Consider the following 1,153,433-nt stretch of genomic DNA (forward strand, 5'->3'; position numbering starts at 1 on the left):
AGATTTTAAATCAATTAGTTAAATAAAAAAAGATACAAAAGAAGAAGATATTTCCCTTTTATATTTTTCTTATTTTTTTTACTAAGTTGATAATTTCAAACTTGTTGCCAATGAATTATATTTATATGAGTTATAATATATAGTAATAGTATACCCATAGTTTATATTGTGAGTTTATTATGAATTGAATATTTGAAAATAGTAAAAATAATGAATTTTTATGAGTTTAATAGTAAGAATATTATCATGCGTTTAGAAGAAGGCAGAGCCAAGTTAAACAAATGAAAAATTCTATTCATTCCAAATACAAAACATAGAGACTTAGAAGTTTTGAACTTTTACCAGCGTCGCGTACAAATTTAATTTGGTATTTTACAAAAAACAAAAAGAAAAAAATGCTACTGTGTAATAGAACCATTAAATAGAACTTTTACTGTGCAATAGAACTAAATATTTAATTGCGTGTGATACAAAACTAACCAATCAAATGACAAGGTGTGTTACACCAATAATTGAATAGATCAATACCTTAAAATATGTTGGTCAAAGGTGAACAGAACTTGGTTAAACTTGACATGGAGTTTACATTCAGAAATTGATGTATTTTGTGAACCTTCTTTTCGGTTTTAAATAAATGTATAATGTTTAAATGTCAGTACTTTATTTGTAGCAAATTTGTTTCTCTCTAAAATGCTAAAGGTTGGAAATTGTAATTAATATAGGTTATTTAAAAACATTTAATCTTGATATTATAAACAATAAGCTAATGGAATTATTGAATGTTATATTGACTGTCAATCATTAGTTAATTTTTACTTGAATCATGAAAAAGCACTGTTACTATCACGTTGAACAAAATGATGAAAAAAGAGTTTTACATTAAAGATTTATATAAATTTTATCAATACTAATCAATAAAAAACCATGTTAATTAAAGCGCCAGTGATAATACTGATATTATTGAATGGTGTTGATATCAGACTACTATTAATTTACTCAAGCTCTGAGTTTTTGCATGTAAAATAATTAAAAAAAAACTAAATATCGATACAGTATTAAAAATAGCTTTATTCCTGAAGAAATTATGATCACAACATGTTGTGGTGATTTCCATTTTATGTAACTTAATAGTTATTCGCTTTTTATTCGGTAATATAGTTATTGTTTTGTGGAAGTAAAATTTTTTGGGGACTAAATTTAACAGTTTTTTATTACCGAAATTATTATTTTTGGACAAAAGTGAATAATAATACTTATTTCATGTATGAAATGAATTTGTTTTGGTCTGGTATACCAGATATACTCTGAATATACACGCTACACTCTGAATATACACGCTACAACTGAATGGAATATTTTTTGTAAGATCGTTTGACAATTTTAGATTCAACAAGGTAAACACTATGTGGCACATGTCGTACACATTTTGTAATGTTATATAGTGTTTTATAATGTACATTAATGCTTTGCCAAATCATTCCGAATAGTATAAAAATATAAGATACAATCTCTAACATGGTGACCAATAAAAGTTTTAAAACAATTACAATTATCTGTCTTAATTGTATAATTCAGCTTATATCTAAAGCTGATCTGCGCTATCAAATTAGTTTGACAAAAAATGTGATATGCCCAAATCTAGTAGTGATATGACGTCATTATGTCACATAACCATTACACCAAACTCTCATCCACAACTTTGTAATGTGTAGTTAGCCTATTTACACTTAGACCTAATAAAATAATAATATATATATTTTCCGGGGACATTTTATGTATGGGAATTTTACAGTAGGCTGAGGTTTGTACTCTCGGAGTAACTAAGTTGACTCTATTATTATAGTACAGTATAAAAATAAACGTAATATTGACTCTATTATGTTGCTAAAAGTTGCATTAACCTCTGTAAGCAATAACCTATCAACGCTGCAATACAATACAACCCTTTTCAGCCTCGTACTCTACGTATGTAGCGTAATAGGATTATAATATCTATATCATAATAATTATACTTGTTATACGTTGCTGTACGCAACTAAGTCTAATTTGTTGTTTGCCCATAAACGAATATGTTGTAGTAATATACTATAACCCTCTATTCAGATATATCAACATTGAAAGGTTACGAGATAAGTTGCTGACAAAATGTTCGATTTATGTTGTTCGTCTCCCGACAAGACTAACTACTCCACATTAGATACATACGTTGAGTAAAACATAATTACGTTGGTAATAACTTAAGTTAGAAACGAGTTGTAGTATTTGATTAAACATTCAGTATTGAGATCCGTAGTTCGGTACATACAAATATTGGTAAATTATTCGAAAAACATCAATGCCTTAAGCTTCGTCTACACTATCAAACTTTATGTGATAAAAAAATGTGCCATATATAAAAAAATTGATTTCATATCACTAACCAAATGTAGGCATATCACTATATTTGGGCACATCACATTTTTTTTTTGTCAAACTAGTTCGATAATGTAGACAGAGCTTTACTTTTATTTAATTTTAAATGCGTACAGGTTTGTAAATTAGAATTCAGGTAAACCTATGGATCTTGTAGACTGACGCATAATAGTTACAAAAAGTACACTTAATAAAAAAAAAACCTTTCAATATGGTCGTTAAAAACATGAACTCATGTTGTCACATGACATGGTGAAGTACATGATTCACGATCCATGCGTTATAAGCATGCTGTAATAATGTAAGTTAATGTTTCTTCTACGAAACGCAACATTACCCATATTAGAAGACTTAGAAGTTCATTTACAATGTAATTTAGATACAACCCTCTATTCCACCGACTACAAGCACTATTCATGCTTCAAATTAATAACATACTCGATGTTTGGTGTGTACATTATTTACCTTATTCATGCGTATGCTGGTTATAATAATATTTTCCAGGAAAATGTTGAATACGACTAACTTATTCGTTTCGTTAGATTCACAAAAGAGAGACGTGATGTTAATTATGTCACATTTACAGTTTTTTTTTCTCTTTTGTGGCGCAAGCACCACTTTTATTCACATTCATATTATCTCATCGTATTATTTAACTTGTAAATGTCGTTACAGTTCATAAGTAACATTTTTACATATGAATTCTGTATTACTCCTTTTTTCATTAATTTTCACTTGACAGGATCATCATTATCATCTATCCCGTTTTAAAATAGTTCACACATTTTCATTTGTTTGTTTTTATTTTACAACCCGGATTATACAATATATTTATATACATGATAAAAAAAAAACAATAATAGCTCAGTACCACCAGTAACCCGTATCACTGTAATTCTTTTTCTGTTAATCGTATCAAATTAGAAATTATATTATCATAATCGTATTTCTTAAAGCTACCCATTTTTCTATACTTGTTTCTTTATTGTTATATGTTTCACATTCAATGTTATATAACATATTGCTTTTAAATGAATTCCATAAAGATTTACCCACTGGCTTATTTAGTGCAGATAACATTTTTATTCTATAAATAGTAAATGCTGCAAAAGTGTAAATATAATCTATTAGCTTATCTCCCGTTCCTAGTATTAATTGTTTAAATGATATATTATTGTGATTTAAACTTACAAAGATACTAAGCATTTTCCTCCAATATTTCTGAATAAATCTACAACTAAAAAACAAATGATTTTCATTTTCAATTTCTCCACATTTGTCACACGTTTGTGTTTCCTTAACTTTCCACTGATACAGCCGTTTGTTGGTAGGCAGTATTCTATGTAACATCTTATAATTGAATTGTGCTAGTTTCTTATCTTTCATTTTACATACTTTCCGTAACCAAGAAGTTTTCCAATCAATGTTGTTATCATTGAAGTAGGCCTACTCTTCCCATTTTAGTTGTGACATTGGAATAATGAAATATTCTTTCACAAACCATGAGTATATTAGTTTGGTAGTATTAATCTCATACTTGGTCCCAACTAATTCATCATTATCATCACAATTGAAAATATCTACCTCTTTAATAATACGTTTCCATTGAATTGGTATTGCCTTAATAATGCACAAATACTCATTTAACCAGTTTGTTTTACATTGTAGTTTCACCAGTATTTCGTTTGATGTTAAAAAAGTGTTCTTATTAACATTGTTTACAGTTAAGCACAAAAACATCCCCTATATGTCTCCTGAATTGGGATTGGCCGTAATATTATTTCCCCTCGTTCATTGTACATGAAAGTGTACTTATTTTAATGTCTCTTTATATGGGGTGTCTGAGGGGTTATGCTGTATTTATGTTTTTGTAGGCCATGATAACACTTGCAATCCATCCATACAATCGGCAAGGGTTCAATGCTTTTCTCAACCATGGTTCTGGTGGTAGTCCTCGGATGAGTACTTTATAATAATACTAATAATAATATCCTGGATATAGCGCCTAATGTTGTGAAACCTCTAAGCGCTGAACTTTATTACTCATGATGCATACTCCCATAATGCAGCTAGCAACCAACGCAAAGATGTGTCTTATACACCTAGATGGAGAGAGGCAAACGTAAGTAAAGTATCTTGCCCAAGGATACAAGCAATGCGGCGAGAGTTGGATTCGAACCTCGATCTCACGATCAGTAGTCGAACGTCCATCCAACACACTGCACCACAGGCCCTTGGTGTGTGAAGATCCAGTGTACATATCTGGCTTGTGTGGCCTTTAAAAACCCAGTGCATCTTTCGAAAGAGTATAGGGAGGGGGTCACATCGGTGTACGGGTCCATCTCGAATTAGCACAGTTTGATGTAAGCTAGTAAATCCAGTCCAGTTAGGCTGAAAGACACAGATTATTCCGCCACATTTGCATTTAAAACACGTATAAAGAAAAAATCAAATCAAATTTAGTCAGCCAAAAATGTCAGCAATATATATGTTACTACCAACGAAGGTCATCAATATCAAATTGTATATACTCAATACAACAATTCAGAGTGGAATACCTCACAAACAATAGATACCAACAAGATATTAATTAACGACGATTAAGAATGACATATTGCATGCCGGGAAAGAAAGAACAACCTCATTATTCAAGTTCTAGAGCATGCCTTGCCTTCACCAATTATAATCCCATCAAATTGAGAATAAGAGTTCTAAAAACAACTACACTCTTTATGTAGTTAACAACATTCAAACATGCCTTTCTATATCAAAGTCCAGTAGCCTACTCTCACTTGCACTGATGAAGGGCTAGTGTTGCCCGAAAGCTCTGCTAATTTTTCTGACTATTTTACTTTATTGTTTTGATTTAGCTTTTCGCTTATTTTATTTTGTATCTCCATTGAGTTCCAGCCACTGATACCCACAGCATTGTTATATTTAGTAATTTGTCTTTGGATTTATATAATAAACACAAGACTGCTATTACCATTATCAGTCAATCTGGACGGGATTAGTACCCGGATGGCATTATCTTTTGTTTTAGCAATTCACCCCAATAATCGTCAAAATTACCATTAGGCCAACCGATGTCAACGTTCGCCATTGTAATTAACTATCACTGACCTAATCTGATGCGCCGTACAAAAAAGTTGTTGCCATAGACACAGGTTACGTCATGTTCTCATGAAATTAAGTAAGAAACGCACGTGACACGAACTGTTGACCCCCTACAAGCAGGTGTACTTGTGCCTAATTACAAGAGAAATAATTTGAGCACTTTATACAATGTTTTGACTGTCGGGACATCACGGCTCTTTAAAGTAAAAACTAATCAACATAGACACTGTATTAATATTGTTTAATTACGCTACACCAGATGTTATTTGTAAAACAGAAATTGGACAATATTATACAAGGCAATTATGCCGTATTGTACGCTATTATGTATACAGGCACTTTGAAATATGTTAGTAAGAATGGTCTAATTTCGAATGTTTTTAACGTTATGAGAAAAAAAGTTTTTTATAAACACGTTGAAACATTAACTGGATCAGTTGTATTGTGAAAATAACCGTGTCACTGTCCGAACGCTATAGGGCATAGCAGTACCAGTGTAAATCAATATCTTAATAATAATAATATTATTGCGTTTCCAATAAACTAAACTGGTTAAAACAGTGAATTATGAATTATTACTTAAGCTACCTGTCATGATCACAATGATGTCGTTACAGCGTAAGATTGAGTAGCGAAGTAAAAGTCAACGCGTTTACATTATAGTTATCATTGCGATGTTAACGCAATGAACGCTATTCAGTAGTAGGGAAGCATCTGTACTGAGCAGCCACTCACTTTGATTGACTATTGGACGAGTGCATACGTAATTACGACGAGTCTCTGTTTGGAGACCGGCGTATACTCATTCGAATGACTGTTGTTGATATTAATGCCAGCACGGAAACAATACATAGATATACATATTGTGTTCTACTGTGATCATTATTTTTCGGAATTACAGACCTGTTTTATGGAACGAGATACAAGGTAAGAATAAGGATCGTATGCATGCCAAGCATGCTATCCTAGCATGTTTTAGTAGTATTGCCAATATTTTTGGGTTCCGGGACGGTATTGATTCATCGTCGGCAAAAACAGTAAACATTTTTAATTAGACTTATACAAACTGTTTTTGAATAGCAATTTAGCAAACAATGTCTATGTGTTAAAACGGATTCAAACAGCGTTACTATTTTTCCTAGGATTTGATAACGTATTTGGAACATGTGCTCAAAGTAGGTCTATAAATGAAGCCTGTGGTGTAATTAGCATTTCAGCACGGCGCTTAACTATTATTATAATGATCGCCGTGGATGGAAAATAAAATAAATTCTCCATAGACCTATTCTTTTATATAATTATCAATGCAACCAATACAGTATAACGCATGTATTCCTTTTTTTAGCAAACTCTTTAAAAAGCACCCAAAAAATGTGTTGAATTATATAGTTTATTTAAAAAATCATACGTGGCTCGCTCACGATTGGACCTACACATACTGTACCGGTAAAAAGAGAAAGCCTATATTCTTTGTTCGATATACTACACTAACAATAGCAATAGCAATGTTTCTGGCTTATTACTGTCACGGTTATTGTCCGTTGTTAATGCATATTATTGCTTTGATAATTATTAATGCATAATCCGTTTGTGTACGTTTAAATTACATTACGCTATTGAACATCTCAAAATGAAGTTTTAAGTGCTGAAAGATGATTAAGCAATAATATAAAACATATTATAAGCCCATGAAAATATACGACCACATTAACGTAATACGTCGAAATAATCCGTGTAATGTCACCAGAACTTACTGGCTAAACAAGAGCCTTTTTTAACAAAATGTGAGTGGAATATAGAAACAAGACGAGGACAATCAGAACAATGTCAACATGAGCGAAGATGGTAGAATAAGTGCCTATCTTGTTTGTTTTGTTACCGTTTATGTTTTACGTGTAATGTTTATTTGTATGAGTTGGTATGGAACAGCCAGGATGTACGAAATGGCAACAGCTTCTCGAATGAGTAGAGATGTCAAATGTTAGACACGACACACAATTTAAAAAAAAGAGGTCATTTCAAGTCAACAGAAATCGAATTTGCATTTGTTAAATACATCTTCACTAAGTTCGCTACGACCTCCAATAAAATTCTGAAACTAATGCTGGTCTACCCTTTTGCATTATACAACCATTGCACAAGTCCATATCTGATTTGGTAGGCCTATAATTACTGTCCGAATTAAAACCACCGTGTATTTAACATTAATCATGTTTAATGCGGATAGAAACTAGGATTTGGAACCGGAATTACATCTGTTTCATCAAGTCTGTAAATCTTGTCTAATGCCGTTTTACCTAACCGATGGGCTAGGTAGTAAAACTGCTTTTAAGTAATTACAGTCTGACGTCATGATGATCGTCATGTCAATAATGAAAGAAACGTCTCCTCAATATCTACACATTTTAAAATAACAACATAATGGTAAAGTTTTACATTCTAATTTTAACCATTTACTAACAATAATAGGCTATATTCCATCGCCAGCATTCATTCAATCGGTTAATTTATAGCCAGTTGTTGTTAGAATAGCCAGTCATACTACAGTATGTATCTATGTTGGTCGGGGTCGGTCTTCTGGTATATCCTTCATTAATTCGTCAACCCGTCTGTCTATTATAGACTTGTAGGCCTATAGGGTGAAATTTATCTTAATTTGTGTCTGTTTGTACGTCGGTTTGATATAATTCCTAAAGCCTTGTCTACACTATCAAACTGTATGTGTCAAAAAAGTTTGATGTGCCTATATATGGTAGTGCTATGCTTAAATATGGTGGTGATATGACATCATCATGTCCATATATGGGCACATCACATTTTTTTGACACATAAAGTTTGATAGTGTAAACAAAGCTTTAGAGTTAGAATTGCCTTATTGTCGTCAGTCAATGTACAATTACATCGTATATTTACATCATGATCGTCTGGACGCATATTATGTGCTGCTTCTGTTAAATTTCGCCATTTTTGTTATTTTTCAATGCATTTTCTAGCGTTACAATTATATTCCTTCTCAATAAAATGCAAGCGAACTTTATATAGCATGAACGCATACTACTATGCCGCTTCTGCTGCTAAATCCGATCGTGTAAAATAGATATTGACACGGAAATCTTAGTAGAAATGTTACAGCCTGAAGCGCCGCAATGGTGAGATTACTTTTATTTTTCGCATCACATTTTTTTTATCACAAATTGTAATAGATAGATAAGCCAAATATTTTCAAAAGAATCATCCTATATTGTTGCTGATTGGAAAAGGAGTATAAATTATTTTCTATTTTGTTTTTGTATATAGAATTCGTATTTTAATTTCTAAATTCGATAACTTGTTTTCTATTGTAAGTTAAAAAAACTGTTCTTATAGAGCCTTATTTTCCCATGCCCACCCACATTCTTAATTCTAATTAGATATTGGAGTTCAATTTACTTTACCGTATATCACTTACCGTATATTTTTAATTTGATTTTTATTGATAATCAACATTTTTGTAATAAAAATCAAGATACAGTAGTTTGTATGTATAAAGTATATTGATCGAATTGCCTGTTCTCACGTGACTCAGGAGGTTTATCTGGCCATTAGGGTCGTTGTCAATCAATCAATACATTTGTTTAAATCTGAGAAATTAAATTTACAGGTTTATATTAATTTTGTTTCTCTAAACTTATTTGTACTGTAGCTGTTGGAGTTAATAAGACGTTTAATATTGTAATAATAGATTTTCTTATCAGACTATTCTTTTTTTTTAAATAGGCATAATAACAATAGAGAAAGAATTACATATGAATAGGGTAAATAACTGTATTCTGAAAGAGATATCAGAATAAAAAAATTGTACAATTTTTACTAATACTATATTGATTGTAAGACAGTATCCATCCCATTATGTTTCTTGCTGATAAGCAGCGTGTACTCTATATCTTATTTTTTAATACCGAATATACAACTATGTAACCTATTTGGATATTTATTTAATTTATTTTATTCAGTTCACAACCAACAGGTATAATTATAAAGGATGCAAACAACCTAAAACGGCCCATCATATATCTGGTAATCACCTACATTCGTTTGTGATAGCATACATGCGATTTATCTATAAAACGCATTGAAATTATGCAATACAAATTAACCGATATTGTATGTAACTGTGTGATTGGCTAGTTGTTATTCACTGTATAACTACGTGTAAACTTCAATATCAGATTTTAGTAAAGATGCTTAGTAATATGATCGTCAGTACCTATTCATTGTGATCATGATGATGATAATGATGATCGTCATGATTAAGATGGTCATGAATGATGCTTAGTAATATGATCGTCAGTACCTATTCATTGTGATCATCATGATGATAATGATGATCGTCATGATTAAGATGATCATGACTGATCATCATAATTGAATAGATAAAAACGAGGCGCCGGGGTCCTCAAATTGGCTAGTTGTTATTCACTGTATAACTACGTGTAAACTTCAATATCAGATTTTGGTAAAGATGCTAATATGATCGTCAGTATCTATTCATTGTGATCATCATGATGATAATGATGATCGTCATGATAAAGATGATCATGAATTATACTTAGTAATATGATCGTCAGTACCTACAGTATTCATTGTGATCATCATGATGATAATGCTGATCGTCATGATTAAGATGATCATGACTGATCATCATAATTAAATAGATAAAAACGAGGCGCCGGGGTCCTCAAATTGGCTAGTTGTTATTCACTGTATAACTACGTGTAAACTTCAATATCAGATTTTGGTAAAGATGCTAATATGATCGTCAGTATCTATTCATTGTGATCATCATGATGATAATGATGATCGTCATGATAAAGATGATCATGAATTATACTTAGTAATATGATCGTCAGTACCTATTCATTGTGATCATCATGATGATAATGCTGATCGTCATGATTAAGATGATCATGACTGATCATCATAATTAAATAGATAATAACGAGGCGCAGGGGCCCTCAGAAAGCCGAAACTAAACTGGTTCTACCCGCAATTCATTAGAACACTGGTTAGCGACAAGGACGTATCCCCAGGCCTACCTTGGTTTGGTATGAACTTCCACTTTCTTGCCTTTTCTTGATCTTTTTAACTTGTGTTTTCTAGCGATTCGAGACTTTTGTTTCTTTTTTGGCATTTCAGAACCATTAAGGATGATGATTATGATCATTAATATCTTGATTCTGATCCATATCATCATCATCATCATCGTCATTATCATCGTCATTATCATCACCATCACAACCATCATCATCATCATCATCATCAATAGTATGGGCTCTCACGTGTTATCACTTCATTCAAACCATTTGATACACAAATTCAGTTATGCAGAGAAAGAAATTCAACTAGAAAGATAATTAATTACTAAACACTCAATAATTGTAGGTTGATTTGAGAAAGACAACGTCCATACGTCATGAAGTGAAACCATACTCATGGGAAATATAATCACCGCTCAAGATAATTATTAAGGATTTCGCTGTTAATTAAACCTACGGGCACTGTACCGTTTTATATTACTCAAGAGAGTCACACATTAAACAGTTACAAGTTTTCAACGGCTAGTGGTTAATTATTTGAAGGATTAATCTTTTTTTTCTAATTTGGATTTGATCAAGATGTTGATTAATTCAACATTTAAAAGAACTAAAAAAACATTAGTTCCTACAAAATGTGTACCATAAAATGATTAGAATTAGAATGTCTTTAAAAACCGTAAATATTAAGACACGTCTGGTAAACCGAATCGATATAGCACCTTGTAGTCAGTATTGGAACAGATATTTGTTTCTTTATATTAGGAATGACAACACTGACTAAGTATTATGCTTAAATAACAAAGTTTAACAAATTAGGTTCAATCCCACCACACTTGATCCTTTTGCACCCAGAAATATTTCACACTATCGGTTCTTAACATGTATCCCCACTCACCCTCCAACCCCTGCTTAAATTGGTTTTTTTCACTTTTGTTTGGAATACACCTACTTTTATTCCAGCATAATAAAAACATGTTTTGATTATACTTTAATACAATCTAAGGAATTAAGGAGAGAACAATTTTTGGTTATTCAGTATTAGAGGATATAGCGATACATTTACAACAAAAACCTAGATTTTTTTTATATTTAAGTGATTTGTGTTATGGTTGTATTTTTTTAAATGAATAAAAAAAAAAATGAAAAAAAAAAAAAAAAACAAGCAACATGGCCAAATTAAAAAAAAAAACAAAAAAAAAACCTAGATTGGAACCGATATTTGAACGGGCATTTATTACAGCTATACATGCCTTTCAATTTCTTTCTCGGTTTGCAAATATTCAAATTAAGATTAGGAAAGAATTAGGCCTATATTTTAATAAAATATACAATACAAAATGTAGATTGATCGACTCAAATACAGATATATAGGATTTGCCGTCTAGTCATTCTAAAAATAGAAAGTGGGTTAAATACTGTAGATGATAACCGAATCTTCCATCATTAATGCAATTCAGTTAATTCGGCTTTAGATGATGTTTTGATCTTCAATTCAGATCTTCGTTAGCTTTTAATTATCATACTTTTTTCATAATCTTTTCTGTAGAAAAAATGTATATTACAGCTGTAACGGTCACAATCATGGCTGTTCAAGATACCTGTATTTTCAATCGATGACAAAATACTATTTATACGCACGCAAGAGTGAAATTTCACTCTTTCTGTTATATGATAACTACTTCGACTTTGAAGCTCCTGCACTGTAACTCACTCTACTTTATAAGCACACAAGAGTGAAATTTCACTCTGTTATATGATAACTACTTCGACTTTGAAGCCCTTGGCAAAATATCTCACTACGTTGTTTAAGTATGTTTACTACACCTCCACATCCTATACCAACGTGTAAGTAGTGGAGGAGTTGAACAGATCAATAAAGTAACTGACATGTATTACTGAGATTGATTTTATACGTATACAGTTCACCAACTGAATAAACAAGACACATTTAAGACTAAAACATACTCTCATGAGCATTAGTATGACGTCAGAACAACCAAATCCACATTAATGCTACTATTTTCCTGCATTTCTTGCATTTGATCTCTTATATAAAAAAGGTCAGTTAAAACTTGAAACAAAACTGAATCAACATATCTATTTCAACATAACAATACACTGTGGAATATCTTGGCATCCTAAATGCTAAATTCATTTTAAAAAGTTTGCTACTTGCAAGTATCAAAAAACAAGTAGGCCTATAAACTTTAAACGCTTATGACAATACATTTAAATGCAAATTAATATGACGTGTACGAAATGTATAAGAGAATAGAATTCCCATTCAATCACCACAAATTGCATTCAGTTCAGTTGTTTTAAAATTGATTTTACATGTTTGTCTATTGCAATCATACTTGGTTCTGATCCAAAAGCATGATGTCATTTATTTCTCAATATTTTTGTTATTTTTAATTACTCTACCGTGTTTATTTTTATATAATTGTTTTAAATTTAAAGGTATATAGATTCGTATTAGTTAAGTATAGTTTTATATATTTTGTCATTTTTAAGTGGGCCCCTGAATATCAGCTGGCCTGCGGGTTCAGCTGGAAGGGTTACCCTCTATAAAAATAAAGTTTAAATAAAAAAAAATAAAAAAATGTATTCCGTTTATATTTCCCAGTTTAAATTTCAGTAAGCTATACAAATAACCTAATTGTACGCTAGTTACCTTGTGAAGTTTTTCTTTAAAAGAATAAATGACAGCTGCTGAAGACGGTTATATATTGTAGGCAGTCGTAACACTATACCTGTCCAAGCTTCTTTCACATGACGCTTCATTGCGTATGATGCGCTCTCGGGTAACGCCCGTCACGCATTCCGTTTCGGAATGCATCGCTAATAGTTGTTGAGAACTGTGTGAAAATTCGATGTTTTGTCAGTATTAATGCATCCGCATGATTCCCCGAGCATTCAAGCATTTTGAGTCTTAACTTACAGGTTTATATCGTGTTGTATCTGTTCTTTTATGCAAGTAAATATTTCTAGTTGGGTCTTATTTGTGTAGTCTAGTTAACCATCAACCGTGATGAAAAATGTTCAACATATAGAAAACAAGTTTACAAACTCACAGAAATGGCAGGAATAGGCCAATTTTTTTTAAAATGAGTTACATAGGTCTATATCAGCAAGTGTTATGTATAGCCTGTAGCCTAGCCTAGCCTAGCCTAGCCTAGCCTAGCCTAGCCTATGTAGGATTATTACTGACTAACTTATGTGACGTAATCGTCCAGGCGATTAATTAGCATACTAAATCAGGGTATGTTATGAGCTGCAGAGTAACAAACAAACAACCCTAAATATATCAACAAGCAAATTATATTGGCCTATATAGGCCTACATAGCAACGATATGTCTTTAAAATGAGTTGCATGTATAATACCAGCAAGAAGTCGCGGGCAACCGCGAATTTGATTGAAATTAAATACTCAAGTTTACATAGTGAGAAGCAAACATTATCCGACATTCGATTGTTGAAGATTAATCGACTGAAACAAAGTATAGGATCGGTGGCATAAAAACGGTGAATGACGTCACAAATGAAACAATACTTATACCATTACCATTAATTAGTTTTTGCTGAGATCAAAAACAAATTTAATTAAAATAGCATTGTAAATACAGTATTACTTATATATGGTTAGCATATAGGCTTAATTCATTGAAAGAGTATCTTGTAATATCATATTGAACTATTTCAATATTTAATCGGATTGAAGACTCGTCTAGTGAAAAGCGACCTTAGAAGAGTGAAGAGCGACCGTAGAGTGAAGAGTGACCGTAGAGTGAAGAGTGACCGTAAATGTAGTGCGTCATTTACGTCTCTGGAGAGGTTACTTTTTGGTGGATATGATTTTTCTCTCTATCTTCGTCTTGTATTCTGGAGATCAAATGTGTCAATTTTGGTGGATATGATTTTGCTCCCCGTCTTCCTCTTGTATTCTGTAGATCGATGTTGTCAATTTTGGTGGATATGATTTTGCTCTCCATCTTCCTCTCAGGTATTCTGGAGATCGATGGTGTATATTGGGATATGATTTTGCTCTCCATCTTCCTCTGGTATTCTGGAGATCTTCCTCTTGTATTTTAGAGATCAAAGGTGTCAATTCTGGGTGGATATGATTTTGCTCTCCATCTTCCTCTTGTTTCCCAGAGATCAAAGGTGTCAATTTTGGTGGATATGATTTTGCTCTTCATCTTCCTCTTGTATTCTGGAGATCAGTGTCAATTTTGGGTGGATATGATTTTGCTCCCCGTCTTCTTCAGATTGTATTCTGTAGATCGATGGTGCAAATATTGGTGGATATGATTTTGCTCTAAATCTTCCTCTGGTATTCTGGAGATCTTCCTCTTGTATTTTAGAGATCAAAGGTGTCAATTTTGGGTGGATATGATTTTGCTCTCCATCTTCCTCTTGTTTCCCAGAGATCAAAAGTGTCAATTTTGGTGGATATGATTTTGCTCCACATCTTCCTCTTGTATTTTGGAGATCAAAGTAGCCAATTTTGGTGGATATGATTTTGCTCCCCATCTTCCTCTTGTATTTTGGACATAAAAGGTGCCAATTTTAGTGGATACGATTTTGCTCTCCATCTTCCACTGGTATTCTGGAGATCGTCCTCTTGTATTTTAGAGATCAAAGGTGTTAATTTTGGTAGATATGATTTTGCTCCCCATCTTCCTCTTGTATTTTAGAGATACAAGGTGTACATTTTGGTGGATATGATTTTTCTCTCCATCTTCCTTTTCTAGAGATGTTGTGGGTATTACTTTTCTTGTAGTCTTTATGCCAAAAGATTCAACCTTGTTGAACACAAATGGAATCTATTTACCTTTCTCTTGAATGTCATATTTGTTGTTTTAAATTTAATTTACGTAACATTTACAATGTTGTTTTTGCTTATTATCCCAACTTGGTGAACAATTCTTAAATTAGACACCGGCATGATTCACAATGGATATGTTGTTATATATTTATCAAGTTCATAAAACTATTTTATTTTTTAACCCGTTTTGTGTTATTGTAAAAATGTCTTATCTGTATGCCAAGTGCTTAATGATTTTATTAAAGATGACGTTTTTATAAATTTAATTGCAATGTATTTACGTAATAGCTGCTTTATGCGATATGAACACGAAGTCCAATGTAAGCGTGCCATTTTGTATTAATATTATTAGATTCGAGAAACCGCAATTTTAACATAAAGATGCCAAATAGATTTTTTTGTGTTTAATTTGTATTGTATAATTGACTTTTATTATTATCATATGTACTTGTATTAGGTCTACTTTGATTTGTTAGTTGCATTATAATTGCATCAAGGCCTATCGGCATGTAATTTAAACAACATGTCTCTTCAGAAAACATTACAAAACGTAGTGTTATCTCAAATGTTTCTTAAAGTCATCTTGATTTCATAGTCAGAAACTGAAATTTATAATCATAATTGTCTTGTGTAAGAGCCGGCGTAATACAATCGTACGTGATATTAAAAACGCACTTTTATTGATAGGACATAGTAAAGAGAGTGATGTACACTTAAATGTGAATTGTCAGAATACTATTATTCAATGATATCCTTATACGTGTAAAGACATTACGGCGTCTTTATGAATGGACGGCATGAGAACTGCAACATGTCTGTAGACATACGTGCTCTATGTTTGCGCAAAGTTTGAGAGGATATATTTCAACCACGGCAACTAACAGGTCCAATTTCACAGACGAGCGGTAATACTAACAGTAAGCGGAAAACCGCGTAGCTTTTCCCACGTAGAATCTGAGCGGAAACCTCCCATTCGCGCTCCGCGTTTTGTGTAAATGGTCATAAGAAATACGGTAACATAGATTTTTTTTTTGCCCGTTACCACTCGTCTGTGTAAATTGGCCTCAAGATAAAGTATAACAAACGGTACAGATACCTGCCTATAATTTTACAGTTTTAGATAGTTTTTACCAGTTCTGTCGATAGATATTTGCTTGATGTATCTTATGCATTGTCGTGAAACCTAAGCGTTGTACATACCATGGAAGTATAACATATTATTTTCTTCCTTAATGCATAAAAAAAGGATTATATTTACAATAGCATCGTTTAAAAAAAAAACACCAGGTATCGTTTTTTTCAATTCAATTCGACGAAAAAGTACAGTGCATCAAACAGATTTTGGAAAAGCAATTATGCACAAAGCGCTGCCTCTAATAAAAAAATAATTTCGATAATTAACATACATATTGAATTAGATAAATCCCTAACGTCACTGTGTGCATGTACGAGAATATGTTATCACAACAGGTCACTAAAAGAAAATTATTGTTTTACGTTTTCAATTATAGAGGGCGTGGTTTACGTTTTGTAGGCTTAATGTTATCTTCATTTCTATTTAAAGATAACCGTTGTATCTAGGAGGAGGTAACGTACATACGAAAGGTGGGTATCAATATAGATAACATGTATTACCATACACCTACGTTTGAAACGTATAGGCTCATCCATAGAAAGATAATCAAATCGTTTATAACAGCTATTTTTCTGTAAATAAAGCATTTGTGGTAGAGATTTAAGACAGTGAGTTAGGCCTAAGGGTTATTATCTGAAGAAGACATTCGGTAGGCCTACTTTAAAAATAATTTCTAGTGACAAATTCTGCAAGGCATCCGTAGTGCACTAAGTGGCGAACTGTATTAAAATTGTGTACCTATAGGTGAGAAACCAAAGATTGTTGTAGGCTACTACTACACTCTAGTATAGTTATGAACTTATCTTTTTATATATTGTTTGTAATTCTTTGTCTTTGTTTTGTAAAAAAAATTAAATGTATAGGGCTGTTGTTTGATTTTGTTTTTATATGTCAAGAGCTCATAAAATCCAATCAGTTCTGTCTCAAGAATAGTAATTATTAGTTAGTGATAACAATGTAAACTAAAATAAATACATGAATAATCTAATTTGTGTTAATTCCAGTTTCCAGTAAACTACTGGGTTATCTGTTATACCAGAATATAATCAGTTTATTTAAAGAATATCTCCATGTTTGAAATTTATATTATTTTCTATACAAAAATATAGGCCTAAACCTTTGCAACAACATCGGTAATAAATTCCATTATTTTTTGTCAGTGGTAAAACAGAACGAACATCGTGAAATAAGCCTATTACAAAAATGGTGCATGACTTCTCTACCGCTGTCAAAAATTAAGTGGGGTTGTACCAATGTTGTTTATATTTGATAAACAATTTATACTCAGAGTTGCCCTTTAAATCCTAACCCCAGTTACAGAACTGAAAAGTTACACCATTTGAACTGTACTTTGATTTCTTTAAACTAGAACGGTTCATGTGTTTGCTCTTTAAATGAGAAAGTTAACGGATGTGCTGTTTTCAAAATGGTAAAATAATGCATAATCACAAACTCTGGTAGCTATATTCGTATTTAGGCCAAATGCGTTTGCGTTGGTGGTGTTGACGGATTCAGGGTATAGAGCGGTGCCGAAATAAGCATTAATTGATAATGTACGGCCGGTAGACTATAATTGTTATAATGTATGCAACGGTACCACTGATGATAATGTTGAGCACATTGAGTATGATTCATCCTTTCATGATTCATCGTTTGATTTAACTATGGACACACGCCTTGAAATAAGAACGGTAGAGTATGTTAGTATGGTTGGAGAAAATACATGTCGCTATTGAACTTCATGCATATATACACTGTTTATTCTTTCATACCATCGTTTTCTTTTTCCAGCACCACCATCGGGTTGTCTCACCTGAATAGGGGTTAGCTGTAGTAGTGTTAACATTTTTTGGGGGGTGGGGGTTGTTACTTATTTACGAATACACTGATGTATAATTTATGTCAGTCCCTTCTTGAGGATACTGATACTCCATTCTGATCCAGAAATACACCGGCGCACAGTTTGTTCAGTGGCAGATAGTAGGCATACCACCACTTCTTTCATTTAAGGACTTATAGGCCTACTATTTGTGGTTTCAGATGGAAATCCGCATCCCGATTTCATATAAATACCACTTTCCGGGTCAGGGAGAGAAACACAGAGAATGTTAATTTCAATTTTCAGAATTATGAAAATATCAAGTAATCGTAATCGTTCAACAAAAAGGCTTGTTAAATAATTGAAATAGTCGTCTATTGGGGGCGGCAAAACCATAACAGAACGTATGATGTGAAATTGAGCAGTCCTACTAAAATCTTGCATTGATCTGCTTACAAAGAGTTAAGTGGAAAACATCATCGGGTAATTATATATGTTGATTTATTGTTGCTAATTCACAAATACTGATTAAATTAAGTCATGTGCATATACTCCTCTATTTAATTTATTTCATGAGTACCGTAGTAGAGTGTGTCCTCCTAGCTGGTAGTAAGCCGTTATTAATAATAATTCAGCCTCCATTGACTTTTTGAGGTCGGTCCTTACTGTAAAGTATATACAGATAATGGGGTGACTTGTGGTACAGAATAGTGGTTCTTAAGAGGCGTAATTGTTGGAGTGTGGTAGAGACAAGTATCCCAGGAATCTTGTGAGCTGATGATATTCACTAACCTGACCAAAGATCGTGACATTATTTTGATTGTTGACTGCATCATTGTGTCTATGAAATTAACTGTGAAGGGTGGTACTTAGTCGAACGTCACCGTTCATAAATTTACCATGAACAATTAGTTAGAATAAAACGCCCTTTTTAGTTATTTAAAATTTATGAACATATTCCGGTATCTATATTTCAACATTTAACATACAATACAATTTAAGCCAAATAATAATCTATAGCAGCAAAATGCAAAGTTAAATTTACATCAATTTTTTATATTTTTTTTATTAAAAAAAATTAAATAAAAATTGTAACAAAACTGTAAACTATCGCAACGAGCGTGGGAGGCAAAAATAAGCGTTTAGCAAGATAAAAACAAACCTGGGTGGAAAAGCAGACTAAAAGTGAGATAGAAGTGGGCTATTGTATATTAATAATGTATTATATATACGTTGATTAATATTTATTTATAAATTTACATTTGACATGAATGAGACATTCGTCCACACTTTGCGCAATTTGACATACGTAAAAAACAATCTGGGATGCGTTTCCTTATTTCTGGGGTCCTATCTACAGACCTTATCTCACGAGGACCCCATCAATAAGTGCAGTTCTATTAAAGTTAGAGTACTTAAACTATTACACTACAAAAATGAAAATCACACTGCAATAATAATTGTCTTGTATTTTCGTCATACCTAAATTTACAGAGCTAACGTTTAGTTCTCGTTGTCTTGTGAATTGTTTTGAATTCTTCGACTGTAATCATGCGTTATGATCATAATGCTAAATGTTAGTCTTTCTAAGTTGACGCCATAGCATATTATCATTAGCTATATTTGGCATTATGTTTATCTGTCTCTCCATGCTTTCTTCTACTTGAATCATGTCGGCATGATTAAATCAAGTATTTTCTAAGGCCCGAGACATTCATTTTCTTAATGATGATATTTTGGTGTTTATTCGAAATACATATTTCTAGTTTGTTTGTTTAGTTAAGTTATAGCTAATTAGTTGTCGACGAGGCGATTGGGTCAAGGCCTCTATTTGATGGAAAAGATTGAAAAACAACTCTTTTAGAGTAAAAATTCATTTATGGAGTGAATAGTGATCAGTGGTAACTTATTGAGGAGTGTGCTTAAGAACCACTTAATAAAATACTCAATCACTTTGTGTTAACACATTTTATTGATCATAGAGTGAAGTCTTCAAGCGATTAGATCATTTCAGACAATTTTTTTAACCACTCTTGAAGAGTGAAAACAGCGGGTGTAATTTTCAGGAGAGTAAGCCTACAAACAGGTGATATAATAATGAGTAGGCCTATTTATAATAATGATTATACGCGATCAATATGGCGGCGATTACAACAAAGAATGAATAGGATCTTATCTGATAGGATGATGATGATGTTTACAGTGGTGTTATTCCTTTTATCGAGAATTAATTTATTTAAAAAATTCCACAGTTTTAAAAACGAAAAAATATAACGTTGTATTTATTGCTCTTGAATATGTTATTAATCTAATAATTTATTTTTTATTTATCTAATTATTGTTTTTCACAGGTGCCTGACAAATATTTACTAGATTGAAGATACACAATACACCGGATCCAGATTTTTTACTATCTACTCTCAGATGATGACGATTACAGTAAAATCGTCATGCCGATCATCTAGTAAATTGCATCAATTGCGCTCACATTGTCGGTGAGTCTTTATGTACACATTTTGCAAAACATGACCTTTCAACGAGATTTTAAATCCCCTATGATTGCCGCAAAATAAATAAGATGGCCATTGATAATGGATAGATATTGTTACTACTAAGTTAAAGATTTCATCAGTTGCAAACATCAAATACATTGGATTTTCAGTAGCGTACGTCTTATCGGTTTCTGTTGATTTTATTTTAATTTAATTTTGTTTGACTTTTGAATATACGTTGGCAGATTGATACTGGAAATTACTGTACTGGAATAATATGCGACGGAAAAGGTGACTATTGCAAACAGATCCGCATACTATTTTGTCGAAATTCTGTGATGTATTTATTTTACGTGTCGGAATGAAGTGATCTATGTAGGCCTACACTATTTTTATAAAAGAAATGCATATAAAACAACCAAATGAAAAATCGAAACACAAAAGGAGATAAACTTCGAAGTCAGAAAATGTCTGTACTGCATGTCAGTCCTGCGCGTCAAAGTGCGAGAATTGACTCGAGAGAAAATATCCGCAGAAAAAGCGGAGACACTGCGCCCTCTACTGACGTTAAAAACTCAATTGGAAACGCTGGTATGGAATCCAGAATGAAATTATCGTTCGAGCAGCAGCAGCAACACAATCGTAGGCAGACGAGAGCGACTACGCACAATCTGCCAGAACCGCCGCAACCGGAGAATATTGCCCTTCTCCCCCAATGTACATGTCGGCCCTATACAACGACGGAGGCACCGCAGATAGCGGACTCTGATCCTGTTACAGTCGCCGTGGCTCCCCGATCGGGCAACGAGAGAATCGTTGGGGAAAATAGTAAACACTCACATGGAAATTCTAAGCGCCCAACATCGTCGAACGTCAATGAAAGCAGTTCAGCAAACAATAACGCCTTTATAGAAATAGCCAGGAACACGGCAGTCATCAACGGGACTTTGCCCCGATTTCGGCACCTTCGCAACCCATCGATCGCTTCTGAAATGAAGGAGAATGGTTCGAAGGATGCCAATTCTAAAAAGGACTACAGGCCGTTCGCTGCTAATCGGCAAAAGAACCACCATAATAACTCAACTAGTTATCGTTTAGGAATCCGAAAGAGTATATTCGAAAAGCGGAAACGTCTAAGTGATTATGCATTGATTGTTGGTATGTTTGGAATAGTAGTTATGATAATTGAAACAGAGTTATCATGGTTCGTATACAGTAAGGTAAGAAATATTCATATTTTTTCAACATTTTTTTATATTACTTATTCATCAATATTCTGTTAATCATGTCACCCCTTTTCTCATATCAGTATCGATTTGCTATATGTCTTTGTGTATAATATTCGACGTATTAGTTAGCGAAATATCACGAGTCCCGTGAGAGGATTATTTCTACGCTGTATCGTCGTAAATAATCTCGCAGACTATCGGAGAAATCTTACGATGTCAGACTTATAAATTATAATTAAAACCTTGTTATTTCATAATTCAAAGCACTTATATTTTGAAATTTATTCCGTAGAATGACATTTTCACCAGGTAGTAGTAATAAGCCATTGCTTTTATGTTGTAAACGAACAATAGCCGCCGATGGCAGTTACAATGTAATCAGCACGCTCTCGTATAATTGCTTATTATTTTGATAAGCTGGGATTCTTCTACAATGCACGACCTCAAAATATTCACAGCTAAATGGTAATAATACATCTCATACATATGTTATATTTCTGTACATAGACGCTGTTAATGTTAATATGCTGCTGCACACATTATGACGTAGTAGATATAACGAGGGGCCTTTAATTTCAAGTGTTGAACATTTCTCGCTTCTTTTTATACATGAGCTTGTGGCGTTGAAAGGCCTCCCATTATACATTCGCCTACTTTGTTGTTGACTAGCTTTTTTCTCCTCGACGAGCGGTCTTTCCGTTTCCATTATTTATGCGGCTTCATTAGGCAATGCGGAAAAAGCATATTGCGGCAATAGAATAACTAGTCTTGTAATAAATCGTTAATATCTAACCAGAGAGCTTTTATACCATCATATTTTATACAACCGTTACTATGTCTATATCTAGCTGTCAAGTGGCAACAAGTTCTCTTAATAAAAATAGAATTAAATGAGGAATATAATTATAATTTACTATAAATAATAATTAGTATTTATATTAATTAGGATAAATAATAAATACTGTACTAATAATAATAGCAACTTTATTTACACAACAAATACTCGAATATTGTACCGTACTTTTTATAAATTGAAAAAAGGTTATTATAATAACGCGTGGGGACTAATTATAATAATTTGATTTGAAATTTTGAGAGGATTGCCTTACAAATGATGTACTTATAGTTTATTTCTATTTTATAGGTAGTGATAACTTAAATAGAGATTTGTATGAAATTTTGCTGTATGCAATTATACGCGGTCTGAAGGTTATTTACATAAAGCCCAGCTCTTTACATACGCTAATATATGCTGATTTATTGTTTCTACATCTAATTCGATTCTTGATTGGCATACAACAACCGTATAATCGTCCATGCATCAGATCATGATAATGCATATTCGATGATAATATTATACACGGACGGTCGTTTACTATATTCCTATTCAGCCGTGTGTCCGCCAATCTTTCGCCCGCGTTTCGTCATGCTTACCGGTTGCGCTAAAGCTTGGTTCCCACTAGAACGTAACGCAAGGACGTAAACGCAACGCAAGCGTTTTAACCAATGACAAGCGAAATTATAGACAGTTAGCAATCACAAGCGAATAAGCCATCGCTTGTGATTGGTCAATTCACTTGCGTTGCGTTACGTCCTTGTGTTGCGTCGCTAGTGGGAACCACGCTTTAACGTAACGTATACGTCTGCGTTTTGTATCTCGCTCTCTTGCTCGTTGTACATGGTAGACCCCCTGGGGGGGGGGGGGGGCGGAGAGGGCTTCTCTTGGTGGGAAGCACTTCATTTCACTATATTAGTCCCACCACTGTCGTACGTCTCTTCTGTTGCTCCTCCTTTAAACTTTAAACTCATCCTAATCTATATCATGTATGGAGCTTTCAAGTTAAGACGACTTAGGGTCAGAATATTGTTGTGTGACTAGTCATTGTGAGCCTATAAACCACCAAAACTGCTTCGAGAGTAATCGGGCGAGGAAACACGTCCCATTGCCCCGTATACGTTAAATGGGAACTAGTTCATATGTCCTGGTCTTTGAAGATCGAAAGCTACATAGTGCCCCTACGCTATCGGCGTCAAACAAAGTTTTAATATCTGTTTCTATTGTTGAAAAAGAAAAAGTAAAACATGTTTATAGCACAGCTTATGGAGACCTACCATACTTTCTCTGACTACCTTACTAAAAGCTAGTGTACTTTCCTGATTATTCGTGTAAGTGAACACTGTACGTGATTATGAAATGTCGAATATGCATTCGCGTCTACGTATGTGACGTATACGTGTCATTTCGTTACAATAAACTATTCTAGCTGCGCTCGGCGTAAATGACATATTCATAATGGGAAGTTCTCATCTTACATTTTTCATCTTACCTTGTTGTTCAGATCAAATAAGGTGTTAATCTATATTCGTCAATTGCACTATAGCGTTAATAGCTTTCATTATTTCAATCTCGTATTACGTCGTTATACCCGTCCGGATAACAAAAAGAAGATAACCAGGTATTAAGACTATTGCTGTATAATGTACAGAACTGTAGTTAACTTAACGATCAACTTTTGTTAACTACTTTGTATTGCCTTTTTAGTATTTCACCGCTGGGTATACGGTAATATTTGGCCTATAAATAACCGCTTCAAATGACAGTTTCTCATTAAATACATGTTTTATACGTAATATATTCCGCGTCGAGTCGAATGAAGGGGATGTTATATAGAAAGCAGGAGATTATTCTATTATACTGAATCATTGAGGCCTTTTCATGACATCTCAGATTATCACTGACAAATAGAGATAACAGTGGCAAATCAATCATATAATCTTAAAGAAAAAGGTGCAGTATATAAAGCAATTTATGTTTACCTACTGTTACCCATTGTAACTCATTTTAACGGCATAATGCCACGACGTACATTTAATGTCGGATTGAAAGATATATACCGACAAATCACATTAATTGTACCGTAAATTGAAGTCCTAGATCCCGATTCATACTAAAATATCGTAAGACTAGAATACAGATGTGTATGTGTGCCTAGATCCCGATTCATACTATAATATTGTAAGCCTAGAATACATGTGTATGTGTGCCTAGATCCCGATTCATACTATAATATTGTAAGACTAGAATACAGATGTGTATGTGTGCCTAGATCTCGATTTATACTTATTACTATATAATATTGTAAGACTAGAATACAGATGTGTATGTGTGCCTAGATCCCGATTCATACTATAATATTGTAAGACTAGAATACAGATGTGTATGTGTGCCTAGATCCCGATTCATACTATAATATTGTAAGACTAGAATACAGATGTGTATGTGTGCCTAGATCCCGATTCATACTATAATATTGTAAGACTAGAATACAGATGTGTATGTGTGCCTAGATCCCGATTCATACTATAATATTGTAAGACTAGAATACAGATGTGTATGTGTGCCTAGATCCCGATTCATACTATAATATTGTAAGACTAGAATACAGATGTGTATGTGTGCCTAGATCCCGATTCATACTATAATATTGTAAGACTAGAATACAGATGTGTATGTGTGCCTAGATCCCGATTCATACTATAATATTGTAAGACTAGAATACAGATGTGTATATGTGTGCCTAGATCCCGATTCATACTATAATATTGTAAGACTAGAATACAGATGTGTATGTGTGCCTAGATCCCGATTCATACTATAATATTGTAAGACTAGAATACAGATGTGTATGTGTGCCTAGATCCCGATTCATACTATAATATTGTAAGACTAGAATACAGATGTGTATGTGTGCCTAGATCCCGATTCATACTATAATATTGTAAGACTAGAATACAGATGTGTATGTGTGCCTAGATCCCGATTCATACTATAATATTGTAAGACTAGAATACAGATGTGTATGTGTGCCTAGATCCCGATTCATACTATAATATTGTAAGACTAGAATACAGATGTATGTGTGCCTAGATCCCGATTCATACTATAATATTGTAAGACTAGAATACAGATGTGTATGTGTGCCTAGATCCCGATTCATACTATAATATTGTAAGACTAGAATACAGATGTGTATATGTGTGCCTAGATCCCGATTCATACTATAATATTGTAAGACTAGAATACAGATGTGTATGTGTATCTAGATCCCGATTCATACTATAATATTGTAAGACTAGAATACAGATGTGTATGTGTATCTAGATCCCGATTCATACTATAGGCCTAATATTGTAAGACTAGAATACATTATGTTATGTAGAGCCTGATAAATGTACTGGCTGTTGACAATAATGTGACGTTAATTAGTGTTAGTTAATTAATACAAAAACAGCCTAGTAATTAGATTCATTAGAAACATATCAGTATAGTGATTCGATGTTTAACAACAATAGAAAGAAACATATGATAATCATAATAATTATAATGTTGTGCTTATTAAGAAACTCGACTCGCATTTTCCCGTCGAGCTTAGCACTTCTAAACAATTATTAATGACTGCCATACAAAAGAAATATGACTATGGAACTGATGTACACATTAGTAAAATGCGTTTTTTCTATCCAGCTGTGAGACGAGATCATGTGGATGTTATGACGGCTGAACAATATCTTTCAGCGCTATTACTGCTGCTATATAATTTTGTTTCATCGTTCATTCTATTACGCTAACCAGCCTCATTAACATATTATACTATAAGGGTTTTTAAAAGGCTCGAAATGAATGGTTTTAGTATGGCGTAAAAAGTGAGATATGTTTTTTTTTATTAAGCATGGCGATGAAAGTTATAGTTACATGTTTGTACAAATCTTTTTTATACAATCACCGATATTATAAATTTAATAATAATTATATAAAGTATTTACGTGCATTCAGAGTTTCATTCTATATCCATGGATGCATAGGCTTTGGGGTATACCTGTACACATAACATAGACATAACTGTACAATTCGTAGTTGTAAATTGGTTGGCAATGTCGAGACGAACTGACCTTAAAGATATTGGCACCTGCTGGTGTTGATGAACTCATAGATCACGTGATTCTCACATTCGCCGTTATTATGAATTATGAACTTAAACATACGGGTACTGCTTTTATAATGTAGCCTCGAGATGGTATAGAATATTACATAACACCCCCTCGCCTATCTATTTGTTATACTGTACGTTTATTTTTCCGATTATTTGCATTGCTTGCGTTTTTGTACTTTTATTTTCTCAATTGGCAAACAAGTAGGAAGTGTATTTACACCTAATAATACAATAAGACATGGTTTTATTCCCATATAGATCACATCAGATGGTTTATATAGAAAATATTGATTATCAATATAACGCTGTAGGCCTATCTCATTAGAATTTTAAAAAGTACAGTGTGTAAATTTATAAATACACTTTGAAATCACAATTGCAAAATTCCTTCTACAGTAGCCACAATATTGTTTAGTTTTAAAATTACTTTACCGTATTAAGAATACTGTTAACACACAACTCAGTGTGCACTACGGTGCTCATTATGTGAAGGGCGTTAACGTAGCAACGATTACAATGCCACTGAACCGATTACAATAGTTATTCCAGGTACAGCTGAAATATATACTAATTACGGCATGACTACGATCATTTCACCTTTTGCAGTATTTTACAGTCTCAAATGTAAAGGCCAATTGAGTATTTACTATTCATATGGTGTTTGTTTTCTTTATGTCGATGTAAACGCATCAATTATTATTATTATCATGAGAAGTATAATTATCATAAATATTATTACAAACCAGTAACCCATGTTTATTCTAAGCATTCAACATTTTAGTCATTTATCATGCTACTATATTATTTAAACTAGCTACAATGTACATATGGATTTAACGAATTATCTTTCGTACTGTTGACATAACAACCATTATGTATATTTTATATAATAATGTCCAATATTAGACTTTTATTGTAGATTTTTTAATCGATGGATACTGTTCACATACGAATATTATACAAATATGAATGTGTATGAGTGTAATGGTACAAATAAGGGCATAAGGTGAATGATGAAAGGTTATATAAACGATCGTTTAATAGTGCGTACTATTGCACGTCATGTGACCCACATTCGTCCAATCAAGTGACAGGAATTATGACAATTATTTAACGTTATTACTGTTGTACCTGGATTTCCCGTGAGATATAATAATTCTGATGTAAATTGAATGAGGATCATTTAACACAACAACCAATGCCTGATGTTGTTATAGTCTGATTGTATTTAAGTCAAATAAAGAGTTTAACGTAATAGATGCATATTGATTGTAAATGCAAGAAGACACCATTGATGAAAATTAACAAGAGACACTCACTGTGAACTACCGCTTAATAGCTACGACAACAAAGTACCGTAGCTATAGCACGGTAGTAAAGTAGTCTATAGCTACGGATTGCACTGAATTATTTCTAATCAATGTAATATTTGGATATGTTACCGGGCCCATTCGGATGATGGTGCACTTAGTCCTTGAATGGGAACCGAACTTTACAGTGCATAAAATGATCAAAATAGTAAAGAACATTATACTGTAGTAGTTTATTATTTCTACGACTACGACTACAGTATTGCGCACGGCTACATCCAGGGTCGTATCCAAGATTTGAGGGGAGGCTGCAGAGGTCTGCTGCATGCATAGAACCGAATGTGGGTATATATTCGATAACTCAAAATCTGCCAACGATGATGGGTATGTTCTCCATCATTCGTATGTCACGTGGTGCACGACAAATTCCCCAGTCACTTATCTTAAAGCATCTGTTCGTGGGGTAATGTTTATAAAACCTTGAAGATATGTTGCCAACTGTTATTCTGACGATAGCCGTATTATAAGTCTAGTAGATATCATTTATTTCTTCGAATTTCTTCGTTGAAATTTAAAGATCATGAACCTTTGAAGTTATTATTTATTTTCTAAAATAATACAAATACACAAAAACATTTTGTCGTAGGCGTCATAGACAACAGAGGCATGTTGTATTTTTTTTACTAGGCTTAAAAATAACTACTAGTCTACAAATTATACTAATGGCTAGACGAAGACAATTTTAAACTGTTCATGGTTCCCTGTAGTTGTGTATAGCAACACTTTTCATGTAATGTTTGATATTTGAAGCCAGTTAGCATTAACTGGTCAGTCAGTGGGTCTATGGGTTGATATTAATGACCTTAATTATTGAATTCAGCGTCAAGAAAAAGCCTATAACTGATCATGGCTATTTAATGCATAATTCAACAGAAAATCATATCGATCCTTAGTTTGGTGGACTCTTTCTCAAGAGGATTGCGTATACAAAATAGTTTTGAAGAAATAAATATAGAAGAATCTGGCTGTCTGTTATAGACCTAACATTAAATTTAAAACGTCTATGTTGTTTGTGAAATAGGCCCTGAAACGTCTAAGTACCCATCATCGACTGTCAGATGTTAGATCAGTGGCCGAAAGACTGACGGACGCACAGCGTCATAACGATTATAAGTTAGTATAAGCCGACACTTACGGTACGCCTCACAACACTATACACTGATGATTACGTTTCATGGTTCAGTATCCCCTCATGGAAGCTATATATTTCATTCAACGTTTGAGCAATCGGACACTTCCAGGATGATTAAAAATGAAATTTTCATTTTCAATCAAAGAAATAAATTAATATTGACATGCAGAATTATTATATAGGCTAACATGACAGACGTCGTAAAGAAGTGATTGTACCAATATGGCGTCATTAGCAGAGCATTTAGCATACTGTAAGATGATACATCAGTACATAGTATAACTAGAGAATAAAATTTGCTCTTTTGGCTCTCAGTTTGTTGTCAGTGACCATGGCGTGATGCATAGAGGGAAACTGTGACTCCTTTTTATGTGAAAGTTTGTCAATGAATTGATGTAGGGTTCTGCTATTAATGGAGTGCGAAAATAATGACTTCAATCCCTAAAAGTCAGCTTCAATCGGGCCTCGACAATATTACCATTGAGATGCAGGTGTGACGATATACGACAATGCTTTCAGCAATGATCTCCCAAAACACTGTAATGTTAGTCAGATATTTGTTAAAAAGAATAATGATGAATAGAATGGTTATACTGTATATAAATTAACAAGTATCTTGAAATGTTGTAACGCAGGCTTGATTCTAAATAAACCGTTTATGCTACCATCTGGATTGGAAACTAGTATAGGCTATGTTGTGTAAATAGGACAGTATTGGTTTCATCTAGTAATACTAATTTATGATGCCCGATGTTATTTTGTATCTATCTCAGCTGGTCATTATTATGGTACTAACTGTAGAAAACGAAACAATGAGAAAGTCTATGAATTAAAAAAAAAGCCCATCGTTCTTTTGTCTAGGTTCTGGACGGAGAAGATTCGGCTTAGCATTGGTAAAAAGATAAACATTTTGGCACACATGGCGTGTTATACGTATACTTAAGCTGAATAGTTTCGGACTAAAATATCAACATTTGACGAGGAATAAAAAACGAGAACTAAAAACCTTTTTGTTTGTTCATTATCCGTGATTTACTCAATCATGGACGATAGGCCTAGGCCTATGTCATGTCAATTCACCGTTATTCATTACCAACTGCCTTTTGTAAATCTAACTAATTACCAGCTATAACGTAATGTAATTAATGATAATTCTTCAAGTAAAACATGTTTGCTTGGCGATATGTATGGGTTGCCAGGACATTGGCAATAATCATCTCAATTACTTTTTTTTCCAAAAATGTATGAGTCATAACGTATGAATAAACTAATATGAAGCAATATCAATAATGAAAATTGTTGATTATAATATTTTATATCACACTGCAGTTCTGTACTTTTAACTATCTGAATATAAATATCATTACAGAGTATAGTGACGTCATGCATGAATGTTATACTATTAATAATGAGTTTATAAACATCCACAAAAAAGACATTAATAGCTACAAAAAGGTCCCAAATATGGAATACTTCTATCAGCTCATTAATAATAATATGTAATTTGGTGAATATATTTCGAGCGTGCATGCTTTTGTTATTAAATATTTGTGTTTACCACCATTTATCATCTATACAAATAAAAACACCTATATTTATAACATATCTGAAACTTGTGTAAATTAATTTGTTAAACATTGTTATGAATTATAAACATATAATATTATTAAATCGAACATGTCGACTAAAAGAATTCAAACTTGTTAAATAGTTTTATCTTTAGTTTGAAATAACGACATCCGAATTAAACGTATTATTTGGAATTCGTTTATTCATTCGATCATAGTATTATTTTACTTATTTTAATTATTTTGATTAAAATGATAATTTGGCCTCCCATTCTACTTGTGTGCCTGGGAAAAACTGACCTATTCGATGCCTCGATTGCAGCTAGCTATCAAACTCAATGGGTTGCGTTTACTGTTGAAATTACGTTTAATTTATGTTAGAAGCATCGCATTACGTTTGAGTTCGTATCTGCCACTGTACAAACGACTTAGCTTGTCAACCCTTTATTGGTTCTCATAGTAAAGTAGATATCTTTTTCTAAACCATCCAAAGATCATGTGATTACAATTTGTTCATATATATTTCGTAAATGTTAACATTTTAGGATCACGCTTGTAAGACCCAATTAAGGTTTTTTATTTTATTTTATTTTATTTACAATGCTGAGTATGAGGGAGTTTTCCAGTAACTTGTCATTTGGATTATTGCACATTTACAGGAAAAATAGAAACCCCAATTTGGATAGTGATATAGGCCTCCTGAAAATTAATGAATTAATTCATTAAAAACGGTGACGATGAAGAAATCTGTGGGATATTAGACTCAACCGAGATTCGAACCTGTAATTTTCTGCTTTATATGCAGACACCGTGTCCATTAGACCACTGGGTCTTTCATGGTATGACTCAAATTCTATAAAACATTTGTATATTCCACATCATGTAAACTTTGATAAAGAAAAACATTAAAAACTGCTATTCTCAAAATTCAGATTGAATATGGCAATTAGCTAAAAGCGGGTTCGACATCTCTTCGTTCGAGTTCTTGTCTCTATCGACATTTTACAATTTCACAAGTAGGTTTTGGGGTTTAAGATCTATTTATGTCGAGTATTACGTAATTCTCTTCGGGAGCTTTTGTTGTCATTTTATGTTTTGTTGTTGTTAACGTTTTCCGTCTTCCGACATTACGCTTTCCACAATTTGTTTCCATTTTTGTCTGTTTATGGCAGGATGGTTTGTTATTGTGTGTCTACTTGTCATTGTAAGTTTTTCTTTATTTGATTCATCCCGATACAGTGCTGTATCTATTGTTGTCCGGTATCATGGGCAAAGTCTGTAATACAGTATCACATTAGTGACACATATGCCATATAATAGGCCATAAGCCTAACCTTTATACAGGCGCCACGTGTGATACATTATTATATGGCATTTACACATTTGCGTTTCTTTGATTTTGTATCGTTGTGTCTTGTTGGTTTCGTCTTGCGCATGGCGTTACTCAGTAAGTTGTGTCTTGTTGGTTTCGTCTTGCGCATGGCGTTACTCAGTAAGTTGTGTCTTGTTGGTTTCGTCTTGCGCATGGCGTTACTCAGTAAGTTGTGTCTTGTTGTTTTCGTCTTGCGCATGGCGTTACTCAGTAAGTTGTGTCTTGTTGGTTTCGTCTTGCGCATGGCGTTACTCAGTAAGTTGTGTCTTGTTGGTTTCGTCTTGCGCATGGCGTTACTCAGTAAGTTGTGTCTTGTTGGTTTCGTCTTGCGCATGGCGTTACTCAGTAAGTTGTGTCTTGTTGGTTTCGTCTTGCGCATGGCGTTACTCAGTAAGTTGTGTCTTGTTGGTTTCGTCTTGCGCATGGCGTTACTCAGTAAGTTGTGTCTTGTTGGTTTCGTCCAATTGTACATGGCTTTTCTCAGTTAAATGCGTTAGTGCATAATTGGTAGAAGTAAAGCAGTACCGTCGTTCCAAGAAAAGTCATTTAAACAGTATCAGAAAAACCGAAATATGATCAATCACAGATGTAAATTCGAAATATCAGCGAGAATTCCGAGAAACAAACGATTTGGTTATTTTAACTAAAACTGTACGGTATATAACGGAGTTTTATTATACATTGTCTCTGATTATACCAATACGGAGAATTATAAAATGTCTGCAGACATGTTCAATCATAAGTGACAGAAAAATATTAGTCAGTATCATGTATGACCTATGAAAAAAACCAGTTTAAATGTCAAACCGGTATACACTGTAAGCCCCCAAGGGTTTTACATAGCTTCGTTTTTCCAAAATGGCTAGAATTATTACTTCATTGAAATGATGGGGGGGGGGGGGGGACTCCAGAACCCTCTGGCTACGGAAATTATCTGACCCTGTGGAAAGATTATAATATGTATGTATACAGGCCTAATAAAAACTATATTTACAGTAGGACTATTCCTCTATTGGTTTGGTACAATCTTTTATATAAGTGGGTCAGTCATCGATCAATCAAACGATTGAGTTATCAGACTGTTATTGATTGATTGGTCTGTTAATGATGGTAGGCCTATGTAGGCCTATCATATATCATTTATGTAAATTTGCATGACATATATAAATATATATTGCTTACAATTTAACTGCAAACGCGTGAAAATGTCGATACGTATGTTCGCGTTGACGTTAAATAATAGTTGTCATGGTTGATTGCGTACAACGATTCACGTACACTTTAAACCTGCGCCTCATGAATTATGATTGATTTTTAGTTGTCTGCTTTCAAATTCGTCGAAAATTAGAAGCAGTTTTGTGTGAAAAATTCTGAATCGTACAGTATCCTAGAGGGGACAGCAGCGACTGATAACGGGGCAAACTGACACGCTAGGCTTGTTAGCTGTTTTTACGGGAGTACACACAATCTCCCAACATTAAAACTAATAAATAATTCAGAATGATTTATCGTCGCAGCAAACGATTTTCGTCCGCTTTACCATCAATCAATGTAAATTGTCAGCAGTCCTTTATTAGCAAAAACGATAGAATTTTTGATGATCTAGTAATCTTTTTGCGAGAAATTAATGCATATAACATTTCAACGATGGATGCAAATACATTCCTGTTCCCATTAAACTGAATAAGGTTTCTGAGCGCATTTAGTCACCATGGTGACTAGTAATGAATGCTTATTTTAAATTCAAATATTCAAAAAAAAAAAATAATCCGTAGACCATTTGCACTTAAGTGTGGCCAATGTAATTTTCCCCTATCCATAGGAATTACTCATTATTGCCTTATCGAACCTTGTTTGAAACGCAGAAAGCGTTAATCAAACTCATTTTCAGCATTTGGCTGAAGTGTTTTTATTATTATTTAAATATTCCATACCTGCATATGTGCTTATTAGATTCAATACTAACAAGAACTTCGACATGTAAGTCGTAGTGTAACATTATTTCAGATTTTAGATAAGAAGCCGAACATCAAAAAATTATTACTATGCCTCGATATGATCTCAAAGTATCATTTTAATCAACCGCGTGGTTGTTGAGTAGGCCTACTTTGTATTTTGACTTTCTATCTTTACAAACATCATAATGTGGACACTTAAAATGGACATCTTGATTGATCTAAATCAATCCTGACAAAATCCCAACTGATGGCTTTTATAAAACCGAAAGTAAAAACCCACCATCTAACACAGTTGATTTTATCAGCGATTTTAAACTTGTCATTTTATATAAAGTCAAACTCCTAGTAATCTTATAAAGAGGAGAAATTGATTGCCTACGTTTTTATAGTTTCATTAATGGTTAGGTGACTACTAAACACATCTGTAGTTACATGTATACTTTACCAAAAGTGCTTGATGTATTACATCTAGTGTATAATCGTTTCCACTGATATTGTATACTTTTATATAGCACCGGTTAAGCGGAACAAGATTACTTTAAACGCATGTTTTCTTGTCTACATTCATACTTTTAGCTTGTGTTAGTAATCTTGCCGGAATAGCAGTCGATTTCACGATGCATCGTGCTAGGCCTGACATCGATAACTTTCCATCTTTCTGCCTGACTCGCCTTAGAGCCAATTTGACTAGATTTCGTGTTTGATTTGCAAACTACGAAACATCACCGAAACATAAATTGTGTAAGTGCCGTATTCAATTCAACACGTTTCAGTTAATTATAATATTAACTAGGTGGATGACTGTACCTATGACCTCCTGTTTTGAACTTATTTTATAGCCCATACAAATGCTATTATATACATTTAGATATTTGCTTATTAGGCCCTTCCGGAGACGAACCCGAGTTTTAACGTGGTACGGTAGAAAATATATCAACTTGATACGCCCTTATTTCCGTATATAAAGTGGGATATCCGAAGATATTATTAAAATAGTGTGTAACGTTAAGAAAAAACTATGGAAACTGCTGCACGGGTGAGGCCTTCATCAGGACACATTCTATCCCACGCAATTGTCAAAATGCAATACCATACCTTTACTGTTTGTGTTACCAGCCTTATAAAAACCTCTCTTCGTCATTTATTACTCATTAACAACATCATCATTAAATGATGTTTATCGATATATCGCTGCACATGTGTCACTCCTCCGCGTTGTAAAAATCCAACAAACATATTGCAGTAGTTAGATCATATCAAAATCATTAGCGCATTAAATATATGTATATGGTACATCTGTTTATTGGTGTGTTGTAACATATAGTACTTGGTTCGAATCCGATCATCGTTCACGTGACAATTATGACCTGTATAGTGTCTGTAGTGACAATGTCATGTATGTTGTGACAATGATGGTGTCTGCAGTGACAATTATGACATGTGTGGTGTCTGTAGTGACAATGACCTGTATGTTGTGACAATGATGGTGTCTGCAGTGACAATTATGACCTGTATGGTGTCTGTAGTAACAATGGCCTGTATGTTGTGACAATTATGGTGTCTGCAGTGACAATTATGACATGTGTGGTGTCTGTAGTGACAATGACCTGTATGTTGTGACAATGATGGTGTCTGCAGTGACAATTATGACCTGTATGGTGTATGTAGTAACAATGGCCTGTATGTTGTGACAATTATGGTGTCTGCAGTGGCAATTATGACATGTGTGGTGTCTGCAGTGACAATGACAGGTATGTTGTGACAATGATGGTGTCTGCAGTGACAATTATTACCCGTATGGTGTATGTAGTGACAATGACATGTATTTTGTGACAATGATGGTATCTGCAGTGACAATTATTACCCGTATGGTGTCTGTAGTGACAATGGCATGTATGTTGTGACAATGATGGTGTCTGCAGTGACAATTATGACATGTATGGTGTCTGTAATGACAATGGCCTGTATGTTGTGACAATGATGGTGTCTGCAGTAACAATTATGACCTGTATGGTGTCTGTAGTGACAATGACCTGTATGTTGTGACAATGATGGTGACAATTATTACATGTATGGTGTCTGTAGTGACAATGGCATGTATGTTGTGACAATGATGGTGTCTGCAGTGACAATTATTACCCGTATGGTGTCTGTAGTGACAATGGCATGTATGTTGTGACAATGATGGTGTCTGCAGTGACAATTATGACATGTGTGGTGTCTGTAGTGACAATGGCCTGTATGTTGTGACAATGATGGTGTCTGCAGTGACAATTATGACCTGTATGGTGTCTGTAGTGACAATGGCATGTATGTTGTGACAATGATGGTGTCTGTAGTGACAATTATTACCCGTATTGTGTCTGTAGTGACAATGACCTGTATGTTGTGACAATGATGGTGACAATTATGACATGTGTGGTGTCTGCAGTGACAATGGCATGTATGTTGTGACAATGATGGTGTCTTGACAATTATTACCCGTATGGTGTCTGTAGTGACAATGGCATGTATGTTGTGACAATTATGACGTGTATGGTGTCTGTAATGACAATGGCCTGTATGTTGTGACAATGATGGTGTCTGCAGTAACAATTATGACCTGTATGGTGTCTGTAGTGACAATGACCTGTATGTTGTGACAATGATGGTGACAATTATTACATGTATGGTGTCTGTAGTGACAATGGCATGTATGTTGTGACAATGATGGTGTCTGCAGTGACAATTATGACATGTGTGGTGTCTGTATTGACAATGGCATGTATGTTGTGACAATGATGGTGTCTGTAGTGACAATTATGACCTGTATGGTGTCTGTAGTGACAATGGCCTGTATGTTGTGACAATGATGGTGTCTGCAGTGACAATTATGACATGTGTGGTGTCTGTAGTGATAATGGCCTGTATGTAGTGATAATGATGGTGTCTGCAGCGACAATTATGACCTGTATGTTATGACAATGATGGTGTTTGTAGTGACTGAGAAGGATCATGAATAAAAGGAGGAATATAATAAATGATGTTTATTAATGAGTACAGAGGATCATAGTTTCCATTTTGTACTAACATAATATTATCAATATAACATTAATGATTTCATTAATGAAATCCAAATCCATTCCGCCTGTTAAATATTTCCGTACTGCTAGAGAGGAAAACACACTTTTAAAAAGCTATTTTACAATGAAAAAAATACAAGCCTTCTTAGTCTGTAGTAGTAAATAATGTTATTTAATTGTTGTATTGCATAATTCCAATGATCAGTGATCTTTCCTGACTAGCCTCTTCTTGGATAACTGACATTGATCTTTTTCATCCAGGTCTGTCTTACTGGAAAGGTCAAAGGTAAATAGTTCTATGTGAAGCATTATTTTCTCGTATAGGAAAGATCGATATTTGCCCCGCATACATTTAACGCGCGGTAAGGCAAATTTACACAGACGAGCGGCGGTAACGGTAAGCTGAAAACCGCACGTAGAATCTGTATCTATACTGAGCAGAAACCGTCCGTCCGGTCCGCGGTGTGTGTAAATGGTCGTATAGGAATAACATAGATTCTATATTATTGTATTACCGTTACCGCTCGTCTGCGTAAATTGGCCAGTATGGTCATGGTACTATGTAATTGTTACAGTTCATACGTGATACGGTATATTGTAAGTTGTACAGTGGGTTCCGGTAATGGTGGTTTAATACGTTGTATTCACTCGTCTTCGGATTCCATTTGGTAAATGATCATACGATAAAAATTAAATGCCATATGCTTTTAACAAGTCACTGTACATGTTCTTTCACGCCTACTTAACGATCATCAGACAACTAAATGCTATAATAAATGTGTTTCTATTTTTTAAAGTGCTGCAGGTTTAATACATTGCATTTCGTTTTCTAAAGGGTCTTTCACACCTGTTCCGGCACGGTTCCGGTCCGGCGAATCGAACATCAATGTTTCGTTTTCACGCGGCTATGCGCCAATCGATATGCGCGTAGCCGCGTGAAAACGAAACATTGACGTTCGATTGGATTTTCCGGCGCCGGACTGGAACCGTGCTGGAACAGGTGTGAAAGACCCTTAATGCTGTATTTGTGGGACGGTGATCATCGCCGTGTACAGCCATAATAGAAGCTTCCATCATTCCAAGGCTATTATAAAAACCCAACTTTCTTTATATTTTGTATGAGCGACACTATTGAACCACCGTACAAACCGACGGGTCAGAAAAATAAATTCCAGATAAGTGGGCATACGTATCCGATTCTGCAGCTGTCACAAGGTAGACCTTAACCGACTGTTGACAGTCATCTAGATACGAGTCTATTTTCAATTAATGTTGCCCTTGTTACTAGGTTCGTACTGTATGTAGAGGTAAAACCGTATAATGCCTATAGAGGGACACTGTTAGGCTTATTTTAACCAGGTATTTCACGCGGCGTTCTAAATCCCCTCCCCTCACTCCACTTTTATTTATTCGTATTCATCAATTAGTTAAGATTATATTGGCCGTATTTTGGATAGGTCTTCGAAAAAATTAAAATTGTAAGCCTACCAGGGAAGAGTGAAAATTTCACTCTTTTTCCCTGATTGTACAGTCAAAAGCGTAACCGCTTCCTAGAACAAAGATACAAAATGGAAGAAAAAATGAACAGACAGACCGACAGTCATAATGAAGTACACGTACTGGAAGGTTCAACTGTATGTTAATGTATTAAATGTTTATGCTTATGTTTGGCCCACCCCATTTATGCCTCTCATAGTACTGGCATCGTTTTTCTACGTTTATTGGTCTCATTTTTAACATTTTGAAATCGAGTAATCAAGGTAAACGACTATAATATATAAAGCCATGTCGTTTAGGGATTTAGTTTTTATTTGATCATCCGCAGTCTATATTAGCTGGCGATTTATGCATGGGATTGCCTTCAAATATACGTCTTTTATTATACTTTCATTAACCTACTCCTTATGTCACATATATTCATAATTTATTTCAGATTATTTTAGTAGCAAACTAATATAAAATAGTTAAATCCTTAGCTTTTCCTTTGAGTTACAATATAGTGAATATTTGAGGTCAATGTTGTGACCTGACAGTATTTTATTCATATGGTCGAAGTTATATAATTTAATAAATATACAAACATAGCCTTGATTTATTTTAATATTATTATTATTAATATTCCTGTCAATCATCATTTATGTAGTATGGTTTTTGTGAAAATACAACAAAGTATATTATAGGCCTACACATTAGAACAATCGGCGTCATAACGCATAGCAACTGAAAAAGTCAGCTAGACGAAATAGTCTTGCAAACGTAACATTACTGGTTTACTACCAAGGAACTACATATCAATATACTATCGAAACCCAAAGAAATGTTTTCACATTAGAACATGTTGATTGTTTATGCTGGTATTTAATCAACTCTACCAGCAAGGCCGATTATATCATATTAAATTTCAATGATACCGGATATTAGATTTAAATTGTAAAAACAAAATGCAAACAAAATATATATTTCACTCGCACCAATAAAAAATGCGCTGAAAGCGTCCCATAGTATCTGTGATCGGCATTCCTTGTTGACATCATTATACTACAGTTACTGTATCACAGAAACGCAAATTCTATTTTTTCAAGTACATTGTTCCATGCCGTATTTATAAAACCATTAGTGACTAAATAAACATCGTATTTTTCGCCCTATTTCCGGTTGTTGCCTATCCTCAGAAAGCGCGGAACTTTAAAATGAGTTAACTTCGCGGTGCTGGCCGTTGTATTTGGTAAGTACGATCGACCATGGGTTATTGTTTAGACTACTAGACATATTTGTAATTAATAACAATATATAAATACTATAATAACAATGTTAAGTTTATATCATTTAATATTGAAATTCTATTATTTCTGGCGTAAGCCGTCTTTTCCCACGATCCGTCTCTTCCGATCCATGATCCGCCTGACTGTAGGCCTAAACCATTTCAATAGTGATTTTGATTCCTCCTGGTCACAATTCGCACCACCGAGTTCAACTCACAAACTCACTGGCCACAACCATTTTCACTATAGGCCTAGGCCTACCATTTACATTTACGTAGGCCTAACCTGCAATATTTTGACGTCGTTTTGGTATTAATTGGATACATTTTGTCAATGTTCAGGAGAAACAGTTGCGTACTGGGCCTTTTAATTCAAATAAACTCATGTCATTGCAAACATCTAATTCGCCATCTTGGGTCTGAGGATAATGGAATTGATAATTTGAAGAAGAACCCATAAAGACGTTAATAAATACATTGTCTGCATTGTAAAACAGCAGTATCATTCACAATAGCACTAATGAAGTACTTACAGTGAAACAGAAATGTAGGTCTGATGTATTTGAAATAAACCCACAGTAATGGTACGATAACAGTTGTATTCTAAATGCGCATGCGCATTTCTGTACGATTTAATTGATTTTCGAACATCATGTATTAGAGGCTAAATACTATGACCTTTAACGTTGTAGCACTTCTAGTAATACAGTTCTGTAAGTAATAGTAATGTTTATAGACCAATAATGTTCATAGTTTACTATTAATATCTAAGATGTTATAACAAATAACATTTGAATGACGTGTTTATATAGTCGTATTGATTAAGTGGTTCCTTTCATAAATAACATCCCATGCTTTTTTATTCAATGAAATTTTAAAATTACTTTCTATATTGTTTATAATACGAAGTTGGAAGGAGGAATTATAATTGAGAAATGCGTAACGGAAAAGCAAGCGAATTACAAAGTTTGGAGCTCTTTGTTTTATAATTCGGTCCTGAGTGCATATTTAATTCTTTCAAACTACCATTTAGTGTAGCTAAAAGCAAAACAATATTTATTATGATAGATTATTAATTTCATAACGGGATTGCTCACCATTAATTACTTTAATCCGAGATACCATAGTTTACTGACTAGCAAAGGTAAAATTAAATTTAGCTTTTCTGCATGTTCACATTCTTTCTTAGTTGATTGTACACTTCATTGATTCCTGGTGATCTAATATTCTCGGATCAATGTTTATTAATTCAACTCTCGTTTTACTTATGATTGACAATTATCCGATGTTACAACATTGGTACCTCATGTGAGCTATTCTATCTCTGACGTCAACTAGTTCCTACGCTGTAATCGCGTTACATTAGTGAACTTATCAGTTGGATTTACAGATCCAAGTTGTTCCGAATCAGGGCAGTTTATCAACTGAAGCCCATCAATATTATATTATTTTCGTCATAGTCTATCACCATCTAATCTTTCTCTTGCTCACACCATTTACTGTCATAATGTTCTTTCTCGTTAAAGTTCAAAGTTCATCATTAATTTTTTTTGTTATAGTTGATATCTAATCATTATCAACGTTGTGATCAATATTAACATGATCGTTCAACATTAACTATTAACTTAACATTAGCAATATTCAACTTTTATACAGATACAGGACAGTTCATCAAAGTGAAGCAACTTATATGCTAATTCAGCAGTATCATCATCCTCAGATTATCATGATGATGATGATGATCATCATCATCGTCATCATCATCATCATCGTCATCATCATCATCATCGTCATCATCAGATTATCATCATGATTTTCATCAGATTATCATCTATATCATTCATCGTTCATCTTTCTCCATCATAGCCATCGCATACCATTATATAATTATATACAATCCTCATCATCATCTGACATCATCATCATCATCAGATTATCATCATCATCTACCATTATCTTCATCGTAGCCATCGCATACTATTATATAATTATCTTGTATACAATCATCATCTGACATAATCATCATCATAAGATTATCATCATCAGATTATCATATAACATTATCTAAATCGTAGCCATCGCATACTATTATATAATTATCTCGTATGCAATCATCATCTGACATCATCATCATCATAAGATTATCATCATCAGATTATCATATAACATTGTTCTGCATCGTAGCCATCGCATACCATTTTATAATTATCATTTATACAATCACCATCATCATTTGACATCATCATCATCATCATCTGACATCATCATCATCATCATCGCATTTATCATCTGGCATCATTCGCATTGCATGTAACTTTCATCATTTATATAAATCGTCACGATCGTTCTCCATCATTATCACATGAACCATCGTTGTCATTTTGTAGTCATCACGAACGTGTTATATCATTCAAAATTGCATGTCATTAATAATTATCGTCGTTCTCGCTAATAAATTGAGACCAGGGCTTTTATCAATCTTTTTGGTTAAGTCAAAATAGTTATGATAATAAAAATATTTGTATCTGTCCTTTTTTGGCCTCACGTTTAATCTGAACCTATAGGTGATCAGTTAGTTTCCTAACGTAATAACCAAAACGTAAAGGGATATTGTAAGAAATATTTCTTGTTTATTAATTCTCATAATGAATACTAACTATGATGAAATAATTTGATTGACAAGGGCAAGCGCGGTTGAGTTCAAATCAAAGTGGACATCAATTCAATTAATATCTATTGATTTGTTTCTGATGAAGCTTTTCACCGCGAGGACAAACCTCAAATCTCAAATTGCCCATCTGTTTCATAAAAATCCAATGCCATCTTATAAACTGGTGGTAAATAGTTATTGTTAAAATCTACATTGTAATATTTTGTTTAGAAAATACTCGCACTAAGGTAAAAATATGTACAAAAAAATTATTAAGCCACTAATTCGTTGTTCTGGTCTATAAAGTGAGTTCCTGTTACCGAGGTTTGTTCATGGTTCATTGTTAGAATTAATATTACATTCATAAAATAGACAAATTTTGATAGACATACACTATTAAAGTAGATGGGGAGTTCCCCACCGGTTGTAGTGATGTAATTGTTTTTGTCTGGCATGTATATACTGTACAATGGTTACCAAACAGACAAGCACCCGCTTATTTTTGTATACTATTGAATATTGTAAATATAATTGTGAATTGTCAAAAATAATGTTTTACAAATATATATACAGTATTTTTAAACTTGAAAATATAAACTAGGAAGACGTGAGATTAATGAATATTATTAATTATTATTATTGTTATAAAAATTAATCAATTTTCCTTTGAGTATTGTAACAGAAACTGCTGATAACCACAATTGCTCAAATACATTAGATTGTAACATTGCTGTTAAATTTATTGTAATGCTCAATCGTGCAGACTAAATGATTAATAGTTTGTGAACTGCATTTCAGAATTCAAAATGTAGAACATTTCTATATTTTCCCTGCATTTTCAAATCTTTTTCTACCGGATACAGTATAATGTTTAATATCAGATGTCAGCCTCGTTGATTGATTCCATCATATTGCATCGGTGTTTCTATAAATATTGCACCTCTCATGATCAAGACAGTGTATTATATTGACATGTTTATTGGTGTATTAAAGTATGGAGTTTAAATGTTTCGGTACGCTGAGTTTGATACCCGTGTCTGCCTGTATGTCTTTGTGCTCATGTAGCTTATACGTAATATTGTTACACAGTTTAATGTGGCTTATTTCCAGTATGTTATGAAAAATTTCCTGAAATTGTAGCCATACATTTTTGTTTGTTTCAAAATGTAAAAAAAAGAAGAAAACCATACGTTAGATAAGAGAAAAAAGAACTTTGTAAAATCTAAGATTAAATGTAAGCCATAAAACTATTAAAGATGTATTGTCACCCTGAAAAAATAATTTTTAAACATTTTTTAGGTTAAATATGCAATTTTAATGTTACATAATAGTTATTCACTTTACCAAAAATTTGATTGAAAAAATAAATATTTACATGAAAAAACTAAAATTTAAAGCAAAAAATATTCAAATTGGCTGCCAGCCAATTGGTTTTTGGTTACATTTAACCATTTATTTTGTCTTTTTATAAGTCAAAACATCATTTTTTCTTCTATGAAAGTGCCTAACTTTAATAAAGCTGCAAAATATTTAAAGTCTGCATTTATTAATCTTTATTTTTTATGTTTTTGGGGGACAAATACATCTTTAATAAAGTGGTAATTGTAATACTAATATGCCTGCAATAAGACCAAAACAATTCATAAATCATTATAAGACGTACGTCTGGGTCTTGTTTACATACTGACAGAGAAGTTTATTTGCCACTGTGTTAGACTATAGAGAACTCCATGGTAAACACTTGTACAGTACAGTACACGTAATTATACCATACTAGCCTTGTTTATTGATGATGGCAGCTAATGCTTACTTCAATTTGACACCAAAATAATATGGTAGCAACTTTATGATTCAGTGAAAATATGCTGGTCTATGCTTGACTGAAACGCTTAAAATGACATACAAAACAACGTGTAATTAAATGTACTGTTAGGCATAGTTTCCTGTGTCATTACTCTTTCAAATTACTACTTTCCCGATATTTACTCCCATTGTATTTAGAACCCCTAATTTAGGACACCCCCCCCCCCCCCCCAGTTCAGAAAATATGAAACCAACGAGGGAAAATATGTACCCTGCATGCAGCCAACTTGTTTGAAAAAAAATGTGATGTGCCCAAATAAGGTAGTAATATGCATAAATATGGTAGTGATGACATCATCATCACATTTTCTTGTCACATGAAGTTTGATAGTGTAGACAGAGCTTTAGATATTGACTGCGGGGTTGATGGACACTGTGTTGGGTCCTTGAATGTGTCCCCTTATCAATAGGGGTTCTACTTCTCATGCTGGTTTGTGTCGATGGACTAGAAATTAGATTAGAATATAAAATGATTGATTGAACATACTATGATTACTACTACACAGTACTTACGGTAGTTTTGCATCGAGCCATCGCTATTGAGTTCTACTAAGTGATGTTGTGTTCATTATCTAGTTGAGACTCTAGTTGCAATACAGACGTTGGGGGAGTATAGAAGTCATTATGTTAGATATCTATTCAAATTTTCAATTTAAAATAATTCATCTATTTTTAGGCGAGTGTATTATTATTTGTATCCGATCATTTTCTTGTGACCTGACAACATTTTAATTAATTTTCACCTTCATTTGAATTACAAAACGCTCAAGCAGGCCAGCTCTCTCTTTTTATGTCTCTAAATAATGACCCTAACATTCATCATACACTTATTAATTTGCATAACGTTACACGGTTTACAGTGTACACTTCTTTCGATACAAATTTATTTAAATTATTATGAAGTTTATAAAAACACAGTATTGAATGTTGTATGTTTAGTGTTTATTCCCTGCTATCAATGTAGTCATTGCGCATGGTCATGTTAAAATGCATTCTGGGAAGTACGGATGTTAGATATTTATAAATACTTCTACTGTCTGTGTTTTACACGGTACTGGTAACAGGCTGGGCGCGTTTATACAACACGCTATTACACGCATATTCTACACGCCTACGAAAAGTGTGTTGTATAACAACAAAGAGATTCCGTGTAATGAGATTTTAATTGCAAAAAAGGCTACTTGGCTGAATCCTAAAATTTGGTGGATTCCCGGTCGCCGTTACCGTGTTGGAAGTGTCCTCAGGGTATATTTTGACCTCTCGTTAAATTAGGTCGTAATATCAATCATGTCATGCGACATTGCTAACAAGATTGGGCCCATTTATTGCTTCTTCGCTGCCAGCAATCATCCTCCTACCACGTCTTTTACGCCTAGCCTAGTGGGGCCAACTCGTAGTGGTAGGCCTAGTAGGCCTCTATCGTTTCCCACTCCAAACAGAATAAAAAATAACATCGCAAAAATGGCATCTTCTTCCATAGTGTATAGATGAAACAATGAAACCCTTAAAATAACTTTTATTAATTTAAATGAACCGAGAACAAAATAAACAACAATGCAAACGTGAACGAATACAACAATAAAAATGGTAAAAACCGCCCGAATACATCGGACAGCGAGGAGGCGACGATGATTGTTGACAACTCAGCCAATTCAAGCGCGATCAACGATTTGACCTTTTATCCTAGCATGCACTGCGTGTTGATGAAACTTCCGGTATAACACGGTATCGTGATTTCTAGTATAACAGCAAACGTTAAGGTGGGTTGACCTCGGTCCGAACAACACGCTAAAAATTAAAGCCGTGTTCAAATTTAGGGTGTTGTATAAACACGACCATATGGGTCATTAATGTTATTATGCAATTTATTCTTTTGTAATTGTTTTCACGGCACATCAAAATGATGAATATTAATTGTACTGTATATACCATATTTCTATAGCATAGGCACCTGGGAAGATGAATCGTCCCTGGGCATACCAAGTCAACATTGCTTCCAGCTTGTGTCTGGTTTTAAAACGAAATATAACATGTCTTCTTCTCTTACAACTATTAATTATATAACATGAAACATAGACTCATCATATTCGAAGAATGAAAAGAAGAAACTCATCTCCGTCACGAATGTTAAACGAATGACTTGGTTGAGTGTAACCATGCTCACAACATGACATTTAACGTGGGCGGACATGGTGAAGAAGTACAACGCTGACTGCATACGAGAAGCCTTATCTAGTCTACATCGGACATCTTATTAACATAATTATTTCAGAATCTCTGAATGGGTCGATTGCATTCACGATAAGATGGCTTATAACTTTAATATCGTATCCATATACACATTGAAAAGACAAATTCAGACCAGCACATTGTGATGTAAATTACAGGACTGATAGACCTAAACCGTAAAGGTAATCAGCCAGCGAAAAATGCCAAGCCTGCATGGAACATTACTCTTCGTTCTATACCAAAAATTGTCGCCTGAACTTGGCTTATTCATTATTACAGTCCCTGCCCGACAATATATAGCTATATAATTGAGGTATACTAGAATCCATATATTAAGGGAACACCTTTGGATGAAGTGTCCCCTGAATAGAGGGATTGGCTGAGTGTTAAATATTTATATATTGCTGCTCATTCGTTTCAATGGAACGTGTCCGCTCAATAGGGGTGTCACCTGAATACAAATTTCCCAAATAAGGGGTTATACTAAGAGATTTTAATAAGCATTTTCTTATTGGTATAGTAATATAATGAATAGGAAAATAGATGGGCGACTTAATATCATTCATCATAATTTCGGTTCATCTATCTATTAACTTACTAACTTTATCTTATCAGGTCATTTAATCAACATATTAATAAGCATATACATTTGCATACGGTATTGTTCGCCTGTATTATATTATTATAATGATATAGCCAAAGCTTATTGCTATACAAATGCATGATTAAAGTGCTTATCAAGGCCATATTACTATTATGACATGAGATGTTTACTGCTTCACATCCGGGTACTTTCTCGGACCTTATTGAACATTGATTGTAACATTGCAACAGATTGGTTCAGGAATATCTACTTTATGAATTTGTTATTGACCCAGAAGGTGTATACTGTATCAGTAAGTTATTTCTACATAGATAAAATAATTTGTACAACCTCGTTTAATCTATTAAACGTATTCCTCTGGTACAGTAGCCCCTATTATTAAGGGACGCATTTGGGACCTAGCAAAGTGCCCCCTCAATAGGGATTGGCCGTATTGTTAAAACATGCATTTACCCTCGTTCGTGTCCGAGGCAAGTGTCCTCTCAATAGTGGTGTCCCAAAAGAGGTTTTCTACTGCAATTGTAATATAAATATGATTGATTGTGAAACAACCATGATAGTACGCATAATGGTTATTTGTATTTCATAGATAGTACATGCTTAGAATTAATGATTGAACCCATTAATAAAACCGACGCTTGATGAGCACCGAACCTTGCCCATCTCAGGGGCTCGTTTTTAATACAATGTGTCTAGCTAAATAACACATTTAAGCTTCAAGACATTTCTAGTTATAATATCACTTTACAAATTGTTGGTTTATGAGCGGATAACAACACAAATGGTTGTTTAAGTCTATCAATCTCAGTGCACATATTCCCCGGACTATACAATACAAACGATTATGTTATGTGCCAAGACATCTTTCTTTGAGATTACACCTGGTGGATTTACAGTTCTTCAACATCAATGTTCATTATGTCATTAGTTTTGCTGTTTTATAATGTCATGCTTTGTTCATTTCTGTTTATTATGTCAAGTATGTATTGTAAACTTGTGTGTAGTACATAATGTATAATCACTAAAGTTTTGTTACACTGTAATTTATATTTGTATAATTCCCTCTATGTCAATAGATTAAAATATCTTGACAATACTGTAACATTTTGGTTTGTTCACGCTGATTTCTTCCATCAAAGCTTCGTTGACCCCAAGATGTTTAACTTTTTTTTTAGTAACGTTGATTGTTTTGACTGGAAGTGTTGCATGAATCCTTTGTTCCGTTTTATAATTTGTCATATATTTCAATGATAGGCCTGTTATTAATTGTTGTTTAATATAGGAAATTAATTGTAATATTGCCTTTTAGTTGGAATGATTTCGCAATAATGCAGGTAGTTTTAGGCCTTTAAGACTACCACAAAATGTCCTTGTTTTAACGACTCCATCCATTGAATATCAATTTGTTTGCCTTAGACACTGTATGCCTAATAAACATAAAAAGGTGTATTGGCAGACTTATTTATATTTTGAATTATAATGTTTTAATTTAATTTAAAAAAATCAAATTCTGATTTCCTAACTGTTATTATTTAGGTCTTTGTTTTCACGACGCTCTACTCGACGCAGCTTTCGAGTCGAAAATTCATTCTGCGTATTCTCAGAAGTATATGAGCATGCGCGGGATGAATGTTAACTGCATAGTGGAAACTTGAACCCGTAACCTCTCCTTATGTAGGTAATTACCATGCGACTGAATTCTAGAGGGGCCTATTAGTATTGTTAAATATATATCCCCCCAGACACACACTTTCTTTATATGCCTATACGCATTATATTCATACTAAGCGATAGACAATTGTAGCTGAATGTCAACGGACATCATAAATGTAAATAATATTCAAATCACATAATATTCGAATAATGTAGCACAAGTGAACTTAAGAAAAATGTTAAAAACATTGTATGAATATGATATTCTCATCTTAACTAACATAAAAAATATATCAAATTCCTTATGATCTTATTGATGTTTTACGAGTAACAATTGCACGTCCTTCCATCCAGTTCATGCAATGATGCATGGTAGTTTGAAATTATTATTAGTATCATCATAATCATTAACAACGTGTGCAACTTAATTAGCTAGATATAATAATGCGAATGACATGTCGTAATTCGTGTTTCACGTAGCATCACTGTCATTTGTGTGTCGTCGCATCAGTTGTCAACCCAGGCGTCAAATACAAGGCAGGGATATTAACACGTTGTGCATATCTACCAGGCCTACTTATTTTTTTAACTATACTATTCCTAATATATGTGTATTTAGTAATCTAAATTCTATCAGTGGACGTGATGATTCTAACACAGTATTGCGAGTGTTTAATTAAAGGGTGGTTCCTTTTTATACTTTAATCGGAATGCATCATTAAAAAAAATTGATCGATTATCAATCGCAATGCCAACACTTGAAAGACTATACTATAGTATTATTTAGTACCCCTGGTCATCAGAATCCGTATCTTTATTTTTATAATTAATATCGTATCATTTACATTTTTTCCCCTTTCTCATCAAGTGGAATTATCAATATAATATTAATATCTCACCGTACTATTGTTGATAATTAATATTTATAAAAAAAAAATGTTATTTAAAACATATTTATACAGGATAACATAATTCAGAAATAAGATAGTGCAACTGGTGTATGGTAATGTTTAAAATGTACACAGTATATGAACGGACGGTTGATGACGATGATAAGGCCTCATTGAGCATTTCAAGACACAACCCTAACTGGCCTTCCGCATGTAATTATCGTTGACGTTGCCAGTAGTCCACGCCAAATTGCGAGGTGTCATCCTTGCATAGTTATGAAAAATGATATGACTCTTGTGAACGAACATATAGTCGTACTCATGTGCACATATAATGCACAAAATCGTTATTTTCACATGCAGCCTACTAATGTATTCTATAATTGTTCGCCTTTAGATATATACTCTTAAATAAGAGATAAATGTATAAGAAATAGACAGGGCAGTGGTGCAGATAATAATCATAATAAATACCTACATTTCATTATTCATTGCATTGATCATCTACTGTATCACTCAGGTGTATTCATTTGTTTCCCTGCCCACTCTGAACAATTCAGTATTTAGTTTCTTCTGTTTTTCTTATTTTGTTTGTATTTTCTAATATATTGTTACATAGTTTATAAAATGTGCATCTCACATTTGCCATGGTGGCAAAGAAATCAGTCTTATACATATCGTACTTGACAGTATAGTCCGATCTAGATCCACACTGGGTGCCGTTAATAGTCATCACCAGAAAAACTGTTTTTGTTGATGTTAGACTTAATGTTGTGTTTTTCTTCTTTGCAGAGTTCACCGTATTCAACAATCCTTAAGTCTTTAATCAGTTTATCAACAGTGGTGCTGTTAGTTCTTATAGTAATGTATCATTGCAGAGAAATTAAGGTAAGCAAACATTATTCACAAATGCGTTTAGGGGTTTCGTTACCACAATACAAAAGCAAATGTTTTAAATACAACATATTACATGAACTGATGACATTTGAATTATCATCCATCAGTGCGTTTACGAATTGCGTTTACTTAAAATGTTAACGCTAACACCATACAAATGTTTTGAATACAACACCAATGGAAATTCAATTTATCAATTATATGCGTTCGGTTTAGGGATTGCGTTTACTTAAAATGTTAACGCGATACACATTACCAATATTAGGCAAATACACCAACTATGTAATTTCGTTATCATTCTTTAATGCGTTTAGGGATTGCGTGTACGTAGAATGTTAACGCGATACATAATATAAATTGTGGTAAACGGTAATGACCACCAACGATTTGACAAACATGTGTAACAAAAGTGGAATAAATATGACTGATAAAATACGTTGATTTCCGATAGGCGACATACACTTTTGGCTCGATTATTCTAACCTTAGGCGGTGATTGTGATTGCTTCTGTTCATTGTCAATAGTAATTCATAATATAAATTGTCGTGATGAATATATCAGTGCTATTGGAGGGTTGATAATTTGTATAATGCGTCCGTGTATAATTGTTTAGAACAATATTGTTTATAATTATAAATAATGTAGAAATATCATCATCATGATTATCAATCATCATCATTATTAATCAACATTATCAATCATCATCATCATTATCAATCATCATCATCATTATCAATCATCATCTCATAATTATCATCATTATCAATCATCATTATCAATCACCATCATCATTATCATCATCATCATTATCAATCATCATCTCATCATTATCGTCATCATCATTATCAATCATTATCGATCATCATCATTATCATCATCATTATCAATCATCATCATTATCATTATCAATCATCATTATCAATCATCGTCATTATCAATCATCACAATCAGTATCAATCATCATCATTATCATTATCAATCATCATCTCATCATTATCGTCATCATCATTATCAATCATTATCGATCATCATCATTATCATCATCATTATCAATCATCATTATCAATCACCATCATCATTATCATCATCATCATTATCAATCATCATCTCATCATTATCGTCATCATCATTATCAATCATTATCGATCATCATCATTATCATCATCATTATCAATCATCATCATTATCATTATCAATCATCATTATCAATCATCGTCATTATCAATCATCACAATCAGTATCAATCATCATCATTATCATTATCAATCATCATCTCATCATTATCAATCATTATCAATCATCAACATTATCGTCATCATTATCAATCATCACAATCATTATCAATCATCACAATCATTATCAATCAGCATAAAAAATCATTCCAACTCAACATCAGATTCAGTGGTCCCAAAATTTGGAATAATTTACCCATCAACATCAAGAATAATTTAATTTATTTGTAAATTGAAAGAAATGTTTTATATCGTTATTCTGATTTTAAAAGAAATAAATGTTTACTTAAATGTTTACTTGAATCATCATCATTATCAGTTATCATCATTATCATCATCATTATCATTATCATCAATCATAATCATTATCAATCATCAAATCATCAAACAAATAAAATAAATAAATCATTATCAATCATCATCCTTATCATCATCATCAATCATAATCATTATCAAATATCATCAGTATCAATCATCATCATTATCAATCATTAACTCCATTATCAGACTAGACAGTGTTTTTATGTGTTATGATTGTTTCATTTTTTCTAAAAATTAAATTAGAAAACTAGCAGGCAGGCATGTTAATTCCATGAAATATACTGATGCCTTCATACGGATGTTATGTTATACTTCGAAACGATAAATAACATGCTTAATTATTTTGGGTGAATACAATTACACGCCTGTAGATAATATTATTAATGGCGCTATGACCAAATATAATAATAGGCCTATGTAAATATAACAGAATTCCTATGGTATACCTTTCTTTACTATTACACACAATTATTTAGTTATTCCTAACGCAGTGCGACTTATAAAGGTTATAATTTGAATTTTATTGTGAAACGTTGTTGTAGTCTATTTATAATGTAAACGACTGTCGAATTATTTCATATAATATTGGTAGTTAATCTGCGTGTGACCAATAAGCCTAGCACTGTATAACAGTGTGTATACCATGGTTTAATAACACTGTTTGTGCGTTTTCTTTACGTGTGTTGAATACATTTCCCGCTGTTTCTTTGCAATAAGATACTCTTTGGCGTGAGGGTTGAGGCAAACCGTCGAGTTTCAGCGTGTATTCACTTACAGATGGTCTAACTGCGCAACATTCCGATCAAACAGATGCTGCTGCTTCACAACAGAGTGATATATAATTCCAGAATACTAAATAATAATAATAATGTAACGTTGAAACAGTCCTTATTTATTTATGTTTCAGGATATTTTTACTGCCTATAGATTAGATATACAGTATATATTGTGTATATATTTTTTCGATTTCCATAAATTATGATTTACAAAACAACCACGACCGAGAAATATATTGAAGTCGTTGACCTTTTAAACATACGCCTTCACTACGTTCAACATAAATGTGCCGTATACATAACAGATTGTCCGCCTACATTTTAGACTGTACAACATAATGTAATCTGACATTAGCATATGTTTAAACAGAAAGGTCAATTTTTATTGTATAATAATATCTTCGTATATATATATATATATATATATATATATATATATATATATATATATATAAAAACACATTAGGCAATGAACATTAATTCGAAACCGCCCGATGATATACTGAAATTTAATTAATTTGAAACGATAAAGATGAGGAAATCTGTGAGAATGAGAAAAAGTCGCCCAAACCGAGACTCGAACTCGAACCGCCTGCTTGATATGCAGATGTCCTAACCATTAGACCACTGGGGCTTTCATGGTATTGTTCAACCTCGATATATAAACAGACACAGAACATGAATTCTAAACCCCCCAGTAATATACTGATATGTAATTAATTAATTTGAAACGATTATGATGAGGAAATCTGTGAGAATGAGCGTATCAATTTGATTTATGGTGTACGTGCGTACAATTGAAGGACTATGTTCCGCCGTACCACGCCAAGAGAGAAAGTGTTAAAGAGTCGCTATCCAATCGAATTTGAACAGTAACCATGAAAAAGCCCCAGTCGTCTAATGGTTATGAGATCCGGGTGCGAATCTCGGTTGGGTTCTCATTTTCACAGATTTTCTCATCTTTATCGTTTCCACTTAATTAATTAAATTTCAGTATCATCGGGCGGTTTAGAATTTATTCTATGCCTGTTGTGTTTATTATACACTTTTATATTTCCAATCACGTTTTAACAAGGAAATGCGCAGTTTAATACACAAGGTAGTGCACACGAAAGACGTGATGCCTGGACAGGCCTCGAGCAAAGTCACTACGCTACGTTCAAGACATGATGAACAATGTACCAACAATAATAATATGGACTGGTTCACACGTCGTTGGAGGTATTAGGACTAACTGATACACCACGAAGACTGACTTGATGCACATTTGGGGGCAATGTACTACGTACGACATAGGCACAAGGCAAGTGAGTTGACCAATCACAGCGAATGATGCTCTTTAACTTCGTGATTGGTCAAATTACTTGCGGCGCACTTAACATCTTTGCGTCACGTCCAAGTTGCAACATCTTTTTACTTCTTTTGGTAGGATAGGATAGACAGATACTTTTTTCACTCAAGCTCTCTCTCTCTCTGTTTCGGTGAGCTCTCATAAGGGAGCTTCAAAGTGCTGTAGAACGGAGCGGTGTAAATGGTTCCTCTGCTTCTTCGTAATTTGTTGGTTATCTTAGGATATTTAATGGATTATTTTTGTCTGAAAAACGCTTAGAAACATTGTATTATTCACTTATTAAGACTACCATTATTATTATTAATTAAGTTTAAATAGGTGGTCTGCTGGTAGTAATGAAAGAAAAGAAAAAGTTATAGTCAAGAACGTATATCCAAAATAAAATGCATGGAAGTGAGTTAAGAGTGCATCGACCAATGCTTATCAACGCCATTTGCAGTAGTCGTGTATCCACAATGTTTTTCTTTTCCATTTAATTCAAATAGAAAGCTGAGTAAAACCGCCATGGTACGATTTGCGACCTTCATGATACTAGCAATTCAATTTTATAGCATTACACTCTACGATAGTAGCATATGGCAGAATATCTTCTCATCAATGTCGTTTCGGTTTTAGTATAACTTATATTTCCTAATCGTAATTACAGTCTACAGTCGTTCTCGTTTACCATGATAAGAGAGGGCGCTGTCAGTAATAAACGTTTGTTTAAAGGTGCCTAGAAATTGTATAGGTTTGTCCATCATGCATGTAGTGTTCATAATGATATCTTCGCCATGTATGTGTAGATTATCAACTACACTATCATTAGGTTTGTTTAAAACATGTAATTATCGTCACATTCGTCTCAATATGAGCTTTCAGGTTGCAACTAATTATTGTGCCATTGTTTTTTTTTAACACTTTGGTCGTCGTCAAACCCAATTTCGTCGTCGAAACATGTGCATTTCAAACTTGTTTGGATATACGGTCTAAAACGGTCTAGTTATACGTCCTATGTCGTACGTCCTAGGCCCTAGCAAATCGATAAGATCTGTAGCAAATATTTTACGCGTTTTCCCATTTCTCTCTCGTAGGGCTAGTTATACCATTGTAAATTAATTAAAATATGCTTACTATTCAGTTAAACATAATATGATGCAAATTGGATATTCCGCCCACGTCGCTTCAAAATATAAACACAACCAAAGACAATAGACCTACTACTATCTACTATCATTGACTTACACTAACTCCAAAGCTCTGTCTACACTATAGACACAAAAGGTGTGATGTAGGCTACCCAAATATGGTAGTGATATGACATCATCATGTCTATACATGGGCACATTTTTTTGTAACATAAAGTTTGATTGTGTAGACAGAGCTTTAGACTGAAATTACATTGTGTGGAGTTTAAGGCATAGTTTAGTTTAGCAAGTAGTGTGAATGCAGGCGTATAAGGAATATTAAATTAGCCATGTGGTACCGTGCTGTAGTAAAGATATATATTATAAGCGGTGGCAGTGGCCAAGATGTTCTTAGAGCTGCCTTGTGTAGGCCTAAATTTTCATAAAAGAAGATGTGCAAAGCACATCGTTAACTATATACATATATCTTTTCTAACCACCAGAAATAACTTTAATACGTAAAACCAGCTGATGTCATTATTTATCAGATCAATCCTGAAACATTAACAGGCGGCCCTCCATACATAGTCTGTCGATATCATGACGTCATAATGTGGATTGCTGTCGTGTTTTCTGTTTTTCGTAGTATATATAATATAGCTAACCATAAGCATCATGTGCGTCTTTTTAATTATAGCTCAATTTAACTCACTGTCAGATTCTATATATAGACTTAAATATATATAAACATGTTGAGAATATCTAAAAATAGACTTTGTATTTAATCTATATTCACTACAAGTTGCGGAGAGATGATTTATTCATTATATTCATGTAAATCAATTATTAATATTAGATATCACTGTAGCTATGTTATTTATTTATGTTGTATTATCTTGATTTGATATCCTGTGGAGATATGCAATTAAAAATTAGTGGATTTAGTTAATGACTTAATTATGATTTGCTCTATCTAAACAATTTGGAAACTATATGACTTTTCATCGGTTTACTAGCCTACGGTTTACAGTGCTATTTTATCTAACTAGCCGTAGGAAGTTGTGGTTTTTATGTAGGCTACATTTAATATTTAAAAACAAATTCTTCTGTCAAACATCTAATGCTCTACAGGGCATGAATATACGCAATGTATTTACAATTAAAAACGTATACATTGATTGTATATTTATTTGTGTTTTTAATGTCTTAGGCTATATGAATAACATATTTTCCCAGGCTAGATAAATTGCAAATACACTATTCTCCGAAAGGCACTGCAAACCGAAAGAGTTGTAAACTTTAAAATAATGTGATTTAACACTGAAGCCCAATGAAAACAAAGGCTACACCAGTATTATAATATCCACAACGAGGTATAGTTTATATCGATTCAAGCATATTGAACTTTCAGCACCTGATGATTAAAGAGTGGTTTTTATCACCATCATGAAACATTATGTATAGTGTGAAAATAAAATGTTGAAATGTTTAACTTGGGTCATGTATTGAATTTTCTATAAAGATATTTATTTATATATTACTAAAGCCCAAAGATTCTGCACTCACTCCATACAAAGATTAGGGATATGAATATTAGATTATTATATTGATATAACAATATAGTACCTGGATAGGAAACATAAATAAAGAACTCAAAAAAGCAAATACATCGATCGCAAAATTAATGACAGACCATCAGACCACCGAAAGATGGAAACGATTAGCGTACGCAATGTCTAACCCAAGACGAATAGCGTAACGGATGATGATGATAAAAATATAAAGATTAGAGCATTTTCCCATTAAATTACTACCGGCAGCTCCATTGGTGTAATAATAAATAGCAATATGCTGTAGTTTTCGTTGGTTAGCCCTATACTTAGCCCAAGTCTCTATTTATTGTTTTTTTTTATGTTAGTCCACCAGTCGGCGTTTCCATTTTTAGTCCAGAAATTCAAACTCAAGCTCAAAGTATTATACGTATGAGCCATATGTGCCAAAATATTTATATTTTTACTAAGTCAAAACTCCGTCTGAAACACACACTACCAGGCCTACTACGTGTTTAGCATATACGTCCGTTCCTCAATACCATGGTGATAATATTGCTGTGACACTGTCACGTGCCAAACAATTCGTTTCATCGTGCACATTGACATGACTTTCGTGGGAATCAGATAATGACCCCAAGCCAGTCGTATACCTGTCAATTGACTTACTATAGTCTGTCTGCCGTGTATCTTTCCAAGAATCGACTGTACATTCGTGGTAATCAGATTAATATTACCCATAGCAATTTCTATTCTAAGCCGTTATATAAAACACTTAAGTATTCTATTGCATTTGAATTTTAAAACAGAGCATTTTCGACGACAAACCGATTTCGAAATTTACAAATGTAAACCTGGTTACAGCACACACGTGATCACCACTATGGTGGTATATTATTGATGCACTTATTTAATATAAAAATAATCGTGCTGTCCCATTTGACTTTATATTTTATATTTGAGAATAAACTTCAAACATTATAGAATTACAACACCCGGTCCTGCATATGCTATAACAGCTTGTAATTACCGTATTGCTACACTACTGCTTCGCAATGTGTTTTATCTTAAAATAAGGACGTTGTTTGAATTTTGAAATATAAGTATTGATTTAAGAAAATGTTTACGCTACGGTACTGTTTAAGAAAAAAGTATACATAGTAATACAGCCTACAGATCCTGTCTTTATAAACCATTAATATTACAAAATAGTTTACAGGTATTTTGTAGCTCCTCATCACCAATGTGACGTTCACAGAAGCAAGTAGACGTCACACAGATGAGACAGAAAAATAATAATTACTGTTTGATGACGATTACAAGTAAATGACGATGTGTTTTTTTGGCCAAGATCTTGTTGTGAGGTTGTAATTTTTTACGCTTTGCTGTTAAGAATTCTTTTGTAATTTCTGTTTATGCTTATTAAAATTTCACTTTGGTGTCTATGACACATATCTGGATGATGTCATCATGTCCATCATCCTAATAGAATCCGTTATTACCATTTATACCTACATAACTGTGACGTCACAAAATACATTACCCGTGTATATGATTTGATCTTGATTGATATACAACGAATTACTTTCCGGTACAGAATATTATCTATACAGTCATTCTATATTCCATTACCATATATTTGTAATTTATTAGTAAAATTTGAATGAATTCCATAGATAAATTAAAAAGAAAAACCGGTATAGTATGAATCGAATTCATTCATCGAAATTATTTTTTTTTAAATTTATTTAAAATGTTACGGTTCGTCTAAAAAAGAATAATTGTCGTCAACATAAACATAGCTACTTGATAATTTAATTGAATAACCTTTATTTGTGTATCTAATTTGTTTCAATTATCAATAGGCCTATTTATATTTTAAATAAAGTAATGCTTTGTTTTCTGTATGGAAATTGTATATTAAATATAAACATTTTGTCTACTTATGGTCGTTCGTTATCACCATTATAAACAGGCCTTTAGTGTATGGCAGGTGCTGCTAAAAATGAATAGCATTGTTAATAGTGATGTGTTAACGTTGTATTCTGTACTTTAAGCCCGTTCGCCTGTATTGAATATATTTGTTACATCACAATTCGTTATTATTCAGGATTGATAAGCCAGTGAAAATTATGATTTTCATGTCAGATTTTTTTCATATTCTTTTGATTTATATTGGCAACATTCATAAAATCTATAATGTGAGAAGATTGAAAAGAAATTTCTTCTACGATATAGCCTAATGCTAGAGGATAATAATCCGTAGACGTTCTCCAGCCTAAAGGCCAATTTACACAGACAAGCAGTAATGCATTGGTAAAACTACAGTATCTATTCTGAGCGGAAACCGCCCGTCCGCTCCGCGTTTTGTGTAAATGGTCATAAGGAATAACAGATTCTATATTCTTATTACCGTTATCGCTCGTCTGTGTAAAAAGGCCTTTATGCGGACTTTTTGTAATTTTTTTCCACTTATATGTCACTTAAATAAAATGAAACATCGTCATTTATGTTTAACAATCTAGTTATTGTGTTATGCTTGCAATATGCCTTCGAGACAAACAATGTTCTGCGGATGCTGGTCCAATCCGGTCTTCTTGTCTAAATAAGAGATTCAAACCAATACATTGTTGAAAGGGTATTTTATGTACACTTATCTAGGCTTAAACTTTTCTTACAATCTCTACCTTCATATAGCCTGAATCTCCGACATAAGACCCATTGCTTTTATTCAAAATACATTGTAATGAGTCAGATTATCTTGTTGGATCTGCAACAATTCCTCTTCTTAGCTTGATATTGCAGCTTTGGTTTCCTTGCCTACCGTGGACACTGTGTACGTACCAGCTGTGGGCTTTTCATTTTCTGACGTTATTAAATCAGTTGTCGATGAGTGACCCACTACTACGCTATTAAGTACTCTTGTACGAATCAGGTTATATTTTGTTTGAATGCAAAATGAAATTAGCTTAGAAAGATTATTATTATCATCATCATCATATTTATCATCATAGGAATCTTCATTATCATCATAAAAATCATTATCATCATAATCATCATCATCATCATCATCATCATCATCGTCATCATCATAATCTTCATCATCATCATCATCATCACAAAATAATTAATATCATATTTATCAACATTTACTATTTGATTAGCATACCGGTACTATAATTTGTGATAAAAGGAATGCCTAAATTAAATCATGGTCTTCTTAAGTATTTAGTATTTTCATGGTTTATTAATAGATTAATAGAAACGCTTATGTCCCAGTCATTGACTTTAATAGAACCCATATTCATAATTACAATCGATATGGTTTTGGATTTCAGCATCCTGACGTCATCTCAAATTCGCGTTAATTATCTGAGTATTTAAAAGACCACAGATGTGCTGTAATTCAGGATTCAATGCCACTGTCATTTTTCACGAGTGGGTTGTTAATTAATGCATCATAGGACAATGTTTTATCCTTGCAATTCCGTCACCTTCTTTTATGACGTTTTGTAGTTAACTTCTTTTACAAGGTTCGATTCGAAGTAACAGAGAAAATACCATCAGCTCAAGTGTTATACGTATGAAACGCCATATGTGCCAAAATATTAATATTTTTACTAATTTTGGAGGGTAACCATGCCAGCTCAATAAAAGAGTGTGGATGTCGGTGCATAGTATTGTTGTTTGAAAATATGTGTTGTTGACTCAACACCAACATCTGGATATCATATACAAAAATCAGTTACGGTATACGATGCGACCACCTTGCTGCATCCCCCCCCCCCCCCACCCGTTTCAACCCATAGGGACAACAGATGAATATTTGATAGCGGTTTTGTCGAATTCATGTCATGTCTACTTTCTAGTGATATTAAATTAAAAATGTATTAGAAAGAGTATTAAATGGTATACAAATTGTTTAATTGTTTAACCCTACATTTAATTTTATTATCGAAATTTACATATTCGAATGTCTCTGCTGCTTGCGTTCAAAACTTTTCCAATGATATTTACTGTATAATGATTGTGATGAATGTTTTTGGAATCGAAAGACATGAGAGTATAGTAATGACAGGTACGCGCACTAAGTGTAGTTTTTATTTCAATATGTTCAGTGAATAGATCGACAGGACAGTGATATCTCAATGCTATTTTTGTAATATCAGTTTTATGGTTGATGGACATTTTAAGTCATTACGTCACACCTCGAATAGGATGGCCTTCGCGTGTACAGATACTTTATTTTGTCTCACAATCGTCCACAGTGGAATAGTTTTTAAGTTTGTTTTTGATAAATCACTTGCGCGTGTTATTTAAATATTCATACATCAAACGTATTCGGCCTTAATCAACATATTAAAAATGAACGAGACAAATTCTTGCGGTCTTAGGCCTAATGGATATCTTAAGAGACATTCTTTGCAAGCAGGTTTAAATCAAGACAGCTTTTTCGTGTTTTTCCAATTCCGCTCATCATACCCCCCCCCCCCCTCCACCTTGTTAGCTGTGCTTCTCTGGCAATGATAACGTGTAAATCAATATTTAGGCTCTGTCTACACTATCAAACTTTATGTGATAACAAATGTGATGTGCCCATATATGGACACGATGACGTCATATCACTACCATATTTGGGGATATCATTACCATGTTTGGGTACATCACACTTGTTTAATAGTGCAAACAGAGCTTCAGGTAGTATTACTGTAAATTGGGAAGTGACGGCCGTATTGTGACAATGACGTTGATTCGGGAGTTGTGCTGGTCCTGGTTTTATAACATACTGTTATTATATTATTATTGCATAACATATATGGTTAAATGAGTTCAAATATGGAGTCATTCAATTTTCGTACTACAACTTGTTTATGATCTTTATTTGTAGTCATCAATGTCAGTTCTGAACTAACAACACAGCATACCAAACATTTCGCAGGCATTAGCAACCCTGTCATTGTACGCATGTCCACCAGCTGAAGTGCACATCTCAACATCACATTATTAACATTAGCTTTAAATCGAATTAGGGGTTTTCCAAACATGTTGACAAAAAAACATTAAGTTATAAAACATGAACCCGAAGTGGAGGTCGTTGAGCGGACAACATGAATTTAAAACGCATAGTTGAGTATATCAACATCGCATGGTTAAGATATTTTTGACGATGTATTCATTATTTTTTTTAACCACATGTATATCCGATTTTTATTACTATATATCTATAATTTATCATAGGCAAGTTATGTGATGCAGTCTCACATACAGTATGCCCTATCATATGTGACGCCTGTATCAAACCATGAACCTATTTAACCTTAGAATAATACAGACTAAACATTAATTGATACATGTGTCATTGTCATATGTTTTTGTTACAGGACTTAATGCCCCATGTGGCGATACAGTATAAGAAATCGGGTGAATTATATATTATGCCTATTATGAATATTTATTCATACATTGCATATAATATTTACTATTCATCTTCAATAATATAAATGTTTATTTCGACAGATGGTTGCCATAGTGACTATAATGATGGTGTATTAATAATAATGCATATTGCAATTATTAGATTACTAATGAGAAGTGACAGGGTCACGTCATGCATCATTAGATCAAGTCATCATCATTTTCAAATAAATATAAAATCAAGTTATTATGTTTTTATACTAAAATATTAATTTCTTAATTTATCATGGTCTGTTTATCACTTATCGTCGGTTCAGACGACCCATAATGGTATCCGTATGTTTTCTTTAATTTGCTTTGCGAATATAGTGAAGCTACATCAATATAGTCTGATGGACCATGGAGAAAAAATAATCCTCCATGGATGGACTGAGTGTTCTTGTCTATTATGTTGTCGTTAGCTTTGTTGTGATTCCTAGACTGTGTGAGACATTTTATATAATTATGTTCCTATATATTTTGCTGACAAACTTAAAATCTTAGCTATAATTAGTTTGAAAACATGACTGTAAATAATATAATATACAATAACACATTTTTTTTAAACATAGGCCTACGACTGTGATATTTTTTTGTGCTTACACTGTATTATATAAGGAGGTGACTAAGGGGTTTTTAAATCATTTTTTTTAAACTACAGTCTATTAGGCCTACTACAAGAATATTATAATGAGTAATTCAGTAGTTTAACAGGTAAATTATGACATGACCTCTGATATTTCAACGATGTTTATAGGCGGCGCTATTTGCTGTTTAGATCAATATTTAGTTGGGAGATACTGTAAAGAGTATAATTACAAGATATTTACGTATAAAACAATTAGTAAGGGATTTTTATTGGAAAAAGTTGCAACATTCAATTTAGCGGTACAATTCTCAAAATGCTGAACGTGCAATAGAATCATAAGACCATTAAATACAAATTACCGTGTGGTAGACCTAATATAGTGAACGACACGTTATATGAACTTAACCAATCAAATGTCAAGGAGACATTTAGGTTTAGATGTTATGATTTCATTTTTTAGTGATAGAACCTCGTATTAAAATTTTTACTAAAAAACCACAACGTTGTTAAGTACTGTGATAATTAATATTAATAAAAGCAGACAATCCAATACCACGGTTGTGCGTCACTCATTTACCATAACAGAACGTAGGCCTATAATATAATATAAGCACAAATAATAATTAATATTAATAGAGTATATACTTATAATTAAATTACATTGTTTCAGTTGTTTGTTGTCGACATTGTTAATAATGAATTATGCTTTCTTTTTCAAGAGAATAATGGAAGCGTGAATAACAAACATTGATAGCATGGATTCCGTTGAATTTCTATTGTTCGAAATTTTCATTTAATTAATAATAATTTACTAGCTGGCGACTTAATTCCTATGTTGATTATAATCAATGATTGTCTATTAGTTATTATTGTGTTGATTTCAAATAATATTATCTTTAAAGAATACAGGTCAACTATATAACCTACTCACTGTGTCATGGAATCAGTACTTTGACCATTGTTATAATTTAAAAAAATTATAATTTTAAATTTCGGTCTGCATAATCTCAAAGCCTTTGATATTAAACCACAACGACGAATGAGTATTATTGTCATTTTTTGTCGTTTACGGTGTAATTATTTATGTTGAGCATCGTAATTTTGAATGTTTTCTGAATTGCAATTATAGTTAGGCAAATTTATAACATTCTCGATAAAACCTATAAAATTCGTTTCTACTTCAATTAATGCGCTAACGTATACTTTGATACTGACATTTTCTTTTGCCTGAAAACAAAGTAATGAAAATGATGTGATTGTGGCTGATGATACTGATGTTTATACTAATGTTAAGATTGCACAACTTATTACTATTCTTTGTATGTTAAATCCCATCAAAAAATTAATGGAACTAAAACGTGATTTTAACTGAAATTGGTTTTGGTAAATGTTCACTCACATGTATAAATGCCTATTTTGGAATGATACCGCACCTTTAATTTACCAACTGAATTCAGGTCCAAGTGGTGGGCATGCGTAGTTCATTATCTAAATAAGACCTTCGGAACCTGATTGTGGTTAAAATGTATGGAAACGAGACATACTTACAAATGCTGAACAAGCTCTCCCATGTCATCTAATTGTAATTGTCATAAATACCTTAGTTCTGAAATTCAAACATTTTATTTATATTTATGCTTTTCACGTATTTAAATTAACATGGATATTATCTTTTTATTCTCTGCAGCTTTTTCTAGTGGATAATTGTGCAGATGACTGGCGGTTAGCTATGACATTTTCCCGAATAACGCTTTTATCTAGCGAACTATTTGTATGCGCAATTCACCCAATTCCTGGGAAATATACATTTCGTTGGAAAACGGAATTTGCATTCACGCATATGACTAGGGAAGCTACGGCTGACGTGGACGTTCTTCTTTCCATTCCTATGTTCCTAAGACTTTATCTAATATGCAGAGTTATGTTATTACACAGTAAACTGTTTACGGACGCCTCATCTCGCAGTATTGGCGCCCTCAATCGGATTAACTTTAATACCAGATTTGTTTTGAAAACTCTTATGACCATTTGTCCTGGTACAGTACTTCTTGTTTTCACCGTTACTTTATGGATGATTGCTAGTTGGATTTTACGAGTGTGTGAACGGTGAGTACGTAAAATTGAACGCGATTGAAAAGGTTGGATTCCACTCTGTTGTGTACAGTGATATTGTATTTCACGGAGAACGGATGCTTTTAATACGATGAAGAAGTTTGCAAGTTGCTACTTGCAAGGTATCAAGTAGCAACAATTATACATTTATTCATCGAATCACAAATCACATTAAAATTAATAATATGTACAATGTTTCATTTGTATACATATCATACTAAATTGTATACTAAAGACAATCGACAAAACAATTTATTCCACCAACAACGAAACATGACATCAACAAAACAAAACAACCACACAAACACACATATTTGTTATTTGTTACTATGAATTACACTAAATCACACACTATATAAATTAACGGTAAGGATAATAAATAGCATTAGTTTCAATGTACAGTAGAACCCCTAATAAAGAGACAGAACAAAGTGACCCCTTAATAGAGGTGTCGTAAGTATATATTAAGTACTATATTATATTCCCTTGTCTGTTTCACGAGAAGGTGGTCCTTAAAGGTATCCCCTTAATAGAGGTGTCGTAAGTATATATTAAGTACTATATTATATTCCCTTGTCTGTTTCACGAGAAGGTGGTCCTTAAAGGTATCCCCTTAATAGAGGTGTCGTAAGTATATATTAAGTACTATATTATTTTCCCTTGTCTGTTTCACGAGAAGGTGGTCCTTAAAGGTATCCCCTTAATAGAGGTGTCGTAAGTATATATTAAGTACTATATTATTTTCCCTTGTCTGTTTCACTAGAAAGTGGTCGTTAAAGGTATCCCCTTAATAGAGGTGGCGTAAGTATATATTAAGTACTATATTATTTTCCCTTGTCTGTTTCACTAGAAAGTGGTCGTTAAAGGTATCCCCTTAATAGAGGTGGCGTAAGTAAATATTAAGTACTATATTATTTTCCCTTGTCTGTTTCACGAGAAGGTGGTCCTTAAAGGTATCCCCTTAATAGAGGTGTCGTAAGTATATATTAAGTACTATATTATTTTCCCTTGTCTGTTTCACGAGAAGGTGGTCCTTAAAGGTATCCCCACTTAATAGAGGTGTCGTAAGTATAAGTACTATATTATTTTCCCTTGTCTGTTTCACGAGAAGGTGGTCCTTAAAGGTATCCCCTTAATAGAGGTGTCATAAGTATATATTAAGTACTATATTATTTTCCCTTGTCTGTTTCACGAGGTGATCCTTAAAGGTATCCCCTTAATAGAGGTGTCGTAAGTATATATTAAGTACTATATTATTTTCCCTTGTCTGTTTCACGAGAAGGTGGTCCTTAAAGGTATCCCCCTGAATAGAGGTGTCGTAAGTATATATTAAGTACTATATTATTTTCCCTTGTCTGTTTCACGAGAAGGTGGTCCTTAAAGGTATCCCCCCCCCCTGAATAGAGGTGTCATAAGTATATATTAAGTACTATATTATTTTCCCTTGTCTGTTTCACGAGAAGGTGGTCCTTAAAGGTATCCCCCCTGAATAGAGGTGTCGTAAGTATATATTAAGTACTATATTATTTTCCCTTGTCTGTTTCACGAGAAGGTGGTCCTTAAAGGTATCCCCCCTGAATAGAGGTATCATCAAGGAGGGGTTCTACTGTATATGTATAATGCTGATCGTCAACTGTATGGTGTGTTTATTGCTCATCATTGTGGCGTGGCTATTGCTATCGTTATGGTGACTAAATCATTATTATCATTTATATTGTTATTTAGTCATTTTCATTGTCACTGAATCGTTATTGTTATCATTGTAACTTGATCATTGTTATCATCATTGTGACTTGATCATTATTATCATCATTGTAACTTGATCATTATTATCATCATTGTAACTTGATCATTATTATCATCATTGTAACTTGATCATTGTTATCATCATTGTGACTTGATCATCATTATTATCATCATTGTGACTTGATCATTATTATCATCATTGTGACTTGATCATTGTTATCATCATTGTGACTTGATCATTATTATCATTATTGTAACTTGATCATTATTATCATCATTGTGATTTGATCATCATTATTATCATCATTGTAACTTGATCATTATTATCATCATTGTGACTTGATCGTCATTATTATCATCATTGTGACTTGATCATTATTATCATCATTGTAACTTAATCATTATTATCATCATTGTGATTTGATCATCATCATTATTATCATCATTGTGATTTGATCATCATCATTATTAGCATCATTGTGACTTGATCATTATTATCATCATTGTGATTTGATCATTATTATCATCATTGTAACTTCATTATCATTGTTTAATAATTTATTGTGATCATTATTTAACATTGTCACTTGATCATTATAATCATCATTGTGACATGGTCATTAATCATTATTATCATGGTGATAATGTATTATATCAGTTAGTCTAATCGTCATTATCATCATTGTATAATCATCACTTCAAGATGCATTGATATCGTCCTTAACATGATCATTTTATCATCAATTGTAAATAATTACTATCGCCACTTCTCTTATTATCATCATCATATAGTTATTATTAGTTTATACATTGGAAATTGTGTCTTATTATTACTTACAACATATTAAATGTATTAATGATAAACCAAAATATTATTATTAACAGATACCATGACAGTAACAACGGCGAGATGTTAAATGCAATGTGGATAGTGTCTATAACATTCCTTTCAATTGGCTACGGCGACATGGTTCCGAATACATACTGCGGACGTGCAGTGTCCGTAATAACTGGAATAATGGTAAGCAATTACAATAGCAATAATAATAAAGATGTCATAGACAGGAATGCTATGAATATAATCTGTTTTAACATATTGAGAGCTGTTACAAGAAAAAAAAGAGTAAGTTTAAAGATGTACTGTATGTATGAGCATAAACGTTTGAATGTATCGTGATTTATACAATTGTACAGTATTATACGGTAAGTTGTTGAATGGATAAAAAAAACGTATGTAAATTTACATATAACTTGCAAAGGGACGAAACGAAACAAATGAAAAAATTATTTTTTATTCGTTGCTTTTATCTTTAAAATCGAAGACTAGGCGAGGGCTTGATAGAAGGCTGGATAAACGGCTAGAAGGAATGCTGAACGAGAGGATATTCACAAATATAGTCCAGATTTTAGCCTGTCGCGGATTTATTGTTTTTTTTACAAATATTTATAACACGCCTCCCGTTCCGTGAATTATGTCATATCCGAAACAACTAATTGTCTATCCCTAGCCTAAGCTAGCGATACGAAAGATCGCTACAAAGGCAACTAAAACTGATCTACACTCTAATTCTGTAATTAGTATCTGTAATGATTTCATCTTGTATAGTTGATCCCATTAATTAATACAAAATCATACAAACGATCTAAAGCTTTTTTGGTCTAGGCCTATAGTACATATCGCTCTCAAAATTTTTTATTTCCGATCGACTACTAGTTTGAATGTTACTGTTTATATGGTAAAGAAAGGCTAAAAAATAGAACGTTTACCGTGCGGTAAAACTAATTCTGTTACTGAACGAAAATTAACCATTAGTAAATAAAATTGCATACTCTTTCAAATTCGATAATAATATGTCTTGTATTATCTACAAACTTTAAATCAACGATACGATATGATAAATGTTTTACACATTTGAAATACTTAATCTTTATAATCGATATTAATGTATTATGTAAGCATGTGACAAGGTCACAGAAAAAAAGTAATTTTCTTGAATCTGAACTTTATTCAAAGAGCATTGACCGAGAATGTATGAATGTAACGCTACCTAAACGACACGTGTTTGCACACACTTATGAATACGTAATATCAACACGTAGTCAGAGGTGTTGCAGGCCGTGAAGCTAGTATAGTTTGAGTTTTATGTTCCAACCAGTTTAGTGGACGTAATAAAACATTCGCCTTTACTAAGGCGTGGTTCCCACTAGCGACGCAACGTAAGAAAATGCCCTTCCGATAATTGTGTTTGCCCCCGCCTGCGTGAAATCAAACCTTCGATTTTTGCAGCACTATTGCGTCGTCGGTTCCCACTTGTGATTACGCAATACAGCACCTTGCGTCGATACGTCGCTGCGTTACGTTGCGTTGCGTTCTAGTGGGACCACGCTTAAATTCGCTGAAACCTATTTCGTCTTTTTCAAGCAGGGAAAATGGCATCTGCTAGACTTAAACAATTTTAAATTTGTTTTCTAATATAAAGTCAACGCATGGTGGTATAAAATTAGCCTCCATAATCAACGTGCCTATGAATTAAACACACGTTTTATTTAGTGTTTAGGCCTAAGTTAAGTAATTTAGACTAATTTTTATAAGTTACATGTTGTCTTAATGTTCTTAAAGACACGATAAATTACCTTGTTTTGTTACTTTAAATGCCAGAAATGGTCTACTATATTTACTCTGTCTCAACAATTTATATTATGGGCTAAATAGTATAGGCCTACCATCAGTTTTACCCAAAGTAGCGTGAAATAATATTACAGTACAGTATTAAAGTACTGTGGAATTAAATAGCGCCACCATTATTGAAGGGAGTATGGAACGCCAGTGTATGGCACGTCGGAGTAATTCATCAACTTTTAAAAATTTAACTGTCATGTTTTTTTCCCTCAGGGTGCTATGTGTACAGCGCTCGTTGTAGCAGTACTCGCAACTAAATTGGAACTATCAAGAGCTGAAAAACATGTCCACAACTTTATGATGGACAATCAATTGACAAAAAGAGTGAGTAGACGTGACCTTACACAGAAGCTCTGATTCGTATATAAAATAACTTGTTATAATCTCTCGGTTTACAGGGTACATCCATATTAAGAGGACACTTTGAAATTAGCGAGCGCAATGTAATAAGACTACGCCCACCATATTCAGACATTACTTTACATTTATATGGTACATTGTCACAAAAAATGAAACTATTCATAAACCATCAACATGATAATTAACGACTCTGAAATGTTTCGTCCGCGAGTAAACATAAACATGTCGTTTATATACAGGCCTATATTATCGATGGATATTATTATACTGGCCCAAGAAGAGAGTTAAGGCCAATATACACTAGGGCGATAACGATCGACGATAAATAGATAAATATGCATTGTTCATACCTGAAACAAAGGACATTTTTAAAGTTTTCATCCTAGAACTATAGGATAACCATCTATGCTGTCTTTGATGAAAATTATATTTTTACACGTCCAATCTAATGACGTCATGATTAGTAAGAGTAATAATATCATGACAATACAACAATTTATTGTTTTTATTGATCATGACGTCATTTGATTGGATTTAAAAAAAAAAAATTTATAAAAGACAGCATAAATCCTATAGTTCTAGAACAAATTTCTTTTGTTTTATGCAAGAAAAAAATATTATTTATCGTCGATCGTTATCGTTCTAGTGTAAATTCATTCATTCATTCATTCAATCTTTTATTTCGGAATCTCTGGTCCATAGAAAGTAAAAATTACATATAAATGAAATAAAATAAACAAGACTAATTACTACTACTCATCTCAGGATGGCATTCCACCTGGAGAGCATCTTCGACTTAACTAAGACTTTGTTTATAATCGTTGAGACTAAAACATTTTCGCTTACATTTAGTCTACCATCAGGCCATGTATCATGGGGTTTGACTTTCTGTTACCTGAAAAAAAAAAATTTCCATTATTATTATTCAATTAAAACTAAACTCAACTATGAGTTACTGTATATAAGTTTAAAGTGGCAGTGGGGTGTGACGACTGACAGCAGGGTAAACCATTCTTTCCGAAAGATGCATTGGGTTCTGTTCACACGAGATGTGTAAACTGGCCCCTTTACGTCCGTATCTCTTTTCTACCACAATAACTATGCTATAGGATTGCCTTGAACCTGTTCCGATATTCTCGATGCAGTGACATAATTCTTCTTTCCTATTGCAATGTGTAGATAAATCTGGATCACCGCAATCTTCGTTCACACAATTTTAACATTGAATAATTTTGGCCGGAAATTAGTATGACTGCTATTTTGTTACCATTTCAGCAATTCAGCATGTTTAATTTAGCAATTTATATTTAATGCAAAGAAGGACGTGATCACGCTTCGTGTTGAGTAGAATTTAAATATTTAAATCTCATTTCAAAGCCAATTTCTGCATATGAAGTTTATTATATTTGTGGATTATTCTATTTTGTTCTTTAAATCATCAGCTAGAGTTATCTTACAAACGCATTCAACTGATCATCCAACGTCTTGAATGTAGGCCTATACATTAAACTATATCCATTCCTTCCCGTCGGCGGTATTCTATCTAAATTTGTCCAGTATCCTAGGCAAATCCGTGATACAGACATCACATGTGAAAAAAAACGAGCAAGAATGCATGGTTTTAAAAAGAAACAACCATGTAAAACATAGCTATAATAAGCCAATTACAAGGAATATTTCTGTTAGGAAATGAAAATCATATTTGCCCGAAACCAATCAATGAAGTAACAGGCAATTACTGATAATCACACATTAATGGCGGGGAATAAAGGCAAGTTATGACGTAGGCTAATCTTGCAATTTTCCGAGACGCTTTTCAATACTGTTTATAATAATATTATTTTTATTTGAAAATGTCGATATAATCGATACACCATGGTGTTTATCAGAAGAATATTTCAGATCTGCAGACAAAATGAACATCGGTTGAGATGTAAACTATGTTTGCTTTTTGGAGCAAATCTTGAGATATTCAGGCTTTCTTCCTTAACTACTTATAATTCAAACTGCGCTCAATGTAACAACACAGTAATCGCAACGCTTAATATCAGTTCATATCATACACTGTGCAAATAAAGATGACTTTTTATATCAATGACAGGATATTCGAAAACATCATAGACAAATACGTTTCAGAATGATGTGTTAATCGCGTATTGAAATATAAAGAAAAAAATGTAAATGTAATTGGGGGTATAACCTGCGACTTGCAATCTAAACTGGGCTAATTTGCGCATACGACCCTAATGGTCCCTTCTTCATATCGAGTGCTGCCACCAAACGGCACCCGTTCGTCTGTTCACAACGACAGGGACAGTACACCGGGGTAACCCCCTACTCTTCCGAAAGATGTAATGGGTTCTTTGAAGTGCACACTGGCCAGCTTTGTACACCGGACCTCCAGTATTAAGTCCTTATCTGAGAAGACCTGGACCGATTGTATAGCTATGGTTTGCGGCGGAGACCCTGCCTTAACCGCTCGGCCACTCGACTCGACTCCCCTCGGCCACTCGACTCGACTGCCCTCGGCCACTTGACTCCGCTCCCCTCGGCCACTTGACTCCACTTGGCCACTCGACTCGACAATTAAAGACGTGTAAGATTTATTTTTATAGAGACACGAAAATTACACAATGTGAATCGTACTTGTAAGCTGAAAAGGTGACAAATATCACCATAACCGACCAATTGTCTATCATATACAATAAAATATCACATTATCCATATAAAAAATAACACTAAAAAATAGAATACAAATAATAAAATGTAAATATAAAAATGACGCAATAAAGAGCGAGAAGAGTTTTGCACAATTTAGGTACCTAATTCGATATGTGATTTCAGATGGATAAATGAAAGAAATTCTCTGATACCAAAAGATGATTTTGATGATAGGCCTAGCTTTTCATCAAGTTCATTCAAGGCCAACTCATCAATTTCAGACCTACCAATTAACTTTTACGTCTGTTTTCATGCATATATATGTCTTTTGCTTGCCATCCGATTCGTCATTGCCCGTGTGTGCAATCAGCTGGTTATTGTCTTTGGTTTAACATCGACGCTATCCCATACATTATGCACTGACAACACATTAGTTTTATAAATTTCATCAATCATATTTTAATGTGTAACATTCAACACTGTACATGATGATGTAGTATAAGAATCATCATTATTCAGTATTTATAAATTAAACACAGCAGGGGGTATGTTGCCCAATTCTATTTCTGCAATATTATTAATGAAATAATTTTAACGATTTTTGTCAAAATTCTTTTAAATTTTCAGATGAAAAATGCAGCAGCTAATGTACTGAGAGAGACGTGGTTAATATATAAATATACTAAACTTGTAAAGAGGGTACATCCGTCTCGTGTAAGGAAACATCAACGAAAATTTCTAAAAGCCATACAAAAGTGAGTACATGTAAATACGTAAGTTTACTATTGTTTCTATAATAATGTATACCCTTTCAATAAGAACAATCCGTTTTCTTCATTTAAATGTTTTTTTTTTCTTTTATTTTCTCTTTATACTTTTATTTAGCCTTCAGGCTAACATAATGTATGTAATATATGTAAGAACGCACCGTCCAGAAAAACGTGTGCTGCCGATTTAAAGGCGTATGTTCAATAAAGTTATTATTATTATTATTTATCGTGTCCTATTTTCATGATTTTTAAATATTCTTTTGTTAAATGGCTACCGTATACATCATCATCATCATCATCATCATCATCATCATCATCATCATCATCATCATAATCATCATAATCATCATCATCATTATTATCATTATCACCAGCATCATCATCATCATCATTATCATTATCACCAGCATCATCATCATCATCATCACCATCATCACCATCATCGTAATTAGTATCATCATCAGAAACATCATCATCATCATCATCACCATCATCATTATCATCATTATCATCACCATCACCATCATTATCATCATCATCACCATCATCATCATCACTATCACCATCATCATCATCACCATCATTATCATCATCATCACTATCATCACCATCACCATCATTATCATCATCATCACCATCATCATCATCATCACTATCATCATCATCACTATCACCATCATCATCATCACCATCATTATCATCATCATCACTATCATCACTATCATCACTATCATTATCATCATCATCACCATCATCATCATCATCACTATCACCATCATCATCATCACCATCATTATCTCCTCAGCCATTGTTAGCCCATTACCTTTTTTAGCTGAACCCATAATGTTCTGTCAAGAAATGGTTGTATTTAAATTTGTCATTTTTCTAAAAATAGATTAAGAAAAACAAAACTTGATCAAAGGAAATTAACAGATGAAGCAAGTACAGTGGTTGACATGGCTAAGGTTAGTCCTCTATTATGTGTTTTATTTTTAATTTATTCTTTCAATTAAAAATAATTGTATTTTCATCCTGATGCAGATTTCCAGTATATTAATATAGACGAATAAAATAATACATTGTTTTACAGTTAAAAACGCTTAAAACATTGACGTACAACTAAATAAATTAAAATAAGCATTATGATAGTAGTACTAACTTGAATTTAAATTTTATCTTTGGTATGTTCAAGTTATTTTGGAAATCAAAGTCAAATGAAACAAAAATAATTAAGACATTTTTACCATATAATAACATAATTATACAGTAGTAATCTAAATTGATTATAAAATCACTAAAAAAACTAATTAAATATAGGCCTAATAGTATTTATTATGGTTTGACAATAAACTTGAACTAGAACAAGATGCATAATTCAGAGTTTATTCAAAATGTCAAACATTAAACTAAAGATTTAAAATGGTTTGCAATAATTAAGTTATTATAAAGGGGCTTGAAGCTATGTCTACCTATCAAACTAGTTTGAAAGAAAAGTGTGATGTGCCCAAATATGGTAGCGATACGTCCAAATATGGTTTTGATATGACATAACCATGTCCATGTATGAGCACATCACCTTTTTCGTCACATAAAGTTTGATAGTGTAGACAGACTAGAACAATACAACTATGAAGCAGCCGTTTTAACAACAGTGTTACGATTTCATTAGCAGAAACATCGTAAATAGCGAGTTTCTCTTATTGCTTTTTACAAACCAACTTATTACTTAGACCGTCACTTTGTCTGTGTTTTAATGATTGTCTTTAAACTGTTCATTGTAGTCATCTGTTAAATTTGTTGTATAATTTTTCTTTCAAATTATCTTAAAATGTTTTTGTTCTTATTTTCAAAGCTCTTGTTTCAAAAGAACGTTAGGTAAAACATTAAAAAAAATACCCTTTTAAAAAAAATATTTGACTAATTGTTTAAACGTTTTACGCTCAGGTGTAATAACATCATCCTCCTTTATTTTTAAACGCGCCTCAATCAACTTTATTATGAATTAAAATTTATATTTGCAGATGTTAATTATAGTATGATTTTTAGAAATTCTTGACATAATTATATGCCTGAATAAAAATCAACAATGTTGAGTAAGTAAACATGGAAGGCTGTAGAAGGAACAATGTGTATGGTATAATCTCAGAGAAGGCATACGGATATAATAATCGTTTTTCGACAACATAGTTTTAAAATGAAGGGGCCATACAGAACCGTTTCATTCGTTTTATGGAAATTTGTACCAGCTGTATATTATTGTTTGGTTAAAAATGATACTTCAATTTTGTCTTTTGTTCTAAACCTCATTTACTGTTCATATATCCAAACTAACTGATTGTAGTGACATAATACTATATCAAATAAATTCAAAATTCCTTATTATGTATAAATGTGTTACCTCCTGTATCCTATTCCTCCGTCTCCCACGTTTGGTTTTTAATTTGGAATATCATTTTAAAACATCCTTAAACTACCGTATACTGACATAAAAAAACTACATTTATTGAATAGTTTCTAAGGATAACCCAAAATGAGGTAATTTCCATTGGGATGCAGTAGTCGTAATACTTTTGCAAGATTTACCTACAAAATTAGTTCATGTAACATCAACTGATATCCTTTACATACCCTGAACACTTCCCCATCTTTTTTTATTTCTTTCTGGCCTTTATTTAATCATACCATAAGGAAGGAACAAATGATTGTCCATAGGTTAAGATATACATCTCAAGCTACCAGAGTAATTGATGCACGTATTTTGCCTTTCATTTTATATAGCTTTCCGTTAATTTTGCTGGTTTACTTTCCATAACACTAAACTGAGCTGCATGACTTGAAACATAGGCGTGGCACCCCCGTTTGTGATCACATCCTTCGTGTTATATTTCTTTTGTTTCGATTTTTATATTGAAATAGATACCGTCCATGTAATTCTGTTAATTTTGCACCATTCTGCTAAAACCAGGCACATTTTACCTACACGTTAAAGGAAAAGCACCAGCAGAGTACCGCTTTGCAACGATGATTAATGTTTCAGTCAAACGCTCAGTCAATTACTGAGCTAAACAAAATGTAGGCTATAAGGTTTGCAAAAAAAGTCAATACCTTTTTTCCTGGCCCAATGAAAGAACAGGAAATAGATTTAATTTAACAAAATTAAATAACAAAATGAAGTAAATTTATGCTTTTCCAGAAATTGAAGTTCAAAATTTACTATCATGTAATGCTACGCCTGTGTTTACAACGATGTGTATGGCCACTTCAAAAACAGATTATGTTTGATTTCCGAATATGCCTTTTTCTTTTGTTTACGCATAAACAAATGCATGAAATTATCAGGAAGATTTTAGCCAACAAATTATGAAAATGTTTAAAATGTCAAGCACGCTGAGAAGTTCGCTTGTATAAAGGTGTTTCGTGAATTAGTAAAGTAAATCCATTTGTTTAGAATGAGTTACGCAAACACAACAAACAAAATTAAATATGGTTATTTTTCTACTGTGGTGAATTAAAGTGTATATATATTTTTCCCTTTTTATTAACTACCACAGCCATTACTTGCCCGCGTTTCTAGAGCTGAAATGGCCATGTACACATCAAAACCACCGGCGCTTTACCGAAGTGTAGGTAAAACTGTATCCATCCGCCATGCATGAGTTTGTACTGCACACTTAGCATTGCTCATTTGGCATGTTTGAGTAATTCATCACCAAACACAATGTTATCAGAGCATTTAATTCCCCTCATAATTTATGCTCATCGAATATAATATGCGCATGTTCAATGTCACGTGATTGTATTATTTTTCTATCCCTTTAGAATTAGATACTATTAGATAAGATTCATTCCTATATTTCCTCTTGCATGATTAATGTCGTTTAGTAGTTAGTTACGTTTGAATCCTTTGCCTTTTTAACTTCACAGTTTTGCAACTTGCTTGCGATATATTTTGAATTAAGATAGCTAATTTTATTTATATCAACCTTTTAGAAAGCCTGCCCTCACGCCCCTTTAACACGAATTTGCGTTCTTAATAGTCCTGTTCGCATACTTAAACCTACTCCTTACAAACTATTCGTTCCAAAGCCGGTATAAATCAATTTATTTAACATCATTTCATGTCTTTGGCTCTCACAATGTGACTTAAGTTCAACCCTGTGCTATGATATATTCTTCATCTCTTGGGGAACGTGTGTTGACAGTGTCTCTCATTAATAAAACGTTGCAGAGGGGGTGCAATGATGCATACACCCATGGACTTTCAATTTGCAATATCTGAGGCGTTCCTTTGCAAGTTTCCTTCACGGAACGATAATCAAATCACAAATCAGCAATTTCAGGTTGCAGTATATATTCAATCATGTACAGTGTTCAAATAAACAATATTTCATTATTATATTATTCTCATACGTTTGTCAAAAGAAAATATTTATGTGAATTATCAGCGTCAAACTATTTGTTTATTTTGTATTTATATATTGTTTTGTTTGCTGCTTTAAAGTAAAATAGGACTAACATATGTATGGTCAACGTCATTATCATGTATGTATCATGTAATATAGAGATGAAATACTATATGTATATTCACATGTACTTTGAATATACCAGAATACATTGTGTGTGAAGTTGCATAGTTCTCATCTATAATGGTATCACGTTTACATTACTGGTATAACGTACGGTAATAATATGATTCAAATGTTGTAAATAGAACAGACATTAGATTTCCATCATAGACAGCTAATATACTGTTTAACGTTTAGTATTTTGTACAAAATAGTACAATACAAAAAATATCTATGTCTGTACTTGTTTATTTATGACGTCATCCGTCTTTAATGTTGTCGCTGTTGTACGATGATGAGTGTTTCCGTATTGTTGTGTGTAGCGCAAACTCTCTCTCGTAATCCCGACCTAGTTGGCATGTGTATTTGTCTGTGTAAAAAAAATATCAACATAGAAGTTGTTGTCGGTATAGATGTAAACACACGTATGTCCAGGATCAGCCTCCCTACATCATTCTATTCTCCACTTTTGATCACATTTTAACTGATTACACTGTATGAAATCAGTTAATGATATAGTATTCGCATAATAAAAGCTCACATCTTCTTCCTACCAAATAATAGTATGTCCTATCACTATCTTCATGATTTCATAATCCACTAAAAGTTTTCATTTTTTAGAATTAATATGCATTTCCCATCTTTCATCAGATTATCAAGAAATCATCAGCATGAGATTGCTACTAAAATACGCTTCTTTTTCATCATTATTGCTTATAATTTGTATTTACATTATACCCTATATGATTGAAATACGAAATAATGACAAATAACGAAATCATTAACATCGAATAACTACTTGTATTCGATGTTTTTATTTTGGTATGGCCTATAATCTAATTGTGAGTGGCGTTTTCAAATGTATCAAATATTCTACCAAAGATATATAATTTCTATCTGCTAAATGCCAATTTTACGTAACAAAATACAATTTTAAACATTATGTATAATATTTATGTAAATTAATGATACTGTTTTGAAACCGTCACATCCTCTAAATGAAAATTCCACCACCAAAGCATGCTAGATTTTGAAACTAAGATTAGCCTAAATTTTAATTAAACTAATTTCATCTACATATAATTTCATTTTAATACCTTAAGACTCTTACATTAGACAGATGCTCGCATAATTTTATAGTGAATAGAACGAAATATATAATTTACTAATTAAATTGGAAGTGTAATTAGGTGACTTTTTTGTTTTTAAATGTAAAATAACCCTTTCTATAATTATAATACTAAAAACCAGCACTTTTAGTGTTTTCTAATGGTTCTACTCTTTCAGACTCAAAATATGATATTTGAAATGGTGGCCGATATGCATAGTTGTCGAAAGGATCTTGAGACAAGGGTAGCGAAGGTTGAAGATAAACTTGAACATATACAATCCACATTTGACACTGTAGCGTCATATGTGCGACTTGTCCAACAGCGTACAGATTTATTCAAAGTAGAACAACAACCCGAAGACGCTTCACCCGAGAGTCGCCAATCCTATCAAGATTTACCGGATAGAACTAATCTACAAGTAAACTCATCCCCGTCTCAAGAGAGAGTAACCGAAAATATGAATCCTTGGTTGCCACAAGATTTGGCTAGATCAGGAAGTGTAAGTGATAACGGTCATACTAGTAGTGGGCTAACGTCCAGAAGGACATCGTTGAGTCGCTCTAGACCGTCCATTACAATTCCAAGACTGCCAAGATCCATGTCACATCCACGGAATTCAAGGCCTGGAAGTGAGTCTTTAGAAGGCATGGACGGATCTGTTCCAAACCCGAACGTTACCTGCGCACCTCTATGATTATATTATTGTGCAACGAATTCCTTTCTATGCTAATTAAATCAAATCAATTGTTACACTAATGCAATAGTATAAATAGTTGGAAATGGTGAACCAACAAGGTATATAAGAAATATAAATAACAACTTAATAAGATTACCCTCAATATAATTGAAAATAAATAATTATTATTATATATGTTGCAGGCTAAATGGAGTGTTAATATATGTTTTCCTAGAGGAGACATTTACTTTTAGGGAAATGTTGATAGAATAAACCATCTTAACCCAAAGAATGATCAGTATAATATAAACATTTTTTTATACCTCAATCATGGTAAAAATAGTAATAATAATGATGAAAGCTTAGATATAATATTTAAAATATTAATTGTTTAAGTTGCTAATGTTTCTCATATAACATGTATTTATACGCTATGTTTTAATAATGTGATGTATTATTTCACGTTAATTATGTACGGTATACCATATATTGCCACCATCAATTGCCCTATAGATACGCTGGTTGTATGATAATTGACACGCAGTGCATTTACAATGTTTTTTTATCTAATACCCGATTCAAACGTTCGCAAACCTTACAAAATGTAAACAAAAAGTGTTACATTCGGACGAAAGTGTGAAAGCGTGTTACATCGATGTAAAATCTGTAAAGCGTGGTTCCCACTAGAACGCAACGCAACGTAACGCAGCGACGTATCGACGCAAGGTGCTGTATTGTGTAATCACAAGTGTGAACCGACAACGGAACAGTGCTGTAAAGTTGATTGCAGGTTTGATTTCACGCAGGCGGGAGCAAACACAATTATCTGAAGGCATTTTCTTACGTTGCGTAGGTTGCATTACGTTGCGTCGCTAGTGGGAACCACGCTTAATCATTGCAGACCTCAGCGAGTTGGAATCGGGTATAAGGACTATGACATACAATAGCTGTATCAGTCTCACTTGAAAATTACTGGAAAACGGTTCTTAATTATTAGGCCAAATGGTGTCAATTACTATATACAAATATTTAGTTCATTTGCTTATTTTGATATTGTTTTGTATATTGCAATATCTTTATACTATTAAAACTGTTCTTTTGTTGACAATGTCAAAACGTGGCTTTAGATTCAAGAATGATCTTATTTTTACCGAATTTATTTTATTATTGAAAATGAATGAATTTAATAAATAGTATCTATTGTAATACATTTTTTTCTCTATCAATATTAGTAATAGTATAATTATGTAACCTATGCACAAACTGTTCTTAATAATATTGTATAACTCGGTGTAATTATAGGAAGAATTATTATTCAATATTATTATTATACACAATAACTACAAAATATGAATATGGCATATTTATACAATAGGCCTCGTAATACTTCTGATCAGAGGAGCATTCGTTTGTACACATCCAATAATGTTGTGTATAATATCAAGTTATTTGTAATTAGTGAGATACTTGACTGTTTCTTTTTAGTGTGTTTTATATTTATATCCCTTGTGTCTTTTAATCATACATTAAGATCGCAATAATTTCTATGTTGTAGTTGATAATAAGGTGTGTACTATGAGGTCTTATCTCATTTGATTATCTTCAGTTTCATTCCAGTCTCCTTTTAAAACAAACTCTTAATCGGAATTATTGCGTTTCTAATATTATAAGGCGTTTGTAACGCATGCATTGCGTTAATTTAATGTCAGAAATAATGTATGCGCTTCTGATTAACACAATTCATGCCCATCTAAATACAGTTTTTATACTCATGTTTTAGTTTATGTGTAAATATTTTAAATATTTATTTCATTATTGTCTTCTTCAATTTGGTAATAACGAATTTTTATCTCTCTTTAAAATGTTTCGTTGAATGGTAATGATAATAATTATTAATAATATAAAAAAATAATTTAAAGGCAATGCTTCCCTTAAAATAGCTGTAAGGTAATAACTTCTTTCATTTTAAAGATATTTTTGTTTAGACATGGTATTTAGCTGTGCCTTACAGAAGCAATCATAGAATAGATAGGCCAGTTGAATTACTCAGTTTTATTCCGTATTGGTTGTGAATGCTGACAAAGGTAAATCGTCATTTACAATATACGTAGAATCAAGTTATAAACTATTCAATATCAGCACAAAATTAGTTACAAATACAGCATACGATTCCGGTACGTGTAAATATATTATATGTTCCGGTTATAATACTAATAATACGTGTAAACTGTACATACATATTTATATCCTGTTTGTAAAAAGTTAGATAAATAAATTAAACACACATTATTGTATATAATTATTTACAAATTTAATCTTCTCAAATAAAGTCAACGACGTTTCAAATCCTGATTCGCAGCGGACTCATAGTTAATTATAATATATAGATTACTATACATTCATAGTTAAATTTACATAAAACAAATATGACGATTTATTACTACAGTATAACACAATGGGAAGTGTAGCATTTTTTTTGGTCCATGGTTTAAAATTACCGATACCATTACCTCCAAAAGCCGATACTCTAACGCGTTCTAAACTACACTCTTGTTCCGTTTCACGGATCGGAAGACGTCTTCCGTTCCGTGACACAGAAACATTGTGAATGTAGCTGTATGTACAGTATTCTTATTTAATTTGAATACAATTTGAATATTTTAGAAGTAGTGGTAAAGTTTTTTCTAACAAATTGTATATTACTTTTCAACGTGCCTCACTCTATTCAAGTGTCTTATTATCCAACTGTCTCAATTCACGATATACATGGAATTTACCTGTAGTCATAAAAACACTGAATTCAAGTGAACTCTTATTACATCTTATACAAAAGTACATAATAATATCCATTCAATACCAAACAATCGTGCAGCAAATAAGTAAGTTGTAAGTACGTAGTTATAATATAAAACACATTTAAAACATTAATGAGATCCAAAGTTTGCATCAGCCAATTTGTGTTTGTTGAGATATTTTATTAGAGGAAAATGTCGTGTTTTCAAAAGGCACTAAACATATTAATTGTCTGTACTGCTAACACGTTTCTAAAGTACTGTCTATCTGTTCGTAATTTGCGCATACATACATATAGGCCTATTCGACAATTTTAAAAGTAGTTATACAGAATATACGTTGTATTGCACACATGATACCAGGGCCTTTCCTTTTAACGCTTAAAACAACCAAAATTTAACCAACAACATACAGTAGTCCTTTTAAATGTTTGGATGTTTCATAAGTAATACATTTTTTAAAACAAAGCATCATAATTAAACTTTATTAAAATTACAATATTACGCGTTTCATATTTGCTCTATAGTATGTTCTCTTACACTAAATACTGCTATATATTTAAATTTCTTGTTATCTTGGTATCATCTAATTAATGATAACAATACATTGTATTTTAACAGTTTTTAATTCTATTCAACTTTTATTCGCAGATACATTTATAATAATATAAACAATGTGTATAATTTCACCTTTCTCAATCATTATTACAAACTTGTATTATTCCTTTTTTTTTCATGAGAATGTGGTGGTTATGATTCCTGATCATATTAGATTGGTATATCATAAAGGTACAAATACATAATATGTTTGAATAATAATATGTCTGTTTAATGCTGATAGAAATGGTTGTTCAATGAAACATTAATTGTTGAAGATATGGAACAGAAAATAAGATTAATCGGGTAAGAATGAAATTGTAATTTCACTCTTCCCTGGATTAACATGGTATATTTAAGTTCGTCAGATTGCGATATGCATTGAAACATTTAGAATGGCTTAAACAGGTAATAGGAAGGTTTAAAAGGAATCGAAGCCAGTAGACGAGAAAATGAAATTCGAAAACAAATGAGAGATAGCGGTAGACCTATAAAAACTGTTTATGTCACAATGTCGTTAATTGATGTTATATTGATAGGGTTACCTGGCAATTGAGTGAGGTAGGCCACTTTATTGAAACGTTTAACCTATGCATCTAATAATAATATACTCAATATTTTTGTTTTTATTTTTTTTCCCCGTGAGGTTTGAATATAATTATGTTGTGCAAGTTATTCCTGTAAGACAAACAAATCAATATATAAAAAGTATCTTAAAAAAATACTATAATTTAGAAAAAAAAACATATTTGTCTGAAAGTCTCCCAGATATGAATTACATCCGATAATTCATATCCCATATCGAACAATATAACTTGTTTCTTGTACGTTGATAATATAATAATTTACATTTTGTACCTAACGTTTAATTACCATTGCCATACAGGTGACCACCTATTTAAAATTAGCACAATGTTACAAATTATGTATTTTTGGTTTGGGTCATTTGTGTCTAATATATTTACGAGACAGTGTAAAATAAGACTGCTCCTACTTATCAATATTCTAAAAATACATAGTATACTCATACCAGTTACGGAAACATTACGTTGAAAGTTAGGTCATAACAAAATACAACTTGGGGTTAACAGTTATAAAATCATACAGAAAGTTATCGCGTATTTGTATTATTTTTATTAACCTTTTTCTGTAACGTGAAGTTGTCTTTATTATATTTGATTTATTTGAGTGATTATGTATATATATATATATATATATAAATTATGTATATACATATTATGTTTATTCATTACTGTTCCTTTTGTAGATATTACAGGCCGTATTACGGTGCTCTGGATAACATTATATTTGCAATGCAACTGTTGTTAATACATACGTATGTAAAGTGCTTGGCTTGCATGCCTTTTAATACATAAGACTATTTTTGGATACATAAACATGAAAATGTTTGTCTATTGTATTTGTTTTTGTCGTCTCAAAATATGAAAGAAAATGACCGATTATGACAAAGTGTTGACGAAACTGCTAATGACATTTTTATTTATAGTTAGACATCTTATCTTTATGACAGACTCGTCATTACATAACGGCTAGTTATACCAAGAGGACAGTTAGTTTGGTTAGTTACACGCCTGTGGTTGTTTGCATTGCTTATACTAGCCAGGCAATCCAGTCTCAAAATTTACAATGCATCCCATTACTTTTCCAATAACTGCATGTTGTTTATAATAACTCCAAGTTGCCTATTGTAATAGTCACTGAACTGAACTTTAGTTATCGCCAGATGCTATTATGCAAAGTGTTATGCAAATAGGACTCATGCTTAAGCAGTGATTGGTACACTTGTGTTGCTTGTTGTGACACAACCACGACATGTCGGACCTAGCTGAGTGTGGTTTATTATTTGCCCGTTCGTGCATAGTTATTTACCCGGGTGGCTTCATGGACCAATCATCGCTAACCTTGGTGGTAAATAACAACCATGAACGGAGCAGAATGGTCCGTAGAAACCCGTGATGTAATTGCATTAGAAGGATACACACATATCTTTGGTAAGCACTTCGTGTTTTATTACCTCCGCCAAGGAGGTTATATTTTCACCCCTGTATGTGTGGGTGTTTGTGTATGTGGGTGAACAGCCTGGAGGCCACAGTTTTTAGCCGATTCTCACCAAATTTGGTCACAATGATCTATGCCCCAAAAGCTTGGACGAGTTCGAATTTGAGGGGAAAAGGTCATAGGTCAAGGTCACAACTAACAAAAAATATTTTACAGCCAAGCGACCACAGTTTTTATCCGATTCTCACCAAACTCAGCCACAATGATCAATGACTCATCATATAATTGTGGTTAAATTTTGAAGGGTCAAGGTCAAAGATCAAGGTCCACAAAAAAAATAATTTAAAAAAACACCTCAGCAGGACTTGAACCAGCGATCTCAACTGTGAGAGGCTGGATACATAACCATTACACAAAACGCTCATCCACAACTTTGTAGTGTGCAGTTAGCCCATTTACACTTAGAACTAATAAAAAAAATATATAAAAATTGTTTATGTAGGGGAATTTTACAGTAGGTGGAGGTTTGTACTCTCGGAGTACCCTCTAGTTATATATATATATATAATTAAACTATTCTTTGTTTGTATCAAGAGAGTCCAGATCTTTACTGAAAAGGGCTGCATGCGATATGGTGTTGCAAGGCATTTTACATAACATAAACAAATCCGTATTCATAACTAACCCAGATTATAACTCACTCACCTTTAACACACAAAGCAATATTCATATGTATGATAAACATAATGAAGCAAAAGACGTAGGCTGGTTGCTGTCTGGGAGGGTGCGAGAATTGTAAATGTGGAACAGTCTCCAGTACCTCAGCCGGACAATTTTAAAGAATATAGCTACCCCGGAAATTGGATTATTCATTGGAATATATCACGAAATATATAAATCTCCAGGACCAACCCTACCACGGTGAGTCCGAGCCACAAATTAATAATTTTAATATTTGTACAATTCATAACAAAATTACAATAATCACCTACGACAATTATGGTATTCAGATACGACTTTTAGGTGGGTTTTGCAATTCTTACGTCATAAATGATATTTCTCTTTGGATGAATACAATTAATGAAATTAAATGAATTGAAATGTTGCATACATAATCACTATATCTATTTACAGTAATCACTATCTAATACAGGGAATTCATTTTGCTACCCGCAGCCTGTTGCCATCCTTCAGTCACATCAAAAGTGCACACATTAACTTCAAATCGGGTTTGGGTTCATTTCAGCCGATTAGGGCTGAGGTGGTGGAGACTTCATCTCAGATTAATATTTCGATCTTTTAATACAGTTGAACGTGGTTGGTACATCAAAGGCTCAACTTTATCCAAATTCGAACCCCTCCATAAAAATTCTGCCTAAGGATATCTGATATTATTGAGCTACCGTGGTTCTCTATGGTTTTCGATAGACTTGTCTTTACATAACATTATGTGTGGCGTGTAGCATGATGGGATACAACATGTCTACACTTGTTTCTGTTTGCATTTATGTTTTGCTTTGCTTGTATACAAGCACAGATGTCTGTCTGTCTGTCTACGTACTGTCGAGTTGAGTGGCCATCGGTTATGACAGGGGCGCCAAAAACTGTAGCTAAAATCAGCACGGGTTAATCACTAGCCTACTCGACCATTGTTCGAGCAGAATTGTTCTGGTGGTATAGGTCTTCTCGGATAAGGACTTAAATATATGGAGGTCTAGTGTACACATCTGGCTCATGTGCACTCTAAAGAACCCAGTTCATCTTTCGGAAAAGTAGGGGCGGGTAACCCAGGTTTACTGGTACATTCAGCCATGTCGAAGATGGGCCTTTTGGGAGAAAAATTATTTTTGTGTATGCCGTCCACACCTGTGTGCAATTCAGCCCATTTAGGCTGCAAGTCACAGGTTATTCCTCCACATTTAGATTTATTCCACATTTAAGATTCTTCTTTTGTTGATATAGCAAGTAGACAGTAGTGAGTAAATAGTAGAGAGCACTCTATAAAAAACGTGCTACGATTGGTGTGTACTGCATAATAAATGTGAACTGAAGGCAGAGGCGGCGTTCCATAGGTAAATGGTATCTTGGATTTTACAAGGAGGCGTGTGTTCCAAATAAGCGAGGATTTGATTCATTTTTTGGTTAGTAGCTAGTTTAGCCCTTGACGGACGACGAAATGAACGCAATTTGATGGTAGCTTGACACGAGTAAAAGCGACTTTCCACTAGGCGAAATTGTTCGCGCGAATCGAAATCGTCAGCTTCTTATACACATGTGTAAAGTATAGAGATGCGATTCGCGCGAGCAAATTCGCCTAGTGGAAATCGGCTTAAATAGAAGAGATGAAAGTTGTCGTAGTGTGACATACGCTACTGAGACTGCAGTGTGTTACGAATACGAATCTAGATAAATAGTCCTAACAAATAAATATTTGTATGCAATTTCATTTAATATGCCATTTATTATCATAGTTATATAGTGTATTATTATTTTTCGTGAACTTAAAAATACTATAATGTGCATTTATTGTAAATAATTAACGTTTATTGATTTTTAAATCTTTGAATCAAAAGACAATAATTGATTGTAAATACGTAATTATGAATAATCAGCTTAGCTGGTGAACCACGGTAATAATGTAACAACAATTAAATAATCAATTATATTATTATTACCTTTAATAAATTATTTAATTGCTTTCCAGGATTTATATGTGGGCAGTTTAGGGGTTATCTATGACTTAATAAATTATAGTGTAGGTTCTGACTCGACTTAATAATTGGTAAAAAGATAAATATATTTGCACATATGGCGTGTCATACCTATATTTTAGCTACGTTTTCAAATCAGAACGTCGACTATTAGTGACACGCACTCATTATAGTAAAGGGATACTAACAGCAAGGCCGTAGCGAGAGGTTAAAAACAGACGAGGCAAAAATGCTTGAAATATAATTATTAATATAAAATATGACGTTCTGTGCTGGGGAATTGGGGAAACTAGACACTTGGGGAAAGTATCTAGTTTTGAGTGAGTGAGTGAGTGAGTGGCCAAGTGGTTAAGAAAGTGGAACCGTAATTACGTAGCCATAACATCGGCAAGGGTTCGAGCCTCACTCGCTTCATGGTCCTAATGGTAGTAGAACGAGTCTTCTCGGATAAGGACTATAACCTGTAGGTCCAGTGTACACATAGCTCATGTGCACTTTAAAAAACCTAGTATATCTTTCGAGACGAGTAGGGGTTACCCCGGTGAACTAGTCCACACAAACACGGCCACTGTCACACACAGCCACTGTGCAATTGTGACTGGACTGTTTTTAGAGGTGTTTACCACCTGTTGATCCTGATCCTTCACTAACAGTGTTAGTGAGAAGTTGAATTGAATAAATTAAAAAAAAGTATAAATGTAACGGTTTATAAATTAAATGTTTAGCCTATTATACACCACCTAATTATTGATATTATATCTTGTAAACATTGTTACTATGTTGGAGCCGAGGACTACTTCACTCATATCAGCTGACAAAACGGGTTAGATTTACGTAATAACTCCGAGGTAGCGACAGAATACAACAATACTTACTCTACCGTTTTATTTGCTGAGAAAGCCAATGCTGTAATCAATGCTCATAACAAAAGTCAGGTATTATACTTCTATTTTAATTATTTTCTAAGCAATCCATGTACCGCAAAATCAGAGTTCAATGAGTTCGTGTGTCAGGATTATAGCGCGCGTTAATTCTAGAATGTTTACTCGATGGAATAAAAAGTTGATTCGTACTTTCGGTATTTTACTAATTAAATTGAGTTAGATAATTAGTTATTGACAATTAAAACGAATTTAGGTTCAATTGTTTGCCCCTAAATAGGGTGTTTTCCGATCGTGGTATACACTGTCTAATGGATGTCCATCTTGAAAAATACCCGCACACAATAATACGAGGATGCTTTGCATTTTTCTCCTACGATAATTGTTTTTAATAGCTGAAACCGGTTAAACAGCTCGAGTACAGCATCATAATGTTGAAGACAGGCCGATTTTCTTTTTTTCTTTTTTTTTAATTTTGTGACAAGTTCTTCTTTCGGAAGTAATTCCCAGGGTGATAATTGTAGTTGACTACATAAATCATCGTGTCTATTTATTCATTTTTGTAAACGAAAATGTATTATAGTCCTGTGGTACGTACATTAAAAAAAAACACTATTTTTTTACGCTGAAATTACTATGTATTCGAGAACCGTCTGTGGGCACGACCTAGATGGTACGCTCTAGTTTATAAAAATGATGATTAAAGGCTAATTTACACAGACGAGCGGTAACGGTAATAAAAATATAGAATCATGTTATTCCTTATGACCATTTGCACACAACGCGGAGCGGACGGGCGGTTTCCGCTCAAGATAGATAGATTCTACGTGGGACAAGCTACGCAGTTTTCGAGCGCTTACGACCGTTACCGCTCGTCTGTGTAAATTGGCCGTTAGCTTATAACATCGAAACCATACAGGTAATGATGATGTACTTTTATGTTTTTCAGTCACTGTTTCTGTATATACCTTTCCAAGCAGTACAGTACATGCCCCTTTAGAGGTTCTTGCCAGTTACGCAGAGCCATACAAATCGATTTATCCTAATGATAAATCGCGACAGACATACGCCGGTATGGTGACGTGTATTGACGAGGCAATTGGTAACATTACCGACACTCTAAAATCAAAAGGACTGTATAATAATACTATTATTATATTTTCAACAGGTAATGTGAACTAATTATTATAACTATCAGTAACCCTGTGATCTAATTTTGATGTTTTGCTTTAAGCGGTGATACATTTCGCGGATTCGAACTCGAACGTACTAAGCATTGATGTCAGTGACCACGGCGTTTTACTCACTGAGATGAGCCAAACCGTGATTTACGAAATATATTACGTTCAAAGGATAGGTCTAATTAATTAAACCTTCAACTATGCGATCAGTCGATACGTTTGGCCGGCTGCCGAGAATAAACACTGTTTTAATTTGCCGGCCGGCTCGGCATGGGTATTTGTAGATCTAGCCTTTGCGGTACACAACAGACGAAGTTGATACGTGGCGTTACAATTCGCGAAACATATTTGTTAGTGTTCATCTTTAAAATGCAGAAAAGTGATATAGCATATCCTGTGCGGCTCATCAAGAAACATCAGTGTGCCAAATGTGAGAACGTACCATTCAGCGGTTTTGGAGAAGATACGAAACATTTCGCGACCAGTTTAGTAGTATCAATAATGTGTAGATAATGATGAAAATAATGTATACGTGGAAATAGAAAGAATTTAGAAAATTAGTAGAAAGTGACAGGTATTGTAAGCGTGGGTACCGCACCAGTCAATTGATGTAATTTACACCGATACAGCACCCATAGAAAAGTGTACTGTAAGTGTTATTTTATTTCTATTTCTAGACAATGGTGGAGCGGTTACACGAGGGGCAAATAATTGGCCATTACGTGGATGGAAAAATACACTGTGGGAAGGGGATGTCCGTGCGGTGGGCTTTGTTCACAGTCCCCTTCTTCCAAAACAAGTTCAAGGAACTATCAACAATGAACTAATACACGTCAGTGATTGGTTCTCAACCATTGTAGAGGGATTGGCTCAAGGTGATATTAATGGTACTAAGCCTCTTGATGGATACAATGTATGGCCGTGCATTATTAGGTAAGTAAAATGCTATATTTGGTTCTGGACTACAACAATAGCATTCAAGTAATTTTTCTTTTGGATGATCTAAAGTCATATAAAAATTGTAAAACTTACGTTTTTTACTGTAGCTTTCGCTGGTCAATACTATACCGAGATCCAGATGAACCTTTTTACTGATGTAAATAGCCAGATTGTAAAGGCACTTTATAGTGTATATCCATGAGTATCTGTATAAAATGCATAGTGTGCTAAAGCTCTGTCTACACTATCAAACTTTATTTGACAAAAAGAGTGATGTGCCCTAATATAGACATGATGATGTCATATCACTACCATACTTGGGCACACCACATTTGTTAATGTGGTTAACAAACCAGATTTGGTCAATATGGCTTTGCCTAAAGTAGCATTTTCTACTTCCAAAATATTCCGCATTTGACATCATTCTAAATGCGGTCCTGCCTCCGTGTATAGATCTTGAATACGTTAACATAAATAACTATGGGCCCGTTCAGACTTAGTTATTTACTCGGGTAAATTGGTGACATACCTACCAAAGTTAGCAGATAACTGTCCCTTGATACAAACATGTCCACGTAAATAAATAAACTTTAGAGGTCTATTTCTAAGAAAATGATTACTTCCGTGTATTCTCTGTTTGCGAACGAGTTTGTGCTGGCAACACCTTTAACCACTAGATTTTGTATATGCAGTAGCTCTTAACGATAACCAGCGGAAGTACTGGTTTCACAGTCTTCTGTCATCTTCCAATGATGTAAAATTATTTTTAAAAAACTCCCGAATTTTATGAAATACATTTAACTTTGTTGATAACCATGTCCATTCTTTTACAAATAATACATTAATATTTAGATTTTTATTTTGCGTATTTCAAACGTGTGTATTTCAAATTTTAAACATTTTTATTCTTAGTAAAAACGACGCTTCTCCACGTAAGGAAATTCTACACAATATAGATCCACTAATTATCAGTCCTGGTACACAATGGAAAAACAGCTCATTTGATGTTCAAATAAATGCCGCTCTTAGGTCAGGTGATTGGAAGATTCTTGCTGGTGTTCAAGGTAAATTTGACTACCAACCTTAAGTAATTTTAAAGTTAGCTATAATGGTTTAAGTCTGAACAGGGGTGTCACAAATGATTATTTCTACTCACTGTAATTGAAAAAAAAAGAGAAGACAAAATCGGGAAGACAGACTGTTAAGATACCACATTTATACCTTTTTTAAAAATTTTCCTCTCATGATCAAAAACCCCACCCCTTGCAAATCTGTCAAAACGTGCTATGCACGGTTGAAGCTGACAAATTTACAATAATGACAGTGATCTATTATATACCGGTACCCTTTCAGTTATTGTTAATACATTTTACGTGTTGATACGCTTTTTTTTTTAATAGGAAGTGTTGATTGGGTAGTTCCACCAGATTCTGGTATTACGCCTATTCAACCTGTTGTTGTGAAAAGTCAAGTATTATTCTTGTTCAACGTAACTGCTGATCCAAGTGAATATAACGATCTATCTGAAAAGTATCCAAAAGTTGTCGATATGATGCTAGAGAAGTTATCGAGTTACAATAAAACCGCAGCACCATGTATATTTCCGGCGCCCGATCAGGGTTCCGCCAACCCTAAACTTCACGGTGGAGCCTGGGGTCCGTGGCAATAGCACACGCGTTACACGGTGGAGCCTGGGGTCCGTGGCAATAGCACACACGTTAAATGCGTGCTATTTTTATACACACAATAATGATATTCAGTACTTGTAGTTTTTTAGTTTAATAATTGAATAGTTTTTCTTTTTAGCTTCATAAATTTAACATATCATTGTAGCTACTACAGTACTTAACTGTGGGGTGGCTGATTTTTGCCAATAAAAACAATTATTTTATAATAATACGCCGTTATAACGCCGTAATTATGGCGTTATAACGCCTTATTAGGGCGTACTAGGCGTTACGCGTTATAGCGCCCTAATTACGGCGTTATAATGCCGTATTATTATAAAATAGTTGTTTTCTCTGGCGGAAATCAGCCATCGTATAACTGAGGGACCTCGTTGCAATAATTGTGCTTTAAGGCGCCTCTTCCATGGGTTATTGAACATCAATCCAAAATACTCATATTTTTTTCAAAATACGTCAACTTGAGGGCGCTGAACTAATCTAAAATACGAAATTTTTTCTAAAATACTGAAAAAAAAACGTTATGGCGCTATCGATTTTCTAAAATATGCGAATTCTCAATGTTGGAGCTCTTTTTTTTTTCAAAATACGCGATTACACAACACTTTAAATATGACTATTTTACCTGCAGCGTTTTTGTAACTGTATTAGACCTAATTTGATAGTTAAACTAGCTACGTCTGGTATTGTCTATCATACATTACATATACTTGATTACATTATTAATGTATAAGCCGTGATGGATTTCATTTTAAATTACAAATTTATTTTGTTTAAGACTAAAATGCTTGTTTTACTTGAAGAATATATATATATTCTATTAGGATGCTATTGAGTCCTGACGATAAAGGCAGCATTTGGAAAGACCTGTATTTTAGGAAACTATTACTATTAGCACCGTACCCTAAAAAATAAAAAAAGATATTTTTGACAGACTCGCGTATTTTGAATTTGCTTAGCGCGCCCTCAAGTATTTTTGAAAACTTCAGTCTGGAAAATTATTATCGCATTCTATATTTAATGTATTTTGAATAGCAATTTTTAAAAATAGTATTTTCCAACTTGACGTATTTTCGAAAAATCGTGTACAATAGTATAGATGACGAATTTAAAAAGAGACTCTATGGTCTGAACACGATGTTCACATGCTCACAAAGATTATGCGAAACCTTAATGTTTACGAATGCGACCGGAATTAAGGTTGACTGTTTATTATATATAATATTATATAAAAACTATATTTTTTAATGTCTGCTTTAAATCATAATTTACTGACACTAGCGATTTGAAAATCATTTTTTATACAATCTGTATTTTTTTCCAGGGAAGAGTGAACTCATTTTTGCGGTTGGTTCACGATAAATAAATGAAACGTAGGCCTATATTTCAGCAATTGGCGTCATAGGCCTACTTATTTGAATTAGATTTTGACTCTTTAAAAAGTGTTCAAAAGCACTTCACTTTTTTGAAGTGAAAAGAATCAAATTAAACTTTGTTATTAATATTTGTTATTTTGAACTTAAAGTGTTTTAAATGTTGTTTGTGTCAGCGCTGCTATTTTGCTTTTGTTTTCTGGATAATGAAACCTTATCGAAACTACCGTACTTTACATTACAATATTGGTGGCGTGTAGCATGAATGGTGGGATACAACATGTCTGCATTCGTTTCTGTTTGTATTTATGCGTTTTGCTTTGCTTGTATACAAGCACAGATGCTAGGTGTATTTGTTTTGCCACATGGTGGAATTGCTGCCTATCCAAACAATTTTAACACTACAAACTCTACAGCTAAATCAGAGGCTTATAAATTGCACAACGCAGCCAAATATGTAGGCCGAACAATCACTGAGCTGAAACCCGATTTTATATTTCTTAGTACGCCTCACGGCGTATCCGACTCGAAAGACTTCCTGTTGTACTACAATACTGTTGCATCCGGAAATGGCAGGACAGACGGATAATTGTCCGCAGCCTTGTGTAAATGTATCTATTGGTCTAGATACTAACGTTACTAAGAATTTACTTGAACAACTAGAACCGAAAGCAAATATAAGTGGAGCTACTGCGTTTGGGCCTCCCGGAGAATCCACGGAACCGTTTCCTTTGAGGTGATAGGCCCCTCTTCTTTCAATTCAGGCATTACTCAGTCAATAATTTTATTTATAGTGTACTGTAATAATATAAGTTACAGCCATTTGTTTTATTTGTATTAGCTCAGCTATTAAAATATGTATGTGTATATATATGTATATATTAGTCTTGCACTGATGAATGGCTAGCTTTTCTGGCTGTTTTACTGGTTACCCGTTTTACTTTATCGTTTTGATTTAGCTTTTCGCTTTTTTTTTGTATCTCCATCGAGATCCAGCCACTGATACCCACAGCATTGTAATTTTTTTCAGTACTTGCCTAAGAATTTATATGTATATATCCGATACACGAAATGTTTAAAAACAGAAAGCTTATGTCTCAGTTAATACTAAATACTGTAGATAGTATTTCATTTAATTAAAGACAAATCATAAATATTTATTTTTGGGGATCTCTATCAACCCGTTGCGTTGAGAGCGGGTTTCTAAAACTCTATTTTCGAGGTCTTTATTTTTTTTCAGATGGGGTGAAGTAATTCCGTTGTCATTTATAGATAAAGACACACTAAATTATACAAAGGTTGTAATTTTATCTCAGCCAAGTAGACGTTATAAAGAAGACGTGCCAATGGTGCCAGAACTGATGAAACTGGGTTTGTACATTATTAATACAGTAGAACCTTTCCTTATCAGCGGACAAATGATTAAGAATATGCTTGTATTGAAATATATTGAAATATATATTTATACTGGGCAACCTCTTCAGTCAAAGACTGGTCTCCCAAAGGGCCCAGTTGGTGATCAGTGGCTGTGATATACTAATACACCGGGGTAACCCCCTACTCGTCTCGAAAGATGTACTAGGTTCTTTAAAGTGAACACGAGCTAGATATGTACACTGGACCTACGGTTTATAGTCCTTATCCGAGAAGACTTGTTCTACCACCAGAACCATGGAGTGAGTGAGCCTCAAAACCATGCCGATGTTATGGCTACGTAATTACGGTTCCACTGTCTTAAACGCTCGGCCACTCACTCATTATATTTATATTATATTTACTTCCACACTGAAAAGAATAAACATATTTTTTTTAATTCATATATATTTATCTCAACTGGGACTTTTTCTCATTCTCACAGATTTCCTCATCTTTATCGTTTCAAATTAATTTGTTTTAATTTTGTTTTAGTGTTTATCCTTAAAATTCAGGAAAGTGATGTAGCTTATCGTGTGTGGACCATCAAAAACATCAGTGTGCCAAATGTGAGCACGCACCATTCACCGTTTTCGGAGTAGATACGAATTACGCGACCAATTTAGTAGCTTTAATATAATATATAGAATTTATTTCAAAATGCATGGTTTATTTTTGTACATTTCAGGTGAATCCATTTTCGATATACTTGAAACAACTGGGAAGACCTACGTTGTAGTGATTAGTTGCGATCTTGCGCATACTCACGATAAGAACGGTCCGTAAGGGTTTTCAACTGCCGCTGCTCCTTTTGATGAGGTAGGCCAACTCATAGATGGTCATAGATAAGACCATGGGCTAGTAAGTGGTCCTCAACGTATGTTAAATAAACGATGTGGTATCAGTAGGAGGATTCAAACGGCTGCGTTATCGAATTTTGTAAGGGATTTTTATTTTTTCCCTCTACCATGTGAATTTGTGTCCCGAGCCACTGAATTGAGCATTATTAAGCAGGTAAAAAAAAAACCTTTTTACTATGTCTGCTAGTTTTCGTGGACATTGATAATCGTATTTTCTTTGTGTTCCAGGCCTGTGGAAATTGGGCTAAAACACTGGATGGTACTTACCTAAATATAAAAGCAGCTGCTTACGTGGATAAAGCACTATCATGTGGATACACAGGTCTGGTGATGGCTAATGCCATGTCACCCGAGTTATTATGGAATGATGGTTGCTTCGTTTGTAGATGCTAGATATAAAGATAGCACGATCTGAGTATATATATATTGATTTATACAGAGAAAGGAGCCACAATTTGCGTTTTTAGCAGGCCCACTGGTGTGACACAAACTCTGTTCAAGAAACTTGTTGCTACTTTAGGATATTGAAATCCAACTTAATCGTGTTGATTGAAAAGAAACGTTAACATCAATAATATATAATTCCACTAACATCAAAAAATGTAAAAATGATATAATGCATAATGAGTCTCATTAATTTAATTAAATTATCATTTTTTGGATAAAAGTAAAAATGTAATCAATTGTTGAATTGTGCACTTATGGATAATTGAGGATAATTTTGAAATTCAAAATAGCGGCTGAAGGGGTGGTCGAAAAAATGGCACCTAACTTTTTTGGATTCACTATCTCAAGTACAACAACATTAGCTAAACAAATCCATTTTGGCACAAATATCGAGATGGAAACCGCCACACTCAAAATGATCGTATTCCATGTATAGCAAGTAAACGCTAGTTGAGAGCGCTCTATAGATTACGTCCTTGAAATATCACATGATCGATCAGGTGGCGTTTGTGTTTAGGTAACAATTATATTCCCTTACGATACCAAAGTGAACAATTCACATGCATATCGTGGTGTTGAACGGTTAAACAATGGTTAATACTATTTTACCATTGTTAGCTTTGCTAGTAGTACTTTCTCGGCAGATTGAAGCTACTGATAGACCGAACATTGTGTTGATTGTAGCAGACGATTATGGTTTTCATGACATTGGTTACCACGGTTCAAAAATCAAAACACCGACTTTAGACAAATTGGCAGGAGAAGGTGTTAAGCTTGAAAAATATTATGTTCAGCCGATATGTACTCCAACAAGAAGTCAGCTGATGACCGGTAGATATCAGGTTAGTAGTTGAACATTATTACTCCATGGTAGTTATTATAGTAGCTAGATTAGCTAATAATTAGCTAATCTACTACTATATGCGTATAGCCTATATTCTAATTTTTGATAATGGCCTATACACGTTGTAGGCCTACACATAATGTATTTTTTTATATTTTGTATTTTTGCTGAAACTTTGTTCCCTATTTGTATGGGTTTCTCACATCTTTATTCATCAATTTACTGTAGGCATTATCAGCACATAATACCGTTTTTTGCTGCAACTTCACCGTAGCGCTATATATATCTGTAGGCCTACGTATATGTTCATATGGCTACTGATTTTTTTTTGTGTGTAAATAAACACGGTGACATGTCCACCTGTTATGTAAATTAGCAATATGTCTATGGTTATAAATGCCACTAATACCAAATGTTTGCTTTGTATTGTTAAGTTAATTTAAATTTCATGTCGAAGCTGAAGAGGTCAAATGTCACATCGTAAAAAAAGCAGAACTTAAACTTTACTTGGGTCTACTACTAAATTAATTGTTCAACTCAATTAGGAACCATGCTAACATTATTTTACTAGGCCTATAGTTCTACGTTTGCTTATGGGAAGTATTTATATACTGACATAATATTGGAAATACGTTCTGTTTTACATTAATAGCATCAAATGACTTAAAACAAACTAAATCATAGGCTACATTATTGCTGTAAAAATGTAGTTATATTGTAGTAACTGCAGTAAAATACGGTAATGTTTAATAATCCTTTATCACAGATTCACACAGGTTTACAGCACGGTGTAATACGACCAGATGTTCCAAACGGTCTACCTCTCGATGAAGTTACTCTACCACAGAAACTAAAAGAATATGGTTATGCAACGCATATGGTTGGTAAATGGCATCTTGGATTTTACACGGAGGCATGTGTTCCAAATAAGCGAGGCTTTGATTCATTTTTTGGTTAGTAGATGTTGTTTAGCCCTTGACGACGTTTAATGTTAACTCGACAAACGTAGTAATATAGAGGAGGTGAGACTGTGTTACAAACTCGAATCTAATAAAGATATATTGTCCCCCTGAAAAAATAATTTTTGTTTTTAATATGCCATTTCACCTAGGCCTATAATAGTTGTTCGCTTTGACAAAACATTGGAAAAAAACAAGAATTATTTACCTAAAAAAACTGTAATTCAAAGCAAACAAATAGTTAAATTTTCTTGTCAAATTTTAACTAAAATTATGGTTTATTATTATTTTTCGTGAGCTCAAATGCATTTAAAATGGTAACTTTCATTATTAACACTAATTGATTTTTTAATCTTTGAATCAAAGGACAATAATGTATTGATTGTAAATACGTAATTATGAATAATTAGCTTAATGTAGGTGGCAAACTACGATAGGCTAATAATGTAAGGACAATAATAATCCATGTCTTCACTGTTTACAAATTAATGATTTAATCAATTTCCAATATACAACAGTTTAGAGTTTGTCTACGCCTGTAATAAATTACTCTAGATTCTATACGGCGATTCTACGTCTTAATAATTAGTAAAAAGAGAAATATGTTGGTACATATGTCGTTTCATACGTATAATACGTTAGTTTACTAAACGAATAATAACATAAAACAATATAGAGACTATGGCAAGCCATAATAATGTATATACTGTATACAGTTTATAAATAATAATTATAAAAATGACAAATTATGTATACTAACATTGAATTTGTTTGTAACTACTATAGCTATGTGTTAGGATGTTTTGCTCTACTCTGACGTACTTTATACTTAAGTACATTTGAGGATACTTCGAGAATTACTTGCGATTAGTATTCTCAATGTAATTATTATAAAGTACAAATTACGTCAGAGTAGGGCAAATTATACCAATTGTATTACAATACCTAATTATTGATGCTATTTCTTGTAAAGGTTACTATATTGGAGCCGAGGACTACTACACTCATATCAGAGAGGGCGGATATGATTTAAGGGAAAACTATAAAGTAGCGACAGAATACAATAACACTTACTCTACCGTTTTATTTGCTGAGAAAGCCAATGCTGTTATCAATGCTCATAACAAAAGTCAGGTATATTACTTCTATTTAAATTATTTTATTTTTAGTGACTCTGCTCGGTCACTATGCGTTTTCAACGCTTCACAAATCCACGCCGGACCACAAAATGAGTGTGCAATGTTGTGTAGTCCATGTTTCATAATTTTTCAGAAAATGATGGCTTAAGCGAACAGTGAGATTTCATCGTCAACAAGTATTGTCTGATCTAAAAAAAATATCCCTGTTTTATTTGTGTTGAAAACATTTCTAAATAACTGCAAAACTTATAACGGCTAAAACAAAGTGTCACGTCTAGTAAAACAATATACTATACTATACAGTTAATGATGTACTTTTTTCAGTCTCTGTTTCTGTATATACCTTTCCAAGCAGTACACGCTCCTTTGGAGGTTCCTGCCAGTTACGTAGAGCCATACAAATCGATTTATCCCAATGATAATTCGCGACAGACATACGCCGGCATGGTGACGTGTATGGACGAGGCAATTGGTAACATTACCACCACTCTAAAAACAAAAGGACTGTATGATAATACTGTTATTATATTTTCAACAGGTAATGTGAACTTAAGCTTTGTTATCACTAGCGACGCGACGTAACGCAACGTAAGAAAATGCCCTTCAGATAATTGTGTTTTCCCCCGCCTGCGTGAAATCAAACCTGCGATGTGTGCAGCACTGTTTCGTCGTCGGTTCCCACTTGTGATTACGCAATACATTACTTTGTGTCGATACGTCGCTGCGTTGCGTTACTTTGCGTCGCTAGTGGGAACACGCTTAAAATATATTATTAATTATTTAAATTCATGTATACATATATATATAAATCTCGCACTCGATACATACACGAACGGCGGTATCATACGGTCGATAACGATCATGATGATGATAATGATAGGGAGAAATATTTATTAAGAAAGACTTGTACTTCTATTCTGATATAATATGAAATAAAAATATATTTGTACACCGAGGACGAAAATACAATATTAATTTAGTAAAGCGGGCTGTAATAATAAATGAAATGATGGTATACGTAGTTAGTTAGATAATAGTCGCATTTAGTGCAGTGCAAATGGATTTGGTACAACAGAGAAAGTGACTTATTTTAAGTTGGGATAAAAGTCGATTGTTACATCTTTATCTTCGTTGGTATTATGTGATACAGCAATGATTAAATCCTATAGAAATATATACTTTTTCTTTTCAGACAATGGTGGACAGGTTAGAGCTGGTGCAAATAACTGGCCATTACGCGGTTGGAAAGGTACACTGTGGGAAGGAGGTGTCCATGCGGTGGGCTTTGTTCACAGTCCCCTTCTTCCAAAACAAGTTCAAGGAACTATCAACAATGAACTAATACACGTCAGTGATTGGTTCCCAACCATTGTAGAGGGATTGGCTCAAGGTGATACTAAAGGTACTAAGCCTCTTGATGGATACAATGTATGGCCGTGCATTAGGTAAGTGAAAGGCTAGGAAATGAACTACAGTAAAACAATAAACTATTGTAAATAACTAGGTATACGAAATATCCAGATTAAATTGAATAGTCTTTTCTTATCGAGTTGCCTACAGCAGCATTCCTACTTCCAAAACATATCATTTTTGACATCGTTCTATATAAGTCCCACCTCTGTGAATACTACCTCCGTGAATGCTACCTACGTGAATGCTACCTCCGTGAATGCTACCTCCGTGAATGCTACCTCCGTGAATGCTACCTCCGTGAATGCTACCTCCGTGAATGCTACCTCCGTGAATGCTACCTCCGTGAATGCTACCTACGTGAATGCTACCTACGTGAATGCTACCTACGTGAATGCTACCTACGTGAATGCTACCTACGTGAATATAATAATAATTTACACGTATTCGTACTGAATGTTTTTATTTTGTATACGATGCTACGTATATTATGTTTTCATATGACTGAAACTGAAATAACAATTGTACACAAACGTGTTTATTTCAAAACAGAAACCTTTTTTGTGTTTAGTAAAACTGACTATCATCCATGAGGGTAAACAGTGGCAAAACAGCTCCTTTGATGTTCGAATAAATGCCGCTCTTAGGTCAGGTGATTGGAAGATTCTTACTGGTGTTAAAGGTAAATTCTACCTCTTATTAATGTTACTTAACTATATTAATCTGTCTACTTATCAAACTAGTTTGTGCCTATTACTTTGGTCATGATAATGCCTAAATATGGCAGTGATATGGCATCATGTCCATAGGCACATCACATTTTTTGTCACATCAAGTTTGATAGTGTAGACAGAGCTTTAGTTTATGTCGTACATTCTATTCTGATCTAGTCTGCTTACTTAGTTATTCTAATCGCTAGTTTATATTATTTCTAAAGCGTGGTTCCCCTCAGAGACGCAATGCAGGAACGTACGCGCAACGCAAGCGAGTTGACAAGCCACTGTTCCAGTAATCAATCGCTTGTGATTGGTCAAATCACTTACGTTGCGTTACGTCCTTGCGCTGCGTCAATAATGGGAACCAAGCTTAAGGTGTTTATCCATCTCCGCTCGCCGAAACTGTACAAATAAAAAAGGAAAAAAATCATTTTAAAACAGGAAGCCAGACTGAATTTACCCATGTTTTATTTTTTCCTTGGTAAACCCCGCAAATCTGTCAAAAACTATGTATCCACAGTTAAAGTTGATATATTAATAAACTAAAGGCACGGATACTATACTTGTTTAGTTCTCATATAATATATACCGTAATAAAATACATTTACGTTTTAATACTTTTTTTTTTAAATAGGAAGTGTGGATTGGGTAGTGCCACCAGATTCTGGTATTTCGCCCATTCAACCTGTTGTTGTGAAAAACCAAGTATTGTTTTTGTTCAACGTAACTGCTGATCCAAGTGAATATAACGATCTATCTGGAAAGTATCCAAAAGTTGTCGATATGATGCTAGAGAAGTTAGCGAGTTACAATAAAACCGCAGTACCATGTAAGTTTCCGTTGCCGGATCCTTCCTCGGACCCTAAACTTCACGGTGGAGTGTGGGGTCCGTGGCGGTAGGACGCGTGTTACATTCGTTTATTTTTATGCAATATTTGTACTTGCCATTTTTAATTTTCATAAATTAAATATTCATCCTTCTTTTCAAAGTGCCTATAACATGTAGGCCTACTATATTTTAACAAACCCAACTCGTTGCAAAAGCTTGTGTAATGAGCCTCTGTGATAAATATTTTAATTAAATATTATAGAAACAGCAAAAATGTTATGACTTCATAGTTTCCGATTAAAATCATTTAGTGAACTTTCTCAAGTAGTTGCAAGTCGTTGATTGATTCGATAACTCAGTTACTTCCTTTTATATTTCTGCTCAATGGCATGTTTGTTGTCTTGGTGTTCCATACTAAAGCTTGATTTCCACTAGCGACGTTTTGAAGCAAAGTGCTGTATTGCGTAATCTTGGAACCGACGATGCAACAGTTCTGCAAACATCGCAGGTTTGATTTCACGCAGGCGGAGACATCAGAACATGAATTATTCCCTATATATAAAATCTTTGGAACTGCTAATGCAAAAACAAAATAAAATAATAAAAATAAAAAAGTTATCATATATATGTTGCTTTAGGATGTTTCTGAAATATTAAATTTTTTGACATCCAACAATGTATATATTAAATGAAGTAATTAAAACTCGCAAATAAATCACTGCGAAGCGAACGTGTATAACAATGTGTTTTTATGACGTCATGAGCTCAGGCATGCATCATGGGTGTGTATAATATATTCACGCCCTCTATAGTTTCTGCCTTAACCTAATATGAAAACAAATAATGCAGGCGGGAGAAAACACAATTATTGGTATGGCATTTTCTTACGTTGCATAGGTTGCGTTACGTTCGTTCTAGTGGGAACCATGCTTTAGAGAGCATTCGACACCATAGCTCATGGATTTTTCTCAAATTGAAAGCTCCTTGTTATTCGTAATGTGACAATTAAGATGTCGCGCTAAATAGAAGTACGATACTTGCTCAAGCACGAGGGCGTGTTACCACGGTGTTCACAGCAGAGAGTAAAACTTACACCCTGGTTTAGAGCAGCTAATGGTACGACGACTCATTCCATTGTCTTATTTTATAATAATTATGTCAATGTAATGGACAGACTAAACGAAATATATACAATTCAACAACAATGAATAGAGGCAAGTCACAAGTGAAATGATGACGAGTCTCGCGTCACAATCTAGAATTTACAATCGTTGGCGGCGCACGTCTTCATGTTGTGACAAACTGTCGAGGTATATCCAGAGCGTCATTTCGACGATCGAGCATTCTCTACATCTACGGAGCGCCATTTATGCCTGTATTTACTTACGAAATAGAAATAGTACTACGGTAGCTGCTCCACTGGACCAAATTTAGCACTAGTGGAGCGCAGTGATATAAAATAGAAATAAGTCACTAATTTTAATATCTGTTCGTATGTTAATACACTCTGCTCAAGTGGACACAATTTGGCGCCAGTGTGGAGCACAGTGATATAAAATAGAAATAAGTCACTAAATTTTAATATCTTTTCGTATGTTAATACACTGTGCTCAAGTGGACCCAATTTTGCGCCAGGAGAGCACAGTGATATAAAATAGAAATAAGTCATTGGATGTTAATATATTTTCGTATGTTAATACACTGTGCTCAAGTGGACCTAATTTGGCGCCAGTAGAGCACAGTGATATAAAATGGAAAAAGTCACTGAATTTTAATATCTTTTCGTATTTAATATACACTATGCTCAAGTGGACCCAATTTGGAGCCAGGGGAGCACTGTGATATAAAATAGAAATAAGTCACTGAATTTTAATATCTTTTCGTATGTTAATACACTGTGCTTACGTGGACCCAATTTGGCACGCGCGCCAGTGAGCACAGGAATATAAAATAAAGAAAGTCACTAAATTTTAATATCTTTTCGTATGTTAATACACTGTGCTCAAGTGGACCCAATTTGGCACCAATGGGAGCACAGGGAAATAGTCACATACAAAAACATCGAGAAAAAATACTTCTGGGATTTAAAAATATTTCAAACTTGGTATTATTATGTTCAATATCGGTTACTCCATCCGTAAACCAAAAGAAAAAATAGTTTCAAGCCACATCAGTGATTTTAATAACTTGCGTTCGCTTAAGATAATGCTTATGAAAAAACATACAATTCCGACACATATTATGTTAAACTCTAATAATGATTTTGACAACAAAAAAAACGGTTAGGAATTCGATTTTTTCCCTGTAAATTGAGCAACTTAAATTAAAAATATACCAAGAAATATATATTGAAATCAAGGAGTATTTTTTTTTTACAAAAGAAATGTTCGTATGTTAATACACTGTGCTCCAGTGGATCCAATTTGGCGCCAGTGGAGCACAGGGAAATAGTCACATACAAAAACTTCTAGAAAAAATATTTATCGAATTCAAAAATATTTCAAACTTGGTATATAAGTTCAATATCGGTTACTTCATCCGTAATGCAAAAGAAAAATTAGTTTCAAGTCACATTAGTGATTTTAATAACTTGCGTTTGTCTAAGATAAATACTTATGAAAGAACATACAATTCCAACACATTAAAAAAAAGACATATGTTAAAAATATGAATTATGTAGTAACATATTGAACGTGTAGTAACCTATTGAACGTTATACTACCAAATTTCAAATGTTTAGGACAATTATTTTATGACAATCAACATTTAAAGTTTAAAAAATGTCTTGGAATTCTATGTTCTATCATAAATATACATTTTAAACGAACGAAAATTACTAAAATCACTGATATGGCTTGAAACTAATTTTTCTTTTGCATCACGGATGGAGTAACCGATATTGAACTTATCTTGATGTTTTTGTATGTGACTATTTCCCTGTGCTCCACAGTGTATTAAAATATGAAAAGATATTATAATTTAGTGACTTTTTTTCTATTTTATATCACTGTCCACTGGCGCCAAATTAGGTCCACTTGAGCACAGTGTATTAACATACGAAAATATATTAACATTCAGTGACTTATTTCTATTTTATATCACTGTGCTCCACCGGTGCTAAATTTGGTCCACTGGAGCAGTTACCGTAGTACTATTTCTAATTCGGAAGTAAATAAAGGCATAAATGGCGCTCCGTAGAAGTAGAGAATGCTCGATCGTCGAAATGACGCTCTGAATATACCTCCAAACTGCTAATATAATCTTTAAATGGATGTCAAGTTTTGGATACAGTCACTCAACAGAGGACGCACGATGTATAGTTACTCGCATTTTGACATGCGATTACATTATTAAAGTTGGTTTACCAGCAGTTTGCACTACCAACAATCCGACTTAATTCCGTTTATGGTGAATAAATAAATTAACATTCATTGGATTATCGTAAAAGTTAAAGTATGGTTAACAGGGTACTTGTGCCAGTGCTTGCTCTTTTTCTGCTGCTAGTAGTAGGCCTACTTTCTCGACAGATTGAAGTTACAGTTACTAGGCGGAATGTTGAAGTCGTTCCTGTTGTTAAGCCGAACATCGTGTTGATTGTAGCAGACGATTATGGTTTTCATGACATAGGTTACCACGGTTCAAAAATCAAAACACCGACTTTAGACAAATTGGCAGAAGAAGGTGTTAAGCTTGAAAAATATTATGTTCAGCCGATATGTACTCCAACAAGAAGTCAGCTGATGACCGGTAGATATCAGGTTAGTAATCAACCCTTACAGTTTCCACTTAATAGATGTCCCCAATAGATGTCCCCCTCTGCCATTTGTTTTGTGTAAAATTTTTAATTTCTGAGATTTGTGACAGTACGCCTAAATTATATTTTCCCCAATTAATTTCACTACTGTATTAATTTGAATTGGTTTTAAATCGCATAACATTTTAATTCATGACCCTCGTTATTTGCTGTTACTTCGATTTCAGTGAAACAACCCAAGACAACTTTATTTGTGCTACTTAAATGTAGTTCAGCCGTTTCTGAAAATTGTCACCGTAGGCGAAAATATCACAAACCCAAAGAATGCCTTTAAAAATACTTAATAATGAATGTTTTTATATTCATGCAATGGTACAAATAATTTTATTCGGTGAAAACAAATATGCAATTCTATTTTCACTCGGGCCGCCTCGCCTCTAGAATATTTGTACAATCGAACTCATAAACATTCTTTGTTTTATACAACATCAAAGTAGATTATTGTCTATTCGCGAAACAACAGATGGTGCTGCTATTGGATTAATAATAATAATAATAATAATAATAATAAACAGTATTTATATAGCGCCTAATGGATCACTGACCCCTCTAGGTGCTTTACATTAGACCTTAACTAATGGTAATAAACTATCCCCCGCCGGACACCATTCCGGTATTTCTTAGTCGAGGTTTCGGGGATGGAGACAATCAATAATGTGAGAAAAAAAATGTAATTAAGCTTAACTATGCTTACGCATATAAGATTTTGTTTTTGTACACGAAAAAAGGTACTATATTATACGATTGTGTTAAAATAGTACGTATTACTGCACGTCATGTGACCCACAATCGTCCAATCAAATGACAGGAATTTATTTAGATTTTATATAAAGCGTATAACTACGATTTTTTTAATTCATAATTATTATTCATCATCAATTGTGAGTGAAAAACGAAAGGAAACAACTATATTTAGTATAGGGCCTACACAAATGACAAAAGAAAACAGAAAATAAAAATCTGATAATCATATTGATAGTGTGACACATTAACTTTACTACTCCAAACTTAAATATTCATTCATTACTTCCACGTTATTATAACCTATACAGTATTTTTTTTATTTAAAGAGTTAAAAAAGATGACAGTATGAACGAAAGGTATAGACAAATAAGTGAGGTAATCGTTGGTTCAAACTTGATTGAACATTTAGTTTTTAAATAATTATTATTTAATTATCAGATTCACACAGGTTTACAGCACAGTATTATAAAGTCAGCCGTGGACTATATTTATTTAGTTAATTGTTCAATTTAATTATCAGATTCACACGGGCTTACAGCACAAAATCATAGAGCCAGACTCTCCAAACTGTCTACCTCTCGATGAAGTTACTCTACCACAAAAACTGAAAGAATATGGTTATGCAACGCATATGGTTGGTAAATGGCATCTTGGATTTTACAAGGAGGCGTGTGTTCCAAATAAGCGAGGCTTTGATTCATTTTTTGGTTAGTAGATTATTTAAGGGTCTATCACTTGTTCCGGCACGGTTTCGGTCCGGTGCCGGCAATCAAATTGAACGTCAATGTTTCGTTTTCACGACGCTCCACGCGGCTATGCGCCAATCGATATGCGCGTAGGTCAGATCAATCGATATGTCGTCGGTCGTTGCCTGGACCATCAAAATTGTGTCGAGGCTTTAATTTATTTATAGTATTTTTATTTCTGGTAAAGGTCATTATGTTGGACATGAGGACTACTACACCCATATCAAAGATGGAGGATATGATTTCCGGGATAACTATAAAGTAGCGACTGAATACAATAACACTTACTCTACCGTTTTATTTGCTGAGAAAGCCAATGCAGTTATCAATGCTCATAACAAAAGTCATAAGGTAGTAACTTTTATTTAATTAATCGAGAAATCGAGCCCGCGAGATTGACGTTTCATTTGTTGCTGTTCTGTTTGTGGGTCAGGATTTTTCAAATAATTTATCCTTAAGCGTGGTTCCCCACTAGCAACGCAACGTAAAGCAATGCAACGACTAGGAATGCAACGCACCGTTTAGCTCGGTTCCCACTAGCGATAATAATTGTGTTTTCCCCCGCCTCCGTGAAATCAAACCTACGATGTTTGCAGCACTATTGCATCGTTGGTTCCCACTTGTGATTACGCAATTCAGCACTTTACGTCAATACCTCGAAGAACGAAGTGCTGTATTGCGTAATCACAAGTGGGAACCGACGATGCAACAGTGCTTCATTCAAACATCACAGGTTTGATTTCACGGAGGCGGGGGCAAACACAATTATTGGAAGGGAATTTTCTTACGTTGCGTAGGTTGCGTTACGTTGCGTCGCTAGTGGGAACCAAGCTTTAGGCCTAACTGGAGTTCGTGTATAGTTTAATTTAAGATTAGAACTGCATCATCAGCAATTATCTGGTCTGATAAAAACGGAATTGGTCTAGGCCTATCTGTTCCTATATTTTACTTTAGATAAATAAATGAATTGTAAATATTGGAAACTAAAAACAAAAGAAATTAATTAAATAAATGCCATTTGTGTTTTTCAGTCACTATTTCTGTATATACCTTTCCAAGCAGTGCATTCGCCTCTAGAGGTTCCTGCCAGTTACGCAGAGCCATACAAATCGATTTATCCTAATGATAAATCGCGACAGACATACGCCGGTATGGTGACGTGTATGGACGAAGCAATTGGTAACATTACCGACACTCTAAAAACAACAGGACTGTATGATAATACTGTTATTATATTTTCGACAGGTAATGTATACTAGAAGATGCAACTACATCTCTTGTGATTACGTTAACGATGATTTTATAGATAATATTAGTATTCTTTCAAGCTTTCTTTTTTTATTTATTTCTTTGTTTATTTTGTATTTTTTTAGTTTATTTTGTATTTTCTCTTTTTATTGTTTGAAGGTCCCTAATGATAAGCTTATGCTGGATGGATCACCCTCATAAAATATTGTTGAAATAAATAAATAAATAAATTTATAATATAAAATTCAAGCAAATTTGTTTAAATATATCGGAATTTCTAAATATATTAAACAGAAATTTGCTGTTTACATCTCATTATTGCATTTACTACTATTCCTTTATCAGTTTAGGTGGTTTGTAATTGGAATCTAACAGGATATATATTTATTCTTTTATTTTGTCAATAAGAAGACTTTTTTTGTGAATATTTCTTCACGTTTCACATCGAATTAAATTTAAAGAGATTAGTAGGCTTAATCATTTTTGGAGGACCACGCTTAAAACATTTGGCTTCATGTTTCTCCCTATCTACCAAGAAGGATTTAATTTGATAAATACCTTATTGTGTTATTATTATTGTTGTGCGGATAAACAAACATGAAACTTGAATATTGTCACTAAATCATTCTATCGAATAATAGTCATAAATGAGTGCACATACCGCATTAGCTACAGACCATGAAACATATTTACTTTAGCACTTGATTTAAAAATCCCTTTTACCATTGGATAAGATTGTTGTTGTTATAAGTTGATGAAAGTATGCTTACAACACCGGTTTATCATTTTACACTACCCAAACTTTCTTTGTAAACAATTATTTTTAAATTCAAATAGCACACGGCAGAAAGACTACTATGCTTCGTTAAACTAGAAAGTATCTTAGGTGGTTATTTCTATATACCATTTATCAATAAAATATTATCTATGAATGTAAACAGGCAATTCACATGACAATATTTCAATATTGAAGTTTTTTTCGAATTGTAAAATCTGATAATCATAGGCCTAATCATGTTGAAATATAGGATTATATGGAATCTTATATAGCGAGGAGCTAAGTTTAGGCTTACATGCACTGAAGGTATAGGATAAATATAAATTACAGCGGCAAAAAAAGTGTATGATTGAATGTTAGAAATTATTTTTTCTTTTCAGACAATGGTGGACAGGTTACAGCTGGGGGAAATAACTGGCCATTACGTGGTTGGAAAAACACACTGTGGGAAGGGGGTGTCCGTGCGGTGGGCTTTGTTCACAGTCCCCTTCTTCCAAAACAAGTTCAAGGAACTATCAACAATGAACTAATACACGTCAGTGATTGGTTCCCAACCATTGTAGAGGGATTGGCTCAAGGTGATACTAAAGGTACTAAGCCTCTTGATGGATACAATATATGGCCGTGCATTATTAGGTAAGTAAAAAGCTAAATTAGTTTATGCATTTAAAATATTAAACTACTATAAATAAGATACAAATACTTTTACACAAAAGGATATTATATGCATTTCAGTTAACGTATTTGTTTGATGTTATTATAATTATTATAAATAAGGTTCTTTACGTGCGTAATAGTTGTCCGGAATATAATCATCTTCCCCAATCCTAAAATGAAATCCTCTTATCAAGTATAGTAACATTATAAACAAATCACATGAATTTTACTTTAAAGATATATTGTCTCTTTTGTAATTTTTTAAATGCAATTTCCACATAAATAGTTTACTTTAACTAAAAAGTGAAAAAAAAAAAGCTATGAAAAAAATATATAGATATATAGCATATTTTCTGCCAGATAATGGGGTTTTGTTAAAGTTGAACCGTATATTTCGTTTTTTTTTATAATTGAAATCATTCCCGCCCCAGTTTTTTCCTATAATAATAATAATAATAATAATAATAAGATTTTCATAGCGCACAAACTCCAGAGTGCTCAAGGCGCATTTAAAAATAAAAAGAAATAAATCATACAAATTCCTGACAAATAAAATGCAATTTCTTTGGAGGGTCCCCATCCGTTGTCGTTCTGTCGCGGTCCCGGACCCCTACCTAGGTAGTGGATAACTTTTATTCATATTAAACTGCAAAATGGCTTATTCAAGGTCTGATTTTATTAATCTTTATTTTTTATGTTTTTGAGGGACAATACGTATACATACATCAAAATTATGAATGATACGTATACACATCATGATATTAAAGCACCAGTTTAAAAAATAGAAACTTATTTATTCTTTGTGTGTAGTAAAAACGACGTCTCTCCACGAAAGGAAATTCTTCATAATATAGATCCATTGACAATCATTCAGGGTAAACAGTGGAAAAACAGCCCCTTTGATGTTCGAATAAATGCCGCTCTTAGGTCAGGTGACTGGAAGATTATTACAGGAACCGAAGGTACATTTTACTACTTTAAAACAAAATTAAAGTCACTATTATTCTTATTCTACCCTGCTTATTCAGATATGCAAATCACTGACGCAGGTCCTGGGCAGCACCGTCGGTGTGTACTCTCCAACATGTTTTTAAAGGGGTTTTAGTTTCCCCACTTTTCGACACAGAAAAAGGTTTAGATATCCTTTGGGTGTTTTACTCCTTATTGGGTCTACCACACACCTTTCAAAACAGGTCGCGGTAATTGATGCTAAAATTACACTAAATGTTCAATATTTTATACATGACGTTGTAATACGTTATTCGATATATACTTTTAGGAAGTGATGATTGGGTGGTGCCACCAGATTCTGGTATTACGCCTATTCAACCTGTTGTTGTGAAAAACCAAGTACTGTTTTTGTTCAACGTAACTGCTGATCCAAGTGAATATAACGATCTATCTGGAAAGTATCCAAAAGTTGTCGATATGATGCTAGAGAAGTTAGCGAGTTACAATAAAACCGCAGTACCATGTACGTTTCCATTGTCGGATCCTTCCTCGGACCCTAAACTTCACGGTGGAGTCTGGGGTCCGTGGCGGTTCAGTAGGCGAGACGCGTTGTTACATTCGTTTTATAGCCAATTCTTGCAGTAAGAACTTTCCGGACTTTAGTATTTTCGTTCAAAATAACTTCAAACACTATCAATTGTGTACTGTTTCTAAAGGCACCTCTTTGCCAAAAGTTGATGTGCTTGGATATCCTCCCCCAAATTTACGGTAATAAAATAACCACAAGGCAGGCAGGACAACAATCTGAGATTTATGTTAGGTAATAAAAAGCAATCAACATAGTATAAAATACATATGTATAATGGAAAATAAGTAAATTACGTATTGAAAATAGAGTATTCTACATTTAAGCTTAGAGCTTGCGGATTTGTTTTTGTTTTTCTTTTTGTAAGTTATTAGATTTTTTGATTTGAATAAAATCTTTCTGAAATAAAAAAAAGAATTGTTACAAGACGTTGATGTGCTTAGATGTCTGTCACTAGTAATACTATTTTTATTTTCTGCTACATAATTTTGGTGATTTCTACGTCATAGATCCAATGTTCCCGGATATCGCATCAGGACGCATGCGCAGCAATAAAAGTCAAAGTCGAATTGCTATAATTATAATAAGTAACTCATGAGTGCATCTTGCATACGACTAGTTTCCTGACCACAATAAAACATTTATATTTAGTGAAATACCTGTAATAAATTCTAGTAGTACTGACCCTACGTTAATGCCACGTCAGGCCTACAATATTAGCCTTATTCTTTCCAAAATCCCCTGCAAAAACACACGTCACTTCTCATTGTGAAACACGTATACCTATCTATATCCGTTTTCATTAACAAACACAAAATGAGAGGCAGTACATGACATTACTTTAAATTATTTCTAACACTTCAAACGCAAATTTAAAACAAGGAATATTTCTTACAAATAACGCCGCTCAACTGTTTGACCTTTTGACGTAAAAGTTTTAATTATTGTTCTTTCTTCATTAAAAGATGCTTTTTTTTATTGATATTCTATTTAATAATTTAAGAAATAATGAATTATCATCAATTATTTTAGTTTAACAATCAGTAGAGTACCGTAAACATTTTGTGTAAGTCAGTTCTGTTTGCTCTGGGTCCCAACTCGAAATGTCCCTATATTTACCTCCGCCAAGGAGGTATATGTAATCGGTAGCGTGTGTTTGTTTGTTACTTGGCCAAATTGAAAAATTGGCCAAGTATGTTGATCTGTTTGGTTTGTGTGTTTGTTTGTTTGTTTGTCATCACTCTAGCGCTCACAGTTTTGATTCGAATGACTCTAAATTACTACCATACATGTCACCTGGTGCAAGGACGACACTGTCCAATTTTGGTTAAAATCTGGACCACGGTCCCAATTCGGGACCACTTTTAAAAATTATTTTCAGACCTGCTAGTGTTAAAAGATAGGATAGAATTATCAAAAGCCGGTGAGCAGTCTTTAATTAACAAGTAAACTAAAATTGCATTTTCTCGAGAACTACTTCTCCACAAAACTTCATTTTTGTACAAGAGGCAACAGTTATAATTTGTGATTTGTGATTTTAAAACATAAGTTGATTTAATATACAGGTTTTTTGATGCGAATAGTTTAAAAAACCTATTTCTTTTCAAATTCACCCGTGTGTTTTTCGCGTTGCTGTTTTATTGTTAGTCGACTGAAGCTATTGTTAATTGAAAGGCTTGTTACATAACCTTTACACCAAACTCGTATACACATGATTGTAGTGGATTTAGCCTAAAAATCACACAGCATAAGACACACACTTTTGGTAAAAATCGGGTCAAGGTCATTAGGCCAATTTTGATTTGGCCAAGTATCGCGCTATGCGCGAAGGCTAGTTTGTTTGTTACTTGGCAAAGCACGATAGCGCCTACAGTTTTCAAGTTATCGTTCTGAATTTTTGGGTGTAGATAGGTATATATTGTCAGACCATGCCTATTGAAAATCAACAAAATTGGTTTATTAATAACTTCACAAATAACAAAAATGATATTATTTTCAGACCGGCTAGTGTTAAAAGATAGGAGACAATTTTCAAAAGCCGGCGAGCAGTCTTAAAGTAACAAGTGTACTGAAATTGCATTTTCTCGAGAACTACTTGTCCAAAAAACATCATTTTTGTACAAGAAGCAAGAGTTATAAATTGTGCTTTTTAATTTTAAAACAAAAGTTGATTCAGTGTACCAGCTTTTTTATACGAGTAGTTTAAAAAAACCTATTTCTTTTCAAATTCACCCGTTTGTTTTTGGCGTTGCTGTTCTATTGTTATTCAAATTAAACTATTGTAAGTTGATAAGTAGTTTTGTTAGCACCAGCGTGTGTCCTTCCTTATTTCATCAGGTATATACTTACAGAACATGCCTATTGATTTTCAGGTAAATTGATATATTACTACATGGGTTAAGGCAGAGGCGCGGCAAATCGGTACAGCTTCAAGACACTCCTCGATCATTATTCTGGTCAATCTTGATTTTAGATAGGTCATTGTTGCAATGCCGGAGTTGTTTGTATCAAAAACTTATTTAAACAAATTATTAACCCCAGCAGGATTTCAACAATGTAAAGCTAATACCTAAAGCAAAAAAAATGTATCTTTCAACATGCTCCGAGTCAGTGGATATATTTTGCCAAGTATTTCACTCAGTTTCTGAGTGCTTTCATTTGTTTGTTTGTTAGCAGGATTACTCAAAAGGTAATTACAAGATCTTTGCCAAAATGAATATACGGATAGATATGTGGTCAAGGACCATTCCATTAAATTTTGGGATCATTTGGGACCATGGTCCCAATTCTGGACCACTTTTTCGGTATACTGTTCAGACCTGCTAGTGTTAAAAGATAGGACAGAATTTTACAAAAGCCGGCGAGCAGTCTTAAAGTAACAAATAAACTAAAATTGCATTTTCTCGAGAACTACTTGTCCAAAAAACTTCATTTTTGTACAAGAGGCAAGAGGTATAATTTGTGATTTGTAAATTTTTTTTTGATGCGAGTAGTTTAAAAAACCTATTTCTTTTCAAATTCACTCGTTTGATTTTCACGTTGCTGTTCTATTGTTAGTCAACTGAAGCTATTGTTAATTGAAAGGCTTGTTACATAACCATTACACCAAACTCGCATACACATGCTTGTAGTGAAATTAGCCTAAATCACAAACAGCATTAAGACACAGACATATATATATATATATTTCTTTTTTACCAAAGAAATCTTATGTAGGAGAATTTTACAGTAGGCGCAGGTATGCACTCTCGGAGTGTCTTTCTAGTTCATAATGTGACGTCACTTTATGAGGGGGAGCTTTCGACATAAAAGTTCGATACTTGCTCAAGCGTGAGGGTGTGCTATTTAGTATTACGCAGTTAGGTAGATTATTGGATATTTGTTTTCAAGCGAATGATTATATGCCATTCTTGCTTACTGGAATTACGTCACGTTGGCCGGTAGCATTATTTTGTTTTCCTATGAGTTTAAAACAGAACTCATGAATATAAGTTCATGAGAAAATTATGAAATAAATTAGAACATTATAATGCATCCCGGTAAAGGGACGAGATGCCTCTTCCGATGACATTTCACATTACGCACTAGAAAATCAATGTCACTCTAATGTACTCCGTTAATCCGGCTTTAAAATTAGCATATCGATTTTAAGATTATTTCACAAAATGATATTCAGACCAGCTGGTTTAGTGAACACGCATTTTTTGTTCGTCCTTCTTTGTGTCTAAGTTGCAGAAGAACAAGACCTTTTCGCAGTGATTCTTCTTGTATGAAACGTTCATTCCCATTTATCTTCTACACTTTTATTTGATTTAAGCATGATTAATAGTGTTATAGCATTGCTTGCTATTGCTCTGCCAGTAGTGGTAGTAGTAGGCCTACTTTCTCGACAGATTAAAGTTACAGTTATTAGGCGGAATGTTGAAGAAGTTCCTGTTGTTAAGCCGAACATCGTGTTGATTGTAGCAGACGATTATGGTTTTCATGATATAGGTTACCACGATTCAAATATTAAAACACCGACTTTAGACAAATTGGCAGGAGAAGGTGTTAAGCTTGAAAAATATTATGTTCAGCCGATATGTACTCCAACAAGAAGTCAGCTGATGACTGGTAGATACCAGGTTAGTCCTTTCAGGTTATCTTCCCTCATGGGTGTCCCAAATGAGGGATTTCTATACCATATTAACATTTTTATTCCAAATGGTTTATTCACCGTTGAACCATTTTCACACCATGTAGACCTTATTTGTTTTTTTCTGTGGTAAACTGAAATTGTATGATTCATACCTGCTACGTTATTCATAAAGCAGCTCAAATAAATGTTAGTGTGAACAAACTACAGTCTATTAATAGCTGGTTCCGACATTATCAAACGTTATTATGTTATTACCTTAAAATTTCTTTTTAAAAATGTTGTCTCCATGATAAATCAATCTTGTTTTTCTCGGTCTTAGAAATTTTAGAATTTTGAGTATAGGAAATACAGTTTGTATGTGTTTTTTCTATACGATTTTCAATGTGAAGAAGTTAGTTTATGTACCATAGCTCTTTGCAAAAGTATTCCTTGAGATGTATTTTAGGTTTGTTGATTTTAATTATCAGATACACACGGGCTTACAGCACGAAATCATAAGGCCATCCGTTCCAAATTGTCTACCTCTCGATGAAGTTACTCTACCACAGAAACTAAAAGAATTTGGTTATGCAACGCATATGGTTGGTAAATGGCATCTTGGATTTTACAAGGAAGCATGTGTTCCAATTAATCGAGGCTTTGATTCATTTTTTGGTTAGTAGATTTTTAAGGGTCTATCACTTGTTCCGGCAAATCAAATCGAACGTCAATGTTTCGTTTTCACGACGCTCCACGCTATATGCGCGTAGGTCAGATCAATCGATATGTCGTCGGTCGTCGCCTGGACCATCAAACTTGTGTCGAGGCTTTAATTTATTTATAATATTTTCATTTCTTGTAAAGGTCACTATGTTGGACATGAGGACTACTACACCCATATCAGAGAGGAAGGATATGATTTCTGGGATAACTTCAAAGTAGCGACAGAATACAATAACACTTACTCTACCGTTTTATTTGCTACGAAAGCCAAAGCAGTTATCAAGGCTCATAAAAAAAGTAAAAAGGTAGTTACTTTTATTTTAATAATCAAGCAATTGAGCCCGCGAAATTGACATTCCATTTGTAGAGGCAATTTGCATATGTGTTAGCAGGTGTAACGAACGGCATGCAAACCTTTTTATTCTTTGTCTCTCTCTCTCAACTACCGACCGTCGAACAAGCAGGACGTATTTATTTTACTTACCGTTGTTTGTTAACACAAGGAACTTTGCGTATCCTGTACATGTACAGAAGAAACCATTATTATTGGAATATATTATGTGTATATAATTACGGAGCCAAGTATAAGAAGTTACTAATGATATTTGAACCCAATGCATGCTCTCACAACACAGTATAGTGGGTAAGTTGGATCTCACTAAAGTGGTGACCCCGACGTGATCTAACGAGAGTGCTTGGAATATTTAAATATTTTTCTTCGTCGTTGTTGCAAGATTACTTTGAGTTGTCGTTGTTTGATACGTGAATGGAATTATGGCGAGACCTTCTCCGGGAAGAGCTACACCGATCAAAATGGCCGCTAGAATGGATGAGGCACCACCTGTGGCGGCTGCTGTAAGTTTAAAATTGCCGCCATTTTGGCCGAATGACCCACTTATTTGGTTTGCGCAAGTGGAGGCTCAGTTTGTTACCAGAGGAATTACGGCTGAGGAAACAAAGTATTCGTATATAATTGCTTCTTTGCCGCCTAATATCGCACAGGAGGTTCGGGATTTATTGCTAAGCCCTCCATACCAGAGACCATATACCCATTTGAAATCGGAATTGGTTAAAAGGACATCCGTGTCGGAGCAAAAGCGTCTTCATCAGTTGTTAACGGAAGAATTAGGTGATCGCAAGCCTAGTCAGTTACTACGCAAGATGTACCAATTGCTGGGGGATCGTGATTTAGAGACATCCATCCTGAAACAGTTGTTTGTGCAAAGATTGCCTACTAATGTTCAATTGATATTAGCGTCCACCCGTGAGGATATGGACCTTTCAGATCTGGCAGCGTTGGCCGATAAAATTTTGAAAATTTTGGAAGTTTCTCCACCACCACCTACTATTGCCACGACAATTAAGGATACGGGTGCACGCGCAACGTCAGATGAATTAAGAGAATTGAGAGCTGAGGTTAGTAAGTTGACCAGCCTCGTTTCTTCCTTGGCGAAACAAGTCAGAGGCAGAAGCCGTAGTAAACAACGTGAAAGCCGAAAACGCTCGCCCTCTGCTACATCTAATGATGGTTTATGCTGGTATCATCATCGATATGGTAACAAGGCACATAAATGTAATTCACCATGCTCTTTTTCCTCACAGAAGGCGGGAAACGACCAAGCCAGCGACTAGAGACGGCGACAGCTGCTGGCGTTGGTGAAGGTAGTCGTCTATTTTTTATTTCTGATCGTACTTCGGGACTTAGATTCTTAGTTGACACTGGAGCGGAGGTTAGCGTGTTACCTCCATCAATAACAGACAAGTTGCACCGAAAAACTGACTTTGTATTGCAAGCAGTAAACAAATCTACAATATCTACTTATAGGGAGCGTTCCTTAACAGTTGATTTTGGATTTCGACGCACGTATAGGTGGATATTTACTGTTGCTGATGTGCCTAATGCGATTATTGGGGCCGATTTTTTACGACGTTTTGGTTTAATTGTGGACTTAAAAAATCGCCAACTTTTCGATGCTACTACTAGTATCAGTGTCAAGGGAATAGAATGTACCCTAGCATCACTTAGTCCGGTCTTTCCGACCCCAAAAGTAAATCCTCGTTTTCAGGAAATATTAAACAAATATAAAACGATTACCAAACCATGTTTTCGTAATGGAAGCGTGAAACATAATGTTACACATCAGATAAATACAAATGGGTTGCCAGTTTGTGCCAGACCTCGCCGATTATCTTCTGAGAAATTGAAAATTGCACGGGCTGAATTTGATCATATGTTACAATTAGGAATTATACGGCCCTCAGATAGTAACTGGTCGTCGCCGCTACACATGGTGCCTAAAGGAACAACAGGTGATTGGAGGCCATGTGGGGACTACCGAGCTTTAAATAATGTGACTGTTCCAGATATGTACCCCATCCCTCACATTCATGACTTTACCGCGACTCTCTCGGGTTGCAAGATTTTTTCTAAGATAGATTTGGTACGTGCATATCATCAAATACCCGTCGATCCTAAAGACATTTCAAAAACCGCTATTACTACGCCGTTTGGCATGTTCGAGTTCTTAAGAATGCCATTTGGTCTTCGAAATGCGGCACAGTCATTTCAGCGTTTTATTGACCAGGTGTTGCGGGGTATGAATTTCGTGTATGCTTACATTGATGACTTACTTATTGCCAGCATGGATACTGCTGAACATGAATTGCATCTTCAGGCACTTTTTAAACGTCTCGATGAATTTGGTATCATTGTTAATCCGTCCAAGTGTGTATGGGGTGTGTCTTCACTACAATTTTTAGGTCATCAAATTAACGAGTTTGGGATACAGCCATTGCGTTCCAAGGTTGAGGCGATTGAACAGTTTCCAGTACCAGATACTGTGCGTAAATTACGTGAGTTTCTGGGATTAATTAATTTCTACAGACGGTTTATACCTAGATGTTCGGATTTGATTCATCCATTAACTGATTTACTTGTCGGTAAACCTAAAACGGCGATTGAACTATCTCCGACGGAAATTGAATCGTTCAACAAGGTCAAGTATGCACTCGTCGAATCAACTCTTCTAGAACATCCACATCCTGACGCTGCATTGTGTTTAATGGTAGATGCGTCCAATTGCGCTGTAGGTGGTGTGTTGCAACAAATGGTAGCAGGGATTTGGCATCCACTTGCATTTTTTTCCCGACGTCTAAATCCGGTGGAAAGGAGATATAGTACTTTTGGACGGGAATTACTAGCTACCTATCTTGCAGTTAAGCATTTTCGCCACGTTCTAGAAGCTAGAACATTTTATATCTTAACTGACCATAAACCTTTAACACACGCATTACGTTCCAGCGCAGATCGATATTCGCCGCGAGAGATACGTCACTTAGACTACGTCTCACAGTTTACCACGGACATTCGACACGTCAAGGGTAGCGAGAATACCGTAGCAGACGCACTGTCACGTATGGACTTGAATGCAGTGTCAGCTTCATCGGAGCTTTCTATTGATTATGACGTCATGGCTAGGCACCAGCAAAAAGATGCGGAGTTGCTCGAACATCAGCATAAGTCTGTTTTCAAGTTGAGAGACGTACCGATAGCGACTAGCGGCGGTACTATTGTATGCGATGTCACCACTGGTAATCATAGACCATTCGTGCCCAAAGGTATGCGTAGGTTAGTGTTTGACTCTTTGCATTCACTTTCTCATCCAGGGATTCGAGCTTCACTAAAATTAATCGCTTCACGGTATGTTTGGCCTGGTATGAACAGTGATGTGCGGACATGGGCTAAATGTTGTTTAAAATGCCAGAAGAATAAGGTTCATCGCCACACTGTGACACCATTAGGTACGTTTGCGACGCCCGACATAAGATTCGACCACGTCCACATAGACTTGGTAGGACCTCTACCTGTATCGGATGGTTATACTTACCTACTTACATGTATCGATCGCTTTACAAGATGGCCAGAGGCCATATCAATCACCAATATTACCGCTGAAACTGTAGCCAAAGCGTTTGTCACTGTTTGGGTATCCAGATTCGGTGCGCCATCCACCATCACTACAGACCGTGGTCGTCAGTTCGAATCGGCACTATTCACCGCCCTATCTAACATGTTGGGCACAAAACGCATTTGAACAACATCTTACCATCCTATGTCAAATGGATTAGTTGAACGTTTTCACCGCCAATTAAAGGTTTCGCTTAAGGCTCAAGATGATCCTCAGAAGTGGAGTGAAACTTTACCTTTAGTTCTTCTGGGTCTCCGGACAGCGGTCAAAGTTGATTTAGGCTGTTCTTCATCGGAACTGGTGTATGGAGCAACCCTGAAACTTCCAGGGCAGTTTGTCGCGCCTACTGATATCGCCTCACATGAGCCTGCGAATTACGTACATAGATTGCAAAGACACATGCAGAATATTCGACCAGTGCCAACACGAGCGAATCAACGCACCGCACAAATCCACGACGATTTGCGTGAATGTACTCACGTGTTTGTTCGTTGCGATAGCGTAAAGAAACCTATTCAGTCTCCTTACAATGGGCCATTTAAAGTTTTAAACAGAACTGACAAATACTTTGTTTTGAGCATCGCAGGTAAACATGAAACTGTTAGTTTGGACAGACTAAAAGTCGCCTATGTAAATAATGGTAAAGCTATTAACAACTTTCCAGAATCGTCAAGGCAACCGGAAGCAGGGCTTTCCCCAACCGCAAGTGCTATTCCAGTCGCACCTCCGCCACGGCAAACGCGTAGCGGACGACATGTACACTGGCCACGTAAGCTTGCAGATTATGATTGCGGTTGAAGAAATTCTGTTAGTTTATTGTGCTGGAAGTTTTATACTAGAATCATTTTTTTTTATTCATCGCTCGCTAACATTTCATTTGCGATCTAGAGGGGAGCTGATGTAGAGGCAATTTGCATATGTGTTAGCAGGTGTAACGAACGGCATGCAAACCTTTTTATTCTTTGTCTCTCTCTCTCAACTACCGACCGTCGAACAAGCAGGACGTATTTATTTTACTTACCGTTGTTTGTTAACACAAGGAACTTTGCGTATCCTGTACATGTACAGAAGAAACCATTATTATTGGAATATATTATGTGTATATAATTACGGAGCCAAGTATAAGAAGTTACTAATGATATTTGAACCCAATGCATGCTCTCACAACACAGTATAGTGGGTAAGTTGGATCTCACTAAACATTTGTTGCTGTTCTGTTTGTGGGTCAGGATTTTTCAAATAATTTATCTTTAAGCGTAGTTTCCACTAGCAACGCAACGTAACGCGTAGTTCATGGGATTTAGCTAAAAATTACCCTTTTTGTTGCAAGAAAAGTTTTTTTTTGATGAAATGTCTTCTTTAGACCCTACTGAACACATTTATCAACGTTAGGAAATGGCGGCCATTTTCAATAACATACTTGGAAATGTATCTTGGAAACCGTTAGTCACAGATACGTAATTATGGTGTCAAAATCGTTAGACGCTATGTTTTTATATTCACTTTAAAGAAAAAGTTTGTCCAAAAATGAATGAAAGTGCTATTTCTAACATTATTGACCTTTGACCTTGATTTATTATATCTCAGCAACCACTAATCGGAGATTAAACAATTTAGGGCTTGAATTGTTTAGAAACAACACATTTATATCCAGTCTAATGACATGTTTTTCCCAAAAAAATTGGCGGATTCTAACATTATTGACCTTTGACCCTGATTTATCATATCTTAGCAACCACTAATAGGAGACACACACAATATGGCTCAAAATGTTCAGAAACTACACATTTATATTTAGTCTAATAGCATGTTTTAGCAAAAAATTGCTGATTCTAACATTATTGACCTTTGACCTAAACACTACAAAAAAATCGCATAACTTTGACAATATTGTACTTATGAATCTATTTTTAGTGTCAAATTGCATTTTTTTTCGCAGGGTTATTAAAGTTTTTTTCAAGTTAATAATTTATTTTTCGATCAAATTGAATTGGCATTAAATGACATATTCAACAAACAAATTTCTAAATATTATTTAGTTTATATTTTGTTAAGAATAGCATCACTCTTGAGGGCATTTTGTTAGGTTGAAACATAGTCTTATTAAGAAAGTCTTTTCTACTATACTACTAGACGTGTTGTTGATAACTGGAATTTTAAAAGATCGATATTAATGCAACATACTGTATTTAGTTTGGTTTAAATTGGCTATCGAGACTCATTAGGCTGACCACCAATTGCAATATTTTCGCCGTATACAGTAAAAACCTCAATTTTTTAAGGAATTTATTTATTTATTTCAATATAACCATATACAGTAGTACAATATAATAGTTCTTATTTCTCAACCGTAGATTGTAATAGTAAATAACGATTATTTACCTGACGTTTCGCCAACTATCAGTTAGCTTTCTCAAATACAGTAGTGATAGTGATACAGTGGTGTATAGATTTTAACTTTTTATAATTTGTTTTTGTACTTTTTTACGTGAATGTATTGTGTATGTACCATGTTTCTAATTTAATTTTTACCATTTTTTTTACCATCGAGTTTAATGCTTTTAATATAAAATATTCAGCTGCGAAGACGATATGAAATAAAATAAACAAACGTGTAAATTTGTAGGCAGTTTATGGATGAATGCAATATTTTATGCTTATAAATTTAATGTACCAATGGTCTACTTTAAACTAAACATAATAAGTCAACGTTGCAACTCTTTTACATTGTAGAGTGCCAATTCACATGTTCTAATAGATGTCCACATAAAAAAGATTCCGGTTGAAATCCTTTTCAAAATAGTTCAAATATTAATAACCATACAATAGGCAATTCTTTCTCTAGAAACATGTATGTTCTAAACAATTTGACACTGACAATTTCATATGTACAATATTTTCAAAGTTATGCGATTTAGTGTAGTGTAAAGTTCAAAGGTCAATGTTAGAATCAGCCATTTTTGCTAAAACATGCCATTATACTATAAATGTGTAGTTTCTGAACATTTTGATCCATATTATGTGTCTCTCCTATTAGTGATTGCTAAGATATGATAACTCAAGGTCAAATGTCAATATTGTTAGAATTCGCCATTTTTTGCAAAATTATGCCATTAGAGTGAATATAAAATGCCAGTGGTCTAATGGTTAGAACATCTGCATATCAAGCAGGCGGTCCGAGTTCGAGTCTCGATTGGGGCGACTTTTTCTTTTCAAATTGTAGTTATAAGCCAAAATTAAGTTTGAAATGGCGGCCATTTTGTTTTTCACATTTTAGGGGTGAAGATCTAAAAATTGGACCGGTAAACAGATTTGAATTCAGCACCCCAAAATTACCCTAAAACACATGTGTATTCGCTTTTAACACGAAATGCCTAGGCCTACAGCATTTCATTTTTATCAAATCTGGACTAGTCTAATGTGTAGTTTCTGAACAATTTAAGCCCTAATTGTGTATGTCTCCGATTAGTGGTTGCTAAGATATGATAGATCAAGGTCAAAGGTCAATAATGTTAGAAATAGCACTTCCATTCATTTTTGGAAAAACTTTTTCATTAAAGTGAATATAAAAACATATATTCTAACGATGTTGACACCATAATTAAGTATCTGTGACTATAGCGTTTTCCAAGATACAGAATACGCAACAGTTCTGCAAACATCGTTTGATTTCATGCAGGCATTATTAGAGAGCCTATGGCATTTTGTTACGTTACGTAGATTGCGTTACGTTGCGTCGCTACTGGGAACCAAGCTTTAGACCTAACTGCAGTTTATTTATAGTTTAATTTCAGATTAGATCTGCATCATCAGCAAATATCTATCTAGTCTTATAAAAATCTGAACGGAATTGGTCTAGGCCTATCTGTTCTTAGGCTATATTTTACTTGAAATAAACAAATGAATTGTAAATATTGGAAACTAAAAACGAAAGAATTGAATTAAATAATGCCATTTGTGTTTTTCAGTCACTATTTCTGTATATACCTTTTTCCAAGCAGTGCATTCGCCTCTAGAAGTTCCTGCCAGTTACGCAGAGCCATACAAATCGATTTATCCTAATGATAAATCGCGACAGACATACGCCGGCATGGTGACTTGTATGGACGAGGCAATTGGTAACATTACAGCCACTTTAAAAACAACAGGACTGTATGATAATACTGTTATTATATTTTCGTCAGGTAACATCTCTTGTGATTACGATAACGATGATTATTTTAGATAGTATTAGATATTCTTCCAAGCTTTTTTTTTTTTTTTTAATTTGTTTAAATATATCGGCATTTCTAAAATATATTAAACAGAAATTTGCAGTTTACATCTCATTATTGCATTTACTACGATTCCTTTATGAGGTTAGGTGGTTTCTAATTGGAATCTCACAGGATATATATTTATTCTTTGATTTTGTCAATAAGAAGACTTATTTGTGAATATTTCTTCACGTTTCTCATCGAATTAAATTGAGTAAGATATTAGTAGGCCTAATCATTTTTGGAGGATCACGCTTAAAGCATATGGCTTCATGCATGTTTCTCCCTATCTACCGAGAATGATTTACTTTGATAAATACCTTATTGTGTTATTATTATTGTTGTGTGGATAAACAAACATGAAACTTGAATATTGTCACTAAATCATTCTATCGAATAATAGTCATAAATGAGTGCACATACCGCATTAGCTACAGACCACGAAACATATTTACTTTAGCACTTGATTTAAAAATCCCTTTTACCATTGGATAAGATTGTTGTTGTTATAAGTTGATGAAAGTATGCTTACAACACCGGTTTATCATTTTACACTACCCAAACTTTCTTTGTAAACAATTCTTTTTAAATTCAAATAGCACACGGCAGAAAGACTACTATGCTTCGTTAAACTAGAAAGTATCTTAGGTGGTTATTTCTATATACCATTTATCAATAAAATATTATCTATGAATGTAATCAGGCAATTCACATGACAATATTTCAATATTGAAGTTTTTTTCGAATTGTAAAATCTGATAATCATAGGCCTAATCATGTTGAAATATAGGATTATATGGAATCTTATATAGCGAGGAGCTAAGTTTAGGCTTACATGCACTGAAGGTATAGGATAAATATAAATTACAGCGGCAAAAAAAGTGTATGATTGAATGTTAGAAATTATTTTTTCTTTTCAGACAATGGTGGACAGGTTACAGCTGGGGGAAATAACTGGCCATTACGTGGTTGGAAAAACACACTGTGGGAAGGGGGTGTCCGTGCGGTGGGCTTTGTTCACAGTCCCCTTCTTCCAAAACAAGTTCAAGGAACTATCAACAATGAACTAATACACGTCAGTGATTGGTTCCCAACCATTGTAGAGGGATTGGCTCAAGGTGATACTAAAGGTACTAAGCCTCTTGATGGATACAATATATGGCCGTGCATTATTAGGAATCGGCACTATTCACCGCCCTATCTAACATGTTGGGCACAAAACGCATTTGAACAACATCTTACCATCCTATGTCAAATGGATTAGTTGAACGTTTTCACCGCCAATTAAAGGTTTCGCTTAAGGCTCAAGATGATCCTCAGAAGTGGAGTGAAACTTTACCTTTAGTTCTTCTGGGTCTCCGGACAGCGGTCAAAGTTGATTTAGGCTGTTCTTCATCGGAACTGGTGTATGGAGCAACCCTGAAACTTCCAGGGCAGTTTGTCGCGCCTACTGATATCGCCTCACATGAGCCTGCGAATTACGTACATAGATTGCAAAGACACATGCAGAATATTCGACCAGTGCCAACACGAGCGAATCAACGCACCGCACAAATCCACGACGATTTGCGTGAATGTACTCACGTGTTTGTTCGTTGCGATAGCGTAAAGAAACCTATTCAGTCTCCTTACAATGGGCCATTTAAAGTTTTAAACAGAACTGACAAATACTTTGTTTTGAGCATCGCAGGTAAACATGAAACTGTTAGTTTGGACAGACTAAAAGTCGCCTATGTAAATAATGGTAAAGCTATTAACAACTTTCCAGAATCGTCAAGGCAACCGGAAGCAGGGCTTTCCCCAACCGCAAGTGCTATTCCAGTCGCACCTCCGCCACGGCAAACGCGTAGCGGACGACATGTACACTGGCCACGTAAGCTTGCAGATTATGATTGCGGTTGAAGAAATTCTGTTAGTTTATTGTGCTGGAAGTTTTATACTAGAATCATTTTTTTTTATTCATCGCTCGCTAACATTTCATTTGCGATCTAGAGGGGAGCTGATGTAGAGGCAATTTGCATATGTGTTAGCAGGTGTAACGAACGGCATGCAAACCTTTTTATTCTTTGTCTCTCTCTCTCAACTACCGACCGTCGAACAAGCAGGACGTATTTATTTTACTTACCGTTGTTTGTTAACACAAGGAACTTTGCGTATCCTGTACATGTACAGAAGAAACCATTATTATTGGAATATATTATGTGTATATAATTACGGAGCCAAGTATAAGAAGTTACTAATGATATTTGAACCCAATGCATGCTCTCACAACACAGTATAGTGGGTAAGTTGGATCTCACTAAACATTTGTTGCTGTTCTGTTTGTGGGTCAGGATTTTTCAAATAATTTATCTTTAAGCGTAGTTTCCACTAGCAACGCAACGTAACGCGTAGTTCATGGGATTTAGCTAAAAATTACCCTTTTTGTTGCAAGAAAAGTTTTTTTTTGATGAAATGTCTTCTTTAGACCCTACTGAACACATTTATCAACGTTAGGAAATGGCGGCCATTTTCAATAACATACTTGGAAATGTATCTTGGAAACCGTTAGTCACAGATACGTAATTATGGTGTCAAAATCGTTAGACGCTATGTTTTTATATTCACTTTAAAGAAAAAGTTTGTCCAAAAATGAATGAAAGTGCTATTTCTAACATTATTGACCTTTGACCTTGATTTATTATATCTCAGCAACCACTAATCGGAGATTAAACAATTTAGGGCTTGAATTGTTTAGAAACAACACATTTATATCCAGTCTAATGACATGTTTTTCCCAAAAAAATTGGCGGATTCTAACATTATTGACCTTTGACCCTGATTTATCATATCTTAGCAACCACTAATAGGAGACACACACAATATGGCTCAAAATGTTCAGAAACTACACATTTATATTTAGTCTAATAGCATGTTTTAGCAAAAAATTGCTGATTCTAACATTATTGACCTTTGACCTAAACACTACAAAAAAATCGCATAACTTTGACAATATTGTACTTATGAATCTATTTTTAGTGTCAAATTGCATTTTTTTTCGCAGGGTTATTAAAGTTTTTTTCAAGTTAATAATTTATTTTTCGATCAAATTGAATTGGCATTAAATGACATATTCAACAAACAAATTTCTAAATATTATTTAGTTTATATTTTGTTAAGAATAGCATCACTCTTGAGGGCATTTTGTTAGGTTGAAACATAGTCTTATTAAGAAAGTCTTTTCTACTATACTACTAGACGTGTTGTTGATAACTGGAATTTTAAAAGATCGATATTAATGCAACATACTGTATTTAGTTTGGTTTAAATTGGCTATCGAGACTCATTAGGCTGACCACCAATTGCAATATTTTCGCCGTATACAGTAAAAACCTCAATTTTTTAAGGAATTTATTTATTTATTTCAATATAACCATATACAGTAGTACAATATAATAGTTCTTATTTCTCAACCGTAGATTGTAATAGTAAATAACGATTATTTACCTGACGTTTCGCCAACTATCAGTTAGCTTTCTCAAATACAGTAGTGATAGTGATACAGTGGTGTATAGATTTTAACTTTTTATAATTTGTTTTTGTACTTTTTTACGTGAATGTATTGTGTATGTACCATGTTTCTAATTTAATTTTTACCATTTTTTTTACCATCGAGTTTAATGCTTTTAATATAAAATATTCAGCTGCGAAGACGATATGAAATAAAATAAACAAACGTGTAAATTTGTAGGCAGTTTATGGATGAATGCAATATTTTATGCTTATAAATTTAATGTACCAATGGTCTACTTTAAACTAAACATAATAAGTCAACGTTGCAACTCTTTTACATTGTAGAGTGCCAATTCACATGTTCTAATAGATGTCCACATAAAAAAGATTCCGGTTGAAATCCTTTTCAAAATAGTTCAAATATTAATAACCATACAATAGGCAATTCTTTCTCTAGAAACATGTATGTTCTAAACAATTTGACACTGACAATTTCATATGTACAATATTTTCAAAGTTATGCGATTTAGTGTAGTGTAAAGTTCAAAGGTCAATGTTAGAATCAGCCATTTTTGCTAAAACATGCCATTATACTATAAATGTGTAGTTTCTGAACATTTTGATCCATATTATGTGTCTCTCCTATTAGTGATTGCTAAGATATGATAACTCAAGGTCAAATGTCAATATTGTTAGAATTCGCCATTTTTTGCAAAATTATGCCATTAGAGTGAATATAAAATGCCAGTGGTCTAATGGTTAGAACATCTGCATATCAAGCAGGCGGTCCGAGTTCGAGTCTCGATTGGGGCGACTTTTTCTTTTCAAATTGTAGTTATAAGCCAAAATTAAGTTTGAAATGGCGGCCATTTTGTTTTTCACATTTTAGGGGTGAAGATCTAAAAATTGGACCGGTAAACAGATTTGAATTCAGCACCCCAAAATTACCCTAAAACACATGTGTATTCGCTTTTAACACGAAATGCCTAGGCCTACAGCATTTCATTTTTATCAAATCTGGACTAGTCTAATGTGTAGTTTCTGAACAATTTAAGCCCTAATTGTGTATGTCTCCGATTAGTGGTTGCTAAGATATGATAGATCAAGGTCAAAGGTCAATAATGTTAGAAATAGCACTTCCATTCATTTTTGGAAAAACTTTTTCATTAAAGTGAATATAAAAACATATATTCTAACGATGTTGACACCATAATTAAGTATCTGTGACTATAGCGTTTTCCAAGATACAGAATACGCAACAGTTCTGCAAACATCGTTTGATTTCATGCAGGCATTATTAGAGAGCCTATGGCATTTTGTTACGTTACGTAGATTGCGTTACGTTGCGTCGCTACTGGGAACCAAGCTTTAGACCTAACTGCAGTTTATTTATAGTTTAATTTCAGATTAGATCTGCATCCTCAGCAAATATCTATCTAGTCTTATAAAAATCTGAACGGAATTGGTCTAGGCCTATCTGTTCTTAGGCTATATTTTACTTGAAATAAACAAATGAATTGTAAATATTGGAAACTAAAAACGAAAGAATTGAATTAAATAATGCCATTTGTGTTTTTCAGTCACTATTTCTGTATATACCTTTTTCCAAGCAGTGCATTCGCCTCTAGAAGTTCCTGCCAGTTACGCAGAGCCATACAAATCGATTTATCCTAATGATAAATCGCGACAGACATACGCCGGCATGGTGACTTGTATGGACGAGGCAATTGGTAACATTACAGCCACTTTAAAAACAACAGGACTGTATGATAATACTGTTATTATATTTTCGTCAGGTAACATCTCTTGTGATTACGATAACGATGATTATTTTAGATAGTATTAGATATTCTTCCAAGCTTTTTTTTTTTTTTTTAATTTGTTTAAATATATCGGCATTTCTAAAATATATTAAACAGAAATTTGCAGTTTACATCTCATTATTGCATTTACTACGATTCCTTTATGAGGTTAGGTGGTTTCTAATTGGAATCTCACAGGATATATATTTATTCTTTGATTTTGTCAATAAGAAGACTTATTTGTGAATATTTCTTCACGTTTCTCATCGAATTAAATTGAGTAAGATATTAGTAGGCCTAATCATTTTTGGAGGATCACGCTTAAAGCATATGGCTTCATGCATGTTTCTCCCTATCTACCGAGAATGATTTACTTTGATAAATACCTTATTGTGTTATTATTATTGTTGTGTGGATAAACAAACATGAAACTTGAATATTGTCACTAAATCATTCTATCGAATAATAGTCATAAATGAGTGCACATACCGCATTAGCTACAGACCACGAAACATATTTACTTTAGCACTTGATTTAAAAATCCCTTTTACCATTGGATAAGATTGTTGTTGTTATAAGTTGATGAAAGTATGCTTACAACACCGGTTTATCATTTTACACTACCCAAACTTTCTTTGTAAACAATTCTTTTTAAATTCAAATAGCACACGGCAGAAAGACTACTATGCTTCGTTAAACTAGAAAGTATCTTAGGTGGTTATTTCTATATACCATTTATCAATAAAATATTATCTATGAATGTAATCAGGCAATTCACATGACAATATTTCAATATTGAAGTTTTTTTCGAATTGTAAAATCTGATAATCATAGGCCTAATCATGTTGAAATATAGGATTATATGGAATCTTATATAGCGAGGAGCTAAGTTTAGGCTTACATGCACTGAAGGTATAGGATAAATATAAATTACAGCGGCAAAAAAAGTGTATGATTGAATGTTAGAAATTATTTTTTCTTTTCAGACAATGGTGGACAGGTTACAGCTGGGGGAAATAACTGGCCATTACGTGGTTGGAAAAACACACTGTGGGAAGGGGGTGTCCGTGCGGTGGGCTTTGTTCACAGTCCCCTTCTTCCAAAACAAGTTCAAGGAACTATCAACAATGAACTAATACACGTCAGTGATTGGTTCCCAACCATTGTAGAGGGATTGGCTCAAGGTGATACTAAAGGTACTAAGCCTCTTGATGGATACAATATATGGCCGTGCATTATTAGGTAAGTAAAAGGCTAAATTAGTTTATGCATTTAAAATATTAAACTACTATAAATAAGATACAAATACTTTTACACAAAAGGATATTATATGCATTTCAGTTAACGTATTTGTTTGATGTTATTATAATTATTATAAATAAGGTTCTTTACGTGCGTAATAGTTGTCCGGAATATAATCATCTTCCCCAATCCTTAAATGAAATCCTCTTATCAATGTAACATTATAAACAAATCACATGAATTTTACTTTAAAGATATATTGTCTCTTTTGTAATTTTTTAAATGCAATTTCCGCATAAATAGTTTACTTTAACTAAAAAGTGAAAAAAAAAAATCTATGAAAAAAATATATAGATGTATAGCATATTTTCTGCCAGATAATGGGGTTTTTGTTAAAGTTGAACCGTATATTTCGTTTTTTTTTATAATTGAAATCATTCCCGCCCCAGTTTTTCCCTATAATAATAATAATAATAACACTAATAATAATAATAATAAGATTTTCATAGCGCACAAACTCCAGAGTGCTCAAGGCGCATTTAAAAATAAAAAGAAATAAATCATACAAATTCCTGACAAATAAAATGCAATTTCTTTGGAGGGTCCCCATCCGTTGTCGTTCTGTCGCGGTCCCGGACCCCTACCTAGGTAGTGGATAACTTTTATTCATATTAAACTGCAAAATGGCTTATTCAAGGTCTGATTTTATTAATCTTTATTTTTTATGTTTTTGAGGGACAATACGTATACATACATCAAAATTATGAATGATACGTATACACATCATGATATTAAAGCACCAGTTTAAAAAATAGAAACTTATTTATTCTTTGTGTGTAGTAAAAACGACGTCTCTCCACGAAAGGAAATTCTTCATAATATAGATCCATTGACAATCATTCAGGGTAAACAGTGGAAAAACAGCCCCTTTGATGTTCGAATAAATGCCGCTCTTAGGTCAGGTGACTGGAAGATTATTACAGGAACCGAAGGTACATTTTACTACTTTAAAACAAAATTAAAGTCACTATTATTCTTATTCTACCCTGCTTATTCAGATATGCAAATCACTGACGCAGGTCCTGGGCAGCACCGTCGGTGTGTACTCTCCAACATGTTTTTAAAGGGGTTTTAGTTTCCCCACTTTTCGACACAGAAAAAGGTTTAGATATCCTTTGGGTGTTTTACTCCTTATTGGGTCTACCACACACCTTTCAAAACAGGTCGCGGTAATTGATGCTAAAATTACACTAAATGTTCAATATTTTATACATGACGTTGTAATACGTTATTCGATATATACTTTTAGAAAGTGATGATTGGGTGGTGCCACCAGATTCTGGTATTACGCCTATTCAACCTGTTGTTGTGAAAAACCAAGTACTGTTTTTGTTCAACGTAACTGCTGATCCAAGTGAATATAACGATCTATCTGGAAAGTATTCAAAAGTTGTCGATATGATGCTAGAGAAGTTAGCGAGTTACAATAAAACCGCAGTACCATGTAAGTTTCCATTGTCGGATCCTTCCTCGGACCCTAAACTTCACGGTGGAGTCTGGGGTCCGTGGCGGTTCAGTAGGAGAGACACGTTGTTACATTCGTTTTATAGCCAATTCTTGCAATAAGGACTTTCAGGACTTTCGTATTTTCGTTCAAAATAACTTCAAACACTATCAATTGTGTACTGTTTCTAAAGGCACCTCTTTGCCAAAAGTTGATGTGCTTGGATATCCTCCCCCAAATTTACGGTAATAAAATAACCACAAGGCAGGCAGGACAACAATCTGAGATTTATGTTAGGTAATAAAAAGCAATCAACATAGTATAAAATACATATGTATAATATAATGGAAAATAAGTAAATTACGTATTGAAAATAGAGTATTCTACATTTAAGCTTAGAGCTTGCGGATTTGTTTTTGTTTTTCTTTTTGTAAGTTATTAGATTTTTTGATTTTAATAAAATCTTTCTGAAATAAAAAAATGAATTGTACAAGACGTTGATGTGCTTAGATGTCTGTCACTAGTAATACTATTTTTATTTTCTGCTACATAATTTTGGTGATTTCTACGTCATAGATCCAATGTTCCCGGATTCGCATCAGGACGCATGCGCAGCAATAAAAGTCAAAGTCGAATTGCTATAATTATAATAAGTAACTCATGAGTGCATCTTGCATACGACTAGTTTCCTGACCACAATAAAACATTTATATTTAGTGAAATACCTGTAATAAATTCTAGTAGTACTGACCCTACGTTAATGCCACGTCAGGCCTACAATATTAGCCTTATTCTTTCCAAAATCCCCTGCAAAAACACACGTCACTTCTCATTGTGAAACACGTATACCTATCTATATCCGTTTTCATTAACAAACACAAAATGAGAGGCAGTACATGACATTACTTTAAATTATTTCTAACACTTCAAACGCAAATTTTAAACAAGGAATATTTCTTACAAATAACGCCGCTCAACTGTTTGACCTTTTGACGTAAAAGTTTTAATTATTGTTCTTTCTTCATTAAAAGATGCTTTTTTTTATTGATATTCTATTTAATAATTTAAGAAATAATGAATTATCATCAATTATTTTAGTTTAACAATCAGTAGAGTACCGTAAACATTTTGTGTAAGTCAGTTCTGTTTGCTCTGGGTCCCAACTCGAAATGTCCCTATTATTTACCTCCGCCAAGGAGGTATATGTAATCGGTAGCGTGTGTTTGTTTGTTACTTGGCCAAATTGAACAAGCACGAATGTGCAATACTCGGGGTACAGCGAAAGAAGCTGTAATGACGTCATAAGACCGGATGTAACGTCACATACACGTCACTAACCGCGCTACCGAATACGGCTATACGGTACCATCTTCGAGACGTGATATGGCTGCATCCGGTTTGAAATTAAAAAATCCGGCTCTATAGCTTTGAGGACATGTCCCTGTAGTATATTCATGCTAAATCCGAGCTCAATACTACAACGAATAAGGGGGAGTAGTACTTTATAAATCGCACTTTTTGCTCAATAGTGTCTGGATGGTAGAAGAAGAGGAAAAGATGAGAGTCCTAGACTCAGGTACCCCGAGTAATAAAACGAGATATACTCTATATCATATTACGTATACAGTATATTTCACCATAAAGTTAAAGAAAAATAGGTTTCGCCAGGGCTCGAACAACCGGGACCTTCTGCGTGTTGTTAAGCAGACTTGACAACCACTACACTACAAAACCTCTTACACTAAAAATGTGGGTTACACAAAGTTTTTTAATCCATTTAAATTACAAATAAATATGGTAATAAGCACAAAGCAAAATAAACATGTATAAAAGTGATAATTACCGATTACACAAAATAGTTATTTAAAAAAATAATAAAAATAAGATATACTGTGTATAATTATCATATTGCGTATACAGTACTTTTCACCATAAAATAAAAAAAAAAGGTTTCGCCTGGGCTCGAACCAGGTACCTTCTGCGTGTTAAGCAAACGTGTAACCACTACGCCAAGAAGCCGCATATTTTAACTACCTTACGCTGTGTGGTGTGTCACACATTGTGGCTTCTTAATTAAACAAATTAATTAACAAACTAGACTCGGGTACCCCGAGTAAAAAGCACGAATGTGCGATACTCGGGGGGTACAGCAAATGAAGCTGTAATGACGTCATAAGACGGGATGTGACGTCACATACACATCAATAACCTACCAAATACGGCTATATGGTACCATTTTCGAGACGTTATATGGCTGCATCCGGTTTGAAATCTAAAAATCCGGCTCTATAGATTTGAGGACATGTCCCTGTAGTATATTCATGCTAAATCCCAGCTCAATACTACAACTAATAAGGGAGGAGTAGTACTTTAAAAATTGCACTTTTTACTCAATAGTGTCCAGATGGTGGAGGAGAAAATGAGTAAGTACTAGACTCGGGTACCCCGAGTAAAAAATTGGCCAAGTATGTTGATCTGTTTGGTTTGTGTGTTTGTTTGTTTGTTTGTCATCACTCTAGCGCTCACAGTTTTGATTCGAATGACTCCAAATTACTACCATACATGTCACCTGGTGCAAGGACAACACTGTCCAATTTTGGTTAAAATCTGGACCACGGTCCCAATTCGGGACCACTTTTAAAAATTATTTTCAGACCTGCTAGTGTTAAAAGATAGGACAGAATTATCAAAAGCCGGTGAGCAGTCTTTAATTAACAAGTAAACTAAAATTGCATTTTCTCGAGAACTACTTCTCCACAAAACTTCATTTTTGTACAAGAGGCAACAGTTATAATTTGTGATTTGTAATTTTAAAACATAAGTTGATTTAATATACAGGTTTTTTGATGCGAATAGTTTAAAAAACCTATTTCTTTTCAAATTCACCCGTGTGTTTTTCGCGTTGCTGTTTTATTGTTAGTCGACTGAAGCTATTTAGACTAGGCTATGAATGAGGTAGGTGCCACCCGGAGAGGTAGAAATTCTCATATGACTTTTCTAGACCAGTTTTTTCTGGGGAATCCAAATATATTGGGTAAACGGGCTGTAACCTGAGAACTTTCGCGTGAGGGCGCTTTTTTCAAAATGGCTGCCAGTTACAGTAGACTATGATATCTTGGCAACCACTGGTCATAGAGAGTTGATTTTGGTGTCAAATTGTTCGGAATGTATGTTCCTATTTGATGTAATAGAACATTTTGTCAGAAAATGGCCGGAAATACCTCTATTGACCGTTGACCCAATATTTAACAGATATCATATCTTCGTAACTACTCGACACAGAAAGTTGTAATTGGTGTCAAACTCTCCAGAATATAGATGTTTATATTCAAACTAATAGAACATTATCTGTAAAAATGACCGGAAATAACGTTACTGACCTTTGACCCAAAATGCAAGACATTTCTCCCATCTGATCACGTTAATCTTGTCAATTAATTCATTTTGTGCCAATTGGAGGTTGACATTCTCATATTATTTTCTGGACCAGTTTTTCATGTGCAATCCGAATATATGAGATAAATAAGCCATAACAAGGCCAAGAATTTAATTCTCTTTTACTACATAAATGCTTCCCTTTAGTGTTTCAGACTGTATGTCGTGTATTAATCTTCAAGATCGCTCACATCACTGCAATCTGAAAAGTCTTCATATTCATTATGTGTAAACAGTTCCTGGACATCAGTGGGAATCACTGTCTCAATCCATTTAGGCTCCATTTGTTCGTTCCATCCATTGTGTGTACTGTTGTTGACAAAATCATTGACGTCTGCTGATTGCCATTCTTTAGTAATGAAGTTTGCTCTAAGTATATGAAACTCAAGGGTCTGCTGACATAGTGGCAGTAATGATATATCTGTAATCTTGTTGTGTCTGGAAAACTTTCTGTTGAAGGTATCATATCTTGCTTGATTTACACTTTTCCCCTTCACTCCATACAATAGTGAAACATACTCTTCAAATTCCTCATACAACTCTTTTGATGGAACATCTGACACTCCAAGGTTGCAGAATGCGTCAACAAATTTTGCTTTTGATTCCAGAAGCTTCCAGCAGGTACGTTTTCCTTTCCGAAAGAAAGCGGAGTTATAAGCGTTACATGTGAAAGCATGGAATCCAATAAGGGATGATTTCTGCGCTTTTGTTAAATCAATGTCACTCAATTTCAGTACCTTTCGGTATTTCCCAGTGTTTGTATCAATAATTACCCTCTGCCCATCATCTATGATGAGATAGTGCAATGACTGGAATATCAATGTCTCCAGAATGGGAACGAATTATTGCTACGCCTTGATTGTTATTTGTTAAAGCATGCTTTGCATGCAGGATGACTTTTGTGTAGGCTTCTTCTTCCGGCTACTATTAAGCTCCGGAACCAATACAACATCTCAGTTAGTAACGTAGATGCATTCTTTGTACGATGAAAAGTAGGTAACATCAATCCTCATATCTGTTAGAATGCTTTCTTTCTTTGACACTAGTACACAGCGAATAAGCTCAATCAATCTGGTCTTGTTCTCGCCGTTGGCAAGGAAATTGTTGAAATCACGGCCAACTTTGATATTGTTGAGCTTACAATTACTTTTGGTGCAATACCGCGTATGTTTCTCTCAACAGACTTAATGCTTTTTGGCAGGTATGCATCGGTAACAATATCAACACGCTTGTATCCTTTAGGGATGCTGTTGAAAACCTTTGCTACAAGATCCTCGTACGTATCAGGGTAAGATGTAAATGTTCTGATTAATGCCATCAAGTCAACAACATAGGCAATGACAGTAGCCTTTGCTGGCAGTGCCCGACCAGGATCTATAACATCTGTTGAACTTTCGATGAGAATTTCCATTAGGACACTTTTCTGAGTTGTTCGTCTTGTCCCATCTGCATTAGCCAGGCTTAGCGGGACAGGGGTAAGTGGATACTCAAAGGCTTTCTTAAAGTCAATTATTCTACCATGCTTTGTTGAGGTGGCAAGAAGCTTTCCTAAAACATCCCGATTAGCTTATATTACTTTTACTTTCCCATTTGCCTTGATTTCTAGTTTCTTCCCACTATTCGAAAATAAAGTGAGATGATGTTATGGATCCTGGTCGAGCACTGCGAGAAACAGACGCGGTATTGCACCAAAAGTAATTGTAAGCTCAAAAATATCAAAGTTGCCCCGTGATTTCAACAATTTCCTTGCCAACGGCGAGAACAAGACCAGATTGATTGAGCTTATTCGCTGTGTACTAGTGTCAAAGAAAGAAAGCATTCTAACAGATATGAGGAGTGATGTTATTTACTTTTCATCGTACAAAGAATGCATCTACGTTACTAAACTGAGATGTTGTATTGGTTCCGGAGCTTAATAGTAGCCAAGAAGAAGCCGACACGAAAGTCATCCTGCATGCAAAGCATGCTTTAACAAATAACAATCAAGGCGTAGCAATAATTTGTTCCCATTCTGGAGACATTGACATTCCAGTCATTTCACTATCTCATTTCATAGATGATGGGCAGAGGGTAATTATTGATACAAACACTGGGAAATACCGAAATGTACTGAAATTGAGTGACATTGATTTAACAAAAGCGCAGAAATCATCCCTTATTGGATTCCATGCTTTCACAGGTAACGAGTATAACTCCGCTTTCGTTCGGAAAGGAAAACGTACCTGCTGGAAGCTTCTGGAATCAAAAGCAACATTTGTTGACACATTCTGCAACCTTGGAGTGTCAGATGTTCCATCAAAAGAGTTGTATGAGGAACTTGAAGAGTATGTTTCACCATTGTATGGAGTGAAGGGGAAAAGTGTAAATCAAGCAAGATATGATATCTTCAACAGAAAGTTTTCCAGACACAACAAGATTACAGATATATCATTACTGCCACTATGTCAGCAGACCCTTGAGTTTCATATACTTAGAGCAAACTTCATTACTAAAGAATGGCAATCAGCAGACGTCAATGATTTTGTCAACAACAGTACACACAATGGATGGAACGAACAAATGGAGCCTAAATGGATTGAGACAGTGATGCCCACTGATGTCCAGGAACTGTTTACACATAATGAATATGAAGACTTTTCAGATTGCAGTGATGTGAGCGATCTTGAAGATTAATACACGACATACAGACTGAAACACTAAAGGGAAAATGAATTAATTGACAGGAGTAACGTGATCAGATAGGAGAAATGTCTTGCATTTTGGGTCAAAGGTCAGTAACGTTATTTCCGGTCATTTTTACAGATAATGTTCTATTAGTTTGAATATAAACATCTATATTCTGGAGAGTTTGACACCAATTACAACTTTCTGTGTCTAGTAGTTACGGAGATATGATATCTGTTAGATATTGGGTCAAAGGTCAATAGAGGTATTTCCGGCCGTTTTCTGACAAAATGTTCTATTACATCAAATAGGAACATGTACATTCCAAACAATTTGACACCAAAATCAACTCTCTATGACCAGTGGTTGCCAAGATATCATAGTCTATTGTAACTGGCAGCCATTTTGAAAAAAGCGCCCTCACGCAAAAGTTCTCAGGTTACAGCCCGTTTACCCAATATATTTGGATTCCCCAGAAAAAACTGGTCTAGAAAAGTTATATGAGAATTTCTACCTCTCCGGGTGGCACCTACCTCATTCATAGCCTAGTCTAATTGTTAATTGAAAGGCTTTACACCAAACTCGTATACACATGATTGTAGTGGATTTAGCCTAAATCACACAGCATAAGACACACACACTTTTGGTAAAAATCGGGTCAAGGTCATTAGGCCAATTTTGATTTGGCCAAGTATCGCGCTATGCGCGAAGGCTAGTTTGTTACTTGGCAAAAAAGAATTTTGCCAAGTATAGTATTCACTTTGTTACTTGGCAAAAAAGAATTTTGCCAAGTATAGTATTCACTTTGTTTGTATGTTTGTATGTTTGTTACTTGGCCAAATTGAAAATTGGCCAAGTATGTTGATCTGTTTGTTTGTTTGTTTGTTTGTTTGTCATCACGCTAGCGCTCACAGTTTTGATTCGAATGACTCCAAATTACTACCAGACATGTCACCTGGTGCAAGGAAGACACCGCCCAATTTTGGTTAAAATCCGGACCACGGTTCCAATTCTGGGCCACTTTTAAAAATTATGTTCAGACCTGCTAGTGTTAAAAGATAGGACAGAATTATAAAAAGCCGGTGAGCAGTCTTAAATTAACAAGTAAACTTAAATTGCATTTTCTCGGGAACTACTTGTCCGAAAAACTTCATTTTTGTACAAGAGGCAAGAGTTATAATTTGTGATTTGTAATTTTTAAACTGATTAAGATTTAATATAGAGGTTTTTTGATGCGAGTAGTTTACAAAACCTATTTCTTTTCAAATTCACCCGTGTGTTTTCCGCGTGCTGTTCTATTGTTAGCCGACTGAAGCTATTGTTCATTGAAAGGCTGGTTACATAACCTGTACACCAAACTCGTATACACATGAAAGTAATCAAATTAGCCTAAATCACACAGCATAAGACACACACTTTTGGTGCAAATTTGGGTCAATGTCAGGAGGCCAATTTTGATTTGGCCAAGTATCGCGCTATGCGCGAAGGCTAGTTTGTTTGTTTGTTTGTTAGCACGATAGCGCCTACAGTTTTCAAGTTATCGTTCTAAATTTTTGGGTGTAGATAGGTATATACCTTCAGACCATGCCTATTGAAAATCAACAAAATTGGTTTATTAATAACTTCACAAATAATAAAAATGATATTATTGTCAGTCCGGCTAGTGTTAAAAGATAGGAGACAATTTTCAAAAGCCGGCGAGCAGTCTTAAAGTAACAAGTGTACTGAAATTACATTTTCTCGACAACTACTTGTCTAAAAAAACTCATTTTTGGGCAAGAGGCAAGAGTTATAAATTGTGATTTGTAATTTTCAAAACATAATTTGATTTAATGTACAGGTTTATTGATACGAGTAGTTTTAAAAAACCTATTTCTTTTCAAATTCACGCGTTTGTTTTTGGCGTTGCAGCTGACGTTCTATTGTTATTCAAATTAAACTATTGTAAGTTGATAAGTAGTTTTGTTAGCACCAGCGTGTGTCCTTCCTTATTTCATCAGGTATATACTTACAGAACATGCCTATTGATTTTCAGGTAAATTGATATACACTATTACTACATGGGTTAAGGCAGAGGCGCCGCAAATCGGTACAGCTTCAAGACACTCCTCGACCATTATTCTGGTCAAACTTGATTTTAGAAAGGTCATTGTTGCAATGCCGGAATTGTTTGCATTAAAAATTATTTAAACAAATTATTAACCTTATCAGTATTTTAACCATGTAAAGATAATACCTAAAGCAAAAATTGTATCTTTCAACATGCTCCCAGTCAGTGGATATATTTTGCCAAGTACTTCACTCAGTTTCTGAGTGCTTTCATTTGTATGTTTGTATGTTTGTTTGTTTGTTTGTTAGCACGATAGCGCCTACAGTTTTCAAGTTATCGTTCTAAATTTTTGGGTGTAGATAGGTATATACCTTCAGACCATGCCTATTGAAAATCAACAAAATTGGTTTATTAATAACTTCACAAATAATAAAAATGATATTATTGTCAGTCCGGCTAGTGTTAAAAGATAGGAGACAATTTTCAAAAGCCGGCGAGCAGTCTTAAAGTAACAAGTGTACTGAAATTACATTTTCTCGACAACTACTTGTCTAAACAAACTCATTTTTGGACAAGAGGCAAGAGTTATAAATTGTGATTTGTAATTTTCAAAACATAATTTGATTTAATGTACAGGTTTATTGATACGAGTAGTTTTAAAAAACCTATTTCTTTTCAAATTCACCCGTTTGTTTTTGGCGTTGCTGTTCTATTGTTATTCAAATTAAACTATTGTAAGTTGATAAGTAGTTTTGTTAGCACCAGCGTGTGTCCTTCCTTATTTCATCAGGTATATACTTACAGAACATGCCTATTGATTTTCAGGTAAATTGATATATTACTACATGGGTTAAGGCAGAGGCGCCGCAAATCGGTACAGCTTCAAGACACTCCTCGACCATTATTCTGGTCAAACTTGATTTTAGAAAGGTCATTGTTGCAATGCCGGAATTGTTTGCATTAAAAATTATTTAAACAAATTATTAACCTTATCAGTATTTTAACCATGTAAAGATAATACCTAAAGCAAAAATTGTATCTTTCAACATGCTCCCAGTCAGTGGATATATTTTGCCAAGTACTTCACTCAGTTTCTGAGTGCTTTCATTTGTTTGTTTGTTTGTTAGCAGGATTACTCAAAAAGTAATTACAAGATCTTTACCAAAATGAATATACGGATAGATATGTGGTCAAGGACCATTCCATTAAATTTTGGGATCATTTGGGACCATGGTCCCAATTCTGGACCACTTTTTCGGTATACTGTTCAGACCTGCTAGTGTTAAAAGATAGGACAGAATTTTACAAAAGCCGGCGAGCAGTCTTAAAGTAACAAATAAACTAAAATTGCATTTTCTCGAGAACTACTTGTCCAAAAAACTTCATTTTTGTACAAGAGGCAAGAGGTATAATTTGTGATTTGTAAATTTTTTTTTGATGCGAGTAGTTTAAAAAACCTATTTCTTTTCAAATTCACTCGTTTGATTTTCACGTTGCTGTTCTATTGTTAGTCAACTGAAGCTATTGTTAATTGAAAGGCTTGTTACATAACCATTACACCAAACTCGCATACACATGCTTGTAGTGAAATTAGCCTAAATCACAAACAGCATTAAGACACAGACATATATATATATATTTCTTTTTTACCAAAGAAATCTTATGTAGGAGAATTTTACAGTAGGCGGAGGTATGCACTCTCGGAGTGTCTTTCTAGTTCATAATGTGACGTCACTTTATGAGGGGGAGCTTTCGACATAAAAGTTCGATACTTGCTCAAGCGTGAGGGTGTGCTATTTAGTATTACGCAGTTAGGTAGATTATTGGATATTTGTTTTCAAGCGAATGATTATATGCCATTCTTGCTTACTGGAATTACGTCACGTTGGCCGGTAGCATTATTTTGTTTTCCTATGAGTTTAAAACAGAACTCATGAATATAAGTTCATGAGAAAATTATGAAATAAATTAGAACATTATAATGCATCCCGGTAAAGGGACGAGATGCCTCTTCCGATGACATTTCACATTACGCACTAGAAAATCAATGTCACTCTAATGTACTCCGTTAATCCGGCTTTAAAATTAGCATATCGATTTTAAGATTATTTCACAAAATGATATTCAGACCAGCTGGTTTAGTGAACACGCATTTTTTGTTCGTCCTTCTTTGTGTCTAAGTTGCAGAAGAACAAGACCTTTTCGCAGTGATTCTTCTTGTATGAAACGTTCATTCCCTTCTACACTTTTATTTGATTTAAGCATGATTAATAGTGTTATAGCATTGCTTGCTATTGCTCTGCCAGTAGTGGTAGTAGTAGGCCTACTTTCTCGACAGATTAAAGTTACAGTTATTAGGCGGAATGTTGAAGAAGTTCCTGTTGTTAAGCCGAACATCGTGTTGATTGTAGCAGACGATTATGGTTTTCATGACATAGGTTACCACGGTTCAAGTATCCAAAAGTTGTCGACATGATGCTAGAGCAGTTACGTTGGAGTTTGGGGTCCGTGGAGGTACAGTAGGAGAGACGCGTTTTTGCATTCGCTTTTAGGCCTAATCGTGCAATAAAAACTTTCAGGACTTTTTTCGTTCAAACTACCTTGAAACAATATCAATTGTATACTGTTACTAGAGGCATCTCTTTACCAAAAGTTGATGTGCTTGAACAAATTACGAATTGAAAAACAGATTGAACTGTAGATGGAGAAGTATTTGCGAATTTGTTTTTCTTTTTCTTTTTTAAGTTATTAGATTTATGATATTGATGAAATCTTTCTAAATAAAAAAAAAATGAATTGTTACAAGCCGTTGATGTGCTTGGATATCTGTCACTAGTAATACTACTTTTATTTTCTGCTGCATAATTTAGGTGATTTTGACGTCATAGATTCAATGTTCCGGGATATCGCTTCAGGACGCATGCGCAGCAATAAAAGTCAAAGTCGAAAGACGCGGCTATAATGATAATAAGTAACTCATAAGTGTATCTCGCATACGACTGACCACAATAAAACATTTATATTTAGTGAAATACAGTACCTGTAATCAACTCTAGTAATACGACTCTACTTTAAATAAAGCCACATCAGGGCTACACTATTAGCCTTCTTCTTTCCAAATCCCCTGAAAGTAAACCCATAATAAACATACACACTTCTCATTATGAAACACCTATACCTATTTATATCCCTTTTCATTAACAAACACAGAATGAGAGGCAGTAGCCTACATGACATTATTTCTAACACTTCAAACGCAAATTTAAAATAAGAAATATTTCTTACAAATAACGCCGCTCAATTGTTTTTTTTTGACGTAACAGTTTAATTATTGTTCTTTCTTCATTGAAAGATGCTTTTTTTATTATTATTATTATTTATTTTATTTTATTATTTATTAAACTTTATCACTGCACATAACATAACATAAAGGCAGCGAAAAGAAAAGGATGAACTATTCTATTTAATAATTTAAGAAATAACGAATTATCAATTATTTTAGTTTAACAATCAGTAGAGTACCGTAAACATTTTGTGTAAGTCAGTTCTGTTTGCTCTGTCCCTATTAGTCATAATGTGACGTCACATTATGAGGGGGAGCTATCGAGATAAAAGTTCGATACTTGCTCAAGCGTGTGGGTGCTATTTAGTATTACGCAGTTAGGTAGATTATTGGATATTTGTTTTCAAGCCAATGATTATATGCCGTTCTTTCTTAATGTCACGTTGGCCGGTAGCATGATTTTTTCCCCTATTAGTTTAAAACATAACTCATGAATAGTTCATGAGAAAATTATGAAATAAATTAGAACACTATAATGCATCCCGGTAAAGGGACGAGGTGCCTCTTCCGATAACATTCCACATTACGCACTAGAAAATCAATTTCACTCTAATGTACTGCGGTAATCCGGCTTTAAATTAGCATATCGATTTTAAGATTATTTCACAACGATGTTCAGACCAGCTGGTTTAGTGAACACGCTTTTTTTGTGTCGAAGTTTAGACTTTTTCGCATTGCTTCTTAAATGTAAACGTTCATTCCCATTCATTTTCCCCTTTTATTTGATTTAAGCATGGTTAATAAGGTTATAGCATTGCTTGCTATTGCTCTGCCAGTAGTGGTAGTGGTAGGCCTACTTTCTCGACAGATTGAAGTTACAGTTATTAGGCGGAATGTTGAAGAAGTTCCCGTTGTTAAGCCGAACATTGTGTTGATTGTAGCAGACGATTATGGTTTTCATGACATAGGTTACCACGGTTCAAAAATCAAAACACCGACTTTAGACAAATTGGCAGGAGAAGGTGTTAAGCTTGAAAAATATTATGTTCAGCCGATATGTACTCCAACAAGAAGTCAGCTGATGACTGGTAGATATCAGGTTAGTCCTCTCAGGTTACACCTCCCTCATGGTCCTCTGTTTGGGTGTACCAAATGAGGGATTTCTATACCATATTAACACTTTTATTCAAAATTGTTTATTCACCGTTGAACCATTTTCACACCATGTAGACCTTCACTATGTCGGTCGGTCGGTCTGTCTGTCGGTCCGGTATCACTATGCGTTTTAGCACGCGACTTATGGCTGTTGGCCTTGTTTCTGTTGTAAACTGATATTGTATGATTTATATCTGTTACTTTGTATAGGTTTTATCTATTTTTTAATCTATTTTTCAATTACCCAAATATCACAAGGACGTCTTTTAAAACCACCTAAAAAATTGTTTAACGAGTCTTTGGAAAAAAATAATACGATAAATGATGATGATGATGATGACGATGATCAAGGCTTGGCTAACACACAACATCTCTCAATCACAAAAGAGAACAGAAACCACCAACAATCCAAATAACTATAAATAATTGTAAAAGTTAAAGTGTCCTTAATTAATTTCAGGACCCTAGGGAAAAAAAATAAAAGCCTAAACAGACCTGCTCTTACAGTACTTGTTGACTACATCGTTTTATATTTATCGTTATTCATAAAGCAGCTCAAATAAATGTGAGTGTGAACAAACCCTGGTCTATTAATAGTTGGTTCAGACATTATCGAACATTATTATGTTAATTTTCTTTTTAAAAATGTTGTCTCCATGATTAGTCAGTCATAATTTTTTTTAAATTTCTGGTCTTAGACATTTTAGAATTTGGAGTATAGGAACTACAGTTTGTATGTGTTTTTGCTATACGATTTTCAGTGTGAAGAAGTATGTTAGTTTTATTTAGCTTTTTACAAAATTATTCCTTGAGATGTATTTTAGGTTTATGTTTCTTAGGATTGTACCACGCCCTCTCAGTTCTCAAAATAAAATCGTGTTAGACTTTGTTTTCACACAATTCCTGCTTAGTGAAGTGGAAAACGTTTGAATTAATGTTTGTTGTACCCTTTTATTCATTTTTGTGTATTTTCTTAATAGTAATGGTAGATTTAATGATTAATTTGTTTGGACTATATTTATTTGATTAATTGTTCAATTTAATTATCAGATTCACACGGGCTTACAGCACAAAATCATAGAGCCAGACTCTCCAAACTGTCTACCTCTCGATGAAGTTACTCTACCACAGAAACTAAAAGAATATGATTATGCAACGCATATGGTTGGTAAATGGCATCTTGGATTTTACAAGGAGGCATGTGTTCCAAATAAGCGAGGCTTTGATTCTTTTTTTGGTTAGTGATAGCAGATAGTTATTTGACATTTTTAAGATTATGAATTATTATATAGGCCCTAATTGACAAAATAAAATTAGCTCATTATAAAACAGAATCAACAGCGTGTATGACGTCCACTATCACAATGCATTAATATTATTGCCTGCTTAGAGGTGCATCATGGTATACAGTTGAGGTCATCTGAGGGAATTATCTTTTTATCGAGCGCGCTTCAAGAAATACCTATAATATAATTACCAAGAAGGTGCACTCAAAAGTTATAGCACAAAAGCAAACACAACAGTATATCTGTATATCTTTTCTGGTATCGTACAAAATGTTTTACACCTTCTATTTATTATTGATTATTATTTAAAACATTAGGTTGCTATTGTGGATCTGAGGACTACTACAATCATTTAAGATCCCAGGGGCTTGATTTACGGGATAATTATAATGTAGCGACAGAATACAACAATACTTACTCTACCGTTTTATTTGCTGAGAAAGCTAATGCAGTTATCAATGCTCATAACAAAAGTCAGGTACGTCTATTTTAATAATTTTCCAGCCAATTCATGCATAGGATCCGCAAACATAACGTTAAATTTAAGCCTGTTGCAGGTCAAATTAGCAATTGGAATGACGGGTACCTATCCCTTGTATGTTAACAACAGTGAAAACTCATAGGGTAGATTTTGCTAAGAACACTTGACGTCACAGCAATTTACGTTGCCGACGACTGTACGGCAAGCGCGCGCGGCGATATCGTAAATCTGGCAATTGTTCTGAAATCATAATATGTACATCCCTAATACGTTGTCAAAATATGGTTCTTGGTAAAGTGGTTCTTTAACAAATTTCCAGGACCAGACATTCAAGAGTTCTAAGAGAGCCACACAGCCAACTTTACATTCCATTACAACATATTTTCACTAAACTAATTAACGAACTTTATGTTTTTCAGTCACTGTTTCTGTATATACCTTTCCAAGCAGTGCATTCGCCTCTAGAGGTTCCTGCCAGTTACGTAGAGCCATACAAATCGATTTATCCTAATGATACATCGCGACAGATATACGCCGGCATGGTGACGTGTATGGACGAGGCAATTGGTAACATCATTGACACTCTAAAAACGACAGGACTGTATAACAATACTGTTATTATATTTTCAACAGGTAATGTATACTAAAATACATAAAATAACAACAGCTTACGTCCATGTAAATACAAATCTCTTGTAATTTATGATGACGATGATGGGAACGGGAGAAAAAAATGTATAAGCAGGAACATTATTGTAATCATAATTTCGATTCCACGAACATTGTACGGTATACTAATCACAATGGATTAAATGAATCAAATAAATAAAGAATGTTTAGATACAAACAAAAGGCATATAGAAATAAATAAATAAAATTAATGTTATGGTATGATAAATAAAATAAAGAGTATAACGGTGTGTGTACTTAAAAACTTGTCCACATTAACTAAACAGAAATCAAAATTACACACAAAAGTTGAAAAGCAATTTATAACGGCATTGACAGTTGATAGTTTAAAAGAGCACATCGTTTCTTCCATAAAGATTTAGCCAATGACTTACAGAATTTGTCATTTAAAGATTTAATAATAATATTATCGAATAAATCATTGTCATTGCAAGAAGGGTTTTGTTGATTAATTATCGGTTAATTTTCGGCCGAAAGTGTTAAGTGTTATTTTATTTCTATTTCTAGACAATGGTGGAGCGGTTACACAAGGGGGAAATAATTGGCCATTACGTGGTTGGAAAAAAACCCTGTGGGAAGGGGGTATCCGCGCGGTGGGCTTTGTTCACAGTCCCCTTCTTCCTAAACAAGTTAAAGGAACTATCAACAATGAACTAATACACATCAGTGATTGGTTCCCAACCATTGTAGAGGGATTGGCTCAAGGTGATATTAATGGTACTAAGCCTCTTGATGGATACAATGTATGGCCGTGCATTAGTAGGTAAGTAAAAAGCTAAATTGTGTACAGTATTATGCTGTACTACAAAATAAACTATTAAATACAGGTAGCTTTATAAGATTGAGAGGGTTATCTCCCATTTTGTTCTTAACAATGGAGTTACCGAAGTAGTGTTCCTACATTGAAAAATGTGTTGCCCAAGAGTCTTTGCTTTTTTACATTTATACGTAAAGGCTCTACCACAGTTTTCACAAAATAAATACTTACTTGGATATACATGCTATTAGGCCCTTCATTGCATTCCTATAATAGAGTCTTCGTCTTTTCTTGTTCACACACTAGTAGGCCTACATATCTCATCCAAGAACGTATTTTTTAACATGTTCTTATACAACTTGGCGATATAGAAATAAGGGTGATACAGAAATGAGGGAGAAATCTTTCTGGTGCGGTTTATTTCCATAATAACAATGTTTCTTATGATCAGTTTTTTTAGAATATATTTTTTTATATAGTGAAAACGAAACCTCTCCACGTAAGGAAATTCTTCACAATATAGATCCATTAACTGTCATCCATAATGGCACACAGTGGGAAAACAGCTCATTTGATGTTCGAATAAATGCCGCTCTTAGGTCAGGTGATTGGAAGATTCTCACTGGTGTTGAAGGTACTTTTTTTTTAATTTGTCTTCGTCTAAAATATTCTGTGATTACAGCAATGGCTCAGATCACGGGGGATGGAGAAATCTACCCACGTTTTAAAGTGGATTTAACCGTATCCACAAAATCTTAATGATAAACAGCCTATTCAATATCAGGACTTACTTTATCCATGACGTTTTATTACGTTTTTCCATAGGAAGTGTTGGTTGGGTCGTCCCACCAGCTTATGATATCCCTAATATACCTGTTGTTGTGGAAAATCAAGTATTATTTTTGTTCAACGTAACTGCTGATCCAAGTGAACATGACGATATGTCTGGAAAGTATCCAAAAGTTGTCGATATGATGCTAGAGAAGTTAGCGCGTTACAATGACACTGCAGTTCCATGTACATATCCGTCGCCGGAACGTTTCGCGGATCCCGACCTTCACGGTGGAGTATGGGGTCCGTGGCGGTAGAACGCGTTATACATTCGTTCTATTTCACACACTTCACAAGGACATTCAGTATTTTTTATGTGTACCTTTAGTCACATACAATCGAACTGGCGAGTGTCTTGCATTAACAGCATGTATACTTTTGTTTTTTTGACTCGGATTGTGTCTTGATATGAACTGAAAACTGCATGGCGCCGCCATCTGAAGATTGCGTCCATTGAGGCATAATTGTCAGATATAATTATTTTAGATACAATACTAGGCTTCTTGACTAGCGATAAAAAGGAAAATCTCAGTTACAGTGTTTGATATTCTACTAGAAAGCCAGTGAGTGGGATAACATTTTACAATGTACTTAAATTGCCGGAAACTTTTGTCGTATAACATGGTGGAGTCTGAAAGCGTAATTTTGTTTCAGTAAGGCCTACTAATAATAATTATCAGCAACATAAATTGTTATGTTTGTATGTTTTTAGGCCTACTTTGAATACATCATGAAACTTTTTGTGCTACATTTCGGCGAGTTGTCGAGGACAGTGGAACTGTAATCCATAGCAATGACATCGGCAAGGGATCGAGGCGCACTGGCTCCATGGTTCTGGTGGTATAGAAAATGTCTTCTCGGATAAGGACTATAAACTGTAGGTACAGGCTACACAAACATGCTCGTGTGCACTTTAAAGAACCTAGTACATCTTTCGAGACAAGTAGGGGGTTAGCTGACGCATCCACTCCCACTGTCATGGACAGAAGAATGAGCGCTATAATTGGCAGCACTGACATGACGTGACCCTTAGGAGAGAAACATGTAGTTGAAAAAATGTAACCGCCTCGTGAGCAACAATCGTTGAAATGGCGCTATAATTGAAAATATTATTATGGTTATTACTTGCATCTGTACCCTAGTCAAATAAATTGTTGTTTTCAAGATGTACATTGTACTTGAGGTACTGATGGTTATGATGGTAGTCAGACGAATCTGTGTGAAATAATGCCTATAGTATATGGACACATCAATTCCTGCATCATTCTAAACAAATTAACTTGAAAGAGCTTGTTAAACAAAACATCTAATATTGATACACTAGTTTAATATAAAAAAAAAGTAACAGCACTAAACTAATTCCCTCCACCCACACCCACACCCACACAGAAAGGAGTTTAAACACTTTAGCATTTGATTAAGGAGTACGGTATCTTATTTACGGTGCTTAGACTCAAAACGCTTCTTCGATTATTTACGATAGCCAGACATTATAGTTTTCAAGCAATACTTTATCATCGGAAATTTTTCTTGCAAATGCTAATACGTTTAATTTCCTAAAATGCTTTCATTAAAATAGGCCTTTTATGAAATAGGTTTAACTCAATATACCGATGATTGGGCATTGAAAATCGGTTTCTAAACAAATGTTCACTGTACCAATAGAAAATATTTTACGCTGTTTTTTAAAATTATTATCGATGTACATTACGTCGATACTTTACGATGAAAAATTATTCTTGTTTTCTATTCGGGCAGCCAGTTCGGAAAGAATTCAATAATATTTCCTTTGAGTGAGAAATTAGAAACTTTACAATAATTTGTTTTACGTTTCCTTTAACATTTAATGTTTAAATAGTCTCTTAATAAAATGGTTGTTTAATACATGTTCATGAATACTGCTGCTACCGTGAATTTTCTATAATGTATTTAGGGTTACAGCCTATACTATTCAACACAATGGCAATTCTTGAGTAGTTGATGACATTCTGACATAATGTCAATAAGCCAAAATAGGGAATGAATGGGAAACTTTAATTTCAGCAAATGAATGCCTTTTCGTTAACATTTAAATTACTTCATAGTAAGCCAATGCACTTTATATGGACCATTACTGACAACAAAGCACCAATGTCAAACACCTTCGATGCGTCTTATTTAGCCTAATAATTATTAAATAAATTAAAATTTCAAACTATTGTAGATCGAAGTATTTTTGAATGGTGGCCTGAAGGTTCGTTTGTACTCGTCGTCGGCCCGACAATTAATTGTATCGCAGATTGGTTTCAAAACTCCAATTATAAAACTTAACAGTTATATAGCCTATAACAGGATGGTGTAAATGTTCAATTTACTTGAAAATACCCAATGTTCTTAAGGTCACACATTATAATATCACTGCAGATTAAAAGGAATGTGCATATTTAAAATTCAATCGAATGATGGGGCAGAAAATTGTATGTACACAAACAGGCTGGTAGAAACTTTATTTAAAATCAGTAAATACAAATTATACAAGTTTGGTGTTGTACAATTATTGAACGAAAAGAAAAATATACTACCGTATCATAACAAATATATTTTAAACAATAAGTTAGTAGTTACCAGATGATCTGGAAGATTAACAACATTTACAGTTAAAACAAATAGACATAAGTTTTCATTCTTACCTAGCGCTGTTAGACTACACAACACAACAATCAGTTAAGTTCCAAGTTGATCACGAATGTAAATATTATGTGTGTATTGTTTTGTTTGTGTTTTTCTGCCAAGAAAAAAAACAATCATTGTACTATATGTATGAATAATAAATAAATAAATTTAAATATGAATATTCAAATTGGTGGCATTGCACAAATATGAGAATTTGTAAAGAAAATCACGAATTAAAATAAATAGCAACTCTAGAAAACAGGAATTGTTTTTATTCCAATATAATAGATAAATAACAAAAATACAATAACCCACAGAATGTATCATATCTGTTTACACTATGATAGAAAGATAAATAACAAAAATACAATAACCCACAGAATGTATCATCTGTTTACACTATGATTGAAAGATAAATAACAAAAATACAATAACCCACAGAATGTATCATATCTGTTTACACTATGATAGAAAGATAAATAACAAAAATACAATAACCCACAGAATGTATCATCTGTTTACACTATGATTGAAAGATAAATAACAAAAATACAATAACCCACAGAATGTATCATATCTGTTTACACTATGATAGAAAGATAAATAACAAAAACACAATAACCCACAGAATGTATCATATCTGTTTACACTATGATTGAAAGATAAATAACAAAAACACAATAACCCACAGAATGTATCATATCTGTTTACACTATGATTGAAAGATAAATAACAAAAATACAATAACCCATAGAATGTATCAAATCTGTTTACACTATGATTTAAAGATAAATAACAAAAACACAATAACCCACAGAATGTATCATATCTGTTTACACTATGATTGAAAGATAAATAACAAAAACGCAATAACCCACAGAATGTATCATCTGTTTACACTATGATTGAAAGATAAATAACAAAAATACAATAACCCATAGAATGTATCATCTGTTTACACTATGATTGAAAGATAAATAACAAAAATACAATAACCCACAGAATGGATCATATCTGTTTACATTATGATTGAAAGATAAATAACAAAAACGCAATAACCCACAGAATGTATCATCTGTTTACACTATGATTGAAAAGCTTTACTGCGTCCACTTAACATCATGGTTCAATTCACATTAAATAATTATTATTGATATAATTTTATTTATCGATTTTTAAATCGAATATTAAATAACATACCACCTTCTGGTTTCAATAATTTGTACTTCAATTATAAATCATTTATCAATCCCCCAGGATTATTTCAAATAGGCACAAACAAAGATAAAACATAACGGATGATGGCTTTATCATTGATTTAATTTGAAAATGAAACAACGTCACTCCTCGGATATTCATTATAGAGCGTTTATTTACGCTACACCGTGTTAATTAATGGTTGCACTGATGTTGGCGATGAGTTAGTATAACGAGATAAAACGTTAGACATCAAATTGAACTCTTCACCTGTTATTAAATGAATCATAGGTAAATTCATAAATTAAATCCATAAGCCCCAATTCAACGGTATGATCTATGTGATCCGTTTTAACAATCTGGTGGTTTAGGCATAATCCTGCAGCTATCATTTTAAGTTTAATTCCCATTTGGACGCAACGCGACAACGTAGGTGCTACGAAAGTGATCTGACCAATCACAAACGACAGTTCGGATTATCCACGCATTGTGATTGGTCAAATGACTTGCGGTACGTGTTTGCGTTACATCCTAGTTAACAACACTGGCGTTAGACATGATACCATCACTAGTGTATTGTATCAATAACAGTGTGAACCAAATACTGACCAAATAGACCTTATGATACCATGTTTGAAAAATTAGAAAGATAAGCTTTTAGAATACATTCAATATTGTGTTAAAATATACAATGCCATAGTGAGAAGTTAAAAACACACGAGGCAACGATGCTTTAAATAGAATTATTTATATAAAATATGACGATTTGTGGAGGGAAATTAGAGGGGGTGGTGAACATAAACAATTTCAGACGAGGCGAGCGCCTGAGTCGTCTGCCTCATGCTACGGCCCTGATATATGTATAAAATGTCATTAAGCTCACTTGTATTGTATGAAAGAAAATAGACAAGAAAAATAGTTGCATTATTAATTTCCGTTGTTGGGAAATGCATTTATTACTAAGGTTATTGGTTTCTGTTATTATTGCTCACTTAAAGATTTGATTTGATTTGATTTATGATATTTACTGGCGTGTTCATTTGATTTGTGTTGCACAACTCGTAGAATGAAATAAAAAAAAATAGTTGATAAACTAGGCTATTAATATTCCCAGCTGAATGCTCCTACTCGCCTTTTAAAACTTTATGTATGACCTCGGTAAATACTTTACATTAATATAGGAGGTAAAATGTATGATTTAGTATTAGAAACAGGAATTTAACTTTCAAAATTGATTTATCATTGATCATTTAATTGCATTTTCAAAATGTCTAATATATCCCTAAACAAGAATATAAAAGATATGTGTTGGGTATTGGATGCGTAGGTACTAATTACCGTATGTGTATAAATAATAACTAATAGCACTAATAAACTACTATTGTATTATTAATAGCAACAATCTGTCAGAATTGAATATTGTGCAAAATGTTGTCATGGTGTATGATAAAACGAATTCTGAAGGAGCAGTGTGGAATGCGCTCTTCTGGGGCCGCTCTTATAATTTAATAATACTTTACACTTTTCTGTAGTTAATACGATGTTAATCCTGTTATTACGATACGGTAGTAATTTTTGACATAATGTATAAGATATATACTCGCAATGAATGTTTGACAAATTCAGATGTCACGTAAAATTATTGAGATCATCATGATGTTATTTTCTGTAAAGCTCTGTGTACACTATCAAACTAGTTTGACAAAAAAGTGTGATGTGCCCATATAATTATGGTAGTAATATTCCCAAATATGGTAGAGATATGGCATCATCATGTCCACATATGGGCATGTTTTTGTCACATACAGTTTGATAGTGTAGCTTAACACGATTTTAGTGGTGGCGGTGTGCTGATTTAAACACATTTTTTTTGTAAACAATTGGTCAATTGTTCTTTGATTAGCATGATAATGATAGGAACGTATTAGCATAAGGGTCTGTTTTTTCAATGTGACGTATGTAGCCAGTATGGTCAGTTAACCCAGTTCTGGCTAGAGATATAGCTTATAGCTTGTGCTTGAACAAGATAATATAGTTTAACCATAATGGTCACTTATAGTTACATGTTTTAGAAATAATTATACTTTAGTAGTTTACCCTCAATACGTTATTGATAGACAGATAGAGGATATATAACCGTGCGCTACCGTCAAGTTGAGCCCTGAGAAAAATGGTCCAGATCGTATCTCAGTATCATCTTTAGGCCTATTTGGGTGAGCACCGTACAAGGGATATTGACTATTATCTACAGTGATATTTTGGTAAGTACGTTTTTATACATTTTTTACATTGAATACGATACTGAACATAAAAATGTATTATTTATGTCAACGTAAAAACAATTACAAAACAATTTAAAGCTTCTTATTATGGAATTCACTCTGTTGGCAATCCTTATCGCAGTAAACTATAGAATTCAATGAAAATATAATAATGTAATTGACACATAGTTGGTGGGGAAGTGGGAAGATGGGGAGATGTAGAGATGTAGAGATGTAGAGATGTAGAGATGTAGAGATGTAGAGACGTAGAGACGTAGAGACGTAGAGACGTAGAGACGTAGAGACGTAGAGACGTAGAGACGTAGAGACGTAGAGACGTAGAGACGTAGAGACGTAGAGACGTAGAGACGTAGAGACGTAGAGACGTAGAGACGTAGAGATGTAGACATTCACCCGATTCTGCTACTGTCAATAGGTATTCCAACTTAAGACCTTTGTAAACTTATAAATGATAAATAAATAAATAATGCATTCAATTTCTCATTATCATGGATATGGATGGTCACTTTCTGATATATATGCTTAACATCATTAACCTGCTGTTAAATGGATATAAAGCGCAGTAAGCTTTATCTCTGAAGTTCCATTTCCAATGGTTTGTTTGTTTTTGATTGGTCATTTTAATTCGTTACGGTACCGTTGTGTTAGATCATTTGTAGGTACTGTCCCCTGTATGGTTAGATTTGAGCACCGACGGTACTGCATTAACAAACACCCAAGGAGCTCTGACTTTTCAGACTTTAAGGCATCTGATTAAATTAGTTTTTTTATATTATCGAACTTTGAATCTAACTATAACAGACAGCTTATCTCAGATATTTCATTGACACTGGTAAAAGCAATTATTTTAGTATTACATTACCATTATATATAACTGAATATTTTAAAATGATTTATAAATCGTGTGCTGCTGACAATTGAATTATGTACATGCCCTAAGAAAGTAATGTAAAAGACAATGCCTAATACTTTCTCGTAATTTGCATTTTAACATCTACAACATCGACTGATTTAGCAAAGGTCGTAGTTACGTGGTCTGAGATGTTGCCAATGAATGATTGGCACATTATTTTTGCGTCATATGAAATTAACGATAGCGGTGAGTTATTATATTAATAGGCCTATCTCGTTTTAGGAATGTTATGTTTTACGATCATTTGAAAATCTCTATTATAGACAGTAAATAGAAATCAGTATCATTTGTTTGTGGAACAATGTTGGTGTAGTTTATCTTCCTTTTAAAAACTTGAACATGTTTTTTAACTTCTGTAAGAATAAACACAAACACTCATAATGTCTTATTCATTGGTGATTTATTTTACAATAAAGAAGTACAACTAAACATTCAATTACATTTGGTAGTATTAATATCCATTTTTATTCCCATTATCATTTCTGTTGTCGTTACAAGACAGAGAACACAGTAAACGATATTTATGTTCTGTTTTACTACTATTATCTCTACTTAACTGAATGACATTATTATAGAGAACTAGGGAAGAGTTAAATTAGGAAAGTAAATTTCACTTTTCCCATAGGCCTAACCAATTTTCATAAACTCATTTTTTCTAATGCGATAGCCTTAAATAAAATATGGGCATATAGATCTGAATACAATAATTCTCAGTTCATGTACGATCTATTTTATAGTCTGGTCATCGTCCATTTGTCAGTAATGTCAGTAACACAATAAGCGTAATTGTCAAGAAAATCACAGTAAGTCTCTCCATTTAATGCAATGACTTGCCTTACACCGCCTACTCATTTCTTCTAAGCGCTTTACAAAACCCATAATAAACGTAAAACAATTTCATGAAAAAATCATTTTAAAATAACCAAACACCAAAGTGAAGATGACGCAGAGAAAACGTGCAACATTGCATGGTTTATATAAATATGTTGCCTTTAAAGAACTTGGATAAACATACATTCGTATGATCGATGGAGGTTTCGATATATAGAGGGTAAATAAGAATAATATTCTTAAAGTTCAAAAGCTTTTACTAATAAATTAGTAAAATAAATAATAATAATATGTGGACCTTTTACAAATTACCTTAATTACGATGTCTTATTTATTAGATATTGAAATAGTAAATCACTGAAGTAGTCTGAGGAAATCCTAATTAATCTACGTCTAGTCAGCCAGTCGAAGCTAATAAACATGTAGCCAGCTACTACATCAAAGAAACATTCACATTTAAAAATGTAATATGTTAAAAAAAAAAATTGGTTAATTCTGTATGTGTTTACAGCTAAATTAGTCTAGTCAGTCGAAGCTAATAAACAAAACATGTAGCCTAATATATCAAAAAAATATTCACATTTAAATTCACATTTAAAAATGTAAGATGTTCAGGAAAAATTGGTTAATTCCGTGTGTTTAGGCCTACGGCTAAATTACAAACTACTTCACAACAACAACAATATGAAACGAATTTTGTCTCATACTTGATCGTATTCCTCTTTTACAGTAGGCCTACATAAATTAAAATAGTTTGTATAATGTTGTGTCTGTCTAAATCTAGTAGTTATTATGATAATATTTCTACATTATACCTGTTTTAAGTAAAGAAGCCGTATACATTATATTTACAGCCCTGAGCGAAAAACGGATCTCATTCCAGAAGACAATTATGACAGATAAAAAGGGTATTTCACACCAGTTCCGGTCCGGCGCCGGCAAATCAAATCTAACGTCAATGTTTCGTTTTCACGCGGCGACGTACATATCGGTGTATATCCGCGTGGAGCGTCGTGGGAACGAAACATTAACGTTAAATGTTATTTTCCGTTGCCGGACCGGAACCGTTCAATTCAATTCAAAAAACATTTATTTTACTCCATAGCAATACAATACAAAATAAAATAAAAGAAATTGTAATAATGATAAAGATGATTGTTAGATATACAAATGAAAAGAGAATTTTAGAAAATTGGCCATGGAAGAAGGCATAATCCCGAGAAGATATGGAAATATTGTGCTGGGTATGCCTATGCCACAGAACAGGTGTGAAATAACCTTAAAAGTGTTCTTTGAAACAAATGGTGTTCTTTTTCGCTCTGAATGACCTAAAATACTAAACTAAGTACAACATTTATCAAATTTCTAATAATTACTTCCATATAAATAGTTATTATATGAATATTATACACCGTACATCACTCAATGAATTTAGAGGAGGGTGTATCAGGCGTTTATTATTATTACATTTATTTACCCAGGGTAGCCCAAACAGTTAAAAACTGGTTTCCATTGGGGCCCTGCATTTTACGTTATTTGAAGGTAACGTTGCTCCTCTCTACAAATTGGATTTGAAAACACTTACAGAAGTCTCGGTTCTCAAGTCAATATGCAAATTGTTCCATATATTTGTCCCACTTACACAAAAACTCGTGAGGTAACTTTCCTCTTTCGCAAAAGGGACCTTCAACTTCATAATTGTTGACTGCCTTGTTTCACGAGTTTGAGGTAATGGAGTGAATAGATTTGTCATGCCTTGGGGTAAATAAGATTTATTTTAACAAACGGACCCTTTATATAAATATCCCTCATTTAAGCATTTTATCTAATTGTGAAATTGTAATAGTTTCTTCGATCATAGTAGAACAATCTATACAAGAGGTATACAATTTATCGATAGATTCATTTTTAAATTTTCATCAATTAACATCTGCACCTGCGTGAACTTATTCCTTAAAATATGATAATATATTCTCTCGAGCTTTAATTTATATATATATATATATATATATATATATATATATATATATATATATATATATATATATATATATATATATATATATATATATATATATATATATATATATAATGTCTTTTAAATTTGATGCCATCATAATATTTAAACACGCAGGACATTACTACTATCGTCTATTTTCAAAGTGAGCACTTTTATTTGCTCATTATGATTGGATGACAGAATACAATTATACGTCGCGGTAAGGTTTCAACATTGATGAGAATTATTTGTTCCACATAATACGCAATTATGTGACTACAATAAACCTAAATACTCGTCAAGGGGCGGTTATCTTGCCGTCTAAAATCTCTGATTATGCCATTCAGATTAGAGTACTTGCTGTTGGCGAATCAGGTCGACGTTTTGAAGTCTTGTGATACACTGTACTGTAAGTTCTTGCCAGGCGTATGCGAGCTTTTTTACCGAATGTGACGCACTTACATATAGTTCGTCTACCAAACAAAAGTTCTTTGAAACATTGGCGAAAGCTGGCTCCTACTAACGCGTAGATAACTGGATTAAAGAAAGCGTGCGCATAAATAAGACAACTGCAAAATACTCGAATATGCGCCTTAATTGCACTAGAAGTTTGATCAAATATCATCCACAGATTAAAAATATGAATTGGGGCCCAACAGACACCAAACAACAGCACAACTGTTAATACCATACGAGTTGCGCGCCATTTTTGTGCAACCGTGCTTGCTGTCTGAGACTGTCCATCTGATAACGCCTCGTCCTCTGGTTTGAACTGCCTTAAACTCCATAGCAACTTCAAAATCAACACATAGCATACAGTAATAACAACCAAAGGAATGACGTACGTCATTATTATGGAATAGATAGTGTATCCTTTGTCAAACTCCTCACTAGGAAAACTGGGCTGACAGCTTTTAGTATCTGCTTGGTAGTGCCACCTAAGAATCTCCACTTTGTAGTACATTGCCGGTGGTATGTGCAACAACAATGATACTATATAGATAAACAAAAACAGTTGGTTAATTTTTACACTCTTTTGTCCTCTCGCCTTAAAATTAAATACAACACATTTTCAATTGTTAAAACATAGGAAAATAATATGTGTAAATGTGATAACATTACGAAAAATTCCAATAAAATAACTTTTTAAATTGATTTAGCTTACTTGCTTTGCACTATTTCTGCTGACGAAAAAATATTAAGGAATAATGTTGTTGCAATGGCTTATATTTTATAATAAACAATAGACAATTTTAAAACCGGAGCTAGCCTTTAAACTAAACAAATAGAGTAACTTATGATAGACTGCAATATTCTACAGATGCCGAGAATAGAAAATGTTTAGTTCAATGTTCAACTAAATCTATGACATCTTATCTGGGTCTGATACTGTCGACGGCAATATTAGTAATTCTTTCAAATGTCTAATAGGTATACAACAGGGTTCGCCACTCTCGTCCTTTTTATTTAATGTTTTTATTAATGATTTGAGTGAAACATTAAATGAGGAAGGCGACGAGCATAGAATCCAAATAGGAAATCTAAAAATTAATCATTTACTCTATGCAGATGACCTTATGTTATTTGGTGATACCGTTTATGGTCTACAATATTATTTAAACAAGTTATCTACCTATTGTACAAGATGGGAAGTAACTGTCAATGTTAACAAGAGTAATATTATGGTGTTTAAGAATGGTGGTAATCTTAACAAATTTGAAAAATGGAATTACAATGGAAATACAGTTGACATTGTCAAATCCTTTAAATATTTAGGAGTTGTTTTCAACTCAAATGGTAATTGGAATAAAGCCAAAGAATACAATTGTCAACAAGCTAATAAGGCTTTGTTCACATTAAAAGGATTGACCCATAGACGTTTTGGTAACCTCCAAGTTAATATATGGAACCATATATTTGATGTTAAGATTATGCCAATCTTACTTTATGGTAGCGAAATATGGGGTTTAAATGATATATCAGTAGAAGAGAAAGTTCATCTAAGATTCTGTAAATACATTCTAGGAATAGGTAATTCTGCACCAAGTGTTGCAGTGAGAGGAGAATGTGGAAGATTCACTATCCAAATTCAAATTATCATTAATATAATTCGTTATTGGCTTAGAGTAATCCAAATGGATAATGACAAATTTATTAAACAATGTTATGATTTTCAATATAGAAAAGCTCAAAGAAATGAGCAAAGTTGGGCCAATGACGTAAAACAAATACTATGCATAAATGGATTTGGTAACATATGGTACTCACAACAGGTTAATAATATATATACTTTTATTTCAAATTTTAAACAAAGGCTTACAGACATTGAACGACAGAAATTCTACGAAGATACTAGGCTACACTCTAAGCTCCAATATTACAAGCACGTTAAATATAAGTTTGGAATTGAAGAATATCTAACAAAAGTAACAAATTACAAACATAGACAAATTATGACTAAGATACGACTAGGAATTTTAGAATTAGAAATTGAAAAAGGAAGATGGAATTGTATAAATAGAAATGAAAGATTATGCAAATTATGTGCTTTACAATCAATTGAAGATGAATATCATTTCACTTTAGTTTGTCCATTTTATTCAGATATTAGAACTAAATATATGTTTTCCTTTTATACAAACAACCCAACTAAATTAAAATATATTTATCTTATGTCTGCCACAAATACTGATCTTATTGTTAAACTTGGAAAATATTTATTTTTTTCATTTAAACGTAGAACAGAATTTTTAAACGCACTCAACTGATATTTATTTAATATTGTATTACATTGTATATTATTTGGGCCAAAGGCCATATATAATAAATGTTTCTTGGATCTCCAAGAAAGAAAGAAGATACTTGTATTCGTGCATATCAGGTATGCGAACGCCTGATTTATTCTCATTAGAAAGTAGTACGTGTACTGAAGATTAATAACAATGCTAACCCAGTAAACATTTTGTTCTTGTTCAAGTAGTAGTAAAGACAAACAACAAAATGTCAATTGTCTAGGATTAATTTAGGCCTATTAAAGAGGCTTAAATGATAATTCATACGATTTTCTGCATTGCTCCATCAGAAGTTTTAAAGTTTCATTAAGCTAAGAAATAAATAGACATTTATGGATATAGACTGAAATTATTATTTTTTATTTTGAACTATTAACCTTCATAAAAAGAACAACCGTCGTATTTTGTACACAATCAATTTATGGTAGCGTAGTTGAAATTCCGAATGCAAATTGTACAAACACACGTGATTAATGATTCCTAATGAGATAAAATGTCTACCATTTTGTAACGACAATAGCGAACCAATGTATCTTGTATATTAATCGTTTTACTATTGTAATTCGACAGAATTGTTTACCAAACCATTATTGGATCAGTTTAAATCCGTCTGCGACTTTACCATTCCAACTTTTTTTCCTCAGGGTTCACTACAGTTTACAATGGCGGTTTCTTTACGTATTTGCGTTGAATTATATTGATATGTGGAAAACTTCAGTAATCTTTCATTTATCTAATCACTATTTTTGATATTGTTATTAGCATCTTTATGTTTATTATTGTTTTTATTATCATTGCCGTCGTACATTTTAATTTGTACGCTATGAAGTACAGAAATTATATTATAGCCGAATCTATTCGAAAGCTTAAAAACGTTTATAGTCGTCATTATTATCATCATCAGTAAGTCCTCTGACCGTTTTACGATGTGATATACTTTTCTTTCATTATAAGCTTTGAATCGCGGCACTAATTCAAAGATGCTTAGCTATAGACTTATCAGTGGATCAATATAAAGTACCAAATTTCTTATAGGAGATGTGTCGTTTCTACATCTACGCCAAATTTGAAAATCTCTGACACTTTCAGTCAAATGAGCACGCCGATTTATTGATAAAAGAATTATTTGGCACGTGTGAAGTCTTCAAATAATAATTATTCCGAAGGTGCCACAGACCGATGATTATTGTAATATAGGTATACAACTTACCAATCCAAATCATAGCTACGACCATCGACACTCTACCCGTCGTTCGTTTGAAACGTGATGTTAGCGGGCATTGAATGACGTAAAGTCGGTCAAGCGTCATCATTGTTAATGTTGTACATGATGCTTGGACACTTACCTGTAATATATATAAAAAAAATAATCAAGTGTGTTGGCTATTATACTGTAACATTTATTCAGAAATTATATTATCTTTTACATTATTTTAAAGGAGAGAAAATATATCAATTATACATTTAATAGTGTTCGTAAAATGGAGGCAATTCCGATGCAGTCGACAGTCGTAATAAAGCAAGTTTCACATAGAATCACAGAGAAAATAATATTGATCAAACTGAATGTGAGAATACTTCCTTCGTCGTATATTATTTATATGGTTGCATTGGTATCTTGTATTACGTAAATTCACATATAATTTATGCAACAACGTAGACTTGGCGCGTACCCCTGATCGTCACTCTATAATAAGTTGCAACGTCACTTTTGCTATGTACCATCAGTTAAGCTTGGTTCCTACTAAGACATAATGTAAGGACATAAACGCAACGCAAGTAATTTTACCAATCACAGGCGATGGATTATTCGAACCGTCTATTGTTATTGGAAAATAACTCGCTTGCGTTGCGTTTACGTCCTTGCGTTGGGTCCTGTGTAAAGCTTGGTTCCCACTAGCGACGCAACGCAAAGACGTAACGTAACGTAAGTGATTTGACCAATCACAAGCGACTGATTATTGGAACAGTGGCTTGTCATTGGTCAACTCGCTTTCGTTGGGCGTAAGTCCTTGCGTTGCGTCTCTAGTGAGAACCACGCTTTATCAAACGTTAGCTGAGTTCGTAAGGACCTAAGCCCACCGGAATATTAGGATAGCACTAGAAACATAACGCACCTCCATAATTTGACGAATCATGCGCAAGCGATGGAGTATTCAAACTGTCGCTTGTCATTGGTCAACTCGCTTGCGTTTCGCTTATACGTCCAAGTGGGACCAAGCTTAAAACTAGAACGTAACGCAAGGACGTAAACGCAACGCAAGCGTTTTAACCAATAACAAGCGAAGTTATAGACAGTTAGCAATCACAAGCGAATAAGCCATCGCTTGTGATTGGTCAGTTCACTTGCGTTGCGTTACGTCCTTGCGTTGCGTCGCTAGTGGGAACCACTCTTTAGTTTCACCATTACGTAACTTTGCCTATTTCTAGTTTTGCAATTTGACTTTGAGTAATAACCATTACGTAACTTTGCCTATTTGTAGTTTTGCAATTTGACTTTGAGTAATAAAACCTTCGCTTAAAACTAATTAATATAATGAAACGGAAATGTCACGAGGAGATACTTCATTGTTTAAATTCAAATTGTCTTATCATTTCACTTGCCGTTATCATCATTATTTATATTAATCTCAATTTAGAAATATCTGGAACATAGTAATCAGAAATAGTTTACAGAAATACAGCATCATCGAGACTTATAATTATTATGAACTAATTATTGATCAATGATGTAATGGTCGTAGAAACGGTAGCCGACCCAAGGATTCTGGATCATGGAATCGCCTTCCAAAAATGGAAGAGATCATTGATATATCATGGCCTTTACTATAACGTACGAAACTGTATGATTAAGCGTGGTTACCATAAAGCGTGGTTCCCACTAGAACGCAACTCAACGTAACGCAGCGACGTATCAACGCAAAGTGTTGTGTTGCGTAATCACAACGATTGTGCTGCAAACATCGCTACGAGAGTTTGCGTCGATACGTCGCTGCGTTACGTTGCGTTTAGTGGGAGCCACGCTTTTCCCCCGCCTGCGTGAAATCAAACCTGTGATTTTTGCGGCACAGTTGGGTCGTCGGTTCCCACTTGTGATTACGCAATACATCACTTTTCGTCGATACGTCGCTGCATTGCGTCCTAGTGGGTACCAAGCTTTAGAGAGACGCAACGCATGGACGTAGACTAGTTTTTCCATGGTTCGAATCACGTACGTGGAACTTACGTCTTTGCGTTGCGTGCTAGTTGTTAAAGTATATTCACGTTTGCATGGTTTACGGATTGTTACGTATACTATTTCGTTAAAAATTGTCGTTACGTTAGTGGTATAATTATTATTGCGTTCATGGCTAAAGCAACGTAACGCAGTGACGTATCGACGCAAAGGGCTGTATTGCGTAATCACAAGTGCGAACCGACGACGCAACAGTGCTGCAAAAATCACAGGTTTGATTTCACGCAGGCGGGGAAAAACACAATAATTGGAAGGGCATTTCCTTACGTTTGCGTATGTTGTGTTAAGTTGCGTCGCTAGTGGGAACCACGCATTAGGGTTACTTGGTTATTACGTTGGTTGTTGAATTATGTTTGAGCGTAGGTGTTACATTTCTAATACCTTAGTGTATATATTGTTTTGTTCGCGGTTCACACTTGTACGCAACGTACTGACGTAGATAACGCAGGTGAATTGGCCAATGACAAGTGACACTTTAGATGATCCACGCGTCATGGTTGGTAATATATTTTAACGGTGCGCTTACGTTTTACGTTGCGCTTACGTCCTAGTGGGAACCAAGCTTACTATAGGTAATAAAGTTAAATTGTCGTTAATACGTTTCTAGTTTATGATATGAATCATAATACAGTACGTGAATTGACAATGCTGATGATTTCATGATAATAATACTTACAATAAAGATTGTATAATCAAGCAAATTACTTACGTGTTGAACATATGCGTTAAGTTTGCACATAAACTCTCCCATAATCCAATCTGGCAGCGCGTATATCACCGAGATAGAAGGCGCACAAACTATAATAAAGAGCAGATCACATACAGCTAAGTTCAAAATATAAAAATTGGTTACAGTGTGCATTGATCGAAAGCTTACAACTATGTATATGACAATACAGTTAGCAGAGAGAGCAAGGAACGAGATAACTGCAATGACGATTGTAATAGCTATACTGTTTGTTTGTACAGGATATTCGTATGTTGGAAACGTAGAATTCTCGTCCAAATAAACCCAGTAGTAAGACACGGACTCATAATCTTCAGCCATGTTTATGAACTAGAATTTCTGCTAGTATAATTGAATTCGTATCTGCTTCATTAAAACAATATGCCACGTCGGATGTTTTCTTTCTGGTTGACGTAGACCGTCTTAGGTGTTCATCTCGATAATGTTCAGGAAAAACTGCAAGTCCAGCGTCCCGGTAATGTTTTGCTCCTCGTCTGCCGTGTAGGTACAATTGTTCCAATCAGCTGGAAAGAAGTGAAAATCACCGCGAAGACCGTAGAGTATCATCCAGGAAAGTAATTCTGTGCTCGTAGCTCATTGGCTAAATATCTATCGATGTAGTCAAATTAGTTTTAGCAGCCTACTCACATGGCTCAGGATGTTACAAGTGAAAATAAGCCATCGATTGTTAATCCAAATCGTATGCACAATTATGTTTCGCGCTGTTTAGGCACGTGACAACGTGAACCATTACTCAAATTCGTACCCAACAAATTAGTGTTTATCCAGATTATATTATACGGTAATACAAGTATTATATAATTGTCTCTATATAATTATTAGATAATGCACGGTTGATTAAAAACTAAATTTGTTTTAATCTTTAATGTGACTGTTGGGACTTCAACATTAATGGTGATGTGATTCGTGAAACATTTCTTTTTAAAATGTTGTCGCATGCATGGATTAACACTAATTGCACTGTTATCTGTTTAATCGAAACCTGCTGAGTAGCTGCACCTTTTCATCCATATAGGCCTACTAGTTTTAATAAGAAATAGCCTAAAAATCAAAGTACTGCCACCTTCAAGAAAAAGTTGCATAGATAAGTCAGTACCATATAATGTCCAGTGGGATTGAAACATTCGCTGTTGTTCCATCTTGCCAACTAGAGCACGATGGTTTTGAACAGGTTTAGAATTGAAGATTAATAAGACCAGCACAATGTCAGTATTTTAGTGCTTCACATAAAGTAAATGCCCTCCCTCATAAATAGATAACATAAAAACGCTTCACTGACTATAATAGATAAAAATGATTTTTAAACCCGGTGTTGCATGCACTAGAGGAGAATCTATTCGCGCTAAATCGGTATCGTCTGTTTATGCGCGCAAATTGTTATTGTTTGTACGCGTAGGCTACTCATATTTCTGCCAAACCTATGACGAATTCTAATTCCTTCCGGTTTTTTTTTTTGCTTAAGTGAAATTATTAGTACTTTATTAATGTGAAAACAAGGTAGCGTAAACCTTTTCAATAAAAAATGTTCGCGAATTCACCTATTATAAAACGGGTTTTAAACTTCCACTGTAAAGCTCTGTCTACACTATCAAACTAGTTTGACAAAACATTTGAAGCCCTAATATGGTAGTGATATGCCCAAATAGTGTAGTGTATGACATCATCATGTCCATATAAAGTTTGATAATGATAGTGTAGACAGAGCTTTTTACTTAACGTTATCATCGATAGACTAATGATGGAGAACGTAAAAATAGAGATTTTGGTCATAATTATAAACTCTGTCAACAGTCGGCTAAATCTAAATTCAGTTATAGTTGTTGTAAATCATTTGATGGGTGACAATCGAAAATGGTAAACTATTAATCATTATTTTTCGTTGATGTCACCCCTGTCAATAGGATTAAAGTCAATAAATATTAATTGTGTTTTTATACAACGGAAGCAATATTTGAATTTTAAAGGAACAACAATTAATGTACGATTTAGCTATAGAGACAATCGACCGTTTTAACGGTGACATGCGCCTTATAGTCGTCTCGTTGAGAATTTTGAATGCGAACGTCACTACTCCGTGTTTAGAATTTACGAACAGTAACAACTAAAATTAATCATTACAGCTTACTGGTCTACAATGTGTTATATACTTTGATAAATTACAGTTACCTGTTCATTAACCCTGTGAGTAATGTCAATTAATTATTGCTTAGTGTGTTTTGTAACTCGTGTAGGCACAATTTATTTCACATTTTTAGCTCCAACATCCACCCCAGCTCCCCCGCCCTCCCTATTATAAAAACCGTTGATTAGGCCTAAGTAGATAGATAAATAAGAAAAAAACCACATGATTTTGGTATTTGCTTCTGTGTTGAAAACCGTACATTATGTATGATGTGGTTTGTGTGATACATAAGGTTTCTTTGAGTACCATGCTGTAATTTTGAGTAAGTATTGCATTAGTATACTAATATATATAGGCCTATATACACTAATATATAATCTTATTAAAGCTAAATTATAAATTCTTTTTATTACTTATAATTATGTCTCTTATATTCCATTACATTTATTTGCATTAACACATTAATTATTTATTCCATATTCCACAAATGTGCGAAATGTCATCACATATTTAAAATTAATATTTTAATAATAATTTCCTATTAATATTTTAGTTTATATATATTGAAATCTTAATGATGTCTCAAATCTCAAATTATTCTCCAGGAATAATCATAGGCTAACCAGTCAAACCAAATATTGATTTCATTTGGGCTCCCACAAAGAAATTATCAATTATATTTTGGCGTTAATGCATTCATATGGAGAATGTCAGCGTGTTTCTATCGAGATGCTAGCATGTTACTGCTATTATATCCTTCGTTAGAATATTCCACCTATGACAAATCGTCATATCGAAGTATTATTTATGTTGTAAGTGCATACCTAACATTAAAACTAACGTATAGCCTACAGGGGTAATTTTTTTATTGTATGTTCTCGTTCGATAGATACATTTGCATCATACTTATGAGTAGGCTGAAGTAGCTCGTCAGGGTAATAAAAAAAAAGATATAACACATGCTGCCAAGTAAAGACATACTATCTACAACATATCTAGCGATAAACTTTGCGGTATAGCATATGCATGCGGATTCTTTCAGTTTATATCATACAAATACTATACAAATGATGTTTACGAGATGAATTGGGAGAATGTTGCATTAGTTTTCCATTAAAATGTAGCGTAGCCAAGTTAAATAAAACAGTCAATGAACGAATGAAATATTTTCTCCATTCAACAAAATACAAATTCATTATTTGTCTTGTAACAAACCTACTGTAAAATTGTATTCAATTAATCCGCTGCAGCTTCCATTTTGAATCAATGTCAAATACTAGGCGGGAGGCTGAACATGTAAGCGCACATACAGGTTGGTTTTCGAACTTTGCGTTGAACAAAATTTTTTTTTTAAACTTAACGTATAATATTGTTTATTACAATCACTGATTTTTATCACTTTTCAGTTTAATAGATTCATGAAAAGTGTTTTTTTTTCACGTATTTAATGTTATCTCTTGGGGTGGGTCGAACTTAAAGTCTTTTTGACTTATCTGACTCTCCTCCCACATGACTAAACTACTTTTTTTATATTGTATTTATGTGCAAGTTTATCTATTATGTTATTGAAGTTTCATTTTGGTGCATTTGGAGTGAAGTAGAAAGAGGTAAAACTTAAGTTCAACTATCTGAAATACTGTTTGAACTTTCTTGTTAAATATATCATAACATAGGCGTGTATTAATTATTTCTGACTACATGCTATTGAGTATAAATTTCTATATCCATGCATTATATTGCGAAGGCTCTTGGTTATCTAAGATACGCACTATTACTATTTTTTATTCTGATGATGTAACGTCCGGTTTTGACATTGATTTGAACACAAGTAGTAATGACATTTACAGTGTCGTAGTTAAATTAATATTAATCAACCAAAATGTCCTAAAGGTAATCAACATTCCCAATTCGCCACTCAATATCACTGTTCTTAATGCATTTAGGTAACGTTATGTTACCGTTATGTTACATTAATCTACCTAAAGCATACTCTTGAGGAATAATATGTTATATGAACTTGGCATTAAGTGGGTTTGGGGTTAAAGTGAAGGGTAATATTTTACCGTCATGTGTAAATTAGAATGTAGAATTACATTACTTTGCAGCAATGTTATTTAGATATTAGTTATGATTCTTTGCTCATTGAAAGTTCTTAGTTTTATGATTTCTTGTCTCGTTTTGTGAATTTCCTCATGTCTAATCTATAAATATCGCCCGTTTTTTTGTGCTTCTTACCGTCTTTTTTTTCTATACGGCCTTTCTTCCAAGTTATAGTTACTTTAAAATTACGGTCGATCTTTCTTATTTTTAAATGTAGAATTAGAGCAAAATTCAGAATTCGAAATTACAGGAACCGAGTTGGTTTGGAATCTATTGATCGAATTTAGGGTGCAGGTTAATCTTATAGATTATACAGTAGATTAATATGGACAGATGAATAATCGAAAACACGAACGATGTACAGCTCTGGTTGCTAGTTGATCATCATATCAAATACACATGTTTTGACCAAATCAGAAATATTAATGACGTAATGATAATAATGAAGTAGACCTACCGATAATGTGAGATTTAAGGTTATAATATTCTCGCTGATTAGTCAAGTGAATGCAATTATTATTAATTCAATTAAAATTTAATAAATGTATAACGCTGAATCACATTACGTCATCATTATACGAACTTCTTTTAGCCTATTCGATAATTTTATATTTTGAATGACACGTCAGTGATATCATAAGTCGATTTCCTTGTAATACGGGGTAGAGAGGCCTACAATGCAACGTTTGAAATATTATTATATATTTAACGTCTTAAAAGCTGTACACTGAACGGACCATGAAAACTGTTAGAATTTATTGTCTGATTAGGCTATTTGTCAATTTTATGAAACTGACCGATCACTTTCCGCCATTTTACCAAAGTATCTATAGTTTTAGCGCCATGTTCTAAAATACTGACTGGCTAATTGCTATAAAATATGACTGTTTTCTGTGCCACTTCTTCTGAAATTGACAGACAATTCCCATGGAGAAACTAAACCGAAAAGATTTTTTTATAAAAATCAGTTCGCATCTGCGGCTGTTTTATTGCGGGATCTTTTATCTCTTTTTTTGTACAGGCTATTTTCTTAACTAATGGATCGCCCCAATTATCCTTTTCATGAGAGCGGTCTATTTGTTACTGTTATTGGTCTTTGCAATTTACTTTAGAACTCTTTTCTCGACGTACCATAATTTTCAAACCGGAATAAATCAAAATTGTTTTCCTCTAATTTAGAGACAAAAACAAACACATAGTACTTATATTAAAGTGACTCGGATATTCCATAGAAATACACTGATATGAGTCGGATGTTGAATATTCTGTCTTAAGAATATTCACTTATTTTCGCAAAGGTTCAATGACGATGTCACAATTTAAATTACAGTGCGTCAAAATGGATAACTTCCCTTCAGAGATCTCCATACTTGATTGAATGAAATCCCTCGATAGTGACAATTTGTATTAAGCCAATTAAAATAGTTTTTCAGTACTTTTGAAATGCATTCAAATACGCACAATTCATCTTAGTTAAAACTTTAAAATGGCAAAAGCTTGCAATGTTTTACACTGATAATATTACAAACTAGATTTGATCTTTTTATTTATTTATTAACGCTATTGAATTCATACTGTGTAATATTTTTATTCTACAGCTCACTATGTCGGTCGGTCGGTAAACACTAACTTGAATATGGCATTGTCTTGATATTAGTTTCATCTAGCTAAGGAAATTTCTCACAGTATATTCCTTATGGTCAGGAATGGATGTGGTTATGTTTTCACGGTGCGTAATCAACAATTACGCGGTCTACGCACGATTTAACGAAATCACGTTTGTAATCATATCTTTAAAAGCATGAATCACAATTTAAATAAAATTTGGTACTCATAAATTTCAGGGCATAAATCATCATGGCATATACAATTACGTGCGTAGCGCATGCGTACGCGCGCTTAAATTTTCAAAATTGTCAAAATTTATTTTCGATAAAATAATTTTACGTTTCAGGCAATTTTAAGTGTTAATGTTAATATGCACTGTTTTTGCCCGATTTCTGTTTTACAACCTTTCTTTAATAATATCATATTTTATTCACTTTTCAACTCGAAATTACGTTATACGAGCACGTCAAAAGTGACAGGCTACGCACGTGTAAATTAAAAAAATATAAACGTTTTTAAACATTTTCAACATCTTTAAACATGTTCAGCAATTTTGGTCGGTCAGTCGGTTGGTCGGTTGGTTGGTCGGTCGGTCGGTCGGTCAATAAACACTAATTTGAGCACGCGACTGCAGCCACCTATAATGGCCTTGTTTAAAATATGCATTGTTTATGCAATAAAAGTGGACTGTCCCAACACAATAGAGGAAAACACGTACGGCGTAAGTCTGGTGTGGATAAAGGTCAAAACTATTCAAGCGTGAATATTGCCACTGCCTAGTTAATATAAGCGTACACTACGCCAGACTTACAAACCTACACACATAAGTTTATTTTGTACTGAATAGAGAAACATCTTTATTGAAGAAGTAGTAATTGACAAGGACAACACACTGGACATTTGTTAAGTATAGTTCACTAGATAGGATAGTAATATCTTGTAAATCCCTGGTATTTTACTAATGCACATTACAAAGCGGTTCACATCATTCAGCATAGTTTTCTCAAAACTAGCTTGCTAGATAATTACTTTGGGTTATTATAACGAGACAACCTATATACGAATGTTGTCTTATATAACTCATTCTCCATTATAAGTTATTTATTTTCTTCATTCTATAGTAGACTATTATAACAACAGTGTCGAGGGCTCGCAATGTTTAAACCGGCAATTATGTAACACTATCTGTTATAAGTATCATTTGTTATGTAAATTCTCCAGAATCGTACAATTGACACTCCATGTTACTAACCTGTTTTGTTAACATTGTAAAATTATTTCGCCCCTCTAAAAATACAGCGTTAAATCAATAGGCCTGAAACTCAAATGTTTACAGTTTTATACATTCATTATTTCAAACGAATATTTTTAATTTGAAGAAATGATTACTATTCAAGGATGTAATTAAAAGGTTATCACATATAGAATAAAATGGTTTAATTCAATGAGTGATGGCCGGCTGAATATGGTCACTATGGCTCATAAACGCATGTAAACAATGACTACGTAAGCGCAACTTAATCAATCACAGTCGCAATTTCGAATGATCCGATTGGTCAAATTACTTGCGTCTTCGTTCTTACGTGTTCATCCTTCTAGCATGGTAACCTAGCTTAAGTATATTATGTCATATTCACCTGCTGAAAACAGATTGGTGAATTCCGATTCCCAAGATACGAAATGCTTCCTTTTAAAATCAAGACTGATGTGAAACAACAAAAATTAAATTAAGATTTCATTCAAGATACATTTTACTTTAACTTTAGTTCCAGGCTGTTTGATTGTAAACTATACACTAGCGGTTATGAAAACGAAGTTTTAATTTTTTGTAAGACTTCCAATTTAACGTAATGTTATGTTGTAAGTTATTTGCTGTTGCTTTGTTTTATGGGCTTGGCATAATAAGAAGTTTATAAATATTATATTTATATAATGTAACACCTTTTTTCATCAATGTGCTCTGATAGGCATGCTAGTTGTGTATACATTTAAAAGTTTAATAAAAGTCCACAGCATTAAACCCAATGAATTATGGAAGAAATTATATATCTATAAATCTTAATGATAAAAAGCATCTCTTGATGAACGATAAAATAAATATCTTGATGAACGAGGTAAATCAATTCTAAACTGTTAATGTATCTACGCTTTTTAAACAAATTAAGTCTATTCGTTTTACTTGCTTGTCTGACCGTGCTTTATGTTATATGTCTTAAATTGTTGATATTGCCGGGAAATACATAAGAAAAATATTTTGACAAAATGGCATGAATCTTTATTATAATAATGATAAATTGGACGCATCAGAGATAAGCATAATAATGTTGTCGTTGTTTGGTGTTTATGTAAATGGATCATGTTGAAGTCGCTGTGGCAGCTTTTTACAGAACTATTTGTTGTACCAGCTGACCATGCTTTAAAAATACTTTATATACTCAAGCTCGTATATAGATGACTGTCAACAGTCAGTTAAGATCTATCTAGTGACAAGTGAAGAATCGGGATATCCCCTTACTCTTCCGAATTTTACATTGTCAACATACAATCGATCGATGAGATTTCAGGCTTATAGATCAGACGACTAAAGTCAACATAAACAAATTGGAAGTTCGGGCAGAAGGAGTGACGTAAACATCTAGCGCTGAACAAGTTTTGTTGTTTTATTTGTTTTATTTATTTCATCTAGATTACGTAAATCCAGGTGTATTTAATCCAAAAAGGCAATTGTTAATCTTATCATAATATTTTATCAAAACGACAAAATCCCTAATATGTTTGATTCCAATTGAAGAAAAAACATGTTCATCGTACATTAATACTTACTTATAATAATAATATTTACTTTGTCTCACGTAGTTAATCTATGGCATCTTTACGAACCAGGTTGTTTGGATTGTGATGAGCGACTTATTCAAAGTACTTAGATGATGTCGTTAAATATTGGCTTAGCTAAACCATAGAGAAAACATTATTGTGTTTCTTCATCGTTAAACACACGATTACCGGTATCAACCACTTGTAATGCAATAACACATTAACTTTCAAACACGGTGACAATAACAAAGATTGTTGTAAGGCCACGCCTTAATCCGGTTCTCTTTGATGATCGTAATGAGTTGTTATATCAATGTTTTTGATGAAATGATCTATGATCAACTAAATGTGAACCTGATTCTAAGAGTTCAAGATTCAAGATTCAAGATTCAAGAAATTTTATTGGTCCATAAAAATGGAAATTCACTTTGCTTGGTAGATTAAAACAACAATATTGCAACAATTTAAAAACGTGCAGTATAATAACAGATTAAAAATACAAGATAAAAAGTTAAAAATACTGTTAAAAATGTAAAACTATTAAAAATTAAGTTAAGGTGAATTTTAAGCTATTAAACTAAGACCCAGATTTGGTTCACTGACCGATGAAAACTCTGGGCTAATGTTGTTTTTCCACCACAAGCATACGAATTTTTTAGTTTTAATAAATCTTTAGACAAAATAAAATGTTAAATTCAACCAAAAATTCATTATTGTTATTATAATTATAAATGCATATTGTATAGATATTTTAGTTGGAATTTACTTGTCACCAATTAGTATAATAATAACCGTATAAACATTATTTTATAGTTTAATATTAATGCAATATAATAGGAAAAACATTTTGTTGTTTTGCTTTTCCAATAAATACTATTTCCTCCTGAAAATTACCAATATAACCCTTTATGACAAGCCGAATATACTTGTTAATTGTTATTTCTATCTTGGTGGTTCCGGTAATGCCCATATCGCACATTACTAGTATACAAATGAAAAATGATGTTTAGGCCTGATGATGCAAAGAAAAGAAAGAAAAAGAAAGAAAGAAAATATTAAAGGAAACTAAATTACCCAGAAAAAGTTGGAAATACTCAAACTTTTGTCAGTAAAATAATGTCTAACTAATAGGAGTAATAGGTTGAATACATAATTGGATTGCCTTACATGCACGCTACATTTGCCAATGTATATCACTGCAAGCAAATACAAAAAAGAAAATGTGTTTGGAATCCTCGAAAGAAAAGAAAATGCTCTTATTTAGAAATATGATATTGAAATACTCGGACCAAACATGATTCTTGTACAAGCGTTATTTAACTCTGTAATTATTTTGTGATTCTGATCATTCAGACAAAGTAATAACCATGATGAAGTATTAAAATGGAATAAATCTTATATACATGTATCTTGTCTTAAAAACGTCCATTTTCGAAGATAAAATAATGGATGTGAAATATTATCTCTTTTCATCTTCATCTTCATGCATTAGCTACATTTTTTTACACATGTTCAACTTTTTTAAAAAGTAACATACTAACTTAATGTTTTCTATAATATTCTATTTTATCATTTAAATTGACTATATTTTACGTAATAATATATCATTTTGCGTTCCGTTACCCAACTGAATCAAATTAATTTATGAATATAATATTATTATTATATTCTTATACATGAATAATTTGTAATTATTTTAATAGAACATCTTCAAACGTAATAAAAAATTATATAAAAAAGGTAAGACACTTACATAAACTTTGCTCTAAGCGGTTATTAACATGTCACTGAACTGAAATATTTTACAATCGGAAAACCCCGACATATTGTTTAAAGGTTTGCATGGGGAAATTAAATGCTGATATAACGTTTGCGGTACACCACGTATATTATCAATATATATATAATGTAGATGACGATATAGATAAAATACATATCTTGCTGCTCTCATGGTCTTCTTCCTCTTTGTAAACTGTCTTGAATGTCTTATATTATTTGTTATGACTGTTGATCCTCAACCTACTCTATGTAACATTAGGCCTAATCATTAAAACACCCCAAAAATGTCCTCCTTAAATTCATCTGTAAAGTTGATCAATCTAAGGATCACCGATCGTTATAGTCATTCGTAAATAAAATCAATCTGTACAAAATAGGACTATTCATTAATATAACTTTATAAAGTTGTTAAATTATCTATCACGTAATTACTATAAGACGACATCCTTTAACAGTGTGCATAATTCATTTTAATATTAGTTGGTTATTCTACACGTGTGAACTACATTTATGCGCCTTGCACGTTTTGAGATGTCAGCACTGCGTCGCACTGCTGACGCACTAATGTAACTGTAAACGGAGACGCTTGTATTCTAGGGCCTAAATGTTCAATTGCCAACATGTGCATGTTAATGCGCATAATTAGACATGTAAATTTCTGTTATCTACAATGTACAAACTCCTTCATAGGTCATTGTTTTTACAGTCAGCTCATGTCGTTTCCTGTATATTATAAACTGAATCCAGTGATATCTGCAAGGCATAACCTCGGCCATGCGTTGAAAGGGCGTGGGTCACACATGGCCTCAATCGATGTAAAATATTTATGTTTTATATCTATAAAATAAAAGTTCATTAAAACATAGTAATCTCAGATTAAAATAAAAATCATCTCTCTATTTTAATTGTAAACGTGATCTTTTGAAAAAAAAAAGACCGGAATTTTTCTATAATAATGTAACTATTCTCAACAGACGTTTGAAAACTAATCAAAATTGAAATTTAAATTGAAAACGTGGTAGATCCATCACTCACTAAAGTCACTTAGAATTGTGTATTTGAGAAAATAATATGTGCCTAATAATGTATTACTATCAGTTTAAATGCATCACAACGAGTTTAGATGCGTTGGAAATGATGCGTATGCGATTTCTGTATAATGAGGACGTGTTATGATGTACAAATACAGATTGCGTTTTTCGCTTAATCGCTATTAAAGTGAGAAAATTCGTTTACAGAATTAAATCGTTTATTTTTAATATGCTATAACGTTATAAACATAAAATCAAACACAGGCATTACACTCATAAATATGTCGTGTCATCATTGTACCCATAATGTTGAACTTGCTTACAATTCCATCCTCTTGTTTCAACACACAGAGGATGTAACGAAGACAATGTGAAAATTTAATATCCACAAAGTCCCGTTGGGAGAAGTCAAGGCTCCGAAAAACTGTTTATGTATTAAACGTCACGTCTCTCGTACTATCTTTCAAGGTTAACACAAAGTTTGATATAATAACGATTTTAAACGTTGTGTGTAAAACTCTACCAAAAATGGTATATTATATACCCAAATATGGTAATGATAATGACATCATAATGTCCATATGGGCACATCACCTTTTTGTCCCATAATGTTTGATAGTGTAAACAGAGCTTTACACAATATAATTATTATTATATAAGTTATTGATACAGTAACATATAATTGACATCATACACATAAAATACTTTGGGCGTTTATGTCTATTCTATAAACTGCAACGCTATGATAAAAAATCAAATATTCCATGACGTCTTACGTATAAAACATGTAAAAAGGAAATGCAAATATAATTTAATTATTATATTAATATGCTGCCGTAATATGAATTATATTATATATAAACGCAAGATAGTATTATAGTTGTCTTGTACTTAACCTTTCACTCATAGCGTAGGCCTAGACCATCAAACTAAATATTTGGCCAATGAAGAACGGTTCACTATCGCTTGTCAATGGCTAACCTGATTGAACGCAACGCAATGAGTTAGGCGCAACGCAATGAGGTAGGCGCAACGCAATGAGGTAGGCGCAACGCATGTTTGTTGACCAATCACGATCGACAATTCGGATAAGCCATCGCCTCAGAACTTTATAACCAAGCTTTAGCTCAACATGATTTAATTATTTGACTAATATAATTAATTTGTATAGTTGGGTTTTTTTGGAATTATGCTGTTAGCATATTCAATAATCATAGTATGCATACAATACCATTAATAATTGGTATTGTATAAAATCTATTAATTTAATAGTTTTTATACGTAATAAAAATTCCTCTGTAAGTGAAACCGCATACAACACGTCTCAAAGTACGTCACGTGATTCATGTAATTTCGTAAAGATTTTCCACATATACTTCAATTCAAGAGAAAAATTTGATAGCAAATTGGTGGCAAAAATCAAACCATTAGCGCTAGTAGTGAAGAAATGCATTAGTAGAAGAAAAATAATACATGGAATGATTCTAATATTGTTCGTTAGATATTTTTTTTATTGATAACTTTTCAGAACCATCAATATACCGTATACGATACATTTTGTTATGCTAAAATTACGTTATTATTCGTTTAAGTAAAGATTTTGATAGGCAATAAGTAAATGTTGTTAAATAGGAACATTAGAAAATCATCCAATTAACTGTATTAAATATGAGCAGGTTAAATAACACTTTATTAATTGTTTTTGTAATGTTTTTCCATAATTACGATATATTTTAAATAATGATACTTATAATTATTCGTATGAAGTTTTCAGTCTGAATATAGGTCACGTGTTATCACAACATAACCTTTCATTTCATTTCTGAGTTGTTACCGTGCCGCAACATTAAAATACCAGATGCAATTCCTACAAATTATTTCACACAATAATTATATTTTGAAAAATCGTAAAAAAATTATATGAGAATGGTCTTTATTATGCTAGCAATCATTCATGTATGTAAAGTGACATAGGCATTAATATGTAATAAAATGTGGTGTGCAAAATAATTAAATAGAAGGTCTGTTGTATGACATTTAAAAGGGTGAATGGTATGGCTGGAATTATTTTTATGGCACTATTTATAATTTTTCATCGGAAGAAATATACACAAAACATTTTATTTATTTTTAAATATACATACTCATATTGAAAAATTGTATTAAATACAACATATATATATATCTAACTATTGTGAATGGTTAAGATTAAGTTCAATTAAGCCTTATTCCCCGTTGAGTGATACCGGTATTTATAACAAAACTTTGTTGGCAACAAATTATCGTGTAAAGAATGTTTTATACACATTAAAGCCACTCGACCCTTTAGTCTTTTTCGACGTAATTTAAGGTCACACACGTCACTACATTTTATGTAAAGATAAATACTATATTATAGGGACCTATTGCAATAATTCTTTTCGTCTAAACGGTTAAAATGTCAAAAAAAAAACCATTGGTATTTTTTTTTACTTTCGAACGATCGTGAAATGGTAAACAAATAAAAGAACCGTAACTTTTCGGCGAAAATACCAGGTATAACCCCAATTTGTAATAACGGATTCTTCAAAGACAATTAATTCATCAACGAGACAACGCCGGGCTAGGCCTATATCTAGCGTACTACGATGTTCCTACGTTACCGCTCTTTACCAACAAGGCCCCACACAACTACAAGCTAAGCTAGGCCTAAGACCGTCGACGATAGGACATTAGACGCTCGAAGTTCAATATTTTCGTTTCTATGGAGCGCCAAAAGAGCAACAACAATAGATGGTTAAAACCTCAGTGGAATGCGTCTTCTTTTAATGCATTTATTATTGAAATACACGTTTAATTTTAATATATTTTGTCAATAAAAATGCTGTAACATTTTACTGCTAATAATTTGCTGTTTTCAAATAGCAACCAACCCTAGGCCTAAGAGTAAGACTAAGACTAACTAAGAGGCATATTATTTAGATTAAGGTATACCCCTACAGTACATGTAATATGATGATGAATTTGTCGATTTTCATTCCTAAAAGCTCCTGCAAAAACCATGTACAGTATTAACAGTAATATTTTTGTTGCATTGACATTGACAAAATATGATAAAATTGAACGTAATTTTCACCAATAAATGCATTAAATATACACAATTTACTGAGTTTTTAGCCCTCTATTATGATTGCTCTTTTGGCGCTCCATAGAAACAACAACATTGAACATGATGGAGTATGCGAAATTCACGAACCGATGTGCGAGAAACACGTCTGTAAATTCATCAATTTAAAGGATTCATTTTTTACTTTTTGTGTGATCTCCTTCGTAAAAGTATTTTTGAGACTTAATTCTAAGGTGTGGTACTCACGATAAAGTTACTTAACCAATTTTGAGTCGAAATAAACGACAGGTGCGAAACGGAACTAGCGCCAAAAAACGTACATTTAAGACAAGGAAAGACATGGTTTCATGTTTTTAAAGTAATTTATATGCATTATTATTTTTACAAAACGTCAAACATTGTAGGTCTATTGTGTCTTTCAGCACAAAACACAAGAATAGTCACTGTCCAACCGATCGCAAACGTTAAAAAAAAAATCAAACTGAGGGCGCTGTTATTGAAAAACGTTAACACGCGATGGTTTTGTTTCTAAACCATTACTAGATTATTGATAAACTGCAATTATATTAACAATAGATAAACATTGATATATAAAGTATTATAATGTTAATATTTATAATGCTTTTGTAACAGTTATGAACATCTATCATATAAACAGTCGATCGCAGTCAAAATGTCAGTAGTAACAGTAACAGCGCCCTCTATATCGTCACACAAAAATGTACTGAAAATGCAATAATACAAAATTCTAAACGGCGGTTTAGAATTAATGTTCTTTGCCTGATTTGTTTATATATTATTATAAAAGTATCTCTTCGGAGATCCCGCCTCGTGAATAAAAATACTGAAAGATGAGGGCGTATCAATGATCTCTGGTGCGCGTGCGTACAACTGAGGACTAGTGCTGTTCCGCCGTACCACGCCGAGAGTGTTAAAGAGTCGCTATCCAATCGAGTTTGAACAATACCATGAAAGCCCCAGTAGTCTAATGGTCCAAATCAAATAAAAAATAGCCTGATGTGTTTATATATATATCTTTATCGTTCAAAATTAATTAATAAAATTTCAGTATCGGTGATATACTGAAAATTTAATTAATTAATTTGAAACGATAAAGATGAGGAAATCTGTGAAAATGAGAAAAAGTCCATTAGACGACTATATATATATATATATATATATATATATATATATATATATATATTGTGACAAGGTGGATGTTCATGTCACAGATTTGCTTTATAGAAATTTGATATTCCGCAAGCGCAACAAATTAATTATGTAACACGCCCTCTTTCGTTCTATTTTATTACATATCACAACCATAAGAAATAAACAAGGCCATATACATGGCTGCAGTCACGTGCTCAAATTTGAGTTATTGTTTACCAACCGACTGAACAACTGACCGACCGAACAACCGACCGATAAAAATACAAAATGCGTGATAAGTCGTTGGTGTTTTGGCTAGATAGTTTGGGTAGCCAACCACCATGATTAATATAATACTATGTATATCTACCTTAATGATTGCTATGTCATGACACGTGTTGCTTACATCTCAGGGACGTACATAAAAACGGTACAACATGCACACGACACCGTCATGTCACACATAACATATTATTAATGAGAACGGAAAAACACGTCAACATTAACTTGATTTCCTCCTTTGAACTTCCGATCTAGGATGATGAGAATATTTGCTGTCAAGGTCGGCGACAGGTGTGAGCTAAGCAGCAGCTAGAGTCTATGAACCTTAATAACGTTTTGAATGAAAAAATGGTAACATTTAAGCATGATGTATAACATTAAAGTATACATGAAGGATTAACTTTAACATTAATGTGTCTAGGTACTTTCTATCAAGCCGTATGTTCGCTAGAAGCTAAGTTTAATTTAAAATCGATGATAGTGAAATAGACACATTATTCATTTTCTGCGACAATTAGCATTAAAGCACTTAATAATCGTAATGATTAAAAAAAATACTGTCATTGAAAATAATGTTTTAGTTTTTTAGAATGCACGTACGAATAGGTGCTATAAAGATCTCTTCAAACTCACACACCCACAGTACCATCATTACACTGGAACCCCCTCATTTGAGACATCTTCATTTAGAGGACACACTATAAATAAGAGGACGCCCATAAAGAGGATACTTTACCGTGAAAAGAATGAGGACAATGTTCTTCTATTCATCACTTTTTGAGTCAAGAATATGTATTAATAGTACCGTTGGTTACCACGTTTGCATAGGCTATCAGTATAATAAGTAGAGTTGGTGCAAATATAATTCCAATGTAGCACTACACATACGTCGCTATATACAGTATTTAAAATAACATAAATACCTTGGACACTGATACTATAAATGTAAACTTTCCATGAATTCCCAAATAAAAGAGTTATTAATTACCGAAAAGCTGGCGATGTATCTCCTCGTGATATTTAGCGACATCATCAATATACACCCACATTAAAGAAATTAAATGGATGCAATTACTACATCACCTTCAAAATCTACATTTTAAAGGAAATAACCTTCTTTTCGTACGTACTATCAATGTTTTCTTGAAATATGATTGATCGGATTGTTTTTTTTTCAAATTAACTATTGAAAGAGCATAAAGGTTGTAACGATCACCACACGATTCAGTTAGATTATGTGATGTATAACGAATATCTTATTTAGTAAATCTATTTCATAACTTACTTGATTATCAGCTCTCAGTACCGGAATACAATACAATTATACTATTAATAGCTGTCTATGTTTGTGGATGTCAGAATAGTGTGTAATTGAGCTTGCCACTTACCAGATTAGTCTTTCCATGCGATTCGTTAATCTATCTTATAATCTACAAACGATTGAAGATATAGCTTTTTTTTAGTTAAATTGTTTTCACTCTAAAAAAGGGAGTTTTCATTCCTTCAGAGTGGTTAAAATTGTCTGAAATTTATGAAATCGCTTTATGTAGCTTACCGTGTGATGAGTGACTCTTTTAAGACTGGTCATAATATACTCCTCAAAAGAGTGATCAGTCACTCTATAAGAGTGTATTTTCACTATTTTAAATTAATATAGTAGGCATCGAAAAAGACCGTGGCGGGCCATGGATGGATCGTGATACAACCTCATAAAAATATTACCCACCGATTTATGGTTGAGTTTTCTATTTCTCATTTCTATACTTCTAGGCCTATATACTATTAATATAAAATAATACATCTGCGAAATATAGTCTTGAATATTATGTGTTGATTTGTGGATTTTCGCGCCGCGGCTCTAGCCAGCTATGTCCCAGGAGGACACATTCATTAATAAGCTGTTTCATAGCGGTAGCTTTAGTATCTAAGGCTGACAGTTTTGTGAATTTGGAAACTCGACTATGATTTATAGGTAGCTGCTGGACCCACAAAACGTCTGGGAGAAGAGAGTCTATATGAAAGCCTTTGCTGATAATACAGTATTATTGAGATGTAGACGGAAATCTGTAAAATCTTGTTCAATAAATAATAACTTCGTTTTTGCTGTCAACCAGGCCGGTATTATAATAAGTCACTGTCAAACAATCATTCGATAATGGTCAAAACTTTGATTTGGCTCTGTCAACATAAAGGGAGGTATTTACAATGACTTTCTTTTGACTGTCAATCTAGGCCAATGTTATAATAATACGCCGTCAGATATTAAATCATTGAAACAGTCCTGGTAAATTCTTTTTTGGTTATCAGATGCCGTGGGGGGCCCAATCAATTATCGTCAGAAGGTGAACAATCAGTCTAGGTAGCAGCAGCAGATTATTAGTATAGGAACGCCTGCTCCATTAATTAATCCAGAAAAAGGTTTGTACATTATCTATTTGTTTATTAGCCTTCTCCTAACACAATTATATTATTTTCCTTAAAAAAAGGTTTTATAAGTGGTTTCAACATTTATGATAGTAATGTCACAGTTCTGTGTCTGGACGCAAGTTCATAGACCTACTAGTTATATTATTCATATTAACTGATACTTACTCTTCATTTACCGTAAAGTTCAGTTTTAATGAAAAATATAATATAAATTGGCTTCGTAACAATTAATTAGTGTTGAAAAGGTTAGTTTTTTTGTGATAGGTGAAAATGACATGTAACTTCGTAATCAATTTATTTTTTTTTTGTATAAAGGCCCAATTACACTATGACGATAACGACGGACGATAAATATATAGCATGCATTTTTTTTACATAAACCAAAAGAAATTAGAAAGGTTTTCGTTCTAGACCTATAGGATAATCATTTATGCTGTCTTTGATAAAAATAATGTTTTTCAAATTCCAATCAAATGACGTCATGATAAATAAAAACAATAAAATCGCTGTATTGTCACGATATTATTGGTCTTACTAATCATGACGTCATTTGATTGGACGTGTGAAAATATAATTTTCATCAAAGGAATTGTTTATATTTCTTTTGGTTTATGTATTAAAAATGCACATTTGTCTATTTATCGTCGATCGTTATCGTCCTAGTGTATGGGCCTTATGCTGTAAATGTTCAATTAATTGATCATTCCGATTTTATTAGTTGGACTCTTGCAAAGTTGCTGTCTAATCATTGTTGTGTAATATCATTTCGAACCATATTAAAATCATAAGGAGATTCATATTCCTTAACATGTGGCTGTGCATGGAAGTCCGGTCTACAAAAACTCGGGCCCGAGATCATTGTTATTGGGCCTGAAAGTGTTGGTGAATTCATAATTATACTTAAAATTATATTTATATATATATATATAGGCCTATTCAGGTTGAAATTTTCAGACCGTTTGGAAAGAGTGCTCAATACCAAGGTAGAGCATAAATAAATAAATAAAATAACAGCAGAAAACTTGGTTACTTCATTGTTTTAATCAATGAAGTAACCAAGTTTTCTGCTGTTATTTTATTTATTTATATATAGGCCTATATATATAATTATATTATTATACAATTGAAAGCAAAACCCGTTGAATCTCAAATCATTAGGACTAGAAATTTGGCTTATCAATCAAATAAATACTTTCGTTCAAAATGAAACTCCAACCTCTCTAATCAAAAGATTGAACTCGAAAACGGACCGTTTTTTTGAATTGGGTATGTTGAAACATTTCAATATTCATTTAAAAAAGTACATTAATTGTGGTATTGATCAGTGGCTATAGAGGCGTAAAAACCCTCGGTCAATATCATGTAAAATGCACTGTGGAAGGGTCATTATTAAGACTGCAAAATTGGGCTTATCAACAAATAAATACTTTCGTTCAAAATGTAAAATCAAGGCTGAAAAATTGGGCTTATCAACAACAAAATATTTTATTATTAGACGCGATAACATCAAGGATAATCAGTATAATAATTATTAATATAGCCACTGTTACTAGTTTTATTCTACATGCTAAAGTAAATAAAAATCCACTAGAAAACAAACAAGTCTGAATGTTATGCTTATTAGCCATGTTATGTTTGTTACTGTAGGCCTATGAATGTTTGCAATGTCCACTATTATTTCCGTGGGCATATCCATAGTGTATCACTCACAAAAAAAGACGTGTGAGGTTCTTTCTTTAGATTTTGAAGAATGATTTGTGTTACAGGTGAGTCAGACACATGAGTCAAATGCTCAAGATATCGGCTAACGCCATGGGACCCTTGGCTTATCAATGAATAATAAATACAGTACTACTTTCGTTCAATTGAAATCGGAATCTGACCGTTTCATTAAATTGGGTGTGATTAGGCATAAACATATAATAATTTATTAAAAAGGTACAATAAAACAAATGCATCAGAGGCATAAAGAACCCACGGTCAATATCATGTAAAATTTATATGGTATAAGCACTGTGGAAGGGGTCATTATTATTAAACTGGAAATTCGGCTTATCAACAAATAAATCTTTCGTTTAAAATGTAAAATAAGACTGCAAAATTGGGCTTATCAACAAATAAATACTTTCGTTCAAAATGTAAAATAAGACTGCACAATTGGGCTTATCAACAAATAAAATACTTTTTTTTCAAAATGTAAAATTAAGACTGGAAAATTGGGCGTATAAACAAATAAATACTTTTTTTCAAAATGTAAGAAAACATTTTTTAAATATAATCCTTAAGCTCTGTCTATACTATCAAACTAAATATGATGTGCCCATATTATATAGACATGACGATGTCCACTACGATATTCGGGCATATCACTACCATATTTGGGCACATCACACTTTTTTTGTTAAACTAGTTGGGACAGTGTAGACACAGAACTATGTGATCGAAACATAAGTCGGAATTGGACTGACGCGATTGATTTAATTGGGTATTTTTATTAATGTAATGATTCATTAAAAACTATAATACCGATAAGCGTTTGGTATTGATCAATGGTGCAAAAAACCCTGAGAAATAATGGTATAACGCGATTTGGTGATAGCTTAGCAATAATAAAACCCATATACTATTATTATAAATACCTATTACAAATCCATTCATATAACTTTTCATCGCGAACCAAAAATGTATAAATGTTATTCTACAGAAAGTAATTATATATTCAAAAGCCATATTATTATTATTATCAATACCTAAATGCGATAGTAATAACCACATAAACATAAATTATTCCCAATACAAGTTTGTGCGTTTAATTCTAGAAAGAAACGACTGTGCTGACAGGCCAATGACATAAATCACAAGTAAAGTCCCAATTGTTCACTTGCGTTTTGATTGGCCGACCTATTATATTAAATTAATGAAGACTGTTCTTACAACTGTCCAGTCAAAAAGTTACGCGGCGTTTTTTGTAAGAAATATTTCTTGTTATTTTAGTTTGTATTCAATCACGTGATACCATAAATGCTACAGACTTCCTCTGAGCACCTCCATGCTCTGAGTTTGTAGCTTTGGACCAATCAGCGTTGACAGTTGTCAACTCATGCGTATAACCAGCTGAGTTAGTGGAGAAGAGAAAGGAATTTCACAAATCTAGCGTTAGTAACACGACAGATATTTTACTATCATGCAGGTCATTATGGCAAACTGCTGTAAATAATGGAAATGAAATGAAAAATTATGTGCCGAGAAGCAGAAATACTTTTGGATTACGAGCGTTCTCATTTAGTAAACTAATTGATTAGCACCGCCACAGGACTTCAAGAAATCATCTATATTAGCGAACTTGCAAATAATCTAGCAATGCAGATATGTTAAAATACCAGTTAAGTGGCGAGAAGTGCATTGGCGCCGTCATTCCTTGTGATATTAAAAAGTGCAGCATACCACCAGCCTGGCTAGCCCTATGTCCCAAGACTCCGATCTAAATTGGTATTTAAACCAATTGATGATAAATACCCATAAGCGGTGTAGACTGGATCCCAGGTGAACTATACTAAATAGTATCGGAGAACACACCTGTAAAGCAGGCTACTGTTGGATCACCTGGTTGTCTGTTCTTGTTTTATGTGTAACGTTACAGAATGACGTTTAGCTATCGCGGTTGCAAGTTGAACACGAACTACCAGACTCAGTAACGAGGTAAATGATTAACCAACATTGTATTTTACATTTTATTCAAAAAACGACCAAAATAAATGATGGATACTAGCGAGTATGATATGTATCTTAAGATGATGGCGATGGAAGATGAACTTGACGGCAATGGGACATACAACGCAACTTTGTATCAAGACGACTGGAACAATGTCGCTGCTACCATCGTAATACCAAGCATTTTCGCCCTTATTTCGGTCATAGGAATAATAGGCAATGCCAGTGTTGTACTTGTTATAGTACGGAATAGAAACATGCGAACGGTTACTAACTGTTATATAATGAACAATGCTATTACCGATATACTCTTCTTGTTAATCTGTGTACCAGTAACTGCAACACAATTCGCACATCCTACCTGGATATTCGGTGATTTTGTTTGTAAATTTGTTGTTTATATTCAATATGTAAGTACAAAAGTTCTTTATATGGTTTTTAGCTATACATACAGCCAGTATTACAAATTCCAATAGGCCTATGCCTAACGTATCACACAGCTCCTCCATAACAAAAATACATCAATATTGAATAGTCAATTTTATCAGACTTTGCTAATAAATAACTACAATATCAGTAATCATGGAGAAATAAATTATTGTATGATAACAGCCAAATAAGCAATACCAGTATATTGATAGTTGGTTATCTATATATAACTATTGAATATCCAGTAATTATAATATTAACCAATTTGACTTGTTGGATGATACTCATTTTATTGTTAATATTTAATAAGGAACACTTCTCGCGACCCAAAGAAGTGTCCCCTTATTGCAAGTGTCATCTGAATTGGAGTTCATTTGGCCTTTTATTAAAACATATACATTATTGCCTCCCATTTGTTTCACGGCAGTGTGTCCTCTATGACAAATGTATAACCAGGGGATGTACCCTAACTAAATAGAGGTGTCTCTTGAATAGTGTCCCTAGTGAATAATGGTGTCCCCTGAATACGGTGTCCTCTCTATTATTTTTATTTGTCCAATGCCAAAATGAACTATCAGTTAGTCTATTTGTAACAAATGAATGAATAACATGAATATTAATTTATACTCGTCGTTATACTGTATATGGCTTTGACCCACGCGAGTCGCCTAGCACAATAATACGATTATGTACATTGTTTAATAATATTATTCAAATAATACATTGATTTATAATTAGCATTCATTATTCTAAATTGGATTATTATTTTAAATTGATTAAATTGGTTCTGATGTTAATTCGACAGTGAGACATTACTGTAGTTAGGCCTATGGTAAATGATGTGATGTGTTAGGATATATACCCCGAAATAAAATGTGAAACTAATTTATACATTTCGTTATGAACTCAGGCTATGTAAGCCTAGATGTAAGATGACTGACGCCGAAAGGGGGAATGCGTGTCATGTTCCCACAGGACTGAGGTTCACGGGCAATTTTCAAACAAAATGCTAAGTATTACAGAACACATCAATCAGTGATAGAATGTTTACAGTGTATTAGGAATGTTCGTATGTGCTAAACATAGGTGATCAGGTACGGTTAAACGACCCCTCTTCTGCTCCATGTGACCATTATTCCATAACGAAGAACTATTTAGGCCTATACGACTGTATTTATTTTGTATAGAATACGAATATTTAGCTTTCTTAATTGTGTTAATAATTATATTGTTGAAATTTCAACACATTATTTGTTAGGCCTATACACTTAAAATACGTATACATTTATAAAAAAATATTTACAAACATTACCGCGTACATCAACTGGGCGTTTAACGGTTTTGAATGTAACCTGTAGTACTAGTAGTACACTGAAATATTTTGTGGCGGACAATGTCACCTGGTCGAACGCATTAAAAAGGCCTACTTTGTATAGTAAACAAATTGATCATAAAGGCTATGCATTCTCATGCACGATTGGCAATTGCCTTAAGATTTCGCCAATTAGTCTAATTAATACCTGTCACTGACATAACCTACGTTCATAATTCATAATAATTGGCTGAGAGTAACCTGTCACGGTTTTGTGACCAACGGATGTCTCAATGGTCAGTTTATTACCGTAGCTATTTTGATAATACGGCCATTTTTATTATACAATTTCTAGTCACCAAAACAGTTACTATTTTGAGACCGAAGTTAATTATTCGTTATAATAATTAAACTGTAGTTATTACGGTATCACAGCATAGTACAATGTACAGAAAGAAATATCCGGGTGGGCCATAATTTATATAATAATAATACTATTATTATACAGCAAATGTACAGGATCATCGCAGAGGTTTTCACCTTATAACATGTCAAAGAGTGTGTGCGCCTTTTTGACATTTATTCTCTCACGCATCTTGAGAGCATGTCCTGGGGTTTTATCCTTGACCTTTCGCCGACTTCCTTTGGATGTTGATAATTTTACTTAATAAATTGTCATTTTTTAAAAATGTAATAGTAATTAGATAATGATGCCGTGATATATTAATTATATATCAAATTTATATATTATAAGTGTTCGAAAAATAGATAACTTAGATAAAAAGCTTTCGAAAACTGATTAACAAGTTTTGAATAGGTGGCCACGTGACAACACTAAATGCATCTCAAGCAGGGGATAATTCACTTAGCCAGGAAACCTGTCCCTTATGAAGTTTTATTTGTACTCGACGGGCAGATATCTTGTTTAATTAAGTAAACGATTCATTAAAATTATGTATGATATAATTATAACACGCCTGGTGTCTCGCAAATCAACCGATTACCTGTTTTTTTAACGCAGATAAAATCTAAATGGTTGTTCTGCAGTTGGTCAAAAATTTCAATCAAAACTTGTATCAGACTGAAGACAGGAGAAATGCTAAATATCCGTATATCACCCATCAATTAAAATTGAGTCGAGTACCTGGGTTTTACGTGGATTCTTAACAACAAATGATGGACAGTTAGGCCTACTGTATGTATTAACTACAGTACATAGAACATGACCTATTATTAAGAAGATAAGATAGTACCTCGGTATCCAACAAAGTTAGGGAAACGAAAGTATTATACCTTAATAAGAAGTGTCCCTTGAATGAATATAGGGGTGTCCTAAAAGAGAAGGGAGTATATGTACGTGGCCATTACTATTATTAATAGGGAACCTTAGTCTTTAATTGGGATTTTTAGTCTTTAATATGTATTTTACTGTATTATAAGCGAGTGTATAATGAAGAACAAAAAAGAACAGTTTAAAGATCCTTGCCTAGTTGACACCAATTACTAAACGTTTTACAGTTCAGTGCATGGAGGTAATTAAATACGTATTTGCTTGAAGTATATTTAACTTTGAAACATGAGATTGTCCAATCTGGTTAATTTTTAGTAACAGACAGGAAAATATAGCCTATCATACGGTCAACAGAATGCTATTTGTATAATATAATATGTTTTGAGGTTTAAGTTTACGAAACATTATAATATACAGCAGATAAGCTATATATATTATCAGAGAAAATACAACTGTAAATAAATGTTTTAATTAATTTTAAATTAAATTAAATTAAAAGACCAACAAGTCAAATAATTAAGCGTTTCTTTCTCTGGATAGAGTATTATACCATACTACATAAGTCAACATTATTGAATTAATTCAATTTTATTAGGTCCATATGAATTGTGTTTTGCAACCATATAATTTGATGAAGTTTATTGCAGGTATTTATTATGAGACTTACAGCAGCTGTGCTGAAAGTATACTATAACACTAGTCATGTACCAAAATCACGTAATATCATCGTTAACATTTCTCTGACCCCGTCTCTGACCCAGTACGGGTATACTCATCAAATCTTCTAAATCACCTCACCATCATCTTTTTATTACCATCTTTCTTATAACATCCTCTTCTTAAATTACCGTATCGTTATCAAACTATATATATATTTCCTTTCTTATAAATTTCAATTTACATTTTGTTACGCTGTCCATTTTCAGTAGGTTAAGAGATATGAGTACTATGAGATCCGTTATTTCCTTTATAATATAAGATGATTACATTCGTTTGTGAATAGCGTTATTAATTAAAGTTCATGCGGCCAGAATCTGTCAAGTTTCAGCTGTTCTCAGACGACTCGAATTCAAAACAGGCCGTCATTGAAATTTATTAATAATCTTTTAGAAGATGCTAAATGTATTTTGACACAATATAAATCGGTTCGGTTGTTCTGTTTTAAATCAATGCTAGTGTTACCCGTCGTTGGGTCGTTAGTTGACAAGGATGTAGTATTGATCATCATTCGATCGGTCAATTATATGGACATTGCAACCATAAACATGTGATAATCCATAGGCCTACACATAAAACCCGTTTCATTGATTCATCCGTACAATAAAAAGTAGTTTTTATTTCTGAACATGAAAACCCTGTGCTAAAATCACTTCTTGTTGTACTGTATCGTCATATTACTCATAATTTATATTTATGACAGAAATATGTTGCAGTTTCTTTTCTTTTTTGGTTGGTTAGTACAATTAGTATACAGTAGTATGAACAGATTAAGATTAATACTGTATTTACTTTAGTATGGATATAGCATAAACAAAACAAGAAATCCATGCAGTTAAACATAATCATGCCTACACAAACACCATCTCCACCTCTGTATCTCATGATATCTATTTCTGAATAAATCAATCCTTGTATTTTTCAATGTGTCCATTCCAATGGTAGATTGTTGGCAATAATTTACGTGGCATATATCTTATACACATGTGCAATTTGAAATTATATATACACTATATAGTGATGTAATCTCTACGACTGGTTATTATACATCCTTACTTTATTATGCTCCTTCTTTTTCTAATTTTCTACCTTTAAGCATTCGTAACTCTTACAATTTCTTCTCCTTTAAATCTCTTTTAAAAAAACATCTGTTTCTCTGAAATTTTTTCTTTTTATCTTTCTTTCATAGTAGGCCTACTATATATATTTTTTATATCTTTGTTAATTTTGTATTTTTATAGTTTATTTTGTATTTACTGTTTGTATTGTTTTAGGATCCCTAATGATCAGCTTATGCTGGATGGACCACCCTCATAAAATATTGTTTAAATAAATAAATAATTAAAATTATAGTAAAATCCGACACGTAGATAAAAAGATGGATGTATTGTGGATGTATTGAATCTGAAAAGTTATTTCTGTGAGATAGAAATATTAATTGTTAAAAAATGGTTTAAATTATGTTACCTCAGTATTTTCCTGACGCCCGATATGACTGAGCATTGATGAACTCAGTACTGATGTGAAATAATGCTCATTATCCGTGCGAGAATTCCTTATGCCAGCAGCATTTTAAGCCTACAATTTGGTGGGGGTGATACAATGTATTCAATTCCGAACAACACTGAGAAATAGATTTAGGAAAAATTGAAAGAAGAATGAAGTCTCTGTTTCAATCCATGTGGTTTGAAAAGTGTTGAAACATACATTTAAAAAAACATTGTATTTGAATTTATGGCTGTGTAATTGAGTAATATGCCTTAATATAACGTAATGCGTATACAAAATTCTCTTTAAGACATGATTGTTCACACTTTCGATTGTAGGTGGTGTGTTTGTTATTCAATTCAACTATGTTTTTTGTTGCAAACGTATACTATTCTGTTTCCATATTTTGTACTGTGATCTGTCATCATGTCTCTTTGATTTGGCTGAACCAACAGTATTTAACACATAATACTTTCATTAATTATGACATTAAGACTAGCACAACGTGGTGATTGTGCTCGACTAAATGTTTTTTTATACGATTGATGATGTTCTTATATATTCCATGTATCCTCAATGTGGTATTTTCATGCCTAAAACGTGCCGTAGGACACTTCTTAAAAATGCACCACGCGTCACGTGGTATTCACATAAAAGACATTTCATAAGAACCAGAGGGAATATTGGAAATTACTTTGCTTTCAGTGTTTTGACTGCTTTCGATGTTTTTATGATGTAGATGCTTTCGGTAACGATTCTAAATGATTTAACTATAGGTATAACAGCCTAATGTATTTCATTTATTATAAGGTGTGATGCTATTCCAATAATAATTAAAATGTTATGAATGTTATTAGTTATAACAATGTAGATAAATCATATCTCAACGGTGCATATCCAGATAATTCGTGACTTTATTTTTGAATGAATAGCAATCGAATGCGTTACAAAGTTGTTATGCAACGTTTTAAAGTTAAATTTAACTTATGGAGGTCAAGATCAAATCAAGGTTGTTTTTCCCTGAGACCGTACATTGTACGGTCTCATATAAAAATATGAGCACAATTTAATAATATTTTAAAATTATGTACAAATATGGAAGTAATAGTTGAAGTTTTGACAGAAAATATCATGGGTTACCGCATGAATTTCTCAATTGCTATCCTTTTTCCACAGGATTTGTTCAATTATTCGATATAAAAAAGCATGTAACTTATCATAAGAATATAACAGTTGTTAAAAAAATAATCACATCGATTGAAATCGCTGTAGACCTGTATTTTTCCTTCTGCTGCATCAACGCCGAATAACAGAAACCAATGTCCTGATTGCGAGGTTACCAAATAAGAGATGAGTGATTTTGGTAATGGTTTTGGCTTTTATTACCTATATTGACTGATATACCTATAGACCTAATAAAAAATGGATGATTGGCGTAACATTCAAGGAGACATTTTAGGGTTTAAATTGTTCATATTATATATAGACCATTGGTTATATTATATGTAGGTTTATAAAATCAGTCTTAATTTTCGGGGTTTTTTTTCTACAAAAACCATGATAGATACAGCTGCTTAGCAACGATATACACACAAGGAATACACCTCTAAAGTATTATTTATGATTAATTGTATCCAAAAAGGGATGTGCTTAAGAGGTGCTTTAGGTTGCTATAGTACAATAGTCGCAATTATGATTATATAGGCCTATATGAGTACTGTACCATCCTTAATAGTATTACGATATTACACAGTAAGTGGGACTTTGGTTGGGCGACATTGATGTTTGAACTCTTCTTATCTTGATGGCTAAATAAATCAACGACACGAGTCAATAATTGTGCTAAATTACTGGCTGGCTTGTTAATTAAACTTTGGATAATTGAGTTGAAAGGTTTAAACTACCCCAATGTTTGTATTCTGTGTGTCGTATTGCAAATTCTAATATCCAAGGCAAGAATTTGTCTCTAATTTACACTTGCTTATTACTTAAACTGGAATGTGAGATTATGTTGGACGTATTAACCGTGAAATTGGCATATTTTAATATTTCGTGTCAAAATATTTTAGCGGTATGAAAAAAGATATGGTAGATGTTTGAATCAAATTAAATCAGAGCTTGATCACATCTTAGCCTCGGGAGAAAATGTATTACTTTTTATAATTGGTATATATTCACAATTTTCTGTTTCATTCTGGAAAGTAATAAATATGTTAATTATGCAATATATTCATAACATTCATAAGATTTGATTAGATCAATTAAATGCTAGCGTAGGCCTACATACACGCATTGCATTTTGTGATGGCTCTACCTGTTAACTGACATAGGTCACTTTTCCAAATGATAACCATATGCATGATGATATAACGTTCAAATGCATTGATTAAAAACGGATATTTAATTGACAGGTATTTAAAATATGAGTGTTTAAGTACTGAGTTTAGCTTGGTATTTGAAGGGAAAATATGCAAACCAAACACTAGGGGTATGTTCACATTTACAGCGTGGGGAAAAGGTTACTTCCACGCAAGTAACTTGACCAATCACGATGCGATAAAACACAACACGAACTGTTGCCTTGATTTCCTCGATTGCGTTGCGCGTATACCCTATAATAGTTGCTTAAAAAATGGGAATAAAGCTTAGGCCTAAGCTCCGTCTACACTATCAAACTAGTTTGATAAAAAAAGTGTGCTGTTCCCAAATATGGTAGCGATATGCCCAAATATGGTATTGATATGACATCATCGTGTCCATATAAATGAGCACATCACAGTTTGATAGTGTAGACATATTAGCTTTAGTCTGGCGTAGTACGCCTTGCGTGTGATGTAGGCAACCTTGGCGTTATGCACGACACCTGTTAAAACCCAATTCATTCATCGTAAACCTTGGTTTGATAATTTTCTAATTAAACTAATAAGTTGAACATTTCATTTTCTATAACATTCTACTTCATCCTAAATTCACAATAACCTCGGCTTTAATCATTCTATGATCAATCTTTGTTTTCTTATCCCGAAGTTAAATCGATTGTAAAGAGCCCCATGTATTGTAACAGACATGAATGAAGAGAGTTTACAACGGATTCCATGAGGTAACGATATCCTCATAATAATCAAGTTGAGTCGACGGTAATTAAGCAATTTCAAAAGAATCCAATGAACTGATACGCCAGTAATCTAACAATAAATTAGAAATCGTGCACAGTTGACACTCCATACAAGACAATAATCCGCTTACATTATCAGTGGCGTGGACCCTATTGTAGTGGATAGAAGGAACTATAACTGCTTAAACATATAATTTCCTCATCATATTGATCATTAGACGTATGTGGACTCTATTGGCGTCAATAAGTCGACAAGGCCTGATTGTGTTCATTTCGTTCTTTTGATTTTTATTTCTTGATGAACTTGACCAAAATTTCTGTCAAATAATATAACAATATAATACGTATGTTATACAAATAATTAATGTTGATGGGTTGAATGGGCAGACTATTTTCATGAATTGACAAAGATTTGCTAACGAAGCGTTGCGTTTGATTGCACGATCAGCTTTTTGCGATAATTCTGTTTCTCGAATCCGCCTCGTTGATTATAGAACAGTCAATCGTTCAACTCATGACAAAATTTTCTTATTCAACTCATAAACATTAATTTGCACAACATTTTCTATTTAGTATTGATAAAGCTGTATAAGCTGCAACGCAATTCATTTGTTTCTGTGTTACGATTTACGATGGTTCAGGGCAGTGAAACGTTGTCGTTAGTTTCCTCTAGGCCGTTGCACTATCAACTCCTTTTACCAATATTAACCGTACAAATTCCATTATCTATGTTGTTTTAAGCATGTACTTCTAAGCTGTAAATTGTAAACCCATTAGGAAATTCACTGTAATTTCAAAATAGGAAAGATAAAAACTGGCCAGAGTTAGGATTAACATGGTATAGTATATACGTGTAATAGCAAGCTTTGTAACATGTAGTAGTTGTAATATCTAAACGCTTGTAGCGCTGTGACCTATTTATATGTGATATAATATTTAACTCGTGTATGCCACAGCTGGCAAGTTAGAGTCAAACGAGATATACGTATTCTGTGTAAGTATCAAACAACAAACACAGTATTGTTCATTAACTGTGTTTATTGACTTGTGTGTAACATGGTATACACATGGGGAGTGATGTGAAGTAGCCAATAGATCCACATGCTACTTGATATCACAGCAAAAGTAGGCCTCTAATTGAGAATAACAATGCGCCATCAACGTTTTTACTTCATGAGAATAATACTGTACGCTTCGCCATACAACCGCCGATAAACGTACTCACTAATCAAACAATCTTCATCTATACACACACCAGGGAGGCTTCTCTGATACACACCATTCGCAAAAACTACTTACCATAGAGGAAGGATTGGACCATTATTCAATGCCTAGTTTGGCCATTTTTCGAATGCCTGCATACATCTCATAGACTCTCTTCTCCCAGACGTTCTTTAGGGTTTGAGCATGCCCAGTCCAAGTTTCAATTCCAAATACCCATTTCTTCATTCGTAGTAAGTTATAAGCTTCCGCGAGTGATACAGTTCCTAAGCTTTCGTCCTCTTGAATATAACTGCCTAAAGGCATGGCGCGAAAATAAGCTACCGCATGGTTTCCTAATGATTCGGCCGTTCTCTTTTCATTTTTTCATTTCATTTCATTGTAACATTTATTTCCTTCATAATAATAATATACTATATATAAATAATACAACAATTCATAACGAGAATAAGGTAGTTAAAACAATACCATTTTTTTCCATCTTAGAAATGAATAAAACAATATTATGAAGGAGGCACAATTTATGGAAAGCAAAAGCTTGTGTTGAAAGTGCCTGAACAAAAACAAAAAGTAATCAAAATCAAATTAGTAAATAATAGTAAATGGTATATAGGAATAAAGTAATTAAAACTGATATCTAGAATATAACTAATTATTAAATTACTTTTGTATTAAATTGCTTAGTGTTAAAGATGAAGCTATGTTTGTTTGCAGAAGTTGTAATTTTGTTAGGAAGTGAGTTCCATATCTTGGGTCCAGTAAATTTAATATTGTGTTGAAAAGAAGTCTTTTTGTGTTTAGGAATATGAAGGTTATTGAGAATTCTTGTAGAATAGCCGTGAAATTCATAATTGGGTGAAAACATATCGCGTAAATGAGATGAAAGGAGAGCATTTTGGCTTTTGTAAATAAATAAACATTGTTGAAAATTATTAATATCTTTCAATTTTAATAATTTAAGAGAACGAAAAAAAGGATCTGTACTAGTTCTAGGTGAAACATTCGAAATTATTCGTATTATTTTCTTTTGTAGTATTTGAAGTTTTTTTAAATTAGATGGGAATGTGTTACACCAAACGATATTGCAATATAAAAGATATGGCAAAACAAGAGAGCAGTAGAGTGTTCGGAGAATATGATGTGGAAGAAAAGATGCCAGTCTACAAATTATACCAATATTTTTTGAGATTTTGTTTTATGTCTCAATAATGTGGGGTTTCCATGTCAGACGACTATCAATGGATACACCCAAAAATGTAGCATGATTAACCATGGGGAGAACAGAACCATCTAGTTTAATTTGCAGTGGACCTAATTTAACCGGCATCGGACTACTTCTAAACAAAACATAGCTGCATTGTTTTTAATTTACAGAAAGGCTATTTGCCAGAAACCATTCGGATACATTAATTAAACTTGTATTTACAGTGTTAAACAACGACTCTAAGTGTCGATTTTTACAGATTAGTGTTGTGTCATCTGCATATAAAGAATAAGATAAAGATGTTGACGAATTGTAAATATCATTCACATACAAAAGAAACAGAAGAGGACCTACTAATGAACCTTGTGGTACTCCACAGCTAATAGGCAAATAGTCAGATTGGGAGTCACAAACATTGGTACATTGGTAGCGGTTGGACAAATAACTCTTAAATAAATTGAAAGGAACACCGCGAATACCATAATGATACAGTTTTGAAAGGAGAATGAGATGGTTAATGGTATCAAATGCCTTTGATAGATCGACAAAAACACCAATTGCAAACTTATCCTTTTCAAATGCATCTATTATTTCATTGGACACATCAATTAAGGCCATTGCGGTATCAAAATGTTTGCGAAATCCAAATTGCTTATTGAATTAATAGAATATTGTTTTTTTTCATAAAAGCATAGGTTCTATTATAGATAATTCTTTCTAATATTTTAGAAAATAGCGAAAGGACTGAGATCGGTCGGTAATTAGATAAAGTGTCCTTTTTACCTGCTTTAAAGATGGAAGTAACTCTTGCCAATTTCAATTTCCATTTATCTTGGTTAAAGATAGATTAAATATGTGACATAGAGGTTTAACCAAAAAAGAAATTGATTGTTTAATAACTGTTGGACTGAATTCATCAAGTCCTTGCGCTTTATTAGTTTAAAAGGCCAGGTGCGGGCAAAAAATTTCTATTGATCATACATTCCAATAATTATCGATCATATAGTTTCCCTTATGTTTCATAATTTTTTGGATTTTATTTGTGTTACACGAGCTTGTTGAAAATAAGCACTTTTTTATCAGTTCAATTACACAGTAAATCTCTATTCTTTTGTACACAAATGTTGTAAATAGAGAGTCATTTTAAAAAGCTATAAAAAATAAACGATGTGGTAAAAAATGTTATCAGATGACTAAATATAGGTAATATAACTTGAATTTTACATTTCTGGTATTTTTATTCAACTTCAGACTTTGATTTTCATGCTATAGCAAAAATTATCCACCGTGTATCCACCATCTTTTTTCACCTACTAGGGAGTCACCAGACTTAGATTAAACTACCTACTACTGAAAAAAAGTCTTCCTGGTTTTTATGGCAGAATTTTGCCAAATTTTGTATTTGACCATATTAAGGGAAATTCATGTTTTTTCGTCTTGATTTCTGTTACAAATATTTGATTTATGTACAATTAACCAGATATTATATTTAAAATTCATGCCTGTACCTGAGCTTTAAAGCATTTGACAATATATATAATTTCAGTATCAGACACTGGACACATAAATAAGGAGTTTAGAGTAGGTTGGGGCAAATACGTTTTAAAATCAGATTTATCGGTTGGCAATTTGTTTGAAAGAGTTGATCCAATTTCGACAAAAAACTTATTGAATTCATTTGCGATTTGAGACGGGTCTTCAATGGATTCAAATCTGGAGACATTTTAATCAAGGAGTTAATTACGCGCCATGTACCTTTAATATCATGTTGATATTGAGTAAATCTGTTTTGATAGTATTTGGTTTTAACACGTTTAATAAGTGAATTTAAGGTATTACGAAATTTAGTGTATTTTATTTTATTATGATTGGTAGGATTATTTAGGTATTTAGCATATAACTTGTGTTTATATTTAGTAGATTGCAACAAACCATTTGACATCCAAGGCTTTAATTTTGTGTTTTTATTACTTTGCGTAGACATTGGAAAATGTTTATTATATAAAAGTTTAATTTAGTTTCAAAAGTATTATAAGCTTGATTAGGTTCTTGCAATAAGTTCACATCGTTCCATGTTATTACGCTAAGCTCTCGTTTGAATTGTTTGATGTTATTTGGTGGTCTACTGACTGCTTGAGTATTTTTGTAGGTTAAGGTAGAAATAGAAAAAACAGTCAGGTGATCGGAAATGTCGCAATAGAGCTGATCACTAGCGAGGTGTATATCAGGTTGGTTGGTCAATATGTTATCAATAAGAGTAGCACTATTTGATGTTATCCTAGTAAGTCTAAGTATTAACGGTAAATAAAAGTTGCTAAAAAGAGTGTTCACAAAATTGATAGTTGTAGTTTCATAAGTATATTGCAAAATATCTATATTGAAATCACCTAACAGATATACCGGCTTATTTTCAATTGAAAGAGTATGAAGTAAATTATCTAGGATCCATTGAATACATTGATATTCAAATTGAAAAAAAAAAATTATTTGGAAATTGTCTACCACCAGACCAGTGCTGTTTCCCACACAAAACTGTATTAACTAGGCCTAATCTGTGAGTAAGTACGATTCTTTAACTCCCTGGCCTGGGCTACCGTTATAATAACAATAATATTATTACAGGAAAACATGCATGTGAAAGCATCACTGGTATTTACAAATGATGTTATATTTGTAATACTTTACTTTAGGTATGTGACCGAAATTAACTTTCAGACTTGCGCTTGTTTTCATAAAATTATGAAACGTGAATTTATGAATAATGATCTGACTTCTTTTTGAGTTACTAATATTAAGACTATGTTGGCCAAATAGGCTTAATGTATTTACGAAACAGCTCCCATGAAATGTCTGGTCATTTTAGTATATAATAATTTATTGTTGTTTCACATCCAAACCAATTTGGCATCTCTTATCTACGGACAATTTCTAGGAGTTTATTATAAAAACCTCCATGGCTTAAAAAAAAAGTAAACAGGCCTTAAATACATTATACATCACACTGTTTCTGTTATTTATGTTTGCGTGCAGTTTTGCGTGTGTGTAATTGGAATCGAATATGAAATTTTCAGGCAGTTTCACTTTAAATATTTTTTTGCTACTCGGAGACTGCGGCAATTAACAAACTCATAGAATAATAAATAAAGAGGCATACAACATAAGTTCTGGCTTAAATAGTTTAATTAGTAAATGAACATTCGCCCATGTAAAACTGCACATAAAAGTCATAAGCAAATATAAGTTATATATAGCAATAATTTTCCAATTCTAAGTAAGCACAACAGGGATGCTCAGAGAAAAATAGCCCTATTGCCATAAGTGTCATAATATTGGGCGGGAGGGAGGGAAAATTGTCTTCAACTTAATGTGATCGTATTAACAGAGAGGATGCTTGATCAAAGAGGTCGAAATCCGCCCTCTCCGTTCTCAAAATATAGAATTGTGTTCCCAACCCAATTCTTGATTATATTTACATCAATATGGGATGTATACTTGCCGTTTCATAATGTTTAAACCTCGTAAAAACGAACGTTGATTGAATATAATATATCATCCGGTTACACAAGTTGGTTTCAACAAAAGTGATAACGTAATCTTCCATATTCCCAGTTAATGGCTTTGTTTGTTGAGCTGCAAATGTATCACGCAGGCTAACAAGTACGAAAGAATCCGGTCTCTATATGTAGTTGATAGGCACATAAAACAAACACTGAAAACAAATGTACACGATAATTATTAGGCCTACTGATTTTTGTAAACCAAAAAAATGTTCAACTGTCGTAAAAAGTCGTTGCATCACAGTAACACTGTCATACTAGTTGTTAATCAATCAACAACATAATTTGTTGATTTCGTCATCATATCTTGGGATATCATGAGTTACAGTGTTGATGTACAAGGAAATCGACTTTGTTACGAGTCACATGGGTAATGTAAATTACAACTATCGATAACTATTGCTGTACTACTTTCTAGTACGGTAATCATATTGAGAGTATAGGAGAGTTGCTATTCAAACGGAAGTGTACCATGACATGATTTTCTACCCATTGTGTATGGGTTCGAGTCTCAGTTGGCACGATTTTTATTTCCAGCTAACGACTTGGAGTTTATGTAATTGAGATACACGCGTATACGACACTATCACAACGATTATCTATTTTAAAGCAAATGATGATCCGAACACTTTGGTGTTTGTGTTATGTCCAGTGGTAACTTAGGTTTAGCGATATACTGACTATTTCACCTCCAGGGTGGCGATAAGCACCTTTCCCCCACAGCCTAACGACTGTCACCAGCTCCCACCACTTCTATTTAATAATATTGTTTTACTGGCTTTAGTTTCAATTTAAATGAATGAATTTCATACAATCATGTTTAGTTTATTATTTCCAGTACCCATGCATGGTGTAATTATTATAATTACCACCTGTCGATATCAACGTAGCTGACCAACGGGAAAGCTAACACGGCTTGAAAAGTAACTTCGGTTATATTTGGACGATGTTAAAGATATTATCTTGCAAAAAGAAGCTAAAACTGCAAATTCTTATTTGACCTTTCGGATTTGATTTGAACTCATCGGAACCAACAACTATTTTAATTTAAAAAAGAAGTAGGATTAAGAAACCCTAGTTATTGGCAATGTATGTTAATATAACGGCCAACTCTTATGCTGAGGTGACAGGCCCTGCAGGACACCCTTTAAAAGGGTACTTTGTTGGATCCCAAACGTGTCCTCTTAATAGCCTTTCATGGACCATGACTCAAACATCTATATCTATTCCCAGTGCTGTATCTCCACTTACTATATTTCTGAGGCAATACCTCGGATACCTTGGAAATAGATACAGTACTGAGAATCGGCTGGCTGGAAAACCCTTGGTAAATTAAATAAACACACTAACAAATAAAAATGTACATGGTGCAACTGGATTGCCTCTCGCTATCAGTGTACACCTATGCATTTAATGGGTAAGAGTGGGTGTTATGATCTTTTCCAAACGTCACACCTTAGGTGTGTACGTGCTCCAGAAATGTATTTAAATACGTCACCGAAATTTTGGATTTACAACAAATTGCAGCTACCGGTTTCATCCCAAAGGAAACAAACCCATTTGATAGCAGTTAATCTTTTGATTGTGTTGTTAATTTAGAAGAATATTTATCGGTATGCGTTCATAAAACGTTTTTATAAATGCATTGTATAAACATGGAGCTAATTGTATAGCTCCATAGTATAAGTCATTTTTTAATTTTTTTTTCAACAATATTTTACGAGGGTGGTCCATACAGCTAAAGCTGATCATTAGGGCCCTAAAAAAATACAACATGACATAAACATGTAACAATAAAAATACATGTGACTAACATGTTTATTCTAGATAGTAAACCAATGTACATATTGCCATTAATGCTCTTAATTTTTTTGTTTAAACCTGAAAATAACTGAAATAGTATTTACTAAAACAATTCATTATGATGTATCAGGACAAGTACTCAAAGAATATGCAATGAAGTACTAATACGTGTCCACATATTATACAATATCTACAAAAAAAAGTATAAGTATCTTTATAATGATTGTGTTGACAAGAATATTATTGTAAAAGTTACAGAGTAACGGTAATATTTGCATAGCAGTGATGATTGTACACTCCCAGCGTGTACCCATTTACATTACAGGTAATTTTAGTAGAAATAATCTTGGATAAATCACTGTGTATCAATAATAAAACTGTACCAACTGCTGACTTCCAACTGGGAAAGAATTATAGGGTATTATATGATTATGCATGCTATTTTATTTCTATGTAGGTACAGCGCAGAATACCTGAAAACACGCGGGCAAAGATAAACAAAAAAGGTTGTATAGTTCAGCTCCTAAGCTCCCATCTTTACCTTTTGATATAATAATTGTAAGAAGTAAAGAACATTTAGAAAATTATTTTGAGTAGACCACCTACTCGTCGTGATGTTGTATTACTGTCTAGTTTATTTTTGAAGAAGGTCAAAACAATGTCACAAACACAATTCTATTATAATAGCACTAACCCGCGACATTAAAAACACTATTCTCCTTCTAACCTCTTAATGGAAAAATCGGGCCGTTTGAGAAGGGACAACTTTTGATTCACCTTTGGCGAAACCAATTTTTTTGAACTAATTTTGGTTGCCACAGAAGTCGTCCATTAAATAGAAACTGCTATTAATACTTACATAAAGGCCAATGCAGGCCAACATGTTGTTATAGGTGTACACAATGAATTTGTTTTCATGTAATATATTAATAATAATTATTTTGATTACGTTGGTTAAGTGCAATACAATACGGACATAGTTGGTATTATTCATCGAATAGGTCGTCAGGTAACGGTCTCACCAGGGTCATATATTATTATAGAAACATTATACTTTAACAGTTCCCAGCCATCAGTGATTTATTGAGCTTAATGCTGGTTTACGATAGGGAATCGATATTATCCTATGGGAAAGGAACATTATCCTCCTGTCGATCAAAACCCAGAATGTTATTTGCATAAATTAACATTTTTATATTTTAGTGCATTTAGCCTAACTGATGATGGGAACAGTCGCACGTTTATTTATGTGGGTTTATTTTAAACTATATATTAATTGGTGTTTACTACGGAGAAGTATTCAAGATGAAAAGCATAAAGAGAATTTTTTTTAAATTGAAAGCTGGATAACATATTTGGCATATTTTTTGTGTATTACAATATTTAACAATAAATGTTACTTGACACACAGGTGTGCTCAAAATCTGCCTTGTGTATATTCATTCTGAAATTGAGGGGGTACGTTATCAATTTGATACACGTTGCGCATGCACAAGTGTGAAATACTATTATAGTAATACAGGTAAATACAGGTAAATACAGGTAAATACAGGTAAATTATAGTTAAAAAGATGATTATTCCAGTGGTGGCGCCTGTCCCAACGGAGGGTCACAAAAGTATCATAAACATCAATATTATATAAGCATACCCATCAAATCATACTTTGTAGGGAATTTACATAATTAGGCTACATGTAAATGTTACTTGACACACAACTGTACGTAATATTAGTTATTATGTATATCTAAAGAAAGGAGTTGTTAATTCAACTCCCCCTGCTTAACATTGTAAATCCCCCCTGACCAAGATACAAACCAAGCCTTAACAAATATAAAAATAAGGTTGATTTGATTACTCTTCTCACCAACGGAAAGTATTAATGTTGATGCAATGTAAAAAAAACTCGGAAAATCTATTAGCACTGCAGGTGCTGTTAAGTATTTGACATTTCTGTCTCTTAAGTAAAGTCTTAAATCTTACAAGAAAATTACAGCAACGTCTTGGAAATTCGTAGCATTTTCATGTTCTCATTTGTATAAATATGAATAAACTGGGTTCAAAATATCTTTCTTAAAGTCGTCAACCCCAACACTTGAGATAAGCGATTCGAACCCGTAATCCTCTTGATTATGATCATATTAATCCATTGGGGATTTGATGGTCATTCAAATACAAAACAATCGAAAACTCGGTTGTTTTGTTGCACCAGTCAACATACAATCGGACATCGAAAGTACCAGTAGTCTAAAGGATGTCTGCATATCAAGCATTCGATTCCGGCTTCGAATCTCGCTTATAAATCAGTATATAATTCATATATAAAATCAAATATTATATTATTGTAAACTCAGCGGGCAAACACCATGTCTGAATCCAATTATAATATGAATGCCCACATGTCTCAAAACATACAATTGGTTTTTTTTTAAAGTTATACCCAAACAGTATAGGCTTATTAGCCAACGTAATTACGCGTTCCGCAAGTAATGTTCTAATCTAAAGCGACAGTGCGTCCATCACTTCTGATTGGTCAACGTGTATTGCCCGCACCTCCTATAGATTTTGACAATAAATTAGAGATCTTGTAGAGATAACCTAGATCTTACCCACCAAAGAATATATTCTTTGATACATAGTGGGAACCAAACGTTTTAAAAGAACAACAAAATGTATTAGTTTCAACGCACTTGTGTTGTTTGCAGACAAATTCTACATTTAAATGTCAGTGTATAAATTTGCCCGAAGATATATTCTAATTAGATTATTATTTTGAAAGACACTAAACACCATTGCACTTCCCATTGGGGATACCGATAATCTATAATACTGCTGTACACTGGCAATATCTTTGCGCTGGTGCAGCTTAAAATGTGCTTGAAGACAAATTACTCAGAGAACTGCACGGTTTCACATTAAATTGGGTTAAGCTGATTCCCACAGCGCAAAGACGTGCACGCAACGCAAGTAGTTTGACCAATTACAGCAGTTCGGATAAGCTTGAAAGACAAATCGCTCATCATCTCATCAGATTACTTGGGCGATTCACGATTGCTTATTTAGTTGGGTAAAGCTTGTTTCTCTCTATGCGCAACGCAAGCACGTGCAGGTAATATATGATATGCTTAAGCAATATTACGATGACATCGATTTGGTTACGCGTCGTTCCTACGCTGCGCAGTACGTACATACAACGATATGGGCTCATTTGACCAACCATAATCGACAGGGGCTCGGGTGATGATTGGTGGTATCATTGTTGTTGTCAGTTAATGAAAATCGCCTATTGAAGATCACCACCTGTACACTTATAATATCAGTCTATGGATTTATTTAGTACACCGTCATTATGTCAACACATTTTAAATGCTTATTCAATTGGGCCTTAGGCTTTGTTGTGTGCAGCATAGAAGGGCTGGGTTACGATGATGAACTAGTTCTTTTTCTTGTAAAAATTCCCTAATATAAAGCTCTGTCTACACTATCAAACTTTATGCAATAAAAAAAAATGTGCGTCATATTACCATATTTGTTTTTGTCAAACTAATTTGATGGTAAATCAAAGTAAATTGTATACCATTTTCTTGTGGGAGTAGCGCGACTAATCAGCGACAGAATATGTTGTCTCTTGTGCTGTTCCTTTGGCGCAATCAAACTATTTGTTTTCTGTTATTGTGTGAATTGGCTGTTACCGAAATTAATTTTTTTTAATGGATAAATAAATAAAAAATCCTCCTTGAAAAAACAACATGACATGTACGATATTCCAACAAAGCAACAAATTATTGTTCAAGGATAAAGATAAAGATACAACTTGTATGTAAAATATACTTGTGTTAGTTGAATGTTCATGCCTCAAGCGTGTACCTTAACCCTACGCCTTTCGATCATTGCTGAAACTTCTGAAAGTTTGTGAGTTTTTATGTGACGTCATCTGACACTCATCGAACATTAGACAGTACGTGAGTTTTACAGAGATATATCCATCATGTTTGGAATTAAAGTATTAACGAAGGCTCATTCTTTCGGTTGTATAATGCCAATCATTATTATTGTTTGTTATGACAGATAAACAATTCAGATTCATTTTTTGAAATAAAAATCCTGTCCGCTGTGATTACGTTTGATTACATTCATATCGCTGTAAAATAACATTAGTATTTTGTAGTTAATAAATCAACGTCATTCTCTCTGGATTAATACATCAACAGGCATTATGTCTGAAAAATTAATGTACATTCTCGTATAATTTTGATGAGCATATAGGCCTACTTCGGACACGACTGTTTGTATCCACAAGTTCAAATGTGAAAGAACATCGTGTCACTGTTTACTCAAATATATATTTTGATTTAAATTAAAACAAAGAAATATTTTTTCATAGATAAACTTAAAATTAAAAATGTATAATTGTTACCTAATCTGTCTTAATTATGTATATGGTTATGTAAACAGTATATAATAAAATATAACCATGCAAAAAAAAAAAATAAGCCACTCCCTTCTTTGAAAGTATCACAATAACATTTTTTTATGGGCAGTGTTGTGTGTAGACGCAATTAATATTTATATGACCTCGATAAATGTATGTCCGTGTTGGCGTGCCATAGCCCTGCAGTGTGAAGCAGGTGTGCCTACGACATTATCGTTAATGATTCTGTTTCCTTTTATTAAACGTACAACTATAATATTTAATATTCGGACTTCATCAATTTCACATTGGGAATTAAATTGTCATCATAGAACTCGTTAAAACTTGATTCGTCACCATATGTTAAAGGCGCCGAATAAATATAATTATTCAATAGGAGGCATATTCATTAATTCATTTCCTTTATATCGGAAAAAAATTCAGTGTGAATCCAGCGTACACGTCTAGACCTAGATACGACGTGCACCATCGATTAATTCTTGTCGTACATTGCCATTACCTTACGTTAGGTTTCCATCATTTTTTCGTATATTATTTAGGTTTATTATCATCATACTGTTATATTAATAATTTTTACTAATAACCCGGTCACACATAACGCAATTATTGCAGAGTCAGGTGTGATGATATATTATCACTACAAAATGCCTTGCAATATTAACCCTAATTTCCTAATAAATTAATAAAAAAAAAAGTTCGGTCATAACATATATTGTATTGCATTTGTAGGTTAATATCATAGTTTAGATTGTATTAGGCCTTCCCAACGATTGAACATATAACACGATTCTCATTGGAATTGTAACACGTGAGTTAATTAGAATTTAAAGAATTCTCCTTAAGAATTCGTCGAACATTTAACCAACCAAATGGTCGGGATCTGCAATTATTGATATTTATAGTATTATGAAAGGAATTGAATTAAAACGTGTTTTACACATATCCATTATACTATACTATAGAGTAAAATCAAAGGGGATATTAAGTTTGATTGGAGATATCAAAACCTATTAGTGACGTGGTTATGGTTAATCTCAAATGTAATAATAATAGGGCCTATGGCAGAACAATGCACAAAATTTGATTTTGTAACGCCTGCAAATCTTCACAACTCACTATTTATTACTAATACATACAAACATGTTTGTTTTTTAAATGCGGGGGAAGTTAATCTACTAATGGTTTACAACATTCATGCAGTAAAACAACATAATATTGGTAAAACCTTACATGGTTCCAAAACAACAAGCACTTAGTTTATGATTAATGTTACACCCCGTTCTCTAAATATGACATTGTCTGTCCAATGCAATAGGCAATATGTAATACATGTGACGCCTGTTACTAGTTAAGGTTAGGGCTAAGTTATAGACTTATGGCCTATGATACAGGCGTCCTTTGACATATGCGCCTCTGTTACATATGATAATGGGAAAATTATAGATATACATATCTTGAATTGGTTAATTTATGTAAGCCTACAATGTTACTTTCGCTTTATGAATCAAAAATGTTTTTTTACAAACTATTATGTGATCAGTTCAAATGTTATTTAAACTTTGAAATGTTACGAAACTGAACTGAAACATAATATAATGGTAGGCTTATACATTTGTTGAACTGTTTTCCGACGATCACGTTAGGTAAATGAATAACATAATATGCCATTTAGAAAAAAGCAAGATTTAATCAAACAATTCCCAGTGCCATACGCCTGTCGATTTCTATAATCTTTACCTACATTGCCTTTATAATTTATAACCAAGGCATAATTCAGTTGTTTACAGCTGGCCAGTACTGACGTACGGGTTTACGTAAGTTTTAGATAAGGGATCGGTGTAATAACAAATATATTTTTGTATTACATCAGTCATCATCAGTAGGGACTATCTCTTCTATGATATGACGATATCTAATCATTTTGTTTTAAAGAAAATTAACTTAGGGCTTTTGTCTCGAATGTTTTATTCGCTATATCATTGGATTAGCTTCATTTTTCAATAAGAAAGCCTCGGGACATTAACTATATTTAATCATAGCAAATAAATATTCAAAACTGTATTCAGAAATTGTATTATCCAAAATGATATAAATGCAGACCCAATAGCAAAAAATAAAGGGTATATTTTGTTATTGTTTTTATTTCAACCGGGTTTAAGTTTGGTTCCCACTGGTTGGACACAACGCACGGACGTATAGCACAGAAAGTGATTTGACCAATCATAATGATCTATTTGCCTATAATCCCACCACCAACCAATCATCAGTGAAAGATGAAAAGATAAATGTGTTATGTGCAATTCCAATGTGTTTAAAAAAGTGGGTTATAAACATCGTGATATGTTGCCAAGATTGAATAAAACATTAGTTATTTTTAAGAATAAATGCCTTAACCCATCACAAACTATTTAGAATAGCATGACCTTCTTTTCGATAACTGTTATTCACGTCAATGTCGATGGTGTCGAACCGCTGTTGGCGTAGACATAACAATCAATACATTAACAATGGAGAATGTGGCACATTAGCTAAATACACATACATCATAAAATGCTTATACAAAACACGTCTTGATGTTAAATCAATTGATTCAATCAAGTTCTGTATCCACTCTGGTTTTCAATGTATTGAGATATGTTGGAGAACTCCTTGCAAAGAATTGTTATCGGAATTTTTATTTTTTTTAATTGTTGTCAATAAAACTGTAAGATGTAAGAGGAAATCCAACTTGCAATTGATATGCCTGATAGGAATTATCTTGTCTAAAATGAAGCCTTATTCTATTAGTTTACGATCAACCGCCTTTATCCCAGATCATCAGTCGAATCCGGTTTAGTTTAAAAGAAATTGAAACATTAAAAGTGTAATAAATTTGAATATGCGGTTTTAAAAAGATAGTAAAATACAAATCTCCAATTGGAAGCAACGCAACGACGTGTAGGGGCAAGGTGAATTGACCAATCAAAAGCGACAGTTCGGATGATCTATCGCGTCGTGATTGGTCAAATTGCTTGTGGAAGCTTTACGTCCTCCGTCACCGTCCACGTGGGAACCAAGCTTAACCAATGTCTTGTGCTGTCTTTATTCGATTGACGTTTTTTTTAAATTATACGACTTGAGAACTGGAAAAAAAACATTCATTCTCTGTTATACATATATTCTACAATAAGGCAAAATATAATGAAGAGAAGACCAAAAAAAGCAGTGTTAATGAAAAAAAACACGTGTAACAAATATTATTGTTGAGATATCTTATTATTTTGATTGGATGCCAATTCTAAAAATATGATTTTTTAATCTAGTGCTTCTTTCATTATTGTGTAATTTAGCATAAAGCTTGGTTCCCAATAGGACGCAACGCAACAATGACGTAGAGCACCGCAACTAATTTGACCAATCACAACGCGATGGATTATTTAAACTACTCTTGCTTGTGTAAAATCATTTGCGTTGCGTTCAAGTGTAAAACAAGCTTAAGCTTGGTTCCCACTAGAACGTAACGCAAGGACGTAAACGCAACGCAAGCGTTTTAACCAATGACAAGCGAAGTTATAGACAGTTAGCAATCACAAGCGAATAAGCCATCGCTTGTGATTGGTAAATTCACTTGCGTTGCGTTACGTCCTTGCGTTGCGTCACCAGTGGGTACCACGCTTTAGCGGTAAAATAATTTATTTTCTCTGCGCGTACGTCAGGGTGTTGCGTCTTAAGCGTGGTTCCCACTAAAGCTTGGTTCTCACTAGAACGTAACGCAAAGACGTAAACGCAACGCAAGCGTTTTAACCAATGACAAGCGAAGTTATAGACAGTTAAGCGTGGTTCCCACTATAACGCAACGCAGCGACGTATTGACTTGTGATCACGCAATACAACACTTTGCGTTGTAGTGGAAACCACGCTTGAATAAGAACGAGTCTGCTATTGTAATTGCTTTAAGTGTGAATCTGTGTCTACAGTAGTGAAACTCGAGTCAATTGTTAAGTTCAATAATTGTATTGTCTCAACTGGTTTAATCAACGTAATATTGCCCCACTTCCCAAAACGTTTTCAACCTTCACTTTAAGCTGTAAAATTATAAGGACTTCCAACGTAAGGTTATTGATATTCAATTTAAGCAGTGTATTAGTATATCAATCGAGTTAAAATGATGATAACTAACTAGGAGGAATGCAGTTATTAATAAAAATTAGCTATTGTGCTGCAACAAAAATTAATTTCTTATGGTTTCTGTTTGGTTTGTATAAAAACCAAATTTTAGTGACACAGATATATTTTGGTCTACTTATAATTTTCCGCACAATACGTGTGGTTACAAAAGGTTAGGTTGTATTACTATTTTCCTCTAATGGAACTTACTGTTATTCTAATTACGAGCATTCATCCAATCCATCCAATTTCTGACATTTTCAAATACCAACCTTTTCAATCACAGTGTCTTTCCAATTTTAATCTTAATACTTATTGTTAGCTAACTTGTCAGTAGTTGTCATACTAAGAGGGCGAATGGCCCGGGAACACCGATTGAACAAATGGTAATCTATTATGGATATTACAGTGATTCACGTACACATTTTTCTCTTTTTATAGAGCTTTGCTTAAAGACACCTTCCCTACAATTTGTGACGTTTTGTAAAAATAATACATATATATTACTTTAAAAACATTAAACCAGGTCATTCCTTGTCTTAAATGTATGTTTTATGGTAAATTATGATAAAAAGTGATAAACAATGCACTACCTAAGTAGCTCACGGCGACTGACCTCTCGTGGACGGTCTTTAGGTCTAGCCTAGCTAGGCTGGATCAACTGCCGTTTTGGCTCCGGAGTTTTTTTTTGGGTTATTCCATTATTAAAGTGGGGGTGTGTGGTTATGAATATTGTGTGCATGTACGTCAATAGAAATGACATTGAGAGCCCTCTTCTGTCAGTTGACTGGTTCCCGGTCTACCGCCTTGTAATTCCAACAACTTAAGAATATACAAAATGTTTACATAATTATATAACAATGTAGATCTATCTAATAATGTTTTTATTTTTTTGCAGATAAAGGAGGATCATCAATAAAATAAAATGATAAAAATTCCAGGCATTTAATATATGGTTTACTGATAAAATATAATGTACCAATGAAACAAACCTGGTGTTCTGAAACATATTTTAATAACTTTTGCCGGCCTAGCGCCTTTGTGTATCTAAATCTATCTAAATAATTAAGTTAGTACAGTATTAACAAATAAAGGCTTAGGGTTATGTATAATAAAATGATAGAAATGAGGCATTATCTAATAATGTTTTTATTGATTTTTTTTCCAGTTTTTTATAGTTTTAAAATTCAAGTACCGTTTTTATAGTGTTATGTATCCTGTAAATGCTAACCTAAAAACGTTATCTGAATGTTTCTTTTTACGTTATAGAAATGTAATAAAATAACGGTTATTAGTGAACCTAAACATTAACCAAACACTAACGTTAGAAAACCACTATGTGTTTGCTGGACTGCCACAATGGAACAATAGACCTAGGCATCATGTTAAACAAAAAAATCACGTCAAAGCAGGGTGGAGACGGAATTTTAAGACAAAGGCGTTCTATACAAATGCAAATCATTCATGTATACTTTTTGTACAAATTTTGTTTAGTTTCTTTATTAAAAGATTTTGATATGTTGTTATATATATAAATATTCTAATACATAGAATAGCAAAATTATCATAATACATAGGATAGCAAAAAATAAACCAAACATAACAACAACAAAATTAAATTGACAATGTATTTTTATTTAGAAATTCATTTCAATAATATAAATATTTTTTATTAAATTTCATCATTATTTACTTACAATTAATTAATTACTTAACTTACATTACAGTAACTGAATAAATGGTACATAAAATTACTAAATAATTGCACATAAAATGCAGGTTATAATAAAGACATAAGTATACATATAATGGTACAGGTTATAAATATTTAAATTACGCTTTTTAAATGTAATTATAATAATTAATGATGAGAACACTTACGGTTACGAGTAGACATGTACATTGGTACATTACAGTACGAGCAATCCTTGGCAGGTGGATAAAAACCCCTTCGTTGGAAAAAGTCCAGGTAGTCATCAAATCCATTAAACAAATGTGGTCCTATCTTCGGCAGCATGGTCCTTGGTTTAAATCGCAGTAAAATCAAATCGAGAACGCAGTAAAATATCGGAGTTGTATAATATAGTTGAAAGTTTTTCGAAAAATGAGTGATTTGAAGACAACTGATCTTGGTTTATATACATGTGCCATATTTTAGTTTGTATACATAGCTCCATGTCGGCATGAGTGATATTGTTATATGCTTTATTATGTAATATTGTAAGCTTCAATGAGACACCTTTGTGCAGCGATAAAAAAAAGTAAAACTATGCTACAGCGGTTTTTGTTTCTTAACCTGATTACATATATTTTATTAATATTTATTCTTCCCAACCATTTTTTTTTAAACTCAAAATTTGAAACACTACCGTTTAGCTTTTTCATTCAAATTGAAGATTGAATTTAATGAAATTTTATGTACTGTACTCTTTAACAAATCAACATAACGGTACAATAGGTTATGATTATTTCAAACCAAAATAGCTAGGTTTTTAAGGACTGATTTATCTTTAAAAAACGCCTAGAAATAAGAGAGAGAGAGAGAGAGAGAGAGAGAGAGAGAGAATAGCAATTACGTGTTGGAATAATACAGTAGTAACGGTACAATATATAATCATTTTGGTAAAGAAAATCGAATACTAGGTTTTTTAAGGTCTGATTAAACCCAAGTGTGACGTCGTCTGGAAGCAGGAATTTAATATTCATAATTAGGTGATCATTTAGAATAAAATGATCACCTATTGTTATTGTATCAAATCTTTATTGGTTATCCGCAACGAAGTTGCTGATAACCTCTTGTGATTGTACGAAATCATCATCAAAATCAACTTTTTATTTCTCTTCTTTCTTTCTGTATGATTTTTGTGCAACGCTTTTCTCTGAAACTTGCAAACGTAACATTTTGTGAACTATGTTAACATTTTGACATTTATGTAACGTCGTCAAGCGAAGCTTATATTAATTCATATAAAAATTAAGCTTATCGGATGTTGTGACGTTACCGTATGGCCAGTTGAAGTTAAAAAGTATTTTTTTCATCGCTTTCGTAAAAGTTATACAATTTTTAAATAGCGCGCACCGCCCTTCTACGTGCCAAATTTTCTTCCAATTGTTATATTTTATTACTCAATTCATTATCTTTCGATATTGTTATCTTCAAGTTTAATTTGACAACGTCATCATACCAAAAAATTAGAACATGATGTGGGTCCCGTAATTTCACCTATGCTACACTGTATATAGATATACACAGTACAGTATATACTGTACATATTGTATATGGCATATAATAGGCACAACTCAGCACTATAAGCGTATAATAGAGGATGGCATACATCAACATTTTCCGATTGTATGTTAACGTAGGTGCATGTTTAAAAAATATGAATGTCAATAAAATGATAAAAATGATCACCTATAATTCGTCAAAGTGACGAATTAAATTCTAGTTACAAGTTGTACTTGGATATCAAACTGTCTATTTGGTCGTCTTGAGCCTCAAGAGAATAGCAACTATGTATGAGCTGTAATAAACAGTAAGTACAGTATAGAAATCATATATCGACTAGCATTAAAATTACAAGTGGGAGTCTGTAGTACAGTGAAAAATTTCATTTCAAAATTTTAGCAAAATTGCTAATCAAACTGATTTAGTCGAGAAACATAGTTTTGTATTGTATTTTTTGCTACACAATTTTCGAAATGTGTAGCAATAAGGTTGTTTTGTATAGCTTTTTGCTATGCCACACTGGCGAAATTATTCCTTGTAGTAGATAAAAGAGACGTTCAAAACAGGTTAAAAAAGAAAATCATAGTACGGTTATTATTGTACAGTATATTAATTAAACAAGCTGAACATTTTATATAGTGATTTAATACGCAAATAATGTTTCTACATTTTTTTTACTGCAGAGTTTACGTGAATTTCTGTCAGCATTGATCATGTTGTATTCCACCACCAGATTTGCATTTGTATAGGACGCCTTTGTCTTAAAATTCCGTCTCCACCCTGCTTTGACGTGATTTCTTTGTTTAACATACCTAGGTCTATTGTTCCATTGTGGCAGTCCAGCAATCACATAGTGGTTTTCTAACGTTAGTGTTTGGTTAATGTTTAGGTTCACTAATAACCGTTATTTTATTACATTTCTATAACGTAAAAAGAAACATTCAGATAACGTTTTTAGGTTAGCATTTACAGGATACATAACGCTATAAAAACGGTACTTGAATTTTAAAACTATAAAAATCTGAAAAAAAAATCAATAAAAACATTATTAGATAATGCCTCATTTCTATCATTTTATTATACTACCCTAACCCTTTATTTGTTAATACTGTACTAACTTAATTATTTAGATAGATTTAGATACACAAAGGCGCTAGGCCGGCAAAAGTTATTAAAATATGTTTCAGAACACCAGGTTTATTTCATTGGTACATTATATTTTATCAGTAAACCGTATATTAAATGCCTGGAATTTTTATCATTTTATTTTATTGATGATCCTCCTTTATCTGCAAAAAAATAAAAACAAACCCGGTATTTCCGCTGAAAAGTTAGGAGTCTTCCATTTGTTTTGGCGCGCCTCGCGATCGATCGAAAAAGTGGGTTAATTACAGAAGAAAAGCAGAAATATAAATCCGCGCCCAATGCATTTTGGGATTTATAGCGGGCCGCTATAATTATTAGAATCGACTTATTTTTCACATTTTTAACCATTTAAAGACGAAAAAAGTTATCGCAATAGGACCATATAGTATTATTTTTACATTAAATATAGTTTCTGATCTTAAAATAGATCTAAAAAACGTAGGTGTCTTTAAGCTTAGTTCCCATCAGAGATGGTCAACGCAAGCGACAGTTCGAATAATCCATCACTTGTGATTGGTCAAATCACTTATGTTGCGTGCACGTCCTTTATTGTGTCTCTAGTAGGAACCAATCATTACTGCTGTAGTGTATTGGTTTGGCGTATGAGCAATTTTGCTAATTCTAAGAAGGTTCACCAAGATTCACCAAATATGGATGTTTGATTGGCTTTGTCGTGTCTTGGTTTTGTTTTGATAATAAAAATATAATATTTATCCCCAATTGAGGTCCTCCTTCACAGACACACAATAGCCACAGTGCAGATCCCACCGGTGCCTCGAAATGGACCATTACGGCGGGATTAAATATTCCTGGGGTATTTCAGTTTCCCTAACATTGACGACTTGTTCTGCCGCCATAACCAAGGCGTTCAATGCGACCTGTGCCTACATCACGGCTACGGTTTGCGGCGCCTCCCTTAACCGCTCTATACTCAACAACAGCATAAACTGAATGAACTGCTAATAATATGAATAAGAAAGTAAAAACATGTACAATGCTACAATTTAACATATCTAAAAGACGGTACTGTAATTATTTCATTTACAAACTACATATTAACGGAGTATAACGGCGTACCACATACCATACCATAGAGGGCGTCGCGTCGTTGTTGTTGTTTTTTACAGTTTTCTCATACAATGATAGTTCTTAGTTTGACGGTCAATGATTAGATATTAATTCGCTAATACATTCACATCTAAATTAATGACGTCATTCATACATTGAGTTTCCACGATATGATGTTGATGCATCTATTTTGAGTATTCTTTCATGATTTATTCGAAGAGAATAACAGTTTAAAAGTTCACTGTCCCAAGTTTTTACTTGGGTATTGTTAATTTAAGTTGGCTCCCTCGTAGTGATTTATATAGCCATGTAAGTCTGATAATACTCTAATATACGTTTATATCCGTTCATATATATGATATATTGGCTGTAAATCGAACAATCATACAGAATACTGTGTACGTGATTATTTTTAAATTAATAATAGTTCAATCATATCGTATTATACATATTTTATCAAATGTAGCTGTATGTAACTTTTTATACCGTTTTCCATACTGTTCAGTATCAATTTTGTCGTGTGGTGAATATTACAAAACTAGTTCCAGGTTCCAAATCATGTGTAATAGTATGGTTTCCAATTACCAAAACGGTATTATCCAGAGGCCTTATCATAATGATTTAAAGCAAAACAACTATTGAATATTTGCGATTAAAAGTAGTTGTATGATAAATTCTAACAAACTAGATACGTGATGTATGCCGGGATGACCATGAATCATAAATAATATTAAAATATTTCTGACCGTGGGCTTTTACATTACAGGTGTCTGTACAGGTGTCATGTGGTACTTTGACAGCTATGAGTATTGATAGGTGGCAGGCAATTCTCTACCCAATGGAATCGTTGGAGAAAAGAACGACAAGGAAAGCTGTTATAATCAGTTTGTCAGTTTGGTTTAGTAAGTATAACCTGATAATCCATAATAATGTTACAATATTATTTAAAAGTAGCCACATTCGTTCGTTCGTGCATTCATTCGTTCGTTCGTTCGTTCGTTCATTTATTCATTCGTTCATTTATTCATCCGTTCATTTATTCATCCATTCATTCGTTCGTTCATTTATTCATTCATTTATTCAATCATTTATTCATTCATTTTTTCATTCATTCATTCGTTCGTTCGTTCGTTTGTTCGTTCATTTATTCATTCGTTCGTTCATTCATTTTTCCGTTCGTTCATTTGTTCATTCATTCGTTCATTCATTTATTCATTCGTTCGTTCATTCATTTTCCGTTCGTTCATTTGTTCATTCATTCGTTCATTCATTCGTTGGTTCGTTCGTTAGTTCATTTATTCATTCAATCATCCGTCCGTCCGTCCGTTGGTCCGTTGCTTTGCCATTCACAACTAACAGATTCCTCAGTGCAATATCCAAACCCATCATTGTGATGTGCTATGATATTTAAAGCTCTGTCTACACTATCAAACTAGTGATATGCTCAAATATGATAGTGATTATATGACATCATCATGTCGATATATGAGTACCTAACATTTTTTGTTTTCACATAATTTTATGTGTAGACAGGGCTTTAGTAAATTATTTGCTATATTGATTATAAATTTCAAACAGATAAATAATCATTTTATGTTTTTAATATGTACAATTATTTTTTTTTACAGCATCCTTTGCTATTCATATTCCGGTAATATTTTTCTTTCAAGTTTTGGATGTATATGTTGGCTTAAAGGTGTGCACCCGGATTTCTCAATTTTCACAAGGCATTTCACGAGCACAAGAGATAATATCTGTTGTTTTACTTTTTGTTTTACCTTTTATCATCATCACATATTGTTATGCGCAAATATTGCGACGAATTTGGTCAAAGCGTCAACATGTGAACATGAGCTCAGAGGCAGAACGTACACGGCGGTTACGAGTTACGCGAATGACGTTGATTGTTGTTATTCTGTTTGGTATTTGCTGGGGTCCTATACATGTAATCAACCTAATGTTTATGCTACAGGATCCAACCAATGAGGAAGCCATCGCTTGGTATTATTTTAAAGTGTTTTGTTTGTGTTTAGCATATTCGAACGCCGCCATGAACCCATTTGTGTATGCATTCAGTGGCAGAAACTATAGGTCACTTTGTTGGTCACTTATTGTAAGTAAACGGCCATCAACAAATAACAATAGCAGGCGGGAATCGTCTGTAACAGGCATAGAAAATAGCACCAGCCTACTGAAGTCTTGGCGGCAAAGTTCCTATAGACGATCATCGGTAAAACAAGAACGGACATATCGCTACAGTCCGAGTCATCCATTTTTATCCAGACCGCAGTTGAATTCGGGATCTATAAAAATGACGTCATTTCATGAGGATAAGGAGCCAACTTAAAGGTGTTTGCTATAAATAATTCATTGAAGCTTAAGCCACCTAAAAAGAAACGGTGTATTTGTAAATTATATTTATATCGTACCGGTAATAATTTTGTCATGCAACAAAAAGCAGTCGGTAATTCGTCTGTGGTGCTGTTGGGAATGATCAAATTAAGTAAATAAGAAAAAGTTTTAAAAGTATTTTAAACATAGATTGACCTTTAATGTCTTTGAAAGAAGACTTAAGAAACTGATCGAAAGATGAGGGAGTGCTAATTATAAGTCGGACCATAATTGAAGATACAGATAACTCGAGTATTTCAATTAGCTTTTGTAACGTCACCAATATATATTGACTTTCCTGAAAATCAATAAGCATTGTCTGTTGGTATTCTGTATAGGCCTATTAGTAGACAAATATCGGGACGACCTAATAGGTGAAACAATTAAACTTGCATACACATATAAAAATACTTAGCAAAATGCTTCACGAACATTTAAGAAAAACGTGCAATATTAAACGTAAATATTATAGTATAATATTCTATGTAATTAATTAATGATAGGCCTATATATCAAAAAAGAACATTTAAGTTTTAAACTCGAGAATTGCATCAACATTTGAATAATATATTTGAATTGACAACATGACAGACACTCAGAATAATTAAGATAATGAGGACAGCCCACCGAATGACGACAGACAGACATACAGACAGACAGAGAGACTTGCTAGACACATAATTGAACAACATTGTCAGTATATTTTAGGGAATAGATTGAAAGAACGTTGTATTTGACGCTTTACTGTCAATTGTCACTATAGGCCTACTAAATTGTAATAAATATATAATGAATGTCAGTGCTCTTGTTAACATTATTTCAATTAAAATAGGCTTATCAAGAACAAAATGCGCATTTTGACACGTACGGTTCATTTAAATGCAAATGTTTTACACGCATGAAAAACCCCCAATAATTATCCTGAAAATGAAAAACAGAAAGACATCGAGATGAAGATGACGCGGAGGAAGCATTTTTACCGTTTTGTTCTCCGACTTTTTAGAGCTTCCAAAGAGCAACTCACCAGGCGAACAATAATGATGAAAACCAGTCCGGTTTTGAACAGTTAAGCCTGGAAGAAATTTAAAGAAAGAAATGGGTGAATATTCGAACCAAACGTTCATAATTTAGCTCTTATTCTATTCTATACAGGTCTATACACGGTGCCCTACAGACAACAGACCGCCTAACAATACTTAGTAATTCATTAAATAGAGGTGCCGAATTCGCTCCTCTCAAATCAACAGATAACGACTAACGATTTTAGGCATTACAATTCTACGTTCGTTTTTCGTTGGTTGACAACTGCGCACCAGTATAAATAACAGTGTTAGTTGATCAATGATTTCAACTAAAAACATAATTGCAAGGTGAGTAATGTAGCAAGAAACCATAGAGTCCACTAAATTGGACAAAAATAAAGTTATATTGAATCATAATGGTCAGCCTCACGTTTTTCGGAGTTTGTTTTATATTATCATAATGTAGAAAGACATTGTAGTAGTCTAGATGTCATGTCTTCGAGTTAAAATTCATTCAATGAAATGAGTATTTCACCGGGTTTTATTAGTTTTAGGCCTACTTCGTACTTTGATAGTGCATTTAGATTATTGGACCATTTTTTGTTTATTGTGATTTACTAAAAGCCTATGTACCTATGCCAGCTTCCAGTTACAAATCACCAAGCTGTAATAGTCAATTAACACAATGTTGTTTAAACAGGTGTAAGGTATTGTGTGTGGATAAAAAGCTATAAGAATTATAACCATTAATTGTATTAAGTTCAATAACTTATTGTAACATAATGTGTTAATGTATCTATGCCTGATCCTAACCAGGTGTTATATATTGAATCGAAAAATATGAATACCGTAATGTAATTACACATAGATTAATGATAAGCACACACACACACACACACATTTTAATTACTGAGTGGGATGCACTTCTTCCATCAACAAATTAGTAATATTTCAGATTTAACACGCTTTCATTTCTGAGTAGGATTTTTTAAAATACAATATTCATTTTTAAATGTATCATATTCTTGAAATCAAATTTTCGTTTTTAGTGAAGATAAAATGAAGGAGATGATTTTTTTCAATTTTATCATATGCTTATTTTCAATATTTTCAGATTTAGGAATTATTGTGCATCTCAATTATGATTCAACTTTATTTTGGTTAAACGCTTTTTATAGCTTACGTTAATAAGTAATTTTCTGTTCCATGCTAGGAAATTACCAGCATTTAGTATAAGTACAGTATCTTTTGTATGTTATGACCTCCCGTCAATGAAATATTTGTGGTATTATGCATTTTTAAAAAATGTAAAAAATTAATCGATACATTGCTTTAATGAAGACACGTACAAAAAAAGATGAATGTTCATGTTGTTGTAACCGAATGTATTTAAATAACTGATTCTTATATTCGTCAGGTTTGATATACCACGTGATTTTACGGTATTATGCCTTCTGCATATATATACCTGTAGTAAATCAAGTTCAAATCTTAAATACAATACCTTTAATGATTTCCATGATGATATTATTAATATAAGATAAGATAGGATAATTTTTATTGGTCAATCATAAAATATGTTGGAAATTCATTTTCCTAATGGCGTACACATACAAAAATACATATACAAATTAAAAATATAATATATATAAAAAGAAAACATATACTTAAAAATAGACGAACTGGATTATTATTCATTAAAACATTTAAAAAAAATAATGTATATATTACTATTAATTATTACTGTATATTAAAATCAATCAATTTAAATGTTAGATTTTCCCTAAATTTCCGTACCTTATATTATAATTCTCCATTATTTTTTGTTGTAGATGACGTCATTCACGATCTATATTATATCTATACAGAACCATGAAGCCTTTGTTATGCTAATTGGTAAAAGAAATCAACAAAAGTCGGCTTTAATAGTTCAATAGGCAACTATTGACGGCAAACCAGGTACAACCGTCACCTTTAGTCGTTTTTAAATGACATAAGGAGTAGGCCTAACAGTTTGGATCTTCGTTTTTGGAAACCAAAGCCTTGGGGAAGGCATTTTAACCCCTAGGCATCTTACTGGAAGAATATTCAAGATGACGGAGATTACGGTAGACGACGGGGAAATACGTAAGTTGTACATTTTCCGTCGGATTTACCGAGCAGGAATTTCCGGTCTGTATGCCTTTAACAGACGTACACGTAACAAGGCTCCATGTAGGCCTACTCTATCTGTATGATTGTATTATTGTGTGTCCAGCACTATAATATTATATCATATTATTATATTAAAATATTGGTTTATCTATTAACCAATGTCACTAAAAGGAATTCCACTAAAACAGCCTTCAACATAGATATTATGCTTAGGTGCAGTTGGGCCATTCATTTATTAAGACTCTCAGAACGGCCAAGAGCATGGTCAGTTAGACCCTATTTTAATGACATGGTGGTCTTAGAATGGAGGATGTAGGCATACCAGAAAATTACCACATCGTATTAGAGTCGAGAAAACAAAAATCAAAACCTTATTGCAATAATAGCACATCATTTTTAAACCACACTGCAAAAAAATGTTATGGGCTCATAAAAATAATTTACAATAGAGTAAAATAATTATTTTAATATTATTCTGCTTTATATTATCATGCTTATATTTTAATTTGTTTTAAATTAGTTTTATTAGATAACCAGAGAAGAGTAAAATTACAGTAATTTCACAATTCCCTTGAGTAATTTTTAAACAATTTAAAAATGAATGTTCATGCGTATTCAGCGAAGAGTGAAATTACAATAATTTCACTATATAAGTTCATACATTACTTGGTATAGCCTTATAAAAGAAACCTATGACTTTTTGATGAATTCATTAATCATCGCTATTACCCGATTCAATGAATGGAACATTACCTAATGATCTTTACTAATTGTGCCAGTTTAGTGTTGGCTGTATGCAATTTGTCAGATATAATATGTAAAAAGAACATCGCCTTTTTTAATCCAATATGAAATTGTTGATCATTGAATGAAGAATATTTAGGGTTTCGTGTGATCCAGTACATGTTCATATATTTTCCACGTATACAAACTTTCTACGTAAACACAATGATTACGAAGTACTACGGACTGTATGCTATGTACGTTATATTGATCAATTAATTAAATTGTTAGATTATAGTTGTGGTAGCATAACGTTGTTAATTTACAATCGAATTGCTCTTGCTGTCAATATTGTAGGTGTTAAACGATAATGATATTCATAAGCAATCGATTGACAATGTGTTTTTTGTTCTAATGATACACGTTGAATATTAAATAAATTTAATCTTAGAATATCTATGTTATACACGATTGAAGTTACACGCGATTTACTGAAATTTGCCTTGACTGTAGGCCTACGTAAATGTATGAATAATTAAAGCGTAAATGTATTTATAATAATGTTTACAAATACAAAATGATAGTATTATATTTTTAGATGTTACTGTGTTATTGATTTTATGCACTTAAGCCTATTATAGTTGGCCTACTGTGTCTAATTATTATAGTGGGCCTACTGATAGCCTTACTGTGTCTTATTATAGTGGGCCTACTGATAGCCTTACTGTGTCTTGTGTGACGTTATTTTGTACATTTTTACTAGGGAATTGTCAAATTTCTAATTCGATATTTTCTCCATGGTTATACTGTATTGCTGCAGTATGGAACAGACCACTGGTAATGCATTGCCTATTATCTGGACGCGGGTCTGCCATGGACACTCACCAAGTTCTAGTGGGGAGTTCGATTTCTGCTGTCCCCCAACTCACCGTTTCAACTTTTTGAAAGTCAATTTAAGAGTGTGAATCCCTCATGTTAAATTTTAATTTTTGTTAACGTAAGCTCTTTTGATGTATCTGTTTTTTAGATATAAGGTGCTTTGTTATATCGCTAGATATGGAATTATTGTTGTTATTTTTATTACCGTACATCTCCCTATTAATATATAATTTTATTGTAGGCCTATCTCATTGTTTCATCGGTATCTTTCTGCGCTATGACACGGTACTATTTTGTATGCGACGGGTTTAAGTGCGTGGAGGTAAACACACAACTCACGTACCCTCATTTTTCTACAGTACAGACCATGAATAATATATTATCGATATCAATACATATTTGCTTACTGAAAACGCGGACAACAAACCAAATAATAGGTGTTAATAACAGTGTAGTGAGTCATTGAGAAATATGGGTACATGCTGTTAGGATCCTTGAACGATACTGACACAGTATATTAAGTAAGTTGCAATGTTTTAAAAAAGATATGGATTAAACATTATGGCGGATATTTATCGTAAAATTTCTTTACCAGTTTTGTACAGTGAACGGGAGCTACACGAGGCAGCAAAACATGGAGATTTGGAGAAGGTTGAATCGCTCGTTAGCAAGGGTGTTAATGTTAACGCTATGGACGAGGTAAGAGTGATTGTAGTAGGCCCACTCGAGTTTTCATCTTTATTGAAGGAACGGATGATATAAAAAACATTACACTATGTCTAAACATGGGGGAATATAAGTATTATGTTGGCAAATCACGTTTCGAGCAGATTGTATGGTATTTTAAGTTGATCCATCAAATTTCTTAAGAATACACATGGATTTATAACTCCGTGGAATACACTCTTATTTAAGCCAGGGCATGTTGGTATTTTCAATAGTTTCGGTTCCACATCACCATAGATTCATGAACAAATTCCGTTTGTATCTTCTTTATGCAAACATGAATTGTTAATTATACGCTGAAGTTGTCATTGTTGAGTTGAGATTGTGTGAACAGTTTTACGATGATTATTTTTACAGAAAGACAGAATAGCATTACATCTTGCTGCGGGACAGGGTCATGATGAAGTAGTTCTATTTTTACTTGATAATGATGCAAAAGTTGACTGGCCAGATAAGGTAAGACAAATATGCTGTTCGCATTTATTGTAGTGTATGATATTATGTATTTAACTTATTTCAAATCGTCACTGATTTCCAACGTGTTTCTTGTTTCTCATAATTTACATGATCAAGAGCAAATAATAATGATCTTTACAAAATTACATTCATATTTTTAATCATTTTTGCATGGAGAGCTTTAAATATTATTTTGATGTCATTATTTCATTTGTGTGCAATTTTAACAACACAATACAAGTACTAAGATATATACTAAACTAATAATTTCACTAAATATAACTAGTAACTTATTTCTTATTAAAATAATAAATGATTCATTAATCCAATAAAAATAATTCAATTTTTAACATTTGTTTTTCTAGTATGGAATGAACGCGTTACTTTGGGCAGCGTGGTTTGGACACCACAAGGTACTTGATGCTCTGTCAAAAGCCAATGTCACTGTTAAATGCGAAAATAAGGTAGGCTACTTGTAAACGATATATTTTTATTTATATAAAAAAAGGTAACGAATTCCTAAATGTAGCACTGAATAATTTATGTTGTTATTATATTAATGTTATGTTATGTTATTGTTATTACTATACTGTATCACAAGAAGACGTCTTGTTTTTTAAAGGAGCTTTAACATTTGAAAGTTTATCAGGTAAATTGATTTGTTCTTCGTGAAAAACACTGTTAAATACTTACAGCTTGGATTGAACATCCTCCATTGTGCTGCAATGCGAGGAAATATAGAGGTAATGAAATACATAGTTGAAAACCTTATCGATGAAGACGCCGAAGAAGACGAAGAAGCAGCAAGTGACACTGTTGCACTAGATTCAACGCAAGACAATAAGGTATAATATAGAAACTAATGTGACTTCAAATCAATGGGTTTTTGCGCGTCTGGCGTTCCATAAGTTTTCGTCAGACACTATTTTTTACTATACGGTACCTCTTTTGAAAAAGGGTACCAGTTTACTGTTTATATGGAAAACGAGAATATATTCTATTCTTTTCTCCAGAGAATCTTGATATCAACTTTTAACCTTTTAAGCCATCGCTTGTGATTGGTCAATTCATTTGCGTTGCGTTACGTCCTTGCGTTGCGTCGCTAGTGGGAACCACGCTTAAGAAAGGTTTTTTATTCGTTGTGGGAGGTAATGTAGATAAAATAATGGGATCTAGTTGGCCATGCTTGAGCTAAATACTTTAGGCCTACACAATTACTGTACAATTACAAACATTGTTGTAATGTTATTTATTCCTACTTTGACACTCGTTATACTTTTGTTTGAAAATTCAATTTACGTTAATTGATGTCATCGTTCTTACTTGGTGGTGTTCTTTTTATCCATCTACTCTTGTTTACAGCAGGATATACTGTTTGTTTCCAATGTGTAATGTATTTTGTAATTATTCTATTAAGCTATCAGGTATGTTCGGAAGATTCAAAAGTGGCGTTTCATTATTGTCGGATATATCGATTGTTAAGAAAGACGAGACACCAAAAGTTAGAGACGATTCATCTCAGTTTGAGAAACGAACTGTTCATTTAGAGGTAGATAATAGAATGTTGGTACATCGAGTCGCAATATTATATTATTAGCTGCTAATTGTTGTTATCTAACGTTTTTATTGTGGTAGAAGCTTTACTAACTCTCACAGAGCTTTGTTTTGTTTATAAATTTTAGGTAAATCTAAAACTAAACATTTTTCCCGATTTTGTTATTTTCAAGACAGGACCACAATGCAAAAAAAAAGGATTCTTTTACCTTATTGTGTAATTTTGTATAAAGATGTTGTTAAATAAAAAAAAACTTGTAATAATGATAGTATCCAATTTGCTATTGATATACGTACATACACTATACAGCAAATAGAAGTCGAGTGGCCGAGTGGTTAAGGCATGATTAAGGCGTCGCAACCGTAGGCCTAACCATCAAGTTCAGATAACTCTGGACCATTAGTTCTGGTTATAGAACAAGTCTTTTCTTCTGGTGATCCAATGTGAATAACCAGATACATCTTTTGAAAGAGTAGAGAGTTTCCTTGGTGTACTGGTCCATCACGTTAATTTGGGCAGGTGCTGCACTGATGTTGGTTCGTAGGGTCCAATCCGAATTTTCTCAGTTTCTCATTGATCTTGAGGACGATTTAATACATTTACATATAGGCCTACTGTAAACTCACCACCGCAGTCGTACAATGTATTTGTCATGATTATTCATTAATGGTTAACAGCATTGTCATTTTTTTATAATTATTATCTATTATGAGTTTTTCAGTAAAATCTATTCAATATAAATTAACATTTCCAAGTTTTAGCTTGTCTTACAAGGACTCAATCAAAGTAGCAATCTAAAAATATAAACTTTAATGATTAAAACTGAAATATAATAAAACAAACAAAAATTGATACAAAGCAATAGAAAGCAATCATCATTTATGAATAATGCGCCACCATATTGGTTATTTGAAATAACACCGATAGTTATGAACGTATTGTGCTTTAAAATGTATTGTGTGGTTTTTTATTATTGTCATCCGATTCTCTGTGATCTCCACATATGACATCATATATCCAGATCATAGGTAGGCAAATTATGTAATACAGTGTAACACAAGCATCACATGTGGCGCCTGTATTATGTGATGGTTATGATGGAGGTGTCACGAAATACAGTGTATCAACCTAGCCTATAACTGTACACATTATTATTATATATATACAGTACGAAAATAATTCTGCTATTATTGTCCAGAGTCCAGAATTGGCAAAGGAGCACATTGTATGGCATGCTGATCAGCAGAGCAGAAATGTTTGGCACACGTCTGTTACGTCACTGTTGCATAATGGTTGTGGCTATTAACATTTAAGGTTGTCCATTAAAATAGTCGTAACATTATAAATATGTAACTGTATCTTAATTGGTAAACAATTACAGTTTCAGAATGTATGTTAAATGTCATACTGCTATTCAGTTTATTATACTCCGTCATAGCGTGTTCATTGTATTGTAGACTATCTTTAATTTTTAAATAACTATTAACGTAGCAATTTGTAAAGCTTGGTTCCCACTTGGACACAACGTAAGGACGTAAGCCTGTAGTAAGTATTTTGACCAATCACAATGTGATGGATCATCTAACTGTCGCTTGTGATTGGTCAACTCACTTGCGTCCGTTGCGTGCGTCCAATTTGAAACCGAGTTTGTAATATTCTTGTTTTTTGGTCTTCTTTATGTGTTCTTGGCAAAAGAAAAAAATAAACTAATTTTACTAATATAACTTCTGTATATATATATTCATACTAATCTGTGATATTCTACAATTTGTTTATATTTCTAAAACTGTTCATGAGTTAAAGTATTTAGATCTTTCACATGAAATACTATCTTTAAATACTGTGGAGTTTTGAAACTCATGTTTTATTTTTATTAATACACAATTTCAATATGACAGGGAAAGAAGACGCCGTTCCATTTGGCTGCTGAAAATGGATGCACTGAGGTACTGCAATATTTGATAATACAGAGGTGTAAAAAGTTTGCACGAACCGAGGTTTGTTTTATTATTACTTAGGCCTACTGGTTGACAAATATTGCATAACAACCCTTGCAATATCGCCTAGCTCCCTGTAGTACCAAATGTACAAGACGGCGCGGCTTTAATGACCATTACGCAGTGTTCTCCCAGTATAGAAATCAACTCCACAAAATCAAAGCGTAGTGCCGAATCTTAGTCTGTATAATATACATCATTTTGCCTCTATTGCTCTTGACAAATGTTTACCTCCAAGGGTGCTTATTTTATATTTGCTTACACTATTTTTAATACCTATTTGAGCCAATTTATTCCGGTAAATCTTGCTGTAAAAAAAATCTGCTTCGAAAGAACGCTATTCTGGCGCTTCATTGTAAAATGTTGTTGTCAATTTTCAAAACAATTAATTAATGAATAAAACAGAATTATCTCTTATTACCTATATAGTGTACAGAGATTACTGTAATCCATTGGCTTTATAATGAACATGTTTATGGTAATGTTACTTTATATAGTAGGTGTTAGGCCTATATTGATTGTCCCATGATAAATATGTATAGATTAAATGTAAATATAAATGAACTTTGACTGTTTGTCATGCAAGTCGGTTACAATTTTTATTATAACTATAAGTAATATTGACGCTTTCATTAGCCACTAATCCGTCTCTGTCCTTTCAATTCCAAACAAATAATTGTCAATCTGCTGAAACACATAGGAATAATTGACCCTTGCGTCAACGAAAAGTAGTTTCAGTGCAACGACGAAAAGTTGTTCATGTGCACAACGAAAACAATTGTCTCTGTCTAACAATAACAAGTAGTTTATATGCGTAACAAAAACAAATTTCTCTGTAAAAACAACAAGTATTTTATTTCCGAAACGAAACCACATTTCTCTGTGTAACATTAACAGCGAGAAGTAGTTTATCTGCACAACAACAAAAAAGGTTATATAGTTTCTCTGAGCAAAGGTGGTTTCTCTGTGCAATGAAAAGTTATCTGTGCAAGTTTTTCTAAAGCTTGGTTCCCACTAGGACGCAACACAAGGACGTATGCGCAACGCAAGGACGTACGTAGGCGCAACTCAAGTACGTAATTGGTCAACTCGCCTGCGTTGCGCTTACGTGCTTGCGTTGCGTCCCAGTGAGAACCAAGCGTTAAATGTAAGAGTAGGTTCATAGCACCGTTACTGAATTACTTGAATTTCCATTTCAGGACGGGTGCTTAGCTATACAGCTTGCAGCGAAGGGTGGTCACGTTGATGCCGTCAAATTACTTATTGAAAATGAGTTGGAAGTAGATTGTAGAAATGTGGTACGTCGATATCTTGAATTAGGCCTACTTAATATGTAAACATAACAACAAACAATAACAATAATAATAATAATAATGCATTGATGGTTAATGAGGATAAGATAATGATGAGAGTAACGACAATGAGTATATTGAGATGTTGATATCTATATATTTAATTTATATTGATTGTATTTCTTAAGTGAGTACAATGATGATGATGATATAACGACAATAATGATTGTTTGTTTATAATTATAAAATACTAAAGGTCGGTACTAATAATTATTCTGATTTTTATTTGATAAAAATGTTAATTATTTATTCTTAGCTATTTTAATGTAAAAAACCAAAATATTTGGTTTTTTTTGTTGCTATTACATACATGTAACATTGTGAGTTTTTATATAGTAAAAAATAAATTGATTGAAGACATTTTCTTTTTTAGGAAGGAAAAACAGCTCTTCATTTTGCAGCCGAGGAAGGTCATCCAGAAGTCGTTGATCTATTACTACAAAGCAATGCTGAAATAAATGCCAAATCAAACGTAAGAGTTTATTCACACTAAACAGCCTATTAGTAGTCTATTAATATGTCCATGATGTTTTTACATTCCGTAATAGTACATTATTACAGCATTCTCCAGTTAATGTCCGAGCCATGACCAGCATTTGACCTACTCGAATAGCCTAGTTATAGGTAATTTACAACAAAGCACAAACACACAGAATCTGTTAAATGAATATTAATAGCAGCTTTACCCTTTTACAAAATAAATAAAAATAACTCAATCTAAATGAACGACAACAGACTTAAGGCCCATTTACACTAGGGCGATAACGATCGACGATAAAAGATAAATATGCATTTTTCATACCTAAAACAAAAGAATTTTAAAAAGTTTTCATCCTAGAACTATGCTGTCTTTGATGAAAATACTATTTCCACACGTCCAATTAATCATGATTAGTAAGAGCAATAATATCGTTACAATACAACTTTTTTTATTGATCGTGACGTCATTTGATTGGATTTAAAAAGAATATTATTTTTATCAAAATAATATGGCATAAATGATTATCTTAAAGTTCTAGAACGAAAATGGTTCTAATTTCTTTTGTTTTATCCACGAAAAATGTTGATTATCGTCGATCGTTATCGCCCTAGTGTAAATGGGCCTTTAATCAGATTAACACAACATTGTTATAATAAAATAGCAACTACTGTAGTGTGTTCAATTTAGTAAATCATAGACAAAATATTCAGCTCTTGTTGTTATGGTAATTAGATTGACGTTTAAAAAGCGCTAAATTAGCATTACTCATAATTATATTTGCGTATTTGATGAATTATTTATTTCTACTTTTTTATAGTTATTTTTAAAATTATCAATCCGTATAATTGTTCTTGAGTTGACTCGACTGTATAACACTATGTAGCTTTCAATTTGGGATGACCTGTGACCTTGCAACAAGTTAGGTCATGTCTATCGATGTTTCGTCGGTCGTCGCCTGCACGCGTAATTTTTTTTTCCAGGACGAACGTGGGCAGAAATCATGAATAATTCCGCCTGCACCTAGAAATCCCGAAAGCGCCCTAATATACAATTTTTTTAAATTATTTTTTTTCTTTTTCTTTTTGTATGAACACAGGAAAAAACTGTAAGTATATAAATGGATATTCATTTTAAATTGAATTTAAATACAAATCAATTTTAAAATCCAATTTAGCTTTGACAGTTGGTTAATTGTAGGCAATTTGTAGGGCCTATATGTTTCCAAGGCTATCAAATTTGATGTTTCTAATAATACTAATAAATGTGTGATTAGGCAATTGCCATGACATTATATCTGTTTATGATAGATGGAAATGTGTGCTATTCATTTTGCTGCGCTCAACGAACACGTTGAAGTTATTGGAGTTCTGGCAAAACACACTTGTCGAATAAATATACGAAACATGGTAAGTGTCTCAAAGCTTCTACTAAAAATGTTTATGTTGTATCGTTATTTTGATGTTACATACAATATGTCAATACACTTTTGATACTACGAATCAATGGTTGGTTGTTATCTGTTGTTTGTCTCCTTAAAAAGAGTTCCTCCTTAAAAAGAGTGCCTTTTAAAGAGGAGTATCTCAGGGGATAGGTTTTACTGTATTACCGAACATTGTATTCAATTACTATATCATCTTCGATTCTTTTAGCCCGGTAACACAGCTTTACATATGTGCGCACTGCTAGAAAAGATGAAGTCATTGAAATCACTTCTTGATTGGGGTTGTGCAGTTAACGCGATTAATAAGGTAAAACTAAATAATAATCAAGATTTCTAATAAAGAATTGACGTGTAGTTTTTGATTTGCGACCACTGACGCCCTCGGACTTGCGCATGGATGGGCAGTTCCCGCATGCGCACAATTAATTAAAATGACCGAACTCGTTCTCAGGTCATCGGTTGTCGCAAATCAAAAACTACACGTCAATTCTTCAATTGATCCAATCTTGACTTTCAATTGATCCAAACTTGACCTTCAATTGATCCAATCTTGACTTACTCATACAAAAGAATTACTTGTTTTTTTCGTCTTTGTAGAAAAAGCGCACAGCTTTGCACGAAGCGACTGAAAACAATGTACCTAGCGTGGTAGAGATGCTGCTATTATATGGCGCTGATGTTGCTCTGGCAGACAAAGTAAGATTTTATATTTTTATATATCAAAATAAATTTAACCGAATATTCTAGGAAGGCCTTGTGCTGAGATCTATTATTGTAATAATGTTAAGATAAACAAATGCTTGCGAACAGTAAAGGTGTGATATTTTGTACAACATTCTAAACTCTCTCATGATATATATTATAACAGCTGTTTCAGATAGTTTCGTTTTATTGGTTTGTATAACCCATAGTATCATCGAAGATAAAGCATGTTTAACAGAGACGTATGTTTCACGCTATTTGAACATTCCGAACATTTTTATACTGATCAAGCTAGTTCTTTTACTCCTTCTTGAAAATATTCTCCATTCCAATTTTGTATACAGGCCTCTAAATATTTGTGTGAGCTTCCAACGTAAATTGTTTAATATGTGTGCTTTTAAATGCATTGTTAATATTGATACTATACTGAACTACTTTTGAAATCATTTTTCGTATAGCAAAAATCAATACGCATGACTAAACGCCAAAGATTTATTTAATAACAGGATTATTAAAAATGTTCTTTTTAGAGCGGTAAGACACCTATTAGCATCGCAGCACGTGCCGACAACGTCACTATTGTAGACATGCTTATAAAGGCTGAACGTTACATGAAAAAGAAGGTAAGTATATTTGTATTTGTGCAAAGGAGAAAATTTAAATGGTTAAACTTACCAGCCATTTTGGGACACTGTTTGGCATGGCCTGTATACACTGTAGGCCTACATAATATTTTATACTGTAATTTTCACCAAAACCTTTATATGTTGGTGTTTGTTTTATTTCGAATCAATATACTGTACATTTAGATTAACTAGAATAAAAAAACAATTTTATTCACGACGATACAATAATTCTCATTCTAACAGAAGAATTAATTTTCATTATGTAAAATTTTGTGTGACGATATAGAGGGCGGCCTTTATATACATGTTTTTAGTAAATGCAAGGCTCATCAATGTGCATTATAATTTCATCTTTAACATATAATACATAAATTTGAGTTATGCCACATTATGTATCAACATATTCATTAAAACTGTATGTATCAATTGTTAGAAAGATGCTGAAGAAAATGGAGGTGTTCCTCCTAAACCCGTTACACAATTTCGCAAAGATACGTCAGAGCAAAATAAGCAAATGAAGCCAATAATTTGGTCGTTAGCGACAGAAAATTTCAAACAAAACGACTGGAAGAAGCTAGCGTTCCATTGGGGATTCACAGAAGCACACGTTAAAGCTATTGGACAGCAACATACTGGTAAATTTGTACATTAAATTAGGCCTAAAGTTTTTTTTTTCTTTAGTATTTATGTTGAATATATCATATTAGATATAATGTTGGTGAATGCGAGTTACAGAATAGCTTATCTTCATGTTTGTCGAACAAAATCCGTTAATGGGTATTTACTGTGTAGTTCTTGAACATTGATTACTATTTTTTTATGGTTCAGGTCAAACAAGCTGGAAAGAGCACACTTACCGTATGCTTCTTATTTGGTTACATGGGTGCCAGGAACACCCTCTTCGTGAGCTATTTGAGGCGTTAAGCGAAATTGGAAAAGTCAAACTCGCAGGTAAGTTACAACAATGGTAGTATTGTTATGACAATAGTTATAAATATAGGTCCTTGTCCGAGAAGCTCTCCACTTTTTTGGAAAGATTTGACATGTGTCATTACATACATGGATATTTGTATTTGAGTGCCACTAACGTAGTTTATCGGTGCATTACATAATACTGACATTGTATTGTTAGCCTATTGTTACGGTTATTTTTTATTTTGTTTTGCTTTTGCGGCGTCGTGTATACACGCGGTCCCTCCGCCGGACAAATCTATACGACATCACTGAAACTACAATACAAACCTATTACAAAACGTAGTATACAATAGATATATATGTAAATGTTTTTATGTTTTCATTTTACAGAAAAGATTCGCAAACAGGCTAACAAGAATGCAGGGTATGCGGACAATACTATGTGTCTTATATCTTAGCATAAGAAGTACCAGTGATTTCATAATACACGATTCACAGTTACAGATATATCTTACAAAATGTAAATTATTTTTACTTCGCTACGAACGTGTGAAATCGTTTCCGGAAAGCTTGTTCAGTTCCACGGAACGGAAGACGACGTCGTTCAATTCTGTATATAATTTTCCATTATTTAACAACCTGGCACCGTCTTTCGTTTAAATGAAGCTTTACATTGAGATAAATCTAGCTTGGAACAAGTCGGTAATATGTTCGGAGTTCATCTGGCTCATGTGCATTTTAAAGAACCTATTACATCTTTCGAGATGAGTAGGGGTTACCTCTGTGTACTAGTACATCATAGCCACTGATCATAACTGCACCCTCTGGGAGACCAGTATAAATAAATAATAACAAACAAACGAAGCCTGTGTAAAGATCACATTGATGTGACATCTGCGCATGCGTGTGTATTATTGTTGTAATAATTACACGGCGATTACATTAAACTGTGACAAACTTTCGTGTGAAAGCGTTCTAACCCTGTGAGATTATCACATATTCCAGAGATATATCAATCTATAACTATTTGGTACATCTTGTTACATTAGTGTTGTTCGTGTGGTGTGACAACTCCAAAATTAATGTTATTATAGGTCAGAATTTCTTTGTTTTGCCTCTGTAATTATACTTTATATTTATACAATATCAGTGCAATTAATAATAATTTAATTGTGTAATGAATATTGATTACCTTATTATAATAGTATACTTTAAAATATACGTTGATTTTTGCATGCAACTCAATATCATTTCATGATATTGTGCCATAAAATATAACTGTATACATCGTGTAAGGTGGCTACAAAATTTAACCAACTATTTTGTATTTGCGTCTTTAATTTTGATAGTGAAATTTAATCTCAAAAAGGTGTTAAACATCATGTTTAATATTCTAATAAGTGATTTAATAATGTAATGGGTTTGATTGGTATGTTTTAAGAATTGAGAGAGAATATTGATCGATTGATTACTGCCTCTCCGCTGAAAAGTCTGCCGACATTTCCGCTTGGGCTGCTTCGTAAATCTCTTACCAGTTTCTTCCAATCGGATCTTTCATTGGCTAGTTCTTTAAGTTGTTTGATTTCTTTCTTGGTTTTCAATTGTCCAGGATAATTGATGTTTGTGTTCTGCTTATAAAGGGTGAGTAGGTCGTTTCTGAGAGTTATTTGTAGGGTGGTTCTCGGTCTTCCTCAAAATTTTATATTGTGTAGTGTTGCTGAAATAATAGCTTGTTGCTGTGGTGACCCAATAGTCTCCATCTTGCCTCGACTATTTCTAACGAAATTGGTTTCGTTCCTGTCCTTCTGTATCAATTTATGTTCGATATCCTGTCTGGGAACCTGATACCTATGATTTTGCGAAGTTGCTGTCTGTGAAATGTGTCAAGTTTATGTGCTTCTTCTTTTGTGAGTCCCCATGTTTCAGAATCGTAGAGTAATATTATTTTAACTAGTGAGTTGTACAGCTTGATGCGTATTGAGAATATATCGTATGATATTATTATCTAAGTTAATATGTGCAGTAGCTTGTTTTTTATGCATGATATGAATTTTAATCAACAACATTTGTTTTTCTTACATTTTAGAATACTGTACATAATACATCATAGTATGCTGTTTAAAGGAATTATATAATGTGGTATGCACATGTTACAAACTGCTTAATATAGCACTATCATTGCTTAATAATTGAATTTTAAAAAGTGCGTATTCCGACCATTTTTCGTTTGGGATCTGCGCATGTCAATTATGCTATAGTAACAAGTTTTATCGAAAAATAAAAAGGTCGAAATTTGGTCATTTTTTGACATAAAATGGTTACTATAGCATAATAAACATGCGCAGAGTCGAATTGGGATCTCAATTATGCTATAGTAACCAGTTTTATCGAAAAATAAAAAGGTCGGAATTTGGTCATTTTTTGAAAAAATCCCTGTACTATTATAGTACAGGAAAATTTTCGAAAAAATGCCATTTATCGACCCTTTTATTTTTTGACATAAATGGTTACTATAGCATAATAAACATGCGCAGAGTTGAATATTGGGATCTGCGCATCTCAATTATGCTATAGTAACCAGTTTTATCGGAAAATAAAAAGGTTGGAATTTGGTCATTTTTTGAAAAATCCCTGTACTATAGTACAGGGAAATTTTCGACGAAAGCCATTTATCGACCCTTTCATTTTTTGACATAAATGGTTACTATAGCATAATAAACATGCGCAGAGTCGAATAGTGGGATCTGCGCATGTCAATTATGCTATTTAGTAACCAGTTTTATCGAAAAATAAAAAGGTTGAAATTTGGTCATTTTTTGGACATAAAATGGTTACTATAGCATAATAAACATGCACAGAGTCGAATAATTGGTTCTGCACATGTCAATTATGCTATAGTATCAAGTTTTATCGAAAAATAAAAAGGTTGAAATTTGGTCATTTTTTTGACATAAAATGGTTACTATAGCATAATAAACATGCGCAGAGTCGAATATTAGGATCTGCGCATGTCAATTATGCTATAGCAACCAGTTTTATCGAAAAATAAAAAGGTCGGAATTTGGTCATTTTTTTAAAAATCCCTGTACTATTATAGTACAGGAAAATTTTCGAAAAAATGCCATTTATCGACCCTTTTATTTTTTAACATAAATGGTTACTATAGCATAATAAACATGCACAGAGTCGAATATTGGGATCTGCGCATGTCAATTATGCTATAGTAACCAGTTTTATCGAAAAATAAAAAGGTCGGAATTTGGTCATTTTTTAAAAAATCCCTGTACTATAGTACAGGGAAATTTTCGAAGAAAGCCATTTATAGACCCTTTCATTTTTTGACATAAATGGTTACTATAGCATAATAAACATGCGCAGAGTCGAATAGTGGGATCTGCGCATGTCAATTATGCTATTTAGTAACCAGTTTTATCGAAAAATAAAAAGGTCGGAATTTGTTCATTTTTTGAAAAAATCCCTGTACTATAGTACAGGGAAATTTTCGAAAAATTGCCATTTTTCGATCCTTTTATTTTTTAACATAAATGGTTACAGTTTTATCGAAAAATAAAAAGGTTGAAATTTGGCAATTTTTTGGAAAAATCCATGTACTATAGTAAAGGGAAAATTTTCGAAAAAGGGCAATATTTCGACCCTTTTATTTTTTTGACATAAATGGTTACTATAGCATAATAAACATGCGCAGAGTCGATTATTGGGATCTGCGCATGTCAATTATGCTATAGTAACCAGTTTTATCGAAAAATAAAAAGGTTGAAATTTGGTCATTTTTTGACATAAAATGGTTACTATAGCATAATAAACATGCACAGAGTCGAATATGGGGATCTGCGCATGTTAATTATGATATAGTAACCATTTTAATCGAAAAATAAAAAGGTCGGAATTTGGTCATTTTTTGAAAAAATCCATGTACTATAGTAAAGGGAAAATTTTCGAAAAAGGGCAATATTTCGACCCTTTTATTTTTTGACATAAATGGTTACTATAGCATAATAAACATGCGCAGAGTCGATTATTGGGATCTGCGCATGTCAATTATGCTATAGTAACCAGTTTTATCGAAAAATAAAAAGGTTGAAATTTGGTCATTTTTTGACATAAAATGGTTACTATAGCATAATAAACATGCACAGAGTCGAATATGGGGATCTGCGCATGTTAATTATGATATAGTAACCATTTTAATCGAAAAATAAAAAGGTCGGAATTTGGTCATTTTTTGAAAAAATCCCTGTACTATAATAGGACAATTTTCGAAAAATTGCCATTTTTCGACCCTTTTATTTTTTGACATATATGGTTACTATAGCATAATAAACATGCGCAGAGTCGATTATTGGGATGTGCGCATGTCAATTATGCTATAGTAACCAGTTTTATCGAAAAATAAAAAGGTTAAAATTTGGTCATTTTTTGACATAAAATGGTTACTATAGCATAATAAACATGCACAGAGTCGAATATTGGGATCTGCGCATGTTAATTATGATATAGTAACCATTTTAATCGAAAAATAAAAAGGTCGGAATTTGGCAATGTTTTGAAAAAATCCATGTACTATAGTAAAGGGAAATTTCGAAAAAAGGCAATATTTCGACCCTTTTATTTTTTTGACATAAATGGTTACCATAGCATAATCAACGTGCGCAAAGTCAAATATTGGGATCTGCGCATCTCAATTATGCTATAGTAACCAGTTTTATCGGAAAATAAAAAGGTTGGAATTTGGTCATTTTTTGAAAAAATCCCTGTACTATAGGCCTAATAGGACAATTTTCGAAAAATTGCCATTTTTCGACCCTTTTTATTTTTTGACATAAATGGTTACTATAGCATAATAAACATGCGCAGAGTCGATTATTGGGATCTGCGCATCTCAATTATGCTATAGTAACCAGTTTTATCGAAAAATAAAAAGGTTGAAATTTGGTCATTTTTTGACATAAAATGGTTACTATAGCATAATAACCATGCACAGAGTCGAATATTGGGATCGGAAGTTGGTCATTTTTTGAAAAAATCCCTGTACAATAATAGGACAATTTTCGAAAAATTGCCATTTTTCGACCCTTTTATTTTTTGACATCTATGGTTACTATAGCATAATAAACATGCGCAGAGTCGATTATTGGGATGTGCGCATGTCAATTATGCTATAGTAACCAGTTTTATCGAAAAATAAAAAGGTTGAAATTTGGTCATTTTTTGACATAAAATGGTTGCTATAGCATAATAAACATGCACAGAGTCGAATATTGGGATCTGCGCATGTTAATTATGATATAGTAACCATTTTAATCGAAAAATAAAAAGGTCGGAATTTGGCAATGTTTTGAAAAAATCCATGTACTATAGTAAAGGGAAATTTCGAAAAAAGGCAATATTTCGACCCTTTTATTTTTTTGACATAAATGGTTACCATAGCATAATCAACATGCGCAGAGTCGAATATTGGGATCTGCGCATCTCAATTATGCTATAGTAACCAGTTTTATCGGAAAATAAAAAGGTTTGAATTTGGTCATTTTTTGAAAAAATCCCTGTACTATAGGCCTAATAGGACAATTTTCGAAAAATTGCCATTTTTCGACCCTTTTTATTTTTTGACATAAATAATAAACATGCGCAGAGTCGATTATTGGGATCTGCGCATGTCAATTATGCTATAGTAACCAGTTTTATCGAAAAATAAAAAGGTTGAAATTTGGTCATTTTTTGACATAAAATGGTTACTATAGCATAATAACCATGCACAGAGTCGAATATTGGGATCTGCGCATGTTAATTATGATATAGTAACCATTTTAATCGAAAAATAAAAAGGTCGAAATTTGGCAATTTTTTTGAAAAAATCCATGTACTATAGTAAAGGGAAATTTTCGAAAAAAGGCAATATTTCGACCCTTTTATTTTTTTGACATAAATGGTTACCATAGCATAATCAACATGCGCAGAGTCGATTATTGGGATCTGCGCATTTCAATTATGCTATAGTAACCAGTTTTATCGAAAAATAAAAAGGTTGAAATTTGGTCATTTTTTGACATAAAATGGTTACTATAGTATTACTATTACAGGGTAATTTTCGAAAAAAAGGCAATTTTTCAACCATTTTATTTTTTGACATAAATGGTTACTATAGCATAATAAACATGCGCAGAGTCGAATATTGGGATCTGCGCATCTCAATTATGCTATAGTAACCTGTACAGGAAAATTTTGGAAAAAAAGGTCATTTACAACCCTTTTTATTTTTTGACATAAATGGTTACTATAGCATAATACACATGCGCAGAGTCAAATAAGGTCGGAATTTGGTCATTTTTTGAAAAAATTCCTGTACTATAGTACAGAGAAATTTTCGAAAAATTTCCATTTTTCGATCATTTTATTTTTTTATCGAAAAATAAAAAGGTTGAAATTTGGTCATTTTTTGACATAAAATGGTTACTATAGCATAATAAACATGCACAGAGTCGAATATTGGGATCTGCGCATGTTAATTATGATATAGTAACCATTTTAATCGAAAAATAAAAAGGTCGGAATTTGGCAATGTTTTGAAAAAATCCATGTACTATAGTAAATGGAAATTTCGAAAAAAGGCAATATTTCGACCCTTTTATTTTTTTGACATAAATGGTTACCATAGCATAATCAACATGCGCAGAGTCGAATATTGGGATCTGCGCATCTCAATTATGCTATAGTAACCAGTTTTATCGGAAAATAAAAAGGTTGGAATTTGGTCATTTTTTGAAAAAATCCCTGTACTATAGGCCTAATAGGAAAATTTTCGAAAAATTGCCATTTTTCGACCCTTTTTATTTTTTGACATAAATGGTTACTATAGCATAATAAACATGCGCAGAGTCGATTATTGGGATCTGCGCATGTCAATTATGCTATAGTAACCAGTTTTATCGAAAAACAAAAAGGTTGAAATTTGGTCATTTTTTGACATAAAATGGTTACTATAGTATTACTATTACAGGGTAATTTTCGAAAAAAAGGCAATTTTTCAACCATTTTATTTTTTGACATAAATGGTTACTATAGCATAATAAACATGCGCAGAGTCGAATATTGGGATCTGCGCATCTCAATTATGCTATAGTAACCTGTACAGGAAAATTTTGGGAAAAAAGGTCATTTACAACCCTTTATATTTTTTGACATAAATGGTTACTATAGCATAATACACATGCGCAGAGTCAAATAAGGTCGGAATTTGGTCATTTTTTGAAAAAATCCCTGTACTATAGTACAGAGAAATTTTTGAAAAATTTCAATTTTTCGATCATTTTATTTTTTTATCGAAAAATAAAAAGGTTGAAATGTGATCATTTTTTAGATAAAATGGTTACTATAGCATAATAAACATGCGCAGAGTCAAATATTGGGATCTGCGTATGTCAATTATGCTATAGTAACCAGTTTTATCGAAAAATAAAAAGGTCGGAAGTTGGTCATTTTTTGAAAAAATCCCTGTACTATTAGTACAGGGAAATTTTCGAAAAAATTGCCATTTTTCGATCCTTTTATTTTTTGACATAAATGGTTACTATAGCATAATAAACATACGCAGAGTCGAATATTGGGATCTGCGCATTTCAATTATGCTTTAGTAACAAGTTTTATCGAAAAATAAAAAGGTTGAAATTTGGTCATTTTTTGACATAAAATGTTTACTATAGCATAATAAAAATGCGCAGAGTCGAATAATTGGTTCTGCACAAGTCAATTATGCTATAGTAACAAGTTTTATAGAAAAAGGTCGAAAGTTGGCAATTTTATGAAAAAAAATCCCTGTACTATAGTGTTATTCACAATAGTGTTACTAATGTATATGATCAAGGCTTTCGATTCGGTGAACAGGGGGAAACTATTAACAGATCTCAAGAAGGTCTTGAATGATGACGAACTACACATGGTCTCACTTCTACTAAAAGACGTCAAACTGAGTGTACGATGTGGTAGTACAATAGGCGAATCTTTTACAACCAACATCGGTCCAGTGCTCTTCACTCTTTATCTTGCTAGAGCACTGGAACACGATGATGAAAATCAACAACTACCACAATCATTATTAATAATGGATCAACAATTATGCAGACGACATCTGATGGGTGTCAAATTCAAAAACGCAAGTCGAAGAAGTTAAGAAGACCATACCTAAGAAACTAGAAAGCAGAAACCTAATCATAAACAACACTAAAACAGAAGAATATATAATCAAACGAAAGGGAGATGAATCATGGAAAAAATGTAAATATCTAGGATCGCTAATTGACACAGATAACGATATGAAACGCCGAAAACAACTCGCAATATCAGCCTTCAACAACTACAAAGAAATTCTAACAAGCAAAAACTTATCACTAGAAGTAAGAATGAGACTATTCAATGTATACGTCAGAAGCATATTCATGTACAACTCAGAATTATAACCAATAACCAAAAAACAAGAGGACGAAATTGACTGTTTCCATGGGAAATTATTAAGAACAATTATAAAAATTAAGTGGGCGTACACAATCAGATATATAGAACTATATAGCAGAACGAAAGAACTAAAATGGTCAAATATAATAAGGAAAAGAAAATACAAATGGACCGAACATTATGGTAAGGCTTCCAATGGACACTCCAGCCAAATTAGCGTTGACAGAATCAATTCGAAAAGTTAAAAGACCAAAAACTACCTAGATAGGAAACATAAATAAAGAACTCAAAAAAGCAAATCGATCGCAAAATTAATGACAGACCATCAGACCACCGAAAGAGAGTCATGGAAACGATTAGCGTACGCAATGTCTACCCAAGACGAATAGCATAACGGATGATGATGTACAGGTAAATTTTCGAAAAAATAATAAGGTCGAAATTTTGCCATTTTTCGACCCTTTTATTATTTGGCATAAATGGTTACTATAGCATAATGAATATGCGCAGAGTCGAATATTGGGTTCTGCACATGTAAATTATGCTATAGCAACCAGTTTTATCGAAAAATAAAAAGGTCGAAAATTGGCAATTTTAGAAAATTTCCCTGTGCTAATAATACAGGGATTTTTTTTCGAAAAATGACCAAAATACGCATTATTGCATAATAATTGAATTTTGAAAAGTGCGTATTTTGACACGGAAATTATCGAAAAATAACCAAAATAGATTGTTACAATATCATAATTGACATGCGCAGAATCATAAAATGTGTTATGCGAATGTTAATTATGATATGTCGACCATTTTTGTCGAACAATTGCCAATTTTGAAAAATATCCCTGTACTATATAGTACATGGATTTTTCCGAAAAAATTGCCTTTTATTTTTTTTTAACAGAACTGGTTACTATATCATAATTGACATGCGCGCGTAGAATCATAAATGTGTTCTGAAAGTTTTATATATTATTTAAATATAAATGATAATTGCAAGCATATATAAAGCAAACAAGTACGGTATAGAGCTTAACCATTTGATAGTAGTATCAATATTATCTTTCAAATAGTGATTGCATCGATGATTAAACTTACCCAAACATTCACTTATGTAATTATCAGCCATTACTGATAATTAGGCTACGCAGTTTATTATGATTACTATTTTGTACAATCATCTACCTTTGTAAGGGCAAAGTCTTTCTTAAACACCCTATTTATTTTTAAATAATTGCTGTATATATTAGGACAGATTACACTGTACCGTAAGGTGGTCTGTACGATTCTCTTCAACAAAAAACGCTATTGAATATTATACTGATCATGGACGCAGTTGCAACTTGGCTACGTGTATTATTTTTCATTGTTTTCTACCTTATATGCCCAGGTCTTTGTGGAGGTTAGTGTGCTTTGAATGTTTTTTCTATTTCTCTGACAAATCCCTTCGAATGTTAGCCCGTGAATTTTGAAAAGAAGCTGCTCTTCTATAAGGGTCTGAAAAAAATTAATATCCATATTGCAATTTAAAATTATTGAATAACATGTCTGAATTATTTTAATTTGATTTTTTTTTCATATTAAATATTTTACTACAGTTGGTGATTGTGATTTTGAAGACGACCTGTGTGGTTGGACCAACTCATTTAATGACAATTTTGATTGGGGTCGACGACGTTTTCCGACCAGAACCCCACTTACTGGTCCAACAAGTGACCACACGTCTGGAAGTAAGTAAACTTACTGCATGTTAAACACTGTTATTTACTTTTACTACCTACTTACAAAACTGTGTAAGAGAGAATATGTACCAGTCTTTACTTTGTACCGCCTGGTTCTATTATGGCAGAAGAATACCAATATGGCCGTGCCATCCGACCTATAGTTAAATAAATGAATATACATTTTTCTTTTCTTCCAATTTTAACAAAATATAATACACTTATGCTCACTTTATTTCGAAAATACGTTATATCTCAACTATGGATGGGAACAAACACAATTCATTACTGTATGTTCCCCTATCAAGCATTATCTATAGTATTACTGTTATAATCATAGAATGTTGCATTATCTTGTCTGTAATGTATTTACTTAGACATGATATCTGCTCTTTATTTATTTAATCTTATTTTAGGTGGACAGTTTGTTTACATGGAAGGAAATAATGCACGGAATGGTAGTTCTGCAAAGTTAGTCAGTCCACTTCTTTACCCATCCTCTTCCAGTTTGAAATTGAATATCCTGTATTTTTGGTACAGCATGTGGGACTTACTAGGCGGTAATATGGGAACACTTAATGTGTGGATGATGCATGATGAAAGACTAGGGAATGAACCTATATGGAGTCGCAACGGCCCACAGACAAAACGCTCCGAGTGGCGAGAAGTTGAACTTGTTTTGCATTCGGCGTCTCCTTTCCAGGTACTATTATATATTATTTACGAATTAGAGTTAAATGTGGAAAATCATGGGGTCATTCTAAAACTCAATTAAAGATTCAACCAGACAATATTAACACTAATCATTCGTAAATAATAATGTATCATTTTGTTACTTCTCTCCTAAATTAATAAACCCGTGTAGTGTACCCGGACAAATATCTGATTATATCTGAAATAACTTTGGAATTATACGGGCAAAATAACTCCAGATTAACTTCGCATTTGAATGGCAGTGTAAAAAGTGTATTATACACAATGTGCGCTGTATTATTTCATAACGTTCTAAAATAGTTTAAAACATTTATTTATCAGTTTGAGTAATATTATTCAACTTGTTTATATTTGTAACCACTAGATTGTATTTGAGGGCGTAATTGGAAATGGAGACAGGTCTGATATTGGGATTGATGACATTGAATTGATAACAAGTGGTAAGTAAAGACTCATATTGAAGGGATATCTCCTGAATAAGGAATTGTCCGTACATGTCCACGTGTTAAGTGTCCCCTTAGTAGTAAGAGTAGAGTAATCTATATGCACAGTACGACGAGCCCCGACGAAAGGTCTTGACTCGTTTAATTCCGACGAGACGACTCGTCTTGAGATACCGTTGGGCGTAGTTTTTAGGTCATCGCAAGGACTTTAAACATGTCAACTTTTTTTCCGACGAGACTACTCGTCCGGCCTCGTCGTACGACGCTGTCTTAGTTGGCCATTAATGACAACAATTATAAAGGCTGGGATTATTACAAGGCCTATTAAATGACAACAGAAGACTACAAGCCTACCAGCTTAGCCAGCTACCACCTTCACTCTGAAAGACTTACTCCTAGACGTAGAGGTGTATTGTAGGATATCTTGTGTTTGTTTGTCCTGTGAAACGGATTATCATCTCCAGTAACAATCACTCATTGGTTGCCTGTTTGTAAATAAAACCCCGTACAATATGAATATGTTATATATTGTATTATTTGTAATATAGATATACCTAAAACGTGTGATTTTGAAGGAGGAAATTTGGGTCCATTTTGCGGTTTTTATCAAGACGATCAAGATGATTTTGATTGGTCACTACAAAGTGGTGAAACTCCTACACTTGATACTGGTCCTCTTTCTGATTTCACTTTCCAAAACAAATCTGGTAAAGGTAAGTTATGTATAATATATGATTTCATCAACAACAAAAATACAGTTTAATAATGATAGTTATTATAGGAAAATATTATTTTCAGTTTGATTGATTCTGACCGCTGCGACAAAATGTATTTTAAGAATTATTATGGTGACCATAAAGTAGTATAGGTATAACTGAGTTTAGAAATGTGGGTTCGGAAGCTTGAGGATGACGCTATTCAAAAGCAAGAGAAGTAATTGTATTCTTTAATCAGTCATGTTAAATCATGGTCGAAATCTATGACGATGGCATGTATTTTGTTTCTAGGACATTACATTTTTATTGAAACAACAAGACCAGACGACGAAAAATCAGCCCGTCTCATCGGGCTACCTTACTTTAAAGAACCAGATAGCCGTTGTACTTTAGACTTTAAATACCATACGTTTGGGGCTAATATTGGCGAACTAAACATTTACGTACAGAATAAGAAATTGTGGTCATCGAAACAAAATGGAAGTGTTGCCGACCGATGGCAAGATGGTAGCATCGATCTAAGAAACATCTTTGGATATTACCAGGTAAATAGTATTACATTTTACACACACAATATGTAAAAACTGTCATCTATATTTTTGTTATTTGCATGTCTGCCGATTCTCCTCTAGTATGATGGTAATTAAATATAAGCAAGTTCCGTTATTACATGGTCGTATGTGATATTAGAGTGACACTATTTTGTATTAACTTAAGGTTGAAATTGAAGGCATTCGAGGAAATGGGAACTTGGGTGATATTGCAGTTGATGATATATTGTTAAATGGAAGAGGATGTACAGGTAGGCATAATAGCTTTACTTACTAGATCGTCATTAACGGTTAAGAAATTACCATAATTCAAGGAATAAACGATACTACTGATGTTTTCGAGCTTTTAACACATTTTACATTTTAATGATTAAAATATTTCAGTTATCTACTCCATTTTAAGTTAAGATATTTATTCATAGTCCTACCATTGAGGAACGAATGTCTTTAAGCTAATTTTATTAAATTGTGATAAGTGCGATATTAAGGAAGAAGAAGATTAAACATGATCTTCTTTTTCGATATTTATTGTAATTTTTATTTTTTTTCTATTATTGCTATATTAATATTACTAACAATTTCATTGAAATAATAGATATTGACAAATGTGCAAGTAATCCTTGTCAGAATGGCGGAACTTGTGACCAATCTTCATCTCAGTTTAAATGCGCATGCCCACCAGGATGGACTGGATTGTATTGTCAATTAGGTAAAGTAATCAACGTTATTGTTTGCTCATAAAATAATGTCAAATAATAATCATTTTGTTAAAGAATATTTATTTCAAATGTATAAACATAAGTGGTCTGTAATTTGTACTGCGATCAAGGGGGAACTTTCCGTGGAACGATCGAGGGGAAATAAATGACCTCATAGTTCAAAACAATTAGAGGTTCTCATTGTATTTTAGATATTCAAGAATGTCGAAGCGACCCCTGCATTGAACCAAAGTCTCGATGTGTTGAAGAATTGAATGGTTACACTTGTGAATGTCAGAAGGGACATGTTGGTGACAATTGCCAATCGTGCAATGACCACTGGAAAGAACCAGATTGCAGTACTTGCCAACCTCAGTGGTCAGGAGAAAACTGCGACGTCTGTTCTAATGCCTGGATTGGTGTGGCTTGTGACGTGTGTCCAGAAAACTGGGCTGGTTCTAACTGTAACGAGTGTAGCAATGGATGGATGGGATCAGACTGTGACGAATGTTCCGATAAATGGACCGGAGACAAATGCGACAAGTGTAATGATGGCTGGAAAGGCATTGATTGTGAAGGTAAGTGGTCATCGAATTGAACATCGAATTTAATAATAATATACTACAATCGAATTATTATTTTTTTATTATTCTTATAATTATACACCAATGCTCCAATCGGCCGTTTACCAACATATAAAGGTAGGCCTATAGTTGAATTCAGTTAAATTGGCTTATTTTGTGTCAACTTTCATCGAATGATCTCATTACAATGTAATACTAAGGTTTTTTTTAATTTTTAGTATCAGACGATGGAGAAAGTGACGAAAATAAAGGAATAGACCCTGAAAATGTTTCTTTAATTATTGCTGGAACTGTAGGAGGCGCTCTCGTAATTTTGATTACTTCAACTTTTGTCGTTTATTGTAAACGAAAAAAGCGTGATGATGATGAAGAATTGAAAATTGACAGTGAAATCAAAATGTCTGAAAAAGCAGATGGAACAGAAGGGCATTACAATAAAACAGATTTATGATAAACTTTTATGATAGCGTTCACTTCTACGTTGTTGGTTATTGTTATTAGTTACTACATTATTATTGTAAAGCCAAAACGACTTCCGCAAAAGTATGTTTCATTTTTTTTTAAATGTTTTCTGATTTAGCCAAATCTAATTCGGTACCGTTCTATTTTAAACTTGCACAATATCTATATAAAGTTCTTAATCATTACCCGTTAACTATTTATTCCAGTTAATAATATACCGGTACGGTACTACTGTTAATGTTTCAATGAAAAGAAAAACAGAACAAAACTATAAAAAGAAACTTATCTTGAATAATGATACAAATTGTTAAACTACATAACTTATACTTGTCTACATTAAAAATAAAATTATGAAAATATGGGCTGAAAAGGATAGAAACTATATTCCAAAGAAAACGATAACCATAATGATTGGATGGAATAAGCCAGGAGAGAATCTGATCACATAGACTCATAATACTGATGAATTAATTGCAAAAATAGATTGCATTCGTTTAAAATATCTTACATTTTTAAAAAACAATAGCGCAGTTTAAATATACGCATTATAAAACTTACTCCAACTTATGAAAGGGAAGTCATGATTAAACATTTCGATTTTTATTACAAAAAAGAACTTTCTGTTTTACATGTTTATCAAAATATATGATTAATTGGTTTATGCAAAAACACGGCCTATATTAATCGATGTTCCTCATATGTTAGGTCTATTATGACCTAACTTAAAAGTAACCATAAGTCAATTAATTTTTTGTTTATGCGTTTTTTGGTTTTGTTTGTTTTTTTCCTATTCAATTTAATAATCATGAGTGTAAGTATCGTAATCATTTTAGTTTAGGTTTAATTCTAGTTTCAGGCCTAGATAATTAGGCCTACTATAGTAGATATATACGGATAGCGGACGGTTCGATGACCAGTAAACATTATAATTGACCACTTCCAGTGAAGTTGTTTTCTTAACTATTAAAGGTAAGCCGGTTGAACTTATCGATTATTCTGTTAACCTTCAGAAACTTATGATCTACATGATTATTTCTTTCCTCCTGAATATATCACTTTGGAACGCTCTAGATAGAGTTGAAAGGTCAGGTTTCGAAGTAGTTATAACTTAGCTCCGGAAGCTCGCTTCCTAATGATAAGCTTATTAGTAGATACAATGGCATAGTATTTTGTTGGTATTGTTACAGCATCCAGGACATAACTATTTTGTCACCCACACGGGCCAAGAGTGTACCTTACACTGTCATCTCTGAAACCACAAATTCATCACCATGTTACATGTTTTTATAGGGCTATTGTTATATACAGGTAAGTAAACGTCGTTTTTTTTTACTGAGTTGGGGAAAATGTCAGCAAACCAGTTAGAAAATTACTTCAATGGGTGAACAGACCGACTGACGAAATACGGATATGCATTCATACTGATAAATATTAAAACACATTTTAGATACATTTTTTAGATTTTTAGTTTATTTTTAAATAATTTTGTTATGGGTTAAAAATAAACCTAAGGTATTGTAAAAATACTTAAAGGTTGGTTAAGTATAATGCTTGAAGAAAATGTAAGTAATATAAAGTTTAAAAAAAACTTGATTGCAGTGAATACAACTGTAGCATTATTTTACATGAAATGACATCACAGTAACATTGAATTTAATTTTTTTATCGACTATGGTAATCCATTTTCTATTTTATTTGTGTGGTTTTTAACAATATTTCTAAACTTATGTAATTCAGATATTGCTGCACATAACAGAGGAAATAAATTAGAAAAAAAAAGTCTAACAAAAAATAATTAATTTAAAAAGATTATTTTCATATTCAGTTTTTAAAAATTATCATTTTCTTCAGCCTAACTTATTGAAACATCGGTTAAAATATTGAGAATGTGCTCACAGACGGAGTCTAATATCCCAAGTAATGTACAATATAAAGTCATGTATCTTCTAAATTAATAAGACAACAATCAGTGAGTTGCAACATTATTGTTTGTTACTATTGTGGCTAACTGTAATACCAATACTAATAATAGCCTTGAATACAGCTTCTTTTAATTATTATTAAGACCGTTTAGTTGTCATCTAAGTTAAACTTGCAGGTACCGCACTAAAAAACAGTAACATGTCTGGTCCCCCGAACGAATAATGGGTAGAGGCATTTATAAAACGTATATCATTTTGTGGTTTTATATTCTGTACACATAAATTTAATGTATATTTTTTCAAGCTAATTATAGCGTCTTAGGTTACGATCACATTTCATAAACCATAGGCCAAAAAACCTTGTCGCAATAGGGAAGTAATGAAACTCGCAACAACGGAAATACTTGTACATTAGTTCGGAAAAAAATAAACGATTATAACAAATTGTATAAGTTCCTTGTTAATACCGTACCCTACAATATCAGTAGGTCACGAGCTATTATGATACAAGGCAATCGAATTCGTTTTCTTTTCATTTCGGATGTTAACGTCCATATAGTAACTTTAACCAAAACGAAAGAGCCATAACATAATATATTGTATATTTTTATCTGAATAGGAATAATTTAAGAGCAATAATTTACAAACAAAAGAAAAATAGGTATTGTTACTTATAGCATGCCGTATTATACTGCTACTATTCGTATAATGTAGGCCTACTTATTGCTACTTATAGCGTATTGCCACTTAGCATACATATTGCTACTTATACTTGTTTAGGCCTACTACTTATTAGTATACTTATTACACATACTTATTGTTACTATAGAATACTTCTTGTTACATAGAGCATGCTACCTACTTATAGATACTACGGTTAAATGCTTCTGGTAAAACTGAATTGGCAAAAAAAGGCTAATGAAATAAAATGCTAATAATTAAACTCATAACAAAGACATCATGCTAATGACCTTAATTAGAAATTTATTTTTTTATTTATTTTTATTTTATTCAGTTGTCAACCAACAGCGATGAAACCGCCACTAACAGGTTGAATCACAATTGATTATGCTGAAATGATACACAAATGACTGCAGTTGAGAGTTTCGATATTTATCTTTCATAATTATAAACTACTTTCAGTTATTATGTTACACCCTTTGAATTTTGCTGACAACATTAATTTCTTCAATAGTCAGAAAAAAACAACAAACAAGATGACGATCATGCGCGTATATACCTATTCATGCAAACAAAAACGCGCACATCGATCACATTTAGCAATTTGCCATTGCATGCATCAATCCGAAATTGAATCGCCAAAAACATAATTATGCCTAATTAAATAATTTAATCATAGGAATGTTCACTTTGAACAATGAATAATATAACGAGTTTAACTCTGTACTCTAAAAGTGGACTAGAATTGGCAAAGTTCACAAATCGGTTCACACTATCACTATTTGTATAGGCGAATTCTTGTCACCATAACCACAATAAATTAAAGCGATTACCGGTGCTTTGATAGTTAAAGAGAATAGGAAAAGGAGATGCTAACAGTATTGTATTTTAGTCTTTCTACAAAACAAGATTTATATTAGGAAACAGAAGTTATCCTACTAGTGATATTGAAAGCCGTTTGTCTCTTTAACTATTGTTATAATGTCATAATGTATTCTGTCGGATGTTATATGAAGGAAATCTAACCCTACAGTGGCTATGGTCTCAAGGACCGAACGTCGATTTAAAGCTGAAGACAGGAAGAAGCCGTTTATATAAACAGCAAAATGTCTATGTTTTATGTTTTTATAAAATAATAGGTAGGCATATAGATTTATGTGGGTTACTACTTATTCGCCTGTAATCTATAATGTATAGGCGATTACGTATTGACATGAAAATAAAGTGTTACCAATGATACCTGCACACAGAGTATCATGTATGAGGCGAAACCTATCAACACTGTTACGTAGGCATAGGTAGTTCAAATGGTGCGATGCAAAAGTATACAATTGTTTTAATAATTCCGTTAGCCGGAGGAATATTGAATACAGTCACCATTATAGACTAGGTTTTTTATCCAGACAGAAGGAAAATAAAATTATAAAGAAATTGTTTAAAATTTATTTTATATGTTTGTTTAGGGGTATATAAAAACAGCGTTATGAACACACAACAAAACCGTACATTAATCATTTAACACAAAAACATATTGATAGTGTGTACAAAGTTCTTACCAAAAATTAATGGCAGATTGGTAACTCTGACATTTAATGTAGGATGAGTTTAAACAGTTCAAACTGTGGGCCTCCGTAACTTATCGTCTATAATCTATCCTATTTCTAGTGAAATATTTTGGTCAAATTAATTAATAACCCATTTGAGATTTCTAAGTGTATTCAATTCAATTCAATTCAAAGAACATTTATTAACGTCCAAAAGACAAAAAGTAACAAAAAAGAACAATGGCAAGAGATAATAAAGAAAATGGACGAAGGCATATCCCAGAAAGATGTGAATCTTGTGACGGGGTTGCCGATAATACAACTAAAGTTAATAAATTAATTTAATAATGAAATAAAAAAATTAATAAAATACCAGTAGATTAAAGTTTTTAAAAAATAATGGAAATTGTAGGAATATACCATTATTCATGGTTCAGAACTTTTGTGCAATCATCCTAACTGAGACCGGAACTTTAACAGATACTTGATTTTATCTATGCATTTAAATCTAGGCGTTTATATGTTTTGTTGTTTTTTTTTATTTGGCACAATTAAATCCAAAGTTACGGAAATATCTTATCAGTTAGTAGAATCCCACCGGGTATGTTATCAGGTTCATCTAGTCTCAATATTTCTTTCATATACGTGTTAGTTGGAAAGAATCAATTCTATTTACAAATTATATAATGTTTTGCTAAGACTGGGATGTTGGCGGTTTTTCTCTTCAAAAGTCTCCGAGTTCCGTCAGTTATCCGGAAATTACATATTATACAAACATACCTTTATTATACATCACCTCTATTTTATTTTTCATTGTACTTTTGTGGTTATGATTACTTATAGTGCAATTCAGATTTTTTGTTTTATTACAATTATATTATATCAGTTTTAACTGCCATTTGTGCAATTATACTATAAACTAATATATTATAGGCTTACACACAATATAAAACCAACTCTGCACACAATGAGGAAAGCCGTCATTTAGTTTATTGTTTTAGGCCTACAAAACACGCGGAATCTATCATACTCTTACACTTATTTTTTTGTATTAGTGCATATATATGGCCAAAACTGTACATTTGATGATCCTGTAGAGCCGTTATGTGGTTATACAATGGGGTACAAAAATGATAACTTTGCATGGACGTTAAATGGTGGCAGTACCCCCACTGAAGACACAGGCCCTGATTCTGACCACTCTGGAAGTAAGTTCAATTTTAAAATGTGCTTTTATCCCTTTTATGTTTGTAGCCAAAAAGCACAATACTAGGAACTACTATATTATTAGAATATTACTACTGCAGTGCTTTGGTCAATAGTAGCAATTTTTTTTCTGTATTTCTGTGAGAGACAGTAAAGATCAATGTATCTTGACCAAAACACGTGCTATTTTGTAATTGCGTGGGGCCACACTTTTAATTCCACTATTGAGTGGCCCTGAACTCAATATTGCGTTAAACAATAGGTTTTGGCTTCATCCCTAACTTTATCATTATTACCACCTCGTCCGATTTCCTTTTCTGTAGATCTTTATGGTCGATATATTTAGCAAATATCACGGCCGGTCGTTATTGGACTGTTCATAAAGATAAATGATAATATATATGTGACTGCAATCTAACTAAACACATTTGTTTGTATTATAGATGGTCAATATATCTACGCAAGTGCTGTAGAAGATGGAGGAATCGAACGAGGGAGAGGCTCAAGAGCAAGAATTGTTAGCCCAAATATCACGACGTTTGATAAGGGGAAGCTTTTACGTTTCTATAGCTATATGTACGGCAGGGGAGTGGGTGTTCTTAATGTTTATATTCTATATGATGGAATTGTGAAACTTCCCAGATCTATTTGGCGACGAACAGGTGATCGTGGACCAAAATGGAAACTCGGTGAAGTGGAATTACCAAAACATTCTGTATTTCGGGTATGATTCCACCAAGTTACTTTTCCTAATTTGTATCTTTCTGCTTTTCAAGTTTCAAGTTTATTGTTTCACACAATATAATACAATATGAACAGAAACATAAATTAATAATACAATTGTGTGAGGAGGACGCATTAAGCCAAGGCTTTAAGTTTGGTCCTCCTCCATTTGTTGAAAGTTATAGCGAAAGATATGAAACCGGCCTAGTGGGGGATAACAAAACATGTTGCTCGCGCAACAGACTACCTTACTATCTCGAAAATTGTTTTAATGACATATATGTACATGTCCATATTATGTATCATGATTCGTCGTCCAGTAAGCCATAAACAAATTGAGCTTAACACATCACCAACTCTTTATAGACTTAGGTATCTATAATTTATTTTAGATATGTTATAGATTAGGATTATCTAGAGTAATTCATTTGAAATGTACAAACAGTCAGTGTCATACATAATAATATTTATTACCATGCGTGATTCTTCGTTCAGTAGGCCTAAGTCTTGAATAGACTGAGCATAACCGCTTTACTAACTGTCATGTGCCTTTAAGTCTCTAATACATATGAGAGTAGGCCCAGTGCAAGGTACAATTTAAATACACAAAATGACGAACTAATGGTATTTACCTACCTTAACTGCCAATGCACTTTAGTAAGCATGTTCAGTGGTTATCCTAGCAGCGCATGTAACGATCTGCATTCCCTTTTTTCTTTGAACCCATATCTAACAATGAAGCGCTTTACATAACAAAAGCATCATTGATCGTGAAATGTTTTGCTTGTTTTGGGGACTTTTGCGCATATTAAGCTAATATTAACACCTTTCTATAGAAAAAACGCTAAGACCTATATAAGATAGACGATCGAATTTAAACATTGTAATTGATCAAATAATTATGTTTCCCAAAATCAATGTAAAGCCCAAGACAAACATTAAATATTACTAATTTTAAAGCGTGTCGCACGTCAATCATTCTCTTTTTAAATCTCTTTCTCTATTCTTTATCATTCTCATTTTTTACAGATTGTTTTTGAGTCCATCGTTGGTAAAGGGAAAGACGGAGACATTGCTTTAGATGACATCACTATTGAAGGTACTGTACATTATTGTATACAAATGTTCATATTAAGACATATTGTATGCAAGAATTGTTGGTATAGTCCTAATAACTAAATAAATAATAAAATAGGCAAGTCGATGAAAAATATGAATGAATTGTACTAATCTCCATATGTTGAGGTCAGAGACTCTCTAAAAATATAAAAACGCTAGATGGAGTATTTGTTAATACGTTTGGGTAAATCTAGAGTAGTTCCATAATATATTATTTCCTATAAGTGATAATATATTGATATCCATACAAGCAATATCAAATCGAAGCGCATCTAATTAATCGTACGATATTCGGTAAATATAATCATGTTCATGTTGATTATAGCCAGACTATTGCATTTTCCCATCTTCTTCCATGGACGTCAGATGTAGCCTACTAATACAATTAATCATTTAAACCTTACATTGTATATTGTCACAATTGGGCCTAATGGGTTTTCGGCAGGTTTTCTTCATAACAATTTACACCTTTAATGTATTCAGTTTCAGACAAATAGATGATTTCTTTTATTGAAGATGAAGTATAAATCTTAATTCGTTTTCTTTTCAGATTTGGCCTGGAACTGTAATTTTGAAAAAGATACATGTTCATTTCACCAGTATGATGGCGACGATTTTGATTGGACGTCAAACAAGGGTAAAACAAGTACAAAAGGAACAGGTCCACCAATAGATCACACAAGAGAAACATCAAGAGGTTGGAATTATTTGAATTATCTGATTCTGTAGCTGTTACTAAATACTATTTAACTGACTATTGCAATTTGCAGTTAGATACGAGTTTCATCTAGGTGCATTAAATACTCTCTCTGCATCTGCAAACTTTCATGAAATCCGTGTATAATGGAAAATATCTCAAAGTCGCCAAAATTTCAATGATGCGAATATGGCTTCTTATCTTGTGCTATAAAAATGGTTTTGTTATCTTGCTGTATTAATTCCACTAAAAACATAATATTTTCTCACTTTTTTTCGTTGGTAACTTTTAAAGATTTAAAACATTTAACTTATAGATTCTATTTCATACAAACATATTTGTCAAACTATGTAAAGCTCTGTCTACACTATCAAACTATCATATACATACAATTTAAGAGTAGAAAGAAAATAAACTGTCAATTGGTATGGAATTATTAAAGTTGACTTTATTTTAAAATTTACTTTCAGGGATGTATATGTATATTGAAACTTCAAATAAAGAAGATTATTCGAAAGCAATACTTGTAAGCAGACCATTTACAAAGAACCCAGAAAGATACTGTGGCCTATCCTTCTTCTATCACATGATGGGAACAGCTATAGGAGCATTGAAGTTACACCTTCTCTACAACAACAATACCGGTTTTGATCATCCTGTTTGGTCAGACAATACCAGCTATGGTAACAATTGGATAGAAAATATCGCTTACCTCAATGAAGTCACTGGAATGTTTCAGGTAAATGTGGCTTTTGTATCTACTCCACATGGTGTAGTAACGCTGCTTCATTAGTCGTGCTCAAATTAAACCCTGGCCATCCTGATGTATTGAAAACTATTTCTTGTCGAATACAAATGGTCTTTCAATGACTTTTTTCTATTTAGGTTGCGTTTGAAGGAGTAAGAGGAGTTGGACATAAAGGGGACATTGGACTTGATGACATCAAACTTCTTGGCGACGGATGCTCTGTCTATCCAAATGGTACAATTAATATTTATATTTTAGTAAATTAATCTAATAATTTAATATTGGTATACTTGAAAATTTTGATTAAAGTTTATCATATTTTCCAGATATCATTGAGGGTAACTGCACAGAGAATCCGTGTAAACATGACGGGTCATGTATTGAAATGATTGGAGGAATTGTCTGTAGTTGTGCCTTTGGACATTCGGGAAATCTATGCGAGATAGGTAGGCCTGCTTTACACTACACAAGTTATAACATTAGACAAATGAATTGAATTGATTGAATAAAACTCGGTAAAGGTATCTTAAAACTTACTGTTTTATCTTCCATTTCAGCCGACATGTGTGCATTCGAACCATGTCACAATGGTGCAACATGCCTCCAAGTAGGACCAACTGGATTTGCTTGTCACTGTTCTTCAGAGTGGACTGGCGCAACCTGTCAAAAGAAAAGTAATACATTGTTACATTCACGCAACACATGATTGCATCTGTAGAAAGAAACTGTTTCTGCCAAATTAATATGTATAAACTTAATCATCATACCTTTAAGTAGTGTTCGATTCGTAACATATTTACAATGGAAACTGACTTAATCCACAATTTAATACCCTTTGTATCCATAAAACGATTTTTTTTTCTAGTATTGTTAACTACTACTGAGGTCCCAACAACTGTTGAACAGACGACCAAACTTCTAACAACAAAGCCTGTTAGTACCGAGATGCAATCTCACAATCCTGAAATGGCAAAGACAACGCCTGACAGATCTTCATACACAGCATCTCCAACTACGCCGCCCATTCCACCTTCTCCTCGATTAGAGATCACTACAGATGTGGAAGAATATTTTGAAGTTACCTCTACACCATATCTGTCAACAAGCGAGTTGGTAACTTATACAAATCACTGCTTGGAATTCCCGTGTAATCATGGTGATTGTGTGAACGAAAAAAGTAGTTATCGTTGTCAGTGTTATACTGGCTGGAAGGGAGACGAGTGTGAACAAGGTACCGTACTTATATTAAGTCAGTTTTATAAAGGAATGTGTTTTACAAAACAAAATTAAATTTATTATATCTAATTAATATAGAAGTTTCTTTATAGTTTAATTAATATTTTTAAGTTAAATTGTAGGCCTAAACAAGGCTTTCCATTTAAGGTGTTGAAGGTTTCATAAAACCGTTTCTCGTGGCATGTTTTACTTTAGAAGGTCATGTATAACTGGGCCAAACAACTTATTGTGACAATGATAGCAATTATTAGCTTGTTCAGATACAATCTAAGACACGTAGTAACATTTTCAGTATCTGCAGGCTAATTAGTTTAACTTCTTCAATAATGCTGTACTATTTTTTATATTGACTTTTCCTGTTATGTACTTAATAACCAAAATGATCAGCGTTCATTGAATTTATCTGGAAATCTACTCGTACAGCTGATAGGCGACCTTCCGTATGTTCTATTTATTGGTCATAGACAATGCGTGTGTGTGGGAATATACTATTTTATAGATAGATTATTAAAAATGATATGAACTCGGCTACAAGGTCGGATTTCCTCTAGGATTGACTGCGAATGACGTATTTCAAGTTCATGGGGATAGACAAACGTAAGCCATTCATTCATGGAGCTCCCTCTATTACCCTTGACCTGAGTCTGTACCCTATTTATTATAAATGTCAAATCCAATGATACGACAGTTATAGAAAAAAAGGGAATCATAAGAATTAAGCTCTGTCTACACTATCAAACTTTAACAAAAAGTAAGTAATGAAAATTCGCTAAATAAAGGTATCAACATTACAAACAAATTATGTAAATGTATATTATTCGATGTCACAAATGTTGCTGAATGTTGTTTAAATAAATGAAATAATAATTTGATTTTGTTTATATATTAGACATCAATGAATGCAGCGAATCTTTAACCCCGTGTGGAAATAATGGAACATGCGCAAATACTGATGGGTCATATAAGTGTACGTGTGACGACGGCTGGATGGGAGAAAACTGTGAAGCGAGTAAGTATGGGAAGGAATACTACAGTGACATGAAGTTAAAACATATAACTTGCTCTAAACACGAGTTAAACTAAAGATTAGGTATAAGTATTATCTGAACTTCAAGTGGTACATGAAGAGGCCTATATGAACTTTTCTCTCCACTCAACTTTTTTCTAATATTTACACTGTAGTGGATGATATAGCTATAACAACTTTGATACATTTTCAGAATGTGAAGATAGCAATTATAGTTGTGACTACTGGGCAGGAACGGATGAGTGTGATATCAACCCATCATACATGTTGAAATATTGCCAATTCAGTTGTGGAGTCTGCCAACCATATGGTAACGAACTATATAATCCTTAAGCTCAGTCTACACTATCACATGTGATGTTACAACAAAATGTGATGTGCCCATATATGGACATGATGATGTCATATCACAACCATATTTGGGCATATCACTACCATATTTGAGAACATCACACTTTTTTTGTCAAAGATAGTGCAGACAGAGATGTATCTTGTTTACGTCGAGTGACGCATAGGTATATGCTCATCTGGCCAACCTACTGCACAATGGCATTAAAAGCATTCGTTATCGTTCTTCTGTATTGTATTTAAACCTTTAAATTAATAATATAACGTTGGTCACATAAATTTGCCATCCATAACGTTAGATTGGAAGGCATCTGAAGAAGAAGCAAGTACGCTTCCCGGCTGTGGTTTTTGTAAAACATTGCGTTATATTTCAAACTAATGTCAATATTGTTGTAGAGTGCCAAGATCGACATGAAAACTGTGCTTTGTGGGCTAGTATAGGCGAATGCCAAATAAATCCTTTCTACATGTTAAGCTTCTGCCATCGAAGTTGTGGGGTCTGTTTGGATGGTAAGTTAATTGTTTATCAATCACTTGATGACAAAAAAGGACGAAAATATGGTGTTTAGGAAGATAAGGAGGAAAGGCGGGGAACCATTTGCTTTTTGATGAGAATGATTAGAATGAGTGAGAAAGATAAGGATCTAGATATGGATATGATAATTGTGATAATATGTTAATCGTAATGACATTAAAATAAAGTCGAAAACAATTGTTTTTAAAACGTTGTTGTGGTTTTTGAATGCTGATGATGCTGATAATGAATTATATATCAGTAATTGTGATGGTGAAGATATTGACGATAATTTAAGCTTTGACGACTTTTTATTATAGTAATAACACTGTCTTTCAACACATAGAGATCTTTCATTTATCTCCATAACATCGATTTTAATTCCCTAAATACCTTTCTTTTATCTTGAACCTAACCCTTTGTCTGTGATACCTTTTTGATGGAATTAGGGTTAGAATTAGATAAGAATACCATTATTATTAAGAATATATAATACTTCTTTCTTATCAGACGAGTGTTCAACGCATCCATGCAAGAATGGAGGAACATGTACAGATCTTGAAGATGACTACTCCTGCACATGCCAAGAGGGATGGGGCGGCATTAACTGTCACGTTCGTTAGTATTTCTTAGTTTTCTCTTCTTAACAAAAACAAGTATTACGTTTTATATTACACTTAATTTAAACTGTTTGTAAAAAAACTCTTTACACCAAACCAATTGTACGAATTTACGAGATTAGAATACCTTCTTTTCTTGACGGTTTCGTTGTTCCTTTCACGAACAACTTCTTCAGAAATTGTTAATTACAACCAAGTTGAACATTTACAATTAACTAACAGTTATTATCTAAACATTATTTTAAAACAAATTATTTCAACTATTAGATTTTGTTTAATGCTACGTTAATATTTATCTTCTATTTTCGCAGCTCTGAACGAATGTGACAGTAATCCTTGTCAAAATAATGGAACATGTTTCGATTCGATAGCATATTATCAATGTGCGTGCAGCGACGGCTATGAAGGAGTGAACTGTGAAAACGGTACGTAAAGCAGTATAGACTTGGCCCAAGTCTGTAGTTATTTCAAGCTCAAGTAGTACGTATGAAACGCCATTTTACTAATATTAGGGGTAAAATCCATCTGAAACCCAGACTAGTAAAAGCAGTAACGCACAAATACATTAACCGTTGTTTATTTTTGTATTGCTCTACAAAATTACAAATATATAAATAATAAAAGACCGGAACAAGAGGATAACTTAACACTGAAGCTCAAAATCTTGTTTCTAAACGATTATAAAAAATCATAAATAATAAATAATGCTTAATATATATGTTATCAAGTATGTATTTTTAATTGTATATTTGAACTTGTCCCTCAAAAACGTTAAAAATGAATATTTTAAAAAATTAGACTTTAAATAGGCTATGTTGAAGTTTTTCACTTTGTATTAGAAAACACGACAAAAATAATGATTTCACTTATAAGAAGACAACATAACTTGCTACATTTAACCATATTTTTGTAGACAGACAGTTTTAAATTCAGTGTTTCAGGTAAATATATTTTCAGGGGGGACAATGTATCTTTAAATTTATTATGTTTTCCTATTCTAATTATGTAATTTAGTCCAAATGTTTACTTCGTTAAATTAACATTTTGTATGTTGTATTCTGTCTGTCTGGCACAGGTCGACTGGGACAAGTCGCTCTGTAAGCTACATTATTTATAGTGTTTATTTTATTTTTAGCATGATTTTGTTTTCCAGAAACCGACCATTGTTCTAATGATCCTTGTCTTAATGGTGGAATCTGTGTTGATATTGGGTTGGATTATAAATGCAAGTGCTCTTTGGGTTTCTATGGTAAATCATGCGAGAATGGTAAGTCATGGAAGAAATTTACATTCATTTTCATCACAAGTTCATTTTTACTTGTCAAAATGTATGTTTGTTAGCACGATAGCGCGTACAATTTTCAAGTTATCACTCTGAACTTTTCGGTGTAAATAGGTACTGTATATACTAACAGAACAAATTCAAGAAAATCAATTCATTAAAAACTTCACAAATAAAAAAAGCTAAATATTTGTATATTCCTTTAACATGGGCATGCGCCCTCTGTGGCAATATTTTGCCAAGTATTTCATACAGTTTCTGAGTGCTTTCATTTAATTTTCAAGATATTCCGAACCATTCATTATTTACAGAAGAGGTCCTTATTGAATATCACATTCCGGTGACCATTGCTTGTATAATACTGTTACTTATTTTACCATGTTAGATACAAATGAGTGTTTAAGTAACCCGTGTTTTAATGGAGGAACTTGCTTAGATAAACCTGGAAGCTTCCAGTGTAAATGTCCTGATGAATGGACTGGCGAAACATGTATACATGGTAGGTAAAAATATCCTCAGTACAACTTTAGCAATAACTAAACTTAAACAAGAAATATTTCTTACAAAAAACGCTGCTCGCTTATTGAAAAATATTGTTTATTTCAAATGTTTTTGAATGTGTCATTTTATTGTCACATAATAGTTATTTTACCTGAAAAAATGTAATTTAAAGCAACAAATACTTAAATTATCTGTCAGACAATGGTTTTTGGGTTTCTTTTCTTTTTTTATATGTGAATAAATATTATTTTTTTGTTACAGAAGTGAATACTCAATTTCTGTCACTTAGTTAATTTTATTGCTAAGGTCAAATCTGGAGGTCACTTCATCACCCTAGATATTTAAATTGTGAAGTATCCTATTACAAACACAAACTTTAATGGACTGTTTCGATAATAATTCAATGAATATCTGACAGTGAATATACCAGAAATGCTTAGGGATTTGTAATTTTAGCATGACATGTCCTAATAGACTCTTTCCCAGACGTTTTTTGGGTCTACTGTAGCAGCTGGAATCAATAAATCATAGTGGAGTTTCCATTTTCACAAAACTGTCTGCCCTTAGAACTATAACTGCTGCTTGCTTTAGCTTCTGATTGAGTAGTCCTAATGGGACGTAGCGGGCTAGAGCAGCAGCGTGAAAACTCAAAACTATTTACAAGCAACAATTCAATACTATAAATCGATCATTTGGAGGATAGTTTCTAACCTGACGACAGAACCTATAAATCAATAATATTTTTAGAGTCTTACATCATTTATATAGTATAACGTGTGTCTATTTTTAGACTTCGATGAGTGTCGGAGTAATCCGTGTCTGAATGGAGGATCATGCTTCCATGGTATTGGACGCAGCTTCTATCTTTGCCGATGTGTAGTTGGTTATGAAGGAAACAATTGTGAGACTGGTAATAATACATTTGAATTATTGTATTTGTTTTAATAAGATTTCAATTTATTTAATCTGCATATACCGTACCCTTGGTACTGCTGCTACTGTGAATACGATGTTACTACTGGTCATTAATAACTATGAATTGTCCAGCCAGAAATGTTAAAATATTATATTATTTTGTTCAAATGTATTTTAAAGGCTATATATTTATATTATATTTCCTCATCTTTATCGTTTCAAATTAATTAATTAAAATTTCAGTATATCACCGGGCGGTTTAGAACTAATGTTCTTTGCCTGTCGTGTTTATATATTATATTCATGAAATGTATCATTTGAAACTCGTACTTACATTTTTTTAATACCTTATTCATTTGTTTTATTATTGATTGAAAGAAAGAAAATAAATGTTTACGTTGAATTGAATTGAATTGAATAAAGTAAAATACTGTAATAATAACGTTTGAATATCTACAGACATAAATGAGTGTGAAATCAGTCCATGCTCGGCAGGCTCCACGTGTGTAGACTTATTAGGCCGTTACCAGTGCCAATGTCAACCTGGTTACACGGGATCCAGGTGTCTAATAGGTAGGTTACAATTATGTTCAAACCGTTAGTTGATACATGGAAAAAAACGACGCTATCTTACCATTTTCAGCCGATTCTCGTGTATTATGTCTAGCGACAATAAACATTGTGCAGTATCGTGTCTGCCGACAGCAACATCACCATACTATTATAGCACATAAATCACCCCAATCGTGTATTATTGTACTGTATAAACACCACCATTATACTGAAAACGTGTGATCGTTAAAAACAGCTGTAGTGTTACGTAACGTGAAAATATTAATTGCTCGATATGTCATCACGTTTTATAACGGATCCAACGAACGTATTCAATTTGTTAACATTATTTAAATAATAAAATATTTTTTTCCTGGAAATTATCCTTTCTGTTGTTTATGCATATCGAATTTTTGTTATCTCAAGACAAAACAATGCTATTTTATTTTTTAGAAATTGATGAGTGTGCTAGTAATCCATGTTTCAATGATGCAACATGCTTGGACGATGTAGGTAGATACGATTGCCTATGTCCACCATTATACTTGGGACAGAATTGTGAAAATCGTAAGTTACAGTAAAATACAGTTTCAAAACAATGTTCGTAAAAAGAATGGAATAGCCATGTTTAAGATTCAACAAGGCCATATAGGTCTACATATCTGCAGTCGCGTGCTCAAATTTGTTTACCGACTATCCGACCAAGTACCAACCGACCGACATGGTGAGTACAAACCTGAATCCAACAGTACGATGGCGTAATATTAATCCAACAGTACGATGGCATGTAGTAAAACAACAGTACTGTAGTGTTTAACAACCCAACAGTACGATGCCGTGTAGTGATCCAACAGTAGTGCGATGGCGAATTGTAATCCAACAGTACGATGGCGTATTGTAATCCAATAGTACGATGGCGTCTAGTAATCCTTTTTCTTCTTCTTTTTTTTCAGGCGTAAACTTATGTACCAATTCACCTTGCTTAAACAACGGCGTTTGCAATGGTCTATCTAATGACATCTTAAGTTTGTGCGAATGTAAACCACAATGGGAAGGCATCTATTGCGAGATATGTAAGAATTACCTACACCTACCATTTTGATGTGGACATACCGCATCAAATATCAGAGAAACACTTTTAACTCGTTTGAACGCAGCCAACCAAAATGCATAAAAAAACAATATTAATTAATTTCGCTGATTCTAAGTCAGTTACCCCGATTAAAACAGTAACATTTGGTTTTTAATAATTATATTAAATATTAGGCCAAGCTTAGGCTGAAAGACAGCAATACGAAATTTCTACAACAACTCATCTAGGCTAATTATGTTTTTTTTTCGTACACAAAAAAAGTACTATTAAACGATCATATTAAACGATCGTTTAATAGTATAACGTACTGTTGCACACCATGTGACCCACAATCGTCCAATCAAATGACAGGAATTTATTTAGGTGTTATATAATATTAAATATATAATTTACGTATATTATTAGGGTGGTGTCAACATTTATTTAAAAAACTGTTTTAATTTGTTTATAAATTTATTTATTTTACAGCCAAAATTATTCCAACGACCATTGCTCCAACTACTACACCGTGGATAACCACAGTAACTGAACTAACAACAACGAAAGGCCGTTTAACTACCGAAGCAACTGAAGCGCCAGAAAGTGTGTCAACTTCTAGACCGACAACCACGCTCTTAACAAGTACATCTAAGACAGAAACGATAAAAAAAAAAGCAACAACACCTAATATACTAACTCGCAAGCCAACAACACCAAGGGAAGCAACCCAAAGACCTATAAAGCAATCTACACCAGTATTGTTAACGCTTGTACCTCCTACACCAGCACTATTAACGCCTGTACCTCCAACCCCTACTACTGATAACGAACGTATACAAACTACTGATTTCCGAACTAAGAGGATGTTGACCACTGAAAATGGCACCGTACCAGACCGACCAAACGTGGATACTAACAAGTCACCAGAACATACGCCTATGAGTTTATTTGTTATTGTCGTCATTGCCGCCGGCACCTTTATGTTTACTGCTATTGTTATGTTAATAATTGTTGTCAAATTATGTCGGCGAAATCCTGGTGGAAGATATGAACAATTTCCTCTTGATTTCACCACTGGAGGATTTACTTGGGCAAGTGAAAGCAGTGGAGGCAGCATGTCTTACCAAAAGTTTATGGATAGTGAACCGACGCTAAATGACGCTAGTGTGTTTAAAGAAAATTCTGCCTTTTAGAATAAATTTTGATTTGTGATTTTATGAATTTCTTTTACAATTGTTGTAGTAAATGTAAATAATAATGACGATTTTATAGATTTTTCATTGTGCCAACTGTGTATAATTGTTCATGCTAAATAAAAATGTATTTGCGAGGTCTACGAGTGTTATAAGAGGTTTACTCCGAGTAAAATGACATGGCAGCAATTATACGTATTATACGTATTAAACTCAGTCCACACTGACAAAAAAAGTGTAGTGATATTCCCAAATATGGTAGTGATATGTCATCCATATATGGGCACATTACATTGTTTTTCACATGAAGTTTGATAGTGTAGACAGAGTTTTAAGGAGCGTCCGATTTTAGACGACCTATAAGGTTATTTAATTGTGCGCAAGCAGTTGTGATGTTCGATGACATCAATCAATCTTGGGGTCTTCGTTTATTGTCAACGGTGACCTACAACAGGAACTTAAGAATCATGAAGAATCCAATCCTTTCATTCATGTGCATTTATCAGTGAAGGAATTACAGTATAATAGTTATTAAAGTCTTCTGTATATTTGACAGATGTATTGCCTATCACTGACTTAGTAGGCCTACTGTAATTTCTGAGTAGTCATGTTGCCATAGTAAGGTCATACCCACTGACTATTCCTAGGTTCGAATCTAATCTTCAGTTTATTTGACAGATGTATTGCCTATCACTGACTTAGTAGGCCTACTGTAATTTCTGAGTAGTCATGTTGCCATAGTAAGGTCATACCCACTGACTATTCATAGGTTCGAATCTAATCTTCTGTTTTATTTGACAGATGTTGCCTATCATTGACTTAGTAGGCCTACTGTAATTTCTGAGTAGTCATGTTGCCATAGTAAGGTCATACCCACTGACTATTCCTAGGCTCGAATCTAATCTTCAGTTTATTTGACAGATGTATTGCCTATCACTGACTTAGTAGGCCTACTGTAATTTCTGAGTAGTCATGTTGCCATAGTAAGGTCATACCCACTGACTATTCATAGGTTCGAATCTAATCTTCAGTTTATTTGACAGATGTATTGCCTATCACTGACTTAGTAGGCCTACTGTAATTTCTGAGTAGTCATGTTGCCATAGTAAGGTCATACCCACTGACTATTCCTAGGTTCGAATCTAATCTTCAGTTTATTTGACAGATGTATTGCCTATCACTGACTTAGTAGGCCTACTGTAATTTCTGAGTAGTCATGTTGCCATAGTAAGGTCATACCCACTGACTATTCATAGGTTCGAATCTAATCTTCTGTTTTATTTGACAGATGTTGCCTATCATTGACTTAGTAGGCCTACTGTAATTTCTGAGTAGTCATGTTGCCATAGTAAGGTCATACCCACTGACTATTCCTAGGCTCGAATCTAATCTTCAGTTTATTTGACAGATGTATTGCCTATCACTGACTTAGTAGGCCTACTGTAATTTCTGAGTAGTCATGTTGCCATAGTAAGGTCATACCCACTGACTATTCCTAGGCTCGAATCTAATCTTCAGTTTATTTGACAGATGTATTGCCTATCACTGACTTAGTAGGCCTACTGTAATTTCTGAGTAGTCATGTTGCCATAGTAAGGTCATACCCACTGACTATTCCTAGGCTCGAATCTAATCTTCAGTTTATTTGACAGATGTATTGCCTATCACTGACTTAGTAGGCCTACTGTAATTTCTGAGTAGTCATGTTGCCATAGTAAGGTCATACCCACTGACTATTCATAGGTTCGAATCTAATCTTCTGTTTTATTTGACAGATGTTGCCTATCATTGACTTAGTAGGCCTACTGTAATTTCTGAGTAGTCATGTTGCCATAGTAAGGTCATACCCACTGACTATTCCTAGGCTCGAATCTAATCTTCTGTTTATTTGACAGATGTATTGCCTATCACTGACTTAGTAGGCCTACTGTAATTTCTGAGTAGTCATGTTGCCATAGTAAGGTCATACCCACTGACTATTCCTAGGCTCGAATCTAATCTTCAGTTTATTTGACAGATGTATTGCCTATCACTGACTTAGTAGGCCTACTGTAATTTCTGAGTAGTCATGTTGCCATAGTAAGGTAATACCCACTGACTATTCCTAGGTTCGAATCTAATCTTCTGTTTTATTTGACAGATGTATTGCCTATCATTGACTTAGTAGGCCTACTGTAATTTCTGAGTAGTCATGTTGCCATAGTAAGGTCATACCCACTGACTATTCCTAGGCTCGAATCTAATCTTCAGTTTATTTGACAGATGTATTGCCTATCACTGACTTAGTAGGCCTACTGTAATTTCTGAGTAGTCATGTTGCCATAGTAAGGTCATACCCATTGACTATTCCTAGGCTCGAATCTAATCTTCAGTTTATTTGACAGATGTATTGCCTATCACTGACTTAGTAGGCCTACTGTAATTTCTGAGTAGTCATGTTGCCATAGTAAGGTCATACCCACTGACTATTCCTAGGCTCGAATCTAATCTTCTGTATATTTGACAGATGTATTGCCTATCACTGACTTAGTAGGCCTACTGTAATTTCTGAGTAGTCATGTTGCCATAGTAAGGTCATACCCACTGACTATTCCTAGGCTCGAATCTAATCTTCAGTTTATTTGACAGATGTATTGCCTATCACTGACTTAGTAGGCCTACTGTAATTTCTGAGTAGTCATGTTGCCATAGTATGGTCATACCCACTGACTATTCCTAGGCACGAATCTAATCTTCTGTTTTATTTGACAGATGTATTGCCTATCATTGACTTAGTAGGCCTACTGTAATTTCTGAGTAGTCATGTTGCCATAGTAAGGTCATACCCACTGACTATTCCTAGGCTCGAATCTAATCTTCTGTATATTTGACAGATGTATTGCCTATCACTGACTTAGTAGGCCTACTGTAATTTCTGAGTAGTCATGTTGCCATAGTAAGGTCATACCCACTGACTATTCCTAGGCTCGAATCTAATCTTCAGTTTATTTGACAGATGTATTGCCTATCACTGACTTAGTAGGCCTACTGTAATTTCTGAGTAGTCATGTTGCCATAGTAAGGTCATACCCACTGACTATTCATAGGTTCGAATCTAATCTTCTGTTTTATTTGACAGATGTTGCCTATCATTGACTTAGTAGGCCTACTGTAATTTCTGAGTAGTCATGTTGCCATAGTAAGGTCATACCCATTGACTATTCCTAGGCTCAAATCTAATCCTATAAAGTTTGGTGCTCTCTATGGACTCAGCCTAATTATTAAGGTAATTTTACCGAGTACCCGGTATATCTTATCAATAAACAAAACGATCGTAATTACTATACTTTCAATTCAATTAATTTAGATAAATGTCAAATTGAAGTAACTTCATTAATAATAAATCGTTATATTAATTTAGCACACTGAATATTAAGGATTGGAAATAAACGCTGATTCCGTCAATTGTTTCGAATTTAGTCACGTGTCAGCTGTGTCAACTATCAAATAGAAATGTTCTGACGAGTATTAATTTTAGCAATTGTTTAATAAGTATTGTCTATTTACAGACATGAAATTGTGGAAATGGGTTCAAACGTTATATTTATAGCAATTAATTACCATAGCGCCTCTTTATAATTGTTTCCACATGAAAACTACCCCTTTCATACGTTTCAGTGACTACCGGAAAATATTTTAAACATGACATAGTTTCTTTATTATTCATTTGAGGACACTGTACTTTATTACATTTACATCAAAAGCTGATCGTGAATGCTTTTACTTGCCATATAGACAAGTCATATTTTGTAACAATTAAACGCCATAGGTTTAAAATAAATGTCTGACTTTAGCATTAAAAAGATGTTGGGCTTATTGAAACATCAACATTGTTCATAATATATATATATATATACATTTTATGAATAAACTGAATGTGGTGTGTTACTTAGGGATTAATGATAAGATTGACGTGACTGTACTAAACTTTAATCATAATAATATTGTATTTGTCAATTATTCAACTTGCCTTGTACTATATTCAGTTACTAATTTCTTTGTTTTGGTGATCTGAATTAAAATCCTACATATACTGTATTTGTTCAAGAATCAGCCAAACTATTTAGGCCTATAATAAATAAATGCTATAATATCATAATACAATACGGTACAAACTATATTTGATAGTTGGTAATAAAAGCTATTCATGTATGCTATCCTTATCCTCCCATGCCCACTCTCGCAGCAAACCCCTCAGGTGGATCTCACAAATTCTATTCGAGAACAGTACAACATAAATGTACTGCGCTTCTCCAATATCAACCTAGGGAATTAAACAATACATTAACCAATGCGTGATTGATGGATTTTAATGAAAAAAATTCATCATAAAGTCTATTTTGTCATTCATTGTATACGTGTAATTTGAAGGAAAACCAATATTATTTGAAAGAAATAATAACTGGTTCTGTTTCAAAAGCTTTTCAGTTAAGATAAATATTACGAAAACGTACAATGTTGTGAATAGTGAGTACTACATAGTATTAGTTATTATTAGACATACCTTAACACAATAGTTCGTTGTTCCTGGTTGAGTACGAGTGATTTGGTCCCAAAATTTAGTTGCATTGAAAGTCGAATATTTCGTGTTTGCTAATTTTTCAAATTCATCCTTTACCTAAAATGTTTATAAAAGAATACAGAATACTAAATCATTTATTCTACAAATTACTTAAGGATTATTTTGATAGATTTTCCTAAGCTAGAGCTAGTATCTTACCTGGCTCGCTTCTCTTAGGTTTTAGGGATACCAACAATAAATAAAGTAAGTAAAACCGTCAGAAAGAAGGGCCAACCTTTCGTAAAATACAATTCCTTCGCTAAGGCTACTATAATTGTATTAAATAACAACTGGTTGAAAAAATACTTTTAACTAATATAAGTTCAGATCAAAGATAATCAACAACAAATAACATGTATCTCACTGGAGATATAAATAAAAAAATACAGAAAGGTAAATAAAAAACGCCATTATTTATTAATCAGGGCTAGCTAATGATGTATTAATAGTAAGTTCAGATCAAAGATGATCATCAATAAATAACACATGTAGGCCTATGTCACTGGAGATATAAATAAAATAAGGAAAGGTAAATAAAAAACGCCACTATTTATTAATCAGGGCTACAGTAGCTAATGATTTATTAATATTAAGTTCAGATCAAAGATGTTCATCACCTGTAAAGTATCTATATCTGAATTACAAATTAACGAACAATCCTTATTTACGGATATTCTACGTACGCGATACCGGCAAATATTGTAGAAAAGTTTGCCAATAAAAACATTTTCCTACCTGGTTGACCATTCGTTGTACAGATTCAGTAGCAGATTGGCTTGGCTGGCTCCAGCCTCCCGGAATTGTCCGTTTAATGGGCATTATACCACCGGACTAAAACAGTAAATAATGTAAACTTAGTGGATTAACACAGAACTTAGTTCCTGCTATTATTGCTATCGAGTGGGATTATAATAAATGTTTTTGAAATTTAAAAGCAAACACGATACAGGGAAGTGATTGCTTGTGTAAACAGAAGGTATAAAAGCCTTTATGAAAGTCAAACAAAAGTGTCCGAGTCAAAGTGAATGAGATATTATTTGAATATTATTAAGCTCCCGTGAATTATGCAATATACTGATATTGAGAAAATAATTACATAATATAAGACCTAATCATAACATCTGAGATGCAATTTATATTATTTTTATTCAAAAGTTCCGTGTGCTTGAATTTGACATTAAGTTATACAAAATGATGTAAGAACATACAGTGAGACTATACTATTACTCATCGTACACTTATATGTATATACTTTAGTATATCGGGGTGAAGGGGGCGGATATATGCATAAAATAAAATACATTAATGGGTTCCAGTTTTAATATGGTTTTCCTCTGAATAGGGGTGTCCCAAAGGTACTACTGTATATAAAAACAACATAGGACGGAAAGGTGGAGGCCTATGACGAAGCTTTCTCTCTTTCTCTTTTAAATCCTCTACTGGAGTAGGCCTATAGGCTACGTGTATATTACTTCAGCAAAATAAATATTTTCCAAATGTCATAGAAAATAATACTAAAAAATCAATTGAGAAAAAAAATTGATTCTGAGAAGTCACTTATGTTTTCAGTTTCACTATTTGTTCAAAAAGGTTATCATCATACTACGCAGTCTTTAAAAACGTTGTGCCAAAATTCTTTCATGAAATCATGATTCCTGCTATGGCTCTCATTTAGAATCGTTCACAATTAGAATCGTTCACAGTTAAGGCATTAAGCCTTGTTTTCACCTGCTCTAAGGGTATTTCACACCTGTTCCGGCACGGTTCCGGTCCGGCGGATCGAACATGAATGTTTCGCTTTCACAACACTCCACGCGGCTATGCGCCAATCGATGTGCGCAGCCGCATGAACACGAAACATTGACGTTCCATTGGATTTTCTGGCGCCGTACCGGAACAGGTGTGAAAGACCATTTAGCCTTCAATTTTTTACCCTGTTTTAGGGCCTAGACGCAGCATAATAGAAAAAAAGAATATTAAATATTTCCAAGAAGCATATATTACCAAAAATTGACATATTATATATTTGTAATAACGGTTTAGTAAGATCAACAATAATGTCTCCGATGAAAATTATTAATTTTGATTACTATTTAGCCAATATATTTGGTTTTTCTACTATTCACTTGCGATGATTATATTCAGCTATACTATTCAAGATCAACATAATACGCTTATCTTTAGAAAAAGCATTATCCAAATACCTTCAATTTATTTCTGTGTTGTCAAACAGTAGTCCGTTAGCCTAAAATGTAAATAGGCATATTGTGCGCGCCGCAGTTAAAATTTCAAGATAAGTTCAAAAGACGTTTAAAAAGAAAAGAAACGGGGATATCATACAGTACAGGAGTAATTTATTTTATTGAAGTAAAAAGTTCAAACTTGTTTCGTGACGAACAGAAAACGCCGCATTTCAATGATTCAATTAACAAAACGGTGCCGTCTTCCGTTTTGCCAAATAAGGACAGTATTTGGATAGTAGTTCTAAGAATTGTAGTTCGAAATCTTTAAGCACTGAGCTGTCTACACAATCAAACAAGTCTGACAAAAAAGTGTGATGTGCCCAAATATAGAAGCGATTGGCACATGACGTCATGTTTTTGTCACATCAAGATTAATAGTGATTAATTCTTGTAGATAGGTAGTTTTCGTAAGTGGGGAGTTGACCGGATACATATTTAATGTAATAATTGTTCGATTTAACAGATCGAAATATTTTGGTTCTTTTCTTGAATTAGTAATAAATGGTGTGTTAATAAGTGGTATGCTATGGTATAGTAAATATTAGATTAGTATTTTCGATAGGCGGTGTGACAGAAATGCATTTTCACACACTCCGTAAATAAACCACTTAAATAATATCAATGATAATTATTATCTGTACTTCTTTTTTATATCAAATTACTGAATTATATTATAAACAAATGTAACGTCACCAATACAGTACAATAAAATAGTGGTTCTTTACTATTATAGACAAATTGAAAGTTATATATTAAAGATGTATTGTCCCCCAAAAACTTGAAAAATGAAGATTAATTAAATCAGACTTTGAATAGGTTATTTTGTAGTTTTAATAAAGTTAATCACTTCTGAAGAAAAAAAACCAAAAATAATGTTTTCATTTATAAAATAACATAATAAATGGTTAAATTAAACCAAAAATCCATTGGCTGGCAGCCAATTTGAAAATTTTTTGCTTTAAATTCCAGTTTTTTTAGGTATATACATTTTTTTTGGATCCAATTTTTTGTCGAAGTAAATAACTATTATGTGACATTAAAGTGGCATATTAAAAAAAAAAGTTTTTAATTATTTTTCAGGGGGACAATACATCTTTAATATACAAAGATGTTATAATTACAGCATGGAGCCATCTCCATGATTACATCTTAAGGATGCAAAGTGTTCTATATATAACAAATCAACATAAATAGCCTATAATGTATAATAATTATGTATTTTTTAAATAGTTTATTATATTAACCGAGCACCATTCACTGGTTTATAATAACATTGCTGTACAACAAAAAGAGAGAAAAGCTTATTTTTATGAAGTTAAAAATACTATGGAAAGTGACAGTTCTGGAGTACTGTGTTTAATGTGAATGGTTTTAAATTTATAAAGTAGAGTGTTAAAAATGTATTGTCTCCCAAAAACATGAAAAATGAAGATATATTTAATCAGAATTTGAATAAGGTTATTTTGTGGTTTTAATACATTTAATCACTTCCATAGGAAAAAAAAAATTTTCACCTATAAAAAAACCCATTTGCTGGCAGCAAATTTGACTATTTTTAGCTTTACATTATATTTTTCATGTAAATAAATTTTTCATTCATCCAGTTTTTGTTCAAAGTGGATAACTATTAAGTGACATCAAAATGGCATATTCAACAAAAAATTGTTAGAGGGACAATACATCTTTAATTGTTTTGATTTGCCACATTCCAGAATGGTGGTGTTCTTTAAATCACACGTGTGCGTCTGCTATGCAAGAAATACCATGTAGAAAAACTCTGTTGTAAATGCTATTCTTGCTCAATGTTTTAGTCAATACACTGTTTTCTGGAAATTGAAGAATTGTGTGTCACTATATTCAATACTTAAAGAAATCATATACTCTCTGCCATGGACAATCTTCTTACAATTTCAACTATGAATGTTTCTTTATTTGTTATCCAAATACCAGTTTCAAAACTATTGTTACAGCATTTATAAAAATTAAAGGAACTGTGAAGATAAACAAAGAAAATTCTATTAATTTGTTTATTAGTTTATTCTATTTCTTTCGTTTTAGCACTGAGCATTCAGGGACAAACCGTGATATCTACACTACTTCCATAATCTCATTAAGATACACCAGCTAGGATTTTTTAAACAGGGGAACGATAACAATAATATTAATAGTCTGTCAACATAGATATCAAAAAGTACTTTTTGTATATTATTAAATGTATTTTAATATCTATTTAATATATTTAATATATTTAATATATTTAATATATCAATTTTCCAAAATGTCTTCACATTTTTGATGAATAAATATCTATGTCTATAATTTCAAAAGTGTGTATTGTGCGGCTCTAGGGCTACACACAGGTTGCGGCTCTAGGGCTACACACAGGTTGCGGCTCTAGGGCTACACACAGGTTGCGGCTCAAAGGGCTACACACAGGTTGCGGCTCTAGGGCTACACACAGGTTGCGGCTCAAAGGGCTACACACAGGTTGCGGCTTTAGGGCTACACACAGGTTGTGGCTCTAGGGCTACACACAGGTTGCGGCTCAAAGGGCTACACACAGGTTGCGGCTCTAGGGCTACACACAGGTTGCGGCTCTAGGGCTACACACAGGTTGCGGCTCAAAGGGCTACACACAGGTTGCGGCTCAAAGGGCTACACACAGGTTGCGGCTCAAAGGGCTACACACAGGTTGCGGCTCAAAGGGCTACACACAGGTTGCGGCTCTAGGGCTGCACACAGGTTGCGGCTCAAAGGGCTACACACAGGTTGCGGCTCTAGGCTACACACAGGTTGTGGCTCTAGGGCTACACACAGGTTGCGGCTCTAGGGCTACAAATAAGTTGCGGCTATAGGGCTACACACAGGTTGCGGTTCAAAGGGCTACACACAGGTTGCGGCTCTAGGGCTACACACAGGTTGCGGCTCTAGGGCTACACACAGGTTGCGGCTCTAGGGCTACAAATAGGTTGCGGCTATAGGGCTACACACAGGTTGCGGCTCAAAGGGCTACACACAGGTTGCGGCTCTAGGGCTACACACAGGTTGCGGCTCTAGGGTTACACACAGGTTGCGGCTCTACGGCTACAAATAGGTTGCGGCTCTAGGGCTACACACAGGTTGCGGCTCTAGGGCTACACACAGGTTCAGGCTTTAGGACTAAACACAGGTGCCGCCCCTTGTACAATAAGGTCCCACTTCAGGATAAAACTATTTTGAATTAATCTTACCTCGCATAACTGTTCGTATTGATTTTATAAGATTTATAAGTTGTGTTTTCATTCCTGGCTCCTCGCCAAAACCACCAGTACTTTGGTCACTTCCCCATCCAACTAAAACAGGAAATAGGTATTTCAGGATTATTTGTTGATGTATTGCCTCAGCACAACATTAATTTTGACCTGGCCTTTCAGCAGGTCCATGTGGTAAAATAAAGTTGAATTAAAATCTTTTTTTATTTTTTTAAATAAAAACACAATTGTGTTACTAAATACTCAATCAAATCTGAAATCAATTATTTTTTCACATGATAGGATCGGTGTAGAAAAAGGTTAGACCTATCCTAGCTAGGCTGATCTTATTAGAAGAAGGTTTAGCAAGGTCCGTTCCTTACCAAGCATATTAAGAAAAGAACAGGAATTGATCATCTGGGCCTAGGTAGTTCTAAAATAACATTACTAAACTACAGTTACTGATTCAAAACTTGCTATCAACTAAAACAACAACAACAACAATAAACTAACCTTTACTTAAAAAGCGCTCTTCATGCAAAACAGCAATTGCATTGATTATTAAAAGCCCAGCTTCTAAAAGGGAATAAAAACCAAACGCCATGTTGACAAATCATCAGTACTGCTGCCCCCAACGACAACGTACACAGTACACATTATTCACTTTTAGAGAGTGCATTTAGATACACAACATATGTGACTAGTTTGTACAAAATTAATTTGTCAGCTTTAATTTCACATAAACCACCATGGCATTTAATTTTAATCTAATCTATTTTCAACCCTGTTGGATTTTTAATGAAAATATCTAAGTGAAAAGGAATAATTGGTGTTTGCAGTTTAGTCAACAAATTACTTATATTGTAACTATGTTTTATTGAATTAATTATACCTTGGTACTGTAAAAAATTACATTGAATATTATAATGTTTTTTTAAATGTTCCCATGACATAAAAGAATTTTTTTCTGAACGTAATACATCGTTGATATAAACTATTCTCCTTTCATACCAATTTTTTTTAAACACTGGCCTATTGGCAACTTTTATTTCGTTATTTCCCCACAAAAATATTCTTGGGATATCTATATTTGTTTCTGGGTAATTACTTTGATTCAGATTATTCCAGGCTGTTCCAAAAGGCATTCCTTTCAGAAGTTAAAAAAAACACTTTTTTCCGATTTTATACCACTCATAAGAGAAACAAAAAAATTAGAAAGAGATTTCCATTTACCCGTGGAAGACATGTATCTCCGGATCCATATTAACTTTAAGGACTGAAAAAAATCTTCTATTTGAACCATATTAAAACCGCCTTGACTGTGATCTTTACAAATTTGTTTTCTACTTATTTTCTCACTAGATTTCCAAATAAATTTTAAAAGTAATGTATTGAGCTTTGCAACAACATTTTTTATTGTGGTTTGGTATGGTTAAAATTATGTGATTTATTTTTGGAATAATTAGAGATTTTACAATAGTAAGCCTTCCAAGAGGCGTGAGATATCTTTTTGACCATTGGGCTGGGCTAGTGATTTTTGTAAAGATGTCATACATTTAATATAATAATTAGTTCTGGCATTTGAGTGTAGTCAACACAATACATGATGCCAAGAAGATTAAAGTGTCCATCATCTGGCCAATAGAAATCTTTTTCTTTACAAATTCTTTCTTTACAATGCGTTTTGCTCCCAATCCACATAGCACGAACGAACTATTGTTGTTTATAAAATGTTAATGGCTTTTGAGTGTACTGCGCCGTTGAACCATGGATCTATAATTATAATTTATAATATGTCAATGGTTGAACTCTTCTGTGAAGTTTTGGTAATCACAATGAGCTACTGCGCAAGTCGTTAACCCAGAAGCCCACTGAGGCGTGAAAGCTGCTGGATCGATAATTATAATATAATATAACTGTTTACAGGTTCAGTTAAACTGTTGCCCGAACTCTTGTCATAGTATTGAAGCTTCGTCTATAATATCATCAGTTTAAAAGTTGCTCCAGCTGTACCTTATATTCAAAATGAACAACTCGCGAGCAGGGATCCTTGTCGTAATATCAGGGTTTCTCTTTCATGTCATATTTTTTGGTTTCATATTAAATTATAATGTTATGTATCTCGGGCTGCAAAATCATTTTAATTCTACAGAGATTGAAACAGGTAAGTAATCTGATTTGTATATTTAACATCAGTATGCTGAAAAGAATTGTTTTGTGGTTTATGGAAGTAACATCATACCTATGATATAGTTGAATTCGGACCTAGATAGCTGTATTGTATGTGAGCCCAACAGCTGGTGTTAAGACCTTACTGAGAAAAAACAGAGCACTACCTGAATAATACGTTCTCATAGTGCTGTTTGTGAATTAATTTGTAGTCGGGGTTTCTCGTTTTATCGAAAAAGAGGGACTCATGGAGAGTCGATCGTGCCAATATCTGTTAGAGGTCTAATACCACCCATCCAATCCCTTGTAAGGCTACTCAATAAAGACGTTGATGTTTAAATTCAAACAGAAGGCGTTTAATGATCAGGCGCCTTCCGTTTGACGAACGGAAGTTGACGTGAAACAAATTCGGAATTCACAGTTAGAAGGCAGTAGGCCTACGTAAATATAAAACAAATTAAATTCATTCGTACTTTAATGTATTGTACTATGTACTTGGTTGTACTATTCATCAGTTCTATTGTCATCCAGTGACATCTTTTATTTGTATTTGTGTGTGAGTGTGTGTGTGTGCTTTAATTAGTATTATTTGTACATTTATTTATGCTATATGCATATATTCATCTAATACCGTAACTATATAGCGTCTGTTTTATAATTACCTTATATTTCATATACACGGCCAAATCCAGTCAAGCGAAATCTTTTTATTTGGTCTTTTTGTCAAATAAGTTGAGTAATTTGTGTAAGAGATATGTAACAATAGGCCTACGGTCTTTTAAAGCTGCTTATCATAATATCATCAGTGAGCATTATGCATTACTCAACAATTCCTATAGATTTATTAACGCATGACGATTTTTCTTTCTTCCAGGTATTCCAGGGTACGTTTCATATGGAATATTTAGCCTGGCAACACCTCTGTCAACTGTTTTCTTTACACTCACCAATCACCGCACGGTCGTAATAACCGGAGTCATCTTATGTTGTGCTAGTCTTGTAATATCGGCTTTGGTGGCTAGTATTTATATCTTGATTTTTTCCTTTGGCGTACTTTTTGGTTTAGGAGCTAACTTTTTTCACATCCCATCATTGCATATACTTATTTATTATTACTCAGGAAAACGTTATAATCAGGCTTGTGTTGCTGTGAGTACTGGTGTGGGAGCAGGTAATACTATACATAATTAAAATGCAATACAGCTGTTAACTTAGCCACCAAGTTACCCCACTTATCCTTATCACCCACTAACATAAAAATCGACCAGTAATCTAATGTTGTACAAATAATGAATGTTTATGAGTGTAATGGTACAAATGGTATAAGGTTATATTTCAATGAGGCGAAGCCGAGTTGAAATATAACATTTTATCATTTACCAAAATGCCATTATTTTGTACTATTACACGAATATAAAACATTCATTATCTGCTTTATATAACATCTAAATAGATTCCTGTCATTTGAATCAGATTGAATAAAAGGTATGCATACTAGCTAGGCCTAGCCTACATTGAAGTAAAAAATAGGTGACGCTGTTGTATTTCAAAAGCAATAGTATAAACAAATATTTTCTAAACGCGAAAAGATTTTTTTTTTCGTACACGAAAAAATACTATTTACCGACTGTTCAATAGTGCGTACTATTGCACGCCATATGACCCATACTCGCCTAATCAAATGACAGGAATTTATTTAGGTGTTATATAATAAGCATTAAAGCTTGGGTCTTCCCACTACGACGCAACGCAAGGACCAATCACAAGCGATGGATAATCTAAAAATTAAAAAAAATAAAAAAATTCACTGCCAGAAACCTGCTCACCTGTCCGTCATTTTACTATTTTAAATAAATTGTCATATTTTTTTTTAATGAACGCTATATTTTCAAAACGCATTGTTTGGAGATTAGCAGAACAGGCTTCCCTCTTATTGATCAATATTAACACACATCATTGTTATTTCATTACACAGGTATTTTAGTATCATCTTTACTGTTAGAGAAAATGTTTATTGAATTTGGTTTGAAGAATACGTTTCTAATATACGGTGGTTGCGCACTCTGCATTGGTCTTCTGTTATCCATAACAATGGTGGTACCTAGGCAGGACAATGATGAGACCAAGACAGTTTCAGATAGTTACCTGGTTGTTAAAGAAGCTGAAACCGTTATTGAAAGAGATGTAAAACAAGGCGATAATTCGAATAATGTCAATTTAATTTCGGATGTTAAACCAACTGAAATAAGTCGTGATGAAAGTGAATGTACTTTCGTACGCGAAGATGAACCGTTGCCATCATCACCAACAGTAGACAAACGGGAAACATCTAATTTGATGGGCGGACGCAAGGATTTTGAAAATGGATCCACATCTAGCCATATTGATAAAACTACTGCAATTAAGAAAAACACAAAATTCAACAGTTTAAAACTATTCTTAGATATGATTAAAACTGTAAATTTTTGGTTATGCTTTCCCATGTTTATGCTGTTTTACATAGCAATTCCATTTAGTCTTGTTAGCCTGGTAAGTTGTTTAATTTGTAGTTATAAAATTGGTAATTTGTCTATCTACCAAACTTATTGCATTCCAAACAATTCTTGTTTCAAATTAATTTAGCTAGACGTTTCATTTTTTATCAATTTAATTGTAAACCACCCCTATTCCTGTGAAATAAACAAGAGACAATTATGTTTTAACACTATGTGGCCAGTCCATTAAAGGGACACTTGGTGGGTATCAAATGTGTCCCTTTAATAGGGTTCTATTGTATTATTTATATTCAGAGCAGCTTTATGAGTGAGAGAGGAATTGCTTCGCACGTGATCGTTCGGACTCTAAGTCTGATGGGAGTCATCGACCTAGCAACACGATCAACGTATGTATTAGTTGCAAGATGTCTACCGTTGTCAACATGTAACATGGTTGCTATTATGAGTTGCATTTGTGCTGTCTTGTCTATTTTACTGTCACGACTCAGCATATCAAATGATGTCATTGTTATGTTGGCAGTAGGTGGGTTCAAATATGTTCATACATATTAAGTGGGGTGTATTTAAAAACCTGGAAAGAAAATCGAGTCTAATCCCTAACAATGAAGCTCAATTCACGACTACGAGTGATTACATGTTCACTTTGTTTAGTTTTTACTATGCTAATGTGTTAGAAATCATCTGGAAATCAGTAATCATTCATGTTATTGTGCGCATGCAGAGATATTGGAACTTGTGTACGGGTTTGATGGTTTCTAGGTCCAGGTGAAGACTGACCTCAACTGACCTAGGTTGGTCCGTCTTCGTAAATCGAAAGCTCCCTCTGCAGCTATTGATTGGGGGAAAACAGTTAATAATGTTGTAATGCATGACTATCGCGAGGCTTTTCTTTCTATTCAGTTGCTGTTGCCCAAATCAACCCGGGTAATTACTGTATAAAGAGAGTTTAGTTAGTTTTACCATATTTTCATTGTGTTAATATTTAATATTATTTTGATATCATTTTGTACACAGGTTTTAGTTGTCCAAGGGCATTCTTACTCATGCTAACACTTCCCATTTGTACAGAAGTATTTGGGAAGAAAAAATCTGCAATCGCGATGTCGCTGTCGTATTTTTTCATTGGAACTGGAACTCTACTTAGTCAACCGTTATTAGGTAAAGACTTTTAGGATATTATAATACTACTGTATTCTATAGGTGAATTGCCTCGATTTATATGCACAATAATCATCCTGTCTACACTATCAACTGTTACGTGCCAAAAAATGTGATGTTCTTATATACAGTATATGGACATGATAATGTCATATCACTACCAGGTAACCATATCACTACCATATTTGGGCACATCACACTTTGTCAAACTAGTCTGATAGTGTAGACAGAGCTTTAAGATAATAGGTTAGTTGTTAATCGTGCTTCAATAATTTGCCAGTGTATCACGAAAGTGATTTTTTAACCATTACCATCCAATGGTATCTTTGTTACGGTAATAGCAATGATGAATTATTTAAACATAAAAAAATATATTGTTTAACTTTTGCAGGTACTGTCTACTCTACTACTGACTCATACAGTACTACGCTTCATGTGTGTACAGTACTATACGCAATACCTGCGGTGTCATACTGGATACTTACCCTAAGGCTCAGGCGGGTAAAGAAACAGCAACGTAAAAATAAATTTTCAAACTTTTTATAAATTGATGCATCATGTTGATTCACTGTTTTCATTTACAATAAGCTTGTATTGTTATATTGTATTGGTGTCAGAATGTACAGCTCATGTAGGGCAAAGGTTGCATACACGATACGCTAGGCTGTTTACTGTCGTTAGACGTGATACCGCACATATCAGAAGGGAATTTATTGATTCATGTTGCTTCATTATTCGCCGATTTATTTTTATTATTTATTTTATAGCAACGGGGGCGTAATGATAATTTGTATCATCTTCGTATAAAGTTTTATACGTTTAGAGATATACAGAACAAATGTATGATATAAACGAAAAGGTATGCACTAATATTAATTGATAATCAGGACGGTCTTCCAAAGTGATGTCTTCCATAAGTGCACAAGTAATAAGTGCTCAACTTATATTGTTGGTTTCAAAAGTTCCATCCATTGCAAGATACTGTAGGCTGTTTATTGTCGCAAGAAATGATGCCACGTGTAACGGAATGGTGTTTATCATCACAGAACCGATTCATTTCAGCCGATTCTCGGTACTGTATCTATTTCCAAAGTATCACAGGAATATTTGGTAGTACAACATCACGTGTATTTCACGTGTATCTAGTAGCAACGGCGGAGTAAAAATAGTATTTGTTTAGAATTTGTTTTAAAGTTTTATAGGTTTAAAGATATAAGAAGAAAACAAATGAAAAGGTATATGCATAAATAATATTGATAATCTAATACGTGTCTTCCATAATAAGAGCACAGAAAATCTAAAATGATATATGCATCGCTGTTACAATGCGATTCGATCATTACACCTACAAATAGGCCTATATGCCACCAGTATTTACAGTGACAAAATGGTGTACAGTTTGAGGAATACAGGAGATTTATAATCGTTCTTGTTAATATCTATATTTATTTTGAAATTATTTTTGTTACGAATAAAATATAATTTAATTAAAAATCATTTCACGCTTCTATTTCCTCTTCTTTGCTATTCAACCCAATTTATGATTCCAAGGTTTAGGTTATTATCACTCCATATTTGGTCTAGTTTCATTTCTTTGATTCTTATATAACCTGCCTCTGCCCCTGTTTAACCGGAAAACAACAACACCAAACGACAATCCAGATATGGCATAAAGAACAGCACATATGTGTAACGTCAGTTTGTACGAACCGGTTGAATCATATAGGTTATCTTAAAAATAAAATAGTAATCTTGTTAATATAATCAATATTCACATATTTTACAAAATCCTTCCTTTTTTCTTACTTTTTCTATTAATCAACTGAGTTAAATCACCATTGTTTATCATATTATAGTAGCTCTGATATTATTTCAGTTAGTTCTTATAGGCATACTTAACCGTTCATAAATGTCAAAAATTAATGTTCTCTCTTGAACAAATACAATTGAAGTAGGCCTACACAGTATGAAAAAAGACTATCATTATAATTGAACAATTTACCTGCAACTGCTTGGCTTACTATCGACCCTACACCTATAAGAGAGTAGGCCACAGACATCGCCTCCGCCGATAATTGTTTCCCAAATATTTCAACACAAACGGGAAGAACGAGCATCAGTAAGCAAGTTCTTGGTAAACTTAACCCTAAACAAAAAGAAAATATAACTTGTCAATGTGAACGTTCTACGCTGATTAGAATTAAGTCATACCTCATTGAGCCTAGTCTACTCTAGCAAACTTTTGTTTTAAACCGTGCACTCCACTATTATTTAGGGAGTATTACTGAGGCTGTCAACTTGAAGATCACATTTACTTTAGCTAGGCTAGGGTTACTACGGTACACATAAAGATATCTAATAACGGGAAAGTATAAGTAAGTTATCACTATTTTGAAATGTATAGGCCTACAGTCTTCAAAATGATGTATTCCAAAACAAAAACAAAAACAAAACATGAGGGGCTTACCTATTAACAAAACATTGACGAATGTATTTGATATATTGAGAGATAGTAATATGGATATAACAAATAGAGCTAAGTTCATTATGGTAATAATGAAAGTAAGAGAAGTTGGAAGCCAACTTGCAACCAGTACAAAGAGAACACGTGTCATAAGATCAGTAAACCCCATGCCGCTCAAAACACGCACAATCTCTTGTGATGTAGCACCTCTATCATTCATAAAGTTACCCTGCAGAAAAATATAAAATCAAACAAAAGTTTTCAAATCGGTTATTGACCAATGATGATCAATTAACATGTGTCAAACGCTGACGTGCGGCGTGGACACGTTGTCTTTTTTATTTAAGATTAAGTTTGAAATAAGAATTTACAGTACAGTATTTAGTTTTAGATTTGCAAGGATTTACGTAAGTATCGTTTTCGATTTTTTTTTCTCGCGATGACGGCATGGCACTCCCCAAAAAGGTTGAAATGAATATGTCCTAGGACTAAAATCACCGTCGACCGATTGACAAACAAATGCCAAACTAAAATTAACTTCAAAATACCTCCATATGACGTCATAAGTCCTAATGCCTTATGTCGTCGAAAATCGGAAGTTCCCTAATAATGTCCACATTTTTATTTTTCCTTTCCGTACTGCAAATATTTACTGAGTTCCAAAGAAAATTAATTTGAATTAAAGTACGTGTTTATTTGTATCGTAACGGAGAAAGGAACTTTTATTACCGACATAATACTTACAGCACAGACAAAGCTGAAGGTGATTGCAAGCGAATAGAGAAAAAACATAGGTTGACATAGCCAAAAATTTAAATTTTTCAACATCATTTTCAGCAAAAGAACTTTGCTGATCACGCCTGATTTGTTCTTTTTTAAAGCTTTCCCAATATTTTTTAATTCTTGACCATCAATTTGAGCTATGTCTTCACTAATTTCAATCTCTGTTGAATATTTCATTTCATATTTTTTATCTGTATTCATTGAGAAACTTTCATCAAATTCCGACAAATTAATGTTTTCATTATAGGTGTGTGATACTTCATCATAAGTCGAAGGTTGTGTTGCCTTATGAACTTCGGTATCAGCACTCGTTTCTTTTTCCGGTATTCTATCATATAAATCATATCCGATTTCCGTTGAATCATATATTGTTGATCTTTGGCCTTCGGAATGCATTTCAACTGGCAGACGTATTGGAATTGCGGCCAAAAGTCCGATACACATTCCAAAAGCACCATATACTCTTAAAGTGTTTTTAAATCCATACAATAAAAAAATGTTCTCCAATAATGGTGAGGTTATCGCAATCCCTGCAAAACAAAAAGTAACATACCAAATCATGATAATGTATAATAATAATATAATACTTAATAGCTTGCCCGCGCTGATTGAGGCTAATGATGTGAAATGTATTAAAGAAAAGTATACAGGCCGGCAGAACCAGCCCTGATGGAATCTATGAAAAAGGTAACATTGAGACACCATTTTTAGATACACTATTGAAACATACCTGTTCCTATTCCAGTGAGAACGGCAACACATGCTCGATTGTAATTCTTTCCAGAGAAATGATAAATAAGGATCTGTAGTGCAGGAATATGAACAAAGTTACATCCTAATCCATATAGGGTTCCATACGAGAACATGATAAATATATGACTTTGTGAGACAAAAGTTGTCGTTATGAGACCGGTTCCACACATAACTACGCCGATGATAACGATTGGACGGAAGCCTACTGTTTGACACAGGATTGTAGTAAGTGGCGTTACAATGTTCATTATTCCGATGGAAACAGCACCAACAGCACCTGAAATAATTGGAAAACAACTTTATTCTGCCAACTACAGTATTTTGTTTATTTTGCAGAGGCTCAAATAATCTGATTGAATGAATCTGCTTCATTTGTTACGGTCAGTCTAATTACCGAAAACAACCGAAAACAACCATAAACAACCAAAAACAAAATAAAATAATCTAAATACCGAAAACTAATTTTGTATAATATTTTTTTTAATGTCGCCCTCTATTGATGGGTGTTTCTAAAGACCATAACAGAGAGAAAACCGCGCGCGGAAAAGTTAAGGAAGACCCTACGAAATGGTAGTGTGCACAAAATACAACTAAAAATCGTACAATCAATCAATGATAACATCGCATTTACTTACAGAATCTATAAAAATATTTTAATTTTAGTCTTTCGATTTTTGATCCAGAAACGAACGCATTTACTCTTCACAATAATTGTGAATCACGTTAATCCATAGTATAGAAAGTAAATTGACTATGGTTAATCATGACATACTCCATGATCATGATCAATTTAATTATAGATTTTCAAAGATAATAATACAAAAATGATATTTTTAAGAATATTGATAATATTAGGGACTATAAAGTATACTTAAAACCAGCTCACAATAAAGGACTCATAATAAAATCTATTCAGTAAAATTACCGTAGTCGAGTAAATAACGTTTTTATCCTTAATCACTTCAGTATTAACTGAAGTGACGAAAACCGGGGATGAAAACGCAAAGTTAGGTAAAATCATGCTTTGTTTTGAAAAGACTAAAAACGAAATGTGTTTTGTAAGTAAATGTAGTCTACGGTGTATTTCATTGAATTTGTACGATTTTGAGTTGTATTTTAATTGTGCACACTACCATTTCGTAGGGTCTTCCTAGGCGCGGTTTTCTCTCTGTATGGTCTTAGCTTTAGAAACACCCATCAATAGAGGGCGACATTAACAAAAATATTATACAAATTTGTTTTCGGTATTTAGATTTTTTATTTTGTTTTCGGTTTGTTTTCGGTTTATTTTCGGTTGTTTACGGTTGTTTGTGGTTGTTTCCGGTTATTTTCGGTTGTTTTCGGTAATTAGACTGACCCACTTGTTGGGGTAGGCTGAGCAACCAACCAGACAGACTGCATAGACAGGCCTACTACTATTTCAACATATTATTGTACAACAGTACATTTTCTCTTAATATTTATAACTTTGTAATATATTTTCCCTCAAATTCAGACTAGTTAAAAAATGCTTTACTATTATTGGTCATGATATGCACGTAAAAATACGACGCATTATAGACTATTTGTTAATTGAACTACATTATAATTATACTGAATAATGTGTAATAATAATAATATTTATTTGGAACAACACTTTTTTAACAGTGGCACACATGCGTAGATGGTGCGTCCATACCAATTACAAAATTCAATACAAAAACAATGAAAAATAAAAACTGAAACGAAAATAAAACATATTTGAGATAATGACATAAAATTTGACTCGACGCTATTACAAAACTTATTTACAAACTAAAACTACACTAATACAACTACTAATTTTGCAACAGCAATGGAAAAGAAAACACTTTTTTTTTAAATAAAACAGTTCAAAGTTGTAATACAATTGCATTTCTTAATTTCCAAGTACGGCTTGTGTACATTTTACAATAACTGTCAAATACAGCATAAATGTCGTGAGAGTTATTTTTATGGAATAACGTGCTTCCTAGGACATATTGAACCTTAATAGATAGGTCACCAGAAATAAAATTTACCCAAGTATCTACACAATTTATTGCAATAAGTTTACGTTGAAGTGTTTGTAATTCTTCCATTCTAATACAATGTAACTTATTACAAATAAACAGGAAATGTTTAACATCTTCTTCACGTGAACCACAAACCTTACACTTGTCATTTAGATTATCAATGTTCCACTTATTTGTAATTTTTCCAAGTGGTAAAGTGTTTGAACGAAGTTTAAATTTTAAACTTGAGCCATAACAATCTGTTTTATCCAGTAGGTAGGTTCTAGGCCAGGTAACTCTTTTATCAAAGAGTAATCAAGCAAAGATGATTTTCTTAATACTTGTTGTTTCCAAAAAGTAGAATACGATTGTTTAATTGTATTTTCAAATGGCTTGACCCAGTTTATATCAATATCAGTACCTGTACATTTATCATCATTAAGAATGGCATTGAAATCGAACTTAATATAATCACAAGTTTTTTCAAATTCATTAATAAATTGGTACCTTGAATTAAAATTCTTATGTCTAATAATTGTGTTTAATATAAGTTTTGGCCAACGATACATTTCCATACACATAACATTTCTTATATATTTTGCTTTAAAAATATCCTGAGTTACTTTAATTGGTTGCCAACCTAGATCGCCATAAAGTGCCTCTTTTGCAGTGCTTCTACTCGCTTTAAGAATTGTTCGCGCCATTTGTAATTGAAGAGACTCAATCCTTTGTATGTCTTTAGCATTTGTATTAACACATACAGCACAAGCATAGTTAATAGTCGGAAGGCCGATACTTCTCCAAAGGATATCTCCATATACAACACGATCAAAATTGTTGAGTCTATCTATAGGCCTAATAGATTTAATGTACGCAATGATCCTATTGCCCTTTTTAATAACTTGATTGATGTGGAAATTGTCTTTTAGATTTCTAGAACAACCACCGATAACCTTTCAACTTATACTGATTAGGCTACGCATTGTATTGTATACTGCTGGAATAATAATTTAATATCGAGAACTCAGTGGTAGTAGTGGCTATGAGTCATCAGAGTTGTGTCACCGACAAATTTTGTAATTAACTATTGAATATGTTTGCTAATTTCTCAACGATATCATTTTGTTAGGTTTAATTGTTGTTGTATATCGTTCAAAACACCTCCCATTGAATCCATACATGATCGATCAGTCTGTGGTCCATGACATAATGATGATAAACAAGTTGACCTTGGTAGCTCAATGATCGCTGCTATGTAAATACACACTAGAAATTGAGTATTGTGTGTGTAATGCACTTACCTATTTCACTGGCTGTTGCATTAAATTCATTTTGAAATTCAAGATGTAGAAGATTGTAGTTAAATAATAAACCAAGAAATACCAAGTTGATGATAAATGCGCCTAAAACCAGTACAGTGCTAGAAGATACAAACTTGTACATGGTGTAGGCCTATATTGAATGTCATAAAATACTATTAACAATATTGATAATAACTAGTCATTGTTAGGTACCCTGGTAGTTGATACGTAAATACTGTGGGTACTTCTCTATCGACGAGTCCTTGACCCTTGACACATCTTCGTAGTTGTGTTGGAGTTTCGCTTTCTTCGGATAGGAGTTTCCACAAAATTGTGTTCGGTGTGAGGAAGGGCGCCGTTTACGGCTGCGGTGCGCGTGTTTCTCTGCATGCTTATATAGCGCCCTCTATAATGTTCTCTATTATGTCATAATTATCATGAATTATTCATGATTTCTGCCCACGTTCGTCCTGGAAAAAAAATTAATTTTTGTTAACTCTCTAATTACCAACTAAAAAGGAAAATAGAAGCAACATTGTATGTAAATGGAATATAAAACCAAAATGACAGTCGTTTTAATTAATTGGTGTATCTCATTATAACTTTGTTTTGTTTTGTTTTATTTTGACTTAATTTGTGCTACTTAGTTTTGTTATTTTTGTATTTTATAAGTAATGATGGAGTAAGAGCAGTTTTCTGTTTGGGCTCATGCCTATTACTTGCTCCTGGCAAGATGAATTGTAAAATGTACTTTATGAACTTTTGCCGAATAAATATTATTATTATTATTAATAATCCTTAGCCTAGTATAGGCTTATGCAGTATACCATATCATCAATCAATAGACCAATCGGTCGGGAAGTTGGTTAATTAGCATATATCCAAAATTGCCGCTATTTAATGGTTGGCTTTAGACCACCTAAGTGCATTACCATAGATAAATGTGATATTAAACTTTCCAGAATTGGCATGTTTAACCATATTGTACCATCGTACCTAATGGCATAAAATAGTTATGACGTAATATTATGTCACAATAATGCTCAATTGAAATTTTTCTAAGATAAAACTCTAGAAACCATAGGAAAAGATATTAAAATCTCATGAAAATATAACATTAAACACATTCAGGTTAAGCTCATGTGTAGCCTATCAGAAGTTATATTTCAGCCACCCTTTACAACATGCACTAGAACATTCCAATTAATTTTCTGCATGAACTGCGCATAACTACAATCTCATATATATTTAAATAAAATAGATCTGAAGTTTAACTTCGACCCTTACTCACTCTATCCTGAATCTGGATTACAGTTTCTCATCCAAAGTAGGCCTACATGCATATAAAATGTAATAGTTATGGAAAACTTCAAAGCAAAAATGTTTTTCTTTGCCAGGAATCAAAGCTACTGTATCCAAAGGGTCCATCATCAGGCACAAACGTCTACTTCACTGACTTCTCTAAATGTCTTGTTAATTTTGAACTGAAGAAAATCCTTGTTTAATATTTCATCCCTTTGATTCTTTACAAATAAAGATGTTGAAAATTTGCTCTTTGGGATGTTTTTTTTTATCCACTATTTTGTGTCTTAAAACGCAATCGGTGGTTATTTTTTTAATAATGGAAAAGTAATCAATTTAATAAACTAGATGGTACGCTCGCTTCGCTCGCGTACCATCTAGGTCGTGCCCACGGATGGTTCTCGAATACATATTAATTTCAGCGTAAAAAAACTGGCGATTTCAAATGTACGTACCGCATGACTATAACACATTGTCGTTTACAGAAACAAATAAATAGACACAATGATTTATGTAGTCAACCAAAATTAGCACCCTGTGTGTTTTTTGTATCTAACATTAGGGTTGAGGGTTGGGGATGAGGATAGATACAAAGAGGAACAATTTTTTAATATATTCTTTATATTAAATTATTCTTTATATTTCTTTATTATCCACTCAGTAACGAAAAATTTTTTCATGTTTTATAGGCCTATAAATAGTATACCACTAAATAGAGTAAAACATTTGCGATTTAATACTTTGTTAAAACTGTCACTGTCATAGTCGACTGAAATAGTAAAGTACATGTAACGATACACCACTACGACGTTTATATTTTTTGTAATTATTAATTAATACAAACGTTAAGAAGCAACTGTCAGTAATAAAGTATTATATTATTATGTGTTTATAATCTAAAAGTAGGGGCTACCCACCCACACAGTAATAAAGTTGATTTGTATATTTGTTTATATTATATCTAACAGTACCAATACTCACAATAAGAAACTTGCGATTCAAATGGCGATCAAAAGTGGTTACCTAATTACAGTATTGTATAGCATTTCAATACTATTTATGTTTATTCTCTAAGGGCCCATAAATTTACCTACTTGTGTTAAACCATGGAGGTATGCATCCATGGTTATTAAACCAAATAATTTGGAATGTTCCATTCATCGCAAATCAATACATTTGTATAAACGTATATTTAAATCTATCAAAATAGTATTTTTTTTAAGAAAATCGGCCTGTCTTCAACATTATGATGCTGTACTCGAGCTGTTCAACCGGTTTTCAGCCATTAAAAACAATTATCGTAGGAGGAGATAGGAAAATGCAAAGCATCCTCGTATTATCGTCTGCGGGTATTTTTCAAGATGGACATCCATTGTAAATGGCACCTTTCCTGACACCCTTAAACTAGCTAAAGTAACTCCTATTTTTAAAACTGGTGACAAATCTGATTCCAGTAATTACCGTCCTATATCAGTGCTACCGATCTTTTCCAAAATACTTGAACGCCTTATTTATGATCGAACATACAATTATCTTCAAAAAAATAGTATACTTTACAATAAACAATTTGGCTTTCGTAAGAACTATAATACATCCACCGCACTTCTTCAATTAACAAATGAAATTGTTGGGGCTTTCGAGAGGGGTGAATTTGCCATTGGTATTTTCATTGACCTCTCGAAGGCCTTTGATACAATTGATCACGATATTTTATTATATAAGTTACATACTTATGGAATCCGTGGCCCTGTATATAATTTATTCAAAAGCTACCTTTCAAACCGCAAGCAATGCACTAAATTTAAACACACCCTTTCTGATTTTCTTCCTATTATTTGTGGAGTCCCTCAAGGTTCCCTGCTTGGGCCTCTATTATTTTTATTATACATAAATGATATCCATAATGCCTCAAATATGTTTTCTTTTCTGTTGTATGCTGATGACACAACCCTTATTTACACTGATAAAAATATAGATTCCCTTTTTAAAATATCAACCGAAAATCTACCCAAAATTTTAACATACTTTTCTGCAAACAAACTTTCTGTTAATCTAAAAAAGTGCTGTTGTATGGTGTTCAAAAATTCACAAATACCACTAAATACTAGTACTTTTAAACTAAAAATTAAAGATCAATTAATACCTATTGTTGAGAAAACTAAATTTCTTGGTGTTTATCTGGACTGTAAGCTAAATTGGAAACATCAGATTACTCAAGTCGAAAACAAAATATCCAAAAGTTCTGGTATCATATATAGATTATCATCTTTCATCCCTCAAAACATACTCCGGATTCTTTACTGTTCACTAATCCTCCCTTACCTCACTTACTGTAATATTATTTGGGGTAATACATACCCGTCCTACTTAAACAAACTGTTATTGATCCAAAAGAAAACCGTAAGATACATAGCAAATGCTCCTCCTTTATCCCATTCCAATCCTTTATTTTCTTCATTTGGTCTTCTTAAAATTCAGGATATTAACCATCTTCAACAAAGTGTTTTCCTCTATTCATGGCTAAACTCGATCCTGCCATCACACTTTAATGATTTATTTGGTTTCAATCTTAATTTTCATAACCACAGTACTCGGAGCGCAAATCAAATACGTATTCCTTTTTTTAAAACTACTTCTTTTAAACATAGCATTAAGTTCACTGGTCCTAAACTTTGGGATAACGTACCAGTTAATATAAAAAGTGCTTTGTCTAAGAAGAGTTTTTCTTTTAAATTGAAACGGCACCTCTTATCTAGTTATGTTTAATTATCCTTTCACTCATTGTAGTTTTGATATTTAGTCTTTTCGGTATCCTGAATCTAAAAGTCTTCATTACTGTTTTTGTCCTGTTTCCGGTTCCCGTGTTGTCCTGTTTTTTTTTTTTTCATTTTCTATGGGCTGCCTTATACAAGCTTTGCTTTTTAGGAATGTTGCCCCTCTTATTTCAATAATTTTTACTGCTAATTTTTATTTTCTATGAAAGACAAGAGAAATAAATGTTACTTTGATAGACAGTGTATACCACGATCGGAAAACACCCCTATTTGGAGAAAATCGTTGAACCTAAATTTGTTTTAATCGTCAATAACTAATTATCGAACTCAATTTAATTAGCAAACAGGGTTACATCAGGCGGTTAAAATCAGTACCGAAAGTACGAACCAACTTTATATACCATCGAGTAAACATTCTAGAAATAACGCGCGATTTACCGAATTTTGCCCTTACGTAAATTGATATATAGATAAAATTGATGATCTCCATCTGCATTCAGCGTTTCTATTCCATTTTCCTGACATTTTCTGTCAAGTCAGTTGACACTGCTTGTTGTCTAATACTGTAGATTAGTAATGGTAAGTTTGAAAATGACTTTACCTCAACCACCCCTTTTGAATTCCGTTGATGTGTTAAGCAGTACGGTATCTTTAACTGATGGTTCTTCACAGTATAGTTGGCACATTATTTGAATATCCTTGTTATGCTCATTGAATTTTGAAAACAGCGTTCGAAATATAAACGTTATATGCCATAAAAAGTCGTTGGTTCACAAATGAAACCAAAGACATCAGACGCAATATGTCTAGCAATGAAATAGCAACTATAATAAAATAGGAGATTCTAACTATACCGAAACTGCAGTATACCATTTATCATTTCACGTGTCATCTCAATTTTGGATAAACCCAGTTGTGGAATTGAGATGAGTTTGAATTGTAGGATGTGTTTTAATAGCCTGAAACACAAACAATGCTTTCATTACAATATTATCCTCCCATTGTAAAAGTTGTAAAAGATGTTAGTTGTTGCAAACACAAAACAAAATGTGCGTGTGAGCACAAATCAGTTGCTGAAATACAGTTGATGATCACAACCTTTCATAACTTTTATTTTTTAATGCCATTTTGTAAATCAATTTCAACAGGAAAAATGTCAAGAAAGTTGTTTTCCTGCGGTTTTTACATCTTCTCTATATTTCTCTCTTCCTTGGGTTTATTAAATAGCAGCCATTTTTAATGTATGCTAATTAACCCCCTTCATGATGTCTGATTTTGGTAAACCTTGGATATCATGTTCATTTCAACAGGAAAATGTTAGAAAATTGTTTTCCTGCAGTTTCTACATTTTTTAGCATAGGATAATGTAATTTCAACAACTACCTTATGACAGCATAGTTACCTCATAATAGTAATTTCATAATGATGTTCATTTGTTCTTGTTTCACCCGTACTTTTACTAGATACAATGTTGTATTTAATGTCTTTTTTGGTCCTATATAATACTGTTATTTTACATATCTTAATAATCATTAACATTTGCTAGTTGTGTTACTTTGATATAAATATAATAATTTATTTTTACATGTAGTTGCATAATATTATTATATTGTTATTTTTTAACACACACTCTTTTAACTCTAATCTTATCTCTAAATCTACTTATTTACATTTTTCGAGAAAATCCACTTGTATCCAATTAAAATATCACATTTTAAAAGGTTTATGGAAATGTAGAATTAATTGTTAGCTAAAAATATAAAAATAACACTGTATATAAATTCTTTTTACAATGTATACACATCTATCAATCATAATTGTTTACATTTTTGTTATCCAACCAAATAAATGGTAGATACATATATAAACGAAACTGTCTGTTATTTAGCAGCCAGTTAATAGCCATAAGTCTCAACTTATTGTAGAAGTTTTTGTATTTTGATCCATACAAGTTTCGCAATTCGTTTCATTCATCGGGTGAATTCGTTAGAATTTTTATTTAGTAAAATCAACTACGCCTGTAAGAATAACGATTCAAATATCTATTCGGTTATTCGACCGATCACTAGAACCTAGATTAGTTAAAAGCATCAGGTTTTACACCTGAGTAACCGTGTACATTATTTGAAGGCCTAATATCACGACGATAAACATAGGCATATTGACGTTGTGTCGGTACTAAACTGTTTCACATTGCCTTTGTACCGTACACAACATTAACAACAGCTACATCTTTTCAAGTTGTTTATTAGTACCGTATCTTGTGTGATGATCTACTATACCTGCTTTATAAAGTTTCTATATATCTAAAATACCAAACACAATACTATCTTGGCTTTGGAAGCGCTGGTGGTGCTTCATACTCTGATGGTTGTTTCAAATCCATATACCCTCCATTATCAATGCTATCATATGGAATTTCTTCATAAATTTCAGAGCTGGGTGATGTAAGCGCAGTGTAGTCATCCGTAGAGTCCCTAGCGGTGTAATTGGGTGAAGGCTGGAGATAATAATCAGAGGCGGGGGCTGCTGGGTTGTTATGTGGAAGTGCTTGCGGTTGCACTGGCGGCTTCTTCGGTCCATTCGGCTGCTGATAGGTGTTGTTATTCAGTTTTTTCTCAGTTACTGGTTTGCCTTTTAGTCCAATTTCGACGGGTACCCTTGCTTGAGATCGTCGTTCAGTTTTTCGTCTATTAAATAGTTAAAATGTATCAATATTATTGATATACAAAGATCTACGTTAGTAATACCAATTTATACTGGTTGGAATACGCCATGTTGAAACCCTACAGTGGAACCTCTACTTTTTGGCCCCCTATTCAAGGAACATCCCAATAATTATTAAGGACGCCTTGTGAAACAAACGATCGAGCAGCAAAATATGTTTTAACACTATAATATGGCCAACCCATATCCCTTTTCTGGAGACATCTCTATTAGGAGGACACTGTGTTGGGTACCAATGTTGTCCTTTATTAATAAGTGTTCTGAACAGATTAAAACAACAAGCAGGTTAAGTGAATGGAACATATAAAATATAATGTAACCTTGCTATAGACGCTACAACGATGAGAATGATAATCACAACAAATACTGCAGCACCGATGGCAACGTAAATGATTATACTATCTGAAAATAAAACAGAACTAAATGTGAGCATGCAGGAAATCATCTAGTTTCTCTTCTAAACCTAAAATATTCTGATTTGGAAGTTAGTCTAAACCCGAAACTACTATAGCAAATTTTGGTTTACAAATACGATCGAGTAAAGCCTACTAGTGTAGACTATGCTTAAAACCCGACATTTCTTGAACTCGAGCACTCCGACAAAGTCAAGAAAAGTGTAGACGAGTTGACAAGCATAGGCCTACCTACACTAGCAAATTTGACTTTGCAAACGTCGAGAAAACTTCGAATTTGGTCAAGTTGTTACTAGTGTAGATTATACTTAAAACAATGATTAGTATTATGTATTCGTGACCGTACCTTCTGATCCTTGTTGTGGCGCTGCGTCAGTCGGTGGTGGATTTTCATTGCTATTGCCACCACCTCCTCCGCCATCATTACCTAAAAGAGTTGATGTTTAAAATTAGTAATACAGTGGATCCTCCTTATACCAAATAATAAAAACTACCAGTATCAGAAGGCAATGTGCAGCAGAAGTCCCGGTAAGAAAGAATGCCATCTTTATAGATACAGTACTGATAATCGGATGGTTTAAATCTACAAGGCCTAATGTATATCATTTTCACTTCCTTGTGATCAACTATTTAACACATTCAATTAGATGGAAGTAAGTTACTGCATATTGTTATTTATCCAAAACTCACAATGAAGTTCTGAAAAATGACGCACGAAGACATACAAAGACAAAGAACGTTATTCCATCGAAGGGTTAATACATCTATGGTTGTGTGAACAAAACAATGAATGGATGGTAACACAAGACCCATGGTACTAGGACGCATTATTTTTTTTCCTATGAGGTTAAGGCAGAAAACATGAATAATTCATATAGCGCCTTCTATAACGTCCCATATTATGTCATAATTATTCTAATGAATTATTCATGATTTCTGCCTTAACCTTATAGGGAAACAAATAATGCTACCAAATTACAATTTCAATCTTCCCTGGTGGTACGAGTACGGTACGAGTACGGTGAGTAAGTAGGAGGGAAAAAAAGTACGAGACGAAATAGGATGGAAAGTGTTGTGCTAAGAAATATTTTACATTACGATGTGAATAACTGGTGTTAGAAGACGGTTATGTGCAGATTGAACGTTGCTTTAATGTGCAAACACTTTATCAATCGAAACACCAACGACAAATGTAATTTTTTTTTCTAACCATCTTTTATAGTAGTAACTGCAAAGTCAGTTACGTCACCGTTATTGTCCTCACTACTGTCATTTTCTGAAATGATTTAATAAATCTTAAACCCCATTTACAATTACGATTTGCCATGGTCTGGCCCAAATTGTAAGTATACATTTAAGTTTTAAATAAACAATATCTGTATAAATTTCCTGATTAGTATATACCTTACACGTCTTCAACAGATCCATCTCTATAACATTCATCATTAAATAATATTTAACTGAATACTGACAGTTATTATAATATAGATGTGTAAAAGTGGACACATATCTAACTAGTCAGTATTCAAATGGAAGCTGCAGAATCGATTGATATTTGTATGAAATTATTTGATGTCAAGCAAAAATAACGATGTCTCTTAATCGTGAACAATTTTTTTTCTCAGCAACAAAGCAGGGAAATCCCCCAAAATACATGAGGCCTAAATGCACACTGTACCTGTTATAATATATTTCGGTATCTTTTCTTCATCAAAAAGTACATAAAACAATTCATGGCAGTATAAACTGAATTGCGAACTGAGTAGTTAAATACAATATACAAAATATACAGAATTAAACAAAATGAGCAATATGAGGATTAATACAATAGTTAAGTTACGGTACATAGTCAATTGATTAGTAGAAAAATATCTTTAAAAATATATAATGTTTAAATATTCCAAATAAAGATTGACTGCTAGCATCAACATTCCTTTTATCAACGAGTAGTAATGTACTGTAGTTTTCATTTTCATAGAATAATGGTTCATAATAATACAATATTCAATGTTCTAACCTGGTATATCACCACAGTGCTCTCCTTGCCAGTTCTGAGTACATTCGCAAACCGCTTGATAGTATTCATCTATATAGCAAGTACCTCCGTTTTCACAATGGAATTCGTCACATGGATCAAACCATGGATAATAACTAGATACCCATGGATAATCCTCGAAAGCGTAATCTACAATTAAATATGATCACGATATGATCACATATTATTAATAATTATAATTATTATATTTATTAATAAATTGAATATTGATGAAATGGAATTCTTTTCAGAACGATCTCCGTTTTATCTGAAACATCCTCGGCTCATACGATTTGTTAAAAGATTCTAAAAATATTTTATTGTATGTTTTCTTTTTGTCATAAAATTTACAACAGTATAATGCAGTAATTTACCTTCAAATTCTACAGCACATTTAATTGCTACGTACTCAATGCATATTTCTTTCATGTGTTCGCATGCAAGAAGGTATCCTTCGTTGCCTTCACAGTCGAAATTTGTATATATTTGGTTTGCATAAAATGCAGGGTTTGTATATGTTGTAAAGTTTACTGCATATAAAAAGCCTAATTGGCGGCATGCAACAGTCGTATCTTCAATGTCCCACCTGAAAATAGGTGGATATATGATTATGTATTTTTATAGCTGAGAGGAAGAATCAATCATTTCATTTTCAGAATTCAAAGATATATAGTACTGTATCGTTACATTTTATTTTATATGTATGTATATTTTTTTTATCAACTTGTACATTTAAAACTCTTTTGTGATTATATTTTTTTTCAAAAGGGTCTTACGAATACAGAAAATTACTTGGATTCCTGTAACAATGTAAATATTTATATTGCTAAATAAATGTGAATTTTGCGACAAAGAACATCAAGCTACGTTATTGATTTGTATAGCAATTTAATCGCCGTTAATTTAAAAAACTAAATTGTCTTGATCTCATTTCTGAATAGACTGATGCTGTACTATAGTGCACCTTAACGTTTCGATATACGATTTTGTTATGGCAAAGAATAAACGTGTTTTACCCATTAGCACAAATAGGCTTCCATTGACCGTTATCCCTTATTGCTAAGTTTTCGTCGTTCACGTTATCTGCAGAGTCTAAACGTATTTTCTTAAATGGTTCTAAAAAACATTAACACATTAGAAGGATAACAACTATTTTTAATAAAGGAAGTGTATATTGATATATAGGCATATATATAGGTCTACTCTAAACATGAGAGTTTAGAAAGAAGGGTGATGAAACTGAGAGGACTAGGGAGTAACATGTAGAGAATAGAGACTGAAGAATTGGGTGTGCCTAACACAGTGCCTTGTATTGGAAGATAAGTTTTTAGACTGTTTATGAAGGAAAAATAATAATATAACAGTACTATGGAATGTTAGAGAGAAGAAGTAATGGGAACTTTAAGTTATCTATAAAGGTTACTGGGTAATTAGAATTGTATTATTTACCGTCACATTTATCAAATTATGTTAAGCTTAGACCTACTGTAGGGTTATGCGTATGGCCTATGATACAGGCTGCACTTGTGATAAATTTGCTTATTGATCTGAATAAATTATAGATACAGAATAGAGGTTTCACATGGAACACCGATACCTTAAATAAATACCAAGAATGATAAAATATCCTATTGGATAGTCGATCATACATATCACACTTACCTGAATATTCAACATCTTCGCATTCGACTATAACTCCTTGATTATTACACGTTCCTTCATTATTCTCACAGTCGAATATATTTTCTTCATCACCGTATTCACAGTCAACGTTCCATAAAATCGGATTCCCAGGTGGGTCACTTTCTTCGTACACACGAACTGCCCAACCGTAGTTCAATTGACGACAAATGACGTCGGCGTCTATGATATCAAATTCGTTGCTACAAATGTATCCCCATTGACTGCTACCATCGGGTTTTACTTCTACAAGTCCGATATTTTCATTAGGTCCATAATATGTTAATTGCACTAGTGAATGATAAAACAATTTAATTATGACAAATAATGTTGTATATAGACCTTTGTGTTGGTCATAACGTCCAATAGTAACTGTTGAAACTAGATATAAAAATTAAGCAAATATAATAATTAATATCATTACAAACTATTACCAGTAAAGAGTGAATCCTAGCTATTACTTATTAATTTTTATATCTGATGGTAATAAAAAATGATGAGTGATCAACGAATTAAGGTACATTCTATGATATAATGACGAGTCCACTCCACGAACAAGGTAACACGTACATTTGTGTTGGGTACAGTTAGGAGATCAGAGAACGTTTTTTACAAAACTCAACAATGATTAGGGATTATGGATTAGAGATTAAATACAGTATTGTCTTCTCAAAGTCAATTTTAAGTAAAAACGTTAACATTATTTAACCGTAGTTCATACAATAGAGTTTCTTAAATTCAAGCTGAATTCTTACACAAAAGCTGCTGTAACTTAAGTAGTATAGGCAGTGGCGTAACACAGTGGGCAAATACTCTGGTACTCCAAAGGGGCCGTCCAACGCCGGGGAATTGTATTGGACTGCTCGTGCTCTGGACCCTTTAGGCTCTGGGGCCCCTAGGTTTAGCCAGTTAGCGCTCAAAGCCGTTACGCCACTGAGTATAGGTTACTATAATTAATACTAGTGTTAACGATTTTGCTGGTAATACATATAAAGGGCCTAATTAAAAAATAAAGAATTCTTTTTTTTTAATGTTAAAAGGGAATAGATGTAATACATTAAATGACTACGAAACAGTACATATAAAACCCATAAATCATCATAATTGTTATTTTGAACTAATAGTAAATACATTGTTTGGTCACTGGTTATATAACAGTAGTTGAATTAAAGAATCAAGTCATAGAACGATGCTCAAATTAATCACAATGACATTATTTTTAATTACGGGCTTATTTTTATCTTTTCATTATTCCTTTACCTACCGTATACCTGTTGATTAATAATCTATTTTCGGAATCCAATAGACAATGGCTTACAAAACCAGTCATCATGCAGTGTCTATTCACTTCTACAGTTTTTCTATTATTGTGAACATCTACTATATATATATCTTACCCGATCCGCCACATGATACTTGAACCGGTATAAATAATACTAGAATACAAGAACAACTAAATACAACATCAAGCATTCTGTTCTATCTTGTTGGCCTATATTTCACTAAAACTGGATGAGAATCTGGAAGAGAGATGGCAATTTCCAACTGTGTTGTTTTGTGACAGCATTTTGCCTTCATGCCTGGACGACGAAATTGAATAGATCTCTTTCATACGATAAACAATTGTAGGTGGTTTGGTAAAGGAGATCAATGCTGCTGTGTCATTGGGCGAGGCATTTTTTTTACGTGATTAGTGTTCACTGAACGGCAATTAATTGACAGGTGCACTATTTTGAAGTCTTTAGTGTTGTCATATTACGTAAGGCTATTCATTTCACAACGTCCCTGACGATTACAATTCAAAGTTGATGTATTCAACTTCTATAACAATGTAGTATCTTTTATTGTTTTTTTCCTTTAAAAAGTAAAGTAAATTTTATCAAAAATTCCTTCATTTCTACGACTAATAATAAAATAACAATTACGATTTTGTTAGTAGGCCTATTTATTGTTCTTTTTCCCTCTTATTGAGGGTCGTCTTAAAGATTGTATTGTCCTCTAAAAACATGAAAAGCTAAAAAGCCACTCCGAGAGTGCATACCTCCGCCTACTGTAAAATTCTCTTACATAAGATTTCTCCGGAAAAAAAAAAATATATTTGTGTGTGTCTTGGTGCTGTTTGTGATTTAGGCCAATTTCACTACAAGCATGTGTATGCGAGTTTGGTGTAATGGTTATGTAACAAGCCTTTCAATTAACAATAGCTTCAGTTGACTAACAATAGAACAGCAACGCGAAAATCAAACGAGTAAATTTGAAAAGAAATAGGTTTTTTAAACTACTCGCATCAAAAAAACGTGCACATTAAATCAAATTATGTTTTAAAATTACAAATCACAAATTATAACTCTTGCCTCTTGTACAAAATGAAGTTTTTTGGACAAGTAGTTCTCGAGAAAATGCAATTTCAGTTTACTTGTTACTTTAAGAAGACTGCTCGCCGGCTTTTGAAAAATTCTGATCTATCTTTTAACACTAGCAGGTCTGAAAAGTATACTAATAAGTGGTCCAGAATTGATCCCAAATTTTAATGGAATGGTCCTTGACCATATCTATCTGTATATTTATTTTGGTAAAGATCTTGTAATTACTTTTTGAGTAATCCTGCTATAACAAACAAACAAACAAACAAACACACGCTACCGATTACATATACCTCCTTGGCGGAGGTAAATGAAGATAAATTAAGTTAGACTTTGAATAGGTTAGTTTCAAGTAGTTTTAATCACTTCTGTAGAAAAAAAACCGAAAGAAATAATGTTTTCACTTATAAAATGGCAAAATAAATGGTTAAAATCAACCAAAAAATCATTGGCTGGCAGCTTTAAATTACATTTTTTTCAGGTAAATAATTTTTTTTCGATCTAATTTTTGGTCAAGTAACTACTGTAACTATCATCATGTGACATTAAAATGGTATCAACAACAAAAATTTCAATAATTTTTTTTTCAGGGGGACAATACGTCTTTAAAAATTATACAATGTTAAATTAAAATAAAGCAACGCAATAATAATATTAAGAATTGTTGTAAGTTGTAAGAATTAGAGTAGTGGGTTAATATTACTAATCTTAAATTAGGCATCTGAAAATAGTAACCCACCCCGGTTAGCAACTCATAAGAAAATAATAAAACAGTACAAAAATTTTATAAACTCAAAAACACTCAATCCTCCTCCACTCCCGAGATAAACATGCATTATCTCCTTATTTTCAAAATACGGCTGCATCCTAAGTTTTTGTGACTCTAATTATAGTAACCCCCCTGGGTTACTATTAGAGTAGTGGGTTATTATTATAGATTGACTTATAAGGTGAGTTACTATTAGAAGGGGGTTACTATTAGAAGATTAACGGTAAGTACCAAAAGCTAAAATGTGGGCTTTCAATTTGCGTCCCATACCTTCCTCAAAAGTGCAATCGCGAAGTGTTGTAGTCTCCAGTCCAGACCGTATAACCGTACCAATACCACACATGTGTAAGGTCGAATAAGCCAGCCCAAAAGCTGCATTTAACTTCGTGAATGGGCATTATTCTGTTTCCATAATGTTGACAGTAATATTTCACATCAATACCTTACGGTTTGCTGTACCAGCCGCGGCGTTAATGGGCCTTGGGCCTCAGTATTTAACGCTAATCGTAGGCTGGAGGCTAGCCTCTGTCCTGATGCCAACGAGATGGTTCCGCGCGGGGGACGATTGTATTTGGGGAACGTATCAGCGTTTTATCGAGTTCTTTTTTGAACATTTTACTGGAGTTGAGGTAGGCTGAAAAAAGGTTATGTTAGTATAATAATTAATAATTAAATTATTACACAGTGTGTAGGCGCGCAGCCTAAAAACGCGTTTGTCGTTGGTGGCGGGGTTGGCGAAGAACAGTGTGCAGTATAAGAGAGAGGGCGGTGTTTGAAACGCTGTATGGAACGTCTAAGTTGCCTACGATAATAAATAATATAAAAAAACATGAGAAAACTGTTATAATTTATTGTTAATAATAATTGCATGTTATATTTATGGAAAGTCTGTTTTTTTTAGGTTGTGTTGTCTGGTGATGTTGATGATTTAAAGAAGGAGAATGTACTGTATTTATCCAACCATCAAAGTACAATGGATTGGATCGTGGCAGACATGCTTGCTATTCGTACAGGTTGCCTTGGCCGAATGCGATATGTCTTAAAGGATGGCTTGAAATATATGCCATTATATGGCTTCTACTTTGGATTGGTAACTAATTGTAAAACCTATTGTATATCACAAATTTAATAAGTGATTAATCTTATATTTTGTGAGGAAAAAAAATAAATTGGCTTGTTCACTTGCTTACAATAATTTTTTTTTAATGCAGCATGGATGTTTGTATGTGAAGAGAAGTAACAAGTTTAATGAACGTAATATTAACAGATGTAAACGTCAGCTGGCAAGCTTTGAACATCATAAAACGCCTGTAAGAAATAGATTTATAAATACTTGATTAACAACATATGTATTTTGATTATACATTATCACTGTAACAACAATTGACTATTTTGATTGATTCTCTATCTGAACTAATAAATGTATAGTCCAGTTGACAGTCATTACTTACTTTTGTACAATTTATACAAACTGAAATGTCCAATTACAAAGCAAATACTTTACAGGTCTGGATGGTAATCTTTCCGGAAGGAACAAGATACAACCCAGAGAAAAAGAAAGCATTAGAATTAAGCCAGGATTTTGCAAGAAGCAAAGGTAAAAATTTGAAATAAATCATCATTACAACAACAATCTTAATAATTTGAGGTTCCCGCTATTCCAAGTTATCCTTCCACCTCCCACTAAGGTTTAATTTTTCTCCGTTCTTTTGGATATGTGGAAAAACATCGTGATTTGTAAACATTTTTTATTTAGGCTCAGCTACATGTAGTTTGTTACCTAAAGATGAAAAATGCATTTCCCCACTTTTCCATGTCAGAAAAACACAACCATACACATCCAAATAGTTTCATAAATTCTCCCGATATTCAACTTTTCCAAGTTTTGACCTCTGTCAAAATCATCAGCCATTTTCAGTCTACAGCATGCCATTGTATTATTTATATATGTATAAATTAAACACATCAGGCAAAGAACATTAATTCTAAACCGCCCGGTGATATACTGAAATTTAATTAATTAATTTGAAACGATAAAGATGAGAAAATCTGTAAGAATGAGAAAAAGTCGCCCCAACCGAGACTCGAACTCGAACCGCCTGCTTGATATGCAGATGTCCTAACCATTAGACCACTGGGGCTTTCATGATATTGTTCAAACTCGATTGGATAGCGACTCTTTAACATTCTCGGGGTGGTACGACGGAACAGCACTAGTCCTCAGTTGTATAAATTAAACATGACGTAAATCTCCGTCATCTACACTATCAAACTTTATGTGACAAAAATATCACTACCATATTTGGGAACATCTTTTTAGTTTGATAGTGTAGACAAAGCTTAAAACAGTATTTTGCTAACCAGATGTATATTTTTTATTTCAGATTTATCCATACTTCATAATGTATTATCACCGAGGTATCGTGCAACAAATCTATGTATCCAGGGTCTACGAAAGCACTATGATGCAATATACGATGTTACAATAGCATATGGAGGTACAGGTGAAGAGGTAGAAGGACAAGTTAGTAAAGTTACTAGGCAAAAAGCACCATCAATTCCAGGTAGGATCATACATTTCTTATTACGATAGATCAGTGTTATCTCATTGTAGGTCTCATGACAATTTTTATTATAGGATTTTCTTATTTGCCTGTATGCTTTTGAATCTTTTGATGTTTTTTCATTATCATGTTTTTTTATGCTTTTTTTATATTTAATCTTAAGAGCTTTGTCTGTGTACAAACAACAAGTTTTAAATATTTGTCAATAAATTCTGTGCAAGCAGCGCAATCATTATGCTTGTCACAGCCATAGGGTAAAACAACTTTATTTATGTTCATTGTCCCAAATGTTAGCCTTTGTAAATGAAATTTGTTTAGTCTTAGCCTATTTTTATATATATTTTTATACCTGAATAAAATAAAATAAAATAGTTGTAATATATCAACTGGAGGTTCTGTGACTGCATGGATTAATTATGTCATAAATTATTAATAACTAATTTTATTTTGTTCGATATCCAATCTCAAATAATTTATGAATGCGCTGCTTGCACACTATTATTAATCTACAAAATGGCCTATTCAAGGTTTTATTATAGTCTTCTTAATTCATTTTCATATTTTTTTGGGAAGTATGTCTGTTATCTGTACAGTGAAACAAATATAAATTTATTTTTCCAGATTATTTGATGGGACAATGTTCACAGGTTCATATTCACCTTAAACGTCGCCCTCTAGAGGATGTACCAGAAGATGAGACTGGAGTTCATAAGTGGTTGCATGGAATATTTGAAGAGAAAGACAAGTATGACATTAATATTTTGTTTACATCCAGTATTAGAGATTTAGTATTTATGTAATAAAATAATCATTTTATTCAGAAAACACTTTCATATCAGCGACAAATGCAATATATTAATGGTGCATCCTAAATACAAAACTAATTAAAAAGGAAAATCAAATAAACAATAATTAAACTAGAGGGTACTCCGAGAGTACAAACCTCCGCCTACTGTAAAATTCCCCTACATAAAATTCCCCCTGAATATTTTTTTTTTTACATTTTTTGTTATTAGTTCTAAGTGTAAATATGTTAACTGCACACTACAAATTTGTGGATGACAGTGTGGTGTAATGGTTATGTATCCAGCCTCTCACAGTTGAGATCGCTGGTTCAAGTCCCACTGAGGTTTTATTTTTTTTTTATTATTTTTTTTTTTATTTTTTTTTTTGTGGACCTTGATCTTTGACCCTGACCCTTCAAAATTTAACCACAATTATATGATGTGTCATTGATCATTGTGGCTAAGTTTGGTGAGAATCGGATCAAAACTGTGGTCTCTAGGCAGTAAAATAGTTTTTTGTTAGTTGTGACCTTGACCTATGACCTTTCCCCCTCAAATTCGAACTCGTCCGAGCTTTTTGGGCATAGATCATTGTGTCCAAATTTGGTTAGAATCGGATAAAAACTGTGGCCTCCAGGCTGTTCACAGACACACACACAAACACACACACAAACACACAAACACACACACAAACATACAGGGGTGAAAACATAACCTCCTTGGCGGAGGTAATTACCTAAAAATTAATATAGACTGAAATATTTAATTACCAATTCAATTCTCTTTTTTCATAGGCTTTTAGAGGAATTTTACTCAAATGATCCTAACAAGCGAGGTCGTCTGGGTGATAACCCGAGAGTATCCAAGCTAAGCTTATCAAAGACTCTCCCAGCTGTCTTGTTTTCTTGTGGCATTGGTATACCTATGCTATTAACACAGCCATGCAGACAAATTTACTGGAAGATTTGGATGTTTGGAACATTGTTTTGTAGCCTCTATATGCGTGTGACAACATGAAATGTGATATGGTAGAATGTTGTTAGTAGTAATCCAAGAAACCATGTTAATTACATGTATCAATAAATAATAACGGTGTAAATAGCAACCTTATATGGACACGTCACTTTTTTTTTGTCTAAAGCCTCTTTCGCACTGATTTAATTTGGTAAAAGTAACCATGTCACTGATTATATTGACCAAGAAAAGTCAATCTGAACACTGGCTACTACAATTCCCTCAAAGTTAAATTAACCATGATCAATGGTTAATTTTACAGAAACATTATTTTTGAAAATGGTTTTAATGGGAGTCAAATTGTGGATGAATCCAGACTATTTAATTTAATTTTTACAAAAACAAATATTAATCATATTTGAGCTAATGTGAGAGTATGTTTATATTGTTTGTACAGTTGCGTTTACTAGATATCATTGCAGGTATATTATGTAATTATTTTTATACAGTACTTTATATTATGGTAATATTTTCCATTGCAAAATTATGATGATTTACTCCTTTATTAAAAATGTGGAAATGTATTATTGCATCGAAATAGTGTTTTATTTTATGTAAATCAACTGATTAAAACATTTTCATAGGATATATTTTGTGTTTTATTACTTAATAAACACTGTATAATTTTAACATTAATTTTGAAATAATTAATACAGTATTTATCATTGTTATACTGTTATATTAGAAATTAACTTTTTTTAATTTAATATCATATTAAATACTAATAATAATTTGTATTACATTTGTACACAATAAATGCATGAAGTTATTCCAGATTTGTTAACAATTTTAAGATCAAAAACTGTATTTCAAGATTGTTTAAAATTATAATTTAAGGATGCTTAATTATTAAAATTAAAATGTACTTTATGTGTATTGTATTGTTATAGACCGTATTTATTCGAATAAACTCCCCACTTTGAGTAAACTCCCCACTTTGAGTAAACTCCCCACTTTGAGTAAACTCCCCTCGAATAAACGCTCCCAATAGAACCACAGATTATATAGCGCAGAACGTCATTTGGAATGAACACCACCTCTCCCCTTTTGAATAAACGCTCTCCACAGAACATCTTGGAATAAACGACCCGATTTAATTAAACTTTTCTCTCTTGAATAAACACTCCTAATAAAAAATCATTTTGAAACCCACCCCCATTATCGAATAAACGCCCATCGTAAGGGCGTGGTTGCGGACTAGTCCATTATGGTAAAGGAGTGTTCTAGGAACTTTTTACTTTCGTATCCGAAAGCCCTCGTGCTATTGTCGGTTTATACAGGTAAGCTAGGCACCAAAGACACAATCATAAACAATATTGAATTAAAACGCATTCCTATTTGTAGTAGTAGAATAATTCATTAATTGCCATTATCTACTTTTTACCAAGCATTCAATGCTTGCAATCAAGTTGATTTAAAAATCCTCCCTCAAAAATACTTCCCCTTTAACTTTGGGGGGTTTAGAAGGGATTTGAAAAAATGTATTACTGATATCGAATTCATCTAGACTATCACTGTGTTTTTATGTCTATTGCGTTTTTCGTACTATTGGTTGGGAAAGCCACTCGACAGTGCAGTTCTTTTGAACTGATCCACTTTTGGTTACCCGCAGGTGCTGATAGTACTTTTGTTCTGTTTTGTTGAATGATGCCGTTCCTTGTTTATGATTTTTGTATGTTACCTGGAAATTGAATAAAATAAAATAAAATAAATAAAAACCCTCCTGAACAAAAAATCGAATAAATACAGAGATTTACTATATTAGGACTAGAGGAGAATGTCATAGTTACCTACTCATCGTCCCGCATTTTAGTGATTTTTTTTTAATGAAAGGCATTTTGTACAAACACATGCGTGACCATTAAAACTATTTTAAGTGAACTGCAATTCAAATTATGTTTATTAAAAAAAAGTTACGTGAGTATTCGTTAATCAATACAAAATATGTATAATTATATAATAAATACCACAGTGCACATACGTATCCGTAGATGGGCCTATACTTGAACAAATCAATGGTGCAGCTGCCCGGTACGGTATAAAAAAACACTGATAAAACAGCCTAAAAGTCGGACAATTGTGATGATCCCACTTCCATCACAGCGCCATTGGTATAGGCCTACACAAGCCTAACTTTAATTCATAAAACAGTTACAATAATGAATCACTCGACTGAGCTAAACTGGTCATCTTGCTTTAATAATCTCAGTCTTCAATACAACCCCATACAACAAAAACTAAATTTGTTTTAAATAATATCTATCATAAATGTTTAATCTAGGATGGTGTGGCCACACACGTCAGTTGCCACATACGTTGTGTGAATAATAACAAAACCTGCACAATGCCATTTAATTTGCATAGAAACGCATGTCGTACAACGATGAGATATAAATTCTCTTTTTAAACACGTAACAAAGAGCATTATTAATTTCGTTCCCTCAAAATGACGATTTTAGGCGAATTTTTGCATTATTTATATGACAGAAGGCAGCTGGCAACAGGCCGCGAGTGGCAAAAAAAATCCGTAAAGATTCGAAAGAGTACTCAAACAGCAACAGAGCATTGTTACGCTGACAATAATTGTCTATTTACACGCGCTTCATATTGCGCGATTCGTCGTTACGTTATAAATATGCATATTCATGACGTAATCTTGCCGGAACGAAATTAGTTACTAAATTAATTAATTAATTATTAGTACCGTATTAACCTATCTACAAATAAGATGATCGGTTTGCTCAGTCGACTGAGCGTCGTGTTAATAATACGGATGCCATGGTCGCAAAGTTAGTTAAAGTTATGCGAGGGGTTCACAGAATTACACTTCCTCCTTTTCACCACACATCATGAGGCAGCAGTACCATTGCATCTGGTGATGCCCCAAGACTGTGGCAGGGCCTTAGTGCTGAGGCAGGGAGCACGTCATAAAATTGGTTTTTTTTCAGTGGCATTAAGCCGCTAGTATTCGATATCGTAAATTTTATGTTTAGCGCCCTCATTTTTTAAAGAACACCCACGTTATAGGTAGGCTAGTACACTAGCCTACCTAGTAGTAGTAGTAGTAGTGTAGTACTACTAGTAGGCCTATCTAATCTAAAACACCTAAATAAATTAATTAGAACATCTCTACAAGACATAGAATCGTTGGAAAAAACAGAATTAGTTCTGGTTGCCTGTCGAAGTTTCGTAATGGTATCGCTGTCTTTCTAGCGCGCAATGCATGTTTGGGATTTATAGCGGGCCGCTAAAATTATTAGAATCTACTTTATATTTTTCACATTTTTAACCGTTTAAAGACGAGGAAAGTTATCTCAATAGGATCATATAGTATTTATTTTTACATTAAATGTAGTTTGTGACCTTAAGATCTAAAAAACGTAGGGAATGGGACTTTAATTAAAAACAGTAACTAACTAAACTATAAAAGTAAATTTTTATTCAATTAGTATTTGCCGCTTATCTTGAATATTAAAGGCTATACATGGTCCATTAAAAAATTATTTTTGATGCGGGGGAGCAGAGCAGTTATAAACAGACTTGTTGGTATTTGAATGGCAAGTTATGCTTAGTTACATACAGTATATAAAGTGTGTTCAATATTAACAGTAGGCCTACGTTTTGTAATTTTAATTTTGTTTAAATATACTGTAAATCACTAACACCCACGTTATAATTTCAGAAAATTAGGAACAAATAAATTATTATATTCTGTATATGTCTGTACTATTAGTCTGTTAATTTTAGTTGTAACTTGGTGTGATGTTGGTAATCTTTTTTTTTTAGTAGGAATGTACATTCCCATTTTTGTATTTCTCTTTCACAAGTTGAAGTGTGCCACTGATAAAAAAAAAGTGCAGTGCCAATAAATTATTATTATTAATTAGGCCTATACTCGGGCCTATTATATACTATATACATTTTTATAACCATTATGATTTTATTGTAGGTGATTATTTTATAAATTTTACAAATATAAAAAGTATGTTTTGTGGCTAGCGTGTGAGAGTGTTAGTTTCATTTTTCAAAGTAAGCGCAATTTCAATATTATAATAATATTTAAAAGTGCGTTGAACTACTAGTTAGAAGTATGCGCGTTTCCGGTACGCATTCCCCTTTTACGCAAACGCCCATCCTATTTTTACGCGCGAGTTACGAGTTGTTGAAACAGCGCCCTCTCTACATGGTCAAAATTAGTCGGCTCTCGTATTATTTCATCTCTGAACTAAAACTGTGGTGGTAGTATGATGAGAGGCCTACGTACTCTATTAGCCTACTACTCTAGTAGTAGTAAGACTCTGACTGGAAACTGTGCAAATATATACGGGAAGAGATGTACTTTGTGTTGGCCAAGCCATAGTAGTGTTGTTTAATTTTATGCTATGTAGTATATAATGCTTTGTAAAGCATTTATAGTAATGGCCGTTTGCCACGATTTACCTGTTTTACCGTTGGATAGACATATTCCACAGAATGTACTCCGTAGGAGAGGAGCAATCTCCTTCAGTTCAACCACATCGCTGTTCAAGAGCCTTCCGCGTCTCGAGGTAAGCTACTACTGTAGGCCTATCACCAATAGCAGTAGGCCTACGTTAACTAAAATGACAAAAAAAAACATACAAGCTGTTAAGTTCACTTTAATTCTGTATTATCTATTTATTAATTTTGTCTGTCAAATATTAAATATTAAGTGACTCAGTGAGTGACTGTATCCATCTAATCTACTACTACTACTAGCTAGTATAGAGTAGTAGTAGTACTAGTAGTACTATAGTACTAGTAGGCCTATCTAATTGTCAGCAGCATTGAATAATAATGTTGATAAGAAAATTATTATATAACACCTAAATAAATTCTTGTCATTTGATTGGACGATTGAGGGTCACATGGCATGCAATAGTACAAACAAACTTATTTAGTACTTCCACGCAATGATTCGAGTGTGATCTTGTATATCGTGACGAAAGTAAATTATATGAAATATATTTACTAATTTTGACCAAAAAAAAACATTTAAATTAGCTTTAGATCGTTTGTATGATTTTGAATAATTAATGAGAACATCTCTACAAGACATGGAATCGTTGGAAAAAACAGAATTAGTTCCAGTTGCCTGTCGAAGTTTCGTAATGGTATCGCTGTCTTTCTAGCGCGCAATGCATGTTTGGGATTTATAGCGGGCCGCTAAAATTATTAGAATCTACTTACTTTTCACATTTTTAACCGTTTAAAGACGAGGAAAGTTATCTCTGGTACTGGTACTGGTACTGGTTCAAATAACCGTCTCACAGAGACATCTGGTAGCCATTGACTTGAAGTTGGCATTTGGATGTGCTACTTTTAAGTGTAGGCCTACAGTATGAGAGTGACTACTACCAAATTACACAGTCACAAAACAACTTATAAAACAGTTCATATATACAGTTAAAACATTGCTGGGAATTATAAATTTCTGTTGAAGCAGGCTCTAATGAAGTTGCATCTATTAAGTTGACTTTGTTGTACAACTCTATCAAGTACTGATGGTATCTTCCGACCTCTTCGTTTACTTTGTGTTGTGTGAAAAGTAAGAATTTTTGTAGGATCTTCATTTTCTTTTCTAATTACATGTCCGATCCAGTTGAATTGTTGCTTGTAGACATATTCTTCTAGCGGTTGACAGCCAGTAATTTTGTAGAGATCGTCATTATCAATTACGTAACGCCAGTCTATATAGTTTTCATCTGTTTCTTCATCTGAGGATATGTCTACATGGTTTGGTGGGCAGACTCTTTGAAAGCCATTCACTAGCATTCTTCTTAGGAAGGTTTTGTATGTTGTGCTAAGTTTGGACATTTCACTTCCTGTTGCCCTCCAAGCATGGCAACCATAGGTGAGTCTACTCCTAACTAGACCATTAAGAAACATCATTCTTGTTTGTAGGTGGATCGTTCTGTTGGTAAGCAATGCCCTATTCTCTGCAAATGCTCCTTTGGCTGAATTGATTCTGTATTTTACTTCTTGATCTCCAATATGAACATCATTGTAGGTAGCCCATACACCAAGGTATCTAAAGTGTGTTGTTAATGTGTACGCCGCCAATCATAGTATTTATTTTTACATTTGTAAATGTAGTTTGTGACCTTAAGATCTAAAAAACGTAGGGAATGGGACTTTAATTAAAAACAGTAACTAACTAAACTATAAAGTAAATTTTTATTCAATTAGTATTTGCCGCTTATCTTGAATATTAAAGGCTATACATGGTCCATTAAAAAATTATTTTTGATGCGGGGGAGCAGAGCAGTTATAAACAGACTTGTTGGTATTTGAACACGACTCATTTAATATTCTGAAAATGTTTAAAGAGGCTAATGCAAGCAATAGTACCTGAATCGTTAAAAGGAGAATGGCAAGTTATGCTTAGTTACATACAGTATTTACAGTATATAAAGTGTGTTCAATATTAACAGTAGGCCTACGTTTTGTAATTTTAATTTTGTTTAAATATACTTTAAATCACTAACATTAATTTAAAACGAAATGTGAAATAACTTTGATACATTTTGATTAGTAGGTATAATTTCAAAAATTATCTACCTACAGTCATTTGATATTTTATTCATTCTTAACTGTTATGGTTATTGTGGTTTTCACTTTTCACGTCATCATTGCATGAGCCTACACTATACGCGATATAAATTGCTGGTATACTGATTAAGATACAGTTAACATGTGATGAAAATGTTGCTCACTGACCTTATATTCTTTAAGTCTATTACTTTTCAAAGAACTTAATAAAATCATATATAAACCATTTACTGCAATTAATGATTTTCAATTTATAATCTGTCCAAAGAATCTGTACAATAACAATTGGATTTCAATAGTAGATCCTAGCTCACACTCCCAGCCCCTTCAGTATTTCAAAATGCCAGATTCTGGTTACGATATTTAAATGACATAGTGTATCATACTGTATGAAGAATTGAGAATGTAGTTTTATGAATATTAAAAATCCAAATGTATAGAGAAGGAAACTATATAGTTTATTATATATAGAAGTTACTTAGAATTTACTACTACTACTATATGTTAACACAATACGGAAGTATAGTTTAACTTTGTAGGTCAAGTGTGCTTTATAGTGTTATTCCTACCAGGACATAAAACACTATACCAATCATTGACCAGCCTTGTTATTTGCTTTTAGACTAAAGTAAAAAAGTACAGGATTTTTTCAAGTTATTTTATGACCATTACTTTCAAATAGAGTTACCAAAACAACTTAAAAAGGCGTATACTATTCTTTTATTGTTATCGTAATACATTTTTTAATAATTATATATCCACATTTTAACATTCTCTCTCCCAAAAACCTACAGTTTGAAACTTGTTTAGTATGTAGGTAGTGGAACTGGGATTATCTTGTTTTGTATTACTTTGTGGATCATGGCCCATCCATTATCATTACAATGTATCTTCACACATGCATGTCCTTTCTGTTTCTTTATTCTAATAATGCTGAAGGTTTTTGTATAGTAGATGGTATACTGCTCTAGATTATATTTATTAATTTGATTAATTCATTACTTAACTATGAACATTTTGATTAAAGTCGGTGATTCCAAAATGCCCTTTTTGAAATGATATGAATTAGTTTTTTTTATGAGGTTATTGGCTCAAGAATAAGGCATGTACTGTCAAACAATTGTCATATTGAAACCTACAAACAGGTACCCCACTTAATTGAAAAACAGTACAATATGCCACGTTTAGTGGAAAAACACATGGCAGTAAGTTAGATCATTGCATGAAATTATTAGTTTAACCATGGACTAGACATATTTTTTAAAAAGATCTACCACCCCTGAAATTAACAAATATGGTAGCCATTTACATACTGTAGGGTCTTCTGTGCCATGACTCTGCTGTCGCCAAATAATACGCTAGTTGTGTAATACAGTGTGTCTATTGTTTAATGACATTTCAATGAAATAACATAAACATTTTATTATTTTCTATGAAATCTAAAGGATATATCCTTTATCTGAATTATATTAAAAAAACATAGTAATTGGATAGCCTTAATGCCGAAGCTCAATACATATTATCTACTCTTTTAAACCATAAGAGTTACTACTCAGTCATTCATGCTGGGGTACCTCCTAATTATCCAACAAGTGTTTACACTTTACAACAGTATTTTACATTTAGTAAACTACATACAACCAATCAATTTTCAGCCATTTTTTTTTAGATGACATACATTTATTTTTCAGAATAGGTATAAAAGATACCTGTTCATAATGTTGTCATGCTTAAAATATGTTGTACATTTTTTTCTGACAGAATAATAAATAAAATTTGAAAACAAATATAAGCAGTTAATGAATGTTAAATTTAGGTTAATAAGAGTATGTTCAATTTAGAGTATGACTTTGCGAAAACCAGTACATAAAAAATGCATGTTTTTGATAATTATTTTTGTGTGTTTTTAGCATTGTTTGTTTCCTGTTGCTACATAATTGATTACAGCATTAACATATTTAAGTCATCTTGACATTTTCTCATTATTATATTATCTAAAGGCAGCAGAACACTTTATTTAGAGGGACACGCCTCTATTCAGGGGACACCTACTATACCAATGGACACCCTACTATTAAAGAGATACTTTCCTGTAAAAAAATTGAAGTTAAGTATGTATGAAATATGACCATCTCTTATTGAGAAGACTCTCATACTTTAGGGGAAACACACCCCTATTAAGGGGATACTTTTTTGGCCTCAAATTTGTGGTTTTACTTTATTTGAACTTGTTTCTACAGTACCTGTTCTTTTAGGTCTGTTTTTAAATCAATTAATTCATGTCTATTTACAGTATATAATATAATATATTAAGCTAATTTTACAGTAATACTAATACTGTACAGTTTTTAGTAAACTATTGCCTGCTTCTGTTGTTACTTCCTTTGATTGTTTAACTTCCTGATGTAACTATAATATCAAGATTACTAACTAATATACACCCCTATAAACAAATGGAACAGCCTATGTTCTCAATGCTAATTATTATTATTTGTAACATCATGTACTGCATGTTATTTTACTAAGAAGGAATAGCCTTGCTTCATTTATTAATCCCAAGTAACAGCAAAAAAGTAGCTTAGATAAACATCCGTTTTGTAAATGGAACTTAAAAACTTATTATTTAAGAAGTCCTGTATGTGTTTTTAATAATAAAGCAAATTTTGTATATATTTCTAAATTAAAAGATGTTAAAAATGAAGTATCTCCCTTGTTTTAACCTTTAAAAGTACATTATGTGTGAATTATTTAAAAAAATATCTACTGTATTATTCATTAATGTTATTTAGTATTCCAACACCCTGGTTGCATTCATTTTGTTTACGAAAGTAAATGTACATTGACTTAAAATAAGAGAGGATTTTAGTAAGTACTATTGTACTCTAACAAGTACTCATTTTATTCCTGGTTAATATACAGTATTTTAGAGATAATGATGTCATAATGATGATAATGATGATGATAATGATGTCATCCTTTTCTAATTAAGGAAAGAAGAATGAAATAATATAGAGTATCCGTGACTGACTGGAAGTCGTCGTTTAATACTAATTAAATAGTTTCCATCATTAGGAATTCTGTTGTACTGTAATAAAAATATTATTCAAGGTTTATTTATTTCAATTGTTCTTGCAGTTAAAAAAAAACCTGAATTACAACAATCTTGACAATATATAAAAATTGGATACATAATATAAAAACATTTAACATTAAAATTAACATCTCCATTAATCAACAACATACAATTACAATTTAAAATATACATTATATTAAAAAACAATTATTAAAACCGAAATTTAGAACTGTCTGATATTGAATAATATAATATTGCCCCGCGAATATGAATTGTAGTAAATTGCATTAGGCCCGGTTATTTAAAATATTTACGAGGTAGGGAATGGGGCTACGTTTGTATCGTTCTGTAATAGGTTACGTTAATAAGTAGAATTAGCATAATACTGTACAATACTGTATATCATATGATTTCACTATTAATGCAGTAATTCTAAACATTCTCCTTCTCTCTTAATTCTGATGATATTGATAATACTGTATAAATCATCTTTAGGCGGAAAATAAAATATAATTTCTGAGCTGAGCTGATTTCTGAAAACTTTATAGAATTTAAAGGTTATATTGATACTACAGTATATTCTCATAACAATAAATATAAATAAAAGATTAATACAACAAAAAATTTTATTAATTTTAACCAACTTAGCAATTAGTACTACTACTACTTTTATTGTTAGCAATAAAAATGTTAATTTCAACACCAGATGAATATTCTACGACAATATCAGAATATTACTTTGATAATAATAATGTACTGTAAGTAAATAATGATGTAGTGTTTGCTTGTTTATTAATTGTATATACTATGTTGTCTGTTACCATGCCAAACGCATTTGAGGGAAAATTAATTCATATTAATTACTTTTTGTCATTATACAATTTAATTTCTTCATTTTCATTTATTTCTTGATGCAGTATGTTAATGTCAATAATTGTTGGAAAACTCTTTTGGGCGAGTAAGTGACAAGATCTGGCTTGACTGGCAGTTAGGATGTTAAAAGAACTTGCTTAAGTATCACCCTAATTTTGACGAAGAGTATTCTGAAACTATTCTTGGCCAAATTTAGAAATTTCTAACAAAATTTAGTTATCTCTTATTGGACCTGGATTAACAACTCTGTTGGCCACTGCCAAAATAAATAGAGACTGGTGACTTTAATTGATCTACCGCACAGCACAACTTATAAAAGAAGCTCATTAAAATGTTCACATTATAATTAGTACACGAGTAAGTGACAAGATCTGGCTTGACTGGCAGTTAGGATGTTAAAAGAACTTGCTTAAGTATCACCCTAATTTTGACGAAGAGTATTCTGAAACTATTCTTGGCCAAATTTAGAAATTTCTAACAAAATTTAGTTATCTCTTATTGGACCTGGATTAACAACTCTGTTGGCCACTGCCAAAATAAATAGAGACTGGTGACTTTAATTGATCTACCGCACAGCACAACTTATAAAAGAAGCTCATTAAAATGTTCACATTATAATTAGTACCTGTCAGTTGATGCTTTTTGTACTGTATGTGTTTAAAATTGTTATATGTTTGATATAGATATTGCAATTTTTATGGGTTAGGGTCATGTCAATGCGATATAAAAACACATTGAAACACGGTTTTATTTATTAATTAGATTTAATTTATACAGTGGATTGATTTGCTTGTTAGTAAAATAGTAAATTATTCATGATATACTGTACAGTAAAGATTGGTATCTGCAAGAAATTACATTTGGAAATTTGTGTAAAATGCTATACATGCTTTGCAAGCTAACATCCCTGCTATTAGGCTGATATGTACATGGGATGTGTCTAACTACTAAAATATACTTTTGTGAGAACACTTTGGCCGAAATTGCCAAAAGGAATTGACAAAATTAGGAATCAAATTTAAAGTTAAGATTTTATTCTAAAAAACTGACATAAATAAAGCTATAATAATAGCGTTGTAAAATGTCTCAATACAACCATCTTCTGGAGAATGCAAGTAGAATCCAATCATTTCTAGAATTCTCCAAAAAAATGGTTTCAGCTGAGCATAAACAAAACGTTGCAACCATACTTTTTTCTTTTTGGGAAACCAACATAATAGGATTTTTTAAGCTCTATTAAACTTCTCTCAAAATAAAAAAAATACACATTTTCTAACCTTATTAAATATTTATTAATCGGTCATGTCTCGATCTGCAGTACCAACAGATTTTTTTTTTCTGTTATTCATGTTTTAGATTATAATATTTATTATTATTTCTTCAGTGCATTTCTTTTCTTTTTTATTTGTGTCCAGGCTTGCCCAACTCAAGATTTTTCCCAACATCTTTCAGGGCTTTTGCCTTCATTTTCTGAAACATATTTTTATAATTCTGTACAATCTTGTTTTCCTATGTATTCAGATTTTGTAAATAAATGTTTATTATTTTTATGTGCCAAACATTATTTGTTGTTAAACTGGTATTAGACAGCTTTAGATTACTGTAGGTAACAATATCTGGGCAAAATTTTACTGGTTTGTGATGAAAGAATAACCTCTCTCTCTCTCTAAAGTACCATAGATATAATTTGTGTCAGTTACAATTTTGAATATTAAACTCTTTTAAAATATCTAATTGTTTGATAAGATAAATGTTTGCTAGTTGCCATAGAGATATAAATATTGTGGTTATAATCAGTAATTTGATGATATATTTTGTGAACTATTGGTGTTGTGCTCATTGACTCATGCAATAAATCAAGTACATATTTCATCCTCTATTGTTTGTGTCTCTTAAAAGAACAAATATGATGACAAACAGAGGTGTAATTTATTTTCTATGTATCCTTTGTTGACTTGCATTTCTGTATTAACTGCTACCAATGAAATGTCCACCTTAAAGTACTCTATTCTGCCTTGCAATATTAACCATCTTATTAGTTGCTTTTAGTTGCTATGGTAATGAGCGACCATGGTATTTATCAAATTTAGAATTTAATAACATGTCCTTTGTCCTGTTGTGTATAATGATTAAACAATCGATTACATCACAGTTTATAGCTGTACTCTGTATCTACTTATTTTATATTAAATACACATTTATTTTTTGCATTTACTTTATTTAAATCTACTGTATTTAAACAAGAAATAGTTTTTTCTTACTAGCACTAGCTTGTTAGCTGCAATTTTTACTATTATTAAATCTACATGCTACAGTATATGATAGGTTAAACTAATTACGAAACAAATTTAATACCACAACATAAGGAAAATGTTATTATTTTGATTTATTTATTCAATTCGTTCATTCATTCATGTGCTGTCTTTGATCCGACGGTTGGCAATCATGACCCTTCAATCGTCCTGTCCTCTGCCATCCGTTTGACTTCAGCGTAGGTTCCCAATCCAGTCCACTCTTTGATGTCATCTATCCACAATCTCCTTGGTCTTCCCTGCCCTTCCAACCACACATCTTTCCATTGAGTGCAAGCTTTAACAATGAGCCAGAGCTTCCTCTTATCATGTGTCCTGCATATCTTAATTTAGATCTTTTAGATTTATTTTGCAATGTATTCATGGTGAATCTGAAGATATTAACCATTTTTTATTCAACTGTAATGCTTTTGACGAAATCAGAAAGGAAGAATTAAGAAAACTAGAAAATGAATTGACACTCGGTAATGATTATGGCATATGGACACAATAAATGCAAATTAATGATGAAAGCAAACTAAGGTTTATCTTAGGAGGAGAGTCTATTCTTTCTGACAATTCTTACAACGCATTTGATAAATTTTGTAAAAGCTTTTTAAGCTTGTCATAGAAAAAACGGTCTTCGTTGAAATATTCCCAATAACTGTTGTATTGTTGCTTGTATATAGTTTAATTAGGTGATCATTTAGAATATAAGCGTATAATAGGATGGCATACATCAACATTTTCTGATCGTATGTTAACAGACGTGCATTTTTATAAAAAATTAATTTCAGTAAAATGATAAAAATGATCACCTACAGTATAATTCGTCAAAGTGACGAATTAAATTCTAGTTTTCTTTTAGTGTTTTTTTTTTCTCTCATTATATTTTGTTTCTTTTTCAAATTATTTGTTTTGTTTTGTAAATGGGTCAACAAATAAATAAATAAATAAATATATTATTGTATAAATTTGCATTTCTGAAATCCATTTACTGTATATTTGAAGCCATGGTACTGTATATTTACCTAAAATGGTCATTTATGTTTTACTGGAAAAAGCAGATGGTTGCAAATAAACAGAACAGTTGGTAATCGTTAGTCATGCTGTAGCTTGATTATAGGATAATATATAGTGCCCTCTATAGTTTGCTACATCTTTATGTAACCTTCTTTCCTTCAAAGGTGACAGACCTACTGTGTACAATGGAGAAGTGCATATTGTTGACGTCATATAATTTAGTCATTTTTTATTAAATCATTCATAGTTTTAGTATTAGTAGTCACTGTAAATCCCCACTGGGATTTTCAACAGATGCTTTGCTGTTTGAAATTATATTTAATGATAAATATTCAATTTTACTTTGTCTCCTAACTATACTGTGTAATGTAATACATTGGTAAATTGGATTGTGTTTCGTTGTGATGTAAATGTTTTAATATTAAATTTGTAATGGATTAATATTAATAATTACCTTTAGGTGAAAATAAAATACTAAACACTTTTCTGTAAATTATCCCTTTTTAAATTTAAAACACTGTTTATTTATTTAATTAACAGTCGACCAAGAGGAAACCATTGGCCAATGACCCAACACAGCTGTACGGGACCGTGTGTGGGAAAGTTGGAAATCTTTCAATTATTCTGATATATTTACATCCCTAATACGATAAATTTATCCTTTAACAAAAAGTTTACTATTAAAATAGAAATTGTTAAAATAATAGGAATCCTACTTCAATCAACCACCTGACAATGTAAAAAATTTTAATAAATTACTAATAATACAGTAATAACATTAATTGTCTTTTGTATAGCACCTAACATTTCTAAAGAGCTATACGACCACAAGGCTCAAATTAGGTAGAAATTACGTCATAGAAATTAGTGGAGTGGCCGAGCGGTTAAGGCAGGGGCTACGCGACAAACCATACCGTAACTATACAATCAGCACAGGCAGGTTCAAGTCACTGCTCGACCATTGTTCTGTTAGTAGAACAAGTCTTCTCGGATAAGGACTTAAAACTGGAGGTCCCAGTACATCTTTCTGAAGAATAGGGGTTACCCCGGTGTACTGGTCCATTCAGCCCCTTTGTTGTGGACAGACAAATGGATGCCGTTTGGTGGCAGCACTCGACATGAAAGGAACCTAGGGGTGTAGAAAGTTGAGGTATGTGCTATCCAAACCTGTGCGCAATTCAGTCAAGTAGGCTGCAAGTCGCAGGTTATACCCCATACCATTTACATATTTCATATGCTATGCGAAAGAAATTAGTTTTCAGCAACTTTTTGAAGATGTCAATAGAGTTGATATCAAGAATGATACCTACTGTACACTGTACATTTTGACATGCAATAGAACTCCTATGAAGGGGACATCTTCCTTCAGGACCCAACATAGTGTCTCCTTAATACTAATATAGGGGTTGGTGATTTCACAGGAAGGTGTTCCCTGACTGAATATAAGGTAAACCTGGCCTTCAAATACTATGGTTAGTTTGATGTCATATATTGATACTGAAAAAAACACCAACACATTGTTATTCACATTAAAATTGACAAATTAGGGATATTCTCCAGATGCTAGATTTTGTATTAGGCTTTTTAAAGTGTTGTTTGATTTTCATTTGTTAGGTGGTTAAAAAATTTGAAGAAAATATTCTACCATGTTGCTATAGAAAAGGAATGTTTGTTTTACGGACTACATCATCTGAACTAAAAAATGTAATTTATCGACAATACAGTCAATTTGTGTTACATAATCTGTTTTATGTGTTGTTAAAAGTTTGGAGGTGATCCCTAATTGTTCCATTGACTCACCTTCCCCTCTGGAAGAAGGTTTCAACTTCCTGACACTTAGGTCAAAGTGCACATGCTGAATCTAATGTTCACATATCTGCAGCTGATCTTAATGTACATTGAAGAGCTTGTATTGTTAATCTAATACAGGACTACTTTATTTAAACAATAACAGTGTATTGACTACAACTGTAGGGCTTAAGCAGAGTACAAAGGTGTTTTGGATACTCACTTGAAATGTCCTCGACCACCTAGCTGAGTGTTAGTACATACCTTACCACCAGTTGATCAAGTCACTATTTCATCTATGTGAATTATAACTTTGTGTCTATTACAAGGTAGTCAAATGGACAGAGGAACTTATTTGTATGTGTTGGAGATTTTCACTAGGATTTTTCAGAACCAGTTTTTAAAACTTTCTATTTTCTGGCTGGTATATTGTTAGTAACAGACACCGTTTCATTGCTTAGTCTTTACATGGAGAACGCCAATGGGCTTGTCATCCCACTACGAATCAAGAATGAGCAATGGAGATAAAGATGTAAGTTGCTATGGAAACATGCATGCATATCATTGTAAAACATAATGTGATTGTTATAACTGTAACTTTCTGCCTAAGTATCTGTAATCAATTTTTAATGATGAAGTTTAAGATTGGTTTTTGAAATTTAATATGTGGTGTTCATCATATAATTTGACTTTTTATTATTATGTTATCCTTGTCATTTTTTAACAATACACTATCATCAGTCAACCTTCAACTTTTCTTCAACCTTCCTGACTTATACCTATAAAGATTATATTATAATATTATTTAGATAAAGACTTAATTAAAGTGTTTATACTTATTACCATAATATTAAGTATATAGTTGTGTTATTATTATTACCAGTTTAATAGATAAATTAGGACCAAATGATAATTTGTGAGGTGAGAGGCATAATGTGCATGCTGGAAATATTTTGTTAATGAAAATATTGTTAAATGCTGGAATGATTATGAAATGCTATTATGCTTTCTATAATACATTGACACCATATAGTAGGTGATGTGGATAAAAATTGCATATAGTCAGAGTGCCTGCCTACGTAGTATGTTGTATGTTAAGCCTGCCTTCTTTCACCACCACCCAAACTTAAAGAGAAGTAATCCCACGTCAGTAACAGTGGGTGATCTGCAATAGGGGTTTTTTTCGATTGCTAGACTATGATAAGATTTCCAGTTAGATTCTCGTTTATCGTTGCTATTTCACCGTTTCACAATTTCATTTATTTTGGCATTTAAATCACATGGTTGTTTAGTTTCTAACATATGATAATAAAAATAATGTCCAATTAGATAATACAGTAGTACTGTTCCAAAAATCAAGTTAAATATATTTGTATTTTTTACTAGATGACAGATTTTTAATTTAGTTTAATGATTGTACATCCTCGCATTGTGTACTTAAATCGTCCTTGGTATTAGCAGTATTGTGAAATAATTTGCCAATCAAATCATATTCCTGCAGTGATAATTGACTCTAGTTGCACTTAAGCATAATATAATAACTCCACCTTGTTAGTTTAAATATTCTATAAGAAAGATAAGATATAGCCTATAGTAATATTGGAAACACATACAATGTATTCAACAAGTTAAAAAGGTACCGCATAAACTAATAACAGAGTTAAAGAGTGCGTGACAGACTTCCATAGCATTGTAGTTGTAATTAAAAGGTGTTCACTGAAACGGAATTTAGGTCAAGGAAAAACAAACACTTTGTCTTTGGTACGTGCTGACTGGAAAGCGTAGTGTCTAGGGCACTTACCCTTTTCTCGCTCCCGTGTTAAACTGCATAATGATTCTATACAGATAATATTTTTAAAAGAGTTGACTTTTGTAGCTTTAAAGGTTATGTAGAGGTTAGTTCTGATGAGAAATTTACAATGTATCGCATTTTCATCGGTTTTTCTACTCTTACTTTATGCAATTTGACGGGCAAATTTTATAATCAATAGTACGTACAGTGTAATGAGGAAAAATGGTGTTGTTGCACACCTTCATTTTGGCTGCGAAAGCAATTTGACCTTAGCTTAGTAGAACTCCATCTCAGATATGTCTGATTGATGATGACAATACTATCAATTGTAACACAAAATGAGGTGAAGGTCTGTGTTTAACAGATACAAACTATTTTTTAGAGTACTCTCGTTAGATTTGCTAGGAGATGGGTGGACAGAAAGGATCTGATGGTATACCAATAAATCTTCGTTATTTCATGTGTTGTCCACAAAACATGAAAATTGATAGACTTTAAATAGGCCATTTCGCAGTTTTAGTATTAAAATTATTCACTTCTGTAGCAAAAAATGAAAACAATCAATGGTTATAAACAAAAACTCCATTGTCTGGCAGACAATGGTCTTTCTGTTGACTACTTTTTGGTCTAAATTGCAGTTTTTTCAGGTAAATATATTTTTTTTTCAATCTAATTTTTAGTCAAAGTGAATACTGTAACAATTATGTGACAAGGCATATTAAAAAAAAATTTTTTTTCAGGGGACAATGTATCTTTAAGGGAATATAATTTCTGAAACAAAATTGAATTATATACATTTCAAAAATCTGTACAACAATTGAGTAGATTTATAATGAATAATTATAATATTGTACTTTGAACCCTCTTGTATGAAATTGAGATTGACAGTATGTGATGAAAACTTCCCTTTCCACAAAATCAAACGAACATTAGAGAAAAACCTAATATTGAGGGCCTCTGGCAGTGTTTCCAAATTTGAGTACCCTTTATTCTAATTCAATAAATTACCGTAATGTCCAAGAAAAAAGTTTATAATATTATAGTATATGGAAATTAGAGGATCAGTAGGGGAAACATAATATCCTTTGTTCTTATCCTGTGAACTGACAATTGTCTCAAGTGGTGTGAAGCATTTCCTTCAAATCTCGCAGAAGAAGTTTTAAGTACAATTGCGATTGTGTTGGTACTGGAGATATCATGGCAAAAAAAAGAGGGGAGCGAGGAGAAAAGACACACATCCCAATATTCCTGCATGCGCACAATGAACTAAACATGATGTAGTTAGGTCATCGATAATCGAAAGGTCCTTCTTACTTTACATTAGTGAGTCAAATGCAATGTTCGTTTCTTTATAGAAATTTGCTAATTATTATGAATATAAAAAAAATATACCAGTATTTTAAATTTTAAAAATTTTATTTATAGTATAATTTGGAATTTTCTTTGATGTTTGGACATTTCAAAATATAATGAAAGACAAACGATGTTCTGGACGAGGCACATTTGTCCATTTTAAGTGTGTTTGTAGATCTGGTATATACCAAGAGTTGATTAAATGTAAACATAATGTGAACTGGATTTCAGTAGTACAGTACTCTAGAAACCCTACCAAAAATTAAATGTTAACCACAAACAAAATAGAGAATCCTGTTTTCTTTCAATTGTATTGGTTGGTTGTATTGGTTGGTTCTGAGTTACTGTATCTTTTTTTTCGGGAATTTAGTGGTGTAACCACAAATTCCCTTTAACTATAAGTTCCTACTTTAAGGGACCATGTCAAAATGATTCTACTGACAGTAACTACATTTTGTTTTAAAACCTGTTTAAAGCAATGAAAGCTCTATAAACATGATCACTGTTTACTGCCATGACTGCTTCATTAACTCCTTTATTGAAACAAAATAAAATCATAAATTATTGCAGTAAACAATGTAGTTACTGCAGTAACTGCAGAGAATGTTTCCTAATTCGAACATTCAAACTTTATTAAACAAGTATAGGAAGACAAATACATGTTTAGTCTAATGTTTGTATGATTTGGGATTGGTTAGGAACAACTTGCTTGCAAAAACAATATCTGATTCTTGTTTACCTGAAATATGTCAAATAAATGACACTGTTTGTGCAGAATAAATTATGATAGAGATAATTGTTAATGTAAATCAGTACAGGTTTTGTTTTTAAGAGAGGATATGTTTATTACAAACTTCTTTCTATGAAGGTATCCCTTTGGAAGCCTAAAAACAAACTAATAAAGAATTGAATGAATCATAAAAAAAACCTGACTGTGTATGAATTCTAACACGTGCTGTGTAAACAACTGCCAAGATCTCAAACATATTGTTTTGAAAAAGTATGTGGAAGTCGTTTAAATTAAATTGTTCTATTTCGTTACTTTAGATGAGTGGACATTTCCTATGTGTAAGTATTTCATTTCTATTATTCAGTTGACATAATCATAAATAATTTGTGTGCGTTTAACTGATGGACAGCGGCTGTTGTAACACTAGTGTATGTGGCCGCCGTCTAGCATTTATCAATGTTTAATTTGTGTGCGTTTAACTGATATAAAGCGGCTGTTGTAACACTAGTGTATGTGGACGCCGTCTAGCATTTATCAATATTTAATTTGTGTGCGTTTAACTGATGGACAGCGGCTGTTGTAACACTAGTGTATGTGGACGCCGTCTAGCATTTATCAATGTTTAATTTGTGTGCGTTTAACTGATGGACAGCGGCTGTTGTAACACTAGTGTATGTGGACGCCGTCTAGCATTTATCAATGTTTTTTACAATCATTTCATAAGGCAATTGTACAGCAACTGTGGGGTTTGCTTGCACATATTTTGTATTTAAAAAAGTTATTTAAGTCTGGTTTCCATAAAATCGCTACACGACAGAGCGTAGCAATTCTATGGAAACGCTAGAATTTATCGGGGATCTAGTACGCGAGCGCTAAATATTCTTTGGTACGCGTATACGATTCATCGCCGGCAAAGTTGAACATGGTTGAACTTTGCCGATTTGACTGCGATGAATCGGGGAGCCTTTCCGATTGCGTCGGCGACATCTGCGCGTGTAGCGATTTTAATGGAAACGCTGTAGCAATTTTAATGGAAACCAGGCTTTAGTTTGTATTAAACAATTTAGGGTATCTATTATATTCTTTCTATCAAGTCATCATTAGAATACCCTATAGCTTTTAGATTTATTAAATTTTAATTGATATATTCCCTTGAAAAACTGCTAACCCTTGATAATTTTTAAATTTAAGTTCAATATTTTAGATATCAAATATATAATACAAACAAAGAATGCATTGGGTTTGTACATAGCAATTCAACTATTAAATAAAATTCTCTATAAATTATGGGGATTTTTTTTTTCAACAATAAAACTGTTTAACAATAACATTCTATAAGAAATATTGTATAGAGTCATTTAGAGAGTTCCATTAATTTCCAGGGACCAATCCAAACTACTGTATGCTTCATATACCTTGAGTATTTCAGTGCACTTAAATTGATAGATAGAAATAATATGTTCAGACCTATAGAATTATGCCTTGTTTTATTGTTAGGTTGTATTTAGTGTCTTAAAGGTGACTAGCTTACCTGGATGAACCGACATAGGCCTTTTCCCCTTCAAGGGGAGAACATAACCGAAAAGTAAAAATTTATTCCTGAACTCCCCTCCAAGACAGTGGTATCGCCCATGCACTTTAAAGTGGATGTGTACTCATGGCTTTTCCTTCTGTTATTTACTTCAGTATATTAATATTAGTAGGTACAAACATAAAAAATCAAAAAACTTTTCAAAAATATAGAAAAATCGTTGTATATTTTTTTTCAGCAGTTTGGTAATGACCTTAGTTGTAAAGGTCACGTTACCATGTTGTGTTACGCCACGTGACGTGTATCATTTTCGTCTCCCTGCTCTCATCCACATCCGATCGAACGAACACAATTTATTATTGTCTTGCCTTTTGTTATTACTTTTTGCGTCTACTGTTAACTTCAAAATAAAAGCACTGTATGGAATATAAGCGCCATAACAAGTCACATAGAGATATCAATCAAGTGAGGTTAATCTCCATTCGTCTCGCTGATGATGGGGCCTAGGTAGGCCTAGTCTGATTCACATCTTCGCCATCGGCAGTTTGTGATGATTGTATGGGCCTAGGTTCTGGTTCAAACGCATAACAATGTCTTTCTGGTCTAGGCCTACGATTAAACATTGCAGTTTGATCCGTCTATCTTTTCAAATAACCATGCAAAACAATCTTAATCTTAGACTTATTATTTTATTATATATTATATTTTATAATTCGCCGTGGCTAAAGATACGGTACCGTATCCTATATCCTAGTTTATCGAGTCGAGGAGAGATCGATCGAGTCGAGCGTGAGGAGGATCAGGAGAGGCGAGTAAAGAAATTGATTGCCTCCCTAGAAAGTAAAAATTACCACTTGGCTCAAGTGGGTAGTTTTTTTAATTACGTTAATTACGCAAAAATGAATTGGTCAAGCCCCTAAAAACACATCGGGAATGAAAAATTTGGCTTCCGAAGAATCTGAAAACATATACGGTATGTATAATATTTCTGGAACTTACACATAATTTTTATTATTTTTTTAAAACGCATCGTTTTTTTTCAATTTACATGCAAATGAATAGGGAAAATGGTTTGTAATTTGAACTATCCCCCCAGAAATACCTTAATTTAGATGAAAATAATGTTTATTATGAGAGCACCTCCACTTTAACAACCAAGTGTTCACACACTATTACAACACCAACATTTGAGTTTTGGAAAGTGACAGGTCAGTGTTGTGGTGGGGAGTGTATTTACAGTAGGAGACCCATCTTCTCGTGGAACATTTAGCTGTTGGTCCCACATGTGCGTGCTGAATTTGTAGTGCCTACAGTAGATCCTTGTTAAAGACATATCTAGTTTAATATGAAATGATTCATAAATTGATTAAATAAATTACTGTAGCACGAATATTTAATTTGTTGACCTCTTTTTGTTAAATAATTTGAATACATACAAGCTTGATATTAGACATTAATTTGTCTAGTTAATATTTTCCATAACCTGTGCTAATGACTTAATACCAGGAAATGAAGCAATAATGCAAACCTTCAATTTGAGTTGATTATAGTAGTACTTACTAGTAATATTAAAATAATGAGACTTATCTCATTTTATCGTATCATCCTTACTAAGTTGTTAATGATCTTTATCCTGGATTTACATTGGATAATCATAAAACTTTGATTTATGTATTTTCTAATAAACCCTGGATTTGGAATAATCAAGTAATTCCAATGAAAAATGCCATAATGAGGTAACACATTCATTTAATAAACATTTAATACAGCTGTTAGAAAGAAGACAGTCCAAAAGACACTGTACATGTTTACATGTTTACAATCTTCTTCTCTTTTCTTGCGTCTATGATGAGGACTTTCGATGGGGCATGGAAATGCTAGTACTGAAAATACCAATTTTTTTAACTTTTACTTTTTACTAGTAATTCTTAATTTTAAACCAATTTTTATTCATGTTTAACTTTGTGGAAGTTTACAATGAAACAAATTATATAGAGTACCACAGTTTCTGGGTGAACCCTCTTTACACTATTTTAGACTGTTTTCCTGTTTTTGAACATTGAAAATTCTAGCAAATTATCTTTTTATAAATTTTGTCCCATTTTGTTTCTGTAGAAAGTTATTCTCTACTGCTAAATTAACAATTCTCAAAACATCAAAAAGAAATAATAAAAGAAATAATTGTTATTGTTGAATTGAAAATATTCATGATTTTAAATTGAATACTAGTTATAGTGTACTAAAGTAAAACAGTATAAAGATATAGAGATAATCAAAATATAGAGTTAAAACTACTGCTTCAGACTAACTTAACATAGTCACCTTCTTGCCAAATACTTTCCGTCTTGTTGGTTTAATGTAGTATCGATTGTTTATAAAAATATTATAGTAAATTAGCTCCGATGACGGAACACCTGGGCTTCCCAAAGATTCGCTCTTCTTTCTGGCTGTTTTACTTATACCATTTTTTTTTTGCTTATTTCATTTATCTCCATTGAGATTCAGCTAATATTGTCATTTTTTCAGTAATTTCCTTTCGGATTTAGTGTATTATAGTATTATTAGTTTGTTTTGTTGTTTTTGAACTAATATTATAATATATGAACCAATCAATGGTTGGTTTGGGTATTGTAACATCTCATTCAATCTCGATTATTATCTAGCAGTGTTGTTAAGGTCATTTTAATTACTCATTACTATGTGTATGAAGTTTGACTTGGTAATTAAAAATTGCCAAATCCAATCTTTTTGCACACAAATCTGTACTTGATTGAAGAGTCCATTCTCTTTGCAAGTAGATGTCAATCTATCAATTTTGACTTTGTTTCTTTCTCAGTTCAATTTTATTTAAATACAGTAACTCACTGTAAAAGTTTGATAGTATAAATCCTTCAATTAATTGTGGATTTTGGATTGTAATTACAGTTTGGATTGGATGGACGCAGTGATTATCAAATTTACTCACTTGTACTGTGAGCTGTGTTTCTGAATTTTAATTTTCTATGTGAAATTCTAGAATTGAGTTTGAAATCTTAAATAAGATCTAAATTGAAAGATTCTAGTGTTTGCTTTATATACATTATATATTCGTTGGTATTTGTAAATTGGCCTTGGTGCAATAGTAAGTAAATTGTAAATGTCAACAAATTGCTTTTCCACATAAATATTATGATATATTTCTCCTATTCTGCAATAATGTTTTTATTTCCAATGTTACTTATGCAATCCATGGAGTCATTAGAAGTAGTGAAGTTACCTTACAATCCTAAGGTCCAGGTTCAATCAGATTGTAAACAACTCCTCTCCCCTAAGCCACAAATGAGACTTGGTTTATAAGCATGATAGTTTCTCCATCCTGTAATTAGTGAAGTACTTGCTCTTGGATATGTATGAAAAAAGTAAATAAATAGTGTCTGAATAATAATTGTTTATATGTATTATAATGGTGGTGTATATTATTGGCAGCTTCTTTAGGGAGATGAAAGTTGTTGTGATATCATCTATTGAAAAGCACTGTATAATAATACAACATATATTCAATAATTGTAATTTAGTTTGATATTAACTTCATAAAATCATATCAATCAATCAATACAATAACTCTACTCATCAATATCTTAATTTGATGAATAGATCTAGGTAAATAAACTGTTTAATAGTTAATATAAAGTAGGAGTTAAAAATGTTAGGGAAATGAATCAAACCCACATTATATATTAAAGTATAGATTTCAAACAAAGAACTAAACAATATGAAATATTACAAATCCTCTATACTGTAGCCTGAATTATATTGTACAATAACAATTCTTTGAAAAAGCTTTCATCAAGGTTATTGAAGAAGATGATTGTATGATATGTGTAAAGCAACACAACATTCACATTCTTGCTTTTATTTCCCAGCTAATACTAAAAATGTACTCACTTTAAATGTTATCTTTCGGCTCAAAATTATATGACATTAATAAAACTTTGCGTGATATAGAACAAGGTTCTCAATAACATTACTAAGGAAATTTTACCTAATATGAACAAAGATAAATACTATGGAAATACATACAAAATAAGCAAAATTACAAACTATTTAGTCAAAGCAAAAAAAAGAAGTTAATATAAATGTAACGAAGCCACATGAGGCACAAACAACAAACAAAACTCACTTGTGTTTGAAGTTTATAAGTGATGGTTTTATTTAATTGGAGTAAGTTTTGTAAATTATTTTCTAAATATCCAGGTTGAGTGTTTAGTTTAGATATTGTCAAAAATGGTCATAAATATATAGGTAATTTCCCTTACATACTTTATTGTAAACTATAGTAATACTAAATCATCTTTCTAATAACTAAACTGAAAATGATATAAACATATAGACTGTCAAATGTGTTGTGGTTAGTCAGTGGGTTTCAGTATCTACAGAGGAATTGAATCATCAATAATACTAATAGTGTGGAGGCACTAAAAACTTGGATGGAGATATACAACTATATAGTATATTTCTCCCCTGAAGCAGCTTTGTAATCTCTGAAGATTTTTGGAATTAGTGAAAGCATGAAGGTATAACCTCCATTGTGAAAGAGATCAACATCATTCTAAACAGTTTAATATATATTTCCGGTATTCTCTTTTCAATTTTTAAATTGTTTGTTTAATTGTCTGTACATTTTTATAGTATAGTGTTTTCTATAACCATGTTACATGTTAATCAATCTAAATAGTAGATACAAACTTTTTATATAATAGCCCTCCATCAAGTAAGTATGGTTATTGTCACTTCATAGACTACCGGTGCCAACACCAACTAATGACTTGTGTACTTGAGAAAGTCGGCCTATGCTGATATTGTTGGCTCTTTAAAATAAACGGTAAACAGTGCCCATGCCCATAACTAATACAATTTCTGCAAATGGTCACACTATCTTTATCAAGTACAAAATTAATCTAAATATTTCATACAGTACAATCAATCATTAACTTTGCATTGTGTACTTAATATTGACAAATACCAGTACAAAACTTTTATATGACTTTACTAAATCCTCCCTTGCAGCTGAATACATTATGTTCAATTTCTCTTCACTAATGGACCTGATGTTTAATAATATACTAATACTAATAGCAAATAACCGTGTATTTGATAATATTTCTTTTATTTGAATATGTAATTTATACAAGTGTTTTCCTAGTAGTGGGTGGACACAATTAATTAGTATTTTATTAAATTCAAAACATATAATTTACAGTTACTGTAGTTGTATTACACAAACTAGTACATACATATTTCCTTTTACACACTTGCAGTTTTTGTTATGTATCTGAACCCCTCCATGCTTATTAATGTTAATAGACAAACACCCTTAAATTTTCTAGTTAAACACTCTCAACATGTTTACTTATACTAACGTTGCATGATAAGGTTGTTTTCTAGCTAATAAATGTTCAAAGCTGCACTTTATGAACTAGTTTTATTCTAAGAAGTTTGTTGAAAGTTGTTGATGATCCCTTGTTGTTGTTGCTGTGCTTCTAACTTGTTGCCAATATGGTATTTGCTGCTGTGCATTGGCCTTGCAATTAGGCCTGACCTACTGAAGTTTTTATTCCTTACCTCCCAGGGGAATAGTGGGAGTTGAGCCAAGCTGTCATGGTGTAGCAGTCACTATCCAGCCTGCTTTGGAATTCCAAAGCCTTCATTTCTTAACTGTCACAGGGAGAGTTCACTTGCTTTTCAGTGTCAATAAATGTTGACAACTAGCACAGTGGAGAGAATTCCATTTATATGGAAAGAAGTTTGTTAGTAAATTAATACAGAAAACGCTAATATATTTTATTGACGATATACTATCATGTCAATTTTAGTGGATTTTTTCCTGGTAAGTTTCATTTAATAATTTATCACTTTTAGTCACTGTTATCTAGGGGAATTAGTAGTTTTAACAAAATAATCTCAGGATGCCCCCGACGGAAAGAACAAATGTTTGTACGCACTGCTTGCCTTTTGGGATAGATTGTTATTGAGACATACCTGTATTACTAGAAAAGTAAGAAAAGATATAAAAATATAAATCCAATGGCAAATTACTTCAAATAAGCAAAAAGCTAAATCAAAATGATAAAGTAAAACAAATAGGTTTTCTGAACAATTCTTGGTATTATTATTATTGTTTTTAATTTCTTGTAACTCATGGGATGGGAAATGTTTTTTTTTTTTTACAATATAAAACCTCAAGATAAATTTATTCATGCTTAATTAATATTTTTAAATGTTATGCATTTTGTTATACTTTGCTTCAATTAATACTGTATAGCACAGATGGTACAATATCATAAAGTTGTAATCTGTAGAAAACTAAATTCTTTAGTGCTTAATTTTATCATTAGAATGTTTTAAATAAATGTATTCAAGATAATAATTTTAGTCTTTATGTACAGTACTACTATTTAATATTGATTTGAAGGGAATTAAAAAAGTATACAGTATAAACTCTGTACCATTTTTAAAATCTAATAATTTGTACTAAATTTGACTAAATAGTGTTATTTACAAAATAGTTACCATTTTGCAAGTATGGTACCAAAGGGCCAGGGTATTATAACATGCATTTATCAATGTACTGTTCCCAAATTTAGCCTAAATTATGGAGTGGATTATACTTGGATGGTATTGTTAAATGTAATATATTTTATGTTTTACATAACAGTAGTTCTGGTGTTGTTATGGTTAGAGAAGCTAATTAAACAATAAAACGTTTAAATTATATAAATAATTATAATATAACAGGAAATGAATTGACAGATTAAAAAAAAATGGTTGAATATTATTATAAAGAGAAGCGCAATTTTAGCTATTGAGTTTATAGCAAGCTCGACGATCTCTGTGTGTTTGAGCAGGTAGCCATGACGTATTTTACTAGATCCTTTATTACCATTGTTGTGACGTGACATGTGGGAGGAAGTATAGAGAATTCTTGGTACAGTCAGTAGTCACAGTGTTCAATACAACATAGACAGCAGCAAGATAATATAGGTATCGGTGCATTGACTAGCATAGTTTACGCTACTAATACTATAAGACTGTTAAACAAGAAGATTATTTCATACAGTGTTGGTTTATAGAAATATCTAATTATTTAAATTCTGACCATTGTCTACAACTAATGGTTAACTTGGAGATTACTGTGAGTATAAATTGGATTTTTTTTTACTTGTAATTTTAGTCTTTATGTACAGTACTACTATATTGTGTACAGTGTATTTTAGTATTTTAAAACATTTGTTTTTTATTTGTTTTATAAACTCACATACTGTTTCTCAATTTAATACTGTTTCGCATAATAATGAATGTTGAATTAAAAAAGGCCTCTTGGATTTTTGCCACATAGTACAGGAGTAAACACACATGTTTGTTTTTCGATTGTGCAATATACACCAGCCTACCTTGTGCATTAGTACCTTGTGCATTAGTACCTTGTGCATTAGTACCTTTTGCCATACTATAGAACTAAAAATGCATGGTACTGTACACTATACAATTTACAAAATCAACAGATCAAAGGGAAATTATATTAATTATTTAATATTTTGTTAATTTAATTAGATAAAAACAATTTCTATTTCAATTATTTGTTGATATTTTAACATAAATAAATGCATATGGCCAAGTTACTAATTTATACCATATTAAATAAATTTTTATTACTACATTACTTCTATCTACATAAACAATTTTTTATCAATTAACTTGATTTTGATACATTATATATCTTTCTCATTGATTTTTGTGAACACAAAACTAGAAAATGTATAATATTTAAAAAAATAGTTTTTGTATTAAAATACAACCAGATTTTTGACATGCGATCGTTGGAGTAATTGGTTGTTCACAAATCTTGACATGTGATAAAAAAAACACAAAGTAATTGGTTGTCTTGAAGGATTCTTTTTAGAAGCCTGTGGTCTTAGGACAGTTAATCAATGTTACTCAGTGATTAATCACAGTAAGGTAGCTCCTGGGTATGCTTGTATCCGTGATTGTAGAAACTGCATCAGCGATGAAACCTGCAGTTGCGGATGCGTCTAAAACATTGAATCAATAATTCACTCGCAAACCAATAATTATACAAGAAAATGGGAGATGGTTTAATTTTCATAGAAATAAACGTAGTTAGATATTATGGAAGAGGTTTCCAAGAATAACCTGTGAAACTGAATGTTATGAAATTCGTGTTAATTACTCATCAGACAATACATGCATTGATTGTTGTTAAGTTTCCTTCAAAATGTTCAAAGAAAATCATTCTTGAAAAATTGCAGTTAGGATTTTCCTCACATATTTGTGAGGATTTTATTCAATTTCATTTGCCACTTTGTCATCCAATTTACATTTTTTTTTATGATGAATGAAAAAAAAATGTTTTTGTATCAAAACATTAATGTATGTAATTGTAATTGTAAATACAGCAAGCCTCCTTTGGGCACCCCTATTCAGGGAATATCTCTATTGATATAGTATTAATATAGGATACTTTCATATATGAAAATTAAATTCATATGAAAATTCAAGCATTTTGTTGGATTTAGAAGGTGTGTCCTTATGTAGATGCTAACATTTCCAAACCTGTTGTAAATATGGATTACTGAGGAAGAAATATTGTGAGGGAAGTCGGATTCAATGAGTTTCCTGTAAATTCTTTAGAAAAAGAAATTAGGTCAAATTTACAAGCATTTTAGATATACATAATCGATGAGTATTCACTACTGTTATGTAATCAGACTCTTCACTGTGCTTCAGTTACTGTGTTTATTAAACAACATTATGTATCTAATTTAGTATAAAAATTAATAAAACTATATGTTAATTATGATGCAAAAGATCTTGTACAGTCTGATAAATATTCTGTATAATGTGATATAATAGTTTAATACAATAACAAATTATGAATTATTATATATTTCCTCGTAGCTGATTAGACTGAAATATATATAGTGCTGTTCCGCCATACCACGCCGAGAGTGTTAAAGAGTGGCTATCCAATCGAGTTTGAACAATACCATGAAAGCCCCAGTGGTCTAATGGTTAGGACATCTGCATATCAAGCAGGCGGTCGAGTTCGAGTCTCGGTTGGGGCGACTTTTTCACATTCTCACAGATTTCCTCATCTTTATCGTTTCAAATTAATTAATTAAATTTCAGTATATCACCCGGCGGTTTAGAATTAATTTTCTTTGCCTGATGTGTTTATATATATTAAAGAGCTACAAATTGATGTGTGTGTATATATGTGTGTGTTATTATTACTCGCCAAGTTGATGTTTAATTACTATTTTATGGTCGAAAAGCAATCTTCAAGATCAACTAATCAATTTAAGTCGGGTCTCGAACAGGCATGGTCCAACCATTCACTAAAATTTGCGCCTTATTCAAGATTTGATGTTATTTTCAAGAGGGATCCAGCACCTACTGAGTTCCGTAAACAAGTAAACAATAATATGTTCAACCAAGGAAGATCTTATCCTTCCCTGATTTCTGAAAACTATATCGTGCTTAGAAATATTGGATATTTCCTTGAAAGCAAAAGTAATGATTGCTTTAAAGATGTATTGTCCCCCAAAAAATGAAAAATAAAGATGAAAAAAATCAAATTTTGAATAAACCGTTTTGTAGTTAACATAAAGTTATTCGCTTCCACCGAAAAAAAATCCGAAAAAAATATTGATTTCGCTTATAAAAAAATCAAAATAAGTTTACCATTTTTTGGAACTTATCGGCTCAGAAATTAGGCCGGTAGAGCTAACTCATACATATGCATGATATGTTAATGAGCATCCACACAGCAGAGATCTGATCTAACAATGGACGATGCACGTTGTATGTACAACAACACCACCAGAGAGATCGACGCGATTCGACTGTTTAGTGTTATGTGGGTTTCCCTGGCCTGATCGTATAAATATGTAAAGCTGAGCTGTTAATTTGTCGGTAAGTAGGCCTAGACGGTTATTTTAAATATAATAATATATATAACGCAATAATAACAGGAAGGTAAATTAATTAACTTAGCCTGGGATTTTTTCAGTTCAGGGCTAGGCCTAGAATAATTAATACATGCTGCTGCATATTACTAGGCTAGTAGCAAGCAGACTGTGACAATCGGGTACCTGCAGAAGATGCCCAGCTAGGCCCTATACATTGTACTCTTCATAGACTGGCCTAGGCTATATGCCATCAATCTTAGCTACATTCCAAAAATACAGCCAGCTTGCTGTACCATATATATTTACAGTTGAAGCTTGTTTAATTTAACAAATTTTTATGATAAAAATAAAACAAACATTTTTCAGGGAAAATGGTTGCAATACAAGCCTGAAATTGAGAACCTTCCAGCAGCACTGTACAAGTAGACAGAGGGAAAAAGCCAGCTTAGCCATTTTACAACACAAACAACAAATGTTCTCTGTACTGTAGTAAGTCAAATATTTATTTTCTCTTTTTATAAGTTATAACATTATAAGTAATGTTTTAATTACCATAGAAAGGTAGTATACTTATTTGACTATGTCAAAGTAAGCAATTTCACTAGCCCAATTTTGCACCAAATATGCATGATCTATTTTTTCCAGATTTTCATACTTTGCTTTTACTTTTTTTAAAGACGTTGAGCTGATGAAGACTGGAACAGAGGTCACCCAAAGACAACAATGATAGACTCGGTATTGGAATATGATTGGATATTGCAGGAAAAATATTTCTGACTCTCCTGCTGCATTCGGCCAATATGTTCTTTTCCAGCTTGTAAAATATTGTATAATTTTTTTTGTATTATATGTACAGTATATTATTTTGTAAACATAACATTCAATAAATAAAAAAAAACCTACTACAACAGTTCAGTACACAGGATAAATTCTTCAAATTTACTTACACTTCATAATTTTACTGTAAATATTACAGTTCAAAAGGAGTTAATAAAATATATATATACAGTATATCTTATTGAATTCCTGTATTGTTTGTTGTGTCAATTTGTCTACTAATTATCAATGTGTTGATTAATGGCAGTAATTACGACAGCTATAGTCTTCTAAGATCGCTCACATCCATTACAAAGTGTCATTTTAATAGTAAGAAACGTTTCAATAAATTGTGAATGTTGCCACTGTACGATACATTTTATGTTTCTCACTACTTGCTCTTATTGTTCAATCAATCAACCTAAAAAAAAAAAGAAATTTGTGTCAAAATATCTGCATAAAATGTTTATTTGCGGAATGTTAATTTGAACCTATTGCATTTGATACAGAAAATATTTTTTAAATATTGCATCAGTAAAACATCCAAAACAATATTCGCCGTGGTTAGGATTCCGGCACCGGAACTCAACTGCCAACCGTTAGGGAATCCGACACGCTATTGCGCATGCCCAGAGCGCCGGTAATCGGTGACTCAACAGCGATGGATCATTTCATAGCTCCGCCACGCGGCGAACTAGCGTAGATGCCTACTAATAACGGGATCCACTAATAGTAAATACTAGGCTAGGCCTACCAGCTAGACGTGACCAGTGGGCCTATTTATTTTGTAATTAAAAAGTGGTTGCTTCATTCATATATAAACTTCATATAGGGCCTAATTATGAATTATATAATTACATGAGTTGACTAGTTTTATGATTTTTCAAGTACAAAATAAAAGATTTCATATAACGCATTATAACTGTACATAACATGCAATCACAAGTTAATTTATTGACGGCAGCCACCGCGTGGATGTGAAAAAACTGTTCGGGAAGTCGGGGTCGCAACGCTAAATACAGCATTACGATTCTTACGGTAGATAGATATACCGATTCTTATTAATATCATAATTATTTTAACGCGTGGCGCCTGGCGTATTCGTATTTTAATTATTAATTCATGTATGGCCTAGGCCAAGTTTAATCCATCACTCTCTCGCTCGCGCAACGACTAACTAGGCTACAGTAAATCCTAACACTCCGACCCTCAGCAGTGGTAGTGTGGTGTGCAGTGTGGCACAAGCTATAATATTCACTTCCCAGAGCTCTGAGCATGCGCAATAGCGTGTCGGATTCCCTAACGGTGGGCAGTTGAGTTCCGGTGCCAGAATCCTAACCACGGCGAACAATATTAAGATTTTCTTTTTTTTTTAATTTTCACTGCCGAATAGATAGTTGAAATCTTTAAAAATTAAACCAATTCATCATGATTAAAACAAAAATACATCCCTTCTGGTGGTGGTCTACTGCAGCCCTAGCTAGCAGTGTACTGCCTAGGCCTACTACACTCTACTTCTAGAGACAGAAGTAGGCAGCAGTTAGGCTACTCGAGACTGTCAGTGCTAGTACAGTAGTAGTAGTAGACTAGTAGTAGTAGTACAGTAGCAGCAAATTCGGGCCTAGGCCTAGCTAGGCCTCTCCTGTTAGCGAAACAAAAACTCACCTAAATGAATAAGATTCAACATCAAAGTTACCAACTGTAATTCTAACTTAGCATTCTGCTAGCTATAGTTTTCGTGTTTTCTTCAAGATTCGTCTCGCATCATCACTACTCGACTCTCTCGCACGCATGCATTGCTATCGTTGTTGGCTGTTGATTTCGAAAGCATCATCATCCACATGATGTATCCATACAATATGAATATTTATGAGCTAACTCAGGTCAAGGGTTAAATTAAACCGGAACACATTTGTCTTCCAGACAAATAGCTTCCGGTTGGTTAATTTTTGCATTAAATTGCGATTTTCCCGTGTAAAAAATTATTTTTTTCAATCCAAATTGAGGTCAAAGTGAATAACTTTTATGTGCAATTAAAATGGCCTATTCAACAAAAATATTGAAAAAAAAATTTTTTTTCAGGGGGACAATACATCTTTAATTAATACAATACATAATTGTGTAAATTGCCTAATTATTATTTAATGAAGCATAATTATGATTTAGAAATCAGTCGTGCAAAAATGTACTTCTAATAAACAGACCATCCTTTACAGTGCAAGTCTACATTCGTCATTTTTCACTATAAAAGTGCTAGCAATAGGAATCCTTACAATTTCCTTGGATCACACATCATTTGATTAAGACAATAGGGTTGTTTCTATTGTTCCTGCTCTATTCAATCATTCAGACCTTTGCAATGGGTCACTATTTATCAACAAGACTCTGAAGGATTACATTGTTAATACTATTGAATAATATATGATTTATAGGCATAGCCACCATAGTACAAGAAGATTCTAAATCTAAAGGACAAATTAAACAGTAGTTGTATTTCACTGGGTGTATGTATACCGTATTGCTATTAATTGTATCATATACTATGATCAAGATTTGACTTTGACCCTTTGACAATCATGATTGTACAATTAGACTTGAAGTGTAAATCTACATTGGATTAAATATATTTGTATAAGGTAAGTCATGTTTCTGTGAAATATAGTACTTTTGTATACAATTTGGCAGGTACAGTATACTGTACATCAAATGCTTGCCTTTTTACATAATTTCTGTTCAAAATTCAGTAGCATAAATTGTGTTCTTTTAAATTTTTTAAAATGATTTTATTTCTATTCTGAGAAAGAAAGAAAGCTGTTACAACCGTTAATGTAGAAAACGCCAGCTAATGTCGAAACAACCGTTAATGTAGAACAATCCACCGCTTATGTAGTAAAACCTCCAGCTTATGTAGAAATACCAACAGCTGTACGTAAGAGAGGTGGTCCTGTAAAAGAGTCGTCACTGACGATTATGAGCAGCGGTCCCTTAATAGAGAGAAAGAGGTTGTGGTCCCTTAAAAGAGGTGGTCATTTACAAAAGGTGTGGTCGTTAAGAGAGAGGTGATCCCCTTACGAGAGATGGTCGATTATTAGAAGCGGTCCCTTAACATAGATGGTTACAATTACGATGTGTGGTCGTTTTAGAAAGTTGGTTGCTTACGAGAGGTGGAAAGACTGATAACTAAGTAAAGATCGATGCATTTGCACATGATTTAGACATTTTCTACATTAGCTGGCGATAGTAACTACATAAGCTGGGAGGCACTTTTCGTTACTACATAAGCTGATGACCGTTTCTACATTAGCGGGTGTTGATTTTTATTTACTACATAAGCTGTTGGCGTTTCTACATAAGCTGGAGGTTTTACTACATAAGCGGTGGATTGTTCTACATTAACGGTTGTTTCGACATTAGCTGGCGTTTATTTAATTTAGCTTTATTTTAATTCAAACATAACTGTATTTTACCTAAGACTAGAAACTTAAACGTTTTTGTTTTTTCCCACCTTTCAACATTTGACATTCCTATGAAAATAGTTGATAGTATTTAAAAAATTTGTGTTTTTCCTGTACAACTTTATTTTAAGCATGATCACCCAAGCAAGCCCTTTATTTGTTTTTAATTTGTTATATAACATATTATAGATTATTAATAGACTACATAGTACAGTAAATACCGTCCTTAACTAGTCATTACTTATTTATTACTGTCCATCTATTATGCTTTATTTCTGCATATTGTTCATTTTGTCATCAGATGTTGTTGTCACCAAGATGTCTACATGTTTTAGATTAATAAAGTCACCATGGAAACAATAATATGTCATAATGATGATTGTGATGCAATGTTTAATATTTCAAAGTATACTTATTCCTGATCCTGGCCTAATAAATGTTGCAATATTAAATTCCAACTTATAATCCATTTATTGGAGTTGACACAACAAGTCTTTGATTGAATTAATGTTTTAGTGTTCAATACAGTATGATGACCTAATAAAATAATTTATCTCAAATGTTGTGTCGTGAATTCATTATTTTCAAGCTTTTGCATTGGAATGGTAGACAATAAGAGACATCGCTTGTGTCTCAATGCGAAATAACCCATCACACACCTGTTAACTACCCTTCGCCTTGTTTTCTGTCCCATTGCGAAAGCCATCTCTGTTACAGTACCTACTGCTGTATAAAATGCTACATTAAAGCATGATCTGGAAAACTTCACTAATAAAATTGACATACATAAATCATGATAAAGATGCTGTATATTTCTGGATATCTTACTGGAGGCTGGTAAATCAGCATCCAGGTTGAACAAGTAGTCTAATAACCTAAATCCTACCTGATTGATCTAGATAATACAATAGGAAATATTTAATTCTGGGAAGCAATACATGTTAGCACATGCTTGAACGATTTTGTAACTTTGATAAAGTATGCAGAAATCGTTCTCCAAGATTATACATTTCATATCATTGCTTTGATGACTTTGTGGAATCATTCATTCTGTTTGCCACTATTACAACTTTAAGGGATTTTTTTAAATAGTAGAAGTTCATTGTTTTATTCCATTTAAGATGGATGGTATACTGTACTTTGATTTTTATATTTAAGGTCAGTACTGTACTGTACTCACTGTAGGTAGGTGTTTTATAGAATTTAGGACATTACAGTAGACAAGATTATCCTTTTGTTAACAACACATTATAATGTCTATTGCATAATCGATTACTAGTATTTAGTATTTAGCCTCATACGTTTGCTAGTACCTGAGCTACACATATAGACTTTAAAAGCTGAACGGAAACTGCGAGTCTCCAGCTTGTCGTGTGACCTAGTGCCAAGTTCAATACGTTTTCTGACTCGCACACGACATGGGGATTTTATGGTCCGTTGAGTATGCGTGAACTTATAAGTTTAGAGGTAATCGCACCAAGTATAGCAACACAGGAATAGTTGGCCAACACATAACTTTTTCTTTTCAATTCAGACCCGTCACTTTGTGGAGATACGATCTTTTCAGTAATTCACTTACTAGTTGTGCTCCTTAGGAGGTTTTATGTGTACAGTAGCAACAATGAAAGGGTGCATGATAAAGCATCCAAAATAATGAAAGTTTTTGAAGGCTTCTAAAATTTGAAAAAAGTTTTATTAATTATTTTAAATTATTTTTAAATTTGAACTTTGAAAGTAACTCACCCACATAATGTCTGTCCAAAAATAAATTAAGTTACATGGTTCCATGCCAATATATAGGAATTCTGTACATAGTTTGCTAGAAGAAAAATTTGAAAAATAGGTGAGATACTACATACAGGTAAATATTTATTATTAAATATTACATTATTTAAATTTAAAATAAATTTTATTTTAATGAACACTGTACAGTATCAGTGGCATTCAACATGTTAGTGGTGCTAATATTATAGCAGCAGAAAATATATAATATTACTATAAATAAATTGCTTATAGTAAAAAAATGATTGCAAACAGACTTTTTATCAATGTAAGTAAAACATTCAAAAGGCGCTGGTTTAAATAAAATACGGTAGGTTGTTGTTGTGGACAATTTCATTTCACTTTCTAACAGTCTCTTTCACCTAAAAGTGCTATCGTACTCGAAAGGCCAATTTACACAGACAAGTGGTAACAGTAAGAAAAACCGCGTAGCTTCTCCTATATAGAATACTGTATGTATGTATCTTGAGCGGAAACCACCCGTCCACTGTTGTGTTTAAATGGTCATTAGGAATAATTTAATAAATGAATCTATATTTTTATTATACCAGTATCTGTACCAATATGTGTAGGTGTTTTTTTTATTATTCTAAAACGATTTCAGCATCAATTTATATTTCAGTTCATATTCTGTTATAATTATTACATATTTTAGTTTTAGTAAAATAATTTTAATGTGACTTTTTTTTTTAATCTTATAGTATATTAATGTGATTTTGGTTAAAATTGATCATGGAAAGTACACAGCATGAGTCATTGGCATCATATACCTATGTTTATACTGTAAATAAAGAATGAGTAGTATAACAGTTGGAACAGATACATGTTACACTATTGTCATTTTTATGTACTATATTTTATAAGAACAGATGTTTATGTTTTCAGTCATTAATCCAATTCTGGTAATAATAGATAGTTTGTCTTTATGGGCATTTTTCAAAAGTATATTTTTTGTTGTTTTGTTTTCTATTACAGTTTGGTGGTTTACAAAGATCACGTTGCAACCTAATTTTTTATGAAAATAAAGGACATTATTGTCCACAGAGCGATGTAAATGTTTGTTACCAGTCAGTGACCCAATTGTATTAGCAGCTAAAAATTGCTAATGCCATCGAGGATGTTTTAAGATCATCTTCTTTGTGTGGATCTTTCTACATACTGCACGTACATACATTGTTTTATCATGTTTGTATAATACAAACTTATGATAGTTAACTATAGGCTAAAGTTAACTTTGCAGATAACTGAATAACAACCAAACAACTATCGATCAATCAATATTAATAATGTGTTTTTTTGTGGGTTTTTGCTAATGACTCAATAGGCCCTATTCTCACTCAATAGGAAATAACCATATCCAAACTTTATGACTTATAATAATTGTAGAGTTACATTTGTATATATACTTTATGACTTATAATAATTGTAGAGTTACATTTGTATATATATATATTTTTTTTCGGGGGGGGGGGGGGGGGGGTCTAAACTAGGCAGCAGATTTGCTTTAGAAAAATATTACACCTCATAAATTAACTCGAAGTGATGATGAAACTTCCATCCTTTTATTTCCAACTGTACTGTAGGTATAAGAAAATTTAATCATGCGTGTCTTAACTTGCCAAGATTACCGTACATACAGTACACCTTGCTTCAGATGCAAATCCAATGTACAGTATTGAGTATGAACATGCAGAATATAAATAATTCATCAATGGTGTAAAATTGTGGTATACTACTGTATATAACATTCATTAGTTATTTTCTTGCTATTCTAACATAAATTGCCTGTAAAGTGTCAGGTAGTACAGTATGATGCATTACATGAATTACTAACTTTCTTTTGCAAAAACATTTCATATAAACATGGAATATTGATAATGTACCATAGTAGTAGTTTCAATTGCCAATTATTGTTTTAAAAGATCCCCAACGTTGGTTTCGATGAGGAACAAAACATTTCCCAAACAATCCCATTTTAGTATTCTTTGTGAGATGTATTGTAATATGGTGAAAAAGTGACATCATTGAGTGAGATTAAAATTAGTGTTATAATATTATTACACATAGAAGTGATACATTCTTTTAGTTCTTTAATAAAAAACACTCATTTATGGTTTGAATTCATATTTTTTAAGATGTGAACTTTAATTTGAGACTTCGACATTTGATACAGTATGTAACTTTATTATCTATGAATAATTAATTAATACTCTAACCTACCAGCATTGTCATTTTAGTAAGTAATTTCTAAATAAATATGATAACCTAATGAATTCAAATAAGTTTACTAGCAAGTGGTACAGTAATATTAAATAGACATAGTCTTCTCCAGTACTAATAGAGTGATACAAATGAAATCCATGTTTACAAGATCAAAATAAGCCAACATCTTGAAATGGATTTGGGTGTGGTTTACAAAAAACAAACAGTGGGTGAATGTTTGTTTGCTATTTTTACGTCATTTTAAGCTTGATCAATGTGTTATAAGCGAGATGGTGTGAAAATAAGAAATTTCCAACTGGCCTATTAACTGAATGTACAATTATAGGAAGTACAGTAAATACCCACAATGCATTTGATACTGTAATAACCTGTTCCTTAATCCTTCTTAAGTCCTGGTTAAGATTTAAAGTTTGGTCTAGTCGTAAGCAGGATATGAACATGATAATGATGCCAAGACAAAACAAAATTGAGAAAAAACATGAAACAATCTAGAATTTATTAGGATTTTTGACATTTCTGTCAAACTGGGACAAAATATATTTACTCATAAAACACAATTAAAATAAAATTAATATTATTAAAATGAATATAATATTTTTGTTGTTTATTTTTGCAGAGGCGGGGTGGCATATCATATGGTAGAGATGAAAAGGCTGCCAAGTATGTTCGCATGTTAGGTAAGTAAACCTTGTACATGGTTAAATGCCATTATTTCTAGACCACTTTTGGGAATAAGTGGGGTTTTTTTTGTTATACAGTAATAGGTTTTGTCATTTAGTGTTTTATTGCATGTATGGTTACAGTTGCTTTTAAATTTTAAAATATTAGACACTTGTTTTGGATGATATAGTTAGTGTGACTTAACCGGTGTCAAAAAGGTATAGGATAGGGTGAAAAAAGTTAAACCGTACTATGCCATATGCCATATGAATGATGTTATTTTAGGTAATCAATTTAGTACAGTTGTTGACGTACTGTATCTAAATTATGTGTGTTCATCTATGTATTATCAATCAATTTCATCTTCCCTTTTTGTGTTAATTTCCATTTTTTATCATTCCATCACATTCAGTAACAACATGATTGAGAATTACAATTAACAGAGCTTAAGGTGACAGATTAGATTAAGTTGGGTGTACCATTATTAATCCATGCATGAATATTTATTAATATGATAATGTAATAATTCCTCCTTAATCATCCATTCTCTACTATCTTTATCTATAGACTAATTTGCAATCTCATTAGATTTATATTCCAACAGTAAATCATTCTTTTGACAGCTTACTACATTAAACATTTTCATCGACGCCAGACATTGTAATCTACAGTATACACGCTGCTGGCGAGTCATGGATTTAATATCTCATTGTTTTATAATGAGAATTTAATAAGTCGAATGTTATTCCACGATTCCAATTATTTTTCCAAAAATTACTATAAATTGTATTTATGTTGAATCAATAAGATAATTTGAAACATTATTGAATGATTATACTGTACTATTAAGTCATAAATTCTTTAGTCAATACATTTAATTAATGTGTAATGTGTTTGAATGATATACTGTAATGCCATATAAATTGTTCACATTACAAAAATAAAGTTTAGTATTATACTAGCACACAAGACCAACTAAAACAGAAGCTTTTGATGTGATACTGTGTTAAATTTATATTAGAATTGTCATGTCAAAACCATTCTACTACAGCAACTATTATTGTACTGCAATTAATAAAAATATTGTGTTTCTGTGAGAAGCTTATAAGCAGTCGACACTGCAATAAACAATGTGTATGTTTATTTTTAAAAAAAGGCTTGCTAAAAAATTACATATTTAAACAATTGTAGTTACTGCAGTAACTTCAGTAGAATAATTTTAAAATGATCTGAGACTTCTATAAATTAGTTTCTACAGTACTGTATATGTGATGTCATACAGTAATATGAATGTTAAGTAAAGAAACAGATACTATAATATGCAATAAAAAGGGAAATCCCCTAAAGTACGAAAGTGTTTCTGTTGATGATAGGATAATGTATTTATACAATATTTCTAAATTGTGAATAGCTAAGAAAAGCCATATTAGAAGACAATTAATGATGTCATATATCTCTATATATACACACATCTTTGATAAAATTAGTTTGAAATTATTATGCTACAGTAACTATGAATGATAATCAAATTGTTTTAGTTTACAGTCCAATTCATTTTAATTGATATTCAGTTTATATTTGTTTTCTTTGTAACTTGCAAATAGTTGGTCATAGCATATAATATTTTCACAGGTGATATTAAGAATTCCATTAATGACATGCAGAATATTGAATTGGGAAGCAAAGTTCCCTTAAAACGAAGGTACTCCCTACCAGAACAAGATGTTAAACTTATACAAGGTAAGCAAAATATTTAAATTTAAGGACTGAACATGCTAACAATAACATGGCTAATACTATACAGATTTATACAAATAAAGTTTACAGTATCTGATATTATCTAAAATTGTAGCTTATCCATGCAGTTCAATATGTTCTGTAGCCTACATGTACAATCAATACCAAATGAAATTGACCATTAAAAGCTTTATCTTTTTTTTTACCCTAACAATACTCTGTACATTTTCTCTACGTTTTGTGATCTAATTAAAGGTCACAAACTGCATTGTATGTAAAAATAAATGGGCCTATTGCAAATTTTGTCTTCTTTAAATGATAAAAATGTGAAAAATAAGTTGATACTAATCATTTAAACGGCCTACTATAAATACCAGTATGCATTGCGCGCTGATTGATATTGTCATTTTGAAAGTGTCTTTAACGTTTATGCTACATTTTAACTTTTTTTAAATATTTCACGTCATGCAATAATATATACTGTAGCTTTAAAAAATATCATAAGTTCACAATGAATATTCTGCCTGCAGTGATTATACCTTTTCCATTCTGTATCTGAGTTAGCAGCACTATTTATTATTAACCTGTCAATAATGGTTACAATTCTACATTATGTTATAATGAATCATATATTTTTTCCCAAATTTGCAGGCCTTCAGAACCATGGTACCCCTAAAAACAAGTCTCTTACAAGAACGCGCTCTTCTAGTTTATGCCGGGCGCATCGACAGTCAAGAAAAATTGAGTGCAGAAGTCGGCACCCTGTGACTGAGAATGAATCTATCCACCTTGACAGACAATATCCTGGCCAAATTAAGGTGTGTATTTACAGTATTTTTATAAAAAAACTAGGATTTTATGTGAACAAACTTCCTTTTTTTTAAGTTTCCTTTTCAAGTTAGAGACTAGACTAGAAGTGAGGCCTTAATACTGTAGCCTATAGCTCATGATGATTTTCCCCCATTTGTGAAAAAAAAGAACTCCCTGGCTGCAGGCTTGTAAACCATAGCAATTCAACCAAAGACATCTTCAAACCTGTATCTGAGTTATATAAACGTTAGGTAACAAACATTGGACAAATGTTTTGCCTTGGTAAGGGCATCACCATGGAACCTGACATGGTTTCACTTTGTGACTCTATGCAATCTGTCATTGAGTGCACACATTTCAATATTGATTTTTGTGTTCAAGCACTTAAAACATTTTGTTGAAAAGAAAGAAGTCAATATGTTTGCAATGGAGTTTGTTGTTGGTCAGTGAAATCTTAAGTTGGTATATTGTATTAAAAAATGACGGTCAGCACATGTATACTAGGAACTGTCTTCCTCTAAGAAATTATTATTTTTAATGTAATATTATTGCAAACACACAATTAATGATTCACTGTAACTATGTGATATTCAGGCTGACTTTTAACATTCAACATTATACAGCAATTCAAGGTGGCACAAAATAGTGGGTTTAGAAGTAGAAATGCAGTTTACACAATTTCAATCAATATTTTAAATATACCTGTACCAATATACCTGGAACAATAAAACAATTAATATTAATGAATGGTAACAAATTACGTTTTTATTTTCTTGAAATCCCCAGGGATCGATCACATTATGACCTAAAACTTAAACCAACATTTATATAATACCTTCACTACCAGCAATCATTTCCAACCCTGCAGATCAAATTTCCAAATTAACTTTAAAAAACAAATTCATCAGCTATGCATTAGCAGTTGTCATAACAACAGCTTTCATTACTCGGTATGAAGAATGCAATTTCATATTATCAATATTGAAAGGATCTTCCTTTAAATGTAAATTGACATCTTTTCAATTACCTTTGGTGTGTTGTCTTACACGTCAACTCCTTCACACTACTATACTATAACACTAGCTGTTTACCTAATTTAATACAAATTTGCAGATTGTATTGATATCTACAACATAAGGTGTTTTTATTATTTTCCATCAGGCTTTCATGACAGTGGTCTATTTTTAATTTTTGACCAGACCTATATTTAAAGACCCCTTCCCTGCAATTTTGGACGTTTTTTGGAAAATAATACATATATATCACTTTAAAAACATTAAACCATGTCATTCCTTGTCTTAAATGTACGTTTTATGGTAAATTATGATAAAAAGTGAGAAACAATGCACTACCTAAGTAGCTCGCGGCGATCGACCTCTCGTGGACGGTCTTAGGCCTAGCCTAGCTAGGCTTAGTTTTGTAGGCCTAGCTGGTAAACATCGGTAACGTACGAACATCGTACGTGAGCTATATACCTAGCCTGACGTTGTATAGTTGCTGCATTAATTGTCTTTCTATTTTTGCCAGACTCCGTTGATACAAATTGGGGAAAACCCGGTATTTTCGCTGAAAAGTTAGGAGTCTTCCATTTGTTTTGGCCTCACGATCGATCGAAAAGTGGGGGAATTACAGGTGAAAAACAAAAATATCAATCCGCGCGCAATGCATTTTGGGATTTATAGCGGGCCGCTATAATTATTAGAATCGGCTTATTTTTCACATTTTTAACCGTTTAAAGACGAAAAAAGTTATCGCAATAGGACCATATAGTATTATTTTTACATTAAATATAGTTTGTGATCTTAAATTAGATCTAAAAAAACGTAGGGAATGGGGCTTTAATAATGGTATCTGATCTTGAAACTGTAAAGATGAGAATGTCTATGGTGATGAGAAAACAAAAATGTATATAGTTAAGGATGTTTTCAAAGAAAGGCCCAGTTATTTTAGGTTGATAGCGATCAACGATTAATAGATAAATATGCATTTTTCCTACAGAAAACCAAAGAAATCAAAAAGGTTTTCGACCTCGAATTATAAGATAACCATTTATGCTGTCCAACCAGATGACGTCATGATTAGTAAGAGAAATAAACAGGTTTTATTGTTCTTATTTTCCATGATGTCATTTTGGAAAAATATTATCAATTCAAAGACAGCATAAATGGTTGTTTTATAGTTCTAGAGTGAACATTTTTGTTATTTATTTTGTTTTCTGTACGAAAAAAATGTATGTTCTTTATCGAGTCTGTAGTATAAACAGGCATTTGACCAAATCATGATAATAATCTAGGCAACCATTCACTTCCATTAAACCATGAATTCACTATATGTACTTGTAGATCTGTTTGACTCTTGAAAATGATCAAATAATACTTAATTGAAGTTACATTTCATAAATATTGAGTTTCCCAATAAAAAAATATTTCTTGATTTACATATTTATTGTCTGTCAACATTTATTATTCAATCTATGACAACAACAACAAGACATGAAATCAATAAGCTAAAGTTGGCCTATCATATATCTCCGTTGTAATATTTGATAAGATGAATTAGTAAATGTTATATTAATTATTCACCTTTTTTTTTAATGTGAATGAAATAATTCTAACAATTAATTTAGGTATTTTTTCATCAAATGTAAAGTAGTACCATAAAAAGGGTCACGTTTTAAATGATATTTGCCAATATCCTATTAGATTACCATTGCTCTATTGTTTTTTCAACCATAGGTATCAACTGATTAAAGTTCATGGCAAGGCTATTGCTGCTTACTTATATATTTCAAAAAGTCATAAGTCTGATAAACCTATCCTATTTTTTAAATTCAGATGTACGTCAGAGGTATTTGGTTCATTAACCTATTTGACAAGCGAATACGACAAGTAAATCTAGCAATACAATGAAATGATCACCTTCAATACCACAGAAAAACGTTCTTTTGTACAAACAAAACTACAGGAATATTTACATTTAATTGTTATTTAATTCAAATATTAGTAATTTTGGTAATTAGCTAACAAATTCCCCCTTTGTGATATGTATAAAGATGGCCAAAAATTACTGAAAGTATGTCCACCTTTTTAAAATATATCTCTAAATTTGCAGAGGAGATTTATAAATTCTGTACTTGCTTGTGAACCCTAATAAAATACTGTAATAGAAGGGTAACTCATTCACACACCTGTGCAACCTACATTACATTGTAAGTTGGGAACAGAAAATAAAGATCTGACAGTGAACAATCATAATAGATAGTTTGTGAACTTTCAGTCATTAATTTTGAGATTTCTCATAAACTGAAGTTGTTTTGATTAGTTTTTACCTATAGGTTAGAAGGTTCTGCTAAAACATTTAACATAATACAGTATGAACTAGCATGTACAAGCAAGGGATATAAACAAAGTTTCAACAGTAAATCAATTGTTTAGTACTTAATAAAAACACAAGAAAAATGTCAACATTAAACATGCAAGCCACACCAGGTTTTATAGGCATAGTAAAAATCAAGATGTGTGTATCTCTCCTGTCCATTGTATTTCAAAAGGTGTTTTTATTTAAAATAGCGCCAACAATATTGTAAATTAGTGGCATATATCTATTTCAAATAGACTTAAATGGATGCACTGTTTCTTTTGTTGCATCCTGTCTTTGAATGAATTCCCACACCTACCAAACATTCACCCACTTTTGATTCATTTAAAATTAATTTTAAAAAACTCTTTTATTTACCTAATTTCTTTCATATTTTTTGCAATTGGCACAATTTGAATGTTTGACCAGACAACTCCCTGGTTTGACTATCATTTTATTTTAGAACTGTTTCAATTGCCAAGAAAATGGAAATGTTTTCATCATACCAATATTTTTTTTCCCAACAAAAACAGACCAAAAGATGTAGGTCTGTTTGTAAGTTCATGCCCTTCTTGGACACTAGCCATTGTATTTATACTGTAAACTTAATAAATCAACTTCTTTGAAATCTATTTTTAAAATATTGTACTACTGTACATATAGTTACAAATTCATAACATACTGTGACAGATATTGATTCATATAACAGTAATGTTGGGTGTAAACTATTTTTATTTATTTAGAGAATCCTGTTTTAATTATTTTTTCTGAAATTTAGGAACTTTCTGGTGTGATTGCCAGTAAAAAATGAAATTTTAATGTTAAGATTTTATTTTTATTTTTTATTATCTGGTTGAAATATTGTTTTCATAATATTTTTATGTTCTAAAATATTGATAATTTACCCAGCAAACTGACAATAATGTTTTAGAAGAAATATATCTCAAAATTGGTCATTTTATGTTGTGATCATATTTATAACTTCACATATATTATTCTTTGCAGCAATTGGTTTCGAATCTAGGAAATTGGGATTTCGATATATTTCATTTAGAACAGCTAACATCAGGTAAGACTCAAATAACACCAATAACACACCTGTTTTATTAATATCCATTGTATTACTAATTGGTTGCCTAGCAACCTGACATACATTTTAGATTGAATGCAGAGTCCAGGAAATTTGAAGAGAATGATGTATTGTGAGGATGAAATTTTGTAGCACTAGTGTAATTGTCATAATAATCACTGTTATTGAAATCATTTATATGTAATCATTTAGTGTTATCTATAATCATCCCTACGACTATTAATATTACTAGGTATGGTACAGTATTTTAGACTCGCTGCTTTAGAGATGTAGTGTTACTGCATATGTACACAGCAGCATATATATTTTTCTGTCTGAACTACATAACTGATTAGCACAAGACAGCTAAGATTCCTCTTTCATCAAGAGAGTTAACAAACTCTATTTTTTTTATGTGTCGCCTTTCCTAAACACTCCAATACAGACACAACCATGATCAGACTCACTTCCGTTTAAAAGGCAAGCTATTAGGAACATTTTAATCGTGTCTGAACACAGCTGCAGACTACTGTACAAGTTGTAAACAATGCCATTAGTCCGAACATACTAGTAGCCTAAAATCAATCAAATACACATACTTAACATATAATTAAGTCATCATCGCCACCAAGTGTATTTGTTATTATCACATTCCATTTCAAATTATCTTAATTTGATCACTTAATCATATATACTATACTGTAATTCTTTCATTGAATTATCCTTGAGTAAAATGATGACTAATAATATGAAGCAACTTACTACTCCGAGGTTAAACACTGTGAGCAACATTGGGATTGTGCCCAGGATTATATGATTATAGGCTGTATAGCCTTCCTGCTAAAGCAGCGCTTTCACTTTGATTACAATAAATTTAAAGTTTTTCCTAATCAATTGACAAACAAAATGTCTACCTACAGTATTACACCTACAATATTTCTATAAATCTGAAAATGAGATTAACCTAGGCTGGGTAGAACAACCATGATGACTGCCAGAACCCTGGGTTGCTGGGTGGAAGAACTAAAGCATTATGCAGGGTGGAAAAACCATATGATGAGTGACAGAACCCTGGGTTGCTGGGTGGAAGAACTAAAGCATTATGCAGGGTGGAAAAACCATATGATGAGTGACAGAACCCTGGGTTGCTGGGTGGAAGAACTAAAGCATTATGCAGGGTGGAAAAACCATATGATGAGTGACAGAACCCTGGGTTGCTGGGTGGAAGAACTAAAGCATTATGCAGGGTGGAAAAACCATATGATGAGTGACAGAACCCTGGGTTGCTGGGTGGAAGAACTAAAGCATTATGCAGGGTGGAAAAAACATATGATGAGTGACAGAACCCTGGGTTGCTGGGTGGAAGAACTAAAGCATTATGCAGGGTGGAAAAACCATATGATGAGTGACAGAACCCTGGGTTGCTGGGTGGAAGAACTAAAGCATTATGCAGGGTGGAAAAAACATATGATGAGTGACAGAACCCTGGGTTGCTGGGTGGAAGAACTAAAGCATTATGCAGGGTGGAAAAACCATATGATGAGTGACAGAACCCTGGGTTGCTGGGTGGAAGAACTAAAGCATTATGCAGGGTGGAAAAACCATATGATGAGTGACAGAACCCTGGGTTGCTGGGTGGAAGAACTAAAGCATTATGCAGGGTGGAAAAACCATATGATGAGTGACAGAACCCTGGGTTGCTGGGTGGAAGAACTAAAGCATTATGCAGGGTGGAAAAACCATATGATGAGTGACAGAACCCTGGGTTGCTGGGTGGAAGAACTAAAGCATTATGCAGGGTGGAAAAACCATATGATGAGTGACAGAACCCTGGGTTGCTGGGTGGAAGAACTAAAGCATTATGCAGGGTGGAAAAACCATATGATGAGTGACAGAACCCTGGGTTGCTGGGTGGAAGAACTAAAGCATTATGCAGGGTGGAAAAACCATATGATGAGTGGCAGAACCCTGGGTTGCTGGGTGGAAGAACTAAAGCATTATGCAGGGTGGAAAAACCATATGATGAGTGACAGAACCCTGGGTTGCTGGGTGGAAGAACTAAAGCATTATGCAGGGTGGAAAAACCATATGATGAGTGACAGAACCCTGGGTTGCTGGGTGGAAGAACTAAAGCATTATGCAGGGTGGAAAAACCATATGATGAGTGACAGAACCCTGGGTTGCTGGGTGGAAGAACTAAAGCATTATGCAGGGTGGAAAAACCATATGATGAGTGACAGAACCCTGGGTTGCTGGGTGGAAGAACTAAAGCATTATGCAGGGTGGAAAAACCATATGATAAGTGACAGAACCCTGGGTTGCTGGGTGGAAGAACTAAAGCATTATGCAGGGTGGAAAAACCATATGATGAGTGACAGAACCCTGGGTTGCTGGGTGGAAGAACTAAAGCATTATGCAGGGTGGAAAAACCATATGATGAGTGACAGAACCCTGGGTTGCTGGGTGGAAGAACTAAAGCATTATGCAGGGTGGAAAAACCATATGATAAGTGACAGAACCCTGGGTTGCTGGGTGGAAGAACTAAAGCATTATGCAGGGTGGAAAAACCATATGATAAGTGACAGAACCCTGGGTTGCTGGGTGGAAGAACTAAAGCATTATGCAGGGTGGAAAAACCATATGATAAGTGACAGAACCCTGGGTTGCTGGGTGGAAGAACTAAAGCATTATGCAGGGTGGAAAAACGATATGATAAGTGACAGAACCCTGGGTTGCTGGGTGGAAGAACTAAAGCATTATGCAGGGTGGAAAAACCATATGATGAGTGACAGAACCCTGGGTTGCTGGGTGGAAGAACTAAAGCATTATGCAGGGTGGAAAAACCATATGATAAGTGACAGAACCCTGGGTTGCTGGGTGGAAGAACTAAAGCATTATGCAGGGTGGAAAACCATATGATAAGTGACAGAACCCTGGGTTGCTGGGTGGAAGAACTAAAGCATTATGCAGGGTGGAAAAACCATATGATGAGTGACAGAACCCTGGGTTGCTGGGTGGAAGAACTAAAGCATTATGCAGGGTGGAAAAACCATATGATGAGTGACAGAACCCTGGGTTGCTGGGTGGAAGAACTAAAGCATTATGCAGGGTGGAAAAACCATATGATAAGTGACAGAACCCTGGGTTGCTGGGTGGAAGAACTAAAGCATTATGCAGGGTGGAAAAACCATATGATGAGTGACAGAACCTTAATGCAAGATGCCAAAGCATTATGCAGGGTGGAAAAACCATATGATGAGTGACAGAACCTTAATGCAAGATGCCAAAACATTATGCAGGGTGGAAAAACCATATGATGAGTGACAGAACCTTAATGCAAGATGCCAAAACATTATGCAGGGTGGAAAAACCATATGATGAGTGACAGAACCTTAATGCAAGATGCCAAAGCATTATGCTGAGTGGAAAAACCATATGATGGGTGGCAAGAACCTCAATGCAGGATGCCAAAGCATTATGCAGGGTGGAAAAACCATATGATGAGTGACAGAACCTTAATGCAAGATGCCAAAACATTATGCAGGGTGGAAATAAACCATATGATAAGTGGCAGAACCTTAATGCAGGATGCCAAATCATTATTCAAGGTGGAAAAACCATATGATGGGTGGCAAGAACCTCAATGCAGGATGCCAAAGCATTACACTGGGTGGGAAAACCATATGATGAATGGCAGAACCTTAATGCAGGATGCCAAAGCATTATACTGGGTGGAAAAACCATATGATGAATGGCAGAACCTTAATGCAAGATGCCAAAGCATTATGCTGAGTGGAAAAACCATTTGATAAGTGGCAGAACCTTAATGCAAGATGCCAAAGCATTATGCTGAGTGGAAAAACCATTTGATAAGTGGCAGAACCTTAATGCATGATACCAAATCATTATTCAAGGTGGAAAAACCATATGATGGGTGGCAAGAACCTCAATGCAGGATGCCAAAGCATTATGCAGGGTGGAAAACCATATGATAGGTGGCAGAACCTTAATGCAGGATGCCAAAGCATTATTCAGGGTGGAAAAACCATATGATGGGTGGCAGAACCTTAATGCATGATGCCAAAGCATTATGCTGAGTGGAAAAATCATATGATGGGTGCCAGACCATCGGGCTGCTGGGTGGAAGAATTATACTGTACGATGGGTGACAAAACCTTCATGCAGGATGCCAGAGCATAATACTGGGTGGAACTATATTAATTATGGGTGGAATTAGAACTATATTCTGTGTGGAAGATATCTCTTTGCATACTAGTGTAACAGTGCATTGTTTATTATGCTTTAATCAACAAGAAGAAATTGGTAAAACTATCTCAATATCTCTGATTTCAGTCACAAAAAGAGCTTGCAGGCTTCAATCACTCAGCATTTATTATATTCAATGACAGATCTACAGAAAAGCCCTCAAGTGGATACTTCAAAACACCATTGGACATCTAAAGTATCAGTGATTGACATTTACTAAAATTGATTCAGATTTTGTCTAGAACTGCATTATTTCTACCTAGCATAACCCTATTGTATTGATTTATTTTGGAGAACATTACTAATTGCAGAAGAAGCATATTGATACCTTGTTCCTTGACAGTTTAAGATTAGACCTTTCAAACTCAATTTGTCCTCGCTGGGGATAAAAATGTTTTGATCCATATTGTTATCACTTTTCATAAGGGACTTAGTTTATTTTAAGACAGAATGGCTTAAAATATCAGAGCATTCTGCTGAAAATAGCCAGTGCTGACCTGACGGAAACTAGAATGTCTACTGAGATTTCACTGTGGTTTACAGCATCTTGCTGTCATTTGGGCTCAGATTTTCTAGGGAGCTAGAAATTGTCTAGCTTTCTGGCATTTAATAAATCGGGGACAACTTCTTTTTAAAACTTGATCAAATTTAGACCTTTCAGTCCTTTACATCAGCGGCACTTTACATACTGGTATGACAAAAAAAACATGCATTATAGAACATTATTAAACAAAATATTGTCAGGCGACAAAAATTCACTAATTATGAAACGTACCTAGAAAGAAATATTTAAACCTGGCAATTTTATCAATAGATAGTCATGTGTTTTCACCATAGGTAAGAAGGGCCCAATACTTTTATAAAGCAAAAACGTATTTGTATAAATACAATTTTATTATCAAGTGTAGTATCTGTCCTTGTCCGTCTTAAAAATCTTGTAAATAGCATGTGAACTTTTATCTTAAATAATTAATATTATTGGTCAGTTTATAGACAGTAGTCTGTGTATTTCATATTAGCTATCAGTACTGGGTAGACTACTGTCTTCATGCACATCAAGGGTTAGACTTGTCCATGACCCTATCATTCTTAATATGTAATAGCTAATTTCAACTTATCCTACTGTAGGATTGTTGCTACAGGGTTTTTTTTCACTCCCCTAGGTTTCGGCGCATCGGTGCCAATCCATTATACTGTATGAACAATCCTGTAACCTTGTGTCTAAAATGTAGTCCAGTGTGAATGAGGTTTTAAAAAACTACTGTACAGTTTTACATCTTTTTTACGCCATTGGCTACTACTGTAGCCATATGTATTGTAGGTGAAGCACTTGCTAGAGAAAGTGAACCTTCTATTTGTGTTACAGTTCCTTTTTACTGATATATTGTACTGTAACAAGTTGGACCAATCGGACAAAAGCATACCATACAATATTATGCATACAGTAAACATACTTTACTGAACATAAAATATACCTATTTAATACTCAACCGTTTTTAGTTTAAATATGGTATTTATATCAATACTTTCACATACAGAACCTCAATATCAATGTAATACTAATACCACCACAATATTTATGAACATTTCTAAAATATCAATTTTTTATTCTTTGTTTAGGTTATCCATTAGAACCAGTAGTAATGGAATTATTTCAAAAATATGATTTAATACGAACATTTCGTCTGGATTCAGTTCAGTTGCGGCGTTGTATAGGTAAGTGTTTGATGTTATTTAATTAGTTTCAAACAATTGTAATAAATACTATATTGGTTAATACTTAAAGATGTATTGTCCCCCAAAACATGAAAAATGAAGATTTATTTAAATCAGACTTTGAATATGTTATTTTGTAGTTTTAATAAAGTTAATCACTTCCATAGAAAAAAAAAATAATAATGTTTTCACTTACAAAATTACAAAATAAATAGTTAAATTCAACCAAAAATACATTGGCTGACAGCCAATTTGACCAATTTTTTCTTTAAATTACATTTTTTTCAGGTAAATACATTTTTTTTCGATCCAATTTTTGGTCAAAGTGGATAACTATTATGTTACATTGAAATAGAATATTCAACAACAATTATTTTTTCAGGGGGACAATACATCTTTAATAACATTGAATTAAAACAAATTTTCATAATTTGGATTTGAATCAAATATATACTGTATAATAAAAAAACATGAACATTTGTGTAATGTCTTCTACTGCCCCTGTTTAAACACGACTGTGTAATATAATTAATTCAAAATGTTCAATCCTAGTGTCTATAAGCCGCCAATTTACGCTTTGATGTGTAGTCTATTGACCTTAATATACTAAGCTAGTTAATTGAATGAGTTCTTGTTGTGTTTCGAAGGTCTTCGCTTATTCAGCATAATCAGATGTCATCACAAAATTCATACACTGTTTTCTTATTTTCTCCATCACAAGATGCATGAATACTTCTTGGGAAAATTTAACTTAGCGAACTTGATACTGTTGGTGTTGAATTCAAAAACTAACATTATTACATTTTCTGATGCCATTTGCCAATGTGCAACAACATGAACTTTACTGATATGTTAGAAAGAAGGTTTTGGATGATTAAATACTGATCTGACAAATTCCTTAATGAGATTTTGAGAGCTCTTTCTAATTATTTAATGTTTTTAAAATAAGAGACTGTACTAAACTAAGTAAGTTCATAATTAAAAAACAATACATTCAATAGAGTTAACCCTTTTAATGTGATTTTCTAGTTAAATTAAAGATTAATCTACTGACAATAGCGCAATCTTATATAACACAATTATATAAACGCAAGTTTATCAAAAGCAATACCCTATTGCACACAAATTATTACTTAGTTTAAAAACACCTGTTATAGATAATATTAAGAAGTGTCTGGGTATTTCTATGTCATAGTAAATTTAACAAGGAATTCTCTCATACTTGACTAAACTAAAAACACTGGCATAAAATATTCTGAAAACAAATAGATGTGAGTTTCTAATTGAGAATGCAGCATTTGCTTTTCATAGTATATTTAATGATACTCATATAATTATTAATAATGTATTGAAATCATGTATTAATTTTATTATGGTTTGCTGGTAAGCAGATGCTTTGCCTACTCTAGGCTACCATTAAATATACGACAATGCTGTGAATGTACAGTACAATATCATAAAGTAAAGTGCGTGGGTGATATGGATAAATGCACGAAAATCTTGTGAATAAATAAAATATTAGATTTTTCTTAGGCATTACATAATAAAATAATAATAATAGAATGATGGCCACCTACAGTAGTAACTGTATATTAACCAGGAAGGATTAAAATAAATATTTATACAAATGTGAATGGTTGAATTTAATAACCTTGAAAAAAAATAAAATGTTGCAGTTTTTTTTATAATACATGGTAATTTTACATTTTCTCAAAGTGGATGTAGGCGTATGTGAGATGATTGCTTGGGTCACTATACTGTACTTCTTGCTTACAATTTGTTACAGACTTAATAAGATGTTAAAAATGAAGTATGACAGTACTGTGTTGATATAAATAATACATTTTCAAGAAACAAAATAATGTTGCCAATGGTAGTGGATATGGTTATTCTAGCTTCAATGCGAGTGGTACATACATAACATACATTATCATAAATAAAGCCATCAAAAAGGTGTTTTTACATTGATATTCTGTGATGATTTTTTATACAAGTGCCATTTATGAGATTTTTTTTATTGTATTTATTGCTCATAAGGTGTTTAAACTGTTATTCATTTCCAAGAGAAATTAATTTGTCCGATTTTAACAAATTAAACGAACCTTGTCTCATCATACCTGAGCCCATCCCAGATTTACACTTTTTTGTTTTATCATCAAAATGGTAATGAGTTGGGTTTGCAATATCATTTTTAATTCACTTAATTATTTATAGTTACCTCTAAGTAATACTCTAATTATTTATTCCGATATAAAATACAATTTAAAGAAAATTACATTAAAAAAACACATTTTAAAACTATATGAAATACATTAAACAATAAAAACTAATAATATTTGGGATCTTCAAAGTAGTGGAGCTGTGAAAATGGCTTGTTTGCATCGCATTGGATTTTGGTTAAATTTCCTGGAGTAATGCACTATAAAGACAATCATTATTATAATTAAAAAATAATAATAATAATATGTAAATTTGTTTTAGGTTTAATTCATAGAGGATACCATGGTAAGAACCCATATCATAATGCTACACATGCAGCAGATGTAACACAAGCAATGCATTGTTACATCAGTGATCCCAAGGTAAGATATATGACCATTTTACTTATTATTAAGTATACAGTAGGGTTCAACCCACATGATTTTAGTTTGTTTTAATGTAAAAAATTGACTGCGATTAGACAGTAGAGTGTGTATCCACATGGTACACTGTGATATTTCAATTATTGTACAGGCTTAAAATTATGCATGGTCTTTCAGTAAATGATATTGTTTTCAACCATAATCATCCATCCAAATCCTCAACACACATAAATATCTCTTTATTTTTAATATTTTGTGGACAATTTTCAATTTCAATGAAGAAAACACATTTTAGCCTGTCATCATATGACGTTCACAAATATCAAATGTTACTGTAACCACACAATGATTATGAGTAGGCACCTGAATTCAGTTCTACCATAAAAACTATAGATAGTCTTTTACACAAGACTATTAGTTGTTTTTTCTAGTTAATGACAATTTGTTTCAGAAAGTGAACTTTTCTAATCCAAAATCCAATTTATGTGATTTGTACATACTGTACAGTATTAGAATAGAAATGTATCCCACAATTGATGTGGTTTGTACATACTGTACAGTATTAGAATAGAAATGTATCCCACAATTGATGTGGTTTGTACATACTGTACAGTATTAGAATAGAAATGTATCCCACAATTGATGTGGTTTGTACATACTGTACAGTATTAGAATAGAAATGTATCCCACAATTGATGTGGTTTGTACATACTGTACAGTATTAGAATAGAAATGTATCCCACAATTTTGTAGATGATGTGAGTCAATGCCACTAATATTGATACTGTTATTCTCTTTTAGCTTTTTGAAAACTTGCAACCAATTGAAATCATGTCGTCATTGCTAGCGGCAACGACACATGACCTTGACCACCCTGCTGTCAATCAGGTATTCCTTATCAACTGCAAACATCATTTAGCATCTCTTTACAAGGTAAGTCTCAAGACTTCTAGGGTATGTTCTGATCTATTTCATATCATAAAGCAAGCTCACATGATTAGCATCGTATTAACAGCAAAGTGTTCAAACTCGATTTTATAACGCGTTCTAAAATGTCATAGTGAACATCCGTTTTGCAAGAGCAAATTTGATTGGTAGAGGTCAAAATCTTTGATGCATGACTTTCATTTCGTAAGCAACGTACACTAATCTTATATCATGGGCTTTGTAACGAACGAAAGGTCATTGTCGTGAGTGGCTTAACCAATCGAGTTAATCAGGAACGTACCCGGAACAAGTATCGTAAAAAAGGACCCTATAGGTTCCTACCAACCTTGTATATTATTGTGTTGTAATTAAATTAAAATTTAATTTTTCAGAATAATTCTGTACTTGAAAATCATCATTGGCGATCTGCAATATCTCTCATACGCGAATCTGGTGTTTTTGACCATCTGAAAAAATCAGAGTGGTAAGTAAAATGTTACCAAACTTGTAAGAATTGGTGAAGTATATATTTGAAAACTGTGTATTTTTTAATACATCTTTGATAAATTACATATGTCAACAATTCAACAAAAAAACAAATGCAATTCATTAAAACATAATACATATTATTAAAATGAATGAATATTAAATTTGTAAATAGTTAAATGCAAATGTTAATATTTGATAACATTCGCCCATGAATGACATTTAGTAAAGCAATAGGAAACTATGTGTTTTCCAAGAGACAAATAATCAAACCCTTCACTTGAAAACAATGAATTTGAAACTACTGAATACTTAAAATAATTATTATTCACTTGTATTTCATTAAAGCCATAATAAACTCACGCCTTCTAAAACGATATGACCACTTTGAGTCAAGTTGTTCTAAAAAATGGCTGTAAATTGTTAGCCGTATATTTGATTACCCACAGTAGACATTTGAGATTATATTGCGTCTACATATCTGCAACGTTTATGAAACGAAGCGATCTCCCTATGCCTGTTTGTTACATCGTTACAGCCATAAAATCAAGATAACAGCCATTAAATTCACGTCTAGTATTGCAATCATTCTAGTATAACAGGGTAGCGATGGTTAAACAAATAGCTTGCTAGTAATTTGACTTAAGTGTAGTAAATCTTAAGAAGCTTTCACTAAGCTTGAAAAGCTCATAAATGTACGTGACTCATCAATTTATCAGAAAATGGTCAGTAAAAACAAAACAAAAAAGGTTTTTTTTTAATAATACAAGGATATGAAGTTATTTTTCACCCCACAAATGATGTAGGGGTTATAATTCTTAATTAAGTCAAGATTTCAAGATAAAAAAAACATGTTTTGTTCATTCATACTTTCTCTATTTACATGTTTATATTGTTATTTTCTCAGGGATACTATAGTTGGTTTTATACGTGAACTAATATTAGCAACAGACATTGCACGACAAATGGAATTTATTGAGAAGTTTCAGGTAAAAGGATGTGTGCATGATGTTGTTATTTTTTATTTTTCCTCTATGTTAAGGGAAAAAACATTATTTCCAAAATTACATAAATTAATCATTATAGAGGGTGCTCTGTAACATATGCCACATTGACACAGCTACAAATAGTAGGTAGTTAGCTGAATTGTCAATGATAGTGAAAGCAGAGCTTAGGATCTTATTATGGTCGGGTTCAAATCCCATCAATACCGTTGTATTAGTGCTATTGCTAAACAAACCAACACAATTGCGTGAGTGAGTGGCCGAGCGGTTGAGACAGGTGAACCGTAATTACGTAGCCATAACATCGGCAAGGGTTCGAGGCTCACTCACTCCATGGTTCTGGTGGTAGAACGAGTCTTCTCGGATAGGGACTATAAACCGTAGGTCCAGTGTACACAACTAGCTCATGTGCACTTTAAAGAACCTAGTACATCTTTCGAGACGAGTAGGGGGTTACCCCGGTGTATTAGTACATCACAGCCACTGATCACCAACTGGGCCCTCTGGGAGATCAGTCTTTGACTGAAGAGGTCACCCAGTATAAAAATGAACTAACTAACATATTATATACAGTAAGTCTTGATTGAAATGAATATCCTAAAAAGTAAAATATGTAATTTCGTTAAGCCTAAATATATATTCCACCATCTTATAATCTTTTAGTACTAAGTACAACCTTCTCCATTTATAATCTAATTGAAGGCTAAATATATCTGTCAAGTGTTAGGTACACCTTCCTCCCTTTATAATCTACCACCATCGCATACATCTACCAACATCGTATAATCGGTATACTTCTAAGTACACAACTTCCCATCTATGAAGGAGCAACTACACTCACTTGTAATTTGTATATTTACTGTAAACATGCAATCCTACATACAATTTTGTTTTTATTAATATATTATAATGAATTAAGCATTAAATATATATACACACTTTTATTTTTCATTGATGAGAGCCACTCCTTAATATTACAAAAACAATCCCAAATGATTCAGTGTTCCGTCACACCCATACTTCAAAACAACCTACTAGATGTTTGCTTAAACTCAATCCAATACTGATGATTAACTTCTTGATTTATTCATGAATATAATAGAAAGTAATTGATATGTGTGCAATATAAAAACTGTCTCTTAGATGACCACCACTTGTCATTCAGTTTGTTCAACATTCATATTCTGACAGGAATTTTTAATTTATTGCTCAAATTGAGATAAAGAGTCTAGTTTAATTATAAAGTGATCGATAAAAAATATTGAACTCTATGTCACATCAAACTAAAATAAAAGATATTAATAATCAACCAGCCTTTGAGTTTGGAGAAACATATAAAAAAACATTTAAATGTTATGAAGTAAACGGTCATGTAGTTTACAGAACATTACACTTTTACTTCATCACATTTAAACAAAAATATAAAAAATTCATAATTATTTTGTCAACGCTGAAATTAATTTTAATTACAATGATTAATTTTACTCCGTAGAAACATCTCGATCAAAAGACTTTGCAGTTAAGAACGGATCCTAGTCATCGTCTATTCATTTTGCAAGTGAGTAATTACAGAGTAATTACATACTAGAGTATTATGTAATGAAAGAAAACTGTAGATTTCTTATTTGCTTCTAGAGAGGGCGACATTTAATATATATGAATCAAAAACTGTTTAGATTTAATTTAAATGAATATGAATGAATATATTCTCTGAGGCTATCCTAATATCGGACACATTTGAGCTGGCCAAAAAGTCTGGTTTTTGTACTTTTAATCGTAAATAGAATTGAGACTTTTTTTCTGGTATTGGGAGAGTTGACAGTATATGGTGCTACTGGATAAACTTCTTTTTATGTATACTGTATTTGTAAAAGAAATAAACCCCTCAATACACTTCATCATACAGTATAGTAATGGATGGAATGATATTGCCATTAAATTCAATAATTTGTAATTCAATTTCAGGCATTCATTTATGAAACTGTACACGCTTTTGTCTTTAGATTGCTCTTAAGTGTGCAGATATTTGCAATCCATGTCGGAAATGGCAAGTTAGCAGTCAATGGAGTCGTATGATTGTTAAAGAATTTTTTGGTCAAGGTAAATATTTTTTAGTATGCTAAGAGGTTATGTTACTATTTTATATAAATATTGATAATAGAATGAAACTCCTTAGTAATATAGGCACTAAATACTTTTTAAATGTATTTACTGCTCTTCATTATCCTACAGTATGCGATGGGTGTAGAGATACAATAATTCATTTCCATTACCTTACTATGTGCTATTTCCATTTACCCTATGTAAGATATAAAAATATATTTCTTCATCTCGAATATATGTTGTTATTACATCTTATACCTCACGTTTTACTCATACTATCATATTTGAACTATTCACTTGTAGGTGATCAAGAAAGAAAGCTTGGATTTAAAGTATCAGAACTTAATGATCGAACTAAAAATACATGTGCCAAAATTCAAGAAGGTAATGTTGTTTCATTGATAAAGAACCACCATTATAAATAGTTAATTGTTTTGGGTGTTACACAGCAGTTAAAGCTTGGTTCCCACTTGGAAACACAACACACTGCAAGGACGTAAACGCAAAGTTATTTGACCAATCATGATATGAAGGATAATCCAAACTTCTGCCTGGGATTAGGTTCTTGTGTTGCATCCATGTGCGAACTAAGCTTAAACCATACCAAATTAAGGCACATATTTATAAAATGTTTTTTTTTTTAACCTTTTAGGTTTTATAAAGTTTGTTGTTGAGCCATTGTTCAAGTTATGGTGTCGTTTTCAACCCAACCGGCTATCAAAGTATATGTTGGAAAATACACATAATAATCTGATGAGATGGATTGAAATCAAACAAAATGAAGCTGATAGAAAAAATAAAACATTGAAAGAAAATGAAGAAGTTAAACGTGAAGTAAACGTAAGAAATGAAAAGGTTGAGAACAAAGGAAGTCAAAAGGAAACAATTTGCAACGGCCATGTTGGAAAATTGAATAGTAAAGGAACTGAACATGAACACACAAAAGCCAATCAGGGAACAAAACATGAACTTCAAACGCAACAGTCAAAAGACTCTATGACTCAAACTTCAACGTGCAATTCAGACTCCAAAGCTACGCAAACAAATCCTCATGTCCTAAAACCAACATTACCCGCAAAGCAACATTCAGCAGATGAAGTGCAAACTATTGGTTTAAGTAGGAATGCAGAGTCATCAACCTCTAGCCTGCAATTGACAAATTCTTTAAGAACTAACTCTGAGGAGATCATTAATTTAGATACAGGCTTAAACACTTCTAAATTATACCTACCACTAGAACGTAAACGTAGCAACACAAATGTGAGTTTGCACAGGGACTCCTCAACTATTTTACCTCTTCGTTTACCGAAGAAAACTAGTATGCATCCTATAAACAAAACTTTCGAGGACCCATGGCGTCGACGTGATATGGAACAGGATACCTATCAGTTTCAAGGACTAAATAACAACATTGTTAGTAAATATTCACCAAACGCAAAGCCTGATAGTAAGCCTTGTGTATCATTCAATTTAACCCCTCAGTCACCTTCACATATGAACTCTAGAAGTAGCACATTTAGTTCTCCACCCATGGATTATTTACGAAGTAGCCCAAGTAATTTAGGCTCTCCTGCTATTAAGAAAAGAATGCATCAGTTTAACATACGTAGAGGACTTGATATGCGATTTCAAGGTTTGTGAATTTATTTTGTATGTTATTTTCTTGGTGGTAAATTGCGTGGGTCATATGTTGTCAGATATCGAGATTTTTTTCCATAACAAATGAAAATTCAAGACTTGGTTTATGTTGAGCATCTGTAAATGTCAGTGAACATTATTACCATCTTTAACGATATCGAATAAATTCCCTTCTGGTTAACAAACAAAATGGTAAACTATTTATACAAACACAATATATGTTTTTACAATAACAAAACAACTTTCCCAGTTAAATGAATGAAGAATTTTCAACTTTTTCTATTTATTTTAGGTGATTTATCTCCTAGACCGAGAAGAAGAGGCGAATATGGCTATCTGGGTGCATTTGAGCCCCTTGTTCAACAGTTTGCTTCAGATCAGAGGCGGAAAGTAGAGGAATTTCAACAACAACGGAAAGACCTATCTGTTTCATTACGGTCAAATTACAGTAGCAGTCCAAGTAGAGGGACTGATATCTTACAAACGTCAAGAAATGGACGAGCAGGAAGCGGTGTTAGAACATTGAACTTAAATCAAAGTTTATAGCATGAGAAGAAAGGTTTAGTAAATCAATGATGGGGAAACCAGTTCAGTCTAGTTGGATTTGTTGTAACCTGTCTAAACTGGTTTGAACTAGTACAGTATAAATTTCACATCAAACTGAAAAATTATATAAATGGGAAAATATATTTATCAAGAACTTGTGCCTTTGGCAGTATTGTGAACAAGTAGAAATTTACAGGACTATACTACTATAAATTCAAGCGAAACAAAAGAAAGTATTTATTGTTAAGAGACTATTCTAAATTGTTGGTCTTTCTATTCTTCAAGATGTAAATATTAGACAGGAGTTTGTTTTTTTATATACATTTTTGTATCAAAAAGAATCAGACCATGGAAGTAGAAATCTATGACCTGAGGTACTGGTTAATGGGATAAATTTCAAATGCAAATGTACTGCTATTTTTTAATTCCTTATGATATACTAAATGCTTTATCTTCAATAATTTAAAACCACCATTTTATAAAAACTTGAGTTTTAGCCCACCAAACTTTCTGTAGCCTTTAAAATACATGAAACAATGTAATTTTAATGCCAAATTTTGGTTTAGATTAATTAATGATGGTTAAAGACAAATTTCTTTTTTCTTTATTTCACAACCAAGAGTGCAAGGCACCAATTATAGATTGATGATAATAAAACATATTTAAAAGCACTAAGGTAAAATTTATATAATAAAATTGTTCACAATACACTTAAATTATAAAAAAAGGTGACATCAGTGTAGTTTGTCACTTGACCCCCTATTGTTGAACGAAAACATAAATTAAGGTCTTCAATCACCATGCAAACTTTTAAGCAATATTAATATTATTTTATTTGCTTTTTGCTGAATTTAACAGTTTAACACTCATGTTTTTTTTTAAATGGGTAATTCCACATACAAAATTATTGTTAGAAAATATCAAATTATTATTTAATTATCTGTTTATACAAATTCAATGTGATTATCAAATTACCTCAAACAATATTCACAAACACACTTTGTATTTAAATCTGAATGTCTTTCAGTTGACTGTAGTACAGTAGGTTATGTCTGTATCCACTGTGTATCCTGGAACATGATTTTTAATTGTGCATTTGCTGCTTCTCATGTGATTAGATATTTTCTTTAAGTAATGAATAGTCTGTGTACATGTTCAGGGCTACATAAAGATGCAATAGGATTATTTATACATTCCAGTTGTAAATACCATACTTATTATAATTAATTGTTCAGCAAATTGCCTTCAAGTTATTATTAGTTTATGTAATAATGAATAATAGTGTATCTACTTTCATATAATTGATATGAATAATTCACATATTTATATAAAATTACCAGTATATTTATGTTAATATGTAAATATAAAAATAAGTTATTTCTCATAAGTTGTTATTTAAGGGAATAGAACTGCAGTATTTATGCTTAAAAATTTTAACTTTGATTTCTCCTTTTTAATTGAATTTATGATTATATACAATTTTGATTTGCAAGTTAAAACATAAATAATCATTACAATTGAATTCATTCAATACAAAGCTATACTCTTAGTTTGGAAGAGTGAGTTATGTCACTCAGGCTTGCCTACATTAATGTTACATAAACAATATCACCACTGGTATCTAAACTAAATCATGGGTTTAAAAAAGTATAACAAAGAGTGGGTGCTGGGTTGAAATAGGTAAAAGGCTTTACTGAGAATTTACTTGTTAACCCTGCCAACCTCCAACCATCACAACCTCATCCTTTAATAAGATTCTTGGGGAATTAAATTATAAATCAATAATCATGATTAATACAAATATTAGCACAATTTGAATAGATCTAGAGGCGGTCTCATGAAAGTAGGTGTTTGGTCCCGTTCATATATACTGTAGGCCTGAGCTGGCGATTACGAATTACCACAGCTATTGGTAAAAGGGGAAATAGTTTGCCTTTTACGATTAAAAGGGGAAAATAGTTTGCTAATGTCATTCCTAGAAATATTATTAGCCCACTTTAATGTGATTTGTGATGGAATACAGTCATGACTTGCAAAGTAGTAATTTTAGGATTTAACAATGTTCCACAAAATCCATTGATTTTAACAAAGGTTTATATTGTTTACAAAAATGGAAACAAGCACGATGTTGTTAGTGATCCATTTGCACACCAACACGTCATTGCCAAAAAAGAAGATTGCCTGCATATCTTTATGTTTGACAAAGTATTTTAGCCATTAATCATAATAAATCCATATTCAATATTATGGTTTTATTTCCAAATGTCAGTGGTTATGTATACACATAATACCTCTTTGATGATAAACATAAATTCCATAATATGCCGACAAATATATTGACATTACAATATTTATTTTTAATAGGTTTGAAATATGGTTAACAACACTGATAAACAGTTTTGCATTGAAATACATTAAAATAATTGGTACAATTTTAATAGAAATATACATCTATTGTCTATTTTATTTTTTTGAATAAAGTATTTGAATATTAATAACCACCTAGATTTTTTGATGTATGTTTTTGTATTTATATAATTATAATAATGATTAAATTTTCTATTAAATATATAGCTATAAATAATATAGTGACTATGGTACCCACCCATATTACAGTTGATAATGTTATACTGATTAATATTTTTTATCTTTAGATATTTATTTTTGCTTATTATATTTAGTTTAATGACCAAATAAATGTGCAATTTATGAATATTATTTCCATGGTAACTAGCTGATTGTCAGTTAAACTAGATAATTACCTGTTCCTATTGGCTAATGGCTAATAAGCAGGCTATGCTATTGGCTAATGTATTAATAGCCAATAGACAGGTCATTTCATTGGCTAATGAAGTACTATTTAAAGCCATAATTATTGGTTAAATAGTTAAATTTAATACACTTAGCTAATTAGTATAAGTTATTATATTGGCTAATAAAGAAATACAGTGAGTTATTCTAATACAATTAAGGGTAATAATATATCTTTATATATGTTGATAGTACAGTAATTTTTATCAATTTATCTATTTCCAAAACCTAATTTCCATGCTAAAATTCTTTCTGTTGGTTATAATATGCTGCTTTCCATATTGTGTTGGTACTGTATGAAAATGTTCCAATACAGAAAACCAATTTGCACAAAGTTGTACCAACCTAATTGCATTTGTACTAGAACGCAGCATTAATTACTGTCTATGCATTTTAAGAGGATACTTATGTGTTTTATTAAAGTATACATAGCAGTGGTAGTCTACACTATTATCTACTGTACTATATTTACACATGTTAAGGTTTCAATAAGTTGGTTAAGTAAATTTGTTAACATATTGTTGTTAATGGTATGGTTCTATACATTTACTGTGCTACATGTTATTTGTATTATTGAATTCTTACCGTTAATTTTTTCAGCTCTTTAAGAATAGTTTTTATACATTTGTATGTGCATGGTGCCATTTTTGTTATTCTAATATTGTATGCACTTGTTTTTTATAATTATAGCCTAGTTCCTGTAGGTGCCTTCGCATTTTTAATGTATGGAAAAATCATGATTTATAATTGGAAAAATATCTTCAACATTAAAATGTATTTATTTGAGTGTGTGCTTATGACCAAAGCTCCTCCTTTAAGAATTGTTTAATATTAGGATATTAAAACAAATCTTAATTGAAAAGATATTTGTTGTTTTTAGAAATTTATTTTATAATGATGTAAAAAGAAAATGCTAGTATATTAATGCATTTTGTTATACATATCTTCTGAAAAATTTAAATGTTTGATTTGATCATTAAACTGAATTTCTTTTGGTTTTTCAATCAAATTGAAATGACTGGGTGCTGAAAGTGGTTGTTAGTGATCATAAGGACTATGCTAAATGATGTTTTGGTCTTAAAGCAACACTTCTTTATATGTAGATCAGGTTTTGGGGAGATTTTTGAAGTTGTCTTAAATTGAAGGTTATTTTACATTTAGTATGATGGCAGTAAATTATATTTTGTTACTAGATGGCTTTTAAATGAATTGGTGCATAGTAAAACAATCTTTAATTTGTTTGTACCTAAATACAGTAGTCTCTATTATTGTACTACATATGAGTGGTTAAGAAGTTGCATGTGAAAATTGCACAAATATACTGAAAATGTAGCTTTCCCTATTATGCAAATTAACCATGTGTATCAAATATCAAAACATAAATATTATTCCCACCCTGAATTTTATTACGATTTATATCTGTTGCACAAACATCAGTGGAGTCCACTGACATTTTTATTGAATTTTGTACAAATATGAAGAATCTAGGCTATGTATTTTGTACATAGGTTAATGCAAGAAACTTTGCTGTAGAAAATATGATGACTACATGCCCAGATCTCTTAATTTATTGATGGAAAAGATTTTCCTATGAAAATAGAAATAAATATATGTCTATTGTAATTATGTAGAGGGAATATTAAAATATCCTCAAATGATATGCTTGTTTAGAGTGTTTTGTTATACTGTACTTACTAATCAGGCCTATAGCCAGGGGGGGGGGGGGGGTTATGGTTTGGGCGAACCCCCATCCCTGACATGCCCAATACCTCACCCTCATCTCTGAAAATCATCCAAATACGTGCCCCACAGTACAAAAGGTTATTCGTAAATTGAAAAGTTTGTAAACTCGTTCGTGAATAACTCATACATTCTTCCCTGTATGAGCGTACATCGAGCGATACGTGTCTAATTTCTAAGAGATTGGCAAATGAATTGCCAATTTCCATCTGAAAAATAAATACGAATTCCCGAGTGAATGATTAAACAATCAGGGGTTCCGCACAGAGCATGCAACAAATGTTATCGTCCTTTAAATAGTCCACGTGTGTGAGGAGAAAAAAAGTATGATCGGTAGCATGCTACATGAGAGTGGTTTTTTCGGTCAAATAGAGGTGCCATTTATCATGAATGTTATGTGCGAGAGTACCATTTCCGATTTAACAAAATTCGCATCAGGCCCACCATGTTCAGACCTCTTTGGGGTCTTGGGAATTACCATACCAAACCCCATTGAACTGCACCAAATTCCAATGATGAAGTGTCTTCTTAGACATTTCATGGATTTACTACCTGTACAGTAGTGTTACTGTTGAAAAGATAGAATATAGTGAGGAATGGTTGAAAATAATTTACGCTGCCTTGCGGAGAGGAAACGGAAAACCAAAGGCTAAGGGTCCAATCCCTGACAGAAAAGGTGTTGTTGTAACATGACAGCAAAGGGCATGACACATAGTGTAAAATGGCCATCGTGTTACCGATCTAGAGATGTCCAAGTTTTAAACTAAATGACAGCTGCTAGTATACAGAGAGGAAGGCAACGAGAAACCACCTCAATGTTAAATATTCCCTTGAATTATGGCAGTCAATATAGGAGAAATCGATAACGACGTTAACGGAATTCAGGAAGATGTAGTACTGAAAGTCGCGTCCGGCAGGGTTATAAATGAGGATGACCAGGTCGTCAACCAGCGAAAACCTCATACTAAGATAGGCACATGGAATGTGCGAACACTATTAAGACATGGGAAAAAAGAAAATGTAAAGATATATTAGGTCTTTGTGAAACAAGACTAGCTAAGTATGGAGATATAGATGTTGAAGGTTTTAGACTAATATACTCTGGTGCTGATAAACAAGGACAGCATGGAGTTGGAATCCTCTTAGATAAAGAGTTTGGAAAGAAAGTTATAGAAATCAAATGTATGAATGAAAGACTAATGATGATCAAAATTGAAGCACTTCCTAAAAGAGTGGATTAGTAATAAATGTAAGGAAATAGATAATCTACAGAAGGCTGGACGGAGTGACATATCATATAAAGTAATACAGGAACTATCAGGAATTAACACTCCCGGGGGGGTCACTTGTATATAAACCAAACGGGGGGGGAGGGGGGTACAGCAGCCACTTCAAGACATGAGGCACTTGCGCTACCTGTTTTACTGAAAAATACTACGGACTTGACCTACCATTTACCAAAATCCAGTGTTCTCTAAAAAGACGGCAGAAACAAGGCCACGCCAGAGAGGGGGCAAAATTTATACTGGTTCCCAGCATGATCTGCGCATGGCCAAAAAGAACGTTCATGAAAAAATCACGAACGTGTTTTGAAAGTTTATCGCGCATCCGCGGGGTGCATGACGACAATGATCAAGAGTGGTCACAGTTGAATGATTTTGTCCTAGGCTGGATGTTTCGTGTTCTTCTGCTGATGCGAAAAACTCTAGGCCTATTCAAAGGTATTTAGCGATGGGCTTATAGCATCCAGTATGCTAAAATACCTGCAAAATTTGGCGATAAATCGTGACATTTTGACACGGGTAGGCGGGCTAGGGACTTAAACTACTAATTTCACCCTGTCATTTACCACACTTGTGCTACCAACTCTTCATATTTTCCCACACTTGTGCTACCAGGCCCTCGAAAATATACCCGTAAATGCGGCACCTCCCCGTATGGAAATATTTAAGAGTGACCCCCCCGGGTTAACACTAAAAGACGTAAGGGTACACAAGCAGTATTAAATAAAGAAGATAAATTACTACAGTAACTGATAATAATGAAATAAGACAAAGATGGAAAGAATATCTGGAAGATTTAAAGCCAATAGTGTGTCCGCTTGAAGATGAACAAAATGTAAATGAAGAAAGTCTGGGACCAATATTTCTGAAAGATGAAATTACAAAAGGAATTAAAAGACTACATGAAAGAAAAGCTGAAGGCATAGATGGGATACCTGCAGAGATGTTAAAACAACTAGGAGAAGTAGCAACCTTGGAACTTACCAAACTTTCTAACAAAATCTACACACAAGGAAAATGGCCAGCGGATTTCACTAAATCTGTAGTAATACCCTTGGAGAAGAAAGTAAACACCCAACGATGTGATGAACACCGAACGATAAGTCTCATAACGCATACATCTAAGATAACACTTAGGCATTAAATGACAGATTGGCATCAAAACTTGCAGAGTATATTGGAAAGGATCAATTTGGTTTTGTAAAAGGAAGAAGCACCAGAGATGCGATTGCTGTGCTGAGAGTGATGGGAGAAAAATCCCTAGAATATGGTAACTAATTGTATAATGCTTTGTGGATTATGAAAAAGCATTCGACAGGATTAATTGGATCAAATTGATGGATATCTTGTATAGAATTGGTGTTGACTATCGGGACAGACGGTTAATATGGGAGCTATATATCAATCAATCTGCATCAATTATAATAGACGGTCAGTTATCTGAACCAGCACAGATAGGTAGAGGTGTCAGACAAGGAGGAATACTGTCAACTAACTTCTACAACATTTATGAAGAATTTCTACTTTCAGAAGCACTTACAGACTGTAGTGATGGAGTAAAAGTTGGTGGTCACAGAATCTCAACTGTACGGTTTGCTGATGATAAGGCTGTGATGGATAACTCTAATGTCGGTCTCTAAAGAATATTAACAAAAATTAATGAAGCAGGGGAAAGAATATGGAATGAAGATAAACACCAGAAAAACTAAAGTAATGTGAGTGCATTACAAAAAGAGCAAATGTACAAATGGAAATATATGTTGATAGGAAAATTATTGAACAAGTTGATTCCTTTTGCTACCTGGGAACAAAATTAACAACAGATGGCAGATGTAAGAGTGAGATTCTAAGGAGAATGGGAATGGCAAAGGGGAAATTCCTAACAAACAGGAAATTCTTAACAAGTAAAGCAAGTATTGAAAAGAAAAGAAATAGTTAAAGCATTAGTATTGAGTGTTGCATTATACGGATGCGAAACATGGACATTAAAAAAAGAGGAAATAAACAGAATAGATGCATTTGAAATGTGGTGTTGGAGAAAAATGCTAAAAATTCAATACACAGAGCACAGAAGAAGGAATGATGACATTTTGAATGAAATAAGAGAAGAAAGACAACTAATGAAACGCATTAATGAACAGCAGAAGAAATGGATTGGTCACAGTATTAGAAATGGAGGATTATTGAAAATAGTGATGGAGGGTAGATACGATGGAAAAGCAGGTAGAGGAAGGAAGAGAAAAATGCTACTGGATAGACTTAAAAATGGAAACAAATATTACCAACTAAAGGACAAAGCATTAAATAGAGAAGAGTGGAAGAAAATGACTGTCATGGACCTGCCAATTGGCAGATGACAAGGTAGACAAGGTAGGTAGGTAGTGTTAGGCATGGCAGCTCTAGGCCTAGGGGGCCTAAACCTGTACAGTAGAGTAGGTAGGTAGTAGGTTAGGGGCTTAGTCAGTCTGCCTCTGCTGGGCCTGCCTAGCCCCCTAGCCATAATAATAATTTAATTTAATGTACTTACATTCTATTTCGCCTTTCGTTGATGATATCGGTGATAACAGTGTTTGGAGCAGCACTGTGTGGCATGTTGGGGATCACACACCTAGTAAAAGTTCCGACAAAATCCATGAAGGTAGGACTAAGCTAGGCCTTTGACTGTAGTTAGCTAGTTGGAGGAAGACTGAAGAGAAACTTGACTCTCTCGGCGGCGGGCCCATTGGCGGTGTATGGTTTCTGATTGGTCAGTAGTTTATCGTCTGCTTTTTACACTTACATCGAATCAAAACTAATCATTATGAATATGATTACGCATGCGCATACGTGTTACGGTTGTTTAAACCAGAGAAAATAATGTATTGCTCATTACTGGTAATAAATAATTATGAAAAATTATTCAAGTTAATTAGAAAACATTTTTTTTAATGGGAGTGAAGTTGGCAAGAATACATTGAAAATACATGCCATTTTGTTTACTTTTTATTGTTCTGTATTCCTTCAAAAAAGAGGAGATGAGGGGAAAAAGAGATGTCCGAGGACTTCAAATTTGCAATAGGTGTAGTTGCAGAGAAGAGGAAATGCTTGAGGATGATTACATCCAGAAGTGAATATCCATAATCTAATATAAATAATACATGCAGATTCAAGGATTTTTATGGGTACAAAGAGATCCAGTGATGGTTGGATGAGATTGGAATGATAAATCATAGTAAATGGTCTGTAATAAGTGAAAACTTAAAGATGTATTGTCCCTTGAAACACAAAAAATGAAAAAAAAAAATATTCTAATTTTAAATTGGCCATATCAAAGTAATATTAAAGTTATTCACTTTAAGTCGAAAATTCGAGCCAAAAACAACAGTTTACGTAATTAACAGGTAAATTAATTAGATTACATTTCGTCTGAGAAATCGTCGCAAGCGAAAGTAAACAAAGATTTCAAACCATGAGTATGTATTATGCATGATGCTAATTAGGATTGTTTACAACTCATCACGGTTGAGAAGGTGTTTTCACACAGATCGCGAGGAAGTTTTATGATTATGCATACAGAGTAGCCAAACAAGCGCATTGCATTATGGGATATGTTTTGATTGAAAACTTTGACTGGAAGTCAAAGTTATTTTTTGAACAAAAAAACATCTGTATTTCGGTTAAATTATTTTTTTTTTGACTAATTTTTTGTGAAAGTTAATAACTATTATGATACTTAAAAATGACCCACTTTTTTTCGAATTTAAAAAAAAAAAATTTTGTTGGATTTAGTCAAAGGGACAATACATTCTGGGCTGTGGAAAATTTGTACAAATACATGAAATGAAAAAAGCACACATTTGTTAATAACATTTCAGATGATATTTCTACATATTTTACAAGACCTTTTTATACATTCAGGAAATTGTTAGTACTGTATAACTGAAATACTGTACATACAGGTTAGAACTTGATGAAGGCCTCAATTGTGCAGTGGTGAATATTATACAATAAATTATCGTAACCATCATAGTTATGATGAAAAGTTTAATAAAAGATTAATTAAAAATGCTATACAGTACTGTACATTGGCTTGTAGATTAGCAAATAATGTAATCAGTAAATATATTTACAATCTTTGCAGTCTTTGTTACTGGGCAAATTTCTTTGCAAAAATCAAAATTCTATCTTTCATATTCCTTTCTACGACGGATTCTTGTTCTGTGAGTTTTTCGATGCAGCAAAAACAATGGATTTGCATGAATAAATTTGCCTGGTTTTACGATAGTACCAGTCCATTGGAATTGGGACTGAAACCAAAATCATTCTGAACAATAACTACTGGTTAAGTACTAGATTCACAAAATACCTTAAAATTATAGGCCTAGCTAAATTTTCAAATTTAAATTACTGTTCATTAAATATACCATTCATATATTTTTTTTCTGTATTGTTATAATCCACTCAAAATATCGTTCACATACAGTATTAAGCATTGATAGGTTTTAGTGGTCTGGGTTTCGTTATTGAACGGCGTCTGTGAGGTTTCAGCAATTGTTGTCCAACCTGATACAGTAAGAAATGTAATAAGGAAATCTATATTATAATAATATATTAAAATGACATTTGCAATATATTTGGTAATATTATATGAAAACCAAATTATTTTATAAACTTCATTGGTTTGATGATTGTAAATGATTTATCGATATTAAAAAAGTACTTGGGATTGCGACCTAGATTTTAAACTTTTAATGGAGATTTTAAATTAAATTACTACTGTATTACTACAGTACAAGTATTTCATATACTAAAAACATATATTCTTTATTTAAGACTCTATAGCTGAAACATTATAAATTACCTTTGGACTTTTTGGTGATGGGGTAAATGTCCTTGGGTTATTTTCCTTGTTTGGACTAGCAGCAAGACGATGGGCAAATTTCTTTTTCAGGGCCTGGGCAATCAATGAAGCAGCATCCATGCTGTTGGATAGCTTTGGTGCTTGACGGACAGGAGTTCCACCTGGAGACCTACATAGAATTAAGAAAAAAAGCTTTTGTAAAATCTCTCTTCTTTATGGGGGAATGATTCCCTCAGTTTTCGATGGTAACACATGCACTGTATAAACCAGCTATGTATGACTTGCACCGCATGTAAAACTTTGTTTGAATCATTTGTTACTACAGTACTGCAACACACTTTACTTATAACTGGATAATAACTAAAAACAAAAAGTGATCAAAATACAATAATAATTTTGGCTTGACTGTTCAAATAAATATTTCTGCAAGCTCTTCTGGATGGAAAACTCACCTGGCAATAGATCGAAGCTTCACTGAACCAAGCCCTTTGAGAACATCTGCCATATTGGGCACTCCACTCTTTGAATCTTGTGAACAGTCATCAATGTTACCTTTGAGAGCCTTATTCTATAGTGAGAAGTGTATGTAAAAATAAACACTTAATAAAGATAACATTTCTTTCAATCAAGTTTTTTTATCACTTGTTTACTAACCTTTTTAATCTGATCTTTGACACTATAGTGCTTAGTTTGGATAACTGCAGGAGGTGGCGGTGGTGGTGGAGGAGGTGCCCCACATGGCGGTGGTGGTGGAGGAGGTGCTCCAAACATTGGTGGTGGTATAGCTGGTCCTGGTGTTGCTATAAGAAAAATATAAATAATCACAATTGTGTAACTTCACATAGGGATGTACTGTACTATAATTTCACACACCCTGGTGGTGGAGGTAGTTCAATATACAACTTCAGGTACATTTCATTCTTTACAGTGCAGATCTAACACCCATATTGGACAATACACATTAGTTAAAATACCTGGATATGATTGCTGTGTGGTTACGATCAAAGCGATCTGCGCCCTAAGCTTGGATAGCTCCTCTTCTAAAGCATCAATCTTTCTCATTGAGACAGGGTCTGGTGTAGCTATAGTAGGCATCTCTTTTACAGGAGTCTTTGGAAGCTTTGTGGTACTCTCAACATCTGAACATGTTTCTTTTTGTACTGGCTGTACAAGTTGAACTGGTCTGTATCTTCTACCACTGCGCTTATAAGAACCTCTGTATTCAGTTCTGAAAAACAACATAAAATTCTCTAATTACAGTATAATCAACAGTGATTATGTTAATTTTAAGTATATGGTAAATCCCCTAAGGGAACACCACACCACAAAGGTTAGCCTAGTCATATTGTTACAAATACAACCCCTGGTTTGTTTCAGAGGTAAGTATCCTCTATAGGGGTGTCTAAAAGGAAGAATTAGTGACTTTCAAATTTGCCCAGAAACATGGCCTTGCTAGGCTACATACTACAGTGCTTTATAAAAAAACACCTAAAATACACTCATGTACCATAACTGGTACATGATACTTCAAAAAAAGAAAAAAGACCTAGACAGTACCTGGCCACAGAACTTTTGTCTGGACTGAACACTTCAATCCATGGTATATCAGCTAGGGTCGCCATTGGAAGGGGTTCACATTCATCATCAATAAACGTTGGTTTTCTTCCATGTTTTGTGAAGTTTGTGTCCTGTAAAGTCTGTGCAAATAAAAAGATACAAGAACATGTACCTCAACCTTGTTTGCATTTAAATGAGAGTTAACTTATAGTGTTGATTCAATTATATCTTTTAATACAACCTGTATATCAAAATAAGGGCCAGTAATCTAGTCTGCACAAGTAATATTTTATACTTATCGATAATTTTTTTAATGAGTGACTGCAACTTTCTTTATATTAAACATACTGTATTGTACCTGAAAATAAACTCTTCTACATGGCTTCAATGGTAGGTGACTACCAATTGTGCGAATTAGAGACTTCCATCGTTTCCGTTCCTTGCGTTTAGCATCTCCATGATAACCCTTTATAGAGAAATTGAATAATAATTACACTTATAAATATTTTTTAAGTGTAGGCTATTGCATTTTTCTTAGTTGATTGATCTTATAATCATGATTTCAATCAATTTCATTTGAGATTATTTTTACAACATACATACCAATTGATTAGGATAGGATGATAGACCTAAATATTCCAACAACATTTGGAGTAGATGTCTAAAACTGTTGTCACTCATCAGATCTGTTTTGGCTGCAATAATTTTCCTGAAGAAATAAAAAAACATTCTGGCTATATATAGGCCTAGAATAGAAGGAAGCTGATCACTCCGGCCGCACTTCATTCCGGCCGCCGTATCAGTTTAGCGCGATGTTATGCACTCCGGCCGCTATTCAATTCGACTTCCTGTGCAAAGTGGCCGTTAGTATGGAGCGCCCATATCTACGATTCTATACTGTTCAGTGTTATAACAAATTCTTGGTGACCAAAAGAATTAAAAGAAAAAAGAATTTAAATGGAACTAGTTGAATATTTATTATCAACAATTTTACTTTTTTCATTAACATTCAAAGAAGTTGGAACTGCTTTTTCTTTCAAACTAAACTTAACTTTTTCCTTTCAAATAATCAAATACCCGTCTAATTAATGCTTGAATAACAATAGTTAATTTCTTTCTATGTATATTTTATAGCTTTACATTAACATTAAAAATTAGTTAAAAACCTTATTTTTATAACACTTTATCTTGCCAGTATCCATACTTACTAATTATAGTTAATAACAATATGTAAAATATTAATTTATTTATTTCAAATAATCAAATTAAGCGCGGCCGGAGTGATCTGTATTCGAATAGAATAGGCCTCTCTAAATAAATTCAAGAAAGGCCAACCTAGCCTAGCTAGGCCTACTACTAGAGAGGGCCTACTAGGCCAACTAGCGTAGGGAAGGAGTAGGCCTATTCTATAGAATAGTTAGGCCTAGTACATGGTAACTATGATTTGCTGCGCGAGAAAATTGGTTTGGTAGATTGGGATGTGGTTTTCAATGACAAATCAGGTATTCAATCGTGGGACGAATTCGAGCATATTCTTGCGAAGAATATTGATGAGTGTATCCCGATGAGGAAGGTTTGCCACGGAAGAAAACCTCTTTGGATGAACAAAAAAATTGAAAAGCAGATTGCCAAAAAGAATAAATGTTGGAAACAGTATGTAAAGGCCAAGAGAAAACAAAAAGTATGTGTGTCAGCAAAATGGTCGAAGTTTGTCCAAGTAAGAAATCAAACAGTAGATCTGATTCGATGTAGTAAATCTGACTTCGAAAATAAAATAGCAATTGAGATCAAATCTAATGAAAAGTCTTTTTGGAGGTATCTCAGTTCTCAGATCAATATAAAGTCTGGTATACCCAACTTAACCGATAGTAATGGAAGGCATGTGTCTGATGACAAGGATAAGGCTGAGTTGCTAAACACGTTTTTTAGTAGTGTATTTGTCGATGAAAATTTTTCGAATGTACCGGCTATTGATGACATTTCAGAGGATTTTTTATCTCAAGTTGACTTTCCTTGTGACGAAATCTTAAATATTTTATCAACGTTGAATATTACTAAAACAGCTGGACCTGATGGTATTCACCCACGCATCTTAGTCGAACTAAAGGATATCATTTGCTATCCCCTCCATATTATTTTTACGAAATTGTTTCAAGAAGGAGCCGTCCCTAATAGTTGGAAACGGGCTACAGTGGTACCGATTTTTAAAAAAGGAGTGAAGTCTGACCCAAGCAACTATAGACCTGTGAGTTTAACTTCGGTAGTTGGTAAAATTATGGAGAGAATTATCAGGAAGGAATTATTGGACTTTCTTGAACATCACTCACTTATTTGTTATGAGCAATTTGGTTTCCGGCAAGGTCGTTCTTGTGCTTTACAATTACTTGATGTTCTTGAAAACTGGTTTTCTTATTTTGATAATCAGGATTGTTTTGATTGTATCTACCTTGACTACAAGAAGGCTTTCGATAGTGTGCCTCATCATAGACTCCTTCTGAAAATGAGTGCATTGGGTATTAGAGGTAAACTTCTAAAATGGTTTCAAGAATTTCTTAACGATAGACAACAACGGGTTAGTGTCAATGGATGTGTTTCAGATTGGGCTGATGTTCGTAGTGGTATCCCGCAAGGAAGCGTCGTTGGACCTGTTCTTTTCATTATGTTTATAAATGATTTACCTTCTGTTATTTCTTCCTCTGTACGCATGTTTGCAGATGATACTAAATTGTATAGAGTAGTTAACACTGTGAATGATGCTCAAGTTCTACAAGAAGATTTAGAGAAAGCATGTGACTGGTCTGACAAATGGCAATTACCTTTTAACGAGGGTAAGTGCAAAGTAATGCACTTTGGGAAGAAAAACAACAAACATCTGTATGCCATGCGTGGTTTCTTATTGAATGAAGTTGATCATGAAAAAGACCTCGGTGTTACTATTGACTCTAAACTTGTTTTTAATGTACATGTGGCAGATGTAGCAATGAGAGCAAATCGGAAGTTGGGCATGGTATATCGAGCTTTCAAGTTTTTAAATATGGATGGGTTTCTTCGTTTATATAAAGCTATTATTCGTCCGACCTTGGAATACTGCAACGTTGTTTTTAACTCGCTACATTGTAAGGAGGAAGACCTATTGGAAAAAGTCCAAGAACGTGCCACCAAGCTTATTTTTTCCATTCGTCATTTACCTTATTCAGAAAGGCTGAAAATTCTCAACCTACCTACTCTCGCATACAGAAGGCAAAGAGCTCATTTGATACAGATTTTTAAAATTTTACATGGAGTGGATAGTATTTCTGCTGATTCTTTTTTTGAGCGTGATGAAGATGTTAGAACACGTGGTCATTCTTTTAAATTAAAATTTAAGTTCTCACGCACAAATTGGATGAGGGACTCATTTGGTCGAAAAGCTATTATATTATGGAATTCGTTATCGGAGGATGTAGTAGCTTCAAGATCAACCAATCAATTTAAGTCCGGTCTTGAACGGGCATGGTCCAACCACCCTCTTAAATTTGCGCCATATTCAAGAGTTGATGTAATTATCAAGAGGGGCTTATAGGCATAGCCTAGCCTCGACTCCGGACCCAGCATTGCTGAGCTCCGGAAACAAGTAAACAAGTAAACAAGTAAGTAAACAAGTAATAGCCTACTGTAGGCCTAGTTTAGATTAGTAGTAGTACTAGTAGTAGTAGGCCTGCCTATACTAACTTAACTATCATTCATATTCATAGTAACTAGGCCTAGGCCTAGCCTAGTAGTAGCTAGAGAGTACTAGCCTATTATTATTATTAGGCCTACTAATAACAGTGCACTGTAAGGTATATTAAAGAAAAGTGGTATGGTTAGAGAAAACTGGCAAAATGCTAGGCCGAGTGTGATGGGCCGCCCATTCATGTGTCAGCTCGACCACCACCGGGCACTGATACTAGGCCTAGGCCTAGCAGTATAAAATATAGGCCTAGCCTCTAGGGTAGGGCCTAGCCTAGAGGGCCTAGCTAGCTTGCATATTTGTCGTTCTAAATGTAGGAGATACAGTAATACATCGTTCGGATAACAAAATATTTGTAATTTGATACTTAAATATTCATCATGAACATAATGTTCATACTTACCTATAAAATTGAACAAGTACGCAATATTGTTTGCTTAATAAGCCTATAACTACACAACATTCCAACAGCTATTTCTTCTGCTGTCCATTTTTTCCAAATTAAAAGTAAGCGCTTTTGGGATATTTAAACGATTAGCCAATCAAAATTACTGACCGTACCGAAGGTCATAAACAATAACCAATCAAATTCAATTTAGTTGCCACCATTTTTTAATTTGTAAAAACATTTGGTGTGTGTGCAAAAAAGAGGAAAGAAAAGAAACAATTTGTAATTATAACGGTAAAAAAACATTAGGGTTATTGCGTTTTGTAAATAAAATGTATTTAATATTAATAAGCTTGGGGCATAGGCCTAGGCCCTACTAGCCTAGGCTAGTCTTTTTAGGCTTACCTAGTAGGTAGGCAACTTACTTACTGTACTCCGGACCCAGCACCGCTGAGCTCCGGAGACAAGTACTAGGGGGATCCAGTCAAGTCGCCCCATCGCAAAGTCGCCCCATACAAAGTCGCCCCTTACACAGTCGCCCCATCGCAAAGTCGCCCCAAAACAAAGTCGCCCCGGCACAGTCGCCCCATCGCAAAGTCGCCCCATTACAAAGTCGCCCCATCGCAAAGTCGCCCCATCGCAAAGTCGCCCCAACGCAAAGTCGCCCCATTGCAAAGTCGCCCCAAAACGTTAAAAAATAGTTTACAAGTGCGTAAAATGTTGCAATGATACACAAAATAACACAGAACGTGTAGGCATAGGGGAAGCCCCGCCATGTAGTCTCAGGTCACACGATCGGCACGCACCCCCATCAGAGAGGAAGCCCCCGACTAATCACTCCGCGGTCGCACTAACGTGCTAGCTCACCATGAGAGGGAAACCCCTGTAATTACTCCGCCGTTGCCGTTGTCGCGCTCTACAACGCACCATCTGAAGATGGGGAAACCCCGCCGGAGTTTTTATCGGTTTTAATCATATTGGGTGCGTTTGATATCGATTGCGTTGTTACTTTGGTCGCGCTAAATGTCGTATACATTATAATGTTTATCCTATTATATACATAATTTGTGTTTAAATTTTTATTTTACAGGTTTTAATGGAGTGATGTGCTTTTTAAAAATCATTTAAAAAATAGTCCCTAAAAAGATTATCCCTGATTTATAGTTTCGAAAATGTTAATTTAATATGATTTTAAAATTAGTTACCACAGCCACAATTACGAATCTTTCTTCAACCTACGCGTGGATACCAGCTAATTTTTTAGGATAATATAATAAATGTATAAATGTGTAGTAGGCCTTCGTATAGATTTACAGTAGTTAAAACAATAACAGTGTTGTAAGACAATAAGTGTTATAGGCTACTTATTGATCATTTTGCATTTATTGACAAGTTATGTGTCTTAATTTTATAATGACTTTTCAAAATGAAGAAAAAAAAGGGGATTTCATCGCCGATGTGATTGTTTTACATGCAGGTATTAGTAAAATTAAAACGCGACATTTTGACCATGGAAAAACCATCGTACAGTATCGTGTGCGTGTTTTTTAAAAAGGGGAATCCCCGACGGTCAGCAGAAAGACGTAGCAGCTGTGAGGAAACAGATACCAGAAGGCGCAGCTCCGATTGGATTCAGAGAATGTTTCAGATGGCGAGTCGCCTTTTATTCAACAGCACAATGATCATTTTACTGAAGAAATTCTTTTCAATCCTTTTGGTTATAGAACATTCTAATTATAATGCCTAATAAATATCCTCTCATATCGGGTGTTTATTTAATTTTAAATTAAACAAGACAGTGAAGAGGCACGGAATAATACGTACACGGACGTACGACAAATACACACACGCACGTTATCATTTACGACATATAGTGGTGATATGATGCAATTTTATAATGGATATAATGATGGGATTGCCTTTCCAGGAGTCTTACAATCAATGTTCACTGTAATACTATGTATATAATAGTAAACTGAATGTTTATAAATAAATTGTTTTACGTAATTTGTTGCATATAAAATGAAAGACACAGACGTAGCCTACGTTTCCTATAAAATATTTCACATTTAAATAAGTACGTATGTACTGTTAAATGACATTATGCTGGATAATACTATATCTTAAACTATGTTTACAAATTGTCATTTTTTAAGCCACACATCTTTCTCATAATACTGACCTGTAAAATAAAATAAAAAATCAATTATTAATATAGGCCTAATAATAATAATAAATATTCATCGACCAAAGTAAAAATAATCTAGATCGTATAACATCATTTTATCGCGACCGATTTCGAACGCGACTGATATCATCGTAAAACTCCGGCGGGGTTTCCCCATCTTCAGATGGTGCGTTGTAGAGTGCGACAAAGGCAACGGCGGAGTAATTACGGGGGTTTCCCTCTCATGGTAAGCTAGCACGTTAGTGCGACCGCGGAGTGCGACCGCGGAGTGATTAGTCGGGGCTTCCTCTCTGATATGGGGGTGCGTGCCGATCGTGTGACCACCTGAGACTACATGGCGGGGCTTCCCCTTTTATGCCTACACGTTCTGTGTTATTTTGTGTATCATTGCAACATTTTACGCACTTGTAAACTATATTTTAACGTTTTGGGGCGACTTTGCGATAGGGCGACTTTGTGATGGGGCGACTTTGCGATGGAGCGACTTTGCGTTGGGGCGACTTTGCGATGGGGCGACTTTGCGATAGGGCGACTATGTCGGGGCGACTTTGTTTTGGGGCGACTTTGCGATGGGGCGACTGTGTAAGGGGCGACTTTGTATGGGGCGACTTTGCGATGGGGCGACTTGACTAGCATCCGTACTAGGCTAGGCCTAAGTAAGTAAGTAAAGTAGCTATACTATAGTATTATAGGCCTAGAGCTAGTACTAGGCCAGGCCCTAGTAGGCTAGGCCTAGCTTCAACAGGAGGACAGGTAGTACCTGTCCTAGCTAGGCATGGAGGCATGATTGTAGGTCCTATTTTATCTAGACTGGGCCATATGACTTTATTACTTAGACTAAAGTTTAGTTAGGCCCTAGGGCTAGGTTTGTATGGATTAGGCCTAGCCCTAGGTAGGCCAAGTTGAGCAGCCGCCAAAAAAACGTTATTTTCTATGAAACGCCAAATGCTAACTTTCACCGGTGCTCGTTTCTATTTAATATTAGGGATAACGATGTATATTCAAAGTTTATAATATCACGGTTTTTAGTATATATTATTAAATATTACAATTAAAGAAATAATTATGAAAATCTGACTTGTAGATTCCAAAATATAAGGCCTAAAACATCACTGAAAATGATCGTTTTTAGCCAAAAATGCCGTAAACATGTTGCCCCCTCAGGCGGCAGTTGTATGAACTAGCCTACTCCATTTTTCGGTAAAATAATTACATAGATCACCGTTTTTTATAAAATATTTTGTGTATTAACATTGTAAAATTCAATAAAATATGATATTAAAAGATAGTAGATAAAAAATGATACAGTAATTATTTAACCTCATTCGAAGAATATCAATACTCTATTAGTCCTGAGTGAGAGACAACGCAAGTTGAAAAACACGCGAGAAAAATATTATTAAATATGACTACTTTCCTTTGCTGCGTTGTTATTGCAGTTCAAGCCAACAAAATTGTAGTATGTAATTATAATTATTTATTTTCATGACACAATAAATAAACTTAAAGACCATGAACTTATGTACTAGGACAAACACTCTAATCACTACGCGAAATGTCGTAAAAGACGCACTGGGCATTTCATAGAAATTACCGGCGGCTCAACTTGTCGGCGGCCCAACCGGTCATATGCTGTTTGTATTGTATAGGTTAGTAGGGACCTAATCAAGTTAGTAGGCCCTAAAGGCTAAATCATCATATTTTGTTGTTGAATGTTTTATTTAATTCCTTTAGTTTTAATTCAGTTTACGTCAAAACCAAAAAGAAAGATGGATGTGCTGACCGTCGTTAAACAGCTGAAAACACTTGCTTCCGACCAACGTAATCGAGAAACCATAGTCAAGGTGATTTATTTATTGTTGAGAATAGATAAAAATGCCTTCTATTTAAAAGAAAAAAGTACAGTATTAAACATTTCAAATCCAATTTACCATTCATTTTAATATTATTTATTTAATTTTAATTATAGTATTTTTTAGTTCTATGTAATTTGCTTAAAACCAGTTTAACCTCAATGAACCACATCCCAAACTTAGAACCACCACTGTCTCACAACTTTTTTGTTTTGCTTTTTAGGATCAAGGCTGTCTACCAGGACTTGTGCTGTTTTTAGACAACTCTGATATTAATGTTGTCATTACAGCCCTTGAAGTAAGACAAAATTGAAGTATAACATTTATTCAATCATTTATTTAAATTGTATCTATTTTGCAATAAGAAAGTGCTTTTTCCTCTACAGACGTTAATTTTGCTTGCACATTGTTCTAGTAATCGGCCAATCATTCGCTGTGAACTTGGTATGCTAGACAGTTTGGATGCAATTATCAACAAGTAATATACTAATACTGTATTTTAATTGTTAAGTTTACTCATTTATAGATGTTTTTGGTGAAAAATGTTATTCTTTTCCTTTCAATCATATAACCTTGATAGTTTCCCAGTTATGCAGTTAGTAATAAGATAATGTTAATTTGTATTTACAAGTCTAGATGTTAAACAATATATAGTTTTACAGGTCATACTCATACCTAGTGTATCCTTTCTCTTTGGTTTATTTTGCCTTGTTGAATATAACAACTCATGAAGATATAATATTGATTATTTATTAATATCTCATGTAGACATGGTTACAGTACCAAAGCAAAAGAGCTTGCAAGAAAGTTGCAGAGTACTATTATGACACAACTAGGTAGTCCTTTACGGGAAAAACAAAATATTACTGAAAAGAAGTCTACAGCAAAAACAAAACATAGCAGGTATGGTGGAAAGGCATTCATTGCGGGTAACAAGAAATTCAAAGCTATTATTCTTCAGATCAATGGACTCGATAACCAGGTCAGCTTTAAATATTTATAATTAATAATAAGGAACTTTCGATTTGTGACGACCTACGACCTATGCATTGTCGTTAGTCATCTCCTGGACCTAGAAACCATCAATACTGTACTGTGTTGAGAAATGTAGAGCAAAGAATTGCGTTCCCCTCATATGCTCAACACCTAAGACCTAACTTTTCCTAGGTCGTCGGTCATCACAATTTGAATGTTCCCATATAACTTTCTTATAACTGTATTAATCGTTTTTATTGTATATCCTGTCATATCACTACCATATTTGAGCATATCATTACCATATTTGAGCATATCACTACCATATTTGAGCATATCATTGCCATATTTGAGCATATCATTACCATATTTGGGCACATCACACTTTTTATTGTCACACACAAGTTTGATAGCGTAGACAGAGCTTAAGGCCTATTTTGTAACAGAACCGTTCAATTGGTTCAAGTTTTCTTCATTACGGTAATGTTCAAGAAAACATGCGAAAATCTATATATGTACATCTCTGCAAATGGCATATGTCACCTGTGTTATTGTTACTGTTTCTACTGCCTATGTTCCAATGATAATGATTTCTCTTACAGGCTTGTAGAAAAATTTGTGAAGATGAACTTTTATTGATCAAGGGAGTGATCAGTTTCACCTTTGACATGCAACATAAACGGTGCACTTTGAGAACTAAAAAAGACTTACAACCTGCGGTAAATTCTGACACCCCTATTATGGTGACACTTTGTTGGATCGTGAATTTGTCCCCTTCAATAGGGATTCAATTTTTGAAAAAAAAATTATTTAATATAATATATTCAATATGAAATAAAATTTAAAATAATTATAATAATTATTAAAATAATACTTATATTACTTGGATAGTATCAGTATATATTCATCCCTCATGGGGCAATTAATGGAAGATAGAGATGTATGACATCATCCTACAATAAAAAGTACAAATTGAATATTCATGACTATAAAGTATTTTAGAAATATTGTTTGTTTGTTGATATGTGTTATATTACATCTTGTGGTTTTTTTCAACATGGCTTACTATCATTTTCAGGTTATTGTTGCTGCTATTGCAAAAACTAAAATTATGCGTGCTGAGCAAATAATCAAGAATGAGCACGGGGAAGAAGTGACATTGACATTCGGTGCTAATCCAGCGACGATGAACAAAGAAAATGTCCATTTGCCTGCATATCTACCAGAAGAAGATAGTCCATTGCGAGGATTGGATAAAGCTGTAACTCGCATTGATAAGCAAGGTGATGGAGATGGCAGAGGATGGTTATCTTCAGCTGCTAGCTTCATTAGTACTAACTTCTACTGGTGATATTCTGTGTACAAAAACTTTATTCACACTTGTGTTGTATTACTGAGAGATGAGATTTTTTATAAACACCAATTTTTTAAGGTGAAATTGAACTAGTCCAATAACTGTCAATTTGTTAAGGATACATTTCTTAAGGAAACGATTAAATATCAAAGATGACTATATACAGCTCTAAATCATTATCATATGTTTACAGGGTTTATGACATTCTATCACAAATGGAACACATTACATGATTTAATAAAAGTGTATTATTAAAGCATGGATGAATTTATAAACTGATTCCTATGGTATATTAGTCTTCATTAAGTTGAGTTAAGAGTAAAAAAACTGATCCTTTTGTTCTTTCTTCAAGTTTTTAACAGTACTTTAATTATCTGAAATTTAGTAATTTAGGGAGGAACTAAATTGTTCTGGTCTGTCTGGTTTTAGCCTTGATACACCTTTTCGTAATGGTTGTGCATTCCTTAAACACATGTTATGATGATATTATAATCAATGATATAATATAAAATGCACAACTTATTACTGTATATACAGTACTGATTTTATACTACTAAACCTCTAAAGAGGTACTTGAACAAAATCATATTGTATAGGTTTCTTGTATTTTCGATTCGATGGCTGCTAAAAATGCTGTTCTCTATTTCCCTATTGAAATGAAACATACATTTTATAAAGGTCTGTCAAAAAAAAAGACAAACATGTGTATTTATTTTATAATTACACTATTGTAACATGTACACTTTATTGTGAAGATGCACACAGATGCTTGTAAATAAACTTCAATGAGATATATGCAGCTATTAATCTGATTTGATTCCTTATTTTCAAATACCGGTTTAGCAAAAGTAGCTACTGTAAGTATTGCTATAGTTTCACCCTCGCGTAAAATTCCGATTTGCTCTGTTTTCTGTGTCACAATGACCCTAATTTTATTTGTTATAAATCCCATTTCTACTTTGTTTACTTTTTAAAATAACAGGTACTTGTTGTCTATTGAACCTTTCAGTAAGATTTGTTAATTAAACTCCAGCTGTTAGTTTATTACTTTTAGGTTTATTCATGTGTATATTACGACAAAAGACTAAAAGGATACAATAGACGATCACGTTAATTCGCGCGTGTAATATGATTACATATAATGCTAATGACACACGCCGTACGCGTGGTACGAATTAGGCACACATGTACGATGGCTTCGTAATCAAAGTGTCGCCACCCTTTTCGTAGTTCAAGAGGCCTATTACGTCAACACCACATACCATTATTATTATTATTGTGTAATAGATCTTAAACTCACTAATACAATTAGCAATATTTTCGAAATTCATAGTTTTTTATATAAAATAGTATAAATATTCTATAATGAGTTATGAATTCCGTTATTACTTGTGGCGAGAGCAGAGATTACAAAAAAAAAATCATTGATTTTCATTTTTAATATAAGATTGTTAATTAATCATTATTGTTTACAGAGTTATATAATATCTGTGCCCAAAGTACAGTCGGAGGAGGGATAATTACATCTCACTGGTCTGAGATTATTCAGGTACAATCGAGGAACATCTATTATTACTGTTCATTAGTGACATCGATCCATACATTGAATAAGTTTACACGGGTTCTCCTTCAACCGTTCGCACCATTGTTTGCTAAACAAGACGGACATTTCGTCATGTAAGCGCACGTATCGACTTTCGTCAAAGACCGTTGTTCTCCAGAAACAAAACCGTCCTTTCTTGAACACTGTTGATGCGTGCTTATTGGGCTTATGGCTACCACTAGATTTAGACTATTATCCGATGCTGCCAGTGGGCATCGTTCTTGCCGCAGACAAAGTTCTTTATATAAACTTTAACAGTATTTTAAATGGGTGTTTATAAATTATGTTCCGTCTCTCATTGTTATTGGTGTCCGTTGAAATAATTGTTGGTGTGACTTCACAAGATACAGGTAAGATTAGATATAACTAGATTTTAATTCGTCACTTTGACGGATCGTAGGTGATAATAGCTGGTCTTGTGGTCCATATTCATTTCTTCTCAGTGTTTATAATTTATCCATTTTTACGTGCTTGAAATGGAATAAGATACATATTAATATCAATAGAGTTATTTTAAAATGTTTAAATAGATATATATATATAAACAAATCAGGCAAAGAACATTAATTCTAAACCGCCCGGTGATATACTGAAATTTAATTAATTAATTTGAAACGATAAAGGTGAGCAAATCTGTGATATATATATATATATTATCACAAAACACCTATATCCGTTATGCCATGATACCCAATGATGAGGACTAGCAAGTGGTGCCTAACATACCACAACCAGTGTATCATCATCAGTGCGTTGTGGTATCATTTTCCATTGAAATGTTTACAATAAGCATTATGCCTTTACACTTTTAACTATTAATTCACTCACACGTTTAAATGGAACGAACTTTCCATCATTGGGCTCTGAGATTCATTTGTTGGCAGTATAAATGCCAATTTAGGCCTACACAGTAACGGTAATAACAATATATAATCAATGTTATTCCTTATGATTATTTACATACAACTCGGTGATATACTGAAATTTAATTAAATAATTTGAAACTATAAGATGAGGAACACTTGTTTACTACACAGTATTTAAACAAACGTTGTATTATAATATATAGTGATGAAGCGTGAATAGCAACATGTGGTATTTCAACATTCTGTGCCGGCCGTGCTCGCTTTTTATTTTGTGTCGACAGCAGCTGGACGGCTAGAAATGAGCTTCTATTGCAGGAAAGCAAAATAGTATTCATCCGTTTGGCATGCAAAAGAAGATAAAACTTAATACAGTAGTGGTGTAGAAATATGCGAAAACTAAATTTCATTTGAACATTGATTATTTAATTTAAACAATTGAATAACATGCAACAGTCACATCGAACCAATAGTTCATTTTCTCAACCATAGATTATGCCATGTCATATGCCTATAATATGCCTAATTTTCCTCTTTCAGGTCTTGGCTATAAACCGCTGCGCTTAGTTGGCGGAGAGAGTGATAGGGAAGGCCGGGTTGAAATTTACCATAACGGTAGTTGGGCGACAGTATGTGATGATAGGTAAAGTAGATAACTAACAATGTATCATTAATAATATATGTTTTAATTATTTTAGATAAAAAAGCAAAGTATTAGGAATTGGTGATAAATTTAGATAAGAAAAACAACAATCCTCTCCCCTGTGAGACAGTAATTTATACAAAATATTATTCAGCACATGTTTATATAATTTCATTCACCTTTCATTTATTGAGAATCATTCATTTTAATCCATTCTAAGCATGATGTATGTATTCAATCAATAGATGGGATATTCGAGATGCATTTGTAGTGTGCCGTCAAATTGGATTTACCGATGCAGTAAACGCTACCATACGATCTTCCTTTGGACGTGGAGAAGGAGAGATCTTATATGAAAACTGTGAATGTCGTGGAGATGAGTCTTCCTTGAACGAATGTCTTCACTCGGCCTTTTACGACCATGACTGCAGCCACGGCGAAGACGCTGGCGTCATTTGTGGCGGTCATAATGTTGGTAAATAAAGGAAATTCACTATGTAAACATCTAATACTTATTACAATAACCATTCGGGGATTATTGGTTGCTGTCATGACAAAAAAAAACTGAAGCCTCCTTCATAAAATCAATACTTTTCTTAACGCCGTTTCGTTCATTATATTATTAAGTGATAACGCCTGGTGAGACTATTTTAGAAAGACATACTTACTATATTTACTATCATAATGCTTTGTATTTAACAACGTTCTTGGTTAATGTATAGTAGCAACTATTTATTTCTAAATATTTCTTACGTTTGTATAAGGTACTGGAGACAGTTCCATTGATGATAATTTATCAACTGCTGATTCCTCTTCAAATATCGAAGGAGAAACATCAAATCAGCAATCGTCATCGTATTCATTTAATATCCAAGAAGCTTCCCAGGTTCACATAATGTATGACTTACAGAGCAGCAACTCTGAGTCTACCCCATCTGAAGAAATTAGCTCTAGCGTATCTAGCAATACAAACACTAGGCCTATGATGGATGAAAGTATACCAAGCAGTACAGCCGAAGACGATCCTTGTTCGGAAGACAAATGTGAAAATGGCGCCACTTGCGAACTTGAAGGAAGTAATCCCCTAGGATATATGTGTATGTGTGCCTCTGAGTGGACGGGAACCTATTGTGAACTTACAGGTTTGTATTTCCATTATTGTGAATATAAAAAACCTGGTGTCTGTTGGCATTTACTGTAGGAGTTGACCATGATCTAAGAATGTTTATGGTAAACTTCGTCATCGAACCACTTTGAACAAAGTTTATAACATAGGAGATCATAATGGACAGATTTGGATTATCAAAGCATGAGTTTAACTTTAGCGGGACCAGTAGAGCATATTCAGCCAAAACCCCTCTCTGTATCATTTTATTATTTTACTTTATTATTACACAATTATTACTACATTCATATTATTTTAATTAATTTATAAATAATCTATCTGTTTCCAGTCTTAGATAATGATACGGAAGAAGAGGAGGAATTCGATAATGACACAGACTATTACCTTGAACCAACAGAGGAGTACAGCAGCATTGGATACGAATCTACAAGAATGATAGGCAGTTCAATTCCAGCATCAACTGTGGTGACGTCACCAACAACCACCATGGCCACAACATCACTGACAGAAAAAAGTACACAACGGTTATCAACACAAATTAGAAATGTAAATAATTCAACGACTAAAAATAACATTTTAACAAATCAATATATTACCAAGACTCAAAATCTTACACAATATTCTACTCAAAGTGAATATTTGACATCTGAAACCCCTACAAACGATGTTACGACTATTTCCGAAGCAACGACAAACAATGGTCATGAAAATGTAACAAACGTAGAAAGCATTGCAACCTGGGACCATGCTTCAGCAACAGACGATTTGGAAAGGGTAACCGTTACAACACAGGCTGTTTTATCCACTAAAGAACTGCAACAACGATTAACATTAATAACGTTAAATACCACCAAGGCTTATGACGGCTTTATAACAGATATTTTGAACGACATAGCAACCACAACTTCGGGAGAAAAATCGATGTCAACAAAAAATTACGACGGTAAAATAGAAACCTCCACAAGCAATTTGAATGACAAATCCATTGCCACCGAATCAACTCCAGTACTAATAAACGGATCTGCAAGTCCTTCACAATCAAATAGTTATTTTGGTATGTATGATGAATCTTATTTATACTTATAGTTCACATAATATAACCCAAGATATGTTAAAATACAATAATATATTTGTTTCTTTTGCAACTTTGGTGTTTATTCCTTGATTTGGAACATTTTTGTGTGACGATAAAGAGGGCGCTCTTCATTGTAAAAGTAACAAGGCATGCAGAATCGTATAGTTCTTGCAGACTTTTTTAAATTTTGCAATGATTACTTTTACAGAAGATAAATCAATCATGTCTATTATTTTTAAATTACTTTTTTTAAATACTTATTTACTCTTCGTAAGAACACTGAGTAAGAAAACTCGATCATTTATTTTTTTTACAGATTTACAAACACTTGTACTTATTGGGCTTGGAATAATGATTATGATTTTGTTGATTTTAATTGCAATAACATTACTAAAGAAAAGACGGTAAGTACACATAATATGAAAGAGAAGAAACTATCACACCTATTTAATAGTTACGTCACAAAGAAACGTAAAAAACATAAAAGAAACGACATTGACGATATATTAAATAATGTGTTTGTGTATATAGATTTATCTATTGTATTCAACTTGGTGTTTAAATATAATTCAATAAGTTATTTCTTTTCAGAACAAATGATAGTCCTAGCCCTAGCACAGTGGTTGAGACAGGAGACAAATCGGATAATGTAGACGTATTATCTAAATCTACTGAGTACACAAACATCGCATTCGATAATTGTGAAACGCAAACGCACAGCGAGTTGAACTATTCACCTAAACAATATCTAGAATCAATATCATCTTCAATTGAAATCTCCCCATCAGATAACTTTGCGTCACAAACGCGTCAATCTAATTCAGATGATGTTCTTAACGCGTCAACAAGCCACTTTTCACCTCAGCAAAAGACAATAGTCGACGTTTCCCCCTCAACATCTCAGCGGCAATACTGTCAAACCAAACAAGAGAAACAGACGATGATAAATGTATGCCCTGAACTAACTCAAACAATAAAACGGCCAACATCACAAACGAAGCAGTCAAAATCACAAATGGTCGTCAAAGCGCAAATAGATGAGGGGATAGAAGTATTATAAATGTTTTGGCAAACACGAAAAAAAGTGCAATTGATCTATCTATGTTTGGTTAATTAGTATAACTAAGAGTTAGATAGGCATACAGAGATTAAACTGACATGAAAAGACGTATACTTTAAAGTTTGTTTTAAATTCGTCAAACTCCAAGTTGAATTGATTAATGAAATTTCGGAATTACGACTGTATTTAAAATATTAACAAATACAGTACAACAAAGAGTACGACTAAATTATATAATTTAACTAAAAATCTGTCTACAGTATCAAACTAGTTTGCAAAAAAAAAGTGATGTACCTAAATATGGTAGTGATATGCTTAAATATGGTAGTGATATGATATCATCGTCCATATATGGGAAAATCACATTTTGTTGTCTCATAAAGTTTGATGGTGTATTAAGAAGCCTTGTTGTAGTTTATAATTAGGTATTTGTATAATTGTTGTCAGATCCTATGTTACAGCATTGTAAAACGTAGATTGTTCAAGTGTACTAGTGCGTCATAACCTGTGTGAATATTATTGTATTATCTAATGTCGACGACGATGCATGATGAACGTACATTATGTATTTTATTATCGTTTAAAGTAACCTATTAGTAACTAGAACCAGGAAAGATTAATTTTACTCTTCCCTGCTAACACTAAATATTACAGTTTAGATATTGCTTTTAATGTTAACCATGCATGTAGCCTACCCTACTTCATTCAATGCCAAACATCGAATAAATATACATTTCATAACAATTTTCAAAATATTATTGAAAATTAAAATGGAATGTTTACAAATTCATCAAATTGTATTAATTGAAGGAAACGACCTTGAATACAGCATAAACTATTTCCAACCCTGGTGTATTTCGCAAGAATACACTGTGTAGGCAGTACGGTAACATGCTACACCCATTTTCAAGCGCACTCAACAACCAAAGTAGTTCATTGTTTAGTCAGGGAGTTGTACAACTCCCTGGTTTAGTTTGTGAGAATTATGACTAATATCTAGTAATGGCTTTATCTTTGCTATGTAGGTTAAATGCTGTTGATTGATACTTTAGCTTGATTATAATTGTTGTTCCTTTCTTTATAATATAACCCTCGCATGTTTTTAACGAAAATAGTATGAAAAGCTAGCTGACTAGTTAAGACTTTACGTTGTATTTAATATATAAATGGAGGCACAAATTTACATAACAAAAAATCAATTTAAAAACCTCTTGATAATAACAATCGACTTTATGTAGTTTTATTTTACCGACGGTGCGCTTTTGTATTTTCTGTATCTGTCTTTTCATCCAGGGTCTTTTAAAATTCCGATTGGAAAAATAAAGTCGTCAAGGTAAAAATGTTTGTTCATAAAATACAATTCTTTCTTTACTTTGTATTCGGATTGTTGAAGAACATGTCTATCAATTTTATGGTCAATTAAAAATAGCAAAAAGACAAATGTTGGATTTTTATCATTTCTTGCTCCAATTAATTACATGTCCGAACAATGGAAGTGACCTGTCTGTAACGTTTTATTGGGGAAAATAATATACAGCCAGTCAATTCGTTTGTAATAAAACTATAAAATAAAAGTTTAGAACGCACTCGACAAAAACCCAAATTGTGTAGAAGATTTTCGGTAGTTGAATCTAAATTATTTCGCATTATCATAGACAGAATATGTTATACAGTGTCACGTAGGCCTATCCATGTATCATAGGCCATAAACCTTACCTCAACTACATAACATGGGCCACTATTAATGAATTTGATTCTGGTACCAGACCGACAATGTAATGTGCATAGAGATGCAAGCGTGGTGTTATTAATTCTTTAATCTATCATGCGAACGTGATTTTACTTTTTTAAACCATGAATCACCATAAGTTCTATGTGTTGTTTAATATTCCAAAGAATTCAAATTGTAATTCAGTAAGTAACATGCTATACTTCTTACCAGATGTTTTAACTTTAAATCTGTTTCGAAGAAGCCCTTCGTTTCAGTGACTCGTTCCACCTTAATTACTTCACTGTATCAAACACCGAATAATTTACCCATTGTCACAATAACCAATTGTAACACAAACCCTTTTTATCCATCAAAACGATGCATAAAAGAGACATGCGCTAGTATGCACACACATTTTGTGCTTATACTAAAAACGAAAACAACTGTACAAAATACTACTGTTGTATTGCATTAGTTTTACTAACATGGATGTTAATATTATTCAAACGTTTTTGATTTATTCCATTTTGGGGAGTTTGGTACTAGTTTCTTCAGCGAACATTTTAGGTAAGTTAATTTTACCATTTTTGTGAGTTTTAAATCATTCTGCTTATCCGGATCGTCGTTAAAATAACTCGTTCACTTTGACAAACTATAAAATAAGTAACATCTCCGCATAAATACGAAAACTTGTTATGGGGTAGGGGAGAGAAGTCATCGGAAAGTAAATTAACACGTATACTCGGATAAAACCATTTTAACTGTTGTCTTGATACACATAAGTAAGAACATTGTGATATTGGAACGGAATTCTCACCGATATCGGTACTATACAGAAAATAGTAAAATCAATGCTTTGTAACTGAGATTGGAAGATATTTAGTAGGAAGGAATAGAAAATAATTAAATAATAATAATCATAATAAGAATTAATAATAATTTCACAAAATAATGTTGGAACGAGGTATACACTATTTGCGTACATGGAGTTTAAAGTGCATACAAAAATACGAACAAACATGGTTATAGAAACCAATTCCACACTGGTTATTAGGCTATTCGTAATTCTGAATAAGGCATTACCATAGCAGCTTACTTTCAGTGGGCATGTCGTCAACCCAAAACAAAATAGAAACCCATTCCTCCCTGATTATTAGGCTATTAGTATTCTGAATAAGGCATTACCATAGCAGCTTACTTACAGTGGGTATGTCAACCCAAAACGAAATAGAAACCAATTCCACCCTGATTATTAGGCTATTAGTATTCTGAATAAGGCATTACGATCAGCTTACTTTCAGTGGGCATGTCGTCAACCCAAAACAAATTAGAAACCCATTCCACTCTGATTATGAGGATATTAGTATTCTGAATAAGGCATTACCATAGCAGCTTACTTACAGTGGGTATGTCAACCAAGAACAAAATAGGAACCCATTCCACCCTGATTATTAGGCTATTCGTAATTCTGAGTAAGGCATTACCATAGCATCTTACTTAAAGTGGGTATGTCAACCCAGAACAAAATAGGTACAGTTAATAGGGCTTAGAAATAAAGCGGGAAATCCCGACATAATCCACATTAACAGGTTCACTTTTAATAACGCATCTCTGTTTATATCCCAGGTGTATTATCAACACGTTCATCTTTTGTAAAATAATAGTCGCGTGCTATTCTCTCTACTAAGCCTGTATAAGCGGAACTAATAATGCTACCAAGCCTTTTATAATCGCGGTTCGTTCTGGCACCAGAAAGTTTAATCACAAGGTCAACATTTTCGATTTTAAAATCTGTGATGTGCTTAGAAGCTATAGTTTCACACTGACATTACCAAATTTCATTAAATAATTATTTAGGATACTTACCGTAAGGGCTATACAGAGAACTTCTAAAATGAGGATAGAGGCTCCGCAACTCAACAGTATCAAAATCATATAAGGCCGTAGTGTTCGTAGTGATATAGTAATATCGCCTTACATTCACTGAAAAGTTTCCACTTAATAGGGGTGCTCCCAAAATAATGGTTCCCCCATCCCAAAGTAAGGGTTCATACTGTATCTCGATGACGATTAAAAATTAAATTCTGGAAAAAGGCTTACAATAAATCATATTCAATATAAGCCTAAATAAAATGGAACGATTGAAATTATTATTTTTTTGTAAACATTCTGTTTACTTCCACAAAATGCAATGCATAATATGGTTTGTAAATACGATATAAAAGACACATATTCTGTATGAATTGGTAATTGTTGTTGTTGGTATTAGTCTATGGATTTAAGACACCCCACGCAATTAAACAGAATTAAGTTCGACTTAAACAATACGAATGACAGGTTAATTTTGAAGAGGATATACTGTACAACATAATTGCCAAAAAAAGACTTAAAGAAACACACTACATTTCGTATACGTGTTCATACGGAAAAACGGGCACTTGTTCGTAAGTTCGTACACGTGTCCATAAATAGGTTAAATGGTATGGTACGTGTGCCAAAAACGACAGTGTAAGTTTCTTAATGTGTTCACATAATTAATGGTCATTTGGTGGCACGTAAAAAACAGAATCTCGTAACACTGAAGTTAGTAGATGCGTCCATACATATAACATACGTTAAATAGTATTATTAAGTGTGCCAAAAACGGATATTTGTAGCACTTGCTTCAGTTGATGACATCAAAATGATATGGGACGCGTGCGCTAAATGGTCCTCACATGGCAACAACTCGTGCCTTTGTGTGAATCAAGTATTATTCATAGACAGTAAACTTTAAAGTACTGTATAATGATAGAAGACGTAAATTGTTTGTCGGTTTGTTTTTTGCTTGTGCTAGTGTACCGCGGTACTGAAAATGTTATGTGTAATATAAATGACTGCCTACTTGTCAATAAGTCAGTTTTTTGCACTTTCTCGTCACGTTTCAACAAATTAAATTATAATAACAGTATTTTAACAATTGTCAATAATTTTAACTTAAAAGGAGGATAACATAGAGTCCGACGCCAGCATGACGCTATTAAAAGTATTCTACTTTTTACAACTATTAATAAATAATAACTGTGGTAATACATCCATTATGTGTTGGGTAATATTGCGTGTTAGCAATTCAAAAAGTCGTCTGCATTTGAGCGTCACCAGCGTGCGCCACTGATTCTGGATACGCAGACTAGTGAATAGGGAAACACACAGGACCGTTTGACCTAACTTGTACTTTGTGATTTTGATCTCATCGTATTATTTATCATTTACAAATATTCATTCTTTTGTAGTTTTTGAATGAAATTTAAGAATCTGTGAATAGCCTTGATCTTGATGAGTGCGTCAATATAACAGAAAGCACAACTTTGATATAATCTGCAGCCTAAATAGGATCGATTAGATCTATACTTTTGATCGTGTTCACTAAATTAGATAGTAGGCCTAGATATATACAGATGTAGGTTATAATGTTATCCGGCGGCTCGGTAAATAAGAGACAATGGATCGAAGTAATAATTGAAAATAGTTTTCAAGCAACCGATGGTTTTCTGACCCAGTTCTCTGGAGCCAAACAAATTGTTCCCTTTAATAAGGGTGTTCTCAGACTATAAGATGGCCGTAGTGTAAAAACATAACGTATATTGGGTGTTTTGCAAGGTGGAGTTATAGGGAATTCCTTAACATTCTTGCTATTCGTCCTATATAATATGTTTTTGTAAATGGTAATGGTGATTTAATTGAAAATACATAACTTTAATAAGCTTACACTTATTACATTTTTATATATTTCATGTTAAAATGGAATCATATCAGTGGGTTTTAGTTTTACATATGGGAATATGTTTTGATAAATTGTTTATGTATGTATATATTATGTATGTATATATTATGTATGTATATATTATGTATGTAACATTTGGCAAACTACGTCATAGTTTTAGTTCATTTTCAAGAAAAAGACCCCTCGCCATTTGCAATCCAACATATGGCCGGGCTTGTACAATACACTTTCTACAAATACCATTATGTTTACACATCCAGGATCAACGGTGCGTTTGAGGGGAGGTTCTACGAGAGCAGAGGGACGTGTTGAAGTATACCATAATGGTGCATGGGGTACAGTATGCAACGATAACTTCAATCTCAACGAAGCGTATGTTGTGTGTCGACAACTGGGCTTCTTTAGCATCAAGAAAATTGTGAATAGAAAATGGTTCGGTGTGGGCAGTGGTGCTATCCACCTCAACCATTTAAAATGCACGGGAGTAGAATATGGTTTGTTGAATTGTGAGTACACAGACTTTCCGAGTGAGTGTACGCATAAACAAGATGCCGGGGTACTATGTCTTTCAAAAGAAAGTACAGGTAAGAGACGGTTCTAAATTTAAACAATAAACGAAAGATTTTTTTACAGATCTTCGGGCTACTTTATACAACTTTTATAGAGCATATAACATAACCCACGAAATTAGCCTGTGATGGATAATCAAATACATGAAGCGCTCTTTAGTACATGCGTACACATTTTTAAACTAACTTTTGTGACATCATCACATCATTATATCGATTTTCATGTCAATAGGCATGGTCTTTTGGTTGTTAAAAAAACGATAACTCGTGGAAGTCGTCGTGGAAACAAACATGCATCCAAACAACTTGTTGCATATGACATTGAAAGAAACTTTTATTTTTTAATAACTATAAAGAGGTAACGGATTCGCGCTATAAACCAGTCCGACTTGTTGATGGGGAAACGGATTATGAAGGCCGAGTTGAGATTCTACACAAGGGGAAATGGAGCAGTATTTGCGATGATAAGTAAGTACAGGTGTATCATCATATCATCATTATAATTAAGGAGCTTTCGACAGCCTATGACGTCATATTAATTCCATGTACTTGAATTTGAATTGGGTTGTCAATTTTTGTGTCAGTCGACGGATAAATTTAGCCGATTCTAGGTCCATGTCACAACCCTGTATTCTCTTATTACAAACATCCACATTTCACATTTCACATTTTGACACATGTGAGCCCGATAAACAAATACAACTATGTACTACTAACACAAAGGATCATAGTACAGTACCGTCTGATGAGGTTAATTTATCTTTTTAGTTGGGATATCAAAGATGCTCGAGTGGTTTGTCGTCAACTTGGATACGCTACTGCCCGTGCAATAGCACCACGCGCAAAATTTGGTCAAGGAAAAGGCACTATTCTATTTGATGACACATTTTGCAAAGGCTATGAGAAGTATCTTAACGAATGTCCACATTCACGGTACGATTTTCACGATTGTAGCCACGGAGAAGACGCGGGTGTCGTCTGCGAGAATTTACCAAAGGGTAAGCGTAAAGTTAGATATTGTTGATAATCGGTGGTCAAATGCGTTTGGTTTTGAGTACAAGTAGTAGCTTCTTCATCTTGATTCCTACTTGGACGCAGCGGTAAAGACGTAAGCGCACCGTAAGAAATTTGACCAATCATGACACGTTGAATCCCCGAAATGTCGCTTGTGATTGGTCGACCTACCTTGCGCCTACACGTCTCGTTGCGTCGCGTCCAAGTAGGATTGTTGGTGTGATATGTATGGGTAATAAATGACAAAAATGACTGAAACGTAACACTGTGTATTTACCTTGGATTTTCTTTTGGATAAATTTTAAACTAGTCTATTTCAATATTTATAACTTACAATATCATGTCTTTTTTATAGTACCAGAATCAAACCCGATTGATTATGATATGGGTTTAATGGACTATCCGCAAATATCCAGTTTTTCTGACATATATATATATTCGTATGATTTCAAAAGTGATCTCAAATTTGAATCGAAACATTGCATGGAAGATAAATGTCAAAATGATGCTACTTGTTTAGAGCTCAATTCTACAAACGTGTGTGTTTGTAAATATCCTTGGTCTGGTCATAACTGTGAAATTTCAGGTAAGATAAAAAATACGTTATCAGCTATATTGTAAACTCAAGCAAAATCCCACTGGCTGGCAGCTAATTTAACTTGGCCTATTTTTTGCTTTAATATACAGTTTCTTCAGGTAAATACTTTTGGTCAAAATGGATAAACCTGATATTATATGACATTAAAATGGAATATTCAATATTTTTTTCAGCGAGACAATAGGTCTACATCGTTAACCGTTCAAAATTAATCTAATTCATTTCTGGGCCAATTTTAATTTTTATTATTCAGAGTTTTCATTAATAGTTTTTTGTTGATTGCACAATTACAGGTCTTACTTTGCTGAATCCACCTTATACAGTTAGACATGATGGAGACGACGGGCACTGGGCTGACATATTTAAAGGTAACCATCTTCTATATTTACATTTTCTGTTTATAATATTTATTTCTTCTTTTCGAGTTTTTAAAGTGAGTCATAAACTAAGACGATCACCACATGGTCCAAGTCGGTCAGTCGACCCCTCATTTTGTACTTTATAATCGTTCACTTTCCTGCTACACATTCCCAGTCTTCCTATAAGTCTATGGCAAGATTTCGTACTACGCCAGACCACCTTTAATAATGTTATGGAATAGCAATGTTTAATATAGAGACATTTTGTGTAACTTGCATTGTCAGATATCAATACGTACATCGTATTTGGCGGATTCTCATTTCTTGTGATACTCAGTGTTTTTATCGTATACGCCATCGGAGATATCAGGTAGGTCTAAATACGATTAATTAATTCATTCATTAGCAATACAACACACAAGAAAATGATGTATAAGGGAACAAGATTACAAACAATGGGCCTCACTATACTTGTAAGGGGAGGGGCACCTTCCATCAAAAGCAAAAAAAAACATCGTCAAAGATTAATAATAATAATATTCAAATACAAATTTTGCAAATGAGCACCGATGGTAGAATGATGACAATGGTGATGATAACGGTGGATAAAATAACTGAGAAAATAGGCAACGTTCGACAACCTGTGGCCGTATTCACCATTCACACTATAGGGAAACAACATAAACATTTATATCTCTTATTTAAATGAATAGGGCCTACAATTTAAAGGAAATACTTAAATAAGGGAAATAAAGTGTGATTGGTGAATATGGCACCTGGCTAAATCATGGCATGCATAACAATAACAAAATATTGCGGCCAAAACAATTGTGCTTCTAATTTATCTTTTTTTTAAATTTGCATTCTTTTATTCAGACATAGGCGACGTGAATTAAAAGAAAACAAGAAAAAACAACAAATTATGCCAACGCATGTTTAGGAGGAGGATGTTTTGGTCTCAGAAATATATTACGTCACGACTTCTATAACATCTAAGTTGGTGATTGAATAAAAACAATTCAAATTAATTGAATTAAAAAACATTGTAAATTGTAAATATAAGTGAATATTGTTTTGTTAATATCTATATAATGTGTAACTTCTAAAATGTGTATATATTTTTATATCTTAAAATAACTTTTTAAATGTTTCTATATTTATATCTTACATCTTTTTGGCTGTATAATATTATTATGTACTAGGCCTAATATTTTTTTATTTAAATGTCTATATATTATATAGACATTTAAATTAAAAAATATTCTGTATGTAAATGTAATCATACTATTTCTTTTTTCAACTTAGGTAACTGTTTATATCAAAGTAAATATTTAAGAAATGGTGTATGCAGTAGTAGGCTACACTGGAATTGTCGACGTTTTGTAAAATAATGCAAATAGCTCTAGGCATAGAAGAGCTTAATAATAATTATTACTTCCAAAAAATTAAACCAGGTTACTCCTTGTCTTAAAATGTACGTTTTATGGTTAATTAGGCCTATGATAAAGGCCTAGAAACTGGCCAGCTAATCTAGCCTGGCATTTGTCTAGTTACTGCATTAATTGTCTTTTTTGTGACATGCAAAATCCGTTAATAAAAATTGGAGAAGACTCGACCATGATGGTACGACTAGACCAAGTATTTTCTCTGAAAAGTTACGGTTCTGTCATTTGTTTTGCACGCCTTCACACACGATCGATATCGAAAACAGGCCTAAGTTGGTGCATCACAGAAGCAAAATGAAAATATCAATCCGCGCGCAATCGACTTATTTTTTTCACATTTTTACCGTTTAAAAACGAAAAAAACAGGCGATATACCGTAAATGATTATGTCGTTATTACCAGCTGCTCATCATCCTGATGTGATAATAGGCCTATTTGTGACACATTAAATTTACGTATAAATAGACGCAAAGTAAAATATAATACTAATTAATTATTTAATTTCTGTTAACGTACAGTCCTTATTATATAGATTTATAAATAAAAAATTAAAAAGGCCGATTTATTTTTTCTTTGTGAGTGAATGCCTCATGCGTGATTCAGCAGGCCTGTTGAAAAAAAACAACAATTTCCGCAAACATGGAAGTAAATTGTAACGGTGGTTGTAACTTATTTCCCCATTCTCAAACGAATACGTGAGTATAGGAATATCGTATCAAATACATTATTACTTATAACTTATAATGTAGGCCTAAAGCAGACTGAGGAAAATTATTGTTTGTATTTTTATGTGGCAAAGTAGGCGTATTTATTTTTATTTTATTTTATTGTTTTTGCATACTCATCAACATTATCCATTAATTAAATGACTAATTAATAAAACTCTATAGATTAAAGAAAGATTAGTTGTGGTTATGATTTTTTCTTTCCAAATCCAAAACACCTTGATTTAAATCATGTAAACAGTTGTAATTACGTTTTTACTATAGAAAATGCCACTCCTTCAATCATTTCCTTAAAACACTTAACAGAAAGAATTACATAATTTCACACTACTAACTATCGAGTATCGGAACAACCTCCTTATTGATAGTATTAAGTTTAGTTTCAATTTTAAACGGATAGGTCTATATAATATATGAAGATTGTTCTAAATCAATCAGGAAACATCCCAATGCTATAAAACTTACTGTTCACAACAGGAAAAAAAACAAATAAACCGTCAGCTGAAAGTGTAATTTGATTGGCCAATCAAAAAAGATTACCGGTCCCACAGATTATAAATAGAATCGTTGAGAGAAGAGAGAAACTATTTTACAGGTGTAGAAGACGTTGGACTTTATTAAATCATTTATTTGAAATATATTAAAGAAAAGAAGCAACCATGTGGAATTGTTACTGTTTATTGGGTTTCTTCATTGGATTGGCATTCAATGGAAATATGGTTTATTCATATGGTAGGTGGAGAATACAATTACTTATTATAGTATAGTATTCAGAAGTATAGTAGTATATTACTTAGTATAGTACAGGCCTGGTATTTATAGTATAGTATTTAGAAGTATAGTAGTATATTATTTAGTATAGTACAGGCCTGGTATTTATAGTATAGTATTTAGAACTATAGTAGTATATTATTTAGTATAGTACAGGCCTGGTATTTATAGTATGGTATTCAGAAGTAAAGTAGTATATTACTTAGTATAGTACAGGCCTGGTATTTATAGTATAGTATTTAGAAGTATAGTAGTATATTATTTAGTATAGTACAGGCCTGGTATTTATAGTATAGTATTTAGAAGTATAGTAGTATATTATTTAGTATAGTACAGGCCTGGTATTTATAGTACCGTATAGTATTTAGAAGTATAGTAGTATATTATTTAGTATAGTACAGGCCTGGTATTTATAGTACCGTATAGTATTTAGAAGTATAGTAGTATATTATTTAGTATAGTACAGGCCTGGTATTTATAGTATAGTAATTAGAAGTATAGTAGTATATTATTTAGTATAGTACAGGCCTGGTATTTATAGTACCGTATAGTATTTAGAAGTATAGTAGTATATTATTTAGTATAGTACAGGCCTGGTATTTATAGTATAGTATTTAGAAGTATAGTAGTATATTATTTAGTATAGTACAGGCCTGGTATTTATAGTATAGTATTTAAACAAAAACGAAAAATTTTTGGTGAATTCTAGAATCAATATAATATTATATACCTATAGTTAAGTATAATTTCCGTACTTTATTGAGTTTAAGTTGTTATTGGTACCAGCTCTATCTATAATAAAACGAACATATCTTAATCTGCTATAATATAACATTTTTTTAATTTGACTGTGAGTAATTAGCTTTGGCCTAGCCCTTAATTAATGTGTAGCCTTTAAATAAATTCTACTTAAAGGAATATTATTATATCGATTTTTTAAAGTAGAATTTCATTTTCTCGAAAGGCTATAACAGTTTTCTACTTTCTTGTTTCCACTTTTATTCATATTTGTTTTTTTCTTTCTGTAAGAATGTGAAATGGGTTGGACATTATTTGATGAAAGCTGTTACAAAGCCTACACACCAGAAGATGTGTGTGATGACTATGGGGCATATATTGTGTCAATCTCTAGTCCAAATGAAAATGAATTCGTTAGAAATACACCGACATACTACAATGAAACAACGGGGATGGACAGTCGTCGTATTGGATTGACTATTGTAAGTTTACTTACTTAAGCTCTGTCTACACTATCAAACTTTATGTGAAAAAAAAATGTGATGTGCCCATATATAGACATGATTATGTCATACCACTACCATATTTGGGTATATCACTGCCATATTTGGGCACATCACACTTGTTTGATAGAGACATAGCTTTACGCCTCTTACTTATTTTGTTTCAATTTCAACAATGACAATGGTAAGTAAATTTTTTTTTAAATGACCAGACTGGGCATATTATTGACATGGTCTATCCTTTCATTCTTCTTTTTTTTCTGGTAAAGATCCCCAAAAGCTATTGTTTAGAATCTTACTACTCTTAATTAGTAATTTTCTGTTATTTCAGTTTGTGTTGTGTGTTGCACGTTGGCTATCTTGTGACAATGTTTAAAAAGGCAATACACACTCAAGTGTTTTCACCTAAAGTCTGAATGTTTAAAATACATTATTTAAGGCATTTATGATAATTAAACTGATAATAACAAGATATTAAGAAAATATTAATATAAAGAAATATTTTTGTAGTCCAAATTATTATTTTTCTTGGTATGAACTAACCATTATCTTTAAAATATTGTTAGGATGTTAAAAATGAATTGCGATATTCATGGAAAAATGGCGAAACAGATCAATTTACAAACTGGGCCACAGATCAGCCTGATCACGACGGTAAGACAACAATGAAATGCATTTTAATATTAATTGAATTTTTCAGTATGTACAACTTATTGTTGCGTTAGAATTTGGAGAAAACAATTTTCTAAAATTCAGAATAACTTACATTAAATGCTTTTATTCGTTCTAGAATACGTTCATATGAACATTCAGACGGGCTTATGGCAAACCAATTTTTACAACGGACGTCTGCCAATCTGCGAGAAGCCACGAGGTAAGTGACGATTAGGAGAAGTACACATCTAGGATAACGATACCTTATTGAAAGCTATTTTAGAGATCATTTTAAAATTGTTCTACTAAAATTACTGCTTATTATTGTTTTTTCTGCAATATTATATGACTTGTTTGTTTCAATGTAGACGTTTCTGATTAATAACTAAACACCTTGCTGAAATATTGGTTAAAGAGTACACAAAATATTGTTACTGCAATAACTGCAGTAATTGATGATCCCTTAATGAGTAATAGTTTTAAGAAATATAATAATGAGAATGTCGATGGTAATCTACATTAATCTCCAACGTACTTTGACTTAAATCATGGCATAAAGGTGTGGAATCGGAAGTTCCAAACGTCAGATTTCTAACCTTGTAGGCTACAGGTGCGGCGAGGATATAATGAGATTATGTCAAATTGTGTCAAATTATGACAGTACAAGGACACGTGTCTATATTTTTTATAATTTCATAATTTTTTAATAATATATTGTTTTTCAATATCTTGCTTTCATTTTGTTTTAGTGACGTATAAGTTATGATGATGATGATTATGATAAGAATGATGTTGATTATGAAAATGATGATAGGTGATAATAGTAATGATGATGATGTATTATCAGCACAAAATTATTATAAATAAAATGAAAGTTATCTTGTACAGGTCGTCGCAGTGAATGTCCTATTGGCTGGGAAAAACTTGACGATTCATGTTATAAAGCACCAAATTCTGCCGAAATATGCTCTTCTGTGGGTTCACATCTAATAACAATACACAGTCAACGTGAAAATAATTTTGCTAACATTCTTGGCGATACGTCAAACAGAGGAGCCTCCTACCGAATTGGCTTGACAGTTGTAAGTTGTGGTTTTAAGATTAGAATTAGTGTAAGATTAGTAGATTAGATTATACTGTGTATGTGAATGAACAAAGAACGTACTGAGATCAGAGAGATCTAACAGCGGATGAAAATTGTCAGCTGATGACAATGGAAGTGTTTGTACTTATTTCTATATTTTAAAGCCATTGAACAGTTCTTTTACGATCATCAAACGTTTTATTTTTTTTTTTCAGGAAAAAAACAATTCTGAACCATTTTCCTGGCAAGATGGATTTAAAGTTACATATACAAATTGGGAAACCGATAAACTGAGAAAGCAGAAAATGACGAAAGGTTGATAAGCAATTATTATTAATGTGATAATTTTGATACCATTTAGTTACCGTACTAGTAATACTGCAATTGATAAAACACAGCCAATTTTTTAACTGATAAAATGCTTTCTTCATTTAACTCATACACATTCATTATTTGTATATAATACACATACTTAAATACAACAATAATTATAGAGTAAATTAAAACAAATAAATGATTACGATTATCTTACCAATGTTTATTATTCCAGTTGTATATATGACAACCGGTTCAGGGCAAGGAAAGTGGAATATAAAACGTGATTACTTCAACCCTATTTGCGAGAAAAAAGCACGTAAGTGTTTAGAAGAAAAGCGGACTTAAAGGTCTTCCTTGTAAATCATTTTATTAATATACGATTATCTTGTCATAAACCTTTATTGATATAATATACAAACTATGTTTAATAAGCAATTAATATCTAGGCCTAATATGATAAGGTAATCTACTGTGATTTAAATATTTCTTCGTGAGATACTAAAAACAGGAACATTACAATTGAAAGCAAACGTGACATTCGCTATTTAGTATTTACTGTACCAATTGTGGTATAGCATAAAACATGTAAAACTGCATTCTGAACATAAAATATTAATATGACCATTGTGTTGTCTGTAGTCGCTGATAAACCACCTGTACTTAGATGCCCTACAACTGTTATGACTTACGAGACAGAAACTGCTGACGGATTGACTGCCATGGTCAACTATGATTTGCCCGAAGTTAAAGATAACTCACATAAGAACTTGGTTGCAGAGTGTTCTCCAGCCCCTGGAAGTCATTTTAGGCTAGGGGAGACAACTGTGCATTGTAGTGCCACTGACGCGTATGGACATAGGGGTGATTGTACTTTTATGGCAAATGTAGTAGGTACGTTTCTTTAATTATTTAATTTCATAATATAAAATGACAATAAGAAAAGATAATTGTAAATGCTATAAACATTATTGACATAGTTTTTTCAGAAAAAAACCCAAAATATAATTGTATTTTATTTGAGAATTTCAATCCAATTTCTAGCTGCCATGGGTGAATTTGAAAACATTACAACAGATCCTCCTAAAATCTCGTGCCCAACTGATCGCATGCGCATCTTGACCAATAGTGCAGAAGGAGCGCAGGTATTCTACTACCCAGCAACTTACGTGTATGCCGAAAGAGAGCAGTTAGCTCCATGTAGCCCGGCGTCTGGTAGTCATTTTGAAGTCGGAATAACTACTGTCTCTTGCCAAGCAATGGATTTGCTTGGTAGAAGCGATAAATGTTCTTTCGAAATCAGTGTAGAGGGTAAGGATTTAAAAAAAGTTTTATCGAGCAACATTGCTGTTTTATTTTGTAATAAACCAATGACAACGGTGTGTAATTGATTAATAATTATCGTTATATTAATTACCGTACAAAGATGTTTCCTAAATCTCACACCATGGAGTAGATTTTCTTTAAACAATTGACGTTTTTCCTTGAAAGGGAGAAACACATTTGTATATTTGGCATTGGTATCCTTTATTTGCCGTTGATTACTGTAACTATACATTGCAACGAAAAGCGTTAGCGTCCAATGTACAGTTAACAACAAATGTGTGTTGTTGTTGTTGTTATTAGAAGAAGAAGAAGAAGTTGTGGAATGTGATCCAGATAGCATCAATGCTCAGGCGTCAAGTAATACAGCAGAATCATCAGGTATTATTGGTTAAAGGTGTGATACTGATGATGATAATGATGATGATGATGATGATGACGTTGTTGATGATGATGATGATGATGATGATGATGATAATGATGATGATGATGATGATGATGATGATGATGATGATGATGACGTTGTTGATGATGATGATGATGATGATGACGTTGATGATGATGATGATGATGATGATGATGACGATGACGATGATCATGATGGCGATGAAGATGGCGATAAAGATGGCGATGATGACGATAATGATGACGATAATGATGATGATGTTGATGACGTTGATGATGATGATGTTGATGATGATGATGATGAGGATGATGATGATAATGATGACGACGACGATAATGATGATGATGATGATGATAATGATGACGACGATGACGATGATGATGACGATGACGATGATAATGATGATGATGACGATAATGATGATGATAATGAATATGACGATGATAAAGATGACGCGATATGTATTTCAGACGATGGTGACAAGAATCAACGTTGATGACAAAATAAATAACAATAATTCGTCACCAAAGTCAATTAAGTGGTATTTACAGAAAAGGAGATGCTTAAACGTTATTAATGGTGTTTGCTGAAGTGTCCTACACAAAGTTGTGAGAAATGTGTGCAGTGTTTAAGAAGAGCAGAAACTCAATTCGGATTCTTTACAAAACGTACAGTGTGTAATCCCACGGCGGAACGAATCCGAGCTCGATGTGAGAATTTTGAAGAGTGTGATTGAGAATACGATCAAATGATCTTGACACAGCTATTGATGCTGACAATGATTATAATTTTTATAATGATGGTGCATGACAATGACTATTGTGTAAAATTGTGTTTATTCTACTTAGGTGCATACATAATCCCAGTGGTTGTCGTCGCAATTTGTGTGCTTGTCATTATCGTGGTCATCATCGTAGCTGTTAAGGTTGTCAAGCGTAAACTTTCCAGGTAAATAAAAGGTATTTAACGTATTTAATAACTGACATATTGTCTGCTATATTACATTTCTGTAGGCTGTGATAAGGCTGTGTAATTAAAAGGAACAGTCGCGGTAACCGAGTGGTTAGGACATTCGACTATCATCGATCTGGCCGTTAAAAAAGGAAAACTGTAAATTACATTGTTTAGCCCACAGATGATGGCCAATTTAAAAGATCATTTTAAAGGTTAAATTGCACTTATATTATGTTTTTTACACATAGTTTTTTTATCTTTGTATATTTCTAGTTACAACCCATCGAATGTAACAATGGCAACTGGTAACCTGTATAACGATACATCCATCGACCCTGTAGGACCAGTCACTGCTTTTGACGATGTCAAAGCTGACCAACACATGAATCAAGATATAGAAGCAACACCGCCCGAGAATCCTACGAGTTCATTCAGCGCCTAGGTACATTAGTATAATAAGTCGTCTCCAAAATAGTTGAATGAACAGTTTTACTGATATAGTTTGTGGTATCATTTTGTTTTTGGACACACTCAAACCCAGAATTTACAAAATATTGAATATAGAAAATAAATTAGTTTTATTAATTTAATTTAATTAATATACGGTTATGTACTCTCTGATTAATTCTAATGTTTGTTTATTTGTTATGATAAAGTAAATAGCGTAATAGATAAGGAAAACTAAAATAAAATTATTGGTATCACGTCCGGGATTTGAATTGTTTATAATATAATATTTCCAATGCATTGACATTCCATTCATTAACTATATAGGCCTATGTATGTATTTTATATATAATTATGTTTATATTATGATTTTGTATCAAGTAAAATGACATTATTAATATTTTAAAGCCAGTGGTGGAACGTATAGTTTTAAAAATTGATTTGGATTTTATATACTTTAATTTAGTATTTACCATACACTTACGATTGCACATGACGATGATCTGTATACGATGCATCTTAACACGTCAGGTTCAGTTATTTGTCGAGTTGCCCCATTAAATACGTCACGTATGAACAATTTATAACTTGTAATTAGTCTATTTCTTAGTTTGTTTTTCATACAATTGTTTTATGTTATCATACATTTTTAATAAATATTATTATCTAAACATAAATTTAGTATAGTTTTTCAATAATAAAAAAACTTTGTGTTTGTCTTTTTATGTTACACAAATCATAAATCAAGTTCATAGAGCCAAAAATATTCACGGAATCATCATAAAAACATACTATAAAATGTACCGATAAAGACATCACTGTAAAATTAAATGATTTGATCTCTTATAAGAAAAAACTTGAGGACACATTCAGACTTGGTTATTTACCCGGATAAGTTATAAGTTTCATATAGTATTATAGCAACCGGTTAAATAGCTAAGCTAATGGGTCTATTGAAAAGGCAATCGAAGGGTCATGTTCAGCCGTGAAATGTGCAAAAAGTTAAATGTGTGCAAACAACCACATTTGTATAATCATTTTTTAAGATTTTCACATTTGAGTGCAACATGTTTGCAAAAATGTAGTTGTTTGCACATTTGAGGCAAATGTGGTTGTTTGCACAAATGTGACTTTTTGCACATTTCACGGCTCAACAGGTAATCTCTTGCGTTAGTCATACGCTTGTGCGACTTCGGGACATTTAGAATATTTAAACTGTAAACTTAAACGACACGACGGTGTATACATGGTAACAATCTAAGATCTCAATTGGGCTTTACAATAATACTTTCTTGTAATAAAGCGCGTACGTGCCAAATTATGCGATGCACAATAAGAAGTAAGAAACATTTAATTATTTTATTAAACCTGTCAGTGATGACTATATTACTCTAGTAGCTAGATCAACTTTCGTATGCACTTTGAGGTCCAGAGAATTTGACTTCAGAAATTGGTTTAGGGTGGTCAAACAATCATTTTTGGCTTGGTTACACATTTTGAAAATGTGGCGAAAGTTCAAAAGGTCAGGGTCAAAGGTTATAAAATCAAACACCATTATGTCCTTAAATCTCGACAACCACTGGTCACAGCGAGGTAATTTTGGTCTTAAATTAATCAGAAGGTATACATTTATATTCAGTCTAATGAAACATTTTAGTCGAAAATGACCGGAAATGCCATTTCTGACCTTTGACCCATAAACCAGGGAATGTCTGTATCTCCGTAACTATTGGCCGTAGTGACTTGAATTTGGGCTCAAATTGTTCGAAATATACATTTAGTTATTTGTTACACATTTTGAACAATGTTACAAAAGGTCAAAAGGTCAAGGCCAGGGGTTATATGAATAAACACAAATAGGTATTTGTATCTCGGCAACCACTGGTCACAGCGAGTAAGTTTTGGTCTCAAAATGTTCAGAAGGTATACATTCATATTCAGTCTAATGAAACATTTTAGTAAAATATGACCAGAAATGACATTTCTGACCTTTGACATACATACCAGGGCATCTTCTTATCTCTGTAAGTACAGGTCGTAGAAACTTAAATTTAGTATCAAATTGTTAGAAATACACATATTTACATTCATTCTAACAGAAAATTTGGATAAAAGATGATCAGAAATACTATTAATTACTAATCTTTTAAATGAAAAACATATCTACCTAACTTATCATTAGACAGTAATGTTATGCAATAATTGATGCTTAATGATTTCATTATACTGTAGGAATTAAAACAAATCCTTTACTGTTTGTAATAATTGTACTTTTGCTTATAATAATGCTAGAAAGTATTGTTGACCCCCGAACGTTCAAACATTTTGAGAATGCTAGAAGTAATTTACTGTAGTTACCCGAATAAAATCCTCTGGCATTTATTTATTCAGGGAAGGTGTTTATTTTGTTGGGTGTAATAATGGTAACATGTATAATCAAATAAATACACCCCAGATATATATATAAAAAATATATATATATATATAATAAGAATAATAACGGGATTAAACCTCATTCTATCCTGGAGGAAGTACAATCATGTAATAAAAGGTATCGGAGACCACAATAATAAACCAAGTCATTGTCATTTTTACTCAACACTGTTGCATAATAGTTTTGAATGTCAACGACAAAACTTATACATACACGTCTGTTCCCAGTGTAGATAATAAAACAATATATATTTCTGGAGATTTATTATCAATACCACTAGAAACTTTGACATGTTTTAGGTACTGAATGCATTGACAATAAAAGCATCAGAAGTTTATCATGATAAAATCATACTACAACACTGTACTACAGTACACAAGGGTGTTTTCAGGAAAGCTGGACATATTGTACAATAGTAATGAAACTATGTATTGGCATTTAAAACTATGCAAAACTATGCAAAAGATTGTTGTCAAATTGTAGTTACAAACAAATAGATGATAGAATGAAGATCCATTATGAGTGCAATCGTGTCAGGATAATGATGTGTCATTGTTTTATATCATTATACTGGCACCTGGAGGAGAAGATCCATTTAATGGAATCTATCACTTTTATTTTAAAAGACAGAAACATTTCGTTAAAAAGCATAAAGAGGAAAACGAATCATGTAAAGTACCTTTTATCAGTTGAGAAACGAAATACAATTATTAAAATTAGAGTATTCCTTCAAATAAACGCCACCATTCCCTCCAATAGAACACCATGTGGAATAAACGCCCCGCCACATGCATTTACAGAATAATTGTATCACGTCAACACATTTCATTAACTACCATAATCTACAATTTACCAAGCATTTTGACATAATTTTATCACTTTTTGATATTAATTGTGCAGTATTTTTTTACATCTAGGTGGTATTTATTTGATTATACATGTTACCATATTATACCCCAGATAAAGATGCCTCCTTTCCCCCTAAAAACCCTTTTGAACAATAAATGCCTGGAGCGTTTAATCGGATACATATGACAAGTTACTTCTAGCATTCTGAAAAGAACTGTTGAGCTTAACGTTTCTATCAAAATGTCCTCGGGGACAGCAATAACGTGAAATTAAAACAATTTAAAGTATCAGTTATTGCATAACATTACTGTCTAAGGATAAGTTGTGTAGATATGTTTTTTGTTTGAAACATTAGTAATAGTATTTCTGTTCATCTTTTAACCACATTTTCTATTATAATGAATGTAAATATGTATATTTCGAACAATTTGATACCAAATTTAAGTTTCTACGACCTGTACTTACAGAGATATGAAGATGCCCTGGTATGTGGGTCAAAGGTCAGAAATGGCATTTCTGATCATTTTTGACTAAAATTCCCCATTAGATGGAATATAAATGCATGCCTTCTGAACATTTTGAGACCAAAACTGTCTTGCTGCGACCAGTGGTTGCCGAGATACAAGTACCTTTTTTTATTTGTTCAAATAACCCTTGACCTTGACCCTTTGACCTTTTGTAACATTTTTCAAAATGAGTAACAAATAACTAAATGTATATTTCGAACAATTTGAGCCCAAATTCAAGTCACTACGGCCAATAGTTACGGAGATACAGACATGCCCTGGTTTATGGGTCAAAGGTCAGAAATGGCATTTCCGGTCATTTTCGACTAAAATGTTTCATTAGACTGAATATAAATGTATACCTTCTGATTAATTTAAGACCAAAATTACCTCGCTGTGACCAGTGGTTGTCGAGATTTAAGGACATAATGGTGTTTGATTTTATAACCTTTGACCCTAACCTTTTGACCTTTCGCCACATTTTCAAATTGTGTAACCAAGCCAAAAATGATTGTTTGACCACCCTAAACCAATTTCTGAAGTCAAATTCTCTGGACCTCAAAGTGCATACGAAAGTTGATCTAGCTACTAGAGTATATAGTCTGATATTGGCTCTTCATCTTTCTTCTCAGCAGAAGTGAAATTTTTTGCATAAAATCATCCCAACAACAAACAGGGCAATTAACGGCAACAATCTACAGAATAAACATAAGATTTACATTTTAGTTACAATACTTTCAATTATTGATCACAATCAATTCAGGACTGATCGTGTAGTGTGTAAAGTAACACAAAATTCGACTGTATAACAGGTTAAGCTCTATCTACACTATCAAACTTTATGTGAAAAAAAAGTGTGAGTTAACTAAATATGGTAGTGATATGCTTAAATATGGCTGTGATATGACATCATCATGTCCATATATGGGCACATCAAGTTAGATAGTTTAGACTTTAAGATAAAAATCAATTATAGGATAGTGGTTTTTGCTTATTCACGATTTAAGATGAAGTACTCACATTATAAGCACTAGAGTTGTAGTACTTAGCTTCTTTTCAGGAGGAGGTATTATATGGTTGGTTGTTGGTTCAACGGTAGGCAAATTGTCACATGCTCCAGCATAGCCGAATGCAATGGTATACTGAAACAAAATACATAATGTGAATGTTTTACTCTAAGACTAAGAAAATAACCTGTGTGCACTTATGTTCTGTTTTTATTTCCTTTACTTGTTACTGTTAAGTTTTCTTTTGTACCATGTTTGTGGTAGATGATGATAAACATAATGTCCGTGAATTTGGTTTTAAGATATAGATTCACCATATCCTTACAGTAATACAATTCAATACAAAAACAATTAGGCCTACCGTTATTCGATCAGAATATTTTGAATAAATTATCCCTCGATATGCTGACTCTGGAATCTTGTTACCATTTAAACTTTCTTTGTAGTCCCACGTGATCGATTCATTACAGTTGAATATAAAAAATGACGAAATGTTACCAATCCCATTAACAACTACAAATGCACCTGAGCTGGGAACTATAAAACATATATGTATGTTTAAATGTATAAATCTGTAGCAGAAAATAATCGTACAAATATACATAGGCCTACATTCATCATAATACTAATTTAATTCGAATTCACTGAGGGGCCTATAAGATATAAGTTTTGCCGCTATATCCATGAATACCGAATCAAATAAGTCAAGTAAAAATAATTATTAATTTTTTTTTTTTATTTATTTATTAAGGTATAAAAACATCAAATTCCAACCAGCAGCAAGAGCTGAAAAGGTTGGATTACAATCAACTGAGAAATAAAATACATCAAAGAAGATCTAAACTAAACATTAAACTTAAAGGATTCGTGCTAAGTGTGGAATAGTAGACCGCCTATATCTTTCAGTGCGACATCTGCAAGAATCCAACTTTGAACTAGTATTGCTCCTTAACGATCTTGAATGCCTATCAGATTTATATGCTGGTAACATATTTCTAAATTTGGTAGATTCTAAAAGACTCTTGCCAAACTTGAGAAGAATCTGTTCTCTACGGGACTTTAAAGAAGGCAAACCTACTTGCTCTAAGGCTAATTCATAGCTAACATAATGTGGGCTCAAAATTATGCGCAAAGCCCGTTTTTGAATTTTTTCTATTAAATTAGATTGCTGAACAGTTAATGATGAATGCCAAACCTGGCAGGCATATTCCAGCACAGGTCTGATATATGATGTAAATACTGTAACCAGGTCACTGACTGGTGCACTAGACCTTTTCAGGATACATAGTGAAAATAGTCTACGTGAGGCTCTTGATGTTATATCATTAACATTTGAACCCCATTTGAGGTCATTTTGGATTATTACACCAAGCAGTTTTAACTTACTAACTATTGGAAGATTAAAGTTATCAATAGTGTAAACTAAATTAAGCTGCCGTTGCTTTAAAAAGTTAAATTCAATTACTTGGCATTTAGCTGGTTTTGGTAGAACATCATTAGATGCACACCACTCACTGACACTATTAAGGACACTTTGTAAGTTAGAGGAAGCACCACATTTGGTTACTTCCCCTAGAGTCAGGTCATCCACAAATTTCCAACGTCTACAACTTTCAATGGCAGCATCATTTACTAGAACCAAAAAGAGTATAGGTCCCAGTTTGGTTCCCTGTGGTACTCCACAAGAGATTGATTTGGTGGAAGAAATGTGCGTGCCAAGTTTGGTAGTATGAGTTCTTTCACACAGAAAGCTGCAGACGATGGAAACAATGGATGACCTAACTCCAAGTTTAATTAATTTATCTATAATAATTGTATGATAGGCCCCTACCATCGTTTACTGCATGCATCATTGCAAATTCTTAATGAAAATTTCAACGCTTACCAATATGATTGATGTCCGTACGATATGTTCCAAGACCAACTTTGTACTGATCATCGTAATCAGATGTAAAGGCTGCCGTACAATTATAGCAATCGAACGGACTTCTTGGTAGTGGATTACAAACGGCAAAGCTAAATCGACAACTGTCTATGGTTTTATTGACTGGTAACGAGCACGCCTCTTTATCATTGATGTCAATGTACCAGAATGGAGATCTATAGTATCAAATTATTGCGTTACTTAATTCTTCATAAAAGAATGCTATTCAGTGATGGATGAATGATCCATGATTTTGAAATATGGGATGAGAAGGCGGGGCAGTTCCTAAAATGGATGTGCTGAACCTAACAATGTCATGTATTTTGCATTGTTGCTGGGTGGCCTATGCTTTAACCGCTCGGCCAATACTAATAATTTCTACTATCAGTAAGGCCTAGACATGTCCGATTTATTGGTCAATTATAGGCCTACCGTTGTACTACCACTCTCATTCTATTATATCTCTCTCACTCATACGACACTTACTTGGTTAGATTCGCAACATCAAACCAGAAGGTCTCACATGGATATACATTATTTTGCGCGCTAGTTTCTAACGCGCTAGTGAAAATTATAAGAATTTCCCATAACATTAATCCACGATTTATCTGTATAGCCGACATTAGTGTTTGTTGTGTACCTTGATCTGTGACTTTATTTATCTAACGTTTATCATTATACTTATTAGGTCTCTTCCCTATTAGGCATTAGGTCTGTATCACTGCAAATAAATTACAATTTTAAAATTATTAAAAGCAACATTTTTTTTCAGCACCGTCCACCGTCATTCATTTTTTTAAAATCTCCCTGTCTGCATTGACGTTAGAGACGTGAGAGTTACAAATGCGGCCAGAAATAGAACAAAATGTGTTCATGACGATGTATACAGTAAATATCAGCCAATCACCCAATAGATGTCATTAAGCGTAAGCGACACAGCGTTCGTTCTCCAGACTAGGTGAGAATAACGGGGTGGGAGAACCATTTTTCTTATCGGCACGTCACCAACAGTTATTATTATTTTCCGTTATCTAGGATAATTAGGCTGGATTATGGAAATGAAGGAGTAGCGGTTACGGTGAGTGGTTAGGAGGACCCTTGAATATCACACGACCTGTCAAATCCCAATAAGAACAACTCCAAGTCAATTCAGCTTTAAATTAATGAGTATGACTGGTGGAAAATCCGAGAATAGTTCCTTGGTAATCTAGTCTAGGTTCTAGACCGAAATTAGTAAAAAGATAAATATTTTGGCACATATGGCGTTTCATACGTATACTATTTATACAAAATTCGAAATGCCGACTGGTGGACTAACATAATAGACGACAATAATATAACGGATTTTTCTGGTAATCCTTCGACATAAAGCCATTCCACACGATCATAATGTAGCTGATTCTCCGATAGGCCTACTGCATCTGAACACATACACGATGCTGTTATTACGAAACTTGCCTATGATACATGACAAATGTATATTCGGAGATACAGCACTGAGATTGGTGGCCTTACCACCTTTACCTCACCTTTCGGAGATACAGCACTGAGATTGGTGGGCTTACCACCTTTACCTCATCTTTCGGAGATACAGCACTGAGATTGGTGGCCTTACCACCTTTACTTCACCTTTCGGAGATACAGCACTGAGATTGGTGGCCTTACCACCTTTACTTCACCTTTCGGAGATACAGCACTGAGATTGGTGGCCTTACCACCTTTACCTCACCTTTCGGAGATACAGCACTGAGATTGGCCTTACCACCTTTACCTCACCTTTCGGAGATACAGCACTGAGATTGGCCTTACCACCTTTACCTCGCCTTTCGGAGATACAGCACTGAGATTGGCCTTACCACCTTTACCTCACCTTTCGGAGATACAGCACTGAGATTGGCCTTACCACCTTTATCTCACCTTTCGGAGATACAGCACTGAGATTGGCCTTACCACCTTTACCTCACCTTTCGGAGATACAGCACTGAGATTGGTGCCCTTACCACCTTTACCTCACCTTTCGGAGATACAGCACTGAGATTGGCCTTACCACATTTACCTCACCTTTCGGAGATACAGCACTGAGATTGGCCTTACCACGTTTACCTCACCTTTCGGAGATACCGCACTGAGATTGGCCTTACCACCTTTATCTCACCTTTCGGAGATACAACACTGAGATTGGCCTTACCACCTTTACCTCACCTTTCGGAGATACAGCACTGAGATTGGCCTTACCACCTTTACCTCACCTTTCGGAGATACAGCACTGAGATTGGCCTTACCACCTTTACCTCACCTTTCGGAGATACAGCACTGAGATTGGTGGCCTTACCACCTTTACCTCACCTTTCGGAGATACAGCACTGAGTTTGGTGGCCTTACCACCTTTACCTCACCTTTCGGAGATACAGCACTGAGATTGGTGGCCTTACCACCTTTACCTCACCTTTCAGAGATACAGCACTGAGATTGGCCTTACCACCTTTACCTCACCTTTCGGAGATACAGCACTGAGATTGGTGGCCTTACCACCTTTACCTCACCTTTCGGAGATACAGCACTGAGATTGGTGGCCTTACCACCTTTACCTCACCTTTCGGAGATACAGCACTGAGATTGGTGGCCTTACCACCTTTACCTCACCTTTCGGAGATACAGCACTGAGATTGGTGGCCTTACCACCTTTACCTCACCTTTCGGAGATACAGCACTGAGATTGGTGGCCTTACCACCTTTACCTCACCTTTCGGAGATACAGCACTGAGATTGGCCTTACCACCTTTACCTCACCTTTCGGAGATACAGCACTGAGATTGGCCTTACCACCTTTACCTCACCTTTCGGAGATACAGCACTGAGATTGGCCTTACCACCTTTACCTCACCTTTTGGAGATACAGCACTGAGATTGGCCTTACCACCTTTACCTCACCTTTCGGAGATACAGCACTGAGATTGGCCTTACCACCTTTACCTCACCTTTCGGAGATACAGCACTGAGATTGGCCTTACCACCTTTACCTCACCTTTCGGAGATACAGCACTGAGATTGGTGGCCTTACCAACTTTACCTCACCTTTTGGAGATACAGCACTGAGATTGGCCTTACCACCTTTATCTCACCTTTCGGAGATACAGCACTGAGATTGGCCTTACCACCTTTACCTCACCTTTCGGAGATACAGCACTGAGATTGGCCTTACCACCTTTATCTCACCTTTCGGAGATACAGCACTGAGATTGGTGGCCTTACCACCTTTACCTCACCTTTCGGAGATACAGCACTGAGATTGGTGGCCTTACCACCTTTACCTCACCTTTCGGAGATACCGCACTGAGATTGGCCTTACCACCTTTACCTCACCTTTCGGAGATACAGCACTGAGATTGGCCTTACCACCTTTACCTCACCTTTCGGAGATACAGCACTGAGATTGGTGGCCTTACCACCTTTACCTCACCTTTCGGAGATACAGCACTGAGATTGGTGGCCTTACCACCTTTACCTCATCTTTCGGAGATACAGCACTGAGATTGGTGGCCTTACCACCTTTACCTCACCTTTCGGAGATACAGCACTGAGATTGGCCTTACCACCTTTACCTCACCTTTCGGAGATACAGCACTGAGATTGGCCTTACCACCTTTACCTCACCTTTCGGAGATACAGCACTGAGATTGGCCTTACCACCTTTACCTCACCTTTCGGAGATACAGCACTGAGATTGGTGGCCTTACCACCTTTACCTCACCTTTCGGAGATACAGTACTGAGATTGGCCTTACCACCTTTACCTCGCCTTTCGGAGATACAGCACTGAGATTGGCCTTACCACCTTTATCTCACCTTTCGGAGATACAGCACTGAGATTGGTGGCCTTACCACCTTTACCTCGCCTTTCGGAGATACAGCACTGAGATTGGCCTTACCACCTTTACCTCACTTTTTGGAGATACAGCACTGAGATTGGTGGGCTTACCACCTTTACCTCACCTTTCGGAGATACAGCACTGAGATTGGTGGCCTTACCACCTTTACCTCACCTTTCGGAGATACAGCACTGAGATTGGTGGCCTTACCACCTTTACCTCACCTTTCGGAGATACAGCACTGAGATTGGCCTTACCACCTTTACCTCACCTTTCGGAGATACAGCACTGAGATTGGTGGCCTTACCACCTTTACCTCACCTTTCATGCATTCACATTTATTTATTCATCGTTTACAACAATTACAGTATATAATTGGTGGCAAGGGTCCTGCATAAAGAAGTTTACAAGAGGAAACTAACGACTCGTTCAAACGTTGTCTTTAACTGTAACACTTGATGGCCAATTCGTTGTCTGGAACTGATCGTGTCACAGCCACAGATAAACCCTTTGATCCTTCGAAGCTCAGCATCCTGTTGTTAAATTGCCTTGCTTTAAGTCGAGATGGGCAAAATTTCACCATCTAAACAGTTGTACTATATATTCAACAAAATCAAATATTGTTTATACATTTTTAATAAACTAGGCCTAGGCCTATATAACTAGAAACTTGAATAGTATAGGCCTAATAATTGCTTTTTTCAAATTAAACAAATGGTAACATAAGTTAATCAGGTAATGTGCAGAAGATGTAATCACAATTCTTCTATATGACATTAACGATGGCTACCATTTGTAATCTATTAGCTCTCTTTCGTCATCTTCCTTGCCGAAGTTACGTATGTAGAATACAATAAACCCACCAATGAAGGCTGCAATTAACGGTAACAATCTACAACATAAAGATTATATATTTTCAATTATCGGTATTACATATCAATACGTCATTATTAAATATACTGTATTATTACAAATGTCACAGAACAAGGATACATCTATATATAGCATTATAATATTAGTAGTACATACATTTATTGCTTAAGGTAATTTAGCAATTCGTGACTAGTTATTTTTCTTTTGGCAATGGCGAAGCATAATAGAAAAGTATTGGGATATTGGGAAATATACAGTAATTGGTAAGACTGCTTTACGTTGCGCTTAACGTCCTTGCGTCACGTCTCTATATTATTGGGGACCAAACTTTACGTTGCGCTTACGTCATTGCGTTGCGTCCTATATTGTGAACCAAGTTTAAAGATGAAGTACTCACATTACAATTATTATAGTAACATTACTTAACTTCTGTGTTGGAGCTGGAGTTGTTGGATCAACGGTGGTAGGTGGCTCGTCACATGCACCAGCATACCAGAATCCAATGGTGTACTGAAACACAATTCGAATGTGAATAATAATGTATAGTATAATAATTACTAATAATAATTTCCATTTTCTACCTGTATACTTCTATAGGTATCACATGTTTCTAGGGTCACGTACGGGAATAAAGCTTTTAAGTAGTAGCCCTTATCCGCGAGACCATCAACCATGGAACGAGTGTGAGCCTCGAACATTTGCCATAGGCTATAGAGGGATAGTGGTAGCATTTATTTCCTGTCAACCGTTTGAGTTTGTTTCTTTTATGTTATTTATATTATTATTGTGGTAGTTGACGACATGGTCCATGTATTAGATTTAAGATCAAGTGATCCGTACTCAACCGGTATCCAGATTTCTCCAATATAGGAAATTCCGTAATACTGCAGAATATTGTATCGCCTAGTAACATACACCATAAGAACATGATAGACAGAATTATGATACACATTAAATAAGTATTACCGAATATTTCTATTAATTTGGACAATCATGACTGTAATCCATGAATGCTACAATCAAAATTACCGTAATTCCTGTCGAATATTTAGAATAATACATCCCTCGATATGATGACTTTGGAATCTTGTTACCATTTAAACTTTGTTTGTAGTCCCACGTGATCGACGTATTGCAGTTGAATGTAAGATATGACGAAATGTTACCAATGCCATTAGCAATTATAAAGGCACCTGAGCCTGGAACTAAAAAACAGAGCACAGTTACGTACGTATACTACCGGTTAACATACGCAACGCAAGGACGTAAACGCAACGCAAGTATTTTGACCAATTAATTTTCTCAAAGAAATTTACAATATTAAATTCGTTAGTTAAACATCTGTAGCAGAACAACTCATACATCCATCTTCTGTGCAGAACCTTATTTGAGTGTGTCTCACATGGTTGAATTGAACTGTGATCAGTTGATCAGTGTACTAGTACACCCGGGGATAACCCCATCTCTCGAAAGATGTACTAGGTTTTTGTGCACATGAGATCAATGTGTACACTGGACCTACGGTTTATAGTCCTTATAGGTCATAACAATTCTTATATTATGCTCCCCCCCCCCCCCGCCTCTCCCCCATCTGCTGCATCATTGCAAATTAGTGAAAACATCACACTTACCAATATGATTGATGCCCGCACGATATGTTCCAAGACCAACTTTGTACTGATCATCGTAATCAGATGTAAAGGCTGCCGTACAGTTATAACAATCGAACGGACTTCTTGGTAGTGGGTTACAAACGGCAAAGCTAAATCGACAACTGTCTATGGTTTTATTGACTGGTAACGAGCACGCCTCTGTATCATTAATGTCCAAATACCAGAATGGAGATCTATAGTATCAAATTACTGCGTTACTTCATCCTTCATAAAGGAATGTTATTCAGTGACGGATGAATGATCCATGATTTTGAAATAGGGGATGAGAGGGTAGGGGCAGTGCCTAAAATGGATGTGCTGACCTTTGGCCTCTAACATACCAATAATGTCTACCATCAGTACGGCCTAGGCATGTCCGATTTATTGGTCAACAGTCTATATCTCACTATTCCCTCATACGACACTTACTTGGTTAGATTCGCAACATCAAACCAGAAGGTCTCACATGGATATACATTATTTAGCGCACTAGTTTCTAATGCGCTAGTGAAAATTATAAGAATTTCCAATAACAGTAATCCACGATTTATCTGTATAGCCGCCATAGTGTTTGTTGTGTACCTTGATCTGTGACTTTATTTATCTAATAACGTTTATCAGTATACTTATTAGACCTAGGCCTAGGCCTGTATCACTGGAAATAAAAATACATACATGTTATACAATTTTTATGAATGTTTATTATTTTCCGTGACGACGGCTATTATTATATTATTTTTATTTCATTTTTTTAGGTATGAAAGCTTGTAGTAGGCTTATTCGTGATGATCGTATGATAATTATTTATAGTAATGTATTTATAAACATACTGCCTAAACATGGGCCTAAGATTTATTATTTAATTGTTTATGGAGCAAACTGTCTGCATGACATGACGGGAACACTGGTGATGTTTTTTTTGGCAACTGGTGTGTTTTGGTGGTAACCGGCAATAACAATAGAGGGCGACATACTTTTATTTTTGCGCGTTTCGTGGTTTCTTCTTTAATTCACACTCTACCGTATTCTTTGACCACACGAACAAAACGTTCGTAGTGAATATCACATCGTGATTCAACAAAATTATAAAGAAGTGGTAAGTATTTTAAAATAAAATAGATTTTTTTATGAAATTGTGAATATTTAATATATAGATTATCGTGATATAGTAGAGTCTGTATATTCTCCTTTTCTGAGATTATTTGATTAAATAGAAGTATCCTAATGCTAGGCCTACTAGCCTAGCTCTAGGCCCCTAGCCTAGGTTACCTAGCTAGGCAAGCTAGGGCTAGGCCTAGGCTAGCCCAGCCCAGATAGGCTAATCAAGGCTATTTTATACCTCCATGGGCTAACCAGCAAATACATCTCAAAATCAATTAATGGCGGGTTCTCCTCCTGGCTGGCTGGACCTGGCCACACAAGCCTGTTTCTTGAGGTGATCCTTATCTGCGTATACTGTAGACTAGGCCTAGCCTAGGCCTACTTTGGTTATAGATTCTCCCAGGTGCTAATCATTTATCTGTGATTTTGTGTCAATCAGAGGGGTTAGAAACAAGATTTCCAAACAGGTACTGTACAGTAATTTTAATAGCTGCTTTATACAGTAATATATATTATAAATATTCTTATAAATGTGTGGAGGTTGTCACTTGTGTATAAATTTTGTCGGTTTTAATGATCCTAAAAGTGAAGAAACTTTTTAAGCATGAGATTAAAGGGATTATATTCCTAAATAATCAACCTCTAAGCCAACTCCCTAAAAATAAACTGAACCTCTCTAAATAACCTCTCTTCCTTGCGTAAAAAAAAAATCAGGGGGCCTTACTTAAAATTCTAATTTAGGCCTACAGTATCATAGCCAGACTACTAATTATGTACTAAACTAAGGTAATAATATAAGTCTAGTACTGTACTATACTAAGAAACATAGATGATTTTGGAATTTTCAAATTCAACTTGATGATTCAACTTGATGATTCAACTGTTTTTATTTTGTACAGTAGGAACTGGATATTTAGCCTCTTGAAGTTCTGTGTATCCCGTAAATTTGAAGCCAATTGGCATCGCACATATCCTTGCCATGGCGGATAAAGATGGTGATGACTCGAAGGAGTATGGCGGATGCGAGGGCCCAGATGCAATGTATGTTAAACTTGTGTCGTCTGATGGGCAAGAGTTTATTGTAAAAAGAGATCACGCTTTGACATCAGGCACCATCAAGGCTATGCTGAGTGGACCAGGTTAGTATAAAATGTAAAATCCTTTTTAAATACCCCCTTTTCCATTAGTTTGTTATTTATTGTCTCATTGAATTATCATTTTAAGTTTCTTCAATGTTAAAACAAAATTACAACATAAGAAAAATAGAGATCTGCACAATATCAGATTTGATTACAAGAACAAACGTATTTCCAATCAAGAGTTCAAAGATAGAAGAAAATACAGTAATACAATCATTAACAAATTCTAACAATATATAGTGAAATTACAGTGTAAAATGATCAGCTTTGTTGGATGGGCTACCCTCATAACACATGGTTCAATAAAAATAAAAAAGAAATAACAAAAATACAGTATATAAAAAGTCAAATTACAATTTATCTTTCACCTTACAATTGCAGTATTTTGTTTTAAATTACAGGTCAATTTGCTGAAAACGAAACCAATGAAGTGAATTTCAGGGAAATCCCGTAAGTGGCTCTAAAGACCAGAGGGTAGTACTGTACATGTTTCTTGAGATATGAACAAGGGGAAATATGTGTTTTACAGCCAACCGTTATTCTGGAGACACTCCCTATTAAGAGGACACTTTATTGGGTCCCAAAATGTTAATTTATCTTTCTGCTTGTTTTTAGGTCACATGTTCTTTGTAAAGTGTGTATGTATTTTACATACAAAGTGAGGTATACTAACAGCTCCACAGAAATCCCAGAGTTCCCAATTGCACCAGAGATCGCTCTTGAGTTACTGATGGCTGCCAACTTTCTCGACTGCTAGGCCCAACTGCTTCAATGAATGTATATTATTTAAGTCAATTTATTGTTAACTTTGTTTTCTCTTTTCGACGATTGATCATTTGTTCCCAATAATGTGTAAAGTGTATTGATTTGATTTAATTCTAGAGGGGGCTGTTGTGATACCTTTGGTATAATAGAGGGGGCTATACTAATCTCTTTCTTTTCTCTTGTGAGTGTTTTCGGGCATTGAATCAGCTATGTAAAAATATACTGTTTGATGTAGTAGAAGATTTTTGCCATTGATTTTTCTCCGCAATAATACCAATATACAACCTACATAACTTTAGTGTTACTGTTATAAGAAATGTGATGTAAAAGCATTAATGTCATTGTATGTCAAGGGTAAGCACTCTGAAATGTAAGCTTGGAACATTAACAATTTATGTGATCTTTATTACTTATAATCAGTATAGAATAATAAGCACAAAAGAAAACAATTAATATATGTTATTGATTGGTGGTGACTGGCATAGGCCTATGAGCAGTAGTAGTAGACATTTCGGTATTGGTAAACCATTGCTCATCTTACAGACTTAGTAAATTAGAAAATTAATCTTTTTCTTCATGCCAATGGATAACAAAATAGTGCTTTTTTGTTTGAAAACTAAAAAAAACTCTTAATTTTCTTCTTTGAAACTGCCATTGTTAAGCTATTATTCTATCAAACAGCTTATGAAAGTGTGTAAATATGAGATATTAATGTGTTTATAATACTCTTTGTATTGTTTTTTTCACAAATGACAATATTTAGGCAATGACGACTATCCTGTATTTTTGCTGTTGTATTAAATTTACATATATAGTGTTCTTGTCCATGTGAAACGTAAACTTTTTTTTTAACAATTTGCTCATCTATTTAATGAAGTTTCTTGTCAAATTCAAAACTGTGCTAGCCTGAAATACCAACAAAATGTTAAATTTATGGATTGTTTATTTGTTTCAGTTTTTGAAGTTTCAATGATAAAAAAGTATAAGCAGGGAGTTGTTATTAACAACTCCCTGGTATAAGGGTATTTATTTTGATTAATAATTTCTTGTATAATTAACAGTCTTAATTTAATATCAGAAATTAGTGTTTTTTTCCAATAGTTTTTTTTTATCAGTAGCACTAATTTTCGTTATATACCAAAACATACTGTGTCAACTACTGTATTGTAATATATATTATATTCCTAGAAATATACCTTAAATATATTTGTTAAAGTATATCCAACTTGATATACAATACATCAATTTGATATTTAAAGATATTGTATTTGCAGTATACTAAATATACAGCCAAATTTAACCTATTGCAAATTTATATACAGTGAGGCAAGATTAACTAAACTTTTCATATTGGAGATAAATTTGTTATGTAGAAGTACTGTATAGTAGTAGTAGTGGTAGTAGTGAATATTTTTTAGGTTACAATTAAATGGAACAAAACTATTACATTTGGTTTTTGACATTATATTTACAATGAATATCAAATTAATGAAAATCACTAACTTTGGCTTAACATTTGATAATAAAATACCAATAAATTGTTGACTAAATAATTACGGCGATAGTTGAAATAATATCAATCTCTGTATACTAATTGTTATGTAGTACTGGTTATTAGTGAGTTTTTTTATGTTCAATGATTGCAAATAAAAAAAAAAGAATTATATTTCGGAAATAAGTGTTTCTACAATTTTTATAAATCTAATGTCCAAATCTCTTGTAAATGGTAAAGTACACAGAGGCAGATCCAGGGGAAGTACTTTTTAAAACATAATCAATATGTTTATTGTAGCTGTCAAAAAGGGGAGAATTTGCCCCTGAATCTGCCTCAATACAAATAGATGTACAGTACATAGAATGTTTCAACGAGAGATTGAGATCAAGCACATCACAATATATGAAGATGCAATTGCAAGACTAAGGCAGTGTTTACACACACTGGAATTAACTCTTTTCTATGCAAGCTTAAGCTTGGTTCCCACTTACATACATAACACAAGGATGCAAGTGCATCGTAATCCAAAGGTGACAGTTGATGATCCATCCTGTCGTAATAGGTAAAACTGAAACCTATGCACTTGTCAATTGTATGACCCAATATATGAACCCCGGGAGTGGTGTGTCATTTACAAATAATTACTGACTCGGGTGCGTCAAAAAACCTAGAAGGTACCTCGCATCAATGAACGATGGTGTCAATGTCCGTCACTTTACCACTTAAAATATCATAAACATGGTCACAGTCAAAATGGGTGCGTCATGGTCACTTAAAGGTAAGTCACATTTTTTACGCACGGGTGCGTCATGGTATTCATAAGGTATGATGCACATCGGACAAATGACACACCTCTCCAGAAGGTCGTATAGTGGGTCATACAATTGACAAGTGCATAGGTTTCAGTTTTACCAATTACGACAGGATGGATCATCAACTGTCACTTTTGATTGGTCAACTCACTTGCGTTGTGTCCAAGTTAGAACAACCAAGCTGTAAACTAATCCAAATCATGTCTGCATTATATCCACTTGTGTGCACAGTAAACACTCTTTACCGTATCATTAACTGCGACATAACTATGAATGATGTACAATACCTCTAAGAAATATAACTGACAATTTTCAGTATTTTCAGTACATCTTATACTCTGAATAGGTTTAGCTCCTCAAACTCCTCTCTGTTTATATATGAGCAGTTGGAGTAGATCACTGCGAGGTGTTTGCAAGTGACCACTCAAAGGTGAATAACAGTAAAACTCAATGTATAGGAGCAATGGGAGGTATTTGTGAGTGACTAAAAATACATAAATGAATGGAAATATTATTAAACAAATACACTGTACTTTATATTTGACATCATTTAACAAAACAAGGTTTCTTGTCATATCAAATCTGCACGCTTAACTTAATCTTACTTTGAAATATCAATTTGATTTCTTCTTCACAAAATTTACAAGCCATTTCATAACCAATATTTAGAAATTATGATTTTATAATCTTTTTTAAATAAAAAATTTTTTTTTTTATAGCAGATACCTCTGCCAAATGGGGTTATGTTTCAACATCTCAAAAATGTCTTCTTTCATGAGATATTCAATTAGTTTTCCTACTGGATCCACTTATTAAAGTTATTAGAGGTTTCTTCTATAATTCAATGAAAAATTCTTTAACTAAAAATAATTTCTCATAAACTACATTCCTTTTTCAATAAGGCCTCACAATTGGCACAGATATACAAGGCATGTCAAAATGTTTTATTTTTGTTGATTTTTTTATTTTTGTTTTTTTGCTCCAATATTTGCTAATCTGTCGGCTTCCTCATTTCCATGAATACCTTTGTGACCAGGAACATATTTCTGAAAGCAGAACAAAAAAGAATATTATTTTACCATACAATATGAACATCTAATTATTAACTGGCCATTGGTATGGTAAAAGCAGGAAATCTTGTATTATTCTTCTATTATTTAATAAAAAAAAAAATAATAATAATAATATCAGTATCAGTAAGTGACACCGCTAATTACACAATGCTGGGTTTCAAAGTTGTCCCCTTCAAATACATGTTTAAACACTATCCAGATGGGACACACTGTTTTTGCGATAGGGTTTATCTACTCCACAGTAGTTACAAACAATTACAATCCTGTTTAGTTCAGTACCCACTGCTTCATTGGGCTTGAATCTAACCCCTAGCCATCAACACAAGCCTAGAGGTAAAGGGTTTGAGTACCACCCTAGAATTACTTTCCAATGTACTTAGTACATCTACTTATCATTAAAACAACAGAGCAGCACTGTTGTGATAAATTTCATGAAATATAATCTGTACACAAACAGTATTGATTTTATAGCCACATACTCATTCAAACATTGAACATGAAAATCGTAATAAAACAGTAAACATACCCATTTCACAGTTATATCCATCCTAGCCTCATCAAGTTCCTGAATTAAATCTTTGTTAAGAACATTGCCATTTTTACTCGTTCTCCAACCATTTTCTTTCCATCTATCAATCCATTCTGTTGCACCTGATAGCAAAAGATATGCACACAATTCTAATGCTCTTATTACAAATTATCAAATTAACAGTGAACAAATTAACCAGAAAATTATTTTTAAATAAAAGAATGTAAAAATTAGTTAAATTTTTTCCTGTCAGAAACTCAATTATGCCGATTACCCTTAATGATTAAATGAGTATTTTAATTCAGTTCAAACAATTTTCGATGTTTGTGTAGATTATTGTCTAAGACCAATATAACTTACATTTAATTGTGTATATACTGTCAGTTTTTAATTCTATATACTCTAAATCGTTCTTCTTTGCTACTTCAATCGCACGAAGAGCAGCCTGCAAATACAAAAGATTGCTGTATTTAAATAAAAAATGTATATATATATATTCTCTACAATTCAGAGCTCTGATTAAAATACCCAATAGTCTGAATTTTTTCAGGGATGGTGCCTGTTATGGTAGTGATAGGGAGCTTTCGCTTTGTGCTGACCTAGTTAATGTATTGTGTACATGCAGGGGACATTCCATGCTATGACCAACTACACAGTAGGTTGTAGGTGGTAACAAATTATAAGTTCAATATTATATTAGTATTTCTAGGGAAAACCAGACTGCATTAAATATGTTTTTTGACTGTATGATTTACTGGCATTCTGAAATGTAACATCAATTTGAAATCTGTTCTGAAATCTGAATCTATCCCTTGAACAAACACATGCCGTGACATACCGTTAACTCAGCTCTTTGGTTTGTTGGTGGTCCGTACAGTTTCTCACTAACATTCCAAGGATGATCTGGACCCCAGTAGACTCCAACTCCAGCCCGTGCTCCTGCCATTCCATTTTTTGTACAACTTCCATCTGTATATACGACGGTTGGTTCTAAGAACATGCAAAAATGAAAGCAAGAAGTGACATTATTATCTAGGTGTTGGTGAAAAATAAACATGTAATACTTTAATACAAATTTTAAAATAGAATTTCCCTTGATAAATTATTATTTCAGATTATTGCATAATTTCCCCCAGATAAAAGGATACTTGCTAAAATTTAAAGATGTGGTGAAATGGTGATGACATGTGCAAACAGAGTCATCTAAGTAAATCCTACAACAGTCAACTTTCTTAATACCAATTCAATTGAGCTAGCCAAAATTATCTGGTTTTCTTATAAAGCAACTTCAGCTTTCAGATGACCAACTGGCTAACTTGGTTGGGTCAATTTACTATGATGTGAGAGGTGCAGGATGTGGTTCCTCGCTCCCGCCTCAACAATTTTGATGGTCTCTAGGTCCAGGTGACGTCCAACGACACATTGACTGCCCTCACCCAGCTTGTTCCTAGGTCATCAGTCAGTAATAGTGGTTTTTATGGATTCTTGTATTGTGAGAGTTGACTGTATTGTACTTGGGTTTTTCTACATATTTGAGAGTTAGACAAACTAATTAAAACATACTTTCCACAGATTCGACTGATGAATCACTGCCACCATAACTGTGTTGTACTTTACTTTTCTTATATGATGTCAGAGCATCACTTTCTGAAAGAAATGAAAAGTAAGCGTCATTCTCTTACTGCTAGGATTGACCTACAGGAGTTAACACTGGTAGGGTTGGGGGAGTTAAGTTTAAGTTGTTTCAGTACTTGTATGTCAACAATTAATTTTTATTAATTGGTAAATAAGAAAAACTTTTTGCCTTTATATTATACTGAATTTTATTTTTAAATAAAGGTACCTAAAGGTACTGTTGATCGTTTTGTTGATTGTCTATATGTTTTTCTTGACCATGAAGTCGTTGGTGGTTTTGGTACCGATCCAATAAAATTATTCGCCTCATCTTCAGTTTTAAACTTTTTAAACTGAGCTCCTTGGAATTGGTGTACTTGTTTTTGACACTCATCCCTAGAAAATGTAAATTAAAATATAAAAACATTATTTATTGATCAACAACAGTAACTACAGCATTTTTTTTACACACTTTTCTTGATAACATTTTATTTCATAAAACCTGGTTTACGATGAAAAATTGAAACCGGTCACGTTAAAATCAACTTCCGGTATTTTGTATGGTGTGCTGCTAGAGTTATAATACTGATGATATAGGTCGCGGTTTGAAATCGGTCATGCTTTGTATGGATGCATGCGAGCAGCATATACATTTTCTTCGTTTATATAGATTTAATTGATATTTTTTAGGAACTAGATTATTTATGTCCATGTGGATATTTTTTTATTTGGTTAATTAATATTTATTATCAATAATTAAATTGCCTTTTTTTTTTGCATGTTGATTTTATCGCATCCAATTTCAAGCGCGACCGTTTTTATCCGACACCATATAAAACCCTACCGTGCAATATATCGATCGGGCACTAGCTAGGCTATATCTATTATATTATTAGGCCTAGTATTATGGGCGTTAGATTAGTAACAATAGACCGTGCATGATTGTTCCTAGAGGCCTAGGCCTAGGCTAGGCAGTGTTTTATGCAGTGTGTTGTGTTGTGACAGACAGTTTCAGTACTTCCAAGTTCCTGCATCCATGACTGCAGAAGCAGTGTGAGTGTAGAGTAGAAGTAGGCCCGCCTAGTAGAGGGGCGGCTAGGCCTAGCTTAGCCTGCCGACCTACCATGTTTTGAATATACCAATATTTCGCCCCTTTCGCACTGCATAAAACGGCATTTGTCTAATTATTGCAAACGAAGATGAGAAGAGCAATCGTTGATGTAGCAATGTCATTCAAAATCACATCTTTATTTTGAAACTAGTATGAAACCATTCAACCATAACAATTGACCTTTTTCGCCATTATTTCAATATTTTTATGAATAATATGCATATTTTAAATAATAAAATATCATAAAAAAATGATGTGAATATAATTGCTTATAACAAATTTTTATAGAACATCATTCTTTGGTAAATTATTTATTGTAAATGTTGTTTTTATTTTTCAGTAAAAATAAATTGTATTTTGCAAATGAAAGGTCGACCTCTTTGGCCTAATAATTGTGTATGTTGTGGTAATATATTTTTGATTGTAACTAAAGTTACCTTTTATTCAACATATTTATCAATTTATTGTAAAATAAACCTTGTATCATGTTTTCATATGTATATTTCTTCTATTTTAATAACTTTTACGTTTCGATGGTTTGAATGAAACATGTAATTTTAGAGATAAACATGCTTCGTATTTCTGTACGTTTCACTAGTTGCAGACGTAGCCTAGCCTACTGTGTAGACCAGGCTCTTCAGACAGGAGATTATAGGCATGCTTTAAATGAAACTAAAAGGCCTAGTTACTATAATTGAAATATAATAAATAAAGCGAGTCAATTTAAGTGTTAACTCTTTATTTATGTCTAGGCTAGGCCTAGCCTAACATTTGTCAATTTAACAATTCTTCCTGCCTGGGCTGGACTGTCGGGGTGGGTGGCCATCTGGGTCTGCAGAGAGATAGCCTAGCCTAGGCCTATATATTATTACTGTAGTAGTATTTATGTATGAAGGCTTAATTAAAGGACAACTTGACCGAGGACCATATTTTTACATCCCTAATAAGTTGTTAAAATATGGTCTTCGTTCGGTCAAGTTGTCCTTTAAATACAGTCGACTCTGCCTAAATCGAATTCGCGTTATTCGAAAAATCACGAATAGAAAGTCGAATTTTTATGAATTCTTTCCTAATCCTATAATATAAGTATACTTTTTATACCAGTCCCATTAGATTCGACTTAAATAGGCGGAGTCGATTGCTGTAGTAGCATGGTAAGGGAAATCCCTGATAAGAAGGTAAAGAGGTTTTGTTACCGAGCCTTGAGCCGAAGTTAGGCTAGATTGCCTGTACAGTATGTATAGAACATATTCTTTGGTTATACACTACATAAATATGTTTAAATACAATGTGAGTATGTATTGTTTGTATGTATAATTGGCATTATTGTTATCTAATCAGTATTAATAGTAATTAAATGTTTAAATTGCAGACAAAATGGCCGTGTTCAATCCAGGGGTGAAGATTATGAAGCCAGAAGGCGAAACAGCCGATGAATTTGAACTTTCCATTTCCCAGGTTTGTTATGTATTACCTTGTTTTTAATTTACTCGTATTGGTAACATTTCTTGTTTTTTTTTCTTGATTCTTCTTTTTTTGTGGAAATTGTAAATTCTGTATACTTACTTGAAAGCTTGTTTTTCACTAGGATGCAGTGCAAGTAATTAAGACAATCATAACATATAATTTGTTTATAATTCTATTCACAAGGACAATAAATACTATCATATTGTATCTGTTGTGATTGGTCAAATTACTTGGAATGCGCTTACAGACTTTGTGTTCTGGTGTGAAAAACCTTAAAACCTATAAATAATAAACTATGATCAGTATTTTTCAATATTCTCATTGTAGGCTCTGCTTGAACTTGAAATGAACTCTGATTTAAAAAGTCAGTTGAGAGAGCTGTTTATATCTGGAGCAAAGGAGGTAGACGTTGGCCCTAAAAAAGCCATTATTATCTTTGTGCCAGTACCACAGCTGAGATCATTCCAGAAGGTACAAACCCGTCTTGTGAGGGAGCTGGAAAAGAAATTCAGTGGCAAACATGTTGTCTTTATTGCCCAGGTGAGTCTTATGGTTATTCATTTTAATTTTTTTAATTCATCTTTAGTCATCACCCAACTGTAGCTGAGCTAATCAAAATGCAGCGCTCCATTGTTGGACTCGGGGTTAGACAGTTATAGACGGCACTCACTAAATGTTGATTTTTTAATGCAGTCAAGGTCCTTTTTACAAAATAATGTTCCATAGAATCATTCATTAGTTCAAAATAATGAATAGCATGTGATGTGTACTTAAATCAAATGGCAACAATATACTTAGGTTAAGTTAAAATTGTCCTATCCCTGAGAAATCAATTCCTTATGTATTTTGAAATTGAAGTGTATTTATGTTATGAATTCACAAATGTGCCAATACCTTTGATTTAAATATGTGATTTGGTTGCTATATTTTCAAAATTACTCTTTACCCACCCAGTAATGCTACTATTAAGTGATTGTATTTGAACAAATTGTTTTTCCTTGTTTTTATGGCAATGTAGCGAAGGATCCTTCCTAAACCAACAAGAAAATCCAGAAACAAAGGAAAGCAGAAGCGTCCACGAAGCAGAACTCTGACAGCCGTTCACGAAAGCATTTTGGAAGATTTAGTGTTCCCTTCTGAGATTGTCGGCAAGAGAATTAGAATAAAGCAGGACTGTTCTCGGATTGTAAAAGTTCATTTAGACAAGGCCCAACAAACAACTGTTGAACATAAGGTGAGTTTTGTCATTATATAGCAGGTTATTCAAGGCCGTAACGAGCGGTTAAAAACAGACGAGGCAAAGATGCTTTAAATATAATTAATAATATAAAATACGACGATCTGTGCTAGGGAAATGGGATGGGTGGTGAAAATTAAAAGTCTGCCTCATGCTGGCTATGGCCCTGTTATCATGCTTTTAACTTTAACTTAACTGGTGATTTTGTATCAAAATAACAAATCAATAAAAGAATATTCCATGTTCTCCATTCTGGACATCTTTGTTAGATGTACTACTGGTTTCTTATATTGGTGATTACATTTCTTCTTTCGTGTTCTGTCTTTCAGCTTGATACCTACACAGCTGTCTACAAGAAACTAACTGGAAAAGAAGTACACTTCCAGTTCCCAGAGTTTGTTCTGTAAATGACATCTCATATGTGCAGGTGTAGATGAGGAAAAAAATGTCCTAATAAAAATTGTAAAATACCTAGCTTGATGTTTTGTATGTTTTTTTTTTTATGGACTTTGTTATCTTGCTCACCTAAATCTAACCTAAAAACTCAAATTGGTTTGTGTCGACATTATTATTAGATTGTCTAGTAAAGATTGAAGTCTTTCTCATCCTGGGTATCTCACTTATTGCAATCTGTCTGTGGTTGTATCATTGAAAAGTTCGTCCACATTTTGATGAAGTTGTTCTGATCTCCAGTGGTTTCCTCTATTAGCTGCTAGAGATACTCTATAAATGCAATACATACTAATGTAACACAAACACCTATCTACTAAAGCTTGGTTCCCACTGGGACGCAACAAAGCGAGTTGACCAATGACAAGTGGAATTTTCTTGCTCTCCGTCCTAGTGGGAATCAATGGGCTTTATGAGCTCAATAGTGCTATCATAACCCAAACACACGACTGGGTACAAACCTAAATATGGCTTAAGGTGCGATCTACAACCAAACACTCATCTCTTGCAACTTCAAGGTCTTTAGATACAACCAGCAACTCATAACCCCCATAACACACAAATAAATTAAAGAGCCACATACATAATTGTTTTAAGTAATTGTGTTGCACATACATTCTTTGATCAAATTAGTCTTTTATTTCTCAATAATAAACATTTATACTTTAAAATGTACTGTTTGAAACAGAAGCATGCCTATAGGTAATTACAGTTGCCTAATGTTTTTACTAGATGTATTAGCTGTTTTTTGTCTAGACTACTGGCATTAATTCTTCCAGGTGGCTATTTAATTTCTCCTGGAAATATTCACTTCCTGAAACTTTTTCAAAAAACTTTTATATAGATATTTAATCCAATTAATGTTCGTGCTCAAATTAAGCGGTAACCCTGCATTCAAAAAGTGATGATAGTTTTTCCTCTAGAGTGTCCTGTTGCTACGTGGTCAAATGCACTTTTAAAATCTTCAAAGGAATACGATTTCTCAATAACCGGTTGAATCTGCAAAGTGTATTATAAGTTTATTATTCATTACACTCAGTCTACACTATCAAACTAGTTTGCCAAAAAAAAAGGGTGATGTGCACAAATATGGTAGTGATATGACATCATCATGTCTATATATGGGCACATCACACTTTTTTTGTCACATAAAGTTTGATAGTGTAGACATAACTTTAGAATTACTACTAACTTACACAATGGATTAATATATATATTCATTAATCCATGCTTATACACATACAACATATTTTAAAAGATAAACATGTCTAAACTATCAAACTCGTTTGACAAAAAAAATATATGGTGTAGTGATGTGCCCAAATATATGGTATAGTGATATGCTCAAATATGGCCGTGACATCATCATGTCTATATGGTCACATCACATATTTTGTATCACATAAAGTTTGATAGATATGATAAAAAGAAAGGAATATTGTAGACAGAATTTAAACTTTATACGACATACCTTTCCACTGTCGACGAGTTTGCGAATATATTTCAAAGCTCTTCCGTTTGCTGAAAAGAATCCCCACGAAAGTCGTTTTCCTAGTAGTCTCTGTGAAACACACAATAGTATTTATAAATAGTAATATTTATAAGTTTTTACAATAATTTTATTTTCGTATGAACTGGCTTTCTAGAACTTTATTTGAAAATATCTGAAAATCTTTTATTTTACATGGTTACTTTATAACTGTGATAATTGATGCCTTGCAATTTTATTGAATATTGTTTAATTCTGCAAATGATGGATTAATACTGCCAATTACGTACACGGAAGATCAATAAGGGGCGAAGATAGTCGTTTAGTTCACGCGTTGTATTCAAGTGTATGTAAGCAACATCACTCAACACCTTACAAAAGTTGAATATTTAACAATAATTGTTACCATCAAATTACGTACCCGTAATAAATTTAATTGTAAGTATTTCAAAAAGATTCTGATGCCGCCAAGTACGAGACCGTGTTTATCGGTAAGAAGCATTACAGGTGAAACCAGAGAAACAATTCGTCCAGAACGTTTACAGACGCTAAAGCATGAGTTGTAGAATTTTGGACCCATGGTGTCTAAAATGAAATCAAATCTGTGGGCACAAACAGAAACAAATTAAAATTTAGTGATTTATTATTATAAACACTGATTCACTCAGTCACTCCTTAATACTGTACTGTAGTACTCGTCAGCGTCTGACGTCATAATCCTCATTAATGGTGTTAGAGGCATCTCACACGGGTGCAGATCCTGGGGACATTATGGTACCCGTTTTTTCCATTTTGCGGCCGCCAGGTGTCATTCAAAACGGATCGGCGTCCTTCCTTTCAATAGGCTAACTTGTTTACCAGGGGCGCGCGTAGGCTGGGAGTGGTAGTGCGGGGGTTTTGTGGAATAGAGTAAAGATATGCGAGCTACTGTATTTGGAGATTCAATATTTTTAAGTAGAGAAAACTCACTTAAACCTTTTAGGGGATTAATTTAATTGCTTTATGAATTGGTAGGCTTTTATGTGTGGCTCGCGCTGTTTGTATTTTATTATTTTGTTCATGTTACGCATGAATTGCATACCTCACTGGCTAGCACTGGTATGGAAGGTCCCGGAGACATTACGGGGACCTGAAGCAGATTTTCCAAATTTTTTTTCTTCAGCACCAATCTGTTTCCGTGAACCAAGCAGCTTTATTTTAAAAATAAATTCAGCTAGGATCAGGGAGTATTCTCGCATTTACATGTACACCTCCCAGACAGCAGCTCCTACGCTTCTGTTTATATTCATTGATCCGTCGGAGTGGGCCTTATATGTTCAGTCGTAATTCACGAAAAATTGTTTAAACAATCGGTTCGTATTGATTAAATTTACCGCGCGCATGAAAACTTACTTCTCTTCGTTTTTAAGAGCTTCAGAAAATTCTTGTTTCCTATAATCGATTACGTTGTCAGCACCGAGTTTTTCAACCAATGGGATTCCAGTTGTGCTGCAAGTAGTGGTGACGTAACATCCCCAAGCTTTGAAAAGTTGAATAGCAAACGTTCCTATTCCACCAGTTCCAGCCAATACCAATACTCTTAAAAGATAATTGATATTAAAATATTATTATGGCATTTAGTATCGATAATTTAGTATTATTACTCTTCTCTGTAAATTATGGTGGCATAATATTATATTGTAAAGATCACAATTTAAATATATTAACAAAATGGTTGAGCTAGCCCAAATGAAAAAAGCATTAGTCAAAATGTAAATAAATAAATACTAAAACAAGGGCATTTTCAACAATACACTTATAGTATTTATTTCTGACAAACAATTGATTATTTATATGTACATGTAGCCCTACACCGTTACCTTTTCCCCTTCGCAGTTTTCTCTGATATGCAACCTTCTATTGCGCTCCATGTCGTCAAAAATACATACGGAATTGAGGCTGCTTGCTCAAATGTAAGCCCTTTGGGCTTAAGACTAATCTCATGTTCCTTTACAACTACGAACTCTGCTAAACATCCATAGGGTCTGGCCACTTCTATTGCTCCCCAAATCTGTAATAATATGTAAAGTTAGTGTCCCGTCTAAACCATTGATCTAAACAAAGGTTCTTCCCTTACGTAAGCGCAACATAGGTTATTTGACCAATAAATGCGATGGCTATAACTGCGCTTGTCATTGGTCAACTAACTTGTGCGTTGCGCTTCATTATTGTGTTGTGCCAACCATGGAGGTATAAAAATAGTTTTTTTAATTTTTTTTTATACCGCCATGGCTCCACCTTATTGACACGGTATAATGAATGGTTATTTCTTCGAGTTTCAATTATTTAGTATTCATTATATGCCTTTACTATTAAAAAATGATAGAAATCTAACCTCTTGTCCCGGTTTGAATATCTTAACTTTGTCTCCAACTGCCTCTACAATTCCTGCACAATCTCTTCCAAGAGTAATGGGGAATTCCTTTCCATCTCCAGCAGGGTACTGACCAAAAAATAATACTAATAATGATAACATTTTATATAAGTTTTAAAAATGCTCTGCACAACAACTAAACAACTAAGTAATTGCTAACAACCAATTATTCAACAAAGACTATATCTTAATGTGAAAAGTATGTTGAAGCCCACCTGAAATGCAACGCAAAAACGCAAGTGAGTTGACCAATCACAAGTGACAGTTGAGATGATCCATCGCGTCGTGATTGCTCAAATTACTTTACTTACACATTTATTCACAATTACATTTACAATATTTAATAGTACAGTATGCCAAAAAAAGCGAGTGCATGTCAGGTAACCATTTAAATGTACGGATACATACGGTACATTCAACAAAAAGTATGTACAAAAAAAAAAGCAAAACTGTAGGTACAATAATTAAGATAAAATGTTAAACGTACATTCATTCCTCGTCTAATTTTGTTGAATACTCGGCTTCCATATCCTTCACTTATTCTAATATCGATGGGATTGATTGACGATGCTTTTACACGGATCAACAGTTCATAATCCTGAAGATTTTCAGGTCGAGGATTATTACTAGTTAATCTGATTACGTCATCGCCATATTCATCAATAGTGATTGCTTTCATTCCATCCGTACATGTGCTTCTTGGTTTTCTTCTCATATTGTCCTGTACTTTTCTCTGTTTATTGGATTGCGTGAAGAATGACACAGTGGCAGTGATGACGAAGAAAATAGACACAAATTTCCTAGTTACTAAAAAAAAGAAAAGAATACAGTAGGCCTATAGAAAGAAGTTGCTGTCGATTAACAGGAGGGATCAACAGGGGATGCGTTTAGGTACAGAGAGGGCCGGTACGACGATAGAGACCAACGAACATGAACATCATAGAGTATAGAAGATAATCTAAGTATTTCTAAAAAGGATGATACATAGACTGAGTAAAACATGGTGAGAAGTCACTAGACAAAGCTGAATGTACCGTTTTACAAAACATCGATAGCAATTGGAAGGATGCACAGTGACACGATTTAATACTCTGTCTACACTATCAAACTGTATGTAACAAACACAATATGATGGACATGACATAGTGTCATATCGCTACCATATTTGGGCATATCACTACCATATTTGATAGTGTAGAAAGAGCCTTAGAAATTACACAGAGGGCATCGAGTAGATTGGAAGCAATTGCACGTGATATAGAAATGTATATACATATTATAATATAATAATCAAAACTTCTTTTTCTTGCCTTGCTCTTTAAATAAAGCTTAAAACAATATATACAAACAAACTCACATAATGTTCTATAAGCCTACTTGTGTTTTTTAAGGGCGGGTGGTTCTATGTTATGTCGATGACCAGTGTTACTTACTCGGTATATCACTCACAAAATATTCAAAATCATCAGGAATAACCACAAGTGATAGAATCGCTAAACCGGCAAACAAAATTGAAACCCACATCTTTTGAATCTAAATCAAAGAGAACGTTTAAATGTATTAGGCCTAAGCTTAGATTTATACAAAGCAAACTGTACAAATAAGAATTCAGGAACTATTAGGCCTATGTATAATATTATATCAAGTCATATCTTATGACCTGGCGTATATTATTTTGTTTATCCAAAGAAAAAAAAGATCATCATCTTCGAAAGGTTCCTTTATTTGTAGCCTTACCTGCTTTGGTCTTCAGTGAGATACTTTCGTTCTTAGGCCTACTCCTTGCCAAAATTGTCTTTCTTTTTATTGAAGTAGATAGGTTTAATGATATCCTGTTTAGATTTTACCAGCATACTGTTTGACCCTGTGTCGAACGTGATTACCTATCTACTTAAAGTATATAGTAATTCATTGATAGGTTAATCACAGAACTTTGGACTCACAATCTCAGAATCAAGAAGCCAGCGGTTTCAGTAAATAATTTTCAAACTGGACTCCGACGGAGTACTACTATAGTACTGGTAGTACTTTGATGATCGATTATACAAATACACAGTATTATATGCCTACCTATTATAGCCTAGGTTCGTGCGTTTGTTATATACACAAAACGTTTTGAAATTTAAATTAGTTTCAAACCTTAGTACAGTATTATATATTGCTCATGCTTAAACGCGCATTCTTTCCCTTTCAATATTACTAAAATATAATCCTTTTTAAATAAAATTGTTCCGTAGTATAAGACATGACCATTTATAAAGTTTAAGTTTACAATTAAAATGGCATTGGTTTAACCCCGAGACAAGGTTATCTATCATTTATTCAAGAGATTTTGTCTATAATACAAAAGTTAGAAATTGCCAATATATTTGCCAAAGAATGGAAACTTGGTTTTAATCATGAAAAATCAAATGTCATGGTTGTTGGAAAACGCATAAATAAAGATAAAGAGAGGAAATTAGGTGAAAAACCGATAAAAGAAGTAAATAGTTATAAATATTTAGGGGTCTATATTTCCTCAAACATGAGTGAACATTCACATTATGAACATGTTATCCAAAAGGGCAACCGGCTTATAGCTTATATATAAATTATTAAATAGTTTATCCATCCTGTAATTGGCGGGTTACTCGCTGTTGGATGAGTATGAAATAAAAAAAAAAAGAAAAAAAAAAAAAGGTATCATAGCTAATCTTGATGACTTTAACCGGTGTACTATGGAAACATACCGTGGAAAACCATTGCAATTCCTTCAATAAATTATGCTTGTAGCATTTGGTATAATAAATCCAAGAAGGATAACGAAGACCTAGAGAAAGTGCAATTGCAAATGGCCCGCTTTCTTCTCAAAGCTCCACGGTATACTCCAAAAGAGGCACTTTATGGTGACCTTGGGTGGGTTCCATTATCGAAGTTACACAAACCAGGGAGTTGAAACTGTCCAGAGTTAAATTATTTAATCGTTTTATAATTATGGATGACCACAGGTGGCATAATATTGTACTTAATTCTATGCTACAATTGAAATGTGACTTTGATCGTTTAAAATATAAATTTCTTTTCCGAGTAGCAAAAATCAAGAATTGGGCTGGGGAACACAATTCTATTTTGAGAACGGAGAGGGCGGGTTTTCGACCTCTTTGATCAAGCACCCTCTCTGTTAACACGATCACATTAAGTTGAAGACAATTTTCCCTCTCTCCCGCCCAATATTTAGACACTTATGGTAATAGGGCTATTTTTCTCTGAGCATCCCTGTTGTGCTTACTTAGAATTGGAAAATTATTGCTATATAACTTATATTTGCTTATGGCTTTTATGTGCAGTTTTACATGGGCGAATGTTCATTTACTAATTAAACTATTTAAGCCACAACTTATGTTGTATGCGTCTTTATTATTCTATGAGTTTGTTAATTGTCGCAGTCTCCGAGTAGCAAAATAAATTTCTTAGTAGTTGTGTTGACATATTTGAAAAATGTACAGATATAGACTTTTACAACAATGTTTTTGATAATGATAGTTTAACTCTTGTTCCTTTCTCAGTCAGCAATGTCGAGCGATGTGTGTCAGAATCATAAATCAGAGTGGTCAAATAATACAATGCAAAAAACCTCATTAAATTTATACTCAAAATTGAAACCTTTCCCTAATTTAGAAAAATATTTACTTTATAAAACACATTTTTATGAGACAAGTCTGAAATTTAAATTAAGATCTAACACTCTACCTTTAGATTGTAAAACTTATAAATGGTCGTCCGGTCTTTGTACTTTATGTGGGAATGGTGAAATTGAAGACATTAAACATTTTTTTTATTAAACTGTAAAGCATTTGATAATATTAGAATGAAAGAATTATCCATTCTACAAAATAATCTTGTGCTCTGTAATGATTATGACACATGGAATCGTTACACAACAGCAAGTGCTGATGATAAATTACAGTATATTCTATCGCGATTTGTAAAGAATCTGAGACCTTTTTTTATTTGTTTTGTAAACAATAGGCCTACACAAGAGCTGCATGGGAGAAACGGTCAGAACTTAAATCTCCCAATATATAGATTGTTTTTCTTTTGTATTGTTGCTTTTATATATGATTTGTAAATATTATACACCTGTGATAACAACTATAGGTCCTCAGTACCTGATGTTGAAACACAATTGTTTGTAATGTAAACTCTTTACTATATTTTATGTTTATTTTTATATACCTTTTTAAATTATTAACTCAAACCTATGATACTGTAGGACAATTTAATACAGTACCTGTATTACCATGTTGATAATGATTTTTCTTTTATATTTTTGCAAATAGTTTAAGAACCTGTATCCGTCATATAATGTATTGTTTTGATGTATTATGTTAAATTGGATGCACCACTTCTGTGTGTGCCACCGATGCAAAGGTGTCATTTCCTAATAAATTATTATTATTTTAATACAAGTAAATGGTTGCAACAGAAATAAAAATAGATTTATTTAGGCCCTTTTAATCAACACTATGTCAAAAGGATAGCAGTACAGTACAGAATTTCATTTTCAATAATTGTTTTAGTAATTCGAGATCAATGACTTTTACTAAAAAAAAAATCGACACCGTCTTCGAATCGTAGTAGGCATATCCTATAGACAAAATATCGAATTATTAAAGGCATCATTTTGAAATGTTGGGGCAGGTAAAAGACGTCTTAATTTAGTTTGGTTATTTATTTCGCGGGGTTGAATACCAGTAATGTGATTGGCTATCAGCATTTATGTCAACTGGAACCTTATTAATTGTGTTTTACACATAATAAATCATAGTCAAGCTTTTGTACTGTACAATGCCTTTATTACAAATTAAACAACTGAGAGGATTCCACGAAATCGATGTATTTTAAAGATGTATTGTCCTCCAAAAACATGAAAAATGAAGATTAATTAAATCAGAATTTGAATATTTTATTTTGTAGTTTTAATAAAGTTAATCACTTCCATAGAAAAAAAAAAGTTTTCACTTATAAAATGACAAAATAAATGGTTGAATTTAAACAAAAATCCATTGGCTGGCAATGCCAATTTTTTGCAGTAAATTACATTTTTGTCAGGTAAATACATTTTTCTACGATCCCATTTTTGGTCAAAGTTGATAACTATTTTGTTACATTAAAATGGAATATTCAACAAATTTTTTTTAAAGAATTATTATCTTTAAATGGTTACTTCTTTGCAAGAAGAAATCATTCATTATACAATATAATATATTATATATAATACTTAAACGACTATACTTTTACACAAAAGTAATGTTATAATGTATCACAAATAGATTGAATTAAATCATAGAGATATTATAGTTAACTATAATAATTCTATGATTAAAGAGCAGAGTGCATGCACAGATATTTCAAGACAATACGTAATCTATTTTAAGATAAAATTAGAATTATAATTGCAAATTTGAGCACCATTTCTGAACATCATCCTGCATCTACCAGTGTTAATGACTAAAGTATCATTTTTTCATGGTAGCAAGGCTTCAGCAGAACCACTATGGAGACAAGGTCAGGATTTTTAAAAAGTGTCTATTTAATAGTTGTGTCCCCTGAATAGTACTTCCTCACTTCACAGGAAAGCTTCCTAAATTTATTTTAAAATGATTTTAGTTGAGAACAAATCTGGGCGGGCATTGGAATGCATTCACAATCTACTAAATACGAGAAAACATTGAAAATAATATAAGGCAGTGTTTGTACATTTTTAAACACCTTGGTAATGTTTAAGGTGGCAGACTTAGTCGTCTGCAACTCCTAATTCATCGCCTTCATCTTCATCACCACTGACCTCTTGATTCTGTTGTTCTAACTGTTGCAACTGTTTCTCTAATTCTAACTCCTCTACGTCTGTCACCACACGAGGCTGTAAAACAAATACATTTATATACCGTATTAAGTGAAAAATATCAAACTCAAACAAATGATAGTTCTCACGCACAAATTGGATGAGGGACTCGCTTCGTCGGAAAGCTATTATACTATGGAATTTGTTATCAGAGAATGTAGTATCTTCCAGATCAACAAATCAATTTAAGTCAGGTCTTAAATGGGCATGGTCCAACCACCCTCTAAAATGTGCTCCGTATTCAAGATTTGATGTTATTTTCATAGCCTAGCCTCGACTCCGGACCAAGCAAATGCTGAGCACCGGAAACAAGTAAGTAAGTAAACAAATAAGTATGATTGCAAATATATGACAGATCATGTTTCCTATATTTCTAGTGCATGGATGTAATTGTGCTAGGCAGAGGTCCACCACTCTTGTAGTCAACCACCCAGTCTAAAGCTGTGTCTACACTAACAAACTTTATGTGACAGAAAAATGTGATGGACACAATGATGTCATATCACTACCATACTTTTTTGTGAAATAAAGTTTGATAGTGTAGACAGAGCTTTTGCCTTATTTTACGGTCTTCCAACCAGCCTAATATGTCAACATTATTAGCCACACAAGAAACCTACGGGTAACTGAAAGAACTGGTGTGTTTTTTATACACCCTATACTTCAGTAGCTACATCCCTGTAAGTGTAAAAACAGTTCATACCGCCATTTGTATGTTAAACATGCCATGGTTATTTTCTATGCTGCGTTTGATATCTTCAATTGCTTTTTGTAACGTTGTCAGGCCTTCTGTCTTCTCAAGCGTGGTAGTTGTAACAACATACTGTGGAGGTGCTATAAGGTTTATCTGCAAACAAAATGTACAATTACTAGCAAATTGAACCCTATTGAAAATGTTATTGACTTTTGGTTAACAAAATTTCAAAAATGTATCAGCAAATACCATGTTTGGAAAGCACTTGGCCTACCAAGTGGCATGTCTTCCACAAGCATTCTGCTTTTTTTTAACATGCCTTAGTCAACTGTTATCGGTTTAAAAAAAATTCATCTTGTTTGAACTTTGTACCCATTGTTTTATATGCAGATGCCAAAGAATGTTTCAAATAGCACCATTTACTGTATGTAATGTATTTCATAGTTATATTAAAAAAATGTACTTTCTGATACATTACCTTTATTGGCATATCTTCTGTAGAGTGATCTAATCCCTTTGAGAGGGCACCCTTTATAGCATCAATACCCTCATAGCCATAACATGATACTTCAATATCTGAACAAATAAAATTGGAATAGGGGTGTGCATCACATGGGAAATACGAATAATAATTATTTAGTTGAACAGTTATTAGCCAGTTAAGTTTTGGCAACAGAAACAGGACCTAAAAGTACTGCAAGAGACATACTTGAACAGTATTCTTTAATACAAGTATCTAAAGGTCTGTCTACACTATCAAACCTTTTCTGACGTGCCCATATATGGATATGATGTCATATCACAAGCATATTTGGGCATATCACTACATATTTGGGTACATCACACTTTTTTTTGTCAAACTAGTTTGATAGTGCAGACAGAGTCGTCTATAATTTAGTGGACTTAATTTTAAAATTAATAACAGAAAAACTGTGAAAGACATACCAGCACGGATTTTGACAGCTTGTGGAGTGAGTCGTCGTTTTATTTGTGTCATTAAACAATCCAACGTTGGTTCATCCAGATTGCATTCAGCTAGTACACTGGGATCACTAAAAACAACATAAGGTGAATTGTTTGAATAAGTGCGTTTTATGATGTTAAATTCTTATGTAGTATAGTAACAGTATAGCGTTATTTCAATGGGTTTTTTTTTATTTCTTGAATGTAACGTAAATACTCTGCTCTTAACTTGAATCTGTATTCTATGTTAACAATTTCATTAAACAAATAAAGTTTCTTGTATTTATATATATTTAAGTGTAAATAAAGTCTCAAAACTTAAAACCAAGAAATGCTTTTAAACTGTGTTTTTCAAGACACTATAAAAGTAAAAATGAAATTCTGTATATTTTCAAACTAACCTTACACTGTTCTTGAAAACTTCATGTGCGCCATATCCAGGTTTATTCAGTTTCTTATCAAAGTACCATGCCGTCTTTGTGTACAAATCTTCTAATTGTTGATCAGACTCATATTTCATTATCTCTCCTACGTGCCTTAAAATTTGATTAACCTGTAATGTAAAATTCATTTTTTAACAATAGCATACTATACTTTTTTATACTTACAATTTTAATAAATTGATAATCAATAAGTTATGTTTTCCCTTGTGTACTATTACAATGCGATATTAAACAAAATCCAAAAAGTGAGGCAAGCCATTATGATGTTTTATATTATCATATTCAAACTTATTTATGACCTTTTGGTATAGCAATGTGCAATATCATAAAAAAAACATGATTCTATTAAGTTTCATACTTAAAGTAATATTTTAATACAAATTAATTTAATAAAATTATGCATTTTACGGACTTACCGCTTTTGCTTTAGCAAATTTTTCTTCACATTTTGCAATTTCTTCTTGTGAAACTCTTCTCTTAGAAAGGTCAATATACCCTGATAAAAATATAAGATTTACAATCTTGAAAAATAATTTGTAGATTCTTCTTTTAAATTAATTTAGTCCAACATGAATTATTCGGTTTTCTTTTAGCTTTTCTTATAAATTAAGCATTGGACAGGATATTCTTTTGTATCATTGATTTGTAAATGGAAAAAAAAATGTTTTTATATACACATATTAAAGATATATTGTCCAGCCTAAACAATACGCCATTTTAATGTCACGTAATAGTTATTCACTTTGACCAAAAACTGGATCGAAAAAAAAAAAGATTTACATGACAAAATGTAATTTAAAGCAAAAAATACTTGAATTGTTTCTCAGACAATAGTGTTTGTTTAAAATTAACAGTAGAAAAATGAAATAATAATTTTTTTTTTTACAAAAGTGAAAAACTTTATTATAACTGCAAAATGGCCTATTTAAAGTCTGATTTTATTAATCTTAATTGTTCTTGTTTTTGGGGTACAATACATCTTTAAGCATTAGGCAGGATATTCTTTTGTATTGTTGATTTGTAAATGAAATAAAAAGTTTTTATATATACATATTAACTATCTGATAACTAACAAAAATAAAGAAAATTACTATAAAATTACCTTTTTCTTTGTCTACCCTAATAACTACCACACATTCATTCTTGCCAACACGGATAAGTTTGTTGATAGATCGAATACGTCGCCTTGAAAGTTCACTGAGAAGAATCATGCCCTCGATGTTGTTGTATTCTAAAAGATTTACATATGCACCCATCTCAGCAATTGATGTTACTGTTACCATAACAACATCTTCTACTTCCGGGAAATTGTTCCCATAAAAGCGGCATGATATCGTCATTGTGAAATTCTCTTTCTGTGTTTGTATCTGTTAGATTTATTTCTGTATTGATTTAAAAATAAATATAAATTATTATGAAAATATCTTTTAAATTTGCTTACATTTGTATTTTTAGTTTTGTAAATCCAAAAACAGGGCTGGATATCAAATGTTAACATTATATTTAATGTTATTGTTTGTGATATTTAATTGTACAGGTACGTTATTATACATGAAAATAGTGATTGGATATTCGATCCGAAACTGAAGACTGCCCTCTGTGTGATGTTTGTGCATGTCTTGACGATTGACGCGTTTAGAAATGATAGAAAAGTTTAACAATTATTTTAACTGATTTTAACTTGTTTCTGGAAATAAAAATATATACAAGCTAAATTTACCACTTAAGCATGTTAATAACATGCACTTGATGTCATTTTATATATCATAAAACCTTGTCGAGTATAGCCTAGATCTAGCCTAACCTCTAGGCTATAGGCTACAATCTACATATAGCTAGCCCAGTAATAATAGTAGTATGACCGGGTCGGCGGGCGGACCAAGTAAGCTACCAAGCTGGTGGTGTTTTTAAGCAAAGTTTCGCTATAGCCTATATAATAATATAATAACTGTATTCATTTAAACATACAACATACTAAGTCAAAACAACCTTACCTTGGATTTGTTTTATAATAAAAGGCGATTAAAACCAACGTTTTGGTCTAAATATGTTGCATCAGCCTGATATCGCATGGAAAGAGAAAGAGGGATAGAGGCAGTGTATTTTTTGGCTTCAGTCAAATAATGAAAGTGCGGTTCAACACGAAACTCATATTATTGTATTTCTTTTTCTAAATAAACCCCTATTATTCAATGAAATAACCAATAGACCGTCTATAAGCCGATAAGGTATTCCTACATTTTAGGTATCTAATCTGGCTAGGAACAATTAATATCTAAGAGGCATATTCATTGACACATCAATGACATTTTTTTACAGTAAAGTTGTATATGCCATGTTATAACTACAACCGTACGATTGTAAGTAAATTGGTATTTACGGACCGCCACGATGCACCTATCACGTCTGTGTAAATTTTTTTATTTTAGCTAGCTCGCACATATGTAATAACTAAAATTGAGATTGAAAAAGTCCTACACCCGCCGCCGCGAGCAGGTTAGTAAATTGTCTATTGATATTGTTTCTGCATATTTGGAAATGACAAACAATTTGAAGAATTTGGATTAGGGTCCAAGCTGATTTATTGTTAACATACCTAAACATACATAAGTGCAGAATTTACTGAAATAAAAACTAAGCCTAGGCCTAGCTAGTAGCCTAGGCCTACCTCCTAGCTAGTATAGTAAGGCCAGGCCTACTACTACTACGACGCTAGTGCTACTAGGCCTACTAGCCTCTAGGTAGGGTAGGCCCGTGTTAGTGTAGGGCTCTAGGCCTAATAAATAATACGCCTGACTAGCCTCTCTCTAGCTAGGTACTCCTAGGCCTACTCCTAGTAGTAGCTAGCTAGGGCTAGAGTAGCTACTAGGACTCTGGAGTCCTAATTGCCTACTACTACCTAGGGATATAAACGAGATATAAATATTCGGCAATACCGTACGTAAATTATTATTGCAATACTGTACAAAGATTCGATAGTATGTAAACGAGATATAAAGATTCGGCAATACCGTACGTAAATTATTAATGCAATACTGTATAAAATTCGATAGTATGTACATGAGATATAAAGGTTCGGCAATACCGTACGTAAATTATTATTGCAATACTGTATAAAATTCGATAGTTAAATGTAAATGAGATATAAATATTCGGCAATACCGTACGTAAATTATTATTGCAATACTGTATAAAAATCGATAGTATGTAAATGAGATATAAAGATTCGGCAATACCGTACGTAAATTATTATTATTGCAATACTGTATAAGGATTCAATAGTATATAAACGAGATATAAAGATTCGGCAATATCGTTTACGTAAATTATTATTGCAATACTGTATGAGGATTCAATAGTATGTAAACGAGATATAAAGGTTCGGCAAAATATATTTCGATATATGTATTAGTTAATAGTAAATACAAATAAAATATACATTGATTTATCGGCAGGCAAACTTAATTATTATAGAAATATAAAGATTTGATAGTACATGAGTTGGCTTATATTTATTTAGCTGTAACTCAACTCGCCATAGGCCATGGCGTTGACAACGACAATCAAAGATTAAAGCGCACATGGCGTTCCATACAAATGACGATATTAAACTGGCGGCCGCTTTGGTTGGCGGCCGCTTCGACCATACTCCCTACCTAGCCAGGCAGGCTTTTTATTTAGGCGGGATTACTAGCTAGGCTAGTAGCCTGGTAGGGGCCTAGCTTTTTAGGCCTATTGAGTATAGTATTTATTTCTATAATAGGCCTAGCTAGTAGTAGGCTTAGTTCTAGTTAGTACTCCATCCAGGCCTCGTATAGACTAGGCCTAGTACTATTTAACCTACCTTACCTAGTAGTAGGCTACGCCTAAAATTAAATATGCTTTTCTTGTATTACTAATTAGGAAATATATATAAAATGTTTGGTTCATCTAACACTGGATTTGGAAGTGGGGGTGGCTCGTTGTTTGGAGGGGCATCGTCAACAGGTACAGGAAATCACAATCCGATGAAAGATATTGAAGTGACACCTCCACCAGGTGATAGCATCAGTGTTATCAAGTTTAGTCCGCCAACAATCCCAAACACATTCCTAATTGCAGGTTCCTGGGATAACATTGTAGGTATACTATTAATATTATTAATGAGCAAGAATTAGATATTCAATTTCAAGACAGAAATTGAAAAAAAAAATTGAATTAAAAAACCAATATACTAATTGGAAAAGCTCATCAAAAAACCAAAACCAGATTAAAAATCATACATCTTAATGTTCATGTTGTTATGTCATTTCAGCTCTGAATAAAAGTAATTCAATAATTTATTATTCTTTTGTTCTTAAAGCTCTATAATATGATTAAATAATATATTTTTCTTGATCTTAATGAGATATCTTAGAATAGACTTCTATTTGAATTGCAGGTGCGTTGTTGGGAGATTCAGCAGACAGGACAGACAGTACCAAAAACACAACAAGTTCATGCAGGACCTGTTTTAGATGTTGCTTGGCATGATGTAAGAATAATGGATATTTCAAGAGATTTTTTTTAATTCCATTAATTGTCTATTCCTCTTTCGATGCCTTTAATTCCCTTACTTCCTCCCAATCCTAACAGCTTAATTTCATGCCTTTTTGTTGATGTAAAGTTAAGCTTGCTCTTTATCTTTAGGATGGAACAAAAGTATTCACAGCCTCATGTGACAAAACAGCTAAAATGTGGGATCTTAGGAGTGACCAAGCGATTCAAGTTGCTCAGGTATTATAATATGGACAGATTTTGATTTTGTTGTTGCCAAACATTTGAGAGGTAGATTGGTATTAAATTCATGTTAGGTACAGGTTTTAGGAGAGTTTTATTTTGTTAATCATATTGTTTGTTTTTTATCTCTAGCATGATGCACCAATCAAATCCATTCATTGGATAAAATCACCAAATTATTCTTGCATCATGACAGGTAGCTGGGACAAAACACTAAAAGTTAGTGTAAATGTTATTTTCATTATTTTTTTGGTTCATTTATTATTTAAATAATTATTTACCAAATCAACGTTTGCTTGGAGTGCAATCATTGTCTCGATCAACATGCACTGAAGTATACAGTAGTTGCTCGTTGTCCCATGAATACCATTTAAACATTTTATTAATTGGCTTTGAATAATTTTCAGTTTTGGGACACAAGATCAGCTCAACCAATGATGACATTACAGCTACCAGAACGGTGTTATTGTGCAGATGTTGTGAGTAAACAATTCAGATGTGTTTAACATTATTTTGTGAATATTACAATACATTTGTTCATAACATAACATAATCCAGACAACAAATGTTCAAATGAATGAGACACCAGATTATTAAATTTCAAGTATCTTTGAAATATGTTTCATAATGCACTTGTCAATTGTATGACCCACTGTCATTTGTCCGATGTGCGTCATACCTTATGAATACCATGACTCACCAGTGCGTCAAAAATATGACTTACCTTTAGGTGACCATGACGCACCCATTTTGACGCACTCTGACCATGTTGTTTATGATATGGTGGGTTTTAAAGTGACGGACATTGACACACCATTGTTCATTGATGTGACACACCATGTAAATTTTTTGACACAATAATTATTTGTAAATGACGCACCTCTCCCGGGGTCATATAGTGGGTCATATAATTGACAAGTGCATAATTCCTTACATACTGTTAACTCTCCCGAACCTTTTTGAAATCTCTCCAAAAGCCAGACTTTTATTAAGATCCAAATGTTCCCAGTTTCTTTTTTACCATTAAAAACTGAATACTAGACTTTCAGAAAAGCATATAAGTGCAACCCAAGGTTGTCCAGTATTTGGAAAGTTTACTGTATTACAGTATGTAATTTTATCAGCCTTTCCTTGTTAATTCATTTTTTAATTCATTTTTTAATTATCTTTATATATCTAGGTTTTTCCGATGGCTGTAGTTGGTACAGCAGGCCGCCATATCTTAATATATAGACTAGATGACAATCAGCCAGTTGAATTCAAACGTATGGAATCACCGCTAAAATATCAGGTAAAAAATAAAGTTTAGAGAGTATTATAAATTATTGTTATTAGTAACAATATGAATTAATATTTTTGTATTAATTTTCTATATTTAATGACAATAGTTGTTGGGAAAAAAACAAAGTAAGTAAAATAAAAGCATTGTTATCCAATCAAATTGGACTAACTATAACTAATTGTTTTCTAGCATCGATGCGTGTCAATATTCAAAGATACTAAAAAGAACACACCTGTTGGGTTTGCATTGGGGAGTATTGAAGGTCGATGTGCTATCCAATTTGTACAAGCTGCAAATCCGTAAGTCAGTTAAGTAACACCACTTAGCACTATTAATTAATACTTGTTAACTAAAGAATTGATTTTTGGGCAGTGGACTATGTCACACGATTGGTTTTTTATGACTTGTTCATGGATTTATTGAATAAATATATTTGATTTTTGAACTTGAACTTGATTTTAAAATTAAAATGAAAATATATTATTTAATTTTGTGTTTTATAGAAAGGATAATTTTACATTTAAATGCCATCGCAACAATGGAGCATCATCCTCGTATCAAGATATTTATGCCGTATGTATATATTTATTCAGTCAACTCTCCCAATACCAAATATTTTTGGGCCGGCCTAATATGTCTGGTTTTTCAAAAGTTTTTAGGAGAATTGCCGCTTTTCACAGAGTTCAATATTGGAAAAGTCAACTGTAGTAACATTACTTTCATCATTCTTAACTAGCATTTGCAGCTGGCCCAGGCCCCCTAAATTTTAGGAAATTTCAATGCAAAAGATAGGACATTAGATTAAGTTCTTTTTTTTTAAATCCTGTGTCTGCCACTAATCCATTTCATAGGAAAGTGTCCCTAGGGGTGTTCCAACGGATGCCTAGCCCATCAACAACTTGTAATGATAAGCAATGACATATTATATTTCAACCATCTAGGTAAATTCCATCGCATTCCACCCTGAGCATGGCACACTTGCAACTGCTGGATCAGACGGAAAATTTAGTTTCTGGGATAAAGATGCTAGAACCAAACTGAAGACTTCTGAACAGATGCTTCAACCAATCATAAGTTGTGATTTTAATGCCCAGGGTAACATATTTGGTTATGCGGTTGGATATGATTGGTCCAAGGTAAGTTATTTTTATTTCTGAATAATTTTCAGGACACCATTTCTAGATTTAAAGCTTCCATTACTACTTGTTTAATTGCATCTGAATGCATCTTGTAGATCTAGCTAGTTTTAAAAGTTAGTTTTAGAAGAGACAACTTTATTTGGATTAGCATTGTATTCATACTACTGTACCTTGGTCTCTCAATTAATCTCCAGTGCATTCCCTCGACTACCCTTGGCCTCCCAAAGGAGATTATTGTCAGTTTAGGAGAGCATATATGTAGGTAACATTAATATCTTTTTAGGGACACGATTATTACGACAGTAAAAAAAAGAACTGCATCTTTCTCCGAGGAAACGCAACAGATGAGCTTCGACCAAGAAACAGAAGGAAATAAATTCTTGTGAATTCTATTTTGTATGCTAAAATAAACTATTACGTTTTATAAAATAAGAACAAGAAACTCAAATTGAAGACATAAGGAACCTGCATTCTATAAGTTATGATATGCAGAATTAAGATACTTACTTTCGTGACATATACTACAACATTGGTACAATACAGTAATGTACATTTGTTTACAAAAGAGGTTGGAGCTGATTTTTACACACTTTGAGAATTAAGCTTCTTCAAGTGATATGTGTGTGTGTTATCCTTGCCTTTAACATTAAAATTCCTATTGTTAATACATCAGCTATGTTCCAAGATGCTCTATTGCTGGTCCTAGAATTAACAGTGGATTAAGGTATAATATGGATAAAAGTGTAACCTTGCAACTTTCATTAGTAATCTAAGTGTATCACAGAAAAATAAATAAGATGTATATATAATTGACAGTGGATAAGCTAGTAATGTCATGGATGTTGTAGTTTTTTAATGGTTAACAACTGATCACTAGGCCCAAAGTTGTAGACTAAAATCATCTGGCTTTATATATCATATCTGGCTTTTTGAAATTATGTCCTTTAAAGTGACTTGAAAACGTATCACTAGGCCTGAAGTTGTCGACTAAAAAAATCATCTAGCTTTATTTATCATTACTACATACTGTAGTTCCATAAATACTTTCATTACAAACATCACAAGGACCAGAAATCGATGTGAATGTGATGTTTGTTAAAATAGGCCTATAGATATTCTATCTTTGTAAGATAGTAAAGAGAATTGTATGCAGCAAAAATATGCTGTGAAATGGGTCCGCCAGCAAGCCCCGCAAAATCCTACATGTCCTACCAGAAGTCAAATTATATAAAATACGGTATATTTAGCGTTCTAAATTGCATTTTCATCAATTAAAACATACATCACGATTTTGTCGTCAGAAATATTCAAAATCAATGTTTGCCGTCATAACGGAAGCACACTAGTGACGAATTGTGCATTCTCGTTGCTGAACGATTTTTACCCCAAAATCGTTCTAACAGTATGGTTTTATAAATGAAAATAAAATTATATTTCGTAAAATAATTTATTTAACAGGACTTTGTCGGGCTTTGTGTTTAGGAGGACACTCTTGGACACCTAATGATAACCCAAGTCTGATCATTAAGCAATATACAGTATACGATTTACTCAGATACCACTGACCCTCTATATCAATAAATTGAAATAATGTACAGACTGTCGTCTTATGAAAATGTATTATTTATTATGAAATTGATAAATGGTTAATAAATGAAAGAGCTTCAAATATCAACGTATCGAAATGACCATAAATTAGTCGTTATCGAAACATATTAGAAACTGAAGTATGTTTGTATCTTGGACATAAAGCTCTATCTACACTATCAAACTTTATGTGACAAAAAAATGTGCCCATCGACATAGCGATGTCATAGCACTTCCATATTTGGGCGCATCACACTTTTTTTGTCAAAATAGTCCATAGTGTAGGCATAGCTTAATGTTTATAATAAAAGTAAAAACGTATGCCTCAGTAGGTATACTTTAATTGACGGGTAGGCCTACTGCAATGCAATTTCGTAAAATTATATTTATAAGCGAGTTTGTATATAAACGTAACCGTCTAAATGGTTTAATTCGTCCATCAATGCCCTAATACTTTCATTTCTTTTAATATTCTAGACAGCTCGCATCTTAATTTTTACTTTCGAAAAGTTCTAATTTGCTTTCATTGAAGAAAGCTGTAATCTGAACTACCCTATTAGTACACTATTAATACCTGTATTTGATTGCCGTCACATTTTACTACTGAAATATACTGTTTACATCGGTAACTTTGGACAACCGATCTTTTGGATATATTTTCTTGTCTTTGTGATACAATTGACTCGGTGATTTATTCTGCGATTAGTCATTCTAGATTGACCGCAATTTACAGAACGCTTTTTCTTTCACCAATCATTTTTTTTATTTCTAAAATCTTTTGTTGTCACTTGGGACGGAAGAGTCCGTGACTATTTCCTTATGTTGACATACTGTTATGCAACATGACTATTTCTGAATCAATGTTCTGACCTTATTCGTGATGCCTTGCGATAACAGTACTAAGTCCATTGCTAGAAACACGTCCAGGACTTCCTATAGGGCATAATGTACAATAATGATTGAAGCTTGTTTTACAGCATTATTATACTATGCATAATTATATACAAATATTTATTTTAAAACATATAAAAGTGTTAGATCTGTCGTATATACAATATTAATAATTTGCAAAAAAAAGTAATGTATTTCTTCATTATACCGATTAAAAATAAATCGAAAAATAAGTACCAGCAGCTATTTATATATAAATTGTTCGCGAATCATTCAACTGATTAATATTCCGTATTAAAACCACTATATAATAAAAATAAAACTCAGTACAAAACAAATAAAGTCCGGATAAATGTTATCCTCATAAAGCATCATCTTCCTTAGTTTCATCTCGCTCAAAAGCTTCGTTATGTATACCTATATCTTCTTCATGGTCATATGGTTCGTATATTACATTGTCCACCATTTCTAAAGTATCTGGATCTAATTCTGTATCCGAAACTTCTTCTACGGGCTCATCAATAAACAGACTAGCTCGTTCAACTCTTTCTCTAACGCCATCTTGAGAGATCAACTCTTCTTGTACCTGACGTATAATGTCAGGTATTGTACTGTATAGATGATCTGATCTAGAACTGTCAGGGCGTGTTCTCTTAATTTTCTTAGATGTTCGATTTGAACCGTCTCGGGACCGTGCCCCGGCTGAATCGCTGCTCACTACACTAATTTTCTTAGGTTTTGCATATTCAGCAGAAGCTTTCTGCTGCTGGTGACGATGAAATAGAGAAGTTAATGACGTGCTTCTAAATAGTTCTTTAATTCCTCGTAAAGATGGTAAACTATTACTTTTCACATGTCTAGATGTCATGTCACGTTCAAAACCAATGAATTCAGGAATTTCAACAGATTTGCTAGGCCTTCCATGGTGGCCATGTCCATGTCTAATTGTGTCTTTTACACCACTAAGATCGTCGTAAATTCGTCTTGTTTTAAATTTGATAGTCATATAACCAGAAGCACGCTGTCTTGAAACAGGTATTACTTGTATCTGTGACAGGCTCCCTAGTCCTTCTACTTCTATGGGACGCCTTAGAAGGCTGTGGAAAGAGAAATCGTAATAATCAATAACATAATCATGTTCACGTGATACATATCATGGACCTAGAAAGTAAAGTTGTTTAAAATACAACTGTGAAAGCAACATTTGAATTTCAGACGGCTCCAACTTTTTTTTGGTAAATTTCCAGTTTCAGTGACACGTTATGCGTCTCTTCTGAACAACAGTATGTATAATACACAGTAAGTGGCTTTAAACGCCGACTAACCATATCGTTATGCGCTCTTCACACGCGTCCGATAACGCCAGACATGACAAATACCCCTAGCCTGTGTATACGTACCCATGATTAACACATTAACTACAAACAACATAAATTAATAATATAGATGTTTTAAAACTCACCGTCTTCTTCTCCAGATGTACACATGTAACAATAAACTCAGCAGAACAATCCCGACAGTAGCTGCGAACAGTCCCATTGCTATTGCGAGTGCATTCACTAAAAAAAAGTCGTGTAGTATTTAATTTAAACATATTAAGGAACTTAATGCTGGTATCTTCTACTATTTCGATGATTCTATTGTATCATTACATTTTTAAGATGCCTTGGCACTCGTTGTCAGTTTAGGCCTAGGCAAAGCGTTTTGAATGTAGTTTTATCAAAGTTTTGCTATAAAATATAACTGTACCATTAACGAATGAGTATGGTTAACGTGGCCTAGCTTGAAATCATGGGTAGGTGTATAGCATTAGTGCATTTCATAGACAAAAACAGTGAAAAAGTCTTGCATGAATAAATATTGTTTTACAAACCATAGATTTATTTAATATCCTGTAATTGCCGATTATAATGAAATGAATGAATTCCTTAACAGACAGTTGATGATTCATTAATAAGTCGACTCATGTAATAATTATAGAAAACATAAAACAGTTCAGTTATTTTTTTTGTGGGCTCTTCTCGGAGTGATGCATCAAAGGATACAGACCCGATTATCAACTTTCCTTTACATGATTTAAGATTATTAGAGGATGTTTCATTTACTCATAAAGATTAAGTAGCAATTACCCGATAATAAACAAATTAACATAAATTCTGTTAAAATCGAACATATGATGATAATGTTAGTTTGACTTCAACATAACCTTTATCTAGGCTTACTCATAATTTGTGCCAAAAATATAATCTGAAAACAAAACGATTAGACCTACTTTAGAAGTTAGGCTCAGTGGTCTTTCACTCGTTCGGTAATGGTAGTAATAACATGCGCTAAAGAATCGGCGGACGCACGAATAGAATTGCAGGGATTTTTTTAAAGAACACGATGACATCATAGTATGTATAACGAATTGTCATAGTAGGCCTACTAAGATTAGAGGAGATTTTGCCAAACATTACCTGAAACAAGTTTTGTTTTTTGGTTGATTTCAGATTCGTTGGTGGGTATCACCGTTCGTTGTGGAAAGAACGTTGGAAAAATAATAGTCTCATTTCCGTCCAAAATGTGTACAGTAACATCCACTGCGTCTGAATATTTTGAGATAACGAAAAACATATTTATTTAATTATATAATAAACATATTTTACGACAGTTAAAGTTATATAAAAATTGAAGGTCACAAAAGTGAAAGCTAAACATCTAAGTAAACATGAATAATATTGTTATGCAGTTTCTTGCCTCCTGACCAGGCCTACAACCGTACCGTTCTCACTTACTGCGTTATGCCAAATCTTTCGACAAGCTTGGTGTATTATAGGCTTCGGAATCTTGAAGACAATAGTTCGATTTCCGTCGATGTGGTTTATTAGTGAGAAAAATTATTTAGAGGGTTAGTAGGTTCAGTTCTGGGCTTTCGTGTGTTATAGGTAAGCATGTTACCTTCGTTTGACATGATAGCCCTGCCGTTTAATGTATTGTCTCTAGACATAGTACCGTTACGAGAATCGACTTCATATTCTGGACTTTATAAGAATTCGTTTAAATTGATATCGTGAGTAACATTTTTTTAAACGTGAAATAGGCCTACCTCCAAACGCATCCATGATGGCAATGTCATCAATTGCAATGTCACCATCTCCAGATACACTCCCTTCAAATACTATCTTTAAAAAAAATGAAATTTATTTGTTATTATCCGCTTTTTACTAGCTAGAGGCCATAGTAAGTAAAACTGTCAAGCTGTATGTTTGACTACCCCGTCTGATACAGCAGCGTCATCGTCCTTAAAGTACATAATCATTCGTCACCTTCGCCAACATCATCGTCATCATATCATTATCTATTTATCCTCATAATAATGTATCCCATTGTCATCCAACAAATAAATACATTTCAAAATCCCAACTCTACGTTTGAATTTTGTACTAATGTTTCTGACGGATGTGTGGTCTCGTGATAAAAATCTTTTGCCGGATCTCGTAAAACATTATTTGGGGCACAATGTTGGTGTTTTTCACCGGTTGGTCCCCGTTCTTTCTCTTCCAGAGTATTCCCAGACAATGAGAAACTAGAATACATCGTACCTTGAACGTATGATTACAGCTGAGCAAGACATCCGCGCGAAGCCAGGTGTTTCCCGTTACGTCTGATAGTGTGTAGACTAGCTCGTCATCACACGCGTAGATGTTTAGCGTAACGTTGAAGTTCACAGAATCTCCGTGCATGACGTAGTAATAGAAAGACATGTAACCCATTCCGCCTGTTAAATCTATGGAGGGAGAAAACACTCTGGCTTCTGTCTCTGATGTTGAATTTTCAGAAAATAAGTGTATGTAATGACCTGTGGAATAATGTTAAAGGTTTTAGTTAAACTCATTTGTTGATAAGATTACTATATACACACCTACATTGTATAAAGGAATGCAAAATGAAAAAAGCAATGAACATACATGTAAAAAAACAAGAAATTAAGAATCGAATGTGATTGTTTTGGTAGAGAAGAGAGTTGTTATGTCAAATGCACAAATTAGTACACCATCCCGATTCCTACAGATACAAAAATGCATCGCATGTTGTTGATACTGTGTGTATAGGCCTACCAGTAAACTATGCATATAAAAATGATGTATGCCATGGATTCTTGTATAAATGTATAACCGTCACTAACATCACCGAGTGACACAAAAATAGCATGATTCACTATTACGCGAATTTTCTTTTATAACACGTAAACGCATAAACACTCAACTAACTGTAATGGGTATCATAACAGGTGGCAATTCCAGGTGTACGTTTTATGTATATATTATTTAAAATACATCTAGTATAATTACCGCATTTACGTAATTGTCTGCTGAAATGAAAGTGTTCTACATGGAGATCTATGACACATTTTTGTACTGTACTATAAAAGTATGGTATTGTTGTATACGCAATGTTTTTTTGAAATCATGAGTAAGCCATACGATTACACGCTTTATTTGAAAAAGAAAATTGAAACTATTATTTTCTGTCGTTATTAAACGGTCGAATTGATGTGTTCAATTGGATTAATCCATGACTCTACATATTACCAAGCTTCTGTAATATGATATAATGTAATATGGTATTATGACCATACAGATATATACATACATTAACCCCTATTAAAGGGACACCTTCGGGACCGAACAATATATGTTATCTTAATAGGAGTGTCCCCTGAATAGGGGAATGCCCGAAGTGTTAAAACATGTTGCCCTTCCTAACATGAATTAGGGTGTCCCAAATTAGGAGGTCTTATACTGTATACAAAAAGGCTTTTTGGAGGTTTTTAAGCATTGTGTCATGTGTTTTATTTATTGTTGAGGTATATTCCATCAATGATATACTGTATATGGAGAGGGTGGTTTAAAAAAAAACACTTATTATTGCAAAGTTTTTTATATGTTATATGTTTTTTTAAAAATTGATCTGTATTTATAAAACCGTGATTATTGTTGTTAACTTTTTTTCTCAAAGTTCTGTCTACACTATCAAACTTTTAACAACATCGAATGATTAACTAGGCCAAGCTACACTACCTGTTAATGTTACAAATATATATTACAATCTCAAAATGTATAAATGGTATGTTAAAACAAAACTAATTCCCATTGAAAATACCCGTAAGCCTGGGCTCCCCTTACTGATATTCGTTCCAGACATTGGCTGTTACATTTATTCAACCACACAATTCGCCAGGACGCGTTCATTCACTCAAAATAAATTTCCACTGAAATCATTCATAACATTTTGAAACGTATATATGAGATAAGGTTAGAATTTATTAGATAATTAGGTACACGAACCTGACTAATACTGATGGCAAATAAAGCATGAAAATACGTTAGTAGCTACACATTAAAGTATCAAAAGTAATTATTGCTTCTATCCTCGAATTAACATTTATTTTGTAGGATTAAACGGACTAAAAAACTGTTGTGACATTATAGATTATATGCATAATTCCTTATTTAATTAATATATATTATAAGAACAGTTATATTTAGACTACATATCTCGCTCCGCTACCTTACTTTAACGGATAGAATGTTCTCAACTTAATTCTGATTCTGATTTGTAAACTGACAACGTTTTAAGCTGTCAGTAATCATGATTAAAGCGAATTCTATAAAACATTAAACGAACTATAACGAACAGTAATTCCGAACTATGATTATACATAAATATTTTAAACATTGTAATAAAATGTTAAAGTTTTAATTATGTCCAACTGAATTTTTTTCAGTATTAACTAACTTAGTTGGCATCATTTTTTAGACCTCTTGGGTGGGATTCTTTTCGAGATGGGCTTCTTTTCGAGATTAGTTTTGCAGACTGAAAAGAAATGAAATGAATGCTGTACATGTTAACTTGATGACGTTGTTTTGTACACATTCTTCTTGAGATTAGTGTATAATATCATAATACTGTATATTCATTATTAAGGATTTTGATTTATAGACGATAGCCTATAGAAATAATAAAGTCACAATGTTCATAAATTGATCATGATCATGTCACTTCCTGTCTTCCGTGACACAGTATCAAATTTTAATGATGTTTTAATGATATCTTATAAGTTATTATTCTTAGATATCAAGGTCATATTAATCTGTAGCAATTATGATTGGTTATTTAATTATTATAAGGAAAAGTTATTAATTTATTTAGCTTTTTGTTTTGATGTTAAGCATTACACAACTGCCTTGGAATTTCACTTGAATTACGAAAAAGAGAGGTTTAGGTTTTGTATGTATTATTTTTAATGTATTGTGTTTTTTTTACATTTTAATTCCGAATTATCTATTTTCCCTTCGTGTTTTCGATGTATGTATTTTTGTATATATCTTTTAATTGTTTGCGTTGTAGTGAACAAAAAATCAACCAATTATTAAAATAAGGCTCCTGTTTGATAATGAATACTGATGAGGCGGCGACATTCAGTGATTCATTATGTATGCTGTATATGTTATATATTAAGACACAAACAAGAAACAAATTACCTTTGAAACAAATTACTTTTTCTTGAAAAAAGACTAAGCATGTTTGTAAAAATAAATTAAAAGTTAAGTGGCATTGAAACTATAGTAAGACAACAATAATATTGTACGTGTTTTAACGAATAATTCATGTATAGTACCTTGTTATGTCATGTTAATAAGAAATAAGAGTGTGACGAAGTCACAAACGGTATATTATAATATGTGTTATTTTATACTTCTCAAAATTCTCATTTTAACAGTAGGCCTATTGAAAAGGAGGTTTCAGTGTACAATTTCAATGACTAAAGGATTTCCGTTAGTTAACCCGAAGGCAGCTTACCAAGTGGTGCATGATCCTTCCCAAAAATTATAAAACGTTGAATTTTAAAAGCCATGTTGAAAGTAACGGACACTCATCAGTAACTCACAGTTGTTTTCTCAGAGAAAAAAAACACGATGTTGTTGGTGTACCATTGATTAATAAGGACCAACATTTTAGTATTATTTTTTTCTTAACACCGGTGAAACTAGCCGTGTAAAGTTTTGCTTTTTATTAGTTTTCCAGCATTTTCAGTTTTTCACATTGAATTGAATATTATTGAGGTGATGAAGAGTGATTTTGCATCCTTGTCTTTAATTGGTATTGCCTTGGTATGACTCAATGATATAATATATTACATTACGATTCACACTCAAAACTTTCTCTCTAGGTACGAACTAAAAACACTTAATAATAATGTTGTCATACTGAGTTTAGTTTCGTCGTTTTTATGTAAGTTGTGTGATGGGAACCACTGACAGTGTCGAACACCCAACAGTACATGCAGTTTCGGAACTCGTGGGTGAGAGTCTCCCGAAAAGTTCTGTAGGCTTAAAAATCGAGTCGTCGTCACGGAAATGATTACATCTATAATTAGAAAGTAAATATAACAGTCTGCATGTTTTTCTTGCAATAAATTAAACATTTATTTCGTTTCGTATGTATGTACGTCTGTATGGCTATATTAACTACGCATATTTTGTTTGTTAACATGCTGCTTATTCATTAATTAATATAATCTTTATTAACATAGTTATATTTTGTGTATTTTTTTTTACAAATATACACACAAAAATGAGTTTTATATAAGTCATACCTACACACACACATACATGCGAAAGCATGAACACCTCGAAGGGAACTCGAGATGCCATAGACTATACTACCTTTAACTGAGCTTACCTTTTTGGTCTCCATGGGTATGGTCATAATCTGGGAATATAACGTGTGGTGGTGTTTTATCAATGCTATATTTCCAGCCACCAGTGACGTCATTCAGTGTATCTTGAAATAAGTTACAGTCGCTTAATACTTCGAATGTACAGTTGTATATCTCTGCAAAATAATCCACTATAGTTAATTGAAATGTGTGCATTTTAAACATTTAGAAGGAAGGCATATAAAATGCATTCTGTTGAAATTAAACGCATAGGCCTATGTTTATAAATATTTGAACCGTACGAATCAGTACTGAAACAAACTTATGAACAAACGACATGAGAGGGGAAAACAGAGAAATCCTAGGAATTATCATTTTCATATTATTTTAGTATTCGTAAATGTGCGGAAGAAACGCTGACCACGCCCTCCATATATAACTAAGTCCGTGCAACAATATATAATTCCTAAATATCTTCAGATGATAGTTTACTATCTTTATATCGAGGAATTAACTTTCCTGGTAAAATAGTACTGTTAACATTTGGAAAAACTACACGAAGAATTTGTTCAGTGTAATATAAATAGCCCATATAGGCCCCTGTAGGCCTATACTGGTTTTTCAACATTATTTGAGACGCCTATTCGTATTACAGATATCAGCTTGGCCTATGGACAATAATGAATATTATATTGTTGCTATTATTGCTACTGAAATAGTTATCCAAGTGTGATATGCTATTGCATATCTAGCATACATATATGTCAAGTCTGGGTTAGCTACCGTAGCCATTGGCAAGGTTGAAATAATAATATATAAATAATATAACAACTTCATTATGCCTAATTTTGTCCAAGAAATTAAAATATGTTTTTTTTAAAATAAGAACACTGGCCTCCATTTAGAATAAAAATGAATGAACAAATCGACAATATTAGCACTGTAGGCATACAGTAGGCCTTAAGTTATAACTGCAATGCCTATGATCTATACTTTTAATGTTACAAAAGACCGCATAATTCCCGAATTATACGAATAAACAAACCGAAACCGACTACATGTATGCGTGTTATATTGAAGAACATGACATAATTAATAATAATAAATAATTTGGGGACAGACTGAAAAAAAAATATCTTGCATATGACATAAAGCTACAAATAAAAACTAAGTGACACTTAAACATTCAAAGCTTAAATCCACCAAGAACTGTCGAATTGTCGGAAATATTTAACTTCTTTACCCATGGTTTATCTTAACAACAATAACTGAACCTTTATGACATGGCCTATAATACAATCGTTGAATATTAGCCCTGCTATAAATATCCATAATTTTCAACTTTTCCAACTATAATACTTACGTTTGATCGCCGATACACAAAGTAAATTGATCAACAAGACAAGAATTAGTACGCTAAAGAGTTTTCCCAACAATTGTGGCACGCATCTGCAGATAACAGTCCCCATACTTTGTTCAAGGCGCCTATTGTGCGCTCTGTAAGATAGTCTGACCCCAGGATTGGGCGGAAGCTACCCGCCTGTGACAAGAACATGTGACCAGGGTAGCTGAGTCATAGTAAAGACTACCCATTCGCTGGGTAGGTTATAGAGGAAGAATCTATTAGAAAATTTGTGAAACAGTATCAACGAGGAATATTACTGTTGTATTTATCATGGCTTGTTCGTCATCATTTAGTGTATTAGAATAAGTTTGCAATTGGACTAGAATGTATATTTATAATAATAATATAGCGCTTAATTATAATGTTTGGCATTACACAAACACTAATGATCTATAAAATATCCTAAGAAACCGCTCCGTTCTCGGCACTTTAAGCTCCGCCAGAACATAGGCTCCCGCATAGGCTCCAATGAAAAGGGCATCTGTCTCATATCCTACCAAAAGAAGAAGTTCGAAGATGCTGCCTAAGATTGGTGTACCTCTTTATTTATTTATTTATGACGTAACGAGTAGAATGACGTCATTTTAACCTTTTTTATTTGTTTTTCTTTCAAGAAAAATGTGTTCAAAAGTAAACATTTGTTAAAATGCTATACTATAGGCTGAAATTAATCCAAAACCCGACCGATTCGAAGCAAATTTGTGCATTTTTTTATGTGACAGAAGGCGGTTGGCAATTTAACACTCGTGGTGGCAAAATTGACTACGGTGTGGCAAGAGGCATCTCCTATAATAGATATAGCGTTACTGTAAATATATTATTAATATGATTAATGTATGTGTTATGCGCGATTTGAACGATTTGCGCAATTTGAAATTGCGCAAAAAAAATCCTTGCGCAATTTGAATTGAAACATGTGTTTCAAATTGCGCAAGCAACGTATTAAATTGCGCAAGTAATCTGCAAATTGCGCAAGGTTTTTCGACAGATTGTGAAATCATGCACACCCATATTTTTATAGTAATTTCTAAGAATGATTCAAAATTAAAGATAAATATCGCATTTCCTTATTTTAGTAGTGCAAATATTGTTATAAGTTAGCATACCGTCGAAGAACCGACGAAGGAAAATGAAGCGGTGGTGTTCCACCAGGCGGGCGCGGCGCGGGCGGCCGGCTATAGCCTACTACTCTAGCCTAGCTAGGGTCTGGACTACTGATACTGACTAGGTTACATGGCCTAGCTTAAACTAATATTAAAAACTTAAAAAGTGAGTATTAAACATTATCTTCATTGAAATGGTCTTATTTATATAATAAAATACTACATTTTAAACTCCTCTGCCTAGGCCTAGCCTAGCCATGTATGGGAAAATTTACAGTTCGTTTTCAAATTGCGCAAAGGTGTCATATTGCGCAAGAACTATCTTGCGCAATTTACAAATTGTGCAGCGCAATTTAAAATTGCGCAAAGATTTTCTTGCGCAATTTGAAATTGCGCAAGTTGATTGCGCAATTTGAAATTGCGCAAAAAAATCCTTGCGCAATTTTAAATTGCGCAAGAATTCTTTGCGCAATTTCAAATTGCGCAAGGATTTTTTTGCGCAATTTCAAATTGCGCAAATCGTTCAAATCGCGCATAACATATGCATCATGCCAGTTGACTATGCATTTTTGACGGTAGGAATTGCTAAAGCGTGATTCCCACTAACGCAACGCAGCGACGTATTGACGCAACGTGATGTATTGCGTAATCACAAGTGGGAACCGACGACGCAACAACGCGTTGCAACGCTGTAAAAATCGCAGATTTGATTTTACGCAGGCGGGGGCAAACACAATTACTGGAAGGGTATTTTCTTACGTTGCGTAGATTGCGTTACGTTGCGTCGCTAATGGGAACCAAGCTTTATATAGCTTACCTAAATTAACGTAACCCTTTAAATATCTCTCTTTCAAAATAAAGCTTGGTTCCCACTAGAACGCAACGTAAGGACGTAAGCTGCAACGCAAGCAAATTGACCAATCCAAGCAATGGGTTATTCGAACCGTTCCTTGTTATTGGTCATTTCGCTTGCGTTACGGCTTACGTTCTTACGCTGCGTTATAGTGGGAACCAAGCTTAAGAGAAAAACAATATTTATTTCCCATTAAAAAATGATTTTAAAAATAATCAGCCATTGAGCCCCAAGATAGAGCTGTATTCAAAACAGATCATTCCCGTATTTCACGCGAAGCACATGACTGAACAGATGACAATAGTTGTTATATGCGCTTTATATTACGTAATTCATCCTTACTTCATAAATCTTGAGGGAACGAAATTAGTACCGTATTGACCACTATACCCAAAGATGACCGGTTAGCTCAGTCGACTGAGGGTCGTGTTATTAACACGTATGTCGTAGGTTCGAATCCCACGCTGTCTACACTATCAAACTAGTTTGACAAAAAAAGTTTGATGTGCCCAAATATGGTAGTAATATGACATCATCATGTCCATATATGGGCATATCACATTTTTTTGTCACATAAAGTTTGATAGTGTAGACAAAGATTTAGGCATTTTCACGCTGCTGATCTAGCCAGCTACGTCCCATGAGGACTACTCATTCATAAGAAAGCAAGCAGCAGTTATACTATCTAAGGCCGACAGTTTTGCGACTTTGTAAACTCGACTATAATTTATAGATCCCAGCTGCTGGATAAAAAAAAAAACGTCTGAGAAAAGAGAGTCTATGAGGGCTCACGGTTGAACGATTTTGGATTCTCGCCTTTTGATTGGTTGACGCGAATCAACAGACTTGGAAGAATTTTCGTGAAGCCGTCTCTGGAGGGTATTCAGTTGCATGCCAACAGGTTGAGGTCACACACACACACAGTACATTAAAGTTCAAAATTGACCATTTTCAAATTGGCATGTGAATCATAATTAAAGAACTATCTTTGATTTGTATGTATTTTTGCGATTAAAAGGACATCCTTTTAATAATTAATCATAAATATAGTTGAAGAAAAAACAATGATTAATTTTAAAATGTCGAGTAGCGTAGCGTAATATTTCTTGTTTAAAGTAGAGAAATCCCCACCTAAAACTTTGAAGTCTTTACATTGTTTTATTGTTAGTGGTAAAATTTCCCTGAGGAGACATGCATTGATAGCATGCAGACGGTGTAAAGTGTTGCGGCATCAAACAATCCGCAATCCGCTTAATAGCGCCCGCAATTTTGCCATAAAAAACAATCAATACTTCCGGTTTTGAATTGTTTGTAAACTGTCTGTTCCACCATATTGATTCCCGGCGAGACAAGTTCAAGCCCTGGGCATTTGGTTTGGACTTACTCTTTTTCCAGTAAACTACATTATTTCATTTTTTGTGAACAGATACATTAATCTATTAGATACCAGGTAATCATTTATTTTATGTGAATGAAACGTTCACGACGGGAAAATTTAGCAACGTATGTTTGTAGGCTAGGCCTACCAGCAGAGTCTTTCTTGGTGATCAATACGATTGAATGACCTAGCGAGAATGTGGCGACGGGTATTTCCAGAGCTCCATAAACAAAATCCTACCGAGGCTGGATAAGTATCTGTATAATATGAACATGTAGCATGAGTATAGCAGCAATATATTAAAATACAATAAATTAGATGTTATATTATGAATGTATGTTTGTATTATTTCAATTTGTAGAAGTAAGTAGCCTACTATATATAGAGCAATCCAGGACCAATTTAATGTCGTTATAAGAAGATCAAGTAGGCTTACACAGCAGTAACCTATATTTAAAACACTAGGGGCCTAAAAAAGTTAAGAAAGACTCGATTCAATAATACATTCAATTAATTGGTTTATTATTGAAGCAATTATATAGGGCCTAGTCATTGTTAATTTATTATAGTACTGTATAGTTATTATTACTATAGGACGGTAATTTGAAGGGTATTGATTAGGCCAAATAATGGAGAAAGTCTCCATAATTAATTAGGCCTAATTTAACTTTATATTATATTGTTAATGATTAGTATGAGTCGTTTTAACTGTAATACTGTTATTTAATAAAGTAGACCTTTAATTAATCATTTGCTCAACTGTCGTTAAAAATATTATTTTAGTAATTATCATGATAACAAGGAATTACCATCATACCATTAATAATCTTTACACTACTATATACACTATGATTACTATATATACGTATATATATTACTTAGTGGAAAACAATATTTACAATGCAAATGCTTCGAAAAATTCGCCGGAGCTGCAGAATAAAATTAAAAATACCAACTGGAAAAAACATAATAAAGATTTAATATTTCGAAGTTGTACACGCACATTGACTGACTTGACTTGTTTTGAGTTCGTGTGTAAATGTTAGTTAGAACCCTTAAGAAGAGGGACCCAGAAACACGCGGTCCTTTTAATAGGTCCTTTGAAGGATATTCCTACCCCTTATTCATGAGACAACCGATAATCCGCTTAGTACTGTAGCGTTTTCGCGGGGAAAAACATAAAATACTGTATTGATCTCTAGACTCAAGAAATTGAGAAGGCCGGATTGAAATTTTAGCAGTCAGCATTTCACCAAATAAAAACTCTCAAGCCAGAAAAGTATCACCATAATATCCATTTTGTATTAATAAACGATATAGGCCTAAAATGAACATAACTATTTTCTGTTGTTTTTTGTGATGGAAAAAATGTTTGATCAAAAGGAAAGATTCTGCTGTATACAGTAGTAACATGTAATACTAATTCTTTTTAGCCCAAAATTATCTGAAATACTGATCTGATTTACTATTTGTACAGTAGTTAAAAGTGCCATAGGCCTTATTCGTATAAAAATAAATTAGTTGGGCGTCTAAAAAATATGTTTTTTGATTTTACGGAAATTTGAAAATGAACCCGATCAGTAATATTAAAAATTCATGCTCTAACGAATGTCGGAAAATGCCGCGTTTTTCAGCCAAAATTTCCTTCTCTCTGCGTGCGCATCTCTAATATAGTAATATTATCGTTTAAACATTCAAAAACAACTTCAAAACGACGGTTTTAGAGCCGACTGTTGATCTTTGGTCAAGTGGTATCGTTCTGCAAAGCACGCTTTATTTGCAAACGTGATTTCAAAAATTATCTCAACATCTACAAAAACGGGCGTGTTTCCTCAGATGGCAATTTACGCTATGTTTATACAGTGAGAATTCGTACCTTTTTAGTAGCATACACTCCAAAACGTAGTTCCCGTATATCAGTGTTAAAATAAAAATAAAGGAGTGTTTAAATATATAAAACATTATAAATATAATTTATTAATAAATATATTTGATAATTCCGCAATATAGACATTCGACAGCAGTGGACGTTTCGGTGTACATGAGAAATTCATGGGTGAAAAGGGCGCAATAATCCGTCACGCTTGAGTAGTGCCAAGTCTTGTTTACTCTATACTTTTCAGGCGTCCCATATTCATTCATTGACATAATTGTTCAAAGTGCAAAATTGTCCACGTTTTTCATGGATGGTTATTCGGGAAATCGGAGATCGATATTATTTAAAAGGTATTGCATTGTTTTACATATTTACGAACATAACCTGTGTTGATAATTAGTCGTAGAAGCTCATCTTCTCTTGGAGTTTTCACGTATGTTCGCCTAGCATGCACCAGTTAGGCGCGAGGCTAGCAAGGCCTAGGCCTAGCCTAGTACAGTAATAGCCTAAGCTTAGATGGCCAACATACGATCATAGAGACGATCGGGCCCATCATAGAGATACGTTTGGCCCGATCGTCTTCGTTTTAGGCGTTGGTCCCGATAGTCTTAAGTTTAAGCCTGTTTTCCTACTACAGTCTACGCTATTGTCGTTGAGCGTTAAAAGTTCAACAACGATCGTTTGAAAACGATCAAGTTGAAATGATAACGATAGCAAGTACCTTTTCCTGTAAATCGTTAACATTTCAATTTTTACGTAGGAGATCGCCGATTATTGTTAACGAGAGCGTCGACAGGAAAACAGGCTTTAATCGTTGGGTCCCATCATAGTCTTAACATTGGGCCCGCTTCTAGTCTTGTATCATTTGTAAATCCGTTCAATTATAGTTTATTATGAATAATTGAGTTCTCGGCAGAATGTCATACAGAGTGGATGAAGTGAAATATTGTGTTACTTACAGAACAGTAACCAAATGATTGATCGTACGTGGGACCCACTGATTGTGCATCCTGTGTAGCAGCAGTCAGGGGCTTGATTGATGTGACGCAGTGGCTAAAGATACGGTACCGTACCGCATTCTCTACAGACGCGATCGCGATAAGAAAAAAATCCAAAGTCCTTATATGATGACGTCACAAACGTACCAGCACCCCATTGGTTGATTATGACATATGTAATGCAATTTTACTCTACCTTTAGCAAATGGAAGTTAGTATACGGTACCATATCTTTAGCCACAGCGTTTATTTGATTCTTATGTTCTTTTTTGCTACCAAAAATATACTGCAGAAACAGGCCTTTATAAATGGTTTAGTACAACTACAAGCAGGAATAATTAGATTTGAAGTCATTTTTTGGCGAGGCGTTTGGCACACCAAACACCACATGCACAGTACGTTAGAAAATACGCACAAAAAAAAGATGAATCATTTTAATGTTGATAAACTATTATTCAAATATTTTATAATTATTATTTTTTTTTACATTTGTATCACAAACTTGTGGAAAGAACACCTTTAATTTATTTTGTGGTGAACAATAACAAATCCAATTCATTTTCGTTGACCCAATTCTGCAATAGATAGAGGGAAAGACTTTAAAGTTAACTGTATGAAAATATACAGATGGCCACGCAACTTTCTATACATTGTTATATAATTAAATATGTTGGTTCACTTTATAGTACAGTATATTTAATGCTTATCCAAAAAAAATCATAATTTTAATTATCTACTCAAGTGGTATAAAAATACAACCAAATCCATGATATTATGGTCAGAAAGTCTCCATGTCTTACGAGAGGCACTACCAAGTGTACTGAGGAAGAGCAAACAGGCTTTTAGATGAAGAGGAGGTCACATGGTAAACCGGTCACATGCCCACGTACAAGATGTGTCTGCGCATGGAGATTCAATCAACTGTATATTACTAGTTTACTGTCTCTGATTTTTAGGTGTATAAATTCCAATTTCTAGTTTTTGTTAGTCAATCAACTATGCAGCTGTTAGTTATATAGTGTAAATGGAAAGTATTTAATAAATGTTATCATACAGTGTGGTAAATAAGTCATTGTTTGTAAATCTTTTAAACTGTTTACACATTGGTTATCAAATATTGTATTAAACGAGTCATATGGTTGTAACACAAAATTTGACTTCAATAAATTCAAAGTTTGTTTTGTTGTAGAAATGGTGTTTGTCATTGGTGCAATATTTGTAATTCAGATACAATGATAAGATAAATGTTTAATAAACATATTTATTAATAACAAGCAATTTATTATTGTTTTGAAAAAAGGAAAAATAATCATATAACATTTTTAATATTCACAAATTCAATTGCTTTTTGTTGTTGAATTAATGCATCAGACTAGAATATTTTATTTTATAAGGTCTGATACAGCAACTCCCTGGATACAGTACTGCCAGATAAATGTACTGTACTTAGAATAAGAAACCCTGTAGTTTCTCTTTGTTCTTTTATGTCCTATTATTAACAATCCTTTTCTATACAAGTAAGCACAACAGATAGTTAATGCACTCCCATTGTTAGGTCAATCAATACTGCCACCACCTACAGTACAGCACATTAATGTCAAAGGTTTGAAACTCTCATTCAGCCAATTATGTGATGTGCATGTATTTTGGTGCTGTTAGACACATACTGTACTATAGGTCCTGAAATTTGATATCTGTACTGGTACTGTACAGTACATCATGATAGTTTGTGCCATTGTACATACTATTAAACTTTAGTTGCCTGGATTTTGTTTACATTAACTCAACAATGTTTTGGGCATTCCAATGTACTAATATGTACTAGTCTAGTAACTTTCTATCCATGGAAAATGACCCTTTCATGAGATTCAAGAAAAAATATACACAGAAATTTGTGATACTTGGCAATAAAAGTTATATTACATATGGTACAAAATCACACAATAAATAATAACAAGGTAATATTATTCCTATACTATACAGTTGAAAGATTGACTGGTAAACTCTAAGTAATAGTATAAGTAATACGTACTCTGGAAACATTTTTGCCAGTGTGCATAGCATAAATACAATCTTTATTAAAGTACTGTACATTTATTTTAACTTCAGCCAAAATTCAATACAAAAACATGTTTTCTACAGGACTTGCTCAAAAGTTTCTAATGAAAATAATCCCTGGATATGATGATTTCAGGGTAAAATTTGACCTTTGACCCAGAGTTGCTGAAAGTGAATGGTAGTACAGTACTGTAGATACATGCATTGATTACTTACCTTAATTTGTTTTCTTTTTTTATAGTAGGTTGAGTCAGTAATGATTAATGGTAGAGCTGATTATAACGACGAGTTGACATCAGTAAAGGTTGGTACGTAGAGTTAAAATTATTGTGTTTCACTTTTAAATTTTAAAATTTGTTTAAAATTTGTACGTACAGTACTGTAGTAACTAGTATCATGAACAATTATTCTCATTTTGTTCCATTCATGTTTGTTTGATGCATTAAAGGCCCCACTGTCTTAAAGTATGATTTTCTTATGCCATTAACGTCATACGGTAATTGTACATTATATGAAAAGATTAAGTTATATCCATTTTGTTATCTAGCATTTTACAGTATTCTCGTGTATCTGTGAACAGTATTTGTCATGTTGTGACCTATACACAATCTGTAAATTCAATTCAACTTTATTTAACCACAGAAGCCCAGATCAACTCATGTTTGTTCTTCCCTGGGACACCCAAGCCTCTCTGTACATTATTTATTTTAATTTAACATGAGATGAGCTTGTTGATAAATTCAGTAAAATTATAAGAATGTAACCATTGTTGTCCTACTTTACTGTACCTGTATGGTCTTATCTTAATAAATTCAACAAAGCAAGGATATTGTTTTATTGGTTTTTTTGTATGCAAATTATTTTATTCATTGGGTAAACCACAAAATGTTATATGAATTGACTGTATATCCTGTATCTACCATCCCACTAAACAAATTTGGCATAAACAATTACACAAAGCTGCTCCACTTCAGGTTAGTATGTACTGTAGGCTTAATTTATCTTTTTTGTCTGTACACAGCCTTTATCCGAGATCATTAACGAACCTGCCCCTGGTGAAATCCAGCCTGAACCAGCCCCATTTCGTAAGAAACAGTGCAAGAACCTTTCACCTAAACAACCTGAAGCCAAGCCTAGCGCAACCCAGAAAAACATCATGCAGAAAGTTACAATACTACTCCTAGATGGCACTGACCAGCAGTATGAAGTAGATGTAAGTATCTCAGTTTGTAGTATTTTATCCATCACTTTGAAACTGGTAAACTCTTAGCTTTGGATTGGTAGAAAGTACAAAGATACCTTTTCAAATTACTCAGATTATAATTATTCTAATACATGTGTTGATGTTTATTCCAGTTTAACAAGAAAGTTCATGTTAGAGATTTGCTTTGGTAAAGAGAAAATTATACGAAATGTTAAGAATATTGTGTTGATGATTTGATAAAGAGAAAAGTATACATATTGATACTAGTATACAGTAGTCTAGTTATGTAAATTTTTATATTGTTATTTCTTTATTTTTTTAAATTTATTTATTTATTTATTTATTTTCTTTTTCCGTGTTTGTTTTAATCTAATCTTTGTTTAGGCATGTCTGTCACAAGCTTTTTGCTTTTTTGATCATGCCTTCTTCAATCATTTTACCTTTCTTTACACCATTTTGTTGACTGTTTTATTTTGAAGAAAATAAATGTTACTTTGAATTGAATTGAATAGTTGTTGATGGACATTTATGAGGCTAAATTACTGAAAAGGGATAGCTAGAGAGGTACAGTATGGTCCGCTGGGTAAAGAGGGAAAATAAGTATTTTCATGTACTATTCAAAGATTCATTGAGTGAGGTCCCTGTTTAATTTAGGAAAGGGCTTAACAAACAAGGTTATAGCCTGGTTGAAGGCCTAACCTTGAAATAAGCTTATAGGCTGGGGTGAAAGACTTTGAATGTGGGTTTCTCCACCCACCTGTGCCTAGCATAATCCTTGATAACTGTATAACTACTTCTGTTTAAAGACCCCTTCCCTGCAATTTTGGACGTTTTTTGGAAAATAATACATATATCACTTTAAAAACATTAAACCATGTCATTCCTTGTCTTAAATGTACGTTTTATGGTAAATTATGATAAAAAGTGAGAAACAATGCACTACCTAAGTAGCTCGCGGCGATCAACCTCTCGTGGACGGTCTTAGGCCTAGCCTAGCTAGGCTTAGTTTTGTAGGCCTAGCTGGTAAACATCGGTAACGTACGAACATCATACGCTAGCTATATACCTAGCCTGACGTTGTATAGTTGCTGCATTAATTGTCTTTCTATTTTTGCCAGACTCCGTTGATACAAATTGGGGAAAACCCGGTATTTTTGCTGAAAAGTTAGGAGTCTTCCATTTGTTTTGGCCTCACGATCGATCGAAAAGTGGGCGAATTACAGGTGAAAAACAAAAATATCAATCCGCGCGCAATGCATTTTGGGATTTATAGCGGGCCGCTATAATTATTAGAATCGACTTATTTTTCACATTTTTAACCGTTTAAAGACGAAAAAAGTTATCGCAATAGGACCATATAGTATTATTTTTACATTAAATATAGTTTGTGATCTTAAATTAGATCTAAAAAACGTAGGGAAGGGGGCTTTAAGTATTTCATAAGATAATTTGGATGTGTTGACAATGTTTTTTTTTAAAATTCTATTCTATTTATCATTAAGATATAATTACCTTTTCATTTCTTGTATTTTAATATATTTTTGAAAATGAAAAATTGTAGTGTCATTTCCACAAATTAATTATTCTTTTTTAAATGAAGAGTTAGGTCATCAAAAGATATTCATTAACCTGCATAAAATATTTTTTTAAAGAAGTTTTATCATTAATTTTATGTTTTATTGTCAATTTAAATCTGAAGTGAAAATGTAGACAAATTCACCTTTTTCTTGACGCTGTTGAGTACTGGAGTACTTACAAATAAGTTGAAAGGGCAGTGTTCTATTGTGTAGTATCACTTAAGTATACCAACACACCCATTATTTGCCTATTGATTACACAACATTGCTGATGAACAATAACTTTCACATGAATTAGTGTTGTAATTACTTTAACAATATGTAATGTAATATTGAAGTCCTACGCTGTCTTGATCGTACAAAGGTTAACCTAGATTCTTGATATTAACAGTGCAGGTGAAAATTGTTGTTGTCAATTGAAGGTTTCAGCTGTACGTAAACTAATTTTTTCTATCCATGTATTTTTTCAGTTGATTATTTTAATGATAAGTAGGATATTTCTAGTTTAATCATAAAAGATTCTCATCTTTATGCAAGTTCATTCGAATCTAGTACAGTTTCTGAATAGACTGTAGAAAACAATAAATAAATGAAGTGGTGACTAGAGTGTTTAACTTACAAGCTGTAACAAATTGGCATGGAATATAATAAGTTGGAACTGTTTATTACAAGGGACATTTATCACATAATTTTATCACGTAGTTGTGTGTGAAGAGTTAAATCTGTAAACCCTTGGTATAATAAGTACTGATTGTGAAGCAGAATAAACATCATAAAATAATCCCCCTTTTACACTATAGGAATTTTACAAAAGTGTTCCTGCTTCACTGCTGTAAAAAATGGGGTTTACAATGATGTTCCAAAGGTTTATATTTATATTATTAGAAATGAGCTATACTGTAGTTACTCTGCTCTTTAATTAAGTTAATTTGAAGCCTTCTTCCTCCCAATCCAACTTAATGTTCACTTGTACCACACCCTAAAAAGCCCTTGGTATGATTCTACAACCCACCTTTAGGTAAAGTAAAAAAAAAAGTATTGTACAGGTATGTCCAGTTTTTAATAGCATTTGGAATTGTTCTATCAGCGGCATTGCTTCTTATGTAATTTAGATTAGGCAATAATATCTCTTTAAATTCTGGTGTATGTACTGTACATCTATCTTCTTATTTTAACATTTAAACCAGATTTAAACAACATTGGTTTGGAATTTAAATCACAAGTAACAATGCCACTAATTCTCAATTATACAACACGCAACAGTGGTCAAATTGATACAATTCAATTCAATACAAATTCAACAATATGTACAACTGGTAAAACAATGAAATTTAGAACTAGTTTTGATAAAGATTGAAATTTATAATGCTCTCCATAGTATTATTGGTGCTGATATTAATTAAATTAAACCGTCAATTAAAAATACAGTATAGTAAAATTATAAATTGGCTACGAGCTGTTTACCTTTTGGACTAGTAGTATTGTACTTAATATACTATTGCATTATTAAAGTAAAATAGTGTATTTGTAGTTCTGTACTGGTACTGATGATATTCTAGTTCCTAGCATGCTCCCCATGAAGCCATGTACAGTATGAAGAGTCATTACTGTTTACATTGCTGTTCTACAACTTATGTAAAGTCCAACGTCTAACTAGGCTAATAATTTACTCTTGAGCAATATTTGGCGCCAAACATTACATGTACCAAGCAATAGCCAATATACATTTTGATAGCTACTGTATAAGCTAATATTCCTTTTGGTAGCCCATTCCAATTTTACCCTGTAGCCCTATTGACTGGTACTGTACTATTAGCCCATGTCGTAAAGTACACTGAATATTAACTAAACATTACTAAATAAACCTCCAAAAGAATTTGGATTTAATAATTCAAAGGCAATTTACAGTCCTATGAATGGAATCAATGGTTAAAACAGTGTTTACAAATTCTAACCATGAAAAGCATGATCATATTACTGTACAGCATTAGTTGCTATTAGTATTACTACAGTACTACAGTAGTTGACCAATGATAAATAGAAGTTCTGAAGCAGAAAACAGATTTGTGTTATTGTTGATTGCAGTTAATAATCAAACAAAATCCATGTCATAAATTACTACATTAATATAAATGTTACATTTAGTAGACTCAACCATATGCATAGCATAGCATATTTATTTGAACTGTCTGGTAAAAGATTGTTTAAACTGTGTATGTTTACACTGGGTTGTGATGATTCATCTCTTCTTTGTGCTTAATTTTTTTCTATAACTGTTTTTTTAAATAGCAGAACCAAAAACTGTATAATTGTGTTGTTGTTTCTGGTGAAATCTACAATGAGACAAAATATTTTGTATGCAGACTATGGGTAAAGTACATGGGACATATGCTATTTTCACACACAGCCGTTATTATTGCAGCATCAATTGCAGTAATTCACAATGCCGTTTGTGTGTGAAAGGGCCTAAGCTCTGCTTTAGTTTGACTACTGTACCTCTTTACCTGGTCAAATGGCTGTGCAATATTAACATTGTTGTACAGTTATCCCTTTCACATTCTGGTTGGAAAATGGCTGCTAAAATTGATTTTTTGGTTTTAAAACCACCAGTGGATTTCAAACAACTTATAATAAAAGTGGCCATTCCTTTTATATTGTAGATTAGAAACACTTATTATGGACTGTTTCTATATTATTTTGTTGTAAAATGTAATCAAGCTGTACATTTATAATTATGCATTCATTTTGCTTCCATCTGTAGTGTACTAGAAACACCACTTAATTCACCTTAATTGGGTTAAAACCGTGTTGTATTTGCCATCCAGGTAATTTTCTTATGCAAATTCAATCATGAATATGCATGAGTTGTCACTGTGACATTTTCTCATGACCTCATTATTAGCAAAATGCATTACAGTTAGTGCAGAGAGAGTTCAATATTTCATACTAGTGTGATTTTTCTATCACCACTATCACAATGCATATTAAGCAGTAAATACTACTGTAGTCATTTTATAAATAAGCTTTATCAAATGAATAATAAGTGGTATTTCTAATTATCATATAATATTGATTATTTTAAAAATACTTTACATTGGTATTATACTAAATGTTAACGGATGTACTGTAATTTTGGCCTATATTATTTTACTAAAGCTTTTCATGGTTTAGATTATTTTTCAAACAATTTATTATGATACTCGTTTCTATAGTTGGGTATAATAATAGTATTTATCAAGTCATTTTTTTACTAACAGTACATGGTAAAAAAATGAAACAGAACTTCAAGTTATATAATAATATTAGTGTCAGTGAAAATTATAATTAGTTTGGTTACTTAATTTTTGTCTTTAGAAACGTTCAAAGCGTGAGTATCTCCTTAAGATTAGAAGGTAACAGAGGGCTTGAACTTGCTGGAGAAAGATTAAATTAATTTGGTTACTTAATTCTTGTCTTCAGAAACGTTCAAAGGGAGAGTATCTACTTAAGAAGATAACGGAGAGCTTGAACTTGCTGGAGAAAGATTACTTTGGTCTGACATTCCGAGATTCTCAAGATCAGAAGGTACAGTATGGTACTTGTTAGGCGTCATCTACAAATTATTTCAGACCAGAGACGCGTCTGAAAACTTGCAACCCATCAGACGCGTCTGTCCAATGCTGAACCTCATTAACGATCTATTATGAATATTCATGAGCTACCCAATCGCGGCGAAGACGCGTCTGTGTGATTAAAACCCGTCTTCGCTGTTTAGTAGGTAAAACAATAGAAAACGCGTCTGAGTGATTAAACCCCGTCTGTATTGCTTTTATGGTGAAACAACATTGGTATCATTTCACAGAACCAACAAATCTGAGACTAGGCCTAGGTTATCCTAATTTGGATGGAAATTCGCCGATGAGACGACATCGGGCCTGTGGACTTCAGCTCATGCAGAGAGAAAGAAAGTCTAGGCTAGCCTAGTTTCGGCGGCCTACACTAGGCCTATAAATTATTTAACGCTCCTACCTTGGGTTAGCGAATTATAAAAACAACGACACCTAGGCTAGGATATGAAAAATAAATATATATTCCATATTAAGATTTAACATAGGCCTAGGGCCTAGGCCTTTTAAAATGATTACGACATGTGTAAAGAAAAAGGCTCAACCAGAATTTGGGGGGGGGAAACATGTGAGCAGTTTAGAGCTAGCTAGAGAGAGAATATTGGGTTTCATGTCATGTGACACAAAATCCAGGTACACAATCTTAATTACTGTTTTATCGTCGTCAGACGGCAGCCGCCAGAGTATCGCGTTTCATGCCATGTGACAAAAAAAACTAGGTCTGTATTTATTACGGTCTTCTGTCGGCAGTCTTTTTGAGCGACCGACTGAAAACGTTCTGATACTATAGGGTCATTCCATCTCAGATCACCCAATGAGTTAAACCCTACCTCTTCCAATTTTGATGAAATTTGGTATATGGGTGATTCATAGCAATTAAAGCCAAAATTTCAAATTTTAACTTTATCGGACCAACGGTTTACGAGATATCGCAATTTCAATTTTCGGTTTTTACGCAAAAAAGGGCGCATCCGCCACGTTTCAAAGAGCTGTATCTCGGGAACTATAGGTTCGATTTTAAAAGCAAAGGTATTTTTGTAAAGGGGAGACCATAAGGAATCTAAATATACTAATTGTGTGTGTTTTATGTTAATTTTAATTTGAATAAAACTTTGACATATATTTTGACCTTGAAATTGACCACGTGGAACACGCCCGATTTGTTGGTGACTATCACGAAAAATGTAGCCCTACGTGTCAACTACAACATATAAAAAAATTGGAGGGGTTTTTTTCTTTGTTTCCATGAAATTACAATTTGAAGTTGACATACCTCTTCCTTTTAGTGTATTTTTGGTGTATGTCCATGCATTACTTCAATGTCAATTTGATGTATTCCAAAAATAATTTTATTTACAAACTAAATATAAATATTATAATGTTAAATTGTCTATGTCTGGCCTTTACTCCTTGTCATCTGGCCAATTCAAACAGTATTTAGAAATGTTGTGGCGATCATTTTGGGAAATACTGTAATTCCTAGTCGAAGAGGATTTTATAAACGGAGAGGCTATAATACAATGTATATTTGATTCAGAAATCCAACAACAGTCTTCTTTGGACGGCCAATAAAAGGTTTTCGCTGGCCCATGAGGATGCATAAATTTAATTTGATAATCCCCAAACTCTTCTGAGACATCCACAACCAAAACAATCCATGGGACACCATCATAACTACAGCACACAAAATTCTGAAGTCTAATAATGGTGGGTTGTGTATCAGCAACAATTTCATTTTCATCACTGAAAGATTCTTGAATCACTACCACATCCGGAGGGTTTATCTGGGTACTAAGTTTGTAGACCTGCATCTGTGCCAGAGAAACGGGAACAATGATATTGTAATGTACCCTTGATGGTCTGGGCGAGGTTGAATCTCGGCTTTATTTTTTTTTCCACAGTAGATACCTCATCTATTCCCACATGAAAAATGTTGATGCCTGGAATGTCCATATGAGTGAGTCATATGGCCGAGCGCTTAAGGCAGGGGCGCCGTTTACTGTACCTAAAGAGCCAACAACAACATCGGCAAGGGTTCGAGGCCGACTCGCTCCTAGTTCTGGTGGTGGAACAAGTCTTCTCGGATAAGGACTATAAACCGTAGGTCCAGTGTACACAGTTATAACCTGTGTGTACTTTAAAGAACCCAGTTCATTATTCGAAAAAGAGTAGGGGGTTACCCCGGTCAACTGGTTCACACAATAGCCCCTGTATCAGGGGGATTACCACCTATCTGATAGGACAGTGATTAATTAACTATTGGTAATCCTTGGCCACATTGCCTAAAGACATAAAATAAAAATAAAAAATTACACAGTAGTCGAACATACTAAGAGATGTGAGAATATGACATTCAGTCAAACGCTGATAAGCTTCTCTTAGTGACAAGCCTCTTAACTGTTCCACCTATGCCATCACAATCACATGCACTCTTGCCATGTGATGTAGCGAAAAAATTCCACTCGGCGCCGCGTCTAAACCAAAATCTTCCTGGTGGTGGCAAAGGTTAATAAAGTTATATTTGTTTTTGTATTGGCCGCCACATCCATCTGTGAAATACTGAACTTTTTTCATGGTTGGTAGTTTTGTTTTTAAATAGGGGATGACAACCTTTAAAAAGGCATATACAGTAACTGTTGTATGTTCTCTGCAATCACTTATTATGCATATGTTAATGTGCATAATAACATAGTAAGGACACTAAACTATGTGTCAAAATTGATTTGAAAAGTATGTGAGTTACCCAGTATTTCTCATATCAAAATATATCTACTGTTTAAGTGGGCCTGATGAGAAAGCGTAACAATAAGACACCTTAACAGTTAGTGTTCACACTGTGTATAAGTATAACAACACCAACAATACACTGAAAGGAAGAGGTATGTCAACTTCAAATTGTAATTTCATGGAAACAAAGAAAAAAACCCCTCCAATTTTTTTATATGTTGTAGTTGACACGTAGGGCTACATTTTTCGTGATAGTCACCAACAAATCGGGCGTGTTCCACAGGGTCAATTTCAAGGTCAAAATATATGTCAAAGTTTTATTCAACTTAAAATTAACATAAAACACACACAATTAGAATATTTAGATTCCTTATGGTCTCCCCTTTACAAAAATACCTTTGCTTTTAAAATCGAACCTATAGTTCCCGAGATACAGCTCTTTGAAACGTGGTGGCCGCGCCCTTTTTTGCGTAAAAACCGAAAATTGAAATTGCGATATCTCGAAAACCGTTGGTACGATAAAGTTAAAATTTGAAATTTTGGCTTTAATTGCTATGAATCACACATATACCAAATTTCATCAAAATTGGAAGAGGTAGGGTTTAAAATTCCATTTTTTTTGGGTGAACTGAGATGGAATGACCCTATATTTAGAATGAATTGTTTACGATCTTTTTTTCTTGGCATCGTTCTGGATGGACTGGACGTTCGCTATATTAGTTGGCCTGTTCGTTGAGGTTCACCTGTGTTGGATCGCGTGTCTCTACGTTTACATCGTGGGAAATTTATATTTATATTCGCCGTTGAGTAGGTAAACATGCACGAAGGAAACGATTACGATTAAAAAATATTATATATTTACAACTTGGTCCTCCGCCAGTTAAATTTAACACATTAATTTCACACCTTCTTACTTCACTAAGAACATCGTAGGGTTGTTTATTTAGGTTACGAACTCCTTACGAAGTTCAGAACGTAGCTCATTGAAAGTTGTTTATTGAGGTTACGAAGCCAAACAATGGAACCTACGAAGTCAACAACGTAGCCTACGAAGCTACTTCGTAGGTAAAGTTGCAGTATTTTCTTTCTGTACTGTAGGTCAATAGTTTGAGTGATTCCATGTTCCAAAAGTTAACTTTAACGTTTTTGCATGTGGTAAATTCACTCCTTAGCACAAGAAAAATAAAATCGCAAAAATAAAAGGTCGCGAATAAATAGAAACGAAAATTTGCGCTTTACAGTATACTCTGTCGGCGGTAAAAGGGTATACCTGTACTGATTTGTTTGTCTTACTGCCGGTTGTAAATAATAATTTAATATCACGCTCTCAATGAATTCACTTGCATGTAGCGCGTTTAACACCAGTACACAGTATAACAATGTGCAGTCAGCCGTATATAGGGGCGGGGCCATAGTCGAACATGCATATTGGCGTCTAGACGCAGCCAAATCAGACGGGTTTTGAGACGCGTTTTTGGGTAAACAATAGAAAACGCGTCTGGACGCTGATTTGTGGTCTGAAATAATTTGTAGATCACGCCTTAGTAGCTCAGCAGATCTACTAATGTTCAGTTACATTCACTTATTTCATCCATGTTCAAACTAATCTTGTCCAGTAAATGGGAAGCCAGAAGATTTTTATTTGAAAAAGTTTCTGCTTCAATAACTAAACAACAATTGTTAAAGAAGGAAGTTGTTACAATAAACTTAAATTACCATAATACAATTAAACATTAGGAAAGAATGACCATCGTTTCCTTATGTCTCAACATACTTCATTTTTAATTTGCCATTGTCTTTATCTTCTATTTTAAAATAAAATTTTATCTTCTCTATAAATTTGTCCCAAATTTACATATAGTACTTCAGTACATTGCAATATAATTGGGCAAAACTGGTCACCATTTTATAGGTGGAGTTTTTGGTGTACATTGTATTAACCTTTCAAAAACTGAACTTGATTAAAATGAAATTCTGTTTTCAAAGCCTGGTTTTAAGAGTATTGTTCTGAGGTCAAATTACTTGTGATATTAATAAACAAATTAAATTTGATTAATGAAATACTACCTTTATTTTAATCTTGTTTGAGTGAGAATGTATTTCAATATTAAGACATAATTAAACTACTTCAAGAATATGATATGAACCATCTTGGTCAGTTTATACATCAAGAAGGTAATGATACAAAAAGCAATCTTAAAGACACACTCCTTTAATTAGGGAGTTCTTTGTTCTTGGACTATCAATCTTCACAATTTAACTGTAAATCCTGCCATTGTCTTAGGAACGAAAACATGTTATAGCCACCCATTTTGCATAATTTATTTTATGTCCTTATTAAATATTTAATTAATAGAAATAAATTAGTTAATTAGTGGAACGATGGCACAGTCTGTGCGTTCATCTGTAAAACAGTGAATAAATATTGTTAACCGAGTGAAATGTGTTAAGCGTATTAATTTTCACGACTAAGAGTTGCTAATAAACATTTATAGGTGTGTTTTTATAATATTCGTCACAAATGTAATTCCTTTCAAATGGTAGAAAAATACATTAAATCTATAAATAACTTTTATTAACTAATTAAAGGTAATATTATAAACACTGTGATTAAGAAAATAACAGTAGTTCTAAGAGATTCAGATTTCGATGTTGTTATAAAATATAATGAATAAATTGGTGGTGCCAACCAAAATTAGTAAAAAAAAAAACAAGATTTTCAAAATTAACTGTTTAGTTGCTTTTTGTGTTGATTAATTTGACGTTAGAATTCTATTCCATCAGAATCATACATCATAATAATGAAATATTTACAAAATTGGTGTTTTTATCTAGTATTTTATTTTGTTTTATTATAGAACTGGATGGATCCAGCAAAAGAGATAAGAAAACAAGTTAAAAGTAAGTAAATATCCTGTTAATATCTGTAGTGCTATTATTTAATTGCTTGTTTCTATTTTGTTTCTGTTGTATTTTTGAGAGAACGGCTTCAGACCGAGTCATTGATTTTCGTTCATAGTTCTGAGAAGACAGCAACTCAACTGGTTCTAACTGCAGTTCATTAGTAACCTTGTTTTGACAACAAGGATGTATTGTTGTATTGTGGTGCCATGTAATTCCACTTTCTCCTTTTCCTTCAATATCTTTAACTTGTTTTTCACCGCGCTTCAAGACTTTTTGCTGTTTGCACTTTTATAATTTCAAAACCATTAACCAATAATGACAGACTTACAATTCAATAGCATTCTGAATTTATGAATTCACATCCAATAACTTTCAAAGTAAATTGGAATCGTTAATTTAAATCTACAAAAGCAGTGAAATGCATTTGATATTCAAAACCCTTTGAGCAATATTGTTATATACAGTACTATACAATAAAATATTTAACAGTACAATACATACATACTACTGTAGGATAGAAAATAAATGAATTTCTCTAAGGACTGTGGATAACATAAGTACTTCATCAGTTAAATCATCTTTGCATTAAGATATTTTGTCTGTTTTGACAAGAAATATCATATCAGGATTAATGAATAATTGTTTGTAATGTTCACAGTTAAGGAGATTTGATTCTGTTGACCAAGGTACTGTTCATATTATCATTATTTATTCAATCATTCATATCTGACTCATCTTAGAATTTTCAGTTGACCTAGCAAGGTGAATTTAACATTAAGTAGAAACTTGCATTTAATGTATTAAAATAAATTAGATTTTAATATTTAAATTCTTAGAAATGATGGCAAAATCTCTTCAAAGAACTGAATTTGAGGTATAATCCACCCAATTCTCAGTGCTGTATCATCAAATACATTATTATGGCAATATTTTCCCAGTATCAGGATGATTCAATAACATAGTATATCATGTGTATCACATGTGGTGTCTGTATCATGTAATGATGGCGTTTATTGGTTATCTTTAAGATACTGGGTGATACATGTAAACTATTACACTGGAGAAATCTAGGATATGTTTTTTTTGGACCATATTTATTGAGGGTGGTCCATCCAATACAGCAATTGCTGATCATTAGAGATCCTCAGCGGTTCACAAGAAAAACATATACACAAGATGCTCTACATAAACAAAGTCTTATTACAAGTCTTTGGGAGTGGAGTTGTAATTTTGTCCTTAGAAAAAATCCTGACATGTGACGGGACTTGAACCCAGGACCATTGGAGTGGTAGCCAAGCATCATAACCACCAAGCCACAACTACACTACCGAGAATCAGATTCTCATCAGTGTATGGCAAATAGAAAAAGGGAATGGAAATTTATTTAGTATACAGTTAACTAGAGAATCTAAAATGTCAGTGATAATAATGAAATAAGATTTCAATGGAGTTTTGTGGGAATACTTAAAGCAGGTTGGTTGAAATCAGTTGCTTTGCCAAAGAGATGTATAGATGTTGATGACACATTGAGGAATTACAAACCATTTATGTAATGTAAATGTTTGTGTAAAATTTGCATTTGCAGTGTTTGAGCAAGTCTAACCTTTTCAATTGTGTAAAAGCGTTGTAGGAAATTACTGAACAAATACCTATAGTCCTATTCTACAGTATTATGAAGCTAATGGAAAAAACTCATGTACAGGTAGTTAGCTAAAGCTACTGCTATCTTTAGACACATTTTTTTCCTTTTTTATCCAACAAAATATATTTGAAACCATGTAACACAACAAGCAAATTGTTTCTTCATTTAAACTTGTTCACTGTAATAAGCTACAGAATATTATACATTATTATGAATCTTCTTATTGATTTTATATTTAATTAACAGCAATAGAATTAATGTGTTTAATGGTGCTTACAACGCACCATTGTTGTTATTATTGTAAAGATACATTTTATCTGCGTTTTAAAGTTAAACTCAGTTTGTTTTCTAAATGTGAAACACCATAATTTATTTGGTATCATTGTGAAACCACTTAAAATATTTTAACAATAGCTGCTGAGTGTTTATTTAAGTACTGTCCCCATCTGCCCCCAAGCCATCCCAGATTGTGCACTGATAACTGAAAGAAAACTAACATCTTTAAAATGTACAGTACAAATATTGATATTACACTTTTAGTACTTTTGAATTCACAGTTGTTTTCTTAACTATACTAAAAAGGATGAAAAATAAATAAATGTCTTACTCATACCATCTATTTATGAAATCATTGCATTCAACTACAGTAACTAAGCCATTAGTCTTGTTTAGTTATCGGTACATGTTTATTTATCGTTATACTTTAGTATATACAATGTTTACATTTACACATGAACTTTCCAACTTTTCCTCAATGGCACTGTGAACCAATTATAGCTTGTTTAGAAATTATAAAGCTCTGTCTACACTATCAATTTAGTTTGACAAAGTTTGATGTGCTCAAATATGGTTGTGATATGCCCAAAAATATGGTAGTGATATGACATCATCATGTCCCTACGCTCGCGCTAACCGCTCGCCAATTCGCCAATGGCGACTGGAGTCTCCATTTGGCGAAAATAATTATTGCCTCGTTCGCCAAATTGGCGAAAATACATTTCCAAGCCTAGGCCTAGCCTGGTCGGCGTGACTTCTTATGGGAGCGAGAATTCGCCACACTTCGGTACTTTCTGACTCGGATACACTTTTTACCAAAACAGCATTTTATGTGACGACGTCACGATCGCCGTGTTAATTTTTTTAGTTCTGTTTAAACATGCGCAGAGCGTGCCTCGATGACGTTTTAATGACACACAGTTAATGTGATTGGTTCGTGGCCGACCGTCGACGACGTGATGATGAGCGAATAAAAGGGGAAGTCCCTATTCTTCGACGTAGAAAATGAACTTCGAGAAGAAAATGTAAACAGAAACATGTGGACGAATACTTCCGTAAACGAGGCTGTTCTGTTATTTAAAAAGGGGAATTTTAAATTTAACAAAGTAATTACCTCAATAGTATAATGTTAACATGTTTAATTTTATTTCCCTTTCGATTATTCTAACCGAAAGTTGCGCTTTAGATTGAATAGCTAAAAAACAACGTATACTGCAACGGCAACCATGGCCAAAGCGCGTTTCGGCCGCCTACATAGAATGGGTTACGACCGCTGCATAGCAAATTCAAAGCTTCTTAAATTTCTGCGGTACATTTCTTGTTTTATATAATATCATTGATAAATATTCCAATTATTAAATAATTTAATAAATCGGTAAAATTGACGTTTCGAAGCAAATATTCCATGATGAGAGGTGACATTTTTCGACATGCCTCGTGTGCGGCGAAGACTAGTTCAGAAAAAGGAACAGTCCACTGCGGGGGTATCATTAATTAACGCGCATGCATACCATGCACATTGCCTGGGCGACGGTAATTTAGTAATAAGCGGAGAACTGAATCCCCCGTAAGGAAAATGGTAAACACTGATATTTATGGTAGGGATTATTTTTTTCAGGGGTTGGTCTTGTTGGCCGCTTCGCACGAGGTCCACGCAAAGTCAAATAAAACGATGTGTTTTATCAAACAGAAATATAGATTAGCTTCAATTCAATACTAAATTAGCCAGATTTTGATAATGAGAAAGACTCAAAAATTCAATTTTTATCGTTAAAACTGACATTTGAGGCGGATGTACATAATAATAATAACCGATTTACATATCAAAATAAAGAGTATTTAAAGCCTGATAACATGCAACAAAAATTACTCCACCACCTATTATGGACCTCGTGCGATCGGGTGCGAAAATGGGTAGGTGTTTTCCAAAGTTATTTTTAGCGCGCGGATTTCGGCTCGCCGGCTTTTGTACCTCATTTTTAACTCACGTTTTCTATTAAAATATTTAATAAACATAGATTATAAATATATAAAAATAATCCCTTAAACAAGATCTTTCCAGGCATATAATTTTTATTCTCATGGGTACATAAGAAATAGTATATTTTTAACTTCAAAGACACGTCACTTTTGAAATTTCACGAACGTGTTAAAATCGCGGTAACGAAAATCAGCTTCATTGGGCTAAATAATAATAATATAAATGTAAAAGAAGTAAAATAACAAACAAATACATGCATTATTTATTTAATAATCATTTTTGCGAATTTTTATGGTTTTTTAAATTTGGCTAAAGGATTTTCAATTTGGCTAATGTTTTTCAAAACCTTTCGCCATTTTGCCGAACGAAATTTTGACCTTAGCGCGAGCGTAGTGTCCATATATGGGCACATCACATTTTTTTGTCGCACAAGTTTGATCATGTAGACAAGGCTTAACAGTTTAGTGTTGACATTTCTTCCACCCAATTTAATCATACAGTATTTTTTAAATACAGTAGGCATCATCAATAAAACAATAGCTTTTTTTCTAAGTATTATTAAAATTTTTCTTAAAAGTAGAACCCACAACACAAAATGTTATTGTTAAAGAATTTTTATTGACGTAATACATAGTCCGAAGGCGTTTTATTTCACCACTAAACACAACATCCAGCAAAAATATGGATATTAAAAACAATACAGACATACCCAAGTCAACAGTTAATGTCTGTCAACATTTTATTGGATGGTGTGTTTGTGTGTGACCTTTATCATACTGTTGGTTTCTGAGGGGAATACATTGTAATCCCTTTAACACTTTAAAAGTGTGAACTTGAATTTGTGAAAAAAGTTATGTTGTCATTTTCCCATTATATTGATACACTATCAGTATTGTTAGTGTCGAAGTGGTGTTATGACATTACTAGTGACATGTCAGTGCTGGTGACATGTCAGTATTGTTAGTGTCGAAGTGGTGTTATGACATTACTAGTGACATGTCAGTGCTGGTGACATGTCAGTATTGTTAGTGTCGAAGTGGTGTTATGACATTACTAGTGACGTGTCAGTGCTGGTGACATGTCAAATGCTAATGACATGTCAGTGCCTGTGACGAACTTGTGACATGTCAATGAGGTTTGTGACATGTCTATAGTGCTTGCGACATGTCATGATTTAATATTTTGGTCAGTCGACATCAGTGTTTTTTTTCTTCAAACATAAATTAAACTTATTTATTCAAGTTTTGTTGTCAGATTTGAGTACTAATCTGGAGTGATGAAGGCATAGCATCACAACCTAATAGGTTGAATCAAATTTAGTTTACTATACATGCTATACCGTAGCATTTTGAACATCAATATACATTATTGTGTTTTGTGTCCTATTTAGGTGTTTAAATTGTCATATTTCAAAGGAAATTGATTAATGAATGTGACACAAATGAAATAACGATTCTGTGAATATGCTCTAGAATAGACTGGTAGTTAACAGCTTCTAAAACAAGATCATTTATACTTGCAGCATAGTGCCCAATATGTTTTTTTAACTTTGTTTGTGATAACTGTACATGGCATGTTCCAGTGGACCATAGAAATGATTAAAATTCTATTTTAGAAGGGAATTTGTTATCGATTCTTTAGTTTTTGATTTGAAATTTGAAAGCTGGCCAACCATATAACTTCCTAGGCTACCTATCTGACCAAAAAAAAAAAGAATAAATAAAAAGATATACATCCAACATGTAAAATAGTCTTTTGTGGAATTTATCATGGGCTGTATTTGTGAGGCTATGAATCCAATCAAAACATCTGTATTGTGAGTCTATCTTTAACATCCATTAGGGATAGCCAAATTGAATATGCATGTCATATCTTTTAATTGTTATCCCTGGTGCAAAGCAAAACAGACTTTAAGTGGATATTAGTTTCCCATGCGATATTCATTTCTGTATCTTGCTTGCAATATATCATTGCTGGTCAATTTTATAATTTAATGAAATAAAAATATCTATCGAGGAATTCTAGCATCAAACTTGATTGTATCCGTGAGGCTGAAATGTATCATGATTTAGCGTAGACAGTATAATATTTAGATTATAATTATTGTTTTAAATCTAGTTACAGTACAAATCTAGCATTATGAAAAAGAAAATATCGTATACTTTAATAGTAATTGTGCTACTGTATGTAGCTATACATCATTACCATAATAGAGTAATATACCAAATGCACTTTTTTTGTGATTATTTATATTTAGGAGTGAGGTTGATTTGAATTTACAGTACCGTATGTTGATAAGAGTACTTATATTACTAATATACTTTAAGTGTATAGGTTTTAGGTGTAGGAGGTACAGCATTTATGTGTCATGTGGTGCATATTCCACCCAGCCTAATTTAAATACAAGAAAGTACGTCTATATTTTCCCACCGACCCTAAACTTTGTTTACACCCATCCCTAGCCATCTCTATTTAATGTACATTCATGGAATAAACTGTAGCAACATGTACTTTCATCAGTTTCCACATTTAAACTTTCAAAACAAAAACTATTAAAAACACTAACTGTATGACATGCCTAGAAGAAGAATCTGTAATATGTAAAAGCACATGCTGCCAGTAGAACAACAGTGTTGAAACATTACTGTTTATATAGCAATGCATTTAACCTTTGCACAGTATAAACCATACTACATCAGTCTCCAATAAGTCTGTAAATCAACACTACCATTTAAAAAGTGTCTTGTTGAAATCAAACACAGACTTGTGGTCCTAGCAGATTACTTTGTTGAAAGCCTTTTGTATTACAAAAAAATAAATAAAAAAGTAAAGATGAATTTTAATTCATTGACTAAAAAAACATGCGCTCTTTGTGAGAGTCCAGCACCTTAGAATCTACTAGGTGCAAACCTCTATCTGATCGTTCATATGGTTCTACTGTAATTTGTGGTTCTATTGCATGTCCAGCTATCTCCAAGGGCAGGATATATTTTGGAGTGTATGCAACACAAGACTACAACACCAACCTGGTAGTGGCCTTTTGAATGGCCTAAAGTAGCATCCGAGTGAATAGATGTTTTTACTTTAAAGAATGTTTTGTTTTCGTTAAATGAGGAGAATATTTTCATTTCTTAAAAGCCTATTTTAATAACTAACTTTCTTTATTTTGGAAAAAAAAAAGAGACTTAATAAACAGAGATCTCACATTTGGCATGTAAATTGTGTGTGAACATACATTTAAACATAGCTTTAATATCTCATTTTATCACGCATTGAGTATGTGTGAACACACTTAACCTTTCAACATTTTATCTTCAAAGTATCTCTATTACCTATACCAGAATCATGTTACATTATCATATTAAATTTGATATCATTAAAATATTTTAAGGTGTTGATCAATTATTTTGGTATGTTTACAACATAGCCATGATTGAAATAATTACTTTATAAAATAAAAACAATATTATTGTACTGTATTCGTCTGATGTACAGTAAGTAATGCTATGATAGTTAGCACATTTTGAATAACAAATAGCAAGTTACACAGTCAGTGGATTATTAATACATTTGTTGGTGGTGGTAGTAATATTGATGGTAGCTACAGTTAACAGTAGACACTGAATCACACTGATCAAAATGGTAAACACAACTATCCATTGATGTGTTTGGGATTGTAATTTGTACAGTTTTTACACCTGACTGCTAGGCATCACGCACCTCGTGCATGAAGATGATACAGTATTTTGACTAAAAAATAATAAATACATGCAACCCCTGTCATTTCATAGTAACTAAATCGAATGTAAAAGCAAATTTACAGTATCCGGATGCAACACAGCCTTGTTTTTAGTTTTAGAGGTGCTTTTGTTTTATACATAATTTCTTTTTTTTTGTACTTCATCAATTTTTCCAGCAGATAGATAACTAGTTGTGCTATTAGTGTCGTTAATGTACACCTACCAGCACTCTGCAGCTACAGTAGTACTTGCCAATGTCGTACTTTTTGAATCATATAATACTTAATGTGTTATAATCATGTGAAAACCCTGGTACTTGAATCAAAGCCAGACTTGAATTAGGCCCTTGAGATTGTAAGGCAAACATACAACCACAAGCTACTGTGACAGCTTCATATGAATTCTGTCTAACATTCAACCTCTTTCAAATTTGACTTGATGAACGAAAGAATTTTATAGAGACCTAGTTTATGTACACCTCAATCTATCATTAATGTATTAATAATCACAGAGAGAGGCAAACCGCACAACAGGCTTATAAGGCATTGGATCTGCCTCATGGCTTAAAATAATTATTTCCAAGCCAACATACTGTATATATCTACAGTAGTGCTAATTATGCTTACATAAACAGCAATTTCTCATGCTCGAAATCAATAAAACTTTGTCTAGTCGTTTTATTACATATTGTTTGAATTTTGTATTATGTGTATTGTTAAGCAAGTTAACACAAAATTTCAATGTTAATATATAAAAGTGTATACTATAAGTATAATGCATACATTTTATGTGTTGGTCGTAAACAAATTCACACACATAATAATACAGAATTGTTTCAATATGTAATGTAGTTAAATGAAATCCCCTATCACATTACCTTGTACATTATGTGTGTAGACACCAGGAGCTATAAATGGACGGTAATCACACCTATTTACTGCCAAAAACATATAAAACAACAAACACCACACACAAAATATTGGCAGGAAACACAAAAGGGAACTAAATCGTTATCAAAGTTAAGTATCAGTATGTTCTACTTGTATTATATAAACAATATTATAGTTTTAAAATTTAGCCAGCTAAAACCAAACTCTACTTTAATCTGATTTAGGGCCTGTTTCTATAGAGCAGAGAATACAGTTTTGAATATCGTTCCTTTCAAGAACAGCTTTTTCTTGCCAGCAGAAATGGGTCCCCACAAAAAAACCACAAAAAAGAACCTATCTTAAAAATGTTTTCAAAAACTCCAATTGATTGCGGTCTCGATCGCAAAGAACCGTTCTGAAACCGGTTTCCGTGGAACAATTTTTAGCTGCAACACAATCACAGTCTCAATTTTACCCCAAAAACTTGACTCTGCAGTCTGCCGCACTACTGGGATGATTGCGGTCAACTCGCAGTCAAACCCACGCGATTAGGCCTAGGCTGTCATTTTTATTTCTCTAGATAGTGAGTATTTTATTTAACTTAAAAATGTTGAACCATTACAAGGTTCGTAAAAAATATGTGAAGGGAAGAAGATGAGGGGACTTGTCGGGAGTCTGAAGAAAGACTCGCGTAGGCCTAGGCCTACTGTACACGTTTTGAAGAATATTGTAAAGCGTTTGAAAGCTAGACAAGTTCAACTTGACAATATCAGAGGGTGCGACGTACCTATACTTTAGCCAAGGACCACAATAACGTTTCAGGTAATAATTCCCCCTTATATGATATGATGAAATGGATGCTATTTCTTGGGGATTGCGCTATGCGAAAAAAGGTAAACCTCTATCCAATCGCACTTCCGCCTAACGAACTGCATTGTGGTGTATATCATGACGTCATTCATAACGAACGCACATGGACGGAACCGGTTTTATTGAAGTAAAAATTGAGCTGCAACGCGATCTTTATTTATAAACAACAGCCGAAACCGGTTTTGAACACCAAATCCTAAAATAATTATATTTTTTATAAATATATAGGGCACATTCAAGTTGTTTATAAATAATGAAAGAGAATTCATTTTTAATCATTTTTTATATTTTTATTGCAAACGCCAAATGTCACCTAGTTATTATTCATGTTATTTGAATAATATGAAAACAAGATGATTTTGAATTTAGAGTTTCATGAATCAATAATTGTTAAACTAAGCTAATGAATGTACTGTGTGATCTTGAATTCAAAGCTCACATAGTTAATGTAATAATCAATAAAGGTAGGCTTACACACTACAGTAAGTCATAATGTTTATTCCCCAAATTTATTATAAAGTTGATAAACTATGAAACATTCTCCAATGATTGATTAATTGTACGTATTCATATCTACAGCTCATTGGCTTCAATAGTAAGTGGGTGTCTCGGTTAATTCTGAGGAGCTAAACATTTGCCAAGTACATTGGTTGCTTGTTATGTTTTTTTGGTTGCATGCTATTAACATCTACAATTTTCAAGTTATCATCCTTGTTATACCAACAGATTATATGAAAATGAATGTATTGATGGTGTCACAAAAGCTAATTAAAATCTTGATTTATATATTATATCTTCAATTATGGGCCCAAATAATTATAGCACATCCTCTCTGCATCTTCCCAAGTATTTCATTGATCATTTAATTTATTTGAATTATGATAGATTGTATTTATCACTTGTACTATGTCACCTCAAACTCAGTTTTTTTGATATTCGAGTGTACTACTATAATAAACAGACCAATATAAAGTGCAGTTCCTTCATAGTGTAGAATTCCTATATTGGTAGGCACCTATACAGTATTGTGCACTGACATTGTAAACGGTTACTTTACCATCATGCACATTGTGACTGTTAGACCCCATTTACACTTCAGCTTTTAGCGAGCCCGAGGCCGGCTCCGAGCCAAAAGTGCACAAGTGTGAGAACAACCGAGCCGGCCTCGAGCCGGCTCAATTTGTAGCCTAGTCTAGAGTAGACTTCGGGCCGGCAATTGCGGGCTTCGGGCCGGCACTTCGTATAGTGTAAACACTCGCGGTCATAAAATGAACGTTCTGGGTCAACCATAGTTTAAAGTTTACGAAACTTTTTGCTGATGAACGGGAATTCTTCATTGAAATTAAATTGGCATTGTTTGTCATCGATCGAAGATGTCTTCCATTTCGTGAAAAAGGCGTAAACTATTGATTTACTATTATTCTTCAGAAAACGAGACGCAAACATTAGTAGTAAAGCAATAAAACAATTGTTTTGATCCATATTAAATTTCGATAGGCCTAGGCCTAGTGTAGATCGACAACGTTTAATAATATTAACTTTTTAAGACGGTTGGTGGGCGCACATGAGCGTATATGACGTGAATGTAGCGAAATCGTATCATCGAGCACTCTTCCGCGAGAGCAAGTGTAAACGCAATAGTAGGGGCCCGAGGCTGGCTTTTTGGGTAAGTGTAAACACATTGCGGGCTAAAAAGAAAGCCGGTGTCGTTCCGACTTGGGGTCGGCTAAGAAATCGTCGATGAAGTGTAAATGGGGTGTTATTCTCGCACATCATCCCCTTTGAATTAAACAGGAAATATATTTTAAAATGGAGATCATTTAGTGTCTCAGAACTGCTTAAACACCAAACTCCCTTGATGTACATAAGAAATGTGCATTCTCAAGATTGTTGTGTTAAGCATTTAAATTGGCATTTTTATGGATCGTGTATTACCAAAGTGTCTATGCCTTGAGAAAATCGTTAATGAGGTATTCACTTTTGAATAATGTTCAATGTTTATTATATTACAGAAGAACATTAATAGGGATTTCAGTCTTTTTAACATTAGCAAATGCTTTAAACTATTTATTAAAGAAAAATATAAATTGCTACTGTATGTGTATAATATTAATAAAGCAATATTATTACCTTTGTAGAAATAGTTGACTGATATGATTATAAACATTTCTATAATTTTTAAGAAAAAAGAAATTAAATCTGAGATTACTATAGACGTTTCTATAGTAATTCCAGCCAAATTATCTAAGCAAGTTAGGTTCAGCACAATTAGTGATAGAGATATCTGCAAGCATCTGATTGGTTGAAACCTTGAATAGATTTTCCAGATTGTAATTTATGCATATTATTAAGTCAGTACTGTACTAAGAAAATCAAATTTAAACACAAGTTCAGTAGTGTATGGTGTTGAGTGGTTTGTATGACTGACAGTGGTATTCTGAATGAGCTATTTATATACAGATTTACATTTCATTCAGATCAGTCCAAATTGCCATACTCTGATCAGGCTTAAATCAATCAAAATCTATAACATTGCTTTTATGTTGTGCTCATTTCATAACATTCGTCTTCATTTTTTTAAACACATCATTTTTCTAATCATTGAGTTTTTGCTATAATATATTAAATCCTATTACTGTATAATATTTTATTAAAATTAAATCTACTGAATACCTTTGTGAGTCTGCCACAGCCAAAAGTATGTCTCATATTGGGATAATAAAATCTTTTTTTTTTCAATTTTATTGAAAATATATATTATATAGAATTGTTTAATATCCATTAATGTAAGAAAAGTACTGTGTATAATTTATTTACAAAAAAATTGTTTTTGTATACCAATTTCAATTTGTTCTCCCAAGTAATTTTGGTATAATGTTAGGAGCTGTCTTATGTCTTATTTCCTCACTATTTTTATGCAAAATCGTAAAATTTTATATCATCAAATTGAACATTCACTGTCTCTTTAGGCTCCTGGGAGCTGTTATGAATGCAAGTATGATATCATTTTGTAAAGGGATAGCCTTAGGCATAACTGTTGTTATTAGAGAAATGGGGTCTTAAGGAAGATTCTGCTTTGAAGCCTGTAGAATTGTCAATATGTATTGATCTAAGATTGCCAGTTATGAGCCTACTGTACAATCAATTGATTAGATTCCAGCAATGAAACTGTGAAATGTTGACTTACATAGTGAAATTCAAATTTTACGAACATAAAATTATCTGCCGAATATCAATATTTTCTTTGACAGTCCAGAATTAAAACAACAAATTATAGATAGTTGGAATTCAGTACCATTTGAACTAATTTATAAATCTATATATTTTGGAAGAGGAATAATAGTATTATTTTTAATCTGTATACTGTACCAATACATCGGTACTGTAGTAGCACTATATACATGAGATCTTACTGAGTAATTAGTTGGGTAAAAATATCAAGATTTAAAAAAAATATTTAAAAAAAAGGTATTTGCATCACATTTTGACCTAAAGCTTAATTTATGCCATTTTTAGACAGAAATTATGAAAATAGATTGGTTGTTTCCTGAGGTACAGTATCTTTCCTGATGGATATTTTCCTTCAAATTATAATACTATAATTATCTAATTAGCATCAATTTATATTTCAATTGGTTCATACTTTAATTTGAGAGCAGCAATTATTGTTTTAAAGTACTACTACTAGATGATGATGATAATAATAAGTGGGTAAATATAATGAGCATCTTTTTAAGGAGCTGCTGCCTCAGATCTTTTGAATTCTTCCCACAGTGTTGACCTGTATGTAAACTATATGTTTACAGTTTATGTCTCGTAAATGTAAGATTTATCTAAGCATGTGTCTTCAACTGACCTATCTTACAAACAAATAAGATGAATATAGTTCTGTGTAATTGCTCTTCAGGTCAATTCACCAGGAAGTTGTTGATTTTCTTTCTTTACATAAACATTGTCCCTAAACATTTCAATAATGCTTTCGTTTTAGGCTGGAATGCTTGTTGGTACACAACATCCAATTTCAATTGAACCATGAAACCTGCACCTACAGTACTGTACCCCAAACCCCTTACGACCTGAAAGTGTCATTGTATGAAATGGCCAGTAAATTTGTCCAATTTGGGAAAAATGTTGGCGTTGCCCAGCATAAATGTCTTCCCCATGATGTAGCACGGGATTGAGCTCAAAAAGTTCAATATATAATTATATACTTTGTTATTTTGAAATTTATTGTATTTTTAGAAATTATCAAATTGTACTATTTATTTATTTCATTTCCAAACCAAGTGAACTCATGGTTCACCACTTACAGGAGGGAACACAGACAAACACAAACACAAACAATAAAAAACATTAAGCTAAACTATTAACAATGTTACGATAGAGATAATTACTAAAAATATCTAAAATTAATTAATGAGAATGTTTTTTTTTTTTGCAGGTGGACCATGGTTATTTGCTTTGAATGTCAAGTTTTACCCTCCAGACCCTATCCAGCTTTCTGAAGACATTACCAGGTAACAAAACCTACCGGGAAAAAAAAATGTTGTCTATACCTGATCGACTAAAAATTTGAGAAAATATAGGTTCAGCTTACTTTGTACATTTAACATTTAAAATAAAAGTTGTACTACATAAATACGTACATGTAAATAAGTTTTAATCAAAATTCAAATAAATTTGTAACAGGACAGAAAATAGTTACTTGCAGGTAATCCCTGATGCATAATTATGCCTTTAATAGACCAAGAAAATATAAGTATACTAGATGATTATAGTAGAATATGGTTTTATTTTGCTATTAAGATTCAATACTGATAAGATACATTTGAGTACCATTTTGATTTTCTTTCGTAAATGAAGATGTAGCAAAAGCATGTTTATTTCTTTTTGATACTGTGAGGATTACTGGTAGTGAATCCTGATTTTGGAATTTGTTTTAATTGAAATGTAAAGATACTAGCAACTTTATTATAGTTTTATAAACATACTTGAGTGTATCTTGCCATTTGATAATCAACCAACAATCAACTAGAAAGTATAGAGTTAGTCAGTGTCATGAAATATTCTCACCATTCAACGCCTAAATACTGATTATTTAATACTATTCCATTGCTTTAAATGTGAATTTGACTAAGAAGAATACACTGTATTCGGCATTCTGGTTTCTGTTTTTTTTTCTGCATATAAAAATCCCATATGTTTTTGACAGTAATTTGTTAATTCCACTGAACATAATGTTCATGTTGTTTATAATTGACCAGAGATGCGCCGAGTATATCAATTAATTAGTCATAACATCCGGAGGACATGCTCTACTTATTTGCACATAAAGCTATTATTTATAAGGATGAAAGGCTCAGTACCACATCTGAATAGAGGATGAAGATTAGTCTTGTCATTTAAGGGATGAGCAAAGTGGAACTACCTCCATCCAACATGTCGATGTTGATATACACCAGTAAAATGGTTGTTTAATACAGATCTTGTGATATAGCAGTAATGGTTGCTTAGCTTACTCGGATCAGGTGCCATTTTCGGCCACCTCGACTTATATGGAATATACCATCATTATTATGATAGGGGTGTGGTTTATTATGTTTTATGTAGAGAAGGATGTCTATTGAATGGGAAGACAATACAATTGTTCTGTTATGTAACCTACAGTACAAACTACAAGGTGCATGCATGTTTCTTTGTATTTAAGCACAATTTCAGAGTAGTACTTGTTTCACATGTAAATTATAACTGTGTGATATCAATTTAAAAAATTAAAAAATCTATATTATTCATACCTTACCGTTGCCTTCACTCGTCTTCAAAAAATCTCCATTCCATTCCGACTTTTAACACTAAAACGTATGGCCTAAGCACCTTTACTTATGCTGCCTCTCGCTTATGAAATGACCTACCCGCCTTTAAATCTGCCTGGAAAACTCATCTTTTTCTTTCAAATTGAGCTCTCTCATACCTTTGATCACTTACTGCTGAAATTGGCGCATTACAAATTCGTATTATTATTATAATTAGTAGCTTTTTAACAATGATAAAATTTGTTTTTTCAGATACCAATTAGTGTTACAAATACGAGAAGACATCCTAAAAGGAAAGTTGCCATGTTCATTTGTCACGCATGCACTTCTAGGTTCCTACATTGTCCAATCGGAATTAGGAGACTACGACCCAGATGAACACGGTTCTGACAGTTCCTATCTTGAAGACTTCCGTTTTACTCCAAACCAAACACACGATCTCGAACAGAAGATTCATGAACTACACAAGACTCACAAGGGTCAGACTCCGGCAGAAGCAGAATTGCATTACCTTGAGAATGCAAAGAAGCTGGCGATGTATGGTGTGGATCTTCATCATGCAAGAGATTCTGAAGGCGTTGATATCATGTTAGGAGTTTGTGCTGGAGGTCTTCTCATCTACCGTGATAGACTCAGAATTAACCGTTTTGCATGGCCTAAAATCCTTAAAATTTCCTATAAACGGAATAATTTCTACATAAAGATTAGGCCCGGCGAGGTTTGTATCAGAACATATTATATTAGTTAACATACTTTTCATTCATTTACTAAGAAGAGGTAAAAATTCAGTAGAAACCCTCCTTTGGGTCATCCCTATTTAGAGGACACCTCAAGGAACATTAAAGGATACTCTCTGAAATTAAGAAGGGAACTGCGACCAATTATTATTGAGGGATACACAGTGATACTGTACTTAATAATGTGCAGACCAGTGATACAGGTGTAATTTTGTGTATATTGTTAATATTTGAAATATGGCCCAAAGGGATATTTTGTTTAGAGGCCATCATAGCCTGATATGTGTAGTAATACCCAATATGTTGTTACTGGTTGTGTAAAAAATGATAATACAAACATTCTTACCTATGTATGAATGTGATACAAGTTACACCTTTTTCTACAGGAATATTTTATTCCATTTAAATTCCATTTTTATTTTTAATTATTAATAAAGTACAGTAACACACTTCTCACCTACTAAACCTAAGGTGTAAAATAAAATTCATCTGTCTAATATTGCAAAGTATTAGTTTACTCATAGGCCTAGCTGTTGTAAACGTTTTTTTTGTGTCCAAGAGATTGGTTGCTGGTTATACAGTAATTAATTTTCCTCACATCAGAAGAAAATAATTATATGAATGCCATTTTTAACCTTCATTAGCATAACGATATTATTTAATCATTATATTATCTTGTTAATATGTTCACAGTTTGAATTGTTTGAAAGTACCATTGGATTTAAATTGGCCAATCATCGTGCTGCTAAGCGTTTGTGGAAAGTATGTGTAGAACACCATACATTTTTTAGGTAGGTTTCAATTTCAAAGCAAAAGGTAATCTCAAGATTTTTAAAAAAAGGTTTTCTGCGTGAAACCGTTGACATTCTCTTGTATAACCCAATAATCCATTGTGACACTAATTCCGGTACAGTTTGCCAGAACCTTTTTTATTTAATGCTTAATAAACGTTTTGTATTTCACAGACTAGTTTCACCTGAAGCCCCACCAAAGAAGACCCTCTTTAACCTAGGCTCTAAATTTCGCTACAGTGGCAAAACACAATTCCAAACTCGACAGGCCAGCAATTCTATTGATAGACAAAATCCGGACTTTGAACGTCTGAACAGTAAGCGACTGACACAAAGCATGGATGGTGGTAGGTTACTAACATTGCACTAGTAGTACTACTAACAACAGTGGCATCAATGAGTTAAATGGTTATTACTATGGTTCTGATTTACCAATAGATAAATAAAACAATAAAATAAAGAACAAAATAAATATCACATGCATTATTTACACATTTAACCATGTGTTATATTTTATAACTTCCTGCATGTTCATTGTCTTGGTGGTTTTCAACATTTTCTCACAGAGATGGCACTACGAATGAATATTTTCACTTAAAAATAACTTTTTGTAATTTTATTTCACAACATTAGAATGGTGATGTATTTACACATTAAATGTCAATTTATTTCCAGATAATACACAATTTTATATATATATATATAATTTGACTTGCTATGTAAGAGGTGAAATCCATAGATCTTTAAGCTATTGAGCTATATGTTTATTTGCATTAAACACTACCTGCTATACATACACTATTAAAATGGACCTGAAATGGAATTTTGATTTTCAAGAAATTCACACATGTTATTTAAATTTATCAAATTAACACAAGCCCATACAAATAAAAACAAAATGTATAGTATTTTGAGAAAAAACGAAATTTTAAGATACCTTGGTAAATTAGCGAAAGTTACTCACGCCATTGCAATATTCTATTTCAACGGCCGTCGGGAGTATCTATATTCACGACGTCACATATACACACAGCGATATCGATCAAGAGCGTGTATGCCACCCGATAGTCCGTGAATGATCGACGGCCTGGAAAGATACGCGAAGCGTTGACACTAATACTAATTTATTCAATATATAATGTTGTTGAAATATAGTGCCCTAAAATGTACTTTGTTTGTTCTAAAACCCGAATTTAGAAGGCCTAGGCCTACCTCCCAAACCTTTACTAATACTAGGCCTAGGCTAGGCGGTGCCCAGCGCGCGGAGTCGATCCACCACCCACGTTTCATGTGCATCCAAAGCGATTATCAACAACTTGCTGCTCATTGTCAAGCCAAAGTAAAATATGAATCAAATTCGTTTTCGAACTGCCTGATTCGTGACAAATAAATTACCATCTCATATTACTATAATTTAATTCTGCTAAACTAAAAACTAAAGAAACTAACACATTTTAGCAGTATAAATTACAAACGAATACAAATTACAGTACACACGAACGGAAAAATATGGATACGCATCATTGCACACGGCGCTGTATCCCGGACAACGTTGCCAGGCTAACGTCGGTATTGCCAGAAAAAACCGTTGATTTGGAGATTTTAAACCGTCATTTACTCGACGACTAACCGTTTATACGGTAATAATTTTATCTAAAAAAATTCTAAATACGTTTCTGCAAAAGCACAAGCATTTTTTAGAAAATACTCCATAGATTTCAAGAGTTATAGCCAAAAAACTGCAAATTGTCCATTGGAGGGATAGGAATATATTCGCAAAGTGACGTCACCCGCGAATTTTTTTGATTTTCAAATGGGGCTTTCCCCAAAAGGGCGAATTTATATTTTGTAACAATATACATTCTAGCAACACCTAATAGCCCCCAAAACATCATTCTAAAATGAAAAAAATCGAAAATCCATTTCAGGTCCATTTTAAGAGTAAGAAATGGTTAATACAAATTACACTATGACAACCTTGATGTTGTATGTTTGTCTTTTGTTTTGGTAAAATATGTTTTTTTGTTGTTGAAATGTTAATGGCATGAAATTGGGTTATAAATCATTCAAAATAACTTTTATTTTGTAAAACAATAATACTCTGACTATACTATATAACCATATTTTACATGTTTTTTTTTACACACCAGCATATGGCCGTTCTGGATCTCGGGAGCTTGACCGTCCAGACGAGTCCACTCCACAGCGACATTCTGCCAACCTGGACCAAGTAAGTGGCCCTGGTAGCAAAATAGCCTATGCAGACTCTGAAAATGGTGATCACAAGGTATGGTAACCAATATTCATTACATCAATTTATATAATTCAATACAGGAGTCACATACCTTATGAATATATAACCGGTTCAGAGTTCACTTTTTGGAATGAATGAAGCATGTCCTGCTATAAATACCTACAAAATGTGTACTGAAAATTGCATTTATAAATCTTATTTCAGTTTGGTTTAATATTTAATTCAGATATTTATAGTTGTTTTGTTTTGTTGAATTCCATTTTAATATAATGTCTGAGGTCCCTGTTTTTGTATGCATATCTTTCAAACTTTTAAAAGCTTTCAACATCAGTTGCATACATGTGACAGAAAAATACAATGCATTCAATGACCATGGAACGAAAGAAAATATTGTATAAATAAGTAAATATAATGCTATATTCTTTTACTTATTTGAATCTATATATCTAAACAATAATAGCACAGAGATCACTAAATGTTCTATGATTACAATAGGATATGAATGTAGCATTATGGGATTGATCAATAAAAACATAAGCAGTCAAATAGGATGCTTGTTGACAGACTGTAGGTTGAAAAATACAAGATCAGTACAATGTATATTACATTGTCTGTCTGAATAATAAATAACGTAGGAGATTACTTGAATTACTAGATACAATAGTTTGATTAGGATATTTTAACAAGTCACATTTATTTTTTTAATTTTTTAAATTTACACATAATATATTTAAATGATATGCAGTGTATGAAAAATGACCTATAAAGCAATTATGTATATATTTATATTAGACAAATTAACTTTGAAATAATACTATTTTGTACTATTGTCTGTCTTTTTCATTCCTTTCATCTCCCAAACTCATCCGCTCGGGCTGCTTAGATCCACTATGTCGATTCGGACGAGAGCGACCATGAGATTGGTGTAAACGCAAACAATAACAATTTAAGTTTGCCCAGAAGGGTATGTTTTATTCATAAAACAGCTGCATTATTTCGCATGAGTTGCAAATATGCAAATAAGTTTAGAATTTTAGAGTATTATGCTAATGAAATTCTTAGTGCAACTTTAACTGCTCCCACCCTTTTCTTAATTTCTCGCTTTGATGTTTAAACAATAGTAAACTTATTTGTAGATGGTTGCAAAGACTCCCAACAATACCACATCAAATCAAGTACAGTGTTTTATATTCTTCATTGAAATTCCTGTATTGGTTTTTGCTACAGTTAATGTGTTGTCAAGATTGTTTGTTTTTCATTCAAATAGACACATAAACCACTGGCACTAACTTTTTATTTCACTTGTATTTCAAACATTTTTTAAGTTTCAATTAAATCAACCAATGATTTGTCTTGTTCCCTGACCTTTTGACCTTTCGCCACATTTTCAAAATGTGTAACCAAGCCAAAAATGATTGTTTGACCACCCTAAACCAATTTCTGAAGTCAAATTCTCTGGACCTCAAAGTGCATACGAAAGTTGATCTAGCTACTAGAGTAACTGGCACTAACTTTTTATTTCACGTGTACTTCAAACATTTTTTAAGTTTCAATTAAATCAACCAATGATTTGTCTTGGATGCATGATGGCTCACAAATATAAAAACACAGAAACATGTAATTAGTTGGTATAGGAGCTGCGCTTTATGGGGCAAATAATTAAAAAGCTTTTCAGGTATTCTTATTTTTGCCATGACTTTTTAAAATCTTTTTATAATCTGATTATAAATCGTTTTATTAGATATTTGATTCCTCTGATTATCATTTTTTGTACGATTGAATTTTGATGCAATCATTGCAAAATTAATAAGAAAAAAAGTATCGTTTTATCTACATCATAGCTGTCACCCCAGGCTGATGCATATTGTCCATGTTATATTAGTAGTACAGCTCGGATAACTTCAACCCATTAAATACAGTTCAAAATCCTCATATCGCATGTGGAATGCAATTTAAGCTTTAAAAAGAGATATTGTGTTGTAGGTAATACAATTTGCATAGGTATCACTATGTTCCTTGAGAGTATAAACAGTAGTGTTCCTAACACTTTCAAAATCCATGTTGAACGTTATTATATTTAATGCAAGTTTAATAGTAATTAGATATGAATATGAAGAATGATGAATATTGATATGTTTAATACCTAGTTCACATATGCTTTAGTTCAACACAAAAAAATGCAGTGATTTAAAAATAAACGATTAAACTAGTGAAATTTAAAAAAACAAGCAATTGGTTTTGTAACATTATGGATTCTTCTTCATTCTTTAACTCTTTTACTTCAAGGCATATTGCATATTGATATCTATATACTGACTATCAATATAAATCCTTTTGCTAAGTAGACATCTTGTACTTTGAGAATAATACATAATAATAATAATAACAATCTGTTTTTTCTTTTACTCACAATAAAATATCAAATTGTTTACTATTTCTAGTGTGAATGTAGCAATATCGTTTATCTTCTAAAGTGTGTCATCATATTAAGTTTGTCAATTTTAGAGCCATCTTCAACTTGATAAAAAAATCATTTTCATAATAGCATGATTTTAGTGAGTGTTAAAGTTATAATTTTGTTTAGCAATAATTGCTAATCAAAATGAATGTTCAGTCTGTAACATAAATTTATATTGAATATTTTGCTACACAATTTTGTAAATGTGTATCAAGAAGGTTATATAACTTTTGATATGCTACACTGGCAAATGATTCAAATATGATATTCTCAATGTAGTAAACAATGTATTGAGTACTTCACACACTTGGAACATAAATGATGTGCTACATATCAGCTACAAATAAAGATATGTAGCTATCACCTCAGGTCATATGTCGTAGTTTACCTGGTACCTTTACTAATGCTAGTTACTATACTGTTCACCAGACCAATTTTTCTGCCTGGCATTTTTTAGTTTATGCTCTTCATTCTGTAATATGAATGAAGCACGATTTTTTATTCTGTACATTAAAATAATTGTTAGACTTGAAATGGTATAGCATATACCAATAGTGAAATAGAGTAGTTTTTTAGTTTATTGTAGTTGTCTGCAGTATTATATTTAAGTGATTTCAAAAGTGCACTTGTATCACCTGTATGTAGATTTGTTTAGTTTTTTTGATTATTACAAGCCACAATTATACAATGTAAAGTAATGTTGCTATTTCTATTTCGTGTGCATTGTGTACTTTATTGTAATCTTCTGTTCTTTTTTCCATCTTCTTTGCTCGCCCTCACCGGTCGCCGTTGTTACAGGATGTGGATGCGACCTCCGATGAGGGGGAATACGAAGGAGAAGTGTACCCTCAACCACCACCCAAACCAGCACATCAAATGAAGTATATGTCGGTCTGTTATAGCAAATCCATGTTATTAAATTCCTTGGTGTCTATTTTTCCTTAGCTTTTGTTTACAGTGCTTGATAAACACAAGTAGTTTATATGTTTGTATAGAGTCTTGAAATTTGCAACCTTTCTCTGCCCTGTTAATCTGTTGTTATATATTGTACACTGTCATTAGATTTTAATTTTTACCATTCTAAGTCCCTGTTTATTATATATTTAATTTTGTCAATTGCTTTCTAGTGGTTAAATAATTGCACTGAAGTTAACCAATTCATGATTTAATTCAATTGATATGTAAATATTACATTAAGGTAAATATGCACTATGTAGTTCAGGAGTTGCCAACCTGATAAAGTCCATAATAACCTAAACTGCAGTATTTTCGTTCATGGTAGGGGCATCCATGACTTTATTCAGGGCCAATCCAAATTTCTTCAATTGAAAATGAATATTGTAAAACAAGCACAGTTAAAAAATGAACTTCAAACATCGGTAAACTCCATGATTTCAATTATATTAAATGATTTGTGGGAGTGATAAAATATTACTGTAGTGGACTGAGAGACTACCTCAACATATAAGACACACAACTCAAATAGGCAGAAAGTTATTGCATAGTCCAGTGGTCATGAAAACGAAAGCTCACTATAACCATGGAGGATTACTCTATGCTATAATTCTCCTAGTACATAAAAGAAAAAAGAATTATTGCTAGTATGATATTGTGTGAATTACATGATCTTTGGAAACTATTCTCGTTAGGATCAGTGTGCTGTATAATACCACTGAGCATATCATTACTGACTTAAGCATTTGGATTACTTGAGATGGGTACAAGGTTCATTTCAGCTCAGTGCATACAAACTCTTAGACATCCTTGTTACATTTGCAGTTATTTTACGGACAATTAAATTACATTAACATTATTTGAAATTGACTTGCACTCTTTATTATGAATTGGTTATTGTTGTAAAATATGCCACTGCATGCGACGATTAAACAATATGTTTATTATCCTACTGGCATGCGGATTGAAATATAGAATAGAACTCTTGAAAATTATTGTTTTTTAAACTTTTTTTTTGCTTGTTTTTTTTTTTTACAGTACTTTTATTATTTAATATTTAAGTTTTATTTTTGTTAGATAAATAATTTTTAGATAAGTTTTTTGGTTTTTAAGTATTAAATTTACATTTTAAGTATAATTTTCAATTATAGAGTTAGATCAGTAGTGATACAGAATTGACAATTTGTATCAATATTTGTACAATATAAATATGTAGAAAAATTAACTTAAATTTCAATTACAATATTAAAGATGTATCTTGCCTTGCAAAACAATAATAAAATAAAAACTTGTGCTAACCATGTACACATAATTAAAATACATCATCACAAAAGTGAGCAATGTATAATTCACTTAATTTAAAGTCTTGAAATGTTGGTGATATTTTGTTTGGTGGTGCAAGATCTATGTTTTCTTCTTTATTTAAAGATTTTAAATTCACAATGCCCCTAAGTATCTCTAGTTATTTTTGCATGTCAATCAGTGTGAACATATTGTACCTATCTATACTATACCTTATTGCATTTACCAATATACAAGCATTAGCATGAATAAGTATATATTTTTTTAATTGTATTGAAGAGATGTCAGATGTTTTTATTGTTGAATTCCTTTAATGTGAAAGATATTTTACCTTATGACATTTATTTAGAATTACTGGAATGTTTATTTAACTTTACATTTTTTATTCACAGATCGCACATATATACGTATTTCTTTTTTTTGTGTGTGTAATATTTTTATAACTATATTTAAAATCCGATATAATTATAATGGATTATATTGAAATCTGAAGATTTAAAACGAATTACTTCAGCATGAGAACATTTTATCAATGTCTAACTAACCTATTGTGTGTTTTTTGTATACCTTTATTTTAATTGATAATTCACTTCTAAATTTACTCATATGTTGTATACTAATTAATACAAATATGGTGAAATTCCAAATGTAATATAAACAATACAGAATATCAGTACTGTACTAATAATTCTATATTGTTTGTCAATCATATAAGGGTGACTAATAAGTAAAATGTCTTGCCATCCACAGCACTCTGCTGACAATATAACAGAGAGTGAATATCCAAATGAAGATAACAACATGAAATATGAAGTGACAACCAAGACAACAACTACACGTTATGAATATCAACAATCATATCCTGATGTAAGTATCTGTGAATATGGCTTTTTCAAAGAAAACTTATATAAAAACAAATATTTTAGTTCCGAGACATAATTTTTTATTCTTATAAATGTATTACTATCTCAAAATTATTTGTATTAATATTTCAAGGAATAATTTAAATGAGTCATTCTTTGGTATATTAGTATTGTATACAATTTTGTCAACCTACAAACAAATTAGTAGACAGTACTGTACTATTTGTGCTATTGGTACTGTACTATTTGTGCTATTGGTACTGTACTATTTGTGCTATTGGTACTGTACTATTTGTGCTATTGGTACTCTTTGTGCTATTGGTACTGTACTATTTGTGCTATTGGTACTGTACTATTTGTGCTATTGGTACTGTACTATTTGTGCTATTGGTACTCTTTGTGCTATTGGTACTGTACTATTTGTGCTATTGGTACTGTACTATTTGTGCTATTGGTACTGTACTATTTGTGCTATTGGTACTCTTTGTGCTATTGGTACTGTACTATTTGTGCTCTTAGTACTGTACTATTTGTGCTATTGGTACTGTACTATTGGTGCTATTCGTACTGTACTATTTGTGCAATTCTTACTGTACTATTTGTGCTATTCGTACTGTACTATTTGTGCTATTGGTACTGTAATATCGTTTCTCATGGATAAATTATTTTAATATGCTATGTGCAACTGACTTCGTTATACTATTTGTAAAGAACAGCATCAAGGTAAATCAAGTTAGTTGTATAGAGTGAAGTCAGACTAATACAAATTGATCCATGAGAAAGTAAACTGTACCAATAGTAGATTGAATAATTATGTACTTATTTACAAATCCTCTTGTCCGTGGTGTTTAGTTACTAGCATGGTGGTATTCTTGACTTTCAATATATACTTTTTTATTGTATGTGTTTTCTTTTGTCTTATTTGTTAATGGCATGTATTGAAATTATTCATATATAATTATTGGAATCTAATCAAGAATGCTCAAGAAAGGAATAATTGATATTCCATTTAAACATGAGTTTCTGGAACCCTGCCCCACATTCCTACCTCCATTTGTTCTGTGTGCATATCTATTTTTTTTTTTACTATGCATTTTTTTCTTTGTGGGCATCTTTTGGTATTGGTGTTTCATATTTATGTTTTACATGATAGCAAGTGAACGAGGAAGTCAAGTGTGATGTTGCGGCAGCTGATGAGGATGTACCTCCATCAGAGCTTCCCGCACCACCATTGGTTGACGAGGGTGATCCCTCCACTCCCTCTGGTGCAGTTGCAGCTCCAGTTGCCAGGGCTAAGGTGATGCATCATAACCAACGATCATCACTAACCATTGCATGGCTTTTAATTGCATCATTATTACAGTTTTTTTATATCATTAATGTGAACACATGCTTATAATAATCCAAGCATTACTTATGAGTACAAAGCCATTATAATATTGTATGATAAACAAAAATTAATAACCTATTATTCATATTGGCCTAGTTTAATGTTTTGAAGTTCTTTGATAGTTAAAATATCATTAGTTTACATAGCATCATTTCATTTCATACAATGAAGTGCACCCACGATTTCTAATTTTAATCAGCATTAATCCACTTATATTAATCTACTTACCATAAATGATTAAATAAGCGTCTGAGTTGATTATGCACTACAGTTTAAAAAATGGAAGCCCAAACTATATATTTTGCACTATTTTTTAAAGTTTAAATTTAAACAAAATGAAACATACTCATTGACTATTGTTCTGGCAATCTAATTCGAGAATAAGAACTTAAAACTAGAGGTCCAGTGTATACACTTCACTCATGTGTAGTTTAAAAGAATAGGCGATTACCCTGCTGTACTGGATCATTTCAGCACCTGTCATTTATGGTGGTAGACACTGTACTGTGACTGCCAGGTGTCCGGAGAGGGTCTAATCCAAATGATGTACACAAAAAAATACACTACCTGGGATTTATGTTACACATTAATTATCCACCCGTCCCCAAATAAGCAGCTCTTATTATAGGCTGCTGCAGTCAACATCATTTTCTATACAGAAAACATAGGAAATGGTATAATCAAACTTTGTGCTTATTTTTATTGTTTATGGTATCCTCAGTTGCTTTGAATTTGTTTGTACTTTTGATAACATGACATTGAGGATATTGCCGACAATATACTTTCATTGCAGTAAGGTTTGATTAGCAATATTCATAGCCATATACCACACTTGGTTATTACTTGTAGCATTACGTTATTTTTTGAAAAAAAGAGATACTATATATTATTAACCTTTCTGACCAGACGTTGCAGTAAGAAGATAATAACCACTGTATTTAATTTGATGGTCTAATTGTTACTTAGGATGATGATGATGACATGATGGTTGCACCTGCCCCAGCATATGATGGCGTACCAGAAGTAAAGACGGCGATGCTTAAGTACCAGACTGGCGAGGACGATGATCGCCAGAAGACAACAGAGGTACCGTATGTGCACACAGAGAACACTACCATCACTTATGAAAAGGATGGGACAGCTGTCGATGGCCATGATCCAGGGATGCTGATTAGTGCCCAGACACTGACCAGTGAATCTCACATGACCACTACCACAACACACATTACAAAGGTAGTGAAATGTTCTTTTCTCAGTTAATATTTTGATTGTTCTTTATTGTCTGTTGAAGATTAAAAATTAGTTCAAACGACATTTACAAATGTCTAAAGTAGGTGATGCAATTTGTATCTTTTATGGCTATGTTATCTTAACTTTTCTGTTTTCTTCAGCCTAGTATTTTAATTAAAGAGACTATCTATATATTATCCCACCTGGAGGACTATTTCAGTCTCTTCGGTATTTATCTACACATTCATCGTGTAGTCACCTGAGCTGTCAGGGTTGTAGTACTCGTGGATGAATATGTATTAAGAATTTACTTCTGTCTTGTACTGTGTCTTCGTTTCGAGCGATTCCTCTCCTTGTGCCTCAACCCCTGGGGCTGGTCATGACGTATTTCGCCATTGGCCAGTCCCAGGGTCGGATTTTGGGGTTGGCGTAGGCCAGACTATCGGCTTTGACGTATAAATGACGTAACCACTAGCTAATCATCCAGGCACTACAATCCTCCCTGTTTTATTTTTGTTGTGTCCTGCCCCCTGACTATTCTTGAACTGGTATCTTCTAAGAGGGCAGATATTTGTACAAATTTGATTTGCATTGATGTGTCAATTCACCATGAGCATCTTATTCTTTTATTCTGATAGTCACTGCCGCACAATAACTCTACATTATTGTTTGTTATTTGACAACATACACAGTATAAGACAAAATAAAATCTTTTTTCCCATTAGACTGTAAAAGGTGGTGTTACCGAGACCAAAGTAGAAAAGAAAATCATCATTCAAGGAGACGGTGATATTGATCATGATAGGGTAAGTTTTATTTTGTTTACAAAACATTAGAATTGAGTATCATTAAATCATTAATTGCAAACCTTTACAAAATAATAGATATTAAGTAAATTGATTGATAAATGTTTCTTTTAGGTCCTAGCTGAAACTTTGGCCGAAGAGCAAGAACGTAACCCTGATTTTACCGTCACTAAAGTGGTTGTACACAAGGAAGGTGAAGAGTTCTCAAACGGCATCCAGGACTGATTGTCAAACACGAACCAGGCATTTACGTGATGCTTTGCTGCACCGAATGTGGATCAGAATGTTGTTTGATGTCTTTGAGTGGTTTACTGTCCAAATGATCAATTTTATAATTGTCTTCGTTGCTCAAATCACACCCTATCTATTATTTTCTTGTTTAATACTGTGATGCATGGATCAAAACTGTGTTGTACATTTCTGTTTGATGAAGCATTGGTAATAAACTGTTTAGTAAATCTAAGTGTACAAATAATAGTTAAATAAAGTAGGTAAGTTAATGGGACATTCATTGACACCTCATTCTTTGTACTGTATCTCCATATGGTATTATATGTCCAATATCATAGGAGAATTCTGTAATACAGTGTCATACGTATCACATGTGGTGCCTGTATCATGCTAACAGGTGTTGCGTGTGATACATGTGACTCTGTATCACAGAATTTGCCTATTATACTGTACAATGTATAGATATAGTACCTAGAATCAGCTGACATACTGTGACATGATTTTTTTTAAGGTAGTTAATAAAACATTCAATATTGACATCAGGTATATAGGGTTTTTATGGCACTTTTTGTAGATTTTAAACTGTGTGAAATAGCAATCAAGATACTGTAGAATCTTGATAATAGTAAATTCACCACACCACTAACATATGATATTTGATTTTATAAGCCACTGCAATTTATATGATGATTGTTTTTTCATACAATAAAGAGAATCTAATATGTGTTGCCAAAGTAATTCAGTATCAGAAATAGATAATTATATATATATAAATATGTAATATGAATGTCCCAAGCATTGAATTGTGTGATTATTATAAATTAGGCCTATTTGTTGATGCAATCTAAAATTTATATTCTTTAGTGAAGCTAATGAGAATTTAATAACTTAATTATTAATTAAACTTAGACCGTAAAACTGTTTGTTTATGTTGTCGTAATTTTGCTTTAAAATACTAATTACTCTCTTTCTTTGATGAACATCTTTGGTTAGTTGAAATTGCATGCTTGAGTAATATTTCTATAGCACCCTACATTTTTATTTTAGATTTTGGCATGGAAGTAGTAGTTTGTTTATAGCAAGAATTCATATTTGTCATAACACAAAAATCTTAGTGGCCGAGCCTGTTTTTCAATTGTGCTTGGACAACATAATGATTTCATTTTAGGTTCTATGCTTGGTGTAATGTTTTTGTAATAAAAATAATTTTAAACACATGTAGAAAGCATAATGGTTTATATATACACAATGAATTTGCTGCTAATGCTAGCTATTTAAACTTCTGTTAGTGTGAACATAAGCAGTACACAATTTTTGTATTGTTTTTTTTATCTACAATAATTATATTATATTCTTTAATGTTATTTTTTTACTTTGTACTTCAAATGTTACAAAGAGAATGTATTTAATTCATTATCAACACAGTCAAAGTAATTGTCCCATATAATTTTAAAAGTAATGGCATGTATTTTCATGTTATTTTTTTTACTTTGTACTTCAAATGTTACAAAGAGAATGTATTTAATTCATTATCAACACAGTCAAAGTAATTGTCCCATATAATTTTAAAAGTAATGGCATGTATTTTCATTTTTTTGGACTCTGCTTATATTGTCTTCCTTTTAGTGAATTATTTTGGAGTTTTCTACGTTTAATTGTTTAAATTATACAAAGTCTGTGAGTACAGTATTTTAGTACCATGTTTTAAATTGTATAATACAAGTAAAAATAAACAACTTTGTTTTAAAATTAAAAGAAAAAGATTGGACAAGTAATGGTTAATGATTTAGCTGAAAACTTCGTTTTGAAATAATTGAAACAGTGTTTGTGTAGAATTTGAATAATACAGCACCCTGTTATTGTTTTATTGAAATGTTATTTAACCTTGTAAATTGGATTATCTAAGTTATTTAAATAAATATTTGAATAATTCATATATAAATGTATATTAAACAATTTTAATTGGTAGATCCAACAAAATATATAATTGTTCAGTAATCTTTGTAATTACAAAATTGACAGTTATGTTTTATTTTTATTATATTTTTGTTGTTCCTGATATGAGGTGTATTTATTGATCAGTAGCTGTTGCAAAATAGTTTTTGAAATTATTATTATTATTAAATCAACCTTAATTTTTTTTAATATTTTAAATGAACAACTATTTTAAATAATTAAGATTTTTTTAACCTGTGCAATTAGAGTAATTACTATTTTAGGTGACCCAAATAATTATTGTTAGCCTGCTGTATTTAAATGATAATTTTATAAAACAAATGAATTAAAATTTGTTCTGTGCTTCATTCACAAATCAAACAAAAACTTTTCATATTTTAAAATATATAATAATACACCTACTGTAAATATTAAAAATATGGTACTTGGAATTTGATAATCACCAACCAATCAAATGGCCAGGTTACACTTAGGTGTGTTATACTAGTGTTTTAACCAATAGTATGCTTTCTATTCTGCATTGTTAAGGTGATTGTTTTTTAAGTATACTACTATTATTGAGCTCTAACAAGATTACCAATGCTATTTGCTTGTGATTGTTTTTTTCAATCGAAGATGTAATATAATATCTATTATTATGCTCTTAGATATATTACCAAGATTATATTTCAAGTTTGATATGATGATTTTACTCTAAAACAAAATATTATTGTGAATGTACAGTATTTTGTATCCAGTCCGACCAAAAATTGTAAAAGATATCAGTTTCAATATTGAACAAAATTGGTTTTAATGATTATTATCAATCAACAATATGTAAAAATCTTTCAAAATAATTAATTTTGTTTGTGTGCTTTTGTTTTTATCAGTCATTCATTCGCTTAAGTAAAGTTAAATTAGTTTCATAATAATGCCATCCTTTAGGTATAAACGTTTTTATTGCCTAACCGTGGCTGTTTTAGATGTTTATTCGACAAGAGTTTCTCATTCTCTACAAGTTTTTTACTACATAACGGTATAAAAACATTTAAACTTTGAGATTACGTTGTTTATTGTATGATTAATGATAAACTATATGAATCTGTAATGTAATTTTGTCTTTTGTCTGCTATTATTGTGGTCAATAAATTGTAGTATGGTCAGTGAAATTGTGGTGAATGTGTTTAATTGAATATATATTTTCATTTGTTTATAATAGCAGAATAGTCATCCTTGCAACCATTCACATAATTTATGCCATTCGTCAACATTATTCTTGTGCGTTTTGCCATCCTGCCATGCAATCGACTCAAAATTGCTTTTTCATAGGTAAAGCAATTACTTGTATGGTGGGTCTATTTTTCCCATGTAGTACTATTTTGGTACAACACCCCTAATTAAAAAAATTCAATCTTGAATAGGCTATTTTGTAGCTTTAATAAAGTTATTAACTTTTACACAAAAATTGAAGTAAAATAGTGATAATTATTATTTCAGTAACAAAAATCAAAATCATCATTTGAGTAAATAGTTTTTTAGTAAAAGTAAATAAATATTATGACATTAAAAATAAAATGATTGGCCTATTATTAAATTTGATTTTTGATCTGCTTTCTTTACAAAAAAAACATCCGAAATGCGCGCGTGCATACAGCGTGATCAAGCGTATAGGAAGTGCGTATCGGAAATGCGTACTGCTTATTTCATCTTTGCATGTGTTGCATGTTGTGTAAACTTCGTGTGGCAGCTATAGTATCTTTGGTGTAAACACACAAAGTGGCCGTAGAGAGCGTGTGTAAAGTTTTGTGTTATGATCGTGTTTTTATTTCACAGGTACAGTAGTAGGGTAGGTAGACAGGCCTGGTTACCGGTGTGTAGTGTGAAGTATTTTGAACCGAGGAAGGCCTAGCCTATAAGCTAGGAAAGAATTAAAGTCAGCGCAAAGACTTTTTTGGCAATATGTAGGCGAAATAGAAAATATTTAATAAAAAAAGTTAATTAAATAAGAATGGCATCCGTGCATGCAGAAGAATGTGATACCTGTGAAGAAGTAGCATTGGATGTTTTCGGTGAGTTTATAATATTAATAATACTGTATTATTACCATACCAAACTAGGGCCTAGGCCTAGGCCTAATGCCATCTTTATTTTTGAGTCGGACCATTACACTAAAGATCGTTTCGGTCGCCAACAGTTTCACTGCACTGCTGCACTGCTATCCTGGTTAATTTTTTCCTTTATATCGGTCGCGGTTTATGGAACGCCAATGATGCCAAACTCAAGCTGTCATAATATTATTTATTCAATTTTTTTTTTGCATCTGCACATCCTTGACCTTGTGGTTTGCCTCATTTTTTCTTCAGTTTTATTATATTGTTTATTATTTACAGATCTCATTAAAGACATAAGGGACCCAGAGAAAGTAGAAACATTAGAAGAACTAAATGTTGTCAGTGAAGATTGTGTAACAGTGAAGAAGTTGTATGGTAAAGAGGGCTACCTAGTTACTATCAACTTCACACCAACAGTTCCACACTGTTCGTTAGCAACCCTTATAGGTATAATTACTGATTACCCAACTACACTATCAAACTATGCGACAAAAATATGTGATGTGCCCATGGACATGTTGAAGGCATATCACAACCATATTTGGGAATATCACCACCATATTTGGGCACTTCACACTTTTTTTGTCAACGAGTTTGATAGTATAGAAAGAACTTTAAATGGTTTTCTGTAGCAAATATATAGCGCAACCAAAAATGTGTTCAACGCTACTATGTTGATAAACTATAGTATAGATATCTGTATCAAATTAATTATGTATCTAAGCTTGATTTTTTTAAACTTAAACTGCAGTTGAAGATATAGAAATAGATATTAAAAACAAATATTTAGTGATCTTTTGAAATTTTAGTTTGTTTTTATTGAAAATTATTCAGTTTTAAAATGACTACTTCAATAAGCCTATTCTCTTGGAGTCACTCAGGCAGGTTGAACGCATTTTTGGTTGCACTAGCAACCACTCAGCGCCACCTACCGTCGCGACGCATCGTGACGTCAGCACCGCAGAACTCTATACGGTAGGCTACTGATTTTCATTTTTATCTTCCATACCACTACCACTACCACAGGTTTTCAAATAAAATATTTGTTTTTATAGGTTTGTGTCTTCGAGTAAAGTTACAAAGATCACTCCCATATCGACACAAGGTAATTTCAAGATAAGATCTTTTAAATATACTCTACTGAAAAATTGCAGAAAAAAAAACATATGTAAAAAAAGTTGTGATACTGTTTATGAAGTGTAATTATAAATATGTTAAGTATTAATATTATTCTCTCCACCCCCCCATCCTTGTCTGATCTTGTAGATTAGATATTTCCAAATAAACAATTTTAAATATTTCTTTTCAGGTTGACATTTTTATTTCTGAAGGAACACATGTTACAGAAGAAGATAGTAAGAAATGTTTGATTATAGTAATATAAGCAAAACATTTTTAATGAAAATATGGAAATGTTATTGTAGCGCTGCCATCTCTAAGAGAAAAAAGCTGATACACTGATATCGTAAAGTCCCTGCTAATATTGAAACATTACTTGCGCTTACTAAGTACGTTCGAATGAAATAATAAACACATTTAAAACATTTTACATACGCATCCAACAGCGAGTAACTCACCAATTGCAGGTTGGATAAATTATTTAATAATATCGTGCTTATAAACTAAGTCTCATTTGAGGATTAGGGAGTGGAGTTGAAAGAGTCGTGAGTTACAACCCTGGCAATAGGTCATAATTGAACCCGGGCCTTGGGATTGAAAAGAACAAAATGGCAAAAATAGGACTATTCTATTTCAGTGTCACTAATAAACCATTTTTATTTTTTTCAGTCAACAAGCAAATAAATGACAAAGAAAGAATAGCAGCAGCAATGGAGAATCCAAACCTGAGAGAACTTGTTGATAGTTGTCTGAAGGAACGTGATTGAATCGGCAGCATCAGGTTCCATTTACAAATAAAACATTCTACTACCTCTTAAATGTAACGGTGCTATACTATAACTACCAACAGAAAAAGTGACGCAATGGTAGACTATAAATTCATATTAAACTGTATGAACTCCTTGAAATAATATGGCCTATGCCAGTTTATCCAATTAAGTGAACGTGTACTAAGTATGCTTATGTCAACCTAGAACTTGCATTCACATTTTTGGTAAAATGAAAAACATTTGAGAGAGTCCCTTTTTCTTTTTCCCTTCACCTTTTATCACCAGGTTTTCTAAACTTATATTTTATATTAAATAGTTTAATGAAATGTAAAGCACAAGTTATATCTAAGAGCACAGAGTATATCAGAGGTATCGTATCATTTACTACTGTACATAAACATAGTAAATTATATAGCACAAATATTATGCAATAACATTGAATCATTACGGTAAAATGGTGCCTCCTTTATAAGGGTGTGTCAAAGGAGAAGTTTTACTGTAGTTTAACATTATCAAACTTGCACAAATGACTCATAGTTCAAATTGGTATTGTCTTTCAAAAAATATATTTTAAAAAAAAAGACCAACTCATTTTGATTGGAGGCTGGGAAGAGTGACTCTTCCCTGATTTAAGGGTATCCCAAGCCCAGGGTTTCCTAAACCCAGTAAAGGTCTCTTAAAGCCAGTAAAGGTAGTTTAAGGAAGTACTTAGGCTGTGTTCGGACGTAAAATCAGTTACATGTGTAACGTTACATGTGTAATCAGTGATCGTTCGGATTATGAACAATTTACAGGTGTAAAGGTCATATTTCATGCATCTCTTTAAACTATTATGGTCAAATTACTCGTTATCTTGCAGTTAATCAGCTTGCGGTTTAAGGTGTAACTGAAAAATCCACCTCATGAGGTGGATTTTTGAAACAGCAAGTTTATCTCAAAATTTACACCACACGCGACCATTACACATGTAAATGTGTTCTGTCCGAACGGGCTCTTATACTAGAGTCGAGTTTATTTAGTCATGAATGAGACAATTCAATTCAATTCAAGGTTTTTATTCAATTCAATCAAACGAAAAATTACATTGTAGCCAAAGACTAAATTGTGTACAATTTTACAAAATATTGGACATATAAAAAAGTTATCACATAAAAAGAACATCTTATATTAAAATGTAATTGGATAAAGTACATAATATAAAAATGAGAAAAACATTGAAAAATCAAAGAAATTTTTACGAATCTTGGCCTAATAAAATATCTGTATTATTAGACAGTACATATTGATTATTATCAAAGAATACGTTATTGTATAGTAGTAAAATTTGCTTTGATACTAAATGGCTAGGTAGTTACAGTTTATTTAATTTTTTGTTAAATGTATTTTTATCTGTATAAATGGTAAATAAAATATAATGATGATGCAATATAATATTACTGGTATGCCATTTACATGCCAGAAATTGTAAATACGTCAGTACATGAGTATTGTGAATGAGGTCAACCAGAATTCATCTAAAGCTTTGTTTCCACTAGTAGGACATTACATCTTTAAATCAAGATAGAAAAAAAAATTATTAAATGATTATTGATCAACAAAATTGTAATTCAAAAGACTTGATTAAATAATATACATTTCTCTTCTGGTTGGTTACTCTGGCAGCCTGAACCACAATCTCTGGTATTTTTGGATTTTCCCCAAAATATATGTAATTTTAAACATGTTGTTGTTTGTGTGTAATGTATATACATTGACTTGGATGTATATTTGGTATGCTGCTAAGATAGAAAAATCATACGGAGACAAAATAATATAAATATGAAATAGACCCTTGAACTTGTTTAATACATATTCTTTTTTTAAATAGCAGACAAATCATTATATCTGTTAAAACGAATTGTAAAATACAATTACGATATTAATTCATTGGTCCTGTTAGCAAAAATAATTTTAAGTGCGCCATCAAAGATTTTCAAGATTAGGCATTTCCCAAATATGGTTTGATGACGCATGTTCCAACTAAAGCAATGACGTAAATCGGTTGCCAGCGCTACTAAAATATCTTGAATATGTATTGAAGAAACAAAATGGCAACTTCTCTAAACTAACCAGTTATATATCAAATTATGTTTTATGTAAAATCGCTTAATTTCGAGATGCGATATTTGTAAAATAAACGATGTAAACATGCTACTATAATTTCGGGAAACCACCTCCTCAAAATAGGACATCGATTGCTCTGAAATTTGCATATATTATAGGGCAAAATAGGAAAATAAGTCCGTTAACAAATTCTTCAAAACACATACATTTGAATGAAACAGTTCAAGTATGATTAAGTATAATTCTAGAATTAATTGTTTAGTTTGAAAAAATACCTATTATTTAAAATGTTTAAATAAAATATACTTGTGAGGCTTCTGTTGGAAAAACCAATCCGCGGACGAACACTAACATGATTGGGAAGTTAACAGGCATTTTCATCAGTGGTGGTATTCCGAAAGGTCTGAGTTGTTTTTGACTAAAAATAGCACAAACTGTCTACGACAACATTCAACGTAGTTTGTCTACAACTTTGCTTGGTGAGTAAAAATAGATACTTGGAGTAGTGTTCTACGTTTGTATTGTGAGCAATGTGTCATTTTGTTTGGAAGGAAACACATTTTATCGTTGAATATTAGCGCTAAGTGTATAGCGTAGCTCCAAAATACTACAGCCTACAGGCCTAGAATACATGATGATGGGTCTGTGATAGGCTAGCCTGGCCTTGCATCCTTCCTTATTTATTTTTCACGGTAGCAATACGCAGTAGGATAATGTAGCTAAAGCCTATGTATATTTGTATAAAACTAAATGCATTTGACTTTATAAGACTTTATGAATAGTGCGCCTCTATTTTTAATGTTTAAAAAAATGCAGAACTTAGTGATTGTAATGTACGACGTAGAGAGTTAGCTGAGGGTGGGTGGTAGGCTACATTTTATAACTCACTGGTTGGTTCATGTACACCGTTTTATTGTTATTATGTAGTTACTGGATTTATTGATTAATAATTTTAACGTTTTCATCATGATGGATTATAAATAAATGATGATAATAATATGCATGGTTTAATAGTGGGCTGTACAACTACAATTGTATTGTAATCTTGATTGATGTGTTGTTTAAAATTGTAATGAAAATACATTATTAGAGGTTGCTGGGTGATTGGCAACATAACAGGTAAAATGAATCTAAATTTACTGATTTACTAATTTTTCTATTTATACATTTCAGGTGTAGCATTAAAAAAAATTGTTACTTTTAATTATTTTGAACAAATGTATGTCTAACTGTACATTCTAGCCAAATATTATGATATGAATATCGCGGCTATAAAATTATATAGTATAAAACCGTCCTTAAACGAAACTGATTCTGGAATACCTACTGTACCCTACAGTACTATGCTAACAGGATGTGCAATGTGGTATACTGTATTGTATGTAAAGGAAGTGTGTTCGCCCAATATGCTTTCTTAAAATATTGTCAGTCACTAGTTACATAATTTTGTAGTTAGTTCCTTAATCAATTTGGGATTCATGTTACAGGATCTAAACAACAAAAACGTAGCAAAACATTAAACTTTAAAGTTTAGGTTGTAATGGAGTCTTAAAACAGCTACGATAGCAAAAGCCTTTCTACACAAGTTACTACAGTGCTATGATAGGATTTTAAATTAAAGTGTATTTTATAGTAGCCTATCATTATGTCAATAAAACATAAAAAACAATATAAAAACATAGCCATCGAAATGGCAACCAATTAGTTGAATCGGGCCACTCATTTACATTCGTTAAACAATTTTGTCCAACGACTTGGCAAAGATTGCTAAACCAAATGCAATGTATGCGAATAGTACTTCTTTATGATGTAATAAGTCTTAGGTCCTACAGTATGCCATCAGAAAAGTGAAAGATTAATAATGTTGACACTGTGCTATTTTTTAACTACAGAACTACACTAAGTTATTCCAAATCTTGGAATCAAAATTGTGACTGTACTGTAATAAGCAGATTAGTTTGAACTTGAATAGTTTATGTTGATACAGTATTTCCGGTGTTTTACATACAAATTATTAATTACAGTACATCTCTTCTGGTTTAGCTAACCCATATTTTTTGTGTTCTTTGATTTAGCCGTTATCACAGATTTACGACTAGTAATGTTTAGACTATCTATATACTAGCACTTAAATTCAATTTTTTGTAATTCTGTTATTAATATGGTAATAAATTGTAAACTGAACATCATCATGATTGTAACCTACTATTAAATTGACTCAGTACAAATGAGGAATACTGTACATTGTGAACAGTACACATACACAGTAGTGGACATGTAAACAAACAAATATGTTTACTAAACATTAATTCATAAATAAATTTAAGCAATTTTTATAGTAGTTACCAACAACACTATCTTTAGTGTTCTGATTACTATGTATTGCTAATAATATTTTGTAGAAAAAAACTCCCATTTTAAAATATTTACATGGCTAGCTGGTATGATGTACCATAGTATTAGTACTGATACTCCCATGCCTCAAATAGGCTTCAGAAAGAAAAGTTTGTATAAATCTAACAGTAGTCGGTAGTATAGGCCTAATAGTACCTGTATTGTAGTATACCATATTGTACTTCATCAGTGCAACCACTGAGGAGATATGGATACAAACTGATAATGCATACAGTACTGTACATGAACCTTGCACTTTACAGTACAATACATTGATTACAATTTGTGGATATGATTGTGTAGATTTGCTTACACTGATGAACCAACACCTAAAGTAATAGTTGTTAGGCCTTGTTGATTAATGATAGGATACAGTACTTCCAAACTAAAACATATCCTGATATTATGTTGTACATAATTAAATTTACACCTTGGGTGGTAATTTAATATTTAACATACTATCATTTTATTATGTTACTTGGATGTGGAAAGCCTTTCCATAATGTTCATTAGATTAGAGACATATAAAAGCCACAACTTCTAATGACCTGTTTTGGTAGGCAGTATTATATGTAATGATGTGTGAAGGTTACATTACACTCAAATGAATGTTTGGTTGATAAAACATATAAACATAATATGTTTAGTTTTGTAAAAATAACATTGGTTATGTGATGGAGGTCACACATACAGTATTACACATAACATGCTAACAATAGATATCAACACAAACAGACAGGGTATACAGGAGAAATGTATTTGTTTGGGATATGGGTCTACACACGAAATAGGTGATAATTTACGTACGTAATTTATGTACGTTGATGTTTACTATAAATAATTAATACTATAGAAAATGATCTAGAGTTATTACAATTACGGTTAGAAACACACATTGCTAAATGTATTTGATACAGTACAGTATTTCTAAATTGATTTTACCCATATTTTTAACCAATAAATGATCTGTGATGATTGTGAAAGCAATTATTAAATCATTAAAAAAACCATGTGTCATAACATAATAATAAATAATTGATTTGTGACAATTTGATTTCAGTATGGTAACTCATGCTCAGATTGTATTTCCAAAAATGCATGTACAGTTACTGTTACTTTAAGCCTTTACTATAGTAAGTAATACTACAGTATGTTTACTAAAATAAAAAATGATTGCGTTGTTCTACCCGACTTTTTATGTGTATGGTGCCTCAAGGAAATTACTAATTTTATGCCTCATTTGTTGATTTTTAACGGTTTTACTTATTACATACTGATTTTTATTTTACTTTCAACCAATGGGATATAGGCCTGGTTCCCAGTAACGGACTGTAATCCAGATCGGGAGCTCTCCTTTTTATCCTAATAAATCGCATCACAGTCTACACTGGAACACCTAATCTGGATTTGCTTGGCCGATCAGGATATACAGTACATACAGTAGTAGGTTAGCAAGATAGATCAAAAACATGTTACTGATTTATTACAGTACAGTACCTCTGATCTACTGTACCATACTATTTCCATGTATTCCTTTGATGGCAGATCAGGGGTTTTTCAGCTCCAAAATACAGTAGTACATATTCCCTTTATTTTTGTGTGCGAATTTCAATTTTTGATTTTGTTTAGCTGTAGTGTAACATTCATACGGTATTTAAGCTGAATAGCCAACAAACTGTAGCTCTACTGTACTTTACAGTAGGCATTTACCTGTACTGTATGTACAGTAATTTTAAAATGAAGACATTATTGTTAATTTTATAATACATTGTGTACATATAGCTTTAAATTTCCCTTCATTCAGGATGTACAGTAAGGCCATCAATTATATTTTAGATTTTTCACTGTAGTTAACAGTATATGATTGATATTGGGATGTACAGTAAATTAAGGGTTCGCCATCTTTTCGCACCTGTATAATAATATAAAAGCCGATGTTGACACACACTACTGCTCTATTAACTAGAAAGCCACTCCGAGAGTGCATACCTCCGCCTACTGTAAAATTCTCATACATCAGATTTCTCCAGAAAAATATATATTTATGTGTGTTTTCATTCTAGTTTGTGATTTAGGCTAATTTCACTACAAGCATGTGTATTTGTTGTTGTAATGGTTATGTAACAAGCCTTTCAATCAATAGCTTCAGTTGACTACAATAGAACAGCAACGCGAAAATCAAACGAGTGAATTTGAAAAGAAATAGGTTTTTTAAACTACTCGCATCAAAAAAGGTGCACATTAAATCAAATTGTGTTTTAAAATTACAAATCACCAATTATAACTCTTTTTTGGACAAGTGGTTCTCGAGAAAATGCTATTTCAGTTTACTTGTTACTTTACCTTTTTAAGACTGCCGCCGGCTTTTGAAAAATTCTGTCCTATCTTTTAACACTAGCAGGTCTGAAAAGTATACTAAAAAGTGGTCCAGAATTGAGACCATGGTCCCAAATGGTCCCAAAATTTAATGGAATGGTCCTTGACAACATACAGTATATCTGTATATCATTTTGGTAATGATCTTATAATTAATTTTTGAGTAATCCTGCTAACAAACAAACAGACAGACAAACAAACACATGCGATCGATTACATATACATCCTTGGTGGAGGTAAATTACAGAATGATAGCGTTATATTTGGCTAATTGTTTCTATTTTGGAAAATCAGTTTCTTTTTCTGTTTTAGATTGGATATTTTTATTTTTAATTGCGTGAATAGTTCTAAATTTCTGTTGTGCAAAATTGGCTCAATATACTGAAAAATTAATTGCCTATAATGCATTTTGTTAAAATTATTTGCCTGATGCCCAGCTCTGATCTGTATGTCTAGACTGTGGCCAAAAGGATTTGATCTTTTAGTCAGTATGTTTTTGTTTCACTGTTTTGAAAGTGAATTTAAATTGATGCATACTGTACAATACGCCTATTTGTTGGTGGTTTGGGTTTGGAATATTTTTGTTTATTCATGGAATGTTGTGTTGTGTGAAAGGTAGGCATATTGTTATCACTATGTTTTGTGTAAATAAAAATATATTAATTTATTGTAAATGTCATATTTTGAAATATATTCTGTGCACTACAATATTTGTACGTTCGACAATGTAAACAATCCTAGCAGAGAGACAAGTGTGGAAGATTACAAGCACAGCCTTGGCCTATGTTATCAAAGGGAAACAGTTCAGAGTGTGGGCATGTTATCAGACTTGTGCGTTGTAGGTCAGGAGGGTTTTGTGCACGTGGTTACAGTCCATGAATCAGCAGTTGTTGCCAGGTTGGAGAATGTCGTGCCCTCTCATGGTGACCCCACTGAAATGGGGCATTTCCTTGAACGTTGATCTCTGGAGACATTGAATTGATGTATGTAAATTTAACTCTTCCTAGGTCATTTTAGAACTTGTTACGATTATTTAAAGTAACTACTTACTGTACAGGATCCAAATATAACTGTAACTATTAGCAGACTTACACTTACAGGGGAAAAGTACAACAAATCTCTTAGTTATTGGATAAGCACAGTTTCTGATTGTAAATAAACAATTTATACAATAATTGATATGATGTAAAGATTTAATAAATTATTTTTACAACTTTTCACAACTAAAAAATAGTGTTGTAATTTTATTATTTATACTACAGTACTGTACCTATAGTACATTTAAAGACACAACTTATGTTAAATTCTAACTTGTAATTAATAAATAGTAGTAAAACAATTTGAGAATAAATTATATTGAAATCAGTTAAGAAAAAAAAAAAAGTGTTTGATTGAAAACAATTACGTTGCCCAGTTAAATAATATAGTATTATACCTATTGAATTTAGACACAAATTAAAGTTAAATTGTATAAAAAATGTTTTTGGTCTAAATCTTGTCTAAACAAAGTCTATCAAACTTCATTTGAGAAAAAAAATGTGATGTGCCCATAATGGACATGATGATGTCCTATTATATTTGGGCATATCAACACCATATTTGGGAACATCACACTTTTTGTCACAAAGTTTGATAGTGTAGACATAGCTTTAGAGGAAAAAATCCTACAGATAGTGATGTATAGAAGGGAATTTTATTGTTCAAGATGCTCAAGGCAAACTGTATTCAGATAACATTAATTAATTTTGTTTGTTGTTTCCATACTGAACTGTGCTGTACTGTATGTTTTCTTTTATATCACTGACAAATTGTCTGGTGATGAATCTTCTGATTCTCCAACTAATATCTCACAATGGCACCCTATCCTTTACATCTAGAGGTTAAATTGTCTACTGACGTAAACAGCAAATGTTACAATGAACTTTTTCAACTATAATCAAACTAATTATTCTTAATTATTTTGTCTTCTCTAATAGTGAAGTACAGTACAGGAGTGCAGTATGGTAAAATACTACATCGCTTATTGTAATTATTACTGTAAAGTTGGATGTTTAAAAGACAATCTATAAATATTATGGTCCCATTTGCAATTTACAGTATATTTAAACTACAGTTTATAATCAATTATAATCATTTTTTATTGATTATTTTTCAATACCACAGTAATAATATGAGTGTATTAAATTATAGTATTTTTTTGTGAGAACCTTGGATTTATCTATCTATTTTTACTACGATACCATTGGTTCTAAGAAGTTTGACCCTTATCATCTTAATATCTCGCTCTTTTTAGTAAGAATTACTGCTGTACTCCCATGAAAATGATTTTTTAAACCATATTATTATTACTATAGGTTCAGAAAATATTTTGCAATTTAATAAATAATTTAATAGCATTTAAATTGTGTTAATCATTCTAATATTGTCCCACTTCAGTTTAAAGTCTGAGAATGTACTGTATAATTATGATGATAAAAGTTTAATCAGTGACAGATCCAGAATTTTTTTTATTAATGGAGGAGCATTTTAAAAGGTATCAAAAAGTAGTTGTACTGTAGTTATTGTAAAAGTAATAATTTAATTTTATTTAGCTTTCATCAAATTTGGACTTCTGTTACGTAGTATTATCTGTTATTAATGTAAAGTTTAAAAAAAGGATCCAAGTAAGGCTTGATCTTTGTTGATAATGATTTCTATTGGGATTTTTTATAGTCAGCATTAAACTAACACAAGAACTAACGGCAGCATGTCTTGAGTGGATTAATACCATGATTCCGTTAAAAAACACAGCATTAAAACATCGACATGAGCCACCGAAATTGATTTATAGTGCAAAACTATATTTAGTATATAAACATTGGTTTGAAATTTCTACTGTCAAGTTTACTTAAACCCTCAGTAACAACATAGTTATTAGTATATTAATTCATACGATATTAAATGATATATTGTATGTTGAATTATTACGTTGCGACTGTTTGTATTGTGAGAACTTTGCAGTAAATGTTTACTATCTTTAGCATACTGCAGCTGTTTGTACCTTCAGAATTGAAAAGTCTCATAATTACCGAGTTTGTGGATTATTCTCTTGCATTACAATGATTAAGCATTGTTCTACTTTTCTTCCTCAAGGTTTTTATGTATACAATAATTTCTTGTTTTATAATAAGAATTAGAAGTGATATTTGAGAATATTGATTCTTCCTTGGCTTTTTATTGATATTCCAAGACTACAGTAGGGGGTATTTTTGCAATCAATTGAATTTAAAGTAAAAATCCAAACTGTATGGGAATAAAGTTCATTTGATGGTAAAATAAAAACATTTTGCAGGTAAAGTACTTTTTGCAGAAAACTATTGTAATTTTGGTTAAAAAAATGTATATGCAATTATTGCCTATACAGTAGATACTGCGACCATTAAGTGTTCAGATGTGTGGAAACGGCGACTTGGATTACTGTAGTTCATTTTCATGTTTGGTACCTCATATACAGTAGCTAATAGAAAAATAAACACAAATTCATATCCCGAACTTAAAAATACTGTCTTTTTTGGTCCATTGTCTAGAGATCTGCATGGTTAAATGTGTAGTGTACAGTTATCGTCCCGACACGAAAACTCAATAATACCATTTTCTAAAATATTACTTTTCTACCACGTTCAGTACAGTATGTTGTACTTTTTGTTGTACATTAAGAAGGATGATCATAAACATGATACGTAAATTCACTGCCATTCTCTTTGATTTGCAAGATAGTACATTATTTTTCAAGTAACTGCTTTGTTTGTTGGTGAAGTTGTCGTTAATGAACTCATTTTATGCTATTTAGTTTCGATTCTTAAGCCTCGGATTTCTTATCTCGCTACCTTGAAAATGCAGAGATGAACTTGGGCATAAGTGACTTGTAGTATTGATGGTGTATTTTATAGGCTCATATGCAGTACAGTAGAGTTAGTGATTTTCCTTCTTAATTACCTTCCTTATTTTATGAGTGTGTAGTACTAATTTTGACATGGATGCTTAAAGTACTTTAAAATATCTAATTTTAAAAGTAACTAGGCTAGTCTCTGACGTCATTCATCTCTTTGTATAAAAGCTTGTATGAATTGGTACATTCTAGGAAACTAAATTTAACAATTGATTTCCTTCATTCAAGGATACAAATTTAAAGGTTGTCCTGGTTGTCTCAGGATATGTGTGTATGTCCACTCCATTTTATTTTTTATTAATTTGATATAATATTTCCTTTTCGATTTATTATAGTTTGGCATTGTGGCTTATGTCTTATGCAATCGAGATAATAATAGCCCAAGAGAAAATATTAGCCAAATGACTGGGAAGATAAACTCATTGGATCTTATCCTTTCTTAGTCTTAGTTGCCTCTTTAGATCTTCATTAAGATTTTATGAGGATTAAAGAATTACAGTTTTTCTTACCATAAACATGACTAGCTTGTTGTTTTTAAACTTTAAAGGAGATTTATTTAATACCAACTGCTCATAAAGCCACTGAATTGACCAGGTATTTTTGCCTGATCCTTGTCTCTTTTAATAGTTTTGTCACAGTGATGACGACACAGTAGAAATGAATACACAAATGTATAGTAAATAGTTTATTTTTATTTTTTTATTTATTTATTCGGTATAATAAAAATACAGCCAATTACAAAACGACAAAACAAGGACTGAAATGAATTGCATTACAAATATATAAAAATTGGATAAAATAGCTATAAAAAATACAACCATCCTATTAAAATTAAATATCAAACAATGCATGTTTATGTTATGTTTATGTTTTTTTTTATGTTTATGTTGTTTTTTTATGTTTATATTGTTTTTTTTATGTTTATGTTGTTTTTTTTATGTTTATGTTGTTTTTTTTATGTTTATGTTATGTTTATGTTGTTTTTTTATGTTTATGTTGTTTTTTTTATGTTTATATTTTTTTTTATGTTTATGTTGTTTTTTTTATGTTTATGTTATGTTTATGTTGTTTATGTTGTTTTTTTTATGTTTATGTTTTTTTGTGCATGTATGTTTATTGTTTATCTTGATTATGTAAATATATTGAATCAATAAAAATGTCATTCAAACTGCGATTTTTTACAGTACTAGTTTTTTGAAGGAATAAGTAAATACAGTACAGTAGTAGTACCTTTTCAGCTTTACCTATAACAAATCACAGAGAGATAGGTTTAGGATTCAAGATGATTTTTGTTTTAATATTTTGAGAATACAGGATACAGTATTCACCCTTCATACAGTAGCCATGCAGGTGAATAAATAAGGAGTTCTTTACTATGCATAATGTTTGTTTTTATATGAATCTATGAATGTCAACAGGCTTGAATTGTAGCATTCAATTGTACTGTACTGTAGTAGAGGTAGTACAGTAATACTGCAAAAAAAGTGCTCAAAATAATTTGTTTACTGTTAATACTACAGTTACTAGAATCCATCCTGGTCATGACATGTTATTTTACTTTTTAATTTTTTTCTTTAAATTAAATCTTAAAAAGATAAATTAGATCAGTTCTATCTGTGCACATGGTGTTATATCCCATTTAACACACAAAATCTTAACTCAGTTTAAAAAGATTGTTCCTGGGAAATATCCAGTGACAATTTGTGTTGTTGTACAGTATGGTACCTGTAGTATTAGACTTTTTTATATAGTTCAGTATTTATTTTAATACTTTATTTTTCTAGGAACTATAAAATAAATAATACTAATACTAAGATCACAAAGCTTGGGAAAACGGAATTTATAAAAAATAAAAATGTGTTTTTTTGCTCTGGAAAAATTTGACAAACGTTAATATAATTATATAAGTATAAAATAATACACTTGGAAAAGGATTATAGAATGCTTAAGTTGTAGTTCATTGACTTGATAGGTTTTAGTTGAATGGATTATCCATAGTTTAGTAGTTGCTACCAATCTTATTGAGAGATTGATCATAGATAAAGTCTGGCATGACTTCAAGTTGATGGCTTCCTCAACTTACTGAAGAAGAAGAAGAAGAAGCAGAAGGCACTAATTAAAATGATCTTTATTAATATGCATTGGCGATGACTTTGCATCAGTAATGATTGCATGATGTTAGGTTTGTCAAGGGACATGGAATCTTCTTTCACTATTGTTTTTATCCCATACTATAAAGTAAACTTATAGTGAGCATTTCTAATAAAAACAATTGTTACATGGAACCATTGAAAATGCTGGAAAGTAAATTTAAATATTTAAGACCGCTGCAGTAGCAGTAGGATTTTTTAATGATTGAAGAATTGAAAAAAGAGCTATAACCTACTGTACTTCAATAATGGGCAATAATGTCGATTGATTGACGGACTGGAAAAAAACAATCTGTTAAAAGAAGATAATGTTTAAAGGTTCTCTGATGGCTTGTTGTGGGCCTGTCGCCAATATTATGTGTATTATCCCATAATCTGTACACTACAAAAATGAAATTGAAGAGATTTTGACTGGAAAATATGTACGACATTAGTATTCTTATTTAATGTCATTTCAATTGGGAAACCTTTGTGATCAGCAGAAAATCTGTTTTTTTTTTTTCAGATGGTTAATTAACGTCTGCTTGTTTGTTGAGTACTATCTGAACATACTCAACAAAATAACAATACTCAAAATTAAAGTCCACAATCGAATACGTCAATTATTATTATTTATTTTTTATACAACATTTACACATTTTAAAGGATTTTACCTGCTTAAACGATCTTGAACAATAACATGTACTGTATACTGTCAACCATTCCTATTTATAATATAAAATAGATTTTAGTATTAAAGTATTTCCACAGCTAAAAGCTGGCCATCTTGATTTCAAGAATGCCGCAAAGAAGAAAATGTTTAGTTGCATACACTATAATATTTCATCCTATCGTAGCAATACAGTACAGTAGCTAGTTGAAAAAAACAGCAAAGATATGTAATGAGTTGATCAGAAACAGCCTCATTTCAACATGTTCTTCAAAACTTCAACACTTTCTAAGAAGTCGGGACCGTTGACATAGTGTTGAATCTGTCAGTTAGTCTGATCAGCCGGTGAAAATGAAAGCATTTCAATACAAATTACCTTAAGACACAGCCACACTTACAGTAGATTCGTTTCGCTTTCAGTTGAAACAAGTCCCAACGCAGTGACCTGAAAATTTAAATGCATATTTCTGCTTTTATTTGGTTTAAATAGCAACGATCTACATTTAGAAAAACATGGTAATTTATACTTATAGACTAGAATAATTCTTCGATCAATTAACCGTTTTCTGTGATCTTATGCAGTCTGCAGCACATAATTATTATTACCAGAAATTAAAAGTATATATTTTTGTAAATATTTTTAAATAATTTTGTTCAGTAATAAATTATATATTTATTTAGAAACAATCAGGGAATGATTTCGCCAGTGTAGCATAGCAAAAAGCTATACAAAACAACCATTTTGCTACAAATTTCTAAATTGTGTAGCAAAAAATACAATACAAAACTATGCTTCTCGACTAAAAAATCAGTTTGATTAGCAATATTGCTAAACAAAATTTTAAAATGAAAATTTCATAAATATATAATTTATTACTATTTTTCTTCTTTTTTTTTAGGTTACAATTACATTCAGTTATATAAACATTGTTATGGTTTTATCTGAAGACTTATTGTCAGTTAATCAGTATAAATAAACAGGTAAGTGAATTAATTTTGTTTTGATAGTTTGTTATAACAACATGTTTACTGTAGTTTGAGAAGTTATAGCACTAACCTGTGATATAGTCTGCATATTGTGTGGGTCTGTTTCTGCTGCATAGAGCCAAATAAATTGTTTATTTCAATATTATATATCTATATCAACTATATTTCTTCTAAACTTGTTGTACTCCTAAATAACCATTTTAATCAGTGGATGGTTGTCGATGGAAACAGAAATTACCCAAAATGCAATGGCCTGTGGCAGTCGATTCAAATGTTGATTAAAGGTAAAGCAACTGTCAATCAAATATTCATTATTTAGCGGTAAAAGTTGCATAGCAATAACCGGTTAAACTATAATAAAAGGAATTAAGTATAAAGTAAACCTTTACAACATTGTTGATAACCCCAATTTATAATTTCCTTTCTATTATAACATTACAAAAAATGTACTTATTTTACAACCATTTATTCTGCTTCACTGCTGTCAAAAAATAAGCGAGTTTAATATTATCGATGATATTTTATAATACAAACATAGAAATGTTAAATACTACCTATTGAGCAATATAGTACAGTACATGAATTTAGTACTGTAGCCATGATGTGAAATGATTTTGTGTCTGGAAGGATGATGATGATGAACAAATTGCAGGAGAATTGAAGGAATTCAATCTAGACTTGCCTGCCTGACTTCAAACTAGAAGCTTCCCTGTTCAATCGCAGTTCAACAGCAGGGGTGGATTGCTATAAAACAGTCTTAACTGATGGTCTTAACTCCCCGATTAAAGCCGGCTTTATCAGATAGACGGTCTTATTAAAGCCACTCCTGATAGACCATTGCTATAAAACAGTCTTAAATAAGACCACGTAAAGTAACAAATTGAGACGTACTTTGCGCGTAGAATACCAAATAAGGTAATGTTCGTCACGCTTGTTCAATTCACAAATCATAACAGTACGTACATTTATACACGAGAAAATCTATTCTAGGCCTATATAAAAGAATAAAATCACCGTTATTATTTGATTTAACACTTAAAACTCGTTCAATTGGTTATCTTTGACGATAAATAATACGTAAAAGCAACAAAAAGAGAGGTTTAAGACTGTTTTAAGACTCCTTCGAGTAGGCTTTAATTTTAAAGACCGTTTACAGGTTAGACCGCGGTATAGCAATGGTCTATAATATAAGACTACTTGCTACGTCACGAATTATAGCCGGCTAAGCGCTAAGACCGGTTATAGACCGCTTATAGCAATCCGCCCCTGGTGTACAACCAGTTTGAAAGTTGTAGTAAAGTCACAAGCATGGAATAATATCACGGTTTTCATTGATCAATAAAATAATAAAGTTGAAATTGTATTTTGTGAAACATGCATTTACGTAACATTCTGTTTTAGAAAAGTTATAAACTCACTGTCAAGTGTCAGTTTTTCCAGGAATAGTGAAGAGCATTTTTTTTATCTCAAAAAAGTATTTCTGTCATAATAGGAATACTTAAGATGGAAATAGCACAAACTAAAAAATAAAATAAAATGTGGGTGATGGCAAATCCTTTTGCGACTGTTAAACCTAGGGGGAGTTTTATCTCTGTTTTACGGACTTCCTTACTTTAAGACGCTGCTTTTACTTGGAGGTGGAACAGCTAGCTGCCTCAAGTGCTCATTTCTGCATCTTAGAAGAAGAATTTTATATTTTTGGCTTAGTGTTAAAAAATCTATTCGGCATGTAAAAGTAAATTAATCGTAAGCCACAGGCTGAGGGAAATGGCAAGGTTATATTTTTCTAGTATGTTAGTTTAATCAATTTTGTTGTGATTTTGTTTGTTTTTCACTAAAATAACACAAACCTGCTGACTTTTAAAGGCAATAATAAATGTCCCCAAAAAAATTTGATTTAAAATATTTTGATTTTAATATTATATAAATTAAGTAACAAAAATAGTTATATTTGATAATCAGGATTTTGATTAATGTCGTAATGACTGGGTATATTGCATTGCAGTACCAGGAGGCCTGGGTGTGAAATAGTCTTCTGTCTGAATTTAGCCTACTCTAATAAATGCCCCCTCTGACATTTTTTTCCATATTGTATTATGAGTGCTCAATAGAATTGAGTATATTTCACTTCATTTCCCAGCACAATGGACTTATTGCTGTTCAAACAACTAGCACACGGGATCAGGCCTAAGCACATTAACTTGTTTCTCAACAAATAACACACTTATTAACTGTTTTAAAGCAGCTTGTTTAGGTAATTTTAGGTGTTAAAATTCACCTCCAATAAATTCCCCCACTTTTGAAAAAATGCAAATGCAATACAAAAATCTATACGATAAATTAAATAATGTGACTATACAGTATTTGAGTGTGAAATCATACTCATGGTAGTACTGTAGATAACAGATAAAACAGATTTTATCCTCCTGACTGTAAATAAGGTAATTAAATGGTGTAATTAGCACAATCCAATTAAAAGTTTCTTGCTGTCCATATGTATTATCTTTACAAATATCAACAAAGCCACTGTTGTTTTGCTGTTTGTGTAGGGGATTTTATTAAAATGAACATTGAAATTTTCCTTGGTCATTGATTGAAATGTGGTGTCATTGTTTAACGAAATGTCATTTGATGTGGCTCATGTCGGGCAGTCTGGATATTAACCTACGTTCTGATAAGGCATTACCTGTCTGCGACGGAAACACATTGACTTGAGTAATAATTTGAATTAGTTTCGTTGGCATTTGTAGTTAGGTACTCGACAATTTTGAATGTGTTTAGGTTGAATCGCTAGATGAGAGGTTTTTCTGTTGCGAGCATAAAGCAAGGCCTTAATTAATCAAAATTTCTACAGTATTTCAGAAAGGATTGTTTTAAGCCTAGTACAAGTAGATGCAATTTGTTAGGTACAGTAGGACCGGCCAAAAAATAGTCTATTTACTAGCAGTGTAGCACTATACTGTTGCTCAGATGCTGGAAATGGTACATTGGTCTGAGTACTGTCCTACAAAAGTGTGGCAATATTGCTCAAGCACCTTGTATTCAGTAGCTGGTAATAAGTGCTTCAGAAAACCTCTGATCTGTTTCCTGTTCAGAAAGCTGTAGCCAGGTGTTTATTGGAGTTCATGGGTAACTAGGTACTTGACCTTTCTGTCATAGTACATCACATTTTTCTTCATAATCTGCAATTTTATTTTTGTTATTGTCATTCATTTTGAAAAACACATGTTTAGGAAATTTCTTGTTAGTGCAATCATTTAAAATAAATTACACAAAAAATAACATTTTTATTGGATAATTCAATTGAGCAAAAATCGTACATTTCTATTGATAAAAGGTATGGCCAAATAGATACAATTATTAATAGGGTCTTGTTTTTACGAAAACTGAACGACACCGGATAATAATTTAAATGTTTGTACAAAATTGCATGATTTGCATAGAATTCTCATAAAATCCTTTATATATTTATTACTGCACAGTTCCAAAGGACCATGAGTAAGCACCCTGAAAATTTACCGGGTCAACTCTTTCCTCCGAAGCTCCACTCAATCCAGACAACCATTAAAAACTTGTCAGGAGAGATTCATCCATCATATTGAATCCCATGCTCAGATAGAAAATCCCACCCCCTAATTTAGGCTAAATTTAGAAACCAGACCTTGTATAACAGGCCCGTAGCCAGGGGGGTTTTTTGGGGTTCGCTTGAACCCCCCCTTTTGCGCGAACCCCCCTTTCACCAGCGCCACTTCCAAAAATCGTGCAATTAATTATCAATTATAGCAGATTTTTTGGTCATTTTACTTCTACTGACTATGTTTAAATCGATCGAATATACAGAGTGTCCGATGTCAAAGTCACTGCTGAGCGTGAGATCGACAGATTGTTGAGAGTTGATGGTTATAAAATAGACTGACCAATCGCGTGCTTCGGCCGGGCTTTTCGGGACGACGCACAACATCACGTTGTACTATATAATTTCTCTGCATAACTCAGATTTTAGTAGGTAAAAAATGTCTCTGTAAGCTGATTAAAACAACCGAAATTGCTCTGAGAGCCAAAGCTCCGGCCGGAGCTGTAGGCTGGCCCCCAGCCTACAGTTGCTCGCTGCGCTCGCAAAATACTTGGTGTCAACAGATGCATTCTGGCTACGGGCCTGTATAATTCCCTTGTTAATAGGATACAATACAAGTATAAACCTAATTTTCCACAAACTTTATACTGTACCTTAAGAATGCTTGGATGGAAGTGTATTTGAGATGCATGTGTGCATCAACATTCATAATTGGTGATGATTGGAGACAATTGGTGGTATACTGTCCTTTTAGAGGTACAGTAAGTAGACGTGATATACTCCATTGAGTGGGTTTTTTTAGAATTCATAAATTATCCACTTCTTAAAACTTATTTTAATATTTTACAGTAGTTTTGTTGCTTGCAAAAGAACATTTATTAGTACAAACTTTAATAATTCTTGGCCTGATCTGTTCATGCAAAGTAAATTAAATATAATTAAATTAGGTTTTAACGTTATATTTAGTGTCATTTATGATCATTGATTTTCTAACAAAACTAACAAATGTAATGAGTTAATTATATAATAGATCCACCTGTTTGTCAACATTGAGTAGGCCAGAAATGACTTGTTAAGATCAAAGGTCATTTTAGTGAACATCTGTGAAAAGATGGATTTACTTGTAAGAAGACCTACTTTTTTCTTATTGTAGTATTGCAGGGTTCTTAGTACTATGGAACGTCTTTAATTACTATGGAAATTTGGGTACAGATGAATAGAAATAAGGATAAATGCACCAAATATGCAAAATTATGATTTGGACTAAAATTATAAGATATCTCCTTCCCAAAAAACAAACCAAGACCCACACACCACAAAAAGTCTTTTTTTTTATTTTGAAATCAACGTGGCCTTCCTTTATCTGCCAATCTGCCAATTGCATCTGTTGCTGAATTTTGAAATATTTTCAAAGAAGGCCTTTTTTCTTCTTTTTTTTTTAAGGTTTTGTGATGATATTCTCATCTAAATGTCATCACCGATAACAAATCATCATATTTTGAAAATATTATTAGTTTCACACTATTTAAAAAGCATTTTGTTGTTGAGTATCGTGAAAATCACAGTTAAATATGGTTCTCTTCTGGAGAGAGTAATATATCTCAATAATAATTTAATATAGACTAAGTATTTAAAGGTTTGCTATGAGACCATGTGTTTCCAAATGAAATAAAGTTGAGGTGTATTTAAAGGTAGAACAAATATAATAGTATAATATTATATTGAAATACGATAAGATATGATGGGGGTAGTACATAAGGGTGTGGTTGAGGATTAATCCAATATGGTAGTGGGGTGCTATATTTACTATTATATCTTTTCCTGGATAGAGCAGAGGCTATTAGTATAATATGTTTATCCAAGTAAGAAGCACTCGTGTACTATATTTTAGTAGAAACATGCCCACAGTAAAACAATTCTGTATGCAATACAGTAGGCTATCATTTTGTCAATGAAGAATTTATAAATGCAAGGAATTTACTTGGTATGAGATTGAGATAGCCAGGGGTAATATAGCTATGCAACTGTATAACTACCACAAGAATGAGTTGAATTCCAACTTAAAGATAATCTGCAGATATGTTTTAATGACGTGGTAATTACCGCTAATTAAATAGGTTCCCACAGGGGAGATTCAACTGGGTTCATATCACCTTGCATCAGTCATGTCCAGAAAGTGTAAACTAATTAAAAGTTTAAGACTATACCTGTAGTATATTCTACACAGTGCTGTACCTAATCATACAAACTACCTCGCCACTGTACTCCAATTGGCCTACTGTACAGTATGCATCATTGGCTAGCATCTTTATACCATTGAATGCAATGGCCAATCACAATGAGCGGCTAATAAGAAGTATGGCTTTAAGGACATCACTGATCACAAGCTAGTGAGCTGCTTTCAGAGAACAAAATGCAAATCTGAACTTATTTCTTTTTTTGGAGTAATTTATAATAGAGATCCAAAAACAGATTTGTTATCTAAAATTAAACTGCTGCTGAGCTGTGTATCAAGATAAGTTGAAGGTAAGACTGAGTATACAATATGCTACTCCACCGATCTTCAAGTTTGTGCCTTAATGATTATTTTGATGGATTCAATAGTTCCCCCAAATTTATATACTTTAAATTTTCTTTAACTTTCTTCACATTATTTTCGTAAACGCAAGATAACCTGTACGCAGGACATAGCTTTGATTTATCGTAGCAGAATATTTTGTTGGTCTTAAATTATTGGTAGTGTAACATCTTGGGTTGTTTGTGTAGTACATACATACAGATTGTGTTGTCAAATAAATTTTAAAAAATTTAAATTTATAGAGTCGGATTTTACATTTTCATCTAAACGATGTTTGCAGGTTTAAACATTTATATTTATTAGCAAGTTGCTTTTGATTTTAAATTGATTTTTAAGCAATTATGATTCTAACTATGGCATCTCGGCTAATCCGTTGATTAGATACGATACCAAAAAATGTTTAATATTTTGATATGATTGTTAGTGTTACTCTTGAGGACGATCAAAGTATATTGATTGAAACGTCGAGAAACGCAACAGTTCTTTTCAATTTCAGAATTAATATAAAATGTGGTGTACTCGCAAACTTTATTTAAATTTTTGTAATTTTATCAGGAGGTGATAGCATTATTTTGCTTAATTATTTAATTTTTAAACCTTTAAGATATTTTATAATTAAGATCCACAAATTGTATAATGTATAATGTTGAATATTACTGTTACATTACATTGCAAAAAAAAAACATTGTATTGCAGAAATTTTATATTGTAAACACTGAAGCCTTTCAAAAAGATTCAGACAATTGAGTTGATGACAGCTTTATAAGGTTTAGTCATAGACCCCGTTTACACTTCAGCTTTTAGCGAGCGCGAGGCCGGCTCCGAGCCAAAAGTGCACAAGTGTAAACACTCTGGGAACAACCGAGCCGGCTCAATTTTTAGCCTAGTCTAGAGTAGGCTTCGGGCCGGCAATTGCGGGCTTCGGGCCGGCACTTCGTATAGTGTAAACACTCGCGGTCATAAAATGAACGTTCTGGATCAACTAGTTTAAAGTTTACGAAACTTATTGCTGATGAACGGGAATTCTTCATTGAAATTAAATTGGTGAAGATGTATACGCCTTTTTCACGAAACGGAAGACATCTTCGATCGATGACAAACAATACCGTGCAACGAAGCGTAACCAACAGAAATTATTTCAGGGGATTTTAGGACACCATGCGGCGCCTATGCTTATATACACTGTGGTGTTTTTTTCGATGGCCTTTAAGAAGTGAAAACAAATTTTCTAATTTTTTTCAATCACACAGTTATGTAGGCTAATCTTTAAAGAACATTTTACAGTAAAAATTTTGTCCATACGGCTGTCCGTTGAGGAGTTACGAATTAACTGAGTAATTGTCCTCAGAAAATAGGCTGAAAACGCTATGTTATTTCTGATGGTTACGCTTCGTTGCACGGCATTGTTTGTCATCGATCGAAAATGTCTTCCGTTTCGCGAAAAAGGCGTATTAATCTACTACTATTCTTCAGAAAACGAGACGCAAAAATTAGTAGTAAAGCAATAATATTAAATACCGTTATTTGATTCTTTTTTGCTAAATTTCGATAGGCCTAGGCCTAGTCTAGTGTAACTTTTTAAGACGGTTGGTGGGCGCACATGAGCGGATATGACATGAATGTAGCGAAATCGTATCATTGAGCACTCTTCCGCGAGAGCAAGTGTAAACACAATAGTAAGGGCCCGAGGCCGGCTTTTTGGGTAAGTGTAAACACATTGCAGGCTAAAAAGAAAGCCGGCGTCGGACCGACTTGGGGCCGGCTAAAAAATTGTCGATGAAGTGTAAATGGAGTCATATTCCATTATTTTCTTTTCAAATAGGTGTGGTAAATTTTAACTTGTATCTGGCTTCATTTTTAACTATACAGAGGTTAATAATACTGTGCATTGTTTTTAGAATACATTATGCTATATGCATTGTGTTATACTCTTCACATACTCCTTAGGAGGTATTGCAATACTTATACCAAACAATCTAGTGATTTTATGAGCTATGCAAGGTGAACCCCAGCAAACTGACCTATGACCTCTGGAGCCTAACCCTGCACATACATACATCATGAATAAAACTTGAGGATGAAACAGATGGTTGCTTTAATGTTTTGATTTTAAAGGGGTAAAGTATTGCCTTGAACTTTGTAACCTTGAATGTTTATCAAGGACTCTATTTTATCTGGATTTTTGTGTACATTATTTCATTTTGTTCTGATGAAAAATGCTTTTGTTTTTGTGACATATTTCTGTTGAGCTTGTTGATCATAAATCTGTATTAACATTGGGTTGTTGAGGCCTACAAAGTTATGCTTTCATATCATTTGCAGCGTACAACTCCGCAACATAAAAGATAAGTAGAACATCTTACGACACTGACTTTTCATTAGTTACGAAAGCTCAGGCTACAAGATTTGTGTACTATAGTCATAAAACGCAATTCAAAATCAATGATTTTGACCTCCAACCAGTCAAATTTACTAAGTGCATCCCAGATGTGTCGCCCTAATTTCTGATACTTTAGTTTGTAACAAAATATTAATAAATCGAGTCTACACACTCCTACAATGCTAATTATAATGTGAACTTGCTTCCGATATGAACATACTGTAAAACATAACTAAGATTACTCTGTTTGTCTATTAATAAATATTACCAATTTTTAACAAAATGCCTCAAGGTCATCAACTATTTGTTTAAAGGTTTGCATGGCAAAATCAAATGTTGATATCAAGTTTGCGGTACACCACATATATCTAGTTCAAGAAAAGAACTGTTGAGTTGACATTTTGATCAATATACTTTGATTGATCGTCTTTGGGAGTGAGAAAACAGAAAGTCCAGGAAACTGGAAATATAAGTGAAATTGGGTGGGAGACTGATATGAAAGCTAAAACAATAGCAAGTTTCCTGGACTTTCTTCATTCTCACTCCTGAGGACAATCAAAGTATATTGATCAAATGTCGGGAAACTCAACAGTTCTTTTCAGAACTACATATAAGTGGTGTACCGCAAACTTTATATCAATGTCATCAACTATCATATGGTTTGTATTCTTTAAATCTGCAATTAAAGGGGGGGGGGAATGGTTTATTCGAGGCTAAGCAACAGAAACAGACCCTAAAATACCCACTGACCACATTCAGTATAGGCAATCTATTTGCCTATACTAACAACCACAATTCTCTTGTGTGGTAATTAAACTTTTATTTGTGGAAATAGTATTTGATACAGTATGCTGAACAGTGCATGTCCAATTTTGAAGTACACACTCATTGGTTACACAATCTATTTTTTGTTATTTTATTGTATATCAATACACATAAATGAGTACAGTAGGTGAAATTTAACTGTAAGAAAATTATTGCATTGCAGTTCTGTGTTATACTTGTGGTTAGTTCAGTTGCAATTCTAGGTTGCATTTTAATTTATTTCAAATGAAGCTTTCTGTACGCTTACCCACACTTTTCTAAGTTAAATTACAGACCATTAGATTTTACTGTATCTTGCAGTTTGTTTTTTGTCCAAACATAAAAAATGCACTAGTTTTCCCAGAAATCTAAGCTGGTTAAATCATGACCTGTAACAATAACATGATTTTAGTTGTGGTAAATTGAAGTCTGTTAAGTTAACATAACCAGAATGTTGTATTAATGTACCTGGAACTTATTTGAGTTATATCCGAAGTAAATCAGAGTTATATCAGAGTTAACAACACAGAGACGTATAAGAGAGTTACATTACTTTTACTTTATCTTTTTTTTTCAGGTTTTGTATTCTAAACTATTGAATTCATTTGAAAAAGGACGTAGTTTATTTACGTCTCCTTGGACTGCCATTCTAACTTCAACTCTTTAAAAAACAAAATGGGACGCAAGAAAATAAAAATTTCCAGGATTAATGATGAAAGGAATCGACAGGTAAACTATTGTATTTCACAGGCTATTTTTATTCAATTCCATCCTTACCACTTGAATCAATATCAAGGGTAGACGAGAAGCTACAGTAGGCTTTTGAAAGAGGCAACGCAGATTTAGGCTTTGGATTTATATACACTGCATACTACCAGTTGTTTTTTTCTAAACCGTTCAATGGAACCAATAAATAGAGCTTTTACCGTGAAGTATAACTAATACGGAACAGCATGTGATACAAAATTAATTATCAAATAATAATAATAATGAATAATGGTTGACCTGCTTGTACAAATTAGAATTAACTTTCATCTTTTTAAGGATAGTAAATATAATAATAATAACAATAATAATTACTTAAATATGTTTTTTTTTGTAGGTCACATTTACCAAAAGAAAATTTGGTTTAATGAAGAAAGCATACGAGTTAAGCGTTTTATGTGATTGTGAAATAGCGCTTATTATATTCAACAGTAGTAACAAATTATTTCAGTATGCTAGTACAGATATGGATAAAGTTTTACTAAAGTACACAGAATACAATGAACCACATGAAAGTAGGACCAATAATGATATAATAGAGGTAAGTTTACAATCAATTCCATTATCTATTTACTTTCAGATCTAACTAAAGCTTGGTTTCCACTTTGACGCAACAAAAGGACGTAATCACCTTTACTAATCATGACGCGATGAAGCATCCAAATTGTAACTTGTGATGTGCCTACAACGCCGCATTGCGTCCAAATGGGAACCAAGCTATAGTAGTACTGTATTTCAGAGGCACATAGTTAAGCAAAAATTCAAAATATGGTTTTTATCAAAATGTAAACACAGCTTAATGGTTCTATAGTAAACTTTTATTGCTGGCTGACATACGCCATCATGTGCCTATAAATCCCAGTTGAATTGAGAGTAAACACAGATACTGTATACACAGTCTAAAGACTATACTCCTTGAGAGATAACTATACCATGGCTTAGCCAATCAGATGCTGTGATTTGAATGTGCAGTATAATAAATACTATTATTATTTACTATTTTGTCTAAGATGCCAAATGTTCTTAAATAGTAGTTAATCATGTGATGAGGTTTCAACCAATTGCTAGACAGTTAATATTTGAGCCATTAATTCTTACTACAGTATTTGAAAGAATAATCACTACATATTGTTTGTCAAGAAAAAACAAATCTAAGGTTACATTTTTTCAAATGTATTTATTCCAAGGGTATTAAATGTGTCAGAAATATTTTGTTTACATCTAAATGTTCAAACATGAATCATTACTCAGTTGATCATGAAGCAGGTGACTGGAGTCATGAATGCAAGAACCAATAAACAAAAGGATAAGTCAGTCAATTAGACAAGCCATCGAGATGTAGCCAGCTAGAAACTACGGCTTTGCACAAGCTTTGTACAAATCCAGGGATGCATGTCAATTTGGCCTGGCTAGGGTTATCAGAATATTGATTGGCAATGTTGTACACATATCTTTCAGGCTATTCACTTTGAATGTCATTGTCCAATGATATGATAAATGCCCCTTCTCCCCACCCCTCCCTTTTTGGACCTGCAAAACTTATTTGTCGACACTAATAATATTGATTATTGATATTGCAAATTTTAATTTGCAAATCTTTTGTAAATATTTTTGTATTAATTTAGACACAATCAATGATGATAATGTTATATTAAATTAATAGTTTTGTTTCAAAAGTTTGTAACAAGTTAACCATACATTACAGTAGGTCCATAAAGCCTTTATTTCTAGTGTAGCAATTTCACAATAATAAACTAGAAAGCCACTCCGAGAGTGCATACCTCCACCTACAGTACTGTAAAATTCTACAAAAGATTTTTCCGGGAAAAAATATATATATATATATTTGTGTGTGTCTTAATGCTGTTTGCGATTTAGGCTAATTTCACTACAAGCATGTGTATGCGAGTTTGGTGTAATGGTTATGCAACAAGCCTTTCAATTAACAATAGCTTCAGTTCACTAAACAATAGAACAGCAACGCGAAAATCAAACAAGTAAATTTGAAAAGAAATAGGTTTTTTAAACTACTCGCCTAAAAAAAGGTGCACATTATATCAAATTATGTTATAAAATTACATATCACAAATTATAACTCTTGCCTCTTGTACAAAAATGAAGTTTTTGGGACAAGTAGTTCTCGAGAAAATGCAATTTCAGTTTACTTGTTACTTTAAGACTGCTCGCCGGCTTTTGAAAAATGTTATCCTATCTTTTAACACTAGCAGGTCTGAAAAGTATACTAAAAAGTGATCCAGAATTGGGACCATGGCCTCAAATAGTCCCAACATTTTATGGAATGGTCCTTGACCACCTGTATATATTCATTTTGGTAAAGATCTTATAATTACTTTTTGAGTAATCCTGCAAACAAACAAACAAACAGACAAACAAACAAACAAACACACGTGACGGATTACATACCTAATTGGCAGGCGGACGTAAATAATAAAATAGTCACTATTTACTGTTTTAACCTGCATACTCTAGGTTGGTCCCTTAAGAGCTTGGTTTAACTTACTTTATTAAATTTGTACTCAAATTAAATTTGCAATATTGTACAAAGAAGGCTGATATAACAGAAGCTTAATCTCTACCCCAGCTAACATACAGTACCACCAGTCTAAAATTTAGGAATTTTTCAATCAAAATAAAACAACAATACAAAATGAAAAGAATTTCAATATTGTAGATAAATAATTGTCCTTATAAAACATTTGATAACACTTGAACTGGTTTGCAAAGTTTACCTGTATGGTTTTATCTTTTGGGATTTAAAGAAAGATTGAATTTACAACCTTTGCCTGGAAATTGGATAAACATTAGAGAACATCAGGTGATTTTGTAGGCATTGTTGGCAATCCAAAATGTATTTGTTGTGAAGGCCACTTTGGGAGGTAGGAAGCGTTTTGAGGTACAAAAGTATTGGTTGTAACGTACTGTATTTTACACCGTGTTTCTAAAATAGTTGGTACTGTACCTTTTAAATTCAGATTGCCACACCCAATATAGTTGTCTAGGTGATCAAACCAATTATAATTGTAGGCATGAAATATTAGTACGTGATCCCAGGTATAGCTGTACGAAAGTGTTGCATGCGTATTAACAGCTGGTTACCTGTCCGACCTTGTAATCTATACGGTTCTAGCGAGTGATAATGGCTGCAATCTCACCAGGTTCAAATAAGTCATCCTCAAACTCTGTATAATTTTATGCAGTTAGCATTATTCTAACCTGTTCTAGAGGCCTAGTTTTCATTCGGAGAGGCAGAGAGCTATATTAGCCTAAATATAACTAGGTGTCCCACTGAGGATCCGAAAAAGGGTTTGTGAAATTAACTTACTTCGCCAGGTATAATGCCCGCATTGTATTTTCAAAATCTAAGGAACTTGTATCCAGCTGAGCTGGGTGGATATGAAATTCTAGTCAATACTGAAAATCAGCAGGTTGTAGTTTAAAATACCCCTACTTTTCTATTTTTTATGGAATACTCATTCATTCATAAAGCTATAGTTTTTTCTATAAAATGTACATACAATTTCAAATTAAGACAAACTTTAGAAACATTTTTAACACTAATTCAATTTTGAAAATGACAGTTTTAAGTAGCCTTTATTAGATAAACCTAAACTATTTTTTCATGATTCACTTATTTTGACATTTTTAGGTTATTGACAATCAGTTTTTAAGTGACAGTCCGGAAAAGTTGTACTTAGTACCATTTTCTACAGAAAATTACCTCATCACCAATTAACCATAATTATAGGTGTGTAAATTAGTAATCACTGTTAATGCCATGTTCTTGTAAAGTAACTAACTGTCTGGATCTCTGATGTACCATGTCTTAAACACATCCTCGTTGCTTATGGGGTACAGTATTTTGTTTATTATTACAAATATCAGTGTATCTTTTTATTTAAATTTGATTTATTATTTTCTTTTAATAATAACATTGATATAATTTATAATATAATCGAAAAAAAGAAATTTTAATTAATGTACAAATAATATAGAATTCTTAGAAATAGATATACAAATCTTAATAAGATAAATACTGTAGTCAACATTTTTATTTATACCTAGTTTTGAAGAAAAAATAACATTTAACACATAAATATTGTGCTTTTACATTAAAAGAAATTGTGTGAGCTACTTGTGTATTATCAGAAAGTCTATAATATATAGTGTAGATGGTAATTGATAAAAGAATAGAGTATTCTAGTCTAAAACCTGATAGAGCATTTCTTGCTAGTAGTAGTAATGTATTTTAACTTAACTCAAAAACAAAAAAACTAAAACTAAATTTGTAACAAAGTTTGATTTAAATATTCTCCTACTGTACCCTGATAGTATTCGAATAATTGAATAATTAGTTATATTTATAGAGCAATAATCTGATAACTGAACATAGAATACCAATCCAATTAAATGCATATTTAAAGGAAAAAATCAGTGAAGCATAATTGTACAGTAGCACCCAATGAGAATAATTTGTAGCTAATCACTGGGTTATAAAATGACCCAGTATCTCACTAAGCAATTGCTGTTCTATGACAGTGGTACTTAAACTTAATTTGACAACTGAGTTGCTCCAACTGATCATGTCATGTTACAAAGACCAAGGGAGGAGTGGGTGCCTGTTGAGAAGAATGGGTGCATGTTGGGAGGAGTGGGTACCTGTTGGGAGGCTTTTATTAATAGTAACTTAAATAAATAGTTTTTATCTTTATAATTTTTAATACAGTAGATTAAACGAGTGACTTTGTCATACTGTGCGTATGTTCTGTGTATTCTGAATGTTGCAGAGCATTTTTAGCGATTCATTTGTACCACATCTGAATAGTATATTTTGAAAATGATATTATTATTATTCCGAAAAATAATTTGATTAAACTTTGAAATTTTATTGAACTACTATTAATATTTATTTATATAATTTCTTAGAAAAAAACTTTTGTGGGTTAATATTATTTTTTCTACTATACAAAATTAATTTTTGTTTGATATTTCTGTTTAAAAGTTTAACATCTAATCTTTATTTCTACAGTATCTTATACCAATTGTAATATAATTTCTCTTTAGTTTAATAACTTTAAATGAAGATATATATTTAATGTGTACACTTATTTTCCAATTTAAAAGAATGCTGCATAGTTTGTACTGTCAAACAGTAAGCTTGTTTCCTACTACTGTAGGCAAATCAAAAGTGTATGAATATTTTTATTACAGTATCTTACAAATACAGTACGTTTCTGCGATGTTTTTCGCTTCAGAAAAAAACGGTAGCCAGAAAATGCATGATCAAAATAAATATCATGGTTATTTGCTCTTATATTGGGAAATAATCAAGGGCAGCAAGGCTCTTTGAAAATGTTGAATTCTCGCAAAATTTCATATGTAAAACAGGCTTAGTCCATTGTTTTTACTGTTTGGAAATTGAAGATTTCTTTAAAACCCTCCATGTATCAATGTGCCAAGTAAACATCAAAAAGATTAGCATGATTTTTCGTCAACGCTTTTCATTAAATCCATCGAAGAAAGAGTATTTTGTTTTCATTAGTATCTACAATCCAGTATGCCTAGTGTTTCCTAGTAATGAAATGAGCCAATTGAAGGGATTAAAGGGATATGATGTGGATTAGTATGAGAGATGATCCTCATAAACACATTGGATGTGAAGTATTGGTACAGTAAACCTATGCATGGTCTCAAGATAGACTTTAAATCTATAGGAAGACAAAAGTAGAGTTTGATCTGTTAGGGATTACCTTATTGACTATGCTATTGCCTTTTCATAAGAAATGTAGTTATGTTTAAATGATTGACCAGAACTACACTGTACTGTAAGAGTTTAAATTATGTTTTGTATGTAGTAGTACTTGTACAGTAGTATAAACTTGTTATTTATACAGTAGTAAATAAAAGTAGTATTATTTATATCTGTGAATTTTTGGGTGGTTTTACATCATTGATATGCTCTCAATTGTGGCTGATAGATTTATTGATTTGATTGATTCTTTTATTTTTCACACAACATTCATAAAAATATATCAAATAAAGAAACTAAAGTACAATAAAGGATAACCACAAGTAAGCAAAGCTTTTTATCTGTGGCACCCTAACTTAAAATATAAATTCACAAATATATTACAAAAATGATAATTAGATAATTATCTTGCTTTACTGCTGAACTAGTCAGTAACTCATTCTTCAACTTGATCCAAGCCTTCAATGATATTACTTGAGGCATGATGAGAAATGCTGGCCTCATCTATTCCCTTGGAAATTGCTGCTTATGTTGCTTACAAGTAGTGATAGGTGCTAAGTTTGTTATAGCCACTGTGCAATCATCATTGCTTTTATTATTACTTTTATACCTGAGTTGGCACCAGGCCCAGGGGTAGAGTTTGTCATGTCCTGATGATTGAGGTCAGTCTATATCATGCTGTTACACCATTTTCCTGTTTAGTTCTTAGTTCTTTGCAATCTTTTGGAAACAAACCAGCATAGGAAATTAACCTTCTGCCGTTTCATTGCTGCCATGCGTCTCCAGTTTATGTCAAGACGAGAGCATCACGGATGATGTTGTCGCCAATCTCTGCCGAGTCAATTTACTTTGCTCGGCTTTTAAAATCGCTAATATTAGAAAAAAAAGTAATTTGTGCTACAATTAGATGGAAAATGAAGGATGTTGAAGAATTTGATTGTGGATTGAAAATATTCAAACCAAAAATGAACAAAGCAAATTAAGTAAAAAGTGATACCACTTGATGATGTGGAACGTATTAATACTTACTGTACTACTGTATAAACAGCCTTAAATTAGTATAGTAGTATTTTTCATCTTATTTGCCAATCTATCCGATTATACTAGTTTATTGAAGATTTAGTTTAATATTACCACCTACTGAAAGGTTAGTGTTATTGGACTAAGTTATACAGTATTATATAGATTTATAGTAAATAATCATTGTTGCATGATACATTGGTAAAAATATTGATAATGTATAGAAAACCAACATCATCATTTAATACATTATCATAGGCCATTGATTTATTTAAAAAAAATATTAGTACTTAAATTACAATGATTAAATTAAAAAAGTATACAGTAACACTAATAGTAATTAATTAGTAATTTTACTCACAATAAAAATCTCATGTTTTAGAAAAAGATACAGATGTTTAAAACAATACATTTTCAGCCCACGAATTTCACGTCGGCAATCGGCAATTGCCGACCTTATTGCCGACCTTAAATTGTCAGAGGACGGCAAGAGATTGCCGACCTAGAAACTAGGCTAGATCCCTCCTTTCAAGCCTCCTAGCAACAACATGGTACTTTAAGGGATCGTATCATTGAAATTTTAACAGGCATATTCACCACCATGTTGTGTTTAGTTAACAAACCATGGAATTAAGATGATCCCTGAATTCACTCAACCATTACATCATTTTGTGTGTGAGTCGAGCTGCATGCTTTCCTATCAACCAAGCTGGCTGGGCACAGCGCTGCGCGCCACAGACCTGTGTAGGGGAATACCCTGTTATGCCAAGCAAGCAACTATGCTCTGTGTACGGCTAGCTCCAGAACCATGATGTTCAGCAATTAATTATCAAATAGAATTTATCTTGTAGATTTTAGTGTTAGGTTTTTATATTTTTTTTTAGTTCATTTTGCTAGTTCTTTTTGCATAACATATAGCTAGGGAGGCTAGGCCTAGCTAGGCCTTTTAGGTTAGCAAGAGGTTTAGGCCTTGGGTTGGGGTGAATTTTCTATTTTTAGAACTGCCGAGACTGCCGACCTTGGCGAATTTAAGGTCGGCAATTTTTTGCCGACCTTCTTTTTTCTGAATTTCGTGGGCTGCATTTTTGTTTTATGATATTGATAACACAAGATTTAAAATAATAGGCAAATCAGACTAAGCAGGCTTAAGTTTAACGTGCGTCATCAGATTGTTATTGTAATGAAAGCTGTTTTTTTTGTCCAATGCCTACAACGAACTAAAGCCTGGATACAGGCCACTTGGTAATTTTAACGTTCCTCATCACATTTTCTGTATGACTTCTTGTTACTACAGTACTTACAGTTACCATCTTTATTTTTTTTTTGTAAATGGTATTTTTAAAAATTCAAAGAATCCTCAATTTCCCCAAAAATTACAGTATCACAGTTAACATTCCAATGTTTGTAAATGGCAACTGGGGTTTTGAATGATCAGTTTTATGTTAGTACATCACATTAGGTAATAGTAAAGCAAAAAAAAATGTAAATCACACACAAAAAAACTAACTTAATTAAAATTTTTTTGACTTAAAATCTTCCTGTTGCTTGCATACACAAAACTACCTGGGTTGTTTAGTGAATTTGATAAGGGTGTAACCAAGGTTTCCTTAACAGCCAGACCCTAGGGGTTTCAGATCATTAACCTAGTCCCAGACTAAAAATAGCTGATATTTTGCATATAGATTCCTACTAATTTGACCCGATTCCTGAAATAGCATGCTGATGACTAAAAATAACTTTGCTGTCGTAATCCAATCATTCAAAAGCAGTCGTGTCGACAGTTACCATGGTGAAACTTCCTGCAGTATAATTCTGACATTTCCTCCCTTGCATTATTGAAATAATTTCGTTTTCATTCTTTAGTTAATACATCCAACCACCATAAAAAGTCTTTATGTTTCTTTTCAAAAATGTTTTTTTTAATTCCTCCTTTAAAAAAAAAATTTATTTTATTATTATTAAAAAAGTACTGTGATATTTATTATATTCCCACAGCCACTAGTTACAATTAGTACTCATTTAATCCCTAGTGTACCATTGATTTACTCCATAACTGTTCCTGGGGGATACAGGATTTATAAAGATTTTTATCTATTTCTAATAACCAGCTGATAAAGTGAAGGTCGCTATAGTAAACCAGTAGTTATTCAAAAACTACTACTGATTATAATCTGTTTTAAAGTGAATTATCTAGTATATTTACAGTATAATTAATACCATGGAGGTTAATACACACTGTATTTAATAAACTATACAACTATGACATTTATATTATAATTTTTCTGTTTAAATGTATCTACAGTATGATGGCTTTATTACACTGTACTATGTCATGTATCTATTTTTATTTTTTAGGACATTTGTTCCCTCTTTTAAGATAGTTTAGCAACATTTGTAATAAATAAAATATGGTTTTATCATTACTCAAAAGAATGCATCTAGAAATTAATAATTTTATTTTTTTTAATACTTAATTCTTAAATGTGTACAGTACTACATAAAAAACATACTGATGCAATAATTAAACCTGATGAATAATGTAAACAAACTTTAGTAAACAAAGCAAATCTTTGATAAAATAAATCCAACAACTCTGAGCTTTGTATTGAAAAAATATCTACTAATATATTAGGTATTGATCGCTAAACCCTGTGTGAGATATGTTTTCTTTATGTTCAGTAAATTCCATATTTTTCTGTGGGATCTTAGCATCTGGAATTGTTTTTTCTCTATGAATAGTTTTTTTTTTTATAGTTCTTGTCTTCAGTGTGTTTTGTATGGTAACAATGCAAAATAGTGTGATAAAGTATTGTATACCAGTGCTTAGTAATGAGCTATACTCGCATACAATTAATGATCTACAACTTATTGTTCAGTTCTCATTAGTTAATCATTACTATTTTAATGATAAGTGCCTAAATACATAACGAAAAATGATAGTAATCAGTATGGTACAGTACATTTTGTGACGTACTGTAGCTCAGAAATACTTCTTTTTTATATTATTTTTCTTGTTTTATGCGAGCACTATAATGCCCTACTGTACATCGAAAAAGTCTAATCTGAGAAACTGGAATATCTGCTTAAAGATTTTTTGGCCTGCCATTATTAGGGGAATTGACTAATTCAGTTCCATCATGTACAGTATTTTTTTAAATTTTATTTTTTTTAGGCCAAAAAAAAAGAATATTGTTTTGGCCACGTTTTGGGTAAATCCCAAAAATGGGTAGGTTGGTAGGAAAAGGTTTTTTTTATTTTAGGAGGCAGAACATATTCATAACATGTTTCTTCTGGCATTTTACCCATTTTACAGTAGGGGCCTAATCTGTATCTAATCATAAACAGCATTTAATGATAAAAGATACTAACTGTAAATGTACAGTGGTAAAGGGACCATAATTATGGATCCATTTTTATTCCTGGTTACTACTACTACTACTACAGCATAAGTCATGGATTACCAGGTCATGTGGTTGTTAACACTTAATGACATGTCAATGTAGTCTATAATCCACATGATGGTGTTACATCCTTGCCAGATGATGCATAGTATGCTTGGCTAACCATACTTTAGCTACTTGATCTTAAGACAATGATTGACATTCTGATTGACAGATTTATGTCTGCTGTCTGACAGGCCAAACTTTCACCCCTCTGGTAGAATCAGTGGCAATCCCAATATTTTGAAAAACTGGGTCCAGGGTAGAAAAAGTGCTAAACTTTACATAATGTCCTTCAGTTTGCAATGTTGTTTCAACATTTATTATTGGGTGCGGGAGGGCTGATGGGCTTTTCAGAATATAATACTTTAACCAAAGGTAATCAAAAAAATTTATTAATAAAATATATAACTTTCTGTTGTACATATTGTACACCTGTTTAGAAATATCATAGCATTAAATACATATTTCCATGTTAAACCAATTTTTTTAAATGCATGTTTTGGCTATGATAATTAGTTAAAGACTTTTAGTTTTTCTCACACTTTTTTGTTGGCTTTTTTCACTGACTTTATTTGTATAATCGCTATCTGCAACTGACCCTATACCCATACAATTTGCATAATAGATAAGGTACTCTGCTGTATACACACAAATGAAAAGCATAAATCTCAAAGTCTAAATTTCATTGACAACTTCAAAATGTATGAAACAGAAATAACAATGATTTTGTTTATATAAAAAAGAATTTTCAATATTGAGTTAATTAAGGTTTGGTTCCCACTAGAGATGCAACACAAGGACATAAGTGCAATGTAAGTGATGTGACCAATCACAGGCGATGGGTTATTCGACCTGTCACTTGTCATTGGTCAACTCGCTTGTGTTGCATCTATGTCTTTGAGTTGCATCTGTAGTGGAAACCAAGCTTAAGCAGTAACATATTAATTCCAATAGAATAAAATGATATAACAGTATTGTAGCTCATGTTTTTATAGTTTTTTAGATTTAACGTTATGATTAAACTTTATTACATATTGATGGTATTTATTATCCAAGCAATATACTGTAGCATTGCCGCAGTAAATAATTATGATATTTTGTTTGAAAGCCAATTTTCTGACAATGACATTGATTGTGTTTGGCTAATTGGCCACTGGTGATATTTATGCCAGAAAGTAGATGGTTTTATGGCTCAGCTGGACATGGGCACTTCCTACTGTGTTACACCAGGTCATTGGATAACGTGTGCATTGAAGCATGGAGAATCTTTATGCTTCAACTCTCCTACTGTACAGTATTATAGTATTAGGCAAAAACTAGAGGGCGGTTAAGGCAACGTCAAAGTGATAAGCTTAGAAGGGAGATTCTACAAGATGGATGCCATTTTAGGTTGTCTAAGCATGGAACAACTTTACTTTGGCATCTGATTTGCATCAGCCATTATCCCATGGCTTGGATGCAGTACTATTTGAATGCGTTTTGAGTTTTTACTTAATTATTACTATTAGTGTTTGCCATCTTTAGCTTAAGTACTTTGACCAAGATGTATTTTACTGAATGGCGATTGTAAATAGTGCCCTTTATTTCACTTAGCAAACTATTCAATTCAAAGTGTTTTGTATTGTAGTCCATTAGTTATTTTTGTTCTGTTTTTTTTAAATTTCCTTTGATTTGAAAGGTCTTGTGGGCTTTAACCTGCGTCAGTATGCTGTTGTTTTATGGGAACATGACATTTTAAAATGATAAGCTTGGATGATGCTTATTATTGTTTTGTCTTTTCTTCTGGCAAACCTTTGTTGCGCTGTATTAAAGTGAGCCACACTTTACCAGCATAGTACTGTAAGTAGTGGGATTTTGTTGAGGAATTTACTGAATGGGAGCAAATTAACAATTAGAAATAGGATGTAGCATACGATTACCACCATTTAATTGTTGCATTTACACTTTGTGATTTCCTGTTCACAAGTTTTTGCATTGAACTTGACTAGCCTGTTTACCTCGCTAGTTGATGTGTATCCGGTTTGCTAGTGGATTCTTGATGAGGCTCTCGATTTGCTACTGGATTCTTGATGAGAGTCTAGATCAGTTGATTAAAGGTCATAAGGTCATATGACCAAATTTGGATTAATGAGGATATTTCTATGTTTGTCAGCATTTTCCCAAAGATAATTAAAGGTCTAGAATCTGATTCTAAAATAAAATTTATATTTGATTGAATTTGCGATGGTTTTTTAAAATGTTTTACACCCATGTGGTCAGCCATATTCAATAATCATCAGTAAATACTAAGTACAGTATTTAAAAAAAAAAATAAATAGTGTGTAAGAATTATAAGATTTTATTAATTGTATACGCAGACGTTCCAACCCTCCCGATTTATCCGGGAGTCTCCCGAATTTTAACATCACCTCCCGGTCTCCCGAATTTTAAATATATCTCCCGATTTCACACATTTCTATAAAATTCAGTATTATTGCATTAAATTAAAATCTATCTTCCCACGAAAGTTAATATTACAAATTAATTTAATCTCACACGTCGTACGTATGATACAACGAACATGTAATGTATGTAAAGATTGTATAGCATAGTACAGCGTACTGTAAGGCGACGTCCTTTGTGTTTACCGACAGTACGCGATTCTTACCTTTAGCGATGAAGCTACAGTATCGCTTTATCAGTAGAGTAGGCGCACGTGTACTGAAACTTTTTCCTGGTTACAAGTTTGACCTAATTCCCATGCCCAGGGAAGGCATCATCGTCAGTGTAGTAGTAGTAGTAGTAGTAGTAGTAGTAGTAGTAGTAGTAGTAGTAGTAGTACTGTGCGACGTCCTTTGTGTTTACCGACAGTACGCGATGAATCTACAGTTACTATCAGTAGTAGGCGCGCGTGTACTGAAATTGCTAGTTACAAGTTCTTTGACCCAATTCCAATGCCCAGGCATCAATCGTACCATCGTACAGTACTGTATGTATTCTCACTGCGCATGTACCGGAAAAGTACTTGTAGTACTGTATTTTGCGTACATACTTTCGCGAATTGCAATCACTCGTGACATTTTCTGGTTTTACAGTATGTCGGAAAAACGTAGTAGGGGTAGTTTTAGAGAATAAAGAAAGTTGTAAAAAGAAAAAAAAATATAAAACTAGATTTTCTAATGAATGGAAAAATACGTTTCCGTTTCCGTTTGTTAGTGCGAGTAATCAACACGTTACCGAGAGTGAATACAAGTTTTTTTGCACTATTTGTAACGTGAATTTGTCATGCTCACAGGGAGGAATCAACGATGTTGCTGTACACTCCAAGTTGTTTGTTTTAATTTGTATTTTTGTTAATGAATTAATACAACTAAGTACAGATTTGATTTGTACTGTGAATGGTTTTTTATTTAAGTGTATACAACAATATAAATTTAGAAAATAAAGTTTGATTTATAATCACCAAACAAGTTCTTTTCTTTTTGTTTGTATATTACTCTGATTTGCAAAGAGCTAGCTGTCTTAAGATTCGTGTTGGTAGTAGTACAGTATAGTTTTATTATTGAACGTTGGTGGCGACAGACATCACAGTGTTAACGTTGGTGGCGGTATACCCTCCCGATTTTTAATTCATTTAGGTTGGAACGTCTGTATACGTGCATGTTTTCCTTAGCGGTGGTCTAATATTATAATACAGTCACTGATCTAAATTGGTATACAGTAGTAATTGAATTGCAAGACAGTATAGTACACTATAAAATGGTGATGCATTCTGGGATTCTTTCTCTTTAATCCTTTATTTATGATCAAATACACAGGATAGATAATTAGATTATGTAATCTGAAGTACTGTATTTAGTCTTAATGAAACAGTTTTGTTAAAAAATAATAGTTTGTTTTACACTGTACACTAAAATGAGGATGTGGTTGATTTTATAGTGTTTGCTTGATTTGATTTTACTATAGGTGGCAGCAGATAACTTTCTACAATCCCCCTCCCCTACTTGTTATGGTGTTTACACCATTCAACCAGCTAATTAATAAAATGGATCAGGATACAAATCTGGATGCATTCAACAAAATATTAAAATTACTATGAAAACTGTTGCGGTACAACTATGAAGGAAAATTATATTGGAAATGGTCACCAGTGTCAAGTTACACAACGTAAACCAATTGGGTGTATGCTAATTATACCTGAGTCAACATAAACAAATAAAAAACATAATTAGTGTACATTTACTCTTGCAAATGTATGATTTAATTTATTTTTTCACCTTTGTTTATTTTTTTTCAAAAGATGATATGATCATCCTGCATCTATTCTCTTTTTGAACCGTGATTATCCACGGCAACCATGTACGTCACTACACATTTTTCTACTATTTAATGTATAAAGATCCTTTGGCCTATTACTCACAATATGCCTTCAGTGATAGGATATAAAACAAACCATTTTCAGACTCAAGTTATATTTGAAGCCTTATTCTGAACACCTCTCCAAAGGTTAATGATTATAGTCGCTGCTTTGGATGGAGGTGCAACATTATTATAATTTTTTCTTGAACTTTGCATTCAAATAGCAGGGCATCATTTATAAGGAGCGCCTGCGCGACCGCGCTCCTCCGCGCTCCTCAACAGGCTTCGAGGAGAGCAATTTATCGCGCTCCTTAATTTTCAAAATAGAGCCTAGCTTTTGACAGTGTTGATTTTTCTGTCAAGAGGCCTAAAAACACGTGGATTTTTAAAAGTTAAAACCAATCTAGGCCTAGGCTAATAATATATAAGCTAAGTTATAAAGCTACAAGCCTAATGGCAGTCCCTCGTTTTTAAGGATCGCGAGCGCGATCGCAATCAACAACCTTCGAAAAAGAGAGCAATTCATCGCGCTCCATCTCACAGTGCGAGGTACCAACAAAGGGGATTCCCCTGCCTGCGCGCATTCAAGGGCGAGTTTACTTCATCGCCTCATAGTGCAACCAGTACGGTGTCATAGAAACACCTCCTTTACAGGAAGATCATGTCCCAACCAATAATTTTTCCCTTTATGTTTTTATGGAACGAGTTAATAAAATATATTTAATTTTAAAAGGAAACATTAATATAGGAGGCCTAAATATAATGTTTATTATTTTAAAAAGCTTAGCTGCTGGTTGCTTTAATTATGTCATTTTGAAGATGGATTATTTCTTCGAAAGTTCTAACCAATTTTGGTCACTCAAATCCTCCTCAAAACACGTGCTGATGTGTGACGTCAGCATCTTCTAGAAGCTCTCTCAGCCCTCCCCTATTGTGCGTGCGCCCATGTGTGACACATGTAAACACGATCAAATATCTTTCTTAATAATTTTAAAATGACACTTTGTAACTTGTTATCAATATTTTAATGGCTGTTGCATGTTAGAATTGTATAATTTATGAATTGCAGGTAAATACTTTTCAGGTTTTCTGTCTGATTTCTAGGCCAACAAGCTAGGCTAGAAAAGCTAGGCTAAAGGCATAATAGTTGGCCAGGACAGGATTCTCCAGGCTCCTGAAACCCAATCTACCCAGGCAGGCCATAAAAAAAAATTGGCTTGAGTTTTTTGTACTGTAGAATAATACGATCCCCACGGAAAATATTGTGTGTAAAGGTGGGTGTGGGGGATTTTAGGGAAGAGGTACAGTATACATTTGTTGTGCCCGGGGGGGGGGGGGGGGGGTGGGGGGCGACCATCCTTCAACTTCAACATAAATATTTGAGGAGAGCGATTTAAAATTTTTGCAAGGAGAGCGAATTGCTCTCCTCGGTGATTTGAGGAGAGCGATTTGTTGCTCTCCTGGGTTTTGCATACGTGATGCCCTGAAATAGTAACACTACAGTTGTTTTACATTATTTTTGTAAGCCAAATTATGTAAGAAGGTAATGTATTTATGTTTAGGAAATCATGCTTTTTAAAAAATTATATTCCAAATGTGTAAGTTAATTTGGAGAACATGGAGCTGACGTCACATCCAGATGAGACCAAAATATAATATTCATAATGATAATTGTCAATATATTTTAAATATAGTTTAGATCGATGATAGTTAATGTGACAGTCAATTGGATTTCTACAATTTCAAACCAGAATTTTAAACAACTCAAATTGGCTGGTATTTTAAAATGAAAAAAAGGTTTTTTAAATGTATACTTTACAGTTAAAATGTTATCCTCTATAATTTAGTGTATAAAGTTCAACTAAACATATATTCTGTATCTAATTCACATCTGAGTCCTTCCCTCAGTACAGTTTGCACAATAATTTTCATTTTTATTGAACTTTTTAAAGAATACAAAATAAAATCAACTTAAATTTCAAATAATTCACAAGTAATAAGTTTGTTTTCTGTTGGTTACAAAATATTGTCTGAATTTCATGTTTTTCGTTTGCCAACATACATGAATGAATATCTACTGAACATTAGCTTAAATAACTACAATTGGTAACATATCGGACAGTATACAGTATTTCATCTAGTACTGGCTAACTGTCACTGACAATTTAATGGTTGGTTTGTGATTGAACTTTTAGCTAGTTAATGCCATACATTTTGATGCGATAAATATGTCTAGCTGGCCAACCAATATCTATTACTGTACTCTATGCTTTAGATTGGCAAAATTTTTGATAATGTAATCCAGCATATATGTAAAAATATTATTTATCCATATTTTCATTTATCCACATTTTTGTTGTTGTTTATATTTTTGTTGTTTGATTGAAGCTTTGTATTCAGGTTGATTATATCATATCGCACTAAAAGTTGACAAATCAACTTAATTTTGTTAAGTTAGAAAATTATTCTGTATAGATTTTAATTAATTTGTTATAATAGTAGTAGTTTAAAATATGAAATTTGTATGATTAATAATTTAAAAATATTTTCTTTTTTCTTGTTCAGGTTCTGAATAAAAAAGAAAACAAAGGTTGTGAGAGCCCAGATGGAGATCCAGAATACACACTAACACCAAGAACAGAGGAGAAATACAGGAAAATTAACGATGAATTTGACAGAATGATGGGTCTTAGATCGGTAAGACAAAGAACTGCTCTTCTTTTAATTATAAAGTAGATAATCGTAGGGTATACAGAACATTATTGCCTAGTAGCATGGAACTAGTGTACAGTATGTATAAATACATTGAATAAAAAATAACAGATCTTGGACCAAGTGGACTCATACCTAGTTCAATCAGAATGGGAAATGCCTATTTTCAGTTTATATACTATTACTACTGTATTTGTTGTGAATTAGAGAATTGAAATGTCTGCGCAACTCTCTGCCTATCTGTTAAAATCTAAGATAGGTCAGTTTTGATCAGTCAGTTTCAACCCTTTTCAATGTTTTATAAGCCCATAACATAATCACCTTATACTACAGTACTAGCAACCCTGTACCCAATACGCTGTCCACAACAAGTATAAAAATGATAGTAAATAGTGATTGAAGAGTAGCAAGTACCATCGATGTTAAACACTAGTATGTTAAACACTAGTAATAGTACGGCCATACTGCGTTGAAACACCGGTTCTCGTCAGATCACCGAAGTTAAGCAACGTTGGGCCCGGTTGCGTTCTGGATGGGAGACCGTCTAGAAATCGTGGCGGGTGCTGTATATACTGGAGAGTGATGGTGTAATGGTAATATCGGACTAGCATGTGATAGGCATGGGTTCGAGGTTATCTGTACCATACTAATTGCATCCTTAGGCAAGATGCTTTACTCTCATTGCCTAATTGATCTGGTAGGCGCTGCACTGCTGGCTGCCGTGGGTCCGTGGAGGGCCTAATCCGAATTTCCTCACTGAGGACAAGTATTAATACAAAAAAAAAAAAAAAAAATGAAATATAATCCATGCATGCTCAAATATACAGTAATTCCACCCCCAAATTTAGGTTAAATTTAAAAACTTAAATACATTGTTGTTAAATGCAATCTGAATATAATTCATTCCCACCTAATGTTGTACTACAAGAAAAAAGTTTTTAAGGGTTGGTGATTAAATTGATTAAACTTTATGGTCTCAGGTGGCAAATCTACATTTTACTTAGCTGTATAATTGAACATCAGTGAAATTAGCACCACTATTCAATGGGATCTTTATGGATAATGACACTAACTTAAGTACACAAGTGGTGTACTCTTATATTATCACTAAAGAGCAAACCACATCTAGATAGATGCATCTGTCAAGATCATAATTAAATATATTTGGTGTATACTGTAGTACAGCAACTGTCCTCCAATATTAATTTTTCTGATAGCATTTTAACACAAGCTGCTAAAATGTCTTTTAATGCTAAACAGTAGTGAATGAACTCAAACATGTCAACAAGCATTTCTATGTATTTCCCAATCTTAAGCTCTGTCTACCATCAAAAACGTGTGATGTGCACATATAGGGACCTGATGACGTCATCACTACCATATTTAAGCACATCAACTGCCATATTTGGGCACATCACACTATTTTTAGCGATATGCCCAAATATGGTAGTGATATGACATGGCTATATATGGGCACATCACAATTGTTGGTCACAAAAAGTTTGATAGTGTTGACAGAGGTAAGTAATGTCAACATTTTAAATGTGATATTAAAGAACCTTTTCTTGAATTTCTTTTCATCAGTCTGGTCACATGAACTATCCTCCAAACATGCCAGTAAGCATTCCTGTTTCTCAACAACATCCTGGCAGTCATTCAGATTACAGTCAACCCAGCAGTTCGTCGACTCTGCTTCCACCACAACACAATACCAGACATAGCTTAAGTCCTCAACCGCCAATGCCAAGAACCAGTTTAAGCCCACAACCTCACATACGGACCAGTATCAGCCCCCAACCACAGATGGTTCGTCCTAGCATCAGCCCTAGGCCTCCTCCAAGGCCTGCTAGTACAGGTTAGTTTAAATATGTTTTCTTATTCTAAATGAATGACATTTTATACTAGTTATTTTAATAAATAGTGATTTAATATGCTTTATTTATCTTAAAGGTAAGTAAATATTTTTTAACCTTTCAAATAGAAATATGACAAATATTAATTAAAATTATTTGTTATGGCTTTATACAGTACAGAGAGGTAAGTAGAGAAGTATGCCTTGAAGTATATACTTAATGATTAAGCCTCGTTTTTCAATTTTGTAGGCCAACAGTTAATGTAATATATTGTGTACATTATTATTTAAAAATTACGTACAGTAGTTTTTGGGACAAAATGTCCCAATCATCCCACTCCCTAAATGAGGTCCAGAATTAGGATCTATGTCTAGATTGGTATCAAGATTTTATGGAATTATTTTTAGTTATTTGTGGTTTGAATTTGGTAAATATCTGTTTATAATTAGATAATAGTGGTCCAGAAAATTGGGATCCAAATTTTAATAGAGCCTTCCGTGACTGTACAGTACTGTATATCTATCTGTGGTGAAAATTTGATAAAGATCTGTCTTTTAGTCTGGCAGCTAACAAACAAACAAATATCACAAAATTAATATAACTCTGTAAGTAGGTATCCCAATGAAAAAATTCAGATTAATTTTTTTACATTTTCTTTCAGTTAACCATAAAGAACTTAATGTAATTAGCATTTTGCAATTTAAATGATTGAAATCCGATTACCCGTTCTAAAGTTATGGTTATTTAAAGTGGTAAAAAAATATACGATTTTTTGCCTAAAAATGGTGTTTTTTGCAGTTGAAATTAGAAGCATTTTTAAAAGGTTATAACTTTTACAATAATTAGCTAAAAGTTTTGAATTTTGTTAAACCTATAGATATCACAGAGTTGTACAACTCTATTTTTTTTGGAGCCTCAACGAAACCTATTTTTTAAATTATTGGTCCGCAAAGTGGTAGGAAAGCATTTAACGCTCATTTTTGCTGGAATTCCCTAAAAAATGAAAAAACTGCAATTTTTCAATGATCTGTAACTTTTGAACTACTGTACTAATTCATTTAATTTTTTTTGTACTTGTTAGAATGTAGTGTATATTTCATTAATAAATATATTTTAGATGTGTATATGAAAAAAAAAAAAATTTGTTAATGGTGAAATTTAAAATTATAAAAAAAAAAAATTAAAAAGTATGTTAAAAACGCTGTGTACTTGTTTCCTTTCTTTTACACTAATTTTCGGTAAGTATAATTATTAGAATATTTTAATATACTTTATATTTATAATTTCCATCATAAATACTATTATATATAACTTTTGAATACGTAAAACAAGATTTTAGGCCCATATGATTATGGCACCAAATCTAAGCCGGGCTGCTAAGTAAGATATGCTCTTTTAAGGCAAACACACAATATGGGTCAAAATAAACTCATTTAAAATAATCAATGTTAATTAAAACAATTAATTGTTTACCTGAATAGTATATATAACATTATAAAAATTGTTTTCTTTTTGTATTATTACGTTATTAAATTGAAATACGGAGCTAAAGTTTAGGCCAAGTCACGGCTTACTCGCGATCAGTAGTCGCTCCCGTTAAAGTATTTCGGTCGCAGTTAATGACTTTCGGCCGCCGTATACAGAGTCAAATGTAACGTTGGTAAATTAGCTTAATAAATTTCCTCGGTACATTTTAACCTAACGCATTTGCATTGTATACTTGCATAATAAATCTTCCGCACATTACATCAATTTTAAGTTGTTAAATTAATGTGTAAAACCAGATATTCTACGACGGAAAAGGACATGTCAATCTCCGACATCGCTGCTGTCACACATCTCGCGTCGAGCCGGTCGAACTCGAGCGAGGAAAACTAAACAACGTGTTCAAAATATGGAACGTACCATTCGCTGATAGGGTGCATTAATGTATTTAACGGAAAACGCCACAACAAACACGCGCGTATTTTAGAGTACAATATTTTACTCACTACAATATTCACCGGATTATAATGGTTGGATCTTTAAAATTTTGAATGGGATTTACGCCTCATGCACCATTTTAAAATGTAGTTCGCACAATTACCATGCACAATACGTTTGTAAACTATGTTTTATCGATTTCAATGTAGATTTAGCTATAATTTAATACCAAAATCCATAATATTTTTCCATAAACGGTGAATCAAAATTGGATTTTTGTCACAAAAATTGACTTTTCGTTATGAAAAACCTATTTATACTATAGAAGACGATTTTCGTATCAAATTAAAGCTTATTTAAAGCCTGATAACATACAACAAAAATTAATCCGCTAGCTCCAATGGTAATCGTGCGATCGTGTTTTGAAAACTGATGGGGATTTTCCGATGAGGTTTTCAACGCGCGGAAATCGGCTCGACGGGATTTTAGAACCGTTTTGAAATCGCATTTTCTCGGCAACTAATTCATTATTTTTAATTATAAACACACTTATACATAGATTAAAACAAGTACTTTCAAACAATATAAATTTTGTAAGTATTAATTAAGATTGAATACGATTTATTTAACATCAAAGTCATACTACTTTTTCGAATTTCGTCAATATTTCAAAAGTGATACCCCTCTGTGCGCTTTCATTGGGATATCTACTGTAAGTGTAAAAGATATTGACAGAAACCATACAGAGATTTCTTTGATATGTTGTTGATGTTAAGTAATGGTGTTTTTTAGTTGTTGGTATTGTCGTGTATTGACATTGAATGATGGTAATTGTGGTAGTTAATTAAGCCACACTTTCATTCGATGGCGTCAATATTATGAATATATATTAATAGTGGTCGTCGTTTTTATTGTTTGAAGGTTTGCTTTGGCTGATGTAGTTTCATAAATGCTATAGAACACCATTTATGCATAAATTATCTTCTGTATTCAACCTCTCGAATCCGTCCAGTCGAATCATAATAACTTTTTCTGGACAAAACCATGGTGTATTTTGTTGTATGTTGAACAGTTAGTATGATAATGGCATACTTTTCAAATTTAACAACTAATAAGTTCAGCTTTAATGTTTTTTACTTAAGTAGCAATACAACAGACTCCACTTAGACTCTTGGTATATTTCACAACCATCGGCATTCTCTGTTCTGTTTTTATTAATAAGTTAAATTGCATAGTTTATTTAGTGTATTCCCAACTGGCATTTCAGATGCTGGTAAATCGTTTTAAGTCTTCACTAAGTTTTTATGTTTAGCAGAGACTGGTCGCATGGTCTAGGCTATGGGTTAGCTATAGTTCGTCTCTCTTGGGCGCTTCATATTTTCATGTAATCACATGACAGCATTTCTCAATATGTAGGTCACAACATCAATCTTTTAAGACATACATATTTTTTATTTGTCTTCATCAACACCCTGACATCACGATGTAGTTCACATCTTTTTAGTCTCTAAGATATTTATTCTTTGTATGTACAGCAATAAATGTTATCATTTTCTAGATGTAGGTCAGGAAATCTATAATAATACAGTTTTTAGTTTTTATTCCCTTGTTTTATACTATCTAGTTTCCTATTTTTAGGGCAATGTTTACTCATTGACTGCTTGTTTTTTCTTGTTATGATTATGCAACATATTTTATCACTTATGTCATAAGATCTGCTTTAAGCAGTATTGTATTTAATGAGCTTAGTCAAAGATATCATGTTTTTCTTTGATAAAGTAGACTTAACCAAGTTCTACATTTTTAAACCAAATTAATATTATCCACCTGAAACCAATCATGAGTTTATTATTATTACAGAGTATAAATAAATTCATTTTCTAATGAATGTACGATTGTCGTCCGAATTAAACAGTGGGAATTTATATTATCAATTAATTTAACTGTTTTGACAAATTGTTAATTAGCCTTATTTATTTAGTAGAATTAGGGAAGAAAAGTTTTATTTATTTTCTTAGGTTTGTAGATAAATCTTTTATTTTTATGAATACTATAGATGGTTTAAAGTTTTTCTACCCACCCTAAAGCTTATGCAGTTCTAATTTCAACTACCCAAAGTACTGTACATGAGGCTAAACATACTATTTAAATATTTCCCCCCCACGTACCCATTCATATCTTGTTAAAACCCACCCCTACTGTATATCTCTAGTCTAAATCCTTAGTCTCAATATAAGGTAAGTGTCCTTCCATTTTTGTAAAGCATGATAACTCTAAACAGTAGATCATGGTTTTTCCTTTGATCATTCACTGCACACATACTGTTTCAATGGATTGCAATGCATTTGGTATTCATTCTTTAAGCCCACTATAGTATTAAGGATCATACACAACTAAAATATGACTGATGGGGTAAATGATAATATCTCTTACTTGACCCTATGTTTACTTTATTGAATCTTATAATTTAAGACTTTACTTATTTAAGGTAAGTACCCAAAATATATTATTTTTTGTATGTACTGTATTATCATGAATTGCCTCTTTACATACGGTAGTCAGTATAAATGATCATAGGCATATTAAACATATGTAATAATATATATATATTTAGTTGGTAGGCTGATTATATTTGTAGTTGGGTACCAACCAGCATAATGTAGACCCAGTAATGACTTGTTAAGGCTTATATTATTTACCTGGGTCAGTTGGAGACCTACAGTACCCACCAAAGTTAGTGATAATTGGCCCATGATACCAACTTTCCCAGGTAACTAAAGCCTGAACAGTCCCTATGTATCACATGTTCCGACTAATGTAGTACAATATACAACTGAATTGTATGTGTCCCAAGTAAAGTGGCTGGTTGGTATCTATAAACCTGCTAACTATGGTGATGCAATGTCTGTTGGAATGGAAGCTTTGCATCCAGATAATAATTGCATTATGTCTTGCCCCTTGTCTACAGATACCACTACTATAACTACTACCAAATAAAACTACCACTACCACCAGATTCATACAACTCAACAAGTTAACATGAACACCATACAGTTCACATACAGTACGGCCTGTTTCTATTGAAAAATAAAAAAAGAACGGTTTTCTTGGAAACCCGTTTCGGCAGTTGTTTATAAATAAAGGACGAGTTGCAGCTCAATTTTTACTCCAAATAAAACCAGTTCCATCCATGAATGACGTCATTATATACCACATGCGTTAGGCAGAAGCGCGATTGGATTTGAGGTCATGTTTACTTTTTTCGCATAGATCCCCAAGAATTGCCACCATTTCGTCGTCATAGAATGGGAAGTATAGGTAATCACGTCATTAACTGACATGCTATTGTGGTTTTTGGTTAAAGTATAGGTACTTCGCACCCTTTTCAATTTGCTCGTGACCTATGCAGCCGATATTGTCAAGTTGACCTGCTTTCACACGCTTTACAAATATTCTTTTAAATTATAAACATGCGAGTCTTTCTTGTGGATGCCGGCTAGCCTCCCCTCATCTTTTCTTCTCCCCACATATTTATTACGAACCTCGTTTGCATCGCACCACATTTTTTAATTAAATAAAATAATCACTATCTAGAGAAATAAAAATGACTAGGCCTAGGTGCTATTGCATGGTTTTGACTGAGAGTTGACCGCAATCGATCCAGTGCAGCAGAGTTCAGCTTTTTGGGTCAAATTGAGACCGCGATTGTGTTGCAGCTAAAAATTGCTCTACAGAAACCGGACTGAGACCAGAATTAATTGGGGTTTAAGATCGGTTCTTTTTTGTGGTTTTTTGTTGAGACCCATTTCTGCTGGCAAGAAACTGGAACTGTATTCAAAACCGTATTTTCTGCTCAATATTAGATACAGGCCCATAAACAGCATGCTAAATTATAACAATAAACTGTACAGTACATACACATTTATATTTTTGGCAGAATTTTTTGAGAATTTCAAAACTACACTCATCATTAGTTCATCATTGCAAACTTTACATCTTAAGCAAAATGTTGTTAAAGTTTTGATCAAAAACATAACTGCATACAGTACCATCAATAAATCGCCTTACCACCAGAACCACAAGCAATACAATCACTTCCACAATCCGTACCATCACCACCATTGCCTTTACCACCACCACAACCACAATCAATACCACCAACACAATAAATACCACCACCACTGCCCGTACCACTTTTACCAGTATCATAAATGTTGGCATGCTTATTAGTAACCCTTGGTCCGCATGTGTGTTTGTGCGTAAATGCAGGTAATATTGGCTCGCAGGAAGCAAGTGGCAGCAAGAGCACCAACAGGGCTGACTTAAGCCCTAATGCAGGTGAGCTGAGATGTAGTCTAGTCCTGCATGAGCGTTTACTCTATTCACAGCTTCATACCTATTCATCCTACCTATACAATCTTACCTTTTTTTAATATAACTTGTCTTGTATCTTGCTTTGCAAAATAATTGTCTTGTTCAATTACTCACAATTTTAATTTGTTTTAATTAAGAATTTTATGAATTTCTGTTTGTAATGCATGCTACCTGTATATTAACAAATACCTAGTAGTACTCTTACTTATTATTTTTTGTTAACTGTGAAATTTAAGACGTTTTACCTACTAAATGTGAAAATCCAACTTTATAATTGAGAAGGAAGTTGGATTATAGTATCATGTTATTTAATTCCATATCGCTGTCATACTTTGTCTTCAGTGATTTAACAAATTTGATTCATAAGTCTTTTTACCTCGAAAGCTACCAGGAAAATTTTTCATTAAGTACAATTTGTCAATAACTGTTGCAATTGATTTTGTTGAAATTAACACATTTTGAAATTATGTTGCAGCATGGGTATTTTATTTATTGAGGGTGACCCTTACAGCTGGATAAAATATTGGCAGTTGATAATCTTGGAACCTACTATATGATAATCTTAAACTCTATATTGAAAATAACAACTAAAGAGCAAAACGGAAAAAGACTAACAAAATTAAATAAATATAGTGAACGCAATTATTTACAATATAAATATACAATTGTAATTAATCTGGATTTCTGCCTTCAATGGACTTTGTGATCTGTCGATCCTTACCCAGTTTTTTTGATAACAACAATAAACAGAGAAATTATGATAATATTTATTTTGGATCATGCCAGAAATGGTAACTACTACCTGTGTAAAGTGGACTATTAAATAGTAAAACTCAAAGAACATTATTTGGATAACCTTTCTGCTTTATGCCTTCAATGAACTTTACAATCTGTAGGTTTGGAGTCCAGTTTAAAAAAAAAATAATTGAGAAAAGATATTAAATTATGAAAATATTTATTTGGGATGCCATTAAAATTGAACAGTAACTACAGTAGGCAGACTATTTTAGTAAACACAAAGTGCATTATTTTGATAACCTTTCTGTTAATTTATGCATGCACACATTTAGACTATATCTTTAACTACTGTACACAGTTTGTATTTGTAGTAGTAAATCCTGTCGTGCAGATTAATGTGTCTACTCTTATTTGTGATTCTTGTTTTTACATGAATATTTTTTTTACATACATTCAACTTGTTTGTAATGTGACATTGTTTGTAGTTTTTAGAAGGCAAAATAAGGTCAATTACTAATATCTTTTTGCCCATAGTATGCAATAGAACCTAAATATATTTTTCCTTTTTTAAAAAATGATTTTATAAAATAATAATGTAAGTCATAATTGTTTAATTATCTATCATGTTATACAAATATGGGGAATTTATAGTTCATTATATTTCTCAAGGTTATCTAGAGACTAAGATGAAGTGCTGTGTGCCCTATTGATTGAATTCAAACAATACATAATCTAAAAAGATTGCTAATAAATAAATCAGATTAAATTATTAATTATTTAAATAAATATAAAAACTGGAAACGGAAAGTACAAAATAAATGATCATTGGTTGATTTTATAGCCATTATAATGATTAAAAGTAATCATCAAACGTAATTATCATTTTCAACATATTTTTTAAAGCTAATTATAGCACTATAAACATAAGGAAATATATATAATTGGTACACATACAAAATACTACATTACCGGTACTAAGTAAACATGCAACTATTTGTGTGTGGTGCAGTGTTTGCGGATATGACATGATAGTCAAGGTTTTTATTCTCACTGATTTTATCTTTAGCTCAGTCATATTTGTGTACATCCTTGTTTTTAGTACTATTTCTATGGCATTCTGCATCTGTTTTTAAATAGGATATGTATGGTGATTCAAAGGATCCCCTAAACAACCCATCATACTGTCATCATGATTTCCCCTTCTTTTGCTATACATAATTGATTGACCTTTTAAAAGTAACTGGGACATTGCCCATATCAACAATCATGAAAAATAAATGTGTTACTGTACTTTATTGCTTTTAAACTTAATTCTTATTTAGTAAAAATACACATTAATATTTCAAAAAACCAAATATATATTTATGGCAATTTTTATGACTGTTGTAAACAATGACTTTTTGTTTTGGATTTGGGTGTTAGTCGAATCTAGATAACTGACCAAGTGTTCTGTACATATTGGCAAAAACTATCTATACAATAGTACATATCCATACAATAGTACATATCCATACAATAGTACATATCCATACAATAGTACATCATTGTAATGCTTGTCTTATAGTCTGCAATAGTTTCAGTTCTGGTGACCTTTTTTCCATCTTTAATTATTACACATTGTACAGTAAAAAATGAAATACAGTATAACCCTTATTTAGGAGTCAGCAATAGCAGTGTCCAAAAGACATCTACAGTAGTGTATTGTAATTATTATACAAAACTGTAACAAGAATCATCATGTATTATCACCGAAATCTTGTATGGAATTGTAATACTGATCTATATAGTTCAAGTAACTTTCGACTTTTAAAATTCATGGTATTATAAAACTTGCATACAATATAAGCTTTCTTGGAAATGTTAATGATGTAATTGCTATTCCTGTTGATCTTACTTTAATAATAGATTATTCCACTTTATGTTTCTGTGTATAACAATAAAAGGTTCAAGTTGCTAGCATAACACAAACACAAAAATCACAATTTATTTCACTATTTTATGAACCTTATCTAACATAATATTTGTATTCCATCATAATTCAGCAGTTTCATTAATAATAATAAAGCTATTTAATACTATTAAAATAACAAATGATAAATATGTATATGAATTGATTAAATATTTTAAGTACACTCAAATTATAAAGTATAGGTCCATGGTTATAATAACTGCAAAATACATATTATCTAAATTGGTAAGTATTTAATTGTACTTAAAAATAGTAATCATTGCACTTCATTTAATTATTAATTCTGTTATGGCATGACACTTTAGATACTTAAGGTAATTTATTTCTAATTATACAATTATCATTAACTTAATTTAACTGGGTAGTAGGATTTTAATTGCCTATCTCTAATTTACAATCACATTGCTGCATAGTCTGTTGAGATATATTTTGTAATGATTTCATCAATATACCAGCCAAAAATAAACTTTGCTATCTAAAGTAACCATATTCTAGAGTAAGAATGAAACTTGAAATTATATTCTACTGCAGTTACTGTGGTAACTACATGCTTTATTGCATTATTAACATACTGTATGATTCTGAATATGGAATATGTGTATGATTATCCAAAAGAACTTTCCAAATAATTTCATAAACAGGTAAAAGAGTAAACAAAATATATTTAAAAAAAATTGAATTAACATTATGCATGCAAAAGCTGCATATTATTATTAAGCGTTTATGATTAACCAAATAAAAAATGGTTAAAGAGGAAACAAAATTGAGTTTACTGCAGTAACTAAAAATTGTCTAATATAGTACAGTAAAGCTTGAGTAAACATAGTGTATTGAAATCCATTATTACAATACAGCAGCCAAAATTACACTTAGCGATATCAAAATAGCCAGAGATTTATTCATATTGAATGGGCGGTAGGCTATTGTTCCTGAATCATACCTGTGACACGGTCAGCTAGAGGCGAATTGGCTCGTTGAATCCAGGCATATATTTTCAATAGAAAGCATAGTGCCAACGGAATTTCACTCGTTACCGGCGGCTTCCTGTTATTTCTCCAAGGACATTTTATTCACTGCTTGCAGCAGTAACCACACCTCACACAGGCTCAATAACACAATGTTATGTTATAAGGTAAAAGGCGGCAAGACCAACAGAAAGTAAACATAAAGTAAAATATGGATGACACATTATCAAGAACACACACTGGAAAAAAGGGAAAAAGTTAAATCAATGGGTGAACTGATAATAAAAAAATGTTTCCTTTTCTGTTTCATATAAAATATAAAAAAATTATTACTGGTGGTGTAAGAGTACATGTCATTCAACTGCTAGATTTTTAATACCACTCTTTAGTCTTTTAGAAAATGACTACATTATTTGTAAATACTCTTCAATATTCCTCAACTAATCTTGTGTATATTAAAACTTAGTGTGATTGTTTCCTATATATAATGTTTTCAGTTTTGTATAATAAAGAAATTGTAATTTTTAGAATTTCATAAGGAAATAAAAAATAAATAAATAAAACTATAGTAGGCATATACGTCATAAAAATTCACTCATATTCATTCAATTCATTTATTCATAGTATCAATAGATCTACAGTGGCGGATCTAGGATCTGACGAGGGGGGGTGGCCACGAAAGTGGCAAACGAGGTGCGTAGCACCGAGCGGGGGAGGGTTTGGGAGGGGGTGTCCCGCTCCCGAGGCTCCGAAATTTTTTTTTTAAATAGATGCTTACACACTGTTTAATAGGCTAGAGAAACTGTTTCCATCACACTTAATAACAAATATTACATAATGTAAATTTAAATACATCCTTCCTAAATACTGTACGGATCTTTTTCGACGAACTAAATAATAAACTTTGATCGAAAAACCTTAAAATGAACATTTGGTAATGCGGTACTCCGAAAATGCCTCGATAGAGTGCATGTGTTGTGTACCGTGTTTTGGTGGTCTGTTAACCTCAGAGATATATACCCTACAGCCGGGTGAATAACTCAATGTAATTTGGTATACAATGATTGCAGTAATCGCCGTGTCTATAACACAAATCAAAATACGCCACATACTTTTTTCGGCCGTCCCGTGTACATACAAGACATTTCATGTTTATTTTATGCCTATAAAATAATAAAAGAACACCATGTTTCTCGTTTATTTTTATCGTTTATACTGCATACCATAATATTATACAAAAAACTTTCATGCGCGAGAAAAAAGTTCCCGATATTACACTCCACTCGGGGTGTAAATATACCACGCTAACGCTTGTTGTGCACACACGGACCAGGGCGGCGGAAATTAACTGCAATGGAAAATGGTGTATTTTGGAGACTGATGACGTCAGCATTCACACGAGGAGCGAGCTTGACAACGTGACGCTGGTAGTTTTAGGAGTGCGTGTGTTTTGAAAATGGGTATTTTCCGAAGATTGTAAATCGTGTTTTCTTTTTAAACTCTTGAATTCATAATAGTAATTGAACTCTTAGCTCTTTCACTGTGTAGGCCTATTTACACACAACTATTAATGCTAACCCTGCCCTAGCTCTAGCTAGGCCTACTCTTCTTAATTAAAAGATTAATCCACGTCTAGCGACGGTCAATCGCGATTAGGTTGCATCTTTTTTTTTTTTTTGGAGAATTAAGGGGGGTGGCTAGCCACCCTATTCACCCCCCCTAGATCCGCCACTGATCTATTATATTTTAGGGATGCAATTAAATGTTCTATTATACCTTTAGAAAAATACTCAATTTAAGCATTTTTTTTACTCTAAATAACATAAAAATAACCAACAACAAATTATATTAATTTACTTTAAATGTTGAATACACAATTTTATAGAATTTTATCTTTTACAAATTATGTAATATATGTTTTACTAGAAATTTTAATGTTTAAATGTTTGACATTGGATTTACATTTCACGCATTAGAGTCAAGTCTGACATTTTAATAAGATTTTGATGGGCTTGTTGTAGATTTAATGTACTATTTAAAGGAAACCACATAATCTTAGCAAAAAAAAAAATTTATTTGACGGACGTCATGAAGTCTTTGAATTCTGCGAATATTTTTAAATGGGGTTTTCTAAAGTATGTTTACTTTAAATACTTTGTTTATTTTTTCCTTTACCTTCTTTAGAAAGCACTGATTTTAAAGTTTAAAATTTGATACATTAATATGTTTACGTTGAAATTGTTTATCAAGTACAGTACAGTATATGTTAATGCATAGTTTTTTTTTCTTGGACATGAATGTTTATGCTTTAATATTTAGTTGTGTGTTTGGATTTAACATAAAATATTCAATAGTTAATATTCTAAAACACTGTCAGCGTTGTACCTAGCACACAGGTAAATCCACCAGTGTGAACACAGCCTAAAAGAATCATTACATTAATAACCATGTAGTATGTGAACAGGGTCTAAAAGAAGCATTCAATTACTAATTATGTAGTGTAAACCCTATTGTGAAGCCCTGTTTTCATACTGACATTACGATAACAAACATTAAACAATTAAGTATTGTTATTGTTTAATGAATACTGTTATCATCTTATTAAAATGGTATTTATAGTTGACTAACATGTATTTCATCTTACTAGATCATAATAATGTGGTTTTTTTTTCTATTTCTAATTTTTATTGAATTTTCATTTATAATTGTGTTCTGTTTTGTATATTCCATTGTTGTTTTCTCTTAGTTTTATCATGTCATTGTCTATGTTCCATTCATCCTTTTCATTCAATTCACAAAGCTTACAGTTATTATAGATAACTAATTCTTTTTTTCTGGGTGGGGAGGGGGATGGAGGATATTTGGTGGAGGCGGTTGTTAAAGAATTTCACTAACAGTATTAATATTAATACCATAATATTATAATAATACTTTACTAATGATTTTTTATTGTATTTAGTACTGTGATTACCACAACATGCATGTAAATATTACTTCAAACTTTTTTATTTTATACACACATTACATGTTGTTTGTTTTTTAGGTAATGGATACCTTCAGATTCCTCATTCACAAGTGTTAGGTCACCCAGGAGCTACATCGCCAGTCAGTAATAACAACCATCTGATGGTGAAAAGTCCAGTCATGAACAAACAGCAGTTACCATCACCAGGCAATCTACGACCGCACCTAAAAGTTGTAATACCGACGTCACGTAGCATGCTGCCTCACGTAAGTACAGCAGTGTAATCATGTACTCATTTTACGCTGGCAGTGGGAACATAAAGTATTTGTAACAGGAAACCTAATATTATACCTCAATAATCAATTCAATCTTGCAAATAATAAATAAGAAAATTGTTAACAGTTTTCTCTTTGACTTCCTGAGAACATTTGGTTTCTGTAAAGCTATTGCCAACAGTTCAATTGTCCGCTCGATGAATCACCATCCTCGAAAATTCATCTATACAAACAAAATGTCATTTGGTATTACTATTGTACACTTATTAAATCATTAAATTGGTTCCCAGTTTCAGTTGTGTATTGTATCCATAGTTGTATTGGACATTTTCTTGTCTAATATCCTTGTGACTTTATGTAATTGGCAATTACATGCAAAGTTTAAGTTTAGATCTTTAAAAAAGATATAAAATCTTCCATGCATGTCCACTCTGAATAAGATTTGATCTGAAGTTTAGTCTTGTATCCATCAAACATTAAATGTTTTTGTAATTAAGTATATTCGTAATCGGAAATTCTATAGAGACACTTACATTCTAGTTATTTTAAACTGCTTTGGCTGTTTAGTTTAATGGGGCATTCTATTGATTCTTGGCAGAGTCTGTCGATTATTGGGAGATTTTGTTGATTGCTGCGGATTCTGTCGATTGTTGGAGGTTCTGTCGATTGTTGGAGGTTCTGTCGATTGTTGGAGGTTCTGTCGATTGTTGGAGGTTCTGTCGATTGTTGGAGGTTCTGTCGATTGTTGGAGGTTCTGTCAATTGTTGGAGGTTCTGTCGATTGTTGGAGGTTCTGTCGATTGTTGGAGGTTCTGTCGATTGTTGGAGGTTCTGTCGATTGTTGGAGGTTCTGTCGATTGTTGGAGGTTCTGTCGATTGTTGGAGGTTCTGTCGATTTTTAGAGTTTTGTTTATTGCTGGGGATTTTGTTGTGACCCTAATGTTGTAAACTTTAATCATTATTGTAAACTGGTAAAATACTTTTATTGCAACTTTTGGGTTGAATTATACAAAAATATATACTTAGACTTAAATGAAAAAAATATATCAAATCCATCAACGATATAAATCAAAAAAACACAAAAACATCGAACAACAGACAAAATGAAGTCAAGTCAGGGAACGAAGCGACTGTGCAGGGATATATAAATATGCTTACCACTTGTGAAAGAGACCAAAGTTTACAATAAAATTTTTTGATCGTTCCGTTTTTATTTTTGGAATGCAAAATTCTTTAACTTGTCTTAAATTGTATCTAGATTTAGGCGCTTTTGGAAGAAGGTGATGAAGTCTATGGGAAGGGTTTTTAAGTTTCTGATAGTAATCCTTGCACAGTCTAGTTCGACGTTCACATAGCACAGGCACATTACATTGAGCCATTGCTTTGTTGTAACTGAGCTCTGGGAACATGATTCTAAGCGCCCTTCGTTGGATACTTTCCAGTTGGTCAGACTGCAATTTAGTTAAGCACGTTCCCCAAACGGGGACGGCGTATTCTAGTACAGGTCTGATAACACAACAATAGAAATAGCATAAGGCTTGGGCGTCTAGACCGGACCGGCGCAATTGTTTAAGGAAATATAACCGTGAGTTTGATTTAGCTATCAAAGAATCAATATGGGGTTGCCATGATAAATTGTCACATATAATAATTCCAAGGAGCTTAGTACGGCAAACCTGGTTAACACTACATTTATTAATAATTAGAGGATTAAATATCGACTTGTTTTTCTTACAACTCACAATTAATTCACATGTTTTTTTAGCATTGAGGGTCATATGGTTAAGCCGAGTCCATGCAAGGGCCGAGTTAGCTATATTTTGCAAGTTACTATTGGACAGTTTAGACACCCTTTCGAAAACAGTAGTATCATCCATAAATTTAACACATGGTTTACCATTTAAAAGGTCATTGATAAAAATAATAAACATAATAGGGCCAATCCACGACCCCTGGAGTATGCCTCCGTTTGGCGATAGCCATTCAGAAAGACTATCACCAATTTTAACACGTTGTTGTCGGTTATACAGGAAGGCATTAACCCATCGGATCAGGTGACTATCAACCCCCAGCGCAATGAGTTTGTTTAAGAGAATTTTGTGGTCGATCAAATCGTAGGCCTTTTTAAAATCCAATAATAAAACTCTAACCTCTTCGCCCGCATCAGTGGCAAGGAAACAAACATTAAGGAATTCAATTAAGGCGTCAACCGTAGAAACACCTTTACAACAACCAAATTGGTTTAGGTTAATCTTATCCTTAACTTGGTGCCAGATCATTTCACCCACTAGGCTCTCAATTACCTTTGCCATTATAGGAGTTAAAGCTATTGGGCGGAGATCACTTTCGACCAACTTTGGGGGAAACACTTTTGGGATTGGGACAATATTGGCTCGTTTCCATTCTTGGGGAACCCATCCGTTTCTAACACTTGAGTTAGCAATAGCACATAAAGGACCACTAAGAATCTCAGCACCCTCTTTAAACACCCAGGGGGGAAGGTCATCTGGACCAGGGGCTTTATTACATTTAATTTGATTAAGTTTAATCCTGACAGTTTCCAGCTCTATGATAAGGTGACTAGGGATTTCATCAATATCTAATAGTGGATCTAGGGGAGGGAGGGGTTTAAATTCCGTGGTCAATGAGGCAAAAAATTGATTAATTTTATTTGAAAGCAAGGTGTTATTGCCGTTACACAGCAAATTTGACATTCCTACAAGTGCATGATTTTCTTTGCATCCTAGATTGAGAAACCTTTTGGTGTGTTTCCACCAGGATCGGGAATCCGAATTCAAGAGCTTAGCTACATTGTTTTTGTAAAAAGATTTACGTAGGGATTTTGACATCCGGTTAACTTTGTTTCTCAGTGAGCGGAACTCAATAAGATTTCCTTCCTTAAAAGCAATTTGACGTTTACGAATAAGATTCTTATATTTGGAAGTAACCCAGGGTTTATCCATCACATACTGTGTTAAGGGAACAAGGGGAAAATGATGGTTAAATAAAGATTGTAACTTATCATTAAAAAACTTAAATTGACTATAACAATCATTTAACTTATACATATCATGCCATCTAATACTACAAATGTCCTCAAAAAACAAAAGTTTATTGTTCTGTTTAAACAACCTCTTAAGGCTCTTGTTAGTGTAGTAGTGATCAAGTTTCACATTTGCGACCGGCTTGCAGATAACTACCCTATGGTCCGAAAGGCCAAGAGGAGGCTCGGTGATAGGGGCCAAATAAAACTCTCCCAATGACGTATAAAACAAATCGAGAATCGCTTCCTTTCTTGTGGGTATTTTAACTAGTTGCTTTAGCGGGAACTTTACCAATTTATAGTCCTTCATGCGGTTAAAATCACCAGTAATCACGATGCCGGTTTCCGGGTGCTTTGAGCACACATAATCAAGACTGTGAATAATATGGTTGCACATTTCTAAATCATTTGAATTTGGAGGGTGGTAGATCAATCCTATGGTTATATTCGCGATTTTGCGTGGCAAGCGTTTGGGACGAATGGTTATCCATATACTCTCGAATGCTTCATCCTTAATTTCTGACCAAACTTTATAAGGAATTGAGTCTTTCACATATACGACTACTCCTCCGCCTCTTCTATCGCCTGGTCTATCTGATCTAATAAGAGAGTAGCCTTCAATTTCCACAATCGTATTTAAAATAAATGGTTTGAGGTGAGTTTCCGTAATTGTAATGATGTCGTAGGCAGATTGTTTAACTCTATGGACAAGTTTGTCCATTTTGTTTGGTAGCGATAGAGCATTAGTACTAAAAAACGAAGGAAAATTCCACCCAGTATATTGTTGAGCGAGATGAACAAGGTTGTTAGGGTTACATCCTCTGGAACCTTTTCCACACTGCCTATGGTTATGTCTTGAGGATATCCTAACTGGTATTACTCTCTGTTTGAATCTACCTCCACGACAACCGCGATGGTGGGTGGCTAGAATTCCCAGCTCTTTAAGAGAAACGAATACATCCTTGCTTAGTTTAGCGTCGGAATACTTATAGCCTGCGATACGCTCTCTACTAAAACACATTGTTATGCAAATGAGGATCACTGGAATGTTCCGTCAGGACAAGCTTCTCCACCACTGCAACGTTTCCGGCGAATCCGAGATGTTATATGTACCAACAATGGGCCTAGCTTTACAATTCTTGACAATTTTAAGACAGCACAAACAAAGTTTCACCAAACAAATCACATAACCACAAACAGACAGTTAAATGCAAACAGAATATCCACACCAAACATCAAATAAGAAAACAAAAAAAGCATGAAAATAATTATTTTCTTCGCTGCCAGATAGGGCGCGTCTGTACCGGATTACGTCCGTAGATAATGTTGAGGTTCATTCTCACTGTTGAGGTTCATTCTGAAGAGCTTCAAACTTGATGTGTGTGTGGTGATTCTGTTGATTGTACCTGGAGGTTCTGATGATGGTTAGGGTTCTGTTGATTGCTAGCCATTCATAAAATATATGAACAGAATTGCATTACAAATTTGAATGTGGTATTTAGTTTTCAAATCAATAGAGTATCACGGTATGACGATAGAGGGCGCTGAATTGTTGCTAGCCAACCAAAAAATGCGTTCAGCACTACTATGTTGATAAACAGTAAAGATCTGTATTTCTATCAAATTACGTATCTTAGCTTGATTTTTTTAAACTTAAACTGTAGTTAAAGAATAGATAGATTATTAAAACAAATATTTAGTGATCTTTTGAAATTTTAGTTTGTTTTTATTGAAAATTATTTTTAAAATGACTACTTCAATAAGCCTATTCCAAACCATTGGTTCACTTTGGAGTCACTCAGGCAGGCTGAACGCATTTTTGGTTGCGCTAGTAACCACGCAGAGCCACCTACCGTCGTGATGTCAGCACCGTGATACTCTATATGATATGATTTTCCTAATAAATCCAATACTTATCATCAAATACAATAATAGGTGATCCACACAAGTTTTATGTAACTGGTTTAGGTTTTGTGTGTGTTTATAGAGAAGTTGATATTATAATAACAATGTTTATTAAACATGACAATAAAGAACAATGTTTAAAAGATTATTCCTATAACAATTAGGATGGGATTTCCAAGTATTGAATAAGGTGGTGGTGGGATTCTAAAGAATTTGTGGTTAGTGTACATACAGGTTTGTGGTAAAGATGGGATATTTCTTGTCTACCTACACTGTACAAATAGAAAATACTGTCGTTTCCTCAGTAAAATGATAATCAATAACCATTAATAAACATTGATGGAAGGGTATGCTTTCTAATACAACATCAATCAATCATTTCCACATTTACTGTATTCAGTTTAAAATAATAATTGGGACCACCATTAGAAAAAAAAGCTTGTCTCATGAGGGCCCCTACAATACATATAATACATATGAAAACATTTGCAATTTGCATTAATTAATTTACCACATTGGATACTATGTGTCAATCAAATATTAATTATCTGTACAGTGAACAATGATTAAACATACAATGTATGTTGTATAATTATGTATACACTAGATAAATATGTCTTAGAAATAAATGAATAAATTGGAGTAATGCCATAATCCTCACTGTATTTACTCGGTTAAAATAACAAACATCAATGACAATAATATTAAAACAAAATAACATAGTATGTCCTAATTAATACTGCTAGTTTGTTTAGTTGCATTATTGTATACTGTATGTTGTATACATTGTTTGTTTATACCGTAATGATTGAATATAAAGAAACACCTTTTTTCTGAGTTTGGTATTGGGAATTGATAGTTGCCCCTGTGCAAACAGCACGTTTTTCATATCTCATATAAAGCAGCTTGTTCGATTTTAAAATTACAACCATTTAAGGAACGAAAAACCAAATTATGTATTACGGTAAGTTTGGTACTTCTTTCATTAATTCTGAATTTAAAGAATGGTTACCACCCCTAAGAGAAGAAACCCATAAGTACGATTTAAGAAATAGGAAACACCATACGATCCCCAGTGTCAAAACAGAAAGATACAAACGTAGCCCCATTCCCTACCTCGTAAATATTTTAAATAACCGGGCCTAATGCAATTTACTACAATTCATATTCACGGGGCAATTTTATATTATTCAATATCAGACAGTTCTAAATTTCTGTTTTAATAATTGTATTTTATTATATAATGTATATTTTAAATTGTAATTGTATGTTTGTTTTGATTAATGGAGATGTTAATTTTAATGTTAAATATTTTTATATTATGAATCCAATTTTTATAAATTGTCATTGTTTTAATTCAGTTTTTTTTAACTGCAAGAACAATTGAAATAAATAAACCTTGATATATATATAAATCTTTTGTTACTATATTAACATTGTTTGTTCTCCGTCCTTGCCATTTAATATATCGCGTACCTGCCTACAGATCTTTTATATGAATGAAAGTAAATTATATGTGTTTATGATTTAACCTTTAGGCCTAATTCCTTTTTAAATATTTTTGTAACCAACTTAAACAACAACATTTGCCTGTGTAAATGCTGTATTTTTTGTTACAATTGGAGTGATTATCATATTGTTATTGAGAACTTATTTGTTAATACAAATGCTTGAGCATGTATTTCTAGGAAGACCCAGCAGCATAAAGAAGCTGACGAATGGCGCATTGTAAGCGCAAGGTCAATCGTTGGTTTCCTTCCTTTTCTTTGATCAAATCCAGTACAGGTTGAATTTTAGCCAATATGACGAAAAAAGAAAGTACTGTATATGTTAGTTTTTGTTATAGTATTTTATAGAAATTTTAATATTAATATTAACAATTTTACATTTTCTAAAGCAGGACTTTTTCTTAACATTCCAAAGGCCTCTAATTCTTTCCCACCATGCATTCGGGAACCAAAAAAGTGCCCCTTACTGTTTCCCCTAAATATGTTATGTGAAAGTGTCCCCTTATAGGGGGGTCCTGAAGGAGGAGTTTTACTGTAATATACAAAAAATGTTGTTGTTAATGTGATCATTTTCTGTGTTACCAAGAACTATGCAGCCAAGAAAAAATCAACTAAAATTTGTATCATTTTTAAAACAACAATAGCAAATAAAAAAATATTTTATTAGATGTTCAAGGCTTTGCAAACACTAATAAAATTCAATATTTACACAATGAATGACTTTTATGTATTTGCATGGTATAATAGTCATATTAAAAAGTTTATTGATAGTAAATACACTTTTCTATGAAAATATTTTATGTTAGAGTGTATTTTTCTGTGTCCTAAATTTTCAATTCTTTTTATGCAAAAAAAAAACTGATTGTAGCTACAAAAATCCAACTGAGCTGTTGAGCTACCCATAACGATGTTACCCAAGTACAGTAGTATTTTAGTTATTACCAAACATTAAAAATATATGTGCACAATTACATTACATGCACACATTTGTTATTAGTTTAATAACATGATTTTATTTTACAGTATAGTTTAAACAATGAAACATATTTTTGAAAGAGTACGGGCGACTTATATATTTAGGTTTATAGTTCTTCTGTCGTAATCATAATGGCTTCAAGACTTTATTCTTGCTCTTTAGAGTCTGATAATTTAATCAATAATAATCAATAAAAGAAAACAATTACAGCCATAAACCACATGATCACAAAGACTGTAAACCACCACCCATCAATTATGTTATTACCCTTTATATATCTGTACCCTATATAACTGATAACTAGCACATGGTCTTATGACCGACATTCTCATAGACAATAACTCATGAGGTTATGTGTGAGTATTGAATTTACTGTTATTTTATTAAAAACTCCTAAAAACCAGAACATTACAGAGGTCCCCAAATTCTTTCCTACTTTCGATGCAGGCTAATTGTTGCATTAGAAAACCTAGACATTTTATACTGGCACAAGTACGTGCACTGTGGACTTATTTTCTTGTCATTTGATTAGATGATTGTGGCTCGAATGATATTAAATGTCCTATTGCATTCCTAATGATGTCAGCGAGAGTGCAATGTTGTTATACTGTACTTTCGTTTTGAATGTTCACAGTGAGTGACAAGAGGCTAGGCTGTTGTTCACTAATCACGTATCAAGTGTACACGGTCTATAATTGTTCTACCCTGCGTCCAAAATTGAAGCGCTGCCTCTTCAAATAGTGTGGGCCTACTGTAGCTTAGTTAAAAGTAGTATGAATGTTTTATATTCGTGCAATTTTAAATTATGAAATAACTAACTATATATTGTCTGAAGTAATACACATTCAAGCCATATTCTGTCAGTACAACTATGAGTCTTTTTTAATTAGAACCTGTTAAAAGTTGTAGATGTGCCTGCAACTATTCATCTACTTAAACTTGATAAACAGCATGGTAGCTGTCACTTGGTTATTTTACTATTGTGGTTGGCTTCATGTAAAATTCTTCTACCTACCCCTTCTCATTTGGAGGGTTAGGGTTAGAGTTAATGTTAGATTTTTCATTAGGATAGAAATCAACAAGAGTTAATCCAACTATGGTTTTAAGTTTGTATTTATACAAATGGTTGTATGAATTATTCTTTATCGGTTCGGTTATCAAGTTGTATAGTTCATTTGGTCTCTTGTTGTTGTTGAATAGCTTATGTGCTCTTTATCAACCAAAAGAAGGTAAATCATCTGGATTATCACTTTTATTCTTGGATTTCAATTTGCATTTGGCATTTTGGTGACTTTAGATTAAAATTACTTATTAAACTATACCATACTGTGCAAGTTTGAACTATCTGAAGCTTTTTGTGTTTAAGTACAGTGTACCCTACCAATCATTTTTATCATAAATTTCTACATCTTATTTGTACTAAATATTAAAAATCACGTTTGGCATAATTTATAAGTTAGTGTAAATAGTATTACCGTATATGAACGAATATTATTGTTTAACTCTAAAATATTTATATTTTTTAGGGTCAACTCAACGATGGTACATTAGCAACACCGACAGTTTCTTTAGCAACACCTAGCAACCCACAGGGAGCACCGAATTATCCATCAGCAATGCCAACAGCATACCAACCAGGTAATAACAACCACCAGAAATATCTGAGCATGAGCAGAACTGCACAGTCGTGTGAAGCACTAGTGTCTATTTTATAATACAATTTTTGTTTTTTGCCAATCTATAATTTGTATCCAACCCTATTGTTAAATTATCAATTACAGGATATGAACTAAATTCCATGCTTTCTAAACTACATCTTAATGTGAACAAATTTGTATTTGAAGGCTTACTGTAGCTAATGCTTCTTTATAACCATGAAAAAAATCTTATATATTATTTGTGTTGCTTCTAGGGGGAGAGTTTCAACTGAATAGTGCAAACATAGCTCATATGCAGAATAGTTTTGATGGTCAACAGATGATTTCCAGTTGGCAGCATTCTCCACATCATCAAGGACCTCTGACGGCTGCAGTCCAAGCTGCAGGGATCTCCCATCATCCACTGTAAGATATTTCTCAATAATAGAAATTAAAACATTAGAATTATGTCTGTCAAACATAATCAAATGTTAGCTATGCCTAACTACATTTCTTTAAGTTATTCATTTGGAGTTGCTGTAGTTAAAGTGATTAAGATGTTTGACTATCATTCAGAAAGACCTATGTTCAAGTCCACTCAGCTGCAAATGAGTGCCTTGTTGAAAAATACTAGGAAGGATAAGGCATCATGGAAAGGAACTGGCCACCCTACCACATAATGCTGAGATTGTAAACTGATTCATAACTGTAAATAAAACAGTTACCTGTGTTTAACTTAATAACAATATTTTGAGATGCTTTCGCCTTGAACATAACTGACAAATCCTGTATGAATAATCACAGTAAGCTGTACATTCACCTGTTTACCATCTGATAAAAGGATGTTACATCACATATATACATCTCGGTAGACATGTTTGGATCCTTGGTGTTTTTCCTATTTGTTTAATTTGCATGATTTATCATAGTAACTGATGTCTGCTTAATGTCATCAGATGCCATTAGATTATTTGAATTGAAAGATGAATTGGTGTTTAGGATGTGTATCCTGTATAGCTATGACAAGGATATCTAGCAACTCTAAATCATACCATTATTACAAACATAACACTTTATTTCAATTGCGATATAGTAATATTTGCTAGCATTTTATTTTGTATTCATTTTTTTTTTTAGGTTTTTACCACACACAAATAAAATTACATTCATACAATGCAAATTAAGATATTGTAAATAGTATTTTAATGTAGTGTATTTTCTTATTTTAACATTTACATAATATTTATTTCAGTTTATGTTTATGGGTTTTCTACATTAATGTATTATAGATTGACTAGAGAGATACTGATTCCAATAGATTTGGTACTATTCAAAATGGCTGCCATATCTGTTTATTCAATAGTATATAAACATAATTGAGTGTTGAGGAAAGATTATATAAATAATACACATACTGACATAAGACAAATGAATATTTTACTTGCTATATTCATTGTGTTTCAACTGATTACTTTTATGTCATTGCGATAAAAATTAATGTTCCCATAACCTTTCTCTGATTATGCTGTACTGTTTATCTTTTTATATTCTTTTTACTTATCTGTTACTAGCCTGACAATTGTAAAATGTCACAGAATTGTTTAATTCATCAACTTGTTATTCTATTCTCTTGTAAAATGTTGCAGCATTTTTCAATCCATGAAGTGGATTTTTAAAATGAAAATATTCTTCCCAACATTAATTCATATAAAACTATGCTCTTTACAAGATATGTTTGTATCACATTCGGTAGTTATGAGAAAAACATACTAATACCTTGTTGTCTGTATTTCAGTGGAGGGTCTGGAGTTCAGGGTATGAACCTCAACGATCAGAATATAAAGTGTGAACCAATTTCACCTCCTAAAGATAAGAAGCTGCATTCACATGGTGGAGGAAGCAGTGGCTTACTTGTACAGACCACATCACCAGGTTCACACCACGGTCAGTCTTCTCCATCATACGTCGATGAACGGAACCTTCACACGCTGCACGGCGGTGACGGTCCTCCTCATAAACGATCACGGGTAACCGAAGCATGGGTATCGTAGAGCAGCGCTGCAAAATTGACACAGGTACCCCTTAGCTTTACTGCTGTCTCAACAGAGGTCTACTTTCGATGCTTCTCTTTCCTGGAATGTGACAAGCGTATTCTTGGAATGACGAATTAAAAGATAAAGACCAACCCGTTGCTTCCCTTAAACTTGGATGCACTTAGCAAATATAAACGCTATTTTTGTAAACTCCATACAGATTTTTTTCTGTGACGTTGCCATGATTGTAAGATGTATAAAGATAGCACCAAATAAAGAGTCTATGTTTTTCTATAGATTAAATTTGTATAAAAAAAACTGCTGAAAAAGATGTTAATAGTATGTTTGGTATTTTGAAAAATATCAAATTACAGGTAAAATGTGTTATCCTAGTTTTTATGACCTATATCCATATATGTGGATTACATTATACACATTACATTACAAGATAAAAAATAGTGTTAGAATAAATTATTATGAATCTTAATGATGTTAAATGATTAATTAGCACGTGCTGATCAACAGCTGTCAAAAATATTTCATAATCAAAAGATGGGTTACGAATTTCAAGAATTATTTAACTTTTTTCATTCAAGAATTTATCTATGATTTGTTGTGAACATGTGGATAAGGTGGCGGCATCATCCAATGAAGTTTTTCGAATGTCATCCTCAATTGAGAAGATGAATGGCCAGCAATTGCTCTGCATTTTCTTGGCTTGTTTTTATCTTCAGTTTATCCACTATAACTGTTTTATTGGACATAATTCATAGCAGCAGATCAAATACTTTTTTTTTCTGCTTTATTTGTTAAAATACTATAAAACAATAGAACATGTTCGGGACCCAACAAGGTGTCTCCTTAGTAAAGGGTCACTTGAATATAAGTGTTATACATCTATTTCCCCTATCTCATTTCACAAAATGACCTATTCAAAGTTTGATTTTATCTTTAACTTTATGTGGGACAATGAATATTTGATAATTTTAATAGATCTCCTAATTTTATTTGATTAGTAAATAGTATTTAGAAATATCTGTTGGGATATACGTGAATAGTTCCAAATAAATAAATACAGTTATCACTGTGTGTCAAATACAACAGATCTTTTCAACATGAACATTGTCGTGTAACTCTGGGTCACATTTGGCAAGTGTGGACTGCTACAGTCAAATTTGTGGGTCAGATACTAAATATCATGGGGTTGTCAAGAAGAACTATTGATAGTAACAGATGTATTTTACCTGTGGTCTATTCAATTATTTATGATTCCACCCTTGAGAACAAACTGATAAATCACATGAGGTTCTTTGGGCCACAGCACATGGCACATGTGGTTGTGTGGTCTAGCACACATGTGTTAATAGTGACATTTCATCCCACACATAGTCTGTTTGGTATTATTTAGGCCATCAGTACAGTATTTGCCTTATACTCTATGAAGAGTAGGTCATCTTGTAAACTATTATAATAAATCAACATATAAAATAAAGAATATTATGTACTTAATTTTAAGAATTACTCCAGTTAAAACTGAGTTCTTATTAAGTTTGGTATAGTTTAGTTTTTTTTTATAATAAACTTGTATAATACAATACACTCACTACTGTATGATTTGTAATATTATTATTATTTGTGTTTATTACAAATATTTAATACCGTGCTATAATTTAGTCCGATTATAAATATTTAGGAGTGAAATATGACAATTATGGATTTAATATGTAAAATGCATAATTATTGGTCACTATTTTGGCTTTTCATATATTAAATGTTAATTTACAATTTATTTATTTATGAATAATTGATTAGTTTAGACTCAATAAGTATATGTTTGTACTTATATTTCCATGGTCTAAGTTAATCATTATTTACTATTATTTTAACACACATTTTTGATAACTGAAATTAAGTTAACTTTATTACGTTGTTAGCTATTAAACTACTCATTATGCAGAATAAATAATTTCATCATTATTTACATGAATTTTAGATAAGAAATTCACTATTTTTTATTGCTAAAATGTGAACAAAATTTATTATAATAGTTTGCAATTTCAAATATATATTTTTTTTCTCATTCTAAGGAAAATCTTTAATAACTTAAAATATAAACCCAAACTATCTATATTTTTCATTATCTAAACCTATTACTGACAACAGAGGGCGGTATTTATTATTACTGAAATCTTATTTTTCTTTGTATTAAAAATAATTATGTATTTGTCAATTATTTTGTGTATGTGATGTAAAGGTTAATTTCTATGTATAGAAAAGTGTTTTTTTTTTTTCAATAGCTAATGTATTAATTATCTTAATATTAGGGAGCTTAATAAGTAGAACATTCTCTCTTATTTATGTTGCAATGCGAAAATTAGGTTATATATAAAAATAAAAATCAGTCTCGCAATTGTTATTGACGGAGTGCATAGTACTTCTACCTCCTGCAGCTGCCAGCCTAAGTATATGTCTCTTCCCTAACAAATGTTATCCGTAGATTTATTCGGATTCCAATTTTTTTTAAATGAGATTTTATTTAAATTTTAACTCACTGTAAATAAGAATCTCAACATTTATTACTGTTAATATTATTAATATTTTTGAAGTTTTTAATATTATTGAAATATTTTACAAGATGTAATTTTTCTATGAAGGTATACAGATGGATTAGTTGTAGGTATTTTGTGTGACAAGCAATGTTTAACAAAAACATATTGTAGGTTTGTGATAATTTTATTAAATTTAAGACAGCAAAAGTATTTTGTTTTTATTTTCAGTAGTAGCTACACTATTTGTCAGTCTGGTGTAATCTATGTTATTGTTTTATGTTTTAAAAAGTATCTAAAAAAATTAAATATTCCATTTATAGGAATTTAAAAAATCCTCATCTGTATTATAGTGATCCATATGTTTGAATACCTTATGGCAGACTGTGATTGGTTGATGAGTTGGTCATGTGTGATGTGGTGCAGTTTTGCTTGTTTGAACTATTGTTTCTCTTGTTGCATTGACTGTAATTATTGTTATAAAATTGTTTAACTGAATTATTTTGACTGCTATAGGTATTGTATAATTGTAATATTAAGAATGTTTCTTGTTATCCTATTGTTCTTAGTGCTGAATATATCGTTATTGTTGTTTATTATTAATGACATTATAAACAACAGTAATGGTGCACTATTTAGATTTTTATTTGAATCAAATTATAATTAGTAATGTTTATTTGGTGTAAATATAGAATAAATGTAGTACATTACATATTATAAAAAGTTTAAATGTTATGTTAGTTATAATTTTTAAAGTAATTGGTATATAAAGAGCAGGCTCTGAATTAGAATGCATGTCATGGAATTATTTTTTGGACATTTTTCACTCGCTATGGTTTTTGCTATGTTGAAAAGATAAATGATATGTTTATTGGGTATCAGAAAATATATGTGTATATTGTTTTACTGGAAATAAGTTAGTTTTACCAGATAAAAATTGTTAATAGATTGATTGTTTCTAATGTTATGTACTTCTTGATTGTCATTTATTGCTGCTACAACCATAGAAGAATTGTACTATGCCACTATTGAGCTAGTAATGTGCTACAACTGGGCTAATGCTACTACTGCTACTAACTAATTCACTACTGTGGATTGTACTATGCTACTTGGCTTATACTATGCCACTATGGGCTAGTACTGCAAAATTGTAGGTTGTTACTATGCTGCTACTACTACTATTTATTACTGTGCTGAGACTCTACTTTTACTATTTTGCTACTCTGCTGTTGTGTTACTATCCATATCTATTACTACTGTTGCTATACCATTATTCTTGCTACTTCTATTCTGCCAGTCTGCTATTGTGTTATTATTCCTGTCTATTACTACTGTTGCTATACCATTATTCTTGCTACTTCTATTCTGCCAGTCTGCTATTGTGTTATTATTCCTGTCTATTACTACTGTTGCTATACCACAGTCTTGCTACTTCTATTCTGCCAGTCTGCTATTGTGTTATTATTCCTGTCTATTACTACTGTTGCTATACCATTATTCTTGCTACTTCTATTCTGCCAGTCTGCTATTGTGTTATTATTCCTGTCTATTACTACTGTTGCTATACCATTATTCTTGCTACTTCTATTCTGCCAGTCTGCTATTGTGTTATTATTCCTGTCTATTACTACTATTGCTATACCATTATTCTTGCTACTTCTATTCTGCCAGTCTGCTATTGTGTTATTATTCCTGTCTATTACTACTGTTGCTATACCATTATTCTTGCTACTTCTATTCTGCCAGTCTGCTATTGTGTTATTATTCCTGTCTATTACTACTGTTGCTATACCATTATTCTTGCTACTTCTATTCTGCCAGTCTGCTATTGTGTTATTATTCCTGTCTATTACTACTATTGCTATACCACAGTCTTGCTACTTTTACTCCTCCGTGTTACTATTCCTACCTACTACTATTAATGTGTCATCGACACTACATATTGTTACTACTATTTTGCTGCTGTACACATCTACTAATACTACTAATATTGCTACATCAGTGTTGCTACTTTTATTGCTATGTTGCTGCTATCACTGTATTTCTGCTATGCCACTAAGTTGCTCCATCTATTCTACTACTTTCTCATTTTCTACAGCCATCACATATTTCAATGTTTAGTTGTATAAATAAACTAGAGAAGGATAAGAACAAAAGAATCAATTATAAGCAGTGGGTCAATAATGACAGTTGTTATAGAACATAACTCTCAATGTGAATGGACTTTGTAACCCTTCATCAGTGCCTTAATATAGTCTATAATTATTGTGTGAAGAAATGGATAAGATATTGAGGAAAACACTATATTAGAATTATTACACAGATTTGTATAAAACTACTGGTGACCAAGGAAATTGTAGGAAAAAAGCTTCAATTGTGTTATAAATAATGTATAAGATTATGGCATTTCTTTGTCAAAAAAAGAGATATTGCTTTAAACAATCTATTAAGCTAGTGTAAATTATTCTGTGTTGTATATACATTTAATTGCAAAACGGGCCTGGGTAGATAAATTGTAACATCTGATATATACTTGTAAAAATGCCTATTTTCGTGTGAATTAAAAAGGGACATTTTTTTGGTGGAATTTGAGTTGCTTTTTAGAAATCTGTGTATGTTCTTATTAAAGATAAAATATTAAACATAACAAATATTTTACCATTAAAAATACAAACATTGTAATAATGAAAGTAAAATACAAAAAAATCAAATATTAGTATTTTAATTAGTGTACGGTAAGGAATACAGGTAAATTTATTCTTAAGTTCCAGGTTTACCAATTTTTGGAAAATAATTCACGTACAGTACTTTATCACAGAAATTTTGTTGGAAATTGGCTAAAACATTGACTTTTAAAAATTCAATATATGAGCATATTGAATTGTCATAATCTTATTGTGTATAAATTAAAAGGTAGAAATTTGCCAAATTTTCAAAAAAAGGGATCCTGGAGATAATTGTCCATGCAGGAATTGTACCGAAACATAATACTGTATAAAGAAAGAATACAATACTGTACAGTTAAAAATACAAATACTAGATACAGTAAAGAATACAGATAAAAATACAAATATTAGTCGGTTAAAAATACAAAATAGGCCCCTTACAGTTAAAAATACAGTACAAACAGTAGTCTAAAATAATAAACAATTTAAAATTTGTAGTGTCCTAGTGGCTGCAAAAGAGGGCAGCATACATATTTTAACCATTGACATACATTTTGATTACAATATTTAATTAGAATTTTATTTTCTATTCGTTCTTTGACATTGTAAGATAACACACTACACGCCACACATGTAACAATATTATCGCATAATAATTATTTGGAAATTTAAAACATTGATTGAGTTTTCGAAAAATCAACAAATTGTGAATAGTACAGGAAAGATATGCTCAGAATCAGTAAAAGGTTGAAAAAATTGCAACAGAATTTTTTTCACCACAATGCATTTCTATAAGGTCCCTATATGAACATACTAAAAGTCTAGAAAAATCCAGGTAGGGGAAATAGGTTTTTTTAAACAAAATGGCCGCCAATGGTGAAAAATGTCAAAAAATGAACAAAAAACATATATTGTATATCTAATTACCACTTGATAGCAGTTTTTATAATGATTTTTATATTTCTTTAGTGTCAAACATTTAAACTGCAATATACATATTAATTTAAGTGCTATTTAGCAGCAAAAACACAAATTTAAGTATCAAGATATCAATCACCACGGTTATAATAATAGACAACGTAGTCCTATGCATTATAATGCAGGACTACGGTGTCTAATAAAACAGTTCATTTACAATAGAATTATACAATCTTACAATCTATTAATCCATTCATTTTCATTGTCCAGTTATCATCCTCTGTCTATAGGTAGGAATTAAGCATGTGCTGATGATGCCGTGGTATTCGTCACAAACAGTGGTAACTGGTGGTAAATTTGTCATCAATGGACACATCACGCCATTTGTAACTTTCCATCCCCCAGTCTGTGGGTTGAAGAGTATTTTCTATCCACTGCTGTACCATGGTAATATACACGCAGGGAATGACATTTTGCAGCATTTGTTGTTGGGGGGAATAGACTTTATTTCAAGTGCTGTTTTGCTTTTTGCAACTTTCTCCCAGAACGTATTCCTCCATAGCGCTACCAATGCCAATTCCTCTGAGGCGATGGATTCTTTTTTTTTAAGACGTTTGGTTTTACAGAGTTTGTAAGCATACTACTGCCCACCTTTTTTTTAACCAAATAGATGGGATGTAGCATCACATCCCTGGATTCCATGTATAAAAAGCAAATTAATTTTTACAGAGCTTCACACCAAGGAAAGACTTTACATGCATTCACAGTGCTCCCCCATCGAGAACATACAGTATTAAATCAATGAATGAAGCAACCGTGACAGAATATTAATTTAAGAGGAAAGAACATATTATTACACATGGGTCAAAATCAACCATTTTTATCAATAGAGAAGCAGTGCACATTCCATCACATATACTATTTCATCATTGATGGCTATGTGAAACAGTCATACACAATGCATCATTTGTTCAAAAAGAACCTTGTACTTTTCCTGCAGCCCTCTTTTACTCCATCGACTCCATACACACTGCTAGACTACTCAGAAACATTCATTTCACTGCCCACTGTATGTTATCAATGGGGAAGCACTGCTACATCAAACCTCTTGGCCCGAAACAGCAACATTTCAAGACATTTATTATGTACCATGTTACGTTATGTGAAGGCAAAGTAAACTCTTGTGTTTTTATATAGGCCTAATTATGGGCCGTAAGTAAATTTGGTTTAGGAGAAGCTGGAAAATCATCACAGTTGGAGTTGTATGTCAAATTTTGTAAACCAAACAGTTTCCAAAAAAAAAGAAACATTGCATCAGGAATTTGGCATTGGTAGCTATATATGGAGGGAAGTCAATGGAGACTTTAGACAGCCTACTTTTCTTTGAGAAAGTTGCAAAAAGCAAATCTATTCCCTTGCTGCAAAATGTTATTTCGTGAGTCTTTATTACCAGGTATAGCAGTGGATAGGAAATACTCTTCAACCCACAGACTAAGGATGGAAAGTATTGATGACAAATTTACTACCAGCACCAGAGAAACTATTAAAGTTGATTAGATGTACCTGTAAATAAGGTTGTAGTAAAATGAATTGCAGTTGCAGAAAATATGGGTTGGACTGCTGCTCCATTATTTTTTAAGAATGCCACGGCATCAGCACATGCTCAATTCCCCACCAATAGATGGAGGTTGAGATACTGACAAGATGAAAGTGAAATTACCGCATTTATTTGAATAAATGCCCTTGGTGGTTGGGGTAGAGGGGGCGTGTAATCGTCGTGAGGAGTTTATTCGGAGAGGCGTTTATTTTTGTGGGTGTAATGTGGCAACATGTATTAATTATTAATAATTAATAAATACACCCTTTAGATATGAACAAATACAACACCATCATGTCATTCAGTGAATTCTATTACAAATAGAGATGTGTTAAAACACAGTATTATGTATAATATGAATGTGGCGAGTCGTACATTCGACGAAATAAATTCAAAATGATGTCCGATGGGGGAAGGTGAGGGGGTGCGCTGGTGTAGGTTATTCAAAATGATGTCTTATGGGGGAGTTTATTTGATTTTTCTAAATGTAGCATTTATCCGAATAAATACGGTAATAGATTGATTGTAGTCCAGTGATGGCGCAAGGATTTTCCCGATAAGGGGGCTGAGGGGGAGGGGGAGAGCGCAGCTAGCATCAATTGGCTGGGCCATCAATGGGAGCGCACCCAGAAGTTCAAACAATATTATACCAGTAAAGGGTAGTTTTAGTCACTTTTAAAAATAAAAATCCTTGAAACAGCACTCAATGGGGTATTGTTTTATATTAGGAATTATCATCATATTGTCTACATATACTCCCGAAAATAGCCAATTGGGGAGAGGGGATGGGGGGGGGGGCGGACAGACTCCCTCACCCTTCCCATATGATCTCCCATCCCTATACCCCTCCCCACTGGTACCACCAATGTTGTAATATATTGTTATAACAGTACAAATGTAAATGAACTGATTTATTATTAGACATCGTAATCCTATGCATTAAGCATAGGAAGGACTGCGTTTTATATATATTATAACAATAGGGATATATCTAGATACTTAAACATTTGTTTTGCGGCCATTTTCTAATTAACAGCACTTAAAATAATGTGTATATTGTAGTTCAGATCTTCGAAACTGTAAAGAAATATAAAAATCATTGTAAAAACCGCTATAAAGTGGATTATTAAATTGAATTAGATCTACTATTTATGTTTTTTTGTCCTTTTTTAGGCATTTTCGACATTGGCGGCCATTTTGTTTAAAAAAACCTATTTCCCCTACCTGGATTTTTCTAGACTTTTAATATGTTCATATAGGGACCTTATAGAAATGCATTGTGGTGAAATAAATTCTGTTGCAATTTTTTCAACCATATTTCATAGTTTTCCTGTACTAGAAAGCGCTCAGAGATTCTACATTTTATAAGATTTGAATTTAAACTCCCATCGCATAGCGGCGCTATACAATCTTTGCTAAAAGTGCAGACGATCATACCGCGCCGTGTTTATTTAGAAAGAGGCGGCAAGTCACAATTTTGAAGTAAAAGAAAAGACATGTGGTCGTGGATTACTGTGTATTCACTTCAATTTGTATAATAAACATTGGATCCGATCCATAAACATTTATAGGATAATATTTTTCTAAAATGAGAAATGTAAGTTTATTCGTTTTATTTCCACATTAAATAGCGTGTCCTCACTACTACTAGAGTACTACTAGCCTGCCTACTACTAGCCTTGGCCAAGGGCCTATATGGCTAGGCAACTAGTAGCCTAGACCCTAGGCCTAGTAGTAGCCTCTTTCATAGGGCCTAGGCCTACAAAATCGTACCTAGGCCTAGTAGTAGAGACTTAGGCTACGGTACATTGGAACGCCTGTTAAATATCTATGTAATTGCTTTTTTTGCTGAGAAATCCAGACAGAGAGAACTAGCCTATAGGCTACTACTAGTTTCTAGTAAGCCTAGTTAGACCATCTATGAGGCTATTACTAACAATCAATGATATTGATAGGGCAGGCAGCTATCCTAGGCTAGCCTTTTTATGGTGTAAAGTATCTCGATAGCATGTCGGGGTTTGCCTAGGAGTATGCCTAGCTTGTGTAGGCCTCCTGGCCGGCCTATAAGTATACCGTCCTTCATCAGGCCTCTAGTAGGAGGTAGTTTCGTATCCACCCCTTAAAATTACTTATTACATGGCGTGGGCCTACAACATCCTGCAAGCATAACGTTTGAATAAATCGATTATGCTTAGTTTTTCATTTATATTTTATAATCAATTAATAATGTACTGTACTAGCACTCTTCAGAAATCAATCGCTATTATCTTGTAAATACGACTTGACGATTCGGCCCGTCAACTGGCGCTGTGTTGTTTGTTTTGACAAATAATTACTGTATGTATTGTGATAAAGATTCTGTACATGATACCTCTCGTGCTCGAGTCTTATGAAGTTAATAATAATCCGTTCTTAGAGGAAAAAAACGACAAAGTAGGCCTATAGCTTTAATTTATTTATTTTTACCAATAAACGGATATCATCACTGATTGTGTAATAACGTTAATTGTCACGATAAAACGGCAACACCGTCGGGATAGTAAGAAATTTGCAAATCAGAACTTTATTTTATTTTATGTCTTTAGGCAATGTGGCCAAGGATTACCAATAGTGAATTAATCACTGTCCTATCAGATAGGTGGTAATCCCCCTGATACAGGGGCTATTGTGTGAACCAGTTCACCGGGGTAACCCCCTACTCTTTTTCGAATAATGAACTGGGTTTCTTTAAAGTACACACAGGTTATAACTGTGTACACTGGACCTACGGTTTATAGTCCTTATCCGAGAAGACTTGTTCCACCACCAGAACCAGGAGCGAGTCGGCCTCGAACTCTGTGATATCTTTCTTAATCTTAGACCTAGACCTACTTGTAATTTGAAAGTTTTGATAAAGTTGTTTGATGTTTTATTGAGATAACTTTACCAACTTTCTGTTGGAGCACAGATAACGCTAATTACAGGGAAACATGTTTTTTTAGGTTCGTTTCACCAAATCAAATTGCACTTGATTTTTCAGAGCCTATCAATCAGCTGCTAAGTAGAATCTAAAACAAAGAACCCGTGTAGGTCTTAATTGATGCTATTTTAAGAAAATTGTGTCAATCAGTAGTTACATTATCTTTTTTTTGTGGATTTTTACTTTTATGTTAAACCAAAACAACGAAAAGGAATAAAATTACCTTCGTGACGTTTCGCCGACAATCTGTCAGCTGCTTCAGACTAATGCCTGGGTTGGAATGGTCTGGTTTTTTGTAAGTGACGCTGAACAGCGCCACCAGCCGTTTGGTTGGTATTGATGGTAGAGCGTCTCCGCTGGCCCCCCTCCTGCTTCAACTTTTTCCAGTTCCAGTTATGGCTGACTTATGTAAAACCTGGGACGAAGAATTTCTATTATCTTATTTTTAAATATGCACCAAAGCTTCATCATTCGATACGCCTGCAGACGGACCCGCGTAGCGACATTATATGTAAATTGCCTATAGTTATAGACCAACTATCGTGGTTAGTAAATATAGAGTTTGTTTATACTTCTAATTCAATTCTATATTAAAAATTCTAATTGCCATCTTGTTGAGGGCCTCATAGTCCTCTCAATGTACTCACTAACAAGTAGGGGATATTTTTTAAGGTTAGAGATAATGAATAATGAATCGGAACATCATTAGGATCGATTCACTTGACGGTAACTCAATTTTCTTCGTTGGCAATTGTCATGATTTTCACTTTCTGGTGTACATTTTTTGAAAAGACGAAAGAAAGTGAAGTACCGTAATGTTGACTTAATATTATATATTATAAATACATTTATAACAGTACATTTTATTGGTTATCAGCAGCGGATAACCCTTGTTATTGATTTTTTTCTTCTATCTTGTTCTTTCTTTCCCAAAATTGTGTTGCAGCTGTATCTCTAATTCTTGTCAACATAACATTATATAACTTTGTCAAAAGATTGACCTCTAACTGTAGAGATGTACAGGAAACTTTGTTATATGACGTTAGAGTCGCGCAACTTAAGTTACGCGCGATTTATGAAATGTTATGGTTGCTCATAAATTCTGAACAAAAATGTATTTTTTAATGAAACTCTACGAAAGTGTATTTAATAATATGGAGTAACTTTTGACATGATAAAAATGGCGTGCTACGCAAACAATTACGCGAGTACACGTATTTGAAATTTAAAAATTCGCAAAATTAATTTCCAATCAATTTCGCGTAGGCCTACATTTCAGGCCATTTTGAGCATTTCAAAAAGTTGCGTTTTGCGCACGCACTTATGTATGCGCACAGCTCGTACAAATCGTAGAAAAATGTTTTTTTTCAATTGATATTTGTTTTTCATACCTTCTGTATTAGATTTCATTCATTTTGATGAACTTTGATTGCAAATTAACGACGCACGTGCATGTTAAACTTTAAAACTATACCTATTTTTAATCGGCTATAGCTCCTCGCGGGATGGCTGGTTATCCCCATAAATTGTATTATGGAAGCCAATGAGTTGTAGATATCAATTCATGTAAAATTTGTATTTACCGGATGTTTTTACGTCACCATATGGCCACTCGAATTAAAAAAAAAATTTTTTTTTTCACTTTGTACTCGTTAATCCATTCTAAATGGAGCGCATCGCGCTATTAAATGCGTTCCTTGTTTTCTCCTAGATTTTAATATGTTCTTTCTCAATCAATTCTTTCTCAAACAATTTTTATTAAGTCATCATATAAAAATATTAGAATAACGTGAGTTACTTAATTTCATCTATACAGTATATTTTAATCTGTTATATCTCATCGGAATGAAAAGTGACCCACATGATTAAAACGTATTATTGAAGTTGTTGAATTGTAGATATGATGAATTCATATACACATTTTGTCTACTGTATCTGATGTCATGACGTCATCATATGGCCAGTTGAATTCAAAATGTCAGATTGTCATCTCTTTCGTAAAAGTTCGTCGCGTTTTAAAGGGAGAGCGCGCATCTAACTTTTACGTGGCCAAAATTTGTATTAATGCAATTATTTACATAATTATCTTCTAAAATAGTTAGGACTATCTTTATATGTCAATTTGATGACGTCATCGTGTTAAATTGGATTTAAAAGATGGTTCTTGTAATTTCATCTATGAACCACGCTTTACATGTTGTATGATATGGTACAATTCAGCACTGTAGGGCCTAAACATATTTAATTCATGTCATAGGATGGCATAATAATTGTCGACGTTCTTATATATTAACGTATGTACACGTTGAATTTCCGCACATAACTCGAACGAGTTCAAATCTAGTTCTATATGTTTCAATTTAAATTATGTCGTCAAACGGAATCTAACGAGCGAACGGGTTTTCCCCGTAAATATTATTGTTGTGATTTTTGTTAACGATAGGCCTACATAGCGCCATCTAATTACGGATTAGTCTTACGGAGCCATACACTGTTATCTTGAGAAACTATACTGGTAGTATATATATTTATATATAAATTATTAGAGTATCCAAATTTAAAAGATCAATTTTTTTTTAATGACGTCATGAAATATATACAAAAGTAATACAGTATGCAATCTGTCGGCAAAACTGTTTATGATTGACAAGATAAAATCAATTTCAGCTTAATATTTTATCTAGGGTCACACATTAAAAAGAAGCAAGGACGGGTGATTTTCACTTTATTAAATCACAGGTCAATAAACCGATATATACCACCTGTTTTAACCGCTTGATGAGTGTTTTTGATTTCCCTTTAATTTAAAAAAACTTCTTTCCCTTTTGACTTAATTCGATTTTTATTTGTAATATTTTCGTACCTTCGTCCGTTGATTTGTCATTGTTCTTAGCCTGTACAAAGGTACTTTTAAGGTAAAGTTTATACCAGTTTACACAAAATATACTTTTTACCGTTGATTACATTAATGACACAGCCCATATAGATATATAATTGATATAACTGTTCTCCTTCAGCCACACACAGTTTTTGGCTATGAATAATGTCACAGAGTTGGCTGTAAGAATAGTAAATCGTAAATTAACTACTTTATTGTTCAAACAATCATCCATGCCCACTTGACTGATTCTAAATAGATTGTGGAAGTATGGGATTACTTCACATCCAACCGACAATTAAGAAAGACACAAAGTACAAATAACTTATGCGTTTCCAAAATTTTTTAATCATGTGCCATTACCAATTTATGGTTACTTAAGATCTAACTAATCTATCTATCTATCTATCTATCTATCAGTGTGTGGATGAAAAGATACCATAGAAACTTAATATTCTGTTCCTAATAAAACACACAAAATGTTGCCGACAAGTAGGTGGATTGACGCTTGGTTTAAGACCAATTCAAGTGTAAATTCTGTTCAGTAGGGTGTGTTACTTTCAATTACCTCAGAGGATTAGATTGAACTTTTCATTCAACTACTGTGGTTCAATCTATCTATCCATCACTTATAATTCTCGTCAAAGTTGTCAGATTTCAGATTAACATTACTGTAGATGGACGTCTTAAGCGGTAAACTAAGAGCAATCAAGCACATCCCATTTGAAAGCTAAAATGAAATTATGAACTAACTTTTGATATATTATATGTTTGCAATCCTTCGTTCAAACAATCTTGAAGCCACACCAAGTTGGTTTCTACTGAGAAAATGTTCAGGACTAGGCCTACCATGGTATCCGGAAATTTCTTCAAGTGCTGGAAAATCATCTCCAGTTGAAGATTATCCACATATTATTTTTGTTTGAAAAAGATTGTGATTTATGCATTTATAGAATTTGTGATGAAACGATTACAATATCAAACGAATGTAGTATTTTGTTGTTTTATAATGCCCCCGTCGACAATAATTCGTCAACACGATGAAAATTCGAAACCTTACAGCGCCGCCTATCGATATGTTACTTTTTCAACATGTTGACAATCAGTTAAAAGGTTCCTACGATATAACTTGAATCAGTTGAAAGTTATGCTTAACCGACTTAAGTTCGCAAATTTGTTTTAAATTTGGAATAATATTTCGGTTGCTCCGTTGCATACTATAAAGTATATTTTAACGTATTGATGTAGTGTTTGACTGAAAAACAAGCAGTTTTGTTTTTGTGGGTGATTCACGCCACATTTGAACTTGACCAGTGTATTGCAATCATCACTTGAGGCCGATAAATTCGAATTTCCGAATTTGCTATGCCAATTCGTCGGTGAAACACTCCGGCACCACTGTATTTAGCCAGTGAATGGTCAAACAAGCAGCATAGACGTACCTAGTTTTGTACTGTATTGTAGCATATACACGAGAGATGCAGAAACATAATATTTTACAAGTGAACCTACGCAAAATCTGTGTCGTAATATTGTTTAGTTTGGCGAGGACTATAAGCTGTATAGAGTTAGTTACAGGGCCTGAAAGTACGTCCGGTGTTGTTGGACAGTCAGCACAACTTAACTGCCATGTCAGGAATAAAGATACCATGAACGTTGTCTGGTTTCACGTGGACTCAAAAACATTCATTTCAATTGATACCTACCTAAGTGTTATTGATCTGGATCGTAGATCACGTTATCATATTAAATCACCACGGGCAGAAGAGGACTTTATACTGTTTATGGATAAAATAAGATTATCGGACGCTGGAAGTTACCAATGTGGATATCTAGATGGAAATCGTGGATTTAAAATTTTGGCTTCTGGATTGTTAATTGTTCAAAAACCGTTGCTACCAGGCTCACCGTCATGCGAGATTAACACGCCAGGAAAGACGGCTGATGTAGGCGATGAAATTACATTAAAATGCGCAGCAACTGGTAACGAGCTTCAACCACTTTTGGTATTGTATAGAAACGGAGAACGGCTAAAAGTGGAGGAAAGGTACACTGTTAAATACACACTAACACTGGATGAGACGGACATAGGAATAGAATTTGCATGTGTGCTTAAAAGCCCAGAGTTTGTAGCACCACGTGTTTGTAGCATGGTACCACTAGTTGTTCGTCCAGAGGTACGAATTGTTCCGGAAAAACAAGAAGTATTCAAAGGCTCAGACGTGCGCTTTACATGCGATGTTAGTTCCAGTGAAAACATTGTCAGTTACAGTTGGATTCATTTGCCATTATCTGTGTTATTATCCAGAAGATATATAGAAGAAGAAAATGGGCAAGTTTTAAGAATTTTAAACGCCAAATATACAGAGAACAACACGAAGGTCACTTGTCAGGTACGAACCGAATCTGGTTTAACTTCACGGGCAAACGGGACGCTGCTTGTATACAAACGTCCAAGCGAATTGTACCCGCACTCCACAACACCTAGGCGCGATTTATTAACAGCACAGGACAGGTTTAAATCAGACACAAGGAGCCCGAGTTACTATGATGATACCCCAACGATATCATCTCCAGCAGGAACTTCAACAGTGATTCGACCTGTTGTTGCTATGCTTGTCGCCGGTGTTGGAGGAATAATATTCTCACTGTTGATAATGACAGCCGTGTTTGTATTTACCAGACATGAAGAACAAGAACTTCTAAAGAAATTTCCCCATGTTACCATTGAAGTGATGGATAGGCAGCATCGTTCTCATCCGCTTGAGGAGAATTCACTTTCTTTAGGCTCCCGATCTTATTCTCTAAATAACCATAATGTACGAGACACTCTACCGGACAAATATCCAGTATTTTTTGACAATCCATCTTTCTCACATTCGCTGGAAAATATCTTTACAGTTGGAACGGAAGCTCGTGAATAGTGTTTTAATTGGGTAATGCTCAGTGATCAAATTAATATAAATGAATTATTCGAAATAGAACAGATTGTAGGTTTACTAAGAAATATGCAATATTTGAAGAAATCAAATATATAGATTAAAATAGTTTGTTTATAAATGAGATTGATAAAGAATATGTTATAGTTATTATTATCATTATTATTGAGAGAGTATAGGATGTTATTAATTTTAAATGCCTACGAAAATGAAAACAGAAAAGTGTTTTTCTCTCTTCAAGTAAGGATTAAAATGAGTTGTTAAGTTGGACGGATGTTCGATGTAAGGTCTTGTATCCTGTGTGAAGCCCATTAGTACTAATAGGCCTACATATAAATTAATCTTATGTTTTTAATTTACTTTGTGTACATATGTAATTTGTGCTTGTCTGCAGGCGTAATGTTCAAAGTGTAAATATAACTTATTGAATTTTGTTCATAATTGATTATTGGATCTGTGATGATTCTTATTATCTTGTAAAAATCTGTGCAAGAAAGTGTATTTTTAGTTATTTTTGTAAATATTATTTTGACTGGTATAGAGTAATATTGAGGTGGTAAAATCATTATAACGACAAAATGGCATTTTTATAAATGACATTTTATATCTAAGTAAAAGTTAGTTGGTTTACTTTATTATGGATTACCTCATGAAGTATTTAATCTGAAGTTAAATAAATTGTGGATTTATTTCTCAAGAATATTAGTTCATCTGAGATATATTTAATTCTAGGTAGGATGGTATAGACACATACATCACATCATTTTGGGAATTGGGAAAACTATACTGTACTTGCAGTACCTGAACCCTTCAGTCAAACATCGTTAAATATGATTATTATGTATTTTAGTCATGATTTCTTTACTATTAATACGTCCCTATCAACAACTATCACGGATATTAGACAAGACATATATACATGCACGGTCACTCTTCTCAACTAATTAATTGTAGTGATAAATCACGTGATTAACGTTTTAAGGTGTGACGTTTAACAGTAGATTGGGAAAAAATATCATCAAAATGAATAAAATACATTTTCTATGAGAGCTCACGTTTTGAAGTGATACTGATAGGGCCTATAAAGTTTTACTAGAGAGAATGTTTCTTTATTTTGAAAAAAAATACACTTTCCATACATTTTTAGCTAGGTCACAGTCTGGTGACATCGTTGATCTTGTTTAATATGCAAGGTGAAGACTTCAATCAATGTATTGTATTTTCATTTCAAAATCAAGAGATAGTTACAGTAAGTGGTCATTGTAATGGTACGTACAGAGAAAAAACTTATTGGAAACTGAATTTAAGTAATTTATAGAATTGCAATACATGGTGTTCTATATCTTTAACACTAAAGATATTTTCCTTTAGGAAGTTCAGACATCACGTTTTCATTAAAGTATTCCCATTAGAAATATGCAAGTTCGTTATCTCTTGTATTTCACACCGCTATAGACAAGATCTGAGTGGAACTTTTTCAACAAGCCGTTCCAATCTGCGAGTAAACGATCTATAAGTATTGACACCTAAAACAAATTATTAATCTTCATATCCTAACTTTAATCATATTATCGTAAAATACTATCGGTTTTACTAACTTACTTTAAACATGGAACTTTATAAATAGATGTTTTATTGACCTTTAAATTATACTGACCTCAAAAAATGAAAGCACAGTTTGTTAGGTGTCTATAGTTAAAAAGGGTTCCTGTTAGTCGCTAAACTGTTGTCATTTAGGCGTACAGTTGCATTTAATTACCATTGTAATCTGTTTAAACTTTATAAACCGAATTTCCGAAATAGAAGGAATATATTGAATATACAGCTTCGATTATCTATAATAACAAGAAAGCAACAGAAAACAATATTAAGACAAATCAGCTTGTATTATAGAATAAAGGTTCTTTCTTTTGCTATTCTCAACCAGTTGTTTTTATATTTTCTCAGGTCATCTCTCTCCATCTCATTTTGATTTTGGCTCTTTTCCTATACCGTATTCCTGTGTGTACATCTATTGTCATAGAGTCTTGCAACGTGGCCTGCCCATCTCCACTTATTAGCAATTGCTTGAAACAGATCTGGTTTTTTTTTATCTTGCACTTATTACTTTGCATGGTAAATACTTTGTCCAGCATTTTCCGTTCCATATTTCAACTGAGTTGATCTTAACTTATCCTGGTTTTCTCGCTCGGTTAGTCTCAACTTTTCTGATCCGTATGTGATGGCAGGAATAATGCACCGGTCAAACACTGTCTTTCTGAGGCACATTGGTATTGATTAGTTGCAGAGGATGTCTTTGAAGCGGCCAAATCCTCGCCATCCTGTTAATTCTGTCTGCAATTTCTTTACTTGGATTTGGTAGGCTGATTGTTTGTCCAAAGTATTTATGTTTGTTGGCTTTTTTAGTTTCTGTATCGTCAATCACAATGTGTTGGTTTGTGTCGAAATGTCTTGCTTTCTTCATTATTGATCGTAGGATTTATGTAAGCAATTGATTCGTTTTAACTGCTGACTTCCTAGTGTTTTCACATTTTACATTATGTATAATCAGTATGTTTTAGTAGTTTAGTAGTAGTATAGTACAGTACTAGTTTTGAAAATAAATGTTTTAATCTCAATACTTCTTGTCTTTTCTTGATATTCAAATTATTTTTCAACCCGGGTGTTCTAGTACAGACGATTTTATACTCATTATTGTAACATTTTAACGATATTTAACTTCTGATTTATTGTAGTTAGTAATATAAGGTATTGTGTAACAGTATGTAATTGTCGAAGAGGCTTAAGTGAAACATCAACATTACTGACGACTTTCTACATTAGTAATAATTAGTAGAGTTCTCGATACTTGACATCGACAACTATTTGTATGTACCGTATATGGTAGGGTTTTTGCAAATCACTGCTGTAGGCCTAACATTAAGATATCTTATTAACATTTTCAAATGACATCATTACATTTCTAGTCAAATACCGGAATAAATAAATGCAATTACTATCCTGATTGAAACATTTAATTATCAATTTAATATCACATAAAGTTACAATAGACATACAATTACATATATGTTAAGTATAGTTTTTTTAGAAACTCAAAGTGAAACATTCTTTGTTTTCCGTTATAAAATATTCACTTGGGATTTGAATTCCTGTTCTGGAACATTTTATTATCAAATCAAACTTTAATTCGATGCGGATTGACGTTTAATAGGCTTATATGTACCATAGGCCTATTCAAGACATTTTTTATATTCAGCTGAATAGTAATCTATCTTTTAACTATAAGGCCCCTACTAAGGGACATTTTCACGACCCAATAAAGTTTCCACTTATAAGAGTGTCTCTATTTTCGCGAGAAAGTTTCCGCTTAATTAATTTTATGTTTGCTTACATCGGTATAACCCCTCATTTGCGACAACCCTTTTCAGGAGGGCATTTACCCGTGAAACGGACAAGGGGCAATGTTTAAACATTCAGGCCCTTATGGTTAGCCCCATTCAGAATTCATGTGATTGATACTGTAATTAAACAAATTGCACAGTGGCACCGAGCGTAGGATATTGAACTATTGAAAACACCTATGTTATTAACAACAATGAACTGACTCATGACATTATATCCTGTAATACATGAAATACTGAAAGCAAATTTAAAACAGATTACACAGATTGTATAGTTATGCTTAGTTTATTGATTGGTACGTATATTCGTGTCTACACTGTTACCCAACCAAAACCGATTATGTTCGGCGATTCTGGTTTCTGCGGTTTACCAAACCCCTGTCGTTCAGATCGATTCTTAATTTCATCAACTGAAATCGAACGATTCACAAGATTCGACACTATTACTTTATATAAATGTTTGACGTGTGAAATTATAGGGTCATGTATTTCACCTTTACTTGGAAATACTCTCTGTTAAAGACCCTGTGACTATTTTGATTTTTTAGGCACATTGGAGCTCCAATGACCCCGGTGAAATCGTGCCGTAAGTGCAAATGAATTGAAATATAGGTTTTAAGCTTAAGTTTTTCCCTGAAGCGACAATGTAAAAAAGGTTAGATTAAATGAATTAGGTGTGTTCCCTGCAGCATAAACTTGACAAGATACTTGATTGAGTTGCAACTTAGTTCGGTGACTTACAGATCATTAATCTGATAACGAAGGCTTTATTAAAGTCATAATGTATAATTAGATTGGACTATAGAAGCAACAAACCTCATATGAATATAAATATAATAATAATGTATTGAACGCTAGTATTGAATACTTGTTAAAATAAGTTATATGTTTTGGATTTTTTTAAAAAGCAATAATGCGAGGGTCCTGCTTGCAGGAAATGTACATAATTACATTAGATTAAAACATTAATTTTCTAGTATTATTTTCAATCCATTACCGTAATCGATCAGTGTTGTGCCACAACATTGTAACAGTCCGTGATGTGATGGGATTATCCAATTGATCTAACATAGATAGTCATGACGCCAGTAAAGTTGACATTGACATTTTGGTGGATCTGATCTTGTTTTAACCTCTGTCTGTCAAATGACAGGGGATTTTGAATGATCTCAAAGGTGGTTTTTCTAACACGCCCTAATTATATAGGCCTACTATTATACCTCTGGAGTATTTTATTTTAAAATGTGTCAAGGGCCTCTACATGCGGCATATTTTAAAACTTTCACTTGCATGTATAAAAATAGACTCTTACGCAGGATGATTGTACGGGTTTTTTGTTTATAGTTTTGATAGTAGGGGGATAGTAGGCCTGGTGATAAGTACTTGTTTATTTGTTTGATTGATTGATTGATACATACAATTATCAGAGATGTAATAACAGGTGATATATACACCTGAATTGAAATAGAGAGAATGAAGAGGAAAATATCAATATCCAAAATCTGAAGGAAATGAAGGACAATGCCTACACTGCATTAAACATATTTGACATGTCTTTTTTGAACAGATAATCAGCAACTCCGTACTGTTTTTTTGTATATTGGATATGCGAGAGTACAGTAGCTCACTGCGAGGTGTTTGCGAGTGACCAGTCGAATACATTTGACAACCATCAATTCAATAGTTTACTCAGATTAGGCCATTCTGGGGCGCTTTCTGAACTGTCTGGTGTTTCAAAGCTCACGTGAATTTGTCCTCGTGAACTGTATAGTATATTATGCTGTAGGGCTATGGCTAGAAAGATCTCCATTAGTAATGGATAGCTGCCCAAATAGCGATAAGACCTCGTATCCGCATAAAAAAAATAGTAAAAGTTCAATCATGGAGAATTTCTGTTTTATAGCTAATATGTATGCCTTTAAATAATACCGTCCATCCTTCCATATTATATAAACTCAGTGAATGGATAGTAATCCATACAACACTTTTGTGATTCTTTTGTGAAGAACTAGTCTGTTCTAGAAAGAGTATTGTTTCAGTTGTTGTTTGAATTAAAAAAATTATTTTCTTTCTATTTTGTTTGTGCTTCTTGTTTTTTTACTAATGTTTCTTATACCTGTGTTCTTTGGTCAGTCAAATACATTATGTATGTGGAAACCGTTTATTATTATGAGGAGGAGTGTTGCAGCGCCCATGTGGCGGCTCTATATTGCTCTGTGCATAACAACTTCGTATCTGTTTGCAGATGGTTTTTTTCATCAAATAAGTTTTACTGGATGCTGGAATAGCAAATTGAGCACCATATATTCACAAATTTCTTATGTGGAAATAATCGTATCTTGGAGTAAATCGCAGTTGTTTTTCTTGTTGTTTCCTGAAGTTCAGCTAGGCCCTGCTTGTGCCTTTATTGTTTTAATTCAAACTCATCACTGCCCAAGAACAATGGTCTGCTAGCATCAGTGGGAAGCTAGCCCTGTACTTTCAATCTGACTGTGCATATTGTTATGTAAATGACCTTGTACACCTCATGCTTGAAGATCTGCTGTTGTCATGCTAATTAGCTATAGCTCTGAGTTTCTTCATGGTTTACAGGGCTGTGTAACCAACAACAATAACAGTTGTGAACTTCCTGAAGAATCGTGCTTAATTATACAATCTTTTAAGTTGAACTCCAGTAGCTGTAGTATCCACCTATTACCAAGGAGGCCAAAAAGAAAAACCAGGCGTGGTACAAGAGCTGGGCGTGACAAACACACTAAAAACAATCTATCATTTCCGGACTTATCATCAAACTCTCTCTTATCTAAAAACAATATTAAATTTTGCAGTATTAATACAAGATCCGTTCGGAACAAAACAACAGAATTTGTGGATTTCGTTATCGAACATAATCTGGATGTTGTTGCCCTTTCGGAAACGTGGCTTAAACCAGAAGACACATCAGTTATAGGAAATATTACACCCAACGGATACTCTCTCAAACATGCTCCCCGTGCTGGTACTAAAAGAGGTGGTGGAGTTGCACTTCTTTACAAGGAAAGCATAGCGGTTAAATGTTATGACACGGGATTATTACCAAAATCATTTGAACTGCTAAATGTGGAAATAGTCAGCAATGCATCCTCAGTTTTCCTCGTAGCAGTATATCGTCCTCAAAGCAAATCAACGGGTTGCAGTCTAAATGCTTTCACTGAAGAATTCTCAACTTTGGTTGATCACTATGTATTGAAGCCGGCTCCCATACTATTCGTTGGAGACTTTAACATCCATGTGGATATGCCAAATGATGCAGATGCAATTCATTTTCGGAATCTACTTGTAGCAAGCAGTCTTCAACAGCATGTGTCTACACCTACACACCGACATGGTCATACATTAGACTTGCTGATCACTCGTTCATCTGATCCTCCTGTTTTCTCAAACCTTAATGTCATTGATGGTATATCAGATCACTATGCAATCACATGTAATCTCCTTATCAAGAAGCCACCCGTAATCACTAAATCCATCGAAACTCGTCATTGGAATGCTATAAATTTTGAGACATTATGTAAAGATATCACACAGTCTGATCTCGGAACTTCGCTCTCAAATCTTGATTTATCAAGTAAAGTACGACTATATGTCACCACTTTGAGTGAACTTCTTGACAAACACGCACCACCGAAAAAGAGAACAGTAAAGGTCCGACCAAACACTAGTTGGTATAACAGTGACATCTATGCTGAGAAAAGAACAAAGCGTAAGCTTGAAAAGAAATGGAGAATCTCTCATCTGGAAATAGATCGTCAAGCTTACATTGCACAGAAGAGGAATGTAAATTCCATGGTAAGAAAGGCAAAGGCCAACTACTACATTGGCTTGTGTGAAGAACATGCAGCAGATCAGAAAGGACTTTTTAAAATTGTTAACCAACTCCTTCATCATCGCCAGGTATCACCTCTCCCAGATAGTCTTTCTGACTTAGATCTTGCGAACAGGTTCTGTCAGTTTTTCACAGACAAGATCAAGATCATCAGAGACGACTTCAAGATTGATGACATGTCATTTAATGAGCCTGTGACAGCTGTTCATCAGCATCTCACAACATTTACACCAGCATCTCAAGATGAGATCCGCAACATTCTGATGAAATCACCAACAAAATCATGCAGGTTAGATCCAGTTCCTACTTCTATACTGAAGAAGTGTATAGACGCAGTCGTTCCAATAATAACGGAAATCATTAACCATTCTCTTAATACCGGCATAGTGCCAGATGAACTGAAAATTGCTCACGTTCGTCCTTTAATAAAAAAGCAAAACTTGGATCATAACACGCTGAAAAATTACCGCCCGGTGTCGAATCTTTCTTTTCTTGGAAAGACTCTGGAGCGTGTAGTGACATCACGCATTACTCCATATCTTCAAAAGCATAATTTAAATGAGAATTACCAGTCGGCATATCGTGCATGTCATAGCACGGAGAGTTCCCTTTTAAAGGTACAGAATGATTTGTTACAAGGAATGAATGATGGGAAAATAACGCTATTGGTGTTGTTGGATTTGTCAGCAGCGTTTGATACAGTTGATCACCAAAGACTGATAACCCGTCTGAGAAATCGCATTGGCATAAATGGTGTTGCTCTTAACTGGTTCCAGTCATATCTTACAGGAAGACGTCAGCTAGTCTGTATCAATGATGCATTCTCAGATGAAGCTTGCCTGGAATATGGTGTACCACAGGGGTCAGTAATTGGGCCTGGCCAGTTTTCCATTTATACGCTTCCCCTTGGTGACATTATTCGCAAACACAGTCTACATTTCCATTTCTATGCAGATGATACACAGATTTATGTGTCAGTAAATCCAGTGCAAAGGGATGTTGCTGCAGCAATCAGTAAGATGGAAGCCTGTATAGAAGATGTTCGCAATTGGATGACAACAAATTACCTAAAGTTGAATGATGGAAAGACAGAGTTTATTATCGTCGGGTCTAAATGTAACATCTCCAAAATCAACATCACACATATCAGAATCGGAAACTCTAACATCGCTCCCTCATCGGTGGTCCGGAATCTGGGAATCATGCTGGATAGTAATCTCACTATGGAAGCACAAATAACAACTGTATCCAAAGCAGCATGCATATCGATTAGGAACCTTGGTCGTATTCGCGGTAATCTTAACAAGAAAACAGCTGAATTGATTGTACACTCATTTGTCACTTCTAAAATTGACATTGGTAATGCCTTGTTGTTTGGCATACCAAAATCTCAAATACAACGTTTGCAGCGCTTGCAAAATATGGCAGCTAGAATTGTAACTTATACAAAATCAAACGCTCACATAACTCCTGTCCTGATGGATTTGCATTGGTTGCCTGTTCAACAACGTATTAAGTACAAACTTGCGTTGTTTGTATTCAAGATCCTAAATAACAGTGCTCCTGCTTATTTATCTGACCTTGTGGATCGTTACGAATCATCCCGCAGAGGCCTACGATCATTGTCACAAAACCTTCTTCAAGAGCGTAGAGCGAAAAATCAGTGGGGTCAGAGATCTTTTTACGTTGCGGCCGCAAGTGTATGGAACAGCTTACCAGCAACAGTTAAATGCTCAACTAGTCTAAACAGTTTCAAGACCAACCTAAAGACGTCGCTATTCGCTGATGTTCTCGCACGTTGTTAATGCACAAAGCGCCATGAGCGCCACATGGGTGGAGGATACCGGCGCTATATAAGTTTTCATTTATTATTATTATAATAATAATGGAAATTTACTGAGAGGCATATGTGCCTGTCCTTTCTGTAGTATTTTAATAGTCACTCATTCAAAATAATGATCTTGATAATTTCTAGACCACGCTAAGGACAATACGGATAGTACAATTTGTCAAAAAGAAGTGAAAGCAATTGTGAACAGAAAGTACGATACTTTTAAATATATAGTTAAACGACTTTTATGTTGATGTTAACACAGATCGAAAGCTTGACGGGATGCGGCTGGCTAGAAAGGAAACTAGCACTATGCTTACTGCAAAGAAGATTAACAGGAGGGTCATCTATTCAAGTTTCCTTTATAAAATGTTTAATGTCAATTTTTTAGATAAACTAACTTAATATCCTTTTCAATGGACAACGTTTGGAAAGGTAATTATGATATTACTCTTTTAGTTATGACATATTTGAAGCACGTACCCAACCCTGAGATGTAATTTTAAAAAGTGTTTATAACAGCATATAAACTGCCGCAGATAGAATTTGTCTTTTATGTTATATTGTCCTTTAACTTATTTCATATACCGTAGGCCTACAATGTGTCCACCAATTAAACTTGTTTGAATATTAATACAGTGAACCCATATTAATGGAATAAGAATTCCCCCTTATATGTGTCTTCTGAATAGGAGTTTCCCAAGGAAGGGGTTTCTTCTGAATAGGTATGTCCCAAAGGAAGGTTATACTGTTGAAAAAGAGATTAGAGTAATCTCATCCTTTTCTGGAAATACAAAATTAAGCTTTTTAAAACAAACCCTCGATTTAACGTTTGACGGTGAACTCGTTATGCTTTCTTAAATAATTACAAAGAAAATGTTATACAGGCCTATACCATATATTTTTCTCATAAAACACACAAGGAACCACATGACTGTTCCGACCTTATCAGTGACAGTTTAGGCGATTCCTTAGGGGAATATTGTCTCCGTACTAAATTACATCTAATTTGCTTATATCTTTAAAACTGGGGAAATTGCAAATTATAATCAACCGTAGGCTATCTTTCTGATTTTATTGCCAAAAATAACTTGTGGACACGTGAGCAATTTAGGAAGTAAAATACGACAGGACATTAGGCCTACATTTAAAACGACCTGATGTAATTTTCCCCTCAATGGTTCTTTTTTGATAAAGATATAAATTAGTTAATTTCATAAGAAGTGTTTGCTATTAAATTAATCACTAAACTATTTATTTAGGTAAAAACAAAAAATTCTACATTAAGACAGTATGTGAAACTTTAATTTGACACGATTTGATTAGAAATTATTGAATATATACCCGAGGCTTAACGATATATTTGTAAGCTATAAGTTAAGTTATAAAGTGTAAGTAAACGTGTAGTTTCAGCAAACTATCCCCCCGGGGAGTGAGGTTACGCTCTCTTAACATACTTTTATTTAAAAGAAAAAAACTAAATAGCTAGTCACTCAGTACCGATCCATATTCTTATCAAAATTACACGCCCATCCGTAGCACCTGTCGCATCAACCAATCACACCAAAGATTTAGTAAACGTGGCGATTTAAAGTTACGTTTTCCTATGCACAAGAGAGAAGAAATCATGTTAAGTAGTTCATACAAAATGTGCAGATATAAGTGTTGTAATCGATATGTAAGAACACAATTCATATCATAAACAAGGTTAAATTGAGGAAGTTTGAATGTAAGTGTTCAACCTTCAGGGACATATTGTAGATTACTAAATTGCTTGATACACATTAATGTTTTTGAAGGTCTCCATTTTGAATATTATAGAGATGACTTATACATTCATGGAGGAAATTATAACTATAGTATTTATTTTTATTTTCAATCTTTCGACAATCAGAAACAAAAAAGTTAAACGGGACTGACGAGGTAAAGAAACAGTTTAAAAAATGTCGTCAAAAGATGTGCTTAACCAAATAGTAGTAGAATTCCTATTCAAGGGACAACTTGTGACCCCCAAAAATATCCCTTCTAAAGCGTCTCCTTTGAAGGGGTTATTCAAGTGTTAAACATATTTCCATTCGAAGGTGTTCCATGTTCTATAAATAAGGGGATGTTACTGTATAAGACGGTCAGTACTGTTCTCGCAATGGACAGGCCTTACTTTATAATTACTTTTTTCTGGTATGATTTTATTAATTTTCTTTTAAGTTTCGTTTCCAATATAGTCCCATTATTATTCAGCAAAAAGTTGAATAATTTTGTTAATATGAAATAAGTAGGCCCTATGTGTAAACCCGTGATGTCGATACCCTAATAATGTAAAATTTATAAGGCTGCTAAGCTAAAAGAAACAAAATATAAATATTGCTTCCAGTTTCATGGGAACCACCAGGATACTTTCAATATTCGAATGACGTCAATCTGGTACGATAAACGTCTTCTTACGTCATTCAAAAACAAAACTACAACACACTTTGTTTCATGCATGCCAAAAGATTGAGAGAAACGTCGTAACTAATTTAAAAGGTGGAAATATTCTATAAATCAATTATTTATTGACTGTGAATATTGTTATCTAACATAAAGGAAATAATATTGTGGTTCATAAAAAGTAAATATTCTATTATAAATTAAATTAGGGCCTGTGGAATAGATTTGTCAATAAGAAAATTAAATTTACAAATGTATTTAACTCTTACAGTTATTTTAATCAGTAGACAGACTATTGTAGATTATAAAGTTAGGCCTACATCCAAATCAATTTATTATTGCATTCATTTTCTTTTGTTTATTCCCTCAATATATGAATATGACTATTTTCAGTACTTTGACGTTCGCATGTCAAATGTGGATTATAAATCAAGATCTCTATATTGATAAATCAGTTAATTGGAAGTCACGTGATAAGTTCTTTCATACGTAATTCTAATTATAGACGATAGAGACGATCAAAACACAGGATGAAGTTCAGGGCCATTTTTTAATAGTGTAAAGAGCAATAATTTATTTAGCTTTAGATCGTCAAGCTTTTATACAGAGCTGGCGAAGAGCCGTGACGGTAATTGCGGTATACATTGAATTCTAAAAAGGTCTTTACAGTAACCAAACTTCAGTCGTTGATTAGCAAAATATGCATCCTAATACAATAGTACAATTATTATTTAAGTCATTGTTTTGGAAACGCGATTATAGAGGTTTTATTCTAAAACATTCTATAACATTATCACATATAAGCCTATTATGAGTTTGAATGTTTTATAAATAGGAAAATTGCAATAATGGCACACTCAAATTAATTTTGTCGTATTAATAAATTAATGTGTAAGCTAATGTTCTTATAGTATAAAAAAATAATCGTATTGTGCGCCAGTATTCATTGCAAAAATATGTTCCTGGCTGTGGAGTGTTAGCGAAATCTGTCCACAATACGATTTATTTGTTCAATCTGGTTTTTTTTATGTTCGTAATAGGGGACGAGGGCGCTGTTGTTCGTCCATTCTGTGGTCTTCCTTTTTTTGGCTTGTGTCAATTAACAAAACTGTGATCCTGAACAAAAGTAGTAAAAGTTACCGTACTAACTAAACCAGGTAATTTTCACCATTTTCCATAGTTAACCATACTAAAAGTAAAGCGTTTTCAGATAATAAGAATAGCTTGTATAGTATCAGATCAGCCAATAGTTTTATCAGATCAACGCATGGAACACTACACTTTTACACCAAACAATGAAGAATATGCGCACAACATCCAATATAGCGTGCACGTCCTTTAAACGCATCCTGTTATTGACCACATCTTCACTAATTCATATATAGTGCCCTGCACAGACCTTTCAACACTTCATTACAATGTAGTAGTACAGTAGTGAGTTTGCAAAATTGTATTGAACTATCATAGTTTGTCGAATAGGTGTTAATCTAATTTCTATTCGATGGCTAATAGAATACTGATCTTCTTGGAGAATATAGCACCTGTTGAATGTATCACACAGTAGCATATCTAGCAGGTTTATATCATGAAAGTTCACATATAAATTAATTTATCTTTTATTATCTATATTATTATGGTATTGTTTCCCAACAAGTTGAAATCAATGTTAGGAGCTTCTGCTCAACTTCTTACATTGTAACGAGTACTCAATGACTTTTAATTTTATATTTCAACTGTTTTATAGCTGCAGTGTTCTTAGGACACTGTCATTGTGTTAGGATACATATGCGAGCGAGCTGCACTGATCATCAGTACAAGAAGTATTTAGGATCAGAAAGGGCACCAGTTCACAATGTCACTAATCCACTGTATTGAATGATTGAATCAGCTGTGATCTTGGGCTAGCCAGTCATTCAATCTATCAATCAATCAATTCTGTGTTTAACATACACATAAAAGTCATATGTTAGTATATATTTCGTCTCAAGAAAATCCGGCGTACATTTAAAAAGTTCGTTAATGTTCATAGAGTATTAAGACATTCTTCGACATTTGAAGTTACAGAAATGACGTAGGCATTGAAACGTTTAAGCATGGCCAATATTTTAACAGAAAACAGTCGTTTTGACTATAATAAGGAAATCCTTATTACTATAGTAGTAATTTTTTCTTATAATACAAAAGCAATGTTTTTGAAGGCGGATCATGTCCAAGTATTATTTTTACCATGTGGAAACGCACTTCCGCCATTTCCAATGCTGTTTTAATGTTGGTTGTGTAATGGAAGTAATTCATTAGTGGGACTATCCTAATTGCCATTCTCTTCCTTATTGTATTGACAGAGTTTGTATATTTTAAAGACAGCAGAATATGTTGTGAATGAATTCAGTTCAGACTTGAAATGTAGCCAAAACACAAACTAAATTTAAATATGTTTTGGCTAACGACAATCGGAGAAAAATTATGGAATTAAAAACAACATTCCGAAACCATTGTTGTTCAATTGTACTGTAGGCCCTAATGGTTGATTTATTTATATTATCCGTTTTTTTTAAATTTTGACATTACTTTAATTTACACATTTAATAAATAGGGAATTTCACTAAATCAATGAAAATTATTTTATTTAAATTATATTTCAAATTGATGGTCGATAACAATAGCATTAGGCCTAAACATCTGAAATATTCCTAGTGTATTATTACTTATAATCTCTTATTTCATAATAATAATATATTGTGCAACATATCATTAGGCCTATTCAAAAGTGTTATCAACTGACATTTTTATTAGATAATAACTAGCAAATTTATCTTGTTAATTTAGGTAGTAATTGTTAACAAAAAACAGAAAACCTTTTGTAATTAAATTTTCCAAGTTGGTGAGATTTTAAACTTTAATTCCATGGAAACATTCATATTTACATACAAATCTAAATGGAATATTCTAGAATTGAGCACAACAAGTTCAAAAATGCTTATTATATGTAACAATGTGAATACTTAGTTATAGAACAATATGGTTTAAGTTATTCCTACCGTTAAATAGTTTTTTTAATGTATTGTTTTCTTTGGTTTGTTATTAATTAAATATTAGTTCCAGTATAATTTGCCGCTATGTTTTCTTTTTAGGACTTCTTTAAGTTGATTAAAATCTGAATTGGATTAAAATTTTTACATGATTTAATTCGGTCAAGTTATAACGATATAAAGTCTTCAGTGCAGAAAGACTGAAGAATTACAAAATTGCACTAAATAGGTTAACGCTATGTGCTGACATTTCTTGATCATTTTTCGATGATCACTCATGTAAACGTTAATTATGTTAACCAGGACTAAAGTTTGCCGGATATGCACAAGGTACTGATAACAACCAAAAGGAGGTTTTAGTACAGGCCTTGGGTGTAATTCGAAAGAACTTTCAATTAATTCTGAACCCGTTTTCTGTACCTCAATTACGACCTTATGCAGACTTCAAATCTGACTATTTTGAGAAATCGAGTAACAGTGTGAATGGCACATGGGTGATATTTGAAGCCTCATTCTTACCCGCGTGTCTGCATAAAAAAGAAACCCGTTTATTGTAATGGACAATGTAAAGTTAATTAGGAAGTTATTAATAATCTTTCAAAACATGTACGGATAATCCAACAAAAATGGAGATACGCTAGAACAATGCCACAGTAATGTGGGAGAAAAAATAAATTAGATTTCTTTGGAAACTCGCCTTATGACACTCAAACGCGCAAAAAATTGATGGCGATACCGTCTTCTATATATTAAGTTCATCCACGGAGAAATTAGTTCATAAAAACACATTTTTTATGGTTAAACTATCACAAACTAATTCTTAGGCTGAGACGGAGGAGACATTAAAAGAGAAAATGCTTAGAAATGTTGTTATCATATTCTGCAAGTAAAATGGAAGCATGTTATCCTTTTCCTTTACACGGATGCTTTGTCGCACATGTTATTGAAATACATGTTCCGTACGTATCTGAGAGTCTGTGTTGCGTCTTAGTAAACTCGCTGTTCAGGATATGCTCGAGGAAACAGCTCATTTGCGATGTATACAAAAACCACGTGCTGCGCGTGATGCTATGATTCCAATAATTAATTAACTAGTTTGGAATTTACTAGGTTAAATAAAAACTTCAGCAACATTTTCGTGAAGTTTAACTTAGTTGTACCATATGCCAAGTCTATTAATTGCAGACTTAACATATTACATTGCTCCGAACATGAAATGTGCGTATGTGTGAAAGAGTTCCTACAGATCTTTTATACACGCAAACGACATTCACAAATTACATTTTAAGTATTTACTTTAAAAAAGACGTGTTGCTATACATTGATGCATTTTCTATTTGTTTTCCTGTCTATCTTTAAACATAAAAAAAAGACCAAGAGACCGACTGTAGCTTATTTGGGTTTTCCTTCTATTTGGTAGGTCCCTTGGAAATCGACGAAATGCTAGCAGTAATCTACATTTTTGTCAAATTTTGTGACATCAAACTTTGAAAAATGCTGCACTGAGTTGAGTATGTATCAACAAGGATAGAGTAATGTGTAACAATTGCAACACAATAACTGTTATATTTTTTATTATAAAAAGAAAATAATAATATAACTATAGCAGTTTCAGCCGTTTTAAAGTTCTGTTGATCCAATAAATAATGTATGTAACAGGAAATGAGTTTTTCATCACGGTTAGTAAGATATGAGGGAAACTTAAATGATGACTGACAACCTGTCGTTGCGTAAGTTTTGGGATTTTGTTTATTATTGAATAAAATTATAATTGACTGTAACAACTGTGAATCTAACGTGGGAATATTAGCACCTGATGAAGTTTGTAACGTACCTCTTTAGACCTGCTACTAGTACGTCCCTTAGAAATTACCTGTTTTTCTTAAGTATCTGCACTTAAAATCGAATATGTAATCATAGAAACTTATCTCTGCATCTAAAGAAACATTTCTGTTTATGGTAATATTTTAAATAAGTAAACATCTTAAAAATATGGAAGAGTGAGCGCATACAAATGTGTAGGTAGCAACGGTTTTAATAAGAGGAAGGTATTCATATTCGGTGTGGTCTGCGCACCTGTGATGTCAATAAGAAAACATACTTTTTACATATAAAATACTGCAGTCAGTTTTGGAATTTTATTAGTTTATTCACCAATAATCAATGTGATTTGCGACTTTTTCTTCTTCTATATACATTTGATATTTACATCAGCTGCTTCAGAGACGATTTCACAAACCACAGGAAACGTTTGTAATTCAATGTTCCGTTTATCGTACTCCCATCGGGCTATAGGGGAGCAACTTTGCTCCCCCTCACAAGTCCCAAATAGCAGCTGAAGCATTGTCCCTTCCCTGGACGCCATCATGTGTTAAAATGTATTAACCCTTACGAGTTAGCATGGACGTTCCTATATTATACGGCCATTGTATTGTCTTATTTATTTACATTATATGTCATAGGCCCAATATATATATATTAATATTCATTTGCACTGATGAAGGGCTAGTGTTGCCCGAAAGCTCTGCTAACTTTTCTAGCTGTTTTACTTCTCGTTTTGATTTAGCTTTTCGCTTTTATTTTGTATCTCCATTGAGATCCAGCCACTGATACCCACGGCATTGTCATTTTTTCAGTAATTTGCCTTTGGATTTATATTAATATTCATCAGAATAGTAATATGTATAATTAGTATAGTTACCGTATAATCATTGTTGTCGTAAGTGGAAGGTTTTATCAGTATAATGTTATGTAATGAAAGAATGTTAAGATCAAAAAATGGTAATGTTTCTAAAAATACAGAATATAATGCGTGTTTCATTCACATAGGCCACGCCTAACCTTTTTTTGGTTAGGTATTTTACCCTTTGTGTTCTCTGAATCCAATATTTAGGTAAATAGGCCTAAAAAAGGTCATTCGTATTATTAAGTAAAAACAAAAACTTAAAATCGTCTAAGCTTAGTTGAAATATGTCGAGGTCAATTTATGTCATATAACATAAACATTACGAAGTTAAGATGGGAATATATACCAAACGTCATTGGATTTTCAGAACTTAACCAGTAACCCCCGCTGGTACTCGTTTCAAGAAACAAGCACTGACAAGACACCTGACTTAAGTTCCGTTCTTATGGACCATAATGTACCGTAACTTGTAATATCTAGGCCTACTATCTTTTACAACTTAATTGTAACGCTTTCGCAGAGTTTTAGTAATATAATAAGTCAATAAAAGTGTTTTTTCTTTAGTAGCGTGAAATGATGCAATCGCTTAATGCAGTTCACTCTATGAAGAGTGAAAGTCTAAAGAGTGGATTTCGCTCTAGATATAACTTAAATATGATTTAGATATCAGTACACTTTTTGACAAAAAAAATGGCAAATATTAAAAAATAGAACATTGGAAATATAAAAACATCTGGGCTTGGTGGAAACTGTTTCTTATAAAAATGTAAATACAGCTGTCAAGAAAATATTTTCTGTGGATAGAATATTGAGTGGGAGAAAATCTAATTCAAACTTAGTGTACTCATGTCTTACAAACTGGTGAACTGGTTAGCATCAGGGTGCAGAAACAGCAGAAACACTAATTCTTGCCGTATTAAATAATTGAAACTTCACCAATACGTAGTTGTAAATACATAACTAGGAATGTTTAAGGAAATTATATTAACGTGAATTTCGTCACGAGAGAGTTTAAAGTTGGTCAGGTCGTCGCCTTATGTCATAAATTAAGTACACCAAACACAAAAACCTTTAAATAATATGTGTTTTTAATATTAGTTTTTAAAAAATAAGCCTAATTGTTTATATAGCATGAATGACAGTCGAAGTCGATTTACTGAAAATGTTTTATTAACAACGAAATGATGATTTTCTCGAATATTTTTAATCGGAGTTACTCATTTGCCAATTGCAAGTGGCTTTAAACAGACTGAAGAAGACCGTAAAAATACGTATCTACCCGAAGACGTATTTATTTACTTCGTGCTCACATAATAAGGCGAACTTACTTTATCAGGGGGAACTTACGAGGTTAAATATTAAACTTCAATCTAATCCTTTAATCTTCATTCACTAACATGTGGACCTAATATTATAATGTCAAAGACAGTAGCTTACAAAAAAAACCTAGTTACTTCCTGATATCAACGTCTGTTGGTTAAAGTGGTATGGTATTAAGATTGGATTAATTTGTCGCCATCTGTCGCCGTCTCAGTCGAAGAAACTTTTCTAGTACATTTAGACATTGAACAAAATATATTAATCATATAATCTTCAAAAGATTGATTTCATTGAGAAGTATTGATTTGGTGTCATTAAGAAGATTTTAAAAGATTAAGGTATTTTCTTTCTCATATTATTTGTAGAAATGTGGAAATATTTTTGTTGTTGGACCATAATTATATGTGGCAGTTGATCAATACATTTGACTCTGAAAAGTATTGGACTTAAGTCAATACTATAAGGATTTTCTGTTGTTGCTTTCAACTAGATAGGAGAATATTTAAATGGGTAGGTGTTTTATATGCTAAATTGTGAATGGTGGGGTGGGTCAAACTTAAAGTATTTATGATTTATATGACTCTCCCCCCACATAATCACTTCATTGCATTTATCTATGTATTTTATTATATTGTGGAAATAAATTGAAAATGAAATTGAATACCGCTACAATTTTTAAAGTAACATCTCTCTCCGCTTTCCATCTCAATTCCTCTCTACTTATACCTAAAACGAAACAACAGACCATCACATGTCTGCAGCTTTTACCAAAATATTTAGGTAAACTAGACGATCATTTGAAACTGGTCACTTTAGAATAAACCTAGCTTCAAAAGTGTTTATTTCTGGAAACACTAGACCTAGATTGAGTTTATCAAGTATGACTGCATGGCGTTTATTAATATCATAAATTCATTGGAGACAATAATGCTACGATGTATTAGTAAGTTGTAGCCCATGTTGTGCCCTTCGTAATCTATCTTTCAATCTAATCTGTCAAAATCGTCAAACGTCAACAGCCGCTTATCATGTTTGACAACGTTCTGTGTCTTTTGCTTGCGAGACGTTTCCGTTCTTTAGATCCAAACAAGATTTTCGTTCCCTCGTTGGAAACCTGATCCAACAATGGTCATCGTTTAATGTTCCTCTATTTTCACCAACAACAATTCAAGGAAAAGTATCCTATTTTTCTTCTAAATCCATGTTCCAATTGAATCCCCTTTACCTAGATAGACGTATGGATCAACATTATCCCACTTATCGTTAACGTTGTCCATATATGTAACTATTACGCCTTTGTAGCCCAATTCAAACTTGATGATGTCAAAAAAGTGTCATCTATAATAATTTCAATCTTTGTTATATTCAATTATAGAGGGACAATGATATTACTGATTTTGACACAATTGGGGCAAATAACACTGAATTTCCCCTTTGTAAACTTTTAACCTTTTGTTGCTTTGTTTCATTAACTCTTCTAATATTGTTCAACACCATTTACATTAATTCATAAAAGATTATTTTTGTTACTGTACAGGTATACTGTTTTCCGACTGTAATGTTTAGTGAAATCGACTGTGTAACACAAAATCATTTTAGAACTTACCATGCCTAAGGTTCTGACCGTTGTATGAACTCGGTCTGATTTGACAAAACTTGATCTTCATTCTGATGAACCACTGATGTCCATGATTTGATAATACTATATCTGACAGGGTCAGGACCGCATCAGTACCAGTGTTTCCAATGTGCCGCATTCTGGATGACACCAGTGCCCTACGCTGCCAGTTGAAGTGTTTTGTCCTGTTGGTGATGACAAACCACAGTCAAAATGCATATAATAAGTCAAAAAAAAATTAGCATTACTAATGACTGTCCTTGTTTTATGGGTACATTTTGTTGAAGAATCAAGCCACACTAAGTATCTCTTGAGATGTCGTATTATCACTACTGTCATCTTCGTTTAATATGTAATATTTTGGCCTAATGTGCCTGTATAATGGACAAATGGTCACGGTCAGAAGTGACTGTATAGTAAAACTACGTATAGTTTACTTCCACAAAAATCGTGTGCTGCTTTAACGAAATCAAACCTAATCCAAGCATGGATTGTTTCTTTTTGATTGTATAAAATTATGTGATTGGTAAGAAAAGATATTAGGAAATTGTGGTAATTTATACGTTTGACCACAATATGAACGTTTAAAGACCGCAAAATATCTTGACAATAATTACGTCGTTTCTTTTAGAATAAAAACATTTTTTTATTCATACACGGTAAAAGGCTAACTAACATTTCTATATAATACACTTTCTTGCCCAACATTAATGTTCTGTATTTTCAATGCAATGATAAGCACCGGGTTCCTGCAAGGAATAGCCATGATATCAACAACGAATTTATTTTTAGATATAATTATTAATAGACTAATAGATTTTCGTTTAGTTATATGATCTCACAGTTAAGTCTATGGGTGTGTTTCTTTGGTGTCCCTTTTGATGTAATTTTGATTTCTATTTCTTACATTTTCTTTGTTACCAATTATTTTTTGCTATATTTTTTAAGTTAGCCGTCATGTCACATTCATCGATAAGTCAATAAACATACAAAAACTGTCACTATTTATTACTCTTATAAAATAGGAAATCCCGATAGATACATTTGAACGTGTTTCTAAGTTGTAGGTGTGCCATCTTGAGGGATACACATGCTAAGATAAGGGCTGTGAGTTTATCTTATTTATAGTGTTTCTTTAGGCCTACAGACCTTGTCTAACTTTTAATATAGGCCTAGTCACAACTCAAAATAGATAATTATTGATTAAGCTGTAAATATATGACAAAATTCGGAACATTAATCATTATTCATAATTCTCTTTGCGAATCAGCTACGATTTCGATCGACAGTAAGAACAATTTTACCAATTTTTTGCTTGTTTGACGAATAATTCAGCGCTGCACTATCACACTGTTAGATATATAGTACTAGTACGACTCGCTTTTCTTAGTATTCTTTAAAAAAATCTTTTATTTTAGAGTTTTTGTTAATTAGAGGTATTAAAAATATTATATATAAAACTACAGAGGCACAGAGTTCCGAATATGACTAACTGGAAAGCAAGAACAGAAACGTACCAACTTTTTAGAAATGAGGAGTTAACCGTGACCCACAACGAACTCATAAACGCCGAGTGACATTCAGTTTTAGAAAGGTCATCTGTTTGACCTTACACATTCGACATCTTCTTTGATTGGACAGTTATTCCCTGGCTATTGTGAGTCAATGAACAAAAACATTAACTGCAATACAATATTTAATGATTATCTGATTGAAATTTCTAACAGGTTTGAAGCGGTTTCTGGCCATTGTAAAGTAATTATAATAAATCCTTCTTATACAAATTCACTGAGGCAAGAATTGAACAAAATAAAACAATTATTTGCCGGTCTTCATATACTTGACGAATTTGGATGGAAACGGACACAAACACTATAACATAACTTTTTTTTAAAGAACTGCATATACTGTAACTAACAAACCATATAAGCTATTTCACTTTATATGCTAAATTGTTCAATAGCCTACAGATCTTACTGTGTTTCTCTAAAACAAAATCTTCTTTAGGTCTACCAATCCTGTTTTCTTTTAATTTTTCATTCCAGAATCAATTTTGGACACATCTGTCAAAAAACCTAATAAGTTGTAGACCTAGGTCAGCCTGGCTGCGTGCACTATATGCTAAAGGTAAGTTACAAATATACGTCTTAGGTTAAACTATGTTTGTTTGAAATTACAGTACCAACATTGCATTTTGTTATTGTCATCTTGGAAGCTGTGAGTTTCGCTCTTTTAGTTATGTGATTTCTTTATTTTGAATCACGCATTTTTATGAGTAAGCGAAATGATCTATCGACAAGAAGAAAAAATAGACCCAAATTAGATATGTTTTCCGTTTCATGGTTTCTTTTCTTTTATTTAAATGTGACAAACATAGATAAGCAGCGATATATTTGATAAACTTGGATACAATTATGAAATCGTAGATGTACAGGATCATAACTTGATTAGAGAGAGACTTGATTGTTAAGATGTTTCTGTTTCTAATATTAGGTAAAAAATTGAATATTTTAATGACTTTCAATCTGCAAGTTTAACATAAATAACCTCACAAAGTTACTGTACCTCACAAAAGTGGCCTAGTAATTGTAGGCCTATATTAACATTGTCATGCATATTATTCCATTATTCTGTTAATGCCTGACATAATGTTGACAGCAGATAGACGATTTAAACTAGAAGTAGGCCCGGGAGTAGGCCCTATTACAGTTTTGTATTGCGTGTGTAAAGTGTGAACTAATTATATGATGTTGATCGGTTCATTTCAACAAGAGTAGCCTGGCATTGCTAGAACGGAACTATACGGTGTGATGTTGAGATCGAGTTGGTGAGTGTGTTTGATGAAAGCAATTGTTAGCGTAGACCTATCGACTGTTGAAGTTTGTGTCCTTTTAAATAACACGTTTGTGTGATGATGTATGGTGAAGACCTTACATATATGAAACTACACAAAAAAAAAGAAAATCATGATGATAAGATATAGGCCTACCGGTATACGATATTTATGATATCAATATGATCCAATATTCGTATCAAATTTATATATTTTTGCATGCTATTCAACTTAATCAATCGTGGATTATTTTTAACAATGAAGCTGAATTGATTCTGTTTAAAAAATCTTATCTCTTTTTTTAAATTTGTAATTTTGTTGATTTCAGCGTGACTTCTCGTTAGCTTGGTTTTAAATGTTACTGGATGTTGATAATCTTTAGGCCTAAAGCTGAAAATGAAATTAAAGCGTTGTTTGTTATTTTTACTGCGTTTATTAACCATAAGCAAGATCGCATAAGTGCCACTCGCTGGTTCCCAAGTGAAAAACATTTACAGTAATAATTTTTATTTCCTTTCCTTTAAGCGCTATAATACAATTAGAATTTCATTTAGGCCTACATAGACAAGTCGTCATTGACACAACGATGTGACAGTAATTTAATCGTGTTTTTCGCGGTTGTTTTAATTGTGTCCCGACTTATACATTATTTAAGATGTTATAATCCAGTACTAGTAACATGTAGTGATGATAAACTACGATTTAACCCACAGAACATCTTTAGTATAAAAAAGTGCGTAGTAAGTATGATACGCTATTTCGACACTCTTTTTAAAGTGAGTAGGAAGAGGCGGAAGTTGAAGTGTTAATTAAGAATATTAAACAATTTTCAGATTAAGAGCTATACTTAGCCCTGAAAGTAGGCCTACTTACAGGAAACCAAGGTATGTCTGTAAAGTGATTAATCTACAATAATGAAAGGGTAAAAGCAAAAAACAAGCAAAATAGTCATTTCTTATGACTGGAAATAAGTGTGATTTACCTTGATCTTGGAATGGAATTGATGCTCAACTACTGTATTTAAGAACGAGAGTGTCTAGAAATGGTAGAATAAGGAGGAGGAATAAGATGGCTGGTGGTAGGAGAATAAATAAAACATAGTATTAGTACTTTTAAGCATTGCCAAAGTTATCACCTACCGCAACTTGTATGCTTGTACTACAATATACACATGTGTGTTTGTTTTTGTTTTGTACTATAACATCCACAATGTTCAAGTTTTCGTTCTGAATACAAATAACTAGCTATATAGGCCTACCAACAGACAATCCCTATGGATTTTTAAAAAAAATCGATATATTGGTGATGTACAAAAGCTAATTAAAATCTCGAGTTTTCTGTATCTTCAATAGGCCGAAAAACTAAATAGCACGCCCTTTGAATTTTGCCTAAAAAATTCATTCAGTTTCTGGTCGTTTAATCATGTTGAATTTTTGAGTGGTATGTTATCAGTATAAATACACAGTAGCCTAAATTTAATAATTATACAGCATTTTTTATTGCTGTCATGTTGATGAATATCGGCTGATTCTATTATAATTGATTAACTTATTAAATTAGAAAGAGATAATAAACTAAGAATCAACCACGTAAATGATTAATAAATGGGAAATTAGTCGTCAGTCTTAATTGATAGCACCTGTTACCACAGCAAAACGAAAACCTTTCTCTTTTGATTAAGTTTGTGTGTTATACAGCTCATACAGTATAGTTGTGTATAGGCCTATATAAAGTCTAATTACGGTAACAATAACAATTATGCTTGGTAAATGACATCACATCACAATAGAAATTGGTATGCTATTTTACAAAATTTATTACATATTTCGTAAAAACGCCGAACGTTGTTAAATTTTTAAGAAGAAATCCATCAAAGCAACAGCTGAAAACTAGGCTACCGGTACTTAAAAATAATAATATTGTATTTTAAAATCAATCAAGTAAATCTAAAATTGTTATAATTTTTAGAATCAAGTCTAAGATTTTCTTTCAGAAAACACAGTTTAAAATTAAATTAATATGTTTTCTAAAATGGCATACGCGTAGGACGACAACACAATAATTTTCGACCAAAATAGTCCATATCTGGAGTTTTTTCAATTAAGGGACCGATTTTCTATTTTAATTTGAAATAAGCAATAAATTTAAATGTTAAATTGTACATTATGGTAGTTGGAAGGATGATACTATAGTCAGTTAATCCAAATTGTTTAAATAGAAATAAATATAAGTTGAAAGTCGTATTACTATTAAGATACTTTCAGTATTATTGATCTACAATCGTGATATGATTTTCATCATTGTGACTAGTACTTTTGACACATTGTCATTGTCATCCTTTTCATTCAAGCTACATTATCTCTATAGATTCGGAATCACCACAGGAACTATGTTTTGACACAGTTGAATTAAACCACGTGCGTTCTGCTCCACTTTGGGCCTACACAAACCCGTCAATTTCCGCATCAAAACTTTCTTTTATACCAACATTAAGTCAAAAAAAGTTTTGATGTGGTAACCTTCAGTACGTCAAACCAGACTCCACGCTTTGTAATACAACATTCATGTTTTATGATAAAAAAAAATGGTTGCTTAACTATTGAAACTTGAAAACGAAAGACAACATGACAACCTTTATGTTTTGATCCTAGCCATATTTCGATCGCTCAACAGTCTTCCAATCTATGATTCATCATTGATCGAATCAGCGAGTCTTTATATCCAAACTGGTTATCCCACAGAGAACACCTTACATTCCTAATATGATGACGAATCACTCATATAATTTAAATAAATTCCATTCGTAGGTTGTATTATCCCAAGATAGGAACACACTTTGCCAACAGAGATACCGAAAGGTAACAACAGGATATGGAGGATGCGTAAGAGGCACTCTCAGTTGTTGAAATGAAAATTAGATAGGGTATCCGAATACTATGAAACTCATATTTTATAATCATCAGTATAGAATATACCGTAATTGGTTTGCATAATCAGATTCTTAACATTGATGATGATTACGGTAGGCCTACCTGACGGTTGGATTGTGTCATCAGACAATGTGTTAAAACAAATGGTAAGCTATCAAGAGAGGGCGAATCCACACTCAAATTAGACAGTCAACCATAGTATTTAGTCTGGGTTCCATACTTTATATTAGTAAAAAGATAAATATTTTGGCACGTATGGCGTTTCAATTCAATTCAATTCAAGGAACATTTATTCACGTCCAAAAGACAAAAGAACAAAAACAAAATGGCAAGTGATAAAACAAGAAAATGGACGAAGGCAAATCCCAAAAAGATTACAATCTTGTGACGGGATTGCCTTTACAAAATATTTAAATTAAGAGAAGAAAAAAAAAAATATATATAAATAAAGAAAATAAATTAATTAAACAATAAAGAAATACAAAATATATATAAAAAACCAGTAGATAAAAGTTGGAATAAAAAATAAAAAAAGAACAGAAAAAAGTACAGCTGCATGGCATATAGCGAATATGATGACAATTGAATAATAAAGATATCGTAGGTATCATACGTATATTGGTTGAGCTTATTTTCAAACAAAAATCGAACTAAAAAAATAAATAAAAAAGACAATAAATATAGACTTGGGGCAAGTCTACCATATGTGTTTTTTAAAAAATGTTTAAACTATTGAAGGCTCTAGAGTGTGTCAACTGCGTCTACCGTAAAACTACATTTATCGGCCGAAAATTATTTTTAGCTTATTTATCCTTATCAATGTTTATATGTAATTATTATCGCACTTTATCTAATTTTCTCACAAAGCAAAAAAAAAGTCGTTTTGTAAATGAGTTTTATTTTGACAAAATGAATTTTCAAACAGACCAACCAAATCCTACGAGATTGATTTTTCATTAATACAAGATCTCTTTGCGGAAGCATACAGATCATACTTGGCGTCGTTGCATGTTCCTCTAAACTTGTAGAATGACAGGGCCAATTGGAATTATTGAACTTTTACCATCGTATGGATAAAAAGGATATTATCAATTACTACAAATCAATATGAACTTTATAGTGAGAGCACAGTGCAGTATTTTAATTTTCTGTAAAAACTTTGTCCAAAAAAGCTGCTGTCCGGCTTGAAGATTCAAAATTGCAGACAAAAAAGTCACGTTTATTCATACTGCCATCATGAAAACAACTGAATGAAGATTTATAAATATTCTACACCCGACCGGTGCCTATATCATTGTTCGGGTAGCACATGGAACTATAATATAAGATAGTTCCATGGGTAGCATAATGCGATGAGCAGCTCAAAGTAACGCAACCACCTTTTTACAATAAGTAATATTACTGTGTAATAGTATAGTTAGTTACATGATAATAAACAAATCATTTTCATTTTGGTTGCACAGTTTTGCAATAATTACAGAGGTTATCTTGGTTATTATCTTATGTATATGTATTTTTTTAATTGAACAAAAATTAAAATTGTGCGGGTTAATAGCTATTATTTTCGACTAAAATAACATGAATAACATGAAAATTGTGGACGGTATTTCATGTAGACAAACTGTATATCATACAAAGAAAGTCACCTTGCAAGCATATATAACCAAGTAATAAAACAGTTTAACAGTTAAAAGTAGTTTTGTGTCAATTATACTGGTTGTATACAATAGAAAGTTGAAATAAATGAATGAAATAAAGGAATTTTTAAAAATTACTACTTTTTAGTCGCGTGGACGCGACTCAATAGTTCACTATGTCGGTCTGTCTGTCGGTCCGGTATCACTATGCGTTTTATCGCTTTTCTGTACTTTTGAACTGTTTTGATGTACAGACAAGTTTTAACTATATCGGTCGGTCGGTCGGTCGGTTGGTCGGTCCGGTATCACTTTGCGTTTTATCGCTTTTTCTGTACTTTTTGAACTGTTTTGATGTACAGACAAGTTTTAACTATGTCGGTCGGTCGGTCGATCCGGTATCACTTTGCGTTTTATCGCTTTTTCTGTACTTTTTGAACTGTTTTCATGTACAGACAAGTTTTAAAGTACTTTTCTGAGACTTCTGTACATTTCTGAGACTTCTGTACATTTATAAGACTTATGTACATTTCTGATACTTTTTCTAAGGCATTACATTTCTAAGTTGTTCTGTCACTTTAAGTTATTATATACGGGCTGTTGTGTCATTTAATATTCTATCTAAGCTTCCTAACAGAAAAGAGTTCGCTGTGCTTGTTTATTAAAAGAGCAAGAACAACAGCAAGAAACAGCAAGAGCAAAGTTTATATATTATATAACATTTTATTCATGCAAAACAAGAAACAGCAAGAGCAAAGTTTATATATTATATAACATTTTATTCATGCAAAACAAGACAGTTTGCAGCATGGTCAGAGTATTAAGGCCAATGTGTAAAGAGTTCAAAACCTCTCTCTGATCTGATGTAAACATGATCAATAAGTCCCCCTTTTTCATGGGTTGGATATTGCACAGACTGACTGAAACCTTTTGAGAGGATCCAGGTTACAATGGGGTGTACAGTACGTAAGATGTTGAAATCACCTACAATATAACACTGTTCACAATCATCAATGAGTGAATCTAAATGCTGTAAAAACTCAGCAGAGGAAGCATTTTGAGATCTGTACACGTTTATCACATGCAGATATCTACTTGAACATTTGGTCATTTGAAATAATTCTTTGTTTACTTCTTCAGAAAGATAAAAACCTTTTTTGAAATAGGTAGCAATTCCTTTTCCTTTTCCACGATTGGTTAAGTGCAGATAATATCCATCAATATTTAGGTGGTCGTTGGAGTCTTATCAGCACTTTTTATTTCTGAAGTTCCTTGAGCAAGAAAAATATCTTTCAATTCACATTTGAGAGAATGACTAGTCATAGCTTGCACAATATGGTTTCTAATTGAGTAAGTTCTTCGTAGAACTTGAATTATGATGTTGCAGAAGCAAGCGTTTCTATCATCTCCATTTGCTGTGTTTATGAGAAGGAGTGATTGGAGAGCCATTATTAACTGGAGTTGAAGTTTGTTCCTTGTTTTTAGTCGCGTGGACGCGACTCAATAGTTCACTCTGTCGGTCTGTCTGTCTGTCGGTCCGGTATTACTATGCGTTTTATCGCTTTTCTGTACTTTTTGAACTGTTTTGATGTACATTACTTTTTGAAAGTTCATTTTTTTTCTGAGAGCACGCGACTTATGGCTGTTGGCCTTGTTGTAGGTAAGATAGGAAAATATTGTATTACTCTTAACTACTCGGCGTTTACATTCTACACAATACACATTAAACAATTGAGGGCGACATTAAAAAAAAAAATCTGTGTAAATATGTGATAATATTTTTGCTTAACTAAACCTATCGGTTCATGCTTTAAGCAAAATCAACTAAAATAGATTTAGATCAGAATACTCAGAAGAGAACATATACGGTACATTTATTGAAATCACAAATAGTTATTTTAATAATAATAATCATTAAAAACTGCTTCTGTGTGTTCGTGTCGTTGCGTACAGTTTCTTCAATTAATAATATCACTTAATATTTTTTATTTAAAACCGCGAAATTAAGTTATTATTTATTGCCATAATCATACAACCAACGATATTATAATTTAGTTGTTATTGTATTTCATTTCTATGAATCCGAAAAATAAATATAGAGGGCGTACTTTTGAAAACATTCTTCTACGTGTCACTCAAGCGGAACAGAACTGCTTGCGCGTTAACATATTCAATAGGTACCTACACACTCGTGAAAGTACTAAATTTTCAAACAAAAATAAAAAGTGGAATATAGTTCACTTTTGTTATTGGCAATCTTAATAAACTCGATACAGTTAGGTTTAAAGTTTACTAGGCCTAGCTGCTCGTTAAATAATGCAAGCATTGATTTGCATTGAGTACCTTGACTCAAGGACGGAATACAGTGTTGAGGAAGCTCACCGCTTAGTTAACCTACATTCATAATAGTAAACCAACACTACAACTTAAATAAACTGTACTATAGAATTATCTTGGAATCTCACATATCAACAAAACGATTGGAAAAATGGAAAAAAAAAGTATTTTCCACCCAGCGGAGACACGTAACACAAAGCAGCAGTACTGTCATGGGGCAAATATTTTAATCCAATCCCCGATCCAATCTAATGATGACAATTCGGTTGCATTTACATGTTACCTACTATTACATACATCGTATTGAAATATTTTAATTTAGGTTTCATACTTACTCATTATTAGTAATATTCATTTCATTTATAAGTTACAAAACCATTCATTTTAATAATATTTTTCAAGTTTGAAATGTTTCTTTATATTTTGTACTAAGGAAGAAAAGAGAGGTGCACGTTGCAACCCATTGATTTGCTGAGTTAGGACTTCAACCATCCTGCCTTTTTGCCTATATCCGATCCCCACCACTCGTCGTAAATCCGTCACAGTTGTCTTTCGCTTTATAAACCCCACAAAGGAGTTAGCATAGACTTTGTGTTCATATCTAAAAAAAAATGTTTGACCACTACATCTCTAATATGTTGTTGTTGTTTGAATTATTGGAATCTATTGAAGCTTTAAAAAAACTTGGTATGGGAATTTCATGTTTCAGGCACGCGGTTTATTATTAGCACCAGTCGTAATTATTATTACAATTGTTTATGATAATAGCGAGTACCAGTCGAAGTCCCTATTTTCCATTCCATGTGTTGGCCTATTCCCTGTTTTTTTTTAAAGTCTATTAGATGTCTTGCATGATAAATTTATCTTCCAATGATTAGAAAAGAATTTTTATATTATTATATTATTACTACTATATTGTAAAAATAAGTATTTTGGCTGTCGTATTCTCCATGTATCTTATATACAATTCAATGACAATTTCGAAGAAATATGTATAATCCTTGTAATTAAACATCCCGTCCCATGATACTTGTGGGAGTTGATACCTCTTAGAGGTACATGCGAAGTTTCCTATCTGGATTAATAAGTGACTTATAGTACCGTGCCTTGCGTGCATGGGTTAGTTATAATGTCTACTAGAGTGAATATAAACACTTAACTAGGACCCACAGGTCAAAAAACCAGGTTTAAAATGCCGCTCGACAAATTCTGTAATTTTCAAAAACATTTCTTGTTGAAGTAAATCTCCTTTCTGTAATTACCGTACGGTTCCCATGGTTCGTTTTAAGTCGTATATTTAAGGATTTGCAACACGCATACGAATTTTTTCACAATCATTAGTAGGTTTAACAGCATTAATTGTAGACGTTAATGAACTTTAGAATTAGAAGAGATCTGTTGTCATAAATATTTATTTAAAAAATACAATTTTATAATTAGGTCAAATTAAAAAATGAAATTTGCAAATAATTAGCCAAGTATATACACACTTCCTCGTGTTTTACCTAATTCTATTATCCGGATGGATAAACCTCTGTTTATGGATAGTATTCCCGGAGGATTGTGAACAAGAAGTCCAGGTAATCAGGTAATGAATAAGATAGAAGTAGGAAAACTTCAATTTCCATATAGGCAAACTTATTAAACAACTTCCAGCTTTTACATGTGACATAACGCAGTCACGCTACCGTTTTCTTAATAAACAAGGCTTGAAAAACGTGCACTGGAGTTCCGATTGCGGTGTCGGCGCAGGTTATCTTATACGAACATTCATCACGTGACTTTATTGTTTCAAAAAAAATCAAAGCGCGTCCGATCCGACGGCTGTTGTGAATATACTTTATACAAACAGGTAAATACTTCTCTCAAGGTGTCCCGTTTGCAGTTTACCTAAATAAACTAGTTAATTTCCGAGTCAGTTCTTTGATCTAGCCTACAGTTACTTTCATTTTAAAGTCTAGCTTATTTGATCACATCAAACATTGTGCTCCAATATTCAAATTGAGGTATTAAGAGGTTAAGCAAGGAAGAGTGAACTCTTTCGTCGGTTAAGGATGATTTTTGGAAATTCGACAACGTCGGGTTTGGTAACATGCTTGAAATATTCATAAATGCCATATTTACATACTCAGTCTCAGAAGCTCTGTCTACACTATCAAACTAGTTTGACAAAAAAGGTGTGATGTACACAAATATGTGGTGATATAGCCAAATATGGTAGTGATATGATATCATCATGTCCATATTTGGGCACATCACATTTTTTGTCGCATAAAGTTTGATAGTGTAGACAGAGCTTTACTCTTCCCTGGTTTACCCCATGATTTGCACAGAAGGCACAATTTGACAGTATTCTAACACTGGTGCTCTGTGGTCAGCGTGTTATAGGATGAAAACAACTAGCTAAATTACGTCAATCAAGTCAATCAACATATAGTATAAAACATCGTTGGGTGATCGTTTGACGTCCGTATGACAACTAGCGTGTCACACCAAAGTACAAATAAACTCACGAGATGGTTCATCAGCTGTATTGGGCTTCTGTTAGGAAGGATGACGTGGTGCGTTAAAACCACATTAATTCAGTTTTTAGGGAAGTTAAACAGGTGCACACAGTGTGTACACGAAAAATTATTTTAATGAATTTTCTTTATAAATTAATACATACAAATCTTGCTTGGAAATGCAATGGTAGGTTAAATAAGTATTAATAGTGAGGATAATATAATTTTGTATTATTATATCATTTTCGTAAACAATGAAGATCATCGTTTTTCCACTTTTCCATTTTGTATTTTCTGCCTCAAATTTAATTTTTAAAACAGCAAAATAAGTGTATAGTAGACACTATAGGCAGTTGTTAGATTGCCTCGGTGTAGATTACAAAATTTCTTTTTTGATTAAGCTAATTTAATTAAATGGAGTAGGCCTACTTTTTGGAATCCACACAACCTACGCCTAAGCTATGAAATTCTTTGAAGAACAAATAGTGTAGTTTATCATTGGTATTGCTAATCATGGCTGCAAAATTAACTTTTAGTTAAATTTATCTAAATATTTTTTTTGAATCTTTATAAACCATTTCACAGAAATACTATTTACGTTAGAATAATGTGTTTAGTTGAAAGTCTGACTGGAGTGAACTCTGTCATCGATATAATTGGAAACGAATTGGCAATGACAATGGGACACCATAGGTCACATTTTTGTATGCTTTCTATGCTTTTCAAATGTGCTTTAATCTAATTTGATTCTATGGTTGAATCAGAAAACGTACTATTTCTAATATTGGTCATGGCCTGTTGTGTGTTTGGTACACCTGGGAAATAAAAGAAGACATTTGGTACAAGCCTCGTCTAATTTGAATAAGTTCACAGAAGAGGTGCTGATTGATACATTGTGTGATTTAAATACCCACGAAACAGAAATGATGAGACTAATGTCCGTCAGATCAGCCTTAACATATTAAAATTCAAATAAATGCATATACACGTGCAAACATGTACATCTATTTGACAGTATAACATCAAACACATGTGGTATAGAAGTGGGTAGGGGAAAGGTCTAGTAAATATACATATTAGTGATAGTAACCCCTGAAACCTGTTTATTCTTCAGGGTTTCCCTTAGAGGATATTCTAGGTTAAGTTAAAATTGTATGGTGCAGCGGTGTTAACGTGGTGGGTTAATATCAACATACATAGTAAAACAAGTGATACACCGAGGTACTGTAGCTAGAACTACTGTACGCATGCGTAAATGGGATAAACTATTAATTGTCAACTCGAAAGGAACGATGCGAATGGTATTGATTTAAGTATGTGCTATAACGAAATCCACGTACTTTGGTAAGGGGTGAATGGAATTACTATTTTGAAAGTATATTTCCAAGGGCAAAATATGAATAACTGACTAATAGCATTAAGAAAACTATCCATTTTAATCTCAAATCAAATGAAGCACTCTGCTTTTCTTAGGAGAAATCACTTCAACAATGTTATGATTTCTTCATCCAATCAGATTATCATCAGTGACAAAAAAGATCAGTAACTTCAATTTGGAACTTGGAACGGACCGAACGGTTTCGGTTCTTCAAGCCCCTTAGATACCTCACAAGTACCGTTTTTTGAGAGCAAAGGAAAAGGATAACACTATCAATGATTTTAAATACCTAATTTGTGTCAATATTTTGATAACAACAATTACACTCGGGACCGTTTATTGCGATTGCCTTTCATGTACCGGTACAGTGTGTCATTTTCTTTAAATAAGAAATCGTTTCGATGAACTTTTTCATCACGATTAAACATAATTACATTATTAATGTCATTAGATAAATGCAACCTTATTCATGTAAGCAGACTCCAAATGTTCGAAATAAAGAAACGCCGTTTACGCAACATTTCGATGATAAGAATTTTATGACGCGATATGAATGAAATGTTTTGAATGAAATGCTTTAAATTGAATGTTTTATTTTAAATGTTTTGAATTGAAATGTTTTGCATGAAATGTTTTGAATGAAATGTTTTGAATGAAATGTTTTGAATAAAATGTTTTGAATGAAATGTTTTGAATGAATTTAATTGAATGCTTTGAAAAGTCATTCAAATATGGCACGCCAGGACGGACATAACTATGTCAAGTTGACCTCGCTCGTGTTATGTAGACATCGCTCGTGTTGAGTTTACACATCGCTCGTGTTATGGAGACATCGCTCTAGTTGAGTTTACACATCGCTCGTGTTAAGTTTACACGTCACGCGTGTTGAGTTTTTACACATCGCGCGTGTTGAGTTTTTACACATCGCGCGTGTTGAGTTTTTACACATCGCGCGTGTTGAGTTTTACACATCGTGCGTGTTGAGTTTTTACACATCGCGCGTGTTGAGTTTTTACACATCGCGCGTATCGACTTTATACACACATCGCACGTGTTGAGTTTTTACGCATCTCTCAAGCATAGTAATGTCAGAATTTTTATTTATTCTTTTAGCCAGTTTTATTGCATATTTTAACTAATTATTGGTACCTGTATAATGTAATGTTTATAGTACTTTTGATGTTATTATGCCTATAGGCCTATGTTGCTTTTAAAATGTTTTATCCCTGTAGTATTCAAGTCTGTTTTTAATATATTGTTTTAAATAATATATTAATATTGTTTATAGTAATAATTTTATTAATATACATTTTAAAATTTTGAAAATGTACTCATATTATTTCCATTTTAATTGGCAAAATAAAATTGAATCTTGAATCATCATTAGAGAGGAGGCGTGGCTAGAATGTCCAGTTCGTCCCTTTTTCTCTTACTTGTCATCAGAGAGTAGAAATCAGAGTAGAAATGGCGTTTAATGAATACACTAAAGGAATCATAGATCTATTGGGTGAATTTATTAGATTAAATGATTCATTTATTACTAATTATGCCCAGGCCCAGCAAGCCTAGAAGGCCTGGTGTAAAAATCAGAGCCTAAGGCCTATGCTAGCCTAGCTAGGCCTATAGCCTAGGCCTGACCCAGTCTCATGACAGAAATTATGCCTAGCTAGGAGGCAGGGAGGGCCTAATAATAGTAAACTCGATATGCCGCGATGTGTAAAACTCAACACGCGCGATGTGTAAAAACTCGATATGCGCACTCAACACGCGCGATGTGTAAAACTCAACACGCGCGATGTGTAAAAACTCGATACGCGCGATGTGTAAAAACTCAACACGCGCGACGTGTAAAAACTCAACACGCGCGACGTGTATAAACTCAACACGAGCGATGTCTCCATAACACGAGCGATGTGTATACTGAACTCGAGCGATATCTCCATAACACGAGTGATGTGTAAACTCAACTCGAGCGATGTCTCCATAACACGAGCGATGTTTTTAACTCAACTCGAGCGATGTCATGACAAAACTCAACCAATCACTGATGAACCTAAAAGTACACCTTTATTTTAGCATTGTCCGTGAAAACATTATTGATAACAGACTAAACAATATAGACCTAAACCACAAACTTTTCTTATATGTTCTGAATCAAATGAATAATTGTATTTAAAAAAGTTCCATATTTTTTAACAACTGTAAACTTTAATTGTTTAAGTTCCTCACATAAAAAAAACAATCTTGGCAGTTCCAAAAGACTTCAACTTGCTTATTAATTTCATGTCTCCAAAACAATTTCCCAAACATACATTTTAATCTAATAGGCCTATTTGAGAAAATTCTAAATGCTTATTACGTGCCAATGTTTCTATTTTTCTTTTTTAGCTTATAAATTACATGTAGAACAAAGATTTTAAATTAACTTAGAGGAGTTTCGATTTCTTTTCTTGCTTGCATGTTATAAATTACGTTTTTATTTAAGATTAAATGTTTTTGAAATGATGAATATTTCTCCAAAGTTTTCTTTCATGCAAAATAATTAATCAAGTTACTGTTCAATGAAAATGAAAAGTTACTTTAAATTAGCCAGAGTCATATATAATCTACCAAAACAAAAATATCGTTCTCTAAAATTATGATAAACATTGGAAAACAATTGTGTTTGTTTTCTTCAATAAAAATAAATGTTATTCCATAAATTATGGGAAAAACAACGGCACAATTAATCTATAGATAGAAAGCAATAAATTATTAGGCCTACTACTAATAATAAGATAACAATAAAAAAAAAGTTAATGTTTCATCAAAATACACATATTTTAAGTTGAATTCACTGTAATTCTAAAAATAAAATTACTGACTATCAAATTACTTTAATATTATTTGATGTTTTGATCCTTCTGTTAGAGTTGTGCCCTAATGACTTAGACTAATCTTAACGATCAGTCCTACATTTCACGAATGAAAGTACAACCGTCAAGAACAAGATTCTATTTATCATTTTGTTGTGTCCGGATATTCTTTGGATTTAAAGCTTATTACCTGTCTTTATATGTAATTGATTGATGTCGGAGTCTCCTTAAATGAAATGAAAACATTAGTACACGCCAAATTACAGTTGAAAAATTGGTTGTTGGAATGAAGATCAATAAAAACATTGAACAGATAAGTACAGTATTATATTAGGCAATTGTTTGTTTAACATATCGTGGATGAACTGTAATTATTTATAAAGGAATGCATGTTGTTTTGTTGTCAGTTTTCTTTTAAACTAGTATTTATATGGAAATTGTAATCTCAATTTTCATATTGTAAGTAACATTTAAATGTGACATGCGTGTGACCTTTGGTCCCGCTTTAGTAGAGCACATGTATACATTTCCGTATTGAATTGACCCGTTCTGACCCATGACTTTCATGGTAATTGAACCGCAAATGTTGTTCTGACTTTTCTTTGACAAATGCCCGCGTCCTGGGAAAATAATAAAGATGATATCGTTACAACGATCATAGGTTAAATTTCAACAGATATATGCACAACAGGCGAAAATGTAACTTAAAAATGAAATGTATTATTGCTTGCGTCATACCCTACGTACGACATAGGCCTATGTTGCGCCACGGCTTTTTACAATATTATTCACCGATAATAGAAGTGAAAGGAACGTTACTTTTTTATGATGATAAGATCTGATCTGTACCTGACAATGTCAGGCGGTTTGAATTGAAAAATATATCAGGAGTAAATAATGGCAACTCTGCATTGCCTACAGTACATACAACGTCATATACTGTAATTGGTCTACTAATTAAAAAAACTGCTATACAAAATAGTCATAAGTTGTTTTCAATTTGTATTTTACAAATAAGGAATTCACCAGAGGGATAATGGTTTAAACCAAATTTTAAAAACATTTCTAAAAGATATCATTCTTTAAATTAGATAACGTTTGTAATATAGTAGATATATACGTCGTTTAATTTCAAATGATATTCTACCGTGTGTCATGTACGTGGTCTTTTGGTAAGTTCCAATTGGATAGAAGTTATGGTTACAGATTTTTTTTGCTCAGAAATGTGTATATAAGATCTATTTATAACCGATTAACATACTAATTTTATACTTATTATTGTACTGATTATTATCTTCGTCTTACAAATTTTTTATAAGTAACTATTGGATATTTTGCCTGTTTCATTTCTGTAAGAAACTTGCACATCAGTGGTTAATTTTGCTTATTGGTAATATCTAATAACGTGAAAAATGTGGCAGTTGCCATCGTCGAGCATGGCTCTCAATGGCTCGCTGAAATAAAATACAGCGGCAGCTGCAAAGAGAGGTGTCCGGCATGAAACATCAGACAGTGTGAAAAGGTTACGCCCAAATGAGTTGAGGTTCACTGTATAGGTCCCACGTGATTTTCTGTCAAATAAATATTAATATTATAATACCGTTCCTAGCAGTGCATTCATTCTTGAAATGATGACGTCATTGATTAAATGTGTTTAACATCAACGCGTAAGCTGCACGTGCTAGAACGCACACATTCATTATTAAGTGTAATCATTTGAAAGATCAAACCTATTAAATTCTCTGTATTAAAATGTGTTTTATGGTTCATATTTTAACACAAACTAATAATTTGAGTTCAGTTTGGTTTAACGGTCCGTTTAAAATAGCAATTGCTCCTAATAATAAAATAATAAATAACTTTAAACGATACACACGTAACGTAATTGGAACGTATTTTAAAACAATGTGTGAAAAGAAACACAATAATACAATACGATACAGGCGTTTAATGATTACATGTTTAAGCTTACCTTGAACAACATTTAGAAATTTAATTAATAATTATTATTATTGAATATTGTATATGTATAAATCTATTCCATTTAAACCTATATTATCGTGGTTTTAGTCATGTTTCACTTTTGACCTTAAAGTTTTAAACGAGGTTCGTTGTCTTCTTTCGGTCTGAAAATAATGCAGGACGATTCATACTGTTAATAAAAATTGATAGAAATACGAAGCGATTTATACAAATAACAATTTAGTTTAATCAAGTAATGTCTTTGACAAATAATCTTGAACTGTAAGGATATTTCCTAATGTGTCAAACGTATTATGGTTTCTTTCTTGTATAGATGAAGATTTCCGCAACTGTCTTCTACTAATTGTGAGTTTGACAAAATAGAAATTGTTTTCATTGGCTCTAAGAAATAGAAATAGAGTAATTAGTGGAAAATGTAAAAATAACATGTTAATACTACACATTTTTTCATTGCTGTTTTTTATTGCTATTAAAGAGGTGCATGCTTTAATAAAAAATCGATATTTGTATACAAACTGTAGGCTAAATGAATGTTGGTATTTTGTATTATCAATTTTATTATGTTTAATCAGTATCAGTATATATCTTTATTCATCCCTCATGGGGGAAATTAATAAAAGAAGGAGATGGATTACATCATCGTACAATAAAAAGTACAAATTACAACATCAAATATAAAATATAAAAATCGTAGCATTATAAAATGTTTAAATTAATGTTTAAAAAATTGTTTAAGTTAATATGTTTCTTTGTAGTATCTGTCGAAATAAAATAAAATTAATATACGCCCATTTAGAGTAAAATAATTTATATTTAGGCCTATAAATAAAAAATAAATTTCGTTTGTCTTCTATTTTTATTTTATTTATTTTTTTATTTATTCAAATTCTCACTGTGCTTGTACGTTTGTCCTTTTTTGTTTTTGTTCTGCAAGTTAATAAACATTAATTATATATTATATTTTTTCTCAGCTGACCATTCTGACACAAGTTTATCGGAAACTTTTCAATTTGTTACTTTCATGGTATTTAGCATTTTTAAAATAAGTATCTTATCTTATTACTTTGAATTTTCTGAACGCAATCGTTTGCCTAAACGACCACTTTTCCATAGAGTCTTACACATTTTATCACCTTCTTATTGTTGACATCGTTCCAAATCGATCAAAATTCAGATGGTACACAACAATTGTCTTTGTTTCTTGGAAATTCTAATTGTTCGTTCCTAGACACGGAAACGAACTCCATCGGCACATAATTCAAACTAATGGAGTTTCAATTTTAGCAGAAAGTTATTTAGACTTCATAAGACTTTCAACAAGTAGAAATAACATATCTGATTCTAGAGCAAATAACCTCATTACGTCATTAAAATACCATAACGTATTGCTAATTATTATGTGACATCACTGGTATGCAACTGTACGAAAACCCTAAGTATAGCATTCTGACTTAAATAAAAGGCATTTGCTATTGACTGCATGGCCTATATACTCTGTTTTCATCGTTATATAGATGTGATGATTCGATTTAGTACAAATAATATCATATATACATTAGCAAGTAATATGCCTATTTTCTTTTGACCGATGTGGTTTACTCTAAAACAGTTTAACTGATGACGACATGATAACGTCAGTACTTCCTAAATTTAGTTTTTGGAAACCTTGATATAGTCAACAGTACATTTTCCAGTTTTTTCATTTAGATAATGAAATGGTAGGTAAGGTTATTACTGTACCTATTTTCTTGTTTAAGATAAAACTAATACTGTATGTTTTTTCTTGACATTGACCTTTGTGATTGGACGGAAGTTGTAATCCCCAGAGGTTAGTACACTATCTAGTTACGTGTCTTGGGATGTTCTATTTTCACTACATTATATTCGATGTGAAATATAAATATATGCAGACTTGTGTAAACAAATTGTCATGTATATCGAGTTGTAGGCCTACAGTCCTATTTCGTTCTAGGTTCACTGATGGAAAATGTTTATTTTGCAGTAGTAAACATTTATCATCATAGAAGTCATTATGTTACTTGAAAAATGAAATTACTTTATGAATAAATTTTGTTTATTTAGTAAAAAGTATTTAACAGTAATAATTTATTTTTGTTCAACAATTTAAAAAAGATTTTGCTTGCTCGATTAATCTCTCTTTATGCACATACACGATGTTTTCTTCAAAATTTAGTACAGTATCATTCTATTATCAAACGTAGATAACTGTCTTCCGAGTATCATTTGAAATAACCCAATTGAGATTAGACTTGTAATTCTGTAGAAATAAGTTTGATATCATTGAATCAACTGTGATTGTCAAATAATGTAGTTCTATAAATAAAATGAACTCAATAAACAATTACACCTGCATTTCAGATAAAATTAGAAAACACAGACTTTGATGCAATTTCTTTTTGCATGAAAGCTGATCTTCATCAAAGACATATAAAACTATATAAAATCTGTTTAGTTTAACATTGACCACACTTATAACTTTGCAAAATGAAACATCATCAGAAATAGACATATAAACTGACGCCTTTGAAGCATCAGGATAATTGTGACAGTTGTATAAATCAGTCAAAATAACGGTCATAAGAGCTTTGGCCATTCCCTCAAGATATCCATCCTAGATTTTAAAAATATACTCAACCTTTATAACCTTACTATTGATAAATTTTAATAAGAAAATATCTCTAGAGAGTTTCATTAGGAAGACACTGAGATAAAATGAGCATGTAAAGCATCAAGAAAAAATAGTTTATATTCAGCCCAGTGAACGTTTCATCAATCATGTTTGGGTTCAGCTCTTGCTATATTTTTCAAATAATGGTTTAGCAAATAGTGAAAGAAGAGGATTTGGGGAGAGGGGTCCCATATCACAACATTGTTGCCAAACTCGGACGTTCGAAATGTATTCATTCTGTAAAATATCTCGATACAATTACAATATAATATCCGTATTGTTATATAATCGACATTTCCTGATTTGCCGTCATGGCTTCATGGGCGTAGGCTACTAGGATCAACAAGCCCCATAACGAGGGATTATCGAATGACACCAATTGAAACACTCGTGTAACCCCTCATAAAAACGATGTGATCATGTGCTCTTATAATAGAGTGCACAAGACACGTGCCATGCATCCATGTACTCCGTTTTAAGTCATTAACCGACTTTATAATTACATTTTCCTTCAAATGAAAAGACAATTTTTTTTAACTGGATTGATTTAATTTCGATTGTACTTTTTAGTTCTTAACCTCTTGACAATATTGACATTTGTCAGGTTTATTAATTCGTGTCTCATCAATAAACTGTTACGGATATCTGACACGATCAATTTCTTCCATCCTGAAGAAAAAATTAGATTGAAACCGATATGTATGCACTGTGTAGTTTAGACAGATGGTCCTGCATACCCCGTGTATCTTGTTATTCAATGACTGATTGCAAGCCCTCATATTCAATTAATAAGTCGGCAGCAAATGATTTTTACACCGACTGTTTTTTAACGTTGAGCACATCTGAAACAAGTGCGTCTAACATCGTCGCTTTTGATACGTTAAGTCCTGTGTTATTTGAACAGGTGTAGCTCGTTGTACAACAGGTGGCCACGTTGGCTACAGTCCAGTAACATTCAACACTAGAATCACTTTAGACATGTAAGCCTTGCGGTTCAAGAGGCATGTATTTATTTTATCCGGTTGTCTGACCTGTTTGTATAACGGTGTCCTCTATAGTTTTGCACAACATTAATTAATTCAATAGTAGGAGAATCAAACTACACCAAGTAGTGAATTTCCAACAACAAAAAACAATCCATCCCCTGCTTTCTCATAGGAACCAGAGAATCGTATGATAGCTCATTTCGTTTTCTCAAACCCATCCAAATCCATTTCACAAAATAGTTCACATAAAATAATTATATAAAAAATACATACTTCGTTAATTGTCATTAAATTTTACTTTAGAGTTATATAGCCTAGCAAGCGTCTATTAATTCATACTTCGTAATGTATAAACAAATAATATAAGCAGTTAGAATAACTACCGCCAGAATATATTTTATTTCAGGTGGTGAATTGAATCAAGGCTACCAATAGTCTTGATTGAACAAGTTTGTAGTTACGAATACGGATAGGCCTATAGTTATAGTAGTTAGACCTACAGTAGTCCTATAGGTCCATTAGGCCAGCTGTTACTAAAAAAAAAAGGCCCAAACATTGTAATATATAAATGATGGTATATAAATTGTAATTTTCCTCTTTTAAAATGGTCATCACCAATTTGTATCTAAAGAAAAAGAGAAAAAACTTGTTGACATTAGTTTTTGGTAGTTTGTAAAAGTTTTACAACAAATATAAGAGTTTCGAAATATACTGACCTGGGGAAATTCTTTCGTTTTCGATACTGTATGTTACAAGATGAAATATCTGTAAACAATTGTTTGTAACCACAAACAACACGTCATGAGAAAGAATTTTAAAAGTGTTACGTTAAAAGAATTGGTGAAATGGTTGAATAGTCAACAGGTGTCTGTCTGAATCATATCAGTAGACCATGGTCTAGCCTTTGATCAAGTGAAGCTTCCTTTATGTTGTTTTTGATAATAATCGTTCAATTTACGGAATGCATGTATTCCTTTGGGTTTTGTAGATAATGTAGCTCAAAAGCTTCATAACCAACTATACATACATAACTGTATACAATATATTTCAGAAATTAGTAAAATAATTACGAAAATATTTATTTAGCGTCAGTGGCTTATGCTGCTTATGTAATCTCTGGAAACTTATGACTATGCTTTTCCTTAAAGGCGGTAAGGTTGGAGGGGAGCGAGGTGCAGGGTTGGCTGAATAGAGGTTTCCCAACGGATGTGTTCTACTGTAAGCATAATTTTCCATATTATATTATGTATCTAAAAGATAATGTATACAATATTTAGCAAATGAATTAACAGAAGACCTAGTACCAGTCCCGGTACCAGTATGATTGACAATTTAAGAATGTCTAGGGTAGGACTTGCTCCTGGCTATGAAATAAATCCCCATGGTTTAATGTCTGCCACTGAAATGGTGACGCGATGTAAAGCCTGCAGCGAAAAACTAATCCAGAAATGGAAATATTTCGATTCAAAGTTCGAAAAAGTGAAGATGGCGTTATTCAAAAACAACTTCTTCAAACAGATTTTAGTTTTTACAAGATCTGGATGTTTGTAATTTTGTTAATACACTTAAATATGTGATATTTTAAATTCCCGGCCTAAATTTTCTATAATTGATTTATGACGTCACTACGTCATAGTGGTTCAGGGTGTAGGCTACGTATTAAGATAAGTTTTTAGTTAGCATTTTTTTGCATTTTCTTATTCTAAGAAATTGTGTTTTATATGTTGGACTTGTAAACATACCTTTATATAATTGTACACTCCTTTTTTTCTTATATACATACAATTTTTATATACTGATCCTTTGTGGGATGGTAAAGTGTTTATAACGCTATTTCTGTTAACATTAGAACAAAAAAACACACCTAACTCTGTGTACCAGATGTATCCAACTTGTATTGGCTTCCTCGGTAGTTGCATGTAATTAGTTTGATGTATTTATACTTAATGTACTTGCGGGACTTTTATTGTGCTGTGTAATGGTTTAAATTGAATACAGTAATGACCGCCTGCACACAACAACTTCCCTTTAAGATTATTATTGTTAAGATAACTGCCGAGGGAACAATGGCAAATTAATAAACACTATTATTTCCATTAAGAATATATAAATATAACATACTTAATCAACTAAAGCTGAAGGCTAAAATAATTTTAAATATATAATGACTTTATAAGAAAGGATTAAACTACAGCTATATGTGTTTTATACGTGCCACTTGGAATTGGATAGAACACAATTATTTATCTGAAAACAAATGTAATTTAAAGCATAAAATGATCAAATTGGCCGAAAGCCATTTTTTTTGGTTTTGGTTTTTGGTTTAATGTAACCGTTTGTTTTGTCTCATTATGTTTTTCGTTTTGTTTGTGCAAAAGTGATTAACTATACAAATATCTGATTTTATTAATGATCATTTTTCGTGTTTTTAGTGACAATACATCTCTAAATGTATACGGTAGTACAAATGATGACATTTAGGTTAGTAATTCTTATAAGCTTGTATTATTTGAAATCTTTCGTTTTATATTCAATTTTAATATATCAGTTTAAACACAGCCAATATCGGTCTGAGAAAAAGAAAAGAAAAGTTGGTTGAGAATAAAGTAGTTATTTCGATTTTGATCAATGTTGTGATATTATTGATAATAATTGATTAACTCTTTAAATTTAAACATTTTTAAAGTTTGTTTTTGAGGGTTGAAATACAAGTCATCTGTACGGAACACGGACCATTTACACAATTTCAGGGTCAGGGAAATTGAAATGATGATTTGTAAAAATTATCTTGTACATTTGTCTTTGATTGACGTTGATATTGTTAACGTGACAGCTGGACGCATGCGTGCATTTGATAGAAACTTTAAGTTAATAAAATTCGAAGGAAATTCAATTATATCAGTGAAAATGTTTGTTAACCAGAAACTGTTAAAGAATGTTGCATATTTTAATATATTATAATGTCGAATAAGGATGATGGAATGGAATGGATGATGATACTACAGTAGTGATTATTCTTTCCCAGTATCAACATCGCTAGAAGCAGAAATGAATATGATATACCGTAATAAATACAATATTTTAACAAAGCCATATACATTGCTGCAATCGCGTGTAAAAATGTTAGTTAGTGTTTACCGACCGACCAACCGAGCCCTGGAGTCGCGTTGCACGCACGCGACTAAAAGTGTGTTTCATTTGTGTATAAATTACAAATCCAAACACAAAAGTTTTGTAAACGGTAACCTATTTTCAGTAAATAGTGATTTTACTATTTTACTAATGTAAAATCGCAAGAGCACCAGGGATGAATAAGTAAACCAAATTAGCATGAATCACACGTTACACATTGTGGGAGCTACCCAAGATTTGGCCCCAGCTAACGACCTGTTAACTGTTTTTACTACGTACATACGTCCAGTTTTGGAATATGCGTGTCCATTGTGGCATAGCTCATTAACCAATATCCAATGTACTAAAATTGAAAGAGTACAGAAGAGAGCTCTAAGATGTATTTACGGTGCTAAGTACATCAGTTATGAAAATGCTTTATCCATGTCTGGATTATGTTCCCTTGAAGCCAGAAGAGATAACTTGATGATGAAATTTGGGAAGGGGCTACTACTCTCTAAACTCTATCGTTATATGCTTCCCCCTTATCGTAACCGCGGTCACAATTTGAGAAATGTTAATTTGTTGGATGCCCCCTTGTGTAAAACTAATCGTTGTAAACGCTCTACCATCCCTAACATTATTGATAGAATGAATGAAGCTTCTAAAACTAAAACTTTGTAGGTTTTTAACATTAATAATAATTAACGAATTAGTAATTACCGCATGCTTTGGTTAAATGGGTCTTTTGGCATTTTAAAGAATTTTAACGGCTTTTTAATGATCTGATTTACTGTGTACTTGTATATATTATATTGTTGTTAGAGTCTTTAACATTTTTACTTTGTACGTTGTTTGCAGAATTTTTCAGCCGTTGGCTGCCTTCTGTTTGTTTCATTTCATTTCATTTCATTTCATTATTTATTTGGTCTATTTAAGTATATACAAAACAAAAAAAACTGAAATTGGGGAGACCAGGGTCAACCTAAGTGAACTTAATCACTGTAGCTGAGCCGGTTGACCCAACCCCAAAGTCAGTTTACACATAAAAGACATAAAGACAAAATACAGTTACAGCGAATCAAAATGAATATGACTATTTATGTGTTTTTTATGAATAAATACCTATATATAATGCTTTTATTTGAATAATGTTAAGCCATGCAAACATGTTTGTTCATTACACAGTACGGTAAAGTAAAGTTTACTTGTCGAATATGTACCATATTCAACATACAGGTTTTTAAATTTGTTGTTACTTCATTGTTAAACAAAATCAGTGATTTTCCACTTTGGAACAGTACATTCAAATACAGAACTGTATATCTACTTATAATGCAAAAAACTAAACAATACAGATGAACCGAAACAGTTCAATTCTAGAGTGCTTCTTCTCCAACGGTTATACCAGCTAAAAGACAAAGTTATTTAGGATAATTCAATATATTCAATAGATGGGTTTTGTTTTTTACTGTCAGTCTATTAAAAAAACGTAAATAGGAAAATGTTCTAAAACATATTCTTGAATAAAACATACAATAAACATAAATTAAGTTTGTTTTATACTAAGTTTACAAAATAATACATTGTATAGGGATTTTACTTTCATACAAGATCGTGACAGATGAGACCCGGTTTTGTACCGATGGGTCTTGGAATTCTAAACTGAAATTAAATTAAATTAAACCCCATTGATTCATGTCGCATGCAAGCTGGTTCATTCAATACCAATGGGATTTGTATAATATGATATGGGTTCAATATTGACATTTAATCTACAGAATATTAAAGCCAGAGGTCTTTTAGTTTAATTTATTTCCCAAATTACATTTTGTCTTGTGTTTAACATCACCCAGACCTTACGTGACCATCAATATGGGAAATTACTACTTGCAGTACCCCTATACGTGCAATTTAAGCTCTAAATAGTTTACCGTAAGCTTAGAGTACATTTGAAGCATTATAGTACAGTACATAGAAGAGAAGATAAAATGTGTTTTAGACTAAATACAACATATATAAGCGGAAAAGCTGCGAGACAAAGACAAATAATTTAGATAACGAACCAAACGAACTTGTAACACTTATTCTTGCCAAATTCAAATTCTCCTAACATGAGTAATATCATTGACAATATCCAGATGCGTTGGTATTAAAAGGAAGATAATTATTCAAAAGTCATGACCCAGTAAATTTGCTTGCCAAGACTAATTTTTAAAATTGACAAACTGTTTATTGATTAATGCACTGGAAAGTACCCTACTAAAACAACGAAACTCACATTGCTTATTTATAATTTATTTTGTCACGTTTCTATTTCTTTTTATTTGCTTTTTAGTTAAATAAATTTGAATTCAAGAATGATCGACCAATTGTAGCGCACCTTTTTTTGGGGAAAAAATATGGAGTAGGCCTAGTCACTACGTGTTTATGATTGTCAAAATCACTTTGTATTTTCTATAACCTTGTTTTTAGTTTAAAGAATTTACTTTTGGTAATGTACGGTAAATCCGATCCATATTATGTGTTATGTGTAATAGTTTCTGTAATGTAAAAACACAATTTGTAAAAATGTCAATTCCTGACAAATTCTGCCAATATGTAAATGTAATGATACATTTTCTCTAAAAGTTACATTGAACCTCACATGGGAACAAGACTAATTATGGACAGAGACAGTCCACTTAAAAACATATTTATTCGATTGAAAACAAATTGTGTATGCATATAGTCATTTGTAAGTCAGTTAAGATTTCTGACCTTATGGAGAATAATTGTTCTCATCAAACCAATTGCAATAATAAAATAGTAATACTAAATTGCAATAGAAAATAATAATAATAATAATAATAATAATAGGCCTACAATGGTAATACCAAATTCCACATTATGGTGCGAAGTTTCTCTTTACTTTTAGATAATAACATGTGCTCTATACAATAAATTTATAAATTATGTAATAAAATGAATACTGATTCTTTTCGTGAATAATTGCTTAAAATACATTTGAATGTATATTCCAGTCTTTGTACTTCAATTGCACCGCAGCTATCATTATTTCCTTCCAAAAACTGTAACACAACTTTAGATGTTGATCACAACTAGGGCCTAGGTAAAGAAAGGTCGTCTGCGGTACACCATTTGTTTCCAAAAGGAAATACTGCAGTGATTGAGAATTCTTTGACGCTTCAGTCTGTTGCTACAACCGCCCCAATACACACTATTTATACATTGAGCCTATATTTTTAATATAATACATTAGTTATAGTTTATGATAAGTGTGTATTTGTCTTATAACCTACAAAGGAACATCCGCAGCTGTTGCCGTTGTCACCACCAGGGCATGGTAAATGTACATCAAAGATGACAGGAGTTGATTCACCATTAAAGTTTTACAAAGTGCTCGATAATTTCATCTGTAAAATGCTCTTTGATAGTGGATTCAATTTTCCAAAAACACACTATCTTATAGTTTCCGTCAGTTTCGCATCATAACACGTTTAGTGGTTTAGTGTGTACTATAATCTTTCTTGGTGACACGTCGAAATATATTTACCACATCTTTCTTTTCTTCTGCTCGGTGTCGTCAATTTTAAAGTATTTGGATATTGATAATTTCTGTCGGATTAACTCAAATTTGGCACATATTATTATAGTATTACTGGCAAAATATAGAAATGAAAATAATTTGTTTGAATTTTGCCACGTACATTTTGGTAAACACGGCTTTTATAGTCGTAGGCCTACTTACCAAAATTAAAACTGTTTACAAATTAATTAAACAAGGCCAACAGCCATAAGTCACGTGCTCTCAGAAAAAAATGAACTTTCAAAAAGTAATGTACATCAAAACAGTTCAAAAAGTACAGAAAGGCGATAAAACGCATAGTGATACCGGACCGACCGACAGACCGACATTGTGAACTATTGAGTCGTGTCCACGCGACTAAAAGCGATAAAACGCATAGTGATACCGGACCGACAGACCGACCGACCGACATAGTGAACTATTGAGTCACGTCCACTAAAAATAATAATAAATAATTGGAAATAAGTTTAGTTTTGTAGAATATTATTTGATCTGTAGCCTTTATAAATCTTTGAAATTGGTAGATTTTTAAAAGATATTTGCTATTTCTTCTAAAAATCAAGAAACATTGAAACTGAACCTGTTTAAAAACTGCATTCCGATGCCTAGAATGCAGTTGTTTAAACAAATAATTACGCGTTTCCGATAGGATAGTCCTGGTGTTTGTAAATTCCTTTGGTTGTGTACTTTGTAACATGGATTATTAATTAATAGTTGTAATGAATGAACATGACTGGAGGGTCAGGACAGAACATCCATCGAAATAATGGAAACATCAAGAGATTTATGATTAATTGTAAATACAGTTTCCTGGCTATGCGGACTTGTCACTGTTAGTTTAAATATCTGGAAATGATGCAAGCCACCATGTTTAGAAATTTACAGTCACAGGTGCAACATTTTTTTCATGATGATGAGGAAATTGTTTCAACTGGACTTTGCTAGTAAAGTCTAAGTGGAATTTGTTATCGGGAGATATCAGGTTGAATACATTAAGTGCTTTAAAAACTTTCGGGACTTTACATAACAGACACAATAAATATTTGATGATTGTAAACTTTTAAAAGAAAAAATGTTACGAATTAAAAAACACATTCGTAGGTATATAACAAATATTGGACAGATTTTACGTGTTCTATAAACTTGGTTTTCATCCATAACAGACACAATACATTAGGCCTACGGTATTATATAATATGACTGCACAGATTCAATGTTTCTATCAATACTGTACTGATGAATTACGAATTAAATATTTAATGGAAAGAAAGAGTTTAATTTTAATTTGATTATAGACATTTGAAAATAAACATGCATGGCACATTTTGGAAAAAAAATATTGTATCTAACTCTAGTTTATAATAGATAAATATAATTATTACTATAGGCCTAAACTTAAAGGGTTTTTAATGGGTACTGACGCCTTTCAAAAATCCTTTAGGGCTATCGATTGACAGTTTCATTAAACTGATAGATGACTCAGATTAACTCTATTATTTAATTAACAAATCCCTTACCCACCCATAAAAGTATGTTTTCTTTGCTAATTTACTAATCTTGTTGATCTCTTTAAATTAACTTTATAATATAGCAAGTAGCTTTATTGCCATGTCAATCATCTTCGACTGACGCCTGATGCCTAATTTCAAACTTTCAAATTTCATGACAAACAGCTGGAGAATTTCCCTTACGCGGTGACAACCAGAGCCAATAAGGCTGGAACTCTTAATTTCATGTACCGTATGCTTTACAATGTTTACCAGCCTATGTTTGCCATATCATAAGAATTTTCAAACATTTTTACCGTATACGTTGGAATGGTAACATTTTTCAAATTCTATCATAATGAATTCTTGACACGCTGACCTCTTCGCCCTTTCACTATTCATAACCAATTCTCCATGAAATAGCGGAAAGCGTTGGACATAGCGGTTGACTCCTGGTCAATGGCCATAGTCGACACTGTAACCTGACGTCAAGGAAAGGCGTGATACCGTATATGCGAATTGATTCTTTTTGACAGATATGACAAGGTTTAACTGTCCTAAAACCACGGTCAAAGTTTGCCCCGTCTGAATAGAGTTTCTTATTTTAATTGTATACAAACTGTGTACTTTCAAACGATTCCATGTTGCTTAGGTTCCAGTGTTTATGTGTTGGAACCTACAGTTATATTCCCATTATGTATCTGCTTTGTGATGATAATTAGTTTAAATCGATTGATTAACTTATTGAACAAAATGTAAACATCAAACATTATCTAAATTCCGAATGTGTTATATGAATCAATCTTCCAACGTTTTCTTTCAATTTTTTCAGAGACTACATATTTATTTTATGATTTGTTTCCCATTCAGAAGTTATATACATTCTTGTTTTTTTTTTCAACTACGCGAGAGTTACGATACTCACTTTCAAATTAATTTTGTCGAATTAGGTTTGGGAATGGTCACTGTTTCTCGAAAACATTGTGGTAAAGCCGATTTTCCACTCAGCGAATTTGTTTGCGTGAATCGAAGCGTCAGCTGCATATACGCATGCGTATTAATGTTTCCATCTTCCAAATCCCTCTCTGCGACGAAGCTTCAGTTGCTAGCTGGAATTGTTTCTACTTTTTGCGAAGCGAAGGAAATGAATTATGTCGACCATTGAAAGCGGAAGCGGGATTTTTTTTAATGCGAAACGTTGGGTTGGCGCGAGTAAATTCGCCTAGTGGAAAACCGACTTAAATGTATTGATCATTGGACATTATGAACGATGCAAGCCATGTAGCATTACAGGAAACGACACGTATATTGGAATTTTTCTTGGTGCATGTATAAAATCAAATGTAATATGTCAGATTGGTTACTCATTTAACCTCAATGTACAGGACCTTTGTAGAGTAGAGAGAACAAGATTCCTCTAATTCTGAATACGAACGTTATTTTTATTTTATTATCAACTTAGAGTAATTAATTATGATTTTTTAATTTCCAATTCAATTCAATTCAATTTAATACCAGTGAGTTTTTTTAATTAATTTGTTTTTCAAGGCTCAGTATCCTTGTACTTTGAGTACACCTTCATCTGAAATAAAATCCTCTGGTAATTCCTGCTTTATGGAGAAGAGAGACAAACTTTCAATCAGGGAAGAGTGTCACTCTTCCCTATTTTCAATGACTTGATACATATTATTCCGGGCCGATATAGCTAGGTCCCTATAGTAGCAGTAATCCCCCTCCCTAATTAATAATCTTACATATTTTTATAATTCATAAAACAATTACAATAATTACTACGATATGATAATGTTACAATTTCAAATTATTAGGTGACTTCAAAGTTTTAGGTGAGTTTTTTTTTTCTACTTAAAAAAAAACTCCGCTTCACATGCCTAAGGCCCGGCGGATTAGTCCAACTTCGAAGTTGGTCTAGACATCGACATCTTTAGAAATATTCTATATTTGTTCCTAATTTTCTGACGTAATAAATTAAAATTCTTAAAATTGAGGGCGCTAAACATAATAATAACGAGATCGAATACAGGTGACTTACGCCAGCGTTCGATTCCCGCAAACTTTTTATTTCGCAGCCTAAAATCCTCTTCCTGGAACCAACCCGCGGCCCAAGTTCCAAGCAGCTAGACCAATGTAATAATGAATGATAGTCCATCATATCACACCTCAGCCCCACCATGGTTAAATATTATACTATATGGACTTCAGATCACCGGAAATTGCATTATAATTTATTTTTTGGGGAGGTAAATAATCTTGCGTTGATGATCCTGAATAAATCAGCGCAGTCCCTTTATAACGAGCACAAGATATGTCAGAATTTTGCGGCGATCGAAACTTTAGCCACACATACAAGTCCGTCTCAACCCATCCGCCATGGTTGGAGCTGAGATAAGAACAATTGTTTTTAGGATTATGGACCTGTTAGGTCTCTGGGAAATTGCATTTAATTGTTTGAAGGGTAACAATTCCGCTGATCCACCGAAAAACTCAGCGGGGTTTTACCTCGTTTTTTACCTTTTAAAAAATTGTATGTCACGTCGTCAGAGTTCACACAGGAATGTACATTACATTTTGTGATCGAAACAAGTCGCACACATTTTCAGCAACATAAACCATGTTAAAAGGCGCTTATGACTCTAAATTATCGGGTTTTTTTTTTCAATTTCTCCATGACGGTCATGCATATTTATGATGTAACGATGAATTACGTTATACCAGATGGTGGTCGTGCCCACAGATGGTTCTCGAATGCACAGTCATTTCAGCGTAAAAAAAATTGGAGATTTCAAATGTACGTATCGCAGGAGGTCTATAATACATAGACACGGTTTAAACTAAAATTAGCACCCTGAGAATTCATCCATTCATCGCTAAGGAATACGTTTGTTGTATAAACGTATATTAAATCAAAACATTATGATGCTGTACTCGAGCTGTTTTTTCAACTATTAAAAACAATTATCGTAGAAGGAGATAGGTAAATGCAAAGCATCCTCGTATTATTATCGCCGTGGCTAAAGATACGGTACCGTATTCTAACTTCTGTTTACTAAAGGTACGGTAAAATTGCATTACGTCATTAACCAGCCAATGGGGTGTGACGTCATCGTATAAGGACTTTGGATTTTTTTCATATCGCGAAAACAGTGATCAACCGCATTTTCTTTATGTTTCATTTATCGCTATTATCGCCGTCGTGTGTGACAAAAACTAAATGTAGCCTACGTCTGTTATTATTATTGAAAAGCCAAAACATGTTGATTTTAATTCTAGAATACAGAAAACCGTTTCAAAAGAGGCCTAGGCCTACTTACTACGTACCTCATTATATGAGTTTGTTTGTTTGTGTAGAGGGAAAGCGATGCCAGGCTGGGGGCCAGCTGCATGTGTGCGCTGATTTCTGTGACTCAGACCTGGGGCTACTGTCTAAAAATCATAGTATTTGAGGGCCCCTTTATTGTCCGCATTTGCTTGTTGTTTGTGGTCACCATTGTAAACAAAGTTTAATAAAAAATATAGGCCTAAAGGCCATTTGGAATAAAAATAAAACCCTCCGATCAGCGCACACACATCCATGCAGCCTGGCGCCGCCGACAGGAATTGTCTACATACAACCAAAGATAGTGCACTATCTTTGATACAACAGACGCGATATGAAAAAAAATCGAAAGTCCTGTCACACACGTACCAGCACCATATTGGCTGATTATGACGTAATGCAATTTTACCGTACCTTTAGTAAACAGAAGTTAGAATACGGTACCGTAACTTTAGCCACAGCGTATTATTATACGTCAATTTGGGACTGCTAGTAATTTTCCAAAATACGTCAACTTGAGGGCGGCAAACTTGTTTCCAAAATACAAGAGCCTTTCCAAATGTGTCATTGAGAGTGTAAGGTAAAATTACAATTTAATGTATTTCTTAGAGAGTAAAACAAACAAGTAAATTTTAGTTATAAATGAAATTATTGGAAGGCAGAATTTTTTGTAAATAAAATGTCATAGAGTAGCCAATTATTATTTTTCAATGTAATCATTTATTACTGAATGAAAACAAATATATGCCAACATCAGTCAATAGACACAGTGCCTATAACATACGTTACTAATGTCTGAACGATGTACGATTGCATTGCCAGACGTAGCTAGTTTAAATGAGGCATAAACCGGCTACAAAAACAACATGTACAAGTATAGTCATAGGTGTGTGTTATATATTTGATGATCTACAAAATTGATATTTTTCCCGAGCTCGACAGACAAACATCGCTTTCAATTTAATGTACTTATGGTCTAATACAAGTTACCTAATCTGAATTCTAACACAATAGTTAGTTTATATAATTAAAATAATAAAAAGGTATATGGTATTGTAATTAAAATAATATCAATAATTGGTTAGAAGAAGTAAAGTAATTATTTTTTTACACGAAAACGTCGGCAAAATACCCATAGTTAAAACAGTTAGTTAAAGTTCAAAATGGTTAGGTTAAGCGAGAGAGATCTAAATGTAATTTTATAGTATTTTTGAAAAGCCTCGCGTTTTGAAGTTTCGAAGATTTTTTTGGAAAATTCGCGTATTTTGGAAAACTGTGACTTCAAGTTGGAGGGTATGTCGGATATCTTTCTTATTGTAGAAAATTAATAGCGCTACAAAACTTGTTTTAAGTTGGATAATTTTCCTAATTTTAGAAAATTAATAGTAACCTCAAGTTGAAGTATTTTGGAACAAGTGCCACAACAATTATATTGGAGAAATTGCGTATTTATGGAAATAATTAGCGCCCTCAAGTTGACGTATTTTGGAAAATTACGGTACTAGCGGTCCCAAATTGACGTATTTTGGACAAATCGCGTATTTTGGAAAATGAATAGCGCCCTCAATTTGACGTATTTTGGACAATTTACGTATTTTGGATAATTAAGTTGACGTATTTTTGGAAAATTACAAGCGGTTCCAACTTGACGTATTTTGGACAAATCGCGTATTTTGGAAAATGAATAGCGCCCTCAAGTTGACGTATTTTGGACAATTCGCGTATTTTGGAAAATGAATAGCGCCCTCAAGTCGACGTATTTTGGAAAGACTCGCGTATTTTGGATTAGTATAGCGCCCTCAACTTGACGTATTTTGGAAAAAATTCTGCGTATTTTGGACTGATGTTCACCAACCCTATTGTATTATTGTGTGCAGGTATTTTTCATCATCGACATCCATTAGACACGATCGTAAAAACACCCCTGTTTGGAGCAAATCGTTGAACCTAAATTCGTTTTAATCGTCAATAAATGATTATCTAACTCAACTTAATTAGTAAACAGGGTTTCATTAGGTGGTTAAAACCAGTGCCGAACGTATAAACCAACTTTATATCCATCGAGTAAGTAACGCGCGATTTACCAAATTTTGCTCTTACGTAAATTTATATATAAGAAGCACGTGCAAATCAATTGTCAGCTAATTTAATTAGCTAAACTACAGTACATAACAGACGGAAAACTGAATCCAATCATAATCTCTTATCATTTAACTTTATAAAACTATTGGAGGCGCTATACCTTGACATTTAAACCCGTGTCGTGTGTTGCATGTGTTTTTGTTTTGTTTTTGTACAAGAAAATGAAATTGGTAAACGCAGTTTTGGTTATAAATCTTTAGTCAGTCCTAGGGCCTATGTAGTTTTACAGAATATTAACGGACTATGCCTTACCACTTGAAACCTTACCTGGTGACTCTAGAGGCTTAGCCTAGGCCCTATGCTAGCCTACTTAGAGTATAGTAGGGGAATCCGTATAGTAGTAGGCTAGGATAGGCCTATATGCCTCACCAACTGTAGCGCTGGCCTAGGCCTAGCCTAGGCCTAGCCAGTAGAAAGAGTATTTAAGCCTACAAACGTGAACTTACTGAAACTTGGCTAAGCTACTTACTCCTCTTCTGTTTATACTAGGCCTAGCTAGCCTAGGCCTAAAGCAGCATCTCTAATGCCAGCCTAGGTAGGGCGATAACTAAATATATACTATAGTAGTACTGTAGTAGAGTAGTCTAGAAATTCCCAACTAGCGAGTGTAGGCCTAGTGAGACTCTAGGCAGGGACAAGACTGATTATGAATTACAGTATTTGTTTGTGTTGTAGCCTCCTGACTATAAGAAAGAGTCTAGCCAAAGCCAAGGGATGGGTACGACAACACATTGACTACCACCATCTTTAGCCGACTGCGCTATATGCCACAACAAAATGTTGAATGCTAGGCCTACTGTATACTACATGTTACTGTACTGTACATCACCTTCACCTTTCCATACTTATTATATGCTATTAAGTAGTTCTAATTCCTTATACAGTACATAAGGAACAAATCCAGAGTTTAAAATTAAACCATTTTAACAAAGTGCCTGCAGGCCTAGGTTTAAATATATATAATATATATATCCCCAGGCTACTACTATGCCTATTAGCGCCCCATGGCTTTTTAAAAAAGAATAATTTATTAATATATCCACGCATCGTATGGCAGTATCATTTTTTCTTTCTTGACCAGTCAACATTTCTCACCATTTTCCTATATGGATGTTTTTGTTTATGTTATGAGGGCTGGAGGCATAGATTTATCATGTAGATTACATTTACGTGTAGACGTAGCCACTGCATTATTTAATGTTATCTCTTAATACATATTTATTATTATGACTGATTAACATTGGAAATTAGGCAATAAAGGATCCAAAACATCATCCCCCTTTCAACCTCATACGACCTATAGTTTTATTTTCTTCACAATAGCAATTTTATATTTTTACCAAAGTTAGTGAACTAGTACATTTTCATGTTACTGACCTGAATTATATCATCTCATATTTCAGCTTCAAATTACAATGTGCAATACTATTTTTTCCTATTTTTATTATTGATAAATTTTTCCAATAATTCTTAGTTTCTTAAAAAAAAAGTCTTTACATCCAAATAACTAAACATTTTTAACAACAAAATATGAGTACTCAGCTGTAGATTTCAAATGTCTTGATCAATATTTGTATAAACACTTATTATTTATGACAAAAGTTCATGTTTTAGAAGGAGGATATACATTATATTCCTAAAGCTCTGTCTACACTATCAAACTATTTTAACAAAAAAAGTGTGATTTTCCCAAATATGGTAGTGATATGACATCATCATGTCCATATATGGGCACATCACACTTTTTGTCACATAATGTTTGATAGTGTAGACAGAGCTTTAAAAAAATTAATATCTATTTGGATTTTTAATCCTTATTTTTGCTACTTTTATTATTAATAGGACTTAATTTCTATAAAAATCTTCTTTATCGAAATTAGATGACAAATCTTTCTCATTTGCTTTTAGAAAGTAGATATAAATTCAGATTTATTTCAATTGTAAGACAGTAATCCTTATTATATAGCTACTTTATAATAGTAATTTCCATACAAATCTTTTTAAAAAGGATTTAAAACATTATTTTTTAATTCCACTATCTAAATTAATTTTTTGTTTGTTTTCCAGTTCAGAGCGTTTGTCATCTTTTTTGCCGGAAATCTTAGATCGTTATTTTGTAGAAGTGTGCATTAATACTTAAGTATTGTGTATTCTGTTAATGTTTACAGTAAGTAGTTTGTATGTTTACAAAAATATAAAATATTAATATTGCTTGTAGTACTTTGCTTTCTTGTAATGTAGAATATTGTAAATTCGCAGGTAGGGTTGTTTTTTAACTGTACATGGGTTTCATTAACAAACCAGTAAATCAAGCTGACTGCAAAAATTAATTTTCGTTGAACTGCAATTGACCAAGCTTACAATTTGACGTGAAAAATTGTAGTTATTTACACAAAATCTTACTGTTGGATTAATTGTCGATGGAATTTTCATAATGCTGTCTGTATCAAGTCCCATTTGATGTACGCCAGATTATCCTGTGACATTTGAAAACTCCCTCATTGATTGCGATGTAAGCCTTCACTTTAGAATCTTGAGGAGTTTGCGTGAAATCGTTGTCATCGTTTGACAAGTTCCTAACAACTTTTAAAACAGATGAGCAGAAACTGCCCTAATAATTTACCTGCAGTAATCGTCCAATGGTTGTTTTGCAATGGACGCTAACACATGCTGGATTAAATTGAATTTTTCTTTAAATTTTTAATGATTTATGGGTAATATTTCCCTGCCTAGTGTTAGGCGAAGACTTGGTGTTAAATAGTAATATATCATCGTTTATTCACCTTTTATAACTTAAACACTTTAAGCAGAATTATCGGTTTTCTTATATTTTGGCTTTAGAAAAGAAAATATCATAGCAAAAAATTAATAAAATGTGCATTCATTATTTAAACAAACACAGTGTGTATCCTTGAATAGAAAATAAATCAAATTTTAATCCTAATATTAAAAAGTAAAATATGATAGCAGGCTCTTACACTGACGCCCACACTACTTAAAAATGGTTTATTTAATACTTTGAGGAATAAATATCTGTATAATTTTAGACTGTGATATTTATCATTTTTAATTTCTACAGATTTAGATGGATGAAGAGAATGTTCCATCAAGTGAAACTGTCAAGAAGCCAGTGCAGCAACGTGTTCTGGTTGGTTGTACAGGAAGTGTGGCTGCCATAAAAATACCTCAAATAATCACTGAATTGTGCAAGCTTAACCAGGTACTACCTTGATTATTTCATTACTTTGTGGTCAACAATGCTGCATGGATTATACAGAACTTATTTCTTGTTAAATATCAACCATTCATTTTCACAAAGTGTCCTGTAACTACACAGCTATTGAGTCTAAAAGTCATTCTGTACATGCTCATATATTTTTTTTTTTGCTCGGCAGCTACATTAAGTTATGTGGTACATCTTTGAAAACGAAAAGTCACTCTGAGACCAACACTGAAAGAAATAATAGCATATTCTCTGTTGATTTTTCATACTGTATTTAATAAAATGGTGGCATTTTCCGAAAATGATAAAATGATACAAGTGCAAATGTAAACTGAATTTCAATCCCATCATGCAGTGTACAAGCCATTGGGCACAAATGATTTTTAGAACTTTGTATTTATTACAAGTGTATTTGTAAAGCAGCACTGTCTGCACTCACTTAGTATCCACCCCTGATTTAAATTTTATTAAATGCTTTCTTAGGTAGATGTCCAAGTTGTTTGTACAAATCATTCAACCCATTTCTTTAATCCTGATGAACTTGATGTACGGTTGTTTCGGGATGAAGATGAATGGACGGTATGTTACAAAGGTTCAAATGACATTTAATTCAACGATCCATACAGGTGTATTAATGTTGCAAGCTTTATACATTCACAAATCAATCTTAATTTGTAAATTTAATTTTGTTATGTACTGTATGTTTAAATTTGATTAGTGTCACAGTACTTAACAATTCTTCATTATGTGTATTAAATCATCTTCACTACTAAAATATATCATCATTACATATCACCCTTATATTTATTAGACCAATCACAGTATATTCAGCTTGTTCAAATTCACAATGTTTCACTACTCAGCTATTGTATTGTATTGTAAAGGTAAAGGTGAGTCGCGTGTTCTCTGAACGTAGGGGAATGAGCTGTTAGGAGCTCATTGTACTAAGCCTCGGCATTATGTGGTAGGGTGGCCAGTTCCTTTCCACGCCGCCTTTTTTCTCCCTAGTATTTTCAACCAGGTACTCATTTACAGCTGAGTGGACTGGGAGTTGTCGGGAATTGAACCCGGGTCTATCTGTATGACAGTCAAGTGTCCTAACCACTCGGCTATCAACAACTCCAACAACAATTGTATTGTATTGAGTTGAAATGTCAATCTGCACGTTCTCAGGAACATATGAACACACATTGATTGTTAAACTCTAGACATGTTTTGTCTAAAATTCATCAATTATTGGAGATGTAGTGTGTTGTATAAAGTTGAACCAACATTTATAAAGTTGAAATGTCTCACTTCCAGTTGTCATATCATTTATTTTATGTTGATCAACAATAACATGGCAACAAAAACTAAATGTACAATGAGGCAAGAATACCTAAAATGAAATAACAGTCAAGAGGCTCTCCACATTGAATGTACACACAAAATAGTAACATTGTAAAATTATGCATTTAATTGTTGTTTTCATTTTAATGAAAAGTAAAATTCAGTTCTATTTTCAAAGGTGACAGTGTTGTGAAAATAATTGGCGTGTATGTCAAAATTATTAATACATTTTTTTTATGCGATTCAACAATTTGAACTTTCTGTTAAAGTCAGCAATTTTCATGCCATCAAAATGAATGTTTAGAAACATGAAAGATGTGAATGTAAATGTTACAGGTACACGCCACGTTTCTAACAAAATCAAACAAATCTGTCATTTAATCAATCTAATGTGACGTGTGATAGTGATAGTAGAAAAGTAACTTTTAAGTCTCATTTGTTATGCTCTTCAAAATAAAGTAATTTCAAAATATATATTAAAAATATTTCATAGTAATAATACTGATTTACTCCTGTTCATACTTAAACTAAACATCTTCCCAATAATAAAAATATAAACTGTAAAAATAATAAAATGAATTGTCACATACAAATAGTACTGTACAAAAAGGAATAATCATTACCTTGTATACGTTTATGTTCCTATGGACATGATGAAGTCATATCACTACCATATTGGGGTGTATCACTACCACATTTGGGCACATCACACTTTTTTTGTCAAACTAGTTTGATAGTAGACAGAGCTTAAAGATATATTGTCCCCCAAAAACATGAAAAATGAAGATTAATTAAATCAGACTTTGAATAGGTTATTTTGTAGTTTTAATGAAGTTAATCACTTCTGTAGAAAAAAAAACAGATGAAAAATGTTGTTGACCTATAAAATAACATGATAAATGGTTAAATTCAACCAAAAATCCATTGGCTGGCAGCCAATTTGACAATTTTTTTATTTGAATTACAGTTTTTTCAGGTAATTAAATTTTGTTTAGATCCAAAGTGGATAACTATTATGTGACATTAAAATGACATTCAAAAAAAAAATGTAAAAATTATTTTTCAGGGGGACAATACAAATTGACAACCAAAACGAAAAAGGGACGAGTGAATAGTCAAAGAGGACTTTTAAACAGAGAATTTGAACGATTAAAGTACTCTAATTTAACAGGGCGCTGGTAGGATAGATAAGGCCTCTTAAAAGTAAACCTTACTAGAAAAGACAAATGAGATAAAACCATTTTAGCGGCATGCATCTCTTATCACTGAATTAGTTCAACCATGAATGACTACTTTGTTTTTAAATTTGTATATATTAAAGAGTTTCCTATTTTAAAAGTACATTTTGCAATTTAAAAAAAAAAATGATTTCAAATAAAGATTTTAAACATTACGTTACAAATTAGCTGATAACATTTTACATGTTCACTTAGTGTACATAAGGGACAATTTCATGACTGTTTTGTGCTGTTGTGACAACAAAGTTTTATTGTATCATATTTCGAGACAAGATAATTTTATATTTTATATAAAATAAACAATATTTTCCCAACCTAAGATTTAATTGAATAAATTTGGTAGTAAGTACAGTATAAGGTAGCTAAGTTTAATCTTCACTGTGGAAGTCTTGTTCCACACCAAGCAATTTTGGATGATAAATAATCTTAAAACCCATACAGGTAGCTTTGTAGCTTGCAATTCCCCAGCCTCGAACACTCATTCATGTGTAGCGAATATCTACAGTTATGACAATATAATAATAACATGCTATCTATTGATACATGCAGCCTCAGGTCATTCAAACCTTGTCATTTTGCACATGATTTGTTTGAAATCTATGGTGACAAGTATGCCATTTCAAATACCTTACATTTAAAAACCAGGGCAAGCTTCTTAAACAAGTTTATATCCTTGAATACAATCAATTTTCTACAGTATTTTGGATAGTGCATAAGTGACTATTTTTACTGGACAATTCATCTTTATTAATAAAACACTTTGCACACATGAAATCTTATTATGCAGACAATGTTGCTTACGTTTCAGTCTCGTTTATTGTGGTAGCTTTTCTTCTATTTGCTGCTTCCATATTTATTTATTTTCAGCATTTCAACAGAGTAGTTTATATAGTTCCCCTCTTTAAAATATTGTATACAATTTTCAAATTCAATGAGTGTTCAATTTTTAATGACGCATCATAGAGGGATTTGTTTTAAAATGATATGTTACATTAAGGCATCAAAATTGTAATTTTGTAGTGCAATTTTTGACCTTTGGATATAATAGTAGATGAGTTATCACTAATATTATTTGCAATTTTTCTTTTTTAGACATGGTCAAAAATTTCTGACCCAGTTTTACATATTGAACTTAGGAAATGGGCTGACCTGATGGTGATAGCGCCTCTAGATGCCAACACATTAGCAAAGATTTCACAGGGTCTGTGTGATAATTTACTGGTAGGTTTATAAATCCATTATCAGTTTATATTACTCCATTATAATTGACTGCTTTTATACTTTGTACTGTAGTTTTCATTATTATTATACATGTGTTATAAAACAAAGTGAACGCTTGATTGTTTGTCTAGACTATAAAAATCTAATTAAATAAATTAGTATTTTATACATAATGTATTCTTCTTCATCATTTATGGTTTCATCATAGATATAAAATACAGATCTCATTAGATACATTTTACATTTTCAGGCTTCCTTCACAACGTGATGACCATTTTCTTTTATTTATTAAACCCCTTAATTTCACAAACCCTTACTTTAAGTATAGATATTTAGATACAATTATTGTATTTATTCATGGTCAAACAGAGTATAATACAGTACAATAAATGGTTTGAATTTATTATTAATATTATAACTAATAAATAACTACAGTATATTTGCATCACTGTGATGAGTTCGGGTTGTCCGCAGAAATGCAACATGCATATACAGTACGTTAAAATATATGAACGTTCGACAATTATTATGCCATCCTATGACATGAATTAAATATGTTTACAGTGCTGAATTGTACATATATCATTGCGGTATTATAACAGTTTACAGAATACACTGTATATGTTATAGTGTAGCATAGATGAAACTTATATAACACTTAAATAAATTCCTGTCATTTGGTTGGACAATTGTGGGTCACATGGCGTGCAATAGTACGCACTATTAAACGATTGTTTAATAGTATTTTTTTTTCTTGTAGGAAAAAAAAAATCTGTTTGCGTTTTGAAAAATATTTTTTTCACACTATTGCTTTTGAAATACAGCTATTTTGTACTTTTGTCGCAAATCTTATTGTTATGACTGGTTTCGCGATGGAAGTATGTTATTTTTGGAGAGACACATATGTACTAATTTAGATAAAAAAGCCATTTAAGTTAGATCTTTTTATAAATGTTTTATATGAATTCATATCTACAATTCAACAGCTTTTAGATTTAGCTTTAATTATGCTGGTCACTTTTAATGACAGATTGAAATATACTGTAAAGATGAAATTAAGCAAGTCACGTTATTCTAATTTTTTTTAATGATGTAACGCATGTGAAAGAGAATTGATTGAGAAATTTAGGGCGAAATGGTGTAAGCATAAGCCCACTGCGCTCTATTAAATAAGATTAACTAGTACTAAAGCGAATAAAAATCCTATTTTTAAAATTCAAGTGGCCATACGGTGACGTCAAAACATCCGGTAGATATAAATTTTACATGAATTGATATCTAAAACTCATCGGCTTCCATAATAAAATTTAAAAAGTGAGGGTCACCAGCCATCCTGAGGAGCTATAACTGATTAAAAATAGGTATATTTTTGCACAAATTTGCATTAAGTTACCTATTTTTTAACACGATTATTAAGTGCACATGCATTGTTATTTTTCAATCAAAGTTCATCAAAAAAAATGTAATCTAATACAGAAAGTATGAAAACCAAAAATCAATTGTAAAAACCATTTTTCTACGCTTTGTACGAGCTGTGCGCAGAAGTGCGTGCGCAAATTGCAAATTAGAACATTTGGAAATGCTCATAATGGCCTGAAATGTATGCAAAATTGATTAGAAATTAATTTTGCAAATTTTGAAATTTTAAATAGTTTCTTTATATTATGTATACATACATACATTGAAAAATAATTTTTTTTTCAGAATATATGATCAACCATAAATGTCATAAAATCGGGCGTAACTGCGCGACTCTCGCGTCATATAACAATTTCCTGCACATCTACAGTTACAGGTCAATCTTCTGACAAAGTTATACGATGTTATGTTGACAGAAATTAGAGATACACATGACACAAAATTCGGGGAAAGAAAGAAGAATAAAAAATAAAGATCCCGACAATATCAAGGGGTTATCTGCCAAGTTCGGATAACCAATAAATTGGATTTTTTTTCTTTCAAGAATACAAAGCGATAAAGATATGTTTACACATAGCCAAGATTTGGTCATTTGGCATAGAAAACGCCAGGCTGTCACACTTACACACTATACTCATTTTTTATTTGACCTGACTGGAATCCTGTGTAATGTGAATACAGCTTAAACTCTGTTATTCCTTATAATAGATTTTTACAATTTGATCTCTTCCTCTTTTTTTTTTAGACATGTATAGTGAGGGCATGGGATAAGAATAAACCATTACTTTTCTGTCCAGCTATGAATACACACATGTGGGAACACCCTGTGACTAGTACCCAAGTTGAAATCCTAAAAACGTGGGGGTATACTGAAGTACCATGTGTTGAAAAACTTCTGGCGTGTGGAGATAAAGGTAAAATGATTTCTTTTATGGATTAAACAATATTCAAAGAAAATATTTTGTTTCAGAATGTTGTTTTGTTTCCAAATACTGTATCTGATATGAATATTATACAATAGTTTAGTCCTATAATTCTTGTAATGTATTATTATAATATATTGCGCCCTATCTATAGAGTATAATATTTAGCACTGAAATATATGTATCTGACATTGAATATTTTATTGTTATTTTAATTTTTTTCCTTTTTGACATAAAATAATAACAGGTGATGCAGTATATTTGCATCTAAGTTACATTTTTACAATCCTGTTTTAATATTTCAAATGAATTCAATTTGTCGGTTTTATTTTATTTTTTTGGAAATGCCATATCTGATATTCGGCTTAGCAACTGACGTTAAGATACACACTGCTTCAGACTGTTTTCACAAGCATCAATTTCAAACATAATGCCAGTGGCATTTTATGTGTGTTTAACTGCCTGAATGTGTCACAGAAAATTTTAAAGTTGAAAATTATTATTTAGTTTAGCACAGTAGAACCCCTATTGAGAGGACACATTTGAGACCCAGCAAAGTGTCTCTTGATCGTAGCATAACTATATTATATTGCCTTTGTTAATTCCACAGGAAAGTGTCCTCTTTTCGGGGTGTTCCTTAGGAATGACTTATAGTGTTAAAATATATAGTATTTTGCCTTTGTTTCACAGGAAAATATCCCCAAGCCTTTAGTGGGTGTTCTCTAGGAGGAGGTCTATTGTATTAGTAATTTTTTTTGAAACTCTATTAAAAAAAAAATAAGAAGAATACTTGTTAATTGTGGTATGAGCTAGTAAACTACAGTAGGAGCTGCCTTACAACCTAAGGGTTGTGTTATGTATAGAAATAACTGTTTGTTGCCACATATTATTTAAATCACTCTCTATTTAATCGATGATAAAGGAAGGAATGAAATTATAAATGACAGACAAATGTTTAAATCTGTCATTAATTGTGTTCTTGGTTTATATTTTCAGGGTATGGTGGCATGGCAGAGGTGAATACTATCGTGCAAACCGCTCAACACATATTAACTTCCTTGCGTTAACACAGTTGTAAACGCCAAACAATGTATCAGTTTAATTTGTAAGAAAAAGTATTTCTTGAAAAGTAAGTTTGTTTATAGACATTTTATTACACCTGTGGATCATTAAACCTAAATGGTTTATTCAGAGTAAACAAGCTCTTTCTAATCAAAAGTTATTGATGAGGGTGAAGAGGATTGCATTTTAGATTCTTCAATTCTATGTAATAGTGGAGTCACACCTGTTGATGACAACAAGTTTGACTTTAGTTTCATGATTAAAATATATAACAAACATTTTGTGAGCTACAGTCTTGCCTACTGCCATCAACAAAAATGTATGTAATAAAAATGCAATACTAGGTAAGTACAACATGGCCAAAAAATGTACAATATGTCGGTTATGAGGGCAGAAAATAAGTTAATATATAACTTATAAAAAAAGACAGACAAAAAGTTAGTTGTATCCTATTTTATTCAACTTTAACAGTACATTATCAGTGAGTTCACAGGTTTTCCTAAAATTATCACTTTTTTTCCGTAGCATCACCAATTTTCCTTTTATCTGTTCCTTGCTTTATACATTTATAGTATATTTAGAGCAATTATTCTTCCTACAAGCCATCACATCCAGTGCCTAAAGACGATCACCTGACAATTTATGATAATTATTTTATATCTGCATTTATGTATATCAAATATTCATGTCCTATATCATACCAAGATGACACAATTATGAGTATTACATAATTGTATTGTATTAGTTTATCAAATTAACTGGCACTGCTAAGGGATTTATTAAATATTTACCATGGAAATCTCACTTTCCTCTATTTTATCATATAGTATTAATACAAAAAAGCTTCAGTCGTTATCCAATCCGATTTGAACACGCCATTGAAGTTCCAGTTGTGTACTGGATTGGCATAATATATAAACACATTAGGTCTATGTATACATCGTTTTGAAATTTATTGACTACAGTAGGAGCTTACTATGTACAGTACAGAAATATGTTATACCATGTTCAGCTGTGGGACTATACTATAATACTTTAGCCTACCTTACTGAACCCAGTAAAGATCAATAATATAGTGCCATCGAATCTATGTTTAAATGTTTGTGTACAGTCTGTACTGTGATAGATATTACATTTATATGAGAATTTAATTATAGAAAATGCAAGGTTTTACCAGCAAAACAAAAAAGCCAGACATTATCTTTTGAGCCAAATGATAGCATTGATATTTTCTGATAAGAATAAAGCTCATGAGATGTTTTAAAAACACCACCATGGTAGGCTCTTATCTTGGAGGTGTTAGATTTGGACCTAGTAATTAGCTAATGTTACGCTACAATAGCATTTCTAATGAGAAAAGGGTGATCAGAAAAAGAATATTACTCAGTGCAAATTTATTGCCCTTTTTGTTTTCTCCAGAGAGAAATCTCCTTGTCAAATTACATTAGTTATGCTATAGACATTGTTTGAACTTTCATGAGAAGTAGCCATAAGATAATAGTAATACTTCGTTTTCCTTGTGTTGTGTGATGTTTAGAAATCTGGAATTTTCGTTTGTGTTCATGCTCTCTGCTTTAGTGTTTTCTAGATTCCCATTAGTTATAAACCACAGCTGAGAAGGCCATGTCTGTGCCTTACACAAGTTCACCGATTTGATTCTTCGTTTGCAATAGTAACTTTCCATTCTCTCTCTTTCTCGACACTAAAAATAATTACTTACTGGCTCTGGTTGAATTCATCGTATGGGTCGAGAACTCTTCCCATGTTAAAAAGTGATTCCATATTTAATTTTTGTTTATACATTTCAATATACCGTAGCCTGTTTCGTGAGGGATGTTAGGTGTTTGGCAGCCATATTTATTGTACCGTATCTCAAATATAATTAAGAATTCACTTACATTTTATTCCCAAATCAATTTAAATTACAAAATTTAATCTTGAAGTATTAAGTTTTGAATGCTTGGATTTTTTTTTATCAGGTGTGTGTATTCACACAGGATGGTGCAGTTGTTTCTGTAATGATTGTAAGCGGGTTATGTAAGCATAATGTATTCAACCACTTACTGCGCAACGCAAGTGAGTTGATAAATCACAAGTGACAGTTCGATCAAATTTGCAAAATCATTGTGCGTTTACGTCCTTGCGTTGCGGCAAAGTTGGAACCACACTTTAGTGTTCAGAAAATAACTTCATGGTGGTTAACTGGTATAAAAAAGTGCGATATCTAACCTTACCAACTGAACTCACAGTTAAGTAGATACCGTCCGTAAACTTAAGTAAGGAATACAGTCTACCAATCACAATCATTTAGAAAAAAAAAGACATAGCGAATATCATTAGTTTCGTCGATTTATATGTAATTCTAAATGAAAAATTGCATATTCTAAAGTTTAATACATTATCTTGGCTAGAATAGGAGATGGGAATATAGAGACTAAATATTCTAACAGTAAGCCTACTAAAGTAGAGGAGACGCTGCATTTCCAGCATTAAGCCTACTGAATTTTTGATGATCATTACTAACCAATCATATTAAAACAACACGGTTTTCAATTAGCATTCTTCTTCATTTTAAGTTCTTGAGATTTTAGTAATTCATGTTATAAGTCTATGCCTACTGCATCTCGTGGGATAAGGACTTAGTGAGATGCTGTATAAATCAAACATAGTAATCATCGGACATTCAAGATAAATTACGGTAACATCTCTCATTTCAAGTAATTTCTAACAAAAGTTTGCAATACTTTTTTGACGTTCGGACACGAGTAATGAAGACCACTGTTTGTTCACATTTTGTTTCTAACGTGTTTAAGCGTTAGTTGATAGAGTTCGAATCACCTTAAATAGAAGCTGCGAAACAAACTAGATTACCCACTTTACTCATACAGTATTCCTAAGAACTAAATATGAATATGTATATATAAATTCAGTTTTAGTCTTTCATGCATGCATATTGTTTTACTATTTACCGTAATTTCTCGTTAGTATGTGCATATCATTTTATGATATTTTTGTGATATTACCTTTTAAGAGATAATTAGCAATTCCTGGAACATAACGATAAAAACAAATCCTAAATGCATCATGTAGAAGATATTGACAAATAGCAGCTTCACTATCAGAATGAACGCTGTGTGAGATTGATACTTCTTTGCAACTGTAACCAGTTACACCACGGACATGGTTCAAATCTTCCGTTATTTAGTTATTTGAATGCATTCTATAAGAAATTGATATTTTTTTTCTGCAGAAACCACTTGCATTATCACAAATAGTAAACAAACAGTATCTTTCCTTATCTAAATGCACCCTGTAACAGATTGATATTTTTTTTGCAGTTACACATTCACATATAGTTCAGTATCTTCCGTTATCTAAATGCACCTTGTAAGAGATTGATATTTTTTTGCAGTTACACTTTGACAGATATTTCAGTATCTTCCGTTATCTAAATGCACCTTGTAAGAGATTGATATTTCTTTGCAGTTACACATTCACATATAGTTCAGTATCTTCCGTTATCTAAATGCACCTTGTAAGAGATTGATATTTCTTTGCATTTACACTTTGACAGATATTTCAGTATCTTCCGTTATCTAAATGCACCTTGTAAGAGATTGATATTTCTTTGCAGTTACACATTCACATATAGTTCAGTATCTTCCGTTATCTAAATGCACCTTGTAAGAGATTGATATTTCTTTGCAGTTACACTTTAACAGATATTTCAGTATCTTCCGTTATCTAAATGCACCTTGTAAGAGATTGATATTTTTTTTGCAGTTACACATTCACAGATATTTCAGTATCTTCCGTTATCTAAATGCACCTTGTAAGAGATTGATATTTCTTTGCAGTTACACTTTGACAGATATTTCAGTATCTTCCGTTATCTAAATGCACCTTGTAAGAGATTGATATTTCTTTGCAGTTACACATTCACAGATATTTCAGTATCTTCCGTTATCTAAATGCACCTTGTAAGAGATTGATATTTCTTTGCAGTTACACATTCACAGATATTTCAGTATCTTCCGTTATCTAAATGCACCTTGTAAGAGATTGATATTTCTTTGCATTTACACTTTGACAGATATTTCAGTATCTTCCGTTATCTAAATGCACCTTGTAAGAGATTGATATTTCTTTGCAGTTACACATTCACAGATAGTTCAGTATCTTCCGTTATCTAAATGCACCTTGTAAGAGATTGATATTTCTTTGCATTTACACTTTGACAGATATTTCAGTATCTTCCGTTATCTAAATGCACCTTGTAAGAGATTGATATTTCTTTGCATTTACACTTTGACAGATATTTCAGTATCTTCCGTTATCTAAATGCACCTTGTAAGAGATTGATATTTTCTTTGCAGTTACACATTCACATATAGTTCAGTATCTTCCGTTATCTAAATGCACCTTGTAAGAGATTGATATTTCTTTGCATTTACACTTTGACAGATATTTCAGTATCTTCCGTTATCTAAATGCACCTTGTAAGAGATTGATATTTCTTTGCAGTTACACATTCACATATAGTTCAGTATCTTCCGTTATCTAAATGCACCTTGTAAGAGATTGATATTTCTTTGCAGTTACACATTCACATATAGTTCAGTATCTTCCGTTATCTAAATTCACCTTGTAAGAGATTGATATTTCTTTGCAGTTACACTTTGACAGATATTTCAGTATCTTCCGTTATCTAAATGCACCTTGTAACAGATTGATATTTCTTTGCATTTACACTTTGACAGATATTTCAGTATCTTCCGTTATCTAAATGCACCTTGTAAGAGATTGATATTTCTTTGCAGTTACACATTCACATATAGTTCAGTATCTTCCGTTATCTAAATGCACCTTGTAAGGGATTGATATTTTTTTGCAGTTACACTTTGACAGATATTTCAGTATCTTCCGTTATCTAAATGCACCTTGTAAGAGATTGATATTTTTTTGCAGTTACACTTTGACAGATAGTTCAGTATCTTCCGTTATCTAAATGCATCTTGTAAGAGATTGATATTTTTTTGCAGTTACACATTCACATATAGTTCAGTATCTTCCGTTATCTAAATGCACCTTGTAAGAGATTGATATTTCTTTGCAGTTACACATTCACATATAGTTCAGTATCTTCCGTTATCTAAATGCACCTTGTAAGAGATTGATATTTTTTTGCAGTTACACTTTGACAGATATTTCAGTATCTTCCGTTATCTAAATGCACCTTGTAAGAGATTGATATTTTTTTGCAGTTACACTTTGACAGATAGTTCAGTATCTTCCGTTATCTAAATGCATCTTGTAAGAGATTGATATTTTTTTGCAGTTACACTTTGACAGATATTTCAGTATCTTCCGTTATCTAAATGCACCTTGTAACAGATTGATATTTCTTTGCATTTACACTTTGACAGATATTTCAGTATCTTCCGTTATCTAAATGCACCTTGTAAGAGATTGATATTTCTTTGCAGTTACACATTCACATATAGTTCAGTATCTTCCGTTATCTAAATGCACCTTGTAAGAGATTGATATTTCTTTGCAGTTACACTTTGACAGATATTTCAGTATCTTCCGTTATCTAAATGCACCTTGTAAGAGATTGATATTTCTTTGCAGTTACACTTTGACAGATATTTCAGTATCTTCCGTTATCTAAATGCACCTTGTAAGAGATTGATATTTCTTTGCAGTTACACATTCACAGATAGTTCAGTATCTTCCGTTATCTAAATGCACCTTGTAAGAGATTGATATTTTTTTGCAGTTACACTTTGACAGATAGTTCAGTATCTTCCGTTATCTAAATGCACCTTGTAAGAGATTGATATTTCTTTGCAGTTACACATTCACAGATAGTTCAGTATCTTCCGTTATCTAAATGCACCTTGTAAGAGATTGATATTTCTTTGCATTTACACTTTGACAGATATTTCAGTATCTTCCGTTATCTAAATGCACCTTGTAAGAGATTGATATTTTTTTGCAGTTACACTTTGACAGATAGTTCAGTATCTTCCGTTATCTAAATGCACCTTGTAAGAGATTGATATTTCTTTGCAGTTACACATTCACATATAGTTCAGTATCTTCCGTTATCTAAATGCACCTTGTAAGAGATTGATATTTTTTTGCAGTTACACTTTGACAGATATTTCAGTATCTTCCGTTATCTAAATGCACCTTGTAAGAGATTGATATTTTTTTGCAGTTACACTTTGACAGATATTTCAGTATCTTCCGTTATCTAAATGCACCTTGTAAGAGATTGATATTTCTTTGCAGTTACACATTCACATATAGTTCAGTATCTTCCGTTATCTAAATGCACCTTGTAAGAGATTGATATTTCTTTGCAGTTACACTTTAACAGATATTTCAGTATCTTCCGTTATCTAAATGCATCCTGTAAGAGATTGATATTTCTTTGCAGTTACACATTCACATATAGTTCAGTATCTTCCGTTATCTAAATGCACCCTGTAACAGATTGATATTTCTTTGCAGTTACACATTCACAGATAGTTCAGTATCTTCCGTTATCTAAATGCACCTTGTAAGAGATTGATATTTTTTTGCAGTTACACTTTGACAGATAGTTCAGTATCTTCCGTTATCTAAATGCACCTTGTAACAGATTGATATTTTTTTGCAGTTACACTTTGACAGATAGTTCAGTATCTTCCGTTATCTAAATGCATCTTGTAAGAGATTGATATTTTTTTGCAGTTACACATTCACATATAGTTCAGTATCTTCCGTTATCTAAATGCACCTTGTAAGAGATTGATATTTCTTTGCAGTTACACATTCACATATAGTTCAGTATCTTCCGTTATCTAAATGCACCTTGTAAGAGATTGATATTTTTTTGCAGTTACACTTTGACAGATATTTCAGTATCTTCCGTTATCTAAATGCACCTTGTAAGAGATTGATATTTTTTTGCAGTTACACTTTGACAGATAGTTCAGTATCTTCCGTTATCTAAATGCACCTTGTAAGAGATTGATATTTCTTTGCAGTTACACATTCACAGATAGTTCAGTATCTTCCGTTATCTAAATGCACCTTGTAAGAGATTGATATTTCTTTGCAGTTACACATTCACAGATAGTTCAGTATCTTCCGTTATCTAAATGCACCCTGTAAGATACTAATATTGCTTTGCAGTTACCGTACACTTTAACAGATAGTTCAGTATCTTCCGTTATCTAAATGCATCCTTAGAAATTGACATTTCCTTCTCTACTGCTGTAACCAGTTACACTTTCAGAGAGTTCAATATCTTTCGTTATCTAAATGCACACTGAAACCAGTTACAATGTCATTAATATATGATTCATTATCTTAGGTTATCTAAATGTATCCTGTAAGGAGATAGTGGTCACTTTGCAGCAGAAACCAGTTCAGTCTATTAAATGTATTAATTAAGAAAGAATTCATTTGCAGCTAAAACCAGTAACAGACGACGTTACGTCAGAGATCTGCAATGTATCTTCATTAATGCTCTGAATGTGTATAGATTGCTTGCAGTTGGAACTTGCTATAAAACAATCGATATTATTAATATCCTACATCAGTTATACTTCTGGTTGACCTAAACTTAAAATACATGTTTCATCTGGGACTTATTTTGGATATTTACATTAATCTGTGCATCCTTTGAGAGATCGTACAGTAAGTCTTTTTTGGTAATCTGCTCATGTCGGTTGTCTTTATCCCTGTACTCAGATATAAAAAAGACGAGTTTACGATCAATGTGAGTCAGTTAATGTCAGCACAGAGACTAATCATTCTTAATCATTACATGTTTTTATGTAATCTATCAACATTACATTTTGTCATCCGTCATAAATTGTAAATTGTCTGCAAATATTAGTTCAAACATAGAACTAATGTATTAGAAGTACACAATTCAAATATATATACACATGTACTCGTTGACAGGAGATTGTTTTGTAGCCAGTAATGTACAGTGGTTTGTTGATTGATCAGATCGATATTGTAAAAGTATTCTTTTCAACTCTTTCATCTGAGTTAAGTAAGTATCTATGACATACCATTTCTTTATTTATACTTGGAAACAGCCTCACATTTCGCCACATATGTTGCAGTTGTATACTTACTACAGGTATAACACTAGGAAAATCGGCTAATAAAAAGAATATGAATCCGATGAGTTCAGATAACAGAAACAGGAAATATATAGCATGCAGGTAGAAGTGTTCATCCTGGGCCACTGGGTCGTCATACCTATAACAGTAAGAAATTATGAAATATCTTGCCCTCTTTAATATAAAAAAACACTTCTGAATAATGTCATAGGACTACATATAATTTCATATAGAAGTATCGTCAAAATTATCATTTCAAACTCTTCAGAATTATTATGGCGTTGATCTGTATGTATCAGATTGTCATAAACATTGTCTAATAATTTAATTTGTTTAGCTTTTGTTACTGTTATGTTTAAGGCTTTTAAAATGGCTGAATACGCCAGGTAAGTTATTCTATTCTTGCAAAGATGTGTTGCCAACCATTAACAAAAAATGGGATAACTGAACAGATCAGTATAATTATAAGTGTGGAAAAAGACACGATTATACGTGTGCTCAATCATTTGCGCATGCGCTAAGCTCTCGCAACAATCCCGTAGCCACGTCGTGTTACGAGAAGAAATACATGTTAGTAGTCATTATAGTATAAACGCATAACTACAGTAACCTACGTTATAATAGACATTGTATATTAATAATGGCAGTACATAATATAGTAACTTTTTAATCAACGATCCTTTTAATATCTCGTTTCACTTGTCACCTTAAAAGAAAGGCAGTAAATATTATTAAAACAGCATTTTGTCAACATTAAACAAGGACCAAACTGTGGATTTGACGTGAATATAAATCATGTATGTTATTGATTTGTGCATTTGTGAGCGATCGATCTGTCAAACACAAATGGTATGTCTCGTTTGATTTCAAGTTTTCATTAACAGTAATGATAGATTGAATTCTGTATACCTATGCACTTGAGCCATCTTAGATATCACAGATAGGCTACATGTCATTGTTATTGATTAAGTGTAGATAATTTGTAAGAGGTCAAACTCGTATCAGGCCTTTTATGACGGCGGTGGTACCAGTAGCAGCAGTGACAGGGCAGCTAGGCCCCTTCAAATAATATAAAACAAGTTTTTAAAGAAAACATCATAAAAACCTCTTTATATGTATTAATATTATTGATTGATGCTTCAGTATCAATTGGAAAAACACTAATTATGAATGTAAATAAACCGACAACGTATATTTAAATTGAAATATTTAAATAGGAAGTTATTCGATCGTCGCAATTCGAATACACATTGCCAAGTTAATCATTATATTACTAACAAGTAATATAATATTGGTCAGGTTATTATAGTCGACCAGCAGCAGCAAATCTTCTCTGATAGACTTGTTTAGCACTTGTTTTGTCCCCCACAATCAGTACAATCTTTCTCCGTATTATGCCGTTTGCGCATTACGTCAGTGTATTACTGATCACGCATAACTAACGCCATCACATTTTTCAACTATTCTGTTCAAAAGTTTGTTTATAAACAAAAACCGAATTAACTTTTTCATTTAAAAAAAAAGTTTTATTTTCAATAATATTTTTTTCTATACGTACATCATCACTTTGTTGATAAATGTTTGTGAGAGAAAGTTTTTATAAATTATTCGCTTTCAAACGCTGTCCCGAATCCATTCATATAATTGTTCAATAAATCATTGCTTTCTGCTAGCAATTGCTAGTTCTAATAATAGATTATCATCGGTCTTAATTGACGGCACGTAAATAGATTCTGGTAATTATACTGTATATATGAACGTACACAATCGGTAATATAGTCACGTGCATTTAAAATGTGATTAGGGTAGAAAGTCCAGAATACTAACCGTGTGTGCCATTCCTTGGATGAACTTCTATAGACAGTTATGCATGCTATTTGTCTGCTTATATGTTTACAATCTTATTAACCCAGATCTCTAGTTTTATCTGTTGCAGCAATACGTCACGTTTCTTTCTAACAACAATTAATTACCAGAATACGTTTGATATGTGTAATTTGTAGTTTTGTCATTTACAATCAAAGTTACAATGTACTGCACCAGCAGATTTCAGTTGTTTTTTAAATAATGTTGGGTGGGCCTAGATCGTGCCATTATTCCTACCCCTAAAAGGATCGCTGAAGCTTTCTGGGCTATCCTGGAAAATCTTTTATTATGCCTAAATTATTATTATTATTTTTATTATTATTATTATTTTATTTATATAGCGCTTTTCCAAATTAGTGTAAAATGATCAAAGCGCTTTACATCAGCAGACCCAACAATGAGTTACTTCTTATGAAATAGATGTGTTTTGAGGGCTTTTTTAAATTTTAAAACCGTGGTTTGTTCCCGGATCACAGACGGAAGTTCATTCTACATCACTGGTTCAAATTTTGAGAAAGTATTATTTCCAGAGGTCCGCTTTTCGCTTTTTAATTTGTAATGTCAATATTTAATGTTAATAGTTAAATAATTTTAATTAATTTTTAATTGATTAAAATCACTTTGTTGGCCTATGTATATTTTAAAATGATTTTCCAAATAAATTCAAATCAAATAAAAAACTGATTTCTCTATGATCTTACAAGATAAATAAATTGTTTAAATTTATCTGATAATAAATATTTTATTGTTTTTCAACTAGATTTACATTGTTTATTATAAAATATATAAACCTTTGCAACAACATTGATAATACTGTAGCAATACATTAATCGCATTGGACTTGCAATTAATAGGTTGCCGGTTCAAGCCCCGGCCCGGTCACTGTAGTGTTGAGTCCTTGAGCAAGATTCTTTATCCACATTGTTCCTCCCCACCCAGGTGATAGAAATGGGTACCGGTATGTAAAAAGTACTGGGAAGGTAAATCAGACTCGTTTGTGCGGGAGGAGTGGCGTACCCCCCACAAACATACACACTTAGTGGAGTTTGGCCCAAACGCTAAAGAAATGGAGATGGGCACCACGGCCATAAGCATTAGCTTAGGTTTCGACTTTACCTTTTTTTACTTTAAATCTGGCTTTTGATAACGACAAATAAATAAATTAAATTTAAATTGAATTAAGAAATAGAACATTTATACCCGGAGCTACCCTTTAAATTGTGTCAAACCAGCAAAACAAGCGAGATATATTTTTGGAATTATCTGATCCACAAATCTCTATTATATATACATAAAGTTTATTATACGTACTTGAAGTAGGTCACTGCCATTCTGAAACCCCGTTAATATAATGTTTACCAAGCCCATGGGACGTTAAGATGTCCTATTACAAGTTGGTATGGGAATACAATCATTAAAATGTTCTTTTTGTATTTCCGACTTGTGTGTCTTTATCTTAACAGTCTATCTAAAATGTTGAAAACATGACGTTCTATCTGATTCTATCTGAAGTTAAAGCTCATTAAACACAGATCTATACGCCAGTGAGACTCGTATAAATGGAATGGCGAATGTCCAGCCGGCTACTTGGACACCATACCGAGTTAGGTCAAGTATGAAATGAACGATTATTAGACGAAGCGTTAATTAGGCAAATCGTCATAAGATCACGGGCGACGTATGGAATGTATATTTCTTCAATATTCTAAACCAAATGATAGAATCGACTAGTGGGGTTGAATATTATAACATGAGTCTGGTTATTGGTGGTAATTTCTGTTGCACATTATTCACTGTTTTATGTTGTTATTCACAATTCGGTGCATGTTTTTCCTCTCGGCACCTGAATCGTTTAAAAACAAGTTTAGTCAGAATCAGATTAGTGTTGATGATTGTAGGTTGCATTCACGGGTAGTTACGTGGAGCAGAGGACTTTAAAAACGATTGTACCAACGGATACATTTCATCTTCTAAGGATAAATTGTATTAAAAAAATTCTTGTAATGCAACTTGCTTTCATAATCGTATTACAATACCTTTCTGCAGTGATCCGGTCATAAAATATTATACACGAACAATTTCCGCGTTAATTTAACGTACGTGCACGTTGTGTTTGTGTGGACCATCTAACTCGTCATGGTGACGAGTTCCAATATAGTTATCCCTATTTTGTTCCGGTAGGAATAAGTATTATTTGAAAAAGCATCCTGTTAATAATTAAATAATATTAATATGTATAAACACTTGGCTATTTGGTTAAATTCAAGGTAATCTAAACCATTGCATTGATGAGAAATAGACCTAAATGTTACAGTAAGTTTATTACAAGGATCACATTCATTTTCAATATTGATAAATTAGTGTATGGAAGCTTTCGGAATAAATTTGCAAAAGGCAATTTAAAATTTCCAATTAGTTTGAAATTATTTTTTAAAGAAAGCAGAAATTTAATTTTGTCATTACTTAATCACTTCCCGACCAATATTTTGTGAATGTAATTTATTTCATCATAAAATAGATTTAAAACACTGTAATTGATACAGTAATAGGAATAATTCAAATAAGGTAAATGTCTTGAAGAAAATAGGAAAAGCATATATCAATTATATACATGATATATCAACCTGTGTGAAAATCCCTCTGTATGATGGCTACGGAGGCTTTCCGTAGCCGTCATACAGAGCCGTCATACAACATTTGCATCCTCGCAATAACGAATTAGCCTGGGCAAAAACTATAATACCCTATCTATCTACTGAGTGCGTCTTAAGCCGTTGGAAGTTTCATGAATGACACATGAAGCCATCTCAACACTGTCAAATTGTATAAAATTCGTTAATTTATTATTCATAACTTCGCAACCACACTTATTGTTTAGTCCTAATTGACCTAGGCCCATTTCATGTACGGTATTGTACATTAACTTATTTTGGATTCTCTGATTTTGGTTTAGGCTAGAATTTTTTGACAGTAACTTCCCGGCCCACACTTTACAATAAGTTTAGTCTCTAGTGACTATACTCTTCCCTGATATATTGATATACAGTATTATTATTGTTATTAGTTGTTGTCTGATAACGGCAAAAATTGGATTAAACACGCTTTGTATCGTTCGGAAAATATATGCACAATGCACTACATAATATAATTCTTACCTAGCAGTTTGGTAAAAATAATTGTATAGTATTTTCGCAACACAAAAAACTAATAAATGTAATACAATATTGTAGTCACGTGTGTTAGTTCACCAGAGAAAAATCAAATGTTCGTGCTTAACAATTAACGTTATACGTCAATTCCCCAGGGGTTAGCCGATGGATGGTCTTATTTAGTATTATTTTACATCTTTTAAGTGAACAAATTGAATACGATGCTAAGAGAAAGTTGTAATTGAAGATGAAATCAATCTTCTAAAACTGTGTTAAAATTTCTTACGCTGATTGTCAAAAAATAGATCATTTTAGTCACATGAATGTTGTGAATGCACACAGTGATGTTCCGTGCTCTGATTAATTTTCTTAGATACCAATCTTCGTTTGTGTATTATAGACAAAACACATTGATGTATCTTGCTTGAAAATTTGATTTGGCATGTGACACTATTATCTACTGCAGATAAACCATTTATTAATTTACCGTAGCGAGTTAAGAAACCGTATCCAATAATGTTTGTATCTGTTACATTAACATGAATAAAAATGCTGCGCATACGGAACCAATAAATAGAATGGCGTTTCAAAAGAAAAGAAATATTCAATCTAATTAGATACAGTAATAAGACCTTTCTTGGCACGTACTACTGTGCTCACATAATATGACGTACTTTTGCTATCTGTCTATCATCTAGATACCCGCTCCCTCTCTGTTCTATTTGCCAATAAAACTTCTCATTGCGATTTTGTTCTAAACTTCCGGTACTTCCTCCTCCATTCAGGCTCTTTTGAATTAATTAAATTGAGAATTATCAGAAACATTGCATGTGTGTGTGTTTATGTGAATGTTCACAAGATTGAAACTATGTATGAATGAATTTGATTACAAATCAATGATCGCCTTAACTGTGATTGCGTTGATGCATGCGTTTATTACGCAAGACAAACATGAAAAGTCACATCATTTCTTGTATGATGTTCTATCGTTCTTATTGATTTGCTAACTTAATCTAGTTCATCGTGAATATTGTGTACGACGGACGGGCAATGTTCGCAGTAAGAACGTGATATGCATTGTAAATGTGTTTTCACACTTGCAATCTTATTTGTACACGAACGCATTTCTACGACTGTGCGGGAGACGTTACGTTATTTTTGTCCAATTAAAACGGTAAGTTTGTATTACTTGTAGGCCTATAATACATATCGAGGAATCACATACTGACAATAATAATGGGGATAATCATGTGTATGCCTAATATCCAAACCTTATATTGCTGCGCGTGCGCTAAAATTGTTTATGCGTAAAGCAAAACCCGTAAAATATTGAATTGCACGAATTGCTACTTTAAAGATTGATGGACGACACCAGTGGGATATCAAATCAGACAGTTTGATGGACTTACAATATACACAAATTAGACCGTAGAAAAACTAGCTAGTATCTGATATCAAAAGCCACCGGGCAGAAATTTCCACAATAAATTATGCATTATTTTAAGGGGCAACTATTTTTAAATGGGCTACAATCACTATTTGCTTATATAATATGTTCTTAAATATTCATGATTAATCATCCAAAAAAATCGTATTATATAGCTTTCAGCGTGAGAGAACATTGAAAGATTTCCAAGCTCGGTGACCTTTGGATGACGTCACTTCTGATTTTGCTCACTGTTTGTAAAGACAAGGTATTGCAAATTCACTCATTACGAAGCAACTGCGAACAACTTACCACCGTATCTTCAAAGTAGTTAAAGGTACACAATCCCTATGGCGACAGCTGCCGTTTCACTATTGAACGAAGGCAGTGAGTAACTATTAAAAAATAAGCTTGGCTTATTTATGTTCATTTGTAGCGCACCAACGAACCCGCTGCGTGTGGATGGCGCACGGTGTGATTATTTTTGTAACTCTTGCCCGATAGGATACATAAGATTTTCATTTGTACTCGCAACGGATTTCATTACAATAATGCTTCATTCCGCTAAGGTAGGCTATAGTCAACGTTATATTTGTCTGTAGTTGTTTTGTTCATTTAAAAAATCAATTGCTGAATACAGTGGCGGTTTTACTATTTTCAGGAGTGTTGATCTGTTCTATGATAATTGTCAAAAATAAACTGGTATTAATACGTTCATAATTTTATTTTGACTGTCAAAAAAGTTAGACCGCACGTGAGCCTAGCGCTTCCCTAGATCCGTCGATAACTATTGTATGAAAGCCACCGAGTTAGCATTGATAATCATCGATAGTTATCGATGATAATTGTTATTGCGAAGAATAATTGATTATGCGTCTCAACAATCAAGTTTCTAACCCAAATACTTATTGCAAAAATTACACGTGGAAGTTTGTCTTGATATTGAACGTCAGAATATATAGATTAGGAGAGTCGGGACCTCACATCCGTCAACAACTAAAAACGTTTTAAAATGTATGCGTATTCGGTAAATCAGGTCAGAAAAATATCTCGTATACATACACAAATGATACAAAATTAATAATATGGATAGGCCTGACTGTGGAATCCAAGCAGCACACCACGTCCTCTGTAAGATATTGCAATATTACATTATAAACATAATCGATAATGTAGTATCTCATTGGAATTATACCCCTGGAGGGCATGTAATGAATATATAGATATATCAGATGGATTGTCTTTCTTCTTTAAAGACAAAGAGATACAAGTCATAAGCTGAATGATAGTTATTAATATTATGATGAAAATGTTTTTAGCAAATTCTCAAAGTTAGCTGAGTGCCTGTTTACATTAATAGTTTAGTTTAATACAAGATGAATCATAATGTTAATTCTAAGTTGACAAAAAATATGGAAGAACGTGGTTGACTCTGATAAATGTATGTCTTCAAAGTCAAAATCCCCTGAACCGTAAAGACATTTGTTTTCAGTTTTTGAACGGAGTCTTCAGAATGAGATATAATTAAATTGTATAATTGCAAAAGATTAGAGATCAAGAAACAAACAAGTTTGCTTATTGAGTTGCAGTTGTCTGCCGTACTAATTGTAATTGCTTCGATGGATGTAGTAAGCGCGTGACGAGTAATTCTGTTTCTTATAAATATAGAATTATGTTATTTTCTTGATCGTTTACAGTTAAGTGTTCTTGTAATAATATTAGTATACATGTTTAAAACGGCACCCACGTGGACTCTACGTATTTAAAAAATGAGGCAGTTTATGTGGTAAAAAGGTTGTTGTCAGGAGACAAGAAACTGCAGGTGATGTTCATTCTCTCTAGACATGATATCGTACGAGAATCGGATGTAAAATGAAGAGTAATTCGTAATTAAAGTCGAATACATATATAAAACTAAATAATCTACTGGACAAACAAAAAATGCATGAAAAGCAAGTTAGTAATAAGCAAGGTTTTTATTCTAGCTTTTGATTAGTTAGACTTCTGAGAACTAATTATTCGATATAAAATCCCTTCTGTAAAATTATCATCCTAATCTTTCGAAACTGAACTGAAGCAAAGATGAATTACAAAAATCAATGTTTTCTTAAACTACTCCTGTGAATCGAAATAGGCTTATGCAATTTGTATTTTTCTTTAACTACGTTGCATGTGGCACTCAAAATGTGTTTACGTGTTCTTTCTACCGATGTTTGCCTATATTGATTCGTTAGTTTGTTAAAATGAATGAATACATGTAAATGATTGAACAGATGGAGAACAAAATGAGAAATGAATTGATATATTTAATGTTATTATAGAAGAAAGCAAGTTTTGTTTTGAAGTAGATAATATGTATCTGATATATACATTCATTTATGTGAAGAAGGGGAAGGGAGGGATGAAAATACATGACCGAAATGTGGTTGGCAATTGTCTGGATACTTTCCACGTCATATTCTCGTCATTTTCATTCATATCAGTAACGTCTCAAATCAAATTATGTTGATGATGATATCAGTTTTAAATTGTCAGAAGACAAACACAACAACTGTTTGTTTATTATCTATTGATTGTGATTATTTTATCACAGGATTAAATACTTGTTGTAATACAAACTGAATATTTGATCAACTTAAAACGATCGTGCTCACGAACCGTCCTATTGCGCACTAACCGTTCATTTTGCTCATTAAAGTCGCATGGATGATTTCGAAAGATCACGTCTATCAAGATGAATTTGATTTTGTACGTTAAAAAATAATCTGAAATCAAATTAGATTGGAAAAATAAGTTGAATAATTCAACTCACGGTGCTATTAATATTCAATATCGGCTTACTAATGCGGAATTTATTACCACAGAAGCATTTTAACACCATGCCAAGTAAAACATTAGTTGATAAATTATTTCAAGTTGATAATTCAATATATTATTTATTTGTATTCAATCCATTATTTGTCCAAATTATAGAATATTCCGGCAATCATATAAATATTAGATACCGAAGTATTTACTGTGGCAGTTGTCTCGCATTTCTAACACGTCCGTTAGAAAAAAATAATTGTATACTTACATCTAATAATACAGTGTTCATGTTTTAGTATAATACGTTTTATCTTGAGCCATCCGTGTATAAGTAACAAGTCACGAATTCAATCTTTGAAAAGTAATAACTTTGAATAAAACTTCTTAGAAAGCTTAGTAGTTTGTGTATATGGAGGCTAAAATGGTTTCTAAGTTTATGTTAACATGTTAGTTTAGACCAAATAAAAAATAATAGTTAGTTTCACGCCTCCTCGGGAACACATTTTTTCACACTTCACGGCTCAACACCCCTCTATCAAATTTTAGAACAGCAAAACTTTAAAAACTATTTACTATTTAAAATTGTTTTCAACAACAATAGTCGTGATATATTATACACAAATTTGAAAAAATAAATGATTCGATTTTCCATCAACATTTTATGATTACAGTCATCGTACTTTTATGTTTGTCCTGGAGTGGCCTCAGACTTGAAGCTAACATTTTTTATTTGGCTTTATATGAGTCTGCCTGGTGCTGCATTGAATTGACTATAACATTCGATCAAAATTGTTATTTTTAAGATGACAGACGTATTAACACGTAAAACATGTTCATATAAATTGTGTAACAAGATAAGATGGATACCCAGAATAGATAGTGATAACCAAATGTTATACTGTAGAAATACCTGTTTAGGCCTAACATTTGAATTCAACAACCTATTATTGGAAAGTATTTTCAACCCATTCAATATTGAGGTTTATTGCTGAAAATAACGTCATGTTAACTTTCTTTATGAGACTTTATAGTTGATGTGGAATGAATTGCTCGCAGAGTGCATTACGTTCTTCACACTATAAATTGTTTTTCATGCATATCGACAATCTACAGTCCATAAGCCAATGTTTAGCCTGAATATACTTAATCAAATAGTATTCAAATGTATTTTGTTCGTTTATACAATCATTTAAAAAAAACAACATTATATTAAAATATTATAAAGTCCGCTGAACTTATAATAGGCGTCCTACCCTCTAGCTATAGATGTTAGACTATAGTGTTCTGTCTTGCCGCGTGTGCACCCTAACAACAATTTTGTCATAATCTTTCTTCTTGATTTTCTTTAGAAAAATTATCAAGCAAATAATTGTTATTTCATAAAACTAATAAATAAAGCAATACATGCATAACGGGACAGAGATCTCGGACGCTGAGCTTTTGTTTCGTGTATCACCATTGTGTTACTGTGCACGTTCGACAATCGCCACACAAATCATCACTTCTTCCTTAGTCTACCGTCACGTGACGAATGTCGTAAACGAACCACATGACTCGACATACCATGCACTAATAATAACTTCTCCCTTCTTGTAGATGATTATTAGACTATCGGGTCTTCTGTCAAGTATCTTCCGTTTATTTTACTCCATGAGATAGGAAAGATGAACAACCTGTTTATTAACATTATATCGTGCCAAATTAGCGCTCGGATGTGAAATACTTATTTAACTTTTACCCTAAAGGTCTCCTCAATTAGTTGCTCGTATCGTCTTCATGTACCGTATTATAAACACCACACGTACTATCATAGATACATGTTTCATGTGCTGACGTCATGTTGGAAATTGATGACATTTATGTATTGAACATTAGATAAGAATATTCTTTGATTTGTGGTAGGCATTTTTAAAAATATTTTGTATGTAGGCCTATTATTTACATGGACATTTTTTTTTTCAATAAATTTCGGATATCAGTACCGAGTTTCTAAGTAAGTCTTTATTTAAAAATGTGTTGTCCCCAAAAAACATGAAAAATGAAGATTATAGTTTTAATAAAGTTAATCAGTTCCCTAGAAAAAAAAATGAAAATGTTTTTACCTATAAATTGACTAAATAAATGGTTAAATTCCACCAAAAACCCACTGGCTGGCAGCCAATTTGGCCATTTTTTGCTCATGAATTATACGTATGAAACGCCTCATGTGCCAAACTATTTATCTTTTTACTAATTTCGTTTCGTTTTTGCACTGAAGTTATCACGAGACCAAAACACTATGATTATTATCAATGCAGTAGAGGATCCAGAGAGGGCGCACCCTCCGCACGCCCCTATAAATCTGGAGGAAAAATCCTACCCCTATCCTTCCCCTCCTGACTTTCACATTGAACGTAAACAATGTTATCCCTAGTCTCGTGTGTTTAACCAGCGGAAAAAGTATACCACAATCATTTTACCGATTGTTAACACGCTATGAGAGTGTCATTTCCAGCCAATTATAGGTTCCAATTATCATGAATTTTACGAGTACCATTTCCGACCATCTAGGGTTGTCATTTAACAAAATCTGCTTCTATCTATCTATAAGCCATGTATGTTAACTAAAGCAACTTTAAACCCATTATTTGTAAATGTAAAATAGAAAAAAAATTAATACTTGATGAAAAAGATGATTAAAGGTAATCAAAATATGTATTACATATGGTAGTTTGGTTCGATTTGACATTAATGTAAAACACATTATGACGTAAGTTGATAGTAGATATATGTATAAAACATTAGAGTATACATGGATTGACGTCTCCTTGACGTTTTGCATAATCAGAATAAGGAAGTCGTGTACTTGTTTTAGTCTGAGAAGGATTTGTAGTCCTAACCGTGAATGAATAACGTGATGTAAATATAAATATTATGCAGTGTGTATGGTGTGAGATGGAGCGCACGTTGGCCGTAGGCTTCTTCATACACAACTCGTCCACGCTTATTTTAATGGGAACAAAACGTCTGAATAACCTTTGTGTAGCCATGGTATTAGGATATAACTACAATTACCACGATAGTAATGCTCTAGCTTATGCAGTTTTCTTGATCGATTTTGTACCTGTAGTTTTATGCCGAAAGTTAAGTTTCAGTGTCGATTAAGAGAAATCCAGATAAAACAGCAGGTAAGCGGCAGCTTATGTTTATTTTTACAATGAATGGCGAATCAGCAGCTCAGTTTATTTTACATTTCTTTTACTCGTTTAAATATCACTTTATACTTATTTTATTAGTGTTCTTGTCTTAAATATCACGTTTCTGTAATTCTTTAATGTTACCGTTTATATTAGGAATTGTCGATAAACTGAATTGAAAGTTTATAATGAACTTCTTTTTCATTTAATTCGTGCAGATAATCAGCATTTGAATAGTAATGGATTATGAGTTTAGGACTACAAACGAACCCCCTGGTTATGCTGTACTGTACGAATGAACGAATGTTATTATCCCTATTGCCTTTAATCACGACAATACATTCCTATGTTTTATTACTATTTTTAGTTAGTTAGAATTTCATTTCATCTTGTCCTTTTGTATATGTTTTGAAATGAAGGAATAAAAAAGGACTTTCATTGTCCAATTCCCCACATCTTTCATGTCGCCATTTGATTGGTCCAATGCTGTAATTGATGCAGGACACCTGATTGTTGTTTTCGTGAAACACGTAACAGATTATTCAATCTAAGCCAGATGAAGACGCTTAGAAACATTTCATTTTTCATGGAAATGGCTCAGATTACTGTTATAACTTACCATCGTAGTACCTATGGAGAATAATATATAATGTTTTTCTCATGAGGCAACTACTAATGCTACTGTCGTATCCTGCTATTAACTAGTTTGCCGATTGTTGAACGGAAGTTTGATATAATGGGAAATATATTGATATACGATTTGATATGGTATATTAATTAGGCGACTTCTCACTAAAGAAATGGTGAGTAAATTTACGACTGTACTGTACAAACTGTAGACCTATTAATATATTTAGTATCATGTTCTACCATGGACCTTTTTAGGTCTATATTCACGTCTTGGGCCAAGAGCTTGGGTTTGATGGTCATCTCATGCGCAAGCTCTGTGGTTCAGATTCAGATTCAGATAACATTTATTTAGATAATAGGCCTAATGAATGAACATATACAAAATAGAAAAAAGATATTAAAGTGAACATAGATAAAACAGTAATTGGTAGTCATTATTATCATGTATCTCTTCTAGAAGTTAAAAACTTGTCTCGCAGGGACCCACAACAAAACACATTACTAAAAAAATAAAAATAAACCTAGAGTATATAATTATATAATTGAGAATACAAATTACAGTGTAATAACATAACTAACATCTTCTTTATCAAAATTATTTAAATTATATTTCTATATTTCCATGATATAAATGAAATAAGTACCGATATCGGTAAATGAAAAAGATATGTACACATATACATATAAATACATACACATACATACATGGTTACAATAAGTGGATAGTATAGATTAAAGATTGCAATAATAAACAACAACTAATATTTTATGTGTAAACTTAAATAGTATATTGAGTATAAATAATGATAATAAGCATATTACCTAAGCTGTATAATATTTAGATAAATAATGATTCTTTAATTTTTTTCGGAAAGTAAATAATGATGATATTGACGTTTTGATGTTAGACTACGTATCTGTCCTGTCGTGTTCCTCAATAATTATAAACTTACATCACAGTTGTACAACATATTCTTTCCACAAACAATAATCATTGATGATTATCAATAATCAATTAAAAATAATAATTATCAGTAATATATTTAATATAGTTTTTTTTTAATCAAAGAAATATTTGTTTGGTTTCCCAATTCCTTTGTTTTAAAATCATATTTTGCATCTTATCGCAGAGCACAATTCAACCTTCCATAATTGATGAGAAATAGAATTTCACAAGAAAAGTAAGATTTATTGGTGTAGTTTAATAGCGTGACGTCAAAGTGTATGAAACGTAGATATAAAATAAATTTATATTTCTACAAAATTGATCGATATCGGTGATAGTAGAATAACTGATTCAGGATTCGGTTGATACACTCTATAATTATATAGGTTTTATCATGGGACTCTTTCCCCGTCCGATGTACGCACATTTATTTTATTTTATCATACTTATATTGATATTTTTAATCTATACATTTTGTTAATCCAAAGAAAGTAAATCACAGAGCGCAGAATGCACCAAACATGTAATATATTTTATCGAGATAAAATATTCTTAATTGATAGTACATATTCTTTTGCTTTCCAATATTTGTTTCTCAAAGATTTATCAAGAATGAATTACCTTACATTCCTCTGGGTATGATAGCAAGTACTCAGAAAACATGCATTCTTAATGAGGGCAACCTCATATTAAGTATAGATTCTATATTTAGAAATCAATGACGTCATCATGAGACTTGTTGCGAATAATTATTCGATGCTATTTTGAATTTTAACTGCATATGGATAACGCTTATTCTACACCTCATTATTTCAGCTTAACTTGTTTCTAATGATACCATGACATTTTCAAATTTATCTATTCTCCATGGTCAAATGAATGCGCCATATGTCTTGTACGTGCAACTAACAGCCCGTACCGATAGGCTATAACCTATGGTTCAAGTTTTATTAATCTGTGCAAAAATATATTGCAGAACTATTAAAATCTTTCATTAAATCCACATCAGCATTAGTGAACATCATAAATAACATTATCATTATAAAGTTATAATATGAAACGTTATCATGATTTTGTATCATCGTTTTTTCATCATGTTATCACACTAGCGTCATTATCATCAATTAGATTGAATGTTACCTTAAAGAAGACTTGACAACTGAGCTCATTCTGTCCCATTTACGTCATAATTAAGTGCAATATCTTCGTTCAAACACACGAGCGAACATTTTGGGGGAGAGTCAGACAATCTCCGTTTTGAATAATCCACTTTAGGTAATACATTGAAGATAGAAATTCATATTGACAACTCTAACTGTATGCTTTTTTCCCTCAATTAATTTTTATTTTAAAATTATGGCTGATGGTAAAGAATTTGTCAGTGCAGTCGGCTCTATCATCAATATTGTTATCATTGTCGTCAATACTCTTTATTTGAGTGAGTTGATACAAAAGAAAGAGCTGGAATTAAATGCCCACAAAATGTATCTAGATAAAAACGACTCAATTTTACAAAACACATTAGAAAACACATCCAATTTGAAAAGATAAAATAGCTGAAATCAATCAACTATAAAATCAAACATTAATTTTGTAGTGCAACATGTTACCTTCTTGGGTAAGAGAATGACCTTGTATTATTTGCAAATCACCCTTCATGTTACCTTTGGCGTCAAGTCCCTCGGCTTAGTCATTAATATTGTTGTCACTTTCGTCACTTCCCTATCATCATGAATATTGATATCATTGCAATACCTTAATAATTATCATCACCAAGATATCTATTCCAAGAATAATCTTTCTCATTACTAATCAACTTCATGCAAAAACTATAGGAGCATGATTACCCAACTGTTATCAATATGTTATTTTGTATTGTGAGTGTAATACTATTAATAACGGCCTTACAGTATTGGTTAGTCATTGTTGACTTATAATAATAAATAGTATTGTAGTATATTGTATTTTAAATGTGTGAATGCTTCTTTAGAATTGTGGTATTGCCATGAGCGATTTGACACAGTAACGTATTAGATGCTTGATCCAATTCATTTGCGCAAGCTCATTTTAAAGTGATTATGTTGCCTTCTCTTGCGACGTTAATGATCGTGTTGGCATTTCATTTAACCAATGTACACACAATAACCTTCTGTATATAAATAAGTTACAGCTAGACTAGTTATTTTCTGTAGTAATTGATTTTAGTAGGAACAAGAAAAATATTCTCATTCTCTGCCTGTGTAAATGAATCTACTCCGAAAATGTGAATGCAATACATGCTAAATCAACTGTTATCAAATCAACTACTTTCAATAGTGCATACTAAGTAGTTACTGAAAATGAAGTCAAAGTTGTTATTCCATGAGAATACACTGACTTTTTGTATTTACCTCGAAGATATTTTCTATTTGTCTTGACCTTTTTTAGTGTGGCTATGCAAGGTGATATCATCATCTGTAGAAATATGACCATTTAGTTTTTCAGCATTTAATGAACTGTTCGTATAAGTAATATGCATGTGTGTTATTTATGAATGAAGTGCTGAATTTGACGTTACAATATTACTTTATTTAGATTTAAGGGGGCGGGAAAATGAACGCGATGTCAAATTTAAGATAAACGTACATAATTAATCGTTGGGCATGTTTCAGTGATTCCGAAATTATGGATTCCGCGCGCCTAAAAGCAAAATATATAGATTGACCCCTAATTAGTAATTCTCTGTTTTTATTATCTGAATAAATTAATATCGAATCCGTTTAGACTTTGTCTAAACTTTGAACAAAATCTGAAATCTCCTTGTACCATTGATGACACTTCATCAGTATTAGCAAAAACTTTTCATCAACCATGTATAATTTAACCAGACCTTAAACAGTACCCTGTTCCGTCATGGGTAATTTCTGCTAGTAGGTTTCCGGCATCACACGACATTTACAACAATGTAGGCTACATTATTCAACCTGAATCTTTAATCGAGTGTTTTTTAATCAGAATTGTAATTGGTGTTTCAATGTTTATTACATCACTGTATCGGAGTCAAAGGATTATATCAAAAGTAATAAGGTGCTATTAAACAAATTGTTTGTTTATTATCATACGGTATATTAGTATTATTAAGCAACCGTGTGAAATCAATTCAAATGTGGGTGTTGTGGGTAAGGTCTGGACACCAGCTGCTGTGTATTGTAGTATAATGGCTCTGATATAACCCTAATACTAGAAATATCTTCTCCTCAATTGAGAAGAATGAATACAAGAGGAGAAAACTGAAAACTTAACCGGATATAGACTGCCCCCTATTGACCAGCATTGCACAAAGAAAAACTGGATGAAGTGATTCGGGATTCAAATACAGCAATGTGTGTTTTGTTCATGTATTTCGTACCTATACTATAAGAGCAGTAATCAGGTCTAGTTGTAGACAATCTACGAACTTTAATGATAGAAAAATTACCTTCTATCATAAGTTTTCAAATTTTTTCAAGTTATCCAACGACAGTAGTTATAGGCCTATTACGCATTTTTGTATTGTTTATAATGCTGTAAATTGCATCTCGTAAGTATTACCTTATATCTCGTGTATAATGATATTTAAGCAACATTGTTGTATTTGTTCACCTGTGCACACCTTTTTAGAAAGTCGTAAAGCTAAAACAAAACTACTTAAAATTCCGCTTTTCGAATTGACGGCGTTCATTCCATGTTAACGATGCTCTCTTATTACCGGCATTACGTTATTATTCCTTTAATATATGTTTTAATTCGCTTCGCTTTATACGTGAAGTTATAATTATAACCGCCAAATGTAATCATAACTGCTATTAAGGTATTTTGAATGACTATTCACAAATAAAAATGTCATAAACAAAACAACAGCCAATAACAAAAATGATGCAACACAACGTAATGATGATGGCCTAATATAATGGTCATTAGGACTATACATTTCAGTCCACTCTAGCCCCATAATAGTTAAAAGAACGATCGAATAGAGCATGCGCGCATATCTAGCCCATAAAGCACACGTCACCGTATGCTGTATAGGCCAAATGAAAGAAATTGTGAAATTTTAGAACTGTGTGACCTTTGAAAAATATACATTGTATTTAGTTTTTAAAAAACTTGCAACTGTTGATTGCGGCTGTCAACGTTTCGAGTTGTGTAAACGATAATCGATCATAGTTATATCACAATATTGTATATCCCTACTTCACAATTATTATATTGCTAATACATAGCTAATAATAAAGCCCATCGTTAAAGGAAAAAACTAATTCCGGACATGAAATCAAGATTTAACCAATAATGGTTAGATAGACACAAAGTCAGATATCAATCCAGTGCTCGTAGCGTAAGCCACACTGTAGTATGCACATTGTATGCTTGAATACGTTATAGGCCAACATATTGAATTGTACGAACAAAATATTATAACATGATATTTTAAATAAATTGAAAAATAATCAATGAGAAAATATGGAATATGTTACGTGTAAAATTTTAGAAAACAATAATATCGGCCTAAATAATGAAAAGAAATGCTTATAAATTCCAAATTCCTTGTTTTCACGCGATAGGTGTATTGCACTCCATTCAGTTTAACGTCACATTGTTCACACAGCTTAAATCTGTCAAAACGTTGTTCATTTTTATGGTTGATGTTTGTAGAAATTGCATTCCGTTTGCTTTGCCGCTGAGAAACAATTGCTTATGCTAAAACAAATCTTAGTCGATGAATTAAACAGCGTAAGATTGTATTGTGTTAACGAGCTGAAAGCTCAACTATGCCATGAGGTATGATGTTGACTGAAAATAACTGCATATAAAATAAGTTGTGATTGGAAAGATGAAATGCATATTATAAGGATATTAAGATAAATCTTGTTACAGTGGTACTCTGGATCTGAAAGAGTTAGGTAAAGCCTACAACGTTCGCGATAATTGACAAATTGCATTAAGGAACGTTTTCTCATCAACATTTTTATTCACACCTTGAAAGCGACTAGAAGCAAATCCACTACTGTAAAATATAAGCGAGTAGTATATAGAAAAGCAAATATAAGACGATACTCGGCTAATATGTGTATGTAAATTAAAGAACACGCTTAGGTTGATTTGCCCTGGGGTACAGGTAGGCCTACCATAATAATGATGTCTTCCCTATAAGCCACTTCAACTGCTATAAAGTATAATACATAATGGAATTGATTTCAGTTTACAAGAACGCAAACTCCATTGCTCTTAGCTTAGAGAATAGTATTGTTATATAAACTGACGTTATTTCAAACTTTGATTTTACGTTTATTTATGGTTAATTTCCATTTTTTTTATCGTACCGTGTTTTAATAACGTCATTAATCTTTTAATCAAATAAAGCTCTGTCTATATAGTAGGCCTGTTAAGTGACCCAATCCTTCAAATTGTGATAACATTCTGAAACTTTGCACAGTTATTCATTAGGGTGTCAAAAATATGAAATGGAAGGGTTGCACAAAATTTGGTCAGGGGAAAGCCGCCATTTTGGATTTCAAAATGGCGGACCCAAATTGTTCACTTTTCAGGTATATCTCTGCTAAATAGGCACCTAGAGTTCTGAATTTAGGTGCAAATTATATGGTAATGGGGTCACCCAACATATTGGTATAACTAACATTTTAATTGCATGGCGGCCATTTTGGATTTCAAAATAGCGGACTTCAAATTTTCACTTTTTAGGTATTTCTCTGCTAAAGAGGCACCTAGAGTTCTGATTTTAGGTGCAAATTATATGGTAATGGGGTCACCAAACATACTGGTATAACTAACATTTTGATTCCATGGCGGCCATGTTGGATTTCAAAATGGCGGATTTCAAATTTCCATTTTTCAGGTATATCTCTGCTAAAAAGGCACCTAGAGTTCTGATTTTAGGTGCAAATTATATGTTAATGGGGTCACCAAACATATTGGTATAACTAACATTTTGATTGCACGGCGGCCATTTTGGATTTCAAAATGGCGGACTTTAAATTTTCACTTTTCAGGTATCTCTGCTAAAAAGGTACACAGAGTTCTGATTTTAGGTGCCAATTATATAGTAATAGGTAACCAAACATATTGGTATTTAACTGACATTTTTATTGCATGGCGGTCATTTTGAATTTCAAAATGGCGAACTCAAAATGTTTCAGTACGGTACCTACAGTTATAATTTTAGGTACAAAGTATAATATAGTATTGAGGTCAACAAACATATTAGTATAACGTCATTGCTTGCATGGCGGCCATTTTGAATGTAGCTCAACCCGTACTGGCTTTACACTATTTGTTTATGTTCATAATTACATGCATTTAACACGGACACTTATTGTAGGTCACATTTTCCCTGGCAACCACACAGCTCTGTACATCGTAAATCACTCTTTCTGCATTTACAGCATCCAAGATCACAGTCGGTGTGTCCAAAGCGAATTAAAACCTTTGTGACATCTGAAAGTTCTCCAAGATATGAACTCCAAGCTGGACTAAATTTGTTGCCGTCCTTCCTCTATCCCCAGTTCGCTAGGTCCTGTTCAACCCTGAATGCATCTAGACAGTCGTACCCACTTCCTGGTCCTGATGTTGGGGGATATTTTCAATAGTCTTTCTCTTGTTGTAAAAAGATATCGTATTGCATCATTAAATGTTCTGCAGTAGACATAGTTACAACAAACTGTTCTAGATAATCTGTGTCTGTTTCACTAACATGCCCTACAGACAATGACATCCTCTCAAAAACTGGAGTCCTACATGGCATCTTTTTCAAAGTCTCGTTAAATGTAGCTTTACCTTTTCCTTAAACAGATGAAGTTCTATCACAACCGCTAATGGTATGAAAGAACAAGTAAGCGGCTGATGCTTGTGATCCAAGAGAAGAAGCAATCTCGTGTATTGGGATGTACTTCAAGTGCTTCCCCACTCCAAACTCAATCAGAAGCTCGTGGATGCCAGGTATTCTGTGGAAAGCTGACAACACTGTGTACAGTCTTGACAATGCGTGGAAAATTTCAGCGGCAAGTTTAACGTGAACAAACATACGTTCATCTGCCTCTTCTATGTTACATGGCATCAGCGATTGTATATTTACTGGTTTGTTACAGCTCTGTCTCCCAAAGACCCTACAAACATTCCGTGATTTGTGCCAATGTTCTCTACTACTTCAGTTACAATAAATGAAAAAACTCTGATTTGTTGTCATCAAATCTAAAAAATGTGGTCCAATTGTTGGGCATGCTCCCGCTGGCTTTAACGACCCTCCTTACACCAGAAACGCGGTTGGAACGCTTACCAGACTTTAAACTGTCATTAAAGTATCTATCGAAAAACAAATCTAGTCGTGTCACTGATCGAAGTTGACACAAATCACGGAATGTTTGTAGGGTCTCTAGGAGACAGAGCTGCAACAAACCAGACTGTAAATATACAACTGCTGATGCCATGTAACATAGAGGCAGATGAATGTATGTTTGTTCATGTTAAACATGCCGCTGAAATTTTTCCGCGCATTCTTGTCAAGACTGTAGACAGTGATGTTATTGTTATTGCATTGTCAGCTTTCCACAGAATACCTAGGATCCACGAGCTTTGGATCAAGTTTGGAGTGGGGAAGCACATCCCAATACACGAGATTGTTTCTTCTCTTGGACCACAAGCATCAGCCGCTTACTTGTTCTTTCATTCCTTTAGCGGTTGTGAATGTGATACAACTTCATCTGTTCAAGGAAAAGGTAAAGCTACATTTAACGAGACTTGGAAAAAGATGCCATGAATGACTTCAGTTTTCGATAGGATGTCATTGTCTGTAAGGTTAAGTGTCGAGACCTAAGCTAATGATAATGGCTGTGGTGCCCATCTCCATTTCTTTAGCGTTTGAGCCAGACTCCACTAAGTGTGTATGTTTGTGGGGGTACGCCACTCCTCCCGCACAAACAAGTCTGATTTACCTTCCCAGTACTTTTTACATACCGGTACCCATTTCTATCATCTGGGTGGGGAGAAACAATGTGGATAAAGAATCTTGCTTAAGGACTCAACACTGCAGTGACCGACCGGCCTTGATCAGCAACCTCTTGATTGCAAGTCCAATGCTCTAACCACTGCGCCACAGTGCTCCACACTCTCAGATGTCACAAAGGTTTTAATTCGCTGTGGACACACCGACTGTGATCTTGGACGCTGTAAATGCAGAAAGAGTGATTTACGATGTACAGAGCTGTGTGGTTGCCAGGGAAAATGTGACCTACAATAAGTGTCCATGTTAAATGCATGTAACTATAAACATAAACAAATAGTGTAAAGCCAGTACAGTTTGAGCTACGTTCAAAATGGCCGCCGGCGGCAATGCAATCAAAGACGTTATACCAATATGTTTGGTGACCCATTACCATATAATTTGCACCTAAAATCAGAACTCTAGGTGGCTTTTTAGCAGAGATATACCTGAAAAGTGAAAATTTGAAGTCCGCCATTTTGAAATCCAACATGGCTGCCATGCAATCAAAATGTTAGTTATACCAATATGTTTGGTGACCCCATTACTATATAATTTGCACCTAAAATCAGAACTCTAGGTGCCTTTTTAGCAGAGATGTACCTGAAAAGTGAAAATTTGGGGTCCGCCATTTTGAAATCAAACATGGCCGCCATGCAATCAAAATGTTAGTTATACCAATATGTTTGGTGACTCCACTACCATATAATTTGCACCTAAAATCAGAACTCTAGGTGCCTTTTTAGCAGAGATATACCTGAAAAGTGAAAATTTGGGGTCCGCCATTTTGAAATCAAACATGGCCGCCATGCAATCAAAATGTTAGTTATACCAATATGTTTGGTGACCCCACTACCATATAATTTGCACCTAAAATCAGAACTCTAGGTGCCTTTTTAGCAGAGATATACCTGAAAAGTGAAAATTTAGGGTCCGCCATTTTGAAATCCAAAATGGCGGCTTTCCCCTGACCAAATTTTGTGCAACCCTTCCATTTCATGTTTTTGACACCCTAATGAATAACTGTGCAAAGTTTCAAAATATTATCACAATTTGAAGGATTTGCCTAAAATATGCACCTTAACATGCCTACTAATACACTATAACACTATAAACATTATGTGACAACAAAATATTGTGATGTGTCCATATATGGACATGATGAGATGTTAATTTATTTTTTTAAGTAGTTTTACTATTTATACATATTTATATATTCTTTTTATCTAATATTGTAAAATACTACTTATCAGCCTTTTGGCTGTCGTTGTATTAATGATTTCTTTTTTATGAATATAATATACCTGACTATATATTATATGGACATGATGATGTCATATTGTGGCTGGGTGGTGATGATGCTTGGCTACCAATTTTCCTGGGTTTAAGTCCTGTCATATGTCAAATTACAACTCCACTCATAAAGACTTGCAATAAGACTTTGATAATGTAAAGAATCGTGTGTACTGTATATTATGTTTCTCTTGTGAACGGGATTGCCTCTTGAAGGATAGTGAATGAATTCGCTTATGGTTATCCTTGGCAATTTGCCTAAATATATAAAAACAAAACAAACCATTTGTGGATATTACTACCATATTTTGGCACATCACACTTTTTTATGTCAAATTAATTTAATAGTGTAAACATAATTTTAGTTCATACACATTGCGCTATAGGGCCTATTGTACACCAGGACAACTCTTGATTTCATAACATAGGCCTCGGTTGTTGCTATGCATCGTCACCATCCGTTAGTTGTACGCAGATCACTAAGCTTATTTACGCTAGAATCAGTTTTAAAATAAAAAAAAAAGTATTCATTATGAAAGTATACATTAAGAGAGCTTTCGATTGTTTACAACCTTGCCATATGATCTCTCTTATTGTGTCATTGTGCGTCGCCTGAACGTAGAATCTGGTACGAGAAAATACGTACAAGTCATCCCACGTGCCCGCTGAATTTACATGCGTACTTTCTTCTCATGCCCTAAATCGTCTTCAAGCGAAAGCATTATACAAATAAAAATAATAATTCACAGCAACATATACAATAAATACCCTTGTTTGAAACCTATATGTATGTCTTTCCCCTTTGGGTCCCCACGCTCATTATCGATAATTCAAGATGAAATGTGATATTGAAATATATACGGTGGATTCAGACACGAACACGAAAATGACCTATCACGTGACTAATCTTTATTTCGATTTTTCATTTGTATAAAAACATTTACATTAATATCTACTATTTCTACTTTCTTAAATGAGCTTTTTCTTCATTTAAATGATGAAATTTTGTATATTATAAATATATTCGCAATAATTGTGATGACATTTAACAACTATTGTAGGTTTATATTGGGTATTTTGAGAATTGCACCGATATTTTAGATATTACTATCATCATGGTATAAGAAGACTGAGACTGGTAATCTTACCTGCTGTTACCATCATCATCAATCATCATTATCATCATCACAAGTCATCATCATCATCATCATCATTATCAACAGTCATCTTCATCATCAGTTCATCGTCATCATCATCGTCAGTCATCATTATCAGTCATCATCATCATCGTCAGTCATCACCATCATCAGTTATCATCATCATCAGTCATCAACATCGTCAGTCATCATCGTCAGTCATCATTATCATCATCATCAGTCATCGTCAGTCATCATCATCATCGTCAATCGTCATCATCAGTTATCGTTATCAGTTATCATCATCAGTCATTATCGCCATCATCATAAGTCATCATCATCGTAAGTCATCATCATCATAAGTCATCATCATCGTCAGTCATCATCATCAGTTATCGTTATCAGTTATCATCAGTTATCGTTATCAGTTATCATCATCAGTCATCATTATCAGTCATCATCAGTCATCAGAAGTCATCATCAGTTATCATCATCATCAGTCATCATCATCATCAGTCATCATCATAAGTCATCATCATTGCATTATTGCCTTCATATCTTCATTTATTGAGGATAAACCCCAATATTCATGCATTGCTGTGTGATATTTGGTTACAGTCTCAATGAATTTAATTTTGAATATGGCTTTGAGTAGTTTACCAAAATAATCAAGTTGAAAATGCAATACCATGTTCCAACTCTTTCGGTGACAAAGGCATACAATTAAACCAAGTACCAATTATCGTTATACAAAATATATAGAAACAGTTTACTAATGCTAAATGGAAAAGATGGCCATTAAGTCAAAAGAGTGCCTCTTAAAGAGTCGCTCCGGGTTTTCTTTGAATGAGGGTCTTACAATATGATTGGGTAACTACCTCGATTTTGTAACTCAAGCACGATGTTTTTTATTCACTCAAACGTACCACAGACTGTATTTTACTAAAACGTGTGTTGATTAATCTAACGGAATAGAATGTACATCTTATGCTTTACGTTAGATTTGTAGTTCGGTTACAAATCAATGATTTCAGGCATCATGTCAACGTTATGGTGTACTATAGTGTGAATAGAGGGCGCTAAAGAACTGACCGACCTTGACATCATTTCTATCAGATAATTCCTCCACGGCATATTTTGTCATTTAAATATCAACATTATGATTGTTTGGTGTGTTTATTATCGATGGAATTTATTATTATTTATTATTTATAACCAAAAGCAATCCTCCCAGATAGTCTTTCTAATTAAAAGCATTGGTAGTTACTGTACAAGCTTATATAGTAATTAATTACCCCGATAAGTTTTTTAGTCTCTAATGAGTTTACTATGTCGGTCGGAACTGGGAAAACAGAAGGAAGAAGGAGCAGGGGGAGAAAAAGAGTCACTTGTGGTTGGCCAGCATAGCTGAATGGATTCGGAATAGAGGCGTGAATACCAAAGAAATGGAGTTGCTGAACATAGCAATAGACAGAGAATTGTGGCACAACATGATCGTCAAAGTCTCATGATATGGCACTTCGAGAGAGAGATGTCGATCGGTTTGTCGGTCTTGAGCACGCGACGACTGCAGCCATGTATACGGCCTTGTTCCTACCCACCAAAGTTTTAACTATGTCCATGGAATCAATTTACCCCGGTAAATAACTAAACCCGGGTAGTCAATCAAGACGGAAGTGTTCCGTCTGCTTCTACTTTAATTGGTTGCCATACATTGCACAATTCACCCCGACAAAACTATCCTGCATCCAACCTTAAATATCATATCAATTGGGCCTAGTAACTAAATTGTGTTCAAATTATCTTTATGATTAATATGATGGTATTATGTGTGACTCGATTAAAAAAATGTTTAATTTTTTCTCATATGTGACTGCATATAGGGATATTAAAAAAAAATATACAAGTGACATAATTTCACATGATTAGACATAAAAAAAAAATAAAAAAGAAAGCGAACTTCCTTTGTCATTAATTATGATTTCTTTATAACGAGATGAAGATAAAGAGAAAGTAATCCTCAAAGCTGGATTATATATACAAACTTGATCAGATTGTACGCATTTGTGTTTCAATCCATAGGATGTAAAAACTGAATGTAAATCCTGAAATTTAATGAGTTACAACATGATTCTGCAGTTGTCACTAGGTACATATTTAACAGACTATTGCAAGTCATCTAGATACAAGGCTACCGAGTGAAAGCTTTAGAATCGAGTGTAGGCCTAGTTCCTTTAATTTCAATGTAATGTGCAAGTGATACGGTTGTATAAATGATGCCGTTTTGTATTTGGTTTACATTTGTTATCTTTTTTTTTCATAAAAAACCGGTAATTACTAAATATTGTGTATACGGTATAATAGGAAATAGTGTAGATGTTACCTTTAATATTATTTTATGCGAGCTTGCTGAGAATATGATATATGGAATAAGTATCATATTGCAAACAAAGTAAATATAATTAAATTTTTTCTTTAGTGAAAATATATATCAGTTCAAATAAAAAAAAACCGTATACTATCAAGGTTTCATTCCGGACAAATAATGTTATAATGCAGTGCGTACGGTAACAAGTTATTCTGTTCCTCAGTTTAAAAGTAGCATTTATTAATTAAGCTCGTTTTCAACTAATAACGTAAATCATTTGACCAACAATCACAACCGATGTATTATTCGAACTATAGAGATTTAAGTGATTTGACCAATCACTGATGGTGGGTTATTCCAACTGTCGCTTGTCATTGGTCAATTCGCTTGCGCTGCGCTTACGTATTGACGAAAACCACAAAACACACAGGTTTTTTGTTTGTTTTTAATGGCATAGTGACATAGTCGAACCATGGTTAAATTTCAATATTATTCTTATGTTGCGTTCACACGATATTAAAAGCTTAGTATAATATACTAAGCTTGTTCACACCTTTTATTACACAGCTTAATGTACCTTGATTTATAGTATAGGTTGTTTCAGACTTGCGTATAACACATGGCGCCATAATAATTCCGTTATGTATAGGTACCGTAAATAAACGAACAATTAGCTGACAATATATCTATTTTAAGTCCACTTATATAAGTGTATAAGTGTGAAATGTCTTCTACATTTTACAAAATACGGACTGATTGCTGATTTGTATTTCATAGACTCAGATGTTATTGGTTTATAAAGCGGATATGAAAAACATGTTTTTGAAATAGTTAAAATCAGTGAGTCTTTTATGGGATTCTCATTGACAACTTGACTGAACTCAATGTCAATATAATTTGTTTCTTTTCTTGAACTTGTATAGTCTGACAGTCAAAAAACACTCCTTTATTTCCATATGTATTACTTATAGCATCAGTTCTAATTTGTTATATTGCTTATATTGAAGGTTAAATTATGAAGACTTATGCCGAAGTAACATGGGAAGCCATACTGACGGATTCCTGGGATGACGTTTACGCCGACCGAATATATGATATATAGACTGTGTAACCTAAACTTAAAAATTTGAAAGATAAAAAATAACGTAATACAATCATGGCATGATACCACACTTGTCGGTTGAACTTAAGCCCTGTCTATATATACATTTAATTATCAAACTTTATGTGACAAAAACATGTTATGTGTATCAAAAAATGGTGTCATATTACTACCATATTTAAGCATATCACTACCATTATTTAGGGCTTTTTTTTTATAGTTTAGACAGAGCTTAAGATGAATCTGCGATAAGTGAAGCCGGGAAAGCAAGCTAAAATTCTATAAATTATAAATATTACTTGATTGAAATGTATTCCTCTGATATTGGATATTTTCAATAGTTCAGACGCTGCTAACCTTTTATAATTTCGTAAAAGGGTGGCTGTCAGATTGTCTTCCCATCTATATCAAGTTTTTACTCTAATTCTGTTTGATAATAAAACCTAAGTAGTGCATAGTAGTTTAAAATATGACAAGCATAGTCAGATTTGTCTACTAATGCAAAAACACGGGTATTCTATTTAGGCATGAAAAGATACAAAAACGAAGTACAAATTTTAAAAGATTATCTTATTAAAACGATCATTGAACTGAAAGAAAGGACGAAGATTTGTATTCTGTTGAAAATGAATAAATTAAGATTTTAAAGTATAGAAATGTAACCATGCCGTTTAGTGGTTAAGTTAAAAGAATACCCGTGGCCTGGGCCTACATGTTTATGATATTTATTTGTATAATGTCGTCGACGCTTCAGTAACACATGCTTAAATTCGTCATTGTTGAGGCACTGGGTATAATCCACTATACAGTACCGATACATACACGATACTTTTTTACTTAGGAATTGCAATGTATATGCCTAATGCCAAATATACATTATAGCATGTATAAACATTGTTTGGTCTTCATTCACATTTGAAGTATTACTGACATGGTTCATTGTACCGTATGATGTCGATGATGTCGGTCAATAATCTTCTGTCGTACAAAATAACGAAAATCATCAATTTATTTGTACATATCTGGCTTGTTTAGAATGAAGCATACCGGACTCCCGTACTTGCAGCGAACCGCGAATACTATTATTTATGTCCGTTATGCATTGCGTCATTCCAGTAATTAATCATGCATGAAGGAGAATGACTAGCGCCATCACGGTTTTATGTCCACGTTACATATTGCACGCGCCGTTATGTTATAACACTAAGACAGAATTTATAATAAGTGAAGTCGAGACGATGACACTAATTTGTTTGATACATTTACTACTGTTAGTCTTTACAAGGAGACACACTGAAGCATTTGCACGTGCAACATGCGCGTGAAACGAAGTTGTCGTCGAGGATATCGTCGACATCATCGTTGATCGTGACTAGAAAACGTCTGTTCAGCGTTATGATTTCATTTCATTTAGTATGCGTTGCCATGGGCTTGATTGCGTTTTACACCCTGGTCAGATACACCGATTAGGCAGACATAGAATTGTACATATATTAATTATAGTGAGCTAACAATTATTTATAATGACAACGGGAGAATTAAAGCCGCTTTAAGACGCCCACACCGCAGGCAAAATATCGGTCATAATGGATTTAATGATAAATTATATACATTACTCTTTGGAGATAGGACTCTTCTGTTAAAAATGAATAATGGTTACTTTGATATAGGATCATAATTTTTGTGTATACGTATGGCGTCGGTATGCTTCTTACTTCTTTGATGGCCATGTAAACGTGATATCACGTAATATGAGAAATTAGACAGAATAATGCCAGTGCATACCTAAGGTAGTACATGATAGTATTTTATTAAAAGAATGTATTATGCTCTTGGCTATTACAGTCGTTGATAATTGTCCTAAACATTTAATACTTCAAATTAGACAAGTGGTGTTTAAACAATAAATAAATTAAGCACTCAAAATCTGAGCAAAATACTGCAGAAATGCAGAGAACGACATAGTATTTTAATATTTTTCCCAATTAAAGATTTTTAAAAAAACTCGAGATTTTTATAAATGCTTTGCCAGTATTATCCAATAATAAACATGATAATTATGAAATTGTAAGATAATCGTAGGCCTAAAGAATATGTTTTTGAGCCAGCCAAAATTAAGCCATTATAATACGTATTTGATCCCAAAAAAAATGACCGGGGTAATAATGTTAGCGCTTAGAGGTTTCACAACATTAGGCGCTATATAAATCCAGGTTATTATTAATATTATGTTTTATAAATGTTCAGAGAACATAATAAAGTTAGGCTGACGGTTCGGTGGTAGATTCGGGACTCAAAATATAAAATGAAGTGATTATCTTTTTTTTTTATCTTATGTGGGTTCATCCCACTTTTATTTTCATACAAATGTTCTCATTACATATATTTTTCACTATACACTATATATATTATTATATTAACAATGTTTGTTTCATCATCTGGTTTTAAAGAGTTCATTGTTCATTTGTTTACATATTATCACATTGATTACATAGTTTCCTCTTTTTATACATATTATCTGTAACACATTTTCATTAACAAGCTTATTTTTTCTTACATAGTTGTTTTTTTTTATATTCTCTGTTATACTAAATACTTACTAAATTTTTACTGTTAACATAAGATTTTTCTCATCCTTTTATTAATATTTTTGTTTAAAAAACTTTATTTTCAACAGATTATCCTTTTTTGCATCTATAACTCATTAAATTTTCATTTAACTTTTTTTTGTCTTATGTGGGTTCATTCCACACAAAAAAAGTGATTATCTTTTGCATTGCAATGTTCTCTCCCTGGGAAAGATTGGAAAACAAGTTTAATAATTGATTTAAAATCGTGAAAAAATCATGTTATGTTTTTTAGTTGGATTAAGTTGATTTCCTGAATAAATCAAATTAAAGACAATCTAAAACATGCATCTGATTAATTTGGATAAGTGTGATTGATATAATATATTTTTAATGACCCACTTCATTCTCTAACGCGTTTAAAATTGTCATTTATGTCTGATTTTGGTCTCTTTAGCAAACGCAAGTAATGGATTTCTGAATAATGCGGCTAAAACGTTTATTCCGGGTCACTCACGTCATGCATAAAGCATAGATAGTTTACCGTAGCTCAAAGTAACCGAAATATTTGTTATAAAAGCATTACATAATAGAAAATAATTGAATATTTTCAAAACGTATGTTTGTTTGTGCTGGGCAGATTCTCGTATATTTCGTAAAAGGCCAGTACTAAATATGATTTTTGTTAATAACTTATAATTAAGCCTTTCTAATTACATAACATTTCATTTGACAGTCACTGACTTAATTGAAATAGTAATGGAAAAAATATAGTTGAAAAACAACGGTGCCCTAAAACGGTTACACTGTGTATTTTTGACGTTTTTTTACAGCGAACATTACTAAATCGATGCATTCTGTGATTTGTCAGGCATGCACTAAAAGAGGCTTAATAAACTATAATATTCCGCATAATATCGCTCAAATAGAAGAATTTAAAAAGTTTTGTGCTGAATTCACGTTTGAGAAAACTTTTGGAAATGGAGAAGAGTTGGTTAGCAGCCCTAATATGCAGTATTGTGTCTGTAATAGCTATCTAAGTTATAGTTTAGTTAATTTCCTTGCCGATGACGTCACATACCGTTAAACATACTCTGGTAACAAAATGAACTTTAGTAAATAGCGCCACCATTACACTTTGTCCCGAATGTTTTGAGAATATCCTAAATTAATGACATCCACAAAAATAAAGTAAATCCTAAAATGTTTAGGCGTGACAAAGAACAAGGCTATATACATGGTTGCATGCAGTCGCGTGCTCAAGTTAGTGTTTACCGACCAACCGACGCACAGTGGGCCAGAATCAATTCAAAGTGTGCCAAAAGTCCAAAATGGTAAATGTGGCATTCCGAACTTTTTAATATTGGATTAGGAAGAAGACATCTTAAATTATATAAATCCACTAATAATTTTAATTTTTGTAAATTTTAATAGTGTCTTGTAACCATGGAAACTTGAAGAAACCATGGCATTTCACTTAAAATGAGCAAAAACAACAGTTTTGATAAATTCGCTGTTATTTCTTCTAGAAAAAAGCAATGGATTTGATACTGCATGAAATTGTTGTCTGTTATTAATAATATTAGGGAGTAAAATAACATTTTCGATTATTGCTTTATTTTAGGGTTAAAAGTCACAAAATATAGCCCAAAAATACAAAAAAAATCGTATTTTTAAAGTAAAACCACTAAAGTAGTGTCGATTCGCGCGCTAATTTTGACATTAATATTTCGAGCAAAGCTTGAGCTTTACGTTAATACCAAATTTGGCTGCGAAAATTGGCGACATTGCATATAGGAAGCTATTTAAATGTCCCGTTTTAAAATAAATGTATAATGCATTTCCATTGACACATTGATGTACCGCAATCGCACGAACTTGACGAAGAGAAAACCTTTCCACGACGCGTCTGTATTGGAAAAGAGAATGCTACCAGTGTGAGAATAAGCATTCATAAATGTAGGTACAGGTAACATGACCTCCATATCAAAATACAACCTTTAAAGCTGTCCATTCGGCTGGTTTAATTACCAACATTGAACTAGCCTGCAATGTATGTTTACGTGAATTGCGTTTACATTACAATGTAAGGAATGCCGAGAACATATCAAAAGAACTTTTGGAGTATACTACTACAACTATCAAACCATTTCTTTATTATTTACGAAGAAGATGGTACAAGTATGGCCGTCACAAGGTTCATTTCATCAGCTATTATTAGTCAGAGAACCAAAAGAACTGCTCTATGCTGCTTCACAAGGCGTCTATAAGCAAAGTTCACATTTAAAATATGTGCTGAAGTTTGCAATGCTAACACCATTAAGACCAGCTAAAATAAGAAAGTTAATATCCGGAAAAAAACAGAACCGATCAAGTTTACAAGTGAAAAAGCTTTGTCACTTTTAGCTATAGTTGAAACTGATACTGAGGTTTGTGGAACGTGAGGGAAGCTAAGCATAGATGCTACGCAAAGGTTAAAGAAGATTCGTCAAGAGTACCCCTTCAAAGCTTGCTGGACCAAACTGCACTTCGAATTGTTCAGTAAACAAAGAAGAAATTACAGAAGTAGTTGAACATAAAGATACTTCCTCGTGATTTTGCCGACCTTTACACCTGCAATTCAATATATTATTTGATATTAATTAACTATGAACTGGCTGCTGATGAAAACAGAAAAGACAACATCTAAATACACTACAATTTACAATTCACCATAGTTGACCAACAGGTCGTGAATGCTTTGACTGAAACCAAGAATTCAATGCGATGTTATATATATGTGGAGCTACTCCAAAACAGTTTAATGATTTGGATAAACTCCCATCGTCAAGTGAAGAAGTCTACAGCTATGGCTCTCGCCACTACACAAATGGAGTAGGTGCTTCGAAATGCTAATTCATATTGGTACAGAATGCCAGTAAAAAAAGGTAGTGAAAAAGCCATCGTTGCCGATATGAAGAAAAGAAATACACGATCGGTTTAAAGAAGATATAGGAATGAAAGTAGATGAACTTAAACAAGGTTCAGGAAAACAATGGCAACATAGCTTGCAGAGCTAGCTTTCCAGGAAAAGGAGACTTTCGCTGAAATTTGCGGGTTTGGATGTCAATCTAGTACGTGTTTAGACCATTTACAATTTAGGGACTACTGCCGAAAAACAGCAGAGTTATATATACAACTCTATCCATGGTATAAAATGCCAGTGAGTGTACATGTTCTCCTAGTTCATGGTTCATCAATTATTTCGAGTTCTGTATTACTGATAGGTATGATGAGCGAAGAGTCTATCGACGAAAACATACAATGAAAACAAACAACAACATAAGTGATGTATTTCAGTCATTTAAACCCTTATTTGTAACATACAATAAAAACCTATTTTCAATTTTAATATTATTCACACAATCAGAAAACAGTATTTGTAATGACATCATACTGAACAATAAAAAGATGGTTTCATTGAACTCTGTGGATCTTTAAATAATTTAAGTACATTTCAATCATGGATGCAATTTAATCACACATGATATTGCAATGAGAATTAAAGTCATCTAATCAAAAATTATTATTTTATGACGTCTAATATATTAAGAAAATGTTCCAGTTGGATTTATTGGGTGTAATAGAAACCCTTACACTTTCAATAATGAATGTAATATCAATCGACATAAGAATCACAAGCACATTCGCCTCAACCAATCAGAAAACACCATTTGTATTACGTCATACCTATTTAAAAATACTTCTATTAAATTCTACGGGTCTGAAAATTCCTTAGATCCTTTAAAAGTTAAGGTAATCAGTATTTATTTATGCGTATAGACTTTTGGCACACTTTGAACCAATTCTGGCCCACTGTGCGACGTAGTGAGCTGTAGAGTCGCAATGCACGCGACTAAAAATTGTTGTTACGTTGAGATTATCAAGAGGATAAATATGTTGTTGAGATTAACCTTTCCTTTCGTAACGGTAACTCTAATTATGCGTAGGCCTATACAAGTGTATTTCAAATCACTTAATTAGATGAACCTGTAAATATCATAGAGATCTACCCTTTTATAATTTGACACAATTTGATAATATAATTTGACACCTACAATTATAATGTATTCCTCCCTCCTATGGCCATACAATCGTTTGAATTGAATTAGCATTCATTCATTTTTTTGTAATAATACAATAATATAATTTTAATAATATTATTATTCACTATTATTATTTTAATTATCATATTTTTTATTTGATAGCAATGAACCACATGGTTAAATTAAATGCATGCACTTAGCAATCAGTTATATCTAGAAAGATTCAGCTTCTTAATTCATTTCTCTGTCTCCAGGGAATAACTTACATCGAAGTTACACGTTCACAGATATCATCAATTAGTTGTCCTTATAATATTAACCTCTCTCCCCTCCCCGTCTTCCTCTCTCTCCCTCCGTATAAAAGCCCGTTTATATTACGCACGATAACGATCGATGAGATAATATGCATTTTCCTACATAAAACAGACAAATTACTTTATTATTTCACATGCTATAGTCCGATTCCCTTATCATTACACCATCACTCTCCGATACAGCACCCGGTGCGATATTCCCAGACCTACTACTTCCATCCAAGAACGCAATTGGGCTCGACAGAAAGCGTTTGTAATTAGCGAAATGTAGTTAGCTCAATTCTTACATCACACCTTATGGATATAATTAATGAATATTCATGTTTATTTTGTGACGTTTCATGAGGGATCCCAAACTTATGTACGGAAAGAAATATCGCTTAATCGGTGAGCTGACGAGAAGTATTTTAACGCAGTGTGGCCGCGTACCATATTCACATTGTTAGTAGTTAGAGAGTTGCATAAACAGTTTAGGTTGAATTTTATTTCTAACGTAAAGAACCCATTTTATACTAAAACAATATTTTGCATATTGTTGTTCCACTTTGTTGGTGAGAATACTTACTATTCTGGACAATACTATTATGATTGTACGATAGCTTAATAGAGTATTCTGCTTAGAAAACTGTGCGAGTTCCATTTTGTAAGTTAGGGATTTACTTGTCACGCATCCTGCGTGTGCTTGAATCATGTCTCGTACTTAGTTAACTCGGCGTCTAACGATGTCTGAAACTTTATAGATTGAATTTAAAAAGTCATTCTAGTAACACGACGTGAACGATACTTATTATCCGTAAGTTAATAGTATTGGCATTAGTTAGTTATATGACGTATGTTTTAATGTTTTTAATAGTATGTGTAGAAACAGTTGATTGGTATTTCTTTATTTATCTTTTAAAATACAATAAGTATTATACGATAACATGAACATTAGATTGACGTGATCTATATGCACATACAATCAATCTGAAAAGTGATACTATTGTGTTTTTGTCTGTGGATTTAAGTAATGAGCTGAGGTATACAACATGTTTGAGATATAGTGTGGAATGTATCGGTCTCTTTCATTTGTGTATAAACGACATATTAAAACAAAATGAAAGGTATCTTCAATATCTCCACTATTGCATACTTTGCATACACGTTGCTCGTCCGATAATAACGCCATTTTTATTACCATTTATTGTCCTAATATATTATGACGTATCAATATAAAAATGCGTGTTAAAGTCATTATGTTATAGATTTTTCTCTCCATCTTATATCGTATATCCGCGTTTTTCAGGCATCATTAACAATGCTTTATTGTTCTGTACAATCCTTAATGGAGGTCCATTTACATAAAAGCCAATTAAGTGGGCCACTTAGATACACCATGTCACATATTCACAATGACATTCCATAACAATTTGCCACCGGTGGATATAATGTACTTTGACATAGTTTTCCTCGTTCATTGTAAATACAATAAATGAATATTGTCATTATTTTTGACATCAATGTCGATTTCTTATTATTGTATTGCCTGCCACAAAGTTAGTCATAATTCCACCCGTTTTCAGTTTTAACGATAATACCAATGTTACTGTAATTCCTGATATAATATTGAAAATCGTAAATCGTATGATTACAAAAAAAAAATTGATGACCAAAATATTGAAAGTTCTCATAAATTCATATAATACATTATTGTGAACATTCTAGATGAAGAATACAGTTTGGACAGAATATAAGATTACAGTTGAGAGATATATGGAAACTGTTGGCCGGAGAATACAGTGTGAATAGACCTCTGTAAAGTTGAAAGTTTCATCATGTTTGAAATCTTAACATCGCCTATAAATGAACCATCAATTGCCAAATAGGAAGGGGCTTGAATGAAGATTACCAAATCAATCTGCCTCTATTTATTATAACCTTAAATTCTTCAGGCGTCATTATGGCACTATATTAGGATTGATTGATATGACACGGGCATGCGCATTACGTATACACAAATTTCAATACACGTAATGGAATTGCTAAAACACTAACGGGTTACAGATTTGTATTAAAGATATTTTCCACCTAAAAAATATATATGTTTTGTGTGTAGTGTGTGTTGAATAGTCAATTCCATAACTTTCCATTCCTTTTCCATTGACGTTTTCTATTCAACACTAATCCTATAATGTGGTACAATTTTTATGAAATTACCAGTTAGCCTCTATGCCTACGTCACTAATTAGATGTTTTATATAATATTTTTACTTAGTGTTCATCTGGTGTTATAATATAAGTTTAATGTACAGAAAGCTTTCAATCAATTGAAAAATATATCAATAATTGTCTATAAATTGTAAATTCTTGCTGCAGGCGTAATTCAGCGGATAAGTAAGATCTAAGTAGATCCTTTAAATTAAAGTTCATGAATATTCATATACATTAGTTATATTTAATAAACAGAACGACAAGTAGTTTCAATATCATCTTTTATTTTGTTTTTACCGACGGTTATTAACAAATAAAATATACATTAGTAGTGCATGGATTAATAACTAAATGAAAAAGATGTATAATTATGAATATAATTTGATAAGGGTGTCTGCTTATCAACTAAAGATTTGCGAGTTCAAGTCTCAAAAGGAGCGATCTCTTCGCTTTCTCAAATGTTCTTGATTTAGAGTGACCCGAGTGAACATAACCAGATTTCCGGAAAACGAAAAAGTGCCGGAGAAGGAGTCTTATGCTGGAATCTGAAAAAAAAAACTCAAATCTGTGCTATTAGACTGCACCAAGCATTCGACCGGAGAAGCTGAGTTGTGGTTCAGGAGTGCCATAACATGAGAGGAAACCGGTATTGGAATCAGATGGATTCATACAACAACCGAACTAACAAGATGTAACTATGAGCATTTAAAGAGCATGTAGATGGTGCATTCCTAACTTGCTGCTACAAACGTTTAGTCTCTCCAGAAAATGTTGCGCTCATACTACAATGCATGTAAGGAGTATTAGGTAATGCAACTGAATGAAAAAAGATCAAGACAATATTCATTAGTAAATCAAATGATGTATAGTTCAAGTGGACTAGAAACACCTGGAACAAATACAGGAGTATCAGTATCTTGGGATCACAAGACAATTGAATAAGTTGAGGTTAGAAGAAAAAGAAAAACAAAAGCTTTAGACGTTAACTGGGAATACAAAATCACGAGAAACACCATCGCAGAAATGGCTTTTAGTTTCTCTCTTTCTGCTAAAATATTATCTTTTAGCACTTATAAAATAAATCTAATAATTCCATTACATTAGTTTATAGCTTGTCCTAACTAACATAATGAACTTTACGTCAACTGAACCATTTTCCGTGTTTACTGTAGTACCACAGTTTCCATACTATATGAGGTTGTCTTATCATAGATTCAGTAAGTAGTTCTGTTCTCAGGGCAGTATATCAAAACTGTTTAATATATGTGGGATGATGACATCAATACCTTTGTGCAAGTACCTTTCCGATATATAATTATCGCTTTTAGTGAAATTACATTTGTGTTATTCATTGAAAGCGATGACAGGTTACAAACACCTAGGCACTGTAACGGTTCTAGTGTCAAATTTAAGCCATGTTCCATTTTCTGTTTGTTCGCCACCAAACTACAATACAATATCATGTACACTCATTCTATGGTTTTTCTTTCTTTTAACCGAAATACACTTTCGAATACAAATGTACTGATTTCCGAAATAGTTAACATCTTTCAGCACAATTTAAAAAATGCTGACCAATAATATTTGATTTTATTTGGGAAATCATTGTACAAAATACATATAAAATGATTTACTTAAAGATGTTATTGTCTCCCAAAAACATGAAAAATGAAGATTAATTAAATCAGACTTTGAATATGTTATTTGTAGTTTTAATCAAGTTAATCACTTCAATAGAAAAGAAACGAAAAAAATCATGTTTTCACCTATAAAATGACAAAATAACTGGTAAAATTCAACCAAAAATCTATTGACTGGCAGCCAATTTGACCATTTTTTTAATTTAAATTACATTTTTTCAGGTAAATACATTTTTTTCGATCCAATTTGTTGTCAATGTGGATAACTATTATGTTACATTAAAATGGAATATCCAACAAACATTTTTTTGAGAATTATTTTTTCAGGGGGAAAATACATCTTTAAACTACTGACATTAGAGTATATAGAATACTAAGCCTATAATTTAATTTCGCAATATAAATGTAAATTCATTTAGTCATACAATTTAATTGCGAGATGTTTGCAGTAAATTATGCTATAACAGAATAATAAATATAATAAGTTGTGACAAATATAATCAACACCTACATAGGCTATAGTATTAAGTTCTATATACCGTAATGGATAGTTTACAAACCGGCCACGTGTTCATATTATAACATTTTGAAATGTGTTGCCATGGATGCGTATGACGTAATGCAATAATCTAGCAGGTGTTTCTATACAAAGACACGTGACATGCAAAACATTGACAAAATGGATATTTGTAGTGTCCTTTACAATAGTATTTAATAAGTATACTTACTGTGTTTGTTGCCTAATTTGCCGAACTTATAAAAAAGTTCAGAAGATAACACCCTACTGTTTTTTTCTTACCCCGTTAATTGATAATTGAAAGATACTTTATTGAAGTCTAATCGCATATTATATCGATGCTGTTCATGATTGATTACGTATCCCTTGTAACTTTATGACAATGAAAACGTTTTCGACTTCATTCCAGTAAAAGGCCATGTTTACCACCCCATTTTGTTAGTGTATGGTTTTGTTGTTATGGGTTTTGAACAAATCTATTTGTCGCTGCTGTTATATGTTAGCAATCAGCAATATTTTATGTTTGAACCTGTTTTTATTATATCTTAATATATTATCCTCTTAAATGTATTGTATGGTGATCTTCACGTAATGTCTTTTGTAGCTAAAGGTTCTTTTGAATCAGGCATGACTTGGGTAACCATATGCTTTTTTCTATCTTCTTTATCCACAATGGCAATGGCTGTATAATAAACGTCTGGCCTATGGAGCTTGTGAATTAATGCTTTTTCAGTAAGTTTGAAGTTCGAATAACTCACGCCATGGTGAAGTGAGGCGTGCGTTCACAGTTTTCAAAATCACCCGGCACATTTTTATTCCTGAGAATCAAAATCAGCAATAATATCTTATTCGATGAAGTAGAACCCTCTTCAATTATCTAGCTTTAGAAAACGATTATTCAGTACATTTTAGGTCCATCTCAATGCATGAACGATCATTTTTTAATTTATAACAATTACGTGTTAATTATGTAGTTGAATATGAAATAATTGAAATAATTCAGTAGTATATAGCGACGAAGAATGCAATCTCGTAAAATTGATCGTGTATCTAATCCATCAATTTATTGTAGGCATACCATGTGATGTCATGTTCAAATCAACAAGCACATGCAAATATATTGCTTTTGAGGCAGTTAGTTGGTAATTTCTACACTCTGCATGTGATAGCGTTTCGCATATTAATATTTTTTATGAATTTGCTTTTCGATGATAATGAATAATGGGATTGTATTATAGAGTAAATTCAAATTGTCTACTTCATTTTATCTGACAAAAATAATAATTCACTATATATAGGCCTACTCAGATTAATTCGTAATTTTGTACCAGTACCCATAAGTTTTTTTTTAAAATATTGAATTACCTATAGATGTCTGGTTTTTTTGTTAGTTGGTGATGGTATTGTTGTTTGCTTTGGTAGACCTGACATTGTGAAGGTTAGTTCTTTTTAGCAGGTGCTAATTAAAATGTTGTAGTAGTGTTGTTGCTTTAGTTATTTAGTTATTACATATAGTTTATTGTTCTGTTAAGGTTTATGTTTAGAATGGTTGACCTGGTTATTTAGTCTGTCAATTAATTTAGAATGGTTGACCTGGTTATTTAGTCAGTCAATTGGTTTAATCGGTTTAGTTAGGCCTACTGCGTTCTGTTTCTATTTGGTTTAGTGCTGTGTTGCGAAAGCTGTTTGTCTCTGGTATATGTGCTGTATTGTTTCAATAGTATAGTTCTAATGACATCGGCGTTAAATAAATGCAAGATTAAATAATGTATAATGTACATAGAATATTGATGCAGATCTTCGTTAAGATGTGTTAAGAGCCATGCGACTGACAACATTTGTAACTAGCTTCTATCATTACTGTCGTCAGTAACGTACATTAGTGGATCAGCCAACAACATTAGGAACACACAATTCAATCACGGTGATTATGTTTCTGAATTATGCAAATGAGTATCATGAATTCCGATTTCATGCGCGGGCCTACACTTTTCCGTGTTAAATTATAAATCCAAACATTATCTGTATAGCTTAACTACTTCCGGCGGAGAGTCACCTTTCTTATATTTAATACACTATTAATCTACTTCTGCACAGATCTTTCTACTGGAATTAATCATTCATAACATGTTTCCATTAGTTGGTGTGTAGCATTGCTATCGGTTCGAGCAGTAGCGAGTGAAGAGCGATGCATAGTTTCATAATATTATGAGTTACTGTATAATATCTTGTATTGTGTAGTTTTAGAAGAATCGTGGAAGCCCATTGACTTGCGTTACATTGGAACCGTAAGCATCGCATTCTTTACTATTGGTGTTAATATTGAAAACTTTTTTTTTGTATCACCTGTCTTAAAAAAGTATACAAGAATACACTAAAGATGCCTTGTTAATGGTAAGTACTAAGTGGGATGGTAAACTATGTTTTATTAATGTTGCTCATGCAAGATTCACCTCAGTAGGAGGCTCTGTCATGTCTTCACTTCTGATTTTTGCTATTGAACTCAAAGTGCTCTTTTTTTTCTCTTAAGCCTGATGCAATTTAATGTCTACACATTGCTGTATTACTATTAATCTCTATACACCAGAAAATAAGAAAGGACATTCTATAAAGAGAATAAAACCCTGCATTGCTGTTAATGTTATAGGCCTATGTTCAATAGTTAAAAAACAAATGCATTTCGACTATAGGGTTCAGCTGTGCATGAGTATGAGAGAACCGCGTTACAAACCTCGTGTGATGCGCTGTCACATCGCGTGCAGATAATAGCCAGCGTCTTATCAAAAGTATTCGTTTGCTTTTTAAACATCTGATATTATGGCATAGTGTAAATTACAGAACACGCCAGCATTATTACTCGCATTGGCTCGATCAAGTAGTCGTTCGACACGCACCTGGCGTGACTTTACTTTCCCCTCAGCTAATCACAAAAATTAAAAACAGATTGATTTGAGTGCCGTCACGTTCACTCTCTAATTGATATGTTGTCTAATGTATTCTCTTGTACAGCACTTGTTCTCAGTTATTCACAAAATGGAATCATCTCCAGTCAAGTGCTTCAATTATGAATGTTGTTTAACAATCTTTTTAAGACGACGTTGATATCGAGGGAGAAATACATAAAGCATCACTTTTGCCCTTCTAAAATAGGCGCGATAACCATGAACTCTCTTAATGTGGCACCGCAGATTTCACTTATTTTTAATTTTTTCCACACAAATTTCTAAATACTGTTACATTTGTTTTTAGTCGCGTGCAACGCGACTCTACAGCTCACTATGTCGGTCGGATGGTCGGTCGGTCGGTAAACACTAACTCAAATTTGAGCACGCGACTGCAGCCATGTATATGGCATTGTTAAACATGAAGATATTGAATTGAATCGGGGTAATTATAACGAGTAAGTAGCGGTTTTAAACGACAGTGGAACCGTAATACCTTGCCATATTAACATCGGCAAGGGTTCGAGCTTCACACTCGCTTCATGATCCTCATGGTAGTAGAACGAGTCTTCTCGAATAGGGACCAAACCACAGGTCCAGTGTCACATCTGGCTCATATGCAACTAGTACATCTTTCGAGACGAGTAGCGGGTTACGCCGGTGTACTAGTACACAGCCACTGTCACACACACTTATCATAACTCTTCAAGAAGATCATTATATTGTGGATTCAATTAAGCCAATATGAAACTGATTGTTAACATCCAATCTGTAATACCAATCAAAGTAAAGTCAAATAAGTCAGATTTCCAATTAACCCAGGTGTCTATCAGCCGACAGAAATTAGTTAGTGACTAATTAATTAATTTACCGTGTTAATGATGACTGCCTCATTGACGTCATTCGACTTCATCATTTCAATTCGCATGGTCCGACGAGTACTGTGTAATGATTTTTGTACAAGTGCCGAAGATGCGTTACTAATTAGCAAATATTAACTAAATCCTTGTGGCTATTATGATTATTTCTAATCGTTAGCCGCACTTACTGAGCAAATTACAGTTTTTAGTGGTGAACGGATAATTGTGTGAATCATTATCCATGCTATTATACCTATTTTAGGCCTAATCTTGTCCATGTTTACTGCCAAGAACTTTTTAAAATCGCTGAATACATGGAGGTAAGTTTGGCCCGATTGTACGTCTGTCATTTAGTACATCTTAACTGACAATTGCAAGTCACTGATATACATGCCTAGATATATTATATATTTTAATAATACAAAGGTACAAAGTACTGTATACACCTCTCTCAATGACTTGCAATAGTCAGTTAGGATGTGCTGAATGACAGCTGCAGAAACGCGTGTATGTTTTGACAATTGTTTTTATTTTATAACCAAAAATTTAAAATTCCATCTGATTTATTGCTATATTAGAAAGATTTGGCTGTAAGCCATCAACCCATGGTTATTTTTCTTATTATTGTGATTTTTATTATTTATTGAGGAAGGAATCTCAGAATGCCAATGTTATAATAACATAGTCCTGAATCTTTTCTTTTTCCTTTTATATAGGTATTGATTTTGTAGTATAACATACAAAATAAGTCTCCAAGAGTATGTTATTTTAGTCTGTTGGGAATATTCAACTTGATATCCTCATATTTATTGATTGTTACGTCAAGAACGGTATATTATATGTCAGAAAATCATGTTGAACAGTTTTATATTGTTACAAATGATGTTTTAGTCACTCTCTTGTCGATTTTGTCGTGGTTATTTGACTAAGGAAGTATTTTATATCATGTCCTCTGTTTTATTATCATTTATATCACAGAACAATATCGTGTCCATCCATCGTGTTGTGAGGATCGTTCATGTTCATCTTTATTATTACGCATCTTCATCAATGTTGGCCTAACCAAGAATAGTTAACACTATCCTGTACTATTTATCATCGACAACCTCGTAATTAAACATCATCAAAATCATCATCTTCATTAACATACCAACATCTAAATCACCCTTCATCACTATTTTCCTTGTCATCACCATCGTTATAAACAACTCATTTTATTGACATTATGGACACAATCGCTGTATGGTTAACCAGGGAGGGAGGGATTATAACGACCACGTGGTTTTTATCATCGTCACCGGAGTTGTTATCATTGCCAAAATGATGGTGCCGCGTCAATGCAGTTTTAATATGTGCCTCATTTAAACCATACTACTCAATATGTTGGTCCTAATTTCTTAGGCAAATTTATAAGCAATATCAGATTTATCTTCCTAAGAATGTTTTCTTATTAGGCCTACCTCTTCACACAACATCCTTAAAACCTGAAGGATTAACTATTTCCAACCGTGAATACATTTTATTTACCGTGATCATTTCTTACCTCCGTGATGGGTGCTTGTGTATGTTTTTTCCTTCCTCATAAGATGTTGCTTTCTATTTTGCTCTATCTTTCGGGAGTTTTTTTTTAATAAAATGTGTAATAGGCCTAATTGAAGAAACTTACTTTTTGATTAAAAATGTTAGAGATCTCTGGTCTTATTTTTCAAGTACATATTTAATTTAAGATTTGACTGTTTCCTCTTTTCTACTTTTGTAATGAATGTTAAATCTTTTCAACCGGACAGTCTTAGTTTATGTTATGTTAAACAACAGAAAAAAAAAGCGTTGCAATGATTATTCAATCAATGCGACGTTTTTTAAACTAATCTTTCATCAACCAAAGTCGAAACTACTCGTGTCTTGACGACATTCTAAGTGACGCTGTTTACCAAAAGTTTAGTTGGACTATCAGTCAAATTAACATTCATTAATAGACTAAGTTTGTTTTTTTAAATCTATTTAAAACCTGTAATAAGAGTAGACTAGCGAACCAAGTTATTGTTGCTAATACAATTGACTGTGGTGATTGAAATCGATGGGTTTTTTTTCTATACTCCACGTCAATGCATTTTAGACTTAAGTGGGCGCTCTGCCATTTTCAGATTCCAGATTGATTTCTTCTGGTAAAATATGAACCTTATCACATTAATGGAATGGTTTTAATTCCCATTTATTCAGTTATGGTATAACTGATAATCTATTATGTAATCACATCGGACCACTTTTCTTTTTAAAACATCAGTATTTAGGCCTATATTGTATTTATTTGTAAATGTATTGTGACCAAAATCATTTTGTCGGGTTTCAGATATTACATTGCATTAATCCTAGCTAGCAATTTATTAGTAATCTCAAAATAACCTCCGGTTTAGCATTACATGATAATTGATCATTATATCAAATTGACGGCAACATTAAGTAATGTTCTTGTATTTGCATAATTTTCGTACTCATTTGCTTAAATACCTACAACCGTGATAATCAAGCATGCTTAGTGTATACGGAATTCATGTGATAACTCATGTGCAAAATGCATTGTTAATTGCGTTCACATTAATCAGAATGTGTCAGAATGTGAGGGTTTAACAGGGAGTAGGCCTATTAGCTTTAAAATGAAGACAACATACAAAAACAAGAAACTAAATGTGAAAATATTTGGAGATGAGAGAGTACTCAGATTGTTAAATATGTTAGCATAACAATGGTAATTTTAGTTTTAAAAGCAGAGCAACATCACGTTCACAAGACTGTAGATGTCTACTTCTAAGATGAGAGTAAAAGAAAAATGAGAATCCTGAGGTTGAAGGATAGCTATTGAATCAGGAACAATGTTTAAGAGGCACATTGACAATGGGAGAATTGAATGGCCTACTAATGAGCCTACTTTCCACAATTTCAACAGACAAATTAATCGTCCGGTTAATGTTATGGACATTGAGACATTAAGAAAAGAACCAACTGAGATCTGCTAAATAATAAACACAATACAGTGAGTTGTAGTAATAAAAAAGTGATGTTTAATACAGCTGTTTCCCACATTTAAATTATGACGTGAACAATTGAGTAACCAATCCCAGCCCATGAATGTTCGATTCGCGTAAACAAGTAGAAATGGAAGTTTGAAACATTTCAAAAGGAACAACACAGAAACACAGATCATGTAATGAATATAGCCTTTTTTAGACCCCATATCTCATTACTGAAACGAAATTTAAAAGCGTAGATAGTTGGTTCATTTATCATTCGTAGTTTAGTAATGATGATGATAACATTTATTACTGTTTAGCCCACAAGGAACTAAAATTATTATTCTTTTCGGCATGGCTGCTGTTAACTTAAATTATCTTAAAATGTATCATAATTAGTGCTTAAATAATTGTCGTCCCGGGAATTTATACTTCGAATATAATGATAATGGTGTAATGATATCTTAGGAATAAGTGGCTAAATGTATGTCGCGATTTCATATAGCTAATAGTGTTTAATTCATGGACAGAAACTATATTGGCATTACGTTAAACGCTGATTTGGACAACTTTTCACTTGATCAGTCGGTGATTATTTACAAATTCTAGAGGTTTTAAAATGGAATCTCTTTGATGAAATATCGATGTTTGTGTCAAACTGATTTGTCCATCTTCTAGAGCCAGGCTCGCTGGTTATTTTTTAAAACGAGAGCACCGAACTGACAACGAATAGTACAAATATTAGGCCTAATTGGTTTGTTTTTCTGCAAAACGTTGGCCTTCATTATGCATAATTATCATACAGTGGTATTGTTGTATTCCAAAATCTATAAAGATGTGTTTATTGTGTCTATTTTGTACAGTAATTAGTTTCTTTGTTGCAACGTAGTTTTCTCACAGTTGTGATGGAGCGCATCTCAATGACTTTAGAAAAACACTTGAGAAAGGTAGTAGGCCTACCAGCTGTAAGGTGATAAGGAATGAGGTGTATCTAATCAGCTTTTATGTAAAATGTCATTTTATTTCCATTATAATTATAATTGCAAATTAACCTCACGACACAACTTTTATCACCAACCACTATAGTTTAATACATCATTGAGATTGGTGTCATATGTTTCACCATTTTCGTCATAACAATTATACCCAAGAACTGGTTTAAGAAAATCTTGGTTGGTTACTATTGTACAATTTGATGGTTAAACTTTACTACACATTTTTAAAAAGCCGACGTACCATTATTATAATATTGTTTCAAGTTTGCATGGCGAATAAACACTGGTCAAGTAAGTTTTCTGATATAAAATTCGTGTGTTTCCAAAAGGAAGGAAAGTATGGTTGTGAATATCGTGACGTTTCCTTTGTTATGCTATCTGCATTATTTTTTTTAAAAGTTCATATTATTATTTTCTTTCCATTTATGCATAATTATTATTTCTTCTTCGTGGCTACGCTATGCAACGTTACATTAAAATGAGAAAGTTGATTTGATGCCACATGGAAATCTGTCAGTGCAAATTTCACAGCACCACCAGCAAATATAATTATATTGAAAAACATTAAAACTATGTAAACTGCAGTGTAGTTATACAAAAGCATTATGTTTAAACAAGGTTGTATTGCAGTATTTGTTATTGAAATAGACAGTGACGTAAATAGATTAAAGGACACCAATTATTTGGAGATACACAGAGTACACTGCTTTTATAGTAGTAAACACTTTAACATTATGATAATGTTATGGGGACTTTTAGCTTAATTATTTAAACGGATATTCATTAACTTACAGTGCTAAAATCAAGCAGTATGTATTAAAAGTATTATCGTGACCTTCGAGTACACATTTTCTATGACTGGAAAACAGCAAAGATTCCCATAAAAGAGTGTATTGTGAATTGTATTAGTAATGGCGCAGATACAATAAGGCAATTTACCAATCGTCTTGTTCGTTGTAAATTACCTTTATTACTTTGTATGATAGTAGAAAATATACAGATCCGTAATATTATTACGTCTATGGATTAATTTTTTTCCCGAAAAGGTTGTGTGCTGAGCTTGCGTTGCGAATATGAAGTAAATTCTTCAACAGTTCCAGTTTAGTACTGCGTACTTTAAGAATATAAAAAAATGTAATCAATATAAATTAATCTGCGAAAAGATTATTTCTTGCTGACGCTACACTACACTATCAAACTTTATGTGACAACAAATGTGATGTGTCCATATGGATACGATGATTTCACATCAGTACTATATTTGGGCACATCACACGCACAAACCAGTTTGATAGTGTAGACAGAGCTTAAGCCTAGATTACTTACGAACACCAGTTTTACATTTCTATATCATTGAAATAAAAGTTCGTAAAACCACTGATGTATTCCTGTTCTAAATTGTGACGTATCCATTGCTAATAGGCATATTTCTAAACAATTGTGAACAAACGATTCTTTAGGCTTTTACCAATCGATGCGTTAAACTGAAACATAGGATTGTGCAAACACTAAATTGTTACATAAAAATCAACAAAGAATCCGACAAGCGATCAACAACTGTGATAATTTGTGTTCTAGTCCGGTAGCACGTGAATCTAGAACATTTGTGCAAGATTCCACAGCACGATAGTATGCTATGCCTTTTCATATTATTGTTTTCGGTAATAAAACAACGTGATCTGAACATGGAGTTCTAATTTTATAACTCCATGATCTGAAATAGATACATCAGTCATATTATGTTAAACAAACATTGGATCCGTGGGAAGAGACTCCCGGTTATATAATGTTGACGCTCACTGCTGTACAACCTATTTCGAGGACACAACGCGTCTTCTTGCCTTTTCATGCGCTCTGAACTGTCAGTTTACTGTCGTGTTTATGTTTCTGTATTAACGTATGTTAAACGCAATCAAATAAATTGCAGGTATATAATAACTCTCTGTAGGCAAAATGTTACAGTCGGCTTTGAGAACAAAACGTGAATAAGATATAGTATTTGTAAGTAATTTGTAACCAATCCATTGCAATGACATCATAATATGCAGTTTGTTTTATGTGAATATATGTTCATCAATGCTGCAGTTATGAGCTATAATATTTGTGATAAGAAAATGTAAAGGTGATTCAATGGGGATGATGTGTTAGCCAGTTCCTTTCTACGCCGCCCTTCCTATAGAAACCAGCATATTTCTTGTTCTAAATAAAATGTTCTGTATGATAGTCAAGTGTCGTGATACTAGGTCTAATAGAGCACAAAACAATATTTATGTATGCGTATAGTTTTTTTTTATTGTAATTTTTTGTTTATACAATATAATATTAGGCCTACTGAAATCAAATAGACAGTATGTAAAACCTGCCTTCAGGGTGCCAGGAATTTCAGGTGCTAACACAGGTAATATTATAACGATTGTAATGATAAAAGGCAGTTATTACTTGTTTCCTAATGCTTGGTTCCCACTAGAGACGCAACGCAACGTAAGGGTTTCGACCAATCACAAGCGATGTATTTTTTCGACTGTCGATTGTCATTGATCAATACGCTTTCGTTGCGTTTACGTCCTTGCGTTGTGAGAACCAAGCTTAAGTACTAAATACGAAAAATGTAAGAAGGAAATACACAGGTCACAGGCAGGAATAGGTTACACTGTTAATGTTTAGGCTAACATATTACTATAAATATCATTTCCAAGTTTGTATATCTTCCCGCACACAATTATGAAATATTGGCAATTGCCTATAATAAAATTATAACTACCATCATTTTAAAGATTGTAAGTCTTGAATGAACCTTGAAAACCACATAAAACTTGATAGATCAGGGAGTTGTAAATATAATAATATTTTACAATTCTGCCTTGATTAGATAATGACACGATATTTTATCAATAAAGAATCCTACTATAGAATCCTAGTAAAGGCAAAATGTCTTCAACTCTGAAGGAAATAAGGCACGATTAGCCTGAATGACATAACATTAGAAAACTATTCAGTTTTAACTATTTGATCAGTAGGCCTAAATGTAAAGATTAGGCCTACTAAATTATGTATTCAGTTCTTGTTGTAAATAGACGAATAAGCGCCGTTTGTTGACTTCCCGAGACCCTTATTAGAGGTGGACGTTGGGTATGTGTCGTCCAGGCCTTTGGGCATTTACGGTTTATCCATTGATGGATACTAACTGTTTCATCAAGCATTGATTGTTTTCACGTCTATAAATATACATGACAAAATTTATTTCCATAATTTTAATTTGTATTTTGTTGCATTATTTAATTAGATTATAGATTAATCTGTTTACTGATTAGCTTAGATTATTGTAGAATTATTGCGACTCATTTTATAACATTTATAAAAACACGATGAGTCACTATAAGGATGATTATGTTACCAGCATGTGGGTAATTTTACAACGCAATTGTATCATTGTATATAATATTGTTTACTTAGTATAATAGTGTAAATATTGCATATATTGCCCTTACCATCAATTTAATATCGTTTGTATTTTATCTATTGTACATACTGTGTTATTATTTTCAATAATTGTATCGACGTAAATACAAATATTTAAATAGCATATACTATTATAATGAAAATAGGGGATATATTATTTCAACTGATATTGTATTCTTGAGAATCGCGACGACAATGATAATTCGTAGCTGTCTTAAGCCCATATCCAGAATTGGGTTTTTTTTCTTCTAAATAATGATAAATGACAATGGTGTATAAACATCCCTGTTTATACACCATTGTCATTTGTCACATTATACATGTCTAGGCCTACATAATGTTATGGAAATTCCGATTATGCTGCTGTTAGATGTAATCATAAAATAAGATGATGTGATATTTTTTTAAATAATAATAATGTAGGAAATAAAACCGCTGTTATCTTCTTTTTTTAGTTGTAACATCAAAGACAACCTGATACATCAGGTTATACTTGATATCGGGTTTGGCCAGTGAACCAATCAGCATCATCAACATTAGAAGACGCTGGTCATGCTATATGTTTAAAATACGTTTTACATAGTACATTCGAAGATTAGACGACGTATTTGCTTCTCAAACTTCGAACTTATGAAAGTACACATGTAACCTAGCGCTTAAATCATGGAATACGATCGAGAACCCTACTCGCTAATGCGTGACGACATTATTAGCAAATCGTAAACGTCGCGTATATTGGCAGACTAATGTCAAAAATACGTCACGTCGAATCATTTGTTTAAATGGTTTGAATGCATATAGATAGATCACACAGAGGCTGACAGGCGATAGAGTGATGAACAGGCAACCAAATACTTGCTATCTTAGCATAAGACCAGTGTGTGTATTTGACAATGATTACACCGTGATATTGATTCGGGCCAGTGAACTGTAGCGAAACTCACACAGGCTTAGATGAGGACACCTGACGGACGTTATGAAATAAGGTGTTTGAAAAAGAATGATATACCTGTTACTGGTTTGTCTCCATTGAACTTCTTCCAGCAATACAAATAGTGGAATTATGCAAGTGTAAATGTACGTATACAGTATTGTAAAGGTTTGTTTGACACTCGTTTTTTTTTTATATTTCTGTTTCTCTTCTACTCTATCGTTCGCTTGTGTTTTCAGTGCATAGTTCTTTTCTTAGGTATTGATAATACAACCCGGATAAATGGAGTAGTTATATTTCCTAGGTATTATCAGGCCTTTAAAATGGAGTAAAATGGGGTTTTGGGGTTGGGTTTCTTTTTTTTTAGAAGATATCCGCGTTGATCTCCCCTATTGTCTGCGTTGAAATGACTATAATGGCGTTATCATCGTCTTCATGAATCCATGTTTAATATCTATTGGTAATTCGTTAAAAGCTACACCGTATTCGTTTACTGTATTTTTATTTTGCAATTTTAATGTAATTTCCGTAGATGACATTTAGAAATGCATAGTGTTACTTTAACAAAATCTAATCAAACATAGTAGAACACTACTTGGCACACATGTTCAATTTCTAAAATGGTAATTGAAACACGATTGTTAATGTTCATATACAGTATATTTATAATAATATATTTTCAAGGGTTACTCCGGTTTAAAATTGTTTTAACAATGATGAAAACCACACTTTCCAGTGAAGTGTTTTAAGTGTGGTTTTCATCAGTGTTGCTGTATAATTATGTTATAATAAACAATAGACATTTTAAACCAAAAATTAACGTTTAATTTAAAGAATGGTATTGTCAATTATTTTTACATTTTGTTTTTCATAAAACTAAATTTGTTTTCCTGATTTATTTTGTATTTAGGACAGGACCACAATGCAAAACAGGTGTTATTTTACCTTATTGTGTTATACTGTATAAATTATCAATTATTAATATCAATTATTATTATCAATTATTATTATCAATTATTATTATCAATTTCTTATTACTGATTATGTTTCATTTCAGACTGGTAATCCCGAATTCAAGGTGTTGTCAAATCGTTGGTGTAGAAAACATATATGTTATATTATAAACTTATTATGTGCAACCACGTGATTCTAATTAATTTAATAAAGCATAGCGAATACCAGCAAGTATTGAAAAGGCAAAGTGAACGCGACGTAAATTACCAATACCGAAATTACTTGTAGTACACGGAAATACTACAAAAGTGGTAAATATTAAAGTTCTGGTATTACTATTTTTTCATTGGCATACTGTTGTATTTTTTTAGCAGAAACGGAAAACATTACATTATGCAAATTCTTTTTTGACGAAGTACTTTGATAACGTTGAAATTAAATGTATCGTTGAAGCATAGCATGTTCCTCCATGAACATAATCATTGCATCAAAATACAACGGATTAATCAACACAATTTTTAAAATTGTTTTAGCAGCTTTGTAATGACGACTTTTTATTGTGACCCGGCTTGTTGAATGCAGAAATAATATAAACAGTGTTTACATGTGTCTTAAAAGAAAATACTTAACCGAGGTGACGTAATGATAACGATCCGAAGACGCTTTGTCGACCATCTTGATTTAAGTTGTTGTTACTAAGATGAAACTTCTGTATCATCCATTTCAAACAAAGCCGAGTAATAAAAGATTACACTTTACGTTGTTAACGAGAAGTACCGAATCGTGTTTGTTATATACATCGAATGTTCCCACCTTCAGAGCATCGTACCAAAGAGGTTTCACAACTCGATTCTTATTCCTTGTCACGTATCTACTAACAAGTATAGGCATTACCTGTGGTGTCTGCCCGCTAAAGTGTGTCTGCGATGACATATACTTATCTGTGAAATGCAGTAATCTTACAAAAATTCCAACAAATATTCCAAATTACACCCGAATTTTGTTGATTACAGAAGGAAATATCACTCAATTGGAAAGAACAGACTTTCTTCATTTACCGTCTCTAAGAATGCTTTCTCTGGAAAACAATGGAATTCACACAATTTCAGGTGATTGTTTCAACAATACACAGAAGCTTCGAAAACTGATTTTAAATGGGAATCGTTTGTCTGTTTTTCCAGAAGCATTGGGTTGCCTTAACAAGTTGAAGTATCTAGATCTAATGGGTAATGATATTGTTAATTTAACAACAAAAAAACCTATTAAGCTAAAAAATTTACAATATTTGGATCTAGAAAGCAATAGTTTGACTAAGGTATCAGGAGAGTTTTTTAAATCATTATCTAAACTTCGTACACTTAATATGTCAAATAATCAAATAGACATTATTGATGACGATTGGTTGAGAACATTGAGTAGCTTAGAAGAACTTCAAATGGAGAGTTCTTTTGCAATGCCACCGACTATAGAAAATTGGTTTTCTAACAAATCACGTAATTTCTTTAGTACTATAAATCTTGCTTACAACGATATCACTAGTTTACCAGCAAGGATGTTTAACTGTTTACCAAATCTAAACACGTTAATTGTCAACAACAACCAAATATCTGAATTACCTTCGAATATAAGCCTTAGCAATTTGAAAATTCTTGAACTGGGATATAACAAAATCACTCATCTGAAAACAGAGACATTTGAGTCCGGTTTCAACTTAACGAAGTTAAGTTTGTCATCAAACCAAATAGAACGCTTACCATTAAATATTTTCCAAAACTCAAACCGTTTAAAGCATGTTGATCTCAAATCTAATTTATTATCAACTGTTAATCTTGATGCATTCGGGCCATTACCGCTTTTGAAGTATTTAAGTCTGGCTCAAAATAGGATACAGGTTTTGCATCCTCGGTTTCCACATCAATACCAACATCTCAGTATTTTTGACTTAAGCCACAATCGAATAGAAGTTCTCGACGAAGATTTCTTTCGATTTAATACTTCACTAAATCTACTGAGTTTGAGTAATAACTATTTGGTAAAGCTACCTGATATTAGTAACCTCGATAAATTAAAGACACTAGACGTATCGCATAACTTACTGACTTTTTTACCAATTGACACGTTTGACGGAACTCCATTGCAATATTTAGACTTGGGTTACAACGGATTCGAATCTATTTCTTGGGACACGTTGTTTAATCTTTTTGAAAGTGGTTCTCTTGAAACGCTAATACTTGAAGGAAACCCCATTAGATGTGATTGCTATATGGAATGGGCATATCACATTCGAAGTACTCATCCTTATGTCTGGTTATCAAACTTTACTTGTTTTTCACCAATTCGGTTTGAAAATCATGGTTTTTTCCAAATACCTGACCATGAATTATATGACTATTTGCCGAATTGCACCGATGACATAGACACAGATTTAATAACAAGAATTCTTATTATATGGTTTTCTGTTATGGTATTTCTGGTTCTCGTTTACTGGATAAGAGTGTATCATAGAAGTTTGAAATTATGGCGTGCCTGGACTCGAAATAAGCACAAACGAAAACTTGAAGCAAGTCGCAACAAGAGGAAATCCAACACATTTTATCGAATTTCCAACGATAACTTTTGGAATAACAATAATTTGTTCACACACCGTATGACATCTAGCTTTCGTCGAGTGCGTCTTACAGAATCGTTACAAAGCAATGAATATTTAGAAACCATTGTTTAAACATTATATTATATGCTGTTGTAGGCCTATTCGTGAAACCTTGAAAAAATTTTTTTTTTTTTATTAAACACATCCCACCTTTTCAAGAATATTTCACATCTTGTCTGTTTGAAATGGTTATCTTACATACATGTTGGAAGATATTTTCCCTGAATACTCTAGATACAATGATCCTGTTAAAACGATGTAGTCTTCTGTTCATTTTGTCCAGAATATTTATTTCGCAGATTGTTATAGTATTAAGTAAAATGAACATGAAGTGTTGGTAACCGTTAGATCAGAGAATGAAGAACAATTCCACAGAAGATGTTTTCAAAATAAACCTCCTATCTTCTGATGGATTAATCGGCTATGCGTTCTTATTTTGTCGTTAACTCCGTTTTAAATTCTCTTGCCCAAATTTGAAATCCATTTTTTTTATATAAAAGGTATTTATAAATTACTTCATTATCTAAGCTGAAGACAAGTTAAGTGAGGGTATTTTTATCAAGATTACTTTAGAATTTTTAATAAATCCTTAGTGTTGTACAATATTTTTATATAGTCTCAAACATATCAATGTTTGTTAGATATTATATCAATAATTAATTATTATAATTATTATGTGCCCGAAGGTTTATTTCCATGCAAACTATATTCATTATACATTTGTCTTTTAAACTCGCATTTATCTCATCTGAAATGTGCCTTTTTTCTTCTTTTGTGAACATTAATTTTGTCACATCTCACAAATATATTTTATATTTTAATAATAATTGAAAATATTAATTATTAGAAATTATACCAAAATTATTATAATATTATTTCCGACTTGGTTTAATAACATTAGTAGCAGCTGCGAATTAATAATTAAAATAATTAAATTAATTTCTGTGAAATAATGTTTGATTATGACTATTTTCTTCTTCGTGGCTTAATTAGCGAGTTTCTTTGTAAAAACTTGTTTTAATAATTCATCTCGCTGGAAAATAATATTATTTTTAATTCAAATTCACAGAAATGACATTGTTATTGTACTGTTTATGTATAATATGCAGTACTCGTTTCTAGAGGACATTGTGTTTTCACACTGATCTTTAATCGAATATGAATCAATATATTGTTTTTAGAATTACGTTATTTGATTATATGCTGATACAAAATGCGAAATTATATATTTATATTTTCATTATTGGAATTACCCTAACCGAAAATGCGCCAGTATTATTTTGAAGGTTTAGCTTGCAGGTATTTTTTTCATTTAAATTATAACTAGACATGTTATTGCTATTTACATTTTAAACTTACTTTAATGGAGTTTGGTATTTTTAAATTAATATATTGTTAAATGATGAAGTCTATCAAAAAGATATCATTTAAAGTGGTTTAAATTGGAGAATAATAAGTATTTTATCATACAATGCAATAAAAAAATACGTTATTCAGATAAAATGCGTTTTGTTGAAATGTGTTTTTTTTCCTCGATCCCATCAATTCATATTATACTATTACTAAACTATTACTATAATTACTATTGGATGAAATTGGATGAATGATCATAATTATTATACTATATGAAGAGGGTCATAAAGGAGTATGGTAACACACTGATAGTAGTAGTGAATATTGATAGTAACATGTGATAAATATCGACAGAAAAAAATATAGAAGTTGATTCAAAGATTGTGCAAGTATATAACTGTAAAATGTTAATATCTCAAGCACATATGAGCCTACATCTGTATTGTATCTGTGTTTATCACCTGTCTTTTGCTATGCGCCCTCGTCATAGTCGCCCTACCCATCATTTCAATTATTCATCAATTCAAACTACAGTAAATAAAAAAATAATTGTATAAGATAATAACCTCCTTGGCGGAGGTAATTACATGTTTAGTTTGCAGTGAAGTGTATAGAGCAAACTGTATCTCGGTGGTAAAGGTGTTACGATCTTCCAGTCCCAAGGTTCTCTGTCAATTCTAGTGCCCTTTTCTAAACTACACTTCCTAAACCTGAAATGAGACTAATAAACATGATATAGGTATCCATCCTGTAATGTGGCTAGTAACTAGCTGTTGATACAAATTCTAATATTAATCACGAATTCAAATATACACGCCCACATACACTATTACGAAATAATTATTATTTAATACCTGCAATATTATATGCTCAATATTAAACATTCACAAAGTAATGTTTTCTATAATGCATCATATATCAACAGCTTTACATTTGCGAATTGTTTTAATGTTTGCATTTTAGTTTTGCTCACAATCTTTCATGTAGGTATTATTATTGAATATCATTATGCCACTTAGGGTGTTATACGAAATGATAGATAATAATCATGATACAATACCATACAAGCAATGCTTATGGTGAATGAATTTTAACGAATTGAATGACCAAACTCGACACAGTATGTCATCTACAGAGTGAATTTCCAAACTGTAAGGCCTATTGTACAAAACGTGTTATAAAAGACATATGGGTATATAATCTATACTATAAAATAACGGTATTAATAAGGCCTATTATGTGAACTGCGATTTTCCTATGTGGACGAAATAAAGTTATCAAATTATCAAAGTTAAATATTATTACTTGGCAAAATATAATTTGGCTAAGTCAGTGTTTGTTTGTTAGCACGATAGCGCCTTAACTTTTCAGTATAAACTAATAGTATACAAATAATGAATGTTTGTGAGTGTAATGGTACAAATTTAGATGTTATATAAAGGCATAAAACATGTCTATTGAAGTGCAAGAAAATTGGTTCATTAATAATATCAAAAAATAATTTAAAAAAAATTAAAATTGGTATTTTGTTAACATAGGTCGCGCCGAAATATTTTGCTATTATATTATTATTATAGTATTATTATTGTTGGGACTAGAGCGCCTGTTCACACTAGCTTATCATCAGAAATGTTCGCAGTTATTTCTATGAAAATTTAAACTTATAAAAGTCCATCATCTCCTACGTAATGTTTTTCCTTCAATGATTATTTTAAAAAAACAATTCAATGGTCTATTACTATTTAATTTATGGGAAAACAAAATTTAGGCCTAATAGAAGGAATTAAAAAAAGGATGGACGGGAGTTGCAGCTACCAGGTACGTGCAATTGTTTTATAATCACCGCATAAAGTTAGTAGGCTTACAGTTATTTAATCAAATTAAATTTATTTATTACGTATCATCCGTATTGAATAATGATGTATTTCCCGTTAATGACAAAACATTTGTGAGTCTTGGACAAGAACAAACATTTTTAATACACTCATTTGATGTTTAACTTCAAGATTACAATGATACTTCACAACCAGAAAGTTTAGTAAGTTAGAAGTTAAGGTTTATTGTTGTTTTATACAGTCGAGAGAGTCAATTGTAATGATATTATTTATCATATTTTTATTTGTGGAGGAGGAGAAAAAAAGATAAATAAGTTAGTGCGCCCTCAATTGTAATTTTCTCTCTCTCGCGCTCCCTCCTCTCTCTCTTTCCGCCGATGATGATCCATGCGATTTTGTTTGACATGTTTGCTCCATTTTGTGCATAGGGCCTAGGCCTAGGTAAAATAATGATATTGTATATTGATTTAAACGAAATACACGTGTTCTATGCCAACCTAGGTTAATTGATTGGTATGCTAGGCCTTTATTCTAGCTAGGCCTAGGTATTGGTTGATGGATGTGCGGCCTAGCTAGCCCTAGCTAGGCCTACTAGGCCTGGCTAGTAGTACTACTCTAGCTAGGCTAGGGCCTAGGCCTACTCTTCTCTACTTACTAGGCCTAGGTAAAAGTAGCCTAGGTTGGGTAGCCTAGAGTACAGTAGGTAGGCCTAGCCTAGCTAGGCTCCAGGGCCTACCTACTGACACTGACAGCCTCTAACTAGGCCCTAGCTAGTGGAGTTGTGGCCTGGTGTTTATGATGCTTGGCTACCACTCCCAAAAGGCAAGGGCCTTGCAAGGGTCCTGGGTTCGAGTACCGTCAAATGTCAGGATTTTTTCTAAGGACCAAATTACTCCACTCCCAAAGACTTGTAATAAGACTTTGTTTATGTTATGTAGAGCATCTTGTGTAGGCCTATATGTTTGTCTTGTGAACCTCTGAGGGTCCCTAATGATCAGCAATAGCTGGATGGATCACCCTCATTAAATATGGTTTAAAAAAAAAAAAGAGTACTACTCTAGAATCTAGTAGTCCTCCTCTTCTCATTCCAAGTTCTAGCGTGTTAGAAAAGTATAGCATATAGGGGGGCCTAGCTAGGCTAGGACCTACTAGCTAGGAGAGTTAACTGTATTATGTTTGTACTTTCATGAATTAATAAAAGTACAAGTTATCAATGAACCAATTTTCATAAATTTCAATAGAAATGTTATGTAAATATTTTATTTTATTAAAGGTCTAGGCCTACAGTATATTCAATGCATGAGTACAGTATCATATTAGTACATTGGATGGAACCTCCATCATGTTATGATCCGATCCATCATATGGCAGCCTGATTTTGATTTTGTATGTATAAGAATTGGGATCTTGAAAGTTAGTTTCACAGCAGATACAGACGAATTAGCAGGTGGTGTATGTATAAATTGACAGTTAGAGCCCCCTTTCTCACAGAAATCATTAAATGAGTGGATTGTTTGTTTAATTTAGAAGTGTATTTATTGATTTCAAATGATGATTATTTATAAACAAAATAACAAAAAATAAACATATTAGTTATTTTTCTGTTTCTTTATATTTTCAAGAGTTTAATATGTTATTTATTTGCTGGATATTATTAGAATTATTATGGTATTCTGAGTTCAAAAGATGAGAGAAATCAAACTTAAATGTATAGTATAACTATTTTTTAGGATGAGATAGCAATGGATCTGGAATCTGCTAAGAACGTGGTTTTAGACACCCTAATTGAAGCATCAAGTCAAAATGTTTCACTGTTAAAGCCAGCGGAGCAGAAGCTTAAAAGCTGGGAAATACAACCAGGATTCTATCCAATTCTTCAGGTATAAATTTACTAGCTGTGAGAGGCCTCCTTTGGGACATCCCTATTCAGGGGAAAACCTCTATTAATGAATAAGAGGCATTATATGTTTTTAACACTGTAGCCTATTTCTACCCAAGGACATCCCTATTAAGGGGACACTTGTTTGGGTACTGATTGAAGGTGTCCCCTTAATAGGCTTTCTACAACAATTAAATAAGTGAGAAAGTGAGTGAGTGGCCGAGCGGTTAAGACAGTGGAACCGTAATCACGTAGCCATAACATCGGCAGGGGTTCGAGGCTCACTCACTCCATGGTTCTGGTGGTAGAACGAGTCTTCTCGGATAAGGACTATAAACCGTAGGTCCAGTGTACACAACTTGCTCGTGTGCACTTTAAAGAACCTAGTACATCTTTCGAGACGAGTAGGGGGTTACCCCGGTGTATTAGTACATCACAGCCACTGATCACCAACTGGGCCCTCTGGGAGATCAGTCTTTGACTGAAGAGGTCACCCAGTATAAAGATAAAACAAACAAACAAATACTGTCTAGTCACAAAAAGAATCAACTTTTTTATAACCCTAATTAAGTAATATAATTTTTGCTGATAAAAAATGAATGTTTAATATCATAACTTCTTATGCTTATGAAAGTATATTTAATTGTTATTTTACAGTCAATTTTTAGCACTTACAGTATTGATGTAAATGTGAGATGGCTGGCGGTGTTATACTTCAAGAATGGTATTGATAGATATTGGAGAAGAACAGCCCCCAAGTAAGTGTTAGCTGACAGTACAGTACAATGTGTATGATGATTGAATATGATACCAAGTGACAAGAACAGCTGCTGTCCTACTGTCATTTCAACTATAATATGCTTTTTTCTGTCCCAACTCCCTACAGCCAGATAAAGCCCGTCTAGGGCATCTTCCACTCCCTTACACACCCACTGGCTTCATTTCAAGTTTTCCATCCTTCCTTACATTTTTCCTTCTCAGCTGTCTTTGTATTTTCTTCTGCAATCATGATATTGATCATGTACTTTGGTAATTTCTCTTGGATTTCCTGGTGCTTTTTCTACCACGTACAACTTGAACAGCAAAGCCCAAAATCAGTTTTCGTATTTTACTAATTGCTTTTCTTTGTTTTCTGGTAACTGGAATCAATTTGATGGAATTATTTTTTGAGGTCAAACATTTACTACATAATAATTAAAACTGGAAAATAAAGTATTGTTTGGCATCATTTTGTTCTTTTCAATTTTTGTGTCCAAATTATTTTTGCTAGGCATCTTTTAACATTTACAGTACATTTATCTACCTAAAAATACATCATATTTTACCGTAAAAATTATGACTTTTTAAAATTGTTTAAAACATGAAAAATGAAGATTCATTAAATCAGACTTCGAATAGGTTATTTTGTAGTTTTAATAAAGTAAATCACTTCCGTAGGAAAAAAAACGGGGAAAAATAATTTTCACTTATAAAATTACATGATAAATGGTTAAATTCAACCAAAAATCCATTGGCTGGCAGCCAACTTGACAATTTTTTTGCTTTAAATTCCATTTTTTCAGGTAAATAATTTTTGTTTTGATCCAATTTTTGGTCAAAGTCAATAACTATTATGTGACATTAAAATGGCATATTCAACAACAAAAATTGTAAAAAAAAATTTTTCAGGGGGACAATACATCTTTAAATACAAGTGTTAGTTTACAGGATAATAATGTTTGTATACTATGTCCTTTGATGAAGAATTTTTCAAAACCTGTTGTTGCCTCTTAGATAACTACTGTATTCCAGTCTGGTGAAACCAACAAAAAAAAAGTTGTTTTAAATATAAATATCCCACTTAAATTTCATGAGTTAATTGAGCTTGAAAATTAAGTGTAAACAGAAACGGTAGGGTGTTTTGAAGTAATTAAGGGTTATACATATTTATAGAAAATTATCGAATGTAAACATGAATGAGAATTTAAAATGTAGCTGGTACATTTAGCAAACACCACAGTATTCACATTGGGAATGCTATTTAAATGTTGACACTTTCTATTGTATTTATTAGGAACATTTCACACAGATTTATGAAAACGAGTATGTAAAAAATGAGTTTTTGTTAAAAAATAAAAATCAGAGGGTGCTAAGATCAAAAGAGAATTTTTAATAAATTATATATAATCATATTCATTCTAAATTCAATAATACAAGATACGACTCGTATATAAACTTCTAATATTAATATATAATACATTCAGTTAATACAAGATACGACTCGTATATAAACTTCTAATATTAATATATAATACATTCAGTACATGAAGCAATGAAATATATGAAATAACAAAACAAATGTGATGAAAAAAAAATAAAATAAATTCTAGTTTGTTACCTTTTAAAATCGTTTCTACAATTTTTAGGAACCAAATTGAAAATATTCTAATCACATATTGATATATCATTTCTTTACTGGGACCACTTCTATTAAGGAATCATTTCTACTAATCAGTCCTGTTTTTTAATCCTACTTTCCACTCGACAGTGCAATTAATGAAGAAGATAAAGAAACAATTCGTAGACAGCTGCTCACACGGTTTGATGAGCCTGCACCACAAGTTGCACTCCAGTTAGCTGTTGTTATTAGCAAAATCGCACGAGTTGATTGTCCACGGAATTGGCCAGAGCTTGTGCCAACGATTATGGAGGGGCTTAAACAAAACGATGACTTTCTCCAAAGAAGACTGCTCTTAACGTTACACCATGTAATTAAAACGTTATCAGCTAAGAGACTTCCTGCTGACAAAAAGACATTCCGAGAGGTATTGTTTTCATTTACAATATTAATACCCTTTTTCATAGATACCAGGGGTTGTCTTTTAAAAATTGAGTGAATACACTCCAATGATACCAAAAATACCCAATTACAAGTCAGTAAATATTTATTGCCTTTGTCTATACGTTTCAAATTAGGCTTCCACAGACTTGTTTAAAACCTTCTTTAAAAAGCTTTTGTTTCTGCAGATGGTTTGATCTACTTGGCTTGTGTTCATGAGACCATGCTTCCTTCATGCACTACATAAACGGAGAGGGGGAGGGGGTTTCAAACCCACAGAAAACAAGAAATATTTCTTCTCTCTTGATCACCTCCTTCTTATACTGTCGATTCACATTACAGTACAAATGTTTGGATATCTCCGGGTTACAGATGCTAGCTTGTCACGGTGTAATGTAAACACTTTAAATAAAAGTGCATATTCACATTGATGTACGCGAGACCTGTAAAAATTACAGATTTGCATGATTTTACAACACAGACTACAGAAACACTTTAAAGAATGAGCATTGTTATTGTGTCTTTCAACAGTCTATGCTTTATGCTTCTATTTTATATTTCTGTTTTCAGTTTACTAGAACATTTTTCAACTTTATAGCAGAACTTTGGAATAATCATACTGAAACGTTTCTTAATAAAGCATCTACAAACATTGAATCAGCTGTTACATCATGTTTAGAACCAAGTCAGTTGTCACTTAAAAGTACGTTTTTTTTAGTTAATTTAGTCCAAACATGGAGGAAATATGCTGTATATATTATACTGTATTACTTCCACTACTCAAACTAGACCACCTTTTAATAATAGTACAGTAGTGTTCTAGAGTTGCAAAAAAATTCACTCAATTAACGTTGCAATTAGAGGTGTTTGTGGTGTAGTTTTTCTAGATATTTTACCAAGTAAAGACTGGCTTTTGGTGTCTCTTGTATGTTACTTGAATTCTTCTAGATTCGCAATCAATTTATTCTATTATGCAGGAAATGCAAGTCTGGTGCACAATGTCTTAATAAACTTTAAATTGCACAGGTTTTTTAAAGGAGAATTCAATTTTTAAAAGGGCAATAAACATGGAAGTGGAAAATCAGTATTCCTCCAAACAAGGCAGAGTTGACCAATTATTGCAATTAGTTTTAATAATCCATCCATTACAATTGACCGTGAGATGTTCTGTGTATTGTGAATCTTGTTTCAGCACATTCATTTCATTCATTCATTTGACCATATATTTTATGTGTTGATGACGTAATATATACTGCATTGTCAATTAAATGAATTTTAAATCTAAGAGTTTGTATATTATTGTTAAGGACAAGAGGGAACTTAGACTATGAAGTACTATTGTGTTGTAACCTTGCAAGCAGATGTTTGTACAGAAGAAAACAAGTAGTTAAGAGCAAAAAGAAAAGCACACATTACATTGGTTTTTCAATATATTTTGGCAATGAAATCCATTTTAAACATTACCATTAAACTTTTTTAATCCTGTTGTAATTAATTAGACTCGGTGGCATGTTCAATACAAATTATATCATTTGTTTTTTCTTTTAGTTGCCAAGAAACTAATGGTACATGGAATGACTGAAATCAGTGAATTTCCTAATGCTCTGGTAAGTTTTCAAACAATTTGATTACTAAAGGTCTTACTGAAGCGTGATTCCCACTAGCGACGCAACACAAGGACGTAACGCAACGCAAGTGAATTGACCAATCACAAGCGATCGCTTATTCCCTCCTGATAAATGCATACATTTGATTTTCAGACCACTATTGAAGTTGTGTTTCAAAGACTAGAGCAGATGTTACAAATAAGTGAGTTTTAAAGGTTGTCTATTATATAGAGTAATTTATGTTCAACAAGATTTTGCACATTGATAGTGTTTTAAGAGGCTTTCAACTATTTTTAAACATCCAATAAACACACAACCAATTATACCAGGATATTCTGGCCAATTATTAACATGTTTTTTTTTCCAGGACGCCAAATAGAAGACTATGCACTTAAAGAAAAATTAGAAAAGAAAATTATTCATCTTGTAAAAGTTGTGAGTTATATCATTCCTAACCACCTTTAGTAACACTTGCTAGAATATATGTGCTGTTCATGTCTACACGATGCTGTCTGCATCACATGTTCACATCCTAAAAAAATCAACCATATTTGCAATGTGTACTTTTGACATTTTAATTTTGGTTCACACTGCACTGCATTAAATGCAATGTGTTATTGTTAATCTACCCTTGAATATAAACACTGACTTATTACATAGGCAAGATCATGAGGTCTGCATCTCCTATGCACATATCATTCAAAAACCATTCATATTCACCAACATGTGTTAATTTTTACCAGTGTTGTAAATAGTAGTACTTTTGTTTCACTACTCTATACTAACCATACCACCTCTTCTGTACTTACAGCTGTCTGTTGTACAAATTAATCATCCTGTGTGCTTCATCCGATTCATTCAGCGAGCTTTGACGTTTACAAGCACGTATGTTTTTACGCAAGCGGCAGAGAATCTCAACTTTGAGAGGTTCATCATTGAATGTATGAACATCATGAAGGCCATAGTCACATGTGATGAGTATAAAGTCGTTAAATTAATTGAAGCAAAAACAGAACCAAGTCGAATACAAGCTTCTAAGGTAACTGAAGAGGATCATGCATGCTACTTATGAGGTTTATGATTCTTTTTAATAACCATCACTTCTCAGGCACACAGTGACAACTGGATGATCTAATAAGTAATGCTAAATAAATGTTATCGATTGTTAGAAACTCCTATTAATAAGGTTTGTTCTGTTTTCCAGCTTGATATAAGAGTCAAAATAAATTTTTTAAGCTAACTTTCGTATCATTGAGTTTGCTGAATTAAGTGACAAATTTAGGTGCCAACTCAAGAATAACAAAGTTACACTCTCAAAAAAAATTATGTTGACACCAAGATTAAACTTGATCCAATTATCTGACCTCTCAAATCTCACTGCTGTGCACATTGACCAATCAATTTTGCCACCGCACTTCATGTAGAAAGCATAGCATACTGGTCGGTCTACAAATACTCTGCTGCACAATGTTGTTTAGTGGCGCTCTCAATTTTGGAAGTATGTGTTTTCCTTGTACTTGACCAGAAATGACCGAAAGATAATTGGATACATTCAATCATTTTTATATGTAATTTACTCTTCAATGTTATCATGGTCCTCGATTTCTGCTGAAGATATTTTCTCCTGGGTTAATTAAATTGTGACGTTTTGTAAAAAATATGAGAGTTAACTAATTTACAAACCCACTCAATACTCCCAAAATAAACTTTAAAGAGTTGTAAGACCAGACTTAATGTCTAGAAGAAAGTAATGCAACAGATTAGAATAGTCTTTGCCTGATGACATTAGAACATTTTTATCTTCCTGTCACCAGAAATGTAATTATGCTTTGTTATGATTTATCTAATTCTTCTATTACTGTAATCTATTTTAATAGTACTGCAAAATGATTGATAGCAAACATAGATCTGTTTAACTCCATCCAGGTTGTTAGGAAAGATGAAGGACCAAACAGGGGGAGGGGTGTATTTTTTTAATACGCCATATTCAATATTACAGGCATGGTTGGCTCAGCAAATCCACCAACATACCCCAAATTTACCCAAGATATTCAATAAATATTCAATATCTTGTTTTTAATATTTTACATTTTGCTTTATAAAAGATTAAAGAAGAATTCTTCACAGAGTCCGTACTCACAGAAATAGGCACGCGTCTACTGACATCGTATTTCTTATTGACGCCAGAAGATTTATACAACTGGGAAAATGACCCAGAAGATTTCACAGCAGATGAAGTTGGTGAATCTTGGAAGTATGGTCTAAGGGTGAATATAACATGAAGCAATGTCATTTATTGATACATTTTTTGCTATATTATTTATAGGAGAGATTTACTTTTTTAATTCATTTTCCTGAGTGGATCAAAAATTCCAGTAGTTACCACCTTCCTAAATTAACAAATGGCATTATAAGAATCCTCGCAAAATTATAAATTATGGAGCCTTTTTCGATTTGCGATGACCTAGAAACAAGGTAATTTAAATTAATTGTGGACATTTTGGTGGTTGTTAGGTCATTGGCCGTTTAAAGCTCCTTAATATGCTTTCAGTTCCAGGGTACTTTTGATGTACTCTAGCTCTAATTCATAAAGATCAGAATGTGCTTATGTATGTTATGTACTAACTTTATATTATTATTATTATGTTAAAGCCTTGTACAGAGAAACTGTTTCTAGCATTGTTTCATGCATATGAATCAATGACCCCTTTACTACTGAAGCTTGTGGAATCTGTCCAAGGTTTGTACAAACATTCACAACTAAGACTAATTGCTAATGTATGCTAAGCAACATAGTATCAACTTTGAGTATAAAATGATTACTCATTCATTATAAGTCAATCTTTATAAGTCATCCTTGCAGGTTTCTGTGGGGCGTTTTCATCCTTAACTTATGTATATCGGGGGCGGTCACAGGACTATTTTAAGAGGGTTGCCAAAAGAGTCCAGTTAGACACCGAGTATTTGAGCCACTGTCCCTAGGCTCTAGTTTGCCGGAATTATTACTCTATAGTGCACTAGCAAACAGCAAAACGATCATAGTCTATTTTTCAATACGATCATAGCCTATTTTTCAGTACAATCGTAACCTAATAATACACACGGGACTAACAATAGGTAACATTTGTTGCATATGCGAAGTACCCGATGAAACTTCCAGTAATACATTCTAATCTGTAATCAATTAATTTTTTTTTTTTTTTAATGAAGCTGTTGCAGAGACAGTATGGAAAGAAATAGATAAATAAACTATTGTTAAAATAAATATTATTGTTGTTGTTCATTTGCTATAAAAAAAATATAATTTATTTGTTTACAGGAGAAACAGATGTGGAAAATATGACAAGTATCCTACAAAAAGAAGCTGGTAATTATAATTGACTTGACTTAAATGATAATTGGAAACCAATATTTCATATGGTAACCAGCAAATTGATGTTTATTTGCAGACACCTTTTGTATGTGGGTCTTGTTTAACAGGATTTCCACCTTTGAATGGTTCATAACAGAGGATAAAAATGTTATAAATGTATGCAAAGCTCCAATATTGTTATAGAAATGTGGCCTACTATTACACTAACAGATATGAATGTCAAAAATTACCTCCTGTGCTACTGCTATTAATATTTAAGCCCACCTTCTCTAATACTTACATGTGTACATAAACTTAATAATGATCACTTTTATTCTTTGCAATGTATTTGTTCTATTAGTGTATAATGCAGTGGGTTTGTCAGCATTTGAACTGTATGATGAAGTTGATTTTGATCAATGGTTTTGCAACCAGCTTTTAAAAGAACTCCAGAATAAGCATCCACGGTAAAGATTTCTATATACTAAATATTTAGAAAAACAGATATACATCGGTCATTTAAAGGAGTCCTACTGTACCCCTCTTGACATCACTCCACTGTCCTTTAGTTCGCTCTCTAACCTTTATATAAACTCTTTAAGTAAATTGCGTTCTTTCAGGCAATACTGTACACATTTTTTTTAACGCTATACTGTATTTGAATAGTATGCAACACTTTACCTGTAAAATTCTAACAGTCTAAAATATTAAATCTGAATCTAATTAGCCATGTAATTGTAGAGTAGTAGTAGTCAGATATGTGTATATGTCAGATAACATGATATTTATTTTAAGGATAAGGTTAGAATAAAAACATGCTGATCATTTTACACAAAACTACATTCAAGTTAAAATTGTAAAATAATGATAAATTCATCCACTTTTTATTGCAAAGATTTAAATGTCAGCTTTGAATTTTTTTTTTAAATGAAGTTTAGATATTATATTCATGAACTGTAGTGTTACTGTAGTGTTAATTGTACTGTTAGAAATTGTCTACTTGACTAGACATCCTAACACTAACATTTAAATGTGTAGGCACCAAAGATACCTGGTAAACCTGAGCATGTTTGACCTAAAGTAAAAGTATCCTTTTCTTGGTGCATAATGGGTTGTTTTGGTCAAAACGGTCAAAATGTCAATTTTCAGACTTAAAAATTACTAAAATAGGTGAATAAACTAAAAAATATTGGGGCCACAAAGTTTTGAAAATTGTTTTAATGCACTGTATTGATCTTTTTATCAAAGTATCGAAAATTAGCCTTTTCTACTATAAATGTATGTGGTACAGTACATAAAAATAATGACCGTCTGTGTTTTGCCAGAGCAAAATACAACCCTCTATGATCTGTGACTATTGTTACAGTTACAGACCAATATGCCAAGAAAATGATTGTGTGCAAATGCTAAGTGTAGATAATGAGAAAGTATAATTATGTCTCTAAGGAAATGCTTTAAATGTCACACTTAAATTATATGCAGATTTCAGTATTTCTTTACTAATTTTTTTTCTGAAAACTTATCAACTGTAAATTTAAATTGCATATAAATCATTTTCTTAATAGCAAGATAGATGATTTAAGTAGAGTTCTTCGGTGTCATATACACAATTTTCAAAATGACAAAAATGCGTTTAGACAAAGTTTATTGTTTGCCATTAGCTTTTCATCCAAACAAGTGATATTCCGTTTTTGCGATATTCTCCACTGCTTTATAGACTAAGACCGTACATGAATGTGTTAAAATGCCACTGAAAATACAGCTCTTCTTTTAAAAGGAGCGTGATTGATTATAATGAGTTCAAAAATTTGACGATCCTTAATCCAGACTTGCAAACACCACTGATTAACACAACATTCATGAATGTTGTATTTAAGTTGTTGTCATTTTGAATATTTTTGTATATACTGTAAACATATACAGACGTTAGAAGAAATTCTAAACCGGCCGGTGATATACTGAATAATAATGGATTAATTTGTAACGATAAAGATAAATAAATCTGTGAAAATGAGAACAATCCTTCCCGACCAAGAATCGAACCTGGAACCTTCTGTAGATGTCCTAACCATTAAACTGGGGGTTTCATCATATTGTTCAAATTTGATTGAATAGCGGCTCTTTAACACCCTCGCTGTGGTTCAGCAAAACAGCACTATTTTTTAATATAATAAATACATCATGCTAACATGTTTTATTTTGTACATAACTTTGGTTTTGTCAAGTACATAGAGAAAGAAAAAATATTTACTATTCAATTCAATTCAATTCAACTTTATTTCAGACAAACTGTCCATATATTATTGATTACTATAGTTTACAAAAACAACACATTATTATGGCTATACTGATACTAGTTAACACACGTAAAAGTATACATGAGATTATATATACAAAAGTTCTGTCCATTTTCTATTGCAACTTTGAATCTTTTAGAATACGAGAAAAAACACATGTAATTAAAGTATTACAGCTTTTTTCAATTTTTTTTTTTTCTATGTTGTTTTCTTGATTTCTAGGTACAAAATAATTCGACGAAGGGTGATTAATGTTGTAGGACAGTGGTTGGATGTTAAGCTGTCGCCTAGTCTTCACCCGTTGGTATACCAAGCAGTCTTACCCCTCTTGTCACCCCAGGAGGATCTTGTGGTGAGGATCACTGCAGCAAAGACTCTCAAAATTGATATCCTTTATCCAGTCCTATTTACATTGACAGATCAATGGTTGTCATGACCTGTCCCATTAATGGTAAAATGTCACATGAGTGTGTAAAACAATATGTTTTCTTAATGTACTTAGTAACCACACCAGTTCATATCATTCTGTGCTTTAGAGATTGGTTAAAGATTATTTTAATATATAACAACAAATGTTTACGTGTTTGTTGCCAAGAATTTCAAACACTAAAGAATCCACTTTGGTATGATAGTAAAATCTGGACTGAGATTGGGTATTGGTAAATCACCAGGTTTCCATATTAACTGCTGTGGCACCATCAACGTTTAATAAAAAAGGAGTTCCATAAAACCATCACATTTTACAAATTTTTTCCTTAATTCTATCTTTACCTATTGATGACTTTGAATTCAGGTCAGAAAACTTTGAACCAGTAAGTACACTAAAAACATTACAATTATAAAGAACCCTTCAGGGGGTTTGTAATGGCAATGGTTTTGTAACATGTAAAAGCATCCATCTGCTAGAGCAATGTGTCCACCTGGAAAGAAGGGTGTTTAATTTAAAGGTATATTGTCCCCCTGAATAATTTTTTTTTCAATTGTTGACTATTATGCCATTTTATTGTTGTATAATAGTAATTCACTTTGAGCAAATATTGTATAAAAAATTATATATATATTTATTTTTAAAACCGTAATTTAATAAAATATATTTACATATAAAATATTTACATCAATCAGTAACATTTTTGTTTTCTTCTTTTTTTTTCATCCAGTACCTTGAGACAAGTTTTTCTCTGTTGTTCCAACTACTACAGCAAGTATCGGAATGTGATACCAAGGTAAAGATAAATGTGTTATTAATCCTCTATGGGCCCGTTTCTGCTGCCAACCCAAAATATACCGTATAAATATACCGTATAAATATACCGTATATATACCGTATATGAAATTCGTGCACCGTTTCCGCTGCACATACTTCGTGGGTGGGTTGTAAAAAAGTTGGCTTTCATTACCCAAAATGCATTTCGTGAGACGGAAGTATGGATTGACCTCGTGTGGTGAGGTTTTTACCTACCGGTACATGCTGACAAAAACAAAACAATGATGGTTTCTCAAAACGTCGTAGCATTGCTTTCTATTTTAAATCTAATGAGCAGAAGTGGCAACGAATTTACACCGCACATACAAGCACAATCTAGAAATGTCACTATAAATAAACTCTGTTATTCAAATTGAGTTTATATTATGCTATATTATCCTATATTGCCGTTTTAGTTTCCATTTTCTATTATACAGTATTTTACCATGATTTTACATCACGTTGTCGTGTAAGAACATTCGATTTATTGTAATTAAAATCTCGGTATCTCTTCTGTTGCCATGCAGTCTCCCCCCAACTTTCGCTTCCCCCCACAATTGAATTGCAAAAATAGTGATTTGTTCGGTCCACAGTGACATTTTGATCTGTTGCTTGCTTTTACACGTGTTTTTCAACTTTCAATGCAGCAGAAAAACCAAAACAAACGAGTCGCGCTCTGTTAGTTTTTGACCTCGTGTCATGAGTCGGGTCACATTTACGGTATATTTTGAGTGCAGCAGAAACGGGGAACGAAATATACGGTATATTTTGGAATATACCGTATAATATCCACAAACGATGGGGATATTTATGCAGTATATATACCGCAAATATATACGGTATATTTTTTATGAGACCCATTTCTGCTGCCAAAAAATATACCGTATATAAAATATACCGTATATATACGGTATATTTTTGGCAGCAGAAACGGGGCCTATGTGTGTAATACAAGCAAAGAGGTTATACAGTACTACAAGGTCAACTCCAATTTAATCATACTGTAGTTCAAAAAGCAAGTCAGCAGTGTTTCTTATCTGTAATAGATCTGTACATTTTCTTTATTTCTTAGATGCATGTATTACATGTTCTATCATTTGTTATTGAAAGATCTGGAGCATGTGTAAGTATTCTATACTTAACTTGTAAGTGTGTACTTGTTCTATGACTGCTTGAAAAGAAAACATGTATGGGCTGAAATGGTCTCACTTTGTTTTTTTAATATTAATCCAAAGGAAAATTACTTTAAAAAAGGTCAATGCTGTGGTATCAGGGGCTGGATATCAATGGAGATACAAATAAAATAAGCAAAAAGCTATATCAAAGCGATAAACCTTTTGGGCAACACTAGCCCTTCATAATAATATATAAAAACAAAACGATGATAACGTCTACATTATTATTATTAAAAATAATATATTTATTTAAAAATACTATTCAAATATTGTTTCTATTTAAAATTAAAAAAAATGTTGTATAACATAGTCATAAACATAATTTGTATTTTTATGTGTAAGTAAATTTGAGAAAACTAGGAAAAAATTCAGGTCACTAGTCTGCCGTTCATACGCCCAAGGAAGCAGTAGATATTGCACTAACAGCATGATAATTTAAGCTACTTTGATGTAGTCACTAAAATTATCATCCGTTTAGTAGTAAAGTTTCAGAACATCTTGAAAAAACAAATATTACAATATTTTTGTTTAAGGTACAACCACATGTATCGCACCTTGTACAATATTTACCTTTGCTTTGGGAGGAATCGAGTGAACATGACATGTTAAGATGTGCTATCTTATCGACGCTTGTTCATCTTGTTCAGGTAAGATTAGTCTTTTTGTGTACAACTGGATTTACAGGCTCTGTAGAAGCTGGCCTGACATTTTTTTATTTGACAAAATGTTGGCAAAGTATTTGCCAAGTATTATGCTTGCTTTGTGCAATGTTTGTTTGCACCAACCTACTCACTACACTAGTTAGGTCTTGTTAATTCATTGTGCACCACGTGGGCGAGGATAGCATAGAGCAGATGGGATTGGCAGAAGCATGAGGAGGGCTACATCCGACAGGGGATGATACAGCTAAACTGAACTGAATTCATTGTGCACACATTTTTTCACAGTTTTGTAATGACAAATTTTAATAATCATATAATGTTGTTACATTTTTTATATCTGCTTTAATTATTTTTTTAAAATAGGTTTTTTGTTAAAATGTACACCACATGCAATTCGCAACTGCCAATTGTAATTTTAATAAAATGAAATACAGTTTTAGCATCAAAACATATTTTCCATCATTTGTTTAATGGAAAGTGTCTCTTAAAGGGGGTGGCCCAAAAGAGGAGTTCTATGATTGTCATTATTCTGAAATTAATAGTATTTATTATTTCTTGTAGAGTCTTGGTACCTTAAGTGTTAACTTATATCCATTCCTGATTCCAATCATTAAGTTCAGCACAGACTTAAATCAGCCTCCTCATGTCTACCTACTGGATGATGGCATTGAACTCTGGCAGGAAATGTTAAGGTGTGCTCCTTCACTCACACCTGATATGCTTCAACTATTTGATAACATGCCACCATTATTAGGCAAGTTTATAATTAATAATGTAAAAACCCACCTTTGATTTTTAAAATATAAAATTATCAGAATCTGTAAACTTATTAAAACTATTTAAGTAATTTCAATAAGTAATTTTCAAAATTTATTTAAAAAGTAGAATCCATATTTAAAGGATAACTTTGAACTGTACAATTTATATCCTACCTCTTAATAACGTTTACTGTATTAAAAATGTAATTTTCACATGTATTATTTAATTTACTCATATTTCTTATAGAACTTGGAAGTGAGAATTTAAAGAAATGCTTTATGATCACAACTTCCTATCTTCTTCTGAATCCTGAAGAATTTTTAAAGGTATTATGATTGATTGATTATTAATATCTGTTTATTATATCAAATCAGAATTTGAACAGTTGAGCTGTAGCTTGGTATTACTATTGTCTTGCAAGGTCTAGTACAGCATTGCCATTGTTTTAACTGTTTACACTCGACTACCTAAGCCTCAAATGGGATATAGTTATATATGAACTTAATAAAAAATAAGCAAATGAATGAATCTAAAATCCATTACACCTTGTAAATTTAAATTTCTTCTCTGTTTCAGACGTATTCACATGTTATTTTCCAAGGTTGTGCTAATCTAATTCATGAGTTAAAGCCAGAAGGGGTTGTTGTTATCTGTAAAGTAATGTATACATATTATTTATTAACTAAAATATATATTGTACAATTTTCAAACAAACTTTTTCATATATATATATATATTTCTTTTTTAATAGCTGATTGAAACAGTATTTAAACTTTTCCCAATCCGTGGACCAGAAATTTTCCGGCCATTGCTTCCAACGATATTTGAGGGTATACTTGAAAAGGAGGTGATTATAATTATTATAAAATATTTAAAAAATTATGCAATTTCAAATTCATGTATGCATTTGATTTACCTGTTTCAGTAGTGTTTAGTTGTAAAATACAGTACAACATTTTTATTTTTTAATAATTTTAACCATATTTAATGAGGTGATCCATCCAGCATTTGCTGATCATTTAGGACCCTCAGAACAGATACAATATACAAAATACAACAAAAACAGAAAAGAAAAACAAAAACCAAAAAATAAAATTAATTACATAAGACTACAAATCTAAAAAGAAAAATGTTAAATTAAGCAAAAATATATAATATATATATAATATAAATATTTAAATCTACCTAAACTATTAGGTAAACGATAGTTGTTTTCTGGTTGCCATGAACTGTACTTAATTTTGATTTTCACTTTCTTGTCTAGTAAGTTGGCATAAAAATGGGGTCTACAAGATTACAATTCACTCAAGCAAACTAGCGATTTGCTTTAGAAAATTTAAAACATTAACTTTTTATAATTATTTGAAGAAAAAAATGTTATATATGCATAGGAATAAGTTTAACAGTAACCAACATGTTAAATAACTAAATGTTGTGAAATATATCTTCTTTTTACAGGCTTATCCAATCCTGATGTCTATATACTTATCACTATTTGCAAGACTAATCCTTAAAAATCAATCGTTTTTCTTCAAATTTTTGGAAGAAGTAGGAACTATGTGGAATCAACAGGTAATGGTCCAATGCAACATTTTTTAAATCTAAATTTTGCAATTTTAAACCCTGATATTTAGTTATGAAATGTCATGATTTCTTTTAGTTTTCATCTTGTAGCATTTTGTTAATTTTCAGCTCTTTTAGCTATGTGGATCAATTTATATTCCTGCTTGTGTGCTGCTACAGGGCAAAACAATTCCTATGACCAATATTTCTCAAAGAAAGGCTTTCAATTTTCTTAGCATTCTAATTTATATTTAACTGTTCAAATCTATTGTATTATTTTTTTCGATCCAGCCAGAAGACATTTTAGAACAACTGTTGAGCTTTTGGTGCGAGTATATGGTGAAGATAACTCAGCCAGAGAGACGCAAGCTGACAGCACTTGCATTCACTACTCTATTGCCATGCACATCAAGGTTTGTACTGTATTTAATACCTGGTCGCTGGTTGCACCGGCCTAGGCTAGCATTTAATACACTTTTGCAGCTTGGCCAATATTGTCAAAATAAACTGATTTTTCAGGTGACAAACCTATTAGGAAACACGTTGTGGGGTCCTGAAGTTGTCCCCTTGATAGGATTCTACTATATTGTTTCTTAGTAGCCTTGTTATTTTTTTTGTAGGGCTGTGGTCACACTTTTTCCTGATTTGTTTTATCCAATTGTCGAGGTGTTTCATGATGTCATGAGAGAAGACAATGGCTCTCAATTTGAGTAAGTTTAAACAAATACGCATCATTTGTGTGAACAAGTTGTTACACATTGGGATGAAAGGCCACACTTTTAGTAACAAAGTGGTAGGGATGAAGCCCAATGATAAACAGCAGTGAAATGGACAAACACTAGGGTACAGCCTACAAATCTGTGTATTTGTAAAAAATCGATTTTTAATGGTGGGTTGGACTATAAATGCAATGTCTTCTTTCTATTTTTTCTTTCCGTGTTTTAGTTATCTTGTGATGGGAGATAGGGATGACCTTGATGATGAATATGAAACCGAACATGACAAAAGAAAACGACAGGTACCAGTTTCAGTTTTCATTATTGTACTGTATAAACTAATTCATTAGCAACTACTGCTTCTAATTGTAGCCATGTGTTGTTTATCTTTTATATACAGTATTTTGAAATGGTAAATATTGAATTGAAACTGAATTATACATTTATTATTTTTTGATATCCAAGAAAAATAACAAACAGTGTATAATTTTTACTAGATTTTTACTGGCTGATAAGTTTTAATAATTAAACAACTTTGTCTAGTTATCTGACAAACACATTTTGCTCCTGTTATCAGTTAACATAAAGCACCCTTTTGTTGTCACAATGCGACAATATGTAGCTGTCCAGTCAAAAAGTCATTCTGTACACTTATGAGAATGCCAGACTGGCTGTTAGACTCAATAGCTGTGTGATGTGTTGTGAAGACAATAGGTTGCTAATAGTGATTGTAATAAACTTTAATATATAATATTATTTCATATGTAAAAAAAATAATTTTCAGCTTTCATTGCAAGACCCTGTATTCAATACTCCACTACACGAGTACACCAGAGCCCAACTGATGGTGTGTGAACAAGCTTTTGGTGCAGAAAGGTTTCAATCTCTAATAGGCAGTGTGGACAAGGAAATCAGGGAACAGTTAGAAGAGTTTTTAAAATGAAGCAACTGCTACCAACAGTATCAATGAGAACATTAAAATAATTAATACTTACTTACTACACATTTTCAGCAATGTGCTAGCCAATATTTTAAAGATCTTGTTATAAGGTACCAGCATGTACATGTATGTACTGAGATCTAAACTAATATTATGGAATTAGCTACATGCTAATCCACCAATGATGAATATATCTATACATAAAGGCCCAATTATACTTTAAATTTAGATGATAAATTAGATAAAACACACAAAAAACTATGTCTATTTATCGTCGATCGTTATCGTCCTAGTGTGTTAGCAGCCTTTAGTAATGTGTTTGGTTATATGATGGTTGTTGGAAGTGGATTCAACTTTAGTCCAGGAATAAATTTAACTTTAATGAATACAGGCATAACTTACAGTTAACAGTGTGTGGATATAAACTGTTATAATGCTGGATGGCATAACCAATGGAAGAAGCCATTTAATTTGGGTTAGAAACAACGTTTTTCCTATTGTGTTTTGAACATGCCAACAAGTAATGCATAATATTGATATTTACCATCCTGTTATTAATCTATTTTTAATGTACAGTAACAATAATTCTGATTTTGTTTAAACTCGGGATGTTACATGATAGCATCCTTTGAAGCATATTTTAAGATTTAGGGTTTGCAGACTGCAGTAAAAAAAGATGGTAATTGTGAATGTTTAGGGTTGCAGACTGATTGTTTTACTGTAATAAACATTGTATAGGGGCCATGCGTTGTAAAGAACATTATACTTAAGGTGTCATTTTAATATTATATGAAATAATGTATTCAAATTATTATAATTTCGCATTTTTTGTTACTACTAAATGATCATTTTAATCATCATTGTATAAATCTTTATTCTTATTTATTTCTTTCTCTAAAGATTTTGTGTATGTTGTGTTGGAGAATGTATATGGTGGTGATACCATATATGTCTCTGTGGTCTAGTGGTATGATACTCGCCCTGTAAGTGAGAGGTCGCAGTTTCGAATCCCGCCAGAGACATTTTTTCATACAACTAACAAATATGGAACTTTTGACAGCTAGTTGGGGGAAGTGGACTGGATGGGTGAGGGGTGTCTCTAGTCAAACTGTAGCGGGGTCTGTGATAGGTCATTTGGTATTCCTTACAATGTGCTAAATGATATGATATTGGTTGCTGGTGGTATCTTACAAATATAAGATAGCCTACATTAGTTAGGGGGAAGGGGAGGGTCTCTAGTCAAACGTGATGGTGTCTTCTGAATATTAATTCAGCCCACCCAACTATCAAATTTAATGTAGAACAATCCACCGCTAATGTAGTAAAACCTCCAGCTAATGTAGAAACACCAACAGCTTATGTAGTAAATAAAAATCAACACCAGCTAATGTAGAAACAATCAACAGCTTATGTAGTAACGAAAATTGCCTCCCAGCTTATGTAGTTACTGTCGCCAGCTAATGTAGAAAATGTTATATATTTTTCAAAAATGTCTAAATGCATCGATCTTTACTTAGCTATCAGTCTTTCTACCTCTCGTCAGCATCCATCTCTGTTAAGGGACCGCTCAGGGGTGGCGCCAGGATCTTCCCGACGCGGGGGCTACATTCCCCGACGAGGGGGCTATGCGAGCATCACAAGGCTGGGGGCCAGGGGGCCGCCAAGGGCCCCCGGAAGCAACGCGTTCTGGCGTCATTTGAGGTCATTTTAATCAGATTTAGGGTAGCCATTTTTTCCATTTTTTATAATGCATAAATAAAATACTGCGTGCAAAAAAACGATGCGCGATGACTGTTTCAATCCATATTTTTCAATTTAAAAAATAAAAGTTCAAAGAAAATTTAGAAAAATAGAGTTGGAGGTCCTGGAAATTGGACTTATATACTTCAAAACATGAAACAAAATATATAAGTCCCTATCATGGTTGTGACTGAGCTAAGAAATGTTTGAAAAATAGAGATGTTAGGTCCCGGAAAATGCACTTCTTGTACTTCGAAATATGACCAGCTTTATTGTTGGGGCTGAGCTAAGAAAATGTTTAAAACTAGAGCTGCAGGTCTTCAAAAAATTGCATTTTATACTTTGGAAACATCAGGCCCAGAGGCTTAAAAAACGCAAGCGTAGACCTTTTTCAGTCGGGGAAATAAGTTTATTCCTCCCAAGTGTATGCCTGCGTACCATCTGGACTTCCGAGTGGTGAGAAATTCATGACATACAGGACATTGAAAATTTAATAACTTAGCTATAATAAGATGTTGGCTAAGCGAAAATGGCATGTTTTTTTGTTTAGTAATGGATGAAATATTTATTTTAGGTGCCCCACGGTACAGAAGGTTACTTGTAAATTAAAAAATTGGTGAACATACGAACAATTAACATAATTCGTTTTTGCTGTAGTGTAGCGCACGTCGACACAGTACACGACGTAACCGTCGGTAAACTTCGCCTGGAAAATAACTACAGTACACATTTTGGTCCCTGGATGGAACATGATATCACGACCCAACGTTGAACGATTCGTACAAAGGGATACCGCCAGACAAGTGCGTACCTATAGCTATTGTTTAGTAGTAAGTTAGATCGCTGGCAATAATGAATGCATATAAAGTGCATAATATCACTCTGACGTACTCTCACGGTCAATGAAACGTCGAGGTTTTCTAGGCGCTGAAGCTACGAAGTGAACGCGAACGAATTATATTCCCCGACAAAAAGTACCTGAACCGTCGGTAAACTTCGCCTGGAAAATAACTACATTACACATTTTGGTCCCTGGATGGAACTTGATATCACGCGTCTCGACCCAACGTTGAACGATTCGTACAAAGGGATACCGCCAGACAAGTGCGTACCTAGCTAATGTTTAGTAGTAAGTTAGATCGCTGGCAATAATGAATGCATATAAATTGCATAATAGCACTCTGACGTACTCTCACGGTCAATGAGACGTCGCGGTTTTTTAGGCGCTGAAGCTACCAAGTGAACGCGAACGTTTTTTACTGTATATTATATTCCCCGACAAAAAGTACCCGTGTTCCCTTCGGTAACCGTCAGTAAACTTCGCCTGGAAAATAACTACATTACACATTTTTGTCCCTGGATGGAACATGATATCACGCGTCTCGACCCAACGGTGAACGATTCGTACAAAGGGATACCGCCAAACAAGTGCGTACTAGCTATTGTTTAGTAGTTAGATCTCTGGCAATAATGAATGCATAAAAGTGCATAATAGCCCTCTGACGTACTCTCACGGTCAATGGAACGTCGTGGTTTTCTAGGCGCTGAAGCTATATGAAGTGAACGTGAATTTTTTTTACTGTATGTTATATTCCCCGACAAAAAGTACCCGTGTTCCCCAACGGGGGGGGGGGCTAGGCTCCCCGACGAGGGAGCTAGAGCCCCCGTAGCCCCCCCCCCCCCCCCGCTGGCGCCACCACTGGGACCGCTTCTCATAATCGACCACCTCCTCTCTTAACGACCACACACATATCCTGTAAATTTTCCCTGGGGACACCAAATAGGAGTAAAAAATGGATTTAATCATGTGAAAAGCCACACGGATAAAAGTTGTTGGACATTGTCCGCATATGTGTATACAATGTTAAAACAGCAATGACAGCAACTTTATCCTGTAAGTTGTAAATTCCTTTTACATTGTAACTATTGTCTTTTGGGATATACGAATACCATTGCCAGCAACTTTATCCTGTAAGTTTCCTCAGATAGTAGGCCAACAATTTACGATTCCGACCCCTAAGATTTAACAACTCGAAGAGCGACATGGCATATTGTTTAACTTTCGATTGCAGGCGATATACGAAAATACCATTGACGGCAACTTAAATGTATGTTGCCCAAGACAGTACCCTATAAATTCCCCAGCCACTACAAGTAAGATTTAACCACACGGCTATTTTTGGGGGGGTTTTTTTGCATTGTAATTAGACCTATTACCCTTGGGATATACGAAAATACCATTGAGATATAAAAAATACAGACAGACAGTAACCAAACATTGTCCCACTAACAACTCTGTTACATAGGGTACGGCCGAGTATCCTGTTGAACGAAAGACTCGTTTTAACATACGTTCTGGTGATTTAAACTATACCTATACAGTATATAAGAAGCCAATTAAACTGATATTTAAAAATAATTGCATGCAATATACCAGATTTAAGGATTTGGAGCATTACACGACATAATTGAGGCACGGTAAAAAATATATCGACATATGTATGCAGTTCGCCGTCGGTCTTTAGGTAGATGACGCTATGTTGTCCAATTAATATTTTTATCCCGGTACAACCCATGATTTTTGGCTCCTTTTCACACACACATACATATTGTATTGTATTGTACTATTTATGTATGATGATGTTAATAAAGTTGGTATTGATTTTGACATATGAGCTCGCTCGATTGTTTACCATGCAAACAACTTTTCTATAGCTTATATATTGCCTTTAAGTAATATCTTCCACTAATTGTATCAATTGTTGCCTTTTTATATGGTACTCAAAATCCAGATGTCTCATACTCATTTGAATACAAATGCAGAGAACATGGTAGGAGTGGTGGAGTAGGTATTTATGTTCACTCTTCTTCCAATGCTTGATTATACAATAGCCAACTCAGAATCATTGTACAGTAGTTGGAATTGTCTAATGATGAGAGCAAATTTATTGATGGTGTTATATACAGGCAAAATAACGGACCTAACTGAGTTTTATAACAGTGTTTTGGATATACTAAATAATAATAAAATTGAAAAAAAATAATTGTATTATATTGGGTGACTTTACTTTTGATGTTTTAAATTCTTCTGTTAATAGACTAATTTATTAATAAACTTAATTGATTAAATATGCACAACCTAATTGAAACTCCGTCCAGGGTCACTAAAGATACTTCTACCTTAATTGACCATATTTATGCCAATGTTTTTAATACAAATTGGTTCAATTGTTTGCGATATTTCTGATCATTTCTCTGTTTTTTCAATATTTGAGAATATTGTTTGAAGTGAAAAAATGGATTCTATTTTTGTTCGTGATTTTAGTAACTTTAATACAAATGCATTTATTTATGATCTATCTAATATATCATGGGATGAAGTTTATATGTTTAAAGATGTTGATGATTCTTACAATAAATTGTATACCTCATTTAGTAACCTTTGTAACATGCCCCTTTTGTCCAACGTTCGGTAAAAAACATTGAAGAAAAAAATCCATGGACCACTATCAATTAAAAAATGTATTAGGAAAAAGCACAAGTTGTTTTCGAAAGTTTTTAGGTCAAATAATGACCCAAATAACAAAAGGATTAAATTGGCTAGAAGCACTTTTTATCATAATTTACTTTCCGTACGAGTACATCATCGTTTATTTTGAGCTTATTTAGGCCAATATCAATTTGTTTAGTTTTGCCTTTAAACAATATGTATTTCGTTTTTGTTACGTTTACAGTAAGCATGTTTGCTTTGAACCACATACTTAGACGATGTATTTCATTATTCATGTTCTAAGAAAACGTTGGTGTCATCTGCGAACATTATTGTTTCTGTTTGGGTACATACACCAGGCATATCATTAACATACAATAGAAACAATAACGACCCCAGTATCGAGCCCGTGTGTTATCTCTGTGTAATCAGATTTACATCCTTCGATTTCTACATATTGTTTCCTATTACTTAATTAGCTTACAAACCATTCTAGAGCAATGCCTCTTATTCCATAATACCTTAGTTTATCAAGCAATATGTCATGATTCATAGAGTCAATTGCTTTTGACAGATCTAGAAAGACCCCTATTACGATTTTTTATTATCAATTGCTTTGGTCAATGTGTCTATTGCTTTTTATTAAGAAGTGTTTGTTCGGTTTAGTGTCCCTCCCTAAACCCATATTGCGACTTGCTAAGTATATTATGTTTAAGTAATGTTTAAGTAAAAATGACATTGTCTGATCGTATACTACCCTCTCATAGATCTTAGATAGACATGGTAAGATAGATATCGGTCTGTAATTGCTAACCTCATCTTTATTACCCTTTTTATACACAGGCACAGTTTTTGCTATTTTTAATTGATCTGGAAATATACCACCCTCAAGTGATTTGTTAACAATATTATGAGCAATTGGTTTTGAAAGTAGGTCATAATTACTTACAATATATTTTATCATTATATCATCATGACCACATGACTTATTCTTATCTAATTAATTATCTAAAGTATAAGACAGAAAACAAGGTACACAATGTTTAAGTACAAATAAGTGACAATACGATTCTTATATATTCTGTTATAATAATTTGAGGAGGATGAATATTGTCACCTACGCGGTGATTGTTGGTCATGTCCCAAACATCTATAATATACAGGTTAGGGATATCAGCCATCATCTTACGCATTTCTCCATCAAACTGCATTGCCAACCAATCACCCACATTAACAGCGCCGACCGCACCACCATAAGATCTCGTATTAGCGCTTTTCATAAAAACTATCGTTTTTGGACTACGTTGATATAAACGAAGAAGAGCATTTTTAATGGTTTTCAGTCGACGTGAGTAAACTTGCAAACTTGTTGCTTCAAAATGAGCAAACAAACACACAAAAATGATGGTATTTTGATCAGCAATGATGTCATCAATCTCATTAGCTGTATACTTTATATCATCTACGCGCATTGTTCTTGCACGTATTGGATATGCGTGAATTCTGAAGAAAAACGTCATGTTATTCTTTGTACTGTTCGCGTACAAAGGTCCCGTGTACCAAGTGGCACCAGCCGTGTATTTTTGACTGGTAGTGTTCTCAACCTTAGAAACAAAGTATTCATACCACTGTCGAATTGTAGAGTCTCCAAAAAAATATAATCTTTTGTGTTTTAAACATCCCGATGATAAAGCTAACTGTACTGTTATATTCTTTAGTGTACATTCGTTGGAGTACCATTTGTCTTTAAAATAAAATCCTGCGGCTAATTTCCTTTCCACTTTGAACTTATTATTTCGTCGGCACTCACTTGATGATTCTATACACAATGTTTGCTCATCTTTAATGACAAAATAGTATTAAAATATTCAATATATATATATAAATAAATATTACATAAAGTATCCTTAGATTTAACGTAATTAAATATAACTATATTAATTTGCAGTATAATTTTATTTTGCTACTGCACCTTCACACGCGCGTCCGAAAATAAACAACAAGAAACTAAATTGGCTATCGCCACCAACGGCCAACTTAGTTGAAACCAGGAAGTTGCAACGTGAACCCGTGGACTCACGTCAACGCGGAAATTACTTCTACCGCGTACAGTTGAAAATCTACTGATGAAATCAGAATTTTGTTTTTTCAAAACCCTTTATAATATCTTCCTAAGATAGAAATATGGAACAATATCGTAATAGTGGAAACTAATGTTATCAAATCTACGTTTCGTGGTACATCGGAGGCAGATAAGGCGGAGATTTGTCCCGAAGTTTCTTCATTGTGCTCACCTATGTCAGAATTAACCATAATTTATATATAGATATCAAGCAGTTAATACTATTGCTTTTTAAGAATTGAGACACAGGCAGAAAACTTACTTGATTCATTTACGTATATTTTCTTGACACCTGTGGACTTCTTCCCATACCTAAAACATAAAAGATTAATGTTCATTACAACAACAAAACATGGGTTTTCCTCATTTTTCCCCATACATTACTATTATTCCTGTTTGTTGTTGTACTGTTTAGGCGTTCTGAATTTATTATAAATTATTCATTTCAATCGTTAGTTGTTTTTTAGTATTTTATACCAGTCATTTCCTTTTATTCATGGTTCTTTAAAATTAAGTGTATTATGATGTAAGTAAAATATAAAAGTGTACGATAAGTACAGTGGTATGTAACACGATTATCTAATTATCTATACGTATCATTCATCAAGTGTAATACCTCATAAAGGTCTATTATATATAATGCATACAACTATTTTTTAAGTCGTGTTTCGTAAATTTTTTCAACTCAGTTTAAGGTGGCTATGACTTAAAGTTAAACTTAAATAGTCTCCTTCCATACAATGCATATACCTGTAATGGTTTTTTTTCCTCCATAATTTATGTATTTTACGAGCGTGTGGAAAATAAAATGATTACTATTACATGGCATCTACTATACAAATACGACCACAATTCTTAGTATATATACCGGGTCAATTATATCAATCTAATTTTTGGTCAAAGTAATTAAATTGACGGTGTTGCACTTTACAGTGATTATGAGTGGGACGCTTATCGATTGGCATTATTTACAATGGCGTTGTTATCCCTGGTATAAGCCAGATGTGTAAATAAAGTATAAAGAATTGAACTAGTTGACGTTGTGTAGTTTTTGCACTTTTTACGTGGGAAGCTTTTATAAAACATTACAAATTGAATACTGTTTGTTATTTTTTAGAGAGACTACAATATAATACATTTTTACTAATACTAATTTAGCTTGGTGCAATATTATTATTAATATTATCACTAAAAATCTCTTTTGCAATATTTAAAATTTACCTGAATAAGCGTGACTCTGTTGGTTTAAAAACTGCCCTGGTCTCTCTCCCTCCTAGGTGTGTATTACCCCGATGGTAAGAGTATGCAGAACATGGCATATTACTTGGTTTTTCACAAAACCATGGCTCACCAGTTCGTTTATCTGTGTAGTCACATGTGTGTTTAGAAGAAGGTAATTCCACATGACAACGGACAACTTTCTTGAGTTTTTCAGCTACAAATGTTCCATCATACACAAACCGAGTGGGCTTAACGTTACGTACACGATTCATAGCTTCAATTGCTTCTCTGCTGTTTATTAACATTACATTAATCGCTATTTTGCCACTCCATCTTAGTGTAAAGAATGCACTGTACGAACCATTATTATAATCAACAATCTTTCCATCAGTTGTCCCACTTGCCAATAAACCAGTAGTATACATTTTGGCCCGAAAATAATCCCCACCTTCCGTTTTGTTTCGTTTGAACTGATCCATTGCTTGGATTACAACGTGTATTTTATCACACAAATTATAAGTTTGTTGCAGATTTTGAATACGGAAATAACTAGTTGAAGGATGTGTAAATGGTTTTTCAGTTAGATTTTGTTCTGCTGCATTGTTGCTGCTTATCGTAGAAGAATTCGGAGCACATGTTGTATTTCTTGTAACATTAATAGATGAAAGTTCTTGTTCTGTATTAACCATTACAACAGATCGTGTACAACATTCTGGTTTAATAGTAAAATTGTTAGTACCAATGCTCTTTTCCGAGGCACCTTTAGTGATGTTTGGATGAAATGAAGTGAATAGTGCTGGACGAGGATAGTTGTATTTAACCTGTGGAGATCAAGTAGTTTTCTGAAATTTAGTTTTAGTTAAACATGTGAATTCAAGTGTTTGGCCAAATTGTTTCAATGTACATTATACTGTATTCAGAATAATAATAATTTCTTGTTAAATAAAAAAGTTGTATGTTAAATCAACTAAACATTGTATAGTTGGAACCCGATTGGATAGTGACTCTTACATTATCGGCGTTTTTTCGCTTTCCTCATCTTTATCGTTTCAAATTTCAGTATATCACTGGGCGGTTTAGAATTAATTATATATGCCTAACGTGTTCACAATTCACAAATGCATATTAGTAGGCCTATACCAAAAGAAGCAAGTGATTTTCAGTTTAGTAACCATTATTTAAATGGATATACGGTACATTTAACAACAATTATGTACAAAAAAGGGGAAAAAATGGTCGCCCACGTCCGGTCAGCACCTCCGATGGGGCACTACCCTGTAGGGATACGGGAAAAATTACCGTCTACTTTGATAGTGAGGCACGTAAGCGCGACCACCACAAAAACAGCATAAACTACTACTCTACCGACTCATTTGTGTTTGTTATTAAAACTATTATTAAGTTAAAACATAGCCATATTTACCAGATGACGTCATGCTTATTAGACAGTTATATTTAAAGATATATTTTGCTGGCACAAAAAATGAAATAATTGTCAAATTAGTTTAAGCATTGACGAAAAACACCGTGTTACTTTTTGATAAATTATTAAGATTTAATTGAAACTTACATAATCGACGGTTTTCAAATATTCCCCAAAATTCCAAATAGATATAACACATACACCAAAAATTAGAAGAAAATGTCGACGGTTGAAACAAATCATAATGCTGCTTTTTTCGTTATGTATATCAAAGTATATACGTCGAGCTAATGATATTGTAATATATTTTGTGGAAGTGTCGAGCAGCTTATATTGTGGATAAGCGATAGTTGGCGCTACTCTGTGCATTCTCAAAAAAAGTATATAGCGCAACTTTGCTGGGCAAGATAGATAACTGTTGCTCTAGGTCCAATTCTACAACGCTCCCTGTAATCCCACACAATTTACCACAATCATCCGGGTATTTTGTCCGCCCGAATGAAGTCTAAGTTATGTATCTTGCGACGCTGTACAATCTTTGCATTCTCTAGCGGTAACCAAGCTTAAGTAATTTGACCAATTTTGACGCGATGGATTGTCCAAACTGCCGCGTGTGCGTGTGCTTGGTCAACGCAAACTTACGTCGTTATGTTGCATCCAAATGAGAATCCAGGATGAATAGCAATCTCCAGACTCTTAAATTGACCAACTGATTTCTATCGCAGATTGTTTGATTTTGCTTTCTTCACTTCATATCATAATTTCTGAACGATTTCTTAGGCTGCCATGGAAAGGATAAAACAGAAAAGACCGAAAATATACATTACATTGGTGTCTTTTACAGTTTCAATTTTTCCAGCTGTTTATTTAGTAAAATGTTTAATGTTTGGCATCATAATTCTGTCAATTTGTAAAACTTACGTTAGGTATAGTAATTAAATATTGTGAAGATTCTGGTAAAATATAAACATATTATTATAATTATTGTCTAACATTTGTAAGGAACGACTTACTCAGTTTATTTATTCTTTACTTGAATCTATAGTGACTTCATGAATAAGTCTGTAGTATGCAAATAAAATTCATTTATGTATTTATTTTGCTCTGCGTTTGTACCAAGCACTTTTTAATCAGATTATTAAACATTATGTTTGTAGATTAGCTACCGTTGCTGTAAACAATTCATTATTGTGATCTATAGGTTTGAAGTTAAATTTGGATTTAATATGAGCTCTCTAATTACAAAATATTATTTTAATCCACTCTAATTTTCAAACTCAAAAAGAACCACATGTTGTTTATTGTTTTTTCTTGAAATATTTATTCAAGGTAGCTGCCGGTATACAATTTCTATTGTTTGTTATAAAATAACAACCTTGCAAAAAAATTGATAATAAACCCACTTACAGATTGTTTTCGTTAGCAGTAAAGCATCGTGAATTTTACTTAATTTTAAAATAAAAAAATTACCGAACTTTCTCATAAAAATAGTATTTTCTAACAATACTTTGCATACGTGTAACCAGTTGACATCATAACTCCAAACAATTAATTGGCCTCTATTTTGATTTAATTCGTTTAAATAAAAACAACGGTAATTTAGGGCATTATTATTTATTTTTAATTTTATTTAAAACATAATTATGCAGAATAAAAATATATCAAATATTCATAAACACAGTGGTTACATTTTCCCCATGTTTTGCACACGAAGGAACTTGTTTGACATAGGAAACTGGACGATTCCATTTATTAGTACTACATGGATTTGATGATGATAATATTACCGTTTTTAACAATTGTGTTACTTGAAACATATTTTCTAGTTGGTTTATTCTTATAAAGGTCAATGTCAAATTTATAATCTATATTAAATAATGCTAAAATGCTCTTTCCATGTCCACTAAAACAACCAAATCAGTCTCTTGCATGTGGATCAATATAAGGAAACCATTTAAACGTTTAATTATGGAGAATGTACTTCTATTGAAATTCATTAAACATGCATTAAGTTGGTGTAATTCTTGTTCAAGAGCTTGATTTAATGACAAAGCATTAATCGGTCATCAATTCGAAATCCCCATCTATAATGCCAAACACTGATTCACTGGAAAGGATTGCAAATGTGTTATAAAATATCTAATTCGTTCGGCAGTTCAGAAATCATCAAAAGGTCCTCATGCATAGTGGAATCTTTCTAAATGTAATAGTACAACTCATTTCCAAGAGTCAATATTTTGTCAAGATCAGTAAAGAAAAATTCATTTCCATTCCTCAATGTTGAATAAAGAATAGCGACAAGACTATTTGCAACACACTGCTTTACCACATGAAAAGCCAAACCGAGAATCTGCTTGATTAAAACTACCTTGTGTTAACACATTATTAGTAATGCTCTTACATCTGTTGACCACACTTGTATTAGTGTTACCTTTATTGTCTTTGTTTTCATTAGATACCTTTTCAAACATTTTTCTAACTTGTCAATAAATTCGAGTGACCTAAATACTTGCAATGCGGAGTATAATTTTCATTAAATTTATCACTTTTCTCGATCCATGTGATCTCTATATCTTCGTTTTCTAGGTTAAGATCAACTCTGTGAACATATATGAGATTATACCATTAGGCCTACTCCACCCTCATCATGCTTTAATTACTTGATTAAATTTTTTTTTAACCGTTCTGATTGTTACAATATTATTACAATAAGACAACTTAAAAAAGAAAAGACAGCTCAAATATCTAAAATATACGAACTCCTATTGAGTTAGGCCTTATACGACAACTTTAATCTAAATTATTATTATTGGTTTATTAAGATAGGTTTGTTACAAAATATAACAATTATTATTACCCAATAAAAAAAATATTAAAAAATAAATTTCTATTTTCGATAAGGCAAAGTCGGCATGATTTCCTAAAGTTCATGTTCACTGGTAACCAGTACGGTAACAGACAATTTCGAATAATGAACGGGTGGTAGATATTTTTCCATTTTGTGTAGTAATCCTGACAACGACTTCCGACAAGCATGAAATTTGTGAATGTGTTGGGTTTCAATATCAGTTTCTAATGTTAAAGGCCAACCTTAAAATAAAGGATGTGATACGTTAAGAATTGAGTGCGGAAATGATTGAATTAGACAAATACTTTAACAGATGACATCAACAACAAGCACAGCCAGTAAAGCATGCATTGTTGAAAACACAGCTTCTTCCATAGTGGATTAAATTATTCTATAAAGGTAAGAATTATCGAGATTAATACTATTTGTAGACCTACTTTGTAACAATTTGCTGGAAAATGTGACTTGTTGATTCTTTAACATATGCTTCTGAGTCACAATCAATTTCAAAGCAAACAGTATACATTTGAACGTTTTTATTCGACCATAACAACATTGTTTAAACCCACCTACTTGGTATTACAATTCGTTCTGTCTAGAAATGAAAATTATTCTAAAAGATAACTGAAATACAGGATCAGTGTATCACTATTTCGTTACACATTTTGATAAATCGTACTTTATAATTATAATTAAAATTCTCAATATACTCAAAATAATACGTCACAATTTGGCTGTACTATAAAAAAACGCATATATAAATGACGTGTTCTGCGTTCAACAGCAGAATGACGCATATGAAATACTTCCTTTTTTTAATTTATTGAAAAGTAAACCTTGTGAACTTCTAGCAACAGCTGTACTACTACAAAGATTTCACTATGTTTATCAACACCAAATGACCCGGCGATCAGTCCCGATTCTTATGGCATTATACTTACTCTGAATTACTGTTCAAAAACACTCATTCATCTTTTTATATAAGAAAACTATGAGAAGATAATGTAGACGATGATTTACTTTTACAATTTACTAAGAATTCTTTCTCACTCACCTATTTGTGTATAATTGGCCTAGAGTTTAAATTTAATTAGACGACGAATTATTTCAAATACAAAATAATATTATTTATTTACCAAATATCTTGTGATGTTCAATTAATAGATTTTTATTTTTACTGCAGGCTTCCACCCAAAAAAAGATGATGAAATACCTGTATATTTGTTTTTTATTGATGTCCATGAATGCATATGTGTACAGTCAACGTAAGTCCTATCTTCTTGCTTCTAATTCAATCAGTGTGATTTTAAAGTGTTGTGTTTCTTTATAATTAAAGATATATACGGTTCCCCTAACAATTTTTTTTAATATGACATTAATTTCACGTAATAGTTAATCACTTTTACTAAAAACTGGATCGGAAAAAAACAATTATTGACCTAAAAATGTTTAATAGCTTAACAAATTTAAAGCAAAAAATACATTTTTCGTTTAAATTAACCGTTTCGTTTGTCCTTTTATATGACTACTTGAAATAATTATTTGTTTTGGTTTTTTTTACAGAAGTGGAAACGTTATTAAAACTGCAAAATTGCCTATTTAAAGTCTGATTCTATTAATCTTCATTTTCATGTTTTTGGGGGACAATGCATCTTTACATAATTTATTTTTAATAATCTATTGTGATCAAAAACACCTTAATATTATTACATATACAATTATTTATTTTGCAGGAATTTTAATTCTATATATTAATAAATCATCTATCCAGGTTGCCCTTCGTGTGCCAAGCCAGAAAATGACCAACGAGTATGCGGGACAGATGGCAGAACATACCCTTCCATATGTTACCTCGGACGGAGGATTTGTAGAGGAGATTCTCCAGACTTAGCAGTAGCATATTCGGGTAAATGCATTCGAATGAACGACCCTGTGGTTGTTACAAGTAAGTCCCAGCAGATTCTCGTACGGTATCACGTCTAGATAGCTTTAATCAATTGTATAGTGTACAATTATACATATAAAGCTAAATGAAACAACGAAAGATTAACTTGTTTACTTTCATATCTTCAATACAAAATTATTAATATCAATATGCTGCTTGTTTGCAGCTACTGTGAGTTCACGACCATATTCTATTACTAAAAACCAGCTAAATGAACCCGATCAAACTGAGCAGAAAGACTCGAGATGTACCGTGGCATTGGTACCAGTCTGTGGTAGTGATGGAATCACCTATCCGTCACCCTGCTTCCTTGCAAAGTTTGCAAATCTTCCTGGAAAAAGCGATCTAACTATTGCACAGATGGGTTTCTGTGGTGAGTGTCACATGTGTTTTCTATCGATCATTTTAGGCTATAACAATTATGTTTAAAATGTGTTTTCATTATATAATTGTTTTAAATGTATGTTATATTGATTGCGTATATCAACAAATTATGTTTAGTAGAATAATCTTTTACCATTTATATTTTTGTAGATCAATTTAATTCTGAAAATAAATCAGATTTGAATTTAACTTCACCAGCAAATGAACAAGAAAAAGTCGATTCAACATCAAATATTTTCACCACCGTACAATCAACTGTTCAAGAGATAACTGCAGAACAACTGCAGACTACAAAAAAAGGAGGTGGAGGTAGTGACTTGTTTGTACCAGGGCCTGCTTCGGATTTAGAACCAGAAGGAACAGTTGTTACTCCATTCAAACCGCCAACGACAGAGACAACAGTAACAGACATTTATTATGGGAAATTTATTGGAGATATTATGCCTGTTAGAAATGAACGCGCACTACCCAGAGGACGTGGAACAATTTATTCAGTTGATAAGTCAACAATTACGATTGTACATTTTACGATTAATAGCAAGGTAGATGGTAAGAAAACATCATACTATACTATATCATTAAACTTTTTATCTACCAGTTCTCGTTATTCTATCTATTTTTAAATGTTTTATTTTGTCGTTGATGTTATTTTGTTTTCAATGCTGATGTTATAGTTGATGTTGCTTGTAGTGTTGTGATGTGGATATTGTACGTTGCTGTGGTCGTTTCTGTTATGTTTATCATTGCTTAATCTTTTTGTATTTGAACGGATATGAAAATTATATCCAATTATTGTTATCACTAGATAACCTGCTACTGTGTATGTTTCATACACTGTACTGATGGTGTAAGCTTATCATTTGTTACAGATATTTATTTAAAGGCTGGGTTGAACAGTGAACCCCATAACGGAGATACAATACCAGACGAGAAAGGAAGGTAACACTACGATTTGTTTGTATTAAGCATTGTTTAGAGTGTGGCATACCAAATACAACATCAATACAACAACATTTGTTTTTGAGAATGCTTTACTGGACAAACATTATTGACTATAACACATTGGCGTTTTAAGAAAAGCTATGGTCGTTGCACGAGACAAAAATAAAGATTTGGTTTGATGCTTATCACACATCACACGTGTGACTCCGAGATAATTATAACAATGACGAAGACTGATAATTACGAAGTTCTTCCAAACAAATGATAACAATGAACACCATCACAACGATAGAAATATGAAAATAATGACGAAAACGTTGTTATGATTACGATCTTATAATTGATGATTTCGTTTCTTATGAGTTATAATATTCGTGTGTTTTTTTCTTTAAAAAAAGAAAACGAAAACTTAAAGCATATAAAAACAAGGATATCATTCTAAGCTTACCAGAAGGAAAAGCGTTAGCGGAGTATGACTGGATTGGAGTCTGGTGCCGTCGTTATAAGGTGAGCAATCTTTTAAGTTTACTATATAATTATATTATTTATGTTCATTATCAGTTGTATATTTACAGTATTATGCTACTCTGTATTTTGCTTTATTATTTGTGGAAATAAATATTATTATTATTATTATTAATACATACTGAGTGAAATAGGCCTATACCAAGGAATAGTCAAAGGATATACCACGTTTGTATTTGTTTTTTTACAGCAAGTGTATGAATGCAATAAATATTACTATGCAAAACTAAACAATAATATAGCCACCAGCACGTTAGTGCATATATTCTGTACACGCTACATTTGTACATTAAACGAGCTCATAATGACACTTTTTTTAGACTTTTGCAAGAGTGAATATATCTGCTGATTTTGTAGCACCTGATCAGTATAACTTAGGTGTAATGGGTTACAAACCTCGAATACACAACGTTCGGGCACCGGCTACAAACATAATGGACACAAAAACAATACGATTCCACAGTATCACGTACGATGGTGCTGCTCCTGGTAAGTTTAATTATAAATACATGAGATAGGAATGAGAGAAACGTGATCTACGCTCATGGCAATAACAGTGTCTGAATCAATGTAATATCCATATACTGGGGTACCAGTTGATGAAATTGTTGTTAATGACCTTGTTGGTGATGTCAGTATAATAACTCATACTCATAACGTCGATTGATTTGATAACGAAAATGTTAATAATGACCATTCTGACGATGGCAAACAACGGTAACAACAGCTTGCCGTCATTCTACCACTAAATTCAACATACTTAAGATAATATTCATCTTTGATTGTTTGTGTAGATGTTTATTTCTGGATTGGATCGGGTAGACCTGACTCAACAGGACGTAGTGTACCTTACATAAATGGAAGGTAACTAAAAATTAGAAATTACAACACTATGTTTTATTTTCTAAAACAAGATCATTTATAGATTTGACAGCCTAGACTGGAAAATATCGATTGCACAAAAGTATAGTAACTTTACGAACATTTTCTGGCCTGCCGAATCATGAATAGCATTAATTAGTATTATCAATGATTGGTATTAATTGATTTTCACAGCATTGATGGACTGCTTCCAAAGTTTCGTCGTGACACTATCACCGTTCAGCTACCCGATAACGTGATGGTCTTCGATATTGACTATATCGGTATATGGAGTAAGACTTTTCAGCAAGATTTTGGACATGTTCTTATACCAGACCGCAGAGAATTGAATATTCCGCCATTTGTGGAAAGTTCACATAAGGTTACACCAACTGGTGTTGAGGAGGTACGGTAGTTATCAATCATTTAATGCAAATGTCAAGATCAGTGGAATGTTAAGTTAGGCTCTGCAGTTTAGACCTCCGACGCGTCACCGTTATTCTATGTTACAAGTTGTTTTGGTGTTTCATATAGTACCGTATAAAACCAAGCAGCGAGATTAAAGTTTATCTTTTCTGAATTATTTCAGTATAATTAGGGTTAGGATTAGGTTAGTTGTTAGTTGTCACAAAATAAAACAATTGTTTAAACCCTTTAATATAATTTAATGATGCATCTATTAGCTATATACTTTTGAGCAACACATGACTACATAATATAGCAATGAATGTACAAAGTTGTATGGATTTATTGACATTGAAGGTACGGCCGACTGCTTCACAAGTACGGAACAGTGAAAGTTTATCAACGAACTACCAAGTGAGTTGGGTAATTGATGGTGATGAAATAGATGTTGAACTATCTGGTATACTCCATGACAGGCAGTACATGGCCTTTGGCATCAGTGGTAGTAGGGTACGATCAGTGATGTTCGGATCTGATGTAGCTGTTGCCTGGATAAACGGCGATATAGCGCAAGTAGATGATTACTATTTAGGAGGGTACTCCCAGGTAAGCACGTACTAATACAAAAGATAAAGTAACAAGAAATTTAAATTGTGTACCCTAAAAGTTTTAAAAGCTATTTAAAAGACAAACAATTATACTTGTCACAATTCAAAGCTATGGTGCTTCCAAAAATGTCAAATCTATATCTATGCTAAGTGTTTAGGTGGAAGCGGTGCCTGTAAAGATGAATCATTCGTACTACCTGGAGTCAATAATTACAAGAATATTAGTGGTTCCAGTGTTGATGGCGTCACTACTATATCATTTCGTCGAAAACTCGACACAGGTACATACATTCAGTTCTTATACTATGGCGTTATCTAAATTCCTTCACTTGCACTGATGAAGGGCTAGTGTTGCCCGCCGAAAGCTCTGCTAACTTTTCTGGCTGTTTTACTTCATCGTTTTGATTTAGCTTTTCGCTTTTTTTTGTATCTCCATTGAGATCCAGCCACTGATACCCACAGCATTGTCATTTTTTCAGTTATTTGCTTTTGGATTTATATATATATATAGTGTTATTATTACAGGAGAGATAATAGTTTTCTGAAATGTACTTAACTTTAACTTACTGTAGGCTATTATTCAAAGAGTTACAACCATTTGTACAATATAGTATGCCCCATCTTCAAGGTAGATAACACCTCCTCTCCTGCTAAAAATCAATAAGGTACCGTTTATTTGTTACATTGATTATTGACTTTTCAACAACCGTTCTTGCAGAGGATGCATTGGACATGACTATATCATTAACGGACGCCATGTACATAGTGTGGGCAATCGGATCAATAGACGACCAGGGATTGGTGACGAAGCACACTCATTTTGGCGGTAAGATTGTCTTCTTATGCCGTTTTGAACGCCAACTTGGATTTCTCGAAAAGCACAAGGAGGATTTTTTAGGACTTTTAGTGTGATGTTCCATTCATAGTTCTGGACTTTTCCTGGAAAAAATAGCTTGTTACAAAAAATGGACAGTAATAGTTAAATACGATAATTATTGTTCGTGATTTCACATAAGTTGGAAGTTTTTTCAAATGTGTTTATAGTTGTTATGTGTTTATAGTTGCTTTTTCCGTTTTTTTTTTTGTCTTGTTTATTTGTTTATTCGATTTTATGGGTATAAAACAATGCTCCCTCTTAGTATCAATACGTCGTCTGAAATGGCGAAATTATATGAAACGCAGAGGCACTAGTGTACAGTATACTTAAAACTCGTTTATATATTGTTTTATAACGCCATTAAAATACACATTTGTCATTGGTTCAGTATATTAAGCAGAGTTTGTGAGACAATTAATTCAATTCCATTTTGAAGGTGACGTGTTTAGTTTCGGTAGAGATCCAGTGAACAATGCTCAACCAATGTTGTTGTCAAATCAGGCAGGGAACTCAGGAACGTGGCCAGAGATAGTTTTAGAAGGTAGAGATGTAACAACATTCGATGCTAAAATAGGGCCAACCGCTAGAGGATACACGAGATATGCAGCTACCACAGGTACTTTGACAGTATTTTTCATGTTGTTAGTATAAATTGGTATTTTTGTCTGTATTTTTACTAATATTAAGCCGAATCACCATCTGTGTTATCGTGCATAGTCAATCATCTTCAGTCTATAGAAGCAACGCAAACATGTAGGCCTAATTGAAATTGAAAAATTAAAAAGTGTACCAATTACCACAATGTAGCTTTGATTTAATTTCAATTAAGACAATGCGGATTACATAATTATGTATATTGACAATGTATATCATCATTGTGAATTTCAAATCCATTTGATGATGCAATCGCATTCGTACTGTACATATAACTTCAAACTACCAAATTATTGATTAATTATCATTCAAATTATAGGTAATACTGAGTGGGGCTTCACCTGGTACTTGAATGAGAAGCTAGCTCCAAAACTGATACTCAAGCGAGGCGTCGAGTACACATTCCGAGTGTTCGGCGGTGATGATGAATCTCTTATTGCCCAGTACCATCCATTTTATATCACTGATGACATAACGGGAGGAACCCCTTCTACTAATATATTTAAGGCAAGTCTTGAAATTAAAGCTTACACATTTTTAGACATAACATAGGCTAAATAACTTGAAGTGATTGTTACAAGTACAATTTAACATGTTTTAATGTAAAATTGAAAAATCAGGAAAATAAAACCAAATTATATCATATAGCCTATGCTATTTACCGTATACAGTAACAATTTTTTAGAGCTTGATTTCTGAACCTAAATTACCGAATGGAAAAATAATCATCTAATACCTACTTAAACAAATACTTTAGATCACTGCGGTACATATTTTATACATAACAAACATTTTTATTTCCATTTTTTAGTATCAAACAATATATGCTGGTCCAACTGGTGAGTATATAATATATTCTTAAATCTATTTTTTTCAATATAGCTTGCACCCTTGTTTTGATATACAAGAATTGGACAGCATATAACAAGCTTTCGTTTCAGGACGGAAACAAAGGACGAATTTCAAATCGATCAAATCAAGTCGCGATATGGACGGAACGGTGGATACTTATACGCATGTGCAGATTAATATTATAAAAATTCCGTCTACCGAAAAGAAAGTTCGTTAATGTGACGATAGGAAAAATAGTAATCCGTTCAATCATTGGAAACAAGGTCTACGACTTGAAATATTTAATGTCCTCAAAGTTTTATTTAACTAAGTCTAAATTACATTATACATTGTTGCATACAAATCGGTCGTTTATATTCAATTTAACAAAGTTACCGTCGACAAAATGTACAAAATATATAATTAGGCCCAACTAAACTAAACATTTAAAAAACCATTTTACATAATTAAATACTGTTTTTTATATAGTGGGTGGTTACTGTGAGTATAATATTAACAAAAAACAAGTAAGACGGAAGCAATCGGCAACATTCGATGATTATTTTAAAACACTTAAAGAAAAATGCAACAGACGAGTGCTACCTGGAATTCTGAAATGGACTCCGAACGCAAACACACCGGATACAGTGTATTATCAGGTTAGTACGATTTTATATAAGTAATGTAGTTTGTGAAAAATTCAAAGTTCGAGTACCATTTTATTTACTTGGTATTTTCACTGCCAAACTCAAAGTAAGTTTTAGGTTGGTTGTTAAAGCTGGAGAAGCACTCGATCTCTGCTATGACTATCAAAGTCGTCGAGTTGACTTGACACTGTACTTATAAAAACAGTTTGAAATAGATCGCTAAAGCTTGTTTCTATACAGTTTGGTAAACTATGTGAAATATTTCTCTATAATAACAGAATGAAATCTCCCTATGAGGAGAGTTTAACTTTTTGGTTCCTCCCACTAGAACGTAATGCAATTTGACCAATAATGACGCGATATATTAAGATTCATTGCGTCGTGATTTGAACCATGCTTCTTTGAAAGGACTATTGCAAACGCAACGAACAGCAAATACATGGGACGACGTTCATACATGCAGAAAATGTTTTATATTCTCCAAAATGGTTATTACACGATGCCAGGTATTAGTAAAAGGACATCATACAACTTTATATTATTTATATTTTTTTTTAGTGCTACACGCATCAGTATTTTGGTTGGAAGATTCAAGTTGTGGATAGTTTTCTATGATATCTGAACATTTACACCTCACGAATTTCAAAGTAGGAATCTTATACAACAGAGGTTTGACTGGAATTAATAACATTAAGTTACTGAACAGTTGTAAAAACTAAAGTATTATTTAGTTCTTTAGTACTGAAAGTTTGTATGTGAAATACAGTTTAAACTAATTACTATGTTTGTACATTAACTAGTTAATGAACCCGGATAACCTACTTCTGTTTTATTTATTTCCATACAAAAGGTTGAAAAACCAGACCCAATATACTTAAGCTTAAACAAATCATTGACAGCTCCCCGGGCCTGATCGCATGGACTTCTGTTAGTACGCCTATTGTAAGTTAGGTTCTAGATTATGTGGATGATGGACCCAATGTATATGTACTCAAAACAATGTGTAAACAATATAATCTATTACATTTAAAATTCGGATTTTTCTTAAATAGTACTGCGCGACAATGGCATTTTAAATATAGAGCAGTCATTAGGCCTATACATTCTATAACAAAATATTACAATAGTATAAGCATTTAAAATATAAAATTCAACGTTTACATTGTTCATTAATTTCATAAACATATAATTGTTATTCTTCATTGGCAAAATCATCTTAGTTGTAGATTTACACGTGGAATTCCTTGCACGTCATAGGCACTTCTAGTGGCAGAATGTATGCATTTTATTATCTGGAAGAATTACAGTACAGTCCAATATGTTTCCTTGATATTACTATTGTGATATAGTACGTACATCAGTAAATGAATGCACTTGGTGCATGGAAGTATAAAATACCTTGGTGTTATAGTACGTCATCTCATTCACATGCCTAATACACCACATGTCGTAAAAATACAAATTCTACGACAATATCATCCTTTTGATTGTAAGGCACACACGAATAAACACAGTAACGAAACAGTAATAAACGGCACAAATAATCAAGGCTGCAACACATATACCAAAAGCAGATAAAATGACTGCAGGTAAAGATCCAGTCAAAATGAAAACAGACAAAATGACTACAGAGGCGGTAACCAACCAACGTTTGCTTAACAAGAAATGTACGTATGAATTCCAAATTTTCGTTGTAACACCAAGTTGTTCATAATCACTATCTACACTTGATGTTGTTTTACGATTCATTTTGTTTTATTTGTACTGTTCTTTGTGTAGAAAAATGTACTGAAACCAAAACGAATCAACACAATGAAGAATAACGACGCATTAGGTGGATATTTTAAACAATATCCCAATCTGCTGATTGGTCGACGATCAAATATCCTAATTATTAAGTATTGTTAATGCAAAAATGTTTTTGATGACCTTTCGTTGGTAAAACATATCAAATAGTGAACTTTACCCGTTTAAGAATAATACAAACATTGAATAGGAGCAGCGCCAACACAAAACAGATAAACAAACCAAGCAACAATACTATGAGAACCTGTCCACAAAGTGGTTAGTCAGATCACCTAACAAGAAAAAGACAGTGAATATTAATCAACGTACGAAATCAATATAAAATGCATGCTTACGAGATTACAATTCCCAATTACATTTAACCATTTTCTTTCCGGTTTCAGAGGCAGGGAACAGAAGAAAAATAAACAAATGTAACTACCGTCATTATAATCAAATGTGAAAACAAAAAAACATTATACTGAAACATAAGGTTCTGTACAGTACATACTTTAATCATTGCATTCCCTAAATACATCATAGACATTAAATACGCTCAGTTTTAAATACATTCCTGCTTAACAAAAATGAATAATGTGTTTATAGTTACAACAAATAATATGTCAGTCATTGTGACTGAATCTACATTCATACACTTTAACTCAGAATTTCACCACAGTATCCAACTTTATCCTTCATACCTGAATAATTTACTATTAGGCCTATACTGTGTATACCCTTAAATTTAAGATAATCCTCCAAAATGTCAGTTACAAACATCCTTTTAAATATTCTCTTTCACCTTATTTACCTTTCACCTTATTATATCTAAACACAAAGTGTAAGTAATTAACACAAAACACATTAATTTTCTTGAAAAACCACCCACGACCTTAAAACCAAAACTTTCATAAAGTTTCTGAGCAGGTACTTGTACTTCGGTGGTGATAAGGTCAATTGCGTTGTATTTTTTAGCCTTACTAAAATCTATAGCAACACGCAGCAGTTGTTTTGCAACACCTAATCGTCTGTACTTCTTGTCCACGGCCATCCTACGTAGGTATGCAACATTATCGGAATTTTCTTTTACTGTAATACCGACAGTTCCTATAACTTGCCGATATTCGGTCACTGCAACCCAGAAATTTGTTCTATCTGAAGATTGATAATTCAGTTGGGCCTCGTTAATGTCCGCGAAAAGTGGCCCCTTTATCAGCCTATGCGCCGCAAAATACAATCCAGCGAATAAAGCAACATAAAATGCGACGATTAACAAAATAGTATGCAAAATGCATTGGGTGATATAATACGCTATGAATGTATATATTGTCACGATTGCAATGACTTTCCAACGCCGTATAAGCACTTTATATCCTGGAAGAATATTGTCATAAGCTCCATTTTCTAAAACTGTTTTTGCTTCCTTGTTTAATTCATGACAGCATGGGATAATAGATATTGGTGACATCTAGATGTTGACAGAATTGAAAGGAGAAGAAAATCAAGAGAGATGTTACCTAATTGTTAATATGTAAAATGAAAAAATATAAATATAATAGGCTAATTACTGTAGGCCACCTATATAGGCTGTTGGGATGTCAGAGTGGCGAGTTGTAGGCTAGCTAGCGACTTTATTTTTATACAGTAGTTGGTCGTGATATGTAGCCCTGGTAGGATGTCGGGGATTTTGGATTGGTGCGTTGTAGGCCTACACCGCACTGCACATCGCTAGCGACTTAGTCATGACTTAGTGGGATGACCGACTTATAGTTAGTCTAGGCCTAGACTGTCTAGGCCTAGGTAAACTCCACCTTGGGCGGATGATGATACCTCACCTAACATTAAGTTCATAATTAAACTAGTAAACAACCCAATTAATGATTAATACAAATTAACTAGAAGTTTTGACTAAAATATTAGATGTAGCTTAATTAACTTCCTCGTTACCTTGTTTTCGTTGTACGTCTCCTATAGTCTATAGACCAGCCTTGAACATTGGGGGCGGTGTTTAATCTTTGATAAGGACTATAAACCGTAGGTCCAGTGTACACAACTAGCTCGTGTGCACTTTAAAGAACCTAGTACATCTTTCGAGACGAGTAGGGGGTTACCCCGGTGTATTAGTACTGTATCACAGCCACTGATCACCAACTGGGTCCTCTGGGAGACCAGTCTTTGACTGAAGAAGTTACCCAGTATAAATATATATTTCAATCATATTTCAATCAATCATTACGTAATCATGGAGGCATGCATGAATAAAATGTATGGGATGGGGAGATATTATTGTAGTGTGTGTGTTTTGATTGTAAGGCACACACGAATGAACAGTAAACAAAACAGTAAGAATACACGGCACAAATAAAAATCAGACATCGTTGCACCACAGTAAAGATTTAGTAAAAAATGAAAACCTTAAGAAATTTAGCGTAGGCATTGTCCACAAGTTTTAGGCTAATAACTATTTTTTTGTCCGACTGGTGTCGGTTCGTCTCACTTTTAAAAAGATTCTCTTCGGAGTTCCTGCTTTGTGAATAAAATACTGAAAGATGAGGGTGTATCCGAATTGTGGGTACAATTGGGGGACTGGTGCGGTTCGTCTAATAACTATTAAAAGAATACGTTTGTAGAGATAGCATTTCATCTTAATTGTACCTATCTTATTATTTTAATATTTTACTACCGCGTCTTTCTTTCTTAAAGTTCAGGTATAGGTACATATAAATTTTAAATATAATATCTGGTTAGTACATAAATCAAATATTTGTAATAAATATGAATTACTTTTTTCAGTAGTTAGGTAGGTAACCTTAAAGCCCAGAAGGTAAAAAAGATGGTGAATATACGGTGGATAATTTTTGCTATAGCATGAAAATAAATTAACCTCTGACCTTATAAAGATACACACTTAAGATTGATATTAAATCGTAAAGTATATGTTCCTATTTACACTTATGAATAATTTTGTTATAGTAGGCCTATAGGCCTAAACGTTACTATTTATTCGGTAGTCATGACATATGGATGTGCTGCCTGGTCAACTCGAAAAACACTACTACTACACTTTTAAGTTAATACAGAATTGAAAAAATGGCCGAAAATCAACTTAAAAAAGTAATTTCATCTAAAAAAGAAAAAAAATTGGATATGGCTATAGCATGAATTGTATATGAAGTAGACGTTAATTTAAAGCTCAGGTACAGGCATGAATTTTAAATATAATATTTGGTTAATTGTACATAAATCAAATATTTGTAACAGAAATCAAGACGAAAAAACATGAATTTCCCTTAATATGGTCAAATACAAAATTTGGCCAAATTCTTCCATAAAAACCAGGAAGACTTTTTTTCAGTAGTTAGGTAGTTAACCTAATATAATAACATGTCTGGTGACTCCCTAGACGGTAAAAAAAAGGTGGTGGATATACGGTGGATAATTTTTGCTATAGCATGAAAATAAAAATCTGAAGTTAAATAAAAATATCAGAAATGTAATATTCAAGTTATATTACCTATATTTAGTCATCTGATAACAAAAGAATAGAGATTTTACTGTGTAATTTGAGCTCAAATTACACTGTAAAATCTCTATTCTTTTATACACAAATTTTGTAAATAGAGAGGCATTTTAAAAAGCTATGAAAAATAAACGGTGTGGCAAATAATGTTATCAGATGACTAAATATAGGTACTATAACTTGAATTTTACATTCTTAGTATTTTTATTCAACTTCAGATTTTCATTTTCATGCTATAGCAAAAATTATCCACCGTATATCCACCATCTTTTTTCACCTTCTAGGGTGTCACCAGACATGTTATTGCATTAGGTTAAACTACCTAACTACTGAAAAAAAGTCTTCCTGTTTTTTTATGGCAGAATTTTGCTAAATTTTGTATTTGACCATATTAAGGGAAATTCATGTTTTTTCGTCTTGATTTCTGTTACAAATATTTAATTTATGTACAATTTAATTAACCAGATATTATATTTAAATTCATGCCTGTACCTGATCTTTAATACAATTGATGTTTTATTTGACAGTTACAGCTTATATTGCTGTTGTGTTCAATATATTGTCAATATTGTAGGCCTATTCTACAGACAGTATGTGTATACGGCTAAAATAATCAGATTAGAAAGAAACAGATTAACAAAATAGTATGCACAATGGGTGATATAATATGCTATTAAAGTAGTAGGGCCTATATATTGACGTTCCAACGACATGTGAGTACTATTGGCAGAATATTGCTTGTTAATTCATGACAACATGAGATAATAGATATATCGGTGACATCTAGATGGTTATGAATTGAAATGGAGAAGAAAATGAAGAGATTTTAGCCGATAGAAATCAAATAATTATTGCTCGATCACTTGTTAATAAACGAAACAAATTAATATAGGCCTAATCTAGAAATATTAACCTGATCACGCATTAATAATATTTAATGTAGGCCTATTTAATGTAGGACTATTCATTGTTTATTTCTTTTTTGATAAAAATAAAATAAGTAAATGAAACCAATAAATATTTAATTTATTTTTATTTTACTAGGCTATATGGATTATGTCGAGCTAGTATATAAAGTGAGTTGGTCGTGGTTTATAGGCTGTGGATTTTGGATTGGTGAGTAAGAAGACTGACCGAGAGTTTAGCTAGGGCCTATAACTGTCTACCTTTAGAATCCACTTTGGGCGGAAGATTACATCTCAAACCTAAAGTATACAATATGACTACTAAAATGTTTATATATATATATATATATATACCGCCCGGTGATATACTGAAATTTAATTAATTAATTTGAAACGATAAAGATGAGGAAATCTGTGAGAATGAGAAAAAGTCGCCCCAACCGAGACTCGAACTCGGACCGCCTGCTTGATATGCAGATGTCCTAACCATTAGACCACTGGGGCTTTCATGGTATTGTTCGAACTCGATTGGATAACGACTCTTTAACATTCTCGGCGTGGTACGGCGGAACAGCACTAGTCCTCAGTTGTACGCACGCGCAACAGAGATCAAATTGATACGCCCTCATCTTTCAGTAATTTTATTCACGAGACGGGATCTCCGAAGAGATAGGCCTACTTTTATATATATAAACACAATAGGCAAAGAACATTAATTCTAAACCGCCCGGTGATATACTGAAATTTAATTAATTAATTTGAAACGATAAAGATGAGGAAATCTGTGAGAATGAGAAAAAGTCGCCCCAACCGAGACTCGAACTCGGACCGCCTGCTTGATATGCAGATGTACTAACCATTAGACCACTGGGGCTTTCATGGTATTGTTCGAACTCGATTGGATAACGACTCTTTAACATTCTCGGCGTGGTACGGCGGAACAGCACTAGTCCTCAGTTGTACGCACGCGCAACAGAGATCAAATTGATACGCCCTCATCTTTCAGTATTTTTATTCACGAGACGGGATCTCCGAAGAGATACTTTTATATATATAAACACAATAGGCAAAGAACATTAATTCTAAACCGCCCGGTGATATACTGAAATTTAATTAATTAATTTGAAACGATAAAAGAGATGAGGAAATCTGTGAGAATGAGAAAAAGTCGCCCCAACCGAGACTCGAACTCGGACCGCCTGCTTGATATGCAGATGTCCTAACCATTAGACCACTGGGGCTTTCATGGTATTGTTCGAACTCGATTGGATAACGACTCTTTAACATTCTCGGCGTGGTACGGCGGAACAGCACTAGTCCTCAGTTGTACGCACGCGCAACAGAGATCAAATTGATACGCCCTCATCTTTCAGTATTTTTATTCACGAGACGGGATCTCCGAAGAGATACTTTTATATCGTTTCAAATTAATTAATTAAATTTCAGTATATCACCGGGCGGTTTAGAATTAATGTTCTTTGCCTATTGTGTTTATATATATAAAAGTATCTCTTCGGAGATCCCGTCTCGTGAATAAAAATACTGAAAGATGAGGGCGTATCAATTTGATCTCTGTTGCGCGTGCGTACAACTGAGGACTAGTGCTGTTCCGCCGTACCACGCCGAGAATGTTAAAGAGTCGTTATCCAATCGAGTTCGCACAATACCATGAAAAAGCCCCAGTGGTCTAATGGTTAGGACATCTGCATATCAAGCAGGCGGTCCGAGTTCGAGTCTCGGTTGGGGCGACTTTTTCTCATTCTCACAGATTTCCTCATCTTTATCGTTTCAAATTTATATATATTAAATATATATATATATATATATAATACTTCCTGTTAGGGGGGCCGTTGTTATGGCAAAGCCGCGTAGCGGCGCTATACAATCTTTGGTTATGGTACCTTGTTTTTAGTCGCGTGGAAGCGACTCTATAGTTCACTATGTCGGTCGGTCGGTCTGTCTGTCTGTCTGTCTGTCTGTCGGTCTGTCTGTCTGTCTGTCGGTCCGGTATCACTATGCGTTTTATCGCTTTATGACCTTATCTTGATATCAGTTTAATCTAGCTAAATCAATTTTTCACAGAATATTCCTTATGGCCAGGAATCGATGTGGTTATGATTTCACGGTGCGCAATAAAAAATTACGCGGTCTACGCACGATTTAACGAAATCACGTTTGTAATCATATCTTAACAACCATGAATCACAATTAAATAAAATTTGGTACTCATAAATTTCAGGGCATAAATCATCATATGGCAATACAATTACGTGCGTAGCGCATGTAACGCATGCGTACGCGCGCCTAAAATTTTCAAAATTTGTTTTCGATGAAATAAGAGTACGTTTCAGGCAATTTTAAGCGTTTACAAAATTGCCTTGAGTGCGCAGATTTTTGCGCGCGCACTGCGCGTTAAATGTTATTGCGCACTCTTTTTGCCCGATTTCTGTTTTCTTGACTTACTTTTCAACTCGAAATTACGTTATACGAGCACGTCAAAAGTAACAGGCTACGCACGTGTAAATTAAAAAAATATAAATGTTTTTAAACATTTCAACATTTTTAAACATGTTCAGTAATTTCGGTCAGTATAGTTCACTATGTCGGTCGGTCCGTCTGTCTGTCGGTCTGTCTGTCTGTCGGTCTGTTTGTCTGTCGGTCCGGTATCACTATGCATTGTAGCACGCGACTTAATGGCTGTTGGCCTTGTTTTTACTGCCTTCGCTCTCTCTCTAGACCAGCCTTGAACGTTGGGGGCGGTGTTTAATCTTTGATAGGGAGGATATCGGAGGATCGATCGAGAGGATAATCGGAGCGCTGCTGCTGTTGTTTGTATATGACAACAAAAAGTACTTTCTGAAAAAAGATATTTAGGGTCTAAGTAAACATGGCTTCTGCTGATCCACGATTGCGTCAATTAAAGATAAAAACAGGTGTTTTAAAAAGGTATTGCAGATAAAGTAATACATTGTTTTAGGATAACTAGGCTAGAGTAGTTAGGCTACTCCGGCAAGCTAAGCCTAGCTAGGCCTCCTAGCTGCTGCTAGATATAGGTAGGCCCAGCAGCAGGGTAGCCTTGTACGGGAACCGCCTAGTAGGGCCTAGGCCTATTGCTAGAGTAGTATTAAAGTAGTAGGCTCCTGAGTATGGTAGGCTGCGCTAGAGAAAGCCTTAATAGGCTAGGGGTGGTACTGGGCCTAGCCCTCTAACTGTGTCTTTCTTTTTTAATTATACTTAGTCTTTAGGCCTAGGCTAGGCCTAGTAGTAGTTGAAATACTAACTAATCCCTGCATCAATCATTTGGGGAGGCCATAGAATAGGCCTACCTAATCTTTGGTTATTTTAATATTTATTTGTACCTTTTAAACAATTTTAAGAAGCTGACTATTGACACATTTTAAAATTTAACAATATTTAAGACATATTTAAATGTTATAGTAATCATAAAAAACCTTACATGGGTGATACCTGCCATAGATTAGTATGAGTATGACTGCCTGCATGTATCGCCTGATGATAGGGTTTTTTCATGTTCACCTCCATGAAATCCACTACAAAAATTATAATATATTATTTGTACAGTATAAAATATTATTATCATTTTTAAGGTGCGCCAAGGAGAAAATAATGTATCAGAAAGAAGGTGAACAAATAGCGGAAAAAATTGAAAAAATGAAAGCTGATAACAAAGATGAATATGATATTAAAAAACAGGTAAGTTTATGAGTTGAATCCTTAAAAGTTGTGTAAATAGACATTTTTTAAGTCAATATAGTTACAGCATGTCAATTCCATTGGCTAAGCTTTCAGTTGACTATTTGTACTATGTGGAATTCAAACTCTTTATTTCTAAATGTGGTTTAAAGATGTATTATCCCTCTGAAAAAATTTTTTTTTACATTTTTGTTTAATTAATAGTTATTGACTTCGACCAAAAATTGGATCCAAAAACAAATTATTTACCTGAAAAAATGGAATTTATTAAAGCAAAAAATTGTCAAATTGCCTGCCAGTCAATGGATTTTTGGTTGAATTTAACCATTTATCATGTTATTTTATAAGTGAAAACATTATTTTTTCTACGGAAGTGATTCACTTTATTAAAACTACAAAATAACCTATTCAAAGTTTGATTTAAATATTCTTCATTTTTCGTGTTTTTGGGGAACAATACATCTTTAAAAACCGTATTCTGCTCAAAAGAAATGTGTCCTTATGTACAAAATGGGTTATCGTACCATGAATGGGATATTTTTTTCATTTTTTCATTTTTGATTAAATTGGTTAATTACTAGATTTTAAAAAATTAATTACATAAATTATAATTTAAAAAAAAACCAAGACTGGATTTACATGCAACAGGGTACAGTATATTCTCATAAAGAATAAAAAACAATCCAAATTGATGATGGAATATATTATTCTTAAATGTTGCTTGATTTAATCAGATCACCAAGGATGATTGAATACAGTTCATTAGTTTCAGTTGACCAAAATTAATAATAGCATTTTTCTGCATGATTTAGTAAATGTTGGTAACAGTTTGTACACTCGGATGTATATGAATATTCATAATCATTTATTACCCAAACTATGTAAAAAAAAAACTGTTACACTAATTAAAAGAGAATCAACATTCTGCTTAATTAATGTTAAGCAAAAACTTTTTGATCATAATTACTAAGTTACAAGCAGCGAAAATACCCAATCATCAACAAGCAAACCCTTGTTTAATTTTAGCAGAATGAAAGATTTGAAAATCATACGTTATTGATGCACTGTATTTGTAAAATATATATTTCAGTAGAACCCCTCTATCCCAGGATGGAAAGGGCGTAAATCTTCAAGTATCCCCAAACTCTTAACTCCTATTTTTTTGTAGATGGAGGTTTTGGCAGAATCTAAGATGATGATTCCAGATTGTACAAAAAGAATTGAAGCAGCTTACTCAGATTTAGAACAACTTATTGAGGTACTTAATAATATATTTACTATTCTTTATTAAGTAGGTTTGTAGCTTTGTGGTTTCGATGCTTGCCACTGGGGTCTGTCCTGTCCCTTTTTTTTTTACTTTTTTGTTTTAGTTCAATAAAAAACTAGAAACGCTCGCTGAGAGTGCATACCTCCTCTTAAATGCTGTGTGTGATTTAGGCTAATTTCACTACAAGCATGTGTATGCGAGTTTGGTGTAATGGTACAAGCCTTTCAATTAACAATAGTTCAGTTGACTAATAGAACAGCAATGCCAAAAACAAACGGGTGAATTTGAAAAGAAATAGGTTTTTTAAAACTATTTGTATCAAAAAACCTGTACATTAAATCATTAAAAATAAATAATTTTTAAAAATTACAAATCACAAATTATAACTCTTGCCTCTTGAAAAAATGTTTTTTTGAACAAGTAGTTCTCGAGAAAATACACTTGTCTTGTTACTTTAAGACTGCACGCAGGCTTTTAAAAATTCTGTCCTGTCTAGCAGGTCTAAAAATAATACTTAAAAGTGGTCCAGAATTAGGACCGTGGTCTGGATTGCTCCTAAAATTTAATGGAGTGGTCCTTGACCACATATTTATCTGTATTTTCATTTTGGTAAAGATCTAACAAAAAGACAGACACATGCGATCGATTACATATACCTCCTCGACGAATCAATACAAACAAATAATTTTGAAATGTTTAAATTAAACAAAGAAAAAGTAGAGCCAGGCCATGGAGGTGTTCATAGTCAGTGTACAGTAGTACAGTGTGCAAACGTTTCTCTATCTCATCAGTTTCTTCCAGTTAGTATCTCCATGTATGTTTTATTTGTAATTGGTAAGATTTTTTTTTTTTTAATTTCGTACCTATCAATGAATTTAAATTAACAATTTCATCCTTACCATTACCATTAATAGAATCGAATTGTACTGTACATTATTATTAATATTATCATTATTTATTCTTTATACTGGGTAGCCTCTTCAGTCTAAGACTGTTCGTCCCAGAGGACCCAGTGTATTATATGATGAGTTTGTGACAGTGGCTGTGTTTGAACTAGTACACCGGGGTAAATCCCTACTCGTCTCGAAAGATGTACTAGGTTCTTTAAAGTGCACATGAGCCAGATGTGTTTACTGGACCTACGGTTTATAGTCCCTATCCGAGAAGACTCGTTCTACCACCAGAACCATGGAGCAAATGAGCCTCGAACCCTTGCCAATGTTATGGCTACGTATTACGGTTCCACTGTCTTAACCACTCAGCCACTCACATGCAATTTATTTATTTAAATTTTAGATGCTTTTAGTAAGCCTAATTTATATTAATATAATCTACAGTATTGTGAAATAAAACCTTAATACCAGTATTCCAAATGAGTTTGTTTGATGTGCAGCTCAATACATAAATCATATATTAAAGTACATAAAATAAAATCACAACAATCAAATTATCAAAAGTAGTAGTAATGGTTAACGTGATTGCTTTCCAATCCCAAAATACATGGTTCAATCCTGACTTAGTGCCACACAATCCATTCCACCATAATCAAATGGCACTTAGTTTATAAGCAATAGTTTATTCATATATCGGGGAGTTTCTTGCTGTTCGATGCGTATGAAATAAACAATTTATTATTATTATTATATTATTTTACACATACTGCATAATTTTTCATTTTTAGGAGTGTAAAACTGATTTTGCTGAAACAGAAGAACTGCAAGCAGCAGCTAAGCAATTAAGTGAAGTCACAGTCTAAGAAAATATGAGCTAAAAACTGACTGACCAAATGTATGACTTAAAATTGAAATCTGGGAACTCAATCCATAATTTTAATAATTTTCTAAAATAATAATTATCAATATATTTATCATGAGTTTGGAGGGTCATAGGGAACTAAGAACTGTGAAGAACTGGGAGTAAGACTTATCTCCCATTTACTGCAGCTTAAGAATCATTTATTACGTACTGACATTTGTAATTTATAAAATTGATGAAAATTCCTATTTGCAATATTTTATTTGCTGTTTCAAATACTGTAATTGATAATTATACTGTGCTTTAATGTTATTTGATTAAAAGGTATAAAAGTCTGCATAAGTTCTATCTATATCTCCTTTTTAATATTTAGATATTCTGCACATACTCTGTACCATAATAGAGGGAATGTTAATAGAGCAGATGAAACTGTAGTACTGGTTTTGTATTTTAGGGTAATAAAAGTAATATATTGGTTGGATATTTCATTCGAGTTTACACGCACGCAAATCGAAATAGCGCCCTCTAAATAACATAGAATGAAATCTCAAGTAGATATACTGTAGAATCAGAAAAAAAATATCTTGGAAAGCAATCCAATTTTTTGGTTACTATATCATAATTGACATGCGCAGAATCATATAATGTGGCCTGCGCGTGTCAATTATGATATATAGTAACCAATCCTGTCAAAAAATGGAAAGTTCGAAATTTTTTCATTTTTTGAAAAACGGCCAAATTTCGACCCTTTTATTTTTGGTCTGGTTACTTGACATATAATGTGTTCTGCGCATATCAAAATGTGATAGTAACCAGATTTTTTTTAATACATACAGAGAAAATGGCAAAATTTCTACTATTTCATTTAAAATGTAAAAAAAAAATTTTGAAAATTTACCTGTACAGGAATTTTTTCAAAAAATGACCAAAACGAGGATTTACCGCCTACCAAAAATATTTTCTACTGGCTGACGTCCAAAACTCCTTTTTAAAGATGTTATTAAGCGTGATATTTTCTTTTAATATTCCCATTGGTTCTTGGGAATCTCTCGCCTCCAACCGAACCTCCTGGCGTTCTAAATTGGTAACTGGTCACCAATTATCTGCCAATGCATATGTTGCTGAATTTGAAAGGCTTCGTAGTATTCGTCACCAGCAGAGTAGTTTAACCTGTTTGCTGATGTTTAATAATTACTGTATACAAATAAATTAACCCAACAGAACTCATCCGTAGCAGAGAAGTACCTCCTGAACGGAGGGCCGTTTGAGAAAAAAAATACTGTAAAATGTTTGTTTTTTCACCGCTTAAAATCCATCGAAAAAACACCACAGTGTATGAACATGGGAGTTTAACGACCATTCTTCCCGCGGTACACTCACGATGGATTTTAAGCGGTGAAAAAATGATGTTCTAATTTTGTTCAATCATGCAGTTAAGTAGAACAATCTTTTAAGAACTTTTTACAATACGATTTTTTAATTAAAATGGTGTCCTGAAAATGCTATGTTATTTCTGTTGGTTGCGCTCGGCTGTCATCTTAGAGATGGCCACCGTAGCATGCACGACGATCGTCTATAGCAACAAGACGTGGAATCCTTGAAAAAGCAGAATAAGTCTATCGCTGCCTTTCTAGTCTAGCTAGGATTGTTTTGGAGTTCGTTGACATAAATAATTTTAAAATTCAAATCAATATAACATTTTGTTATTTTATGTACATCCGCTGCCTTTCTAGCCTAGCTAGGCCTAGGATTGTTTTGGAGTTCGTTGACATAATTAATTTTAAAATTCAAATCAATATAACATTTTGTTATTTTATGTACATCTTTTAAATTTATTTTGTTACTTTAAAAACAGAAACATCCTTACTATATGAGAATTTTGTGAAAATTGAGGTCAGGTGTTAAATGTGACAATAACATTTATAATAATTTTTTTAAATAAATATTCATTAGAGTGGATAGAAATATGTATGTTTTGAACAATTTAAGACAAAAATTAATTCTTTATGACTAGAGGTTAGCGAGATATGACCCTCAAGTGGAAACAAGGTCTAAGGTCGTATTTCCGGCCATTTTGTATGAAAATGTTTTATTATAGTACATAGGAAAGTGCATATTCTTAAACAATATAAGACCAACATCAAACCTCTTTGACCACTGGATATAGAACAAATACAAAAATAGTCTAAATTATTGTGAAAATCGTCATGCAATAATGTTAAAGGTGATATTTTTCAAAAATATGTTTTATTAAAACTTAGGCCTATATAAATATGGATATTCTGAAACATTTAGGAAAAAATAAAATCTTTATGACCAGGGGTTACCAAGATGTGACCCTTATATAAAAACAAGGTCAAAAGTGGTATTTCCGGCCATTTTGAACGAAAACTTTTCATTATAGGACATATTCTGAACAATTTAAGCCCTCTATGATCACCGTCTTTGTCAAGTACTGTCTATATTTAGGTTTTTATAAATCCAAGATTGTCACCAAAATGACCCCCAAAAGACCCCATGGGACAATATTTCGTCTTGGGAACATCAAAAAATGACTATTTACCATATTATAAAAAAAAAAACAAGAATTGTTTTTCAATGTAAATATGTTACAACATTTCAATTGGAATCAATTTTAGAGTCACCTTTTACTCAATCTGATTACAATGACAAGAATATTATTTAGATGTTATATAAAACAAATATGTTTTATATTCGTGTAATGATAAAATAATGGTATTAGTGAATGTGAATGCTATTAGTACCTTTACACTCGACTCATAAACATTCATTATTTGTATGCTATATCATAATTGACATGCGCAGAACAATTTATATGATTCTGCGAATAAAAGGATTGAAATTTTGCCATTTTTTTTTATTTTTTTATAAAATGGCCAAATTTTGTCCTTTCAATTTTTTGACATAATTGTTTACTACTGTATATCATAGTGACGTGCGCAGAACACATATAATTTTTTGTAATCTTTTTTTTTTCGAAAAAAAAATGGGCAATGCGTAGAACACATTACGTGATTCTACGCACGTCATATTATGCTATGCCAAAATAACGATCTTTTGAAACTGAGGTAACATGCGCAGAACATCACTTTATGTATTATAATATGCTATGCGCAGAATCAAGTAATGTTCTATGGCATATCTTGTGTATAGAGACATAGTAACCAGTTATATCAACAGATAAACAATTACGATTTAATCAAAAACAAAATTTATTGCATAAAACTGTGAAAAAGAATTATTAATTAATTAGATGTGAACTGAAATGTGTACCGTAAAGTTTATTATACAGTATTTCTATTATTATCAACACAAAGTCCTGAAGTTAACATGTAATAAAATTTGAAGCAGATTTTAACCCAACTTTATGATACAAACACTAGGCTAGAAGATATTACTCCATGTGGTTTTAAAATTGTCCTTTGCACAGTTAATATATATTAAAAATCAATAGTCATTTATTAGCCATACATTATATTAGCATAAATTACCGAAGCTTTGGTGAAATTTTGGTGAAATCATAATATTGATGATGACTATGGCCTGAAGAGAAACGATTTTTTTTTAAATTGAAAAGCCGCCCTGTTAATTAAATAGAATTAACTATATCTTCATTAGAATGCATGGGCTAGTCTATTATGCATTAGTGTTTGTGTATTTTGTTTCAAACTATGAAAAAATGTATTCTTCATTCCACTTTCACAGTTACACCCTGCCTAAAATTAAACATCTTAAGGCCATGGCAAATGTTTGGTTCTTGGCCACCTTCTACACCACAGTTTCTTTAACACAATTACACCCTACCTGGTGTGTAAACAATGATTCTTTTTAAACTAAAAGTAACTAAAATTCAACTCCAATAAATTTGTTCTCCCATGTGTGACATTCTAATAATTTCATTGTATGTAAATAATCATTAAATGCATGCAATATGAAAATTCCATTTAATGACCTTTTGAAACCTTTTTTGTAGTATTTATAAGTTGTTTGCTAATTTTATAATATTATTTTAGAAATGTTGTGGTGATTTGTTTTGTTTTCAGCAATGGGAGTGTATCATTGTGGTTTGGATTATTCATGTACATTTAACGTTTAGTGAATTCAAATTTATGAAGAATTAGAACAACTTGACTCTATTAAAGAAGTAATTTTTAGATATAAACCCTCCAGGTTATAGAATTTTATATTTATAATTTGAGACCGTTATTACTTTGTCGGACTCGTATTTGAAATGTAATTATGTGATATTTTCGTCCTGAAGCTCTGTGTGTTTCAGTTTTCGTATATAAAACGAGCCGGTATTTGGCGGTCTCCGTCTCAATGTTGCAAGCCATCGACAAGTAGAGATTCATCGCCGCAGGACCGAAACTCAAGCGTCGCTTCAGCAACGCTTTTCTTACGCTATGAGGCAGTAAGACTTGGATTTTTTGCGTTTAATTTCCGCACTATACTACCTAGCGGTGAAGTCATTACTAACTTTACTTAGCTCAGTCAGTCTTAATGCAGCTCATATAGTATGTGCACGAAACTCATGCTAATATTATACGGAGAAACAAGGTTACAAAAATATCGAAATGATTCTGTCTCTTTTCATTATTGTTTATACTCGATAGTTTTAACACAGATTGATAAAGTTACACCTTATGAGATCTCGAGAACAAAACGACAACTCACGACTAGAATGTGCTTTATTAAATCGCTTGGGCCGTAAACATATTATAAAAAAGCAAAATAAACTAGAAATGAAATTTCTTAAGCAGTTTGATTTTATCCTATAAAATATAACAGTAATGGTACTTCGTTAAATTTGAAGTAAACATTAGGTGATAATTTTCAATGAAGAATTCATTCAATTTTTACATGAACAAAAGCACATTTGGTGAATTTCTATTATTTATTTCATATTTGAAATAATTTAGTATCTAGGAAATGTTGTTAAAACTCTTGTTTCCTTGTATAGTTCAGTTGGTACAGAGTAGCTTTTCACAATTAATCGACCACGAAAAAAACCTGTAGGCCTATAACTATAACTATAACTATATCTTTGTTTTTGTTCTATGAGCTGTTAGATTAAGATTTTTTTTCTCTCTCTCTCTTCTTCTATGGATATAATATTATGTCACCATGATATTCCGAAATAAAAAGATAAATGAAAATGAAATAACTATAATACAGACTACTGACGGAAATATCAGTTTTATTTAAATAATTGTCGATTAAAGTTTATTTTTATATAACGAGTGGTGGAAATAGTTTTTTTAAGAACGTCTATGAAAGTTTTTTTTAACTCTATGATGTCAACAAATATACAAATAATAACAGAAACATCTCAAAATTAATAATAATTTGAAATAATCGACACATTAATTGAATGAATCTTTTTGGTCCACGATGGGATTTGTTATGCGCTATCTGCACAATGAACTGAAATTGTTTATTTTTACTTTCTTATTCAATTTTTATTCAACAACAGGAAAGACTATAATATTATTAGAAATAAGACTTTATTTCATTTTCATATCACATCAATACATTTAAATATAATATATACTGTAGGCCTATCTAATTTAAATTATAGGCCTAGACCCTGATAAATTACCTTCCCAGGATCAAAATCAATGGTGAGACCATTTCAGAAGTTAAAACTTACAAATATTTAGGTGTTGAAATTGACAATGAACTTAAATTTGATGTAAATAGTAGGTGCATATACAATAAATTACAAAAACGTCTCTTTTTTTCTACGCAAATTAAACTCTTTTAAAATTGACCGTACTATTTTACAACTTTTTATACTTCTATCTTAAACAGTGTAATTGGTTGTTGCTTAATATGTTATTATGGTAATTCACCTTTTAAAGAGAGACTTTTACTTAATAAAATAGTTAAACAAGGCAGTAGAATTGTAGGCTCTGAACAAATTCTACCTGAAGTTTTATATAAGGAATTAGTAATTAAAAAATTACAAATTATTTTAAAAGACCATGCTCACCCTCTGCAATATAAATTTAACAAAATTCAACGTAGTGACAGACTCCTTCAAAGAAAAATTAAAACAATTCATTCGTCCCTGCTGCAATACGATTTTATAATAAATGCGCTAGTTGTATTTATTGTAGTATTTTAATCGACATTTTAGGATTTTATATTTAAATTTTGTATGGTTTTTATATCGTATTTTATATATTTTATGTACTGTATCCATTTTATATTTGTATGTACTGTATTTTGAAAAGGCCAACAGAGTTGGGGATAATAAAGTTGTTTTTATTGAATTGAATTGAATAGCTATGAAAAATGAAATTACATTCTTCCCTGCTTAGGCCTATAGTTAACATTTTTCAAAATATCATTATAACTTATTTTAATTATTCATTTTGGGTGAATGTAAGCATTTATATGTATAACACTCAGTTATCATTGTTCTACATGTTTCATCAAGTATTCAAGACGAGAAAACTTTACTAATATATTCTAGCAAAACAAGGTTAGTACTTGGGGTCATTAAAAAGTTACTTTCCCCAGAAGGCTTTTTGAATGGCTTGGAATACGTTTCTAAATCGAAATCAACATTGACGAAGCCTCGCTATCAAAATGACCGGCTAGCATTTTCAATAACTGTATTGTAATGATTAAGTGAAGTGCAAAAAAGGGTCAACTATCAATAAAGAAAAGGATAACTAGTGTTTTAATAAAGCTTTCCGATTTTATATTAGAAGGCTAACATGTTGTGTTTACAAACATGGTGTATATTAATATTGTCTTCAACTGTGCTAATGTGCATCTGTCCTCGATTTGTCTTCAGTAAGTGAAATCTAAAATGCCATTTTTCACTATTGCCTCGTTACACTAATTTTAACCTGAAGGCGCGGTCATCTAACGTGGCCTATATCTGGAAACTGGGGAGATGTGAAAGTCTCGTCTTCGTTTATCTTTGAAGTTTAAAAGTTTCTTTTTTTATCAAGTTTTAAAGCGGAAGAGATTATAATAAGATGTTCGCTGTTTGTTTTTTTATTCAAAAACATTGAACAATGGTCCCTATACAAGATGTTTGGTTATGATTTTGTAAAAAATAATATAGTTGATACTGTAAATAAATAGACTTTTAATTGTATGCATAGGCCTAATCATTATTATTATTATTATAAATAATAACGATATGAGGCATGGCGTCACAAAATCGCCTCATTATGTATTCAGTAATTATTTATATTTAATATTACTAATTGTATATTATTTATTAACATTTGATTATCAATTTGTGTTTTTAAAACTTATAAATATAAATGCTTAGTTGTTATCGTTAAATTATAAATGACAAAATACTATTTCTATTTTGAACTAAGCTTTTAATTTACATTTTAAACTAATAATATAAACACTTTTTGATCTGGATAACAATTCAAGATATTTATCATAATTACGTAATTGAAAATGTATAATAGGCCTATAGTTTTAATTTCGAATCAATTGTTTGTCATTCAGGATAAAATAAGTACAAATCGTACGAATTATTCCTACTAACCAAGTTCCGACCTATTCAATTGGACTCATTTCCTATCTAAATAACATTTATTCCGTTAATCAACGAATAATAGCATACCATCAAACCGCTTTTTATATCAAGTATATTTTCGACCTTAAAATCAACCTCTCTTGCTACATAAGAAATGAGTACTATAAATGTTTTATCGATAATTATTAGAATATTTTTCAGTTCGTCGATTTAATCATTTTTGCCCTCTTAAAAATTCGTCTGATTTGCAAAATCAAAACATAATGGTTCAAGGCATGTTCTTCAAAGTATTTCATTAATTAATTTTATATTATTTAAAAGCTAACAAATTAAGGAAAAACACCCTGGGATGAATAAAAGAATTTCCCATGGATACAATTAGTTACGTCTAATGTACTTTACATCAACAAACTGCAGAATAATTTCGTCGATACTACATGGATTGTGTAGGCATTTCATTGCGATTTGCCTTCAGGTTTCCTTCATGTTCTTTACATGTAAGTAGCGAATAATATATTTATTTTATGCTAAGCTTTTACTTTATCAACGATAGATACTGTTTAGTTCTTGTATATTGTTTGTAACTTTCTTTGTAAACTATATAGTATTATTGTTTTGTAATAATGAGTTAATAATAGTGTTATTTTCTACAGTATTACCTCATCGTATTGTTTAGGCCTAAAAGATGGTTTATTAAAAATGCATATCGTTTTGTAAATTGTTGCGTTTGGTAATAATGTGATCATACCTGCATTATATAATGTCTACAATAATCATATAATGTTTGTAAATCCTTCAAAATATTAATAAGAGTATGCATGATGAGTATCGTAGGCCCAACTAATGTACAGACACAACCGGTCGGTTGGAGAAAAAGCCTTGTGGGACCCTATAATAATATACGCCGCATTGAATACGTTATACTGGAGAGGTTTGTATATTTCGTAGAGTATTAATGTGATGAATAATAAAAGAACATTAGGATATCAAAATGTTTGTAATTTATAAATTTTATTCATTTAAATAATTTTTGGGAAGAAACATTAACATTAAAAAACGAACCACTAATTTTAAAGAAAATAAATTATGAAAAAAAGCATGGATTGTCCCCCATTTTCCATCATTAGGTTGCTAGGGCTCAAATGTATAGCAATGTTTTTTAAATATCTTATTTTTTGGTCATCATGACATACTTCAGTTCGTCTTCTGTATATCGCATAGGATTGTTTCCTTGTCTATTGAAATAACAACGAATACATGCAAACTGTTATACAAGAAATATAAAAAATATACCCGGTATCTCTTTTTTTTTGTTTTGTTACAACAATGATTATTGCCTCTATGATAATCTATCTTCGTAAGCGAATAAAATTATGTTATTAACGTATGTTGTGATTACGTTTGACATAATTTTAAACCATTTGGAACTGTAAAAAATAATAAGAAATTAAACTTTTAACCCTTAATTCTCATTTATACAGCAGTGTCTTAAAAAATCTCACAATTTTCTTTTTAAATAAAACGGTCATGTTCATGTTTTATTATTTCTTGTAATTTTAAGATTTTCTTTGGTAATAAACCAAACATTATATCGTTGATATTTTACAAATGATAACACATTATGATATTCTATTTAGAACGAAGTTTAGGTTAAATATATATTTTTGTTACGAATACTTCATGTTTTTAGTATCGTATTCATTAACTTTGGAATTGTGCATTTTTTACATAGATTTGTTGAAAAATGGTAAAACAGTTATTCTTTTTTATTCGTTTTCTCAACAGGTGAGCATGTTATATATTCAGATATATTTAATTTGTATTAAAATTCATATTCACTTTGAAATGAGTAGAAATTAATGCTAATTACAAATAAAAGAATAAAAAGATCAACATTTAATAATTGGCGAATTATCTACGGAACCAATACTTCGTTATTGATTAAACTTTATAATGATAATCAATCAATTATACAATTAAACATATAATCATTAGCAATATATTATTAGTATCATCATCATCATTGTTATCATCATTAAATCAGTGATATAAAGGCAGGCGGCAATGATCCATTACCGCTGCAATTAGAGAGTGCACTTGTTCCGTTTGTTTACGTGTGAATCAACAGGCTTGTACATTCATAATAATACGTAATTCCTATTTAATTCTTTCGTTTACTAATGAGAAAAGTGCTTTGCTTGCGTCCATTCGGCATCAGTACTCAACCTAAACAGTTCATTAAATCAGTTGTCGGAGAAATAGATTATAGCTTTTAGAAACGAATAATTGCGGTCTCTCAACATATTTACATCAACTAGACGGTCATCGAAAGGTTGTTTTCATTAGTAATACTGAAGCTCTTCGCACTGACAGTTCAGCATGCAAGACCAAAACGAATTAACGGCATTTCCGTCTTTGGTCGACGATGTAAAGAGAGTAATCGAAAAATGCCGTTTCTATTATACGCAACTCGTCGCAAATAGCAATCTTTCTTTTGTTGTGTTCTACTAATTTAAAAGCTCTAACAAGCCGACCGAAGAAAGTGAATGCAATGAAGGTTGGCTGAAATAGATATTTCAACATAATGATGAATCGTCTTCATAACCTTGTATATCAAACCCGACTGAATCTGAAAATGAGATTCTAAATGCTTTGAGAAATTTAATGAGTGGTATTTAGCTTAGTCTTTTAAGTGGTGCAATACAAAGCTACTATAAGCAGGTCTACGATATGGTTAATTATAAACACCGGTTATAATCAACATTATTTTTACTCTATATTAAAAAGAATATTATTTCTACTTTCTTCATCAGTTAGAAAACAACAATTTCTTAAACGTGTTTAAATTGTTTATTTATTTTTAAAGCATGAAATGTGTTAATGTTAATGTTTCGTGTTCTGTATTTTCCATTTATTTAAACGGCCTAACGACAATTTTAATTGGTACTACAGTATTACTGATTTTGTATTATGGTTTTACCGGATCGCCTTCTATTTTGGTATCTCGACGACGACAGGCTCTGACATTTAACCACAGACACTGTAGTTTGATATCGTTGCGAATGGTGGTGGGAAAGATTGTCATTTTTTCGCTGTTTTTATTGCAATATTCATCATATAATGTAAAGTAGGCCAAAGGCTAAAACCACAATATTCACGTAATTGATAGGGCATTATAAAAATACCATACTAATACATACATTTAACATTTTGAATTTTGATTAATAGGCTTATGTCGTATTGAGTATTTTACATTTTTACATTTTACCCTAAAATGTATAAATTATAATCAATACATAGATAGGCTCAAATTCAAATACCCAAATTTAGGTAGACTTTTACAGTACAGATGTACAGAAAAGCAATGAACAAGAATTTAAAAAAAAGTTGTTATAAACAAGAATATAAGCAATGATGGTTGTGGTTGAAGTAATTATTAATCACTTTAGTCCCATCTTTACCGATACTAAAATGTTGATTTTCAGCTCCTAGCTCATAATAACTATATTAAACTACAATTTAATTTTTAAGTTAAAATCATTGTCTGACCACGCCTCTAAATGTCCAAATCTGCTTACATCTAAGTATACGAGACAAGAACAAAGCAACAACACACACAATTAATTGTATGTAAGGTTTTTATCACGTAAAAAGTTGGTTAGAACATCACACTCTAATTTGCTTGATCACTAACAGTTACACGAGAAGAGCCATACCAGCCTAAAAAGGCACGCCTAGCTACTAAATTATTCTCGCGAATTAAGACATTTTGTAATTATAGGTTTTAATTTCTAAATCTAAATTGAGTGTACGAAGACACGTTGATACTAAATGTTGTTTGTTTGAGGTCTTTTGACGCAGTTAAAGTTATATACAATAACGTCACTTGGCTAATTTAAAAACAAAGGCATTAACATTGAAACAATAGAAAGTACCACCACTCGGGTTGACTATGTTTATTAGTGCAAAGAAGTACAATTGTTAAGTGGTCAGTCAGTGCATGGAGAAATAATATTTCTCCATGGTCAGTGTTATAAGGATAATAATATTATTGCACGCGTTATAAATTCTACAATGCATGATATGGGGGAATTGAAAATACAATTATAATACACAATGTTACACATTATGTCAAAGGTCATCAATGCATTCTCCTTCAAAACTGATCAAGAACAAGCATACTCCTAATTACCAGTGATCGTGATGTGGCCACTGAAAGTAGTCACAGTGGGTAAAATGAGATAAAAGAGGTATTTTAAATTTTTCAATATTCCAAAACTAGTGGGAACTGATTTAGTTTGCAGAAGGTTCTATTCTCATTCATTGTTAGGATGTTGTACATCACAATAACTGTCTTGTTACTGTTGGTTATTAATTTGATGTCGATCTAATTATTAGTACAACCGTTTTAATATAATAATTTAGTCTGATTATCAATGTACAGATATCTTGCGATATTCTTATTTTTTAAATTATATCCCACATATTTTATTTAAATTTGTCAACTTCCAATTAGTTAATATATCACATTTGTCTTATCTTTATAGTTACTGGCAACATATTTCAATCGTTGACCTAATTAATTATTAATTGAATAGTTTTCAAATTATCAATGGCTACTAATATATTTTCATCTTACAATGTTCTTGTTTCTATTTTATCTTTATTTAAAATTGTAATGAATATACTTAAAACTTCATAACAAAGCAACACAGAATAATAATTAGCAGTGTTATTGTAAGTAAATAACGGTTTGTTAGATTTGGTCACTGATATAGTAAAAGTCACGATTCCACTATTTAGGAGTGCCATGTAAAAATGGAAAAAACACGGATTCACACAAAACGGTTGGGCGGGATGGACAGGAATCAAAGACATTCGATTGGAAAGATAGTCACGTGATATCAAATGACTGATGAGGCTTTTAGCAAGTTGAAAATCGCCCGAAGATTATGATCACGTGATAGTAGAGGCACATTTGCAGTTGTGCTCAACTAATGAGACAAAAAAGAGGAAAGAAAATGAAAACTGACAGACAGTACTTAGCAGAAGGCCTATTGCAGTGGCTTCCATGACCGATACCACTAGCCCACTAAATTACAGATAATATAGACATGGTGTATGCCAGCCACAAATCGAAGAAATAACCAACATAAAGACACCAAACAACATACGTTTGTTAGATATTATAGTATTGTGCATTTTATTTTAGGTTTGTTAAATTTATAGATTTAATTATTACCACCCCATGCTTTGAGTACCAAATATATATGCATTTAATTATAGGCCTCACTTGCTCCTTATAGGCCTATAATAGCATTAGCCTATCATAGGCGGATTCTGCAGTAAAGTGTCAAATTTATCACATGTGACAACTGCATGTTAAAGATATTTTAGGCTTACATAATGTAGGCCTGATTGTAGGCCTGGTTAATGAGAATTTAGTATGCGTTTTGACAAATAAAAACATTCATTTTTTATTTTTCAATAGGCCTATGCGTGCAAAGAAAAAATTATTTACAAAATGAGCACTGATAATTATATAACACAAATGAATGAATGAATGCAGGAAATATGGCCGTATTTATTGCAAAAACAAATCTTGAACCTTAATAATAATAGAGATCATACAGGGACATGTACTGTATTTACAATGACGAACGAATAAAAATATTCAGTCTCATTCTTCGCGATTTAAGGCGTTGGTACACAACGTATAAGATGAGATACAACAGGCCTAAATTAAATTTACAAGTTCATAAGATAATACTGAGATTTTTTTCACTTAAGCCAAACTGTGTTGCATTTAAGAGATATCATATTGAAGGTTACTTGTCAATTATGTAATTAAGCCAGTACTGACCACTATTATCATTTCAATTATTGTTTTTAAAGGCGTTAAGGTTTACCACTTACCACTAAAACTGAAATTATTGTAGTGACACCAATATATTCATTAAACATTATACTTTAGTCACCCGGGGCTTTTAGTTGAATTAGGCGATTCGGAATGTGATCAATGTCTTTTGTCAAGCTAATTATTTCTGTATAGGAGGCCTATATATCTTAAAAGTGTATTCTGCAGTTTAATTTCCGTATGACATTTTTAGAAGAACAGTATAATCCCATCGAGACCAAAAAAAAGTGTTACTCTTTGTTGTCACCCATAAGCTCCATTGCTCTCTTGTACATATACAAAAATGTATTTAAACAACTTTACTAACACAAACGAGACATTGAATTTATATACAAAAAGTTTTATTTTTTATATTGTTTTATACGGCTATAAAATGATCACGATATTACACTTTTAATAACCATATTTTTAGAAGAGCATTAAAGCATAACGATCGGTGTAATTTAATAATGTTGTATATACCAACACTGGCGGTACAAGAATTTCACATTGTATTGGTAGAAAATGTACTAAAATGAAATTCGTTGATGAAAATTTGAAGCATATCAGTATTTGTAATTGCGAATAATAGAAAATACGTAATTTTTCGATTTTTCACTCATTTCTGTTTTTAAATTTTATTACTGATAATATTATTAATATATTAATTTACAACATTTTTTCGCCATTTCCGAAAAAAGGGGTGATATTTTCTTTAAAAAATAAAATTTAACAATTTAGGAACAGTGGAAATGAAATGTTTATATAGGCCTATTCATGTCATATAAAGATATTGTTCGAAAGATGTTATCTTTACTATGTTTCTTCAATTTGGTAACTGAATTGTTTTGACTCTCAGGATATTCCATGTTTACATCCTTCATTTACTTTTTATAATTTTGACTTCCTTTCCATTTTCTATTATTCGTTGCTGCTCCTCAAACACCACTATACATTTTTGCTTGAAAAAAGTGAAATAAGGCTTTTCCTCAACCGAGACTTTTACTCTTTAGACCATTTCAAATCTTTTTTAGGAATATTTCTCAATTGTACGATTGCATTTTAAAAATGATATGCGTTCTCTGTTTAAATTTGAAAAGACGAAGGGGAAGTATAACCATGATGACTTTGGTAAGGAGCACACGCTGTAAGTAAACGGTATGTTGATTGTTTTGTAACCTTCAACTTAGTCTTGTTAGCATCTATATATATATAACTCTATATAGAACAATTCTTTATTTTAAATGTTTGGGATTGGGATGGTTTTTATAGAGACGAATAAATTAAAAAAATTGAAAAGAAAAAAAGTTTCCTGAAAGCAAAGAAACATGTAGGAGGCCTACAGGCAGTCCGTTTAATCTGATATACTTGTTTTTATTAGTAAGCACATCTAATAAAATTTCAATAACCAATTATGCAGATTATATTTCATTAATACTAGCTTTGTTGAAATTGTATGTTCACATCTTTACAACAGTAAAGCAATTGTAATAAAACTATAGTACCAATGAACGCGTTTGCCGTGTGACGTCTAAGCTTATATAAAGTGTACGATATGTAGGCCTATTACTCTTATCATCATGTTCGCGCAAATTTGCCACCGCAGCGCACTTTTAATTGGAGGATGCAAGTATGTTTTCATAAGAAATTTATCAAATATTAAGAAGAAACAACGCGCGCGTACAACATTTGCATCGTTGTTATCAATAATGAACGCTGACATCAATTTGTGACAATGTTCATTATGTAAGTTATCAAAGAATTCTTTCAAATTCATAAACTTTAGAAAGCAATTCATGTCGATTACAAGTAGGGCAGACATAGCTTATCAAAACAAACTTACCTTGTATCATTCCATTTGTTAAGGTTAGAGTAAAAACAATAACGAAGTTGACTGATACAAATCAAATGGTGGCCTATAAAGAGGAAACAAAGAATACTAATAAGTCAAAACTTAGGCCTATATATTATTGTCAGTTAAATAACTCGCGTTAAACACAATTACAATAGATTGATCAAATACAGTATAGTTACGGTAAATTATAGCGAGTAGTTTATCGATAAAACCATTTTCTTAAGCGTATTTTCCAATCAACTTAAAATGGAAGTCCAAAATAATCCTTAATGAAATCAAAATAATTAATAAGTATGAACAAATTAACAAAACAGACATAATTAGCAATTCATTGTTCTAACTGAGTCATACTATAATACATTGTAGATAACATGTATCCACAATCTCATATCAATCCTACATCCAACCATAGAGATAATATGATCAAACGGAAAGCCTAGCAATTAAATTCAGTGAATAAAGAATCATGGCGCAATAATAAAGAAATAACAAATTATTAGAGTAAACTTTAAAGCATGATAAAATATTTTTGTTTCGTCTCAACAACTTCTTTTATCAACCCTTTTGGTTAGATAAACCTAAGAAAAACAACGATTTAAACTAACTGAATCGGCGCCTTGCGACCTACATCGGATTCTTGTTAAAACACACGAAATGCATCAGAAGCCAGATTTGATGTCATTGTTCGATAATGTTTTTCCACAGTAATAGAAATGTGAAGCAATTCATATTTATTTCATTAAGTCACACAACTATCATAGTGATAACTTCAATGATGCCGGCCGGTACAAACGCACCAACTACGCCAATTATTTTCCGCTCGGGGCTATCACTATATATGCTATGAAGATTCTAAGCGTAATAGTTTTGAAAATGGAGGCGGTTCTCGAAGCATTCTCTCTTAAATGATTTTTGACAAAACTACTTAGTTTTCACGTCATGGTAAAGAAAGATTCTGTGAGTTGGTTTTCGTTGCGTGTTTTCTTTGGTTAGCCGATTTCTTGCGGCGTTCTTAGCGGCTATTCCATTTGGGTACCGCAGTTGGTAAATAATGTTAGTTTTACGGCATGTAGGTAAGAGGGTAACACGCATTGCCTGCCCTTGGATACCTTAACGAGAGATGAATAAAAAAAATGTAGAAAAGTTTTCTAACTAAATGTCACTTTTCATTAATAGTACACAGATAAATTGAAGAACGCGATCCCAGAACGTACATTTATTCAAAAAGTAGTCCAAGTAAATATTTAATTAAACGATAAACATCTGGTTCTGTATAATTACGTTGAATCACACTATTTCGTTGTTATAGGCCTATTCATTGAAATAATTTAAAATCTATTAGTAAATTAGTAATAATTTCTTCAATTAAGTAGGCCTAAACATATTTAAAAACAAGATCAGAATTGACTACCTAATGAAATTGAAAAAAACATATAAAGGTATTTTTAAAATAGTAGGCCTAATTAAGATATTCCAAGAGAAAAATGTTCCGGTTATTTTATGTAGGCCTAGGCCTATATTATTATTATATTACACTATATAATTGTGAATTGTTTAACAAGTAGGGCCTCCAATGTAAAACAAGGCAATAATTCTATGTTTAATACACAAAATAAAAAGAAAAGTAATTCAATAACATTACTTTGTAATTAGCATAACACAGATGATATTCCAGGTGCCACACAAAGCTATTTCAAAATAATTAAATTCATACCATATTTTATGTTAACATGATAGCGCCGTTATTACTCATGCTTGTACTGTAAAAGTGTTGTTTGCGTGCAAAGTTTGGACTATTAAAATAATATTTTGAAAATATCTGTTTATTTATTAATGAATGTTTTAATTATTTAATTTTTATCTATGTATTATAATTATTCAAAACAAAATATTACATTTTTAAACAAGTACTCTGTGCGATCGATTGCATCATGTTCTATGAGTAGATACATTTAAATAATTTATGTATTGTACATATAAACTGACTTCACAACAAACAATATACAATGCATAGGCCTAAAGTAATTGACATTCCTTTATAATATACCTTAATAATGAATGATAAATTAGCCATGCCCCCTTAACTCACTATTTGTCACTAACGCTTTCATTTGACTTGTAATAAGTAGAAAATGAAACAACAATTTCAAACATCTATATTAATATACTTCGCACCTTAATTTCTTTCACAACTTGTCAAATGAAATATTTACAGAAATATTTATTCTATACGAGACAAGTGTGTTAAAAAATTTAGAGTGTTTTTATTTATGTGATGTATTAAGGTTTATTTATTCAACACAACTCTTAATTAATTTGCGACGCGTTTAACAATATTAAATTGGATCCGTAACGCGTTATGTAACATTGAGAAATAGTTTTATACGTTTAGTGTTATACAGAATCACAACAAAAATGCATCACTCTTGCATGAAGAATTGAAATAAATTACTTTATTGGCTAGATAAAGACGTTTATTAAGGCTTAAAATATTACCATTGTTAACCAAGTCCTAACAAAGCTAACACGAAACAAAATGTTTAAATAAATGAATAAATGAGGTTTATTTATATTCATTATGCTTTTAAAGAGGCAAACTAAACTTAGGGTGATTTAGTTCAGAGCTAATATAACAAACAACTAACTCATTCGTTGAAAATAATTATCAATCTAGAATGTAAATTGTTTTCAATGTTTTAAATACGATTTTTCTGGGTTTTTTTGTTCACAGAAACACGAAAAAATAAAAAGACCATTTAATCAAACTAAAGACTATAGTAGTTTATATCTTAGCTCAACGCGGCGGAAGCATTCGAATCCAATCCAGTCCATCCAGGCCTACAATGTGATATCTACATCTTTGATTCAATAACGATAATAAATAGTTTAGTTTAATTTTCTTACATATTTTTTTTGAATTTGTAATTAAGATCCATGCACACATACTGGTTGTGTTGCAACAAATGTATGTATTTTTCTGAACGATGGGACTACAATGAAATTGGGTAGCGAGGGAAATGTATGAATAAAATGTATAAAAAAATGATAATATAAATTGATAGTTAACAATAACTAGCCTACATTTATTTATTTCAACTGTTCAATAACAAACAAATAGCATAATTCATCAAGAAGTAAGAAATACAATATAAAAACAAAAATACATGATATTAGATAAATAAAAAATTACTCAAGTTACAATCTCACATTTTAAGGGTTATTTATTTATTTAACTACTTTATCGAATGCTTTTGCAACCGAAACCGTATTTAGAGCTATAAAGTTAAATTTTAGTCTTCATAATTATACATGTGAACACAGGAGAAATAACAGTCAGAGAGATGTTGTCAACTTCAATGACAAATTATTTATTCGAATAGGAACTAGAAATACTAAGACCAAACTTCAACCAAACTAGAAAACAATCTGGAAAAAAACCCCAACTTGACCGGACAATAATGCCAGCATACGTCAAGCTTGCATTTATTACTTTATGCTATGTCTACATCAGTTACCGCTTACCCTCTCTCCTTTGCCAGGACGATGCAATTATTGTCCCAATAATTGTTAACAATATATTTAGATTAAGAATTAAAACTAATAAAACGTATAAGAAAAATATAATAAACGGGAACATGGATAAAACCAGCTTCATACATACAAATATTCTTTATTAAAAATAATAGCCTAAATGTTGAGCCAACACAGTTCTCTTTTTTTTTACGCGGAATACATTTAAATAATTATACTAAATCCTGTTGTATTACTACAGCTGTAAATGTTATTGTTTTTAAATAATTAGACTAAAACTGGCCTTATCATTTTTTACTTATACTATCCTGTGTATACTAGCTTAACATTCTCATCATACTGTAACAACTTACGGAGAAACAGAACTACTGTATAGAATAAATGTTTAAAACACAGCGATAACGATAACTCATGTCACAGACGCGCGCGTGCAAATTTCGTAATGATAGATACCAAACATAACAGAAATAAATGTGTGTCAAAATATAGGTTAAATAAGTCGTTTGTGTTCAAAGTAAGTCAATCACTATACCAACTTCATAAGGGCTTTTGTAAAAAACTCCACCTTAAATAGTGGTGTTATAATAATTACCGTTTACCACAATACATTCAACAAAGGAGATTTTCCATAATGTCGCGCAATCTAAAATTGAAATTGGAAATAAACCATCTCTAAGTTTGGCATAATAGTTTTAAAAGAAGCACGTTTTTCACTTTTGACAAACTCGCGCAGAATCTATTTAATATTTTTCATTCCCCTCGCCACCGTTCTGCCAGTAAATGAAAACAAATGGTACATGTCGACCATTCATACAACTCTCTAATTTAGATTCCATGTGATTTAACTTGTATAGTGTCAATAGAACCTGACTTATATCGCAGACAGTCGCGTTTATCGCCTGCACTGATTCTCTTACCGCATTGATTTATACGTACTCACTACATTCTTATACAATACTTTAGACTGTGTTCTTTAGTTTATATCGCAGTTTTTCTATTTATTTAATTATAACTAATTGCTGATATTGGTTTTTAACGGCATGAATACGTGAAGTTACATCTATAAAATACGTTAGCTATTTTTAATTGCACATTTAGAAGATAGTATAGGTTAGGTTGTACGGTATAACTAACATCAAGAGTCTGGAAGTTGGAGATTTATTTAGGACATATTCCAATCAATGACAAATGTATAATATCTGCTCATGATATTATAACTTACTTCATATCTATCAATTCAAAGGCAAATTACTGAGAAAAAGAATTACTGAAAGTCGATCGGGACTCGAACTTGGATTTTCTGTTTGTTATGCTGAGGCTGGTAGTACAGTATAACTGATGTATTGCAGATATTATAGTAATGTAATGTTGCCAATACAATTATGTATTATAATAACTATATAATAATATACAATATATAACAATGATTATTCAGTTAACAAAAAAATCCAGTTAATATAAAAAGAAATTCTTCAACACAACTATTTATAATCATGTGATAGAAGAAAAAAAGCTTAATCGAAGCCGCCGGAGACGCTTATTTTAAGGCAAAACAAAGCCCATCACTAGACTACGTGTAATGTTCTTAACAAACTGCCTTGATTAGATATATTAACTTTAGATAAGTCTGATTTAACAATATCAACTTGATTAGTTCTAGTGACAATACATAATGATTTAAATTCTTTCTTTATTGCTGTCAATTTCAGTTCATTTTGTTCATTCCTTGTTGTTTCATGAAGTGCAAGAAACAGTAATGAATACAATTATATATATTGATTGTTATTTGAATTATTAGTGAAATAATACAAAATAACTGATATTTATTTCTTAATAAATTACCAATATTAACAATTAAATAGATAATTCGAATTACTTGTTAATATTAAGGCGATTTCCCTTGGATATTAGACAGTATATAGGGGTGAATATTCAATGATAATTAATTTAAATTAAACTTACAATAATGATACAATGATATTGATAATAATTTATATCGTACTAAATATAAATAAACAATTATAGGCCTAGTATTATAGGAAAAATTGTAGTCAATTAACTCTATAACTCAGTAGTATATGTTAGCTATTGTATACAATTTAAACGATCAAATATATCGAACAAATAGAATATTATAGAAATAGGCCTATAATATATGTTGTAATTGCTATTGATTAGGTTACCAACAGTGGTGTTTCATCCCCTTTGTTGCAAACACAAATAAAATACATAGAGTCTAACCTAACACATGTGTAGATATTATAATACTATTTCGAAATTGTGCAGAAAAATAATTTCTGAATTATTAACTGTATTGTTCAATAAGATTGGTTTATTTAATATTTATATAATATGATGTCTATGTTATAGGTAACAAATGAGTTTAAATACCTATAATGATTTATGAAAATATAAATACTGTAGTTATTTAAATTATTATCATTGTATTGTCATAATGTATGTATAAGTAAAAGTTATATACACCTTTATGAAGAGTATTACATATGAAGAATATAAATATAATGACAAATATAAATTTATTATATAAAATTAAATATGCAAGAAATAAAAGTGGGTGAAATCCCCACAAAAGAGAGAAAAAAGATTGGTTTATTGTATGGCAAAATGATCAGATTAAAAGTGATATTATTGATGTTAAATAAACGGTACTGTTTTCGCACCATTTTTTCTTTAAACTGTGCTTAGTTTTGCAGTTCACGAATATGAATACGAAAACTTTTCAAAAACTGATGTTTTACTTCATTGTTTTCCATTTAATTGACCTTCGTGGTTTATAATTCACACAACTGACGTAAACGCACCAAGTCGGAGAACTGCTCTCAACGATGCACAAATCTCATATTATTCTTTATTAATGTCGCACATTTTTCTTCATTTAAAAACTGTTATCTTAGGCCCTGACAGGGATCTTTTTCTCGACCAATCAGGCGTTAGCTTTGGTGCAAAATATTTGGCATTCAAGTGTATGTTTTCCATATTAATAGCAAAGTGATGCCAATTCGGCAGCATGTAAATGCAAATAAAAGCATAGAATCATCAAACACTAATGAATGACCCGGAGAACGACTCCATATTGCGGTCCTCAATGACTCACAGGAGTGCAATATTGAGACCGATCCTTCTGTTATAAATATTGCCACGCACATAAGTAAGTCGTTTGAAATCAATGTTCAGTTTTGTGAAAGTAATTCAGTATTTGAAAATTGTTAAACAATGTTATCATGTATAGTGTATAAACAGTTGATAAGTAGGCCTATAACCATAACATCTATGAGACGAGACGAGTTTACAAAAAGCTTTTTTACTTTTTACTTTTCCTCTTTTTTATTTATTTCTTGTAGTACCGGTAACTACCATAAACATAACACATTGCAAATGAAAGTCAAAACGATATAAAAATAGAAAGACGTGTAAACAAGTTTTGAACAATTAGAAAAGTTTTAACAAGCTAATTACCCATTATTGTTTTCTTATCGAAAAATTATTATTGAATACTGCCCTCTTCGACATTAAGTATTGCTGTTCATTTTTATAGCATCGTTACCTCTATCACTTTTTTTATATTTTTCAAAAAGGCTTTTGGTATTTTAAAGATGTGTTTACTTTTCAAGTCACATAATAAATAACTTAATTATTAAGTATAATAAAATAAAGTATACTCTCATGTACATATCTCATATTTGAGATAAGAGGACATCTTTTGATTGTTGTTTTATAGTATTGGAGTAGCTCACTGTATTACTATTCTTATTTATAGTTTCTATTTTTAAATGTTTTATTAAATATAAATATATTCTGACATACATTCACATCCCACTAAGAAAGAAACAGACAAGTACAACAATGATATTTGATAACATGCTGCACATAACCAGGTCATCGTCACCATCCTGGGAAAAATACAATTATGGTACCTGACTACTTGTGACTTATGATTTAAATTATTTATAGTGTATTAACAAACAGTAGCCTACAAATTTAACGTGTATGTTTCATGCTGCCTATAATAAGGAAAACTGCCAAATATTCTCATTGGAAAAAGCATATTGGGAACTTGAAATACATACATTTAATATACTTACTTGATGTGATAATCTATTTGTACTTGTATGTACAATTTGATATTCTTTTAATCATACAGTATTTAACTGTTTCAATTTAAATATATATAATTAAGAGATTGTCTTTTAAAATTCAGAACGAATGTCGTGTAACACACTATAATCTCACTTTCAATGAATACATGCTTATGATTTGGAAAAAAACGTTTATTGAACGAAAAAAAAGTCAATCAACATCTAATACAGTATAACTACTATAGCATTCATCAAGAGAATTTGGGCATCGTTACATGACCTTTACAATTTGTTTGGGTAAAATTAATGTTTATAAATTAACTACTGTTCTATACTGTTCTTGTGTTCTACACAACGTTTATGCTTATATTTAATGAGTTATAAAACATAGGCCTATAGTATAATGCTTATAATTTCATTTTTTTGTTTTAGATTGACAATTATTGATTAGCTGTATTGTTCTTGACTTTTATTAGCATTTTAGAGTTTAAATAGTTGAAATATTAATATATTATAACATTAATTAAAACAAAAATTATCTCTTTGAATTGAAGTTAGTAATTAAACAATACAAATGTATCGAATGTGAAACAGGATAAAAAGAACTGGTCGATTGAAAACGAAATCCCGATCAAACTATGTTTCATTAATCTGCGTACATCTGCAATGGGTTTTCTAATTAAATGTATTTGCATTAATAATGCCTTTATTTTCATTAACACACTATTCTTTCTATTAACAGGTTTATTGATTAGTTGTAGCAATATTGAGAGTCTTTATCAGCAATTGCCAATATTCTTTTGTGTATCTTTAGAATTTAATAACTCCTCGAATAAATCAAGGAAATCAGCTTAATAACTTTGAATACGACGAGTAAACAGTAAGTTGGTATCGATTATAGCCGTTAGTTGTAAACACCCTGTTCAATAGACAAATGCAATCAACCATATCATTGCTTATTATTTCCGATTCGGTTTCCAAGGTTACTTTGTTCATCACGTGTGAATACCTGTTGACTTCGATATGCTTAATTAGTACGCAACTTAATTAAAGTTCATTTTGAGAACAAATGATTCTAAAGCTAGTTCTTGTGTTCATTCTTTCTTTGGTTTTAGGTTACCGGATGATTGTAATCCATTTTAAGTATAAAGGCGTATAATAACGTAGGACCTAATCCGTCTAGAAATTGAATAATCATAATATTTAATAAAACAATACCGTAACGGTCCAGGAAAAGTTCTTTTTTTCCTATAGTGTGAATTAATATATTTTATCGTTTGAATTAATTTTACAGTACAACTTTGAAATAAATGTGTTGTGTGTGCTTGTCTTCTCAATGAATGTCCTCCTTTTATTTGAGTAAACATTCGCTATCCTTGGCATCGGGCCTAAATAAAATAATAATATATATATATATATATTATATATTGATAAAAAGTTTGCGGTACACAACGTATATTAGTTCTGAAAAGAACTGTTGAGTTTCAAACAATATATATATATATATATATATATATATATATATATATATATATATATATATATATATATATATATATATATATATATATATATATATATATATATATATATATACAGTATATTTCGATCCCAGTATAGTAGATGGATGGATTTGTCAGATTGTCATTAGATAAATCCTAACGGACTATTGCAAGTCATTTAGATACAAGTCTATAATTCCAAATACAGAAATAGATAGGACTAAGTGTCGATACTCCTACTGAATTATATATGTTATACAATAAATATGCATTCGTGTGTAAAAGAAATAAACATTATATAAAATGTTTTAAAAAATAGAATTCAGTGGTATCCTCCTCCTACTTTTAACTGTGGATCAATGTGTGTTCCGTTTTAAAATTCTAATTTATCTATTTTTGCCACCTATGAAACAAATTATTTATATTGAAGTACGGTGTTTAATTTATTCATGCATTATCCTAAATTAGGACAGTTTACTTTTTATTTGTTGCAACATTATATAATTATATCGTATCTATTTTAATTACCTTTTAAGGGAAACGGAGATAGATAGAAAAAAAGACACGAAAAGAGGATGATTTTATGTTTTCAAAGGCTAAGTGATATATATAGTTCGCCATTCCATGTCTTCAAAACTAATAATATAGAGTATTAGAATATAATAGTAATTAAGTATACTATGAAGAAAGATGATAGAAAGATGATAGAAAGATGATAGAAAGATGATAGAAAGATGATAGAAAGATGATAGAAAGATGATAGAAAGATGATAGAAAGATGATAGAAAGATGATAGAAAGATGATAGAAAGATGATAGAAAGATGATAGAAAGATGATAGAAAGATGATAGAAAGATGATAGAAAGATGATAGAAAGATGATAGAAAGATGATAGAAAGATGATAGAAAGATGATAGAAAGATGATAGACCTATTAATCTGTTTGAAACAATTAAAAACATATTTATTCAATATTTATCTACTATTTTTCTTATTTTTTTCCTTTCTTCCTTTCTTCCTTTCTTTTTTTGTGAAAATGTTTAATATCGTGTTCCCGATGGTTCTTATTTTGTCTTTTTATATTAATTTGCCGTTTTTATGCGTATTTAAATTGTTTATATTTTTTGTGTTTTCACTGATTGTGCGTGTCCGTTTTATAATAGCTTTTATGCGGTATTCTATCCGCAATTCGTTTCAAAACTAGGCTTATGACTTTTCTCAAAACTATGTAATCCTTTTCCAGATTTAAATTGTAAAATATTAGATCTAAATATTTATATATATTTTTGCTTAATTTAACAAATTTTCTTATTCAGATTTTTATTCTTATGTTATTTACTTAATTTTTTGGTTTTTGTTTTTCTTTAACTTTTCTGTTTTTGTTGTATTTTGTGTATTGTATCTGTTCTGAGGGTCCCAAATGATCAGCAACTGCTGGATGGATCACCTCATTAAATATGGTTAAAATAAATAAATAAAGTATTGTCTATATATATATAATAATATTGTTAAACTTCAAATTGTCAAATCGAGTTGAAATAAAGAATATTATTATTGATTATTATTATTATTATTATTGATTATTGTTATTGATTATTATTATTGATTATTATAATTGATTATTATTATTATTTTTACGGTACAACCGGGCAAGAGAAGTTGCATCTTTCCCTGTTACAACAAACTTACTGGTTAAGAAGTTAAGTAGGATTTGCAGATGTTTTTTTTAACTTAATTGTACAGAATACGGTAGTCAATTAATTCGTTAATCTGCATAATATTAAATATATCTATTATATTGCCTATTAAATATATCTATTATATTGCCTATTAAATATATCTATTATATTGCCTATTAAATATATCTATTATATTGCCTATTTATCATCTTACTAGATAATTACACTAAATATAAGAACAATATAATTACAAATCAACATGATTTTTTTAAGGATAAAAGAAATTATGAAATTGCTTTTTTCTTATGTACGTTTTGTATTTAATAATTTTTTTAATAACTTGAAAGATAGTAGGCCAATTAGCATTTTAAAAATCGTGGGAATTGTTTTATTTAAACTTTATTTACATGTTCTTATAATATATAGTCAGCTAGATTAGCATTTTATCTAGGCCTAATTGCAAAAATTAATTACTGCTAATTATGTAACAAACCATTAGATAACTTAACTTAAATACATCTCAACAGGTGGTCCATTGGTAACTTAGTTCTATTAATTTTTAGAACATTCCCTAGAGTCCGTTCACACGGGAAATTTTAATTTTAAATTAAGAGCATGTTCATCAATATTAAATCTCCCTATTGTATCCTTATTACATTCGAACAATAGGTACACAGGCAGGGGGAGAGATAAAGGAAAACTGTGTATTGCTTGCTCTACTAGGAGGCGTGTCTTTAAAGAGACCTAAACATTTTATTTTACGATGCTTTGCGATTGGTTCGTCGCGCGTGTAATAACCGTGACTGACGTAGCGAGTCAACAGGAAGATCTCAATGTGTTTGCTTTATAAAGAAGTCGAGTTTGAAACCTTTACGCATTCTTCTTAATTTTTACTAAATCAGTAAAGATAGACATGGACGACATGGGCGATCTACACCTATCCCCGCATGAGGGTATATTATCTGTCATGAGCGAAACAAGCGATAAGTTACTCGGCTCAGCAACGCTACATAACACAGGTAAGCAAACCTAAAATATTTCCTCTTTTTTCACATCTTCCCACAACCAGGGTAATTATATTGCTATTGCTGTCATCTAATTTACTTTCAATCTTTATCTCTCGGTGGAATATGCCTTAACAAATTAGATTCGATAAATCGAGTTAGGGCAATTATTGCAGTTAACTTTCACTAGAAAGCTGATTAGGCGAGCGGCTGTATTTGGAAGGCACACTGATTAAGATACTAAGAACGTTCAAAGTTTGTCACTTCGTGTTTATACTCCATAGACGTCTGTAGTCTTTACAGAAAATATCTATTTTATCAATATATAACATTTTGAGCTTTTGATTTATATTGTAAATAAAACACGGACAAATAGAAACGGATTTAGATAGAATGTGAATCGTTTTGGGTTTTGTTCAGTAAACGTAAGTTTTCTATTATAAACATACCGTTCTTAATTATGTTCAACTAAAATACTATGATTTTGTGACTTTCTTAGATTATGCTTACATACGTTTATATCGGTATCTTCTCATCATTATTTATATAAATATAACTTCAAAATTTAAAATAATTTGTATAAACGAGCTAACGAATTTCTTATTAATCCGAAAATAAGATTTCATAAAGTAGGCCTACAAGTTCAATTAATTAAACTTCCATTTGTATTTGAATATAATTTTACTATTGTGTAATTGATTTAATAAGGTTAAAAATGGGATTTTTTTTCAGGATAAAGATATTAAACATTATTATTATAATGAAACACTTTAGGCCTAAATTGTGATTATTATTACTGAAACTTCCTAAAACTATAGACGTATTTAATTATGCATTTTAATTTTAAACTTCTTTGTAACACGATTAGATACAATTTAAATTCTATGATATAATAGAAATGGCTCCCAGTTTTAATAATGATTTTCTCAGAAATTTTAGACATATTATAAATAATGTGTTTTTGTTTGTGCGGTACTATAGTTCATTTATCGCTGTGATAGAATGTTTATAATTAGTAGGGTTCAACTTAGAAGGCTATAAGTAAACCTTCCATTCTTCCTACAATTGCCCACTCATCTCAATACATCAACAAAGTAATACAAAATAATATATTAAAATGACTCGTAATTTTAAATTGTATATCTAAATAATATTTCATACTTTTATATTAAGCTTACGGTATCTTGTAAGTACTGTAATATTTTTGTTTTGCTTATTGTAATGGAGTCTACATAGTTAATTTGTTTATATATCTGAAATAAAGAGTAGATAACATTTTGTTTGTAAATATTTATGAAATAAATAGAGGCAATCAAACGTATATATAACATAATTCAATGATCAAATAGCTTCTGCTACGTACATACGTAAGTCAATAATAATCATAATAATATATTATATAACAGATTACATTATAAAATTTAATTTTTTTGTTGCCAAATCTTACAATACATTTTGAAAACGCACTATGAAAATAATTGCACGACAATTTTAAAATTTAACAATCAATAAATGTTACTATACGTCGACATTCAAAATACAAATTATGCTTTAATATTACTACATGGAAATTATTTGGTGATTTTCTATTTATCTTTTATATAAATATAAATTATCATTATTTACTTGTGTTGTGAATCATTTTTATTGATTATTATTAATAATTTGATACAGGAACATGCGCAACCTGTTTGTAGATTTTAGTTTAGACTTTTTTTTAATCGTTTTACAGTAGAATTTAAATATATAGCCTACTGTGATTATTATTTTTTAATATCTTTAGGATTTATTTAATTATTTATGTTTTCCTTTGCCTATATTGATTTTATAATTCATCACATGAATACTTTTATTATATATAATGATACTTAATAACTTATCTCTAAAAACTAGTTAACATGTTTTTTTACTTTTATCGATTTAGTAGTAAGAATATACGATTGCTATTATTCATGATTTAAATTCTTAAACGTCGCTTTACTAAATAATAATAGATTAAATAATTACTATTGTATGGGTTAACTTCTCTATTACAAATACATTATGCTAAATAGATGCTATGACAATATGTTTAGCAAACATTATGTTTAAAGGTTAAAGGATTGTTATTTGCATGCAAAACACGATGAAAGAAAAAACAGTATCGATAGTACTCTACTATCGTATCAGATAATACTATGTTATTTTTACAGTAATTCAGAGACAAGATGAATAGAAATGCAGACGAGAAGTTTATTCGAATGTGAATCATTGAAAGCTATCAAGCAAAAACCTCACCGTCAAAACTCGCCTCCAAGCATTACATTTACATCATAAATGCATCGACTTATTCTATTACATATCTATTATACCTTTCGCCGACATCACTTATTAATGGTATTAATACTATGGGATACAACTATACTATTGCTAATAAATATTATTGAAACAAAGCTAATAATATATCTAAATAGATAAATTAATGTAAAAAAGTTTTTCCTTCCTTGTGAATAATTTACAATTAACGACATTTTTAGTCTACCTCCTTTCACATTATTCAAAACAAAGGCATGAAATCTAAAACTTATTCCACGTATTATTGAAAATAATTTGTAGCAAAAAATCGTTGCTTATTGTTCTTGACACTGTTCAAATTACTTTCAAAATATATAATATATATACAGGAAAGGGTGAAATTCATTCTTCCCCGATAAATATTTAGTCATCATCAATTTGTCAATATTCGTCAGTACGATTCCATTCTGAAAATAACACATCTTTTGGAGATTTTATATAACACAAACTGTACAAGAGAGAGCAAAAACGTTTAATGATAATTACATAGTTTAGGCCTAGCAATTAAAAGAAATGTTTAATAAAACAGCTATTTCAAAGCTGAACAAATCTTTAAAAATAAAATGTCTATTTGATTTTTAGCTTAGAATATGTTGAGTTTTGAAATACTGAATAGATATAGATATATTAAAATAGTAAAACAAAAATACGCAATAGCGTGATTTGTTTTATTAAATGTTTAAATAAACTAAATCAACGTTTGGGAAAACCATAACAAAATGCTAGGTTACTTAGTGGTTTCATTTATTACGGTAAGCCTATGTTAGAAGATATAAATAAAATTAGAAAAAAAAATAATAAGGAATGTCACGTCTGAGGTAGACGAAATAATTTACACCAAATTACTTCAAAGAAATAATAATCATCATTTTAAAACTATTCACACAAAAAGAGACCTTGCTGTCAAATCTAGGTTATTGAAGAGTTACAACAGTGATGATAAAATTCGTGGCTTGAGTGTGTAGCCTCCTAGCTGAATGGCTTAGGCTAGCGGCACTCGAGGGAGCATTTTACTGCAATTAACTAACATCAAAGGGCCATCATCGGCTTATTAATAATCTTATGAGAACAGTACAGCTCTGACTGTGGGCAGGAATTGTCACTGAAACGTCTTGCACAATAACTGTGGTTAATTTAGTTCTTTGGCTGTGCATTTTCAGTGTTTTTACGTATTAATATTTAAGGTAAATGATTGCTGTCCTTACATTGTAACCTACCCTCGGTATTAGTATCTCAACTGAAGATTGCAATTCAGAAACGCATCATCCAGGATATTACAATTGTTTCTGACAATTTCAAATATATCTCTGTATCAATTCAAACTGGACAACTTGTTTATAAGGTTTTTTAAATCGTATAATCGTTTTGATAGAAATCATCTATAGTGTTGATAGGATTGTTGATCCAGAGATAAAACAGCTCTTGGAATTCCAATATTTCGATTATCTTTCCTAATGTTCATTAATTAAGAACAAAGATTTGAAAAAGATGCAATCATACAGATACAGAAGGCTTTATCACGTTGCATCTAATTTAAAAAAACCTAAGGTTTAGCATCATGTCGCTTCTTTTCCTTTCCGAATAATATTCGTGCATAGGATTTACAAATTCGATGCTTGCTTTTCTACTTATTTACATATTTAGGAAATACAACAGTATGTAAGCCCTAGTTTTATCATGATCATTCAATGATAGAGCTTATTATACATATTCATTCTGTGTATTTAAGGAAAATGAATGTCAAATAACGAGACGAGACTGCACAAGTATCAGCCTGTATATCAGTATCAGCCTGTTTGTCAATATTACATTTTGACGCCACCCACAAACAATGGGTTTTAATCATTTAAAACCCATTTATTTATTTTTATTAATGTTTACAAAATATTATTATCATGAATGAATAATTGATACATAGGATATTATTTTATATTTCATTTGTTGTTTTTTTTTTTAAATAAAATACCGTAACAAATACAATTGTTATTGTTCCATTTATTCACAGCCATTATGATTCACTATTTTATAAATTTATAATTCTAACTGAAAAGTGTGTATAAACAAATACATTTTTTACAAAATACAATATCTATAAATACGACATGTCAAAATAGATATAATTTCATATTTTAATATCTTTCTAGGCCAAAAGCATGATATTCACCAAACCAGTGACGGGACGAAACCCAGTTCCACAGACCACCACAATGGTTCTATCGTCACCAGGGTATCCACAACTGAGGACGATAAACCGCTAAAACAGAAGCGGCATCGAACGCGTTTTACCCCAGCGCAGTTGAACGAACTGGAACGAAATTTCGCAAAGACACACTATCCAGATATATTTATGCGAGAGGAGATAGCGATGCGAGTCGGACTAACAGAGTCTAGGGTACAGGTACGTGTGTACAATATTAAATTGATGTTAAATCAAATACCTTTGGAGTTCAACGACGTTTATCATCCATTTTAAAATTGCTTGACAGATCGGCGGTAAACATAAATGATATGCTAAACTATTACGGTATTCAGTAGAAAATCTCTATCTTTTTTTTTTCACTGTCTATACTTAAAACTATGTGTGTAGTCTATAACTGACATTGTTAGTTTTAGAGGTAGGTTAAAGATAAACTACAGTAGATACATCCTTATACGTTAAAATGTTACTGAAAATTAAATAGATAAAAACGACATTGTATTTCTTAGGACATAGAAAACAGTTAGAGTTAAGTTTATTTATTTAGCAATTCAATTACAATCGTAAGTTGTATGTTTTTATAAACATACAACATTAAGAAAGAAATACTTTGTTTGCAGTATATTTATGTTGAATAGACAAGATTGAAGTAGGCTTATACAAAAACGTACGAGTAATTGAATATTTGATCTGGCTGTACTCAAACATCTATCCCAGAAATTCTAAAATTCAATCAATATTTACATTAAATCTAATAGGCCTACATTTAAACAATACCAACGAATGTCGGACGTAGAGCAAGGCAAAAACCTAGTCTATTAATTATTATTAACACAAATACAGTATTTACTTTTAAAAAGGATACAAATTGCCCCATTACGTGACATTACCACATGGGTCATTTCGAAACAATATGAAAACGTTTATTTAGTTGTCTTTTTTTTGTCATGTACATAGTTTTGAGTCGTTTTCATTCCTTTCATACGATACGCATGTTTAATTAGATTCACGGGTAGACAATAGGTAGCCTAATGAATCCAATCTCTTAGTACACAACATCATGAACTCTATTAAAAATTCTGTTATTCTGAAACGTTTATACATTCGTCTTCAATCAATCGTTTCAGATACACTATAATTGATTACTGCTCCTATTAAGTCGGAGAGACCTCTTAATAAAGATAATACAATTATTATCATAATTCCTCAATTATTGTCACGTGTTTAAAAGATGGATGCAATGAATATACAGAAGATTACACAAATTAACAACAATAGCATTGGCACAATAGACTCTATACATTTGACTGACGCATTTATCTATATCAAATATTATGCAACTATCAAACAATAGATCATTAATTATTAATAATATTCCACGTGTCTTTTAAAAGTTGTTGTTCTATCATTGTTCAGTGTATGGGCCAATTATCTGAGACAACTGAATTAATAATCAAATAACAATAAGGATTAGGTGCCTCTTGATTTTGTTCACTAAATTAATTTGCATAAATAATTATTCTTCTTTTATCAATTAGAGACCAATACGTCATACAATAGTTACAATCGTTAGTAAGCTTAAAATCAAAATCAAAATCTTTATTATTTTATTCACGAAATTATAAAATATGAAAGTACAAAATATAAAACTCGTTCACCATAAAATAAAGGTGTTCTTCCACAAGTTCGTGATAGTTAATATAATATATACAAAATACATTTTGTACTAATTTATTTTTATTTCTTTTGCATAACTTAAATTTCTATAGTAATTCCAAGTTTGATAGGAGCCTATAGTAACACAAAATAAAAACTACCGGTCACAAGGCCCGGTCTCCCTCGGTTGCAATTATTTGAGGTATATGAATGTGTCAGTGAAACTAAACTATTTAGTCATTATTTTAATAAATTAAATTAATAAATTTAAATACAATACAATGTTCCACAATTTCAAAACGTTTATTTTCTTGTGTTACTAAATAAGATGATATGTTTAAATAAATATGCCTACATATAATAATAAATCGTGCAGTTAATTACAAATAAATACAAACCACATCAATTCTCAACTTTAACTTATCAACCATTTGATATAGTTATTGTATATAATTACAATATTTAAAAATTAAAATGAAATTGAACAAATATAATTAAAAACATAAATAAAAACTGTCTGTCAAAAGTTCAACAGGCAACTGTTGATACGGTTGAAGTCATGATCCGCTAACTGCATCATTTCATGGCCTATTGTTATTTACACAAAGCAAGAATCTGTCGATATCGGCTCCAAGAAAAACGGATACGAAGTCAATGAAACGGCCGTCAAGCACAGCTTCTGTAATACACCTACCGCTAGCAGCAAAAAAATGTATCGATTCGGCACGTGTGCCACGCGCCCGAGATTAAAATCACAATCAGGAACTCCCGTGACTGGGTTTATTCGGACTCGTCTTATTTGTGTCGAGACTTCTTGTAATTAAGTCATTGATAGCTATACCTCTGTATCGTGTGCCGTGTGTATTGTTTGTGAAGTGCCCAGGCATAACTTAATTTATTACTTGAGATATGATACTCGAAGACATGCGAACGACGAATAGACTATATTCACGTTACGTATTATCATAAACTTTCGGTAATATTAAGTTTGTTGAAGTCAAGCTTCGGCTGTTGGCAAATAACACGACCTTTGACTATGGTTAATTACTGTATTATGTGGTATGGTGTTTATCATCGTAATAATGTTGATGAAGATGGCTCGAGAAATGATGGTGCACAATACTGATAAAGATGTGGTTCTTTGTATTCATTGATCTATATACTTTATACGGTATCATCGGTAAATTCTGTAAGACACCTTTGATGCCTGTATCATAGGTGATAGGCTTAAACTTGGCCCACATCCAGGCACATGTGATAAGCCTATGTTATGCCTATACTGTCTTCCGTCTTTCAGAATTTGCCTGATACTTGACATTATAATGCCTGATGATGATGATGATTATGATGATGTTAAAGATAATGATGATTATGATAAGGATAATTTTTCCAAACGTTCATAAACAATAAAGCATAAATCAGTTATCAATCACGAATATAGTATTGTCTTACTATACAACGGCTTACGAGAATCTCTTTCACATTATCTGTTTTGGTAGCTATCGGTCAGTGGATAGCGCATTATTTATTAATAATGGTCCCTAATGCATGTTTATCCCAGGCAAAGGGATTTATACGAGAAAGCGAGTAAGAAGCGTGCGTTTTCTTAATTGGAAAAGTGGCGAAATAAAAGGTCGTAATACATCACGCACAAGATGACTTTAACAATAAGCTATATACAAGTCTTTATAGACTATTGTATGCATCCGGTTAAGACCATTATCGTCGTTAAAATCTCTTACGTTTATTACTGATATTTTTTGATTTATGGAAATATCAATACTTAATCGCACAATTATAATATGAATGATATTGCATTTTCAAATGAAATTGATTAACACAATAAAATAAAACAATTATTTCAATCATTGCTGATAAAATAAATGTAGGCCTATCATTTTAAATGTTATAATGTAAACTTAAAATATTATTATAATTAAATATTAATATTGCAGTTGTCTATTGAAAAATATGTCGGGTCTTCCAAATTATGTAAAGTTGTATTTATACAGATAAGGAAGAAACTTTAAACCACCCACGTTTTTATTATAATCATCATCATCTATCTATTTTATTGTTATCATCATCAGTACATTGACATTAGCATACACCGGAAATATAATCACTTCTTTTCATTTTTTAACAAATAGATCTATTAAATTTAATATCCGACTTAAATTATAATATATATAAAAACAATTTTCAATATTTGTGTTATGATTACTATAAGCTCCTACAACTTAATCCATATAATTTTTACTGTTTTATTTTCTTTCACGTAATGTTGTTTAAAATCAAACTAAAATTGTGTATATTTCCTCTAATTCGAATGCTCTTTCGTGTAATTAGTTTCTTTGATTTACCGCCAATTTTCGTCGACAGTATTCGTCCGAAGAAGTCAATTAAAGAACACAGAGAGTAAAAAGCTAGGCGTACAATACTCAAAAACAAGCAAATACCTTCATAATCCGCCCGAAATGGAAGCCGTAAAGACGACGTATCACAATAATTAAGACCTGACCTCTCCTAATCATCTAGTAAAAGTGACTCAATGTTATATACTTTAATTTACTTTATTGGTTCACATTGCAATTGTTTTCGTTCATTGGTTTCATTTTGTAGTGTATTAGTTGTGTGATTTTGTGATTACCTGATAATTTACATTTGCCATAACACATTAAACAGGACGATGACTTGAAGCTGAAGCTGTGAACTAAGTTAAATACTTTTTAGTTTTTTCTATGAAATCATATTTTTTTTATTGATGATTTAAAGTAAAAGATGAAGTTGAATTTGGTGATTTATTTGTAAGTGTGTATAGTACTTCGTTACGGCGGCGTTATGGAAATCAAAAGATTATACTGGTTCTTTCAGTTGGCGGCGCACTTTACGTATAACAGGCAGACCTACAAAAGATTTAACGCGTACTGTGTCTGTTTCAAATAATGTTCGTTTTACAAATATTTGATTGATTGATTGCATTTTAACGGGGTTTTCTACCGTTCAGTTGGAATGTAATGAGGATAGTGAAAAAGTCACCAAGCTATTTTAGTTTATTATTTTATTGAACAAATATAAATAAATGGAAACATTTTTTTATCGTCTAATCTAGTACGGTAATTGAAAACAAATTTAATTTTATCAAAAGAATTACAGTGAATATTTTTTTCTTCAAAATAATTTTTAGGCCTAGTTTTGATTGTGTTTACCTTAGTTAGGCCTACCGTAAATTTCTTTATTTTGTCATATTCGAGGTATACAAGGAGATATGTTACATTCCATAATCCCTGATTCGATATTGCTGAATCAAATTAACATTTAAACAAGTATAAAATATTAAAGCGTTAATAATAACTGAATATAAGATAAAACAATTTATTTTCTAATATTTTGAGGTAACAACATTTTATATAATTATTATTTTTAGCGGATAATAAATTAGATATTATATTTATCTTGGTTATTCACCGTATAACCTATATTGATAGAACGGTTATCTTCAATATCGTGAATTAACACCGTTAGCTAATTATGTATGTATACTTGTTTTATTCATTCCGATGATCGTTTACCGATATTCACCCGATGGGCTTCTCTGTTTTATCATATTAACGACTACAGCGATTTAAAACAACCCTATGCATGACATATATATTATCCGCGAACAATTATTCATAAGCATCATTCCATATTAAAATATGTTATATATTAATATATATTTGATTAACTATAATCAATATAATAGACTGACAATATTGACATTATAAATCAATCAAATATTTTGTAACTTAAAATTATTTTACGTGGACTCAAAGAAATAAAATGTGAATATTGAAATGTAAGGCAATTGTTTCATCTCCACAAAAGATTACATTTTGTAGGGAAATTATCATAGGGAAATTCAGTAATCGTGTGTATCACAGGTGATGCCTGTATCATGGAAGATTAGATTATGGTTTAGAGAGTCTATGATACAGACGTCGCATGTATTTATGTGACGGATTGAATCAAAGTTCTATCCTAAATTCTGGGAAATCTGATACAGTACCAAAGGTTTATAAAGTCTGTTACTCCATGGTCTGTATGAGGTAATTAATGCGGTCATAATTTAAATAATTAATTACTGTAAATAAAGATATCATTTGTACTAAAACCTACTAAATATTATTATTGTAATTATTATTAATCATAATCTTATCGTAATCATCATTAAAAACAACTTGTTATTATTAGTATTATATATTATAATTAACTCTTATATAACACGCTGGTAAGTATTACAGAATTAAGTCTATAGCCTAACAATTTTATAAAAACAAATGTCAGTTCGTTGAATTCGCAAAGTCGCTGAACGAAACAAAATAGTTTTAGTAATAACATAGGTTATGTTAATAATCTTTGACAACATTGTAAGAAAAAATGTGTTGTGATTTTAAACTGCAATTATAGACGTGAGATAGCTTTAAAATATTAAAAACATTCGTTAATTCAAAACCCAACTGCGATTTTATTCGATGTCTGTTTTCATAAATGTTTATTTATTTCGTTTACAACAATTTCTGGTAATTTGTCTTTCCTCTCTACGAGTTTGCTCGATTCTGTATTCTTTTAGACACTTGTGTAATCTAATGGCTGCAATGCGATTAACCCCCTCGTTTTGTTTGTCCGTACTGCAAATGAATGGCGAAATGTTTGCCGGTGATTATCACACTGTCGTTAGTGAAATCACCAACGTCTGTTTGCAGTATTTGACTTCATCAAATTCATCTACGGAATCGTCTTCATTAATGCCGAGGACATTAAGTTAAGACGTTGGGACGAGATTGAATAGCCAACGAATACCCCGCGGTAGTACTCTACTGGTTTGAGCATTAGCAAGTATTTTATCAACGCAGCTAGGATTTCATGATTTTTGACAGTGATGTATCAAGCTAAGAAGCGTTAGGGAGTTGACTAACGTACACCATCCCATAGTACACGTAACACGCTATCAGGCCCGAGGATTACAACTCAAAGACCTTACAAATAGGCCTAATATAAACCAATGCTAGATAGTAATTTCAAAGCCATCATACATCTCGCTGATAGGAATGTACGCATTTTCCTATTTCCCTTTTCACAGTCGATTGCGTTCGCTGACAGGTCTATCTAATTGCATCAAATTTATTCACTTATTTAATACCTACTACGATTATGGACTGAAAGCAGGGTAAAGACAGCGAACATGCCCCTCGGGCGCTTATAGTGAACAATGATATTTTTTCCCAAAATACGTATGCATCTTATCTATATCATGTTCTAAAATTCAAATCACGTCTATACATTTAGAAAAAAATGACTCCGTGAACACATCAGAAACGTTTGTCGCATTTAGATTTTAAAATGCAATACATCTTTGTTAAATATAACCTTTTATTTCATTAACACGAATTTAAATTCGTTGAATGTTAAATTGTACCGAAAACATGATGTTTGCTCAATACACTCAATACCTCCTACAATGATTAATTCTCCGTGAAAATTAACCTCCTTTAAACGTGAAACGCATTATTGCCAACAAGATGGAAGTCGTCGTTAAACTTTGAATTGTTATAGATTTAGAATACGTAGGAAATGACAGAAAGATGAAAAGCTAAGAGAGTTACGAGATGTCATTATGCGCCACATTAAGATAAGATACGTCGTCTGTTATGATTAAGCCAGGCGGGTTTATTCTCCCATCCGCCTGCTAAGACAGCGCCAACCACTAGACTATTGCAGTTACGCGTTAACATACATCCACTGACTTGATTCATTGTGCTATGAATCGATACGGTTAAATCTTACTTAATGTATATTCTCGGTCATTAATTATTTAAATGTTGTCTTAATTATCTATTTTTATCCGTATTCTCGTAGAATTGGCATCATCATCGAATGCATTGTATTTGATTTACAGACTAATACACTTTACGCTTTAGGCATATCTTATGAAAAATTTCATTTGAATAAAATCATATATCTCGACGGTAGGAAATAAGAAATCCCATTTTAAAATATTTTTAAAAGGTGACGATACCTAATAATTGTGGTAATTATATATTAATTTAGCTTATTATTACTGATATTTATTATGGTTTTTTTAAACTACAACTAATAATATATGATCAATTAAATTCAGACCAGACAGTACAGTACAGTTAAGTGATCAGAGAGATCTAATAACTATTTCCTAAAATTATACGTACAAATACCCATTCCATTAATTAGGTGTCATATTGGCTAAATTATAATTAACAGAATATTCATTTCTAAATAGTCAATGATAAAAAAGGATCAATACACAATTATTATTATTTACAATGATACATTGTTTTTTACAGGTATGGTTTCAAAACAGACGTGCCAAGTGGAAGAAACGAAAGAAGACCACCAATGTATTTAGGACAACTGGAGGACTAATGCCTTCACATGGACTACCACAATTCCCCTCACCAATGTCAGATTCATTCTGCAACTTTCACACAACCGATGCTCGATGGCCGGTGATGTCATCAATGACGTCACAAATGGGTAGTACGCCACCTCTTGCCCTACCCCCGACTTTACCCCGTCAGACATTGGGCCAGTCATTATCCCAGCCCGGTTGCGCACCACATTTAGGACAGGGCTCACCGTTATCAGGATCGCTCTCAATGGGTGGAAACAGTGCAATGCAATCGATGTATCAAACCCCCTTCCCAGGGGTATCGTCTGCTAGTTGTCTATCAAATTCCTCACCTACGGGTACGAATACGACGGTATTTGCCGGTGACATGTCATGTGGGTCTCAAGAGGCTGATATGTGGCGTGGAACGAGTATAGCAGCACTTCGTAGAAAAGCACTAGAGCATCACGCTGCTTCTATAAACGGGATATTTCGATGAGGCAATCGATATAGTAAAGAACACATCAAATAAAGATCCTCGTGAAAGCCGGAAACCTCCACGAACTTGATACGAGAGATACATATTATTTGCCTGTATTTGCTGCTAGGCACACGTTTGTATATACTCCTGTTGTACTTTACATTTTAAAGATGAGATGTTGAACGGCGCAAAGTGGTCTTGTTAAATAATTGAAGGAGACAATTCAAGGGGCACTTCAACTCAAAGTACCTACTCAAAGAAGAAAGCACCACAAGCTCGTAGAAACACAAGACAACTATAGAAATAACCCTGTTGTATCTTTCTAAACGTAAATGTCATTAAGTCGTCGACTATTAAACACACAGGTAATCTCATTACTATTTGCTTTGGAATTCTCAATGTGTCAGTATAGTGTCTTAAAACAAATAATTCGATGATATAATTTAATATAATTATGTTAAGATACCTTTGAAAAAAGAAAAATTCCCGTCGCAAATTGGTCGGTGGCGTTCTTTCTAAACCTAAACAGATGCCTACGTCAAATGTTAAAGAAACAACACGAAATGTGTATTTTAATGTCAGTTATCAATTAATTGGTTGTTTGGACTATCAATGTATATAGTGTGAAAAATTGTTTTCTAAAACTTGTTTATATAATGATGAAATCGGGCATACTGATCAAAAGTAAGTAAGGCCTACGAACTATGATCAAATTAGACTACATTTATTAAACTGACAAGTGACGTCACTCAGTATAAATCATGGCACTGCTCAAAGTAAAACATGGTTATGTGAATTTTAATCTTTTTTTGTCACTTCCATGCAAAGTAAGACTAATTAAAATTAACCTAATGAATTTAAATTCACTTCAGGGAACGGTAAATTAATTGTTAATACTGATTTCAACACTCAGTAAAGATGTTGAAAGCATGTTTACATACACATGCGTATACAAAAGAGCTGATCAAGTGTTTAGAAATCTTGTTCAGTAGCCTATAGCTATAGCTACAGGATTTGCATTTAGAATAATGTATATTATACTGTATCTAGGCAAATCTGTAATACGGGGTCACATGTATCTCATGTGAAGTTTTATAAGTCACATTATTAGTCATATGTGACTGTACTGAAATCTTTAAAAAACAATTCCATGATGTTCACACTGTGTTGTGGTATAGCATGATAATAGAGTGAATTTGCGTTAAATGTATAAAAATTATTTTTCCTGTAGGCTACAAAGGAACATCTAAGATAACATCCTCTCTTAGTAGATTTTCTGTCCTTTACATTATGTTACTGAAAATGTATTGTTAATGATTGCTAATTTAAACCATGACATTCCAAAATTATATGTTTTATTGATAAAGCTAGGCCGTTTTCTTCTGATATTTATTATGTACAAAATTAAAGATTTATTTATAAATGTGTTTTTGTTACAATGTCCTAGAATAAATTTTATTTTGTTCTGATTTTATCTTTGATACAAATCGATCGCTAACGTACAGTATTATACGTGTTTTCTTGCCGCCGGGAAAAATTGCAATTTCAAAACCGTTTAATGATTTTGTGTTGAATTTTGAGCACTTATTGTAGTGACGATAAGTATAACTGAAAGCGGTTAAATATTGGGCTTGAATTTTAAATGTGTAAGTGTTTTAACGAATGCTAAAGGCCCAATAGCAGCAGCTTACATGTGTCATCGTACTAATAGTTCCTGTTATGAGTTATTTTAGATGATATGCTAATTATATCAAACTTTGACTTTTTATTGGTCAAGACTGACCACCTGATACCTAATTACAAATCTATTGGTACATTAAGCTCACATGTATTAACAGTTTGCTCGTCACGTACTGCCTTATATGGTAGTAGTTGTTACAATCATGTTCAAATGATCATGTAGCATTTTCCATGTTTTAGATTCCGTAATGTTATAAGTGTAACGGTTCAATAGGTTTGTATTAAACTATCTTTCTCTTCAATATATGAATTGTGTGGGGTTTTTTTTGTACGACATTTCTAACAGAATGTCTCATTTTCATATATTTCTGTCTTATTTTAAATGTAAATCGAATTGGGCAAAACAGGAACTAAAATACCAATATTCTGAAGCTGAAATAAACAAAAAATAATCTTGGTTGATTATAATATAATAAATAACTGGTAGTTTGCATATTTATCAATAATTGTTGATCAAAAAAAAATATAAGAAAATCAAATCATTATAAAACATTTTACACACAAATAACTCATAAGACAAAGATTACAATTATCACTGATGATAATAATGTTAATAACAACAATAAAACACTGCAACAATGTCAAATAATATTTTATAATAATAATAATCTGAATATCATTAATTATAAAAAAAATATTGATTGTAATAGTTTAATAACATATTAACTATTTCCTAAATAATAATTCACATAATTTTAATTATTTGCAAGTTATTGCAATCATAACAATAATTATTGTGAGCATTATCAATAAGAGTCGTTGCGATTAAAATCTGTCGGTCGCTAAACTGATTCATAACGAATTTAAATATTGTATAGTATGAAAATAAGTAAATCAAATATTATTAGGCCTGCATCCATTAATTTGTTATTTTATCGCGTCTATTTCGTATTACAATGCTTTCCGAAAATTATATGGTAGCTTACGGCGAGAGAATGATTCCTTTAAGGCGAGTGGCCATTTAAGATAGCTACTGATCTACCTAATGAACGTTCTTACAAAACGTTTATCAAAAGAATGGATATAGATTGAAGTGATTTTTTTTATGTGGTAATCTACACAATAATCAGCATGAATATTAAATAGGTTTACATCAATTGAATTTGGAGTGAGGTCGATAATTGAAAAACTGAACAGTTTTCTAGCATATAATTTATTTTATTTATTTAATTACTTATTTGACCGTTTAATTACGATGATGATAATGAATGCTTACGGTATTCCACTGAAGAGTGAATATGACGTGATCATAATTAATTGAATTTGTTTAGATTCAACCTGTTAGTGGCGGTTTCATCGCTGTTGGTTGACAACTGAATAAAATAAAAAATAAAAAATAATGAAGAAGGCAGTTCGTGTGAATTCGGTGAAAATGATGAAATGCAAGGTCTTGATGACTTTGTTGTTATTACCATACTAAGAAAAACATATAGGCAAAATAATATAGTATTATTAAAAATTATATTCTATACCGTTCACCACAATCAAATTGGTACTAAATAAGAAAAATAATTAGTCGTGGAATTCATATTTTTAACACATTTAACATTTTTTAAAGGTCACAAAAGAAAGTCCAATGTACGTCACCTAAGTATACTTCTTCATAAGTTATACTGCTGTTGGTGACATGGGCGATAGTTGGTCATCCTAGTACCGTTTTAATTTCTTGAAAACACCTCTTGGCGTATGCTAGTAACAAATGGGGAAATATACCTTGTGGTGTAGATAAATTTAAAGATCATCAACATTCATTTAATCAAACGTATAATTCCAAATAAAATTGAATGTCATAAAAAAGTAATTTTATAGTTCATAAACTTGTATTTTAATTAGTTAATAAAATTATTATATTAAATACAACAATACTGTTTTTGTCTCCTAAGAAACCCGAGCATGAAACGCGATTCTAAACTCATACTACTGACAATATTATATTAATTAGATATCCTTTGTATACACAAAACATACTGTGATTCGATATTAAAATTTAATAAATTCGTTTAACCCTAAATTAGCCAGGTATATCGAATGTACCGCGCTGTTCAGCGTGGGTTCATTGATAGATAAGAGTGTTGAGTAAGATTCATAGAGATATAATATCTCTGGTGCAATAGTCTGCCTTTGTTACTACTTTTAGCCGCCAACGTCATGGACTGAACGTCTACGCGATATGTCGCATGACTATTGATATTCCGCGTGTCATAACCTATTTTAATTGATGTTGAACACTTTTCTATATTGTTCCAATTCTTTCTTAATTTGACCGTTATTTTGAAATGATATTACTATACCATCTAATCGAACCAACAATGAAGAAACTGACTTTCAGAAGTACCTATAGATTCTTTTCAAATTAGTCTGTTGGCACAGAATAAAGTGAAAGGTAAACGCCATTGTGTGTCTAACATTATTCATATTTTATCAAATTAAACTAGTCTTTCATTGTGCTAGCATGACTTCTTTCCAATAAAGGAGGACAAAATTGCATTTTTAATGATAATAATTATTTCATATTAGATACCAACTAATAAATCAATTTAAGTAAAAATTCAACGGCGAATTATAAACATATATTTATAATTGTCTTAATACTTATTATTTATTAATTCAGTTCTTTAGGAAGTACAACGTCTATATGTTATCATCACTTTCATCTAAACTAATTATTGATAGACAGAGATACAGACGAGTTCGAGTTGCGACGAGATACGACCTGACGTCATGTTAATGTATTGTGCGCATGTGAGTTTCGTGGGGCAACTCTACGTCAAAATGCATACAAAAATATACATTCAACCTTTATATTATTGAATGCACGATAGTTGCAAAAGTCTTCTAACATCCTCCAACTATTATAAATAATTGTGAATTTTTACAGTTCATTCTGTTCCTTAAATATGTATTGTTCCCTGAAAAATAATTGTTTTAAATTTTTTTGTTGAACATGCCATTTTAATGTCACATAATAGTTATTCACTTTGACAAAATATTTTGTCGGAAAAAAAAATTATTTACCTGAATAAAACTGTAATTCAAAGCAAAAAATAGTCCAAATTTTCATGTTTTTGGGGGAATAATATCTTTAAGGAAAGACTTCACTTCAATAAAAAAAAATCCTCTTAATTTCTGGATTCTTACAACTTTATAATACTAAATGGAAGCACTCGTGTTAAAATTGAACAAGAACCTCTGCAACAGGAGAATCTACAACAAAATAATATTAGACTGCTACGGTATTTCTTATTGATGTTTTTGTTTGAACCAATAGCCCTAATGTTAATATTAATGTTAAATAATGTTACGGTATTGGATAATATTGAATTTACTCAATTGAATTTTATTTTGGCTTTATTAAATTTTATTTATTTTAATTGATTTTTATTAATTGATGTTAATTTATATTTATTTGATGAGTACCGTGTTTTATAGTAAATCATGTTTAATATTAATAAAAAATCATACTTATGTGTAAATGGCTTATAAATTAAATTAATGGAAAGAAAATGACCAACATACAGGGACGAATGCTAATCTAACGATTTGAAAATTCTAAGAAACAGCATTCATGTTAATATTATTACAATACTGTGTACAATCATGAGAAAAGTACCGTGGCTCATCGTTTATCTGCCTTTGGCTAAATGAACCGTATAATAAATATAAATGCAGTTGATAGCAAATTTAATAGTCTAGCTGTGATTGAACGTCCTTTTCTAGCCCATCATCATGCTTCTCTTCAATGTAAACAAGTAGTCTTCACGTTCCACAGTTAATTTATTTCATTGTTATTCTAAACAGTTTAGAATCCATTGTCTTGGTTGTTCTCTTAATCGATCATTTTCTTGCAACCTAATAAAATAGGGTTTTCGCTTTCGTCTTGTAGATTCGCTAAAGTAAATCAATTTCGCCTGTTCTGAGCGTTTTCTCCATCCACGCTCTATCTTGTTTTTTCTTTCTTTGTTGCGGTTCTCACTGATATAGTCGGTGAAAGCGAATAAAACACCAGAGGCGATGATTCTTCCGACTTCTGACTTATTCCTCTATTAATACACACGTATTAGTACCCGGCTCTGCATATTCTTGTAATTTCTCCGTATCATTGTTGGCTAATGAACAGAAGAATTATTTTCGTGTTCTGTTAAATGACAATCTCTGCCATGATTTATGACTACATTGCATGTTTTGAATAACTAGTCTTTTAAAATGCACTTTACATGTTTTATGCGTTAAAAGACGTTCCGAATATCCTGAATGAATGCAAATTCTTAATTCGCTTCATTGTCGTTTTGTGGAGTTGATTGAATAGGTATTCTTCCATTCGTTCCTGTATTAATCATACTTTGATAGTTTTTTGATGTATCATCTAAAAATCACAAAAACTAAAGTGCTGTGATTATTTCGTGACTTACCGTATAGCTGAGCCAATAACCTCAGTGTAAGTATAAGGTTCTGTTGGTGGATGTGTTGGTCTGTCCATGAAGGAGGGATTATTCCAAATGATTCTTCTGGACTCTCCATATGAAATAGTGCACCATTACAGATAATGTTTTATCACTACGATAGCTCTACTATCTTAGTAGACATACAAACACCCATAAAACTAATGTCTAAGAAATCCAATTTGATTTTATATAATTCTTGACAACTTTGTCAGGTAGATTACTCCACCCCAAAGCAGAGTTAAAATAATAGATTTAGAAACACGCATATTCGATCAGCTACCAGGTTATAAAATATAGATTTTTCAATTGTTGCATGAAGACCTATGTCACACTTACCCGACCCTACTATGAACAAATACGTCACATTCCATTGTAATACTACCGGTATGGTTTATAATATTTAATTGGATTCAATTGTGGATGACAAATCATTAAAGTATTTGGTCAACCTGACAAAAGTGCTCAAATAATGCTGTATTATTATTACGTGCTACTACATCACCAACCAACCACTTTTTATAATTATTATAATAATAAAAAGTGAAATATATTGTAAGAAAATATATTTTGAATAGAACAGTTATAAGAGTATAATATAATATTGTGTTTTACAAGCCAGTGTTACGTGATGTAATTTTCGAGAGGTCTTGGTTAACTCATAATATTCTTCTACAAATACAATATTTAAATTATTATGTATACAGTATAAAACCATATAAAGGTAAAGTATGCGTGGACATTTAAGATTAAATACCGGTAATTAATATGTACTCTTAAATAAATAAAAACAATTTAGTAAGACTTACTGTTGAATCCGCAACAGAGTTTGGGCAAACTGTTAATAATAACTGTTTTAATACATTGCCTTCGGTTGTGACAGCATTTTGTACCTTTTTTTTTTATCATGTTAAATCTATAAAGAAAAATAATAATATATCAACATTAGTATTTAACTTCGATTTAAAAAAAAATTACAATGCTTTTTGTCTACTGTTGCCTCAGCTAGTTTCATGAAATCAGAAATCTTCAGTTACTGATCGTTTAATTACGAGTAAATCATATGATATACATAATTACAAGGTAGATTAGATTGTAATTTAAACACCAAAGTGTTATTCGCTACTAAATAAAAGAGTTGGGCATTATTGATTTTACTTAAACCAACACGGCAAATAAAGCAACTTGTCAATGACGTTGTCCCCCAAGGGAGAGAAAGTATTATTAAAAACAATTGAAAATGTAATCATTGAGCCGGCCACAATGGATACGCCATTGGGATTTTGAAGTTAATACGAGACAACAACCAATGTGAACAAATATGGGTAATATTACGTATATACTTCTAGCGAAATGTTTTCGTATATCCATGACACGACAGCCTCAGTTGAAGTTTATTTAACGATGATATAATAACATTTTGTAGAATTAAAGTGTACTATAATCAAATGTTTAAAGATGTATTAGTCCCCCAGAAAACATTTTTGTTTTAATTTTTTTTTTTTTAATGTGCCATTTTAATATCATATAAAAGTTATCCACTTTGACCAAAACTTGGATTGCAAAACACAATTATTTACTTGAAGAAACTGTAATTTAAAGCCAGAAAATAGTCAAATTGGCAGCCAATGGATTTTTGGTTGAATTTTAGTGAAAAATAATTTTGTTTTTGTTTTTTTTTGTACAATTTCTAACATGTTTTGTTTTTTAAAAAATATGCTTGATTCTAATACATTATTTAGGTAACAAAATAATTATTATATATGTATATTAATCGTTGGTCTATATAATCAAAACATTAATTAAAGTAATTTAATATAGTAGGTAATTTTTAATGATGATTAAAATTGCATCGCTATGTAACCAATAGCATCAGTGTAATTGCTCATTGCAGTATTCAATTCAAGTGTTGTGCGTTGCAGTCGGTACATGATTATTAGCTTTGTGTTGATGAAGTGTATTATGCAAATGATAGCCTCTTGTAAGAATCACGGTACTGAAAAAAAAATCGATTGTTACGTAATGTACGAACTCCCATAAAGTCACGTGGCATTGGGAAAATTTTCTTTAAAAACAATAGAATAGAATGTGGATGAATTTGGATCAAAACTAATCACGTGATGTTTACATGGCCGAATCACGAAGAATGGTTACTGCACGTGATGTTTACACGGCCGAATCACGAAAATGGTTTACGGTTCTGTTACGCGTCGTGATATGCCATCGATCCTTTGAAGAATACCGGAAATTGAGAATCTTGACCAAGATACTGAAAGTTACTGAGAGGAGAAACAAATGAAACGAATACAACAGGCCATCAACGCCGCTCATTGATCGTGAAAATAATCTTTTCTTGCTTCTTGTCTATCAGATCTTTAATTATGATTAGTATTTACGTTTGTTCGATCTATTGTTACAGTACACTGTTGCATACTGTCGGCGCTTACATTGTGATAGGTTGGCCCGGAAATTGAAGGCGGCCTGATATTATTGGAATGGAAAAATCGAAAGATCATCGAACGAACAGTACACTGCCGCATCCGTGATTCACAATAAGTTCTAACCGTTTAAAAAACTACGAAAACATCTATTAAAGTGTGCACTGATTGTGTGCTAAAATTATTATTTCTTTTAAAGGAAAACATTCTCCTCATTATTGTTAATTATTGTGTTTGTTCTGAAAACATGAATGATGTACTCTATCTATTTATTTGGTATTACTTCAAGCACTCTCCGATCACGTTTATAATAATAATTACGCGATAATAAGCATTTTGCACTAATAATTATTCCAATAATAATCATTTTCGTCTCAATCTTTTTAATCGTGCACTTATATCATGTAATCTTGTGTAATCAACAAATTAGTATTAAATTAATTTAGTTCACGAATATGATTAAAATATTTACTTCCAACAATCATTTAATAGATAAATAATGATAATAATTGGAGAGCAAAATGATATATAGATATTTTATATATAGATTCGTCAATATATAAACCATTATGTACAAATATGTATTGTCTGTTGTTTGTGTTTGTCTAAACGTAATCCATATTAGTGAATAGGCCTACCTAACTGGTAGCAAACAACATGGGAAAGTTTTATAATGTTTTTTTCTTTTATGTATTTCTGCTTACTTGTATTGTTGGGGCCCTCATGAGACAAGCTATTGCTTCTGGGGGGTCCCGGTTGTTGTCATATATAATAACTTAATAAAAGTGTATATATGATATATGATATATGAAAGAACATCAGCCAACAATACCTGCATGCTAGCGCCCCTAGATAGAGCGGTTGTATAATGAGCAGCGCCATTGGCACCTGTATTCGGCGGAAGTAATTAGAACCTCTAGACCCTTTTAAACCCTTTATTAAGTTGAACTTCAGACCTCTGACATTTATTTGATGCTAATATCCAACTGCTCACATGGGTATGTCACATGGGTATGTCACATGGGTATGTCACATGGGTATGTCATTAAAAAAAACATTGTAAGAAACCAACAGAAAGGTACAAAACTATATAGAAATTTATATACATTATTATTATTATCTATATCTAAACACAGAAGTAATTTTAATTAACACAAAATAGTGTATACGGTAATAATTTAATTAATTTTCTTTAAATAATAGGCCTATAATACAATATATTTTTTAAATATCAGAGTTTCGCACAATGTTTTCTTCAGGCTTAACACAATAGGACAATAACGATCGATGATAAATGGATAACATTTTTCTACCATAAAACAAAAGAGATTCTAGAAGAGTTTTTTATTTTAGAACTATTGGATAATCATTTAATTTGTCTTTGATAAAGATAATATGTTTTTAAATCCAATCAAATGACATCATGGTTAATAAGAATAATAACAATACAGTGGCATATTAAAAGTGAGATAATATTTATTATTCTACCGTGATGTATATAATCCAATTTCGATCAACGTTTACACACATTTTATTTGTTCCATTACCTACGCACTCAGAGCATGTCAAATGTCTTGATATGAGCATAAGAAATATAATTATAATATACAAATTAATTCTAATTAATTCTTAAAATGTTTGTTAACCAAGCTAAGAGAGTATAATAATATACATAGTCTTAGTCATTCAAAATGTTATTCTATGGTAGTTTTTGCAATAAGTACATTTTGTTATACTGCAATAGGTGAAAGATAAACAAAAAGGTAGTTCACAGTAGAATCAATTTGTCATGGTCGCTTAAGGAAACTAAGAGAATATATAGCCGTACAATATTAAAGATGTATTGTCCCTTTGACTAATTCCAAAAAAATAAGAAATAAAAGATTTCGAAAAAAGTGGGTCATTTTGAAGTATCATAATAGTTATTAACTATCACCAAAAATTTTTCGAAAAAAACAAAATTTAACTGAAATACAGACGTTTTTTGGTTAAAAAAATAACTTTGACTTCCAGTCAAAGTTTTCAATCAAAACATATCCCATAATGCAACGCACTTGTTTGGCTACTCTGTATGCATATCATAAAACTTCCTCATGATCTGTGTGAAAATACCTTCTTAACCGTGACTAGTTGTAAACAATCATAATTTAGCATATGCATAATGCGTACTCATGGTTTGAAATCTTTGTTTACTTTCGCTCGTGACGATTTTCCAGATGAAATGTAATTAAACTAATTTACCTGTTAATTACGTAAACTTGTTGTTTTTGGCTCGAATTTTCGACTTAAAGTGAATAACTTTAATATTACTTTGATATGGCCACTTTAAATTTAGAATATTTTAACTATCATTTTTTTGTGTTTCAATGGACAATACATCTTTAATATTATTTGATAATAATTTTTAAGATACATTGTTAAATACCTAAATTACGTGATGATCATCAAGATATTTTTTTTTTTTAAGAAAAAAAATAATATAAAAGCATTCACGTGACAATGAAGATTTAATCAACTAACAGAAACGTTGATACAGAAATAACTTACAAAAAGTTTTAATAGTATCTTTCTGGGTATAATATAAATATATGTGTTTTATCTATAAAATGATGTATTGAAATAATGATTCCACATCAAATTACAATATATCCTTGCGGCACTATGATACTTTTAGTAACTGTATAATGGCGTATAGCCTTTTCGATCTCACATTACCTTACGAGATTGGTGTACCATTTTATGGTAGATATTTTCTTGATTGTCTAATAAGCCAAATAGAAATGATTTTCCTCAAATAACAGATATTGATATCGTCTACTTTAAAAAGTCCCGACTCTACTTGATGCAAAATTGTAGACGAGAATTAGTTAAAAGGAGTACCTTTTAAGGTAAGTGATTGTTTGTTCGTCTTGAAATTCACTTTACTTGATAATGTTACGTAAAAAAATGAAATTCATTTATAAAAACACAATTCAAAATATATGTATAAATATATAGTTGATGAAGGCAATAATAACCTAAATTTGAGAACATTTCAGGAAACTTTGTTTAACACGTTTGTTGATTTCGATTTTTATTCAAACAGTGAGTGATATAGATAATAATATTATATATTATACATTATAAATTATAAAACATCTAAAAATGTTTTTTTTTGTTTAAATCACAAACTTTGTTAATTTCGATTTTTAATTAAACAAACAGTGAGTGATATAGATAATAATATTATATATTTTACATTATAAATTATAAAACATCTAAAATTGTTTTTTGGTTTAAATCACAAGACTTTATAGAACGGACGGATTTTCTTAAATGACAGTTTCCCAAATCCACGATTCCAAATTCTATTTGTCTTAGTATTTTAGTGGGATTTTTTTCAAATTTAAAAGAAAACAAACTATATAAAATAATTATAATTATTTTTTATTTTTGAATTTTACTGTGAAATTACTAGAACGTCTAAAAATAAAAACTCTATACGGTTTTTTTTAATACTCAATTCTTATACATGTCTTTTTAGTCAGCTTTTTTTTCTTGTCTACTTCATTATGCTCATAATAATTTATATATCTGTTGAATTATCGACGTGTTTTAAAATAATACCAACAGCAAAGAAAACGTGAAATTTGGCCTCTAACGTATATATTTTATTTCCATTTAATATCGAATAACAATAAATTATTTAAATAACAATAAATCTTGATTTGGTTTGTTCAATTTTTAATAAAATCCAATCAAGTTTATTACAGATATAAGCAATTTAGTTGTTTGTTGGTAAAAGACAGTTATTATTGAATGAGAATTCAACAATAGAATTTAATGGAAATAGCATACAAAATACATCTGTATGAGGTAAAGGAGAGATATAATATGAAGGTACACTTTTCAGATTAAGAAATAACAATGTACGTATATAAAATAAACGACGTAGAAGCAGTATTTCCCCATTGTTCACTGCTATTAGTATCAATATGAATGGAATTGAAATCGTATTTTCAATCCATTGGTACAAAGATAACAACCTCAATTCATTTTATTTTTAGATAATGTAACAACGCCGTGTATAAAGTACTTCTGGCTAATAACGAATCAAATAGATTATACAAATACCCACGTTTATATTATTGAGATATTGTGAAAACAAAAAGTTTATTCAAATGTCCTCTACCAACAAAATAGTTTGATAAATCGTCTCTACTGAAACAGAATTATGTGGGTAACAATGGTTTATATAGTATCAATTGAGATACAAGGAAAATACAGAAATGTCAACGTAAATATACAGAAATTCCCAGCAAAATTTGTTGCAAAATTGTTATTATTATTTGTTATTAAGTTAAGATACGAATCAATCCATATCATAAAAGAAGAAAACAACCATTCCTTTTGCACATTGTTAGCATCTTAACTTTGAGTGTCATTGAAAATCAAGAATTATCAAGAAATATCAAAATTTGAACGCGCGCGTACATCAAAGTTTATCATTGCGTTACTGAATGTTGATAATCAGAATATATCCTTCCTATTTTCACACACAGAAACATTTTTTTAAGTGACCATGAAGGAAATAAAAATCTTATTTTTTATGTCGAATCTAATTCTCTATTAGTTTCCGATGTCTATTTTCCGTGTCTAAGTTTACGATCATGTACGACATACTTTGCGAACACAGCGCATCTTTACTTGGTGTTTTAGAAATGTATACTTTCTTACTTTAAACCATATCAATTCACCACTCATCAATCAATGACAAAATACTAAACTGAACGACTTTCTATCGTAATTCATTGCTACCATTTAGCGAAACATACACATCGATAAACGTACCTTCAAACATGCACAAAGGTTGCCGAAATGTCGCAAAGAAACATAGGTTCGAATCTATAAAAACAAATACATTTCTAACAGAAAGAAAAACTCTAAACAGACAATGTGAAATAATAGATATTTTTTATAATGTTAAAAAACAATTACATTAAATGTACTTAAATTAAGGTAATCGTACAGAATTTTAAATTACGTAAACGTACCGTACGTACAATTATACGTTAAATGCATCGTACTTCAAATACGTTAAAACCAGTAAACAATTTTTTGTTCGATTATTAAAAGTATATTAGTATAGTAACATCATATAACCAATTTGGCCAAAACCATCTGTATTGGGTAAGTATATAAAATATTATTGAATAACTGTATTTATTCTATACAATAATTGCAAATGAAAACTCAACTATAGAGATGCATTTTAATGATACAATAAATAAAATGTTTTGGGTTTAATCAAATATCGAATTATTTTGTATATTAATTAATTTATAATTTTGAATATAATAATGTATAATAAATGACAAACAAGATAACAGTAATGTCTTAACGCCTACTCATTACGTCGTAATCAGTTAAAAAATAAAAAATAAAACAACGAAGACAATTTTTAGTTTTAGAAGATAAGAATGCATCCATCGCTGCCGCAGTTCAGAGTATGTTGAAAGTGCTAAGGTTATAATTGAGTATTTAATGGGTTGTTGGTTAAAGATGATGTAAACAATATTAAATGAAAACCTATGTAGACAATTAAGTGCACACGATAAATCTTCATTATTTTACACTGCTTTTACCAATTCGGTTGAAAGGTATGGTAAGCAACAAGAGCATTAATTACACTACTCAGTTGGAAAGCACTAGAATTATTGGCAGCACTGACATAACGTGAGGGGAGCAGCATGTTTGAAAAGTGGTAACAACCAAGTCCAAACGCCATGAGAAATGATCGTTGGAATAATAGCACTGTACAAATGAAAATTATCATTATATTTTATATAACACCTAAATTAATTCCTGTCATTTGATTAGACGAATGTGGGTCACATGGGGTGCACTATCCAACGATCGTTTAATAGTACTTTTTTGTGTACGGAAAAAATTTCGTTTCGCGTTTGAAAAATATTTTGTTTTATACTATTGATTTTGAAATACAACATCGCCACCTATTTTGTGCTTTCGCCGCAAATTGAATGTTAGGTTTAGCGATAAAAGTACATCTTTTGGAGCGATATATATGTACTAATTTAGATCAAAAAGGCACTAAAATTAGCTTTAGCTCGTTTGTAGGATTTTGATAAATTAATGGGAGCATCTCTACAAGACGTGAAGACCATAATAAGCCTAAATGAGTTCAAATTGTCTGTCGAAGTTTTGCCTTTCGGCCAAGCTAGTACTAGGTTTAGCCTATGCCTAGCTAGATGTAATATAAAACAAATGATGAATGTTTTATATTCGTGTAATGGTACAAATAATGGCTTTTGGTGAATGATGAAAGGTTATATTTCATCATTCACCTCATGCCATTATTTGTACCATTACACTCATAAACATTCATTATTTGAATAATATAAAATGGTAAGCTAGGAGGCGCTGTGATAGTTCGGTGTGGTTTCACTTCTATTTATGACCTTTTAAGGCTATCGATTTTCTTTTAAATAAAAAAAATAGTGCCCGTTCAAATTTGTTTTTACCTTTTTTTTTGTCTATGTAGGATCGACCAACTTTTATTTCTTCATCAATAAAATTTTCGTTTACAATGCATTGCACATGAGCAATGTAATGATACAATACAGTATAATTGACATTAAATAACTTCCAGTACATCTGATATCTCACTCCTACCATTACATTTTATATAATAGTATAAGGAAAGAAGATAAAAAAATTCCTCTATGTTATACACTCTTTACCCGTTTTTCAATCCTTAACAATGTAGGCCTACGTATAATTTACCACAGAATTCTTTATTTTATAACTCTTTTTATCTCTTTCAGGCAATCAAAAAAAAGTTATATTTTACTTTACCTAAATATCAATTTTATAAACGTTAATTTTATACCTTGCTAAATTGTTGAGGTCCATATCTGACCACATTTTTTTGCCCTTTCTTTATTTATTAAAAACTCACAATTGATTATACCTTCTAACTCCGCAGTGAACATTAACCATGAACATTTTTTAACAAGTCCTAGTCTATGTTTGACTTTACTTTTATAAACACAGAAAGTTAAAATGGAAAATATTTCATTAATTTTGACATCATATTTTCCAAGTAAAATTTTCTCCCATGTAACTTCCTGAGTAAATGCAAAACATGTTTTCAGCATAGCGCAACAAATTTGTTTTTACCTAACAAAGAAACAACACTAGTAATATATTCGTAAATAAATTTTGTAATAATATTATCATTAGTAAATTCATCTATGACCTGATCTGACATAATACAATCTCATTCGGTCGTCGTAAAGAAGTTGGTATAAACAAAGAACTTATAACACAAGAATCTCCTGTTCTTCAATTTGCATTCAAAACACAGTATCGGAAGTACAGGGTTAAAAGGTCAAACTGGGCGACGCCATTTCACAGCATGGAGCAGCGCCCCTTCCAAACTAGGAAGTCAATTACTCTACCCCCCTAGAGTATTAGCACAACCCCTCTATGATTTTGACTTTCTAATTTGATGCGGGCGCCCTACTCCTCAGTCAATTACTCTATCCCCCCTAGAGCATTAGCAGATCCCCTATATGATTTTGACTTTCTAATTTGATGCGGGCGCCCTACTCCATGGCTCACAATGGCGCCACCCATAGCTCTATTCTATCCCACAATGCCTTTCGAAATTGTTACGCGCTTCGGACGAACAGGAGATTCTTGTGTTATAAGTTCTTTGGTATAAACAACAAAAATAAGTTCGTTAATTTCCTAAACAAATTTCGGTCTAACGAAGGGTAATTTAAAGATGCCCAAAACGGCGCGAAAGTCGGACGTTTGGTGGGAGAAAGAAGACTAAAGTTTCAGGAGGGTGCTATAATACTTATATGTTGGTTTTACGCCCATATTTTGTTATTTTGTTGTTGTATGCTTTTATATAAATAATATTTCTGAAATAAATAAAATAAAATAATTGATTAACCAACAAGTAATTGATTAATCCTTTATGTTCTACTACATTATGTGTGTGAAAAACTGTTATTTTTAGATCATTACCTTTAGGCTTATATCATATTTATTTTTTAACTTGTGTACATTTTCTGCGTGCGATATATAAGATAAATAAGAAAATTGATAATAATAATTACAAATTGTTTAATTCAACAGCCTTACTCCCTCTCTGGAATTCGTGATAGGTAACATTATTTTATATAGAGGGCAGTGTATTGTTTAATCCGACATTCACATTCACTAAGTATTACTTCAATTCAATGGTGTCAGCCCGGGTGTCAACTTATTGAACTTGAACTAGTAACTCTTCCCGTTTGTAAGTACTTGCTGTTAGCATACTTCACGTTGCGTGTACGTTAATACCGACGTTTGTTCTAATCTATTATATATAGCCTAAATAGGCCTATATTCGAGATATCTCTTAAATATTCTACCTACTGGGTCAATAGTTTACAGCGAACCATCTAAGTGACATTGTATCATCTTGAGGGGGACTACAAGGAAGTGAAACTGATTGTAATAAGAAAGTCTACATTGTAATTACTTTTCATATTTCTTTTTGTATATAGCTATCTCGATGAGTAAATATTATGTATGTATCGATATACAGTATATACATTGAGATGTAGTGATTGAGATATTTATATAATTATATAGTGTGTTTTAATTTTATAGGCCTAGACTCATTAGAGTTCATTCACAATAGGCCTACCAACGTAATTAATTGACCAGTTGTTTACCATATTGGAGCAATGTGTGTATAACCTCTAGGATTTTCCAAACGTAAACTAGTTAATAATGAAAGGAATTTGTTATGTTAATCTTAAAATGTTGTCGTTAAGTCGCCGTCCAAAAACCAAAACAAAGGCGTAAGCGTGTTGTTTATCAAGACCGAGTATATAACCAAGAAGACCATAGAAGCAAGTCAGAGCGAAGAGGTAAATGAGTGGTGCAGAGAAAAATGAAATTACAATTTAATTTCACTCTCCACTGGGTAGTGGTGGTTCAGAGAAAACACTCGTGAGAACCAATTTTCAATTTCGTTATGGGAAATTCCCCATTGATGTGAAGAAGATTTATTTAGTAATTGATAAAACCTCACCAACCGTAACTTTTGTCTACGGCACTACTGTATGAATCGCTTAAAATACAAGGAAAAACATTTGCAATATTACTGCATTAGCTTCCTTGTTCGATTGTTTTCTCTCGCTGTGCGAATCTTCAACATTTTTATTTTTCTAATTGTAATTATATCTAATGTATGATGTAATTGTGAATATTTGTTTTGTTTACTATATTTCTGTAAAGGAAAACAATGTTTCCTTTTATATATGGAACAAATAAATATTTAATTTGCTATGCATTATATAATAAATGTAATATCATACAATAACATATGACTAAATAAAGTATTTTGAAAATAAAAACTGAAGTTAATATTGCATTTTTTTTTAATTTTTCAGATAAAAACATCATCTTCAATGGCTTTGTTAAAGATGTTTTATTTGAAGATATTTTGTTTGGTTATTTCGTCGGTGACTGTTGCTGGTTACCAAAATTCTTCATGCTACGATTATGATCCATTTTATATTGATGGGGCTCCTCGTAACGCCAGTGAATTACGATGTCCTAATGAATGCAAGTGCTTATACTGTCCACAACATGTAAACGGAAATGACGTATACTATGGTCACAATGTTTACTGTACAACCCTACGATTAAAATCCGTTCCATTAAAGAGTACGGTACCAACTGATGTATATTATTCGCTGAGATATAACTATATAACCGCTATAAAAGATAATTCGTTCAGCACATTATCTGATTTACAATTTTTGCGTATAGATGATAATGACTTGAAATACGATCTGATTGAAAGAAATTCATTTCGTGGTTTGAAAAATGTTATCAGTTTATCGTTGGATAGAAACAAATTGTTGGGTAGACTTTTAGCAGCCTGGTTTGTAGACTTGGTTTCTTTGGAAATTCTAGATGTTGAAAACTGTGGGTTAACTTCAATAGAAAGCAACATATTTCAGAATTCTAAACAGTTGACAAAAATTCACATTTCTCATAACAATATTGTATCATTTCCGACAAACTTTTTACAAAATCTTCCATCGCTCAACTACATATTCATGGAGTATAATAAACTGTCATATATTCCTAATAAAGCCTTTAAAGGATCTAACAACATTAAGAAAATTATCATTTCCGACAATTCTCTTTCTACTATCTCAGAAAATGTCGGTATACAAAATTTGACAAAGTTGCAGACACTTGACGTAGATTTTAATCATTTAGTATGTGATTGCAATATGGTATGGTTTAGAAAATGGATTGTAATGACAAACGTCACCATTGAGAATCTCAAGTATACAAAATGCAAGATGAATGGGATCGCAGGATACAGTCAGTTCTTGCTGAATTTTGACCCTGACAGTTTACAGTGCAGTAAATTAATGAAATATTTAAAGATTATACTTCCACCCGCATCTGCTAGTATTATGGTCGTGATAATTGTGATTCTTTTGTATAACTTCAGATATGATATAAGGTAACGTCAATAAAGCAATTCAACATTTTAAAACTCATTTCACCAAGAAACATCTTTCTGTGTAAATTCAAGTTTAGTTCAAATTTACATCTAATACGAAACTATAAGTCCTAATGGTTGGCCGTGTGTGTCAAGTGTCCCAGTTCTAATGTCCTGTGTAGCAGCATTGGTTGCTTTTGTCGATTTTCTCAACATTATTTTCTTTATTTCTTTCAACAAAGTCCTTGGATGGTTTAGATTTGTTCGTACAGTTTCATAAGAAAATAATTACAATATATTTTGCATACCCTTTTGAAACCTCTCACTAATAGTAAAATCTTCTATAACCTACCGTACCTAATGTCAATAGAATAATATTTTAGACATAATTATTATTAGTCGATAAAAAAGATCTATAAAACACAATTTGACTTTTATACATATTCTGGACATATTCTAGGTTCTGGATACAAAGACGTCGTCTTCGTAAGCAGTACGAACAGCTTGACAACCAAGGACCACCTCCGATCAACGGAGAAGACATTCGGTATGACGCCTTCGTATCTTACAACAGCAAGGACAAAGACTGGGTTCTCAAAGTTTTACAACCATCGTTAGAAGATCAAAGAAACTTTAAACTTTGCGTTGACTACCGAGATTTTATTCCGGGTGAAGCAGTTGTAAACAACATATCGAATGCTGTAAAATATAGCCGAAAAGTACTGATGGTTGTTTCAAAAAATTTTGCAAAAAGTGAGTGGTGTTACTTCGAGCTGGAAATGGCCCGCATGCGCATGTTCGACAATCATGAAGACATCTTAGTTGTGGTGTTACTTGAGAAGGTGTCATCTAAACATATGCCAGTGCTCTTACACAAGATATTGACCAAGAAAACGTATATTGAGTGGGAAGATCATCCAGACAGACTGCCATTATTTTGGGCAAAATTAGAAACAGCGCTACTGTCACCTAATTGTCCCAGAGAAAGGCTGTTGGACCGGGACGCGGTTTAAAACACAAATGAAGACAAGTAATGGCAGGTAGTCAAGCCTATGTAAAATTCATTTTCATTCCGAATCTAGATAGCAAATTGAGACAACAGAAATCCATTGTAAAATAGGAACCATTTCATATTTGTTTGAGCTTGTGTTTATATTATAGCGTTTATGCGTTATCATGTTTAGTGGGTTAGTGCTGGATAAAGTGTAAAATTGTTGTTTGTAGATTATTACCTTTATATTATATTTATTTCAAAACTTTATTCGCGCTGTATATATTTTAAAAAGAAAATAAATAACACGCACGTGTCTGTTTGTTTGTCTGGTTGTTTGTTAGCAGGATTACTCAAAAAATTATTACAAGATCTTTATCAAAATAAAAATATAGATAGATACGTCGTTAATCTGGACCACTTTTTATTATAATTTTAAGACCTGCTAGTTTTAAAAGATAGACAATTTTTTCGAGAACTACTTGTCCAAAAAACTTCATATTTGTACAAGAGGAAAGGGTTATAATTTGTGATTTGATTTGTAACATGAAAACATAATTTTATTTAAATTACAGGTTTTTTTATACGAGTAATTTTTAAAAACTTACTTCTTTTCAAATTCACCCGTTTGTTTTGGCGTTTCTGTTCTATTGTTAGTCAACTGAAACTACTGTTAGTTGAAAGGCTGGTTATTACATAACCATTACACCAAATTCGCATACACATGCTTGTAGTGAAATTAGCCTAAATCACACACAGCATTAAGACATAAAAATAAAAAATATATTTGTTTCCCCGGTGAAATCTTATGTAGAGAGAATTTTACAGAAAAGGCACTCTCGGAGTGCCTTTCTAGTTGCTTAATGCAATCGTACTCCCGCTCTGTGGCCGTATTCACCAATCACACTTAAGTAAAATATTTCCCTTAAATCCTAAGAATTTCCCTTAAATCACAAAAAATTCAGGGTTTCACTTTAAGTGGTATTCACAAAGGGTTTTAGGTTAAGTGAAACATTTAACGTGGCCTATTTTGCCCTTAACTTTTAAGTGAGCTCAGAGGTCCCTTAAAAGTTTCCTTAACTATTCAGTTAATGTTTTACTTAATATGTCATGTTATAACATTATTGATGTTAATTCTGATAAAATTCCACTGTTTTACAAAAATATGATAAAAGCCTACATAAATTATAACAGAATCTCTAAAAAACAAGGCCAACAGCCATTAAGTCGCGTGCTACAATGCATAGTGATACCGGACCGACAGACAAACAGACCGACAGACAGACAGACCGACAGACAGACGGACCGACCGACATAGTGAACTATACTGACCGAAATTACTGAACATGTTTAAAAATGTTGAAATGTTTAAAAACATTTATATTTTTTTAATTTACACGTGCGTAGCCTGTCACTTTTGACGTGCTCGTATAACGTAATTTCGAGTTGAAAAGTAAGTCAAGAAAACAGAAATCGGGCAAAAAGAGTGCGCAATAACACTTAACGCGCAGTGCGCGCGCAAAAATCTGCGCACTCATGGCAATTTTGTAAACGCTTAAAATTGCCTGAAACGTACTCTTATTTCATCGAAAATAAATTTTAAAAATTTTAGGCGCGCGTACGCATGCGTTACATGCGCTACGCACGTAATTGTATTGCCATTATGATGATTTATGCCCTGAAATTTATGAGTACCAAATTTTATTTAATTGTGATTCATGGTTGTTAAGATATGATTACAAACGTGATTTCGTTAAATCGTGCGTAGACCGCGTAATTTTTTATTGCGCAACGTGAAATCATAACCACATCGATTCCTGGCCATAAGGAATATTCTGTGAAAAATTGATTTAGCTAGATTAAACTGATATCAAGATAAGGTCATAAAGCGATAAAACGCATAGTGATACCGGACCGACAGACAGACAGACAGACCGACAGACCGACAGACAGACAGACAGACATACAGACCGACCGACATAGTGAACTATAGAGTCGCTTCCACGCGACTAAAAACCTGAAACTTATAACGATATAATGAATGAGCAACTGTGGGGAAACCACTACGTTAAACTAAAAAAAAAATCGCTTTTCTACAAGCATTGGATTGACAGTGGCATTATCAGTATTAAAGACATTGTTAATAAGAACACTTTTTTAACATCAAACGAAATACTGGTGAAACTACAATGTAAAACAAACTAGTTAAATGAGTATTTGTGCATTATTAAGGCAATACCAATTCAATGGAAACGTATTATTAAGGAGGTAGATATTTTCAATTGTGATGATAATGATGAATTAGTTGGAACCAAGTATGAGATTAATACTACCAAACTAATATACTCATGGTTTGTGAAAGAATATTTCATTATTCCAATGTCACAACTAAAATGGGAAGAGTACTTCAATGATAACAACATTGATTGGAAAACTTCTTGGTTACGGAAAGTATGTAAAATGAAAGATAAGAAACTAGCACAATTCAATTATAAGATGTTACATAGAATACTGCCTACCAACAAACGGCTGTATCAGTGGAAAGTTAAGGAAACACAAACGTGTGACAAATGTGGAGAAATTGAAAACGAAAATCATTTGTTTTTTAGTTGTAGATTTATTCAGAAATATTGGAGGAAAATGCTTAGTATCTTTGTAAGTTTAAATCACAATAATATATCATTTAAACAATTAATACTAGGAACGGGAGATAAGCTAATAGATTATATTTACACTTTTGCAGCATTTACTATTTATAGAATAAAAATGTTATCTGCACTAAATAAGCCAGTGGGTAAATCTTTATGGAATTCATTTAAAAGCAATATGTTATATAACATTGAATGTGAAACATATAACAATAAAGAAACAAGTATAGAAAAATGGGTAGCTTTAAGAAATAAGATTATGATAATATAATTTCTAATTTGATACGATTAACTGAAAAAGAATTACAGTGATACGGGTTACTGGTGGTACTGAGCTATTATTGTTTTTTTTTTTATCATGTATATAAATATATTGTATAATCCGGGTTGTAAAATGAAAACAAACAAATGAAAATGTGTGAACTATTTTAAAACGGGATAGATGACAATGATGATCCTGTCAAGTGTATAACAAAATATACGAAAATTAATGAAAAAAGGAGTAATACAGAATTCATATATGTAAAAATGTTACTTATGAACTGTAACGACATTTACAAGTTAAATAATACGATTTTATGTAATATGAGATAATATGAATGTGAATAAAAGTGGTGTTTGCGCCACAAAAGAGAAAAAAAAAATTACTATTTATAGAATAAAAATGTTATCTGCACTAAATAAGCCAGTGGGTAAATCTTTATGGAATTCATTTAAAAGCAATATGTTATATAACATTGAATGTGAAACATATAACAATAAAGAAACAAGTATAGAAAAATGGGTAGCTTTAAGAAATAAGATTATGATAATATAATTTCTAATTTGATACGATTAACCGAAAAAGAATTACAGTGATACGGGTTACTGGTGGTACTGAGCTATTATTGTTTTTTTATCATGTATATAAATATATTGTATAATCCGGGTTGTAAAATGAAAACAAACAAATGAAAATGTGTGAACTATTTTAAAACGGGATAGATGATAATGATGATCCTGTCAAGTGTATAACAAAATATAAGAAAATTAATGAAAAAAGGAGTAATACAGAATTCATATATGTAAAAATGTTACAAGTTAAATAATACGATTTTATGTAATATGAGATAATATGAATGTGAATAAAAGTGGTGTTTGCGCCACAAAAGAGAAAAAAAAAACTATTCAGACCTTAGTTGTGCTGACGATTCTGAATGCGCGAGTGCTATGCCTACTTGTAGATAGTCCCAGTCTAGGCTAGGTAGAAATGCTAGAAAGAAAAGGTTGTGGGACGCAGTTTAAAACACAAATGAAGACAAGTAAGGGCAGGTAGTCAAGCCTATGTAAAATTAACATTCTTTTTTATACTAAATAGAAAATTTAGATAGCAGAAATGTTGTGATATTGCTTTTGAGCTATTATGTCTATTGAATTGTTGTCCTCATAATATTGTAATATCATGTTTCTCCCCACCATGCTGAGCTCCATTCGCTTGCTGTTAATGAAAGCATTAATTTCAAACTGCTTACCATCATCAACCAGGGTGTTGGATTAGCGCAAACTTATTTATTAATACTGTATATATATATATATATTACCAAGTATATTCGTCTAATATTACCTCCCTTGATAATACCATACTCTTTCTTCCAGACTTAAATAGCCCGCCTCGGCGACGTAGAACAAGCATTTTTTATGAAAAAAATGTCACGACATAGAAAGAAAGTTAAAATAATGAACCAATAGAAAAATCTTGCAAGTAGCACTTTACTGGTGGCGATGTTATAACGACGTATAGTTGCTAACATAAAATATCATGCTTTGTACTCAATTGTCTCGACTGATTTCTCTGTCTATCACCCTCTATTATTTTATCATTGCAGAGAGTGTAAAGAAGGCGCGTGTTATAAAATCTGATGGGTCACGTGATGATCATCCGAGGCTCTTACGTATTTCACTTTAGGCCTTGCCTAGTTTATGTATGCCTGATTATGTACCTAGTATAGAAGGCCGCAGCTATTGATTAGAGGATACATTTGTTTTCGTGTGAAAATTACGTTCATATGTTGAAATTTAGGAGCTTCAGTTACTACGTATTTCTATATTCCATCATTAGCGCCATCTATAGTTTTGACATACTTCCATAAAACCTTCCGCTATTTCATTTTTCTATAGCTATGCTATTTACGTAGTATTAGATCAATATAACTGTAACATAAAATCAAGAAATGTATAATTATGAAGACAGCGTGAAAGATATCAATATTGCTAAAGATGTTAAAATTAAGTTTAAATTGCTTCAAAAAGTTTTGATTTTGGACAAAATTTTTATTTGTGTTAGTGCCTTCAAGGTACAAAACTTTTTTTTTCTCGCCCCAATTTTTGGAAAAAATTAGGGAGCAGTGGATGACAGCAAACAATCAATTTTTTATGTTCGATAAATAAACGATTACAACCTTTTACAACAACCGCCAAAAAATTATAAACAACATTGACAAATAAGAAGCATTTTAATTATTTCAATCACAATAGGCCAAATTCATAAATTATGAGGTGAGTGAAAATAACCCCAAAAACATGAACATTAACATTGAAGAACAACTTAGCTGTTGAAATGTAGTCAAAACCGTTATACAGTCTCACATGTGTTTCATGTGTGGTCCTAGTAGGCCTATCATAGTCAGAAGCCTAACCCTAACCTAACATAGTCCATGCAGCACATGGGTCGAGTAGTTACAGCACCAATCATCGGGTGAATATCGACTTACTCAACTCGTAGAAATGTGAAATGGAATTTATCAGTTTTCTAACATTAGGTCACTCTTGTGATTAAAAAACATAATAGGATAAATATTTTTTAAAGAAGGGTAAGAAAATTCCTGAAATATAATACTGTAACCTTATTTGGGCATCTGATTACCCATCTCATCTGGATAAACTATTAAATAAATTATGTATTATTTTTTGGTTGTTAATAAATACTTGTAAGTGTGGAATACCGCAACAAAATAGGCTTACTCGATAATAGCCCTAATGAATGGATTATTGTTGGATTCATTCAGTTTTGACATTTTAATTGACTCATATCGTTTGTGGGTTTACGTACGCTATTCTTTACTAGAGGTATCGATGGCACATACTTGTACCCTCTTGAAACATTATAACAATTAAATGAAGCCTGGTGTAACTTGTGAGAGACCAATGAAACAATCAACGACAACGATTCAGAGTTAATCGTCTTCAAAAGTATAATCATTAATTGGGAATAAGGATATCAACAGTCTACGATTAATTTTAATGATCTTATTTTAACAATATAGAATTAATTAATCCGTATTACATATACATACATAAGGAGACAGCAGGGTAAACCAAAATAAAATGGAAAGGGTTTAAAACGAGAATGTCTACAGCCTAGTATATGTTGTGTACAATTAAAAATGAATTGAATTGAACAGCGACACATCGTCTTTCTGAGGTTAGCTGTTTAACAATGCAGCACAGTGCCGTATACATAGCCGATTACATCACGTAACTAGAAATCCACTCCGAGAGTGCATACCTCCGCCTACTGTAACATTCCCCTGCATAAGATTTCTCCAGAAAATATATTTTTTTTTGTGTGTCTTGATGCTGTGTGTGATTAGGCTAATTTCACTACAACCATGTGAATGCGAGTTTGATGTAATGGTTATTTATTCAGTCTTTCACAGTTTAGATCCTGGTTCAATTATTTCTGCTGATGACCTTTTTTTTCGTCATCATTATTTTTTTTAATAATTTATTTATTGTTTTTTAAATTATTATTAATACTTCATATTTTATTTATTTTTCACTATGATCCTAAGCACAACACATGTTCTGACGGAAACCTACCTGTAGACAATGAGTAATAAATATTTATGTGGATTGTGATCTTGACCTTTTAAATTATTTAATTAGTAATTAAATTTAAAAAAAATTTAATTAGCTTTTTTTTCCAATTTAGTATAATTCATTTAAAAATAGAAATGTTGGGGTTTTTTACCTATTTAAAGAAGATACAAAAAATTAAGGTCAAAATATTCAAAATTTGCCAGATCAAAGTAATATTAAAGTTGTTCACTTTAAGTCGAAACTCGTCACGGTTGTGAAGGTGTTTTCACACAGATCGCGAGGAAGTTTATGATTGATTATGCATACAGAGTAGCCAAACAAACGCATTGCATTATGGGATATGTTTCGATCGAAAACTAAATTTTTGAACAAAAAACGTCTGTATTTTAGTTAAATGAATCTTTTTTTTTTTTTTTTTAAATTAGTCAAAGGGACAATACATCTTTAATATTAGTGATGATATCAGCTGATTTTGATCATCTGATCAATTAACCATGCAGGGCCGTACCACTTAACTGAGATGTAAGTTTTACATAATGAAATAAACAATTACACATATGATGGTGTTAAAAAAATGTTGCAAATAGTAAAAGAATAACATTATTTATATCAACGAACAATGTTTTACGTTGACTAACAATAGAACAAATATTAACTTTGAAAATTGTAAGAAAAAAGTCAAAGAGGTGCGATCTGTTCCCTATAGTATAATGGACGAGCCCGTCAAAACAAGCGGGTGAATTTTTTTTTAAATGGGTACTTGTATCAAAAAACCTGTACATTAAATCAAAGTATGTTTAAAAATTACAAATCACACATTATCTTGTACAAAAATGAAGTTTTTTGGACAAGTAATTCGTGAGAAAATGCCATTTTAGTTTACTTGTTACGTCAAGACTGATCAGTTAGCTGGTCTGTAAATTAAAACTAAAAAGTTGTCCAGAATTTGGATATTGTTCCGAATTGCCTCCAACATGTAAGGAGTGGTCATTGACTGGTGGTTTCAATTTGGTAAAGATCTGGCAAAAACTTTTTGAGTAATCCTGCTAACAAACAAACCGACAGACATACGCTACCGACTATACCATAACCTCCTTGGCGGAGGTAATAAAGTTTGAATCCCATTTCTTGGACGCAACACATAGATATTAACGAATTGACCAATCACGACGACATTGATCGTCCCAACGGTTGCTTGTGATTGGTCAACTCCCTTGCAATGTGTTGCGTCTACGTGTGATTCCGCTGCGTTCACACAGTGCATACAGTCTCTATAAGAATTTCACTGATATTCAATTCCATTTATTATATCATTTGCATACAATACATATAATACAATTGTGTTTGCTTTGAGAAAAATAAAATAAAACAACTACGGTATGACACAGGTAATATTTCTTTAGCCATCTTACTGTCATAGTTCATTGCACTAAATAATTCAATTTCACAAATTTAACTAGAATTCAAATTCTGTATATTATTTGTAAAAGGTAATTTGTGCCAATTGAGATTATCAATGATGCTGTTTTTTATTTGGTAGTGGCACAATTCGACGCAACTATAGTCTACTTTTAATTTTTTTTTTAGTATAACCGGTACATTCTCATATTGGGCATACCACAGATATTAATATTAAATATCTAGTATTAATTAGGCATAATGTTTAACAACAATTTTGGTAGCCTATTGACCATTTTTAATATCCGCTATTAATTATTAATCATTCATTGGAAATACGTACTGCTTATGGTTTGTTATGTTACGTTGTTAATGATTTGAATAATTTACTGATCTTAAGCTCTGTCTACACTATCAAATTTTATGTGAAAAAAAAATGTGATGTGGCCATATATGAACATGATGATGCTATTATTACCATATTTGGGCACATCACACTTTTTTGCTCGAAACTGTTTGATAGTGTAGACATGGCTTTAGATTGGCATTAACATGGTAAATATCTGAATAAATTATATTAATTAGTAATTTTCATCAGGTACAGGCCAGATTATTAAATCGTGAACAACCTTGAGTTAATTACAATAACGAGGAACAAATTCGTTTAGTTAATTGGAGGAATACTTTTTAGATAATTGCCTGACCTCAATTAATTGTTATTAACATTCATTACTCACAGTTTTCTCGGATTAATGTCAAAGATTCGCTGAGTTAATTATCTAATATTAATTTTCTAATCCAACTTTACATTATTGATCATGGTACAAACTTACGATACCATTAAGTATACGTATATAGCACCTTCAACTATCATCAACTATCTTAAGATATTAAACAAAATTGATTATAATGCTTTTTAACGTGATGAAAATTAAAACGGAATATAGCATTACCGGTATTAGTCGATTTTCGCATGCACGCACAAACACGCTTTCATTTCGGAATTAAACTAAAACTAAATAACATTTTCCAGACTCATCGTTTCATTTTGTAAGGTCACTTCACCTTATTCCCAAATTCACCCAATCCTCCGTACTGTATCTTAGTTTGCGCAGTATCTTATGACCATCCGGTGACGTAGTCTCACATGTTGATCACATGTTGCAACTGTATCATAGGTAATTATTATAAATATTCTCTTCAACTACTTCCTTGCTGTTTTGAATTTATCGTTTTGATTTTGCTTATTTATATCTCCATTGAGATCATATCCAGCCATCTGCTTGTTATTGTCGTACCCTAGATACTATGGAGAACCGTCTACCAAATTACAGTTACATTTTCTTTAAATGTACAAGCATGTAGTATAAACCTTCCTGTTTTTTTTTTAGGGTGTTCAACTTGTCGTAATGTAAGTAATGAATATAAAACAATATTGTTGTCTAACAACGAGTCAGTGTGCCAGCAACCTTGGTTATTATTATCCATTGATTTCTACGAGGGACTAATTGCACGATGTATCACTAATGAACCTCGTTAACTGCTAATTAACAGGATTCATCACATCAGATAGGCCCACTAAAACAACTACTAAACCATACCGATGGCATCAGATGGTAACTATATGTGTACGATGTCAGCAGTACGAACAAAAATAACAAAAACATTGATAATAATACTTAATAGCCTACCACCACCCAAAAACAAGGATGATGTTGTAAGCCCATTACTTAATGGTGCTATATGACCATAGATGTCAAATTAAAAAAGCATTGATAATAACCCTACCCCTACCCTTACCAACCACCCCTACCCTTACACACCACCCCTAACCTTCACCACCCCTAACCTTCATCACCCCTACCCTTACAAACCACCCCCATCCCTTTCCGTAAAACGGAAATAACCTATTTGTTAAAATATTATTCTCAGTTTCCAGTTAAGCTTGAAGACCAGAATAATACATTTAACCTTTAACATATGACATAAAACATTACAGTAACATTGATAACGGTCCGTTGAAAATCAAGGAGTCATTTTGTATAAACCCTCTTTTTTAATGGTTCTATAACCTTGATATATCCACAGTATCATTCATTATTCATTATTTTCATTTATTTATTTATTCATTTCCCAACCAACAGTGAGCTCATGGTTCACCACTTACAGGAGGGAACACAGACAAACACGAACATATACAATAACAAACATTAAACTAAACTACAAACAATGTTACGAAACTGACGGAAATTATTACTAAAGATATCTAACTCAGGGTTTCTTAAAGTAAAAGAATTATAAGTTTGACTTAATCTACTAATAAAACCATTTTTTTAAACATTTACTCTACTAAAAGGAATATGAAAAGTAGTATTTCTTCTAAGACGACGACTAGGGACTCTAAGATAAAAATTACTAACTAAGTTACAGTCAAATAAAGAATTAATACATTTATACAAAAAAACAAGATCAAAAAAGGTTCTACGAGACTCAGGAGATCGGACATGTGGTAAAATACCACAATACCAGAAACGTACACAAGATTACAAGCAATACACAACAAATGGGCGTTAGAATGGTCGAAACTTCAAGAAATTAAACATTAAAAAGCAGAAAAACGTTTTGAAGCGTATAACAAACATTGCAGTAATAATAACCCTACTTAAGCAAGGAAGTACAAAATCCCTTTTTTCCAAAAATGGTTTGACCTTTGACTCGCTGTACTGCAATTAATTATATTAAAACCTGAATAGTATTTTCTTAAGGACGCCACCTATCGGACAGGGCCGTATTGTCATGGCCCTGTAAGTTGACTTTGTAATGAAATTAAAGTGAAGTGTCAATCAGGGTAATTAGCAAGCATTGATGACTTAATGAATGACCAACGACACAATTGCACTAATCAAATAAAAAAGGAATTAAGTAACTGACAGTTTTTATTATGACATCTCCGCTAATAAGGTTATTCTTTTTTTAGTTTAGTTTTTATTTTTTTTAGATCTACACGGATATGTAATTCAATAAGTAATTAAGAACCAACATCATAGTTTTAAATATTTTCATGTGATTATTGTTTTAAAATGTATTCATAAGTTGAACAAAATTTGTCGAATAGTTAGTTAAACACAATCACATGCAGGTATACATTTTTGCTATTTTAACATTTCCTATCGAAATGTACAATAAAAAGGTGACCAAAAAACAATACTGAAATACCATATCTTCAATGCAAAAGATGAAACAAAATAATATAAATAGTTGTGAAGTTAATATACTAGGAGAAATATGCATTAATGTACTTGCTAAATCCAAGTAGATTTTTTATCAGAATATGCTGGTAACATGCAATCAATGATCTTTATCAATCTTTAAAATTCAGCCACAAATATTATATTAGAAATGTTATTGTAACGCCGGCATCAGAATCATTTATATACCTGTGTGAAGAGAAACCAGCCTTATATTAGGAATAGCAACAGATAATAGTATAATGTTAACACAGGGTTAAGTTAGCTTCAATTTGCGCTAATCTATTTATAATTGCAATTCTAAAACTCTTGGTCATTCACTGGTCACAGTAGGGTATCAACTTTTGGATGTACTTAATGCGTATAACACTATACCAATCAGGCTCACAGTTGATGTTTCACTTTATTATCTTAAAACACATTTATAAATCGATATAATAGAGAAAATAGGGAACATGCTGAGTAGTGCATTGATTTCTACTAATTAACATCTTGACTTCACTAGCGTTCAATTAACGTTTGGTTTTGAATGCGCAGTATTAAATAATTATTCCTAGCTATTTGAATTGTATTACATAAAATACTTTTATTGAAAATGTGCTATATAGCCACTGGTATAATCTAATTATGATAGTTATTTATATTTTATATAAATTGATTGATAGTATTGTACAGTATGAAAGTGCTTTTTTTAGTTCAACGAGAAAAATTTTCTTCTCAAAAAAGTTTCTCTATCTAGTGGACGGAAGGTCGAAACAATTATTTGACTTTTCTATTCCTTGGCCTACTAACTCAATATTAATACGGTAATGACTATGAAATGAATGCGTATCATTTTACGTATTCTTATATCGCATATATTTTTTGTGTATTATTATAAACCCCTCAATCACGTACGACACGGCATTTTGTGGTTTGTAATTCAAAATATTCACGAGAATCCGTGTGTAATTTTAAGTTAGAAGTAATGCTATAAAGCATTAAATATGTATTTAGAAGAATGTGACTATTATATAAAGATAAAAATCTTATAGCGTCCTATATTTCAATAAAAAATTAATTACTTATGTATACATAATCGTTTTAATGACAGCAATTGTCAACACTACTGGGCTCATAATTAAATACAGTACGAGCCAATAAAAGGAGATAAATAAAATAAATTATTATTAATAGTTGTTTTTATGTGTGCTTTTTATGTTTTAACGAAGCTAATGATAATAGAACATGCAGTGAATACAGGTTTCCTAGCCAGAACGATTTAATTGGTGAAGCCCTTATTAGCTAAAAACAGGAAACTATCTTATAATAAGTCTCAAATAAAGTAAGCATTAAATCTTACACAATGCTGAATTAGCATTGTATAATTACGTTAGAGAAGTGGGTTAAGGAAGCTAACAGATTAACACAGTCCTTGTTTAACATTCAGGGTCTTCCATTAGGACTAACCAGTTAAATCCTCTTCAGACAATCAAGTTTCTTAGCCTGTCACTTTGACACACGTCAAACTTAACTTTACAAAGAGCCATGATTTCACATACAGTACAAATAATAGGCTAGGTATCTTCACCTTCTCAAATAGAGAATTATTGTCATAGTCGAGTCTTTGGTGTCTGTTAAATGAGGCGTATTTATTAAACGAGTTTTACAAATCCTAACACTTGCCATCTACTGAAGATGTCTGTGACCAGACAGATTTGTATGCCTGGCGCCAGGCAGCCTCATTTTTCAATGCTTTTAATTCTATTGAATAAAAAAAGATTTTAACTCGTTAGCCGCCTACCAAATCAATGTTATAATGCCCTCTTCATTTAAGAAAACACTTTCCCGTTATATATAACTGTGTTAAAGTTTGTGTTTTCTAACTAATTAGACTAATTACTTACTTGGAACAGAAAACACATCTTATAATGCAGGTTATTGTTAGGGTAAAGAGAAATAAATTTGCTAGACAATCACGTTAATATAATGTGTAATTTGTATTATGAATGTGATGATTTATTTATTTAATATAAAATATAAATCCAAAGGCAAAATACTGAAAAAATGACAATGCTGTGGGTATCAGTGGCTGGATCTCAATGGAGATACAAAAAAACGAAGAGCTAAATCAAAACGATAAAGTAAAACAGCCAGAAAAGGTAGCAGAGCTTTCGGGCAAGACTAGCCCTTCATCCGTGCAATTGAGGGTAGTTCAATATAAAATATATATATATATACTTGTAGAATTAGCATTTACAGGTGATATGTTTTGGAATGTCAGCTGTTATGTAACAATGCTTTCTTTCTGTGCCGGCAGGCGGACACAAGTTCGTTACGTTTGTTTAATGTCGATAATTCAGGGTGGCGGATGATAAAAAATTTCTCTTTGAGGCAGAGATTGCATTTTTTGTTTGCGCTACTATATGCTTTAGTAGATGTCAAGATGCGCCATGAGATTGTAAAGACTGTGTTATTCTTATATATATATTTAAGTATATAATTTGTAATGTTTTACTCTATTACATTTAAATGGATCTTCTATTTATTTATTATTTCAATTTCATAAGCACGTAAACAAAAATCAAAACACTGACATAGCGGCAACACATGGGATAAATTACAAATGTAACATAACATACCGTAGCCAAATCCACTAAAAATGACAAAGCGGTGGATGCCAGTGGCTGGATCTCAATGGAGATTCAGATTTACATAACATTTATTCAGATAATAATGAATGAATGAATGAATAAAATAAGCAAAATCTTAATAAAAACGGTTAAAAAAGGTGTTAAACTTTGGTTTGGATGGTTTTCTTTTATACTTAATAATTGTGCAAAAGAAAACCCTACTAGAAATATAACATAAATAAGAGCAATCAGAGAGTTGCAACCTCTGCCATGAGTAAAAAGGATACAGAATTGAAATAATTTTGTAGTTTTAATGTACGGCCTAAAATGAGTAAAATAATTTGTTTTTAATATTGCCCAGAATTGGGATCCCGATCCGCATTGCTTCCGAAATGTTATAGAATAATCCGTGACCACATACTGTACAGTATTTGTCTATTTGGTAAATATCCATCTTTTAGTTTTGACTTTATCCTGCTAACACACACAAACAAACCTCTAAAGGCCCGTTCACACTAGGACGATAACGATCGACGATAATAGACAATAATTTGCATTTTTCATACATAAAATAAAAGAAATATAAAACCTTTTCATTCTAGAACTATAGAATAACCATCTATGCTTCCTTTGATGACAATTATATTTCCACACGTCCAATCAAATGACGTCATGATTAGTAAGAGCAATAATATCGTGATAATACAACGATTTTATTGTTTTTATGTATCATGACGTCATTTGATTGGAATTTTAAAAATATAAATTTTATCAAAGACAGCATAAATGATTATCCTATAGTCCTAGAACGAAACCCTTTCTAATTTCTTTTGTTTTATGTTTAAAAAATGCATGCTTATATATTTATCGTCGATCGTTATCGTTCTAGTGTGAATGGGCCTTTAGGCGCAGCTGGTGAAAATAATGTCAAAATCGGGATGTGGTGAAATAATAAAATCGAAATGTTAAATTAACTATAGGCCTAACATAATGTTTCTTTCCTTCGGAGTATTATTGACAGTTAAAAAGTATTTATGAATTATTACCAAAATAATGATATTTACTATTCTGGGACCAACTCTATATTGCTATCATTAACAAACTGAGTTGTATAAACAAAATACACTTCAACATTTTCGCGATAAAAATAAAACATAAGTATCCACTTGACTTGTTCTCTTATATAATCTAGCTGATTGAATGGATTGAGTGTTCACACATTGGAACGTTCTTCTTGCATAGATAAAATTGAGATAATGTGCTTAATTGATTTAATTTACTTCTTCTAGGAGAACTTAGTATGGTACTTATATGCTATATATAATCATCTAAATTAGCCTTGTAAAAATAACCACGGTACATTACATACTAGAGTGTAATAAAGAAAGTGGAATAATTTGTATAGGCCTATAAATGATGCAAAAGAAGAGGTTTTGGACAATAGTGGTGGTAGCGATAATATAATTTACAATATGTTATTATCAAGTAACAAATTGCAATGATGGTATAAATTAGTCGCAAGCACAATTAAAATAAACAATTTTAAACCTTTCCATTTGGTGAAAAAGGTCAGTTTATACACATGCGCATTCATGCTTCCATCTTAGACTAGGCTTTCGAGGTGCATGACAAAGGCATGATTTTGGAAAGTACTAAACGGCCCTATGATGTCTATAGAAAACCTGTACCCGAGTCATTTGAGGCCAAAACAAAGCCTGTACAGACATTTTAGTCACATTATAATGTGAATATTGAGAAATAGGGTCGAGAGTCAAATGTCATGCTTCCGATAATTTGTTCGTAAAAACAATGTTTCATTAGAGCGAATATAAATATGTAGATTCTGAACAAGTTTTTTAAAATATCAACTCTTTAGCATTATCTGTTTTCGATAATTATATGGGAACCTGTAATTTCACTCCTAATTTGCATATTTTATCTAACTTGAACAAATTTGAATACTTTCAAGGTGAGTGATACAGGTGTGATTTTGAGATTTACATACAGTAACAATCCTATGTTGACTATTAGAAACTTGTATCCGAGTAATTTAAGGCCAGAACAAAAGTATCTACAAATATTATAATTTCATTATAATTCTCATAATCATCATCATCATCATTATTATTAATATTAAAGATTGTCCGGATATTATTTTAGAATCTAAAAACTAAGAAAATAGTTCAAGACTTTTTATACGTGTCCTTGTACTACAAGGTAGCAGTTACCAATAGAAGTTAAGAACTTGTATTGATTGGTTAATTAGTTTGTATATCTTTGTAGTGTACCCCGGTTCACTAAATTGAATATCTGTCATCCCGTATGATATCCACTTGTTCAATTGTAAGTTTATTTGGCTTATTAAAGAAGAAAGCTTTATCCTATTTCTATAACATTAAGCTATCGCGTCGATCAATAAGCACAGTATTAACCACAGGCCTGTAAGTACAATTACTAATGTTTAGGTTATATTAACGGTTGTTTTCATGTACGTATTGTAATTGTTGATATCGACATTTTCAATTGAAACGTCTCCTTTAAGATAGATAAACAAAAGTGGGATTTAAACAGCAATGCCAGGTTATTCTAAAGAATTAGTTGGCTACAATACCGCTAATGAATTTGTTAAGTTGTTTCTTTAGTTATAAGACAATATTGGTTTAATGAAGTATATTTACCTTTGTAAATGTTATTATTGTTATCCTGTTGCACATAGGATCTTCCGTGTAATAAACACGGTTAATAATGAAGCTGAGTATTAACTATCTAGGATGCTAAAATATTTTACACTACTGTTGAGATGAGGTTGTTAAGAACAAACTAATGTTGTTCTGTCAAAAACCAATTATATAAATCTCATACATGGTTAGAAAATATTTTGAGAAGGTTTGTGTGGAAAATACAATATACACCAGGGGCTTCTTGTATGGTTTTTTTTTATTATTATTGTCGGCCTAATTATATGTTTTTGTATAGAAGTATAGGGAAATTACTAATTAATTATATGTTACACAAAAGGCATAAATACTTCTATCTTTATTCCAAGGTTTTCTCCTGATATATTGATTGATTCATTTTATTTCAGAACAAAATTTCATATCCAAAAAAACACCAATGCAACAAAATGAAATCCCACTAAATTAAAATTTTATCAAATTTACTGAACTGAATCTATTTTTTTACATAAAACTATTTCAGAATTATGTTGACATTAATTATACTTTTACTACTATAAACTATACGAAAATAGTTTTTATATTCTTTATTTACACTAAGATCGTAGTGTAGTACAGTATGCATGTTAATCACAATTTTCTATAATGTATTGGCTGGCATATACCATTTAGATAGGGAGTATCATTCAATCAAATACAATACAAGTACTCTAATATCAGCTGATAAACATGCCCATTTTTGTTAAAATACGTATCAAAAATAACCTCACACCAATCATGGTTTAATGAGGAAACTGTATCGTTATCCAAAGATCTTGGCTATTGCAAGAGAGTAGCTCACAATAAGCAGTTCAGCTTATTTTTTATAATCTATATATAAATTTACGTAAGGGCAAAATTCGGTAAATCGCGCCTTACTTCTAGAATTTTTACTCGATGGTATATAAAGTTGGTTCGTACTTTCGGTACTGATTTTAACCACCTGATGTAACCCTGTTTACTAATTAAATTAAGTTAGATAATTAGTTATTGACGATTAAAACGAATTTAGGTTCAACGATTTGCCCCAAATAGGGGTGTTTTCCGATCTTGGTATACACTGTCTAATGGATGTCCATCTTGAAAAATATCCGCCAGAAAAATGCGAGGAGGCTTCGCATTTTCCTATCTCCTCCTACGATAATTGTTTTTAATAGCTGAAAACCGGTTGAACAGCTAGAGTACAGCATCATAATGTTGAAGACAGGCCGATTTTCTTTAAAAAATACTATTTTGATAGATTTAATATACGATTATACAAATGTATTGATTTGCGATGAATGGAACAACCCAATCTCTCACTCTGCCAGAGTTTGGTTTAACACAAGTAGGTAAATTTATGAGCCCTTGGTTTAACACATACGGTAGGTAAATATATGGGCCCTTTGAGAATAAACTTGCAATACTTTGACAATACTGTAAATTAAATACCTAACTATTTTTTGTCCTCATTTGAATCGAGCATTTCTTACTGTGAATGTTCGTACTGTTGAAAAATATACAAATAAACTTTATTACTGAGATTGTGGATAGGCTCAACTGTTAAATATACAAATAAACTTTATACTGACAAATGTTTTACTGTATTTAGAGGTATATTATTTATAGGCCTATAAAACATGAAAAAAATATTTCGTTACTGAGTGGATAAAGAATATATTTAAAAATTGTTCCTCTTTGTACCTATCCGCTTTCCCATCCCTCAACCCTAATGTTACATACAAAACACAAATTCAAAAATTTGGACTCATTTTGTGGTAAGTTTCTCCTTCGGAAGTAATTCTCAGGGTGCTAATTTTAGTTGAATACATAAATCATCGTGTCTATTTATTCGTTTCTGTAAACGACTATGTATTATAGTCCCGCGGTACGTACATTTGAAATCGCCAGTTTTGTTACGCTGAAATTACTGTGTATTCGAGAACCATCTGTGGGCACGACCTAGATGGTACGCGAGCGAAGCGAGCGTACCATCTAGTCTAAGAAATAAACCTAATAATGCTATTAAATTTGTGTAATGTATAATTTCCAAATTTAACTAAAGATAATAAATGAGACTAAGAAATTATGGGGTGCGTATCAATGACAATAGGAGTACCCCAAAGCAGTCTACTAGGGCCTCTCGTGTTATCATTTTAATAAATGATTTTCCCCTTTGTGATAACAAGTGTAAGGTCTCTTTATATGCAAATGATATTACTCTCTTAGTCTTAGTCATTATAGATCAACGAAGAAAAGAGATGTGGAAGTGGAACTACAGTATAGGTGAAGATTTAGAAACGACTAAAATCGAAACCTAAATTAATGACGTAAATTTAAAAATATGAACTGTCAACTTTGGATTTTTTTCTTAAATGGGATAAACACATCGACGTTATCAAAATCAATAAGAAAAACAATATTAAAATCATACATTCGTTGTTTTCCGATGAGTGTAAGGCTGAATGGTAAAAGAGCAGTTTCAGGAAATTGCCCAAATTTAAACCAATATTTTAAATGTCATCAGAGAATGCTATAATAATGTTAAAATCATTTTTAAAAGTCACTCATAATTGAATCTAGTGGGTTCTGGCCTTTGGAATGCTGATATTATTAGACGTTTACACAATAAGCACAATTAAGACAATGATACAGATAGGAAGGCCTACCGTATATCATACCAGAGTGCCTGAATAAAATAACAAAATATACCATACATATACATAGATACATAAAATGTCATGTTCACCAGGCTGGCGTAGGCCGGCAGTGAATACCACGGTCTATCTAATTATTAGTTATAGACAACGGAAAATAACGGAATACCGGGCGTAACGTGCAGTGATTTACGCCGTACAATATTAATAATGGCTATCACGGCTGGCTCCCTATCCAGGCCTTCTAAACAGAGGCTAGCTCCAGTGTACAACATGCCCAGTTGCAAAATCTGAACGATTCAGAACCGTTCTTTAACATGTGAATTGTGTTACTATAGTATTTCGAAGTTTATTACGTAATTAAGTATATACTCACCAAGGAAGTGCATACGAGACCATTACTATGACGAATTGTCACTACTGTATACTGGTATGGTTTGAATAGTATTCAAATTAGGTGGTGTGTGAGTACATACCAATAATATAGATCATTAAAATGAACTTTTAATATAAAATATAGCGAAATAAAAGGCAGAAAAATACATATACGCGGAGTTGTAAGTTGTTAATTTGCTTGGAATTTTATTTTTTTTTTATTCTTCGTATTAATCATTTTGATTTTCACACTCGGTACTTAAAATTATTCACAAAAAAAACAGGGACGAGTGAAGATTAAAACAAAGTGATCAAACTTCGATTTATAGGTATAGGCCTAAGTAACTTTAATCTTCCGAAATAATTAAAATAATATTATTGCAAATATCTTCCTCCTTTATCAAGGTGGTTGTTTAATCAAACTAAATATTGCACACGGTTCGTGATACGAAATTTATATGTATTATAATATTCATTTTTGTTGAAAATGCAATCTTTAAGAAAATCATTCGTATATTTCTTTTACATCATTAATTGTTATTATATTTGAAAAGTGATTCATTGATTTTTTTTAAGACACAATTATTACACTATATTCATAATTTGTTACACACTTTGTACAATAACTTCATTTTTATAAAACAAAAACCACATTGTAAACATATTTAAAACATATTTTTTAAAGGAGGGGAAAATTTATATACACATAATTTTATAATCTCAATAAAAGATTAAATATAATAAAAAAAAAAAGCTTGTAGAAATTCAAAATACTGAAAATATTACCCGATGACGTAGAATTAATTTAATTTACATTCCTATAGACAATTTCTATAGTACAATAATAAAATTGAAATTTCTTAAAAAAAAGAATTTTTAACGAAATTTGTAACGTATGTATACCTTGTGATATAATATTTAATATATTAATTATAATTAATTTATTATTTATTACGACATAATCAATTGTAATATTGTACTTTCATAATTGAAAGTTTATCCAATGTTGAATATCACTTTAGTGTATTTCATTACAAAAGAACTGAAATTAAGGGGTTAATAATAAATTACTGCAGTGATCGTGAACTGTATCGTCTGCTATTTCCTCGTGATACTATATTTAGGCAATCACGAGAAAAACGCAGACGACGGACAACAATTAAACTTCCATCCATACGACTGGATTCATAAAGTAAGCCACATCAGAGGATGGATTGACGTAGGTATGACCAAAATACAATATGTGTATATAAATAAATATCATATATAGTTACTATGATTGAAGAACATTAACATTTTAATAAGTTATGCATGTAAAGTCGATTTAAATTCGATGGTAGGAAAAATAACTCCATGTGGGGCGTGCGGAGGATATATCATCATGAAGCATGATGATCTGATTATACCAATCGTTAAAGCTTAGAAGAAAAGTAGTGCGTGAAGGAAGGTGTTTAAAGCTCCTACAGGTATTACGATGATAAAAAGTTAACAATATTTTGTTTTTGAATAAACTTATACTGTCCACCACGGTAATTCTGTGTCAAGTACCAGACTACCTATACATTCGTACTTTTGTATGTCTTTTGTTGCAGTCCTTTTTATTCTGTTTCTGTCACACTTTTATCCATTTTACCAAACGCATGTAAATGTTCTTTAGCGCGCATGCGTAATGATAGTACGCTAGTATTTCTTGGATGTGTTTCATCGAGACTTGACATCGCTAAAGAATTTGCAATATTCTGTCTTGGTAGTTTCATTGCTAAAGCTGCCGGTAGGAAAGGGAACGCTCCTGGAATCATTGGTCCCGAAGGCGTTACACCTGGTGGTACCCGATGCGGCGATAACAGACCTGGATATTGAACGGACAGTCCAGCTGAACCGAGTAAGGTTGATGTTAGCCATGGGTCGACCGGTAGGGCGCAGTGGCTTGGCATGCCAGCCGCAGCGGCTGACACACCAGCTCGTAACGGATTCATCGGAAAATCTTGCTGAAGTTTAATAACCTGTACAGCTTCCATCTTCTCCTGTCGCCGCCATTTTGCTCTACGATTTTGAAACCATACCTATAACAATAAAATTCATGAAATATTTAATAACACAGTTATAATTTATAGTTAAAATTTCTGTTGCTTGCAAAATTGGTAAAAAAGAATGTTTAATTTATCTTATTTAAACTTATTATGTATGGGTATGATAAAAAACAAGGCCAACAGCCATTAAGTCGCATGCTACAATGCATAGTGATACCGGACCGACAGACAGACCAACAGACCGACCGACAGACAGACCGACAGACAGACCGACCGACCGACATAGTGAACTATACTGACCGAAATTACTGAACATGTTTAAAAATGTTTATATTTTTTTAATTTACACGTGCGTAGCCTGTCACTTTTGACGAGCTCGTATAACGTAATTTCGAGTTGAAAAGTAAGTCAAGAAAACAGAAATCGGGCAAAAAGAGTGCGCAATAACATTTAACGCGCAGTGCGCGCGCAAAAATATGCGCACTCATTGCAATTTTGTAAACGCTTAAAATTGCCTGAAACGTACTCTTATTTCATCGAAAATAAATTTTGAAAATTTTAAGCGCGCGTACGCATGCGTTACATGCGCTACGCACGTAATTGTATTGCCATATGATGATTTATGCCCTGAAATTTATGAGTACCAAATTTTATTTAATTGTGATTCGTGGTTGTGAAGATATGATTACAAACGTGATTTCATTAAATCGTGCGTAGACCGCGTAATTTTTTATTGCGCACCGTGAAAACATAACCACATCGATTCCTGGCCATAAGGAATATACTGTGAAAAATTGACCTAGCTAGATTAAACTGATATCAAGATCAGGTCAGAAAGCGATAAAACGCATAGTGATACCAGACCGACCGACCGACCGACATAGTGAACTATAGAGTCGCTTCCACGCAACTAAAAATGTAGCGAAAGAAAGTATTGCATTAACATTGATTTACTGGTTAAAAATATGAAAAAAATAAGTTTACAAATGCATTATCTAAATTCAATATTTAAAACATTCATAAGGTAGAGTAGGAATTATATTAAGTTTCTAAAATTGAACCAAACACTTACAGTATTTTACAAATAATTGCTTAAACACCATCATTGTTTAATAATGACAATGTCAGAAGGAAAATAGTAGTTTAATATATTTACAAACTACAGCCTATTATGCCTTAATTGACCAACTTGAAGTCCTTATTACATCTCATAAAGCAAATTATACTCGTTTTTCCCAACTTATGTCGTCCATTAACAGAATATACTATATAATGAGTGGCATTATAGGCATGATTATAGGAACATTTTCTCTGATTATTCTCTGTAATGAGATCAAACTATTCAGTGATGGTTCAAGTTGTTTTAATGAATGTTCATTAGGCACATTAAGCTAGGAACGCACTAAGGTTATAACCAAATTACTACGACGCACTAAATGTTTGTTCAAAATCCCATTTTAGTTTGTTAGTATAATTAGGCCTAGTGACAATTTTTAGATTCTTGTCGTCATCATCATTCCAAACAAAGAGGAACGTTTACTTTTTGAACAAACGCAGTTATTAAATGGAAATGAAATTTCCACAATATAATTTTGAAAGCATTTTATTGTTAATATTTGTATTTACATTAATAAACGAATATGCATCAATCATGGATGTCTATATATCCCTAAATTGGATTGACTCGTGATAGACGAGTTATTAAGCGTTATTATTTTTATCACAAAGCACATGCCTTTATATGAAATTTTTACAGTAAAAATTGAACTACAGAAGCATAAAAATATCTTAACAATGTCTTAAATCTCAGCTAGAGGCAGGCATTATCAGATAATATTTGTGTGTATAACAGAAATCATGACGAAAAAATTATACAATATTGGGAAAACTGCAGACTTTTTTAGAATACCGATAGTTAGCTTTCAATCCTCAGAAAATAAATTTAAAAAAAGTTTCATGTTAAAATGGATAGTTTTTTATATAGCATCTATAACATTGCTTTAGTCATCTGATAATGTTTGCCACACCGTTGTTTTCTTTTTTTCTCTTCTACAATATTTGTGTACAAAAAAAATAAACTGAAATTTGTTTACTTATAATAAATCAATAATGTTGCACAATAATGTGTTGTCTTCACATCATTATTTTAAAGACAATTTAAGATGATCAAGTTTGATGGCACTTTAAATTCAATAATTTTTATGTGGGATTTAAAATAGTTTAGCGAATGAAGTCGACAGTTCGTATATGCCTTCTCTTCTCAGTTCATTCTTTTTAAAAGTAATACTTTTTACGTAATTGAAACCTTAAGACGTATACTTTAGTATGCGAGTGAACTATGTATTCGTTATTGGTGAAAGATTAAACAAGAAATATTTCTTACAAAAAACGCTGCTCGCTTATTGATAAATATTTTTTATTTCAAATGTTTTTGAATGTGTCATTTTATTGTCACATAATAGATAGTTATTTTACCTGAAAAAATGTAATTTAAAGCAACAAATACTTAAATTGTCTGTCAGACAATGGTTTTTGGGTTTCTTTTCATTTTTTATATGTGAATAAATATTACTTTTTTGTTACAGAAGTGAATACTCAATTTCTGTCACTTTAGTTAATTTTATTGCTAAGGTCAAATCTGGGGGTCACTTCATCACCCTAGATATTTCAATTGTGAAGTATCCTATTACAAACACAAACTTTAATGGACTGTTTAGATAATAATTCAATGAATATCTGACACTGACAGTGAATATAGGGATTTGTAATTTTAGCATGACATGTCCTAATAGACTCTTTCCCAGCCGTTTTTTGGGTCTACTGTAGCAGCTGGAATCAATAAATCATAGTGGAGTTTCCATTTTCACAAAACTGTCTGTCCTTAGAACTATAACTGCTGCATGCTTTAGCTTCTGATTGAGTAGTCCTAATGGGACGTAGCGGGCTAGAGCAGCAGCGTGAAAAATTATGATGGAAAAATAAAACTACGTTACCGTATCATGATACCCTTTTTTGTTTTTGTTAATTTAACTGAAACCTAAACATTCAACTTATTTTGGTCAGCATTCATCTACGTTTATTCGCCTGTCAAAATGATTTGACTATTTAAAATATTATGTAGGCCTATTAGTTCTTAATTAATTACAATTTATTGATTACAGTTTTAATTGACGTTTATATACCTGAACTCTGACCTCTGGTAGGTTAACCCTTGATGCTAATTCTTCTCTACTGTATACGTCTGGGTAATGTGATTTTTCAAAAGCTCTCTCAAGCTCATGAAGTTGAAATGTAGTAAATGTTGTCCGATTTCTTCGGTGTTTTTTCTTCTGTTTATCTGACATGTCGTCAACGTCGTCTTTGACGTGTAAATCGGAATCGTACTCGTCGGAGAGAACTGTGTCTTCAGAATGTTTTCGTGGCACAGGAAAGAGATGCTCATCTAGAACAAAATAAAAATGATGTATTGAAACAATAGTGTTTCTTGAAACCAATAAAATAAACAAAATAGAAAAGATAATAACAATAACACTAACACTAATAATAACAATAATAATAACAATAATAATAATAATAATATAATAATAAAATTGGAAAAAAAAAACAACCAAAACCGTTTCCTCCGCCAGAGGGCAGACAAGTTATTTAATGCGATTAATATATATTATTATAACATTTCAAATTAATTGATTAAATTTCAGTATATCACAGGGCGGTTTAGAAATAATGTTCATTGCCTGATGTGTTTATTATAAATTATATTATTATATTGTTTTCATTGCAGTAGTAAATAACGAAACTGCCATAATGAATAATGAATTAAACTGCAGCGTACGTCTAATCATAAAAGATATTGAAATAAAATATAATATTTCATTTTCATATCGTTTTATATTTCATATTTTCAATCTTATATCGATTATCGAAACATATGTTGTTCTAATATTCTTATACTGTAGGTTTGTTTGTTTCGTTATTTTTTCAAAATATTATTATTAATTTTAAAAAATGTGTTGGTAAGATTTTAAAAAATTTGAAAAAAAAATTAAAAACACTACAATGTTAAGGATCAAGGGAAAAAATGTTAATGAGTTGAGTACTTGAGTACAGTACTACAACACAATGTGGGTTTTTTTCACCTAGACTAAAATACTCACAATAATAATGAAATTGATAATAAGGACATTAGTTTACACAAAGTGAATCAGTACCGTACATAAAGTCATAAAAGTTAACATACTAGAGGCCTAATAATTGTTAAAAGCAAATATCCTAATAAAATATTCTGATTTCTTTACAAACTAATCTAATAAATAGAATAGAATTACCTTCGTTTTGATTATGGTCTGTAGCAGCTATTCGATCATCATCAACCAATTCAAATTCTCGGTTCGAATCTTCCGATTGCATTTGTTGGTCATTTACTGTTGTTTCTGGTAGGCCTAGAATAGCATCAATACTGTGACTGGGTTTAGCATCGCAACTTGCTGAGACCTTTGGCTTCATTTCTAAGGCTTGTAATGGTCAAGTGTGTAAGTTGGGTGGTTATAGTTTCTGTCTTTCCGTTAAAATGGTTATAATAAAGTATATAAAGTAACCGTTGTTTCTTTTCCTCAGACCAAATATATAGCAACCGCTATTCGTTGATAATCGATACTATATAATTACTAACTAGCAGTGGGCCTAGAGTTTGATAGCAAATTTAAGTAGTTTTATCTATTATTTATGTTAACTAAAACGTATTAGTGCCGTAAATCCGTGTTGGTGATACGTTACCGTGAAACAATACAGTAATTGACACGACATCCAACTCCATCATGTGTTGTCGCAGCTGTGGGCGGAGCATTGGGTGATTGACAGAATGCCTGATTGACAGTCAATTAGGACCAAATTACATAAAGCAGACAAGTTAACCCGAATTAACACTGTATTGCTATCATACAGATTCATCAACTCATAGAATTACCTTTAATTGTTTTCAAAACTATGAAAGTTATGTAAAGGGAAGAATATGGATACTATTTCACTGTAGGTGGTGGCTCCATAATATTCAAAGAGAATTATTTACTCGCTCACTCTAAATGTGCAAAGTCTTTTTGAATGATAAAGTATTAGAAAATACATATAAAGAAAGTTTAAATTTTTAAAGTTAATCTTTCTGCTAAAATTTATTATTTACTATTACTATAACATAGGCCTAATTACACAAATAAATGAGAAAGAGAGAAGGGCATGGCGGCAATAATTTCAGCGCTTTGTATTCTTTAGTTAATAATAATAATCGCTATAGAATATAACTATGATATTATATCAATAAATGTAGCTGCTTATTACCAATGAATTCTTTAATACCATAGTTGACATACGTCTACTGTTTAATGCAATGACAATGATTTCTTCTCCTCGGATTGGGAATAGTAAACGCGGTTTTATTATGTTATTATTATTATGTCTAGTGTCTAGTAAATTACACCACATACTATATTTTATTCTAACGAATGTAAGATTTGAATTAGTTGCCTGATATAATAATTATATGAACTGTACGATACGAGTGTGGGAGAAACATCAAACCGGGACAAAGAAGGTCAAATATACTTTAAGTTTCTGCAAAATTGATTTTAAAACCATGATTAACATAGTATTATGTTGAGTTGTGCAGGCAATATGAAAGGAGTACATACACAAGTATAGATAAATATTTGTAAAAATGAAGCGGTCATTTAATAACAACGAATAATGAAGTTTATCTGAAAAATATTATTAAATTGTTTTACAGCAGCTTCCGTTATAGTTTTATTCTTGTTAGTAGACCTCATGACCTTAATTTGTACGCGCGTACATGAATTAAAAATACGTCGTATTAGCAAACACAATTTTTTGGTCTTATTAGTGTCATAAAAATACAACGAATTTGAAGCCTTGAGGTTCAATAAATTACCAGAGAATCTTTCACAATATCGCATAGTATTGTAAAGATATCAATTAGGCTTTAAAGAGACCTAAATGTACATGATATTTCCATTTCATTTAGAAAGGTGAAAAATGCACCGTTTATTAGACTCCTTGTAAACTAAATGCTGCAATTATTTACGCTAATTTACAAGCGCTATTAATTTTCTATTGTTTGAGCATAACCTAACACATGTGCTTCAAGATAATCATTAATATACTTATAGGCTAATGACTGTAATTTGTAAACTCAATGAGTTAACCTTCGTTTGTAAAACTTAATAATTGGTCTTAAATATGATTTATTTTAGTGTAATGAGAGGAAAAAGAAAATTAATCACTTATTTTGTGAAAGAACTACAAATAATTATTCAAAATGATTTACCGGACGACCATCTACAAATTAGATTACTTTCTTAACTGAAGTGATGTTAGTGCAATTACTTCAACTTTAAACTTTTTTTTTTTAACAATAATGAGCTTGCTTTATTTGTATTAAACTAAGTTATAGACTTACATCCCAACTTCATCGGTTGAGAGATTGCAGAATTAAACTTTATGTGTATTTGGTTTTTCTTGTATATTGCTATTGGAATTGATTTTTACTAAATAAATTCAAAAAGGTAAGATAACAAAAATGAAAGCCTCGTCTCACAATAAATAAAACATAATTTTTGAATTTCCTAAGAAATTACCAATTGTAAAAGTTTTATTTTTAGTGCGCTGAAATATCGTACTAAACAATTATAACGAAATATTATTATTATTATTATCATTTTTGTATAATACGGTACATATATAATACAATATCAATATCACCTCTCGGTGAATGGTTGTTGCGACTCAAAGTACAGTACAATAATAAAGACGAATCCAAGTACCCTTCTCGTAAATTGATTTGACTCAAACTACCAGTTAAATTGTCGCAATTAAAATACATTTTATTAATTACAGGCAGAGAACTTCCTGAACAAAGGTCAATAACTGAAGCGAAATACACGTAAAACATGTATTTAGCCTACAGCTGCCTGTTATATCGTAACAAAGTTAGTATTACACGAAACCATGAAGCCCTTCAGGAGAGGATTGAGATATTTTGCATGAGAGGGGGAATCGGTATAAATACTGAAATACGTAATGGTATTTCTCTTTTAAGATTTTTTAATGGTTTTTAAATATTTTACAAATATTTTAAACTTTGTTTTTATACGGTTTTAGATTTTTTTTTAAATTTTTATCATTGTTTTATATGTTGTTTTTTATACTGTTTTATTCATGAACCTTTTTTACTTGTTTTTATGTGATTTTGATCAAATGAATGAATGTAACATTAATATTATAACAACACATAAGTTATAATATTATTTATCGTGTGTGTTACGTCACGTCAACGTGTGCGCACCGTGGGGTCGTACTCCCACCAAGGAAGGAGATTTTAGAACCTTTACTTGTTAAATAATATTGATCATCTCATTCCAGTAACTAAAATTAGGATATAAGCAATTAACATTGAATAGATATACACAGCAGATGGAATGCTAACGTATAGTTAGTGCGGCTTATATCGCATAAGGCACGTTAATAGTCAACCTATATGTATAGAGTTATTAGTCTTCCCGGCCCTGGTATAGATTATCTTGTTTCGGGAAACTTCATACATCACTTACTTGCTTGTTTACTTGTTTCCCGTACACTTTCGTCTACGGGATTGAGGCGAAGCACTCAGTGCTTAAAAGTCCCTCCTAACGAAAAAATCATATTCAATATAAGGTGAAAACTTCAGCGGGTGGTTGAACCATGCGACGTTAAGTTTTGCTTTGAACGAGTACATAAAACTACATCCGTAGGCAGAGCATTCCATAAGAGAGTAACTCTCACTTTGTTTTCGGCTTCATTTACAGAAAGCAAATGACGTTTAAGGCTGCTGTTAATCTGTATCTTAAAACCCCAGATCGCATTTTGCTATTGTTACAGGGTAAATGCAGTGTTTTATCTGTATAGGCCTAATATAACAGCAGATAGCATTATTGAGAATTGAAATCATTTTCTGGATCGCTGAAGAATACTTAATTAGGAGTACAAATACCTTATAAGGTCAGTAATCAAAAATATTATCGGATGGTAATATCTCACTTTATGATAATTGAATACGTGTGAGCAGCATTGTCCAAGAGGATTGTACAACGCCCTCTCAGTTCTCAAAATAGATTTGTGTTAAACCTTGTTTCACAAAAATCTTGCTCATTGCAGACAATCATCAAACTGTTAAAACCATTTCACACAAGACACTGCACATAAACCAATAATATTTTTTGATTTCATCATTATTTATTTATACATCTTTTTTACAATAATAATAATAACTCTACATATATACAAATATTTATAATCATTTATACATTGCACTTGTTACTTCCATTTTTAATGAATGGTTTTAAATAGCTGTCTTTAATTCGATGTATTATGATGTATTATCATTATCCCAACCGTTATCCAAACCATGTTAAGTCTGAAATCAATCGAGTTTAGAGTGAGTTTTAATCTTACAATGTGTAACTTTAAATCTATGTTAAAGAATGCTTTTCATTACTTTCATGAACCGAAAATTGTTTACCAGCTTGTAATCTAAGTGCCTCAATACTTTGTCTTTTCATATGTACAGGATCATTTGGAAAAGCCAGTCTATGGCCCATGTGTGAGTAAGGTACAATTGGTCCAACGAACGGTAATTGTTGGTATGGCCCGGCTGGGGCGAAAACTGCTGGGTGAGGTGCTACTGCGGTCAATCCTGGAGGCCTAGGAAATCCATGACTAAAGTATGGTATGAACGGTTTTGCACTGCTGATTAAAGGATGGGTTTGCGCCTGCAGCCATGTAGAGTAACCAGTGGCGTAGTCCAACGGAGAGTTCATATCTGTTTTGCAGTCTGTGTTTGAACTTTCACGTCCAATAAATTTCTCCTTCTTCCTCCATTTTGCACGTCTGTTTTGAAACCACACCTAAAAGATATACAAAATAAATCATTATAGTTTGATCACCTATTATTTATAAATAGTAGCTAACGCTTTCTTTTAAGTGACAAATAAAATAGACTAGTAGTAGTCATGTAGATAAACAAGTTATACAATATTATTGATTACAGTAATTTAATCAACATAAGCAGTAAAAGTGAATTAAACTAATAAGATAAATACAGCGATGAATAAATTACAGAACTATGTCAATCATTATTTGTCATTGAAAATAAATTTAGGTGTAAAATATCTTACACAGATTAAAACAAATTGAATGTAATTGAACAGACTACCAGTAAATGCATTTTGCCTGGTCAAATTTCATCCGAGGCTAATTGAATTAATCGTAAAACATTATCTACAACACTATACTGTAGATTCAGCATAATTATTATACAAAAACAACATTTAATTTGCTATAATAACTAATATTATTTATCAGTATGATGAATGACATTTATAAGTAAAGATCACAAAATAATGTTTTCTATCCGACTATCCGCAATGTAAGGTCAGAATTTTACCAGCATAATTTCTGTGTAAATTTAATGAAGACGGGCTTCTTAAGTCGTTCATATCCCTTTATGTAACCGTATTGAGTACAATATAATGCAAAAACTTAATAATACAATAGTATGTATAGACCAGAAATAATTCTTACCTGAACTCGTGATTCGCTAAGATCGAGCTTAAGTGCTAGTTCTTCACGTGTGAATACATCTGGATACTGTGTCTTTTCGAACGCCATTTCTAATTGGTGAAGTTGGTACGTTGTAAATGTTGTTCGAGATCTGCGTACTTTACGAATCTTCGCCGATGGAATAGAAGCAATTGTCTGCTGTGTTAAATCATCTTCACCATCGATACTTTCTACTTTAATGTGCGGTATGTCAATTTCTGTAATAAACAAAATTAACATAGAAATTAATTATACATTTACATAAAATACAAACTATAACAATTATTATTAAAACATTTTGTTGAAAAGGTTCAATAGTAAGATCAATCGAAAAATAATGTTAATTCTCTATCTCATTTGTGTTTAAATAAAAAAATATCAACAATAATCAAAAATAATGTAAAATATAAAAATAAGACTTAAACTTTATATCAAAAATAATATTATTGCTATTAATATTATTAATATGAATTGTATAAAAATATCAAACAGTTTTAAATTACCTTTTTCGTCTTCACTTTCAGAACAACTTAAATGTGTCTCTTTCTTGACATCTTGTTTTGCCAGAGGTATTCGTGTAAGCGGCGGTGGTGGAATAGATGGCAGTTGTGGTTTCTCTTTAGATCCTAGTATAAAATCGATGGAATATGAAATCGGAGCCTGTGTTTCAAAACACATCTTCGATTTCATCATAGGCCCAGCAACGACAGTCGACATGTTCTTCGTTTCTTTAATAAATAAATAACTCCAGAAATGTTGCGATGTGACAACGATGCTGCTCAGTAGGTGAATGTGGAAAGTGAGTTGGCGCATGCTTATAAAGTCCGGTTTAAAAGCCAATATGACTAACAGCCAATCAGAGCGTTCTATTTCACTCAATGACTTAACGCATCAGCTAACACGTGTGAAATACAATTATCGTGTGAACCAATCTGTTAACGATTATCAAAGTGTTACGTAAATTAATTATATCATTGTTAACATTTTAACAATGATTGAATTGAATTATGTAGGTATTATCATGTATGTACCAAAGAGGGTATTTAGTAGCTCAACGGATTTCCTATTTGTTATTTATTTGTTTTTGTAATATTATAGGCTTGCATTTTATTTTAGTGTATTACTTTTAAATTCGAGAATACTTTTAAACATAATCGCTTGTCTATAAAAAATACAGCAAGTAAATAGGGTCTTTCTAAAATCAACAACCTCCATAAAAGACAACATCTCTAAATTCATAACAACGAGTATATATGCTATTTTTTATTTATTTTTGTAATTTTATAGGCCTAAATGTAGGCCTATTTATTGTATTACTTTTTTTATTCCAGTATACATAATCGTTTGTGTATTTTTTTTAAATTCAGCAAATTAAAAAGGGATAATTCTAAAATAATCAACATCCTTCATTAAAAGACCACATCTCTTAATTCATAACAATGAATAATCATTTATTGCGCTATCGAATAACTATTTTAGGCCTAAGTCAATTAGAAATAACACGTAGCTAGTTTTTTGTTTTAATTGCTTATTAAATTTATAAACAGATATTTTAATATATAATTTAAACTATATACAATTAAAATAATTGCAGATTGTTAGTCAGGTATTTACCATTAAAATGAAGTTGTAGTCTGTGTATATTTATTTCACCTATTTTAAAATATTAATTTCTGAAATGTTGTATGTGATGCGTGAAGTTGTCCCCGCCTCTTTCGTTAAAACTGAGCCCCCTTTGTTGTACGAGAAACGATATCTCCGCCCCCTTTGTTAAAACAATAGAAACATGGCTTTTCGTACTATAGTTATTTAAATTAGCATAATTAAAATTAAACAACAGAGGTTTACTATTATTTTTTATACTATTTTTGATTAATTGCGTTATTTAAAAAAAACTATTTCCATTACCAGTTTTATTTTATTGAATGACCAAGCAACAAAAACGGATTAAAATTGCCATTTCTATAATTTGGCATTGATTTCTCTCCAACTCCGCCTCCTTAGTTGAAATTAATATGAAACTCCGCCTCCATTGTTCCATCTCCGCCCCCTTTGTTAAAACAGCAGAAACATGGCTTTCGCTATTATAGTTATTTAAATTAGCTTAGTTAAAATCCAACAGCTTTCCATTATTTGTCATATTATTTTTAATTCCTGGTTTTTTTTTTAATGTAGGCTACTAACCAAAATTATTTATGCCCATGTTACCAGTTTTATTCTATTGAATAACCAAGCAACAAAAACGGGATTAAAATTGCCATTAGTCTATAATTTGGCATTGATTTCTCTCTAACTCCGCCTCCTTAGTTGAAATTAATATGAAACTCCGCCTCCATTTTTCTATCTCCGCCCCTTTGTTAAAACAATAGAAATAGGCTTTCGATATTATAGTTATTTAAATTAGCTTAGCCCATGTATGAACAGTTTAATAGCAGGTTTACCATAATTGTCATTGTCCTAACAATATAATTACTCATGTATTCTAATACAGAATTTCCAGACTAGAATGTTGAAACATTTTCCTATATAAATATGCAATATAATTATGTACAATATTACCAGACTGGAATTTTTCAACTTTAAAAACTGTTTAAAAGCTTTTAAATGCTCCAACTAGGCCTATCACTACGATTAAAATAGAAATTACCCACATGCGATAGGCCTACAATACATTATACCAAAACGTGTTCTTATAAATCCAAAGGCAAATTACTGAAAAAAAAATGACAATGCTGTGGGTATCAGTGGCTGGATCTCAACGGAGATACAAAAAAAAACGAAAAGCTAAATCAAAACGATAAAGTTAAACAGCCAGAAAAGTTAGCAGAGCTTTCGGGCAACACTAGCCCTTCATCAGTGAAAAAAAACCTGTACATTTCCAGGCTGAGAAATTCTCTTAAATTCATTTATCAGGCCTCATTTCATTCATAACTAGAACTTGATTTTGGATAAGTAGGTCTCGAAAAAATGCAATTCCAGTTCACTTGTTACTTTAAGACTGCTCACCGGCTTATGAAAATTGTCTCCTATCTTTTAACACTAGCAGGTCTGAAAATAATACTAAAAAGTCGTCCAGAATTGGGACCGTGGGCCGGATTTCCTCTAAAATTTAATGAAGTGGTCTTTGACCACATATCTATCTGTATTTTCATTTTGGGTAAAGATCTTACAATACATTTTTTAGTAAATCTGCTAACAAACAAACAGACAAACACATGCGATCGACTACATACCTCCTTGGCGGAGGTAAACGATTTGGTTTGAGATACTTATGTTGTAAAAACTGTTCCAAACTGCATTCTAATTCTGTCTTCGTCGAAACTGTTGACCGACTTTATACCGAGAGCTATTGAAATATTTATTCGATCTTCGAAAAGGGTTTCATTATTCGACAGCTATTGAAAATGTATATTTTGTAATAAAACGTCTTCCAAAAAAATAACATTTTATTTGTAATAGTTACAGTATTTTATATTATTAATAGTACAATATTTTATCTAAAATAGTGAGAATATAGCAATATTTCAAATATGAAGCTACCAGCATCACATTTCATATGTCAATCACTATTTGGTTTTATTAACAATTTGCTTTAATTTTTTACGGTATTCGTTGTATTATATAATTATTAAAACCCTAGCTATAGCTATAGCTGTAAAACATAACATTACTGATTCGAATTGATCAAATTTAATTACAAATAACTTAATGTTAAATAAAAAGGTCATCAGTTATTAATACTGTCAATCTGTTTGTTATTATTAATTCTTTTTATAATACAAAATTAGACACTATCATGTAAAACGTAAGATCAACTCTATCCATCCATGGAGGCCCAGATCAACATAGGAATTTCCATGGAGCCATGCTCATACCAAATACATATTTATAAAATGCAACACATACATAATAAAATATTTATCATTTAAAATATACTGTACAATAAAAGGATTATTATCATATTATTATTGTTTTAAAAAAAGGACGAAGAAAAAAAGATTTTGAGTGCTGTACTGTGCCTGTTGGTTGATATTTAATATGGTTTTTTAAAAACTATAAATACCGGTTATGTCGTTTTATGTTTTATCTGTGTTTTTTAACTGGTTATTACATATTTGTTCACTCATTAGCCATAGTTTGCTGCTCTAATCATGAAGATTGTGATTAATTTAATAAATAAAATAACAAATACAATAATATCATATATCCTTAAATTGGTTTAAGCATAATTTACTTCTTTCTTCTAATCATTATAGTAAAACATTTTATTTGTTCATATTTTATATATTATCATATATTATAACATCCAAAATTAAATCTCCGCCTCCCTCGATGGCATTAATTCCAACTCCATTGTTACATGAAAAGTTGTCTCCGCCCCTTTCATTCATATTGCAACTCTATTGTTATGTAAAACGTTATCCCCGCCTCCTTCGGACAAGCTCCACCTCCATTGTATCGTATCTCCGCCCCCTTTGTTTGTAAAACAATAGCAACGTGGCGTCTGCTTTTTTTTAAATGAGCTTACGAATGTCTCTTACTGTCGAATACAAATTATATTAGCATAGCGATGTTTTTTAATTTGCATAACAATAAAAATGCCAATCATTATTCCATTCCCCTTTCTTTTAACTCCTCCCCAATTAATTTTGTTACTTAGCACGTCAATTTTGTTTCTAGAAAAATGATTAAGACGATAATGATACTAATAATGTTACAATATAGAATTGTACCTTGTAAATCGTTCATTAAGAATGCAATTAGTACACATAATGATACCATACCATTACAATAAAAAGAATTATATACACAGATGGTATTGAATCATACACAAAGTGCATAACAGTGGTACCACCATAATAAAGTTACGATTCACCATATTTTATTGTAGATCAATATTATTTAATATCACGTTGTGCGTTTTAAATAACAGTGTTTTTATTTTATGTACTCGACGTATTGACTTTGTTATTGACGTTGTTGTATTTCAACTTGATCTACTGCCAAGAAAGTCACATTTTTATATTACTTTTGTTAAGCCTCCATACAAATGTGTTGTTTTTTTTTTGGAATCTGTATGTTTCTATAGCTAGCATAACAAAATATCAAGAATTAAAGGCAATGTTGGATAACATATTATAACTTACGACACCCTGACTAGTGTTTCTAACTATTAAATCTGATATAATTGATGTGCAATCTTATTTTACTTTATTTATACACTGTTTGTTTTCTATTCTCGACATGTCTTTCGATCGATGATTGAAGAACAATGTTTTTTATGCAAACAAAGTTTTCAGCTATTCATAGATGCTGGTTTTGTATGTTCTAGCCTATAGCTTTAATAAATACCAAATAATAAATCTTTTTTTATATTTTGTTTTTGGAATCTCATATAATAACCTCTAAAATAAAAATCTTAATCATTTTATTTCAATTTTGTGGAATAATGCTCAAACTTAAAATTTAAAACAACATTTTCGCCAGTTTGTATTACAAACGTATGTAAAATAAGTTGCATATGGCATCTTTTTTTTACAGACACTTACTGTTGTATCAACTAATGTAGTTTATTCTATGAATTCACATAATAACAGCAACAAGTTCATTGAATTTTATTTACTTAATGTTAACACGTTTTTTGACAGGCAAATATTGAAACACACATCAAACTTTATTCTTCCAAGACAAAAAGTGCATGAAATCTCTTTTGCCTCGACAGAAAATACATTATAGAAATTATTAATATATACAGCACTAAAATCTATACTTAAATTAGAAAAATAGAAAGAAGAGAAAAATAGGGCAAAAGAGATGCAATCAACGAAAATACACTGTGTGAATAAAAAAGACTTATATCGAAGAAGATGTGAATGAAAGGAGTATATGTTTTGATGTAATATTGTTTCTGGGCTTCTTAATATCATTTTTGAAAACCCAACAGTTGTAAACTGGCATCACAAAATGCATGAGTAGGCCTACACTGTAAAATGTTGATATAAAGTTTGAGAAGACGATCAAAGCATATTGATCGAAACGTCGAGAAACTCAACAGTTCTTTTCAGAACTAATATACGTGGTGTACCGCAAACTTTATATCAACATTGATTTCGCCATGCAAACCTTCAAACAATACATTACAATGTAAAAGCAAGATTGATTCGATAATTAGCGTACGTTATCCATTCTTCATCTGAAAACCATGTAATTTAAGAGAAACAATAAGAAAAAATACGTGTCTGAAGTCAGCCTTTATTTCTGCAATTTAGCAATTATAAGAACTGTCGTTTATTTCAATTACAATCAATCATCTCTAGATTTTACTATCCAATAATTTACTATTGTTTTCGTCATTATCACCTTGATTGTAGTAAATGACTGATTTGTAATTAAAGACAAGACTGTCTACCTGATATATCATAATCTACTTTCCTCTATTCAAGTTTTTGAATGTTGAATTTACACTTAGGATGACGTTGATTCGACAGTCCATATCATTTTAGAAAAGGGCATTTTAAAGTTTAAATTAGATAGTTTGTATACATCCAATTTCAGATAACTTCTATTACTACCAGTAATTATCTTCATTATATTATCGTAATTTTCATAAAAACCTTTATTTATTGTATAAGCTTGTCTTCATTTTGACAAAAGCACGAATTTAGCTATTGATTACATTAAAAGGTCCTGAGAATAATAGAATAAACCAAGAGAATGATTTCTCTTCCACGATTTCTCATTGCAAGTTCATTCAGAAAGATCGTCATTCATTTACTCCATTTATATAAAACAATCCCACTTTAGCCAAGGATAATATGATGTAACATTGATAACACTTTCTGAACGTTTGTCTGTTAATATTAAATGTATGTGTTGCTACCACCTACCTAATCGGTTTTATCCTTCAAAAAATGCAATTAGAAAAACATTTGAAAAAAAAAAAACAATATTAGGATTATTTTCAGTATAGGCCTATAATACAAACTGAACGCCGGGATTTTTTATTGCAATCTATTGTGTGGTTTGATGATCTAAATAATGTATGATCATATTGATTACAGTCCTATACCACTTAATTCTCTATCTATCAAGAATCCAAGATATATTATATAACTCACAATTTGCATGTCTGTCCATGTCCAAAATGTAGGTTAAAGAGATACAATTAATCAATAATGTTTACCCCAAAAAATGTATTAAAATAATAACAATTCAACTTTTAACCCGATAGGCATATAACAGTAATTCTTTGTAATGTATTCCAGTGTTTCCAGAGGTTCTAGATTTCTATAGTTGAAACTAATTGAATGGCACTTTCAGTTACTATTAAAAATTGAATCTAGTTAATGTAACCAGCAATTTCTACATTTTTCATGACCTTTTTTGTGTGTTTTAACCTAGTTATAGTTTTTTTCCATTGCAATGAAGATCTTTACCAACTTTTCTAATAAAACTGGATTACAACGATTGTACAACGACGCAAGCGAGTTGACCAATAACAAAGTTTAACAGTAATCCACCCAACTTTTGTTGCGCTTGCGGTGTCTACACAGCATGTCAACTTTGCGCCGCAATTTACGATATATCAAATCTATATATAAATTATGGTTAATTCTGACATAGGCGAGCACAATGCAAAAACTTCGGTACAAATCTCCGCCTTGGATACCTACCTTATCTATCCGAGATGCACCGCGAAACGTAGATTTGATAACATTAGTGTGCACGCCGACGCTATTGTTCCATATTTATATCTTAGGAAGATATTATAAAGAGTTTTTTAACAACATTTATGATTTCAACATTGGATTTTCCTCTCAATTTCAATTCTTCCCGGTCAAAGTAATTTCCGGGTTTAAGATAAGTTCACCTTAGTTTCAAATATTTTCTCTCTTTTATACACAAGGGAGCAGTTAAAATAATAGATTTGACCCTAAAGGTGACTGGAAACAGGCACTTTCCATCAATTAATACAGTGTCCCTTTGGAAGACGAAAAAAAATTGGCCATTAATCATAGCCATTTCAGTTTTTTGTTTATTTTAAAACATACCACACGTGTGTGAAGGTACAGTAGTTAAATAATAGGAATTATACTGCAAATTAATAAAGATCAAATTAAATATACGCCATAAAGAATCAGAATATATTGTGGGGAATAGTATTATAAAATTACATAGGGAGATTTGATAAGACATTTTTCGAGTGAAATCCCGATAGCTGAGTTTTATTGAGTAAGCTTGCAGGAATAACTGTAGGCTATCTTCCTGTGTCCCGTTAGGACCGAGATGTCTGCCCATGTTGCAAGCCGTAATGTCTTCTTTCTTGGGCCCACTCTGTCACGGCAGTTAGTTTCAAAAGATGATTAAATTAAATAATGTATTAATAATTATTAGGATGGTATTCATTTGAATAAACGCCTCTCCAATAAAACATCACTTTGAATAATAACCCCCCCCCCCCCCCACAACCCAACTATCTAATAAACGTCCATCCACATATTTATAATAACACAATTATACTATTTGTAGTAGAATTCACCGCACTGTTATCTGCAATTTACCAAGCATTTGTTATTCTTTTTTACCACTTTTCATATCTATGAGAGGATTTCATTTGATTATAAATGTTACCATATTATTAGAACTAAAAAATTTAACATATATCCCTCGAATAAGCACCTCCCTCAAATGACCTCCGCCTCCCCAAAGGGCCCTACCAAACAATAAAAACTATACTTTAAAATGTTATTAATCATCTAAAACACTGTGAAACAAAGTAGTTCAGTTTTACGAATGTCAAGCATTTTCAATAATGGTAACCGACAGAAAATGTATAAGGAGAACATTATCATTCCGAGAACCATCGTCTACACTTCCTAGAGGGGGAGCGAGCGAAGCGAGCTCACCCTCTAGTACAATTAATTTTGCTTAAAATGATTTCCGATTAATTAGCTCATACTTAGCCTATTTCACGACGATTCTGCTTTATATCTGTCTAAATAAGTTGGATTATCTTCAATTCAAATATAAGGTTTTTATCTTATTATACCAAACAGTATATATTTTAAACCCAAGGCTACACATTAATTAAGTTGAGTTTTCTTCAAACTCCTGTAAGATGCCAATGAAAATGTTGAGAAACTGCAAAAACATAAATAATGACATAAAATCAGACATGTTAAACTCTTCAACATGTTTCCAATTTCAATTATCGACAAGGAAATATCAATTCAATGATAGTTTAACCAAAATAGTCTAATTGACTTTTCCGTTTGGTTGGTACGAAATAGTATTTTAATGAGTTTTAATTAGGCCTACACTTTGATTAAACAAGGCCTAAAATATTAGTTTACGCATTTCTGACAAAGTGGTTGGAAATAATAAGTAATAGAATTAATGTTTATCTCGCTTACCTATTCGTAATCGTAGTTTAAGAAATTCCGACCTATTTTGTATATCGTTCATTTTATTTTTCTATTTCATGCGATTTTAATCAATGTACAGTAAGAATATTTATAACTTAGTTTAAGAAATCTTATTTCGTATAATTTGAGGTTACTTGTAATTATTGCTTATGATGTTTGTCTTTATGATGTGAAGCGCCTTTGAGCATGAGTTTTCATGAAAAGGGCGCTATAGAAATCTGGTAAATAAATAAATAAATAAATAAATAAATACCTCAAGCCTGTTTTCCACTAATCAACTTTATTCGTGCGAATCAAACAGCCCTGAGCTCTGATTGGTTGCACATTTAGTTAAATGGGAAAAGTAGACAGAAATTTGAATACGCATGTGCATAGCGTGCTTTCAATTTAAGCGAATAAATTGAAAACCGATGGCTTATCAATAGACCATAATTCGCGTCCATTATTCATTATTGCGATATGCCTGTATTTATTTTTAGCCCTAAAAAAAAAGAAAAAAACGCCCTATATTTTTAAGGAATCTCATAAACTATTTCTTGCATTTACTTTTTTTTATGAAACAAAAGAAATTGTATATTTTAGTAACAATTAACTTTTATCGAAACGTATTGTAGTCTTAAAATTACGACTGAATGATAATAAAATTGAATTAATATATAGAGGCATACATGAGATGGTATAAAAAGAGGTATACGGAATTACGTGTACTTCATTGAACTATTCGACATGTGTTAATTTTTTTTGCGGGCAACTAGTCTTATTTGATAGATAACTTTATATCTTTACTTTAAACAGTGCATATTTAAGTTATTTTTATATCATTTGCAAATAGTAAGATTATAATATTATAATCTAACAACATTATATCTTAGTAATTGAAACACATTTCAGAAAGGAGTATGTGCAAAAAAGAGAGAAACTCTAAGCATGAGGGGAGTAATTATTAATAGTAATCTTTAAAATAAATTACTTAATAATAACTAAGTATAAAGTTGGGAAAATATTTTCCATTTTAACTTTCTGTATTTATAAAAGTAAAGTCAGTCATAGACTCGGTCTTGTAAACAAAATGTCCATGGTTAATGTTTACTGCTGAGTTAGAAGGTATAATCAATAGTGAGTTTTTAATAAATAAAGAAAAGGCAAAAAAAATGTGGTCAGATATGGACCATAACAATTTAGCAAGGTATAAAATTAACGTTTATAAAATTGATATTTAGGTAAAGTAAAATATAACTATTTTTCTGGTTGCATGAAAGAGATAAATAGAGTTATAAAAAAAAGAATTCTGTGCTAAATTATACGTATGCTGTTAAGGATTGAACACTGGGCATAGTGCATCAGGTGTACTCACTTGATGTACTAACTGTTATGTAAAATTGTATAAAATAGAGGAAAATAATTGTTTTTTCCTTACTATTATATATATTGTAGGAGTGAGATATAAGAGGTATTTATTGAAAGTCAATGTCAGTTGTAGTGTATCATAATATTACATTAATCAAGTGCAATGCATTGTAAACCAACATTTTATTGATGAAGAAATAAAAGTGGGTCGAACCTACATAAGACAAAAAAAAATGTTAAACTACGACTAAAAGTTATCTATTTAAGAGTTACTATATGTACATGTACAGTTCAAACTTTGGTGTAGAAACAATAAAGGCACATTGAGATTGCTGGTAGTGCCTTGCGTTTGCCCCTGAAGCAAGCTGGAAGGCCTAGTGCAATTGCGTTGTTTGTCTAATTGGTGTTTGACTTTTAAGTCATTGCCAATATTCTGGTAATGGCTATTAATACGTCACGTGAGCATGTATATATATCGAAACGCTTACTTACATTGACTATTGTCTTTATTTGTGAATTTATTATTTATTTATTTCCACTTTACTAGATTTTTCTTAGATCTTAGTCATTTTCTTAGATATATTACGTATATTTTTGGTATTCCAAAATAAAATGAATGAATTAATGCACGCTATATCAACGTGGTACATAATATAGTGCCAAACAACACTAAAGTTGATAGGCCTACACCAATCATTTTAATATGCAAAAGGACATCAGAAGAGATTAGGCCTAGGCCTATAAACTATAAATACTAGAAAAATCTCACTCTTCCACGATAATACACGGGAAAAAAGTTGATGGATCTTTGTTGAGAATTGAAGCTGCGACGGAAGTAGAAATGGGAGTAACATATTTGTCCTACACTAGCATATTCTCAACAAACTGCCTACTCTTTATGTATTTATATAACACCATACTGACATGGTTGTAAATGTTTACGCTTCATTTGTTTAGTTATCACTAATGAACTATATAATTTAATGACATATTATTAATCATATGCTAGTGATGTTTATGATCTAATAGTCATGTGACATCGCATTATATACCATCATTCTTTTGATTCAAGGCCGTCAACTTGATGGTAGTCTTATCATGAGGTATAAACCTCCATGGTCTTATAAAGCTACGACAATATACATGGCTTCATTAACAATAATTAAAGAACGCTATCATCTTTAATATCATGGTTGCTGTAAATATTCTGATAAAATGATTTATGACTATACCTTTCCGGTAGATCAAGTATGCGATTGATTGATTAATTGATCAACAAATGATAATAGTAGATTGATTGATTGATTTAATTTAATATTAATTTAATATTGTGTATGCTTTACGTACACGCAACGAAGGGAATTTGACCACTTCGTTGTGTCGCTTGCGATTGGTCAAATTATTTGTGCGCGTAAGAAGACAGTATTTTCTTCAGTTAGTCCTATTATTAAACTAGAACTATAGGCTAGACCATTATAACTGAATGAATATTTTGTTTTTACTTAATTGTAGCCTAATAGTACAAAATATAAAAGCTTGTGTTATACAAATAATATTATATAATACATCATAAAATTAAAATTAAAACTTAACATCATGATGTGAATCTCTAGGTTTTGAATACACTAGGTCTATTTGTACAAAAAATAAGTTTGTCGAAATGTAAGCAAAATATGTTAGCTTGAAGAGTGAAGTGATATTGATAATACAAATAACTTTAATTAGAAACGTGATGATGAGTACAATTGTACAATTAGGCCTATCCATTCCATTCGTTATTTGACCGAGAATCATTCGCTTAAACTATGACCCATGAACGATTAAACTTTAGAATATAACATTTAATACATGCTGAGAATAAATCATATTTGACACACAATAACTATTATGAATTTATAAATTTGGACACAAACACCTTTTTCTTCAATAATTTTACATACAATATACCAGTATTTGTATTGATTAGCGATGTGCTTGGCATTTATAGTGACATTTACATGACAGGCCCAGTGATGGACACTATCGTATTATTTATTGAAGTCTTTTAGCGGTCAATTGAGAACACACACTTTCAAATGTATTCGCAGAAACAAATCGTTGGTATGCGTATGTGTTCATATTTCAATTTAAATGTTTGCTAGTTCCTTTGAAAATCTCAATGTTTTGTTACTTATAACTTATCACTATAATGCTGATTAACGACACCTTTGTTTATGGGAAATGACTGTTTTACTTATTTTATTATTATTGTTCTTAATATGTAAAAGGGTCCTACAAAAAAAACACGAAGCTACAGCTTTTTAACGCAGGATCCTTGTTATCAGTTGTATTGCAATTATGACGTAATTGATGACTAAATAAAAATGTGGAATAAATGAAAATGAAATGAAATAATGTACCTAAATTATGGAATAACGTTATTTGCTACAAATTTTTATTGTTTTCTATGTTTTTAAGAAAAACTAAAAACTTATGTTACTCTGAATTATGAAGAAATTGTTTAGTGTATCAGTTTTTGAGAGATGTACTGTACCACAAAAACATGAAAATTGAAGATTAATCAAATCAGACTGTGAATAGGTTATTATATAGTTTTAATAACGTTAATTCCTTCCGTTAAAAAAACGGGGAAAAAATAACGTTTGTCACATAAAATGACAACATTCAACTAAAGACCCATCGGCTGGCAATCAATTTGATTAATCTTTGGTTTAAATTACAGTTTTTCAGGTAAATAACATTTTTTCGATTCAATTTTTATGGATAACTATTTTGTAACAATCAACAACAAACAATTTTTTTTCAGGGGGACAATAAATCTTTAAATGTTTTAAAGATTAGATAATAGAAAAAAGGTTATGGATTGATGTTTCTTTGGCTTATGAGTTTTGTTTTCGTTTATTTTATAATCTCTCTAGAGATTTCTATCACTGTTCAAACACTTTTTTAAAATAATTTAATGAATCATATATGAGTGTAAAAATACTACATGCATTTATTATGCTTATCTACTAACAACATTTTTAAATATGTTTATGGCAGTAAAAGTGTCGAAAGCGGAGGTAATAAACGTGTCATTTTTAATAGTCTATTTATCGGCGGAAAGGACATTTCATATTATGGTGGTGGTGGCTTTACTCTTATGTTTTTGTTGTTTCAAAAATCTCTATTTTTTTTTTTTATATATATCTTTATATGCAATTGATCCTTGTAATAAGTTTCCCAAGTATTTAATTTTACCATATTTCCTCATTTTTTTTAAATAAACATAGTCAACTAACGGTGACAAAACACAAAAGTCAAAATTAGGCACTGTCGCTTGGTGGTTGACAAGTTTGTTTCAAATACTTGGGATTTTTCTCAATACCGCCACTACACCACAAATGAGACTTCGTTTCTCAATCTGTAATTGCTTATTCTTGTATTTACCATTGATGGTTTGAAGTGCAATTAATTTTGCGTCAAGACTAACACATGATCAGACACACGAATAATCGTCTGGGTCTAGCAATCACCTGATATAATTATTTAGTTACGTTCTATTCTATGTTTTACGTCTATCATTCAGTCTTACAATAAAAAGTCCCATTGCATCGGAAATCATAGATTAATTTTTGTTTGTTGGATAATGCATTAGTTGGACAATAAGCAAACAATTCATGGAGCCATATAAAGATTTTCACCTTCAAACAAAACTTTTCTTAAATCGTCATTAAGTCGTTTGCTAAAGTATTAATGTATTCGCAACCAGTAGTGAAAAACACCCCTTTGTTTCTAATAGTTCACACCACTATCCAAACATACTTGTTAGACGTCACTCAGAATTCTAGGTACCGTCAATTCAATGTAATTTAGTTATCTTAAGTTTGCATGAATCGTATAGTATGAGTGCCGGGTAAATTCCTTAACATTTTTACGCCTTTTTGTAGTTGGTTTTGTTAATTATTTACTCATTAGTAAAGTACTATTGTCTGGTTAAAGACTTGTGAAAGGAACCTTAATTAATGGTCACAATAATGAATAAGTGATTCTTGAGAATTTGTTGATTGGCAACCGTTAATGTTTCAAATGTGTGTTATAATACCAGGTGGATTGTGGGTAATGAGTAAAGGGCACCCCCATCGCCTTGCAAAAGAAAGAGAGAAAACGATTTCAATCTATAGGCCTAGCCATCCATGTATCACAACATGGTTTTAATAGTAGATTAAGTCCAACTTAAAATTCATGAGTTAGATATTTTTAGAAATAATTTGCGTATGTTTCGTAACAACATTAGTAGAACTGTGTCGTTTGTCTGTGTTCCCCTCCTGTAAATTGGTAAACTTTGAGTTTGTTGGCTTGGAAAATAAATGAATATAAATAAATAAAAACGAAATTTGCTTTACTATACTTCATTACTAAGGTCAGTAATATTCTAACTCAAATTAATGTAACCTCGCTGGTTTTCCTTTCCTTTCCTTTTAGAAATGTAGGCCTATATTATTCCTACAACCACAATTTTTTTAATGTTATTGAGTAACGATAAACATTTTAATGATTTCCGCTAGTCGGAACATCACATAAATATCTTATAATATTACCGGTATGTTATAAGTAATATATCACCAGCAGAAAAAATATGCCAAACCTCTGACTGAACAAAAAACTACAATAAAATGTAAATACAAATTGATCAGACTAGTTCCTTGTGTTATTTGTCTTTTTAGAAAAATGTCATTGTAAATTGTTTATTATTACAAAAATCATTATTTGTGTATTGTTATTAAAACTTTAATTTTGATATTCTTGTGTTGAATGAAAGATTGCAACCAATTTTATTTTCATGTCGTATTCAAAAATCCAGAGGCATATTCAATGCGGCTCGACAACATATAGTAGGATGAAACACAAACACAACAACCCCTAAATCTCCTAATCTTGTATTAATTTCAGGATTTTTCTCAATACCGCCACTACACCACAAATGGGACTTTTCCATCCTGTAATTGCCGATTCTTGTATTTAGTATTGATGGTTTGAAGTGGAATCAATTTTGCTTCAAGACTAACACATGATCAGACACACGAATAATCGTCTGCGTGTAGCAATTTCCTAATTGTGTCCCTTCCGGTGTCATTGATACAACAAAAACTTCATACTTTTTTACGTGGCCTATTGCCGGCGCTTACCTTGTGTTACAAAGATCCATCTTTTAACTTGTATAGGGAAAATAATGAATCGAATTCATGCATGTAGGGTTATATCCGCCTGTTAAAGTTATATTAGTGAATTTATAATATTACGTAATGTATTTAATTCGTATTATGATCAATTAACGGTCCTTACAACTTTACGTATGCCGAGGTAAGGAGTTTAGTGGTGATCGTTGCTATCCAATTGGATTTCAACATACCATGGAAGCGCGCCTCAATGATCTAATAGTTATGTATGCATAAAAAGCAGAATATTCCGGGTTCGAATCTCGTTTGTGTGCCTTTCTCTCTCACTCCTTCTTTTATGAATTATTGTTTTATATTTGTTTGATTCGGGAACAACAAGTTTATTGTACTCAGTTGATGGTTCAACGTACAACTGTCCTCCTACAAGTTAACTCGTGGTCATCAAAATATGTATGAATACACGTATAAAATGTAATTATCGTTCGTATAACCCTTTAAACATTTTCTTTATTCTCTATTATTCTTTATTCACAAAAAATTTAATAATATGGTATTCTTATTAAGAAACTAAGGTCTAAGGTATTTTTAATACTTTCGCGTGCGCATTAATGTATACTTATAATGACTATTACTATTATAAATTGTAGTTTGAAAAGATATGACGTTAGAATTAAACTGTAAGATAATGAAGATGTCAGTGAGTTCGGTGTTTCGCTGAGTTTAATATTAACTTATATAATACATTCGATAAAGAAAGTGATTAATTATTACTGTATATATTTTCATTCATTGGTAGGCTTATTTTCGATTATTCTATTCACGGAAATAAAGTATTGGAATTTAGAGAGGACGAACTTTCACATATATAATTCCCGGGGATGGTGTAATTTACAATATTAATATTTTTGCTTAATCGAAGGTAGTAAAACAGTGATTAAAAGCGAAAAACTGAAGCTTTAATTATCAAACAAAAAAAGGTCTATATTTTTTTTCTTATTTTTTTCTGACATTGAGGGCGCTAAACATAAAATTTAGAATACAAGTGGCGTAAAGACACAGATAAAAAGGTGTTGTGGTAGCGCTAGCTAGTATAGCTTTAACTCTATTCCACCACGACCGGCATGGCATCAAACCCACAACACGACGCTAGGTCATGAATACCAATCGGACGGACGTAAACGTACGATGAATTACGTAATATAAAGCATGTATAAATGGACTATAGTTATACACTGTCGTAACGTGTAATGCTCCGTTTTGCCTACTCTACTGTATGCTTGGGTTCGAATCTCTGCATGCAGCTTTAGTATTTTAATGGAAAATAAATATTGTTTTTCTTTTATTGAAAGAGGTTTGTGATTCCCAGCGTCATATAATGAATTAACAGTCATAATCACTATCTAATTACAGTAATCGCCATATAGAGGATGCCTCTTGCCACCTTAGGAATTTTGTCACAATAGCCGGTTGACTCAATCAAATCGGTTTGGATTCATTTCAGCGCATTAGCATTTTGATCAATGTTAAAGACCCCTTCCCTGCAATTTTGGACGTTTTTTGGAAAATAATACATATATATCACTTTAAAAACATTAAACCATGTCATTCCTTGTCTTAAATGTACGTTTTATGGTAAATTATGATAAAAAGTGAGAAACAATGCACTACCTAAGTAGCTCGCGGCGATCGACCTCTCGTGGACGGTCTTAGGCCTAGCCTAGCTAGGCTTAGTTTTGTAGGCCTAGCTGTTAAACATCGGTAACGTACGAACATCGTACGCTACCTATATACCTAGCCTGACGTTGTATAGTTGCTGCATTAATTGTCTTTCTATTTTTGCCAGACTCCGTTGATACAAATTGGGGAAAACCCGGTATTTTCGCTGAAAAGTTAGGAGTCTTCCATTTGTTTTGGCCTCACGATCGATCGAAAAGTGGGCGAATTACAGGTGAAAAACAAAAATATCAATCCGCGCGCAATGCATTTTGGGATTTATAGCGGGCCGCTATAATTATTAGAATCGACTTATTTTTCACATTTTTAACCGTTTAAAGACGAAAAAAGTTATTGCAATAGGACCATATAGTATTATTTTTACATTAAATATAGTTTGTGATCTTAAATTAGATCTAAAAAACGTAGGGAATGGGGCTTTAACATATTTTCTTAAAATATATAAAAAGGCACAAATTAGCTCAAAATAGAAAAAAACAAATCAAAGTACAGTAAGTGAAAAAAAAATTTAAAATTCATATTATATTACGTCATTTCATGATCATTCTATTCGTTATGTCATAAATATGCATAATGAACGTCATTATGATGAAACTAAAGTATAAACAAGACTGATTCATTATTGTAATTGTTTTATAAATTATTACTAATACTAAAATTAAGCATTTGTTTGTGGCTCGCGCTGTTGTATTTTATAATTGTGTTCTGTTGAATCACCCCCGTAGTCATAGGTTGCATGAATTGCATGCACTTCGGTAACATTCATTATTTGTCACTATGATTTGAGTGAAAAATAAATGAGAGTCAGACACTAATAATCTTCTGTCAGTGACGTATGTACGAGCGTACAAAAAAGACCTATGCTCACAAATCAACTGTCAAACAAATGAAATGTGTTGTACTGTTTATTTGTTAGGGAGACCTCTATCACGCACACCAGGCAGAGAGGGCGCTGCACACACATGTGCTATCCATTCATGCGTGCAAAAAAACAAATTTGGCCGAATCATACTAGGGCTAGCCTCCTTATTAGGCCCAGCTAGGTAAATCACTTTTTTGTTTTTCCGGTAGGTAGGCCTATGCCTAATAGTTAGTACTAGCTTAATAATAAATTAGGCTAGGCCTAGTAGTAGGCCTAGACACAAGCTAGCCTAGGCCTAGTAGTTTAAGTAGTAGTAGGCTAGTAGTAGAGTAGTAGGCCGCTAGTTCCGTTTCGCACCTGTCGTTTATTTCGACTCAAAATTGGTTAAGTAACTTTATCGTGAGTACCACACCTTAATAGAATTAGGCCTCAAAAATACTTTTACGAAGGAGATCACACAAAAAGTAAAAAATAAATCCTTTTATTTAGATTGATGAATTTACAGACGTGTTTCCCGCACATCGGTTTGTGAATTTCGCATACTCCATGTTCAATGTTGTTGTTTCTATGGAGCGCCAAAAGAGCAATCATAACAGAGGGCTAAAAACTCAGTAAATTGCGTATATTTAATGCATTTATTGGTGAAAATTACGTTCAATTTTATCATATTTTATCAATGTCAATGCAACAAAAATATTACTGTTGATACTGTACATGGTTTTTGCAGGAACTTTTAGGAATGTACTGCATGCTGTACCTGATCTAGGCCTAAATAATAATAATATTCCTCTTAGTCTATATATAGTCTTACTCTTAGTTAGGCCTAGGGTTGGTTGCTATTTGAAAACAGCAAATTATTAGCAGTAAAATGTTAAAGCATTTTTATTGACAAAATATATTAAAATTAAACGTGTATTTCAATAATAAATGCATTAAAAGAAGACGCATTCCACTGAGTTTTTAACCATCTATTGTTGTTGCTCTTTTGGCACTCCATAGAAACGAAAATATTGAACTTCGAGTATGCTAAATTCGCGAACGGTATGCGAGAAACATGTCTGTAAAATCATAAGGACTTATTTGTTACTTTTTATGTGATTCTTCTTCATAAAAGTACTTATGAGGCCCAATTTTAAGGTGTGGTATTCACAATAAGTTGCTTAACAATTTGGAGTCAAAAGGAAGTCGAAATAAAAACAGGTGCGAAACGGAACTAGCGCCGCCTAGCTAGGCCTGGGCCTAGGCAGGCTAGTGTAGTTACAGTAGTACTAGTAAATAATACGAGTCCTCCTAAATACAAAGACCTACCTAGCTACGCAATACGGACATTGTGACGCAATGGCATCAACTCAGTTCGTTTCGCGAACACGAAGCTTGTCGATTAATTAACATTTTTGGTGTCTATATCATGCTAAAATTGATTGATGTTTTATTGATGGAAATGCTATTAGTAGTCTACCATATTTCATTAAATTAACACTTTAAATTGACAGGTCTTGGTATTTAGGAGGACCCGATAATACTACTCCTCTACTAGCTATTCTAGTAGTAGTATAGTTGGCCTACTACTCTAGGCCTTATACTATAGAATAACCTATAATCCGGTGGCAGAAGGGGACAAATAATAATAAAAACATTTTTTTTAAATTTGATGTTTTCTCATCCTGTTAATCAATCATACGCAATGTAAGGTAAAAAGTTGTCCAAACTATGATTAATATCAATGGTTTTACAAGTAATCAAATTATTTGATCAGTAAAGTTGTGTTATTTCATTATAAATTCATCAAATCAGATTTAAAATGTTAGGCTGACCTTGAAAAAAATAAATGGTTAAAGCACAAGTTATTATAAAACTTTTCAAAATTCATTGACATTTTGCAAAGATTGGTCAGAACATGGTTGCAGGCCTGCAATATTCATTTTGAGGCAATAAACTATCTGTGGCTAATATCGAGGCTAATATAAAAATTGTGGTCTGTCTGTGTAGTGAGTTGTGGGTTCCAGTTTTTATTAGCCAATGAAAGTGAAAATCTGAAGCATTATTGACCAAGATTATAGATCTGAGTAAATGTGTCATCAACTAGGAAAAAGTGGTCTCTTAGTCTTATGAAAGAAGGTAATCATTAAAACATTTGAAACATACAGTATTTGCAGAACTTGGCAATGAGTGACAAACATATTCTTAGATAACGTTTCTACAAGCTTCAACATTGCTTTTTTGCTCTCTAAGGTTTATAAACCATACAGTGACGAATCCAAGATATGCAATAAATAGAAAGAGATGCGAATTGAAATGGTGAAGTTAACCTATTGTTGCGGGTGTCACGAAACCTAAGACCACGAAAGCTAAGACCCCCTAAGACCTAAGATCACGAAAGCTAAGACCCAACACTCTAAGATTACAAATATTTATCTTTCGCACCTGCCTTGTATTTTAACTCCAAACATTTATTCTGAATACCACACCTTAGAATTGGCACTTTCATGAAAAAGAATCACATAAAAAGTAACAAATACATTTTTAAATTGATGATTTTACAGACGTTTTTCTCACACACAAAATGACTAGCCTACAGTACAGGGTGGACCCAGTACAGTAGGCCTACCCCATGTTCAATGTTTTTGTTTCTATGGAACGTCAAAAGAGCAAACATTATATAGAGGGCTGAAAACTCTGTGGAGTCCATCTACAGTGTGGATGGAACAATGTAAAATTAAAATTGTAATGATAATAGTATAATCATGCAAGTACGAAGAAATAAATACTGGCAAATAAATTTTAATTTAAAAATCATGATAAGTTTTTTTGTTTTGTTTTCTTTCTGTTTTTATACTTGTACTATTATTGTTGCTCTTTTGGCGCTCCATAGAAACAAAAACATTGAGCATGGAGCTCGAGGAGTTACATTACAATATACAAAGAAACACATCTGTAAAATCATCAATTTAAAGGATTTATTTATTTGTTATTATGTGTTTCTCCTTCTGAAAGTACTTATAAGTCCTAATTTTAAAGTGTGGTGTTCAGGATAAAGTTAGTCAACAAATTTGGAGTCAAAATACAAGAAAGGCAGGTGCGTAAGAAAAACATCCTCTGAACCAACACAATGGAGTAAATATATACCAACAAACAACCCGTCAAGTTTGTTTGTTGTAAAGAAAAAATATACATTTACTCAACGGGCGAAAATAATGTGAGTTTATCTATGTTTTGCGGTAGTATTAAATTATATTTATGGTAATAAATTAAACCTACTGTGTTTAAAATTATGTATGGATAAACAAGTATTGTTTTTAAGCTGTAGTATATCTTAGTATTTGTAATCTTAGGTGTTGGGTCTTAGCTTTCATGATCTTAGGTCTTAGGGGGTCTGAGCTTTCGTGTTCTTAGGTTTCGTGACACCCCTATTGTTGCATTGTCAAAATTAAAGGTGGAGGAAACTTGGATCTGCCTATGCTACACCTCACGCATAATGCATGAGTCTCAATGAGGGCCAATTTTGTATATACGTAGCTATTTCTCGCGCATCCATAACAAATATTCAGAAAAACATTATTTTGAAATTAAAACTGAAAAAGTTGGCAGGTATACTATGCCCTATCATGTGGACGATGAATAGTAGTTTATTGCCCAAAACGACCTATAGATGTCAAATGGTGTATGATGAATCTGCTCTTTTGATTGTGTATGATAGATTGATGTCTTAACAGAATGATAAAGGATCACATTTTTGTCTTAAATGTTAGTTTTTATTTGGTTTTAACTTTTATGCAAATTTTGTGATTGGTTAATTGCAAAGGATTTTTTTTTATAAGGTGACTGAATAGATACCTATAACCATACAAGTTTTGAAAGACCAAATTGAACATTGACCCCTCATATCTTGAAAACGCTTCCTATCCTGATTGATTACGAACCATATTCGTAATCTATGGAAAATTCTGGTCTAGAAAACTTGGATGGCAATTTGTCCCTTTTGTATGGTGATTCCTGCCTCCTGCCACCGGAATACTAGGCCTAGTTAGTATTAAGTAGGCCCTGGAGGTGCATGGACTTTCGCACCACACTCTCTTGAGTTACCCAATTTAAAAACATTCACCCGCTGCTCGGCAGGTGATGTTGAGAGACCGTAAAAAAAAAAGTTTTAGATGCGAAACTGCAGTAGCGCCTAGGCATAGTCTAGTAGTAGTTAGGCTAGTGTATATAGCATTAAAGGTCTAATTTTTATCAATCTGGTGATGATTGGGTCTGCGGGTAATTGGGTTTTAAAAATTGGCGGCCAGATCGTCTATCTTACTATCATCAGGGATCCAGTGAAGTCAGCCATTCACAAAGTCAGCCATTTGCAAAGTTGTTCCTTTCCAAAATCATTTAAACCAAACAAAATTTAAACACTCAATTTCAAAATTCAGGATGTGACGTGATAATATAATAATACCCAACCAGTTTAGTTTAATTCACTCCCTGCTTCTCAAGCCTCCAGAATTGATCGGACCAATAACAAGTTCTTGCGCTTTGTCGGCCCAACAGCCAACCTGCCTCCTATTGTTTCCCCGACATCTAGGAGAGCAAGATAGGACTTGCACTTCCTGTATAAATGTCTTACTTCTAAGTTTGATTGTGATCTTGTTTCGTTGTTTTATTTTAATGTTCCTGTTCGTAATCTTCGTAGTAAACCCTTTCTTCATGTTAAATTTTCTCGTGTCAATGTTTGTAAAAATGGTATTTTCTGTAGACTCTCGTCATTGTACAATTCTTGTCTTTTAAAAAATAATTCTTTAGATATTTTTAACTGTAATTTTTCTCAATTTAAATGTATTATTAATGAAATTATTTAAATTTTCTTTTTCATTTGTATATATTTATATTGGCTCATATTTTATAGTTTAGTTTTTATTTTCAACCTGTTATTGGTGTTTTACACTGTTGGTTTGATATAAAGAATAAATATAAAGAAAGTAAATATAATTTACAAACATCTTAAGCCTGGTTTCCATAAAATCGCTACACCGTGTCGCCGACTGCTGTCGCCGACAGAGCGTAGCGATTCTATGGAAATGCTAGAATTTATCAGGGATCTAGTACGCGAGCGCTAAATATTCTTTGGTACACGCGTATACGACTCATCGCCGACAAAATCAGCAAAGTTGAACATGGTTGAACTTTGCCGATTTGTCTGCGATGAATCGGGGAGACCTCCCCGATGCGCGTCGGCGACATGTGCGCGTGTAGCGATTTCAATGGAAACGGTGTAGCGATTTTATGGAAACCAGGCTTTACTATTTTTAAATAGCCATAATTTAATATTGGATTTCCCTGAATTAAAAAATTGTTTAAAATATAATATGCACACATAGTTAAATACTATAAATAAACAAAAATGTAATTTTCTAAAATTAGCACTTGCATAAAACGTATTTCTGAATTTGTAAAAATGATTGTAAGTTGTATTCTTCTATTGAACCCGAATAGATCTGTCTTAATCTTAATCTTAATCTTAATCTTACTCAATAAATATGATTTATTTTAATCACAAATAAATACTATAATTTACACTTAAAGTATTATTAATATAAAAATCAATTTTCCAAAGTAATTATTAAAATAACCTGCACCATCTAAACTGTAAACAATATGGGGTTTTTTTTTCTTTATTGTCCTGCTACTCCATTATATGCTAATAAGGTGATGTCATTTCTAAATATAGACATTATGTTTTTGTTACACTGTGTCTGTCGTATTGTAAACAAATAGCCATCACAACTCACTAGAGTAACTACAATCAGAGCACAGTAAGTAGGTACATAGGTATTACACTATGCAACACTTAATAAATTCTTTGTTTTGCTTTTTAATGTTAAAAAAAAAATATTGTATTATACCATTTTAGCTAGAGTATTTTTGTATTGTTTTGTTTAATATTTATTTTTGTATGTAAGTTTTAACAACAGTGATAAGATCTTAATTTGTTTTAATTTTTCAAAGAAATTAATTTTCTTTTTTTATGTTTCAGATATGAAATAAAAAAGTCTTGTATCTCATCTCTCAGTGAAAAGAAAACGAAATCTGATTTTATTGAAACTTTCTTTGAAAAAAAAACATTTATTGAACATGAAGAAAAATAAACCAGAACCAATTTCAGCACCAACTGATGATCAATTATTGAATGATGCATCAAACAAGACCACATCACCATCTGTTGTTAAAAGGAGTTCGCCAAAAGATTCTAACAATTCGTCTAAGGAATCGTCGCCTGTTAGTTTCGCTCGACGCAGAACAAACTCGTTAAGTTTAACGCCATTAGTAATTGAAGGTCATTTTAACGATGATCGAGGAGACCATGTAGACGGAGTAAAAAGTCAACATTTTTTCCCTGATCAGAATGCAATTGGTGAGAAGTATAGTGAAGTGCAGAAGGAAGGGTTATTTCTATACCATGAGACTTTTTTAAAACCGGAGATGTCACGAAGGGGTATTCAGGAACCAGATTTGATAAAACAAGTTTATGAAAAGAATGTGCCGTAAGTTATATTTAAATTATTTAACTAGAACTACAATAAATGCCCAAATATTAATATGATTGAGATTGACATTACAGAAAATTATTTTCATCAGTTTTACAGTACCTTTGTGTAGCTGAAGATTACCATATACTACAAAACTATGATTTTGGACCTCGGATAGATTCAATTATAATTATTCTAATAACAATTTTGCGTCTTCCCCAACCATACCAATGTCAGCTAAATTTTAACAGTCCATGTCTATTTTAAATTAAAACACATTTTTCTGCAACCCAGTGGATCGTTTTTATCATTTTATGAAATATTTAGCCCTCTTTAATCTATAATGCTGGATCTATTAACTACAGTTACTTGGTTACAAAATGATTAATGATGTCAGTATTTCCTAATTTACTTTTAGTACTTCCTGTGAATGTATTAATTATACTGTATATTATACCAGCATTATATACTGTAAACATGAGTATTGATATAGTACAGAATTTAAATTTAATTATATAATTTAGTGAATTTGTAGCATTTAATACATCATGTGTGTAGGACTACCAAATTTCCAGGGCATATATATTTTGTTTCCTGTTTACCTTTTTCTAGAACATTTTACTGTCTGTTGAACTTGTTTTGTTTGTAAGGTCAATTCTTGTATAGACTTATTTAATGTTTCTTTGTAGTATTGTTTGGGTTTTTCCTTTGTTATATAAATACCGACATAGTAGTCTCAGTAAAATACAAGCCCAGACATGTCATTGTATGTTTTGAAATTAACATTAACAATCGGGATGTACTGATGTTTATACAGTAGAATCCCTATTAAGGGAACACCTTTGGGACCGAACAAAATGATGTCCTTATATACTATGGGGGTTTCTCAAAAGAGGGATTTACGCTGCAGTAAATCATAATAAATTGCAGTCGGTTTCCTTTATGCTTAGATCATATTCTTGACTATCATCCTGTAGCTCTTGTTGCACTAAATAATTGTTATTTATTTAATTTATAATCAATAAAGAAAACTTTTGCCGACCCTAGCCATGCCAGTATACCAATTTATATTAAAATTTGTACATTAGACCAGAGGTATACATCAGGTTCTAAATGTTGTTGCCAGATTTCAGTAAACTTTCATATTTCACGCCACGTTTAAATCCATGCGCAAACATGTCACATAAACACAGATTTTAATTTTTCGCTGTCAATCTTTATATTGGTATTCTTTATTTACGAAGTCCTTAGTTCATTCGGCAATCTACAGTACATCATTTAGTAAAGCATATTGTTCGTGTAAAATTGTTCGTTTGTGAAAGTATGTTGTTTTTTTTACATTAGTTCATTCGTTTGTGAAAGTAGGTTGTTCGTTTGTGATAGTACGTTGTTCGTTTGTGATAGTACGTTGTCTTTTTTACTTTGGTATTTTTGGAGGCAATTGCCTTCCATAGCCTAAAACAAGTAGTGACTTTACAGTTATCCTTCATTTTTCTAATACAGTAATGGTTTGGATAGTCCATCAGTAAAGACACCAGTAGGTTACAACAATCCTAATTGGGCAAAAGCAGGGAAAGAGTTACGAATTATGGCAGATAAATTTGCTAGATCAGATGAAAGAGAAAAGGTCACGAAGAAAGCTACCAAGGTAACCACATACAACTTTTTATTTAGTAATTTATGGATATCTGTATATAATACACTTAGCCAATAAGTAAAGAATTTACTTGGGTGGTTACTTATGATATTTTAATATCATATTAAAAGTGCAGAACAAGGATCTCGATTCTGCCGAGTGTGGATAACCTAATTCAGGGGCGGTCGCAAGACTATTTGAATGGGGTTGCCCAAAGAGTCCAGATACAGTAAATATGCAAACTGCCGACATTGTGCACGGTTTTGGTGACTCTGGTGGTTAAATTGTAGGATCCAGTCTGTCAATTTACAAATATTCTCTTCCAGCCTTGGACTTCTATTAACCTTATGGATATTGCATCTGATGAAATGGGATCTAAATTTCAATTTAGTGGCAGAAAAAAACATTTAGTAAAAAATTAAGGGTGTTGCCCCGGCCACTAGGACAACACCCCTGCATCCGCCCCTGTAATTAGACATGTACTAAAACTAATTAAGTTTCTATAAACTGAGGCTTGAAAAGCACTCAACTGTTTACTTATTGTATTAATAAATGTTTTGATGTTAAAAATATTTGCTTGTTATTCTTTAGTATTCGCAGAGCAGTATTGAAACTTATGCTGAATACAGTGACTTACTGACGGAGCTCTTCCAATCAGGGGGTGTGACTTGCCACAGACTTGTAGTCCTATTCTTTTTCTGTAGTGATTTAACCATCATGGCCCTGGAACATAATTGTATAGATTATTTTGGACGCCTGGTAACTTGGACATATAGATTCATTCGTGATGGACTAAGTCAATGGATAGCTTCCAACGGTGGATGGGTAAGAACATTAAATAATGGGACGAGGAAGAACCATGCCCAAGGCAAATATTAATTCTCAGAATAAAACTAAATACTGACATTGACAATACATTTTTAAATATAAATGTTCACTTATTTTTCAGAACGCAATTGTAGATACAACACGTATATACATCGACATAATCTTTAAGGTAGCGCTGATAGCTGTGGCTGGCGCAATCGTATATAGAGTGTTCATAGGGCGATGATCAACATTCTGGTTATTTTACATGCTGCGTTGCTGCAATCATGATGATGCACTTATAAGTGTCATATACAGTGTCATCTTCATTGCTACTTCAACCATCCAGTACTTAAACATACCGAATAACGAAGGAAGCTCAAAAGATTTTTCTCCTGGTATGGTGCTTTTTAAGCTGCACAAGAATCTATGCAGTATTTCCATTTTTTTGTCTTTTTGTATTCAGTGACATTATATTAATATTTTGTGAAAGATGACTGGTTCCTTTTGTCCCTTCAAAACAAAGTCTTCTCTTGAGAGAAGAAGAGAACCACCGTCAAATCTCAGAGCTGCAGTTATGCAGAGATGTTAGGAAGCAACTTTTATTACCAAAGGAGGTCCACCACCAAGTGCTTGTCTTCAAAGTGCCTAGTACAATTTATAGAATACATTTCTATTTATTTTCATAGTGTACATTACTGTGTATATATTTAAGATAAGATTTATTTTTTATTTAAATTAAGATTACTGTAAAATAAGAAAAATGGTAAATCAATTACATTACTGTAAAATGTTTGTATACATGTTATCAGATAAAAATGATTTGGTTCAGAATTTACATTGTTCATTGTATTAGACAGAAATTACAAAAAGAGTTTATCTGATTAGATATACTATAAATATCCTATTAAAAAAACCAACAATTTAAAAGAACAACATATGTGTGGGTGTATTTTCTTGTTCAGAATAATAACAGGAAAGTAAAGAATGACCTGGGTTAACCACTGAATTTAGTTCACAATACATACCAATATAGTTTGTATTCCTCCTATCTTGTATTGATACATATCTACCACTTAAGGAATGCACAAAGAAATGCAGCTTGTCTTATTTAGTCATCCTAGATGATGACTAAATATTTATTTCAAAAAATTACCATTGTTTATTTTTTACTCATCGAAACGACTTACCAATCAATTTTAATACATACATTTATGTTTTATATTTTAATCTATCAGCTGTAGTTTACAGTAAGGGTGTATCCCTCAAAGGGTTGAGTCAATATTACTGTATCAGGCGCTGAGTCACTGAGCACTGGTCACGCTTGACTTCTCGTCAAACAATTGATCCAAAGGTCTCGCTACGATATTGTAATAATCTCTCATAAATCAATTTCTTTCAAGGATATCTAGAGTATCCGTATGTTATTAATACGTAAGATTTTTATGAAAACAAACAAACATGATTTCAATATTAAACTTATTTTCAGCTCCTCTATGGTATTTTTTATTTTGATCTGCATTTTAAAAAGATTTTAATTTTCAAAGCATTATTAAGTATTGTTTAGTTAAGTTAAACATGTTTAGTTTAATGTTACAATAGTCATTGATAGGAGTTGAGTTTTACAATAGTAAATTGTATATAAATAAACAGAATAGGACATGAATAAACATTTAAAGGCTTATACACTGGGGGATTTGTTTTTTGGAGAGAGAAGGGGAAGTGGAGGTTGTTGGTGGTAGGGGCGGATGCAATGGGCCCAGCTGGCCCCTCTAACTTTCACAAATTGTAATTCAAAATCCTGGATCCACCACTGAGTAGGACTATCCCTTAAATGTATAGGCCTTTATAAAAGCTTAATTTACTGTAAAAATATGTAAATACTGTACGTATAAAACTATTTATTTTTAAATTTTAAGTGTTAGTAAATTAAGAAATTTCCTCTTTTAACACTGAATCCAAAATTTACAAGAGGACTTGATGTTAAACATTTATATTTAGTGCTGTTTTAATTTTCTTTTTTGAATACTGTACTAGTATCTGCAAATACTAATAACAAAATCTTATGGTCATAAACTTCTATCTACTAAGTTTTAGTTTGAAACTTGTCCATTCATTTATAAAAGGTAACATAATAATGGTAATATAAATGAACATACCATGTACATCAATACCCTGTCCTTTTGAAATTTGTTGTGTAATGATGTTACATTTTATGTATTTTATCAGGAAAAAAAAGATTATACAGGTGTATACCAACTATGCAAATTAGGGAGGAAATAATTGAGGTGGGCATTTTCATCTATTGTAAGGTGCTTCTTTTTTGTTTTATTTGTTATAAATGTTTGCAATATTTGTAAGTTAATTTCCTTGTTTAGAATGTGAATGGAATTTGATTGATGTTAAGATGTGGTAATAACAGTGCTAAAATTGCTAAATAAAATCATTTCAACTCATTTAATCAGTTTAGCTCCTAAAGATGAATTGCAAAATGTATTAATTTGACTAAAAAATTCAATCTTTCAGATTTTAACTTATTTTTAATTATTATTAAGAAATGTCAATATTGTTGAAGTTTATGTTGAGCAATAAGGTAAAACATGAGTGGTATAAAAAAAGATGTTATAAGTTGAATGCTTGATCACGAGACAATCGGAATATGTAACTACAGTAAGAGGGAAAACCTCAACAACATATATTCATTTCACAGAAAAGTGTCCTGTCTTGAAATTCAATAGACTATTGGAGTTGTTGATCTAGCCTTCATCTTATAAAACTCAATATGCAAGCTAACCTAAGAATGGTGCTGTAAATTAGCTATGCCTTTTCGTTGTTCAGTGGTGTTTTCATGTAAAGTGTTGCTAGACATCTTGATTTTGCATAATAAAATTGTTGAAAATAACCTCATTGTTTGTTTTTTTTTTCTGTCATAAATCACAATGCTTTTACGTTACGTTTTCTTTCCGACATCATGTCCAAAAGATTTGATTCGTTTGTTTTTCATAATCGTCAATTCATTCTTTCAATTATGGAACCTGGGTGTATGCCATGCATTGCAAAAATTAGCAGGTTCTATGCTCATTCAAATACGAATAAGTTGCAATAGAGTAGATACCATGCAACTTCCTGTTTTATAGATATTTCAGTCACCATTATAACAGATGGCCTTATGAATAGTCACTTACAAACCCGAACCCGAACCAGTGACGTAATGCCTATGAGTCTGGCTTGAGGGCCAGCAGCAGCGCAAACAAAAAAATTCAGCTAGGCTATAAATAGTAAAGCAAAATAATAGGAAAGGCCGGACATTAAAAATAAACTTAAACAAAGTTCATTTCCAATAATGTGCTTTTATATGCGGTTCTACATTTCACCATGGATTAAAATGTATCCATGCTTTTACGCATGCGGAACACATCAGAATGCGTTGTTTCAGCGATGACTTCAAGGTTCCGCTACATCCTTTATATTTACTGATGTCGTAAGTGCCCCGCTGGAGCTGCCGTTAAAAGTAAACTGTTACAGCTAGGCCTGTGACTTTATACGGTAAATAAAGTAATCAACTATCAAAAGCGTAAATTCTCAAATATTAAAACGTTTTTTTAAATATAAATATGATATTATTCGTAAACAAAAACTGTCATGTCACTTATTTTTTATTGTATTGTCTAAACTTATTTTAAAAAATAAATAAAATATGTCAAAAAATCATGAAAAAGCCTAAAAACACAAGAATCCTAGCAATACAGGGCCCATTCGGACCCTGCGTTACACCACTGACATAAACGTTTAATAATACAACTGTAAAAATGATGTACAGAATTAAATATATTTTAACATTTAAGTTTATTCAGGCCACAGAAAGCAGTGACTGCTCTCATCTTAAGAGATGGTCAGCTCATACCATATTCCAAGCATGTGTCTTGACTAGAACAAAGGATTTTTGTGACAACCCTGTCTCAACAATTGCATATACCTGTATAGAATTACATACGAGAACATCATTTTCATCAATGCTATCAACATTTTGTTCATTCACATACAAATAAAAATCAGGTGTGACTATAATACTCGTTGAGAAATGATGAGATCAAGCGCCCCCTGCACTATCCCGTTACTGGCCTGCAACGCTCGTAGATTCTGGTCATCGTTAGGAAAACCCATGTCACGTAGTGTTTGCATTTGTTCCTGCAAGATAAAAATGTAAAACAGTCAACATACATTCAATCTACTTCTATTACTTTGTTCATCAAAAAAATAAAATCATAAAAGCACTAATCATTAATTTATATTTTAAATAAGCATAATTAGACCAACAAAAATTGCAATTTCCCTTCCTGGAAAAAAAAAATCAAATTTAAAATGCATTCTGAAAGTGAGGTTGCATAAAATGTGTCTCTTAATTTGTATATATTGTGGGATTTTCCACAGGAAATTTGTAGTCAGATAAATATAGTTGACAGCTCATTTGCCCTATTTTCTAAACTAAACACTTTCAAAGAAACTTATAATATACCAATTTAAAATGCATTCTGAAAGTGAGGTTGCATAAAATGTGTCTCTTAATTTGTATATATTGTGGGATTTTCCACAGGAAATTTGTAGTCAGATAAATATAGTTGACAGCTCATTTGCCCTATTTTCTAAACTAAACACTTTCAAAGAAACTTATAATATACCAATTTTTCACAATGCCCATTTTAGGTAATTATCTATTAAGATTACTATATTCATAATGTTTATACTACAAATAGATTATTGTAAATTACTGTAAAAATTGGGGATTTTCCACCTGATAAATTATAGTAGTCAGATTCTTATCTTTATATCAAAGTATTGTACATAAAAACATAAGATTTAAAAAATTCATATGTAGTTTTCTAAAATTTGGATTGGTGTGTGTGTGTGTGTGTGTGTGAAAATTGCATCCTAACATAACATCACATATTTCATTGTCTGAGCACAATACTTTATACTAAGAAGCCAAATAGTGAACCTTTCATTTTATGTAATAATTGTTGAAGTGTTTATCATTTCATACAGACAGGCCTACTATATTGTTTAATCTCAAATGGGGAAAAAATCAACAAAAACTACTTTTAAGTCTTCTGCCTTTAACTGTCCATTCGAACGACTTGTATTTGCTGGTGAACTGGACACTGAAGCGGAAGCAGAGGCCTGCAATGCATGGGCCATAGCCTGAGTAAACATGTCAACAGTAATAGGCTGTAGACCTGATGAAGAGGAGGTTGTGTTTTGGGTTGTAGCCCCTGTTGATGTACTAGCTGCTGCTCCCTGCAAAAATACAATATAATCATATTAAAAAAATAATATTACATATTCCCTATTTATTCAGAATTGTACAGTATATATTATTATATGCGTTAATAATTACAGATTAGTTTTAAATTAAGTTTCTAAATTAAAACAAAACAAACAAGCAAACTGTAAAGATTATAAAACTAAAGTAACGAACAAATGTGCGCTGTTGCTAACATCACAGTTTTATAATGCGGTAACAACGGTGAGAACGATAATGATTTTGTTATATAAATATGATTATGTTGACGTCAACAGGTTGGGGCCTAAACAGTGGTGGCGCCAGCGGGGGGGCTACGGGGGCTCTAGCCCCCTCGTCGGGGAGCCTAGCCCCCCCGTCGGGGAACACGGGTACTTTTTGTCGGGGAATATAATATACAGTAAAAAATGTTCGCGTTCACTTCATATAGCTTCAGCGCCTAGAAAACCACGTTCCATTGACCTTGAGAGTACGTCAGAGGGCTATTATGCACTTTTATGCATTCATCATTTATTGCCAGCGATCTAACTTACTACTAAACATTAGCTAGGTACGCACTTGTCTGGCGGTATCCCTTTGTACGAATTGTTCAACGTTGGGTCAACACGCGTGATATCAAGTTCCATCCAGGGACCAAAATGTGTAATGTAGTTATTTTCCAGGCGAAGTTTACCGACGGTTACCGAAGGGAACACGGGTACTTTTTGTCGGGGAATAAATTATAATATACAGTAAAAAGCGTTCGCGTTCACTTCGTAGCTAGCTTCAGCGCCTAGAAAACCGCGACGTTTCATTGACCGTGAGAGTACGTCAGAGTGATATTATGCACTTTATATGCATTCATTATTGCCAGCGATCTAACTTACTCCTAAACAATAGCTAGGTTCGCACTTGTCTGTCGGTATCCCTTTGTACGAATCGTTCAACGTTGGGTCGAGACGCGTGATATCATGTTCCATCCAGGGACCAAAATGTGTACTGTAGTTATTTTCCAGGCGAAGTTTACTGACGGTTACGTCGTGTACTGCGTCGACGTACGCTACACTACAGCAGCAAAAACGAATTATGTTAATTGTTCGTATGTTCACCAATTTTTTAATTTACAAGTAACCTTCTTTACCGTGGGGCACCTAAAATAAATTTTTCATCCATTACTAAACAAAAAAACATGCCATTTTCGCTTAGCCAACATCTTATTATAGCTAAGTTATTACATTTTCAATGTCCTGTATGTCATGAATTTCTCACCACTCGGAAGTCCAGATGGTACGCACGCATACACTTGGGAGGAATAAACTTATTTCCATGACTGAAAAAGGTCTACGCTTGCGTTTTTTAAGCCTCTAGGCCTGATGTTTCCAAAGTATAAAATGCTATTTTTTGAAGACCTGCAGCTCTAGTTTTAAACAGTTTCTTAGCTCAGCCCCAACAATAAAGCTGGTCATATTTCGAAGTACAAGAAGTGCATTTTCCGGGACCTAACATCTCTATTTTTCAAACATTTCTTAGCTCAGTCACAACCATGATAGGGACTTATATATTTTGTTTCATGTTTTGAAGTATAATAAGTTCAATTTCCGGGACCTCCAACTCTATTTTTCTAAATTTTCTTTGAACTTTTATTTTTTAAATTGAAAAATATGGATTGAAACAGTCATCGCGCATCGTTTTTTTGCACGCAGTATTTTATTTATGCATTATAAAAAATGGAAAAAATGGCTACCCTAAATCTGATTAAAATGACCTCAAATGACGCTAGAACGCGTTGCTTCCGGGGGCCCTTGGCGGCCCCCTGGCCCCCAGCCTAGTGATGCTCGCTTCGCTCGCATAGCCCCCTCGTCGGGGAATGTAGCCCCCGCGTCGGGAAGATCCTGGCGCCACCCCTGGGCCTAAACTGACGATTCACCAAAGCAAGACTGCGTTCTGATGTATGAATGAACACAAATGATTAGCCTACAACTAGCGACTTAGCATGATCATACATACTAACCCTAGAGGCATTAAGAGCAGCTGCTAACTGGCTAGCATTGATTGGTCGAACTTGTGAGTTTTGTGTCTGCCGTCTTCGCTGGTTACTGTTCTGAGCATTTGATGATGACTGTAGAGACGGCAAGTCATGCACAATCATATTTAAAAAAAGATTTCAATGTAATTATATTAGTTTTAAGCTCTGTCTACACTATCATTCAAACTAGTTGGACAAAAAAATGTGTGGTGTGCCCAAATATGGTAGCAGGGGCAGAAGCAGGGATGTTTTACCGGCAAAACAAAATAGGCGAGATAAATACTGCTGTTTACTACTGTAGCCCGATAGATATAGTGTCATTTCCGACGAAAACTGCCGTTTTATCATGAATTTTACGTGAGAGTACCATTTCCGGCCACTTAGAGGTGTCATTTAACAAAATTCGCTTCACCACAGCCCCCACCAGGAGAGGCATGCGGCGCAAATACTTGGTTTCTATTATGGCCCTGGACTCTTGGGCAACCCCCTTAAAATAGTCCTGCGACCGCCCCTGGGTTGTGATATGCTCAAACATGGTAGTGATATGACATCATCATGTCCATAAATGGGCATATCACATGTTTTCGTCACCTAAAGTTTGATAGTGTAGACAGGGTTTTAGGAAAATCACACTAAATTAATTGCCAAAATCAACACACTATATTATTTCAAGTTAATATCAACATTCAAACAACACAACAGGAATGTAACAACACAATTAAGTTTAAATTTGTTTAAAACAATCATTGAAGACATTAGAAACAAAAGAAAACTCTGAAATGCAATTAGTAAAATAACCCTGATTAAACACCCATTTATTTACAGTGTTTATATTAAGGGTTGCTGTAAAGAACTTTACATGTTTTTTAGTAGGGAGCTTTCATTGTGATGATCAACAACGTAAATAGGTCATATAAATTCAGTGCGAAAGTGGAAACACGATGAGGGTGATCCATCCAGCAATTGCTGATCATTAGGGACCCTCAGAGGTTCACAAGACAAACATATACACAAGATGTTCTACATAAACAAAGTCTTATTACAAGTCTTTGGGAGTGGAGTTGTAATTTTGTCCTTAGAAAAATTCCTGACATGTGACGGGACTTGAACCCAGGACCCTTGGAGTGGTAGCCAAGCATCATAACCACCAAGCCACAACTCCACTCTCGCTCCCCACTTCGACACAGTTTTTGAAGAGGCGATGACCTATGACACCCGACCTAGCATGTTCCTAGGTCATCGCAAATCTAAAGCTCCCTATTAAAACAGATATATGCTAATAAATAGAATATGGCACGCATTTTGGATAACCATATTTCCTTATAGATGTAGTGATGTTTCTTTGAATGAGAAAACAAGTTGATGGGTGCTTATTAGTTTAGCTTTAAAAAAGTACTTGAGTACCAACAACAAAAAACAATTATATTTTTTAATAACTTACATCTGATGTATCCATCTCTTCATCTGACATAAAACCTTTAAAAAGCACAGAATAATTAGTAATACTGAATATTTATATAGTATATGTATTTAATCCAGTCAACAAGTTTCAGGACAATATCATTTATATGATGTTTTTAGCATTTTAGTAGATTCACAGTATTTACTATTGACAGTAAGCAGTATTAGCATATTCATTTACAAAATCAACAACATAATAACTAATATATAAGTATTGCAAATAATTTAAATCGTTCGTTTTAAAGGGTTCTCACCCGAATCTCAGTAGTGACGGTCGGTGGTTGCTCCTGGTGGTTGCTGATCCTATAAAGCTGGTTTCCACTAGGCAAATTTGTTCGCGCGAATCCCATTCGTAGAGAAAAAAATCGCCTACTATCTTTCCACTACATGAGCGAATAGCTGCGACTTCATGTTCCTCGCGTGGCTGTTGAGCTTTCCGATTCGCATAAGTGCTTATAAAAGCGTCATAGCTCATTTCCTGAGCTCTGATTGGTTGTGCAACATTTCGCTTCGCAAAAGGTAGAAACAATTATAAATTTCGTTGCAGCGAAAAATAAAATAAACTAGAATCCGTCGCAGAGGGAAGTATGACAGACAGAAACTCGAATATGCATGCGCATAGCATGACACTATTGATTCGCGCGAACAAATTCGCCTAGTGGAAAATCGGCTTTACAGATGTATATGACTAGCAATCGCCTCCTTTTTTAAAACTTTCCTCAAATTTACTTTCAAATGGCTTACCTGGTTCTTGGCCCGATAACACTGCCCCCAATCGGCTGTTTGTCTCACTTACAGAAGATGCTGCAATCTGTAGAGCAGCATGACCAATAGCAGGATGCTTCTCTACAATCCTGAAATAACACATTATAAATAATAAATATAATAATAATATATATAATAAAATAATAAAAAGTAATAAATCCTTACAGTTTAAATGTTTTTGTTTCTGTATGGAATTGGTATACAAATGAATGTTTTCATGAGTTAGGGTATTACCTACACCCATCAAAATAATACGGCACCTGGAATTTGTACACCTGAACATGCAATGTACCACATAATATGCTTGCTCAAAATACACACAGATATGAAAGGATAAATTTTGATTATAACATTTAAACTTACTTTTTTAGATTATCAGGATCTGAAATTTGTATGATAAGATCAGCATCTCGTAAGAAAGCTGCAATGAAAAGTCAGTCAACTAATTAGTAGATAACGCATTTATCTCAACAAGTGCCAGCAATGGAAGATTCTTAATATCTTGTATTGAATAACTGGGATTTCTATTATATACAGTATAAAATAATGTAACTTTACCCATAGCAACATGATCTGAGGTCAAGCCTGGAGTGGTTGCAGCTATGTTCTTCAGTGTATCTGGATTGTTTAGAATGGTGTAAACCTGCGAAATATAAAAGTAACCATTGCATTAAATGTTGATAATTTCAAGGGAGAAGAAATATGACATGGTGATCTAAAAAATAAGAAATGATTGTGGTGCAGTTTTTCGCTGTAAAGAAAAATACTGTGTAAGTAATATATGATCAACAGAAATACATAGTAATAACATATGGAATAATAATATAAATGTTACATGGACAGAAAGACTATCATTTCAACCCTGTTGTCCCAATATAGGGTGTTTGTTTACAACAATTATTTTATGGCTCAGATCATGTGACTCATAGGTGGCTAAGAAATGTACAAAAACCTATTTGCACTAGTAGCTAGTGTTACACGAAAGCTCTGCAATTTTTTTCTGGTTATTTTACTTTTTCTTTCTAATTTAGCTTTTTGCTTATTTTATTTGTATGTCCATCGAGATCCAGCCACTGATAACCCACAGCATTTTCAATTTTTTCAGTAATGTGCCTTTTGATTTATAAATATGCACAACCTAGTTTTTAATTTTGTTGATGGTACTATTTATATTTTCACATATTCACGCTATATTTTATCTACATACACACTTGTTATATAAAGATTTTTTTCCTATTTTTTAGCGTGAGCATGACACATATATCACATGATCTGAGCCTGGGATTAGATAAAGATATCTTACTGCATGACGATGTACAGGATTGATGAGGGCTGCATGTAGTGCTGTTAAAAGCTGATTAATGGCTTTATCATCAAATGGCTCTGTGAAAACAAAAATATCAATTATAAATGCCTTGCAGTATGTATAGTTGATTGATTCTATTCAACCACATCCCAGAGTAATGATATCCTGAATTGTAGTAATATTTTTTTTAGTTAGTTGTTGTTCTTTAAAGATGTATTGTCCCTTTGACTAATTCCAAAAAATAAAAATATTTTTTAAAAATGGGTTATTTTGAAGTATCATAATAGTTATTAACTTTCACCAAAAATTAGTTGAAAAAAAAAATCATTTAACTGAAATACAGATGTTTTTTCAGACGAATTGTAATCAAATTAATTTACCTCTTAATTACGTAAACTTGTTTTTGGCTCGAATTTTCGACTTAAAGTGAATAACTTTAATATAACTTTGATATAGCCAAATGATATGGACTATAAATTTAGAATATTTTGACCTTCATTTTTTGTGTTTCAATAAGTATACCTGGTTTAATTTCTTGCTCTGGCTCTCTCTTAGAGACTGCATGTAAAGTAACTCCAGGCTTCATTCCATATGATTCTAGACTCTTGCCATCTTGTAACACTTGTCCAGCATATATAATATCTAATAAAAAAAATGATTCTAAAAACAGAATTTGAAGATGACATGTTTATGGTTTATGGTGTACAGTATATTACTTATTATCATTGGCTGATGGATTTGGATTGGATGTACAACTATCTCATTAGTTTCCCTGGTGATATTTAAAGCCTAAGGCTAGATGGCAGAATGCATGGTAGTGTATACTGTATATATATTTTTCAAGAATGACAATAGAAACTTTATAGAAACAAATTCTTACAATTTGTATAGTATCGTTTTAGAATACATGCAAGATGATTGCGCACTCTCGGCTCTTAGCTCCCCGGCCTCCCAAAGAATTAATGGCATGTCTGATTGTTGATTTGCCAGCAGCCATATTGGAGAGAAACTCTCCCCAGATGGTTGTGTTTTGCGATTTGAATGCATTGGAGTGGATGATCTAGTCTTCGGCTTTAATATATTTGGTTTCCCTACATTACTATTGATGATGGGTATGGTGGCCATACTAATCTTCTCCTGGTATTGCCTGACAGCATTTTATGATAAAAAATGTTATTGAAGTAATGTCCTTTTGACTAATTCCAAAAAATTTTTAAAAAAAGATTTCGAAAAAAGTGGGTCATTTTGAAGTATCATAATAGTTATTAACTTTCACCAAAAATTAGTCGAAAAAAATATCATTTAACTGAAATACAGTCATTTTTTTGTTCAAAAAATATCTCATAATGCAATGCGCCTGTTTGGCTACTCTGTATGCATAATCATAAAACTTCCTCGCGATCTGTGTGAAAACACCTTCTCAACCGTGAAAAGTTGTAAACATTCCTAATTAGCATCATGCATAATGTGTACTCAGGGTTTGAAATCTTTGTTTACTTTCGCTCGCGACGATTTTCCAGAGGAAATGTAATTAAACTAATTTACCTGTTATTTACATAAACTTGTTGTTTTTGGCTCAAATTTTTGACTTGAAGTGAATAACTTTAATATTACTTTGCTATAACCAATTAAAATTTAGAATATTTTGACCTTAATTTTTTTGTGTTTTAAGGGACAATACATCTTTAATGTTATTGTGAAATTTGATTGTGTGTTTTATACGTTGTTCAAAATATACTGATTAGGTTTATTCTAAACTTTGGTAAGCGATGTTTTGCGGTGAAGAAGCTGACTATCTACTACTACTTTTAGAATGAAAAGTTTCACAATATTTTAACTTGTTTCTGGAATTTGAAAAAATACATAAAAAATAAGTTTACTACTACTACTAGACTACTACCTAGCTAGGCCTAAAGGCTAGGTAGAGAGCATTGTTTGCTAGTAAACATGTACTTGATATTATTTTGTATCATAAACCCTACACATGGGCGATACCAAAGCCTACCGGACGTAAATTAGTATGACCGTGTACGATGGGCAATTACTACTAGGCCTATATAGAAAATGTTGATGCAGGCCTAGGCCTAGTCGGCACTTCCTGTTGCGTACACAGGGTCGGCAGCAAATGCAGGTTTGCCGGCGACGTGTTAATAAGGCTCAGAAATTCGGCCTTTAAATAAATGTGAAACAGACGTTACCAAAAGCTGTAGAAGGTAATTTTAGTAATTTGACTACATCTTCCCGTACTACTCTTACATCTCCTAAAATATCTACACCATTTAACCTTTCTCTAAACCGCTTTTCAATGAATTTTAGATTCAACGTCGACATTATTATTGTTATCGTGTCTGTTGTTCCCTTTAAATCGAACGCCCTCTATAGCACACGTGAATATAGAGAGTGGTAGGTTCGAGGGAAAAACACAATCAGAAAAGAAAAACAATAATTTGTGTTGCAAATGCAAATGATAATTTTCAACAAATTAAATTACTCGCATCCCATTACTCCCATCATAATTTAGAAAAATCAGTAATGAATCACTGCATGTCCGAATAATAGGCTATGGATATGATTTTGTAACGCTGAATGGGCCGGGGGATTTTTTTTTTAAAGGGGGATTCTGGGTTTAAAATTGCTTTTAAATATCGTTTATTTATTAAATAAAAAAAAAATATAACAATATAGATATGTCAGAATGAAGAAGTAATAACGAGAAATTTAAAAAATTAAATTTCATATACATTTTAGGGTAAATTCATGGAAAGTCTGTTTTTCAGCAGCTTAGGGAAGCTCATTAATATTCATGAGATATTCACAAAATCACGTCACCAGTGGATTCCAAACTCGCGACGTCATGTACGTTGTGTTTGTCAACTAGGCCTAATTTACATCTCTCTTCCCTGTCAAACGACGACCACCCGATCATTGTGAAATACATTTTTTGTAGATTTTCTAAGCTAGGCCTAAAGTGTAATAATAACAGTAGTAGCATATATTTATTTGACATTTAATGAAATACAAAATTTAGTACAGATTACGGAGTCATAAAGTATACTATTTTTATACCTCTATAGTACAGATCGTATTATCGGCTTCACGTACAATACTACTCTAGGCCTAGCCTAATGGGCGAGAGCCATTCTGACTATAGGGATTCCATGCCACGATGGCTACGTTAAAACAATCATTTCATTTAGGTATATTTATTCATAAAAAGACATCAAAATACAACGGCAGCCAAAAGGCTGAAAAGTAGTATTTTACAAAATTTGATAAAAATATATAAATACATTATGTATAAAAGGTAAAACTAGTTTAAAAAAAAAAAACAAAAAACAAAAAAAAACAAAAAAAACAAAAAACAAAAAAAAAAAAAATAATAATAATAATTTACCACATTAAAATTGGTCCACCTGTAAGTTAAAATAGTGCCAGCCTATTCAATATTCATCATTAATGAGTCGGACTAAAAAAGGGACTGGTGAAGATCTAAATCTTTCTGTACGACCAAACGGGATTTTGAGTAGAGGCTTACTCGCAGACCTCAGGGTTCTGCTAATGTCACGAACAGGTGGAAGAATGCTTCTAAATGTATCGGACTTTATTATTCCTTTACCAAATTTCAGTAAGAGTTGGACTCTTCTGTTAACTAGCGATGGAAGGTCTGACAATTTAAGAGCAGACTCGTAGGATACATAGTTCATGCCATAAATGATTCGTAGAGCTCTTTTTTGAACTCTTTCTATTGACTTAGTTTGGTCTTTCGTAATTGAACTGTGCCACACAGGGCATGCATATTCAACTAAAGGACGTATATAGCAAGTATATACTTGTAGTAAATCTTTACAAGGCGCCTTGGCTTTCTTAAGTATAATCAAAGTGTACAAACGTCGACATGCTTTAGCAACGATATCATGAATATGCATCTCCCATTTAAGGTTATCCTGCAAGGTGACACCAAGCAGTTTAATGTGATTTACACATTTAAGATCATGGCCATTTAGATTGAAACTGGGAGGAGGACAGTCGGACTTTAGGAAGGAAATACGCATCACATTGCACTTGGATGGCTTGGGGCCCATGGGCCTAGCTAGCCTACTACTACTAGACGATTGGCCCATAAATAACAAAACCCATCCTATCAACCAAAACTCCTAAACAATCTAAACCTAAAACGTTCTACAAAATCGGCTGTAAATATTGAAGCAAAACAAGGTCCGATCGCCGTCCACATGTATGGTGTCCCGATCGTCAAGTAGGCCTAAAATAGGCTTAGTTTACTCTCCAAAAAAGCGGATACTCATGCATCAAGCAAGTAGACCAGGTAATAGGAAGGAGATCTAGCTGATCCGGCCCACTTAAAAATTGAGCTAGCTATAGTGTAGTAGACCCTATGCGAATTGATACTACCAGGCCTTTTACTATAGGCTGCACTACAAAAATATTCCAACTCTCTCATTCGAGCTATATTATCTATACCATTCCGGTAGGTCGAGTCGACCTTCAATCAAATACTGACGTACATCGTTCATGTTGTGATTATAGACGGGGTATACTCGACCCGACCAGTTTGGTATTGTATATTGTATCTGCTTATCACGTGATGATGCCAGGCATGGTGGGCAGCAGAGAGAGCACGTGTGTATCGTCGTCTCGCTCGATCGATCCTCAGCAGGAGGAATGTACAGTATACGTTACGCTTCATTGATTTTGATTTTTCCCTAAGTCGGTGCGAAAATCGGCAAACGTAAAGTGCAAACATATCTAATTTTTCACTGTTTTGATGAATTTTCATAAAAAAATTGACTTTATAAATGGGAAGACCGACTAATATTACATCAAATGAGTATAATTTTACAAAAGTAATTGATATGGTTAATGATAACGAGTCGTCGGAAGATGGACCATTTCACGAATTTCCTATTTTGTAACCACAGTGTGATTTTGCCGTAGCTGCACTTGTAATCTGGCCTGATTTCACAGCCTTCGTTCTGCTTCACTGGGCGCTTATATAAATTGAAACTTTTACCGTTCAAGAGACAAACAAATATATTTTACATTTTTTACTATTCATTTTAAACCTGGAACCCCCCTTTAAGAATGAAAAATATATACTGTATGACAAACTCAGTAGGTCCTATCTCTTTTATTTATATTTTAATTAGGGGCCTATTATAATACATTTTCAAAATAAAAATAGCATAAGTTGTCATAATGTTGTTCCTTTTTTCACCTGCGGCGCGTCTCCTTGATCATGTATTTTGTTTAATATTAATATTCTTTTTTTTGTTTGGCCTTTCATTATAAGAAGAATATACATAATGTAATTTGATCATGCTTGTTCCAAATGTTTTCATTTACAGTCAGGGGGAAAATGGCAAAAGATTTCCTACTTTCTAGGATTTTTATTAGATAATCTATATTGTTTTGACAACTCTTGACCACAGTGCTGATTTTTCCATTTTTCCTCTAATTTAGTGTGACGTGGAGATGAATCTTAGTCGTATTCGTTAAGTAACGTCACCATTAAACAACATTTAAACTTTGGCGCTTTCTATATCCTTAATCAGGTCTTTGAACACGCCGATTATATGAGAGCCCGTAGCAGCCTCCGTCAAATATCGCGGGATTCGTCCATTCGCCTCAGCTTGAGCTATGTACGTCAAATTTGTTTTACATCGATCTCTATGAATAAAAATATATTATATAGTAAATAATACTCAAATCAAAGAATGTTCTATTTTTTTTAATCATATATGAGGTTTTAACGTGTGAGATAGTTAAGTTTAGTGGCTTGCTATAAACCCATCTTACTTGTGTTTTTTTAGGAAGAATCCTGATGGATGAGTCGTTCCTCTTACGTAATCGTCTACAGGAGGGTAGTCCTTGTGATCAATACTGCAAGAGTTGACGCAAGTAAGGTTCAGTTCTGAAAACGTCTTAACTACGTCAAGATGAACGAAGTCTCGGTCAGAGATCAGTCCCTGGAGAAGTTTTGTCGCAGAAACTTTCGATACTGTTATGTTCTTGAATACAACAATGACAACATTCGGTAGGTATTACAAATAAAATATATAGACCGTTATTGTAATAGTAAATAAAGATTATTATATTTACACTTTAAGAAAGTGAAACTGATAGTTGGCGAAACGTCAGGTAAATAAAATAATCGTTATTTACTATTACAATTACGGTCGAGATATAATTAACTATTATATTTTAACATTATTTTCCTATTTGACATTTAAAACTGCTTCAACGTACGCCTATTGCTAAAGCTTGGTTCCTACCGGACGCAACTCAAGTTTAGGCCTATAGATAGTTAACGCACGAGATTCGACATCCACACGACGCTGCGATATGAATGATGATCCACGTGCATGTGAAAATAAGCAAGCGTTATCACTTGGAACGCAACGCAACTAAGCGCATCAGAAGTTTACAAGCGACAGCCGGGTAATTGGCCAATTAACGGTGCGCTTTCGTCCTTCCTTGCGTTGTGTCCTTGTGGCAACCAAGCTAACTTTAACACATCCATAATTAATATGTGTTTGTGTATGGTCCCGTCATGAATTTAACCATAAAATACTTTTATTTCCAACAGCAGATGTCTTTTTTTCTCTACACACATCCGTATTTAAAATGTTTTTATGACAAAAAAAAACAAGATACAATTATTTTTACCTTAGTTACATCAATAAGAACAATACATTCAGAGACACTGGAATCCCACTTCTGTCGACGTCCATGTGGCGAAGGTAACAAATAAGACAATGCCTTTTCAGGTTCTAACTCCAGTACACAGTCACCACGATACCTAAAAAAGTTTAACGAGGTATTAGGCAATTAAAAATCATTTTGTTTAATTTATAATTGAGTAATTATAGTTTTGAAGACCCATAATTGAAATATATAATTCGGCAGAGAAATTGGCAGGAAACGAAATAATATATAATAATAATAATATAACTGTATTGCTCAATTTGTTCGCAATTTAGTTTTTAAAATAAATGTATAAACTGTTTTTAAGTTTATTTGTCGACCGACCAATTATTCGTTTTTCCTGATTACCGTCTAGGCCTACTTGGTGTTAATATTGTGGTTGGTAACTTACACATTTCCAGCAAAATCTCTGGATTTCTTGCATGAAACAGTCACATCGTCCTGAGATAAGATAAGATTTTATTTGTCCAAAATTAATTGTATTACTTTCTTTAGGACTACTGCAGTATTGTCACGTGATTAGTCGAGTAAAATCAAATATATGATTTTCAAATACAGTTATGTTTTATATGACATATTGATCTCTGTTCTTCGGAATCAATAGTACAAACAGTCAATCTGGTCCTATACGCATAATAACAAAGGATAATCCCTGATTCAATAATAAAATCAATATGGATGTTTAATCTTTCAATTATTCTGAAACCATAAAATGAACAAAAATGTTATGATTTGAAATGTATAACAGAATAAGAATCAAAGTATATTAAAACAGCAAGATTAAGTGAATTCCTAAAATTTAACGATTCATAAATATGCAGGTTACCTTACTACTACATGACAAGTTAAGCTTTATTCCTATTCCTGTCAAAATTTAGGTTGTGTGGCATTTAACATATCTAGGAACTATTAGGAATTGTATTGGCTCAACTTTTGACCCTCTCTTAGAAATTCTTAAACAACCGCCAGACGACGTGTATGGAAGTAGGTCTAATAGTCTCTTGTTTCTATGTGAAAAAATGAGAAAACAAGAATAGATGATTACAATGACAAACCTCTACTTTAAGGAGTTTCCATTCTTCTTCGTGGTAATATTCCAAAACACGGTCAGTTAAAACATCTGCAAGTTCGGGAAAATTAAGTGCACTGTCCATTTCAATCCTCTTTTTGGATATCTGTGGAATTAATGGTTCAGCTAGATTAAATAATTGCCAACCCAACAAGAATGCGAAATAAGTGTATAAGATCCAGTATATATGATAAATAGTAAATTAATATATTGTCAGTGTACAGTACCTTGGGATATATCAATTTTATCATCCACAATTGTGAACAAAAATGATGCACAGCTGAGTGGCACAGATTGTGTGTTCAAAATATGACGTCATAAACACCATATCAAAGCTCTTGTTTTGTGACCGCATCACAAATCGCATAAAAACCATTGATCCGTACATAGGAGCAAATTCCACTGAAGTCGGAATCTTTTAAAAAAGCATCGTTATTCCTAATCAATTTTTAATGGAAAATCGTGGAACTTTTAGAAATGCCTTGTAAGTTGAAGAAAATGTTGGTATGCCTAAAAGATAGTTTTTTTCAGATTAGCTTCTGGTTTATATTATAAAAAAAATTAAATTAAAATGTTTATATCATGCCTGTGTCATGTGTACAATCAATAATATTGATTATTAAACGAATATCGAATTCTCAAAAAAAGAATAATTAGTTCCACATTTTAATCATAGCGCCCTCATAAGTTTATTGACAAATTAGAGTGTTTTTCAGGACACATGGAAAGACTACGCAGTGTCTGTTGTTTTACTACGTGACAACTTTTATCTGCAATATTAAACATCTTTTCGACATTTTACTAAGATTCATTTCTAAATTATGGGGAAATTAAACGTAACAATGTTAAGATACCTCTCAAAAGAGGATTTCAGAGTTTTAACTGCTGTAAGTAACTGTTTATTTATGGTAAATCCTATCCATATAGTTAGGCCCCAAGAACTAGGCTAGGCCCTAGCTAGGCTAGTACTAGTAGGCCTACTCAGTACTCTCTCTAAACGTACGACACGACAATAACCGTACGGAGAACAGAGGCCTATCCTAGCTAGCCTAGGCTTGGTAATAATATATAGACTAATCAGAGAGATAAGAAAACTGCTAGCCTAAATAGGAAAACCTGGGAGAGTAGGCGTGAATGATACTTTTTTAGATTGTGTATGGATATTTATTTGTTGCTTGTCAATTGTTTAAAGCTGGAAATGGGAATGAAAAATCATGAAATTGTACCATCTGAACTTGTAGCCTCAATTGCCAGCCTGAAACATGGTGGTTGTCATAAGATTCTGAAAGAACTGGTTACAAAGAAACTAGTCGCATGGGAGCATGGAAAATGTAAGTAACTTCTGTTTTAGTCTCAAAACTTGATTATTGGTGTTTTGCACTGTTGATTGAGAAATAAACCATATAATGTATTTGCTCTACTGTAATTATGTTATCCGAAATAATACTTGTATATTAACTCTTCTAAACTTCAACAGCATTTGTTTGTACATTTCAGCACCAGGTTACCGTCTGACTTATCCTGGCTATGATTACCTCGCGTTAAAAGCTTTAGCTACTAGAGATTCCATTGCGTCTGTTGGAAATCAAATTGGAGTTGGCAAGGAGTCAGGTAAGTAACATGCATTGTAGAAATAAAGTTAATCAATGGATGAGGTCAAGTTATACCTTGAATATACCTTGAACCGTAGGACTTTGAGAACTAGCTCATTTGTCCCTCCATTGTCATCAATGAGAACTCCTCGGTAACATATGGGCGAAACTTGAGATGGTGGTCAGACCATAACTTTGCAATGCCGGTTTTGAACTTGTTAATCGTTGGTTCTGTCACAATATGGTTTGGTAGCGAGTTCCAATCATTTATAACTCTAACTGCATATGCTCTTTTTCTAATGTTTTTATTATATTTGGATTTCGATACCTTAAAAACATTCCCCCTTTTTTGCTGGTATTTAGATCTTTGAAATAATTTTCCTGCCTCGATATTATCAAATTTATGAAAGATTTTAAAAGTTTGAATTAAATCCATTCTTTTCTTTCTAAAGGCTAAGGTAGGCAAATCCAGTAACTTTAATCTCTCTGCATATGGCTTACTCCTCAATTCAGACACTAACCTTGTGGATCTCTGTTGGACTTTTTCTAAACGATTGTAATCTTTCTGATACAGAGGTGTCCATGAACTACCACCATATTCCAATATAGGTCTGATCATAAATTTGTACAGATACATATAACTCTTACTATCAAGATACTTGAAAGATCTAGTCACCATACCGAGTATCCTGTTTGCAGATTTAACAACCTTGAAAGTATGGGCAGAGAAGTCTAATTTATGATCAATCAGTATTCCTAAATCTGTTTCTTGAGAAACAATTATCAATACCAACTTTGTTATCACCAAGGCCAATAAAGTATTCATACATCAATTCTTTGACCCAAAATGAATGACTTTACACTTGGTCAAATTAAACGGTAGCTGCCAATAGTACCCTATAGAGTTTTGCGGTGTGATGTCACGATGATAGAGGGCGCTGCATGCTTGCTAGCCAACCAAAAAATGCGTTCAATGCTACTATGTTAATAAACTGTAAAGATCTGTATTTCTATCAAATTATGTATCTTAGCTTGATTTTTTTAAACTTAAACTGTAGTTGAAGAATAAATAAATTATTAAAAACAAATATTTAGTGATCATTTGAAATTTTAATTTGTTTTTATTGAAAATTATTAAGTTTTAAAATGACTACTTCAATCAGCCTAATCTAAACCATTGGTGACCTGAGAGTCACTCAGACAGGTTGAACGCTTTTTTTGGTTGGCTAGCAACCACGCAGCACCACCTACCGTCGTGACGTCAGCACCGCAGAACTCTATGTTGATGATGCATTTTGTCTGAGTGACTAGTTTGAATGCCTAGCATGCAAACCATATGGGAAGCACCTATAATAGTGTGGCATTTTTTTAAACGCCTGTCTTAAATTCATAAGTTTATCATTTATACCATCATCTTTAATGAATACAAGTTTGGCCTATGTATATTAATTAATTAATTAACATATTAACTGACTACATGAAAAATGTATTGATGTAATATGTACTTAATTCAAACTATTTTTAGTGTATTTTTTGTCTCATTCAATATTCTTGTTTAGATATTTATATCGTTGCTAACGACGAAGAAGAACAGTTTGCATTAAAGTTACACAGGTATGTCAAAAACAAATTTCTTAAATTTTAAGGTTAATTTTGAATATCAATGTACTTTATATTATTGAATTATCTTTATTCACTCTTCCAAATACAGATTGCTTGTTAAATTAAATTAATGTTAAATTATAAACATTTATAGTTTTATCAACATTGCATAGTATAAGTCTGATTATTGCTATACTTGTAGACAAAAATGACAAAAATGTCATGCTTGTTGTGTAATCATTGTAGTAGAATTTCACACTTACAAACATTCTTTATTCCATATTCCAAGGACAATTACTTTTCTGCAGAAGACGATTGTAGCATAAAAACCAAAATGCCATTCTTAACTTCACTTTGTTTTTATGTGGAAATACATGTTGTACCACAAACCTTATTTTACTATATATATATTTCTAACAATCACTATCTTTATTTTGCAGACTTGGTAGGACATCCTTTCGAAAGTTGAAAGAAAAACGTGATTATATGGGGAAAAGAAACCATGCATCGTGGCTCTATCTATCACGTCTGTCCGCTATGAAAGAATTTGCGTTCATGAAAGCATTGTATGACAGTGGCTTCCCAGTACCAAAACCAATAGACTTTAACAGGCATTGTGTTGTTATGGAACTCATAAACGGATATCCATTGTAAGTGCAACCAAAGAATATAATATCAGAAAAATGAGCAATCCACGGTTTACCTATATAACAGTAAGGTTTGCCATACTGAGTAACGCTTGGTTGATTTTTGTTGTTGCTGTTCAGCCTGTATTTGTGAACAGTGAACTAATAGCATGGTGGTAAATGATTTTCTGTAGAAATGAATGTACACTTATATTTATATGTGTTTTATAAAATGTTTTATAATCATAATTCTATTTATTTATGAAATGTATAATATCTCTAAAATCTTGTCTTCTTTATTCTGTATACATCCACCCTCTTGAGGGCGGGCATCCACGCTCTGTTACAAATTTCTAATGCAAAAATCGTGGATTTCTCTTCCTTCAAACTCAACTTTAAGTTTGTCTTTTTAAAAAGGACATATTCAAGCTTAATTGTTTAGGTACGGTAAACGGTGCCTCTGCCTTAACCTCTCGACCATTTGATTATTTTTACGGTAGTATTTCCTTGTATTTTTGCTATGGATTTAAGTGTACCGATTTTAAAATTGCATTTTTCTTTTAGAAATCAAGTGTCGGATGTTAAAAGCCCAAGCAGTTTGTACAATGACCTGATGGAGTTGATAGTTAAATTGGCCAATCATGGACTCATACATGGAGACTTCAATGAATTTAACCTTTTAGTTGATAGCAATGATAAACCAACATTGATTGACTTTCCTCAGATGGTGTCAACGTCTCATTCAAATGCTGAATGGTAATTTTTGGTTACTACAGTAAAAATATTCTATTCTTTTTGGTTCTAGATTGTAACAGCAATGTTAAAAATTGCATAAAATTAACATATTTTGTTTTCGTAGGTATTTTAATAGAGATGTACAATGTATTCGGGATTTCTTTATTAGAAAGTTTGACTATGAAAGTGAGCTGTACCCAACATTTGATGATATCAGGTTGGTTAATTTTATTTTTATTTACACACCTTTTGAAATTACACACAAGAGAGAATTGTATCAATGTTGTTATTGAGCACAATAATAAGTCTTACTAATTTAATATTTCAGACGAGAGACCTCTTTAGATGTTGATGTATCAGCAAGTGGTTTTACCAAAGAAATGCAAGCTTCACTTGAGAAGGTATGACATTTAAGATCATTATTTACAATTATACACATCTGTTCTGAGAGGAAGGCCAATAAAAAGGGTTAGGTTTGGACACAAAAGAAGTCTAACTCTAAGGAACAACATTTGCCCTCCTTTAGGAAAAATTGGAAAAAAATAATTTGTGCCTTAATGGTCTATGTAGATAAATATATATATTATTTATGAGCTAATATCTACAGTTTAATATTGGGTGTTTTAAAGCACAAATTTTGCCTTGTAGTTTTTAAATTGTTTCCCTATGAAATGCAGTGGTGCTGGAAAATACTTTGCTGCAGAATATTTTTCATATTTCAATATTTATTTATAGGCTCAATTGTCACCTGAAAAGGATGCAGAGGAAAGCACAGATATAGCATCAAATTCTATAGAAATTCAAGTAAATGATGAATCAAGTGAAGAAGATTCAAATGAGGATGATGATGCTGATGATGAAGGGGATGATGATGAGTGTGATAGTGAAGGAGCAGACAAGGAATCTAATGACAAGAATCATTATACTATCACTGAAGTGAATAATGTAGACAAATCTAAAGAGATTGAATCAGGGTTTGAGGATAAAGACAATTTGATACAAAAACAACAATGTGATAGTACAAGTAGTAAAGATGATAGTGACATCGATTTACAAGATTTAAGTTTAGACAACAAAATGTACAAACCACATAGGAATCAATCAAGTTTGAGCCATGTGAATTCACACACTCATTCTCGCACCGAGAGCACTAGTTCAAAACAATCACAACAAGTTATGGGAAAGGATATTGTGAGAGCAAAAGTTAAAAAGAGTTTACAAAAAAAGAGAACGAGTGAAAGACGGAGGTTGCGTACAAAAGGTGAAGCTAATCTAGTTACAGGTAAAAAGAGGGAAAATGCTGATACTATAAAACAAAGTATGGACTGGTTTTAGATATACAAAATGCTGATACTATAAAACCAAGTATGGACTGGTTTTAGATACAATACAATTGTATTACTCATTTTGAGTACAAAAAATTATGCTATATAATCAAGGCCTTTAAATAGGTCTTTTACTCGCTTGAATTTGTAAATCATTTTTATCCTAGTATGTATTACATAGAGTAAGAAATTATTGTTGTCATTCCTACAAAGATCAAATAAAGATTTTTTTTTATGAAATTCTTGTTTTGTATTATTTGTTGTATAATGTGGAATTATTATTCTGAAATAAATCATTATTTGCCCTTACAATTGTATGTGTTTTTTGCTATTACGGTTTGTTATTGTATTGGAAATAATATTTTATTTTCAACCAGGATACATTTTTGACGCAAAGTGTAGCAGAGGCGAATCCAGGATATTGAATGAATTTATGTAAATTAATTATGTGCATTCTTTAAATGAGAAAGCGCCCTCTCTATGACAATAGTTTTTGATTTGTTTTTGGTTCTCTATGAAAAAAAAATAAGGGAATGAAAACTGTTGTTAATTGTTTTTATTTCTAAGTATGGCTTCTTTAATAAGGGTAGGATTTCGAAGATCTTTGGCCATACGACAACTATCGAGGTATAGTTTGGTATATTTTTGTTGATTATTAATCTTTAATTATTCGGTTATTGCTAGCCACTACACTTTTGCCGGACCCGGCCTAGCTAGTCTAGGTTAGGCCTAAAAAAGGCCTCCCAGCGCGCAGCCTAGCTGGCTACTGCAGATACTACAAGCCCGGGCTTAGCCTACATATATGCCCATTCCCTTACGCCATTTAAAATTTATTTATGCATATGTATTATTATATTATTATTAATGCACATTTAAAAATTTGTGCAAGGAAGGTTTTGCTCAAAATTCATTATTAGACATTCCATAATAATGATTCATTTTATATATACAGTATTTTTTTTGTTACAATGTTGTACAACTACAATATATAGTTTTCTTTGTTTTCAGACCAGCCTCCACAACTGTGCAGAACACAGGTCAAGATGAGTCAAGTATTAGTGAAGTTAAAGAACGTGTCGTAAGTAATGTATTGTAGTACTGTATTCAGATCAGTGTTGTACAGTAGTAACACCCTCCCCTTGTTGTCAACAATTGTTTTTTGTGATAACAAATTCTACTGACTGATTTTCCAGCCGCATATTGCTTCCGGGACTGTGTGATGTACATACATGTACGTTATTGTGAAAACGAACATGATGAAGTGTATCGATTGAGAACTCTGTAATGACTTTTTTAAAGCATAAAACAATGTTTTATTTATTTTTTTTTAAGGAGGCGGCAGCAGCGTCCAAAAAGGAAGCAGGCTGGGGCGCTAAATATTAATATTTTTTATTTTTCCTTACAGTTCAGTTACTTACACAAATCTTCACTATACTGTATATTGGAAAATAAAGTGTTCTTAAATTGTATTCTATATCCCTCTTGGAATTAAATTGATATTATTACATTTTGTTATAACCTAACCAATTATTTTATAACAATCAACAGACCGACATTCGTGCAGTATCTGGAATTCCTGAAGAGCATATAAAGACAAGAAGAGTGAGAATATTTGTACCGGCTAAGACAGCTACACAGTCAGGAACGAATGACGTCCATTGTTGGAAACTTGAATTTGAAACCAGGGAACGATGGGAGAATCCTTTAATGGGCTGGACTTCTACGTAAGTTCCATTTTTTATTCAAAGTTACAACATATACCGTAGGCCTTCACAATCACAACATTGTTATGTTGCCCATGCCAGACTACTACTTTTTTCTTAAATTGCATGCATGAGTGAACTAACTTTGCATAGGTGCATTGTGGTACAGTGCATTTTTAGTATGAATTGATTCTGATAAATATTGTATCATTTGTTTAACTTTTTTTCATTTCAGTGGTGATCCATTATCTAATGTAGGTCTGTTTTTTGATACTAAAGAACAAGCTGCAAGTTTTGCTGAGAAAAATGGTAATTACTAATTTTGTACGCATTATATTGTAGACTGTTTACTCACCTGGGAGTATTAGGGACACTAAACACGACGGTTAGAGGAGGACGACAAATATTCTGTGTTCGTAAAATCATATACAGTCAACAGTAGCCGTTATTAGTTACGCACACTTGCGCGAAGACAGCAACGACCAACAGTATCTCTCTCCGATCCCTGTCTGTCGTGGCGCGGGGTCCTTCTGAATCGCTTGGCTCTGGTGATACAGCATAGGCTTAGCCTTCCTAGCTTGAGGCTAACAACGCTTTTAACACAGTCATTTTAACCCAATAAAATGTTATTTCATTAAACAATTAAATTAGAAGTTCAAATATTATTTAGCATTTAAGTGTAATTTGAACTGTATATTTAAGGTATACATTATTTCTAGTCGTTCTACATAAACAGGAAAATGGCAACTTTATTGTCCTCAAAAAGACGACAGAATTTCACGCTAAGCTCTATGGAACGCCTCCTCTGCCTTCAGTTCACAATGGTCATGCAGTACACACCAATGGTCATGCAGTACACACCAATGGTCATGCAGTACACACCAATGGTCATGCAGTACACACCAATGGTCATGCAGTACACACCAATCGTCGTTCACATTTATCATGCAGTACACACCAATGGTCATGCAGTACACACCAATCGTCATGCAGTACACACCAATGGTCATGCAGTACACACCAATCGTCATGCAGTACACACCAAACATCATGCAGTACACACCAATCGTCATGCAGTACACACCAAACATCATGCAGTACACACCAATGGTCATGCAGTACACACCAATTGTCATGCAGTACACACCAATCGTCATGCAGTACACACCAATCGTCATGCAGTGAAATATTGCGTAATTTATACCGCCACCTATCGACAAAATCGAATATCACGTGACGTTTATTAGACGGCTGTAAAACTAGGCCATCGACTCTAAGATTTCTTTTATGTTTGACATACTGTACTTATTTTAACCGCTACACATCTCTGTGAATGCTCTGTTTTTTATATATACAATAATTTATTATGCGAGACACAGGCGCGGCTAGGAGGCCATTGCAATTATTGAATTCCATAAAAGAAGTTTAAATAGTCTTAGTTTTACAGCCGTCTAATAAAACTCACGTGATATTCGATTTTGTCGATAGGTGGCGGTATAAATTACGCAATATTTGACTGCATGACGATTGGTGTGTACTGCATGACGATTGGTGTGTACTGCATGACAATTGGTGTGTACTGCATGACAATTGGTGTGTACTGCATGACGATTGGTGTGTACTGCATGACGATTGGTGTGTACTGCATGACGATTGGTGTGTACTGCATGATAAATGTGAACGACGATTGGTGTGTACTGCATGACAATTGGTGTGTACTGCATGACCATTGGTGTGTACTGCATGACGATTGGTGTGTACTGCATGACGATTGGTGTGTACTGCATGATGTTTGGTGTGTACTGCATGACGATTGGTGTGTACTGCATGACGATTGGTGTGTACTGCATGACGATTGGTGTGTACTGCATTACGATTGGTGTGTACTGCATGATAAATGTGAACTGAAGGCAGAGGAGGCGTTCCATACAGCTCTGCCCACTTTGTTAAAGCTCATGCATAAATTATTCATGAGCACCGTCCTGTGGCTTTCCATCGTGTTTCGTAAAGTCCCTGTTGTAATTTCTAAACAAGGTTGTTAAATGAATATTTTTTTCTCTACCTATGTTTACATACTTTACAAACCTGGCAAGTTGTTTACTTTTAAAGGATGAAAAGGGTACAGTATACAAGATTTGTAGAAAGATAACAGTTAATTTGGAGTATTGCAATTTTATATATTTCAGGATGGTGGTATGAGATTGAAGAACCAGTAGGAAAGAAGCCAGTAAAACCAAAGTCTTACGGCGCTAATTTTTCATGGAGTAAACGTACGAGAACTAGTACAAAATAATTTTAGATTATAATATTATTAATTTAGTAGAATGGTTGAATGCTTACTCACATAACCCAAGCAAATAACAGGAAATAGTAAGTGAGTGATGATGTGCTGAAATGACTTGTAAATGTTAGTGTTTCTAATGGAGTAAAAAACATTAAAATATTATTGTTTGTTGACTTTTTCTAATTTCTTGATTCTTTATGCGTATTCGACTTGGCTATTTTGAGCAGATATAGCTTTTCAAATTCCTCGCTGTTTATATGTAAGCATTGGGAGTAGATCACCACAATATGTTTGTGAGTGACCACTCAAATTGAGTTAAATAGTGAAATAGTTCGAATTGAGTGTTGCTACCTGGGAATCAGATACCTCACTACTAGTCGTTTATAATCAACCATCACATTGGGCAATATCGATCGACGATAATTAGATAAATAAGAATTTTTCACACCTGAAACAAAAGACATTTAAAAAGTTTTCATAGGATAGCCATCTATGCTGCCTTTGATGAAAATTATATTTTCATACGTCCAATCAAATGACGTTATGATTGGTAAGAGCAATAATATCATGACTATACAACGATGTTATTGTTTTACTGATCATGATGTCATTTGATAGGATTTTTAAAAAAATCATTTTTATCAAGACAGCATAAATGATTTTCCTATAATTCTAGAACAAAAACTTATCTAATTTCTTTTGTTTTATTCAAGAAAAATGTATGTTTATCGTCGATCGTTATCGTCCTAGTGTAAATGGGCCTTAAGCCTACATTTGTCTAGAATACAACTGATTACCTCTAGTTGTAGTGATACAGCATTGTGATTGCATCAGTTTCATTTAATTACTACTTATTGTATTATAAACTAGAGGCTCTAGAAAAATGTAAAATATTCATGCGATGACTTTGTTGCGTTTCTTCCAGGGTTGATTTAGGGTCACTAAAAATTCCTCTTTATAGTAATTTTCCAAACAACATGATTTAATATGTATTTCGAATAAACTACATAAGCACTTTGGTTTACATTATATTTAAAATCAAACAGTACAAGCATAAGTAACTAATAAATACTGTACAAAATATTACATATTAAAACATTCTAGTGTTTATAAAATGTACAAAGGTATAATAACACAAGATAAAACACAAAGCACCATTTATAAATGGTTAATAAAATATGTTACAGTAGTGAGTACTGTAATGAAAATAGTGAATTCATAGCATTAAAGCACATGCAAAAACTTGAACAACAGATTAACAATATACAGTAGTTTGAAATTGCACAAAAGAAATAATTAAGTAGAAAACATGATAAAACTACTGTACTACTAATATATCTCAATATTAACAAATTATCTCATAAAAATGCTTTTAAACACATGCTTTGGCAGGACGATAGAAACAACCTAAATACTGAAAACACTTGGCGCGCACATCATATATTAAGTTTTCCTTTAAAAACAATTGATTCTATTGTTATTGGACTATCGCCATGATCACAGAATGTTGGAAAATGAATTTAAATTTTTGGCAAGTTTAAATTGAGTCAAATTCCAGCCAATACATTAAGTTCATTCAAGGTGTACAGTAGTTCTAGAACTATCTGGGTGCCCAGATGCAAGTTAAACAAGACATTTAAAGTATTCAAGGTGTACAGTAGTTCTAGAACTATCTGGCTGCCCAGATGCAAGTTGAACAAGACATTTAATGTAGAGCTTTATTACCGATACTTTTCTAGGCATATCAAGTGACGTGGTAATGACACAATTGAACTTGCATGTAAATATCTACAAAGTACAAGTCTAATGTAAAGTAACATTGATGAATTACATGTACGGTTGTCCACACCAATAGCTTCATCCATTCACTAAGAGCCTACTGCTGTTAAATCATCTTCATACATACATCAGAATGTTATCTTCATATTCAATTGGGTCATTCAATTATTTCAGCCTTGTATTTTGGAATGAACATTTGACATTCTTTATAATAAATTAATGATTAAATACTTGGTAGAAAGAATTTTAAAATAGAAGAAATTATGAAAATTTGTACAGCAGTAAATTAATTCGGTAAAATCTCCCAATATATACAAAAGCTCTTATATACAAGCACCATTCAGGTAGTTAAAATTGATTTTTTTAAATTTTACACAGAAACAGGCAATCGTATCACTGACCTGCTGCTATTTCTCCTATTTCTCCTATTGAATGTTTCTACAGAATACCAACGCTCTAAAATGTCAAATTGATAAGTGCAGCACGTATTTTATCCGACTGCATTTATGACTTTTATGTGTTTTAGAGATGAACTTAGAAAATTGACAATTTATAATGTTAGACTTGAGTTGGTATCTTTAACATTCTTAACACCATTGGTTCTCAATTACTGTAAGCATACATATTGATGCAATAATAATCAAGTTGGTGCAGCCCTAGCACAATCTCTTATACTGTAGTATTCATAATTGCAAGAGGTTATTGCAGCCAATCAGTTCAATTATGAACATCCTGCACAATTTACTGCAGCAACTTCAGGGAAAACCCTATATAAATAACTCAATTACTACTGTAATTAAAGTAGAATACAACTACTTCATATACGATTTGAATCTACCTCATCTACACCAATAAGTAATTGTATAAGCCTTGTAAAACCACTGCGAACTGTTGAACTGTCATTAATTGAACTAGCATGCACTATCCATGGACGACCATCTCCTATCATCTCAAGGTCCAGCAACTCAGTGATCTGAATAAAATGATAGCAATAGTTGATTGCAAATCAGCAGCCAGAACATTACAATTATATAAATCCAAAGGCAAATTTATTATTATCGGTGCTATATTTCAAAACGTTTTTAAAAAACACAAGTTATCAATATCAACTGTCATGTCTTGACATGGGATAAAAACCATCTATAAATATTTACCTCTTCAATGCTCCTTGCTCCTTCTTTGTCCTGACAATGTGCCAACACCAGCAGTGGTAACCCTTTCAATGCATTGTTACAGAGAGCAGCCTTCATTTCATCACCTATCATCTGCAACTGGTCTTCAGTACTTGCAGAATCCACAACAAATATAACCGCTTCAGCTCCATCAAAGTAACGATTCCAATACTGCCGTACTTTATCACCACCTGAAAACAAAATATGTGAAATATAAATTTGTTTGTATCTCTCTCTCCCATCCTCAGTAATGCACTATTCAATTGTATGACCCACTATACGACCCCCGGGAGAGGTGCGTCATTTGAGTAAAAAAGTGACCTACTGAACCCAAAAGGGACCAAGACGGACTCATTATGACGCACTGTGACCATGTTGTTTATGATATTTAGGTGGTAAAGTGACGGACATTGACACACCATTGTTCATTGATGTGACGTACCTTCTAGGTTTTTTGACGCACCCCTGCGTCAGTAATTATTTGTAAATGACGCACCTCTCCCGAGGGACGTATAGTGGGTCATACAATTGACAAGTGCATAATGTATCTAAAACCTTATTGGTCAAGCTCATAGTCCAGACCTACAATACATTATGTCACAGTATGAAACAGATAATCTTTTGTTCAGACTCACTCACGGATGTAGTTACTGTACAAAATTTAAGGGTAGTTGGAACAATATTTTAAATATGAGTAACAACTACTGTACATTCGTGTTTATCACCATTTAAATTATATTTAGTAACAAGACTAGAATGACAAACCTCCAAGTTCTTTAATGCTTAAAATGGCATCATCAAATCCAATAGCCTTGATACTAAAACCTATTAAAAGTAAACAAATATTACACAATACATTTACACTTTAATTGTTTTTATTGATAAGAATTACTGTAAAAGGTGCAAATAGTCAAATTTGCAAAATAAAAATGAAAATATACTGGCTGCAGGATATATGTTGTAGGGACTCAACTTAAATTTTTTTTCTGTTTAAAACAAACTAATAGAGAGAAATGGCGAACCGACGTCTAAAATCCGAGTGGGTATAAAATCATAACAAACCGTTGAGGGCGACACATTTCCTATGTTTATACACGTGAATCATGGCGTTGTCTAACCAATGTTGTGGCTGTAACGCTCATAATTCTTGTTGTATTTGTGTATTTACACAATAAAACAATGAAATATGTATAAAAGTCATCCATCATTCACAATCATATTTCTAAAAATATCTCATATCTGTAAGTCTACATTAGACTAGGCCTATAGTATTATAGTAGAATGGTGTTATCAAGTATTCATTACTGGCGGTAGCCCCCCTGCAGGAAGCATCACTAGCCACATAACAAAATGTCAGTTGTCAAGCTGAAACTAATGCTAGGCCTACATCTACTAGAGATGCTCTATTTAGTCTTACTACCTAGCTAGGAGACGCCTAGCAGCACCCTAGCTAAAGTAGTAGTAGTAGTACAGTATGCAATAACGAATTTCCAATATTATTTAATATTATTATAATAACCGATAATCCGTGCTAGGCTCGAGGTACTACAGCATACAAGCCAACTATCTAGGGCCTAGAGCTGGGTACAGTATATAACAAAAACGCGTCTTAATTCAATCCAAATTAAAATAAAATATGTTAAGATTTGCCCATATAACATTAAAATTGTTAAGGGTGTTGCAAAAAAAAAAAGATACTGCTATTATGTGTGTTAAACGTTCTTTTCTACCTTCCTTTTTAACTCAACCCATCGGAATTTCCCATCATACAAAAACATGTGGCGAAATGGTTTGTTTACAATCTATACCCACTCGGTGAAATTTGAGTGACGTCATCGCGGTTTGCCATTTCTCTCTATTTAATCTCTCTCTTTTAAACTTTTATACATTATTTAATTTTTTTATTTTTTACATTTATTTTCTGTATTTTGTGTATGTAAACACGCTAGAGAATTAATATAATGAAATAATATATTAAATGCTTAAACTTTCAATAATATTAATAATTCAGTAATTTTAAATTTTTTTACTATTAGTTTCTTAAATATTTTCAGGATACTACTACTGTATAGTGTCTCTTACCTACAGTTGGTACAATTGAACTTTCATCTTCCCCACACAAGTTTGTTAAAATTGTTGTCTTGCCAACGTTAGACAAACCTAAACACACAGCTGAATATTCAGGTCTAGATACTGGTGGTTGCTTGCAACATAATGCCTGGCAGCACTAAATACAAATGGTTTAAAACTATAGTATTATATTGAATCAAAATATTTGTGTCAACTGGATGAACTTGAATTATTTTGTAGGCATTTGTAAATCTTAAATGTACTGTGACTCAAAGTAGGCCTGCAAGCAATATTTACTGTAGTAACTAATATTCACATTCGTATACTATTGTGCTTTACACACAATGCCTCTATCTCTTCACATTATTACCCCAATAATAATAAGTTTTTTATCAAACATGATGACGTATGACAACATATTCGCTCCCATAATGCAGCTAGTAATCCTGAAACGCAATTAATTAATTGTGTTTTGACCTTAATTAAATAATACTTTTTAAAAAACATTAACAATGAAACAATATTCAATAATTGAATTATTAATTATTAAACATATAAAATTACTTTAATTTAAAAAAAAGTTTATTTATTATACAAGCAGTAATAGATGCACGCCTAAATCCTCTCTTAAGTTGTAAATAAAGCCAGCCAGGGTCCAAAGATTTTAAATCAGGCATGCAATGGACAGTGTCCACCATCCAGCTAGGCCTAGTGCCAGTGTGAGTGGTGTTGCAAGCTAGAGTACTGTAGAGCTAGTACTAGTAGGCCTACCTAGCTAGAGAGTAGAGATGAGATGAGCCATATGCAGGCCTCCTAGGCCTGGCCTATAGGCCTCTCTAGTCTACTTAGCCTAGACCTAGGCATAGTCTTTTTTTTTAGTCTTAGAATAGAGAGAGAGAGGCCTAGCCTACCTAGTAGTAGTAGGAGGAGCCTATTATTATGGGATCCAGTCAAGTCGCCCCATCGCAAAGTCGCCCCATCGCAAAGTCGCCCCATCGAAAAGTCGCCCCATCGAAAAGTCGCCCCATCGCAAAGTCGCCCCATCGCAAAGTCGCCCCAACGCAAAGTCGCCCACGGTTTATTTTGGTAGTTAGTACGCTGTTTTAATCATCGGTTGGGTTTGACATGGGTTGATTACTTTGGTCGCGCTAAAAGTCGTATACATTATAATGTTTATCCTATTATACATAATTTGTGTTTTAATTTTTATTTTACAGGTTTTAATGGAGTGATGTGCTTTTTAAAAATCATTAGAAAAATAGTTCCTTGTTTGAAAGTTCTAAAAAGATTATCCTTGATTTATAGCTTCAAAAATTTTAATTTAATATGATTTTAAAATTAGTTACCAGAGCCACAATTACGAATCTTTCTTCAACCTACGCGTGGATACCAGCTCATTTTTTAGGATAATATAATAAATGTATAAATGTGTAGTAGGCCTTCGTATAGATTACAATAACAGCGTTGTAAGAGTACAATGAGTGTTATAGGCTTATTGATCATTTTGCATTTTTTTATTGACAAGTTATGTGTCTATTGTTATTTTATTTTATTTCATACTCATCCAACAGCGAGTAACCCGCCAATTACAGGATGGATAAACTATTTAATAATTTCACAAGATGCTCTACATAAACAAAGACTTATTATTAAGTCTTAACCCTGACATATGACAGGACTTGAACCCAGGACCCTTAGATTGGTAGCCAAGCATCATAACCACCAAGCCACTTTTCTAAATGAAGAAATAAAAAATACTCCAAAAAAAAAAAGGATTTCATCGCCGATATGATCGTTTTATACATGCAGGTATTTTAGCAAAATTAAAACGCTACATTTTGACCATGGAAAAACCATCGTAGAGTATCGTGTGCGTGTTTTTCAAAAAGGGGGCGTGTTTTTTAAAAAGGGGAATCCCCGACGGTCAGCAGAAAGACGTAGCAGCTGTGAGAAAACAGATACCAGAAGGCGCAGCTCTGATTGGTTTCAGATTGCGAGTCGCCTTTTATTCAACAGTACAGTGATCATATCATTTTACTGAAGAAATTCTTTTCAACCCTTTTGGTAATATATAGAACATTCTAATTATCATGCCTAATAAATATCCTCATATCGGGTGTTTATTTAATTTTAAATTAAACAAGACAGTGAAGAGACACGGAATAATACATACACGGACGTACGACGAATACACACACGCACGCCGTCATCATTTACGACATAAGTGGTTATTTGATGCAATTTTATAATGGATATAATGATGGGATTGCCTTTCAAGGATTATAATCAATGTTAATTGTAATACTAATAATAGTAAACTGAATATTTATAAATAAATTGTTTTACGTAATTTGTTGCATATAAAATAAAAGACACAGACGTAGCCTACGTTCCCTATCAAATATTTCACATTTAAATAATTATGTACTGTTAAATGACATTATGCCGAATAATACTATAATCTTAAACTTATGTTTACAAATTGTCATTTTTTAAGGCACACATCTTTCTCATCATAAACCTGTAAAATAAAAAAAAACTCCGGTGGGGTTTCACCATCTTCAGATGGTGCGTTGCATAGTGCGACAACGGCTGAGTAATTACGGGGTTTCCCTCTGGTGAGCTCAGTGCGACCGCGGAGTGATTAGTCGGGGGCTTCCTCTCGGCGCTACTGCAGTTTCGCACCACACCGTTATATCTTCGATTTCTCACCTAAATTTTTTTTGTTACACTCACAACATAATATTATGTAACATGTTTATACGATTCGACCACTTACGAAGTAATTTTTTTTAAATAACAATACTTTTCAAACATTTTAAACAATACTGAACTCAATGTCAACACACTGCGAAATGTTCGCCATCTTATATTTATCACTTAATTGCCAGAATGTATGCTTCATTTTCCCCAAAAAATGTAGAAACTATAGAGGCCAGTGTTATAAAATCCGATTACACATATATAGGCCTAGGCCTATTTAGTTTTGAAAGGCAACAAATATTTTCAGCTGGCGAAAGAGAGGTTTAATTAATATTTCATTATTAATATTAGTATTATTATTCATATTAATAGGTCCTATCAATGTTTTATGTACAGACTCATATCGTCGCCGTTTTGATATGTACAGCTAGCTGGTTCTTTATAAAAACCACTCTTTGCAGTTTAAAAATAAAAACAGAAAATAAAATATACATTGATTTCTGGCAATTTTCTGATTCTAAAATGGCCACAGTTCGATCGAGGTATTCGCGGAAATGGAGCTGTTTTGAAAGGCATTTTTTATTGTGATAAAGGTAAATATAACGGTGGCTAAATCATGGAAACATGTTACATAATGGCCCAAAATTGTATGATGTGGGTGTGAGAAAAAAATTAAGCAATAAATCGAAGATTTAACAGTGTGGTGCAAAACTGCAGTAGCGCCCTTCCTCTCTGCTGACGATCGTGTAACTGTCCTGAGACTACATGGCGGGGCTTCCCATTTTAGGCCTATGCCTACACGTTCCGTGTTATTTTGTGTATCATTGCGACATTTTACGCACTTGTAAACTATTTTAACGTTTTGGGGCGACTTTGCGATGGGGCGACTTTGCGATGGGGCGACTTTGTTTTGGGGCGACTTTGCAATGGGGCGACTGTGTAAGGGGCGACTTTGTATGGGGCGACATTGCGATGGGGCGACTTGACTAGCGTCCATTATTATATGCCTACTAGGCTAGGCCGCCTAGTATCTATATAGGCCTAGGCCTATAGGCTAGCTAGGGGCTAGGCCAACAACACTATAATGGTTTCTATAGCTGTTTCAGTTATACTTACCGTGTAAAAACAAATCCTACATGCTCCTACTAGAAACCCACATGACTCACATAGATTAGGCATATTGCTTTAATCTCCTTTTTAATATAAAGTTTAGAAAATTGGAAAAATCATTGCAAAATCAAGATACCGCCGCCGCCCCCAAACAATTTTTTCTCTCTATAGTTTTCTTTAATTCTTCTATCTGAATAGGTTAGTCTTTAAAGTACAGACTTTAAAAAGTGTCTTAAAATACGGCGGCTGTACACACCTTATTTTAATAATAAAAGATTCTCAATTACGTCATAGTTTAATGAACCAATTGCAGAGGCTTAATTCTACGTCAAGTTGTGACATGTTTGTAACGCGCGGGACAAGCACATGCTCGTATTTTTGTTTATTTTTGCTGTGCACGTCAGTCAACGTCATGTTCATAATATTTTGAGTATTTAGGGAGAGGCCTAGTAGGTTGAGGTAGGCAGAAGAGGGAAGGTTCTCTTTTACACCTAACTAGGCTGGGTTGTCTAGAAACCATTAATATTATTAGATTAGTTAGCCTATTCTATCAAATAGTTAGGCCTAGCCTTTAAACTTAGAGCTAGTAGGCCTAGGCCTAGTAGTAGTAGGCTAGGCCTTAGGGCCTAGCCTACTTTTAGGCGGTACTTTTACTTTTAGGCTACTAGGCTAGGCGGGCTCAGGTAGGCTAGCCTACTAGGCCCACTACTAGCCTAGGCTAGATAAGCCTCCTGACTGTAGAGGCTAGGCCTAGGTCTAGGTTACTACAAGCTAGCTATAGGGGTAAATAAATAGGCCTAGCCTATAGGGCCTAGCTAGTGTAGTAGTAGTAGATAGGCTAGGTATGCTGCATTCATTTTTTTTTCTGTAATTGTTGTGTCTTGCGTACGTATCTCTAAAACTTGCAAACATAACATTTCATAACTTTCTCAACATATTGTCATTTATGTTAAAGTTGTGCAGCTAACATATTCATGACGTTTACAATTGTGCAACGTCACTTACGCACGATTTTATAAATTTCGCGTTTTTAACATAGGTTGAAAAGGTAACGGGACGATTCGGCCCTGAGATGATTCGGCCCGGGACGATTCGGCCCTGGGACGATTCGGCACACTTAAATTTATCGCCTTTGATGCATTTTATAAGCATAAAATAAGCTTTTTTCCCCAAACTTTATTTTCAGAGAGACTGTGGGGTAGTACTACTAGGGATAAAGATGCAATAAAGCAAACATTTTGAAAACATTGTCGAAAATGATCATTTTTTAGTCACGCGAACGATGTAAACAAGTTACGCCCTCTGTTGGCCACTTGGCGAATGCAAGGTTTTCGAAGTAATAAATTGAATATAAAATTACGTTTTTTTAGTAATTTATTATGTATATTATATCAACATTGTCAATATCAATAAAATACGGATTGTTAAACACCTTTAAAAACTTGATAAATACCAAAAAAATAAATATGAATTTGGTCTAAAGTGAGACGTTTCGGCCCACAAAGTGGATGTTTCGGCCCAAAAGTGGGCCGAAACGTCTCACTAAAAGTGGGCAGAATAGTCCCGGGCCGAAACGTCCCTAAACCGTTGAAAACAACGAAATAACATTTTAAATTGAAACTTACCAAAAGTGTAATTTATATCATGCGCAAACTTTCTGATCTGTTGAGGGAAAAAATGGTATGTTTCACAGAAAGTTACACAAAAAAATCAACTTTCTACACGTTTCATGTCATTTTATGCATGTAAAAATGTCCATGCATGTGGTGTGCACGTAGCTTTAGCAACATAATTTTTTCATGTGAATTACTGTATTTTTTTCCAGCCTTTTCTAGTAATTTTACCAAATTTTAAACAATTTCGACTTAAAATAATGTTATACGCGCACGTCAAATTAGACAATTCGCGCACATTTTTACTCTACAGCTCACTATGATGCATGCGACTGTAGCCATGTAATGGCCTTGTTGATGAAAAAGTTCATAGTTTCCAAACTAAACAGTGAAGTTTATTTTTATATCATATTCTGGAAATTGATGAGTTGTATATCGGATCACGCATCAATATGGCTAACCAGACATTGTGACATCATCGTATTCCCACTCGAATATAAAATATAAGATTTTTGTCATAGCTCATCACATTTAATAGAGCGCATCTCCGCTATGTGTTCCATTGCCCCCCAGAATTTGATATTGTCTAAGTCAATCAATTATTTTCGCATGATTTACAATTTTAAAAATTGTTATGACATCATTATGTTTAAAAGCGTAAATAGCTAGGGTCACTTATTTTCATCATTCCAGTAAATTTCAATATCTTATAACTCCTCAGAATGAAAAGTGATACTTTTATTATTAAAACGTTTTTGTACAAATTTTGAGCATAGGATGTTGTGACATCACCATATGGCCATTTGAATTATAAAAGCCGTATTTTCATATTTTGCGTCATAGTTCATAACATTTAAAAGAGCACTCATCCATGTTCTACATATTCAAATTTCTTCAACACGTTAATATGTTGTTGCTCAGATAATTCCCTTCCAAAATTGCTATCTACGTGTTTTATTTTGATGACATCATCATGTTAAAAATTGGAATAAAAGGTGGTTCCCGTTATTTTCACCTATTCTGCACTGTATGTAGTATATTGTGTACAGTATATACTGTATACTTAGACACAAAATAGAGAGCACACTAACATTTTATTTTCTTCAGGTCACAATGGCATTTTTTGTGCTCAATATTCTAACGTATGGCGTGCACATGGCATTTGCGCAGCAGATAACCTAACTCGTACATAGTGACGATTTCGAATCTAGTTAACTAACTAATTTGCGGTCTTGTCTTGTTTTAATTTGGTTACGATAAACTCAACTGGTATTTACTAGACTTTGGAGCACCGCCAGCTAAAAGAACTTAAGCCAAAGAAGCTGTGGTTACGGTTCCGACGACGGAACGCAACTGCCCATTGTTAAAGATCCGACATTGAATTGGATACAGGCAAAGTTTAAGAATATAAACTTTACTCATTTGTTTTCAGATAATTGATCTACAGTACGAGTAGCCTACCATCATGTTTACAGGTAGGCCAACACCTGATTTAAATAAAGATGGTAATCGCACAAAGACAGAGAATAAAAATCCCACTTCTTCTAGTTCCTTGTCCAGCAGTAGTTCACTTTCAAGTAATGGTAGTATGAATGGTCGACTGAGATCAAGGTCATTTGTTGCCAATACAAGTACTTCTGATGCTTCTGATTGCATCATTGCACCATCTCCAGGAGCATATCATGTAGATGAAGTGATCATACCAGCTTCACAAGATGAGGACGTTGATATTGGTTAGTAAACAGTGTATATTTAAGATTATTGTTGCTGTTGTCCGATTTAAGAGACACTTTGTTGAGCTCAGAATTTATTCTGTTATTAAAATAGAAAAAGTATCTTTCAATAATAATAATAATAATAATAAAAACTTTATTTAATCACGGTAACACTTGTTCACCTCAATGGCGTTTTTCGACAAGGCCGTAAGACAATATATACAAATCAAATTTAACAATTAAACAATTAACAACAAGAGTTTATCTTAATTTACACTTAAATTAGAAAGAATTAGAATTTTACAATAGATTGTAAAAGCCAAATTTACAAAAGAATAAACATCAAAATGAACAGAGCATAAGTCTATTTTTACTTAAATAATTAAACTTAATACTAAAGATATTAATTAAATTATTAATAAGAATTTAACTAAAAACAGAAAATCTTAATTTACACATCTACATTAATATTAAATTACAGTAAAATAAATTAGAAATTTTAAAATTTGTGAAATCCAAATCATACAATAAGTGAACACCAAGATTCATTAATTCTCAAGTGAGAATTCATTAAAACTCAAGTGAGTTTAGACCAGTATTTGCAAATGAAAACTACTTTACATTTTGCATTAATAGTCGAAAGCCAACCAATTATCTGCACACCATCAGAAACCATTGCGAGCCTTCATCTTTCTGGACAGAAATCTTCAAGAAAGGCAGCAGAGGAGGATTTTGAACCTGCAACCATTCATATCAGCTCCCCATCACAAACACTTGGTAGGTTTCCTTTAAGTACAATTCTAGACCCCTCTACACACTTCAACTTATTAATCTTAAAATACTACTGTAGAGTTGAGGTTTGAACCCCCGAACCATGACAATTTTAAGATATATATTATATATCTTAAAATTGTCATGGTTCAAAATAATCTATTTAAAAGTTTGGTTTTATATTATAAAAACAAACTTTTAAATAGATTATTTTGTAATAATAAATAATGAGACAATTGAAATTAGTAAAATATGTCATTTTTTTATTTCGTGGCTGAAATCACCATTAAAAATATTGGTTAAAGAAATTGAACTCTTGAAGTATTTGATTTCCTTTTTTTTTTTTAGAATCGAATGTTGAACCTTCTAATGTTCGGGTTAACTTGGAATTGGCGGAAACTGAACCATACTTTTCTAAAGAAACCAATAATGCCTTTGAGGTTTGTCTAATTATCTAATAATACTGAGATTAATATAGATCATTTTGTTTGACAAATCCAGTAAAGAATTTACTCACATTCTTTAGCTTTCGCCATCTTGGCTGATGGCTTGGATCACAAATGATCCGGTCCACTGCTACTTCCTGGAAATCTGTTGTCGTTTCTAGGTGACGTCATACTTTTTCGTAGCAATGATGTGTATACGTGATCAACCGCGACGAAGAGGCTGTATTTCTCAATCATGTATATATCATTGCTACGAAAAAGTATGACGTCACCTAGAAACGACAACGACAGATTTCCAGGAAGTAGCAGTGGACCGGATCACTTGTGATCAAGTCATCAGCCAAGATGGCGAAAGCTAAAGAATGTGAGTAAAATTCTTTACTGGATTTGTCAAACAAAATGATATATATTAATATTATCTACAATCCTACACAATGCACTTATTCACTAATAATGAGATTATTATGACTTGGACATCTGAATACAGTATTTACATCAATTGTATATTTTCAGATACCAATATGGCAGCAAGTTGTAAATCAACAGCTGATGTCTGCAGAGATGACACAGAGCTCTGAAAACCACTCAAAATCATCAGATTCACCAGAAGAAATGGAAGCTGAATCTGTGGTGCAGTCTGCTCAGTTCCAGGTATTTAAGTTGCCCTCAATTTTTATATTAAACATTTTGAGACACAAATTACAATACAAGTAAAGAAATACCTGTAAATTGTGTATTTTCTATTTATTCTAGGCATGGCAAACGTCTGTTCGATCAAGTTCTACTGAGGGTACAAGAAGCCGAAACATTTCAGGAGGAAAAGATAATTTATCAGCTACTGGAAACCAAATAAGAAAATTGAAGAATTCAAGAGAAATATCCAGTGTACCATGTATGAAAATAGTGAATTTAAACTGACAAAAATTGAAACTGTTTGTTTGTTTGTTATCTGGGTCACATCCCTTCCTTAAAATAGTGGGGTAGATCATGTATTTATTAACCTAATCTATAATCAAGACAATGTGCTTTATAGCCAGACAAATATATCTCACCCAAAATAATTACAGTACAGTACTTCCATATTACGAGTTATCACTCATCTCATAAAGATATTATAATATCTCTATGTTCATCTTATGCTGTCAAATTGTTATCTTCTACTTACAGTAAAAATGATTGTTGAGAAAAGCACTGACAAGAGAAGAAGTGCTAGTGCTCCACCAAAGAAAACAACTCAACTGGACAATCCAGCTAGTACCCAGGTTAAATTTTAGCTTCATCATTTCCTTTTCCTAGTTGTGATTTCCTTGTTTCATTTAGTAATTTTTGGAAAGCTTGTTTTCATCTGTAACTTTGAAATTATTTATTCACATTTAAATGGATTCATTTTGAGCCAAATGTTTTTACAATTGATTTTTCTTTAAAGGATCTATTTAAGGAAGATGAGCATGATTTACCAAAGGGTAACAGTAATAAAGGTAAGAGCTGCACAAACAGTCGAGTTGTGTTATTAGATGTATTGTCCCACAAAAATAGAAAATAAGATGAGTGTAAACTGATTTAAACCAAATTTACTATTCAAGCTGAAGATGTAATGTCTCAGGAAACTGAACAAGATTTATTTGACGATGACAGCAATGATGATCCTCAGAATGATGAAGTTCAAACTAAATCTGATGAAAAAGATGTTAAAGTTAGCTTAGATGCTGATCAGGATAAAGCAGATGATGATGTCATAGCTACCTCGCAAGATTGGCATCTTCATTTCACACAGACCCAATGTGACACAGAGCCTGGGAAATCACAAGTTACCATCAGTAAACAAGGTATTATTTTACTCTTTTTAAAATGTATTGGTAATAATAAATACCTGAGGGTGAAAATGATAAAATGAAGAACATAATGTTGTAAAACAAATTTTCATTTCACTATTTAAATTATGATTTCAATTTTGTTTCAGTGACTGAGAGTGAAGGTAAACATAAGGCAGTAGAAAGTGAACATGTTGCCAGTATTGTGGACTTGAGTCCTGTTGAGAATTGCGAGCCTAATTCATTTGTTCAAAATACAAATGTTACTCAGTCTCCTAAAGACACATCAGGTATTTTGTTGTATTTATTAAAAGTTATGCCCTTGGTTTTATTGTGGCAAAAATATCTTGAAAACTATCTAGTACAATTTTTCTTCTTTTTTAGGAAATGGTTTCCATTTTAGTCTTCCAAAAGAAAACAGTATAAAACCAGTTTCCGATGTAATTTCTGGAGTTGGAGAAATTATGAAAAAAGGCCCTCAACACAGCACCCCTATTTTGGAAAAGGAGGATACTGCTATAATTGAACATACTGATAATCAGCAAAAAGACACTATGGTATCACTTATTGTTTATCTTAATAGCTATTCTGAAATTAAACATTTAGGTGTATTAATTAAGATTGCTAATAACAATTATATAATCACTGGACCATATATTTGCCTAGGAATATAATTATATAGGTCAAGTAAATCTAGGTTAAGTCACGTCCATGATGGGCTTTAATGTAAAATTACTTTTAATCATTTTGCAGAAAGAAACCATAAAAGATCATGCCATTACTTCACCAGTAGAAACTGACAACAACACAGAAGGCACTCCGATATTTCATGTTGCCAGACCAGCAGATAGTGGAACACTAATGAAAATTGCCAAAGAAAGCCCAACGAAGAAACCTTCAGTGTTCACTAAGGTACAAGAAGCCAATGAAACTGCAGAGAAAGTTAATGATGTCAGTAATGAGTCCAGCAGTAGCTTCAAGAATTTTCAGGGTGATATTCCTAGTAACAGCAATTCTTTTGATGTTGAAAGCTGCAGCAACCATGATAAGACATTTAACATTAGTGCAGATACTGAAATAATAGAAAATGAAATTTATAATGAAAATACTCAACAAATACAACCAGTATCTTTTACTCGTCGCCAGTCACCAAGGAAACAAGCTAGTATGCAGAAAGAGAGAAGAGATCCCTTTGAATTTAGTGATTCCCAGTGCTATGGAACACCAGTTCAATCAAAACGGCAATCTGAAGTGCCTGGTGGGTCTGTCAGTATCAAACGGAGAAGGTTGGTTGATGTATCATCCGATCATCAGAGTGTAGTAACAAGGAAAAATTCTAGGAAAAAAGATGCGTCTTCTAAACAAAAGGTTGTAACTCCAAAAAGTTCAAGAAAAGTAAATAAGAAGAGAACTCCTGTAAGAGTGAGCAGTTTTAACAGAAGCAGTAGTTTGCAGGCTAAATCAAAACAAGGTACTGCAACCATACAGGAAAGAGTAAAGAAAAGAACTAGTCTTGAAAATGAACAGGTGGGTATTTATTTTCTAAAGACTTAGCTGTAACAACATACACACCCTTTTTATGAATGCTCAAAGGCGCTTTACATAGCATATTATTACCCCGTTCATTTTTTGGATCAAACATGTATGGAAACATACTCCCATAATGCAGCAAGTAATCAGCGCAAAGTTGTGTCTTGATCTAACCTGGTACCCATGTTGTACACCTGGGTGGAGAGAAGCAAATTAAGTAAAGCAATGCAGCAAGAGTTGGATTACTATCAGTAATCCAACGTCCAACACACTGCGCCACACGCCCTGTTGTTTTTATAATAATCATATTACTATTTATCTGTGTTGTTTTTCTTAGATGGATACTGAAAGTATTGGCCAAGATCAGCCAACAACCAGTACTCAAAATGTAGAAAATCCTCTCGAAAAATCGGATAGCAAGAAGATTATTTGGTTTACAAAAATTACGACGACAACAACTACAATTGTCCAACGGTACATTCGCGAAGAAGGTACAAGAGATGGTGTTGTTGTAGAGGTTAAAGAAAGAACCGTAAGTGCACATTTGATGTTGGTAAATTTTCCTCAGCAATTGGAATCTATGTCCTGTCAACTAAATTGAACCATTGAGTCACAGTAACAAGGATGCTATGTGATATTGTGATGTCAGCACTGTGATACTCTATTTTATAGTGAATGATAATACTGTACATAATACTGTTTATTTCAGGAAGTTGATGTTCCAAATGTTAGAGTAACGGAACATCAAGATCCCACACCTGTATCTCCAAGTCGAACCACATCCTCTTTTACGTCAGGGGATCTAGGGGATGTCAGTTCTCTTTCAACATCAAAATCTTCTTTTAGTTCTGTAAGTAGTTCAGGATTAAAAGATACAATGTCAAGAACAAATCAAGATGGAATTCCACTCGAAAAATGTTTAAGGAAGGTGGCTTTTACAGAGCCATCACCCTCATCTCACATCACCAGATCGAGAAGGTTTAGCAGGCAATTGTCAAACGAGTGTAACATATCTTCAATGTCTAAAAGCAATTCTGCATTACATAGAAATAGGGAAGGAGAACAAGACCAAGGAGCTTTAGGATCTTCAAGTTCATCACCAAATACATCGATGACATCCTTAAAATCTCAGACGATGGTAAGCACAAAGAACAATGAAAAGGAAATTATAGAAGACACAAAAAGAGTACCACGGAGATCTCCTAGGAAAATTAAGACAGTTCAGACAACTGATGAGAGTAGTGTCGATTTATCTGAACCTCCAGATCCTGAAATTGGACCATACCTAATTCCTGGTGTAAGAGTCTTGGCGAGGTGGCGTGATGGATTCTACTACCCAGGAGCTATAGATAAAGAGGATAGTCCTCAGAGGTAATTTAATCGCGCATTTTTATTAAATTGGTCTTATTAGATCCTACCTGTATGTAATCTAATATGTAATCTAATATGTTATATTCCGAGATGACCTACCATACTTAACTCACTCAAAGACATAAAATGACTCAGAGTGAAGACTAGAAAAATAAACAGCCTTTATATTGATAGAAATTGGTGTTTTTAAACACACTTATTTATTCGGATTTTGTTTTGAAATTGTATTGACATAGATATTTATTTCATTTTGATGATGGGGATAAGCGTGTTGTGGCAATTAATGATATCTTGCATAAACGTTGGCTTCCAAAAGAACAAGTTGTATTGGCAGAGTCTGCTAATGAATTCTATAGTCCAGGTAACATTTTGGGTTTTAATTTTGCTTCAATAGTTAGCATTTGAGTCCTTTGTCATATTAAAAAAATGATAGGAATATGTGTTAAGGACCACTCAGACAGCATTGTACAACAAAGCCAAATGAGTACTGGTCGGGAGAGAATTAAACATGTTGAAAGTTCTCCCAACGACCTAAAAATATGTGCGACGCTATCTCAAGATGCCTATGGTTTAAAAAAAAAAATGATACTGTCTGTATAATTTTATTTAATTCATTTTCTTTAGGAAAAATAATTGGTTATTATAGAGAAGATGATGATAACTGTGGCTACATTGTTGAGATTATTAACAGTGGTGAATCTCAGAGGTAATAATAATTATATTTATTTATAACTTCTTTTTTTGTAGTGTTTTGTATTTATAGCATCTTGTAACATCAAGGGTGTTTTCCAACTCATATTCAGGGGACACTTCAATTAAAGGGACACTTTGTTACATCCCAAAGGTGTTCCTTTAGTAGTGGGATTTATGGTATTTATATATATATATAAACAAATATATAAAAGTATCTCTTTGGAGATCCCGCCTCGTGAATAAAAATACTGAAAGATGAGGGCGTATCAATTTGATCTCTGTTGCGAGTGCGTACAACTGAGGACTAGTGCTGTTCCGCCATACCACGCCGAGAATGTTAAAGAGTCGCTATCCAATCGAGTTCGAACAATACCATGAAAGCCCCAGTGGTCTAATGGTTAGGACATCTGCATATCAAGCAGGCGGTCCGAGTTCGAGTCTCGGTTGGGGCGACTTTTTCTCATTCTCACAGATTTCCTCATCTTTATTGTATAAAATTAATTAATTAAATTTCAGTATATCACCGGGCGGTTTAGAATTACTGTTCTTTGCTTGATTTGTTTATATATATAAAAGTATCTCTTCGGAGATCCCGCCTCGTGAATAAAAATACTGAAAGATGAGGGCGTATCAATTTGATCTCTGTTGCGAGTGCATACAACTGAGGACTAGTGCTGTTCTGCCGTACCACCCCGAGAATGTTAAAGAGTCACTATCCAATTGAGTTTGAACAATACCATGAAAGCCCCAGTGGTCTAATGGTTAGGACATCTGCATATCAAGCAGGCGGTCCGAGTTCGAGTCTCGGTTGGGGCGACTTTTTCTCATTCTCACAGATTTCCTCATCTTTACCGTATAAAATTTCAGTATATCACCGGGCGGTTTAGAATTACTGTTCTTTGCCTGATTTGTTTATATATATAAAAGTATCTCTTCGGAGATCCCGCCTCGCGAATAAAAATACTGAAAGATGAGGGCGTATCAATTTGATCTCTGTTGCGCGTGCGTACAACTGAGGACTAGTGCTGTTCCGCCGTACCACGCCGAGAATGTTAAAGAGTCGTTATCCAATCGAGTTCGAACAATACCATACTTTTATATATATAAACACAAGAGGCAAAGAACATTAATTCTAAACCGCCCGGTGATATACTGAAATTTAATTAATTAATTTGAAACGATAAAGATGAGGAAATCTGTGAGAATGAGAAAATATATATAGATTTGTTAATAACATATTGTATTTTTCTACAGATACCCACGAAGTAAAGTGATTCTAAATAAGGAGCAAGCTACACCACTTCTTCAGTTTTCAGCCAAAACCTATTTAAACACAGGACTAAATTTAGGTAAAGGTAAACAAGATATCAGATAGAAAGCCTTTCCCCAATACCAGAATTTTCTTGAGGTCCAAACAGTCCCAAATTATTATTTTAATCTTCCATTATTTTATTTGCACATTTTGTTATGACCAAACAAATCATTGCGGTCCAAGTCATTTCAGTACTAGTAATGATAGTTAATGTTTTACCATTGCCTTTATAATGTATTTGTTTAGACAACATTGTATCTGGAAAAAGAGTACGAGGACGATTAGCAGCGAATGGTGGAATAGAAGGAGATAAAGTGCAAACAGTTAAAAAAGTAGCTTCGGAGAAGAAAATAAGAGAATCTCCTAATGTAACTCATCAGAAAAGAACGCCTATTAAAGGTTAGCAATGTAATTAATTTATTTACAAAGAAGGTCCTTGTATTAAAGGACTTTGAATTCACAAACAAATTATTCAATAGACATTTTATTAGATTAAGAACCAACAATTAGTATTTTGCTTTGAGCGCAACGATATATGTGAAATAATTATTTGATAGATTTAGTGCACAACCTTATTTGTGTAGTGGTTGTTGCCTTGATATCTGGATTTCAAATTAGGCTTGGTAATTGGTGTATTCAAAATAAGAAACAAAATCTTTTTGATTGGCTGCAACCAAAAACATCACCATGATGATACGTCTGACAACATATTGAGTACAAGAACTCGATTTCTAAAAAATTAGAGATACATCATAATTGTGAAAGAATGGTGACCCATAATAATTCAAGTTTATGTAGCACCCATATCAACAGAAGTGTTCAAGGCCTGAAGGAGTTTTTAGCAGGAAAAATGTGTTGTGCTATGATGTATGAATAATTAATATTGTAATGTTTTATCATAATTGTTCATGCAGATCGTGAAGAACACATTATTGAAAAGCCTTACACACCCACTGTTAAAAAAAGAAAAACAAAACTTGATGACGAAGAATCGACCAGCTCTGTGCCGGTGCACGCTTCATCGTACATGGGGCCATTACCAACAAATAAGAACCTGTTTAAGGGCATCCATTTCTTGATAACTCATGGAGATGTGATAAAGAAACCCAACTCTTCTTCTGAATCAGCAACTGGATCCAACTTGGGTTAGATTGCAGTTACATTTTTATCAAATGAAATCTATTGTTTAATGACAAATGAATAATTTTCCAACATTTTCACGTACGGCAATCATATAAAAAGACATTCTCACATTGATATGTTCTACATGATGGTGTGCGTGACTGATTAGTGAACATGGTCCCTCTCTATATATATATTTTTTTTATTACAGATGACATGCAAATGAGATTTAATCGCGACTATGCATACAAGCAGATAATGGTTGGTGGGGGCACTGTTCTAAAGAGCTACGACAGTTCTCAAGTAATAATTGATTTGTTTTTGTATATTAAAATGTAGTATGCATTTTTTAAATTTCTATGAATTAAACCCAAAATGCATCAGTCTTAAAGCAAATAATGGCTTATTTTAATGGTCTCTTAATTTAGTCTGCATACATGTTAAGTCTCACAGATCTGTCGTGAGGCTCAAATTTCACACACCTAAAATCTGACAATTTTTCACTGCTGGCTGTAACATTTCAGCCTGCTTTTGGGGGTTTAATATATTTAAATTAATTAAATATTATGTTCTTCTAGAAATGTTCAGGTAAGGTGTATCTTATTGCTAATACACATTGTCGCACCAAGAAGTACTTCCAAGCATTGGCAGCTGGATTGCCATGTATATCACATCAGTGGCTTCATCATAGCTGTAATAAGGTATGTTTTGTTCATTTTATATGTTAAAAATTAACATATTTACATATGCAGTATATCCTTATTTACATAATATGCAGTATATCCTCATTTGCATATGCAGTATATCCTTATTTGCATATGAAGTATATCCTCACTTAAATATGCAGTATATCCTCATTTGCATGCAGTAGTATATCTTCATTTACATATGCTGTAGTATATCCTCATTTGCATACAAAGTAGTATATCCTCATTTGCATACAAAGTAGTATATCCTCATTTGCATACAAAGTAGTATATCCTCATTTGCATACAAAGTAGTATATCCTCATTTGCATACAAAGTAGTATATCCTCATTTGCATACAAAGTAGTATATCCTCATTTGCATACAAAGTAGTATATCCTCATTTGCATACAAAGTAGTATATCCTCATTTGCATACAAAGTATATCCTCACCAGAAAATGATTAATGTAGTAAGCAAGTAAAATTGTACTCGTACTACTAAGTTATTTTCTTGTTTCTTAAGAACACTCTTCAAGATATAGCAGCATATGTCCTTTATGCTGGTGAGAGCATGGAAGAAGAAGGCAAACTTATTGAATGGTAGGTTTCTGATAAATAATTGATAATATATACAAATTAAAAACCAAATTAGATACTAGCAAAATAAAAGAATGACATTTCAGTAGAGAACATACAATATAATAATAAAATTGAAATTAGTAACATTAGTACACATGAATATACAAGTATGTGTCTACTCCATTTCCCCCAGAAAGTGTGTGTGTATATGTACATAAACAGCATACCTACATTTGAAAGATTCACTCAAATAAGATAAAAGTTGTTGTTTCAATTTGTTATTTTTCTGACAGTAAAGCAAAAGTAATTTACTTTTTTCTCAGCACCAAGGAGCAATCCGTTTTACGTGGGATGCATATCATGGTAGTGTCTGAACAGGAGGAGACAAAAAATACGTGGATTTCCATACTTCATGCTGCTAGATGCGATGTTGTCTCAAATCTTCCATGTAGTTCGGTCGATTCCAGTAAGTATTCATCTAATCAATTTGATTTATTTCTTCTTTGTACTACTGTGATAAATAGTTTGTTAAAAAAGTTAATTAAGGCAAGAGCCCTAGCTCCATTTCGATGAAAACTACAATGTTGTATAGATAGTGAAAGACTTTTGGAATTTTGTATTTGCCTTGGAATTTATAATTTAATAAGTCTGTCAACGATGTCTGAGTTACCTTGTAATAAATTATTGTGTATATAGGTTGTTAGATTGCTATTCTATACTCCATATCTTTTTAAAGGGTACACACGGCATTAATAGTATGCCCTCACGCCGTACCACGTGAGGGCGTGTGGCGCACGGTGTTGGATGTTGGACTACTGATCGTGAGACCGAGGTTCGAATCCAACTCTCGCCGCATTGCTTGTATCCTTAGGCAAGATGCTTTACTTACGTTTGCCTCTCTCCACCCAGGTGTATAAATGGGTACCCGGTTAGATCAAGACACAACTTTGCGCTGATTACTAGCTGCATTATGGGAGTATGTTTCCATACGTGTTTGATCCAAAAAATGACTGGGGTAATAATGTTCAGCGCTTAGAGAAGCTTGCTTGTAGAGCGCTATATAAGAATGAACTATTGTTATTATTATTGTATAAATTTTGTGTTTAATTAAACTAAATTTTTTAATTAAATCAACTTCATGATTTTAAAGTCTTTAGAGCAAACATGTTATGAAAGTGATGCATAGAGTTTTATTATGATCATTTTGTTTGTTTGTCACTTCCAGCTGTTGCTTTTACGTGCAATGTTATCGTGACCGATCCAACTTGCCCAAAGAGTATCCGTGATAAAGCTGATGAACTAGCCATACCAGTAGTTTCAACTGAATGGGTTATACAGTGTCTAATCAATGGTTACAAACCTGAGTATGACGGTCATGAAAGTTACAAGTGGAACTACAGAAGAAAACGCTGAAATAATAATAATTAGCCAAGCATTTTAAGAGCCATTGGTGGCAGATGTAAAAAAGATTTTCTATAGTGAAAAAGTACAAACTTGTATACTTGTTTTAACCAAAAATACTTACAGTGTACAGTTTTTGTTTATATCAGTGTAAACAACTAAGTATTGAGTTCTAGTTTGACATAAAGCCTCCTACACACTAGGATGATAACAATCGATGATAAATAGGTAAACATACATTTTTCTTACATAAAAGAAATTTAAAAAGTTTTCATCCTAGTATAGAGGATAACCATTTATGCTGTCTTTATAATATTTTTAAAAATCCAATCAAATGTAGAAAATGACAAAATTAGATCATCACGATAATATTGCTCTTACTAATCATAACGTCATTTGATTCATATTATTTTCATGAAATGCAGCATAAATTGTTAACCTATAATGATTGAAAACTTTTCTAATTTCTCTTGTTTTATGTAAGAAAATATATATTTATCGTCGATTGTTATCGTCCTAGTGGGCGTTCAAGCTTTTATTATTTTGTTGAGATTTTTAATAAAATAAAATATACAATTACGTTATTGATATGTAGTCTATCTGTCAGAAAATGAATCGAAGTGAACCTCTTCTCCAGGCCATGACCATGTATACATAACTCTTCATAATATACATACATTGCTTGTGATTTGTTAAATCACTTGACTAGCGCGTACGTCCTTGCGTTGCGTCGTCCTAGTTGGAACCAACTTCCGACTCAGCGCAAGGACTTAACTGCACCGCAAGTGATTTGAACAATCGCTTATATATATATAATACGGGGACTACTGTATCTAAACTATCGTGTTTGTTTTTGTCTTGTTGCCACGACTGGTGACGATTTGTGTTTTTGGAAATGAAATAATAGAAAAAAAAAATAAACTATCGCTTGCAACTGGCCAACTCATTTGGGTTGTGCCTACGTCATTGTAAAATGCAGATAATATGTACATCAATGTTGTGTCCTTTTTAGCAGATGATTGATTCTTTTCCTCCTATACCTACTTGGCATAATGACTTTCTTAGGTTTTTTTTTCTTCGTATGTCGCGTAGACTCTTCCATTTGATTCGGAAGAGCGATGGGTTACCTTAAAAGCACTTTTATTTTGAGTGGTTGCATTCGTTACACAATTCCAATGAGTATGACTCTTTTTTATCACGTGATTTTGAAAATGTTTTTGTCATTTCATATTAAGCAGTAACCAAATAATAAAGCTTACAAGGTCAAAATCTAACATAAAGGAATCGTTAAATGAATTAAGCTTTCATAGAATTTGAACAAAGTACCTACTACTTATTGATCATGCACGTTTTAAATTAAAATTATGTTAAATATAAAGTATATACCAATAGACACTTGTAGTGTTTGATTACATGTGATACCGGCCTTGTGATACCGTATACGATCGAAAGCTGTATAAACATTAATATAGAATGTTATATTTTATCAAAGTATTTTTTCTGTTAAACATGTTTGTAGATAGTGTACAAGGTAAGTCAAAGTAAGTTTTTATTGGTCTTTTATTAACTAGGGAGTATACTATCATAGTTAAGAGGTACATCGGACAACGGGACGTTTTTCGAAGATTCCTTTTCGAATCTCGAGACCAATTCAAAATGACATACCCAACAACGTAAGTGTGTGCGGAAAGAAGATCCAGAGGCTTAGGCCTACTATATGAAAAGTAAAACCGTTATAAAAAGTTATAGGCCTTATAGAAGTGAAGATATGATGTATTGGCACCTTCGTAAAAGATGAACATTGGAATTCAATTTCAATTCGAACTTTTTGTGTTCTGTTATTGAGCTCTAATACCTGAATATCTCAAGTGATTGTAGGCCTACAATTAACAGAATACTTAAACGATAAAGTGTGCCCCCGTACAGCGTTTATTGATGTTAAATTTTTTTTTTATCTGCTATCCTGTATCTATTTCTACAAACTATACGAGACACTTTCTGGATCTCTAAAGTGCCCAGTTAATAGGCTCTGTGTAAAATAATCCGCAAAATTACTCATATTACATTGTAATTTAAATACCGTAGTGTTTGGCTTTCACACATGCTTACTGATATATAAAACGCACGTAAACGTTATAGTCTGAGAGATGAGTCGATTAAGTGGACATATTTTACTATTGGTCTTAATTTGATTTTTGTGTGGGACATAATTATTTTGGTACATCTGAAAACTCAATTCTTATATGATTTTGGTGATGTAATGTAAATCTGATGAATCATTCTACACATTGATTATCATTAAAAATCATTTAAGTCATATTATATTATATTATATTGAAAATAATCTCACTTTTCCATTCTTTCGGTAAAATTTCATTTTGTTATTTTAATAAATAACAAATATTGTATGTCAAATATCTTCTGAAAACTGCCCTAACTATTTGTCAGTGAACTTGCAAGTTCACTAAATAGGCACTGGACAAGTTACTAATTACATTAGGCCTACTTGAATCAAAAGAAGCTTAAACATCAATTTAGAAAATTGTTCAATTTAATATCACTTTGTTTTGAAGTTTTTGAATACGCTTATAATAGCGAAGTTACGCCCGTTGTCAGCTGTAATAATGATTACAAATATTGCATCACTGAATTTAGATACCGGTGCATATTCACTAGGCCTATAAATAAGTGCATCTAACTAGAAAACTTCACACTAAAGATGGAAAAGAATTTTCAAAACAATAATTGTATAAAATAAACATGAGAGTACTATTCTACTACTACAGTAAATGTTTAATTAATTTGTCTAATTAGGATGACTTTATGACAAATTAATTACAATGAATAAGATTGTCACTGGCTTTCATTTAATGTATGATTTAGCGTTTTTCGACAGTAGTTCACGAGGAATAGCATTTATTGTAAATGTTAACAAAAAAAATGAATGAAAATAAGTAACTGATGATAGGTTTATTACAAAAACCTCCATTAAAATGAATATAAACATTATCATTCATTTGATGTATGACCTAGCGTTCTACGAAACGTAGTTCAAAAGATAGCATATTTATTGTAATTTTTAACCAAAAATGAATGAAAATCAGTATTTTCTAAATTTATGATAACTTATTATAGGTTTATGACAAAAACTTCCATTACAATGAATATGAACATTATTATTGGCTTTCATTTAATATAGTATAGCTTTCATTTAGTATAGTAGCGTTCTACAAGTAGTTGCGATTTTTGACCCAAAAATGAATGAAAACAGAATTTTTCTTTTTGATGTCCACTCCCATATAATAGATAGGCAGTTTTTTTTTTTCATTTAAGAATATAATATATGTTAAAAAATATTTGTTATTCATAAAAATAAAAAAATGAAATTTTACAGAAAAAAAGAGATTATTTTCCATATATTTTGAAAAATAATGACTCAAATTTCTTTTGATGATAATCAATGTGTAGTATGATTAATCAGCTTTAAATTGAGTCTAATTCCTAAACAATTTCATCAAATGTACTGTGCCATAAAATAAAGTTATTGGTAAAATTGCGTGAAAAAATAGGTCATTGATCTCTGACCCGAAAGTGCATCAATCTCTTAAGAATTGGGTTTTCAGAAGTACCAAAGTATATCTCACACAAAATTCATATTAAGACCAACGGTAAATGTGCACTAAATCTACATATGTCTCCGATTATTATCCATTTTTATCTATTTAATATACGTTTATTTTTATTTTTTTTAGTTCATAGCTAGCTGTACTATCAAATATTATAAATATAACCTAAACAACCTGAATATTGCAGAACATTTTGTACTTATTTGTAATTACTTTGTAAAAGAGGAAATTTGCTATCCTTTTGATAATACTCACCATGGCAATATTGAATTCTGATTAACAAGTCTATTGAACAATTTACAAGTTGCAGCACGTACAGATTTAATCAAAAGAAAGGGAATAATAACGTTCACAATAAGTGATAGTTTATAAACGAAATCAATTTTTTTTAAACAAAGTCAGGTCTGTTTAAAGCACCTTGATTGGTCCTAACATTGATCAAGGGCTTCTCTCGTCCAGTGCCCGCCTGGTCAAGCCATTACGTCTGAGGCATAATAACTAAGAGTCAGCAGTGCTGATTTCAAATGCCTAACGGTATCGACCCCAGCTCCATATACAGCACACGACATCACCAGATGGTCTCCCATCTAGGCTCTATAACCAGGCTTAACGTTGCTTAACTTCGACAGACTTCGGTGATCTGACGAGAACCAGTGTTTTTCAACGTGTAGAGCTGTATTAATACATAAGATTATGTTTTTTGTCATTATGCAGACTGATCGATTTACTTTACCTAATGAGTGCCTACATTATACCCGCCCAGCAAAGCTCCTTATCCGTATAGTTTCCACTGGAGCGTCCACACCACCAGAGGCCAACTGTTTTTAGGCCTCCTTCCCTGATAATATGTATATATATCTTAACTCTGTGACACTGTGATGTTTTCTTTGAAACTTACTTTAAAACACACTACAAATCGAATAAAGGTTTTTAGAAACAGTGATTAATTAATTATGTTCTCATTTCGTTGCAATAGGTGTAAATTGTTACGTATGTGACGGTATATACACGAACGCTCAATGTAATTCGGCGGGTTCCGTACAAACGTGCAGCAGTACTGATGAGGTAAGTATATACGTTTTACGTCAGAAATACGAAGAGTGATGTCTATCCGGAAATAAGAATATTACAACAAATAACAAAACTTTATTTGTTATAACAATTGGGTTTCATCAGGGTTTCAAAAATGTTTCCTTTAGGCCTACTAATCGTTTATTATAAACCTCAGTGAAATAAAGAGTAAAATTGGGATAAAAAGAAATTGGATTAGTGAATACACTAACACTATACTATTGTTGAGGCAATTCCAAAAATGTGGATAAATGTAATCAAGAACAAAAATAAACAGGTAAATATGATTACAAAATGTGACGTAAGTATAGACGCAATTTTAGAAACTATACTATATGAAAGATAAATATTTACACTTTGTCAAGAAAATTGTTATTCCTCCTCAATGTATATGCACGGGAGATGGTCAAAGGTTTGGAGACAAAAAAGTAGTGAAAACGCGCCAAAACATAAGTTTTAATTTAATTTAATTTAAGTATAAATTGTTGAAAAGAACTGTGTTGTTGGAATAAGAGTACTAGCAAATGCATTAATTGTGACGACTATAAACATTTTTGAATTGATTGTATTAAAAGCTTTTTTAAAGAGCTCATTCTTGGCAGTGGAAATTATGCCTATACAAAAAAAAACGATTAGCCTATATACAATCGCTACTTATTCTATTTATAAATAAAAAAATATAATGAATCCATGGATGGTCTTTAAATCTAACGTTAGTTGCAGATTTTTTGGACCCACATCAGTTCGCTTATCGGAGAAACAGGAACACTGAAGACGCATTAATATACAACCAGGCCAACAGCCATAAGTCGCGTGCTAAAACGCATAGTGATACCGGACCGACAGACAGACCGACAGACCGACATAGTGAACTATAGAGTCGTGTCCACGCGACTAAAAATGAAAAAATGTATGCACATCTTGGCAATTGGAGAACATCCCCGTCTGTTAGGATTATGTACTTCGACTTTAGTTCAGCTTTTAATACCATCCAACCACACATTTTAATTAATAAGTTGTTCGGCATGAATATCCCCAATTTACTAATTTCGTTCGTTTTTAACTTCCTTGTTGGACGTCTCCAGTTTGTTAGGCTAAATCAAAATGTCAGATCGGACATTATTCGGACAAATACGGGAGCCCTACTGTACTTGCACCGTTTCTGTTCAAATTGTATACGTCGGATTTCGAACCTAGGTTCCCGGACTGTCCAGTAATTAAATTTTCATTTTCATTTCATTTCATTTTATTGCATATCAAAATCGCAGCCAATGGCTGAATTACATGATACTTACAAATATAAAAACATTTAAAACAGGCATAAAACAGTATATAAAGTTCACATAGAAATCAAAGAACAAATAAAAGTGGAATCAAACATATTGCACAAGAAAAATACATAAAAATACAAATTTAGCTAAAATTTATCTACAAATTTAAAAATTTAATTAAATAAGGGAAATATGGAAATTGATTATTTATTTACAAGATTATGAAATTTGATAAAATTTGAAAATGTGAAAATTATGGAGTTATTAAGTTATTTACAGTAGCAGACGATTCTGCAATGATAGGTTTAATAAAAGAGGATGACGATACAAATTTCAAATCTGAAATAGTTAGGTTTACGAAATACTGTGATGAAAAATCATGGGGAGAACATGTAGATCAACTAATTAAAAAATTAAATACTAGACTGGTACTGTTTGAGGAAAATGAACGTTTTTAGGGTTAGGGAAGAGATACTTACTATGTTTTATTTATCTGTTATTTTTTCAATCTGGGATTATTGTCTATTAGGCTGGGGTGGGAATATAAACAAGGGAGATAAGGGCCGCACGTAAGGTGTTAGAAAGGGCATTAGGAGTGATTGGCTCGTCGGCGCTGACGGCGGACTCAGTCTACGATTTTCACTACGGAGAACGATTGAAAAATGGTTTACAGGCGATCATGGAGGAGGAAAGCCACCCCCTTCATTCGGATCTTCTTCGCTGCCACATTGGTAGAAGTGGTAGACTGAGGCCGGTGGTGGCGCGGACGGGTCGACACTCAAATTCGTTTCTCCCAGCTGGGATTAAAAAATTTAACGATGACTTTAAGAGGTAACTACAATAATGTTGATAATAACAATAATAATAATATAATATATTACTAATAATGAAATATAAGACACTTTTTAAACCGTTTTGTAATGATCTTTATTTTTAAATTAAATATTTATGAACTGTAATTTTATTATGTACTATCTTAATCATTGTGTATTTTTATATTGTTGTTCTACATTTTATACTTTATTTTTATAGGATATTTTTATACGATATTTTTATGTGATAAGTGAGCAAATGCAATTTCCAGTTTATTTGGACAATAAAAGTTATCTGTATCTGTATCTGTATGATAGATAATTTTTTTTTATCGTAAAAGTGTTTCAAAAATCAAAATTAGCATTGCATGAATATACTACAACAAAAGTAAATTTTATATATACCAATGTATATACGGTACTACACTATAATATTGTAAACAATGCATTTTATTGACTATAATTTTAAGTAGCTTAAATTCAAGAAAAAAAGAAAGTATTATGTATAACGAACATCTATTAATAATAAATATGTATTTGTAAAATTATGATGAATGAATAAAAGTGGTATACCTCCGGTAGTTTGTGACACCATGAAGGAGAAAAAAAGTGATATCTATCAGCCGCGAATTGACATGGCGGATTGGGTTGGGGAGATAAGGAACAAACATATATGGAGTTTAAAAATACATTTTTAAAAATTCTTAAATTCTATATATAAATAGTAAAAGTAGCAAATTAGATAACAAAGTTCCCACAAAAAATTGAAAAAATATCAAAATCATTTAAAGAAAAAAAATGTAAATAAATAAAAATAAACAAAACGAATCCAAATATTACCACAATTGCGGAAAAGTAACTGTCATGTGTGAACAATATCGAGGTCATTTGTATGATTTAGGTTTCCGAAGCATTCGATTTATGTCCACTTTTTATTTTACCTATAGGTCAATAATTAAAAACCAAAATATCAAATAATACACCACGAAAAAGTATATAGTTTGGTATGTTATACTTTCGTTAGTGTCTGCGCATCATCATCATCATCGACTCTCACCACTATGTGCTCTTTTTCGTTTGTTTTAGAGTCCATAAGCAGCTGTAGTTTTATTATTCCAATACTTCACATCTTATTTCTATAAATTACCAATTCATATTTTATCATTGAAACTGCCCACTGATTGACCGAGTTCAACATGCATGTCCCTCTCATCTGTTTCTTACCCTCCTATTCAATATGTACATTCACGATGTCACTTTCTGATGCAAACCCTAGATTAATATTCACAAAACACAATATTTTTCTTTAGCTCTTTTATTTTCGTAAAGTCTTAACACAATAAAGTCTCCCGTATCCAGTATTGCTTTTATTTTTTAGCTTACAGACATTTCAAAGTGAAGGAATATTTCGTGTATAACAAAACCAAGGCCGTAAATAGTTCCGAATTTTATTCTTGATACAATTTTTTTTAAATACTTTTGTACTTTTATCAGGCAACAGTGCGCTTTATTATACTTACTCCTTCCATGCGAATTGGTATATAACAACATATTAAGGCAGAAAAGGACGAGTAACTCCTAGTAATAATTATTATTATATTAATTTATGAAAGAAAAACAACTTATGAGGACGGAGAGCGGGTGGGGTTTTGTTTTGTTGCTTCCAGAATATTCTTTCCTCCTATCTTTCAAAACGGATACAGTAGGATTTAGTACAGCCAATCGTTTACAAATGTCGATCCATTTCTAACAGTTTTTAGTCGCATGCAAACGCGACTCTACAGTCCATGTTGATCGTTCGGCCGGCAAACACTAACCCAAATTTGAGCGCGCGACTTGCAGCCATATGTTCGTACTATACACCACCCGTAAATGCGTCGAATTTGAGTGCGTTATAAATTGTTACCTTTTTTTCATGGTATTTTCCAATTAAGACTTACTTTCTTTAGTTTTGCCTCTTTCATTTATCATAATTTAATCACCATATTATTATGAATTATGAATTTTGTATAATTTCATCAAAAAAATATAAATCTGTTACATTGTAGTAATTGAAAGAAATCCAATATTTATTTGATTTGAATTGATACCTGTACACGTTTTTTTTTAATGAATTAGATCTGTCAAAATGAAATTCTTGATGATAACGGAATACATTCGATAAAGAAGGCGTGCAAACAAGACGATTCCTGTTATAGTGAGGAAGATAAAAACGCCGATGAATGTGGTTTACACTTGCCAAAGTCTCATTGTCGATACTGTTGCACTACTAATTTGTGTAACCAGCCTGAAAATCCTTCTTCTAATGTGCCGACCACAATTCCTAATTCAGAAGTACAGACATCAACCATACACCAGACGACAGGTAAGTTTTGATTGGTAATGCGTGGTTCCCACTGGCGACGCAACACAAGGACGTAACGCAACGCAAGTGAATTGACCAATCACAAGCGATGGCTTATTCGCTTGTGATTGCTAACTGCCTATAACTTCGCTTGTCATTGGTTAAAACGCTTGCGTTGCGTTTACGTCCTTGCGTTACGTTCTAGTGGGAACCAAGCTTTAAAGGAATAAAAACAGATTTATAATGTAACCAGCCGAAAACAATGATTACAGTAATCTCTAGTTACTTACCATATCCATTGGTGTTTCCCGGGGAATGTTTTTAAATTTGGTCATTGCAATTGATATGCTAATAGTCAAACTCTCTCTCAGAGCCACACTGGTAACTACATGTTTATTTGTTTATCTATTAATTCTTTTTTTCTACTGTAGAACTTGGAGAACTAAACTCCAGATCAAACTTATTAATGGTCGGCAAACATGATGCCGGGCTAATAATGCATCGAATGATCCGGACACTTAGTAGCCAGTCCGCCATCAGATGTGCGCAGCAATGCATGATGGAACGCCAGTGCGTATCTATTTACTTCGGTAATAGTTTATGCCAGCTGAACACATATACTGAAGAAAGTTACGGAGAAAATATTAATTCAAATGTTAATATGAAATATTACACAATTAGCAATTGGCTCTAATTCTTTCTGCCGTAAAAGATGTAAAAAAATGCCTTGAATGAGAATGATGAGACTCTACTTTTGTATTTTTCAAATATTGTAAGATTATTATAATGATGATAATATTTATAATATATATCATCAAGCACAATCTTGTCAGGAGCAAGCAATAGGCATAGGCCTGAATAAATTTAACTGCTTTTGCTCCAACAGCAGTTAATTGGATTGGATTTTTTTAATCGTTATTGTGATCAATGTTTTATTACAAACCATGGATTAAGTTTGAATAAAAGTACAATTCACAGTAATTTCAATTAATTGCATACTGTAGCTAAAATCCTTTAGTTTTGATACGACTGAGCATTATAGTATATATAATTCAGTACACAACATCTACTTTTCAAGAAACTCTAAAATTAATCTATTAACTTCTTCTGGTTTTTCTTGTTGAACACAATGTCCTGCATCAACGTACTGTTTCGAAACGTTTGTTAGGTATTTATCAAGTCCTTTAGTTATGTCCAATACCATGCCTATATCATTCACACCCCATATTAATAGCGTTGGCGTGTGGATTACTACATCTTCCTTAAGCCACGAGGATGATGGAGACCTAAGGAGGCATCGGTAATAGTTTACTTGGCCTGAAACAGCTCCTAAGAATAAAATATGTATGTATAGTGTTTTTTACATTTACAATGGGTGTAATAAAATGATAAATTAGCATTATTTATTTATACTCCACTCTACGGATTGAAAGAAAATAAATGTTTGAAATGAAAAATGCTGATTGCTACCTGGTCTAGACATACTGTATTTGTACACTTCAAGCTCTTCTTCGGTGAGATCCACATTTTTGAATAATTTCTTAAGGAACGGGTAGTCACCAACTGAAAGCATAAACTCTGGTAGGAAAGGAACTTGAAAGAAGAATATGTACCTAAATACAATCAAGATACTTGTTATTATTACACTACTTACAGAACAGTGTCAGGAATCATCAGGTGCGTTCATTTTGTAGTAAAATTGATAACTTTGGTTGGAAATAACATTTCTTACTTGTCAGAATACCGAATATAAAAATACAAATATTTAAATGGTGGACCCATTAAGTTAAAACAGCACTTTATTTTCCAAGTTTTAGGCCCAGGGCTACGCTATTTTAAACTATTACATGCAAATGTGACAGAATCAAATTGTTGTCACTACATTTGAAGCATTACTGTCTACAATGTATGACTGGTTGATGAAGTAAACTTTAAAATGTGTGCTGCCCTCTCCTCATGTCATTGTTTTAAATTATACAGTAGCTATACATATAACAAAATGTACAGCCACAGTTATTTGAAGCCATTATGCGTACAATCTGCCCCTTGTAATTATATTCAAACATTAGGGAAAATAGACTTGTATATTCTTCGGAGTTGCTGCCCATTTGCAAATTACTGATGAAATCAAATAATTGCTGCAGTACAATAAGAGATGTACAGATATACTGAAACCTCATAAGCACCAGCGATTGTCCAATACATTATGCTCCTTACCATGACATCATAAATTGCGTTAGATTTGTTTTCAAAACTTCAAAATATCTTGTAGGATGTGGTCCATTAGCAACGATCAGTTTGTCAACAATATCAGGATACCAGCTAGAGCATGTATAGGCAATAATGCTTCCCCAGCCGTGACCAACTAACGTGCAAGAGCTATATCCAAGAGCTGATATCACTGCCTTAACATCACCTGGAAAATGTTAAAATAGTAACAATAATTTTAAATTAAATATTATGTTCTTCCATATCTAATCTTTGATTTGAAACTTTGTGTATCCAGCTTTCCAGAAGTCCTTTAGTTGGTGGCTCAGAATGTTTCAAAATGCATTTTAAAATGTACGACAGATTTAGGAAAATAAATTTTCAGTTTACTACTTCTCCTTGTGTAAATGAAACTCACCAACCAACAGTTGCATTTTGTAAGATTCTCTGCCACTTGGACGATCTGATTCGCCAAACCCTCTCATGTCTATTGCCACACACCTGAGGTTTAGGATTAATAAAAAGTTGGAAGTAGAGATGCAAATAATATGGTTACTATATTAACCAAACTTTATGTTTCATGATCAAGTCACCAACCCTATCTGAAATACACTTGTAAGTTAACTCATTTAGTCTTAAAATTTGAAAAAAACCCTAAATTATTATTATTTGCCTATTCAATTATGATACCTATAAATAATTTGTTTTTCTTGAGTCTAAATTGAGCTTGGACATTACAATTAAATAATATGTTCAGCAACCAAACTTTGAAGAAGTTAGTGTGGCACTTGATCAATCATCTTAATTAGGTTATATGCATTATCATGCATATAACCTCTTGATTCTGTCAAAATCTTTATTTATTTATTTATTTATTTATTCTTTCCTTAGCACTATTTTGTCCGTGAATTATCTTGATATCAGTTTCATCTATCTAAGTCAATTTTTCAGAGTATATTCCTTATGGCCAGGAATCGATGTGGTTATGTTTTCAGGGTGCGCAATCAAACATTACGCGGTGTAATCATATTCTTCACAAGCATGAATCACTTTTAAACAAAATTTGGTACTCATAAATTTCAGGTCATATTTCATCATATGGCAATACAATTACGTGCGTAGCGCATGTAACGCATGCGTACGCGCGCTTAAAATGTTGAAAATTGTCAGAATTTATTTTCGATGAAATTAGAGTAGGTTTCAGGCAATTTTAAGCGTTTAAAAAATTGCCATGAGTGCGCAGATTTTTGCACGCGCACTGCGCGTCAAACGTTAGTGCGCACTGTTTTTGTCCGATTACTGTTGTATAACCTTTCTTTAATAATATCATCATATTTCATTCACTTTTCAACGCGAAACAGCGTTATACGAGAACGTCAAAAGTGACAGGCTATGCACGTGTAAGTTAACAAAATGGTGAAAATATGCTAAATTTTAAAATTAATATATATCGTTAGAATGCTCGGGAACACCTATTTTTTATTTAATTTTCTTGAAGTGTATGTATCATATGTATGATTTATTATGAAATTAGAAGAACAAAAGTTGATTAAGTCATCATTAATGGCATATTAAATTTAACAAAATTAATTTCGACAATCAAACAAATTATAACATTTTCTTAGGCCAAAATAACAAACTTAACATTAACTTTCTTCCTTAAGAAGTTCATATATTAAAGTTAAAAGTATATAGTTTGACAGTGCATCATTTTTTTAAATTTTTAAAGATGTCATCATAGTAAAACATTATAATTCATTGCGGTATGTAATAATCTATTTGCACCAAACTGGTTACTGCATAGTAAATACACGGAGGAATCTTTCCATAACTTTTAGTCGGTTGTGTATGGCTCGGTGGTCTTTGCTCGTGTCTATAGCATTCAAGTACCGAGTTCGAGTCTCACCTTGGGAAACCAAACGAAATAAGATTTTTTTTATTATCCGTATTGGTTGTTCAATGTATTTCTTAGTGTATAGATTATACACATGATTTATAATGAAATCTAAATAAAAACACAAATGTGGTTTATGACATTATATACACAGAAAGATTTTTGATCGGATTATGATACCGGCTATTGTATTTGCGTTAGCAAGATCCTATCATATATTATAAATAACTAACGATTCTGAGAAAATCAATCAATCAATCAATATATCTTAAATCAATCAATTATCTTTATTTAAATCAATGCATATAACCTATAATTCGTCATAGTGACGAATTAAATCTAGTTTAAAATTATCTTTGTTTGTGTGTACTGACGAAAGAATATAAACTAGAAATTATGGTGTGTACAACAGCACTCCAGTTTAAATGCTTGGTTACCACTAGGACACAAGACCAACACAATTGATTTTTACCAATCACAAGCAATTTTATTATACAGTATGAACCATTGTCATAAATAGTTCAAGTCACTTGTGTTGCGCTTACGTCCTTGTGTCATAGTGTGAACCAACCAAGATGTAGTAATGACTGGCCCAGCAGAATTCTTTTACCTATATAAATGACAGAAAGCCTTCATCTGGTGTCGCCATGAGTACCAGCATTCTGGAAAGCCATGCAAGAACAACATCAAAGGCTTACTGCGATCTCCGGCTGCAACGTAATGAAGTTTCAGACCCTGTTTGAAAATGAAACAATATAGTTTACAATACAAAAATTTGTTTTTTTTTCTATCAATTGTTTAACTGTTCCTATTATAATTGGCAAAATCTTATAATTCTTGATAATGATAATAGTATGTATGTAGTATAGTTACAGTGTTACAATAAGCATGGAGGTACCTCTATGCAGCAAGTACTAGGCCTACTAACTAGGCCCTATATCATATGCTAGAAACTAAGAAAGAATTTTTCTAACAAAGTTGAGCTTCAATTCAACAGGGGAAAACCCACGGATCTTGATACAGTTTTTTTTTTATATATGTCTAGGCGAAATACATTTTGTGACTGACTTACATTAACAGCCAGAAATCCGTGCTTTCCGTGCGATTCCTCGTCCATACAGCCAGGCCATGTCCCACGTCGTTTACGCTTGAAAAACCAACCAGGGCCGTTCATAATGAACGAGTACGCTAGTTTTAGAAGAACAAAGTATCCATATATAAGGCCTAGAATTAACGAGTAATAATAACCGGGAGTTTTTCCAATGAAAAACCCACAACTTCGCTTCAGAGACAACATTTCAATTCAATTTGTAAAAAAAATTTCAAATGTGAAGCAAACAGGGACCTAGAACGACGACAATTGAAAAGTTATCTAACTTTGTTTACGTACTTCCGCGCGAAACAATACAATCAGCTGGACTCGATGAACCGTGACAACGACAACACGACATATTATCAAAGAATATTATCGGTGACTACTTCTTCTTCGCATGCAGCTAAAGTAAAATGACGTCACGTTAAAGTGGGTCGTCACAGAGTCTCATGCATATTAATGAAGCAAACTTGCTGAGAGTTTTTTCACACACGCGACGCGAGATTTATCGAAAAATAATAATTGTTTTCACTGCTGTGGATAATAAATAATATACTTTAATTTTAACATGACAGGAGAGCCTATATACTTCCAGTGCGAATAAAAAATAATAATAATGTACAATACTAGATTTAATTCGTCACTATGACGAATTATAGGTTATATGCATTGATTTTAATAAAGATAATTGATTTTTAAAAGATATTTTGATTCATTGATTTTCTCAGATTCTTTAATTATTTATAATATATGATAGGACCTTGCTAACGCGAATACAATAGCCGGTATCACAATCCGATCAAAGATCCCTCTGCGTATAATGTCATAAACCACATTTGCTGTTACATAATAATAAAGACATAAGTTATTTTTTATCTAGATTTCATTATAAATCATGTGTATAATATATACACTAAGAAATAAATTTGAACAAACAATACGAATAATAAAAAAAAAATCTTATTTCGTTTCCAAAGGTGAGACTCGATCTCGGTACCTTGAGTGCCATAGACACGAGCACACACCACCGAGCCATACACAACTGTCTAAAAATTGTAGAAAAATTCCTCCGTGTATTTACTATGCAGTAACCACTTTGGTGCAGATAGATTATTACATACCGCAATGAATTATAATTTTTTACTATGATGACATCTCTAAAAATGTACAAAAATGATGCACTGTCAAACTATATACTTTTAACTTTAATATATGAACTTTTGGAGGAAGAAAGTTAATGTTAAGTTTGTTATTTTGGCCTAAGAAAATGTCATAATTTGTTTGATTGTCGAAATGAATTTTTTTTAATTTAATATGCAATTAATTATGGCTTAATCAACTTTTGTTCTCTTAGTTTAATAATAAATCATACATAAGATACATACACTTCAAGAAAATGAAATAAAAAATATGTGTTCCCGAGCATTCTGACGATCTATATTAATTTTAAAATTTAGCATATTTTCACCATTTTGTTAACTTACACGTGCGTAGCCTGTCACTTTTGACGTGCTCGTATAAGGCAATTACGCGTTGAAAAGTGAATAAAATATGATGATATTATTAAAGAAAGGTTGTACAACCGAAATCGGACAAAAAGAGTGCGCATTAACGTATAACGCGCAGTGCGCGTGCAAAAATCTGCGCACTCATGGCAATTTTTTAAACGCTTAAAATTGCCTGAAACGTACTCTAATTTCATCGAAAATAAATTTTGACAATTTTGAACATTTTAAGCGCGCGTACGCAAGCGTTATATGCGCTACGCACGTAATTGTATTGCCATATGATGAAATATGACCTGAAATTTATGAGTACCAAATTTTGTTTAATTGTGATTCATGCTTGTGAAGATATGATTACAAACGTGATTTCGTAAAATCGCGCGTAGACCGCGTAATTTTTGATTACGCATCGTGAAAATATAACCACATCGATTCCTGGCCATAAGGAATATACTCTGAAAAATTGACTTAAATAGATGAAACTGATATCAAGATAATTCACGGACAAAATAGTGCTAAGGAAAGAATAAATAAACTAGATTTAATTCGTCACTATGACGAATTATAGGTTATATGCATTGATTTTAATAAAGATAATTGATTTTTAAAAGATATTTTGATTCATTGATTTTCTCAGATTCTATAATTATTTATAATATATGATAGGACCTTGCTAACGCGAATACAATAGCCGGTATCACAATCCGATCAAAGATCCCTCTGCGTATAATGTCATAAACCACATTTGCTGTTACATAATAATAAAGACATAAGTTATTTTTTATCTAGATTTCATTATAAATCATGTGTATAATATATACACTAAGAAATAAATTTGAACAAACAATACGGATAATAAAAAAAAAAATCTTACTTCGTTTCCCAAGGTGAGACTCGATCTCGGTACCTTGAGTGCCATAGACACGAGCACACACCACCGAGCCATACACAACTGTCTAAAAATTGTAGAAAAATTCCTCCGTGTATTTACTATGCAGTAACCACTTTGGTGCAGATAGATTATTAAATACCGCAATGAATTATAATTTTTTACTATGATGACATCTCTAAAAATGTACAAAAATGATGCACTGTCAAACTATATACTTTTAACTTTAATATATGAACTTTTGGAGGAAGAAAGTTAATGTTAAGTTTGTTATTTTGGCCTAAGAAAATGTCATAATTTGTTTGATTGTCGAAATGAATTTTTTTTAATTTAATATGCAATCAATTATGGCTTAATCAACTTTTGTTCCCTTAGTTTAATAATAAATCATACATAAGATACATACACTTCAAGAAAATGAAATAAAAAATATGTGTTCCCGAGCATTTTGACGATCTATATTAATTTTAAAATTTAGCATATTTTCACCATTTTGTTAACTTACACGTGCGTAGCCTGTCACTTTTGACGTGCTCGTATAAGGCAATTACGCGTTGAAAAGTGAATAAAATATGATGATATTATTAAAGAAAGGTTGTACAACCGAAATCGGACAAAAAGAGTGCGCATTAACGTATAACGCGCAGTGCGCGTGCAAAAATCTGCGCACTCATGGCAATTTTTTAAACGCTTAAAATTGCCTGAAACGTACTCTAATTTCATCGAAAATAAATTTTGACAATTTTGAACATTTTAAGCGCGCGTACGCAAGCGTTATATGCGCTACGCACGTAATTGTATTGCCATATGATGAAATATGACCTGAAATTTATGAGTACCAAATTTTGTTTAATTGTGATTCATGCTTGTGAAGATATGATTACAAACGTGATTTCGTAAAATCGCGCGTAGACCGCGTAATTTTTGATTACGCATCGTGAAAATATAACCACATCGATTCCTGGCCATAAGGAATATACTCTGAAAAATTGACTTAGATAGATGAAACTGATATCAAGATAATTCACGGACAAAATAGTGCTAAGGAAAGAATAAATAAATAAATAAATAAATAAATAAAGATTTTGACAGAATCAAGAGGTTATATGCATATCATGCATATAACCTAATTAGTCACGTATTTTCAAATGCTGCAAGACATGAGACCCGAAATAGGCTAGGCCTAGGCCTCCTACTGTAGTGGCAGCGCAGTGCATACCTGAGAGCTAGGGTGGGTGGGAAGTTAGCTAGAAGTGTACATCTGCACGATGCCACGCGGTAACGATGAAGGGGAGGATATGGATGGCCTGATAGTGGGCAGTGTATACTGTATTTTAATTTAGTTAGGCCCCCAGTTAGGCCGCTAGTGAGTGGAGGGCCGTAGCCAGGATCTGTCAAGGTGGGGTTCGGACACTAAATATTTGGGTCAACCCCCCCCCCCCCCTCCCCCAGCCTGATGCGAAGCGAATTTTGTTAAATGACACCCCTAGATGGCCGGAAAGACACCCCTAGATGGCCGGAAAGACACTAGTGCAGCATGCTATATAACCAATGAGCAAAAAGATCGTACTTTTTTCCTCCTCCTCAAACACGTCGATAATTTAAATGACGATAACTATTTGTTGCCGTATGTTAGATGCGCGTGCTCTGTGCGGAACCGCCGATTGTTTGATCATTTACTCCGTATTTTGTTTTGCGTTCAAGTTCAATGCGAACGTATATCTAGGAGCCGCCCCGAAAAAAGCACACTGGGTGAAGGCAAATGCTATTTGCTAGCTCTATCTATAATATTTATTTACAGCAATTTGTTGAGGAATATAAATATGTAAATCAGGCCCGTAGCCAGGGGGGGTTTTTATGGTTCGGGCGAACCCCCCCCCCCCCCCCCTTTACAGCGAACCCCCCTTAACCGACTGCGAACCCCCATCCCCGACATGCCCAATACCTCACCCTCATCTCCGAAAATCGTCCAAATACGTGCCCCACAGTACAAAAAGTTGTTCGTAAATTAAAAAATTCGTAAACTCGTTCGGAATAACTCATACAGTACCTTCTTCCCTGTATGAGCGTACTTCGAGCGATATAGTCTGTAAATTTCTAGAGTTGCAAATGAATTGCCGATTTTATCAACATGATATTGACGCGTCTCACAGCGAGCTGGGGGACGAACGATTCGTACAAAGGACACCGCCAGACAACTGCGTACCAATTGTTTAGATCACTGGCAGTCAGGCAGCATGCATAAAGTATATAGCCTTCCGACATACATCAGTATTTATGTGTGGCTATGAAGTATAATGTATCATAGAGGATTATAGTGAATATTAATATTTTACACTATAATATCTATGGTATCATGTACTGTAGTTCACATTATGGCATCCGATTATTTTTTTCTAGACCACCAGCCGATACGTACTCAAATGTATCAATATCACCTATTTACATTGGCATATTTAATTTCCTCAACAAATTGCTGTAAATAAATATTATAGATAGAGCCATAATAAGAATTGCATTTTCCTTCACCCAGTGTGCTTTTTTCGGGGCTTCTCCTAGACGTACGTTCGCATTGAACTTGAACGCAAAACAAAATATCGAATAAAATGATCTAACAATCGGCGGTTCCGCGCACAGAGCACGCGCATCTAACATACGGCAACAAATGTTATCGTTTAAATAGTCCACGAGTCCAAGTACGATCGTTTTGCTCATTGGTAGCATGCTGCATGAGAGTGTCTTTTCCGGCCATCTAGGGGTGTCATTTAACAAAATTTGCTTCGCCGATACGTACTCAAATGTATCAATATCACCTATTTACATTGGCATATTTAATTTCCGATCGCACCATCATTAATATCACTCTGAAAACATTTTGTAAAATCATGATGAGCGCACAAGAAGCAGAGACAAAACATTCTTTTGCATATGCATGAGACTCTGTGACGACACGCTTTAACGTGACGTCATTTTACTTTAGCTGCATGCGAAGAAGTAGTCACCGAATATATCACTTGCATGAGAAATTTGTAACAGAGAGCTCCAGTGAGTGATGCCCGCCCTCATAAGGGCGGATGTATACATACTAAATAAGACTTGATTTAATAGATATTATACATGTCACATTAAATAGAATTATGATAATAGTTTTTGCAATTGTAAACTATTTTATAATACATATTTATTAACAAACTAGTGTACATTCACTTTTACATACAATTATTTACTAACATGCTAAGTTAGTTCACAAAAAAGGCCTACCGTAACACAGCAACACCAAAAATCAACGAATCGTTACTCAGCACAGCCTATTCTTTACCATTGCCGTGTGCTACTCTACGCCCGGTAAATTAAGTATTGTTTTTATGATATAAATTAGTATAAAATACATGTTATTAATAGGACAAAATGTTAAATGTCATTAACATTTATTTGTTTTACCAGAAACAAGTTAAATATAGGAATATTATTAAACTATCCTTCGTGAAAACGCGTAAACACCAACACGCCCGGTCACGCTATCGTAGCGCCCGGTTGATAAAGCAAACTGTTTATACGGCAGTTTTTACTAAATAAATTGCATAAAATGAACAATTAAATATCCAAATAGTATTTAACATGATGTTGGCATGTAGTTGATAACATTTTTTATCATAAAAATACTACCGGTGGTCTAGCCTTTGATTATTGAAACCGTCACAAAAAGTTGTATACATCCCAGATACATCCACACTTATGGCGGCGCCCTACCACATGGACAATATTACTGTTACTGGGAAAATCGCGGATTACTCATTCTTGTGATATATATTCTTTGATGACATGTACAAAACTCCGACGAAAGTGCAAGCCAGTGAGGCACATGGATGTTAAAACGTTATTTTTAAATACTATACTGTATATTCAATTTAATACACATTAACAATATTTAGGACTGTAATACTGTACTTTATTGATAATTTCTTTTACTCTAATAATTCTGCAAAACTTTTTTTAAAATCAATTTACTTATCACCGCGAATAACATAATTAGTAACCAAAAAGTATATAAAATAATATATTTTACACTGTAAAGGTATAAAAATGTATATTACATTCACGTATATTAAGCATATCCCCTCCCCCTTGTAAAAATTTAAAGTCCATACATGTGACCATTAGAGGTTAAAATATCATAATTGCACCTATTTTAATCTATTTTTATTCTAGTTAATTACCAATACCTAATTCGATTAGAGGCTGCAACTAATCTCTTATAATAATTATTATGTAGACCTACATCATCTATGTCAGTAGCAAATTATATTAGTACAAAATGTAAACAAATTTCATTAATTGTTATACATCATACCATGATATTTCCTCCATGATCATACAAATATAGGCTGCAACTTCTTAATCTCTCATAATAGTTATGTAGACCTATATCTTTCAGCTATAAATTATATTAGTAATAAATTTAAACAAATTGCAATAATTATTATACATCATTATCATCATACATCAGCTCAATATCTCCTATCTACCCTTTCAGAAATTCACTCATTATTCTATTCACTTCGTCTGGAAAGTCTTGTTGTACCCAATGACTGGCGCCCTCAACAATTTTCAAAGTGAAATTGTCTACATACTTGTCGTGTCCCTTGGTCATTTCTATTTCTAATGCGCCATCTTTGTCACCCCAGATAAGAATTGTTGGGCATTTAATTGGTTTAGATCGTAATGGCTTTGTTTGCAAGGCTGATCGATAATAGTTGATAGCACCAGTTATAGTACCTATAAAAAGGAAAATTTTAACAAAATTAGAATACAAAAATACATCACTTTAAATGTAGAAATTCAATGTTTCATTGTTGTGAATGTGACTTTGTTGTGTCTAGTTACTCCTATATATAAATCAATAAATATCTAAATAATGTGAATTTAAAACTAGATTTATTGTCCCTCCTTCGAGTAGAACAAGGCAATAAACATGACTGCAGTCGCATGCTCAAATTTGAGTTAATGTTTACCGACCGACCAACATAGTGAGCTGTAGAGTCGCGGCATTGCAAGCAACTAAAAAGTAGGATCTACAGCAGAAAAGTGATCTTTGAATAGGGGTTAGTCGTAATGTTTGATTTTTACACAATTTATAAAATGAAATTGATGATAAATGTAGACCTTTTTGAGAGAATGAAAATTTCATAGCCTCCAAGTCCGTCAGTGTGAACATATCTGGAGTCCTGATTCCAAAAGACTTTCCCATGAAGGAACCCTTAAGGAAACTGTAGTCCTTTGCTCTCAGCATTAGCTCTGGCAAATAAGGAAGTTGAAACAAAAACATGTACCTGTAAAGAGAACACAAATTAAAATTTAATGTCCCAAAATAAAATACCATAATAACCCATAACTTATTCAATCAAAATATGTTTAAAAAATCAAGAAAATAACAAACCATGATTTCCTAAATTGACTCCAATGAGATGACATGTGCTTTGAGAAACGATCAGGATGAGGAACATTGTTAATAATCAATTTATCAACAAGTTCAGGATACTCCATCGCAACATACCATGCAATCGCACCTCCCCAGTCATGGGCAACTAACACACAAGAACTATACCCTAGTTCTGATATAATGTCTCGTATATCATCTACAGTATAAAAAAAAAACAGAGAACAAAATGTTATTAGCCATGATCTGCTGGTGAAAACTGAAAGTATGAAACAAAGTAGTGGTTTTGTTAGTATTTAACATTATATTATGCAAATAAAACTTCACTGCCAAAGACTTTGAATTGTTTATGTAGAACGTCTCACATGTGCTTATCCTGTGGACAGGGTTGTTACATTTAAGGAGGACAGTGATTAAATTTGCTTATTTGTTAGTCTTGCAATTTTCATAATATAGTAAAAAGAAAGAGGAAACAGTTATGCATTAATTTTGTTTACTTACCAGTTAGAATTCTACTTGAGTAATTTTTCATGCCAACAGGGCAATCTGATTCACCATAACCACGCATGTCAACAGATACAACTCTATACAGTAAAAGAAATAGACAATTCATCAGTATTTGAGATGATATAATTTTGTTTATGATAATTTAACTGCATACGTAGGTAGTTTTGTGACAGAGAGGTATGTAAGTCAGATGCATGGTTGGTCCTATTCTGATGCAATTGTACTGAATTCTAAGTATATTGAGAACCGAAATAGTAATGCTCAGGTGAGAGTACACAACCTCCGGATACTAAGTCAAGTAAGACAAGGAGATCCAGGAAGAGATAAATAAATGTAAATGGGTTGAGCATGGACAACAGGCCATAATACTGTATAATGCTACACCAGAGGAAGTCTTTTGAGCCATCTTCTATTGATTCATTCATACAGTAAAGGCAATAAAAGCTATACCTATATTCACTCTTAAAAGCCTTCATCTGGTATCGCCATGAGTACCAGCATTCTGGGAACCCATGTAAGAACAACATCAAAGGTTTGTTTTCATCTCCAGCTGCAACATAATGGATACGAATGCCCTGAGGAAAAAGAGAATTATGAATATATTGAAAATTAATACTAGGCTATAGTAAATACATTTTTTTTAACTCCTTTTTACCACCACTACTTATTAAAATTCTGTTTTTTACAATTTTTAAAATTACTTCAGGATAAAACACAAAGGTAAGCTAAGTAATTGGATTGTTAATGATACAGTGATTTTAACATTTACAGTATAAAGAAATATTGTAGTATGTAGGCCTAAATACTACAGTACTACAGTCAGTAGTATATTCACTGTACTTATTGTTCTTAACTTGATAAAAAAGTTTTGTCAGATACAGAGGGCGCCTTTTGTCTTTAATATTTCATTCATCATCAAGATAGATAGGGCCTCCTACTAATTAGACCAAAGATTGTATAGCGCAAGATAGGTAACTGGGCGAGACGTTTGTAATCCATGGACGCCATTCCGGCGGACAAATTTGAACCGGAATAAAGTCGTTGTCAAGGCAATATCGTACGATGTTTCGGTCAAAGAACAAAGTTTTCTAACCAAGCATGTCAATGTAAACACACAGAATTAATCGGAAAGTGTCAAGTTCCCAAAGAAACTTTTATTTTACTTTGTTTACATAATTTCTTCCCTTTTCCATGAATCAATCCTCAAGATGGTTAACCACAGATACTTCGAAATCACATTAATATACCTATCCGTCCGCGGTCAGTCTAATTACCGAAAACAACCGAAAACAACCATAAACAACTGAAAACAACCATAAACAACTGAAAACAACCATAAACAACCGAAAACAAACCGAAAACAAAATAACAATATCTAAATACCGAAAACAAATATGATGCAGCTACTACTAGATTGACCTCGCACGCCAAACAAATTTCTACAGTATATTTTTTAAATGTCGCCCTCTATTGATAGGTGTTTCTAAAGCCAACAAGACCGCGCGCGCAAAGCCAAGGAGACCATACGAAATGGAAGTGTGCACAAAATTTAACTCAATATCGTACAAACTCAATGATAACACCGTGCATTTACTTACAGAATCTACAATATGTCTGTAGTCGTAAGACCCTTTGAAAAATAAAACATTATCATAAAGAAAAAAACATGAAATAAGGTTTTAAAGATACAAGTTGGAAAGTTAAAGTATTCCTACATATAATATAAAAGAAACTACATAATAGTAGCCTAACACTCACACGCACCACGCATAATATATAAGCATTTTAATATATAAGCATTTTTAAGTACTGTAATTCGATATAATCACTTCTAAAATATTTTTTAGTATTTTATAACAATTTTAACACTTTGAAACTCATAATCTACAATAATTACACTCTTGTTATTATAATATTGTTTGGTATATGTTTTTAACTTAATATCATTTATATTAAATCAGTATCTACTTGTATACAGTAATACAAAGATTTGAATGTGAAAAAAATAGTAGGCCTACCGTATTTATTCGAATAAATTGAATAAATGCAACCCAACCCCTCTAATTAGGGCGACAATTACACAAACTAATTTTTACTCTATTTAACACGTCGTGATGTAATTGTATTGTAGGTTTCATATTGAAGAGGTTCCGATATATCTATTGCACCATTTTACACTAACTCCCCACCCCATACCCCCCCCAACCCCCCACCCCGCATCCTCAAATAAACCATCCATAAAAAATAAAAAGTGCATTAAGCTTATTCAATCGGTTTCCCAAAATTTTGTTGAAGAACCCCATTATCCACGCCATCAATGTGCCAAAAGCTAGTAATTTGATTAAATGTTCTAAGTTGTGTTTTATGTCGCACATTTAATAATTCCACATCTCGTACGTTTTACTCTTACTTTAACAATGAAACGTTTAATATTAAAGGTACCTTAGTTTCTCGTGTTATTAATTCTGTTTGCACTTATTAAGTCTATCTTTTTATATTAATTATTGTTAAAGTTAGTCGAATTTTAAAAATGTATTTACTCCAGTATTTGTCACAGTGTTAAATTTACTAGATAGCATTTACAGATTATTATTGCAATTTTAAATATGTTTATATTGGTTTGTACATGGAGGTCCTCCATGGTTTGTATAAAACTATTTCCTAAAAACATACGTTCTCTGTCTAACAATTTTTAAAAGCAATGCAATCGTATCCGATTTAGATTGACAACTTAGCATTGTAAATATTCAGTTTTGCAATTAGCATTAAGTTATAAAATTCGATAATTTGTATTTTTTCTCCATATAGAATATAAATCACTTTGCATTCAACAAACATGTGTATTAAGTTTGTTCTTTTTTAAAACAAAATTCACAAATTGATATTTTATTGAGTTTCAACCTATACCTAAAAAAACAATAGATTTCAGTATGTTTTGTGTGGTTTTTTTTACAAATTAAATTTAGGTTGATAATACATTTGATATCTTGAATCAAGTTTGTATACTTCAAAAACATTATATTTAATGCCTTTCCTCGGGTCAAGAGACGAGATAAGCCCTTGACCAATGTTAGGACCAATCAAGGTGTTTTAAACAGTCCTGGCTTTGTTTGTATCAAACCTGTTAGTGGCGGTAATTATCGCTGTTGGTTTTTATTTTAATAAAATAAAAAATAAAAAAATAAAAAACGAAATATGTTACAGATTTTCAGTTGTGTTCTCATGTATTATTTAAAACATGAAAAATGTTATTTATTTACTACACTATGTTATTTAAATTTAGTTTGCTGTAGATAAACAAACATGGCTAGATGTTGATATCTACTGTAATATCTTGAATCGAGTTTGTACCTCAAAAACAAAATGAAATTTAGTACTAAAAAGATGTTACAGACTTGAGTTGTGTTCTCATGTTCTCTCAATATGATTAGGCCTAAGGTTAATAAAGATTTACAAGTTAATGTAACATGTTTGTGTTTTCACTTCCTGTCATCATTTTTGTCAGACTATTATATATATATATATACAGTATATATATTTCAACGGAGAAAAACATTCATTACAGTAACTCATTAATCAGGGGAAACAACATTACGTTTAATTTTTAAACAACTTAATCAAAATTAAGCTGTCGCTGCAAAAGGGCACTTAAAATGAATCCTCTCTAAAACGCACATTTACGATTTGCACAAACTGTTTTACATATAAACACAATATACACAAATAAACGTCGTAGAAGTGGTGTATTATTGTCATGCGGTACGTACATTTGAAATCGCTGAAATTATACTATGTATTCGAGAACCATCCCTAGTTGTTAAAATTGTTATAAAATACTAAAAAATATTTTAGAAGTGATTTAATATCGAATTACAGTACTTAAAAATGCTTATATATTAAAATGCTTATATATTAATTATTATGCGTGGTGCGTGTGAGTGTTAGGCTACTATTATGTAGTTTCTTTTATATTATATGTAGGAATACTTTAACTTTCCAACTTGTATCTTTAAAACCTTATTTCATGTTTTTTTCTTTATGATAATGTTTTATTTTTCAAAGGGTCTTACGACTACAGACAATTCCTTGTCTCATTCATGTAACATATATATTAGATATCTAACATATTGTAGATTCTGTAAGTAAATGCACGGTGTTATCATTGAGTTTGTACGATATTGAGTTAAATTTTGTGCACACTTCCATTTCGTATGGTCTCTATCTCCTTGGCTTTGCGCGCGCGGTCTTGTTGGCTTTAGAAACACCTATCAATAGAGGGCGACATTTAAAAAATATACTGTAGAGATTTGTTTGGCGTGCGAGGTCAATATAGTAGCTGCATCAAATTTGTTTTCGGTATTTAGATATTGTTATTTTGTTTTCGGTTTGTTTTCGGTTGTTTATGGTTGTTTTCAGTTGTTTATGGTTGTTTTCGGTTGTTTTCGGTAATTAGACTGACAGAATACTTCTTATCATTTTATCAGAACTAAACTTACCCACCCACCCACAATGATCATCTCAGGCATTACAAATCTCTTAGTAGGCCTACTAGCTGTTATATGGCCACCGAATAACAAAGTTTAATAAATAATAGACTATTGAATTAATTTTCAGTGGATTATTTGTGGGGAGGGGGGCCGGGTATAGGCCTACTATAAAACAAAAATACACCTCTGACGTATTTAGCTTTGCTTTTTGCTTCTCAGTTTGAAATGAACATGTCATAGGGGAAACCTTTGCTCCTCCAACTTCTACGAGACGACCTAATATTATAAGGTAGGCCAAAAGTGGTGGTTTAAATATCGTTCTTACTTACTGTTTGCAGGTTCAAAAAGCCGTGGATTCCAAGCGCTGGGTCGTTCATGCATTCTGGTCGAGACGTGCGTGTTTCACGATGAAAGAAAGTCTTCGGACCGCTTTTAATTATATCACACAATATAGCAAATGAAACAATTAACCCATAGTAAACAGCGAAAATCCATTGAATTAACCACATTGTAAATAATTTTAATAACTTAGCCATTTTGTATGTGTTCTTCTGTTCTTTGCACTAATGACACGACAAAAAAGGTGGTTCGGCTATCGCTCCAAGTTCCAGGGGCAAAGAACTTATAACACAAGAAGAATCTCCTGTTCGTCCGAAGCGCGTAACAATTTCGAAAGGCATTGTGGGATAGAATAGAGCTATGGGTGGCGCCATTGTGAGCCATGGAGTAGGGCGCCCGCATCAAATTAGAAAGTCAAAATCATAGAGGGGTTCTGCTAATGCTCTAGGGGGTATAGAGTAATTGACTGAGGAGTAGGGCGCCCGCAAATTGAAGAACAGGAGATTCTTGTGTTATAAGTTCTTTGATAAAATATACCAAATTGACTACTGTATTGAGAATTCTCAACTATTACCACAGTACGACTGTACGATGAAGTCTACTGGTATAATCGGATATGCTGATGATTTCCTTGTTAACTTAAGGGGTTCATTTAATTACTGAATTCTGATTGGTAGTAATGAAATACTGGAATCCTATTTGATGTAGGCATGGATAAAAAGAATTAGAAGGATATGCATCAACGGCGACATCAAACGATTTTACAACGCGCTTGCCTATACTAAAGCACTGCTGCCAATCAAACATTGAACTCCGTGTCTCTAACCGCGGCCCTCTGTAGAACGCTGCGAATCAACTGCTACATTTTTTTAGACCACGTTACCATGTAGAAATCGTATGCGCAGTCTGAATGTTCTATTGATATGTCTGCGTCGATGATTAATTGACAACAAAAATGTATTGCTGAACAATTTTGTTTTAGTTTCATAACAATCGGACTACGAAAAGTTCACTTTCTTACGACTGGTAATTTTAAGTAGTTGGTAATATTAATAAAATATGCAATTTTTATATTTGAATTATCATTATTTGCCTGCCATCTTCTGTCATTAAAAATTGCGTTAATCTATAGAATATTAAATTATGCATTTGACCATGTATGTTGTTAGCGTGTCCGCCGGTGTCCACACATAGAACAATCGTGTTTTTAATATATGGCTAAGCAGTGGTTTCTTCATAAATCTCCTTAATTATCGATGTAATTATATTTAAATTTTAGTTCCTGGTGATTGGCTAGTGGTTATGTCATCAACATCACATCCAATCACCCGGCCTAATTGAATGAAAACAGCGATCCCTGATCCGGGATTGGCTGGCTATGTATAGTTGCGATACGTTACCTAGCGGTCGTTTTGAAAAGTACACGCATGGCAAACTTAATCACGAACAAACGAAGTATATATTATTATTCACACAAGAAGTAAGACAACGGTGAGTATATAGATCATGATTACACGTTGTATCTACTACACTTAATATTAGCCTAGGCCTACCTAGGCAGTATCAATGTCGGCAAATCATATGGTTTACTAGTAAGCCTAGAAGCTAGAAGGCCTAGGCCTAGTATCCTTGCTGATTTTGTAATTTTACATGTAGGCTGAGACAACAAATAGTTATTGTCTCAGATGTAGGGCTACTACAGGTCATAAAATGCTACTTTAATGTCATAAAAACATTAGCGTAGATCAATCGCGGCAGAAACCTATACTAATTACAATTATAATTATATAGCATCTACAATTCTAAGCCAATAACAATATAGTATTTTATCTGGTATATTGATGAAGTAAGCCTACACTAGGGTCTTCACAATAACGTACAATGTAGTTTAATAACTGTTTTCAATAAACATTATACTCAGCAGTGGCGTGAGGCAGAGGCCAAAAAGGTTAAATGTCGTTGCATATGTGCAGTAAACAATTATATTAGGCACGCGACCGTTTCGTTGTTACCATGCGGTTGATTAAACTGTAACATTGTGGGCGGTCCACGCTCTGTCGGCGAGAGTCAAGGAACCCTTGATCTCACGTCGATGCATATCCTTCTATTCTTTAATCCATGATGTAGGTGACTACTTCGCATCATGGATTAAAGAATATTCTATTCTTTAATCCATGTTCGCATGCAGCTAAAGTAAAATGACGTCACGTTAAAGAGGGTCGTCACACAGAGTTCATGCATATTAAATTAATGAAGCAAACTTGCTGAGAGTGTTTTCCACCAACCACACACGCGACGCGAGATTTATCGAAACTCCTGAGCCATCGACTGACGATCATGTTTTTGATAATTAAAATAATAATATATACAACAAAATATAATTGTTTTCACTGCTGAGGATAATAAATAATATATTTAATTTTAACATAACAGGAAAGCCTAGATACTTCCTTCCAGTGCGAATAAAAAATATTAATGTACAGGATCTAAGCCAAATGGATCAAATAAACAACTATATATTTAATCTGCTTCTTTTGTTATCAGGAACAATATCGGAATTATTTTATTTTCTGTACCACCGATCGCACCACCATTATCACTCTGAAAACATTTTGTAAAATCATGAGCGCGCAAGAAGCAGAGACAAAACATCCTTTTGCATATGCGCTGCATGAGACTCTGTGACGTTACTTTAGCTGCGTGCGAAGAAGTAGTCACCTTTGATGTAAGGTGGTAGTAGGACTGTCACGCCAAAATTGGTCCGGCCGGATCGATTTTGGTCGTAATCAAGCACCAAAACTGGTCCGATCGGATTGATTTTGGCGTTGAAACAGTCGCTAAAACAGGTCCGACTAGGCCAAAACTGGTCCGGCCTTTAAACGATCGCTTATTTATTCTTTAAAATGTGTTAAGAAGCCTCCTGCAATCAGTTCAAATGGGTAAAGTAAACTATGCTTAAAGTAAATATACTAAATATTACCGTACAAACGAAAAGAAATTATCGAAACACTAATTAAAGAAACTTTAATCGGCTTTTGGGATATTCTATTGTTCAGTTCGTTTAAAACTAATTAGTAATAGCGCCCCCTAGTAATTTTATATTATGTCTAAGCAAAGAATATAAATAGGCTCCTTTTATTATCTTTGGTCTAAGCTAAGAACCGAACGCCGATTTATTTTTACCTTTTTAATCTCTCCGTTTCGATAATTCCTTTTCGATTTACTCTAAGCATAGTTTACTTCAACCATTTGGACTCTTGTAAGGATAAATAAGCGATTTTGAAGGCCGGACAAGTTTTAGCCTAGCCGGACCTGTTTTAGCGGCTGTTTCAACGCGTTACAGGACCATGTCCATCCCATTGTAGTAATAAATAAAGTTGAGCCACCTGCGACCATTATAATGTCCTACCATATGCTAATGTAGGGAAATGTTATGCTTACTATTGTTTCTTTTAATAATTTAGTTCAATTAATAAGAATAAAGAATATACTTAACAATATACAACAAATAACATCAATGTACGATGTAGTTTAACACTGCTCTCAACTATATGGTATACTTGAGCACATTGATAAAGAATTGGATAAACTTAACAATATACAACAAATAACATTAATGTACGATTCCGTTTAACACTGTTCTCAACAATAGTCATTTTGGTATACTTGAGCACAGTAATAATATGAAAAACATAATAACACTATAATATTTGTAGATGATTATGACGAGGACACGTACATATGTTGATGAGTATAATTGATACAAATTGACTTTTAAAAGTGAAATAACACTAACATTTGTAGATGAATATGACGAGGACACGTACATAATGTTGATGAGTATATTGATACAAATTGACTTTTAAAAGTGAAATAACACTATAAATGATTGTAGATGAATATGACGTGAATTGCACGTACATTATGTTGATGAGTATATTGATATAAATCGACTTTTATAAAAGTGAAATAACACTAATATTATTAGATGAATATGACGTGGACAAGTACATTTATTGATGAGTATATTGATATAAATCGACTTTTAAAAATGAAATAACACTAATATTTGTATATGAATATGACGTGGACACGTACGTCATGTTGATGAGTAATTGATATAAATCGACTTTTAAAAGTGAAATAACACTATCTTGTCCAAGTACCTTCACTTGCACTGACGAAGGGCTAGTGTTGCCCGAAAGCTCTGCTAACTTTTCTGGCTGTTTTACTTTATCGTTTTGATTTAGCTTTTCGCTTCTTTTTTGTATCACCATTGAAATCCAGCCACTGATACCCACAGCATTGTTATTATTTCAGTATTAATTTTGCCTTTGGATTTACAAATATTAAAAAAGTGAAATAACACTAATGACTGTAGATAATATGACATGTATATATTTTTGTATATTAATATGCACACGTACATACGTTGATGGGTATTGATATAAATATACTTTTAAAAGTACCGTAATAATAGACACTTTATTACCTCCAAGGAGGTTATATTTTCACCCCTGTATGGGTGTGTGTGTGTGTGTGTGTCTGTGAACAGCCTGGAGACCACAGTTCTTATCCGATTCTCACCAAATTTGACAACAATGATCTATGCCTCAAAAGCTCGGACGAGTTCGAATTTGAGAGGAAAAGGTCATAGGTCAAGGTCACAACTAACAAAAAATTATTTTACTGCCTAGAGACCACAGTTTTTATCCGATTCTCACCAAACTTAGCCACAATGATCAATGACACATCATATAATTGTGGTTAAATTTTGAAGGGTCAGGGTCAAAGATCAAGGTCCACAAAAAACTTTAAAAAAAGAAATAAACAAAATAATTTTAAAAAAAAATCTCAGTGAGACTTGAACCAGCGATCTCAACTGTGAGAGGCTGGATACATAACCATTACACCACACTGTCACCCACATCTTTGTAGTGTGCAGTTAACATATTTACACTTAGAACTAATAAAAAAAATGTTTAAAAAAATATTCAGGGGGAATTTTACAGTAGGCGGAGGTTTGTACTCTCGGAGTACCCTCTAGTTTGTAGATGAATATGACATGGACACGCAATAAATATTATCGTTATATCGTATACATGTTGATGAGTATTGATATAAATCGACTTTTTAAAGTGGAATAACACTAAAATGTATAGATGGATATGGCCTCAACAAGTATTGTATTAATCGGTAGTGTATATTGATAGACTTCCAACCTGTAATGCCAATGAAAGCTGGAAACAAGAATTGTGATCCTAAATAGTATTCTTCTAATAATCTTGGTATGTAAAGGCATGCAAAATCCCAACGCAGCCAGGGGAGGGGTTGGAGTTTCGAACAAACTCCCCTGTCCCCGTCCTACGGTTTTTGTGAACTTTTTAGTAGCGTGCAAATGCGACTCTACAGCTCACTATGTCGGTCGGTCAGTCGGTTGGTCGGTCGGTCGGTAAACACTAACTCAAATTTGAGCACGCGACTGCAGCAATGTATATGGCCTTTTAATAGAAATCAGCAGTGAAAGTATATGTAAATAAGTATGCGTTAATATAGAATTAGTTTTTTTTTTCATTTAATTAATAGTATTAAAGTTATCTGTGCTTAATTATACTCAAATGACTATAGTTAAAAACAGTAAGTATTAAACGGCATCGTACATTAATGTTATTTGCTGTTTATTCAAAGTTTATTCTATTCTTTATCACTGTGCTCAAGTATACCAAAATGACTATAGTTGAGAACAGTGGTAAACAGGATCGTACATTGATGTTATTTGTTGTATATTGTTAAGCTTATCCTGTTCTTTATCACTGTGCTCAAGTATACCAAAATGACTATAGTTGAGAACAGTGTTAAACTGGATCGTACATTAATGTTATTTGTTGTATATTGTTAAGTTTATCCTATTCTTTATCACTGTGCTCAAGTATACCAAAATGACTATAGTTGAGAACAGTGTTAAACTGGATCGTACATAATGCAATGTTGTATTGTTAAGTTTATCCTATTCTTTATCACTGTGCTCAAGTATACCAAAATGACTATAGTTGAGAACAGTGTTAAACTGGATCGTACATGCAATTTGTTGTATATTGTTAAGTTTATCCTATTCTTTATCACTGTGCTCAAGTATACCAAAATGACTATAGTTGAGAACAGTGTTAAACTGGATCGTACATTAATGTTATTTGTTGTATATTGTTAGTTTATCCTATTCTTTATCACTGTGCTCAAGTATACCAAAATGACTATAGTTGAGAACAGTGTTTACCTGGATCGTACATTATATGTTATTTGTTGTATATTATTAAGTTTATCCTATTCGTTATCACTGTGTTCAAGTATACCAAAATGACTATAGTTGAGAACAGTGTTAAACTGGATCGTACATTAATGTTATTTGTTGTATATTGTTAAGTTTATTCTATTCTTTATAGTATATTGATGTTATTGAGTTTATCCTTTGCTTTACTGTGCTTTGATTTGCTGAGCAAGTTTGGTTGCCTGCCCCGCCCCCATATGCTGCCTACTAAATTAGGATGCCCTGGCTTTTCTATAAAAATTGAAGTACCCACAATGCACGTTATACGGAAGTCATAGTCTTGTGAAATACAGACACAATAGTTTTTATCGTATTGTTTTCATTTAAATATCAGTAAAATTGTCTTAAACTGTAAATAACTAAAATAAGCGAATGTATGCAAGTGTTCATAAATGTCACTACTGTTTAGTATTAATACAATTTGGATTAGAACATTTACCAGAAAGGTAGAAAAAAACAAACCATTGAGAATTCTCAATAGCCAGAATGGTATATGTAATATACGTGGTGGTTTATGATTTTTCGTGGTGTCCAAAGGTTACGTATGGGACGTATGGTCGGTGGCGCCATTTACACATGGCCCAAAATTAAGCGTGCTCTTTTTTTTCCTCTTCCGTTTACGTGCTAGCTCATCATGCATTGACTTTCTCATAAAGTCCATTCACATAGCCCAAGAAGAAGCGTGCTCTTTGCCTCCGTTCTCATAAAGTCATGAAAAGCGTTCCATAGTTTCTAATCTTGTAGAAATAGACAATTCCATTTTCGTTGGTATCATTTTAAAAAAAATAAAGTATATTTTCTGATTTAATTTGCACAAAATTATAAAATATAATATAAAAATTATAAATATAAAGTATACCATCTTTATATATTTATTGTGATTAAAAATACCAAATACATTATTTCACGGTAGATACTATTTATCAACTCGAAATTATTATTTACCTGTAGGAATAATGGGAATGTCCATTTTAGGTCGCCCCTGGTTTTTTGTTGTTGGTTCCCTAAGTGCAGTTTGTTTTTGTGTGTGTGTGCAGCACAATTTAAAACATCGACCCATATCTAGGCCTAGTGTGCTGGAGAATTTTGGATTTCTGTAACAACAGTATATAAATAGGCCTAGGCTAGGCTTTTGGGCCTAGTTATTACCTTTTCTTCACATATCTCCCGTGCTGGGTACAGTATACTGTATTAAGAAAGAGATACACTATGGCTACAGCAACAGGAGTGTTTTTTCTGTCGATAACGGCTGTTCCTGTATGCTACAGCATGAATTTACTGACGAGTATGAACGATCATCGCTTAGTTTTTGGCGGGGCATGCCTTATTCTGGCTGCTATCATATTTTTGTCTTATCTTATAATCAGCCTCACAACAAGCAAGCGCAGCAGAAAGCCAAATGATTTATTTTTCTATGGTAAGTCCAGCAGAGACTGGTAATTATTTAGGCGTTTTCACACTTGTTTCAATTGGAATTTAGCCGAGTTTAAATTACATTAGTGTTTTCTTGTTCTTTTAAATTTTTTGGTTTTTTGTTCATGACATCAAATATTTACTTTGAGGTCCTACATAATATGAATTTATGGAAGTCTGTTTTTAAATTTTATTAAAATTATTAAATTATTAACATATTGTTGGATTTTTTGCAGTTTTCTCGTTATTTGCATTTACAAGCGTTGTTGATCTTGTTATTGGATTGGAGTTAGATGGCATTATTAATAATTTTGTTGCATTTTATCTCAAAGAGGTTAGTAAAAAAAGCAGTAGTTGTTTAGTAACTTTAAAAGTACCTTCATTCAATGTTCACTTCAATGTAGACAAACTCATAGCAAAAACTACAATGAATTAAAAATGATTTTAAATATTAAATGGAACAATAAACAATCAGTAATTCTATTTAGAATCTTCTGAATATTCTTGATGGGTAGATGATAATAACACTAATAATGCCTCCCTCCAGAATAAATAAGATTTAGCCTGCAATTCCACATGTCAATATGTATAAGGCTTTGTTTGTCCTGTTCAAATATGCACCCTAGCAGAGCCTCAATAATTATGTTACAGATCCATGGCAGCTGATTTGCACTGAATAAAGTACTTAATGCTACGTGATTATTATTATTTAGAGTTTTGTCCCTTCTAGTTTGTTCTAAGCATGGAGGAATAAAACGTTATTCCTCCATGACCCATGTTCTAAATTAAAATATTTTATAATTATAGTTTTTAATTTTACTGGTTTGTAAAGCACATAGAGCTGATACTTACTCTGACTTTTGCAACTATAAATGTATGTGAAATAAAAACAACTATTTTAAACATCATCTTTGGTTCTGGTTTACACAATATATTAGGAATAAGATTAATTATAATCTTATATCAATTTTTGCGGTATAATTTTACTTTGATTGTTAACTGTTCAAATATTTATATTTTTTTACAGGGTGAACTTTACTTGAACACAGCCTATGGAACCATGATTAACTATTGGGATGGCACAGCCCACTATTGTATGTATCTCATGATGGTGACAGCTATTGTGTGGAAGTAAGTTTGGTTTGTTATTAGTATTTAATTGTTTTATTTAAAATTGTCGTCAAATTTAAAAAATAAACTGTGTGTCTTGCTTGTATAGACCGAAGATGCGTAACCCCTACTTTTTTTTAGTTTTTTAAAAGTGAGCACAAGCCAAGTGTGTACACTGGACCTCCAGTCCATATTCACCAGATCACTATGGTTCAGCCTGTGCTGTTTCATAGAGATATTATAGTGAACTATAATATCTCTATGGCTGATTATATGGCTATGGTTTGCAGTGTCTCTAATAATAATAATATAATTGTAATAAGATTTATAAAGCACACGTATTCACAGTGCTCAAGGCGCTTTACTTAATATTCCTCAATTATCCTAAAAACAAACAACAGTTTTTCAATCCTATGAGTTCATTATAATGCCTCCAAACAATAATAAGTTTGTATATTTTTCTTCTCTTTAGCCAAGGTTACCGTGAGATTGGTTTGTACTGGGTTGGTTCTGTAATGAACAGTATCGTCGTCTTCCTGCCTGGTAACATCGCTGGCAAGTTCGGAGCCGATCTCAAAGCCTCCTACTTGCTTAACATGCCCTACATCATATTTCCACTTCTTGGTGCTTATAGATTCCTTCAGAGTAGAAAACCTGTTAACATTCCAAAAGAACAGGTAGGATTGATAGGACAGAGTCATTCCATTACCACTTCCACTTCTTGTCTATTTCATTTATGTACAACACATTAAGAGCTTGCTTGTATGCGCTATATAAGAATGAACTATTTTTATAATTATTATATAAAAAAAAGGATGTAATGTATCTACAGGATATATGTTCTTATTTTTATAGAATTTTTAATTAATTTCTTCTTTTTTCAGTTAAAGTTACGCCAGAATAAAAGCATATTTCAAAGGCCATTTGATCTAGTGATGGTGATTTACTTAGTGTTATCTTGTGCCTTCTCCTTACTTAGAATGTTGGTAAGTTATAACTGTAATACCAATATTATTAAATTTTCAGCAATGTTATAAATATTATTAAATGTACCCATTTATGTTAACATGATAATACAGAACTATATAAAATTGTGTTCCTTTGCCACTAATTCCCTGTTTGTGTTGCACTTTGGGAAATCCATGAGTGTTGGTAGCTGTACAGTAGGTCATCGTTCTACAGAACAATTGTAACAGTGATTGTTACATGCCACACAATTTGTATGGAAAGCCCAAAATGAATTACTGTGTCATGAATAAAAGACATTAATTTAGTTTGTTGTAATGTATTTGTTTTTTTTTGTTTTTCTTTTCAGGCTGCAATGGACAGTCCAATCCCATTTGCTCAAACTTATGTAAAATTTTATGAACCATATCTTTTGGATCCTGTTATTTATCCTAAACTGCAGGCAAGTGTAACAGTTATCAATAATCAATATCTTTATTTCAACATACTGTACATATAAATATTGTTTTAGTAGTAAAATTACTATTGCAGCCCAGAGACCTGAATTTAATACAAATTGGAAAAGAAAAACAATATACTGTAATATATATGAACAAAAAGGATTAAAAAAATACATTGTATATAGAGTTGACGTCACAACGGTAGGTGGCGCTGCATGGACGGTAGGTGGCACTGCGTGGTTGCTAGCCAACCAAAAAATGTATTCAACTTACCTGAGTGACTCCAAGGTCACCTATGGTTTGGAATAGGCTTATTGAAGTAGTCATTTTAAAACTTATTAATTTTCAATAAAAACAAACTAAAATTTCAAAAGATCACTAAATATTTGTTTTTAATTTATTTATTCTTCACCTACAGTTTAAGTTTAAAAAAATCAAGCTAAGATACATAATTTGATAGAAACACAGATCTATAGTGTGTATCAACAGTAGCGTTGAACGCATTTTTGGTTGCGCTAGCAACCACGCAGCGCCATCTATTGTTGTGACGTCATACTGCAGAATAGTGGAGTCTGTTAGGGCTGAAATAAGGGTGTTTGGTTCAGTTTCTTCCAAAAGCACCAAATTTGGTATACAGGTTGCCCACCCTATACAAATTCAATTTTTGATGGGCGCCAAGCAAAATGACCCCTTGGGTCACCTAATTTGCATAATTTAAAATGGCGGACATTTTCGCTTAAACAGTCTATATCTCTAAAAATATTGGTCATAGGGAGTTGATTTTTAGCCCAAAATGTTCAGAACATAAACATTCCTATTTACTCTAATGAAGTATTTTTGAAAAAAATGACCGGAAGTAACAGTTTTAACCTTTGACCCATATTTTTAGGCATTGCCATATCTCAGTAAATAGTTGTCACAGACAGTTTATTTAAGTGTCAAATTGTTCAGAATATATATGTTACTATTTAATTTAATGAAACATTTTATCCAAAAATGACCGGAAGTACTCAGTTTTGCCTTTGACCGTTACGGTGTAATTACCAACCTTGTTACGGTTAATACATTTTGATATCCATAAAACTACTTGTCATAGAGAGTTAATTTTGGTGTCAAAATGTTCAGAACATAAACATTTCTATTTACTATAATAAAGTTTTTTCTCAAATAATGACCAGAAATACCATATTTGACCTTTGACCTGTTTTTTCAGGCAAATTGCCATATCTCATTATTGGGTTGGAGTGGAAAGTTCATTTTGGTGTCAAATTGTTCAGAATATATATGTTTCTATTCTGCTTAATAGAAGATTTTTCAAAAAAATTTCAGGAAGTATAGTTATTGACTTGTTAAATACATAAAATTTATAAATTTGTTCAGTTAATTGTATAGTTAACTGTATATTTATGATATTATTTTGCAACCCACTTTTGAGCACTTGTCGAAGATGGCTGCTTGCATGTGCAATTGAACAAAGTATACTGAACAAAATTGAATAGATTGTCCTATTTGTAGTGAGTCTAGAGTAATGTAAATGAGAAATGAGAAAATTGTATATACAAAAAATACCCAATCTCATCTAATCGAGTACTTAAATGAAGTCTTCCACATATTTAGCAATAATGTGTAGGCCTACTGATGAAATCCAGAAAAAGTTTTGTTTTGGAAAGTTAGTGTTTCCGTCACTTGTGCTTGCTGTTGCATAACAATTTCATGTTGCTACATTTCTCTTTGTTGCCATAACACGAACAACCACTGAATGGGGAAAAGACACCGAAGATTTCTGTCCTCCAGACCTAAGTCATCCAAGGACCGTCCAGCTTGGTGGTTCTCAACGATTTTCAAATAAAAAAAAAAAAAGAAACCGACCATATACAGTAATCATCTAGAAGAGATTGGATGAATAGGAACAGTTTTGTTACTAATGACATGTTACGCTCTAGTATCCTCTTTTTCATATATTGCCCTTTTTTCAAACTTAAAATGAACTCTGTATTGCATGTCCTTGACTATGTGAACAATGCAAATTTTATGAATGGAAATGTTGTGCAAAAATCAACAAAAAGGTTTAGCCTCATTTCTAAGAAACAATATCATACTCAAGCTCAGAACATGATGGGGCATTTCGTCTTTACGAGAACACTGAAAATATTACAATTACCATACATGTGCTTATGGTGACTGAACCAACCAGACTGTTCAAGGATTGCTAAAGAAGTTTGAATAAGCCATTATTTTCCAAATACTCGATATGAGAAAGGACACATCATTCAATACTTTGAAAATGTAAAAAAAAGAAATGAAAGTAATAAAAGTAAATCTGTTAATGAGGTTAAAACAGCTCATCAATACATTATGTTACACAAGCCACGAGTTGTTACCAATTCCAATATAACAACAATTTAACATTTACTAATCAACCAAAAATCAAGTAAAAAGGCTTAATGAAAAAGATGATACTAAGGCGTAATGTCATAAGTAACAAAACTGTAATACCCAAATCGTGTCCAGATGATGGCCAAATTTAAAAAAATTAAAATTCGAGAATTCTGCCAAGTTTGGCGGACCAAGGATTACTTTAGGTCTGGTGGAAAAAAATATATATTTCAGTTGTGGTTCGTGATATGGCAACAGTAGTCTAGTTTTTATATTGTGCATCCCGAAAATGTCCATCCTTTTAATTAGTAGGTTATACCCCAGTTTGAAGGCCCTTTAAAGAAAGATACTCAGCGAAGCAATGCAATATAGGACAATTACCCTGAATGTAACAACCAAACAAACACAAGTGATGGAAACACTAACTTTCCAAAACAAAACTTGAATAGATTTCATCAGTAAACATTATTGCTAAATGTGTAGAAGACTTCATTTAAGTACTCGATTAGATGAGAATGAGATTGGGTATTTTTTGTCTATACAATTTTCTCTCATTTGCGTTACTCTAGACTCACTACAAATAGGACAATCTATTCAACTTCATTCAGTATACTTCGTTCAATTGCACATGCAAGTAGCCATCTTCGACAAGTGCTCAAAAGTGGATTGCAAAATAATATAAATATACAGTTAACTTGAACAAATTTATAATTTTATGTATGTAACAGGTCAACTGTACTTCCTGACATTTTTTGGAAAAATCTTCTATTAAACATAATAGTAACATATATATTCTGAACAATCTGACACCAAAATGAACTTTCCACGCCAACCCAATAATGAGATATAGCAATTTGCCTGAAAAAACAGGTCAAAGGTCAAATATGGTATTTCTGGTCATTATTTGAGAAAAAACTTTATTATAGTAAATAGAAATGTTTATGTTCTGAACATTTTGACACCAACATTAACTCTCTATGACAAGTAGTTTTATGGATATCAAAATATATTAACCGTAACAAGGTTGGTAATTACATCGTAACGGTCAAAGGCAAAACTGAGTACTTCCGGTCATTTTTGGATAAAATGTTTCATTAAACTAAATAGTAACATATATATTCTGAACAATTTGACACTTAAATAAACTGTCTGTGACAACTATTTACTGAGATATGGCAATTCCTTAAAATATGGGTCAAAGGTTAAAACTGGTACTTCCGGTCATTTTTTTCAAAAATACTTCATTAGAGTAAATAGGAATGTTTATGTTCTGAACATTTTGGGCTAAAAATCAACTCCCTATGACCAATATTTTTAGAGATATAGACTGTTTAAGCGAAAATGTCCGCCATTTTAAATTATGCAAATTAGGTGACCCAAGGGGTCATTTTGCTTGGCGCCCATCAAAAATTGAATTTGTATAGGGTGGGCAACCTGTATACCAAATTTGGTGCTTTTGGAAAAAAGTGAACCAAAATATCCCTAACAGACTCCACTAGAACTCTATAAGGTTGGAAAACTTCTCGGTTTATTATTTATTGTCTTCAACAGATGCTTGTGTACTGGTTTTACTTTACGCCATATAGATTATGTGCAATATATGGCCTCCTTTATCCAGGCTGTGAGTGGATGTCAGATTGGGCATTAATACATGCTGGTGCAGCAATTCAGGTGAGATTTAACTAATGATATTATATAGCCGAAGGCTGGATGGCAAACTACAATGTTATCGCAGTTCAAAAAGTGATTCTCCATGGAGAGAGAACCAACAAGATGGTGGTTGCAATCAGATATGGTCTACGCAATACACACTACTATGTGTGTTAAGCCTGTCTGTGTTAGAACGATACGCAACGCAGCGTGTTAAGCGTATAACGCGAACGCATTCTATATGATCCTCGTATACAAAAAATGCTAGATTACCAAGAAATTATTCATTCCATTGCGATTAACAATATATTTATTTTATAAAAACTTCACTGTGCTTTGACAAGAATATTTATATAAAAATATATTAAATAATGTTTTTGAACACATTTACGGCCGTTATCTTGTTGGTTACCCCTCCCGTTGGAATCACTTTTCAGTCTGGACTCTCTGGATTTAACACAATCATTCAGTTTAAGGTAAGCACATTAATGGGTATATACTCATGGTTTTATGGTTATCATGACTGGTATTTATACATTGATTGATACATGTTGAAGGAGGTATGCAGGTAGGCATATTGGCTTTAGGCACCATACAGACTGTAAATTGATATATTCAGATTCATGCTTATCGATGCAGGTTAGCTGGTTAGCAGACAATATCAACAAATTTGATGCTTATTGGGCAAAGACAATAATAAATAAATTGAGATTAAATTTTTAGCTTTACAGTATTTCAAATTGATTTCTATTTTTAAATGTATCCTTTTACAACCATCCATCATTATTAAAATAAAAAATAAACCATGGATGATAAATGAGGTACAGTATTCGAAATAAACTGTGTATTGCAACTTTTGAATGAATTGTTAGAGAGAAATTCATTTTGCATTGAGATTTATTGAAAATTCACTTATTATCGCAATATTCAAACAGATAATTTAACAATAAAAAATATTTTTCAGGGTCAATTTTCTCACATCGGATCGTCCCTTCATTCTAGGACACCATACATCTTGCGGGTTCCTATCAACACAAGGCCTACATTCTGGGTTATCAATCTCGCTCTACTTGTCTTCCCACAACTGTTGGCATGGCGATGTCTCACCAAACCAGCCTTCTTTGTCAAGCAGTCAAATAAACCAAAAACAAATTAAATGTCATTAATCCAATAAGTAAAATTTTGATGTATAAATATGGTATTTTTAATCAATAGATATAAATAGTTCATATGTAATTTTCTGATTGCAGGACACAGACACGTTCCTGAGAAACAATAAATATATGTTTTATAACATTTATTTATTGTAATAATTTTAATTTCATATGTAAAGTTTTACTAGTAATTGTAGTATTTAATAATTATTATGCAATGGGGCAATAGTAATTTAATCATAAAAATTATAATATGATTGATTATTTTTAAAATAAATCATTTTATAAAAACAAGAATCATTCTTTTAATAAAGTTAAAAATCAAATAATTGTCTGTCATTTATATATAAATCACAATCAACTAAAATATTCTATAACAAAGTTGAACTCATAATGAACACAACAGAATATTAAATTCTGTACAAATGCATTTATTCATGATTGTATTTTTGTATTTTTTTATTTTGGTTTAAGAAGACACCTTAAAATGTACATACAATCATTGCCAACATTATAACGCATTATTGTGCAATATTCAGATTGACTATATAACATGGGCCAACCTTTAATGAGGCTAGTCAGGAAGAAACATTTTTACTCAATTATTTTAATTTGTATACATACATTTGTTATGTAATAATTTAAATAAAATCTAAACCAGACCTATTTACACTGAGCCCAAATACCCCTTCCACATTGTCTGGTGTGTGTAAATAGAGTTCTGCTGGGCAATGTGAAAGAGGTATCCTTAAACACTATACCCATTTTATTTATCCAGCCCTTGATCTAGGCTCTGTGTGAATGTAACTAACTTTAGTATATTACATACATACAACCATAGTTTATATTTAACAAAACAGCATTTCAGAATGAAAATGTCAAGATCATAGAAGTTACTTATCAATGTTAATCTTTAAATAAATATGTATTCTACTAAATGATTATTACTTGAAATGAATAGGTCACTCTTGTGCCTCCTGGAGTCAGCTGAAATATTTAAAAAACACCTCAATCAAAATAGAGCAATTAAATGAAGTTTATTAATATAGAACAATTTTAGTACAACTATACAAACAGTATTAGAACAAATAAATTGCACAGATAGTAACAAAAGAAAAAATCTATAAAACAAAATTACACATGTAATAAAAGAATTCTTTAGCTTAAGCATTTTAAGCATAAAACATATTTTCTAAACTATTATCTATTTTATTAAATTACAAAGAAATTTCTTTTACACTTTATAATGATATACTGTATAATATTTTGTAAAATTGAACAAAAACACAAATAACTTTGAAAGTAACATTACAATACTATATTTTGTTCATACAAGCTTTAAACAAATGGATTAATTATACATGACCGATGCGCTCTTAGGTTAAATCCTATGAAATTCATATGAAAACAAAGATATTGTTTATTTCCCCACAAAGTCAAGAAATAATAATAATTACAATTCTATCAAAATAAAATTAATAATTAACTCAGACAGTATTAAACAAAAGCGAAAGGTTTGAGTAATTTGCAGCAAATATACAAGGACTGTAATGTAATTGTATATTTTTTTTAAATCATAAATATGCTTTTTCATTTCTGTTATATTACATGATATAAACATAATTTTCGTCCAGTTATAACAATCAGTTAGAAACAGTTGTTTTTGTTATTATACCACAAATACTTATTACAAGTATTATTAAAGAAAAATAATATTAAAAGTAGTAACTACTCATGAATGAAGCACCCAGATGATAAAAGAACAGAAGCACCAATAACATAAATAAAAATAGTAAATACAAATTGCCATAATGAAAAAGCACAATTTGGAATGACTTAGAACTAATGGAAAATAAAATAAACTGTACTAAAAAGTTATTTCCTACTTTAAGAGTACAGTTGACTGTCTCAATACTGGACTCTCTGAAAATCAGTAACTACCAAAAGATGCAATTATTTATTACCATTCAAAACACATTTTGAATAATACCATTTCTGGAAAACTCAGATACGCGGCCAGGGCGTACACCACTGAGAGAATTGAATGTACTAATCAAGAAAAAGAAACTAATCAACTCTTCCAATATTAGACATCTACAAAAGTGACATCAGATTTTTGTCTAACCTTTAGTTTTGGTTCAGTGGAACATGTTCTTAAATTTACAAAAGAAAAGGAAAGAAAACAACAAACTTAAAAATATATAGTACTACACTGACACATTTTGTATTGGGTTACTTTTAGAAATATTAAGTGAATATTAATACATTTTGTATTGAGTTGTGAAAATTAAAATAAATAAGCAACACATTCCAACAAGCATTGCAACACATAAAAAATCTGTAAAATTGAAAATGCATTACACCACTTATTTATGGGTATTAAACCAACAAAAATCAGTACAAGCATTCCATAGTTCAGATCATGTGACACTTTGTGTTATACATAAGCAACCTCTACATTTATAAAGAGTCGATTCCCATATCCATGCTACCGTCAAATTGAGTATAAACAACAAATAATGTAATTATACATTTTTTTTAATGCTTGATTTATTCGTTGCTCTGTATTTGACACAACATGCGTCAAATTAGTATATAAACTGGTGCAATGTATTTGGTATTATATTATCCCTGGCCAGTCTCTTTAAAATAGCATGAATACTTACAATTTAAATTTCATACACTTAAAAATTACAAAACTTAAATATTAAAAATAGATTTGGAACTTATTCATACATCAAAACAGATGATCCAATAGCATGTTTTGTCTTTATCCAATCTTAATATTTACAGTATTGAATACAGTACATAATATGGAAAAATTATAACTGCTGCCCTCTATTGGCAAAAACAAACATACCAAAGCACTGCCCTCAACGAAAATGATGAAAGAATAATTATTTTGCGACCATATTATATTTAACATTTAAATTCAAACAAAAAGTAATACATGCAATATATTTTTGGTTTTTCTTATTATGGATAAACTATTTAGATTGTAAATAAACATTTATTTATTTACTCCAGTAATTTACAGACTCAATGATTCAAAGGATATCTAAAAGTCACATAAAATCATGAAAGTCAAAAATGCCAAATAATTTAATTATTTAAGTTAACTTTTTAATTCAAGACGCTACAAATAATACATCCAATATTTTAGGCCCATATATTTGTCATTATTTACACGATGTGACCTAATTAAGGAAGCACAGAAAATTCAATTTGTAATAAGCTATGCTCTTAATACTTTCATTCTTATACATGACCAGACATTCAATGGTTTCATTGAGTAATTACACAGGTAATCACATTATTCAGGAGATATTTGTTATTTATTATGATTAATCTAATCTGAAACTTTAATTTCTATAAATGTAGTCATTTATTCATACAATAGATGTCTGGCTGTGAAATAAAGGGCTACACAATTTTTATATATCTACACACGTTTCTGTACTGCTTACTGAGTGGATATTAATATACAAAACATAATAGATTTGATTTGAAATGGAGTTACTAAAACCTTGTACAATAAAGGGATTGGTCTATAGCAACATCGTCTAGAAATTACAATGCATTATCATAATAAACACCACCCAAGTTTTTTGTTGCTATGGTATCTTCAATTGACAACACTGTCAAAAAAAAACTGCAAGTTTAACTGGTCTGTCTGACTAAAGAAGCTTAAATCCTGACTCGGTCAATAGGTGTCTCTTGATTGTACATATTTCCTTTAAAAATAGCCCTCTGCAAAAATCACATTTTGATTGAAAACAAGGCTCCCATCAAAGTCTTTGATGCTAAATTTCTAAGAAATCTCTAGAAATAGCAGTGGACATCATAAACTTGCTAAAGAAGCTTAAGCTATTTCAGGACATGAGGTCAGAAGCACCTGTCACGGCTGTAAAAGTCTCAGAAGGAAGGCACCTATTCCTGATGCTGCCTTAGTTGTCATCAGACATCAAGGAGTATGTTTCTTGTATTTGATACTAACTGTCGATGACTACAGTATTAAGGAGGCGGCATCTTTATCAATAGCACTTCAGAGCAGGTTGTCATGAACAGAATACAGTAGCATCATGTGCTCTGCACCTTTGATATTTAGTTTATGTAAGGAATAATAACTGATAACACTTGGAATTGATTTAAATGGTTTGCTAAATTCTCCCAATATATATCCTTCTTGGTGAAGCACTATCTTCATATGCATATAACCTTTGGCACTCCTGCAATAAACAAAAAGGACATATTTAAATTTTTTTTAAAAAATTCAACTTTTTATAAAGTCATTATCAATACAAATTAAAATAGTACCCCTTTTAAGGGGACATCTTTGAGACCCAACAAACCGTCTCCTGATCATGGGTTGTATATGTATATGAGATGCCATGTTCTTTTTAATGGTGTGTCTTCATAACAGGGATTTCTCCTGATAGGAGTGTCCCTTGAATAAGTGTGTACAAAGGATTTATATATCACATTAAATTAAACAAAAAATCAAAGACTATTTGTCTATCATGATACATAATTTTGTTGTTTTTCCAAGAATCTACTATTATATACAAGGACATTTTGTAATTACTTGCTCTACATGTAAAACGAGATTGGATTTATGTCAAAATGGCTTATAAACAAAGCCATGCTTAATGTTTTGTTGAAATTACTGTACAATATCACAAGTAGTGATTGATAGAATTGTAAAATAACTAATATGAAGCAAAATCTGTACATTCCTTTATGACATTCATGGGATTGTGTCTTACTGTTCATGGTAATGTGAGCATTTATTATAAAAGGCGAACAATTTTGATATGTATACATTTTGTAGCATGTTATTATTTTTTTTTAAATCTAGTGTGGGCGTCAAAATCCCCAAAAAGCCACAATAAACAATTTATTTCGCATTTGTACTTCTTATTGGTAATATTACAAATGGAAAGCAAAATCATTTTTAAGATTCTAATATATTTGCAAATATTCATAGTAAATTTTAAATCGATCAATTTAATTTTGAAGGACTGTTACTACAGAATCAAACTTCTTCCTGTTTATTCAACTTTAATTTTCAATTATTGTCATTTATCATAGCTTAAAAATGAATATCATGTAAAGCATGTCACTAAGGCTATAAATGTCAAACAAATAATCTTTAAGTTGAAATTGGTTATAGTATGATTCCTGAGTATTGGAAAGGTACAACAGGAAAGAATTAAAGAGATAAAGGGATAAATTCCAGCAGGTTTTGCCAGCAAGATTGACCAGTATAAATTGGCTACAAGACTGGTATTAAAATGGCGTAAAAAAATACAAAACACTTGTCTAGTAGTGGTAGGAAGGCCTAGCAATTAAAACATATTTTGTTGATTGAATCGATTAAGTACAACAATATATTTGACTTTGTACTTAGATTTGATACCTTATAAACTTATTTGAATTTCTCATGATGTTGGTTCAGTAATATTAGGCCTGGCAAATTTATTTCAATATTTTTCATAGCAGCAGTCAGGGATGGATTCATAGTGCATTGGCAATTTACCAGTGTACATGACTCAGCTGCCAGCATATCTCTTGGATTGCAACCAACATGTGCTGAGACATAACAAAGGTAATGAAACGCATGGGATACAAAACATATTATTTAACGAGAGTTGGCATCAAGAATATTGTATCTGTACTATTAATTTCAATGAATTTACTACATTGGCAAAGTTCTTATTTGTAATTCTTTGTTTCTTTTCATTTTAATTGTGTGTAAATCAGGACAAATAATTCCTGAACTGAAGATTGATAGTGATAAACATATAGCATAGAATATTAAATAATATAGAAATATGGTCAAAGAGATTATGGCTATGGGTTGTGCAATTCTCTCAAACAACCGCTCAGCCACTTGATTGAGCATAAACATAAACTCACTTTAGTGACAATGAGAAATCCTTTGCACTGCTTTCACTCTGGCGTACTAAATAGCTTCCCTCACGACATGACTTTAATTTCTTTTCTGCATCGCATCTAGATAGTTTACCGTGGTACCATCTATGAAGAACGAAAAAAAACAAGTTATTTTTTTAAAAGCAAGTTAAGGTTATAACAAAGGCACACATTATACCAACCCAACATAGTTAACAGACTTTGTTGCATTATTGGCAAAATTATAGAAGTACAGTATAACATTATATGTAGTATTGAGCAATTCACACATGTACACCAGTCGTTGAAAAATAATAATGAGATGTTTGCACACCGAATGGGTACATTAGCTGTTAGGAACAATCCAAATAACAGCTGTACTTATTTCTGTGTGATATTATCTATCTGGTTATCTACACAGCTAAACCATTTCAGAAATAATATTATATTGAAAACTAATGTCTGTTGAATATTGAAGTAAGCTTCACATGATAATTGGGAATGTTTTACTAAAGTTTTTCTACTGATTTTGTTTTGTTATTTCATTGGTATGTTTTGTTGTAATTTCATTGTTGTGATTTGTTCATTTAAGATCTGGAAGTAATACAATGCAAAAGAAATTCTCAAAATAATAAATGAGAATAACGATATAGCAGAAAGGTCAATCTTTTTAATATTTTTTCCTATAGTAATATTAGTTTATGGATAATAAACACTAACTATTGTTCATAATACTATAAAATTCAAATATAACTTTTGAAATTCAAAACATTTGAATTAGAGACCACTTGATTGTTTTAGACTTCCTTAACCAGTTGTCCACTTCCTTGATATTTTATATTAAGTGCGTAGGCGATTTCCTAAATGACAAATCTATTACTTTCATTATTATAGTTTACACAATTTAAATATGAAAAACATAATCCTCTTTTTGTTATAATTATAGAAACATAATTAATGTTCTATAGGAACATAGCATTTATGCAAACTACTTCCCTGTTCTAAAGTAATGTACACACATTAAAATGTATTACCATCAATTAGCACTGCACCAAATTATCTCAGTGTCAATTAATGAACACTAATAACCAAGGTAGTAACAAATAACAACCACATCTTTTAATTGAAGATTCTCAGACCAAACCTACTTTACTCAAATAGGTTAAATAAAACTAGAGTCAAAACTACAATATCACAGCTTAAAAAGTGATCACCTATGGGGCCGAACCATACAATATTGTTACATCAATCGGCAAAACATATATGCACCTTTGTGACTGTGTTGTAGAATGTTGGGAGTAATTCTTATAGTATAGACCTGGTATGCAACTATAGATTCAATTCAATGTTTATGCTTAAGTAGTTATATATAATATCTGTCCTAATAACATAAAAGGCCTTTATCTTTAATATATCATCTAGAGACACAAAAGGAAATAGTGTTGTATAAAAACAAGTATGAAATCTGAAATAGATATTAGCAAGCTGTAATTGAAGGAGCTAGGGAAGGAAATCAAGTGCTGTTAGACAATTCTACCCATTCCATATGGACTCGGTTCAACTACTCAATTAGACATTCCTCCTGCTTTGATATTTCCTTAAGTTCAATTTAGTAAGTTTAAGCTCTGGTTAATGTTTATTTAGAAATTGATATCAAGATACAAAATACAAATTTTAAGACTACAACCAAACCTTTTTTAGGAGACACCTCTATTAGGGAGACATTTCTTGGGGTATTAGTTCAGATAGAATAAATGCATGTAGATTTAAATGTTGACATAATTTCAACAAAGATCTGAATATTCGATACAAGAAACTACCATAATTGAAAGAATTTGAGAAAAGACCATTTTTTTGCATTTTCCTATCGTAAATAAAACAGGGTTTTTTTTATGGGATGGGATATCAGTTCAAAATATGGTTGTGTAGACAAAAATATTTAAAATTGGCCAATATATGAATGATACAGTGTTGTATTAAATTAATAAATATAGTCTTATATGGGAAAAGAGGCATATAGTACATGTATGTGTACAAAAGCCCTAAACTATTATTACTACCATCATTATTATTGCCACAAACACATGTCAAAGCTGCAAGCAACATAAACATGCTATAAACCCATAAATTACTTATATAATCTCAAATGTTATCCTATGTTATTGCATGAAGTTTAACATAACACTAATGTTGAACTGGTACCAAACAGTAGCAAGGCACATTTTCACATCTAGTAATATGAACATTTGAAATTTAGCTAATGGATCCAAACACTACACCCACAAATGAGTTCAAAGTTCAAAGTATTACTAGTTTTTGTCATCATTTTAAATGATTTTCCCTCTTTCTATGATGTTTTAGTTTACAGTAAATCTTACATATATATTTTTTGTACATGTAGTCATAAGGGTAAAATAAATAAGATACAGAGTCAATGTGGTCTATATAATAGCCATCCTAGAAATGCTAAACATAATAAGAACAATTACGTTGTGTTGCTTTGTGGTGGCCTTTAGATATAATTAAATAAATTGCACTCGATTAAAAAACACAGATATTATCGACAACATGGGAAACCATATGTGTCGTTTAAAGAGTGACATTAGGGAGCTTACGATTTGTGACGACCTAGCAACAAGTTAGGTCATGAGCGCCACATGGGTGGAGGATACCGGCGCTATATAAGTTTTCATTTATTATTATTATTATTATTATGTCAATCAATGTGTTGTCAGTCATTGCCTAGAAACCCTCAAAACTGTGTTGAGTTGGGGAGTCAGGAAGCATGTCCCCAACTTCCTCACATGCGAATGATTGGTTGTCTCAATCACAAGCTTTCTTATAAGAATAATAAGCATCATTGAATGAAGTGAAATAACAGAAGAATATGTAATTTAATGAATATAATATACCCTTGCTCTTGTAGTGGTTTATTTGGATCCACAAATTCTCCTACTGGGTCTGGCTTGGTTCTCATAATTTCTAAATGTAAATTATTCGACGTTGGTTTATTGGAACAGCTACTGCTACGGCTCATTTGGCTGTGTTCTCTATTGCCTCCTAAAGGAAGAATTTCAAGTTATATGAAATATTTTTAGAAAAATTTCTTTATTTGCACACTCAGTTGTGTTATACTGTAACAAATTATTATACTTCGGAAAACCAATAGAAAATAAAAACTATTTATCTTAAAAATATTGGGAATACTGCACATACCTTGTGCAGCACGATTCTTCTTCCATTCCCACGGCTCATCATATTCAGTTTGAGGTCGATTATCTGTTTCTGGTGTCGGTCTTACTCCATGATTAAGACCGGCCACATCTGACCTACTCCTAGACCTTGGAATACTTATTTCTACATTCGGTGAGGTAGCTTCTTCTTTGGCCTTGGCACTACGCCTCATCTGCCATTCCCACGGCTCATCGTACTCGGCTCTTGGCCTCGTATCCGATTCAGGTGTTGATTTAAGACGACTTCTATCTTCAGATCGAATCGTGGGAGCATTGTAAGCTGTGCTGGTAGGAACTGAGTGTGTTGGTGGTGTATTGTTATTTTTTAAAGGAGTTGGTTCGGTAACTCTTGGTGATAACCGTCCATTTTCTAATGTTAATCCATTGTGATGTGTTTTTACTTCACCCATTGGTGTAACCATGTTTTCAGGATGCTCATGTGCCAGTTTTGATTTACCATGGAAACTAAGTCGTGCATTCGGTGCAACAGCTCCATTACTAACCCTACCACCAGCCCCAGTTCTTCCTCCTGCTGCACCTACAAAAAGCATATAATCTATATTATGCCACACATATTAACGCAACCAACTAAGGATAAATATACAACATTTCTGAGTAATGTTCTACAAGTTTTATTGCTTGTAATGCAATCTGATCACATTTATTGATTTCTACATTAATGATGTATAGTAATGAGCTACAGTAATGGATAAATACTCCAGAATTGCATAAAGTACCGGGCAATGTACTTTCTATTCCATACTCAACAAATGTGTCTTATTTTCCCTAATGCTATACACCAGTGTCACGAACGAAGGTGTCTATTTAACATGGGTTCTACAAATAGTAATACTATACTCTATTAACTGCTTACCTTTCTCAACTCTTTTACTATAAGGTTCATATGGTACAGAGTAATCATCCTCAGGGGGTTGTGCTACTGGGGTTGGAGGTTGCTCAAACTTATTATCTTGTGGTAAGCTGTAACAATTCTCCTGTTCCAAGGCTTTGCGAATATCTTTGGGGTCACTGTAATCATCCAGTACTACGGTTGCCTGAAGACAAAATATTTAACATTTAAACATTTATGGTAAAAAATCACGACATAAAATTAATCCTGAATCAAATAAAGTAGAAACTCTCTATCTTTAATTAATTAAGTAACTATTTTACTGTGTACATTTATTATTTCAGCATTGTTTCTCTCTCTGTACTGTAAATACAAAAGTATGCATACTACATCATCATCAGTTTATTTCCTTACATAATAACAAAATTTGTGTACAAAATATTGAATCTTTACTAGGACATGCATTTAATTGCTCGGTGTAGTCTTCATTTTTAACCCGACGTTGATTAATGAACCTTTTGGTTTTTATACAAATAATGATGTTTATACATATTTGTATAACATATTGAAAACAAGAAAAAAACAATAGTGATAATCATAAAAAGACAGAAAAAAATATATCACTAATAACAGTGTAGTCTATGGGCCTGTTTCTGCTGAGCAGAAATAATCGATTATTTAACCGTTTATTTTTTTAATCGATTATTTTTGGCCAGCAGAAACGGCGCAAAATAAAATAACCGATTAAAAATAACCGATTAAAAACACTCAATCCATTGCGTGTTTTAATCGATTATTTCTTGTTTTAACCGATTATTGCGGAGCAGTTTTGAGCTGCAACGCAAATAGCGATTATTGACCTCACTTTGACCTCTAGAGTATGACAAACTTATTCACGTCACAAAGCATGCTGTTTATTTGCGCGATATCGACGACGATCAGCAAAACCACGATCGCGATGTAGACCGAATAACAATCAAATGTTAAACATTTGATTTTTATTATTTTGTGGGGAAGAATTATACCGAGAGACTCCAGGATGATCCCAGGATTCTGTGTTACAAGTACACCCGTTACATACCACCACCAGTCCAGGCTAACGATGTTTTACATGTCATTTTTTAGGCCTGTTGTCTGTTGACTTGTTTCGGTAGAAATATATAGCATAGCCTAGGCCTAGCAGGCCGAAGGTAGAACCAACGAACGGCGAAACGAACTTTTTTCGCCGACGTGTCCTTATTAATATAACATCATTATTCTGTTGTATGTGGTACGGTATTAGGCCGAGATGTTTATTTTACAAATAATATAGCTTTACGTAAGAGTAATTTTTAATCCTACATGTGAGAGTTTTAGGCAGCGATAGGATGTAAACAAACCAACTCTCATTGGCCTTTCATAACTTGAACTGCGCTGTGGGAGAATGATGACGTGATTTTAAAAACCGATTAGCTGAATAACCGATTAAAGTCGTAGCAATTTTCAATTGCAACGCGATTATTTTTGTGGTTTGCGGTGACTGGAAAAAAATCGATTATTTTCATTTTTTCAGCAGAAACAGACCCTATAATACAAACAGTGTAATCAAATGATTACATCAAAATAATAACAAAGATCTTGAAAATATTAAAGATCATCTTTGGCAGGTCATGCCCTTAATTTTATGTCTGGCATTGACTCTGCCAACTGGTCTAACAAATGCATTAAATCAACAATTCACTAGGCATCTGTGATGCTGATTTATGACAACTTTCCATTCCTCCTCAATGTAGTCATATCTATTTATAGTAACACTGTATTGTAGATATTATCACAATCCACATGTATTACTTTCAAAGACAAAAAGTCTTGGTCCAGATCAAGGGTATTTGCTATAATTAGCTAGGCACGATATAGACTGAATTGTATAAAGACCCTGTCTACTGTAATTGTGTCATAGGTCGTTGAACACCTTTAAAAAATGCTTTTTGTAGGTAATAATATTGTGCCAAAACTACAAATAGTACCAGCAGTAGCTCAAAAACATCCCTGGTTACCAAAAAGTCACAACATTTTTAATCACTAAATAAATTAAAACATTTGTAGTTTCCTAATTTCTTGCTAAATGGTAACATTCATAATATCAACTTAATATTTATATCATTATCATAGATGGATGGATGGCTCATTACATTTGTTTGTGAAAACTAATATAATAAGTTAGGTAAACTTGTTGATTATGCAATACCTACTGTAGTAATAATAGATTTAAACATTTGAATTTAAACAACAAATGATTCATAATACGATACTGTAGAGTAAGATGTGATTTTTTGGCAATATTCACCAATACTGTAGGTTAAAGCAACAATTATAACAATGTAAACCTTCCATTAATAAAATAACAATGGTATTTATTAGTCAATGTAATTATTAGTGTACAGTACATACAGCATAGAAACTGTGATGTTAGTCTTCAGCAACAGTGTGATGTATATTTGACAAGAATCTCAACACTGATGGATTTGTACAGATCAGGATATGAATTAACAACAACAAAGAATTCCAAGGTCTAGTTCCAAATAATACTAAGATTTAAAGTAATATTTCAAGAATTTAATACCATTTCATTGCCAAAAAGCTGAGCAATATAAATAAATCCTTCCTTTTTTTGTACATCAATTTAAAAGAAAGGATGCCGCAACAAATGTAAGGAATGGATATTAAAATGAAGTGATAATTCGTATTGCGTACAGTTATTATTCCATAGTATTAGTGACATTTTTAAACAATACATTTTTTTTGTTCTTTTTTTTCTACAGAACATGGAAGTGAAACGGAATTTTAAAAGTCTGATCTTAATGATCCTAATTTTTCGTATTTTTGTGGGACAATACGTTGATGCTTGGTGAAATTAATGCTGGCGAATTAGAAAAGAAAACTTATATATTGTACATTGAAATCAATTTTGTTATACGAAAGGTGTAAATAAATGTTGAATTGAATTGAATATTTCCCATCACAACTACATCCATACAGTATTTTAACACATTCTTTAATTTGATTATTCAGTCTGTATTTTAAATTTTAAAATAATAGAATAGTTTATACCATATTAATATTGATCATGACTCTGTATGAGTCAGTTGTTTTCATGACAATGGTCATTTTGCTTTGTGTAAAAGGACAAGGGTTGGACATTCTAAAGACAGGAACCTTGTATTGTAACCTACTTAATAAGAAATGACCAACTAAAATCAGGCCAACAGTTGCAAGTGATAGTTTGGTAATAATCTTTAAAATAGATTATTACAGTATATATTATTTATGATTGTTTTACATTGAATCTTGGTAGATTTCCAAAGAATGGTATAAACAATAATACTTTATTAAACTTAAGACATTTGTTTGTAGATCATTCACAAATGTGCGGCCTTGACTATTAAGTATTATACAGTAGTTCAAGTATTAGGCATACAACAAGTATACATGATGATTTTTTTTCCATTAAAAACTAAAACATTTTATTAGTTTCTGAATAAAATCATGTGATGATTTTTAAAGGGTTTCATTGTTAGCTAATGACTTTCACTGATTTGATATGTGCAGCTGTATCAGTAATAAATGACCCAACTATGAAACCATACATAATTGTTATGATACTGACTGTACAATTGAATTATGACATAATGAGCTAAATTGATTAAAATCTATAAATTACAGAGCGATTTAGTGCATTACTTTAAAAGGAATTGTTAGAAGCAATTGTTCTGACCGCAATAAATGGAAATGGAAAATGTTTTACATACAATCTATGGTAAAACTACATAACTTGTTATTAATATATAACTCTAAGCCACAACAGGAAATAACATTTTACTACAACATACAGTACCTATACATAATGTAGTTTATTACCTTAATAATATTTAGTTGTTTTTTATGGCTATATATTATTAATAACTTCATTAATCTTACTTTGAACAGATGACAGGTTGCAATGTATTTTATGATAATAATATTAAGGATTAATTAAATAATAATACCACAACATTCACATTATATTATTACTAGCTTGTTTACCATAATGTTACAAAATATCAATCAACAATTGATAAAATAAACATAAATACTGTAATTATTACTCAACTAGGAATCTAGGGCCTGTTTCTGCTGAACAATTTCTAAAGAAAGATTTTTTGCTAAACCAGTTTTCTAAAAAAAGTCTCATTGCACCTACGGTAAGAAGTGCTCCAGGCAAACTGTTTTTAAAACCGTATTTAAAAGCCGGTTCTCTTTATATTGATCCGTTTCTGCTGGCAAGAAAATAAATAAAAACTGCTCAGCAGAAACAGGAACTATAGTAACACTTATTTTATATTTAGTATTTCCAACTAAACATTGAAAACAAATTCAAATTTTTTTTTTAAATGCAAACTGAAAATATATAAAATTACTACTATTTACTTACAAACTTCCAGTTGAAAATTGAATTGATTATATGACTAGCCATCCTACTGTACTGTGTGTTAAAATTTAATTTTACAACAATCACTACTTACGAACACCAATCAAACTAGTATTACCAAGACAAACCACTTAGTTATATACAATACCATGTCCACAGACAGGATATACGTCAGTACCTTACGTCTATTCATCATTGGGATATTCCATATGCAAAGCTAATCCAAGTACGTCAACAAGTATTTGTGGCTTGATCCTCCTCCTACCACCAGCACCAAGTGGAACTAAACTCATCAGATTGTTACTGACTAGTGTTGAAAGATACCTGCGGCTATGCTATTTTACCAAATGCAACTAACATAACTAACTTACAGTATATCAAAAACGAAACAAAAGTATCGATTTTATCACATGATTTTTATATTTTTAAGTTTCAATTACATCATAAAAATTAGCATAAATCCTTGATATGCACATTAAAATAAAACAATGCTAATCATTTGACGGACAATATCATTTTATAGAAAAATGGTCAGCTGACATTGACAGGACACTATGACATCATAAAATAAGATTACAGTAATTAATGTTTGTATAAAAATAAGTTTTACATGGCTGATATAAATTTGAAAGAATGGTTAGCCAATACAGTACATACTGTATGACATTTTTAAACAACAAATATTGATAATTATTTTATCAATATTTTCTACCAGTAACTTAGGTAACTTTATTTAATTCAATTTACTTTTTGCTTTTGCACTTTAGTTTCTGTTTCTATTCTAAATTTCCAAGTATTAGCTTTGCAGATAGGGAAAGCATTATTAATATATTACCGTACTGAAGACAAAACAATTAATACTTGCCAACATTTGTTTCCTCCTATAACTACATGACCAAAACCTGCACCGTTTGAGATGAGGCATATTCAATTCCCCATTTGGAATATGTATAAATAAGGTCGTGTTCGTACGGTGGTTAAAATAAGCGCTTAATTTCACCCATGCCTCGGGTTATAAATTGAGCGTTGTTCGTACTTGAAATATTTAACCGCTTAAATGCTTAATCGACGAATCACAAACCGGAAATTACGTTTTAAGGTCAGTTGTTTTTACAACCTACGACCCCATTTTCGCACGCTAGTTTCGTGTTGTATATTTTTTACTCGCGATCTTTCTTTACAATAACAATTACTTGCTACCTTTTACACTGCTTATCCTTGCGACAAACCTTATGCCTCTTAACGCCGATAATCCTGCCGAAATATGCCTTCTCCTGACGACCATTATTTTACTCATTGACGAAGAATTTGAGCCTAATGTTACACGACGGAAACACCACCGACCAGCGGCTCCCCGACCAGCTAGGCCTACTAAGCGGTCTACACCAACAAGGACAGCACCAGCTGACGATCGCCCTCGAAGCGTGTATGGAAGAGCTTCGTAGGAGAAATGACGGGCCTAGGTAGCGAACGTTTGTCAAAATTTGACACATTGCCTCTATCGGAGATTTATTATCCTCGAAGGCCGAGTATAATTGGATTATCGCTGAAATAACCTGCAAATTTGGTGAAAATTTTACCTCGAATTTTTTGTAGCCTGAGGCAAAAGTTAATTGGATCACGCGAACGGAAATCGGGAATAAGCTGGTATTTTCAACCCCTACGAACAGGCCCTAAGTAGCACACCGTTTTTTGCAAAAATTTTATTGTTTTTAGAAAGGTCACATAGAGAGGTCATCATAATACACAAATTAAATGGTGTCCGTATTCATACAAATGAAATTACTAATTTGGAATTGTCTTAAGTGTTTACTGTTGTGATGTCATGTTCTAGATTACTGTACATTTCATGTTAAATTAACCTGGATGAATTGACTTCATAGCTATGTGATTACGCCACATTTGACCTTATGGGAAACTTCCTACTGTTGTGTTGGATAAACTTGCTACTCTAAAGCTCTGTATCCAACTTTATGTGACGAAAAAATGTAACCAATGTGACAGAAAACTAAAACAACTGTATTGTGCAATATAGGATGCACAAGGAATAAATGGTTGCCTTGAACTTTTTTGACAAAGGAAACAGGAACATTTAAAAACTGGACACACTTTGTATGGCAACCATCTAATTGACCTTCTATAAATTGGCTAGCACAGTAATTGAATAACAAAATTGATCATAAAAGTATACTGACAGATTAGGGATCATATTAAAATTATTTAACTGCAGTTACTACAAGTCTACATTTGTCATTTTTTTTAAAGTTTATTATGAGGCGGTCACTGAAATAAAATAGTGCGAGAACTTAAAAAAAACCTGCTTAATTAAATTGTAGAAACAGGTTAAAGGGTACTAATGATAGTTACTGCAGTAAATACAGTACAGTATAATATTGTTTACATGTTTTCTTAAAATCAGTATTAAATCAGCTTTTTTCAATACATTTTTAAATACTAAAAATAATTGAAATTGCAACTTTTCTCTTAAAGGCCAGGTGCGGGCAAAAAATGTCTATTGATCATACATTCCAACAATTATCGATCTATAGTTTCCCCTATGTTTCATAATATTTGGGATTTTAATTGTGTTGCACGAGCTGGTTGAAAATAAGCACTTTCTTATCTTATAGTTTAAATTACACAGTAAAATCTCTATTCCTTTGTATACAAATGTTGTAAATAGAGCACCATTTTTTAAAAACTATAAAAAATAAACTGTGTGGTAAAAAATGTTATCAGATGACTAAATAAAAAGTAATATAACTTGAATTTTACGTTTCTGGTATTTTTATTCAACTTCAGAGTTTTATTTTCATGCTATAGCAAAAATTATCCACCGTATATCCACCATCTTTTTTCACCTTTTAGGGACTTACCAGACATGTTATTACATTAGGTTAAACTACCTAACTACTGAAAAAAAGTCTTCCTGATTTTTATAACAGAATTTGGTCATATTTTGTATTTGACCATCTTGTTTGACCATGACCATGTTTTTTGTCTTGATTTCTATTACAAATAATTGATTTTTGTACAATTAACCAGATATTATATTTAAAATTCATGCCTGTACCTGAGCTTTAAATCATTTCCAAATATGGTAGGTATGCAAAGTGCAGCAATCTCAACTAATAAAGTACAAAGTACTTTTTTCTAAACAATGCAAAAGCTGGTAAAATGACTCAATGATACGATAGAAGGAACAAACAATTCATGACTCAGTTTATTTCAACAATATTAGAATGACGAGCCTCGAAGCAAAACTAATTTATTCTTTTCTTTAATTAGTACTGTACTAATTGATTTTCCCCTGCAGTGGCCTGTTTTACATATAAATTTATCTGACAAATTTGTATGATGTATCATAGAACACGAAAAGAATTTAGGTATGGTAAACAGATAGTTTACTTATAAAGGCCTTGAATGGCTTATTCAAACATAAAATAGAAATGTATGTACGGTAATTCAGTGAAAGTACATTCACCAGAACAATGCCTTTGGCTTATTATCTAAGTTATAAAACAATATGATAATATCAATATAATTTTTTTATTTTGAATAACTTAAGTGTGAATACGTAATAGCACAATTGATGTGGGATATTACCGCTTAGATTATTTTTATTAAATACTTTCATGGGTAAATGAAAAAAGCTCAAAAGCCACTCAACCGAAAAATCTAGGGACTACAGTATAAGCGGATTCATAACTGATGGAAAACAAAAACACATAATATGCAATAAGGGCTGTGATGGCGAAGTAAAACATAAGACTTGCAGTACACCATGTGTTTCCAAAAGGAAATTCAACCACAACGTAAAATAAAATGTGACATTTCATTTATTTAATTTAATAGTTATACACAATGGTAAAAAGCCTCTCTAGAAAATAAGTGATGCTAAATAACTTTTACAAGTGTTAAAATGTAGAAAATCTTTAAGAAGATTTGTAGTAATTTAGTAAACTTGTGAAATATGATGTTTTCTTGGAATATTTTCAACTAACATTTAAATTAATTTTGGCACATAAACAGTGTTTACAATAATTGTCTGTTTGCATTCATTTAGAACTCTGTATATAATGCATTTCTTAAATTTGATTGTTTCCAATTTCAGAATTCTTGATAAATTATTTTTTCTGATATTTTAAGTAAAGTATGTTTGTGTAGATAGTTATCTTTAATCACTTTCTCTTAGGCGGTTTTAGTTACAGTATATTACTGTAGTTTCAATGTATTTCTATTTTGTCTTCTCCATCCTTCTAGTACACTTCAAATTTCATATTTTCTCTATTCTACTTTGTACAGTAAAGTTTAAATTGCGTCAATTTCTAAATTATATTTTATACAGCTTATGTTATCATTACCATCAGGTTTTGACATCCACTGCTGAAGCATAAACACCACCAACACAACTTTTTATGTTATACAAAAATCTCAAAAGAAACAAAATGACATTGGGAATGGGAATCTTGGATGGAAGCAAAGCTTGTGGTCAAATACTGGGTTCACTGAAGACAACAACAAGGTACAGCCTTATTTTTACCATCTGACCTATACAATCCATGTATATAAAGATGACCGGCACAAACCATTGGTGTTGGTAGTTTATGAGTGCTGCTTACATTTTTAGTATATATATTATATTTATTGATTCCAGTGAGACAAGAATCACTGCAAAGAGACGAGAACTGCCATTGGCAACTATCGCCAAAGTTTTGTTTTCCAACTCCTGACATATATGCCACACAGAATGAAAAATTCTCATGGAAACATCCGTTAAATCCTGGCAAATCCTACCATCCTTAAAGGTTATGAGCTAACATTCTATAATTAGTTATGATTCACACTTTACATCACAGCGATTAAAGAGTAGTTTATACCAAGATGATTAATCAACATTAGATAGTAGTATACCTTCTTATTTTTGGATTATCATTTCTGTGTATTAGTCATGTTTAAAAGAATTATTGATTTAGGAAAGTATTGGGTAAGCCTATCACAATTACAAACTATTCTTTTTTTAATGCACTATTTTTCATTTTAAATACAATATTATTATTTAGCAAAACATTATTGACGTCATCTAATTATTGTTTCCTATTACGTAGTCAAATTTATTGCTATTTTGTCTGTTACGGTACAGTATTTAATTTTCTAAAAATGATAAACACAAAAAAAAAGGTAAAGGTAGTCAACGATTACAGTGCAAGAAAAAAATAGATATTACATTAACACATTTTTATTACCATTTTTTTTTTTAGTTTATTGTTCAATAGGGTTTTGAGGGGTGGGGCGTTTAATCGAGAGAGCCGTTTATTTGGGGGAGATTTTTGGGTGTAATATGGTAACATGTACAGTATAATCAAATAAATACAGTCGAAACATTTAATCAAATAATTATATCTGGAAATTCATAATTCATGCTTGTACTTGAGCTTAACAAATTGTTCATAGGGATTGGATTGTGTTTTTAAATCAATTAACTTTTTATCATGAAATTTCAACCTTGTTTTACCATGTGGTCAGGTCTTATTTATATCAAACATGCCTTAACTTTATAGGTATAAGTTCTTGTTATAAAATAATTAATTTAATTAAGAAGAATTTGTCTCCATTTTTTTTTCACCCAACAAAAAAATGGTAGTAAATGATTAAAAATACAAAACTTGGCATGATATTATAAGTAGATAAATGTGTGAAGGCCAAAATAAGACAACAAGTCATAGCTAACGAGGGTTACATTCTATTCATAGGATCAACCAATTTAATATATATTTTTAGTGCTACATTATAGCCTTTTTTTAGGTTTTTGACCTATATAATTTGACCTAATTTGTAGAGATGTGTTGAAAACAAACTACTGGTTTACTGTAAATTCTGAACAAAAGCACTGATGACTAATTACGTGCCCAGGTACATAATTGGTTACCTGACCACTACATGATTCATTGGAACTGCTTAGACCATGCTTCTCTTCCCTACCTGCCCTTATGGCATAAGTATTATAACATTCCTTTTCAAACAAAATGTCCTGAAAGTAAAGGGCTTCTTGATAGTGCAATTAATTCCAAGTTGGTAAATTGTACTGTAGAATTTGCAGACCACAATCTCTAAGCAAAAACACTTATGATGTTATGGTCTATCTATTACTGTACACAATATGGCAGGGTTGGTCAATTGTGACTAAAAAAATATATTTCAACAAACGTCTCTGTGGTCTTGATCTTGCTCATATAACATTGTACTGTATTAAGGTAAAATACATAAACCAATAGTGGCTTTACCTGGATAAACTAAACTTCCCGAGAAGAGCTTTAATTTCAAGCTAATTTATCGTAGAAAGCTAGGCAAGAGACGAAATGAAATACAAAGTATAACAATATTATTTGTTGGACCTGCAAAATCATTTTATGTACTTTACAATGCTCTATTTATATTTATTTGCCTGGTCTGTTTTTTTTTAGAGCAAATTTTACGATCAATTTGGATTGTTCATAAAAAAATAGTTTGCAAAAAAAAACTTTCACAAACAGGTTTGATTGGAACTAGGTGCAGCCAAAGTACTTCCTTTAATCGGTACGGTATATGTGTACAGTATGTAGCAGGCACGTTTGATGATAATAAGCATAGACTACATAACAATACTTTTACTAGGCATGTTCAACATTCAAGTACAGAAACAAAATTACTAATAAAAAAGTAATATTATACAGATATTAACTGCTTAGAGGTTAAATATAAGATTAGACATCCCCGAGGGAATGATATTATGTTCGAGGGAATATATAATTCCCAAGAACTTAATATCATTCCCGAGGGGATGTCTAATCTTATATTTTACCGATATAAAAGGCGATATCTGTTATATTACATAGCCAACAACAAGTAGAATATCTGCTGGGTCGGGTAGCTAGGCTAGGTAGGCCTCCTTTTTGTATTGTATGTAAACAAGCTGCCCAGACACCTTACCTTTCGAAGAATAATATACAGATAATTACTAATTAATGATTCTTTGACAATAACATATTCACTAGCCTAGGTCGTTTAAATAATAACAGAAGAATTTCCATCAATAAGCCTACATTAATAATAATAATATTATCAGGTAGGCCGAATAAATAATGATACGTCTTCTTTCGAGCCGAATCACCAGATGTTCAGTGCGTCGCGCGTGTACCCGTTACTACTGTGAGTATTAACCAATCACAAACGGTGTTTCATCACATCTAGGGAGGACTAAAAATAAATGAGGGCGCTATGTATGCATAGTTTAAATAGTTTAGATGACTAATTTCGCCAAGCAAGTTCCGTGGCGCAGCGCATGAAGCGTTGTCTTGTGATGGAGTGAAAATTTCATCGCGAGTTCAAAACCCAGTAGATGACTTTTGTTTATTTATCGGCAAACGCGAGTGTTGCCACACGAAAATTACACAGTCAATATCATCGTACTCGAGAATTTATATGATTAGTGACAGGGACACGATAATAGGGAGGTTTCGCAACCTTACGAATACGATAACGAAAACGGATACGTCATACATTTGTGAAACTTTTGAGCTGATCCCCATTTCATATTCGTAAAGCGTATTCGTGTTGACGAATATCACCAGTCATATTCGTAACTACAAAACGAGTATAGTTTTTGATCTATTTTGCACATTTTGCGTTTGAATCAGGAATGATTCATGATTATAATATAATTATAGATTTATTGAAAGTAATTAACTAAAGTAATTTACTGAAATGCCAAGTCAATTTTGATAAATAGCAGTTTTTAAAGTTCTCACTCGCTTTGATGTTACGCTAGCAGTGGCGGATCTAGGATCTGACGAGGGGGGGTGGCCACGAAAGTGGCAAACGAGGTGCGTAGCACCGAGCGGGGGAGGGTTTGGGAGGGGGTGTCCCCCTCCCGAGGCTCCGAAAATTTTTAAAAAAATAGATGCTTACACACTGTTTAATAATAGGCTAGAGAAACTGTTTCCATCACACTTAATAACAAATATTACATAATGTAAATTTAAATACATCCTTCCTAAATACTGTACGGATCTTTTTCGACGAACTAATAATAAACTTTGATCGAAAAACCTTCAAACAAAATGAACATTTGGTATTAATGCGGTACTCCGAAAATGCCTCGATAGAGTGCATGAGTTGTGTACCGTGTTTTGGTGGTCTGTTAACCTCAGAGATATATACCCTACAGCCGGGTGAATAACTCAATGTAATTTGGTATACAATGATCGCAGTAATCGCCGTGTCTATAACACAAATCAAAAAACGCCAAATACGCCACATACTTTTTTCGGCCGTCCCGTGTACATACAAGACATTTCATGTTTATTTTATGCCTATAAAATAATAAAAGAAGACCATGTTTCTCATTTATTTTTATCGTTTATACTGCATACCATAATATTATACAAAAAACTTTCATGCGCGAGAAAAAAGTTCCCGATATTACACTCCACTCAGGGGTGTAAATATACCACGCTAACGTTTGTGCACACACGGACCAGGGCGGCGGAAATTAACTGCAATGGAAAATTGTGTATTTTGGAGAGTGATGACGTCAGCATTCACACGAGGAGCGAGCTTGACAACGTGACGCTGTGGTAGTTTTAGGAGTGCGTGTGTTTTGAAAATGGGTATTTTCCGAAGATTGTAGCTCTTTCACTGTGTAGGCCTATTTACACACAACTATTAATACTAACCCTAGCTCTAGTAGGGCCTAGCTAGGCCTACTCTTCTTAATTAAAAGATTAATCCACGTCTAGCGACGGTCAATCGCGATTAGGTTGCATCTTTTTTTCTTTTTTTTGAGAATTAAGGGGGGTGGCTAGCCACCCTATTCACCCCCCCTAGATCCGCCACTGGCTAGGCTTAGGCAGCCAAGCACCAAGCAACACGTACCTGCGCTTTGCTCAAATTTACTGCAGTCATATTTTCGACGCGCCTCAATATTTCGTTGCCATGCGAAACAGATTATGAAAACGAATACGTGTGCGTGACGTATCCGTTTTCGTTATCGTATTCGTAAGATTGCGAAACCTCTCTATTTACGCGAAAATTACTCGGTCAATATCATCGTTCTCGAGGATATATACGATTTACGATAAATGGAGTATTCTGTACAGTATACTGTACATGAACTGTATATTTGTATTGTAAAAATGTATGCATGAAGTAGGTGCAGCATTATTTCCTTTGGTAAAGCATTAAACATGTTTCACAACTAGCAGACTAATACTGTATAATACCTTATGAATACAGTAATCAACATTTTTTTCATTCAAAATTATATACTAAAACTTACTAATATACTTTGTGTATTAATTATTAAATTTATTATAAATTACAAACATTGAAGAAAATGTTTGCAATGCTATTTGAAACGCATTTCATAAAGTGGGTTGACTAATTATGTAATAATTATGAAAACTACAAACTGCATTATAAACATAAAACCAACAGACAAAAAGTCTGGTTGGGTCGTTTAATTAGCTTACAGCATCACAACTATCCAGGGAAGTGAAGACAACACGGGAAATTACGAGCTGCTGAAGCGTGACATGTGGTTGCCTAATAAATGGCGTAGGAGATGGCATTCACCTTTTGACAAAATCATTGGGAATCCATTTGCTATTGATCTTTTATGGCCTGTTTGACCTTTTAATGTAACAACTAACCATCTACAGATTGTTATGGACATTTTAAAATGTTAAAGCATAATGTTTTTAGTACTGTCTTCTGTGGATTTAACTGCAAACAAACATTACCATGTTTCTTAATTCTTTTATTACAAAATTGACAAATACTACCATACTTTAGGACATACAATAATTGGTAAATATCTTGAAACGATCAAAATGAATCAAGTATGTATGTGGCGTCAGCTAAAATGGGTCTATAAGTGTCTTCTTAGAATAACTTGACTACTGTAATTACCTTTCATGTTTCAATAAATATATTCATTGACTTTAAAAAAATCAATAACCACGTTAAAATTCATGTTATAATAGACAAATAATTTATAGTATAAAAGGAAATACCGCACAGGTCTTTTGATACTGTAAACGCCTAAGTGTCCTTAGATTTCTGTTACCGTAATACTACAGATTACAAAGTACTGTATAGTGTTATACTGTACACATCAATAAACTACAATAATGAGCTAAATATAGAATAGTAACTACCTGTACACCTTGAAAGTCTTACCACAAACTAACAAAGGGAATGTATTTGTTTACTACAAATTGTATCCATACAATATAACAATTTTCAAATAACATTGATATTTACAGTTCTGTACAACCTCCTTCCGAAACCTCTATCCAGGGGAAATCCTTGGGACATCCCTAAGTAGTATTAAGAGGGGGACACTTTTACATGAAAAAAATGAGTTTTAACAATACAACCAACCTCCTTATGACACTGACAGGGGACATTATAAGGGGACATGTATTTGTGTCCCTATAATAGAGGTTCTACTGTACTATAAGTATAATCTGTCTGTTTTAAAGTCAATCCAACCGAATATACCTTTACAATTTTTTTATCCATACAATATCTCATTTCAGAGCTAGAAAAATGTTTCTAAAAATATATTCTTAGTACGCACACTGCATACAGTACATTAAAAATGTTGACAAAAATATCATAGATTAGGTTCCCGTTGCAAATCACATGGCTATACATTTATAATAAAAACAGTACATATCATTTATCAGATCGTTCACTATTCTTGAGTGGGACGTATTGCTAGGAACTTATATCACTAGGGAAAATGAGAGAGTTTGCTAAATTGATGCGATTCCCAAAGAGATAATTGTCACACACAATTCAAGGCTACTGCCAAGCACTGCCACTTTGTGAAAGATTCAATTTATAATAGTAATTGCATAGTGAGATCATTCAGTGTATTGGAATTCACAGTAATTGGGTAGATCCTAGGCTGGATATCATTTAGCAAGGAATTGTCTGGATTGAAAAAACAATTAAGTCCCTGAACAAGGGCAGTGTGCATGGTGAAAACACAGGTAAACTGCAACTATTATTTTATAAATTTTCAATCAGCTTTCAATGAGTAATAATAATAAATATACATACATACATAATATAATATGGTTGCACCAGTCTATGTTTGTTTTTTTATAAAGTTATGACGCCCTATTTGATGGGTCTCAAATGTGTCCCATATATAGAGGTTCTACTTTATTAAATGTTAATAACAAATTTTAATTTACAAAGTAACGTTCAAAAACAATTAAGTGATGTTACTTTCAATTTATCATTTATTCAATGCTTGTACAGTACAGTAGTATAGTTTAGCATTATACTATACATGTGACCAAATGCTTTTATTTTATCACACACTGTAATTGTCACATTGCACGTGACACATTAACCAAACATTTATGAATGAAAAATGCAATTCTCTACTGTTGTAGTTGGATATTCAAAATTGGAGTTTTAAGAATGAATCACTTACTGTTTACTGTATATCAAACATCCTCTAATAGATAAATGTGTTTATTCAGTTTAGATCATGGAGGAATTGGTTAGATTACCATTTAACATTAAATTGCATACTTCATTAATTCACTTTACCGTTAATGGTATTGTTTGAAATAATAAATAAACTAATAATTTATATTTTACACACCATGATCAGTGGATTGAACACAAAATAGTCTAATATCCAGGCAGTATTTCGAATGTGTTTTTTATGCTTGAAAAAATTATTTGGAACCTTTTATCAAGAAAAATTTGTTTCTGTTTTTCACAGTTTACTGGGAGACTCAAATGTACTACGAAAATGTATAAAACAGCAAAGGTTAACACGATATAGGTCCTTCTATAGGTCAGTTATAGAGAGTGGTATGGTTCGGTAGCGCTACCGAAAATGAAAAGCGTGACCTAAATAGAATAGTCAAGACCGCATCGCGTATAATTGGATCTGCACAACTGCCTTTGGAGAACATATTTTCGGATCGTCTTCTGAAAAAGGCAGTGGCTATCAAAGATGATCAATTTCATCCGGCCTCTAGTATGTTCCAGTTGATGCGCAGCGGTCGGTGATTTCGTTCTATTAAGGCCAATAAGGCACGATTTACAAATAGTTTCTTTTCTGGATCTATTAGAGCCTTAAATATGATGTAGACCTTTTTTTTTTTTGTAATGTTTTTGTTTTTGAGTTCGTGTTGTGTCCGTTGGATATTGTGCTCCGCCAACAGAGCAAACAGAATTTCTATGTTTTTCCTAAAACAAATGATAATAAATGATACTTGACTTGACTTGACTTGATATAAAACCAATTTACATACAGTCCCCATTTATTCCATCCCAGACTATATTCCCCTTAATATTAAACATCGAGTAAATGGTAGATTGGCTTAATGACTTCTAAATTATCTAATGAGTAAACACATTGGAATGCAGGTTTAATAATGACTGTCCTTTGGGGGTTTACAACAATGAATGTCTACAACACACAAAAACAATGGACATACTGCTATTGATGACTCAATCATAATAAATACATTAACCAACTACAAAAATAGAGAAGGTCCTTTACTGTAGGTAGTTGGTCATGGTGATTTCCTATGGGTTGGTGAATGAAGTTTAAGGTTCCTGCTGGCTTAAATTTACGAAGTGTGACTCCGCCCACCAACCACCACTCTAAACCTTGTCTCCAAAACATGCGCCTTACGACAGATGCGCGACTCTCTGCCATGTATGAGCCTAGCGTGTGGCTGACTAATGACCCAGGCCTGCTAATGACCTCTCTAAAAATCCACATTGTTTTAAATTAAAATTCATTCTGAAATCCAACTAGACATTTTGGGGCACAATTGTTAGTCAAATTTGGCATCTGTAGGCAACAGCTCAGATGAAAACGTTTATCATATTTTTATATTAATAGTAATAATGTGCCACATATCACATAAAAGCAATCATTATTATGAAAAAAGAGTTCAATCAAAATGTAGTATCATCATCCTGACTGAGAGGAAACAACAATGGTAACATTAGTGAACAGCTGTCACATAACATTCATCATTTGATTCTGAAGAAACAACACAAAGACAGAAATCATTATTTATCATCGCTTTGAGACTTTTATGTCCTTTTAAGGGCAGTCTCATAGTTAACTGTATATTGGAACATCTGTTGTACAGGCACACCTTATTATTACTACAGTGTACTGAATGCATGTCTGACCACAGATGCTTAAAAAACTAATTCTTCCTCTATGGTGTAACATTTATTAAACATTTCACAAATCAACTTACAAGTTGCAGGTATTTCTCCATGCACAAATTAACAGAGGTAGCCTACTGTATGCATGATGGACAAGTACCTTCAGATCTGTACTGCTGGGTCACAGTCACCTAAGTCCAACCTAATTTTCAGATTTGATCATAAAATGTACAGTACCTTCATGATTTGATAGTGTCAGTGACACTTTTTAACAGGATACAGTAAGTGAAAGTGTACTGTATGTTTGTTTCACTGAATAATGTATGTTTTTTTTTCATTATTCTCTAAACTAAAGAGAAACTCATTTAATTAAACTACTGTATCACTACCAAAGTCTTGTATAGCAATTGCTAACACTGGAACGCATTGCATTGCAGTGAAAGTATCTAAAATTATTATGGAAAAAATAAAACTTTATTCTAACGCACATGCCTACAGTTTAGTCAATATTTTAATATAGCTTTTTATTTCCTTCTATTAGCTAAATTATCCTTTACTCAAAGTTAGAGCACATAAGTAGTGTGGCATAAACAGGAAGTGAATATGACCTCTATTGCGATTTTGCATAATGATTGTCTAATCCCTGTACTGTACTGTAATGTTAACTCAATATCATGTTGCAAGCTAAACAGTTCAGTACGTTCCTCCAACAAAATTACCTTACTGTACAGTACAGTACTCTATGAACATGGCGTTGGTTTTTTATATGACTATTTGGAACAATATCTTGGTTGGAGGCAATAATAAAACTTCTATTACAATTTTCTGGTTTTTATTATAATCCACTGTAGTTGAATTGTTTTGACATGTTGACCTACGTTGACTTTTTATTGTAATTGTTATTTTCTATATCATGTTTTTTTTTTTTTTTGTATATTTCTCTTGGATGCACCTTCCATTTGGTCGAGTGCCACTGTTGTAAAAGTGTAATCTCCAAAGAAATTATTATTATTATACACTGTAAAAGAACTAGAACACATTCAATTTTTGAAATCCCATAGACATACAGTATTGCAATTATGGAACTGTACAGTACGTCTGTGCTGCAACAAAAACTCAAAACATTATAGCATGGGAAACTCATTAGTCTAACCAGGGACGAGTGATATAATACATTTACCAGAAATTTTTTTTTTTAAATTACTTAGAACTACTACCTGTACTCTGTCTAAGTATAACATTGGACATGAAAAACAATACAAAAAAAATGAATCATGATCATCATCAACACTTCCACTACAGTATAATATTGAATGGTTGCGAGTCCTTTCATTTCATCACATAATTTCCTTAAACCTTTCCTTTGAGTGGTTGAATAAGTTTGGAGCTATGTAACTACAGTGATTATTATACAAACAGAAAGCGAAGAAGTCGAGGAGCTTGAATTCATTGCAAAAATAATTTATAAAATGGAAATATCAATACTAAAGGGCATACTTTATAAAGTTGGCACTTTTGCTTTATTATAATAAATAATAATTATTATAATTAACAACAACAGCAGCAGTAATGACAATACTATAGTAATGATAACAACAATTTGAATGTAAATATGTATACAGAATGTTTGTATGATGTTGTAGTATGTTTAAGCGTATATTAGCCTTTGATGGCATTTGCAGCAATAAAGAAATTGAATTGAATTATTTGCCTAGTGGAAAACAGGATTTAGATACTGTTGCAAAGAACTATAATTATAAACTCAAGTTTAAAAGCTCTCGTCTTAATATTAGGAGGGACACGTTCGCCAGGAGTTATTCTCTTATGGAATGCTCTGCCTACGGATGTAGTTTCATGTGCTACGGTGAACTTGTTCAAAGCAAAACTTAACGTCGCATGGTCTAACCACCCGCTGAAGTTTTCACCCTATATAGAATATGATTTTATTGCTAAGAGGGGCTTTTAAGCACTGAGTGCTTCAACTCGATCCCGTAGACGAAAGTGTACGGGAAACAAGTAAACAAGTAAACTATTCAGAGGTTTCCTCAGCCAGTACAGTATTCAGTTCTTCAATCACAGTAAATCGCACAATTGCTCACACTGCACAGACAACACATACTTTCTACACAGTTAGCAACTTGGCGACACATAGCTCAATGGAGTTACAATTTATGAGTGATATAATTGAAAATAATTTACAGTCACTTTAGAAACAACAAAGGGATGACATCATTATTATTTGATACAGTACTTTTGGTAACGACTAAAGTCATTTGTCTTGCTATTAGGTAGGTAATTAGTACATCCGACATCACTTGAATCCATTATGATGTATTACATTAGTAAACCTTTTAACAGACTCGCAATGGTAAGCCAGACATAGGTAACATCACCTGGGCTTCAGCAAAATAGACTTTAATTATCTCTCGAGCTAAATTGTAAGAATTTCAACAAAGAATTTATAATTGACAATTTCATGTGACTGTGAACCAAATACAAGCAAATTGAGCTGAATGGTACTATACATGTACTAACACCAATATCAAGCCCATAGCCTGCAGGATTTGTTTTTCTTCAAAAGGAGCAAACAACATATTATTAAGTTAGGCTATTTAATAGGCAACTGCTGCTAATCACTAGTTGGAATAGGCAACTTCAGCAAAAAAAGGGGTTTGAGTGTTACCATTATTATTGTTCGTATTGTAATGGTACTGTAACCATGTTAGTAAAGTGCATAGTGCAATACCATCACATTTTGTGCCTGTACTTTTCTTTTAAAGACCCCTTCCCTGCAATTTTGGACGTTTTTTGGAAAATAATACATATATATCACTTTAAAAACATTAAACCATGTCATTCCTTGTCTTAAATGTACGTTTTATGGTAAATTATGATAAAAAGTGAGAAACAATGCACTACCTAAGTAGCTCGCGGCGATCGACCTCTCGTGGACGGTCTCAGGCCTAGCCTAGCTAGGCTTAGTTTTGTAGGCCTAGCTGGTAAACATCGGTAACGTACGAACATCGTACGCTAGCTATATACCTAGCCTGACGTTGTATAGTTGCTGCATTAATTATCTTTCTATTTTTGCCAGACTCCGTTGATACAAATTGGGGAAAACCCGGTATTTTCGCTGAAAAGTTAGGAGTCTTCCATTTGTTTTGGCTTCACGATCGATCGAAAAGTGGGCGAATTACAGGTGAAAAACAACAATATCAATCCGCGCGCAATGCATTTTGGGATTTATAGCGGGCCGCTATAATTATTAAAATCGATTTATTTTTCACATTTTTAACCGTTTAAAGACGAAAAAAGTTATCGCAATAGGACCATATAGTATTATTTTTACATTAAATATAGTTTGTGATCTTAAATTAGATCTAAAAAACGTAGGAAAGGGGGCTTTAATGTCTTTTGTCTGCAAAAAAGGGGTATAATATCATTACATTTTCTGAATTGGATTGAAGAACATACTCTACTGCATTGTTTTAAAGTGCATTGCAATCATGTTGAAGTCCTGACAGGAAATGATTGCAAGACATTATGTGCATTGTTATAATAACAGCAATTATTAGTTTCTATATCACACACTCTTAAATCAACAGCTTTCTATGATTTCAATCAAGGTCAAAACACTTTTCCACAACATTTGTGTTTTTAAAATCACTAGTAACACAATCTATAGTAGTTTATACAGTTTGTTTTAGTACATTCTTGCATACAATTGAAACAACATACATGTTTGCGCTACAGCAGATTTAGATCCAAGTCTTGCTGATAAATCTGAATACTATATTTTAATTTGAGTACAAAATAGGTTACTTGTCCCAACACTTTTTTTAAAACTGGATGTGTATTTCACTATGTTTTTGTTTGGTATGTCTAAATTACACAAACCAAAGGTTGTGTTGGTAGTCTGTGTGAGTGATGCTTACGTGAAAAAACTCTGAAAATAAAATTATAACGCTGATATGTGGGATGGTTACTACTATTTGAGGGTGCCACTTGCAGATGATACAATCAACAGAATTTTCTTTCTTCAAGGAGAGGCATTGTTGGTTTATCCAGATAAGTTAAGCATGAATGATAGAGGTAGACATGTTTTATTCTGTTTTTCTTTTATTCAACAAACACTTAGTGACTTACTATCTACAGTATTTTAAGTAAAAAATATTAACGATAACAACCTACTTTAGATTACAGCTCAGATAAGGAAGTGCTATGTTGCAACTATCAAGAGTTTATCATGTAGGACTTAATAATAGGTCTTGAATTCAATTGGTCATCAGAACTAATAATAGTGTGCTTTCCATATTAATGACAGCAAAATAATTATATGCTCATGATATTGCATCTGGTTACTAATACTAGATGAGGTAGTACATATACTAGGCCTAGTTTGTGTTTAATAAACACAAAATATATATTTTAGTTGATACACGATATAACAGAATGCATTCAGCAATTAGCACTGAATGAATGAAAAAATAATACAACAAACAGCGAAAATGTATCTGGTGCGACCAAAATAAAACATGACCAATACCAACCGTAACCGATATGATAAACAGTGTACAGTACAACCTTCGTTTTACGTACCCTGATTTTACGTTCCCTTGATTTTACGTACGCTTAAAATGACCGATGACGTCATCATTTTCTTACATTGAGGGCGCAATTTAACAACAACAAAGCACAAAGCCATGGCTGTGTGAGGAACTCATGTGCATTCCCCTACTATGCAGTGACTGTTTTTATTGATAGAAAATACAAGAACATTTGATATTTTATTTATTAACACTTTATTTAAACTAAATCGCACAGTCTGTATATACTGTACTTTTCTAGGCCTCTTATCTTGCTAGGCCTGCTAGCCTGGCCTAGTTTAGTCTAGGAAGGGCCTAGCTAGCTAGGCCTAAGCTAGTGACCACCTGCATGCTGTAGGCAAACACGGCAGCCTTTTTAGCTACGATATTACGTATTTGGGGGTCAATTTAAGGTCACCCTGGATTTTACGAATCCCTTGTTTTACGTACGCCTTTCGGTCCCGTACCGTACGTAAAATGGAGGTTCTACTGTATCTAGTGGCACGCAATACAAAATACCGGATGTTTATTTTATTGCGACCGATTTTATCCTTCACCGACTTAAACATAGAAACACATAAAATCTAGTGGTCTAACACTGAACAATACAATCTAGCCGTTAGTATAGCCTTCTGTACACTGAACTGAATTACTACAGGGCTTAGCCAATAATTAAATTAATAAGAAATCCATTACGGAGGGTTTTTTTTTTCAGAAAAGACTAGGCTTCCTAAGGGGAAGTAATAATAACGCCGTGGTTAGGATTCCGGCACCGGAACTCAACTGCCCAGCGTTAGGGAAATCCGACACGCTATTGCGCATGCCCAGAGCGAGGTAATCGGCGACTCTATACTTATCAACAGCGATGGATCATTTCATAGCTGCGCCACACGGCGAACTAGCCTAGATGTCTACTAATACGGGATCCACTAATCTAGGCTAGGGCTACCAGTTAGACGTGACCAGTGGGCCTATTTATTTTGTAATTAAAAAGTGGTTGCTTCATTCATATATAAACTTCATATTATTATGAATTATATAATTACATGACTAGTTTTATGATTTTTCATAACGCATTATACTGTACAACAACATGCAATCACAAGTTGATTTGTTGACGGCAGCCACCGCGTGGATGTGAAAAAACTGTTCGGAAAGTCAGGGTCGCAACGCTAAAAACAGCATTACGATTCTTAGATAGATACTGATACTTATTAATATCATTATAATTATTTTAATGCGTGGCGTAGTCATATTTTAATTATTAATTCATGTATGGCATGGTATATGGCATAGGCCAAGTTTAATCCATCGCTCTCTCGCTCGCGCAACGACTATCTAGGCTCTACAGTATAATAACACTCCGACTCTCGGTGGTGTGGTGTGTTATAAGTACAAGCTATAATTCACTTCCCAGAGCTATGGGCATGCGCAATAGCATGTCGGATTCCCTAACGGTGGGCAGTTGAGTTCCGGTGCCGGAATCCTAACCACGGCGTAATAATAATACAGTATTTAATAACAATATAATATTATATAAGGGCCTACTAGGCTAGGCCTATCTAATATACCAATCCATTTATATCATTATATGATAATTATTATTATTTATATGAATGATTAATGAAAAACCTACCTTTTTTGTTGGAGAATTCGGAAGAGAAGTATCGTATCCAATTGTTCGTCTATTAGATTCCATTGTATCTGCTGCATTTTGATTTGAGGTACTGAAAGTTCCAGAATATGTTCCAACAGTCGATTCACCTCCGAGGGTATCGGTAGTGTGGCTAAACCTACCACTTCCCATTCGGGCGGCCAGCTGTGGGTCTTTGTCATAATCATCGTCAAACTCGTTTACGGGGCTACGTATTGAGCCTGTACCAAAACGAGAATTTCTCCCAGAACCTGAATAATCGGGACTAGGAGGCTTTGGAGTTTTCTTTCCTAATTTTCTAAATATCTTCGCCATATTGGCGGAAGTAGAAATATCCTAAATTATAAGTCGTATTTTGATCGTCTTCGTCTTCAGTCTTCTTCTTCGGATCGCATGCTCCTCACACTCACGATTTTTGGGATGTGTTCGTTTTCTTTTTTTTCTGTTTTTAGTAAAGGTGGCGCTGTTCAACATTTTGTTTAGATTAATATTTTTCAAGTGATAATTTACGAAATAACACTGAACTGACATGACTTTTACGTGAATACAGTTCGAATATCTCCAATTTTATAAACCAAACAAGTGACATGATGAAACATGCGGTTTCCTAACAAAACATACAGATGTACGTCGTGTGTACAGGTAAATAATTGATATAAATAAATACGTCATTAAAGTGATTATGAGTCATTCTTGTTTCGGTTGTTGACACCAATCTATAAATTGAATTAAATACTTACCGATGCATTCACACTAGCCTAATTGGCCTAGGCCTTGCCTACTATTATAGTGTACTACTACTACTAGGCCTAAGCCTAACTTGCTAGGGGATCCTAGCTAGTAGTAGTAGGTAAGGTAGGACGGATGCCCGGTAGGACTAGGCCTATTAGGCCTAGCTAGCCTCTATTCTAGTCTAGCCCTTATTTCCATTTTAGTAAGCCTTATTAGGTAGGATCACACAGTGCATTTCGGCCGCCGGTTATGGAACTGTAGTATCGACCCCAGGGGGTGGGCAATAAATGAATGGCCTGAACCTACCAACCGTCTGCGGGCGCCTGGATCCAGTACAAGTGACGTAGACGTCTGGGCGCCGACATGCGCCAACGGTTGGGGAAGACCAGAAATCGGGGCAGTTAGCCACGGGGTTTGCCGTGGTTAAGGAGAATACGGCTATTGGCAGTAATGTATTATATTGAGTATATATATTGGATTACTATATCACATTGGATTTTCCCCAAGCGGGAAGAAGTTCCCAGATAGGTAAGTCGATCTGGTCACTTTCATAAACGGGGTGAATACAATATTGGCGCTGCGAGCAAAAAGGTTAATTATTCCTGTATTTTTGCTTGTTTTTCTGAGGAATTTGTGTGTGCGATAGAAGACACACTTGTTCCGCATATTATGCAAATTAGTTTCCAAGGTTGGTAGGAAAAGCATTTGCCGCGTTATTACGGTACGGTGTGTTGCTGTTGGTATTAATTAATTGGATACAGACATTGGTGTGTCCATTAGGATTTTTTATTAATTAATTGATTGTTAATTAATATTTATTCCGCTTTTGGAAATCACGAATCGATCTCCAGCGGCGGGTTTCAAACCTTCCAGTTTAGGTATTACAGTTAATAGTAGCGTCTGGATTACCATGCCTATAGACGGTAATCGCATTTGGGTGAATTTTTGTACACTCGAAGAATTATGCGATATTCCGGGGATAGGAGTGGTTCGGGCGGACGAGATTTTGTCCCTTAGGACCAGATTGGGTAATATTTCGTCTGTAATAGATTTAAGTTCTATTAAGGGTCTGAGTAAGAAGCCAGAATTCTTGAACAGATTTGATTTTGCACCTAACCCTAGGTTGTCACCCGAGGACTTTAGTCGAATGTTGGGTTCTGTGTCTTCATTGGTAGATGATCAGAATGATTTTAGTGTTCATTCCGCAGCCCAGCATTTAGGATCTGAGGTGGGGCTGATAGGGGAGGCTCTGGGGAAAAGGGAGTAGTTTTTGATAGGGCTCACCATGGATTAGGTGATATATCTTCGATGGTCCGGCGGCAGGGGTCGGCATCGTCTGGGTCTGCTGGGGTTAGTAAGGGCGCCAATACAATTAAAAGTGCTCTAAAGCAGGAGGTGGGTCCCGGGAATGACGAGACTCGTTCCCGGAAAACTGAGCAAAAGCTTAAGTTTATGTCCTTCAGGGAATTCTCTCTTTCTCCAGAGAACCAGGAAGGGGGTTACTCTAGTGGGGAGGAGGCTCACGTGGGTTCCGCAGAAGAGTACGCAGCGACTCTTCAGTACAAGGCTGGGGAGTTATCCGCATGTAGAGGGGGGAAAGAGTTTAGCGGGAATAAAGGATATGGGGACTCCGGTGTCGAAAGGGGGATATCCGGCTCCACGGAGGGATTCTCAAAGGGACGAAGTTGATACAGGCCGACAATGGGCAAATATGAGAGAGGGTAACTCATGGGGTGGAGATAGATCAGGGAACGGGTTCTCTGGGGATGGTACTTGGGACCGTCCTGAATATCGTCCACGGGATGAAAGACCAGGACCCTCGCATATGCCTACTCGCCAGGAAGCGGATTGGACTTCGGACCGATTCGGGAGGTGGGATGGATACCAGGGGTCCGAGTCTCCGTATGGATGGCCATCTGGTCGTCAACGGGAGGGGCCAGGTCGTCAGGACTGGGACTATTCATGGGTCGTTCCACAACCCTGGGGTAGATACGAAGAGGGGCCAGTATTATACCAGGACCGAAGGGATAGAGGTCCAAGGGCTGGAACTAGGGGTAGTAGGTCGGGCGGTAGGCCAAGACGGGAACCTTTCCGTTCTAAGGACGTCCCGAGAAGCCTGGTATATAGAGGGAAGGATAACTGGGCTTTCTTTAAACGTAGATTTAGGGCTTTTTCGGAAGAGCATCATCTTTCGCCCTGGGAGATGAAGGAGGCTTTGTGTTGGTGCGTGGAGGGGGCTGCGGCGGACCTCTACACCAATTTAGTAACAATGGATGGGGACATTTCCTTTTGGGATATAATTCATGCCTTTGACCCAACGGTTTACGGAGGATGAACTTCCCGAGGTCCTCCAGGCCAAACTAGAGACCGCATCCCAACAGGGAACAGAGTCAGTAGGGGAATGGGCCGATCGGGTATTAACCCTAACTAGGAAAGCATTCAAGCCGCTTTCCAATGAATGGATACAGAGACATTCAGCTATGAAGTTCTGTATCGGGTGCCGTAACACGGGGGTGGGAAAATTGGTACTTTTTGAAAATTGCGCGACTATGTCCGAGGCGCTTAGAAAGTATGATAAATTTAACAGCCTCCAATCTCTTTATGAAACTAAGTGGGGAAAAGAAATGACGTCACTACCACCCCAGGCAAGGTCTCCATCGGTCTCGACTAGGCCGACAACACAATCACGTCCGCTTTCCTCCATGCCCGTCCAACTGGAGGGGGATCCCGTAGTGCGGTTAGTTGAGCGTAGGCCAGGGGTGGAAAATAGGGGATTTTACAGACTAGAGGTGGGGCCGAGGCCCAGCCGGGTGGGTTAGGTAAAAGGGTTATATGGCGATAGAGGCAGATTTGGCCCAGGTTAAAGGGTTGTTAAAAAGGGTCTTGGAAATAGTAGAGGGTGGGGATCGTTTGGGTGGGGGCTCGGGGCCGTCACCTCCTCCCCAATCCACTAATAACTGGGACCGCTGTTTTGAATGTAATGAGGTGGGTCATTTCAAAAGGGAATGCCCGAAATTAGCGCGTCAAGCCAGGCAGGTAGGGGAACAAGAAGATCCTTTAAACGAATAGGGGTCGGGGGTCGGGGCCTGACCACCGACTGCCAGCGTTTTGAAGGCTCGTGCGTTAAGCGGGAAGAGGTACAGGGGTACCCGGGTGGGGATCCTCTGGAGGTGTCCGTGGACATGGTTAGTCTAAAGGAAAGGGGACCATGCATAGTGGTAAATAGGGTAGAGTCGGCGAAGGCATTGCATGCCACAGTGTTTGTAAATGGGGTTCACACGGTAGCTGTAGTAGATACCGCTGCTGATTACACAATTCTCTCAGACCGGGTATTTGCCAAGCTGGATCCCGCCCCACCAATAATTGCAGAACTTTCCTTTAAATTAGCAGGGAGGGGGACTTCTATGCCGGGGTACCAGGTAGGCCCAGTCACTTTCGCATTAGGTTCCGAAGAGTACACTGAATATATGTACGTGGCGCCTATAAATGACGATATGTTGCTGGGAGGGGATTTTTTGATACCCAATCAAGCTCTTATCGATTGTGGGAAATTATTACTGAGTGTCTGTGGGAACAAGTACACTTTCGCTTCACAAAGAGGCGGGGGAGGTTAGCCCTAGGGTTGCTCGGGTGACGGTCGGCAAGCGCAGGGTGCTTCCTCCGTTTTCGGCGGGATATATACTGTGCCGGTTGGACGTAACAGGGGAGCATCTCTCAGATTACTTCATTGAACCCGATAATCAGGGGAAAGTTCTAATTCCATCTACCATTCATCGGGGTGGGACTGTTCCCAAAGTTTGCGTGGCGAATCTTACGGACAGATATATAACACTGAAACAGGGAGAGGTTGTGGGGAATGCCACTGAGTGGGAGGGTAATCATGCGCCTTCTCAAGGGGGATCGGTGTCCACCGTAGGGGTTGACAGTGCAGAGAAATCCTCCACGGAACAGGGTGGGGTACCACAACACCTGGAAGGGATGTTAGCGGATGTAAGGAAAACCTTGTCCGGTTCCGAGTTCGATAGGGCGAAACAACTGCTCATTGAGTTCCAAGATGTCTTTGCGGCTCATCAATTTGATATAGGGACCCTGAAGGGTATTGAGCATACTATCGATACGGGGGATGCGCCGCCAATCCGACAACGACTCCGACCAACTCCCATGCACTTCGCCGGGGAGGAGGAAAAGGAGATCAATAAAATGTTACAAGCAGGGGTGGTTCAGCCTTCAGTGTCCGAGTGGGCCTCTCCACCAGTGTTGGTATGCAAACGGGACGGCTCCGTGCGGTTCTGTATCGACTACCGGGCTCTAAATAATGTTACAATTAAGGACGCCTATCCTCTACCCTTGGTACGGGATTGTCTCGATGCTTTGTCGGGCAACACATGGTTTACCAAATTGGATGCCATATGGGGGTACTGGCAAATTAATATGGGGGAAACGGATAGGAGAAAAACGGCATTCATTACCAAGTACGGGCTATTTGAATTTGTTAAAATGCCGTTCGGGCTATCAAATTGCCCAGCCACGTTTTCACAGGCTATGGGTTTAGTATTGAGGGGGCTAGCTTGGGACACCGTTCTTGCCTTTCTGGACGGCATTGTAGTCATGGGACGGAATTTTGATGACCATTTGGGCAATGTCCGACATGTTTTAGAACGTTTCCGTGCAAGCAGCCTTAAGCTCAAGCCGAAAAAATGTATCTTTTTCCAACGGGAGGTGGAATTCCTAGGCCGGGTGGTTGGTGGGGATGCCTTATCGATTTCGGCTACAGATGTTACTGTAGTCCAGGATTGGCCCGTACCTACCTCGGTAAAGGAGTTGCAACAGTTCCTGGGACTGGCTAATTACCACCGGGAATTCATTGACCATTTCGCCGATAAAGCTGGCCCGTTGTACAAATTACTGGGTAAAGGGGTGCCATTTGCATGGGGGCCCGAACAGCAAGCTGCTTTTGCTGGTTTAAAGTTGGCTCTCATTACACCCCCCCCCCCTGTTCTCACTCTTCCTAATACCAGGGACGAATTCATTTTAGATGTGGATGCGTCAGACTTGGCGTTGGGGGGAGAACTACTACAAGTACAAGGGGAGAACTACTACAAGTACAAGGGGAATGGGAGAAGGTAATTGCGTATGCTAGCACCCGTCTTACGGCGGAGCAGCGCAATTACTGTACGACCCGCAAAGAATTATTGGCGGTGGTGTATTTGACGCGTCATTTTCGCCACTATCTCTTGGGTAGACCTTTCCGGGTTAGAACAGACCATAGCAGCCTGGTCTGGTTACTGTCGTTTAAAAACCCCCAAGGGCAATTAGCTAGGTGGATAGAGGAACTCAGCCTCTATAATCTTGTCCTGGAACTCAGCCTCTATAATCTTGTCCTGGAACATCGTAAGGGGGTACTACATGGGAATGCAGATGCGTTATCCCGTCAGGCCAGACCGGTTGACCACTTTGAGCAGGGGGTTGATCCCGGGGATTTGCCTTGCGGGAGATGCTCTTATTGCGTCAGGGCACATAGCCGGTGGGTCCGTTTCCGGGAGGACATGGATGACGTAGTTCCGATTTCACAAATCCGGCAAATAGGACCGGACCCTAATGAGGAGGGGTTGGTGGACCCAGGTGGGACTACGATCGAGGTCGTACGGGGGTCTTCGTTCTGTGTCAGCAATTTGGCTCAGAACGGTGTGGTTGGGGATACTCCCGTGGCTTGAGCAATTTCAAGCTAAGATCCCGATTTAGTGGCTATCAGGGGATGGCTGGAACCGGGGAAACCGCCAGACGGGGAATTATTTAACTCCAGTCCGGCGACAAACACCTGTGGCTGAATCGGGATTGGTTATGTATCGGGGAGAACGGGTTCCGTTACATAGGGAGGGTATGTGTCAATATTTCGCAGCTCGTGCGCTCAATATTGACCGATACAACTTAACAAGTGCACCGATTGTTTTTAGTTATACTTGCACCAGGCGCACGGCCGGGTGCCCTGTTTATTATGTCACAAGGAGCTAGCGAATCCTGTGAACCCAGTCTCATGGGCCAGGTAGCAACGCTAGCCGGGTTACCCCCGGTCGACTACCTCCTTTTCAAATCCGGGGGAGTGTAGTATCGACCCCAGGGGGTGGGCAATAAATGAATGGCCTGAACCTACCAACCGTCTGCGGGCGCCTGGATCCAGTACAAGTGACGTAGACGTCTGGGCGCCGACATGCGCCAACGGTTGGGGCAGACCAGAAATCGGGGCAGTTAGCCACGGGGTTTGCCGTGGTTAAGGAGAATACGGCTATTGGCAGTATTATATTGAGTATATATATTGGATTACTATATCACATTGGATTTGCCCCAAGCGGGAAGAAGTTCCCAGATAGGTAAGTCGATTTAGTCACTTTCATAAACGGGGTGAATACAATAGAACGACCAAATTCATAAAACTCCAAAAAGGACAAAATATGGCGTGATCATTTCATTTCTATTCTATCTAGAAATAACTGTACTGCTGTACTTTGAAAAAAGATATATCGGCCTCTATCAGTCACGCAATGGGTTAAATAAAATACATTTGTTGCCGTTTGTATAGATTTAAAGTTATATTATTTTACCCTCTGAATATTTTGGTCAAAATAAATATTTATTAAATGTTTTTTTTATTTACAGGTCCCGAAAAAGATGCTTTCTTTGTAAAAAGCGTGTGTTGCTTTATGAATATAATAAATGTAAACCATACAAATAAAAGTGTTTTTTGCTGGAATATAAAAAAACTTCAGCATCACCTTTAATTTAAAAAAAATGATAGCTTTGTGATATAGAGGATTTCATTTATAATTTCCAAACAAAATGCCCTAGGATGAAAGGCTCATTAAACATTAGATTGCCTTGGTTTTACACAAATGATATTTGAAAATGCCGCCAACGATAACCGTGCATGATCTGAAGTGATTTTTTCTTTGTCATTGTAGGGTGCATTTTGTCATCCTCTAGAGGGCTTGATGTAGGCTTATTATAAAATTTCAAGTGAGGCTGGCTAGGCATAGTTAGTTGCCATAAAAAGATTTTATATTTTATGGATTGTGTTAAATTTAACTTTGTTTATAATAAAATGTTGTCAATTTCAAAATACAAAATTAACAATATAATTTATATAAGTGACTATCATCCCGTAGTCAACCATGTGTTTAATTTACTATTTTCTATCTCTCTCTCTCCCTGATAATGCCTTGACAATTGTTAACACAGTAATGGTGCATGGCCCGATTGGAATGAATTTGAAGCACTTTGGCCAAACATGCTGATCTCTCTCCCAGAGCAAATAATTGACTTTTGGCATAAAATACTTTCTATCTATAGAAAACTTAAATTATGCACAGTTGATCATGCTTATAGCCTCATCATCCATTTGGAAAACAATCGGTGTAATGGGCCATCCAAGAAAAATAATAAAACTTAAAGAACAATTGATTTGAACATTTTAAAATAACAAATTAAACCATAAAATAAAAAATTAAATATCTCATCATATTTACAGTATTGTTTGTACCTGTAGCAGGTTTTTGGCACATTGAAGAGAATTTACATATTGTGCACACAGACAAAACTAGTATTCCAGATTTGTTATACCTACAAAACAGAATGAAAACAGATTTCCTGTATACTTATTTATCATTGTTAATTTATATTTTGCAGGTAAAAAAAATCACAGACTGGGTACATCAAAGTTAGTAAATATGCTACGTCTACCAAATATTTTGCTTAAATGTTTTAACAGGAATCGACATTTAGCAACCAGCAAATTTACAAGGTATCATGTAGGACAATTTATTAATATGAATAAAAATGCCACAAGGTGTCAAATGAACATTTGGAGATGCACGTCTTCTCAACATTCTGAACGATTAAATAGACTCCAAGAATTACAAGAAAAAGATACAGAAGATTTCAAAGCAATCTACCATCTACCATACATAAAACATCTTCGCTTGTTGTCTAGACTTAAATTGGCTCAGACCATTTTTGTAGTAGGAATAGTTCCTCCACTGGGAATTATGAATTATATGGATTTAATAACTAATGCACAGTTTCTGTATCCTGCTTTTGCAGCCACCTTTGCCCTTGCAATGTTGTACTGGATGAGTTTTTATCTAAGAAGAATCATTGGAATCATATACATCAACCAAAACAGGTCAAAGTTGAAAGTTGCCCATTTAAACTTTTGGGGTCATCGTCAGGAATTTGTAGTTGATGTCAAAGATGTACTTTCGAATTTAGACATAGGAGATTCAAAACAGGTACAGCTGCGCAAGTTTCAGACATTTAAATCAAAACAATGTCTGTATTATGCATTGAAATATGGGAATGTTTTAGATGAAGAAATATTCTATGAGATATTTGGAAAACCAAAATAAAAATTGTTATACTGTATTTGTATTATTTTTGTATATAATTTTTGTTCAAATAAGTACACCATGTACCGAATGAATAATTTATTAACCATCGCTACACTTTCTTTCTATAAAAAGACAAACCATACTGAACTCAAATTGAATACTGTAATGAAAACCATTGGATATACTGTATAAATAAACACATCGCCTGATAATTTTGTTGGTTTATTTGTAATAGTAAGAATAGAAATAAAACCTTAAATTTACCCCCATGGGCTTATGTTCAAGAACATAATAAAAAAAAGTGCAAAATACCTTGTTTCTAAATTTGTACGCAAATAACTAATATGTTTGAGCCAAATGTATTCTTGTATTGCAAACCAGCACACTACTTAAGTAATACTTAATTTAGCTACTTCTCTTCCAATAACTAATTTGCATAAATAAAACATTATTTGCTAACATATTGGTCCAACAAATTATGCATCTAATTAGAGATGTTGGTCACTAAATATATATACATTTATTGCAGCTAATTTAAACAGAATTATCATTAAAAACATCATCAGCATCAAGCCAATATAATTTTTACTACTTAGTTCCTCGCTGCAATATTAATATTTGAGTGGAGTTTTTTTTTGTGATATTTGGCCTACTGTATACTATACTGAATATACATATAATTTTTAGATATTCACCAACAGCCAGCAAGAGACGCAGGATGAATAAGGACCTATATAGGGGTGTCCCAAAGGAGGATTTTACTGTACTATACTTACAGTTTTGAAATAGATATGAAAGAAAAGATATAACTCTGATACAAAATACACTATAATATAATCAATATACCTATCTATAATAGAATTCATATAAAAACTATAATACTCTTACCTATATCTATTGCATTTTAAAATTATAAAAATATGAAGCCTAAGGTAACCAAAAAATATATCAAATAAAAAGAGTAATCGATGAGTTAACATTCACAAATTTAACAATCTGTGAATGAAATATGCACCACCATCTATTGCACTTTTAAAGTAGCTACATTAATACTAAATTGGCCTCAATTTAGTTAACTTAGTTCTTTGTGGCTTATATTTATTTATTTATATGCTGTACTATTTATATTAATTACAGTACTACAGGAAAGACTATACACTTCAAACAATATCTCTTAATAAAATATTTACAATTTCTCTACCTTCTAAGTACACATGATTGAAAAATACCTACATAACTGGGAAATTTAAATTTCCCATTTTGTTTTAAACAAGTACAGTGTAGGAATGATTGTATTAGGAAATGGCTGTACGGTAAATGAACATTTTAAGCATACTAGAAGATCCAGATTTGGTCCGATTTATATATACACATTTTCAATAATAATAATTTAAATGTACAATTTTCACAAACTTTATACAGAACATTCTCTTACCAGACATTTTACTACATGTATATCATATAATATACAAATAATTAACATTTATGACTTGAATGGAGAGAATATTTCCATGAGTTGACAGTACAAATACAAACAGTTGTTAGTTATATAGAGCAAATCAGGCAAAGAACATTAATTATTATTATTATTATTATTATTATTCACCAGCCTACCATGTCAAACAACAAGCTAAGCATTCAATAGTACTTTCAAACATTTTTTTAAAGGCATGGCTGGCATGTAATATGAAATTAACCAATCATATCGCAGGGATACATTTATATTATACATCATAACAGACCATTCTGTATTCACGTTTGTTACACTTTCACATATTGCAGGTAGATATTTGATATAACAATACACATCTATATGATCATAATAAAAAATACTTTAGTAATAAAAAATGTCACTAATATCAGCAAAATTGGTCATAATTGTTTAAAAAAGTCTTATAGCACCCTCTAGAATCTTAATTTTTTAATTCAACTACCAAAATACCAACATCACTCCACATTGATTGTAAAATGTACTCCAAAAATAAAGATTGATTGTAGAATACACTCAACAATACAGACTGATTGTAGAATGTCAGAATGCACTTCGGATATACAGATTGATTGCAGAATCCACTCCACAGATATACAGATTGATTGCAGAATCCACTCTACAGATATACAGATTGATTGCAGAAGCATTCCACAGATATACAGATGATTGATTGCAGAATACACTACACAGATATACAGATTGATTGCAGAATCCACTCCACAGATATACAGATTGATTGCAGAAGCATTCCACAGATATACAGATTGATTGCAGAATCCACTCCACAGATATACAGATTGATTGCAGAATACACTCCACAGATACACAGATTGATTGCAGAATACACTCCACAGGTATACAGGTTGATTGCAGATAACTTCAGATATATAGATTGATTATAGAATACACTTCACAGTTACAGATTGATTGCAGATGACTTCACAGATAATACATATTGAATGCAGAATACAGCATCACTCCACAGATATACTGATTGCTCACTCCAGAGAGATTGTACAACATAAAATAGTCTATTACTTTCTCTCAGCATCATCATTTTCAGCAACTATCAATACAACACATACCATAATGACAGCAATAAACAAAGTAAATGACATCATTGCTATCGTCATTTGGCAAAGACAACGGTTATTTCTTGGCACACGTAAATCTGCAACCTAAAAATAGAATTTGATAATATATTTAACGTTTTTGTTAATACATTCCATGCTTTGGGGATTGCCTGGCATATTTATTGTTTACTATAGATGCCAATGCTTGATATTTTTTAATAGCACCCTCTATGTTTGGATGTAACAATATAGCACCTTCTATGGCTTGGCCATGCTTTATAACTTCTAAAGTTACTAAAATTGTGAAAACCCAATCTTATCCATTACACAATTAATTTTTTTATCAATAAATTATGGAGAATCAGACCAACAAAATAAAACAATTCTCATATTTTAAATTATCCTTTGTTCCAAAATGAAATACACACTTTTTGTTGCAATATTTTGTATATTTTATAGTGATTTAAATATTTTTCTAATATTAAATTTAAATGTGAGTAATGTATGTCTAAAATAAAACATATCAGAGAAAGAAGTGATGAAACCAAGCTTACGGAATCATTAGGCGTTGACGTGCCTTCACTTATGGTACTTTGTGACTTGTTTACTATTTTACTGTCAGACACCGGGTCAATCATCCATGGCTTTACATCCACTTTCCGTTGCATCTCACCTCGCATTTCACGCAAATCATGAATTTCTCTGCAAAATATGAATAAAGGGTTGCAGTTTAACAACAAAAAAGCATGGCCTCTCTTTGGCTTGTATGACATTTTGAAACTGAGGAGTGTAAAACTGAGAATGGATTTACAATATAAATCTTGAAATGTATTTCAGTATCATGTTTATTGAACAGAAAGAATCTTGCCAATTAGAGGAGGAATAAAACTATAGTTTATCCCACTGATGCTTAGAGATTGCAGCCAAAATTGTTGTTAGTTACAACCCTGGCACTAGGTCAGGATTGAACCCTGGCACTAGGTCAGGATTGAACCCTGGCACTAGGTCAGGATTGAACCCTGGCACTAGGTTTAGGATTGAACCCTAGCACTAGGTCAGGATTGAATCCTAGAACTAGGTCAGGATTGAACCCTAGCACTAGGTCAGGATTGAACCCTAGCACTAGGTCAGGATTGAACCTTAGCACTAGGTCGTGATTGAACCTTAGCACTAGGTCAGGATTGAACCCTAGCACTAGGTCAGGATTGAACCCTAGCACTAGGTCAGGATTGAACCTTAGCACTAGGTCGGGATTGAACCCTGGCAGGATTGAACCCTGGATGTTGGGATGGAAGGAAAATATTAAAAATGTTAAAATGTTAACCAAGAACCTATACAGCTCCACTACCAACATCAATTTACTAGAATGAGTGATAAACACCTGGTGCTAGAACTTTGATCTTAACTTAGTATTCATCTTTACTCTAATTTATAATCATTAATAATCTATGTAGCAGCGTGGTAATGATGATGCCTGTAATTATTAGTTAATGCTTGTGGTCATTAAGGAGACGGCTGTTATACAATTTGCCATTCTCATTTATTGTTACTGTTTAATAATTTCCTAAATGATTATCAACATCATGGGTGTTAAGTAGTGATGATCAAAGTCTATCTATAAACCTCTAATATATATATATATGAACCTAGGTTTGAAAAAGTGGAAAAATTGTAAACTGGAAATACCTACATTTGTTAGAATTTGTTGTATTTGATGTATATGATAAATAAAAAAGTACTGTCTGTTGGGTGGGTGCTATGAGTCACCTACCAAAAAACTCACTTTTCTAAACTCTTAAGTTCTTTCATTTCAAAGTTCTTCTTGGTGACCATCGGTGAGTCTAAGTTTTCAACACTCACAGGAATATTGTCTAAGACAAGTGGTGCTGACAGACCTGTGTTTATTACCAATGAAATTGATGATCCTGTAAAATATCAAATAATAAGTAGTATAGTACATCAATTATGGACATAAAGTATTTTCTGTCCAACTGATGAAGACATGATTACTACAATAGTTTTATTTTTTATAATCATTTATACGAAAAAAGAGTTGATCGTTATAAATAAACATTTTTGCTATACTGCACACATGGGTATAAAATGACTGGAATTGCACTGGGAAGGCTGAGGTTTTAAACTACATTTTAAAATTATCTGCCATTAGATATTATAAATTATATAACACCTAAATAAATTCCTGTCATTTGATTGGAAGAATGTGGATCACGTGGCATGCAATAGTACGCACTATTCAACAGCGTTAAATAGTACTTTTTGAAACATTTTTGTGTACGAAAAATAAAACTTTTCGTGGATGAAAAAAAATCTGGTATACAAATTACCCTAAATTTTAGTAATACTGTAATATGGCTCTGTACTGTGAAATACAACAGCGCCACCTGTCGTCTGGTCTTAGTTTCGTTTGTAAACACCACCGCGAGCAGCAGATTTTTGTGTACGATTTGGACATATATGTACTAATTTCATTCAAAAAGGCATTTAAATTAGCATTAGATTGTTTTTAGGATTTTTATTAATTAATGGGAACATCCCTACAAGACGTGGAATTGTTGGAAAAACCATAATTAGCCTAGATGATTCCAATTGTCTGTCGAAGTTTTGCCTTTCAGCCAAGCCTAGGCTAGGCCATGATAGTATTAAGCTAGGTCTAGCCTACGCGTTTTAGCCTTGCTAGGCCTAGGATTATTTGGTCGTTTGTTGACATAATTAACACTAAAGTAGGTGTGTTTATGAAATCCATATAAATATAACATTTAATATAAAATTATTAAAAATCAAATGTTACTGTTTTTGAATGTGAATGAAATGTAGTATTAGGCCTTGGATAGGGCTACCTTATTTATTTGATTCAAATGACAGGAATTTATTTAGATGTTATATTATACAAATAATGAATGTTTATGAGTGTAATGGTACAAATAATGGCATGAAGTGAATGATGAAAGGTTATATCAACGAGGCAACGCCGAGTTGATATAACCTGTCATCATCACCAAATGCCATTATTTGTACCATTACACAAATATAAAACATTCATTATTTGTTTAATATAACATCTAAATAGATTCCTGTCATTTGAATCAAATATAAGGTATTAACTATTATTATTATTATTAATATTAATCATAAAAATTAAATATTATGGGTTTCTAACTCTAACGCCCGTATTCTTAAACCGGACTTTAGTTGTAGTTTGAAGTTCGACTTGAAAAAGTCGTAGTTCGAGCTATTACTTCAAATTCGATTGAAAAACGAAGTAGTCGAAGTTTGCAGTTCGACTTAATGAAGTCAAGCTTTTAGTCGAGTTGCACACGTCTGGGTAACAAAGGCTATACATTGGCCAACGACAAGAGAGTATTTGAGGAGTAGACGAAATTTTGCGCATTGATATCACTTTCCATTTTCTTACAACACTTTTTACGCATCAGGACTATATACATGAAAAGTAATTTTAATCGTTAATTATTAGAACAAGATCAGTATCAATTTAACAGTGAAGTACTTTTGATTAACAACAAACAAAATATTCAAAATATATTCAGGAACCATGGCGGTACGGTAACTTTTATATTTTCTAGGCCCCCAACAAAGTATGATCGCAACGAACCACGCACTTCATCACGTGACAAGAAAGCGCTAGGCCCCCTAAACATTCCATCGCGTGGTGAATTTCCGCATCTGCCATTGTCGCTATGGCGTGACGTTGTTCAAGTCGGACTTGCGCGAAGAAAATAATGTAATTGGTATACGGTTGTAAATAAAGATTATTTTCATTATTATAACTTATACCAATGTATACTTAATTAAGCTAATATAAAAATAGATATTTCTTTTTTCAATATCTGGCCAATATAACAACTCAATGACTGTTACGTTTTTCATAAACGTCGTTTAAAAACCATTTAGTCGACCATTTAGCCTGCCCCCCTCCAGGACTAAAAAAATCGATCAAAAGTCGTCTCGATTTAGTCGAGGTTGGCCTGAATTAGTCGGCGATTTAGTTGAAGTTCGGTTTATGAATTAAAATGACGTCATTTTAAAAGTTTTAGCTCGAACTACGACTAAAGTCCGGTTTAAGAATACGGGCGTTAAACTCAATTATCATCACTAACCATTCACCATAGGAAAAGAACGTTCTAACTCCAGTGATTTTCTCATGTGTTTCTCCAAGACTTCAAGACATGCAGAGAAGGTGTGCCATAGTCGGTCATATCCACTTCCTTCTGGCATACAAAAATCTAAACGCCTAGTTAAAATATAAATAAATAAAAAACATAAGTATAAAAAAGCACACCAACCAAGAGTAGTGTTGGTAGTGCCACTTACTCGTATAAACCAACAATATACATTAACAGAAGAGTAGAATATAATATGAAAAGAAAAACTTTGTTGATTACCCCTATCAGATAATAGAATGGTCTGTGAACTGTGCAAGTGGGAATATCCCAACTCGCCATTCCCAAAACATATACCAAGAGAAATCGAGGGCTGATTTTAAATTGAAAGAACACTGGTGACTGTCTTATTATAGTTAAATGTTTGTTAATTACTTTTTTAGTTTTCTTATGCTTGAAACATTCATAGTTTAAATATGTTTCACCTATGTGTCAACAAATTTGTTTTTGTGGAAAGCAAATGTCATTACAGGATAAATATAAATTGACCTTTTAAGCTTTTAGTTTCATCTTAAATTTGCGTTTTTTACGGTTGAGTATTGTACTGTATGTCATTCTTGTATCAATCAAATATATGAAGCCAACAAGTTGTTTAACTATATCAGTTCATAAATCACATTTAATTAAAATTATTGATTGATCGTAAAATCACAATAACTAATCATGTCAGCAGACTTGCACAAAATCAAGCACAATATGATAAGTAATTTGATACTTAATATAATTAACATATGAATGGAGGTTTGTACTAATTAAAAGTACTACACAAGAAACAACTTAAATTATTAAAATATTTAAACAGTATACTCCAAATGTAGTCATTTAAATATTTAAACAGTACGGTATATTCCTAATGCAGTCATTTAAATAAAATTATTATTTTTAGCGATTGTATTGATAAAAAAATCTGAATATTGTTCCTATCTTGAAAAAATAATATTTATTTCACGTCTTAAAGTGTCAGACTTAATTAAGATAACTCAAGGCTGGTTGCTATAGTGATCGGTATACAATTGTAAACAGAATATTTAAAAGATGATGTTTTTTTATAGCAATTGTTTGACAACGTCTCTTTATCATCGCCATTAGTTTGTTTGATGTACAGTGCTAGTGTTAGTTTACTGTATTAAAGGTAGTCAGAATTGTATTAATTATCTCAGTAATAAATACAGTAATACAATGCAGCGTAATAACATATTCTATATACGCACTTAGTATAAAAATACCCCAATGTAAAAGAAATAATGTTTAAAACATATTCTTTTACAATACAGTCAACTCTCCCAATACCAGTCATGGGTTGGTGTATATACAGTTAGTAACACCGCAAAAAGTATGGTATTCAGAATGTATTTTATATAGTAAAAAAAAAGTCTGCTAAGTTTCCAATAATAGGAGAGTTTGCGAGCAAAAACGCCTTCACCAAGGAGAGGGATGGGTTAAAAATTAAACTCTATGGTTTATTTACAATTTGTGATAATGGGTTCTAAGATATTTTCATGAATGATTGTGAAATCAAAACAGTATGACCAACTAGCGATGAATTGCCTACTTTTGAGTAAGGAGCAAAGGTCAACGACTCTTACCTTTGCATATGTGGCATCAGTTCCTCTTTACTCTTTTGAGCTAACTCACTCGCTTTCCGTCTTGTCTTTTTTAACTCATCTCTAAGGAATTCTGAATCACTTGATCCTCCAAGACCAACCACTAAATTTCTATATCTTGCTGTTTCTGAATTAAATTCTTTTAGTAGCTAACAGTAGAAAGGAACAAGAATAAATTAGTTTTGTAGATACTATTATATAATTGTAACAGATCAAAGCAGATTTTATGTAACACTGTATGTAAACAACTTAGATAATACCATGCTTCAACTGGTTCAACACAGGTTCTGTGTACTAAAGCAACAATCAATTTATCGAAAGCTATGCTATGAGGAATCATTATAGTGACCTATGCTATGAGGAATCATTATACCTATGCTACTACTACTGTACACGGTATCCCAGTTAAACACTATATTATCTAAATGTATTTCATAGATTCTAGACAGATTCATCAGATCATTGTTATTGAGTTTATTACAGTATTACCATTACTTGTGCCTTAAATTAGGGTTTCCATGGTGAAGTAAAGTATTTTAAACAATAAATTTAAAGTTAAACACATTCACATGAATATTCATATTTTATATGATACATTAGAACATCTTCATTTATGTACATACTAATTAAACAGCGTGTGGGTGGACTTAGAATTAATGTCTCTGGTTATACATCCCATTCAGGGTCCTTTTAAAATACCTGACAAAAATAAAAGGATGTAGGTACTTTTTTTTAATTCTACTTCAATTTTAATTCAATCATTAATTTTTTTAATTAAATTGTCTTTACTCACAAAGATCACCTACAATTTATTAAACTGAAGAATTAAACTCTAGTAAATTTATGCAAGCATAAATTTTCAGAGAACAAATTCTGGCATACTGTATGATCTGCCATATTCGATATTCAAAGAATAATTTCATAAATAATTATAAAATCATAACTATGAATTTTCATCAACAAATCTATGCATTCTAGGCTTACTACCAGTACCACTATAGAAATTATTGATAGCCCTTTTTTAACGAGAGTTAAGATTGATTTGAAATATCGGGAACCTTCCATGACTATCTGGAAAGTCTGCAAGAAGCAAATTAGGAAGGTTTAAAGGCTATCAGAGGCTTGAAAGGAAGGATTTCAGTAGGAAAAGGGAGCAGCAGTTAGTATTTCCTTTAAAATATGTTACACACAGTTTTATAATAGTTTAACAAATACAATACCACATTTACCATGTTAAACACAAGCTGAAATATTACACAAAAAAAGGCATGTTTACTGCAGCTATACATACTGTTGGCAAATATAATAATAATAAATTTCAAATAAACAATACATAATTGTGTCTCAGTTCTCACTAATAAAAATGTTAAAAATTTAGTAAAATAAATAATTAGCCTTATACAGATCTATAACAAAAGACTAGTGTGTTTATGCAAATTAGCAAGTTATGTAATAGGACTGCATTATTATCATAGCAACAACAGCTTGTTACATGGTTTGGAATTTGAGTTAGTACAGTATTTTATTTTGGGTGATTAATTGAATTGTGCTAATGTTTACCTCACTTTTTTCTTAGTATAATATATTTGTCTACGATAAGAAGCCCCTAACAATGTATTATGGAATATTTTAGTATCTGTTTTTAACATTTTAACTGTGGTGGATATATTAATATACAGTATTAAGAGAGCCTTATAGATATTGTTCCATGATTTTTTTATATTATTAAATAGTCATTCATTGACTAAAAAATTGAATCTAAATATAATATAAATAACTGTAGTAACAAAAATTATGTTACCTGGAAGCCCACAATGAGCAATTGTTTAAATGTAACTGTTTGTGAGTAAAGTGTTTTTATGCGGAAGTGAATAAACTTATTTCAACTACAAAATGACCTAGATTTTAAAGTTTCATTTTATTTTATTCATCTTATGTCTGTCCTTGTAAAAAAAAACTTACAGTGACACACTCATTACACAAATCACTACTAGATATCTGTAACTCATTAGTGTCATTGGTAACATCATCCTCATCAGCTTGTATCTGTCCATTCTCACGTGTATATTCACCTACCTCGTCTGCATCATCTGATAATGATAGAGGCATAGTTCAAATTCGCACCTAAAAAATACAGTTTATATAATTATGTTTATGAATGTGTGCTCAGTCTTTGAAAATTATTTAAAAAAATGTTGTTTCTGAAAAAAAAAATCAGAAATTAATAGTTAAAATAGTTTATAATTAGTAATAGAGTATTTATTACCAATAGGGCGTTCTTGTTATGCCTACAATACAAGCGGAATACCAGAGTACATTTGTTAACCCACCAATATTATAATATAATACTGTTGATTGAGGAAAGATGAATTGACCGTAGTATATTGCTATGGATATAATAATAATACAAGTTACCCACAAAAGTGTACATGCAGAAATTAACTAGATGTTAATTACAAACCATTATGCATAAGACACAGACTTTTTTTATTTGCTTTTTATTTTTACTGCAATTATAATGACAGAGAACCTTATTGAAAATATAAATTCAAACTGTTTCCACTTTTGGCAGGCAACTGTTACGGCTTTGATGTTTATTCCATAACACGCTACTTTTTATTTCATGGGGGAATCCCCGGATTGTATCACGGTAATCAAAATCATAATGCTGAAGAACAACAGGCGCACAGGAAGGTTTACATTTAATTAGTAAAATTTTATAAACAATCATATTTTTACTATAACGGTAATTTGGAAAAGCACATCCTGTCCTCACCTGTATTAAAGTAAATGAAATATATAATTAGCATAATAAATACTAATCGTCTAAAAAAATTAATAATCTACAGTAGGCATCCATAACTATAAAAAACCATCACGAAATGTATATTCACGAAAATGTATATATTGCGCCAAATACAATGGCGCAACGCAATAAAACCCAATCGATTTTAAAAACACGCCAGATATGATAAAAAAAATGCATAGCTAGACTGACGTGCGCCATAAAAAAAATCCAAAAGTTGGATTGCGACCAAAATAAAACGTCCCCGATCGTCTTGTTTGTTGGGCCCTATCGTCTGGGCCCGATCGTCTCTGGTCCCGATCGTCTGATATAACCATCCATAGTCTAGGAAGCCGAACCCGAAGGAGGCCGCCTGGCCTAGGATAGATCGGGAATCCGGCTAGATCCTAGCCTAAAGTAAAATATTAGGCCTAGTAATTAAATTGTCGACCTGCAAATGTTTTTGTATTTATTTACCTTACGATGTGTTAGACATGTCCCTCAAATCCGGTGTTTTATGTACAACGTTAATTATTTATGAGGGTAGGTAGTTAGTAGTAGTAGTGTTGTTCTCTCAACTTTTTATTAATTTTTTTAATTTATTGAAGTTGCGCCCTCTATTGTGGTATGTTGTGTCATACACGTCACATTGGTCATCCACCACCACACCATCAAAGATCTTAGTAGTCCATCCATGGCATGATGATGGCGCGGCAGGCACACTACGCGTATCTAGACACGGTAAGTGCATGCGCCAATCAACAATTAATAAATCATTCTGAATAAACAATATTTAATTAAAAATAATCAAATGATAAATATGAATACATGCGTTCACATTAAAAATTATCATAATTAATTTTTTAATTAATTATGATAAGTTTTTCAACAAAAACTTTAAAAATAAATCCAAATTAGTATATAATATAAATTATAGGCTACATATTAGTATAATAAAAAATATAATTCAATTAAAAAACAGATATAAGTTTTTAGTCGCGTGGATGCGACTCTATATTATAGTTCACTATGTCGGTCGGTCGGTCTGTCGGTCTGTCTGTCGGTCCGGTATCACTATGCGTTTTAGCACGCGACTTATGGCTGTTGGCCTTGTTTACGAAAGGTTAGCAAAGGAGTGTTACAAAATAGTATCTATTTGATTCCATATTAAATAAAAGTCCAATTGAGATTTAGAAGAATTGAAATGCGCGTTTACAAATTAAAAAAGTTTATACAGAGGGGCGTAGGGGATTCGGAGGAGCCTACAACTTTGATTTTTTTTTATACGATTTGAGGCTAATTTGTGTATTTGTATGTTTTTCAACTTCTTTCAAGAAAATGTGTTAAAAAGTTAAAATTAAATAAACCCAAACATCGATTGGAGGCCAAATTTGTGCATTGTTTTTTTTATAGAAAAAATGCCTATAATATACCTTATATAGATAGCGATTAGTATTATGTATGAATTATGACATTTGAGTATGACGGTAGGAATTGCAAAGATAGCTTACCTATTTCCCAAATTAAACAAGAAAATCTTATTTTTCATTCAAAAAAAAATAAAAATACTCGTAACAAAAATAACTAGAGGGTACTCCGAGAGTACAAACCTCCGCCTACTGTAAAATTCCCCTACAGAAAATGTCCCCGAAAAAAAAAAAAAAAATTTTTTTTTTATTAGGTCTAAGTGTAAATAGGCTAACTGCACACTACAAAGTTGTGAATGCAAGTTTGGTGTAATGATTATGTATCCAGCCTCTCACAGTTGGGATCGCTGGTTCAAGTCCCACTGAAGCTTTTTTTTTTATTACCTCCGCCAAGGAGGTTAAGTTTTCACCCCCGTATGTGTGTGGATGTGTGTGTGTCTGTGAACAGCCTGGAGGCCACAGTTTTCATCCGATTTTCACCAAATTTGGCCACAATGATCTATGCCCCAAAAGCTTGGACGAGTTCGACTGGGAGGGGAAAAGGTCATAGGCCAAGGTCACAACTAACAACAAACTATTTTAATGCCTAGAGGCCACAGTTTTTATCCGATTCTCACCAAACATAATATAATTGTGTTTAAATTTTGAAGGGTTAGGGTCAAAGATCAAGGTACACAAAAAAAAGAAACAAAAAAAAGAAATAAAAAAATAATAATAACTAGAGGGTACTCTGAGAGTACAAACCTCCGCCTACTGTAAAATTTCCCTACATAAAATGTCCCCGGAAAATATATCTATTTAAAAAAATTTCTTTTCATTAGTTTTAAGTGTAAATAGGCTAACTGCACACTACAAAGTTGTGAATGAGAGTTTGGTGTAATGGTTATGTATCCAGCCTCTTACAGTTGAAGTCGCTGGGTAAATTTTTTTTTTTTTTTTTTTTTTTTTTTTTTTTGTGGACCTTGATCTTTAACCCTGACCCTTCAAAATTTAAACACAATTCTGAGAATCGGATAAAAACTGTGGTCTCTAGGAAGTAAAATAGTTTTTTGTTAGTTGTGACCTTGACCTATGACCTTTTCCCCTCCAAATAGATCATTGTGGCCAAATTTGGTGAGAATCGGATAAAAACTGTAGCCTCCAGGCTGTTCACAGACACACACACACAAACATACAGAGGTGAAAACATAACCTCCTTGGCGGAGGTAATAATCTAGAGCTGTGAGCATTCAACAGAACATTACCCGTTACGCCACACAAAGTACATAACTGAATAGCAGCTGACAATCGTATAATTATACATACTTCATACGTAATTCATCATTACGTCATAAATATGCATATTAACCTTGTTAACAGCAAGATGACCGGTTGCTCAGGCAATAGAGTATCGTGTTGATACACGAATGTCGTGGGTTAGATTCCCACGCTGGTCGGAACGTTCCGTAGTGGAATAGAGTTAGAGTTAAAGCTATGCGAGCTACTATGTTCACAGAATTATATAATAATAATACATAATAATAATACGTCCACAACACATCATGAGACAGCACCAGCAATGCATCTGATGATGATGTGGTGGAAACTACCCCGAGGCTGTGGGCAGGGCCTTAGTGCTGAGGCAGATAGAGCACACCATAACATCTCTTCTTTTTTGGCTTGCGCCACCTGCATTCGATCTCGTAAATTTAATTTTTAGCGCCCTAAATTTGTATGTGTAAAGCCTAACTTCGAAGAAGTCCGCCTAATATGAAACCGAGTATTATAAATAAATATGGATAGTTAAAATGTTAACATTGTTTTATGAATAAAATTAGTAATATACGGTAGGCTTTTGTGTGTATTTTATAATGTTGTTCTGTTAAATCACCGCCATGGCCCCATGAATTATGCCTCGCTGGCTCGCACGTTAGCAACACCAACTGTGATAGGGGCTGGTCTTAGAGACTTACATATTTCGTTTCATATTCCAATGGAGAAGACTTTTTGAAAAAAAAAACCTGAGGAATCTTGAAATTTATGAATATCCCCTTAACTTAATAAAAAAAAAACAGTGGAGTAATGCGATACGGAAAAAAACAATAATTATAATAGAACACAAAATATTTAATTTATTAATATGAGAATAATAATAGGTACAATACAGAATATAATGAAAGAAGGATATGCAGAGGAAAGTTGTATGACAAAACTTTTATTTAGGCTACATTATTCTGATGACGAGTCACAAAATAGATCTAATACAGTACCTATATTACCATGTTGGTAATGATTTTTCTTTTATATTTTTGCAAATAGTTTAAGAACCTGTATCCGTCATATAATGTATTGTTTTGATGTATTATGTTAAATTGGATGCACCACTTCTGTGTGTGCCACCGATGCAAAGGTGTCATTTCCTAATAAATTATTATTAGATCGTACGGTATTTTGTAATTGTTCGTGTTGTACGCAATTTAAAATGCATATAACATGAATATTGCGGTCAGATTTTGTGAAAAACTGAGCTGCCGCATTTTGTATTATATTATACGTTCTATTTACAAAATAAGAGATCGGTCACTTATCTATAATTCGACAGATTGTCAAAATGAAAAAAGTGGTAGATTTATGGTGGGACTGTAAATGTTCGGCCCTGTTCGGCCCTGGTCTGGCTTTCCCGCGTGCAAGGCACAGAACGTATCGTCACACGCCAGGTGGGATTCCGAGTTATGATTGGTCAGAACTTTGAACTGTTCGTGCTTCCACCATCTATGGGACTCGATTTTGTACCCATGTGCTAGCGCGCGATTTAAATATTCATTAATTATTTTTAACATTCTTTGTGTCAAATTTGTCGAACATTAATGTTTCCACTGAGTATGAATTCGATAATAATTAAATAATAATAGTGGCAGGTATAGGCTATCGTAGTTCCGTGTCGACATAAGCCCACCTTAAGCCTACTTACAAGGAGTTTCCGTCATAATAATGAAATGCTAAAGTAGTTAATAACACGCCGTATAAAATGAGCTGGTGGTGAGTAGGCTACCTTTATTCCTTCTCAAATAGACCTATTTAATTTTCAAATTTACTAGAACAAGAACTGCTCTTATAATTATATTAATTGTATTAGTTTAAATGAAAAGCAGACTCGTCTTTTTTTGTAGGACTGATCATATTTTTTAGACTAGGCCTGTACCTACTTTTTGAGTAGTAGAGGCAAGGCCGTAGTCAACATACTGTAGTTTAGTCTATTGTGAAGGGGTGTACCGTGCGTCAAATTCATTGGTTATTTGTTTATCAGGATTTGGCGTTGTTCAACCAATGAGTTTGTCCATGCCATGTCGACTATTATAATAGCCATTTTAAAAAGATTTGTTCAAATAATAAACAAACTCCAAGATAAGTATTTTTATTTTATTTCACATTTACATCAACAGTCAAGGCCAAATGTCTTAAAGACACAATATAAATATTTATCTCTTAGTGTACGTGAATTCTGTAATCCGATTGGTCAATATGTATGAGATATAATTCCGTATTACGCACATTTACTCAGTCAAGCCGATCAGAAGGGTAATATTATATCCCGCATATTACCTGTTTGATGTTTCTACGCGCGCGTTGTTTATATTTATATTATGTATTTTTATCGTTGAGCGCATGCGTAGTTGTGATTTTAACCATCGAATATACGACGTTGATGTTGTTTGGAACAGTTGTTTGTATATGGAAGCTTATGTATTGTCCCTCTGAAAATAATTTTTTAAACATTTTTTGTTGTTGAATATGACATTTTAATCAACATAATAGTTATTGACTTCGACCAAAAAATGGAACGAAAAAAAATGTATTTACCTGAAAAAACTGGAATTTAAAGCAAAAAATGGTCAAATTGGCTGCCAGCCAATGGATTTTTGGTAGAATTTAACCATTTATCATGTTATTTTATAAGTGAAAACATTATGTTTTTCCGGTTTTTTTTACGGAGGTGATTCACTTTATTAAAACTACAAAATAACATATTCAAAGTCTGATTTAATTAATCTTCATTTTTCATGTTTTTGGGGGACAATACATCTTTAAATTGATGACACAAGGTACTGTAGATATTTGTTGTTTTTTTTTTTCTTTGTCTCTTGTCTAATTGCTTATATGTGTACATTAAAAGATAAAATCGTTGCTTGTTCTTACGAAATACGAGAAATATCTACGTTCTGGTTCCATGGACCATATTCCATTTGGAAACAACAAAACGTAGATATTTCCTGTATTCCGTGAACAAGCACAAACACAGAAACAACAACAAGAAGAAGACGAAAACCAACAGCCAGAAAGGCAAAGGTTACGAATAAAAAAAGGTTAAAATTTAAAAAATGAAGGGTAAATAAACTATCGGCATAAAAAAGAAAGCCAACTAGCAAATGACAACTGATGGTTAAGAATTGAGTGAATGTTTTAAACAGGTTTTAAAAGCACTAAGACTTAAATAGAAAATATTAATAGAAGGATTATTAATAACTAAATTATTATATGAGAGGGGAAATATATGGACGAAACCATCCTTATTACAGTTAATTCTATTAAAGGGAACAACTAAAAGGTCCTTATAGCCTGAACCAGGTCTATGGGAAAAGGCAACATAATGAGGTATGAAAAGGAACAACTAAAAGGTCCTTATAGCCTGAACCAGGTCTATGGGAAAAGGCAACATAATGAGGTATGAAAAACAACTAAAAGGTCCTTATAGCCTGAACCAGGTCTATGGGAAAAGGCAACATAATGAGGTATGAAAAACAACTAAAAGGTCCTTATAGCCTGAACCAGGTCTATGGGAAAAGGCAACATAATGAGGTATGAAAAGGAACAACTAAAAGGTCCTTATAGCCTGAACCAGGTCTATGGGAAAAGGCAACATAATGAGGTATGAAAAGGAACAACTAAAAGGTCCTTATAGCCTGAACCAGGTCTATGGGAAAAGGCAACATAATGAGGTATGAAAAACAACTAAAAGGTCCTTATAGCCTGAACCAGGTCTATGGGAAAAGGCAACATAATGAGGTATGAAAAGGAACGACTAAAAGGTCCTTATAGCCTGAACCAGGTCTATGGGAAAGGGCAACATAATGAGGTATGAAAAGGAACAACTAAAAGGTCCTTATAGCCTGAACCAGGTCTATGGGAAAAGGCAACATAATGAGGTATGGAAAACAGAATTAATACATTTAAAAGAAATACCATAGAATAATCTTCCATTACTAAGTGGAGTGAGAGAAAATAAAACAGGATTAAGGTAATAAATATAAAAAAATGTAGATTGAACCAGGAGTTGTAAAATAATAATTTTACAACTCCCTGATTGAACTCTATCAATACAATTACACAGAAAAACAGAAATAGGCTTAGTGCTACAGTAATCGAAAGGTCTCACTAAGGAAATGTACAAATGAAATTTAGTTTTGTTAGAAAGACACAATTTGGTCCTTCAAATTTAGTTACATTAATTTGAAGAAAAAAGTAGCAGATATTTACCAAAAAAAGTTTAATAATTTTTGTACAAAATAAAATTAGAGAATAAAATAATAAACTGTTGCAAGTTTCTTAGATTTTTGTTTTTTTATAAATTTATGTTTAGGTATGCTTTTTCCAGTGTAAATAGGGTCCCCCACCAATTGTTTTACCATATGTATACAATTTTTTAAAAATATCCAGAAGTATTAAGCTGTTTAAAAGTTTTTTTGTAAAGTATGTATCTTTTATAGTTGGCCTAATGCATGATAGGCATACAGGCATGTTGATTGCTTTTTAGTATAATATTTGAGTTTCTAAAATGCATGCAAATGAATTCAATGAATAAGGACTTCTTGCCTTAAATCAGCACATCAAGTGATGGCGTGCTAGTCAAACGGAATGTTAAGACAAATCTTCGAAGAGCAAATGCTGGTGTAGGCCCTATGAAATCAAGATACAGCAGAAGTCAGAGTAGTACCAACATTATAGAAGACAGCCATGCAGAATCTACTCACAGTGTATATATACCATTAATGGTAAGCACAGAGTATGTTATTATTTTTAAAAATGTTCTATGAGCAGTGGTTGATACATTTTAAAGAAAAAAGTAAAATAGCATTATTTATGTTTTTATGAACAGTGCTTAGTTCGAATTAAGTAAAAAGGTATTAAAATATCTATAATAGTATTGCAATTTTTTGTAGGACAAAAACATCAATAAGAGTTGGATTGCCACAACATTTTTCAAAAAAGAGTGTGCACGATATGTTCCGAAAACAGGAGACAACGATAAAAAGTAAATGAAGAATTGTTTATACATTCATTTTCCTGACATAGGAATTGCATAGAGGTTTACTTAAAGTACAGGAACTCCTCAGCCTTTCTCCAAAAACATGAAAAATAAAGATGATTGAATAAAATAAAATAGAATTTGAGTAGGCCATTTTATAGTTTTAATAAAGTAATTCACTTCTGCATAAAATAATGGAAAAAAAACCCAATATAATTATTTCACTTATAAAAACACCCACAAGGCTTTCGGTTAAATTATAATTTTTTATGTAAAACAATTAGTTTTTGATCAAATTTTTTGTCTGAATGAATATTATTATGTGATATTAAAATGGTGTATTAAAAAAAACTTATTTTTTCAAGGGGACAATATATCTAGTATCTTTAAACTGGTTTCCCAGGCTTTTCCATTGGGCTATAACAAGAGTTATATTACACAATTAACATCAGTGTATTCTTTTACCAAATTAGGGAAACAATTGTTCATACTTTTGTATTTACTTCTTTCAGGTGCTGTTGTGGTAGACTAAGGAATGAACATATACAGGAAGCCATACCCATGTGCACTGGTTCAGCTCAGACAACAAGTGATCAAAAGATTGCAGTACAACCTCAAGGAGACAGCCTCAGCGTACAGAGTGAATTAAATTTGAATGCTTGGGATAAACACCAAGATGTCAAGGAGTTTCCAACTGATGCCTTTGGCAAGATTGAGTTTTTAACCGAATTAGAATCATCATCTAGAGTAGCACATGTTTGTAGTTTTTTTTAAAAATTAGTTCATTTTAAAATTTAGTTGTCATCTTCATCCTACAAAAATGTTCCACCAATTTCTTTCTGTCATTTGTTCTGCTACTCCCCAATTAAGGTTTTTTATTCTTCATATCTGGAAACAGTTTTCTTCTAAGTTTTTGTTGGTCTCCCTCTGTGTCATTTCTCATGGAGTGTCCATTTGAGTTTGGCATATGCTACTGTATGTTGTGAGAGTCATTCTAGGATCTGTAATGTAATGTAAAAATACATTTATTATATAACCTTACCATTTCATACTGACATTAAGTGTATGTTTGATTATTATGATTTCTCTACTTTTCTTTAGTATGTTCGTATCTCTAATGATACCCATCCAAAACATACACTGAATCTATTGTCAAAGCACTGGAAGATGCCAATTCCACATCTTGCAATATCCGTAGCAGGTGGTACCAAGAACTTCATATTAAACAAACAAGATCAAGATACCTTTAACAGAGGCTTAGTCAAGGTGATAATAGCAGTTTATTACTATTAAGACCTCATTTCGAGGGGGCACTATTTATCAAATAATTGCCATCCTCATTATATTTTTAGAATGCAACATATCTGAAGAACAATAAAGTAGCTTTGCTGTAGTTCGAAACATTTCTTGCAAAATGTGAAGTTTGCTTGAATCTGCAAACTAAGCTACTAGACTAAGTTTTTAGTCTGTAATCAATGACACTACCTAAAGACTAGTCTACTCTAACAAACTTTAGCTTGCAGAGGCTAAACAATTTGTCCAAATTTGCTGTTGACAGACCTGTTTGGCAAACTGCAACTGTTCGCACAAGTTAGGCTACCAATTTCTGGACAAACGAAGTTTGTGAACAAATCAAATAACAGTCATCGTAGTCATATAGGCCTATAAATTCTGGAGCTAGACAAAATGACACTGCCTCCAGTAACAGCTGAGACTTCCTCTCCAAACAGTGGCAAACTCAATGTTTGCAAACAAATGTTTTTAACAGTTTTAGTTGACAAACTCAACAAATCATATATCACACACTTTGCATCTATGCTAATAAAAATCATCTTGATACGAGATACCGTAGAGATTACCTACTAAACTGATTTGTTTTTTTCTTTTAGGCTGCACAAACTGTAGGTGCATGGATAATTAGCACTGGAGTAAATTGTGGAGTTCACAAGGCAGTTGGTGAAGCTGTTAAAGAGGGTCAAGCCATGAGATGGATTTCAAATAAATCACAAACAAGAACACCTATACTCTGCCTAGGTGTTGCACCATGGGGTTATGTAGAGAACTGGCAGTCACTTGTTGGTAAACAGGGAGAGGTATGACGGCAAACATTACTTGAATCTTATGAACCACTTTGACATCCCCAAAAACCTCCATACAAAACGCCAGTGTTGATCTAAATAAATGTTATCTCTATGACTTGACAGGGACTGTATCCAGCCCAGTACAAAGTTAACCCAATCGTACAACGTGGTAAGCCAGTCTCGTTAAATCCATACCACACACACTTTCTGCTAATTGATGATGGTACCAGGATGCCTGGATGCGACGTCCCATACCGAGCTAAACTGGAACAGATAATCAGGGCACAGAAGTTTATTCAAAATCAACTTGGTAATTTAATGTCATATTTAAAGGGGCTTTTAAAAATTAATTTAGAATTAATGTATTTACTAAGTACCTATAAATCACATTTTATTATACCCTCTGATTGCAAAATAAATAAAACCTTTGTGAAATTTGAACTTATTCTATCATTTCACAGAGCCTGGTCTAGGTATTCCAGTTGTAAAAGTTTGCCTGGAGGGTGGTTCGGACACAATATTATCCACAAAAGAAGCTGTTTTACTCGATACTCCTGTTGTGGTTTGTGAAGGTACAGGCCGAGCAGCCGATTTGCTTGCATTTGCTAACAGGAACTGTGATGTTATTGAGTAAGTTTCATTTAGCTCTAGCATTCTAAATTCCTACATAATTAATTCCTGTTTAATATATCAATATAACTTAATATTTTTAATTTGTTTTTCTTCTAATAGTGGAGTACGAAAAATAAAATCTTCAGTGCAAAGTACAATATATGAAAGAATACACACTGTGTGTAAAATTAGTAAAGACCATCACACGATACCGGAACTAAAAGAGGCTATTGATATTATTATGAAACATGAATCAATGGTAAAGATACAAATTAATTATTCATAATAAATAATTATTGTCAATCATGATAATTATTACTTATTTTTTATTCATACTTTCATATTTGATTTATTCTATATTTTGTATTCTCTCTCTAGCCTCTCAATCTCTCTCTTTTTGTATGAAATAAAATCTTTAATTTTATTATTCTTTTAAAGATTACCATTTTTAGAATGGATGCAGGAGAACAAGACGATCTGGATTTAGCTATACTTAAAGCTCTACTCAAAGGTAATTAATGGTAATTTTGATACTACTATGCTACGAAAAACACAGAAAACAAATAATCTGCATCTTCATCAGTTGGTTGATCTGACAAAATATATTAAACATTTTCTTTCGCTGAATTATGTTTCTAGGCCAGACTGCATCACCTAAATCCCAGTTGAAGTTGGCACTATCATGGGGTCGAGTAGATGTTGCTGAGAGTATTTTCAGTGACCATAATGATTGGCCAGTAAGTACTTATTAACATGGGATTCATTAAAACACTTGCATCATCTCAAATATCAAAAGTTTTAAAAGTATGTTTTGGTACAAGTATAATGAAGTATGTCTAGAGCTTCCATCTGTACTGAAGATACTGCGACATTTAGGGTCAACTAGCAACTCTTCTGAAAATCGGTAATAGATTTTCATATTTGACTGATGTATATTTTTGTATTTCTAGCTTGGGAGTCTTGATAACTTTGTTACTCAGGCTTTGACTGAAAACAGAGTGGACTTCTTAGAACTGTTTCTAGAAAAGGGCGCCATCATGAAAGAATATCTGACTGTTTCCAGACTACGTTACTTGTATAACAAAGCTGCCGAAACGAACAAGTTCATCCGCAAGCTAATTGTAGACAAAACTCGTGGTGGGGTAAGATAATAAATGTAAATATACAAACAAAAGATTTACTAATTAATTACAGTAGATTGTCTTCTGTCTTTGACTGTTCTCTCCAAATCATTCCTGGTAGAGTCTTTTGTGTGTTTGCATGTAGGTCTCTAAAACAGGTTTTCTTCCATGGTAATGCCTCTCTTATGCCTCTCTGAGCATCACTAGAATTATGTGCAAAACATTTAAATCTTTTTACTTTTTACAGTTAGCTAACATATTTTACCTGCATCATGTTAGAAAATTAATTCAGTCATTAATGGGAGAACACGAAGCACCTTTGTATAATCACGACCGTAACATGGGTGATGTGGGACTAGAGTGTAAAGCACTTGTAGCAATGTCAACATGCTTATCAGGTAATTAATCTTCAGATATTATCTACGTTCATCATAATAATTTTTCTCATTATCAATGATATCAATCGTGTGACATCTATTTTAATATTATCAATATCATTATCATATGATCATTGTCATCTTTATATCTCCTCTTTAAAATCAGTTGTAATTTTTGGATGGTTTCTTTTTCAACATTTTGGCATTTCTCAGGATTGTCCCTGCTTTTTATGTAAATTTATGCTCTCTTCCAAATTCCAGCCGATCACAAGCAAAATCTGAAAAAATCTGCTCATGCATCATCCATTCACATTAAAAGATTAATGTTGTAGGTTTGATGCTACCTTACGTCGCTCAGGTAGAGTTTCTAAACATAAAGTCAAACAATGAGCAGCTATCCATAGGTGAGAATTTCTCGGTAGCTGAGCTTGTTAACCCTGGCATGCACTTTCCACGACCTTTTAGAGAGCTTTTCTTGTGGGCAGTTTTGGTTAGCAGGTATGTACTGGTGCAGATTTTGAAAACACTTTTGTGTTGTATAATAGAAACTTTTATACCGTAATAAATAAATAAATAGATAAAAAAAAACTTCAGTAGCAATTGTTGATTTAGTAATTTTGAATTAATTCTATGTATATTTTGATGAGTCAATATACCTGTTATTGTTTGCTTTACCTTCTTAGGATGGACCTAGCAGAATTCTTGTGGGAGAGAGGAGAAGACCCAGTTTGTTTAGCCATTGTGGCATCAAGAATGTTACGTTCAATGTCAAAAAGTGCCCAAGATCCAGATGACAAACTTAAGCTTCTTGAAAACTCAAGGTAATAAACTTCAGTAGGGCAACGGCTATGAGCTAAACCCAGGAGAAGAGAACAGGTGTTAAAATATGTCGTCTTGAAACGCCAGAGGCCTCCAACGTTGAATGGCTACTTAGGTCCATAAACCGGGGACCTTGGGTCTCTGCGTTACAACAGTGTAAAGTTTTGTAATATAGGAATAAAGTTAATGCTTGCTGGGTTTTACTTTTTCTAATCGTGAAAATGATGATCTTTGTTTCAGAAAATTTGAAAAACTTGCAATCTGTGTAATTGATGAGTGCTATATCACAGATGAAGATCTAGCTCAGATGATGATTACAATTCCACACAAGCAGTGGGGAGGTATGAACACCTTAACCATTGCAGCCGAGTCAGAAGCGGAGGAATTTATTTCCCGTCCATGTCCTCAGGCTGTCATCCAGAACATTTGGATGGATGGAATGCGTTGCTCCACGGGGAAAGCGTTTTTTGTTTTGCTTATACCGCTACTGTTGAAGGTGATTCCGTACAGAAAAGACTTTGTTTCAAAAACAATGCAGGAGAAAGTGTGGATGTTCTACAACGCCCCAGTAACAAAGTTTTTTGGTGGACTGGTAAGACCACATCACTGTTTGAAATGCTTATATTTTTAATCTGTTTTATCTACTTGCCTAGACCTATTGTTATATTTATAATATGGCAACCATCTTTCTCTATATGGTCAATTGCTGAGTAATTTTATTGACTAGGCCCACTATGAATTAAATAATTTATACAGTAAAAATTATGAATATAAACTGACCATATCTTATTTATTTTTAGATTACATATTTGATGCTACTTCTGTTGTTCAGCTATGTGCTACTTTTTGATTTTCAAGAAAAGCCGTCAGTTCATGAGAGTATTTTATTTGTATGGATTTGTACCCTTATTATTGAAGAATTTCGACAGGTAAAAGGCAACTTTTGATAAATATATTGCTCAAACAGTATGGATGTGAAAGTACTTTTGGAGACACTGTGTCACATGACTATTTGACCAATCAGAATGACAGAAGCTTAATCAGCCTTTTGACATTTTAGGACTTTGTTTAAGTTTATTCTACTATTCCTAGTTTTTTAATTTTCTCTACCTCAGTTGCTAATACCAAACGAGTTTGAGACATGGTATCAGAATGTTCGTCTGTGGAAACGCAGTGTGTGGAATTGGATAGAGGCACTAATGCTTAGCCTAGCCAGTCTAGGATATTGTCTACACTGGAGTTTAGATTGGATTGATGGTGCCAAATGTTGTTACTCTGCTAGCTGTTTCTTATTCTATGTCAGGCTACTTAGGATGTACGCTGTCAATACTAATCTTGGTCCCAAGATGGTTATGATAAGAAAAATGGTAGTATATAATGTATAACAATTGTACATAGAATAATGCCAATTTAGTTTTTTTTATATAAAGTCATGCATTGTGTAATAACATTTTTTCTAACTAAAAATGTAAGAATGAAATGTGTTTTATTCTAATTTACATCAACATCGTTTACTTTTGCAGATTCATGAGCTGGTGTTTTTTCTCTGTATCTTGCTTGTGTTTATGGTTGGCTATGGTGTAGCTAGTCAATCTCTTCTCTTCCCCAATCAAACAAATGTTCCTGCTGCCATTACTAGAATCTTCTACATGCCTTACTTCCAGATTCTTGGTGAATTGTTTCTGGACACAGTTGAAGGTAATTAAAGGGTTTGTATTGTAATGATTGAGTGCAGTTAATTGCAGAAATACTTTTTTCAACTTGTTGGTGTCGCAGGAAAGTTTCTTTCATAGGGGTTGTTCAAAGGTGCTGATTTACAAAGAAAAAGATTAGATCCTGACTTACAGTACACCTTAGATTGCTTGTTTTCCCTGTAGGTAACGTTGATGATTGTAGTGATGATCCAAATCAAGATCTTCAACCATGTCCTAAGAAACACATCTTTGTCTCTGTACTATTTGGCATCTATTTGTTAATAGGAAATGTGCTGCTGTTAAACCTTCTGATTGCGATATTTAGGTGAGAATTGGTTTAGCTTTCTTTGGCTTTACTGTAAGAGTAAGAAATTAAGGCATGTGTCAGTTGTACAGAACCACTTTTCTGATTTTCCACTAAAAATCAATCAAAATTTGACTAATGCGCATACATATTTATATTTCCATTTACTTTTTGTGACGTAAATAAATGCGCAAACATAGTAAATTGTAACTGCTGTGTTACTGTATTGTAAATAGGTATTTTTGTATTTATGTACAATGTTTGGAAAAGTGTGAATAGATAATTATGTTCAATTTTCTGGACAACCAAAGACATTGTGGTTGTTGAATGTAAGCATTTATTTATACTTTTTGAGGCATGGATATATATTTATTCTATTTTGCATTTTATTTTCACCCCAGTTTTGTATTTGATGAAGTCCAAAGCAAGGCACTTCAGATATGGCGGTATGAACGGTATGCATTGGTGATGGAGTATGCTGATAGACCAGCCATTCCAGCTCCCTTTGTAATATTTCAACACCTCTTTATGATCCTCTCATGGCTGTATAGAGTGATCAATATATCATGCAGTAAAGCCGATGAAAAAGGTGTTTTTTTTCCTATATTGCTTTTTGCAATTCAAATTTTTTTTAAGTCATAGAAAAACAAGAAAAAGATAATGCAAAAATCACGCATCAATGAAAAATATGTTAAATCGAATGAGAAAAATACTTTAAAATCATAAGATTAACAACCATTAATATCTTGATAGTGTATAATTGTTTTTATTTCTACGACCCTATGACATCCAAACATCAAGTAACTCCAGTCAAGATAACCTATCTATTTTTATGGTTTATTTCATGTTGATATACTAAAGTTATTATCTTTTTTTTTAGATATATTGTACAATCTAGAGAAGAAAATTGAGTTAAGAGTGTTTGAAAAAGAATGTGCTGCAAGTTACCGTCGCAAGAAGGCAAACATTGAAAGCTCACAAGTGACGGAAAAAGTTGATAGAATTGAGAAAAAGTAAGGAAATTGGCATTAGCAAAGTTGTAGTTGGATAAATCATGCACCAATAATCTTCTAGCTTAAAATGTTAAGTGCTAGGCTCTGTCTACACTATCAAACTTTATGTGAAAAAAAATGTGATGTGCCCATATATGAACAGGATGAGCACAATTTCACTTTTTTTGTCAAAATAGTTTGATAATGTAGATAGACTTTATAATTATTTAAATTCATATTTGATGTATTACAAAGATAAACAATATTCAATAAATTTGGTTAATAATGTCTTCCTAAGGAAATTAATAAAACAAATAAATATTTTTTCTTGTATAATTTGCAGACTTGAAGAATCAATCAAACAGTATGAAGAGAAAGAATTTCCAAATAATGAAGTCCAGAGTAAGGTTGGACGGCTTCTTTACCCCCATGATAAAGCTTCAACATCATCTTTGATTGATGTCGAATTTGATGAATTTGATAGCGCCCTTAATCATTCAAAGAAAAAGAGGCAAAAGTTTAAACAATCAAATGAACACAATGATCCTGAATGTTCTTCTCTTGAGCATCTTACAAGTAAAGAATTAGATGGTAGCGACATAGAACAAGCTAGCCTAACCTTTGATGATAGCATGGAGCAAACTAGTTTGTCGAAGCTGCAGGTAATTGCTAGACAGCAGGCTACAGCATTTATGGATCTGAAGAGAGGAATTGATCATCAGATGCAACTGGTGCAAGCTAGACTGCTAAAGCTGGAGGAGGAGTCACAAGGAAATAAACATATGTTAGAAGAAAATAAAAATATGTTGGAAAGAATGGAACATATGTTGGGAAAAGTCTTTGAATAATATATTAAATATATATATAGTAATACAGATAATCCCAAACAAATATTTGTGCTAATACATATTTATAACATTTAATTTATTAAAAAAAACAATGGTACTTCAAACCTGGATAGAAATGTCATCACAAAGACTGGTAAATGGTGGATATATTCGCTCATTTTCTTAAAGTATGAATTGAAGGTTTTTAGCTTAATTGGTTATCCACACTTGGCAGATAACCCCTTGTTATTGTCACAATCTTTTTTTTTCTTCTATCTTATTCTTCTTTCCACGAATTTTGTCCGCAGCGTATCTCTAATTTTTGTTAACATAAGATTGTATAACTTTGTCAGAAGATTGACCTCTATCTCTAGATGTGCAAGAAACTTCATTATATGACTTTAGAGTCGCGCAACATAAGTTACGCACGATTTTATGAATTTTGCGTATTTAACATATATCGAAAATTATATAACAATTTAAATTGAAACTTAGCAAAAGTGTAATTTATATCATGCGCTAACTTTCTTTGGAAAAAATGGCATGTTTTACAGAAAGTCAACTTTTAATCAAATTACTACGCATTTCATGTCATTTTAAGCATGTAGCATGGAGCTAAAAACTTTTTCCAGCCTTTTCTAGTAAATTTACCAACTTTTGAACAATTTAACTTAAAATCACGTCATATGAGCACTTCGAATTGGACAATTCGCACACGTTTTTGATGAAAAAGTAAAAAAATTCGTCAAAATTATGCCTTTTTTTAAACAGTCATAGAGATTCTAAACTACATGGTGAAGTTTATTTTTATTACATATTCTGGAAGTTGACATGAGTTTTAGATATCGGATCATGCATCAATATGGCTAACCAGATATTGTGACGTCATCGAATGGCCACTCAAATATAAAATATAGGATTTTTGTCTCTTTCGTCATAGCTCATCACATTTAGTAGAGCGCATCTCCACTTATCCGTATTCCATTTCCCCCCCATATTTGATGTTATCTAGGTCAATCAATTATTTTTCGCATAATTTACCGTTTTTAAGACGTCAAAATGTGCAAAAGCGTAAATAGCTTTGGTCACTTATTTTCATCATTCCAATAAATTAGTTATAGCTCCTCAGAATGAAAAGTGATACTCATATTAACGATGATAAACGTTTTCTGGAAGCTGTTAAATTGTAGATACGAATTCATGTACAATGATTGTTGTGACGTCAACATATGGCCAGTTGAAATATAAACGTCGTATTTTCATATTTTGCATCACAGTTCATGACATTTAAAAGAGCGCGCATCCATATTCTACGTATCCAAATTTCATCAACACATCTCTTAGTGGTTGCTCAGATAATTCCCTTCCAAAATTGCTATCTATGTGCTTCATTTTGATGACATTATCATGTTAAAAATTGGATTAAAAGATGGGTCTCGTAATTTCATCTATGCTAACATACACAGTGTATTCCATAACTGTTATGCTTTATAACACAAAATAGGTACAATTCAGCACTGTAAATATATTTAATTCATGTCATAGGATGGCATAATAATTGTCGCTGTTGATATTTTAACGTATGCGCATGTTGCGTTTGCGCGAATAACCCAAACTCTTCAAGTGACGAGTTCTAATCCAGTTTAATTTAGATTTATTTTTTAAACATAGACTTGAAATTCAACGCATAAGGAAATAATTCATGTGCCTTTTGGGCAAGTATATGTTACCAAGAGAAGTTTATTTCAAAGATTAATGTTAATGATATTGATATATTTTCTAATCTGTTTATAGATCTAAAATTTATTGGTAATGGTTTTTATCTCTGTTGGCTGTGCATTGAAAGATAAAATAAAGTTGAGAGTATATTACATTTGTAAGGGCCATTTATATACTAAGACTGATTGACAATAATAAATAGATAAACATACATTTTTCTTACATAAAGGTACAGTACCAACTTTGTACGTTTTTATTGTAATACAACACCAGCCAGGTGGTGCTACACAGGTGTGTATTGACCACAATCCAAGTGTTTCAAATTCATAAAACTGTAGGTGGCAGCATGCAGCAAAAATATCTGTGGATGGTGTCATTATCATCTTTGAATGGTTTGTGTGTGAATGGATTTTGGAATCGTTCGTATGTCGTCGACGAGGCCGAGAAGAAAAGTCAATATAATAACAATAATAAAAGGCTAACTAAGGTTATCAAGTGTTATTTTTTTTATCAAGAGGAAGTTATTAGATTAAGGTAAACCGTATGACGTTTTGTTAAATATTTAATGTTTTATCAGGTTTGTCTAGGCTAGGCTAGTAGGCTTTGTTTTCAGTCTTATATTTTGTCGGTTCTAGGCTAGCTAGCTAGTAGCCCAGGTCAGGAAGCAGGTAGAGCTTTTGATAAGCTGTAGGCCTAATAGGCTAGCTAGTAGTAGTAGGGCCTAGGTCTAGTAGGTAAGATTTAAAACAAAAAACAGGTTATAGAGGAAAAAATCTGGCTGCTTGAATTGAGATAGACTAGGCCTACTAGGCCTAGATTACATTGAATTGTTGTTCATCACCTGACTGTTCGCATTTAAATCTAAAAAATTCCCAAATGTTATGTGACGTACTAGTAGGCTAAACCCGAGGTAACCTTTTGCATAAGGTTTGTCGCAAATAGCGTGTGTGACGCATGGTGGGATGTATGTGATTTGTTGTTTGTACGTACGTGTCGTGACGTTTGCTCCCAAACCCTTCCCATCATGCATTGTGTAAGCTATTAGTATTTGCGATAAACCTTATGGTTGCTCGCTCGCTTGACCGTGCCGATGGAAACAATGACTTAACACAGTCGATATATGAATATTGACCATGTGTGTAAAAAATTAGTATTTTCTTTTGACAATGTTGATTGACATAGTCGTACATAATGTATAGTTACTATATAGTATACCAACAACCAATTTATTCTTGAGATTTCATTAAAACTTAATTAAAAAACTTTGTATTTTGAATCTGTGATTAATAAAGTTTTTTTTGTTGTAGATAGAATTTAAGTAAAAGGGAATTGATGAGTGATTCAAATGATGGCAATAGCCTAGGTGGGCTTCGTAAACGCAATCTAGTCAGTAATCAATTGAATACAGTCAGCAGCAGTAGTTCTTGTAAAAAACAAGTCAGCAGCAGTAGTTCTTGTAAAAAACAAAGTGAAGACAATCCCATTGAATCCACGAAAACTGACAACATGATTCCGAAGGATTTAATTGGGAAAGCTCCATTAGCCAAGTTTGACACATCAGAAGGAAAGCTAACCTTTGACATTAGTACCATAACTGAAGAAATTGTACCGTTGAAACCAAGAAACTGTGTGAAAGAAACCATAGATGAAATTGAAGTCTGTCCAGACTCTGATAGTGATGGCAGTCAAAAGTACAGCAGGGTTCCATCAGTAAGTACTGTTGTTAGCACTTGTTCACACCATATTTACCAAATTGCAGTGTGGTTGCGGTGACACTGAGTTGATGATTGTTCTTATTTGTATATTTGGGTGTTTTAACATAGAGTAGTATCTATGTCTTGGTATTATAATAAGTACTGTATATCAATCTTACATACTGTAGCACTCAACACATACAGTATGGAACACACAACTGTCATAATGTTGCAGCTAGTAATCTGTACAGTTGTGTCTTAACCCTACCAGCTACCCATTAGGTTGCAGCTAGTAATCTGTGCAGTTGTGTCTTAACCCTACCAGTTACCCATTAGGTTACAGCTAGTAATCTGTGCAGTTGTGTCTTAACCCTACCAGCTACCCATTAGGTTGCAGCTAGTAATCTATGCAGTTGTGTCTTAACCCTACCAGTTACCCATTAGGTTGCAGCTAGTAATCTGTGCAGTTGTGTCTTAACCCTACCAGTTACCCATTAGGTTGCAGCTACTAATCTGTGCAGTTGTGTCTTAACCCTACCAGTTACCCATTAGGTTGCAGCTAGTAATCTGTGCAGTTGTGTCTTAACCCTACCAGCTACCCATTAGGTTGCAGCTAGTAATCTGTGCAGTTGTGTCTTAACCCTACCACCTACCCATTAGGTTGCAGCTAGTAATCTGTGCAGTTGTGTCTTAACCCTACGAGTTACCCATTAGGTTGCAGCTAGTAATCTGTGCAGTTGTGTCTTAACCCTACCAGCTACTGTACCCATTAGGTTGCAGCTAGTAATCTGTACAGTTGTGTCTTAACCCTACCAGCTACCCATTAGGTTGCAGCTAGTAATCTGTGCAGTTGTGTCTTAACCCTACCAGCTACCCATTAAGTTGCAGCTAGTAATCTGTGCAGTTGTGTCTTAACCCTACCAGTTACCCATTAGGTTGCAGCTAGTAATCTGTGCAGTTGTGTCTTAACCCTACCAGCTACCCATTAGGTTGCAGCTAGTAATCTGTACAGTTGTGTCTTAACCCTACCAGCTACCCATTAGGTTGCAGCTAGTAGTAATCTGTACAGTTGTGTCTTAACCCTACCAGCTACCCATTAGGTTGCAGCTAGTAATCTGTGCAGTTGTGTCTTAACCCTACCAGCTACCCATTAGGTTGCAGCTAGTAATCTGTGCAGTTGTGTCTTAACCCTACCAGCTACCCATTTGTACACCTAGGAAACGTAAATGTACATTAATTGTCTAAGGAGACAAGCAATATGACGAACTATAGTTTCAGAAGCCCATCATTTAACGCAGGCTTAATTTAAATAATGGTATTGGTATGGAATAAATAATGAAAATTACTGTGCTACTGTACATGGAGTTTAGACTAAAAAAAAAAGATATTATAGACTAGACAAAAAAAGAGTGATGTCTAAAACAAAAGGGATTATTATATTTTTGCACTTCCTACAGAGCCATTTACATTTTTTCTAGAGAAAGTATTATCTCAAATAATATTCCATTCTTATATCAGTAAAAAAATATACAAATTTAATTTCCAAATAAAATCATTTCATTTTCTTTTGACAATTACCGTAATATCTGAAAACTCGGTATTTTGGTCATAGTAGTATTATGGTTGCTGTAATTATATGAATTCTAAATATCATTGAAATAAAATATTATCAGATCAAGAGCAGAAGATAGGATTAAGAGATTGTAGTCTTGTGAGTCAGAATAAAAGGTAGAAAACTACTTAATGCTCAACAAAGATATATCAGGGTGACCTGGATATATCAGGGTGACCTGGATATATCAGGGTGACCTGGATATATCAGGGTGACCTGGATATATCAGGGTGACCTGGATATATCAGGGTGACCTGGATATATCAGGGTGACCTGGATATATCAGGGTGACCTGGATATATCAGGGTGACCTGGATATATCAGGGTGACCTGGATATATCAGGGTGACCTGGATATATCAGGGTGACCTGGATATATCAGGGTGACCTGGATATATCAGGGTGACCTGGATATATCAGGGTGACCTGGATATATCAGGGTGACCTGGATATATCAGGGTGACCTGGATATAGACAAAAAGGAAAACAAAGTTTGTTTTGATACTATACTACTGTAGTATATTTAATTCAATAATCGCCATCTGCATTGCGATCAAATTTTGCATGTCCAGCCAGAACTTTTTGGTCACTGTCAAATAAACAGTGATTAATCCCACCCTTATATCAATGGAATGTCTAAATATATTGATCTGTTTAAAAAAAAAATTATTCAAGTGTACAAACCATAAAAATTGGAGCTACACTAAATGGTGACTTGTATAAAGTAAAAGACATACCGATTATCAAAATGTTTAATACACAGTACAAACTTGTTGGTACCATTATAAAAACACTTGATAATGATCAACAATTACACACAGTATAATTCATTTCGATGAAACACAATTTATAAGAATAAAATAAATCATGACATACAGTAATTGCAATTTTCAAAATTTGATGAACTATTTTATTTCAAAACAAACTGTAGTGTGGCCAAACAAGTTAAACATTATAAAGAGGTGTTTAGTAGGCTTACTGAGAACCAATTTCATGGTATAAATTGGGGAATGGGCTCTTATTATACTATACCCAATATCTGGATATGCCTACTGTAAATTTAAAGGAGAGAAAACCTAATAAGATGGTTATATTGTAATGCCAAAAAAGACCTTGCTGTAGCAATGGCAGACAGATTAGGTTCCGTTATGTAAGTAAGATTATATTGTAAGGTATTGTTACTGTGGTTTTTTAACGAATTGAGTTGTGAAAGTGACTGACAATAGTATAGTGACCTACTAAATAGTTACTCAAAGTCAGGATACTGTGCAATACAATCACTATCTTTTAAAACTTGAACCTTTGTTCAAATCACACCACCATCTTTCCTGCTGCCTCACACATGCTCATTCATTTCTAGTTAATTGTACCAGTACAAGCCACACATTTTTTTGAAACAGTATTATTCTACACAAATTCATATTAGTATTAGTGTGCAGTAAACTTGTTATAGTGTATAATGGAGAATATTATTAATAGTGAAAATGATTTGAGACAACGGCACACAGGTCATGCCAAAGGTGAATCATCAGAAGATTCTGTAAGTATCTTACAGTAAATAGCTTTCCAGTATTTTTTATCATAAAAGTAACTTTATACAACATCTTGCATGTTATTAAGGAGCTTTATATTTAATACGATAACCTAGGAGCTAAGTCATGTTTGGTTGTTTCTATGTCCAAACAACAACGGTACATTTATGCATACTGTAGGTCCTCATTGCTTATTTATAGCTTCTCCCTATTTAATGTTATATAAATTCTTTATTTCTGTTTTATTTCTGGTTTAATTTAGCTTTTTTGTTATTTTATTTTTATTTCCATTGAGATCCAGCATTGTTATTTTTTTTCAGTAATTTGATTTAATACTATATTACATAGCCAAAGTAAGCCTACTGTAGGCCAAGCTTAAGAGGTAAACCTATTGTAGTATTTCACCAACTTTTAGTATTACCTTTAATACCCACCTTATACTTCGAAAATTCTATAATGAACAAAACTATCCTACTACGGTAACTGTTACAATAAACTGAAACCATTTTTGACTATTATAATGTGATTTCCTTGTATAAATATTGTGTATTTACTTTTTTAATTTTAATAATACACAATATCCTGAATTACTGTAAATGTAAACAAAGCGGATTTGACTCTGTTTTACTTCTGGAATCTATGGTTTACTTATTGTGTAACTAGTTGCAATATCTTACAGTACACATGGACAGGCTAAATGATCACCAGTTATTTCCATTTGAAAATGTCTGTTCTGTGACATCATCATTTTAACCTACTGTATGTTTTTGTTCAAACAATATGGAAATATCTTATCTTATTAGGTTGTAATTCAATAGAAAAAAATGTCAAAGTCAAGCAAAGTCAAAGTCAAAACTGTTTTCTACAGTAAACAAAATAGGATATTTCTTCACTTTATTATTACTATTAATGTTATGAAGCTATATTCACACAAGCCACGATTCATCATTAATTGCAGCTACACTGTATATAGCCAGTTTATGTTTGTTCTGTACTATACAGTAGTTTAATTTTAAGGTTGAAATATATTTTGATATAACTTTAATTTCTGGTACATACAGAGTGTTATACTTCCACCCAACCATAATCAAATAATTTTGTAGTCAATCAATTATTTTTTCACTGCAGATAAAAATTGCACAGTAAACAACCGGGTATTTTAAATTAAGCTGCCAAAAAATGGAATTGTAGGTTATTACAATGTGTAGTTGTGTGCTCCCACCAGAAACAGACCCTAACATGTCAACACTACAATATGTCTTTATATGAATCAGTCTTATCTTAGAGTCACAGTAGACCTTCAAGTACAGTATGAATTACTGTAAGGTAACTAACTATGAATATGAAATTGAGCATGATCTCACAATTGTCTTTTTTACAGTGTGATGATTACAACTCAGATATTGATCAAAATGAAGAATGCGACGTAGACATGATCACGTTTCCCCGACAAGCTGTCAAAGCTGGACGGGAGGCAGCAAAACGAGCAGCAGAGGCTGCAGGACGTGCTAAGGAGCGTGCATCCGAAGCAGCTGGACGTGTATCGGAATGTGCACACGAGGCTGCTGAACGTGTATCGGAGCGCGCTCACGAGGTGGCCGAACGAGCTGGTCGTATGAAGGATAAGGCGGCTGAAGCTGCAGCCAGCACGGCAGAGAATGCTAAACGTTATGGTCGCAAGGTGAAGGAGGCTTTTGTATGGAAGGTCACACATTTCAACTTATTACCTTCATGGCTAAAAGATAATGAATTTCTTCATGATTATCATCGACCACAACTACCATCATTTAAAGTCTGTTTTAAATCAATGTTCAGAATACACACAGAAACCGGAAATATATGGACACATCTTCTTGGTAAGTATATGATAGTTTACACCACAAGGCAAATCCTTCACGATTGCATTGTGGTATGTTTTTGCCAAAATTTCTACATTACGTAATCTCAAAGTTAGGATACTGTACTGTATCTTGTTTTGTACAAAGAATGTATGCAATCACTATCTATTGCTAGTGCTCAATATAAAAGATAAAAATGAACCTTTGTCCAAATCAATCCGATAGCAAATCACACCACCAGCTAGCCTACTCACATGCTCATTCATTTCTAGCTGAGTGTACAAGCCACACATTTTTTTGTACAGTTTTTATTCTACAAAAGTTCATATACTTTTGAGGGACTGTAAACTGGTTAATTTAGTGTATTATAATGGAGAATATTATTAATAATAAAAATGATATGCAACAACGGCACAGAGGTCATGCCGAACATCCTGCTGAAGCTGCAGCCAGCACGGCAACAAATGCTAAACGGTATGGTCACAATATATGGAAGGTCACACATTACAATTTACTACCTTCATGGCTAAGAGATAATGAATTTCTTCATGATTATCATCGACCACAGCTACCATCATTTAAAGTTTGTTTTAAATCAATACTCAGAATACACTCAGAAACTGGAAATATATGGACACATCTTCTTGGTAAGTATACACGACAAAGCAAATCCTTCACTATTGTATTGGAATGTTTTGCCCCAAATGCTACATACTACAGTTTTCTTAGAAAATACTTTTCATAAAGGAAGCATTTACAGAGCAGCCTGATTATCTTGACAAGCTCATAAACAAGGAAAAGGAAATGCAGATGGCAATTTGTACAATCATGATAAGATCATGCTTCCTTTCCTTAGAAAAAACATTCAACATAGTCTATTTCCTGCCTGCTTACCTGGATAAACCAACAATATAGCTTCTCTCTCCGAAGAGAGGGATACAATTACGAAAAGGAAAATCCGTATATAAAATAGCACCCCTATCGGATAATGCACGCATTAAGTGTTCACCTTTTATATTCTGTACAATACATTTTTCTATTTTAGAAATACATTACTTTGTTAAGCTAAATATTAATAACTGCTATTTAATAATTAATAGAACTGTGTACAACTAAAAACAAACTTCCACTACTGCAGGAGTAGTAACAATTAGCAGGTACAATATTATTTCCAACACAACAACATTAGAATTAACAGGGACCATCATGTACAACCATCATATAAATAAAATAACAACCAGAAAAATCCCAACTTGATATTGACATTTTCTAAGCAAACATTTAATAAGCAGTTTGTAACTCAAGTACCTGTACAATATTGAATATTAATTCTAAAAATAGTAATGTATAGTCTGGCTAAGTAGGTATAATAATAAAACCTGTTTATTACTGCATTACATATACTGTATATGGCGAAGACTCAATTACTTAGCCAACAGTATAGGTATAATGGATCATCCTGACGCAATAACCAATCATTATCCACATGTCATTTGAAACATTTATTGTTGTAGGTTTAGTACTGAATACTGAACAATCAATGTTTGCATTTCTGTATGTTTAACAGCAGTTTTCTTCAGTAGAGATTTTTCCACACAGAAATTGCTATAAAGCATTATTCCTGCCATAGTGTAGTCATTACCTGTACACGTAAAAGAGACCCCAGCTAAAGGTGCAAAATAAAAGGCTTATATTATTATATTAATTACATACAGATTAAAAGGTGTTAAGAATAATTTTTGATTGGATATTCCAATAGCTTGGTTTTATTTAAATCCATCACTGTATAAGGAGACCTCTTTACCACAATGTGATTAGGTCCAAACATGGATAATGTACTCCATGGTCCAAAGTCTCTGCAAATGGTTGTCATACTTTCAATATTGTGTACAATCATTATATTGGTAGGAACTGAAGATAAAAAGTTGAATAAAAGCTGCTTAATAATTGTTTCTTTTCTTTTTTGCTTAATTGATACTTTATCTAAATGTATTTTAACTTCATTTTTACACTCACTGTACCTGCATAGTACTTGTTTGTATTGAAGTTTTACTGACCACCACCCTGTAATGAGCTCTATACTGATACATTTAATCTATGAACAACAATAATGTACCAGTATTTATAGCAATAATAATAGCCTAGCTCATAATAGCAATAACAGTAAGACCATTTCCTGGACTAAATGCAATAATTGAATTTTAAATACCCCAATGGACTGCCCATAACAGCTGCTTCTTTCAGTATATATCATGCACAATGGTTTATTGAATTTAATTAATCAATTTCGTAATTTAACATTGCATAATTAATTGTTACTGTGATCAATATGGGTTGAGATATTAATTTCAGTCAAGGTTAGATATATATTTAGTACTTGGTCAGTTAACCATTTACTATGCATAACCATACACACGTGTTTAAATACAATTGATATACTATCTAATGCTTGTTATAGTTATTGTTGAGAGCATGTGGATCTTAAACTGTTTAATGTATTTTTTAACCAAAAGGTACAATATTGTATTATGTGTGTATGTACATAGATTACCGTAGAACAATGGAATCATAGTGACATTTGCATGTCTGACATCCCCTGCAAGTTGGCTTGCATACTGTATAATCCATGCCTTTATCATTACAGGTTGTTTAGCTTTCTTTTCACTTATGATCTACTATCTGGTGACATCAATTTTAGCAGACATCAAATGGCAGGAGATTACTGTGTATGTAGCATTCTTTATTAGTGCCATCGTTTGTATGGGATTCTCTTGGATTTTCCACACATGTTACTGCCACTCACTAGAAGCTGCCAAGTTATTTAGCAAGTAAGTAAATGCTCAAGTCTTCCTCATTGCTATTGTTGTTCTTTGCTAGGTATATTTGTCATCACATTATTATTATTACAGTATTAAGAGTATTATTAATAATAATACTTGCCCAAGACAAATTTATCTTGGTTTTTCCTTTTGATTTTACTTTTTGGGACTTTGCCACTTTCAAAACTTAAGAAATGTATTACCATTTTTTAAGACACTGCTTTAGATTTCCAGTCTGTTTTATTCTCATAAAATATTTGTAAATTAAAAGAAATGTTTTTTTTTTATTGTTATTTTGTTTTGAAAGAAATAAATGTTAACTTGAATTGAATGTGACCATCGTCAACTCAACATTCATCCTTATAATTGTCCGAAACATCTGTAAATCATATCATATCATGAAGGCATAGCCAAACAAGAGAGGCATTAAATAATTGGGGGGAAAATATATCAGACTTACTATAAAGGATTTGGATGATTTGGAAAAAAAAAAATCTCCGGCAGGAATCAGCATTTATTATAATACACCATGAATACCAGCGCAGGTGCTTTCCAGACATGGAAAAGATAGAAAAGAAAAGAAATGCATTTTTTCACCATTCGTTAAATTAAAAAACCAAAGCCTCCTTTAGTAGAGCCTACAGTAAATAAAGTATTTATACATACAGTGTCTGGATGTTTTTTCCATATGAAAAATAATCGAGAGAAATTGCACCTTCACAAGTACCAAAGATATTAGAAATATGCAATTATCAATATAATCGGGAGGTCTGACTTTCAATAAAACAACGTTTTTACCTTTGATAATTCAAAGCTCTCATTAGCATTTTAAATTCTACTCTTTATTTGTGAACTTCTACTTTCTTTACTCTGTTGTGGATTTATGTAATCCTACTAGGATGCAACTAATCCCTGGCTTGTTGTTCAAGCCATGCTTCTATCATTATAGTCCTTGATAGTTATCATAACAAGGCTTTTTTTTCGTAATTAAGACATAAGCTTTTAATACTAGGGCTGTTAAATCTCTCCTGCAGAGAACATAATCAAATATGTATTAGTCTATCAAATCATATCCATCTACTGTACGCAAGAAACAATGTGGAAATCCCTATTAAAAAAGGGATTGTAGAAACATCCTGATCACGTCTGTTCTGTTGAGATAAATAACTAGTTAAATTGTACATCATGACGCTCAGCAGAAAATAATTCACAAATAATTGTTAAAACACCAAATCAGACATATTAATGCTATATACCTGGTATTGGTGATTTTTTAAACTGCAAAATACAAAAATTATCATTAGGTAACATAATGTAAAAATATGTTGGCTGAACTGAGGACACACTGATGAATTACTGCCTTATTTTTGTCCTAATTTAACATTAATTTTTATTTTAACAGACTGGATTACTCAGGAATAACAGTACTCATCGTTGGATCATTTATACCATGGCTGTATTTTGGATTTTACTGTGATAATCTGAAGCGCTGCCTTTACATTGGTTTGATAGTCATTTTAGGTCTTATCTCTGCTGTTGTTGCCTTGAGAGATAAATTTAGCACTCCTGCTTATAGGCCTATACGAGCTGGTAAGTAAATACCCTTTCACATCGCCTAGCAAAACTTTGGAGTTTACACACCGGGGCCCACAGCATACAAAATACTGGTGTTGATGCCCCAGTTTGTGTAAACGCAGAGTGAAAAGGATGATACAGGCATTGATTGCTTACATTCATTCAGTCAGTCAGTCAGTCAAACAAACAAAAAACACCTTACATACTCCCACATACCACATCTACTTTTGAAACTGTTATTCAAAAATAGAAAATTGCGTTACTGCTAGTACTACTTCAATCATCTTAAAATGGAATTAAAATAGTAAGTGAAACTACAGTACTACTGAATTAATAATTGTGGTGCTTAATGCTTGCCTGCCATGGTTTCTAATCAATAATGTCTTGTGACTTATTCAGTTAAGATCGGTTTCTTCTGCATAGTGACGAATAAACCATTTATCTCAAAATAGATTTAAAATATAATGTTTATATTGACTGCAGTTCTGCTTAATTTTTGCTCTAAATAACCGTTTAAATCAGTGGGTGGTCGTTGACAGAAATCATTAGCATTAATACCCAAAATACAGTTGATTCAAACGTTACTGCAGTGTAGTTGACTCAACTGATGTCAGTGGCTGTCAATAAAATAACCGTTATTTTGCGTTGGAGCTAAAAGTTGCACAGCAATAACCGGTTAAATGGCGTTCTAACCCTAAATAGATTGGGTGTTTTTAAGCGTTATTTTCAGGCTGCCATTTAACCGATTGCTGAAAATTTGTCCTGTTTCTGCTGCCAAGAAATTGGGGTTAGTTTATTCACACAGTTAATAACTGGTTATTTTTTCGAATCAGAAATATGACCTTAGAAACATTTGTGCTCAAAGAAAATTAAGACTTTGCTATTCAAATTGTCAGCACTAAATATTGCATACTACTACAAATCTAAATTAATGAACAGATTGTAAGTTGATTATGGCTTCACACTCAACAAGTACACACTTTAATCAGCTTCAAATTACACATCCATAATAATCATGTACGTAATCAATTGTACATTTATGTAAATTTATGCACATACATAATGTTGTGTATTGTTGTTCTCCACAGCCGTATTCATAACGCTTGGTTTAAGCGCCATAATACCAGCTATTCATTTTGTCATTCTGAATGGCTTCACCTTAGCCTTACAGGCCGGATCACTGCAATGGATGGTCTTAATGGGTTCGCTATACATTGGTGGCGCTGTTTTATATGCAGCTAGGATTCCAGAAAGACTATTTCCTGGAAAATGTGATATATGGGTCAGTTTTTTTAAATTTATAATTGTGAAAGAGTGCACCCTTGCAAAACCCACTGTGCTTATCACAGTTGGACTGTTTTTGCTGAAGTGCCCTTTCAAACAAGATATCAGCAGCAGAAGTGATGGTAAATAGGTTCCTACCTAACCTAGCTCATGATGATTTTGGTCCCTATTGTGAAAAAAAGATACGTCCCATAAAAATCCTGGCTATAGGCTTGTCATACAGCCAAAATTCAAAGGCTGGTTTTATATATATTATTTTTAAATTTACAGACTAATGTATATTTTTTGTTTGTCATTGTTTTCTTTACAGTTCCAAAGTCATCAGATATTTCATATAATGGTAATAGCAGCAGCGTTTGTACATTATCATGGACTCAACCTCATGGCAAAGTATCGCGAACGAGTGGGTGAATGTGATGCTGGCCTACAAGTAGACACTGAAACAATATTTATGACAACGTTGACACAAACTGTAATGTAAAATGAATCTTCTCAAATCAATCTCACAACTCAGGCAATCATTACAGGAATGTATAGTATTACGTTCAACTTTATTTATCCATGGAAGAAGCCCAGATGGTTATTCTTTCCTGGAGCCTTGTACATATAGAAATGAAGAGTATTACACTATTTACAAGTTTGATAATATAAATGTCTACAAAAATGGTGCCATTTTTCAACATTACTTGGGTTTTACTATCAATCTTGGAGATAATATGGAATAACCAAAACGGTTACCATGAAAGTTTGCATTTATAACAAGTTGGACTGATGTATAATCAGGTACTTCTTTCAAGTGAAAAACATTTATTATTAGCAGCTTTCATACAATTGGCTGCCTTTGACATTTGCCAGATGCAAAACTAAATTCAAGTGATAAATCGCAGTACAGTGCACCTTTTTTCTCACAAACTTGCTCAAGAAAAAATTTTGAACTGTTGGTGCTGGTAGGGTAAACTGAAGCGTGGAAATATTGCACCCATTTGAGTGACTAAAGGGGTCTAAATTGAAATTATTAAGTGCATTTTGTGGAAATTTGAAGAGTATTACATCACATGATACAGCATCATAAACTACAAACATAAGAATATTACAAACTTCACATGCTACTAAAATATCAACTATTTTTAGTGTTGTTGTAGCTTGTGCGACAAAATTTGAAAATTGTCTACATTATGATGTTTTAGAATATTTTGTAATAAAAATGGACTAACCTTGTTTGGTATGGTATTTTTAATAAAAATTAAATGAGATAATAATTTAAGCATAGTGACATAATATATAAGATATATAAAATATATTGAACTTTATCAAAATTGAAAAGGCATAGGCATAGTGTCTAATTTCTCTTGTTTTAATATGCCTACCGGTACCAGAAAACAAAGCCTAATGAAAGCTCAGGTACAGGCATGAATTTTAAATATAATATCTGGTTAATTGTACATAAAACAATTATTGGTAACAGAAATCAAGACGAAAAAACATGAATTTCCCTTAATAATATGGTCAAATACAACATACGACTTTTTTTCAGTAGTTAGGTAGTTAACCTAATGTAATAAGATGTCTGGTGACTCCCTAGAAGCTATAGCAAGAAAATAAAAATATAAAGTTGAATAAAAATACCAGAAATGTAATATTCAAGTTATACTGTATTACCTATATTTAGTCATTTAGTCAAACTATAGATCGATAATTATTGGAATGTATGATCAATAGAAATTTTTTGCCCGCACCTAGCCTTTAAGTTCAAGAATCTTATACAAAGGACAAGATTAGTAAGTTCTGTCTACACTATCAAACTTTATGTGACAAAACAAATGTGATTTGCCCATATATGTACACAATGGTGTCATATCCCTGCCATATTTGATAGTGTAGACTTCGTTTAGCTTATGATATGGCACATCCCTCCTAATCTTTATTTTCCACTGCCAAACAAATTTGGAAAAATCTATTATATTTATATGCCTTCAATTATAACATTGTATACATCAAAGAGCTGCATAGACAGAGTAGAAAATCAAAATATTTTGGTTTAAGTATATTATATATTTAGATATATGTATATATTTAAAAACAAATTTGCATTTAATATGTCATCATTGCACAAATTATAGCTTTTATTAGGTAATTTGTTATGTTATTATGTTATATTATTAAGGACTTGAATACAATTTAATTTTTGTTTTTTGTAAACTTTAACTGTACAATTCTTTGTTTTGCAGTACGTACACATGTGTTCCCAAAAGGAAATAAATAGAGATATTAGGGATTTTTTGCACAAGCATGTTAACTTTAAAGGACGACGTCAACATTATACTATTTGCACAACATAGTTTAGCAATCGGTTGCGTTAGCATAATTGTTCATTTTGATTTTGCTTTAAGTGTAGAACACACACATCGCGCACACAGCATACGCTGCTCTCATAAAACAAATCATGGAAGACCTGGGGTCTAGAGGCAAGGCCTCGCTAGGAATTTTCAAACTTGCATTGATTGGATGTCAGATAAACAGCATATTGAGATGTGAAACTGTTGTTTGGCTTAATTAAAAACATAACTTTATGTTCGTGCGAAAACTCTCTAAACTACTGCACTTTTCCTTTGGAACATACCACATACCACCTTATTCTTCAAAGTTGGGACAGTTTAACTGTTCTCAAAACTCGTCTTTGTGAATCTTATTGTTTTCAATCGCTGTGAGACCTAGGTAAAAAAAGAGTGCTACATATTCAGATTATTATAACCAAAACATTAAAACATTCTCGACAATTATTTTCTTTTGAAAACACATGGTGTACTGCTTACTTTACAAGTTTTTATTCGACATGCAAACCTTTAAATAATATTGTACAATTCTTTTCCTTATTTCTATAATTTGTAAATGTTGTTTAAAGAATGAATTTAACTGAAAAGAAAATTAATTGCTTTCAATGTACTGGCTGACATGAAGACAGCAAAACTGACACATGGAACAGGTACAAATAAAGCACACAACTGATGTTGAGGATATCCAACCATCAAATACTGTACTAATTTTGTAATAAAACGTGCTATAATTATTAGGTTGTTATCGTCCTGCAAGGTTTGTAGCCACGACAATAGGTTTAAAGGGAACTATTAGTCAATTGTAAAAAATATTAGAAAAATTATTAAATTATCTATTAAAAGGATAAACTTTAAACAAATTTGACTAGCTGTTTATTATTTGTAATAACCATCTTTTTGTTAATCTACTGATTGAATTATTTATTCTTCCTTTAAAGACTATTTTTTTTTTACCTAATTTAAGGTCACACACTACATTTTATGTAAAAATTAATACCATATTGCGATCATTTTTTTCGTCTCAGTTAAAAATTTGAAAATTAAGTTAATTCTAATAATTTTAGCGACCCACTATAAATCCCAACACGAGTGAACTTTCGACGCAAGCTATTTAGGTAGTGCACTGTTTTTCTCTTTTTATCATAATTAACCTTAGAACGTACATTTAAGACAAGAAATGACCTGGTTTAATGTGTTTAAAGTTATATAGGCCTATGCATTATTTTTACAAAACGTCAACAATTGCATGTCTAGTGTCTTAAAATTAGTACTACAGTACTATACTTAAAATGGCACAGTACAGGAGAACAGAATAATAATAGTAGTATGCTACCCAACAAATGAAATGTCCCCAATATGGCTACTCAAATGAGTGTTGAACCCAAAAATGACAATGAAAAAATGTGTTTACTGTTATTTATTTATTTAATCACACCCAGCAATTCTGGCTTATGAGTTAATGTACCATATGCTAATATATTGTAACGAAAATCCGTTCTCGGGTTCGTTCCCTTTTGGGGGGAGGGGTCTGCGGTACCACGGTACACTCGAATGAAACAAACAAATCAATTACAATTTCTGGAGTGACCTCCTTTATTCTTCTTTGATTCAAAATTATTGGTAACAACCAATTAAAATAATTAATTAGATTAGTTCTGCTATTACGCCGGACTTGAAACAACAGCGTAACCACCAGTAATGACGTAACCTCTAATAGTAGCGTAACCACCAACAACAGCGTAACCTCAAACATCACGTAACCACCAACAGGGGTGTAACCTCCACAGCAACGTAACCACCAACAATGGCGTAACCTTCACAGCAACGTAACCACACACAATGGTGTAACCTCCAACAATGGTGTAACCTCCACAGCAACATAACCACCAACAATGGCGTAACCTCCACAGCAACGTAACCACCAACAATGGTGTAACCTCCACAGCAACGTAACCACCAACAATGGCGTAACCACGTACCGGCTAACAGGGTAACCACCAGTAGTCTTAACCACTGGCTACCACCAGCAAAGCAGTATCACAACCACAGGGTGTACCACGGGCTAACTGTATCTCAAGCAGTAACGCAACCAGTAGTAGTAGTAGTAGTATAGGTGCAACCTCCGGCTCAGCTATGTCTCAAATAGTGATGTTATGCGCGATTTGAACGATTTGCGCAATTTAAAATTGCGCAAAGAATTCTTGCGCAATATTAAATTGCGCAATTTCAAATTGCGCAAGAAAATCCTTGCGCAATTTCAAATTGCGCTGCACAATTTTTAAATTGCGCAAGATAGTTCTTGCGCAATATGACACCTTTGCGCAATTTGAAAACGAACTGTTTGTTATTTTTATTATTGTACTCATTTGTTGTTGAGAATGGTACCGAAAGGTCGATCTTTTTTGTCATTAAATTTAATTTTTAAGTTAAATAGTAAACGTCTAATAATTCGTAATAATTATTGTTTCTAAAAAAAATCCAATCGTTATAAGTCTTATTAATCGTCATTAGTACTGATATTTGAATTGAAATTATTATATTACTATTGGTATTTATTTATGCCTTCTCCTCATATTATGTGAGAATATGGTATTTTATAGAACCATTGGGAATTCGAGATTTTTTTTATTCGGAAAAAAAAATCTTCAATTTTGAATCATTCTTAGAAATTACTAAAAAAATATGGGTGTGCATGATTTCACAATCTGTCGAAAAACCTTGCGCAATTTGCAGATTACTTGCGCAATTTAATACGTTGCTTGCGCAATTTGAAACACATGTTTCAATTCAAATTGCGCAAGGAATTTTTTGCGCAATTTAAAATTGCGCAAGAAAATCCTTGCGCAATTTCAAATTGCGCAAATCGCGCATAACACCGATACAACCAGTACAGTAGGTGCAACCTCCGGCTCACTATGTCTCCAACAGTAGCACAAGTGGTAGGCTAACTTACTTACTGTGTCTTAACTCTCCTTTTACTATTCAACTCCAATTTTCTCTTTCTTTTCTCTAATCTTCTCTACACTTTGTTTTCCAATTGCTCTAATGTCCCTACTTATTTTACACGTCTTCTCCCTGCTTCTCCGCTTTTCCAGCTCCAATCTCTCCCTTCTTTTTAACGCAGCTCGAGGTAACCCTCCATTGCCTTCCTTCTCCAATCCCTCTCTGCTTTTTAACGCAGCTCGAGGTAACCCTCCATTGCCTTCCTTCTCCAATCCCTCTCTCCTTTTTAACGCAGCTCGAGGTAACCCTCCATTGCCTTCCTTCTCCAATCCCTCTCTGCTCTTTTTCTCACGTCCGTTCTCTGCTACTCTTCCTGCCTAACTTTCTGGTCTGGATTGGTTTTAATGCAGTGTTTTTTTTTTATTTGAGCCATAACATTTTCCATAAAGACTATTAAGAAGGGTGCTTTTCTGTGCTTTCTTTTATAGCCTGGTGTTGCTACAAAATTGTCTACACCCACCCTCTACTACTACTAGCCTATCATATGATACTATTACTAGTGAGTATTTACTCTTAATAACATTTGATTGCAGTTTTTTATGTAAGTCACGGTATTAGAATAGTAATTATTTATGATTAAACTCTGTAAAACATCACACTGGCCAAAGCTTCTGTTTGCCTAACAATATATAAGGCCTGGCTGTAATATAAATGTTATGCGCGATTTGAACGATTTGCGCAATTTGAAATTGCGCAAAAAAATCCTTGCGCAATTTTAAATTGCGCAAGAATTATTTGCGCAATTTCAAATTGCGCAAGGATTTTTTTGCGCAATTTCAAATTGCGCAATCAACTTGCGCAATTTCAAATTGCGCAAGAAAATCTTTGCGCAATTTTAAATTGCGCTGCACAATTTGTAAATTGCGCAAGATAGTTCTTGCGCAATATGACACCTTTGCGCAATTTGAAAACGAACTGTAAATTTTCCCATACATGGCTATAGGCTAGGCCTAGGCAGAGGAGTTTAAAATTTAGTATTTTATTATATAAATAAGACCATTTCAATGAAGATAATGTTTAATACTCACTTTTTAAGTTTTTAATATTAGTTTAAGCTAGGCCATGTAACCTAGTCAGTATCAGTAGTCCAGACCCTAGCTAGGCTAGAGTAGTATAGCCGGCCGCCCGCGCCGCGCCCGCCTGGTGGAACACCACCGCTTCGTTTTCCTTCGTCGGTTCTTCGACGGTATGCTAACTTATAACAATATTTGCACTACTAAAATAAGGAAATGCGATATTTATCTTTAAATTTGAATCATTCTTAGAAATTACTATAAAAATATGGGTGTACATGATTTCACAATCTGTCGAAAAACCTTGCGCAATTTGCAGATTACTTGCGCAATTTAATACGTTGCTTGCGCAATTTGAAACACATGTTTCAATTCAAATTGCGCAAGGATTTTTTTTGCGCAATTTCAAATTGCGCAAATCGTTCAAATCGCGCATAACATCAATAATAAAGTAAGTTGTACAGTATTCAGTTGCTATAACCACTGTTCAATGGGCGCGGCCATCTTTAAAACTTTGTTGTCTTTAAAAATAGTTTATTTAGTGCTACCGATTTATTTTAATAATAATTTATTTCTGTAATGAAAGATATACAATATATCACCGTTATAGAAAAATGAACTTTGAAATCCGAAATAAAATTTTTATTTAATCTATAATATCGTTCAAAATCAACATTACAAAATTGTTCGTTACTTGCATGACATATATTTGACCTCTGAAGTAAAAATAAACAAAACGTAAACATAACATTGTTTCGGAGGAAATTCCTAGATTAAAGACTTAATGCAACATTTGAGGTTACTTCATATAGACTTAGTATGTTTATCTTCTCTATTGAATAATGAACCATTCATTAATAAATATTCTAGACTAGGCCTAGGTTAGCTAGGCCTATAATAGGCCGTATATGATACCTACCTAGCCTACTCTGTCTGTGAGGCTAGGCCTAAAAGCCTAGCTAAAGCTAGCTAGACAAGTACCTAGTCTAGGGCCAGGCCTAGCTAGAATAGCGCTATAATACAATCTTTTGTAGTAGGCCTAGATAGACTCTAGCTATACTTAGGAGTATAAGAGAGGCCTACTTAACAAAATGTGTAGGCCTAGCTAGCTAGTAGAATAGTAGTTAGAGAGAAGAGAGGCTAGGCTAGGCCTAGCTAGGTAGGTAGGCCTAGCATGTCATTAGTTAGGGCTGCTGGTGCCTGCCTATTACAATATGTTATCATAGTTATGCCGTGGCTAAAGATACGGTACCGTATCCTAACTTCTGTTTGCTAAAGGTACGGTAAAATTGTATTATGTCATAATCAACTAATGGGGTGTGACGTCATCGTATAAACATGGCCTCCATGGTATAAATAAGGACTTTTGTTCATATCGCGTCTGTAGAGAATGCCGATCGGCGGCACCAGGATTCATGGATGTGTTTGCTGATTCTGTGACTCAGCTCCAGGGCTAGACCTAGCAATGTTGAATTCAGAAGTCTAATAACGGGCGATGTCGATGCTGTAGTGTATTAATAAAGCAAGTTCATGTGGTTGGTGGACGTTACATAAAGCTTTTAAAACATACATGCACTCAATCTCAACTATTATTTCAACATACAGTAGTAGTAGTGTTATAATCCGATATGTTGATAGCCAAATTGTTGGAAATTGTGTTGTGTCTAGTTCATTCGTCCATAGTTACTATATATGAGAGTTTTATTTTTATATTCCAAATGGCCTATTTAAATATTTTTTATTTTAACTTTGTTTTACAGATGGTGACCAAAACAAAGCAAATGCGGAAAATAAAGGGGCCCTCAAATACTATGATTTACACAGCATAGTACGTAGTAGGCCTTTTGAAACGGTTTTCTGTATTCTAGAATTAAAATCAACATGTTTTGGCTTTTCAATAATAACAGACGTAGGCTACATTTAGTTTTTGTCACACACGAAGGCGATAATAGCGATAAATAAAGCATAAAGAAAATGTTGAGCGGTTGATCACTGTTTTTGCGATATGAAAACAAATCCTTACATGATGATGTCACACATACACCACATCCCAACTGGCTGATTATGACGTAATGCAATTTTACCGTACCTTTAGCAAACAGAAGTTAGGATACGGTACCGTATCTTTAGCCACAGCGATTTAGTTAAGCAGGCCCTAGGCCATGACATGAGCCTGGTGGGTGGGAGGCATACGCAGAATTACTACACACTAGATAGATCCATCTTAATGCCATATTATTTCCAAAGTTCCATCAAGATTATTAGGGTTAAGGGCTAGCCTAAATCTGCATTATTTTTTTTTTCCAGTAATTTACAGACTTTTTGTTGTATTTGTTTTACTACAGTTTTGCAGTTTATGGCAGTGCAGTAACTAATGATGCAATCTCCGACAATTTCAAGAGAAGCCTTGTTTGATGCTGATCTTGAACAAGCTCTATCACTTCTTGACAGAGAACAAGCCAAACTAAGCACACCATTCAGACACAGTAGTGCAAGAAAAAGCACCTCTTACTCCAAACTGGTTGAATCACCATGTATTTACAAGTCTCATAGTATGGATAGTGGCCTAAGCAGCATAAGTCTTTCTAGCAGGATGTCTAGTGCCCAAGAGACATCGTCACATCTTAGCTTTAATGTGCAGATTCCTGTAAAACATACTTCTGCAGCAGGTTCACAGACAGGAACATACTACCCCAAATATCAAGTGTATAAAGAATCAAAATGTATCTCTTGTAAAGACTGTAGTATTTTCTTCTCGCCATCAGCATTCCTTAAGCACTGCCATGACCATAAGCTTGGAACCAGAATAGAATGTAATGCCATCAATATTGAACTAGCTACTGATAATCCTGGAGTGCAGCAGCAGAAACTATGGGATGAGTTTCAGATTCAAATTAATGGTATGGGAGTACAATCCCATGGAGAAAGAGACAGAATTCTCACATCAAACATACCTTTTAAAAACTCTGTAAAGACCATTCCAGATAATCGCTTTAGCTGGAGAGAAAATGGCAGTGGTGATAGCTTGAATGGAAGTATTCACAGTGATGTCTTAGCTTCTAAACGGTTACTGCAAAGCACACAAAACCTTATACAAGGATCTGCAGAAAAGGCTAAGAGAAGGTTTAACTCTCGTAAGGACATTATGACATCTGTGTCAGATCTTAGCAATGGGATGTTAGATATTGATGGTGCTAAACAACCAGTTATCAAGATGTATTCAACCAGCAGTGGACAGCCTCCTTCGGCTAGGAAATCACTACAGAAGTATCTGAGTAATGAAAAAGACTACAAACTTGGAATTTTAAAACTTTCTGATTCTTCTTTACCTTCTGATAATAAATTGTTGGATAACACTAGAGATACAAGGCATTTTGATTTAAGAAGTAGTACTAATAGAACAGACAGCTTAGTTACCAGTAATACTATACAACATGAGGGACTACTGGATTATACAGCAGAAGAATGTAGTTTTATTGATAACCATATTGAAAAACATATTGATAACCATAAACAAAATGATAAAGAAGGTATTGTACTGTATAGAAAATGAATTTGGTTTTAATGTATAAACCAATTGACGTTCACTCTCTATTTGACCGAAAGATTTATATAAATTTATTATATCTTACGTTTTGACAGATCCAGTAAAAATACTTCAAAATGCACAAGAACTACTTCAACTAGCTTCAGAAAAAATACAAAAACAGCAAAGTCAATCAGGTGAGGAAATATTTTGGAAATATAAGGCATGGCATCACAAAATCGGTGTAGTGTCGGAAATATAATTTTTTAGATTTTATATATTCATAATCTATATTTAATAAGCTTTAAAATGAACCGTTGTTGATTAAAATTGGTTTATTATATGAAGAGATATTAATGAAAACATACAAGTCACTTTGTAGCTCAGGAAATCTTTATTTTGAGAAAATCAACAATGAAATAGCAACGCCGATTAGCTGGGCCTGGCCTAGCCCGCCGATCAACGCAACAACGCTCTTTGTCAAAACTCGCTATTTTTTCTCAATAACGACAAACTAGTCGAAAATATATCACTGTGTGGTACATAATACTATATTTTTTGTTATTTTAAAAAATTATATGGATAAAAATTACGATTAAATTCCTAAATATTCATGAAATGTTGAAATGTTCATTCGAGAAACTACGGTGGAAGCCATGCTGTTTCATCGTAAACAAAAGCGTCAGCCAATCAGAGAGCAATATTTATCTCTATATCCAATCACAGTCAAGGATTCACAAATTGTTGTTAGAAATTTTTGCAACCTAACACCTTAATAAAACCAATTTCCATTAGCTAGATTTTAAAAAATCACTTAGGTACCAAACATGACGTGATTCGGGTTTGTTTACAAAAGCGCCGTAAAGAAAGTTGATTTTTTATTGAACAAAAATACAATTTCCAATTGATTTTCAATGGAAAAAAATACACATACTTGTGATATTTTTTCATGAACAAGAGTTTGATATGTTAAAGATAACTGTTTATAGTATGGTTTTTTATTGAAAATTAGGTTATGCCGTTTTTCACATTCTGACAAGGCTTAATATCTCAAAAGTTTAGGTTGTGAGTCTGCGCCGCTTTTGTGATGCCAGGCCTCATATTGAATAATATTTAGTTGGTTACTACCCTCGCTAAGGATATACTGTAGTTGTGTGATTTTTACAGTTTTATTTTAGCCTAACAGGACAAATGTAAAACAGATGTTAAATTTATATCTGATATGTTTCTATCCTGTACAAATATGTTTTTAAATTAAAATGTTTATTTTCTTTTTTCAGTTATAAACTGGGAGGAAAGATATGAAGATGAAAAAAAACTTAGAAGAAAGGTAGAGCAGAAACTAAATGCAGTTCAAGGTAATGTTGAACCAATGAAGATATCAATATTTCACTGTATACCCAAATAATAATAATATCGAATATAAAACGCTCTTTACCAGAGTCTCACAGCGCAAAATGAAAAGAATAGCTATTGAAATAGGTGAATTTTCAGGAGCGATTTGAATTGAAAAGGGGATGGAATGGAACGAAGAAGTTGGTTCCAGATCTCTGGTGCCTGAGCAAAGAAGCCCTTAGGCACGGATTTAAGGTTCACGAAACGAAATGAGTTGATGCATATAATTGTGTCAATAATGTCTGTATTGCGTCAACTAGTATGATCAACCAAGCTACTACCAAGACGAACCACAAAATATATCTGAATTTATTTTATTCTATTAAAAGAATTATTTATAAATATACAATATAATCAATGATCTATGATAGTTTTTTAGATAAATAAAACATAAAGAGGAACATATCATATTTTGTAGGCCTATCATTCGCACTTTATACTCGTACGCTGGCACAGTGGAGAAGGCTTGGCACTCGACGCAGCTCTCCTGTCGTAGGCCTACTTTGTATGGTGGCTGGACATTTAACATTTTTGGTGTCTATATAGCCCTAAAATTTAGGTTTTATTGTTGGAAATGCTATTAGAAGTCTATATATATCATATTTCGTCACAATAATTGGCAGGGCTTGGTATTTCTTAGTAGGTCTTGGTTGGTCATACTAGTTGATGTAATACAGACATTATTGACGTCGATTTTTAAACATTTTTGGTGTCTATATCGTGCTAAAATTGAGGTTTTATTGTTGGAAATGCTATTAGAACTATATCATACTCCGTTAAATTAACACTTTAAATTGGCAGGTCTTGGTATTTAGGAGGACCTGTTTACATTATGACACTGAAAAACTAGCATGAGGAAATGATCCATGTAACATTAACAACTGTTTACATTTTGTGAATAGGTTATTAATACAATCAAATTGATCTTTAATTTGTTACCATTTTAGTTTTTTAAGGCCCTAGAGTGCATTTATTTTTAACACTATTTATCCTGGGCCTACAAGTAAAAAAATAATATAAAGGTTCATTGTTTCCATATCCAGTGAATTAATGCACTTTGTTTTCTTTAGACAGTATAGACTGCATTTACTGAATATTTCCAGCATTAGTAGGGAGGTTTCGCAACCTTACGAATACGATAACGAAAACGGATACGTCACACATTTGTGAAACTTTTGAGCTGATCCCCATTTCATATTCGTAAAGCGTATTCGTGTTGACGAATATCACCAATCATATTCGTAACTACAAAACGAGTATAGTTTTTGATCTATTTTGCACATTTTGCATTTGAATCAGGAATGATTCATGATTATAATATAATTATAGATTTATTGAAAGTAATTTACTAAAATGCCAGGTCAATTTTGATAGCAATTTTTAAAGTCCTCACTCGCTTTGATGTTACGCTAGGCCTAGGCAGCCAAACACCAAGCAACACATACCTGCGCTTCTCTCAAATTTATCGCAGTCATATTTTGGACGGCGGCCTCAATATTTCGTTGCCACGCGAAACAGATTTTTACTGGCTTACGAAAACGAATACGTGTGCGTGACGTATCCGTTTTCGTTATCGTATTGCGAAACCTCCCTATTACCCCTGGATCTCTCACAACATCCTAATCTAATCCAAAAATTATTAACAATCTTTATTTCAACCAGACAAATGTTTCAATTGTTTTCAGATCAATTACATCTAGAACAGCAGAGGCGACAAGAATTAGAAATTGAACTAAGGGCATTAAAGTTGCAATTGTAAAGAGAACCAACCAAATGGGTAATCAGGTGAATGTTAATGTATGTATACTGTAGAAAAAGAAATTGTTTTTTTTAAACTGGTAATGAGATCGATGTATTTTACAAGACAGCACTCCTGACAGGCCTTGAGCTTGTACCTCCTACTTCATGCTTGCTTACCATACCACTATCTTGACCATAGTGACGTGTAAATAAAATATTTACCCACTGACGAATTCTCTCATTTAATACCTCTAAAGTATTATTTTCTCCATCGTACGCAATAACAATTGTTAGTATCTTTATGTTACATCCTCTGCTTAGAGGCCGTCTTTCATTTGTTATCAAATCACAATACTACTTTTATGGTTGAAATTAATAATATAGGAAAATGTCTTAATAGACAAAATACTGTATTAGGTTTGGATGCTCTTCAGACTTTTCTTAAATATCTCCTGAAGTTCTTGCCGTTTCCTTACACATTTTACAATTTGTTTGTATTGCCATCTTGCCATTCTACAGTACTTCCAATGTTTATTTGACAAGAGTGCTCTTTTTTACCAAATTGATCTCAAGTATTCAACGCTAGAATCTTCAGATACAACAAAGCACTGTACTATGTTATTATATTTTTTAATGCTTAACTCGTAGTCATTGTGCCATAATGAGTCCGTCCACAACGATATCTATTTTTATGTATTTTCCCAAATGTGCTTACAATTTTTAAAATTATCTAGTTTTCTAGTGTACATTTCATAATATTAAAGACACCATCCCTACGTTTTTTAGATCTATTTTAAGATCACAAACTATATTTAATGTAAAAATAATACTATATGGTCATATTTCGATAACTTTTTTCGTCTTTAAATGGTTAAAAATGTGAAAAATAAGTCGATTTTAATAATTATAGCGGCCCGCTATAAATCCCAAAATGCATTGCGCGCAGATTGATTTTTTTTCTTCTGTAATTCACCCACTTTTCGATCAATCGTGAGGCCAAAACAAATGGAAGACTCCTAACTTTTCAGCGAAAATACCGGGTTTTCCCCAATTTTTATCAACGGAGTCTGGCAAAAATAGAAAGACAATTAATGCAGCAACTATACAACGTCAGGCTAGGTATATAGCTAGCGTACGATGTTCGTACGTTACCAATGTTTACCAGCTAGGCCTACAAAACTAAGCCTAGCTAGGCTAGGCCTAAAGACCGTCCACGAGAGGTCAGTCGCCGCGAGCTACTTAGGTAGTGCATTGTTTCTCACTTTTTATCATAATTTACCATAAAACGTACATTTAAGACAAGGAATGACCTGGTTTAATGTTTTTAAAGTAATATATAATATGTATTATTTTTACAAAACGTCACAAATTGTAGGGAAGGTGTCTTTAAATAAGTTTCTGATAAATGTAATAGAATGTATTTTTTAATATTGTAATTTAATATAAAACTGTATACCAATACATCATCGTTATACATACCGCATTCTAACATTTTGTACCATTTATTCCATTCGTGGAGCGAGTGTGTCTCAAGTGGGACAGTGTCATTAAATACATTTCTTGCATCATCCTGACCATATTTTTTCAGGACAAATATATCAAAATGTCTTAATGGTCTGGGCAGCATCATCATTACATAAGTAAATGAACTGATAATACCTGTATTCCATACAAATTTATTAAGTAGCGCCCTCTATTATTAATTAAAACATAATGCTGTAAAACTACATTTTTGGAAAACCTAATTTAATATTCACTTTTTGTTTTTGGTGATATCCTTATTTTAGGAGATAGTCTAGGCATATTTAAATTTAACAGAATAACAATTACTGTATTATGCCTATATATTAACCAAACCAAGCAGAATACTAATATTAAACACAAATTTTCATAATTTATTTATATAATAATTTGTGTTTTTTTTTATTAACTTAATTGTACAGTATAAATGAGTTATACTACATTTCTCATATTTTTAGATTAAATTGTACATGAAGATAGCGACCAATGTTAAGAGGAGATATACTAATCTATGCTTCTTGGTACATGAATACATGAATAGTAGTGCATTTTTGATAAAAAATACATGCATGCTAACATCATGTTTACTATTGTTTGGATATATATTTAGTTGTTCGTTTTACACAAATTTGTTTAATGGATTACACCGTCTGCTACCAGACATAGTATTACCAGGTTATGGTGCCCGTAGAGAGTAGTGTCATTATAACATTGAAGTATCTATCAATAACATATGACACATATATAAATTATTTTGCAGTTAGTATAAAATGTATGATGTATTTTAAAAATAATTTAGTAATCATATTAACATTTTTACAATTATTGAATTTACTCATATTTTTTAATTTACCTGCTGAATTTGCTTAAAAACGAACTATATTTTTATTTTGATAAATTATAATTTATAAACTATTATTTTCATTATTTGCAATAAAAAGTAGCAAAAATCTTTGTAACTACTGTAGTAGTTTTGTATCATTTATCAGACTCGATCATTTATTATAGAGAATATTTAGCATGGCAATAAGTTCAATATATATTCTCAATGTTATTTTAAAAGAATCAAATTTAAAGCACAAATTATTGATAAATTTATCTCATGAATATGTAATGAGCTTTTAGGATATTACTATTTCCTCACCAATTATTGATTGATGGCTTGGTTATTGTGCCGTAATATCGGAAATGTCACTAATAGCGTTTCCTCAAGTTAGATGAATGCACGATCGTCGCGTACATTAACCACATTTCTGCAGTAATTGCCCTGTTTTTTTTTCTACCGCAATCAAGCATGGTCTAGTACTAGATGTATTGCAGATGAAAGGATTGTTGTTTGTCAGAATTCATTGTTAATGAATGCGTGGGTTGTATTGATGGTATCTTTAATATTAAAATATTGGCAATATTATGATGTTTACTCTGTAAATTAACATGGGTGTTACGTGAAGCAACAGCAGCGAAATACCAGTTTATAATGCATTTCATCATTATGATACTGTATTTTAAATGTTTTGTTTCAAATAACATCACTAAATAAAGATTCATACAACAATTGTAAGAAGACAATAGGATTGACAGATTTATTGCATTTAAATGTTATTTTGTAACAGATGTTCTCACTTACACATTCATATTACATTGCAGTAGATTGGATAAAAAACTTAATACTAATTAAAAATAAAAATAACATGAAAAATATCAATCGTTGTATCATCATCATTTTCCTGATGATTATCTAATCATCATGATCATGATCATCATCATCATCACATTGTGTCCTCATCTTTCATTTACATGATCATCCTCACTGCAATATTATTATTAAATATTACATTTTCATCATTATCGCTATCTTTCATTATCATTATTATCCTATTTACTGTATGTGATAATTAGTCATTGTATGATCATCATTGTCATTATCTTATCACACTATCAATGTTGAATCATTGTGATCATTAGTCATTGTCTGATCATCATCATCATTATTATCATTATCTTATCAGACTATCAATTTTAAATCGTGATCATTCATTGTTTGATCATCTTATCACGCTATCAATTTTGAATCATTGTGATTATTAGAAAAATTAGAAAAAAGAATTGCTGCACGTGTGTTATGATGTTCGGCTGTTACAAGGGAGTTTCCATTCTATCTCGTTCTAAACACTTCAGGGAATTTGAAGATGCCCCAATGAATAGCGTGGGTATCAGTCCTATGGTTTAGGAGGAAATATAATGACCTTGGGAGTAGAGCTAGTATAATACAGATATTTCATTTTATCTATCACTCTTTAAACAGAGAGATTAATCCATCATGTTTTTTTGTACTGTAATCATAGAAAAATGTAAAAGAATAAATCTATCTTCTATCATTTGGAATTTTTTCATATCCGTTTTGGTTAAATTCATTATTTGTGATATGCTATCTAGTTATTTATAACTAAGTAAAATGTCCTTGTTATTACTGAACAACTCATTATTATTATAAGTTAATTCTGTTCGAGGATCCACTCATGTGTGACTGATTGTTTCTCTTGGGAGACTTGCTTCCGATTTACTAATGGATGGTCGTCCACTCTTATCGAATGCGAGTATACCGGATCTGTTTGTCTGATGATATTGTTTGCTAGAAAATTATGTAATGTAAGACTTCCTAATTGAAGGCTGTCGTCTAGGCAACCCGATCGTTGTTATGCAATAGTATTATGGATATTTTTAATGACATGAAGAAGACTTAAATAATTAATCTGAAAATCAGACTATTAATAATTAACACAGCTGTTTGTTTTGTATAATATGGTTTGTGTTATGTTTATACTACAATACAGTGTCTATAATGCAGACCGGTTACAATCTTACATTTGTAACTATTACATAACTATATAATTAGTACATAAACATCTCAGCGTTGAACAACTGAAATTATGTGATTAGAAATAGGTTATTGTAACTAGAACGTAAGTTTTGAATACATTCAGTAGTGATTCAAATGTTTGTTACATTGCTTGGACACGCCGGCGCAAATCATGGGGTGCAGGAGAGGAGATATGTGATAGAGGCCTCGAGGGTCCACTCATAAAATGTTTATAATACAGCAACTTTGCATTGTCAGAAACCCCATGTTTGTTCCGCATATCTGCAAAAAAGTTGCTTAGCGTCTCGTCATTCACATGAAGTTGTACAGGCAACATTTTCATGACGATTTCAATTGCGCAACGTTAATTACGCGCGATTTTATGAATTTCATGTATTTAACATACAGTAAGTCAAAAACGAAATAAAATTTTAAATTGAAACTTAGCAAAAGTGTAATTTATATCATGCGCTAGCTAAATGGCAAGTTCCACAGAAAGGTACGCATGCACGCGCATTTCAAAATTAGAAATGCGAAAAATAAATTTCTAATCAGTTTTCTACACGTTTCATGTCATTTTAAGCATGTAAACATTTAGAAAAATATTTTTTTCATGTGAATTATGTTTTTCCAGCCCTTTCTAGTGACTTGGGTCACTTATTTTCATCATTACAGTAAATTTCAATATGTTATAGCTCCTCAGAATGAAAAGTGATACCCATGATTAAAACATTTTATGGAAGCTGTACACATTTGAATTCACATCCACATTTTGTGACTTCATATGGCCAGTTATTATTATTATAAAAGTTGTATTTTTGTCTTTTGCGTCATAGTTCATCATATATAAACAAGCGCGCATCTATATTCTACATATCCAAATTCCCTCAATATGTTGCTGCTCAGATAATTCCCTTCCAAAATTGCTATGTGTTTAATTTTGATGACGTCATCATGTTAAAAATTGGAATAAAGGTGGGTCCTGTTATTTTCACCTATGCTGAACTGTACGTAGTATGTATACGGTATATAGTGTATACTGTATATAGTGTATACGGTATATAGTGTATACTGTATATAGTGTATACGGTATATAGTGTATACTGTATATAGTGTATACGGTATATAGTGTATACTGTATATAGTGTATACGGTATATAGTGTATACTGTATAGTGTATACGGTATATAGTGTATACTGTATATAGTGTATACTGTATATAGTGTATACGGTATATAGTGTATACTGTATATACTTAGACACAAAATAAAAGAGCACAACTAACAACATTTAATTTTCTTCAGGGAAGTCTTACATTACATAATTTTCTAGCAAACAATATCATCAGACAAACAGATCCGGTATACTCGCATTCGATAAGAGTGGACGACCATCCATTAGTAAATCGGAAGCAAGTCTCCCAAGAGAAACACAATATTGTGAGTGAGTGAGTGGCCGAGCGGTTAAGACAGTGGAACCGTAATCACGTAGCCATAACATCGGCAGGGGTTCGAGGCTCACTCACTCCATGGTTCTGGTGGTAGAACGAGTCTTCTCGGATAAGGACTATAAACCGTAGGTCCAGTGTACACAACTTGCTCGTGTGCACTTTAAAGAACCTAGTACATCTTTCGAGACGAGTAGGGGGTTACCCCGGTGTATTAGTACATCACAGCCACTGATCACCAACTGGGCCCTCTGGGAGATCAGTCTTTGACTGAAGAGGTCACCCAGTATAAAGATAAAACAAACAAACAAACAAACAATATTATGACGTGCATGTGGCATTTGTGACGAGTTAAAATCTAGTTTTGTTTATTTTTGCTTCCTAAGTTCCCATAATTTGCTTCTTTTATTCAAAATAGAAGAATTTAAAATTTTTATTCTCAAACTTATAAAAACATTGTATTTCTATAAATTCTAATAATTTATGACACATCAACTTGACCTGCACCAAATCTAAATGTTAGATAGTTTTCAGGTAAGAAACATCTCATTATAATACAGCACCAGTAGCTAATGGTAGTGTACTGCATAATCATACACAGCATTCTGAAACTATAGAGCGCCCTCTGATATTTCAAATAGAACTAATAGAACTAACACGTTAAGGAGAATAATCCATCCGAAATATACAAATTATAGAAGAACGCTAACAAGGAAATTGCTTTTAAGATTTACAAGCATTCACATCAAGTGATCAGCGAATGGTCTCAATCTTGTTGAACTCGCAATATTAAGTAACTTTTAGGCTATTAATAACATAAATGATATATGGGAAGATTTTTATTAATGTACTTTTTATGACGTTATGATCTGTGCTGTGCAAATCCATGTGATATTACTACCGCAAACAGACTAATAAATTCATGTGTCTGTAAGTGTAATGCTAAAAAGACATGAACTTCTGAACCGTTTAGGAAAATAAATGTCGGTTTCAACTAATGTGAGTTTGGACATGGTTGTAATCTTCTGTACGTTCATAAAAGGTGAAAAAATGGAGAAATACAGAACGCTTCATATTAACACTGGCATCTGGCAACTTACAGTATAATACGGAAAATAAAATATGCTGTATTATAAAACGCCTACCCGAGTGTATCTTACTACAGTATCGTTAAGCTCTGTCTACACTATCAAACTTTATGTGACAACAAAATGTGATGTGCCCAAATATGGACATGCCACTACCATATTTGGGTATATCATTACCATATTTGGGTATATCATTACCATATTTGGGTATATCATTACCATATTTGGGTATATCATTACCATATTTGGGTATATCATTACCATTTTTGTATCGCATGCCGTTCAGTATTGGAAAAAGTACCTTTTAATGGTTTCTATTGCATATTGTTTATAAAAGCAATATTTGTAATACATTTACAACAAAACAAAAGTTTATCCTTTTTAGCAATGATAGCTCCTAGATGTAAATTATGCTAGGTGGAGTTGGACGGAGACACCCATCCTCACAAAAACAATTTAATTTGTATAGTTATGTGTTTATATTTTTGCTTTGCTTTTATTATACATGAGAAGAATGAACAAATATTATTCTGCAAAAATATTATTAGATATATAATTAGAACATTTACCCTGATGATTGACAAAGCTCATATTACGTAGCATGGAACACTGTGCAAATAATGACTCGTGAACAAGTCCATGTCACTGTACGGCGCATACAGACTCAACTACTAAGGCATGAAATTGAGCCTGAAGCAAAGTATGGTATATCACTTGATATATAAAGTCATTAAATGAAACGCTGACATTAATAATTAAAATAACATTTTTCATACAGTGGGTAGTGAAAATTGTTTAGTTCAGTCTATAGATAGTCTAAAGAAACTCATTCTGTCAAGATATAGGAGACTGCCTTCTCTCTCACACCAAGTTCTGTGACTGAATATTTGAAATGGCACAAGTCAAATTAACACCAAAAAATAGTCAGTCTCAAACTATAACATTGGGAAAGTCTGTTACCTGTTGAATGGACCATGAAAGTCCTGCATGTCATACAGTACTATGTTACCTGTGCACATGTGCAATTGATTAAATAAAAACTGCAACCAAATATTTTTTTAAAGGATAAAATCAGTTTTAATTTTGAGTGGAGTTATCAATATTAATTGTTAATATTAATAACAACAACATTTAAAATTACTGAAAACTAGTAAATAATATTTTGGTAATTAATATACTGTAGAGGTTTAACAACTGGGTCAAAAGAAGTACAGAATAATAAAAAGTAAAACGCTTTAAGAAAACATCTACAAACAAAGGATAAACCCCAGCTGCCAAAATTGGATAAATATTTTATTTCAAAAGCTTTATTACAACAGAAATAATCAATAACAACCCTGATTAAATTAAATTGAAACTTGAACATTATTTAAGATAAATGGATTGGTAACTAAATACTACCAATATTGACAACAAATATACTGAGTATAAATAAAGATTCGATTTAAGGCAATTGTGCACATAAATGAGATGATGAATGGTAACTAAATAGCTGTAAGTTATAACAGAAAAAAAGCAAAGCTGTGTTCATAACACTGTGTTCACACACACCATAGATAGTTATGCTTAGAACAAAGTTAAGTTCATGAATCATATCTGAACCATATTGTACATCACTAAAGAAAGGTATATATTCACAAGCTATATGCAGTACCTTGCCACAGTAATGATGATTTTTGCGTGTGAACGCAGAACAAGCTAAACGCAATATAACTAACTAACTAACTAACCAATAGACCATAACTTAATTCTGATAGATAAAAGAGAAAGTAAGCAAGCTTTAGAATATACAAAGTAATTTAGTTTACTACATCATAATTCAACAAAGGCCAGTTTTCATTATCATCATCATCATCATCATCATCGTCATAGTTTGAATTTACCAATTAGAACAAAGACACAAAGACCAGGTTCTCTTGTCAACAGTCACATCAATTGTCTTCTCATACTTTAATTTATGACCCAAAGGAACGATATCATTCAACCAACTTTCTCAAGCTTTATTCTCTTTGTTGGTACGTCGAGTTTCTACCAAAACTAGAATTCATTTCTTAATCGAGTCGTGTTTAAGATCAACTCCACCATTGTTCCCTCATCGTATATATTTAAATAAAATGATCGATATGAGATTATGTATATTGAACTATTGCGCTATTGTATTATCAAAATACATTTCTGTATTTCTATTATGAACAATTATTATTAGACTATTAAATAAATATATTTGAAAATTGTATTTTTTAATATTTTATCTTATCAAGCATAATAATTTCACTTTAGTGAATTCTGTTTTTTTAATATTTATTTTTAGAAAAGTAGTTTAATAGAACATAATTGATAATAAAACACAATAATAATGGTAATCTTGTATTATTAATATACAATTTGTAAGTTTTATTTCTTTTTATGCCAGAGGGAAAACATATAACATTTTTTTCCAAACAAATCACATAAATTAATTTCATTATAATAAAAAAAAAATGTATTTAAATTTCAAAAAGCCTTTTCAATGCCTACTAGTACTATGTACATGATTTCCATAATGTAATAAAAGTACTAAATATTATTTAAAATACAATTTTAATTTTCTTTTATGCCAGGAGGGACATAACATTTTTCCATACATATTATTATATCACATAAATTAATTTTATGATAATAAAAAAAATTAATTTAAAAAAGTCTTTTCAATGCCTACTATGTACATAATAATTTTCCATAATGTAATAAAAGTACTTAATATTATTTAAAATACAATTTTAATTTTCTTTATGCCAGGAGGGACATAAAAAATGTTACCATACATATTATTATTTATTATGCTAAAAATAAATTTAAATCCATAAATTTGAAGTGATATAAAAGTGATCTATTTAAAGCATAAAGATGAGAGTACAATTCGTTTTTGTCACATAGTTTTATATACTTCATTCATGATTATGCACATAATTTATTTAGCAGCAACATTCACAACATTTGTAAAAAAAAATTATAGAAAATCCAATTAATTTGTTTTATTTAATTTGCATTATATTGCTAATTGTTCACGTTTACATACAAATATAGCAACATGTTCTTGTCTAATTTCTTATTCATGTTCTTGGTTAACATAGAAAAATAATAAATATTTTAAAGACGGCTTACTTCTGCCTGGACAAGCACAATCTCCATGGAAACCATAGTATTAATGTTTTATTTTCTTGATTCAAAACTGCCGTTGGACTGCACGTTGAGTAGGCCAGATCAATGTATTAAATAGACTGCTTCAAAAGCTCATAATAAATGAGTGCGATGAATACTTTCAAAGTATACATAGAATTAAATATTAATAAAATATGATTACAAAATGTAGAGGACCATACACAACTTGCTGCTGATTTGTTGACCATTACAAAATGCAGAGGACCATACACAACTTGCTGCTGATTTGTTGACCATTACAAAATGTAGAGGACCATACACAACTTGCTGCTGATTTGTTGACCATTACAAAATGTAGAGGACCATACACAACTTGCTGCTGATTTGTTGACCATTACATTTTGAATCGTAGGCATTTTGATGGTATGGCCTAGATGGTGTGAATTAGGTTCACATATTGCATAAGCTGGACTTGTCCGAGAAGACTTTGATCCTCTGAACCTAGGAGCGTGGCAGTCGCAAGGCAACTGTTACAGTTATATTTGAAATAATATTAATAAATTATGAAAATATTAATAAATTGAAAAAAAAATGTCCTATTTGAGAAATATTTAAAACACCATGGTATATTTTTTTTTAATATTAAAAAAAAACATTTTTTTTTACAATAACAGTTATATTTGAAACAAGATTAATTAATTATGAAAATATTAATAAATTTTTTTTTAAAATGTCCTATTTGAGGGATATTAAAAACACCATGGTATATTTTTTTTAAATATTAAAAATACCATTTTTCCATAAAATAAACTATAATCAGTAGCTAATCAAAATAAAAAACAATAGTAATAATAAAACAATACAGTACTATTTATTGAGGAGTATCTTCTGTAATTGAACTTTAGCATATGGCTCTTCCAGACAAAAAGAAACTTTTTCTTTGTCCTTTTATCGACAAAGCAACCAAACGCAGCGGTATAGTTTTCAACACCATTTAACAAATGATTTTTTAGAGTTCTTTGTTCTATTTCAGCTTTTAATTTGGAAGATCCAACTATAAACAGATAGCAAAAGAGTGAATAATTAATACATTTTTTATAAATATTTATTTTTCATATTTGACTGCCAGTATCAATCGGATATTTATAAACAATTTTTTGTGTGTGTTTTGATGCCTTTTAATTGTAAATCATAATCTTAATAATGTTTATATTGTGATAAGAAATATGAAATTTCACTAAATTATACTAAATTTGGTTGAACAAACAGTATTTATTTATATAATAATAAATATTTATTCAGATTAACCAATAGAGTAATAGGTACAAAAGTAACAAAATATTTTCAAAAACAGTAACACAATACAACTTTGATTCTTATTAATATTTAATATAACTAATTCATCTTAGAAATTTTTACTATTATATTTTGTTATGATCTTTTTTAATGAATTATTGTTTTATTGATTGATTATTTTTCATAATAGCCTTTTTTTAAATAATATACATTTTAGTATAAATTTAAATTATTTATTTTGGTGGTTCATTCTTTGATAGAAAGACAAAAAAGAATTCAATTGTAGAACAATGCATTTAATTTTTGTTTCAAAAAAGGCTTTAGTGCTTTCTCTAGGAATAGTAGAAATCATTCATCATTAATCATCATTGTTAAAATTAATTAATAATAGATTTCCAAGAAATACATCAACGTAACTATACAAATGTAATTGCAGGCCTACTAAAAATGTAAATTACATAATAGAAAAATGATATTACACAAAGGGGTTAAACTTTGTAGCACTCTTTATGCAGCCTAGTTCAGTGACAATAGCCGCAGCATTGACAAGTCCAACAGCCATAGTTACATATATGATGGTAAGTCTTCTTGAATAAGGACTTCAGTTCGAGTATACACTGATTGCGTATCAGTGCATCTTTCGGAGGAAATAAAATCGTTTAAGAGATGAAAGTTGTATGCAACTAGTCTACAACGCCTTAGTGGGTAAAACACAAGACTTTATATTGAACAATAACATTTTTCTTTCTGAAAAGCACACAGATAAATTTTATATCATCATCTGTGCGGTAGGCCTATGTTGAAATATAAATGTCACTGACCTAATATATTAATATTTTGCGAAGGCCAATTGTACAATTAGCCTGGATTTAGTAAAAGTACATACATGTTAAAATACTGACAGTAAAATATGGCTATTTGTAGAAAACCATTAAAAATTACACTTGATAGAAGAGAGAGTTTTAAACAAAGGTATTAAACAATAGGATTTAAGTGTTAACAGCTGCATGGGCCTAGTCTTAAGTAAGTTTGTAAACAAAATATAATCAGCTGATGGAAAAATTGTACCAGAAATCCTCTTAGGATTAATTTTTACAAAATATATGAATATGATAATTACTGAAAAAGTTCCAATCCTATGGGTGAATTATGGTAATGATTTTATAAATGAATACAATAATTTATGTCAAGTTTTTGCAGATGTGTTTACGCTGCTACAAAATGACATAATGAAATTGTTAATTATTTTATTCACAATATACCAAATTGTGTTAAAATATTCTGCATAAATTTGGTTCTACTACTTTGCCCCTTTTATTAAAAACATTGTATTTTCCAGATACTGATGCAATAAGTATTTCAATAGCACGGTACCCTCCATGTTTTGGTGTTTAACACAATTATAGCACCCTCTATGGTTTGGCAAAACTTTTATAAAGTCTTCTGATATTTGATTTTTCCAAGTTTGGACCTCTAGTCTAAGGTGATAACACATAATAGGATATTAATAAAATACTAAAGTTATAGTTGACAGGTAGAATTTTTTTTTCATAAAATTCTAAGAAAAATAATATAAATAAATCCTTTAAATAGGAAAATATGGTAATATAACATGCTATTTGTAATTAAAATCAAGATGCAAGGGTACGTAGATGATAATTATTTAATAAACTTAGACTAGTACACATGTCTCAATGTCAATGACACTAAGATGTATTTAATCCAAATTTAATGAATTTGATTAACCCAATTAAACCATTTGGTTGAACTACACAAGTGTGAAAAGCCTTGAGGTGATGGGGCTTTGTAGTAAACAACTAGATCCATCTGTGGCAGTGAACCTACCAGAACCAAATTACTACTGTGTCACCCTCTATAGGTTAAAGTAGCTTACGTTGCTCTGTGAATCACTGTATCTTGTGATTTTGTTGTTCACACAGAACCATATGGCCATAACAGAATTACTAGCCTCTTGTGATAAACAAATGTCGACAGTAAATACTTTTAAATCATTATTAGCCTCGTTCACATGTATGACGGACAGCATAACGGAGGGGGAAAAAGTCCCTGGTTTAGCACTCTTAAGTAAGGGGGCCGCCAACATTGGGTAGCAACGCAAGGACTGTGACGTAGACGCAACGAAAGTGAGTTCATCAATGACAAGCCAATGTTTGAATAATCCATCGCTTTTGATTGGTCAAATCCCTGTATGATTCGTTGTTGTGTTTCATCTCTAGTGGAAACCAAGCATTAAGCTCCTGAGTTTAGTCATTGAGCATTTCACGCCACTGCTGACCAATCGTAAGCGGTGAGACACTATGAGCCGATCGGGTTGTGAACAAGATTGGGGTTAGATCTTTAAGATCAATTTTACACAAACTTTGTGAAACTTTCAGTTTCAGCTTCCATATTTAAGATTTTCAATGTTTAATTATAACTGTTAAAAAATCAGCCAAAACTTATTAACTGATGGTCACATACGTGGTGTGAATTCATTCTCGATTGACACGTGCATGCAAATTATATTCCTATATTGTCTTGAAGTTTTTTGTTTTTTAATAAATAGAGAGAGGGGAAGAGAGAGAGAGAAACACATGCACTAATACAGATACAGATACAGATTCATTTATTGTCCAAAATAATAATGGAAATTACAGTGCTCATAAACCTTGGCTTGCCTAAAATAAATATAAATATAACGGGGACTATCTAACAAATGAGAAGCAAACATTATACTACCAGGGTAGCAACCCAAAAAAACCCCAAAAGATGTCAGTAGCAGTCAGAAAAACAGACATACAGTATACCATTATTATTCATAACTAAAATCATACGATATTTAACATGTGAAAAACAGCTGTGTTTGCGCAGTATAAAGTAGAAATTTGTCTGCGCTAAGGTTAATGTTCTATGAAAATAGCAAGGATCACAGTTGTACTCCAGATTGCAACAGAGCAAATAAATGGGATAAGAAAATGTGGAGAAAGTGAAGTCAATTCAATTTTTCAATAACTTATATAGGCAGATTCTATAATACAGTGTCACATGTGGCACTAGTTAAGTTGATCATTTGTTAAAAATTCATGTTTTTTTGTCATGATTTCTGTTAGTGTTACGCATTTTTAATTTATGTATATTTAAACAGATATTCATGACTATAGCTGAGATTTAACAGACTAAATGTTTTTTTTTTAATATTCTGATTCAAATACAATTGGACTTTGATTATATAAATAATGAAATGATCATGTTATCTTTAGTAACATTATAAAACAATGTAAACTTTAGCCTGAACCATCGTGGTGGATATGGTCTGATCATCAGGCACTTTTCTCCAATAAAGCCCCATCCTCTCCATTTTACACTAATATGCCACTAATATTGTATGTGGGCCTAGAGGTTTTTAAAAATACATTCATTTCTATTCTCAAGTTTAATCATTCAAAATTTAATTTGAATTGATATAAAGTTTGAAAAATATAAATTTTATAATCCTGATTACTCATGAAACTACAGTACATTCACAACCCGCAACTTTCTCCACAACAAACAAACAATCATGAAGTCATTCACACTAAACCAACCAATCATGTTCAAGAATTCTTGTGATTAATAATCATAATAATTAATTATTCAAGCACTCATTCCGATGCAATCAATTCTAATTCATTAACGTTAAAATTAGAAACATATTCATCCTTAATCAATCAGCAGATGGTGCAATGTTTTGTTGCTATGGCAATAAATATTAATAATTCCGGGTTAAAATTGATATTAATATCCTTGAGATGCAATATGTTATTGAAAAGAATAGCAAGGTGATTGAAAAATATGACAACAGCAATGCTTTGTCAATAATATTGACATAATAGCAGGTATAGTATTATAAATCCATCTTATGAGTGTCCACTACAATTTTGTACGAAACAAACAACTCCTACACACCCCCACTTTTTGCCCTTTTTACTTCAAACATGACGCATTAGTTTTTATGTAAGCTTGATACTACCTTGAATCAGTCTGAAAGTGGGTGAATATTAATGAGAAATGCTCTTCATATAGTAATTGTTATCTTGTTAATAAAATTTAGTAGAGTTAATTAAAAACATATCAGAGTATCCACGAATCTTTCAAACATCTATCATCTATATTATAAATCTGGGAGATGTTGTTTGCATCATATCATAGCAACCAGAAGCTTTGGAATCAACTGAACAAATCATCAAACACACCCACATACACAAACTTATATGACCCTCATTAGTTATTATACAATAACAAATTATTGGCTAGAACTATGTCTACAATATTTCCAAAATTTGATTGTTTGAGAGAAAATTTATTTACTTACTAATAATTTTAAAATAGATAACTTGGAAAAAATGAATCAAATCATTTATCGTTTGTAAACATACAGTTCACTATTAAATGTATGTTAATTTGTGTAAAAGCACAATATAAACAATTACAACTATACTTCTGTAGATAAACCAAATTCACTGCACACAATACAGGAGAAAGAACCCAAATACTTGCTAAACTTCCCCATCATTTGCGGGTCATAAAGAGAAGCAATTATTTAGAAGAAATGTATTCACTTGAGATTTGTCCTTTAAACAAAACTAATATTTGTCTTCCTTGTTTCAAGTGTTGTTTATGTATAGATGTTATGCGCGATTTGAACGATTTGCGCAATTTGAAATTGCGCAAAAAAAATCCTTGCGCAATTTGAATTGAAACATGTGTTTCAAATTGCGCAAGCAACGTATTAAATTGCGCAAGTAATCTGAAAATTGCGCAAGGTTTTTCGACAGATTGTGAAATCATGCACACCCATATTTTTATAGTAATTTCTAAGAATGATTCAAAATTAAAGATAAATATCGCATTTCCTTATTTTAGTAGTGCAAATATTGTTATAAGTTAGCATACCGTCGAAGAACCGACGAAGGAAAACGAAGCGGTGGTGTTCCACCAGGCGGGCGCGGCGCGGGCGGCCGGCTATACTAGGCCTACTCTAGCCTAGCTAGGGTCTGGACTACTGATAGTGATACTGACTAGGTTACAAAGTGAGTATTAAACATTATCTTCATTGAAATGGTCTTATTTATATAATAAAATACTAAATTTTAAACTCCTCTGCCTAGGCCTAGCCTAGCCATGTATGGGAAAATTTACAGTTCGTTTTCAAATTGCGCAAAGGTGTCATATTGCGCAAGAACTATCTTGCGCAATTTACAAATTGTGCAGCGCAATTTAAAATTGCGCAAAGATTTTCTTGCGCAATTTGAAATTGCGCAAGTTGATTGCGCAATTTGAAATTGCGCAAAAAAATCCTTGCGCAATTTTAAATTGCGCAAGAATTCTTTGCGCAATTTCAAATTGCGCAAGGATTTTTTTGCGCAATTTCAAATTGCGCAAATCGTTCAAATCGCGCATAACATAGACAATAAATGTTTCTATTATCACTCACCTTTTTATTATGGTTTTTTTTTTCTATTTTTTTATAATGAATAAAAAAATATGTTGGTTTCATGTCCGGGATTTAAAGTTTTTGCCACGAGGGTAGGTATTGGACAAAAATTGTGATTAATTTAGAAAGAAATGGAGCTGGAAAGACGATTCCATCATCATATTGTATGTGTAAAGTATGACCCTTCAGATGGTTGTAAAGTTGTTGGTGCATTGGGCTATTCATTTGTTAATGATAACTAAATCGAAAATAATGCATAGCATATATGCACTTATTTGGTACCAAAATATAAATCAGACTAATTTAAGAATATTAAAGTAACTGTAAATTGTTTAATCCAAACATTTCCACATACAGTATCCAACTATTCAAATGACCCAATAGAGAGAAATGGCGAACCGACGTCTAAAATCCGAGTGGGTATAAAATCATAACAAACCGTTGAGGGCGGCACATTTCCTATGTTTATACACGTGAATCATGGCGTCGTCTAACCAATGTTGTTGCTGTATCGCTCATAATTCTTTTTCTATTTGTGTATTTAGTCATCCATCATTCACAATCATATTCCTAAAAATATCTCATATCTATCTGTAGGTCTACACTAGACTAGGCCTATAGTATTATAGTAGAATGGTCTTATCAAGTATTCATTACTGGCGGTAGCCCCCCCGGCAGGAAGCATCACTAGCCACATAACAAAATGGCAGTTGTCAAGCTGAAACTAAATGCTAGGCCTACGTCTACTAGAGATGCTCTATTTAGTCTTACTACCTAGCTAGGAGAGGCCTAGCAGCACCCTAGCTAAAGTAGTAGTAGTACAGTATGCAATAAAGAATTTCCAATATTATTATTATTATTATAATAACCGATAATCCGTGCTAGGCTCGCTCGAGTAGGCCTGCTCGAGTATGCCTACTCGAGGTCAACACAGCATCAGCGAAACTATCTAGGGCCTAGAGCTGGGTACAGTATATAACAAAAACGCGTCTTAATTCAATCCAAATTGAAATAAAATATGTTAAGATTTGCCCATATAACATTAAAATTGTTAAGGGTGTTGCAAAAAAAAAAGATACTGCTATTATGTGTGTTTTAAACGTTCTTTTCTAACTACCTTTTTAACTCAACCCATCGGAATTTCCCATACAAAAACATGTGGCGAAATGGTTTGTTTACAATCTATACCCACTCGGTGAAATTTGAGTGACGTCATCGCGGTTCACCATTTCTCTCTATTGTAGTATTCAAATGCCAGTTCAGATTTCAGCCATTCAGAAATCTTCCACCAATGAACACAAACCAAAAGATTACACAATAGAATGCAATTACAACATTCAAGCTTCACATTTAAACTTCATCTATTTTGTTGTTGTAACTCTATATTAGTACTGCCTGGTTTAACCCGCCATAATCATATTTCATCAGCCAAATCAATAAATTATTTCCTTTCATTTAATTAAAAAGCTTTGTACTACAGCTTATCAAAAGGAAACAAACATGTTTTTCTACCTTCTCCTTAGTTCACACTGCATTTCACTTCATTCCAATTATACACGTTCTGAAGTTATAGTAAAAACAATCTGTGAAGTACGTCCACATAACGATAACCTAACACGTCCCAAGTAACAAGATCAAATCTAGTTATTATATGTTACATTGAAGTAGAAGAATCATGATTGTTACCAAAACGATATTTTAAATTTACCAAATGCACTTCTTCTACAATTTGACCTATATTTTGAGAATTTAACTTCATTTGCTAATGAAATAAGTGAGAAGCTCATTGCATACCTACAGGCAAAATAAATTAAATGTGTTATCACATATTTAATAGGATTGTCATGCTCTATAATTTGAAAACAACGGGTAAGATAGGGAAATCTGCGAGAATGAGAAAAAGCTTCAAACACGGAATATATTAATCGATATGCAGACATGCCGCCGTTAGACTATTGATGCTTTGATGATACAAAAAAAATGTAATGTAAATAGTAACACAAGTCATTTTCCTATTATTAGACAATAAACAAAGTAAATATTACAGTTAATAATTTACTTGACATATGCTGAATTCAAAAGAGAAAACATCTCATGACTTAAGAGGAAAATTCTTGGTATAAAATTATAATTGTTATTAACAACTTTAAATCCGGAGAACTTGTTCTAATGGTTTTCAATTAATTAAAACTATTTTTAGTTATGATCTTAAACAAGATTACTTCAGTTAACACACAATATGTGCAGTCCATTTGTACTGGTTGGTGGTCTGGCCAGCCAAAGGTGCATGGAATTAATTGGCCGACAAATTGTCAACGTCAGTGGCTTGTTTATAAAAAAATAATTGGTTTTTGCATAATTCGGCATAAACATACTGTACTTATAGAATGTTTTTATGATTTCATTTAAATTTCTTTCAAAAGTAAAAATACAACATTTCATATCAGATAATGTTTTCTACCTCAAAAAGACTTTTTAAATAAATATAAAAACAGTATAAATAATTCAAGTATTATATATATTTTCTTTTTTTTAAATACTGTAGTTGTATTTTACATTTTTTTTCCTGAAAATGAATTAACTTTATGTTTAAGGTATGGTTGCAAACATTTCTATGCTGCCTAATTGTAATGTATATTTGTGGACCAACTGATTATAAGTACAGTAGTTACATATTGCCATTGGCATTGTTGAAACAGCACACTCTGCAAACATGCACATTTGGTAAACACTAAGAAAAAATGATTTTAATCAGAATTACTAGGGACTTCTTAATAAGAACTTGTTTACGATCCTTACATGATGTTGACAAAAACAACTTGTTTACAAAGATGGCTTGTTTACTGTACAGTTGAGTAAATTTAAGCATGTGCAGGATTGTTTTTGCTTTTTTATCTACCACTCTATTTCACCTGCCGTTCAATACACAAATACTACTGTATGACACACACTTTTATCTCATACAATATTGTTGGTTTTGGCAAGCAGATTGTTATGACCAAGGGAGCTGAACTCCAGTTTAATTGATCGTACAGTCACCTACTGAGAAATCAATGTTGAGACATTTCTTTCTGGTAAATTTATCATAGGGTACTGTCCTATAGATTTAGCATTTGTTGATAAACTATAACTCAGCTACACATAGGCAAATGGAGAAAAGATCTAAAACTGTCTGTGTCTAAAGGGGAATAGGAAAAAGGTCAGTGTGCGATCAAAAAGGACAAAAAATGTTACCAATTTGTCATCTGGAAATGGACTCATTGTACTAGACATTTTAAAACGATGACAAATTACAAAACCATTGCATATAGATTTATTACGACTAAGATTCTTAATGTGAAATATCAAATTATAGGTGCAAATGTTTGTTTGCAGTCTTCAGTTTTGACTTTCAAAAATGTATTTTATTCCAATATACTACAGTATTATGTAATTTAACACTATTCTAACACATAATATTAGTAGCCAGAACTGGAAGAAAACAGAGGTATCTGTAGAAAAAAAACTCCAATCATTTGTTAGAAAATAAAACATTAAATATGAGAATGTGAGAAACTCCCTTTCATTATCACTACATGCATCCATTTTTAAGCATATCTAAATTCCAAAACATGTGATCAAGTTACAGTTGAAATATTCATATTCCAGAATTATTTATCATGTTTAATTGCATGAGAACATTTTCCTTGTTTTGTTACTCACCGGAAGCAGGCCTTTCACCATGTGGGTCGTTGATTTGTCCATTCGTTAATTTAATGGCAAGTTATAAGTTTGTGTAGCTTGTATGTTTTTTAAAAGTTATTTCCATTTCTGTCATTCGTAATTCAGTCAAATATCCATAGACAACTCTGTTTATGTATTTGCTGTTGGATGGTGTGAAAATCTTTTTAAAAAGTTTAAAAAAACAAATGATTTCACTACTTAGCACACTAAAGATTGATAGTAGGGAGGGATTCACTGCCTCGGTCCTATTTCAATTTCAAGCCGGACCTTTTCAGAACTGGTGGTGCTCATGTCTTATAGAAAACTTCTTTCAAAGAAAAACCAATAGAAAGCAAAAGTACATTTGTGCATAAGTATTGATAACTTATAAGAAACAATCCAGTAGTAGTTTGCATTAAAAAGGGTTGCAGCAAAGACATCCACATTCCATTTTCTTAGTAAATCGTTACTTCTCCAACCTATAGCAATATAAGCTGGTTTATGCTCATAGCAGGTGTTGGTTGGCATGAGCATAGTGATGTGCTCATTTTAAAATTTATATGACAATTTTTTTGGCCATTCAATCTTATCTTAGCCAATAGGAAAATTCATCTTTTTTCAACTATATATAGTACTTGCATACGCTTCTTTCCTCGAGTTTTGCAAAAACCCTCTGTAACAATCCTCGCTTATACCTGGTATGGTTGGTACCGATAATTTAAAATGTATTGGTATTATTATGGTATCTTTTATAATATTTACTTTAAACTTACTTATTAGACAGCATTCTTCTGTATACCAGTAGTTCCAATTCAACTTCTTTTTTTTTTGTTAGAAGTCTCTCAAATGAACATGATATTTTGATATATCTGGAAATTTAAACATAAATTTATATGGAATTCATGAAAACAGTCTATAGATTTAGGCAATAATGATTATTAATGTTATTTTCCACTTTTTTGTATATAATTATACAGTACAGTGTAATTTATTCTCATTAAAATAAAATTAGAAATATAAATTGTATATACAGTATATATATATATATATATACACATCAGGCAATGAACATTAATTCTAAACCGCCCGGTGATATACTGAAATTAATTAATTAATTTGAAACGATAAAGATGAGGAAATCTGTGAGAAATATATATTATATATTTCCAGATATTTACAGTAAAGCTATAGTATTATGAATTGGATAGTGTACATACAGTACATATGAATTGCATAGTGTACATACAGTACATATGAATTACATAGTGTACATACAGTACATATGAATTACATAGTGTACATACAGTACATATGAATTACATAGTGTACATACAGTACATATGAATTACATAGTGTACATACAGTACATATGAATTGCATAGTGTACATACAGTACATATGAATTGCATAGTGTACATACAGTACATATGAATTACATAGTGTACATACAGTACATATGAATTACATAGTGTACATACAGTACATATGAATTACATAGTGTACATACAGTACATATGAATTACATAGTGTACATACAGTGCATATGAATTACATAGTGTACATACAGTACATATGAATTACATAGTGTACATACAGTACATATGAATTACATAGTGTACATACAGTACATATGAATTGCATAGTGTACATACAGTACATATGAATTGCATAGTGTACATACAGTACATATGAATTACATAGTGTACATACAGTACATATGAATTACATAGTGTACATACAGTACATATGAATTACATAGTGTACATACAGTACATATGAATTACATAGTGTACATACAGTACATGAATTGCATAGTGTACATACAGTACATGAATTGCATAGTGTACATACAGTACATATGAATTACATAGTGTACATACAGTACATGAATTGCATAGTGTACATACAGTACATATGAATTACATAGTGTACATACAGTACATGAATTACATAGTGTACATACAGTACATATGAATTGCATAGTGTACATACAGTACATATGAATTACATAGTGTACATACAGTACATATGAATTACATAGTGTACATACAGTACATATGAATTGCATAGTGTACATACAGTACATATGAAATGCATAGTGTACATACAGTACATATGAATTACATAGTGTACATACAGTACATATGAATTACATAGTGTACATACAGTACATATGAATTGCATAGTGTACATACAGTACATATGAATTACATAGTGTACATACAGTACATATAAATTACATAGTGTACATACAGTACATATGAATTACATAGTGTACATACAGTACATATGAATTACATAGTGTACATACAGTACATGAATTGCATAGTGTACATACAGTACATATGAATTACATAGTGTACATACAGTACATATGAATTACATAGTGTACATACAGTACATGAATTGCATAGTGTACATACAGTACATATGAATTACATAGTGTACATACAGTACATGAATTGCATAGTGTACATACAGTACATATGAATTACATAGTGTACATACAGTACATATGAATTGCATAGTGTACATACAGTACATATGAATTACATAGTGTACATACAGTACATATGAATTACATAGTGTACATACAGTACATGAATTGCATAGTGTACATACAGTACATATGAATTACATAGTGTACATACAGTACATATGAATTACATAGTGTACATACAGTACATGAATTGCATAGTGTACATACAGTACATATGAATTACATAGTGTACATACAGTACATATGAATTACATAGTGTACATACAGTACATGAATTGCATAGTGTACATACAGTACATATGAATTACATAGTGTACATACAGTACATATGAATTGCATAGTGTACATACAGTACATATGAATTACATAGTGTACATACAGTACATATGAATTACATAGTGTACATACAGTACATGAATTGCATAGTGTACATACAGTACATATGAATTACATAGTGTACATACAGTACATATGAATTACATAGTGTACATACAGTACATGAATTGCATAGTGTACATACAGTACATATGAATTACATAGTGTACATACAGTACATATGAATTACATAGTGTACATACAGTACATGAATTGCATAGTGTACATACAGTACATATGAATTACATAGTGTACATACAGTACATATGAATTGCATAGTGTACATACAGTACATATGAATTACATAGTGTACATACAGTACATATGAATTACATAGTGTACATACAGTACATATGAATTGCATAGTGTACATACAGTACATATGAATTGCATAGTGTACATACAGTACATATGAATTACATAGTGTACAGTACATATGAATTGCATAGTGTACATACAGTACATATGAATTGCATAGTGTACATACAGTACATATGAATTGCATAGTGTACATACAGTACATATGAATTACATAGTGTACATACAGTACATATGAATTGCATAGTGTACATACAGTACATATGAATTGCATAGTGTACATACAGTACATATGAAATGCATAGTGTACATACAGTACATATGAATTGCATAGTGTACATACAGTACATATGAATTACATATGTGTACATACAGTACATATGAATTGTATAGTGTACATACAGTACATATGAATTGCATAGTGTACATACAGTACATATGAATTGCATAGTGTACATACAGTACATATGAATTACATATGTGTACATACAGTACATATGAATTGCATATGTGTACATACAGTACATATGAATTGCATAGTGTACATACAGTACATATGAATTGCATAGTGTACATACAGTACATATGAAATGCATAGTGTACATACAGTACATATGAAATGCATAGTGTACATACAGTACATATGAATTACATAGTGTACATACAGTACATATGAATTACATAGTGTACATACAGTACATATGAATTGCATAGTGTACATACAGTACATATGAATTGCATAGTGTACATACAGTACATATGAATTACATAGTGTACATACAGTACATATGAATTACATAGTGTACATACAGTACATATGAATTGCATAGTGTACATACAGTACATATGAATTGCATAGTGTACATACAGTACATATGAATTGCATAGTGTACATACAGTACATATGAATTGCATAGTGTACATACAGTACATATGAATTGCATAGTGTACATACAGTACATATGAATTACATAGTGTACATACAGTACATATGAATTGCATAGTGTACATACAGTACATATGAATTACATAGTGTACATACAGTACATATGAATTGCATAGTGTACATACAGTACATATGAATTGCATAGTGTACATACAGTACATATGAATTGCATAGTGTACATACAGTACATACTTAAATATACATTTTGTATTCTAAATACCTTTGTTTAAAATTCAGTTTTATCAGAATGTATAAAACACAATTTTCATTAAAAATTTAGTTTTTTTAATGAAATTTGTATGAAATAGGTAATAGATATGTAATGTTATCTTATTAGGTTGAAAACAATGCCAGAATTTAGTATCCCAATAGAGAACAATAAATGAGAACACAACATTGTTATTATTACATATTTTAATTCAGTGAGATATTATATGATATTCAGCTTTAAAAAAAAGAACATACGCCAAGCTTAGATAACATTCATATGTAAATCAACCTGATTATGTTTTGTTGGATTCTGAAGCTTTAATTATTATCAATATGAACCACCCACGCAAAGTGCTAAAAAAAACTATTAAATCCAGACATACACTACTCAAAAACAATGGGTAACCTGATTCGTAGGTTTACTACATTGACAACAAATGCTGCAATAGAGTATACAGTTAATAGAATAAATAAAAGGATGATTAAAAGAAAATAAACGGTAGCTGTTAATTAACTGCAGTTTTATTGAGGAGTAGAGGCGAATCTAAAGAATAAAATACAAAAAATAAAAAATCTTTAACCTTTTGTTAATCATGAAGTCTTTGATTTGGTATGATTATCTGATCGTTACCTAAAAAAAAAGTTTGAATTTTAATTTCAATTGAAGAATCGAAAGCTTGGTTCCCACTAGGAAAATGATCTTATATCAATTCTCCGTCCCCTCTATTAACAAAGTTGAATCATTACTGATTCGCAACATAGTTGTAAAAACATACAGTAGTAATCCATTATCAATCCCACTATATTTTTGTGCGAGTAATGTTGCAATGGATTGAAAGTTTGCAGCCACAAAATTCAATATTTTAATAGCTTAAACTGTTTTAAAGTTTAAAATTATTATTTTAAGTTACTGCTTTTCCCATCCTTCTATTGTTATTATTATTCGTTATTTATAAAGATGCTTTTCCAAAGAAAGACCAAAGCTCTGGACACAGTAATTCCATAGGTTGCTCGCTTGATTAATAGTGGGTAGTAACCTACACAATTGTGCTTCAAGAAAATATTGATGAGAAAACATACAGGAATAGACTTTAAACAAATACATATTTTATAAAAAAAATAATCAGAAATGTTTAACTGTAAAATAATCATCTAATATGGGAATTTACAGAAAAAATCACCTTGTCAATTCATCCTGAATTTAAGATCAATAAATATATTCGACCTTTGAGGTGATTATAGCCTGCAAGCTAGATTAATTACTTCCTCTTTTATGATTGGTTACCATCTTTCAATGACCGCATTAGACAGCTTCATCTAAATTGAATTCATAGTTCAACAAGGTGCTTGAACTATTGAAAAAATGATTAAAATGCATCTGCAGTCCTGTGTAACATTTTAATAATGATATGAGATTTTCTGTTTAGCAAGAGTTGTAGTACAATGTTTGGTGTTAGTATGATAAAACAAATCAATAATCCTAAAATACCGTAAAATATAGAAGTTTCTACGGTTGAGGAAAATGAAGAGATTAAGGAATACAGATGATGATACTTACACACATCCAGCGTTGTGTGATGAAAATTATCAATATTAAATGCCAGTGGAATTTCATGAATAGTGCATACTGCCACCTAATATAGGAATTACTGTAATGTCTTTTCAGTCCAAACAGGAAGTAAAGTCATACAGTATTCATCTTCAGGATATTTTCATCGTTCTATGGTTTTACCTGTACTCATTCCAATATACACCATAAATGACTATAATACACCAATACTAGGCTCAAAGAAAGTGCAGTGAGTTTTAGTCCTCATGGCACATATTGGGGAATGGCCCGGAATGTCTCTCCTACTTTGAGATGGTCCCTCTCTTTCAATGGCAAACTAGTAACATTTGTAAAGCAGCAACTGTATAAAGTAAAACCATGAATTGTTTTTACTTATTGAATGTCTGATGCCCTCTGCACCCAACATTCAAAACAAATTGGCACCCTTGCTTCATATCAAAATATATGTTTAGCAGGCGTGGTCATCAGCTTTTGCAGTGGTATTGGAACATAAGAGATGATCGTGTGATTAAATGCCCTGTAAATCGAAACAAACCTTTGAAGAGTTACAAATGATAAGATAAGATAGAGTAATGACCCTGCAATCATTTACCCCAATTATCTATCACATTTGTAAATAAAAATATAGCAATAACACAAAGTACAAAGTAAAATTTCACCACATGACAAATAAATTAATCATAATGTGTGAGCAAAGTAGATTACAGTATTATTGTTTGAAGATAATCCTGTAGAAAACTTTACACCTCAGATATGCAAGGCGTTTGGCTAACTTTGTGCTCAACGAATAATCTGTTAAGTAATATATCTATTTGATAGGTAAATATAAATGCAATCTTGTTTGTGAAATACTTAACGTTTAAAATACTCTGTTAACTAAATACTCAACGGAAAAATTATCTCAACATGAAAGTTCTAAACCGAAAACACAGACAAATTATCATACAAAACAGTAGGCCTACCTACAATACAGGGTTGCTGCATTCACATCAACTGGGCCCTATTTCTGCAGCCAAGAAAATACCGTATTTAATACGGTATTTTTTGAATACCGTATTTATACCGTATTTTTTTGGCAGCAGAAACTGCGCTCATAAAAAAAAAGTATTTTGTATACCGTATTTTCCCCACAAAATTTGTGTATAAAATACGGTATTTACAAATTTATACCATATTTTTTGTACCCTTTTCTGCTGCCAATAATAATAATTTCTGTCGCTGTCAGATGTTTTACACTACATGTATAGATATATTCAGCGAAAATGTGGAGTGAAGACGTTACGGTTACTGTATACATCTGTGTGGGGAGGGAGGGGGAGGGGTATGTCCGGCCAACTAAAAGGTAATAAAAGGGACAACCACATTTATCACTCGTGGAGGGAACGAATTACTTGTCCCCATTACAATGTTTTCTGTGCTCTCACAACATCTCTATCACTAGAGCTAGGCTGTTGAAATCAGTTACCTATCTTATACCTATAATAAACTATATAACTTTGATTTATCCCCGATACAACTCCGATAGAGGTAAGAGATGTACATCCAAGGTAAATTTAACTCCATTACATGATGTTAGACAAGTGATAGACACTTCCCATTGGATTTATAGGGGTACATCAGATTTTTATTTGGTGTATTATTTTGCATTTGAACAGTCCATCTGACTGTATTTATCTCCGGTAGAGAAAACAGCATTCATAGCATAAAAATAAAATGGGAATCGAGACTACAACCAGACATAATTATTTTGATAACTTTACAGGAACTACTGGAGACAACTACAATAGAAAGCTAAACACTTCATTTTTAGAACTCAATTATTAACATTTGGGAGTTTCCCTAATAATTCACAAATAAATTGTAAGTTAGTTTCGGTTGTGAATGAGAAGAGATGATAAAAGGGCTTTTTTAATGTTTATTATCTAATATTAAATAGATTTAACACTAAAAATAACACAAACATTTATTGGCTGCCAGCATTTCCATACTGCTTTGTAACAATATCTCTTCTTTTCTTATACAGTTGCATAAAATTCTTTGATAATAGTGTTCTTTGTCTCGTTATTCCAACCACTAATAGGCTTTTTTTTAAATACAGTATTGTATGTTTACAATCATTCTACTTCAACTAAGTTGGAAAAACCAAAATTGTAATGAAGCAAATGAATTTATCAAACAGAAAGTACAAATTGGGTACAGCATTGTTGGGTAAAGTTAGTTTAGTATTGATAGCACAGTGGGCTAAATACAGCAACGCAAACAAGTTAACAAATTATTCTTTTCATAAATGTACACCTCTCTTCGAAAAGAAAGACCATTTATGGTATTCAAGTAACATAGGCACGAAATAGACTTACTGTATCAAATTTGCAGGGAAAAAAAATCATCTTAGTTTGTCAAGGATTTTTCATAATCCCACAAGCAAATATTTGTATTTATTTTTGTTCTTAAATCTATGAGAAATAAACACCATTCCATAACATAAAAAGAGCTTTTTCAATGCTTACTTAAGCACTTTTTAACTGTTTTAACTTAAACAGCCCATTTATTTACTTTGTACTTTAATGTACGATTAATTGTATATAATTATGAGTTTGTATAATAAAACGAATAGTTTGACTTGTATATGAGTCAGTGAAAATATTGTTCTTTTGGGCATGGCACTATAGTATTACCATATTTAAATTTGTTCTATTTTTAGATTATATAATAACTGTACAATATATAACTAATAAAGCCACTTATTGAATAGTAATTGATACTAAAATCAATACAATATAAAATCACCATATGAATGATTTCTCAGTAACTAATACCCCTGAGAGCCAATATTGGGTACGGGTATTGTTACATTGTAAAGATATTATATATATTATAGAATAAACCACATCATTGTACAGTAAAACTACAGTACATATAAAAAATGGAATTATTATTTTATTATGATATTCTAATTAAATGGAAGAAAAATCATACTTTATTACTTATTCATTCCAAAAACAAAATACACTAACCAACAATGGTGTCGGCAGTTTATAAGTGCCACTTCCTCTAGAAAGCATGGGCTACTGTCGGTTTATCCAGGTAAACTAGGCACGAAATAGACTGCAATATGTTTGTACATTAATCAGACACAAGGTGATAATGGTATTTGCTATAAAAACTACCTTTTACATTAGCGAGAATAACAAAACAAAATCAAAGAAATTAAACTTTTTAGGTTTAACAGTAGAATACTGCATTCAACAAAAAGTCTGCCAAAATACATCAAGATAGTCTGTTCTATAAATAACTTTATGGTAAGTTTGTAATGGTTTCCCACCAAAATGAATTAACTGTACAACATATATAATAATAATACAACATAATGTTGTTTTCGCTGCTGCTTGTGCAAATAAGGAAATCACAACAACGCCGGTTTAGTCTTCAAGTAGGATTAGTTAGGGATTCCCCCTATGACTCATCTTTCTTAGAAGCTATTCCTTACAATAGGTTTCTTGAATCACAGGAAGTTTTTAAAACTTGAGATTTGATTTTGATTGGTTGTGGTTTGCTGCATGAAAGCAGCATATCCGTAAAGTATGGCCAAGTTAGTGGACTAACAATACAGTGCAGTACTATATTCTGTCTTGGTAGCTACAAACTTGATCATATAATGCATTATTGTGCTCTATACATTTATATTATACATAGCCTATATGTGTGAAATGGCATCACATGATCGACTGTGCTGCGCCAAGGATAAAATTTGTTACTATGCCCTGGCATATGACATCAACAGACTACACTGGGCCTGCGCTTACTTATATTTTTAAAAAAAACGAATGTGCCCATATATGAAAAAAATTGTGAAAGAATATAATAGAAGCTATAATTTCTCTGACTAGTGTTGGTATGATTACCAATGTACACTGTTGTTGTTTTTCAATAATTTTAAGTTTAAATAGGTACAGTGTATTCATTACAAGAACCCTTGTAAAATGATCAGGTAAACCACCATTTTATATTGTACTTACTAATCAAAGTTCTTCAGACAAAAAATATTTATTTAAACAAGTTTACAATTGAAAACTATTGTATATTCAAAAACCAGGTAACCATAGAAGGTATATTACAAAATGAACAACAGTTCTATTCATACATCTCTATGTACTTTAATGAAACTTAATAAGAAAATATTTAGAATAAATCCAAGGAAAAAGAAACCATTGTATGATCTTCGTTCTGGTTGGTAAGCTAAACAATACTTATTTACAAATGATGCATGTCATCAGGGCTGGAATGCTAGTTATTGTTCTATCAAGGCCCAAGGTAATCAAACTTTACTAAACATTGACCCGAATATCCCCCTCTAACGCTAACAAACTTTTATTTTAATTTTGCGCATCAAAACATCCTGGTTTGAAGGCTAAAGTTGTTCAGTGCTTGATACGGGATAAAACGGGATATATAACAAGTTCTATCACTATACTAATTTTAGATTCTTCAAAATATGTTTTACATTCTTGATAACCATTGAGGTGTTTACCTCTATGATTAAACTAGTCTGGTTTGATAAAAAAATTCATACAGTATAAATAAGATAAATAATAATGATAATAAAAATGTAATGAAATTATTAAAATTTTTAACAACCATATTATTACATCAACAAAAAACAATTGGAAAGTTATAACGAAATTTAATATTGGAGTTATGAAATTACTTGAAATGTTCGCCAGTTTTATGGAGTCTTGAGTGCAATACACCCCTTATCTGTGACAATGCAATCCCATCATGACTAAAGCATACATGTGACTGTGTTATCTTTTTATATAGCTCAACGTGATAGCACTTCATAAATACAAAGTCATTGGGAAAGTCAAGTATATGAAACTTTTAAAGTACAATGACCCTTGCATTTTCAAAAGTAAATTTCTTGAATTAGTTATTATTCAACATTTTTATGATATTCAATGAATTTGAGGCGATAACTTTTTAAGAATACAATAAAAAAGGCAAATAATCACTTTTTTTGTTGTCTTGTGTGAGTTCATCTCACGTTTATTTAAATTCTCATTGGTGAATATATTAGATACATAAAAGTACATTTGTGAAAATTAAAAGTAAGTGTTTAAAGTAGTTAAAATACAGGTATATTTACATAATAAGATGCTTGAATTCAGTATTAACCATATTTGTTTTCATTTAAAATTTTATACGATGTTAATTAAAATGTAAAAATGAAAAATGGCGGTAAAATACATGATTAAAATTTTCTTGTTAAACTATCTTATTTGTGATCTTATTTGTGTTCGAGTAGAGAGGCTATAAACTCAGGGGAGAAAAATGTAGTATCCTCCCTTTTCACCAAGATAAAAAGGATGAAATGAAAAAAGAGGAATGCAAACGTTTGAAAGTTAGACATTTAGAATGATAGCATGCAAGGATAATCACTTAACAAAACCTTAACTTTAGAAATAAAAAAGTGTGTATAAATAAATACCGACAACATTTTGGGGAAAAAAACCTTTTTTTTTATGTTGTTTCAGTAAACAAAACCACTATCAATATACTTTTCATGGCCAATGACCAAAACAATTGACAATACAAAATATAAAATGCACAAAATGAAGTCAACTGTATACAAGTACAATAGTATACACAATATATGAAGTCATTTCAAATTATGATTACACTAGTTTTTATTTCTTTTCATTTTACTGCCATTTTACCTACACCTATAGAATGATGGTGCATGTTGTTTTATTTGTTTAGTGTTTAGTGCAGACTTTGAATTTGATCAATACAAAATAATGTATGTTTTTTATAGGTTGAATGGAAAGAATATTTGTATGAGTTAAATGGAAAGAACATTTGTATATGAGTTGAATGGAAAGTCTATGTTCAAACCCTAATGCCTCTAATTTGAATAGTAAAACAAGATATCTAGATCATATACGATTATATATTGTATAGGTTTTGACCTAATCAACCACCATATATTTATTCATTTTAACAAATAACAAAATCCGCCAAATTGTCTACAATCTTACCTTCTCATTTATATGTTCATATACCATTAAATCATAAAATACTTTGACAAGAAATAGATTAACTTTTTGAAAACGCAATTCAGCCAATCGTATTTAAAAGTAAATATTGAATCTAGAATCATTAAGGTTTAGTATTTACCAATTACATTCATATATTTCAAGTACATAGTAATTCTGCAACCGAAAGTTTACACTGCCTTTTCAGTATTTAACCAAAAATCTATTGACAAATGATTTTATCTGAGCAGTTAACTAATGCAAAAGGATAATAAAAAAATTTATTATTGATAACAACGTAGACTTAGAGGAAACATATTCATTGAAATCTTCAAACAAATGGCTATAAATCGTGAGGAATGTGTTTCAAAGCAAAGAATAGGAAGCATTGACGCTTGTGATTTCGCATACCACAGCATTATTCCCACAATTCAATGCAAATTTTTAGCAATATTGTCTTTTTTGGTTATTGCATAATAACAACTCTATAAATAAACCGTTTCTGTACGATTGCTTATCAAGTTGAAACAGGGAAGAAAAACAAGCAAAAAAGGAAATATAAAGGTAAAATAAATATATAACAAAGGTAAATATAAAACAGTGAAAAAATAATGAATTCAAATTCACTCAATACCTAACTTGAAATCACGAACAATGGTAAATTTGTTGCTTCATATGAAGTTGAAATATGTACAAATAAATAACCATAAAAGGTAATTTAAAAGTTAAATATAGAAAAATAAACAAGGAATTATTTAACATGAAATCACGAAAAAAGGCAGATACCATTAAGGAAATGAATGTGAAGCCATGTTTTAACACCACAACCACGTCAGGTCAAGTTCAATATTGAATCGAAACGTGGCAGGCCTTTGACAAGATCGCCTAAAATTTATAAATTTAAACTTACGATACTTAGTATTGTATATTCAGGAATAGCCGCTCCATAATTTCCTTGCTTTTCTTCCTTATATCTACAGTATATTTTGTTATGAAAGCGATCATGCTGGAAATTACCTCACGGCCCCTATTCAGTAGACACCCCTATTCAGTAGACACCCCTATTCAGTAGACACCCCTATTCAGTAGACACCCCTATTCAGTAGACACCCCTATTCAGTAGACACCCCTATTCAGTAGACACCCCTATTCAGTACACACCCCTATTCAGTACACACCCCTATTCAGTACACACCCCTATTCAGTACACACCCCTATTCAGTACACACCCCTATTCAGTACACACCCCTATTCAGTACACACCCCTATTCAGTACACACCCCTATTCAGTACACACCCCTATTCAGTACACACCCCTATTCAGTACACACCCCTATTCAGTACACACCCCTATTCAGTAGACACCCCTATTCAGTACACACCCCTATTCAGTAGACACCCCTATTCAGTAGACACCCCTATTCAGTAGACACCCCTATTCAGTAGACACCCCTATTCAGTAGACACCCCTATTCAGTAGACACCCCTATTCAGTAGACACCCCTATTCAGTAGACACCCCTATTCAGTACACACCCCTATTCAGTACACACCCCTATTCAGTAGACACCCCTATTCAGTAGACACCCATATTCAGTAGACACCCATATTCAGTAGACACCCATATTCAGTAGACACCCCTATTCAGTACACACCCCTATTCAGTACACACCCCTATTCAGTACACACCCCTATTCAGTACACACCCCTATTCAGTAGACACCCCTATTCAGTAGACACACCTATTCAGTACACACCCCTATTCAGTAGACACCCCTATTCAGTACACACCCCTATATAATATTGTATTTTTTAAATGCTTTTGTATGTATTTCAATTTAATTCTTGATTGAAAATTGTTACATAGTGGTCTTGGAAATTGTTCTGTGGTCCCAAAATGTCAATCTAGTTTGTATTGAAATTATTCACTAAACATCAAGCATTATTTTGATTTGAAAAACAAAGAATCAATAATGTCTTTAAAGTGAAGCTTACAGTTTTATTCAGAATGATGTTGCTTTGAACTGCAGACTAAATGTCAACATCACTTTCTTCCAATGACTATTAATCAATTACCATTTTACTAGAAGCATTAAATGCTCACTTTTAATTAGGAATAACATTCTGAGGTTGCTATTTGAACTGTTCTCATGGGTCCTATAAATAGTGTAGAGAATGAATGTAATAATAAGACACAACCATTTATAATGAAATAGTCACAAATTTGACAAAAGTAATTAATTTTGTGAAAGTAATATAATAAGTAATACATGTATTAATAGTAGCAATTTTAATAAAATCAAATATAAAATAACAAGTTGACGATGGATATTTTATCTTTATGTTTCACAATTATATAACTGATTATTAAAACAATTTCTTGAATTTTTACTCTTGAACAAAATCATGTTCACACTGTAGGATATATGAAATGAGGAAGGTAAGAGACAAAGATGTCAATTATGGTGATAATGATGATATGATGATGATAATAATGATTATGATGATAATGATATATAAATAGATGCTAAACCATGATAAATGTTGTCCAATAGATGAGGATGATAAAGACATGACAAAATTATAATGATAATATGATAAAAAAGAGACGATCCTACAAATATCTAGGAAGAGGATGCAACTGGTGTCTATGGAGTCACAAGATTTTTTCCATTAACCAATGTCGCATTCATCCACTCAATAGATATAAAAACCATGATAAAGCTCTATTCTCACTTTTCCGTTTCATATAATGGAAGACACTAGCGTTGTTTTGTTAAACAATGGAAAATGGTATACATAAATTGTGGTGCTTTCTTCTAATGTGAATGCAGCTTAAATGATAAGGATGATGAAAACATGCAAAAACCATGATGATAACGAAAATAAAGATGATGATAATCATCACCATCAGTATTGATAAGGACTTTTCCATCAACCTAATTTCACACCCACCCATCACCCAATTCCAATCTTTCGAACAGCACTGAATTGTTTGGGTAGTAATATCTAAAAATAGCATCGATCAGAGAGAATCCCAAAAGGATGTAAACACGCCACCTGATCCCGCTTATTACTATCATAACACGTCTGATGATGAGTAAACAAATACTGTTTGCAGGCAACGCATTGTCATCCTCATTACACGATAACTTTCCCAGTATGTTTCCTACGTATCACATCAATCGGAACAAATCCTCTTCTTGTCTGTATTGGGTCACTTCAGGTCACTACATGCTCTGAATGCTGGTGAGCAATTACACATTTCATGCTTCAATGAACAAGCTAAACATGTTGCAGATTGTTAGATATGGTTATTAATTGTTAGCTATGCTGGATAATTACACAAGTTTTTATTCTGTTGTCCCTTTATGCTGTTCTATCTCTGTAAGCAATTTAATTGACAAAAAATACTAAAACGCTTATTAATTTCTAGATATTTTATATTTGCATGATTAATGTTGTCTGTTTGTTATGTTTGTGAGTTATGCTCAGACAAAATTAGAGCTTTATTTTTAGCTCCCGTATTTTCCCAGACACAGTTCATTATTCTGCCTCTTATTGGACCATTTTAATTAATATTTTTTTTTAGTTTGTTTTTCTTTAGAATCTTTTTATACACTTAATTATGTCTGTGATCCACTCTTAAAATCTGTGTGATACTGAAAATGTCATCACATAAAGGAATAAATAAAAGTAATAATAATAAATTATATTATTATCATCTTTAAAAGCAATATTCATCATCTTTTAATAATTAATTTATTTAATTTTTGTGAATGTTTTCAACCTTGTGATCTACATTATTTAAGTGGTTTAGATGTTAGGATTAAAAACCTACATACATTAAATTTTATTTGCATGAGTTAGATACAAATACATCCAGTACCATGAAAGATGTAATGATATTTTTTTATAAATTTCTACATTAAAATAAAATTCTTACTAGACTTATTTTGTTAAATATGAAAAAAAATGAGTGTATATTGGTATTCACAATGAGTACATTGATAGATTATTCAGCCAACATTAATGTATGTTCACAGACCATTTGATGTCGTTTCAGAAGATTCCGAAAGGCCATCATTCTACAAGTTTTTGCGATTGCTTTGCGCGCATATCATTATGATTTGTAACGTCTGTATGTTTGATTTGTAGTACATTGCAACATCCCGAATTACAAAAATATATTTTTTACATTGAAATGTGATATAATCACATGGTCCTGTGACAATATATCACTGCTAAGTGTGGTTTGAAATTAAAAACACAATAGTTTTCAAAAGCAATAAATTAAAACAAATATAAAACAATTTAAGGCCATGTTAAAAACAAAAATATAGGCGAATACACCATGTTTTGTAATCTTCAACAGAAAATGTTGAATGACTTGAACATGTGAAATTCTATTTTAAGCAATAATTATTTGCATCAGTAAACTAACATTCAAAATATTCCTTTTTTATCTTTAGTATATCAATTAATTATTATTAAATTATTTAATACAAATCTTGCTAATAAACTTCACTTGTACATTTGCATTCAAATCATAAAATGAGCAGACTTTTATGTTAATTCAAGAAAATGATTGAACAAGAATCAAAGCTTCAAAATTAATAATACGTTATTAGGATACATCATCCAGTAACCAATTCTACTGTTTTGAAGTCCTTGATAGAATAAACACACAGTTTCCTAGGGTATAAGACAATGGATTACAATTACTGTGTGTAATATCCCTCGTATGAATCATAAATGTAGTTTAGCTAAAAAAAACAAAACAGAAAAGGACCTATAACTTGGTTAAACCTTATGATTTGGATTACACACTGCTATGTTTAATTGCCAACAACATCATTATTCATTTCCTTGAATAACCTCATTATAATATGAATATTGTACTAATTTATCTATAAATATTCCCTAACAGTATGCCCACTGTTGCTATGTTATTTGATCATTAATCAGCCTACTGTCGGAAGGAAGGCAGTTCACTAGGGGAAGGAAAACCTTCAATCCAATGGGAGAAACCCAGATAGAAAAACCAGAGAGTGGAGCAGTTGGATCGACTATCTGGCACCCTTATGGCACCTCTTGCAACCAATATGTTGACTCCAAATGGACCCTGTTGGTTCAGCCGAGAAGGTATCCAAATTCTTTTGCCCAGATACCTTTGCTGCCACTTACTGCTTCGGTGTGCCATTGTCTCTTGAGGCAGATGGAGGCCTACTAATAATGTGCCAATATCAATGTGATAGAAGAAGATAGAAAAGGTGGGCATACAACTGACGCACTGAACTTAAAACAATATAATGGTATGTAAATGTAAACATTTCCTATTCATTTCGGAAACATTTTAATATAAACATAACTTCCAAGAAACAATCAATTTGTAAATTCCAATTATCTGAATAAAAAGGTGGGTGTACAACAATCATTTCCATGGAAAAAACATAATAACATTAATAACAGCAAACTACTTGATGTCAAAGATTTGAATTTGCAGTTAGTAATCTGAAAGATTCACAATAATTTCAACAATGGCCATAGGAAAAACCAAGAGGGGAGGGGGCCATATTAGTTTAGTACAGCACTTACAATTAGGGGAGAGGGGAAGGGGGACATATTAACAAATTCTTGATTTGTCACTAATTGTAATAACATTATTTTCTTAAGTATACAAGTAGGCATTACATTTTCATAATTTGAGCTTTTTTAATCATAAATTCTGTTACGTTTTGTTGCTACCTCGACTGAGACACACTTCTGTGCATACGATGTTTATTTTTTGTATTGTATATTTTGCATCATCATTATTTTCTAAATGCATTGTTTTTAATCTGAATAAAATAGAACAATGATAGGTCTTGTGATGGAAAGCACACTTTCCCTTCATTCAGGAAATGTTTGGATAATTTCTGTTCGTTGGTTAAAGTTTCATACCCGTGGTGGCTGATCATGTGGTTTTGTAATGATCCTCCAGGTCCAAACATATGACTGAAGATTAAATACGAATATCTAAAAATAGTAATACTTTATTTTTCAATTATAAATTTCTCAATGATGATGCCTTGGTATGAAATCTTAAGAATGTACAAGCCCCCTCGTAATCTATAACTATGAAGAGTGGTAACCAGTTTGTGATTGGTTGAAATTAATCACCATCATCATATGCCTGTTCCTACATGTATCAACCAATTAATAATTTTAATTTTAGACAGCTAATCAATCACCACTTATTTCAAAACTTTATGTGTTATAATGGGTAATAAATCATATGCCGATAAAATAGATTTTATTTTTCAAGGATAAGTTAATTGGATTCGTTTTGTACTGTTAGATCTATTAAATTAAATGTAATTTATTGAATGATATATTTCTATTTCAGGTTTTTAATCGTATTTCTTTCATTGTTATTATATTCATCCATGATTCTGTTTAATTTGATGTGAATAAAGCATTTCTTTACAAAACAAAAACCAAGAAAACTAATTTGTCACAAGTCACATTCTCCCACAGTCCCACTGAACACGAAGATCAATTGCCACACGGATCATAGAAATTGAATAAAAGCATATAGTTGGAGATATAAATACTTTTTAGTATTTCAAGCTTTACTATAATTAATTTGTAAAACTAAAAATAGAAATTCACTATTCAATGCAATTGAAAGTATACACATGGATCAATTATGTTGATAATAATTGGAAAAGTACAAGAAAATCAATTGATAGGCTGTTATTATAATGTTCAATAAAGGTTTAGTATTTGAAGTCACGTACTGGCATACCAGTTCGCTTTACTGTGTACTGTTCATGATTGAGCAATCACAGTGTCACAAATTCAATTCTGCTAGACGTCTTTGCGGCAGCTTGTGTTGGTGTGATCTGCAGCATGAATGGTTACAGCTACAGTACATTTGTGACAGATTATGATTTGGTGTTTCTGAAAAAAGAACACTTATAAACATGATCTAACTCAATACATGGCACAGCCATCATAGAGCTATGCAATCACTTGATTAGGTGATTTACCAAATGTCTAGGTCACCGGGAAACCTTGATAAAAATAATACAACACCCAATAATCCTTGCATGCATTAAATAGGACAGCAAGTCCAACGTCCTGTTCATCTAATCAAAAGTTCCTAAACAAGATATAGTATATTGCTATACTAACTAGTTATGATTATGGAAATAGGATTTCACTATACCAAATATACTGTACCAACAATTAGATTTAAAAAAAAAATAGATTATTAATTAAGGCTATAAAACTACTACATATAATACAGAAATATGGCATCGGTGCATACATGATTTGGTTGGCACGTACAACCACTTATGCATACTCAGTTAGACTAAAGTCATTGTTAAAAATTATATCTGATGCCATGGCATCAATAGGGATATTGACATTGAATGTTGATATCAACAATTCCTAGGTGTCAAAATCCGAACTGGTATGTGTGATGAAATACTATTGGCTAATTCCGATATTGATGAGTTATTATTTTGAAACCGTGGGAACGGGTAATTACTCATGACAACAAAATGTATCTTTTCTTTACATGAAAAAACAAAATTGTTATCATTATCAATTGGGGTTAACAAATAGAAGTGTTTGTTTATGTTTGAAAAAAAAAGATTTAAAAAAACATTTATGACAAAGTTTCAATCAATCAGCCAATCACATTATAAGAGTATAACTAAATAGTAATTGTCTATCATAGTAGGCTATAGGATTAAAAATAACAATTCAAAGCTTTTTAAAATGCATTCAACCAATCAGAGGCAAGTACAGCTGAGTAGTTATTGTAGACCATGTAGGCTATGGGATAACATTCAACCAATCACAGTCAAGTATAGCTAAATAGTTAGATTGTACCACAGTAGTTATGGGATTAAAAATAACAAATAAAAGCTTTTAATAGTCATCCTTTTAAATACAGTTACAATGATGGATAAACAGGATATACACTCATGGGTACGATTGTTCAAATGTATTGACAATCACAACG

At 32.7% G+C, this 1,153,433-nt stretch overlaps 58 protein-coding genes, 2 long non-coding RNA genes, 2 other non-coding genes and 3 pseudogenes across 109 annotated transcripts; 43 read left to right on the top strand and 22 right to left on the bottom strand.

Annotated features, from left to right (window-relative positions):
* Positions 1–6,180: 6,180 nt before the first annotated feature.
* Positions 6,181–84,957, top strand: LOC140063147 (small conductance calcium-activated potassium channel protein 2-like). Of its 2 annotated transcripts, XM_072109600.1 has the most exons (10): positions 6,181–6,456; positions 20,739–22,099; positions 51,004–51,099; positions 65,175–65,593; positions 68,231–68,366; positions 70,239–70,349; positions 73,674–73,801; positions 74,712–74,781; positions 77,368–77,439; positions 79,669–84,957. In XM_072109600.1, the coding sequence occupies exons 2-10, from the start codon at positions 21,302–21,304 to the stop codon at positions 80,185–80,187; spliced, it is 2,349 nt and encodes a 782-aa protein (XP_071965701.1). In that variant the 5' UTR covers positions 6,181–6,456; positions 20,739–21,301; the 3' UTR covers positions 80,188–84,957. The 2 variants fall into 2 exon arrangements, with proteins under 2 accessions (XP_071965701.1, XP_071965702.1); XM_072109601.1 differs by lacking the exon at positions 77,368–77,439.
* A 2,431-nt stretch (positions 84,958–87,388) lies between these two features.
* Positions 87,389–93,190, top strand: LOC140063084 (arylsulfatase B-like; annotated as a pseudogene).
* A 1,418-nt stretch (positions 93,191–94,608) lies between these two features.
* On the top strand, positions 94,609–97,264 carry LOC140061959 (uncharacterized; annotated as a pseudogene).
* A 298-nt stretch (positions 97,265–97,562) lies between these two features.
* On the top strand, positions 97,563–103,241 carry LOC140061960 (arylsulfatase J-like). The gene is given in 8 exon segments (XM_072107997.1): positions 97,563–97,909; positions 98,678–98,864; positions 99,844–100,004; positions 100,334–100,547; positions 101,202–101,429; positions 101,431–101,454; positions 101,991–102,101; positions 102,770–103,241. Coding segments are annotated over 8 exon segments (1,443 nt in total). The 5' UTR covers positions 97,563–97,657; the 3' UTR covers positions 103,036–103,241.
* Positions 103,242–106,294: 3,053 nt separating this feature from the next.
* On the top strand, positions 106,295–112,825 carry LOC140063246 (arylsulfatase J-like). Of its 2 annotated transcripts, XM_072109761.1 has the most exons (8): positions 106,295–106,722; positions 107,961–107,998; positions 108,081–108,229; positions 108,456–108,619; positions 109,300–109,513; positions 110,675–110,930; positions 111,762–111,913; positions 112,231–112,825. In XM_072109761.1, the coding sequence occupies exons 1-8, from the start codon at positions 106,420–106,422 to the stop codon at positions 112,545–112,547; spliced, it is 1,593 nt and encodes a 530-aa protein (XP_071965862.1). In that variant the 5' UTR covers positions 106,295–106,419; the 3' UTR covers positions 112,548–112,825. The 2 variants fall into 2 exon arrangements, with proteins under 2 accessions (XP_071965862.1, XP_071965861.1); XM_072109760.1 differs by lacking the exon at positions 107,961–107,998 and having other exon boundaries at positions 106,296–106,722; positions 108,043–108,229.
* Positions 112,826–116,306: 3,481 nt separating this feature from the next.
* LOC140063085 (arylsulfatase J-like) lies at positions 116,307–133,995 on the top strand (annotated as a pseudogene).
* Positions 117,886–119,117, top strand: LOC140062161 (uncharacterized). The gene has a single exon (XM_072108243.1). The coding sequence runs from the start codon at positions 118,103–118,105 to the stop codon at positions 118,958–118,960; it is 858 nt and encodes a 285-aa protein (XP_071964344.1). The 5' UTR covers positions 117,886–118,102; the 3' UTR covers positions 118,961–119,117.
* An 11,726-nt stretch (positions 133,996–145,721) lies between the features above and the next one.
* On the top strand, positions 145,722–152,781 carry LOC140062398 (arylsulfatase J-like). Its single transcript, XM_072108603.1, has 7 exons — positions 145,722–146,123; positions 147,230–147,416; positions 147,783–147,943; positions 148,366–148,579; positions 149,144–149,399; positions 149,873–150,027; positions 150,219–152,781. The coding sequence occupies exons 1-7, from the start codon at positions 145,818–145,820 to the stop codon at positions 150,479–150,481; spliced, it is 1,542 nt and encodes a 513-aa protein (XP_071964704.1). The 5' UTR covers positions 145,722–145,817; the 3' UTR covers positions 150,482–152,781.
* A 7,432-nt stretch (positions 152,782–160,213) lies between these two features.
* Positions 160,214–167,363, bottom strand: LOC140062434 (G-protein coupled receptor 54-like). Its single transcript, XM_072108653.1, has 3 exons — positions 166,835–167,363; positions 164,101–164,236; positions 160,214–161,091 (listed from the first exon to the last, which is right to left on the bottom strand). The coding sequence occupies exons 1-3, from the start codon at positions 167,171–167,173 to the stop codon at positions 160,442–160,444; spliced, it is 1,125 nt and encodes a 374-aa protein (XP_071964754.1). The 5' UTR covers positions 167,174–167,363; the 3' UTR covers positions 160,214–160,441.
* A 21,094-nt stretch (positions 167,364–188,457) lies between these two features.
* On the top strand, positions 188,458–222,414 carry LOC140062739 (G-protein coupled receptor 54-like). Its single transcript, XM_072109065.1, has 3 exons — positions 188,458–189,415; positions 219,928–220,063; positions 220,790–222,414. Exons 1-3 carry the CDS (start codon positions 189,050–189,052, stop codon positions 221,506–221,508), a joined length of 1,221 nt encoding a protein of 406 aa, XP_071965166.1. The 5' UTR covers positions 188,458–189,049; the 3' UTR covers positions 221,509–222,414.
* A 2,112-nt stretch (positions 222,415–224,526) lies between these two features.
* LOC140063086 (uncharacterized) lies at positions 224,527–238,729 on the top strand. Its single transcript, XM_072109519.1, has 17 exons — positions 224,527–224,701; positions 226,926–227,029; positions 227,414–227,512; positions 227,878–227,976; positions 228,208–228,357; positions 228,930–229,061; positions 230,966–231,064; positions 232,264–232,362; positions 232,790–232,903; positions 233,994–234,002; positions 234,205–234,303; positions 234,547–234,645; positions 234,936–235,034; positions 235,571–235,663; positions 236,100–236,301; positions 236,495–236,617; positions 236,972–238,729. The coding sequence occupies exons 1-17, from the start codon at positions 224,668–224,670 to the stop codon at positions 237,037–237,039; spliced, it is 1,722 nt and encodes a 573-aa protein (XP_071965620.1). The 5' UTR covers positions 224,527–224,667; the 3' UTR covers positions 237,040–238,729.
* A 7,644-nt stretch (positions 238,730–246,373) lies between these two features.
* LOC140063087 (MAM domain-containing glycosylphosphatidylinositol anchor protein 2-like) lies at positions 246,374–248,908 on the top strand. Its single transcript, XM_072109520.1, has 6 exons — positions 246,374–246,449; positions 246,646–246,777; positions 247,185–247,471; positions 247,847–247,922; positions 248,474–248,638; positions 248,880–248,908. Exons 1-6 carry the CDS (start codon positions 246,374–246,376, stop codon positions 248,906–248,908), a joined length of 765 nt encoding a protein of 254 aa, XP_071965621.1.
* Positions 248,909–251,871: 2,963 nt separating this feature from the next.
* Positions 251,872–271,184, top strand: LOC140063217 (uncharacterized). 3 transcript variants are annotated; one of them, XR_011847589.1, is made up of 26 exons: positions 251,872–252,244; positions 256,139–256,291; positions 256,733–257,013; positions 258,042–258,111; positions 258,682–258,828; positions 259,299–259,567; positions 259,714–259,810; positions 259,903–260,022; positions 260,134–260,250; positions 260,442–260,807; positions 261,702–261,821; positions 262,033–262,149; positions 262,584–262,697; positions 263,212–263,319; positions 263,633–263,746; positions 264,475–264,588; positions 264,989–265,102; positions 265,895–266,014; positions 266,479–266,592; positions 267,025–267,138; positions 267,525–267,644; positions 268,133–269,581; positions 269,703–270,068; positions 270,190–270,555; positions 270,677–270,920; positions 271,044–271,184. XR_011847589.1 is itself a non-coding variant. In XM_072109710.1 (22 exons), exons 1-22 carry the CDS (start codon positions 252,208–252,210, stop codon positions 268,834–268,836), a joined length of 3,630 nt encoding a protein of 1,209 aa, XP_071965811.1. In that variant the 5' UTR covers positions 251,872–252,207; the 3' UTR covers positions 268,837–269,678. The 3 variants fall into 3 exon arrangements, 1 of the variants encoding a protein (XP_071965811.1); XR_011847588.1 differs by having other exon boundaries at positions 270,190–270,920; XM_072109710.1 differs by lacking the exons at positions 269,703–270,068; positions 270,190–270,555; positions 270,677–270,920; positions 271,044–271,184 and having other exon boundaries at positions 268,133–269,678.
* Positions 271,185–272,509: 1,325 nt separating this feature from the next.
* LOC140063219 (cystatin-A-like) lies at positions 272,510–274,349 on the bottom strand. The gene is made up of 3 exons (XM_072109711.1): positions 274,172–274,349; positions 273,380–273,493; positions 272,510–273,139 (listed from the first exon to the last, which is right to left on the bottom strand). The coding sequence occupies exons 1-3, from the start codon at positions 274,253–274,255 to the stop codon at positions 273,017–273,019; spliced, it is 321 nt and encodes a 106-aa protein (XP_071965812.1). The 5' UTR covers positions 274,256–274,349; the 3' UTR covers positions 272,510–273,016.
* Positions 274,350–274,528: 179 nt separating this feature from the next.
* On the bottom strand, positions 274,529–279,526 carry LOC140063220 (immediate early response 3-interacting protein 1-like). The gene is made up of 3 exons (XM_072109712.1): positions 279,423–279,526; positions 278,910–279,011; positions 274,529–277,670 (listed from the first exon to the last, which is right to left on the bottom strand). The coding sequence occupies exons 1-3, from the start codon at positions 279,511–279,513 to the stop codon at positions 277,615–277,617; spliced, it is 249 nt and encodes an 82-aa protein (XP_071965813.1). The 5' UTR covers positions 279,514–279,526; the 3' UTR covers positions 274,529–277,614.
* Positions 279,527–280,839: 1,313 nt separating this feature from the next.
* Positions 280,840–286,042, top strand: LOC140062731 (monocarboxylate transporter 9-like). Of its 2 annotated transcripts, XM_072109053.1 has the most exons (6): positions 280,840–281,073; positions 281,953–282,249; positions 283,054–283,607; positions 283,868–284,096; positions 284,588–284,731; positions 285,123–286,042. In XM_072109053.1, the coding sequence occupies exons 1-6, from the start codon at positions 280,935–280,937 to the stop codon at positions 285,275–285,277; spliced, it is 1,518 nt and encodes a 505-aa protein (XP_071965154.1). In that variant the 5' UTR covers positions 280,840–280,934; the 3' UTR covers positions 285,278–286,042. The 2 variants fall into 2 exon arrangements, with proteins under 2 accessions (XP_071965154.1, XP_071965156.1); XM_072109055.1 differs by lacking the exon at positions 285,123–286,042 and having other exon boundaries at positions 283,868–283,959; positions 284,588–284,638.
* Positions 286,043–286,064: 22 nt separating this feature from the next.
* LOC140062730 (uncharacterized) lies at positions 286,065–292,370 on the bottom strand. Its single transcript, XM_072109052.1, has 6 exons — positions 292,045–292,370; positions 288,709–289,008; positions 287,940–288,508; positions 287,199–287,424; positions 286,734–286,877; positions 286,065–286,462 (listed from the first exon to the last, which is right to left on the bottom strand). The coding sequence occupies exons 1-6, from the start codon at positions 292,184–292,186 to the stop codon at positions 286,296–286,298; spliced, it is 1,548 nt and encodes a 515-aa protein (XP_071965153.1). The 5' UTR covers positions 292,187–292,370; the 3' UTR covers positions 286,065–286,295.
* A 4,851-nt stretch (positions 292,371–297,221) lies between these two features.
* Positions 297,222–304,527, bottom strand: LOC140062248 (uncharacterized). The gene is made up of 8 exons (XM_072108377.1): positions 304,373–304,527; positions 302,958–303,266; positions 302,312–302,411; positions 301,670–301,881; positions 301,278–301,445; positions 299,607–299,687; positions 299,168–299,249; positions 297,222–298,810 (listed from the first exon to the last, which is right to left on the bottom strand). The coding sequence occupies exons 1-8, from the start codon at positions 304,446–304,448 to the stop codon at positions 298,447–298,449; spliced, it is 1,392 nt and encodes a 463-aa protein (XP_071964478.1). The 5' UTR covers positions 304,449–304,527; the 3' UTR covers positions 297,222–298,446.
* A 1,803-nt stretch (positions 304,528–306,330) lies between these two features.
* LOC140062507 (1-acyl-sn-glycerol-3-phosphate acyltransferase epsilon-like) lies at positions 306,331–311,038 on the top strand. The gene is made up of 7 exons (XM_072108761.1): positions 306,331–306,736; positions 307,009–307,197; positions 307,319–307,417; positions 307,614–307,704; positions 308,492–308,671; positions 309,293–309,416; positions 310,251–311,038. The coding sequence occupies exons 1-7, from the start codon at positions 306,521–306,523 to the stop codon at positions 310,471–310,473; spliced, it is 1,122 nt and encodes a 373-aa protein (XP_071964862.1). The 5' UTR covers positions 306,331–306,520; the 3' UTR covers positions 310,474–311,038.
* A 3,711-nt stretch (positions 311,039–314,749) lies between these two features.
* LOC140062403 (high affinity 3',5'-cyclic-AMP phosphodiesterase 7A-like) lies at positions 314,750–377,108 on the top strand. Of its 3 annotated transcripts, none has more exons than XM_072108609.1 (15): positions 314,750–315,017; positions 350,355–350,415; positions 352,031–352,138; positions 352,787–352,953; positions 357,308–357,371; positions 363,258–363,353; positions 365,835–365,935; positions 366,737–366,868; positions 367,255–367,346; positions 368,256–368,337; positions 369,845–369,910; positions 370,356–370,452; positions 370,759–370,839; positions 371,108–372,088; positions 372,386–377,108. In XM_072108609.1, the coding sequence occupies exons 1-15, from the start codon at positions 314,865–314,867 to the stop codon at positions 372,637–372,639; spliced, it is 2,535 nt and encodes an 844-aa protein (XP_071964710.1). In that variant the 5' UTR covers positions 314,750–314,864; the 3' UTR covers positions 372,640–377,108. The 3 variants fall into 3 exon arrangements, with proteins under 3 accessions (XP_071964710.1, XP_071964711.1, XP_071964712.1); XM_072108610.1 differs by lacking the exon at positions 314,750–315,017 and adding an exon at positions 324,298–326,620; XM_072108611.1 differs by lacking the exon at positions 314,750–315,017 and adding an exon at positions 338,189–338,665.
* Positions 341,327–342,372, top strand: LOC140062404 (uncharacterized). Its single transcript, XR_011847480.1, has 3 exons — positions 341,327–341,466; positions 341,829–341,951; positions 342,140–342,372. It is a non-coding gene; the product is annotated as an uncharacterized lncRNA (long non-coding RNA).
* Positions 377,109–378,167: 1,059 nt separating the features above from the next.
* LOC140063088 (uncharacterized) lies at positions 378,168–379,617 on the top strand. Its single transcript, XM_072109521.1, has 2 exons — positions 378,168–378,372; positions 379,220–379,617. The coding sequence occupies exons 1-2, from the start codon at positions 378,168–378,170 to the stop codon at positions 379,615–379,617; spliced, it is 603 nt and encodes a 200-aa protein (XP_071965622.1).
* Positions 379,618–382,347: 2,730 nt separating this feature from the next.
* On the bottom strand, positions 382,348–389,082 carry LOC140062182 (mitochondrial fission regulator 2-like). Of its 2 annotated transcripts, XM_072108269.1 has the most exons (10): positions 388,986–389,074; positions 387,198–387,364; positions 385,474–385,579; positions 385,229–385,336; positions 384,871–385,010; positions 384,288–384,541; positions 383,968–384,113; positions 383,766–383,881; positions 383,314–383,482; positions 382,348–383,015 (listed from the first exon to the last, which is right to left on the bottom strand). In XM_072108269.1, exons 3-10 carry the CDS (start codon positions 385,549–385,551, stop codon positions 382,938–382,940), a joined length of 1,089 nt encoding a protein of 362 aa, XP_071964370.1. In that variant the 5' UTR covers positions 385,552–385,579; positions 387,198–387,364; positions 388,986–389,074; the 3' UTR covers positions 382,348–382,937. The 2 variants fall into 2 exon arrangements, with proteins under 2 accessions (XP_071964370.1, XP_071964369.1); XM_072108268.1 differs by lacking the exon at positions 387,198–387,364 and having other exon boundaries at positions 388,986–389,082.
* Positions 389,083–389,196: 114 nt separating this feature from the next.
* LOC140062804 (armadillo repeat-containing protein 1-like) lies at positions 389,197–396,221 on the top strand. 7 transcript variants are annotated; one of them, XM_072109139.1, is made up of 7 exons: positions 389,197–389,264; positions 392,893–393,002; positions 393,235–393,309; positions 393,398–393,489; positions 393,780–393,993; positions 394,589–394,705; positions 395,065–396,219. In XM_072109139.1, exons 2-7 carry the CDS (start codon positions 392,928–392,930, stop codon positions 395,335–395,337), a joined length of 846 nt encoding a protein of 281 aa, XP_071965240.1. In that variant the 5' UTR covers positions 389,197–389,264; positions 392,893–392,927; the 3' UTR covers positions 395,338–396,219. The 7 variants fall into 7 exon arrangements, with proteins under 7 accessions (XP_071965240.1, XP_071965242.1, XP_071965237.1 ...); XM_072109141.1 differs by having other exon boundaries at positions 389,226–389,264; positions 392,904–393,002; positions 395,065–396,220; XM_072109136.1 differs by lacking the exon at positions 389,197–389,264 and adding an exon at positions 391,224–391,565.
* A 727-nt stretch (positions 396,222–396,948) lies between these two features.
* LOC140063090 (uncharacterized) lies at positions 396,949–411,339 on the top strand. Its single transcript, XM_072109522.1, has 15 exons — positions 396,949–397,293; positions 398,347–398,449; positions 398,695–398,924; positions 399,214–399,591; positions 399,904–400,629; positions 400,967–401,054; positions 401,242–401,707; positions 403,853–403,988; positions 407,445–407,768; positions 408,110–408,221; positions 408,522–408,751; positions 409,123–409,353; positions 409,659–409,733; positions 410,010–410,094; positions 410,601–411,339. Exons 1-15 carry the CDS (start codon positions 397,227–397,229, stop codon positions 410,662–410,664), a joined length of 3,315 nt encoding a protein of 1,104 aa, XP_071965623.1. The 5' UTR covers positions 396,949–397,226; the 3' UTR covers positions 410,665–411,339.
* LOC140063162 (small ribosomal subunit protein eS7-like) lies at positions 397,267–445,019 on the top strand. 5 transcript variants are annotated; one of them, XM_072109630.1, is made up of 5 exons: positions 397,267–397,270; positions 443,214–443,299; positions 443,636–443,848; positions 444,327–444,542; positions 444,875–445,019. In XM_072109630.1, exons 2-5 carry the CDS (start codon positions 443,219–443,221, stop codon positions 444,950–444,952), a joined length of 588 nt encoding a protein of 195 aa, XP_071965731.1. In that variant the 5' UTR covers positions 397,267–397,270; positions 443,214–443,218; the 3' UTR covers positions 444,953–445,019. The 5 variants fall into 5 exon arrangements, with proteins under 5 accessions (XP_071965731.1, XP_071965730.1, XP_071965729.1 ...); XM_072109629.1 differs by lacking the exon at positions 397,267–397,270 and adding an exon at positions 421,348–421,358; XM_072109628.1 differs by lacking the exon at positions 397,267–397,270 and adding an exon at positions 422,329–422,332.
* Positions 412,493–419,705, top strand: LOC140063160 (uncharacterized). Of its 3 annotated transcripts, none has more exons than XM_072109622.1 (12): positions 412,493–412,626; positions 413,695–413,885; positions 414,473–414,560; positions 414,697–414,780; positions 415,449–415,642; positions 415,860–415,959; positions 416,195–416,278; positions 416,602–416,853; positions 417,004–417,270; positions 417,586–417,663; positions 418,537–418,636; positions 418,916–419,705. In XM_072109622.1, the coding sequence occupies exons 1-12, from the start codon at positions 412,554–412,556 to the stop codon at positions 419,082–419,084; spliced, it is 1,680 nt and encodes a 559-aa protein (XP_071965723.1). In that variant the 5' UTR covers positions 412,493–412,553; the 3' UTR covers positions 419,085–419,705. The 3 variants fall into 3 exon arrangements, with proteins under 3 accessions (XP_071965723.1, XP_071965724.1, XP_071965725.1); XM_072109623.1 differs by having other exon boundaries at positions 417,589–417,663; XM_072109624.1 differs by having other exon boundaries at positions 418,537–418,647; positions 418,916–419,040.
* LOC140062339 (elongin-C) lies at positions 433,206–436,281 on the top strand. Its single transcript, XM_072108512.1, has 4 exons — positions 433,206–433,298; positions 434,203–434,442; positions 434,844–434,892; positions 435,058–436,281. The coding sequence occupies exons 2-4, from the start codon at positions 434,283–434,285 to the stop codon at positions 435,197–435,199; spliced, it is 351 nt and encodes a 116-aa protein (XP_071964613.1). The 5' UTR covers positions 433,206–433,298; positions 434,203–434,282; the 3' UTR covers positions 435,200–436,281.
* On the bottom strand, positions 437,291–442,000 carry LOC140062338 (ribonuclease H1-like). Its single transcript, XM_072108511.1, has 7 exons — positions 441,854–442,000; positions 440,960–441,126; positions 440,680–440,763; positions 439,955–440,106; positions 439,477–439,561; positions 439,114–439,238; positions 437,291–438,560 (listed from the first exon to the last, which is right to left on the bottom strand). The coding sequence occupies exons 1-7, from the start codon at positions 441,961–441,963 to the stop codon at positions 438,477–438,479; spliced, it is 807 nt and encodes a 268-aa protein (XP_071964612.1). The 5' UTR covers positions 441,964–442,000; the 3' UTR covers positions 437,291–438,476.
* An 836-nt stretch (positions 445,020–445,855) lies between the features above and the next one.
* LOC140063161 (reticulon-4-interacting protein 1, mitochondrial-like) lies at positions 445,856–450,906 on the bottom strand. The gene is made up of 9 exons (XM_072109625.1): positions 450,635–450,906; positions 450,331–450,430; positions 449,385–449,704; positions 448,859–448,966; positions 448,344–448,534; positions 447,877–448,062; positions 446,906–447,086; positions 446,467–446,556; positions 445,856–445,994 (listed from the first exon to the last, which is right to left on the bottom strand). The coding sequence occupies exons 2-9, from the start codon at positions 450,419–450,421 to the stop codon at positions 445,890–445,892; spliced, it is 1,272 nt and encodes a 423-aa protein (XP_071965726.1). The 5' UTR covers positions 450,422–450,430; positions 450,635–450,906; the 3' UTR covers positions 445,856–445,889.
* Positions 450,907–453,442: 2,536 nt separating this feature from the next.
* On the bottom strand, positions 453,443–458,962 carry LOC140062093 (eukaryotic translation initiation factor 2 subunit 1-like). Its single transcript, XM_072108140.1, has 8 exons — positions 458,876–458,962; positions 457,984–458,263; positions 457,298–457,377; positions 456,840–456,991; positions 456,421–456,527; positions 455,954–456,051; positions 455,485–455,628; positions 453,443–454,799 (listed from the first exon to the last, which is right to left on the bottom strand). The coding sequence occupies exons 2-8, from the start codon at positions 458,219–458,221 to the stop codon at positions 454,674–454,676; spliced, it is 945 nt and encodes a 314-aa protein (XP_071964241.1). The 5' UTR covers positions 458,222–458,263; positions 458,876–458,962; the 3' UTR covers positions 453,443–454,673.
* A 366-nt stretch (positions 458,963–459,328) lies between these two features.
* Positions 459,329–465,647, top strand: LOC140061936 (mRNA export factor-like). Its single transcript, XM_072107940.1, has 11 exons — positions 459,329–459,377; positions 460,785–460,999; positions 461,302–461,394; positions 461,550–461,636; positions 461,772–461,858; positions 462,047–462,118; positions 462,820–462,930; positions 463,111–463,220; positions 463,425–463,494; positions 463,863–464,057; positions 464,344–465,647. Exons 2-11 carry the CDS (start codon positions 460,799–460,801, stop codon positions 464,434–464,436), a joined length of 1,119 nt encoding a protein of 372 aa, XP_071964041.1. The 5' UTR covers positions 459,329–459,377; positions 460,785–460,798; the 3' UTR covers positions 464,437–465,647.
* A 97-nt stretch (positions 465,648–465,744) lies between these two features.
* LOC140061935 (uncharacterized) lies at positions 465,745–475,780 on the bottom strand. Its single transcript, XM_072107937.1, has 7 exons — positions 475,607–475,780; positions 474,267–474,419; positions 470,123–470,379; positions 469,627–469,702; positions 468,998–469,126; positions 468,001–468,097; positions 465,745–467,635 (listed from the first exon to the last, which is right to left on the bottom strand). The coding sequence occupies exons 1-7, from the start codon at positions 475,710–475,712 to the stop codon at positions 466,900–466,902; spliced, it is 1,554 nt and encodes a 517-aa protein (XP_071964038.1). The 5' UTR covers positions 475,713–475,780; the 3' UTR covers positions 465,745–466,899.
* Positions 475,781–478,934: 3,154 nt separating this feature from the next.
* LOC140062911 (protein 4.1-like) lies at positions 478,935–527,242 on the top strand. 8 transcript variants are annotated; one of them, XM_072109312.1, is made up of 17 exons: positions 478,935–479,054; positions 484,156–484,222; positions 484,936–485,127; positions 490,155–490,259; positions 495,886–495,928; positions 509,751–509,826; positions 511,375–511,840; positions 512,553–512,650; positions 512,825–512,997; positions 514,801–514,937; positions 515,788–515,868; positions 518,161–518,253; positions 520,369–520,485; positions 521,635–521,778; positions 522,838–523,104; positions 523,827–523,907; positions 524,022–527,242. In XM_072109312.1, exons 3-17 carry the CDS (start codon positions 485,071–485,073, stop codon positions 524,130–524,132), a joined length of 2,049 nt encoding a protein of 682 aa, XP_071965413.1. In that variant the 5' UTR covers positions 478,935–479,054; positions 484,156–484,222; positions 484,936–485,070; the 3' UTR covers positions 524,133–527,242. The 8 variants fall into 8 exon arrangements, with proteins under 8 accessions (XP_071965413.1, XP_071965405.1, XP_071965408.1 ...); XM_072109304.1 differs by having other exon boundaries at positions 484,156–484,218; XM_072109307.1 differs by having other exon boundaries at positions 484,156–484,218; positions 512,825–512,967.
* A 648-nt stretch (positions 527,243–527,890) lies between these two features.
* On the top strand, positions 527,891–531,827 carry LOC140062240 (cytosolic iron-sulfur assembly component 2A-like). Its single transcript, XM_072108368.1, has 5 exons — positions 527,891–528,142; positions 528,464–528,631; positions 529,240–529,289; positions 529,494–529,539; positions 529,973–531,827. The coding sequence occupies exons 1-5, from the start codon at positions 528,082–528,084 to the stop codon at positions 530,068–530,070; spliced, it is 423 nt and encodes a 140-aa protein (XP_071964469.1). The 5' UTR covers positions 527,891–528,081; the 3' UTR covers positions 530,071–531,827.
* Positions 531,828–532,564: 737 nt separating this feature from the next.
* On the top strand, positions 532,565–603,342 carry LOC140063032 (myocyte-specific enhancer factor 2C-like). 2 transcript variants are annotated; one of them, XM_072109458.1, is made up of 11 exons: positions 532,565–532,655; positions 544,573–544,654; positions 554,574–554,725; positions 555,099–555,302; positions 571,895–572,026; positions 573,626–573,896; positions 580,087–580,155; positions 586,907–587,094; positions 596,061–596,172; positions 596,447–596,597; positions 597,967–603,342. In XM_072109458.1, the coding sequence occupies exons 3-11, from the start codon at positions 554,672–554,674 to the stop codon at positions 598,220–598,222; spliced, it is 1,437 nt and encodes a 478-aa protein (XP_071965559.1). In that variant the 5' UTR covers positions 532,565–532,655; positions 544,573–544,654; positions 554,574–554,671; the 3' UTR covers positions 598,223–603,342. The 2 variants fall into 2 exon arrangements, with proteins under 2 accessions (XP_071965559.1, XP_071965560.1); XM_072109459.1 differs by lacking the exon at positions 580,087–580,155.
* Positions 603,343–607,396: 4,054 nt separating this feature from the next.
* Positions 607,397–681,252, top strand: LOC140061937 (phosphopantothenoylcysteine decarboxylase-like). Of its 4 annotated transcripts, XM_072107942.1 has the most exons (8): positions 607,397–607,528; positions 636,930–637,011; positions 672,744–672,843; positions 673,756–673,896; positions 674,383–674,478; positions 677,559–677,687; positions 679,852–680,020; positions 681,026–681,252. In XM_072107942.1, exons 4-8 carry the CDS (start codon positions 673,762–673,764, stop codon positions 681,094–681,096), a joined length of 600 nt encoding a protein of 199 aa, XP_071964043.1. In that variant the 5' UTR covers positions 607,397–607,528; positions 636,930–637,011; positions 672,744–672,843; positions 673,756–673,761; the 3' UTR covers positions 681,097–681,252. The 4 variants fall into 4 exon arrangements, with proteins under 4 accessions (XP_071964043.1, XP_071964042.1, XP_071964045.1 ...); XM_072107941.1 differs by lacking the exons at positions 607,397–607,528; positions 636,930–637,011 and adding an exon at positions 670,784–670,846; XM_072107944.1 differs by lacking the exons at positions 607,397–607,528; positions 636,930–637,011; positions 672,744–672,843 and adding an exon at positions 670,824–670,846.
* Positions 612,787–617,642, top strand: LOC140062884 (uncharacterized). Its single transcript, XM_072109270.1, has one exon. It carries the CDS (start codon positions 613,247–613,249, stop codon positions 614,690–614,692), a length of 1,446 nt encoding a protein of 481 aa, XP_071965371.1. The 5' UTR covers positions 612,787–613,246; the 3' UTR covers positions 614,693–617,642.
* Positions 681,253–695,891: 14,639 nt separating the features above from the next.
* LOC140062851 (uncharacterized) lies at positions 695,892–745,736 on the top strand. 2 transcript variants are annotated; one of them, XM_072109222.1, is made up of 3 exons: positions 695,892–696,233; positions 740,167–740,810; positions 741,700–745,736. In XM_072109222.1, exon 3 carries the CDS (start codon positions 742,297–742,299, stop codon positions 744,316–744,318), a length of 2,022 nt encoding a protein of 673 aa, XP_071965323.1. In that variant the 5' UTR covers positions 695,892–696,233; positions 740,167–740,810; positions 741,700–742,296; the 3' UTR covers positions 744,319–745,736. The 2 variants fall into 2 exon arrangements, with proteins under 2 accessions (XP_071965323.1, XP_071965324.1); XM_072109223.1 differs by having other exon boundaries at positions 740,167–740,788.
* A 2,059-nt stretch (positions 745,737–747,795) lies between these two features.
* On the top strand, positions 747,796–767,307 carry LOC140062209 (importin-11-like). 4 transcript variants are annotated; one of them, XM_072108307.1, is made up of 28 exons: positions 747,810–747,875; positions 748,708–748,886; positions 749,165–749,314; positions 749,971–750,071; positions 751,841–752,117; positions 752,702–752,834; positions 753,680–753,738; positions 753,892–753,940; positions 754,106–754,173; positions 754,550–754,777; positions 755,844–756,005; positions 756,391–756,478; positions 757,058–757,105; positions 757,452–757,557; positions 759,610–759,773; positions 760,159–760,199; positions 760,545–760,610; positions 761,703–761,753; positions 762,339–762,452; positions 763,029–763,221; positions 763,473–763,552; positions 763,803–763,883; positions 763,978–764,073; positions 764,685–764,798; positions 765,081–765,202; positions 765,410–765,499; positions 765,735–765,807; positions 766,290–767,307. In XM_072108307.1, exons 2-28 carry the CDS (start codon positions 748,782–748,784, stop codon positions 766,446–766,448), a joined length of 3,018 nt encoding a protein of 1,005 aa, XP_071964408.1. In that variant the 5' UTR covers positions 747,810–747,875; positions 748,708–748,781; the 3' UTR covers positions 766,449–767,307. The 4 variants fall into 4 exon arrangements, with proteins under 4 accessions (XP_071964410.1, XP_071964408.1, XP_071964409.1 ...); XM_072108308.1 differs by having other exon boundaries at positions 748,708–748,820; XM_072108309.1 differs by lacking the exon at positions 748,708–748,886 and having other exon boundaries at positions 747,796–747,875.
* Positions 767,308–771,973: 4,666 nt separating this feature from the next.
* On the bottom strand, positions 771,974–775,825 carry LOC140062980 (NXPE family member 3-like). Its single transcript, XM_072109398.1, has 4 exons — positions 775,019–775,825; positions 774,770–774,785; positions 774,060–774,159; positions 771,974–773,515 (listed from the first exon to the last, which is right to left on the bottom strand). The coding sequence occupies exons 1-4, from the start codon at positions 775,705–775,707 to the stop codon at positions 772,719–772,721; spliced, it is 1,602 nt and encodes a 533-aa protein (XP_071965499.1). The 5' UTR covers positions 775,708–775,825; the 3' UTR covers positions 771,974–772,718.
* A 3,688-nt stretch (positions 775,826–779,513) lies between these two features.
* On the top strand, positions 779,514–789,287 carry LOC140062405 (protein Skeletor, isoforms B/C-like). Of its 2 annotated transcripts, none has more exons than XM_072108612.1 (18): positions 779,514–779,688; positions 780,473–780,554; positions 781,061–781,234; positions 781,401–781,607; positions 781,769–782,167; positions 782,488–782,557; positions 782,959–783,067; positions 783,406–783,574; positions 783,880–783,949; positions 784,142–784,352; positions 784,709–784,957; positions 785,111–785,240; positions 785,678–785,785; positions 786,273–786,452; positions 786,810–786,997; positions 787,302–787,329; positions 787,811–787,980; positions 788,527–789,287. In XM_072108612.1, exons 2-18 carry the CDS (start codon positions 780,491–780,493, stop codon positions 788,581–788,583), a joined length of 2,583 nt encoding a protein of 860 aa, XP_071964713.1. In that variant the 5' UTR covers positions 779,514–779,688; positions 780,473–780,490; the 3' UTR covers positions 788,584–789,287. The 2 variants fall into 2 exon arrangements, with proteins under 2 accessions (XP_071964713.1, XP_071964714.1); XM_072108613.1 differs by having other exon boundaries at positions 781,817–782,167.
* A 5,323-nt stretch (positions 789,288–794,610) lies between these two features.
* Trnad-auc (transfer RNA aspartic acid (anticodon AUC)) lies at positions 794,611–794,682 on the bottom strand. Its single transcript has one exon. It is a non-coding gene; the product is annotated as a tRNA-Asp (tRNA).
* Positions 794,683–795,347: 665 nt separating this feature from the next.
* Positions 795,348–795,419, bottom strand: Trnad-auc (transfer RNA aspartic acid (anticodon AUC)). Its single transcript has one exon. It is a non-coding gene; the product is annotated as a tRNA-Asp (tRNA).
* Positions 795,420–796,956: 1,537 nt separating this feature from the next.
* Positions 796,957–801,354, top strand: LOC140062315 (tubulin-specific chaperone A-like). Its single transcript, XM_072108473.1, has 4 exons — positions 796,957–797,124; positions 797,787–797,892; positions 799,061–799,150; positions 800,841–801,354. Exons 1-4 carry the CDS (start codon positions 797,066–797,068, stop codon positions 800,913–800,915), a joined length of 330 nt encoding a protein of 109 aa, XP_071964574.1. The 5' UTR covers positions 796,957–797,065; the 3' UTR covers positions 800,916–801,354.
* A 26,563-nt stretch (positions 801,355–827,917) lies between these two features.
* Positions 827,918–843,194, top strand: LOC140062140 (homeobox protein orthopedia-like). The gene is made up of 3 exons (XM_072108207.1): positions 827,918–828,029; positions 832,493–832,746; positions 840,564–843,194. Exons 1-3 carry the CDS (start codon positions 827,924–827,926, stop codon positions 841,104–841,106), a joined length of 903 nt encoding a protein of 300 aa, XP_071964308.1. The 5' UTR covers positions 827,918–827,923; the 3' UTR covers positions 841,107–843,194.
* A 16,185-nt stretch (positions 843,195–859,379) lies between these two features.
* LOC140062812 (toll-like receptor 2) lies at positions 859,380–861,497 on the top strand. The gene is made up of 2 exons (XM_072109151.1): positions 859,380–860,254; positions 860,694–861,497. The coding sequence occupies exons 1-2, from the start codon at positions 859,836–859,838 to the stop codon at positions 861,244–861,246; spliced, it is 972 nt and encodes a 323-aa protein (XP_071965252.1). The 5' UTR covers positions 859,380–859,835; the 3' UTR covers positions 861,247–861,497.
* A 20,517-nt stretch (positions 861,498–882,014) lies between these two features.
* Positions 882,015–893,159, bottom strand: LOC140063091 (uncharacterized). Its single transcript, XM_072109523.1, has 7 exons — positions 892,892–893,159; positions 892,371–892,606; positions 891,276–891,694; positions 887,520–887,608; positions 887,072–887,257; positions 885,926–886,185; positions 882,015–882,776 (listed from the first exon to the last, which is right to left on the bottom strand). Exons 1-7 carry the CDS (start codon positions 893,103–893,105, stop codon positions 882,312–882,314), a joined length of 1,869 nt encoding a protein of 622 aa, XP_071965624.1. The 5' UTR covers positions 893,106–893,159; the 3' UTR covers positions 882,015–882,311.
* A 17,867-nt stretch (positions 893,160–911,026) lies between these two features.
* LOC140062330 (uncharacterized) lies at positions 911,027–920,951 on the top strand. 3 transcript variants are annotated; one of them, XM_072108494.1, is made up of 5 exons: positions 911,027–911,096; positions 916,932–917,439; positions 918,928–919,072; positions 919,652–919,885; positions 920,010–920,951. In XM_072108494.1, the coding sequence occupies exons 2-5, from the start codon at positions 917,030–917,032 to the stop codon at positions 920,112–920,114; spliced, it is 894 nt and encodes a 297-aa protein (XP_071964595.1). In that variant the 5' UTR covers positions 911,027–911,096; positions 916,932–917,029; the 3' UTR covers positions 920,115–920,951. The 3 variants fall into 3 exon arrangements, with proteins under 3 accessions (XP_071964595.1, XP_071964597.1, XP_071964596.1); XM_072108496.1 differs by lacking the exon at positions 911,027–911,096 and adding an exon at positions 916,677–916,714; XM_072108495.1 differs by lacking the exon at positions 911,027–911,096 and adding an exon at positions 916,679–916,710.
* Positions 920,952–923,053: 2,102 nt separating this feature from the next.
* Positions 923,054–933,059, bottom strand: LOC140062329 (ubiquitin-like protein 7). Of its 3 annotated transcripts, none has more exons than XM_072108490.1 (10): positions 932,902–933,059; positions 931,226–931,345; positions 930,701–930,780; positions 929,956–930,040; positions 929,761–929,818; positions 929,377–929,486; positions 928,613–928,647; positions 927,157–927,264; positions 924,965–925,162; positions 923,054–924,055 (listed from the first exon to the last, which is right to left on the bottom strand). In XM_072108490.1, exons 1-10 carry the CDS (start codon positions 933,032–933,034, stop codon positions 923,930–923,932), a joined length of 1,053 nt encoding a protein of 350 aa, XP_071964591.1. In that variant the 5' UTR covers positions 933,035–933,059; the 3' UTR covers positions 923,054–923,929. The 3 variants fall into 3 exon arrangements, with proteins under 3 accessions (XP_071964591.1, XP_071964594.1, XP_071964593.1); XM_072108493.1 differs by having other exon boundaries at positions 932,988–933,054; XM_072108492.1 differs by lacking the exon at positions 927,157–927,264.
* Positions 933,060–935,913: 2,854 nt separating this feature from the next.
* On the bottom strand, positions 935,914–938,789 carry LOC140063082 (stAR-related lipid transfer protein 5-like). The gene is made up of 6 exons (XM_072109516.1): positions 938,723–938,789; positions 938,482–938,601; positions 937,818–937,867; positions 937,388–937,520; positions 936,518–936,729; positions 935,914–936,388 (listed from the first exon to the last, which is right to left on the bottom strand). The coding sequence occupies exons 1-6, from the start codon at positions 938,744–938,746 to the stop codon at positions 936,241–936,243; spliced, it is 687 nt and encodes a 228-aa protein (XP_071965617.1). The 5' UTR covers positions 938,747–938,789; the 3' UTR covers positions 935,914–936,240.
* A 442-nt stretch (positions 938,790–939,231) lies between these two features.
* Positions 939,232–944,631, top strand: LOC140063115 (uncharacterized). Its single transcript, XM_072109552.1, has 9 exons — positions 939,232–939,382; positions 939,688–939,826; positions 939,993–940,106; positions 941,647–941,701; positions 942,130–942,339; positions 942,880–943,071; positions 943,175–943,267; positions 943,379–943,451; positions 943,786–944,631. The coding sequence occupies exons 1-9, from the start codon at positions 939,317–939,319 to the stop codon at positions 944,383–944,385; spliced, it is 1,542 nt and encodes a 513-aa protein (XP_071965653.1). The 5' UTR covers positions 939,232–939,316; the 3' UTR covers positions 944,386–944,631.
* Positions 944,632–944,859: 228 nt separating this feature from the next.
* On the top strand, positions 944,860–948,535 carry LOC140062557 (NADH dehydrogenase [ubiquinone] iron-sulfur protein 4, mitochondrial-like). Its single transcript, XM_072108824.1, has 5 exons — positions 944,860–945,002; positions 945,384–945,453; positions 945,924–946,099; positions 946,314–946,387; positions 948,265–948,535. The coding sequence occupies exons 1-5, from the start codon at positions 944,944–944,946 to the stop codon at positions 948,369–948,371; spliced, it is 486 nt and encodes a 161-aa protein (XP_071964925.1). The 5' UTR covers positions 944,860–944,943; the 3' UTR covers positions 948,372–948,535.
* Positions 948,536–949,095: 560 nt separating this feature from the next.
* LOC140062873 (ADP-ribosylation factor-like protein 15) lies at positions 949,096–957,344 on the bottom strand. The gene is made up of 5 exons (XM_072109255.1): positions 957,203–957,344; positions 953,396–953,540; positions 952,079–952,138; positions 951,296–951,504; positions 949,096–951,114 (listed from the first exon to the last, which is right to left on the bottom strand). Exons 1-5 carry the CDS (start codon positions 957,263–957,265, stop codon positions 950,959–950,961), a joined length of 633 nt encoding a protein of 210 aa, XP_071965356.1. The 5' UTR covers positions 957,266–957,344; the 3' UTR covers positions 949,096–950,958.
* Positions 957,345–957,593: 249 nt separating this feature from the next.
* Positions 957,594–972,816, top strand: LOC140062835 (uncharacterized). Its single transcript, XM_072109195.1, has 24 exons — positions 957,594–957,655; positions 960,242–960,542; positions 961,161–961,301; positions 961,644–961,735; positions 962,255–962,392; positions 962,495–962,633; positions 962,909–963,003; positions 963,168–963,219; positions 963,325–963,567; positions 963,702–963,842; positions 963,937–964,109; positions 964,306–965,079; positions 965,420–965,614; positions 965,792–966,453; positions 966,690–966,814; positions 967,078–967,159; positions 968,401–968,495; positions 968,705–968,857; positions 969,373–969,603; positions 969,792–969,883; positions 970,159–970,281; positions 970,791–970,867; positions 971,170–971,312; positions 972,072–972,816. The coding sequence occupies exons 2-24, from the start codon at positions 960,275–960,277 to the stop codon at positions 972,257–972,259; spliced, it is 4,422 nt and encodes a 1,473-aa protein (XP_071965296.1). The 5' UTR covers positions 957,594–957,655; positions 960,242–960,274; the 3' UTR covers positions 972,260–972,816.
* Positions 972,817–973,755: 939 nt separating this feature from the next.
* LOC140063093 (uncharacterized) lies at positions 973,756–982,065 on the top strand. Its single transcript, XM_072109526.1, has 4 exons — positions 973,756–973,778; positions 976,850–976,938; positions 981,146–981,392; positions 981,803–982,065. The coding sequence occupies exons 1-4, from the start codon at positions 973,757–973,759 to the stop codon at positions 982,063–982,065; spliced, it is 621 nt and encodes a 206-aa protein (XP_071965627.1). The 5' UTR covers position 973,756.
* Positions 981,386–986,916, bottom strand: LOC140062394 (epoxide hydrolase 4-like). The gene is made up of 6 exons (XM_072108597.1): positions 986,546–986,916; positions 986,084–986,208; positions 983,998–984,080; positions 983,589–983,787; positions 982,842–982,984; positions 981,386–982,700 (listed from the first exon to the last, which is right to left on the bottom strand). The coding sequence occupies exons 1-6, from the start codon at positions 986,768–986,770 to the stop codon at positions 982,438–982,440; spliced, it is 1,038 nt and encodes a 345-aa protein (XP_071964698.1). The 5' UTR covers positions 986,771–986,916; the 3' UTR covers positions 981,386–982,437.
* Positions 986,917–992,300: 5,384 nt separating this feature from the next.
* LOC140062308 (epoxide hydrolase 4-like) lies at positions 992,301–999,994 on the bottom strand. Its single transcript, XM_072108464.1, has 6 exons — positions 999,721–999,994; positions 995,355–995,479; positions 994,899–994,981; positions 994,398–994,596; positions 994,124–994,290; positions 992,301–993,736 (listed from the first exon to the last, which is right to left on the bottom strand). Exons 1-6 carry the CDS (start codon positions 999,925–999,927, stop codon positions 993,483–993,485), a joined length of 1,035 nt encoding a protein of 344 aa, XP_071964565.1. The 5' UTR covers positions 999,928–999,994; the 3' UTR covers positions 992,301–993,482.
* A 7,099-nt stretch (positions 999,995–1,007,093) lies between these two features.
* Positions 1,007,094–1,015,166, top strand: LOC140063117 (transmembrane 6 superfamily member 1-like). 2 transcript variants are annotated; one of them, XM_072109557.1, is made up of 8 exons: positions 1,007,094–1,007,472; positions 1,007,705–1,007,802; positions 1,008,496–1,008,599; positions 1,009,051–1,009,255; positions 1,009,463–1,009,564; positions 1,009,894–1,009,986; positions 1,013,912–1,014,031; positions 1,014,975–1,015,166. In XM_072109557.1, exons 1-8 carry the CDS (start codon positions 1,007,265–1,007,267, stop codon positions 1,015,164–1,015,166), a joined length of 1,122 nt encoding a protein of 373 aa, XP_071965658.1. In that variant the 5' UTR covers positions 1,007,094–1,007,264. The 2 variants fall into 2 exon arrangements, with proteins under 2 accessions (XP_071965658.1, XP_071965659.1); XM_072109558.1 differs by lacking the exon at positions 1,007,705–1,007,802 and having other exon boundaries at positions 1,007,307–1,007,472.
* On the bottom strand, positions 1,014,890–1,049,444 carry LOC140063116 (SH2 domain-containing adapter protein F-like). Of its 3 annotated transcripts, none has more exons than XM_072109554.1 (6): positions 1,049,033–1,049,444; positions 1,025,185–1,025,365; positions 1,024,294–1,024,848; positions 1,023,990–1,024,137; positions 1,021,084–1,021,203; positions 1,014,890–1,019,393 (listed from the first exon to the last, which is right to left on the bottom strand). In XM_072109554.1, exons 1-6 carry the CDS (start codon positions 1,049,363–1,049,365, stop codon positions 1,019,210–1,019,212), a joined length of 1,521 nt encoding a protein of 506 aa, XP_071965655.1. In that variant the 5' UTR covers positions 1,049,366–1,049,444; the 3' UTR covers positions 1,014,890–1,019,209. The 3 variants fall into 3 exon arrangements, with proteins under 3 accessions (XP_071965655.1, XP_071965657.1, XP_071965656.1); XM_072109556.1 differs by lacking the exon at positions 1,049,033–1,049,444 and adding an exon at positions 1,029,786–1,029,918; XM_072109555.1 differs by lacking the exon at positions 1,049,033–1,049,444 and adding an exon at positions 1,029,611–1,029,715.
* Positions 1,049,445–1,058,438: 8,994 nt separating this feature from the next.
* LOC140062271 (regulator of G-protein signaling 9-binding protein-like) lies at positions 1,058,439–1,069,969 on the bottom strand. The gene is made up of 7 exons (XM_072108409.1): positions 1,069,794–1,069,969; positions 1,068,494–1,068,655; positions 1,066,514–1,066,680; positions 1,064,865–1,064,998; positions 1,062,512–1,062,653; positions 1,061,283–1,061,430; positions 1,058,439–1,060,833 (listed from the first exon to the last, which is right to left on the bottom strand). The coding sequence occupies exons 2-7, from the start codon at positions 1,068,638–1,068,640 to the stop codon at positions 1,060,690–1,060,692; spliced, it is 882 nt and encodes a 293-aa protein (XP_071964510.1). The 5' UTR covers positions 1,068,641–1,068,655; positions 1,069,794–1,069,969; the 3' UTR covers positions 1,058,439–1,060,689.
* Positions 1,069,970–1,075,851: 5,882 nt separating this feature from the next.
* On the top strand, positions 1,075,852–1,085,874 carry LOC140063094 (transient receptor potential cation channel subfamily M member 3-like). The gene is made up of 25 exons (XM_072109527.1): positions 1,075,852–1,075,856; positions 1,076,604–1,076,772; positions 1,076,941–1,077,032; positions 1,077,539–1,077,782; positions 1,078,128–1,078,292; positions 1,078,916–1,079,119; positions 1,079,231–1,079,417; positions 1,079,569–1,079,737; positions 1,079,840–1,079,978; positions 1,080,158–1,080,230; positions 1,080,359–1,080,456; positions 1,080,670–1,080,861; positions 1,080,962–1,080,981; positions 1,081,039–1,081,238; positions 1,081,550–1,081,715; positions 1,081,901–1,082,038; positions 1,082,277–1,082,628; positions 1,082,837–1,082,965; positions 1,083,152–1,083,403; positions 1,083,560–1,083,727; positions 1,083,772–1,083,803; positions 1,083,933–1,084,055; positions 1,084,436–1,084,623; positions 1,084,915–1,085,047; positions 1,085,370–1,085,874. Exons 1-25 carry the CDS (start codon positions 1,075,852–1,075,854, stop codon positions 1,085,872–1,085,874), a joined length of 4,143 nt encoding a protein of 1,380 aa, XP_071965628.1.
* Positions 1,085,875–1,087,977: 2,103 nt separating this feature from the next.
* On the top strand, positions 1,087,978–1,101,131 carry LOC140062533 (adiponectin receptor protein-like). Of its 3 annotated transcripts, none has more exons than XM_072108787.1 (7): positions 1,087,978–1,088,106; positions 1,088,880–1,089,282; positions 1,093,791–1,094,265; positions 1,096,892–1,097,075; positions 1,098,469–1,098,656; positions 1,099,730–1,099,923; positions 1,100,236–1,101,131. In XM_072108787.1, exons 2-7 carry the CDS (start codon positions 1,088,905–1,088,907, stop codon positions 1,100,404–1,100,406), a joined length of 1,590 nt encoding a protein of 529 aa, XP_071964888.1. In that variant the 5' UTR covers positions 1,087,978–1,088,106; positions 1,088,880–1,088,904; the 3' UTR covers positions 1,100,407–1,101,131. The 3 variants fall into 3 exon arrangements, with proteins under 3 accessions (XP_071964888.1, XP_071964889.1, XP_071964890.1); XM_072108788.1 differs by having other exon boundaries at positions 1,088,884–1,089,282; XM_072108789.1 differs by lacking the exons at positions 1,087,978–1,088,106; positions 1,088,880–1,089,282 and adding an exon at positions 1,092,158–1,092,417.
* Positions 1,101,132–1,107,007: 5,876 nt separating this feature from the next.
* LOC140062235 (uncharacterized) lies at positions 1,107,008–1,115,329 on the top strand. Of its 3 annotated transcripts, none has more exons than XM_072108357.1 (6): positions 1,107,008–1,107,091; positions 1,108,620–1,109,804; positions 1,109,917–1,109,997; positions 1,111,081–1,111,158; positions 1,112,881–1,112,992; positions 1,114,915–1,115,329. In XM_072108357.1, the coding sequence occupies exons 2-5, from the start codon at positions 1,108,649–1,108,651 to the stop codon at positions 1,112,952–1,112,954; spliced, it is 1,389 nt and encodes a 462-aa protein (XP_071964458.1). In that variant the 5' UTR covers positions 1,107,008–1,107,091; positions 1,108,620–1,108,648; the 3' UTR covers positions 1,112,955–1,112,992; positions 1,114,915–1,115,329. The 3 variants fall into 3 exon arrangements, with proteins under 3 accessions (XP_071964458.1, XP_071964459.1, XP_071964457.1); XM_072108358.1 differs by having other exon boundaries at positions 1,112,881–1,112,980; XM_072108356.1 differs by having other exon boundaries at positions 1,112,881–1,115,329.
* Positions 1,115,330–1,122,913: 7,584 nt separating this feature from the next.
* Positions 1,122,914–1,130,148, bottom strand: LOC140062519 (uncharacterized). Its single transcript, XR_011847491.1, has 3 exons — positions 1,130,117–1,130,148; positions 1,129,762–1,129,784; positions 1,122,914–1,123,519 (listed from the first exon to the last, which is right to left on the bottom strand). It is a non-coding gene; the product is annotated as an uncharacterized lncRNA (long non-coding RNA).
* Positions 1,130,149–1,153,433: the final 23,285 nt, after the last annotated feature.

This window comes from Antedon mediterranea, chromosome 11, assembly GCF_964355755.1.
Source record: "Antedon mediterranea chromosome 11, ecAntMedi1.1, whole genome shotgun sequence".
NCBI classification, from domain to species: domain Eukaryota; kingdom Metazoa; phylum Echinodermata; class Crinoidea; order Comatulida; family Antedonidae; genus Antedon; species Antedon mediterranea.

What these genes read in the sequence shown, in the direction of transcription:
- LOC140063147 (XM_072109600.1), top strand. Translation starts at nt 21,302, where the DNA reads ATGAAAAATCGAAACACAAAAGGAGATAAACTTCGAAGTCAGAAAATG. An exon ending in ACAATCAATTGACAAAAAGA is followed by an intron (nt 70,350 to 73,673) that starts GTGAGTAGACGT and finishes TTAAATTTTCAG; the next exon opens with ATGAAAAATGCAGCAGCTAA. An exon ending in CACCGGCGCTTTACCGAAGT is followed by an intron (nt 77,440 to 79,668) that starts GTAGGTAAAACT and finishes CTACTCTTTCAG; the next exon opens with ACTCAAAATATGATATTTGA.
- LOC140063246 (XM_072109761.1), top strand. Translation starts at nt 106,420, where the DNA reads ATGGTTAACAGGGTACTTGTGCCAGTGCTTGCTCTTTTTCTGCTGCTA. An exon ending in CACAGTATTATAAAGTCAGC is followed by an intron (nt 107,999 to 108,080) that starts CGTGGACTATAT and finishes CATAGAGCCAGA; the next exon opens with CTCTCCAAACTGTCTACCTC. An exon ending in CTCATAACAAAAGTCATAAG is followed by an intron (nt 108,620 to 109,299) that starts GTAGTAACTTTT and finishes TGTGTTTTTCAG; the next exon opens with TCACTATTTCTGTATATACC.
- LOC140062161 (XM_072108243.1), top strand. Translation starts at nt 118,103, where the DNA reads ATGGCGAGACCTTCTCCGGGAAGAGCTACACCGATCAAAATGGCCGCT.
- LOC140062398 (XM_072108603.1), top strand. Translation starts at nt 145,818, where the DNA reads ATGGTTAATAAGGTTATAGCATTGCTTGCTATTGCTCTGCCAGTAGTG. An exon ending in AGGCTTTGATTCTTTTTTTG is followed by an intron (nt 147,417 to 147,782) that starts GTTAGTGATAGC and finishes TTAAAACATTAG; the next exon opens with GTTGCTATTGTGGATCTGAG. An exon ending in GTATGGCCGTGCATTAGTAG is followed by an intron (nt 149,400 to 149,872) that starts GTAAGTAAAAAG and finishes TTTTTTATATAG; the next exon opens with TGAAAACGAAACCTCTCCAC.
- LOC140062434 (XM_072108653.1), bottom strand. Translation starts at nt 167,173, where the DNA reads ATGGCTGAAGATTATGAGTCCGTGTCTTACTACTGGGTTTATTTGGAC. An exon ending in TTAACGCATATGTTCAACAC is followed by an intron (nt 164,237 to 166,834) that starts GTAAGTAATTTG and finishes TATATATTACAG; the next exon opens with GTAAGTGTCCAAGCATCATG. An exon ending in CGTAGCTATGATTTGGATTG is followed by an intron (nt 161,092 to 164,100) that starts GTAAGTTGTATA and finishes TTATCTATATAG; the next exon opens with TATCATTGTTGTTGCACATA.
- LOC140062739 (XM_072109065.1), top strand. Translation starts at nt 189,050, where the DNA reads ATGATGGATACTAGCGAGTATGATATGTATCTTAAGATGATGGCGATG. An exon ending in TTGTTGTTTATATTCAATAT is followed by an intron (nt 189,416 to 219,927) that starts GTAAGTACAAAA and finishes TTTACATTACAG; the next exon opens with GTGTCTGTACAGGTGTCATG. An exon ending in CAGTTTGTCAGTTTGGTTTA is followed by an intron (nt 220,064 to 220,789) that starts GTAAGTATAACC and finishes TTTTTTTTACAG; the next exon opens with CATCCTTTGCTATTCATATT.
- LOC140063086 (XM_072109519.1), top strand. Translation starts at nt 224,668, where the DNA reads ATGACGGAGATTACGGTAGACGACGGGGAAATAC. An exon ending in AAGTTGACTGGCCAGATAAG is followed by an intron (nt 227,513 to 227,877) that starts GTAAGACAAATA and finishes TTGTTTTTCTAG; the next exon opens with TATGGAATGAACGCGTTACT. An exon ending in TATTGGACAGCAACATACTG is followed by an intron (nt 236,302 to 236,494) that starts GTAAATTTGTAC and finishes TTTATGGTTCAG; the next exon opens with GTCAAACAAGCTGGAAAGAG.
- LOC140063087 (XM_072109520.1), top strand. Translation starts at nt 246,374, where the DNA reads ATGGACGCAGTTGCAACTTGGCTACGTGTATTATTTTTCATTGTTTTC. An exon ending in ATGCCCAGGTCTTTGTGGAG is followed by an intron (nt 246,450 to 246,645) that starts GTTAGTGTGCTT and finishes ATTTTACTACAG; the next exon opens with TTGGTGATTGTGATTTTGAA. An exon ending in AAGTGACCACACGTCTGGAA is followed by an intron (nt 246,778 to 247,184) that starts GTAAGTAAACTT and finishes ATCTTATTTTAG; the next exon opens with GTGGACAGTTTGTTTACATG.
- LOC140063217 (XM_072109710.1), top strand. Translation starts at nt 252,208, where the DNA reads ATGTTACATGTTTTTATAGGGCTATTGTTATATACAG. An exon ending in AGGGCTATTGTTATATACAG is followed by an intron (nt 252,245 to 256,138) that starts GTAAGTAAACGT and finishes TTTTTGTATTAG; the next exon opens with TGCATATATATGGCCAAAAC. An exon ending in TGGTAAATCATGCGAGAATG is followed by an intron (nt 264,589 to 264,988) that starts GTAAGTCATGGA and finishes TTACCATGTTAG; the next exon opens with ATACAAATGAGTGTTTAAGT.
- LOC140063219 (XM_072109711.1), bottom strand. Translation starts at nt 274,255, where the DNA reads ATGCCCATTAAACGGACAATTCCGGGAGGCTGGAGCCAGCCAAGCCAA. An exon ending in TACAACGAATGGTCAACCAG is followed by an intron (nt 273,494 to 274,171) that starts GTAGGAAAATGT and finishes TAAACATTTTAG; the next exon opens with GTAAAGGATGAATTTGAAAA. An exon ending in CAACGAACTATTGTGTTAAG is followed by an intron (nt 273,140 to 273,379) that starts GTATGTCTAATA and finishes TTAATTCCCTAG; the next exon opens with GTTGATATTGGAGAAGCGCA.
- LOC140063220 (XM_072109712.1), bottom strand. Translation starts at nt 279,513, where the DNA reads ATGGCGTTTGGTTTTTATTCCCTTTTAGAAGCTGGGCTTTTAATAATC. An exon ending in AGAGCGCTTTTTAAGTAAAG is followed by an intron (nt 279,012 to 279,422) that starts GTTAGTTTATTG and finishes TTCCTGTTTTAG; the next exon opens with TTGGATGGGGAAGTGACCAA. An exon ending in AATACGAACAGTTATGCGAG is followed by an intron (nt 277,671 to 278,909) that starts GTAAGATTAATT and finishes TTATCTTCACAG; the next exon opens with TTCCTTTAATTTTTATAAAT.
- LOC140062731 (XM_072109053.1), top strand. Translation starts at nt 280,935, where the DNA reads ATGAACAACTCGCGAGCAGGGATCCTTGTCGTAATATCAGGGTTTCTC. An exon ending in GAGTACTGGTGTGGGAGCAG is followed by an intron (nt 282,250 to 283,053) that starts GTAATACTATAC and finishes TTCATTACACAG; the next exon opens with GTATTTTAGTATCATCTTTA. An exon ending in ACTTAGTCAACCGTTATTAG is followed by an intron (nt 284,732 to 285,122) that starts GTAAAGACTTTT and finishes TAACTTTTGCAG; the next exon opens with GTACTGTCTACTCTACTACT.
- LOC140062730 (XM_072109052.1), bottom strand. Translation starts at nt 292,186, where the DNA reads ATGTACAAGTTTGTATCTTCTAGCACTGTACTGGTTTTAGGCGCATTT. An exon ending in TGCAACAGCCAGTGAAATAG is followed by an intron (nt 289,009 to 292,044) that starts GTAAGTGCATTA and finishes CAATTATTTCAG; the next exon opens with GTGCTGTTGGTGCTGTTTCC. An exon ending in CCTTCAGCTTTGTCTGTGCT is followed by an intron (nt 287,425 to 287,939) that starts GTAAGTATTATG and finishes ATTTTTCTGCAG; the next exon opens with GGTAACTTTATGAATGATAG.
- LOC140062248 (XM_072108377.1), bottom strand. Translation starts at nt 304,448, where the DNA reads ATGCTTGATGTTGTATTTAGTTGTTCTTGTATTCTAGTATTATTTATA. An exon ending in AAGCCTATTTGTGCTAATGG is followed by an intron (nt 301,882 to 302,311) that starts GTAAAACACGTT and finishes ACCTATTTTCAG; the next exon opens with GTGGGACATTGAAGATACGA. An exon ending in ATGTGCTGTAGAATTTGAAG is followed by an intron (nt 301,446 to 301,669) that starts GTAAATTACTGC and finishes ATTTAATTGTAG; the next exon opens with ATTACGCTTTCGAGGATTAT.
- LOC140062507 (XM_072108761.1), top strand. Translation starts at nt 306,521, where the DNA reads ATGTTGACAGTAATATTTCACATCAATACCTTACGGTTTGCTGTACCA. An exon ending in ATGGCTTCTACTTTGGATTG is followed by an intron (nt 307,198 to 307,318) that starts GTAACTAATTGT and finishes TTTTTAATGCAG; the next exon opens with CATGGATGTTTGTATGTGAA. An exon ending in AAAAGCACCATCAATTCCAG is followed by an intron (nt 308,672 to 309,292) that starts GTAGGATCATAC and finishes TTATTTTTCCAG; the next exon opens with ATTATTTGATGGGACAATGT.
- LOC140062403 (XM_072108609.1), top strand. Translation starts at nt 314,865, where the DNA reads ATGCTTTGTAAAGCATTTATAGTAATGGCCGTTTGCCACGATTTACCT. An exon ending in AATTTATTGAGAAGTTTCAG is followed by an intron (nt 368,338 to 369,844) that starts GTAAAAGGATGT and finishes TTTACTCCGTAG; the next exon opens with AAACATCTCGATCAAAAGAC. An exon ending in ATCGTCTATTCATTTTGCAA is followed by an intron (nt 369,911 to 370,355) that starts GTGAGTAATTAC and finishes TTTTGTCTTTAG; the next exon opens with ATTGCTCTTAAGTGTGCAGA.
- LOC140063088 (XM_072109521.1), top strand. Translation starts at nt 378,168, where the DNA reads ATGGAATGTGCGAACACTATTAAGACATGGGAAAAAAGAAAATGTAAA. An exon ending in GAAAGTTATAGAAATCAAAT is followed by an intron (nt 378,373 to 379,219) that starts GTATGAATGAAA and finishes AAATTACTACAG; the next exon opens with TAACTGATAATAATGAAATA.
- LOC140062182 (XM_072108268.1), bottom strand. Translation starts at nt 385,551, where the DNA reads ATGAGTGACAACAGTTTTAGACATCTACTCCAAATGTTGTTGGAATAT. An exon ending in CATCCTATCCTAATCAATTG is followed by an intron (nt 385,337 to 385,473) that starts GTATGTATGTTG and finishes TTCTCTATAAAG; the next exon opens with GGTTATCATGGAGATGCTAA. An exon ending in GACAAAAGTTCTGTGGCCAG is followed by an intron (nt 384,542 to 384,870) that starts GTACTGTCTAGG and finishes GTTGTTTTTCAG; the next exon opens with AACTGAATACAGAGGTTCTT.
- LOC140062804 (XM_072109136.1), top strand. Translation starts at nt 391,493, where the DNA reads ATGGCGGGGCTTCCCCTTTTATGCCTACACGTTCTGTGTTATTTTGTG. An exon ending in ATCGAGAAACCATAGTCAAG is followed by an intron (nt 393,003 to 393,234) that starts GTGATTTATTTA and finishes TTTGCTTTTTAG; the next exon opens with GATCAAGGCTGTCTACCAGG. An exon ending in TTGTCATTACAGCCCTTGAA is followed by an intron (nt 393,310 to 393,397) that starts GTAAGACAAAAT and finishes TTTCCTCTACAG; the next exon opens with ACGTTAATTTTGCTTGCACA.
- LOC140063090 (XM_072109522.1), top strand. Translation starts at nt 397,227, where the DNA reads ATGTTCCGTCTCTCATTGTTATTGGTGTCCGTTGAAATAATTGTTGGT. An exon ending in TGTGACTTCACAAGATACAG is followed by an intron (nt 397,294 to 398,346) that starts GTAAGATTAGAT and finishes TTCCTCTTTCAG; the next exon opens with GTCTTGGCTATAAACCGCTG. An exon ending in TCTTTCAAAAGAAAGTACAG is followed by an intron (nt 407,769 to 408,109) that starts GTAAGAGACGGT and finishes ATAACTATAAAG; the next exon opens with AGGTAACGGATTCGCGCTAT.
- LOC140063160 (XM_072109622.1), top strand. Translation starts at nt 412,554, where the DNA reads ATGTGGAATTGTTACTGTTTATTGGGTTTCTTCATTGGATTGGCATTC. An exon ending in AAATATGGTTTATTCATATG is followed by an intron (nt 412,627 to 413,694) that starts GTAGGTGGAGAA and finishes TCTTTCTGTAAG; the next exon opens with AATGTGAAATGGGTTGGACA. An exon ending in TAATACAGCAGAATCATCAG is followed by an intron (nt 417,664 to 418,536) that starts GTATTATTGGTT and finishes TATTCTACTTAG; the next exon opens with GTGCATACATAATCCCAGTG.
- LOC140062339 (XM_072108512.1), top strand. Translation starts at nt 434,283, where the DNA reads ATGGCGGATAAAGATGGTGATGACTCGAAGGAGTATGGCGGATGCGAG. An exon ending in GGCTATGCTGAGTGGACCAG is followed by an intron (nt 434,443 to 434,843) that starts GTTAGTATAAAA and finishes TTTAAATTACAG; the next exon opens with GTCAATTTGCTGAAAACGAA. An exon ending in GTGAATTTCAGGGAAATCCC is followed by an intron (nt 434,893 to 435,057) that starts GTAAGTGGCTCT and finishes GCTTGTTTTTAG; the next exon opens with GTCACATGTTCTTTGTAAAG.
- LOC140062338 (XM_072108511.1), bottom strand. Translation starts at nt 441,963, where the DNA reads ATGACATTGCTACATCAACGATTGCTCTTCTCATCTTCGTTTGCAATA. An exon ending in ACCAAAGAGCTGAGTTAACG is followed by an intron (nt 439,562 to 439,954) that starts GTATGTCACGGC and finishes TTGTATTTGCAG; the next exon opens with GCTGCTCTTCGTGCGATTGA. An exon ending in TGGATATAACTGTGAAATGG is followed by an intron (nt 438,561 to 439,113) that starts GTATGTTTACTG and finishes TTCTGCTTTCAG; the next exon opens with AAATATGTTCCTGGTCACAA.
- LOC140063162 (XM_072109630.1), top strand. Translation starts at nt 443,219, where the DNA reads ATGGCCGTGTTCAATCCAGGGGTGAAGATTATGAAGCCAGAAGGCGAA. An exon ending in TTGAACTTTCCATTTCCCAG is followed by an intron (nt 443,300 to 443,635) that starts GTTTGTTATGTA and finishes TTCTCATTGTAG; the next exon opens with GCTCTGCTTGAACTTGAAAT. An exon ending in AAACAACTGTTGAACATAAG is followed by an intron (nt 444,543 to 444,874) that starts GTGAGTTTTGTC and finishes TCTGTCTTTCAG; the next exon opens with CTTGATACCTACACAGCTGT.
- LOC140063161 (XM_072109625.1), bottom strand. Translation starts at nt 450,421, where the DNA reads ATGTGGGTTTCAATTTTGTTTGCCGGTTTAGCGATTCTATCACTTGTG. An exon ending in GCTCTTAAAAACGAAGAGAA is followed by an intron (nt 447,087 to 447,876) that starts GTAAGTTTTCAT and finishes TTGTGCCCACAG; the next exon opens with ATTTGATTTCATTTTAGACA. An exon ending in AACTCGTCGACAGTGGAAAG is followed by an intron (nt 445,995 to 446,466) that starts GTATGTCGTATA and finishes TACACTTTGCAG; the next exon opens with ATTCAACCGGTTATTGAGAA.
- LOC140062093 (XM_072108140.1), bottom strand. Translation starts at nt 458,221, where the DNA reads ATGACGATATCATGCCGCTTTTATGGGAACAATTTCCCGGAAGTAGAA. An exon ending in AGCTGTCAAAATCCGTGCTG is followed by an intron (nt 456,052 to 456,420) that starts GTATGTCTTTCA and finishes TTATTTGTTCAG; the next exon opens with ATATTGAAGTATCATGTTAT. An exon ending in TGTTTAACATACAAATGGCG is followed by an intron (nt 454,800 to 455,484) that starts GTATGAACTGTT and finishes TTTGTTTTACAG; the next exon opens with CCTCGTGTGGTGACAGACGT.
- LOC140061936 (XM_072107940.1), top strand. Translation starts at nt 460,799, where the DNA reads ATGTTTGGTTCATCTAACACTGGATTTGGAAGTGGGGGTGGCTCGTTG. An exon ending in GCTGGGACAAAACACTAAAA is followed by an intron (nt 461,859 to 462,046) that starts GTTAGTGTAAAT and finishes AATAATTTTCAG; the next exon opens with TTTTGGGACACAAGATCAGC. An exon ending in TTTGTACAAGCTGCAAATCC is followed by an intron (nt 463,221 to 463,424) that starts GTAAGTCAGTTA and finishes TGTGTTTTATAG; the next exon opens with AAAGGATAATTTTACATTTA.
- LOC140061935 (XM_072107937.1), bottom strand. Translation starts at nt 475,712, where the DNA reads ATGGGGACTGTTATCTGCAGATGCGTGCCACAATTGTTGGGAAAACTC. An exon ending in TTGTGTATCGGCGATCAAAC is followed by an intron (nt 474,420 to 475,606) that starts GTAAGTATTATA and finishes ATTATTTTGCAG; the next exon opens with AGATATACAACTGTACATTC. An exon ending in CATCATGGATGCGTTTGGAG is followed by an intron (nt 469,127 to 469,626) that starts GTAGGCCTATTT and finishes CAAAATATTCAG; the next exon opens with ACGCAGTGGATGTTACTGTA.
- LOC140062911 (XM_072109304.1), top strand. Translation starts at nt 484,171, where the DNA reads ATGATTAATGGTAGAGCTGATTATAACGACGAGTTGACATCAGTAAAG. An exon ending in ACGAGTTGACATCAGTAAAG is followed by an intron (nt 484,219 to 484,935) that starts GTTGGTACGTAG and finishes GTCTGTACACAG; the next exon opens with CCTTTATCCGAGATCATTAA. An exon ending in ACCAGCAGTATGAAGTAGAT is followed by an intron (nt 485,128 to 490,154) that starts GTAAGTATCTCA and finishes TCTTGTCTTCAG; the next exon opens with AAACGTTCAAAGGGAGAGTA.
- LOC140062240 (XM_072108368.1), top strand. Translation starts at nt 528,082, where the DNA reads ATGGCATCCGTGCATGCAGAAGAATGTGATACCTGTGAAGAAGTAGCA. An exon ending in TTCGTTAGCAACCCTTATAG is followed by an intron (nt 528,632 to 529,239) that starts GTATAATTACTG and finishes TTGTTTTTATAG; the next exon opens with GTTTGTGTCTTCGAGTAAAG. An exon ending in ACATGTTACAGAAGAAGATA is followed by an intron (nt 529,540 to 529,972) that starts GTAAGAAATGTT and finishes TATTTTTTTCAG; the next exon opens with TCAACAAGCAAATAAATGAC.
- LOC140063032 (XM_072109458.1), top strand. Translation starts at nt 554,672, where the DNA reads ATGGGACGCAAGAAAATAAAAATTTCCAGGATTAATGATGAAAGGAAT. An exon ending in ATGATGAAAGGAATCGACAG is followed by an intron (nt 554,726 to 555,098) that starts GTAAACTATTGT and finishes TTTTTTTTGTAG; the next exon opens with GTCACATTTACCAAAAGAAA. An exon ending in CACGTAGCATGCTGCCTCAC is followed by an intron (nt 587,095 to 596,060) that starts GTAAGTACAGCA and finishes TATATTTTTTAG; the next exon opens with GGTCAACTCAACGATGGTAC.
- LOC140062884 (XM_072109270.1), top strand. Translation starts at nt 613,247, where the DNA reads ATGCAGAAACATAATATTTTACAAGTGAACCTACGCAAAATCTGTGTC.
- LOC140061937 (XM_072107942.1), top strand. Translation starts at nt 673,762, where the DNA reads ATGGATGAAGAGAATGTTCCATCAAGTGAAACTGTCAAGAAGCCAGTG. An exon ending in GTCTGTGTGATAATTTACTG is followed by an intron (nt 677,688 to 679,851) that starts GTAGGTTTATAA and finishes TTTTTTTTTTAG; the next exon opens with ACATGTATAGTGAGGGCATG. An exon ending in TCTGGCGTGTGGAGATAAAG is followed by an intron (nt 680,021 to 681,025) that starts GTAAAATGATTT and finishes TTATATTTTCAG; the next exon opens with GGTATGGTGGCATGGCAGAG.
- LOC140062851 (XM_072109222.1), top strand. Translation starts at nt 742,297, where the DNA reads ATGAAACTTCTGTATCATCCATTTCAAACAAAGCCGAGTAATAAAAGA.
- LOC140062209 (XM_072108307.1), top strand. Translation starts at nt 748,782, where the DNA reads ATGATCCGATCCATCATATGGCAGCCTGATTTTGATTTTGTATGTATA. An exon ending in CGCTTGTTCATCTTGTTCAG is followed by an intron (nt 762,453 to 763,028) that starts GTAAGATTAGTC and finishes TATTTCTTGTAG; the next exon opens with AGTCTTGGTACCTTAAGTGT. An exon ending in AGGGTATACTTGAAAAGGAG is followed by an intron (nt 764,074 to 764,684) that starts GTGATTATAATT and finishes TTCTTTTTACAG; the next exon opens with GCTTATCCAATCCTGATGTC.
- LOC140062980 (XM_072109398.1), bottom strand. Translation starts at nt 775,707, where the DNA reads ATGGTTAATACAGAACAAGAACTTTCATCTATTAATGTTACAAGAAAT. An exon ending in AATATACGTAAATGAATCAA is followed by an intron (nt 773,516 to 774,059) that starts GTAAGTTTTCTG and finishes TTGTCATTAAAG; the next exon opens with ATGAGCAAACATTGTGTATA.
- LOC140062405 (XM_072108612.1), top strand. Translation starts at nt 780,491, where the DNA reads ATGATGAAATACCTGTATATTTGTTTTTTATTGATGTCCATGAATGCA. An exon ending in TCTGGTGCCGTCGTTATAAG is followed by an intron (nt 783,068 to 783,405) that starts GTGAGCAATCTT and finishes CACTTTTTTTAG; the next exon opens with ACTTTTGCAAGAGTGAATAT. An exon ending in AATATATGCTGGTCCAACTG is followed by an intron (nt 787,330 to 787,810) that starts GTGAGTATATAA and finishes TTTTTTATATAG; the next exon opens with TGGGTGGTTACTGTGAGTAT.
- LOC140062315 (XM_072108473.1), top strand. Translation starts at nt 797,066, where the DNA reads ATGGCTTCTGCTGATCCACGATTGCGTCAATTAAAGATAAAAACAGGT. An exon ending in AAAACAGGTGTTTTAAAAAG is followed by an intron (nt 797,125 to 797,786) that starts GTATTGCAGATA and finishes ATCATTTTTAAG; the next exon opens with GTGCGCCAAGGAGAAAATAA. An exon ending in ATTTAGAACAACTTATTGAG is followed by an intron (nt 799,151 to 800,840) that starts GTACTTAATAAT and finishes TTTCATTTTTAG; the next exon opens with GAGTGTAAAACTGATTTTGC.
- LOC140062140 (XM_072108207.1), top strand. Translation starts at nt 827,924, where the DNA reads ATGGACGACATGGGCGATCTACACCTATCCCCGCATGAGGGTATATTA. An exon ending in AGCAACGCTACATAACACAG is followed by an intron (nt 828,030 to 832,492) that starts GTAAGCAAACCT and finishes ATATCTTTCTAG; the next exon opens with GCCAAAAGCATGATATTCAC. An exon ending in TAACAGAGTCTAGGGTACAG is followed by an intron (nt 832,747 to 840,563) that starts GTACGTGTGTAC and finishes TGTTTTTTACAG; the next exon opens with GTATGGTTTCAAAACAGACG.
- LOC140062812 (XM_072109151.1), top strand. Translation starts at nt 859,836, where the DNA reads ATGGAGTATAATAAACTGTCATATATTCCTAATAAAGCCTTTAAAGGA. An exon ending in AACTTCAGATATGATATAAG is followed by an intron (nt 860,255 to 860,693) that starts GTAACGTCAATA and finishes GACATATTCTAG; the next exon opens with GTTCTGGATACAAAGACGTC.
- LOC140063091 (XM_072109523.1), bottom strand. Translation starts at nt 893,105, where the DNA reads ATGTCGACTGTCGTTGCTGGGCCTATGATGAAATCGAAGATGTGTTTT. An exon ending in TTAGCGAATCACGAGTTCAG is followed by an intron (nt 891,695 to 892,370) that starts GTAAGAATTATT and finishes TATATCTTTTAG; the next exon opens with GTGTGGTTTCAAAACAGACG. An exon ending in GTTCATGAAAGTAATGAAAA is followed by an intron (nt 887,609 to 891,275) that starts GCATTCTTTAAC and finishes ACTGTCAATCAG; the next exon opens with GCATTCTGTCAATCACCCAA.
- LOC140062330 (XM_072108494.1), top strand. Translation starts at nt 917,030, where the DNA reads ATGAAGAAAAATAAACCAGAACCAATTTCAGCACCAACTGATGATCAA. An exon ending in GTTTATGAAAAGAATGTGCC is followed by an intron (nt 917,440 to 918,927) that starts GTAAGTTATATT and finishes TTTCTAATACAG; the next exon opens with TAATGGTTTGGATAGTCCAT. An exon ending in TAGCTTCCAACGGTGGATGG is followed by an intron (nt 919,886 to 920,009) that starts GTAAGAACATTA and finishes CTTATTTTTCAG; the next exon opens with AACGCAATTGTAGATACAAC.
- LOC140062329 (XM_072108490.1), bottom strand. Translation starts at nt 933,034, where the DNA reads ATGTCGACGTTGAATCTAAAATTCATTGAAAAGCGGTTTAGAGAAAGG. An exon ending in GATCCTGATAATCTAAAAAA is followed by an intron (nt 929,487 to 929,760) that starts GTAAGTTTAAAT and finishes GTGTTATTTCAG; the next exon opens with GATTGTAGAGAAGCATCCTG. An exon ending in AAGAGATGGATACATCAGAT is followed by an intron (nt 927,265 to 928,612) that starts GTAAGTTATTAA and finishes CCGTCTCTACAG; the next exon opens with TCATCATCAAATGCTCAGAA.
- LOC140063082 (XM_072109516.1), bottom strand. Translation starts at nt 938,746, where the DNA reads ATGATAAAATTGATATATCCCAAG. An exon ending in TAAAATTGATATATCCCAAG is followed by an intron (nt 938,602 to 938,722) that starts GTACTGTACACT and finishes TTAATTCCACAG; the next exon opens with ATATCCAAAAAGAGGATTGA. An exon ending in TTCTTCCTAAAAAAACACAA is followed by an intron (nt 936,389 to 936,517) that starts GTAAGATGGGTT and finishes TTTTATTCATAG; the next exon opens with AGATCGATGTAAAACAAATT.
- LOC140063115 (XM_072109552.1), top strand. Translation starts at nt 939,317, where the DNA reads ATGGGGAAATTAAACGTAACAATGTTAAGATACCTCTCAAAAGAGGAT. An exon ending in ATTTCAGAGTTTTAACTGCT is followed by an intron (nt 939,383 to 939,687) that starts GTAAGTAACTGT and finishes AATTGTTTAAAG; the next exon opens with CTGGAAATGGGAATGAAAAA. An exon ending in CCAACATTTGATGATATCAG is followed by an intron (nt 943,268 to 943,378) that starts GTTGGTTAATTT and finishes TTAATATTTCAG; the next exon opens with ACGAGAGACCTCTTTAGATG.
- LOC140062557 (XM_072108824.1), top strand. Translation starts at nt 944,944, where the DNA reads ATGGCTTCTTTAATAAGGGTAGGATTTCGAAGATCTTTGGCCATACGA. An exon ending in GCCATACGACAACTATCGAG is followed by an intron (nt 945,003 to 945,383) that starts GTATAGTTTGGT and finishes CTTTGTTTTCAG; the next exon opens with ACCAGCCTCCACAACTGTGC. An exon ending in AAGTTTTGCTGAGAAAAATG is followed by an intron (nt 946,388 to 948,264) that starts GTAATTACTAAT and finishes TATATATTTCAG; the next exon opens with GATGGTGGTATGAGATTGAA.
- LOC140062873 (XM_072109255.1), bottom strand. Translation starts at nt 957,265, where the DNA reads ATGCCTAATCTATGTGAGTCATGTGGGTTTCTAGTAGGAGCATGTAGG. An exon ending in GTAGGATTTGTTTTTACACG is followed by an intron (nt 953,541 to 957,202) that starts GTAAGTATAACT and finishes ATTTGTATTTAG; the next exon opens with TGCTGCCAGGCATTATGTTG. An exon ending in TTCAATTGTACCAACTGTAG is followed by an intron (nt 952,139 to 953,395) that starts GTAAGAGACACT and finishes TACTTTTAATAG; the next exon opens with GTTTTAGTATCAAGGCTATT.
- LOC140062835 (XM_072109195.1), top strand. Translation starts at nt 960,275, where the DNA reads ATGTTTACAGGTAGGCCAACACCTGATTTAAATAAAGATGGTAATCGC. An exon ending in CTCCCCATCACAAACACTTG is followed by an intron (nt 961,302 to 961,643) that starts GTAGGTTTCCTT and finishes TTTTTTTTTTAG; the next exon opens with AATCGAATGTTGAACCTTCT. An exon ending in AGTTACCATCAGTAAACAAG is followed by an intron (nt 963,568 to 963,701) that starts GTATTATTTTAC and finishes ATTTTGTTTCAG; the next exon opens with TGACTGAGAGTGAAGGTAAA.
- LOC140063093 (XM_072109526.1), top strand. Translation starts at nt 973,757, where the DNA reads ATGTTTGTAGATAGTGTACAAG. An exon ending in GTTTGTAGATAGTGTACAAG is followed by an intron (nt 973,779 to 976,849) that starts GTAAGTCAAAGT and finishes TCGTTGCAATAG; the next exon opens with GTGTAAATTGTTACGTATGT. An exon ending in CGTGCAGCAGTACTGATGAG is followed by an intron (nt 976,939 to 981,145) that starts GTAAGTATATAC and finishes TTAATGAATTAG; the next exon opens with ATCTGTCAAAATGAAATTCT.
- LOC140062394 (XM_072108597.1), bottom strand. Translation starts at nt 986,770, where the DNA reads ATGTTGTCTCTGAAGCGAAGTTGTGGGTTTTTCATTGGAAAAACTCCC. An exon ending in ACGCAATTTATGATGTCATG is followed by an intron (nt 982,985 to 983,588) that starts GTAAGGAGCATA and finishes GATTGTATTTAG; the next exon opens with GTACATATTCTTCTTTCAAG. An exon ending in ATACAGTATGTCTAGACCAG is followed by an intron (nt 982,701 to 982,841) that starts GTAGCAATCAGC and finishes TTTTATTCTTAG; the next exon opens with GAGCTGTTTCAGGCCAAGTA.
- LOC140062308 (XM_072108464.1), bottom strand. Translation starts at nt 999,927, where the DNA reads ATGGCTAAGTTATTAAAATTATTTACAATGTGGTTAATTCAATGGATT. An exon ending in GCTTTTTGAACCTGCAAACA is followed by an intron (nt 995,480 to 999,720) that starts GTAAGTAAGAAC and finishes CTTTTTCCTCAG; the next exon opens with GGCATTCGTATCCATTATGT. An exon ending in ATTTTCATTCTCTCAAAAAG is followed by an intron (nt 993,737 to 994,123) that starts GTCTACATTTAT and finishes TCCTTTTTATAG; the next exon opens with GTACTATAACTGGTGCTATC.
- LOC140063117 (XM_072109557.1), top strand. Translation starts at nt 1,007,265, where the DNA reads ATGGCTACAGCAACAGGAGTGTTTTTTCTGTCGATAACGGCTGTTCCT. An exon ending in GTGACAGCTATTGTGTGGAA is followed by an intron (nt 1,008,600 to 1,009,050) that starts GTAAGTTTGGTT and finishes TCTTCTCTTTAG; the next exon opens with CCAAGGTTACCGTGAGATTG. An exon ending in TCTCCTTACTTAGAATGTTG is followed by an intron (nt 1,009,565 to 1,009,893) that starts GTAAGTTATAAC and finishes TTTTCTTTTCAG; the next exon opens with GCTGCAATGGACAGTCCAAT.
- LOC140063116 (XM_072109554.1), bottom strand. Translation starts at nt 1,049,365, where the DNA reads ATGGCGAAGATATTTAGAAAATTAGGAAAGAAAACTCCAAAGCCTCCT. An exon ending in CGAATTCTCCAACAAAAAAG is followed by an intron (nt 1,025,366 to 1,049,032) that starts GTAGGTTTTTCA and finishes TTTTGTCTTCAG; the next exon opens with GCAACCGTAGTACTGGATGA. An exon ending in GATTTCTCATTGTCACTAAA is followed by an intron (nt 1,019,394 to 1,021,083) that starts GTGAGTTTATGT and finishes TGTTTATTGCAG; the next exon opens with GAGTGCCAAAGGTTATATGC.
- LOC140062271 (XM_072108409.1), bottom strand. Translation starts at nt 1,068,640, where the DNA reads ATGCCTCTATCATTATCAGATGATGCAGACGAGGTAGGTGAATATACA. An exon ending in CTGATGCCACATATGCAAAG is followed by an intron (nt 1,064,999 to 1,066,513) that starts GTAAGAGTCGTT and finishes TATTTTAACTAG; the next exon opens with GCGTTTAGATTTTTGTATGC. An exon ending in GAACTTAAGAGTTTAGAAAA is followed by an intron (nt 1,061,431 to 1,062,511) that starts GTGAGTTTTTTG and finishes CATATTTTGCAG; the next exon opens with AGAAATTCATGATTTGCGTG.
- LOC140063094 (XM_072109527.1), top strand. An exon ending in AATGTCAACATGCTTATCAG is followed by an intron (nt 1,081,239 to 1,081,549) that starts GTAATTAATCTT and finishes TTAATGTTGTAG; the next exon opens with GTTTGATGCTACCTTACGTC. An exon ending in GTGAATTGTTTCTGGACACA is followed by an intron (nt 1,083,728 to 1,083,771) that starts GTTGAAGGTAAT and finishes GATTGAGTGCAG; the next exon opens with TTAATTGCAGAAATACTTTT.
- LOC140062533 (XM_072108787.1), top strand. Translation starts at nt 1,088,905, where the DNA reads ATGAGTGATTCAAATGATGGCAATAGCCTAGGTGGGCTTCGTAAACGC. An exon ending in TTATAGGCCTATACGAGCTG is followed by an intron (nt 1,098,657 to 1,099,729) that starts GTAAGTAAATAC and finishes TGTTCTCCACAG; the next exon opens with CCGTATTCATAACGCTTGGT. An exon ending in CTGGAAAATGTGATATATGG is followed by an intron (nt 1,099,924 to 1,100,235) that starts GTCAGTTTTTTT and finishes TTTTCTTTACAG; the next exon opens with TTCCAAAGTCATCAGATATT.
- LOC140062235 (XM_072108356.1), top strand. Translation starts at nt 1,108,649, where the DNA reads ATGATGCAATCTCCGACAATTTCAAGAGAAGCCTTGTTTGATGCTGAT. An exon ending in TAAACAAAATGATAAAGAAG is followed by an intron (nt 1,109,805 to 1,109,916) that starts GTATTGTACTGT and finishes ACGTTTTGACAG; the next exon opens with ATCCAGTAAAAATACTTCAA. An exon ending in AAAACAGCAAAGTCAATCAG is followed by an intron (nt 1,109,998 to 1,111,080) that starts GTGAGGAAATAT and finishes TTCTTTTTTCAG; the next exon opens with TTATAAACTGGGAGGAAAGA.